Source organism: Pelodiscus sinensis, chromosome 1 (genome assembly GCF_049634645.1).
Source record: "Pelodiscus sinensis isolate JC-2024 chromosome 1, ASM4963464v1, whole genome shotgun sequence".
Classification (NCBI taxonomy): Eukaryota; Metazoa; Chordata; order Testudines; family Trionychidae; genus Pelodiscus; species Pelodiscus sinensis.
In genome coordinates, this window is record NC_134711.1 from 240731498 (window position 1) to 241884930 (window position 1153433).

Here is a 1153433-nt window from a genome sequence, read left to right on the forward strand (position 1 = left end):
AGCTGAAGTGAACAGGAGAGCATCCCTGCCAATCATACTGCACAGAAGACAACACAATAATTATGAAGGCTTCAGTTATGTTCTTGGCATAGCTGAAGTTGGGTAGATTAGATCAGATTAGAAGTGAACAGGAGAGCGTACACAAGGTGGGAGGTTAGTGTACACAAATCCTTAGCTGTTACCTTCAGAGTTTGTCTCTATACTAACGCACGTGGCAGAGACACTCTCTTTTTGCAAACAGCAACAACTATTTTAGTGGTAGTCAGTGTACCTGAAAGTCACTTCATGAAGGGGCTGATTAATTTATATTAAGGCAGTTAGACATTAATTGAATAAAGTGATAGGGAATAGCCAGCATGGGTTTGTGAAGAACAAGTCATGCCAAACTAATCTGATAGCTTTCTTTGATAGGATAACGAGCCTTGTGGATAAGGGAGAAGCGGTGGATGTCATATACCTAGACTTTAGTAAGGCATTTGATACGGTCTCACATGATATTCTTATTGATAAACTAGGCAAATATAACTTAGATAGGGCCACGATAAGGTGGGTGCATAATTGGCTGGATAACCGTAGTCAGAGAGTTGTTGTTAACGGTGCTAAACCCTGCTGGAAAGGGATAACAAGTGGAGTTCCGCAAGGGTCTGTTTTGGGACCCGTACTGTTCAATATCTTCATCAATGATGTAGATATTGGGATAGAGAGTACGCTTATTAAGTTTGCAGATGATACCAAACTGGGTGGGGTTGCAACTTCTTTGGAGGATAGGGACATAATTCAAAATGACCTTAGCAAGTTAGAGAAATGGTCAGAGGTAAACAGGATGAGGTTTAATAAAGAGAAATGCAAAGTGCTCCACTTAGGAAGGAACAATCAGTTCCATACATACAAGATGGGAAGCGACTGTCTAGGAAGGAGCATGGTGGAAAGGGATCTAGGGGTCATAGTGGACCACAAGTTGAATATGAGTCAACAGTGTGATGCTGTTGCAAAAAAAGCAAATATGATTCTAGGTTGTATCAACAGGTGTGTTGTAAGCAAAACTCGTGAAGTCATTCTGCCGCTCTACTCTGCACTAGTTAGGCCTCAGCTGGAGTACTGTGTCCAGTTCTGGGCGCCACATTTCAAGAAAGATGTGGAGAAATTGGAAAGGGTACAGAGAAGAGCAACAAGAATGATTAAAGGTTTAGAGAACATGACCTATGAAGCCAGGCTTCATGAACTGGGCTTGTTTAGTTTGGAAAAAAGAAGATTAAGGGGGGACATGATAGCGGTTTTCAAATATCTAAAAGGGTGTCACAAGGAGGAAGGAGAAAATTTGTTTCTCTTGGTTACTGAGGACAGGACAAGGAGTAATGGGCTTAAAGTGCAGCAGGGGAGGTTTAGATTGGACATTAGGAAAAAATTCCTAACTGTCAGGGTGGTCAAATATTGGAATAAATTGCCAAGGGAGGTGGTGGAATCTCCCTCTCTGGAGATATTTAAGAACAGGTTAGATAGACATCTGTAAGGGATGGTGTAGACGGAGATGGGTCCTGCCTTGAGGGCGGGGGGCTGGACTCGATGACCTCTCGAGGTCCCTTCCAGTCCTATTATTCTATGATTCTATGACTGAAGTCAGATTATTTTCATTTTTCCAATTAATGTTCAGTGTCGGTCTTATCAAAACCTTCTCTGTATCCATGGCTTTCCTAAGCTATGGATTTAAAGTTATAAGATGTGGTGCTGAGTTTTTAATACAAAAAAACCAATTCTTAGCTCAAGAGAAAGAAATTATTTTTTGTCTCTATTATTATGTGAAGATATGACCCCTCTTGTTTGTCCAGGTTAAAATCTCATCCGATAGACTAACTCTCCTTAAGTGGGAGTTGCTCATAGTGCAAATAATGTGACCACTTTTGTATATACATTTCTAAAAGCGTGGAGAGGAAGAGGTGGTAGAAAGATGCAAGGTGCATAAGGACCATCCCTTGTGATGGATGGAAGCCAATGGATATATGTAGGTAGAAGATTGGGAGTGGAATTTTCAAAAGCAATTAAGGGAATAAGGTGCCGATCTCTGACAGAAAATCAATGCACTTGGGTGCCCAACTTCCTAAGGTGCCTTTGAAAATACTACTTATGATACATTATTGATAGATGCTGTTAATGCCGTCTAGAAAGAGTGTAAGGTACTGGTTTCCCACAAATGAGCTGTCACACATTATTGCCAATTTCAAATGTTCCCTACGTGATTACTCGCCTCTGATCATGCTGCTGGAATCTTCTAATTTCCTAGCTTCCTGTCAGTTTTTTAAAGGTGTGTTATGGAGATTGCATTGGCTTCTTTGGTTGACCTCCTTCTCCTGACAATGGATAAGAATCTACTTCTATTCTGTCTATAAGCAGTCTTGATAGCATTGATCAAAATAAGTTGTTGTTGACTCACCTGCAGACACTGTCTGGAGGAGATGATTATTTTGGTTTTGTTCCCTCTGATGAAAAATATCCCAGACACTGATGTTAAACTCACCCTCTGTGATGTCTCTCTTTTGTGAAGATCTGCAGAGTTGTAGCCTGTCAAATCTCCTGTTTACTTATATTAGAATTTGCTAAGGGACAGAAATGCGGTTTGTGCTGCAATGTAATCAGTATTCTGACAACATTCCATTTTATGTCCCTCTTTTTTCCAATCTGGATAATGTGATATCTGGCTTTCTGTGCTGCACTGAAATAGAGGTTCTCATAAGGGAACGTTGCCTTTAGATCATTCTAGACAGATCATTAACCAAAGGTGGCACTAACATGTACAAGAAAGCCCCTGCAGGAACTGGCAGAGATTGCATCTGTTCCTTCTATTAAGAATGGAAAAGGGAAATCTGAATCTAGAAGTATTTTTAAGATTCTTTGCTTTTTTTCTGAAATAAATGTAGTAGCAAAGATTGTGTAAAAATTCCATCCCAAATTCTGTGTTTGGCATTCTTTACTCTGTGATGCAGCCTTCATTTTACTTTTCCAGACCATCATTATTATTGTTATTATTTATGGACAGTAGAGCCTATAATATTTTAAGTGTTATACAAACATGAGAGAAGGTGAAAGAACATGAGAGAAGGTGAAAGAACATGAGAGAACCTTCCCTGAGGTGCTCATCCTTGAAAAAATAAAGGCAAATAGATAGATTCTTCCAAAAGAAGTGGACAAACATGGCCCCAAGGATGCCATTGCTGGTGGAGTGAAGATGGAAAGGTAAAGAGAACGAGAGGTTAAATTGAAAGGTACATGTATAGGCTGTTACTTTTGCCACTTTAGTTCAGGGTGTACACAAAATTATCCTTGAAAACCATCTGGAAGCTTCATCAATGGCAAAACCCAATGGCCTGCTTCCTTAGTGGTTGCCTGCTCATTTTCAAGCGTACTGCTCAGTGTTGGGGTTATGAAGTCCAAAATGATCTGTATTGTGAATATCTACAAAACTGTCTCCCTGTGTTCTTTCTTGACAGCTAAGATCAGCTAAGGAACTCTAGCTAAGAGATCCTATATCTGAACATCTGAGTCCTAGTGGCAGGACATTCTTGGTGGAGGGTTCACAGTTCTGGAACTTATTTCCCTTATTGGTTGACCAAAAGCCAAGGTTATTGACTGTCAGGACATTAATGCCGGATGATGGGTATAGCTATGTATAAACAAATGAAATTGGCCATTTCATCGGGGGTGTTGTCTTTGCTTTTTGGAGGGGGATTGTATGTATTGATTTTCAATTATTTTGAGGACTAGCTTTCAATTGTTGGCACAATGTTATTGGTTTCAAATTGTGGTCTTAATTGATGTGCATTAACAATGAAGGCTAAACAATGTATGCATGCACTTGTTAATTCATTAATTAAGTACTGAGGGGCACAAAATAGCAGTGAAAGTGTTCCCAGAGTGTACCACCAATGTGTCTTCATCCTAGAAGTGAAAAGGAAAGTTAATCTCCAAAGTCCACTCACTCTGTAGCTGAAGCTGCCCCATAGATATCAATTATTGCCACGTCCAGTGGTGAAGAAACTGTCAAAAAGGTAAAGAACTGAAACAAATGGTCTTATTTCAAATTTGCATAATTTGAAAAAAATTAATTTGCAAAAACATTTTTGTTTAACTTCATTTGTTTTCACTGTTCAGAAAAAAATAAAACACTTGCAAATATCAAACCTTATGGTTTTGCCATTTTTCTGTGAATTAGGATTCCTGAGTAACAGTCTTTGATGAGTATGTTGAAGAAATACACTGCTTCTAAACTTTATACTAATTGTCATTCTCATCAAGTATGGGCATATGGGAGACCCATTCTTGCCTTTATTTATTTACTTTATTGTTTCCTCTACTACAAAACAAAAAGAACAGTCATGAAATCATCTTGTGGGCGTGTCTCCTGAGAATTGTTTTCTTCACTCCGGAAAGAATATGCTGTGGGTTTTCTAGCTTTGTTAGGAAACATGTCACATGTAGGGATGTCTATGTTTTAAGTGTAACCTGAATCAGTGTGGAAAAAAAAGAAACAACTTTAGAAAATGTATGGTTTACATTATTTTATTTGAGTTCAGTGAGGTTAGGTCAGTACATAATAATAGGCTGTCTTGACAACAAAAGGCTGAATTGACATAGAACATGATTGGAATTATGCATGCCATTTATAATGAACCTCATTATACAACAAGAAAGCCTAATTCTATAGTAAAGGCCTGCAGTTTGCAATCTTATTAATATTCAGTACTGATGTCAGAATTGAACACTAATTGCCCTTTCCACATGCTATAGCCATAAACAACAAATAGAAATCTATTTTTTGTAGCTTTCACATTTAGATTTTCTGGGGGAAGAGGGTTTTTGTCATTGCTTTTGCTTTTTTAATTAAAAAGACACAGTTGGTCTGGTCTTTCTCTTAAAATTTGTCACTCACCTGGAAAAAAAATTAAAGTAAGGCTGTTATAATCCTTCCACTGTACCAAACTAAAAGGATATATGACAATGGCCAACATCCCACCAGGTATTAAATTTGCCAACAATAAAATGCACTTTACTGTACCTATCAGGTTATAATTTACATCAAGGAGGTTCTATTATCCTTTTGATGGAATTAGACTGTAGTTGGTATACTGTATATTATTCTGTATATTGCTATGGGTTTGCATTTTGATTGCCATTATTGAAAGTACTATAGCATTTCCAGCTGAAATGTTAGTTTTAGGAGTTTATTGTTCAGCCATAAATGTAAAGGTGATTTTCTTTTTCATCTACCCTGGTTCTGAATACCTTTTGAACTGCTATTAAATACTATTCCATAATTCAGTGTTAAATAGTTGATAGCATCAGCTGGAAGCAGGCCAGTAATGGGAATGTTTATTTGCTAAAATAAAACACTGCTGTGACACCATTTGACTTTGGAGTAGATATTTTATGTTGATTCGGAGGCGCATTAGCTAATGGGAGTCAAATAAAATTCAAGATTTAGGAGGATTCAGATTGTTATATGGTGGGGTTACCTGAGCGCATTAAGATGGGGAAACAAGTTTTCACATAGGTGAAATGATCATGTTGCCACAAAGTAATATTTACTCAGATTCTTTGTAAAATACAATAGTACTAGTCAGTTCTCTCTCATGATGCTGGTAACAATCAGCAGTCATTAAAATAAATAAAGACAGACATCTCAGTTGATTTCAAAATGTTTATTTAGAAATCTATGGGGTTTTTTATGCAAAAGGACTGCTCTACTTTACAAGCTCAAAATAACTGTTATATTTAGCTTACACTGACTTTTTAGTGACTTACACAAAGCCAAAATAGGACCCCTATTTCCGAAATTGGATGCGTCACACTGCACTGTTATTTCGAGAGAACTAGCATTATTTGAAAATAACAATGTGAGCATTTACACAGCCATTCCGTTATTTCAAAATAATTTTGAAATAATGGATGACTTATACTAACACCTGTAAACCTTATTCTCTGAGGAATATCACCTATTCTGAATAGCTATTTTGAAATAAGGTGTGAGTAAATGCTCTACTGCTGCTATTTTGAAATAGCCCCTCACCAGGCCCATTGTAAGTTATTCCTCCCCAGGGCCTCCTGGGGCTCTAAATCAAGATGGCACGTCTACATTAGGGAAGCCTCTCTCAGTCTAATTTTGAGGCTTCCCTGCAGTGTGAATATTCTATTTCAAAATAAGTTATTTTAGAGTAACTATTCCGGAATAGCTTATTTCAAAATAAGCATGCAGGGTAGGCGTACCCATAGGCTACATCTAGACTACATCCCTTTTTCAGAAAAGGGATGTAAATTAGACGTATCGCAATTGTAATGAAGCAGGGATTTAAATCTCCCGTGCTTCATTAGCATAAAAATGGCTGCCGCTTTTTTCGGCACGGAGCTTTGCCGGAGAAAAGCGCCAGTCTAGACGCTGATCTTTTGAAAAATAAAGCCTTTTCCGAAAGATCCCTTATCCCTTATTTCAAGAGGGATAAGGGCTCTTTCGGAAAAGGGTTTACTCTGGCCACAATTCCTGTACCAGCTCCAAGCCTGCCAGCCCAGAGCCAGCAGTCAATACCCCTGACCCAGTGGCCCCAAAACATAAGCCAGTAAGCCACTGGCAGCCAGCCATTCACCGCTCCCCAGGAGCAGTCTGCCAGCTCCCAGGAGCCTGCCAGGGCCCAGAAAAGGCAGGCGCCTTCCTGGTCCAGGGTGGAGAACATGGACCTTATTCAGGTTTGGAGGGGATGCCCCTAATGTCCATGATCTCCGCACTAGATGGAGGAACACAGCTGTCTATGGCAGGATAGCTGCCAGCCTGGCCACCAAAGGCCACATGCAACCCTGGAGCAGGTTTGCATGACAATGAAGTTGGTCTGGCAAGACCTAACCCTCACCCCTGAGCCCTGAGCTTCCCGTCCTCCTCCTTCCTCTTGCTTCCCCCTTCCAGCTTCCTCCTCCCAGGGTTTCCCCCTCCCCTCTCCCACCCTCTCTCTTCCCCTCTCCCACCTCCTTTCCCCAGTCTCACCAGAGTTTCATTCCCCCACCTCCAGTTTTGTTAAATAAAGAGAGTTTGTGTTCATGAGAATACATGTCTTTTATTTGACATCAGGAAGGGGGGTTAGGGAGGGGTAAGAGGAAGGACGTGAGGGAGAAATGAGGCACAAGCCCTCAGTGGGGCAGGCCAGGGAGGCTCTTAGTGCTCCTCAGTATGGAAGCTCTCCCTCAGGGCCTCCTGGATACTGACAGCCGCCCGATGGACCTCTTGAATGGCAGCCTGCAGAAAGTGCAGCCAAGCTCACAGCAACAAGTCCACGAGAAGCACCAGAGTGCCCAGGGGCAGTTCTGCCTCCATGTTGCAGAGTGCTGTGGTGTCCCAAGTGAGAGCAACCAGAGCATGCAGAGAAAATGCTTTGCTGTCCCTCATTGAGGTAGGCAAGCAAGCAGGGAAAACTGAGAACCAGCTGTCCATGGGGGGTTCCCTTTAAGCACGGGCCTCAGATAGCCTCAGGCAGCAGCCACACAGTGTGACTCCTGATCTGATGCCCTCCCGGACCTGGTTCCGACTGGCCTTAATTACAATTCAGCATCCATTCAGTGTGGATGCGCTATTTTGAAATAGCAAAACACTATTTTGAAATGCATTTTTTGTGTAGACGTGTTATTTCGAAATAACTATTTTGAAATAAGCTGTTTTGAAATAACGCTATAGTGTTAAAATTAATTGGAGAGAGTTCAGAGGAGAGCAAAAATAAATAATAAAAGGGCTGCAAACTAAGACACATAAGAAACTCATCAACCCTTATAGTGCGACTTGATGTGAGTAAGGAATCTCAGATATATGTGAGTCCTGTGCTGTCTGAAATCTACTATAGTCCCTTGCCATATACATTTGTAACCATCTCTTGTAATGCTTATATGACCGAATGGCATCATGAACAATCTTGTTTATCTGTAACAAAAGAGGAGTAACTAGCTTCTTGAATTTTGAGTTGGGATTGCTCACATGGAGGGAATCAAATAGCTGAAGCTGCATAGCATTTCCTCTGCTACTTGATTGACTGAAGTTATCCCGTGTATTCAGGAGGCTCATTAGAAACCATTTTGATTTGCTGTCTCAGAGGAACTGCTGCATTTTCTGTTTTCTCTGCTTTCTCTGAGTCAGGCAGACTGATGTGCTCTCTCCCCCGCCTCCCCGGGCAACTGGAAAAAATATGAAGCCAAAGCAGGCTTTTGTCTGGTGCCTGTCACATTCCAATGGCCCAGGGTTTCCCTAGCAACCACTTGCCAAGATTTAAGGGCCCCCAAATCCTTGTGAGTGTCTCTGGGCTGATTCCTCCTGGGGGACATGAGGAGAGACAAAGGGCCACCTGTCACTTGCATTAGGGGAAAGGAGACACTGCAGAGGTGGACAGACTTCTCATCAATGCCAGAGTTACAGAGGGAGGGTGGGTACATGGAGTCAGTCTTTGCCATCCCCAAATCAGGGGTATAGGGGCCTGTTGATGGAAAGGAAATGCAATGACTTTGGGGCTAGTTGTGCTCCTCTGTAGGCTTTGGATAGTGATCCAACTGAATTTCATGTGGTCCCCACGTTGCTATACAGGTTGAACCTCTCTAGTCCAGCACCCTCAGGACCTGACCAGTTCCAAAGGAGAGAATTTGCCAGACCATGGGAGGTCAATATTGTCTAGCAGCATTGCCAACACTTACACTGCTTACTGGGCTCTTGGAGGACATTTAGGCTTCTTGCGCGAGTAATATGCAAATGAGGCTAAGCATAGAATATCACCGAGCCTCATTTGCATACCTAATGGCCACCATTTTTTTCAGAAGAGGCTCTTGCGCAAGAAGAAGCATCTACACTGCCCCTTCTTGCGCAAGAAAAACCCTCTTGCGCAATGCCGTTAGACCTATTACTTTTCAGGAAGAATGGCATTGCGGACAGGAAGAAAGGGTTCAATATCAGCACTGATATTTTTCTTCTATCTGCTACATTCTCTACACCTACAACACACAAAAGAATAATTGCAAAGGGGCCTTCCATTCACAGTTTGAGGAATGAGAATATTTTGCCTTTCTGCATAAGACAAAACTGTTGAAATAACTGTTTGCCCTGAAATTCGGTAACATATCAACATGAAATATACACCTTTGAAATCTGGAAAGCTATTGTCAACCAAATTAATATTTCTTTGAGACGTTTGCCTACTGAAGTTTGTGCTATTCTAAAAGGAATAGTTCGACCTCTCCATTCCTCTTGCTGAAGTGACCATTATTAAGATTGCTACTCAGGTTTTATTGAATGGGAAAGTAAATAGCTACATAAGTTAGCATGATAAACTTGCATATGCTGGCATGCAACTAACATGCAGGTCTCCTGCAGATTTGACATCTTCCATTAAGCAGCTTTTAAACAGATTTGCAGGTACATACATACATATGTAGAGAGATTTTTACATTAGAACTGAAAAGTGTGCCTCAGTTTCTCCAGTCTGCTAAGTTTCCTTTCTGTTATGTAAGGAATGCATAAACAGCCAATTTAATGTAGATGGAGAATTCTACACACATGGTAGGGGAGAATCTCTGCTGAGGTAGGACTGGCAAAGATGACTCTGGCCTGCCACCTCCTATGCAGGACCTGCACTGACAAACATAAGGGGATTAGTAGGTGTACAGGAGCATGTTGGAGAAGAAAAAGGAGGGCAACCCTCATGGTGAAGCAAAGTTCCAGTACAACCTTTCCCTAGTGCTGAAATGTCCCTAAAGGACCTAATACCAGTGGTATAAGTTACAGTTACTCTCAGTGGGAGGAAGGATAGACCAGTGATTTGAGTGCTAGCATGGTTGCGTGCTACTTCATACTTCAATCCCTTGCTCTGCTACCGGCTTTCTATGTACTTTTGAATTAGATTTCTAGGCACTCTACTGCTTGGTGGAATTCACAGTTCTGAGTTAGGTGGACAAGTTGAACACCTAAGAAATTGATCATTAGAAGCCAGCATGCTGAGCAGAAAGCTGCCTATGGTAGCCAAGAGTGAAATGGAGAGGAAAGGGGTGGGGTTAAGGGCCCAGTTCCACTAAAGTATTCAGGTACCTAACTCCTGTTGATCTGGAGGTATATAGGTAGCCTTGGGAATCTCAGCTTGGAAATCTTGGTCTTGGGAATCCATGGACCCTGTCCTGGAATTAGATGCCTAAGCCAGATCAACCCTTTCTCATGAAAAATGAGAAATATCATAGCTCCATTATAGCTAACAGCCTCTGGCTTAAGCCTGAGCAAAGTCTTTGAGCCACTTGAAGGGTCAGGATTGATGTGGCTTGTCCATGTACACTGGCTTTTATGGGTATTGAGGAAGAATCATTCTCTTGACCTAGCTTTCATCTACATTAGGGATTAGGTCAACCTAACTGGATGGCACAAGGCATGACATTTTCCACAACCCTGAGCAATGTAGTTAGGTCATCCTAAACGTTAGGTGTAGACAAGGCTTACATCCAAACTACATTAGGTGTAGACAAGGCCTTAGAAATGAGAGATGGCTGAAGTTTACTTCTGTAAAAAATGTCAAGGGTTTGGAAAGTTTTCCTTCCCAAATCATTAGAAAAAGCCAAAACCTCCCCTCCCACCTCCTTTTGTATTTTTGATTGAAGAAAAATTTTATATTTCATTTTGGAAACCCTAAAATGGGAACCTTTTGGTGTTTCAAGAATGAAATATGCTTTCTGGTTTCTCAGGCTCCCTTAAAGCTTGGGCACAGAATCAGCCCAATAGGTAAACAGCTCAGTTGTAACAGAAACACACAGGCACATGAGCTCCCTGGCAGCCCCCTAACCCCCATTCAAGTGCAGTGAAATGAGCCTGCTATTTTTATCTAATTTTCCCTTCGACTGGTGAATAATGAACGTTTCATGCGTATGCTATAATTTCTTATGCCCAAAGAAGGAATGATCCAATAAACTTTTTTAAAGAATTGTTCACACACAAATGAGAAAAACATCTGCTTCTTGACTTTGCCCTTAGTTTATAGTGAGGAAATTAGGCTTATGGGTCAAAATTATCTATCAGATACCTGTGGTGCATTACCTTACATCTCAGAAAACCTATTACTGCTCTTACAGTATGTACACATCATGAGCAGATTCTTCTACTTGCAGCCTTTTAATAAAAAGCAATGCAAGAATTATTTGCTCTTTGGTTTTTAATCTGTAAGGTGCAGTTGGCGGAACTGCTTATCACAGGATTTTAGTTTTAGTTTTATGGAGATTTGATTATAGGCAAATGAAGAACAGCATATTACATCGCGTATATATGTGTAGTATTTATGGAAATGAAGGGTTTTAGTTCAAGGAAATAATCTTTTTTGCTAACTAAAATATAAAAAATAGAAAAACAGTTACAAGTCTGATTAAGTGAAGCATCAACTTTCCTAAAAAATGAAGGTTAAGCAAAGTATGAGGCATCTTTTGTATGGAGCTGAACACTGTATAGGTGCTAGAGAAAAAATTATAGAGGGCTTGGGTCATCAAATGGACCAAATCACAAAGTTCTGATCTACCTCTGTATCCAGATTTCCAGAATTGGGGGTTCCAAATTTCCACATGTATAAACAATATCTTGAATGTTTGATTTGGATAAACAAATTCCTCTCTAGTAAATAAAATTTCTGATGCAGAGATGATTACAATGGAGCTGCAAAAACTGCAGAGGTGAATGCCTCTGATTGGTTTTAAAACAGATGAATAAAATGTAGCTTTATGTGATTAAAAGATAAAGGTACACATCCAATACTGGAATATGTAGAGTTGCGGACAGCTGTACTGCAAATCCACTTTTTAAACTGGCAATGATTTTAAAACATGGCATTTCCTTTTTTTATGATTTCCTACAATTGATAGTGTAGGTTGAAATTTGCAAACAATCAGCACCTTCTTGTAAGATAACTGATGTGGCCAGAGGAAGAACATTTACTGACAGGCTGCAGTACAGCATATGAAGAAAAAATATCCCTACAGAGCTGGCGAATGAACATGAGACTATTGAATGATGATTTACCCCTGGAATAATCGTTGCCAGATGCCCTTTTGGAGTATGCAGCTGGAATTAGAATTCTTGAGGAGGAATCCTAAGTGAAGGCTGCAGCAAGGTCGGTCTTTCTTTTCTATTTTTTGTGCTGGAGAACAAAAACCCCAGTCTCTCCCTGTCTGGACAGAATGGTACTGTCCCAGACAGAAAGGTCCCCATAGGCCAAGCTATTCATGTAGCACTACACTGCTGAGAGTTCCAAGCTATGACAGTGATAGGGAGCAAAACAGGGAAACAACTGCAGTGCCCGCATGACAATTAGCACAATACGGATTGGCTTGGCTAGCTGGTGCTGCAGAAAGGGAGAGAGGAAGTAAGGATTAGAACTGCACCAGCTACTATTTCAAGAGTTCAAAATGAATCGCAAGCACATAAAGCAATACAGCAAGTAATTCTTGCATCAACTTATTTCTTAACATGAAAAAGAAATAGCTTTGTTCATTATTTTGCCATATTCAAAATCATTTATCCAAGGTATGTGAGAATAAAGTCATTGAAGACCTGAAAAGTTCTCTGGCTGACTGTCCCTCTCTGTCTCTTTTTCCAGCCTTTTTCTGTTTGTCAGAACCATATTATTTACGAAAAAACCAAACCTGTATGCAATATTATACATAGGGCAAAATGAATTTGTTTAAAAGTTTCCTTTTCTGATAGAAAAATGAGAACTGTACCAAAAATCTAGTGAAGAGTGGTAAAATAAAGGTTTTGTCTGATTTGCTAGGAATAAAAACATCCTGCAGGGTATCAACTCAATGATGTGATGTGTGGGGATTTATGCTTGTCACTGCTAGTAAAACTCATGGGAGTAATCCATGCAAATACCTGTGTCCTGAGATGAGAACAGACTATTCACACTAATACAAAACAACTGTAAAGGATAAAAATTTCTTACCAGTGTAAAAGTGTTTTCTTTTTTATCACAATGAAGAATCATTTATTTTAGCAGTGATTCTTTAACTCTAATTTTTGGTTTGAGTTGGAGAATTTTAGTGATAGCCAGGTTTAGAAAGAAACAATGATTTTTCCACAGCTGTTTATGAACAGTTGCCATGTAAACATCCCAGCAATGATCTCTGCATTATGCTTTTTCTATCACCTTTTAGAAACAAACAGAACACCCCTACCCACACACACACAAACACCTCTCTCTTTTTAATGGAAACACACTCATTCACCAAGGAGGTCAGATTCATCAGCACAGGTGTGCTGTGATCACAGACACTTGAAAACATCCCTCATGGGTTTCTAAGAACATCACAGATGGTCATATACCAGGAATCAATACAAACCGCCCCCTTCCATATCAGTAACCTGTCCACTTGATTTTCTATTACCTCAATTTTTCAATTTTTTTTATCAGTGGTGAATTAATATTTTAGATTTTTGATGAATATATTAAATATCACTGGAGCTAAGATCTTGACCCTTGTGGGATAAACAGCTTCACTCATTAATGGTTCCCCATGAACAATTGTATTTTTGAGATCCCTCAGCTGTTTTTTAATCCATTTTATGTATGCCCTATTAATTTGGTATAGTCATACATTTGTAATCAGAATCTTGTGATACTCAAAGTACCCAAGAAACTTTGCAGAATTCTATATTCGCTATCAATTCATTGCACTTAAGTCAAGTGATTAACTCAAAACAAATAAATGTGATTAAAAATTAATCAGGATTAATCAATCACATTGTTAAATAATAATGGAATACCAATTGATATTTATTATACATATTTTGAATGTGTTTATATTTTTTAAATATATTGATTTGAATTACAGCACAGAATACACAATTGTAAAAAAGATAAAAGAAATACAGTAGAGTATTGATTATTTGATCTAAACAGGACTGAAATATGGTCAGATAGTGGAAATGTAGGATAATATGGAATACTAATAAAAAAATGGGTAAAAACATGTATAAACTCAATTTATTACTAATTCTAATGAAAAAATAAAATAGAATATTCCAACAAAGAAAAATAGAATATTCTGTTGCCATTTTTTGCATAGTTTCACCTTTATCTAGTCTTTGTAAGGCTTCAAGTTTTTGTTCCATTGAAACAAATACTTTCTTTCTCTTTTCACTTGCCATGCTGATAAAGAAATTTCAATCTACTTTGGCATCATCAAACAAAAGCATGGCTGCACTCGGGTGTGCAGCGCTGATTATGATTGGCTGTTGTACATTCTGCATTCTCATTCGTCAATTCGTCACGTCAGCGGGTGGCACGTGATGGCGGGTGGCATGTTGGATAAAACGGAATGATGGATAAGCAAAGGTCAGAAAATCAAGGCTCTTCTGTACTATTTTTCAATTCACCTTATACAAGTACTGGACTGCAATCTGTTTAGCATGAAAGTGTAACTTACAAATATATACTTTTTTTTGCATAAATTCACTCAAAATCAAACAATGTAAAATGTTAGAGTCTATAAGTCCTCTTAGTCCTACTTCCTTAGTCCTCTTAGTCCTATTTAAGCCAATTGCTAAGACAAACAAGTTTGTTCACATTTACAAGCACAAGGAGATAATGTTTCCCATTTCTTATTTAAAATGTCATCTGATAGTGAAAATAGGCATTTACATGAAACTGACCCTGCATTGTAAGGTATTTGTGTGCCAGATATGTTAAACATTTATAAGCCCCTTCATGCTTTGACTTGTAGATCTTTTTATATAGTACAAAATTTGTCATCAATAATAATAATGTAAAGTGAGCGCTTTCCCTTCGTATTCTGTTATAATTAAAATCAAAATATTTGAAAATGCAGAAAAAAATCCAAATTAATACATTTAAATGGATTAAAACTGTGATTAATCACAATTAATATTGTAATTGTTTGAAAATTGTTAGCTATGTCGACAAATATAGGACTACATATGTTATATCAACAGTCACTTTATGATCATACTCAAATATGATCTTATTTGATGATACATAAATTATCACATTTATGACATGACTGTGATGGGATCCCTCCCAGGGTGCAGCCTGGAACCATTGGACTACAGTGCCTTTTTAAGTCTCTCCAGTCTGGTCTGTCTCTCACAACCTTGCTAGTGATCATAAGCAAGTACTTCAGCCACTGCTATCACTCAGCACAACCTCATGTGGAGCCCAATATTCAGCCAGATTGCCTGAATGTTCCCAAACTCCCTCATAAATCTCTCACAGTAAAAGACCATCTAATTTGGTTCACCACTTCATTCATGGAAAGTGGCCATACGTCAGCTTTTGTAAAACCCAGTGTTGTCTTCAAGTCGTCATTGTCAAGTCCACGTGGAGTCTCAAGTTACAACAGTTCAAGTCTCAAGTCGAGTCTCGCGTCCCTAGAGTCACTTTCAAGTCAAGTCCCAAGTCGAGTCTCAAGTCTTAATTTAAAAAATATCAAGTCACTTTTGTACAAGCCATCAATTGTCATTTTCGGACAATTTTTTCACCAAATTTAACAAAATTAGCAAGTCGCAGGTTGAGTCTCAAGTCACAAACAATGAACCTGAGTCGAGTCTCTAGTCAAGTCACCTAGGCGACTTAAGTCGGACTCGAGTTCAAGTCGTGAGACTCAAGTCAACAACTCTGGTAAAACCTGCCATACACTTCATACAAACTCACTACAAAAGTAGAATTTAAGTGACTTACGTGTTAGGCAAAAAGTCAGAGTAGTTACCAAAAGAAAAGAAAATATAAACAGTCTAAATTCTCAACAACTGCATTAAGCCGTTTTTCTCACCCCACTGGATATTGCAGTTCACAATATACAGAGTCCACCCTTGAAATCGGGGCTTGTCCCCTCAGCTGGAGTCTTCAGAGTATCCTTGTTGCCTCCAGCATGGCAGGGCAGAAAAAGGCCAAGTATGGGACCCTGTGTTTGGTTTTAATAACGTCAGTCCCATGTTCTTGGGGAGCACAAATCCAGGCACATCTGAGGGCATTGCTGAGTCTCCAGGCAAAGTTGAGCAATCCCCAAGTTAGCTCTCACATAGGTGAGTCATTGCATTGTAGCTCCCTTGCTGGATAATGGCCATTGATAGCTGTTTGACACCCTGCCTGGGTGCTGGCTACTCTCCTTGCTGTTGTCTCTGGGAAGCTAATATCTGTCTGAGTCCCCATCTTGCAGCATTTTTTAATTATTGCCATTCAACACAATCTCAAAACTTCACATGCATTGATGATACATCTATATGAATAAAGAAATGACTTTTAGCAGATCATAACCTTTCCTTGATACCTTACGAGGCATGCTTTACATGAAATATCACAATGCTATGCACCATAAGGAACATAGGGGCTACAGTGTGCTCCCCCAACATCACAATGACCAATATCACTTATACTAGTTCTGAGCTTCTGCTCAAAAGGATTTTTCCCTGGCCTGCCTTAAAAGAGAGAGGAGATCATGGTGAATTTCAGTCCAGATGAGGAGAGTTGAGAACGTCTCCATTTGAAGCCAATCAATCACATCTTGGCTAGTTTGGATCAAATGAGCAGCTCTGTCTTTCTGCAACTCACAGCATATGCCACCCTCTGCCAGCCTGCAGGGCAGAGAACTGAGCACAGATTCCAGGTGATTAGAGTGTTATCCTGATCTTCCCCTTACATTTTTACTGTTTCTGCATTTTTCTCTTTATAAACCCTGTAAGACAATGGCATAAAGAGCTGGCTTGGATTTTAGGCTACATCTAGATTACATCCCTCTGTTGGCAGAGGGATGTAAATTAAGCACTTCAAAAGCACAAATGAAGCTGGGATTTAAATATCCCATGCTTCGTTTGCAATAATCACATAATGGTGCTCTTTCGAAAAAGCGCTATTTCAAAATTGAAACCGCAGTCTAGACGTGGTTCTTTCAGAAACGGGGTGCTTTTTCGAAAGATGCTGTAAACCTCAGTTTTAAACACTGGTGGAAATGTTTTGATATGACTCCTCTCTCTCAAACTGCCTCTCATCTTCTTCTTCTCTTTTCATCCTCTTCCAAGCAAACTGACACACAATAGATGAAATAGATGAGTAAGCTCTTTGTGACTCAGAGCATCCCCAGGGGAAAGAAAACTGACGTATTAATGTGCTGCGAGAACACACTGAATCAGCAGAACCCTTGGACACATCCTGCTTTACTCTGCCTGCCTTTGACCACCCCAGCAGAAATGACGTTAGGAGCGTTTGCTCTGCTGCACAACCTTCATCCCTCACAATTCTTCTAATGCTGGAGATTCTGCACCAAAGCCTTTACTGGTGGAAGTAGACTGGGATCTGTACCATTATATTCTCTCTCTCTCTCTCTCTCTCTCTCTCTCTTTCTCTCTCACACACACACACACCCACACACGGTAAGGACTGAATGAATGTTTTATCCCTGGAGAAATGTATGTTGATGTATTGAACATACGCAATTTCAACAGAAACCAATTCATCTTTCATGAATACATACTGAGCTTTGGTCATAAAACTGACAAATATGGGATACAATATCTAAACGCAAAATGTCTGCATTATAATCAAATACACCCACTGTGACACAGAGCCTCATTGATAGTACACTACTGTATGTCAGTCACCTTAGGTTTGCAGTAAGGCATAATCAGCGAGGGGCTCTCTTTTCCCTGTGACATTAAAGAAAGGGAAAAGGGCAAGATAGGATTATACCCACTGAGTCCAGCCACAGACCCAACCTCTCTTTAGTGGGACAGCATTAAGTCATATTCCATACGTTTCTTTATACCCTACATGCAGGGACAACCTGTGCTTTCTGATAATGAGTGGAGGGAGAGAAGAGTGAGGGCAGTAAGCTTCAGTAGCGCTGAAGCATTCTCTGTACAAGCCAAGCAACAAATCGAGGGGGGAGGGCATAACCCTACATGCTCCCCCTCGATGTGGCACCTCTCTCTACATGAGTAACTGCAGGTGGTTGGGGCTGCAGATGCTAACCATCAGCCTAGTGAGGATGGAATGTATATTCCTTTGTCCACAGACCATTCAGGCTGAATGCTTTGCTCCAGAATTTGGCCCCTAGATTCTGCTGCACTGAAAATAAAGTTAATATTGACTCCTGAAATATTCAAGTTGGAATCCCTTTAATCTAAACCCTGGTTGTTACTGAAGTTAGATTGACCCAAGTACACCTCTTATAATGCAGTTAAGTTGATCTAACCTCTTGTGTAGACTGTCATAGATCAATGGAAGAATTCTTGCAGTGACTTCTCAGAGGTGGATTATCTACACCAACCGGAGAACTCCCATTGGCCTAGGAAATGTCTACACTGAAGCCTTATAATGGCCAAGCTGGGCTGCTGCAGTATTTTAGGCATTGACAGTTCCTGAGACAGGCACTGAAGCAATTGCACTTTAGTCACGGTTTTTATCTGAAAACGGAAGATAATATTTTCCGGGTTCCTTATGGTCTGGTCTTGCTCCCACTGGTGTCAGTGGCAAAACTCACACTGACTTCAATGGGAGCAAAATCACACTCTTAGTTTACATGATTTCAGAAAGTAAATATTTTAAATAAAATTAATATTTTAAGATTCATTATCTAAGGTATTAAATATCAAGTAAAAGATGCATGTAAAATTGGCTTTTATTTATATAAATGGTCCAAAAATGCACTTTCAAAAAAGATAAAATGTAAGAAAAAAGCAGCTGAAAACTGTGTCTCCATAAATAGAAAAATATTTTATTTTTTCCCACTAGTACAGTATGTACTGTTTTGTGATGCCCTGGAAATATGTTTGTGAATATTCAAAGTATAAACCAGCAAACAAAGAGCAGTCAAAAATCAGCAAACAAGGAGTTCAAGAAATGGCTTTGTCTTATAAAATAAATATCCATTTAATAAAAAAATTAAATTGACAAATTGATCTACTAGAGTCCTATTTCTGCAGAAGCCACGTTAGCTCAGTTGTTAATGTGCTATCTATTCATTAAAAAATGTTACTATAGTTACAACATCCATTACAAAAATATTCTAGTACCATGTTGTAGTGGCTAAACAATGCAATAACAAACAAGTTTTGTTTATGTTTCTAAAGAACACTTGAACACTCAAAACTTATAAACAAATAGTTTAAAAAAAAGCACAAAAGAGTAGCTTTTCTCTGAAAAACAGCTTTGCAAAAATAGATTTGTTCTCTTTGTACATCCTGTGCTTTAGTTACTTACTTTAGCCAGATTCTGCCTTGAGTTACACTTACGATATACAATGATTTAGTGGTTCAGAAGGGTCACATGTTTAATCCCACTTGCCAATGACCAGGATCCATTAGCTTTACACTATTATACCCGATCCTATTTACAAGTACAAATTCTAAGTGTCTGGGAAAGTCTCCCTGAGCTAAAGCAGTGGGTGAAGCAAGGGCACCAAGAGGAGACTCCAGGGCTTAAATTCAGCCAGAGAGCTCCAGTAATTATTTTCATACTTGCAAGGAAGAAGCCCTCAGTCCCATGCTTCCGGCAATACTCTGAGAGAATTTAAACCCCAGGAGACACAGATGAGTGCACACGTGTCACAAATAGCATTTCACCATTACGAGGCTACATCTATACTGGCAATTGAACATCAAAACTTTTGTTCTTCTGAGGTGCTAACTGCCCCCTCTCCCGAAGACAAAAAGTTTTGCTGTGGTGAGTGTCAGGGTGAATAATGCCTTGTCGGCAGAAGCACTCTCCTGTCAACAATGCAAACCCTGCTCATTGGGGTGGAAGTATTTTGTCGCCAAAAGAGCAAACAAACAGCAGCTATGCTGCCTGACTTCTAGCAGCACGGCTGTGTTGACACAGCCGAGTCGCTAAAAGTCATGTCGGGTAGACAAAGCCTGATTTCCAAATTTCGCCCATCACTGAATAGTTATATGGATCTTTTTTGTCTTAAGCCTCCAAACCAAGGCTTGCATTTTAGGTTTGCCTCATGTGTAGATTTGTAATTGCCTTGATATATTATATATTTCTTATTTATTACCCTTAGTTACTATAAACTCATTCTGCTTTTACCATATTTTTAAAAGACTCCTTGCCTTTCTCCCCTTTTTTGGAAGAAGAATCCTCAATATTGATACAACCATGATATATTAAAATGGTTATAACTTATTTTTAAAGTCATCACAAACTTGTTTGCATCTTTACTGAATAGCCACAAGAATCTTATGTTTTGAAGCATCCTTGCTATAATAATTCTCATAGTTAGGCTAATTATGTTACACTATGTTGAAGCTAATGAAGCATTATTTGCCGTGTTGTTGTACCCATGTTGGTTCCAGGTTATCAGAGAGACAAGATGGGTGAGGTAATGTCTTTCATTGGACTAACTTCTGTTGGTGAGAGAGATGAACTTTTAAACTTACACAGAGCTCTTCTTCAGATCTGGGAAATGGTCCTGAAACAAATCCATTTTGAACCTCCCTTTTCTGGCCTTCAAACAACTCTTCAGCTTTACAAAGCTCATCATCAGTCACAAACTCCATTATCACAGGAAACCTGAAAAAAAGAGGAGCCTGGGAGCTTAAATTCATAATTTTGCAAGACCTTAAAAATCATAGACTGAAGAGATACTCTGGATTTATGGCTTATTACAAAAATCTAAAACCCACTAACAACTTGCCCCACCTTCAGCTGCCTATTTTTCCCCACTTTCCTTCCTTCCCCTTATGACCGAACAGGCCTTAATGGGCCACTTCATCTTAAAGAGTCCTTTGAAATACATGTTAACTATTTATGCTAAACAATCTCTTGTATTTAGCTGTGTTACTGAGTATGGTTTCCAGACCTGAAGAAGACCTGTGTGCATGTTCAGTGCTTGTTTCTGTCAACAACTGAAGTTGGTCCAGTAAAAGATATTATTACCTCACCCACTCATCTCTATAAAGCTAATCAAATTTCAGAAGATTTCTTCTTCTAGCTCCCAACCATACGCAAACATCAAGCAGACAAACCATATAAGCACTTTCAGGAAGAATGAAAGATGCAAAGTTGTGTTAGCAATAAATCTAGATCTATCTTCCTATAGAATCTATACCGCCTCCTTTCTTTTAAAAGAAAAAAAAAGTGTTAGAAATATTCTTATTGACATTGATTGTTTTGTGCTCAGACTAAAGTCTTCATTCTATAAACTTGGAGAACACTATGGGAGGTATTGGTTTAGATAATATATTGGTTATTTCCAGGGCTCGACAATTAATGTAATCTACTCACCCATGGCGAGTAGATTACAAGCTGGCATGGCCGCACAGTGTGGTCAGCGTATGCACAGCACGGTCTGCGCATGAGCAGCGTGCTGAACCACGCGGCTGGCGAGCAGAGCTCGCCGCTGCTTGGCAAGCCCTGATTATTCCATCACATACTTACACTTAATTGTGACAGTGTTTTCTGTTTCTCAAATGCTTAAGATGACATAAGCTTATATTTTAATTTTACAAATATTATGTATCTAAACCAAGACATCAGATAAGAGGTATGTTTTTACCATACCAGATTATTACAGTTACACTTACTAATGTAAGTAACTATTTAAGCATAGAATATTTATACTAATGGAAAATTAATTAATTAATTACAAGCAGTATGCAAACAAACCTTCAACGTAGGGTATGTCTACACTACAGCATTATTTTGAAATATCTAATTTCGAAATAGTTAATTTGAAATAGCTTATTTCAAAATAACACGTCTAAACACAAAATGCATTTCAAAATGGCATTTTTTCTATTTCAAAATAGCACATCCACACTGGTGGATGTTGAATTGCATTTAAGGCTGGTTGGAACCAGTTCCGGCATGGCATCAGGTCAGAAGTTGCCTTGTGGCCAGGGCGGCCAGGGAAGGGCTGGAGGCCCCCTATTTCGAAATAAGCATCTATATAGCACTTATTTTGAAATAGCAGTTTCGAAATTGGCACTATTCCTTGTGGAATGAAGTTTACCAATTTCAAAATAAGCCCTCCACTATTTAAAATTAATTTCAAAATAACTGAATGACTGTGTAGATGCTAGGAAAGTTATTTCAAAATAACTGCTGTTATTTTGAAATAACTTTGCTGCGTAGACATACCCTAACATAGAAAGACAAGAAAATCATATTTCCAAAATTATCATGTAGACTCAACAACTTAAACTAATAATTTCCTAAGATTACTTATTTTTAAAAGACTGTTTTGGGAACTAAAGACTCATATAAAGAACAAGACTGTTTGGAGTTTTTGTAAACATAATTTTATTTCCTGACAAACTCCAATAAAAGCAAAACGTTGTCTCAGAAAATGGACTGAATGAAAAGCAGAAGTTAAAAATGATTTAAAAATTATCTGGATCTTACCATCCATAAAAAGAACAAAGACAATACAAGAAATGTTGGATATTCATAAAACAGCATATTTCAGGAGCTGAAAATGTCACCTACGCCAACTCCAAAGGCATGGAAACAATGAAAGAATGTCAACAATCAACTTAATCTAAACAATCATGGAAGATGTGTGTTTCCTTATAATTTCTGAAAATAGGTATAGTAGAAAAGACTAAGAAGTGAGACCCCAACTTATACCTCCTGCTATTCTGTTTAGACAACAAGCACTTCACAACTCTTTCTGTCCATCTTTACAAGCAAGCTGCCACAAACTGATAAGAAAAAGAGAAGCCTCCTAAAAAAGCAAACCCAGGGAAACTTCCCCATGTCTTCAACCTGGATCAATGAGAGGAAGTCAGCTAAAAAAACTGGCAAGGGATTAGATTTAAAACTCTTGTAATGATTTTGTTGGTATGAAGTAGGACTGTATCTTCAAAGACTAACAGCTTCTCCTGTTAATCACCAGGTGGTAGGTTAGACTTTGTATTTCTGGAGAGGAGACAAGGACTAGGGAAATAGTAGAATTTAACAGGATTTAAATTTTTTAGTATTGGCTAATTGGCCCATCTCAAGATAGCATCTTGACTGGCTTCTCCTTAGTAACCGATTTATATATTTACTTTATTTTCATAGTTAAGATTGTTTAGTTTTCCATCTCTGCACTGGCTGGTTATTTATTAATAGACAACAGGTCCACTTCCCCTAAAATGATTTGTGTTCACTCATTTGTGGAATTTCAGTTTTTCCTCTTTCTTTATTAATAATAAAACAAACCCGGTTTAACAATTGTGATTATTTAGCTTGGTCTTGACCACGGTGTCCCCCTATGGTATGTGAAATAAATGCTTGGGATTAAATAGTGGAAGCCACATCCCTGAGCTGGCAGTAAGAGAAACAATTAGAGATGGCCTGCCTACCATTTCTTCTTTCTCTAAACTAAATATTTTCAGTTAGTTTTATTCTAGTTATTTTCTCTCTTTCCCTCCCCTTCAATCCCTTTTAGATTTCTGACCAATCTCTTGAGAATCTACTTTTCAGCTGCTTCTTAGTTCTTTTGCCTTTTGTAACAGGGCACTAGTGAGTGAGGTGTCAGTAGTGGAGACTAAACTGTGGATACCATATAAAAAATCAGGAGCCTCAACTGACTGAGCTTTCAAAATAGCAGACTCCATCTACTTTGTGATCCAGGCAGTCGGGGGGGACAGGGAATCACACCATGTAAGGTACATGTCTATTCTTTTTTTTCAGGAAACCACAGCCTGATACACTTTTGGGTCTTACCAACATGTTCTGGGTTTAATTGAATGCCATATTTGGTCCTATGAAGGAATTGCCCAATTGGATGAGATTAGCTGAGACTCTGGGAGTTCAGTTTGCAACATGGGGCATGGATCATTTGCAGGTTTAAACGAGTGTAAATGATAGATCCGAGGACTTCAGTAACTGAGCCAGATCTTGAGGGTATATTACAGGAGTGGGTGGGTGAGGTTTTGTGGCCTGCAATGTACAGGAGGTCAGACCAGATGATCACGATGGTCCCTTCTGACTTTAAAGTCTGTGAGTCTTTATATCTATTGTGACAGACTGGGCTGAGTCTGGACACCACTGAGGGAGTCATCTCAGGGCAAATTGCTCAAAACCAGGGCTACTTACAGCCCTTAACTGGAGACCTTTCTCAAATAGGCCACAAACCAGTCACACAGAACTCTCCAACTGCCAATCTGGCCAGCAGGAAGCCTCACGAGCAAAACCCCTCAGAAACCGCAGCTTTCCCTGTTCCACAATCAGCCCTGGATCCTACACACACATGAGAAGTTATAAAATATAATCTCACCAACTCTGAACAGATTCTGCCGGTCCCAAAGAACCAGCCACAATCCCAGGTCAATTTACACTTTAGATCTTACTCACAAGAGCACGCTGGACCAATCCTTTAGAATCTAAAATCTAAAGGTTTATTAATAAAAGAAAGAAAAGGTTGAGAGTAAGATTGTTAAGGAGAATACATACATTAATCACCAAGTTCTTGATGCAGGCTCTTAGCAGAGATGTTACAAATTGCTAGCTTAAAAGTCTCTGGTGTACATCCCGTTTCAGGATGGGTCAGCAATCCTTCCCGGCTCTGTGTCCCTAACAAGGATGCATCTGGAATCAAGAGCAAGATTGAAGACAAGACCATGGGTGGCAAGTTGTATGGGCTCGTGGTGCCCATGCTCCACCAGTATTTGGAGCTGGGTCTCTCTGGCCCAGCTTGGAGCGGGTCCCGGCCCCCCTACACGTCCTCCCACCCCGACCCCAGAGTGTCTCTCCCCCGGCCCTGGCCCTGCCCCGGCCCTGCCATGCACAACTTTTACTAAGCTCCCCCTTGCCGGCTGCTGCTGCCATGCGTGGCATGCTCAAACAGATTGGTGTGGAGACGCCCGGGCATAATGTAATGTCATGGCCCGGGATTTTAAAACTGCTGAGTGCTGAATTGCGGGTTTGGAGTCTGGGGACAGAGCGCAGACTCCAGCTTTGCAAAGTGGAAGGCAGAAGGTAGGGGAAGAGGAAGGGCTGGGAGAGGAAGGGGCTTGTGCGGAGGGGAAGGGGGAAGAAAGAGGAAGGGGTGAAAAAGGAAGGAGCTTGTGTTGAGGGGGAGGAGGAGGGAGAAAACTAGGGGAAGGGCTGGGAGAGGAAGGGGCTTGTACAGAGGGAGATGGGGGAGGGGGAAGAAAGGGGAAGCCACCAAAGGGACAAGGTACAGGAGAGACAAATGCCAGGGGGCCAAGTGCAGACAATGAAGAAAAGGGCAGGAGGGGAGGTGTCAGTGGGAGCAGGACAGGGTAATGCTGGGAGAGGAGAGGGTAAGGGCATTGGGCCTGGAGGAGGAGATGCTGGGAGAAGGCCTGAAAGAAGGGGTGGGCATGAGGAAGGCCGGCATATGTGAGGGCACAGGGGCATGAGGGGGATGGGAGCAGTGGGTGGTGAGGGGGTGGGCATCAGGGAAAAAGAGGGCAAAGGGGGTAGGGGCAGCGAGGGAAGGGGGAGGCACCAGGAGGGTGCAGTAGTAAGGGAAGGTGCAGGTGCCAGGGGACTCTGGGGGTGAAGCAGAAGGGCAGATACCTGCAGGGGGGGACCAGCACCAGTGGAGAGAGGCAGGGCAGGTGAATAGAGGGAGGTGTTAGAAGAGGGGATGAGGAGGGGTAGCTCACATGATCAGATTGGGGCTACTGGCAGAGTGGGCACAGGGGGGAGAGAAGGGCTGGTGGAGGAGGGCAGGTTGCAGGAGGCCTGAGGGAAGTGAGAAGGGCAGGAGTCAGGACAGCAGAGGAGGGTGAGGAGTTGGGGGGCAGCAGGCACCAGGGGAGCTGATGAAACAAGGGGAGGAGACATGGCAGCAGAGAGAAAAGGTAAAGGTTTAAAAATATTTATTAATAACTTGGGTGCCACAGTGGCACATCCAAACAAGCCACATGAACTCAGTACTGGTGCACAACACAAAATTCATTCTGCTCATGGGAGGAAACTCATGGGAGGCTATGTCTACACTGTTGGTTTCTTGTGCAAGAAGTCTTGCGCAAAAACATGTCCACACTGCCATGTGCGAGCTGTGCTTTTGCACAAAAGCATCCATGGCAGTGTGTACGCTCTTGCCCAAGAAAGCTCCGATGGCCATTTTAGCCATAGGGGTTTCTTGTGCAAGAAATCCCTGCCGAGCATCCACACTGCCCTCTTGCGCAAGAGAGCTTACACCTGTTAGAAAAGATCGTAGCTCTTGCGCAAGACACCCTCTCTTACCACACCGTACTGTAAATTTCCCTGCGCAAGAGCAGGCAGGCAGTGTGGATACTCTGTGGGTTCTTGCACAAGAATGGCTGTACTTGTGCAAGAAGCCACGAGTGTAGACATAGCCTTAGAGGAAACACTTCCCCCAGCCTCTCTGGCCCTGAGTTAATGTCACACACATTGGGTTAATGCAACTGCAGGATAGTTGCATGAGGGGGGTTTGGAAGTTTCCCTCCTCAGGTTCCTCACTAATTAGAAGAGTTCCTTGTGTGTGGGTAAAGTCCTCTGAGGTCAGTGGAATCCTTCTCTTAGGCTTTGTCTACACTGCGAGTTTTTGTGGCAGAAAATATGCTAACAAGGGACTCATTAGGCTAAGTCACAATCTCATTAGCATATTTTCTACCATTTCTTTTTGCTCAAGGGGTTTTGGTGCAAAAAGAAGCAGTGTAGCCACTTCCATTCTGCGCAAAATGGAGGGCTTAACGATCTTGCACAAAACGGGTTTTTTTGTGCAAAACAGAAGTGGCTACACTGTTTCTTTTTGTGCAAAAACCCCTTGTACAAAAAGAAACAGCAGAAAATATGCTAATGAGATTGCAATTTATGCTAATGAGTCCTTCATTAGCATATTTTCTGTCGCAAAAAGTTGCAGTGTAGATGTAGCCTTGAAGCACAAAACTTCTCTTCAGAATCACAGAGCCTTGCTAGCTCAACTAGCCTTCTCTAACCTGAGCTGGCTCCAGAGCTAAGTAGGACCCCTCCAGTTATGACAGCCAGCACAGTGAAAATGCAAATTTTGAAGTAATTCAGATTTTCAGAATCAAAGGCCATTGATTAGTAAATGTGATACAGAAATGATGTGCTTGGCCTATAGAAAAGGAGTGGATTGGAACATGAATCATAACCTATTTCTGTTTGGACAATCTTTAGAATAGCACTGATGGAAACATCAGAGAAGCCAACATTTTTAATTCCAAAAAATCATAGAATCATAGAATCACAGAACTGGAAGGGACTTCAAGAGATCATCAAGTCCAGTCACCTGCCTTCACGGGAGGACCAAGCACAGTCTAGGTCATCCCTGAGAGATGCCTGTCATACCTGGTTTTAGATATCTCCTGTGATGGAGATTCCACAACCCCCATAGGCAATTTATTCCAGTGTTTCACCATCCTGACAGTTAGGAAGTTTTTCCTAATGTCCAATGTAAATGTCCCTTGCTGCAATTTAAGCCCATTTCTTCTTGTCCTATTATCAGAGGCCAATGGGAACAATTTTTCTCCCTCCTCCTAATAACATCTTTTAGATGCTTGAAAACTGCTTTCATGTCCTCTCTTAGTCTTCTCTTTTCGAAACTAAACAAGCCCAGTTCTTTCAGTTTTCCTTCATAGGTCATGTTTTCTAGACCTTAAATTTTGTTGCTCTGCTCTGGACCTTCTCCAGTTTCTCCACAACTTCTTGAAATGTAGTGCCCAGAATGGACACAATACTCCAACTGAGGCCTAATCAGTTCAGAGTAGAGTGATGACTTCTCATGTCTTGCTGTAGGTTCTCCTTGTCACTCCACACTTCAATGAAGGCCATCATCTCCGCTCCAGACCAGGATGGTGCCACCTCTTGTGGCCCCTGGCAGGCTCCTGGGAGCTCTGTGCATGCTCCCTGGGATGGGCAGAGGACTCTTGGGGGGCTTGGGGCTGGGACATGCTGGCCATATGTAAGGCTCTAGCAGCTGCGCTGTGGCTGGAGGCTGTGAGGGTTGGCTTCCTGCCACAATCCCTTTCCCTGGTGTCTGAAGCTTTAAGAGCTGCAGGGGAACAGGAACTGTAGAGTCCTGATGAGTGTGGATGAAGTGGCCAGCAGAGCACCCGTGGGATTTTCTGGAGGCCTCTTTTTTTTTTTTTAAACCTCCCTATTCCACATCCATACTCACACTCTTCCAAAAAGTGATAGAAATGCAGCCGTGTTAAGTCTGGTGTAGCTGAAACAAAATACAGGACTATGTAGCACCTTAAAGACTAACAAGATGGTTTATTAGGTGATGGTTTTATTAGGTGATTAGTCTTTAAAGTGCTACATAGTCCTGTATTTTGTTTCACTCTTCCAAAAAAGCTTTTTTGGAAGAGTCCTTATTCCTCATGGAATGAGGATTACCAGCATTGGAAAAAGCCCTCTGTTATTTCGACTTTCTTTCGAAATAATGCAATTGCTGTGGGGACGATAGTATTTTTTTTCTGGAATAACGTCCATTATTCTGGAAAGACAGTGCAGTATAGACGCACTCTAAAATACTAATTTTTTTTTGCCTTGTCCCTCTTTTATCTCTGCTATTATAGCCCATGCTCCCTCCCATTTCTGACCCATCTCCCAGATCTCCATGTTTTTCATTTACCTGTGGCCTTTGGTCACTTGCCCCTGTCAGACCTAGTTAAAGCCTTCCTCACTAGGTTAGCCAGTCTGTGTCCAAATACTCTCTTCACCTTCCTTGAAAGGTGAATCCCATTCCTGCTTTGCAGTCCTTCTTCTTGGAACAGCATCCTAAGCCAAAACCCTCATGGTGACACCATATTTGCAGCCAGGCATTCATCTCTAGGATGCACCTGTCTCTGCCTGGGCCCTGACCTTTGACAGGAAGGACTGAAGAGAAAACCACCTACGCTCCAAACTCCTTCACCAGTACTCCCAGAGCCCTGTAGTCACTTTTGATCTGTTCAGAGTCACACCTTGCAGTATCATTTGTGCCCACATGGATGAGTAGCATGGGGTAGTAGTTTGAGGGCCGGATAATCTTCGACAATGCCCTCGTAACATCCTGGATATGAGCCCCCGGCAGGTAGCAAGCCTCCCGAGATGACATGTCAGGGCAACAGATGGGCGCCTCTGTCTCCCTCAGAAGGGACTCTCCAACCACCACTACCACCTCATAGTGGTGGCTACAGACCTCCCAGGCTTGGGAGTATAAGGCTTCTCCTCTTCTGCCTTAGAGAGTGATCCCTTATCTGCGGTATCCAGAACAGAGTAACAGCTCTCCAAACCATTGGGGGAGGTCTGGAAACGGGGGTAGAGCGCTACCTGCTGCCAGAAGTGACCAGCTGCCAGTGTCCGCCCTGAGACAGAGCCATCTCTTCCTCCACCAGTGGCGTGTCAGCAGTTTTTTGTAATGGGAGTCACACTGATGCCGGGAAGGGTAATTAAGAGAGTTATACCTGTAATGCAGAGAATGGACAGTGGGGCAAAAACATTTTTAAAAGTGGACATGCTGAGCCTCTTTGCTCCATCTACTGCTACCCCCAGCTGAGGCTCAGAGCAAAGCCTCAGCACATGGGGCCAACACTTGGGTGCTAGGTTCTCAGCTGCTGCTCCATGCCAAGAGTTCTGCTGTCCCCCAGCAAGTGGGACTTTAACCAGATACCCAGCACATGGGGCTAGCAGCCAAAAACTTGGTGCGTGGGGCAGCAGCAGAGACCACGGGTGCTAGCCCAGGAGCCTTGGGGTACTGCATCACTGCACACTCCTAGTTCTCGCACCTATGAGAACAGGTAGTGGTCAAAATGAGAGCTGGCCAGTGATCCATGCTGTATGCATGGGACTGCCTGGAACATATGAGCTTCATTTCATGGGGGAAAATAGGTTTCACGTGTTTTTCATTCTGAGTTGGAATGAAAATATGAACTTTCCAAATTTTTAACCCCCCCATAAAAAGGAGGAAAACCAGAATCCCAATATTCTGTAGACCAGTGACTTTCTGACCCAGGTTCAACTCCCTACTGTGTCAGATTAAGAGCAGGGACTCAAGCCCGAGTCTTTCACATCCCAGCTGCATGCCCTTAGCTTCTTGGCTATTAGCTAATCTGGGGTGATCACACTCTCTCATTTGACCCTGAGAAATCATCCCACTGAAAATTCAGTCAGAGCTGATACTTTTTCATAACAAGTTTTGTTTTTGATGAATCACCATTTTCTGAAAAAAAAAACTTTTTTCCAAAATTTCCTAACCATATTTTTTCTACATGTCTCTAAAAAGAAAAAAAAAAAGGTATTTTGAGGCTATTTTTCCGTTTGAGAGATATCTCTGTTTTCATGGAGAGCATCAATAACCCTAGGCTGTTTATATTAGTTGGGCAGAGTATAAAATGACTTTGACACTTGCACCATTTTGCATCTGAGGACTTTGTCTGCTCAGGCAAATGGGTGTATTGAAGTTCTAAAGCTTTACATGCTTAGTAACCATCTCACATTTCTAAATAATCTTATTTTTCTAAACATGTACCCACACATAGTCTACCCGTCTGAACCTTGTGGAATTTAATGGCTAAAGGATATATCACATCCTAGCATGTATTAGGAGAGGACTTTCCAGTAGAAATAGAGAAGAGTTAATGCCAGTGTACAAGGCACTGATAAGACCTCCTTTGTGACATTCTGTACAATTCTGGTCATCCAAATTCGAGTAAGATGAATTTAAACTGGACCAGGTACAGGGAGGTGCTACTAGGATGATCAGGGGAATGAAGTGCCTGTATTACAAGAGGACACTAGGAGATCGTGGTTTGCTTAGGCTCACAAAAAGATGGCCGAGAGAGAATATGATTGCTCTCTACAAATACATTGTAGAAGTGGGGGGTAGCAGAGGCAAATACTTCCACTCTGCAAGGAGGATAAAGAGTTGTTTAAGCTAAAGGACAAGGTTGACACAAGAAAATGGATATAAACTGGTCAGGTACAAATTCAGGCTGGGGGCAAACAACTCAATTAGTTTTGAGAGCAAGATGAACAAATGTAGGAGTCCTATTGTAAGGGTTGCTCGTTATGGGGGAGAGCAGAGCTCAGTGTCTCTGGAGCTCATTTCTGGTTTCTGTCTTATGTTTCTAAAAGCTCATTCTTCAGCATTTCAGCCAGTCACTAGCAGGGTTCTCCTTGTCGTGTACTCTGGAGGGCTTTTGTTTTGTTTAACTCTCCTTCCTCTAAAACACCAGGGATGGCTGGAGCTAGAGGTGGAACACTGTTCAGGGTGGGCCAATGCTCTGAAGTGTGGAGCCATCCATTCATAAGGTCGTTTCCCAGGCAGCCCAGGAGATTACCTGAGGGGTCTGGCACATGTGGTGGCAGCAGTGTTCACTGTGGCGGCGCGTCGGGTTTCCCCCACCTCCTGCACCCTCGTAATGGCACGAACAGACTCCACCAGCCAGTAGAATAGAGGGAGTTTATTGCTTCTCCAGGATACAGCACAGCACAGATGTAATCTGGTTACAGGGCAGGCCTAGGATGCCTCAGCCCCCCTTGAGAAGCAAATCCCAGCCCGTTGCTTAGGCTGCTTCCTCCATGATACCAGCCAGAAACTAAAACATTCTAGCCCTGCCCCCCAGCCAGGGGCCGCACTCTGCCTTCATTCCTTTGTTCCTCTCCTTGGGAGGTAACCGGTCGAACAGGTTACCTCCCTGTCCCATCAGCTACTCTGCTGGGCCGTGGTACAGACAGTGGCCAGTGGGGGTCACCTACAACCCAAGCCTAGCAACCGGCAAGGTACCAACACTACGTCTCAGTCACTTCCCCACTGACCGTGGTACTGGGAGTGGGAGGGACCCAGCAACCTGCTTTGCTCCACCTCCCTCTCCCAGCACGTTGTGCTTGGCTTCAGCATGGCAGCAGAAAGCATCAGCTCCTCCTGGCCTGGAGAAGTGGGACACAGCAGGCTGGGAGGGAGTGGTGGGGCAGAGAGGTCTCTATGGCTCCTGCCATCACAGTGAATATGTGGGGAGGCAACCCCTGCTACTGCCCTATGCCAAGCCTCCATAATCCCCCATCTTGCATTGTTCGGGGCAGGGGGAAGAGCAGGGGTGGAGACAGGGCGTGGGAAAGAGGTGGAGCAGGGGCAAGGGTGGAGACGGGGTTGGGCCTGTGCTCAGGGGATTGCCTCAGGCCTGGTGTCCCCTAGGGAGGGCCTTGCTGAGGTGGAGCTAAGCATTCTCTTACTCAGGTGCCTGGCTGGCTGGTTCTTACTTACATACTCGGGATCTATCAGATTGCCATATGTAGGGGTGGGAAGGAATATCCCCCCAAGTATGATTGGCAGTGACATTGCCTTCCTCTTTTTTTTCCCTTTCTCTGTGGATGCAGGTCACTTGTCAGGCTTATCTCGGTATATCTCACTTAATCGCCTTGCTACTGCAGGTTCTTCAAGCACTGGTTCACCTCAGTCCCTCCTATTCTCAGCCTGTGGTACAAAATAGTCTAGTCCAGTGGTGGGCAAGGTTTTTGGCTTAAGGGCCACATCAGATTTGGAAATTATATGGAAGGTCAGGTAATAAAGGCTGTGCCTCCCCAAACATCCAGACCTGGCCTGGCCCTCACTCCCTATCCAGCCTCCCTAAGATCTTGCTCCCCCCCCGGCAAAACCCCAGCCTCCTATCCTAGTGCCCTGCTCTCCACTCCGACCATGTGACCTGGAGCATTGAGTCTGTTAGCACTGCAGCCATTCCACTTAGACACTAGGGAGCTGAGACTGTAGGAGAGGGAGGCTGAAGGGGAGGAGTGGGGGCTAGCAGCCTATGCTTTCCACACTGCCTCGGAGTTGGGCTGGCTCCTCCTGGCAAGGCAGTTCTGACCCCACTCTCCAGAAGGAGCTTGCTGGCCAAACTGAAGGGTCCAATTGGCCAAGTGTGGCCTGCTGGCCGTAGTTTGGCCTCCTCTGGTCTAATCCCTGCTGTGGGTTGTAATACTTTGGTCCAAATTTTGGTTGTTGGGTTTAGAATGCAGGTGCTGGGCAGTGTTGGGTGACCTATGATATATAAGAGGTCAGATTAGACAATCTGGTTGTCCAGCCAGCCTTTTCTTTTCCATCACATTCAACCTACTGTCCACTGACACTCAGCTTACCCAAGGTCCTGGATTTCCCCCCACAGGGAAAGAGGCAGCTATGGAGCTATTAAATAAATACAACCAGCTCCAGCTGTGGTCAGTGAGGAAACTGCACACTTTGCAGAGTCTCTTATAGACATGAGATAGAAATGTAGCCGTGTTAGTCTGGTGGAGCTGAAACAAAATACAGGACTATGTAGCACTTTAAAGACTAACAAGATGGTTTATTAGGTGATGAGCTTTCGTGGGCCAGACCCACTTCCTCAGATCAAATAGTGGAAGAAAATTGTATCCTTTGGTATATATGGTTGTGACAATTTTCTTCCACTATTTGATCTGAGGAAGTGGGTCTGGCCCACGAAATCTCATCATCTAATAAACCATCTTGTTAGTCTTTAAAGTGCTACATTGTCCTGTATTTTGTTTCATAGACATGAGACACTCTATTTCTCTGTCAGTCTCAAGAGGAAATACGAACTGATTAATTAATTTTAAATCGTATCAAAGACACTCTAATATGTTGCATTTTTTGACTCTTTATAGGTAGATGCTCTGCCTAGAATTCTATAGAACACTTTCATCCTCTTTCAACGAACAGTAGATAGATACCTGCGTGCTATTAGCGTCATGCCTCTGATTCAGACAAAAGATAAAGGTGCTTTTCTGGCATTGCCTTTCCGCTCTGTCTGCTCTATGTGCTCTTCACATTGGTCCATTGTTATACAACTCTCCTTGATTTCTCTAGCAAATCTTTTTGATGGAGTTAAATGACCACTGACTTGAGTCATGAAGGTAGCTCTGCAGGTTTAACTGTACTTTTTTATTGCCATGAAAGTGCTGTATGTTCACCTGAACATTGAGAAGAATCAGAACCGAGACAAATTTAGAGCACACTAAAGAAACGGAAGTCTCTTAAAATCTTCCTTTTTTCTTTCCAAGAGAAAAAAAAATCAATAAAGTGGTATGAGCAAAGTATGAAATATGCAGCTTCTAGACCTTCATTTATGTATGATGACCTTGACCTGCATTTATCTATTCTCTATTTTTCTATTATTAATTAATTATGTTCCACTCCTTACCATGTCACTATATAGGCTAAACAGAAAAACAAAGAAATCTCAATAGCTGGATCTTTTTCTTTTGTTAAAAGGGGCAGACTTACTAGAGCATAAAAAGGCAAATTATTATTTATACGAGAGAAACTAATTTTCACTACTCTAAATTGGAGTGATTTCACTGCCTAAAACCTAATTTTACTATAGCCCTAAGAATGTGTTTATGGGCTTATTGAACATGTTTTTAATGTTTGCATTTTCCACCTTTAGCTTTTCAGTGTTTTCTTTGCTCTTTTATAAGCAAATTACCATGATGAAAGCAGAAAAATGAAGTAGGAAAATAGTCTTCCAGACAATTAGAAAACAATCATAAATACAATATATTGACCCTTATATGAATCTCATCAAGTGAATTGCAGTCAAAGGTACATGGTACAAATGTGGGTAAGGTTAACTCCCTTTCATAGATGGGCAAAGTGAGACAAGGAAAAGTTAAATGACATGTTCCAGGTCACAGAGCAAGCCAGTAGCAGAGTTGGAAACAAGATTGTGGTAGGTGTACAGCTACCTCAGTAATGATGAGCACAAGTAAAGTACAGAGAATTTCTGGGTTTTGTTCTGATTCCCAGTATCCTACTACTAGACCATATTGATTCTCATTAGCTTAAACTTTCAGTCATGCTCTTCTGTATATTTCTGATAATTATTAATTGGATATAAAAGTCCTAAAAAATAGGGAGGGAAGAATCACAAAAGTTCCAAAAACTTTGCCTAAAAGAAAACTGAAACCCAAACAATACAACTGCTTATTTTCCTTTACCTTGAATGTGCCATCTCTCTTTTAGCTGGTAGCAAAGGTGCCAAAATTTAGCAAGAGACTGTTCTTCCTTTATTTCCATCCAAGGCAAGATCAGAAAATACAGATAGAACCTTTCTAGTCCGGCACCCTTGGGACCTGACTGGTGCTGAACCACAGGAGGTCAATATTGTCTATCACCATGACCAACACTTCCACTTCTTACTGGGCTCTTAGAAGACGTTTAGGCCTTTGTCTACACTGGCACATTTTGTCACCAAAAATTGCCTTTTGGTGACAAAACAGTGAGCGCATTTACATTACAATGTGATTTTTTGTCAAGAAAATCACCCAGTTTTGGCGATAAAACAACTTCCAGGTCTGCAAGAGACTTTTGTCTTTTCCCCTCCCTTTTTTGGACCATGCGGATTCCGCTGTTTATTTTAGCAAAAGAACTGGCTTCCCCCAATATCCCACAATGCCTGATGACTCTGTTCAGGCATGTGCCCGTCCCCTTTCAAAGCTACTGGAAGTAGGGGCAAAAATTAGGGATTTGGGGCAAAAATTTGTCAGGGGTGGTACTTGGTCCTGCTGTGAAGGCAGGGGACTGAACTCAATGACCTTTCACGGTCCCTTCCAGTTCTAGGAGATAGATTAAATTAAATTAAAGGAGATTGCCTAATAGCCGAGTGAGCTGCTCTATCTGGGGAACAAACAAAGAGCAAATAATTGAAATGCTCCTTTTCTACCCTGCTAGAAACACACTAGCATACAGACTGCTAGTGCAGGGGGAGAGCTGGAGAGACTACTGTGCTGCTTTGACATTCCTCAGCACAGAGAGTTCACAGAGCTACTCCGGTTGCTGCTCCAAGCAGCTCAGAATACTGTGGGAGAACTGGGCGGGGGAGAAGGGAGAGTCAGCTTTGCCTTCTCACAAGCTTGCACTGTTGACAGGGGTTCTAAGCACATCGCCATGAAATGTTGACAGTGGGAGGCAGAAAAACTGGTTTGATGGTTTTCCCTTTTGGAAACTTTGAATGTCGACAGCACTTTTGTCACCAAACCTTCCCAGTGTAGACACAGACTTAGGGGTAAAATAGAGCAAAATAACATCACAGAACACTGAAAGATAGGATTGGTGTCTGTAAACAAACTTTATGGGACTGCAGGAAACTTGGCCATGCCCATTATAAGTAGACATCTGTTTAGGTAAAATCATGCCGGAGCATGGATGTCACTGAATCAGAGAGAACCGAACTAGAGAGGTTCAGCCTGTCCAAGAAACTTCATGCAAGTGTGAGCTCATCTGATTTTTTGTGCAATTTCAGCATCAAAGAAGTTTGAGAAAAGTTTGGATAATTTTTATATTATCTCCTTAACTTTTGGCTATTCAGCTGCAGCATAGTTCTTCTAGGTTCATCGATGAGCGCCAAAAATAACTCAGTTACTTTTTCTCATTTCAAACCTCTAGCCAAACTGGGTCAGCAAGCACTTTTCAGAATACTCTGTGGGGAATTCATTGGTACATTATTCCTAATTATGCTTGAACCCACACTACTTCCTGACATAACATCTTTTCCACAAGTGCTTCAAAACCAACACCAGGGCAAACAGTATCACAGCATCAGGGGGGGAAAAAAAAAGAGTCTCTGGTTCATGTACCACACTGCAATGCAGAAGGGAAACTTTCAGGAATGGTATCTATAGGGATACATTGGGTATCAGGTTACTGGGAGCTCCTGGAATCAAAGCACAGTATTGGGATATAGAGCATTACGAAGGTACTGCAAGAGCACTGAGTGCTGACTAAACTTCCTAGCTCGTCTCTTGAATCCCAACTCTGCATCACTGAACTCAAAGGAATTTTTGCCATTGGTTTTAACTGGAGCAGGATGAAGCCCTTGCAGCTCACTTCACCTTTGCTCTGTAACTCCTGTTGTCAGAAAGAAGGATAGGAGTGAAGGGGGCAGCCGCCCTGGGGCCCAGCAATTTAAAAAGGCTTGGGATGCTGAGCTGACATTACATTGTCAGCTGCCACAACTAGAGCCCTGGTCCCTTTAAATCACTGCTGGAACCCTGAGTGGCATTTTCCCTGTGCCCCAGCAGTACTGAAAGGCTGTGCCCCCAGCCCTGCCCCTTCCACCTGAGGCTCCACTCTTTCCGGGGCCCCTGGAACTGGCTCTCCACAGAGCCCAGGTCAGCCCTACCTGTAGTCGTTACACAAGTACAAAGTATTACTATTACTATTACTGCTTCACAGCCATTTTCCCCATGCAAGCAGTGGTGAACTAGCCCCTTATCTCTCACGGAGGGGGTAGAAAACATGGGATTTCTTTTAACTGGGCCAGTGTTCTCTGCAGGTATTCCAAAGTCCTGGTCAGGGAACTGGAGGAGAGAACTTAATAGGCTGAATTTTTCCTTTCAGATCCCAGAGCTCTCTCATTATGGTTTTGCCTTCAGGGTTTCACTCTGTTCCCCAGTCTTACATTGATTTAACTTGCAGGGCAAGATCTATGATGCACACACACCTATCACTTTTTATATTAAAATATAAACGGCACATCAAAAGAAAGCTGGGTTTCTTGCCTGTCCCAAGCATGGGTTTGTAAGGAGAGAGGCATTTGGCCCACAATACATTTTCATACCAGAAGATGGAAAAGTTTAATGTTTTCTTCAAAGCTATCACATACCACCGCAGAGCTGTTTGGCTGCAAGTGCAAAGAACAGGTATAAATAACATCATCTGCCTTGGAAAGCGAGAGCATGATAAGGCGCTTTTGCTTCGGGTTGTTTTCTACATAACAGCCTATGAGCTCTGGGTATTTTAATGCTCTCTTTATGCTACTGGAGCCAATCGGAGCAGAGAGAGATTACACTGAGGAGGTAAACAAGTTGTTTACAACTCAGCAGGGCTGCCTGTGTAGCTGACTTATATCAGCTGAAAGGCAATAAGAGCATTGGACACTGGGCTGCTGATGGGAAAGGAGCCCTGGAGCTGCCAAGCTCTGGCTCCAGAAATGTCTGTGGATCTTCAATAACAGGAAATCACGTGTACTGTCATTATCAGCTGCTGAGAGAGTGACAGATGCACCCAGATCAATATCAGTGTCCAATATCAAAGACATATTGTGATTGTACTGAGCATATTGAACTAGGAAGAACAACAAAACTATTTTAAAATGATGATAGCTGGCAAAATTCCCAAGGGTCTCTCTTTTTTTTCCTTTATACTGCCCCTCACCCCTGCCTTTTGGAGGCAAAAGGACTCAGGCTTCACAGTTATTAAAGAAACTGAGAGTTGTTTCTGCCTGAAGTTACTTTGATCATTATTGATCTAATTAAACTATGTTTGTTTAGGAGTTTATGGAAGAGGATTGTAAACCAACAAAGACAGCAATAACCACCCTGACCTCTTGTAACTGTAAAGGGATATCTATTAGTACTGTTTGGGAATCAGCATGTTTTCCAGTGCAATTGAAACTGCAATAAGCATATGGAGTGCACAGCATTTTGTGCTGCCTTGCTGGCTTTTCTTAGAAACTAGATTGGAGGGAAATAAAAATATAGGAATATATATGAATATGTACCTTACATCAAGATAATAGCTCTCAGGGCCATTATCAAATGAGCTACATATGAGCAAAGGGCTCATTTTGTAATGATTTCTGTAATGCTTGTACTTTGTTGCACCAAAATAAACTACACTTTAAAAATTGGTGAAACCAGAACATAAACTATGTACTAAGGGCCAAATCCTGCTGCATGCATCGATGCCGCTTTAATGTAACTTCAGGTGTTATTTTAGATTTCTGAAAAACTGAATGGTTAAGCTTTTTGCTATTTTCTCCTTTAAAAACATGGAAGGATTCTGGTCTAAAGCCTTTGGTCTCAGGATGCATACTGAAAATCCATAGCTAGCAGTAGCAAAATACAGCTTTCCATGTGGGCCAATCCTGCATTGATATACCTTGAAATACATGGAATGATTCTTTCAAAGGAGACAGTGGATGTTGCTTTCCCCACAACTTAAAAATATAGCCCAATGTTATATACAATGAGCAACATATGACTATCCCTGTCCCTCCCAAAAAGCCGCTATGCTGATTAAGGGTTAAAGGTTAAAGATCGTTTCTCTTTTATTGGTTCTGATGGATGGAAGCTGATGAGCTTGCTTTATGCTCTATAGTTCATAGTACAGGCTGTGCGTGCGTGCGTAAGCTTCCTGCATAATCCTGCGTAGCCTGATAAAAGCCCCGTATAAGGATGAGAGGTGGCTTGGCTTGTGTGCTACCAGACACATATATATTTCTCTAAAGTATAAACCAGCTGCTTCAGTGGAACTAAACAGATTTACACCAGCAGAGGATTTAATGTGAGTTAATTCAGGTTGGAAAGCCACATTTGCTCGAGACCTCCCAAACTCACTACAGTCACTACAAGATTCAGAAGCTCAGTGTTTTGATGGCACATTGCACAAAAGCGGCCCTGCTTTCAGTCGTACAGTGTATTTCAGTGATTGCTGCTTTGGCTAGCAGCTATTTTCTTTTCTATTGACAAGTCTTCAGCAAGCAAAGAGTTACGCTAAGCTGTTTTCAGTGCTTGCTTGGGATTGTTTACTGTTTTTCACACAGCTGCCTTGCTGCGTGCTTCAGGTGCCTGAAGGAGATAGCCTCTGGAGCATGGGTCTCGTCTGGTATGATAAAATAGATGAGTCATTAATGTGATTCTTCAGATCCCCATAGAGAGAGCCAGAAATGCTGCAGAATAAACAAGCAGAGGAAATAATGAATGAGAGCAAATCAGAAAGGCAACAGAGCATGGTAGTGCCTAGAGCCTGTAGTAAACAAGTACACATGCAGCTCCGGAACCGCCCCTTTCTCAGCACGATTAGACCAGGAGCCCTAGAACAGAGTCTTTCCCTGAAAGAGATTACAGCCTTGTCTAAATTCCTCTTTTTAACTTGCTCCAAGCCTGGATTCTAAGGTCTTCAACCCACGTGCTTTGAATTCATCATTCTATTTTTACAACTGTCTGAGAGCCATGGTTTCCTCTGGCAGATCCACTCTTAATGCTATTACCTAGCAGAGGAAAAAGAAACACAGCTACTAAAATAACTGCGTATAACAGAAATAGATAGAAAAGACATCGTAGATCATGTAATCCATGACCCTGCCAGCCAAGCTTGTTGCCTACAGAATATATGAGAGTGCTCTATAGAACAGGGTTCTATATTTATACACTACAGTCCTCATTGCAGAGGAAGATTTTTAAGTGTGGGTTTTTTTTCTTGACCAATTAAGCTCACTTATACATGCATTGTGAGCCAAATTTGCTGCCAGTGTAAACTGGCACCCCTTAATTAAGGTCAATCAAATCATATCTGTTTACATCAGCTAGGAATTTAGTCCCTTCTCTCTCTCTCTCAATTTTTTTGCCTGGTTTTATGGCATAAAAGGTTATGTCCTCAGATGTACAAATGTGACAAAAGATCACTAGCACTGAATTGAATAAAACAATTTTACTGTTTCCCAGGAAAAGAAAGACAAACATGTTTAAAATACTATTTTTTGCAATTAAAAAAAATTACTACCAAGTTTTATCCTTGGCATAATGCTAATATGGAAGTTGTTCAAAAGTCCTGAATCATCTATTGTGGTTTTAGGTTTCACACTATTGCCATTTATTTGAGCTAGAAAGGCACATATTCCAGGGTTTGTAAACTCCCTAAATATTCTAATAATCAATCGTCATCAAGAAAGTTATAGGTATCACTATGCTGCACACTTTGCCCACCAGAATAAGGTACTGTACTTAGATCCACGGTTGGTCCTAACCAATTGGCGGCCCCAGGCAACCGCCTGGCTCGCCCACCCCTCAGACCAACTCTGCTTAGATCTTTCTCCTCTGACAGCTTAATCTTGCATCACCAGAGTAGAGAGATTTGTCACTGATATGAATGTGAGCAGGAGTAAAGTTCAGAGCACAGGCCCTTCTGTTTGTTATAACACAAGTGTGGTTACTTAGGTGTTAACATTATAGGAACTAAGATACAAAGCTGAGCAGGTCTGGCCCTGTAGAGAGCAGCAGTGCACATACAGTAATAGAAATTTGTTATGTTTTGCCCCGAGGTCAGAATAGTTTAAAAACAAAAGAAAAAATTGTTGATCTTCAGGGCAAGTGGGAAATATGTCAAAACCACAGAAGTGTTTTCAAGTAAGGATCGCAGTGATTAAATACCAAACAAAGTTATGGGTCTGACAAACAGTAATAACCAGCAAATGTATAGATGACACTAAATTAATACTTTGCATCACAATAAATAAATATAATTATCACACATTATTGAAAATAATTAAAAGTAAATAATTCTTCCACTCTACTGTGCTCTGATTAGGCCTCAGCCAGACTACGGTGTCCAGTGCTAAGTACCACATTTCAGGAAAGATGTGGACAAATTGGAGACGGTCCAGAGAAGAGCAACAAAAATGGTTAAAGGTCTAGAAAACATGAGCTATGTGGGAAGACTGAAAGAACTGGATTTGTTTAGTTTGGAAAAGAGAAGACTGAGGCTACGTCTAGACTGCTGGTTTTTTTCAGAAGGAGGTTCGCAAATTGTGCTCCGCAATTTGCATATCTTTTTCCAATTTTTTTTTCTGGAAGAGACTTTTCTGAAACTTGGCTCCTCTATAGTGGGCCAAATTTTGGGAAAACCTCCTCTTTTGGAAGAGCCCTTCTTTCTCGTGAAATGAGGAAGACAGGGCTTCCAAAAGAACATGTCTGCTCTTCTGCAAAAAAAAATGTCGGAAGAGCAAATGTGTTCTCTGGATGCAGCGGAGTTTTTCCGGGATATCAGAGGTATCCTGGAAAAACTCCGTAGTCTAGACATAGCCTGGGAGGGGACATGATAGCAGCTTTCAAGTACCTAAAAGGGTGTTACAAGAAGGAGGCAAAAAAATATTTTCCTTAGACTCTGATGATAGAACAAGAAGCAATGGGCTTAAATTGCAGCAAAGGAAGTTTAGGTTGGACATTAGGAAAAATGTCCTAACTTTCAGGATGGTTAAGCATAGGAACAAATTACCTAGGAATCTCCATCACTGGAGATATTTAAGAGCAGGTCAGATAGACTCCTGTCAGGGTTTGTCCACACAGCAGCATTATTTTGGAATAACTGACATTATTCCAAAATAACATAGTGCACATCTACACTAAAAACGTTTATTTTGAAATAATGTCGAGGAGAAGGACTTCTTATTCTGACTCATGGTAACCCTAATTTCACAAGGAGTAAGGGAGTTGAAGGAAAAGTGTACTTCCTTTGACTTCCTCCTGTGTAGACAGCTCTAAAAGCCGAATTAAGCTATTTCGATTTAAGCTACGCAATTGATGTAGCTGAAGTTGCATAGCTTATTCAACTTTAGCCCTGCTTTATAGACGTACTCTCAGGGATAATCTAGATGTTGCTTTTGTCTTGCTGAAAGTGCAGAGGACTGGACTGGATGACCTTTTGAGGTCCCTTCCAGAAAATGTCACATGGTTGCCCTGTGAATCTCCTAATTGGAGCGCTTGAGACTGGGACAAATTATTAAACAATTTGTAAGGATCTAGAGGTTAATAAATGTAAAAGGAAAAGCCAACATGTATTGTTCAAGTATAACCCATTGCCAAGCCAACCTATTTTCCTTCTTTTGGCTTATTGGATAGGGGGAAGGAGTAGACGTGATAGTTTCACATGACAGTCTCATAAGCAAACTAGGGAAATGAAATGTAGATGAAATTATAGCGAGTTGAGTGCAAAGCCAGTTGAAAGTAGCTATCTATGGTTTGCTGGCAAATTAGGAGAGCGTTTAGCAGGGACCTATAAGGGTCATTCCAGGGTATGGTACTATTCAATAGTTTCCTTAATGATTGTAAGAGGATGCTTACAAAAATTGTAGATGATATCAAGGAGGGAGAAGTTACAAGCACATTGGATGCCAAGATTAGAAATCAAGAAGATCAAATTCAATACAGTCAAGTGCAAGCTACTTCTCTTAGGAGGAAAAAAAATCAAATATATAATCAAAATATATATTACACAGAATGGGGGAAGACAATTGGAGGGATTCCAGAGGAGAGCAACTAAAATGGTAAAAGGTTTAGAAAACTTGACCTACAAGGAAACGTTAAAAAACTGGGCAGGTTTAGTCTCGTGGAAAGCAAATTAAGGAGGAGCCTGATAACAGTCTTCCAATATGTTATGGGCTATTATAAAGAGGATGGTGATCAGTTGTTCTCCAAGTTCACTGGAGGTAGCACAAGAAGTAATGGCCTTAATCTGAAACAGAAGAGATATTAGGAACAACTTTCTAACATGGTTTAGCTCTGGAGAAGGCTTCCAAAGGAGGTTCTGGAATCCCCATCATTAGAGGCAGAGATGACTCACAGGCGAGCCATGTGCCCTCCCTAATTTCTGTCAGTGTTTGCCAGCCCTACTTTGTCAGACCTCCTCCATGTGTGGCACCTGCCAGAGCCCAAGAGCTGTGATCTAACTGAAGAGTCAGAAGTAAGAGCTGGGAGTTACAGGAAGGGGCTATTTTCTGGTGAGGGAGGGGGAGGGGACTGAGAGTAACGGGAAGGTCTTCCTGGAGGTAAAATGTGACTTGACCTGCTTCTAGGATGGTTAAAACTAAATCACCCCCTCTCTGCCAGTCAGGAGATTCAGGTCATATCTCTGATTGGAAGTGTTTAAGATCAGGTTGGACAAATATTTGTCAGGGATAGTCTAAGTTTATTTAATCCTGACTCATTGCTAGAAACTGGACTTCATGATCTCTTGAGATCCCTTTGATTTCATTCGATAAATGACGCATGTGTTTGGGAATCTCATTTTCTCCTTCTGCTGCTCTTGAGTTGCTAATTGAAGTCTAGTAAGGTTGTGAGTTTAGATATGTGCAGAGAGTAGTTGAAGCCACATAAGTGGGTGAGATATACCAAAGAAAAAGCTGTAAAGTAAGGAGAAGAGGGAACCAAGGGCAGAACTCTATGCCTGCCCATAGAAAGTGAGAGGGAAGAGGTAGAATGACCAGAGTTATAGGATGAGAAGACAATATTTAGAAAGCCCATAGATGACAAGATGTGAAAGAGCGTAGGCATGACTTCTGAAAGCATCAGAGAAGTCTGGAAGCTTGAATATGTAGCAGATTCCTTGTGATTTACTGACCGAGGCTGTCATAATCAGGAGTGCTGACCAACACCTGGTGACTGAGGAGTTAACTAACGTCTTCAGCACCGAGGTAGGTATCGGGTGGTTAGCCAATAACAATGCAGGTAGGAATGTCAAACTGGGAAAGAGGAGATTTTATCTTTCCCTTCTTTGTCTGAGAGCAGAACTGTTTCTTCCAAGACTGAGGGAGATGGGAGACACTTCTCTCTCCAAGAATGGACTTCTTACAATGTGTAAGTAGGAAAAAGTTTAGATAGTCCATCAGGATTTGTTGTTTTCCTTGTTTGGGAATTTGGAAGGAACGTCTGAGCTGTTAAGTGTGTTTTTCCTCTTCTGTAACTAAAGCTGTTAGCCCCGGGGGTCCCCCAGAGTACCTAGATCAATTGGTGGCTTTCCATCTAGCCACTTTACTATGCTTGCAACTGTAGTTTTGTTTTGATAATAAAAGATGGTTTCTTTTTTCTGATTAACTGGAATTGGTTGATTGTTGTGTCCTTTGACTCAATACCTAGTTAATAGGGCAGAATCCATCGTTGTTTATGAACCCCTCTGTTTTTCCCAACTCCAAGTAAAATGGAGGTTGGGGCAGGGAAGAGTTTTACCTTAGGGAGGGGGTTTCCCTGGTTGTCTTGGAATTACTTGGGTGGTGACAGCGGATTTCCCAAAATCCTGGGATTTTTGGGGAAAGTTTTTTGTACCAGAGCAAGGTTTTGGAATGCTTTTGCGGGCCCCCACTTTTGCATTCATCATGCCAGAGTGGGGAATAGCCTTGACAGAGGTCATTAGTGATGTTGGTATAAGCAGCTTGAATGAAATGAAAAGCACAGAATCCAGACTGACAAGAAGAAATCAAAGCAACAGCTGTAAACGGGAAGAGACATTTACAAGGGCATGTGGAGGCAAGCATTTGAGAAATCTCAGTGTCCAAAATGGAGGGCAAGAAGGAACTGATGGAAAGTTGGGGAAAGCGAGGACAGAGGCGAGAGAGAGAGAGAGAGAGAGTCATCAAAGCAGATTTTGTTTGCCTTCTCATTTAAATGTTATCAAGGTTTTGCACAGGTAGGCTGTGTCTACGCAGCAGCATTATTTCAACTTAACTGACGTTATTCCAAAATAACAAAGAGTGCAGCTACACAGCAAGCCATTGTTTTGAAATAATGTTGAGCTGGAGGACTTCTTACTCCGACTTGTTTTATGTAACCCTCATTTTATGAGGAGTAAGGGAAGTTGAAGGAAGAGTATTCTTCCTTTGACTTCCTGCTGTGTAGACAGCACCAAAAGTCTAATTAAGCTCTTTAAACTTTAGCTACACAATTGACGTAGCTGAAATTGTGTATAGCTAAATTCGACTTGCCCTGCTGTGTAGATGTGCCTTTAGAGAGCTGAGAACTGAATGGGTGGAGGGTTTAATAAGGTAGTTAGAAGCTGAAAACAGGTGATGAGAAGTGTGACTGTAAAAGTCAAAGGTGGAGAAGTATTGCTCAGCAGGTAAGGTGGCAGAACGGAAAGAAGGAAGGAAGACATTAGTAGTGGAAATAAACTTTTCCTGAAATTTTCCTAGAGGCATTCAGTGGCATAGTTGATGGATGACAATAAAGGAGAATATTGCTGATTCATTGAATATATTTCATCTCCATTAAAAAAGAAGTAGCAGACCAGACAGCAGTTTGACTCTTTTTACATTTCTTTTATCTTTTAATAAAGAGACTGTTAGCACTTTAAATTTCAGGTTACAAAGACACTCCAATGAATCACTTAATCACTTTAAGTAGCAACTGTGTAATGGCTCTTACTGGCATCTGCTCACACATCCATGTTAAAAAATAAATCCAAGACCAAATTGCTCTTAGCTTCAGATGATTGACAGGTGCGAGTTTTGCTTTGACAAATGTCTTGTCACTATCCTGAGTGCTGTTTATGGCCTTCAGGTTGAGGAAAATGCGCAATAATAGCTACAACACATAGCACTTTTACATTTATATAAAGGCATTATATAAAATATAATATCGGTAAATTTACAGTAATGAAAAAAAGAAAACTAAAATAATAATAATGTTATAATATGCATAATAGTATAGACAGTTTAGCCCTTTTATGTCTAATTTCATGTAGGTTTGGGGAGACAGGGCCTCACTGATTTCTGTCAACTTTAAGATTAATATCTTTTTGTTTTAAACAAGCATGAAGGCAAATATAATATCTCCATCTTTTCGGTGTGTGTTTCATGATACATAGGAAAATCTTTATAAATCTCTCTTATTTGGCCACTTGCCAATAGAGACACTACTAACAGCACAGAATAATGCATTGTATAGAACTGGGTCATTACAGAAATACTGTTAGCGCTGAATGTAGTTAGTGTATTCAGAAATATACACTAGAGTAAATTTTCAGCCTCTATTTTCTACATGCCTGTGCTTTCACTGAAGATTCAGTTACAACAGTCTAGCAACTGAGCATGCAAGTATTAGAATTTGTTCCCCTCCCCCTCGGTAGCCTCCTGCTTGCTGTGCAAGGCAAGGGAAGGAGAGGTGAGGTGCTGGTGTCAAGGTGCCCCCTCTCCCACCCTGTATCCTATCTCCACAGAGCAGAGAGGGGCACAACAAGGCTAGGGATTGAGGGAGTTTGCTGGCTCTTTTTGGGTGTGGTGCAAGACCAGGGCAGGGAGGTAAGCAGTGCCCAGCTGGAGGCCACATCCCAAAACCCTACCCCAGTCATGAACCCCCTCCTGCACCCCAAACACCTGCCCTAATCCTGAGCACCCCTGCATCCAAACACCCTCCCAGAGCCTGCACCTCGAACCCCCTCCTGCAACCTAATTGCCTGCCCCAAGCTCAGCTCAGAGCCCCTGTTGCACTCCACATCCTTTAATCCAAGACCAGAGCTGGCACCCCAGCCCTCTGCCCAGTTGGGGGAGGGAGGAAGGATGGAGTGAGCAGGGGCAGGCCTCAGAGAAGGGGCACAAAGGGGGTGTGGCCAAGGGTATTTGGGTTTGAGTTAGATCTTGAATTGCACTAAAATTCAAAAAGTGATCTTGTTCTTTAAAAAGGTAGAAGACCACTGCATTATTATATTAATCAATACTTTAAAGGGCCATGCATTTTGAAACAGGGAGTGGAAGCGTTACCATTGCATTCAGTGGGAAAGGGTTTCATCCTAGATTTGGATATACAAATTAAGTCACATCAAGATAGAAATAGTGACATTCCTTTACGCAGGTCATATTAAACTACAGCCATTCATAGGTATATGCTGTAGACCAGCAATGGGCAACCAAGAATAGCGAGCGGGCTTCATGAATGGCCCTCCTTCATTTCAGAGGGATGCATCAGCGTACAGTCCACTGGGGTTCCACCTGCGGCCCTGCACCCCCTTGTTTCCCCTCTCCCCACTACTCCTCTTGTGCACTGAGGCACTGGAGCCGCACACTTCCAACTCCTCCCCTTCCTCATAGCACTTTCCAGGCACCATGAATCTGCTTATTTGCTCTCTGTCCTTGTGTGCTCCAGTGCCCCAGTGTGTCACATGCACGTGGGAGTCCATGGGCCACAGGTGGAGTCCTGTGGGCCACATGCAGCCCAACAGCCACAGGTTGCTCACCTGTGCTGTAAACTTTACAAACAAGCAAAAAAAGTTTAAAATAACCTTCCAAGACAGGTGTCTACGAGCAACCGTGGATAGTTGGTCCATACATCAAATCAATGTCATTTTCAGAGCCCAATTAATCTAATTTAAAGATGTCAGCTACTGCACACACACTTTCTTAAACCACCCTGTAAAAATAGCACACATCTGCTGGAGGAAGGTGTGGGATGTGGCTGTTGTGGAACTGAGATGATTCTTGAGGAAGCGCAATTCAAACTCTGAATTTCTTGAAGATCACCAGGTATTGCTTATAATTCTAACCCTGTAATTCTAAAAGATAATACACATTCAAAACACAGAGATTTGCCTGCAACCTTAACTTCACATCAGTAAAGCACAGCTTGCTGGAGAATAATAAAAGCATGCCTATATAGCACATGTACAACCTGAAAATAAATTGGCAACGTTGCACCAAATTTGTACCTGTTTCTCACCAGACTATGTGTGTGTATATATCTAAATGCACCTAATTGTTAGGACTCCCTCTGTGCCCAAAATAACTGTCCTTAAATAGCCACTGATCTTCATATCATTAATTTCCTGTTCAGAAAACTAAAATGCCCTTTAATTATCCAGCTGTAGGAACACTTAAGATGGTACTAAATTCTGCTTAAGTACAGTCTCCTGCCAAAACGGAAGCCAAAATATATAATTATGTTGGCATTAACATTCTATAGCTGTGTGACATCAAAGCTGCACAATGGCTGGAACATTCTGTGAAGGGCAACATTGTCTGGGTAATGTAGCAGAAACACTTATCTAATAGCATGCCCTCCTGTGCCCTCTGTCAGAGTGCCAGCATATTAGTCCTATTATCAGTCTGCGAGTAGTATAGGCTTCCACATTGTAAATGTTGCCAAAAAGAAACAGTCTTCCATGTTACAGGAGAAAATGTCTAGGCACGTATGGGAAACTGAAGAATAAATAGATTACAGTGTTTCAGGCTGACCCCTGTGCAAGTAAATATTCCTGCTTGCTAATTTACATTAATAAAGATCCTGCTCTTTTTTTTTTTTTTTTTTTTTTTTTTTTTACAGAATATTGTGTTTAGTTAGCAGGTCATGCATTTTCCACAATGGATTCTAAACAGATTTTTATAGACAAGTAAAGAAGAGTTGAGGTAACCTTTCCTAAGATTATCTTTAAAAGTGACATTTGGTTCCTACTCCCCCACCCACAAATTATGCCTTTTCTTATGAGGTTATTATTTCAAAGATTCAGTTCATTGCTTTATTGTGGCAGTTTGAATCAAACAGGTTAAAAATATCTATTAGGAAGTTATTTAATATACTAGCCTTCCTCATTAGAAGCATGTTGCAGCAGTCTGTCATTATGTGACAGGCTCATTGAAAACACTTCCATCTATTACAAAAAGGATTCAGGTATTATATAGGAGCTAAAAAAAACCCCTCAATATTTTATTTTCAGTATTCCCATCAACACTGAGTAGTAGAAAGCATCTGCTCAGTGCAGCCCAAGAAGCTGAATTCATAGAAGAACATACATAGATGATCTATTTATTATTAAATCTATCATGTTAAAACAAATTAGTCAATGGACAGAGAAGATAAGAGCTGCAGTGTTTGAGTGTTATGTATCGTTATTTTAAATGATTGCATTTATAACATTTTTAAGTATTGAAAATTAAAACCTGTCTAAACTAAATCTCCAATTTTAGGGTTTTTTTAATCATCCAGTATTCTAGATGCCAATAAGCTAAGACAAAACACTAATGCTTTAATTATAAATGCCTCCTGTTTTGAAACACATTTGTTTGATCCTTTACACCAACACATCACACTCATATGGGACTCTTGTGAGGTCTGGGATCTGGCAGCTCAGCTGTTGCCCAGCCTCATGTGGCTGGGTCTCGAGTCCGGCCACGCAGCTATTGCCTGGTCCTGCCTGGTAGGACCCAGGTCTGTCTGGCTGCTGCTACCAGCTCCACATGATGGTGTCTAGATCTAGCTGACCGATCATCACCCAGCTCTGCATGGTGCAGTCCAGGTCTGACCAGCCAGCTGCTACCTGACCCTGTATGGCAGGATCTGGGTCTGGCTGCCTGGCCTATGCCCATACCCTGCTAGGGGATCAGGAGAGGTAGCATTGGAGATAGGGGATTGTGAGAGGGTGTTTTTTTGCGGGGTGGGGGAGGGTGTTATGGTTCTTAAACTGTGGCTCATCTAACACATTGTGGGCCACAAAGGTAAACAGGTTGAGAACCACCAACATAGAGGCTTTGTCTACACTGCAGGGTTTTTGCACAAGAAACTTTTTGTGGAAGAGCTCTTCCGCAAATCTTATTACGCAAAAGCACGTCCACACCTCAAAAGCACATCGCAAAAGCCATGTACTTTTGCACAAAAGAGCATCCACACTGCATAGACACTATTGCGCAAGAAAGCTCTGATTGCCATTAACAGAATGGCCATCAGAGTATCTGTGCTTTTTCTGATAGGCTCTTAGCATAAGAAACCGCTGCAGAATGTCCACGTATGCCTTTTTGCGCAAGAGCTGTAGAACAAAAAGGAGTTATTCCTCATGGGGAGAGGAATAACTCAACCAGCAAAAGCCCTCTGTCCTGTTGATTTACTGTGGGTGTTTTTTGGTGCAAAAACACACTTAAGGTGTGGACGCTCCACTGTTTTTTGCTAAAAAACGGCTGGTTTTGTGCAAAAACCTTATAGTGTAGACAGAGCCAGAGTGTGTAAGTGAAGGTCTGCTTAAGCCAACACTTAGGCCAACCCCTCTATTGGTATATCAATATCACTCAGGGGTTTGAAAAATGTTCAACACCAGGCGATAAACTTATAGCAACCTAACCCCCACTGTAAACAGGGCTATGTCAGCTGGGAGCTTCCCATTCCAGCACAGCAACCACCTTTTGGGAAGGTGGATTGACTGCAGTGACAGGAAAAAGTTTCTCATCAGCACATGAGTGGTTTCATGAAAGCTGCACCACGGTAATGATGTACTTGCAGTCAAGCCCTAACTCAGGAGAGAAGTGACTGATAAGAATTCATTAATTTGCATTCAAAATGGCCATGCTCTTTTTACAGCTTTTAATGCACAGCATTTCTAAAAAGCCTTGTGGTATATTAATGAAGTGTCCCAAACATGTATACCAACAATAGACATGCTATATATATTTTAAAAAAATGTTATTTTGCTTCGCTTGGCAGAAAGAGATGGTTGAGACCGTATCAGTGAAGAAGGCCAAACAGGTTAAATAAGAGATGGGAGGAAGATGATTCTAATCCCAAATGACAACCATTAAAGAGGCATAACTCCCTGGTCTGCTACAGACTTTTCAGGCATCCTTGGAAAAGTCATTTAACTTTTCAGTTTCTCTTCTAAAATGATAGAACAAATACCTCTGTTCTAAAACACACTAAATCAGTAGATCATTTCACAATGATGGATTTATCAGATTCTGTGTTGATAGGAGACATCTCAGTGAAGAGATAATGGGAATAATGTGGCAGGTAAAGCTGCAGAATATAAAGCAGAAAACTGAGGTGATATTTTCTACCACTGATATCTACAAGTTGGTAATGATTTTATTATCTCATGTGGACCTGGGAAAACATACTTCCACACATGGATGTGAAATCCAATGTGCGATTTAATATAAACATGTTTCTGCTTTTTATTGTTCTGTAAATATTCTTCCAACCAGTTTTTATTCACATATCTGGAGAGGAACTCTTATTTAGATGACTATGGCTATTCATGTATGAGCACATATATTTGTGTGAAAGGAATGGCAATTATACTAGGAGTTCTTGTGTGAGCAACATTTATGTGCTGGCTGTGTGTGTTTGTAAGCGAAGTTTCTACAGACAGGAAGAGAAACAAGGGAATGAGAATGCCACTGGCTATTAAAAAACAAACAAATATACCTAAATAGCTAATCAACCTGAGCAATAACAACTAGAGAGGTAGAAAAATATGAAGGGAATGCTTTATAAAAAGAAGAAAATTCCTTGTCCAGGTGGCATTATGTATGCATTCCAGTCCCAGAATGTGGAGTAAGATATCTGCACAACATGGACATATATTGAGGTTTAAGATTGACCTCTCAGTACATCTGCCCTATGGAATCATCTATATGTATAGCACAATGCCATCAGAATGTGATCCATTAGCCACATAGACACAACCAGAACAAAGTCAAATACTGGAGATCTATCAACCTCGTCAAGACTGAAGAGAAGAGGGGCCACAGTTGATTTGGTAGAACAGGATGAGACTTTTTTATGTAAAGTTAGCTAGACAGTGAATAAGTCTGCCTTGTATCTTTCTCTCTTTGTTAGGCCAGGGAAAGCATGCAGATACACTTAAAACTGAGATCCAGTGTGCTGCTGAATACAAGGCCTCATTCTGATCTTAGGTTTAATTTTCACCATGGTAATTCCCTTGAAGCGAGTGGAGTTATTGCTGATTTACATTGGCATAGGTGAGTTCCGTATCCAATGGATGGTTTATGCCAGCTGAAGATTTTGTCCTATACAAAGTCTCTTTGCACATCACCACAACCACCAACTCTGCTCTGTCAAAGACGCTCTCCTCACCCTTTCATCTGCTTCTTCTACAACTATCACTGTGTCTTTTATATTTGCATAGAAGGCCTAGAGAAGACCAATCTTCAATCTTCCTAATCCAAGTCCTGGGAGAAGTTAACCAACCAATCTTATTCAAAGTAATCCAAAGGTTTGTATTGCATTATCATTTTGGTCAAACTGATTCACTCACTCCTAACTCTACTGAATATTTACAAGTTTGTACTGGTTCTTACTTTGCCTAAATAGCTTCAACCAGCCCATATTTTAATGCAAGTAAGAAAGCACCAGCACATAAGGTCTTGATTTATTTGAGGTTAAATTATCCACCTACAATTGCAATAAGAATATTCTTTGCGTGGAATGTTAATGCTAAAGAGAGATTTTCTCTGGGCTTTATTTACCTGTCTTCACTTTGACAGTGCAAGTGTATAGACAGAATGGAAACTTATACATTTGGTAATGGCATTTAATGAGTTGCATTTTCAATCAGAAAATTTATGAAAATTCCTTTTTAAAAAAGTATTGTTTTTTTTATGAACTGGGTTCTCAGAACAGAACTATATACATTTGGAACTACAAGAAAAGGGAGCCCTTACTAAGCAGCTGGAGTGAATGAAATCGTTGGGAGTACTCATAGTTGTGTTTGCTGGCGTCATGATTATGAGGGTAAGCCAGCAGCCTGGGGACTAAGGAGTTAACTATGTTCCTTATCTAGCCAGGTGGAGTGGCCAATGGAAATGTAGGTAGGAATTTCAAACTGGGACAAAGGAATGTTTGGTTTTTCCCTCCTTTGTTTGGGGCATTTTTCTCAGCCGTTTAGGGGAACAGACACTATGTCTCCCTCCAAGAAAAGACTCTTTCTTCACTTTCTGAAAGTGGGATAAAGTTTAGATAAATCCATTAGGTTTTATTATTTTATGTGTTGGGTATGGGATCTGACTTCTGTGCACTTTTAAACAATGTTTTGGCTTTTCTTTGTAACTAAGTTCTAGGCCCATGGGCTGTGTCTAGACTGGCAAGTTTTTCTGCAAAATCATCTGCTTTTGCGGAAAAACTTGCCAGCTGTCTACACTGGCCGCTTGAATTTCCACAAAAGCACTGACGATCTCATGTAAGATTGTCAGTGCTTTTGCGGAAATACTATGCTGCTCCCGTTCGGGCAAAAGTCTTTTTCCGAAAGACTTTTGCGCAAAAGGGCCATTGTAGACAGCAGAGATTTCTTTTCCGCAAAAAAGCCCCGATCGCGAAAATGGAGATCGGGGCTTTTTTGCGGAAAATCGCGTCTAGATTGGCCACAGACGCTTTTCCGCAAAAAGTGCTTTTGCGGAAAAGTGTCCTGCCAATCTAGACGCGATTTTCCGAAAATGATTTTAACGGAAAACTTTTCCGTTAAAAGCATTTCCGGAAGATCATGCCAGTGTAGATGTAGCCATGGAGTCTCTCCATGAGAGTATACGTTGTTACCTTTCAATCTAGTCATTATTCTTGCAACAGGAAGATTGTAGTGATAATAAAAGCTTTCTCTTTTCTTTTTTATTAACCTGGTATTGGTTAATTGTGTGTCCTGGTTTGTACTTTAGGGGTGAGATTTCCCAAGTGATTTTTTCCCTGATTTCTTTATTACTACTTGGGTGGTGGCAGAGAAGGATTTTATTCCCAAAATCTAGGTTATTAAGATTTTGGGGGGAAGTTTTATATGAAAGCCTGGTAGATAAGGTTTTGGGGTACTTTTGCTGGTCCCCACTTCTGCATTTATCGTGCCAGAGTGGGGAAGGAGCCATGACAGCAGGTTTGGGGCTAGTGTCCCCAGTCTGCAATTCTTCTTCAGATGATTAGGTCTTATTAGGCTCTCTGAAGATAGAGGACTAAATCTTAATGTCTTTACTGAATGTTTAATTAGTCCTCACTCAAACAAACCCTTTGGAAAGTCAAAGAATTTGCTTGATTAATGTTAGTGTATATAGTGTTGTCATAATTATGTTAGTCTTCTTCATTCTGAATAAGCATCAAGCTTTCCTTTCTCAACAATAGCAGTTGGTCCAATAAAAAGACACTATTTCACCCATCATTAACCAACACTGAAGTAATCAATATCTCACCATTAGAGAGGCATTTTATAAAGACATAAAAATTAGCACATGTGCAGAAGGGTTTTAAAACCAGGTCCCTAATTTAGCATGAACTGAAAATTAACAGAATTTACAGAATTAACAGAGTTGACATTTAAAAATACAGAAAGAGTGAGACTGGGCCAGACACAATTCCATGCTGTACCTGTCATGTTTCAGTATGTTATAGAAGTAGTATAGCAAGACATGACTGATGTAGCTTGACAGACCATTTTACAAAATGACATATTGAGCTAGCTTCAGTGACGGAATAATGGACAGATGGTTTTCATTTGCAAAATGTTATTAGTGATGTGACATTCTTAGTCATTATTTGTCACATCTAAAACTTTATTAAGTAGTGATAATTTTTTACTTCAGTACTTTAACACCACAACACCAACACTATCAGGGTATGTCTACACTACAGCACTAATTTGAACTAAGCTAATTCGAACTAGTGCATCTAGACCTAAAAAAGTAGATCAAATTAGCATTTTGCTAATTCGAACTAGCATGTCCACATTGAGTGGACCCTGAACCAAGGTTAAGGATGGCCGGAAGCAGTGTCGGCAGGGCATCAGATTAGGACTTAGAGCATGGAGCTACTGTCTCAGGCTAGCTGAGGGCTGTGCTTAAAGGGTCCCGACCCCCACCCCGGACACACAGTTCTCAGGGTTCCCCGCTCGCTTGTCTAACTCGATGAGGGACAGCAAAGCAGTCCTGGCTTGGAGTGCCCTGAATGCCCACACTCGGCACATCACAGCACTTGGCCATCAGCCCAGCTGCACTTGCTGCAGGCTGCCATCCGGGGGGGGGGTGTCAATTGGGGGGCAGCAGAAGAGCTTCCAGCCCAAGGAGCCCACAGAGCCACCCCAGTCCTCCCCATCGGGGGCTCGTACCCCATTCCTCGCTCACCTCCTTCCACTTACCCCTCCCTAGCCCCCATTTCTGATATACAAAATAAAGGACATGTGTGTTCAAAAACAGAAACTCTCTTTAACAAAACTGGGGGGGGGGGGATTAACCTCTGGGGAGACTGGGAAAAGGAGGTGAGAGAGGGGAACAGAGAGGGTGGAAGAGGGGAGGTGGAAACCTGGGAGGAGGGAGCTGGAAGGGGGAAGCCAGAGGAAGAAGGAGGAGGGGAAGTATCAAACTATGGTACACCATATCTTCAGTACTGTGTACAGATATGGTCTCCTTACCCCAGAAAAGATGTTTTGGCCTTGGAAAAGGTTCAGAAAAGGGCAACTAAAATAATCAGGGGTTTGGAACAGGTCCCATATGAAGAGAGGCTAAAGAGACTGGGATTTTTCAGCTTAGAAAAGAGTAGACCGAGGGGGGATATGATAGAGGTCTATAAAATCATGAGTGGTGTGGAGAGGGTGAATAAAGAAAAGTGATTCATTAGTTCCCATAATAGAAGGACTAGAGGACACCAAATGAAATTAATGGGTAGCAGGCTTCAAACTAATAACAGAAAGTTCTCTTCACAAAGCAAATAGTCAATCTGTGGAACTCCTTGCTGCAGGAGGCTGTGAAGGCTAGAACTAGAACAGAGTTTAAAGAGAAGTTAGATAAAGTCATGGAGGTTGGGTCCATGGAGTGCTATTAGCCAGGGGGTAGAAATGGTGTCCCTGGCCTCTGTTTGTGGAAGGCTGGAGATGGATGGCATGAGACAAATGGCTTGGTCATTGTCTTTGGTCCATACCCTCCGGCATACCTGGTGTTGGCCGCTGTTGGCAGACAGGCTACTGGGCTAGATGGACCTTTGGTCTGACCCAGTACGGCCATTCTTATGTTTTTATGTTCTAAGCTCAGGGCTCAGGGTCGGGGGTCTCACTGGACCACCTTGATTTTCATGCAAACCTGCTCCTGGGTGGCCAGGCTGGCAGCTATCCTGCCGTAGATGGACACTTTCCTGTGCTTAGTGCGGAGGTCGTGGATGAGGTCCACGATGTCTGCACTAGACCAGGTGGGCGCCCGCCTCTTGTGGCCCCGGGCAGGCTCTTGGGAGCCGCCAGCCTGGTCCTGGGAAGAGGCGGAGGGCTGGGTGGCAGCGGGTGGCTGGCTCGTGCTGTGCCAGGTGCAGGGTCTGCTGGCTGGGTGCTGGCAGGTTTGCACCTGGCACGGGCACCATAGCCAGACTGTGCCCCTTTAAGGGCTCCGGGGCCGGGAGGGGGGCAGACAAGTTTCCCTGGTGGTGCCCAGAGAGGCCACCAGGGCAAGCTGGGGAGGGCTAGCCTCCCACTAGTTCGAATTAAGTGGCTACACAGCCCTTAATTCGAACTACTTAATTCAAACTAGGCGTTAGTCCTCGTAGAATGAGGTTTACCTAGTTCGAATTAAGCACTCCGCTAGTTCGAATTAAGTTCGAACTAGCGGTTTGCCTGTGTAGTGCCTATTAAAGTTAATTCAAACTAACGGCTGTTAGTTCAAATTAACTTTGTAGTGTAGACATACCCTCATTACAGTTGACAAGCCACTTCCATTACAAACCTCTATTTTTCCACAAAGCTATATCATTCCACAAGAATGACTGCTGAATGTTTTCAGGCTTATTCTCAGCACCACATTTATTATTTTTAAGGAAAATTGGCAAAAATCATTTGGGTTCATTTCAGGTACTTCTGTGTGAAAATATGTTTTCTAATTAGGTAGGGAACATGAAGGTTGGATAACTCAAGAAAAGCTTCTAAAAGACTTTATCGCAGGGCTACTCAACATGCGGCCCACGGGTTGTTTGTTTGCAGCCTGCAGTACGGTTTGGATTTATGCAAGGCTCCACACAAGGCCCATGGGTAGGGTTGCCAGGTGTCCAGTATTCACCCAGACAATCCAGTATTTTTGGCTCCTGTCCAGTAAAGAAATTCAGAGAATACCAGACACTTAAAATGTCCGGTATTTTCTGATATTTTCTCCGGCCAGGAGGCAAAAATGCCGGGCACCTGGCAACCCTACAAACACTCAGGGCCTGGCCTCCCCCTCCGATCCCTCCCCAGCTCCCAACACCCCTTGCCTCCCGACACCAGCCCCCATGCTTACCTGGTTCCCCAAGGCTGCCGGCAAAAAATGGCTGCTGGCCAGAAGACCTAGGGGAAGCAATGCTTTCCCCTGGGTCTTAGTGCAGGGATAGGAACAGGGGAAAAGTTGAGCAGTAACTCTTAAAGGGAACATGCTTTTAGTGCTGTTTTATTTGAATTTCTTTTGGCTTACTTGGAGTCCTTTTTTTTTTTTTTGCTCAGCAACTTTGGTCTTCTCCCTTTTATTCCCCCTTCAACAGAATTTTTTCCCGTTTTTTTTTGGGGGGGGGGAAAGGGGGTTTCAGTATTTTTATTTCAACCATCTGGCAACTCTACCCATGGGTGGGAGACAAAACAAAAAAGTAGTCAATGTAATGGCCTTCTGTTGATATGTGTTTTAGTAGTTAAATTCCTGGACAGTCATTACTCATTAAAAGCGCTGTCATATGGATGGAAATCAGGTAAATATTGTATTTTATTAATATCAGCAGACCGGACTTAAATGGGTTGTGTTGTGTAGTCTTGCCTTAATCTTTGTATTCATGCCATCAGTGTGAAAGAAACTATTTGAATATATATATTTGCAAGTATATGCAACTACACTTAAATTGCGGGCCTTGGCATGTGCTGTATCATTGTGGCCCCCGGGGCTTCCAAAGTTGAGTAGCCCTGTTTTACAGGAGACCCCTGAACAATGCTTTTCACCTATTGGACTTTTTTTTGTTGTTTTCAAAGAGACATCTAAGTAGCCATCCAAAATATTATTAAATGTATCTGTTTTTTTAAATTTAGCCAGAGAGGAATTTCTTCCAAGCTGACAAAAAATACCCATTCAAACCAACATACCTTTCATGGCTGTCAGGTGAAGCTTCTGCTTGGGTAGCCTAGCTCCTTGTCCGGTCTCTTCTGCTCTAGCCCCACGCACACTCCACCCTATTTCACTCCAGGCCTTGCCCTCTCCACGCTCAGGCCTTCTCCATTCATTGAATGGATTCCTCCTCTCCTTCAGCCCTCCATTCTGCTCCCCCCTACACACTGCCATTCACTGCATGCATCCCTCGTCTCCTCCTACTATATTCACGAGGGACTCGGCGAGAAGCATTGTGGGAGGGGAGCTGAGAGTGGAGGTGGCTGAGTAGGGAGCAGAGGAGGCGTCGGTAAAAGGAAGTAGGAACCTTTGGAAAGGAAGGGGGAAGTGCTAGAGAGGAGCAGCCAAGTGGCAGCAGAAAGATAATGCTGAGCTTTTATATGTTTCATGCAGGTTCCCAGATAATTGAAGAAGCAGTAATCTTCCTGGGAATCCAAGGCACCTGGAAGCTGAGTAGCAGATATCATTTCCCCACCCACCTGCATGGTGCATAATAAACAAACTTCTGGTGGAAGCTTACTTCTGGCAGGGAGGCCAGAGAGAGCCACCACAGCTCAAGTGTCTGGCTGCAGGGGCAGCAGTGGCTCCACCAGGGATGGCTAGTCTTCTCCTGGCCAATTGTAACCCACAACCCATTATTCCTGTCTGCAATTTTCCTTCCTGTTATCGTCTAAAAACTACAATGAAGCTCAGACCGGAAGACTAGGAGATGGAGCTATATTCATCTTGAGTTACAGTGGTAACACGTCACCTTTATTGCCATAATTAGAGACTTGAAAAAATGAAGGTAATTTATACAACTGGTTTGTATTTCTGGTTCTCCACATGTTATTTCCATATAATACCTACCAGATTTTGGTCTCTAGGAAGTGCCAAAATATCAAGACTAATGTCGGTGTACGGAAATATCTCCAAGGACTGAGGTGCTGCTCAGCTCACTTCTGTGGGAGTGAGGGACTAGTTATTGAGAATACCATAATGATAAACTCTAGTTTTTAAAATCAAACAAGAATCACAAAGATGTGTATTTTAAAGCAATTATATAGTAAATACAGAAATAAAGAGTAATTAAGGTTTATGCTGATATCAAAACGCATGATTGCTTTTTATAGGGAAAGAGTGTCTTGAGGATGAGTACACATTTCATAAAATACCTAGATACCGCAGCACAATTTGTTACTGAGACAGCACCATTTTTATATAAATCAAGTACTCATGTGTTCCCCTCACTCTTGTATCTGATTGCTAGACAAAAGCAAAAACATAACACTAGAGCTCGGAGATCTAAGATGAGCTAAGTAATGAACTGACTAAATTCATTGAAACATGAACATCCATTATTCCTTTGCTGACTAGTAGTCTGACAATGGATTCAAGTTATCCTAGACAGTCCATTATTTTCGTGGGTGTGTATATACACGTTAAAAGATTTATTTATCAGAGGGGTAGCCATGTTAGTCTGAATCTGCAAAAGTGGTGAGGAGTCCTGTGGCACCTTATAGACTAGCAGAAGTGTTGGAGCATAAGCTTTCGTGGGCAAAGACCCACTTAGTTAGATGCATGCATCTGATGAAGTGGATCTTTGCCCACGAAAGCTTATGCTCCAACACTTCTGCTAGTCTATAAGGTGTCACAGGACTCCTCGCCACTTTTGAAGGTTTATTTAGTTATTTACTTATTTTAAGGCTTAGGCCTTTTCAGGGACCATGAGTGTTCAAAGATATAATCAACATTCATTTTGAGGGTCAGAGTGTTAGCCTCACTCCTTTTCCTTTGTCTCACCTGGATATACCAAAGGGAGTGGAAACCTCCCTCATGTCCTCTACTGGGACTGCTCCTCTGGCATTGGGAATTCCCAGTGGGTATAAAAGTAAAAGATGGCTCTTAGGCCTCCTTCCCTGCAACCTCTGGCATGGATACATGTTAGGTTAAGGCCAGAGTCGTGTTCCTATATGATACCATAGCATCATAGCCACCTGATACAGCTTTGAGACACCCAATGGTTGCTCCAATCAGCACTCAGGAGAGAGTTAAGGAATCCACAGCAATATCCCTGACAGCTCCTCCTCTCACTGAGCAAAAAAGGGATGCTGCAGAAAGTCTGGTTCTGATTCCTGAACAAACTATGCTTCACTATATCACTGGTTCTAACAGGTTAGCAATACATGCTGGGGAAGGAGAGCATTCCACCTTGCCAGGAATGTCAAGCTGTATCCAGTTTACAGTTATTTCCGTATGATCTATTTCAGACACAGGACAATCTGAACTGGTGTTGGTAGCCTGAACATGCTGAGTTGGCAGCTGTGAGAATCAGGTGCAGGAGTGGACTCAGCTCAGAGGCTTACCATAGCATACTGAGCATGTATACACTCTCTGTAGGGGGATAAGGTTGGAGATAAATGCCTACTGTCTTTTCCCTTCCTCTGCACTCTCTCAGACACGGAGTGACACTGAGGTCATGTTTCTGAAGAGGCTGGTACAGTCACCTTCAATAAGGTGTCACACTGGCAACACTTTAGAAACACATAAACCTATAGGAATACAAAATCCTCAGCGAAAGTAAAAGGCGTAAACATAATTGTGTAAATGCTACCTGCCACCCTGGCTTAGTGATGGCGTTAAAATTTGCCTTAGGCAAGATGCAGAGTATATGTCTGTTACGGGTACAAGTCATTCCCACTACAGAGCACCCAAATATTTTCCTGCCCAAGGCAGCCACCTGTCTTGCCTGTGTAAGCTTGCTGTTATACATTTTTATTCATGCAGACAGGGCTATTGTACACAGACAGAAATCTGGTGCCCTAAATAAAGAGTAAATCGTTACAGAAATAAATGGAAACGTCAAAGAGAAAGCAGTTTTCCCATTTTTAAGTGTTTAATACTTTTTTTCTTACATTTTGGTGTGTCACTGTTTCCGCAGTCAATTGACAAATCACCAGCTTTGTTTGGTTTTGTTGGCAGTTGTTTTGAGTTTTGAAAAAAAACAACCAAACCCTTGCTGCGTGCTATTATTATTGTGCATAATCTTCAAAATTCAGATTGAATGGCATTGATCTTAACTTTATCCAAGAGGTTTCACAGAGTAACCACCAATCATAACCCTACCCTGGAGCAACCAGTTCTGTTGGTAAGAGGCTAGTTTGGTCTACATGAGCCTTCATCAATGCCTCTGAGGCTGCCAAGAAGGATGTCAGAGGAGTTAGTGGTTTTTTGAAACATGTCTCTGCTTAGTCTTGACTGTGACCACAAATTTAGTTCACATATATCACTGAAAACCTATCTGAACTATTGACCCAGCAGACACATGATACTGTGCTTCCTGCTAAACCCAAGATAGTCTCAGCATTCTCAGCCACAGATCCAAGGTCTGCAGAAACAATGGCTTGGTTAGAGAAAACAGCCTCTCACAGGAACTTCCCAAAACACTGTTTTCACACCTCCACTCCTCTTGGTAATTAGGGTTAAAGCTGAAGAACATGCTGTTGGCCATAAATATAAACACCAACAGTAGTGACTAGGGTGAACCTTTGCTACAGTAGCATGATCAAATTGTTGTAGTCATGTTGAGTGACCCCTTTTATTGTTAGGCTGATGATTTCTTTTATGACTGTCAAAAATATCAAATTACATGTCAGATGACAGAGGCACAGATCACTATTTAAATATCCCATGAAAATGCAACCTACTTCCCTAGCAGAAAGCATGTCTGCAGATAATTAAATCAAGTTAGAGACAGTATTACATGTCTTTGTTGTAATCAGAACCAAGGAGCATTTTCTTAAATTGCATTCTTTGGTCATGACAAGTTAGTATCAATACATTTCTCCAAAAAGTTTAAATGTCACAAGGATAATGTACAATCTGTAAAATTATCCCATGCTTTTGGATAGTCAAATAGAGATAGTGGTTGAAAAACTCCTCCATCTGCCTGTTTGCATAGCAATCTCTGGAGAACGCCACTGAATGGTGACACTTGCACCAGTTGTTCAAACAGTCTGTCATTAAAAATTCATGTGGGGAAGAAGATGAGAATGCCTAGCTAATCTAATAATTTCCTCCAGGATTTTCCTCACCAAAGCTCCAAATTGCCTCAAATTGAAATAGTTAAAAATGTCTTTGAAGGGACTGGCTTGTTTATTCAGAGTTTCCGAGCATGGGACTAGCATTTCATCTTCGCAGAAGGGACACACACAGTCTGCTGCTGAAATCCTGTTAATGAACTATCAAGAAAGTTTGTTAACCATAAGTAGGTGTTGCTTTGTATCCATCCAATTGTTTAGATCACTGGTAACACGTAAGAGCTTTTTGGAGCTAATCCTGTGGTAGCATAAATGTGAAGGACAATAAGATTACTTAGAGATGAAGCATTTGAATAGGTAAGTTAGCCTGACATGGTTAAGAAGTGAATAGATTATGAAAGGTAGAAACTGGCACTGATTGGACTGTAAACTTGGTCCAAATATCCCAAACATGATGATCCCCGTAATCAATCTGTTTTGAATTTTGGTCACTGCTATTGCCCACAGAGGGTAGGGAAATACATGCTTCTTCAAAAATTTGAACACAGGGAACAAGAATGAGCAGAAGCAAGCTGCTCTGTAGAACTCAGTGTTGGAAATCTCTCTATTTGGCCCAGAAATGCAATGTTATTTGGCCCATGAAACTCTTTATAAAACCATTCTCAGTGGTGAATATGATATAGCCCTCCAGAAGTTAACTGGCAAAAAGTCTCTGGAGAGAATCCAGATTCTGTAGGTGTTTTCCAGGTAGTTTCCAAGCCTTGCTTATCCCCTTTGTAGTTTTTTGCATATATCTGGAACCAGCCCAGTGGGAGACTGAGTTCAGTAAGGTCAGACATATGAATTAACAGAGCAAACCACTGGGGCTACTATCACATGGTCATTCCGAAATTGATATACTTTTGATAAAAGCCATAGCAAAGATGAATTTGGCCTGTATTGCTAATCTTAAATCAATGAGTTTAGTCAAGAATTGAAGAAATCTCCATGACAACAAATGTAATGTGAAAGCTGTTTGTTATTGATATAATGCTGCTACTTAAGCTCTCCATATCTGCATATATATTGAAAATATTTACATGAAACCACGAATGGTAATTCCCTTAAAGCTGTATCTTTAAATGACATAGTGGTTCTGATTCTCTACCTAATAACTCTTGTGTACATTGGGGAACAGTATGTGTTTGAAAACTTTAATAATTTTTTCATTTGTACACAATGCTAAATATTTTTAGCTTTACCTTTTTACCTAAGCCAGGTCTAGCCATCACATTTTTAAACAGTTGTCCTTGTCTATCCTATTTGCTAAACTATTTTCAACTGCACATGTGGTTCAAATGCGAGAAAGCAGGTTTTCTATCTTTTGTCCCCAGTATAGCCAGAGTCATAACATGATCTTGTGCCCAGATCAAAGAGTAAGGCAAATATTCCTGTCAACAAGGCTCTTGGGATTAAGGCAAACAAAATGGGAGAAATATGCTGGCAGCAACATTGTTTGAAAATATATGACTTTGACCCTTTGACAAATTTCCAAGGAATTTTAGTACTTTTAAAGTTTGTCATTCCTAAATTCACCCTTTTCTCTGTTCCTGCAGGTAAACTACTTGCTCACATCTTAATCATTTCCCAACTACCATTGATGCTAATTGTCCTCTGTATTAACGTTGTGTTGTTATGCTATGGCTTGGGCAAGCAAAACTCTCCAATGAAGTTGTTGGGCATGATAGATGCACTCTTTTCAAGCTTAATGAGAATCTGGTTGATCATTTTTGAACAATGTTCATGCTATCTTGGCTCACCAGTGCCTGGTCCTGGTGACACTTCTGTGCCTGTGCAAGCTCCTAAAAAAAGCATTGCTTTGCTTCCCTTCCCCCTAAGGAAACCAAGATAGGGTGAACAACTTGAATCATAGTCTTTTGCAGCAGGCCACAGATTTGTTAGTGTGTGTGAACTGAGCATTATCAAAGGAGGTGTCTACATTGCAATGTTATTTTGAGATAATGTGAGTGTCTACAGAAAATAATTTTGAAATAATGGATGGCTTATTCCAAAATCTGTAAACCTCATTCTACTAGGAACAACACCTGTTCTGAAATAGCTATTTCAAAATAAGGCGTGTGCAGACGCTCAACTGCTGCTATTTCAAAATAGCCCCTCACCAGGTCCATTCTAAGTTATTCCATCCCAGTGCCTGCTGGGGCTCTAAATCGAGATAGCACATCTACATTAGGGAAGCCTGCCTTGGACTAATTTTGAGGCTTTCCTGCAGTGTAGACGGAATAACTATTCTGGAATAGCTTATTTTAAAATAAGCATGCAGTGTAGAAATACCCAGAAATAATTGACTCCCTGGCTGGAGGTCAATCCTTTGATTCAGTCATACCAGCTACAGTATATGGATCCACCTGCTGACTTCACATTACCTCAGTGATCTTCCATCACTTTTTAACATCTCAGCTCTTCTATGCTGCCCACAAACTATATGTAATAATTCAAAAGAAAATTACACTGAACACTTATTTCAAAATAAACCATTCCAGAATAGTTATTCCGAAATAGCTTATTTTGAAATAGCACGTCTATACTGTAGGGAAGCCTGAAAATTAATCTGAGCCTTCTCACATATTAAATTGTTTGGATTTTTTTGGCTAATTTAAATGTCACTCCAACTTTCATTTTCAGTCAAAGGAAAGTTTCATTCAAATCATTTCATTTCAGTTTTGGAGATCTAATTTTAATAAAAGCAAAAGAAACTGAAAAAGAGAATAGCTAGTTTTTTATGAGGACCTAGGTACTATTTAAACATCTTTGGTTGGCGTTTCTGTTGCAGCTGAAGGGAGGCTCAGGTTCAATCCCAGCTAGGCAGCAGGCTCTAGAAGTCAGGTCTTCCATATCACAGGTGAGTGTTTTAACCATAAGGACAACCATACTGGGTCAGACGAAAGGTCCATCTAGCCCAGTATCCTGTCTGCCAACAGTGGCCAATGCCAGATGCCCCAGAGGGAGTGAACACAATAGGTAAACTTCACGCAATCCCTCTCCTGTCAGCCATTTCCAGACAAACAGAGGCTAAGGACACCATTCCCACCCATCCTGGCTAATGCCATTGATGAACCTAACCTCCATAAACTTATCTAGCTCTTTTTTGAACCCTGGTAAAGTCCTAATCTTCACAACTTCCTCTGGCAACTGCCAAACTACTAGCTATTCTGGGTTGGGCTTGTCTCAAGTTCTCGCTCCACTCTGTATAAATAATTAAATGTTCATTGGGCAAGAGGATGCAAGTAACTTGTTCTAGAAGCTGACGACTGTCTGAGGAATGTCAGCAATAATCTTATCCTTACTTTGGAGTGTCAAATTCAGAGTTTACAGATGTTGCATAATATCAGAGAAAAACATCAGACCCTGAATCCGTTGTTCATCATCCAGTAGAACTTTCCCTTTTTTCCCCCCCAAAGGATAGGCTCCAACAGTTCCATAATCCTATGTAAGACATTGCTGGTTGATACCCTCCTCGCAATACAGTAGAAAGAGATGCCGTTAGGTTTCTCTTCAAGATCCTGCTCTTTGATGAAATTTTTGAACCAACAGTGAGTTCTCATTCAGGAAGATACAACTGACTAGTTCTAGGGCTGTTTTCATATCATTTTTGCATCTGAAATATTTTCCTGTGAGATCTTCAGAATTGATGATGCAACAAAAAAAAAAAAAAAAAAAAAAAAAAAAAAAAAAGGAGAAACTCTGGAAATTTGAGGTCACTTTTCAAGCATCTGATAAGGCCTACTTTCTCTCCTGCCCACTCCCCCCCCCCCCCCACATTACAGGTTCTGTATCCTCTGCAACATTGACATGTTTATCCAGTGGTATGTTGGCATTTGTCACTGCTTTGTCATGTGCATTCTTTATATCAAAACCATAGGTTGTTTCTTTTAGCAGCACTAACACTAACATTTCTTATTTCATGATCAAATTCACAGAAACAGCAAACAAATATCACTAAAGGTGGTTTACCTTGTGTATCTGTTGATTCATCAACAGGTGGGCTGACTGTTAGAGAATTCTTTAGATCATTTTTCATCTTGCTTGCAGCATCAACACTGATCTGGAAGGTATACCTCTCTATAGATTGGTATGAAATTGGAATTTGCTTTATTAGCCATTGAAGTTTTGGGTTACTTGGATCTAAAATTAAAACCCACTTTTGCACTATTCCTCTTAAATTATTCATCACAGTATGGATGATATTCCATGACATAACACAACTAGCCTGCTTACTGAATGCCAAAAATAATGCTGACAATTTAGGTGTAATTTTAATTGGGTTAGTTTATTTTTCCTTAATTCTGATTTAGGAGGATATTTATATGAAAGATTACTGTGATTCATTTTATAGTGATATTTCAAGTGGCTCACTTTTAATGAGAGTGTGATGCATTGCAGATTACACAAAAGGTTTTCCTGACTTTAACAGTGAATGCAAAATCTTCCTCCCATTCTAGCTTATAACTTTCATTTTCTTCTTCACACTTGTTTTTCTTATAGTTTGAATAGGTCATCTATGAAATTAACATAGGCAATCAAAACTTAAATCTAAAACTATTCAAACATGACTTATGAATGGTAAACACAACCTATAGTCTGCAAAATGCAAGGCGATTGCAAGCATATAAGGTCTGCACAGCACAACATCTGGGTATTAAACAATATTTACTGAAAGTGTGCATGTGTGAGTTTTTCTTTCTATTCATCTCACTCTCACACTATTGGGGTCACCAGGGCTTAAATTCTTTTAAAGCATTTGATATGGTGTGACCTTATCAATAAACAAGGGAAATACAACTTAGATGGAGCTACTGTAAGGTCAGTGCATAACTGGCTGGATAACTGTTCTCAGAGAGTAGTTATTAATGGTTTGTAGTCATGGTGAAAGGGTGTAACCAGTGGGGTTCCTCAGGAGTCTGTTTTGGAGCCGGTTTTATTCAATATCTTCATCAATGATTTAGTTATTGGCCTAGAGAGTAAGCTTATTACATTTGCGGATGATACCAAGCCGGGAGGAGTTGCAAGTTCCTTTGAAAGCTAGAGTCAAAATTCAAAATGATCTGGACAAACTGGAGAAACGGTCTGAGGTGAATAGGATGAAGTTTAATAAGGACAAATGCAAAGTACTCCACTTAGGAAGGAACAATCAGTTTCACATATAAAATGAGAACAAAATACAGGACTATGTAGCACTTTAAAGGCTAACAAGATGGTTTATTAGATGATGAGCTTTCATGGGCCAGACCCACTTCCTCAGATCAAATAGTGGAAGAAAATAGTCACAACCATATATACCAAAGAATACAATTAAAAAAAATAACACATATGAAAAGGACAAATCAAATTTCAGAACAGAAGGGGAGGAATGCGGGGGGGGGGGGGGGGAGGTAAATGTCTGAGCTAATGGTGTTAGAGGTGACAATTGGGGAAGCTATCTTTGTAATGGGTAAGATAGCTGGGGTCTTTGTTGAGACCCACGCTCAGAGTGTCGAATTTTAGCATGAATGACATTTCAGAGGATTCCCTTTCAAGTGCAGATTTAAAAGGCTTCTGAAGCAGGATGCAGATAATTAAGTTGTTGAGACCGTGTCCTTTCTGGTTGAAATGGCAAGAAACTGGTTTTTCTTTGTGATCCTGTCTGATATCTGTTTTGTGGGCATTGATCCTTTGGCGAAGTGTCAGACGTTTGTCCAATGTACAAAGCAGACAGACACTTTCGGCACATGATAGCATAGATTATATTTCTGGATGCGCAGGAATATGTGTTCTTGATCTTATAACTCACTTGGTTAGGTCCAATAATGGTATCAGCAGAGTGAATATGTGGACAAAGCTGGCAACAGGGTTTGTTGCAAGGGAAGGTACCAGGGTTGGTATTAGTGTGGTATGTCCCGCATCCCCCTTCTGTTCTGAAATTTGATTTGTCCTTCTCATATGTGTTCATTTTTTTAATTGTATTCTTTGGCATATATGGTTGTGAGTATTTTCTTCCACTATTTGATCTGAGGAAGTGGGTTTGGCCCATGAAAGCTCATCATCTAATAAACCATCTTGTTAGTCTTTAAAGTGCCACATAGTCCTGTATTTTGTTTCAGCTACACCAAACTAACACGGCTACATTTCTATCACTATAAAATGAGAAGTGATTGTCTAGGAAGGAGTACTGCAGAAAGGGATCTAGGAGTCATAGCAGACCATAAACTATGGTCAACAGTGTGACACTGTGGCAAAAAAGGCAAACATGATTCTGGGATGCATTAACAGGAGTATTGTGAGCAAGACACGAGAAGTCATTCTTCTGTTCTACTCTGCACGGATTAGGCCTTAATTGGAGTATTGTGTCCCGTTCTGGGCACCACATTTCAAGAAAGATGTGCAGAAACTGGAGAAGATTCAGAGAAGAGCAACACCAGGTTTATGAATGGTGTTCAGGTCTCCTTTTAAATCTACCCTGAAAAATCATGGTTTTGAATGGCAAGCTGAACCATTAACATTTCTTAATTCACCCCCCCCCCCCTTTTGACTGAGACCATTGGTTAAAATGAGTATGAATTCACAGAATGTTTCCGTCTATCTGCATTTTTTGTCAAGAACAAAAGTTGTTACTGAAAAAAAATTGTTTGGGCATTTTGGTTACATTACAATGTACCTAAATGAACAAATAGAGACAAAGACATGGAGATCTATCTTTATAAAACTTTTGCAGTGTGTTCATTGTGTAAATCATGCTGGGATAAATTTTCCTTTGGGCTCAGGGGAAGCAAAGAGGTCTGGTTCTGCTTTTGCCAGTCTAGCACTGTAGAGCAGAGTGCCTTACAGCTGTAGTTAGTGTCACAAAATGTTAAAGATGGCTGATGTTTCTTTGTGAATATTTGGAGTCAAATATACCCCCTTTTTCACTTCATTAAGATACAGCATTTGAATTCAAGAGACAAGTACGCGTCTAAGTGGTTAATTATGCAGGTACTCCAACAGCATAGGGATGAACACAGTGTAAGAATATTTTGAAACTGATTAAAATTGGTCCATTGTGTCTGATTAAATATTAAGTACTGTACCTTTGCTAACAGAATTGTAAAACAGCAACAAAGTTACTGAGCATAATATTCTTCCACTAACCTTTCAATATTTTTGTAATATATTAGTGGTGCTCTGTATAAAACAGGAGTATATTATTTTCAGCCTCTTCTAATCTTGTCAGATATCCTGATAAATATTCTGGCTCCTGCTATTAGTAAAGAGGGAATCATTCATTCTCTTGGCAGTTTGCTGGGACACAGTTTTATGGCACATGAAAATACCCATAGTTTGGTTTAATTTACAACAGAACAGATAAGGCATTACTTTGTACATACGATCAGCAAATATACAACTTGGAAGCTGAGTGTTTTACCCGTGGTGATATAAATGCTATAAAGGAGTCTGATGTCAAAGGTCTTAATTTCTCCAAAGTTGTAAAAAATTTCTCCAGTGTAACATTTGTATTTCTCTGGTTATGCTATCTTACCATCTAGTTCTTTCTAATGCAAGAATCACAGTAGCATTTAGACAAGATTATGGAAAGCAACATATAGTCCATATAACTGCATTCTTCTCTCTTCCTTCTGTTTTGTTATATATATTGCTGCTAGAATACTTCTCTTCAGGATGAGACCAGGCCAGTCTTTTAGGGCTGTAACCAAAACATTTAGGGTATATCTACACTTGCACCCTAGTTCGAGCTAGGGATGCAAATGTAGGCATTTGAAATAGTCAGTGAAGAGGGGATTTAAATATCCCGCGCTTCATTAGCATGATCTTGCCGGCACGTTACTTCGATCAACAGCTGTTTCGAAAGTGAAAGTGCGCGGCGGGACGCATTAGTTCGAACCAAACCCCTTGGTTCGAACTAGCATTACTCCTCATTTTCATTGACTATTTCAAATGCCTACATTTGCATCCCTAGTTTGAACTAGGGTGCAAGTGTAGACATATCCTCATTAAGAAGTGAATCATATTTTATTTGGGAGATTGGTACTTTAATTCAGCAACAATAACTCAGCAACAGTATTCTTTACAGTTTTTTTCCCAAAAATAAAGTGTGTCATCCTGGGAAAGAGCAACGCTGATAAACATAATTTGTATTTGCCCCTTGTACTTCTGTTTAACCTCCCCGAAAACATTCTATGTATTAGTAAGTTCAAATATTGAACAAGAACTTTAGCAGGATCCACAGGGTTATTTAGATATAATTGAGTGAAATGTTTTACCTGAACTAAAATGGATGGGAATTGAAATCAGTCTGTTTCATATCACTTCTGTGAACCTGTTGTATTAGATAATTATTGGAATGAAGGCGACAATATTGGCAGCCCCATGTATGAAAAAAAATGGATGCCATCAAAATGAACACAAGTTAAGTCTTCTGATTTTTAAAGACTTAGACTGAAGCCCCCAATCCCAGATGTACACATTTGAGAGTTTTGGATTGAAAATACAATCTGAAAAGTACACAAAAGGGAAACAAATATCAGCAGAGCTGTCCCATCTGTAGGCCCCACTCCTATGGTGGGGGCTCAGGGAGGTCACCCTGGGAGATTTCCGGGGGATCCTGGCACAGGGTGGCAGCAGGGATTGCTCCCCCATTCACTGTGGCAGAAGAAGCTGGAGCTGCAGTCCCTAGGCAATTCACGTCCTGCTGTGGGAAGTGGAGCCAGTGGGCTGGGAGAAAGTGGTGAGGAGGTGGTGGTGGATGGGAAATGGAGCAGCCTGCCAGGTTGCTCTGGCTCCCCCTGATGTGGTGATTGTGGGAGGAAGGGGCCAACATCTAACTCTCCCCCAGTAATTACCAAGTTTTTTGCTCAGGAGAACCAGGAAAGGGGACAGAGCAGGGGTGGGGATTAAGGGAAGGGATGGAGTGAGGGGCAGGGTGGGGTGGAGCAGAGGAGGGGACTCTGGCAGGGGTTGCCTTTGTCCCCATGCCCCTCCTCTTCAGGGGAGGAGTTTGCCCCAAACCAAGCATCCCCCTAAGGACAGCCCTGAATATCAGGGATTCTTTGTGGAAAAAAATTAAAGGCACTTTAGTTATGATCACATCACACTTCTTATGTATGTAAATTATGTAGATCTCATCTGCATATTCAAAAATAATTTATAATGCATGATAAAGTTAAGTTAAAAATACCTGTGCGAGGATTTAGTACTGGTGCAAGCGTTGGAATGAGATTCTTGGTCAGTGAAGACCTCTGATTGCATACAGGGCAGCAGCAAGCATCCCCTTCACATAGCTATCCTCTAATAACAACATGAGTGGTGAAGTCTTGTGGCCCATCTGGGTTCTTGGCCTTTCTGCAGAACCCACCAATGAGTGCAAAGTCTGGTGGAGAGTTTCTGATACAAGAGCTACAACTGGCATTCACAAAACTTATTTTTAGAGACCTGCTCAAAAATAACCTATTTTTGTGAAGAAGAAAAAAAAAATAATGGTGGTTTAATTCTGAAGTGTTTGGACTCGACTAATTTTAATTTCTCTGTAAAATCTGAAAAAAAGACCAACAGAAAAAAAATAATGAAAAATTAGTCTTCTTCCCCCCGTTTCCCTCCCCCCAAAAAACACTCTTTAATTTTAACTTGTTTCCTGTCTAGGTGTATTAGATTTTTTGGAATAAATACACGACCTTCTCTTACATTAGCAGACATATGGGAATGAATGATTCTGGATTCTGCCAATGAGCTACAGTCTTTTACCCATAGTCAAGAATTCAAATCCAGACAATATATAGCATGGAGTGAAGTTCATTTCCATCTAGTGGATATTTGGGGACTCATACATAAAGGTGGGAAAATAATGGATTTTTCAGTTCACTGGAAATTTCAAAGGCAACTTCAAAGGCCCTGGGCCTCTGACTGGGCGGGATTAATCAATCACCTATGAAGTTGTGCTGCCACCCACCTTAGAGGGAACACTGATATATTGTTATAATAAATAAGTTTAGGATCTTTATATTGGTTTGAAAATGACTTGGTATATAGTATAACTGTAACACTGTCTTGCATTTAAAGAGTTAAGCATGAGGGTAAGGCATCATGTCAGCAGTGCATTTAAATACATGCACTGTACTTAATTTTACGCCTGAGACTCAGGCACATACTTATAGCTAAGTGCATGAATAAGTGCTTTGCTGAATTGGGGTCTAAGTGCTTACAGCACTGGGACTATAGGATTCACTTTACATACAAATCCGTGAACATACTAGTGTGCATAAGGAACGCTTGAGCAAGTCGGGGTTTGTGGGGAAAGGCTTTTGCTGCACAACAATGCACTGCTATGAGTAGTACTTACACTACTCCCCATCTCACACTTTTAAATATAACAAGACATTTTGTTACAGCAATTTATTTTTAATAGGAACTAAATGGATGGATATTTACAATATTTTCCTTACTGGAAAATATTATCAACACTACTACAATCCTAGCAGACCGTGTCCTGGGTTTTGATTGGTAGAAAATCTGTCATTAACTCAGCAAAATTACTAATTTTCCAGAACAGCTGTTCAGACATGCTGTGTCTGCTATCATTTAAAAAAAGATTATTGCTATTATAAACCATTGATTATGGTTTATTACAAAAATTATTACTTGTAATCAATTAGCACAGTTAACAAGTGATTTCTTGGGGATTATTATTACCTAATTATTATTAAAGATCTGAGTACAGATGGCATATGAAATCCATTATTATTTATTACTTTTTCACTCACAGATGGCGTAGTACAATCAGTAAGCAGAATAGACAATGATCCTTTGCTGAATATAATTATCAAATAAATGTGTCAGATTATTCTTCCAGTTTCAGTAACATGCTGCAAAATAACTTAATGGGCTTGATTCTTCAGACCATCATCAAATAAGTGCAATTTCATTTAAAAAAAACCCCAAAATATTCCCAACCCAATTTGCAGACTCCAAATTCAGTGCTGAGGTTCCAGTGCTCATCCTGTCCTAAACTGAAAATCTCGTAAGAGTCAATTTAACATGAGTTGTGTGTAGACCCTGCTGGCAAAACTTCCGAAGGCATTAAAAAAAAAAAAAATATAAGTGAATTGCCGCAGTATAACCAGAGAAGAGAAAGAAGGCTCAACAGCCTTTAAATGATAGAAGATTTAAGAATACCATAGCAGGCCCATTAGAAAATACAAGATACAAAAGCTACCATGGTAAAAAACAAAACAAAACAAATCCCTATATAGGCAGTCCCCAGGTTATGTACAAGATAGGGACTGTAGGTTTGTTCTTAAGTTGAATTTGTATGTAAGTCAGAACTGGTGTCCAGATTCAGCCGCTGCTGAAACTGACCAGTGGCTGACTACAGGAAGCCCGAAGCAGAGTTGCTCTGCCCTGGGTTTCCTGGAGTCAGCCGCTGATCAGTTTCAACAGCGGCTGAATTTGGACGCCTGGGACAGAGCAGCTGGGGTGCTGCCGGGTTGGTCCAGTAGCGCCGAGGAGTGGCGCTGCGGGACCAACCCGGCAGCGCCCCAGCTGCTCTACCTCAGGCATAGTCGTCGAGAAAAGCCTGGACTGCTGGGGGGGGGGGGGGGGGGCGCACTAGTTGCGCCCCCCCCAGCAGACCAGGGAGACGCGGGTGGCGGGACCACCGAGACGCGCCGCGGTCCCGCTCGCATCCTCCGTGGCTTTGCTCCGCGTCTCCCTGGTCTGCTGGGGGGGGGGCTCCCCCCAGCAGACCAGGGAGCCGCGGAGCACGCGGGCAGCGGGACAGTCCAGACTCACCGCGGCTGTCCCACCACCCGCGTCCTCCGGGGTGAGAAAAGCTGCTCCGTGTCTCCCTGGTCTTCTGGGGCGGGGGGGACTCCCCCCAGCAGACCTGGGAGACGGGGAGCAAAGCCTCGGAGCCCAGGAGACCAGGGGGACACGGAGCAGCTTTTCTCGCCTCAGAGGATGCGGGCGGCGGGACCGCGGCGCATCTGGGCATCCCGCCGCTCCTGTCCTCCAGGGCGAGAAAAGCCCCATTCGTAACTGCGGATCCGATATAAGTCAGATCCGCGTAACTCGGGGACTGCCTGTATACACCTTATAAAGAGGAGTAACTTACATAAAACATTACATACAAGTAGGAGTCACTTACTGCAGTGAAAGATCAAAGATCTTTTTCAGTAGCAGGAGCATAAAGAATGTTATACCTTCTTTCTTTCCTCCCTTTATATCTCTGAGACTTGACTGAGCACTGGGACTTGACTGAGCACTGGATGATAACTATGTAATTTTACCAAATATCTAAATCAGATTAAACTACTCCAGAGAAGCAATACAAATGAACTAAAAATCCTTTAACTTGAAGATACATTTTAACGCTATTCACCCAGATTACATCTCTTGGATGAATTCCTGGAGATGTCACCACACTGACAATCTTTAAGTTAAGAATAATCTAATTCCTGGAGACTCTAGGACAACCCCAGAAAACTGGCAGCCCTATCCCAAACTCTGCCCCTTCCTTCACTGTTGAGTTCCTCTTTCCCTCATTTATTTTAAAGACCCAGTGCCATTTATTATCACTCAATGAAACCAATACACAAGTATTTATACTGAGCTAGGATTTTCAAATCTAAGGGTGTGTCTACACAGCACCCTAAACTTGAAATACAATCACAATTTGTGCTTTGCAAATTGCGTATATTATTTCAAATTGATTGTGAAATAGCTTATTTTGAAATTTGGCACGTCTACACAGTGACAAATTTTGAAATAACACACTATTTTGAGCCATCCCTAAACCCTCATACAATTAGGTATCCTGAAATAGCCGTGCAGTGTAGATGTGCCCTAAGGGACATATAACTATACATGAAGGGCCTAATACTCATTGTGATGGTGTGCGGTCACAGAAAACACCATCGCAGAAGATGAGGGTGCTTCCTGGAGTGCTGATAAAGCCCCTGACACCTAAATTCTCTGTTAACTGCACAATCACACAGCTGTTTTATGAGCTTTGCTCAGAAGTTCAAAGTTCCCACACATACAGGGTGCTCAGCTGCTCGGTGGGAGTCATCTTGCTAAGCAAGCAGCTAAATGGAGTGGCTCCATGTTTGAAACTGAGTAGCTCCCAGAGCAGGTAAACAAGGGAGATAAGGCGATAAGTGGCTGGGAGGAAGGGGAGAGGAGGAGGGAGAGGAAGAGAGTTAGTGATAGGCTGAGGTGGAGTCAGGGGAGCTTAATGATTATTTTTATTAATTAATACATTGGTATAATAAGGCCAGATCTTTGCTATATGGTAGAGTTCTGACTCTTATAAATCAGAAGTAGCAAGTATTAGGTATGATGCTAGTTATTTTGTAGGATGAAATCTTATTTGCAAGCTCTTTGAAACATGCATGTTTCTACAAACCCCGAAACCATGTGTTAATTTGTTCTGGGGCTTTATTTATATATAATGGTAGAGGGAACTCTGATTGACACTCACCTCTTTGCTCTCTGGGGATTCTCTACACCCTGTCCTGCTGGGCCAGGTCTCCTTGTCTTCCCCAGCCAAGGCACAGAGCTGAGATCACCGCCTTCTCTTTCCTGCCCTCCGAGGAGCAGGAAATGCAGACACCAAAACTCTTCAGGTCAGAAGAAAAATGCAGTTTTGGGCTCAGCTTCCAGGAACCCCACGCCCAAATGGGATCAGAACCCCACATAAACCATTCATCAGGTAAGCTCCATTTAACAATGAAAGGAGGATATACACATTAATTATTCCCCTGGGTAACAATTATTTATACTGGGCTTGACAGTAAATAAAAAGTGAAGTTATTAAGTACAAACAATAGGATTGAAGTGGTTGCAAGTGAAAACAGGCAGCGCAAACTAGATTACAAATTTAAAATAACAGAAAACACATAGCTAGTTCTAACACTTAAAGCTCAGTACAAACCTACCGTAAAACTGTTCCCATTTCAGCTGAAGCTGCAAGCCAGGGAAGATCCTTTTTCTCTGGGGTCTCTGGTTCTTTCTCTTGTGGGTGACATGCCAGCCAAAGATAAAATGACTGAAAACTTTGCATCTTAAATAGTCTCCCTTTTTAGGAGGGAATTCTTTGTTTCATATTCTCCTCTTCCATGGAGAATTACCTGGCCAGACCCTACCAATTGGGGGAGGGGTCACATGACTGCCAAGACCAACCACCACTTAAACTTAAAGGGACTGTTTACAGGTGATCACCCAGATATTGAGGGAAACACCCTTGATGGCTTTCATTTGCTCATTTAAAACCATAAACGATTCCATACTCCATATCTCTGATTTTACATACATGAGTGAAAAGTGCACCAAAATAGTATATACAAATCAAGCAGACTGTGACATTAAAATTGTTAGGTTACATGAGATATTTTGTCCAAAAAAATCTTCAACTTATGCAGATTTATGTCCATAACTCAATTTCATATAGCTTGGGAGAGGCATCACACGCATGATCCTGATTGATCTGGGTTATGAAAGAGAGAAATGAGCACAATACTGAAAGGGGTTAATATTTTACTCTGTCTGGGGAAACAGTCTTGTAGCTTATATCTTCATTCTGTTCCAAATTGATTACAACTATTTGTTTTCTTTACAATAGACAGAAAATGGTATAGATTCCACCTTTTTAGTTAAAGATGTTACACACCTGCTCTTATCTAGTTTCCAATTATTTTTCAGGTTACAAAGACATTTGAATGACCAATTATCTATCAAACAGATAACTAGCACTGCTCAGGTTTGGCATGTGTTAACAGAAGCTACAGCTTGTTTTTGCCAGTTCTGACGTCATTTCTCCATTCAGTCCTTAGAAGAAAACCAAGAGTGTCATACTATTAATTAGTATCAGCATTTCATATTTTTCAATTTAGCAGTACCGTGTAATCAGTACATGTAATGCATAAGGAATGGGAGTATATACAGTTTACCTACTACAGTCTGGCACACTCTGCTCTGGCAACATCCTTGGTCTGGCATGATTTTAGTTAGCCAGATGTCCATTTATCATTGGTGTGGCCAAGTTTCCCATGGTCCCATAAAGTTTGTTTACAGCCCCGGGTCCTGGCTCTCAGTGCTCTGTGCTATTTTTTAGCTCTAATCTACTCCTAAATGTCTTCTAAGAGACTTAGTAAGCAGTGGTAATGCTGCTAAGCTTAACTATGGTTTTTATGCTTTGTCTACTTATTTCCTTGTGTCAATAAAGTAAAATTATGTAACAACAGTAACACTTTGCTATGAAGAGAGCTGATAAGTCTTGGCTAGGCATAAGCATATATGGGATGTGTCAGTACAGTCATACATGATTATTAAGCAACAATGGAAGCACGGTTCCATTTACTCGCCTCAGCAAAATAAAAGTAAAAAGAAACCCACTTGCTACAATAAAGACCTCCTGTGGTTCATCAAATACTCTGGTTCGGGACCCATCAGGTCCTGAAGGTGCTGGACTAGAGATGTTTAGTACATTTCCACTCTGATCTTAGCATGAGTTTCTAAGCATGCTGAGAGTACGGTTCATAGTTATACAACTTAGTTTTAGCATAAAGACTTCTAGAAATACATAATACTGGTTGTTTGTTCCTGGTTTGGCACCCTTGGGGCCTAACTGGTCCTGAATCAGGGAATCTACTGGACCAAAAGAGGTCAATGCTGGCCCGTTACTGCCACCCACTGTGTGGTGCCACTCCAGCAGCAGTAGAGGGGCCAGCACTGATTGAATGCAAGCTGAGGAAGGGCGGACATTTGGTGAAAGAGGCAAGGTGACTGTGGCACCCCACTCCTTCAGGCTTGGAATGCAGCCCCACAGGAGTGCACCAAGCCTTATGGCCACTGGGATGAGCTTCTGGGTCTTGGCCGTGGGGCTTCGCAGCCATCCTGCCTCTTCCCCACACTCTCCTGGTCCTTGCCCCTCCTCCAGTTTGTGATGCACCAGAAACTCCATCTGGATCTTAGGGTTCAATGGGAGCTAAGATGTTACTGGGCCACTGTAATAGCTCCCCATCCCCACCACCCTATTCAGAAATAAGCTCTGGCCTGGAGTGGAGATCCTCGACCTCATTGAGGTCTGGGGGGAGACCACCAACCTCCAGGATCTCCGCACCAAGAAAAGGAGTGCAGGCATGTACAGCCAGATCACTGCCAGCCTGGCTGACAGGCCACAACTGAGCCACATTCACATGGAGGTGCAGGAGCTCTGGCAGGACTACCAAGAGGCTAGGGAGCAGACACCCCAGGACAGCACTACACAGCTTCTGCTCCATCATCATGGAGTCTGGCCAGGACACACCTGGCATCAGCCTCCATGAGTGTGGGGTTGTGGATGAGGAGGAGGAGCATGAGGAAGAGGAGGAGGAAGAGGCCGGCCATGTGACCATGCCCCCACTGGAGCTGGTCCCCCCGCCCCGGATTTCTCCTAAGCTTTGGGTGATCGTGGGGAAAGCACTTCAGGTGAGTTCTATAACTTTCCCTATACATACTCCGGCTGCCAGGGGCTGTGCAATCCTCACTTGGCCTGGGGGCCACACAAAAGCCTGTGCACATCGATCTGAAGCACTCAGTCCCATCATGCTCTCATACAGGAACCTCTTGGTCCTTCTCACAGAGTTCTTGAAAAGGTCTGCTTTACTCTGGACTTTGTGGTGGGACACCTTCCTATGATAAGCCACCACTAAAGAGGCTGGAGTCATGGAAACACACATGGCACAGGGTCATGCCCGCACTCGGGCAGCATTCACTCCTGGTCAAGCCCGGTGATGTGGAGGAGACTGATCCTGTTCATGGGAACCTGCCAGGGACTGGAAAAGGAGGAGACTCCAGTACCTCTCTCTCCAGCAAATGGCCTTTATCGCTCTCACACACAGACGCTAATGTCCCCCACTATAGTAGGCAGGGATAGAAGTTCTCTCTCTGCAGGCTGATGGTAGTGCTGGGCTCCATGTGTGCAGGACATAGTAGGAAGCCAAACTGCCCCATCCCCCACCTCCTGCTTGCAGGCTTCTGACCTGGCCAGCACCTTCCCATGCCTGCTTATTCTGAGGACGTGGGTGGATAGTGAAGCTCCCCTGGGATATCTGTGCCACTGCTGGAAAGTGCCCACTGTCTAGGCAATGGATGGCCTTGCTCGAAGCACATCACCATCATCTAAACCAAGACCTTCAGTGTCGGCTCAGAGATTAGGACCAGACTTCATACAGTGTCTCCTGGGATGACTGCGCTTGTAAATTTCTTCACAGCTGGGCCTGCTGCAAGCCATCTGCATGACTCCACAGGACCTGCAAGTGAAAGAGAACCCGGGGGGACCTGATGTGGGAGCAAAGGGCCTGTCTTCAGTCCCTCAGCCAGGGGCTGAAGAGGATCACCAGGAGCAGGCCTCTGACCAGGAGCTGCGAAAGGCTGCTTGGAACCAGCTGGCGCACCAGCACGAGGCCATGTGCTCCTCCCTCACCTCAGTGATGGAGCACATGGCCTCATCCATGGAGTGGGCCACCAGCCATCTCCCTCCCCCGCTCTCCAATGGCTTCCACTCCTAGCCCCCTAAAAGACCACTGGGGCCCCAGAACTTGGGGTGATTCGACTGCTCATGCAGCCAAAGCCTCACGAGAAACCACAGTCAGGTGCCTGTCCCAGCTCCATCCCAGAGCCCCTTTCTCCACTCCTCCACCATCTCCAATTCCAGGTTATTGCCCCAGTCCCTCCCCTAGAATCATAGAGCTGGAAAAGATCTCAGAAGGTCATCAAGTCCAATCTAGGCAGGACCAACCCCAACTAAATTAACCCAGCCAGGGCTTTGTCAAGCCGAGACTTAAACACCTGTATCAATGAAGACTCCACTACTTCCCTAGGTATCCCATTCCAGTGCTTCACTACCCTCCTAGTGAAATAGTTTTTCCTAATATCCAACCTGGACCTCTCCCACCACAACAACTTGAGACCATTGCTCCTTGTTCTGCCATCTGTCACTACTGTGAACAGCCTTTCTACATCTTCTTTGGAACCTTCCTTCAGGAAGCTGAAGGCTGCTATCAAATCCCCCCTCACTCTTCGCTTCTGCAGACTAAACAGACCCAACTCCCTCAGCCGCTCCTCATAGGCATATGCTCCAGCCCCCTAATCATTTTGGTTGCCCTCTGCTGGACCCTCTCCAATGCATCCACATTGTTTTTGTATAGTGGGGTCCAGAACTGGACACAATACTCCAGATGTGGCCTTACCAGAGCCGAATAAAGAGGAATAATGACATCTCTGGATCTGCTGGCAATGCTCCTCTTAATACAACCTAATATGCCATTAGCCTTCTTGGCTACAAGGGCACACTGTTGACTCATATCCAGCATCTCATCCACTGTAACCCCTGTTATATATCCTCCCAATAAACAATCCTGTTTCACAAAAAAAGGCATTTTTATTTGTTCTGCAGGGAGGGGTGGCAGGTGGAAAGGGAGGGCAGGGGAATGGAGGAGTGGGGGAGGAAAGGCACACAGGGGGAACCCAAGGGCTCCTTGTGGAGAAGCACAGGGGAGAGCCTCATAGCTGGACTTGGACAAAACTCTTCCTTAAGGCCTCCCTGCTAAGCACAGGCCCTTGATGCGCTCTCTGTATGGCACTTCTGTCTGGCTGTTCATATGCCCTGGCCAGCCATTCAGCCTCTGCTCCTCACCATGGCACAGAGTCTCGTCCTTGGTCATGCAAAGGTTGTGGAGAAGACAGAGGGTGCCACCACAAAGGGGATGTTGAACTTGCTGAGGTCCAGATGGGTGAGGAGACTCCAGAAAAATCCCCTTTAAATGGCTGAATGCACACTTCAAGTACTGCTTGGTGGTGCTCAGCCTGAAACAAAAGACAGGACAATGTAGCACTTCAAAGACTAACAAGATGATTTATTAGGTTATGAACTTTCATGACCCACTCCCTCAGCTCAATTTGTGGAAGAAAACTGGCATGACCGTATATACTAAAGGGATACAATCAAAAAAAGTGAACACAAAAAGGACAAATCAAATTCCAGAACAGAGGGAGGAGGGGGAGGGGGTTTAATGTCTGTGAGCTAATGATATTGGAGGTGATAATTAGGGAAGCTATCTTTATAATGGGTAAGGTAATTAGCATCTTTGTTGAGACCCAGGCATAAAGTGTCAAATTTAAGCATGAATGACAGTTCAGAGATTTCTCTTTCAAGTCTTGTGTTAAAATGTCAAAGACATTCATTCATGCTTAAATTTAACACTTTATGCCTGGGTCTCAAAGATACCAATTACCTTACCCATTACAAAGATAGCTGCCCCAATTATCACCTCTAATATCATTAGCTCACAGACATTAACCCCCCATATCCTCCCTCTGTTCTTGAATTTGATTTGTCCTTTTTAATATGTGTTCACTTTTTTTGATTGTATCCCTTTGGTATATACGGTCATGCCAGTTTTCTTCCACAATTTGATCTGAGGAAGTGGGTCTGGCCCAGGAAAGCTCATCACTGAATAAGCCATCTTGTTAGTCTTTAAAGTGCTGCATAGTCCTGTCTTTTGTTTCAGCTAGATTAGACTAACACGGCTACATCTGTTACTATTCTACATTGCTCAGCCTGGCATTGAAGTGCTCCTTGATGGGGTCCAGGCTGCCTGTGTAGGGCTTCATGGGTCAGGGCTTCATGGGTCAGGGGAGCAAGGGGAAGGCTGCGTCACCCAGGATGAACATGGTCATGTCCACCTTTGATGATGCGGTCAGGGAAAAAACTGTCAGCGTGCATACTTCTGAACAGTCATGAGATTTGGAAAGTGTGGGTGATTTCAGTGAAGCATCTCTTGTGATCTACAAGGGCCTGCTGCATCATGGAGAAGTACCCCTTTCTGTTGATGTATTCCAAGACACGGTGTTCTGGGGCAGGGATGGGGATGTAAGTGCCATCTATGCCCTCCCTCACCCTGCAATTGGGGAAGCCCATGATGGCAAAGCCATCTGTGATGGTGTCTGCGTTGCCCAGAGGAAAGACCTTCTCATAGCCGTGTGGGGTTGTTGGCCAGGTTGCTTGAGAAAGGATTGTTTCATTATCCTTCTTTCTCATGCCCCTCCACAGCAAAGTTCTGTTACATGGAGGGATTTCCTACCCACCTTCCAAGGAAAAATAAAATATAATGCTTACGTAATTAGAAAATAAGGCCTTTTTTATAATGCAGACTTGCTCAGAAAGAGAGTAGACTTTCCAGAAACTTCCAGCAGTGAAGACAGAAGCAGCCAATATTATGAAAACTCCTTCAGAGTTTTCGGATCTTATTTGGTATAGAGCTATAATCAACACATTATGTTAAATATACAATGCCACAAACAAAAAGAATCATTTGAAGTACTTTTCAAGTGTAAAATGTAAAAACTGAATTCCTGGCTCATGTACCTATTTAACATTAAACATTTGCTTTTGTACATGTGAGTGTGTTTAGAGAAAAAAATGCAGCAAAAATGTACATGACTTCTGAATTTTCTATAAATGAATTCACATCACCCGTGCTTGTTCCCCTTGTGTTCATCTCTTGTGATCAAGCCTCAAAGGCTGTGTCTAGACTGCAGGTTTTCAAAAAAAACTTCACTTGTGTCTAGACTACAGCCACATTCTTTTGAAATTAAATAGAAAGAACACGGCTTTTCTTTCGACGGCAGTACTCATTTCACAAGGAAGAACGCCTTTTTTTGAAAGTGCTCTTTCGAAAAAAAGGCATTTTTGAATACGAACAGGGCTTTTTCAAAAGAGCATCCAGACTGCCTGGGTGCTCTATCGAAAAAGTGGCTTGCTTTTTCGAAAGTACTGCTTGCAGTCTAGATGCTCTTTTTCGAAAGAGGCTTGCAGTCTAGACGTAGCCTAAGTGTTAGTAGCAACTATTTCACTTGAGTGTATTTGTTTGTGCTCAGTCTGAGAACAGTACAGTATCATGTGACTTGTGGGACAGTCAACTAATCAACACAGCTGGAATTCTAAATATCACACATTGCAAAAACACAGAAACAACCAACATTTTTGTATAATAAGGAATGCTTGATGAAACTGATCTACTTATAGGTATTCCATGAGCAGAAACAAGGTGTAAACTTATGAGAAACGTTATGAGTTTACCTTTTCTTAAAAATCAAATTTTACCCTGGGATCAAGATGTCCAGAAGTATTCTGTTATTTTAAACACCCAGGGAATTTTGTCCTCAATTATTATAATTAATGGGAGTAAAAGCTCTCTCCCTCTTTCTGTTTGGTGTACTCCATGAGGATGCATAGTTAAGGCTGTGGAAGATGCTGTTTGGTGAATATGAGGTTTGGTAAATAAAGAAATTTTGTTTTTCTGTTTAGACAGTCAAGCACATTATGTGCTTTTGTTTGTGCAAAGCAAACCCACAAACTCCATCCCAGTATTGTATATTGGAAAGTCAAATGGATTTACTAAGTGCATGCCTTTTCATAACCTTTTGCTAACATGGTTAAAACAGAAAGAAATGAAACTCCAAGAATCATTCTTAAGAAAAAGACTCGATCAAATCTACTAAGAAGGATTTATCATCTGCTAGTATGGCCTTTAGCAATCACAAGGACTGAGAAATGCTATGATCAAATACCTATTATTGTAACAAAGTACAGCATCTATTGTATCTATACCGAAACATTCATTTTGTTTTGTGCAGTTCAAGCAATTCCTGCTTATGTCCCACTCAGTAATCACGAGAAAATAGAAGTCTTGGGGCTTTGGTAACATCAGTAGCATTAAGCACTGGACAAATAATGAAAATAATTCATCAAATAATTTATTAAAGATATGATGATATTCATAGACTTTAAGGTCAGAAGGGACCACTATGATCATCTCGTCTGACCCCCTGCACAGTGCAGGCCACAGAATCTCACCCACCCTCTCCTAGAATAATCCTCACCTATATCTTAGATATTGAAGTCCTCAAATGGTTTAAGGACCCCAAGATGCAGAGAATCCTCCAGCAAGTGATCTGTGCCCCATGCTACAGAGGAAGGCGAAAAATCTCCAGGGCCTCCGCCAATCTACCCTGGAGGAAAATTCCTTCCCGACTCCAAATATGGCAATCAGCTGAAGCCTGAGCATGTGGGCAAGACTCACCAGCCAGACACCCAGGAAAAAGTTCTGTATACCAGCCAGACACCTGATGAGTGTGTCCAATATGATTTTGCTAACTCTGGTAATACCATATGAAAATGCAAATATCATTTTGGACCTGAATTATTGTTAGCCACGCTGTTAAGCATGATATATCAAGGATATTTATTGAGTAAGGGCTTGCCTATGCAGGGCTATTCAGGAAAATTAATTTGAATTACCTTTTAATCTGAATTAATTCTAAATAAAAGTGTACACATAGGAGTTTCATGCAGTTTAACTCATTCCCTTTAAATTCACATCTTCACTTAATTTGAATTAATTTTACCATGTGTCCGTGTGTATAGACAAGCCCTCTCACTCTTACAAACATGCCCAACTTCTTTATATATGAATGAATGCCCTTTGAGTTAATTTCATCCACTAGATTTAAAAATTGGTTTGTTGAAAATATATATATTGGTCTTGTCAAACATAAGATTATTCTGTAGAATAGTAAGCAATGCATGAAGATAAAATGCCTTTACTAATTACTCACTGGGTAGAGTGCTATGAAATTTCTTGAAATTCAAATTTGAGCATAAACACACATTTCAATGAAATTCAAATTTGAAAACCTTTGCCTATCTGTTATTTTCCCTCTTCCCTTAAGCAGCTTTTGGCACATATATAAAAGAGACAGCAAAGTTTGACTAATGCATACTAAACAAAAGGTGCAGATGTCACCTTTTCCCTTTAGTTCCCAAGTGCATCACCTCATGTTTAGATTTTCTTTAGCAGGCATCAGAGAGGCTCACATTGCAGTCTCTCTGCTCCTTGCCTGTGATTATCAGGTAAATTCTCCATCCATTCTGTGCAAAGTGCAAAATTCACCATACAGGGATCAACCCAGTTGGATTGTAATTATTTTGTGTAGCACAACCCTGAAAATATTGGTGCATCTACAATTTTTGGGTCTGATTTGTCAATGCTTATGTCTGCTATTCGTTTTACACCTGTCCAAATAAATTACATAGTGCTACCAAACCAAAGAGCACTGTTTTGCAGTCTTTGTACATGTGTAAGTAAGTGATTATACAAGTTGCAAGGGAGAAGAAATTCAACAGCAGAAATATTTAACTTAATTTCTTTAGTCACATTCACTGCAAAGATTCAGCTGTTCTTACTAAGTTTTAGTTTGGAGTACAGAGATTTGATCTGAAAAAATAGATAAAGTTCAGAACAAAGTGTAACACACCAATGCACTGGACAGTTATTTTAGCAAATCTATTTTAAAATTGCAAAATAGTTTTGATTAGTTTGTTCTGTTCAATTTCTCTTTTTAAAGTCTTTTTTGTAACACCTTACAAATGAGAGAGTCATTCTTGCCATGACAAAATGCAGAAAAGCTATAGAGAAGTTTTCATCCTTTTGATATATTACCAATTACTTTGATTAACTCAGAGTATTTTAAGTATCCAACCTAGTGGTTAACTGTTGGCAACTCAGGATGCTGCAAGTCAAGTTAAAGTCATCCCAGGCAAAATGAATTTTAACAGGTAGCGGTGTGTTTTTAATCAAAATATTTATGCAGACTTAGCTCCTGTGTAAAAGTTGCAGAACATTTCCTGTTGCAATTTGGAGGCTTTCAACTCTAGTTCAGTGAGAATCTTACAGGCTTTTGTTGTTTCAATTTTGCCTGGGAAGCTAATGATTCATTTCTCCCTACACTTCATAAACATTAATTTTGTGAGAGTATCTTGTATTGTCAGGAGGGTGGCATCATGGCACATGCAAATTTATTTGTTCAGAAGTAGGTCTAGGGATCTGTTTGTACAGAATCCAAAACTTGCAATTAAACATTGCTACTCAAGCAAAGAGCAGATGTGATTCCCTCTTCATGACCTTTTCATGAGGTTCTTTGGCACCGAGCATCAAATCCATGCTTAAACAACATCATGGCATGGATGTGATTCCTAAGTCTGCCAATAAAGTATCACATGGGGAGAAATGGGGAGGGTCACTAAGAAGGTGTATCCCTTTCATGGTTCCAATTGCTTTCATTGTGTAAGCACCAACGCCAAGTTTAATTGATTATTACTACTATTTGTTAAGCCTCAACATTCTGGCTGCTGGAAAAAAGAAACCCTACTTCAGTAACATTCCCTCACACATGCCAAAGAGCAACAATAATTTGGTCCTGTGTAGATTGCTCTGAATTTGTCTAACAATAAAGTCATATTGTAAATTAGATTATTATCACCAGTGTATTTTTATATATTTAATCCAAGTCATGGAATCATAGAAAACTAGATCTGGAAATGATCCCAAGTGGTTATCCCGTGCAGTCCCCTGTATTCATGGCAGGACCAAGTACAATATGGATTTGGAGTGGGCAATAATTTTTGCGGGGGGGAGGGGGGGAAGGGCACTCCAAGAATTTGGTAAGTAGTCAAAGGCTGCTCTCTCCGATTATATTAAAGGAAGTTGCAGGATCTGGGATGGAGTTTGAGTATAGAAAGGACCTTGGGGTAAGGGATTAAGGTGCAGGAGCAAGTGTGGAATCTGGGAGGGAGGTTGGGTGAAGGAGGGGATTATGACCTGGGGAAGCCACTGGCCAGCAGCCTCGCTGGTTGCTCAGCCAGGGTCCCTGCCATTCATGCCCCTGTACTGACTACAGGGGCCATGTGTGGATATGACTGCTGCAAGCCCTGAGTAGGTAGGGGTACTTCATGCTTCCTGTCCTGCAAATGGCAGCTCCCATTGGCCAGAACCTGGCCAATGGGCACTGCAAGATTTGCAGGTGGGGGGCTCTTCTGCCCTCTCCCTGGACTCGAAGCATTCAGAGAGTTGCTGTGTGTGGGGGCAGGTAGGGTGTGTGGCGGAGGCTCCTGTTGGCTGGATCCAGTGGCTTGGGGAGTCATTTTGCCCACCCTAGATCATCCCCGACAGATGTTTGTCTAACCAGCAGTTAAAAACCACCAATGTGAGGATTCCACAACAGAATGTTGTACCGCTCTGTCCTTTCATGGGCTTAAGCCTGTCTGGATATTGTTGCCATTTTTCATGAACCTTATGGACACAACTAGAGCAACACCACCTCATATAGGGTCAAATGCGTGGCTGGTGTAAATTGCTCCAGCAGGGACCAAGGGAGCCTCCATATTCAAATTCCCTGTGACTCCACTGACTTGCCAGTTTACACCCACCAAGGATTTAACCCTTAAAATCAATGACCACTCTCTCCTGTGGAGCATTACATTGCACCATTGCCTCAGGATTCGTCACTATTCACTTAGCAGCAGCTAGACATTACAGCTACTTCCTTCTTACTGCTTAACTAGTAAAGCTGGTCTGAGAAAAACCAGGGAAAGGTTTTCACACATCTCTGAATTCAATTGTTTTACCCTTATAAGCTAGGATGCTGCTGCTAACTCCATGATTATTCATTCATTTGTCACCTCTGAGTATGCATAAGCAGCATTTTAAAAAACCAAAAAAGTCTGAGCCATCTCTCTGCTATTTTACTAATATTTACAAAGAATTCTTGCACAACAAAGATGCACCTTTTCCCATATGTGAAATCTGTTAGGCTAACATTATACTAATCCCAAAATTATATGAATCAATTCTAAATTTAGCCTTACAGTGCACAATCTGCCATAGGTACAAATAATAGTATTTGCCTTTACAAAATAAAATATCCTTAAGGCACCTGGATGTTGCCTACTAATAGGACAAAGACAATAATAAAGGTTATACCTGCTGGATGCAAGAAAATGTGCAAAAAAAAAATCACACCCAGAAAAATAAAGCAGGTATAGAACCATTGGCCAGTATGTAGCCAGTTGGTATATTGCTGTATTGACTCTGCAGTGGGAATTTCAGCGTCTCATTTTTGGAGGAAACCAGGACCACTTCTAAGGGAAGCAGTTACATTCATGTTCAGGAAGCCATTCTTTGGTGTTAACAGGCTTGTTAGCTGATTAAAATGGAAAGCACAATAATGAGCTGCTTCAGCACAATCTAGAGTCTTTAGGCAGCTTAGCTGTTTGGCACAAATAGATTCACGAAAGGATTTAGGCACCAAGATCCCAGAATCAGGCTCCATTAGGCTTCACAAAGCTCCTGCTCAGCTGCTGTTGAATCTCTAGGTTCCCAAATTTTGGCCTGTGTGGTGGACGCTGTGCTCAGATGCTGCAGCCCCACATCAGGTGTCCACAAGCCTATGCCTCACGGTGATGAGGGAACCATGGAAAGATGGGAATTCCTCTAACTTGTTCAAGCTTGGTAAGTGCTTACCTGTTGGATCAGGACCCTACAGATGAGTTATATGAAACAGATGGTGGAGGACTATTCTCATAATTTCTAGCCCAAGGACTAGTGCTCTTAACTGGGATGAGACACCCAGAGCTCAACTTCTCACACAACTTGTGGGGGAAAGGGAATTTGATCAGGGCTCTGCCACAGCTCAGGTAAGTGCTATGACCACTGGATTATGGGATGTTCAGATATGGAGGCTTGCTCAGGCTTTCCTGATCAGGCTGTTTCACTGCAGAAAAAACACTTTAAAAAGACATTGGAGCCAGGGGCTGGGTCATTCAGCTTCCACTGAGTACTCAGTCCAACAGGCTAGAGAGTCACTCTCATGGTTGGGCATGCTTTCCCGATGGCTCTTTTGTTATAGAGTGAAGACCCTACACCAGCTAGCAAAATGGAGGAGCTGCCTAGTCTGCTGGCTTTTGTGAATTCCATTCTGAGACACCTAGCTCTCTGTATGCATTGTGTAGGTGCCTAGGCACCAAATACAGGCTTTGTGAATCCCAGTGATTGTGTACACACCCAATAAACAGACTAATTAAAAAGGGTATTTCCTTAATTGAATTTTTAGCTCAGTTTTTCTTCCCTAGTTCCTCCCAAGGTTCTTATTTGTTGCACTGGAATAATTGCTTACCTGCCATTCTCTTTCAGCCAAACTCATTAATCTAGCCAAGTGTAGATTCCTGACAACAACAGGGGAGGCAAGTGTTCCTTGTCATCTTGCCAGTAAGATTGCCTGCCATGTTTTCAACCAGATACCTTTAAGATCCTTACCTGCTGCTTTTAATTGCTTGGTGTACACCTTTATATGCCAATTTCACTTAATGTACTTTCAATGGCAACAGCAGCTGTTTCTAAGGCAAACAACTACTTGAAGGTGTTTGTGACAGAGGGCTGTATGTTGGGTTAAGCATTAAATATTTTGTGCTTTACTCCTCTCCTTCTGTTCCCCATTGGAGGATGTGTTCTTACAGCAGTTCCAGGACTGCAAGTTCATGGGGTGGAAGTGAAGGTTTTGAGGCTTTAATATTTTTGTTCAGTAGTTGTTTGCAATGTTGTTGTAGCCACGCTGTTCTAGTATATGAGAGACAAGGTGAGTGAGGTAATAGCTTTTTATTGGACCAATTTCTGTTTTGTTATGCAGGTCAGATTAGGAGAGTTCACACACTGTTCCTTTTGTTATTTGGTTGTTGTGAATTCTTAGTAGTTTGTCTGTCATTAGTACGAAAGAGGCAGTCTGGCATAAAGACTAGGTGGTAGAGTGAGATGTCTGGCTGCCTCCTCGTTCTGTTTTTGTTTGTGACCTGGCTGATGTAAGCAGGTTTTCCCTGAAACTGGAACAATGTCACCATCTAGGATTATAACCATGAAGCCCTCTAATTACTATTTTTCCAGATTTAATTGTAAATTTTTGTGCAAGTTGTTAACATCGGCAGCCTGCATAAATCTTTCCTGACATGTCACTCTGATGTGGCTTGTACAAGACCTGGATGCTGACCCAGTTCTAGTACAGCTGGTTCTGGTCAGGTACAGTGTGACCCACTAAACTTCTTAAAGAATGAACTGCAGTGGAGAAAGTAACTGATTTTAATCTTGCTTATGGAACAAAAGATGTCCATCTAGAGAAATGAGAGAAGTTCAAGTAAATTGTTGTTTCTTCTAGGGAGTATAAAACCACATTTTATGGTCTTGCTGCCATCTAGTTACATGGATCCAGGAAAAGTCAACAGCTTCAGCTGGCCCCTGGGCAAGGTGTGGGTGTAGGCTGGGGGGAAGGGAGGGGATTTGCACTTCCAGAAGGGGTGGGGCCTTGGGCAAATGGGGTGGGACAAGGCACCCAGTCATCGGTGCTGCCTGAATCAATCATGCCCTGTCTCCTCTTCAGTGTCATTCAGAGTGCACCACCCAGGGCTCTGCAGTGTGCCACCTGGAGCTCCAATGGCCTGGGGTTCTGGCTGCCATGACTGTGGCAATGGGGTTTGGGAGCCCTGGGTCCCTTTGAATCGCTGGACCCTGGGGCAGTTGCTTCCTTTGCCTTCCCTACCCCCATCATCAGGCCAGCATGGATCTCTCCTGTAGATGCCTGTATAAGATACCTGAATCGCCAAGACAACCTGAATTTACAGCCCAGTAGTTAAGACACTCACCTGGTGGGGGGACACTCCGATTCTAGTGGACATTCCAGAGCAGCAATTTCAAGCCACATCCCATCTGAGCACTCTAATCACTGGTTATTAGGAATTCAGGGTCAGAGGCCTTCCCTTTGTGTTTAAGAATCTAGCTGTTCATTTCCTTTGCTTTTGCTAAAAATGCCTGTAAACATAACATGCCATTGAACCCAAACTTATTCCCCTCCCCGCCCACACACTTTACTTTGCCCAAAATTCTGAAAAATGTGTTAGTCTCTCAGGTGTCACAGGACTACTTGTTGTTTCAAAATACAAACTTGGAGAAAGGGCTTTGGCTGTGTCCTGTCCATAAAGCATATAGCCGGCAAACTTAAAGAGAGACTATTGTACCTCTGGGGCTATCCAAATGAATGAGCCAAAAACCACCTTATAATAAAACCCAATCATTGTTTTTAATGCTGCCAGAGCCTGTTCCGAGAGATGACTCCAGGCAGCACCTGACCTCAGGGACACTTTCTCTTTCACTTTGCTCTCCGTTCTCTCTGCTAAAGCCACATCCAGTTTCAACCAGAGAGAGGAAAAACCCTCACTGTCCACAACAACAAACATAGCAGCTCTGATATTTACTCAGATTAATCGCCACAGGGGCTGGAACAATCATCCAACAGCTTTTGAATCAAATTGTAAACCCTGGGTATGGTAGAGACCACTTCAAGCCAGAGGGTGCAGCTGCACCCCACTATCCCTCATTCCAGCACCTAGGTTCACAGTCTGTCTTTTGGGCAACAAAGTCCCTCTCTCCCTTCTGCAAGGGAGTAATCCAGCCCTGTCTTGAAGTTGCTGACCTTTAGGCTCAGGTGCAACTAATGAGCTTGGAGTGTACCCCTGCATGAACTCCCCCTGGGACACCGTAGGCTGTCATGACTCACTAAAGATCTCATTATATGGCAGCACTAGGGCAAGGTGCAGCAGGAGGGTGGGGTACCCACAGGAGAGGACCAAAACACATGTGCAGCACTCCATTTACGTACTTTGGAAGCTTTATCTTGTTTTGATGTGAGCCTTTGGTACCAGGGAATCCAGGGGATTTCAAAGGAGAATTGTAAACCACTAGTCATTTCCTAGGGTAACAAGACATGGATCTTCTGTTTACAGAAATAAGCCTTGTTTCCAGCATATTCCAGTTTAGTTTTCTGTTTCTTTTTTCTGTTTTTTTTTTTTTTTTTTTTTTTTTTTTAAAAGACTAGTGTGTTAAAAATAGCTCATGCATTGTTTTGGAACATACAGTACTCTGCTTCACTGTAACTCCACTTTAAAACTTCAAGTGTGATTGGTCATGACCCTGGGCAGTAGGAAAATTAGGACCTTTGCATGTGGTACACAAAAGAGATCTAGCTTGAATCTTGTAAAGAAAACAGCTAAACATTTATGTGATTACCAGGAACAGCATATTCCTCTGTACCCATGTGCTTCTGGATGCATTCCAAGATATTAATAGCAGGAGTGACAGGGCTGTACATTATATTGTTATTTCCTACTTGGAGAGAACAGAATGTTAGACTGTGAGAATATGACATGGAAACTATGCGAGTTGGCTGTACTGTTCTATTTTATTTATTCCTTCTTAAATCTCTGTCCTTTTGCAATCCCCTTAAAAAGATTCACATTTTGCTCAAGAGGAGGAAATGGGAATTTCCTCTCAGGCCCATCTAATCCAATATATTGTCTTTTATCAGTTACAGCAGCCAATACTGCCTTCTATGAAGGATTAAAACATGTACAGGCAGTCCCCGGGTTACGTACAAGATAGGGACTGTAGGTTTGTTCTTAAGTTGAATCTGTATGTAAGTCGGAACTGGCGTCCAGATTCAGCCGCTGCTGAAACTGACCGCCAGTTCTGACTTACATACAGATTCAACTTAAGAACCCCAAGCTTCCCCAAGTCAGCTGCTGCTGAAACTGATCAGCACTGATTCCAGGAAGCCTGGGGCAGAGCAACTCTGCCTCGGGCTTCCTGTAGTCAGCGCTGGTCAGTTTCAGCAGCAGCTGACCTGGAGATGCCTGGGGCAGAGCAGCTGGGGTGCTGCTGGGTTGCTCCAGTAGCACCGCCCCTCGGCGCTACTGGACCAACCCAGCAGCACCCCAGCTGCTCTGCCCCAGGCGTCCTGATTCAGCCGCTGCTGAAACTGACCAGCAGCGGCTGAATCAGGACCTGGGGCAGAGCAGCTGGGGTGCTGCCGGGTTGGTCCAGTAGTGCCCAGAGCGGCGCTGCAGGACCAATCGGCAGCGCCCCAGCTGCTCTGCTCCAGGGTCCAAACAAAAGCCTGGTCTGCTGGGGGGGGGGGGGGGGGGGGGGACACTAGCCGCGCCCCCCCCCCCCCCCCCCCCCAGCAGACCAGGGACACCGGGAGCAGAGCGGCAGCGGGGTGCCGCGCCTCTGAGGCTTTGCTCTGGCAAAGCCTCAGAAGCGCGGGAACCCGCCCGGTGCCCCTGGTCTGCTGGAGACTGTCTCCAGCAGACCAGGGGCACCAGAGCAGCTTACGAACAGGGCTCTCTCGCCCTGGAGCTCGCAGGTAGCAATCCGCTACCTCGACCTCCGGGGCAAGAAAGCCCCGTTCGTAAGTGCGGATCCGACGTAAGTCGGGGACTGCCTGTATTACAATTTCTTCACCCAGTTGCTGATCACTTGTTACCAGTAACTATGTGTAAGCGGGGGAATGGTCCCGCTCTTGTGGGGAACTTTCCTGGCTTCTATACACCCCGGTGAAATGAACCAGCGAAAGGATCTGAGTCCCCGCTCCCACTTCCTTTACCCCACGGCTCCCTGATCCTGAGGGCTCCCCCTCCACTCTCCTGAGTAGCAGAGCCCTTGAAACCCCAACAAGGCTGGGCCCAGGTTTCCTGGGGCTTAATCCCTGACCTTGTAGTCACTAGGGGCAGGAGTTAGGGTGTCCCCACTCCGAGGTGCTCTCTTTACACTGCAGGCCTTCTTGGCCCAGTGATCACTTCATAATGTTCAAAGCAAATATAATTTATTAAACATCAACTGATTAAAGAGAATAGAATAAGAAACAATGAGAATGGTTAAATGAGAACACACAGCCCTGCTCTGTAGCACAGGGACATCAACACAGCAGTCTGCAGAGTGTAAGGACAGTTCACAGTCTCTTCCTTAGAAGCCCTGGATGTGCTGCAAGGGGCTGCAGGCTGGACACGCTTGCACTGGCAGTGACCACACAGCCTCAGTCTCTAAGTGGCCAGACCCCTCTCCCAGTCCAGAGCCTTTCCCCACACTTTGCAGGTCCCAGTAGCTCACCACATCCAGCTGCAGGCTGTGCTGCTTGGCCAGTTCCAGCTCTTTGTGTTGCTTCTCTGTTCCTTTTGGCTTTCTGAGCACTGCCAGTCTGCTGCTCAACACAGGGTCTGCACTGCTTGGCCTGTCTGTGTCTGGTTCTGTCGCTGCAGGACTTCTTCTTGTACTCCTCTTTCAGATCTCTGTCTTTGCAGGACCTCTCCTGCACACAGCTCGCTCTGCTCTTTCAGCTCCCTGTTTGCTCAGAGAGAGAGCCAGAACAATCCCCACTTACAACCTGTCAGTCAGGCTGAGCTGGAGTGTTGACTGCTTTCCATTGTCTCTGGGGTCTGTCAGTCTCATGAACCCTTCCCCTTCTGAAGCTGGTAAACCAAAAAACTCCCACAGAGTTTTAGTAAGGGGTAACAGTCCCCTTACATTCCCCCTTGCTAGAATTCTACCACAGCCACAAAATTCACACCATATAAAAAACATTAACAATTAACAAAAACATTCCACATACTTAACATCTTATTTCTACTGGACATGCGGACACTCATTAAGCCATTACATAGGACCAATAACATAATCATCTCTAAGTTTAACAGGCAATACACCCTTATTAGTTCTCTGGGACCTTCTTACAACAGGTGGTTCATTACCCATATTTTCTATTTCCCTGTCTTCGGGTAATACTGGTTCAGCCTGAGGGATCTGGTCATCCTCGTTATGGACTGGGGTTGCTACCCTCTGTTCCCTTTGGTATTCAGTTTGTGGGACTAGAACCATTCCCCAACTCCTTTCAGTCTCTTCAGGCCGTCCTGATCTACGCCTCCTAGGATTCCTGACTGAACTAAAGGTGCAATGTTTTAGCTGGTCTCTATGAACTGTTCTCTCCTGACCTCCGCGTTCAGGTCGAATGGTGTAAACTGGCAGGTCAGGATTGTTGTGAGCAACTACAATGTGAGGACTCGACTCCCATTTGTCCTGTATTTTATTACGCCCCCGGTGTCTATGATTACGAACTAGTACACGATCACCAGGCCTGATGAGAGCCCCCCTGGACTTGCGATCATAAGTCCTCTTCCTGCTTAGGGCTGCCTGTTTAGACGTACTGAGAGCAACTTCACAGGCTCTCTTCAGCCTGTCATGGTGACTTTTGACCCAATCATCCAGATTGGTCACATCATCTTCCTCAGGGCCCTCTCTGTCTAGAATATCCAATGGCAACCTGGGATCTCTAGCAAACATGAGGTAAAAAGGAGAATAACCTGTCGATGAATGGATGTGACTATTATAGGCCATCACCAGCTCAGGGAGATGCTCCTGCCAGGCTCGTTTCTTTTCAGGCGGGAGTGTTCTGAGCATGTCATGCATTGTCCGGTTAAACCTCTCACACTGAGCATTTCCTTGTGGGTGATAGGGTGTTGTTCGGCTTTTGGCTATGCCATACAGTTTACACAATGCTGATATCACCCCTGACTCGAAATTCCTCCCCTGGTCTGAGTGTAACCGTGCTGGACAACCATAATACATAAACCAGTGTTTTAGGAGGGCTTCAGCCGTTGTCTGCGCTGTCTGGTTTCTAGTTGGAACTGCAACAGTGAATCGGGTAAACATATCTGTGAGAACCAGTACGTTCTCAAACCCCTCGGAAGATTTCTCTAGCCGAGTGTAGTCCATTGCTAAGACCTCCATTGGGGCAGTCACGTTAGTGCAGGTCAAAGGGGCCCGAGTGGGTGGAAACACATCCTTGGCTAGGGCACACCGCTTGCACTGACGGATCCATGCTGTTACATCACTAGCCATGGTAGGCCAGTAATAGTTCTTCCTCATCGCCTCAAGAGTGCTTCTGTCTCCAAAATGCCCTCCATGGTCATGCCTGGCTTCATAAACTTGTCGGCGAAGTGACACTGGCACCACTAACTGCCACACTTCTTCGCCATCACGAGGATGACAGATTACACGGAACAGCACTCCACGGTGCAACCTAAGTCGCTCCCACTGTCTGGTCAGCTTCTTAGACTGAGGGTATCTGGCCCCAAAGCTCCGGTCTGGCCTCATCCGGTTCATGACTGCCTCTAAGACTGGCCCAAGGTCCCCTTCTTTTTGCAGGGTGCGAATTTCTTCCCATGAATACCCTGAGATTATTGCATCCTCACCTTCTACCAGGTTTTGTGATACCTCTTTTACCATCACTTCACCCTCTTGCTTCGGAACCTCTAGCCACAAACAGGCCCGCACAACGTCTGCAGGAATGACCAGAAAGTCCTTTTCAAGGTCTTCACCCTCTTCTAATTCCTCTTCCAAAGGCAATCTAGACAGGGTGTCAGCACTGATATTCTGTCTTCCAGGTTTATACTGTACTTCAAAAGTGAACTCAGCAAGTTGGGCCACCCACCGGTGTTCAATAGCACCTAAGTTAGCAGTGGACAGGTATCGGAGAGGATTGTGGTCTGAGATTACAGTGAATTTAGAGTACATTAGATAATCCTTAAATTTTTCAGTAATAGCCCACTTCAAGGCCAGCAATTCTAGCTTAAAAGCACTGTAGTTTTTGTCATTTCTTTCTGACCTCCTCAGCCCTCGGCTTGCATATGCGATCACACGCTCAACCCCCTCCTGTTTCTGGCTGAGCACTGCACCCAGGCCATGTAGGCTTCCATCTGTTGTCACCATAAATGGTAGGCTAAAGTCAGGATATGCAAGCACAGGTGGTGTCATCAGCCGGTGTCTTAGTTCATCAAAAGCTGCCTGACAGGCATCATCCCATACAAAGCATTGATCCCTTTTCTTCCTTTCAGTTGGTTGGCCCACCAATCCATATAGTGGCGCAGCAATGTGTGCAAACTTTGGAACAAATCGTCTATAATAGCTCATGAAACCCAGAGCTTGTCGCACTTGTTTGGCATTCTTCGGGACTGGCCAGTTTTCCAGAGCCCTGGTCTTCTCCTCGTCTACCTGGATTCCATCCTTCGAAATCACATGGCCCAAAAATTTGACTCTCTCACGTAAGAGGCAGCACTTGCTTGGCTTCAACTTCAACCCATGTTCCTTCAGTCGTGTGAAGACTACATCCAGTTTTTCTATATGACTCTCGAAATCTTTGGAAAACACAATAACATCATCCAGGTATATTAGCAAAGTGTCTAGGATGTAATCTCCCAACACCCCTTCCATTAGTCTCTGGAACGTAGCAGGTGCATTGCACAAGCCGAATGGCATACGCGTCCATTCAAACAGCCCAAACGGAGTTGTCACTGCTGTCTTTTCCTGGTCCTGTTCTTCCATTGCAACCTGGAAATAGCCAGAAGTCAAATCAAGAGTTGAAAACACTCTGGCACTTCCTAATGCATCCAGGGACTCTTCCACCCGGGGTAGCGGGTAAGCATCCTTGTGTGTTACTTCATTCAATTTCCTGTAATCACAGCAGAATCGCACCCCACCATCCTTTTTTATTACAATCACTGCAGGCGATGCCCAGGGGCTGTGGCTTTCTTTAAGGACACCTTGAGCCACTAGGTCCAGGATGTGCCTTTTTACCTCCTGGAACACTTGTGGTGAAATCCGCCGGTGTCTCTGTTTTATTGGGACAGCATCTCCAGTGGGTATTCGGTGTGTCACTGTGGTGGTGTAACCAAAGTCTCGGTCATCCCTGGAAAAGACCTCTTGATGTTTCTCCAGTAGTGCCCGTAAACGGCCAGCCTGCATAGGGGTTAGCTGTTGGAGATCCACTTGGACTGGAATGAGTAACTCTCCATCAGGTGCCTCTTGAGGTGTAGTAACCTGTGCTCCCTTCTCCAACCTTGTCACTCGCAGCTCATCTCCCTTTTCTTCCAGGACTACTCCTCCTGGGGGTACTACTTCTTCGGGTCTGTGTACCTCTGCCACTCTAGTGCGGGGGTACAACTTTATGGCCTTCTTACTTGAGTTTAGCAGCCTGACTGGCACTTTTCCCTTGCTGGCATTAGCAAGTACGTTCGCAACCAGTAGTCCCTGAGGTAGACTGGCCCCTCGTGTTGGCTCAACAAGCACCCGGTATCCATTGAATCCGCTTAGTACCTGGCAGCGTCCATCAACAATCTTCTCACTCCAGGGAGGTATAACTACCTTCTGTCTCCCTGCCACCTTTACGTAGCCAATCTGTCCTGTGGGACCAGGAAAACATCCTTGTCTCTCCACTTGGGCCAGTACCCGCTTCAATGCAGCCTTCATCCTAGGCTCCCCATGCCGGTTCATTTCTTGGGTTCCTTCCCCCACTAATAGTAATTCTTTCAGCTCTCTTATTATATTCATCCCGAGAATTCCTGGTACTCTGTTCCCCATCAAAGTCTTTTCCGAAGCTGGATCCTTTAGGATAAAGATGCATTTTCCCGGGATTATCCGACCCATATACCCTACATCAGCTTCAAGGCACCCCACAACAGGGATAGCTAGTCCATTAGCTGCTGTTAGCTGTACAAACCGGGTATTATGCATGGTCAGATCTCTCTCTTTTAAGTAGTTTTGGAAATATGATTCAGAAATAGTGGTGACTTCTGAGCCAGTGTCTATCAAACAGCGGGTCCTCACCCCTGCTATGGTTATTTCCACTGTCAAGCAGTCCCCAAAAGCTCGACCGCAGAAGTCATCAAATGCACTAGCATCATCAGGGTCCTTTTCCTTACTGCTGGCATGCTGCCCTTTTCCGAGGGACAGCCGTAGGAACCCTTCTGTCCCCGCTTGGCCTTCCCCTGATGTGCTACTCGATCTTGGTGTCTCTGGGATTTCAGACACTCGGGATTCCAGTCCCCTCTTCAGTGGACAATCTCGGCTAGTATGCCCTGGCCTTTCACAAGTATAACAAATGTACCTTCCCAGCTCATCCTTTAGTGGGGGCCTTCGGGACCCTGGGGTCCTGGGGTATTTTGGCCAAGTAGTGGAGGAGGTGGATTTTTCTTTCACCACCTCAGTCATTACTTTCAGCATCTCCCCCTGCTGGACTGCCAGTTTTTGGATAGCTTCACTTAAACTTTCCAATGTTAACTGTGTTTGGGGCAGGGCCTTTTCCCCCAAAGTTGCACTGACTAGGCCCCCACTCCGTGTTCGGGAGTTAGGCTTGCCGGTCTCTTCCAAAGGAGCCTCCTCTTCTTCTGACCACATAATGGCAGCCTGCATGAGTTCAGGGAACTTCTTTCCAGGCTCTTCCTTCAGCCTTCTCTTCATTTCACGGCGGAGGGAGTCATCCCGAAGCCCAAACACCATCTGTTCTTTCAGCGCCATATCTGCGTCTGAAACTCGTTGAGGGTCTCGCCGCTCCACTTTGCTCATTCTCTCCTGGAGTTCATAGGCATATGCCCGGATAGTTTCACCAGGCTCCTGCTTTCGCTCAAAGAACTCCTTTAGCCGAGTTCCAATAGGTACCTTGTCTCCATACACTTCTAGGAGGAGTTCAAATACCTTTTTCACATCTTTCTTGTCTGCCATTGCCATAAACTTTACTGTGGCCTTGGCCTGGCCCTTGAGGTGCTCCTCTATGAAATCCACATGATCTTCTTCAGGTATTCTTAGCACATGCAGAGCTGCCTTCACAGACTTCACCCACTCCTCTACCGTAATGTCTCCTGGCCTAGTTGGGAAGCCACCAAACTCTGCAACCTTCCGCTCCCGTGGGACATAAATAGTAGGGGGTTTCTTAGCTTCTGCTGCCTGTTGGTCTATAACTGCCCTGGCCAGTGATAAGGCTTCTCTATGCTCAGCTCTAGCTTGCTGTAATGCCTCACTTTGGTCTGATAATCTGCGCTGAAGTTCAGCAACTTGGATCTGTAGTTCTTCAATTCCAGCCATGGTTGTGCTCTCGACCAGGCCTGGCTGGTGCTACCAGAACTCAACAAATAAACCAATGGGGTGGACCCTTTGAATAGGATCCTGTTCGTGACGCCAATTATGTAAGCGGGGGAATGGTCCCGCTCTTGTGGGGAACTTTCCTGGCTTCTATACACCCCGGTGAAATGAACCAGCGAAAGGATCTGAGTCCCCGCTCCCACTTCCTTTACCCCACGGCTCCCTGATCCTGAGGGCTCCCCCTCCACTCTCCTGAGTAGCAGAGCCCTTGAAACCCCAACAAGGCTGGGCCCAGGTTTCCTGGGGCTTAATCCCTGACCTTGTAGTCACTAGGGGCAGGAGTTAGGGTGTCCCCACTCCGAGGTGCTCTCTTTACACTGCAGGCCTTCTTGGCCCAGTGATCACTTCATAATGTTCAAAGCAAATATAATTTATTAAACATCAACTGATTAAAGAGAATAGAATAAGAAACAATGAGAATGGTTAAATGAGAACACACAGCCCTGCTCTGTAGCACAGGGACATCAACACAGCAGTCTGCAGAGTGTAAGGACAGTTCACAGTCTCTTCCTTAGAAGCCCTGGATGTGCTGCAAGGGGCTGCAGGCTGGACACGCTTGCACTGGCAGTGACCACACAGCCTCAGTCTCTAAGTGGCCAGACCCCTCTCCCAGTCCAGAGCCTTTCCCCACACTTTGCAGGTCCCAGTAGCTCACCACATCCAGCTGCAGGCTGTGCTGCTTGGCCAGTTCCAGCTCTTTGTGTTGCTTCTCTGTTCCTTTTGGCTTTCTGAGCACTGCCAGTCTGCTGCTCAACACAGGGTCTGCACTGCTTGGCCTGTCTGTGTCTGGTTCTGTCGCTGCAGGACTTCTTCTTGTACTCCTCTTTCAGATCTCTGTCTTTGCAGGACCTCTCCTGCACACAGCTCGCTCTGCTCTTTCAGCTCCCTGTTTGCTCAGAGAGAGAGCCAGAACAATCCCCACTTACAACCTGTCAGTCAGGCTGAGCTGGAGTGTTGACTGCTTTCCATTGTCTCTGGGGTCTGTCAGTCTCATGAACCCTTCCCCTTCTGAAGCTGGTAAACCAAAAAACTCCCACAGAGTTTTAGTAAGGGGTAACAGTCCCCTTACATATGGATAGGCTTTTTTTAAATCTTAATTGGATAACTGCAGATACAACATTCATACAAATCCTTTTCACATATCTCATTAAGCTACATGGTTGCCGCTATAATATCTGTCAGCCATGGGTTTAACAAGTTAGTTATTAGAACTGTTTTTAGTGAATTTTTTCACTTAAAAGAAAGCCAGCTACTTTGAAGACCCTGCTCTAGAAACATAGGCAGAAAAGAACATCTCTGCTTTTAATTATTGTTACAACCTGGCCTAATAACCCCATAGTATGATCATCAATCTGATATGAGCAGACCCAAACAATGAGTGCTTCAAAGAAGTCATATAGCCTGAGCTAAGTCTCATCATGTTCTTAGGCCTGCATCTCTAGGCCACCATCCCATGTACAAATCACTTGTTTGAGCCTGTGGCAGGCCCCTCCTTCCCACCCTCTCAACTCCAAGGCCTGTGGCCTGAATCCAAAGCACAGTTTAAAGCTGGCCCTTTAAGGCAAGGCTAAGGCCCTCCAGCCTAAGTCCAGAACACCATTTAGGGTTGTAGCAGGGACACATCCCAGGTAGGGGGACCCAGGCCAACCCTACTCCACCAGGTCCCAGCCCAGGGCCCTGTGAGCAACTGGGTAGCAGGTCACTCCCTCGGCAGGGCAATCTGGCCAAAACACACCAAGGTTCTGTGGGCAGGAGAGAAGGCTTCTGCTCCTGCCATGGGCCACTTCCTACCTGGTTCCCTGGGATTCCTTCCCCTGTCCCCGCACAGCTTGCTGCAACCTCTGGGTTGGCATCTCCTCAGCAGGCAGTTCCTGGGTTGCACCAGCTCACCTCCATGCCCCCTCCAGCCTTTCCTAGAATCTCAGGCAACAGCAGTGCAGGAGCTCCCTTCTCCTCCAGCTAACCTCCCAGACTGAGTCCTTCCCCAGGCTTTTATAGTGGAGCTACAGCCTGAGCATGCTCAGTAGGGCTGTGGGGGAGGGGCCTCTGCAGCCAGGTAACCCTGGCTGGGCCCTTCGGGTTCAGTGCCAGGCTGCCTCGCCCTGTCACAGAGCCCTACTGCGATTATGGGCCTCTGCAGGCTAGCTGCTCCAAAACCTGGGACCACTGTTTCAGACCTTAAAAACATATGAACAACCATAGTGAGTTATACCAAAGGTCCATTTAGCTCAGTAACCTGTCTTCCAACAGTGACCAATGCTAGATGCCCCTGAGGGAGTAAACAGAGCAGGTAATCATCAAGTAATCCCTCCCATTATCCATTTCTAGTCTCTGACAAACAGATTAGGGACTCCATTCCTACTCATCCTGGCTAATGAATATTGATGGACCTAGCCTCACTGAATTTATCTAGTTCTTTTTTGAACCCTGTTGAAGTCCTGGTCTTCACAACATCCTCTAGCAAGAAGTTCCACAAGTTGACTGCATGCTGTGTCAAAAAGCACCCCCTCTTGTTTTAAACCTGCTACCTTCTAAGCTCCCTAGTTTCCTGTATACAGTCCTTCAGAATTTTACTTATCTGTGAGTTCTCTGTCTTCTGTTTTACCCCTTGAGAGATAATGTGACAGGAAAGCAAGGAACACAGTCTTAGCAAAGGCATTTCTTAACTACAGATAATTTACTCTTATAAAAGCACTAGAGTTACAGATCTAAGCAAAGTCCAGAAGCCCAGAGCAGTGTTCTCTGTAAGCTGAGTGTTTAAATGGCTCCCAGGAGAGATTCAGGTGCTGCTAACTGACTGGCAGAGTGGCCACAGCTGCCAACATGTGTTTTTACTGGTGGTGCACATCCGCACATGCATCAGTACACCCAACAAAGTTTATTCCATGCATGGATGGAAATATTAGAGGGAATATTGGCCCCAGACTTAACTCCTGAGTCTGATTTCAGATGTTCTGACTTAAAGGTCTTGTCAGTGTTTCAGGCTAGGTAGATTCTCTCCTGACTTCTCTCTCTAAGGCTACGTCTACACTGGCCCCTCTTCCGGAAGGGGCATGTAAATTTCACGAGTCGTCGTAGGGAAATCCGCGGGGGATTTAAATATCCCCCGCGGCATTTAAATAAAAATGTCCGCCGCTTTTTCCGGCTTTTAAAAAAGCCGGAAAAGAGCGTCTAGACTGGCCCCGATCCTCCGGAAAAAGTGCCCTTTTCCGGAGGCTCTTATTCCTACTTTGAATGTCCTTTGAAGTAGGAATAAGAGCCTCCGGAAAAGGGCACTTTTTCCGGAGGATCGGGGCCAGTCTAGACGCTCTTTTCCGGCTTTTTTAAAAGCCGGAAAAAAGCGGCGGACATTTTTATTTAAATGCCGCGGGGGATATTTAAATCCCCCGCGGATTTCCCTACGACGACTCGTGAAATTTACATGCCCCTTCCGGAAAAGGGGCCAGTGTAGACGTAGCCTAAGGGTACATCTGGACTGCAAGCTTCTTTCGAAAGAGATCGTCCAGACATCCACAAGGGTTTCAAAAAAGCGATCCACTTTTTCGAAAGAGAGCACCTAGGCAATCTGAATGCTCTCTTTCGAAAAAGCCCTGCTTGTGTTCAAGAATGCCTTTTTTCAAAAGAGCTCTTTTGAAAAAAAAAAAAACGTTCTTCCTGGTAAAAGTAGATTTACTGATTTTAAAAAAAAAGCCACATTCTTTTGATTTAATTTCGAAAGAACCCAACGGCAGTCTAGATGCAGGTGAAGTTTTTTTGAAAAAAGGCCACTTTTTTTGAAAAAAACTCCATAGTCTAGAGTCTAGACACACCCTGATTGTGTAATGCAGGCCTGCACAACTCAGAAAGCAGTGAAGGCCGTATTACTCCAAAGAAAACAGCTGCGGGCCACAAGGGTAGGTTTGGGGGGTGGTGATACTTTATTAAGAATTTTTCAATTAAATCAAACAAGTATTTTTTAAATTATTTTAATGTTTATTTATGAATACAGAGTGTCCATCCCCTTCCCTTGCCTGAGGCCTCGCCACCGGGAGAAGTGTGAGAGGATCAAGGGGCAGCATTAGGAAATGGGGATGCCCCCGCCCCACTCCCTCTACCTCAGCTCCAGGCGGCGGGGAGCGGCCAGCCCACCCTCCTCCCTCCATCCCGGGCCCCCCTCCACGCTGAGGAGCAGAGGTGGGGAGAGGGGGGTGCTGCTTCTGTTCCCTCCCTTCCCCCCCTCCCCCACTGCGGGAGCATTTTCTTTTTAACTGGTCCGGCCTTCAACTCCCCACCCCCTTTCATGGAGCGCAGCGGCGCCTCCCCCTGCCCGGCCTCACCTGCCAGTGCCAGGATCTCGACCTCGTGCAGCAGCAGGTGCCTGGAAGTGGCGCCTCGGCGCTCGGCTGAGCGCTTCTTGGGCGTGGGGCCTGGGTAAACCGGAGCGATCCAACACCGAGCGGAGGCAAGCCCGGCTGGGCAGGCATGAGGCGCAGTGTGAACCCGGCCCCAGTGCGCTCCCAGACTCTCTGCCCCCCGCAGTGGGCAGGGGAGACCTGGGGTTGGGGAGTCCCATCCATGCAGCAGCACAGCAGGCACGTGCCGCATGGTGGAGTGACTCTGGGTGCTGGGGTGTTTTAGCGCCCCCCATAGGTTGGTGAACCGGGCAGCTGCCCAGCTAGCCCGCCTCTTAATCTGGCCCTGGTCACGGGCTGCACAGTGAGCCCCTATGGGCCGCATATGGCCCGTGGGCCGTATGTTGTGGCTAATGAATGCTGGACTGCCACACCTCCCCCCACCTCCCGCCAAGCACTTAAATCCTGTCTGTTGCTTTTTGCCATGTGCACCACTGGCCTGATTAGCCCTTTCCCCTTTTCTGGGTTCCTCCCCAGAGAGTCCGTTTTCCCTCAACTACCAGCTCTTACCAATGGAACAATCAGAGTCAATGGTCCTAGATTGTTATATTGAAGGAGGAACTCAGAGATATCATCAGCAAGGTGTCAAAAAGCTTTCCTGGGCAAGTGTAGCTGACTGGAGAGCATTATAATAACTTTGCCTTCGGTAAGAGTAGATGTGAGTTCAGCACGTAGCACAAAATGGAGCTCCTCATGCAAGGCTGCAGTACAAAATAGAGCTCACTGTTGGATCCAGACATGCCCTTCTCTCTTACAATGGCCATGGATTGTCTTGAATTTGATTTTTACAGATTTGTCATGCCAAATATAGATGCATGTGTACCAATACAGATCCCATTGCAGGTGCATGTGTTCTCATTTAGATCAGTTCAAGCATGCAAGACTGAGTGTGTTCATTATCCTTTACTAGTTCCTAAAGTGACAGCCTTTGGAAGTCAACTTAACTATCTGGGCACTGCAGGTTTTTCATAGGGATGGACCATGGTATCTGTGGTACCACATTGTGGTATCAACAAAAAATAACTGCTGAATTAACATATAAGGGTAGTCTTTTCTAGACAAGCTTTTCCAAAGGCTCCTAATAGAATTTAGGCTCCCAAATAGTTTAGATGCATTTGAAAATGTTACCCCTCCCCCTTTAGCTTTATAGCAGCATGGTAAACTTAAATCCACATTGTTTTATCAGACACATTTCACGTATTGTGGTGTCTGTGGTGATGAAATCTTTAGAAATATCTAGACATACAAACAATGAACTGTATTTGTTCTCACTTCTTTGCATGCACATTCTACCTGGGTGCCATAATGTGAACCCTTTCAAAATGGCAATGGAAATACATTAGAAAGGTGCACAAAAGGCTCGGAAAGTTGCAAAATCAAACGAACGCCAAAACCATTAAATAAACTCTTTGCCTGATTCATTTCTACTATCCTTCTCCAAATCTTTTTACCAAGCAAAGCAGAAAGAAGTTTGACAAACAGGCTGACATATGTAGCCTATCGGCAGACAACAGATTGTCTAAGTCTAGACTGAGCAATAATAGCCCACTGCAAAATGGTGGAAAAAGTCAAAGAATATTGACAACTTGTGACTGCAGCTATGCTGGGTGCTAAGTTAAGGTAGATTCCAAACCAGAAAATAACTCCTCTTGCTCTCTAGCTATACTAAGAGATTGCCACATTGCATATGCATATGCAATTTTCTCTCTCCTCCATGTGCATGTAAATTTATAATACAGTCTTTAATTACCTGCTCATATGTATATTCAGGCTCAGCTTCTGTCTGGTTCTTACATGCCAGTATAATGAGGAACAGAAGAAGAAGGCAGAAGAAATCCATTCCCTCTATTGCATAGCCTGGGAAAGGCAAATTAGAACTACAGTCCCTGTACTCAAGAGAATAGTGATAGAGATGCAGCTGTGTTAGTCTGGTGTAGCTGAAACAAAAGACAGAACTATGTAGCACTTTAAAGACTAACAAGATGGTTTATTAGGTGATGAGCTCATCACCTAATAAACCATCTTGTTAGTCTTTAAAGTGATACATAGTTCTGTTTTTTTGTACTCAAGAGACTCTTCCTGTCTTTACTCCCCAAGGAATACACAGAATGACAAAAGGGTTTTGATCCCTCTCCCCACACACCAGGAAAAAATGTAATTGTACATATGTGTCAAGGAATTCAAGAAGGCTTTTTTTTATTCAACATTGTATTCTAAACATAAATCTTTTATGCAGAGATTGTACAACACATAACTAGAGTGGGTCACAGTATCCTGACAGTTCCTAAATCTGAGGATTTGCTGTATTCCACAGGTCTCGCCTTGAAACAAGGCTATGGTACAAGCTGGACAAGGGCTTGCACCTCTCAGGGTATGTCTACTCTACAAAGTTAATTCGAACTAATAGCCGTTAGTTTGAATTAACTTTAATAGGGGCTACACATGCAAACCGCTATTTCGAATTTAATTCGAACTAGCGGAGCACTTAAGTAAAACTAGGTAAACCTCATTCTACGAGGACAAACACCTAGTTTGAATTAAGTAGTTTGAATTAAGGGCTGTGTGGCTACTTAATTCGAATTAGGCGTTGGAGGCTAGCCCTTCCCAGTTTGCCCTGGTGGCCACTCTGGGCCAAACCAGGGAAACTCTTCTGCCCCCCCCTCCCGGTCCTGGAGCCCTTAAAGGGGCACGGTCTGCCCACAGTGCCCATGCCAGTTGCAAGCCTGCCAGCACCCAGCCAGCAGACCCTGCACCTGACACAGGATGAGCCAGCCACCCGCTTCCACCCAGCCCTCCACCTCTTCCCAGGACCAGGCTGGCAGCTCCCAGGAGCCTGCCCGGGGCCGCAAAAGGCGGGTGCCCGCCTGGTCTAGTGCGGAGATTGTGGACCTCATCAAGGTTTGGAGGGAGGCCTCTAACGTCCACGATCTCTGCACTAGGCTCAGGAATGTGGCCGTCTACAGCCACATGGCTGCCAGCCTGGCCACCAGAGGCCACACGTGGACCCAGGAGCAGGTCAGCTGCAAGATTAAAGACCTGCAGCAGGCGTACTGGAGGGCCTCCCAGCCAGGGGCTGACCCGGAGGCATGCCCTCATTATGAGGCCCTGGACGGCATCCTGGGGGCTCACGCAGTCCATGCCCCCTGGGTGGTGATCGACCCCGGGGCAGAGTGCTCCGTTCCGGACACGGAGGAGGAGGATGCCGAGAGCCAGGAGCCTGCCCAGGACCCAAGACCTCTGAGGCATCCCACAGAGCACATCGGCTGTGTTGTCCGAGTCTGGGGAGGGCTCCACATGTGAGTGCCATCATGCTCCCCTTATGTGTATGCAGAGGTGAGGGGGGGGGGGGGTGGAGAGGGAGCCCAGGGACCGTGCGCCTGGGCCTTGCCCACCATGGAGCAGCAGCTGGGTGTCATGCAGGGGCCCTGGCTCATTCCCCACACACCGACCTTGCCTTGCAGAAAGAACTGACCACTTCTCTTGTTTCACCACAGCTGCAGCACCTGAGACTGCAGGGCGCACCACTCTGCCTGCAAGAGCCACCTGCACACGGGCCAGCAGGCGCACCCGCAATCTGGAGGATTATCAGTGGTGGCACCTGCAGCTACTGGAGCCTGCTTCCTCTGCACCCCCCATCCCTCCTGCCCCACCCTCCACACCCACTTCCCCCCTGACGCCCCTGCACCCGCAGTGCTGTGAGATGGAAGGGCCAGCAGGACCCCTAACCCTGAGCTTTCCCTTCCCTTCCTCCCCCTTCCAGCTCCCTCCTCCCAGGTTTCCACCTCCCCTCTCCTACCATCATTCCTCCCTCCCCCCACCCCAGTTATATACAATAAAGAGAGGGTTTTTTGGCAAAATGGGTGTTTTTATTTTAAGTTAGGAAGGGGGGTTAGGGAGGGAAAGGAGAAGGAGGCGAGGGTGCAAGAAGGCCCCAGTGGGGCATGCAGAGAGAGTTCAGTCCTCCTCCACCTGGAAGCTCTCCCGCAGGGCTTCCCAGATCTGTACAGCCCCCCACTGGGTCTCCCGGACGGCGGTGGTGCGGGGCTGCACGTACTGGCCAGCCATGTGCTCAGCCTCAGCCATCCAGGCTGGCAGGAAAGCCTCACCCTTCCGCTCACATATATTATGCAGCACACAACATGCTGCCACCACGGGAGGGATGTTGTGCTTGGCGAGGTCAAGGCGGGTGAGGAGGCATCTAAATCGGGCTTTCAAGTTTCTGAAGGCCCCCTCGACCACAATGTGGGCTCTGGTGAGCCTGGCATTGAAGGCCTGCTGGGAGGTGTTGAGGTGCCCCATGTACGGCTTCATCAGCCAGGGCTGTAGGGGGTAGGCCGCATCCCCCACCAGGCACACGGGCATGTCTGTGTTCCCGACCCTGATGTGGCGGTCAGGGATGAAGGTCCCGGCGTGCAGCCTCTGGCACACAGAGGAGTTGCGGAACACCCTGGTGTCGTGTGCCTTGCTCTTCCAGCCCACATTTAGGTCCATGAACTGGCCCCGGTGGTCAGACACAGCCTGCAGGAGCACAGAAAAGTACCCCTTGTGGTTGATGTACTGGGAGGCCTGGTGTTACGGGGCATGGATGGGGATGTGCAGCCCGTTGATCACCTCCCCGCGGTTGGGGAAGCCGAGGGCGCCGAATCCCTGGATGACCGTGTAAGGGTTGGCGAGGCGGACCACCCGGTGGAGCAGCACCCGGTTGGTGGCCTTGACCACCTGCAGAGAGACACAGCAAACCGTGAATCACTGGAGCGCCTGGGTGGCTGGGAGTGTTCGTTCCCTGGCCACTGTCCTGCACTCCACTCCCAGAAGCAACCCCCGCTGTGATCCTGACCGCCACGGGCGGCGTGTAGTACGGCCGGGACAGACCGAACCATCCTGTGTGGGGCACTTTCTCCTCCTCCTCGCCATTTTCTCTGGGGTGGCCCATCCCCTCCTTGCAGCCCCCCTCATCCCTGGCCCAGTGGCCGGTGAGTGCTGTAACTGCATGAGCACAGCTCCGATGGTGGATTTCCCCATGCCGAACTGGCTCCTGATGGATCGGTAGCTGTCCGGCGTGGAGAGCTTCCACAGGGCGATGGCCACACACTTCTGGAGGGGGATGGCGGACCTCATGCGAGTGTCCCATCGTCGCAGAGCAGGGGCAAGACACTCACAGGGCTCCAGGAAGGTGTCCTTCATCCTGAAGTTCTGGGTCCCCAGCACTCCAGGATGATGTGGTCCCACCAGTCGCTGCTGGTGTCCAGACACCAGATGCGGTGCGGCACGCTGGCGTCCGGGCACTGCTGTGGCTCTTCCACCACCCCCAGGGAGGCCAGGGGGAGAGGCAGGAGGCTGACGTGCACCAGATGGTGCCAGGCAGCCTCCAGCCATTGCTGGCAGGCTTGCAGCAGCAAGTCCAAAAACTGGAGCAGAATGTCCAGGGCGAGCTCTGTCACCAGGGGTATGTCTACACTACCCCGCTAGTTCAAACTAGCGGGGATAATGTAGTCATCCGCACTTGCAAATGAAGCCCGGGATTTGAATTTCCCGGGCTTCATTTGCATGAAGCCGGCTGGCGCCATTTTTAAATGCCGGCTAGTTCGGACTCCGTGCCGCGCGGCTACACGCTGCACAGACTAGCTAGTTTGGATTAGGCTTCCTAATCTGAACTAGCTGTACACCTCGTTCCATGAGGAGTAACGGTAGTTTGAATTAGAGACCCTAATTCGAACTACCTACTCCGTGCCGCGTGTAGCTGTGGGCACGGAGTTCGGACTAAGAGACATTTAAAAATGGCGGCGCCCGGGAAGATACAAATGAAGCCCGGGATATTTAAATCCCAGGCTTCATTTGCAACTTCGAATGCCTACATTAGCCTCCCTAGTTTGAACTAGGGGGCTAGTGTAGACATACCCAAAGCAACTACTGACCTGATGCCCTGCCGGAACTAGTTTCAGCTGCCCTTAAATGTGACCCAGCGTCCAATCAGTGTGGACGGCCTATTTCAAATTAGCAAAATGCTAATTTGAATTAGTTTTTGGGTCTAGATGCATTATTTCGAATCGGTTTATTTCGAATTAACAAATTCGAAATAAGTTAGTTCGAATTCATGCTGTAGTGTAGACATACCCTAAATGACCATGTCTATCTACAGACCCTATTTCCTTTCCTTTACCCACGGATTAAACTTCTCTGTTCTTCAGGATATTTGTTCAGTGGTTGTTCCTCCAACAGTCACATCCACAACCAAAATAATGATGTTTTTAAAGAAACATGAAGACAAAGAGGAGAATTTCTGCTATCTCTGACTGTTATGTTGTAAGCATACCCCATCTCTTGGGAGATGTGACATGAGGGCGTGGATGTCGTCTATTCAGTTGTTGGACCGCTAGCAGTTTTTCTCTTAGCCCATCAACCCTGCCCCTTGGTCCAGGGTAGTATACCCTAGTGGCTAGAATCAGTGAGAAGTGGCTCTCTGACTTAGGGTAGCACAAATGGGCAGCCCAAGTAAAAAAGGTATGGCCCTATAATGCAGGGCGGCACAGCCTAGTAGCTCAGGTCAATAAGGTATGACCGTTTAATGCAAGGGAGGTTTAGGTTGGACATTAGGAAAAACTTCCTAACTGTCAGGGTGGTTAAATACTGGAATAAATTGCCTAGGGAGGTTGTGAAATCTCCATCGCTGGAGATATTTAAGAGCAGGTTGGATTGACATCCGTGAGGGCAGGGGACTATACCTGATGACTTCTTGAGATCCCTCCCAGGTCTAGTATTCTATGATTCGATGATTGTCTTTTAGTACCAGTTTTGTCTTTCAGAGTCTTTGCTGCCCAAATTCTGTCCATCTGTTCTCTGAAGCTAACAGTCTGTTGCAACATCTAGAGAGATTCAACAAGTCAAGTGAGAATCCTTTCACAGTGTGTTCAGCATCTCTTCCAGCTTTAATGTTCTGTTTTTTTTACAAGCACAAACTCCTCTTGTTGGGGGTAGAAGCAGGTGTCAAAGACTCCTTAGCATTTTGAGACATGACTTCATATTTCTCCCAACATGGTATATTTCATCTTTTCTATGCATGGAGATCTTCTACAACAAGCTATTTGGAACTCCTTTGCTACTAAAAATGTTCATGATTATTTCAAGAGTTATTCCCTTCCCAACCCCAAAACATAGAAGAAGAAAAAATACTAGATGGTTTCTCTTCTTGAGTGAAAAGTGAATCCCTTTTCAAAGTGACTCAGTTAAATAATTTGAGGGCCAGGTACGCAAATTCAAAAAGAAAATGGAGAAAAGATGGTCAAATTAAATATATGTGAGGCAAGAATATATTTAGCAGGGTTTTTGGTTTTGCTTTTCAAGTGAAGTGAAATAACTCACATATTTGTTCTGTTTCCTGGTACAGAAGTGTTGCTACAGATTTGAGCCACCAACCCTGATATAAAAGTGGAATCTCTATCACTCAAAATAAAGCAACAGCTACAGTAACTATTTTGCATACTACAGTTTATATTTCTAGGATACTGCTATTTGCAGGGCAGCTGCTGTTTTGTGGGTAGTTGCTGCAGTCCCTTAAAGAAGCAGCATACATTGTACTTTCTAATGGAGACCTAACAGTTGATTCTGTTTTGTTTTCTTGGTTTTCTTAAACTAAATATAAATAATTCAGATTGAAAGTATGTGAGAAAACATAACTCTCTAAATTCTGTAAGGCTTTGAATTAACATCTTGCAATGTATCTAGGCTAGAAGGGTAACAAATGGTACTGGATGCCACTGAGTTAAGACAACAGAACAATAATGTCCAAGAAATCAGAAGAAGTTAGTGCGGGCATTCCAGCCAGAAGTCTGAATTTCAAAAAATGCATAGAAGGAAACCAATTCTTGTTTCCTTTTAAACCTAGAAACAAATACTGTTTATATTTGAACTTGTAGTGCTGAGTTTTGAGAGGAGTTGTCGAGTGAATTAAAAATGTTTTGTGGTGCTACCTGGCTTTGTGTCTGTAAACACCTATAAGCATGCCCAAAATACATATTTGTGGATACAAGTACAGGTTTGCCAAGGTCCAATTGCTCTTCCCGCTCTGGCATTAGAAAATGGATCCCTTGCTCTGTGATTGACGTTGATGTTAAAAAGTATAATTATTAAAAACGAAAGTGTTTTATAGTTAGTTTTTTAAAGCCAAAGGTTCTCATTCTTGAGTACAGTGGAGAATTACAGATTCTGAACTTCCATATTCCTCGAGTCTTTTATTATGATTGTACTTACTGCCACTGTGCAGTCACCTTGAGGGGGCTTCCAGGCATGGTTTATTTAACAAACAATGCATTTATATCCCTTGAAAGGCAGTTCCATTAGAAATACGCTATTTTGCCATTTAAATTAGCATTGGGCCCGAGTGATGAATTTGCAGCTTAATTCCCCCAACAGGAATTGAGGGGTTTTGCATCTGATATTCTCCTGCAGACTTCTCTGTAGAATGACAAGCCAGAGAAACAAAGGTGGATATTTGAAAAGCTGCCTAAGGGTATCTATATTCTGCATATTAAACCAGGGCCTATGTGACCCATACCTTCAGACTAGACTCCTTGCCAAGCTCACACTTCAGTACCCACACTTAATTTCTATGCGAGACTCATGCCCAAGCCAGTGCATCCATACAGAGCTATGCTGACTGAAGTAAAAGAATCCTTATTTTGAGATTATTTCTCTAGCTTGTCCAGATCATTTTGAATTCTAATCCTGTTCTCCAAAGCACTTGCAATCCTTCCCAGCTCGGTATCATCCACAAACGTTATAAGCAGGGCTCGCCGAGCCGCAGCGAGCCCTGCTCGCCAGCCACGCGGTTCTGCGTTCCTTGCATGCGCAGATCATTCTGCGCATGCACAGATTGCTCCGTGCCGGCTCTTCCGGGGTGTAATCTACTCGCCACGGGCAAGTAGATTACACTATTTGTCGAGCCCTGGTTATAAGTATACTCTTTATGCCATTATCCAAATAAATTATGAAGATATTGAATAGAACCAGCCCAGGTCATATGCCTATGGGATCTGCCACTCAATATGCCCTTCTGAATAGACTGTGAACCATTGATTATAGTCTCTGGGCACACATTTCCATCTAATTGAGCATGCACCTTATAGTATGCATAGCTAGGCTATACTTCCCTCAGGGGTGTCTACACAGCACACTAAACTTGAAATAAGATATGTAATTTGCACTACTGCCTATTAGTGTAGACAGTGCTATATAGGTGGGAGCTGCGTTCTTATACAATAATATACAACAATGGAATGTTTCAATTAAGACACCATTTGCAAGTGAGCTGGAGATTGAACACCAACTTGTTTTAGTGAACTGGAATATTATTTGGTACGTTCCAGCAAATAAACACACACACAATAGCTCAATTTTGCCAGTGGGATCATCATGAAGCTACTTATGGAGCAACAATTCAGCAAGTGCTATTCCAGATAATTGGTATAGGAACAGGGTGGACTAATTCACTTTCCCTGAATGTTTAACTGCCCTTTAAGCTTATACAAAATATTCATATTATGTGTAGACCATGGTAACCAGAAGCTGCTACTGGGGTTTGCATAACAACAGGAGGGGATAAACCTGTCACACTTCCTTCTCTTCTGCCTTTTCTTCTTCCTCCTTTTATATTTAGAATGTAAATTCTAAACCACTTAACTAAGTAACAGGCAAGTGAATATCAGGCAGCCAGCAGGTGGGCAGCAAGAGATCAGAACAGCAGGAGGACACCAGTGTTCTATAAAACTTGATATGCAGTGTAGCCATTAAAGCTTTCAACACGCACAGAACCTATGGGGGAGGGGGGAAACCCTGGGGCCCAGATTCTCAGCTAGAGTGAATTTTCATACCTCCACATACTCAGTGAAGAGGATATTGTCATTGCCATCTGCATGCTGCATTCTCACTCTCACTTCTTCATTCTGACTCATTTATTTTTCCTTTCTGCCTCCCCTTTACATGTATAATATTTGTATAAGGTTACTTTGTGTATCAGGGAGACACTATACATGTAGGGCCAGAGTCTTAGGACAGATTATCCAGAGGGACTCTTCAAAGATCTCTGCTGCAAAGAATGGTTCAGAACTAGCATTGACTAGCTGGCTATAACCCACCCACTCCCAGGCTATGTCTACACTACAGAGGTTTTTTTGACAAACAGCCATTTTTTTGAAAAAACTTCAATTACATCCACATTGCAATTGCGTTCTTTTGAAAAAAAAATTGGAAGAAAAGAGGGGTTTTCCTGACGGAGGTAACCCTCTTTCTACGAGGAAGAACGCCTTTTCCGAAAGAGCTCTTTCAGAAAAAGGTGTGTGTGGACGGGGAAGAGGGTTTTCTTTTGAAAAAAGAGACCGCTAGGAAATAACACAGGTGCCCTGGTGGCCACTCCATCCAATGTAATCACAACCCTATAGTTCCTGTCTCCTGGCCCCTCTTAAAGCTGCAGGCACCATGATTAAGCCTTGTGGCAGGAAGCTGGTCTTGGAGCAGCACCCTGACTCTGCAGCTCTCCCTGCCACAGGCCTGCTCACCCATGGTACAGCCACAAGCCCCCTGAAAACCTCCTGGTCCTCACAGGGAGCATGACCAGGGCTCCCAGGACTCACTGAGGGATACCAAGCATCGGGCACCTTTATAGTCTGGAGCAGAGATCCTGTCCCTTCTCGAGCAGTGGGGTGAGGAGGAGACACTACAGGATCTTCGCTCCAAGCACCACAATGCAGATATTTATGGCCAGATGGCTGAGTCCCTGACGGAGCAGGAACACCCACCCCAGACCTTAGAACAGGTCTGGAATAAGGTAAAGGAGTTCTGCCAGGAATATGTCAGGGCCAGAGAGTGCAGCTCATGCTCCGGGGCAGGACCCCACACCTGCCCCTACTACCAGGAACTCCACCAGATCCACCAGAAGCCATTTCCCCACCCGTCATGGTAGACTCTGTCCTGGAGACGCCTGTCATTGCCCGGCCAGAGGTCACGGAGGTGGAAGAGGAGGAGGGACAGCAGGAGGAGGAGGACGACATGGCCACCGTGATGCTGTCCTTGGAGCTGGTTGCTGTGAGCCAGGATGTCTTCCAGGCATCATCTGATGCTGGGGAGGGGTCTTCAGGTGAGTGCTCTTGGCTTGTCACACACACAGGACGGGGGGAGGCAGGAGCATCACTTGGCCTGCTTGGGCTGGACATCATGTGGAACCACAGTCAGCGATATTGTGCCCCACACGGACTCAACAGTTAGCCCCTGCTGCCAGGCTCAGGGGAAGCTACACACATGACTGGCTCCAGGAGTGGGGGGGACACCCTCCCACTACCTGCCATGGCTAGAAGCAGGCTAGCCACACGGGCACAGGCATGACCCCAGACACAGCACATGGGCCTGCCTGCATGTGAGGCACCAACCGCTCCTGTGGACAGCACTGTGAGGCGCAGGTGTGTGTGCAATCCCCAGGAAGGGCCAGGCTGTCACCCATGGGATCCCACTGTGGCCGGACACTTCCCTTGCCTGCTTATCATAGGGTGCTGGGGACAACTGTCAGCATGGTTCCCTGGGCACCTCAGGGCCCCTGTGAGGCAGGGCCTGCTCTGCAGGCCACACATGACCTTGCTCCCGGAACATCCACCTGCTGTGGCCCAAGGACTGTTGGTCACTTCTCCCGGAGTAGGGCACAGCCTCAGGGACAGTGCCTGCCTGGATGACTGACCGCCTCTCCCTCTTTTTATTTTCTGCAGCCAGTCAAGCCATGACTAAGGAGCGAGACACATCACCCAAGCCAGCCGCCTGACCTTGGGGCAGCCGAAAGCTCTCCATGGTGCAGAAGGAGCTGATAAGGCAACATGTGGGCATCCTGTGTGACATGCAACAGACTCGGGCGCAGAAGGTCCAGGAGGATGCGCACAGGTGGACACACGTGTGGGACCAACTTGTGCGGCAGGGCAATAACATGTGTGCCATCATGTGGCAGATGATGGCACACCTGGCTGCTGTCGCTGCTCCTGCCTATCACCCTCCTACCCTTCCTGCTATGCCCATTCTCCCTCCCCCTGTCCCCCAAGTAATGCCCCTGCTCCCTCCCCAAGCAATGCTCATACTCTCTCCCCAAGCAATGCCCATGCCCCCAACCCTCCTTTCACTAGGGACCACCTTTCCAGAACTCTCCCTCCTCCCCCCATTCAGGGATTGCAGCCCGAGGATCCCAATGGTGGACTTCCTCACACCCAACTGGTTGCCCACCAACCGGTAGCTGTCTGGGGTGGTGAGTATCCAGATAGCAATTGCAACCCGCTTCTCCAGGGGGATGGCAGGCCGCAGGTGGGTGTTGTCTAGTTGGAGGGCAGGGATGAACCATTAACCAATACCAGGTTAATAAAAGAAAAGAGAAAACTTTTATTTTCACCACAATATTCCTATTGCAAGCATAATGACTAGATGGAAAAGTCACAAATAATATACTCCTGGAGAAACTCCATGGGCCTAGAACTTAGTTACAAAGAAAAGCCAAACATCTTTTAAAAAGTGCACAGAAGTCAGATCCCATACCCCAAACATAAAACAATAAAACCTAACGGATTTATCTAAACTTTACCCTACTTACAGAAAGTGAAGAAAGAGTCTTTTCTTGGAGTGAGACATAGTGTCTGTCCCCCTCAATAGCTGGAGAGAACTGCCCCCAGAACAAAGGAGGGAAAAACCAACATTCCTTTCTCCCAGTTTGAAATTCCTACCTACATTCCTATTGGCCACTCCACCTGGCTAGGTATGGGACATAGTTAACCCCTTAGTCCCCAGGCTGCTGGCTAACCCTCATGATCATGACAACAGGTTAGATCACAGGGGTCACCTGGTCATCCGACTGAGCCTGCCTACCTGCTCTCTGGAGTGCCCCACCCCCCTGCTGGGGTCAGACACTCTGGTCACCCCCAGCCAAGGCAAAGAGCTGGGGTAACAGTCACCTCGCCCCTCCTCTTTCCTCGCAGAGCAACACAGATGCTGAACCATCTCAGCTCTGGGAGGGCTCAACTATAAGGCCATTGACAATTCTATAAAAGTTGTACAGAGAGAAAAGTTTAAAAGTTTTTTTATAGTATAAAAGTATAAAAGAGAAAGCCCATAAAGATGTTTGCCGCCTTTATTTTATGAAGAGAGACATTCACAGTGGTTGCTTCCCCCTCCCAGATAACAATTGTTTACACTGAGCTTGATGATAAGAAAGTATTTTATTAAGTATAAAAAATAGAATTTAAGTGACTACAACTGAAAACAGACAGAGCAAAGTAACTTACCAAGCAAAAATAAACCTATCATTCCAGCTAATCCTAACATATTAAAAAAACCCAAGTTACATGCAAATTCTTAGAAGCATAGAATCATAGAGCTGGAAGAGACCTCAGAAGGTCATCAAGTCCAGCCCCCTGCAGGACCAATCCGAACTAAATCAACCCAGCCAGGGCTTTGTCAAGCCGAGATTTAAACACCTGTATGGATGAAGACTCCACTACTTCCCTAGGTAACCCATTCCAGTGCTTCACCACTCTCCTAGTGAAATAGTTTTTCTAATATCCAACCTGGACCTCTCCCACCACAACTTGAGACCATTGTTCCTTGTTCTGCCATCTGTCACTACTGAGAATAGCCTTTCTCCATCCTCTTTGGAACCTCCCTTCAGGAAGCTGAAGGCTGCTATCAAATCCCCCCTCACTCTTTGCTTCTTCAGACTAAACAGACCCAACTCCCTCAGCCTCTCCTCATAGGTCATATACTCCAGACCCCTAATCATTTTGGTTGCCCTCTGCTGGACCCTCTCCAATGTGTCAACATTGTTTTTGTAGTGTGGGGCCCAGAACTGGACACAATACTCCAGATGTGGCCATACCAGAGCCGAATAAAGGGGAATAATCACATCTGTGGATCTGCTGGTAATGCTCCTCCTAATGCAACCTAATATGCCATTAGCCTTCTTGGCTACAAGGGCACACTGTTGGCTCATTTCCAGTTTCTCATCCACTGTAACTCCCAAGACCTTTTCTGCAGAATTACTACTTAGCTGGTCAGTCCCCAGCCTGTAACTATGCTTGGGATTCTTCCATCCCAAGTGCAGGACTCGGCACTTGTCCTTGTTGAACCTCATCAAATTTCTTATGGCCCAGTCCTCCAATTTGTCTAAAGTCACTCTGGACCCTATCTCTGCCCTCATACATATCTACCTCTCCCCCTAGCTTAGTGTTATCTGAAAACTTGCTGAGGGTGCAATCCATCCCCTCTTCCAGGTCATTAATAAAAATAGTGAACAAAACCAGTCCTAGAACTGAACCTCCGGGTGCTCTGCTAGAAACCGACCGCCATCCTGACATCGAGCCGTTGATCACTACCCGCTGGGCCTGGCCTTCTAACCAGCTTTCTATCCATCTTACCGTCCATTTATCCAATCCGCATTCCCTTAACTTCCAGGCAAGAATATTGTGGGAGACCGTATCAAAAGCCTTGCTAAAGTCAAGGTATATCACATCCACTGACTTTCCAATATCCACAGAGCCAGTTACCTCATCGTAGAAGCTAATCAGATTGGTCAGGTATGACTTGCCCTTTGTGAATCCATGCCGACTATTCCTGATCACTTTCCTTTCTTCCAAGTGCCTCAAAATAGATTCCTTAAGGATCCCTTCCACGATCTTTCCAGGAACCGAGGTAAGACTGACTGGCCTATAGTTCCCCGGATCATTCTTCTTCCCTTTTTTGAAGATGGGCACTACATTTGCCTTTTTCCAATCATCCAGGATCTCTCCCAATATCCACAACTTTTCAAAGATAATGGCCAAAGGCTCCTCAATGACATTTGCCAACTCCCTCAGTACCCTCGGATGCATTAAGTCCTGACCCATGGATTTGTGTACGTTTAACTTTTCTAAGTAGTTCCTAACCTGTTCTTTACCCACCAAGGGCTGTCCATCTTCATCCCATCTTGCGTCACTTAGTGCATTAGTCCGGGAGCCGACCTTGGCAAAGAAAGCATTGAGAACTTCAGCTTTCCCCACATCATCTGTCACTAGGTTACCTCCTTCATCCAGTAGGGGCCCCACACCCTCTCTGATCACCTTCTTCTTGTTAACATGCCTGTAGAAACCTTTCTTGTTATCTTTCACATCCTTTGCCAGTCGCAATTCCAATTGCGCTTTCGCCTTCTTGATAACCCCCCGGCATTCTCGTTCTATACATTTATACTCCTCCCTGGTGATTTGTCCAAGTTTCCACTTTTTGTAAGCTTCCTTTTTGTGCTTAAGTTCACCAAGGATTTCCCCTGTAAGCCAATCTGGTCTCCTACCATGTTTGCCTCTTTTGCTATGCATCGGGATGGTTTCTTTCTGTGCCTTCAATAAGGCTTCTTTAAAATACTGCCAGCTATCCTGGACTCCTTCTTACCCTAACAGTTGTTCTAATCATCTGTTTCACAAGCTAGGCAGCATGCTTGCTTGGTCCCAGTCCTTCCTTCTGTTTAGTCTTAGATGTTTCTAGCAGGCATCTTGGGTGGTCAGTGGGGAGTCTGGCCATCCTCTCTATTGTTTGGTTTCCCCTTTATTTCTCAATGGCCCAAGGCTGGAATTCTTTGTGTTTAATTAAAATTTTTCTCACTTTGAATGCAAAAGACCCAGTTTCAAAATGGGTTCCATTATCAACTGGCCTGAGCTCATGTCCTGGCATGACCACCCACAATCCAGGGAAAACAAAACCATTCACGGATTGTTACCCTGAGCTCTGGGCCATTAAGTTTCCCGAGTATCAGTCATGGACCTCATTAGCATATTTACACACTTCATATTTCTGACTTCACATAGAGGAATGATACATGCACAAAAATAGGATATACACATTTAGCAGACTGTAACTTTTAACTTATTATATTACATGATGCATTTTGCCTAAAGTGTCTTTGAGTTATGTTTAATCAAATTCATAAACCAATTTTAATAACATATAAGGTGGGCATGACAACTGTAATGTTACAGAATGGAAAAACAAGATGGTCATTTTCCTGGCTCATCCTTGCTTCCTGTTAGAAAACGGGAGGGATGACATGGTAACTTTCCTCCTCCCACGTGCTTTCTCTTTTTATCCTTCTGTAATGACAATGGCTGTGTCTAGACTGGCAAGTTTTTCCACAAAATCATCTGCTTTTGCGGAAAAACTTGCCAGCTGTCTACACTGTCCGCTTGAATTTCCGCAAAAGCACTGACGATCTCATGTAAGATTGTCAGTGCTTTTGCAGAAAAACTATGCTGCTCCCGTTCAGGCAAAAGTTTTTTTCCAAAAGACTTTTGTGCAAAAGGGCCAGTGTAGACAGCAGAGATTTCTTTTCTGCAAAAAAGCCCCGATCGCGAAAATGGCGATTGGGGCTTTTTTGTGGAAAAGCGCGTCTAGATTGGCCACGGACGCTTTTCCACAAAAAGTGCTTTTGCGGAAAAGCATCCTGCCAATCTAGACGTGCTTTTCTGAAAATGCTTTTAACGGAAAACGTTTCCGTTAAAAGCATTTTCGGAAAATCATGCCAGTGTAGACATAGCCAATATGTTTAATCCCTGTTATTGTTTACTATATTTTAAAGCTGCTTACATGATCAGTTTCTAAGCCCCTCACTATGCACCCCTCTCTACATTTGAAAAGACACTTCTTAAGATGGTCAGCAAAACAAAATTTGGATTTTCTGTGTCAAACCATTTAGGAACCAAGATGAATTCTCCCCATCCTCCCCCACCCCCACATGTATTTTAAAAAGACTTCAGATAAAAGTTTCAAAGCATTTTGGGCCTACTTCTCATTTATACTAAAGCCCCTTATGCTGCTCTAACATGATTTACATTCACATAAAAAGCCCTTTTACATTGCCAGAGTGGAGTAAGTGGAGAATCAATCTAACTTTGTCTGCATTTTCTGAGCTGTACCAAATTTCCCAGAAAAACTCTTCCCTGAAATGAGCTATTGTATGCAATTTTTCAGGAAAAAATAGTAACTACCTGAAGAACCTAGGTACAGAAATAGCAGGTTTGCAGAAATTTTGGTGGTGCCCAGAATGCACCGAGTCTGCATTTGTCCCCCACCTAAACTCCCTGCCCCTCATCTGCCTAAGGCTCAGGGTGGGGAAAGAGGTGCAGGCTTTAGAAGAGAGTTTGGGTGCTTGGTGCAGGCTCTGGGTTGGGGCTGGGGATTGGGGTATAGGAGGGATGCTCTGGGAGGGAGTTTGAGTGCAGGAGGGGATGAGGGGTTTGGCTCGGGGAGGGAATGTGGGTGCGGAAGGAGGTCTGGGATGGAGGCTGAGTGCTAGGTGCAGACTCTGGGCTGGGCTAGGGATTTGGTGAGGAGGAGTGAGGGGTTCAGACTCTAGAAAGGTATTTGCAGTCAGGAGGGGGTGCCCCTTACCTGGGGCACCCACCCTGGCAGCAGCTTCTAGGTGGGGGGGCAGGGGAGTATCTGCACCCCGATGCCCACAATCACCGCCTCCCGCAGCTTCCCATTTGCTGCAGGGATACTTGGGGCAGACACCTTCCCACTCCCCTCCCTTCCCAGGAGCCTCAGCTACTGCTTTAGCCCCAGTGAGCTGCCGGTGGTGTCAGTGAGGGGGATCCTGGGCCATTTGAAATCACCCTTGTGGGTATCAGAGGGGTAGCCGTGTTAGTCTGAATCTGCAAAAGCGACGAGGAGTCCTGTGGCACCTTATAGACTAACGGAAGAGTAGGAGCATAAGCTTTCGTGGGCAAAGACCCACTTCGTCAGATGCATGCATTTGACGAAGTGGGTCTTTGCCCACGAAAGCTTATGCTCCTATACTTCCGTTAGTCTATAAGGTGCCACAGGACTCCTCGTCGCCCTTGTGGGTAGTAGGTGGGGTTGGGGGATGTTTGGGGCTGGAGGACAGGAGTGAGTGGGAGCAGTATGCAGGGCCAATGGAGAAATCCAGCCCCAAACTTTGTTGGAACAGGGCCCTCAGGGCAGTTATATTTGCTGCCTATGCCTCGGGGGTGTGTTTTAAAATCAGGCATATACTAAGGAGCCACCTCTAATCTTAACTATGATGTGGCAATTATTATTACATATACTTACTTCAAAGAAATTAAAAGTAGACTCAATTACACTTCCTTATGCTACCCTGTATGGTGTCTATATATTCTTGTTATTTGGGAACACAACCACTTTTCATGACACAAATCTTTCTCAGGGTGCTCACAGAAGCCAATACACAATCAGTGAGAATCATAGAATCCCAGGGTATGTCTAGACTGCAACCCTCAGTTGGCAGAGGGATGCAGATTAGGCAGGTCGACATTACAAATGAGGCAGGGATTTAAATATCCCATGCCTAATTTGCATAAAATGGGTGCCACGTTTTGCCGAGTCAGCACTTTGTCGGCAAAAAGTGGCAGTGTAGAGGGGGATCTGTCGAGAAAGAAAGCCTTTTTCGACAGCTCCCTTATGCCTCCTGCAAGGAGGTTTATAGGTTCTGTTGAAAAAGGCTTTCTTTCTCGACAGATCCCCCTCTAGACTGGTGCTTTTTGCTGACTAAGTGCTGAGTCAGCAAAATGCAGTGGCCATTTTTATGCAAATTAGGCATGGGATATTTAAATCCCTGCCTCATTTGCAATGTCAACCTTCCTAATCTGCCTCCCTCTGTCAACAGAGGGATGTAGTCTAGACATACCCATAGTGTTGGAAGAGACCTCAGGAGGTCACTGAATCCAACCCCTTGCCCAAAGCAGGACCAAACCCAACTAAATCACCCCAGCCAGGGCTTTGTCAATCCGGGACTTAAAAACTTCCTGGGATGGAGATTCTCCCACCTCTCCAGGTAACCCATTCCAGTGCTTCACCACCCTCCTAGTGAAATAGTTTTTCCTAATATCCAACCTAGACCTTCATCACTGCAACTTGAGTCCATTGCTCCTTGTTCTGCCATCCATCACTACTGAGAACAGCCTCTCTCCACCCTCTTTGGAACCCCTCTTCAGGAAGTTGAAGGCTGCTATCAAATCCCTCCTCACTGTTCTCTTCTGCAGACTAAACAAGCCTAAATCCTTCAGCCTCTCTTTGTAGGACATGTGCTGAAGTTCCCTAATAATTTTTGTTGCCCTCTGCTGGACACTCTCCAGTGCATCTAAATCTTTTCTCATATCCTCATATGAGGGTGGGACTCATATCCAGCTTCTCTTCCACTTTAATCGCCAGGTCTTTTTCTGTCGAACTGCTGCTTAGCCAGTCAGTCCCCAGCCTATAACAGCACTTGGGATTCTTCTGTCCCAAGTGTAGGACTCTGCACTTGTCCTTGTTGAATCTCATCAGATTTCTTTTGGACCAATCCTTTAATTTGTCTGGGTCACTCTGGACTCTATCCCTACCCTCCAAAGTATCTACTTCTTCTCCTCGTTTAGTGTCATCGGCAAACTTGATGATGGTGCAATATATCCCCTCATCTAGTTAATTAATAAAGATATCAAACAAAACTGGCCCTAAAACTGACCTTTGGGGAACTCCGTTTAATATTGACTTCCAACCAGACATCAATCACTACCCGTTGAGCCCAGCAATCTAGCCAGCTTTCTATCCACCTTACATTCCAATCCGTACTGTGGGAGACCATATCAAAAGCTTTGCTAACGTCAAGGTATATCACATCCACAGACTTCCCCATGTCCACAGAGCCAGTCACCGTGTCATAGAAGGCAATCAGGTTGGTCAGGCATGGTTTGTCCTTGGAGAATCCATGTTGACTATTGCTGATCACTTCCCTCTCTTCCAAGTGCTTCAAAATGGATTCCTTGAGTGTCTCTGCCATGATTTTTTTGTAGACTGAGGTGAAGCTGACCCATCTGTAGTTCCTTGGATTGTCCTTCTTCCCTTTTTTAAAGATGGACACTACATTTGCCTTTTTCCAATCATCCGGGGCCTCCCCTGATCACCACGAATTTTCAAAGATAATGGCCAAAGGCTCTGCAATCACATCGGCTAACTCCCTCAGTAACCTCGGATGCATTAGATCTGGCCCCATGGATTTTTGTATGTCCAGCTTTTCCAAATAGTTCTTAACCTGTTCTTTCTCCACCGAGGGCTGTCCACCTCCTTCCCACACTGTGTTGCTTAGTGCAATAGTCTGGGAGCTGATCTTGTCTGTGAAGAGAGAGGCAAAAAAAGCATTGAGTAAATGTGTGAGTAAATCAAGCTGAGCTCAGCCCTATGTGGTAAGGATGGGACTGGGAATTGGGAGCACTCTAAAGACAGCATGAGACTGGGAAGCACCTTTGCTGGAGAATTGTGCACAGTCCTCATAATTTAAAAGAATTGACAGTCTGGAACTCTCTTTGGTCTCAGCTTAGGGTACGTCTAGACTACATGCCTCTGGCGACAGAGGCATGTAGATTAGGGTACCCGACACAGTAAAATGAAGCGTCGATTTAAATAATCGCCGCTTCATTTAAATTTACATGGCTGCCGCGCTGAGCCGACAAACAGTTGATCAGCTGTTTGTCGGCTCAGCGCAATAGTCTGGACGCTCCCCTGCCGACATCAAAGGTATTTGTCGACCACCCAGGTATGCCTCCCGGGATGAGCTGTTTGTCGGCTCAGCGTGGCAGCCATGTAAATTTAAATGAAGCGGCGATTATTTAAATCGCCGCTTCATTTTACTATGTCCGGTACCCTAATCTACATGCCTCTGTCGCCAGAGGCATGTAGTCTAGACATACCCTTACAGAGCTTTTGCTTGTTCAGAGTCATGATACGTTGATTTAAAATATTTCAATTAAAAACAAAGTTTTGCTTTGGGCCACATCCCAGGCTAAAGTTATTTATTTATTTATTGCACAGACTGGACAGGTATAAGCTTGGCCCCACTGCACTGCATCCATGACTTGGAAATACTTTCTTTAAAAGGCTGTATGCATTTTTGTTGCAGGCATGCCAGTCCCAGGATATTATAGACACAAAGTGGGTGAAGTAACATGTTTTTTTGGACCAGATTTTTGGCAACAACCCAAGTTGGTTCAATGAAAGGTATTACCCAGGAGCGGCTTGAGGAGAACTGCCGGCAACTGGTGCCTGGCAGAATGCGTGATCGGCACCCTTGCTTCCATAGCCCTCAATAGTGTGACGTCATCATTGGGCACCGCTTTAAACTGCCGAGATTGCCTACATCCATGGGCCATCCCTGATATTACCTTATCCACCTTGTCTTGCCTTTAAAGGAAGTCCTACTGAATCTTCATGCCCATTCCACCTTTGAACTTGCTGATGAGACTTCAAATCAGGGATGACCTCTCTGAAGGATTTTTACACAAGCGTGTGGACTGAAATTACTAACCCAGCTCACAGAGACATCCAAACAGCCAGCACATTTCAGAATTAAATATTATGTCACAGAATGTATATTGCAATTTTCCAAAATGATAGTCTAAAGTATATGTAGCTCATTCTGAAATAAAAAATTCTCCACCTTGCACCAAAATTACTGGTTCTTGAAGAGGATACTTCAATGTTAGAAAGAAATGGGAACAAACATAGTCAATCTTTCCCGCAGCTTGCTGGGGTCAAGTGACTAACTGAGAACTCATTATTACCTCTAATGAAAGAACTTTTCTTGCATCTAATGAACAGTTAACTCATCACAGAATCCTCACTTAAGCGCAAAGGAGAGACTTAAACACATGACCTTATGGCTTTGGGGTAGTTTCAGCTGGAACTGGTCATTCGTGGAATGCTGAAGTTAACTCCTTTTCTTTATATGATTGACACTGACTTTGTGTAACATGTAGCCTGCATTTTGAATCTTGTCAGTGTGGGTAATATTTTATTTTTCTTTCTTCAATGATCTTTCTCTCTGACAGCAAGTAATTAGTTACTGATCTGTGCTTTATTCTTCATAAATTAAATTATATTCTGCAAAGACGGTGAGCTGGGCGTTGTTGATTCAGTATCAATGGAGAAAAATACTAATTCCCCCCTTTTTTGGTTTTGTTTCTTAAACAAATAATTGAACCCAAAAAAATCTTGTACCTTCCATCCCCCAAAATATGTGTTGACTGGATTTCCATACTCCTACTTCCCTTATGCTATTGATACTCTAATAATATTGATGACATTTTGAGGAACCCACTGAATATGTTCAGTGAGTCCCAGACTCTTCCTGACAACAAAAGAAGTGGCTCCGGGAACAGTGGTTATTAGTCATTTATGAAGCTAAGTGCCATAAAATGTTAGAATGCATTATGGGCCTGTTATAAGGAAATCTCCCTCGGGCTCTGCAGACCAGGATGGTCTGTCACAATAATCACAGTGAGGAGAAATAGATTTTTTTTCAGCAGAACAGTGCAAGTGGGAAACTAAATCTTTGTCCTTATTTTATTTTAGACCTTGGAGGGGAAATTCCCATGGAAGTCAGTGGGAATTGCTCACCATGATGCAATGTGATTATTCAAATGCAGGGTGAATGTGTTTGTAAAAGCTCACTTCTGTTTTTCATTTTCTTTTCACCTTCACTTCCAATTAACAAGTTGTAATCTTTTGGCATCAGTGTAAAATGGAGCAGAAGACTTGTCTTCATCTCATTATTTTGCTGCCAGGAAGAAGGACCATACTATTGAAAATGATTTTCCATTGGATTGGTCATTGTTTACTGGAAGCTGTTCTGTAACACAGTGACCATCTGTTGGTAAGCAGTGAAAACACTTAATCATGCAGGCTGTTACTGTTAAAATGCCATAATCACATCAATGATTGCTGCAAGGTATTAATATACTTTTCTCACTAACAATAATTACATCTTTAGAAGGCCAATTCAGCTCTCAGTTACACTGGTATAATTCCAGAGTAGCTGCTCTGAAATCAAAGGACTTTCTCTGGTTTTATAATGGCATAATTGTGGTCAGACTTTCACCCAGACATTTTATAACACAGGAATGGTGGGAAAGATTTTGTTTTGAGTAAATTATTTCCCTCATAATATTCATGATTCCAAATGACATTTTTTATTTGAAGTTAATAAAAATAATTTGAAGAATGAACACAAAAAACTATTTTTATCACACATCGAGGGCTGTAGTTACATTCAGTTTTTACAAGTGGTAAATATTCTAATTCTTGAGCACTGCAGTTTAAAGAAGTGTACTTTATAACCTCAGGTACTAACTTTATCTTCACAACATTGTCTCATGTGCGAGTGCATTCACGGGAGTTGTAGTAAAGGTACTCACATAAGAGACCACCCACCTTCTCAAAGCACAGAATAACATCTGGGTGTAATTCAAATACAGATCCACATGAGTACATCCTAAAGGGCAAACCTTGAATGAGGCTAGTTAAAAGTAGTCATGTGATTACAACCATACATATTAGCAGAAAGAGCAAGAAATACTTCCCAGGCATTGGTCATTTTCTGTATCCGCACGGGAAACCATTTCTAATTCAAGAAAATTCTCGTATTATTTATTATGACCATAGGCAACAACTGTGTTACTCATTAAAATGCTAAAGTCAGTTAATGATTTAATAAATTGCAGACCAGGGGAGGGAAGGGGAAAGGCAGAAAGAGGGACTAAGGGAACTTGGACTTTGGGAAAGTTGTAAATACCTTCAGTGAGGTGCTAAGCACCCTCAAATTCATCAGCTTTGTTGCATTTGCTCCTGAATTCCCAGAAAGGCACTTTGCCAGCCTAAGCCTTTTGTCAGTGAGCTCTCTAGCCAGGCACAAGACACATTTACTTCGAACTAGATTTCTCCCAGGTATGTCGGAACAATGGGCCTATGCGGAGGCCAGACCCATTAAAGCATGGGTTCCCAAACTGGGAGGCATGCCCCCCTGAGGGGGCATGAAGAAAATCCTGGTGGGGAGGGGCACGAGGTGACCCAACCCTCTTCCTAAGTTTTGCTGCTATTTTTGTTTTTCTGCCCCGTTAGTTCCTTTTTTTTTTCTCAATGGCTGTCTAGACTGCATCCCTTTTCCGTAAAAGGGATGCAAATTAGACACATCACAATTGAAAATGAAGCGGGGATTTAAATCCCCCCGCTTCATTTGCATAAACATGGCTGCCACTTTTTTCTGGCTCGGGGCTTTGCCGGAAAAAAGCGCCAGTCTAGACGGGGATCTTTCGGAAAATAAAGCCTTTTTTTAAAGAAGAATAAGGGATCTTTCGGAAAAGGCTTTATTTTCTGAAAGATCCCCGTCTAGACTGGCGCTTTTTTCCGGCAAAGCTCCGAGCCGGAAAAAAGCGGCAGCCATGTTTATGCAAATGAAGCGGGGGGGATTTAAATCCCTGCTTCATTTGCAATTGCGATGTGTCTAATTTGCATCCCTTGTACGGAAAAGGGAGGAAGTCTAGACACAGCCAACAAGTTTTGCTGCTATTTAGGGGAGGCATGAGGGTTTCTCAAAAAGGGGGGTGTGATGCCGATAAGTTTGGGAACCGCTGCATTAAAGAGAGATTTTTTTTCCTCCAGAAGTGCTTGCGAACAGACCATAGGGCTATCAGGTATCATTTTGCCACATGCCAGCTACCTGCCTTTAGCTTGGTAAATCAAACCATTAATATATTTAATACCATGACAAGAGGGTTAGATCTCTTACAATTCCAAACAAAGCATTTCATGGTGTGACATTACTAAAGCAGGGGAATGGGGAGGAAGCGCATAGCAAAGTTTTATTTGATGACTAGGCTCTTTCCTCCTTCCCGAACACAAACTAGGCTCTTTCCTCCTTCCAAAACACAAACTCCCGAAATCTGTGCCAGAATCACTATTTTATTTGTATTGTTTGTCCAAATAAATTACAGCCTATGGTAACTGAGCTCTCTGAATACTCATTATTGACTATGCATGATTGGTCACCTAAATTGCAAGGGATTGGTTGAGTTCTCCACTTGAATGATATGAGCTTTATCAACAGAGGCATGCCTGAACAAATCACTATGTGCTTTGAATCTCTCAGGTGATCAGGGATGCAAGGAGCACATTAGGGTGAATAATTGCATAATCATAAATGAGGTTCATCTGCAGCGATAGCTCCATACCACATTTATCCTCAAGTGCTGCTGTTGTCCACCTCATCGCATAGAGATACCTCAACGTACTATCTGAAGACAGTGCCCAGTGGATTTGCACAAGAAATTGAAGAAGGATAATTAAAACCAATAAAATAGCAACATGCTTTAATCAGAATGAAAATAATGCTCAGCAAATATATCCCAGACAGATTAAAAATATTAATAAACCACAATATCAGCTTATTTGCATGAGTATTGAGTAGCACAGAGAGATAGAACCGGACTGGTGATCTCTGGAGCTTAGTGCATGATCCTGTGCATCTTGAGCTAAAAGCCAGCTGGCTCTCAGCTAAGGCTGTAACGCACACTCATTCTCTCTCTCTGTAAGTGGTCTCAGTGCCACTACATGGGACAGTGAACCATACCCCATAGGTTTGTGGGTTACAAGTGCATTAATTTTTATACAATTGCCATCCTCTAAAATAAATCTGGTATATTTGCTGTTGGAATTGTTAGATGATACCTCATCTGAAAATAGCAGTGCTAATGTGATTTACTCTACACTATATGACATTCAGCTTTTGTCACATGATGATGTAATGTAACATGCCATCAGCATGTGCCGTGAAACCAAGGTCACAACATAAAATACATTCTTCTTTTTGGCTTGGCTACTTGCGATCAATTTGTAGGATAAGTTTCTAGTCCAATGGAGGGGAAACTTGTGGCCCATGGACCCTCTGGCTGCTCCCCTCCTGCTTACATACTGGCATGGAGCCCTGCATTTCCTGCTCCTCCCCTTCCTCCCCAGCCCTTTTATAGTATGAAAATTACCTGTTTCATGCTCCATCCTTGTTCCTTCTCCTCCCTTCCAGCACTTGCAAAGCACCACAAATCAGTTGTTCGTGGCTGTTCAAACTCTGGGAGGGAGGAGAAGAAGCAAGGCTGGAGAGCAAATTAAGTGATTAGTGGTGCTCCAATAGTGCTGGGAGAAAGGGGAAGGAGTCAGAAGGATGGGGCTCCAATGCCCTACTGAACGAGAGGTGCATGGGGGAAGGGGACAGCCAGGGCTCTATGGGGTTGCAGGCGGAGACCCAGAGGGCTATGAGGTGAAGGAGGGAGACTCATGCACCTCACTCACCTCACCTCACTGACGATCTACTGCTGAGCTAGTCCATTGCAATTTAGCGACCAATAACCTAAAGATTTCAAAGTATCTCCATTTAATTCAGTGCCTGCAAAATGTAACAATAACCTATTAACAATATCTGGATAATAAATGTATTATGATTTTAAAACTAATTTATAATCCTCAGAAGTTTAACCTCATCTTGTGCTTAGCTGGGGAAAGCATTTTTTTCTTTAGAGATGTAGAATTATGACTGGATTTTTTTCTTTATTATTACTTTTTGACAATTGGCTACTTTCTTTTTATTTAAAATGTTATTATAAGTTCTTATTTTTTCCTTTTTAACATAATTTGTTGGTTAGACAAGACCTGTTATGTGGAATGTGTTAGATGAACATTTTGTAGGCAAAAGAACTTTCAGCGAGGGCTAAATCCTGCATGGTGTGGGAGTGCTGCAAAAACAAGGACTTGGGCATTTAGCCCAGGTTTTCCAGGCATGAATCAGAGTCTACATTACACCAATGAGCTCCAAACTGAAAATGTATAGCATTACCTGGTGTAAAACCAGGTATGAGTTCCTAACCAGGACCCCTGGTGTAAGGAAAGTCCTTAGAATTCTAGTACCTCAACTGAACTAAGCTCTCACCACTCAACAGCTAGTCACAGAGTAACATTGTAATCTCCAGCGAGAGGAGACTGCTTTGTTTTTCTAGGTGTATGATGAGTGTCCATGGCAACAGCTGAGGTCTGGGAAGGAAAATAGGATTATACAGAGGGGAAAAGCAGGCAACAATAAAGAGCCTTTGGGCCTCATTTGTGATGAACTACTTGGGTCACTGCCAAAGGTAATGAATTCATTGACCTAGGCTTTTACTAAGGATGGATAAGCATGAGGGATAGGAAGCTCAGATCACAGTGTGTCGTCAGCAGGTGAGTGTCCAATTTACTGATTCTCTGGTTTTTCATGGCATTCTGTTAAAATGCAAAAATAGGTCTAAGTCCATATTAAGGACAAAGGGGATGATCCTGAAAACATTATGTGAGAGTAAATGTAGCCCTCTGAATAGTGCAACTTACAAATAAGTCTATTTAGGGACTTGTGCAAGGGACTTCTCAGACTGGAATCTGAGAGGCTATGACTACACTGCAGAGCATTTCTGGGATACCAGAGGTATCCCGGAAAAGCTCTGCCACATCCATGGAATGCTTCTGCTTTTCTGGAACAGTTTCCAAAAAAGCAGACGTGTTCTTTCAGCATCCCTGTATTCCTCAAGGTATGAGGAATAAGGGATGTTCCGAAAGAGGAGGTTTTTCTGAAATTTGGCCCCAAGTAGATGGGCCAAATTTCAGAAAAGCCTCTTCCGAAAAAAAAGAACCGCAATTTGTGTATCTTTTTCGGACTTTTCTTTGCAGTCTAGACATAGCCTTATTAAGCCAGCTATTAGCACTGCACCCCACCCACAATGAGGCTGCTTAGTGCAAAGCACACACAAAGCTGGGTTAGTGGTACATCCAAGGAGCGTGCTGGTGCAGGAGAATCCACAGGTGGTATAGGGCTATTGTAGCTGTCTCTATTTTATCCCATCAAGCCTTCCCTCCAACCGCTATCCCCCCGCAGAGTGGTTCTATAGAAGATATTCCTGGGGACAGAAGGAATAGCTAGGAATGGCTGTGTGAACGGCTCCTTGCAGACACTGGAGGCAAATACAAATTAGAGGAGACCTTAAAATACTCTAAGTTAAGCTAGAGACTTAGGTATATACACACACAATACATTCCCACTGGGTTGCATGAGTCTACAGAAATACATTTATTGGCCTTTGATGCTGGAGTTTTGATCTCAAAGGACTATGCCATTGACATAGCAAGCCCAGGGGCAGGTTAGTTCAACATTAACTAGCTGTAACCCGTCAGGCAGGAATCTATTACCTAACATTCAATTTGAAAACATGTGTGCAGTGTTGCTATAGCTGTACTGGTCCCGAAGAAGAGCTCTGTGTAGCTCGAAAGCCGGTCTCTCTCACCAACAGACAATAAGAGATGTTTCCTCCCCCACTGTCATCTCCCTGAACTGAAAACATCCCATACACTTATTGAAAAGTTGAAAGCAATTGGAACCAAGGAAGAACCAGGGAAAACCTTTCAACCAAGGAAGAATTTTAAACTCATCTGACCCTAGAATCACTCTTGAATTGATTCCCCACCATAAAGCCAGACTTATATTCACTTTCCTCAGATGAATCAGTTACTTTTTTTAATGAGGAAAAATTTGCACAAGGAATGCATTTCCATTATCTATTTCTTCAGAACCTTTTCAGTCTTCTGATATAAACTGTCTTTTGTTCTGCCGACTAGTGCTGGGATTGGGCACTAATAGTTTGTAGTCTTCAAAAATACAAATAACACTGCATAGAAATTGAAATTTTTTGATTATGTGCACAACTACATAGAAACAGAGATAAAGAAGATTAAAAACTGAATGAACTGTTGGACAAAATATTTTTTTTCCTGGTATACTTTCAAGACTGGATAATTTTAATGGAGCTATGACATAGTCTACACTGGTCTGGCAGATAGTAAAACAAATTAGAATAAATGGTATAGTGAATGATGATAAACAGGGACAATAATTAAGACTTACAAGGACTGATGTAATATGCTATATTAATGGCTGGATAGACACTCAGAAAAAAGCTAGGAAGACTCAGGTTTTAACTGGTGATATTTTAAAGGAAAAAGTCAAACACTTCTGGAACAAACTAAACTAAATCTGATCACAGAATTATTGTATTTTGTTTACAGAAATGCCAACTCTTCCAATTTTCTTTACAATTATGGAAACAAAACCCTGATTTGTTAGTGAAACATCTTATGAAAAGAAGTTTGCAGGTCTCTTTGAAACATCTAATATTCCCTTGGATTTAAAGCATGGCATAGATTAATAGATTCTGAGCCAAAAGGTAACATTGTGACAATTGAGTCTCACCTCCTGCATAACACAGACAATTAAAGCCTGAATTAATTCCTATTTGAACTAGAGTAGCATTTAGAAAAGCATCCAGTATTTATTTAAAAATGTCAACTGGTGGAAAATCTACTGCAGCCCTTGGTAAATTGTTCCAGTGGTGAATTTCCCAGATCCCTAGATTCAAATTCCAGTCACTCAGTTGTGTTTTATCTTCATCTGTTAGACTGAAGGGCCTTTTACTACCAAATCTCTGTTTCCACATGTGGGTAATTATAGCCTGTGATGGAGTCACCCTTTAACCTTCATTTTGATATCTTAAAGAAACTGTGCTCCTTGAGTCTTTCAATAAGGCATGGTTTCCAGTTCTTCTCCGCTGAACCCTCTCCAGCTTACCAACATCATTTTGAATTGTGATCACCCAAACTGGACAAAGTATTTTAGTAGCAGTGGCAGTAGTAGTAAACACAGAAGCAATATCATGACTCTACTTCTACCCAGTATTCAAGCCAATGATCACATCAGGCTTTTTGGCATCACCAAGCAAATATTCTGACCCACATGTGGAGTGAAAGATAAACTTTTGCTAATGATCTAATTCCCACGATAACATTATAAAGCAACATGGGATTTATTTATTCTGCTGAAAATGAAACCCCTGAATACACAAAGAACAGCAAAAAGGGAAGTAAAACATTTCTTCATACATCCTGGAGTTTTGTTGGGATACTGTAATTCTTAAGCTCAGGTGGAGAGAGAGATTTTTGAACACACGTATGTAATATGTGTACACACACACAGCAATGAAATATTTAATATTACTCTGGAACACTAAGTGGTAGGTACAGCATTTAATTATTAGAAATTAAGATTTAATTTAATTAAACAGGCAAATGGAAAAACTTATTTTAGGCTTCTCAGAACATTTCAGGTATTAGCAAGCTTTACAGAGAGAAAAATAAAGTGATTATTAGGGACCTCAGTACTGTCTGGAGAAGAATTAAAAATGACAATGAATCTGGTTATTACTATCACTTCAGTACTCCACTATAATCTATTATGCTTTCTCAGCTAGTTAATGAAATTCTTTGTCCTACACACAAAAGACCTGCAATGTAATAAACTTATTAACGAACATTAGTCAGCCTCTCTGAAGAAATAAAAAGGATCACTAGCAAAGAAGGGAGAATTTAATTCGCTTATTCAACAATGTTACTGTTTTGTAAAAAAAATACAAGTTTTAAAATGCTTATCCCCTCATGCTATACACAGTTCTTTTGTAAAAGATTTGTGCATGTATTTTTCTGAACATCTACATCCAATTTTAAAAAGTGGAAACAAAGGTATTGCTTTTAATCCATTCCAGGACTGTAACTATAGAAAATAAAGAAGAACTAAATGCTTTCTCAGGAAATAAGCTTTTACAATTCTCTCATGCCAATCTGCTTTTTCCAGTATTTATTTATTGTAATTCAGGTTTGTAGACTTTTGACCATCGCTGGGAACTTCATAAGCTGTAAATCGTGTGCCTAATTCTTAGCATTATGTACTGTACCAGTTGCCAATCTGCATTAAGTTCAGTTTGTTTCACACATGAAACAATTAAGCAATAAGGCACAATGTGGAGGTGTGGTTATCTGATGATAATCGCAGCTTCCTGAACTTGCTTTATTGCAGTATAAAGGGTATTTCAGATTGCTCACAGGAAATTAGCAGCACGAGAAAGTTCACAGAGATTAGTGTATTCCTTTAGCATGTTGAGCTCACTATTTTTTTTCTAAGTTGCTTTGCTAAGTACAAAGGAGAATGACATACACTCAAAAACATTCTAATAGGCGGGTGCATATTCCATAGGTGAGGTTAATTTATAAGCACCACACGGTTCTGCTAAAACTATTTCTTAACACTTCAATATGTCAATAGTATGTGTTTCCAGCCCTGTAAACAGTATTTTGATCCACAATCTAAACATTAATAGTAGTTTTAAGACACCTCAGGGTTATGGTTATTTAAGCAATAAGACATAGCAGGATGTGAATTATGGTCTAATAATTCTACACCAACTATATTATTAGGCATGAGGCCAAAGACAAGGACAATTGGACACACTATGTGTGCATTATTACATCATAATTCATGCTCTAGCATTCTCTTAATGCAAACAGAAATCTTCTAAACATGTTTTTATTGTATTTTACATTCATAGTCTGATAGCCTTTCAACATTAAAAGCTGTTCATTGTTGATACCGGGATCACTATCAATCAAAATATCTCTATATTATTTGTTGTTTGTTTTGTACTGTGGCTACATGCTTTAAGGAGGAACCCCAGAACCAACATTTTTTATTTCAGATCTTGAAAATAAAATCAAGAACTTTTGGCACCCAATAGAAATACAGTAACATGTGTCTATTACAATAGTATAATGGGTACGTCAATTTTGTATGAACTTCTTGCATGTAACTGTATCAATGAAATGAGTTATAATGCTAGCCTAGCATATTTTCATTTTCCCAGTGCTGGATTAGTATGCTATACAATTCTTTAAGAGTGAAGAGTGTTGCTTAGACCCCCATATCTGCTCCTTTAGCGGGGATTGACCAAAGTTCTGAGACTGCTTCTAGCTAAGTTTGACAATGGTGTTATGTGGACACAAACTATGCAATGCCATTTTGAATTACACTCAATAAATGTATTTATCAGTTTTTAAAAGTTAGTAGTATGGATAGCATATGAGGGATAGGTGTTTGAAGAAGGCCATATTAGAGGGGCAATATGTCTGAATAATGTGAGCAGAGGCAGAGGCCATACATTTCTGTTATATCTTGGCTTTAGTATAATTGCTCTGGGTTTACAAGTCATTGCCACATTCTCTGATGAGCAACCTTCCCAGCTGGAGTAAATAGGCCCAACTAAATGTTAAAGTATAGTCTCTAAATGTATACTATAGTATACTAAATGTTAAAGTATAGCATAACTAAGCCTAAGGGATATCTTCCTTGATTATCCTGAATGTTTCAATTTCCAGTAACATAGTAGACTTAGTTCTGCCTAGTGATAAAAGGCAGTTGGACAACAGGCTGGGGCTTAAGTGTCCAATTTTAAGAGCACCTCCCCCAAATAGCCAAAACTAAACCAAAGCAAACATGAGATTGCATTTTAGCTTCTCCACTTATTTCTTTTAAGTGGAAAGACAAGTATTTTCCCCCATGACCAATTAAAAAACCACTTTTTAAACACTTCTAGCCAGATACTTAATTTTAACTTAGCTTAAATGATAAAATATGAGTTTAAATTTTTTTAAATATACAGCTCCTTTCCTCTATTTCCCTCATAGTGGTGAGAGAGGCAGGCCACCAGAAAGAGTGCCTCACATTAGTTCTAGATAGGCCATGGACTTAAAGCAAGCAGCCCCTGACAAAACACCTTTGTACATATGTGTTTGTTCATACATAATTTATGCTACTTTAATGGCCAAGGAGTATTTCAGAGACTGACATATGCTGTTATAATGAATTAGTTTCCAGCAGCATTTTTCCTCATGTGAGTGTGAGAACTCATGTCCTCCACCCAGACTCTCACATTTCTGAAATCATTTCATTCCATGAAATCTAAGGTATAAATGAATCATTCTTTGTACTGCTATAGGGATATAATCCCTTGATTCACCTATCTCATGAAGCCTTGCGGCTTATATGAGTAAATCAGAGTTGTACTTTCATACCTAGTTACTATTATGTATCTTTCCACCGACACCTGACCAGCTGCGAACTACAACCAGATTTATAGTTTAAAGGAGTATATCATTATTTCACACAACTCAGGATGAAATAAGTTTTGAGATGAAATTAAAGAATATCACAATACACTCATTCAGAAACAGGGGCATAATAAAGAAGCAGAGCTCTCTAATTATTGAATTAGCATTAACCCTCTCTGGCAAATGACAGATTTACAAGGGTTTCGAGATCTGCCTCTAAGATTGACATTGCCAGTGCTAGAATACCACCACAGTATTGAAACTTTAGGTACATTATTAAGGATAAATCATGAAACAGTACCAGTACTGTATTTATTACCTGTATTCTGAAGAAAGAACAACAGCACCAATTGCATAAAGTTGTAAAATACCAGTAATAAACATCATGTTTGCAATTCCAATAAAACACAGACATCTACAAAGAAATATTATATAGGTATATATAATATAATAAAACCATTCATTGAGATACAAGAAACATCATATTGTTGTACTATATAAAACAGCTGTACAGTGTGCACACAAACTTGCCCAGTCTCTCCAAATTGTTTGCCAATTACCTCTCCCTAACCTCGGGCACTTAACGCAGAATTTGTTCAGTGTCCATGTGAGAGCAGTAGGTAACTATCTTGTATTTTTAAACTATGTACTTACAGTGTTTTCCATATATAAAAAAGGAAAAGAAACACACGTATATACACACGCACACAAACACACAACAGATCTATGTAACTCCTGCTTCCTGTGCTCTTGAATGGGTACTTGTAGAAAATCCTGCACACATTGCAGGGGCAGAAACCTGCTGACTTTACAGATTGAAATCATTAAATGGCTTTACTTTGAATATCCCACAAATGAACAAATTGAAATCACATAGTGGTGTCCCAGATCCCTGAAGAAAGTCTGTTGCAGGGGGTATCTTCCGCCTTCTTCAGCAGAGTTGGCTTCTTACAGGGAGGTGGGGGAGGGGCTGTGATTCTCTCCTCTGTGCTGTGCAGGATGTTCTGCCAGTCACTTCTCTCTTCGCACAGCTTTCGCCTCCAGTCCAGAAGTTCCTGCAGTGCGGCGCTCTCATTGTCTGACAGTCTGAGCTGGTGGATAACCTGTTAGTGAGAAGGGAAGGAAAAGAATGCATCTACAGTCATCATTGGGCTCCCGGGCCAGCGGCACTCTAGGCAATTGCCTAGTTCGCCTAGGCTCACGGGCTGCCTCTGATGCTATGGAGTTTCTGGGGTGCGGCTCCCATATAATTTCTTAGGGTATGTCTACACTACAATGTTAATTCAAGTTATCTTAATTCAAAATAGTTAATTCAAATTAAGCTAATTCGAATTAACGCATCTATGCACAAAAACTATTTTGAATTAGCCTTTTGCTAATTCGAAATAGCATGTCCACATTTAGTGGACCCTGAACTGAAGTTAAGGCTGGTTGGAACCAGTACCGGCAGGGCATCAGTTTAGGATTTAGTGTGTGGGGCTGCTGCCTGAGGCTAACTGAGCTCCGTGCTTAAAGGCACCCTACCCCCACCCTGGACAGACAGTTCTCAGGGTTCCCTGCTTGCTTGTCTACTTCGATGAGGGACAGCAAAGCAGTCCTGGCTTGGAGTGCCCTGAGTGCCCTCACTCGGGACACCACAGAACTCAGCCATCAGCCTGGCTGCACTTGTTACAGGCTGCCATCCAGGAGGCCCTGCAGGAGAGCATCCACCCCAAGGAGCCCTCAGAGCCACTCAGGTCCTCCCTACCAGGGGCTCATGCCCCATTCCTCCCTCATGTTCTTCCACTTACCCCTCTCTAGCCCCCCTTCCTGATATAAAAAATAAAGGACAATTTTTTTCAAAAATATAAACTCTCTTTTTATTTAACAAAACTGGGAGGAGGGATGAAATTCTGGGGAGATTGGAGAAAGGAGGCAGGAGAAAGGAGGAGAGAGAGTGTGGGAGAGGGGAGGGGCAACTGGGAGGAGGGAGTTGGAAGGGGGAAGCAAGAAGAAGAAGGGGGAGGGGAAGCTCAAGGGTGAGGGTCTTGCCAGGCCACATGTCTCTGATCACTGTAGGTGCGGGGGCCTCGGTGTCCCCCAGAGAATGGGAGGAGGGTGTGGAGATAGAGAAGGAGGGGATTGAGGAGGCAGAGATGGGAGGGGGAAAAGAAGTTGGACGAGGAGCAGGTGCTTCAGCGGCACGGCCAGCATACTCTGCAACAGGGTGAGCAGATCTTCAAAGAGGGCACGACCCTGGTCAAGCAACTCCTGGTAGAATTCCCTCTCATCTTGTGCCCACTGCTCGAGGGTGAGGTGCATGGCTCGCAGGGCCCCCAGGTGCTGTTCATGGTACCCCTGATGTGTGGCGGTGGATACACTGAACCCTCTGGTGCGGGAGGAGGTCCCGGGCTGGGAGGTGCACCCTGCACCCGCAGCTGGTGCGGCTGTGGAGAAAGAAGAGAAGTGGTCAGTTCTCTCTGGGGACAGAGTGGGTGAAGCCCAGATCCTGTCTGCGAGGTGAAGATGACCATGCCCTGCACTGTCAGAGCTGACGTGCTTGCACAGAGGCCATGGTTGGGATGTCTGGCTGTCCCTGGGAGTGGGAGCTGCCCCAAGACCACAGCCATGCCCCTGTGCCATGTATAGTGCGGCTGAGGCGGGTGGAAGATGTCCCCTGCCTCTGTGTAGAGGGGGCGTGTGAAGGGAGGGCATCCTGCTGGGTCCCACCCCAGGGTCGGGAGTATGTCAGGTCTCTTCACACACGCATGTGGCTATCGGGCCATGGCCCCTGTGTGGCACGCAGCTGGAGCCACCTGCCCAAGGGTGGAATGGCACATGCCTGCACGTGCACAGGTGGCTGCCTGATCTGTTGGAGGCCCACGTGCGCGGTCCCTGGTTCCCCATACCTCCCCCCCCCCAGGTAGGGGACGGTGATGGCACTTACCTGGTGTGGCCTCCCCTGATGACCCTGCTGACTCTGGTGCCGGGACAGCTCAGGGGTCCCGGTGGCGTGGCTCCTTCCGTGCTGGTCACTCTGGTCCCAGCTTGCTGGTCTTTGGGGTGGCGCGGACCGTCCCACTCCCCAGGATGCGGTTGAGGTTGGGGAAGTAGGGGCAGGTGTCAGCCCCTGCTGAGGCGCTGTCCCTGGTGGTCCTGGCATACCCCTGCTGAAGTTCTTTTATTTTGAGGCGCACCTGCTCCTGCATACACCTGTGGCCCTTTCTGGCCATGGTGGCCGCTATGCAGCAATAGATGGCCGCATTCCTCTGCCTAGTGCAGAGATCATGGACATTGGGGGCCTCCCCCCAAACCTCAATGAGGTCCATGATCTCCGCACTAGTCCAGGCGGGCGTGCGCCGTCTACAGCCCCTGGCTGGCCCCTGGGAACTGGGGGACTGGGCGGGGGACACTGGGCTGGCACTGCCTGCATGGCTCATGATGGGGCTGGCAGTGCTGGCTCTCTACAGGCAGGCCTCTGGCTCGCACATGCCCAGTAGCCTGACTCTACCCCTTTAAGGGCTCCGGGGCTGGTGGAGAGGAGAGTAAGTTTTCCTGGTTGTGCCCAAAGTGGCCACCAGGGCACCCTGGGAAGGGCTGGAGGCCAGCTAATTCGAATTAAGTGTCTACACAGCACTTCATTCGAATTAGCTAATTCAAATTTGGCGTTACTCCTCGTAGTACCTGGATCAAGAAGCTCCAACCTTTACCCTCAGAGATAGTAACCAGTCCCAACTTTCACAAACGTTAGCCAAAGGTTTGCCTCTACTTCATAACCAGTCTTGGTGGACTTAGATTTAAAAAAATCCTTTTGATAGGTAACATTGATGGCTACTTTTCAGCATTTCTAATTGTTTATATATTTAAATTTTCACAGTTGAAGCAACATGTTTTAAACATATTTTCTATTTTTATCTATCATAGTTGTGGGAAGTTAGGAAGGGTCACACAATTATTTAATAACAGCAGATGCTGAATTATATAAAATAAGAGTGTTATAATGGTTTAAACAAACTGTCAACTGTCAACTAGCATATGGAGAAGGGTGCTCCTGTTGAGATAGAGTATTTGGACTTTCAGAAAGCTTTTGACAAGTTTCCCTCAACAAAGGCTCTTAAGCAAAGTAGACAGTTGTGAGATAAGAGGGAAGATCCTTTCATGGCTCATCAACTGGAAATGAAGGGTAGGAATAAGTGGTCAGTTTTCACAGTGAAGCAAGTTAAATAGAGGGGACCCCAAAGGATTTGTGCTGAGACAAGTGCAGATCAACATATTCATAAATGATCTGGGAAAAAAGGTAAACTGTGAGGTGACAAAGTTTGCAGATGATACAAAACCACTCAAGATAGTCCAGGCCAAAGATGACTGTGAAGAGCAACTACTAGATCTCACAAAATTGGCTGACTTGCTAATAAAATGGTAGAAATTCTATGTTTATAATACACATTGGAAAACAATCACAGCTATATAGTAAAAGCTCTTTCATTTGGCACTTCACAAATTGGCAAGCACAATAAACCACCATTTCTAATCTGCACAGAAAGTCTGATTTATAGTGTGTATGGTGCAGGGCTGTCAGGGGGTGCAATGTGGGAGGGGCTGCAAGGCACAGTTTGGGAGTTTGGGTCTGGAAGGCAGGAGGGGTTGAGATATGGGAGGTTCTTGGAGTACTGGATTGGAGAGGGTCCTCATCCATACTGTTTCTGGTGGAGGTGTACCCAGGTAGCTCTACAGGCTCATTGCCTCCATCCCCCCTCCCTGAGCACTGACTCCACAGCTCCCAGCCCATTGGTCAGGAACCAATGGGGGTGACACCTGCAGGCAGAGGCAGCATGCCTGCTTGCAGCAGAACTGTCTGGCCATGCCTCTGCCAGGAGCAGCAGAGGCAGGGAGCTGATTGCACCCAAAGCAATTAACAGGCAGCAGGTTTAAAACAAACATAGGAAAGTATGTCTTCACGCAACATACAGTCAAACGGTGAACTCATTGTCAGGCAATATTCTGAAAGTCATAAGTATATGTGGAGTCAAAAAGTAATCAGTTAATTCATAGATGGCAACCTGCAACCCCATCCTTTGTGTGTCTCTAAGTCTCTGATTCCGAGAAAATGGGATTGGACAATAACTCAATAAATTGCCCAGTTCTATTTGTTCTCACTGATGTATCTGGCACTGAGCTAAGTGGACTACTGGTCTGACCCAGAATGGCCATTCTTATTATCTTGTGTTCTATCATCACATGTCAAAATATACAAAGTAAATATCCTTAAATAAGTTCTCAAGCAGCATTTCTCTTTGTCTATCTATAAATGTCAATGATTATCTAAGGAAATATTCTTTTAGTCAGTTTGTATGTGTTCAGTGAAAATAACCTTTACCAACATTTACTGATAAAAATCTAAGCCTTATAAGTCTATTTATAACATTCGGAGGAGAGAGAGAGGGGGGACTTATCTAGCTACAGAGGAGCTTTCAAAAATGTTTTTTTTTAAGTTAAGCCCTGTTCATGCTGTAAGACATTAGTTAGAATAGCAAAGTTACCAAAATTAACACTGTAAACTCAACAAACATTTTGTCTCAAATGTTACAGAGAATATACCTTCCTCCACTCTCATATACTCCAGGGCTGTGTCTAGACTGGCAAGTTTTTCCACAAAAGCAGCTGCTTTTGCGGAAAAACTTGCCAGCTGTCTACACTGGCTGCTTGAATTTCCGCAAGAACACTGACTTCCTACTGTCTGAAATCAGTGCTTCTTGCGGAAATGCTATGCTGCTCCCGTTCGGGCAAAAGTCCTTTTGCGCAAAGCGAAAATGGCAATTGGGACTTTTTTGCGCAAAAGCACGTCTAGATTGGCTATGGATGCTTTTGCGCAAAAGTGCTTTTGCGGAAAAGCATCCGTGCCAATCTAGATGCTCTTTTCTGCAAATGCTTTTAACAGAAAACTTTTCCGTTAAAAGCATTTGCGGAAAATCATGCCAGTCTAGACGTATCCCAGATGATTTGCCAGAGGATAAAATGATAAAATGTTCTCTCTCTCTTTCTCTCTGTATATATGTATTTAAAAAGATATTGCCAACCCCTTCATATATCCAAATTTTCATTTTCAGTGAGGGTGGGTGCATTTGGAACATGGTGTAGGTCATATAGATGCAGGAGCTGGTATCACCTTTAGGACTGGAAGTGATAGTCTCATAAGAGCTAATTCCTATTAACTTTGATTGGCTTTGGATCATGGTTATAACCCAGTTGGCAGGACAGGGTATATTTGATTTTATTTACTTTTTCATTCATATCTCTGAAGACAATAACAAACAGTTTTATGATATCACATTAAGTCCCCTTTTAGGGATGGAGGAAGGTAAGAGGGGCCAATGTTGAGTATAATGCGATGACAGGTGCTAGTGTATTTGAAGAAGAAGTTGAATTAGAATGTCAGCTAAGAGCTTTCATTTAAAGAGCTTCAATAAATAAATAAAGTTGTGTATAAATGCTTAGAGTTAAATGTATGTAATGTCAAAACAAATACTTTAAAAGCTGCTCCTAAGGTTGCTACCAGGTGAGACAAAATTGATTTTGATAGCATTACTTTAATGAAATAGTAAGGAATTTTCATCTTTGAGAGATACATAAAACTGAGAAGGCTTTGTTCCTATTCTGTAACAGAAACAAAGGCACACAGGTGCAGGGTGAAAAATAAGTACAATCTGACTGCATGAAGAAATTGACAAAATGCACCCTATTTATAGCATGAAGAAACTGTGGATGCTTTATTATTCTGGCACCACTTGTGCATGTTGTAGCTACTGTTGTGTCAGCATTTTCATTATGCACCTCATTTTTCACTTTACAATGGACATGAAAATTTGGTCCTGGTTGCAAATGGATATACATCTTTTTATTTTATCTTTTAAGCTGGACTGAAAAAATCTGTTTGGCCATTTAAAAATTATACACATATCTTTCTCAGATCTTTAACCCTGGGGAGACTGAAACAGGTATACCCTGAAACACCCTCCTCTAAATAAGCTTTTGGCAAGTAGTCTGGAAAGCATTAGTATTTTAACTTGTATGAACAATATGCGACGCAACAGGAAGCAAGGAAAATATACAAGAAGCATTTAATCTTTATATGGGTTCATTAATATAATTAGATATGGGTGAACAACATAAGAGAATAATCTAGTAGATACATTTTCCTCTTTTCTGTTCATAAATTGATTTATGAACAGCTAACTGTTTTCTCACACTTATTCATTATATAAAGAGATTTACTGAACCATTTCTGTGAATGATTCCTAGTCTGCAGCATTAAATAAAAATGCAAACTGTGCTTCTCAGTCAAGACTAAATACAAACTTTGCAAAAGACAAGCAGAGGAGGACATAGGACATGGATAAACCTTTTTATGTATAAGTACAGGGAGGTGGGCAAGGTTCCCTCTAACCCTGCAACTGCTTCATGAGTCCCAGCCAGCCAGGGACTCAGGACTCTGTGCATGGAGCTGCCTGATGAGGCAAGACTGATTAAGCAGCTGTGGGGCTGTGCTGTCGCACAGCTTAGAGTGACTCTTGACAGTGGGTGGGCAACCTACAGCCCATCAGGGTTCTATGTGTGGCCTGCAAGACATTTTGTTTACCTATGTGCAGGGTTACCAGATTCCTTTGGTTTCCATCTGTGTAGGGTATTTTTTTCTGCTGGTATTACTAAAGTGACACAAACGTAAAGCAAGGCTCACATGAAGTGAGTTGTGTGCTGATTGCACATAACATTGAACATGAGAGCTATGTGCTCCCATTAAACCAATCCCTCCAATCAAAGTGCTGCAATGGATCAACGGGACCCCACACATTCTAGGGATGCAAGTTCAGTTAATAAAACTGCCCTGTTCTGGCAGACCACCTTGGTTACAAAATGAGATGAAAGAAAGCCACAAATGCAGCACACTCACTAGCCTAGGTTGCCTACCATTGGTATAAAGCTTGTCATGAAAACTGAACCTACAAAGACCAGCCTATCTATTGTCAGGAGAGAGACTGTTTCAAGTTTAGAAATTCAAAGTTCAGTGGGAGTTTGGAAACCTCATCTCTCAGGCCCCTTTGAAATCTATTTTGCATCTCCAGAGAAGCACAGAGAGAACTGGGGACTGAGAGTAGGGATGGACAGCAGGGGAGGACGGTTAGAACAGAGAAAGAGGTAAGCAAGGGTACTTATAGGCCTGGAGGGGAGCACATCTTTCTTTGGGAAAGGGGAGACAAATGGTATATAAAGAGTGAGATCTGGGGGAAAGAATCCCAGTCCCTGACTCCCAATCTTTTTGTCCATTAGAGTCTCTCACTGTACTCCTGACTTCAGTTCCTTGTAAGGATGTTAAAGATCGGTTATTTGGTTAATTGTGTAGTCAATACAACTTGTATTGACTACATGATTAGTCAATAAGGGGGGCCGTTTTGCAGAGCTGCAGCATGGATGGCTGCCAGAGCTGGTGCCCCTCCATTTTAAATGTAGTAAGAGCCATAGGTCTCTTACTACATTTAAAATGCAGAGGCAAAGTGGTCCAGGACCGGCGTGAGCTAGGACTGCTCAGTTACAACTCATGCCAAGTCCAGCAGCCCCTATTCGCAGCAGCCCAGGTTGGCTGGGGACTGGAACTGCTTATGGAGCAGCCTCTGCTCATAGCCAGCCTGGGCTGCCACGGACCGGGCTGCTCCATGGCAGCAGCCCTTGTCCGCAGAGAGGCCCAGCTCCCCTCTGGGACCCTCACAGACAGGGCTGATGCTGGAGCAGCATCCCCTAACCTGCCACCCACAGCCTCTGATAGAGACTGGTGCGGGGGGAGGGACTGTGCTGTGGGGAACTGGAGCAGGTAATCAAGTATTCGACTTGACTGCCTATCAGGCTTAGCCTTATCAGGTAGCTGAGTACTCAACTATTCACTTACATCCCTAGTTCCTTGACAGTGCTGCCTCACTATACAGTGGAGTCAAAACAGTAGTGCCATACAGACCCTTTCAGGTATTCATGCCCAAACTAGCACTCAGTCCAGCAACTTTTAAGAAGCAGTGATAGTTGTGACCAAACCATCCACCAATGAGAAATCTTAACACAAGTCCAGTCTCTCTTATCTTACTGACTCATTACAACCAATAGAATTGTAGCAAACTGTATAGATGTAGAGCAGGGCTGGGCAATAAAGCAGCAGCGATTCACTAGGGTTAGCCTCTGGTGGGCCACTGCCACTATATACCTGCATCTCTGCAGTTATGGTGATTACAGTTCTCATTGGCCGGGAATGGTGACCTACCAATGGGAGTTGTGATTCCCCACACCTGCACAGGTGCAGGTAAATATGGCAGTATGGGGGCCCACCAGGGACTAACTCTGGCAGACTGGATCTGGCCTATGGGGGGATGTAGAGGAAGGATAATGAGTGACTGTGTTCCTTTGATATCAAAAAGTCCTTAGTTCAGTATACCCAGAATTGGTGACTTAGTTCTGTCAATTTATAATCACGACTAATAGTTATAACAATACTTCATAATTTATCTTAATTACAATTGTCAAACAAGATTTTAGTGAGTTTTAACTGTGGAAAATTAGAAGATTCTGCTATTCTATCATTAAGATACTTTGGAATAAAACAAAATAAAGATGCCACAGAGTGCAACATTTTTTAAAGGACCCATTTAAAATCAATTTTATCTCAAACTAATTGATAGGTTGACTTGTAAAGTCTCAGATACTTGATTCTGTATGCAAAAATCAAGTGATGAAATATTAGGGATAAGTTGTATTGTCTATGAATAGCAAAGAGGTTGAAGCCCTGTGTTAAGTCTCAAACTCAATGCAGCCTTGACCAGTGCCTGCAAAATAAACACGTGTCTTTTAAACCCTTCTGTTTGTTTACATAATTGTGTTTTTTTAATTCACTTAATAAAATTCAGCGCTCCGTGTCACTTAAGAAGAATTTACTTTTTCTTAAATAATTCACATTATATGTAAATCAGTTTGTTGGGCATTTGTCATTGTTCCGTTTTTTCTATTGGTTATTCCTTAAAGGTGAAAAAAGGCATTTAATGACATTTATGGAAACGAAAACAGACAAATAATTCTACCTGTCCAAATAACTTCAGCTTAATACCCTTAAATGCAAATTTAATTTAAGTAGTTTTTGTAAGGTATTAGTAAAATTCATTAATTAACATACATAACTATTAAAGAAATTGGCAAGTTGCCACAGTGTAGTTTTTATGGTAAACATTGAATGTAAACCTGTGCTCCATAGACATTTGTATAAAGTATCTAGAGTGTATATTTCTTCTGTAAATATATTACTAATTATGTTCATCTACCATGGTGTTGCTTTAAATTAACTAGCCACAGATTCTAGCAATTACCATAGTTTTGTTTGTCCTCCATGGGTATTTTACATTATTAATAAAGTCAAACCCACATAATGGAAGCCACACAGGAGATTAAGTAGCAGAATTATCTAATGCTGGCTTCCCTCCCCACCCCCTTAAAATCTGATTAGTTTTTAAAGCTACTCACAAAATAAACATATTTCACAGTAAGAAATTATTATTAACTCAAAAAGCTGAACTCCCGAATGGAGATTTCCTAGATTTTAAAGCCATAAGGAACCACTGCAATCATTTAGTCAGACCTCCTATGGAGCATGGGCCATAGAATTTCACTCAGTAATTCCTGCAGAAATTATTATTCCTAAAGGAATTATTCTCCTTACTATGCATGTGATTACTAGTGAGTTCAGTAATTTGTGGCTTAATCTAGCATGTCATGCCTCTCTCCCACTACTGTGTTTCCTGCTCTTTCTCCTTAACTATCCTCCAGTACCCCTCCATTGGGTATGTCTACCTGCCACTGGCCCATTTTAGCTGACTTGCATTCATGGGGTTCAGGCAAAAGGGCTGATTAATTACAGTTGGGCTAAGGAAGCAGCCTGACTCCTAGAGCCTGGGCTTCAACCTGAGTCTGAACATCTATACAGCAATTAAACAGCCCTTTAGCCTGAGACATGCAAGCCCAAGTCAACTGGCAAACAGCTACGGGTTTTTAATTGCAACATAGACATACCCTTAGTACCTTGAATCCCTCCCCAAGTGCCAGATCTGACTGTAAACCTCATGTGTGTCATCGTCTGATTATATCCAGCATTTATTTTGAAAAAACAACATATTTTTGCTTCTGAAGAAAATATGTTTTCTTTTTTTTTCTGGACTCTATTGCTTTAATGTTAATCTCTCTCTCTCTCTGTAACTACTAGTCCATTAACAGGCACTGGGAAGCAATTTACCTTCATATAATAATATCATATGAGTACTTCTATACTGCACACTTATTTTGGAATAAGCTATTCCAGAAGATATATTCTGAAATAGCTTATTTCAAAATAGAGCATCCACACTACAGGGAAGTCTCAAAATCAGTACAAGGCAGGCTCCCCTAATGTGGACTCAGTATCTCAATTCAGAGCCCCAGGGAGAGAAATTACTTAGAATGGCCCCAGTGAGAAGCTATTTACAGAAGTTGGAATAAGCCGCCTGTTATTCTGATATTATTTCAAAACAACGGACAGCTTATTCCAACTTCTGTAAACCTCATTCCATGAGGAATAATGCCTATTCCAAAATAGCTATTTTGAAATAAGGCGTGTGTAGACACTCCACTACTGCTATTTCAAAATAGCCCCTCTCCAGGGCCATTCTAGGCCTGAACCTATACTACATCCCTTTTCTCGAAAAAGGGATGTAAATTAGACACTTTGAAATTGCAAATGAAGCTGGGATTTCCTGTTCTTCATTTGCATAATGGCAGCTGTGGGTTTTTGTTTTTTTTTGAAATGGGGCTTTTTGATAGAAAAACAGAAGTTTAGATGGGGAACTTAAAATAAAACCCTTTTTCAAAAGATCCTATACTCCTCAAAAAATGAGGTTTACAGGATCTTTCAAAAAAGGGTTTTATTTTCGAAAGATCTCAGTTTAAACTGCCATGTTTTTATTGAAAAGCCCTGTTAAAAAAAAAATCCTGCGGTTGCCATTATGCAAATGAAGTATGGGAAATTTAAATCTTGGCTTCATTTGCAATTTCAAAGTGTCTAATTTATATCCCTTTTTCAAGAAAAGGGATGTAGTCTAGACACAGCCTAAGTTATTCCTCCCCAGTGCCTCTTGGGGCACTAAATCAAGCTAGCACGTCTACATTAGGAAAGCCTGCCTCAGACTAATTTTGAGGCTTCCCTGCAGTGTAGACGTGTTATTTCGAAATAAGCAATTTTGGAACCCTATTCCGGAACAGCTTATTTCAAAATACCTGTCCAGTGTAGGCGTACACATATTGACAAAATGCTCTCTTAGGATATGTCTACACTAGCCTCCTAGTTTGAACTAGGGAGGCTAATGTAGGCATTCGAAGTTGCAAGTCAAGCCTGGGATTTAAATATCGTGCACTTGATTTGTATCTTTCCAGCTAGTCGCCATTTTTTGAAATTTACATGTCCGGACTAACTGCCCGCATCTACACGTGGCAGGGACCTGGTACTTCGAATTAAAGCCCCTAAATCGAACTACCTATTAAACCTCCTTGCAGGAAGAATAACAGGTAGTTTGATTTAGGGCTTTAATTCGAAATACCGGGTCCCTGCCGCGTGTAGACACGGGCAATTAGTCCGGACATGTAAATTTTAAAAAATGGCGACTGGCTGGGAAGATGCAAATCAAGCACAGGATATTTAAATCCTGGGCTTGATTTGCAACTTTGAATGCCTCCATTAGCCTCCCTAGTTTGAATTAGGGGGCTAGTGTAGACATACCCTTCGGATGTAAAAGGGTGCATACCCTATACAGATTGCAACATATTCCTCTCTATGTGCGACGTCATGGCTCTCTTTATTATTTCCTTTGGGCATTGCATGTCCCAAGGGATTATAGATGGAGCAGTTTCTCTGCTTTTCTCTGAAACCAAGAAATGCTGTCCTTCCTGGCCCTTATATGGACTGCAAAGGGTGGTATGGAGAAGAAATAAAAACTTTTGGGCTTCTCTCACCTACACTACACTCATGTCAGGACCAGGTGCAATCTGGTCCAAAGTAAGTGTCAATACCCTTGCTCTTTCTGATGATTACCTTCATCTTCCACATCCCTGTCCAATATAAACCTTCTTCTTCCCTTAGGATGACTTCTATAAAGAATGTTATAGTTTGGAGTACAAAACACAATATCAAGATGCTGGAAGAAATTTTAACCATCCAAGTCATGTGTATCATTAATTTCTTCATTCTAGGACTTTTATGTTACATCTGGGGAGAAACAGAGTTAATTTGTTACATGTGAGGATAATAGAAATTCAGGCATCTGAAAAAGTGGTATTTCTTTTGAGATATTTCCTCTTTATTTCTCAGATAAAAGGGTTGCTGTATGGCTATGTGGTTCTCAATTTTTGGGCCAGCCCATCCTATAATGCCAAACAGCACAGTGTGTAACCCAGGTATTCTCTAGGTACGGCATAGGTATAGGCTGTAAAGCAATGAGCAAACATGGGACTGGCCTGTCAGACAATAGTTTAGGTAGACTAATCATGGCATGCAAAGATGATTTTCCGACCCTATTTCTTTCACCTCTTTATTACCCCTCTCTTTTAATTCCTGCAAGGCTCCCCTTCAAGTCTAATCCCTATCCAGCCTATCATCTCTCTTTCACTGCTGATGCTCATCTCTGATGGCCCATAATGCCATTCTTCTCTGTCCATCCACATCCACAGAGCTACCTCATTATCTACCTGTAAGGTCCTCTTCAAAATTCTTCTTTGCCTACAAACATTTTTGACACTAGTTAGGCTGCTGGTGTGCAAAGACCCCTACATATCGTTCTGCCAAGTGCTGTCTCAGTGTTTACTTGTCTTCCTTATGGGTACGTCTACATTGCACATTTATTTTGGAATAAGCTATTCCAAAAGAAATACTCCGAAATAGCTTATTTCGAAATAGTGCATCTACATTACAGGGAAGCCTAATATGGACGCGCTACCTTGATTTAGAGCCCCAGGAAGCACTGGGAATAATGAATCTGAATGTCTCTGGGGAGGAGCTATTTAAAAATAGCAGCAGTGGAATGTCCACACTACAGCTATTTCAAAATAGCCATTATTTCTCATGAAATGAGGTTTACAGAAGTCAGAATAAGCTGTCTATTTCAAATTTATTTTGAAATAAGGGAATTTCTGTGTAGACACTTGCATTGTTATTTCGGAATAATGGCCATTATTCTGAAATAATGCTGCTGCATAGATGCATCCCATCCATCTGTATCCATTTGCTATATCTTGTCTTGTTCTTGGATTGCAAGCTCTTTGGGAGGGCAGAGTCTGTCTTTTTTTTGCTCTGTGTTTGTACTGTCCCTAGCATAAGAGGTCCAAGCCTATGATTAGTACTTCTAGGGCCTACAGTAATTCCTATAGTTAAATACTGCTTTACTACTTCTACTTAATTATTCATTCACCTTTGCCTCCACTGTCTGTAATGCATTTCAATATAATGCACGGGACCAGAAGCTTAGAATCAAACTCTTAAGTTTGGGTGTGGTTGTGTCGATAAATGTCCTCTTTGCCAACACACTATGGAGACCTCCAGAGCTAAAACATAAGCAGTACAGCTCTGTAATTGGTTGCTGCAGCACCTCATATCCTTTATGGATCAGCACAGAAGGGGCCCTGTTACTCACACTCATCAGTGATTACATTTACAACTGTAGAGTGAATTTTGGACTTTTGTCCATCTCTGCATACAAACAGAGAGTATAGTTGGTACTGCATGGACAGATGAGGAGAGAAAAGGGAAGAAAGAGTCCTCACTACCTTGCTATCAGCACAACCACAATTCCAGTCCTTCCACTTGCTGAACATGAGAAGAAGAAGAATGAAGCATGGGAATGTGCTGAGCTTTGTTAAACAATGTAGCTAGTGTTGCTTTTAGGGACTCCTGCTTGTAAGGAAACTCTCCATATCCTACTCTCCTAAAGCTTCAAGTTGTGTTATGGCTTAATAGTCATGACATTTCCCATGGTGTGCATTCGCTATTGACTCATGTATAACATACTCTGCCTTATTTAACTCTATGAAGCCTTTTGCAATATATTTTTGTCTGAAAATCCTGATAAGGAATAGAGTTATAGTGTGTTATAACTCTTTGTTTTCACACAGAAGTGAGATTACAAAAAGATTTCTTTGCTGTTACTGTCAAAACAACAAACTTGAAAACAATTTACTAGTATTTCAGAATTCAGATCAGTGATATATAGAGTATTATATGTCACCTCTTGGATGTTGCATGTGTACAAATATGTTTGCAATTCTTTTATTACAGACTAGACTTGCTCAATTGCTACATTTTTCTTCAAAGATGATTAAAGATTTCTGCAGCTAATGGCTGAACATGACAGACATTAATAATGAATTTAGAAGCCCTTTATTTAGAGCAGTGACAACAGGCTAAGGATATAACTCACAGCAGTATCCAGGATTAATTCTTTTTTAACTTCTGAACATTCAACAAAAAGAGTGATTGGCAACAAATATTAAATCAAGTATGAACAAATAGAGCCCTGGAAACTATAATGAATATGCAACTCTTTCTGAGATGATAGACCGCTGAAAGCAATATGATTTCACAAAATAAGAGCTCTGGCTTAAGCTATAATGAAACAATAAATACGTTCTTCACAAATGTGAGAAGACTTTTCCCATTTTTCATTGTCAGATGTTGCCTGCTACTTTACTGAAATATGCCAAACAGTGCTGTGAGGCTTTTTAAAAAATTGAAGGATAAGAGTGTAGATTCGTGAAAAAACAACCATCATTATTGACCTCACTGCCTTGAGCTCTGGTGACAGAAGATCCTGACATTTCAGAAAAGGGGAAACCCAGAATTTCATGGTAGGATGTATACTTCCCAGATATTATTTAATGTAGCAGGCTGGTTGGCTACTAATGACTGTTTTATTTAATGTAATACGAGGGGACCAATACTAGAAACTGATAAGTATCCTCAGCACTCACTGATGTCAAGTGAATTAATACTCAGGGATCTTTAAACTAATCTTCCAAAAAGGTGTCATGGCTCTTGAAGATAATTCTTACACTTTTTCATGGCTACAGTGGAGCACCTAAACTTTGTGGCATATTTGTAGGAGCCTCTGTGTATGAGAGAGAATTTGTTTGACATAACTTGCAGCCAGCTTTTGCACTTAGCCTCCATAGCTCTGAAAGCAAGATCACCTGAGTCAGAAAACCTAGCATTGGCTAGGTTTGTTATGCAGCTATTGAGCATGATGGAGAGCAGGGCTTTAGCAGACCAGAGTCTCGATGAAACATTTGAGGAGAATCAGACAGTGAGTGGTGAGGTGAAATTGGAACCCAGATTTCACACAGAACAATAGCAGGGGTAGTGTATTACTAAGAAGCACAGATTCTTGAAAAGGAAGTGGGGAATGTGAATAGCTGAGCTTGAGTATGGTTGTTTGTAATTTCCTGCTGGACGCTTCTGTGTCAATAAGTAAGAATTAGAGTCTTTGATGTTGCAAGGCAAACCCCAGCCTATTAAAAGTTACTATGAGTGCTTTGTGAGAAGTCACATATGAAACAATTTAGTTAGTGAGTGCACTTCAGAGAAGCTTGGGAGAAACTCAAGAAGATTTCTACAAGCTAGAAGACTGACACTTATTTCCCCAGTGGCTAGGAAAAACGCTGGCCACTGAATCCTGCTGCTGAATCATTTGATAACACCTCAGACTTTGAGTAATTATATCTATGGGATGCTTTGAGACCAGTGGTTCTCAAACTTTTTGGCCTGGGGCCCACTACATTCAACACAAACTTTTCCATGGACCACCAACCATCTCCCCATGATGAAAAAAATGGGTGAAAGAGAGGGTGGGGATATGGGCTCTAGCCAGGAGTAGGATTCAGTAGTGAGTCAGGAGATTGGTTGCAGGAGGGGGCTGAGGGTGTGGGGTCTGGTTGGGAGGTAAGGTGCAGGAATGGGTTGGGGGTTGGATGTTCTCAGCAGGAGGGTGTGTGTGGGGGGGGGATGGAGGTGTAGAGTCTGGGCATGAGTGAGATAGGGAGGGGGAACTTACCTGGCTCTGTGCGCTGCACTGCTCCCAAGCACCACCCCTGCTGCTCCCATTGGCTGTGATTCCAGCCAATGGTAGCAGCGAAGAAAGCCTGCAGGTAAGCAGTTTCCTGTGTTGCTATTGCCCTAGCCAAGAGGAACGGGGAGCGGCAGTGTGCAGAGCTGCTTCCTTCCCATGCAAGCCAGATCCAGACCATGAAGCTCATCCTCTCCTGAAGAGGGAAGCCAGCACTACCACTCCTACCTCACGGTGGGGGGTTAAAGGCTGGAACACCAGTGCAAGCTCCCCGCTGCAGGGGTGAGGTAAGCCCCGAGCCAACAGCCCAACTGCAAGATGGCCATGGACCACTGTTCTAGAGTATTGCTAGGTTTTTATGTGTGCTTTAGGCTAAAAAAAAGATTTTGGGGTGGAAACACTCTTGGTATACCAATCATTCACCAGATGGAGGTTTTGTGTCCCCCCACTGATTTATTTCCTGATACTGCTTGGAAAACAGAGACTAGTTACCATAGTTTGGACTTAGAATCATAGAATCATAGGACTGGAAGGGACCTCGAGAGGTCATCGAGTCCAGCCCCCCACCCTCAAGGCAGGACCAAGCTCCGTCTACACCATCCCTGACAGATGTCTATCTAACCTGTTCTTAAATATCTCCAGAGAGGGAGATTCCACCACCTCCCTTGGCAATTTATTCCAATATTTGACCACCCTGACAGTTAGGAATTTTTTCCTAATGTCCAATCTAAACCTCCCTTGCTGCACTTTAAGCCCATTACTCCTTGTCCTGTCCCCAGAAACCAAGAGGAACAAATTTTCTCCTTCCTCCTTGTGACACCCTTTTAGATATTTGAAAACCGCTAACATGTCCCCCCTTAATCTTCTTTTTTCCAAACTAAACAAGCCCAGTTCATGAAGCCTGGCTTCATAGATCATGTTCTCTAGACCTTTAATCATTCTTGTCGCTCTTCTCTGTACCCTTTCCAATTTCTCCACATCTTTCTTGAAATGTGGCGCCCAGAACTGGACACAGTACTCCAGCTGAGGCCTAACTAGTGCAGAGTAGAGCGGCAGAATGACTTCACGAGTTTTGCTTACAACACACCTGTTGATACAACCTAGAATCATATTTGCTTTTTTTGCAACAGTATCACACTGTTGACTCATATTCAAGTTGTGGTCCACTATGACCCCTAGATCCCTTTCCACCATGCTACTTCCTAGACAGTCGCTTCCCATCTTGTATATATGGAACTGATTGTTCCTTCCTAAGTGGAGCACTTTGCATTTCTCTTTATTAAACTTCATCCCGTTTACCTCTGACCATTTCTCTAACTTGCTAAGGTCATTTTGAATTATGTCCCTATCCTCCAAAGAAGTTGCAACCCCACCCAGTTTGGTATCATCTGCAAACTTAATAAGCGTACTCTCTATCCCAATATCTACATCATTGATGAAGATATTGAACAGTACTGGTCCCAAAACAGACCCCTGCGGAACTCCACTTGTTATCCCTTTCCAGCAGGATTTAGCACCGTTAACAACAACTCTCTGACTACGGTTATCCAGCCAATTATGCACCTTATCGTGGCCCTATCTAAGTTATATTTGCCTAGTTTATCAATAAGAATATCATGCGAGACCGTATCAAATGCCTTACTAAAGTCTAGGTATATGACATCCACCGCTTCTCCCTTATCCACAAGGCTCGTTATCCTATCAAAGAAAGCTATCAGATAGTTTGGCATGACTTGTTCTTCACAAACCCATGCTGGCTATTCCCTATCACTTTATTACCTTCCAAGTGTTTGCATATGATTTCCTTAATTACCTGCTCCATTATCTTCCCTGGGACAGATGTTAAACTGACCGGTCTGTAGTTTCCTGGGTTGTTCTTATTCCCCTTTTTATAGATGGGTTCAATATTTGCCCTTTTCCAGTCTTCTGGTATCTCCCCTGTCTTCCATGATTTTTCAAAGATCATAGCTAAAGGCTCAGATACCTCCTCTATCAGCTCCTTGAGTATCCTGGGATGCATTTCATCAGGACCTGGTGACTTGCTGACATCTAACTTTCCTAAGTGATTTTTAACTTGTTCTTTGTGTATCCTATCTTCTAAACTTACTTTCTCTCTTCTTGTATTCACTACGTTAGGCACACCTCCAGACTTCTCGGTGAAGACCGAAACAAAGAAGTCATTGAGCATCTCTGCCATTTCCAAGTTTCCTGTTACTGCTTCTCCCTCCTCACTGAGTAGTGGGCCTACCCTGTCCTTGGTCTTCTTCTTGCTTTTAATGTATTTATAAAAGGTCTTCTTGTTTCCCTTTATGCCTGTAGCTAGTTTGATCTCTTTTTGTGCCTTTGCCTTTCTAATCTTGCCCCTGCATTCCCGTGTTGCTTGCCTATATTCATCCTTTGTTATTTGTCCTAGTTTCCATTTTTTATATGACTCCTTTTTTATTTTGAGATCATGCAAGATCTCCTTGTTAAGCCAAGCTGGTCTTTTGCCATATTTTCTATCTTTCCTACACAGCAGACTTGAGTATGGCAAGGCAGGGTTTTAACTGTAATTTGCATGTCATCGTCCATGTGTCAATTTATGGATACCTTCTGATACTGGGACTTAGGACTGAGGCTAGCCTCACGGAGGGAGAAAACATGTCAGAGGAAAGGGAACACCTGGAAAGAATGAAAGATTGGAAATGGTTTTGGGTACTAGCCTAGCAGAGTTTGTACAGGAATATGGTAATGGATCTTGGTAACCTGGAAGCTTAAGTGGCCCTGGGATATTCCTAAACTCTGTAAGCAGATAGTACCGCTGGTAGTAGATAATGAGACAGATGAGTTAAAGACAAGAATGGAGGAGTTAGTGAAAGATAAAATTAAGAAAGAACAGGAAGTAGCTAGCCTGAAAGCAGTATCAGACACTTTTAAGCAGCAACTCTGACTCAGGCAGCAAACGCAAGTGTTTCTTTCAGGAAGAGAGAGAGAGAGAAGCTGGAGCAGGATGTCTGTGAAAGAAAAAATCAGACAGAGGAACATGATGCAAGACTGAGAATAGCATGTGGACAAACTGCATTTGGAGTCCTAGTTACAGGTTCTGATTCCCCCCACTCCAGAAGCAGTACCTGCCTCCAAAAGAGGCAGAAGGCAGCCTAATAAAAAAAAGATGGACTTTTAACCCAAGGGATCCCAGTGGCACAATCGAGCCCCAATAATGCCACCCTGTGGCCAGTCCTTAAAAGTGATCTCAAGACTTGGAGGCTTAGGGTGAATTTTCACCCCCTTAATTGTGTGACTCCATTTATAGTCCTTTTAGTAGCTAAGTATCAGAAGATGATGGCATCTACTGAAGAGGGGCTCCATGATTTTCAGTTTTAGATTTGGCCAATGCTTTTTTGCTATCTTTTTACATTAGGATATTTATTATAAATTTGAGTTCACCTTTCAAGTAAATGACCCGAGCTAATAAATCAGGACTGATATATTTGCTGAGCCCCAAGTGGATGCTTCAAGCCCAAGAGCCCCTAACTCAGTAAGAAATTACTTGAACCTGGATGAATCTAAGTAGCAGCTGCTAAATTTACTTTAGATACATAATAATGGCTGCTAATATATAAGGAGGGGAGAAGTGTTATTGTGTGTTGTATTTTGGCTTACTAACAGCATGGAGGTTAGTGTGTGGGATATAAGAGAGGATGTACTCCTGGGTATTTCTTTTGCTGGTATTGGGATCACTTACCTATTCTTTTGGTGGTGTAAATTCAAAGCCTGTTTGAAGCATGGGGAAACTTCCCAAGAATGATAGTGAAGTGTAGACTGAACAGCTCTGCAACAGAAGTCAGTGTGGGACTTTGAAAAAAATCTCTGGGGAAATGAAGTGTGTCATACAGTGGGCCAAAGAGAAAATCAAATGGGAATACCAAGTTGAACACCTGTTATTCTATGATATATATGGTTGTACCAAATCACTTAACAGATGGAGGTGCTGTGTCTCCTTCCTAAATATACACTGATTATTTTACTAATACTTCCTGGAGAATAGGATTTAGTTACCTTAGCTTCAGGTTCAGAGAAACATAGGTAACATCTGGGTTGAGAACTATTTTGCATAGTAAGTATTACTGAAAATATATGCATATTACGTACATTATAAAATTCTTTCAACTCCCCTTTGTCTTACAGGATGATATAGAAAAAATACAAAGGCATGAATAAATAAAATAATTTACTCACCTCAGAGTTATTTGAAACACATGTTGATTCCATTTATTTGTCTCTCTCTATCCTTTAGTCTCCTTAATTTTATTTTCCCTATATGTTTTCCCTTTCCTGTCATTTTAATATCTTTTTTCATTATTCTTGTTCTGTCTCTATTTCTCCTTTTCTTCTTTCCTCATTTTATCCATATTCCCACATCTCTTCCTGCCTCTCTCCTTTGCCTTTCTTCTCTTCCAGCCTCTCTTCTATGCCTTCCTTCTTCTTGTCTTTGCTCCAAGCCATTTGTTTGAGTTATCCTTTGTTTGCTTCCCATCTTATCTCCACAATCATTCCCCCACTAATTTGTCCTTCCCATCACTTTCCATCTGTTCTTTATCACTTAGTTGCTCCATCACCCATTTTACAGATTATCCGTGCTGCTTTTTGATTCCCACATTAAGACATGGAAACCTTTAGTCAGCCTGCTCTTTTCTCACCGTTGTATTTCTTTTTCTTCATCTCCCAAGCCACAGGGCTTGACCAGGGCAGAAAATGTTAATAAAAATTGTGTACAAAATATAGGCAATCCCTACTTGCAGAGGTAAAGAGCTCAGAAAGTATTTGGTTTCACGTGGAGTGGCTGGTAGCACTTGACAAAACTCTTTGGATTAAATTTATTTTTTTGCAGAAAAATTCAGATCGGGGGCGACTGAAACATTTTATGTTCATGTTGATTTTGGCTAATTGTTTCAAATGAAATAAAAAAAATTGGAAATGTTACAATGAACAATTTTGATATTATGAAAATGTTGTTTTTAAGCTATACAGTAATTCCTCATTTACCACGTGCCTGCTTAACATGTTTTCGCGATAGCACAATTTTTTTTTTAGGGAACGTCTTGAATTACACGACCGTCCCCGGAATAGCACGATTTTCCCAGCCAGCCCATTGCCGGCGGCTGCATGGGGCTTCCCCCCCTCCCTGAAAAGCGGTGGAGGGTTTGCCACTTGCCACGCCATTCCCCGGTGACCCCCCCTCGCCGGACTCAGTGCGGGTCCCGGCAGACCCATCACAGGGGCATACTCCCAACCCAATCCCCCTTCCCTTCTCCTCCCCTTCCCTTCCCCAGAGCCAAACACCTCCCCTTCCTGCTGTAACCCAGTCTTCTTTCTCCCCCCAATCTTATGTCCCGGTCCCAACCGATACCACCACTTGAAACGCAACCCCCACCTTTTCCATTATTTTCAATGGGAAAATTGATCCCGCATAACACGTTTTCACTTAACACGATCATTTTCTGAAACATATCTATAGTGTTAAATGAGGAATTACTGTATTTGCAAGGGGAATTTAGGCACCATTCTCACATAGTGGTGGACTCCTTCTATCAAAAATCCTATGGGGGCATTCTCCTGTTGAAGCTCATCACTCTGAGGATATGTCTACACTGAAGAGGTTTTGCACAAAACCAGCCGTTTTTGTGAAAAAACTCACAGAGCATCCACACTACAAGCGCATTTTTGCGCAAGAAAATGTACAGTAAATCGTAAGAAGAGAGGGCTTTTTGAGCAAGAGTTATTCCTTTTTCTACAAGGAATAAGCCTTTTTGCTCAAGAGCTCTTATCTCTTTATCCTCTGAAGATAGGACAAGAAGCAATGAGCTTAAACTACAGTAAGGGAGGTTTATGTTGGACATTAGGAGCATTGGAATAAATTGCCTATGGCGATTAGACAAACAGTTGTCAGAGATAGTCTAGATGGTGCTTGGGCTGCCATGAATGCAGAGGACTGGACATGATGACCTGTCAAGGTTCCTTCCAGTTCTATGATTCCATGATTCTAAAATCATTTCCTCCAACAGTAGCTTTACTGTACAACTTCAGTTTACATTTTGAAGGTTGTCTTTACAACAGAATTGGCAAGAAAGATTTTCTATTAAATAAAAGAATTAATGGAGTCTGGAATCCCCATTTAGTGAAAAAAACCCTCATGGTTGTGCATTAACACATTTTTGTAAAGATCATATCTGAGTATATTTACCCAAATGGAACACTACACCAGTCTGTAACTGGTCTTTCTTTGGGCCACTGATCCTGAGATCTATGAAACCAATGAGGAGTCCTGCGCCACCTTAGGGACTGCCACAGAACTCGGTTTTTTTCAGATACAGACTAACACAGCCATCTTTCTGTGACTGGAGATCTAGGACACCCAATCCAGGCCATCATACTGTTTAAGGATGCAAGAAGGAAGAGATTAAGGCTTCTGCACCACACCCAGTGCAAAGTCACAATCCACATGTTTTTATCTGGCATTCACTTGCTATTTACATATTCTCCTGAACCTGGAAACTATGACCATGAAGTCATGAAACCATAAATGGTCAGTAAAGGGTTGATTAATGCTGGTTGAAAAAAATATGAATGTTTTCCAATATTTTATTAAAAGAAAAAAATTTCATTTCTTCTGAAGAAAATTCATTCCTGATCAAAGGTTTTGAAACAAAATTTCACTGTGAAATTCACTTTCTTTTGGTAGGAAAAATTCCACTCTTCTATTTTTAAATTTACTCCCTCTTTTGCAGTGAGAGAGAGAGTAGGATTTTTCTAACAATTATTAAATATGAAATAGTCTGTTAACATTTTTCATTTTAATATGTCGAAAAAATCCAAACATTTGGATGAAAATGAAATTGTTATCAAAACCCTATTGTTTTTTGTTAAAAATTGTCACAACCAGGATTTGGGATAATCACCCAAGTAACTAGTGGCTATTTGGTGCTAATTCTAAATTATATTAAAACTTCATTATTATTTAAAATTAAAAGCCACTGAAGCTATACATGTTATGCCCCTCTAAATGGACTTGAAATTTTCTTTTTAATGTGTGTATGTGTGCTTTTGTTGCAATGAGTGTAACATGTGCCATGAATGATATTGCCATAACTTTATCTGAGATATACCATGAGTAATGAGATGGTGCGAGGAAAGTGAAATTAAATTTTCCCAACACTATAAGCAATTCTCAATAACATATAAAAAGGCATAAGTATAAAAAGACTCTACCAGCTAATGAATCAGTTTCCTTTAGCTGAAGTGACAGAGCATCTGCCAAGGTATCCAAAGACTCGGTTTCAGTCCCAAATATGCCTCTTCCTATATAACAATTAGGATCTTTACAGATCTATGCAATAATCTTTGTCTGATATGTTTGTAAAAGAATTGCAGTTAAGAGATTAAGGCTAATGAAGAGAAGCACAGACAAATGACTTATCCTAGGCTTTCATATTGCTAGAGTCACCAGCAGTCTGCTAAGAAATGCCAATTGTAATTAAAACAAGTCATTGTCAAATACATTTCATAGCATACACAGAATGAGGAATGCTTTTCATTGTGTGAATTTTGACATCTCTCTGCTGAAAAGAATGAACACAGATTTCTTTCAGGACTTTTTTTTTCTTGGTAGTAGGTCTGTAGCGACATTTTGGGATGTGTGCGTACATTAGAGCAGATTGTACTGGAAAAGCATAAAATGGAAGCCCGTTTTCTGTGGTAGCAATAACATATTGTGACAGACCCAGACCAGCCATCTGCCGTTCACTGGTGGAGGGAATACATACTGGAGCTTGGGTAAACAGCTTTCTCTTCCCTGAGTAAAAAAAGGCCAAAGCTTAAGTCCAGCATAATCAGGCAGGCACCTGGGGTCAATTAGAGCTTGCTAGATGCCACAGGCTAATTAAACACCTGCAGCCAATTAAGGCCTGTAGTGCTGCTTTAAAAGGGCTCCCCCCAGAGTAGGAAGGGGGAAGGACAAGAATGAAGGACAGGAAGTAGGGAGTGCTGTGTGGAGAAGCTGTGTGGGTGTGAGCGGGGGACTGATGAGCAGGTCCCAAAGGAAAGGTGCTGGGAGGGAGTGTTTGGGGAAGTGGCCCAGGGAAAAGCTGCTAGAATTGAGAGTGGCAGTAACCCTGCCTGTTGCTGCTACCTTAGGGTCCCTAGACCAGAATCTGGAGTAGTGGGCGGGCCCAGGTTCCCCACAACATCTCAACCTCTGCCTTGAGAAGGGAGATCAGGACTCCAGAGGGGATTTTACCCCAAACTTATGAACTAGCGTGCGATGAGTATGGCTCAGTAGGCTGTGTCTCCTGCCTCTAGTGAAGAAAAAGAGGCCATGTGAAGAGCCACAGTGAGCCTCTGAGGCTAACACTATCCGCCAGTAGTGTGAGACCCACAGAGTTTTGCCACAATAGCTTCATCTTACTGAAGTTGTATATAAGATTGCTCTCGTAGCTATGCATTTTGAGAACATTAGGTGGAATTTATTTGGGAGACAAGGTTTCTGTGAGTGGCTTCAAGTTTATGGCATTTGGGTGGCAAGGCGTTTGAACTGTATTTGGTGTGGATGTAAACATTGCTTTAACTGGTGAGTTCCTTGATTTGTCATGCTTTTGTTTACAGTAAGTGCACTTAATTAACATTACCTTACATTCCTTAATCACTTTACATTAAGTAGCACAAACAACAATTTCAAAGTGACAATGATGCAGCATTTACTCTCCTTTTGTAACACCTGGTATTTATTATGATTTCTGTACTGTTAACATGCACACACAACAAAACACATAACAAAACTTCTACTAATAAATTGTATGGTATGCAGGGGTTGATGCTGATATAAAATAGTATCTGTTTTCATTATTAGCATATGCCTTTGTGAATTTCTGTTAGATAAATCTTTAGGAAAGACTGGGAAATAAGTACAATCTGGAGTAACCACTCAAGAATTTCTTTCCTGTTGACAAACCAATATATATCTTTCACTCACATCCATGAAGGAATTTCAGTGCCTAAATCCCACTAGAATTAATGGAAATTAGGTGCCTAAATACCTTTGAGGATCTGTGCCTTTGTCCCCCAGGTAACTACAGTACCATGTTAAGCTCTGGAGATTGTGGCTACTGCACCACCTTATAGTATATTTGGCTGCCTGTACCAAAGCAATTTTGGTGTTTGGCTCAGGGCAGGGGAGGATAGGGAATATTAGCAACATTTTTGAAGAGGTTAACATGGCTTTTGAGTGAAGTCTCCAATAGCTTTTGTACTCTGAGAATAATTACTGTGGTTGTCAGAGCATTTGCATGGGGGAATGGAAAAGAATGAGGATCTTTGGACCTCCTTGGCTTGTGTACCTGTGCAGAACCTGGAAGAACCTGTGGTTTTTCAAGGTTAGATTCAGACTGACTGTGGTAATAAGCGTAAAATTCTGGCCCAGTTCAGCTCACCGACAAATTCCCATTGACTGTAGGGCCAGGATTTTGCCTTAGTTGTTTCAGATAGTTTGTTCTATTTTTGGCAAACAGTAAAAATCGTATACATTTAGACAAAGCATATCCCTTACCTTTTAGCAAAAATTTTTGAAAATTGCATCATCTAATCAGAACTTACTAATGAGGAAATTCCTCTCCAGTCTAACACATTTTCCCCTTGGACTTCATTTGGCAGTTACAGCAAATTTTTGACAGTCTCAAATGAATCATGGCTCACAATTCTATTTTTTAAAGACAGGATAGAACATATGCGGATTACAAATTTAAAGCACTAATTCTATCTATGAAGTAAGGTAGAAAATAATGGCCTGAAGGCCAAATGCCTGAACCAAAATGAATAACTGGAATGCAAAGTATTTCAGGTTACATATAAAGTTCTGACTGAAGAAAAGAATGAAGAAAATACATTACTTACAATTCTCCATTGCCTAGCTTTGTTTTACTTAATGCATGTTAGTGTTAATTTTATGTTTGCAATACTTCACATTATGTTCCATTAATTAATTTCAAAGTAACTAAGGTGCAATTTTTATACTCCTTTTGTACCTAATGATATTTTCAGTGACTTCAATACTTTTGCACGGAGCCTATATAATTATGAATTTTTTCTTAAGAAGCTGATTAATATTCAGATCTTTCTGGCGCAAAGGTGAATAGCTTGGGAGAGATCAGTGTCCTCTTTCGCTCAAGTCGCTGAGTCAAAATTCCTGAAAATTATGCCCTCACAAAACAGCATAATTGTGACATTAGAAACCTCCAGAAAGATCATAGAAGAAAAAGTTTGAAAAGCACAGTAATAATTGTATTTGGCTTAATATAAATAGAATAATTTTTAGGGAAAGTTGTATTTTTCAAAGCCAACACCAACATGTGAATAGGGAATGCTTTCAGTAAGCAGTGTCTGTGAGCATTCTTACTCATTTCAGCAGAGTATATTAGAATATCTGTAAAATATTTACCTGACTAGTGTGGCTCTCCCTATGCCTTTGATTTGATGAGCTTGCTGCAGTGCTGGCTGAGAATCTTGAATATTCATTTTCTTCTGGTACACCTAAAGCAGAATAATACTAACTTATAGCCTGACATTTGTACAGTGCCTGACTTTCAGCCAGAGATTGAAAATGCTTGACACTTTTTACTGAGTATAAAACTCATAAATGTGATGACATATTACTATACCTAGGCTTGCTGAAATTTTCCAAGAGATAAATTATTGTTATTATTTATCAGCTACAAACAATGCTGTTGGCGTATGTGTCATTTTACGAGAGAACACTGATGCTGGAAGACTTTATAATATAGATTATGATGCCTTTATACCAGCCAGGGATTTTCCCCTATATCAGGGGAATCTTGGTTTCTCTCTTAGAACAATTTTCCATCCTTTGTACCACTGTGACAGTGAAAATGGACAGAGCAGAGGGCCAAGACCTGGCTCTAAATGAATTTTCTAAGATCATTTAGGAAATCCATGGAAAAGCTGGACATTACACCTTTATCTCCTAGTACCAATTTAGTATCTTCATCATAAGAACGTCCTTTCCTTCACAATCAAGTGTTAAATTTCTTTGTTTACTTCACTCTTTGCAATTTTTTGCATATTGCCTATAAAAGGCATGAAATCTTTAGCAACATAATCAGAGTTCCAAAATTTAATAAACAATATACTAAAATGAGCACTTGTACTGCATTGTGGGCTGGATCCAACTGCTTGCTTAATTTCTCTGAGGCAGCGGCATGTCTCTGTACCAGGGCTAAAAGCCCTGAGCCTTGGTTCCCCCCACTGGGCTAGAGCTGCCAGTGCTGGCTCGTGGTGAAAAGGGAAGTTCTATATGATGTCCTCACCTCCAGGTGCTGTTCCCATAGGCGAGTGCAGTGTGCAAAGGCACCTTCCCCTTTGTCCCTGGGGCCATGAGGATGTGCTGGCCATGTCAGGGAGTGTGTGGGGGCCATGGCAGGCAGAAAACATGCCTTAGTCCTGCTGTGCCAATGACTTGAGGTAAGTGTCCTGCACCCCAACCCTCTGCTCCAGTCCAGAGACCCCTCCCACAGTCTAACTCCCTCCCATATCCACACAGCCTAGAGCCCCCTCTTCCGTTCTGGAACCTTCATCCCCTGCCATACTCCACTGCTCAGATCCGCTTCCACATCCCAATCCTCTGCTCCAGCCCTGAGCCCTCGGCATCCAAACTCCCTTCCAGAGCCCACATCTGCACCCTGAACTCTCTGACCCAGGTCAGAACCCCCTCCTGCACCCTAACCCCTTCCCAGACCCCATGTCCCTCTGCCTGTGCCCTGAGCCCACTCCAGCACTCTAACTCCCTCCCAGATACTAGTCTCCCATCCTTACCCTAACCCCCTGACCTGAGCCCACTCCTGCACTCCTGAGCCCAGCATCTCCCCAGAGCCCACATTCCCAAATAGAGCCCTCACTGCATTCTGTACCCCAAATCTCTGTCTCAGCATAGAGCCCCCTCCCACATCCTGAACCCCTCATTTTTGCCCCCTGTACCAGAGCCTAGGAGAAGCCCCTTCTCCATTGGGCTGTGTGTGACCCGTGACTGATTTTTTTAGGGGGCAGAAGGTAGGAGAAGGAGATAGGAGAAGATTCCACACCCCTGCTTTATACTGATCTCACTACAGTTATAAACTAGATGCCTGTTCAGTGATATAATGGGAGTTATTCTTGCTTTATCTCAATGCATGTGATTAAAGAATCATCCACATTCTTCTAACGTAGAATGCTATTTTAAGTGGGCACTGTAAGAACTAATGTGAAGTACTTGTGTGATTCAAGATCATAAAATTGAACTAAAATATTTTCTTAGCCACTAATGGTTTTTAAAAAAGAATACTGTAGTATATCCTTCCACATCAGGACACTGTTAATGGATAGCCTTGATCTAAGCCCCAGGCATCAGTGATTCATCTGTTTATTTCTATGTAAGGTACTTAGATTAGATGTCTTATCAAATAAGTACAGTTTCCATGTACACCGAAGTTCAAAGAAGTACGTCAGCGTGGACATGGAAAGCAGAGAGCTGGTGGAGTTTGGAAAGATAAATGGAGTTGTAGATTACATGCCGAAAGGTTTCCTTTACATACACTTGGGTAAATATTAGGATACCACAGCTGTGCACTGAATAATAACCACATAATTCAGCACGAAGTTGGAAACATCAGTTAGCAGGGGCACAACCATTAGAGCAAAAGTTGTTGGAACTAGAAGCTCGGGTTTGAGCACAAATCATGGTCTCTGGGTCAGGTTTAATAGAGGAGCTTCTGGTTTAACCCAAATCAACACCAGCTTGACAGAGTCATCCAGCTTTGTTTTCTTCCAAATACTTTGAGAGGCAGTAAAATAAAAAATATGAAAGTCAGAAGTATAACCTATACAGATTATCTCCTATATTACCTTGCCTGGTTTTTATTCTTTTTCTCTCAAAAAAGCCTTCTTCTATGCCAGTGTTTTTCAACCAGGAGAAAGCAGAGGGTGCATTAAACTTGTAGGGTAGTGCACCAAGCCTTCTCATTCACTCATGAGCTCACAATGCCACTGATTAAAATTTGACCCAGCCACCTCTCCTTCTTGATGGAAAGGGCTGTGGGCCAAATTTCAGTGACTGGTGTTCCAAGCTGGTATGCATGGTTGCAATGTTCATCAGCTCATGAAATTGAGTAATACTGCCCTGAAGACACTGGGGATATTAAAGTATGTGCTTTTTAAAAGTTTCTTAGCCTATTCACAGTTAGGCAGCAGGATCAAAGGAGTGAAGTTATTGGAATCAATATATTAGTGGCCCCTCTTCATCTGGATTTCATTGGGAAGTCCTATTTAGGGAATGGTGGTTCCAAAGCAAAAACAACAAACAACAACAACAAAAACTAACCAAAAGTTAGGGGAAAGTGTGAGTAAAAAAAAAAAAGGTAAAGACTCTCTGTCATGTAGCCTTGTCACATGGCCACGTGCAATGCTTTGTCTTCACCGGAAAGGGTTTTCTCCTACAGCAATATTGGTAAATACTGCTAGTAGAAATGTAGCTCATAGCCACAAATGTGCTTTTGCTGTTACAGATTATAGCAGATCCCTCCATAAAATAAGCTATGCTGGCAAAAGGACGTCTTTGATCCTATAACCAGGTTTACAGTAAGACTTTTGTTAGCATACTTATGTGGGGTTTTCATTCTCTGAATCACACAGTTATGTTGGCAAATTCTTTAAGTGTAGATCAGGACTAAATAAGCAACTTCTGAAACTGCCACTGAATCCAGTTGGAAAGTAATACTTGAAATGCCAAGCTATTATTTAGCTTAGCTTATGTCTTCGCTTCAGAGTTAACTCGAGTTATGTACACTTGAACTAACTTCTCTCAAACTAGCTAGCTCAGGAGTGGCCACACTACAAAATAACACTTCAAACTGCCAGCGACAGAAGTGCAGAGCAGTTGTGTCAGCAGTTGATGAATTGTGCTAATTTGAATGTTAGCTTATGCTGCCGGATGAACCAGCCAGCTTGAATTAATAACACCACTGCACTTGAGTGAATGTGTTTTGTGTGTGGATAGGACCTGAGCTGGGGGAAACATTTATGTTATAACTCAAGTAACCTCTGCAGCGATTACAAGCCATTACATGGGCCTCTTCCTAGAGACACGGGTAGTGCAGGCTACAAGAGTTTGTGGATTTGTCTCCTGAGTTCACAAAAAAGACCTGCATGTCCCACCCAGCGTAGTGAGTGTAAGAAAAATGATTAACGACAACCACTATAAAATAATTTGTTTTTCTGAGCTCTCTTCCACCACATTTTAATTAATATTTGGAAGGGATAAAAAGTAAATCTCCATACATTGGAATTTACCAAGATCATGGCTATATTAGCCCACTCTTCAGTACTTGAGTGCTTTCTTCCATCAACTCTGCTTTTTTATTGTTACAGCCTAGCACCTTTCAGCTGTAGGCCATAAAGTGCTAGATGAAATTTCTGCTTATTGTCCATGTGTTGATAAATACTTATGTGGTTCTTTCTGCTAAACTAAGGATTATGGTAGGTCTGGAGGGTTTGTGCTTTGGGGAATACCACCGTGCTGTTACGGTGCTCTGCTGTTCAAGGCTGTTACTGCAAAAACTGAAGGAAGACAAACGAAGGAGGAGGAAGATTACAATAAATAAAAATGAAAAACTTCCATGAAAATTCCATACTAATTAAACTTAGCTTCTGAATTTGATACAGCATTTGTCTATTAGGTGATTGTGCCAGACAACTTTTTAGCTGCTTAGTAATGGTTTTTAAAATAATTCATCAGATTCTTTCATAAGTATGATTAAAGTCTTGGTCAAAATGATTGTTCTTTTGAATATGCTAATTTTAAATTTATTTTATTGGTACATACTTCAGAGGATTGTTACAGTCACTTCACTCTTCATGACAGCAAAGGACAAGATTTTATGTAAAAATTGCTTCAGTATTTGCTTAAATAAGAAATCTATGAATCTGGATTTCTACTTTTTACTATGGAAACCAGACTGCTGTACATCTTAGCACTTGGTAGTTTTATAAATTAAATATCATATAATTAATAGAGCATGTCATGCCTCATATTCCAGAAAGTTAGCAGAGTTTGGTAACCATAACAAGAAAAGAGTAAATCCATATCTTTATATGGGATACATTTTATGCTCATACTCTCATATTTCATTGTTCTCTAATGATACCAAAGAAAAAACAGACTTAAAACAGTCAAAAAACTAAGCTGTCATAACTGACGCAGTTTTCTGCTTTTTTAAAATTAGATCATCTTTGGAATCAGAGATTCATTCAATTGTCCTTGCAAAGTGTTCTAGAGCTTTTTCAGTTTGTTAACTGATGTAATGTAGGGTAGGCTGGAAAACAACAATTCTGTTTTGTTAAAAAACAATTCTGTTTTGTTAAAAAACAGTTTTGGAATTTGGTTTAATTCCAGTGTCAAATGAAACTGAGACTTTTCAATTGTATTAATAAAAAATGAGACAGAAGTACCTATCCATCCCACCAGTGAAGAGCATTGACAACAGAGAGTGAAAGTATCTCTCATTTCCTAGGTAAGTGTCTTAAGCAACAGGCTATTGTTTGGTGGGGTGAGTGTCTCTCATTCTCTCCTGTTGGAGCTGTTCATTGGATCAGAATGTTAGAAATTAACTCTGGTATGTCTACATGGCACCCTAAACTCAAAATAACATATGCATCTACATAGCACCAAATTTCAAAATAATGTGCTATTTTGAGCCATCCCTTAACTCTCAAGCAATAAGGTTTACCAGAATGGTAAAATAGCGTGCCTGTTATTTCGAAAAGTATTTTGAAATAATGGGCAGCTTGTGTAGACACGGGGTAGCTATTTCAGTACAGGCAGTCCCCGACTTACACGGATCCATTCGGATCCGCACTTACGAACGGGACTTTTCTGGCTCCGGAGCTCACGGGCGGCGGATCGCCACCCGTGTCTTCCGGGGCGAGAAAAGCTTCTCCCTGTCCCCCTGGTCTGCTGGGGGGGGTCCAGCAAAGCCACTGGACCCCCCCAGCAGACCAGCGACACGCTCGTAAAGCCGCCCAGCAGCTAGTGCGCCCCCCCCCCCCCAGCAGACCAGGCTTTTGTTGCGGGACGCCTCGGGTAGAGCAGCTGGGGTGCTGCCGGGTTGGTCCTGTGGGAACCTACTGGGCAGAGCCCCAGCTGTTCTGTCCCAGGCTCTAGATTCAGCAGCTGTTGAAACTGATCAGGCTGATTCCAGGAAGCTGGGGGCAGAGCAACTCTGCCTCCAGCTTCCTGTAGTCAGCCCCTGGTCAGTTTCAGTGGCAGCAGCTGAATCTGGAGCCAGTTCCGACTTACATACAAATTCAACTTAAGAACAAACCTATAGTCCCTATCTTGTACGTAACCCGGGGACTGCCTGTATATCTCCAGTATCCTGAAAAAGTCATCCAGTGTAGAAATACCCTCAGTGTCTTAGGGATTAGGATACTCATCTAGACTGTGCAAAACCCAAGTTCATGTCCCTGCTTTGGCGCATTCATGTTCTCCCATTTAACATTCTATCAAAACTGATATGTTTCTAAAAAAAGATTCAGTGTAAGCAAATCGGCATTTTTGAACAAACAAAGCATTTTCTTGGAAAATTCCCAATCAGCCCTCATCATTACACCTTTCTGCTTAGGCTAAATGTTAAGGTTCTATTTATAAATAATTTTAAAAGGTTTGATAAATTATTAATAGATGTTATAAGCATGTTGCCAAAGTGAGTAGTATGGGTTACTGATGGTTATAAACCATCAATAGGAACAATAAATGGTTACAAATTGTCGACCCTTTAGATTCCATAACATCTGATTAAGCGTTTATTAGGGAAACTCTTAAGCATTGACTCTTATAAACTATTTATGCATGTACATTTAATGTATAAAATATGATTTCATTTCTTAACTGTCAACAGTCAGACTCTGAAAATGGAAAGATGTGGAGATTTAGGGCTCAATATTGCAAAGTGCTGACCTTCACAATCCCTTCAGGCCATTAGAAAATACTGCCGAAACCCTAGATAGATAAGAAACCCAATCTACACATAGATTTTGTACCTGTATAACTATTTTAAATTCAGGATGTGATTTTTTGTGAAATTTTTATACTGATACAGCTTCCAGTGTGGATACAGTTATACCAATAGAGCTTCCTTATAGTAGTGTACTATGATCCCTTTTCATATGTGGATGGGCTATAATGGTAGATGCACTAAGGTGGGGATACTGATTTAACTATCACATACAACTTTTGTGTTTAGACAAGTCATAAATAGATTAAAATCAATGGGATTTGAGGCAATTAGTGCAGTGAAGGATCCAAGCACTTGTAAATTTGTTGGGGTGGAGAGAGGGATTCAGTGCCACTTGCAACTATGAGTTACTCAGCTTTCATTAGAAGGAACACCAAAAGAAGAGTATGTTTTCCATTTTCAATCCACTTTACATTGATTAGAAGATCAGAACTCTCAGTTCTCAAGGCCACATATATGAGATAGTGAGCTAACTACAAATTCCTTGACAAAGGCAATTTCATGTCATTCATACTCAGGTGTTATTGGAAACACGCTTACCAACTTATAAATACAGAATTAATCCAGTTTTATATTTATATTTTGCAACTCAAAACATTCTAGAGTTTGACTATATCTTAAAAAGCTAATTCAAAAACCACTGTAGCAGTATGTTAGAATGTTTTTCAGATTAAAATCTGCTTACCATTTGAGACTGAATTTCCATTTTCAGCCATTACAGAACCAGACAGTGGATTCGACAACTGAGTTCCATGGTTGTTTGCATTTTTATCTTGGGTTCCTGATTCAATTTCTGATGTGGTGGGATCTTCCCTGCTTTTGAAGTTCATATTAGTTTCAACACCTGATATAAATAAATAGCCCGTCAGCTTTTCACTAAACAGTATATTTTTCTTTCTCTCTCACACACACACAGTAATTTGTTATCTATTCATCAAATTGCTTTTTTAAATGAATGTTAAGTAAACACTAAATTTACTAGAAAACCAATTAACTAATAAAAAGTGGTTTCTATTACTGATTCTTCAGGCAAAGACAATCAATTTGCAAAGTAAAGTAGCGAAGAATTATAGTAGCAAAGAATTAACTGGGTTTCATTTTTGCTGTTTCTTTTCATACAAATCTCTCTCTCGATATGTATATAAAAGTTTTTCCTGCCAGGTGACAGAATGATGTCATCATGCTTCTCTCTTGTTGTCGTTATGCTTTCATGGTCTCTGGCCACAAAAGCGAGCAGCAAGCAGAGACCCCTTGAACATCTACAAAATCAAAACCAAACTTTCTTCCTTCTATTATGCATGACAGTTTCTTGCTCTGAAAGTTCATGGCAAATATATTGCCTAAATTTTAGATTCCATTCTATTCCACAGAGGTGCTTATATTGCCCTCATTACTGGAGTATCTCAGTATATGTAGTGCATTAAGTGACGTGTCTAATTACTATCACATATGGTTTCTTCTTTCTCTCACTTTCTTCCAGGGAAGAATTTAGGTGACCATTCACACAAAAGAATCACAAATATCCATTTTCTGCCACTACAGTTATTTAAAAATTCTTTCTGATAAGGTAACTAAGAAAAAGGCACAAAAGTCCAGCACCTTAGACACAAAACTGTCACAAACATAGTTTTGAGACTGTCCCTCCAATATCAAATGTCTCTCATCTTGATATAGGTCTCCACTGTCAAGCACCTTCTGTAGTCATAGACAGCTGTGCAAAGAAGATATAAATATTACCAGATTCTAATGGTAGCCTTGCTGTCCTAATGTAGATGATGACAGCTGGTGCAAGGCAGTATAGAATCGGGTGTCTTATATTTATCATTCTGCTTTTCCCACTTCGGTCTGCAGAAACAAACATAAGCATTGCCTTGAAATAGTGTCAAGGCCCTGGACTGGAACTCAAGATAACTGGGTTCAATTGCTGCCCCAGACATTGTACGTTCTTGAGCAAGTCATTTAATCCATCTGTGCTTCAGTTCCCTCTACAAAATGGGAATAAAGAATAATTACAGTTCCATATCTCACTTGTCTGTCTTGTATATTTTGTATAAGTTCTTCAGGGCTATGGGACTATGTCCTAGTATGGGCTTGTGTGGTGACCTTGTACTGATCTTGGATTTGGTTCTATAGCTGCTACCATAATAAAAACCACCACTACCAGACAGCAAAATCAGTATACAAAGGTAAAGTGTAACATCATAAATCTTCTCTCCTTCCTCCTCATCTAGGCAAATGCCAAACTGACACAACCCCTCTGCAGACTAAGCCTCACCCAGATTGATTTCCAGATAGGTCCATAAGATGGCCTGGCTCAGACAGTTAAACACATTTTAAATCCCTGGGTATGGATCCATGCCTTACCACAGTTACTTTCAATTCTCCTCCAAAGACAAATTATGTCTATATCACATGTGCACAATGAACCCCTATGCAAAGGGAGGGGAAAACTGATAACTCTCTGTTCATCAGATATACCCTACAATCTGTCCTGGAAAACGATCCCTCGCTTTCATTACCTTGGAAGGTAATAAAGTGATAGGGAATAGCCAGCATGGGTTTGTGAAGAACAAGTCATGCCAAACTAATCTGATAGCTTTCTTTGATAGGATAACGAGCCTTGTGGATAAGGGAGAAGCGGTGGATGTCATATACCTAGACTTTAGTAAGGCATTTGATTCAGTCTCGCATGATATTCTTATTGATAAACTAGGCAAATATAACTTAGATAGGGCCACGATAAGGTGGGTGCATAATTGGCTGGATAACCGTAGTCAGAGAGTTGTTGTTAACGGTTCTAAATCCTGCTGGAAAGGGATAACAAGTGGAGTTCCGCAAGGGTCTGTTCTGGGACCCGTACTGTTCACCATCTTCATCAATGATGTAAATATTGGGATAGAGAGTATGCTTATTAAGTTTTCAGATGATACCAAACTGGGTGGGGTTGCAACTTCTTTGGAGGATAAGGACATAATTCAAAATGACCTTAGCAAGTTAGAGAAATGGTCAGAGGTAAACAGGATGAGGTTTAATAAAGAGAAATGCAAAGTGCTCCACTTAGGAAGGAACAATCAGTTCCATACATACAAGATGGGAAGCGACTGTCTAGGAAGGAGCATGGCGGACAGGGATCTAGGGGTTATAGTGGACCACAAGTTGAATATGAGTCAACAGTGTGATGCTGTTGCAAAAAAAGCAAATATGATTCTAGGTTGTATCAACAGGTGTGTTGTAAGCAAAACTCGTGAAGTCATTCTGCCGCTCTACTCTGCACTAGTTAGGCCTCAGCTGGAGTACTGTGTCCAGTTCTGGGCGCCACATTTCAAGAAAGATGTTGAGAAATTGGAAAGGGTACAGAGAAGAGCGACAAGAATGATTAAAGGTTTAGAGAACATGATCTATGAAGCCAGGCTTCATGAACTGGGCTTGTTTAGTTTGGAAAAAAGAAGATTAAGGGGGGACATGATAGCAGTTTTCAAATATCTAAAAGGATGTCACAAGGAGGAAGGAGAAAATTTGTTCCTCCTGGTTACTGAGGACAGGACAAGGAGTAATGGGCTTAAAGTGCAGCAGGGGAGGTTTAGATTGGACATTAGGAAAAAATTCCTAACTGTCAGGGTGGTCAAATATTGGAATAAATTGCCAAGGGAGGTGGTGGAATCTCCCTCTCTGGAGATATTTAAGAACAGGTTAGATAGACATCTGTCAGGGATGGTGTAGACGGAGCTTGGTCCTGCCTTGAGGGCGGGGGGCTGGACTCGATGACCTCTCGAGGTCCCTTCCAGTCCTATTATTTTATGATTCTATGATTCTATGATTCTATAGCCCTTGAAAGGCAGGCCAGTCCTCACTTACAGAAAGCCCCCCCAGACCTGAAGCAAATACCAGCAACTATGCACCACACCACAGAAAAACTAACTCAGGAACCAATCCCTGCAATGAATCCCATTGCCAATTCTGCCCACATATCTACTCAAGCAACATCATCATAGGACCACATCAGCTCCACCATTATCAGGGGCTCAGTCAGCTGCACATCTACTGATGTGATCTATACTATCATGTTCCAGCAAAGCCCCTCTGCCATGTACATTGGCTAAACAGGACAGTATTGAGGCAAAAGAATAAATGGAGACAAATCAGACATCAAGAATGGTAACATACATAAACCAGTAGGAGAGAACTTCAATCTTCCTGGACACACAGAGATTTAAAGGTGTCCATTCTCAACAAAAAATCCTCAACAATAGACTTCAAAGAGAAACTGCAGGGCTGCAATGTATTTGCAAACTTGACACTATCAGTCTGGGTTTGAACAGGGAGTGGAAATGGCTGGCTCACTACAAAAGCAGTTTTCCTTCTCTTGTTTTTCTCACCTGTGGGGCTGGGGCAGCACCGGAGCCAGGCTGGAGCCCTGGCCCAGTGATAGCAGGGCAGCATGGGCCAGGAGGAGAGGAACCTCCCCTGGTCCAGCAAATCCCTTTGTTCAGCAGTGGTCAGATCCCAAGGGACAAGGGACGTCCAACCTGTACTTTGACAAGCAGGGTGAATCCACACTGTGATGTGCACCCACACATGGCAGTGAAAGGTACTGCTTCCTCATGGTAAGAATATATACTACTTCTAAGTAGCAGAGTCCAGTCATCCAACAGACAAATGCTACTACATATCCTGGCTGATTGTTAGCAATGGAAATAAAACACTACAGTGAACAGCTAGGCTACGTCTACACTGGCATCCCTTCCGGAAAAGGGATGCTAATGTAGCACATCAGAATAGCAAAATCCGCGGGGGATTTAAATATCCCCCGCGGTATTTGCATTAACATGGCTGCCGCTTTTTTCTGGCTTGGAGATAAGCCGGAGAAAAGCGCCAGTCTAGACGTGATTCTCCGGAAAATAAGACCTATTCCGGAGGATCTCTTATTCCTACTTCAAAGTTTCTTTAGGAGAAAAAGTATAAATATATATATATATATACAGTGTCTACAGCGTCTACAGCTGTCATTATGCTAATCAGCACTTTTGAGTGCTGGCTGTTTGTTCAAACTCACTTTGTTGCTCTTGTCATAAGTACGTTGCAGCAGAAATTGGCAGCATCTTAACTTGACAACTAATAAATAAAAGCTTATGTGAAGAATGATACTGACGCTGATATTGGGAGAAGCCAATCAAGGAAAAGTGTGGGGTGAAAGAATGGCAATAGGCAGTTTATCATGCTGGCAGGTTTGTCAGTTTCAAGAGTGGAAGATTTTAAAAGGAAAATTTCCCAGGTTCTGCAATGTATAAGACTATTTTGAACATTATTACACCTTTCTAGGAATATGACTGAGGCAATTTCTACACCGTAGTTCTTCTTTGGAAAAACGTACACAAATTGTGAAGAAGCTTTTCCAACATTTGGCCCATCCACATGGGGTCAAATGTGGGAAAAACTTCCTCTTTCAGAAGAGCCCTTATTCCTCATAAAATGAGGACTACAGTGCTTCCAAAAGAGCGGGCTCGCTTTTTTGAAAACTGATCCAAAAAAGCAGACGCGTTCCCTGGATGCAGCAGAGTTTTTCCAGAATACTTCTGGTATCCTGGAAAAACTCTGTAATGTAACCATAGCTTGAGTGTTTAACTTTCATGGTCAAATTCTGCCCTGACTTACACCTGGTAAAATCTCATTTCAAACAGATTGAATGGGTTGTAAATGGGGGCACAGTTTGTCTCTTACTTGTGGCATAGTAGATAGTCACAAACATCATATTCTGTACACATGAAAACCAGTAGAGTACTTTTTAAAATATAACAGATATGCAATAGATCAACTCACAAAATCCCTATGCACCTGATATAGTCACTAATCCTGGAAGAGATGGACTTTACAGCTCATGACATAATCATGAGACACAGGGTGTAATAAAGACACACTCTCTTCATATTTGGGAAAAAATAAGTTTGAATATGCCAATCATGGAAATGATTAACTACCACTGCTCCTTTTCTTTCCTTGTTTATGTGAATTCCTATGAATTAAAACATCAGGGAGTTAAATGATCCCTTTCTCTTTGAGAAAGAAAAATATTCCCTATTTTAGTTGAGTTGTATATATCCCAAATATTCTGTTATAAAACCATTTACTCTCTTTGTATGAACACAAATGTGAATTTCTAAACACTATATTTGTTTTCAGAGTAGGACTATACCTAATATAATGTTACCATCATCTTATATAGCTAATCTCACACCCTTCATGGAAAATGGATGAACAGAATCTATAAGCTCAATTGCCCTGCAGATACTGATTGAGAAACTATATGGTAACTAAGTGATGAAATCTGCTTTCCTACTTACATAAATTCCTAGACAGAATTTAGGAGAGAGTAAGTGCCAGTATGTATGGGGATTTTCACAGAATATTAGTATGCTAGTAAGCTTCATATACCAATGTGCTGTGTCGACGTAGGACTTCTAGTGTAGGCCTGCCCTCACAGCTGGAGACAGTGAAAAAGATTAAGATCATTAAAAAAAAAGGAAAAGAAGAATTAAAATAAATGATGTTAATAGTGTATACTGAAAACTATTTCTCTTTTCATGGAAAATGGCCAATGTCCAGTAAATGCTTTCTGTTTGCAGATTCAGCCGTAAGAGCCAAAAGCCATTTAATCTTTCAACCCTGTGGAGTAATGGCTACTCACTGAATCCTTCTCTCTCTCTCTCTCTCAATATATATTAGAGCGTATATAGCAATCTGATACTGGAAGGGCCTTATTTCTTTAGGTGCCAAGGTCATCATGTCATTCTGAAATACTGTACAGTAACCCATAGAGAAATGAGCCATCTTACTACTCTTTTTAATAGATCTTGAAAATATTAACAAAATAATGTAACCTAAAAAGACAACAGATAAAGACTATGCTAAACCATATGTCTATATCAGGGATTAGGGTCAGGCATGCATATCCCCAGTGAGTAGAAAGTAGCCCGGGAGTTCTTCAGGATATGGATAAATTTGCCTGTCTTCTGGTTCAAGAGGCATGATTCATCAAAGGTGAGGTACTCAAAGTTATTCTGGATCTGCCTAGGGAACCCAGATGGCATGACATAGCAGTAGCCATAGAGAGAAGGTGTATTCTGTGTATGAGATAGCTGATAAACTCTTTCCAGTGGTCAATTCACTAAGAGGTGATGTTAGCTCCTTGGAAACGGAGACTCAATGGTGGTGGTGGTGTGTGTGTGTGTGTGTGGGGGGGATTTCAGATCCAGGAGAGCAAAAATGTCGTGTAGGGCAGAAAGGGATTCAGTGTGGGAGGAACTTTGCTTATTTGAGCTACTGGGTGCGGTGAGTAGGGAGGTACTACAATTGACAGTGATTGCACTTCATCAATGCTGAGGGTTTTAGAGGAATAACCAATGGAATATGGTCTGGTACTGATGTGGCCTTGTGCTTATGGGATTTTTTTGTCATGCCTCTGGGATCAGAAACATACTAAGTCCCAATGGACTGAGCTGATGGGTTTGCTTACAGCTGTATCTAACTTCTTTGAAGTGGATTTAGAAGAAGACTTAGCCTCGTGCTTATATATGTGCCTGTTTGGAGCTACAGGCAGACTGATTATCTTAGTCTGTCTGAAAGAAATATATAAGGCTGAAGACTGTCAGGACTGGATTCCCCCAGAATACCAGCAGGTATTGTTTACTTCTCCATGACAGATGCCCACTGCTACAGAAGGCAAACATTATTAATAGACTTATTTTATCTCATGAAACCTGACTGCCCCCCTATTTCCTGTTCCACAAGTTGCAAAGAGTAAAGCAAATATCGGAGTGGGAAAACCACACTGCTGCTCCTAGGACAAGGGCTTCCACCATCCCTCTCAGAGCCTCCATTTCACAGCTGTCAGTGAAACTACCAGATTATATAATGAGGTGGCACAGAAATAGTGCTCTTCTTTGGAGTGTTTAGGGTAGGGAAAATAAAAACCTCTTCTGGCTTGCTCTGTGGAGAAGCGGTTGCAGAAGCTTTGCAGCATGAACAGCACGAAATGAAGTGAGGGGAAGTAGGCCCTAAGGAAGAGTAGTCATCAGACACCAGTTGGCTGCTTCTGTAGAGAGCACTATTTCCTTGGGGCACAATCAAACACCCAGGGCACATCTACACAGCAGGGCTAAAGCCAAAATAAGCAACACCACTTGAGCTACGTCAATTGTGTAGCGTAAGTCAAAATAGCTTATTTTGGCTTTTGGCATTATCTACACAGCAAGAAGTCTGAGGTAGAGCACTTTTCCTCTGACTTCCCTTAATCCTCATAAAATGAGGGTTACAGGAGTCAAAGGCTACGTCTAGACTGCATCCCTCTGTTGACAGAAGGATGCAAATCAAGCATGTCGAAATTGCTAATGAAGCAGGGATTTAAATATCCCATGCTTCCTTAGCATCAACATGGCTAAACATGGAAACCACTTTTTTCCGACATGGAGCTTTTTAAAAAAAAATGTCAGTCTAGACGCGTATCTGTCCAAAATAAACCCTTTTTCGACAGATCCTGTATTCCTCAAAAAATGAGGTTTACAGGATCTGTTGAAAAAAGGGTTTATTTTCAACAGATCTGCGTTTAGAATGCTGTTTTTTTTCAAAAAAGCTCCATTTTGAAAAAAGTGGCAGCCATGTTTATGGTAATGAAACACGGGATATTTAAATCCCTGCTTCATTAGTAATTTCAACATGCCTAATCTATATCTCTCTGTTGACAGAGAGGTGTAGTCTAGACACAGCCAAAGTAAGCAGTCCTCCAGCTCCCCATTATTTCGACATTAAGCTGAAATAACTGCTTGTGGTGTAGAGGCGGACTACGTTATTTCAGAATAACGCTAGTTATTCTGAAATAACACTGTTTTGTAAATGTACCCTCAGGGTGCAGGAGACAACCATAATAGTGAGGAAAAGGAAGTTATGGTTAGCACAGTTCCAGTTACTCCAAATTCTGATCCAGAGGCTGACCGCTCAAGCAAGCTATTGCTCATACTATCAACTCATTTGAAAAAAAGTTTTCTCCACTACTATGTCAATCCTGGAAAGGATGCAATTTGTTAATCATAGTTCCTAGAAAGAGGGAAAGGTCACTTTCTTCCATCTCTGCTTGATATGGTTTTAGTGTACTGCATTTCTCTCAGAGGTAGCTGTCTCCAAGCCCAAGCAGATACAATCTTCTAACTCCACATGGAAAACACCTTAAATGGACATCTTCTGGGTTTGACAACATTTCAAAACGGATGCTGTAAACAGTACCAGTGCGATTTGGAAACTATGCAGCTGGAGAGACAGTTGGAGCTATGACCTGAAAACACTGGGGACATCAGAAATGCTGAGTCACACACCAGAAAGCAAACATGCTGCAAGAGTTTATCTCAGGCAAAAAGCAAACTGAGCACTGAGCCTGAGTCTACGACATAGCAAAGGATGACACACCATAATGCTTTCCATGATTTCATCAGCTGAGTACAGCACCATCACTCATGCCATAGTGAAGTGTTATCAGAGAGAGGGCAAAGATATAATAGCAATGACCGTAAAGACATGACACTGGTCAGAGATAGCGTGAGGCTGGTGGAGATGGTACCTTTTTCCAGTGTACAAGGTGAGGGCTTCAAATGTTTTGTGGCTGCAGCTGTCACCAAGTAACAGAGGCCTATAATAAGAAGGCAGAGCAAGATCTGTGTTACTGTGATAAGCTTCGTATAACATGACCCCAGTAACTGTGAAGGTGGGAGGGCATGCCTTAACACTGATAGGTGGATCAACAGAAAAAGATTAAAAAGCAACAAATGGTCCTGTAGCACTGTTGGCTACGTCTAGGCTACATCCCTCTGTTGACAGAGGGATGTAAATGAGGCACTTTGAAAGTGCAAATGAAGCGGGGATTTAAATATCCCGTGCTTCATTTGCATAATCGCGTCATAGCGCTCTTTTGAACAAGTGACATTTTGAAAGTAAAACCACAGTCTAAACGCGGTTCTTTCGAAAACGGCAGGCTTTTTTGAAAGATCCTGTATTCCTCAGCCTGCCATTTTCGAAAGACTTGTGTACCTTTTTCCTATAGATCAATGTAGTGTAGACATAGCCCCAGGTTTGACAGGGACCTGACCTAGGTGAGTGCCCTACCACCAGTGCATTGGGTTTCTCAAGCTCTTCTGTTAAAGATGTTCCACTTTGTATAAATGATTACAAAGTCATCGGACCAAAAAGAGAGTATCAAAATGACTTTATAGTGTAGTCCTTAGGGTTTTACATGGGAGATGGGGATACTCAAGTTCTTGTGTGTGTTTCAATATATGGCTCCATGGACCTCACAGGATCAGGATGAGATGTGCCAGGGGATATGAGGGATTAGGTTTGAGGAGCCATCTCAACGACATGATAGGAAGAACGGGGCACCTGATCTCTGGTGCTTGTCCTCAGGTGAGCCCAGAGTGAACTTGTACAAGACTCTCTGCCCCACAAATGGGTTGGGCTTAGAAGACCGCTTCAATGTAGTAGCAAATATATTGAACTGCCCCTTGAAAAGTTTGTCCAAATATGGCAGCAGTGGCACCTGGAGCAACAAGCACACCCCCATCCCTCCCACCTGGCCTGGCCCAGTGTCCTGCTCCTAGCCTCTCTCCAACTCTCCCCTCTCTTCCCTGCCCTAACAGACTGAAAATTGTGTGGAAAATGGTTACTACTAAATTTCTAGTCCTGTGTCAAAAGTTAAAACATTTTGCTTTGGTACTTCCAATAGAAATGTTTTCTAAACATTTCTAACAACAACATTTCTATGACTCAAAAACTAATTGCCCTCCCCTCCCAATTTTTATTTTATGGAGAATTTAAAAATATGGAGCTTTCAGTTCAAATCAAAATGAAAACAAATTTTGAAGTTTCACAATCTTCTACAAAACATTCTCCATCCAGGACTAGTTATATGGAAGAAGGTCAGTTAACGCCATTGTGACCCCAAGTATATACCTAGGATACCCATCCACATTCAAGTTAGAAGTTAATAAATGGGTGGCCTGCCATTTTAAATCTGCTTCGCTGTTTCATTCTCCTTCGTGTCCTGATCAAGAGAATAATAGTACCACAATAACTTTAATCCCTTAGTAACAAAATCACACCACTTTTATTACTAAATAATTGCATCTTATATGTATGGGTGTCAGAACTTTCTGCTGTTGCTGCCACAAATGACAGCTTGTTTCAGTTCATTTGTCTGCACTTGTTCTCTCCTCTCCGATACAGCTGCAATCAACACAGTGCAAGAACACTGAACAAAGCTTTCACTGGACCTGCATCTTGGACTCAAGTCTGCCTCCATATGCCATTAAATTACTGGTTATTTGCAAATATGTTGTTTATGTTTTAAAGATTCCAATCTGGCTATGCTGCTTAGTTACCAGGTGATTTCCAGATCTTTCAATAAAGAAGGAACAGTGCTCCAGACTTGTAATTTCACTTTCTTTTTAAAATAATGGGCTTGCAGTTTGTCACCTGAATTCAATGCTACATGCTGAGTGTTATTCCAGTTTATGGGCTCAAGATACATGGTGCGGTGGTTCAGCTGCCACAGGAGCAATGTGAGAGTTAAGAGAGCAAATTAATTCAAAGCAGAGAGAAACACAAGACAGGGAAAGTGTTATATAAAGCATGAGGAACTGAATAAAACTCACATGGATTGGGGCAATTTTAAAAGTGATTAGAAAAGATTGTGCAGGCCCCCCCCTTAACTTCCTGCTCTTGCAACAGTAATTATGAAAAACCTCTAACGTCCCAATCCTGCCATGACATATGCATATATTTTATTTTAGGCATGCAAGTTTAATGATATAAGCAGGGTCTAAATGAACACTCTCCTGACATCTAGTGACAAACTTGGGGCTCGGGAGGGAGACTTCAGGAGCAGACCATGTTCTGAGCACCCACCCTTTATACATCAGGGCATTTAAAGGATCCTCTATGTGGGCAACCAAAAATTGATCATTTAAAAAAAAATTATGTGATTGAAATTAGGTACATTTGTATGTGGGAGTACCATACAAATGTACAGGTATTTTAATATGGAGCTGAGAAATTCCTGCAAAAATACTCAGAGCACTCACTCAAATGCACCGTTTAGGTCAGGAGTTTGTTTTCTTTGAATATTATATCTATTGAGTTTTATTAGCAAGAATGTTCACAGTAAACCTGCACTAATTTCAGAAGTGAAATATGTTGCCTGTGACAGACAATGCTTGGCACGGTGGGTGAGGAAAGTTCTTCCTATATGCATCAGCATCACCATAGCCCTTCCCCAGAGGACATTAAACTTGACATCTCACAACTTTCAAAGTTAGAAATATGCAAATGTGTAAATGTGACAAGAGTAATATAAATTAAATTCTGCTAATCAAATTAAAAATGCTTAATTTTTCTAGGAATGATACCTTAAAAGAAAAAAGGAAAAGGATAACATTCTTTAAAATTCCCAAATCCTAATCTTTTCTCACCTCTCTCACATGGTTTCTTTAAGAGCTCCTATAGATTAAAAGAGATATATTGGAAGTCAGGGAACACCACAGTACCTGTATGTGAATTTATTGCATGTAGCTAATAATTCCAATTTTAAATATTTTAAATACTGAATATCAGATCATTAGAGTGAACTGTTTATGATGAGTGCAAGAGAAAAAAAAACCAAACCCCCAAAGAAAGGGTAAATTAAACAGGTGTAAAACTCTGAGGGTATGTTTACATTGCAGGACAAAGTTAAGATACGCAACTTCAGCTACTTTAATTGTGTAGCTGAAGTCGAAGTAGCTTAACTCGGCTTTTGGCACTGTCTATACTGCAGGAATTCAAAGGAAGAATACTCTTCGTTCGACTTTCCTTACTCCTCGTGAAAGCACGGTTACTGGCATCGACCAGAGTGACCCTCTCAGTTTGAATTAGCTGTCTTAATTAGACCACTAATTTGAACCCTGGAAGATCAACAGTGGCAGCTTCAATCTTCCTCTGAAGTGTAGATGTACCCTGAGAGTTCCTCTTTCCCTTCCTTTTTCATTGCTCTATTCTTGTAGCTACCCCATTCCTCACCCTATCTTTATCCCAATTAAAAACAAACAAACAAACAAACAAACAAACAAACAAACAAACAAACCAACCCATCACCGATAAGGAAATATGTAACTACAGAAGCGATGCCAGTTCTTCACCATCTTAATGGGCTTGTACATTATATCACTGTGCTCCAACTCTTGGTCCACTCACTTTTGCATCGTTTCACATGAAGCCTTTCCTGGACAACATGTCTTCTCTATGTTTGCACAGCACCTTGCAAAACATGGCTCCAATTGCAATAGCAGCCTTTTGGCCTTGTCATTATATAAATGTTTACATCTACTTCTAATTAAAACATTCCTGGAATCACAAAAGGTTTGTGTAAATTCTCTGAGCAGGAAAAGATTCTAAGCAGCAAGTTTCCCTGGCTCACTTCATCCCTGTTGTGCTGCTCTAGTAACTCAAAGGCAACACTCCTCCTCAGCTAGGGAACTCCCTTCGCATGGAGGAATTTCCAGCACGAAACTGAGGTTGTTGGCTCCCATGCTACATACTCAGTAATCTCCGGTTTAGAGAGTCCATAGCCAAACAATGCAGGGCTAGTTTAGAACTGAGTCCAGTATCAAAGAGCTATGAGCAGCTCTAATTATCCCCTACTCTTTGTATCAGCCCTAAACTTTTAAATTACTCACTTGTGAATTATTAAAATGGGTGCACTCACCTAATCTAAAGATTAGTCACTTCTCTAATCTGAAGATTGAGTCAGACTGAACAGTATTAGGTAATTAAGTAGAATTATATAAGCAGGTGTTAATCTATGTCAAAGAAGTATTTTGAAGCTTAATTCATTAATGTTTTTAAAGTGCCTTCAGATCCTCAGATAAAATGCTATATAAGTGCAAAGTATCATATTATAATTTTCTCAGTATTCTTGGGTAAAAGATGATAATAGGTGACAAGATAGCTTTCTGTAGTGCTCACATTTTGTAAATTCTTAGGGATTGCTACAAAAGAAGGAAATTTTTTATATTATAATGTAGGAGTAATGAGATGCAGATATGAATATTATCTTTATTAAATTGCTTAAGAGGAAAGTCTGAATTGCTTAGAGGATAAAGGATTGGGATTTCATCTCTCAAACCCCAGTGGGAATTTAATTTGCAATCCAGCATAGAATTATGTTAGCTACCAACAGTAGCTTACTTTAATCTGCTCATAGTGGGGAATTATTTACAAGTTATCAAAAGAATAACTTCCTCTGACAGGACAACGTTCCTTTAGAGACAAGAGACAAGTTGCTGTTTTCCAAAGTTCGCCTAGCACATAAAGCATATTTGTTTGCTAAGCTCTAGTTGGAACTAGGCTGCCAAAATACATGCAATATCAGGGGACCATTAGCAGCTCCCTGACCATCACTATTTACATCACTATTCACATGTATGGTTACCTGGAAAGTACCGGACTCAGGAAGGGGGTAAAGAGGGCAATAGGAGATGCCCATAACATTTTATGAATATATACCTGATTGTCATTGTGTTGCTTATGATTTCAAAGGGGGTAGCTCAGATATGAGCTGGTCTGTACATAGACAGGAAAGTAGACACACACCTTTGATAGTGACCTACCACATTTATTGATAATTAAAAGACTTACTGCCTGGGTCCTTCATGTCAGGGAGCTTGGACTGTGGGGGATGCAGGAGTCAGGATAGGGCCTTGGGGATGTGTGTGTGGGGGCAGTGAAGGAAGCTGGGAGTAAGGGTGTGTGAGACTGAGGGTTGTGGGGTGAGGAGGGGCTCAGAGCAGCAAGAGTCCCATCTGACTTGGGCCTTTTCTCTCCCCTCAGACAACCTCCGGTCACTAGGGACTTTTCTTTCCCTCTAGCCCACCCGGCTGCCAAGGACCTTTTCTCTTCCCCCAACATTCAAAACATAACCCACCCCACCCTAAATACATAAGCCACACCATTAGGGACTCACCCACCTGCACAACCACTAATGTGATATATGCCATCAAGTGCCAGCAATGCCCCTCTGCTATGTATATTGGCCAGACTATAGACAGTCTATACCAAAGGATAAATGGACAGAAATCAGACATCAGGAATGGAAACACACATAAGTCTACAGGAGAAAACGTTAACCTTCCTGGACATCCAGTGATGGATTTGAAAGTAGCATCCTTTTACAAAAGATTTTCAAAACCCAATTACAAATGGAGACAGATGAACTGGAGTTCTTTTGAAAATTCAACACTATTAATTAAGGACTGAATAAGGATGTCAACAGGTTAACATTTCTCTGGATATTCACATCTCCACACCAAATGCTGTGAATGATCCATTTCCACCCTGACTAGATTAGCTTCATTAACACAAGCAATTTTTCTCTGATATATGCCCCTGTTTTTGTAACTTCCACTCCAACACATCTCATGAAGTGGGTTTTTCTCATGAAAGTTTATGCCCTAATAAATCTGTTAGTCTCTAAGGTGCCACAGGACTCCTCGTTTTTGCAAATACAGACTAACACAGCTGCCCCTCTAAAACTAGACAGAATAAGATATTCTAAAAATACTAGACAAGCCAACAATTTATGCATTTTCCAATATAGAACTTCATATTTTGTATAACTGCTTCCTTATGTTGCTATCTTATTAAAATGCACCAGAGGGTAAATGAAAGGTAATATTTATAATGGCTATAACAAGAGAAATGAACTGAACATATGCAGAAAACTAAAATGTGAGCTGTAAAAAGACACTGTGTATATTTGTCTGTGTTTATTTGATACAATAGATCCTTTGTCTCATCAACAATTTATATGTAACAATTCATATGTAACTGCACTTAAATTTATACAGCAGCTTTTATCTAATAAAATATTGATTTTAAATGTTATGGCATGTCTTCCTTGAACTTTGATCTTTCATGCTTAGTTCTTTCTTGATGAAATATTTAGGAGTCCAATATTTTCCAAGTGATAGGTAAATTCAGAGCTGCTAGATGGTAGGCACACTTAGTTGTTACACTAGTCTCAAATCACAGGATACCTAAGCTGATCTTCATCTTCTGATAACAGGGGATGAAAAATGAGTTTGTAAAAATATCAAAACCTGAGACAACCTTTTGTGTGTATTAGAAAAGTGAATGTGTAGTCCCTGTTGAAGTGGCCCTCTAGTGCTGCACTAAAAGAGACTGCATTGAGAACACACTTCAATCTAACAAATGCTTCTGAGTCAAAGACATAATGGAGAGAGAAGCCAATTAAATTTGTTCTCTATGTATGAAAAAGTCAAAATAACTTCAATTTATTCTGTTAAATGTGTATAAAAACTCTGTTTGTCCACTTTAAAAAATAATGAAAATTTTTAAGTATAATTACTCACTATCTCCTAATTGTGTCTGATTCTATTCTGTTTTATCTGCATAAATCAAGAGTAATCCCATCGAAGTCAGTGGAACTATGCCCATAGAAAATACAGTATACAAATAGTAAGTGAGGAGATAATCAAGCCAACCATACAGTTACATTATGTGTGAAAATAGAAAATCAGATCAAAGTTAACTATGCCATGAATATTTACACAAACACAGCTAATTACTGGGTCAGATATGTGTTCAAAGATGGAGAAAGAGGATCATAGAGTCAATAATCCAATTAATTGATTGTGGTTTTAAACAAACTGTTGATACTGCCCACAGACTAAGACTGTCCAAGATGGACAGCTAGAACACTACTTTTACATGAAAAGAAGCTGCTGTATATAATGTACGGCATAACTTTTTCTGTATGTGGTTGTTATTAAATTAAAAATAACATGAAATCAGCTGACCAGAGACATTAAAAGGTTAGTCAATTGCATTATTAATATATCTAAAGTAACTGCTGATATTAAGATGAACTCTAAGAAGTCATAATTTGCACATATACCAGTCTGGGAGCTTCTGTACAATAACAATAAACTAACCAAAAATCCGAAGCCATTTCCTCTTTGAACAAGGTGAATGATAAAATTAGGATCTGTAAAATACTATGGTATCAAAAATATGTATGTAAATTGGCAAGCTTGTGGCTCAATTGCATCAGGTATAAGGGGTTTTGCTCTGCCATCTGAAAGCCTGGATATCAATTTGTGTGTGTGTGTGTGTGTGTGTGTGTTTGTGTGTGTGTGTGTGTAAATTATTGCAACCCCTCTTGTATTAAATTGGGGAGTTAAATGCTTCTAAAAGGAGAAACATGGTTGCATTATACAGACTCTTGTCTTCATGAAAATGTAATAATGAAAATCTGAACTGTAGTCTACAAATTAAATGTTCTCAAAGCTGACCTGCTGAAATATACAAAATACAATTTTGCAGTCAAGATACTGACATTGAATTGACATTGTAAACTCATCTTTATATGATGTACTATCTAGTCATTTTATTAAAATTATTAGAATGTGAGAAAAAACATTTAAATCTGTAGTGTAAGAACTGACTGGAAGAAGGAAAATTGACATTTTAGAGAAAACTTGAGGAATTGTATAATCTGATCATATATTTTCTCTATTTTATCCCTGCATTTTTCACAACTACAAGATAAAATAATCTGTGTCAGAAGCAGATAAATTAGAAACAAATAAATAAAACAGGCCATTTGTTTCTAATTTATCTGCTTCTGACACAGATTATTTTATTTTGTAGGCCAGTTTCTCTGTTACACTGGAGCAATAGCAAAGTAAGCATTACAAAACCCTATCTTCCCTTTGTGATCTCTGGGTAATTTTCCATATTTATATATGTTTATTGAGGATGCAACATAACTAACAAGTGTTACAAAATAGGCACCTGACCCAGAATAATATTTTTAAACTGCCCATAAGGAATCAGCAAACTACCATGCATCACAACTTGGGATTGTTTTACATTTCATTGAACCTGAGCTATGAATAGTTTCTTTTAAGGTGGTTGAAGAGATGGATATAACATTTTATTTTGGCATTATTTTGCTTTAAGATAGGCATTGTTTGCAAAAAGTTGTGAAAGTGAAAAACATGGAGAGTCTTCTGCCAGTAGTGTATCTGAAGAACAGTGCAGTGAATATTTTCTTTTTCTCTCTCTCTCTTACACACCAAACACAAACGCATTTCAATTTGGCAGCCAACCAACAAATTGTAAAGAACATAGTGTTACCCCAGAAATGTAATGGGATATGTTCAGATCTGTTTGTGGTCTTTGGTTTAGAACATAAGTATTATTATAATTTAACTCTATAAATATCTTAAAATAATCTATTTATTATTATGAAAAACCTATATTGCCATACTTTCCAGAGTCTCCAGCAGGACTCAGACCCCACTATGTTAGGAGCTGTACAAATACAAATGTAGACAATACCTGTGCCACAAATAGCTTAAAAGGATAAAAGTCACATGAAAGATGGAAGAATGGGAAACACAAAAATCTTTACAATGTTAATGTAAAAATATTGATTTTCCACATTTTTTTTGGTACTAAATTAATTTAAAAAGCATCAGATATTTCATAGTGACCCAAGGCAAAAGTAATGATCTAATCTACTTTAGCTATCATTAGTTAGCGGAGTTCATGACAGAGTGGGACTTGGAGAGGGAGCTGAAGGAACAAAGGAAGTGTATTCCATGGGTCAGCGTGGAAAAAAGCATGAGGACATTTGTGGGAGAAGTGGATGCTGGAGGCTGGCATAGTTGGTCAAGGTAAAGTGCTGACAGTGTGATAGAAGAGATGAAAATATTTACTTACCAGTGCTTTCTAGACTCACTTCCATCTAATATCACAACCAAGAGAATTAGCACAAATATTGAGGTACAGATATTGTCCATTAAGTCTGTGCAGATAGAATACATAGTAAGGTGAAGCATTCCCATTAAGCTTACCTTCAGGCTCCCTAATCTTTCTTCCTGCTGCAGACTTTCGAAGCATGCTCCGCCCTGAGTTGAACAAGCTAGTTAACTCATCAAGGGGACTGGTCAAGGGTCTTGAGTTTGTAGGGCTGTATGGCAGTGGAGATGATGAGTTGGAGTTTGATTTCCTGTGCTCAACTCTTGCCACCTTTACTGGGGAGTAAGGCAGCTTGGAGAATTGGGAAGATGAACCTCCAACTTGTACAGGATTTGGTCTCTGAGGTACTTTTGATGGCTCTGAGTTTGTTCCTGTTTTCCCTGTATTAACCAGAAAAGCAGCACAAGTCTCTGGGGGGAAAGTGAAATGTGAGGAAGGTCGATAGGGAATAGTAGGGGGCATAGGAGGTGGCGGGGGAGGAAGAGGAGGAGGAGGAGGAGGAGATGAAGGAGGAGATACTTTGCTTGAAACATTAAATACAGCCAAACCTGGGGATGAAGGTTTTTCATTCTCCCCTTTCTGGTTTTTGGAATACTGTGGGGATAGAGGACTTGAACCCTCTGACTGAACAGGATATTTAAGATTGGTTTCCAGGACAGGAAGCTTTTTTACTTCTAGTGGTGTTAGGGGTGATTCATCAGAAGCAGGTGAGCATGTTACAGGGGTTGGAGGAAACACAAGAAGTGGGGGCCTATGAGGAAGCAAGTTTGGAAAAGGGGCTGGAATGTCACAAGAGTCTTTATAGCCCAAGGCTGCTTGATTATTTACATCAAGTTCTTCAACTGGTATAATTTTTTTGCTATCAAACAACAGTGGAGGAGATCCAGTCGCTGAAGGAACCATCCCAATACCACTGCTGCCTTCTTCTGGTAAAAAATATTTCATCTCTTCATAAACAGATTCTCCTGGGTCTGGGCTTTCTGGTTCAGCAGAAGTATTTGTGATAGTATTCCCTACCATTTCAATATACACTGGCTCAGTTTCCTCCTCTTCCTGTGACATGCACAAACTCAATGTGCTGTGATGTGGCCCGTCAGCAGAAGCTGCTCTTTGTATGGTCATAGTGTCATGACCACCTGCTTGAGAGACTACAATTGAATGTTTCACATCACCAGGCTTTTGGCCAGATATCTCTTCGTAAGAACCACTGAGCTTTGTGTTGGGACTTCTTTTTGGTTTTCTGGGAGGAATTTTTTTCATGGTACTATAGTCATCACTGTGTGGCCTTGGTCGGGTCAATACTGAAAGAGAAATACATATATGCATATATTAACAACAGTCTTGAGTCTTCTGCAAGATGTCTTACAAAGTTTTGTACTTAAACCTTCATTGGATAGAATTCAAGATATTGTAATGATCCAAAGTCACCAGCCTCTTCTCAAGGAAGGTGAAGAGAGAGAATCTTTTCTGGGTCAGAAACACCTGACAGATCAGTCATTCAATGAGTGGTGCTCTGCAGGACTGTGAAGTGTCCAGTGGGTTTTCCCAGTTCTGCTGACTAGTGCATGAGGGAGGAAAGCAGCACACAGGAAGTAGAAACCACACACAGTCCCACTTGGGGTAGAGAATCAGAGAGCTATAACTGACTCTTTGGACAGTCCTCCATCTGTCATTCCCAGCAGAACCTGGGTACGGTAAATAATTTGGTCCAACAATTTAACATTTATTTATCCCATGAACTTTCAAAGATGCCAGGTGCCTTATAAATTAGTAAATTAATAACTTAAGTAAATATTGTCATTTCAGAGAGCCATCTGATTGTGAGTAAATTCTTTTTCCCTAGCACCGCTGGGCATAGAAGGCCCAAACACTGTGGAACTGCGGCAGTTTCACTGAACTGAGACAGCAGGCCTTGAGCATGCACTGGAACTTTCTGGTTCAGCAGAACTATTCAACATCTCTTAAATGCTTCTCTCCCCACTGGAGCAAAAAGAGCAGTTTTAGGGGTGGATGAGCAAGAGGAGGGATAGGAAAGACTGAAATAATCTGACATAGATACATCAACCTAATTATCAGGAAAAGGGGATATGCAGAGTCTCTAGCCACCATACTAGTGGCTACAGAGTGGTTATTTCTCATCTCAATTGCAGCAAAGGAAGTATGTACTAGTCTCTAGGAAAAATCTGATTACTCAGGCCTAACAAGGGAGAGTGGAAAGGTTTCCCCTTCCCTCCCCTTTAATATGAAGGAAGGTGAGGGGGCAGGACATTTTTGGGCTTTCGTTCTATTTCAGTATGAGCTGTGTGCCACTGCATCAACCTTCATTATGCATGAATTGTAATATAATATAACTCAAGTGCAGCTATCTCTGTTGGGGTTTGTTCCTGTGCCTTCGTATTAATGTGGAGAGAAAGAGTACGTAATTTAGAGTAAACATGGTAATAGTCATCATTCAAAATGTTCTATTTTAGCTGTCAGAATAAGAATAACACTGTTTAAAAGGTGAACTAAAATAAATCATAGGGAATATCGGCTAACATTGACAAAGCTTTTTGTTGTTGACAAATAAGGAAAACAGAACAAATGAACTATTATTTGCTGATTTAGGAAATACTGATAAGTTGGTAACTTTATTTATTGCATCAAAGGTACTCTAAGGAAACAAGATATTTTAAAGATTTAAAGTCAAAAGATTCAGTGTTTATGACGGTTACTCCTTTTCTGCCTAACCTTCATTCGCTGTTTCCTTAGAAGCTGCCGACAGGCAAGCACTAACGGCCTCGTATGAAGCACTCAGTCGTGTGTTGGGGTCCCTCTTTGGTTTGGGAGGAGGCTGTTTCCTTGGTGATGGCAGGCTATTACTATCATCCATGCTGAACACAGAGTGCAGGGAAGGAGATCTGATGGATGATCCAGCCACAGAATGTACCAAGCCATCAACTGCCATGGGGATAGGCACAGAACTGGAATAAAAATGCTTAGGCGTTCGGCAGCCAGCAAAGCTGTCCTCAGAGACCTTCCCACCCCTGTCATCAGTGCTGAAAACACAGAAAATATGCCCAGATGCATTATTCAAATGATAACAATGAACCTGCTCATGCAAACATAACAACGGCTTTTTGGTAAACAATCTTCCAACACTCCCTGCTGTGCCTAGAGGGTGTGTGTAGTAATCTCTGACAAACAAACCTAGATCAAGCTTCTAGTATTCTTCCATTTCCTGTTTTATGATAAAACAGGACACTGGACCTTTTTCTCACAAATGCAGCTTTACTCAAGCAGTTTCATATTGTTGACTAGACATTCACTGAATGAATTGTTCACACTTTGATTGTTAAGCACAATCAAAAGCTAGGATTTCAATCTGAATGATAATTTCTGGGAAATGCATAGTAATAGAAAGTTACTGAGGCAGCAAATGCTGCACTTTTAGCACTGTTTTATTTAAAAAAAGACAACTATAAATTCTACTTGTGAAATCCAGATCTTTAAAATATCGTGACCTTTTAATAGATGAATTTGGCTTCACATTATAACCCAACTATATGTCAATGTAAGTCTTCTTGTTTAAATGTTCTTATAGTTTAAGCACAACTGTGGATTTTTAAAAATGTATTGTAGTGATCTTTGCAGTTTCCAGTATATATTGGAAAATAATGTCGCTAGCTTGATTCCAACTAGCTGGTGAAAATGAGAGACTGCCCCTCCAAATTCCTTCAACGTGAAAAAGTTACTTAGATTAAAAGTAACTGAAGACACCTTTCAGATGTCTAAAAATAGACTTATACTATTGTGTAGTAATGTGCTTTACTATCTAAAAGATGGCAGTTCGATACTTTTACAAATAAGCCTTCTAGCATTGGTTTTTAAAATTCTATTTCTGCATGGCAGATCATCAGCAGAGCTGGATAAAACTACAGGATATAGCCAGCTGCCCGTGTAATAAATGAAATAGCTAAAGATGAAAGCTCAGCGCTCAGTGGATAATTTGTTTTCAGTGTAATGTTTAATTACAGCCTTTGCTACAAAGGCATTTCCTTCAGTATATAATCACTGGGATATCTGAAACTAATTAAACAGATACACTGCCATTTTTACTTCAATAAAAGTCATCTGAAAGAGGCAATGGAGGCAAGGGGGAGCTGTTTCTGATAAGATACAATGAGCTGGAATCAAGCTGCTCTGGAAAAATAAACATTCCTATGATCAATGAGATATAGACACAGATAATAAGTTTCTGGTATTACAGAAAACATCATCACCATCTGTATTCTACCTACAGGGATGGATGCTAGAATATTTGCTAGATTTGCTAGAATAGGTTCATGAAACTTCCAACTGAAGCTAAACATTAGGCAATTTTTTAAATTAGAAGAAAGGAGCTTCTTGGCAATTTGTCTCTTAGGCACATTTCTCAGTCTGGACTTCACTGTCTTTTTATGCCTTCATAGCTGTTCTTGTTATCTTGGCATGTATCCAGCTGAATTTTCTAAGCATTAACTATTATAATTACTTGCTAAAATCCCACTTAACATCTGTTGCACTTATAGTAAAACACTATTTATTTTTTAAATGCTAGCATATCTTAGAGATTTTAACAATAGCCATAGTATGTGATGGTACTTCCTGAATCAGATATCTTCTATGCTGATGCTTTATGCTACTAGAATTAATTACTTGATATAGCTTTATAAACAAGAAGAGTAGCTAATGAAGACTCAAGAGTCATTTAACCATATGTTTAAAGAAGCCATAGACAAGTTTACATTTGATCATTATTCCTGACTTGATTGTATGGACTATACTGAGAACTTTAAGAAAATTGATTCCTACCATTAGAGAAGTTGCTTTCTCTCCTTACCTTTTGGGGGCTTCTTCCTGCCTGTTTCTAACCTCTAACTTTTCCCTATGGTGAGCAACATTCATTTCGTTGCGGAGCCGGTCATTTTCCCGAGCAATGTCAGAAGCATTCTGAATGACCAAAGCATCATATGCCTTCAGCCCCATATCCTCAGTATTCTGCAGAAAGTCTTTGATTGATTTGACCTCTTGCTGTTTGATGCTCATCTTGTGCAGCAAATGCTGGCGAGCTAGAAATCCTCTTACAACTGCCATAATGGAAAAAAAAATATGGACCAATGAGAGTCAGAATTCAACAACGAATAACTTAATTCCAGGCACATCCCATTATCCTGGCACAGCCAAACCCTGACCTTGCTTTAAGTTATGATAGGAGAAATCTGCGTGGTCCTAGTGGTCCTAGTTCTTAACTGTGTAGGAGGACAAATTGACTCGCAGCCAGACGGACAGACAGACAGATATGCATATCTAAAATATATAGTAAAGATGATAGAATGGACAGCTTGTCATCTTGCCCAAGTGGGAGAGAATGTTGGTTCACGTCCTATTGTAAAAGAGATGATAACCTAGTCTTACATTCGTTTATTGTTTCTCCCCTTATTATGCACAAATCCCAACCTAGATTCTATGTATTATGAAGAAGGTATTTTTACATTCTTTGTAATATAACAGTATCATCCTTTCAATAATGGATTTTTCATATGGACACCTTCATACAATTATTATTTTAGGTGAGTGGTGCTTCAAAAGAAGTGGGTGGATGTAGTTACCGGCCTACTTATGACTATGCGCTATGCCTTAGTACCAAGAGTGAGGTAACTGTACTGTACTTTACCTGTAGCATTAAATAATTGACAGAATGCTCAGAGTCTGTGAGTGGACACCTTATTCTGAATCAAATGGTATATATACACATATAGTACAGGGGCCATATAGTGCAATGTATATAAAGGTTTATTTGCATGAGTTTGGAACAATCACAATACTTATGAGTGATGAAGCCATAGGTGAGTTATAGAAGACATCTTAAATGAATGCTAGTAGAATGTTCCCACTACACCATCATCGTGTATATTCTACATGTATGTCACAGTTTATAAGAAACAATTTCACAAATGTTTTAGAGAATTTAAAAAAGTGTTTGTATTATTTCCTAAATCTTCTCCCTGCAAAATTAGGTGCTATAGTTCCCTTTTGTAAAATTGTAGAGAATTTAGGGAGATAAAATAAAATATATTTAAATATGAGTCACTACAATCACCAAATATGGTTTTTAAATTCATATAAATGCCACAATTTAAAATCACGTGTTATCTGTTTTTCAGGGTTGAAAATTCAGTGTGTTCCACTGGGAAATGACTTTAGGATTAATTAACTAATGCCAGAAAAATCTAGGTGATTTTATTACTATGATTTCCATCTAGTAAGAAGAAAAATCCACCTTGAGCCAAATCTCAATCCTCTCTTTCAAATTTCAATCCTCTCTAACCTTTTAGAGCCAATGGAAATATTCCTACGAGGAAGGTGAGCAGAGTTTGACCACAACTTTTATTCATGGTTGCTTAGGAGAAAAAACATCAAACCCACAAAACAACTGATATTAAGATTTTCAGGTAAAGACATGCAAAATACCTGAAATGATAAGGCTCCTTTTAAATTACGCAATGGAAAATTAAGCTCTTAGGAACGCTGTAGTGTAAAATGAAATAGAAAACAGTCATGCTGAACTAAGCTAAAGGAAAAATGTCTTCCAGGAATGTAAAATTGCTCAATAAAATAAGAGGATAGAATTGGCAGCAACATAAGATATTTGTTATCACCTTCCTTGTCTTTGTGTATATATTTAAAATTAGATTTTCTTAGGGGTTCTCAGTGTTTAATTTCTTGAAATGTAGAAAAGGTTAATGTGAATATACCAATACTCTCGGAGGCTAGAATTCACTAGGGTTTCAATTTACCCAGTCTTATCTAATTCAAGCATGTTTATAACGGAAGAATCTGAGGATTTCCATTCCTATTATTGTAGCCAACCATTTCTCAATCTCTTGAGCCACATTTTATAATAAATGTTGACTTTGTTAACATCTGAAACATTAATGCACAATCCCTATTTAGTTAAAAAAGAAATTAATAGTGCATTTTCCTTTTGACAATTTTATGAGAGGCTTGATATTTGATGTACACATTACTGAATCTGAACTCATAAAATCCTGGTGTTGAGGAGTTAATGAATACATCCCAGAACTTAATCTAGTAGAGTCCAATGCTTACAAATACACAGTACTGAAAGAGCTTAATGATACAGAATTGTTCCCTCCCCAGCTGTACTTTCTGAAACACATTTTCAGAGCAACTGGGATATTTGCTAATCATTTAAGCAGTAAATCCTAAATCACTTTGAAGAAAACACCATCTTTCTATACCTGAGACCTATAAAACTTTATTTTAAATATATTTGTTTTTATTTTTTAAATGCAAACAAAGCAAAAGTGATCCACTGGGGGAGAAGAAGAAATATATTTCTGCTGGATAAATCTCCATTATTATTGTCGGCATCACTGACTGTAGATGGGACACTGAAATTGATATGTTGGTCATTAGAACAGGTTATAGTATTTTTTATGACCTTTTGAGTCAGAGGTGTATTGGTTTTGACTTAGTTTATTGGAAAGACTGAGAAAGACCGATAAAGACTTTCTCTACCTTCTCCCCACATCTTACAAACTTCTTGAATTGAACAGCTCTGGTATCAAATTAAAAAATGGGCATTTAAATACAATTTGGTCTTCATTAAAATGTTGAGAGGTTTTATTTTCCTTCCAGTGCAGAATGAAAACAAAATTTGAAAACTCAAATGGAAGCATCATCTTCTGGAAGGCTTTACTGTTCACAATGTTGCCCTTACTGCACTACTGTCCTCATTTATGTTGCCTGCTTAAAAATATTTGAGGTCTCGTACCCTCTAAGGCCAGAGGGGTACCTGATTCTTTAGGAATAAAGGTCAGTGTGACGTAGTGGGGGTACTTGCTGGGCTGTGGTGACCCCTGCTGTCTGGAGCAAGACCCAGCAGGGAAAACCTCATTATGCAAAGGTAATGCCAAACTTGTTGAACCAGTGGCCAGACACCCCCCATGGAGAGGAACAAAGGAAGGTGGAATGCTGCCCTGTCTGGGGGGCAGGGCTGGAAGAAGGTTAGTGAGTTGTTGGCTGGAAGCATGGAGGAGAGCCTAGGGAAAGGGACTGGAGTTTAGGGGCCCAGTCTCCCCCATCTCAAGGGGGCCTGAGGCATCCTAGCCCAGCTCTGTGACCAGATTACATCTGTGCTGTGCTGTATCCTGGAGAGGCAATTAACAACCTCCATTACACCAGCTGGTGCAGTCTGTTTGTGCCATTTCGGGGTGCAGGAGACGGGGGACCCCCAACGCGCCGTCACAGTCAGTATTGTGGAAATTGTGGCAGGTTGTGGAGTTGGCTTCTATACACAGATAAATCAATTCACACTTTGGCTGGATTGCAATAGAAGAACTTCAGGATAATAAGCTTTGCCCTCAACTCAATAGTTGATTCAGAATAATCAGAACTGCCCTGGTTAGCTGCGTACTTGTATATGCATGGGTTACCACAGAGTCTATGATACTTGAGCTCACAGTTTCTGATTTAGGTGGTATGGGTCTGTTAGGCAATTTTCAGGAAGGGATACGTGTCTATTTAAGTTGCTTCCCTTCTTTTCTCCACTATAGTCTGGGCTTATCAATTCATGATGAAAGACTTACCTGTTTTCTTAGACTTTTGTTGAAGCCACAGAGGAACATTATGCAAGAGATAGTTGGAAAGGTTTGTATGGATGAAAATGTCTGGGGGGTTGATAAGATTTATGTATGAGGGCTGTTTTTCTTTTGCAGAACTCTGAAGGCCCTGCTATGATATATTATGAAAATAATATGAATTTTATACTGTGCTTTGCATTTTAAATAGGCACAATGATTACATTTGAATAAATAAATAAATGTAAAACTTCACTTTATCCATTTCAAGACTAGATACCCAACTAGAAATTGTCCTGATCTACAGATGTGAGTCTGTTATGGACAGTCTACTGTCATGATTGGCATTTGATGCCTTATGCCTTTAACCAACATGTCATAAAGAAAAAGACATGTCTATAGCTTCAAAAGATGTCTGGCTTGAAGTACAAGACTTATGTCCATGAGCATAAGAGTACCTTACCCCTAGTGTTGCTGTCAGTGGACTTGATGGGATCCATTTATATTAGGAGTAGAATGGAGTATGTAAGGTCACGTTGAGTCATACTGTCTCATGGGGAGAAGAGGAAGGCATTCCAAACCTCTTAGAACTCTTGGGCTTGTAGTTATTCCATATTTGCAACTACACTTATTTGTGGACTACTGCTTATTTTGAAGACTAATGCATGGCTGTGGGGAATCTGACTGGGTCTTATTGGAGTCCTGTGTGGGACCTCCTTCAACTTCCTTGGACTTTTACATACTTGTCTAAAGCCAGGCAAAATCTGACCCATAATGGGTGGGAGCTTTCTAAATACTGTTCCTGACAAAGTGAACTTTTAAATGGAAGTAAATTCCAGAGGCTAAAAACAAGAAGCCGAGAAACTGAATTTTGTGGGGAACTAAAGTATTTATCCTCTTTACTTAGGATTAAACTTTGCAGATGTCTTGTAAACCTCAGTGCTACAGTAACTGAGGAAGGTCTAGTTTGTGATAAAGTAGAATATTAATGCTGAGTTTAAATTAGAGGCAGGAAAATAAGATGATCAACTTTTCTTGGTAGTCGGCATGGAGGGAAAGCAGGATGAATAAGTTTTGCTTTTCTAAGGTAGATAAATGAGTGGAGAAATGAGGTTACTAGTGTTTAAAACTAGACGTGTACTTTGATAACTTGTTGAATCTGGACCTGTGTACACTGTCACCCTCCCAAACCTGAAACATTATTAATTTCTGAAATTATTTCCACACGGATGACTTTGTTCCCCTTTGCCTTTCTCCTGATTTTTCTCTGCAACTGTCCCTTAATGAAGAACAGGTAATTAAAGTGTCAGTTTAAAAAAAAATTCGAGGACATTTTTACTCAACTATGTGACAACTCTAAAAATCAAGACACTTCAGTCTGCTGTGTCAGCTTTTTTTTAAGTGCTAATGTGAATTGTTGCTGCTACAAGCCAACTAAATAAATAATGTATAGTGTGAAGGAAGCTGCTTTATACAAAGTAATATTCAATTGGAAATGGTTATTTGAGATTCTGATGGGAAATAGAACAGAAGCTACAGAACATCAGGAGACATAGAGACGTATCTCCTTCAAAAAGTGTGCCAAAATGTCAGAATGACCTTTGTAAAGATATCAACATAAAAGACAAAGACAAAAAAGCCAGAAGAAAATATGCAAAATATTGCAAATGAGAATAAAATAAAGGTAACCAATATCCTAGATGAATAATATTAAAAGTAGATGCATTTACAGGTGAAAGATATATGTAAATATTTAAAAAGTTTGCCTCTTCTATTCTTTATTTGTTAGACAGTAGAAATGTAAGAATGACATGAAAACTCTTAAATCCTAAAAAGATTGTCTGTTTGTTAAAAATATGAAAGCAATGATAAAAAAGGAATTATTAAGGCTAACAACTAGAACTCAAACTGGATTTGACAGACAAAGAGGTGCACTGTGAATAGACAAACAGGTGTTAGTCTGGACTTCTAAAAATCTGTATTGTCAATTAGTTGGAGGTAGAATTGTATGGAAATGTGCAAATATAATAATCAAATGAAAACTCCAAAGCCATTAAATGTTTTTTAACTCTATACATAAAAATATAGTTCAGAAATATTTGTTCTGTAATTGTTACCTTTTTGACAGGTTACAATTTTCCCCTGTAGCTGTAGGCACAAATCATTGAGATGGTCAGCTTGCCAGTATTTTAGAAACACTTTTTGGACTCCTATCTAAAATACAAACAACAGAGAAACCTTCACCATCAAGAAAAAAAGGCCGAGATGATAAGTAATAATTCTACATAAAGTTTCAAGCAAATGGTTGAGATGAGATCAGAAATACAAACTATTTCACAGTACCTGTATCTGGTGTTTTCCTCCTTCCAATTGTAAAACCATAAGGAAACACTTTACTTTTGAAATTTTTGGAACATGTACAGATCATGCAAACATGAGTACATATTCTTTTTATACCTTAAAAAGCCTTCATCTTTACAGTGATTACTGAGAAAATCGAAGTAATGATTCAGTAAGAGTTGTCCTCATATGGTATTTTATTCTCATGATTTTTGTCTGAGAATTTCTTTGCTACTCAGAATTTTAAAGAAGACACATACACCCAATAAGGTATGTTTAATAATGAAGAACATAGTTCCTTTTGCTGCTGGAATTGTTTTTCAAATTGTATGGCTAATAGAAACATTGAATACAAGTCTGGCAATAATTGATCAAATTATTCAAAATTTTACTTGTCTGTAGCCTATAGGCCTAATTCTGTTCTGAATCATCAGTGCATCCTCAATGAAAACATTTTGGCTGTCTCTACGTTGGAAAGATTTTGCGCAAAAGCAGCTGCCACATGTCTACAATGGCCGCGAGTACTTGCGCATGAACACTGCCATTCTAATGTAGGAAATCAGTGCTTCTTGTGCAAATACTCTGATGCTCCCGCTCAGGGATAAGCCCTCTTGCGCAACTGTTCTTGAGCAAGAGGCCAGTGTAGACAGGCAACATTAATTTCTTGCACAAGAGAGCATCTACATTGGCACGGATGCTTTTGCGCAAAAGCACATCTCTTGTGCAAAGGCACATGCCAGTGTAGACGCTCTCTTGCGCAAATACTTTAACGCAAAAACTCTTGCGTTAAAAGTATTTGTGCAAAATCATGCCAGTGTAGGTGTAGCCTCACTGTGTGATTTACAGCAGAATTAGAAACAAATAATTTTTTTACAAATGGACAAAAAAACCCCCAAACCCTCAAATCCATCATAAGTCAACAGACCACCGAAGACACTGCAACTTATGTTGTGTATTTTTTAGAGCGCCCACATATGCAGCTAAGGTTACAGAATAAATATAATACTATATTACTGTTTGATTTCAGCAACATCTACAATTATATAAAAATATGAAAAATTCTAATATAATAATTTAAGCAATGATTTGGTTTTGTGCATGGCTAAAACCAAAATAAACAAATGTCAGTATGCAATGATGAAATAAGCCTGCACCTTCAAATCTCTCATGAATTATAACCCTCTTTAACCAACTCTCATAATAATAAAGTTTAATAAACCCTTACATTTACAATGCATTTTTCATATTCCCAAAGTGTTTTCCTAACAGGACGCTTTTGGGAAAATAAAGATTGGTTAATATACTGCCTGGTGTACAGAATTTGCACCACAACAGTCTGAACTGGATTTCAGACTAACTTCACAGTTTTTGACTGCTTCACCTCAAGGCCTCTTCTGTGCTAACAAACTTTGTAGCCATAATTCACCGTTAGTGCAGTTCCACTGCTTGCAGTATTAGTCTACTAGAAGTAGAAATGCCAGTGCCCTACGCATGTAGAGTTGGGTCCGGGAGCTCGGATCCCGCCCCTAGACAGGGACTGCTGCCACCCTGCATTGCTGCCTCTTTCTCAGAAGCAGCAGTACAGGGTGACAGGCAGCTGGTCTGCGAGGGGGGCTGTTTTTTCAACTGGCTCCCCTCATGGACCAGCTCTCACCTGTCACCCCACACTGCTGTCTCTGATACAGTGGCTGCCAGCCCTGCCCCCCCGGGGACTATAGAATAATTGACTAACTGATAAAATTTCATGAAGTTACTCAACTATTCAATTAACTGATATTTAACATCCCTATTTCAAACCAGATGTTCAAAGCTGACTTCAGTAATTTGGCTCCCAAATTTCACAGATGAAATTCTGTCTAAATTCTGATTTGAGGATATACATTTTATAGTTAATATAATATAATTAGTCTTCTATCTAATTTCATCTATGATGAATAGAAGTTGCAAAAGCAGAGACTTTTTTTTAGTCTGTTTCTTTCTCATGCACAATTGTCATAGTAAGTTAAGCCTTTTGAGAACGTATATCACTAAATTCGCTTTAATCTACAGATAATCGTTGGCCTTGTCTACATTTGGACATTTATTCCACTGCAGCTATTCTGGAATAATTCTCCCATGTGGACATTTAGGCCTGCTCTATACTAGGCCAAGAAGGTTGACTTAAGGTACCTAACTCCAGGTATGCAAAACGTTGGAGTCAGCTTACCTTAAGCCAAGCCTTGGTGGCATCACCAAAGCAGGAGGCCGATGGAAGCATATGCTCTCATCAGCTTCCCTTACTCCTTTCAAAAGGAGGAGTACCGGACAGTGGAGGGGACTGACCCCAAAGGGTCTATACTAAAAGATGGACCTCCGAAGTGTCAATCTTGCACAATGTATAAACACCCCCTTATTGCATAATATATGGAGTTTTATTCTGTAATAAAAACATACAGCTCCCTTCTGAAACCTTTGCTCTCACAAAGTGGAATAAAATTACTTTTATTTTGTAACAGAATCTACAGATTCATTTCTCCCTGCCTTTTAATATAAAAGCATGCTTCCTTATACAAACAAAACTATGAACTTTTCTTGAATCATAGAAATCCAACCACTACTTCTTTACTCAGCCAAAATGATTTCACAAAAGGTCTCTAGTCATCTATTTATACAGTTGTCTATGGGTCCATTCCTTCTTGTTTTATCAGCTGACCACAAAACTGATGTCTCTGCCTCTTCCCCAAACTTTCATCATTCAATGTTGGCTTGGTTCTCTTAATTCTCTGACTTCCTCTCTCAGTATCTCTTCTGGTGTCTCCATCACTCCTTAACCTGTCTCTACTGTCTTTCCACATGGCTCTCTCCTTAGCTTCCTTCTTCTTTTTCTCTGTACTGTTTTCTCCATAACCTCAAATGTTATCTCAGTTTCAACCATAATCTCCATGCCACTGATTCCCATGGTTCTCTCTCCACCCCCAGTCAATCTACCTTTGTTCAGATTTGCACATCTGTCATTCTAGTATGTACTCTTGGATTCCCTGCTTCTAACTAAGATATCAACAAATAACTCCCCTTTTTTCCCTACCAAATCATGTGATTTTCTACTTTCTTCCTCTCAGCAGAAAATTCCATTGTCCTTCCTGACATACATATCCAAAGTCTTGGTATGATATTAGATTCTTCTTTTTACTTCTCCTACCACATCAAGTTTTTCACTATGTTGCCACCAAGCTCTTCAGCATCAACTTCTCAAACTCCCACAGCCTCCTGAAAAAATAAACAAAACCCTGTTCTTCTCCATCCCTTTGGCCAGCGCATTTGCCATGCTGCTCCCATTTCTTTCCTTGACTACTGCAAACTCCTTTCTGATCTTCCTGCTTCTCACTGACTTACTCCATTCATCTGAAAATCTTGTATTACCATTATTATCATTATTTATTATTTGCATCAGAGGCCCCAGCACGATGACATCCATTAAATCTTTCCCTTCTAAGCTGAGTATATTACTTCCTCTTTATATCGCCTTTCTAAGGTTTCCATTCATCTTCCATATCAAACTAAAGCTTTTCATTCTTAGTTGCAAAGCTCTCCACAGTTGTGTGCCTTCTCCATTTATTGCATATTCCTTCAATAGTTCTACACAACTCTTCTTAAGCACCCTCTAAGCATTTTTCTTTCAGTCTTTTCATGCTTGTTCCCATGCTGCTATAAAGCCCTCTATTGTAAACTACCATGACACGTACAGGTTCCTAACTAACAAAATATTAAGAAAAACAATGCTAAAAATATAGACCATTTACTGTTTTTAGCATTTTCATTTACAGGATACATTTTTGTAGAAAAGATGAGTATTACCGGTTGTACCTCTCTTAACCAGGATTCTCTGGTCCAGCAACATCTGTGGCCCAGCAGGACCACAGATGTTTCTAGACCACAGAGCCCAGGTATAGGAAGGTTGGGCTGCAGGGCAGAAATGGCAGGGTGGGCTCATTCAGGAAGGGTCAGGTCCCGAGGGGTCCAACTTGTACCCACAGCTGATGCTAAATAATTTACTCTGTGAATTTTCTCTCTTGCTGACTGCAAATGACTGACTGAATGAACGGAGTGACACTTCTTCAAATTTGTACATGCATTTATTCAACACATTTTGGTTTTGCCATTTTTCTTTCAGCCTTTGGAATGAACATGAAAAATCCAGTTTGAGAATTTAAAATTCTTTAAATATGAAATTTGTTGGTTAGTTGCAATTAGTCTAATAAGAAACCAGGATAGTACATATTCTCTGACTAGATATATAATTAGATAGGAAACTTATAGATGGGAAGCCTATGGAGTTTTATAAGTGAATGGAAAAGGGACACAGTCGTGACTGAGGCAAATTCATTTTCAAATTTTCATAAACACTATTTACAATTTTTTACAACATGTGTCAGCTCTACCAAAAATATCTATTAGTAGAGAAACAGTCATGAGGCATTACTTAAGTATTATTAGACATTTGTATAGATTTACCTTTGAAATTCATCTTCTGAAATTGACCTAGAACATCTGTACAATGTACAATGTTTTATATTGATATTCCATGAAAGGAATACTGAAAATGTCTGAATCACATACATTAGTTATGTGTCTCATATACAAACAGTTTCATAGATGACAGTCTTCATTCTGGTATGATTTTTTAATCACATATAATGTTTCTTGCTTATTAAGCGGGGGGAGGGGAGGTGGAGAGGAAAGCTAAAATATTCTCCTGCCCTGACACCAACTTCTCAATACTTTGAGGACTACAAAGTCGTCTTATCCAAGATTGAAATTTTAATGTCATTCAGATTCCTATAAAAGTAAACCATCTGTGAATTACAGTCATAGTTATTTTAATTAGAAAATCATTACAGTTTTAATGTTATTTTTCAAAATGACACATTTTTAAAGATTAAGTAAAATTGTCATTGATGACTACCAAAGCTTCAATTACTGCTATTTTTTTTAAAAGAAAAGGTGTAGGAAGCAGAAGTACAGACATTCAAAATTATGGAATGGTTTTTGAGAGGGAGTGTAGGTGGTATAAAGGCAGTATTAGTTCATACTTAATAGGTGTCAAGGGAATCTGCGAAGCTGTTCTTTGGTTTAAAAAAGGCAATTTGTAGGAGTGCTGTGTGTTTCTGGCAGTACTTTCAAAATAGCTACCCAGAAAAGACAGACAGTTATAATGTAAAGATATTTTACACAACACACATTTTCGCAGTACATTAATGAAATCTGAAAAACCTAAAGCTATTGTAAAATTTGTCTTTTTGTGGTATTAATGTTAGTAAAATCATTATAATGTCATACAGAGTTACAGGGCACAGATATAAGAACTGAAGTATTATTTGTGAAAGCACTAACTTTCTACTTTACTTATGAGCTTTTTCCGGCACATTTTTAAGGCCTTGTTCCATTGTCTCTGGCATACTAATGACCTCTGATTCTGGCATGGATTGAATAAGACATCAATTCTGCAAAATCTTAGGTATGCACATAGCTTAAGGTACATGAGTAATACTCCCATGAATAAAAATAAACACATGTAAGTATCTCAACACTTGGGGCTTTACAGAGTCCTCTCCTTGCCACACTTCTGTTTCCTCTGGCCAGATAAGGAGAAAGATCCTGAACTAGGAAATGACTGTTGGGAAGAGTTGGCTGCATAGAGAGATAACAGATGCTGAGTGCAGAACAGGTTTTGACTGCTGCATATGATAGCTGGGGGCAAGTCTATATGGGTATGTCTACACTACCCCCCTAGTTCGAACTAGGGGGGTAATGTAGTCATTCAGAGTTGCAAATGAAGCCCGGGATTTGAATTTCCTGGGCTTCATTTGCATGATGCCGGCCGGCACCATTTTTAAAGGCCGGCTAGTTTGGACCCCGTGCCGCGCGGCTACACGCGGCATGGACAAAAATGCAGTAAAAACTTTTGGGTCAGAGTTAAAGTTGTTGTGATGAAACATGAATTTCTTGGTACTTGATAATAGTCAGGGACCAAATCCTGTATTATTTTAAATTTCTTCTTTGCCAATCTGCTGGAGCAAAATAGACTTAAACAATCTTAAATGGGCTATAGGGAGTTCGATTTGCATAAAGATTTATTAAAAAAAAATAAAGGCAGAGAACTATAACATTTATAGGCACTCAAAACAGAGAGGGTGGCAATTCAGGAACATTGTAAGCTTTTGCTATATCCTCTCTGTGTAACCCTCTGGGTGTACTGAGACCCTGGCAACTGTTTAATATCTACAAATAGTCTGTTAGCACTTGAAAGACTAACAAAACATGCAGACGGTATCATGAGCTTTCGTGGGTACAGCCCACTTCTTCAGATACCATCTACGTGTTCTGTTAGTGTTTAAAGTGCTACCAAACTATTTGTTATTTTTTAAGTTTATCCTGTACAGACTAACTCGGCTACTCCTCTAAAGGTATTTAGTACCTGACACTGAAGGAAGAGAATCAATTATCCTGAACTACAAATACCCTTTCCTTCAGGACCTAATGTTCTTCTGAGTTCTTCCATCCAAGTATTCACCCCATCCAACTCTCTTCAGTTTAAGACCTTTGGGAAGAAAGAATCACTGTGGGATGTGGAGAAAGGAGTTAGAAGTTACATCAATAGTTAAAGTGTGAGTTAAAACAATACTCCCAAAAAGAAAATATATATGATTCTTTTGATATTCAAAGGCTAAAAGGTCCATCCCAGTCTAGTTGGGCTCGTCTACACTGGCCCCTTTTCCGAAAGGGGCATGTTAATTTCACAGGTCGTAATAGGGAAATCTGCGGGGGATTTAAATATCCCCTGCGGCATTTAAATAAAGATGTCCGCCACTTTTTTCCGGCTTTTAGAAAAGCCAGAAAAGAGCGTCTACACTGGCCCCGATCCTCCGGAAAAAAAGCCCTTTTCCGGAGGATCTTAAAAGGGCTTTTTTTCCGGAGGATCGGGGCCAGTGTAGACGCTCTTTTCCGGCTTTTCTAAAAGCCGGAAAAAAGTGGCAGACATCTTTATTTAAATGCCGCGGGGGATATTTAAATCCCCCGTGGATTTCCCTATTACGACCTGTGAAATTAACATGCCCCTTTCGGAAAAGGGGCCAGTGTAGATGTAGCCGTTCTGCCTTGCTGGACAAGCCTTAGATAACTACTCCATGCAGCTTTAAATAATAAAATCTTAGAACTGGAAGGGACCTCAAGAGGTCATCAAATCCAGTCTCCTGCTGTCATGGCAGGACTAAGCACTTTTTAGATCATCCCTGACAGATGTCTGTCTAACCTGCTCTTAAATATATCCAGTGGTAGAAATTCCACACCACCCTAGGCAATTTACTCAAGTGTTTAATCACCCTGACAGTTAGGAAGTTTTTCCTAATGTCCCATCTAAACCTCCCTTGCTGCAATTTAAGCCTATTGCTTTTTGTCCTATCATCAGAGGCCAAGGAGAACATTTTTTCTCCCTCCTCCTTGTAACACCCCTTTAGAAACTTGAAAACTGATAGGCTGTGTCTACACTGGCCACATAACCCGTAATAGCTATGGAAATGAGAGAAGTCAGAATAGGGAAATGCGCGGGGGATTTAAATATCCCCCGCGGGATTTAAATAAACATGGCCGCCGCTTTTTTCCGGCTTGGGGAAAAGCTGGAAAAGAGCGTCCAGACTGGCGCGATCCTCCGGAATAGGGCTTTATTCCGGAGGATCGCGCCAGTCTGGACGCTCTTTTCCGGCTTTTCCCCAAGCCGGAAAAAAGTGGCGGCCATGTTTATTTAAATCCCGCAGGGGATATTTAAATCCCTTGAACATTTCCCTATTCTGACTTCTCTCATTTCCATAGCTATTACGGGTTATGTGGCCAGTGTAGACACAGCCCTATTGTATCCCCTCTCAGTCTTCTAATCTAAACAAGCCAAATTCTTTCAATCTTCCCTCATAGCTCATGTTTTCTAGACCTTTAATCATTCTTGTTGCTTGTTTTCTCTGGACCTTCTTCAATTTGTCCAAATCTTTCTTGAAATGTGGTGCCCAGAACTGAACACAATACTCCAATTGAGACTTAATCAGCGCTAGAGTAGAATGGAAGAATGACTTCTTGTATCTTGCTAACAACACTCCTGTCAATGCATCCCAGCATCATGTTTGCTTTTTTTGCAACAGTGTCACAATATTGACTCATGTTTAACTTGTCATCCACTATGACCCCTAAATCTTTTTCAGCAGTACTCCTTCCTAGACAATCACTTCTCATTCTGTATGGGTGAAACTGATTTTTCCTTCCTAAGTGTAGTACTTTGCATTTGTCCTTCATTCTGTTTACCTCAGACCATTTATCTAGTTTGTCCAGATAATTTTGAATTTTGGCCCTATCCTCCAAACTTGAGACCCCTCCCAGCTTGGTATCATCTGCAAACTTAATAATTGTACTCTCTATACCATCATCTTCATTCTTAATCCCCAAAAAGTATTTTTTCAATGATTTAGATGATGGTACAGAGAGTACCAGGGCTCAACAATTAGGGCAATCTACTCACCCGTGGCGAGTAGACTTTAGCCCAGTACAGTGCTGCAGCATAATCAGCACATGTGCAGCGCGGTCTGCGCATGCGCAGTGTGCCAGACCGCGAAGCTGGTGAGCAGGGCTCGCCGCCCCTTGTCAAGCCTTGAAGAGTACAATTATTAAGTTTGCAGATGATAAGTTAGAATGGAGTTTGCAAAGATGCAAATAAGAGCTGTATAAAATAACAACAAAAGAATTAAATGCAGGTTACTGACATTGGCCAATAAAAATTTAAACTTGAGAGATTTGACTAGAAAGCTTAATAAGTTATTGTGTTAATTCAACCTTTATTGAATTTACATTTGCAAGCTCAACTGTGAGGGGATTGATAATCCAAATGAATGAATTTTCTTCTGTCATTATGTAGTAAAACAGTCAAAGATTGTTGGTGATATTTATATGTCCCAAATATTGTTAACATTTGCAAGATAAGCATTGTGGGAATAGTGTACCTTGCTTAGTAAATATTCTGAAATATTTGAATTTTTTGTTGAAAAACTGTAACTGATAAGAAAAGGTGAGGGTGAGAAATCTTCACTGGTAAAATGAGACTACACAATCTGCTGAAGGCCAGTTGGGTGTCCTTCACTAGACTGGATAGTTCAATGGCCCTGTGATACTTTTATTGATTTCTCCTTGAATTTACTGGGTCTGATTCTGCTCCCATTAAAGTAAATGGCACAATTCCCATTGAATCAAAATTCCCATTGCATCTGACAAAGTGGGTCTTCGCCCACGAAAGCTTATGCTCCTACACTTCAGTTAGTCTATAAGGTGCCACAGGACTCCTCACCGCTTTTGCAGATTCAGACTAACACGGCTACTCCTCTGATACATTGAATCATAGACATGTAGGGCTGGATGGGAGATCATGAGGTCATTTTGGGCATGCTAATGCCGAATACGCTATGCAACGTGAGCTACATCAATTGTGTAGCTTAAGTCGAAATAGCTTAATTCGGCTTTTGGCAGAGCACGCTTTCTCTGACTTCCTTTATTCCTCGTACAATGAGGGTTACAGGAGTTGGAATAAGAAGCCTTTTAACTCAACATTACTTTGACATTATGTCAAAATAACTTTGTAGTGTAGACGTGGACTATGTTATTATTCCAAAATAACAGTGATGTGTAGATGTACCCTTAGTTCAGCTCCTTGCTCTGATACAGGATCAAGTGAACATAGATATTTCTGGACAAGTGTTTGTCCAACCCGTTCTTAAAAGCCTCTAGTGATGGGGACTACATAAATGTTGTTGGACTTCACTGGGAGGTGGATTGGGCCCATCATTTGAAAACTCAAAGGAATAGTGTATATTGGTATGTTGTTGTTGTTTTATTTTATATAGCAGCATGCTAGCAATTTTTTCTTCCAGCAGGCAGCTACCATTTGTTGTATGGCTGCACACTGTTCAAGTATGTATTTAAATGGAAAAAAAAGAAAAGCCTCATCAAGGCAATAGTACAGAAAAATGATGTGAAAATGTCTTTTGTTTATAAGACTGCGCTTTTACAACTCACATTTCAGCAGTTAAGCTAAGTGTAGCAGTAGAAGTGCTTTGTATTGTATGCCATTTTTAATAAAACAGCTCCTTTTTTGTCCTAGTATAATCATCTCCAGCTCAACTTACCCAAATAACAAGCAACCTTTCATGAAACTATCATCATTTTTCTAACCAATACTTTCCTTTCAATATGGAAGCTGCTGAATCCAGCCCCAGTTCATGGCTGGTTGATGTTGTTGACTCTAGAATTGTATAAACAGAAAGTAAAGCATGAATGGATTCTATCCCTCAATCTCACCACCTGCATCTGTGATGAAGCTTGCACTATAATACATTACTGATAGCATATCTGTTTTTTTTCTGACCAGGCTCCCAACATTTTGGAGAAGAAATTGTTCAGTGAGCAGACTCTCAGATTGTTGTTGCCGCTGGTTTTTAGGTATTAGAAAACTTGCTAAACTCATAAATTAAATTAAAAGCCAAAGAAAGTTTGCCAAATTAAAAAAAAAGACATTTCCTTTGCTCATTTTTGGGAACATATTCAGGAACCTACATGCTCAAATTGCATGGTATGGTGCATTCTAGTATGTAATAAGGTTAAGCAATTTATCACCTTTCTGCTCTGAAAACAATAGTGTAGAATATGCATATTTTCCATTCCCCACTGAATTTATAGGTTAGCCTTTCCCTTGTGGTGTCTCATAAAGAGGGGGTTATTTCAGATTTCTTCTTCTTCATAGTTCATTTGGATTACATATTTATCAATCAATCTGCTAGTACTCTTTGGGGAATAACAGGCAAGAGTGCTGGGGAGGACTTTGCCTTGACTTATTCATGAACCCCTACATCAAATACATTTTCTATTCCAATGCTGATTCATTCAAAGTAATCACTGCTGGCAACAGGACAGGCTAAACTGGCTGTAAATACACTCCTTACCCCTTGTGTGATTTTTTTCTTTAGTGATGCAGTACAAGATGATTCCTTTTCTCAATGCTTTGTTCACTGACATCATCCTGTATTGCTAATTCTTCCTTTTCTTTCCTTTCTGCTCCCCTCCCCTTACCTTTTATAGACTGCTCTGCTGTTGCAGCACAGAGGAGGACATCCATGACAACTACTGATTGTATAAGCTTCCTCTTTTAGATTTTTATTTAAAGTTCAACTTCCATGTTTAGTCAAACACATCTAAAAATGAACAGTGGGATTATGTGACACACATTACTCACCAATGTTGGAGATACGGATTCTTGCCTTATGTCACCTTCTGTGCTCATTAAATCTTGTACTTACTGGGCCTTCCCCTATAGCAAACTCACATTCTAAGTTTATACTCTTGTTATTTCTCCCTTCAGCTAGGAACACGTCTTTGTCCACTCTCCATAGCTCTCCATGGTTTGGGGGTATGTGCATGGAAGAAAGGCCATTTATTTGCTTCTGCACAACTTCCTTCCATTTGTTTTTAAGCCACTGAGTCATTTGTTGTTTATCCTTACAATCACTCTTACATTTTTCTTATCCATGGAGCTTCTTGAATCTCTTAAGTGCATTGTGATTCTCTGGTTTGAAGGACATTGTATACTGGTGCATTTTTGTACAGTTCACTTTTCAGCATATTACATTACCTTGCCACTGGGACATACAAAATGTTTTCGGAGATCACAAGTTTCCATCTCTTTTATAGTAGGGATCTTGTTTTATAATTCCCTTTTTACATCCCTACCTTTCAAGGTTTCAGATTTGTTCACAAATACCAAGATCATTGTTCTTGAATTGCAGGCATTTACTGCTGGCCGATTGCTCTTTAAATTCTCTTGTTCTAGTGCTATTTTTGACTCCTGTGGAGTTCAACTTCACAGGCACCATGCAGTGCACTTTTGGACTGGACTACAATATAGAATTACAGCACCTCAGCATTTTCCCACCTTGATGCTTGCAGTTCTGAATGAAGCTGTGAAGGTTAGTGCCACACTGAGCTAAGATACACCAAGTTTTATATTAGAGGGCGCTTTCACAGAGATTGCTATGGTAAGGGTTCAGGGCATAACCCACAGGACACAGGACATTCAGGATAAAGCTGAGTTAAAAAATCTGTGTGGGAAAAGTAAAACTATTGAAATGTCTTTCTCTTTTGTCATGTTTCTATCTTTTGGTATTTCTTATATGTGAGATCAGACTAAAAAATCATATAACCTATGAATCTAGACCATCAGCTGTGCTCTGATGGCACTTATGCATATATATTGGATGGGAGAATATAGATATTTTTATGTAATTGGAAAAGCTTTACACAATTTTACACTTAATTGAGTTCCCTCATTCCCAGCAAGGGCATGTGCTGATTTTTCTGCACATATTAATGATCACAGCTAGAGATGTTCTACTAAATTCAATAAATCAGATTATTTCATTTCAAAGAATAGGTGTAATGTCCTAATCACACCAAAACATCAAAAGGATAAATTTTTGCAAAGAATCTGGTGACTCCCACAATATAAATTACTCCTTTTTCTTGTTTAAAGACTTAAGCTGATAATTCTGTTATTTTATAAGTTACAAACCTGCCAGTCTTGTAATTTACATTTCTGAAGAACAAGACGACATTTCTCCTCAGCAGATAACTTCTTTTTCTCTCCCAGTGTTGTCTCAGATAAGTTCTTATACCTGCAAAAATTAGCAAAGGGATAATTGCACAAGCAGGTAATTCACAGGTGTATCCTAAAGTTACAAAATATTGTAAATGCTATCTATTGGACTTGTCAATTGCTATCTCAGTTTCCACATACTTTAGTGTTAACTGCAGCCAGTATTCCTGAGTTCAAGTGCTGGAATAGAAAATGGCTCCACAGCCTTTGTAAATCCATTTACTTGGCCTGCAGATATGTGTATACAAGTTTAAAACTGCTAGGTGCATTCCCTTATCAGCTCCCAATAACGATGTGTGTCAGGTGAAAGTATCATTGGTCTCTTGCTTGTTCTTTTAGAGTTTCATCTACAACCTACTGAAGTCAATGGAAAAACTCGGATGAACAACGTCAGTGTGCTTTAGATCAGTGCTTTTCAAACTTTTTTTCTCATGATACAGTGGAGGGAAATTGTTTTTGTCTGTGACATAACAAAATTTGACTAAAGCGTGGGCTCCAGGATGGGACTGGGGCTGAGAGCTTCAGCTTTGGGGATAGGTCAGGGCTGGGGCAGGAGGAGCTTAACTTGAGTGGCTCCTAGTCAGCAATGCAACAAGAGCACTGAGGGGTGCTGAGGCAAGCTTCCTGCTTCTCTTGCCACATGCTGTGCTCCAGAAGCAGCCAGCAGCAGGTTCGCAGACAATGGGAGTGGTAGAGCTAGTGCTCAGGGAGGAACAGTGCATGAAGCCCTGTTTGCTCTTTTGCCATTGCCCCTTACCATCACCTGAAAGCTGGGCCTGCTGCTGGCCACATCTAGGGTGCTGTGGAGTCTGCAGTGCCGAGACAGGCATGTAGCTTGCCTTAGCACCCCTACTGATCACTCTGCAGCAATGAGACCCAGTGCCTGACATTCTGCAACCCAGAATTGGTCTGCAACCCATAGTTTGAAAACCACTGCTCTAGATCAGGCCCTCCGAAGAAAAAATATTTCTCGAACAAACATCACATGAAAAGATGAATGTTTAGAAAAGAATCATTTGGAGGTGACATGGCTAAAAAGTGAACGGGTTTTCTACCAATTTGAAATGAATACAATTTTTCAGCAACTTGAGGGCTTGAAAAAAATACTTTATAGTCGGACACTTGAGGAGCTCAATCTGTTTAGCTCATCACAAAAAAAAGAAAAAACGAAAAAGAGGTCTGATTATAATGTATAAATATCTTTATCAGGAGAAAATGCCCATCCCTTCAAGGAGTACAGAACCAGGCTCCCCCACATATCTGGGGGTGGGGGCTACAATTCCTCCCTGCCCTGTTGAAACCAACCAAATTCAAATTAGAAATGAGACACTAATATTTAAGAGGGAGGTTGATTAATTATTGGAACCGGTTATCAAGGGAAGTGACAAGTTTTCCATCTCTTGGGATGTGTCTAGACTACACCTCTCTGTCGACAGAGAGATATGGATTAGGCACGTCTAAATTGCTAATGAAGCAGGGATTTAAATATCCCATGCTTCATTAGTATAAACATGGCCGCTGCTTTTTTTTCGAAACGGAGCTTTTAAAAAAAAAAGGCAGTCTAGACGCGGATCTGTTGAAAATAAAGCCTTTTTGGATAGATGCTGTAAACCTCAAAAAAGCAGCACCCATGTTTATGCTAATGAAGTGCAGGATATTTAAATCCTTGCTTCATTAGTAATGTTGACGTGCTTGATTTGCATACCTCTGTTGACAGAGGGATGCACTCTAGACGTAGCCCTGGTGTCTTCAAATCAAAACTGGTACTTTCTGGTGCACACAAGTTATTAGACTCAATATAGGTGTAACTTGATGAAGTACATAGTGTGTGATTCTCAGTCAGAGTTGATGATCTATTGGTCTCTTCTGCCTTAAATTCCAGAAAAGTATTAAACTATAGCCTCTGTCACTCACTGTTTGGAGCTCAGAGCCCTTTTCTAGTCCATAAAATGATCTCTTAACTATGAGGGAGAAGATGGTATTTTGCTAGAGGCATTGGACCAAGGAAGTTTGTAGGGAGAGGGGAGGCAGAGAAGAGTCTTAGGTAATCTATGGTCATTCCTTGGATCTGCCTCAGACTCCAAGTTAACCTTTCTCTGCCTTGGTTCCCCATCTGTGAAATAGGTATAAATGCACAAGGGTGTGAGGATAACTACATTGTGGACTGTGAGGTGCTGTATAAATACATCATCATCATTTCTCAGCTGAAAAATAAATATTAATTAATTTTGAATTTTCTGTACTTATTTTCAAATGATTCTCAGTCTATGAAGTTTTTATTTATGGATAAGCAAACGAAATTAGCTTTATTTTACGTGTTATAGCACCTGTAAAAACCCTTCTCTGTCAAAATCTAAAAGGGATAACAGATCACTAGCACATCAAATGTATCCTATTGTGAATGCAGTATAGTTGTAGCCATGTTGTTCCAAGATATTAGAGAGACAAGGTAGGTGAGGCAATATCTTTTACTGGACTAACTTTTATTGCTAAGAAAGCTGGTCTCTCTCACTGTTGGTTCAATAAAAGATAGTGCCTCAGTTCCCCCCTCCCCACCATCACCCTTGCCTCTCCTATTGTGAACTACAGGTTATATTATTGTCTAATACATATTATAGCGAGTTTGGTATCCTCTAAAGGTGAGTTTTTTAATTTCCTTGTGGATAGCAGAAAATCATGTCTTTCTTTGTCACACTCGCTATAGAATAGCTGATAATACTGCACAAATCTTGCATTAATAGAACAGGCTTATATAAAGATGTAATGTAATTTACTTGGAAACATCAAGACCTATCCAGAGTTTCCCTCTGTGGAGATGTAACTGGGGAGCCTCTGTTGTCACAGGGGTAATTCCCTGTATACAGGAACATTTCCCCCCCGTAACTGCAGAAGCCTGAGTTCAGTCTTATGCAGACACATATACTTGACCCACCTGATTACCATACCATATAGCCATCAGGCTTGGGAGAATGAAGTTGAGCACGTTTAGTGCTCTCCTAACTTCAGGGTAAGGGTATTTAGTTAGCCAGCCAAGGGGAAAAACACTTGTAAAGGGCTTTGTGTCCTAATGAGAGCAACACTTTGAAGGCCCCAAAAGATAGCTATCCGCCACACAAATTTAAGGAATCTCCTAGATCAAAATTTCCCATCACGGAAAGGATAATTAGGAGATGAGAGTCCTCTTAAGCTGGAGTTACCCAGCCTGATACTGTTCCTGGGGAAACAGGCTAGACCGTTGGTAGTAGGGTCAGTCTCTTAATCCCCAACTACCTTTCCTCCACCCCAACTTGCCCCCATTGATGGATCTGAATGGGAGAACTCCCAGTTCCCTAACTATATGTTTGTTTTGTCAGTAGGGTTTAGCTCTCTAACCCCAAACACTCAGCTCAACAATTCCCAAACACAAAGAATGAGTAATGTGTTTTGTTCTTTGCAAAGCTATCTCTGCAAAACAAAAGACAGAACTATGTAGCACTTTAAAGACTAACAAGATGGTTTATTATGTGATGAGCTTTCGTGGGCCAGACCCACTTCCTCAGATCAATTTATGGAAGAAAATTGGTATATATGGTTGTCATTATCTCACAGACACTATCCTTCCCCCCTCACCCCCACTCTGTTCTAAAATTTGATTTGTCAATTTCACATGTGTTCATTTTTTTGATTGTATCACTTTGGTATATATGGTTGTACCAAAGTGATACAATCAAAAAAATGAATGCATGTGACAAATCAAATTTTAGAAGAGTGGGGGTGAGGGGGGAATGTTAGTGTCTGTGAGGTAATGACATGAGGGGTGATAATAGGGGAAGTTTCTGTGAGGTAATGACATTAGGGGTGATAACTGGGGAAGCTATCTTCGTAATGGGTGAGATAATTAGAGTTTTTGTTTAGACCCATACATAAAGTGTCAAATTTAAGCATGAATGACAATTCTGAAGCTTCTCATTGAAGTCTGGAGTTAAAGTCTCTTTGAAGCAAAATGCATGTTTTAAGGTCATTGAGGGACTGGTCAGTCTGGCTGAAATGGCAAACAACAGCTTTCTCTCTGTGAGAGAGTCTTATGTATGTTTTGTGTGCATTGATTCTTTGGCAAAGTGTCTGAGAAGTTTTTCCAATGTACATAGCAGATGGTCCACAGAGCCATGTAGTCTAGACATACCCTTACTGTGCAGCTGGCCACAGAGTGCTTTGGGAAGGGTTTGCAATACTGCATGGGGAAGACAGCATCATATGATGCAGGTTTCCCAATCCCATTGTTCCATGGTCATTCTACTACATTGACAGCTGTTTTTCAGCAGAAGTTGGGGAAAGAGGTAGAGTGTGAAAGGGAGTGTGTCTCTGTGTGAGGGGCAGACTGTGTGTTTTGGGAGATGTCAGCATGCTGTCTTGTAAGTTCAGACAATGACAGAAAACAACCCCTCCTCAGGCATGGGGACGGAAATCCCAATGTCTCAGGCTCTCTCCCTGGCTCTTTGTATGGGAATCTCTCTCTCTCTCTCTATCACATTGACACTGTGTTCACAGCACAAGCATTCCATCTGACTGATGTGCTCTGTGTCCCAAAGCAAATCTGTACAATATGCAGGCTGTCCAAAACAGAGCTGTGAAAGGGGATATGCACACACCTGCAGGGCAGACAGATCAGTTCCAAATAGAGCAGAGGGGACTTGAAGGATTATGGGCCATTTCTGGAGGCCAGTCACAACACTGCAAACAATTCAAGCATCCCCAGTGCTGTATCCAGAGTGAAGCAAGCTCTTCAAGGTGGTTTATCTAGCACTCAGAAGCCACAGAGTTAGTGTGCATTAAACACCTTCCTAGTGTGGACACCTACGGAGTCACAACACTGGGAGCTGATTTACTGCACAGTCACTTGCCAGTGCAGACTTGGCTAATCATGGTTGCTCCTCACACTCACAGTAAGCCATCATTTGAACAAACATCACAGAATTGATTTCAAGGGCACCACTTGCAGAGTCAGGTCAACAGGAAAAAGAATGGCAGAATCTTGGCCCTTACACTGGAACAGGAAGAACACACAAAATGGATGACATGGAGTACAAAAAGAAAAAAAAAAGGAACCCCAATTCCAGTATTAAATGAATTGATTAGACTTTCCTGAGCTATGTGCACAAACATTTAAAAGTCTTTACAAAAGGACAATTCTTTGTGTCATTTTCTCCACCACTTCCTTTTCTTTTTATAGCTAAGAAAGTTGTCAGTTTTCTCTGTTACAGAAACACATGATATTAGTACAGTCCCTCATGGTTTCCACCACAAAAAGCTTGATTCAAAGCAACTTTCTCTCTCTTGATCATTTTCTTATTGTTATTTAAATAAGAAAATGCCAGAATGTCATGCAATTGCTGCCTGGTAGCTAAGTTAAGTGATGTATTTTTAAATAACCAAACAGTTGGTGGGGGGGAGAGGGGGGGAGAGAAGCAAAGCTGCCTGTCTAAATCTTCATGCTGCAGTTTCATTCTTCTCTTTTGGTTTATTATATTAACATGGCATTGTTCTAATGGGTTTATTCAAAAGATAAATCCTTTCAGAAAAACAATCTAAATGTTTCCTATGTTTACATGTAATTTAATTAATCATCATAATACAAGAATAGCAGGTACCTCTAAATTACTGAATTCCACTGATCCGTTTCTAGACCAAACTCTCTCCCATAGCTGGCACTGATCTGGACACCCAAGTGAATGAGGACAGATGTAGGGATGGGTTTTAAGCAGCAGACAGCAACTTCAGTAAAATTCAATATTCACTATCTCCCCCAAACCAAGCATTTAGATGGATCCAATGTGGGATTGAAAGGGCATCAATCGTATATCCCCTAACTGAGGAATTAAAAGGGCATCGATAATATTCCCCATAACCTTTGACAGCTTACTCCAGATTGCTCTTCTGAATGTTTTCTCTTCCTCCCCACCCCTCCCGTCGCCCCCCTCTACCCCCTCTCCTACCCCCCCCCCCCCGTGTAAAGGACAGATGTTACTAAAGACTCCGGTCTGCAAGAGCTACAGGTCTCCTTTTCCTCCAGAGACTTGGGATCAATCAGCAAAATTCCATGTCTTGTATTTTCTGGTAGCTGGCCCTATAGCCTTTTATCCACACTGTAGGTACTAGGGATGTTAAATATTGGTTAATTGAATAGTGTGAACCAGTCCCACTCCCACTCTATATCAGAGGCACCAGCATGGGGTGGCAGGTGAGAGCTGGTCTGCGAGGAAAAAAACAGCTCCCCTCACAGACCGGCTGCCTGTTGCCTCATGCTGCTGCCTCTGATACAGAGACAGCAGCATAGGATGGCAGAAGCCCCTGTCCGGGGGTGGGATCTGAGCTTCTGGACCCAGCATGAGTCAGAACTGAACCCTAAGAGATAGAGAATAATACTTCATGCAGATGTGGTCATTTTATCTCAAAAAAGATGTCTTGGAATTTGAAAAAGTTCTGAAAAGGGGAACAAAAAGGATTAGGGGTTTGGAACGACTGTCATATGAGACGAGATTAATAAAATTGGGACTTTTCATCTTAGAAAAGAGGAGACTAACAGGGGATATGACAGAGGTTTATAAAATCATGACCAATACGGAGAAAGTAAATAAGGAAAAGTTATTTACTTGTTCCCATAACACAGGAACTAGGAGTTATCAAATGCAATCAATAGGTAGCAGATTTAAAACAAACAAAAGGACGTATTTCTTCATACAACACACAGTTAATCTGTGGAACTTCTTTCCAGAAGATGATGTGAAGAACAGGACTTTAACGAGATGGATTAGAAATAACTAGATAAATTCATGGAGGGATAGGTCCATCGGTGGCTATTAGGATTGTTTGACAGAAGCTGGAAATGGGTGACAGGGAAGGGATCATTTGATGATTACCTGTTATGGTCATTCCCTCTAGGGCACCTGGCAATGGATTTTTGGTCTGATCCTGTAGGGCCATTTTTATGTTCTTATGGTCTTAGGTTTAGCTGACAGCAGCTGCCAAACTCACCTTGCAAGCATCTCCAACCAAAACCAGTCTTCTTTTTAGCCATGAGGGCACAAACAACCCTATGTCTATATGAATCCTAATTCTTAAACTGACTCCCAAGCATGTGCCAAACTATTAGCACCAAGGAGAATAGTCAAGGGAGTAGGTAGTTAAATGGTTGTGGAAAGAAATAGATTGTTGGGTTGTATCTCTCTGGCTGACCAATGGTAATAGGGTACTCAGGGAGGATTTAACCCTGTATAGGCCCACTTTATCCTAAAGCTGACTGGTAGCTTTGAGATCTAATGAAGTTTTCTATTTGTTAAAGCAGTGTACGGTAGTAGATTAAATCATGAGACATGCTGTAAATCCCTTTTTTTTAGATTGTTTCTTTCACTACCATATTCTTCACAACAAGCTATTTTGATGTTAGATATGAGCAAGTTGTAAAACTTTTCAGTGTGCACTCAGATCTCTGTTTGTTTGTTTGTTTGTTAGTTTGTTTAGCAGGAAGAGCAGGATGGGATTTGTAATGGAAAACCTATAATGCATCAGCTGGCATTTCTCAGTGACCATTCTACTGTGAAGAGAATCTCTGTGCTAGATTTTTCCCTTAAAAGGAAATGCATAGAAAAGATATTTGGAAAAATAAAGATGTAATGTAGACTTTGCAAATATAACTCCCAATATGAAACAGGAGGGAACTCTGGTGAATAATAACTAATAATAATAATAACAATAAAACCACTGGGTTCTGATGTTACTCATGCAAGGATGTTAAAAGAGTTAGCTATCTAATTTTTGAAAACATATGGAAAACTGGGCAGAAAATGTAAATGTAGTATGCCAAATTCCCAGAAAAGGAAAGAATAATGATTTTGCCAATTACTTTCTGGTAAATCTAACATCAATTCTTAATTATATTGATTGAATAAATATTAAAATATATTTTAAATAAAGATCTTGAGGACAATAGATGTATGAGAAAAAACATCATGTATTTTAAAAAGAACAAATCATACCAAACAAACCTGACTGCTTTGTTATTATTTTTTGTTTGTTTTTGATAGAATTACAAAAAATATTAGCTGAAGCAAATACAAGTGATGAAATATATTTTGTTCTGAGATCGTTTCATGAAAACTTAAAGAAATACTTAATTTGTTTCAGAAGTACAACATACATACATGAATTGCAATCTGCCTAACAGACTGGAAACAAAGAGTAATAACAAATGACAGGGTAGTAAATCTTTGAAGGGAGATACCTTTAGTGGTGGTGCTAAGTTTCTAATATATTAGTTGTTAGCTTGGACTGGTGCTGAACAGCACAGGATTAAAAAGAAAGACCTTTGAGAAGTTATACTTAAGGGCGGAACATAAAATTAGACTGTTTGGAAAAATTGAAGTCTATTTTATTTGTGTTAACATGACACACAGATATTCAATGGGAGGAAGATATCTGAAAATCAGTAATGCTGAAAGAGATAATTAGGCAAATTGATAAGATTTTAATATGCTGTTTTGTTTTACCATTATGTTGATGGTTTTTCATATTTCTTAATATCACAAGAAACTTATTTTAGGGCAGCTGAAATGCCTGATTTACCAACTTCAGAAGTCAAAACTTTAATTTTTTTAAACTACAAAAGAGGGAGGGGAATGTCTCACGTCACAGCATTTCAGGAGAGTAATTATTGAGTATGGCATACATGGAGGAATAACTGGGATAACAACATGAAATTAAGAAAAAAATTAAGACTACTGTCAGAATGTCATCTATGGCCCCTGTCTTGTAATGACCTTCACATGGATCCATTCCTAAACCCATACTAAGCTAAGGCACTTATAAAATTAACTAGACTGAAATAAACTTAAAAAACAACAGTCTGGTAGCACTTTAAGGACTAACAAAACATGCAGATGGTATCATATGCTTTCGTGGGCACGACCCACTTCTAGTCTTCTATGGGGAACAGTTGCTTAGGACATTTCATCTAAACAGGATAAAAAGTAAAAACTATAGGAAATAATTACATAATAAAATAATTAAGCATTGATGTGGAGGCGGTTGTAGAATCATGGCCTATTAGGCCTTTTTCATCTTTAATTTTTATAATTTTATATTAGGCTTTACCATCAGCAACCATCGTGAAACATTTGAATTTCAATCTCTGGAGAGAAGAAATAACTAAGAAGTGTGTCTTAATCCTAGAGCATCTATTCATGAACTCCATGTAATTAAGCAAGGGTTCCCTCATCTCAGACAATGTGGCAGCAGAATAATAAATGGAAATCTAAATTATATTTCAGCTCCTGGGATTAGTCAGTTCATCTATGCAAATAACAATGAATTCACAACATCTGCTAAAAATTTGCATTACAATACTTTCACGTTCTTTTACTTAAAGCTGACATTCCCAATTCATCTTGATAATGCAACATAAATTATTATATTTATTAATGAAATTGACAAAATTGGTGCATTAAATCAGAAATGTTTTAGCATAAAACATACATGCAGTTGGGGGAAGGGAAGTAAATCAATTATTTCTTCTTTTACAAAATCTGGTTTTAAATCAGATTTTTGGTACTGTTACTTATTATAATAAGTTTTTTTCATTTTAAAAAATAAATCTGTTTAATACAAAAAAATGTTAAGGCCTATGCTTATTATAATCTCTTAAAGCAAAAAGTATGCTAAATGAACAAGCCTCTATCGAAACCTGAGTTAAGGCTGCTGGGGTACATAAAGAAAGAATCAGAGGAAAAAACTTAACTAATTTTTTAGATCAAGCTTTACAAATATGGCTTTATCAAACTGTCCTGTGCTACTGGGTACAAGAGACTGGCAAAGTCATTATAGGCATTGGAACCCAGCTGTGGAGTGCAGGAGACACAGTCACATGCATCTCATCGGGATCATTCATTCAGCCCATCTGGGTGGTTTCATACTTGTATTTGATAACTTCTCCTTAGCTGAGCTCTGATTGGCTCATTTCTCAAATTATGAGTCTCCAGCCACCATTCTGTCTCCAGCCACCATATACACTTATTTTCCATCTTATGGAAGAACACTAATATGCCCAGTAACTACCATCTCTTGGTTCTGGATGGTTCTCGGCACTTCATGTAAATGGCCTGATCTATCTTCTAGCATGTGAACTCAGATAGCAATACAAACAGAAGATCTTAACTGCTTCTCTCTATCTCTAATCAGATAAAATATTGTAGTGTGAAAGGAGGTGGATTAGGAGCAGACATCTCAGATTGTTCTTTTTTTTCTCTGAGGATAGGACTGGGGATGGGGAATCATGTAACAAGGGAGGAGTAGCAGAGCATGAACCAGAGAAGAGCAAGATTCCTGTCAAAACAGAACCTTGTAGAAAGAAGGGACAACACTGTTCAGCTTCCAGTGTTGATTTTAGCACCTGAGAACTGACTTAAATATGAGTTGTGGCCCAATCAGGAGCAGTGGAGTTTGAAACATGATGACTCACCAACCCCAACAAATTCATGTTCAGAGACCTGCAGAGCCTAATATTCCCCAGGATGTAGGATGCAATTCAATGGTTGACTGTTTTGAGCTATTTATTAAGAACTGGACTATTTTGTTGACAATTTGTGACAAAATAGACGGGGCTCTCACAGCCAAAGTGGTCAACACTAGACTAATGAGGAACATAGAAGATATGCTGAATAACCTGAAATCTATTTACAGAGTCTTGGATCAAGGGCATTAAGATGGCTGCTGAACTGCTGATGCTGTTGAAATTTTGAAAGAACTTCAAGAGAAACTAAAGAAAGAAATACCTGACAACAAAGTTAAATTGCAGGCAATAAAGAAGTGGCTGCATCAAGCACTTACTCTACCTCATTTTTTTGCCAATATTCTCAATCCAACGTACTAGGATAGATGCCTAACTGCATCTAATAATCGCTTGTCAATTATGTCTATCATAAAAATGTTTAGAGGTGGAGGTGAAGTAGTATATACTCGCTGATGATACTTTAAAGAAACTTAGACCACTAAATTGGTGAAAGTCACTAGCTAAGGACCTGGAAACAGAGTTTGTTGCAGTGCTAAACTAAATTTTTTGACAGTTATAGCCTCTCCTGCAGGCACATGAAATATATTTTCTTCTTTTGGTCTAATTCATTTGAATTAAAAAAATCAATTGGAAGTTGGAAAAGCAGGAAACTTGCCATTCTCTTTCAGTTTATGAATAAAAATGAAAAAAATGTTTGATGGGCAGTCTAAATAACTTAGGAGACTGTCTCATTTTTCAAGAGACTTAAGCAAGTGCTTTCATTCAGACGTATTTGAAAATTTGTGAGGCTCACCTGCAATAATCAATTAATTCCCTGATTAAAATTAATCCCTCCATTTAATAAGTCAGTTGTAAATGTGAGATACATTTTGGAGTTCATGTGTCTAGGGCATTTAAAGTGGTTTTTTTAATGAAAATAATTTTGATATTCTTCTTTGTGTGTTTAATTTAATTTATTACCATCTGAATGCCGCTTGACACAAATCATGAATAAGTTAATTATCTAGTAAATAAACAATAGCATGCACCATTTGCTAACATGCTAAAATGTGCAATTAATAATAATATGAAAATATTAATTGCTTGAAAAAATGATATAGTGTACCCCCCAAGGTAGTAAAAAAATGTACCAAATCTAGGGTAAAGACTCTATTTAGTTGTAAATCAACATGTTTTAATGGTTATAACACCTGTAGGTGTTATCTTTCTTTAGAAAATAACTGAAGTACAAAGGGAAAATCTGATTAATATACACACTTTAAATCTAGCTTTCCTACCTGGAAATTTAAACATGATTTTAATCTCTTTGATTTAAATCAATCCATCCTGAAACTAGCCCTATTACATAAAACATCACTTATAGCCCTATAAACACTGAGATTTAATAACAAATCGACGTATCCTTTCTTTAGCTAACCCCCCGCCACTTGTGCAAGCATAGCCCATGCACGTAGGAGAGATATTAGTGAAGAAGCAGCAGAATGCCGCATTGCTAGAAGAACGAGGTCTTGATCTGACGTAACATTATGTCATCCTGTACATTTCCCCATCTACTATAGGCCTTGTACAGCCTCACCCCAGCTAGGAGCAGCACATCAGAGTAAGCACTGCCTAGCCAATTTTGCAGGCTCAGAAAGGCTCATCTTAGAACTGTGTGGCTGCGTCTAGACTGTCATGATTTTGCAGAAATACTTTTAACTGAAAAGTTTTTCTGTTAAAAGTATTTCCGCAAAAGTGCGTCTAGATTGGTACGGATGCTTTTGCGCAAAAAGTGCTTTTGCGCAAAAGCATCCGTGCCCAGTATAGACGCGCTTTTGCGCAAGAAAGCCCCAATAGCCATTTTAGCCATCGTGCTTTCTTGTGCAAAAAATTAAGGTGTCTGTCTACACTGGCCCTCTTGTGCAAGTATTCTTGCGCAAGAGGGCTTATCCCTGAGCGGGAGCGTCAAAGTATTTACGCAAGAAGCACTGAATTCTTACATTAGAACGTCAGTGTTCTTGCACAAATTCAAGCAGCCAGTGTAGACAGCTGGCAAGTTTTTGCACAAAAGCAGCTGCTTTTGCGCAAAATCTTGCCAGTTTAGATGCACCCAGTGTGTATGAAAAGCAGAAAGCAAAAGCACTGAGAGAGGAAAGGAGGACTTGATCTTGACAGAAAATATTGCTTCTTGGGATTGAGTATTATATTCAGTCTGGTCTGAGTTCCTCTTTTTTCTCTGTTTTTTGTTGTTGTTGTTGCTCTTCTCTGTACAGCCCCTCTTGCACTAACTGGTTCCTATCTCAGCCTCAGTGCTGCAGGGCTAATTTAAAATCCCTTCTGAGGCTCTGAGGGCAAAGAAGGCTCTTCTTGAAGCCCATCTATAGCTCTCTCAGGAGAGGAGGATGGGTTCTCTTTGTGTACTTCAATAACATCTACACTGCAGGCTTCTTGCGCAAGAAGCTTTTTGTGGAAGAGATTTTCCGCAAAAACTTCTTGTGCAAGAGCGCATCCACACTGCAAAAGTGCATTGGAAAAACTCTGATTGTCATTAATGGAATGGCCACCAGGGCACCTGTGCGTCTTTCACAAAACCCCATTTCTTCTCCACACACACCTTTTTGTGCAAGAGCTCTTGTGCAAAAAGGCTTATTCCTCATAGAAAGAGGAATAACTATTGAACAAAAAACCCTCTCTTCTTCTGATTTACTGTAAATTTACTTGCGCAAAAACGTGCTTGCAGTGTGGGTGCTCTACAAATTTCTGTGCAAAACCGGCCGTTTTTGTGCAAAAACTCTGTAGTGTAGACATAGCCTGTAAGATGGGTTTGTAAGGATGGTTGAATGTCCCTTCTATTTGCTGGCCTACAGGGTGGACTTATGACATTATTGTTTGCCCCAGTCATTCACCTCATCTGCCAACAGAGAGTTGGCTGGAGGGTGAGAAAACAGGAACTCCAAGTCCTTGGTGGGAACATAATACTATTTATCAGCTCTCTTATTTGTAGGTGTTACTGGAGGCAGAATTTCTCAAATGGTTTCTGCAGACTCCAGCAGAGTCTCATTGATAGGAACGGCAATTCTAGAGGATTTCACAGAATGACCAGTAGTTTATGTTGAGATTCTTTAACCTCTTCAAGAGATATTCTTAAAGAGTCTTCCACCCACTTAAGGAGGTCTTGAAACTACTAAAATCATTAGCCGTAGATGGAGGAGGAGGCATTACCACCTCATCTGGTGAGGAGGAAAAGATTGTTTTTTGAAGGGTAACTATTTTGGACTATCTTCCTAATCCCTGAATATTCCCTCCTGTTGTTGAAGGGCAGAGACTTAAATCTGCCTATCTGTTCAATGGGGCAGTGTCAGAGCCCTGGAGAACTGCCCCGGATCCCAATTTGGCCACTGATGACTGTGAACAGGACAGGATGGCATCCAGATTTGCTTCCACTATGCCAGATAAGTTCCCAGGCATATTCCACGTCTCTTCTGCATGGGTACATAGAAGAATCCTGGACAGATATTGATAATACTGAAGGTAGGTCTTCATCATTGTTCTCTTTTTGTCTCTGATGAGGGAGCTCCAACCAAAAGAGGAGGTGATGGTACCAGGAGTGGGTAAGTGTCCAAAGACTGAGTAGTTCTCATAACTGAGAAACACTTAGGCTATGTCTAGACTACACTGAAATTTCAAAAGAGAATATGCGGAGCTTTTGAAAGTGAAAGTAGTTGGGATGCAGGTTTTTTTGGCAAGCCTCCCCTTTTTTGAAAAGCCATGTAAACCTCATTTTTTGAGGAAGAGCGGCTTTTTGAAAAAAGAGGGGTTGCTGAAAAACTGTGTCCTGATGACTTTGCTTTGCTTTTGAAAATGAGAGCAGAAGAAGATATCCTCTTTTGAAACTTTGGTGCAGTATAGACAAGCCCTTAGTACCTGCAATCAATGGAGATCCTGTGTGATAGAGTGTGTATACCCTGTACTGTAGCAGGGGGGATTAAGACCCTGTGAGCTGAGGAAGTCCCATTCCTTCACCTAGACTGGGCATGCTCCAAATGCTTGGGCTGTATAAAATTCAACAGAGCATCTCAGTCTGGGCTGGCCAGCAAAAGGAGAAGGATCTCCAGCTGGAGCTCCTGAGCTACAGCAAGCAGTGACTCAGACAGTAGGAAATGGAGTCCCAGGAGATGGTGGAGAAGGGTGGACCTGGGTCCCCCTATCAGGGTGCTTTCCTCAACCCTACTGATTCTGGCCCTTAGCCCACATTGCCTTGAACCAAGGACTGTATACTGACTCTAGCCATTTAACAGAATTGTCCTGAACCAAGGGCTATATATAGACTCCGGCTATTAGGACGTGCTCCCCTAAGCCAAGGACTGTCTAAAGACTCTGGCTGGTAGAACATGCTGCCCTGCACTAGGGGGTCGCTAATGGACTTTTGGTGCTACCTCAAGATAGGGGCTAGTAAATTACTTTTGGCCAGTGGGCTATACTGCCCTGTGTGCAGGGCTGCTAATGGACTCTGGGTCACCCTGAGACAAGGGAAGATTTGTGGACTACAGAGACAGCCAGCTACTTTGTGGCCAAGCAGGCAGCATTCCACTCCGGAATATACTCACACCTGTGATGGGCAGTCACCAATAAGTCCTTTAGGCACATCAGAAGTCTTACAGTTTTGAGTGGAGTTGAGTCACTCATGGCCCATATGCTTGTCCCTGCAGGGCAGTACTAAGGATTTTGAGTGCTTCACAGACAGCACTGACACAGATGAAGGCTGAGTCTTACACAGTACGGAAGAACTTAGTGGGATACCAGGAAAATGGTTAAGTCCAACAGTATTGATCTTTTATGTCTCCTTTGACCATCTTTTCTAGATAGCACTTTTTTGTGCTATGCTTGCTCTCAGAAGAGCTATGGGATTTTCATGACTTGCTGGTACCATAGGAGCCTTTTGCCTCTATAGAGACTCAAGGATGAACCCTCTGAGGCTATTGACCTGCTTTGAGAGTGAGGTCTTTTTTAGATGATTTTTTTTAAGAGAGTAATTAGAGTGCCTCTTCTTAGGATCTTTAGAGGAAGTCTGAGTATTCCAGATTTCTAGGATAACATTGCACCAACGTTGAAGGGGTTCTAGAGAACCTTGGAGATGTATATTTGGGGAATTCTTCTGAACTGACTCCATCATTAACCATTATAGCTTGATTTCCCAGTTCCAAAGGGCTTTTGGAGTTGTGAAGAAATAGAAGTAGAGATTTCTTAAGTTTGGCAACCCAAAAGATAATGGAGCAAATAGTAATCCATAAGTTTCTGAGCCGTAGAAGATAGTATAATAAATAACAGTCAACATGGACTTGTTAAGAACAGGTCATGTCAAATCAACCTAATATCCTTCCATGACGGGGTAAAAAAAGCCTTGTGGCTGGAGGGCAGCAATAGATGTGATTTACCTTGACTTTAGTAAGGTGTTTGATACCCTTTCACATGATCTTGTCATAAAGTAAGGAAATATAGCCTTGACTAACCTAGAAGGTGTGTGCTCGACTGCTTGGAAAACCATACTAAGAGTTATCAATGACTCACATAAGGCTTTAAGAGCATATGGAGAGGGTCCTGGAGTGATTTGCCTTGGATCTGGATCTATTCAATATCTTCATAAATGATTTTGATAATGGCATACAGAGAACAACTATAAAAAAGCCTGTGGACAATACCAAGCTCTGCAATTTGCGTACCTTTTTCCTATAGTTTTTTCAGTAGAGGCTTTTCTGAAGTTTGGCACGTCTACACTGGGCCAAATTTTGGGAAAGCCTCCTCTTTCAGAAGAGTCCTTCTTCTTTGTGGGAGGAGGAAGACAGGACTTCTGAAAAAGTGTGTCTGCTCTTCTGCAAAAAAAAAAAAAAAAGCGGAAGAACAGATGTTTTCACTGGGGGTGTGTCTAGACTACATGCCTCCTTCGACGGAGGCATGTAGATTAGCCAGATCGGAAGAGGGAAATGAAGCCACGATTAAAATAATCGCGGCTTCATTTAAATTTAAATGGCTGCCCCGATCTGCCGATCAGCTGTTTGTCGGCAGATCGGGGCAGTCTGGACGCGACGCGCCGACAAAGAAGCCTTTCTTCATCGGCACAGGTAAGCCTCGTGAAACCAGGTTTACCTGTGCCGATGAAGAAAGGCTTCTTTGTCGGCGCATCGCGTCCAGACTGCCCCGATCTGCCGACAAACAGCTGATCGGCAGATCGGGGCAGCCATTTAAATTTAAATGAAGCCGCGATTATTTTAATCGCGGCTTCATTTCCCTCTTCCGATCTGGCTAATCTACATGCCTCCGTCGAAGGAGGCATGTAGTCTAGACACACCCTGGCTGTGGCAGAGTTTTTCCGGGATGCCTCTGGTAATCCCAGAAAAACCCCATAGTGTAGACATAGCCTTAGAGTGGCTGTGGAATCTCTGTCATTGGAGGTTTTTGGGAACAGATGAGACAAACATCCCTCAAGGATAGTCTAGATAATACATAGTCCTGCCTAAGTGCAGGATTGGGCTAGTTGACCTATCAAAGTCCTTTCCAGTTCTACATATTTATGATTTCTATTATTTGTATGCTTGGTGTTCTTTCTATAGACTTGAATCTCTTTTTTTTCTCTGTGAGCAAAGTGCATGTTTTATTGAAAATTCCTTTGCAGAATCTGTTACTTGCCTAGGCTATCATGGAGTTCCCATGAAGGAGAACTGTAAACCATAAATTCTACAGACTCAGTGGAGTGGTCTAATCATGCAGTCACTAGTTTCAGGGCCCAGACACTTGGACAGTGGGGTTCCTACTGCCCAAAGGACTGTCAGACACTGGGTCTGGGCCTGGAATGTGTGAGTAGAGGCCTAGGGACAGACACATTGAACCTAAACTTTGACCAGTCCCAGAAAGTCAAGAATACATGGGACTCAAAATTTGGGCACAGTACAACAACCTGAAAAAGCCCATAAATGGGAGCTCATCTAGGGTTGTATTAGGTGACAGTACTGCCACAAAAAACTGTACTTGAAGCAGGGGAATTCCTTTTCTTTGTTAGTTTCTAAACCAACTTGCAAAATGTCATTTTAGAAAATAATCTGAGAAAGATGTGGCCATACTAAACTTGTTTTAAACAATGAATGAAGAAATAGGAGCACGTTACTACCTGAACATATTTTAACAGCTCTATCCTTCTGCCTCAATAAGCCAGAAACATAAAGTTGGCTCATTATTTGGATAGATCCTTGAACATTATCACTAGTTTGAAAAATGTATAATCCAAATGGCTTTTACAGGTTTTCAGTGGGCACCAAGCAATGTAAATGACATGAAGCTCAGCCAGCTTCCATTTCACTAATTGATACAGAGAGTTCAGGGCCTAGATTCATATGCCTGAGCTCTTTTAGTGCCTCCAAGCTTTTTGGCTCTATTCCTGTACTAGTGGTTCTTGGATATCATGAATGTTCTGCAGTTGCATATGACACTGGTGACTGTCCTGATGACAGTCTCGCTGGATATCATCTGTCTGTAGATTGTATGGTACATTGTCAAGGTTAATACAGAAATTAGAAAGTACAATGGCTTGGTAGGGCTATGTGAACAGTCTTTTTTTCCCCTTCTATTGTTTTTTGTTTTCTTTGCAGAAGAAAAATACACTAGTTCAAAGATTATAGCTTTCTCCTGTATATCAGATTTTGCTTACAAATAAGGTACTTCAGATGTCTGTATGATATTGATTCTGTATTCAAAGCGCAGGCACAAAATGGGAGGCTAGGATTTCAAAATCTCACCCAAAATACAAATATTCTTAAGAGGTTAAAGCAGGAGATGTGGATATAAATTTTCAAAAGTTTTAAATAAATTGTAGGCACTTTTGTTTTACTGCATACGGCTTGAAAAGCTTTAGAAACTAAGCCAACACTGCAGGCATCTTCAGCAGAACTACCGCAGCAAGAGTTGGCAAAATCCACAGTAATCACATTTATCATTTGTCGATTATATCTGTGCTGTTTTCACAGTATTTAATAAAATCCATCCTGATTAATTCACATTTTTGTTACATATTCATTGTCAGTAACTGGTACTACTTCCACTTAACCAGAACTTCCAGAAGATTTCTATCTAGTTCAGTGATTCTCGCTGTTTGGGGGAGGGATAGCTCTGTGATTTGAGTATTGACCTATTAAGCCCTGGGTTATGAGTTCAATCCTCAAGAGAGCCATTAAGGCTACATCTAGACTACATCCCTCAAAAAATGAGATTCACGGGAACTTTCAAAACGGCACAATGTGCTTGAAAAAATTGCATCTAGACTGCAGTTTCAATTTCAAAAGAGCACCATTACATGATTATTCAAATGAATCATTTCAAAGTGCTTCTTTTACATCCCTCTGCCAATAGAGGGATGTAGTCTAGACGTAGCCTGGAGCAAATCTGTCAGGGATGATACTTGGTCCTGCCACGAGGGCAGGGGACTGGACTCAATGACCTCTCAAGGTCCCTTCCAGTTCTATGAGATAGGTATATCTCCATATTGACTAGTTTATTGAATAACTGTAAAGTTTTAATTCTATATTCCACAAGCTGAAGTGATTTAGCCAAAAAAAGTAATAGTATTACAGGTAATGATTTAAGTATCATTGTTCAGGAAGCAATGTTCTTGTTTAGAGCAAACTTTCCATAACAATTTACTTTTTCAGCCAATCCTCCTCCCCCCTTAAAAACAATTAAATAAATTACAAAAGAACTCATCATATAAACTGGATCCTAGTTGTAGTTGGGAAATAAAACACATAAATTTAAATACAACCCAGAAAAATTGAATGATATCTTCTTGCTCACATGATACCATTTGTTCCGTTACACCATTCCTTTTCCACAAAAGCCACTACTTACTGATCAATCAATTTATTTGTCCTTAGAAAAACATTCACTTTCTAAACCTTCCATTTAACCAATTATTTATCCTCGTCATATCACCCAGGTCATTACTAGGGATAAAATAAAATAAAATAAAATAAAATAAAAGTCTAGCAGTGGTGTAACATACTGTCAAGTTGGGATCCTGTCCTCAATTGCCTCTTTTGTAAAGTGCTTTGTGATCAACTACTATTATCCTTTGGTTGTTGGACTGTCAAAGGCTGGGAACCCTGTAGAGATAGCAGGTTCAGCTTTAGAGAAAGGAGAATTACTCATTTTGGTGACAACTGCTGCTGAACGCACAACTACATTCATTACAACCAGCCAATTGAAGAGTCACTGAAAGCTCTCTTTGAGAGCGTAGGTAAGAGATGCATTAACCTCTCATCCTTTAGGGCTCTAAAAATGACACATCTTGTTGAGTGTCAAGAGTCCACGTAACATTTTTGCTTCTAGGCCTATCTACTAGTCATTACCACCTTTTTACTCTACCTTTTTGGGGTGGCAGCCAAGAAATCTCCAACATTTCTCAAGCCCCTTTCCAGCTTATTATCTGTTTCTCACATTGGATGCTTACGCTATACTCGAATATAGAACTAATGGCTTTACTCCCATATTCACAGCTTGGTGGAACCAACATAGTTATATTGGTTGTAATTCAAAACTTCAGTTATTTAAGTGCTAGCCTGTATGTGGATATTTAATTTGGATTAAGAGTGCCATACTTAGATATAACAAGTTGATTTTTTTACCTCCTACTTCATGAAGAACACTCATCTGTGATCTGTTATATGCACCTTTCAACCCATTGCAGAAGAAGCTGAGGCCAGCTGCAGAAAGAGGCCTAGATGCCTTCCCAACATTCTGATCCAATGGCACTGCAGTAAAAAACTTTCCATAGTATAAGCATGCTCTGGATCTGATCCTAAAGTCTAACACCATCCCAGACTGAACCTCAGTCCACTATTGTTGCTAAAAACTGAGCTATCTGTCTCAGGATAAGTAGCAAAATAGCCAGAATAAAGAATCCCATAGAAACAGAGAAGTATTTCCCCATGGACACTGAGGATGTTTCAATGGTGATTTGCAAATGATGACAAATACACATGACACAATTTAGCAAGGGAAATGAAGAGCCAGGTGTGATCTAAGAAACTTACTGTTCCTGCTCCTATTAAAAAAAATCTAAATACAATAGACCAGCTTGTAACAGAGAAGAGCAATCAAAGACTATTAATCATGGGCCTGTGACATGTAATCTGTGCACCCAGATCAGAGTAAGGACTCCCCATCCCTCCATTTTCCTCTCCCTGCATAGCAGTTTGATAGCCTTGAGGTTAGCAGGTATCACCTCCCTGTAAGAGAGTAGTGTTGGGCTGTTTTACTCCTCTTTTGTGAGCCTTCAGAGTATCAAACTAATAGTTACTGTAATCAAAATAATCTTTTCAAAATTATTATTTTAAATGTGTTCCCTTCTTTGAGTAAGAAACAATATACCTAAATATATGACTAGATGTTGCATTTCTTTTCTTATATTTCTTTTGATCAGACACATTCAGTTTAATCTTGCAGCAGTATTAAAAAGAAGTATATGAAAAGGTAATACCCCACTCCCCAGAAATATACAGAAAAGAACAATTAAAAGGAAGGAAGATAAAAGTGATTGTTTGGCCCCGAAAGTGGTAGAGCATTTCTTCATAGAATCATAGAATACTAGAGCTGGAAAGGACCTAGAAAGGTAATTGAGCCCAGTTACCTTCTTTCCTGTTTGCCACCTCTTTTCAAATGTCTCATATTTTCCTGACTGCAACACTTAAAGGTGAATTTATAAAGTAAAAACATATGTAACCCCTCATCAGACTAAGCATCAAAATAAACCAGCACTTGAGACACGAATACTAGATTTCCCAAGTGTCCCAATAACAAACTAGAAAAAGATGATGAAAGTGATGTGAACATTTCCTGCTCTAAAGCAATTTTAAACAAAAATTACATGGAGGTACTACACTAATGTTATATTTGATATATCAATGTTACTAGAGGTTCTATCATTTATACATTTGACCATTCAAGAAATAATTCATAAATAAGATTTATACATCACATGCATGATTCCTTCAATTTAAAGAACTGTACTCTATGCCAGCTCAAGTAATTTTTTTATAAAGAAAACCCAAAAGGCTCATCAACAAAATAATAGTGCAAGCACTTATACAATATGACAGAAAGCACTGTGCTGTAAGTAAATGCTTTTATCAGACTCTATGAACAAGAATTTACCTTGACAAGAAGTCAGTGAAAGAGAGGCGTACTGGATAACCATGCCGTATGATTTTCACCATCTCTAGGACACCAATATACTGCAGCTGAGCAGACACGTAAAAATTATCAAAAGTATCTGGCAGCTTATCGTTATTGGATTTGATACAATGAACAGAATGGGGTGTGCAGCTCTGAAGCTTCCCAATAATATCTGAGAGTGATTTCTGTGGAAAGAAATAAAATCCAAAAGATTCTCTCACAACCATTTGTCAGAATTAAAAGAGTTGCATAACACAAAGCATATCTTTAAAATTTTTTACTTCACATCATTGTCTTAAAAGGCTTGACCTAAATACACAAATTGCTTACTCAGGCAAAACATGTGTCTGTTGGTCTTTGTAACCTGTAGAGCTCATTCTGCGCTTAAAACTTTTTTATAAACCTTTGTCCAGCAAACATTTACTAACCCTGAGCTGTGCGGCCATAGTGATTGGGCCCCCTCGGTCCAGTCTCTGAAGAAATGTGGAAGTTCCTTTCTTTTTCAACAACTGTGGGTAAGAAAAGTATACACAGAGTATTATTAACCCAGTACAGGCCTAGTATTATAATTTTCCCTGGAAAAAAGGTTCACCAATAGAGGCAAATATAAAGCTGTGTTTGAATCATGTCATATAGGGACAAATCTCTTGAGGCTAGATTTTCAAAAATAGCCAGCAGGATAGCTAGTTGCCCACAGAAATCTGCACAACAAAAGGCTAGTAACAAAGTTTTGATTCCAAAAGCTGATGTGTACTATTGTATGTGCAAAATTCCATTTGAAGTCAGCATGTAAATGTATACCAAACATCAGCATGTGTGCATTTGTAAAATCATTCCTTCTCAGAATGAGGCAAAGTAAAAATGTTTGTTATGGCATCAATACTTGTAGATTTAGCATAACATACCAAATGCATATTATAAAATTTTATGCAAAAATCCCCTTAGTCACTAAATGGTTTTTGAATAGTTGGGTACATCCAACAATTCCCAGGGATAATGGTAAATTACAAATGAAAAAAGACACAATATTTATCAATGAATTACATTTTTTTCTCCCGTTACAGGTGAATGTAGTTAAAACATTTATTTTAAAGCCACGTAAAATATGAGTAGTAAGAGAAGATGTTTACTGTACAATCAGGATCAGTAATATCCACTAGTAAATGGGGGGAGGGGCAACCTTTGAATACTGTCTACTTTGTATCTTTGAAAGAATACAGTAAAGATGTTATCTTAAGAAGAACCATAAGTAGCTGGCTTCTTCTGCTCAAGTTTCTAAATTAGAGCTGGCAGACAACTGGATTCTAAGGCCATGTGTACTCTACACAGTTACAACAGTATGACTATGTTGCTCTGGGGTGTGAAAAATCCACACCCTTGAGTGGCACAGTTATACTGATCTAATTCCCATTCAGATAGTGCTATTGAGGATTTCTCTATTGACATATCCACTGCTACTTATACAGGTGGATTAACTATGCATAGTAACATCTGCACTGATATACTGTAGTGATGCAGCTGCACCAATGCTCCTGCACCGCTGAAGCATTTTAATTGAGGATGTTCCTTAAGATTTTGCCAAGAATATAGACGTTAAGACACTTATACATATCTGAGACAGTCTTTGACTCTTTGCCCTTCTTTCTGGTCCATTTCTCCCATCCATTTGTCCACAACACCCTTTTTCTCAGAGCTGGTATCTGGGAAACTTCGATCATACCCAGCTGTACCAGAATGCACATGTATATCTTCATCTAAACACATCCAGGTTAAATCCCATTTATAGAATAATTGCATTGCCTGCAACTCCCTGATCACTGTGCTGGACACTGGAGCTGTTTACTCTTTTAAATCTCACACAAAGTAGAACAAGATTTAGGAAAAAATATCATCTCCATCCTGGCACAGAGACTGGAGGTCTGCTGAGCCATGATCTCTTCATAACATCAGTCAGACCTTGTATAATTATTTTAACCCATGCACCCTAAATGGTTTAGAAATGTGGGTAATTAACTCCATTTTATATGGGCATTATCTCAGTTTTACAGAAAAGGGAAACTGTGACACACATGCAAGTGACTAGCCCAACATCACTCACTGATTCAGTAGGAAAACCAGGAACAAAATTCTGGTTGCACAACTCAGAGTCTGTTGTGATACACCCAGGCTGTGTCTAGACTGCATCCCTTTTTCATAAAAGGGATGCAAATTAGACCTATCACAATTGCAAATGAAGCGGGGATTTAAATGTCCCCCGCTTCGTTAGCATAAAAATGGCTGCCGCTTTTTTCCGGCTCGGAGTTTTGCCGGAAAAAAGCGCCAGTCTAGACGCAGATCTTTTGGAAAATAAAGCCTTTTCCGAAAGATCCCTTATCCCTCTTAAAATGAATTACATTTAATTGAGGATGTTCCTTAAGATTTCACCAAGAATATAGAATTTAAGACACTTATACATATCTGAGACAGTCTTTGACTCTTTGCCCTTCTTTCTGGTCCATTTCCATTTCTCTCATCCTTAAAATGAGGGATAAGGGATTTTTCGGAAAAGGCTTTATTTTCTGAAAGATCCGCGTCTAGACTGGCACTTTTTTCCGGCAAAGCTCCGAGCCGGAAAAAAGCGGCAGCCATTTTTATGCTAATGAAGTGGGGGAGATTTAAATCCCCGCTTCATTTGCAATTGCGATAGGTCTAATCTGCATCCCTTTTATGAAAAAGGGAGGCAGTCTAGAGACAGCCCCACAGTTTTGCTGCCCCCCCTCTGAGTTCAGGGCTATTGGGGAATAGGGAAGCAGGAACAGAAATGAGTTTAAACAAAACTTCTCAAATATTCAGCAGTTTCTGCTTTGGATTGAGAAATTAGGGTTGTATCAAATCATGTCTTAATTCTCCATCCACACTATAAATCTCCATTAAACTCTTCACAGACAAGGATGGCTCTGACAAGAATGCTTTATAAATCTTGTACCTTTGTCAGATCTACAAGAGGAAGCATGGTTGTCTACTGTTAGAAGGAGAAACCTACTTCATAGTTCTACTTCCATAGCATTTTAAGGTTTTAAATCCCAATAATCTTGTAATAGATGTTTTTATCCCAAGTATGCCTACTATGGAGTTCTTTGCATATGGATGATCTAGGTTTACTTGGTCAGGCCTCAGAGGAGGGGGGTTGGACTTAATAACTTCTTAATGTCCCTTCCTTCCTCTATTTTTATGGTTCTATTTGTAGGCCAACAATCAAATGAAGCAAAATGATCCGGAAAAGTAACAACAGAGATAAAAGTCGTAGCTAGTCAAATACTATATGCTTAACAGCTTCTGCATGGCTAACCCATGCACGGGAAAGAGCGAGGCCAAAAAAATGTCTGCAGAAGAAAGCCTGCAGCCCTCCCAAACACACGTTTGGGAGGGCTGCAGACTTTCCTTCAGTTAATAACCCCTTTTCAGTTAATAAAACTTACAAACACTCCCCGTTCCTTTCTCTTGCATGGTCTCTTTTATGTTCTAAGCCCCTGATCCCAGGATACATTTAAGAAAGAGGTTGTGGTTTTGGCTTTCAAAATGTGGTCATTTTTTATTATAGGAAGACAGAAAACTGCTTTTCCTAGTTATTGTAATTAATTAATTAATACATTAATCAATTAAACAATACTCTCCTTGGATAGATTTTGAAGGCTGTGCGTAGGAGGAGATTAATGGTCTAAAGTTCAAACCAGTACCATTAAATTCAATGGCCCTTTTGCTATTGACTTTACTGAGCTGATGGTAAACTGTTGTCAAAATCATTTCTAGGGGCATTGATATGAAAAATTCACATTAGTATTCATTGCCATTACCTGCATGGACCCTCCCACAAATAGATGTGAAAGCAAACTCTGTAATCCTGTGGCTTTTTATAGATGTATGTCAAAAGACAAAACTGTGCAACTCAATAGGCCTCCTGATACACCTGCTCCCATTGGAAGAACACGTTTCCTGCTTTTCCAGAAAGAAGTAAAAATCCATGATATAATCAAACCTAGACTGAACAAGTATGTAACTTCTATATGAAGGTAATACTCCAAGTACTTAGGTCCACTAAACCTTTCAACGTAATTTGTTTTCATTGATTTTCAGTACTATAAAATGGCAATAACTTTGCAAAATCTTTTGATTCAGCAACAAAGACAAAATTTTGTCCTGCAAGGGACACTATTGCAGTTGAACTAGTGGTTATTCTGGACAGCCTCCAGATTGTTGTGGTTTCTTGTTTTGTTTTTGTTTTTGGCTGAAATCAGGTAATGGAACTGAAGACCATTCCAGAGAGTGAAGTGATTTTAATTTCAGCTCAAATAGATTTATATTGATACAAAGGCTTTTATTTCTCCTGCCAACTCTAGCCATACCTTAACATTGTCTACTGCTCTGATCATCTTTAATTTTTATACTATAAATGATCAGGCAGAGAATGAGGGTTTAAAAAAAATTAACACAAATTATAAAGAATATTATCCTTTAACCAAAATACTAAATATGTGCATGAACATAAAATTATTGCTTGTAAACCATAAACCTCTTGCATGATGAATACCAACAGACTAAGCAAGTGGAATTTAAGCTTTTCAGTTTACTGTCCCTTAAGTTATTTTACATTCATCATGACAGCCACAAGGATGAAGCATGCAGTGTTCCACATAATAATTTTATTGGCTATAATATCATTGTCCAGGTAAGACAGTAAATTTCAGAGATCCTTTAACCAAAAATAATACTATGTAGTTCCTCAGTTGCTTTGCAGTCAGAATAGTGTGCCTGATTATTTCAACAAATAACATTTAGACTATTGCCTGGACTTTATGGAGCTTTCCAGATTTCTTAGACATAAGCAGTCAATGACCAAAGTATTTGCTCTAATTCGAAAAAAGAGGAAAAAAGTTCCACACTCCTACCTTACTAAGCTCCATGTATTTCTTTGCTTCACCTCTTGTGTAGGCTACTGATGTATTCTTATTGAGCAAGGCTGTTTTGGATCCTCTAACTTTAGGAAAATGATATAGAGGTACAAGGGATCCTGTCTGTGTCAGTTTAGACTGGAACAACTGATTGATAACTATATTTTCACTAGCTGGGAAAAAAAAAAGAAATGTCATGTACAGAGATAAGATAATGATGAGAAAATTGCATACACAGTAAAAGGAACGGGACACACAAACCAGGAGATAGTATTTAACAAGATGAGAAATAAATTATTTTGGATGAATAGCTGATGAAGTACTACATTTATGCATTGTTAAGTTATTCAATCCAAGGCCAATAGCATTCAATTATCCCAGGCTGTCAGTCATCAGTGATTGTTTTAAAATTTACTCAAAAAAATATGTTTAAATTGAACCAAACAGGGCTCTAAGAAACACCAGATACAATTTAGGATTCAGTGTTACAGGTCTGTCTAAATTTCAGCATTTGGGTGTTGAATACTTTGGCTCTTTTGGTATATTTCAGAATCCAATTTAGCTATTATAGCTCACACCCATGTGACTAAAATAGTGGCAAATGAACTTCTGTAAAAATGGTGCGGTATTTTGTAGTATCCTGATGTATGCTATGTACTTCACAAAAGTCAGTTAAAGACTGAGCCAAATAATCTGACATGGCACAAGAGAGAGTTGCGACAGATGTGAAATCTGGGAAGCATGCAGTCCTGAAAAGATGACTGCATTGAAATATGCCAGACCGTCCTGGACTTTTTGAACACTTTGTGTTTCCGTGGTCCTGGCTGAATTGGTTTCCTGAGAAATCCCTGGGTGATGCTTAAAGTAGAATTTCCCAACAAGAGATACACCAAAACCTAGCTTTTGAAGCTTTGGTCCCTGAAAAGGGGTCCGTTACAGGAGGCCAGAAAGCAAAGGCCTAAACTAAATAAAACACCCCCAGCTTAACCATCCCAAGATTGTTCATGTACTTGATCTGAAACCTAACATTTCAAGAGCAAATCTGTTCAGTAATTTGAAAGATGGGCTCCTACCAGAAACCTATGTTGTAGGTGAGTGACCTCTGGTAACTTTTACTATGTGCAAGTTTCTTGATTTTTATATGTTTTGTTTGTGATGCTTTTGCCCCAGAAATAAATGTAGTCTGCTTTGTGTAGTCTGCCCCGCCCCCTGTTGCCTCCTGCTGTGGTGCTCGCGACGCTCAGCCAGGCTGCCATGGGGGAGCCCAAATGGCTGCTTGCTCCCCTGTGGCAGCCCGACTGAACGGCGCAGAAGTCAGCTGAGCACCACAGTGGAAGGCAAAGGCGGGGGGGGGTGGGAGGCGGTGACATGCAGCGTGACAGTGGCTCCAAGCCCCGCCCCTGGCCGTGAACACCACTGCCCTGCCCCGCCTTTGCCTCCCGCCGTGGCGCTCGGCTGACTTCTGTGCCACTCAGTCGGGCCACCACGGGGGAGCAAGCGGCCATTTGGGTTCCCCCATGGTGGCTCGGCTGAGCGGCATGGAAGTCAGCCGAGCACCACGGCGGGAGGCAAAGGGGGGGCAGGGAGGTGACACACAAGGCCTGGCCTCGCCCCCAGCCATGTACATCACCACCCCACCTCCCTTCTCCTCCTGCCGTGGCACTCGGCTGACTTCTGCGCTGCTCAGCTGGGCCACCGCAGGGGAGAAAGCGGTGCAAGCGGCTGTTTGGGCCCCACACTCCCCATGCAGCATGGGCCGCCCAGAGGGAACAGCCAGCATTTCAGCAACAGCACTACCCAGAGGGAACAGCTTAGGCCTCTGCATAGGAGCAAGTGGCGCAAGCAACTGTTTAGGCTCCGTACTCCCCATTCAGCATGGGGTGTGCGGAACCCAAACGACTGTTTGGGCTCCATGGTCCCCCGAGTGAGAGGCAGGAGTGGGAGGAGAAGAGAAAGAGAGAGAGACAGAAAGAGGAAGAAGGCAAAGAAGAGCTGAGAGAGAGAGGGGGAGGCGCTAGGAGGAGGAGAAAGAGAGAGAGACGGAGCGAGAGACCGGAGGCTCAGGAGAGAAGACCGACGTGGAGGAGAAACCTGAAAATCCTGTCTTATGACAGGCTAATTGGCTAGTTAAATAATAATTATAGAATGAAGGAGCAAAAGGGTCTAAAACAACTCATTTGATTCATTACTTTTTATTCAAAGCAGGATCCAAAGGGATGACAAGTAGCCCAGGTAAAACAAGTATATGTATCCAGTGCCATCACCAGAAACAGTAATAAAATGCCTCCCTCCCCCCAATCAGAATAAATAAAGTCTATGCTAATAGCTCTTTGTATTTATTTCTGTGTGTTTGTGATTTTAGGTGCATGGTAAAATTTTCAAAAGCATCAAAGTGACTTAGGAATCTACATCCCAATTTCAAAACAGATTTCGGGATGTGTGTGTGTGTGTGTGTCTGTGTGTGTGTGCGTGCGCGCGTACCTGAGGAGCCTAAAACTCATTGAAAATTAATGGGAGTTTGGCATTTAATTCGCTTAAGCAATTTTGTAAATCCCAACAAGCACCTAGCTGTATTTTTAGCTGGTGGCCTTAGAAGCCTATGTTTAATTGAAAGTCAACGGGATTAGGCTACTAAGTGCCTAAATCAATTCTGAAGGTGAGAAGAATGTGCTTTAGAAAAATGTACACTTAGCCCTCTTCAATTAGTTGGATCTATTGATATTTGACTTCTAAATTATATATATTCCCATTAACAATATCAAAGAGTTTATATGAAATCCAATTTGAATAGGGAAAGCAACCTAGTGACAGGTGGTATAGAAAAAGCTGAAATACTCAGTGCTTTTTTTGCCTCAGTCTTCACAGAGACTACTTCACTGGGCAGCACAGTATGGGGAGGAGGTGAGCAGGCCTCAGTGATTTAAGGACAGCTTAAGGACTATTTAGAAAAACTGAACACACACAAGTCCAGGGGTCTTTCCCAACACTGATTCTGTGACTCTATGATTTAATTTCTCCTTTTGCCCTATAAAAAGACTGTCCTAACTAGGTTCATAATGTAGTAATAAAAATGTAAGGAGAGACTATAATAATGCCCCTTCTCTTTTATCTTTAGAGCATACTGTATGTTAAATATATTTCTTAAACTCATTGTATAGCTGATTATCAGACAGGACAAGGAATAATATAATACAAAATAAATTCAAACAACAAAGAACTTGACTATGGCTAAAGCTATAATCGATAGGGATATATTCAAAATCAATTCTTTATTTCTTTCTTCATCAATAATATTACTAAAGGATCATATTTTTGAAAATGCCATTTACTTTGGAAATGGAGGAATGACTTTATCAGAGCCCTGGTCGACACTAGGGAGATATTTTGAAATAACTCCCCTTATTTCAAAATAACAAGGAGAACGTCCACACTACCAAACCCGTTATTTCAAAATAAGTGGCTGGTTATTTTGAAATAATAACTCCTTATTTATTTTGGGAAAAGTAATTTCAGGTGTTACTATTTCAAAATAAGTTATTTTCAAATAATTTTCCTAATATAGACATGCCCTGAAATTTTAGCTAATTTCACTGTATAATTGCTAGTAAGTCAATATGTTCTTCCAATATTGTTGATTCTGATGGCAAATATCAGACCTCTATTTCTGTGGCATAAAATATACTAGATAATATTTTAGATGAAATATTCTGTAGTGGTTTAGGGGGAAAAAAGGTAACATCTGCAGGAAGATAAACCGTCATATTTCCTTGAGGAAAGTGAATTTTTTAAAATACAAAGACAAAGGTAAACATAAAATGACAAGAAATGTGTAACTATCTACTTATAAATCATTAATGAATAAACAAGAATATATATACAATTATTATTAGATATACAATTATAAGATAGGCATATTGAACCAAATTTACAGATTCCTTTTACTCACATAAACACACTTGTATGTTTTTACTGAAAATTCAAGCACACCCACAAAATGCCATTTTTACTTGGAATTTTAATCATTTTAATGATGAAATAAATCTTTCTATAACTGGTATGACTTTAGAAACTTTGTTTTCATTAGTCTTAACAAGAATCTTTTCAAAATTCATACCCCCTATTGACATAGAGCAATGTTTTATGTGTACAGATGCTAAAAGCCTGTTTAAATTAGTTTTGATAGCTTCAAATAACTTGTACACAATGTATACCATAGTAAAAGTATTATTATTTCTGGTATTTAAAATTAAATGTTTTTTTCAACTATTCTTTTGCAGATGACATATTTTGTAAAACTATGAAAAAGATTAAAAAGTTAAGGTGTGAAATGGCGTATTCTACCAACAAAAGAACACTTACTTTTCATTACAAACAGGAGATTTTGTGAAAGGGAATCTTTATTTTTTTCAATAGCTCCAACAATTTCATAAGTCACCTGCAGTCAAATATAATGGTATAATTAGCAATGTTTAAAACATCTTTGAAAAATCTTTTAGGTATAAAGTCAAATATAAAATTAAGTTGTAGCTGCACAGTGAAGGCTGCAACTAGATAAGCCCTGTTTATAGTCTCCCCTCATTATTACCAATAATTTTAACTAGCATTAGTTTTATTTATTCAGTTTCTGCAATATGACAAAATTAAGTCAAATTGATTTTAAGACACATTGCACTGCAAAACTATTTTGATTCAGGATTTTGACTGATATCTGCCATTTCTTTGTGTCCCAAAAGATGGAAACCAACTTGTTGCTATGCTTTCAAGATTTCATAATGCTCTTGACAGCTAGCATGTAGGCTGCATTTGAAGGAAACACTGTTGTAAAGATCTTTTGTAATTTGAATGTAATGGTGCATGTGTGTGTGTGTGTGCATGTGCGTGCATGCGTGCGTGCGTGCCTGTACACGCACGTAGCTTTGAGATCTTGTGGGGAGATGCAGAGTTATTCTGCTGACATGCTAGCTAGGGATGCCAACTTTCTAATTACACAAAATTGGAAGTGTGAATTCTAGGCGGTGCCAGAAATGATGGCTTCAGGATATAGGAAATATTCGGTCTGGGGCTGAGGTCTATGAGGTGAGTACTCTGGGTGGAGGTGGGTTCTGTGATGGAGCTTGGGATGAGTTACTGGGGAAGAGAGTTGGGGAGTCAGGAGGGAGTTAGGGTGTGGAAGGGGACTTTGGGCTTATGCAGGGAGTTGATGTGTGTGGAGAGATTGGAGGTGGTGGGTCCTGTCGGCACTTACTGTGACTCCCAGGAAGTGGCCACAAGCTCCATGCACTCTGTAGGTGCAGGGAGGCTCCACCATGCCTGTAGGTAATGCCTTCATATGTCCCATTGGTCATGTTTTCTGGACAATGGACTCCAGCAAAAGGAATCCATGTAGCTGGACTCTATGTGCTATCCCCATCTGCAAGTACTGGCTCCACAGCCCCCCTTGGCTGGAAACCTGGAGTTCACTTTTGGGAATCATGTAGAGCCAAGTCAGGTGGGAAGCCTGCCTTAGTCCTGGACTCCCCCTCCCCCATGCCACTCATCCTTTTTAACTGGGCATTCCAGTCAAAAATCAGATGCCTGACAGACCTCGTCAGACAACATTAAAGTCATCAGAACCAACCAGGCTCTGAGCTAGGTGGAAAGACAGAGAAAATTTGTGCAAGTGATTATATGTCCATACTACAGAGCTGTGTCTAGACTGGCCAGTTTTTCCGGAAAATCAGCCACTTTTCCGGAAAAACTTGCCAGCTGTCTACACGGGTCGCTTGAATTTCCGCAAAAGCACTGACTTCCTACTGTAATAAATCAGTGCTTCTTGCGGAAATACTATTCTGCTCCCGTTCAGGCAAAAGTCCTTTTGCTTTTGTGCAAAAGGGCCAGTGTAGACAGCTCAGATTTGATTTCCGCAAAAAAGCCCCGATCGTGAAAATGGCGCGTCTAGATTGGCACAGACGCTTTTCCACAAAAAGTGCTTTTGCAGAAAAGCGTCCGTGCCAATCTAGATGCTCTGTTCCGAAAATGCTTTTAACGGAAATCTTTTCCATTAAAAGCATTTCCGGAAAATCATGCCAGTCTAGACATAGCCCGGGGTTTTGTCTACTCTGCAAGTTTTGGTGGCAGAAAATATGCTAATGAGGGACTCATTAGCATGAGTTGCAATGTCATTAGTATATTTCCTGCTGATTCCTTTTTGCGCAAGGATTTTTTGCACAAAAAGAAGCAGTGTAGCCGCTTCTGTTTTGCACAAAATGGAGAGGCATAATGATCTTGCTCAAAAAGGGGGGGTTGTGCAAAATGGAAGTGGCTACACTGCTTCTTTTTGTGCAAAACCCCCCTGTGCAAAAAGAATCAGCAGAAAATATGCTAATGACATCATGACTCATGCTAATGAGTCCCTCATTAGCATATTTTTTGCCACCAAAACTTGCAGTGTAGACATACCATTTTAAGTTTATAAAGTACATTGCAGATGTTAGTTAATCCTCACAGTAGCACTGTGAAGTAGGACACTGTAAGTATGATTTCCACTTTGAAGGTGGAGCCTGCAGAAAATTGATTCTGTCCTGCTGTAGGCTCTTTTCACTTACGTTACATTTTTTAAAGACACACAGTAAAGATAATCACCAGTAAAAGGATGAGTTTTGGAAAAAAAAGACCACAGTGTGTGTGCATGTTATGTGATGAAATAGCACAACAGGACTCTACTATAATTTATTACCCCATAGGACCACAGAACTGAAATCTTCCTGGACACGAAACTCAGAGTGCATCTACAAAGCACGCTATTTTAATACTTCATCACACATTAGATGTATGTTAAATATGCTAAAAAAATTTATCTCATATATAACAATTGTAAGTAGATGCCACACCATGACTAAGACTGCATGACTAAGGCTGCAAGCAAGGCCTGCATTAACAATTCACGTTGGGTACAATTTTCAAAAGTGCCTAAGTGACTTGTAAGCTTTAGTCCCATTTTCGATTTTGCACAGAGTTAGGGTCTCACTCCCAGTGTCATTCGAAGGAATGTAGGCTCTTATGGTACTTAGGCACTTTTGAAAATGTTATCCCTTTTCTACGTATATTTAGTAATAAACTATGGTCATAAATATACAATTAAGATTAATAATACTGATCAGTAAAATATGTTGCTTCGATTAGATCATCTGACAATTCTTGAATGCTTCATTACTCATGAAAAAAGATTATATGACTTGGATCTTCATAACATGTTATGTTAATTGCATCATTTGACATATAATTAATATGACATCTGTCATAGAAAAGGCCTGACAATAGAACTGCATGCCATTTCTTTTTTTTTATGACAGATGAAATATTATGTAATTCTCTAATGGCATCTCTTACAAAGAGGCAGCATATTTTCTACGCTATTAGTATAATTTAAGTACACTATTAAATGCTGTTCGTGTACTTAAAGTAAATGGTCCACCATATATCTACAGGAAAAAATAATTAATAGAATTTATTTTACAAATCCATAACATTGTTGCTTAATTGAGAATCTTAGGCTTTAACTAAATTATGAGAGTTACTATCAGTAAAGCAGGTGGAGATAATAAATCGTGGTTATATATCTAATCTGACATGAAAAAATTAGGGAACCTGGGGTACGCTGAAATAATGCAGTACTAAATGTTGGTTTTTCAAAAGATAAGACATCCCTCATATTACCAGTAGTACATAAAACAATTATTAGGAAACCTATTTATGATGAAATTACCATCCTCCCTTACAGGGTATATGCAGAAAAAAATCCCTTCAATAACGAGACTCAAAGTCTACTCTACTAACTCAGGCTTGCAGGGCTAAAAATAGAAGTGTAGACATTTGGGCTTAGTTAGCATGCAGGGCTCTGATACTCCCTCCCCCACCAATGTTCCCTCTAATTTTTTTTTCATCCATTTGTGGAATAAATGTTGATACATGCACAGAGGCTCTGGCTGGCAGTGGGTGTTCTGTTAATCAGCTGGGTGGCACATGAATCTCTCGTGCATGACCACCTAAGCACACAGTTTGGAGGGAACACATCTCCTTTTCCTTGCCAGATTTCAGAGCCCACCCTCCAGGCAAAGCCTGCATGTCTACACTACTATTGTTAACCCCACAGGAGAGCCCTGCATGCCTGAGTTAGCTGACCTGGGCTCTTAGATTTGTTTCCACCGATTTTTTATTGCTGTCTAGATATACCCACACTTTTCCTTCCTGACCTGGTAACTTAAGTCAGTGCTTCTGCTCATGAAAGAGTGAGTTTGTAACAGTGGTCTTGTGGCACTTCACACGTATTATGTCACAGTAGTTCTAGTTCAGATATCATCAGTTCATAAGTAAAAAGAAGTTCTACTTTTTTGCCAGCTTTTTGCCAGCCATCCATTTGGACAGTGTTGCTAACCTTGAATGTCAATTTGTCCACTTCTCTCATAAATCTCTACACATTCTTGTCATTCCTAATGCATGAAATAACCATAGAGTAATCCAAAAATTCTCTCCCTCTCCTTCTTCATATCCCTTCCTCAATGCCCAGTTCTGCTGTGATGGCTACAAGGAAGGACTACATTGAATGATGGTCACAGACAGCTATTTAAAAAAAAGAATTGTAAATTACTGAGAACCATCAAGATGTGCACATGCTAGCCTATGTGATTGAACACTCCTATTATCATAAACCCTAACCTCCTCGCCCACCTTTCGTTCTACTGTTTATTATGATTGCTTGTTGCATCTTATTTCAAATTAGACTGTCCTCTTTAGAGCAGGGACTATATCTTCCTGTGTATTTGAATAGCACATAGCGTAATGGGTATGAGATCTTCTTTGGGTCCGTTGTGTGCTAACACAATATAAAGTAAAAAACAGGCATATGCACAGTACCACATGACATCTTGTTGCAGTCAAAAGAAATATTGGGTTGAGTTTATATTGTAAAGGATTAAGTACAAAGGGGAAGGGTTTTTTTTCCTTTTTGTTCTACAAACTGGTTAATCTACCCATAATTGTTTTCACTATTTTTAGTACCGCAGAATCAATGATAGGCCATAAATACCCTTAAAATTCAGGGAAAGTACATATTTTAATTTATGCCTCAGGCTTTTAATGGATTTAGACCCCAAAGACATCTGGAAAAGAATGATCAGGATTTGAACTTTCATCTGGCTCAAAGTGCATCTGCATTCAAATCAGTTAAAAAGTAATACCTGGTGTGCTCTCTCTCTCTCTCTGGGTATGTCTATACTACCACCCTAGTTCGAACTAGGGTGGTTAATGTAGTCAATTGAAGTTGCAAATGAAGCCCGGGATTTAAATATCCCGGGCTTCATTTGCATCTTGCCGGGCGCCGCCATTTTTAAATCCCTGGTAGTTCGGACTCCGTGCCCGTGGCTACACGCGGCACGGAGTAGGTAGTTCAAATTAGGCTTTCTAATTCAAACTACCATTACATCTCGTTCTACCTCTGTCGGGGCCTGGGCAGCATAGTCCTGGTCCCTCTCAGGAGGAGCCACTGGTCTGCCACTTCCCAGGGACAGGCAACCCAGCTCCAGTTCACCCTCCCCATGAGGAACTGCTGGGGGGGCTGACACTATGGCTGGCCAGGAGAGCCAGACAGCACCCCCTCCTGCCAGGAGCCACCAAACAGGACTGCTGGGCATCCCAGCCCTGTCCTTCCTGTGAGAAGCCACTAGGGGAGCCAGGCAGGTTGGCAGCTGGGCAGGCCCCCTGCCAAGAACTGCCAGCTGGGGGGGTGGGACTAGGCAGTGCAGCCATAGCCCCCTGGGAGGAGCTGCTGGTGTCCTGGTTCCCAAGAACCTTAGTCCCCCCACCCCCTCCCTGAAGGTGCTGGCACCATAGCAGCTCCACCCTTGCCAAGATGGGGGCTCCAGTAAGCCCCCCCATGCCACCTGTCATGTCCCTGTTCTGAGACACTCCTCCACCCTTTGTCCTGATTCTTGCACCCCCACTCCTTCCCTCAGCCCCTCACACCTTCCATCCTCTGCCCTGAGTCTCCTCTCCTGCAGCTTCCAGCCCTGCTGAGTTCTGCACCACCATCCCATGCTATGAGTCCTGCATCTCCCAGACCCCAGCCATGAGTCATGTACCTCCCATCTCCTTCTCTGACCCCCCCCCCCACATCCCAGCTCCCTACTGATTGCCTCAACCCTCCACTCCCTACCCTGAGCCACCATAAGAACCCAGAAAATGCCAGATAAATCCTTTAGTTGAGCTATTGTGTAATAAAAATAAATATATTCTGTATTGTTTGGATACTATTACATTTTTGTGGTGGGTTATGCACATGATATAAAATTAATTTAACATTTTATGCTGATAAGGCTTCTCACCATGATACTCTGCAAGACAGTTAAGAAACTAGTCTTCATCTTCAGTTAAAAGTTTAAATTTGGTTATAAGTAAAAATATATTTATCATTTTGTATAATTTAAATGCACCCTTTGAGTGCAAATATCAATGTGATGAGCTCTCATTGGTATTTTTTTTTTGTACATTCTTGCCAGAACATAAAGATGTAGATAAAAGGAGTATCAAGTCTTTGATGAAACAATAAGATCACTTACAAGTTTGAACCTTTCAATCTCTTTAGTTTTCTTTCTAGAACCTAACCCTTTTTAAATGAACATTCTTCATATATTTACTCTAATACGCTGATAGAAATAATAGACGATGAAGAGGCAAATCTAGTGAAAAAGAAGTGTTGGCTAGATTTTTTGTTGTTATTGTTTTCTTTTTAAAGGAAGATCTGTAAATGAACCTAACTTCTCTCTGTAAAAGAGAATACCTCTGTCAAATAACCTTTTGTGGCTTAGGTATAGTTTAGAGTACACTGATGTGATTATTATGTCTGGAGATTCAGCCTGAAACAAGATAAAGAAAATAAAAGCTTCCCTATTGATTAATCCATCTCTTTCGTCTTTTGATTTAAGGTTCAGTTTCAGAGTCTGCCTGGGTTGTAAAATTGTCTCACACAAAGCTCCTGTTGGTGAAGGTGAGTTGACAGTTGAGAGAGGTATTTTTGACACATACATAGTTGGGAAATTGAACGGATATTGATCTGCACTTACAGGACATTATGTAAACAGCTTTAAAGAGCAAAGAAGCTGGTCTTTTGGGCTGATCAGTTTATTACAACACTGCAGGTCAAAACTGGCAAGGCATATAATGTCAAGGAGTCTATCAAATCTCTTAATGTGTGTGTAAATTTAAACTGTATAAAGCTTGAGTTATAATGCCAAATTGTTCAGATAACGTGGCTAACATAGATAGAATCTCTCAGTCAGTACATTAAATGTCTATTGTTTAAAGATGTGGCTGTTAGCTTAGTACTAGAATGATATATTTCAGATTTACTTACAGGTACCTTAACACCCTTGTTATAATAAAAGAGATATTTTGAGCCCTGGCAAAAGTTCAGTGATGGAATACTGTCCTTTTCCTTAACAAAAAAAAAAAAATCACTTCCATCAGCAAGGCTAACAACGCAGTAAAATAATTAATGAGAAACCATGATGGCATGTAGGAGCCAAAGAGTTGACGTTAATGTTCTGAATTAAGTAAGTATCCCAAAATTCTATATTTCACTGTACTGGTACAATTCCATCACATGGCGCAATGCATTTATTAAATAAATCAAAATATAGATTAGGTTCAGCCATACATATACAGTAACCATTTTGTTATCCAGCATGTTGGGGAAATGAGGGGTTCTGGTTAGTAAAAAATGTGGTTAACTAAGAGTTCAAAGTGTGGGAGGAGGATCTAGGAAATGTTCCCTCTAATCTTTTCCTTCCATGTGCAGACTTTTTCCATCCATGTGCAGAATACATTTTGGCCTTGTCTACACTGGCAAGTTATTCCGGTAAAATCAGCCGCTTTTCCGGAAAGCTTGCCAGCTGTTTACACTGGCCGCCTGAATTTCTGGAAAAGCACTAACAATCTAATGTAAAATCATCAGTGCTTTTCCGGAAAAACTATGTTGCTCCCGTTCGGGCAAAAGTCTTTTTCCGGAAAACTGTTCCGGAAAAGGGCCAGTGTAGACAGCACAGTAGTGTTTTCCGCAAAAAAGCCCCGATCGCGAAAATGACGATCGGGGCTTTCTTTGCGGAAACGCGCGTCTAGATTGGCCACGGACGATTTTCCAGAAAAAGTGCTTTTCCGGAAAAGCGTCCTGCCAATCTAGATGCGCTTTTCTGGAAAGACTTTAACGGAAAACTTTTTCCGTTAAAAGCATTTCCAGAAAATCATGCCAGTGTAGACGTAGCCTTTATGTATACTGAGGCATCTGTGAATTGTGTACAACTAGCAGAAACAAAAACCCCAACTGTGGGCTCTCTGTTCATCAGGTGGGTGGCATTTGAATCTCTCTTGAGAGGCTGACAAGTGCACAGCTCACAGAGAACACTGACTCCAATCTGCAGCAGGGCAATAGGGTGTGGGAGAGGGTACTGGCTCTGGGGTGGGGCCCGAAATGAGGGTTCATGATGCAAGAGGGGAAACCTGGTTGGAGCAGGAGGGTGAGAGCAAGAAGGGATGAAGGCTCCAGTTGCGGGTGGGGCCCAGGATGGCAGGTTGGGGGTACTGGAGGGATTGTGGGGTTCAGGTTCTGGGAGGGAGTTTGTGTGCAGGAGGGGACTTGGAGCAGTGTGTTGCAACATGGGCAGGGGTGGCAGGTTTGTATAATTTTTGGTGGTGCCCAGAATTTTGGTGGTCTAGTGTCTCCCCCACACTGTGAGCCAATATATATTTTATTAAATAATGTAAAAATGGACTGGAAACCATAAATGTTTAACAGTTTCCCTTTATTGCACAATATCACTATTGTAAGAAAAAATATTTAACTTGTTTGGATGTGCCACTGTGGCACCCAAGTTATTAATAAATATCTTATAAACCTTTACCTTTTCCCTCTGTTTCCATGTCTCCTCCCCTTGCTCCATCAGCTCCTCCGGTGCCTGCTGGCCCCCAACCTCTCACCCTCCTCTGCTGTCCTGACTCTTGCCCTTCTCACTTCCCTCAGCCTTCCTGAGATCTGCCCCCTCCACCAGCCCTTCTCTCCCCCCTGTGCCCACTCCTCCAGTAACCCCCCTCTGCTCATGTGAGCTACCCCTCCTCATCCCCTCTCCTAAAATGTCCCTTTACACACCTGCCCTGCCTCTCTCCTCTGGTGTTGGTCCTTCCCCTGCAGGTGTCTGCTCTTCTGCTTCACCCCCCAGAATCCCCTGGCACCTGCATCTTCCCTTTCCCCTGCACCCTCCTGGTGCCTCCCCATTCCCTCACTGCCCCTGCCCCCTTTGCCCTCTTTTTTCCTGATGTCCACCCCCTCACCACCTTCTGCCTCCTGTTCCCCTCATGCCCCTGTGCCCTCACACATGACTTGCTCCATCCCCGCCTTCCTCATGCCCACCCCTTCTTTCAAGCCTTCTCCCAGCACCTCCCCCTCTTCCTCTAGCCCCCAGTGCCCTTACCGTCTCCTCTTCCAGCATCACCCTGTCCCCCTCCCACTGACACCTCCCTTCCTGCCCTTTTCCTCAGTCTCCACTTGGCCGCTTGGCATTTGTCTCTCCTCCATCCGGTCCCTTGGTACCTTCCCCTTTCTTCTCCTGACCTGCCTCCCTCCCCTCAGCACAAGCCCCTTCCTCTCTCACTCCTTCCCCCTATTTTTTCCCCTCCCCATCCCATCCCTTCTCCACCCCACCTTTTTCCTTCTAGTTTGCAGCGCTGGAGTCTGTGATCAGGCCCCAGCTGCTTCTGGGGCAACAGACCACTTGCCAGGCCTGGAGCTGGGTCACGCAGTGCAACTCTGGGCCATGCGGTTTTAAAGTTCCGCCCGTGCGTCTCCCCTCTCAGCTGTTGCGCAGTGTTTCAGCATGCTGCACATGCGCAGCTTTCATTCTGGCAGGGACACTTCGGTGCCAGGGGGGATGCTCTGGGGCTGGGGGGGGGGGGGAGAAAAGGATGCACGGGGGGAGGGGGATGGCAGGTGGGGGCCAGGGCCCACTCCAGGCAGGGCTGGGGGAGAGACCCAGCTCCAAATATTGGTGGAGCATGGCCCCCGGCTCTGAATATTGCTGGAGCATGGGCACCACAAGCCCATATAACTTGCCACCTATGAACATGGGAGAGGCTTTGGGATACCAGATATGGGCAGTGCTCAGCTCGGGCACAAGTGGTGACATGTCGCTGGATCTGCAGCTTCCACTGGCTGCAATTCCAGCCAATGGGAGCTTCAGACCCAGTGCTCAGGGTGGGACAGGAGCAGCACACCGAAACCTTGTGACCATTCCTCTGCCTAGAAACAGCAGGGACATGTTGCTGCCTCTGAGAGTCATGCACAGCCAGTGAGGGAGCCTGCTGCCCTTGTCCCAACCAGATTACAAACCAAAATTTCAATGAAGATCAGCAATTCCACTTCATAGAGTTTATATCTGGTAGAGAGCAAGGTAACACAGCATTTACTGTTCAGAGTATGTAGTACGGCACAGCTACTTTAGAGGCTGCTTTTTCCTCCATGATGCCTCAAGACAACTATGTATTTCAGTGAAAAATGCAGCTGAATACAACCAGGTTCTGAGTATTAGATACTGGGAATAAAGCATTCTCAGAAGCAAGAACCCAGCTGTACAACTCCTTTCCAAAAAAGATCAGACTAAGCCCTATCTTTGTGGTAGTTCATGGCAAGGAATAAAACAACCTTTTGATAAAGGTTGCCACCAGAATTGATTTTTTTAAATAAATTCTAACACTCAACATCATGTATTTCTCCCACTGTTCCAAAAAAACCCCCCCCAAAAAATCAAGTCCAAAAGCCCACAAAAGACCTTATTGTTCTGTTTTTACTCTTTTAATCATTTACATTCTGTGGTACTAAGTGCTAAATAATATCCTAGAACAAAGAGACCTATGTAAAGATGCTATGGTGTTCTCTTCAATTGCACAATTAAACCCCAGAGAAACTCTACTCTGGAAGGGGATTGCTTCTCATAAAACCAAACAGAAAAGAGACAAAATCACCAAATCAAGAACAATCCTCAGAATTGACATAATGGAGTGAAAGCTAAAAGAGACTGAACCAAGATTAGCAAGAAAAACAGGATGAAACTGAAATAAGATTGGTTCTCACTAAACCAAACAGAAAAGAGATAAACGAGAGAAATTTAGAGTAGTGCTCTGTTTTGGCACATCTAAATCAATGCTTAAAGTTTGAAAACTTCCAATGATCTTGGAAACCAAATTGACTATAGCTCTTCCAAATGATAAGTTTATAGGGATGAAGACAAAAATGTATTTGATGAAATTCCTATTTACAAAAATTATTTAAATTAACTTCATAAAAATAGCACTGTATTTTTCAAAAAAATGCAATCATTTCAATAAAACATGTACATTTTCCTTTTATTTTTAAATAATTAATTGAGTTAAGGACCTTAGCAATGCTCGGTAAATCTGCTAGTGGATTTATATAGCAAAAGTGGAGGAGCTTGGTTTGCCAAACTGATCAGCAAACCAATGCTGACAACTTATGTGAAAAGGCTGCAAAACAACAAGTCTCTGAAAGAAAACCTTATAAGCCAGTCACTGGCAAAGCCAAATTCAGAAGTACTTAATGAGGCTATTAAGAATGCTGGCCAGACAACACAGTTTGTGTAAACAAACATGGTTTGTCACTTCGTATTTAAACAAGAGACACCATACAGTACAAACTGAAGGCCATTATTAGGTATATAATCTTGAATTCGGACACCGCTTCTTACCAAGACTAGCAAATGAAGCTAAACTGATTGGTTAGATGCATGACAGAATGAGGAGCAATGCTCTCAAGAATGAGGAGAATGCTCTCAAGTTGCAATGGGGGAGGCCTAGGTTAGGGTATGTCTACACTACCCCGCTAGTTTGAACTAGCGGGGGTAATGTAGTAATCCACAGTTGCAAATGAAGCCCGAGATTTGAATTTCCCGGGCTTCATTTGCATGAAGCCGGCCGGCGCCATTTTTAAATGCCGGCAAGTTCGGACTCCGTGCCACGCGGCTACACGCGGCATGGACAAGCTAGTTCGGATTAGGCTTCTATGTTCCACGAGACGTACAGCTAGTTCGGATTAAAAGCCTAATCCGAACTAGCTAGTCCGTGCCGCGTGTAGCCGTGCGGCACGGAGTCCGAACTAGCTGGCATTTAAAAATGGTCATCTGGGAGATCCATCGGGGGGCTGTCAGTATCCAGGAGGCCCTGTGGGAGAGCTTCCACCTGAGAAGCACTAAGTGCCCCCCTGGTCTGCCCCACTGGGGGCTTGTGCCTCATTCCTCCCTCACGTCCTTCCATTTACCCATCCCTAACGCCCCTTCCTGATGTCAAATAAAATACATGTTTTTTCATGAACACAAACTCTCTTTATTTACAAAACTCGGGGGGAGAGAATGAAACTCTGGTGAGACTGGGGAAAGGAGGCGGGAGAGGGAAGAAGAGAGGGTGGGAGAGGAGAAGGGGAAACCTGGAAGGAGGGAGCTGGAAGCAAGAGGAAGAAGGGGAAGGGAAAGGGGAAGTTCAGGGTTCAAGGTGGGGGTCTCACCAGACCAACTTGATTTTCATGCAAACCTGCTCCTGGGTTTGCATGTGGCCTTTGGTGGCCAGGCTTGCAGCTATCCTGCCATAGACAGCCACGTTTCTCCATCTAGTACAGAGAACATGGACATTAGGGGCATCCCCCCCAAACCTGAATAAGGTCCATGATCTCCACCCTGGACCAGGAAGGCACCCACCTCCTCCAGCCCCTGGCAGGCTCCCGGGAGCTGGCAGACTGTTCCTTGGGAACGGTGGAGGCTGCCAGTGGCTTGCTGGCTCATGTTTTGGGGCCACTGGGTCAGGGCAGTGACTGCTGGTTCTGGCCTGGCAGGCTTGGAGTTGGCACAGGCACTGTGGCCAGAGTCTATCCCTTTACGGGCTCCGGGGATGGTGGGAGGGAGAGCAGTGTTCTTGGTTGAGGCTGGAGTGGCCACCAGCGCACCCTGGGAAGGCTGGACACTCCCTAATTTGAAATAAGTGTCTACACAGCACTTATTTCGAAATAGCTATTTCGAATTTGGCATTATTCCTCATAGAATGAGATTTACCAAACTCAAAATAAGCGCTCCGCTATTTCGAATTTATTTTGAAATAGCGGTTTGGCTGTGTAGATGCTAGGAAAGTTATTTCGAAATAAGGGCTGTTATTTTGAAATACAGGCAGTCCCCAGGTTACGTACAAGATAGGGACTGTAGGTTTGTTCTTAAGTTGAATCTGTATGTAAGTCGGAACTGGCGTCCAGATTCAGCCGCTGCTGAAACTGATCAGTTTCCACAGCGGCTGAATCTGGATGCCTGTGCTGACTTACATACAGATTCAACTTAAGAACCCCAGGCATCCCCAAGTCAGCTGCTGCTGAAACTGATCAGCGGCTGATTCCAGGAAGCCCAGGGCAGGGGATTCCTGTAGTCAGCCACTGGTCAGTTTCAGCAGCAGCTGACTTGGGGATGCCTGGGGCAGAGCAGCTGGGGTGCTGCCGGGTTGGTCCAGTAGCGCCCAGAGCGGCGAAGACTACTTTTGATGCTTTTGTGAGTCTATTCTTGAAACCACTTGGGTCCTTAGACGATGCCATACAGGAATCTGCAACAACAGCAGATCTTTGTCCAGCAATAGAAGCTATTCTTGTATCAGTCAGAGAATACATGGAAAACATACTGGAAGAAACAAAGACTTCAGTTCAGAAGTTGACTGATTAAGGCACGTATATTGATTCCTGAAGTGAAGAGGACAAGAAATATTTGTTAAAGACAGCTGAAAAAGTATACAGATGTGATACTTACAAATCTACAACAGCAACCTCTGTATTCTACTCAAATTCTCCATAGCTTTTATAGATGCCTATCTCTAATTGACAATATTTTTCCTTCTCTTTCCCTCCGTACCCCGTCTTTCTCTGCTATTTATTTGTACCCTGGATCCCTTACTACATTCATCTGAAGAAGTGGGTTGTGCCTACAAAAGCTCATGATATCATCCACATTTTTGTTAGTCTCTAGGGATGCAACTACACAGCACCCGAAACTCAAAATAAGATACACAATTTGTGCTACACAAATTGCGTATCTTATTTTGATTGAATTTTGAAATAATGTATTTTGAAATTTGGTGTGTCCACAAAGCACCCAATTTTGAAATAACACACTATTTTGAGACATCCCTTAATCCTCATGGACCAAGGGTTATAGTTATCCCAAAATAGTGCGTCTGCTATTTTGAGACCTATCTCGAAATAGTGGGTGCTTTCAAAAGACGTGGGGTAGCTATTCTGGAATACCTCCAGTATCCTGAAATAGTCTCGCTGTGTAGATGTACCCTAAGATGCTGCATGACTATTTGTTGTTTTTTAAGTTTATAAAATCCTGACAGTTGAGTGGAGTAAGGCTTTACCAGCAATAGGCTGCCTTTTGATGATGACAGAATAGAGAATTTGAACACAGAGTGGAATATCTTATGAATGCTTCCCTGACAGCTATCTGAGAGGTGGAAAGAGACACATGGGCTGTGTCTAGACTGGCAAGCAGTTGCTTTTGCGGAAAACTTGCCAGCTGTCTACACTGGCCACTTGAATTTCCACAAGAACACTGACTTCCTACTGTCTGAAATCAGTTCTTCTTGCGGAAATACTATGCTGCTCCCATTTGGGCAAAAGTCCTTTTGCGCAAAGCTTTTGTGCAAAAAGGCCAGTGTAGACAGCTCAGATTTGTTTTGCGCAAAAAATGGCGATCGGGGCTTTTTTGCGCAAAAGTGCGTCTAGATTGGCACGGACGCTTTTCCGCAAAAGCACTTTTTGCGGAAAAGCATCCATGCCAATCTAGACGCTCTTGTCCGCAAATGCTTTTAACGGAAAACTTTTCCGTTAAAAGCATTTGCGGAAAATCATGCCTGTCTAGACGTAGCCTGGGTGTTTTTATGTAAATACAGTTGCTCCTGGACACTATTTTGCTTAGATTTGCTAGATATTCAGCTGATGGAGTGGTGTTTTGTTCACTGTAATCAACTTGACTGGGATTGCATCACAGATTATGTTATTACTAAATGCAGAGATAGTGAAATATGATCACCAATGTTTGTAATTATTGTCGGAACAGAGAAAAGAAAGACTGTGCGTAACCTGTCCCAAAGAAGGAAGCCACTCTCAATTTAAAGAACCCCAGATGGACAAATGCTCAAACATTGGAGCCCCATGAAAGAGAGGAGGACGTGATTCCCAATCAGCAGACTGTATGCCCTCAAGTGTTGCTGCAAGACTGGTTTGACCTGTGTGTCCCCACAGATCCAAGAATAGAGCTAAATAGATTTCATTAGGAGTCTTATTTGTTATTTTTAAAATGCTCCATCACCTGAAGCAGGACTATGTTTTTACCAAGCCTGCATAGAGCTAAAATCACTAAGCAGCTGCCCAGTGGGGGCAGCCATTGGGAGCAGTGAACAAGCTGCTGTTGGGGTGGCTAGCAGGAACAGCAAACAGGAGGGCAGGTGGTTGGTGGGATGACTGGTGGAAAGAGGGAGCATAGTGGCATTTGCCCCTGCAAGAATAATGAGAAGAGAATTCATGTAGGTATACCTGTGAACTCTGAGTCTGTGCTGACCAAACCCAACTCTGAGTGGGGCTTTAAGGGGGGCATACTACAAGAAATAGGGAGTTGGACTAAAAAACCTCAAGCAAAGAACATTGCCCAGCAGACTCTTATGCTCATGCTTTTATAACATGGATACTGCACGTGCTGTTTTGCTTCGATTAATGCTAGGTTATTTTTATTAAACCCTTTCTACCTCAGGCTCAGTGCTTCTGAGAGAGGAAGAATAGCCTTTCAGAGGTGTCCAGTGAGTAGAGTGAAATGTTTCCATCTGCCTGGTTGCAGGGTCAAGATGTGCAACATAGTTATATCCTTCAATATAACACCCCCAAGATATTGAACCCACATCTAACTGCTGTCCATTGCTACTGGCAGAAGGGTTGCACTTAAAAATCGACAACAGTAACTTCTGTATTCTACATAGCTTGTATGTAGTCCTGTCATATAAAACACTGTCAGTTGAGTGGAATAAGGGTTTACTAGCAATGGGGCTGCCATGTGATAAAAAATGGAAAAGCCATTTTAAACTTATTAAGAAATACGTGGGAAAATTAATTTTTAGCTACCTGAGGAAATCAGGATATCTGCCCTCTACTGTTTAACAGAAAATTTGCATCCACTGTAAGGGCATTATTTTGGAAGAACAAAATGTGCGTCTACACAGCAAGCCATTATTTTGAAATAATATAAAGCTGGAGGACTTCTTACTCTGACTCCTGTAACCCTCATTTCATAAGGCATAAGGGAAGTCAAAAGAAGAGCATTCTTCCTTCAACTTCCTGTTGTGTAGACGGTGCCAAAAGCCGAAGTAAGCTATTTCAACTTCAACTGCACATTTGACATAGCTGAAGTTGTGTATCTTAATTCGACTTTTTCCCTGCAGTGTGAAAGTGCCTTATTAAACATACAATCATTCTAGACACATTAGACTGACTGAATTTAAATGGACAATCTTAGAGATTGAAATCTCCATATCCAATTATCAAACATCTTTGTACCAGTCATACATTTTCCTAGGAGTCTAATGTCAATAATGAGAAACTTTATTGATGTTAAGGGAGTTTCATCAGAGTATAATTGATATACATGAAAACAGAATCAGGCCCTTTTGTTTTAAATGTCAGGATCTCCACAGTCAATGAGGTGTTACCTTTCATTTCCTTCAGTTATATTTAATTGCACATTTTAGCAATGGCTATCTAAATCTGCCAGACTATACTGATACTTTTTGTATGACATTTTTATTTTGTATTGCCAATAAAACTTCATAAATATAAAGTTCTGATTTGCTAGCAATTTGTACCTCAAATTCTGTAATAGCGCAAGCTTAAGGACAGCATCAGCACAAGTAAAATCCCTTAAAAATTCCTTGGGGGCTATTTCGGGAGGGGGCGAAAGAGAGAGTTGTCTATTTTTAAAATGAACCTGTTCAGCTATGTTAATATGGGAAAATCTGCATTTACATATTTATTTATTCAACAAACTATTCTTGTTATTAGAAATGACATCCTGTGATGATACAATGATCCCATGATAAATGAAAAAGGGAAATGTCTTTTTGAAAGATGCTCAATCACTATTCAAATAGGCAAGTTTTTCAAAAGGATCTTTCTATCTTTGCAAAACAAGAGCCTCAAGTCACGATCCTGTCAAGAGCCTATCAAACCTTGTACATACCAAGACAATTCTTAATCTGGTTTACACTAGAGTATCTCTACTGACTTTAATGGAACTATGGGAATTTACACCACAGAGCTGCTGGCTTACTGTTCATAATTTAAATAAAACATAATTAACATTGCTGAGGAAAGGTTAAACCAGAAGTCTCTTTATAAAATGAAATTCTAAGGGCAAAACACAAATTAATGAAAGGTATACCATTTACCACTCAAGTCCTAAGTTTTGGAATTTGGTACCTGAGGCTTTGATCTTAATTAATGGCCCTACTGAATGTTTTGTAAGAGGATACCACAAGCACATTCCTCCCTCCCCCAGCCCGCCGTGTGCTTTTTCAATGTGCTTATTGTTTTTGTTAGGAGTTTAATTTTCATTCCTTAACTGCTTCACTGCTGCTCTTTCATGCCAACTTGCATATTGTTCTGGGGTGCAGCAGCATTCTAGCCCTATTCTGATACAAATTTATCATTGCAATAGAACATCCTGGCACACAATCTACCTACCTATCTAAGTCTAATATGTTTACTACACTGAGCAGCACTGCAGAAGAATGTTGCTTGAACTTCGTGGGGTATGATGAAGAGTAGTGAAGCCATTAACTTTGTTTGAAAGAGTTATGTGCTATGCATTGTTGTTGACAAGCTTCATTTCTCTTGGCATGTGCGTGTATGCACGCAGTATAACGTGTACTTTGTAACAATTGTCTGCTCAACATCATTTGTAATTAAGTACCGTAATTAGATATCCCAGTTAACCAGACTGTACCAATTATAGTGAAATTGAGATTGTGATCAGTCTTCATCATTGATCAACTTGCCTGTTTCCCATGCTTATCTCTCCTGTCTTCTCCCTGCCTGAAAAGGAAAGAACCTAGACCAATTGCCTTATTTAACACCCTCCCCCCCCACACACACCCCTGCACGCACATGCACACATACTATACACTCATGTAGCTTAAATGTTGATCTTTGACTTATATCGGAGAGAGAGAAAAGGCCAATCTAATTAGACATAAGAACCAAATCCTGCAATTCTTATTCTGTATCCTTACATGATGACTTTATTTGGAGTTTTGACTAGATAATGACTATAGGGTTTAAACCACTGATTCTATACACTACATTCAGAGCACATAAGAACATAAAGAACATAAGAACATAAGAACGGCCGTACTGGGTCAGACCAAAGGTCCTTCTAGCCCAGTATCCTGTCTGCCGACAGTGGCCAGCACCAGGTGCCCCGGAGAGGGTGGACCGAAGACAATGATCAAGTGATTTGTCTCCTGCCATCTCTCTCCAGCCTCTGACAAACAGAGGCCAAGGACACCATTTTATCCCCTGGCTAACAGCCTTTTATGGTCCTAACCTCCATGAAGTTATCTAGCTTCTCTTTAAACTCTGTTATAGTCCTAGCCTTCTCAGCCTCCTCTGGCAAGGAGTTCCACAGGTTGACTACACACTGTGTGAAGAAGAACTTTCTTTTATTTGTTTTAAACCTGCTATCCATTAATTTCATTTGGTGTCGTCTAGTTCTTCTATTTAGGGAACTAATAAATAACTTTTCTTTACCGGCCCTCTCCACATCACTCATGATTTTATAGACCTCTATCATACCCCCCCCCCCCCCCCAGTCTCCTCTTTTCTAAACTGAAAATCCTCAGACCCTCAAGAGTAAACCAGAATGAGCCTGAAGAAGGATTTTTGAAATTTCCTTTGGGCCAATATCCTATTGGACATATCTGTCAGCATCTTGTACTGTGCCATATTAAGCACCAAAAGAAATAATAAAGGTGTATAAAATGTATTTCCCATATCAGTGAAAAGAGAAAAGTCATTTTCCTACACTAAGAATGGTACCTGCACTTTTTTTAAAAAAAGCATCTGATTTTGGTTGTTTGGCGAGAGGGCCAAAGGAACAGCATGCAGACAAAAATAAAAGAAGAGAATGGGTAAAGAGAATTAATGTAAAAAAGGGGAGAAAGTGTACAGGATTTCACTGCCAGTCATAACTTTCCAAATTATAATTTTTTGTTAGGGAAAACGTGATGAATTTTTCACAAAAATTGCCAAATATTTGCCCTTTTTTTGAGCATCTGGAGAGCTGGTAAAAAAGTTTTGAAATTTTAAAAAAGCACAATATTTTGGTGAATTTTTCACCAGAAACCCCTCCCTTTTTTAGCTTGGTGCAACTTGGTGAGGATTTTCAGAACTTCTCTTGGGCCAAGAAATTCTCATAGTGCTCCTACCAATCATCATGGATCTGAAAAGTGTCCATACAAAGACACAGGTGCCTGTGGCAAAAATTATGAGATCCATAGGCCACAGACTTCATAATTTTTATCACAGGCTCTCTCATCTCAGAGAGATCCCTGGATCTCCACAAGCTATTCTCCCCATCCCCAGCATCTCTGCATGCTGTGGAGAGTCTCTGCAGAGGCAGAGCAGCTCCACATGCTGCCTCTGTTCTCCCTCTCCACCCCAGCACTGACCCAACTTCCAGTCCATTGGCCAGGAATTCTGGATCTCTTCAGGAAACTGTCCTCAAGTCATTCATTCTTCAGGAAATTGTGTTCTATTGTTCCCTCCTATAGCGGTAGCAATCAGTGTTTTGACACACGGGGAGATGCAGAAGACTGGGTCAACCCTGCAACAACTCTCCCTCTACCGTAGTTCTCTGTCCACTCCCTCTACCAGCCCCTTTGGCCTCTCTATGATTCCCTCTACCATTACTCCCTCTGGGTCTTATTTTCTGGAGCTTCTCATTAAGTTGTCTGTCTTACACCTTCTTATCTCTCTAATGTATTTACTTTCATGTATTTCAAGTGTTAATGAATGCACTTTGGGAGTCCTCCTTCAGCCCTCGGTGTAAACTGACCCCATCTTTCCATGTTTCGCTCATAGGACTTTCTACAACGTTGGGTAGACAGCAATAACATCTGCGCCTTTGTAATGGGATGAGTGAAAAAGACCAAATGGGGTTTTGCTCAGGGTTTATAAATGTTATCATTGCTCAGGGTACCAAATATGTTTAAATGATATAAGTACCATGTAAAATCCCAAATCAACCTCATTTTCATTTCTAATGTCATATCATATACAGTATGTATACATGCATTTTTCATTAACTATATGAGCTGAATTTAGTAGTAGTAGCTAGGTTACTGTTTTTTTCATTGTGGAAAATTGTGTGTGCTATTTTATGGATTAAATGACTGAATGACATAATCGCCTCCTCCCGAAGTCCATCACTAAGCGCAGTAATATTATTAAGTGTCCCTTGTGTGACATGGTGATGTCTACCCCTGGCCAGTGAGGAAGGAGTATAAACTAAATAATTTATTTATGAGCCTTTGAATTTTGAGATGTTAGATTCTTTCTAACAATGTATTGTCCAATAAAGTGAATAGTTTATCATGGACTCAGCTCTTTCTGTTAGCTATCAGAAGTTATTAGTTCAGAAACTTTGAGGAATCCCTTTAGATCTTATTTCCCTTTTCCTTAGCCATATATTATTAATTACTTACTTTCCTCTCCTCACTTACCCTTCCAGCGTAATGCATAATAGTGAAGTTGGGACTCTGATCCTTTGGTGCAACATTACCATTTCCATCTTTTGCGGAAAAATATACAGCACTTGTGTCTGAGGTTTCCACGTAAGACTGAAGGCGTTTAGAAAGATTCTGTTCAACAGACCAAATGGATTGGCTTTCTTCATCCAGCATTGCCAAAAAACCTGATGGCTTCTAAAAGGAAAAATGGAGGTGCTTAAATTTCTCTGCTTTTACTCATAGGCAAAATACAATTCTTCCATTTACACTAAAATGTCTTTTTTATTAAGCAGAATTGTGTTTAGTGAAAATCTGCCAAACACATCAGATGGTCATCTACAAAAAAGTACAAAGATTCATATTTGATTTACTCAAAAATTGTGATGGTCACTAATCTCCTAAGAAAATTACAAGGGATTATGCTATTTCATGCTTCAAAAGTCATTTCCAAGGACAGATGATATCTCCATGGTCTCAACAGGAGCCAGAATTTTGCAGTAGTATCTAGGGTCTGCTTTAGAACCCCTACGTGTGGGGGCAAATGGATCAGTATAGTGAGTCAACCTCTCCCAAACCCTTTCCTATGTACTGGTGCACAGAGCAATGATAGAGGCCTCCTTTTATGAGTCCCTTGTACCTCTCACCTTTTCTTTAGACACTTAAATCAGAAACTGATATCCAAATTTTTGTTAGCCTGACACACATAGTATGTGTAGAAATGTAAATGCTGTATAAATGGGTTTGAAAACTACCTGAAAGAAAAAATCCAAGACTTCTGTATGGTCACCAGGAGAATATGTTGTTTCCATAGTAACTCCCTCCTGTACACATTCTGCTTGCTCTTGTAAAAAAAGCACTTCACTGATATACTGGTGTATTTTCTCGTTGACCATGTTGACACACAGCTATTGTTAAAAAAAAAAAAAAAGCAAAATGAGTACTGGAAATTTACAAAATAATTCATCAGTACAGGCTTTACACTGTGTCTAATATCAAACTTGATGACAAATTGATAAACCAAAGATTATGAAGCCACTGGGGAAATGTATATTCTAGCTATTATTACTACAGGTTGAATTTCTCTAGTCTGGCACTCTCTTGTCTGGCAACATCCGTGACCTGGCATGATTTTAGTTGGTAAGCCAGATGTCCACTAACCATGGGTGTGGCTAAGTTTCTTGTGATCCCATAACATTTGTTTAAAGCCATGCATCCTGTCTCTCTGTGCTATTATTTAGTCTAATTTACTCCAAAATGCCTTGTAAGAGCCTAACAAGCATCAAATTCTCTGGTTTGGCACCGATCAGGTCCCAAAGGTGCTGAACTAGAGAGGTTCAACCTGTATTAAATTGATAGGATATAGTTCTCTATTTATTTTGTGAATTCTAAATATTAGTCCAAATTTTACCAATATTCTCAGATATGCTCCAGTAATCTCCAGTAATTCCACTTATTCAGGTAGTTACACAAATTTTACTTTAAACACCACTAAACTGCACAGTCTCATCTCTTGCTGAGAGGAGGTAGTATACAATAAGACACCAATGGCAACCATTTACTAAGGTAGATGAAGCCTGGCTTGAGAGGCCAGACTCTAGTGGAGAATAGGGACATGAGGCAGACAAACTGTAATTCCGACGGGGCAAATGTGTTGGTTTCCAGCTGAAAATGTTTGGATTTGGCAGAAAATGGAACATTTTGGTTTAAAGTGTACTCTTTTCTGACAAAAGCAAACAAAAAACAAAACCCCACATTATTTTCTGCAGAAAGTACACACAATTTTGCAATTTGTCTAGCTAAGAACCCATTTTTAAATAAAATGCAATTGAGAGAGAATTATTTTACAAGCCTTTTTTTAAAGTAAAGATATCAGTCTGTTGAAGAGTAAATATTCAATAACAAGAATGATTCTTAAAATATTTTATTCAAATTAAGTGGGGAAAAGTTATAACGATTATATAAAACAATACCAAGAAAGTAAGGGGTTGGAACAAGTGAATTATAAGGAAAAATTAAAAACTGAATGAATCCAATCTCTTTTCAGATTGGACCTTAGTCACATGATTATTTTAGCTAGAAACTGTTCGATAATGAAATAAAGGACATAAAAATGGTTCTAACCAACTAATCAATCAATCAATCAATTTTTGTAATGACTAAAATATGTATTTTAGTCTTAAAATGTACATGGTTTACCACTATGATTAGTAAAAAAACCTTCAAATAATGGGCATTTCAGTGAAACTTTTATACTTTAAAATCTCACACTAATGCAATCTGCTTGCAATCACTTTTAGTGAAGCAGAGTAGTATGACCAATAAACCCCCCCAAACCAAAACAAAAATCAATTTTGTAAAGAACATAGGCATCAACTGAACACATATCCAAATACAGAATAATACAAAATGAAGTCATAAAGGTAAACATCTATTTTAAAGTGATATTTCCCAAAATTAATCAATTTCATATCTTTTTCTCAAACACTTAATATAGAAACTAGAAGACTGAATTACAAAAAGAAGCAATGTATTTAGGAAAAGATACTTTTAAATATAAAATTTGGGAATTATGCTTTGACTTTCATTTTCAGAATTCTAATTCCAATTATAGAACCCTTTTTCCAGAAAAATATTATTACTTCAAGAGACAGCTATAACATAAAAAGAATCAGTCTTTGTTTAAGAGAGTATCTGATTTGAGGTCATGAGATAAATTTGTGTCAGGTGCACAAATTTGATCAAATTCCATTTAATTTTACCCAAATAAATTTTACAAAAAGTTAATTTGTTAAAAAACTTGACATGAATTTAAGCTTATTTTATGATATGCATTCCTTCAGAAAAGAATTAAACAAATGAAATATTAAAACTAATGACTATGCAAAAAATTACTAGACAATACAATTTGAGTTGGTGGATGGGAAAATCTAAGTCACATCTTGAAAATGTCTGATTTACAATGCTGGAGTGAATAAAAAAAAATCAACATACTATGCTGTGAAGACTTTCCATATATCCACAGAACAAAGGAGGTTATTAGAGGAAAACAGTACACTGCAATGTGAATTGTAATGATTAATACATTGTAGCATGCTACAGCAACAGTTCAATTTTCAACTGTAAGGCATATAAGTAGAAATGTGCCATTCAGATCCTCAGACCTGAATTTATGAGAGTGGATTCTGCTAAAAAAATCAAAAAGGAAAGTAAGTTCAATTGGATACATATCAAGAAGCAAGCTCAGATTGCTATAGATGCATTCAACTGTGAGAAACAGGAAGCACACAGAGTAAAATCTGACTCAAATAACTCCAATGAGCATTGGAAGCAGAAACATAAGAGAAAGGAGGCAGGCTTCTGCAAGTGAGCAGATGGGGCTAGACCTAAGTGAATAATTAACTCAGGAAATATCAGTTTATTTAGAATGGAAACTGATTTTTTTTTTTTAGTTTTTGTTACCAAAGTGAAAATTAAAAAAAAAAAAAGACTTTGGTTTGAATGAATCAACATTGTGATTCAAAATGGTTCATTTAGAAATAAGACATCAAAATAGGTAATTTACAAAATATAAAAAATAAAGAGTTTTGACTTTTCAATGTTTTTTCCTAATTTTTTTATTTGGCCAAAATTAATTGCTGAATTCTTCTCAAATTGTAAATATTTTTGTCACCTTCAAAACTGCACTTTTAGGCAAAAAAAAAATGTCCAATTCTAGTTTTCAGCCATGGTTTTCCACCATACTCATGTTAGTAGAACTGAGAGCAGTCCAAAGGCTCCTCTATATTACATTGGCCTATGATACTTGCTGCCAACAGACTATTAGGCCAACCAGTGATTGTTATAAATGCAGGGCATGGTAGTCATGCCCCCTACTTTCCCAATATGTCTCTTAGGGTGCATCTACACAGCACCCTAAAGTCAAAATAAGATACTCAATTTGCGTTATGCAAATTGTGTATCTTATTTTGATTCTATTTTGAAATAGCTCATTTTGAAATTTGGTGCATCTATACAGTGCCAAATTTCAAAATAATGCACTATTTCAAGATATCTCTTAACTTTACACAGGGATGCCAAAATAGCATGCCTGTTATTTTGAAAAGTATTTTGAAATAACAGGAGGCTTGTTAACACATGGGGTAGCTTGTTAAGATACAGGGTGGCCGCACAGTGTAGACATACTCTTACAGCCGTCGTCACCAATCCGTCGATCATGATCAACTGGTTGATCAGGAGGGCTCAACAAGTCAATTGAGAGGCGTTTGGCCCTCCCCTAGCTCTCCCATTCTCCCCATACCCAAGAAGAAGCTTCCCACTGATGCTACCTTCAGCGACAATGGGGATAGCGCCAGCTTCCTTCAGGGTGGGGGGACAGTCCTGTAGCTGCTCACCACTTCTGGGGTTTCAGGAAGTGCACAGGCTGTTCCCTCCTCCCCCAATCACTCGTCGCATTTCCTGAAGCCAGATATATGGCACACCGGGGACTTCCTTTCCCTGCTGGCTTCCTCCGTGTGGGGGGAAGGGAGTAGGAGTCCTGGGAGGAGGTGCACGCTGGGCACTTCCTTCTCCTGCTGCCTTCTTGTGGGGGGCAGGAGGAGTCCCAGGAGGAGGCACGCACCCAGGACTTTTTTTTCCTGCTCTCTGCCCCAGCACCCTGCCACCTGCCTCTGCCCCAGCACCCTGCCACCTACCTCTGCCCCCACTGGCACCCTGTCTCTTCCCCAGCACCCACCAGCACATTGACTCAGCACCCTGCTACCTGACCCAGCACCGCATCCACTACCCCCACCAGAACACTGTCCCCTGCCCCAGCACCCACCAGCACCTTGACCCAGCACCCTGCTACCTGACCCAGCACTGCATCCGCTACTGCCACCAGCACAATGTCCCCTGTCCCTTGTCCCCACCAGCACCCTGCCCCAGCACCCACCAGCACCCTGCCCCAGGACTCACCAGCACCCTGCCCTAGGACCCTGTCCTCTGCCCCCACGAGAACAGTTGGGGCCACATTAGTGAGGCTTTGGGGGGCAGGGGGTGTTTGGAGCAGTTGTTTTTTTGCATCTCACTTGTGTGGCCCTGACTGACTATCCTATGGGTTAGTGACCCCTGACTCAAAACAGGTTCTCCGCCGCCTCAAATAAAGACAATGCTGAAATTGTTTGTGTTTGACATAATATTTTATTTAAAAATGAAGCCTGGCCAACAAGCTCCAACTGGGGCCAAGCCCCCATCTAGTCGCAGCATCATAACACTCCTGTACACCCCCTCGACCCCAAATTTGAGCCTATCATACACTGGAACACCCTGTTCTGAGCCTCTCACATCCCCAAACTCTTGCACCCCCATATCCTCAGTCTTCTGCTACAACACTCCTGCACCATCCACACACTGCAAATCTGTGTCCTGAGCCCATCATACACCATCAACCTCCCTGCCCTGAGTCCTTCATACACCCCAGCCCACTTTTTTTGTGTGGAAGAGCAGACATGCTCTTTCAGAAGCCCTGTCTTCCTCCTTTCACGAAGAAGAAGGTTTCTTCTGAAAGAGGAAATTTTCCGAAATGTTGCTCAGTGTAGATGGGCCAAATTTTGAAAAAGCTTCTTCCTAAAAAACTATTGGAAAAAGGTATGCAAATCGTGGAGTGCAATTTGTGTACCTTTTTCCAACAGATCATATAGTGTAGGCATAGCCTAACATCCTCTTAAAAATCTCCAGTAACAGGGCAATTTATTTCAGTGCTTAACCATTTGGATAGCAAGCAAATTTTTCCTACCATCCAACCTAAACTACCGTTGCTGTTATTTAAGACCACTGTTTCTTGTCCTATCCTCAGAGCTTAAGGAGAACAATTTTTCTCTTTCTTCCTAGTAACAATCTTTTATGTATTTAAAAATTGGTATCATGTCCTCCCTCAGTGTTTTCTTCTCCAGACTAAACACACCCATTTTTCAATCTTCCCTTATTTATCATGTTTTCTAGACCTTGAATCACTTTTGTTGCTCTTCTCTGGACTTTCTCCAATTCATATATCTTTTTCCTGAAATGTTGCATCCAGAATTGGTCACAATACTCCAACTGAGGCATTATCATGGCAGAGTATTTGTCCCTTCACTAAATAACTGTCCTATCCATGGTCTTGCTTGGGTTTGTAATATATTTGTAGAATGTTATCTTGTTATTCTTTATGTCTCTAGAGAGATTAATTTCATTTTGTGAATTGGCTTTCCTAATTTTGTCTCTGTACACGTGTTGTTTGTATATATTCATCCTTTGTAATTTGACCTAGTTTCCACTTTTGTATAGACTTTTTCACCATACTTCCTATCGTTCCTACACAGAGGGATAGTTTGCTCTTACACCCTTAATAATGTCTTTTTGAAAAACTGCCAACTCTCTTGAACTGTTTTCCTCCTTAGGGTATGTCTTGAACTGTTTTCCTCTCTTGAACTGTTTTCCTCCTTAGGGTATGTTCGAACTAGCAGGGGTAATGTAGTCATCCGCAATTGCAAATGAAGCCCGGGATTTGAATTTCCCGGGCTTCATTTGCATGAAGCTGTCCAGCGCCATTTTTAAATGCCGGCTAGTTCGAACCCCGTGCCGCGCGGCTACACGCGGCATGGAGTAGCTAGTTCGGATTAGGCTTCCTAATCCGAACTAGCTGTACTCCTCATTCCATGAGGAGAACAGCTAGTTCGGATTAGAAACCTAATCCGAACTAGCTACTCCATGCCGCGTGTAGCCGCGCGGCACGGGGTTCGAACTAGCCGGCATTTAAAAATGGCGCCGGATGGCTTCATGCAAATGAAGCCCGGGAAATTCAAATCCCGGGCTTCATTTGCAATTGCGGATGACTACATTACCCCTGCTAGTTCGAACTAGCGGGGTAGTGTAGACATACCCTTAGATGTTCTTTCTGTGAGATTTTACCTACCAACTCCCTGAATTTGCTAAACTCTGTCTTCTTGACATTCATTTTTAATTTATTGTACTGTTTTTCTCCTATGATTCATTAGAATCATAAACTCTATCATGTCATGATCAGTGTAACCCTAGCTACCTGCCTCTTTCAAATTCACCACCATTCTATATGCCAAAAACACAGTTCAACAGAAACAAAATATTGTGTTAAGCTTCTAATATAAATATTGGTGACCTGCATAGTGCTGTAGAAAGGAGCAGAATATTTCTCTCAGTTATTTTGAAGATATATAAATTAAATAATAATAATAACAATCTTTCTTTAAAAGAATCTGGAATTAAACAGTTCAAGCTGGCTCCAAATTTTCTACTCTCTAACTTCAGTTGCTTCTCAACAAATCAAACATTTGCTGTGTAAAAATGGATGCCACTGTGGAAAGATATTTATCAAGTTTGTTGATCATTTCCACTCTATGGTATACCATCCATCACAAACAGAATCAAGTTGGCAAGCTTAAATTTCAGATCAATTATTTTATTTCCAAATATGATGTGCCCAACATTAAAAAAAACCCCTATTTTAATGTTGGACATCTTGTACATGCTTTGATATTTTCACTTTTCAAAATAACTGGTTTCTTGGGAAGGTTAGATATGTCCTAATAATAATCAAGCAAGAAGAGAGAAATGAGTAGAAAAGAAGAAAACAGATCAAACAGATTGGGGTGGCAGCAGAGATTAGTGGCCAGAGCAGTAAACAGACAGCATAGAAGGAGGTGAGACAATCAACCCCAAATACAAATTGAAGCATAAGACATTAAAATCTAATTGTGAACATAGGGTGGTAGATCTTCATTTAACTGACAAATATTGTTTTTGAATGTTAAAGCCCCAAATGGAGTGTTAAGTCATTAGTCAACTTTGGACTGAGGGGAATGAAATACTTGCAGCTGCTCCCTGAGGCACTGTGCTCCGGGTCATTGTATTTTCTCTTCTCTGCCATAGCAGCAACAGCACTTTTAAGGATGGGCACCCTGCCCCATTTTGCTGGCCCCGTGCTGGTCCAACTTGGTTGGCTAAGGCAGAAAAAAGTGGGATGATGGCTATATCCCTGCAAATCCCTAGATATGGACTCTGAAAAAAAAGTGTGGGAATGCTCCTGGCCTGAAAGCAGAACTGGGCACATCACACCTGTTCACATGTCCTTTCAAGCCTTCCTCATGGAGCTGTCAGACAAGGTGTAAAGACAGTAGATAATTTGTAAAATATAATGGATATTCTCTGTTGGGCCGTATAACATCGTCTCTCGTTACATCTCTCTCCCTACTGAGTATACACTGTTAGATTTCTAGAAAATAGCCGAGGCAAATAGAGATGTAATCTAATATAGTTTGAATGACTACATTGACAAAGATAGGTCACATGATTCAATCCTAAAACACAAGTCTCAGCAAGCTGTAGCTGAAGAGGAAATACATGGAAATACATTGAGAAATGTAATTGCATTCCATGCTTATTGATGAATGTATGATGAAATTCCTTTAAGCGCAGTTGGCCTGTGCCACTTAAATTCCATATTGTATCTAACAAAGTGGGAACCCTGAGAAGAGTAGCCATGTAAGTAGACTTGTGCATTCCCTGCATGCCTGAGAATGGCTCTGAACTAACTCCACAGAGACTGATGAAAAATGCAGCATGATCCAGGGAAGAGTGATGATCCATGCTTGCCCCAGAGCCCTAATGCCTCACCTACGGAGTGGTCCAGTATAGTCCAGTGAATAATGCATGGGACTGAGAGTCAGAGTTCTGGATCCTGTGCCTTGTTCTGTCACTTGTGTAACCTTGGACTCTACTGCCCCATCTGTGATATGGAGGTTCTTATACATACCCTCCTCTGTAAAGCATGGAAATCTGCAGATGAAAAGTGCTATTCAAAAACTACGCTGTGTTGCTATTCTATTGTCTGAATTACTGGGTACAGGGGAAAGGAAGGACTGTACGACATTTGTTCCATTCCCAGATTATGGGTGACTATTTCACCTTTGTCAACCCCTTGTAGAAAGCCCTGTTACTCAGACTTTATAGATGTGATGTGAATCTTACTCTTAAAGCATTATGCCTGGTGGTTCTTATATTTTGGGTTCTTCTTGGCAACATTGTAGGAAACAAATGTATTGGGAAATGACATAAAATAACAGTGTCAGATAACCTCACCCACACTCTCTCCCACTGCTTATTACATTAATTTGATGTGTCTTCTCTTTAATTAGATTGCACATATTTTTGGGTAAGAAGATTTTCTACCTATGTGTTTGTGCAGCTCATAACTCATTTGAGCTTCACTCTTAGGGTGTGTCTAGACTACAGGGTTTTGTCGACAAAAGTGGACTTTTGTCGACAAAACTTTACCTGTGTCTACGCTGTGGCTGAGTTCTGTCGACATAACTCAGCAGTTTTGTCAACTGCTCATTCTATGAGGAATAATACCTTTTGTTGACAGAGTTCTGTTGACAGAAGGCATTATTGCATCTACACTGTCCTTTGTATCTACACTGTCATGTCAACAAAGCGGCTTGCTTTGTTGACAGAACTGGATGTAGTCTAGACACTCTTTATTGACAGAAGCTTTGTTGACAGTATCTGTCGACAGAAGCTTTGTCAACAGTATCTGTCGACAAAAGTTCTGTCGACAGAAGCCTGTAGTCTAGATGTACCCTCTAATGGGACTTTGGGAATACCATTCATAATAAATAAAATAATATTAAATACCTCAGCAAAAGCATATACCTCCAGTATTTAGGGAGAGGGAGGTTTAGTGAAAACAGAATAGAACAGAATATAAAAGTACTACAAAACGTATGAGAAAAAATAGATTCAGGTACTTTTCAGCTAAAAGTGCTGCTGCTTTTATTGTGAGACTACTAAAACTAACAGGGAGAATCAAATGACAACAGGAGCTAAAAACATGCATCAGGGCATTTAAAAACGAGCTTTAAAGCTCATAGAACAAATTATTCCATGATTCTCTTGATCTATTATTGGAAATATAATTTCCAGTGATCAGTAATGCTCTTAGCCTGCATCTTTTCATATTATTACAACATCTCTCAGTTTTTTAACTTGTGCAATAGTTTTCTACTATGCACCTCAAATGCAGTCACTGTTAGTTATCTATGTACACTGTTTTGCTAATGTTGTTCCAGAAAGAATGACTTGACCTCCTATTGTGAAGATTTATGTGGTTTAAAATGAAGGCCTATTGATGCTAAACAAATAAAAATGAAACAGTATATCCAGTACTGGCTTTAACATTGAAGATTTCTTCTTTGATGTGATTTGTGAAACTCATCTCCTAGTTAGTGACCAGTCATAATCGTCTTGGTTTCAGAAGTTATTAAGTTCTTGGTGTGGAGATAATTAACTTTTTTTCCCAGTTCCCTGGCATCTATCATCCTGTTCATTGTTCATTAACTATCAGTAGACTCGTTCATTGTTAGCCTTTGGCATTTCAATACTTTAGCAGCTTCTCAGTCTATCACATTCTATAGAATGATCGTGTTATATGACCTAAATTGTCCTTCTTCCTTTCAAAGAGACATATGATGCACCTTCTAACAGCACTTGTTTTATAATAGCTGTCTAAATTTCACATACCATTTAATAACATATTGTTATTTTTTAACAGTTAGACTGAAAGCCCTATTGGTCTGTTTTAAAAAAATGAAAGAAATTCAAAACAACTTTAAATGTCCCCGTCTGGTAGATTTAGACAATTGGAGTATTTTAATCTTTCTTGGAAAGACTAACATATTTTTCATAAAAGCAAGCAAATACATCATGAGAAGAATGCATTTTCTTACAGTAAATCTGAAGCAAAATTTTAAAAATTCAGAATTATTTGTATATTGTTTTAAAATAGGTTAACTTAAATTTAAAGAAAAATTAAATGAAAAAGCTAGCCACTTTGCAATGAGGGACAGTAATGGTTAAATGTTCCCAATGATAACACTTTTAAAATCTATATTGCTGTTACTCTTTTTATCGCCCTTTTCCCTCCACAGATATAGATACAAATAGGCATATGGGAATTTTGGGTGCAGTTGTACCCCAGTTACCCAAAGATTTTATCTAACACTTGGAAGTTTGGGATAAACTTGTCTTCAGATAATAGCCGCGCGGCTACACACAGCACGAACTAGGTAGTTCGGACTAGGCTTCCTAGTCCGAACTACCGTTACTCCTCATTCCACTACCTAATTCGTGCCGCATGTAGCAGCGCGGCACGGGGTTCGAACGAGCAGGGATTTAAAAATGACGGTGCCCAGTTTATGCAAATGAAGCCCGGGAAATTCAAATCCCGGGCTTCATTTGCAAGCGCGGTATGCCTACATTACCCTCCTAGTTCGAACTAGGAGGGTAGTGTAGACATACCCTATGTCCTTTTGGATCCAGGCCTACATCTTTTACTTTAAGAACATTTTAAAAAATTGTTTCACAAAAAGAAAAAAACACACACCATGTTTTAGTAATATGAACTGTATAGAAAAGAACACGATAAAAAGTTTGTGATGGAGCAAGGAGGCCCCAGACCAGTAGAGAAGAGGTTAAAGAAAGCTTACAGGGCCACCTAACCCTGTCCCACTGTATCTTCAGCCAGTTCCAACATTGTAGGGCGTGGGAATAATAGGACTGGTCAGTAAGGATGATGGAGCTGTGCTCAGAAGGTGCTTTGGGTATACAATTAAGGAGAGACAGGCCTGCTAGCCAGAGTAGCCCCCAGGAAGGTTCAGCTGGAGTCCAAGGAGTGAGCGCTTTACAAAACCAGACAGTATATGAACCATACCCAATGGAAATAACAGAGGGTATGTCTACACTACAAAGTTAGTTCGAACTAACTTTAATAGGTGCTACACTAGCGCTCCGCTAGTTCGAATTTGAATCGAACTAGCGGAGCGCTTAGTTCGAACTAGGTAAACCTCATTTTACGAGGACTAACGCCTAGTTCGAACTAGCTAGTTCGAACTAAGGGCTGTGTAGCCCTTTAGTTCGAACTAGTGGGAGGCTAGCCCTCCCCAGGTTTCCCTGGTGGCCACTCTGGCCAACACCAGGGAAACTCTATGCCCCCCTCCCGGCCCCGGCCCCCTTAAAGGGGCACGGGCTGGCTACGGTGCCCGTGCCAGGTGCAAGCCTGCCAGCACCCAGCTAGCAGACCCTGCACCTGGCACGGCACAGAGCCACCCACCCGATGCCCCCCAGCCCACCCCCTCTTGCCGGGACCAGGCTGGCGGCTCCCGGGAGCTTGCCCTGGACCGCAAGAGGCGGGCACCTTCCTGGGCTAGTGCGGACATCGTGGACCTCGTCCACGATCTCCGCACTAGGCACAGGAAAGTGGCCGGCTAGGGCAGGAGAGCTGCCAGCCTGGCCACCCAGGAGCAGGTGTGCATGAAAATCAAGGGGGTCCACTGAGACCCCCCACACTGAGCCCTGAGCTTACAATGGCCGTCCTGGGTCAGACCAAAGGTCCATCTAGCCCAGTAACCTGTCTGCCGACAGCGGCCAACCCTAGGGACCCTGGAGGGGATGGACCGAAGACAGTGACCAAGCCATTTGTCTCGTGCCATCCCTCTCCAGCCTTCCACAAACTTTGGGCAGGGACACCACTCCTACCCCCTGGCTAATACCACTCCATGGACCCAACCTCCATGACTTGATCTCACTTCCCTTTCAACTCTGTTCTAGTTGTAGCCTTCACAGCCTCCTGCAGCAAGGAGTTCCGCAGGTTAACTATTTGCTTTGTGAACAACAACTTTCTCTTACTAGTTTCAAGCCTGCTACCCATACCTTTCCTTTGGTGTCCTCTAGTCCTTCTTTATGGGAACTCAGGAAGAACTTTTCTGAATACACCCTCTCCACCCAACCCCTGCTTTTAGAGACCTCTATCCTGTCCCCCCTCCATCTCCTCTTTTCTAAGCTGAACAGTCCCAGTCTCTGTAGCCTTTCTTCATCTGGGACCTGTTCCCAACCCCTGATCATGTTAGTTGCCCTCCCTTCTCCCAGCCTTTCTCTTCCCCTCTCCCACCTCCTTTTCCCAGTCTCCCCCAGTTTTTTTCAATAAAGACAGAGTCAATGTTGGAAGAAACGTTATCTTTATTTTGTACATCAATAAGAAGGGGGGTTAGGGAAGGGTAAGTGGAAGGAGGTGAGGGAGGAATGGGGTACGAGCCCCCGATGGGGAGGACTGGGCTGGCTCTGCGGGCTTCTGGGGGTGGAAGCTCTCCTGAAGCCCCCCAATTACCCCCTCTCCCCAGATGGCAGCCTGCGGCAAGTGCAGCCGGGCTGATGGCCGAGTGGTGTGATGTGCCCAGTGTGGGTACTCCGGGCACTCCAAGCCAGAACTTCTTTGCAAGCGGGGCACCCCTTAGAACTGTCTGTCCGGGGTGGGGGTCGGGACCTTTTAAGCACAGCCCTCGGCTAGCCTGAGACAGCATCTCCATGCTCTAAGTCCTCCTCTTATGCCCTGCCGGCACTGCTTCCGGCCATCCTTAAGCCCTGTTCAGAGTCCACTCAATGTGGACTTGCTAGTTCGAATTAGCAAAACGCTAATTCGAACTAGTTTTTAGTTCTAGACGCGTTAGTTCGAATTAGCTTAGTTCGAATTAACTAATTCGAACTAAGTTAGTTCGAACTAGCGCTGTAGTGTAGACATACCCAGAGTGAGAAGACTGGAGGGAGGCCCAATACTGGGTTTGTTTTTTGTATAAGAATATTTCAGGGATAAAACCCTCCAGTCTCTCTGAGGGAAAGGATAATTAGCTGGTAGGTTGGACTCCACCTAAGAAAACACTGATGAGAGAGATTTCTTCCACATGGAGAGACCTGATGGTTGGTGGCATGTGAAAGGTCCACAAGGGGTGCCTCTGCATGCCATACTACCACATTGTAAATAAATAAGATTTCCTATACAACAACACTAGTTCTTAGAAAATGCTAAAAATAAGAGAAAATGGCTTTAAAATCCCTTTAACTAAGCATGAGAAATATAGACGAACAATTTTTGGAAATGAAACTGTCGTTTCGTGGCGACTTGCTCTAGACTAAAGAATTTGCCCTACACCAACACCATTATAGCTTAGGTACCTGTGAACTAGGAAATTGCTACCTTATCACAAGTATGAATGAGAACCAGGAGGAAGAAGGGGTTGCCCTTCTTCTCTGGCACACTCTGAAAGCAGAATAGCACAGCCATGTGTCCTTCAAGTTATGAATGTAGCAGGAGTGGTGACTTCCTCCCTCCTGTGGTGCACAGTGTTAACAATATATCCCAGTCCTGCTACTAAACACAGAGAAGATACAAACACACAGAAAATGCAAGATTCCGAATAACACAAAACAATGATGCTTGCACTACTTTCCACAGGCTGGACAAGTAGACAGCACACACTTCCCACAAGATAGCCTTTCCTAGCTAATCCCTAGGTTTCCTGCCCTGTCCATAGGCAGAGGTGCATGAAACAATTTTTACAGTCAGGGTGCTGAGCTACACTCCCATTACTCTGTCCACACTCATTATTGCCCCAGGTTGGGGCCACAGCTGGGGGTAGCTGTGGAGCCACAATCCATGACCTGGAGTGCTGGCAGTAGGACTGGCAGCCAGAATGCCAGGCAGCGGCAATGGGGCCAATGGCTGGGACCCTGCATAAGGGGCCAGTAGCTGAGACTCTGAGGCCAGCGGTGAGGCCCTTGGGCATAGAGGTGGAACCTTAGGTAGCAGTGGCTACATGCGGCAGGGGCTAGGTAGTTCAGACTAAAGCCCATAATTCGGACTACCGTTACTCCTCTTGCAAAGAACTACTGGGCATTTAAAAATGGCAGCGCCTGCCAACATGCAAATAAAGCATGGGATATTTAAATCCTGGGCTTCATTTGCAAGTTCGAATGACTACATTAGCCACCCTAGTTCGAACTAGGGTGGCTAATGCATACCCTTAGAGTATTTCTTCAACCCCCACCTTCCTAAAACCAATCCAGAAGCCTTCCTTTTTTATATTTACCATAATTCAGCTTTTTTAAAAGTCACATGTAGTAGTATACAGAGGTGAATCTGCCAATAATAGCACTGAGCGTAAAGCAATATTTTCACTCTATTCTTTATCCAAAGCGTCTGCTGACCTCTTGATCTTACTTCTAATCCTGTCTACTATCCTCCCACTCAATGACCTAGTTGAAGTATCAGTTCCATAAGTAAGAAACCAGACAACAAGTAATTCTCTGAGAATATTTTCCAAAGCAGAGTTTATTGTTCTCCCATGCAATTATGCTAGATGTTTACTAGATTCAGAGCCACACTGGAAGAATGCAAAGAATTTATTTTGAGAGCAGCAATTTTCTCCCATGTGTGACTTTGTTTTCAGATGGTGCAAATGCTTGTTTTTGTTTTAAAAAAATTATCAGCTAAGCAGCATTTATATATGCAATCAATCCCGGAAAATAAAGCAACTTACCTGTTCATAGGTATTCTTCTGAAATTGCTCAAACCCAAAGATATCCAATATTCCAATTTCAAATACCTGGTCACTGAAACAAGAAGACAGTACAGCTTATAGGTATTTAAGCAATTGAAAAATGTATAGCTCCTGTCTTGTTCTAGCTTGCAAGTACTCCATACACAACAAGGGTATGTCTACACTACAGCAGTAATTCGAACTAAATTAGTTAATTCGAACTAAGCTAATTCGAATTAGCGCATCTAGACTTAAGAACTAGTTCGAATTAGCGTTTTGCTAATTCGAACTAGCATGTCCACACTGAGTGGACCCTGAACTGAGGTTAAGGATGGCCGGAAGCAGTGCCAGCAGGGCATCAGATTAGGACTTAGAGCGTGAAGCTGCTGCCTCAGGCTAGCCGAGGGCTGTGCTTAAAGGAACCCGACCCCCACCCCGGACAGACAGTACTCAGGGGTTCCCCGCTTGCAAAGCAGTCCTGGCTTGGAGTGCCCGGAGTGCCCACACTGGGCACATCACAGCACTCGGCCATCAGCCCGGCTGCACTTGCCGCAGGCTGCCATCCGGAGGGGGGGTCAATCAAGGGGCTTCAGGAGAGTTTCCACCCTGAGGAGCCCACAAAGCCAGCCCAGTCCTCCCCATCGGGGGCTCGTACCCCATTCCTCCCTCACCTCCTTCCACTTACCCCTCCCTAGCCCCCCTTCCTGATGTACAAAATAAAGGACACATGTGTTCAAAAATAGAATCTGTCTTTATTGAACAAAACTCGGGGAAACTGGGAAAAGAAGGTGGGAGAGGGGAAGAGAGAGGATGGGAGAGGGGAGGGCAACTAAAATGATCAGGGGTTTGGAACAGGTCCCATATGAAGAGAGGCCAAAGGGACTGGGTCTTTTCAGCTTAGAAAAGAGGAGACGGAGGGGGGATATGATAGAGGTCTCTAAAAGTATGAGAGGTGTGGAAAGGGTGCATGCAGAAAAGTTCTTCATTAGTTCCCATAATAGAAGGACTTGAGGACACCAAATGAAATGAATGGGTAGCAGGCTTCAAACTAATAACTGAAAGTTCTTCTTCACAAAGCAAAGAGTCAACCTGTGGAACTCCTTGCTGCAGGAGGCTGTGAAGGCTACAACTAGAACAGAGTTTAAAGAGAAGTGAGATCAAGTCATGGAGGTTGGGTCCATGGAGTGGTATTAGCCAGGGGGTAGGAATGGTGTCCCTGGCCTCTGTTTGTGGAAGGCTGGAGATGGATGGCACGAGACAAATGGCTTGGTCATTGTCTTCGGTCCATCCCCTCCAGGGTATCTAGTGTTGGCCATTGTCGGCAGACAGGCTACTGGGCAAGATGGACCTTTGGTCTGACCCAGGACGGCCATTCTAAGCTGAGGGCTCAGGGTCGGGGGTCTCAGTGGACCACCTTGATTTTCATGCAAACCTCCTCCTGGGTGGCCAGGCTGGCAGCTATCTTGCTCTAGACGGCCACTTTCCTGTGCCTAGTACGGAGGTTGTGGATGAGGTCCATGATGTCTGCACTAGACCAGGTGGGCACCCGCCTCTTGCAGACCTGGGCAGGCTCCTGGGAGCCACCAGCCTGGTCCCGGGAAGAGGCGGAAGGCTGGGTGGCAGCAGGTGGCTGGCTCGTGCCGTGCCAGGTGCAGGGTCTGCTGGCTGGGTGCTGGCCGGCTTGCACCGGGCATGGGCACCGTAGCCAGCCCATGCCCCTTTGAGTGCTCCGGGGCCGGGAGAGGGGCAGAAGAGTTTCCCTGGTGGTGCCCAGAGTGGCCACCAGGGAATGTTGGGGAGGGCTAGCCTCCCACTAGTTCGAATTATGTGGCTACACAGCCCTTAATTCGAAGTACTTAATTCGAACTAGGCGTTAGTCCTCGTGGAATGAGGTTTACTAGTTCGAATTAAGTGCTCTGTTAGTTCGAATTAAGTTCGAACTAGCGGTTTGCGTGTGTAGCGCCTATCAAAGTTAATTCGAACTAACGTCTGTTAGTTTGAATTAACTTTGTAGTGTAGACATACCCTTACATACTTAGCATGTTATCATTTTAGTAAACACATTTGAAAGTTGGATAGATGCTGGAATGGCTATATTAGTTGTGGATTGGCAAACATCCTTTGATTTATCTTTTCAGTATTTGCAAAAAGATAGACTCTCCTATGCCTTTCTCTCAGTTAATCTATACACAGTATTGTCCAAAATGTACCCTATTTCTAGCAAAATGCAGGACAATGTAGCACTTTAAAGACTAACAAGATGGTTTATTAGATGATGAGCTTTCGTGGGCCAGACCCACTTCCTCAGATCAGGTTTTCAACAATGCACCCTACAGGCAACTACATATAATAAACACAAGGATCACTACACCAACCTTCACAGATCCAGTAATAATCCGAAACATGAAATCTGTTGTCTACAACCAGGCACTCAGTTACCATAAAATGTAATCCAAGGAGAAAGTCTTAGCTACACATCTTAACATATTTAAAACTACCTTCTCTTAACAAAGAGACTCCACAACTAGTCATCACCTACCACCTTATATGGACTATCATTAAACAATTGCAACCCATACAATGACCATCCTGAAAAAAAATATTTTCCAGACCTCTTCTTCTGACAATGCCCTGCATCATGCCAAAATCATCATCAGAAGTAAAGGCCACATGGACTAGAAAACACCCTCAAAGTAGCACAGATGTTGTTAGAACAGATCCAAAACTTGTAGACGTATCTCCACTGCTATGATGATCAATAACCTCTGCAACACATGTTTCAAAATCCACATGACTATTAGAATATGTGCTTTAACTTATCTAGTGCATTAAATGTCCCAATAACGGTTATGCAGGTGAAATGAAACAATCACTACATGCACAAATGAAGTAACCTAGAAAAATGATAAAAGACAAAAACAGCATATCACATGTAGGCAAACATTTTTCACAAAACAATCAATCCATATCTGATCTCTTGATCCTTGTATTCAAAAGGAAACCTGAACAGTTAAGACAAATCTGAAGCCTTAAAATCATGAACTCAAAGTTTACTATTGGATTTCTTAACCAAATTCATTGTACTGACTCTGCACTGTGGTAAAATAGGCTTAAGTGTGTGGATGCAGTTACTCTGATATACCCACCCTTGTGGCCAGACAAGGTGGCTCTTACAAAAGAGAAAAATCTAATTCCATTATGTCATGTGACTCAACTGGATTGATGACTCATTACAATGTGAACCCCTCCTTTGTCCTAGGACTATAGAAGAGTTAACTGTTACTTGCACCTTGAATAATGTCTCCCAATATATGCTAACTCCTTTTTCTTAACAATTTGTTCCACCTTGTAGTTATATGTGACATTCTAAGTACCCAGTCAGAATCCAGCATAAGCTAAACACCTTGTTTCTTTCACCAATAAATGTTAGTCCAATAAAAAAAATATTACCTCACCCAGCCTCTGTCTATCAATTCCAAAACAGACTAATTAGATACAATAATTCTTCGCCTCTGCCAGACAGCCTAATACCTACCAATGTAACTTCCTCTCAGAGCAATGCCCTGGTCTTGCTGTCTTTGGTTCACCTCTATGGAACCCATCAGATCCCTTACCGTAATTCTATGTTACTACTAATAGATCCTTGTCATTGCCTCTGGTATTTTCCCTCCAATAAACAAAAGAGTTCTATGACTCCCTTAATCCCAGCAAAGTGGTATGTCCCTAAACAACTGGCCATAATAATGATTGACATAGCCCCATCTGAGGCATCCAATCCAAGGACCATTGCTGTACCTCATATCCACAATATCCATGGACAAAGGAGACTTGAATAGGGTCAGCTGTCTGCAGCAGCATAGTTTTAAGTAAACCATCTTGCAGTTATATTTGGACACACCTGAAAACTACTAAGCCATATACCAAACCATCTTGTAGTCTGACCGGCACAAGATATTTTTGGAGGGTAGAGGTGGCCAGAAACAATTCTTTTTTCCCCCAAAAAATGATGAGGTTGTGAAATTAGTGATAGTTAAAATGTGGAAACTGTTTCTTTCACATCCCAGATGAGTCACCTAACCACTGGGATACTGGCTATTCTTGATAAAAATTCTGTCCATACAGCTATACTTCTATGAAACCTGGAACTATTTGATTTAGACAAAACATCATTTTCTGACATAAAAAAAATTTAGTCAAAAGAATGTGATTGATCTAGTTGAGAGTCTCAGCCCTTGTATCCTTACAGAAGTCATCTCTCTCTCTCTCTGTCTCAATACTCACCATGCAGTAATATGACATAAATGGGACTTTATTTTTCCCCATTTATAAGAGCCAACTTGGCTGGCCACAAAGGTGATTACATCCAAATAACTGAATCTCCTCACCTAAGCCTATCTTCCTATTACCACAGGAAGCCAGTAATATGGATTTGGTTAAGAAATTCAATATTATTAGTATTACAACTACTAATAGAAAATAGTAATTTTGCCCATTAAATTTCAACAGGAAGTGCAACACATGAATTATAATAACATTCTGTAATTGTCTATAAATACTTCACTATATTTGTGTGTGTGCATGTGTGAAATACTTCACTATATTTGTGTGTGTGCATGTGTGTGTGTGTGTGTGTGTGTGTGTGTGTGTGTCCTTATCTCACTCAAACTTTTTCCTCACAAGAGAGCACTGGGACATCCTGCTCAGCTGTCAGTCATGCTAATTCCAGCAAAATTACTTTTCTTAAATTAATCATAACAGAGATTTCCATAGCAAAATAGAAGGAGCTGTTCTCTTATGTTTACAAATCAAGGGAAATTGTCACCAGAAACCTCAAGGAACACATATTTAAAAAAAAGGAATTTTCTTTCTCAAGACTACTTATTGTACTTTACTTTTTTAGGATTGCTCAACAATGTTGACACTTTAACAGTGTAAATACTGAGCCTTCCAAACTTAATGAGAAGTGAAACCAGTATCACAATATAGGAACATTATTCTGAAATAACTTTGCTGTTTAGAAAAATATGTTTGTCTATATGTAAGTGCTATGATGGTACTTAGCTCCACATCGCCTTTTCATCAAATCCAGATTCATTCTTCTCTCCGCTTCTCCAATATCTGGTAGGGCATGTCTACACAGTGGGGCTAAACCTGAAATAAGCTATGCAACTTGAGCTATGTCAATTGTGTAACTTAAGTTGAAATAGCTTGTTTCAGCTTTTGGAACAGTCTACACAGCAGGAAGTCCAAGGAAGAGTACTCTTCCTCCAATTTCCCTTATGCTTCAAAATGAGAGTTACAGGATTCGGAGTAAGAACTCCTTCAGCTTGACATTATTTTGACATTATGTTAAAATAACTGCTTGTAGTGTAGACACAGACTATGTTATTTCAGAATAACATCAGATATTCTGAAATAACACTGCTGTGTAAACGTGCCCATAGTGACTAGGATGAAAGCCAGAGGGTTTAATTTTGATCTGGATAAAGTAGAGGTGATACCGATTAAGAAGGGGAACTGCTATGAGGATTTGGTATAGTATATAACCTCTCTTTCAGCTGAAGAGAGAATCAGCCAGCGGGGAGCGGGACAGTTTAGGGTGCACGCAGATCCTGAATAAAAATTTAGAAGCAGTGCCTTTTAAATATCACCACTGCTGACAGTGAAGTTTAAAGGCCCTACAATGTGTCAGAATGGAGAGAACCTGGTGCATTCACCATCTGGAATGAGAATATGGATAAAAAAATTCCAAAGATGGTGTTAGCTTTCTGAAAATAAATGAGCCCCTTTTCAATACACGATGTGGTGGTGCAGGGTTTTATTGGATTATAGTCCATTTTTCCAATCCATATTCCTTTAACTTGCTGGTAAGAATGTTGTGGGTGGCCGTATGAAAAGCTTTGCTAAAGTTGGCTCTGGGGGCTTTGGGAGGATCAAAAACAACGTATTTGCATATTTGTCATTTGCTTAATGAATATGCAAACATGCAAATGAATGTTACCGGTCCTCCGAAAGCTCGTGAATAGATTTACTGGTCCCTGTGTCAAAAAGTTTGGGAACCCCTGGGGTAAAGAATATTTTCTTCAATCACAGTATTCAGGTGGATTCTAACCTTCCACAGTTCACTCACCAATATCAAGGGCTTACTTTTCTCTTAAAAGGCTACATATGTTCTGGAGTTTAAAACGTTGTTTTTGTCTTCTATGAGTAAGTGCCTTCCCCCACTTAGCATAGCGGATGCCCATGAAAAAGAGAAAAAAATCCTACTGATTTCTCCTCTAAGGCTGATAGCGACATGCTATTCTGCATGTGATCTTATTAGTACTCAAATGATGCATAATACATGTAAAGGAATTTGTGAATGAGATTTTCAGTAATTCTTCTTGTGCCAAAATTAATGTTGCTACCGCTATATTCTGTTAATATTTGAAAAAAAAATTACTATAGATAAAAATTACACTGCTGAAAGATGCAAAATGTGGTTTCAGATATATCCAGTAGATTATATTAGAAAAGGAAATCACCTACAGCTGTCTTGACAACATGGATACAAAGCTATAATCAAAAGTTAATTTCATTTGCTAGTCTGCAGTGCCTCAACTATATTGACATAAGCTCCCTCTTCAGGTCATGTAACACTGAGACTTTTCTTTTGCTAACAAAAGAAAATAGGACCCACTACTTTGTTAGAGTCATAGGGAGCCAGGACAGACAAAAAACCTAGATTTTTCAAACCAAATGTATCCAATTCACTGTTTTGTGATCAGCTGGAAAAGGTAAATACGTTTTCAGTCTTTATAGGCATTGCTAGTACGCTGTGAACAAGTCTCCCTGATACGTCACATTAATATATTTTATACCGGTACTTATGTCCAATGATCTAGATCTGATTCTGCTAAAGGACAATCAAATAATTTAAATTGCAACAATCAATGATATCTGTTTTAGGCTCTGTTATCCAAAGCTCAGAATCAGCAAGTTTGTTAGCAATACAATAAACCTTAGCAAGGTATTAAAAATATTCTGCATGAAGATGGTTTGTAAACTACAGTAAATAGAACAGAAGCATCTAATATATTTGAAACTAAACAAGTTAATCATTACTTTTAGCAATGAGGAGCGCTGGTGAGCATTTGGAGTCATTTTTCTCTAGTCAAATTTTAGAACACTAACCACACAAGATTTCTGCCATAGTGCCCTACTTAAAAACAGTACTAAAGAGAACAGACAAAGCTGTGAACAAGGAAGCAACTTGTAACCAGCCTGCACTTATATTAATGGTTATAATTATGCTTAATTAGACAAAATATAAAAATTGGTGCTTTAATTAGACAAAATTATAAGTCACTATGAATGAACAAGTTCAGTTCCCAGACGGTGAATAATATCTTTCTTTACATTGTCATTAAAACTGATTAGGTATATTAATTTGACTTGGATTATTCATTCATGTGTTTGTCAGATTCTGGAAATGTTTTTATCCATTTTGCACTGAGATAGCTATGTTCTTGCATCTACCAATAAACTTCCACCCACCTTTGATCTAATGGCAATCACCAGTTTTCTTCACCTGTAAACAAGCCATTAGCTGTTTCATAGTAAGTACAAAAATCGATATTAATGATCAAATTCTAGTAATTCTACAAAGAAAGTGAAGCCCTCGTCTGGTTAGAAATATGCTTTGATTTTCAATATATGGAGTCAGATATTTCTAGCACGTTAGCATCCTATAAACTCTTGGTAAAAGAACTTTGCAACGAACTTTGGGCCGAGTCTTATTTCAAATTATACAGTTGTGATCCCACTGAATTCAGGTGGATTGCCTTGGTGTAAATGAGGAAATTTGATCCATGAACTGTAGATGTATGTGATAAGTTGCATTTATTCTATACCTCTGATTACTACACCTGACTCTGCCCAGCTCCATCAAGACAACTTGTAACATTCTAAACATCTGAGCAAGTCCAAAAAACTGCCATATTGCAGTCCAGATAGGTAGCACTACCTTTTATTAAGGTTACTTGACATTTAGAAACAACCTGACAAATATATCTTTCTCCCCACCAAAATGTAGAACTCTCTCCAAGTATACTGGATGCAGTAAAGAATGAAAAATATTTAGATCTAATCATATATATAGTAGCCCAATGTCTGTGATTCTGTAACGCTGGCTGTTCCCTCTGGGCGGTGCTGTTGCCTCCCGTCGTGGTGCTTGGCTGACTTCTGAGCCACTCAGGGGCAAGCAGTGTGCAAGAAGCCATTTAGGGTCCGTGCTCCCCATGCAGCATGGGGGTGCTGCATGGGGAGCACGGACCCCAAATGGCTGCTTGTGCCGCTTGCTCCCACGCGGCGGCCTGGCTGAGCGGCACAGAAGTCAGCCAACTGCCACGGCAGGAGGCAACAGACCGCCCAGAGGGAACAGCCAGAGGGCGTGGCCCGGACGAGTGTGTGTCTCTGACATCAGAAAAGGGCGCCGGACTAAAAAGGAGGAAAGTGGAGCAGACACAGAGGAGACAGAGAGGAGAACAGAGGAGGCGGAAGACAGTGAGAGAGAGAGTGAGAGAGACGCAGCTGGAGGAGGAGAAGAGAAACACATAGTGAGAGGCAGGAGGGGGAGAAGAGAAAGAGAGAGAGATGGAGAGAAAGGCAGGAGGCAGACAAGAGCTGAGAGAGAGAAAGGGAAAGGCAGTAGGAGAAGAGAGAGAGAGGCCATTTGTGCTCCTTGCTCCTGCACGGTGCCCCGGCTGAGTGGTGCAGAAGTCAGCCAAGCACCACGGCGGGAGGCGAAGGGGGGTGGGGCGGTGACGTAAACGCCCAGGGGGCGGGGCCTGGATGAGCGTGCATCCCCAGTGGAGACAAAGGAGAGCGGAGAGAGAGTGAGAGGCAGGAGGGGGAGAAGAGAAAGAGAGAGATGGAAAGAGAGGCAGAAGGCAGAGGAGAGCTGAGAGAGAGAGGGGGAGGCAGTCGGAGGAGAGAGAGAGAAAAAGAGATGGAGTGAGAGACCGGAGGCTCAGGAGAGAAGACCAACTTGAAGGAGAGACCTGAAAATCCTGTCTTATGATGGGCTAATTGGCTAATATCTTAAAACTGTGTCAGGGCTAGAAAAGAGAGCTTTATATCATGGTACAAGATAGATATCAGCTACTTGTTCTGATAGGTCCTAAAATATCAAACCTTAAAATCACAGATTATCATGTATAAAATATATAACCAATAATATTAGAGGTTTTTAGAATGTGTTGTATATTTTTCTCTCCCTTCAAAGCCTTCATAATTGGACTCATATGTCTATGGCTATGTCTACATTACAAATTAAGTGTGCGTGATGGTTCACACCTACACACTAGGAATGTTACAAAGTGGTTAATTAGGTAATCGTGTAACCACTGAAAATCTCACATTGCAGCCTCTTCAATATAAAGCTTATACTGCAGAGCCCACATTGTGGGCTGGCAGCTGTGTCCCCAGATACAGAGGCGGTTGGCCCCACTCCCAGGGAGCTGGCTGCGCTAAAGGATCTGCAGCGTAAACTTTATATTGCAGAGCCTGCAGTGTGAGGTAGCAGGCAGCTCTCCAGGATCCAGTACACACCAAAAGCTAGCTTTTAAGCTGGCTCCCAGTACGTACCAGCTCCTGTTGCTGGCACTGCTCCCAGGGAGCTGGCTGCTGCCCTGTGCTCCTCCTCTGATACAGAGGGAGGTGCACAGGGCAGCAGCAGGTCTCACCTGCAGCCTTACTTCTGGGCAGCTGGCTGCTGCTCTGCGCTGCTGCTGGCATGTGCTGCCTCTTGGACCTGCTTCCAACTCCCAGACATCAGCCCGACTTCTAGGGAGCCGGCTGCTGCCCCATGCTGTGGGCTCTGGGGTGGCAGCTGGCTTCCCACAAGCAGGGCCAGGAACCTGCATTTAACCATTAATTGTTATTAGTTAGAACATAAGAAGGGCCATACTGGGTCAGACCTAACATCCATTCAATCCAGTATCCTGTCTTCTGATGGCAGCCAATGCCAGATGCCCTAGAGGGAGTGAACAGAACAGGTAATCATCACATGATCCCTCTCCTGTCACCCATATCCAGACAAACAGAGGCTAGAGACACCATTCATACCCATCCTGGCTAATAGCCATTGATGGACCTAACCTGCATGAATTATCCATTTAAATGATTATACTATTACATCCCTACTACACACTATTATAGTAATTTGTTGACAAAGTATGCGGCAACATTGCATGTGAAGTTATAAGATTCCCCGGTATGACGTTAAAAATACACGTTAAAACTCAAGTAGTATCAAAGTGGTCAAACAGACCTGTGTTGAGCAAAGGAATGCATGTTGGACTTTACTAGCATTTAAGCAGTAAAGAGAGTCATCAAGCAAGAGAAAAAAAAACCTGCAGGGACTATCCTGCCACACTGTCTCTCTTTGGCTCCTTATTCTCAGATGGCAATGTTTATCAAGAAAGGGACGGAAACATTTAAAAGGAGAGACAAACACCCCCAAGGGACGCCCCTCACTGTCCACCTCATTCTCCACAGCTCAGAAGACAAAAGCAAACATCTGTTGAACTCTTGAGGAAGTGTCCTGATTCTAAAGTTTGAGCAGTAATCTTCTGGAGCATGTGGTGAGAAAGTTTGTTTGTCAATGAAGCTAGTTTCTCAAGTAGATGTTAGTGAGCACTGTTTCTTCATCTTTCTTGTCACCATTTCTAACTTTTATGCCTCATTACTTGTACTCAATAGCCTTCTCTTTGTAGTTAATAAACTTGATTTACTGTGTCATTTAATCTGGTGTGTTTAACTGAACACACTTAAACTCCAGGATGGGGAACCTTTTTTGGGTCAGGGCTACTGACCCACAGAGAAAAATCACTGATGTGGCCCCGATTAAGAAGATTTGGTGTGCTTCAGCCCACTGGTGTGGCAGTGGGGTTGTGAGGAAGGCTGTAGCACCTGCGTGGGCTGCCGAATGCTAGGGAGGGAGCTCTGTGCCTCAGGGGATGGATCCAGGCAATGCAGAGGCCACATCTGGCCACCAGACCTTTGGTTCCCCACTCCTGATTTAAGGTAATAAAATGGCATATTATTCACTTAAAAATAACAATGTATTTGTACTGTCCAAGAGGGGCCTGGGAATATCCGCGACTGAGGGTGAGTTGGGGCAACCCTGCAGTATAACTAAGGCTGGTGAGAGCCACAGTATCCCTAGCAGGCTGCAGTAACTTTCAGGATCTCGGAATCCTTGTCACATTCTGAAAGCCTGCCAGTTACTGCAGCCTGACAGTGATACTGTGCTCTCACTAGGGTTGCCAACTTTCTTGACCAAAAGAATCAGATGCCATTGCTGTGAATGGCATTTAGTCTGTCCCGTCAGGAAAGTTCACAACCCTAAATGTGATTGGGATGCTGACAGGATGTTTGCAAGCAGCTCAGATGGGAGCCACTACCGCAAAACATGGTAAGGCATCCAAGGCTGCAGGGAAGTGCAGCACAATCCCCCATAGTCTGGATTGTTCCCCAGTATGTTAGAGGGTGTGATTTCCCTGCTGGTGTACAAACACTGGTACACATACTGGTAGTGACTATAGGGCAAGGCTGAGCCATGCCAAATACAAACTTGTCTGCAACTTGGGGATATGTGTTCAGCACAACTTAACTGTGCCTCTGCTGCATTACTCTTGGGACTGTTGATATTTATATCTGAGCTAGTTCAATGAGGGCTAGTGCAAGTATGTGTACAGAAGCAAGGAAATCACACCCCTAGCTCATAGAGTAGACCGGGTATGGGCAATAATTTTCACAGAGAGACCACTTAATTTTAGTACACGGGCCAGCTCCATACCCAGAAGGGGAGGGGTCTTTCGTGGAAGGGGTGGGACAGGGGACTAACCTTCCCTCCAGAGTTGTGTGGGCCAGAGTTTTGAATTAAAAACATAGCAAAGGGCTTGCAGCTCTTGGCTCTGCCGTTACTGCGTTGCATGGAAGACGTTTGGGACTGCTACAACTATTTAAAAGGCTTGCGGCTCCAGTGTCACGACTGTGAGCTGTGAGCCATTTAAATAGTCTTCTGCTGCCTCAGCCACCACCTGGAAATTTGATGGCACAGGCAGCAGGATATAAATAGAAATCAGCCAGATGTAGTCCGTGGGCCAGATCAAAGTGTTAGGAGAGCCGGATCTGGCCCCGGGCAGTGTCTTGCCCAGTCCTGATGTAGACATAGAGCAAGACAGCATGGCCTCAATCCTCTCTGTGTCAGAGCTGAGTTGTCACAAGAAACTCAGGAAGGTAATGGGCTAAATATGGCTCTCTGCTATACTATATCTCCCTCATCATGAACAGACCAGGGATAAATTCAGCTTTTGGTACATATAGAGCAACTTGAAATTGCTTCTAACTGGAACCCTGTGGCTCTAAGGAGGCTGGTCCAGTAGCAGCATCCCAAGGGAACCCACCTTCCACCTTGGAATGCCTCCTGAACATCCCTTGCACTGGCACACAGTGGGTACACAGCTCTACTCGAGCCATGGAAGCCCTTTATATTGGGGGAATTGCTGATGTCTAGCTATACTAGCTTTGAAGCCCTTATATAACATTAAAGCCTATATGAAAGAGGTGCAGAGTATCTGTGATTTTTGGTATGGTGGCTTTACTAATGGCTTTACAAATTGATGGATTTTAAAACCCCCCAAATTAATATTTCTAAATTAATAATTCTGCTGTACCTGTGGCTACACAGCCTGTCTGACTGTGGTATAAAGGGATTATTGGCGCTTGTTAAAGACAATCCACAGAACTCACTTGTGGTTTACCACTTGTGAATAATGCCAAACCAGCATTTATTTTGTATATATGAGAAAGCCAGTTTTTATCAGTGTGCATGTGACATTTTGAATCCTAGTTAAGACACATAGATATTACAGTCTAATTAGACTTCTCGTCTTAGTTTTCTGTCTGAATTCTGATGAAATTTTTTCCCAATTAGCTCCATTAATATACTTCAGTGGGCATGCATGTTTTCTGAGAAACCATGTCAGATGGCAATTTGTTTGAGTTAATCACATGATTACCTACTGACATGTAGAAAATACTCCTATGGTTTCATGGAAACAGAACTGAAATTTAAACACGTATTTTAAGGCTTTTGAGCTGAATTTTGGTTTTAATAATCTGCCTATTATCATGAGATATTGAGAGGAATAATAAGTGAGCTTTACACCAACTAAATGCCAACCAGGTCACAACTTGTTAAATACCATATCTGATGTTGTAATGATGTAGTAACAAACACCATTAAAGAAGATGATACAAGCTAACATTAATGTCTTACATGAAAAAAACAATATGCCTACTAACATAAAGAAGTGTCATGTCAGGGCTGGCCAACAGGTTAGAACAGTTACTGTACTAGGTTTCTATGCAGTTCCTTATCTAGATACATAAATGTTAGACATTGGTGTAGAAATAGTCACCTCTCTTTGGTCTCTAAATTAATTTGCATACAAGCACAAAACAAACAATTTGTCATCAAGTAGTGAAGGATTTGGAACACTCCATGAATGACCAATAACATCATTAAGCATAACTGGAACACTATAATGCAATGCTTTAATAATGGCTACATTGTATACCTTTTATAAGACAGATTCTTTTAAATAGGTCATCAACATGTAAGATCATCAATTAGATTAGTTAGCACCTGTGCTCCTACCTGCTGGTCTCATATTGATTCTGGAGGTAGTAGTTGATTGTATTCACTAAAAAACTAAATAAACGACTATACAGTGACTTTGCCAAAAGATCTCGATAAAATTCTGCAATCTCTATAGTGTGTCTTCTTATGATCATGTCTCCTAAGAAAGTAAACAGAAAAAGGAGGAGAAAACATGATTATAAATTGTATTTTAAATATTTTTCATCATAATAATCTTGCTGTCCAGCCTCTTCACGTGTTTCATTTCCCATGCTCTTGTTGTGTACTAATTCTATAGAAAGATCTAGTGAGTCAAATAACAAAAGGCTTCCACTAACATACTTGAAAAATTCTCAGGTCAGAAGTGAACAGAGTCAAAAAGAAATTTGTGTGGCATACAGGATCATTTCTAGTTGCAGACAACTTATTGAAATGGAATTTCTAAAGGACACTCCTGCTGACATTGGTTTTTAGCATTAGGATCTGGGCCTGGTCTTTGACCTTGCTATATTTTTGCGAGGTCCATCACAGTTCAAGTCTATCAGTGTCACCCTATGAGCTATTGCTGAGTTCTGTGTTAGAATAGGTTGCTATTATTACAAAACCCGGTTTGATCTCTTCCTTGAGCGAGTCTCTTTACTGGTTCATAAAAAATGAGAAAAAACCATTAACTATGGCTATGTCTAGATTACGAGATTTTATTGGAAAAATGTATGCAAATTGCACTCCACAATTTTCTGATACTTTTTACACTGGGCCAAATTTCGGAAAAAATCTCCTCTTTTGGAAGAACTCTTCTTCTTCTTCGTGGAAGAGAAGACAGGGCTTGCAAAAGAGCGCGTCTGCTCTATTGCAAAAAAAAGTGGAAGAGCAGATGCATTCCCTGGATGTGGTGGAGTTTTTCTGGGATACCTCTGGTATCCAGGAAAAAGCCCGTTGTGTAGACATAGCCTATTTTAGCTCTGACAGACTCAAAAGGAATTAAATGCTACCATGTCTGATTTTTAGAACGTGGACTTGGAAGAAGTACCTTTGAAATACTGGACATCAGTTGTTAAGGCTGAAGCAAGTTCATCTGGCGATACCTGCAACATTCCTGCCACTAAATGAAAAGAGTTGTTTTGAAAAGATATGAACATGTGTTCAGTTCAATATATACACAGATTTTTTTTTATTTCATTGCTATTTTTAAACAATGAAAAAAACTCTAGATTAATGCAGAGTGAGCTGTCATGGCAGTAATCAAAATTAATGAATACGTAAAATCGGCTTACTATAATCAGGACTTTGTAAAGTTTGAATGTATCTGTATATTAAATTACAGCTTTTTCAGTCATACAGATTACACAGAACTTTCCCTAGGGCTTGGCAGGATCGCTTTAGTATTAGAGTTAAGGTATGCTGCTTATTGGCAATCTGTATTCATAAACCACTTTGATGAGATTTGTAAGTGACCAACAGGGCAACTTCAAAGCAAGAGAATCTTTTAAAGCAAGGATTTCTGAATGTAAGGAATTCTATTCAATGCAAATTGCTTCGGTGTTGTCATGCAACCAAAGTGGATGGATATATTGCACTGTAAATTTCTTTTGGCAAATGGCATCATTGTGTATGACACCGAATTTAATAATCTGCCACAGTAGCATTTTGCTCATTGCCAAAAAAATTTGTAGTTTATAAAGTATTGGAGCCAATAGGATATTATGTTTCCCCAGTAATTTATGGCTGCAGATCTCTGCTTGCCTGGAACAGTGTTTCCATCTATTGGTGAATTAGTGAAATCACCTTATTAACAGAGACAATGTAGGCAATACTAGAAGGTCATGTTCTACTGACCTTGTTCTAGTAGCTGCAGGTCTGACACAAATGCTGTCTCAGCGTCTGTCAGAGCAGTAAACTGAATATCTCCAAGATGCAGAATTGCTGAGAGAATTACAAACAGGTTCTCCACCTCCTGCATGTTTTATACACAAATATAAAAAACAGTTCAGTTGAGCATACAAATGAAAGAAGATGCTTTATTAAATGTGTATGTGCTATATGTATACAGCTGTGGCATTTGTTAAACTAAAAACTATTAATTTATAATGTGACGATTTAGCATTTAGAAATCATAACATGACATTTACTTCTACATTTGTGTAAATCAAATTAACTGATGAGATAAAAATCATATTTAAAATAGCATGAAGAAATAATAAAATGTTTTGTATGGAAGTATTATTTTTGCAAGAAATTCACATTTCTTGCCTACTGAGATTTCTAACAGCAATAAATTCTACATTTGTGAATAGCAGGTTTTTTTTAGCCAATCACATTCACAAACAGTGTAAAACTTCAAATTATACCAGGTTCTAAGGAGTGAAAGCTATAGTTAAGTTTGTTTATTTGTTTGTTTTCAGATGCTCATAACTTTGAAAAACTATCACCTCTTGGTTGTAATTTTTCAAATATAGTTTCTGTGATTTTTGTAACAGTGTTTTTAAAATTAAATAAATGATGGTCCAGGAAATTGGACTGGAAAAAGCAACTGTTTTCCCATTATAAAAACATTATTGTGAATCTTAAAAAAAAAGACCAAAACAAAAAACCAGTCTTTCCCTACCCCCGGAAAACAACTCCTCCTTCAGGTCTACAGAACTATTGAACACATTGGATTTAAATTGTGTGACTAAGAACCCTTATTTACTTGAGAGAGCTACATTGCATTACTTAGAAATGTTAAAAAATCATACAGTTATTTGATAAGTTTTACCTGAAATAATTCTTAAATTAATTCTTAGAGCCCCAACCTGACAAGATATGCACATGCTTTCCTTCGTATATATTAACTACTCTTTGAGACTTAGGGCCAAAATATGCACAATATGTAAACATTTAGCTTGTGCATCGTCTGCAGCTGAATGAGCTTTGTAAACAACTATCCAGAACTCTATAATTTTTTGAATTTCACCCCAGAGTACTTCCCAGACATTTGGAGAAACAACAGATCTGGTAAAAAGTGATTCTTCCCTTTGCTGCTTTTTCTACCAAAATATCCCCGGAAAATGACAAAGCTGTAAGTTGTACTCTTATCTTGTCCATGAACAATATGAATAATTTATTTATATTTAGTGAACCATACTGAGGCAACACATAATCTAGTAAAAGTTGGCCAATATCATTACTGCCATTCTTCAGATTGGGTAAATAAGGCACAGTAAATCTACATAACTTGATATGAGATACAAAAAAGTTTGCAGATGATCCAGGATAGACACAGATCTCGTATATACCGGATCCACGCAACCTAAACCATTCATACATGCTTATCAGACAAATTGTTAAAACTTCTCAGGTGTTATGCTACTATAAAAAAGTTGTATTAATGCTTTCTTAGACAATTTGAAATCTACAAATGGAAAAACCACAATATCAGTGTAGATGGGAAAATTATAGAAAACTAAGACTCAGAAAGGTTGACAAACACGACACTGGGAGACACTTCAACTCCAGAAGATTTTGGGTGGCCCTAGAAATCAAGAGGATGGGTCAGATAGTTATTTTCAGTGTCCCAAGACACTTAATAAACATTTCCCATCTTTAAAATGAGGATATTAATAAATATTACCCTGCCTCCCAGAATGATTGTGAGGATTAATTAGAAATATTCATATAATTCTTCAAAAAGATAACACACTACGGGTATGTCTACACTACCACCCTAGTTCGAACTAGGGTGGTAATGTAGGCAACCGGAGTTGCAAATGAAGCCCGGGATTTGAATTTCCCGGGCTTCATTTGCATATTGCTGGGCGCCGCCATTTTTAAATGTCCGATAGTGCGGACTCCGTGCCGCGCGGCTTTACGCGGCACGGACTAGGTAGTTCGGACTAGGCTTCCTAGTTCCACGAGGAATAACGGTAGTTCGGAATAAGAGGCACCTGAGCAGCACTTCAAAGTGGCAACGGAACACGGAGTCAGGGATCCGCTGGGCACTCCAGCTGATCCCCAGCTCCACATTGTGCTGCCCGTTTGAGACACTGGAGCAGAACTTCAAAGGGGCAGCAATGTGGAGCTGGGGATCAGCTGGGCACTCCAGCTGATACCCAGCTCCATGTTCTGCTGTCCCTTTGAAGTGCCGCCCCGGCGCCTCAAAGGGGCAGTGCTTCAGGGAGCCCGACGTCAGCTGGGGGAATCCAGCTGATCACGGGTTCCTGCGGTGCTGCCCCTTTAAAATGTTGCCACAGCATTTCAAAGAAGCAGCACACGCGATTAATCACACAATTAATTGCGATTAATTTCTTTAATTGCTTGACAGCCCTAGAAATGAAGAACTTTGAAGAAGCTGTAGACCCAAGTCAGAGTAAAAAATCAGCTCTGATTTGAAGTTTTTATCTGAAATAAGAACAGCTGTTTAGGGTAAGAATTTGCATGTAACAAGTTTTTTTGTGAATTAGAACTAACCAAGAATTTTTTAGTCATTTTAATTGAGTAACTTACTTCGATCTGTTTTTACTTGCAAGCACTTAAATCCTCCTTTCCATACTTAATAAAAACACTTTTGTTTATTATCAGGCCCAGAGTAAATAACTGTTACTTGCCCGGGGGAATGGGGGTGGGGAGTGGAGAAGCAATCACTGTGCAGCTCTTTCTTTAATTGATAAAGGGAGTGAACCTTATTAGCTTTCTCTATGTAAAACTTTTACCCGGGATGAGATGGATTTATCTGGGATTTGGGTCCCACTTGGGGTTGATTTCTTGGGTGCTGAGCCCTTAGAATTGAGTGTTCCCAGAGCTGAACTGGTTCAGTGTCTGCGATGCTCTGAAAGGGGGTGGCAATTCCAACTCCCTGCCTTGTCTGCTATTTATCTCTCTTTGCTCTGAAAACTGAAAAATTTGTCCTACCTTTGGTTTTCTGTTTTTGTTACCATGAACAGTCCTGTGGCACCATAGGCCATGTCTACACTACAGATACAGACTGAGAGGGTGCTCCCGTCAATGCCGATAGTCCTGCTTCTACAAGGAATGAGAGAAGACAAAGGGAGAGTGTGCTCCCTTTGACTTCCTTCAGTATGGATGGAGCCAAAATTCAAGGTAAGATACTTCAGCTTAAGATACACAATTAACATAGCTGAAGTTGTGTATTTTAATTTGAACTTATCCCCTACTGTACACAAGGGGTTAGCGACTAACAAGTATACTATATTATGAGCTCATGATAACGTGGAAATCTCATGATATAATAAATTATAATAAAACTCCAAAGTGCCACAGGACTAGTAGTTGTTTTTAAAACAACAGACTAACATGGCTACTCTTCTGTATCTCTTAACCAGTTACTGATCCATGAGAGGACCTTCCCTCTTATCCCATGACTGCTTACTATGCTCAAAAGTCACTGGTGATGAATCTTATCAAAAGCTTTCTGAATTCCCCAAAACAATATAGCTAATGTTGCACACTTGCCCATAGCTTTGCCAACACCCTAAAAAAATTGATAGATTGGTGAGAGATGATTTCCCTTTACAAAAGCCATGTTGACTCTTCCCCAATATATGATTCGCCTATGTGTCTGACAGGCCTCTTCTTTACTACAGTTTTAGTCAAACTGACTGGTTTACCAGCTCATAATTGTCAGGATTTCCTTTAAAACAATAGGGATTACATTAGCTGCCCGTTAGCCATCTGGTACACAGACTGATTTAAGTGAAATGTTACAAACCACAGACAGTAGTTCTGCCATTTGAATTGCTTTAGAACTCTTGGGTGAATGCCATCTTATCCTGGTGACTTATTATTCTTTAAGTTATACATTTGTTCCTAAACCTCCTTTATTGACACCTCACCCTGAGACAGATCCTCACATTTGTCACCTAAGAAGAATGGCTCAGGAGCAGAGAAAGCTGAGGCAAAGAATTCATTCTAATTCTCTTCAACCGTCTTGTTCCTTGGAGTGCTACTTTAGAGCTCAGTCATCCACTGATCACACACATTTTTTGGCAAATTTCTTGCTTTAAAGTGCTCCTAGTTTTTGTCCTCAGCTAGATGTTCTTCAAATTCTTTGTTGGACTGCCTAATATCTTTACACCTGACATTCAGAATTTATGCTCCTTTCTATTTTCCTCAGCAGGATTTGACCTCCAATTTTTACAGTATGGGTTTTTTTGGCTCTTCTGTTCTGCATGAAGCCAAAGTGGGGTATACTTTTAGTGAGAATCTGTATTATGTTGTTTTTAAATAATTTTTAAATAGTTCCTATGTAATTAGCAGGCATCACATCCTTGTGATAGTACCTTTTGATTTCTGTTTAACCCACTTTGTCATTTTAAGTAGTTACCTCTTGTAAAGTTAAATGCTACTGTGTTGAGGTTTTTTTTTTTTATCATTTCCTCCCCAAAAAGAATGTTTAAATTCAATTATATTAGGGTTGCTATTACTGATCAGTTCAACTATATTCTTTGGACAATATCCTTTGCTTAACTTAGGACTAAACCAAGAATTGCTTCTTCCCTTCTGGATTCTAGGACTAGTTGCTCCTTGTTTTCGCTAGTTGAAGTCAAATCTTTCAGGTCAATTGACCATAATGTTGTGTGTCTAATTATGTATATGCCTTTTTCAGATGCTAGCAATCAGACAGCATTTGGAATGTATGCTTCACAAAATGAAAAGGGACAGGGATATAATCAGGAAGGGAAAGATCCCCAAAGGGTTTTATAAAGTTTTTGTCATATGGGATTTGATTGTTTCTTGTTAGACATTATGTAATTTAATTCTTCACCAGATTATAACTTTCAGCTGTTTTGTGAATCTTTCAGAATAAAAAAGGTTTACATTGTTGGTGCTGTATCTAATTAAAAGTGATTACAGTCATTTCCTTGGAGTGAACTAGCACTTTGTTTCACTGGCACAAAAAAGGGCCAAGCTTATAATTTTCTGCAGGAGTGTGTGTGTGGAGGGGTACCTGTCAATATGAGTTTTTTATGACCAGCTTATTACTAGGTAAAAGACATGGACCTCATTGGCTTGCATGACTTACCAGGTTATTGAATCCAAAAGCAGTTAGAGCTTGTTTTAGGATGGCTAATTTCTCTCTGTTGAATGTGTTCACTGTTATTGGTGTCTCCTCCAGTGCAGTCTGGTTCAGATACCTGCACAGTGGGAAAAAAGCATACAGCTTTTATGAGGCTGGCACACAATCAAGCTTCCGTGGTTAAAAGTTGTTTTTTTGCCTTCCAAACTAATGCAAGTCATACACAAACACCTGTACATAATGTTCTTAAGTGTTTACAGGAGACTCAGTGAATTGTTCTCTCACCTCTCTGAGGGAAAGGCATTTGTGACAGAATGTGTTTACCTCCTACGTTTCCCTAGGCTCTTGCATAACCACCCGTTATTATACACAGCCATTAGCTCACAAGTTTTCCTTGTGACATTTGCATGTATTTGGATTGAACTTGCAAGGTGCATTTCTGACATTCCTGAGAGGTCAGGTGAGATTGCTTAATTTTCATGTGGTCTGATGCCCCACTCCCCGCATTTGTTCTCTTCCAAGTACTCAGTAGGGTTGATTTTTATCTGTAGCCAAGCAGACCTCAGGCACAGTGAAAAAGAGAGATTGACAAGGAACTAATGGTAGCTCCTCAATTATCAGATATCCACAGTGCAAGATAAAGCTGAAGGGGACAGCTTTAATTTATGCCACTAAGATCTTCTGCCAGTAGAGAACAGAATCTTCCCTCCTCCTCCCTCTCCCTTGACATACTCCTTTTTCTTTTGGAAAAAGGCTTCTTCCTCATAGAAAGAGGATTACCAATGCTGGAAAATCCCCTCTTTTCTTTCAATTTTCTTTCAAAAGAATGCGATTGCAGTGTGGACATAAGTGAAGTATTTTCGGAAAACAGTCATTTTTCCGAAAAAAACTCTGTATTACAGACATACCCTGAAAAATGAAAGAGAGAAAATGTGTTTGCATTGTCACATTGAGCTGTCCAATGTCCATAACAAACAGGCCTGGCCATGGTATGAGTTCTGACAATTCCTGATCACACTATATTCCAGTTGGGAAGGAAAAGTCTCATCATGGACTCCCCCAATTTAGTCAGACTACAACCAAAGTTTGGTCTATAATAGAGAGATAACTTGCTTCAATGGGTGGTCAATAAACATAGATAGAAGAAAAATGTGTTCAGAGACACAGTAATTCCCAATGACAGGATAGGTCCGCCTGTAGTTCTTTCTAAATCTTACACCATTAGGACCGGATTCTGTGGAGCACTAACTTAACACCGAAGGTACTCAGCAATCAGCAGAACTGTGTCCTTCATGCCAGATTTTCAAAAGGGATCACCACCCAGCAGCTCTCAGTAAGAATCTTTACATATCTCTCTCTGCATGGTTGGCACCTTATTTTCTCTCTTTTGCAGAATGGTATCATATGCCTTTACTATTTATGCAACATGGTTAATCAGCTCTTTTTAATGTTTTTGAAGTGTTACTATATGAACTTTCACACAAATATTTTAATAAAAATGCCCAACTCATGCAAACTCAGAGTCCCGTGTTGGAAGGGCATGAGTTTTTTCAATCTTCATTGACTTTTGCTTAGCGTCTGTCACAGTCACTGCTTTTATTGAGAGTTAATTGGACACTGAGAACCCAAAGAGTGAGATTTTCCAAAGTGCAGTGTTGGCCAAACTCTGATGCCAAATAAAACTCTTAGGCCTGGTCTACACTAGACCAGGAAGTTTGGCTTGCAATATGCCACGCCAGTGACGCAAAATGCAATGCAGGAGTTGGCTTACCTTAAGCCGAGACTTGGCGGCTTCCACATTGTGGGATGCTGACGGGAGAAAACACTCCCATCCGCTTCCCTTACTCCTCACAAAAGGAAGAATGCCAGATGCCAGGAGCTACCCTCAGATTTTGATTTAGATTCTATACCAGACGTGCTAAATTGAATGCCAGAAGATCAACCTCCAGTGCATCGATCTTCTGGGAAGTATAGACATTCCCTCATTGACTTCATTAGGAAAAATGTTAGGCCAACGGTGAGTGCTTTGCAAAATTGCACCCTAAATAACTACCTGCCACTCTCCTACTAATGTTTTACCACAGTTGTGAGCAGTACAGGCACATGATAAGGAACCCTCCTCATTTAAAAAGGGGGGCAGCTGCAGGCAGGACATTTTCATGAGTGCTCATCTTTCGAATTGACTTCTTTACTTTCTTGGCCTAGCATAAAATAACCAATTTGCTGACTTTGAGATCATCTTGCAAGACCCATCCATTTCCCCAGATATGTAAGGAAAATTGAAAAGTAAGAATTAGTGGGAAAGAGTTTGATTTAGTTTTTTAAAAATCACAAGGCTCTATTCACTATTTTTAAATGTCTGATAGTATTTTAAAATTGTGTTAAGCGCTTACAGATCTGAGCGGACATTAAATAAATGCAAACAGCAGAGAGTGAGCTTACTTGCCAAAACACTCTCAAACCACATTTTGTGTTATTCAACCTATCCCAGATGAGAAACAGTGGCAGCTAGAAAAGATACACTTCTGGTTATAAGAATACTTAGCCCCGCTACTACAGATGGACTCAGGATGTCAATATCTTGTGATACTTTGAAGACTATTTCTACCACACAACTAGACTTTGGACTCAATTCACCAATGTGTTACTCCAATTTTAAACTGGTGTATCTTCCATGAAAACAATTCTGTTACACCTATGTAAAACTGGAGTAAAGTGGTGGTGAATAAAGCCTTTACTGTTAATGCTATACTTGATACATAATTATTTCATAAAATGTCAGCCTTTTGGAATATTTATGATCATTCTCATTTTTTGACATTTCAGTTACTGGGATGGAATTACATTGCTGCTGATGAAGCAATTATAAATGGCTAAAAATGTCCACTACAGGCTGCCATATGGTATTCATATATTAGCATTACTTACCTTTGTGCTACTATGAACTACACTTGGTTACAGCCATTATACATCTATTATTCCCTGCACTAATACTAGAGTGTTTAAGTGTTCCAGCCACAATTTCCTTTCAATGTAATAGGTCATATTAATCATAGGTGATAAGGAGATATATTTCAGTAAGTAAATATTAGGCCAGATCCTCAGCTGGTATACTGGTATAGTTTCTTGGAGGTCAATGAGGCTATATCAATTTACACCAGCTGAGGACCTTGCCCATAATTTTTAATACTAAGAATAAAGCATTTTTTTCTATCTATAGTGCCTTTCATCCAAAGATCTCCAAGGGTTTTACAAATCTTAAAGCGTCACAACTCACTGGAGATAAGTATTATCACCATTTTAAATTTGAGGAACAGGAGGCAGAGAGGTTAATTGATTTGCTCAAGGGCACTCAGTGAGTCAGCAATAGTGCTGGATACAGAACGCAGAACTGCATCATTACCTGCCCTGTGCTCTAACCACTGAACAATAATTCCTCCCTCATTGCTATTAGTTTTAGCTCATTGTTTCCCAAAGATTCTCTATTGTGGATACAACTTCAGCTTCCAAAACTTGTGCTCACAGTTCTCTGCAGGCAGAACGGTAAGAACTTTCACCTGCAGATATCTGACTGCAGGCAAGAAATTATTCCAGTGGGAATAATGGTTTACAGGCTTAGGTGCCATACTCTACTAAAATATATCCTCTGTCCTGATAGGAAGAAAAGGTAACCCTTGGCTTCAATACCAAGTAGACAATTAGGTGCCCGTGACTTCACATTTATTAGTACTGAATGTCATCTCATTGCAAGACTGTTCCCTTTTACTTTTTGGGGGGGGGTCACTACACATTTGCCACCCCTCTAATTTTATTACCAACAAATTTGATTGCTGCCAAAGCTTACTGTGCGAATTGCTGAAGAATTAGTTCTTATGTGATATAATAACAAGATCTATCCGGTGAGAGTTAGGAAGGCAGGGACAAGCACTTCCCCAGGAACATTTAAAAAAAATCAGTCTTTTAAAGGGGGTTGGAGGTCAAGGTCTTTGAGGTTGAATGTAATTTGTCCATATATATTTTTTAATCAACTAAGTATATTAAACAGGACAAACTGCCTGCGACAGATGTGGCAATTTCCTGTAATACCCTTGAAAAACCTTACTGAACTAAGTATCTTTGGAGTATACTGTATTATGTACAAAAGTTGCGTATTCTCATGGGCCAGGATTATATTCAACTAGTAACAGCCACCTGGGCTTCTGCCCCTGCTAAGTTCACAAAGTAACTCTGAGACCCTGGATTCAGTATCCAATGGTGCAGTTTATTTACAGGCTTGTTCCCATCACCATTTCAAAATTGCAAAGAAACTGCAGAGAGGAGAGAAAGGTGCAGGAAGGGAGGGAGAGGAAAGCTATTTCTGCATTATTGTGGTGAAACTCTTTCGTGGGTTTTATTTTTTTCTGTAATATCTTCTCCTTAAAAATAAGTATGGTTGCTTAGAAAGAGTACTGTGATAACTTGTAAGGGAAGTTAATTAAAACTTTTCATAAGCCTTCAAAGAAGCAAAGTGCAAATGTCGGGAATAACATAGTTTAGGCAGGGAATCACACAACCTGGAAAAACCACAGTCAAGAGAGAAAACGATGTGGGTCTCTGCCCAAGATCAGCGACAGCTGGGGAGTGGAGAGCCTAAAGTAGACCTCCTTGCCCTGAACTGCAACACTGTTCAAACTTCATATTTAGCATCAGACTGAGTTTTCAAAGTTCAGTAGTAAACCCTGTTTTTGAGTGCAGATTCTATTCAGAATGGCTTTCAGGAAATGTGGAGATAGATACAAATCCAATGTGACCTATTAGCTGAAAAATTCTCTTATTTTTGTTATTGAAAATCTTTGAAGTGTGGGGGAGAGGCAGTGAAAAAAAAGAGAATACTACAGGTTGAACCTCTGTAAACTGGGACTCTGGTTCAGCAACATCTGTGGTCTGGTAGGACTGCGGATATTCCAGGACCAGAGAGTCCTGGTGAAGCGCTGGTGCATAGGAGTCCTGTAGGCTGGCAGGGCTGCAGGCAGTGATCTGTCAGAGGGGCTGGGAGCACGGTGCACCACAGTGGGGCTGCCGGGCAGGGCCAGGAGCATGGCACACTGCAATGGGGCTGCCCAGCACACCCCATTGGGGCTGCTCAGTGGGGCTGCCTGGCACACTGCAGCAGGGTTGTCCAGCAGGGCCAGGAGCTCAGTGTGCTGGGCTGCCTGGAATGCCAGGCAAAGTGGGACAGAGACGAGCAGAGCAGCCATCCAGGGTTGGAGGGCCAGTAGCAGGGGTCTAGATATAACCTCCCTTGGTTCAGCAAAATCCCTCATCCAGGACTGGTCCCGTCCCGAGGGTGCCGGACCAGGTACAACAGAGGCACTGGCATTTCCTGTAATGTTTGCTTTTTTACAGGTTGCATTTAGGAAACTTCTAAAGTCTTGCATACATGAAATTACTTTACTTTCACTGACCATTAAATTGCATATCTGTGTGCGCCTTATAGAACAAGTCACAGACTGGCCTAACACAGTGTGGTAGATTTAAACATTCTTAAACTGAACCTTTTGGCTGATGGTAGTGGCTCAGACAAGTGATATTCACATCCAAGCTGTACAGTTCTAATAATTAACTACTTTCCACTGAATGTCTGACCATCTGTTTAAATGCTATCATGTCAACATTTGCCCTGGACTAATGTAACCAGAGAGATTATCAGCACACAGAAAAGTTTTAATTTAAGAACGTGATCAACTATTTTTTTCAAAAAGAAAAATTTAGCTGATCCACAAAACAGGATTTGTTTGAGAAGATAAACAGATCAATAATTGTATTACAGCGCAGACACCAAGTAAAATATGGTGCTGTTTTATATTAAAATAGTTACTTGAAAACTGAACAGACTGAACTATATAGCTTTATCTTTCTAATCTTTCTTCTAATACAATGGCCTACCCTGTAACAATTTCAAAACTATTTCTACACTCCCAAAAGAACAGGTAGAACTTGCCTCAGCCCTATTAGTGGAAAACTGAGTGGCAATCATAGTGTGGCAAATCCAGCTGCTACTGGTCAGTCACATCAGTTTGGAGTTAAAAAATCCACTGTGGAGGTTATAGTGATGCAAGTGTACAAGACCATTAGATGCCTCCTCCTATGAAGGACTGTGACTCTGGGTAATGCACAGGAAATAATTGATAGTTTTGCAGCAATTCCCTTACTGTAATGGGGTGACAGATGGCAGGCATATCCCAGTTCTGTCCCCAGACCATTGTGTTACAGAGTATATCAAAAGAAAGGGCGACTTCTCCAAGGTTTTACAGGTGCTGAGAGATCACCATAAATGGTTATTTACATCATTGTGGTTTGGTTTGGGAAAATTCATGATGTATGCATCATGAGGAACACTGGACTGTAGAAAGGTTCAGTCTGGGAATTTCTTTTCAGATGAAAAGATTCCAGTAAAGGATGTGGAAATCCTCATAATGATTCTGGAATACCCAGAGTACCCCTTGTTTACATGACATATGAAACCTTACACTGGGAACCTAGAGGGCAGCAAGGAATGCTTCAACAACATTCTCAGCAGGTTCAGAATGACTGTTGAATGTATCTTTGGCAGCTTAAAAGCTCACTGGCACTGCCTTTTTGGCACGTTGGACCTCAATGGGAAAATATTCTGATGGTCATAGCAGCCTGCTATGTTCTGCATAACGTTTGTGAAGCAAAGGGCAAAAAGTTTCCTTGGGATGGAGTGCTGAGATAGATAGACTGGCTTCTGAGTTTGAGCAGTCAAAAACAAGGGCAATTAGAGGGTCTTAAGTCAGGGTGGTTTTGAAGGAGCAATTTGACAATAAGCCCCAGTAATATATCTTTATGTGGTACATTTAGCTAGGCAATGTTTACTTGCTGCCTTGAATAACTCCTAAACTTTAATTGTAGTGAGCAAATGTTCCTGCTGATAGCCACTGTGTTTGAATTTTAGCAGTAACTACTATGTGCACGATACAAAAAAAGACTCATTTTGTTTCAAAGACAACACTTGAATTAAAGGAGAAACATGGGGCATCTGAGCTCCCCGCAACTCCCCTACAATAGCACACAAAGCAACCAACACAAAGAGCCTTCCCATTTGTGATAAAGGATAACAAACCTTGTGGCACATAGACCACAGGCCAGTGGTTTGTTTCTGGTCATTAAGTCACAGTAGTTGTTATAAGACAACCCTAGTTCCCCCATTTCTCTATCATTTCCTGAGGGAAAAAGGTTGTATGGAGAAAGCTGAGTGCTTCAGCGAGAAGCAGATGCTAATAAAGTGTAAACTGGCTCTTGTGGGGAGTTATGATTCTTTGTGGTGAGGGCTATTCTGTCTTCTGGTTCATCTGCCTCCTTTCAATTATATGTAGAAATCTGTTGGTATGGATTGCCAGAGTTCCTAGTGGAAGTGGGGCAATACTGTTTTTTTTTATCTAATACTTAGACAAAGTCCTATTTTTTGCTAACAGACAGTCAAAATCGGTAGGCAAAGGAATTTTATCTGCAGACAGAAAAGGTATAAATATTTGAAAGTAAACAAATAAAATGAAATTGATACTATCTCTTAATCATGTAATGAAAAATAGGGGTTTTAAAATAATATTTTCCAAATCTGAAGTCTTTCTAAATTGCACTGTCAAGATCCTCACTGTAAATTTCTAAAATATTGTGTATAAAAAATGAAAGGTGACAGATAAAGGTAATCAAATTTTTTTCAATAATTCAAAATAGGCATAAAAGCTGGGATCCCATTTTTTGTACAAGGTAGAACAATTTTATTTGTTTTTCTACATATCATCTGTGATTACATGTGAATTCTCTGTCACACAATAATTTTTCAAAGACAGTTTACACTACTCTGTCAAAGCAATTCACAATGCAGGGTGAAGTAATGTTTTGTTGTTTTTTCAAAAGATCTTCATTGACCTTGACAAGATTTCCTGAGAACCTGTCCAAACACAGAGGTACCCGAATTCTTTGAAATTCTGCTGACAAACAGTAAATAAAGCAATGGGTTCATTGCTTGTTTTGCCTGACCTAGTTTATGAGTCTCTCGGCTTTTTAGGCCAATGGCAGGAAAGTGCACCTGCAGTTCATGCAACAAAAACATCTTGCTTTATCCTAGAAAAGAGCATATCTCTTTGACTAAGTGGTTTAGATTAGCCTAAATAAATCCCTTCACGTACATGTGGACTTGAAAAGGCTTTTATTACACCTTGATTTTAATTAAAATGGGTCAGTAACAAGCATATAAATGTATCCTTCCTATGCTAATCTCCATGAAATGTTATAGTTAGTTGCATTGATTACTCTAAAAACAAATACAATGTGTGCATAATGACATAACAGAATATGCAATGACTTCAGGTCACCAGGACAATGAAACAGATCTAATCGGGATTATTTAGTGTCACTTATTTCTATAGTGTGAAGTAGGACTGTGCCTGCTTTCCACATGTGAATCAGGGCTTGATTCAATAAAACATTTAAGCATGTGCTTAGTGCTGAGCATGCAAGGTGCTGTATGTGAGTAAAATACCTGTGCTATCGATACATAGCTTTTGTTCACCTACATATTATATACAACAGGAAACACTAAGATTTCCTTTGACTCCATAGTGAGAGAGAAGAAGACATATCTTGCAGTAAAAGGGGCAAACAAGGAGTAAGAAGACCTTCTTCTATTTCCAACACTGCCACAGATTTCCAAGGTGATCTTGAGTAAATTATCTAACCTCACTTTCTTCATCCATTCAAAAAAAGAATGTTTTCTGCCTACCTTGGAGAAGTATTTCTAGTCTCCATTAATTAATATTAATACATTTCATTGAAATCTCCAAGAACAGCCTCTACTATGTAAATTCAAAATATTATTAAATAAGCAGATCTCTCTCTGGGCAAGAAATACGTGTTTTGTTTATCTTATTTGACCTTATTTCCTATAAAATACAGTGGTTAAAGAGAATACTAGAATATCTCATGTGCCAACTCATGGCAAATTATAATATTTTTAACGGTTACCACTATACAAACGGTATGCTAAGAGGCAGACAAGCAGTTTCAGGCACATACAATACTCTTATCTTCCTGTCCTAAAGAAGCTGGTTAATACTGCTGTTGCTAAGTCTTTCTCTAAAACTGGACACATTTTAGCTCTGAATGAAGTTATTCTCATATATATTTTACTAAATCCTGAGGATCTTCATGAGAATAGAGGACCTATGACTTTGATGCGAGTTTTGCCTAAGGACCAACAACTTCATGGTTCCACACACATTTAGCTAAGTATTTTCAAATATATTAGGATAAAAAGTATCATGTAAGTATGTGATATTACCTAAAAAAAAGCCCATGAATAACAACCCACCCACCAATCCATGCCACATTCATGAAGTCACAGGATAGCAGATTACAAAAACTTTTTTTTCCCATTTAGAGCTATCATGTGAACAGGAGAGGACAATGTACTCTGTTTTGTGGGGAAAAGCTGCCCTGCACTTAGTACTGTTTGATATGTAAACAGAAACGAGATAAGAACAAAACAAAACAGTTGACATCAATAAAGCCGATGACAATTGCAGAACATGATAATGAACAGCTTCTAGCTTTTTTCTTGCAGGGAAGGGGGAATAATTTTACTGTCTCTTCCTGTGTCATCATCTTTCCAACTTAATGTATGAACAAACCCTACATTATCTGAACCAAGTTACCCGAGGTAAAATTACTACAAATTGTACAGCTACATAAATCTCTTTAATGACTATTGCACAGAGTGTTATTTTAAAATGAATATAGCCCTATTGATTTTAGATCAACATAAAATTCCTAAATTAAGATTCATGGAGAGCCTTTTGAATTTTGTGATGTCCACATTGGATATTCTTTGCTTTTATTGTTCTAAACTCAGCACATCAAAGGCTAAAACATATGTTTGAAGTAAGGTAGCCTTAAAGCAGATAACCAGTGCACAGTTCAATCGATAAAGTTTTTCCTTGATATTTTTACGAGTTAAATTCTTCTGCAAATCTTTAAAAGAAGTGTTCAATTACTATAGATTTATGTTTGCACAACTGAAAGAAATTACAATAAGAAATTACTGATTAATGCTTTACTACAACTGGAGTCCTCATGCACTGTACCAGATGCTGTAGTCACGTATCAAGCTGAATTTCTTCAGTTTGATCTTTATTTTTGTAGAAAATACCAAATGCGGTTAGACTAAGACTTATTAGCCACTACAACTTCCTTTGGAAAAGAAGCCAGTTTCTATTCTATTTCTAATAACTATTATATTCCTAAGAATATATGCAGAAATCTTATTTTTATGTGTATCAGGTTTGTGGATGGTGCCAACAATGCTTCCCAAGAAAAGTATTGTCGTTTCAGAATAAGATGAAGAATCACAATTTTCTCATAAAGTGTGATTATTTCTATGAAATCACAGAATGATATGCATCAGAGAGAGAAATAGAGATATCCTATAGTGTTCACTGTCAACTGTGTGGAACTCCTATTAACCTCCATGGAAGTTTCATAATCATTACACAAATGGTATTATTATTCCAAATCCCACTTTTATAGTGACTCACTTTTACACTTGAATGCAATTACTCCAGATTTATATCATAGAAGATTATTTTTAATATATGTTTTCCATTGTGGTCCCACTCAAAAGTCTGATACACACTAGAAATACACAATGAATGCTGCTGAACAGGTGCAGAAAACAGGTTAGGGCCTGCGAGTGCAGACAGGACCAATCCATGTTCAGCATTGTTTCAGAAACTGGTTGAACTTTGCTCCTTCAGCTTGGAATGACTTTATATTCTTTTGTTTAGACTTGTTCTTTCTCATTAGGTTACTTGGTAGATATAATTAAGATAATTAGGGTCAAGAGATTTCTTCAGAATTCACTACTTATTTAATATTTAGAATAATTGATCTAAAAATTAAATCTAGTGTCCCACATCTAAAAGTTAAAAATTGAACAGGCTATGGGTATGTCTACACTACCCTCCTAGTTCAAACTAGGAGGGTAATGTAGGCATGCCGCACTTGCAAATGAAGCCCGGGATTTGAATTTCCCGGGCTTCATTTGCATAAGCGGGGAGCCACCATTTTTAAATCCCCGCTGGTTCGAACCCCGTGTAGCGCGGCTACACGGGGCTCGAACTAGGTAGTTCGGACTAGGATTCCTATTCCGAACTACCGGTACACCTCGTTCCACGCCATTTTTAAATCCCCGCTGGTTCGAACCCCGTGTAGCGAGGTGTTCTACGAGGTGTACTGGTAGTTTGGAATAGGAATCCTAGTCCGAACTACCTAGTTCGAGCCCCATATAGCCGCGCTACACGGGGTTCGAACCAGCGGGGATTTAAAAATGGCGGCTCCCCGCTTATGCAAATGAAGTCCGGGAAATTCAAATCCCGGGCTTCATTTGCAAGTGCGGTATGTCTACATTACCCCGCTAGTTCTAACTAGCGGGGTAGTGTAGACATACCCTCACCTAGTTATAACTGTCTTTAGGGCACACTTATGGGCTGTATCTAGACTGGCTTCTTTTTCCGGAAAAGCAGTCGCTTTTCCAGAAAAGCTTGCCAGCTGTCTAGACTGGCCGCTTGAATTTCCGCAAAAGCACTGATGATCTCATGTAAGATTGTCAGTGCTTTTGCGGAAATACTACGCTGATCCCGTTCAGGCAAAAGTCTTTTTCCGAAAAACTTTTGCGCAAAAGGGCCAGTGTAGACAGCAGAGATTTGTTTTCCGCAAAAAAGCCCCAATCACGAAAATGGCGATCAGGGCTTTTTTTGTGGAAAAGCGCGTCTAGATTGGCCACAGATGCTTTTCCGCAAAAAGCACTTTTTGTGGAAAAACGTCCTGCCAATCTAGACGCACTTTTCCGAAAATGCTTTTAATGGAAAACTTTTCCGTTAAAAGCATTTCCGGAAAATCATGCCAGTGTAGACGTAGCCATAGTGTATTCTTATTCTGCTATTATACTTTAAATCTATCTGTGTACTATCTGATATTGTACAGTAGTCCTGTGGCATCTTAGAGGCTAACCTCCACATATACTGTATCATGAGCTTTAGTAGGCAAAACCAACTTCTTCAGATGAGATGAGATATCTGAAGAAATGGGTTTTGCCTACGAAAGCTCTTTTAAAGTTACAGACTAACACGACTACCCTTCTGAGACCATCGTATGTTTGAGAACAGCAGATTTAGGAGAAACAGACTCAACTGTCCTCCTCCTCCCTCCAATAATACACATATATCAAGTTGCCACCCAAAAACTGATACACCCAAATTTCCTTCTCAAGGCCTTGGCCATAAACATTACATTACACACACATGTGCACAAATGAGATAATATAACCAAGTTAAGAATCAGTAGTAAACACATCTGTAAAAATAATTAACTCTGCATATGTCTCATAAATTAATCTGCAGTGATTTTTGCATTGTAATTAATTAACTCATAAGTGCTGATGAGAACCCACTTTCTAAAGCACGTAGAATTCTTAACACTGAAGATTCTTATCTTACTTCACATTCCAAAATCATTACTTTGACATTAAATCTCCCATTCCAAGGCACCACACCCTCAAGTAATTTTATATAAATGGCAAAATACTATCATCAGTGAGCTACATTCATCCAGAAATAAACCATTCCAGGTTACACTTTGGGGATTTGATTCAGGAAAGCATTTAAGAAGCAAGGTCTTAAATCCCAATGACTTCAAATGATTTGCATCAGCATAAAAGGGAATTGACTTTCCTGAATCAAAACTTGGTAGTTTGTTGGCATTATTCTTTAGTGGAGAAGAGGCTCAACTTAAATGTATGCCCCAAATTAAAAAACATAGTAAGAGAACCAAAAAAGTGACACTGTGGTTTAACAACCAAGTAAAAGAATCAGTGAGAGAAAAAATGCATAGTTTAAAAAGTGGACGTTAAATCCTACTGGGGAAAAGAAAAAAGGTGCATAAGCTCTTTCAAATTAAGTATACAAATATAATTAGGAAGGCCAAAAAAGGAGTTTGAAGAACAGCTAGCCAAAAATTCAAAAAGTAATAGCAAACAAAAAATTTTAAGTACATCAGAAGCAGGAAGCCTGCTAAACAATTAGTGGGGCTACTGGACAATTGAGATGCTAAGGAAGCACTCAAAAATGTAAGTTCATTGCGGGGAAACTAAATGAATTCTTTGCATCAGTCTTTATGGCTGAGGATGTTAGGGACAATCCCAAACCTAAGCCTCCTTTTTAAGTGACAAATCTGAAGAATTGTCCCAGGCTGAAATATCATAAGATAAGATTTTGGAACAAATAGATAAACTAAACAGTAACAAGTCACTAGGACCAGATGGCAGTCATCCAAGAGTCCTGAAAGAATTCAAATGTGAAATTGCAGAACTACTAACTGTAGTTTAAATTATCCTTTATATCAGCTTCTTTACCAAATGACTAGAAAACAGAAAATGTAACACCAATTTTCAAAAGGGGCTCTAAAGGTATTCTTGACAATTACAGACCAGTTACTCTAACTTCAGTACTGGGCAATTTTTTTCACACAACACACAGACAACCCGTGGATCTCTTAGCTGGAGGATGTTGTGAAGACCAGGACATTAACAGGGCTCAAAAAAAGAACTGGATAAATTCATCCATCAATGGCTATTAGCCAGGGTAGTGCCCATAGCCCCCTTGTTTGTCAGAAATTGGGAATGGGTGACACTTGGGCTACATCTACACTGCACAGCTATTTTGGAATAAGCTATTCTGGAATTGTTATTCCAAAATAGCTTATTTTGAAATAGCACATCTACACTGTAGAGAAGCCTCAAAATAAATCGGAGGCAGGCTTCCCTAATGTAGGCATTCTATCTCAATTTAGAGCCCCAGAAGGAATAATTTAGAATGGCCTTGGTGAGAGGCTATTTTGAAATAGCAGTAGTGGAGCATCTACCTTATTTCGACATAGCTGTTTCAAAATAGGCATTATTCTTCATTGAATGAGGTTTACAGAAGGTGGTATAAGCCATCCGTTATTTCAAAATTATTTCAAAATAACTGAATTAATGTGTAGACGCTCGTATAATTTTTTCAGAATAACAGGTGTTATTCCGAAATAACTTTGCTGTGTAGACACACCCTTGATGATTATCTGTTCTATTCATTCCCTCTGAGGCACCTGGCATTGGCCACTGTCAGAAAATAGCATACTGGGCTAGATGGATCTTTGGTCTGACAAGATGGCCGTTCTTATGATGCACTGGTGGCTTCACCAATAAATTCACAAAGGCACACCCTGTTATGGTTTACTGCTGTAACTGATACTGTATTTACATACAAGGATTTGTATTTTGTGAACAGTAGAAAACAGTCTGAGGTAATCATGACTGAGTACCACGAAGTATACAATTTAACTTGAATCATTAAACAAATCAGAGGGGATTTCTATAGATATCCAGTGTGCTCTATAATTCTGTAGAGCGGTCAGGTTTGTATTGCATTTTGTGGTTTGCTTTAAAAAATATGGCACATAGAATAAAGAAGAGGACAGAATAAATTATGTCTCAGAGCAGCCCTTCTCCTTTCACATATAAGTGGGGAGTTGAAGTGGGAAGTGAAGAGAGAATATTATAATTATGTGTTTGCAAGATAGGTTCCACAATCAACACCACAACCACGTAATATGACAGTTTGTTTCCTATTATTCCAGATTATTTCCTCTCCACTGAGATCAACCTAGTTTCACCACATAGTTTTAAAAATAAACATTCACTGGGGTAAATCTAGTTAGATTAGTTTTATTAGATGAGTTTTCAGGATGCTTCACTTGTTTCAATATCCTTCTTCACTCAGTAAGGTTGTTGAAACAGGAAATTCAGAAGTGGAAATAATGCAAAGACACCCACAGCTGATGAAAACAAAGTGACCTCAGAAGGACAGACTGCATCAGGGCACAGAGGCTATTAAGAAGTCAGGGAAAAAAAGGCAAATGTATATCTAATAATGAATTTGATTTACTTATGTATGACTGAGAACAGTGGACAGCTGACTGTTACAAAACCAACAATAAAGAAGTGGTCACAAGTAATAGGATGTCAAGGCATGTTTCTTGTAGCAATAGAAGTTCTTAACAAGCTTGTATGTCAGACAAAATGCAGATAAAGGGATTAAAAATTTATGTTCAAGATCATCATTGCTGAGACCCTGACAGGACATTTAACTTCAATATCCCAACAAATCAGAAGGGATTAGTTACCCTATGTGCTCTTTTTAAGTAGTAGAGAATTTTAATGACTAAAATCAACCTCCACATTTTTTCTAACATATTATTTTTCTCCAACTAAAATTTCCTATTGAATGATATCTTTTATAACTTACTAGAAGATTTACCTGCCGTTGCTCAGGTCCTTTACACAAATAACTTTTGTTTTTCTTTATTTAAAACACCTTTCTGGGGTGGGGATGGGGATAAGAGGTTCAGTATGCAGGTTGCCCTGGGGAGAGAGGACTACCCCAGCTCTCTCTCAGTACAGCAGCTTGGGGCCAGATGAGAAATGCCTCTTCATGCCTGCTGTAGCTGCAGTGGGCACAGCCAGGGGAGGAGTGCATGTCCTCCGGCTAGGGAATAGATAGATACCTAGACAAACAGACAAACTCTCCAAGGGTGCGTCTACACAGCAGAGCTTAACTTGAAATAAGCTACACAAATTGAGCTACGTCAATGGTGTAGCTTATTTTGAGTTATGGTACTGTCTACACAGCACTTATTTTGAAATAGAACATTCTTCCGCCAACTTTCCTTACTTCTCAAGAAATGAGGGTTAAAGGAGTCAGAGTAAGAAGTCCCCCAGCTTGACAGTATTTCAATATTATGTCAAAATAACGGTCATCCGTGTACACGTGGGCTATGTTGATGTGTAGACATAGCCTAAGATATATAGTAGAGAGCTGTCCCTTTCTCCACCCCTACCCCCTTCTGGCCCCATGGGGTTATAGCTGTCCCAGTCCCCAAAGCTGGCTTCTTGCTACCCCCCACGGCCATTCTTCAGTATAACTTCCTCCTGCCAGACCCTTCTCTTCTCATTTTATGAGAAACAATCAAATTCCATACATATACCATCATCCTGGCACAACCAAACCCTCACATTGCTTTAAGTTATAAGAGGAAGCTGCAAACAAATCTGGTGGCCCTATTTCTTATCATTTAGGAGGAGTTCTTGAACAAACTCACAAGCAGACAGACATATGCATATTTCTAAATTATACAGTAAGATTGTTAACCTGACAAGACAACACAGGTTTTTTTCAATGTGGCTAGCACTATTTTCAATCTGGTCAATCCCTATTTTAGCTAAGTAAAACAAGTTATAAATCTGGCATCTTTGTACTGCCAAAATCAACACTGTAATTACTGTGTAAGATTAATACTAAGATGTAACACACCAATATAGTATACTTACATATACCCAATGGTTTGTTACATTTCCCCAAAATTAAAGCAGATATAAAATGATATCAATATTTGTCACAAGTTATACATTATGTTTCTCTGTAATTGCTGTTACAAATGCTGGTTGTTCATCAGATGGCATTTACAGTATTTTAGGCCCCAGGTTATCTTGTTTAATACTGAATATCCATTATACATGTTACCACTATATTTCTGATTTTAGGGAAATATCTTTCATTTGAACAGTTCATTGCGGAAATTAGAATTAACTTAAATTAATTCCTTTCCCCATCTTTTTTCTATGTTGTCCGGCAGAAAATTGAATCTTTATATTCACTAACTACAGGTCTTGTTGCAGGCTAGGTCACAGGTCAGGATGGTATACTAACAAGCCCAAAAAACTGCTGACATTCCTTCTTCCTCCAGAACCATCTCTAACCCTTACAGTCATATTCTTCTCCAGATCAGAGACCTAAATGACCGCCATACTTGTCTGTATCTTTGCCTGGCTTAAGAAGCTGTGTATGTGCCAAGATGCTGTAAGCATTCCAAGCATCCTGAACCATTCTGCCTCTACTTATGAACCAAAGTGAACTGAAGCTGTGACTGGTCAGTGTTGCTATCTGTTTTGAATGCCTTATTTGATATAAGAACATAACATAAGAATATAAGAACAGCCATGCTGGCTCAGACCAAAGTTCCACCTAGCCCAGTATCCTGCCTTCCAAAAGTGGACATTGCCAGATGGCCCCAGAGGGAATGAACAGAACAGGTAATCATCAAGTGATCCCTCTCCTGTCATCCATTTCTAGCTTCTGACAAACAGAGGCTAGGGACACCATTCCAACCCATCTTGGCTAATAAGTATTGATAGACCTAGCCTCCATGAATTTATCTAGTTATTTTTTGAATGATGTTAAAGTTCTGGTCTTCCTCTGCAAGGAGTTCCACATCCTCTGCAAGGAGTTCCACAGCTTGACTGTGTGCTGCGTGAAGAAAAAATTCCTTTTGTTTGTTTTAAACCTGCTACTTATTAATTTCAATTGGTGACCCCTAGTTCTTATACAACCTATAGCTATAACACATTGTATTCCATTGTACTGTATTAGATACATCAAGCTAAGCATAGATGAGCGGTATCAATATTTGGGATAGAGGAGCACCAAAAACCACCTTGGTGATGATGATTCATCATGTAATGCTCTGAGGCCGTACTGAACTGAGGACCCAAAATAGCACACAAAGGCAAGGCTGATGGAGGTGCAATTTTTTAGAAGATAGTTAACCTTACTTGTGGTTATTAACACTCTCATAGCATGTTTTACATGTATATGGTTGGAAAACCTACATCCTGGCCAAAGGCCAACTTGGGTAATTATTCTAATTAAAGTTCCTCAATGTACACAAGATGCTGAGGAAAGGGGGTTCCCAGAGGAAAGGTTAGGGTCAGAGCATGCCATGCCATGGTGATCTTGACTGACTTTACTTGTCAATGTACATAAGGGCAGCACTAAAGTTCTTCTAACTTAATCAGGAGGCTCCACTGCAGACTGTAGACAAGGTGAATGCAAATAATGGTCAGAGAGTCTCTCCTCTCCTGGATCCGGTACCATGCATGTCTGAAATATCACTCTTCCTCAATAACTCTCAGATCTTGATTTCTTTAACACATACGAACAAATTTAGCCCTAGGGTAAGTGGATGTAACTTCTACTGACCTTCAGAAGAGGTTCACCCTCTTATATACTGACAAATTTAGGCCAGAGACTTGAGGCTATGAGATCTTCAAACAAATCTTTTACAAAACAAAATTCCAAAAACATTTGGTTCACGCTACGGTTGTTATTGTACTTTTCTTTGTTTCAATCAGCCAGCTTCAAATACTACTTCATTATATGTTTAGTGTTCTGATAAACACATGGTCTACCTTGAGTACCCTAGCTTCTGTACAAACACTGGTTCTTTGAACAGAATTCTTCTTTTAAAAAAACACATTTAATTACTGAGTTGTGTTTTCTCCCTCTTGAGTTAAACATATTTTCTTTTTTTACCTCCCTTTCTTTGTCATTTATGCCACAGTCAGATTATCCTGTTCTTATTTTCTGCATGTGTTTTCCCTATCATGCTGAGAGTACAAGGAGGAAACAAAGGCTCCCTCAATCAAAGAAATAGTAAATGATACCATGCCAAGCCAAAGAAGCAGCTGGCATGTGCATGGAATGAAACAAAACATGCTGAAGTAGAGGGGTAAGAATCTACAAAGTGATAGAATAGAAAAGTTAGTGGCAAACCTTATAATTAAAACACAAAGATCATTTATATGATCGAACATAATTTCTCTCGTGCTGAAGAGCAAAAAGTCACCAACAGAGTACCTGTAGAAAGCACAAGAGATTATCAGATACCTGAGTTCTTATAGGATAATATAGAAGGATTGAAAACACACAGAGCTATAGTAATCCCCTACCTGCCATAATCCATCTCTCTCTAAATACAATTACATACACAGAAAACTGTTCATTTGTTCATTACATGTAGTCTTGTATCTTACGTTTATCAGAATTCCGATAGTGAGAAAACATACTTGTCAAACAGGTAATAGAAATGATTTTTGTACATCCTAGAGCCTGCAGGGGCGTGTCATGCACAGCACCGTCTCTATTCAGTCAGTTTGCATGAAGAAGACAGGATTCTTAACATAAGATGAAATAATATACTCAGAGGAATAACACTTTCAGATTTAGACTTCCAGATAAAGAACAATTTCTACATCATTTATCCTGAAAGCCAGAAAAATAACAAGTGCACTTAGACCAAGCACAAGGATGTCAAACTAGCTCCAGTCTTATTTTATTACATAGACTTTTATATATAGACCAAACTTTATAAAAGTAAATGTTCCACCTATCCAAAGAACTATTATTTAGTCAAGACTCCCTTTAAGACTATGAGGTAGCAAATAAATGGACCAATGCTGCTTAATGGGCATGTATAACTCTACTAATACACCTTGTATAAGCCTATGCCTAGACATTGCTTATCAGCTTTCTTCATAACAAAGTGTTACCATTGTTACACAATTTTACTATATTGTAACTAGGAAATAAGGGTATGTGTACACTAAAAAGTTAATTCGAAATAACAACTGTGGTGTATGAAGGCACGGACTCCGGCTGGTGCAAGCACGAAATCATTTTATTGCAAGATTACAACTATCTTTATACCCTCTCAAACTTCCCAAAAGTCCACAAACTGCTTTTTTACAAACTGCTTTTTCCCAGTCCAAAACACAGCATTCTCGAAGGTCATTGACTCAGGCAGATGTTGTTATTGTTGGCTCAGGACTCTTGCTTGGTTTCGTCCTTGGGACGCTCTTTCACGCGGTCAAAGCTCTATACTTGCCGATTCTCTACAAACAGCTGTTATTTCGAATTAATTTTAATAGCGTCTGCACAGGCAAACTGCTATTTCAAAATAAATTCGAAATAGTGGAGCCCTTATTTTGAATTTGGTAAACCTCATTTGGTCTGGTGAGACCCCCAATCCTAAGCCCCGAGCTTCCCCTCCCCCTTCTTCCCCTTGCTTCCCCCTTCCAGCTCCCTCCTCCCAGGTTTCCCCCTCCCCTCTCCCACCCTCTCTCTTCCCCTCTCCTGCTTCCTTTTCCCAGTCTCCCCAGAGGTCCATCCCCTCCCCTCCCCTCCCCTCCCCCTCCAGTTTTGTTCAATAAACCCAGTTTCTATTTTTGAACATATGTGTCTTTTATTTGACATCAGGAAGGGAGGCTAGGGAAGGGTAAGTGGAAGGACAGTGGGGAAGTCTGGGGAGGCTCTGAGGGCTCCTCGGGGTGAACGCTTCCCTCAGGGCCTCCTGGATCCTGATAGCCACTCGATGGACCCCCCCGGATGGCAGCCTGTAGCTAGTGCAGCTGGGCAGATGGCAACGACCCCACGAGATGCACCGGCGTGCCCAGAGGCAGCTTTGGCTCCGTGTGGCCGAGTGCTGTGGTGTCCCGAGTTCAGGCACTCAGGGCACTCCAAGAAAGGACTGCTTTGCTGTCCCTCATCGAGGTAGACAAGCAAGCGGGAAACCCTGAAAACTGTCTGTCCAGGGTGGGGATAGGGTCCCTTTAAACATGGAGCTCAGTTAGCCTCAGGCAGCAGCCCCAAACACTAAGTCATAACCTGATGCCCTGCCAGTACTGGTTCCGGCCAGCCTTAACTTCGGTTCAGGGTCCACTCAGTGTGGATGTGCTATTTTGAAATAGCAAAATTCTATATCGAAATAGCGCATCTACTCACAAAAACTATTTCGAATTAGCTTAATTTGAATTAACTATTTTGAATTAAGTTAATTCGCAGTAGTGCTGTAGTGTAGACATACTCCAAGTAGCTAAAGCATAAAAACCATGCTTATGTTTAGTAAAATTACTGGCATTTGCTGGGCTTTTAGAAAACATTTAGGGATACATTCAAATAATAAAACACTAGAACTGGAAGGGACCTGAAGAGATCATCAACTTCAGTCCCTTGCCCTCATGGCAGGACCAAGCATGGTCTATATCATCCCTGTCTGTTTAACCTGCTCTTGAATATCTCCAGTGATGAAGATTCCACAGCCTCCCTAAGCAAATTATTCCAGTGTTTAACCACCCTGACATGAAGTTTTTCTAATTAATACTACATAACAGCATAGAACACAAAATTAGGACTGGTGGCTGCAAGCAAACTTTCCTAGGACTGTGCAAAACTTAGCCTCACACATGATAAGTGGACATCTGGCTAACTAAAATCATGGCAGACCATGGGTGTTGCTGTACCAGAGAGTGCCAGACTAGAGAGGTTGTCATGTTACTGGATTTTAAGGGAAGCAGCCAGATCACTGCTGCACCCATAGGGTGTTTGCCCCAAAAGTTGGTACAAAGGGGGCCATGTGGGGTGTCAAACAAAAGCTTATGTTCTACTGATTCTGTATATGCGATTTATATACTTGTATAGTGTCTGTATGTGGAGTTATACTTATGTACTCTGTGTTAATGCTGGAAGATTCTCTGTCTGAGGCAGAGCAATGAGCAAGGAAAGCTCAGCCTATGGCTATGCTAATTAGCAAGGAGCCAATACATACCTCAGGAATGTGACTGATACCTACGGGCTACCAGCTTGGAACACAGGGATAGGCCACTGAGCAGGTGATCTGCTGCAGCCAAGAAGATGCCAGGAGAGGTATATAAGTGCCATGTTGCACCCTTCATCTTGTCTTCAGTTTTGCTCCTGATCCCAGATGCAGCCTTGCAGGGAACAATGAGCCGGGAAGAACCGTGGACCCATCCTGACAGAGGATGTACACCAGAGACTTTTAAGATAGCAGTTTGTAACATCTCAGCTAAGGGCCTGTATCGAAAACAGGGTGATTCGATGCATGTAATGTATTATCCTTTAACAGCCTTACTCTCATGCTTTTCTTTCTTTTAGTAATAAACCTTTAGATTGTAGATTCTAAAGGATTGGCTCAGTGTGGTCTTGTGGGTAAGATCCAGAGTGTAAATTGACCTGGGAACTGTGGCTGGTTTTTTGGGACCAGAAGAACCCATTCAGGGTAGGTGAGATTGGGTTCTAAAACCCCTCATCTGTGTGTTAGGCCTGGGGCTGATTGGGGCACAGGAAGAACTGGGATTTCAGAGGGGTTTTACTCATGAGGCTTCTTTGCTGGACAGATTGGCAGCTGAAGTGCTCTGTGGGACTTGTTTGTGGCCTATTTGGGAAGGGCCTCCAGTCAAGGGCTGTAAGGAGCCCCGAGTTTGAGCAATTCACCCTGAGCAGATGCCCTCAGCTGTGCCCAGACCTGGCTCGGTTGGTCACAGAGGTTCAATAAGGAAATAAAAAATAAAATTAAAAAACCCAAAGAATTAAAGCTAAGGCATCTCACTTTTAAGCTCATATACATCTTCCTTGATATATGGAACATATATTAAGTGGAAATAGGATGAGCTAAAAGTCCTGACACTTTCAAGTCGATATTTTCAAACTTGGGTGCATCGAACCACGCTCGTATATTCATGTGACCCTTGTTTAAAATACCTGTGAATGCACTATGTGCAAGTATGCATCAGACATAGGCTTGTGCATATGGTCAGTTAGGAGCAAGACTGACCTAGTGCGTGGTTAACTTTGCAAATATGTTAGTATCAGACAAATATATGCACGCAATGGCACATGCTTAATTTTGAAAAGCTGACCCATAATACCAAGTGGAAAGTATTTATGCCTTTCTTCAATAACAGAATAATGCCAAGATCCATCCACATAGTGCAATGGAGCCCTGGTCCATGCCTAGAACTGATAGTGATATTATAATACATATGACAATACAGTGATGAGTTTACTGAAAAATGAGCAAACAGACACAATCAGTGCTCAGACTTTTTCCTGTATGACATGCACATGTCATGAAGAAAATATGGGAGGCCACTTAAAGCTATGTCTAAAATGTATGCTTATTTCAAAATAACAGAGTGAGCGTCTACACAGCACCATATTAATAATTTCAAAGAAATGGGCTTGTATTATGTACTTCACAGGAGGCATTCAATAGATCCCTGGATCATCTCTGTATGTGAAACAGAACCACACTGTTCACATAAGCAGTTGTTATCTTTAACAAGTCAATATTTACTAAGTTACTACATCACAGAAGTTGGGGTACCATAACTGCCTGTTAAGTACAGGGTGGCTATACTTAGGAACCTGTATGTATAAACTAACTTTAAAATCACGATGAATGTACATAATACACGTACATTGCCACCTGAATTTTCATAATTGACAAATGAATTTCAGATGCCCAACATGAGAGGTCTTAATGAGAGTTGAGTTTCTCCAAGGGTATGTCTACACTACCCCGCTAGTTCGAACTAGCAGGGTAATGTAGGCATACCGCAATTGCAAATGAAGCCCGGGATTTGAATTTCCCGGGCTTCATTTGCATATGCGGGGCGCCGCCATTTTTAAATCCCCACTTGTTCGAACCCCGTGCCGCGCGGCTACACGCGGCACAAACTAGGTAGTTCGAACTACGCTTTCTAGTTCGAACTACCTAGTTCGTGCCGCGTGTAGCCGCGCGGCACGGGGTTCGAACGAGCGGGGATTTAAAAATGGCGGCTCCCCGCTTATGCAAATGAAGCCCGGGAAATTCAAATCCCGGGCTTCATTTGCAATTGCGGTATGCCTACATTACCCTCCTATTTCGAAATAGGAGGGTAGTGTAGACATACCCCAACTGTGTGCTTAATATTTTCTGAAAATCAAATCGCTTTTAAGTGTTTCAAAATGGAGGCAACCAAAATCACATATCACTTTTGAAAATGTAGGCTGCAAGTTGACTTACATCTTCTAAATTTTGATAATTTCAGGGTAAACACTGTTAGTAACTTAATAATGAGTTATAATGTATTCTGTCTGTGAAAGTGACTTGCCATTTATAATGTTTTCTTATCTTTCTAGAGAGAGCACACTACTTAAAAGTACTCTTCCAAAAAAAGGTGTTGTTGAACACGAACTGTGCTTTTTCGAAAGAGAGCATCCAGACGGCCTTGAGTGCTGTCTTTCAAAAAAACAGCTCGCTTTTTCGAAAGTACTGGATGTAGTCTAGACACTCTCTTTCAAAAGAGGCTTGTAGTCTAGAAGTATCCTTAGGGTGAGACTCAACCAAACCCTGGCAGTGGGAAGAGGATCATCAAAAAATCAGAATTCTTCTGAACTTTGTAAAATTTGCCTTTATAATGAGAACAATGAAAGCTCCAGATCTTAACATCCCCAAATGTGAGGATGCTTGAAATCTGGATCTGGACTTTGCTGTTGATTCTGGATATGTCTATACGGCATACCTCCTAGCTATCTAACAATAGCTAGATAGACAGCACGTTGTAGCTGTGGCTCCATCTGTAGCTTAGGCTCTGACGTGGCCTTCCTTCCTAGGCTTCACAGCTAGAGTTCCAACCTGAGCCACTGCTTCCAAGCACTGCCTGCAATGCTATTTTTAGAGTGCTAGTATGAGTCGCTCAGTCTGGGCTTGGAGCCAGAAGACTCGTTCCCACTTACTCCAAAATGCTGCATATTTATACCTCTGTGACTTCTTCTCTAGCTTCCCCCAACACTGTGTAACCCTTCTGCCAGGACAAGTTAATTGCAGCAAGGGCCGGGTTCAATATCTAGGGGTCTCCTCCCAACAACATAATACCGGCTCGAGCCTCCACCCAGTGACCTGGGAAATCTTACACACACCCCTGGGTGCCTCAAAGAGGCAATTCTTCCTCTCTCGCAAGCACACAGCCTTGGTATAGCAGCAAATCTATAATAACACAAGGTAACCGACATCAGCATTGAAGTGGGAAAACACCACAACTCAGATTCATAAACCAGACATGAGCAAAGACCCACCCCCCAGCCACAAATCACTCAAGGTCCCCAAAAGTCCAATACCCTAAAAGTCTCTTGAGTCCAGCAACCCAAAAATCACCCAAAGTCCCACACTCCAAAAGTCTCTGCCCCAGGTCAGTGGTGCCCCAGGGTTCAAAAGTTCACCTGGCAGGGTTTTACCATCCCAACCTGGGTGCAATGGAGGAGGCAGGGGTTGATACACTTTACGCGGTCCACTGGCAGCTCTGCCTCTTCGTAGGTTTCTGCTGCTGCCATTGACGCAAATCACTCCACCACACTCCACCTGTTGTCCTGTGAGCCGCTCCAGCCGTTCCAAGGAGCAGTGTCTGCTCCACCAGCCTGCCTCAGTACACGCTCCCTGGCCACCAGCTGGTAGGTCCCGCAGCTGCTCCACCAGCCGCCCGTCGGTCATCCCCGCCAGCCGCTCGCCTGCATCCACCAGTCACCCCCACAAACTGCTCTGCTAGCTATCCCACGATCTGCTTTGCTAGTAGCTCAGCAACAGTGATTTCAGCTCTTCAGCAGTATGGCACCAGACTCCTCCCAGTACACAGTGATTTCAGCTTGCAGTAGAAAAGTTTTCCGTTAAAAGCATTTTCGGAAAAGTGCGTCTAGATTGGCACAGACACTTTTCCGCAAAAGCACTTTTTGCGGAAAAGCATCCGTGGCCAATCTAGACGTGCTTTCGTGATTTTCGTGATCGGGGCTTTTTTGCAGAAAACAAATCTCAGCTGTCTACACTGGCCCTTTTGCGCAAAAGTTTTGCGCAAAAGGGACTTTTGCCCAAATGGGAGCAGCATAGTATTTCCTCAAGAAGCACTGATTTCTTACAGTAGGAAGTCAGTGCTTTTGCGGAAATTCAAGCGGCCAGTGTAGACAGCTGGCAAGTTTTTCCGGAAAAGCGGCTGATTTTCCAGAAAAACTGGCCAGTCTAGACACAGCCAGCATGTATATTATATCCAATAAACATGTATATAATATGGGGCACGTCTGCACATCATGTGTAAAGCCGAAAAAGCTATGCAACTTAAGTTACGTCAATTGCGTAGCTTTAGTCCAAATAGCTTATTTTGGCTTTTGGCACTGTCTATACAGCAGGAAGTCCAAGAAAGAGCACTCTTCCTTTGACTTCCCTACTCCTCATAAAATGAGGATTACAGGAATCGGTGTAAGAATTCCTCTAGCTCACCATTATTTCAACATTATGTTGAAATAGCTGTTTGTACTGTAGACGTGGACTATGTCATTTCAGAATAGCGTTAGTTATTCCAAAATAACACTGCTGTTAAGGTCTTGCACAAGAGTGCATCCACACTGCCATGTGCTTTTGAGCAAGAGATGTGCTTTTGCGCAGGAGCGTCCATGGCAGTGTGGATGCTCTCTTGCGCAAAAAAGGTCTGATAGCTATTTTAGCCATAGGGTTTTTTTGCGCAAGAAACCGCTGTTGCCCATCCACACTGCCTTCTTGCACAAGAGCACTTGCACAAGAAGGATTATTCCTCGTGGGGAGAGGAATAACTCTTGCACAAGAAGCCCTCTATTCCAACACTTTACTGCAAATTTACTTGCTCGAGATCGCGCATGTAGTGTAGATGCTCCGCAAGTTTTTGTGCAAGAATGGCCATTCTTGCACAAGAAGCCTGTAATGTAGATGTAGCCTTTGCGTAATTGTAACTTCAAGGTCATATCCACAAGCAAAATTCAGTGGTCTTTAGTTAAGAAAACACATGTTGTTCCTTAAGCTGAATCAAGAAAGAAAGAAAGAAAGAAAGAAAGAAAGAAAGAAAGAAAGAAAGAAAGAAAGAAAGAAAGAAAGAAAGAAAGAGAATTTCCTCTCTAATACACCTATATAAATCAAGATATAGGCAGTCCTCGGGTTACGTACAAGATAGGGACTATAGGTTTGTTTTTAAATTGAATTTGTACGTAACTCGGAACTGGCTCCAGATTCAGCCGCTGCTGCTGAAACTGACCAGGGGCTGACTACAGGAAGCTGGAGGCAGAATTGCTCTGCCCCCAGCTTCCTGGAATCAGCCACTGATCAGTTTCAACAGCGGCTGAATCTGGAGCTTGGGACAGAACAGCTGGGGCGCTGCTGGGTAGGTCCCCCCAGGACCAACCCGGCAGCACCCCAGCTGCTCTACCTCAGGCGTCCACAACAAAAGCCTGGTCTGCTGGGGGGGGCGCACTAGCTGCGCCCCCCCACCCCAGCAGACCAGGGACACCCGGAGCAAAGCCGCGGAGGCAGCGGGGTCCCGCGCCTCTGCGGCTTTGCTCTGGGTGTCCCTGGTCTGCTGGGGGGGGGGGGGGTCCCCAGCAGACCAGGGATACCCGGAGCAAAGCTGCAGAGGTGCGATTCCCCACCGCCTCCGAGGCTTTGCTCCGGGTATCCCTGATCTGCTCGGGGTGTCCCTGGTCTGCTGGGGACCCCTCCCAGCAGACCAGGGACACCCCGAGCAGACCAGGGACACCTGGAGCAAAGCCTTGGAGTCACGGGACCCCGCCGCCTCCAAGGCTTTGCTCCGGGTGTCCCTGGTCTGCTGGGGACCCCCCCAGCAGACCAGGGACACCCGGAGCAGCTTTTCTTGCCCCAGAGGACGCGGTGGAGGGACCACTGCGCGTCTGGGTGGTCCCGCTGCCCGCGAGTTCCGGGAAAAGCCCCGTCCATAAGTGCGGATCCGACATAAGTCGGATCCGCGTAACTCGGGCCGTGTCCAGACTCAGGGGTTTTTTTCGGGAAAAGTAGCCTTTTCCCGAAAAAACTTCCCCTGCGTCCAGACTCAAGCCGCGTTCTTTCGAAATTATTTCGAAAGAACGCGGCTTTTCTTTCGATGGCGGTAAACCTCGTTTCACGAGGAAGAACGCCTTCTTTCGAAAGTTCCTCTTTCGAAAGAAGGCGTTCTTCAATGTAAAGAGGCCGTCTTTGAAAGAGAGCATCCAGACTCGCTGGGTGCTCTCTTTCGAAAAAGCGGATTTCTCTTTCGAAAGATCCGCCTGCAGTCTAGACGCGATCTTTTGAAAGAGGCTCTTTCGAAAGATGCTTTCGAAAGAGGCTCTTTCGAAAGAAGCCTGCAGTCTAGACATAGCCTCGGGGACTGCCTGTAACTACATTAAGGACAATGAGGCCACACTGAACTGGAATCAGCATGAATGATTATACAGTGAATCTCTACATTAAATTACAAAGTAAGAGCTAGTAAATTGTGAACTCCATAAAGTTTCATAAAAATCTCTAATTCTATGACATATAGAACCTCTATCTTTAATTCCAACACATAATGTTCATATGTAGCACTATATAAAATCCACATCATAGTTTGATAAACTAATAATAAAAGCTACATTTGTCTTTAGATTGGAATCAGAAACTCCATTTATCTTGGACACAATGTCAAGGAGAAGACCTTTTAAGCACAGCACTCTCAAATTATTCTAGTCAAGGTGGAATGATTTGTAGAATGGTTCCAGTGATATCTCAGTTTTAAAATGAAATTTCTAATGGCCATTTTGTAGATAAAGATGTGTGCTGCTTTGGATAATGGGGGAATGATATGATTTTAACAAATGCTTCTGTACATCTACCCACACAAGTCACATTGCTTTAAAAAGAATTCCTATCTTGGTTGAAATATTAGGTGTACTTGGGTTTATTCATACTATTAGTTCAAGCAAAACCTACTCTAAACATTAAACTTAATAGTGCACACATCTAAGATGAAGGTATATGGTTTATAAATACTACATTGTTGGCAACAACAAACATTCTGAGGTTGGTAAAATGGTCAGTTACATAAGAGTCAAATCAGGGAAGAAGGAAGTGATAAACAGTATAAGCAACAGTACTGTGTCTATTGGCTCATGGGACAAGCAGCAAGACATGCAAAATGGAGTAGATACAAAAATGGGAGGGCCGATTGATATTCAAGTGTAGAAAAATTGATTTAAAATAATCTGATAAAATGTAGTGGGTGGATTAACAAGTGATTTATGCAATTTCATGCAGGGAAAATGGGTTGGGGCAGACAATTACAAAGAGTTTTATTTGTTTACTAAATGATTTTACCACAAGAATTATTAGAAAAAAGGATCTGAAGGGTTGGTCTTCTCTTCTTGGTGTACCCTCAGCAGTTGAAAACTGAAGGGTGGCCACTTTTTAGTCCTTCAGAGGGTACGTCTATGTAGCAGCATTATCTTGGAATAACTGACATTATTTCGAAATAACATAGTGCATGTCTACACAGCAAGCCATTATTTTGAAATAATTTTGAGATGGAGGACTTCTCAGTCTGACTCTTGTAACCCTCATTTCATGAGGAATAAGGGAAGTTGAAGGAAGAGTGTTCTTCCTTAACTTCCTGCTAGGTGGACAGCGCCAAAAGCCAAATTAAGCTATTTCAACTTCAGCTACGCAATTGACTTAGATGAAGTTACGTATCTTAATTTGACTTGTAGACATGCCCAGGGTGTCTTGCACCATGGAAAGTTGGGTTGAATGGGTCCAAAAGCATTGCCTTCTAGAAGATTCCAAATGTATGGGCCAAAGATGCACTTATCTCACGAAAGAGGATCCTCATGGGAAAGTCTAGAATAATCACCACTTAACTTCACATTGGTTCTAGTAATTTTTAGAAAAGAGGGGTGCTGGATACACACAACAATTCTGAGGCATGAGGCGTTAGTGCCTTAGCTCAACCAAGAAAGTGCACTTTGAAAACAGTCTCTTGTACTCTTTTCTAAGTCACTCATTTTCCTTCACTGCATTTTCAGTGTCCTTTTTGACAAATGAAGTTTATCATTTAAAGAGGCAGAATGATACTCTCAGCAGTTAAGCAAAGAGGTGCTGATCCATTTAGATTTTAATGACTAATCCAATTACTTCATTACAGTAGCTGCTTTATACATGAAGTTAGTGTGAGATTTTCTTACTGGCAGTAAAAAAATAATTTCCAGATCAAAAAAATCATAAGAGGAAATGCTATTTAGGCAAATGCTACATAATGATATTTTTTTCCCCTTATAGATGTGAGGTACATAATTACTAATATGAGTGAGTGTAAGTGAATATGTATTTTTCCTCTTTAATGCCTGTAAATTGTTTATTATTGCACAAGTAGCGTATTTGTTTATTATTAACAAGTAGCGTAATTTTAAAAGATAAAAGGTGGGCAGAGAGCAGACATCAGTTCATGTCTGCTTATACCCTGTTGGAAGCTTCTTCTCATGCTTTCCCTTAATGTGCTTTTTTGTCCACAGTTATAAAAAGACTTCACACCTACTATGAGCCAAACTTTCTCCTTCTCTCCTTACAATATTTTTCTTTCATCAGGATTTCCACTGCAGATCAAATACATGCTGATATGCCCCCACACTGTATCTTTTTATTTCTTCTGTAAATGTAGTTTTCATGTCCCTCAGGGAAATTGCTTGTCTTAACTATGAAATTGTAAAGGGTAAGACACAAGATGCATGATTATGGGATGCATTAACAGGAGTGTTGTGAGCAGGACACAAGAAGTCATTCGTCCACTCTACTCTGCCCTGATTAGGCCTCAATTGCAGTATTGTGTCAAGTTCTGGGTACCACATTTCAAGAAAGATATGGAGAAATTGGAGAAGGTCCAGAGAAGAGCAACAAGAACGATTAAAGGTCTAGTGATGACCTATGAAGGAAGACTCAAAGAATTGGGCTTGTTTAGTTTGGAAAAAAGAAGACTGAGAGGGGACATGACAGTGGATTTCAAGTGTCTAAAAGGGTGTAACTAGGAGGAGGGAGAAAAATTGTTCTCCTTGGCCTCTGATAATAGGACAAGAAGAAATAGGCTTAAACTGCAGCAAGGGCGGTTTAGGTTGGACATTAGGAAAAACTTCCTAACTTTTAGAGTGGTTAAACAGTGGAATAAATTGCCTAGGGACTGTGGAATCTCCACCTCTGGAGATATTTAAGAGCAGGTTATATAGACTTCCATATGGGATGGTCTAGATCGGGGTTGCCAACCCGTTCCAGACAAAGAGCCGCAATAACAGTGGAGACAGTGTGAAGAACCAGGGCACAGTTGTCAAGCAAAAAAAAAAAAGGCGGGGAGTGGCAGTGCCGCAAAAAAACAGGGAAAAGTTGTTGAGCAAAGAAAAAAAACCAAAAATACCCCACCGCACTCAAGGACAATAGGTGCTGGTACACTGTCCCATGGATGCTTTTTTTTTTTTTGGTTAACAACTTTTCCCTGGGTATTCGCGGCCCTGCCTTTTTTTTTTCGGCTCAACAACTTTGCCATGGCTCTTCATGCTGTCTCCACTGCTATTGTGGCTCACAAAAAAAGCACTGGGGAGGAGGGAAGGGGTGAGAGGTTCAAGCTCTGAGAGGGAATTTTGGTGCAGGGGGAAGTAGAGAAGAGGATGCTGGCTCAGGGAGGGGCTCCAGGATGAAGAGTATTGGGGTCAGGTGGAGGGTTGGGGTGCTGAGCAAGCCACAGGCTTGTGGCTTTGAGGGTGCAGGAGTTTGGGCTGGGGTGTATGAGGGGCTCAAGTCAGGGAGGCTGGGAGTATGATGGGCTCAGGACACAGATTTGCAGTGTGTGGATGGTGCAGAAGTGTTGTGGCAGAAGACTGGGGATGTGCAGGATTTTGGGGATGTGAGAGGCTCAGGACAGGGGGTTCCAGTGTATGATAGGCTCAGGTTTGGGGTTGGGGGGGTGTACAGGAGTGTTATGATGATGCGGCCAGATGAGGGGTTGGTCCCAATTAGGGGCTTGTTGGCTAGGCTTCATTTTTAAATAAAATATGTCAAACACAAAATGTTTCAGTGTTGTCGTTATTTCTGAGGGGGGCGGGGAACCTGTTTTAAGTCAGGGGTCACTGACCCACAGAAAAGTCAGTCAAGGCCACACAAGTGAGATGCAAAAAAAACCAATCTCTCCAAAACCCCCCAAGTCTCACTAATGTGGCCCCAACTGTGCTGGTGAGGGCAGCGGACAGGGTGCAGGGGCAGGGTGCTGGTGGGTGCTGGGGCAGGGTACTTGTGGGGGAAGGGGGAGTTGGCCAGGGGGAGGGGACAGAAAGAGCTGGGGCCAGTACCTGGGGATCTGAGGTCTCAGGAAGCACGTGGGCATCTTCCCCCTCCCCCAACCTTATGCCCGGGTCCCAAAATCACTGCCTGTGCTCAGCAGCCGGCTGCTAGCACGTGCAGGCTGGGACGGTGTGTGACCCGGCCTGCATGTGCAGGATATGATGCAGTGTGCTGGGGGCTGTGAACAGAATGGCTCAGGCCGTGAGCATGCATGCGGCTCACTGCGGCCCAGCCGTGGGAGCGGCTGACCTTAGCAGTTCTGGGTTCCATCCCGGTTCTGTCAGAACTGCAATTTTTTTCTTCATGAGCTGCATGCAGCTCGCGAGCCTCAGGTTCTCTACCCCTGGTCTAGATAGTGCTTGGTCTGCAATGAGGGCATGGGACTGGACTCGATGATCTCTCAAGGTCCCTTCCAGTTCTAATGTTCTATGATTCTATGACTCTACATATATAGCACTAGAAAAGAAACACAGACAATAATTAATATATATTTATTTTGACTCACAGTACAATAACTCCCTTAGTAAATCTAAATCTAATCGATACCAGCAAACACAAATCAAGACAACTTAACCTGAAATTAACCTTTAAACAATTTACGATTTATTATCCTAAATAACCTTAATAAACTTCTGTAGTTCTTTTAAAACACACGAAGCCAACAGAGAGCCTGGAAAATCCAGTTACAATCCCTGTACACTAATTCAAATGCATGTTAATGGCTAGTTAAGACCATTCAAACATCCTTTATTGCTCAGTGACATCATCCCGAGAATTTCTTTTCACTCCTGACTCTCCCCTCTTTGTTCAACTTAAAACAAACAAACAAACAAACAAACAAACATGCCACCATCATCCATTAAATAATAATAATAATAATAATAATAATAATAATAATAATAATAATAATAATAATAATACATTGTATTTTTTGAAATAAAAATGGTCATTTTTATGGAAAATCAGGAACAAGGAAGATCTGTTTTAAAGCCTTGCCTATTCAATATGCTTGATTCAATCTCAATGGGAGCAAAGGTGTAGCCAGTGACCTTGAAAAAACAGGGTATAATCTAGAGACTGTTCAGTCTTCACTCTAATGGCTACAATTTTAAACAACTTAAGAAAAGAACAAAATCAGACACAAACCATTTCCACCAGCTGGGCATGAAAGAAAATTCAGTTTCAAAAGAGGTTTTACCTAATTAAATTTGTTATTACTATTACACTTACACTTGTTTAAAGAAAACATGACAGATGCAATCTTTGCTCTAACCTGAATGATATGATCTCATTAAAGTATTAGCCAGAAAGAAGTTGATGATGGGCCAAATTCTGCTTGCCTTACTCATGCAAATAGTCTCATGATGTCAAATTTATCTCTGGTGTAATTCTGTCAACCAAGATTAATCTGGCTAACTGAACTACTCATATGTAAGGAAAGCACTATGAACCAAAATGCTTCTTAACAGTGCAAAATACAAACTACTATATAACTAAAGTAATGGTTTATGTATATGTTAAGCCATAAATTATTTCTGGAACTGAAGTTATAATGTGTATCTATTTAGAAATATTACTTTGTTCTATTGGATATTTATCAGAGAAAATCTAATTATCCAGATTTTTGCTGAGTTCCCTCCTGTTGGAACACCTTGCAAAGTAATTTCAAAATGTGCTATTTTCTGAATAAGCTGAGTGATTCTAAACATTTTTGTTAACGAGGAATAAATTAATGCTCTAGAGCTCAGCAAATAAATCTTTTTGGTTTTCAAAGTCTTCAAAGGGTTTACAAGAAAAAATATTAGAAGAAAATATCAACTGCTTTTTTTTCCCTTTTGAAATAATCTTTTTAGAAGCAATGTAGCCTCAGGTTTGCTTCAGTAGTTTATTATATCTGAAACTGTGCCAATGTATTTAAATTCCAAAAGAGTAAAGAACTTAAGATATTACCAAGCAGTACCACCATAAGAATCTGTGCTTAAAAATCAATGATGATAAAGGTTTTCCCACCAGAAATGGTAATTATGTCATTACATTAACTCCTTGTAGGCCTGAAAATCGAGAACAGCTGTTTTTTTCAAGTGTCAGTCAGTATGGAAGATGCATAAGATGACTGTGATGGGGCGGAAGTGCCCTGCACTCCAGTCCCGCCGGCGGCCGCTTGTCTGGCGGCCCTCGGGGTGGGGGGCGGAGTAGCGGCACTGGACGTGTTGTCGGCTGTGGGCTGAGCGGCGCTGATGCCTGCCTACCGGCAGTGCGTCAGCTATTCCCAGGAAGCCCTGACCAGGCGCCCGGGCGCTAGCACAGGTGGAGAGACATCGGCGTTCGGCCCTGCTGACAGACCGGAAGCGGGGGCACATCGGAAGTGGCGGACAGGGAGCCGGCATGGGGATTTAAATCCCAGAAGATGCCAGGCGAAGGAGGGAGGCTGAGAGAGCGGCTCCGCATGGGGGACCCATGATGGATGGGACCCAAGGTGAGGAGGTGAGCCCGACGACAAGGGCATGTTTAACTGCGGAGAGAGGAAGTAGCTCAGGGCGGGCAAAGGGAGCCTGCAGGCTGGCGAGTTATGGTGGCCCCACCAGCCGGACCAGACGGCATAGGCGTTCGTGTCCTTAGGGCCTTGGGCTGGGGTCCGTGAGAGGGGGCAGGCCCGGACCTCCCTCTCCCCATGGTTGGAACGAGGCCGGCCCCGTCTCGGGGACCAGCGAAGCCCCAACCTAGGGGAGGGCCTACAAACTGCTGTTAAGACAGACTCGGACGCTGGAGGGCGTTCAAAAAGAGGTGAAGGAAGCACGGGACCAAGGGGGGGGGGGGTGATGTGGTGCCAATGGGGCACCTTATAGACCCGTTCACAATGACCAAAAAAAATGCCAAAGAAACATTCAAACATTGAGAAATTAAAGCACCCATTTCTGATCATTTTAATTATTATTGTTCTTTTTTTTTGCTGTTAGTTAAAACTCTAAATAGATGATGAATTTAAGAGAAAAAGGGAACAGTTAGTTATTCTTTAAATTAAGTTGGTTGCATGGATTCCACACTTGATATGTGTGTCCCACTTGCATTCAAGATCAGATTATTCTGACCAGCAGTGGGGTTTTGCTTATGTTTTAAATGTCACTATGTTGAGCTACCCAAGCATCTTCACCAATACAGAATCCCAGAAGAGTAGGACTTCAGAATAATGAAGATGGAGGATGAGTTGTGAATCCAGTAGACAACACATCTTGATGAATTACAGTTACTATAAGGTAAGCCATTATTCTTTCTTCTATAAGTGACTGTCTACATGGGTCTCACACTTGGTGATTAAGAAACAGTTATCTGTTTTCTTGGAGGTGAGTAGAGTTCATATACTACCAAAAAGGGATCTGCTTTGAAAGCATCTACCAAAGTATTGCGTCTTGTAAACGTGTGGACTTAGCTCCATGTAGCTGCCTATAAATTTGGGAAATAGGCAGCAGAAGCTATCTTGAGTTGTAGTGGAATGAGGTCTATTATGGGTAAGTAGATCTAATTTGGCTTTCTTATGATAAGCTCTTATCCAGGGGACACTTATTCCAATAACCTCAGGGAGGGTACTGCCTGACCCTTATCTTCATCAACAAAAGCCATAAACTGTCTAAGTATGTTCCTGAATGTTATTGTCCGGTTAAGGCAACATAGCAATGTCCTTACTACATCAGGAGTATCAAGTGTAGCTTCATTGGAGTTGAGTGAGACTTGAGGAAGAAAACTTGAAGATGAATAAATTGATTCAAATGGAATTCTGAAGCCACTTTCACATAGAGCTTAGATGAGGCCTGAGAGTGACTCTCTGTCTATGAAACACTGTATATGAGGGACACGGCCATGAGGGCCTGAACCTCCCTTACCCTTTGAAATGATGTAATGGCTACTAAAAGCTCAGCCTTCATTGACAGATGGTAGTGAGAATTAGTTTGTTAAGGACTCAAGGCTGGTACACATCAATCCTTTTAATACTACTACACTGAGGTGCCAAAAAGAAGAGGAACCCAAACTGGAAGAAAAAAAAAACATGAATAAATCATATAAGAAATCTAGCCACTGCAGGCTGAGAAAATATAGCATGGCTCTAATATGGGTGTTGTTGAGTACACCTAGTGCTGAGATGATCACTTGGCTTGAATTCTCTGCAAGTCAAGTTACGTTGTGGCAAGACATGGTATGATTCTATAGTACACCAGTTTGCTGCAGACACTGCTACAGTGCACTAAAAGTCTTAGAGCAAAGGTGGCCAACCCATTCTGGGCAAAGAGCCAAGATATCAGTGGGTCCAGCATGAAGAGCGGGGCAAAGTTGTCAAGAAAAAAAAAGGACTGCCCCTTTAAGAAAATACGTTAAGAGGCTTTTGGGCCACATCAGGCTCCCGCCAACTGATACCATTTTTAATGCTCCATCCCGGGAGGAGAGGGTCATTTTGGGGGGCGTGAGGGTGGCTTTATGAGCCATGGGGAGAGCAAAGGGGAGCTTCGTGAGCCACTCCCAGGAGGCGGGGGAAAGAGCCGCATGTGGCTTACAAGCCGTGGGTTGGCCACGGCTGTCTTAGAGTATAGTCTAGCTTGCTACTACACTCTGGGATATTTAGTGTGCTGTGTAGCAGTATCAACTACACAGAGAATATTACTATGTCACAAGCTGGTGTATTGTAGATTCACACTTTGGCTTGCTGTACAACTTGCCATGTAGACAAGCCCTTAGTCTAGCTGAAGCTTTCTTGCTTTAGAGGAGAATGTTCTGAACATTTTTTGATGAACCCTAGCCAGCCAGGACCCAGACTGTTGGATGTTTAGAATGTCAGATCTGACTGCTGTTATCTGAGACTATTGAGAGCAGAGCAGACCAAATGATCACAGATTGCACTGAAAGCTTCACCCTAACTAACTAGTCCATTTTGAGATCCTCATATTCATAGATACTGCATCTTATCTCAGTTTCTTCAGGACTCTTAGTACCATGTGGATCAGGGTTAGGCATATATCAATTTCCATGTCAAGAGATGAGAAAGGTATATGTCATGGCTCACTTGCGGAAGGCTGCTCTGAAGCAGAACACTAGCATTTCTTGGTCTGATCTGTGACACACAGGTCTAGAAATGGTTGCTCCCTTAAAAAAAAATAAAGGGCACGGGTGTGGCCTCCACAGAAACCTCTTGTCAAAAGAATTAGAACTCATGTGAAGGGGTAGCCTGTACACTGAGAATGAAATCCATCCCTTGAAAAAGAACATTATTTTTAAGCAAACATCATTTCAAAATTAGCACCTTGTGTTCAATGGAGGTTGAAGGTGCTCATCAACTCTGAGGATTGGGCCATTTAATAGGAAAAAGACCATGTCAGCTTCATAGCACACATAAAACTGATTGCCTACCTGTGTGCAGACAAATTACTGAGGTATAGGCCATACTTTTCTTCAGCGGACAGCCCATCCATCAACAAGTAAAAAACAAGAAAATTGTTCTGGTTGAGAGGCTGCATGACAAGACGAGACTTCTCCGGCATATATGTATAAATCCTTGCTGATTAAAACACAAACAAACAAGTGTATCATTTAATGGATTGTTTTTTGACATAAATTAAAAACCATGAGTTACCACAAAAAATGGACATTCACACTTTATAAAAGAATCTAATAGTATAAGATGAAAGACAAACCTAAATATAATTTAGGTAGAAACACTATCAGTAAAATCCCAAGAGGGTATATATGGCACCATTGAAAGTTAATGGCAAAACAGCATTGGTAATATTGGTGGTCTCATACATTTGGTTTTTCTCATTGGGGAAGCAGTAGTCAAAATTTTGCAAGATGGAGAAACAAACTATAATCAAGAAAAGAAAAGAAACCTTCCCTGAAATAAGAAAAAAACAACCCCCCACCCCAAAAAACACAGAAGTTAAAATAAAAAGTGGATATTTATCTTTGTTCATTTTTCACTCAAACAAAATGCACTTATCTGTAAATTAAACATTTTTGTATATGGGATAATATCAGAACTGTATATTTGGTAAAGTATGCAGCCAGTTTCAACATAAACTTCAGCGCATTATGAGCAAATACAAGCTACTGATAAAGTGTTTATGACAGATGATATGGATCTCTCTATAATTTATAGTTCAATGTAGACGTGGGGGTGGGGATTATGCTGAGGAAAACTCCAACCAGTCAGAAAAGATGAAACAGAAACTGGCTGGGGGAAGTGGCATGCAGACTGCTCTGTGAACTACAGCATTTGGGTTGGATTATGGAATCTTTAGAGAACAATTTATGGACATTGTTAAGGGATGGCAGTGAAGAGAGACCATGTTGTGCATAGACAGAACTGGACAAGACTGGTATGGGAAGGAATGGGGGCAGCCTGGATCAAGAAAAACATGTCTGGACATACAAACTGACCCAGAGGGATGGGATTAAATAAAACAGATGAGCGGCAAACAGGCTGACAAAAGAGTGGTCAGAGGAGGGAACTGCTTTAAATGACATGTAAACTGTTCATTCACTTCTCTGTCTTCTCTATCCCTAACCTGAGAATGCCTATTTATTTTGTTCTACGGAAGTGTAAACCTAGCTACATTAAGCACTTTACATTCAATTTGCTCCCTGTTTTTAAGAAATCGTGTGTTGGTTATGTTTACTCGTGTGTGAGTAGTTAGTTCCAGATAGACATCCTTGAAGAATCTCTAAAGAGAGGTGAAGGAAGGTAAAGCATTTTTGGACACCACATCTCCCTCCCAGCCTCAATCCAGGAACATGGACAGAGATGTCAGCTCCCAAGGAGCTGGGCTCCCATTAGGCTGCAGTAGGTGAGCACATGGAAAAAGTAAATGGAGATGAAAGTTCATGAGGCTATTGATCACAGTGAACACTGTAATAGATTTAAAGCTGTGTATGTAGCTATTCTGGAGAACTGGGCCACTGCACTTTCATGAAAATGCCCCCCTTCAGTTTACAGTCATTTACACTGAAAGTGTCTCATATATATGAACAACATGAGTTACATATAAAAATTATAATGACAAGGATTTCAGTGTAAAAAAATCCCATAGGAAGTACCTGCCTTAGACTTAATTCCCAACTCTGCCACTAGCAACCAAAATCATTATCACCATTTTTTCCCATAAGTAAAGAGGTTGGGACAGATACATTAGGGCTGTATGGCTGCTTGGTGCCCCATATGAGACATAATCTGTCCCTAAAGCCATTTTAATCATCTCACAAAGGATGAACCCACTGGTGTCATGCAGCCTGTATGATAAATAGAGCCAATATGTCATCATCTCACTTGTTGTTGGTGTAGTGGAAAAAGGGATCAAGGCTGGAAGAAAGGGATATGTCTGTAAAACCATTATGCTGATCCTGGGATGTGTCCCCCCTCCCCCACTGTCTCCCACTCTCTTGGCTGCAGAGCAGATGTTGCAGGAAAAAAGTACATTAATCATGTTTCTGTTGGATAAAGCATAACTGAACTAAGCAGACAAACTGAGCTATACATTTCCCATAAACACATTCAATGCCCACTATCCAAAAGACTCAAAATGGACAAGAGATGTTACTATCTGATGTAAAATTTAGGTCTTGTCTCACACGTAGGAGCACTTGAGATAAACTACAATAAGGCTGAATATTACTTTAGAGGCTCTTACTCACTTCCTTCACTTTGAATTATTGACTATTATTTTGTCAAGTATTCTCAGTTCTTGTTGCACATCAGTGTGCATCTTCAATGATAAACTGTCTTGATCCAGACCTCTCAACAAAACATCTTTCATTGGTGTTTCTAAACAACCTACAATCTTGCCAGTTGTGACCCAATATCATTTTAAGTTTTGTTTACAAACCTGCTGCTTTTAGCCCTGTTTGCATAAATGTCAGTTATAAAGTCACATTACAAGAGAATCTGGTGCTTTTTATATTTACACTGTTCATTCATGTTTAAACAGTGCAAGAGACAGTAAATATTGCTGCAAGTGCTCTTCCATAGAGACACACAACATCACCAAGTCAGTTTTAATCTACAGCACAATACAGTGGATTTGATCCTCTTCTTAAAAGTGGTGTAATCAGGTCTAGGTCACTGAAAAAAATGCAGTAGGGCTGGCCTATTTCAACCTACAAATATGAACAAAAACGTGTTAGCCAATTTTCCTGCTACATCCCTTCCGGCTCCTTGGCATATAAATGATTGCCTCTTGAACGCGCCTCAGTCTCAATAAGATTAATTGGACCAAATTCATAGCTGATGTGTAACCAGGTGTAAATTACATGTCTGTATGTTAATGGACCTGATTCAGCACTATATTATCCCAACCAGTGAAATTAACCGAACTACAGTTATATAAGGGTATGTCTACACTACCCCACTAGTTCGAACTAGCGGGGGTAATGTAGTCATCCGCAGTTGCAAATGAAGCCCGGGATTTGAATTTCCCGGGCTTCATTTGCATGAAGCCGGCCAGCGCCATTTTTAAATGCCGGCTAGTTCGAACCCCGTGCCGCGCGGCTAGACGCGGCACGGACTAGCTAGTTCGGATTAGGCTTTCACGAGGTGTACAGCTAGTTCGGATTAGAAGCCTAATCCGAACTAGCTAGTCCGTGCCGCGTCTAGCCACGCGGCACGGGGTTCGAACTAGCCGGCATTTAAAAATGGTGCCGGCCGGCTTCATGCAAATGAAGTCCGGGAAATTCAAATCCCGGGCTTCATTTGCAACTGCGGATGACTACATTACCCCCGCTAGTTCGAACTAGCGGGGTAGTGTAGACATACCCTAAGGGAGTTTGGCTGCATGTAATTCATGGATGAGAAAGCTGGTCCGGTGTGGGGCCCCATGATCAGTCAGCTAAGAATGTGAATTCAGGGAAGGGGGGAATAGGTCCCAGGCATCTCAAACTTAGTAGAAACTTTTGATCTTAATGTCTCAATTGTTTCATTCCCCATCTGCAAAATGGTGATAATAATAACCCTCATGAGGGTATTGTGAAAATAAATTCATTAATGTTTATGAAGCGAACAGATACTGTAGTGAGGAGTCCAACAGGAAAATCCAAGAGGAAATAATAATTATGTCTTCAAAGCAAAGTTTGAAGACTATGCAGTACATTTAATGCATGGAACCACACATTAAACAACAAGGCTAAAACAAAATATATAATAGCTGTTTATCAGTGAGTGTCTCCATTCTTTGTCTTGTGGGAAAAAATAGCATGTTGTCATGTGGCAGGTGTGCTCACTTCTTTGTGTGCCTCCTTCCCCAGTGTTTGAAGATGGGCTGCAATCTTCTTCATCTTCCTGGTGCCCCCTGCAGGCTCAGTCAGCCTATGCAGGTCTTGTGTCTGCTTTGGCCTTCTAGCCAGGTCACACAATCCAAGCCCTTTCCCAGGTAAACTAATCTCAGACAGAAAAAGTTCCTCACCTTTAGGATCACTTATAACTAAAATTGTTTTTTGCCCTTCTGGGTTTAATTCCATTTCCACAATTAACTCAGCAGTGTTCCTACTTTAAACTATGGCCACAAACAGATCCTGGTTTGGCTATGACCTAGTGTGACTAGTTGTGCATACCCTGCACTAGGCAAGAAAGGGTTTAAACCACGCTTTGAGTGGAGGAAATCCCACCTCTCAGACTGTGCTGGGCATGCTCCAATGGCTGTGTTAGTAAGCGAAAAGCTCAGCTCAGTGTGGGCTGGCCACTGAGAAATGGTTATTGGAGGCTCTCCAATATTTAGGTCTTGTCTCACATGTTGGAGCACTTGAGATAAACTACAATAAGGCTGAATATTACTTTAGAGGCTCTTACTCACTTCCTTCACTTTGAATTATTGACTATTATTTTGTCAAGTATTCTCAGTTCTTGTTGCACATCAGTGTGCATCTTCAATGATAAATTGTCTTGATCCAGACCTCTCAACAAAACATCTTTCATTAGTGTTTCTAAACAACCTACAATCTTGCCAGTTGTGACCCAATATCATTTTAAGTTTTGTTTACAAACCTGCTGCATTTAGCCCTGTTTGCCTTCATGGGCCCCTTCCTCCATAAAAAAAAATTAAAAATTATTTTTGATATAACTTTAAGTACTTCAACATTTTTTTTTCTGTTTTAGGCAAAAGTTTCATTTTTTTCTGATGTGAGAAAAAAATTAAAACATTTTTTTCGACCCTAAAAGTATCGTGGGCCCTAGGCACTGTGCCTACTGTGCCTAATGTATAAGTCAGCCCTTATAAAAATTGATTACTTTGGAAAGTTGAGGATAATTCAATATAATTTATCCAGAAGCTAATTTACAAATTGCTGTGCCACTCCAAAAGCAGTTCAGGGAATTGTGCCTTCCTTCCATTCTTACCTAGTACATAAGTACATAAGTAATTTACTGATGACTGTATTGCCAACAAATTACAACCCACCCTTGATACCCTACCTAGTTTGGCCAATATACTGAGTGGGTTGCAAAGTTATGTTCATTGTCCATCCTTCACACTAACCAGCTCTTGAGGGGAATTGGAAAGCTTCCATTTATTCGTATGCACCCAGACAAACAGTCCAGGAACCTGTAAGAGGATGAGTGGGTTCTTACTTTCCTTATGTCCTAAGTCTAAATCGAATCCCTAATGTTGGAATTGTGATTTATAATTCAATATTAATTTTCAAAGTTGAAAGTAACGTTAACATTATCAAAGTAAATTCATGGAGCCAATTTCTGCCAGTAAAAGAATCAATGCTGTGCTAAATGTACTCAGTGGGAGCCCCACAAAGGATACCAGGATAAAGTTTAGGCTATGATGTTCTCTGTGGCTCACACTTCTTCACAAATATTTAACATTTTTCTGGTCTAAAACTCTTTAGGAGATATTAAAATACTTACTGTAACCCTAATTACTAGTGCAGTTCTGAAAGCTACATTAGTGACCCTTTATTTATTTTTAATTTCATTAGAAGAGTAACATTCATCATTTTAAAAAAATCACTAAGTACAGAAAAATATATGAGGTAGTCCACATTTTTCCGTAGTGTTTGTCTGCCCTCTAGTGGTTAAACAGAACAAATAACTTCTTTTTAACTGTGTACTTTGAATTCCTGGTACTATTGGCTAAGAATGACACAAATGCTATTATGTTTATGATTTTGTCTTCCCTGCCTTATACCACGACCTACTGGTCTCATTTCATTCTTTGGAGAATTAGCTCTTTGGGTCCAGGACCATCATTTTCTACATGTTTACCAATTATCAGAAGGGTAGCCGTGTTAGTCTGAATCTGCAAAAGCGACGAGGAGTCCTGTGGCACCTTATAGACTAACTGAAGTGTAGGAGCATAAGCTTTCGTGGGCAAAGACCCACTTCGTCAGATGCATGTAGTGGAAATTTCCACTACATGCATCTGACGAAGTGGGTCTTTGCCCACGAAAGCTTATGCTCCTACACTTCAGTTAGTCTATAAGGTGCCACAGGACTCCTCGTCATGTTTACCAATGTTCCGTCTAATATTTTCCATCATGTGTGAAAAAAAAATCATGTGCACCGAATCATATGTGGATGCGCATCAGCAGTAGAAACACATACTGCCAGCTATGGAAGGCTGTGGGCACTCTGCTAATCAGCTGGGTGGTATTCAGTCTCTCCTGGGTGGCCACCCAAGCACCCAACTTACATAAACCCTTATGCCTACCATAATTGGACTCAGATTCAGTAGGCCTCTGGATGCAACCATAATATAACTAATACTTACCTCCGGTTAATATTTTTTTCTTCTCACAGAACTGCAGCTCAAAATATTTTATAAAACGGCTAGACAAATCATTCAGGGTTGTTTTAGCATGTCCAAACGCCTCCAAGATACAGTTGACCTGCAATACAATATAAAGGTAATGAAGTGACAATATGACAGGAAGTAAACAAGAAAGAGTTTCAGTGGGCTTCAGGGGCAACCAGGGCCGCATTATGACTTTTGTGGGCCCTAGACACTTTTCCCTTTGTGGGCCCTTTCCTCCATATATATATATATATATGGAGGAAAGGGCCCACAAAGGGAAAAGTGTCTAGGGCCCACAAAAGTCATAATGCGGCCCTGGTTTATATAATATTTTAATATATATAAAATTACTTCTGATATAACTTTAAATACTTCAACATTTCATTTTTTGTTTTAAGCAAAATTTAATTTTGTGGGCCCTAAAAGTTTCATTTTTTCTGATGTGAGAAAAAAATTAAAACATTTTCTTCGACCCTAAAAGTTCATTTTTTCTTCTGATTTTAAAAGAAATTAAAACATTTTTGTGGGCCCCTAAAAGTATCGTGGGCCCTAGGGACTGTGCATGCTGTGCCTAATTGATAAGTTGGCCCTGGTGGCAACTATTGGGTGCACAGAACTTCGAATCAGGCCATTTATTTGTAAGCCTAAATAGCACTTTAATTTCTGAAACCCTGCCAAGATGAACAGAGAAATAAGGAGGACTCCAAGGACAAAACCTTTGTAAGGGTTCATTTTAACAGCGGTGCTATTTCGGGATACTTCCGGTATCCTAAAATATCATTGTTCACGTCTTCACAGTGTGCCTGTTATTTCAAAAAAGCTTTCAAAGTATGGGCACGCTATTCTGACATCCTGGTAAACCTTATACCATGCGGATTAAGGAATGTTTTAGAATAGTGCTCTATTTCAAAATTTGGCACTGGGTAGACAGCATCAAATTTCTAAATAATCTATTTCAAAATACACTCAAATAAGCTACATAGCTCAAATCGCGTAACTTATTTTGAGCTACGGGTGCAGTGTAGATACACTCTAAGAGAGACAAATTGAGTGAAGTGATATCTTTTATTGGATCAACTTCTGTTGCTGAAAGAGACACGCTCAAAAGAAACCTGCACAGTACCTCCAAAAGATGAGGCTGGGAGTTTTAAATAACCCCATTGTTAGACACTAAGGGTATGTCTAGACCACATGCCTCTGCCGACAGAGGCATGTAAACTAGGCTACCCGACATAGTTAAAGAAGCTGGAATTTAAATATCCCCGGCTTCATTAAAATAAACATGGCTGCTGCGCTGTGCCGGCTCAGCTGATCGTCAGCATATTGCGCGAGTCAAGATGTGGATCGGTTGACAAGGGAAGCCTTTGTCAACCGCTCCATTATGCTTTGTGAAACGAAGTTTACAGGAGTGGTCAACAAAGGCTTCCTTTGTCGACCGATCTGCGTCTTGACTCGCGTGCTGTGCTGACGATCAGCTGAGCTGGCACAGCGTGACGGCCATGTTTATTTTAATGATGCCAGGGATATTTAAATCCCGGCTTCTTTGACTATGTTGGGTAGCCTAGTTTACATGCCTCTGTCGGCAGAGGCATGTAGTCTAGACATACCCTAAAAGTTATAGACTCAGTAAAGACATCTGATTACAGCTCATTATAACAATCTGTAACTATATAATACTCCTTTGTTCTAGGACTGCAGAGATATTAATGGCCCTCTTCACCCTGAATGATCTTTTCCAACATGTGTTAATTCCTTATGCATAACAATGTGCTCAACTTTGAGTTAACTGTGACACCCTGAGTACCTTTTCCAGACCTAAAGAAGAGTGCCCCATAAACTCAAAAGCTTGTCTCTCTCACCAAAAGAAATTGTTCCAATAAAAGGTATTGCCTCAATAAAAAGGTGGTGTCTCTCTAATATCCAGACACCAGCAAGGCTAAAATGACACTGCAAAAAATCCTTTGTTGGCAGAGAGTGGTAGAGGTCAGAAGGTGAAGCCACATCCTTGAAATTAAAAATCAGAGGTTTTGACCGTCACTTACCCTACTCTAACAGAACTCCATTGGGTCAGGTTCTCTGATGCTGGTATCTGCTGGCAGTGGCTTCCTGATGCTTAGTCCAGCTGCATGCCAGTTGAGGCCATGACATACTTTACAGCAGCTTCAGAGCTGATCTAAAGAACACTAGCAGGCTATGACTCTCCATGCAATAATATTCCAGCAATGTCCCTTCCACTCCTGCCATAGTTGCTTGGGGGCTGCAATAGGGATCCCACAGAAAGCAGCTATGCTGGCTATGTACTAGTTGGGTCTCTCTCCAGATGGAGAAACCTAGCAGTTTTATAGGCTCTGTGCACCATTAAACTATCACAAAGGTTCTGGAGGCTTATTGACTTTGAACAGAGTTTCTCCTGATTTACACCTCTGTGAGACAGAGATGAAATTTAGCTTAGCATTTTTGGCAGCTCCCTCTATGAATGCAGTTTCTTGGTTCAAGTTAGGCAAATTGTTAAAAAAATATATCATGCAGAGAGAAAGTAAATTTCACTCTCCTCTCACTCAAACAAATGACTGGTACAAATATAACTTACACATGCCTATCTATGGTTTATGATATGCCATTTTTACACCTTTTCATTTTTAAAGAAGTCTTACAATAAAAAGTATCTTCCCATTTGGTTCTATAGGGATTTGTGCGACTCCCTGTGAATTTTGGTGATTACATAGAATCACAGAATGGTAGGACTAGAAGCAACTTAGAGAAGTCATCTAGTCTAGTACCCTACATTTATGGCAGGACTAAGTATCATTTAGTCCAGGGATGAGCAACCACGATTAGTGGTTGGCCACATAAGTGGTCCTCCTTCACCTCAGTGGGCGGCAGCACTCTGGGCCTTCTAGGGTTCTACCTGTGGCCCTATGCCCCCCCCATTCTGCACTCCTCCCATGAGCCTCTCATGCATTGAGCACCAGAGCCCCTCACTGTTCCTCCTCCGCTCTCCCAAAACGTTTTGAGTGCACAAATTCCCTGATCCACACTCTGTCCCTCAGCTGATTTGTGGCCTTCCAGCTCTGGGAGGGAGGGGGAGGAGTAGGGTCAGAGCCTGAAACAGGCAATGTGTGCACTTTGAAAGTGCTGGGAGGTAGGAGGCATAGGGAGTACGGGACTCCAATGTCCTAGTGTGCAAGAGGCGCATTGAGGAAGGGACAGCGAAGGGCTTCTATCGGTCGCAGGTGGAGCCCCAGTTGGTCACAGGTTGCTCGCCACTAATCAAAACCATCTCTTTGGCATGGACTAATTTGCACCTTGCATTTTCATTTGCACCTGGGAAAGTTGGGTATAATGCTCTACGTTTCTGATACGGTAGCTTTTTATACCCACTCTGTATAGCTATAAATTACTACACAAAAGTGCAACACTATAGAAAATCATTCCCAGGAAATATTAGAATTTTAATTAGCTGTTTGTCCAGTAGATGGCAGCAAAAAATTGACTAATTTAGATCTGTCCGTAACTTTAGTAGAATTATGTCAAGGATGAATTTGGCCCAATGAGACTAATCCAGCATTATGCATAGGTGCTGCAGATATGAATTAAGCTTACCAGTACTTCTTAAAAACAGTAAATTAAAATGAAAATCAAATTTACCCTTCTGTTACCACATCTATTCATTTACTTTTTATGGAAAGCATCTTAGCTGATCTGTAATGCACCAGCACAGGTGTTGATAGAAGTTGAACCAATGACAGAGAATAAGTCAGTGTCATGTACAGAATCCAAGTATCCTGACACCTATATCAGATGATCGTTACCCACTGGTCCAGGCTAATCATTTTCTCAGTTATTTGTTCTCTGATTCTTCCAGTTCTTCCTATTTATTATTTTTATCTGAACTTTAGGAAAGGAAAAGCCATAGAATAGATCATAACTGAGTTAAAATGCAGGAGAAGGATTTCTGGGCAGGACCAAGCTGGGGAAAATCAGCGAAGGTCCGCTGAAGTCTATGGAGTTATTATTCTGATTGCATTTAGCATAATGAACAAAAGCTTTGTTACTTGTATACAATTATACAAATACAATATTACACAGGAGAATTTAAACACACAAAACTGGAAAGTAACAGTTCCACTGTAATGTTAACACTGTTTCACTAATCATCTATATTAAAGCATGTATTTTCAAAAATATCAACAGTGATCCAGACCTCTAGGTTGTATAAGTGCAATGCAATAAAGTTAACATTGTTCTGGGAACTTTACTATTTGAATTTCCAGACTGTGGCTTTGTTTGAATGTAAGACATCTGAAGTAAATTCAGCTGTGCTTATTTCACCTTAATCAGATTTCAGTACACAATTATTTAATATATAAATGCAGCTGTGTTTTCCAATAGCCAACCAGACATCAGTAAGTCTCTTAACTCATTGCTATTGTGAAGGGATTATGTGTGTATTTGTGTCAGTTTTACTTCTCCAGGGTTTAAAAAAACCCAACATGTGGTCCTTTAGCACCTTAGGGTATGTTTATACTTGCACCATCTTTCAAGAGAAGGATGCAAATGAAGACATTCAAAATTGCAAATGAAGCCAGGATTTAAATATCCCACACTTCATTTGCATATTCGCGTTATGGCACTATTTCAAAATAGCGCTATTTCAAAATAACAGACGCTGTTAAGATGCGGTTATTTTGAGAGAAAACCCTTCTCTCAAAATAACCCTTATTCCTCATACAATGAGGTTTACCAGTTATTTTGAGAGAAGAGTTTTCTCTCGAAACAACCGCGTCTTAACATCATCTGTTATTTCAAAATAGTGCTATTTCGAAATAGCTCCATAACGTGAATATGCAAATGAAGTGTGGGATATTTAAATCCTGGCTTCATATGCAATTTTGAATGTCTTCATTTGCATCCCTCTCTCGAAAGAGGGTACAAGTGTAGACATACCCTAAGATGCTACAGGACCACTTTTTTTTTTAAAGTTACAGACTAACATGGGTACTCCTCTGAGACTTTTTTTTACCAGAGTTTGTCTGTCTGGACTGCAGAAAGAAAATATTATGTTTTGAATAATCCATGTGTCAATTTCAAATGCCATTACAATGAACTCCCTAAAAATTAGCCAAAATCTCATTTTTATTAAAGATCATGGATATGACATGTTTGAATTAGAAAATGATAATTTTAAGTTCAGTTTAAGTGGTGGTGGTGTGGAACGGAGAGAGTGAAAAGTTTTTTAAAAATCAGAACATACAGATATCAGAAATGACTGCATGAATTGGGTTAAAACATCTAAGATACTATTGCTATTATGATTTGTATTCCCATAGCACATAGGAGCCCTCATCATAGATCAGGAACCCAATGTGTAGGGCACAGTAAAAACAGAGTCTCTGGCAAAAAGAATTTACAGTGTAAGAGAAGAGATAATGGATAGATACAGACAAACAAATGGGAGAGTATAAATAAACAATGAGATAATATGAGTCAGTATGGTAGGCTGAGTCCAATATAGGATATAAGACCAAGCATGAGTCATTCAGATAAAAAGATAATTTAGGAAACTATTATAAAAGTCCAAAAATGAGTGATTTTAAGTGGAGTGTTCATCTGAAACTTAACCATAGTGCTCCTGCTGTAACATTTTATTGCTCAGTGTATTACACTGTCCAACTGAATGAAAACTTTTTATTTAGTATTTACTGTCACAAAAATGATTTCTGCTTTTGGATAAAAGCAGCTAGTTCCCATGGTTTCCTGACTGAATTTGACCCAGTTATGGAAATTTGGTACAAAATTAAATTGAATTTTTACATCTTATATCTATACATTTATGTTACAGTTTTCAAATGAAGAGTCATTTAACTCTGCCCTAAGGCAAGCTTTTGCAATCCTGTTTGGTGCAATGGCAAAATATGACTCACCACATATAGAAATCATTTAGCTAAATTTATAGCTAAAATAAATGGATAACATCTTTTTAAAATGTAATAAACAAGTCTTATTAGAGGGATAAATTAGATTTATATTAAAGTGATCTAGGCTAATGGGGTTTTGATATAGTTTGTAAATAAAAACTTAAATAATACTTTTGTAAATAAGGGACTGTTATAGTGGATCTATGCAGCAGGGCTTAACTCTAAATAAGCTATGCAAATTGAGCTATGTCAATTGTGTAGCTTATTTTGAAATTGAGAGAGTCTACACAGCACTTATTTTGAAATGAAGCACTCTTCCTCTGACTTCCTTTACTCCTCATATAACGAGGGTTACAGGAGTTGGAGTAAGAAGTCCTCCAGCTTGCCAGTATTTTGACATTATTTCAAAATAACTGCCTGCTGTGTAGACACGGACTGCTGTAAGTTATTTCAAAATAATGCTAGTTATTTTAAAATAATGTTGCTGTGTAGACGTACCCTTAGACTAGGTCTAGACTGCAGCATATTTGTGGAAAAAGCTACGCAAAATGCACTCCACATTTTGTATAGCTTTTTCCACTTTTTTTTGGAAGAGGCTTTTCCGCCATTTAGCCCTGTCTAGATGGGGCCAAATGGTGGAAAAACCTCCTCTTTCGGTGGCACCCGTATACCTCATGAAACGAGGTATACAGGGCTCCCCTAAAGAGCACATTTGCTCTTCTGCAAAAAAAAAGCGGAAGAGCAAACGTGTTCTTTGGACGCGCAGGGTTTTTGCAGGATACCTAGCATATCCCGCAAAAACCCCGTAGTCTAGACATAGCCTTAGAGAAAAAGAAAGAGAGTATCTTATGTATCATTGAGACATAGTGATTTCTTTTAAACCTTTCCAATTTTTCCTCCTAGGAGTTTACTCCAGAAATTACAGCATTTTTTGTACTCACCTTAAGGAACACCAACAGAGAAAAGAGGGGTGAGGAATCTCAAAAACTTGTCTTTCACCAAAATAAGTTGTTCCAATAAGACATATAACCTCACCCACACTGTCTGTCAAGCTATGTGTAGACTGCAAAGTTCTTCCAGGATACCGGAAAAGCTCTGCTCCGTCCAGGGAACGCGCCCGCTTTTTCGGAAAAAAAAAGCAGATCCATTCTTTCGGCATCCCCGTATTCCTCTTGGTGAGAGGAATAAGGGATGCTCCAAAAGCAGGCATGTCCAAAGTCCAGCCCACGGGACAATTGCGGCCCGTGTTCCAGTTTAATACGGCCTCCTGGGTAATTTGGCAATATCTATCTTTTATGGCCTCCAACGAATCCATATGTATTGAGATGAATACATTGTAAAATCTCAGTTAATGTCAGTTGGTCTAAATCAGTTATAAATATATTTGGACACAACATGTATACTTGGTGTTATGTTCCTGTTCATATTTTTTTAACTTAAAAGTTGACAGACAACCTTTATTACCAATAATATGTAATGTATTTACAATGTTCCTGACATATATTTCAGCTTCCTGGATTTTTTTTTTCATCTGGCCTTCAGATATGAAAGGCAGAGTGATTTAACACCTGTTTAGATTTGTCATCCATGTGACGAAATGAAAAGTATGCCGTTTGCAATAAACTTTGCATAAAATAGTTAATTTGCATTTAATTTTAATGGTTCAAAGAATGTCAGGCAATATGGTCGGCCCTCACGCATGTTCACTTCATCAAATCTGGCCCTCTTTGAAAAAAGTTTGGACACTCCTGTCCAAAAGAGAAGGTTTTTCCAAAAAATTTTCCAAAATTAGATGGACCAAATTTCAGAAAAGCCTCTTCCAAAAAAAAAAAAAGCAGAAAAGTGCAATTTGCTTATCTTTTTCCCATAAAACTCTGCTTTCTAGACATAGTCTCAGTGGGACCAACACTGCACCAACATCATACATATAAGGAATACCACAAACACAGACATAAAACTACATAGTTATCAAAATCAACTGGAATATTTTTAAGGGTAAATACTGTACCATAAATGTTTCCTATACTTAGAAGCAAGGATGAAAATCAAAATGACCAAAAAAAGTATCAACAAAGTTAGTTTCCCCAATTTAGCCCAATCTCTTCAGCACAACGTGGTTTTGATCCTGTTCCCATTCAAGTGAATGGAAAAAAATCCCATTGACTGGAATATGCTAAACCACAAGAAACCTTTCTTCTGTTTTATGAAAAACATGTAAAATATTTCAAGATCTAGGGCAGAATCAAGCCTTATGTCAGCGTGCCTGCGGAATTCATAATTTCCCTCTAAATAAAAATATCTTTCCTTGGCCAAAACACATATCCATGCCAAGTTCTGAAACAGCTCAAAATGCTACTTACATGTTTTATCTTTGAATCAAAGGTACACCTGCTGGAACTGGATCTACATGTCAGATGCTTCACTATTTGTTTGCAAGCTTCAGTTTTCCCAGAACCACTTTCTCCACTGCAGAAAGGAGAGAAGGGAGAAAAAGGCCACTGTTTAATTTTTTGTGTCACCATTTTATACTTTACATTATTTACAGCCTTTTTATTCCTAATGGAGTGGATACTCAAGACAAATGTTAATACCTAATTGAGGGATTATTAGGAAATAAATTATTATTAAATAATCATGATTAAATAATCTATTAAATAATCATGAAAATAACATAAAAGACAACCTGGTTTATAATCTATGATTTTGCACAACCACAGGTTGTCCCCAGATTAGCACAGAGGCAATCAAAAGTTATAATTGTTATGCTTTGTAGTGCCCTGATAGCAATGCTGTAACTTTTCCTTTTAATGAGCCCAAAAAAGAAAGAGGTCATACCAACTCTAAGTTATCTGGTGCTTTCTGTTTGAGTGATAGGAGTGGCAAAGATGAGAAGAAGAGAAAGAGATGGAAAATTACAAAGAGAATGAGGAATGGCAGAGAAAGAGAATGAAAAGATAGCAAAGTTGGCTGACAAATGGCACTTTGGCATGTCAGCAATTTTCCTTTTGCTGTGTTAGGCTTCTCTGTTTGGAAGATGCAGAGTAAAATTTACAAGCTCCCCAAACTCTGAAGTGCTGCATACTCAGAATTCAAAGATTATGAATTTTGTTTAATTTCTTTCCTTGCACATGGACAGGAATAAACAAATAATTAGAGGGATGGAGTGGGCAAAGAAAACAGATAAATGGAAGTAGGAACAAGAAAGAGGGGAGGAAACAGAACAGAAGTGGAGAGAAAGTGACATCACACTGCAAGATTCTGTAAACCTCATTTTTTGAGGAATAAGATCTTGGACAAAAGGGTTTTTTCTCAAAAAATGGCCCCGTGTGCACTGCAGGTTTTTTCGCAAAAACCTCTTCTACAAAAAGGATCGGAAGAGACCATGCAAACGAGAGCGCGAGATTTGCTAATAAGTGCTTCATTTGCATTGCCTCTTCTGCAAAAAACAAACAGTGTAGATGGTAGCCTAAGTGTAAGATTAGAGATAACAGGGAAATACAATTAAGAGACGTGTGTTTATGTCTATCCACTTACCTCAACTTGCATAACCATGAGATAGTTTAATTAGCTAGTTCTATCCAATATAGGTATTTACATGCCCCCTAGTATCATAGTAGAAGACAGCCCCAGAACCTATAAAGTATTTATCATCACTATAAACCCCTTAAACTTACTTCTATCCCCCTTTTAAAGATGGGGAACTGAGGCACAGAACAAACTTGCTCAGTCACCCAAGAAGTCTGTGGTGGAGCAGAGACTTTAACTCGTGTCCTGGGTTGCTGATGGTGAGGAGCAGAGGGGTCAGCTTCCCCACGGCCTGGCAATTTAAAAGGGCCAAAGCTCCAAGCAGCTACCATGGCTGCAGCAGCAGCAGACAGACTCTGGACTCTTTAAATCACCAACAAAGCCCCATGCAGAGTGGTCTGGGAGGCCTGAGGGCTGGCTGTGGGATCCTAGAGCCACGACCCCACCCTTTCTGCCCAAGACCCTGCCCCTTCATGGGGCCTGGAGTTGCCCACCCCTTCACCTTGCCCAGGGCCTGGCAAAGTCTTTTGCCACTCCTGCTCATGTCTCCCAACCCAAGTCCTAAGCTACATCTGACCCATTGGACAATCCTTTCTCAGGCGCCGTCTATACTGCAGAGTTTTTGCACAAAAACTCATGAAGCGTCCACACCTCAAGCGTGGTTTTGTGCAAGAAAATGTACAGAATGGGGGGGGTTTGCTGAGTAGATATTACTCTTTCTACGAGGAATAACTCATTTTTGCACAAGAGTTATTGCGCAAAAAGGTGTGTGTGGATGGGCAGTAGGGTTTTTTTGCACAAAAACAGCCTATTGAAAGACGCACAGGAACCCTGGTGACCATTCTGCTAATGGCAATCAGAGCTTTCTTGTGAGAAAGTGTTCATGCAGTCTGGATGCTCTCTTGCGCAAAAGCTCACGCTTTTCCGATGCGCTTTTTGCAGTGCGCAAGAAGCCTACAGTGTAGATGTAGCCTCAGATTCAGATTGTTAAAATTTTAAAAAAAATTTGGATTGTGAACAAATCTTTGTTATTAAAGATGCAAATGAATGAAGCTGACATTTTCCCAACAAAATGAATAATGCTTATGTTAAATTAAATATCTCCTTTCACACCATTATGTTGCAGTATATGAGGGAGATGAGTAAATAAGAATAAATCAATTGGAGGGAAAAAAAAGAAAGGAAACCTTGTCTGCAGAGTCCATAGGGAAACATTTCAAAGGCGTGAGTTATACATCACTCAATAAAAAGACAGATTTTCACCTGAGAATAAAGCATTGAGGACGTCGCTCCTGGAAAAGCATGTGGTAAGCCCTTTCAGCACAGGAGAATATATGTGGGGGAAGTGAGGAACATCGTTTGCCAGAGTCACTTAGATAAAGCTGGGTGACCTGAAACATAACTGAACATTAACAAAAGCAGCAAGTTCTAAACACATATTGTTTCATCTCTTCAATAAGGGGTTTTCTTAAGGCTCCCTATGCATTATAAACAAATTATGTGGGTACCTTCAACTATTTGTAAAGCAAAGTAATAAATATATCAATGGCATCACAAAAGTTCAATTTAAGATACACTATTTTCATACTTAATTATAATAATGGTGACTAATTATGCAGATTTGTCCAATTTAAAAAAGCAGATAATATATTAAGTTATATTATTTATACTTCCTATGATAATACTTCAATGTCCTGATTTTAAAATATTAAATACAAATAGCATAGCTGCCCTCTGAAATAATAAGGCAGATCAATGAAATCAGGTTACATGCTAATTAATTTATTATATGACACAGCAGGCTCCCAGCAATTCTTTATTTGCAATTTAGAAACACTTCTGTAATACACATTATTAGCAGCATGCTCTCATTGGCAAAAATCAGTTATCCTACTGTAAGCCTACATTCCTCTAAGACAGACCTGACATTTAAGGTCAGTTAATTAATTAGAATCATAGCCTTCAGCAAAATTGGTTTGTAAATATCTATAGTTTGGCTCATTTAAAAAATGCTGACCCTGAAGTAACTATTATTGTTATTCAGTAACGAGCTCTCTATATGAGATAACACAGACATACTTACATAGTCTAGAAAGTGAATATTTGTATATATTCGCTGTTTCTTTTTGTCATGAATAGCAGAATATTTCAACAAGCTACAAATCACTGACTCAGTCCTTCAAGAACTTAACATACATGACTAGTCCCATTGAACTCATCTGTTAAATATTGCAAGGTCGGATTCCTGATTAATAATTCACTTTTCATTATTGAATGCTAACATTGATACTTCACACTGGCAATCTCAAATGACTGGGCTAATCTGAAATATGACATGTAAAACATAATGTGAATTAATGTTGTGCCCACATTGCAGTGTACCAATGTTTTGATACTGAAATGGCAGACAGTATATATATAAGTTGATTGGATGTCATAAAATTAGTAAAACAAGAGTTTTGACCAGGCCCCATTGAGCCATTGCTTTTAAGTACCTTTTTTTTCTTGGTACTTAAACAATGTATGAAAGAAGTATTGTTCTGCTAGTTGCCACGTCTAGCATGATTGCTATTTCACACTAGTAGCACTCAAGAAGAACAAAGTAATAGGCAACATAATAAAACAAATTAAAAACATTTATGGCCTGAAGGAGATACTTGTTCCTTAGGCAAAATTAAAGTTATTACTACTAACACAAAATTAAAACAAGATGTTTCTAATATGAAAAGAACAGAGGTATTTCTTATTTACTTAGGATTCCAGATATTCGATATGGACGAAACTCCACTGAAGTAAATCTACATTATAACATTTTTAGAAAAAAATGCTTACCATAGTGGAATAAATTGGAAGTTCTTTAAATGGATTCACAAGCAACAGTATATCTCCAACATAGGTCTGGAAAAAATATAAAAGTGTTTTATTAAGTGATAAATTAGATCTTTCAGGAAGTCAATGAATTTCTTCCAGAAAAGCACTTTAAGTCCAGATAAAGAAATGAATTATAAGTTCATACTTTCACATTCCAGAGCCTTTTAAATTCTTGCTCTTAAAAACTAAGATCCAAATTTACAATTCATTCCTTTAGTAATTAACACTAAGTGCTTCGTAAGGTAAAATGACTAACAAAAGAATTGAATTGCACATATTATTCTAAGATTACTTATTGTAATGGTGAATATGTGTAATTCACCATTTTTTAAACTTAGCAAAATGAATGAAGTTTGTACCACACAACCCATCACCTTATTGTAGGATAAACCAGATTAATAATGCTAGCAGAGTTAGATAAACTGAATGGCTGTGTCTAGACTGGCAAAACTGGCATGAATTTCTGAATTTTCAACTGGAAAAACTTGCCAGCTGTCTACACTGGCCACTTGAATTTCCGGAAAAGCACTGACGATCTCCTGTAAAATCATCAGTGCTGTTCCGGAAAAATTATGTTGCTCCCATTTGGGCAAAAGTCTTTTTCCAAAAGGCTTTTGCGTGAAAGGGCCAGTGTAGACAGCATAGTTCTGTTTTCCGAAAAAAAGCCCCGATCACGAAAATGGCGATCGGGGGCTTTTTTGCAGAAAACCGCATCTAGATTGGCCACGGATGCTTTTCCGCAGAAAGTGCTTTTCTGTTAAAACTTTTCCGTTAAAAGCATTTTCGGAAATTCATGCCAGTGTAGACGTAGCCAATGGGTATTTAAAAAGCTGTTACTAGGATAAGAGACAACAAACTACATAATTATAGTACAAACTTTACATCTATGAATAAAATTCAGAATACTGGTTCCACTGAAGGCAAAAACAAAATTCCCATTGTCTAAAAAGGGCCAGGATTACACCTGCAACATTAGAACACACACTACTACATGAATGTATTAAGATACATTCTCTAGTATATCCTGACTGTTTGGTGCCTTACTTTCTACTCACCTCTCAATGGACTAGAACTAATGTGTCCACATACCTCCACACAATTCCTGGCAAAGGAGGTATGGTCAGGTTGTTTGTTTAATGGATTACCATATCAGCTCTTTGAGGCCACAAGCAGCAGTAAAGGATACTCTAGCCTGTACTAGAGAGCAGTCCAGTGATGGGATGGTCTCAGGAACAAGAATATATAAAGGTGACTTTAAGCCACATTTCCCACCCATCTCTATCCCAGATATTATTTATCAAAAATTGCCTAGCACATGGAATCTGGGACCACTGATTTCCTATAATAGTATTTCATTTTTAACCTTGTTCATATATGAGAAGAGTTGAAGAGTAGTTTCTACTACTACTACTACTACTACTACTAAAAACCTAACAGCAAGACAACTGAAACACCTGCGGGCTCGTCTACATTGGCCCCTTTTCCAGAAGGGGCATGCTAATTTTTCAGATCGTAATAGGGAAATCCGCGGGGGATTTAAATATCCCCCGCGGCATTTAAATAAAAATGTCCGCCGCTTTTTTCCGGCTTTTAGAAAAGCCGGAAAAGAGCGTCTATACTGGCCCCGATCCTCCGGAAAAAAGCCCTTTTCCGGAGGATCTCTCATTCCTTATTCAAAGTAGGAATAAGAGATCCTCCGGAAAAGGGCTTTTTTCCGGAGGATCGGGGCCAGTGTAGACGCTTTTTTCCGGCTTTTCTAAAAGCTGGAAAAAAGCGGCGGACATTTTTATTTCCCTATTTTTATTTCCCTATTACGATCTGAAAAATTAGCATGCCCCTTCCGGAAAAGGGGCCAATGTAGACATAGCCATATTGTCCCCAATTATTGTTTTAACACTAAGCACTATAGAAAAATAAAAATGAAAACTGAAGAATTGTTTGGTGTCAAGTGTTCTTCTAATTGGTTTATATAATTGTAAAACTGTGAGGTGCTTTGTCAAACTGATGATTGACATGATAGCTGTGGTTGTTGAGGAAAACTAAAGTTTAGTACATTTTTTCACAGGGTGCATCTACACAGCACCCTAAACTCTAAGTAAGAAACACATCCCTTATCCCTAATGCAACAAGGTTTACAGGGATAGCAAAATAGCACATCCATTATTTCGAAAAATATTTTGAAATAATGAGCAGCTTGTGTAGACGTGGGGTCGCTATTTTGGGATACCTCTGGTATCCCGAAATAGATGTGCAGTGTAGATATACCCCTCACATGCTAAAAGTAATGTGAACTTCTTTTGTTGGATTTACATTGTAGTAGAACAGAAATAAGTTTTCTCAACATGTTCTTAATTAAATAATTCTGTTATTATTGTGCTTTTAAAACATTCTGTCCACAAACACTGGCTTAATTAAAGAAAAATGCTTCACATGTGGTGATTAAAACAAAGTAGCAAAATAAAACAAAGCAAACAAAAAGAAAAAACTAATAAGACAAAGAAAACAAACAAAAGGCCTAAAAAAGAATATTCCTCTACTATAGTGTCTTGTGTGTTTTGTGTTTTCTCCTGGTAAAAAGGACCATGTTGTGTTCTGTGTTTTATACAGCACTACAATCTCTGCATTTCATTTTAGTTCAGAATGCTTTATTTTTGTATTATATATATATATTCAAGGCTTGACAAGCGGCGGCGAAAGCCACTTGCCTGTCCCGCACTGCGCATGTGCAAGAGCCGCATTGCGCATGCACGCACCGCCGGTAAACAGGGCGCACGGCTGAAATCTACTTGCCATAGGCAAGTAGATTCTATAGTTTGTTGAGCCCTGTATATATTATACAAAAATAAAGCATTCTGAACTAAAACTAAATACAGAGATGATATATATCTATATAATTGTTTATTTTCATGTGGGTGTCCTGTCAGTTAAGGGTAGGAATGAGCCACACAGAGAGCTTGAGGAAAGTAGCCTTCTGCATGTAGAAGTTCTGTAGCCACTTCTGGTCGTCCCATCCCTGCAGGACAATGAGGTCCCACCTGTCCGAGCTCGTCTCCAAGTGCCAGAAGTGGCGTCTAGGGGATTGAAGTGCCTGTGCATCAGCAGAAGTGCCAGTACATGAGTGAGAAGGATCTGCAGTCCACGTGAGGTTCATTCTGCAGGTCCTGGTCCTGGTCCCACTGGAGCAACATGTGGGCAGTTTGGTAGTACTGCACCATTAGGCGCAGCACAAGGCCCTTGAGCCTGGCACTGCTTTGCAGGAGCTTTGGCTCCATGGTATGAGAGCTGTGCCATCTGCAAGAGCAATTAGAGCACAAGAAGGCACGTGCCCACTGCATCACTTTTGTGTCCCACGAGGCGGTGATGGAGTGGTTTGTGGGACACAGCCATAGAGAGAAGCCCTAGAAAGCATGTGTCACAGCTTGTCTGACCAAGCAGCCACTGGAAGTATCCACCCTACTGGTGCCCTAAGTCCAAAGCAGGCTCCAATCAGTGTGGATGCACCATTTCAGACTTATTCTAACTAATCTGCTTCCCTGTAGTGGGGACGCATTATTTTGATTTTGTTAAATGGGGCGTTATTATGTTGATTTTAGTAATTTTGAAATATTTCTTAGTGTAGACATGCCCCTGTGTCATGCATAGGAGTGTATAAAGCATCTATCAAACACAAAAGTAGGCAGCACTGACCTGGGAGCAGAGACTATGCTGAGTTAGCATATCCTCTGAGCAGCAATCACAGATGGGACTTCCGTGTTGCAACAATAAAATAAAATCTACCCATCTGCCCATCCGCTCCACCCTACTCCACCTTGAGGAGGAGATATACAATAAAACCTCCCGCTCTCAGAATGAAGCCCCATTTAGATCCTCTTTTGGATAAGGCAGATATAGTTTATGACTCTCAGAAACAGGTTCAGAGAGCATGGTAGTATGTGTGCTCTGGTGAAGACGATCTAGGTTTGTAAATGGCCTCTAGGGTGTTTTTTCCTTCTAAGATGGTGGAACCCCAGGAAATAATGGATGAGAGGTTGTTGGTTTTTTTCCAGTTCTGATGGGGATAGCCACTCATTGCACAAACAGCTGCTGTCAATCAGTCAACCAGAAGAGCACTGATCAAGGGTTCTGAGAAGACTAGTGTGCTCTGGAACAAACCCAAAATATTTAATTAGGCCAGAATGAGAAACAAGAGTGGGGAGGCCTGAGAACCCCAGGTCAATCCTGAGAATGAGATGTCAGGTGAAGAGTAAACGAACACTCAGCCCTGATTTTCATAGATGCTGAGCATCTGTAACTCCCATTGACTTAAGTCAGATTTGTGCATGCTCAGTACCTCTGAAAATTACATAAAATGGAGGCTACACAGAAAATAAAAAGGTATGAACATAAATATAGTCTTTACATCCAAACAGCATTGTCATAGCACTATCATAGTACTCATAATGTAGCTCCTGTATTTAATTTCAGATGATTTTACAGTAGTTTGTTGTTTGTGACAGTTGCTTGTTGTTTGTGAATCTGCATTTTGCTTGTCTAATCACACTCTGTTAATTCATTATATTAAGGCAGATTCACACATTTAACATTTACATACAAATTACCTAATCAGCTGTTCAATAGCTAAAAAAAGGGTACATAGCAATGAACAGGAATGCCAGAAATGTGCATATGTAGGTTTTACCTTTGAAATAATCTACGCCTGACTGGATTCTCCCTCTGTTTAACATGGCAAGAACAGGAAAATCTATTGCATGTAAATCATCTAGTAATTATTGTAGTGTTTGTAAATCATTAACATAACAATATCAAGAGAATTATTCATGTAAAATTACAGGAACAAAGTAATAGGGAATCAAATGTTATATACTGATTTTTATTCCATTCCAGTTATTGTAATCAGAAACCTGAATGAAAATGCTTACATAAAGTTAAAGACAGAAATCTCTTGGTACAGGTTGAATATATCTAGTTTGGCACCCTGGGAACTTGATCAGTTCCAAACCAGAGAAGTTTCCAGACCATGGGAGGTCAATATTGTCTAGCAGCATTACCAACACTTTCACAGCTTACTGTGCTGTTAGAGGACATTTAGGGATAAATTAAAGGTAAATAACAGCACAGGACACTGAGATCTAGGATTGTGGTTATTAATAAACTTCAAGGGACCTTGGGAAAGTTGGCCACAAACATGAAAAGTGGACATCCAGCTAATTAAAATCATTCCAGATGACAGATATTCCCAGATCACTAAGTTCTGGACTAGAGAGGTTCAACCTGTAGTTTAGGTGGAAAGAGTTAACATCCTCCTATCACATTTTATCAGTACATATTTTATGGAAAATATACATATACACAGGCTTACCTGTGCGTATTCATTGTCTTTTTCCCCTAATTTTACAATTAAAAATTTGATTATTGTAGATTTAACATACACATACTCCTACACTCAACTTAATATTGGTCAGCAATACTTGTCATTCTAGTGTCTGGCAATTCTGTTTAGCTGGAATTAATAAAAGTCCAATTCTATTTTCTTTAATTGCTCATCAACTTAAAAGTTGACTGTAGGTAAGTGAATAAAAACAGTGGAGAAAGCAGTTTCAAAGCCACTCACATATATCTGATTGTTACTGAAACGTTTCTGAATCTCATAGAGAAGGCTGCTGTCTGTTAGCTCACTCAGAGTAGACAAGTCATCATTTGGTGCTGGAGGCATTAACTTGACCTGGAAAATACAAATAATACATTCAAATAATCTAACTTCATAGCTGCTCACTCTTCGGTGTAATACCCTAATTTCAATTATAAACTCCAAATGGTATAATTAATATACATGTTTATTGTGCATTAGTAAATCAGAAAGATATCCATAATTTCTCAGTCACTCTTAATCCTTTACGTTAAGAAATAGAAGTAAATTAGAAAGATTATCATTTTTAAAGCACGTATTCTGCACTAGTTTAATGAGGACATAAGTATATGGAAATGTACAAGTATTCTCTTTGCAATCCCTAAACCTGACAAGACTCTAAGTTCAAGTGGAAGTCTCCTGCTCTCTTCATTAACTGTTTCTGATGAAAGGTGATTGAGAGTTGAAAAGTTAATGCACTTGTAAATCACATATTGGTTGCCACTAAACAGAACTCCCAGCCCTAGAATCCTCAGCTCCTTCTCAGAATACGGAAGTTAATACGCTTATTGCAATTCAGCTGCACAGAACATAACAGAGGAAACTGAGTGAGATAGATATGAGACTTAAATTGTCAATAGGCATGGACGGTGCTCAACATCTAATATATGAGTCCTAACATTTTTTTTTTATACCACAGTAGCACCACATATTCTTGGTGCTTTCCAGACACAGGAGAAAAGAAGCCTAAATAGTGTACAATCTAAATATTATAGAAACAAAATCTGTTAACAGAAAGAAAATTACTTATATGTTGTACAAGTACAATAAATCAACTATAAAAGAACTGCTGTGAAATACAATGAAGACACTGTGCAGAGTGTCAATATCAGCAGCTCATACTTGCAAGTAGGAATAAGAGATCCTCCAGAAAAGGGCTTTATTCCGGAGGATCGCGCCAGTCTAGACGCTCTTTTCCGGCTTTTCCCCAAGCTGGAAAAAAAGCGGCGGCCATGGTTATTTAAATCCCACGGGGGATATTTAAATCCCCCGCGGATTTCCCTATTCTGACTTGCCTGCTTTGCATGCCTCTTCCGGAAAAGGGGCCAGGCTAGACATAGCCAAAGAGTTATTGAAAGTATTCAGCCTTCATCTTTATGCCAAACAAACAAAAATCCACACAACTAGCCATTATGGTATTAGACAGAATCCTACCGGGCCTTTCTATGTAAATAGTTTGTCCGCTTTACTCAGAAACAATATATCTGTCAGTATAAAACAAATGAACATAAACATATAGCCCTTCTCTAGTATCTCAATTTCAGAATTGTAGAATATCAATTGTATAACTTTTTACACTTCAGTTCACCCTAAAGTTTCTCAGAGCCTCAAGATTTGTGTGAAGAATGACAGCTCTCAGGGCATGAGCACAAAAAGGAGTGACAGTTCTCTAAGTCAGAATTTAATAACAAAAAAGCTTGTTCTTGTTTTTCTTTATACATTGTCATTACTGCTTGCTTGAAGCAGGACATGCCACTTATGAAATTGTTCTAACAATTCAAACTGTTATGCTTTTAGATATCATACTGCACAATCGCATGCAGTACATACAAATGACTTAGAGTGAACTGCTCTATTCAGTTCCTGGTCAGTTCCACAACCAGTCTTATTATTTTCTTCATTAAAGTCCAGGGCTCTATTCCTAATGAATAGTCACCAATTTAAATCATACACTTGACAGAAACCACAAGCAAAGGAAAACAAAACCAAAAACATCCCCCTGAGAAATGTTAAATAGCAAATATTAAAGGCCAAAAGGAAATCGGTATTGAGGAAAATGTAATTACAAATTATTTTTTATCATTTCCTAAAATCAAACTACTTAAATTACAGAACTCACACATAAAAGTATTCATATCTATTTAGCTGTATGTGTGCTATATGACAACTGTGTAAAATTACTAAAGAACGTAAAACTGAAGAAAAATGCATAGATTCACAGTCACTTATAACAGGATCCCCTGGTCTACACTAGCAGGTAAGTTCAAATTAAGATATGCAACTTCAGCTATGTTATTTGTGTAGCTAAAGTCCAAGTATTTTAACTTGAATTTTAGTGCCATCCACATTCTCCCTCCGACTTCCTTTACTCCTCGTAGAGTAGGGACTACCTGCATCGATGGGAGCCCCTTCTCAATTCGAATTAGCATGTCTTCACTAGACCCACTAATTCAAACCCAGGAAGATTGATTCAATCTTATCTGAAGTGTAGACCTGGGCAATGAGACCCCAGTAATGAATCCATTGTCTTTCAGTTAAACACTGACTTTAGGAACAACTCTGTGTGAGGTGCAATGCATAATATGTAGGCCCTCTGACTAGCCCTGGGAGAGTTTATGATTCAAAGATTCACAATTCTTCCCCTGCTTTGCTATCCTACGGTGAGATGGAGTGAGGAGTGGGATAATTTATAGCCACCCTCAAAATGTCGCTTAATTCCCAGCACACCACACACTAGCTCTGTAGAATGACAGGTCACAAAGCCATGCCTCTGTCTGCCCTATTGCACCTTGGGTAGCATACAGCAGCATGTCAGTAACCACTTTGGGATTGGTATCACTCTGGTTCCTCACCATTTCCCCTCCATTCTTCAGAATAAAATTGTATGCGAAAGGGACTAATCCAAATTTCAACATTAACTGATCAGAAACTAGACTTTTTCCACACTAATTTATGCCTTTTTTATCAGTATCAGTAGCAAGCAATAAATACTGACCAAAAAAGGTCTCTACTCATAGGCTACCTCTACACCACACACCTTTTGGGATAGCATATAGGGTAAGCGTAGCCACACCAAGCCATGAAAAGTAAACTGCAGCCACACTGTGGTATGTAGCTATGCATAGCAGTAAAAGGCTCTGAAAGGGGAAGCAGCTGCCTCCAGCAGCAGGGTGGCAGCGGAACACAGCATTGTTAAAAACAGCAATGCAGAGGGGAGAAGCACTGCTTGGACATGCAGAGAGCCTTGTATGGGGCAGGGTGGGGGAAAACAATTCATACAATGGGGTGGTGAGAGACATTGAACCAAACTGTAAATCCTGCATGAGATGGAAACCACTTCAAGCCAGGGGGCAGAAGCTACAGGTGAGGAAAAACATGAGAGGGTGAGGGCACAAGCCACGTGATTGGCTATCCCCCACATGACTCCTCGCGCCAACCTTAGCCTGGGGGACGGTCAGGACAATTCCCCCATCCCAGAACCTGCTCCTACTGTTCCTGCTCCACCCTCTCCCTGCCTCTTCCGAGCCTTGCAGCACCTCTTCCCCCAAGTCACTCCCAGAAACACCACTAGCAGGGGCCTAGCACCAGCAGACAGATCACCCCCCATCACACACTCATTGGCAGCAGTGGGGGCCAGGGAAGTGGAATGATGCAGTCACAGCCGCTCTGCTCCGTCCGCTGCTGGCCGTGTCACTCTGCTTCTCGCCAGCGAGTGCAAGAGGGGTAATCTTGCTGCTCCCCCAATGACGTGTCCAGCAGCCAGGGGAGCCAAGCTGAATTGTTCTGCTTTCCCCACCACTGCCAGTGAAAGCAGGAGGCCCTACCCCTGCTGTGGTTGCCAGGCACCCTGGTATTTCCCCAGGCTACACACAGGCTCTGGCATCTTGCCCCACCTGCCCATGTTATTTGTGGGGCCAAATGTGGTCTGGGTAGGCTAGGTACCCCAGGATACAGGTGTGTCATTACACACATAAGCAGTGCCTCACCATCTACACTGCTATTTATACCCTCGCTAGGAAGCATATAGTATATGTACTCACTTGGGCTACGTCTAGATTGCACACCTTTTTCGACAGAGGCTTTTTCGACAGTATCTTTCGAAAAAGCCTCTGTCGAAAAAGAGCATCTAGGCAACAAGAAAATTTTTTGAAAAAGCATCTCACCTTTTCCAAAGAGAGTGTAGGTGCTCTCTTTCGAAAAAGTCCTGTTTTCATGCAATTGTGCCTTTTTTCGAAAGATGACTTTCGAAAAAAGGCGGTATTCCTGGTAGAATGAGGTTTACTGCCGTTGACAAAACCGCCGCATTCTGTCGCAGGTATAGTTTTTTCAAAAAAAGGCCACTTTAAAAAAAAACAAAACCCTGTAGTCTAGACACCCCCATGCTTCCATAAGCAACATGCAGCGTAGATATACCCATAGGCAAATCATCATGTGCACATGACAGCATGAATTTTACCCACGTCATTTCAAAAATTGTTCTACCTAACCCAAAAGGGCAGCTGCAACTATCTCACTGGTATTCCTAAAGACCTTCATCTATAATACAATGGTTGAACTAGATGAAATGGTAACCTTGAAGTCAATCACATACCAGTTGGAAGCAGCAGAGGCTAGGCCGCTGCTTCTCACAGCTCCGATTGGCCAGGGACAACAAATCACAGCCACTGGGAGCTGTGGCAGCCATGCGTGTAAAACGCTCAGGTAAATAAACTACCTGGCAGCCCTCCAGCATCTAACTATGATGAACTGTATCTGGCTCACAGGCTGGAATTCCTCACCCCTGGCATATACAGTAGTAATTCACTAAAATATACATTCTAGATCGACCAAATAAAGACACTTCAATCAAATTTTGTTATAGATGCATGGTAGTTATAGAACAGGGACTATAGGGTGTGCAACTGTTTTACTTGCTCAGTAGAAAAACCTCTCTTACACATTTGGGTCTTTAGTCAGAAATTATATAACAGGGAGATCACCCTGGAGGGGAAAAAAAAAGACCCTAAAAACTGTTCTCTCTGGTCTCTTTAAAATCTTATAAAAATACTAGAGAAAAAGCAGATTTAGGAGCAGAGTATACTGATTCATTTGTTCACTCTCTGTAGTCTATAGAATAATAAGGTCAAGGAAATTTTAAACCCAATAATCTGCCAGAAAGTTATGTTACACTGTGATCCAAGACCCACAGGCAAGATGACTTTTCTCTTATAATTGTGGAGATCAGATTCCAGAGTAAGAATCTGAGTAAGAGTAATTCCAGAGTAAGAACACTTTTCAAGTGTTTATATTTTTATGTCATGATTTTGAGATTCTGTGTTAGGATCTACTTTACTTTTTTTCTCCACGATGAAAATTCAGTACTATCCAATTTATTTTTAAATTATACCTCCTCCTTTCTGCTTCTCTTATAGAACTTTTCAATAGATACCTATCATCCTATTCATACCAGAACTCATTATGATCTGGAATATGTCTAGGACAGGATGACTGGCAGCACAGAGAAAGTAGCTATCTAAAAGAAATTGGTTAAAGACTGCATTTACCAGATTTGGTCTTTATATGAAGCTTCCAACAATCTCTCTTCCATACATATATACGTAGTAAATAAGCAGTGGTGTACTCAGGTACTAACTTTCAGAAACAAGTGATAAACAATTTTGTACCTTTGACTAGTTCCCTGAATTCTGTTACTGATCCATCATCCCCAGGACTTATTTCAACATTGCAAAGCTCTGAAAATCATCAATCTTCTATCATTATTATTCCCCTTTTCCTCCACCAGCCCTTTATTTCTAAAATGTGGAAAATTTCCACATAAACTGCTTATTCTTGAGCTCTGTACAGACAATATTTTGTTTTCTAAAACCCTCAAATCAGGAAATGGGAACTTTAGAACTCTGAAAATATATATTTTTTTGTTTACAAATTTCCCAATGGGAATAAACAGCAATTACTTATAGCCCTAAAGTGTCCCAAGATATCAAACTATGAAATAGTGACTTTTTTGTAAACAAAAAAGCTGTTAGATCATACTCAAAGGTTTCTAAATTGTGTTTATTATAACTTTTCTCTCCTAATGAGAGGTTTGTGGTAGGTAGTCTGGCATCTGGATTCTAATATAGTTGTATGTAAAGTGTGTGGTATATAGGGCCACTTCATGATCCAACAATGTCAGTGTAGCTTTTGCATCCATACAGAATAATATGATGTTATGACATTTGCTTTCATTTGGGATGCCATGCATAAGTTATGTAGCCATCCAAAATTCATGCTGACAATGCTTTTATGTCATAGTTCATCATCATGTACAAGTGTAAGTTATATATCAAGCTAACTGTGCACTGTTTTTAGAAATAATCAAAACTATTTGAGGGGAAAAAGGATGCACATTCCCAGGACATACCATCCAGCTGAGGTCAAGAACAAAATGTGATGGTGTTGCCCCATTAAGCAAATAAATGTCCTAAAAGTTACATTTTTTAAGTAGTAAAAAAAAGAGAGATGTGCACAAGAAATTCCACATGCATTACTTACACAAATAAATTGACCAAAGGGTAAACTCTGTTTACATTATTAATATCTCATTCCAGGGCATTTCCCATGTTATTTTGTTCAGCTTCTTTTGCTGAGCATACAGATGAGGTTCTATTTTTTTTTCTTGCCTCCTGTGTCTGAGTGTTAAAGTGACCTTATAATATATATTTTATTAATGGTTCTCAATACCCTAAACTATGGAGACAGAATCTCAAAACCAATAATCTGAACAGTCACTAAACACTCTCAGCCATGTATATATTAGAAGCAAAATGGCTATCTTTTGTTTTAAATATTAACAATGACATTCTCAATTTGCTCATTTGACTCTGTGTGTGTGTGTGCATGTGTGTTTGTTAGACTATCTAAATGCTCATAATCTCTTTAGATGGCTTAATTAAAATTTTTAGTAATTTACACTGTATCACCAAAAATAAATGTATTTAGTAGTACCATTAATAAAATCACATGCATTCCAATTTCCATGCACAATATTCTTACAACCATTACTATCCCCTGAATGTGAATCTAATATTCCAGCAATAAAAGAAGAAAAAACTGAATCTGTACATTAGCAGTCTCCATCACATTATGTGGACAATGATATGAAGCCCAAATCTGTGCCAGCTCTCTTTCCAAAACAAATGGCTTAATCAAGTAAAAAGACTATTTTTGCTGTTTTACTTGGTGAAATGTAACACACAACTCCAATTCACAGCAGAGATTGCAAGCATGTACCGGGGAAAATATCCTCCTTGAGTCATGATAAGCACCTAAATTGTCAACTATGCAACTATGGCATACTGGCTTATTGATCTGGCACATTTGGTTCAGGAAATTAGTTGAGATCAAAAACATATTTCAGCTAGAAAAAAATGAACCAAGAGACCGCGATTGCTCATTTGACCCTCTTTCTCTTAAATTTCATGACATATGAATTTTATTTTATTGGATGTGGTGTTTTGTTAATTTTTATATTCACATTTTGTAATTATATGTAAATCTGAGCTATTATAATTTGTATTCCAAAACAAAAAAAATAGTTTTCTATATTTAAAATGTATATTCCAAGCCTAATAAGTTCTAAATTTTCTCTCAGATGCCCTGGGGAAGGTCTAATCTATTTGCCATATTGCCTGTGAATGTATGTTATCCTTGACATGCAGCATGTGAAATATCATGCCGATCATTTAAATAATATATGAAGATAAAACCTGACTAATGACTCTGCATATCGTAATGAAAAATTAAACAGAACATGATTACTTCCAATAGAGGTTAGAATATAAACACTAAGGATAAATGACACTGAATCCTTGTTAGATGTTCCACATTTAAAGTCCTACGTTCAAAGCTTTTTATTTTCAATGAAAAGCATTTTGTCTGCTATGGAATCATATTGCCAAGATTCCTTCAAAGAAACAGCAGTCAACAGAAATTTCAGTTTTCAAATTGCACAACTATAAAAAAGATATTATTAAGAAGGATTAGAACGGAGTACATAATAGACATCAGAAATGCTTCATAAAGACACAGCCTTTCCAAAGTTGGTTGTGACCTATATCATGGAGACATTATTGGTGGCAAATAGTTTGGCATGTACAGCAAATGGCTAATGATTCTGTACAAATGCTGCCTCTCAAGTATGCCATAGGCAACCAGCTAGCTACACTTTTTTAAACATTAATTTTCTGAGTAGAAAAATTTGATTACACAGATTTTCACAATATTGTTATGAGCTGAGTGAAACCTTGTTATGGGGTGTTACTCTTCACTGAACTCGCCAGTAAAGAGACTGTGCTATTTGTGTTAATAAAGCACTGCGAATATAATTATAGCAAGAGAGAAAAGAAAATTCAGTTTCTTTATTTTTCTCTTAATGTTTGCACTTTGGTACCATGCAAAGGTCTGGTACGGTGACCTATTAATTATTTAATATTTGAAAACCAAATACATCTGCTGACCACAACTACATCCATGGAATTCATTAAGAGTGATGGTCTTTAGGGTAGCCTGATCCTAAGATGTTTAAGTGTAATGATTTTGGGAATTATTAGAATATGACTGTAGCCAACACTTTATAGCATATATAAGTTACATCCCTGCGCTTTCTTGTACATCAAATGTCAAATTCCCAGACCCAAGACATTTAAGAAACTTGGCATGTACCTGTTCAAGTTTGGTTGTGTCACTCACTGTGACTTTGTCAGATGCGGTGTCTTGAGACTGCTGCTTACATAAACCTTTTGTTGAATCTTTGAACATGGTGTCTTTCTCCAGCAAACTGTCTTGTTTGGCAATCGGCAAAGCTAAGGGATTGCTACAGAGAGAATCAATATAGCAATTAGACTCCTTTTGAAGATGCCTGACAAACAGAAGATTGCCAAGAATGAGAGGTATGAATCTGGAACTAAAATATAATTCATGCCTGAGACAGTTGCTCCTGATCCAAAAAGAAACAGAAATTGGATGAGAACAGCAGATTGTTCACTAGTCTATGCCAATGATACAGTAGTCTTGGCAAAGCACTTTGATTTAAAATTCACTTTTATGCAAGTCTGCTTCAGAAGAAAGCTAAGCAACGCAAATAGAATATGCATGAGGTTGTATTTGATAGTGCTAGGTTGGCAAATCAATAAACAATCTGAAAGATTAATTTAAATGTATGATTAACTTCCACAATAGTATTCTCAAAAATAATATATTTAAAAACAATTTGACATACAGCTACTGTTGTTGCATAAAATAAAATAAAATAAAATAAAATAAAATAAAATAAAATAAAATAAAATAAAATAAAAAGGTATCATTCTTGGTAAAAAAAATAGGAGATATTTAATTTGTTTTAAAATCTATATATACTGTTCCAGAGTTAGTAATACTATAATATTTAAGGTGAAAAAAAGAAAATAGATGATACCTAAAATGACTGCCACCATACAAAACTTCTCTATATGAAAAAAACCAACAAATGGTCCAGTCTGGTACATTTCCTGTACAGACTAACTAGGCTACCCCCTGAAGCTTCTCTATATGAGCTTATTACTGCTCTTGGAGGTTCCCCTTCCCTTCCCACTTCCTATATTTACATTCCAGAGCACTCCATATTTCTCAAAAACAAACAAAGAAACAAATACACAAACAATGTCGGACATGCAGGTTCTCACAAGATTTCAGATACATCATATTCCAGGACACTAAACACCAGCAAAAGCCTCAGAACAGAGGTGAGTTTGAAAAATGCCACCACAGCACTATTCAAGAGAGGAGTTACTGAACCCAGTTTCCTCTGTTTCTTGGTTATGTCTCCTTTGACAATGCACATGGACGTAACATTTAGGAAGGAAGGCAGCATGGAGATATGGAGGATAAAATCACGGTCAATTAAATCAATGGGAGTTTTGCCATTAACTGTAGCAGGGCCAGGATTTTACCTGGAGACTTATGTCTTAACTATCCAAGAAGAAAAGAATGGGGGTTTACTTCCAACCCTAATAGTGGCCCACATTCTTATTCAGGACTGAATTTAAGTACCTGCTTAACTTTAATTAGGTGCTTAAGTGCAGTATTTAATAGGGGTAAACTTAAAAATATGATAATTGCTTTCCTGAATGAGGACCATTTTTAGCAGTAATATTATACTGAAATAATAGTAAGTAATAAAAGTGCTTTGCTTTTAGTAACAAATAATGCCAGAAATGACATGTGATATACACTTTATTCTAAGACATGCCTAATTGAAAGCATAATCTTCTGAAGCATTTTCCAAAGACCATATCATGAAGGCACTTTTATTTTTCAGAAAGCTATGCTCTCAGTGCTAAGGGTCTCACTTTTCAAAAGTAATGGTGAGATTAGTCATATAAAAAATGAATGTAAAAATATTACATGTTATGACAACTTTCCTTTTAATGCAACTTTTCCTATTGCACACAGCTTTCTGGAAGTCCTTTTGGGTAATCTCAACACAAAAGGTAAACTTTTAATGGAAATTTTGAGCCACATGACTACAGGCATTTTCAAAATATTTTTCTGGTATTTATTAGGAAAAACAAAACAAAACAAAACCCTTCATTTAATTAATATGTTTTCCCAAGTTTACAGGTGTTTCCAATATATTCTGATTAGAAGTTGTGCCCAGATATGGTGATCATCATTAAAATCTTCACAGTTGGTATTTTCAAGTTAATATTAATATAGTATTCACTTTGTGAGTATTCACAGCTTCAGAATCTTACTGCTGCAACCTTCATCCTTCCTCATCCCATTCGCTCCCCACTGTTTGTAGCACACACAACCATCCCCAGACACAGCAGGTGCACTTGTAGCATCATGTTTAAAATTAGAGTGTAAGCCTTTCAGGGAAGATAGATCAAAAGAATCTGATTAAGGAGTTGTAGATAGAAGCTGACTATCGCAGATACCCTCAGACAGCAAAGTGCTAAACTTTCCTCCACTCCTTTGGTGACCAAGTAGGTACATTTTTTATGTTAACCATAAATTTTGAGAATTCTGTACATATATGTGGCAAGTAAACCACGGGCTAGGTTCTTAAACAAAAGATATGTAAAATACATTGATTTATGCCTGCATACCACACAAACTATTTGTATTTAAGAGACTTTAAAAAGCCTTTGGATAAAGTGCTAGAATATACTTTGTATTTCAAGAAGTACATGAGATGAATTCCAACAAAGACAGAATAACACATCATACAAACAAATCTATTTGATTCAGCTTCAGAAAGATACTGAACATTAAAACAGATAGGCACCTTAGCTAGAAATATGATCTTTCCACCAAAATGTCACTTTTAGTAAAATTCCTCTATAAACATTCATTGCAGGTTAGTCACAAGGTGAAATTCTGTTAACTATTGTGCCACTGAAAGTCTAACTATAGCACAGTGGGGAAAAAAAGATCTTTTGTTAATGCAGGTGTCTGGTTAAGCATGAGCAATCATCTCCAGAATGTTGTGTTCCATGACCAGATAATTAACCACAAAGGGAGCTATGTGGCTTGAGGCAAAAGTAAAGATATATACTAGACACAAAGTTCAGTTATCAAGGGTAATCTATTTGAGTTATGTAGGGCTACTATTACTGGCACACATTACTGGAAAAATTCTAGTGTGTTGTACAAGTAATATCACCTTAATTTTTATCTACATGAGCCATCAGTGTATTAAATTAATTTGTTGATTTTTATTTTTTAAATGTGCTTCAAAATATCACCAGAGTTATCAGTTTTCAGCATTTTTACACTGAAAAGATTGAATGCAGAGGGAAGTTTTGGAAGCTGACATTCAAAGACATGCTAATTCGACTATGGTCAGGCTATTAGAATAACTCTGGCTTTGTCTTGTCCAATCCTATTCACCATCTAGAGAATAAGGGGTGTAGGAAGAAAAATTTCTTCAGTCAAGGGAGGAGGAAAGCACCCTCAATGACCCGTAGCCTAAACCTCTGATTGAATGAAACATGAGGCTGTGGCAAAGAGGTCTACTTCTGGTTACCCCTAAGTATGAAATATGCCAACAAAAATATGGAATTCCAACTCTCATTTGTAGTCTTGCAGAGAGCATCAGCTGTGATGTTTTGCCTGACAGTGAGACTCATTGCCAAAATTCTTAGTGATGCCTTATCCAGCAATCTCAACACTACTACTTCAGTGAAGGAGGGAAGCAGATCTCATCTCTTCCTCCTGGGCGATGTAAAACATTGTTGTCATGGCTTCTTGACTTGTCTCTGATAGGAGGCAGAAAATAATGACAAGAATTTCCAGTTGTCTTGAGCTCCAATAGGTTGATAGGGAAGGTGTTTTCTCAGGGACATCATCTGTCCTGTATCATATGTTCTGTATGCTACCCATCCCAACGAGATACATCTCTAGCTACAGTTACCACTGGCATCAGTTGGAAGAAAGGAACTCCTACACTTACATTGTAATCATTCTTCCACCAATCTAAGGAGTGTTTTGTCTGTTAGGGAACTGACGTCAGTTTGTCTAAGCCAGTGGTCCCCAAAGTTTTTCAGTAGCACCCCCTTACCTGGTCTGTATCCTTAGGAAGCTGAGATTGTGGTAGGTGAATGAGAGGGACAAGATGGGAAAAGAGAGCCATGCTCTAGGGGTGATGGCTTATAGAGGCAGGACAGACAAAGGAGACTCGTGCACTGGGGTTTCAGGTGAGTAGGGCAGGATGGGAGAGAACTGTGCTGTAATGTAGCAGTTACTGCAAGTAACCAGACTTTTAGTTTCTGGTCAGCAGTGCTTACCAGGGACTTCCAGGTCCCCTTTCTGGCCAGACTTTCCAGTTGAAAACCAGGTACTCGAGAGTCCTAAGCCACAGCTGGAGGCCATCTCTAGGAGCTGAGGCCAGGAGGGGAGCTGTAGCTAGGGCCAGGCCACAGTAGAATTGGGGCACAGAGTGGGGTTGGGTGGCTATCCCTCCACACTCTCTAAAGGAAGTGGTTTGCCTTTGAGGTATGTAATCCCCTTCCTGTGAGACAGTAGCTAGATCATTGAAAGAATTTTTCTATCAACCAAGTGCTTTTCTTACGGGAACATACGTAGGATTAACTACATCACTCAGGGTGTGAATTTTTTACATCCTTGACCAACATAATTAAACCAAACTAATTTTCTAGTGTAGACCATGATGTAATAAGAAGTCATAAGAGGGGTCCCTGAATAGGAAATAAGAAATGGGGATGAGATGGAGGGAGGAAATAAGGCTACATCGACAGAGGGATGAAAATCAAGCACATCAAAATTGCTAATGAAGCAGGGATTTAAATATCCCTCACTTCATTAGCATAAACATGGCTACAACTTTTTTTCAAAACAGAGTTTTTTCAAAAAAAAATCGCAGTCTAGACACGGATCTGTCAAAATTAACCCTTTTTCAACAGATCCTGTATTCCTCAAAAAACAAGGTTTACAGGATCTGTCGAAAAAGGCTTTATTTTTGACGGATCCACATCTAGACTGTTGCTTTTTCTGAAAAAAATCTGTTTAGAAAAAAACGATGGCCATGTTTATGCTAATGAAGCACGGGATATTTAAATCCCTGATTCATTAGCAATTTGGATGTGCCTAATCTACATCTCTCTGTTGACAGAGAAGTGTAGTCTGGACACACCCTAAAAGTGGATGGTATAGAGACAGCTGTTATTGCTTCCACCAATACTTCAATCAAGGTGATACATTCGAAAGTTTGTTGGAAATGGGAAAGACAGTTGCCAATCAAAGGGGAAATGAGAAAATAGTTGCAGTTATCTAGAGAAAAGGAAGGGGTCAAATTGTCATCATCTTGTCAAAAATGACATTTCTAAGAAGCAGCCTTCTGTGAACTTGCATCAAATGAGTTAAAACAGTGGCTCTCCACCTTTCCAGAGAACTGTGACCCTTTTAGGGTCTGATTTATAATGTGTCCCCCCAAATTTCACCTGATTTAAAAATTACAAAATCAGACATAAAAATACAAAATGTCACTGAACACTATTACTGAAAAAATGCTTATTTTCCATTTTTACCATAGCATTATAAAATAAATCTATTAAAATATAAATATTACACTTACATTTCAGGATATAAAATAGAAATCAGTACAAACAAGTCATTATCTGAATGAATTTTAGTTTGTACTGACTTCGCTAGTGCTTTTTATGTAACCTGTTGTAAAACTAGGCTAATATCTAAATGAGTAGATGTATGTGCTGGAAGATCTCTGCATACCCCCACTGGTACCTATACCCCGGTTGAGAATCATTGAGTTAAAGGATCTCTTTCTGTGGAACCTCTGTCTATTTTTCTTGGAGGTCCCAAAGGTCTCTTAGACTATGTCTAGACTAAAGAAAAGCCTTTTTCAAAAGATACTGTACTCCTCAAAAAATGAGAAGTACTGGATCTTTCAAAAAAGGATTTTCTCTTCAAAAGAACCATGTCTAAACAGCCGTTTCACTTTTGAAATAGCATATTTTGAAAGAATGCCGTGACACAATTATGCAAATGAAGCGTGGGAAATTCAAATCCTGGCTTCATTTGCAATTTCAATATGACTAATTTACATCCCTCTTTTGAAAGAGGGATGTAGTTTAGATGTACCCAAAACCCAGAGAAGTCTATTGGGTAGCATCTTTGGACTATTTGCTATCTACTGAATTTCCTTTTGTTCCCGGGGGTGTAAATGCCCAATGAATGCAATGTGCTTTCTGAGTCTTGTAGCATGTGTAGTGTTTCATTGGTATTCTCAATTTCAATCCAAGAGGAGACCCTCTATCCTATTCTGGACTTCTCCTGGAAACCACAACTGGAACCAGGAGCCTCTACCATCACCACGACTGTGGAGAAAGACCAAGCCATGGTATCTGCAGCTTCTAAGGACACTCAAAGGGCTGTTCTGGTCAGTAGCGGTCCCTTATCAATAATAGCCTGGAACTGTTCCTTTTAGTCTGGAGGAAGGTGTTGAATAAGAGAATGTTTGCTATTAGAGCTATGGGCTCTCTCTGCCCCATGAGTACCAGAGGAACCCTTAGCCTCCACTGTATCATGCTTTGAAGTGATATCTTTCAAAGCTTTTGACCTGTTTAGATAGTGAGGTCTTTTCGGGCAGTTTCATCTTCCACAGATGGTTCATCTTTAGAATCAGTTATTTTAGTTTTTCAATGAATTTTTCTAGGTATTTATGGATGAAGGTCACATTCCACAATAGGTTTTTTTTTTAAATGATCATTGAATAAATGATAACCTTTGGAAATTTCTCAATGAGTCACAAGCTTCCTCTGCATTTTAGGAAACAAGGGATGAGGAGAGTAAATTTTACACCCTCTGTGCTATGTCCCATCCATGTCTTTCACATGTTGATAGCTCTAGAGGGCAGAGTACAATCTCTGACATAAATTCCCAGAGTACAGGCTCCCAGATGCTGTGGTGAAAATGGAGGAAGATGGGCTCTGTCCACTGCTGCCATCCAGCAATAGGACTCTTCCCTGATGCTGTGCCCCACCCAGGCTGGGGCTTAAGGTGCAATGGGGAGAGGGGGGCAGGAGAGACCCACAAATACGCAATATTGCAAATAGAGATTCTGCAACTTGCAAGGGTCTCCTGTATAATGTGAATTGCAGATAGATAAAATACTGAATGCTGTAATTGAAGAATTAGGGACTTAATGGCCTGTTCTTCAAGACAGCAATCTGTAAATGACTTTGTTTTTCCTGTAACCCCAAACTGTAGTTGGTCCTACAAAGACATGTGTACATGCCACCTGGTGTTGGAATCCATCTTGAATGTGGTATTATTCCTTGGGGCGAGTGAGGGGCAAACAAAGGGGAAATTCTATTTAAGGAATGCAAAGCAACCAACATTGTCTTCAGCTAGCTTTTGAAAACTGACTTTCCCACTCTAAGGGTACGTCTACACTAGCCCCCTAGTTCGAACTAGGGAGGCTAATGTGGGCAACCGAAATTGCTAATGAAGCGCAGGATTTAAATATCCCTTGCTTGATTAGCATATTCCTGGCTGGTCACCATTTTGGAAACTGACTAGCCCGAAGTAACTGCCCGCATCTACACGCGGCAGAGAAGCGGGATTCCAAGATAAACCCTTTATTCAAATTAACTGTTAAATCTCATTCCATGAGAAGTAACAGTTAATTCGAACTGAGGGGTTTTTCTCGGAAATCCGCTTCTCTGCCGTGTGTAGACGTGGGTAGTTAGTTTGGGCTAGTCAGTTTCCAAAATGGCGACTGGCCAGGAATATGCTAATCATTAGCAATTTTGGTCACCCTCATTAGCCTCCCTAGTTCGAACTACCCTAAGAGAATTCACATAAAGAAAAATGAAAACAAAGAATTCTAAAGACACAGGAAGCTGTTAGACCCAGGCCAGAGAAAAGATCAAATCTGTGTTGAAAGGCTATAATTGAAATAAGGACTAGGTTGAAAATTATTATCTGTATCAATTTTGCTTAGTATATTAAGCTTAATTGGCATATTGTATTTGTTGTGCTTGGTAACTTGCTTTGATCTGTCTGTTTTCACTTAACAATCTCTTAAACCCTATTTAATAAAACACTTTTGCTTAGTATCAGGCCCAGTGTAAATAATTGTTACTGGGGAAAGAGGCACAGCTGTGCATCTCTCTCTTTCATTAATACAGAGAGCGAATCTTGTGTGCTTTCTCTGTGTAAAACTTCTGTACAGAGTAAGATTGACTTATCTGGCATTTTGGTCCCCTTTGAGGGCTGGGTTCCTGAACGCAATCAAGTCCCTATAACGGAACCCTCCAAGAGCTGGGCTATTTCAGCATCTCTATTTCTCTGCTGGGGGGTTGTTATTCCAAATCTGTGTCTTTATTGGCATGGACAAGACAGGGGGGTGGTGGGGGGCCCTAGAAGGCAGGTGGTCAGGCTCAGTGGTATGATCAGCATCGTGGGTGACAGCCCCAAAGGAATTTCCGTGTCAGAGTCTCCTTCTAAGATGTGCAAGAATATATACAGATATCAAAATCCAACTTTTTGCCAAGAGCAAGAACTAAATCCATATTGCACTCCGTCACTGACCTCTGAGTTCACTCAATGGAATCCTACCTTTCTCTCCACCTTGCACCAGCTACTTACCGTATGCAGTACAATTCAGACTACAATCTGTAACTTCCTAGAGCAGTCTTCACTTCTGTCTAAAAGTGGTCATGTTAATCTTACTCTCAGTAAATGTCCCAGCTCCTACTTAAGTCAATGGTATTTTTATCAGTTCATTTTCATCTATGTTAATGGGAGCATGATTAAGTCTAAACACTGAAATAAATTGCCTAGGGAGACTGTGGAATTTCCATCAACGGAGATATATAAGAACAGATTGGATAGACATCTATCAGGGATCATCTAGACAGGGCTTGGTCCTACCATATGGACAGGGGACTGCATCTGATGTCCTTTCAAGGTCTCTTCCAGTTCTAGTATGATGCTATGATTTTATGATTCCAGAATGACACCCCACAATAATTCTGCTAAAATAATCCAGGAATTTTTACTGACCAACATAACAATACATTATACTCTTCTTACCATGCTTTATAGTCTAGATTGATTTAAAGCAAACTTAGTAGAGATGGAGGACTAAAACCAGAGAAATATAAGGCAACTTTCTAAAATGAGGAACCCATTAGCTCCTCAGTTGTGCATACAATCTACAGGAAAATCTTGCCCCAGTACTTTAACACTTTAGTAGAACACTCTTAACAATAAAAACACTTACAGTTTATTGGAAAGTGCAGGCAGATCATGGATGATTTCTTCATATGGCTCCTCTTGTGATAAAGCAGAAACAGATAAAGGGTCTTTCATTTTTTCTTCCCAAACAGTTTCAGCCTTCAGCAGCATTTCCTCAATAAATTCAGAAGCTGCAATATCTAGATAGTGGATATTGCCAAGAAGACTATCAGGCAAAAGAAAGTAGAAAAGCCAAATTCTACTTGACTCAAAATTCCAGATCAGATTAAGATTTAACAAAAGTTTTTATCAACATGTTGCCAAAAAAAGAAACACTGATCTTGATATATATCACAAAATAGAGCACCAGATTATTGGGGAAAAATAAATGTATGATACCTTTAATATGAAATTACATTATCATTGTTTTCAAAACTCCACAACCAGTCTTATTCTATCAGGAGCTAAACTATTCAATACAGTAAACCTTCGCCATTCTTGGTGGATGCACTCCAGGCACCACCATAAATGTTGAAATTCATGAATCCTGGGGGCAGCAGCTCCCAGCTACTGCTTTGAGTTCCCCACAATTCCTGGGACCTGCAGTTAGCTCCCCACAGCTCCTGAATTCCCTGCAGCTGCTGGGAGCCATGGGGAACGCACAGAGAGGGGTCAAGAGCCATAGGGAACTCACCACAGGGGCCAGGAAGTGAGAGGAACTCACCATAGCTGCCGGGAGCTGTGGGGAATTGATGTTGGGGGCCGGGAGCTGCAGGGAACTAATCACGCAGGCTGGGGGCTGTGGTGTGCTTCCCCATGGCTCCTGGCTGACGCACTGTTTTCCCCACGGCTTCTGACCCTGCATTGAACTTCCTGTGGCTCTTGGCTGCTGTGGTGAGTGCGAAGAGAGGAGCATCCTGTCCATTGCTTCCATCCAGCAACAGGCTTCTTCCCCAAGGCCAGGGGTTCAAGTGTAATGGGGGAACAGAAGAGACCCACAAAATCACAAATAGCAAATCTGTGAATCGTGAGGGTCTCCTATAGTATGTGAACTGCAGATAGATACAAATATTGAACTCTGTAACTGAAGAATTAGATAGTGTAAGTGAGGTTATACCTTTAATTGGACCAACCTTTGCTGGAGAAAGAGACAATCTTTTGGACTACAAAGAGAAAGATATTACCTGTTCACTCTATTATCCTGGGACCAACATGGCAGCAACAACCTTGCAAACAATAATTAAACAATGTATTTGAACAAATGTAAGCATTGAACATTCTTGCAATTTTATTTATTTCCAAAAATTAGTCTGATACTTTAAATTGTATATTGATTTGCAGAGGCTGAAGCAACTTTGTTTTTTGTGCAATGTGGATATTCAGCATTAAGATGTAAGTTTTCAGATAAAAAGCTTATTTTATCCTTTCCTCAGAAGGTAAGGAACTGCACTTCCACAGAAGGATTTTTAATAATGCTTTTTTTTACTGTACTTCTCATGTCTTTCATTGCTTCTCTTTATTAAGGAGGATATGATTTTGTCACACATATTTATAGTAAAAGCCATAGACAGGCCATGGAAGCCCATGGCCTATCAGTGACTTTCACTAAAAATATGCATGACAAAATATGAGCTGAAGGATCCCCTCATTGCCAGCGGGAAGCCAGCTCTGAGCTGTGAGTCCTCCTCTGCCTGTGGCTCAGGGCTGCAGGGTCACTACACCAACCATGGTTAGGACTGAAGCACAGAGCTTTGGGGATGTTCCTCCACCTGAGGCAGACAGGAGTTGCAAGGTCCCAGCGTCATGCAGGGACTGGGAGCTGAAGAGAACTTTCCACTGCCTGCCTGGGCCAGGAGATGCTGACTAAATACATACACTCCCAGCCACCCATGGTACTTTGGAGCTCCTGAGACCTCATTGTCTGCAATTCACTCTTCATATCCACCTACCCTGACTCCTGCACTCCCTCACACCTCCAGCCCCTTGTCCTGAGCATTCCATGCCCCCAAGTTCCTGCCCAGGCTCCTGCACTTCCCATATTCCCATCCCTGTCGTGATCCCCACCACCACCTCTGCACACCCCAGGACCCTGATCTGAGTCACCAACTCTTCCTCACATTTACATTTCAAACAAGAACTGTTACATTTCAGACTCCTGCCCTGAGCTCCCCCACACTCAGGGGGGCTACAATACAACAACACCTGTAAGAAATGTAAGTTACTTTCACCCCTGATGTACAGATGAGCTTTTGTGACATGATTAAACAGCCTGGATACGTCTAGACTGGCATGATTTTCCACAAATGCTTTTAACGGAAAAGTTTTTCCGTTAAAAGCATTTGCAGAAAAGAGTGTCTAGATTGGCACGGATGCTTTTCTGCAAAAACACTTTTTGCGGAAAAGCGTCCGTGCCAATCTAGACGCGGTTTTGTGCAAGAAAGCCCCGATCGCCATTTTCGCCAATGGGGCTTTTTTGCACAAAACAATACCGCGTTGTCTACACTGGCCCTCTTGTGCAAAAGCATTTGCGCAAGAGGGCTTTTGCCCAAACGGGAGCAGCATAGTATTTCTGCAAGTACACTGACAATCTTACATGAGATCGTCAGTGTTCTTGCGCAAATTCAAGCGGGCAGTGTAGACAGCTGGCAAACTGCTTTTGCGGAAAAACTTGCCAGTCTAGACGCAGCCCCTGTGTTCATTTAGCAGCTGCTGCTGTGTCTATCTACATGAAGAGTAGGAGCAGCTTGCGGCCTTGTACCCTGGAGGAGCAATGTGCTGGTTTGGTGGCTGGAGGGAGAAGTAAAAAGGGAGATCTGCAAAGGAACCCTAGAGGCAGTTTGTGCAAAGGAGCTGCAGAGCTGTCTAGGATGGCCATCTCTGCAAAATGAAAAGGTTGTAATACTTTGGGAAACAATCTGCCCTTTGATAACTGAGCTGATCATGATCTCCTGATCAGGGATTAAGGGACATGGCCTGCCAATCCTCAACATCTCTGAAAATCATGGAGATGAGAATCCAACACTGTAGTATCTAACCCTGTGGCAGTAGAGAAAGACAGAAACCACCAAAACCAAGTCTCCAAAGGAATAAGAACATCAAATATATGCTAAAAGCAAATACTAAAAACTATAGGGAAGGCATTAATACATGAACCGTTTTATATGATCTTCTCTGTTTTTCTGGAAGCCTTTTGAAAACAGAAGACAAAATTATATAAAATGCACAAGAAATGTTCTTTTAAAAATACATACTCTTGAATAAATCATCACCTATTCTATAAGTTTAAGAATACCCTTGAAGGCATGGGCCTATGCGTAATCCCACAGCTTCAGAACCCAAAAGCAAGAGATGAAAAGCACCCCAAGTACGACAACATCTTGTGAACTCACAACCTCTCGAGTCAGTCTCTTTAAAATTTCACAATGCTTTCTTGTGGTGGCATTATGCAGTAAAATTCCTATTGAGGCCTTCACGTGCCTCTATTCAAAACAACTTATTCTTTGTAAGGTGGGCCAAACCAACAATCTATAGAGCTTGAGTGAAGACTAGAATTATTTGCTAAGGGAAAAATAAAGGACTATCACATTTATTAGGACACCAGTAGATCATCACCCACCTGAGGGCTTTTCATCATTGCAGCTGAGAAGACTGGGGTTTGCCCGATGCATCAACAGCAGTTTTACAAGGTTTGTCTGGAAAAGTACAAAAAAGTCTGTTTGAAGTATCAAAAGCATGTTATTCAGTTACAATTTATTTTAAAAGGCATCTTTAAAGGGAAACAGTATAGCATTATAGTCCACCTGCTCCAGTCCACACCACAAACAGTGCATAAATCTGTCAGAGGTATACATGCACTTTTCACATGCAGAGGTAAATCCCATCAGCAACAACAGATTAACATCCTTGCCTGCCCTGGCCCAGATCCCAAATATTCTTCACATGTACTCATGGCATGTCAACACAAGGGTGTTACCTTGTGACCAAGTCATATGAATGGCGCTCTTTTTGTAGACATTGCCAGGCAGATACTTAAGAGAGGCACCAGTCAGGATATTGACCAATGCCAGTTAACAAGCAAGGAACTCAGAATCATGCACAGTTATAGGACAATCATTCAAGACAGTGTCTGGAGTCTGCCGGATTCACTTTCCCTCGCATCAGGGAACACTGGTAAGTTGCACCAAAGGATGAGCAGGAAAATGTTGGAAAGGAGCAGTCCCCTGAGAGCTAGGATCCATTTGGGATCTGGGACCATGATGCTGGCCATCTGGAAAATCCAGCTGCTGTCATACCTTGCAGCAATACATCCAGATTATCAACAGGTTTCAAGACTGTGGCACTTGCCCATCTGACTATTTTCCTCTCCTCTTTCCTCGTCCACCCGACCCAGTAAACAAACCCCAAGTCTAATGCCATTGACCCCTCCCCTACTCCACATCCAGTGGCACATTTAAATAATGAAAATAAAAACCACTGTTTACAGGAATAGACCTTCAGTTAGTGTTTATAGTTCACCTGAGGTGGACATGGACATTGCATGATACCAACACAAACAGTACTGATTCCTGCTGAGGTTGAAATGCCCTGTAACGCATATTCTAGCCCGCAATCATTGCAGAATCCTATTAATTTTTTTCTGAATTTCCTGCATCTCTGCAGGAGAGATAAAGCAGAACTGAAGATCGAGGAATTGTTCAATTTTGATTCACACGTTATAAGGAATAGTGGCACATTGAGTCCCTCTTTCCCCCACCCCATCAGCTGCAGTTTGTATTTCTGGAGAGGCCAACCTGCTCAGTAGCTTCAGCACATGTCCTCCGTCTTTTTGAATAAGACCATTCTCTGACTACTAGTGACCTGCCTCACTGTAAAGTCACTGAGGCTCAGGATCACCTAAAGGGGATTCAAAGGGGATAACTGACCAACTCAACCCCAGTGGCCCTTTCATACCACCATCATCTCCTCTGACACCATAGAAATGCCTCAACATCATAGAAACATACAAACAATATTTCCAGAACAAAATGGGAGCATATTTCCAAGTCCTCCTCCCCTCTTCCCCCTCCCACACACACACACTCCTCCAAGCTACTAAGGCACAGCAGCAAACAGCACATAGGGAAGACAGCAGTCTCAGGGCACAATTACAAAACATGTTCCTGCTAGGCCAGCAGGTTCAGGGATTCTGTAGGGTAGTGTATAAGAGGACCCAGCCCTGTTCTTCAGCACCTTGGACAAGGCTGGCCACTGGGATCAGTGACAATCTCTTCTCTCTGTGCCACACAGCACTTATCCCAGAGGCCTTTCCCCTCTCCGTTTCAACATTTGCCCACCAAGAACACTGGCTCTTGGAAGTGCAGGACTTTTGAGCCTATACAACACCTAAACATTTGAATTACTGCCCAGAACTGCCTATGTAAGACAAGGCAGAGGGAAGACTTACGTGCAGCTGTAACTTTAAGCCTAGGCCAAATAGCTTGTTACTTTTGTACCTTTTGCATTGCTGCACTTTCCACTTGGTTTAAATGATTTCTTCAGAAGTTTGCATTTTGTTGGTTAATCTGTAGATTTGTTTAAATAAAAGAAGCATTGTTATATCTCAGCGAATCAGGGTTTCTGTATTATTATTGTTATTTTATAATGTAAACCATTTAAATTCATTTTGGTTCATTATGACTGTGTGTAACACCTAAAATCCTTTAAAATAATGTATGTGGCTTTACAAAAGTATATAAGGGCAACATTCTGTTCTTCCACACATAAGCAATGCTGCATTACTCACAGTCTGCATTACTCCCAATCTCCTTCCCTGCCTCCAAAGATGTGTAACAGGATGTACCTACATAGGCTGAAGACTTCTCTAAGAGATGCCTTGCTGGCTGCTTGAACTGCCAAGCAAGTGGCCTACCCTCAGCCTGTTGTTAAAGGTTTTCCTCTTTGTCTGACAAATACAGTGCATAACACTGCATGCAGCTATAAGGGTTGGGATGTTTCTTTTCTGCTGCTTTCAAACATTCCCCAAGCCATGCCACCCACGTTTCAAACACTCAAATACACACTCGACCACCATGATGCAACTACACTGGCTAAATATTCCTTTTTTCCTGCCCCCCCTCCCATAATAGCCTGGTACATTAAAGAGGGCATCAGAGAATAAGGAGAATAACTTGAGCAAACTCTACATCTTTAATGTCCACAGTAGTCTTGAGGGCAAAGAGTCTTTTCTCCATTAAATTAAATAGAGCTGAGATCTGAAAGCTCATCGGATGGACCCTTCCAGACAGCTTCCAGAGGGCAATGGAAACCTGCTTTTGAACTGGTATGGGACAAAGCATCTGGGAAAGCTGTTGATGTAGGTCTTGGGGCAGCTCTGTACTGACCTCAAAAAAGGTATCACTTCCCAACCTGGAAGCCTCTTGCCACTACTAACTGTCTCCTACCATTTCATATGGGTTCACGGGGCCCATAAATAGCACTGTACACTGATCCTCTTCTTCCAGCAGTGCAGCATCCTCATCCTGCTGCAACAGCTTCCCAGTGTTTTCCTACTACTGGAGAAGCGGGGATACCATCACTGTGTATTCTCCTCACCTTCCCCATCTGCTCACCCAATCCTAGGTATGAATGTTGAGCCCAAGCAGCCTCTGTCTATTCATGCTTGCCTCCAGAGAGGTGCAGTACATTTCTGGGTCTGTGCTGACAGCTCTTCGAAAATAGCGCCAGCCCTCCCAAAAATGAAGTACAGAGCAGAGACAGATTTTTTTAAAGAAAATTGAATCCATGTGGTTTCTGCTTTGCATCCCACAATTCACAATTGCAGAATGCACATTGCTCGGCCATAACCCAAAGGACCATGGGAAAATCTCTGAGACCAGTATACCAGTTCAGGTAAACCATCACCATGTGTTCACATGATGTAAATTGAAAATGAAACAGGCATCTCATGTGCATGTTACAGGTGAAACACGCATATTTTAAGCCTTCACAGTAAACTCCCTGTGCAGGCACACTTTAATTAGCTGACTCTGCATGGTCACTGTCAAACTAGGGAAATAAATCATAGCCACTACAAAGGAAAACTCTGTAGCTAAAAGAAATTAGGCTTTTTGTCTTATGTTGATCAACCTCTTTCATAGTAATAGTAAAAATTATCTTGATACATCGCACTGACAACACAATAATTTTCCTACTCCTTTTGCAAGAGTGCTGCAAACAAATGTGTTTTGCAATTCCTGCCATTGCACTGTACTGTAGCTTCCCAAGATATTTATACAGCACATACTGCTTGTATATTGACTAGTCTGATTAATGATTAATGAAATGATTAGAAAGAAAGAGGTAAGAAATGGCACTAAGAAGGGGTGGGGAATATACAGAACACATGGATACAAAGCTTAAAAAAGAGGTTGTTTGTGCATTTTGGCATACATGGTAAAAGGCACAATCCTTACACTGTAAATGCCACTAGGCAATTGAGGACTACATGAGCAAAGTAGACCAGACAGAAAAGAAAAGATTATTTAGACCAGATGTTTTCAAACTTGTTGTATTAGTGAATCCTTTCACACAGCAAATATCTGAGTATAACCCCCCATGCATTAAAAAGGGGTGGGGGGATTTAATTTAATATGAGCTGGGAGCTGTCAGCCCCACAGAGCTAATAGCTTGCAACTCCCATGTAACCACCTTATGACCCTCTGAGGGGGTCACGACCCTCAGTTTGAGAACCGTGCTTCAGATCAAACTAAGAATAAATCTAATGAAAACTGAGACCTGGATGATATACCAAATAGAAGGATAGCATAGATGCAACTTCTCATGGAAGGAATAGTATAATAGAGGGAAAAAATAAGACTAGTGACAGGGAAATTGTTCAGAAAGAAATAATATAAATACTAGGAATGAAATGATTCAAAACACAAACAACTTAATAAAAAAATAAAATAAAATGGTGATTATTTGATAAATGCAAAAGTAAAATATACTGTCCATTCATACAAAGCAGGCAACTGTTGTTTAGGAAATATTGCTAAAATCATTTCATTCCAAAACTACTTCATGATCCTTGGCTTTCTAAATATGGTTTTCTTTTCTGGTAGTAGCAGCAGGAAGAGCAACTGTGATATCAAATTCCAAATCCAATTAGTGCTGCTCACCAGTTAGAAACCCTAACAAATATTTGTGTGTTTCCCATTAGAACTGACATCTAACATGTTTAGTCACCGAGCAAAGTAAATCATCAGCAATTGCATAATCTTTTTAAAGACTCTGGAAAGAAGTGGTGGTACTACTATATCATTTATTTTATGCTCTTTCCATTCAAGAAGAATAGGCAGCTTCAGGGGTTAGACAAAGTTTTGGGCTTGGGCCAGGCTATAATATTAGTGTTCTTGTTGTTGAAATAATTCCAGCTGGAAATCCTTGATGCACATCACTAAGGCTCAGCTGTTCAGATCACTGCTAATTTCAATTACTTTATAAATCCTGCTTCTGGATAGCAAATGCCTGGCTGCTTTGAGTTGAAGCTAATTTGGTTTACATGCTTAAGAAGCAAGAAGTTAAAATCCAGCTGATATATCTCTTCATAGAATAGGGCTGCACCCCAGAAAGGAATGGATTTCTGCAATAGCTATGGTATAGCAATCCTAGGAAACATACCATCTTCAGACAATGCCTCCTTCTCAGCTGTATCAATTCTATAGAGACTTCTGTCTAATGTATAGATAAATAAGGTAATACGATTTATAATATTTCATGATACATTATAGATCATACAGACAAAGACAGTTAACTGTGGATCTGTCCTTAGCAAATCAAATAATTGTAACCCTTGTTTTTCCTAATGCAGGCTATGCCAAATACTATCTGAGTTCATCTAGACTGGCAAGATTTTGCGCAAAAGAGGCCGCTTTTGTGCAAAAACTTGCCAGCTGTCTACACTGGCCGTCTACACTTTTGCTTGAATTTGCGCAAAAGCACTGATATTCTAATGTAAGAATTCAGTGCTTCTTGCGCAAATACTTTGACGCTCCCACTCAGGGATAAGCCCTCTTGAGCAAGAATACTTGCGCAAGAGGGCCAGTGTAGATAGGCACCTTAATTTTTTGTGCAAGAAAGCCCGATGGCGAAAATGGCCATCGGTGCTTTCCTGCCCCAAAGCGCGTTTATACTGGGCATGGATGCTTTTGTGCAAAAGCACTTTTTGCACAAAAGCATCCGTGCCAATCTAGATGCTCTTTTGCGGAAATACTTTTAACGGAAAAACTTTTCCGTTAAAAGTATTTCCACAAAATCATGCCAGTCTAGACACAGCCTCTGTGAAAAGAATATCAGCATAAGGAATAATAAATATCAGCATAATAAATATTATGATAGAAATTAGTTTTAAACTTATACTTGTAAAAAGTATGAAGTTCTTCAAGGGAATAACTCTACCCTCAACCTCACACTTATTAGGTGGGGGAAGAGGTAGCAGCGAGGGATGTTTCATTTCTTTTGTTAGCAAATTCAGTTTTTCATTTATCCAGGACACACTCAATTTGAAACGTGCTATATACATTTTTATGCAGTCTTGCATAGGTGAAACACACCCATAAGCTCCTGCACAGAGCCAGTGTGAACTGGCTTAATTCAGGTGAAATACACTGGAGAGTAAGTGAAACAAATTCCTCAATCAGTAGTCAGAATGCTTGGTAGCCCTATGACTCCCTGTACAAATGCCACTTCAGTCCCTGTAAAGAACAAGTGCCACAATCCTTGTGCATTCTTATGTGGCCATTTGGCTACTGAATATGCATGGCAGTATGGACCCAGAGTCCATATCTCCAAATCTTTCCCAGGATCCACCCTCAGCTTCCTATTTCATGTTAACTTACGCACACCTAGCACAAATCTCACTTCTACCAAATAGACTGTGCACAAAGTTACCCAGTGCTCTGAAGGGTACAGTGGGTTTTATGCTCTGCTGACAGCCTTTATATTGGTGCGTAAATTTCACTCTATATGTAACCCCTATAATAAAATCAGTTTTCAGACTTCACAGTCTTTAAGCTCTGCTTTGTTAATATTACAAATGTGAACGGTCAGATTTATTATTTTAATAATCAGCTTTCACTACATGCATGAAAAAACTACTACTACTATCAATATACAATGGTATGGCATATAAAGGGAAACCAGAATATGAGCCAAAATCCATTTTGTAGATCTGAGTAGATTTTTTTAAATGACTGAACATAAATATTTGTGCTTATCTATTAATTGAATTACTGAGCCGGCAAGCCAAGTTGTAAATCTTTCAGATGTTCAGGGAAAGGGGAGGAGGGCCTGTGGCAGAGAGGTGGCTGAGTTCCCCCCATGAAGAGGGGAAGTCAGCATCATAGCAGCAGGTTCCACATGGTTTCATATGCTTCAACACAGGAGCAAAATCCCTGTGGCATAGCCACAGCTGGTCCACTCCAATTGGCCAGCTCTTGGACTATGAGGCTAAAAATTGCAGTGTGGGTGTTCTGGCTTGGTCTGGAGCCCCATTTCTGGGACCCTACTCTTTTGGACTCCACAGAGCCCAGATCCCTACAAAGCAATTTTTTCAGCTCCAAGCCTGAGCCGTAAGAGATTGAGTTAGCTGACGGACATATCCTACGCTATGCGGACATATCCTGCATGCAAGCAGGCTAGTGCACTTCCAGGACTTCTGGAATTCACAGAATACATATTTTATGTTGGTATAATAATATCAAATAAAACCACACACAAAGTTAAAACTTGCCAGCTGTCTACACTGGCCGCTTGAATTTCCGCAAGAACACTGATGATCTCATGTAAGATTGTCAGTGTTCTTGCGGAAATACTATGCTGCTCCCATTCGGGCAAAAGCTCTCTTGCACAAATGCTTTTGCGCAAGAGTGCCAGTGTAGACAACGCAGTATTGTTTTGCACAAAAAGCCCCGATCGCAAAAATGGCGATCGGGGCTTTCTTGTGCAAAACTGTGTCTAGATTGGCACGGACGCTTTTCCGCAAAAAGTGCTTTTGTGCAAAAGCATCCGTGCCAATCTAGATGCTCTTTTCCACAAATGCTTTTAACGGAAAAATGTTTCCATTAAAAGCATTTGCGGAAAAACATGCCAGTCTAGACGTAGCCAAAATGATTAAGATGATGTCTATTAACATTACAATAGCATCTAACTTCCCAAATGAAATTGGGGCCTCAATATCCTCTGCACCAAACACACATCTACTATATTCATAATGAGTTTAAAAATATTTTGTTTCAAATTATTAAAAAATGTTTCTAGGCCCATTCCACCTAGTTTTGCCCGCTAAGTCAAATCTGTGACATATCAACAATGTCAAGCTCAGCACAGACAATGATGTAGCCAGCCCAGAGTGGCATGTAATGTTACATGAGAACACGTTAATCAATGTTGAAATATTTACAGCTTTGATGGTGAAAAGCCTCAAAGGTTAACAGAAACATCTTTTAGTATATTCTGTATGATAAATGTGACTCAGTCCATGATGATACTGAAGTATATTTGTGCTTAGCCAACATGAAAAAATACCTACTCAGCAGAGTCTTGTGCAATTTAGTAATTAATCTGATCCACAAAACAGGAAGTAAAGCATTACAATAATTTAATCCAGGAGTGATAAAGGAAAGGAAATCAGCTTCTCATGAAAAGATAGGAATAAGCACAGCATAGCAAAAATCTATACATATTCTTCAAATGATGCATTTTAATCAGCTGCATGTTGAACCAAAACAATTATAAAATATCTGATAAGATCTGAGAAATAACTAAAAGTATCTTATATGAATGTAATGGAAAATATATTTATGAGTGATTTTAAATCTTGTAAGTACAATAGTATTGTTATATTTAATTTAGAAGACAAATACGTCTATTACAGAAATAATATTGAAAAACTAATATAAAATTTATGAAGTTATTCATTCAAAGTTTTCTCTAAGTCCAGCTAAAGATATCAAAGAAATACTGTCATTTACAATAGTTTAGGCTTGAATTGTATGTAAATGGCGGGTGGGGGGACTGGGAAACCTAATACATTAATAAACAATTAACTGTTCTTAATAGGAAATACATATTTCTCTGTAGTACTTGCAAATCAAATGCTACAATATGGTGCTAGTGCTTGAACACTCATGTAACTTAATAATTATGGAGATCATTGCTACAATATACAATTGAATCCAAGAGATTATTCAGAGATTTTATATAGTTATATATAAAATCTCTGAAGAATCTCTTGGCTTTCAGTTATATATTATAGCAAGGAAATACATACAATGACATACACTTCTGCTTCAGAACATAAACCAAACACCAAATTGTTAGTGCTAAAAAAGCTTCTCCTGTGGGTTGATTATTCTATAATTATCCAGCATAGAGTTTCTGGCACCATTTCTTTTGATGCATCTGGCTCAAGCCTCTCTTAGGTCTGGTAGATTCATTGTGTCACTCAGGGTTATTAAGTCAATTTAAGTTCCCATGTAAACGGTGCTAAGTCAACGGAAGAATTCTTCCATCAGCGTAGCTACTGCCTGTTCGAAGTTGGATTCACTACACCAATGGGAGAACCCCTCCTGTACATGCAGGTAATGTCCACACTGAAGGGTTACATTGTGCTGCTGTATAGTTTTAACAGTCTTTAGGGACAGAGCACACAACAAGGTGGACTACTAGCTGGAACTGAATAAGCAATTCTTATGTTCTTGAATCTTCAAAATGAAACTAGCTAGTCTATTTTTACTGCCCAAGGCAAGCATCTCAAGAGCCAACCAGTTATTTTAATCAGTATTTAAAAAAAGAAACAGAAACAACTGATGTAGTGATATGGGTTATAAATAGATTATCAGTAATATTTGAAATAAAGTAATAGTGAATTATATCTTAATGAATTGATCTTTTAAGAGACAACAAATTAATTATATTTTCTATTGAGGTTGTCAGTGCTATGGCACCAGGACTTTCTTGGTTTGATGATATGATCAGTGGAAGAAAGCTACCACTTCCCACTTCCACAGCTAGATTAATGAAATTAGGCAATGACTTGGCCTCTCTATAATTAATAATGTGCTTCTTAAATTCCTTTTCAGTGGCCAATGATATTTAAGAATACAGCTAAGGTGACTGATGCACTTTTTTATATAAAACACTAATTTGTTTATCATCATAGCTAACTGGACAAAATAAAGCAAAGCGCTACACTCAACCTGAGGTATTTCTCTGTTTCTTTGTTTGGGTGCAGTGCAATAATTTTTGAACTCTGCTTCTGCTCAATTTAAAAAAAATCTAAGGAATGCTCTAAGTGGTCTGAACGCTGCTTATGGTGAAAACTGGAACACCAAAAGGGGAAAATAAATGGAGGATGCACAGAGACCCTGGCATCTGATTACAGACCCAGCTACTTCAATCAGGTCAATTTTCTTCAAATCAAACAACTGGTTGACATCAGTCATCCACACCAGTAGTTCCCAACCTTTTTTATATAATAGACCACCAAACTCATTCAAAAACTGTTGAGGACCAGTACTGAAATATTTGCATATTCATTATGGTAATTAATTTGTTTGCATATTCATTGTGGCGATTTTAGCCCATGGTATATCAGGCAAATCAAAAGAGGGGAGACGTGATGGTTAACAAGAATCTGAAAAACTGTTGCACACACATTTAAAAAAAACCAGTAAAATAGTTGCTGATACTTGTTAAAGAGTATTCTCCAGTCCAAACCTTTTGCCTTAATTGTACCAGAATTAAAGAGCCGGTAGTTAATAGGTTTGACAGTGCTGACATATTTTGCAATTTCATATTTTCCTATGCACTTAATAATGCGTAGTAATAATGCGTGTGCATCCACTGGCTGGGAGCAGCTGAAGGCCAGGTGGAGGCTCCCACCGAGCAGGGAGGGAGGCGAATGGGGTCGCAGGGTCAGCCACTTTCCATGCAGCTCTTGGCCCCACCAGCCGGTGCAGCCACTCTCCATTCAGCCCCACCAGCCATGATGTGTAGCAGTCTCACTGCAGTCCCAGATGCCCGCTGTCCCACTCACCCTGCTGTTGCAAGGGGAAGTGGACAGAAAGGGAATTTCCTGGGAATCCCAGGAGGCGGGGCTAAATAAAAGCTGAGGGCGTGGCCTGGCAAGGTGCCATCGCTCAGCAGACAGGGGTTAGCGGCCCACTGCTAGTTGGGAACTGCTGATCCACACCCTCCAGTTTTCAATCAGAACACCCAGTTGAGAAGAGAGCCTGGACTCCGGTAGGCACAACCGATCAGATGATTAAAAGTATGGTTGTTGGTGCTGAGAGGATAAGACAGGCTAGCCCTTTTTGCGGAAAAGCATCCATGCCAATCTAGACACGCTTTTGCGCAAAAAAGCCCCGATTGCCATTTTCACGATCGGGGCTTTTTTGCGCAAAACAAATCTGAGCTGTCTACACTGGCACGTTTGCACAAAAGCTTTTGCACAAAAGGACTTTTGCCAGAATGGGAGCAGCATAGTATTTCTGCAAGAAGCACTGATTTCTTACATGAGATCATCAGTGTTCTTACGGAAATTCAAGCGGCCAGTGTAGACAGCTGGCAAGTTTTTCCGCAAAAGCAATTGCTTTTGTGGAAAAACTTGCCAGTCTAGACAAAGCCAATGAGTACATCTACACTGCACAGTTATTTTGAAATAAGCTATTCCTGAACAGTTATTCTGAAATAGCTTATTTCAAAATAGCATGTCTTTCCTGCAGGGAAGCCTCAAAATTAGTCCGAGGCAGGCTTCCCTAATGTAGATGTGCTATCTCGATTTAGAGCCTCAGGAGGCACTGGGGAGGAATAACTTAGAATGGCTTGGTGAGGGGCTATTTCAAAATAGCATCAGTGGAGCGTCTACACACATCTTATTTTGAAATAGCTATTTTGGAATAGGCATTATTCATTCTAGAATGAGGCTTACAAATTTCGGGATAAGCCGTCCATTATTTCAAAATTATTTCAAAATAATGCAATGGCTGTGAAATAACGCTCACATTGTTATTTCAAAATAGCACTAGTTATCTAAAAATAATGATGCAGTGTAAACACACCCATAAGGTACATCTAGATTACAAGCCTCTTTCGAAAGAGAGTGTCTACACTGCAAGCACTTCTTTTGAAAAAGCGAGCCACTATTTTGAAAGAGAGCACCCAGGCAATCTGTATGCTCTCTTTCAAAAAAGCTCTGTTTGCATTCAAAAACACCTTTTTTCGAAAGAGCACTTTTGAAAAAAGGTGTTCTTCCTTGTAAAATGATGTTTAGCACAGTCGAAAAAACCACCACGTTCTTTTGATTTAATTTTGAAAGAAGGCAGCGGCAGTCTAGATGCAGGGGAAGTTTTTTCGAAAAAAAGACCACTTTTTTTGCAAAAACCCTGTAGTCTAGACAGACCCATAGGCTACATGTACACTGGCATGATCTTGTGCAAGAACTCTTTGCAGAAGAGTTCTTGTGCAAAAACTCTTCCAGAGAGAGCGTCTACACCGGCATGTGCATTTGCACAAGAAATGTGCTTTTGCGCAAGAGCATCCATGCCAGTGTAGATGCTCTTTTGCAGAAGAAAGCTCTGATGGCCATTTTAACCATAGGGCTTTCTTGCGCAAGAAATTCAGGTTGACTGTGTACACTGGCCTCTTGCACAAGAACAGTTGTGCAAAAGGAGCTATTCCTGAGCGGGAGCATCAGAGTTCTTGCGCAAGAAACCCTGATTTCATACATTAGAACGTCAGTTTACTTGCGCAAGAACTCGCAGCCAGTGTATACAGGCAGCAAGTTTTTGCGCAAAAGCGGCTGCTTTTGTGCAAGATCGCACCAGTGTAGACACAGCCATGGTGTGAATATACACACAGAGATATACTGACATACCCAAATGGTTACCTTTCTCTCTTGTTTTTTAGTACTTGGACAAGCACTGTTTTCATCCATTTTATGCAGTGTCTCTATCATAAGTTTTACTTTTTTTTTTTCCATAAGAACAACAGAGATCTTCGGTGGTGCATTGAGTTATCAATATCTCACTCTTTTATTTTTTACTAGAAGTTATATTCAACAAACAGTTTTGGTTTTCCTAATAGTGATCCTGTTTATAGCCATTCTCTCTTCCTTCATCAAGTGTGCACATACTATTTTAACATTTGTTTTATTTCTAAGCAAGGTGAATAGAAGTTCTCCTTCCCATAGATTCAAAGCCACATGCAACAGATGAGCATATTAGACCCTTACTGTGCCTGTATCCTAATTGAAATCTGGCAACTAAAAATATTGTCTGGTGACAGCTTTGACTGTAAATTATTGGAGGGTGAAGTATTGACAGCAATTTGGCTTGTTGGGATATAGGTACCACTCTATGGAAAAGCTACAATGTAATGTAATTATTGTGCTTTATGCTTTTGGATTCATAGCATTTAAATTTTGCTTTGTTCTACACATATAAAATCTTCTAATATATACAGAAAAGGCAATAGCAGCAGAAGGCCTTATTCATATTCTGCTGACATTTCTTTTGCAGCAACAGGAAATTCATGTATGATAATGAATCTGAGATTACAGATCAGTTATGGTGAGTTTTATACCTTTAATACGACTGTGTTAATACTTCAGTTCTTCAATGTTTTTCATCTGGTTTAGTTCTGATGTTATAGTGATAAGATACTAGCTTCAAAGCATCTTTTTGTAATCTAGTAGCATTGATTCATTTTCATCCCAAGATATTTAATGAGTTATATAGTCTTTTAAATCTTTAATCACTGTCAACTTCTTCACATACAGAAGCTCATTTAATTTTCTCATTCTAAATTTTGAACCACATGATGCTTCCATTTCTTTACAAGTATGGTTAACTAGCATCATCTCTATTAAGGCTGTAGAAGTAACAAAGATTGCTTTTTCATTCCCTTCTGGCATGTTATATGTTGTTCCTAAATATAAGACCTTGCTTATAACTATGGTTGAAAACATACTTGAGTGGAAACCAGTTATTATCCTGAAAAAAGTCTGGAAATGAACTAACCATCTGGTTTTTTCCTCTGCCCATCAAACCCTTCATCATTCATTATCATATTGCCGCCTTATACAATCTATATATTTGTTCTCCTAAAACTCTGCAAACATATAAGCCAGGATCAAAATAAATATTGGCTCTGTTCATTCTCTCTGAAGCACCTGACAGTGGACATTGTGGAAAGACTGCTCAAGGGAAAAGATGGACCTTTGATAAGACCCAGTATGACCATTCTTGTGTTCTTAGATGAAATTCTGTGTTAAAAAAAGTACAGAGACATACAGCACAAGAAACAATTTGAACTGATGTACCGATTCTGAGCAGAAATGAGAAATAAGCTTATATGAAACCTTCTTGAAGTAACCCTGGTTTGTAAGTTCCATTCATGTTGTGAACTCAAGAAGAGGGTGTTCCCACAGGAAAAAAAATTGTGACAGGCTCTGGAAAAATTTTCCATGCAACTGGTCTCCATGCTCCCAAATGACCTCTCCCACCAAAAGCCACTCTTACACACATATCTTATAAAAAGACCTTAATTTGCCAACCTTGGAAGGTTCTATAGCTCATAAATTCAATAATCCTCAGTTAGTGGCTGTTGAACTGGCTGGCAATTCCTCTATCTTCTGGCTTTGAGAGAAGAATATGTCAAGTACAGCAGCTATTCCCCCATATAACAAGGGTCTTCTGGAGGGCCAGGAAGCAGTCTTACCTATTCCCAGGATTGATCATGGGCAGGGGTCTGGACTTGATGATCTCCTGAGGTCTCTTCCAGCTCTATGATTCTATGAAGAGGGAAATGGAAATCTTCTTTTCCTTACTACTCCTGGTCTATATTAAGTGCATGGCCATGATTATTGCTAGCCCCCATCTTAGTGCTATGCTCTTTTAATCATTTCCCCTGGCATCTTCAAAGATAGAAGATGGGATGGGAGGTAGGTGGCATACCACAGAAAATAGAGAAGGTAATAGGGGGTGAAAGGGTGGAGTTTGTTTAATTTTTCAAAGAAGGTGACAACACGTGGCTGAGTCCAGGGACCTTTTTGGGAGTACTAGAGGAAGAGCTGAAATGTTTCTTTGAGGTTTTAGTATTTATTTGAAACCTTAACTGTTATGTAAGTCTGCAAGGGTCAATTTACAGGCAGTCTGTCTTGAGACATCCTACTGAGTTCAGTTCTCAAATGCCACTGTGGAGAACACTGCAGGATTCCTATACAGAGCTCTAGTTCTGAATTATTCAATTCTATCTTGTCAGGAAAAAAAAGGTCATTGTCAACAGCAAAATAAAGATGCTCATTTAGGCTATGTCTAGACTGCAAGCCTCTTTCGAAAGAGGCTCTTTTGAAAGATACTTTCGAAAGAGCCTCTTTCGAAAGAGAGCATCTAGACTGCACGTTGAACTTTCGAAAAAGCGGCTTGCTTTTTCGAAAGAAAGCATCCAGTGAGTCTGGATGCTCTCTTTCGAAGAAGCCCTATTTACATTGAAGAACGCCTTCTTTCGAAAGAGGAACTTTCGAAAGAAGGCGTTCTTCCTCGTGAAATGAGGTTTACCGCCATCGAAAGAAAAGCCGCGTTCTTTCGATTTAATTTCCAAAGAACGCGGCTGCAGTCTAGACGCAGGTGAGGTTTTTTCGAAAAAAGGCTACTTTTTTCGAAAAAACCCCTGAGTCTGGACACAGCCTTAAGGTACATCATAGTGGTCCAAAAAGTAAATTAATTCATATAACATGGTGCAGGATATATTCAAATGTTATATCAGTTGACACTGTTTCCTAATTTTGAATATGTAAATTAATTTTGATAAAATTGAATAGGTATGGAGAAGATTATACAGATATAGAAAAAAAAGCAAGAAATGAGAGAATACAGCCTTCCGAATCTACATATGTAAATATGTAAAATACATTTTAAAAATAAAATGTTAAGTTAACTTGTAGAACTCCTTGCTGAATCACATTATGAAGTTAAATAGCTTGGTAGGATTCAGAGAAATACTGCATCATTTTATGAATAAGAATAGCATTTCCAAGTGCAACAGCAAGGACAGACTTTGATGGTCTGTTAATCATTGTGTTTCAAGGCATATGACTGAATGGAGTCAGTGTGATATTCTACCATGATAGAGTACTAATGTTTTGTAAAGATGTAAGGTTTTCTTTTGAAACATCCATCAATGGCCATTATAAAAAACAATATATGGGACGACAAGGCCCATCTCTCCCTTCTGATATGTTCTTAGAAAACATAATGGAAAGAAGTCCTTACGAAGAATTTCCAAGGTAGCAAGTCTATGTTGGTCTAATACAGGGAAAAGTCAAATTGAGTTCTGCAAATGTTTTTCAAAAGATGAGAGAATCATAAACACAGCACACAATGGAATGTCTATGTGCACAGAAACAACGTTTAGAGGATTAGCTGTGCATGTTGTGACTAAACTATACCATATTTCAGAGTTTTTGTTTTTCTCACTTTTAAATTGAACCAACTCATCCATTTAAACTCTAGGCTGCTATAAAATTAGTTTATCACTCCTGCAATGATATTGCTGTTCTCATTGTAAACACAAATGGCAATAAACACATATCAAGCCAGAAACAAATGTGTTTGTGTACTGATAGTAAAAGAGCAATATGCTATTTACAAAAGGTACATCTACACTGCAATGCTATTTGGGGATATTAGAGTTTCCTGAAATAGCTATCCTGCATATTCACAGCAAGCCCGTTATTTTGTGTTTGCAATCCTGACATCCCTATAAATCTAATTCTATGAAAAGTAAGGAACGTTTCGGAATAGTGCTTTATTTTGAAATTTGGCGCCATGCAGACAGTGCCAAATGACAAAATAAGCTGTTTTGAAATAGCATCGAAATGTGCAGTTTGCATAGTTATAGTGTAGTGTAGACGCACCCTGAGATTTATCACTCAATGATTTTTCTAAGGGTGCGTCTACACAGCAGGGCTAAACTCAAAATGAGCTACACAAATTGAGCTGTGTCAATTGTGTAGCTTATTTTGAAATAGCTTATTTAGAGTTTTGGTGCTGTCTACTCAGCTGTCTACTTATTTTGAAATAGAGCACTCTTCCTCCAACTTCTCTTACTCCTCACAAAATGAGGGTTACAGGAGTCGGAATAAGAAGTCCTCCAGCTTGACAGTATTTCAACATTATGTTGAAATAACTGCCGGCTGTGTAGACCCAGACTATGTTGATGTGTAGAAATAGCCTAAAATACACAGTAGAGAGCTGTCCCTTTCTCCACCCTTGCTAGTTATTTTCAAATAATGTTGCTGTGTAGACATAGCCTAAGTAAGCCTTTTGAAGAAAGCTAAAATCATTAACATGTATTACAGACTCCATTCCAAGAGGTGGAGGTGTAAAAGTTACATTTTAACATTTATTCAGCACATTCCCTGAAATGCCAATACATTGTGTTGCTAATCATAAACTAATTTCCCCTCAAACATATTTGCAGTTGAGGTATATTAATTATGGAAAAGATTTTAACTTGACTTATCCTTAAACTAATATATTTCTCAAATGCTAACAATGTTTATAAAGCATCACATACATAGAAGAAAAATCACATTTGTAATGAAGTACACTTTAAATATCAGATGCATATAAATTCATACTGAGAGCAAAAGATGTTTCAAAATAAGAATAATTTAAAAAAAACAAAACAAAGAAATCCTGAAGGCTTATCCCCTGCGTGAAATATTTTCCTCCATAATTAATGAGACTTTCTTGATAAAGCTATTTAAAGATGATTTACTTGTAACCTTGTCTGAACAGAACCCACATTGGGTCAACTGTTATCTGTTAAAACAAAATGCTAAATTATCGATGGTGTTAATAAGATAACATATTCACAAATGTATTGTTCATTAACTATACACAGAAAAAAGTAAATGTGTTTTATTTGTTAACAGCAGTGAGTGTTGGTGCAGTATTCCTCATCTGTCATTGTTCACAGCTATCTGGGGAGAGTGACCATTTTCTGTCATATGTTTGTTAGTATAATGAGGTCCCTTGCCCCAGAGTGAGACTCCTGGGTACTAGCACAATAAATAAAAATAATAAATCTGCTGACGTTATATGTGAGAGGATTGGTGGCCTTGCAAAATGATAGAGCTGAAAATTGATGTTTCGAAAACCAGATAATTTATTCCCTAGTTTAAGAAATTCTGGAAAAGCAATATGTTTGCATTTCTTTTCTTTCCAATGCCTATAAATTAAATTACTGTGAGATATAGTTGACTGAGTACATGTTGAGAAGTAAATGTTGTGCACTGTACTTAGCCCAGACAAATGGGCCATGAGCTGCAGTAACTTATACAGGGTAGAATGCTCCACTCAAAGCGGTGGGGAGGAAGTGGAGCTGTGACTAAAGCCCAGTTCCTCCCATGGAAAGATTTGTTCTTCAGAAAATGTTCTCATTGTTTCTGTACCATGTCCATTAATGCAAATTTGGACCTCATCAGAGAACACAAAACAATACAAAATGAGACAAATCAAATTTAGAACACACAGTTATCACACAAAATCCTCATTGATGCCCCCATTTAAAACAAATACATACTAAGGTGAAAAATAGCTTATTGTGAGAGAAAAAATTTTGCTATGAATTTACCCGTTCAAAAATATTTGAATAAACTAAAACCCTACATACATAATTCCCACTGATCTTTGAACCTAAGTATCGGACAAAACTATCTGCTACAAATACATATGGTCCCAGAATACATCTCAGAAGTAAAGGTTAATATTTTAAACTGAAAAATTAATAAGTCTCAAGTTCATTATTTTACCTGACTACTAATTTGCTTCTTGTCATGAAGTATATTATTTGTTTGAACAAAGTGGGGAAAGGAAATGTTAGCAATCATGTACATAGTGAAAATGAGAACACAAACATTAACATGTATACTAAATTATTAATCAAACAAAACTTTAATCAATGTGTAATTCTGAGGACCAAGTCTTCTCTCTGAATGTTTCTAGAAACCTGAAGATAGATTGTATAGCTAGCTAGTGGGGGCATTAATATAGGTGCACAATCTGTCAGTTCAACTGTTCTATATATTTGTGATGTGTGTGACCTACATTTTAAAATAGAATCCTGTCTTTGTAATTTTTTGGAACTGAATAGGTGCTTACAATGAAATCTAGTTGTGGATGTGAGGAAGTCTGAATCAGAAAGGACTTTTTAAAATATAAAGGGCATCATATTATTTCATGCTACCTTGTCTAGCTTTCCTAGCTAGAAACCAGAAGAATGTTTTTAAATAAATTGAACCTATTATAAACAGTATTATGTCCTAAAGAGTCAACTGTCCACCTTTCATATCTCATCATGTACATCTAATTACTCATAAGCATAGCTGTATAAGTACCTATAAATAACCACTATATCCACATCTTTGAAACAGAAAAAGGTTTACTGTGTCTATTGAACACTGCATAGAGGTCAACTATACTTGATACACTGAATTATCTACATTGACTTTTAATAATACAACATTTGTAGCTTATTTTTTATTAGCTTTTATCTAGTTCTTTATATTTTCAGTTTCTCACACGCATTTATTTATCAGTCCCCCAGAATTACCATCAGACATGTAAGTAGATTATCTCCATTTTACAGATTGGACAGCTGAGGAACAAGTTTCAAAAGTGTCCATGAATTTTGAGTGCCCAAACTGAGAGACACATAGGTGTCCGAAGGTTGGGCTTCTAATACTATTGGACACTTTTGAAAATTTGGACCTAAATGTCTTTGCTGATAGTCACAAAATAAATCAGTCACAGAACCAGGATCAGAATTAAGAAGTTTCTGCTTCCCAGCATGCCACATTATTATTTTTGTAAAGTTTCTTTAATAACTATACATAAAAATGTATCAGAAATGTAAAGGTCTCATTCCTGAATCATGTATGCATGTTAATGGTTCTTGCCAAACCAAATGAGGAACTGGACATTGGAAATGGCATAAAATGTAAACAAGAAATATGGTTTTGAGATTACATTTCAAAACATATTTTTTCGGGCCATACTTTCCCCTCCTTCCCATTCCCTCACCACACCCCAGACAGAGCTATTACCAAGACTGCTTCTGGCAGATGCAAAATAATCTGAACAGAGGTTAGTGTATAGAAGTGGACCAGGAGGATTTACACTGTAAGGCCATGGATACACTAAGGAAGTATTTCAAAATTACTATATTTGACTTAACTCCTGATGTAACAAATTTGAACTAGCATGTCCACACTATCGGCAAACCTTGAAACTAGTCCAAGGCAGGCTCTGTTAATGTGAATGTGCTATTTCAGACTTAGAACCCCAGGAAGCACTGGGAGTAATTAGTTCAAATTACTTGGGGAATACCTATTTCAAAAGAGTGGCACTGAAGTGTTCATGCTACTGTTATTTTGGAATTAGCATTACTCCTGATGAAAAGCAGGAGTACAGATTTCTAATTCTGTGGCCCATAATTTTGAAATAACAGGCTTGGTAGTGTGGATCCTCTGCTTACAAATTCGACCATGGGGGGGGGGGGAGGGAGCATATTTCAAAACAAAGTCCTAGTGTAAACCAGAGCTAAGAGAAAAGACATATTCCATGAGCCCCAAAATCAAGCCCAGAACACCCCTCCCCATGTCAATAAATGGAGGGCTCAATGAATGTCAAAACTTTCCTTACTCCTCGTGAAAGCACGGTTACTGGCATCGACTAGAGTGACCCTCTCAGTTTGAATTAGCTGTCTTAATTAGACCACTTATTTGAACCCTGGAAGATCAACAGTGGCAGCTTCAATCTTCCTCTGAAGTGTAGATGTACCCTGAGAGTTCCTCTTTCCCTTCCTTTTTCATTGCTCTATTCTTGTAGCTACCCCATTCCTCACCCTATCTTTATCCCAATTAAAAACAAACAAACAAACAAACAAACAAACCCATCACCGATAAGGAAATATGTAACTACAGAAGCGATGCCAGTTCTTCACCATCTTAATGGGCTTGTACATTATATCACTGTGCTCCAACTCTTGGTTTACACACTTTTGCATCGTTTCACATGAAGCCTTTCCTGGACAACGTGTCTTCTCTATGTTTGCACAGCACCTTGTAAAACATGGCTCCAATTGCAATAGCAGCCTTTTGGCCTTGCCATTATATAAATGTTTACATCTACTTCTAATTAAAACATTTCTGGAATCACAAAAGGTTTGTGTAAATTCTCTGAGCAGGAAAAGATTCTAAGCAGCAAACTGACTTTCAAGTGATGCCTGAATTATTATATATGTTGTTATTACATACTCTATTTATCTAATCAAACTATTCATTAATACATTAAAATATTCCCAGCTCTCTGATTTTAAAACGCTCACTACTGAAAAAGATGTTACACTATACACTAAAAAGACATGCCGGTGAAAAATCAAACTTTACCTGTCCATATTTTGCAGCTAAATGCAAAGGGGTCCAGTACTGATTATCCACGACATTGACATCAGCACCATGATCCAGGATCAGAGATGCCACATCCTTGTACCCATTTGCACAAGCTATATGCAGCTGTGAATAAAACAAAATAAGTGTTTTATTATAAAGATTTTCACAAGACATATGTGATTAGCATGCATTTTCACTTTCCCAAAGATTTAACTTGTGGAGATGTAAAAATACTCTTCTTTCAAAATGGGGTAAATTATGAATATAAGAAAGGTAAAACTGGTATTTGAGAACAATATTCCAAATGTTGCAGAAAACCAGTTTGAGAAGAAGTTTTCAGTGCTTAGAAATTAAAGCAGGAAAATTCAGAATAAAGGATAATTCCAACCAATCAGTATCAAGTGTGGCATTAATGATTTAGTCCAACACAGATTCTATTATAATTTAAAGTTATCACCCTTCCTTTTCTATTTATTTCATGTTTCCTATCGTTGCCTTCAAACCTATGCACCTTGAACAGGTTCCATGAGCCCAGGCAAATTCATATATTTCATTAGAGCATGGTGTCTAGCCGAATTTTACATTTTTCACGGTTTTAAAATCTCATCTGGCAGATGATGCTTTATTATTCCAAATTTAATTTATTAACACTCAATGATACTCTTTGCAGAGGTTTTGCTGGGGAAGTCATAGTTACAGAAAAAACTTCTATAGTGTTACTCCACTATTTTTTTTCTGGTCTCATCTCCCTTACATAGTTCATTGTTTAAAAGATTAGAACTGGGACCAGTCAGTTCTATGATATATTAAAGAATAAAAATGATAACTGAGCTGAGAAATGGGGATACTACTGAAACCATCACATTGAGGAGGAGGTTAAAGGATGAGGTTTTAAAGAATGGGGGAGAAAGGGAAAAATGAAGAACAGGCAATAGCTTTACTTCTTAAAGATTAATTTTGGAAATTAGATGATAAACTATGAAAATTGTTATTTCAATGTGTGACTTCTTATGAATTCTGCATTTATACGTGTGAATTATTTTCACTGGAGGAGAATAGTAATTAAAAATACAATATAAAACCAGACAAGACTTATATATATGAACACACAAAACCTAACCAACATAAAAGAGGCTGTAAGATTAAAAAACAAACAAACCCTACTAACTAAATGGATGATTAGACAAAAGAACAATAGAAAATACTGTATCAGGGACACACTATCTGCCATTAGGGATTTCTCTTGGAAACCCAGTTTTTATGCATGGAGAAGATATATTTCAAATGTCTCAAATTTGAATGGTTCAGATTAGAAATCAATGTTATTTGTTCTCAAGGTAATATTTTTATGAGTCTAAGCATTCTCCTCTACTTCCAGGAAGCAGGAAGGGAGCAGTACAAAACAACTGTCCTTTACATATCCACAGAGAAACATTTTTGCCAGAACTTCATGTAGCCAGGATTCGAAAAGATTCTGAGCAAACTAGACTAAGGCAAGAAGGGAGAAACTGCTATATGTGGCCTTGTTCTTAACCTAGGGCAACAGGTGTTAAACTGGTATCTTTTTCTGAGATATTTCTGCCTGAAGCCAACCCTTAGCATGTCTGGGACTGTTTTCTCTCTTTCCCACTTATTTCTCCTTCAACTATGCCTATAATTTATACACATAATTTCCACTTAGGCCATTGTAGATAAAGAGCTATATCAGAGCTTTTCTGTGGAAAGGTCTCCCATCAAAACACACAGTTTTGTCAAAACAGTGAAGGTTTTTGGTGGGAAAATGCCAATTCCAATAAAAAGTTTTGATTTACTCAGGAAACATGAGAAAACAAAAATTTAAATTTAGTTTGACTAAAGATATGGTTTTGACCTTTTGGTTAAAACAAAATAAAATTATATTGTATGTCAAAATGTCACTTGGGAATGAAAACTGTCATTCTGAATCTGTTGAATGTTTCACTGGGGAAAACAAGCACTTTTTGACTAAAATATTTCAAACAAAGATTTTCCACTGGAAATTTCTCATAGAAGAAATGTAGTTTTGTTGTCCAGCATGTTCTTTCTCTATGTACATGTACACACAAACCTACATATCTATATACTTCCATATCTGTGTCTCTGTATCTTGAGTCACCCCATAGAAGCTTCACCAGTGAGGACTGCCAGAGATGTATCAAATCAGGAAATAAAATATTCTGCTAATGAATGCTCAGAACTACACATTATACCCTAATGTACTGCTGTTTGACTAGAACTCATAGTGCCTTTTCCCCCACTTGTAGTTTTTACATTGTTCCTGAGAAGTGTGGACTGAATATTTAAAAGAAAGTTATATCACTCTTGGGAGGCTGTTATGCTAGGCTGCTCTGATAAATTGGCCATGGGTTTGATGTAGCCTGTCATTCTTGTGATAGGTTTATCTCCTTGGTACGCCTAACTGTTATGGAATAGGGAATTTATTTGTGTTCAGCTTCTAACTATGACTGGCATTACAACTCCAGGCATGAAAACCATTCAGTGAACATAAAATCTATTCAGTTGCTTATACACAGAAAAAAGTAACAGCATAGGGGAAAAAAGCATTAAAAAAAAAACCTTGCTGCAATCTTATTAATTCACATTCTGTAAAAGCTTTTTAGTTTCCCTTGAATTTTAAAACAGCTATTTCTCAGCCATGAAATACAGAGTCTCTGGATGATATCGCCATGAAACAGGCTTCCTTCAGCTAGCCAGAAATAGGATTTTTTGCTATTGTCTTTGTATAGATAGGTTTATCAGGTACAGCAAAAAGCCCATTGCCAGATCCTTTGACACAGACTGATTGACTCCATATTAATGAATGAGGAGGAAATCAGTCTAACACAGTCTGTTGCTGGAACATGCTTCTTGGATATTTTATCTCCCAGATCACAAAATAAAGGCTTTGCATGACATAAATCCTGAACAAAAGGAAAATGTTCCACTCTATATTTGTTGTCAGACAACAAATGATGTTCAGAAATTAAAATAAAAAAAAGACATTCAAACAAAAATATCCCTTTTTGGCAAGTTTCGAGAACTAGCCAGGTTCCAGCATTTGTGCAATGAACTGAAAGAGGATTCTCTAAACCTTCTCTCTTGATAGTGCATATTTGTTCTTCATAACAGAATGGAGGTTAGTTACTATAAGTGGAGATACTTTGAGATCTGTTATTCCACATATAAGTATGCATCCTGCATGCTATGCGGCCTAGTTCATAAGCTCTTCAAAGTAATGTATGTTGACCTGCCCATGCATTATAGCTTCTTTTGTCTTCCTGAGCAAAGGTATAATAGGTGGTGTGAGTCACACCCTCTCTGGTTCCCCTTCTTACCACAATCCTACAGGAATCCAGAGCAGTGAGGAAGGAGGGTAGGCAGTGGAATACAGAGAGATACCACACATCTCAAAAAACCTCCACTGACAGTACATAATTCCCATATCTTCTTCAAGTGCTAATCCCTATGGCTACATCTACACTACGAGTTTTGCCACAAGAGCCTATGCAAATGAAGCACGGATTAGCATTTTCTCATGGTTCATTTGCATACTCTCTTCTGCAATGTTGTGGAAACCATTTGTGCTTGTGTAGACTGAGCTATGATACCCCCAGGAGGGGAAAGGTGTATTATTTTGTAGCATTGTAATATGCATCTGAAACCTACTTAAGAAACCCTCTGTGGACTATGGCCTGCCCACACAACCATACTGCTGTGGCAACAAAGAGTCTTGGAGATTTTCTAAACTGTTTGGTTCTTGGTAGGTAGAATGCCAGGGCACATCTGACATTGCGGGTGTGATACCCTATCTATGCAAAAGGCATGGGATTTCAAGAACAATATGTGAACAAATTAACTAACATGGAACTCAGAAACAATCTTGGAGAGGACTTTGAGCTGTAACTTAAGGAAAATCATCTCAGTATATATGGAGGATTCACCATCATAGCTTCTAGTTCACTGACTTTTCTGTGTGAAGTTATGGTCACTAGGAGTGATCCTTCATAAATAGACAGGTCATGTCACATGTCACCATTGGCTTGAAGGTCAGGCCTGTGAGTACTGAAAGTACAAGGCTACGGGCCAGTTGAGATATAGGCTTAATGACTGTTGATAAGGTCCTGATCAAGTTCTTAATAAATCAAGCAGTGGGCAGCTGTGTGAAGACAGAACTGTAATGGGTTCAGTCACAGAGATCCCCTTGTGACTGTCAGTTGATGCACTGAGATACCACTTAGCTTACCTACCACAGCAAAGCAACATAGACACTGAGAGCAGCTTGGCTCTGGGTGGGAAGGCTCAGTCAAAGGTATCTGACACAGCACCCAGGTGCACAGACCTACCGGGACGAGAATGCCAGATAAACCCGTCTTATTCTGTATAAAAGTTTGAGAGTAAGCTCAAAAATTATTCATCCCCTTTATCACGGAAAAAGCAATATTCATAGCTGTTGTCCCCCCATCAATTACTTACAGTTGGTTTATCAATTAAAAAAGTGATTTTATTAAGTATAAAAAGTAGGGCAAAGAGAGTAAGATGGTCTCCAAAGGTGACAGGGATAGGACTAGGTAGTGGTGCCTTGGTTTCAACCATTAGTTCAAAATTGGTCCTTAGCCTGCATCTGGGAATAAGCAGAGATGTGTAAGCAGAAGGAGCTGGGAATGAGGACTTCTTAGTTTTTTGTTATTTATGTGGAGGCTTGGGTAGATGTTGGTAATATGGACCATGTGAAGGCGGTTCTCATGGCCTAAGAACTGTCTCTGATGTCTTCTCTTGGGGGCTAGAATGCAAATTCCCAGGGATAATCCTAGCTATGAAAGTAAACCCCTGCTGTTACTCACATGTTTAATTAATGGTTTAAGTGACGATAATTTAAAGGCAACACTGATATTTTTAAAACATGAAATTAATCAGACAACATTTCAGAGACCTGAATTTTCTGATTTTAGACTATTTGCAAAAAATATCCAAGAATTTATAGTCAAGAAATTCCATATTTGGAATCTGAGGACAAATTCTCTGGCTTTCCCTCCTGGTATATAATGATACCAGTGATTGTACTTGGAGATATACCCTCTAATAGCTGTGCTTTTGATATTTTATATTAGGAAGCAATAATTTGATATTATTTTGATACAATAGACCTTGATAGTTTAATTGGCATCAATTTTGAAAAACAATAATACATTTTTTTATCTAGCAGACAAATGTGTAACAAGATACAGTGCCTGGAGTGTGAACAAATGCAGACTAGGTATAAGGTATGAATTTTGGTTGGTGACAGTTATTAATCATTGAAGTAATTTTCCTAGAAATAAGGTGGATTCGCCACTCGAAGTCTTTAAATCAAAACTGGATAGCTTTCTGAATGATATGCTTTAGCTCACCCAGAAGCAGGGGCAGATGACCGTTTTGCGGGGCCCCGGGCAGCATAATTCCGCGGGGCCCCCCCTTTGCCACGGCGCATGCGCGGGGCTTTCTGAAGCGCGGGGCCCAGGGCGGCCGCCCCGTTCGCCCTGCCCTATATCTGTCCCTGCCCAGAAGTTGTGAGTCAACCAGAAGTTACTCACTGGGTGAAAGTTTAGGGCCTGTGTTATGCTGGAAGTCATATAATCATGGGCTTGAAAATCTGTGAAGTACAACATTTTTCTGCTTCTGAATTTTTAAAGTTCTCAGCAGTGAAATGTTCACAGGCAGATATAGATACATATGTGTATTGTTCATGAAGTTTTCAAAACAATGATTATGAGTAAGAAACACATCCGTAAAATAGATGCAATACCCACTCACTTTAAAATTCCAAATCCTGTACAAACCAGTAACTGGATTCTGCATTATGTAGCATGTAGGCACACTGCTTTCAGTGGGGCTCTGGGCAGATGCATAAGTTGGATCATCATCCCCCATCCTTTAACTGTCTCTGTACAGGCACAGAGCCCTACTGAAGTCAAAAGCCTTAGATCCCAACTTGCAAATATATGTTCACTTCATTGGCATGTTCACAGCTTTAGGATCTGAATCAACAAGTACTGCCCAAGCTTACCAGTGTAACTCCTTTATCATTCTTCTGATTCATGCTCCCTCCAGCTGATATAAGTTGTTTCACATCTGCAAGCATTGTCATAGGTCTCTGAATCTTCATCTGGTGCAGTGAGTTCATATCCACACCTGTTCAGAAGAAAATACAATGTTTAAAGAAAAAATGCTAAAACCTTCTATTTTATTCTGACTTTCAGCAACTATGCTCATTTTGTTTTGGTCTTTTGAACAGGATGAAGGGTAGGTCAACTGTCCATTTACAAATGCCTTGGTTGTACAATGTCACAGAAGATTATTCTCTTCAAGTGCATTGGCCCAACTCTCTTCACACCAGTGTAAATCAGGAACAATGCCACTAAAGATCATGAAGTTACTCACGTATAAAACTGGTGCAAAGACAAGAAAAATTAGACTGGATCTCAGTCCTCAATAGGAAAAGGGCAAAATGAGGGTGGAGGAAAGAGATGTGTGACATAGTGTATCATGCATTTTGCTCCCCCCCTCATCCACTCCCATGTCACTTTGGCACACCCTTCTCAAAGGTGGGGAAAAAGAATAGTGAGTTCCCTTAAAGGATCATCCAGGATCAGTTGCTAGTACAGGTTGAACCTCCCTGGTCCAGCACCATCGTGGAATGAGGTGTAATAGTTAACTCGAACTAAAGGCTTAGTTTGAGTTAACGTTTGACTGCCACATGTAGCCACGGGCAGTTAGTTTGGACTAGGGGGATTTAAAAATGGCACCCGGTCGGGAAGATGCAAATAAAGCCCGGGATATTTAAATCCCGGGCTTCATTTGCAACTTTGACTGCCTACATTAGCCTTCCTAGTTCGAACTAGAAGAGTAGTGTAGACATACCCCCTCTCTCTCTCTCTGTCTGCATGTATGTATGTGTGTGTATTTGTTGTTAATGTTAATGAAAGATTTAAAAAATTATTGCCCATTCTTCTTTCCCTATTCACTTAAAAATAGCCCTATTGAGGTCAACTGGGTTTCAAACTTGCCCTCATGGATAGTTGCTCAGGGACCAGGGCCCTGGACTACTCATGCAATTGTAACTGTAGAATTTAGCACATGCATTTGGAAACATGTTTCAGGTAGGAATCTTTAACCATATTCTTTTCATAATCATTTTTATAGAGTTTTATGCTGCTGTGATTATAAATTAGATTGGTCTCAAGCTTGATATGCAGAATGTCAGCACACTGTTTTCCTGTAAACATTTGATATAATTTCTAAGCTACAGTTATCTTCATAATCTCAGTCAGAGTTACTGTGAATCTGCTTATCTACCTGAGCATTGAACTAGAGGGAAAAACATTTGAAGTGAGTGCAATGAGGCAACATAATGGCTGATGGTCTGGACTCTATTCAGGCCCCCATAAAAGTTTGGCTACTTAAGCCTGTCTGTTTGTAAAAGAGTCGCTGTAGAGCAAGACATTGGAGATGAGAGCCTGCTGACTGGCTCTCAATTCTATACTCTCAATTCCCTGCACTCCGCTGATGCCCAGGCATCTTTGAGAAAAAGAGTTGAATTTGAAACACAGAGCTGGACTTACGGGAAAGGGGGATGATGGTGGATGCAAAAGACTGGACCAAGGAACTTGGAGTAGGAGATTGCAACTGGGAGATGGCTGCATGGGTAATGGAGACCAGGACTGACTGGTTAAGGACAGTTAGTATTATTGTTATGTTACAGGGTTTTAGCAACTGCCAGCAAAAAGTCTGATTTATGGGCAATCTTGGCTCCCACTGATGTGGATGGCTATGCTAGTAGTCAGGCTTAAAGAAAGAAGCAATAAGCTCCATTATGGAGGAAGATAGCTGAAACAGTAAAAGCCATTGCCCAAGGCATTGGACCTCCTGGAACTGGCTGAGCAAGAACTCAGACCGAGTCTACACTGGCAACTGACTGTGCAGTAAATCAGCTCCCGGCGCTGTACCTGAGATGTTCACACTAGCAAGGCACTCAAGGTATGTCTAGACCACATGGCTCCATCGACGGAGCCATGTAGATGAGTTTGCTAGACATAGGAAAATGAAGCAGCGATTTAAATAATCGCCACTTCATTTTCATCAAAATGGCTGCCGCATTGTGCCAATCAGATGTTTGGCAGCACAGCGCGGTAGTCTGGACGCTCCACGGTCGACAACGGAAGCCCTTGTCAACTGCTCCGTCATGCCTCGTGGAATGAGGTTTACCAGAGCGGTCGACAAAGGCTTCCGTTGTCAATCGCGGAGTGTCCAGACTACTGTGCTATGCTGCCAAACAGCTGATCGGCACAGCATGGTGGCCATTTTTGTTGTTAATGAAGCAGCGATTATTTAAATTGCCGCTTCATTTTCCTGTGTCTAGCAAACTCATCTACATGGCTCCGTCGATAGAGTCATGTGGTCTAGACTTACCCTCAGTTAACTCCACAGTTGCTGCACTCTACATAAACTACCATAGAGCTTGCTGCATTCTGGATACAGCATTGGGGGGGGGGGGGGGAGGGGCAGTGTGTTCACCTGAATTGTTTGTTGCATTCTGACTGGCCTCCAGAAATGGCCCATAATCCTTCAAGTCCCCTCTGCTCTTTGTTTAGAATGGTCAGCCCTGTAAGTATGTGCATATCCACTTTCATGGCTCCATTTCAGACAGCCTGAATGCTGTGCTGATTTGCTCCAGGACACAGAGCAAATCATTCAGATGGATTGATCCTGCTGTTGAACACAAAGGAAGTTGTGCGTGAGTGAGAAAGAGAGAGGAAAGAGCTATGGAGTGAGGCAGGGGGTGCCTGAGATGTTAGGGTTTTACCCTTCTTTTGTCTGAGGAGGGGTTTCCTGCCACCATCTGAACTTGTAAAACAGCATTCTGACATCCCCAAAACACAGTGTCTCCTCCTCCACCCCGCCCACACACACACAGACTCCCTATCACACTCTTCCCTCTTCCCCTGACTCTTGTTGAAAAGCAGCTATCAACATAGAAGGATGACCATGGAGCAATGGAACTGGGAAACCTGGATAATGTGATGCTGCCTGCTCCATGCAGCATTGCAAACTCTGAACGAAGCGTACAGATAGTTCAGAATAGGAAGCCTAGTCCGAACTATCTAGTTCGTGCCGCGTGTAGCCACGGGCATGGAGTCCGCACTAGCGAACATTTAAAAATGGCGGCGCCCGGCAACATGCAAATGAAGCCCGGGAAATTCAAATCCCGGGCTTCATTTGCAAGTTCGTATGACTACATTAACCACCCTAGTTCGAACTAGGGTGGTAGTGTAGACATATCTTCTGTGATCAGCTGTACATTGGAATAGCTACCACAATGCACGGCTCTCTGTGGTGTTGCAAGAGCTGCTAACGTAGACATGCTCCACCATCATAAGGAGCACTGTGTGGACACACAACAGTAGCTTCCCTGCAGTGCTCTGTGAGCAGCTTTGTAACTATCAGAACTTTACACCTGCCAGTGTAGACATAGCCTAATTCAGGGCCAATAAGAGGGATTTTCCCTTTAACTGACTAAATGAAAACACAGTGGGTGGGCCCATGTGTACAGAAGCAGAAAACCAGGATAAAGCATTTGTTGCATGGCTCTGACTGGAAGCCAAAAGAGAGAAATTTTGGGAAAACTGACTTATGTTGCTTGTTCCTACCGTGTTCAGGGAAACAAGAACCTATAAATTCTTTGTAAATAAACATGATGGTAACAAAGAAATAACTGGCCTGGTCTGTATGCAAAAAATGCATGCAGATAGGAGGTGATATACAGGGAAACAACAGGACAATGCTGGTAGGGATGATATGTTTCCTCTGCACGTAAGAGGACTAACAGTTATCAAGTGTTTTTTGTAGGCATCATAGAAAAGGACACATTTAAAAAAGATAATGAGGTAGCTTATGAAAATGAGACTAGGGTGAGGAATCGGAGAGAATTGGAGAGACTGAGATGAAGAATCCAAGGTGTAAAAGAGGTAATCATAGGACTGGGACAAGGACAGAATAGAGGGAACAAGGGGAAAAGGAGTCAGAGACTTGAGGAAAATGGGACAAAAGTCTTTGCTCTTCATAGTACACTCTGCTCTAGAGCCTGGAATGGAATCCAAGAGTCCTGAGTACCAACAATCCTCTGCCTTTTGTAAAAATCTGTGAAATCGACAACTAAAGTGTCTTAGTCTATGTCTACACTGCAGAGCTTTTCTGGGAAACCAGACACTCTGCCGTGTTCAATGAATGCGTCTGCCTTTCCAAAACAATTTTTTGGAAAAGCAGACGCATTTTTTCGGCATCCCTGTAAACCTCATTCTACAAGGAAGAAAGGGTGCTCCGAAAGAGGGTTTTTTTCTGACAACTGGCCCCATGTAGTTGGGCAAAATGTCGGAAAAGCCTCTTTCAGAAGAAAAGCGGAAAAAGATACACAAATTGCGAACCGCAATTTGCATATCTTTTTCCAACTTTTCTTTGTACTACAGACTTAGTCTTATTCCCCTTCCAGTGCTAGTCCAGATAAAGGCTGACAACGTACTATTGCTGACAGGTAAAATATTAGCTCAAATTATAGAATTCTATGCTATGAATCTAAAGATTCTGACCCTCCTGTTGATCTCTGTAGATGCCAATATGACTCTATGATCAATTTTTGTGGTTTTTCTCATTTTTTTTTAACATCTAAGAAATCACACACACACATACACAGAGAGATACAATAAAATGCATTAAGGTTGCAAATTCACGTACTCTAATTAGGAAATGCCAGAATTATGGTTGCCTGTCCAAAACTTATCTTATGTATAATGGGGATAGGGGTGTCAGGTGAATGAAGGTTGCATGCATAATGTTAATTTTGGAATGATCTAACTTGATATCTTAATATTCTTTTAGTATGAAGGTTTTTTTATTATACTTTATATACACACATACATTTGATATTTTTATTTGTATATACTAAGTATAGCAATCTCCTACTACACCTGAAATAAATAATTTATTCACATTGGAATCACTACAGAGGCAGGCCTTGAGGACAAATTTGTCAGAAGGGAAGAGAATGGCCTTATAAACCATTTTAAGAGGTTTTGGCAAGAAATTTGAGAGATGCAAAGATGAGAGGTAAGAGTAATAGTCAAGGAAGATTATCTAAATTTCCCCACATAGGTAAAATAGGATACATATATGGCTGAGTTGTGCATTGTGCTCTCGCCTACAATACCCCTTATTATTTTCCCTTTACAGATTATTTTTGTTCACCTAAATATTTGACAAATTGTTGTTTTTAATTTACATCCTGGACCTTACATATAAACAAGAGAATTCACATATGCAGTGTATGTTGTACTCTTTATTCACTAGTTGTTAAATTCTCTTTTCTTGGTTGAGAAATTTTTCATCCAATTAGAGAGCAGAAACAATAGAATGTGACTTGGATAACAAATCATATCCCACAAAGAATAATCAAAGGGAAAAGTTTGAGAACAACCTACGGTTCAAAACTTTTTAGCCAAAATACTTATGATGAGAAACAAGTATGAGTTCGTAAAAGATTGAGATAGAAACAAAATCTAAATTAGAGACTCTGTTTACAACAGATAGTTCAATGAGCGGTGGTGCTAGCATGATGACATTTTACTCAATTTTATTGTATTTATGGGATTATTGTTAGGGTTCATTTTTATTAATACAAAACTTCTCAAGAGCCTTTGCATGAAAGAAGCTAGAGCAGTACTATTACCAGTTGCTGAATTGCTCAACTCCAACAATTTCTTTTAATAAAAACACTTGAGTTAATATACTGCTTACTTCTTCTCCTTATTTAAAGTGCAGGAACTGGGCTTTCAGTGTTAGAACATATTGCCCAGCATGAATATTTTGTTCTAAGACAATAATTTTGAATAAAACACTAGTTGTTATTATATTTGTCTGAAAAAATGTTCATAACTGTGGATTTTGTGAGGTATCTTTCCCATAGAAGTCTTCTAGGGAAATTTCAGAGATTTTTTCAGGCTTCATGAATTATTTTAGAAGTTTTATTTTGTTGACCTTTTTCACTGTGTGCCACAGTCACATTTCAGACTAGGGCATTTTTTAAATTTCTTATGTCTGTTCTCCTTGCCTTCACTTCTCAGTTCACTTTTCCCTGTCTATATTACAGCAGACTTCCGATAATCCAGAACCTTTGTGACGTAGATGGTGCCAGATTATCGTATATGCTGGACTATCAGGAGGTACTATAAGATGGTTATAGTGTATATATATATATACTGTATACAGGCAGTCCCCAACTTACGCGGATCCGACTTATGTCGGATCCGCACTTACGAACGGGGCTTTCTCACCCGGAGATCGAGGTGGCGGATTACTACCTGCGAGCTCTGGGGCGAGAAAGCCCCATTCGTAAGCTGCTCCGGTGCCCCTGGTCTGCTGGAGACCGTCTCCAGCAGACCAGGGGCACCGGGCGGGTTCCCGCGCTTCTGAGGCTTTGCCAGAGCAAAGCCTCAGAAGCGCGGGGAACCGCCGCTGCTGCCGCTTCAGTCCCGGTGCCTGTGGTCTGCTGGGGACCGTCCCCAGCAGACCACAGGCACCGGGACTGAAGCTGCAGCCACGGCGGGGTCCCGCGCCTCTGAGATTTTGCCAGAGCAAAGCCTCAGAGGCGCGGCACCCCGCTGCCTCTGTGGCTCTGCTCCCCGTGTCACTGGTCTGCTGGGGGGGGGGGCGCAGCTAGTGTGCCCCCCCCCAGCAGACCAGGCTTTTGTTTTGGACCCTGGGGCAGAGCAGATGGGGTGCTGCTGGGTTGGTCCAGTAGCACCGAGGAGCGGCGCTACTGGAGCAACCCAGCAGCACCCCAGCTGCTCTGCCCAGGCGTCCCCAAGTCAGCTTCTGCTGAAACTGACCAGCGCTGACTACAGGAAGCCCGAGGCAGAGTTGTTCTGCCCCGGGCTTCCTGGAATCAGCCGCTGATCAGTTTCAGCAGCAGCTGACTTGGGGACGCCTGGGGTTCTTAAGTTGATTCTGTATGTAAGTCAGAACTGGCGGTCAGTTTCAGCAGCGGCTGAATCTGGACGCCAGTTCCGACTTACATACAGATTCAACTTAAGAACAAACCTACAGTCCCTATCTTGTACGTAACCCGGGGACTGCCTGTATAAAGTGTTTTTACCCCTTTTTATTGTAGCACAAGCACTGTCCAGCATCACACAATGCCACTGGCAGACTGACTCGATCCCGTCTGGTTTCGTTCGGTTCAGCTGCTGCTGCTGCTGCCTTGTGACTAGTTTTTTGCCGAAACTCACTCACTAGGCTCTTGCCATTTTGATGCCGGACTATCAGGAGTGCCATACAATTGGATGCCGGACTATTGGAGTTTTACTGTACTTGTTTTGCTTTGTTCACAGTTAGCTTTAAAGAAGCCTTAATGCTTAGTATGGCTATTTGTGGCTTCACTTTTTCTGTCTGATGTCACATGACATCTTCAAACTTCTATACTAACCACAGGTTTCTCTCTTGAGGATTCTACCTGCTGCTTCAAAGCAGAAAAAAACCAAGTTTTATCATGTCAGCTCCCTCAGCAACGCAACTGTAAACTAATTACCACTTCTATTTGCTAACATACATTTTGACAGATTGTAATTTTTTATTGAAAAAACTGGTCCTTATTCAGAGATGGTGCCAGTGGAGTTAAAATACTTAGCACTTACATGAGAATTTAGCACTTTACTTTCTGCATTGAGATCTTTAAAGGCCTTTGTTTCCAGAGTTCAGTCAGGACTTTAAACATCATCAGCTTAACATTCAAAGTACAAGACATATATTATTCACACATCTGGAGTAATAATAAAAGACTTGTTGGGCATATTAAATATTTAATATTGGTTAAGGGCCAATATACTCAAACAATTTCCTTTGGTTTATTAATTACATAGAAAGTTCCCTTAAAAATAAGAAAAACTTACATCACAAGATTAAAACATTTATTTTGCATTTATACTGTGTGAAATGGTACAAACAACATGAGTCTTATTTTGATGTAGCTAAATCAAGTACATAAATGGAGGTATTTCTTTACAAATAATTTCACAACTAATGTTTCTCCTTTTTTGTAATAGTAGTTTGAGTATCCTCTTACAATAAGCACAAATATAAGAGTTAGTTTTCAGAAATACAAGATAGAATTCAAATTTGGCATTCTGGATGCATAATTCACCTAAAGACTCAAGCCCAGTATACAGACATACAAAAAGAATTCTCCTACTTTCAGAAACAAATTGCACGGCAAATGTGTCACTGTCTGCCCTGTGTCAAGAAGGAACCAGCAAGCTGAATAGTAATTTGCTACTCAGTTTTAGTTTCCCCAATTAATATCTAAGTCTTTTAATCTACGATGCAACTAAATACCATGAAAGGAAGTAAGAAATGCAAAACTTTTCAAGATATTAATATTTAATTCATCCTAAGGGAAGAAAATAAATGTAAGGATCATATTCTATATCAGAGTTTTAGTGTCACAAATTTTAATGAAAAAAATTGTGCCTACGTAAAAAAAAGGAAACTGTATGTGAAATGTGAGTAATAACATCCCTTAGACATTTTTTATCAATTAACTTTAAAACAGATATTTTGAATGTGGCACTGAAACACAAAACTTTGCTCTAAAATCAAATGTTGACTTAATTCTGAATGAAGAAAGGAGGGGGCATGCTGTAATTCCCAAAGTCTGAAGTCCTCTCATGAAACAGTCAGTCACAATGAAAGCCTTCACAGTTCCTACCAAGACACTTCAAACCTATTCTGGAGGGAAATGCTAATCCTGTGTCCATACAGTGTTTTCCTTAGTGTATGACTGCACAAAACCCCATATTTTCAGTGAATCTGTCCTGTCCCGTATTATACTGGAAAACACATCAGACACCTCACACACTTGTGAGTCTGTCATTCATACTGTATTTCAACCCTGAAAGATCAGCTTGGCAATCCAACCCCACCATGCTGGATCAGTACCCCAAGCTATCTGTGACAGTACAACAGCACTTTCTAGACTGGTCACTAAGGGTACGTCTACACTGCAGAGCTATTTTTGAATGCTTTTGGTATCTGCATCTTAAGAGCAAGCCTGTTATATTAAAATATAACAGAGTCGCTATTCTGACGTCCCTGTAAACCTCATTGCACGAGGGTTAAGGGATGTTTTGGAATAGCACTTTATTTCAGAATTTGGCGCTGTGGCCCCTTTTCTTCATTGTCTCCTCTTGGCCCCCTGTATTTGTCTTCCTCCACCCTGCCCCTTGGTGGCTTTCCCTTTCTTCTCCTGTTCTGGCCCCCTCCTTTCCCCTCAGCACAAGCCTCTTCCTTTCCTCACCCCATATTCCCCTTAGTTCTCCCCCTGCTCCTACCCTAACTTTCTAACTTCAACATGAAAAGCAAGTTGTGGTGGCTGAGGCTGGGGCTATTGTACTATTTTTAGCACCACAATCCTGGCCCTAGAAGCTTCCACAACCCTGGCCCCAGCTATTCCTGGGGTGGGACCGCATGCTAGGACTCGAGCAGAGGCCGCTCACAGTGCCATTTTTAGTACTGCGGTCCCAGTCCCCGTGAGACCTTTGTACTAAAAATAGCACTGTGGGTGTCCCCAGCTCCAGCTGGAGTAAAGCAGAAGTCACACAAGGCCAGTTACAGCTGGGGCAGTCTCACCGGAAAAGTCTAACCTCATGTGCCCTGGTTCCATGTGGAACAAAAGGGCAGCTGCCCACTGTCATGAACCCACTGGGCAACCGGCTGCTGCCACCACCACCACCACTCTATTCCAGCAGGAAGATGAGTGCTGAATGTTGCTGCGCAGCTCTTAAAATGATGTGGGTGGATATACATTTTTTAATATGCAGCTTAGAAGGGACACTGCTTAACCCCCTGACCCCATCTCCTCCAGTGGGTAGGGATACAAGTCCTCTCCCCATGGAACATTGCCACTGCTGGACCTGGCATGTGCGTGGCATGGTGGGAAGTCCAGCCACCCCATGCCCTCCCCCCACCCACAGGATCCCAGTCTGGTCAGCAACTTGCCATGCCTGCTTGTAGCCAGGATGTGAAGGTAGTGAGTCCCCTTTCCCCTGGGGACATCTGAGCCCCTGCAAGAAAGTACTCACTGTCCAGGCTACAGATCTCCTTGCTCCAAGCACATCACCTTCATCTGACCTGAGCACTGTTGGTCACAGAAGAGGGCAAGGCTTCAGGGACAGTGTCTCCCAGGATGACTGACCATCTCTCTTTTCTCCACAGTCAGACCAGCTGCAAGAGGAGGACACCACCCAGGACAGCCTCCCGAGACTGGGTGATCTGCAGGCACCGGAGGATCCAGGAGGAACTACTGGGGGAGCTCATCTCCACACTCTGATCCCTGAAGGGCACCCTGGACTAGAGATTGGAGGAGGACAACCAGCTGTGGCAAGAGACCTGGTGAGAATTGCTGGAGCAGGGCTGTACCATGTGCCTGGCAGTTCAAGTGCTTATCGCTGCTCCTGCTGCCACTCCTGCTCCAACACCCATTACAGTCCTGCTCCTGCTTCTTCCCTCTAACCCTCCCCCTCATGGTCACTGAAGTCTGCATACCCAAGACAGTAGAACAACCAGAAGCCCAGCCCCGAGCCTCTCTTCACCCTTCCCTCCACTCCAAAGTTCTCATCCCTACTCCTTCTGCTCCCCCTCCCCCCCCACTGTCCTCCCAGGTTCCTTACCCAGTCCCTCCCCAGTTACTTCTACCCCAAAGAAAAAAACAAATAGTTCATTTTTTTCCAAAAGAAAAAGTGTATTTTGTTGTCTCTGCAGGAGAGAAGTGTGAGGAGGTGGGAAGGGAGAGGTGTGGGAGGAAAGGCAAAGAGGGGCAATGCACTGGCCCCTTGTTGGCTGGCCCAGGGAAGAGTGTCACTGGGGTCCTTGTGAGAAACTCTCCCACAGGGTCTCCCAGATGCGTGTGGCCCCTGATGGGTCTGCCAGATGGCAGCTGTGTGTGGCTGCTCGAAAACCCTGTTGAGCCAGCCAGCCTCTGCCCCTCATCCTAGCAGGAATGCCTCCCCTCAAACTTTCACAAATATTGTGAAGGACACAGCATGTGGCCACCATATGGGGGATGTTCCATTCCTCAACATCCAGCCAGGTGAGGAGGCATCAGAACTGTGTCTTCAGATGCCCAAAGGCACCCTCAACCAACGTGAGGATCCTGTTGAGCCTGGCGTTGAACCATTACTTGGTGGGGTCAAGTTGTCCAGTGTAGGGCTTCATGAGCCAAGGCAACAGAGAGTAGGCCACATCCTCCATGATGCACACAGGTATGTCAACATCTCCAACTTGATGGTGTGGTTTGGGGAAAAAGTGCTAGCATTCAGCTTCTAGAAGATACTGGAGTTGCGGATGACACAGGTGACATAGATGTTGGTGAACTGCCCGCAGTGGTTGATGAGGGCCTGCAAGACCATTGAGAAGCACCTCTTGTGGTTGATGTATACAGATGCCTGGTGGTCAGGAGCCCAGATGGGGATGTGGGTGCCATCAATAGCCCACCGCAGTTGGGGAAGCCCATGTTGGGGGTTGCTGGGGTTGATGACTGTGTTCATGATCCTCACCACCTGTAGAAGGAGATAAACAGAGAATTACAGGAGTGCCAGAGGCTTCAGGAGGTCCCTGAGCCCACTCCCCCTTCTCCCCTACAGCAGGAGCAACCCCCCACTTACCCCATTCCCCAGCAGAATGGGGCAGGACTGAAAAAACACTTGGGGAAGGGGGCTTCCACCCCCATCCCCACCTCTAAACCGCCCTTTCCCTAGGATACCCCCTTTCCAGCACTTCACCCCCCCCTCCTGGGACAGTAGCCAAAAAGCACCATACCTGCATAACCAGGGCCCTGACAGTCAATCTCCCCATGCCAAACTGGTTCTCAACAGATCAGTAGCTGTCCAGCGTGGCGAGTTTCCAAATAGCGATGGCTATCTGCTTCTCAAGGGGCATAGGGGGCCTCATGTAGGTGTCCTATCACCTGAGGGCAGGGGTGATCCACTCACACAGCTTCAGAAAGGTCTCCTTCTCCATGCGGAAATTCTGGAGGCATTGCTGGTCATCTCACCACTCCGTAACAAGCTGGTCCCATGTCTTGGAACTAGTATCCAGATGCCAGAAGGGATGGTGCACAGTGGGGTGCAGCTGTATCAGCTGCGCTTGCAGAAGGATGATGAGGGTCTCCATGATAAGCTGGGGGTTGCGTTCCTGCAGGGCCAAGAGGGCAGCCTGCAGAAACTGCTGCAGGAACTGCAGCATGATGAATAAGGGCTGTTGAGTGCCCACAGGCAGGTCTGGCTTCATGGCTACAATGATGAGGTATCTGCAAGGGCAACCTCAGCAAGCAATGGGGTAGGCAAAGGAGAAGAACCTGAGACACAGCTATACCGGGCGGGGGGGGGGGTCCCTTTAAGCACAAGCCTCAGCTAGCCTCAGGCAGCAGCTATAGGAAGTAACTACTGTCCTGATGCCCTGCCTGAGGTGCTTCTGAGTTGCCTGAAATATGATTCAGCATCCAATCAGTGTGGATACTCTATTTGGAAATAGCTAAGGGCTATTTTGATACACATTTGGTATGTAGATGTGCTATTTCGAAATAAGCTATTTCAGAATATTTCTTCTGTAATAGCTTATTGAAAAGTAAGCAAGCAGCGTAGATGAACCATAACAGGTTAATGCTATAGTCAATTAAACCTGAACTACTAGGGGGAATTAGGGAAAGTATAAAGGCCCACCTAAGTGAGAGCAAGAGGGAAATATCTGAGGATATGTCTACACTACCCCCCTAGTTCGAACTAGGGGGGGTAATGTAGTCATACGGAATTGCAAATGCAGCCCGGGATTTGAATTTCCTGGGCTTCATTTGCATAAAGCCGGCCGGCGCTATTTTTAAATGCCGGCTATGTCGGACCCTGTGCCTCACGGCTACACGCGGCATTGACTAGCTAGTTCGGATTAGGCTTCCTAATCCGAACTAGCTGTACACCTCGTTCCACGGGCTTCATTTGCAATTCCGTATGACTACATTACCTCGGGCTTCATTTGCAATTCCGTATGGCTACATTATCCCGGGCTTCATTTGCAATTCCGTATGACTACATTACCCCCCCTAGTTCAAACTAGGGGGGTAGTGTAGACATACCCTCAGTGTGAACTGGAGCCCTGCTCACAAGTCTGTATGTTGAAATTACTGATTGTAGCTGTTATTTCTGTTTTGTTACTGCTGTTTACATTCTGTTTGGACTCTTCAGAAGTTCTCATCAAGTTGTTCCTAAGAAGAAGGGTGTACATCTAATGGGTATTGTATTTCATGGGCTGGAAAATCAGTGCACCAGCCCACCCCACCAAAACCCTCATGAAGCTTCCACTGATGAATTACACATTCAATCCCCCACACAAATGACAAAGCCACCCTCAAGCCTCTCTCGTTACCAAATCTATCCTAACATCCAAATATGCTTTGCTGCTTGTAGGAGTTTTCCTCAGGCCCATACATCTTGGTTTCCATACAGAGCTCTGTAAATTTCATGGCTACCCTGAATGTATCATGTTACCAAAGCCATATTTTGTCAGACCAAAGGTACATCTACCTATTATCCTGTCTTCCAACAGTGGCCAATGCCTGGTGCCCCAAAGGGAATGAACAGAACAGGTAATCAAATCATCTATCTGTCACCCATTGTCAACCCTGATAAACAGAGCCCAGGAACATAGAATCATAGGACTGGAAGGGACCTCGAGAGGTCATCGAGTCCTGTCCCCTATCCTCATGGCAGGACCAAATACAGTCTAGACATTCCTTGATAGATATTTATCTAACCTACTCTTAAATATCTCCAGAGATGGGGATTCGACAACCTGCCTGGGCAATTTATTCCAGTGTTTGATTACCATGACAGTTAGGAACTTTTTCCTAATGTCCAACCTAAACCTCCCTTGCTGAAGTTTAAGCCCATTGCTTCTCATTCTATCCTCAGAGACCAAGATGAACAAGTTTTCTCCCTCCTCCTTATGACATCCTTTTAGATACCAGAAAACAGCTATCATGTCCCCCCTCAATCTTCTCTTTTCTAAACTGAACAAACCCAATTCTTTCAGCCTTTCTTCATAGGTCATGTTCTCTAGACCTTTAATCATTCTTGTTGCTCTTCTCTGGACCCTCTCCAATTTCTTCACTTCTTTCTTGAAATGCAGTGCCCAGAACTGGACACAATACTCCAACTGAGGCCTACCGAGCGCAGAGTAGAGAGGAAGAATGACTCCTCGTGTCTTGCTCACAACACACCTGCTAAAGGATCCCAGAATCATGTTTGCTTTTTTTGGAAACAGCATCACACTGCTGACTCATATTCAGCTTGTGGTCTACTATAACCCTTAGATCCCTTTCTGCCATACTCTTTCCTAAATAGTCGCTTCTCATTCTGTATGTGTGAAACTGATTGTTCCTTCCTACGTGGAGCACTTTGCATTTTTCTTTATTAAACTTCATCCTGTTTACCTCATACCATTTCTCCAATTTGTCCAGATCATTTTGAATTATGACCATATCCTCCGGAGCAGTCGCAACCCCTCCCAGCTTGGTATCATCTGCAAACTTAATAAGCATACTTTCTATGCCAATATCTATATCATTGATGAAGATATTGAAGAGAGCCGGTCCCAAAACAGACCTCTGCAGAACACCACTTGTTATGCCTTTCCAGCAGGATTGTGAACCATTACTAACTACGCTCTGGGTACGGTTATCCAGCCAGTTATGCACCCACCTTATAGTAGCCCCATCTAAGATGTATTTGCGTAGTTTATTGATAAGAATATCATGTGAGACTGTATCAAATGCCTTACTAAATTCTAGGTATACCACATCCACCGCTTCTCCCTTATCCACAAGATTTGTTATCCTATCAAAGAAAGCTACCAGATTGGTTTGACATGATTTGTTCTTTACAAATCCACTCTGGCTGTTCCCTATCACCTTGCCACCTTCCACGTGTTTACAGATGATTTCCTTAATTACTTGCTCCATTATCTTCCCTGGCACAGAAGTTAAACTAACTGGTCCGTAGTTTCCTGGGTTGTTCTTATTTCCCTTTTTATAAATGGGCACTATATTTGCCCTTTTCCAGTCTTCTGGAATCTCTCCTATCTCCCATGATTTTCCAAATATGATAGCTACATCATTCCACCCATCCTGGCTAATGGACCTATCCTCCATGAATGTTTTTACTTCTGTTTTGAACACTGTTAATGTCCTGGCCTTTACAACATCATCTGATAAAGAGTTCAACAGGTTGACTGGATATTGTGTGAAGAAGTACTTCCTTTTGTTTTTTTTAAACTTGCTGCCTATTAATTTTATTTGGTGCCTCCTAGTTAGTGTCATGGGAAGAAGCAAATAACTTTTCCTTATTTATTTTTTTCATACCAGTCATGATTTTGTAGACCTCTATCGTATCTCTCCTTCATTAAAAGTCCAAAAGTCCAAAAGTTTTTAATTCCTCCCTATATGGTAGCCATTCCATACCTCTAATAATTTTTATTACACTTTAAGGAACCATTTTCCAATTCCAATATATCTTTTTTGAGATGAAGTGATTTACATAGAGGCAATACAATAGTTTCTGACTTATTATCTATCCCTTTCTTAATGATTCTCAACATTCTGTTTGCTTTTTAGAGTGCCACTGCACAAGTAGATATTTTCAAAGAACTATCCACAGTGACTGCAAGATCTCTCTCTTAAGTAATGATAGCTAATTTAGACCCCAACATTTTATATGTATAGTTGGGGTTTTCAATATGCATTACTTTGTATTTATCAACATTGAATTTCATCTGCCATTTTGTTGCCCATTTACCCAGTTTTGTGAGATCCTTTTGAAGTTCTTTGCAGTCTGCTGTGGACTTTATTATCTTGATAATTGTTTTCATCTGCAAATTTTGCCACTTCACCAATTATCTCTTTTTCTAGATCATTTATGAATATGTTGAATATGACTGGTCCCAGTACAGGCTTTTGGTTTACACAATTAGTTAGCCCTCTCCATTCTGAAAACTGACCATTTATTCTTACCCGTTGTTTCCTATCTTTTAGCCAGCTACCAATCCATAAGAGGACCTTCCATCTTATCCCATGACAACTTACTTTGCATAAGAGCCTTCGGTGAAGGACCTTGTCAAAGGCTTTTTGGAAATCTAAGTACATCCACTAGATTCCCCTTTTCCACATACTTCTTAACCCCTCTCAAAGAATTCTAATAGACTGATGAGGCATGATTTTCTTTTACAGAAACCACGTTGATTCTCCAACAAATTATGTTCATCTTTGTGTCTGACAGTTCTATTCTTTACTCGTTCAACCATTTTTCCTGATACTGAAGTTAGACTTTACAGCCTATAATTGCCAGGCTCTGAAGTCCTTTTTAAAAATTGGCATAACCTTAGCTATTTTCCAGTCATTTGGTACAGAAACCTATTTAAAGGATTGGTTACAAACCACGGTTTAGTTGTTCTGGAATTTCACATTTTAGTTTCTTCAAAACTCTTGAATGAACGCCATCTGGTCTAGTGACTTATTACAGTTTAGTTTATTAGTTTGGTCCAAAGCCTCCTCCAATGACACTTCAATCTGGGACAGTTCCTCAGATTTATCACCTAAAAATAATGACTCAGGTTTGGGAATCTTCCTCACATCCTCAGCCATGAAGACCAATGTAAGAATTCATTTAGTTTCTCTGCCATTGCCTTATCACCTGTGAGTACTCCTTTAGCAACTCAATCATCCAGTGGACCCTCTTGTTATTTTTCAGGTTCCTGCTTTTCATGTGCTTAAAAGATTTTGGCTAGCTAATCTTCAAATTCTTAGTTGGCCTTCCTAATTATAATTTTCACTTGAATTACTGGACTTTATTCTCCTTTCTATTTTCATCACTAGAATATCACTTCCACTTTTAAACAATGCCTTTTTGTCTCTTACTCAAGCCAGAACAAAAAGTAAAAAAAACTCTGAGAAGACAAGCAGAGAAATGAAGTTATTACAATATGTACAAAGAACAACTGCAGCTGATGCAGTTAAAACAGAGGGGAACTGATGTGAACTATGCACAGATTGTGAATGATGCGAATGAAAAGAGAAGCAGATGGAAGGGATCAGCAGAGATGACTGTAACAAGGAAAGAAAATTATACAAACAGGATGAACATTTAAAGATGTGTTAGACTTCATTCATTCTTATCATAACTGCTTTATGTTTTAATGACTTCCAGTGATTGATGACATTGTGCCTGGATTTTCCCTCACCACTAATGATCCTTTGTTATTTTTCTCTCAGTCCTTCCTTGTCAATTTCCTAAAGTGCCACTATTTTCCTCTCAGTATTGTGAAAGGAGAGAGAAGTTGTACAGTGCATCTTAAAATGATAGAATGAGGCAGAACAAATATAGCACTGTTGACATATTACTAGGGTAAGTTCCACCTAGGTAGACATGTCAGGATTGAACAGGAACACAAGAAGCTCATTCCACTGAAATTCTATGAGGGCACAAGGCACAATGCCAGATGTCAAGCAATCAATATCAAAAGCAGCCAACAACAATGTAAAAAGATTTGGAAAAGTAGAGTGATTGGTACAGTCACAAAAATACAAACTTTTAACACAAGCATCATGTCTGTCCTGCTTAATGCAGCAGAGTCACAGAAATCTACAACAAAAATTAAGAAGATAAATTCATTCCAAAATAAATGCCCACAAAAGATTTTCAGTCCATTAGGAAAAAAGTTTCTAAGTAACGCAAACCCACCTAACACATCAAATATGGTAAGTTGATAATGATGAGCATATCTGATGCCACCAGCATAACTTCCACAGCAAGTGGAGGGAAACCTAGAGAAACATTATACAGAATAATAGAGAAAGAAGCCCAGTCCATCAGTATTACTCTCAGAAGCCTGCACAGACTAGCACATGACCAAACTAACTGGCTGAAGTTGATGAATGTCCCATGCATCTTAAAGGAGAAAGATTAGTGGATAATGCACAAATAGAACTCCATGGATAAAATCTATTTAAATCATGGTACCAGTAAATCAGGGAATATTAAAAAGGTAAGAAGTAAGGAGAATATGCATCTACTAAAATGGATATTATTTATCACTTCAGTCCTTCTCCAAAATAAATCTTGTTAAAATGAACTGTGGAGAAGAGAGCTTGTAACAACAGGTTCTAAAGAAACTTCTCTGTTTGATCTCAGATGCTTTAGTCTTCTTGCTCAGTTTCCTCTCCCTCTCAGAATTTTTTTCAGAATATATCAATTAAAAATCTCATAAAATGTTTCACAGATAGGGTATGTCTAGACTACATGGCTCCATCGACGGAGCCATATAAACTAGTTTACTTGACATCGGCAAAGAAGCGGGGATTTAAATAATCGCCGCTTTATTAAAATAAACATGGCCGCCGCTATGCAGAAGATCAGCTGATCCGGCACAGCGCAGTAGTCTAGACGTGAATCGGTTGGCTGGGGAAGCCTTTGCCGACCGATCCCTTATGCAACTGTTTTGGTATTTTTAATAATGGTCCTGTTTTTCATTATGGGAGTGCGATTTTAATTATAATTCCCATCAGGGGTCTAGTAAGTAGGATTGAAGAACTCTGCGTTTCCAATATAAAATATTTAGAAAATATTTTTGGATTATAATCTAATTAAAGATTAGTCAGGAACTGAGATGGATTTAGATACCACAGTGAAGCAATTTAAAAAGAAAAATGCACAAAACTTAGCTTACCATAACTTTAAAGCTCTCCAATAATCAGTTTTCCATACCTGAAATCTAATTGTTCCACTAATACTTTGAATCAGCAAATAGGAAAGACAGTAGCATTGTTTCATTTTTAACTGAGCCTTTAATTATATATAAAACACTTGATTTTTCCCTTTATGTAATTATAGTCAGTTGTTAGAATATTTTCTGGCTTCCACTACCAGCATCTTTTAATGCTAAAATCAGATAGCATGATTAAATGGAAAATATCAAGATAACACCTTAGGAATTCACTGATAGACTGGATAATAGTTCAAGGCATCTTAGTAGTAGTGGTGCAGAGGAGAGGCTGTGTTTATGTTATTCACAAATTGAAAGCTGTGTGAACTTTCTGTAGGTTCAAAAGACAAAACTTTCATAACAGTATAGGGCACTAACCAGCAAAACAGAAGAAAGATTAATTTATGTATATAATTACCTGCAGAAGTCTGATTAACAAGTGACTGGGCACAGACTATTGGAAAAATGCATCTTTTGTAAATGATTTTAACATGGGTAATTCCTGAGTTTTGCTTTACTGACTAAAAGCTGGGCACTAACTTAGTCTGCTCTAAATTATATTGCAAACACAAAATGGATAGCAACCAGGCCTTAACATACAACTTTAAGATAAATGTGTAGAAGATGAAAGTACCCTGATTATACTGAGGTAGGGTTTTTTTTTTGTTTGTTTTGTCTTTGGTTTGTTTTTTTGTTTAGTGAAGTTTATCATTTCAGTGAGCTGGGTTGTTCTGTGATATGTGTGAATCACACTAAAGGTTTAATATCTCTTTAGCAATCAATAGGTAACAGTATCCTTTCCTCAAATTATGTTCAGCTTTTGCAAGTGTCATAATGTGCAATGTTTTTATCATGGTTCATTGTTTTATATGTTGTCATCACTCAATAAATTGCTATGGAGATTCTCTGAAAGCCATCTTAACTGACTTCTGTAGCTTAGGAAACTCTCCTATTCATTCAATTAAGCATTTAATTAAAGATGTTACATTTTCTGAACTTCCTCCAGCCCGGATAGTATTATTCCAAAAATAGCCTTTTGCATAGTGCATGGCGGAAGGTCTTGGGGGGAGTTGGAATCATGTATTCTCTTCATACAGCTCTTGTCATTTAAAAAGAAAAGAAAAGAAAAGAAAAGAAAAGAAAAGAAAAGAAAAGAAAAGAAAAGAAAAGAAAAGAAAAGAAAACCTGGTATTACTTACATTCATGGTGATTGAGATTATTCTCTATCCTTCTATGCTTCTCTATGCTTCTCAGATTATTCTCTATCCTTTCCTTCTGATAAAGTTAGTGGACTATTTAAATAGTTTGGCATGCCAATTAAAAACAAAAGATAGCTAACTGCAGAATGAATCCACTGTGGGATGAATATATCACAGACTGGGACAATGTACACATTACAACTTGAATCAGCATATGTTGCTCAGGGATGCAAATAAGACATACTCTTGGGTGACATAAGTATCAGTGTGGCTAAAATATGTTGCCAAGAGAGTTTCTCTCACTGTGGCCAGGTCTACACTAGACCCAGAAGCTTGGCTTACAGTATACAAGCTATGTACCTTAAGCCAAGCTTGATGCTGTCCCCACAATGGGAGGCTGATGGGAGCAAACACTCCCATTGGCTTCCCTTATTCCTCACAAGAGCAGGAGTACTAGCCACCAGCGGGGGCACTCTCTGAGTTTGACTTATCAAGTCTTAATTAGACTCTCTAAATCGAATGCCAGAAAATCATTTGTGGCACCGTTGATCTACTGCAAAGTGAAGACAAGACCTGACATAGCTACCATTACATGTGCAGGCTGGAGTAGCTAAGTCAACAGGAAGGCTCTGTCTTGTCAGCTTGGAGAATCTGCACTGGCAGCTCTAAAGTGGCACAGCTGCATTGGGGGGAAGTTGTATCCCAATTGAAGTCAATGGGAGTTTTGATTTCAGGGGGCCAGTATTTCACCCAGAGTTCCAGTCATGTATCATTGTTTTTTCCCTTCTTCATCCTGAACCATGGTATTTATGGAAAACGCTGCTGTAGCTCTACATTTTGTTATTCAAAGACACAATTTCATATATTTTCTCTTGAATCTATTTCAGTGCAACTAGCAAATCTCTTTGAAAAGAGCACCACAGTCTTTGCCATTTATATTCACATGTTTCCCTTCTACAACCAAAATAGCACACACACAACCTGATTGGGGGAGAAGAGAACTTTTTAATGAAGATCCATTAGAACCAACTAGTGTAATAAGTAGAATTCATTCTGTTGTATAATATGTATGGTCAATGCAAATTCAACCCACATTCTTGCAGCCCACTTTGCATATTGTAGTGCACTGAGAGTCTGAGTGGCTCACGCAAATGACAAACATACATTAATCTAATTTTCCGACCAGATAGTACTGGAAATGTGAAAAAATCCATGCAACGGACCAAAAAGATGATGGAAAATACCTTAATATGTGAATCATTGGACACACCACTGGTTATATGGATATTTTCACACATTGGGTATCGTCCTTTTGTCAGTTTAACGCTACTTTTCTTCCACGTGTCCATTGGCAGGGCACTTTAAATTTGGTTTAAATTATAATGGATTTCTTTGTGTAAGCTAAGATTTAAATAATGTAACTTCACATTATTTCCTTTTATTTATATCTGTTTATCAAATGTGTCTCCTACATCATGGCATGTCACATACAATAAATTGCTTTATATCTCACCGTGATATGAATTTATATATATACATGTAACAGAACTGACATATTCCAGTCATAATATTGCTACAGATATTACTGCAGATCTGATACCTAAGCTTGTAAATAAACTAGTGAATCACAAAGTATCCCTGGGTACGTCTACACTACAGCGCTAGTTCGAACTAACTTAGTTCGAATTAGTTAATTCGAACTAAGCTAATTCAAACTAACGCGTCTAGAACTAAAAACTAGTTCGAATTAGCGTTTTGCTAATTCAAACTAGCATGTCCACATTGAGTGGACTCTGAACAGGGCTTAAGGATGGCCGGAAGCAGTGCCGGCAGGGCATCAGAGGAGGACTTAGAGCGTGGAGATGCTGTCTCAGGCTAGCCGAGGGCTGTGCTTAAAGGGTCCCGACCCCCACCCCGGACAGACAGTTCTAAGGGGTACCCCGCTTGAAAAGAAGTTCTGGCTTGGAGTGCCCGGAGTACCCACACTGGGCACATCACAGCACTCGGCCATCAGCCCGGCTGCACTTGACGCAGGCTGCCATCTGGGGAGAGGGGGTAATTGGGGGGCTGCAGGAGAGCTTCCACCCCCAGAAGCCCGCAGAGCCAGCCCAGTCCTCCCCATCGGGGGCTCGTACCCCATTCCTCCCTCACCTCCTTCCACTTACCCTTCCCTAGCCCCCCTTCTTATTGATGTACAAAATAAAGATAACGTTTCTTCCAACATTGACTCTGTCTTTATTGAACAAAACTGGGGGAGACTGGGAAAAGGAGGTGGGAGAGGGGAAGAGAAAGGCTGGGAGAAGGGAGGGCAACTAACATGATCAGGGGTTGGGAACAGGTCCCAGATGAAGAAAGGCTACAGAGACTGGGACTGTTCAGCTTGGAAAAGAGGAGACGGAGGGGGGACAGGATAGAGGTCTCTAAAAGCAGGGGTTGGGTGGAGAGGGTGCATTCAGAAAAGTTCTTCATGAGTTCCCATAAAGAAGGACTAGAGGACACCAACGGAAAGGAATGGGTAGCAGGCTTGAAACTAGTAAGAGAAAGTTGTTCTTCTTCAGAAAGCAAATAGTTAACCTGCGGAACTCCTTGCTGCAGGAGGCTGTGAAGGCTGGAACTAGAACAGAGTTTAAAGGGAAGTGAGATCAAGTCATGGAGGTTGGGTCCATGGAGTGGTCTTAGCCAGGGGGTAGGAGTGGTGTCCCTGCCCAAAGTTTGTGGAAGGCTGGAGAGGGATGGCACGAGACAAATAGCTTGGTCACTGTCTTCGGTCCATCCCCTCCAGGGTCCCTAGGGTTGGCCGCTGTCGGCAGACAGGCTACTGGGCTAGATGGACCTTTGGTCTGACCCAGGACGGCCATTGTAAGCTCAGGGCTCAGTGTCGGGGGTCTCAGTGGACCCCCTTGATTTTCATGCACACCTGCTCCTGGGTGGCCAGGCTGGCAGCTCTCCTGCCCTAGCTGGCCACTTTCCTGTGCCTAGTGCGGAGATCGTGGACGAGGTCCACGATGTCCGCACTAGCCCAGGAAGGTGCCCGCCTCTTGCGGTCCCAGGCAAGCTCCCGGGAGCCGCCAGCCTGGTCCCGGCAAGAGGGGGTGGGCTGGGGGGCATCGGGTGGGTGGCTCTGTGCCGTGCCAGGTACAGGGTCTGCTAGCTGAGTGCTGGCAGGCTTGCACCTGGCACGGGCACCGTAGCCAGCCCGTGCCCCTTTAAGGGGTCCGGGGCCGGGAGGGGGGCATAGAGTTTCCCTGGTGTTGGCCAGAGTGGCCACCAGGGAAACCTGGGGAGGGCTAGCCTCCCACTAGTTCGAACTAAAGGGCTACACAGCCCTTAGTTCGAACTAGCTAGTTCGAACTAGGCGTTAGTCCTCGTAAAATGAGGTTTACCTAGTTCGAACTAAGCGCTCCGCTAGTTCGATTCAAATTCGAACTAGCGGAGCGCTAGTGTAGCACCTATTAAAGTTAGTTCCAACTAACGTCCGTTAGTTCGAACTAACTTTGTAGTGTAGACATACCCCCTGAGATCAGTTGCTGTCATCTGACATTAAAGAACACAAATCCATGTAAGATATTCTCTTAGTGCACAATTAAAAGTTTTGAAAGTAGTAAAATTTTATATATATTAGTTTCATTGATAAAAGATGTAAAATAAATATTTTAAAATCCATAAAAGAAGACAATTGCAATAGCCTGAAGCTATGCGTGTCAGATCTAAAATGGCAGCATAGCAACTACAAGGAGTTACTGCCCAACTCTGTAAATTCAGATTGTACCTGGGTTTCACATGCCAAAATCATTTTTTATTTAAGTGGTTTACCTACAGAAGTACTGTAGGCTGCTTCTCTGCAGATAATTAGCATATTAGTGTGTCTATATAAATGGGCAAAAAATCTGAAATGTTTACCACAGAAAAAAAATTGATGGTTTTCCAATATATTACTCAGAGGCTAAGTAAGAATCAACACCTCATCAGGATTATTCTGATTATACACACAGCCCTTTCAAAAAAGATCCTTATATGTTGGTGTTGACTTACATCAGTTGACAATATGGTCTCATATGCATCCCTCTGCCCCTCAAAAGAAAGGGGAAAAATCCAAAATAAGAGCTGACCTACCATTTTCTTCCAGGTAGATCAGAAGGATGCAGTTGGATTCCGTCCCTTCAATGGCATAATCAAGAGCAATGTTTCCATTAACATCCTGCAGCAGCACATTGGCCCCAGCCTAAAAGCAAGAATGAAGAACGTTTTATATCTTTATATCTAATACCTACAGGGAAAAAATTGCAAAAGTTGTGATTATAAAGGTATTAGGCCCAATTTACTGCTTTTATTAGGACCTATGTTAGATGCAGAGGGCTTCAACAGTTTCCAGAACTATTCATTCAAATTTGTTTTGTTCTGAACAGCATTCATTTCACATTGTAGGTTCCTTTGAAATGACACTCCACATGAAAAGTGAAGACAAAAACAAAACAAGCAAAACCCAGAGTTTTCACGAGGTTTTAACAATGAAAGTGAGGTTGATGGTTTCCAGGGCAATCCCTGAAGTGCCCATGTCTATGTTACTACAAATCCTACTCAAAATTTATCATTGCTTAAAAGCAGTCCAGGACTGACTATTTTTGGAGATGGGAGAAGTGTGAGGAGAAAATTATGCCAGAACTATCAAGCCATACACTTCCTAGGATATAAGAACTGTGGAAGAATTTCATGTTCTCTGTGTTAAGGAGGATGAATCACAAGTTGTAATATGATGGCCAGGCTAGCCCTATTTTTACAAGAAATCTGTCCTATTCCATGCAAAAATATATAACTCTATTACTGAGGAAAGCCTGAATGCAGTAAAAGGTCATGCATTTTCTTTAAAAAAAACATGACTTGTATTCAGTTTAAGTATTTCTCCCTGTGGCTTCATATCAAAAGCAATTCCAAAAGAAGAATAAGTTCTATTGAATATAATTACTTTTCCTTGCAGCTTTCATAGAGTTTTAAGGCCAGAAGGGGCCATTAAATCATTCAGTCTGTCCTTTTGTAGAGCACAGACCACAGAACTTCACCCAGATAGCCCTCTAGTTAGCTCAATTACTTTAGTAAGACTAAAACATTTCAATCCTCAGGAAACTAAATGAGCATGTGCCACAGGCAGAGAAAAGGAGAGGCCAAGATGCCACCAATCCCTGAGCCCCTACAATGGTAGGGAATTGATTAGGTGAGACGCAGCTAAATGATGCTAGCAAGCAATCCTTACCCCATTCTGCAGAGGGAAAAGACCCTGTCCATTTACTGAAGATTACTGCCAAATTGAACTGAGGGAAAATTCCTTCTTGACTCCAAATGTGGTAATAAATTTGACTCTGAGCAAGACATACCACCCAGGCCTCGAAGAAAGAGGATTTTCTGCACCATCTGAGAGCACTAGCGTGCCCTGTTCTATTTCTAGCCATAGCCAATCCCTGATGTGTCAGAGAAAGACAAACATAAAAAAAGCCAATACCACCAGAATACATCTGGTCAATTGTGCATCAAGGGGAAAAAGTCCTTTCTTATCCCTACACATGACCAGCTGAAGCCTGGGTGATAAGGGTGTGGCTTACACTTACTCTTAAAGCAATGTCTATAAATTAAGGATAACCTCTTTTAAAACCTGAGTGGCACAGGATCACTAATAAAGAAAGATTATTATTAGCAGGGCTTGACAAGCGGCAGTGAGCCCCACTCGCCAGCCGCGTGGTTTGTCACACTGCGCGTGCGCAGACCACGCTGCCCATGCACTGATCACACTGCGGCGCTGTGCCGGGCTAAAATCTACTCACCACGGGTGAATAGATTGCCCTAATTGTCAAGCCCTGATTATTAGTAGAAAACAACTTGTGCTCCGAGGAGTTTAAATGCAAAGGACCTGATCCAATGCCCACTGTGTCAATGGGAAAAAAACAACAGTGACTTCAATAGGCATTGGGGCTCAGCTTCTGGTTTAGGGTAACATTAATCTAAAGGTGTGTCTACACAGCAAAGTTATTTCAGAATAACAGCTGTTATTCTGAAATAACTGAGGGTATGTCTACACTAGCCACCCTAGTTCGGACTAGGGTGGCTAATGTAGTCATTTGAACTTGCAAATGAAGCCCGGGATTTAAATATCTGGGCTTCATTTGCATGTTCCCGGGCGCCGCCATTTTTAAATGCCCAGGAGGAAGAGTACAGGAGGAGTAACGGTAGTTTGAAATACAGGAGCTTTAGTTCGAACTACCTAGTCTGTGTCACATGTAGCCACGGGCAGGTAGTTCGAACTACCAGGCATTTAAAAATGGCGGCGCCCGGGAACATGCAAATGAAGCCCAGGATATTTAAATCCCGGGCTTCATTTGCAAGTTCGAATGACTACATTAGCCACCCTACTCCAAACTAGGGCAGCTAGTGTAGACATACCCCATGGAAGCATCTACACAGCAATTCTGTTATTTTGAAATAATTTCAAAATAATGGACGGTTTATTCCGAATTCTGTAAACCTCATTCTATGAAGAATAATGCCTATTCCAAAATAGTTATTTCAGAATAGGGGCTATATAGACACTCCACTTCTGCTATTTTGAAATAGCCCCTCACCAAGGACATTCTAAGTTATTCCTCCTGGGGCTCTAAATCAAGACAGCACATCTACACTAGGAAAGCCTGCCTCAGATTAATGTTGAGGCTTCTCTGCAGTGTAGATATGCTATTTCAAAATAAGCCATTTCAGAATAACTATTCTGGAATAGGTTGTTATGCAATAACTGCACTGTATAGATGTAGCTGAAGGGTACGTCTAAACTACATGCCTCTGTCGGCAGAGGCATGTAGATTTGTTTGTTCAGCAAAGGCAAATGAAGCCGTGATTTAAATGATCGCGGCTTCATTTACATTTACATGGCTGCCGCGCTGAGCCGACAAACAGCTGATCAGCTGTTTGTCGGCTCGCGCGCTAGTCTGGACGTTCCCCCTGTCGACATCAAAGCCCTTTGTCGGCAGCCCCGGTAAACCTCATTCCACGAGGAATAACGGGGCTGCCGACAAAGGGCTTTGATGTTGACAGGGGGAACATCCAGACTAGCGCGTGAGCCGACAAACAGCTGATTAGCTGTTTGTCGGCTCAGCGCGGCAGCCATGTAAATGTAAATGAAGCCGCGATCATTTAAATTGCGGCTTCATTTGCCTTTGCCTATGTATCTAATCTACATGCCTCTGCTGACAGACGCATGTAGTCTAGACACAGCCTAAGTGTACAGGAATGTTTTGTGCATTTTATACATTGATTCCATTAAAATACATACTTCTATTAAACTGTCCCAAAAGTATGAATCAGTATTAGACAGATAAGGAAAATTAATTTTGGGAATGAATTTGAAGAAGAGGATTATTTAAAAAGATTGTCTCAGATAGTTACCCATGTTTATTTTACTGCACTTGCTTTGTTTTACAGAATAATTTTTATATAGCACATTTGTATTGTTTGGATTATGATTTATTTTGTTTTTCTATAGAAATCATGCAAACATTCTTATATAAAGGGCTTATTTACTAAAAGCACAATTTAAAACCTAAAAGTACATGTCTTTTCCTGCATGAAACAAATCTTCAATTCTCAAGCAATTTTTAGGAAAAAAAACCCATTCACTTATATATGTTTTCTTCTTCACTAGAGCTAAGAAATCAACATTCCTCCTATACTTTACAAATTAGGAAATGAAGGGCATTTAAATTAATCTGCAGAACCTACTTCATTCTCTTTGGAAAGTGTCATTTTATAGAGGAAGGATATAACATGGAATTCCTCAGATCCCATCATTTTAAGGGACATTTATTTTAAAAATGTTTATGAGGACCCAGTCAGAAACAGGAGATCTAACTTGCTCAAACTTGCAGTTACTAGACAGATAAGAGATGCTTCTGAACTTGGATAATGAAGTAATTCTGAACAGCAGTGCACATTTTTTAAATAAGAATTTGACCCAGACATACATTTTAAAAGTATTTAGATTATTGAACAAGGGACCTGTTTAATATAAAAATTTGTATATCCTGGTATCATCCGTCTGATTAGCTACCATGTTTTTGTAATGTAACAGCACTATCAGTTAGTTCAGAGGAACAAGGAAGGGGAAAGAAGGAAAGAGGTGGGGAGACCAAGAGAAGCCTCAGTTACTGTTTCCATGGTTATTCTGATTGCTGCAGACCAATAAGGATGCAGCTATTAAAATTAGATTTAACAGTGGAAGGTTCTGCAATGCAGTTTTCCAGCTAAAGGCCAGAAAAAAAATTTACTTGTTGCAGTTTTCTAGACAATATTTTTCTCTTTCTTTCAATAATCATAAATTATGAGCATTTTCAATTTTTGTAAAAAATAAACCTACAATGCACCTACTCTCATTCCTGAGTCCATTCCTGCAACTGATTCCTCCAGCTTATATCCTTATGCCAGTGCACAGGCACATTAATTAGCAAATCTGATTGAGGGAACAACTTTAAGTGGGGCTCTGCATTGGCACAGAAGTCTGTGCTAGCAGCTCCAAAAGCAGGTTCAGTGTCTTAGATGATAACCTCATCAGGACACCTATCTCATATTCCCTTTTTTTTCTAGTGTTGCCAACAAAAGAAGTCAATTAGCTATTGGGGTGCATCTACACTGCACCCTTAGCTCAAAATAAGCTATACAATTTGAGTTATGCAAATTGTGTAGCCTATTTTGCGTTAATTTCATAATAGCTAATTTCATAATTAGGCACTGTCTACACAGCACCAAATTTTGAAATTAACTGCTATTTTGAAACGTGCCTTAATCCTCATGGAATTAGGTTTACCGGGATGTCGAAAAAGCATGCCCATTATTTTGAAAGCTATTACAAAATGACAGACCCTCTGTCAAGACACAAAATAGCTAATTTGGGATACCGGAAGTATCCCAAAATAGCACCGCAGTGTAGATGTACCCTAACTGTATTTCTTTAAGATGGGTTGTGCACATACACATTCCACTGCAGGTGTTTGTGTGTCCAAAGCACCTGAGTCAGACTTTTGCCAGTGGTACTGCTAGCCGTTCCATGTGCCTCTGTTCTCCTTATGTTCTAGGTGAGTGCATTAAAGGGAGCTACCTACTTCACTCTCCCTTCACACTGTTGCATGCAACATCCAAAGTAGTAGAGAAGGTAAGAGCATCATGTTATATATACTCACAACACATCTTAAAGGACAACAGGTAATACCTTTGTTTCTCCTTGGAGTGATTGTGCATATTTACATTTCACTGCAGGTGACTCATCAGCAGTTTTCTTATAGGTGGACGGTCTTCAGAGATTATAATACCAATTTGCCAAAGTTGGCACTGTCACAAGAAGTTTGGGGGGGTAAACCAGTCCATTATTGCCTGGTAGATATCAGCTGATGGAACATTGCTTAGAAAGCCTGATAAAGTTGACTGAGCCCTGGTGGGGCGAGTCACTATCGTCAGTGGAGAAGAGACTTTAGCAAGATTGTGGGAGATCTTAATGAAAACAGAAATCCAATGTGAGATGTCACTGCCCTTTGACTCTCTCATATAGGTTATGAAAAGCCTGAAAGAATTTATCATGTACTCCAAGTAGAACACTAAAGGTCTATGAACATCCAACGTATGAAGTGTTTCTTCAGCTTTAGAAGACTGGAGTTTAGGGAAAACATCAGCAAATGAAAAATTGATTAAGATAGAAAGCAGAGATTACCCTAGGCTTAAACTTAGGCTGTGTCCAGACTCTATGCCTCCGTCGACGGAGGCATGTAGATTAGCCAGCTCGGAAGAGGGAAATGAAGCCGCGATTAAAATAATCGCGGCTTCATTTAAATTTAAATGGCTGCCCCGATCTGCCGATCAGCTGTTTGTCGGCAGATCGGGAGAGTCTGGACGCGATGCCCCGACAAAGAAGCCTTTCTTCATCGACACAGGTAAGCCTCGTGAAACCAGGTTTACCTGTGTCGATGAAGAAAGGCTTCTTTGTCGGGGCATCGCGTCCAGACTCTCCCGATCTGCCGACAAACAGCTGATCGGCAGATCGGGGCAGCCATTTAAATTTAAATGAAGCCGCGATTATTTTAATCGCGGCTTCATTTCCCTCTTCCGAGCTGGCTAATCTACATGCCTCCGTCGACGGAGGCATGGAGTCTGGACACAGCCTTAGAGTGTAGCTTAAGGGAAAGTTTATCTTTATGGAAGAACATGAAGGAGGATCAGTGCAAGTAGCTTGAAGATAACCACAAAAGTTATCTTCATAAACAATAATGGTGATGAAGCTACCTTCATAGAAGGTGACAGGGAGGGGATCCTACAAGTTTAGAAAGGACTATAGTGAGATCCTGTGTAGGTACAGGATCAGACAAAGGAAGATAAATGTTGACTAGGCTTCAAAATTTGAGAAAATGAGAGAAAATGAAAAACCTATTTATTGGTGGATCTAGCACGGAAGTAGAATCCAGGTGAATGCTCATAGAACTAACTGCAAATCCTGAGGATTTCAGGTGAAACAGATAGTTTAACACACATAATCTCTCTGTGAGAAGATGATAAATGTTGAGACTGCCAAAATGTAAAAATCTCTTCCACTTTACTGCATACATGGCTCCAGTGGATTTCTTTCAGCTGCTTACCAAGATAGTCTGAATCTCTCAAAAGCATTATTTCTCAAAGGAAATCAACCATAGATCATCCAAGTTATGGCATGGAGAGACTGAAGGCAGGGATGTGGGGACTTGCCCTGGTTCTGACACAGAAGATCTTCAACTAGGATAAAGTTATCAGAGACCAGAAGGAGAGCTGATGGAAGTCTGTGAACCAAGACTGTTTTGGCCATGTGGTGTTCCTATGAAGTCTGTGTGCTGTGTCAGCTGTAACTGTCATGCATCTAAATTTATTTTCAGACTCAGAACAAGCTGGAGTCAATGGTGCCACCTAGATGGGACCAGTGAGTACTTACATTTGATAAGCTATTTGAAATAAGCTATTTTGACTTAAGCTATGAAATTTGCGATAGCTCAAGTTGCATAGCTTATTTCAAGTTTAGCCCTGCTGTGTACACATACCCTCACAATTGTAGAGATGATGACAAACTGAAGGGAATGTTATAGGGAGCACCAACTCTCATCACAGATTCAGAGTTGAGAAGGAACTGAGAAGGAGGTGGAAGCCATGACTCTTATATTCCCTCACCTGAAAGCATGAGAAGAGCAAGGGTGCATGTGCCATCTTGTAGTACTACTGGCAAAAGTTTCCAAGTCAAGTATACTGAGTGAACAAACACCTATAAGAGAACGTATGTGTGTACAGTTATGCAAAGAAGAACCAAGAGTTCAAACAATCACAAATAAAGCCACAGAAAGTCATGACACTGTCTTAGAAATTATAACATTTGTTTTTAATCTGGGCCTATTTATTTGCCTTCAGATGTTTGAGCCTTTAGGATTTATATTATCAATATTTTCCCTGGAACAATGAGGACCAGAAATGTACATTATTAAAATGAAAGCCAAGATTTGAGTATATTCACTCCAGGTCAATTACAATTACAGCTTTCAAGAAGATGCTATAGACCTATAAGAAGCACCATCTGCCCAGGCAGACACCTTTGCAGGAGTAAGTATGTACCTGTAATGAGGCAATACAATTTGCTGAACTTGGTTGCTTCTGGAAAGGGCTGTTTTCTTTCTGTGTTTAGCTGCATCTTTAAATAATTACAAGGATTTGAGATATGTACCTGTTTTGTCAATGTCTTATTAATCTAAATAAACATAATCCCTAAACTAGATGATCAATTTTGTTTCAGTAGTGTCTTTTCAACTGTCTGTAAGGAATAACAGTTAAAACTAAGGTATCCTGGGATATAAATATTCACTTATTTGAAAGTACTAATTTTCTTCTCAACTCTCCCCTCCCCTCCTTTTTACCCTCTTATGTGATGTTCTAGAGGGTTAGCCCTTCATGACAGCTGTCTGAAAACAACTGTTGCCTAATGAATGGCTTTCATTAAGGAGCTAAAATTAATCAATATTATATATTCCAAATCAGGTTCAGCTAATCAGCTAAGTCCTACAGCTGATGACTGAAGAGCCCTTATCAGCCTTTATTTAGTATTTGCGTTTATAATTTGAACCTCCTGACTACCCTAGTGCAAAGCGTGTCTAGCTAGTCATGTACATATGAGGTACTGGAAATGGAAAACATTTTATAATCTTTATTCCCAAATACCCATTACATTTAGATTTAGAAAGACAGCTATTATATTACATAGGGATGAACAGAAAATTTGCTAGATGAATCTGGCCATTGATCAAATCAATCATTTCTCAAGCAAAGGCTATTATTGGATTATTCCAAAGGAAAATAAATTATAATGTACCCTTCAAGGCAATCAAGGGGTTACTGAAGAACTGGAAAATTGGAAAACAAAAGGCTAACAACTGAGACCTCAACTCTAACACTCTTTCTCCTCCACAAAGAAGCTGCTACATGGGGGTTACTGTAGCTTTAGAGGTGCAAACATCTCAGTACATCAGCAAAGAGAAATAAATAATCAAGATGTCCTACATGTCTCTGGAGAGCATGGAGCTAATTTGTATGATCTATCTAGACATTCCAAGGCAAATCCATAACTTCAGATCAAGCCTGTCCTTCATTAATATAGGTCATCCCATTGCAGAGCTAGTTTTATAAAGTGGGGCACACATGTAAAAAAGGCATGGGGCAAGGAGCACTGCTCTAAGACAGTATTAATCCTGCTCCCATATGTGGTCCTAGGCCCATTAACGGAGGTTGGGGACAAGGAGGGAAGATGCCCCAGGACCCAGAAATTTTAAAGGGTCCGGAGCTTCTGGCCACCACTACTGCTGTTGCCCCTTTAAATCACTGCCAGAGCCTCAGGCAGCACACTACGGCTGGCTCTGAGGGCTGGCAGCGTAGTAGGGGACAGCAGGATGTGCTCCAGGTGGCACTGAGGGCTGACTGCCCCCAGCCCTACCTCTTCGGCCCAAAGCCCCATCCTTTCTGGGAGCATGGAGCCTGTCTCTCCCCCACCTTGCCCAGAGGCCCAGCAAGTCTGTTGACACCACCCCTCCTCCCGTGGGTTCAGACTCCCCCAGGGAATAACAGTTCTTAAACCCAAAGACTGTGTCTAGACTGGCAAGTTTTTCCGCAAAATCATCTGCTTTTGTGGAAAAACTTGCCAGCTGTCTACACTGGCCGCTTGAATTTCTGCAAAAGCACAGATGATCTCATGTAAGATTGTCAGTGCTTTTGCGGAAATACTATGCTGCTCCCGTTCGGGCAAAAGTCTTTTTCCGAAAGACTTTTGCGCAAAAGGGTCAGTGTAGACAGCAGAGATTTCTTTTCCGCAAAAAAGCCCCGATTGCGAAAATGGCGATCGGGGCTTTTTTGCGGAAAAGCACGTCTAGATTGGCCACGGAAGCTTTTCCGCAAAAAGTGCTTTTGCGGAAAAGCGTCCTGCCAATCTAGACGCTTTTTTCCGAAAATTCTTTTAACGGAAAACTTTTCTGTTAAAAGCATTTCCGGAAAATCATGCCAGTGTAGACATAGCCATCGAGTAAGCAAACAATCAGCTGGTTGTATAGATGTTACCGCATATAAAAAATGCTAATACGGTTTTTATGAAAGCTTGCAATGTTCTGAATTTGAAGGTCATTATGAAATATGTTTACAAATTGTGTATATGAATCTAGTAATATTCATGTATGTAGAATACCATGCTCATGACCATATTCCAATTTCAAATATACCTCTTAGTGGGAGGGAGCAACTCCCAAACCAGATGTTTACATATCAAACTATGATACAGCCCAGAAATCTGAATAAGATAATAGGCAATTAATAGGAAGACACATAGACAGCACCACAGTCTGAAAGAAAGAAAGAAAAATCCCTGTAAACCCTGTCAAATGGGAAGAGGACTGAAGTGAAATGTATTTAGAACTCAGGGTAACAGTCCCAAACAGAAGGGGTTGTCAGTAAACTCTGAATCTTTTTTTTTCCCTTGGGATGCCTACCTGTAAGCCATGGATTTTCATCATATTTTAATGTTGGTCAGGACAGTTCAGAAGTTTTATTTTCTTATAAAAAAGTTAAACTCCTCATTTAGATTCCTGTTATAGAAAATATACAATATTGCTGCCAAAGCTGACAGCAAAAGTGATAGAAATTTGTGCAAAGGATTGAGTGAAGAGTGTAAGCAAATCAGTGCTCAAAAAGATGAGGATTAATCAGCAGAAGAGTAGAGGAGAGAGACAGTGAAGTGCTGATGTTAGCAGACTTGTAGTGATATGAAAGAAGATAATTGATTGAAGCTTTTTACTTATAATATATCATAAATAAGTAAAGACACAAATATCGTACATTCAGGATTCCAGATGCCACTGATGCACAACTACTCAATTATGCATGGAGGACTAGATATTCAAAATTCTCTAAATTACAATTTCAAGATATATATATACATACACATTTCTGTATATTTATAACGCAATGCCATCATATTACATTTAAATTTAGACCCATCGACTTAATTACACAAATCTAGTATGCAGCTCACAGAATGTGTCATGGGAGCTACCAATATACTGTGTGTGTCTTGCCACCACTTCTACATTCACCAGTTAGCTCATCCATCATTCATCACCTGGAAAATAAATCTTTTAAAAAAACAGTGTCCAGCTTATCCAATTCCTGATATAGAAATACTGATGAATTTAATCATTCTATCTTTCTCAAAGATGTAGGTTCTCTGAATTGAGACAGACTTTCTGGACAAAGTACACTTCCCCTGGCAATATAATTAAATTCTACACAAAGTGCCTCATTCAGTTCATGGTGCTGCTAATAGAAGACAAAGTGTACACATAGTGACAGATTTACAGTTAGTGGGACCCTTTGCTCAGCTTCATTTTTGGGGTTCCCCTGGGGACCCAGACAAGAAAAAAGAGCATTCACTCTTCCTGCCACTCCCATTTTTCATTCTTCTTTCTTCATTCTACTCCTATAAGTAATAAGAGGTACATGAAAATAAAGTTAGGTACCCTTGATTGTTTTTGTAGTCTAACTTTTTTTTTTTTTCACAGACTACTTGAAAATTGCTGCAGGTCTCAGTGGACCACTTAATGATCTTTCCAAATATTGTTTGTACCATTAGCTAACTATTGTAAAATGCTTTGGATAAGAGTGCTTTATAAAAATAACATCATAACCTTTCCTGCCCCATGCTCCTCTGAAGCCTTTCAGCTCATGTTCACACTGCTCACCGCTTTCTGCCAGCTGTCCTGAGGCAGCAGTCTGCAGGTGAGCCTCCCTGCTCTCCTGCCCCCACACAACTATGCACAGGGAAGGGGGTATGCTGGTCTTGGTGCTGGGCTGCCCAATCCTGGAGTCCCTGTGTCATTGTGGGGGGGTGGGGAGGCCAATGCCAGGACACGGTATGTTTCAATGTACACACCTCCAAAAGTCAGCAAGCCCATGGCTACGTCTACATTGGCCCCTTCTCCGGAAGAGGCATGTTAATTTCCAACTTCAGAATAGGGAAATCCGCGGGGGATTAAATATCCCCCGCGGCATTTAAATAAAAATGTCTGCCGCTTTTTTCCGGCTTTTAGAAAAGCTGGAAAAGACCGTCTACACTGGCCCCGATCCTCCGGAAAAAAGCCCTTTTCAAGAGGATCTCTTATTCCTACTTCCTACTTTCAGGTAGGAATAAGAGATCCTCCAGAAAAGGGCTTTATTCCGGAGGATCGCGCCAGTCTAGACGCTCTTTTCCGGCTTTTCCCCAAGCCGGAAAAAAAGCGGCGGCCATGTTCATTTAAATCCCGCGGGGGATATTTAAATCCCCCGTGGATTTCCCTATTCTGAAGTTGGAAATTAACATGCCTCTTCCGGAGAAGGGGCCAATGTAGACGTAGCCCATGAGTTTAAGCCTATGAGGCTTCAATGTTTGTGCAGAATTCACTGATGAGTTTTGGTGTAAAATAATCTTTGTGCAAAATCTCTAGACAGATGGGACTTGATTTGCACAGTCAGAGCCAATCTGGGCCATTTTTTACTGGGAGCTAGCAACAGCCGTGCAACAAAGGGTCATTTTCTAGCTCAGAAAAGAGAAGAAAATTAATAAACACAAGGATACAATGTTACAAATACAATGATACAATGCTGCAGGTGATCACAACATTGGACAACTAGCTCTGCTGTTAGCTGTATCTATTGTGGTATCAATAGGCATGCTAACAACTAGGATTAAGAACGTTTTTATTGTGTATTTGTTTTTATACTACAAATATTCATCAGCCTTCTATAATGTTTTTTGTAAGAGCAATATTTCAGCTCAGCCTGCTGCAAAGCTTTGCGTCTCTGCCAGTGCAGATACTTCTTACAGCCTGGAAGACAGCAATCTGTCAAAGTGAAGTAGATATGAAATATGGTATCTACTTTGTTATTTTAATTTACACATTGAGGTTAGCCACCCTGATATAGCCAAACTATGATTACAAATGCTAGACAGGTAATTTGAAAGCACCACGTGCCTTTTCTTACCTCCACCCACTTTCAATAGCCCACCACTTCCCCATTTGTAAGGATTTCTTCAGCAAAATTACAATACATTATTCCAATAGGCTGATTATAATTCAGTGCCAATATTTTACCCAGATCAAATCCTTACATGAGAATTATGTGGCTGATGACTCCACTTCAAGTTGTTTAGGTTTATTGGTGTTTAGAACAGTTTAAATCAATGGGATTACTACATGCTTAAAAGTAATTTAATAGAGTAAACTTTGGATGAGAAGAAGCTAGGGAATTAGCATAGAAGGGAGTAAGGGTAATGACTCCTCCCAGAGAATATCAGCAACATTAACTGGAAACATTAATTAGAAGGTTAAATAATGTTTTGTCACTGCTAACAAGCAATAAACAAATAATTTGTGCAATAAATAAAATAAAATAACCAAAATGCTAATGAAGTATTCTGTCATTGGGATTTCAAAGCTCAAGTTACATACCTTTCCTGAAAATGGAACAAGGAATCACTGAGCTGGCGATGGGGGTATAGCCTGTGTCAGTGAGTGTAGAAATGACTTTTCCCGCTTTTCCTGCTTTGCTGAAAGCATTGATTTAATATTCTGTAACTATGCTCATGGAGAGGCTAGTGCTGCATTCTATCTCGGCACGTTTCTTTTTACCTCTCCTTTAAAAGGAGTGGCAAAATGGCACTCTGCCTCAGTTTCCTTTTCTGCTCAAGGTCCCTTAGAAAGTTCACACATTTTCCCCTTAAAATATTTCCCATTTGGGGCTACTTTGTTTTTACAATAGAAAGCAAAACTCAGCCTTTGAGTTTCTCTCTCCCGGAAGTGAATCCTCCTCCACTTTTAGGATATCACACCTGAAGTCTTCCCTTGTTTTTGGTAAGCCACTACCAGCACTACCTTACTGGAGTCTTTCTCCATGGTGCCTCAGACTCACTCTTTACCCTCTCACCTTTTCCCAGGAGAAAAGCTAAGCCTTCCAGTTTCATCCTGGTTTTTCCCTGATCTCCTAGCTCTTTACAGAGACCAGCTGCGCTGTAAGGGTATGTCTACACAGCAAGTAAAAACCTGTTGCCAGCTGTCTTGGCTCCAGTCCAAGCCTGAATGTTTAGAACTCAATTAAACAACTTCTTGGTTTGAACCAGCTGGCATGGTCAAGCTACAGATTTTTACTTACAGTGTAGATATATCCTAATATCTGACACTGAGAGGCAGTCAATGAGGCAAATGTAAGCAGGACCAATTCCCTCTGAATGGTCCACTCCATCCAGCATCCAGTAAGTTTTGATTCCAGATTAAACAAATAAGATACCTTAATTCACTTACTGGCTGATGCCCCCACTGACTAAAAAAAGAATTCTAACAGGAGACAGAAAGTAGTAGGTATACAAGGTAATGGAGAGAGCTAAATGGTCTATCTACAGAATAAAGATCTCCCAACCACACACATATTGTTACTTGTTCAAGGCTGAAGTATGCACTGTGTCTGATAATCTGTTCATTAATATGTACTTGCATATAGGACCTAAATAGTAAAATCATCAACTGCTGTGTCTTCTTTGGCATCCCAGTAGCGGCCAAAGTGTCTAAAATATATCAACTATGCTTCATGCAAACATCTCCAGCTCAAATAAATAGGGTATAAAAATAACTCACATATTTGTAGGTATTCTTCAGAGCTACATTTACACTTGACTGACATTGTAAAGTTTCATCCATTAATACTTACTATGCTAAGTGCAAAAACAAGACAGAAAATCCATATTACAGTAGTTACCCCCAATGCTATTATTGCAAGACCCAGCATTTTGCAGCATTACCATAAATAGTCATCTAGTTTTTAAATATAGGAATTTACTATGCAGTACAAAAATTCCTGGGATAGGGTATTTGTTTTAGTTTCATGGAAATATTGCACAGTTAAAATAAAGCTAGCAGCTGGGTGAATAACTGAGTTTGCTATTGGGCCAGACAACCAAAAATTCAGACAAAATACTTTGTTGGTAACGTGTTCAGAACTTGTCAGCAAATTAGAAACAGCAAAGAGAGACAGAGAGCATGATGTCCATTCTCCTTCTATAACCTTTAGTCTAATATTTACGAGACTTACAAGGCATGAGGTAGACCCCGGTTTGAACCCCCACTTGGGAGCAGGGACTTGAGTTCAGATCACAACACTAACAGGTGAAGATTATAGGCTGTTTTGCTTTCAATCTCTTCTGCTGAAGCTGTTCCACTTTGTACCAATTTTTAAATCATCATTGGGTTAAAAAGAGAATGACTATATATTCTGATGATAAAGGCATTCACTTGGGAGAGAGAAGCTATGGATTCAGATCCCACCTCTGATGAAGCACACCGCCAACAAAAGGAGCAAGGTGTGCACATGCACAATTAATGTAATAGTGCGGCAGTTGCATGCCAATGTAATTTAGATTGACATAAATATATAGTATAGACATGGCCACAGGCAGAGAGAAGATTTGAATCTACATCTCCTGTCTCTATGCTAGCTCTAACTTGGATATGTTATGGTGAAACTGGCAGACAAATGAAGCTGACCATCTGTCTACCAAAAAAACAAAATAAGTGTTTCATCCAGTGATTTTTCCACCATTCATTGCGGTACTCTTGGGATTATAGATATATCATATGGAAAAAAATAAAGATTTCAGAAAAGACAAAAACATCATCCTAGTATGACACTGTTGACATTACTAGAATTTCACCCAAAACAGGGGTGGGGAACCTAAGGCCCAGGGGCCAGATGCAGTACCCAGCATGTCTAGATCCAGTTCCTGAGGCTCAGTGGTCTCCCAGCATTGAGGAGCCCGTGCTGGTGAGTGGTGGTTTTTTTTTTCAATTCTGTGCACCCCCTGACTGATTTTTCTGTGGGTGGACGTTCTGACTGGACGTTCAGTTTCCAGCTCCTTCCTGACCACTTGTGGAAGAACTAAGTAGGTCATTTAGGGCACATCTATGCAGTAGGGCTAAAGCCAAAATAAGCTACACAACTGGAACTACATCAATTGCATAGCTGTTGAAATAGCTGATTTTGGATTTTGGCACTGTCTATACAGCAGGAAGTCCAAGAAAGAGCACTCTTCCCTCGACTTCCCTTACTCCTTGTACAGTGAGAATTACGGGAGTAGGAATAAGAACTTCTCCAGCTTGCCATTATTTCTACATCATGTCAAAATAATTGCTTGCTGTGTAGATGCGGACTATGTTATTTTGGAGTAAGGTCAGTTATTCTGAAATAACACTGCTTTGTAGACATAGCCTTAATGTCTGCCTACTTATACTCAAGTGGAGACTTTGTAATGTGTCACAGGATGTAACTTAATACTTTGCTCTCAATTGTTCTATATTTGATTTACTTTAGAGATTTAAATTATTTGAGTAATTTACTTTTGTAAATACATGTTATTTAATATTTTTCTATATATGTATGTAATCATGAGCAAAGCACTGCCCTCTGTTACTCAAGGTCACTCTCAGGGCAGCCTACAGACTTGCCAGGCCACTTGGAAAGATGAGGGGTGCTGCCTCTGTGTCTCTATAGGAGATGGGGCTTTGGGCATAAGGAACAGGTCTGGGGCCAGCCTTTCAGTGCCAGGGGGTCTGAAAGTGATATAAAGGGCCTGGGGCTCAAGCAGCTACTGCTGATGCAATAGTGACAACTGCAGCCAAGAGCCCTAGGCCCTAAAGCAGCTGTCCCCTTTGCAGCCTGATCATGGGGGCCTAGTTCTTATCACTGGCTTCATGAGGTTACATCGATGCAACCAAGGGTAAACTTTAGCCAGCTGTATATCATAGAATCATAGAACTGGAAGGGACCTCAAAAGGTCATCGAGTCCAGACCCCTGCCCTCATGGCAGGACCAAGCACCATCTAGATAATCTCAGACAATCTGCTCCTAAATTTCTCCAGTGATAGAGATTCCACAAGCCGCCTCTCCCCCCCCCGGCAATTTATTCCAGTGTTTAAATAAATAGGTATGAAATTAGGATGGACAACAATGGGACAGAGGAAAATGGAGCTCTGCCTCATTAATGCAGCTCAGCCTGAAGTTTAAAAAACAAACAAACAAACAAACAGAAACCTCTGCACTGTATTCCCCTCCCAAAACACGGTTTATTTTTTATATTCCAGAATATCCTAAGCATTGTGCAAAATTAAGAGACAAATCATTTGGCTTCCTGTTATGGGAAAAACTCTGTTCTCTTCTAACCTAAAGTAAGTTTACATTGAATTCATGTTTCCAAAATATAAATGGCAGCATTTATTCAGTAGCACTGTTCACTTTTTCAGTGTTTAAAAAAGTGCACCATAATTTTACAAAACATTTCTTTATATAAGAAATTAATATTACATGTTACTAGACAAAAATAAATAAATGTATTTACACTTTACAAGATGTTCAGCCTATGGCATTTTTCTTACTATGGGAGATTTTACCTCTTTATCTCATTTTCAGTATCATTCATTACAAAGTGTCTTTGCACATGTGCATGAAGGGTGCATGCCCACACATGCACACATACATAGTAAAATGAGCAGATCTGTCCTAACCATCTAACATAGTGATACTTACATGTTCAGGATCCAAATTAGCAGTCAACATTACCTAACATTAACCAAAAGAATGTAGATTTTATTTTTTCAATTGTATATCATTCTCACAGTAAAATGACTATTATATAATCAACATTTGGTTAACTACACAGTAAAAGCATCCTGATTGGTAAATAGCCAAGAAAGGTTAATAATTAGATCACACAGGCTGTTTCTACACTGGCGTAATCTTGCGCAAAAGCAGCCGCTCTTGCACAAAAACTTGCTGCCTGTCTACACTGGCCGTGTGTTCTTGTGTAAGTAAACTGACATTCTAATGTATGAAATCAGGGCTTCTTATGCCATAACTCTGACACTCCAGCTCAGGAATAAGTCCTTTTGCGCAACTGTTCTTGCGCAAGAGGCCGGTGTAGACAGGCAATGTGAATTTCTTGTGCAAGAAAGCCCTATGGTTAAAATGGCCATCACAGCTTTCTTGCACAGAGAGCGTCTACACTGGCAAGGATGCTCTTGCGTAAAAGCACATCTCTTGCACAAAAGCACATGCCAGTGTAAATGCTCTCTTGTGCAACTACTTTAATGCAAGAACTCGTTCATTAAAGAGTTTTTGAGCAAGATCACACCAGTGTAGACGTAGCCTACAGTGTTTTAATATCATAGGAGACATATTAAAGAGCCATTTATGGCTTGTGAGCCTCAGTCTGAGTACAACTGATAAAATATTAAATCTAAAAAGATTTGCAAAGACCTTGCGACTTCCACAGAAGCTGTTCAGCAGCAGTTCAGAGGGGAATCCGTGGGTGATGAAACATCTTTCATAATCATTTAAATACATAAGCCAGTCAGACTGCCAGTAAGGAAAATAAGTAGGGCATGCAGGGATCTCCTTGGCTCCACCCCCATCCTGCTTCCTCGTGGCAAAGCCTTGTAGAGTCCTGCACTCAATGCACTGAACTATGCAAGCGTAGGCAGTTCCCTCTTCTGTTGTTCCTGATTAGACTCCAACAGTTTTACTCCATTCTACTCGCAAACGTGAAGGGGACAATGTTGCCCTATGTATTTTTATGATGTAGGGTCATTGGTATAAAAAAAATCATTATTTACTATCTCATTATGCAAAACGCAGAACTTAAAGTACAACTCACAAAAATTCAGGAATTTTTCCAGTTCACAAATCTCACACAAAGAAAATTTAGTAGAATTTTAAATAAAAATGACAGAGCAGCAGCCTTCTCTTTGAGTGCATGTTTTACTTCCAACATATTTCAACAACAGATTGTGTGGAGGCAGGATATTTCACAGTTACCATCATTTTATTACAAGAAGGTCTGATTAAACCTACACTTTAGTATTTACTATTTATAGATTATTCCATTAAAATGGTATATTATACTGACAGCATTCCTTTTTAACCCACACTTACATTCTGTCGACTCTGGGTTAAAATCGAATGTACATGTGTCCTTTGGCAGCTAGCCATAGCGAGCCTCATAATATTTTTGCTTTGATTTATAAAATATTTCTACTGAAGATGTCAAAGAAGCACCTGGCCAACATGTATGTATCTTCCTGAAATACAATAACTGACCTTTTAAAAAAATTGTCTGTTGCATTTACATTCTAATTTGAATTTTTTAATGTTGATTTTTTTCTCCCTTTACTTCTATAATAGTGCCTCACTTTTGTGAGATCCCAAGTCCTCACACTACAGATAATTCCCAGTTTCAGGAGAGAGAGAATTGGTTCTTTTCCAAAGTCTAAATTGCTCAGAGGAGGGGCCTACCAAGTCCACAACGAGACAGCTATCTTGTTCCCCAAAGCTGGCTGGCCCAGTTGACTACCATGAAGTTTTAACTCTTCTAAATCCACTGGCTGTAAACTGCCTTTGAACATCTTGAATTTTCACCTGAGCTCCGGGCATAAATTACAGTAGCTCAGGGCAGCTCTAATAGGCTGTTGGGGGCTATCTGGCAGCCAAGAATATCTTGAATATATTATGCTCTGGTCATACTTTCCATGCCAAGGACTGGCTCTATACTAATCTTTTACTCTTACAAATCTACATCAGTTGGAAGTACCTGTTATATAGGAGGCATTTCTAGGATGTTGTTTTCTCTCATTTTAAGCCATCAGTGTCATAAAAGGCCTGGGGAAGAAAAGATAATCCAGGTCTACAGGATTACAGTTTCGCAAGAGGGGCCTCTGCAAAAGAGAAGCTTTCATCACTGTCACTCCCAGGAGTAATGACTGACCTTTGATTAACAAGGAATGTTAGTTTGATAATTGAGGCTGCAAGGTATTATATTTTATGAAGAATTAGAGTTTATGTCAGAAATGAGAATAGATATTAACATTTTAAACAAAATATTCAGTAGCTTTCATTGTAATTCACAAGTAGTTAAATATCCCATTACACAATGTAATTGTTATGGAAACAACAATGTGGGTAAACACCGCTAGAGAATAACTTATTAGTCACCCTTGGCCTTCTGTTACCCATTCTCTCAATTGTCACTTTCATCTCTGTCAGCTCTAAAATCATGCCCTAGTCCTGCAAACTCTTAATAACATGAATAATCTCCATGGATTTAAATGGGACTATATGCATGCTTAATCAAGTTAAATAAGCATACAATTCTCTGAAGGACTGGGGACTTAGATAGCTATTTGTAGCAGAGGCCATGTCATGCTTTTAATTTGCCATATAAGGGACCTAACACCATTTTAGGGAAATATGAATGATAAGCAACCGGAATAGTATATGTATAGTATAGTATACTAGTATAATAGTATAACAGTATGATAAACTCATATTGGTTACTATATAGATCACCACTTATCACCGACAGCAATGGAAGTACTATATAAAATTGTTCTAATATAACTGAAATAAAGTTATTTAGTTGGATGTTTCTATATTTGAACCTCAAGCATTTTTTTAAAAAACCCAGACATTTTAACAATGCTGAGTTTATCATGTTATTGAGGTAATGAATCAAATCCAATAAATACATTGAAAATATAAAGCAAATTAATTATTCCAGATGTGGCACAACCAGGTACTCACAACTGTAAAGGAGGAATTCATCATCACATAGTTCATGCATAAATAGAGTATTCCCAAATTATCTACTACCTGCAATTTTCTATTTGATTTATATTTTAATTGATGCCTATGAAAATCTACTGTAGTTAATAACATGTTTAATTCCGACTTCTGTATTATGGTTCAATGTCTCAGTTTGCTATAATATTCCAAATACATTTGTCCCTTATTATGTGTTTTTCACCTTGATGGTATTAATAGAGACACTATTGAGTGGAATGATGGAAAAATCTTGTCTAACAGTCGGGTAACTCCCAAATATCACCAAATTGAACCACAGACTTTTTTTGGTGTTTATCCACCATTGATTAAAAGCAGAACATTATGTAACAGGAATAATTGCCAGGGCAAAGACAAATTGCCACAGTTTGCACTTTTTTGTAATCAGAATGGGAGAGAGAAAAAAAAGAATGGACCATGAAAACGGAAAGGAGAAAGCGGATAGCAACCTTAGTTCTGAATGCCCCCCTATATATACATGTTATTGTTATTGTGTCTAGAAATACTAAAAATGCTTTTCTAATAAGAGATAATGAAGAATTTGTGGAAGCTAGAAAAACTGGTGATCAACTAGGAGTCACTGTAAATAATACTTTTTCTTTAAGTTACCTATAACATTAGAAAAAAAGTACACTTTGATTAGTTCCTGGAAGTAGTCCTGAGGGACTTTTCTCCAACAATCTACTGCCCACAAGAAGGTTACTGGCCATTGGTGGCCTTTGTTACTCATTTGAAAGCATCTCAGACTTTGGGTAATGATTTTTTGAGTGCTTTGAACCTTTTACATATATGTGTGTGTGTGTGCGTGCACGCAAGACCTAATAAAAAGTAGTTGTAGGTGAAAGCACTTTGGGGTGTGTAATGGATAGGAGGAGTGCTGACCAGCTCTCCGGGACTAAAGGGTTAAACTCAGGTAGTTAGCAAAGGTGTTGGACAAGGGGCCAGGAGAACCAATCAAGATAGTGTTGAAATCTGAATTGGAAATAGATTCCTTGCCTGCTTTCTTTGTGTGGTAGAGAAAAACCAGGAGTTGAGAGAATGATTTAAACCCAGACAGGACTACCATGCCTCCAAGGAATTTGGGGCATGGAAGTAGACTGAATAAGAGAAGATTGGAAGTAAGTGAAGCAAAAGTGGATCTAATCGCAATCAGGGATTTTTTCTTTATTTTGTGATTTGATTTGAACTGCTTTGTGTAAATCTAGGCCTCCCCTCCCCATTTACTATCTCACAATGTGCCTAGAGACTTTTCTCTGTATTTCAATTTCCTTTTCTTAGTTGCTCTGTAACATCTAGCAACCAAATATCAAGCTTTATCAAGTTTATCTTTTGTCTTGTAATAAAAAAATCACTTTTCTAAGGTGATGATTTTATTCTTGTGTACTGGAAGGTCTGTCTGTCTGTCTGTTTGTATCTGCATGCCTCAGACTGGGAAATCAGCTACTAGAAACTGTAGCTTGTTTTTCTCTTTTCATTTTTCAAGCTCTTTTGTAGCAAAAGGAGCTTGGGGTACCCCTGGGGGTGGTTTCAAGTGTTCACCCCTGGTTTTTAAGCATAAAAAATCATTTGATGGTAGCAGAGATTCCCCAAAATCTGTATATTGTGATTCTGGGGGGAACTTTTTGTAACCAGTGCCTGTAGAGGCAAGGTTCTGATGCTCTCTTGTGGGCCCCCGCCTTCTGCATTTGGAGTACCAGAGTGGGGAATAGCCTTGACAGGATGCATCAATCATTCATCAGATGGAGGAGTTATGCCCCACTGATTTATCCTTAACTTGGTCTAAGCAAAACAAATCAAGTTATCACTGCTTTGAGTTCTGAAAAGCCTGTATAACAGTCTATTATATCACTTCTTATTGGAATACATCAATGCTCCATTTTTTACCAAGTTTGCCCACAAAAAAAAATTTTTAAATAGGTGACACCCTATTGCTGTCTTCAAGCTAAATGAGTACCGTATTTTCCGGCGTATAAGACGACTTTTGATGGTAAAAAACATACCCCAAAAATCGGGGGTCGTCTTATACGCCGGGTATACAGGCGGCAGGGCAGCCCAGGCGCACCTGGGATGCCCCGCCGCCGGCTTCCCCTGAGGCTTTGCAAAGCCGCGGAGGGGCTCCGGCGGCGGGGCTTCCGAAGCATACCAGGGCTGTCCTGCTGCCGGGGCGTCCTCAGACGCTTTGCTCCCGGTGTCCCTGGTCTGCTGGAGACGGTCCCCAGCAGACCAGGGACACCGGGAGCAAAGCCGGGGAGGCGGAGGGGCGCTGGGGTATAAGACGAAAACCTATCTTTTAACTAAAAAAGTAGGGGGTCGTCTTATACGCCCAGTAGCCTTATACGCCGGAAAATACAGTATGTAGTATATATTCCCAGACACGTTATAAAGAGAAGGGATGCAGTTTTCATTTGGCTTAACAAAGGATGAATGACAACTAACAAAGGATGAATATAGGCAAGCAACACGGGAATGCAGGGGCAAGATTAGAAAGGCAAAGGCACAAAATGAGATCAAACTAGCTACAGGCATAAAGGGAAACAAGAAGACCTTTTATAAATACATTAAAAGCAAGAGGAAGACCAAGGACAGGGTAGGCCCACTGCTTAGTGAGGAGGGAGAAGCAGTAACAGGGAACTTGGAAATGGCGGAGATGCTCAATGACTTCTTTGTTTCGGTCTTCACCGAGAAGTCTGGAGGTGTGCCTAACATAGTGAATACAAGCAGAGAGAGGGTAAGTTTAGAAGATAGTATACACAAAGAACAAGTTAAAAATCACTTAGGAAAGTTAGATGTCAGCAAGTCACCAGGTCCTGATGAAATGCATCCCAGGATACTCAAGGAGCTGATAGAGGAGGTATCTGAGCCTTTAGCTATGATCTTTGAAAAATCATGGCAAACAGGGGAGATTCCAGAAGACTGGAAAAGGGCAAATATTGTGCCCATCTATAAAAAGGGGAATAAGAACAACCCAGGAAACTACAGACCGGTCAGTTTAACGTCTGTCCCAGGGAAGATAATGGAGCAGGTAATTAAGGAAATCATATGCAAACACTTGGAAGGTAATAAAGTGATAGGGAATAGCCAGCATGGGTTTGTGAAGAACAAGTCATGCCAAACTAATCTGATAGCTTTCTTTGATAAGATAACGAGCCTTGTGGATAAGGGAGAAGCGGTGGATGTCATATACCTAGACTTTAGTAAGGCATTTGATATGGTCTCACATGATATTCTTATTGATAAACTAGGCAAATATAACTTAGATAGGGCCACGATAAGGTGGGTGCATAACTGGCTGGATAACCGTAGTCAGAGAGTTGTTGTTAACGGTTCTAAATCCTGCTGGAAAGGGATAACAAGTGGAGTTCCTCAAGGGTCTGTTTTGGGACCCGTACTGTTCAATATCTTCATCAATGATGTAGATATTGGGATAGAGAGTACGCTTATTAAGTTTGCAGATGATACCAAACTGGGTGGGGTTGCGACTTCTTTGGAGGATACGGACATAATTCAAAATGACCTTAGCAAGTTAGAGAAATGGTCAGAGGTAAACAGGATGAGGTTTAATAAAGAGAAATGCAAAGTGCTCCACTTAGGAAGGAACAATCAGTTCCATACATACAAGATGGGAAGCGACTGTCTAGGAAGGAGCATGGCGGAAAGGGATCTAGGGGTCATAGTGGACCACAAGTTGAAAATGAGTCAACAGTGTGATGCTGTTGCAAAAAAAGCAAATATGATTCTAGGTTGTATCAACAGGTGTGTTGTAAGCAAAACTCGTGAAGTCATTCTGCCGCTCTACTCTGCACTAGTTAGGCCTCAGCTGGAGTACTGTGTCCAGTCCTGGGCGCCACATTTCAAGAAAGATGTGGAGAAATTGGAAAGGGTACAGAGAAGAGCGACAAGAATGATTAAAGGTTTAGAGAACATGACCTATGAAGCCAGGCTTCATGAACTGGGCTTGTTTAGTTTGGAAAAAAGAAGATTAAGGGGGGACATGATAGCGGTTTTCAAATATCTAAAAGGGTGTCACAAGGAGGAAGGAGAAAATTTATTCCTCTTGGTTTCTGAGGACAGGACAAGGAGTAATGGGCTTAAAGTGCAGCAGGGGAGGTTTAGATTGGACATTAGGAAAAAATTCCTAACTGTCAGGGTGGTCAAATATTGGAATAAATTGCCAAGGGAGGTGGTGGAATCTCCCTCTCTGAAGATATTTAAGAACAGGTTAGATAGACATCTGTCAGGGATGGTGTAGACGGAGCTTGGTCCTGCCTTGAGGTCCCTTCCAGGATGACCTCTTGAGGTCCCTTCCAGTCCTATTATTCTATGATTCTATGATTCTAAGGCTGACACAGGATAAAGAGAGTCTTAAAGTGGGAAGAAACAGTTAAATCCTCTTTAAGACCTTTTTCTACTACCCAAGTGATATAAAGGAAGCCTGAATATAAATGAGAATCTGGCCTACGTATTGGTCCTGGAAAATTGTCATGAAATTTGAGAGTGTTGAGCTTTCTAAAGCTTATTTATTGCAATAACAATTACATAAAGATATATAAATATTGTGCTTGTTATTATATGGCATTGGTAGATTTCAGACATCCTTTTCTTTTTTCTTTCCTTTTATTCTGAGTCCTTCTACCAAATATAAGTTTTACATATCAGATAAACAGAATTAAAATAGAGGGCATCACTAATTAAACACATAGTCTAAAAAGATAAATAAATGTTGCTCTTCTCATTTGCTTTATAAACACAGCATAGTCCAAATAAAATAGAGTAAGAATGTCTTATATTAGCATAGTTTAATCCCCTTTCTGCTGCTTGGCCCAAGCCACCTCTTTTCTCTATCATATAAAACACAAAGTACTTGTCTTCACTTTCAAGGTCCTTTAAACTGTTCCCAACCCACCTAGCATCTCTCAGTCAGTATAAAAAAGTTGACTCTTGCCTCTGATCAGTCTATGAAGTCAGCTTCCATTGCCGACTTGTTAAATTTTCAGAGTAGCATTGTTGTGCTTTTGTCTATGCTGTGTTCATGCTTGTGAGAAACTCCCCATTAATGTCTTCCAAACTAGATCATTATCCTCCTTAAAACTCTGTTTTGCTCTAGGGGCTACAGAAAACTTTACAATGGTTAGCTGTTAGTATGCTGAATGTCAGTCATGGGTAACAAATATTGTCTCGCAGTTTCCTTTTATTCCCCTGTCTGTTTGTATCCATCTGTTGTCTCCTGTCTTTATACTTGAATTATATGCTCTTTGGGACAGGAGCTGGCTTTTTTCTTGTGTTTATATAATACCCAATACAGTGGGGTCCTGGTCTTCAATTAGGGTTCCTAAGCACTATGATAAACAAATAAACAAACTCATAAATATTGCTTGTATTTGTAAATAAGGTCTATATCTCTGTGGTGTCTCCTTTGTACTGCATTAGGGAAGAGGTATGGGGAGACAAATGCCTAATAAGATCTGCATCAACAACAATTTCCTTAAAAAACAAAAGAACTAACAGAAATTGTTTTGTCACCTTGAAGCTAAGAACCACATACATATCTTTATGTAGGTATAGCAAAGAACATTACAGATCAACGAACCAAAGCATTGAAAAATATGAATTAGGGCAAGTAAGGATAGACAGATACATGTTCAAATATAATAATTGTTCATACAATCTCTCTGATAGATTTATGGGTATTTAATATCACATTTGTTCACAGAAACACCCATTTTTATTTGAAGGCAGACTTCCATTAAACTATATGTGATATTAATTTCAATATAGTAATAAAGTATTATTTTAAAAATAATATGTTAAGGTTGTCATTATCTCTTTAATTTGTGGAAAAGGCATTTTAAACCAATTAATTGTAAGCAATTCCATACCATAGGAAGGTTTTTGAATAAAGTAAAAAGAAAATATTTCTCTGGCAAATTCTACAACTAGCTTGACAAGCACAGTCTGTTCCACTAATGTGATCAGAAGATAAAAGAATTAGCACTGATGACTGAAAACTAAAGACCAACATTTCCCCATCTGCTCAAGCACCATGGGACCTAACTTTCCTCATTAGCTGTTAGGCTTGTGCACAAAAACACAGCTCTAGCACTAAACTCTTCTGATAACAGTGAAGAAGCACACTGTCTTTTCAATAATATCTTTGATGGTTAAATAGACATCAAATAAAACTAATCACAGGCACAAGAAATGCAAAGTTAATGACAGCCATCCTAGGAGTAGAAAGAAATAATTATTTAAAAAATGTAAACTCCAGAAATATAGGTTTTTTTAAGCACTTGAAGTTTTAGTGCTCTAGCACCACTTTTACTTTCCTCTGTGTGACTGAAGAATTCATTTTTAGATATTTGTTCCCATGTAGGTACTTATACACTATAATCAAGTCACTCCATAACCTTCTCTTTCTTAGACTCAAAGGCTGCGTCTAGATTGGCATGATTTTCCGGAAATGCTTTTAATGGAAAGGTTTTCCATTAAAAGCATTTTCGGAACAGAGCGTCTAGATTGGCATGGACGCTTTTTCGCAAAAGCAGTTTTTGCAGAAAAGCGTCCGTGCCAATCTAAACGCACTTTTCCGCAAAAATGCCCTGATCGCCATTTTCGCGATCGGGGCTTTTTTGTAGAAAACAAATCTGAGCTGTCTACACTGGCCCTTTTGTGCAAAAGCTTTGCGCAAAAGGGACTTTTGCCTGAATGGGAGCAGAATAGAATTTCCGCAAGAAGCACTGATTTCTTACAGTAGGAAGTCAGTGCTTTTGTGGAAATTCAAGCAGCCAGTGTAGACAGCTGGCAAGTTTTTCCGGAAAAGCGACTGCTTTTCCAGAAAAACTGGCCAGTCTAGACACAGCCAAAGAGCAAAATTTATTTAGCTCATCAGTATAAGGTATATTTTGTAATCCTTTTAGTAAATCATTAGGGCCTGTTTTGAATTCTTTGCCATTTTTCAACATCCTTCTTGAATTGCAGGCACCAAAACTTTGCAGAGTATGCCAGCAGTGCCAAATACTGTGGTGAAATGACCACCCTACTCCTAATCAATATTCCTCTGCTTACACATCCCAGGATCACATTAGCAGTATAGGCCAGCATCGCACTGGAAGTTCACAGTGAACTGATTACCCAGCATGACTCCAAAATCTTTTTGGGTATGTCTACACTACCCTCCTAGTTCGAACTAGGAGGGTAATGTAGGCATACCACACTTGCAAATGAAGCCCAGGATTTGAATTTCCCGGGCTTCATTTGCATAAGCGGGGAGCCGCCATTTTTAAAACCCCGCTGGTTCGAACCCCGTGCAGCGCGGCTACACAGGGCTCGAACTAGGTAGTTCGGACTAGGATTCCTATTCCGAACTACCGGTACACTACCGGTGGAACGAGGTGTACCGGTAGTTCGGAGTAGGAATCCTAGTCCGAACTACCTAGTTCGAGCCCCGTGTAGCCACGCTGCACGGGGTTCGAACCAGCGGGGTTTTAAAAATGGCGGCTCCCCGCTTATGCAAATGAAGCCCGGGAAATTCAAATCCCGGGCTTCATTTGCAAGTGCGGTATGCCTACATTACCCCGCTAGTGCGAACTAGCGGGTTAGTGTAGACATACCCTTTCAGAATCACTGTTTCCCAGGATAAGACTCCTCCATCACGTAAGAATGGCCTATGTCTTCATTATTAGATTTATATATTTACAGGTAGTCCATATTGCAGGTAGCCATATATTTATGGGTAGCCATGGTGTTTGCTTGCATGCAACTTAAGAAACAATCCAGATTGACCTGCATCAGTGACCCATCCTCTTCATTTTTTACCATTCCCCTAAATTTTGGGGCATCTAAAGAGAAGAAACACTCCTGCTTAATTATGATGATTCCCGGTTTACAATGGCATTTGGGACCTATCAGTTAGTAGCTTTGATTGTAGGAAGAGGAAAAGGTTAGTGGGGGAATAATAGTAATACAAATAGTTTGTAATAAAGCCCACATCCCCATTACAATGGTGTCACTTACTAAGCTCATAACTCTAGTGGGAACAAGAGAATATCAGGAAACATTGTGCCTCAGCAACTGCTATCTGAGGGTATGTCTACACTACAATGCTATTTCGAATTAACTTAATTCAAAATAGTTAATTCGAATTAAGCTAATTCGAAATAATGCATCTAGACACAAAAACTATTTCGAAATAGCGTGTCCACACTGAGTGGACCCTGAACCGAAGTTAAGGCTGGCCGGAATCAGTGCCGGCAGGGCATCAGGTTAGGACTTAGTGTGTGGGGCTGCTGCCTGAGGCTAACTGAGCTCCATGCTTAAAGGGACCCTACTCTCACCCCAGACAGTTCTCAGGGTTCCCCACTTACTTGTCTACCTCGATGAGGGACAGCAAAGCAGTCCTGTCTTGGATTGCCCTGAGTGTCTGCACTTAGGACACCACAGAACTCGGCCACATGGAGCCAGAGCTGCCCCTGGGCATGCCAGTGCATCTCGTGGGGTTGTTGCCATCAGCCCAGCGGCACTTGCTGCAGGCTGCCATCCAGGGGGTTCATCAGGGGGCTGTCAAGATCCAGGAGGCCCTGAGGGAGAGCATCCACCCCGAGGAGCCCTGAGAGCCTCCCCGGTCCTCCCCACCGGGGACACGTGCTCCATTAAGCCCTCACATCCTTCCACTTACCCTTCCCTAGCCCCCCTTCCTGATGTCAAATAAAAGACACATATGTTCAAAAATAGAAACTGGGTTTATTGAACAAACTGGGGGGGGGGGATGAACCTCTGGGGAGACTGGGAAAAGGAGGTGGGAGAGGGAAACCTGGGAGGAGGAAGCTGGAAGGGGGAAGTAAGGGGAAGAAGGGGAAGGGGAAGCTCAGGGCTCAGGGTTGGGGGTCTCACTGGACCAACTTGACTTTCATGCTAACCCGCTCCTGGTTTCGCATGTGGCTTTTGGTGGCCAGGCTGGCAGCTTTAGACGGCCATGTTCCTCCATCTAGTGCAGAGATCATGGACATTGGGGGCATCGCCCCCAAACCTGAATAAGGTCCATGATCTCCACCCTGGACCAGGAAGACGCCCACTTTCTCCAGCCCCTGTCAGGCTCCTGGGAGCTGGCAGTCTGCTCCTGGGGAGCAGTGGAGGTCTGACTGCCAGTGGCTTGCTGGCTCATGTTTTGGGGCCACTGGGTCAGGGGCCCCGGTGGCCACTGGTGGCTCTGGGCTGTCAGGCTTGGAGCTGGCACAGGCACTGTGGCCAGAGTCTACCCCTTTAATAGTTCCAGGGCTGCTGGAGAGGAGAGTAAGTTTTCCTGGTTGTGCCCAGAGCGGCCACCAGGGCTCCCTGGAAAGGGTTGGCGGCCCCCTATTTTGAATTAAGTTTCTACACAGCACTTAATTCAAAATAGCTATTTTGAATTTGCTGTTACTCCTCATAGAATGAGGTTTACCAAATTCAAAATAAGGACTCCACTATTTCAAATTTATTTTGAAATAGCGGTTTACCTGTGTAGACGCTATTAAAGTTAATTAGAAATAACTGCTGTTATTTTGAATTAACTTTGTAGAGTAGACATACCTGGAGGCATAATTCTATTGTACTACAAGAGAGTGTGTTGGGGGTAAGAAAGAATAACATAGAGTGGCAAGACCTTAAAAGGACATGCCATGGCTCACCCTGCACAATCAGCCAACTCTAAGTCTGTGTCTAGACTACAGGCTTCTTTCAGAAGAGGCTTTTCTGGAAGAGATTTTCTGAAAAAACTTCTTCCAAAAGAGAGCGTCCACACTGCAAAAGCACACCAAAAAAGCAATCTCCTTTTTCCAAAGATAGTGTCCACATTGAATGGATGCTATCTCACATTTAAGCTGTTTACACTATGGACAGAGTGGCCACCAGGGCACTTGTGCTTTTTCCTCTTTCCTCTTCTTTCAAAAGAACTCCCTCTTCCCCATCCACACATGCCTTTTTCTGAAACAGCTCTTTCAGAAAAAGGCTTCTTCCTTATAAAAAGAGAATTACCAATACTGGAAAAATCCCTCTGTTCTTTCAATTAACTTTTGAAAGAACACGATTGCAGTGTGGACATAACTCAGGTTTTGTTGGAAAAACAGTCGTTTTTCTAACATAACTGCATAGTGTAGACATACCCTACCTCTCCCTGCAGTTTGGAAAACCACAGCAGCACTATAAAAACCACCCAAGTGGACGTGGATGCAGTCATGTAAGATTAGGACACACCCTGGCCTTCAAGAAGATGGATGAAGAGATAACGCCTTAAAAGGGAAATTAGGTGCCCTTCTCATGGCCAAAAAGTTACTCAAACTTTTCCTTGGAAAGGGAGAATTCTTTCTTGTGCTCAACCAAGAAGTAATATAAAGAGGAGATAGCAGGTAACTAGGTGAGACCTGGGGGAATGTGGCAGCTTTGTCTCCCTCGGCCCTTTTGTATTACAAATGCAAGGTGGCAAAGTTAAGTTTGGGTAGAGGTGTAGAGTGGAGTGGAGTGATGGTCAGTGGTGAAGGATTATTGGTAGTGGAAAACAGTATAAGATTCACAACAGAGCAAACCTGGCTGGCTTTTTTAGATTCTTATTTCCACACTTAAAAAGTAAAGACGTAAAAAACTTTTCTAAATTGTGTAAATATCTGCAGAATGTTTGCTGGAATGAATTAACACACACTCTCATTCTAAACGCTTTACAATGAAATGTCTTTTTCAAAGTATTGTAAAAATAATTGGGGATAGATCAAAGAATGCATTTGATCATTGTGCAACATTTAAACAAATGGGATGTGAAGATGCACTGAAGAACATATAGAAAAACAGTGTATAAAATATTATAATGACAATACATTAAATACCATTTTTTAGAACTGCATTCAGTTTTATTCACATATCCTTAAGATATTACAGCAGAAATTCAAAAGCTCAGGAAAAATGTCTGAAGTATAGTAGGATTTTTCTATGACAAGACATTGTAAGCCCTAGAATTATTTGGCTAGGAAAGAAGATTAATTACAAGGGGACCTTCAAAGTACCTTAGGTGACTGAAACTAAATTCTGGTATTTCCCCATCTGCTTATGCACATGGGATTTAAGCTGCAAGTCTGATAGAAAAACCAAACAATTCAAGCACTGAACTCTGATAAAAGCACAGAAGCTCACATTCTTTTCAAATTTAATTTAATTTTAATGATTTAGAATGATGACAGATACAGTATAAAGTGATGAGTCTTTATATCACAATATGAGAACAAAAGGTCACTTGATGAAGCTAATGATTGCTAATTTTAGAGCCAAAAAAAGTACTTCTACTTTGATCCCCTAATAATTTTTGTTGTCCTTTTCTGAATCTTTTCCAATGCTAATATATCTTTTTTGAGATGAGGCAACCATATCTGTATGCAATATTCAAAATGTGGGTGGACTATGGTTTTATATAGAGGCAATAAGAGGTTCCCTGTCTTGTTCTCTATCCCCTTTTTAATGATTCCTAACATTCTATTTGATTTTTTTTGACTGCCACTTCATACTGAGTGGATGTTTCCAGAGACCTATCTACAACGACTCCAAGATCTCTATCTCTTGCGTAGTTGTAGCTAAATTAGTCCCCATCATATTGTATGTATAGTTGGGATTATTTTTTCCAATGTGCATTACTTTACACTTATCAACATTACATTTAATTTGCCATTTTGTTGCCCAATCACTTAGTTTGGTGAGCTCTTTTTGAAACTCTTCATAGTCTGCTTTGGTCTTAACTATCTTGAGCAATTTAGTAGCATCTGCAAATTTTGCCACCTCATTGTTTACCCCTTTCTCCAGATCATTTATAAATATATTGAATAGGATTGGTCTGAGGAAACATAATGTAATAGGATATCATCATTGAATTTCAGGTTTAAGAATGCTCTATATAGATCGTGTAGGTGTTTGTCTCTGTCTGTGAGACTGGAGCAAACTATTGTTTATAGCCAAGCCCTAAGATACAACTAGATTTTCTCCAATCCCACAGACAGAGACAAACACCTACACGATCTATATAGAGCATGTCTTTTTTTCTCCTTTTTTTCCTTCTATCCCCATTTCCCTTATTTATTCTTGGATCTGGACTTTCAATACTCCAGTCATCTGAAGAAGTGGTTTATGCCCACGAAAGCTCATGATACCATCCACATAATTTGTTAGTCTTTAAGGTGCTACTAGACTATTTGTTGTTTTTAAAATTTTTCTAGTTACAGACTAACCCAGTTACCTCTCTGAAGCTAAATTATCCTAGCCAGGTTTTTTTATCAAGCTGGGACTTAAAAACTCTAGGGATGGATATTCTACCACCTCCTTAGGTAACCCATTCCAGTGTTTTACCAACTGATATCGAACCTAGACCTCCCCCACTGCAACTTGAAACCACTGCTTCTCATGCTATCATCTGTCACCACTGAGAACAGCCTCTCTCCATCCTTTTTAGAAACCCCTTTTTGAAAACCCCACTTCAGGTAGTTGAGGGCTGCTATCAAATCCCCCCTCACTCTAACCCCAAATCCCTCAGTCTCTCCCCATAAATTATGTGCTCCAGTCCCTTGTCATTTTTGTTGCTCTCCATGGGACATTCTCCAATGTGTCCACCTCCTTTCTGTAATGGGGGGCCCCAGAATTGGACACAATACTCCAGATGTGGCCTCGCCAGTGCTAAATAAAGGGGAATAATCACTGCACTAGATCGGCTAGCAATGGTCCAACTAATGCACCCTAATATGCCATTAGATTTCTCATTGACATTTATTCATCTTTTCATCTACTGTAATCTCCAGGTCATTTTCTGCAGAACTGCTGCTTAGCCAGTTGGTATACTCCAGATTTAATAAAGAGAAGAAATGCCAAATGACACATGTGGATAAATGACTGTTTCATGTATGTGTCTCAATACTGCCACTTTGATACTGGCATGTAGATGACAAAACTTAAATGAATAAATACATATGGATGGTGTCATATAGAAAAGAATGTATGATGTCTTCCTGTGCACGGGAAATACTGAGAGGTTAAATGGTATGTAGGAAGTGATTACTGTGTACTGTATCTAGGGAGCTGTGTATATAAGTGCATTATGCTACTACAAGCAGCTAATAGTTCCAAAACTCTAAGTCAACTAATTTGCATTTTTGCAATGTGTTAGATTCACAAGGATGATTACAAACCTTGAGATATTCCAAGAGTTCAAGCTATGTACAGCAAGATAATATGCACCCAGAGGAACCCTGTCCAGATGGACTGTAATTAAATCTATACCCTCTACAAACACATCATTGTGTGAAATACCGCCATACTTAGAAGCTTAAAATGCCAGTCATCTTAACTCAAAAGAAAACTGGCTTCCAGAATGGCAAAATGCAATTAGAGAACTGGCCTGTCCAAGCAGACTTTGAACTATGAAGTTACTCCGTCTGGGTAATGCATGAAGCACAGTACACTTAAAAGATTTTTGAGACACAGAATGCAATGGCATATTTCTGTGATCTCAATATCCTAATCTTGCTAAAATTATCATATATTATGGGATTTGGAATGGGTCCCATGTGAAGAGAGATTAAAGAGACTAGGATTTTTACACTTGGAAAAGGGGAGATTAAGGGGGGATATGATAGAGGTATATAAATTCATGACTGGTGTCGAGAAAGTGAATAAGGAAAAGGTATTTTACTTGTTCCCATAATATAAGAACTAGGGGCCACCAAATGAAATTAAAGGGCAGCAGGTTTAAAACAAATAAAAGGAAGTTCTTCACACAGTACAGTCAATCTGTGGAACTCCTTGTCTGAGGAGGTTGTGAAGGCTAGGACTATAACAGGATTTAAAAAAGAGATAGATAAATTCATGGAAGTTAAGTCCATTAATGGCTATTAGCCAGGATGGGTAAGGAATGGTGTCCCTAGCCTGTTTGTCAGAGGGTGGAGATGGATGGCAGGAGAGAGATCGCTGTTCAATTTACTCCCTCTGGGGCACCTGGCATTGGCCACTATCAGCAGACAGGATACTGGGCTGGATAGACCTTTGGTCTGACCCCGTATGTCTATTCTTATGTTCTTATTGCCTTATTGATCAAATAGAGAATATTATCCCTAGCTTGCCTGGATCTGGCCTCCAAGGCATGAGGCTCCCACCCTAGCATTGTGGAGACCATACTGGAGCTCCAGCCTTCTCCTCCATTCCCCTGTGGGACTGCAACACACAAAATATACTAGCTTGGGCCAACTTAGGCTCTGGTGTGCAAGGTGAATGTGGGGAGTGTCTTTCTCCTTCTCAGTCAGGGCCACATCAGTGAGGGGTTGAGATGATTTTTGGTTTGCTTCTCACTTGTGTGTAGCCCCAAATGATTTTTCTGTGGGTCAGTGGCCTCCAATCCAAAAAAGGTTTCCCAGCCCTAATAAGGTCATTTTCATGAAAAAAAAATATTCAACAAATATGTAGGCCCTTTAAACTTTTTATTTTCCATTTCAAAAGGCCAAAGTATTTTATAGGACAAAATAGAACACAAATATTAAAGGGACATAAGAATATCATGTGGCCTATCAAGGTTTTTGTCCCTAATTATGCATTTTGAAAAGTTACTTTATCTTTTTCACAGGTTCTAAAATCTGCTCATATAATGTAATCTAAGCACCACATAGTTGGTGAACATATACCAGTTAATTCCTATCTCCAGTGTATGTCAAGTTCATATTTTTGTTGTGTGTAAGCTTCTTCCTATCCTGAGACTAATGCTTTATTGTTCCTTCTCCCAACAGACCTGTCTTTTAAACTTCTTTTCTGAAAATAAATCCATAACTATTCATAGGCTAGTTCTTTTATATTCCCACGAGTCTCACTGAAATTAAATTGTTCTATTCCACTTTTAAACCTGAAAACAGTACTGTTGCTTAATAGTTTACTAGTTCTATGCCACCAAATCATTGAATAGAATAGGTGCCTAATTTGCATTTTGTAGATCATGGCTCCTGAAAACAGTTTTAAATATAATCAAGTTACCTCCAGATTAAGGACTCTACACAAAAAAACAAACAAACAAACAAACAAACAAAAAAGCTCATAGACAGTGCTTCAGGGAAAGATGTATAACTGGTGTCAGCAGCTATTTTTGTTGTTTATAAATATACTAAGTACTACTTTACAGTACAACCTTAGAGTTATGAACACCAGCATTACAAACTAACACAGGTAAACCATACACCTCATTTGGAACTAGAAGCCAGCAGCAGAGAGGGTGAGGAAGCAAACACAGAACAGTATTGTGTTAAACACAAACTACTAAAAGTTAAGAGATTTTTAAAAAAGATTTGACAAGGTAAGGAAACCATTTTATGCTTGTTTCAATTAAATTAAGATGATTAAAAGCAGTATCTTTCTCCTACACAGTAAAGTTTCAAAGCTGTATTAACTCAATGTTCAGTTGTAAACTTTTGAAATAATAACTATAAAGTTTTGTTCAGAGTTATGAACGTTTCTGAGGTTATGTCTAGACTACAGGTTTTTTTTTGAAAAAAGTAGCGTTTTTTTGAAAAAACTTCACCTGTGTCTAGACTGCAGCCGTGTTCTTTTGAAAGTAAATCAAAAGAACACAGCAGTTTTTTCGATTGCAGTAAACTTAATTTTATGAGGAATAACACCTTTTTTCGGAAGTGCTCTTTCGAAAAAAGGCGCTATATAATGCAAACTGTGCTTTTTCGAAAGAGAGCATCCAGACTGCCTGCCTGCATCGGCTTGCTTTTTCGAAAGTACTGGTTGTAGTCTAGACGTTTTTTTTCAAAAGAGGCTTGTTCAAAACTATCTTTCGAAAAAGCCTATTTCGAAAGAGGCTTGCAGTATAGATGTAGACAGAATTATGAACAACATCCATTTCAACATCTTTCTTTCTTCCCCCCTTCCCTTCTCCTATTTATTTCATGTTTCCTTATCCTCTAATCATAACTCTGATCATCTGAAGAAGTGAGCTGTGCCCACGATAGCTCATGATACCATTTACATGTTTTGTTAGTCTATAAAGTGCTACCATACCATTTGCTTGAAGTTTTTTTTCTGTAACAGATTAACTCGGCTACCCCCTGAAGCTCCATTTCAAAGTTACAAACAACATTCATTCCTGAGAAATGGATTATGCACCTCTCAAAAAACCCTACTCACAGATATCTATTGGTCTTCAATTTACCTCTTTAATGTCTATGCTTCATTTTCTATCCCAGTCTCATCAGTTTACATTGTTGTCCATTGAACTGGATCAGCTCCCCATTCTCAGATACCAAGTCTACATAAGTTACTCTAAATTTAGGATTTCCTCTCCACTGAATGTTTCTTTTGTCCTATTTATTTAATTAGAAGAAACCTGAAGGAAGTTCCAGGAGTGTTTACAAATCAAGGTAACTAAGAATGCGTCTACACAGCACCATAAACTCAAAATAAGATACTCAACGTGTGCTACGTAAATTGAGTAGCTTATTTCAAGTCTATGTTGAAATAGGCTATTATGAAATTTGGCACTGTCTACACAGCACCAAATTTCAAAATAAAGCCATTTCAAGCCATCCCTTACCCCTTGTACAATGAGGTGTACAGGAATGGCAAAATAACACATCCGCTATATTTCGGAATAGCAGACACATTCAAAAGATGGGTAGCTATTTGGGGATACTTCTGGTATCCCAAAATAACTCTGATGCATAGACATACCCAAATGCTAATTTATGGATGCACAGGATCCCTCATTTTTCTTCACAACTTTTTCAGCACCTCATCATTTCTAACGCTGTTTACTGTAACTTCAAAAGAACTGAAGACACAAACCACATTTCAGAGGCCAACAATCTTTTCTTTGTCCTTACTCCACTTGACATCTACATTAAAAAGTCCTTCTTCCAATCCAGTAATGAAAAGCATCTTGATCATCACTTCTATTTGTTAAATTCATCATACACCATTAATAAGAAGCACCTCTCATATGCCAATCTATAAAAGTGCAGTACTTAAGCAAATGTGAGAGGCCTTGCAATAAGTTAACAAAGCGTTCTACTAAATTTAGGACACTTCCCTGACTCTTTAAAAATATATCAACTAGATGTTATTTGTCTTCGTCTTTCATTTTATAAAGAAATGAAAAGATGGGGGGCTGGACTTGATGACCTTCTGAGGTCTTTTCCAGCTCTATGATTCTATGAATTAAAATGATGTACCTGTAATAACTGTCTTTTTTATAATTATAACATTTTTAAAGGAAATTCACCATTTCTGAGATACTTTGGCAACTTAGTGTGCAATTTTCACTTATTTTGAGGCTTACATTACCAAAGTGCTGTGAAGGGACTATTATGTAAATGAGAATTCAAGCCAAAATCTTGAAGAATTTTAAAATCTGTGGCATGCCTAGGACAAAATGGACACAGAGAGAAAAGCATTTCATGACTTTTCATTAAAGACTTTGAGATACATAATCCTATGCACTCATTATGAGTTATTTGTCTGAAGATTTGCCTTTCCAGTTCAACATACTTTTGTGGCTAAAAGAATTCTTAACTATTCAGTCATAATTTTCTCAGCTCCACCATTCTTTTTATTCTATGTTTCCAATGGTATCCACAATGTTAAAACCAATCAAATGTAACAGAACATCCCTCTTTCAGTTCTTGGTGGATTACTCCTGTTGCTATAACATTGAATTTGAAAACTTTCATCTTGAAAACTAGATGGATCCACAAATTCCTGCAAGAGACTCATCTTGCAAATAGGATGTATGAGAAGGTAATAAAAGAAAGGTTGACTAGGTTTTTGTGAGAATTCTGTAATACAAAAAAGTAAGGGAATAGCATTCCTTCTTCACTGAGATTTCCCCTTTCTGACAACAGTGGTGAAAATCAGTTCCCAGGAGTTTTATACTTTGCCTCAGGCTCTTTCCACATGTATAACCTACTTAATGTTCATATCCTATACCAGTGTTTCTTAAACTTTTTAAGACCAAGGAACACCAAACAATATTTTTTTTATGAGGAGCAAAAAAAAAAAAAAAAAAAAAGGGTCGGGGGGGGGGGAGGGGGGAAGAGTTATTGAGAGAAAAAAAAGTCACCTTTAAGGGCAGCCATTTTGAATTCTGTTGTTCTCCACAGCACACCTCTGACTGCCTCGCAGCACACCGGTGTGCAACAGAACATAGTTTAAGAAACACTGACCTATACTGTCAAGACAAAAATATTCTTCTATCCAAATGAAATATTTAGTGCCATATTTTTGGTATTCTGAGCTTGGTAAGAGAGAATTTGGTAGATGCAAAGGGAGATGAGTTTAAAAGTCTTCAAGCCTTAGAAGCCTTCACATGTTTTTCTACAAAGGATATTTATATGGCCTCCCTTAACTTAATATCTGAGCGCATCACAATGTGAGTGCCACAAGGAACAATATACAATCACTTAAATTATGCTTTTCATAAAAGAGAATTAAAAGCAAACTTTACCAAAAGAAAGATATCTCCCAATTTTCCTTTGTAATTTTTGTCCAGTTTGTCAGGGATTAATGGCAACACTTCTTCCCCACTGGCGCAACTGAACAAAGTTTACTAATTCACACTTATGTCTCTCACCTCAGAACTATTACAAGACTCCCTATCAAGTTAATGGACCACAATCACCAGTTTTTCTCTGCTGAAAGAGAATTGCTGAGGCAAAGAATGAATTCATCCTCTAAATATCGCTCTCAGGTTACCGTCAATTACTTCCTATTCTTGACCTTTAGTGGTGCTACTGATTCATGTCCTTTAACTTTCTGTGTTTGAAAAATATGTATTTATATATTTTTTGTTGATTTCATGCTACTGTTTGTTATGTGGTTATTTCTTGTAATATTATTTACTAATATTTTTCTTAAGATTGTTATTTCTAATAGGCTCCTCATTTTTAAAATCACTTTTTTACGTGCACTTTTTAATCTCTGGTCATAGTACTTGGAAGTTTATAGACAATCACTGTATATCTAACTAGTATTCCGTCTGATTTCATTTGCTTTATTACACAAATGAGAATCCTTAACTCCTTTAATACATAACTATGTAAATATAAAACACATGTAAAACAAATACATCCACTCACCCCTATGATCATGTCACATATACTCCAGTAAGTTTTGTGGCCCAACGAAATGTAAAGTACATGCTAAAAAAAGTCAATGGTTCCTTCTTATTTCCATTTAATCTTTCACTTTATCCTAAAGCAGATAATATTAGGATCACTGACCATTGTTTGCCACAATTCATCCCATTTTCATGATTTTAGTCAAATCAATTAATACAGCTGTCCAAATTAGGCTCACAATTACATTTAAGTCAAAGTGGTTGCACACATGGATTTCAGAATTTGGCCTACTGTACATAATATAAAATGCTTCTTCCATGTAGATGGGGAATTGACTGGGAAGTGCTCATTAACAAGCCCCGGGGGAACAAAATACCACAAATGAAACATAGCCAGGTTTAAAATGCTCAACAAATATTATCATTGCAGCCCATTAAATACATTACATTATTATGGTGTTTGCCTAACTAAATTCCTTCTGTAGTTTCAATTGGATATGGTATAATTTACTTACGGTTTTATGTAATATTCCCATTGTGAAGCTGTTGAATTTCACTGCATAGGTAGCTGGATTTTGGTAAGGGGCTACATGATGTCAATATTCATAGTCTGTGAGCCTGATTCTTATTTAAGACTAATACCCCCTTTTATCATTTTTGCTGTTAAGAATATCTAAAAGTGTGTGTAAATGTAATTTCAAATTAACATGTTATGGCCCCTTTGCTATACCAAAATAATGAAAACATTGGTGATCTTCAATGTAAAATCTTAAATTGTAAATGTTTTCCTACTCTAACTATGTTGTTGGGTGGGGGAAATTTTTTCTCTCTCTTTTTTTAAGTGTAAAATCAGACCCTGTACAATTGTTCAGTAGATTTTATAAAGTGTTTTTCTTCCATTTAGATAAGACATATTTTATGAATGACAGATTCTGAGAGTAATCAAAGAGAATTGTATTCCCTCACTCTAGGGTTTGATTTGGCCAACTGTCTGTAAAAATATTTTATTTGAGAAAATGTCGGCTTTAGTCTTACACAAACATAGATGTCATGTCCATTTTTTTGGCTCATTTATACATACATGTAGTTTCACTGTTCTGTAAAAAATATCCTTTAAACCGAGGGACCATGCAGCAAGTAATAATATATCAAAGTCTTCTCTTTGGAGGATAAATCATATTCTATTCTCACTGAAGGCTTAAAACTACTCAAGATTCTCTTTATGCCATCCCTTCCATTTGCTTTTCAATGCTGCATTACTCATAAGTCAGATGGTCAGTTCTCATAGCAGAAACAAGAATTTTGCGGAGCAGGAGGTCAACGAAGTTGGAAGGCTATCTGTTCATTCAGGGAGCACTTCAAAAGCTCCCAATTGAATTGCAATGTTGTCTGGTATTACCCAACTCGGACAGCTTGTCTAACATTGCAGATCTGGTGCTGGAGCTTGTAAACCTAATGCAGGGTTTGTCAAGCAGAACTCCCTTTTGCTTACTCACAAGAAGCTCAATTTTCCCAATTCTTTTTTTTTTAAACATACTGTGTGAACTACAGCTCCAATACAAGTCCTTTAAAGCAAACAGAATCTTAGCCACCTAAATCAGGACTGAATTTTGTCCATCAGTTCTGGGTAACAAAACCCCATATGAACAAAAACAACAATCACTTAATCATTTAGCAGTGATTAAAGTCCTGGATTTTCTAATAATGTCAGAAAGAGAAACTTTTAGAAATATTTTTCTGCAATACACAACTATTTTCATGTACTTATAAACAAAATCCTGCCTGACTGCTACTGCTGTACACTATTCTAATTGGTTATTATCATATATATTATGTCCATTGTGCTAGGCACTGTACAAACCAGGTGAAAGACAATCCCTATCCTGAAGAGCTATGACATAAATCAGAGATGGGGAACCTCAGGCCAGTGGGCCACAAGCTATTCACAAGGGTTAGCCACAGAGGGGCTGCTAGACACTTTGTTTACCAGATGGTCCGCAGGCACAGAGCCCCACAGCTCCCGGGCTACGTCTACATTGGCATCCCTTTCCGGAAAAGGGATGCTAATGAGACGAGTCAGAATTGCAAATCCATAGGGGAATTAAATATCCCCCGCTGCATTTGCATTTCCATGGCTGCCGCTTTTTTCCGGCTTGGGGATAAGCCGGAGAAAAGCGCCAGTCTAGACGCAATTCTGTGGAAAATAAGCCCTTTTCCGGAGGATTTCTTATTCCTACTTTCAAGACTTGGCTACTTTCAAGTAGGAATAAGAAATCCTCCAGAAAAGGGCTTATTTTCCGGAGAATCGCGTCTAGACTGGTGCTTTTCTCCGGCTTATACCCAAGCCGGAAAAAAGCGGCAGCCATGGAAATGCAAATGCCGCGGGGGATATTTAATTCCCCCGTGGATTTGCAATTCCGACTCGTCTCATTAGCATCCCTTTTCTGGAAAGGGATGCCAATGTAGATGTAGCCCCAGTGTTCATGATTCACTGTTCTTGGCCAATAGGAATTGCAGGAAGTGGTATGAAGCTAACCCCGATGACCTGCATGTGGTTGGCATGCCCAAAGTTCTATACCCTAATTTAAATAGAAAATTCACGTGTAGGGAAAGGGAAATGGGTGCAACATAAGAAGACTCTCAATACTGTTTCTGGATGGCAGTACAAAGAATTGAAAAAGATTACTGTTCCTAAGCAATTGATTTCTCTTTCTGCGCCACTCCTCTTTAAATTCAACTGGCTGATTAAACATCTTGTGATTAAACTTGCTTAAAAAAAAATCTTGAAACACAGATTGTGAACGCAATAAAAATAGTAAGTTTAGTGTTTCTTTGGAGTTCCCTCTAATGCAGCTGAGTGATGAGTCATTAGCAATGCTCAAAAACTATAAGGTGTGAGTATTGGTGATATAAAATTATACAGATCCAGAATACACTGGGAATTTTTCTTCTTCTAAGAAAACAAGCAAGACCTAAGCAGTGTCTTGAAAGACAAGTCACAACATTTAGGAAGAACTTCAGTAATAATAGAAACACATTCAATATTGGTATATTGTCGCAGGTAGGGGCCCAGGCAGAGACAGGTGCATCCTGGAGGTGAATACCTGGCTGCGAAGATGGTGTCGCCAGGAGGGCTTTGGCTTCCTCGACCATGGGGTGCTATTCCAGGAAGGACTGCTAAGCAGGGATGGCGTCCACCTTTCAAGGAGGGGGAAGACCCTATTTGGACACAGAATGGCTAACCTAGTGAGGAGGGCTTTAAACTATGTTTGACAGGGACAGGTGAGCAAAGCTCACAGGTAAGTGGAGAACATGGACACCTGGGAGATGGGTCGGAAATGGGAGGGAGCATGGGCTACAATGGCAGAGAGAAAGGATGGTCAGGGCAAAACTGGGAGGCAAGGTCAAATCAGGATCTTAGATGCCTATATACAAATGCGAGAGGTATGGGAAATAAGCAGGAAGAACTGGAAGTGCTAATAAATAAGTACAATTATGACATTGTTGGCATCACAGAAACTTGGTGGGATAATACACATGATTGGAATGTTTGTATAGAAGGGTACAGCTTGCTCAGGAAGGATAGACAGGGAAAAAGGGAGGAGGTGTTGCCTTATATATTAAAAATGAACACACTTGGAGTGAGGTGGAGGTGGGCCTAGGAGATGGAAAAGTTGAGAGTCTCTGGGTTAGGCTAAAAGGGATTAAAAACAAAGGTGATGTCATACTAGGAGTCTACTACAGGCCACCTACCCAGGTGGAAGAAGTGGATGAGGCTTTTTTTAAACAAGTAACAAAATCATCCAAAGCCCAAGATTTGGTGGTGATGGACAACTTCAACTAACCAGATATATGCTGGGAAAATAACACTGCAGGGCACAGACTATCCCATAAGTTGTTGGACTGCATTGGAGACAACTTTTTATTTCAGAAGGTTGAAAAAGCTACCAGGGAGAAAGCTGTTCTAGATTTGATCCTAACAAATAGAAGGAACTGGTTGAGAATTTGAAAGTGGAAGGCAGGTTGGGTGAATGTGATCATGAAATCATAGAGTTCACAATTCTAAGGAAGGGTAGAAGGGAGAACAGCAAAAAATAGAGACAATGGATTTTGGGAAGGCGGATTTTGGTAAGCTCAGAGAGCTGATAGGTAAGATCCCATGGGAATCGAGACTCAGAGGAAAAACAACTGAGGAGAGTTGGCAGTTTTTCAAAGGGACATTGTTAAGGGCCCAAAAGCAAGCTATTCCGATGTGTCGGAAAGATATAAATATATGGAAAAAGACCGCCTTGGCTTAACCACGAGATCTTGAATGATCTAAAAATAAAAAAAGAGTCATATAAAAAATGGAAAGTAGGACAAATTACAAAGGATGAATATAAGCAAACAGCACAGGAATGCAGGGGCACGATTAGAAAGGCAAAGGCACGGAATGAGCTCAAACTAGCTACGGGAATAAAGGGAAACAGGAAAACGTTTTATAAATATATTAGAAGCAAGAGGAAGACCAAGGAGAGGGTAGGCCCACTGGTCAGGGAAGAGGGAGAAACAGTAACAGAAAACTTGGAAATGGCAGAGATGCTCAATGACTTCTTTGTTTCGGTCTTTACCGAGAAGTCTGTAAGAATGCCTAACATAGTGAATGCTAGAGGAAAGGGGGTAATTTTAGAAGGTAAAATAAAAAAAGATCAAGTTAAAAATCACCTAGAAAAGTAAGATGCCTGCAAGTCACCAGGGCTTGATGAAAAGCATCCTAGGAGCTGATAGAGGAGGTATCTGAGCCTCTAGCTATCATCTTTGAAAAATCATGGGAGACAGGAGAGATTCCAGAGGATTGGAAAAGGGCAAATATAGTGCCCATCTAAAAAAAGGGAAATGAGAACAACCCAGGAAACTACAGACCAGTTAGTTTAACTTCTGTGCTAGGAAAGATAATGGAGCAAGTAATTAAAGAAATCATCTGTAAACACTTGGAAAGTTGCAAGGTGACAGGGAACAGCCAGCATGGATTTGTAAAGAACAAATCATGTCAAACCAATCTGATAGCTTTCTTTAATAGGATAACGAGTCTTGTGGAAAAGGGAGAAGCGGTGGATGTGGTACACCTAGACTTTAGTAAGGCGTTTGACACGGTCTCGCATGATATTCTTATCAATAAACTAGGTAAATACAACTTAGATGGGGCTACTATAAGGTGGGTGAATAACTGGCTGGATAACCGTACTCAGAGAGTAGTTATTAATGGTTCACAATCCTGCTGGAAAGGCATAACAAGTGGGGTTCCGCACGGGTATGTTTTGGGACCGGCTCTGTTCATTATCTTCATGAACGATTTAGATATTGGCATAGAAAGTACGCTTATTAAGTTTGCAGATGATACCAAGCTGGGAGGATTGCGACTAATCTAGAGGATAGGGTCATAATTCAAAATGACCTGGACAAATTGGAGAAGTGGTCTGAGATAAATAGGATGAAGTTTAATAAAAACAAATGCAAATGGTCCACTTAGGAAGGAACAATCAGTTTCACACATACAGAATGGGAACCGACGGTCTGGGAAGGAGTATGGCAGAAAAGGATCTAGGGGTTATAGTGGACCACAAGTTAAATATGAGTCAGAAGTGAGATGCTGTTGCAAAGAAAGCAAACATGAATCTGGGATGTATTAACAGGTGTGTTGTGAGCAAGACACGAGAAGTCATTCTTCCGCTCTACTCTGCACTGGTTAGGCCTCAATTGGAGTATTGTGTTCAGTTCCTGGCACCGCATTTCAAGAAAGATGTGGAGAAATTGGAGAGGGGCCAGAGAAGAGCAACGAGAATGATTAAAGGTCTAGAGAACATGACCTATGAGGGAAGGCTGAATTAATTGGGTTTGTTTAGTTTAGAAAAGAGAAGATTGAGGGGGGGACATGATAGCAGTTTTCAGATATCTAAAAGGATGTCATAAGGAGGAGGGAGAAAATTTGTTCATCTTGGCCTCTGAGGATAGAACAAGAAGCAATGGGCTTAAACTGCATCAAGGGAGGTTTAGCTTGGACATTAGGAAAAAGTTCCTAACTGTCAGGGTGGTCAAACACTGGAATAATTGCCCAGGGAGGTTGTGGAATCCCCATCTCTGGAGATATTTAAGAGTAGGTTAGATAAATGTCTATCAGGGATGGTCTAGACAGTATTTGGTCCTGCCATGAGGGCAGGGGACTGGACTCGATGACCTCTCGAGGTCCCTTCAAGTCCTAGTATTCTATGATTTTATGATAACATCAATTCCTCACATGAACAATCTGTGATGTGGTGGGACCATGGGGGTTCAGATTTTTGGAGGGGGTTTAGGATTGAAGGGATAAGGGCTCTGGCTTGGGATGCAAGCTCTCGGGTAGGTCTGGAGATGAAGCATTTAGGATGCAGGAGGGGGCTCCAGGCTGGAGCTAAGACATTTGGAGTTCAGGAGCAGGCTGAAGGCAGAAGGTTGGAATGAGGGTGTGTGGTTAAGAAAGTAGCAAGGGAGTAAGGTCTAGCAGGGAGCTAAGATGGTGGATTGGGCTCAGGGCTGGGGCTCTGGTTTGGGGTACAGGGTCTGTGATGCAATTGGGTACATCGAGTGTTCTGAGTATTGACCCAGTACTGAAATTCTTACTCAGATCAGTCTCCCTTTGAGCTCTATTAGATTTTTGCACAAGACACAATTTCAGAATATGGCACATGGAGGGGAAGGATTACGCTATTCCCTTTGAATGTATCACTTGTAGATGTTCTGTATATTCAATATTTAAGAGAGAAAATGTTGCAATTGTTTTCTTATCCAAATAAATCAAAAGGGACATTTAAAAAAAAAGGATTTTATGAGATTTTAAAAAGTGTTATTTACTCTTTTAACTGCACTGTAAATTTGTAGCATAACCAAAGTTGCCTGCAGTTCACATGGGCATTATCCAGTTCCACAATACACATTAGACACAGACTATGAAACACTCCGACCTCAAGGCAAAGCAATTATTAATATCAGAAGCTCACATAAAGATAGTTTACAGATGTGAAATAAAAGCTTCCCTACAATTTCTACTTCCATTTTCACTTGGATGAAATGTTACTAAACGTATTATTTATGTCACAGTTCAGAAACTACTGCTCAACTAACAATTTCCCCGCACAAGATTATATTTATCAATCCCAACCCTGGGAGAAAAGTAAGTGATTTATGTAGTGTGGGCCAAATTCTGCATGAGATGTGCTCAGTGCATAGGAAAAGGAGGAATAAGAGCTCCTCCAGAAAAGGGCTTTTTTCCGGAGGATCGGGGCCAGTGTAGACGTTCTTTTCTAAAAGCCGGAAAAAAGCGGCAGACATTTTTATTTAAATGCCACGGGGAATATTTAAATCCCCCGCGGATTTCCCTATTACGACCTGTGAAATTAACATGCCCCGGAAAAGGGGCCAATGTAGACGTAGCCATAGAGTGGCCTCATATGCTGCAAGGTTTCTGATGTTCAATACCTTTTGAAAAACAAGGTTTGTGAAAAGTACGGATGAAAACACACAGATGGTGTGAGATGCAAAAGAACATTGCTTATAGATGCATTTAAATTAATGGGGTTGTATTTCCTGGGGACATGTCTACACTACAGAGAAGATTGATACTCTGGAAGTCAATCTTCTAGTGTACGATTTAGTGGGTCTAGTGTAGATCCTCAAATGGAATGCTGAGGGCAGCCCCAACTGGCTTCCTTACTCCTCATTCTGTGAGGAGTAAGAGAAGCTGATGGGATGTGTGCTTCTGTCGGCCTCCTATAGTGTAATTGCTGTGGTGGCTCAGCTTAAGGTAAGCCGAATCCATCTATGCATTTTGTGTAGCTGGATGGAGTACCTTAAGCCAACCTTCCTGGCCTGGCCTGGCCTGGCCTGGCCTGGCCTGGCCTGGCCTGGCCTGGAAGTTCTAAGCAAAATTCTCTTGTGCAGGGTGAGATTTTCAAAAAGGCTGACTACTGCCGTATTCTACGTTAAGTGAAGTTATTAGGAGTATATAATACTGAGCATTTTTGAAAATCTCACACAGGGAGCAATGGCAGGCTTGAATAAGGAATTATATTGCTCTGCTTCAAAAGGACATACTTTCTCTAATGAAACAAATTGAGAATAGGATCTTTTAAGATTTTTTCCTTATTTAATCAGGGAACTGATGCTCCTGAGCATATGTGTCTCAGAATTCCTTTTTTATACTGTAAATTAGTCATAAAGAAAAGAAAATACATATCTGTTATTTGTATGACAGTACAATGTGCTCACAATGTCATGCCATTATCACTTAACCTGAAAAGCCCAATAAAAGAGACTATGGGGGAGAGGGTGAGCATTAGATACAACCAAAGTTTGGTTTTGTGTTGATAAATGGTTGAAGAACATGAACCAGCTCATTGCTTCTGCAGCATGAGCTTCTGAATTTTAACTAATATCTCAAACTCTAAAGGATGTCAAGGAGAAATACAAAATTAATAGTACAGTACTATCCTATACTGGTTAAGATAGAGTGAACATGGTCCAAAAGACAGAAATACTGTTTGGCAGAGATTTCTCGGTATTTGGCAAAAAGAATGACAATGTTCGAACTGGGTTCAACTTTGTGGTGACCTTGAAGCCTTCTTTTGCTGTCTCTGTCTACGGGAATACTTCCAAGTCACCAATGAACATCAAGCTGACAAACTAGATCCCCCCTACCAACACCAAAAGAAAAAAAATTCTATGTGGACTCCCCTTCCCGACCCCCCAACGGTTGTAGTTACAGTCTGCACGTCTATATTCAGTGATTCTGCAACCATGCACAGACTGACATTATGTGCAAACAAGTGACATATAATCTCAGTTACGCTGAACGATATGCTATCCAGAGTCTCAAAAACAACTCTCACATTATAATCAAGCAGGCTGACAAAGGGGGTGCTGTGGTCATTATGAATGAGTCGGACTATGAACAGGGGGCAGCTAGACAACTCTCCAACACCACATTTTACAGACGTCTCTCCTCTGATCCAACTTTAAAATACCAAAAGAAACCATCTTCTTAAGGAACTCCCTGCCTCTACTCGGGATCAAATTCACACAGACATGCCTTCTGAACCCCAGCCAGGATTATTCTATTTGTTTCCCAAAATCCATAAACCTGGAAACCCTGTACACACCATCATTTCATGTATTGGCACACTCACTACCAGATTATCCAGCTATGTAGACTCCCTCCTCAAACCCTATGGGTACGTCTAGACTACAGGCTTTTGTCGACAGAAGTTTTGTTGACAGATACTATCGACAAAGCTTCTGTCGACAAAGAGCGTCTAGACTACATTCAGTTCAGTCGACAAAGCAAGCTGCTATGTCGACATGGCAGTGTAGACGCAAAGGACAGTTTAGATGCAATAACGCCTTCTGTCGACAGAACTCTGTCGACAAAAGGTGTTATTCCTCATAAAATGAGGTTTGAGGAGGGAGTCTACATAGCTGGATAATCCGGTAGTGAGTGTGCCAATACATGAAATGATGGGGTGTACAAGGTTTCCAGGTTTATGGATTTTGGGAAACACTCTTAGCTATCTCCGAGATACCACTGAGGAAGTTACAAAACATCAATAACCTTCCTGATAACACCATCCTTGCCACCATGGATGTAGAAGCTCTCTACACCAATATTCCACATGAAGATGGACTACAAGTGATTAGAAACACTATCCCAGAGGTTACCACAGCAAATCTGGTGGCAGATCTATGTAACTTTGTTCTTACCCACAATTATTTCCAATTTGGGGACAACTTACACCTCCAGATCAGTGGCACAGTCATGGCCCCACAGTATGCTAACATCTATATGGCTGACTTAGAACAACATTTCCTCAGCTCCCATCCCCTATTATCCCTCCTTTACTTATGCTACATCGATGACATCTTTATCATTTGGACCCATGGTCAAGAAACACTGGACAAATTCCAGAGATTTTAACAACCGGAACCCCCACCCCATCAATCTCAGCCTAAACCATTCGACATGAGAGATCCATTTCCTGGGCACCACAGCACAAATTACTGATGGCAAAATCAATACCACTCTCTACAGGAAGCCCATTGACTGCTACACTTACTTGCATGACTCCAGCTTCCGTTCAGGACACACCATATGATCCATCGTCTATAGTCAAGCCCTTAGATACAACCGCATCTGCTCCAATCCCACTGACAGAGACCAAAAACGTCAAGATTTCTACCAAGCATTAGTAAAACTCAATTACCCACCAGAAGAAGTAAAAAAAAAAAACAGATTGAAAGGGCCAGACGAATATCCAGAAACCAGCTACTTCTAGATAGGCCCAAGAAAATCAACAATAGAACATCGCTTATCATCACCTACAGCCTCCAATTCAAACCCCCTTCAACTCATTATCAATAACCCACAACCTATACCAGAAAATGATGCTACACTCTGAGAGGCTCTGGGTGACAGACCTGTACTTTCCTATAGACAACCACTTAACCTCAGGAAGATTCTCACTAACAACCACACGGCATACCACATTAAAACTAACCCTGGAACTTTCCCATACAACAAATCCTGGTGCCAGCTTTGTCCACATATTTACTCTGGAGACACCATCACTGGACCTAACCATGTCAGTTATACAATCAAGGGCTCATATTCCTGTACATCCAGCAATGTGATATATGCCATCATGTGCCAGCAATGCCCCTCTGCGGTGTATATTGGACAAACTGGTCAGTCACTTCGCCAAAGAATCAATGCTCAGAGATCAGACATCAGAAATCTCCACACACAGAAACCTGTCAGCCAGCATTTCAATCAAATTGGCCATTCCCTTAAAGACCTGACAACATGCATCTTACAACAAAGAGACTTTAACACCAGATTACAGAGGGAGACCTCTGAATTTTTATTTATGCTAAAATCGACACATTGTGAATGGGCCTTAATTGAGATGATAATTATCTTACACATTACAAAAACAGCCTCCCCACCTTTTGATATTCGTAATGACCCCAGATTAGCCACTTCATTGACTCTTACAGTAAGCAATTTCCTCCTTCCTTGTCACGCCCCCACCTTCTATTCTATGTAGCTGATTTATCAGTTTGAAATTTTTTTTTACTTTTTTCATTGTATTCCTCTGTTATATAATGGTCATGCCAATTCGCTTTCAGAATATGATCTGAAGAAGTAGGTCTGCCCCATGAAAGCTCATCACCTAATAAACTATCTTGTTAGTCTTTAAAGTGCTACATGACTGCTTTTAATGTTTATAGAAGTTTACTCCCACTCTATCATATATGACAGGTGTGATTTAAGGACACAATAATATTGTTTCATACAAAACCAGAAAATAGTATACATAATACATGTTGAACTTAATGTGATCAACCACAAAAAGATGTCATTGATAATTTGAGGAAAGCAGCAATTACAAATGAATTCAGAAATTACAAAAGGCTAAGCTGCACCAAGATTCTAAGAAATGACAGGATAAGACTCAGATCAGTGAGAGGTAACACTGGTAGGTTGGTGAAAGCATCTGGAAGGAGTAACAGCAATTGTGTGAGCTCCCTAGCTAGGAGAGGGTACCCACTTTTATCACCCATGATTGACTGAATCCCCTGCCAGTTCTGGAAGATTAGGAGGTAAGAAAGGAGTGCATTATTCCATGGGAATCTCAAAAGAATATAATAATAATTTTGTTCTGATGAAGTTCATTTTGTTCTGATTAGTTATTCATGCCATGTAACCTCAAGACTGGAGCACTAGAATCTCTCTACATATATTTTAGGGGTGTCTGTCTGTCTGTGAGTCCATCCATCTGTCTGAGAATCCATTTGTTTAAGAACTCCTCCTAAATGGTAACAGCTCGGACAACCAAATTTGGCATGTAGCTGTAACCCACACACGTAGGGTGCATCTACACAGCACCCTAAACTTGAAATAAGATATGTAATTTGTGCCACAACAAATTGCGTATCTTATTTCGATTGTATTTTGAAATAGCTTATTTCAAAATTTGGCACATCTACCCAGCACTAAATTTTGAAATAACTAGCTATTTCAACACATCCCTTAACCGTCGTGGAATGAGGATTATAGGGAAGTCAAAATAGCGTGCCTATTATTTTGAAAAATATTTCAAAATAATAGGCACACTATTTTGGCTTCCCTATAAAATATTTCAAAATAACGGACGTGTTTAAAAGACATAGGTTAACGGACATGTTTAAAAGACCTTCAGTATCCTGAAATAGCCCTGCTGTCCAGACAAACCCTAGTATAGTTCACTCTCCCATGTAGTGGTACTTAGACCACTTACAGCGAGAGATAAGAATAAGGGAGCTCTATAGCCTCAGCTGTGAGCCACCTGGCTATATAGCTCAAGCTGTAGAGGCTCCTACACTGAGGTCCCAGGTTCAAATCTGCCTGGGCTGTGGTTACATAGCTTCCTTTTATCCTAACTTAAAGCAAGCTCAGAGTTTAGTTGTGTCAGGAAAATGGGATGTGCCTGGAATTTGATTTTTTTCCATTACATGGTAAGGGAGGGAGCTGTTTGGAGAGAGGTGGTACTGATAGTCACCAAGGGGGACAGTGAGCAGGGGGAAGAAACAGCTATACTGCAGAGTGACCACTAGGGGCAAACACACCAGGAAGTGAGTGGCCAGCTGGAGATAGGGCTCGCCATCTTGCCAGCCACCGGCCAGGGTAAGTGCCCTCCTCCCACTCCAAACTCTCTCCATCCATGGCCCTCAGCCCCAGTGCTCATCTCGGGGAGAGGGAAGGCTTAGGGGAAGAGGAAGGCACATTTGGAAACTTCAGCAGCCTACTTGTTTAGACATGTTGTTCTCATGGATTGTATTATACGTGCACATCAAATTCTATATACATTAGGTCTTGGTTATATAAAAAAGCACCTGCCTTCTCATCAGATACATAGCAATTTAGATCAGAAAAGTCCCTCAAACTAATGCACCTTAATTTAAACAGGAGGATCTGATGGCAGGGTAATTTCACTGAGACTCTCCCTGCAGTCAAGAATTCTTTCCATCTTGGCCTGAGAGATCTAGACTCTGCTGACCAGCAAGAAACACTGCAAAGATCATCTGTCCTCCTAGATTTCAAAAAAGGTTCTGATTTGCAGAAGCAGATGAGCCAAAGGGGAGTTTCATGGATTAGTTTACTATTAATTTATTCTCTCTACATTACTACAGTGATATTCTCTGTAATGTCTCTGGTAGAGTGGGGCATGCCCCCCAGATGGGGTTGTGAAGTGCTAGCTATGGGATGCAGATCCAGACCCCTTAATTGCTTTTCTGTGTTTCAATTAAGGAAGCTGATGGCAATTATTTAAATTAACACCGTTAAACTATTTCACTGCTTATGAACACATATAATAGGAGTGAGGAACTATATTATGAAAACCTATATCATCATTTGGAAAGGATGTGTCATGGCTCCTTCCCCACTCTGGCACAATAAATGCAGGAGTGGGGGTCAGCAAAAGTACCCCAAAACCTTATCTACCAGTCTTTGGTATAAAACTTCCCCCCAAAACCTTAACAACCTAGATTTTGGGGATAAAATCTCCGCTACCACCGCCCAAATATTAATAAAGAAACCAGGGAGAGACTACTTGGGAAATCTCACCCCTAAAGTACAAACTAGGACACAAAAATTAATCAATACCAGGTTAATAAAAAGAAAAGAGAAAGTACTTTTATTATCACCACAATATTCCTGTTGCAAGCATAATGACTAGATGGAACAGTAACAATAATATACTCATGGAAGACAAATTTACCATGGGCCAGGAACTTAGTTACAAAGGAGAACAAAACCCATTTTTAAATGCACAGACACTAGATCCCATTTCCCAAACCATAAAACAATAAAACCTAATGGATTTATCTGAACTTTCTCCTATTTACAGAGTGTGAAGAGTATTTTCTTAGAGGGAGACATCCTGTCCCCTTCAATATCTGGAGAGACACTGCCCCAGAGACAAAGGAGGGAAAAACCCAATAATTCCTTTGTCCTAGTTTGAGATTCCTACCTACATTCCTATTGGACAATTCTACCTGAGTTAGGTATAGTTAAACCCCTTAGTCCCCAGGCTGCTGGCTAACCCTCATGATCATGACATGTATGAGGGTGTGAGCGATTAGCTGGTAGGATCAAACAGATGAGTGAATGACGATGGGTAGGATTTTAACACCAACCTGCACTATTACAGGTTGTACCTCTGAAAACTGGCATTCTCTGGTCCAGCAACATCTGTGGTTCAGCAGGATCACGGATGTTCCTAGACCAGAGAGCTTGGGAGCCTAAAGACAGGAGTGCCAGCCAGGACTGGGGAAAACAGGGTGGGCAGCTCAGCTAGAGGCAGTGCAGGGCTGGGGCTGGAGCTCCCCACAGCAGCATGGGGCCAGGACCAGAGTCCCCTGGCAGCTTCTGAGAACACAGGACTGGGGCCAGAGCTCTGTGGCAGCATAGGCCAGAGTCTCCTGCCTAGGAGTATGGGGCTGGGATGGAGCCCCTTAGAAGCCCACAGCAAGCAGGTCCAGAGCCCCGCAGCAGAAGCTGGAGCCTGTGATGCCCAAGGAGTTGGCAGCAGCTACAATTAGCCCAGCCAGTCTGGGGAGAGGGGTAAGGCAGGATGCCTGCTGGGATAGCCTTCCAGAAGCATGCAATGGGCTTGGGGGCTGGTGCCAGAAGACCTCCCCTGGTCCAGCAAATTCTCTTGTCCAGGACTGGTCATGTCCCAACAGTGCCAGACCAGAAGGTCCAACCGGTAGTTTCATTTTTCTTAAATGGGAGTCAGCTTTCCACAGTTTGCAAAACCCTGCTCTAAAGTGAGTTTTCTATAGGCATTTACATTAGACAATAGCCTAGTGCTAGAGCAAGGGATAGGTGCATTTCAAAAGTGTCTAAATACACTATCTTGTTATGTAAAATTCAGGATTTTGTGCCAACATATTTATAGACCAACAAATCTTAGACCTAGAGAACCCAAAACAAGTTTTACATTTGTTTTCACTGGAGCTAGGAACCGTCCATTAAAGTAGTACTTTTTTGGTGGTAATTAATAACAACACTGAAGCTGAAAACAAGATGTGTTGCCTTGCTAAAATATTCCTTCCTTCATTCTGTAAAGATAGTGTTGTCATTATAAAGATAATGGTAAATGTGAGTGGTGCTCAAAATGATGTGTTAGAAAAAAACAAAATTAAATCTTTTACCTTAGGAAAAAATATAAAGACACCTTATAAATAGATATAAGCAAGTAAAAAAAAGTTGGGTCACGCTTTAGGCAATTTTGATATTGTCCCATTAAACTACACTGTAAATTAAACAGGGATCAATATCCACACAAAACCACATGTCAAGATTAAAGCTTAGGCCTTAGACATGGAAAAATTTTAACAAGACTCAAGCCTTCATCTATCATAGGCTGAATGTATGTATACTAAGTCTGTTACACTTAGTAAATGTAATATTCTTTCTTTCACAGATTCAAAATTTGTAGATCAAAATCAAAGACAAAATGTAACACGACATTTACATTGTAAAAACAATGAAGAGTCCTGTGGCACCTTAAGGACTAACAGATGTATTTGGGTATAGCTTTTGTGGCTTATGATGACTTTAGAGACCTGAAAAATTTCTTAGCATTGACTCTCTAAATATCTTGGGATCAGGAAGATATATACAAAACCATGATATATGGATATATTCTTTTCAATGATTTAATGGGTTGTGTGAACGCAACATATAACCATTTCAGATCTCATGCTTTTATATATATTATATTTCATTTTCAAGAACACAATGAACTGAATTGTTTTACTTACTAATAACAGTAGCAGGACAATATCAGGATTATCACATGCACAGGCTACATGCACTGGTGTCCAAAAATCCTCATCCTGATGATTTACATTTACTCCTCTGTCAATTAGAATTTCTGCAGCAAAGGCATTATCATAACGAGCACACTGGAAAAGAGAAAATATGATTAGACACGGGACCTAGTTCAAGGTAAAATTCAATTTATTAATATGCTTTTTCATGTGGTGTTTTTTCTCTACATAACATAGAAAGTTATCAGATAATGTACTAAAGATTATGTTTCCATTTCTGCAGGAGGCTGATGGATCTATGGAAATAAATTCTGTGATATATAGGGGAGTGTGGCGGGGTAGCCCCGCCCCTCCCGGAAACGGCCGGGGCGCCGCGACCACGGGGGAAGGACTCACCCCCCGTAGGGGAGCGGATCCGGGCCCGTCCTTCCCGAACGGGGGGGCCGGCACCCCGGCCGGGTGACGAGCCGGGGCCGGCAGATAGTGCAGGGACGGGGGCGCCGGCACACCGGCCGGGTGACGAGCCGGGGCCGGCCGGCAGCGCAGGGAGGGGGCGGGGCCGAGTGGACGTGATAGAAACGTCACAGGGAGGACGGCCCTGGGAGGGGCCGGAGGCTGACGAGGGGGGTGACGTGATCTGCCTGCGACCGGCGGGCAGTTCAAAAAGCCGGAGGGGACCAGCCAAAGGGGGAAACGCGGAGGAGCCGCAACCCCCCCGGGAACCGGCGAGGGGCCAGCATTATTGGAGACCCTGGGCAGGCCCAGAGGAAGGGCCCAGGGGAGCCTGTGGGACCTAAGGGGGAAGAAGCAGCCCAGGGCGGGAACGCGGACCCTGAGGGCAGGGGAGTTTAGGGGTCTCGACCCCCCCTGCTAGGTGGGGGAGCATTTTCCCCGACCTTAGGGCCCTGGGCTGGGGTCCGGAGAGAGGGCGGGCCCGGACCCCCTTCCCCCACCCGCCTATCCAAACCAATCGAAACCGGTCGCGTCAAGGCATTGATAGCGGGAAAACCGAGGGGGGCGGACGTAAGCCCCTCCGCACAGGGGGGGGGGATCCCCTACACGTGGTGGAGAACGTGGGCATAGTGGACCCCGAAACGGGGGTTCGGATAAGGGAAAGGATTAACAAAGTATTGATCGCCAGGAGACAATGAAATTCTGGAATGGTGGACAGAGACCCAGAAGGTACAACAGCAGCAACAGATGCAGGCGCTGCAACAGCTCCTCAACCAGCTCCAGGAGCGCCAGGAGCAGATGGCGCGAGGCGCCCCAATGACGGTACCGGGGGCGGTAGCGGGGTCTGGAGGAGGAGAGGGGGTCGGCACCCAATTGCCCATAAGGCTGACGAAACTAGGGCCGGAAGATGACCCCGAGGCATTTCTGGTTACGTTCGAGAGGGTGGCCGCCGCCGCGAAGTGGCCACCCGAGCATTGGGCCACCCTCCTCGCACCTTACCTGTCGGGGCCGGCCCAGCTAGCATACCGAGGGATGTCCGCCAGCGATGCCTTATGTTATTATAAAGTTAAAGAGGCTATTTTGGACCAATTAGGGGTAACCCCCGAGACTCACCGTCGGCGGTTTAGAGAGGCCAGGTACGACTCCCGCGAGCGACCACGGGCGGTGGCGCAACGAGTTAAGGAAGCGGGGATGAGATGGCTTGAACCCGAGACTAAGACGGGGGCTCAGGTGGCAGACCTCGTGATACTTGAACAATACGTCAGCATCCTCCCCGCGGAAGGGCAGCGGTGGGTCCGGCGGCACCTTCCGGAGACCTTGGATGAAGCGGTGACCCTCATGGAACACTACCTAGCCGCAGAAGGGCCTGAGGGGAAAGGAGCCGCTGGGGCACCGAGAGAACACCGAAGGAACGAGGCTGGGACGGGTAAGCCCACGGGAACCCAGCGGGCTGGGGAAAGCGCCGGGAGTTCCTTGGGCCCCCTCCCGACGAGGAGGCTGGCACCTCGGTGGAACAGGCCGATCGGTGAGACCAGGGGAGACCGGGCGACCGAAACGAGACCGGGCACCCCGCCACCCGAGGGAGCCCCGAAGGTGGTCTGCTATCAATGCGGCCAGGAGGGCCACTACAAGCGGGACTGCACCCTGATGGACTGCACCTTTGGACAGAGGCGGGCTGGGAGCTCGGACAGGAAGGCGGCCGGCGCAGCTCAGGTAATTAAACGACTGTGGGTTAATGGGAACCCGGTGGAGGCTATCCTCGACTCGGGATGCGGGCAAACCATTGTCCGAAGGGACGTGATACTTCCCGGGCGGGCCCGGGGTGCCCCCATAGCCCTCCGGTGCGTCCACGGAGACATTCACTACTACCCTACGACCCGGGTACGGATAGGGGACGGGGAGTTGGAAGGAGACTGTGTAGTCGCCGTCGGCCCCAAGTTAGCATACCCCCTCCTGCTGGGGCGGGATTGGCCCGGCCTGAAGCGACTCCTAGGACAGTGGGATAGCGGAGGACATCCTAAAAGGGAGCCAGAAACTGGGCAGGGGACCTTGGTAGCCCAAGGAGAGCAAGATGAGGGGGGGGGCGAGTCAGCAAGGGGCCCGGACGCCGGGACACCACCCACCGTCCGTCTTGACGTAGAAGAAGGGGACTTCCTCACTCAACAACGCGAGGACCCCACCCTACGGGCAGCCTGGGAGCAGGTGCGCACTACAAGTGAGACGCAGGAGGGGGACCAGCCCAATCAGCCGGACGGGCCGCGATTTGAGGTAAAAGAGGACCGCCTGTACCGGGTGTCTGCGGGGGAACTCCCTGGGGAAGAAAGGTGGCAGCTGTTAGTCCCAAGACCGTACCGGTGGAAGGTCCTGGAATTGGCCCACGAACACCCGTGGGCCGGGCACCTGGGCCGGGAAAAAACCCAACAGAAGATACTCCAGAGGTTCTATTGGCCGGGGGTGTACCAGGAGGTCAAGAATTTCTGTAACTCCTGCCCCCAGTGCCAAAGAACGGCCGGGGGCCGGGTCCCGCCGGCTCCCCTGGTGCCCCTGCCGGTGGTAGGGACCCCCTTTGAGAAGGTAGCATTAGACCTGGTAGGGCCGCTCGAGAAGTCTGGGCGCGGACATAATTACATCCTGGTCATCGTAGACTACGCCACCCGGTGCCCCGAGGCAGTGCCCCTGAAAAGAGCCACCGCCCCCGCCATAGCGGAAGCATTAGTTAAGCTATTCTCGTGGGTCGGGCTGCCCCGGGAGTTATTGACAGACCAGGGGACGAATTTAACGTCGAAGGTTATGACGGAACTGTGTAAGGTCTTGCAGATCAGGAAGCTCCGGACGTCAGTATATCACCCCCAAACCGACGGGCTGGTGGAGTGATTCAACCGCACATTGAAGGGGATGCTGCGGAAGTTCGCACAAGAGGAACCCCGGGAATGGGATAAGCTGCTGCCCGCACTGATGTTCGCCGTCAGAGAGGTACCGCAGGCGTCGCTCGGGTACTCCCCCTTCGAGCTATTATACGGGCGGCGACCGAGGGGGATCCTGGACCTCGTAAAGGAGGGATGGGAAACGTCAGTATCGCCTGCCTTGGGGGCCGCCCAGTACGTACAGAAACTGAGGGGGACCCTCCACGACCTAGCGGGCCGGGCCCGAGCGAACCTAGAGAAGGCGCAAGAAGGGCAGAAGGCCTACTATGACCGAAAGGCGCAGGTGAGGGAGTTCGAACCAGGCGAGCAGGTTCTGCTGTTGCTGCCTAGCGGGGAGTCCAAGCTCCTGGCCCACTGGCAGGGACCCTTCCGGGTAATCAGGAAACTCGGCCCGGTCGACTATGAGGTTCGGGTAGACGGGAACCGCCGGGCAACCCAAATCTACCATGTCAACCTCTTAAAGAAGTGGCATCCACGGGAGGCCCTCCTGATTGACCCCCGGGACACCGACATTGAGCTGGGCCCGTGGGGGGAGCCGGAGGTGAGGATCGAGGGCATACGGGTCGGAGAAGAGCTCCCGGGCCCAAAGTGAGAACAGCTGCACCACCTTCTCGACCAGTTCAGGACGGTCCTAACCAGCCGACCCGGACAGACCTCGCTAGTACAACACAAGATCGAGACTGAACCCGGCAGAGTGGTAAGAGATAATATGCGCCCCCTTCCCCGGAAGTTATGGGGCACGGTGAAGGAAGAACTCCAAGCCATGTTGGAGTGGGGGGTCATACAGGAATCTCGTAGCGAATGGCGAAGTCCCATCGTTTTGGTGCCCAAAACAGATGGATCAACGAGGTTCTGCATTGACTTCCGTAAAGTTAACGCGATTTCGCGATTTGATGCATACCCCATGCCGCGGATAGATGAGTTACTGGGACGCCTGGGGAGGGCCGCCTATTTGTCGACCCTCGATTTAACGAAAGGGTATTGGCAGATCCCCCTCTCCCCCAAAGCCCAGGCGAAAACGGCGTTCGCCACCCCCTTTGGGTTGTACCAATTCAAAAACATGCCGTTCGGACTGCATGGGGCTGCTGCGACCTTTCAGAGACTCATGAACCAGGTCTTAAGGGACCATCAGGACTACGCAGCGGCGTATATTGACGATATTGTGATATTCAGTGAGTCCTAGGAGAAGCACTTAGAGCACATTACGAGTGTATTAAGGGCACTGAGGGAAGCGGGACTCACGGCCAACCCAAAGAAATGCCAATTTGGGAGGGCCGAAGTTTCGTATCTGGGGTACACGGTAGGGAGAGGGAAGCTGAAGCCTCTAGTAGATAAGGTCCAGGCGGTACGGGAACACCCCACCCCGACGACAAAGAGGAAAGTACGGCAGTTCCTGGGATTGGCGGGCTATTATAGACGGTTCATCCCGAATTTTTCCTCCGTAGCCGCGCCACTGACAGACCTCACAAGGAAAGGGCAACCCGAGAGGGTGAGGTGGACCGCGGCGTGCGACGACGCGTTTCAGGAGCTGAAAGACCGGTTGATCCGGGCCCCGGTGCTGGCCCAGCCCGACTTTAACAAACCTTTTACCTTACAGACCGACGCGTCAGAAGTGGGGTTGGGGGCGGTACTGACGCAAGAGGAGGAGGGACAGGAACATCCCATCCTCTATTTGAGTCGTAAACTGTTCCCTCGGGAGAAGGGATATGCGACAATTGAAAAGGAGGCATTGGCCCTCAAGTGGGCTGTCGATTCACTAAGATACTTTCTTTTAGGCGATGAATTTACCGTGGTGACGGACCACGCCCCGCTGCAATGGATGCAGCAAATGAAGGACACTAACCCACGGATCTTGAGATGGTACCTCAGCTTACAGCCATACAAATTCCGAGTCGTGCACCGCCCGGGGTCCGCCAACGGGAACGCGGACTGGCTATCCCGGTCAGCGGCAAACACAGAGACCAGAACCGCGAGTATGGCACCCGACTTAAGGGGGAAGGTGTGTGGCGGGGTAGCCCCGCCCCTCCCGGAAACGGCCGGGGCGCCGCGACCACGGGGGAAGGACTCACCCCCCGTAGGGGAGCGGATCCCGGCCCGTCTTTCCCGAACGGGGGGGCCGGCACCCCGGCCGGGTGACGAGCCGGGGCCGGCAGATAGTGCAGGGACGGGGGCGCCGGCACACCGGCCGGGTGACGAGCCGGGGCCGGCCGGCAGCGCAGGGAGGGGGCGGGGCCGAGCGGACGTGATAGAAACGTCACAGGGAGGACGGCCCTGGGAGGGGCCGGAGGCTGACGAGGGGGGTGACGTGATCTGCCTGCGACCGGCGGGCAGTTCAAAAAGCCGGAGGGGACCAGCCAAAGGGGGAAACGCGGAGGAGCCGCAACCCCCCCGGGAACCGGCGAGGGGCCAGCATTATTGGAGACCCTGGGCAGGCCCAGAGGAAGGGCCCAGGGGAGCCTGTGGGACCTAAGGGGGAAGAAGCAGCCCAGGGCGGGGACGCGGACCCTGAGGGCAGGGGAGTTTAGGGGTCTCGACCCCCCCTGCTAGGTGGGGGAGCATTTTCCCCGACCTTAGGGCCCTGGGCTGGGGTCCGGAGAGAGGGCGGGCCCGGACCCCCTTCCCCCACCCGCCTATCCAAACCAATCGAAACCGGTCGCGTCAAGGCATTGATAGCGGGAAAACCGAGGGGGGCGGACGTAAGCCCCTCCGCACAGGGGGGGGATCCCCTACAGGGAGATATACATTCACATTTTTAGGAAAGATGAGACCTATGATTTGTAATGATGAAACAGAACTATACCAAATTTGCTACAAGCAGGGCTTTCCACAGTTATACAAGGAGCAGGATTTACCCTGGATTAAATTACATCATTACAAATCACAGGTCTAATCTTTTCTAAAAATGTACATACAGAACAAATTACAAATGGGACAGCATCGCTCCAGGCATTATTAAAGGGTTACAATGTCTTTTTCCTCTAGTTCACTGGGGTTTGAAAACAGCATAGATGTGTACCCTGATGTTTGTACAGAGGCATTTGTGAAATGATTGGCAATCTTAGTCCATTTCAAACAACAAAAGTCATCAGTAGTAATTAGCTCCCTTGTTAGACAGGGTGGTTGACCGACTTGCCATACCAAAGCAACAATTCTGTGCCTCCCAAAAGAGTGCCTCTCAAAAAAGCTTAGGGCCTGAACTCTGCTACCTCTGATTTTCACAGGAGTTAGGTCAAAAGTCAGTTCTTCTGAAGTCCTACTCTGTGAATAGTGCTCTTAATTCAGCATCTTCCACAACCTTTATTAAAGAAATAGATCAATTTTTGGAAGAGTGGGGAGAAGATAGGAGGAAGAAAATAAAACAGTTTCATATTGTAAGTCATTTTTAATGACATTTTATGGTAAATGTATTTTTAGTTTTCTTCTTGAGTGAACAGATTTCTCATGCGAATGGCAATTGGGGAAGAATCCAAAATGATAATTCTTTTCTCCTACATAGAGCAGGTTACAGGCAGTTAAATTTTAAAATCTGCTATGTAAAGGATCTGAGTGGGCAATTTTTTCAATAAACTATAAGTTACTTTAAAAGATACTGTTGTTAACGGTTCTAAATCCTGCTGGAAAGGGATAACAATTGGAGTTCCTCAAGGGTCTGTTTTGGGACCCGTACTATTCAATATCTTCATCAATGATGTAGATATTGGGATAGAGAGTACTCTTATTAAGTTTGCAGATGATACCAAACTGGGTGGGGTTGCGACTTCTTTGGAGGATAGGGACATAATTCAAAATGACCTTAGCAAGTTAGAGAAATGGTCAGAGGTAAACAGGATGAGGTTTAATAAAGAGAAATGCAAAGTGCTCCACTTAGGAAGGAACAATTAGTTCCATACATACAAGATGGGAAGCGACTGTCTAGGAAGGAGCATGGCGGAAAGGGATCTAGGGGTCATAGTGGACCACAAGTTGAATATGAGTCAACAGTGTGATGCTGTTGCAAAAAAAGCAAATATGATTCTAGGTTGTATCAACAGGTGTGTTGTAAGCAAAACTCGTGAAGTCATTCTGCCGCTCTATTCTGCACTAGTTAGGCCTCAGCTGGAGTACTGTGTCCAGTTCTGGGCGCCACATTTCAAGAAAGATGTGGAGAAATTGGAAAGGGTACAGAGAAGAGCGACAAGAATGATTAAAGGTCTAGAGAACATGACCTATAAAGCCAGGCTTCATGAACTGGGCTTGTTTAGTTTGGAAAAAAGAAGATGAAGGGGGGACATGATAGCGGTTTTCAAATATCTAAAAGGGTGTCACAAGGAGGAAGGCGAAAATTTGTTCCTCTTGGTTTCTGAGGACAGGACAAGGAGTAATGGGCTTAAAGTGCAGCAGGGGAGGTTTAGATTGGACATTAGGAAAAAATTCCTAACTGTCAGGGTGGTCAAATATTGGAATAAATTGCCAAGGGAGGTGGTGGAATCTCCCTCTCTGGAGATATTTAAGAACAGGTTAGATAGACATCTGTCAGGGATGGTGTAGACGGAGCTTGATCCTGCCTTGAGGGCGGGGGGCTGGACTCGATGACCTCTCGAGGTCCCTTCCAGTCCTATTATTCTATGATTCTATGATTCTATAAAATCTTGAAATAAAGTGTGCTGCTGTATTTGTAGCATGACTGATGCCCAGATGTAGATGCACTATGCTTGAAAGAGGGTCAAATCTGGGTTGCCCAGTATGCATTTTGCCATTGTTTTCAATGAGATCAGGATTTGGTAGTAAATAAATTAACAATACTCACTAAACCAAATCAGTAGTTTACATACTCAGTAGTACATCATGTTTCTTCCTGTACAGAGTTTTCACTTCTCTTGGAATTGTGCATTAATTTATGTAGCGACAGGCCCCAAAGGAGACTCGCTGAATGTAATGGGGCATTAAACTCAAAAAGCCTAAAATGCAATTCACTTAAAACTGCTGTTAAAAAGTGTGTTCCAGTTGCTATATAGACTAACTGAAAATCCAGAGAAGTTTCTTTTTTGGTTTAAAAGTGTGAGTGGGACATTTTGTTTACAAGTCACACTGCCTTTGAACTGTTAACTAAGGCCAAAATTTTCAAATGTGATTAGTGATTTTGGGTGCCCAACCTGACACACCTTAAAGGGGTGTCATTTTAAGATGCACAGCCCTTTTCAAATTTCAGGCCCCTGTAAGATGACTCAAGTTGGAACTTAAGAATACGTATCTCTTTTGAAAATCTTGGCTTGCAACTTTTGTTGCTGGTTCTTAAATCCACAGGGGCAGGTGAGTAAGGACAACAAAAGCATTACAATGCCAGAGAAGATAATTAATTTTCATCTTCTTTTTATTCTGAACTTTTGAGATATAAAACACAAGAATAACCAATAGAAATGGCATGAAGATGGGCAGCACTGCCTTTGTCAATGGGCAGTGTGGGATCAGAATACAAAGCAACATCATTCAGGAAAGATTAATGATTGCAGAAGTATGTTGGGAAATTCCTAGCACAGACTTAAGAGTCTAGAAAGGTTACAGTCTACCAGTAACACGTCAATGTGACAGTGCTGCTTTGCTCCATGTATGTGAAATTGGAAACATATGTGTATCTAAATCAAACTGAAGAAGAGTGTATTTCTCATGAAACCAAATTCTGCTGTTTGTTATTGTATTTACATTAGACAGTTTTAGAATTAAGCCTAACATCCAACGGCTATAGCAGCTACATACTGCCTTTAAGAAAACGGGAACATGAAGGCTGAGTACCTATGGTGGCATCCTGATACCACTGAAGTCAATGGAAAATTTGCAATTGATTTAAAAGAAAGCAGGATCTTTTCCCCTAGAAAGAAGTACCATACAATATTTAAGGAATTCTTGATTTATCACAGAGATTACCATTGTACTGGGGGAAAGCTTGCTGTTTATGAATAACCTTTTTCTTGTTCTCCAAATGAAGATTTTGGAAACATTTTTCAAATCAGCCTGTTACACGGCAAAATACATATTGGCAGAAAGTTTTGCCTACGCGTCATGACCCTTCCATTTGAAAATTGAAAAGTTAAGGCGTCATATCATCTATTCATACATCTCTTCTCTTGGGGCTCGTCTTCACTACGTGATGGATGAAAGCTGCAGTGATCAATCCAATGGCTTGTCTACTTCAATATGATGAATTGATCTATGTGCACTCTCCTGAAAACCCTGGTACTCCACCAGGATGAGAAGAGTAGCGGGAGTTGATGGGAGAGCAGCCCCAGTCAACTTTACCATACAGAAGACATCGCGGTAAGTACATCCACTTCAGCTATGATATTTGTGTATCTCAAATTGCATAGGTTAGATCAACGGTGTGTGTGTGTGTGTGTGTGTGTGTGTTAGTTCTGCACACATAGGAATTGGAGCTGTGGAGGAAGTGGGGGCAACACCCTAGGAACAGGCTGGTTCCTGGGCAGCAGGGCCCCCCCTTACGCTAGGAATTCTTAAACAGCAGCAACACACAATGCAAATTTATTCCCTACCCCCAACATCCACCACTTCTCTAAATCTTCACCTTGCCCTCGTGCTGCTCCTTATCCAAAGGCTCTGCTTGCATGATGCCACTTCCCTGCAAGACCCCATCACACCTTAATCATCTGTGCTTCCTCCCCCCTCCTCAGTGGGGCAGACAATTTCCCCTGGCCCCTGGACAAGGTGGGGGGGACCTGCTCCATGCCCTCCTGTAGGGACAGGACCTTGGCTGAAAAGGGTGGGGCTGGGGCTATGGAACTCTCAGCTCCACCCAGAGAGTGCAGCGACTCCCCCAGACAGCCTGCCCCTCCTCTCCAGATGTGCTATGCACATGCAGATGATAGTAAAATTTAACTAGCAGATGACAGATCAGATGTCGAGTTGGTGCATGTGGATCAAATACAGATCCACATTTTTGGATCCATGCAGGGCTCTACTCATAGGCACCGTCATCAAGACCTCCATTTTCTCCGATGGGCTGGTCTCTCTGGCAAAGTTCCCTCTAATCTTTTCCACCCATGTGCAGATTTTTTCCATCTATAAGAAGATTATATCTGTCATGATGCAATGCAGATTCTCCTCTGACTAGGCAGTGTGGTGCTCTATTGGAGACACATGGCAGTGGAAGTATCATAAAAGATATAATCCAGCCAGGCAGCCTGGCTCATAGAAGAGAATGAGAGCAGATAACCAAACTACAACTTCTCTGAGGCATGACAAATTTTGACAGGTTCAACTTGCTTTAGTTGGTTTGGGACAAAAATATATATTGCGATTTTGGAATTGCGTGCTAGACAGAAATTATGGAAATTCACATAGTTGTAGGCATCAAGGCTCTCTAACCTACAGCCACATTCCACAGATAGAAGCCCCATATAGTTTAAAGGCAATTGCATGTACAAGGATGGAACAGTACACCTTGTAAAACAGTTTAAGAATGAATACAGTTTATTTTGGCATTAGAGACACAAGTTACAAATTTCCTTGTCTGAGTATAAAGTAACAGCGGCAGTAATCATGGGATTGCTTTCACTGGATTTATTTTGTGTACTTAGAATTGTGCACTAGAACTGTGTGATTAAACTGATTTTCAGTAATACTACCCTTAATTTGGGGACATATTTTTGTTGGCTTTTAAAATACACTAGAAAACCAGGCCAGTCATACATAAATGTTTGTGAACCTTCTGAAGGAATCTGGGCAAATTAACAGTTGTGTCTCGAAAACAGGCAAAACTTGGCATATGCTCCTGAGCATTTGGGACGTTTGACTAAACCTTCAAAGCAAAACAGAGATGCCCTACAAACCTTTGTGGAACAACACTGAAAAAAATTGTGTTCATGATGTGGTCCAGCAAAACAAAATAATAGTGCTTTTTACAAGTCTGCTGTGAGTCCTGAACTGCCATCCTTTACTTCTCATTAACTAAAAATAGTGTATTTTCTGTATTTCTCTCTCTGCCTTAATTACATGGTACACACAAACCTTTTCCTTTATTCACTTACTCTAATATACAAATAACTATGCTGACCTAAATGGAGATACTGCATTAGATTTTCATCTATAGGAGATCAACACTGAAAAAGGGAGGAGCTACATCAGTTAAACTGAAGGTTAATTTCTCTATCTTGGGAAGCAGTCAGTTTTTTCTTTGCTCTTACTTACTGTGCAGATAATTTATGCATAAAACATCTCCCTGGATTTTGCTAGTAACTGTCCTACATGATGCATCTTTGCATAAGCCTTTTGAATGCCAACATGTATTTAATGCACACAGCTGGATGCAATCATAATCACCCTGGCGCTCAGGGCAGATAAAAAAATTATTGCAAAGTCTTTTGTATTGTTAATGTGTCCAATATGCTACACAGAATCCTGCCATACTCATCCACAGTCACTAACACTAATCTTCAATCACTCTTACCAGATGGAGCAAGGAGCCTCCTGAGGAAGTAAGAGTGTGAGGGTCTGCACCATCCTTTAGTAGCCGTAACACTGAAATAGCAACAAAAAGAGAAGAAATAATTAATATGGCTATGCACCCAGTACTGAGATCTTAATAGCCTGATTTTTCATAATCTTCATTAACAGATTTATATGCAAACCTCAGAGTTAATATTTGTAAAACTATCATGTCAGCATTTCCTGTCTCATTTATTTTAATGGCTACATCGGCTGGTTCAGGACCTTTGATAACTATGCTAACAATAAGCAATATCAAGGACATCTCTAGAGAGTAGTTGTAGGTCCATAGTTCTGAATGTGGGATATTCCATAGCAAGGTCAAAATCACCCGATTAGACCATGTTCACATGAGTGCAGAACACAGTTAGCGGATTTTATTATATTTTGCAGAGTTCCCAGGAGTCCTAGAGGCTTTTTTTTTTCACTAAATGATTGAGATTGGTTTTCATAACTTATATTGCCTGAAACTAATCTTCATGCCACAGCTCAGTGAAGTGCACTCCATTCAATCTCTACAGTACAATATCTGAACGCTGCCATAGTATAATTCCTGAAAACTATATTTGGGTCCACATGCTTTGCTACAAACTCCTTTGCAATGAACCCAGGCATTTACCTGAGAGCAGACGACACCTCTGCATATTGGTGCTCAGTCAGGATTCTTAATTCTTTATTCCTTTTCCTTGGTTTCTATGGCTTTTATAACCTTTTCACTAGGAATTCAGGAATTGACTAACTCACTCTATCAGTGTTCATTCCAGGACAGGACTGAATAATGAAAAGGCCAGACATTATCAGGGGAATTCACCCCTGCACAGCAACTACTCAGCACTGAGCCCCTCTATCAAAGCATAGCTGGTTCCACATCCTCATCAGGAAGCCAAGGCGCAAGAGAAGTTATATGAATTGCCAGCATTTATGAGTTACCAGACAGCGCTTTCTAAGTAAGCTCATTTATTTTTAAGGTGAAAGCAATGCAAACAAAATGTATCAAAAATAAAACAACCGACTTGGATGCTAAAAAACTTAACAGAGGCCACCCCAACTCCAACCTAGGAGTTTAGAGAAAGGTTGGAAGGACCAATACCTGCCAAAAGTTGCCATTTGCTAGGAGACTCAGAACAGGTAATCATCAAGTAATTTATTCCCTGTCATATCCCACCCTCCTCCCCCCACCTTTAGACAGAAGGTTGTCTACTTGCTGGATCAGAAACAAGGCTCAGAATCAGTTTAAAGTCAGGTTCTTTATTCAAAAGTACATTCATTCTTTGTTCGTCTCCAAAGAATCCAGTTGGAACCAATATATGTGAGCCTCTCCAAGTCATGGAGAGGCTCCTTGGAGGAGCTATAACCTCAGTCAATTTGCCTAATCAACCTAGTTTCTAGAAAACTATATTCACCATCTCCTATGGAAATGCATAGAATGTCAGGCCCACAATGATACATTAACTTAACATAGTGAGATGGCTCAAATATATATTTCAGGAAATTGCCACATCTGTCAGAGAGGCAAAATTTGAACTTATAGTCCCCCATTAAGTGCACTTTCCCTAAGGCAAGAGATGCTGATAAGGGTAGGAAAGTAAGACCTAGGAGCATGCAACATGCTTTAGGGCATTCACAAAACTAACAGGCCAGAGACTAATTAGTTTTCCTCAGCATATGGGGAAATTATGATTTTTTCCAGAGATTTATAACTTAGGCAGGTCTTGATGGATTTCCATGGAAATCAGGCCTGTGCTTTCCCACTGTTTAATTTGAAGTTACTGCTATAAATCACAGAAGCACTAGAATAGTAATAGAAATGTAGCCGTTTTAGTCTGGGGTAGCTGAAGCAAAATGCAGGACAATGTAGCACTTTAAAGACTAACAAGATGGTTTATTAGATGATGAGCTTTCGTGGGCCAGACCCACTTCCTCAGATCAAAACCTGATCTGAGGAAGTGGGTCTGGCCCACGAAAGCTCATCATCTAATAAACCATCTTGTTAGTCTTTAAGAAGCACTAGAGGTTTTCAAAAATAGTCAGATATGGTTTTTGGTTTGTTTGGTAATTTTTTTTTTTTTAACACTGGCCATTTTCATTGTCTTTGATTTCTGAAATAAGCTACCAATTCACAATCACATTTAAAAAAAATCAAGCTGAAGAGACACCAAGCAGAAAAAAATCAGCTAAATCAGTTAAAGTTCAATACTGTTATAATGAAAGCAAGGGTTTAAAAAGGGAGAGGCCACCCTAAACATACGAGCAACTATATACTCCACTTATAACGATACATACAAGTATATATTTTGAAAGAATCAAAAAATGATAGTTACCACCAACTTACTTCATGATTCATTTCAGGCTTTGAAAATCAACAGAGTCTAAGCCCTCCTATAAATTCATACTTGAAGAATAAAACTGTGGTATCTCATCATTTGCTTTTTTATTTGTTTTTGCCTCATTTAATTTACGTAATTGCAAAAGGGCTTTGCCTTCTGGCAAACACAATTTTGTAAGCTAAATACTCTCAGACTTTACTGTTGTTCTTGGCACTGCCACTAAATTGGGAAGCAGAACATTGAGTAATGCAGATTAAATGGACTGTGTTACAGTTGCCAAGAAAAATGGAGAATATAAGGGGAGCATATTTATACTTGCCAAAAATTTGGCAAAAGTGGAAGAATGAAGAGGAAAAAAGCCCACAAACTATTTCTTCCTACTCTCCTTTACAGAAACCCAGTGATTAAAAATATCAGCCCCTATTCCTCGCTTACTATCTAAAGTTAGACTTTTCATCCATACCAGTACTAAAAAGCATTGTACAGTGCATTCAGAAGGAAATAAGGACACTCTGTTTCCCTTAGGTTACAGCTGCTAGAGTCCTAGACACACTCAACAAAGCTACATCTAGACTGCATCCCTCTGCTGACAGAGGGATGCAAATCAAGCACTTTGAAAGTGCAAATGAGCCCAGGATTTAAATATCCCGGGCTTAATTTGCATACTCACGTTCGGGTGCTGTGCCCATCACGCGCCCTTTCAAAAGTGAAAGTAAAGTCTAGCCACAGCTCTGCCAACAGCAGGGAGATTTTTCAGCAGATCCTGACCTTCTCATTTTTTGAGGAGTACAGGATTTGCCGAAAAAGCTTCACGCTTTCGGCAGAGCTTCGGCTAGACTTTACTTTCACTTTTGAAAGGGCACGTGATTGGCACAGCGCCCGAATGTGAGTATGCAAATGAAGCCCAGGATATTTAAATCCCAATCCCAGGCTCATTTGCACTTTCGAAGTGCCTGATCTACATCCCCCTGTCAGCCAGAGGGGCGTAGTTTAGACACACCCCAGAGGTCTTAATAAAGTTCTGGCTGAGATAATTTAGTTGGAGTTGGTCCTGCTTGGAGCTAGAGGTTGGAGCAGATGACCTCCTGAGGTTTCTTCCAACTCTAATCTTCTATGATTCTATGAAGACACACACAAATACATACACACACAGTTTTTTCAGAACCCTTGCAATAGCTAGATTGCCAAAACTTCCTGACACTTTCTTCACTCCTATGCTTTGAACAGTTTCTTGCCTCACCTCTTCTGTATCTAAGCCACATAATAGTTGCTCTTGCATTGCAATTTCTATCAGAGGAACTTTACAAAATTGAACTACAACTGACTACAGCTGTCCAATATAGACATAATCCTCACTGGAAAATGAGGACAACGAGGAACTTAGTCCTTAAAAGTGGGATTTTCCAAAAAAAATGCTTAGTGTTAGCCTAACTCTGGTCTCTCTGACGACAAGGAGAGTTTTGCCACTGACTTCAAAAGAAGCAGACTTAGACCAGAGCTGTGCACTTTTTGGAAATTATATTGTACCACTGGCACATCAAGCACCAGTTCATGCCAAGGCCCAGGGCTTTACCAAACACTGACAAATACATAGCTGGAAAACGGTGTGACTTACTTGTGAGTTAGTGTAATTCAAATAAATATTTGTGTTATAAGAGTGTATTTGGTGTTTAAGATATATGGAATGCTTGTAAGATGTTGTATGTATTAATCTTACTAATAATATCTGCACCCGCAATATCAAGTTAATTGTAAACCTTTGATGCTGTGTAACTAACCAAACCAATGCAGTAATTCAGGTGAAGTATTCCTCCTGCACACAAGGTCCATTGAAGCCAAACAAGGCATTGTGTAGCCCCAAAGCACAGAGAACTTGTTGACTGCATTCCTATCTCCCTCCAGGAAAGGGTGGCCTGTCTGTGCACTCATTTCATCAGCTTATATTCTGGGTTGAGAGGGGATAAACACCCATAAAATATGGTATCTTTATGTTCTCTGGATTCTGAGGGAGCAAAGATAATTAAACATAAGTAAGAGATCCCCATGCTGTTAGCATGATTCAGCCTCAAAGAATATATAAAGTTTATTATAGAAACATTTATTACTTTTTTAAAATCTACAGCTATAATGTATTTGCATGTATGCTTCCTGGTTTAGCCTTGTAAACAACTCTTGTTTCTTTTTCTTAGCTAATAAATCTTTAGTTAATGACAGCAATCATTACAACCATTGTCTTTTGTTTGTGGCCTGAGTAGATATGACCTACAGTAAGCAAGTGGTCCTTTGGGACTGGGAGAAGCCTGAATATTGCTGTGACTTTTTGGTGAAAAGTGACCATCTATCACAAAGCCAAGCTTGGCTTGGTGCATGAGAGAATGAAATGTCAAAGGAACAGTCTGTGATTCCATGGTAAGACTGTTAGGATATGTCTAGAATACATTACTCTTCCGACAAAGGCATGTAAAATAGACTACCCGACATAGTCAACGAAGCGGGGATTTAAATATCCTTGGCTTCATTAAAATAAAAATGGCCACTGTGCTGTGCCGGCTCAGCGGCTTGTCGGCACAGCGCGCGAGTCAAAACACAGATAGGTCATCAAGGGAAGCCTTTGTCAACCACTCTGTTTTGCCTCATGAAATGAAGTTTACAGGAGTGGTCAACAAAGGCTTCCCTTGTTGACCGATCCGCGTCTTGACTCTCATGCTGTGCTGATGTTCTGCTGAGCTGGCACAGCGCGGCAGCCATTTTTATTTAATGAAGCCGGGGATATTTAAATCCCCACTTCATTGACTATGTTGGGTAGCCTATTTTACATGCCTCTATTGGCAGAGGCATGTAGTCTAGACATATCCTTACAGTACTTCAGGAGATCACATATGATAGTAGGTTGGAAAATTCTAATTCTAGAACATACAACTGCTTTAGGGTGTCTGTACTGATTTTTTGCAGTCTGCTTTGAGGTTGGCACTCATGGTGGTGAACCACTCCCGACAGCATGACACACATGCTAAGTGATTAGTCTGATGTGACACAGGAAGTATGTCAAAAAGAGTATCCAAGTAATAAAATATTCTTATATTTCCTTATTATTTGAAATGAAGCTGTGGTGTCAAGGCTCTGTCACTCCACAACAACCTCCAGAACCCCAATTGCATGGAAAAATTGAGTGAAACAAGGTAATGACGCCTCAGCTACATTTATTAATGACGCATTGTTGAAGACAAAAATAGCATTCTCTTCTAAATGCATGATTCTCCCTCCTGCCAGTGAGTCAAAATACAGGAGAAGTTTAAAAAATCTGCAAGTGCTGTGTGAGTTGAAGTCTTTGAGAGGGGAGATAATGGACAAAGGCCATCATTGCTTTTTCAGTAGAATCAACTGCAGAGATTACTCCACAAACAACACTATATATATGATGCAAACATAAATAAGATAGATATTAAGCAGAACTTGTTCATAAATATATGGTTGTTTCATGCACAAAATTGGGATTAGATGGATAAAAACATGCAGTGATTTTTTAAAATTTGCTTTCTTTTTCTTCTTCATTGATCTGTACAGTCAACAATACCACAGGAATCTTCCATCACAAAGACTGAGAGGGCAGTGGTTGTGAACTTTCATGTAGTTTGGGTCAATGTTCTTGGTCATGAAATGAATCACATTTCAAAACACACAAAAGCAACTGATAAGCCTTCACTTTCCTTGAAAAGGGAACAGGATTTACCTCATTGAAATGGAGACTACACATATAGGTATATTTTCTTGAAAATGCAATATGATTTGCCTCACTTTAAAGGAGTATATATGTAACAATATCACCACAGAATGTCCAGTAGGGATCAACGCGTACTGCAATATTTTGTTTTGATTAATATTAAAGTGTCTTATTTTTTAAAATGAAAATTTTCACAAGAACTAGTTAAAATTTATTTTTTAATATTCTCTACTGGAAGAAAGATTATATCCTGGAAAACCACTTATTATGAAAAGGAAACACCAACATCTGCCATAATCCACAAGACTCCACATTTTATCTAATTGGTGCAAAAATGGGTAGCCCTACCTTTTTTATTTACAGGTAAAAAAAATCTGTCAAGTAAAGAAGCACAGTCCAATTGATTTCAAAGGAGTTTCTCTCAAGAGACAATTTGATTCTATATTTATTATTTGTCTTAAAGTAGTTCCTGAAGATACAATGATGTTTAAATTGTTTGGCAATGGATGCAGAAGAAAGAGGACATATTTTCAGGAAAAACATTTAAATAATTTGATTATGAGGTTTTCCTATTCAACTCAATGCCCATCACCTTTCTGAGAGATATCTGGCAATGCCGATCAAGGTAATAAAATGAATCTTCCTCACTTTCACTTGATTACAAAGGAGCTTTCCAAAAGTATTCAGTCATGTGAATCTCCCATTTGCTTGCTGAGCAGCTGACTCAAAGATTAGGTTTTTTTTGTTTGTTAGTTTTTGTTTTGGCTTGTTTTCCTAGGAAACATACAGAAGTAAATGTTCACAACAAGTTCCACAGAATAATGTTAATTTCATATACACAGTCTAACTCTTATTCTTCTAGACTTCTGTATTTGAATCCACTGAACTTTCCTGATAATACTATTGTATGGTTCTTGCCTCAGCTGATGCTATCTTAGTTCTCACTACAAAATGTAATTTTCCTGGATATAAACAATGTCCCTTTCACTTTCTGTGATAGCCACCATCCACATGCACTCACTATGGATAAAATTCATACATAAGGTCAGTCCACATCTTATGCATTCTTTCAAACTTCAGCATGGAGGAGAATTATATGTAGAGGGATATTTTTCTTGTTAATTTCAATAATATATCTTTTAAAAATGTTGTAAGACACTTATTTTCGAGAGTATGTTATAATTTTTATAAGGAAAATTTTTATACAAACAAGATTTCCCCTTAAAACCTTCCAAATAGTTTCAATATTAAAAGCAATCCATTCATTCAGTCTATAGTGATTCATTTTCCTGGGTGCCTATTTGAGTTTCTGTTAAATAATATAATATTTGTTAATACATGTATCATCCTCAAAATTGGCCTTAGGGACACCTGAAAAAGTCACAAGAGACACCAGGGCAGAAGGAGCACTTGAGAATACATGGATGCTGCTGTCTTATTTTCCCATATGGCTCTTTTCAAATTTTAAACAGCTAATAAGAAATCTTTTGGATCTCCAATATTTCAACATAATTTTTCTTCTAAAAGTGAATGATAAAGAGAATATGCACACAAATGTGTCAAGGAGAAAGTGTTAATGTAGCACTATTATATTCCCTCTCTCTTGCAAATTTGTAGGCATCTTTGATCTCGTGGGTAGTAGAAGGTCTGACTAAATATGTATACATTGTAAAATCCATATGGTGTGCTAAAGCTTTCTATGAATAATTCTTTTGGGGAAAGACAGCAGCCATTTTGTTGCCAAAGTTGCTGCAGACAATAAAAAGGAAATACACACACTGAGCTTTCAAACGGAGACTTTGCTTCTCTCCCTATTTTACAGAAAGCAATTCAGACTGTGGCTATGTCTACACTACAGAGGGTTTTTTTGAAAAATGGCAATTTTTCTGAAAAACTTCTTTTATGTCCACACTGCAATCACATTCTTTCAAAAAAAAAAATTGAAAGAACAGAGGGGATTTTCCGACATTGGTAAACCTCTTTCTACGAGGAAGAAGCCTTTTTTTGAAAGAGCTCTTTTGGAAAAAGGTGTGAGCAGACGGGGAAGAGGGAGTTCTTTCGAAAGAAAAGGAAAGAGGAAAAAGCAAACTCCGTCCACAGTAATCACTATGCAGTCTAGACGTAGCCTGAGAGAATCTAGTTGCATATTCTGTGTAGAAACAGCTCCTTCTGGAGATCACCAACAGTGACATTAAAAAAGGTTAAAAACAGCACTCTGTCAAACTGCAGCAAGGAACTTCAGGTTGGGCATTGGGAAAAACTTTCACAGCAGGGCTAAAATCAAATTAAGCTAGCAACTTCAGCTTCGTCAATTGTGTACCTGAAGTCAAAATAGCTTAAATCTGCTTTTGGTGCTGTCTACACAGCAGGAAGTCGAAGGGAGAACACTCTTCCTTTGACTTCCCTTACTCCTTGTGAAATGAGAGTTTACAGGAGTCGGAGGAAGAAGTCCTCCAACTCAACATTATTACAAAATAAAGACTTGTAGGGTAGATGTGCATTATATTATTTCGGAATCATAGAATCATAGAATACTAGGACTGGAAGGGACCTCGAGAGGTCATCGAGTCCAGTCCCCTGCCCTCATGGCAATACCAAATACTGTCTAGACCATCCCTGATAGACATTTATCTTAAATATCTCCCGAGATGGAGATTCCACAACCTCCCTGGGCAATTTATTCCAGTGTTTGACTACCCTGACAGTTAGGAACTTTTTCCTTATGTCCAACATCAGTTACTCTAAAATAGTGCTGCTGTGTAGACATAGCCTGAAGTAAACTGTCTAGGGAGGTTGTGGAATCTCCATCAGTGGAGATTTTTAAGTGAAGGTAGCACTATCTACCTATCAGGGATGGTCTAACTTCTAGATGGTAATTTGTCTAGTCACGAGTCCAGGGGACTTCATGGCTTCTCAAGGTTTCTTCCAGTTTTATGATTCTATGATCCCCAATAACCAAGCAAACAACATACACAGCCGAAGGATCTTAGCTCCCTGGCTGGTAACTTAAGAACTCACTCCATATGACTGTGCTTCCTCAAGCAGAATCATTATTCTTTTTGCATTCCACCACAGCATTACTTCTATGCTCTAACACCACTCCATTTTCACTTTGTATCAGTTATATGAAGATGAGCCTGCTATGTGCTCTGGTGCAGATCAATACTGATTTCATGTTATTTTGAGGTCCTGAAAAAACAAGGAAATCAAGCCAGAATTGTCATGTATATGGTCCTAAAACGACAATGAATTGATTTTTTTAAAGCTAGGCACCTTTGCTGTGATTGGTTTCCGAGAAATTGTAAGATTCAGTGTTATCAGTACATTTAATCATCTAAACCATCCTTCTCATTTGTCTTACTTGACTAGCATCTATTCTATAGCAGCAGATTGCCACTAGCGATACTGCTTATTGCTGATGGTTTCTTTCAAAGCTCTGCCTATTGGTTTCTATTATTTATGCACAGCAAGCATTACCACACTGAATACCCTGTTTGTGAAACTCATTCTTAATTTCTTGTTGTTGCATGCATTAGACTAAGATGCGATTTCCACCATGATTGATGGCAATGTCTGTTAAACTTTTTCAAGCCAAGGACCTTTTTTTAATAATGTATTTATGAATTAAAGAAAACAATCAATGAAAAAACCTTCATTAAACAAGAGTTATACAAATTATGAGCCTCCTGGAGAATGGTGGAAGTGAAAGGGGTGAAAAAAGTGGTTTTCCATGTTTATAGACTAACACGGCTACCTACCGCTCTGGCATTTTTTACTGTCCATGAGAAATTTTAGCTTAGGAGGTAGAAGTGATATTGATCTCTGCAAGGACACTGTCTTAGAAAAAAAACTGCTGCCCCATTTTTCTTAGGACAGTGCTTATAGCTTATAAATTCCATGCAGTGAGGAGTCAGATGCCAATGGCCCTATTGTAACCAAGGCATTGATTTTTGCTGAATTTAAAATTGTGATGTAAATTGTTGCATGGAATCATGAGGAATAACAGGTGCAGGATACTTGTCTTGTTCTTTTATATCAATAATATAAACTACTAAAAAAAGAATTATTTCACTGACTTCCACTCCAGCCCCATTTTATAAACCCGGCATGGGGAGACCTTCCTTCAACAGTATTCCCTTTCTCCCATTCCTAAAGCAGCTACTGCCAGTCTTTCCCCTAAGCACTTCAGCAAGCAGGGGGAAAAGTTGATCCATGCCTAAGCAACATTGTACTTGTCACAGACCAGGTAGGGCCCCTATGATGAACGCAGTGCATTCCATAACACTTCAGGAGGAGAGGAGGGGAGGCAGATTACCTCATATCCGTACAAACAAATAGCAAGGTTGGATTTTGCTTTACTTGGCAAAGCTGAATTCTGTTATTGTGGCCAAAGTCCTCTCCCCACTCTCTCCCCCACATCTCAGAATGTAGAAGACATGTGCATAAAGCAACGGAAGATGGCAATTTCAAATATGGATTCTAGATAAGTCTGTAAGAAATAGGAATTAAAAACAAGCTGGTACATATTGATTTACTATCTGATGGACTCAAATAATTTGCATTTGAAACTTGCACCAGACATATATTGTCAATGAATAGTCTGGATATTTTCCATATTATCTTTCAGATCTCAAACCCCTTATTGGATGTTAATAGTATTCTGTTTTATATTAGAAGAATCACCTGGCATTACTCAGGTCTGCCTGGGCAAGGACCTGAGAGGGGTGTGTGTGTCAGGGGGGAGGGATCATCAAGCCAAGGAGTGGAGGGTTCAGGGTAGGGGGTGGGGTGAAGGAATCAGGATAGGGATTTGGGGGGGGGGCTGAAGGCGGGGATGAGGGTGCAGGAGCCAGGACTGGGGGTGGGAGGGCACAGGGCAGGGGGCTGGGAGGTCTGGGGGGCTTACCATGGCCACCCACAGCAGCGAGGACCATGTTGCCTGACTTTGCAGCTCCTTCCATAAAGGGAGGGAGGGGCACTGCTGCCTGGCCTGGCCTGCAGCTCTCACCAGGGATGGGGGAGGCTGCTCAGGGTAGGGGCTTCCCTGCATTCTAGAGCTGGGCTGAGAGCTGGGAGGACAGAGTTTGGAGTGAGGGGTCAGTTTCTCATGGCCAGCAATATGGAGAGCCCTGGCCATTGTCTTCCTGCAATCTCCAGTGCTCACTGCTCCCATGTCAGTATGGAGTACAATTGTCTTTACTCTCATCAGACCCTTCCTTATCTGTGTTATGGAAAGCAATCAGATTTCAGGTGCATCCTGTTTTCCTAGCACTACCAAACCCTGGCCTTGCCTTAAGAGGAAGCTGGATACCAAATTTGGTGGTCCTAGCTTTTATCATTTAGTAGGAGTTCTTGAACATATGGACTCACAGATGGATAGGTGTGTGTATATATATATATATATGTGGACCCTACATTTAAAATGATCTTACATCCTGATTAGGTAGATAGGAAAGATATACGTCACATATATTATCTCAGGCAAAGTTACTGCACATGATTGGACATGCACAATTTTCTTTGCAAAGAGTGTGAGGTCACTTACAAGTGTCTCTCTTAGCTGACAGTATTCTGATCAAAATGATTATGGGGAGTGAGTGGTGGAAATTGTTATATCTCATCCCATATAACTATCAATATTTTGTTTTTGTGCATTGATTGAATTAATGGGTCTTTCTTCTTCTGTTATCATGTATCTGTCACTTGCAACTCACTAGTGACTAGGTAAGCAATTCTGTTACATATACACTATTACACATTCATATTTGTTCAATTTATTTTAAATTTAATAAGCACTCTTTTTTCATATTCATTAAATGATGGACAAGAAACTATGTCTATCTTAGACAACAATAAGATATCAGAAGAACCCATTCTCTGTAATAGCATTTTCCCACCTGTAGCAAGACAGGAACCCCCCTGTAACATCTATTCTGCTTGCCCCTCTCTGAGATGCCTGGAGCGCACAGGGCAAACAGAGCAGTAAGATCAGCAAAGTCTTTGAAGCCATGACAGAAGGCCCAGATATGCTGACTGCTGTGACCCTGGATGGCTGTAAACAGAGATACGCCAATTGTTGACCTCGAGGCTGCGAGAACTGCCTTGGCTGGCACCTATATTGATACGAACACACACTCGTACAGGGGGGAGGAATCTCCAGCCCAGAAAAGAATGTCCAGTACTTGCAATTTAGTTATCTCTCTTGCAAGTGTAAATTAAGTTGAAACTCCCTTGTAAGAACTGACATCACAAAGATGGACCAACACAATTTGGCATCTTAGATAAGAAAGAGGATACGGGCCCCTATGGGTATAAAGATAGGTCCAGCAGCACACTTATTCTGAGTATCAAACTACCATCTATCTGCTGGTTGGGTTAGGTGATTGATCTCCCAAGGTTCAACGGGGACGCCCACCTCGTATTCGTCTTTCCTAGGAATTGAGGGACCGACCCTGGCCTGATACGCTGGAGTCGAGAGGCACAGAAGGAGGTAAAAATTGTACCTGGATGTGTCCTTTGTCTTAAGTGTACACATAGACTTAGAGATCTTTAAAGATTAAGATGTCACTTGGTACCATTATTTCTATTTTCTATCATTATTTTCTTTGTAACCATTTTTAAGATCTATATTTGCTAGCAGTTAAGAAATAGAGCAATAGCCATTCTAACCATATGATTTATAAGCTTCTTTAATAAACCTGTAACTGGTTAAGCTTTAACCTGACTCCTTCAGTTGCTGTAACAGAGCCAAGCATAATTTAAAAGAACTCCAGCTGGTCATAAGGGACAGATACAGGCAGAGCTGGGCATTTGGATCATGTCGCTTCCAGGGGACAGATCCGTAGGGGCATCTCTCAGCCTTCCCTAAGCTGCCTGCTGTGAAGGGATCGTTTATCCTAGCAGTCAAAATCTGAGGTGTAATAAGCTCTCCCTGTAAACTCTGGGGCATCTGTCAGCCTGTTGGCTGCCCACCGCGAAGTGACCTGGTCCTAGCGATCAAAGACACGGATGTTAAACTTCTCGGGGTGCCCATCAGACCTTGTGTCCCAGCAGTTGAAGACTCGGGTGTAACACACACACACACGCACTGCCCTGACCATCGGCTGACACCACCCTGTTCCACCTTAAATTCTAATTTATGGATGTCTCCTTTGCCACCCAATGAAGATTTTTCATGACTTTTCAAGTTAACAAACTCAGCTATCAGTACTGGATTCCTTTGCCAGCTCTTTCTAAAGCATCTGAACATAAAACAATTGTTCATTCTATTCCACTAAAAGAATTATAAACTGTCTGATTCTTCCATGATTTGTACAGGTTCTCCACTAATATGAATCCTGAGGCTTCCATAGCGTTACTCCTTGTTTACTCCAACATGCGCAGAGTCCTTCTTTCTTTGCTCCCATATCGTACAAAGCATATCTGGTGCAAAGTGTAAACCAGATATGCTTTGTTCACTAATAATGCAAGCAATCTACTAGTATTTGTATTAGAAATTATCAATGATAATAGAATAGTGACCTATCTTACAGATGGATACTTTCAGCATAGACCATCGAGAACTATGGATTTTGTGCACAGAAATTAGGAGTTTACAGAGTATATTGAAGGAAACAAAAATACATTGGATGGTATGGGGCACATTTGGAACTTTGCCTATTTATGTATTAATCCAAAACAGATTTGTAAATCTGTGAGCAAGGCCTCAGTTTATGTTTCTTTTAAGAAAAAAATCCAAACATTTTTCTCACTGGGATAGTCATGTATGATAATATAAATATTTTGTCTTTCAGAGAAATATATAGATATCCAGAGAGTATACTGTGATTGTACCAGACTTAGACCTGGTGTACACAAAATTTCATATTGACATAACTATTTTGCTTAGGAACATGGCTTTTTACAGAAACAGTTATATAGGTACAACTCCTGCTGTGGACACAGTAATACCACTATCAATATTCCTTACACTACTATAGATTACCCCCCATAGAGGAATACTAGTATGAGCATTTTGATGCTGGTATAACAGCATATCAGTATAGTTAAAGTGGTACAATTTTTACATGTACACAAATCCTTACTCCAACATGTTGGACTTTCGTAGAACATAACTAAAATAGTACTAGCCCACATATTGCAACATATATCAGATAAGAAACATCCACTGTTCTGCATCTTTGGGTTTGCAAAAGGTAGTTTTAAGTCTCTCAAATATTAAAACTATCAACATGTCCCATGGGACCATAACCACATAATAAGATCTCATCATCCAAGAGGTTTTTTTTATTATAGCTCTAAATCTAGAGTTTCTTGTCCAATGTTTCAATTTATTTCCAGTAATGAAGTGCCCACTAATGAAGATGTTCACTGAAACTAGATTTAATGTTAATCCCTGTTACCAAGAGGTAAAATAGCCACCTTCCGCAGATTCATTATAATACTGTTCATTGCTGTCCTTCATTGGAATCATCATCAAAACTGCCAAAGGTTTATGCTAGAGCAGAATTTTATTTTAAATCCATGCACACAGAATACACAGGTAATCAAGTTACTCATATGAAAATTCATTATCTTCTAGTGGTTTTGCTATTTCTCTCTCAATATTTTACTTTGCAGGAGATAGAAGTTGGATTAAGGAATAACTTTCAGACTCATTCTTCTTTGTTTTTCAAAGATTGCTATACAATTGAAAAATTGTATCTTTCAATTTCTTTCCAGGTTGCCGTGATTTCTCAAATTCAACTGTACATTGTATCTTAAGTGCTTATGTCTTGGGTCTATCTTATCCCAATGTACACACACATGTAAATTAAGAATTTTCATGCCAACCATGTGCATATTGATAGATTAAATATTAACAAAGTAGGATGAAGTAAATATTTCTGTATTGGTTTTTATCGTTTTATCCACTGTGATTATAGAGTAGGAAAAAAGTCAGGGTCCCTACCCATCCTGACTAATAGTCACTGTGTAAGACTTCCTTTTTTGTTTGTTTGTTTGTTTGTTTTTCTGACTAAAGACGGAACTTTAATATTGAGTATCTCAGCCATTTAAAGGCATATTTTATTTCAGCCACTTAATCAGAATTAGCAGGAGTTCTTCATTTCTAATATCCGTTGCTCCTGTATATTATTTGTAAAGCACTGAGCTTTGTAAAAGCTACCAATAGTTCTTTCTAGCAAGCCTTCCCGGTATGTTTGTTTGGTTGTTCCCTGCCATTTACTATTATCAATATTTTAACACTCAACGTTACAAGAAATCATACATTAACTCACTGAATGGTGCATTGTTCTATTAGTCATTTTACTGAAGTTAAATGGAGTAAAGTGCTATTCAACATGTGTAAGGATACAGAATTTGTCCCTAAGTCATAGTGATCAGTCTTTAAATTTTTCATTCTTGAAAAACTTAAAGTCTAGTGGTCCTTAATTATAGGATCTTTAGGATTTCCCACCATTCTTCTAATTGTAGTAGATATCTACGCTTTCCACTATGCACATTGGTCATTAGATTTCTTTATTCCCATTATTTTGTCTTCCAAAATGCACTTTCTAAAACATATTCCTTTTTTCAGAGGAGTATTAAACAATTCAAGTAGTTCATGTTCACTGGTCCCAATCTTCCCTATTGTTTTCTCTGTTTCAATGAGCTCCTCTCTACCAATAAAAAGTTATAGTGGGTTCAACATGTCTCCTAATATAAAAATGGAAAAGAGCAAAATGAGATAGTTAAAGCCCAGAGAGCAGCTCCTTGAAGCTACCATTCTTCCCCATTCCCAGACACCTGAGTCAATTTTTTCCCATGACTCAGAGGTGAGGGCCCTTCAAAGGCTGACAAGTGAATCTGGGAAAATCGACTCTTCAAGGCATGTTTCTCTTAGGCACCCGTAGTCACACAAGACAACACCTGCATGGACCTTAATGCTGTTTCTAAGATAATTTTATCTACACTTTGATGCATTTTATCTCTTGCTTAGATGTGAAATGCTATTATAGCAGCACAACACCTCACAAAGTTATGTTACCATTTTGGAAACGATGACAAGGGACATCATAAAGGGTCAACAGCCATACGATAGATGTGTCCTGTACATTCAGCAACCTGGGATTTTCAGGGTTAAGAGCCAGTGGCCTCAGCTTCCTTCAACTCCAACTCTTTCAAAGGAACATTTGGCAGACACTCTACAAGCTAATTGGCCCTCCATCCCCTCTCAATGGTTTAGCTGGGTTATTAATCGAATTTAAAAGTAAGTGGTAAATTTTAAAATCTAAAACTTTGCCTTTGCAAAGTAGATATATAGTTAGAACCCACAGACATGCAGGCTTACTGTAAGCCTTCATGGAACTATATACATGCTCCTTCTTGCTTTGAATTTGGTCCTGACACACTACAATTTTATTCATGTAAATCTATGGTTCTTTACACAAGTTGGGCAAATCCATCCCATGTGTAAATATAATGAAGTGAATGGAGTTAAATCAGGGATGAATGTTGCTTATTCTGCTAAAATACATTGCAGAGTGCTAACGGCAACAGATATACCCTCCTTTGTGTCACCTTATTGTGAATCCAGAATCAGTGCTGCAGATCACATCTCCAACAGATGCTTCTGATTTGAGTAAAATTGCAAGTCATATTTTTCCTACTCTCAATGAGTAAATGTTCAGATCTGAAAACTTATCACAATATACCAGCAGTAGCTTTGTTTGCAAAATTAGAGTACAGACCTTAGCTACAGCATTAAGTCACTAAGCTGTTGTGTTTGCCTTTTGAGTCCGAATTTAATCAAAACCCCAACAGTGCACAGCATGAGAAATAACCTGCTCCAACCATTTCATTGTTTCGCAAGCAAAATCACAGTATCTACCATTTCAAGGTCATATATAGTGTAATAGTATAGTCAAGAAAAGGAAACAATGAAAAAAGTGACATGCAGCCTCAAGTTGGCTGAATTCATTCCTTGAACTGTGTTCATGGACCTTATACATTTAAATGGTTACATTTGGAATAATTGTCAATATCATTTTAACTACTGATTGCTCCACCTCATAGCTCAAATGCAGTTAATGTTAACAATCAAGTGAAATTATCTATTGTTTTAGATTCGGTAATTGAATTTTACCAACATTAGTACCTATACTGTAATAACCTGCTTTCTGTAATGGCTTTGAAAAGCAATCATCAAGAAAAATCAATTATCTGTGTATTATATCACATAGTCTATATATTCAGCTCAGGCTCATAGCTATAGATGTACATTGTCAACTTCATGTGCAAAAGGCTTTAACAGCTGGGTTTTTTATGCAAAATTAAGGACACATTTCATTGTGTTGAGAAAATATTCTTTAAGTTGAAGTGATAGGAAAGCGGAAGATAATGATAATTTTGGCATGTTAGTATCTCCTTTATTTTTTTATTTGGGCTATGTCTACACTGGCAGCTCCTTGCGCAAGAACAACTGTTCTTGAGCAAAAACTTGCCTGCTGTCTACACTGCATGAGCGTTCTTGTGCAAGTAAATTTACAGTATAGCATTGTAAAACAGGGCTTCTTCGAGAAGATTTATTCCTCTCCTCATGAGGAATAAGTTCTCTTGCCAAAGAGCTCTTCCACAAGAGGGCAGTGTAGACAGACAACATGAATTTCTTGCGCAAGAAGCCCCTATGGTTAAAATGTTCATCAGAGCTTTCTTGCACAAGAGAGCATCCACACTGTCATGGATGCTCTTGCGCAAAAGCACATGGCAGTGTGGACGCGCTCTTCTGGAAGATTTTTTGCTTCTTGAGCAAAAACTCTGCAGTGTAGACAAAGCCCAAGTGGATAAATAGGTAGATTTTTCCATATACAGAAAGAAGTTGTCAACATCCTGCCTGACGGATAGTCAGCAGTTTTAACCTCACCTAAAAGTATGACTTCCTAATACAGAATGCATTTGTTTCAACAGCCTCAGATTCATTGTTACAATAAAACTATTTTTTCTTTTTATGACCCCAATTCTGCAATGATTTGTGCACATCCATAATTTTATACAGCATGAGAAGTCCTATAAACTTCACTGCTCACAGTGTGAGACCTGTAGCATGCATTCATTACTTTGAACGATTAGGGCTATGTATGTCACACTGTTATGTGTATATGCATATGTATCAATCATATTTGCTTTTACAATGGTTCCTCTTAAAATCCACATTTGCCAGTGGTTACCAAATAAAAGTGTCTAATGCACATTTTTCACCTCTAATTAGAAAAGAAACTGGGATGTTCTGAATATCACTAGATAGTAAATGCTAGCAAATTCTGGCATATCAGTTACCACTACTGCATGCATATGTTTAATTCCTTTTATATTCCCAGATGAAAACTATGTTAAAATGGAGTTATAGTTGAGAATATATAATAGTAAATTAAGATAAATATATTATACAGGGATATTGTAAGTAATCCAAAACAAAATATTCTAAACCCAGGAAATTCAGAATTAAAGTTTAATGTAAAGAAATGCAAACATAGTACAGTATGAAAATTCACTTAGAGCACCCAGATAAAATTAACTCTGTCCTGTACTGACAGAATACAAAACATGATTCTGATCAATATCTTTTAGCATATTTAGTCCAAAATTAGATTAAACTTCTTCATTTTTGCTCCATTTTAATGCAGTGTTTGAGAATTCTCTTTTCTTTTAAATTAAAAGTTTATACGTAAACACTAACCAAAAGACTTACATTTCATTGGAATGCTCTCACTAACTCACTCTAAAGAAGCACAAAGACATTCAGAGCATATTAGCCAGTTGATTTGAGTTGATTAGTTCAGCTTTGTTTCAACACAGTAGTGCAAAATAAACTGGAAGTGTATAGCCCAGTTTCTCCCAGCCTGTTGTCCTTCTAATTTCCCGCCGCCTCTTGCATCTCCCTACATTCACAGCATGTATATTCCAAAATACTTTTACCCTCTTGTTTCTCTCTATGGGTATGTCTACACTATAGCGCTAATTCGAACTAACTTAGTTCGAATAATAAGCTAATTCGAACTAGCGCATCTGGAACTAAAAACTAGTTCGAATTAGCATTTTGCTAATTTGAACTAGTGCATCCACACTGATTAGATGCAGGGGCACACTTAAGGGCGGCTGAAACCGGTTCCGGCAGGGCATCAGGTCAGTTGTTGCTTTGTGTGGCTGCTGTCTGAGGCTATCTGAGGCTTGTGCTTAAAGGGACCCCCCTGGACAGCCGATTCTCAGTTTTTCCGCTTGCTTGCCTACCTCGCCGAGGGACAGCAAAGCGTTTTTCTCTGCGCCCGTCTGTGTTGGTGCTTCCCTTCGGGGACGCCGCCGCAGGTGGCAACATGGAGCCAGAGCTCGCCCTGCACTTTCTGGTGCAGATTATGAACTTGCTGCTGCAAGCCTGCCAGCAATGGCTAGAGGCTGCCTGGTTCCACCTGGTGCACGTCAGCCCCCTGCCTCTCCACCTGGCCACCCTGGGGGCCATGGAGCATCTGCGGCGGCACCCGAGCACCAGCGTGCCCCGCTGCTTCTGGCATCTGGACACCAGCAGCGACTGGTGGGACCGCATCGTCCTGGAGCGCTAGGGAGACCAACAGTGGACCCAGAACTTCAGGATGAAGAGGGACACCTTCCTGGAGCTCTGTGAGTGGCTCGCCCCTGCTCTGCGCAGAAGGGACACTCGCATGAGGCCCGCCATCCCCCTCCAAAAGCGTGTGGCCATCGCCCTCTGGAAGCTCTCCATGCCGGACAGCTACCGATCCATCGGGAACCAGTTCGGGGTGGGGAGATCCACCGTCGGAGTGGTGCTCATGCACCCACTGGGCCTGGGGTGAGGGGGGCTGCAAGAAGGGGATGGGCCGCCCCAGGGAAAACGGGGGGTCGAGGGGGGAGAAGGTGCCCCGCACCAGAGGGGCCGGTCTCTCCCGGCTGTACTACATGCCGCCCGAGAGGGTTGCTCCCGGGAGTGGGGCGCAGAGCACTGCCAGGGCACGAGCACTCCCAGCCACCCGGGTGCCGCACTGATTCGCGCTTTGCTGTGTCTCTCCGCAGGTGGTCAAGGCCATCAACCAGGTGCTGCTCCTCAGGGTGGTCTGCCTCGCCAACCCGGATGCCGTCATCCAGGGGTTTGGCACCCTCGGCTTCCCCAATTGCAGAGGGGCCATCGACGGGATGCACATCCCCATCCATGCCCCGGAACACCAGGCCTCCCAGTACGTGAACCGCAAGGGGTACTTCTCCATCCTCCTGCAGGCCGTGTGTGACCACCGGGGACAGTTCACGGACATTAACGTGGGCTGGTCCGGCAAGACACACGACGCCAGTGTGTACCGGAACTCCATGTGCCAGAGGCTGCATGCTGGGACCTTCTTCCCCGACCTCTTCATGGACATGCCCGTCTGCCTGGTGGGGGATGCGGCCTACCCCCTACAGCCCTGGCTCATGAAGCCCTATACGGGGCACCTCAACCCCTCCCGCCAGGCCTTCAATGCCAGGCTGACCAGGGCCCGCATCATCATTGTAGTGTAGACATACCCTCTCTCTTTTACATACAGATACACACACTCAGGCTACATCTAGATTGCAGGCTTTTTTCAGAAGAAGCTTTTCCGGAAGACATCTTCCAAAAAAACTTCTTCCAAAAGAGAGCGGCCACACTGCCAAAGTGCATTTAAAAAGTGATCTGCTTTTTCGAAAGAGAGTGTTCACACTGAATGGATGCTATGTTGCATTTAAACTAACAGAGAGGTAGCTGTGTTAGTCTGATCTTGGTAAAACAAAAAAAAGCAGTCATGTAGCACTTCAAAGACTAACAAGATGGTTTATTAGGTGATGAGCTTTCGTGGGGCAGACACACTTCTTCAGGGTCTTCCCCACGAAAGCTCATCACCTAATAAACCATCTTGTTAGTCTTTAAAGTGCTACATGACAGCTTTTTTCACATTTAAACTGTGATTACTATGGACAGAGTGGCCACCAGGGCACATGTGCTTTTTCCTCTTTCCTCTTCCTGTGAAAGAACTGTCTCTTCCCCCATACATGCCTTTTTCTGAAAGAGCTCTTTTGGAAAAAAGGCTGCTTCTTCATAGAAAGAGGATTACCAATGCTGGAAAAACCCCTTTGTTCTTTCGATTTTCTTTCAAAAGAACGCGATTGCAGTGTGGATGTAATTCAAGTTTTTTCAGAAAAACGTCCATTTTTCCGAAATAACTCTGTAGTGTTACTCACATAAACACTCACACTTCCTTCCCTTTCCACCAACCTACTCCTTTCGGAAGATATGGTTCAACAGAGAAGAATGTTTCTAAAAAGTAACATTTAGGATTATTGTTCACTGGATCATGATTTTTTCATAACTCCAAGTTTATTTGGTAGCAGAGACAGGTGTATAAAATCATCCTCTTCAGAGAAATGCACATTTTTTTTCTTTTTCAAAATGGCCACTACTTCCTCATGTTCCTAGCAAGAGCAGGAGACATTGAAGCTAGCTTTTTCTCGGGGAAGATGGCCACCCCTATGCTGTCAGGAGGCAGAAATATTCAGAATTACTGAGAACAGTGGGAGGAGATTTGCCATTTTCAAAATAGTCACCAACAGAAGGCTGCTGAGGGTGGCTTTAGTGCAATGAGAACCTCAGGAGATGGCAATCATTTTTTGGAGGAGAGAAGGTTTTTGGTGAAATTCTGTGTAATAGAACATTATTCATCAGCCCCTACAGAAGGAAAACGTTCAGTTATGAACAATGCTAGAGAAAAATATCATTATTCCTTTAAATGTAAAGGATAAATGTGTTCAACTGGAGCCAAAAAGAAATGTGTGAGCGTTAACATTAATTTGATGACTGTTTCATTACTAAGATCACTTGAGACAGAAAGTAGTCTCATATAGGATACTAAATTTCTTAAATAATCCATTTTAAAATAAATTATAGCTCAAAAATTAAGATCTATTTTACATGAAGTCTGAGAAAATTAAAACTGTGCCTTCTAGTCTAAGTGATAAAGTAGCTGAGTCCCTACTTTATGTGCAAAGTTCATCTCAGTCTTAAATACTTAAATACAAGAGCACTGTTTTCTTGATATCCACAGAATCATGCAGATTAGAGGCAAGGGGGAAAACAAAAATATTCATGTAATCTAATCCATTATCTCTATAATGCAGGGTTATCCTGCATGATTCCTAATATGCTCTCCAGTCTGGCTTTCAATGACCCTAGAGAAGAATCTTCAGACTTGCATTAGCAGACTATTTCACAATCTATCTAACAGGTTTTATTGTCAGCAAAGTTAACTTGATACTAACCTACATTTTCTTTCTTTCTTTCATCATCTTATTCCAAACAGTACACCTTATACTACTATAAAAATCCTCTGTCTTTGGTGTTTATATCCATATACTTGACACTACATGAATCTGAGTTAAAATATTGGTAAATTAACATTTGGTCATTATCACATGACCTGTGGCTGACCTGTACCATGTTTTGATGGAAGGGTGTAACATCTAATGTAAGGGATTGCTCATTGGATAAATGCCATTAGCATGAAAGCTGGTCTGAAACATTGCCTTCAGCATTATGCAAGAGGGACAGATCCAATGAGAATCCTGAAAAGGACGGTCGACACAAGGGCTGAACATGCAGGGAAGCAACTGTGCCTAGTTATCCAACGTGAAGGAATTTGCTGAGAAAGACTCAACAGCTTGAGTGACACAGGGTAAAATCAGTGTGAGTAGACTAGGAAAAAGTTTGCATTACTGGGCTTCTATATCAACCCAATGGAATGAGGTATACTTTGGGACAATCATTCATTTTTGCTTCTGATCAAGATGAATAACTCAGTAAGTTAAGCACCAGACCTAATCCCCTACCTTAGTCTCAGCTGTAGATGCCCTACTAGTGCTATCTTCCTCTGATAGGTTCATGCCAAAGCCACCCTCTGGGCATGCATCCTCTAATGTCAGCAGCCATGTCTGCAATATACCATTAGAATGATCAGATCTGGGATTTCCACCAATCCATCAAAATTGCAACATGGAATGTTGCAAATATTTACAGATGTGGTTATTAGATTACTGCCCTATGTCATGGCATATCAATCATCTGCCTATGGAAGTAAAGTTGATAGATCATGGGTGCCACTATGGTAGGTAAAATACTTCTGTATTTCAGTGGTCCCAACCATTTATAAATGGTAGCATTACTGTGTGAGGTGAGGCCAAGTCCTCCATGTCTTCTTGACACTCATGACTTCTTGATTATTTATTGCGCATCTTAAACTTTGACCTGGTCACCTCGCTATTATAGTAGTCTATGTACTGACAGAGCATTCGGCTGATTGAGTCAAAGGTCACTTCTTCAATCAATCACACCATCCCTACACATGATAATCTTTGATCTGGGCAATCTAAATGCAGTTGCTGGCTCTCTGCTGATTGGGCTTGACTAGGTCATTGGCCATTATGGTTCAGATACACCCAATGATAACTCCTGCTGCTTGCCTCAAGCAATTCTGTGCCTCAGACTCTCTGCTTTCTCGGGTCATAGTTCAAGTAATGATGCATATATCAGATGGTAGCATGGAAATCTCATGGTAGAATCCCTCAGAAGGACTTGCACCATAATATCACACATGACAGGTGCTGTTCTCCTCCTGCAGAGTATATCATAGCATGGAATGTGCTGTGAACACAAACCACCAGGCACTGATGCTTTGATGTGCAAGTAAGCATTCATTCATAATTCAGATGTTTACAGTTGCTCTGGTTTACAGATTCCTGGGCCATTATCTGCAGCTGGCATATTACGCTTTTCCAAGATGTGGCTAGAATGCCACAAGACATTCCAGTGAATGTCATTCCCCAGATGGCTTATAATGTCTACGATCAAATTTCAATACCTGATGGGTGGAGGCTGGCCAGAGGTTAACCCCTTATTACTTGGATTTATTCAGTCTGTTTCAACATTTTATTTTTGGGCCATCAAGCCCTTGCAGCAACACAGGAAGAGACTAAATGGCAAATGATAGCTGTGGTTGGTAGTATGGTTAAGTGTTGAAGAAGATAATCACATCTAGTTCATGTTCTCTTCCTTTTTAAATCAGTTCTCCAGCCTCCTATTGTTTTTGTTGATATTCATGATGGCCATTCATTTTATCCAGATCTGCTCAATTTATAAATATTAAAGTTGTGTGAACTTTTTATGCTGAAACCCAAACTCAAGTAAATCTAGTCTTGGCTTTCTTTACCATGAAAACTAGCACTCATTTGTTTAAAAGAGTTCAGAGAAGTTTACATAAGTTTTGAGGATTCTGGATACTGTTTTATGCCATAGAGTGAAGCAAGCAGTTTTACATAGTTGCTCAGGTGATTCCCAAATAATGTAGTGCATTCTGTGGAACATCAGCTCTCAAAACTAGGGAAACAGTCATTGTCACAGAAACAGGACTCTGCAGATTAGTGGGCCAAAATCTATATGGGCGCCTTCCCCCAACTTCCCCCCCCCCCCCCACAATTCCAATGATAAGAGATGGGGAAACAGATTGTCTCTGTGAAGAGCATGAGTGTAGATAAGAACAGCTGAACCACCGCTATCTCACTTCAAGAAAGCATGTTTTTGTGTGCTGGGCTTTTGCAAATCGCAGGTCTTCTAGCTCCCTGAGAGAGAAACAAAATGTAGAGAGAATACTTGGCTTTTATGGGTAAAGGATGAGGGACAGGATTTCCTGAATTATTGGTCTCGGGTTAAAAAAAATACAAAACTCAGCAATTTTGCTCTGAGTTTTTCTGGTTCATGATAAAAAGAAATATAGTTTGACAAATTCTAAGGCACCTAAATTGAAAAAAAGGAGAAGGAGAAGAAGGTTTCTACTAACTCCTCAGCTGAATCTGATGCATTTAGTGAGCCTTTAATGCATAAAGTTTCATCCTAATTTGGGCTCTGGTAATCTTCAATTTTGCATTAAAAAAATAAAAATACAGTAAAATATAACTTCAGATCTGGTCAGTAACTGGTTATTGGTTATATTAGGACATATCATATCTCTGTACATGTATGATTACCCTACTTAATGTAAAAGTATGCACATTGCAGGGAGCACTGCACGGGCGCTGTGTGTGCTAAATGTGGCAGGGTCCGAGCCCTAGACAATCACACAAGACCAGAGACATTCTGTTATAACCTATTAACCAATGTCACTCAAATCTACTTTTTGGAGCCATTATGGGTATATCTGCACAGCAAAAAACAAAATAAAACAAAACACTGTATTGTGTCCCAGAGCCCAAATCAATATATTTAGGCTCACAGACCTAATGCTGGGGGACTAAAAATAACTGTGCAGTCACTGAGGTATGGGAGGGATCCCAGACTCTGAGATCCCCTCAAAAAAGACACACTGGATTTTTTTTTTTTTTTTTTTTTTTTGCTCTTTGGAATGACATGTATTCTTTTTTATGCCTACTACAAAGAATATGCTAGCTATGCAATATGTAAACCCATAAAAATGAAGTGATTTTGCACTAACTCTCAAAGATACACCTTTTATTACTGCTAATAAAACAGTATTAAAGTTGGAGAGATAGCCTTTGTTTTTTCACAATATAAAATAGTTCAAAAATAAATTATATATTAAAATGACAGATTGCTGACAATAAAAGATTTACTGCCTGAACACAATAGAATAAAGTAACACAATCAATAATCAGCTTTTTCTGGGTGAAAAACAGACATGCTTACAATGTCACTACTTTAGTAAACTCAGAGAAATCCCCTGTAATTCATTCTAATATTGTATCATTATCAGACTCTGTGGCCAGACAGCCCGCCTCCATCACATCCATCTTATTTGCCTCTCTGAAGCATACAGGGCAGAGAAGGAGCAATAAAATCAGCATAGTCTATGCTGGCTCATCTGATCCTGAGAAGCTGAAACATAGATATGAGGAGAGATCAGGATATGCGAGACTGCCACCGGCTGGCACCTATGTTGATTCGAACACACACACAGTCCCTGGAAGAGGAATTTCCCACTGAGAAAAGAATCCCCAGTAATTCCAATTTAGTTATCTCTCTTACAAGTGTAAATTAAGTTCACAACTCCCTTGTAAGAACTGGTCTCACAAAAGACAGACCAGCCCCATTTGGCATGACAGACAAGAAAGAGAAATACGTGACCCCCATGGGTATATAAGATGGGCCCAGCACACACTCACTTGGAGTGTCATTCTACCCTCTACCTGCTGGTCGGGTTAGGTGTTTGACCTCCCGAGGTTCTATGGGAGACCTCGTATTTTTGTCTTTCCTAGGAATTGAGGGACTGGCCCTGGCCTGACATGCTGGAGTCGAGAGGCACAGAAGGGGGTAAAAATTGTACCTGGATGTTGTCCTCTGTCTTAAGTGTACACATAGAAAGAGTAAGCTGTTACTTGGTACCATTATTTCTATTTTTCTATCTTTATCTTCTTTGTAACCATTTTTAAGATCTATATTTTGCTAGCAGTATCTATATTTTGCTAGTAGTTAAGAAATAGAGCAATAGCCATTGTAACCATATGATTTATAAGCTTCTTTAATAAACCTGTAACTGTTTAAGTTTTAACCTGACTCCTTCAGTTGCTGTAACAGAACGAAGCACAATTTAAAAGAACTTCAGCCGGTCTTAAGGGACAGATATAGGGAGCCCTGACCGTCGGCTGACAGACTCCACAAGGACCATGGAAGTGCATGATTCTACAGACAGTAGTGCATACATTCCTCTTCCCCTCTCCAGCTACAGCAATTCAGGTACAAAGGGGTTAAGAAAGCCAAATATCTGCCTGGATTCAGGGGTGACTGGTCTCTGTGGGAGGAGGCCCACCCAGAAAGGAGGGGCCTGGAGCTTGCTTTGAGAAAGTGTTCTAGAGCTTTATACTGCTCCTCCCAGTTATAGGATACCAAACTAGTGCCTATTTTTCACCTTTCCCATGCTGCCCTGCCTTGCAGTTTTTAATATGCTGCCACTGTTCACTTTCAGTGGCTGCTGAATTTTCTGTTCTGCTCTGGGTTCAGCTTTTTTAGGGGCCTGTAAGGATTTCACTTTTCTCACTCAGTGAACTGTATATACTCATTCATTCAGTAAAAGTATTAAATAGCCAGAAGCATCTGACCTTTAGGCTGTGCTGCAAAACACATCTACTATTCTGCTTGGCTTTTGGGGAGAAGGGAGCTGTGAGAAGATGGGGAGTGGTGAGGATGTTAATTTTTAAATCACAGGCATCACTGTTTAGGGGACTGAAGGAGGGAACTGCATATTTTAACAATTGACTTTCTAAATCCCTCACTTGAAGGAGCAACTATCCCTAGTTCTATCTATGTCTGTTCATAAATCAAAATGCATAAACTGATGCTCTCAAACAATAAAAAATATACATAATTACTAGCGTAGAGTGAAAGGTTCAGGAGCGAGTGGGAAGAGAGAATTCAAGCCTGTCCAACAGACCATCTTGAAATATGGCAAAATAAGGCCAAACGTGGCAGGGTAGAGTTGGCTAATACAGAAAGTAGTGATATTCCAATGACTAAGACCGTGCCTTAGAGCAGTTGTATGCCACTGTGGTGATCCCTGTTGTCCAAATCAAGATTTCCCTCAAAATGTTCTTGAAAGTCCATGCTAACGGTTACTTATCACCTTGTTATCTTCAAATTGTTTGCAGACTGATTGCTTATTTATGTAAGCAGGGTCTGAACCACTGCTTCCAATGCAGCTAGCTAGAAAAGAACAGGAATCCTAGGTGTGGTTATGCTCATTCAGGCTGTCTCTAAACTACAGAGAAGTAGTTTTTGGACGAGAAGAAGCCTTTTTTGGACGAGATTTTTGAAAAAAGTTCTTGCATAAGAGAGCACCCACACTGCAAAAGTGTATTGTAAAAGCAATGCATTTTTTCGAAAGAGAGCATCTACACTGCCTGAATGCTATTTTGCATGTAAGCAGTGATTGCTATGGACAGAATGGCCACCAGGGCACCTGTGCTTTTTCCTCTTCCTTCTTCTTCCGAAAAAACTCCCTCTTCCCTGTCCACACACACCTTTTTGCGAAAGAGTTCTTTCGCAAAATGCGTTCTTCCTCATAGAATGAGGATTATCAATTGCACAAAAAGACTGACGATCAAAAGAACGCGCTTGCAGTGTGGATGTAACTCTAGTTTTGTTGGAAAAATGGCTGACCATTTCATTGCCCCCAGCCAGAGCCTCAGCTTTGAAGGAAGATTATTTATTTAAGAGCTTTGTTTAAATACAGGGAAAATATTTTTCAAATCATTACTAAGCACCTGGGTAATTTTATGGCTGCAGTATGCACTAAGTCAGACTATATGATCAAAATAGTCCCTTTTGGCCTTAAAAAAAAAATCTATGATTTTGAAAACACATTTATCTTACAGTGGCATCCTAAAGCCTCCAAAACACTATTTGCTTTCTTCAGAGACATAAATTATATGCCATAATCTGTTTTATATCATATAATACATATTTATCTAATCTACTGCATGTTAATTACAAAGCACATAATACATACCAGCTATAAATAGCTACTATTATTCAAAAATAAGTCTAAAAATGCCCCAAGACTCAAACTTTTAGCCACACAAAGGCAAAAATCATGAGATTACTGTTAAATGCCTATGATACCTTCTTTGTCATCATGATGTATGATTGCATCCTGTATCATATCAGCAAGGTTGAAATGAACTCGATGATTCTTTCCATGTTTCAGCTTTTTCACATGTCCTTCCTGTTTCTGAGAAGCCTTTTCTCTTTCATAATATGCCTTTATTTGATCACAGCGCATACGCTTCACCAACCGCTGGCGTTGGCCTAAAGGGAGGGACTCCAGTAAGCACTGGTCAATTTCCATGTCATGTGTTCGAAAAACATTACATAGCTGGAAACAGCCTACAAGAAATGAAAGATAAACAAATTAAGGTCAGATAACACTGAGCTTTCAATGTTTAATGTAATTCCTACCTAACTGCTTAGAGTTCCTATTTAATTCTTGAGAAGTATGTATTTTATGTAAGAGCCACATAATTGACTAATGCTATTTGGGAAGCATCTGTTTTGCTATCATCTACTTCATGGAAAAATTCAATTAATTCCATATTAATAGTATTTTTAATTAGAACCCTAGACCCCAACTCTGCCCTCCTCCCCTTCAAATATAGCTGCATGAGGAGACAAGTGAGAATCAACACCATTTGGCAAACTGAAATCGTCATGAACATTTGAAATGTTTAATGTTTTGGACAAAAGGAAACTGGAAATAAAGTCAGACACAGGCAGCAATTTTTTGAAAAATTACTACTCTTGTTTGCATCAGTTTTTCACTTGCGTAACTTCAGATATCTTGTTCTCAAAGTTTAACTTGGTCTGCAGTAGAAGAGAAACAAGAGACAAGAGGAAGGGAACCAGAGCTGAAAATCATGCTCTAGTGCTAATCAAATGAGACAAAGAATTATTGTCCATCCATCACAGACACTGAACATCAGAACTAACCCAGCTGGGTAATAGATCAGTGAACATGAATGCCTCTGACTGAATACAAGTTATTTTGTTTCTGCTTCATTTACAGGATCTAACTAATTTAGACCAGAGAGTTGCTTCCAAGAGGGATAGATCTGCCCCCAAAGTGGAATGAGTACAGTATGGTCAAAAGCTTCAGAGGGGTAGCTGAGTTAGTCTGTAACTGGAAAAACATAAAAAACCCACGAATAGTCTAGTTGCTTCCAAGGGGGTCCCGGCTGTGTTCCTGCAGGGGGATCGCATTTTTTTTCTGGCATTTTTTTTTCTGGCTCAGCTACCATCATACACACAGCGGGGGCAAGGGGAGTGGAAGGGGAGTGGACTGGCACTTTAAATTAAAATGGCCGCAACTAAATGTTCCCAGCGTTTTCTTTTCTTTCTTTTTTTTTTAGCTCGACAAAAATTTTCCTGGCTCTGTGGGTCGCATATGAAAAAAGGTTGAGTACCACTGGTCTAGTAGCACCTTAAAGACTAACAAAACATGTAGATGGAATCATGAGCTTTCGTGGGTATAACTCACGGCTTCAGATGAATGGAGAATTAAAGGTCCAGTTTCAAAATAAATAGGAGATGGGGAAAGAAGGAAGGGAAAAAAGGTGAAATAGAGTGTTCATGCGACAAGGAGTCCTGTGGCACCTTATAGACTAACAGATGTATTGCAGCATAAGCTTTTGTGGGCAAAGACCCACTTTGTCAGATGTATGTAGTGGAAATTTGCAGAGGCAGGTATAAATATGCAGGCCAGAATAAGGCTAGAGATAACTAGGTTAATTCAGTCAGGGAGGCTGAGGCCCACTTCTAGCAGCTGATGTGGAGGTGTGAACACCAAGACAGGAGAAACAGCTTTTGTAGTTGACTAGCCATTCACAGTCTTTGTTTAATCCTAAACTGTTGGTGTCAAATTTACAGATGAACTGTAGTCATGAAGCTGATAGAGAAGGTGCAAATTGTTCTTAGGTACCCATTGTTCTGTTTTTTAAATCATTAGGACGTGAAAGGTAATGTGCTAGCCAGGTAATATCTTTATTCATATCTTTGTGATGGGCTCTAAACCTGTAAATGAAGTTAAGTTCCATCACTTCCCTGTGTATTTGGCTTGTGGAATTAGTCTGAAACAACAGCTGACTTTGAGCTCCATTAATGTGTGCCCAGGCAGGTTAAAGTGTTCTCCAACAGGTTACTGTGCATTGCCTTTTCAGATATCTGATTTGTTTCCATTAATTATTTCCAATAGAGACTGAGCAGTTTGGCCATCAGCCACCAAATCAGATGCATTGTTATCCTCTGTTGTAGCTGCACATTTTGAAATTCACAAATCATAGTCAATCATCAATAGAAGTTTCCTATTGATAATTCTATCCACTCTGGCAGTGCCTTTGAAATAAGAAGTGGGTGCAGCTATTGGTTAGACAAAGGTGACTTTCTTTTACATTTTTTGCGGAGTTGTTGTTGAGTTGGCCCCATGATATGAGAAAGTCAAGCTAGGAGAGTTAATATCTTTTATTGGACCAACATCAGTTGCTGGAACAGACTGGTTCCAAACTTCTCAGAGCCAACCAGGATGTCTAAACTAAACATAAATTAAAATAGATTATTAAGCAGGAAGGGTTCACACACACTGTAGGAAACCACTTAATTTTAGATGGCTATTAAGGGATAGATTGTTAAGCATAAGGGATTCCCACCCTAATCTTTGGAGTTAGGGGAGCTCCTATTCCACTCGATGTTTCCAAAGAATGTTATGAACTGCTGGAGCCATGTGTAGGTCCTATGCTTGGCTGGAGGGATAATTCACCCATCTTTCTCATTATACATAGTGTCTGGTTGGGCTGGTAGTTGGACCAGTGGGGCTACATATGGGCTGGATCTCTTCCTTCCCCATGTGGTGCACAAAGAGTGGGCCAGTGGTCACTGGGGTTATTTGTGAGGCATATCACTGCTACAGCTGTTCAAGAAACTCCCAGATGTTTCAGTACAATGTGTGCTACTGCTGAATTGGCAGTGCTGCTAGCCCAGCTTCAGAATGCTTTCTTCTAGTAATTATTTTGGCTGGCTGCCAACATTTTTCTTAGAAATGCAAGTGGGAGAAGAAAAAATGTGATTTTTGACAGTTTATATCTCAGCAATAGCTGAATGAATTTAACTGAACAAAGACAGGGCACTTTCACAGTCTAAGGACTATCCCTCTGTCAGATTCCCAAGTGTGCTGCTAATGATAGATGTGGGAAAGCTTCAAAAAAGAAAAGGTCACAAGAATCTATATAATGGCAAGTGTTGGGCAATTTAAAATAGGGGCCCTATCAGTAGGGGCACTGACAATCTCCACAGGCCACTGGGCAAGGTGTGTGTGGGGGGGGAGAGGGGATCTGGGCTCTGAGCTCCCAGAAAGGGCGGGAGCTCAGACAAAAAGGGCAGAGCCTGGGGCAGCCAGCTTGGAGAATCACCCAAAGTGCACCATGCAGGCCACCAGGCAGCTCTCTGTGTTGCTGAGCACAGCCGGGAGCATGCAGCAAGGCAGTCCAGCAGCTGCTGCCACAGTAGCATGGGCTCCTTTGAATCGCTGGGCTCCAGGGCAACTGTCCCCTTTGTCTGCCCTCCCCACAGCAGCAGGTCCATCCAAAATAAATGGGTCTGAATTTTCAAATTTGAGATCCTAAAATTAAGAATCTAAATCCATCTCTAAGCAACTAAATGAAAGTGGCCTGCTGTTCAGAAAGGTCAGGCCCCTGCAACTCCCACTGATTTCCATGTACTGTCAACAAGAGTATATCATTCATTTAAAAAATAGCAACCAATCAAACCTAAACTATAATGCAATAAATTGAAGGGAATACAATATTTCCAATATATACTTACTCAAAGTGGTTAGCTAAATGCTTAAGATGGGTGTGAGAAAAGCCTGGGTTAATCAATAAATGACATTGAAAGTATGTTGCTAGTCTGCGATGTGTGTAAATCAGCTTTGCTTTTTTGTGTTCAATGGGGTTGTGCTAACTCTGAGCAGCTGGCCCTTTGGTATTATAGGTTGGTGATGATCCTGGTTAGAGAGCAGATGCTGATCATGAGATTAATGAACTCACCTTTTCATCAATGCACATAATTGCTAACCATGGTTATTTCCTTGCATATATTTGCTACAGAAGTGATATGCTGCTACCAAAAAGAAATTATTAAAAGCTCATTTATCATCGTTGCTAAGATGAAATCAATTTAGCTGCTGCATGAGAAATCAGTAATATCTACGCAACAGCCCAACTGAAGTTGCAAATGCCTGCACTGTAAAGTAATTCCTGTGATCAGAGGGGCCCTCTTAGTAAATCACAGTTTTGAAAAAAAGGAACAGAAGCACCAAGATTAGTGTAAATCCATCTCAGATTGCACTGGCAAAGTCAGCATTAAAATACTTGTATTTAAAAATCCTATGGTCAATATAGGAAAAATTACTAACAACTTCAAGAACAATCCTTTTACATATGTTAGGCTTTTTGCTGAAGCACACTACTCTTAACCACTCAACTTCAACAGCTGAAGTATTTTGGTTAGGTCAGCAGCACTGTGTTCAGTTTAGTAAAATGCCTTTGTTCTTTTTTTCAAAGCAGATGAACAGGGAGTTATAAATGTAAGTGTTATTTACCTTCATGTAAAGAATTCATTTAATGCCATGTTTCAGAGCAATGATTTGCACCTCAGCAAAGAAGTTGATCTGGCTGTCTTGTCCTTGGTTCTACAGAGCTCTTGTAGATGCAATTACAAAGTTAGGCTCCTTCAGTGACTTAATATACAAGGCTTCCTGTTTTTTCTGCTGAACACATTTATCTGCCTTTGCTAAAGAGGCATATTGAGCATGTTCAAATGACAGTCTCCTTATAAAGCCCTACTCCTGTATGCTTTTCTTCAGAAGCCCTTTGATGTGACTGGACTGGTAAGCAGGAGCTGCAATCAATTTCCAGCCTGACACCAAGGAAAATAGTTACTTATTGGACACTATTAATCAACTCTACAGGCTTTCTAATAGACTCTATTGTAATCTATCTATCAGTGATTTAGTGATGCTACTGCAATATTTTATAAAAAGTTGTTATGTTTAAATCACTGACTCAAACATTTGGATATACCTTTGCAGGGATAGAAGGAAAACTGAATAATAAAGAACCAAATATAATGGTGGTTTCTATTTTGTCATTTATGACTAACGCCATGTAATACACTTGAACATATGGATTGTGTGTGTGTTAGCTAAGAATCATTAACTAGATACTAGCCAATCCAAGAAAAATAATTTTAACAATATGTTCATGCACAGGCCTTAAATGTAGTCAAATATTCATTTCTAACATGTGCAAAGGGATTCTTTCACTCTCTGAGAATGTGTGTATGCCCATGTGCACTTTTTTTAAAAAAAATATGTATCCATGTGCAGACACACACATATGATATGGAAACAGGAGGAGGTCTCAATTCCAACTGTTTCACATGGGGCATATCCTAAAATAGGAGGCCCTATCCCAGTGGGCAGTGCTCAGAAACTGTGTGAACGCAGAGGAAATGAATGGGCACAATCTGCTAATGCTGATGCTGCTCAATATTGCAGATTGGAATGGCGCTGTCCTCACATGCTCTCTACTGCTGTTGCCCTTGCACAATCTCCTAGACGATGAGACAAGGACACACGCTGAATTCACAGAATAATCAATTTCAAGTACTCCCTCCCCTCAAATACATAAGCTGCTACAAAAGGGAAAAAAGGATTGTGGATTGTCTGATGGCACTGGAGTTTCTGATGGAAAGCTATTCCATGGTTGCCCAGCATAAAGATGTGCTAAACCAATCCCCCTGCACCTAACGTATGCAACTTGGCTTTGTTCAGGGGACAAAACTGGATAGGATTCAGATGCCAATCCACCAGCAACCTACAAGATTATAATATAGCCTCTGCTAATGGTTGTGGGTTCACCCTACTCTGATCCAGGACTGCCCCTGCCCTGAATTCTACAAGGGCATCCTTTAGGGAGGACAGGAGGGCTAACCTCCCCCTGCCCCGCCCCACCCCGCCATGCCATGCCCACTGACACTGCTTGTTGCTTACTGTTCCCTTTCTGTCATTGTGACAGAGCAAGAGGACAGGGCACAGTGTCCCTGCATCTCTCTTCCTCCTGACTGGCAGGGAGGGGGCAGAGCAGTAAGTGACCCATGCTGTCTGCTGTCCTCTCACACCCTGACAGTGATAGAAGGGGAAAAGCAAGCAACAAACAGTGTTGATAGGAATCAGGGGGAGGCTTCAGACCACCTGCCCTTCAATAAGGATGCCCTGCCCCCCACTCTTTAACTACACAAACCCCAACCCTCTACCATGAGCCCCCCACACTCCATACCCCAAACTTAAATTTATTACAGGGAAGGACTACAAAAGTGCCTGTAAGAAATGTATGTTACTTTCACCCTTGTATAGGTGACTGCCCCCTGCCCCATCCTGATTTTTCACATTTGCTATGTGGTCACCCTATCAGACAAATAGGCAAGCAGAAAAAACTAATAAAGAAGAAAAACCTAGCTGATCTCAAAAGGAAAAGATGTTTGTGCCTTAAAAAGATACAGAATTTTTATAGGAGCAGTACATTCATGATTAAGCATTAATAATGTCAGAATGTCCAGGTTGTGACAACGTCAAGTTATTTGATCAGAAAATAATGGTCAAATGAATTGCATTAACTGTGCTACCGGACAGTTTTAATATTTCTCTCTTTATTTTCAAAATATTGGTTTAAAAAAGATTAGAAGAAAGAAAGCGAGTTAGTTCTTTCAGGTAGGTTTTCATCTTTTATAGTTTTCTTCAGTTACTCTTAGGCAAATGAACCCTATCACAAGAGTGAATTGGATTCTAAGAGGTAACTAGTGGACATTACATTCACAATTTGTTCTATTAACATACTGTACTCAATATTTGCTGTGACTCTCAAAGCCTCTACTGATTTACAGTTCTGGAAGCTCTGTCTGGATTTTAATATTCTAAACTTCTAAAATATAATTCCATCAAAAGCACATAAAAATTAAGAAGTTTGAAGCCTGAAGGTCCAACAAAAGGACAAAGGGCCTGGGCTTGCAGAAAGAAATCACAAAGGATAAGAAAGTAGGAGGGAAAGTGACTGCTAGAAAGTTTCTCCTTTTAACCTACACAGTCATCAGCTAGCTCTCTTGTCTTTTTTTTAATTGTTATGGGAACCAAAAATGCTGTTAAATACTGGGATAAATACCGGGGAGAGAGAGGAGTTATTTAAATGCAAATGTGAACACAAGAACAAATGTCTATAAGATGCCCCTTCTAAGGAGGCAAAAATTCTAAATGGCTTCAAGATTAAGCTTGATAAAATTATGGAGTGGACAGCATTACAGATCTGCTTACACTGACATGTGACCTATTGGTGACTGCCAAAAATTGTCAACTGCCAGTGACGGGACAGTAGTTAGAGAGGCTAGAGAATTCTTTCTTAGGTGGCAGGCTGCTGGGGCTTGCACAATTGCATAGTCTAACTGATCACCATATTTAGGGTTGGGAAGAAACTGCCCTCCCAGGTCAGTTTGGTAAAGACTCTGGTTTTTTTTGTTTCTTTAATTTTCTCTGTATCACTGAGAACAGGTCACTGCAGGTTTAAACTAGTGTCAATGCTGAAACATGAAGTCTTTACATCTTGATTTGAGGACTTCAAAGTAACTCAGCTAGAAGTTATGGGGTCTATTACAGGAGCTAGTGGGTGAGGTTCTGTGGCCTACAATATGCAGGAGTCAGACTAGATAATTTGATAGTCCCTTCTGACCTTAAAGTTATGAATCTAAGACTTATCTTTGATATATTTTTCAGTTTTAGGCAACATTTTACTAAATTGAGGTGATAAAAAAGAACGGGGTTACATAGCCTCTGGGACTGAATGAAAAAGAAATGTTAAAAGAATTAAATATGAATATTTTTGTAAGTATTAGCTAAGGATGACCATGATAACAGATATTTGAACAAAGTGGACAGTAAAGATTGACTGACCATAATGAAAATGAAAAGAGTTAGGAGTAATGGGCTCAATTTAACACAGAAAAATTGTAAGCTGAGTAAAAAAAACACTTGTACAGAGTGAGATTCTTAGCTTATTGAATAAGCTCTCAGGGGAAGGGATGAAAGCCTCTTTGCCTGGCACAGAGCATAATGGATAAAAGCAGACTGGATAAAAATATTAATAAAAGTACACTGCGAAATGATGAACTTGTGGACTAATGGTCAAGATGACCTCCTAGTTTTCAGTCTGCAGATTCTCTAAACCTGTTTCTCATCTGCTCTGGCCCTTTAATGCCACCATACAGCAGACGAAGCAGACCCCTGGAGAATACTGCTGGCATAAGAAAATTCTCCACTTGGCACTCAATAGGAGGAAGAATACTACTCTCTCCTCAATACCAACTCGCATTGTAGAGGTATATACTACGGTAAGGAGCAGGGAATGTTTAGGGCTTGGCTGGTGTGCGAAGTGCTCTGGCTATTCGGAGCTGTCCCCTTGGGTTTTATGAATGATTGTAGATTACTAAAACCTTTAAGCTGCTCTAACATAAATCATGAGGTGGGACAAGCTTCCAGATACTGTGATAATAGAGGATACGGAAAATGGCTAAAACCACTACCCCATTTATCCTTCTCAGTCTGTGTTTGTGCCAATGGGCATATGATTCTATAGCATGAGTGGAAATTAGCCTCTTTAAAGAGGGTACAGATGATCTCTGTATGACAGTTCATAGTTATATTCAAGAATACACAAGGTGTTCAGGGATGCAATAGCAATAGCCATGTGAACTATCATCCTTCTGAGAAAAAGAGAAGCCAACAAATTGAAGGTCCTCATTGAACAAGGAATATTGAAAAAAACCACATAGACAAGCACATAGGATCAACACAGGAAAACTCCAATTTCCTGCATTGTGCAAATAAATGGACATCGCACAGATGATTCATCAAAGCTACGAAAGAACTAACAGCAGAGAAAATTGATCCTGCTCCCTATATCAGATGTTGCTTCAAATTCATTATCTGTCTATAGCCAAATAAATTAACACAATCTGGACCTCAGATCTTGTGCAAAGTAACACTACACTAAAGAGACAGGAAAATAGGATTTCTGTTAGATTGGTTCAACCCAAAATTTATCCTCTGCCTAAAACAATGATTTCTGTTTGAAAGTGTTCTCTGATGGCAGAAAGCTCACACATTTTAAAAGGAGGATAGCAGAAATCTTCACATCCCATCCCCTTCACTTGGGAGCTCGACAATAAACCCTGAGCTTGTGTGCTGTGCCATCCTGTCCACATTTCCTGCCAGATCCATTCTTGTAAGGTAATAAGAGATTAAAACTGACAAACTCCCAGCTCTCTAATTCACCATACAGACCAGTAATCTTGTCAAATTTAGACCCTTGTCACCATGCAAAAATGGAACTGGCAGACAGCATGGATGGCAGCATGTAGACAGCATGGCCAAACTTGCACATGGACATCTGCAAATCACAACAGACCAAACATTCTGTCTTTCCCATTGTCACACCAAGCAGCTGGAATTTTAATACAGAACAGATTTTCTTTTGAGGAACTTATTTTAATATTTGGAGTATCAACCAATATATATATTGTGACAGACCCAGGCCAGCTGGCTGACGCACACTGATGGAAGGAAGACATGCTAGGGCTTGAGTGAAGCACTTTCTTTTCCCTGAGTAAAGAAAAGCTCAAAACCTGGCTGCAGCATAATCAGGCAGGCACCTGGAGTCATTTAAAACTTGCTAGAAGCTACAGGTTGATTAGACACCTGCAACTAACTAAGGCCTATGGTGCCACTTTTAAAGGGCTCTCCCCAGGCAAGGAAGGGGGAAGGAAAAGAGTAAAGGATAGGAAGGAGAAAGTGCTGTGTGGGTGGAGGACTAACAAGCAGGTACCAAAGGAAAGGTACTGGGAGGGATTGTTTGGGGAAGTGGCCCAGGGAAAGGCTGCCAGATTGAGAGTGACAGTAACTCTGCCTGTTGCCCCTGCCTTAGAGTCCTCCCCACAACTTCTAAATCTCTGCCTTGAGAAGGGAGATCAGCACTACAGGGGAGAGTTTACCACAAACTTATGAACTAGTCTGCCATGAGTAATGATGCACTAGGTTGTGACTCCTGCCTCTAGTAAAGAAAAACAGGCCATATGGAGCCCCCCCCCCTCCAATTTTACCCAACATTGCTTGGGTCTTTCATTTGAATAAGTTATGTTTTCTTCATTTAAATCAATATTCTGGGGTGGGACTAGGGATGAGGAACTCAGTGTGCAGGCTGCCCCTGGGAAAGAGGACAACCGCAGCTCACTCTCAACACAGCAGCTTCGGGCTAGCTGAAATGCACTTGTCCATCTGCTGCAGCTGCAGTGGGTAGAGCTGGGGAAGGAGTGCATGTCGCCCAGCCTGGGAGACAGACAAACTCTCTGAAATATACAGTAGACAGCTGTCCTTTTCTCCATCCCTGCCATCTGCTGGCCCAATGGGGTTATAGCTGTCCCGGTCCCCATCTCTGGACCCTTGCTGCCCCTTATGGTAATTCTACAGTATAACTGTTCCTCCTGCCAGACCTCTCCCTTCATTTCTCATACAATGGAATCAAATTCCAGGAAAATCTCATTGTCTTAGCACAGCCAAACCCCAACCTTGCTTTTAGTATGATAAGAGGAAGCTTCAGACTAAATGTGGTGCTCCTAGCTCTTTTCATTTAGAAGGAGTTCTTAAATAAATGGACTCACAGACAGACATGTGCACAAACTCTCTGAAAGAGAGAGAGAGAGAATTTGTTTTAAGTAATGACCAAATATGAAAGCTATCAACTTTGACAATGTTCTTTTATAGATAAATATAGGTTTAAGAATAATCCTAGTACACCAAACAGGGTGGCAATTTATTTTATTTCTGACCACACTAAACCAGACTAGTCCAGTATAGACACAAACTATTTTCTTGGAATTCAATCTAAATTCTCTTTTTCACTGAATGTGTTGCCCTACATATCTGGGGTCATACCACCGAAACATATTTTTATAGTTGTGATGGGGCATCTGCCCTGCACTGGTGGAAAAAGGGTTCAAAGCAGTCCTGGGGAGGTGCTCAGTAGGCAACCAATCACAGAGGGTCTGAAAGAAGCACCCAATAAGGGCAGAGCAGGCACATATATAAAGAGTGGTGCAAGGCAGAGGAATCAATTCTCTCTTGTAAGTCCAGGGACAAAGGAGCAGGTCCCAGAAGGGCTGAGGAAACTGCCAGCACCATGGACAGAACAGTGCTGGAAAGATCAGGTGAGGTGAAAGTAAGCACCAGGCCAATGACTGCCAAACTACGACCTAGGCATAAGGATAGAAGAGGTGTGTGGGATTGCTGCAGGGAAGTGAATCACAGAATCATAGAACTGGGAGGAACCTTGATTGGTCATCAACTCCAGTTTCCTCACTCAGCTCCTTGAGTATTCTAGAATTCATTTAATCAGGTCCTGGTGACTTGAAGACATCTAAACTTATGTAAGTAATTTTAAACTTGTTCTTATTTTAACTTCTGAACCTACCTCATTATGCTGGTATTCACTATGTCAGGCATCCAATCACCATGCATCCAATCAACCCCAACCTTCTTGTTGAAAACCAAAAACAAAGAAGTTATTAAGTGCCATTTCCACATTTTTTGTTATTTTGTCATTGTTTTTCCCTCTTCATTGAGTAATGGGCCTACCTTGTCCTTGGACTTACTCTTGCTTCTAATATATTTGTAGAATGTTTTGTGTCTTGGCCTTTCTAACTTTGTCCCTATATATTTTTGTTATTTGTTTCTATTCATCTTTTGTAACTTGACCTAGTTTCCACTTTTTGTATGACTCTTTTTTGATTTTTTTTAGATCATTACAGATCTCCTAGTTCCATCTCTCTAGCCATACCTTTGAAAATATGTTTGTGTGAGAGAGAGACGGGAGAGAAGTGTATGTATAACACTTTCTTGCCTACAATAGCTATTCATTGTTTAGAAAAGCATTTTCAATTATAAAGAAAAGATATGGGATGAAAGTAGATAGAGGAGTTGGAGGAGGGGCAATATATAACTACAAGCTATATGATCCCCAGGTCAGGACCCAGAGTAGTGGGTGGGCACAGGTTTTCCCGCATTTTCCCCCCACTTGCCACTAAGGCAAGTGGCCATTGAAGAGCTGCAGTTTGCCACTGAGGACTGCAGTTGGCTGCTAGGGCAAGTGGCGGGCAAAAGACTGCTGGTTCCCTAGAAGGCAGGGGAGAATGGAGATGGGCATTGCTAGAAGACTTTATCTTGAACAGGTCACCAAAGATCCTTGGGGCGATGTGAGTCCATAGCAGAAGATATGGTGGCAAGATACCACCAGAGGAGGGCACTCTGCAGAAAGACTCGACTAATTCTCATAGGGTGTGTCTAGACTACAGGGTTTTGTCGACAAAAGTGGACTTTTGTCGACAAAACTAAACCTGCATCTACACTACCGCTGAGTTCTGTTGACATAACGTTGACAGAACTCAGCAGTTTTGTCGATGCTGGTAAACCTCATTTTACGAGGAATAACGCCTTTTGTCCACAGAGTTCTGTCGACAGAAGGCATTATTGCATCTAAACTGTCCTTTGCGTCCACACTGTTATGTCGACAAAGCAGCTTGCTTTGTCGACAGAACTGAATGTAGTCTAGATGCTCTTTGTCGACAGAAGCTTTGTCGACAGTATCTGTCGACAAAGCTTCTGTCGACAAAACCCTGTAGTCTAGACGTACCCATAATGTCCAGCCAGAGGCTTCACAACAATGGGTCTGCCCCATTACAATACTATCACTTACTTTCTAAATATATAGCTAATTCTACTCTGGTTTTAAGGTTGCTCTACTGTGCAGGTCCCAGTTACAGATTTCAGTTGACAGATTTGGAGGAAAAAAAAGGATTGATCAGTGTCTTAGGTATGCAAAAAAATAAAACCCTGAAACTTGTTTTAACATTATAGTGAAAATGGGTTATGTTTGTACTATTTCAAATACAGAAGAATGGAGATATGCAATGCCATTTTCTGTTCTGCAGTAATTTTTGCCTCAGAAATGTGCTATCAGAACCTTAATGTTTCATGCATGCTGTGCAATATGGTGAGAAAGTATGTTACTTTGACCTTTACATTGCCCTTTCATTTTATCTTCTGGATACTCATATTTCTTTGCTGCCTATAGAATCCTACCCTACAAGGAAGACAAAAGCAGCCTGAATGTGAAGAAATGTGGGATTTATGGGGTTTTAAGCATATTAAAAGTACAAGTAATGGTCTTTCACAAAAATGTGGTGCCTCATTCACATTTTAGATTTTAAAATGGGAATAATGATAGAATAAAAATCTATCCTGGGGATGATTATAGTTTGCATGGCACATGTTACATATAGAACCTATAAAGTTTGAAATCCTGTGACCCTCAAAATGTCCAGCTAATGGTAATTGCTTCCCTTGCTGTTTATTCCATCATGTACTTAAGACTAAAAAATGTAGTAAATATCTTCTTTTCATAATCTGCAAATACTTTTCTAATCAATTAATTGAAATTGTAGGCGAGAGTGTTACACATACACTTAGCCCCCTTTCTCTCATACACACACATATTTTCAAAGTTGTGTGCCTAATTCATATTTAGTTATCTAAATAAGCAGTCTGCTTTTCAAGATCAGAACATCCAGAATCTTCTGTGGAAGCCAGTAGTAGCTGCTGTATGCTTCACACTTCTATAAAACTGTTCATATGAAGATATGCAGAAATGCCAGTATTGCCAATCTAAACCTTCCTTCCTGAAGTACTAAATTTGAAGTTCTTTTTTATTTCTGATGTAGAGAAAAGCTATGATCTCAACAATGAAGACTAGAAAATTCCCTTAAGAAAAGAAAGGAAAGCTAAGATTCTCTCAGTCATATACATCCAAAAATTGGAGAAATCATCCAACATTCTGAAAGTCATGATAAAATCATAACTATGGGCAGCACTTAGTTGGGTTGCAGGCTAGGTTTAGAGAGAGAAAGTGGATAGTGGGTGTAGTGCTGCCAGTAGCCATGGCCAAGGGAGAAAGGAACTTGTATGTTTAACTTTTAATTTAAAACAATGTGGTTTTGCTTCATTCATTCATTCAGATACCACCAATACTCCTATTTTATGCTAATGCTGACTAACACATTCTGCTCTTTTAAGCCACTGTTTTACATTTCTTATACTTTACATTTTTAGCTGTCAAGATCAAATGAGAAGTCGTTTGTGTTATCCTGTTATCTCTTTTCATTCTTTTTCATTTATAGACTGCTCAGAGCATTAGCTGGACACCCAAAAGGTTTTTTATAAATATAAAACAGCTAATATTTCCTCACCATAACTGGTGGTCAAACTGAACAAATAATTTGCGTTTAATAGCTTATTCCAGCATTGTGAAGATGAAGATTTGAATATTGTGACTCAGTTCCCCCCCGAATCATGATTGTTTTTAAATAAGAACGTTGGGGTTCATCTTACTTGTCACCTGGTTTCTGATCTTACAGGGGGCACTCAGTTCATCTCTTCAAACTTTTGTCTGCATCCATAAGGTCTAGATATTAGGCTAATTTTTAAATAGAAGCTGAGTCTTTTCTTTCTTTTCTAGTGGCTTTACAAGACTGTATGTGTACACACACACACATAATACACCCAGGGTGGCTATACACAGTTAATCTGTCTCAGTTTTCTAATTGGACCCCCTTGAGAGGAATCTCCTTCTACCTCTCCCAACCTCAGCAGCAGCTGAAAGGCTGTTTCAGTCTTTCCCACCATCCCATTGCAATAATACTTGTAACCTTATTCTATAGTCACTCTGTCTCAAGCATGTACAACAAAAAATAAGCTTTCCCTACAACCATACTGCATATATTACATAGCGCTTTCACTGTGGAACTATAGTTAGCTGATACTATAATGACATTGTAAGCTACAGTGTAGAGGGGTCTAGAGGGTAAAGCCCTTATCTAAGAGCCAGAAAACCTCGCTTCTATTCACAGATCTGCCACTGACCATCTGTATGATTGAACAAATCATTTTATTTCCATGTCCTCTGTTTTCCCATTAGTGGTGTGTAAAATGTAGAACGTCATTTTTGTGGCACACCAGATATTAAAAGCATAGATAAATGAAATATTGGCTCTGGCTCAACCTTGGAAAGAGAGAAATGACATTAGTAGAAACAAGGGAAAAAACTCTGAAGCATTTGCCAATTATTTAACCTCACCATGCACTGTGAACAAGGGCATTAACACACAGATTGTCAGCACAGTGTGAAGCCTTTGGTCATTACTGCTCCTAGTCACACAGAGGTGGTTAGGATTTCCTTTTTCCATATTAGACTAACCAGGAAGCCACACTCTTCCTTTTTAGATCTATCAAGAGACACACTTTCGACTTAATGAAATTTTGACACTACAACTCACTCTACTGAATGGAACTACCACAAAAAAGGCTTAAGTTGTTGCAGTATGTAGTGGTGCCAATTTTGGCTGAACATATTTCTGGAGATTTCATCACATGACATAATCTTTAATTAAAGATTAATCTTTAATCCCTGGAGACTCCAGGGCAATCCTGGAGGGCTGGCAAATCTAGCAGCATGTAGCAGCACAACTCCTCAGAAACAGCTGACAGGAATATCTCACACCTGTGCTTCCTAAACTGCACTGGCTCCCCACTCATTACATAACTGAATTCAAGGTCCTGATTTTAAACCACAAAGAATTTTTTGGATTGGGCACTCACTATTTCACACATCATCTCACCTTCACAGTTTTCCCATATGGCTTCTGCTGATGTAACTGCCCCTTCTCATGGAGGCAGGAGTTATTAAGCTGACAGGAGAATTCTCTCCCATTGGTTTAGAGTAGCTTCACCACAAACACTCCAACTAAACTAACTCACTGTAAATCTTGCGTACATTTAGTCAGTCATACTTAATTTTTTAACACATTTAACATTCCCAGCAGTGCAGACTGGAGTCAAAGCTAATACTGTATCTTTGAAGGAAAAAACCAAATTATGTGAGGGAGAGGGTTAAACAAAGGTGAAATCTCTTATAATATGTCATTTACTGCAATTAATTTTCTCTAACTGAAGTGTCTTTCCCCCAGATCCTATGTGGTAATTGGGAGCTAGATGTTTCAGGCAGTTACTGAACTAACTATGCACCTTTGGGAAACTAGGTTCAAATCCTTACTTGTCACCAGTAAAAATGAATTGGGTGCTCTCTTCCTAGTTCTTTACATGATTGGCATGAATGGAAGTCTCTCACTCTCTCTTGTACGTGCACGCTTAAGTGAGATAAAAGACTAGAATAGTGGTGTTTCAGTAAGGGTGTGACTAGGTTCAGATATTCATATCACAGTATTTGCATGTGTTGATCTGAGCCAGCCCCTTAGCTGGTGTGAGTTGGCATAGCTCCACTGACACCACTAGTATTTAGGAAACAGGGTTAAATATATATTATGAGAGTTATGTCACTCTGGGAGAGTGTAGAAGCAAGGTGCTTTGCATTATTTGCAAAATAACATTAATTTGCACAGTTGCATGTCATATCATTCAGCACGAGAGAAGAATGGCACCCAGCAGAGTGCAGATGTCATGTAGCATTCCCCTTCTATCACTGTTCTCTATGCCAGGGATGGAATGTGGCTTGCAACAGCAGATAGCCAAACAGAAGATGCTGCAGCAACTGTCAGCAGGAACAGTAATAGCTTTGAGCAGTAAAGGTATTTGGCTACAAAATCAGAAGGCCAATAGCAGTGGCAGCATGAGCTGTTCAAGCAGGCAGAAAGGGATGTGTTAGGGATTGAGAGCGTAGGAGTATTTTTTTTTATTTTGCTTTTGCTGGTGCTTGTGTGAAATATATTTAAGGCTTTGGCTATGCTGCTCCCTATCTTATGGAAATGGGGGATCATGGTAGCTTAGCTGAAAACAGTATGATGGCAGATGGCAATAAAGCGCTAGTAACTGCAGTGGAAGGCATCAGCATTGGCAGCTCTGGACACAATCTGGGCAAGATGCAGAGACAAAACAGAGAAGTGAATGCTCTATGTAGTGTGTGCTTGAATTTAACCAAGGATTACATCTCATTTTCACAGCCTCCCCATGACAAGAGTACATTTAGTGAATGTAGGAATAGCCAATGAAAACCACTAATGCTACTGCTTATGTCCAGTAAAAACAGAACAGCATTTGCCCTCTTCCTCCTTTCCTTTCACTTGTCTGCAGAGGCTCATAGCATTTACTTCAGAAACGTAAACTACAAACAAAATGATAGAGCCACACATCATGAGGAATTGTTAATGTGTTGGGTTTTCTGTATCTGTAATTTGCATTTTTTTTAAATTATCCTTTTCCTACTACCAAAAAAACCTTAAAATGAGCTTTGTGCAAACATGTTTTGTCTAGTTCTCTCTCATACACAGAAACCAGCAGCTCAACAGATAAATCACATAAGTCACAGAACACAAAGTCAGATTCTAACCACTGATTGGTTAGGATATTTTCCCAGGATCTGAGAATATTTGCATCATTACTGCCACCCTGTCCTCTCCTCTATCCCAAACCTATCTCTGTGTTTTGATCCCAATTGTCTCCAAGCCAAATAAATAAATAAATAAGACCAGCAATATCATTTGGCATATTAGTCTGCAGAGTGAAGAGTCATTACTTTGTCTCCTCCTCCACAGCTGCAGGCAGATTTGAAGGTGCATTGCTAAAGCTATGTGGAGAAGCTGATGCTTTTTCTTGCATTACAAAAAATACTGACAGGGTACTTTTACTCCATACCAGGAACACTGAAGAATAACATTCTTCATTTCTTAACAATATTATGCTATTTTAAAAATAGTCCCAGCAGTGGCCTTCAGTGCACTTGTGTCAACAAAGACCATAATCCAGCAAGAAAACCTTTTTCAGCAATGTACCATTTGTCATCACAAGACAATGACGTTAACACTAGAAGTCTGAAGTTTTCAAAGTCCTTTGTAGAAAAGCTCCACAGCTAGCAAAACATTTGTAGTTCAGCACAAAATGTAAAATGATGATAATTACTTAGTCTGCTGTGTCACCTCTTATTATTATGTTATTTCTAATAACATTGCATTTTTTAAATAAATGAATTTGCTCATAATATACCATCAGGCACGCAGTTATGAAAAAAAACCCACTCTTGTTAGACACAGCAAATGAGATAAGAAATTGCTCTACACTGAACCAATGTACTCTGATCCTAATCGGAGTCTTCTAGAGCTGCAGTATTCCTGATTCAAGGATAAAAGTTTATTTTTGAGTCTGTCCCACAGAATGGTTGCATTTTGCAGATTTAAACACTAATGGGGTGAATACAGCACTGATGTATGGTAGAGAATGAAAGTTTTCATTATAGCTTTATTTTCATTTGTATTAATCCTGTTGGGTACCAGAGACAGATTGTCCTTGAAGGTACCCATAAAATAGTCCTATGTCTCAGATGATTCCTGTCCTTGGGTATTTTCTCCAATGACTGTTTAAGTATATAAATAAAGAAGTTTGAAAAGCTAATAATATGGGCTTTAGAATTGGAACTGACCCACACAGTGAAGTCTCAGTACACAACAGAAAGGAAAAACATTATACACTGCCTGCATATATTCACAAGCAAAGTAACAACTCCCTTCCATTATTATCAAACTGATATCATGCAGTATCTGCCTTAATACTTTTTGCATAGGCAGTAAACACAGATACCTCAAAAAACAAAACAAGGGACTGTTTTAAAATCAAAATAACCATTTTGTTACTTACAGCACTTGATAAAATGATAATGAGACATTCTTTCATCTCAGACTGTAGTCTTCCTACTGATTTCAGCATTCTCTTCTGCTATAACTGTCATGCATAGGAAATGCATTATTTAGAACCTTTCCTCAGGTATCCAGTTTACCTCAGAATACATTATTTAATGTAGCTTCTGTTCCAAGATCTTGCAGAGGCTTCCAAGTCATTCTCACCCAGCTGCTGGAGTTAAGATAAACCTCTGTGTCTTGAACCATGACTATTGCACGTGCTATTGTAACACACTTGATTGACACTCCTCCTAATCCCACATTCCCCGGAATAGTAAGATTTAATTGGCGTGCACTTGCAGCCACATTTTTCCAGCACTGAGGCGTGCTGCTGCACTGCGGCTCTCACAGTCCTGTCAGTTAATGGCTTTTCAATAGCTTTCAAATGGCAGTTTGATGAAACTAAGCTTGATGAGTGAGCTCGAATGATGTAGCAGAACAAGGGATCTTAAATCTTATTTATGCACATTGTCTGTGATCCAAATGTGACTGGATTCTTAGCTGGTGTTCAAATGGAATTATTTTTAGTTGACACCAGTTGCTGTATGAATAGGAAATTGATACAGGTTACCAGAAATAACCTTTCAGCAGCACAGATCATAATGTTAGTTTGCTATAAGGTGAAAATGAGGACATAGCTCACAGAAACCTCCTGAAGCTCCAGGTTTGTTTGAGGGCTTGTTTTAAATGAGATTAAATGTGTTTGTGTTTGTATTCTTTAACCTCTTCTTATTTTGCCACTTCTTTGAAGTCTGTAGTGAATTGCATCTATATTTATGGTTGGACTATTTCTGACTGTACTAGAATTCAGAAGAAAAGAACTGTAAGTTTTACATATTGATCTCATCACAAATATGTGTTTTTCTAATGATATTTAACAATTAAAAATCTAATTATAAGAAAAATGTCTAAGAAAATATAATCAACTATCAATATATAATAAACTGCATTAAGTGGAAATTAATGTCTATATATTTAGTCACCTGACCTCCAAATAACAGTTGCCGCATACTGATGTATTACCCAGCATGTTCTGAGTTGTTTAAGGGCATACAAAAGGCAGACCTGCATTGTATTTTAAATAAACACTCAAACTCCATTGTTGTACAAGTGAAATATGGACATCTGGCTAATACTATTTGGAGAATGCTATAGCAGCAAAATCTGTACTAAAATGTCAATTATTTATATAGCATTTTAAAGAAAACGATGCTCGGAGAATATTAAGGTACTTGAACATGAGGAAATGATTTTGCTTCCTCTGTGCTGGGGTGGGCAAATATCAGCCCATGGGCCAGATCTAGTCCACCACATTTAGCCCCTGGTGGTCTTCTACTGCTATATTTACCTTGGCCTCCACAGGCATGGGAGATTGCAGCTCCGGTTAGCTCTCATTGGCTAGGAATGGCAATCCACAACCAAGAGAAGTTGCAGTCACTGATACCTATGGAAGTACAGGTAAATTTAGGGCTAACCCTGACAAACCACCACCATTTTATTTCCCACCCCAATCTATACCATGCACCATTATTATTTCTCCGTGCAACCCCATCTTGTAAAGTCAGTCTGATTGGCCAGTCACAAATAGAATTAATGCTTATCTGAAACACTGTTACTCAGTCTTAAGCTCACATGTCATTTTTAACAGATAAGTACAGTATAGAGCATGTCTACTTCATCAGTAATGATTACTAATTCAAATGTTATTAGCTATCCTATAATCTTCTAACAAGGTGGCCTGATGTATGTTAGGGTTTAGAATTAGGATTTATGGTTAATGTTAATGTACATGTACATGCTCCCTACTGTACTTGTCTGTTAAAAATGGCATGTGTGCTTAAGACTAAGTAAAAGTGTTTCAGATAAACATTAATTGACACCCAGTGATCAATTAGTGACCCCCTTAGATGAAAACTCAGTTCGGATCTAATGGCTAACTATTGCACTTCAGCTCTGAGGTGTGATCAGCATAACAATTACTTTGCATGAGTTACAGTTATTTATTTCCTTCCAAACTATATTTCTTTAAAATAAAATAAAATACAGGAATGAACAAAGGAAATAAGTCAAAAACAACAATGAAATCTCATTGCCATATGATCTAAAACTCAACTGTTGGCCCAAAGAATCAAAGTAATTCATTTTTCAGCATCTCTCTGACTTTCAAACAGTACCTTGACATTTTTGGTCCATATCTATTTATAAAATATTTAGTCACAGTCCATGAGTAAAAGTCACAAATCTGACAAAAAAGTCTTTTCAGGAATCATTCTGGTGGTAACATTCTTGATAGGATCAACCATGATGTTGTTGTGAAGTAGAAAGATTGGCTTTTTTAACAGAAGTATGTCTTTACCAATTCGCACTGACTAAAAGCAGTGCAATTTTGTGTAAACTCTTCAGCAAGATGGATCATGGAAGTGCCAAAAAGGCCATTGTTTTCAGACATAGAAGAATTAGAGCTGTGATAACATGTCAGATTAACGGTTGACCCAAATGTGGAAAAAATTTTACTTGGATCTTCTTCATTTGTGAATCCAACATGTATACATAAAAACTGTGTCTGCAATCTGAGAGAAACAGAAAGGGAAATTTGCTATTATCTGCTAAGGATAGACACTGTATTTGGTGCTGTAATGAAAATAGAGAGGAAGCGACCCAGCCTAAAAATAATAGAATGTTCAGAACAGAAACTGAACTTAATAACATTGCAAACAATGGAACAACTCCAGATTTACTTCTACTATAAGCAGAATCCAATTTCACCGAAAGACATAACATACACTCCCCTTCACAAATGATATTTGCACTTTAGATCATACTAGATTTACTTAGCATTGCTTGGGCCCTTAAATAAGTTTGTTTTTTCTTTAAATCATTGTACTGGGGTGGAGCTGGAAATGAGGGGCTCAGTGTGCAGGCTGCCCCAGGGTAGAAAGGATAACTCTAGCTCTTTCTCACCACAGCTGTTTGTGGCCAGGGGAGAAGTGTATGTCCATGGCTGCTGATGCATGTCTTTCTCCCAGCTGAGGGGCAAACACACAGACTAACAGACACACAGATAAACTCTCTGAAATATATAGTAGATAGCTGTTCCTTTCTTCCCCCCTGCAGGTGTCTCGTTGCCCATGTCTGGCTCTTGATGTTCCCATGTGGTCATTCTGCAGTATAACTGTTCCTCCTGCAAGACCAATCCCTTTCCATTTTATGAGAAACAGTTGAATTCCAAGCATATCCCATTATCCTGGTACAAAACCAAACCCTTCCCTTGCTTTAAATTCTGATAAGAGGAAGCTACATACCAGATTTGGTGGGTCTAACTCTTGTTGCTTAGGAAGAGTTCTTGAACAAATGGACTCACAGATGCATGGACAGATGGACAGACAGATACACATTTCTAAAATATATAGTAAGACATATATTTTTCCTTTTCGTGTATCAGGTGCTTGCTATATACTTATCACTGATTGGCTCTATGTATGTGGGTTGTAAGGAAGAATTTAAAGTCAGAGGCTGATTCCTTACTGTATTGCTGGTAAGGATGAGTTTTGGCATAAATGTGAGGGCAGTGTGCAAAACAGCACAAAAACAAGAATGAAAGAATCATGGAATCATAGGAGTGAAAGGGACCTGAAGTGGTCCTAGTGTCTAGTCCCCTGCACTCATGGCAGGGCTAAGAAAGAAGGATTCCAAAGGAGTAGTAAGGCAAGTGCTCCATTTACACTTCCTTTTCTGGATAAAGTTTGTTGGGTAGCTGTAGCCTTAGAGAGAAGCCACATAATGGACTAAGCTTAGTAGGAAGGACACTTGCCTGGTACGTTGAAGATCAAGGGCATGCCCTTGCTCTGTCTGATTCAGAACAAGGACTTGAAACTGGGTCTGCCACATCCCAGACAAATCTTGAAATTCCATCCTAGACCTGCAAAACTTTTGTGATGCAGGACTGGCCTTACCATGAGGCGAACTGAGGTGGCTGCCTCAGGTGCCAGACTTGGGGGGGGGAGAGGAGCACCACTATAACCCAGAGTGTAGAAAATTGTGTCTGCTGCTGGTTCATATGTATTCTCTCTGCTCTAGATGCACATTACACTGGTTACATTTGCTGTTCAGGCATCTGAAAGTTAAGTGTTATAATTTTTGAACAAGGAATTTGAAGTTGTTCGTTCTCCTTTATTGGGGTAGGTAGTAGAGCAGTACCATGAGAGGAGTAGAATAGGAAGAAGGCAGAACTGAGACCTTTCAAAGTTTTGGCCCAAGCGAAGGGTCTTGGGGGCATCATTTGAACTCCCCACCTCAGGTGCCGAAAGGTTGTGGGCTGGCCCTGTTGTGATGACATGATTCTGTGAAAAGGTTTAGCTTTGATGAACTGACATGTTTTGTCTACAAATATTTTGTTGAAAAATTTCCAAATTTCCTATCAAATGTACTAAGGCTAAAGTCATGTTTTTTTCTCTCCAACTGGACTGTGTCACTTCCCATTTTGAAATTCCTGCACTGTGTTCCTTTGACCCCTGTCCCAATTTTATTTTCCACTTCTCATCCTCAAGATTCTTCACAATTCCACAAAGGTTTCTTTCTCTGTTTTCATTTATTCCAATTTTACCACCCCCACTTCCCCATTCCATTCTCTTTGCCATTCCTCAATTTTTGGAAGAAGGATCTTGCGCAAAAGGGTTTTTTTGCGCAAAAAAGCGCCTTCTACACAGCGCTTTTTTGTGCAAAACCCTCTTCTGCTAAAAGGATTGGAAAAGAATATACAAATGAGAGTGTGAGATATGCAAATGAGCAGTCTATTTGCATTTCCTCTTCCGGAAGAAGTTCATAGTGTAGCCATAGCCTAATATATTTCAGAAAATCATGCGCTGATGAAGAATGAAAATAAGTTTCAAAACCTCAAAACCGAATTATTTTTCCCCCATTTGCTTTATTGGAGAGAGGCAGGGTGAATTGTCTGGAGAGAGGAAGTTACAGTACTTGTGGTAGAAAATTATGAAGGCATAAACAAGGATTAAAATGTTAAAACAAAGAGAAAGAATTAGGATTTTGAAGAAATGAAAAAAGAACCAATGGAATTTTTGTGGGCAATTGAAATTTGGCAAATTTTAGATGATAATTCTAATGAATTTGCAAAACTGTTTGGTTGGTCGACAAAGGAAGTGATATACTGGTCATTTTGAATGTTTTTTTTTCTTTTCTTTTATAGACTTTAGTTAAGAAGTGAAAAAGGGAATTCAGAATACCGGAGAGGAGGGGGACACAAGCTAGTAGGAGATCTACCATGTCAATGTCCACAACCTAATGGATCAAACTGCACTGACAAACTGCAGTTTCTGAATATTCAAGGTTATTGACACAGTGTTTCTAAACACAGGCCATGCATGATGCAGCTAAGTTCTAAAGAACATGCTGATTTCAACAGGACTACTCGCATACTAAAGCTGAGTATATGTATGTACAAGCACTTTGCTGGATTAGGACCATACACTGAACTGAAATCAAACTTGAGTTCAAGCGTTTTGAAGATTCAAATGTGCTGTTTGGGTTAGCTTTATGAAAATGTCTTATAATGATGAAAAACTACTACAAACGTAGAAAACAAAATTTATGTGAAGAACCAATTCACTGTGTTGAGCCTTCCCAAAAAAAGAGATTGCATAGTTGAGAATAGTGGTTAGAATATTAGCAAATTCCATCTCGTGCAGATTTACAAGCTTTGATAATGGGACTGCAGATTTTTTTAAGATCTTTTATTTTTATCTTTTAAATATGTTATGACTGGCCATCACTAGCACAGACATTAACAGCACATCAGCACAATCAGATGTGTCAGATTCACACAATTATTATCACTTCTCTTTCATGATAGTACTTGAATGGTCATAGCTTCTTCATCTTATAAAAAATATCTTTGACATATTTCATTCAACACTGTAGTAAACAAAACCATTGTCCAAAATGATATTTTGTTATCTTTTCTTCTGCTAAAACACTGATACACTGTACAGTATAAATATTTTGTTATTCAGTTAGTGTTTTCTAGTGACCTTTAAGTTCTCCTAGAGCATTTTATACACTGTGTGGGTATGTCTACACTACCCCGCTAGTTCGAACTAGCGGGGTAATGTATGCATACCGCACTTGCTAATGAAGCCCGGGATTTGAATTTCCCGGGCTTCATTAGCATAAGCGGGGAGCCGCCATTTTTAAATCCCCGCTGCTTCGAACCCCGTGTAGCGCGGCTACACGGGGCTCGAACTAGGTAGTTCGGACTAGGGTGCCTATTCCGAACTACCGGTACACCTCGTTTCACGAGGAGTAACGGTAGTTCGGAATAGGACCCTAGTCCGAACTACCTAGTTCGAGCCCCGTGTAGCCGCGCTACACGGGGTTCGAAGCAGCGGGGATTTAAAAATGGCGGCTCCCCGCTTATGCTAATGAAGCCCTGGAAATTCAAATCCCGGGCTTCATTAGCAAGTGCGGTATGCATACATTACCCCGCTAGTTCGAACTAGCGGGGTAGTGTAGACATACCCTGTAAGACTACAAAAATTGATGGATATATGCAAATTTATTTGAAAATGCTTTGAATAATGAGAAAACACCATAGCTGCTGATTTAGAAACATGACAGAAGTTTACTGTTTGCACCATTTTCAATCAGCACTACAAACCTTGATATTTTCCTTCACATTACATTGCATTACTTATTTGTATAAAGCTGCACTACTTCACCTGGCAACAAAATGAAAATTGCATATGTGTTTTGACAAATTACACTAGACAATCAGTCCATGGTCACACTATCTACTATCTGATGACCATGCCAGGGATAATCTTTCCCAGGACTAAGCTAACAAATGAAGAACTGTTCTGTGGATGAGCCACACCATCTATAGATGTTTGCCAGGCATTATTTTATAGTCAGTCTTCAATAGTACAATCTACCTGATGAAGAAATGACCCACATATGATATTTTGTGCAATGTTTCTCAACTAGGTCTGACCAAACCCTAAAGGATTTTGGTTATGTGTAGATAAAACCAGCTCAATACGCTCTCTTGAAAAGCACTGGAAACAAACTAGCTGCTTGAATTCTACTAGGGCTATACGTCCAAGAAAAACTCTCTTCTTCTCCTCGGCCTCACTTCACCTGCTCCTCTTCCTACCTGTCTTATCAATAACACTGCTTTATTCAGTGAGGTGGTAATTTTTCTTCCTCTCCCAAGGCTGTGGCCTCAAAGGAAAACAGAAGGGAGGAAATGCTTTTGCTTTGGCTCCCAGTGTGGTTAATCTTAGGTACAGAAACAGACAGGATTTGGTAAGGCTCGGTATGATAGCTAAGAGTATGTCTACACTACCCCCCTAGTTCGAACTAGGGGGTTAATGTAGTCATACGGAGTTGCAAATGAAGCCCGGGATTTGAATTTCCCGGGCTTCATTTGCATGATCCCGGCCGGCGCCATTTTTAAATGCCGGCTAGTTCGGACTGCGTGCCGCGCGGCTACACGCGGCACGAACTAGCTAGTTCGGATTAGGCTTCCTAATCCAAACTAGCTGTACACCTCATTCCATGAGAAACATTAGCATTCCACGAGGTGTACAGCTAGTTTGGATTAGGAAGCCTAATCCGAACCAGCTAGTTTGTGCCGCGTGTAGCCACGCGGCACGCAGTCCGAACTAGCCGGCATTTAAAAATGGCGCCGGCCGGGATCATGCAAATGAAGCCCAGGAAATTCAAATCCCGGGCTTCATTTGCAACTCTGTATGACTACATTAACCCCCCTAGTTCGAACTAGGGGGGTAATGTAGACATACCCTAGAAGAGTAAAATACATAGGGCCTTATGGGGTATTATCTCCTTTTGGTCCTTGGTCTAGCAATGATAGCAGCAGGAATGTTTCTCCTTTCTGCCTTTTGGGTAAGATAGTAGTTGCCTTCCCACATATCCCATAGAGATCCCTCATGGCTTTGCAGGTGCATTACACTAAACACCTCTTCAGGTTTTTTCAATCAGATATCCAAGATTAAATTGGTTTGAAACATGTATCCTGCTTCCTAGGGTCTGAGTTACCAAGTCTTTCTATGAAGTTTAACTCACTCGGTTAGTCACTGCAGTTTAAAGACAGTCTGGGTCCATATATGAGCCCCAAGTCTGCTCTCTTGCCCCTGTTTAGGAGGCTCTCTCAAATCCCCTTCCTAGAGTTGTGGTTGCACTTTAAATAGTCACACTATCTTCAGATAAGTATCTCCAATTTTTCCCTTATGAATTTGGGTTGTAACCAAGGCCAGGTGCACAACTATAGCCAGGTTCTCTTTCAGCTAGACTTTTCCCCACCCTATATTACACGTTGGGTTCAGAGAGTTAATCAGGCAGTCTTCTCCTACTGCTGCTGTCTTCTCTGTTATGAGGGGGGACACCATATATGTGCTTGTCCCCTTCTTCTAGCTCATTCCCATTGAATCCTTTATGTACATCTGTCATTTGACAGATAAGTAGAGTAAGGAGCAGGTCAACTTCATCAATAATGATTATTAATACAGTAACTGAAGACACCAAATGGAAGCAGGAAATCCCATGGGGACTGGAATCTGAAAAGAGGACAGTAGCACCACCCACCACCCTAGTACAAACAGCATATTCCCAGTGCTATAGCTGGTCTGACTTCATGGATCCAGGATTCTTCTAGCCATGCCTTTTGCACAGCCCACAAATGTTGCTTCTTCCTGAAGAAATTAGTTATTAGTGCATGTATACAATTTCCTTGTGATAGTACTTGTGAGGACACCAACAAGAGGATTTGCATGGTTTTAGTACGGAAGAGTCCATGATGATGGAGACTAAAGGAAATGAGTTCAGGTTTACCTCAACAACATCGATTGGAAACAAAACACCAGGCATCAACTCAACTGAGCACTGGGGAAACAGCACAAAAACTTCCATGGAGATGGAATATGAAATAGAGTGTGAGGTGACAGAAGAAAGGGCACAGACATGCATTCTGATATGGAACATTATCATCATTGACCTATGAACTTTGTAACTTAATTTTCATGACCCACAGAAGTGCCTGCTGGATTGTAACAATTCATTATTTGCTCTGTGTTTTATTTGAAAGTCTTGAAATCCAGGAGAAAAGTTATGAATTGGATTAGGAAATAGACAGAAAGTCAGTGATGGTGATGGAAGACAGGGTTAATATTGCCATGCTCTAAGCTAGTGAATACAATTACCAGAGTAGCCTGAAATATAGGGGGCAGAAATCTGGGAGGGATGTGGAGGAGGAGGGTGGGAACTATAGTAGTTGTTAAGATGGGAAGTGATTAAAATAAGAACAATTATTTCAAAACCCAGCAAGGGTTTTGGTAAGTGAAGAAAGATTTAATATGATCATCAGTCCCTTTAGAGACCTGGGGAGAAAACTGAAGATGGGATTGATACAGGTAGTTTCAGAAAGACTTCTTGTGCTAAGCACAAACAAAGAAAGGAAAAGATTGATAATGGAAATGCTAATGGTGCAGAGAGCAGGTTTTGGGATTGACGGAACATTGGAACATTTTGTGATGACATCCTGTTTGAATCTGACAGACTTCATGTTAGCAGAAGAGGTTTTCAACGCCTGAATTCAAAAATAGCAAAGCCTGTTAGACAGGCTTTAAACTACGAAAAGTGGATAAAAAGAATTTTGCATTAAATAAAATAATGCAGTGAGTACTTCCAACATACAAAGTGGGGTAATAGAGGGTGATGTGCTGAAATAAAGAAGAAAATTCACATTCTTAAGGCCTGTACGGAAAGACAAAAGGCATGAGAACCATCCACTCCCTGCCCCCCAGGAGAAATCAGAAATGTTACTAAATGGCGGGCAACTGACATTTGGTAGGCATTGTTGAAACCTTGTGGGATAATTAAAGGATGGAATGTCAATACAGAACCATTGTCTGTACAGGACAGAAGCAAAGGAGAAGAGGGAAGGGTAGCATTATATGTCAAACTATTTACAGTGGAAATAAAATGTGAGGAAAAAAATCTTTGTTCTGAGTTGGTTACCTGAAGAAATCAACTTTGGGAATGAAGAGAATGGCCCTGACTCTGGCTTCCACCACAGCCTCTGTACTTTGATAAAAGAACAATCAGCCAAAAAAAAAAAAAAACAATTCCTTGGAAATCCTCCTGATACAGAGGTCTTCCTCAGGTTGCATCAAGCCAACAGAGTGGCTGTAAACTATTCTGCCTCTTCCCTTCATGGATCCTGGCAATAATGCACCCTTCCATCGCATGCTGGAAGCATGGCTATGGAAGGGAAGGGGGTGGGGAAGGAAAAGTAGGCTCTAACTCAGATATGGTAATCTAGGCTAGTAAGTGGGCCACATAAGTGGCCGTCTTTCATTTTAGTGGGCTGCGAGACTGTTGTAACCAAGATGGTTTCCCGGGATAGGGTAGTTTTGCTAACTGTGTTTGTGTACCTAGAATTTGTGCAGTGTGCCAATTGAACCATAGCAGCACTGTGGATGCAGAGGGAATGCCTGGCTCACACTCAATATTGTATGCAATCCACACACACCTCACTTTCATGTGCCCTTATTTACATGTATGTCACTTTAGTAATACTGATGGGGGAAAAAAACAAAATGGACAGAAACCAATGGAATCTGGCAACCCTGTGCATGGGGAACAATAATAAACAAAACATTTTGTGGGCCACATGTAGAACCCTGATGAGGCTCTTTGTTCTAAAAACAATTTCTCTTGTCATTATCAATATATTTCTGTTACATGCAGGGACAATATCGGATCTTATAATGCTAATTTGACACAATTTCATGAAGCAATTAAAGGGAGCCTTCATTTTTCCACTTCCCGACTTTGGGTCTAATCCTGTAAGACACTGAATGGCCTTGACTGAAGTCAGTGAGAACTGTGAGTTCTGAACACCTTTCTGCATGGGTCCATCTATGATTTTAACTATGCACATTTAACACTGCATTAACATCAGTCTTGTATTTATTTCCATAGGTTAATTCTAAAGAGGAAAGAAATCACCTAACGCCAGCACTTGATGATCCTAATTATAAGCTTTGAAGCTAGCACTTCATTAAGGGTTTTTCTTTGGGAATGGGTGCTTTGCCCAGAGATGGTTTCATGCTAGACTGAGCAGCACATTTCAAACAGATACATTTCTTTTAAACAAAGAACTCATCAAAACTTAAGCTATAGAGAAATCAGGCAAAATTACGGAGAGATACTAAAATCAGGGAGTATGGGGTATTTTGAGCATGCTTATGATTTCTCCTCTTTCTGGTTCTGGATGGCAGTAGCTCCATAGTTAAAGCTTCGGCTAGAGTTCTTTGTAAAGTTGAATTTTCAAACCTCTTCAAAACACATGTGCATCATTACATTGACCTGAAAATTAATATATCTGGCCAAGGCATGTGATCAAATTTGTGTTACAAATGTGTGATAATTTGGTAAGGGATTTTTAATATTCAGGTTGTCCAAATTGTCTTGATTTTAAAATTCAAGTTTGAGGATGCTTTTGTGCACAAAAGGTGGGGGAAAAGAGAGACCTGAAGGGATATGAAAATGAACCATGGCAAGCTTTAAAAAGAACATTTTAAGGCTTATTTTTGGCTCTGTGGAGTGAATCACTCACAGGACTGTAAGCCACCCCTTGTTCAGAGCCACAATAGGCAAACTCCTCAACTGAAATGTTCACTCCTGGCTCTCTTCTTCTCCCCTCCACCTCAAAAACCTGAGCCCTGCAGCTCTCAGACCTACTTCCTGGTATGTTTGAGGAATAGGCAAAAGGGTACTGTTGACAGCTACAAACCTCTGACATGAAGTTCCCAGCCCTTGCACCTTCACCTGCCCTGCCTATGAAGCACAGGAGTTCATTATCTGGAAAAGCAGCAATTTGAGGGGGACAGAGAGCTGTACACCCATGAGAAAGGGTCACGGAGGGTGTAGATAGACCTGAGATTTGCAGGTATCTGAAGGAAGTTATGAGGGTCCGTATTTCCCATGACACACAGATAGGGTGACCATATTTCCCTATTCCAAAGACACCAAGAGGAGGTGGGCTGCCAGCACTCAGGGCTCCAAGCAGGGGGATAGCTGGTGGTTGGGGCTTTAGCCCTGCAGCAAGGTCAGGGACGGCACTCAGGACTTCAGCCTTGCAGCCTGGGCAGGAGGGGAGGAGGCGGGGGGAAGCTGCTGGTGCTCGGGGCTCCAGCACCACAGTTCAGGGAAGGGGGAGCCACCAGAGCTTGGGATTCCAGCAGCTGAAGCTCCAAGTGCCAGAAGCTCCCCGCCCACCCTGCTTTACTGCAGGGATAAAGTTCAGCCCCACAGCACACAGGGTAGGGAGGGAAAGGGAGCTGCCAGTGTTTGGGGTTTCAGCCCTACAGTGGGGAAGGGGAGCTACTGGTGCTTGGGCTTCAGCTGCTGAAGCCTTGAGTGCTGGCAGCTCCTCTTCCCTCCCCTTCCTTCCCCCTGCTGCAGGGAAAATATGGGACAATGTGACCATTTAAAAAAAATTGGGATGCTAAGAAGAGATCTTAAATAAGGGTCTGTCCTGGTTAAAGATGGTCACTCTGCACACACAACTCAACTTTCAGCAGGAGTTACAGACCTGAAAGCTGCTTTCAGCTACCACCTTCCCTTTCTCTTCGCTTGGATTCCCTCACCTCCCAAACCTATCAGAGGAGCAAATGATCCAAGAAGAAACACTACTGTCAATATCAGGCATTCAAAAATCATGAGTCATGTCCTAAATGCTTTGCTTAAAAATGATACGATTAAAAATATAAGAAATGAAGAATTACTTTTATTTGCCCTTGGTTTGATAGTCTGTAGAGTGTGCTCTGGTTATATTTTAAAGCTTTTCTCCATAAAAATGAAGTCTAGAAACTTACTTTTTACCCTTTAAAACATGAAAGCTGAAATTCTCACTTTGACTTTACTCAGGAGCTGAAGTTTCAAGAGAAACATTTAAAAAAATTAATTGAGCTGGCAATGCTGATGACGAGGTGCAGGGCTATAAGGTATACACTTTCCAGGCCTGCTTTGTCTGGTCTCACCTGACCTGGAGAAAGGGACCTGGATGTTGAGCTCCCAAGAGCTCTGCTGTCCTTCTTCACTGCTCCTCAAGCAGACATGGTGGTACAGGGGGGAAGAGGTGACAGCTGCAGGACTCTTAGAGCTGCAGCTGTCAGCCCTACTCCAACTGCTGCTGCCCACCTGGCAAACTCTCTGTGGTTCACAGGGTGGGGCAGCTGCAGGCAGAGCAGGGCTGGAGTGGGAATACTGCTCCTTGCCAAGCTCTCAAATGTACCAAGGGCATGAAGAGGTCAGACAGAGGGGCAGAAAAGAGAGATGCGAAGCTCCCAGTCCCACTCCTCTAGATTCACAGATTCCAAAGCCAGAAGTGACTATTGTGGTCAAGTCTACTCTCCTGTGTAACACAGGCCAAAGAATTCCCCAGAATAATTCCTAGAGAAATGAAGTAGGAACACATACAGTCTAGATTTAAAAATTGTTATTGATGGAGAATCCCTAACAAACTTTGATAATTTTTTCTAGTAGTTAAATTTCTCTCACTGTAAAACATATATGCCCATTTTTCAGTCTGAATTTGTCTAACTTCAACTTCTAGTCATGCTATAGATCTAGATCATGTTATATATTTCTCTGTTAAACTGAAGAGCCCATTATTAAACATTTTATCCCCATGTTGGTATGTATAGATTTTAATCCGATTATCCCTTATCCTTCTTTGTTAAACTAAATAAATTATAGGGTATGCTTTATAATGCTTTAAACATTCTTGTTGCTCTTCTCTGAACCCTCTTCAATTTCTCAAAATGCTTCTCGAACTGTGGGCACCAGAACATGATACTATATTCCAGCAGAACTTTCACCGGTGACTAACACAGAGGTAAAATAACCTCTCTAATGCTACTTGAGATACCCCTGTTTATGCATTCCAGGATCAGAATAGTTCTTTTGGCCACAATGTCACTTTCTGAGATAATATTCAGCTGATTAAACACCCTAACCCCAAATCTTTTTCAAAGTCATTGCTTTGCAGGATAGAGTTTCCCATCCCATTAGTATGGTCTACATTCCATGTTCCTAGATATGTAAATTTACATTTAGCCATATTAAAATACATATTGTTTGCTTGCATCTAGTTTAACAGAAAACAAGATTACTGTATATCAATGATCTGTCCTCTTAATTATTTGCCACTCCCACAATGTGTGTGCATTGTCTGCCACTTTTATTAGTGATGATTTTATGTTTTCTTCCAGGTCATTAATATAAATGTTAAATAGCACATGGCCAAGAACCAATCCCTGATGATTCTTTGGTTTACAGTTACCTTTTGATACCTATCAGTTAGCCAGTTTTCAATCTAATTAACATGTGTCATTGCATGCATGCATCAAACTGGTCAGAACCCATCAGCTATAGAAGAGATAAGACTAGATGATCTTAATGAATGATGCCCTCTATTATTACAGTCTATAAACTATCAGCATACCAGTATCAGTTAAACATACCCACAAGCATGGAAGAACAGGGTGTATGAATCATTGACAGGAACTGGGTGGGCTGACAGAGCTGTGTCAGCATGTTGTAAGAGGCTGCATGGGGGGAGCAGAACGGAGCAGTAGGGGTGAAGGTTAGAACTCTTGGGGTCAGGATGCTTGGAGTTTCAGGAGGATCTTGAGTTAGTGGTCTACACATAAAATCATCTTTTCTCCCCTGTTATAAACATTGCCAGCGGTTCCTAGTCAAGAGGTACAGTTAATGCTACTATGAGTTTCATTAATTTTATCATAAACATGCACTTGACTATTTATGCTGTATTATTCTCTATGTACAGTAGGGCAACATCTAACTGGCTGCTCAGCCTCCCATTCCAAAATGGCCCCTGAAATCCTGTAGAACCACCAAGCATGTTGAGGCAGAAAGGCCTTAGTGGACTCCAAGGGCCCATGAGTTACATGACCACTTTTCTGGTGCTTTGGGGTCTGTTAATTTCACTCTCGTTCATTCCCTTCCAGACTCCTCAACAAGGAAACCAGAGCTTGTGATCAGTAGCTGTGTAATGTAATCAGAAGCCTTGATTAACCCTTCTAGGCAATTTTTTTTTAATTTCTGCTTTGCATGGTCCTCAGCAAAAAGGGGTTCCTATTCTCTACTGCTGTTGTGATTACTTTGTTAACTGAACACAACCCTTTATCTAATAATGGACATATCTATGGTTGAGTTGTGGCATCTCCTAAGACATTAATATATAAATCAATGAGTCAATCAATCAGTCTCCCAAAGGAGATTTTTAAACAGTCTGGGAACAAAATCTCTTTTGTAACTTTCTATTGAAGGTCTGTTGTGTTTAGATTGGATTTTCTGGCATATCCTCTCAGACTATGATTTGAATAGGCAACATCATGGTCTGTCTACTACTCTTGGATGACCTGATTGTACTTATCCCCTAGCAGGAAGGCCCACAATGAGGTGCAGTGTTCTCATCTATATATATGATGTAATCAAGAAGAAAACCAGCATGCATAAGACCAAGACTATCTTCAGATCACCATGTGAATGAATAAAGTAATAATAGTTAATCAAGAAAGTTTATGTTGAGATTCTGAAAGGCAGCTCATAAAGAATTAGATTACATTGTTGTTGTAGTCATGTTGATATTAGAATATTAGACTCATCTATCTTGTCTCTCTAAAGATGAGCTTACATAGCTACACTACAATTTATGGTAAGGTAGCTGTTGTTCTGGCTAAGATTTGTCACAGGTCACAGGTAATAAATGAAAAGTTCATGGAAACCTGTAACTTGTGTGACTTTCAGTAAAAATACCCAAGACAAAATGGGGAACTGTAGGATCCCCACACTACCTGCAGTATCTGGGCAAATGCAGGACCCTGGCTGAAAGGTCTTAGAGCTCTAGGATCTCCCTCCATCCATGGCTCAAAGGTGTGGGAGGGCCCTCTGCTGCTCACAGCAGGCAGGAGCTGCGGGTTCCCCTGCTGCTGGTCAGCAACTGTTGGGACTCTCTGTCACCTACAGCCACTCAGAGCTGCGGAGTCTCCCTGCTGTCTGTGGCAGCCAGGAGTTGCATCAACCAGTGGTGGCTGGGAGCTGTGGGGACTCTGCTCCTGGCTGTCATGGGCAGTGGGATACCCTTCAGTTCCTAGCAGTTCAAGTTAGAGGTCTCTCGAAGTCACAGATTCCATGACTTCCATCTCAAAATTGTGCTCTTAGCTATTGTTAACAAACTATTCAAAAAAGGCTTTGATTTTTCAGCTGATCTATGTTACTTACTTTAACTGTGGATGTCAGGATGAAGAACAGAAACTTACAAAGAGATTTCCACACAAAGTGTCTGTACCATCCTAACTGCATAACTAAAGATTACTTGAAGATTTGAGCAGGAGTGGTATGTAGATAAATGCCCTACCTAGCAAATGAAGACACATTAAGGAGTACACTGGAGACCAAATGTCACTGTACCAATGAGCTAGTGTAGACAGGACATACCTGCTTAGTATGCTTTTGTGTGGACAAGGCCAAAAAATACATACACATACCCATATGTATGGGGAGGAGGAAGATGCTCATAGAGATCAATGTGTCCCATACATGACCCTTCCCCGGCCACCTCCCATCATTAATCTTGATTGTATGGTGTACCCATAAGAAAGCTTCACAAGCTCCAAAGAGTGGAAGAATGTGTTGTGCTGTTACCCTGTCATAAGAATTTGAATTCTACTCTTGTTTCACTGACCACAAACTAAAGGGAGAAATTAGATGGCCCTAAAAAAGCAAAAACTGAATTATTTCATGTTTTTACCAAGAGAAAGCTATTGTGAATTGTGCTTGTAGCCCTTCTTTTTGTAGCCATAAAGTATGACTGAAAAATCAGTGTCCAGTGAGACTGTGAATCATGAATTTATTGACAACTATGGAATAAGAATATGAGCACACACATTAATTTTGATGAAGTTAACTATACGTTTGAAAAAAATATAGGCTCTCAAGCAGCTTTAAATATTGTTCCAAATTGTTGGGTAGCTAACATATTAATGGCAGCTTTCATTTCCAAGAAATATGAAGATTGTTTAACCAAGTCAAGGGCTCTGAAACAACATGAATACTTAAGATACAGTCAAGGAAAGAAGAACAAAAAAATCTAAATATAAAATGGATAGTCAAAATAAAATATAGGACTTGAGATTTTTGCTGTATGTCTCCCTTTCCGGTTTTGGAAATAAAAAATAGATTTGTTCCCCAGGTCAATTAATGATTCAGAATACATGTACTACCACAATGAATAATGTACACATCTCTGAAATTGGTATACTTTGCAAAAGTATTGCTACAGTTGTAAATATGCTACATGTAGAAGATATACTAGTTAATTTTTTCTGTAACTGGCAGAATTAAAAAACTAGGGTAGTTTTATACACAAATATAGAGTATGCTGACTGATCATATATATTCCTATTCTTTTAGAATCATAGAATCATAGAATACTAGGACTGGAAGGGATCTCAAGAGATCATCGAGTCTAGTCCCCTGCCCTCATGGCAGGACCAAATACTGTCTAAACCATCCCTGATAGACATTTATCTAACCTACTCTTAAATATCTCCAGAGATGGAGATTCCACAACCTCCCTGGGCAATTTATTCCAGTGTTTGACTACCCTGACAGTTAGGAACTTTTTCCTAATGTCCAACCTAAACCTCCCTTGCTGCAGTTTAAGCCCATTGCTTCTTGTTCTATCCCAAGAGGCCAAGATGAACAAGTTTTCTCCCTCCTCCTTATGACATCCTTTTAGATATCTGAAAACTGCTATCATGTCCCCCCTCAATCTTCTCTTTTCTAAACTAAACAAACCTAATTCTTCAGCCTTCGCTCATACATCATGTTCTCTAGACCTTTAATCATTCTCGTTGTTCTTCTCTGGCCCCTCTCCAATTTCTCCACATCTTTCTTGAAATGCGGTGATCAGAACTGAACACAATAGTCCAATTGAGGCCTAACCAGCACAGAGTAGAGCGGAAGAATGACTTCTCATGTCTTGCTTACAACAAACCTGTTAATGCATCCCAGAATCATGTTAGCTTTCTTAGCAACAGCATCACACTGCTGACTCTTATTCAACTTGTGGTCCACTATAACCCCTATATCTCTTTCTGCCGTACTCCTTCCCAGACAGTCGCTTCCCATTCTGTATGTATTAAACTGATTGTTCCTTCCTAAGTGGAGCACTTTGCATTTGTCTTTATTAAACTTCATCCTATTTACCTCAGACCATTTCTCCAATTTGTCCAGGTTATTTTGAATTATGACCCTATCCTCCAGATTAGTCGCAACCCCTCCCAGCTTGGTATCATCTGCAAACTTAATAAGCGTACTTTCTATGCCAATATCTAAATCGTTGATGAAGATATTGAACAGAGCTGGTCCCAAAACAGACCCCTGCGGAACCCCACTTGTTATGCCTTTCAAGCAGGATTGTGAACCATTAATAACTACTTTCTGAGTATGGTTTTCCAGCCAGTTATGCACCCACCTTATAGTAGCCCCATCTAAGTTGTATTTACCTAGTTTATAGATAAGAATATCATGCGAGACCGTGTCAAACACCTTACTAAAGTCTAGGTATACTACATCCACCGCTTCTCCCTTATCCACAAGACTCGTTATCCTATTAAAGAAAGCTATCAGATTCGTTTGACATGATTTGTTTTTTACAAATCCATGCTGCTTGTTCCCTATCAACTTGCCACTTTCCAAGTGTTTACAGATGATTTCCTTAATTACTTGCTCCATTATCTTCTCTGGCACAGAAGTTAAACTAACTGGTCTGTAGTTTCCTGGGTTGTTCTTATTTCCCTTTTTATAAATGGGCACTATATTTGCCCTTTTCCAGTCCTCTGGAATCTCTCCTGTCTCCCATGATTTTCCAAAGATGATAGCTAGAGGCTCAGATACCTCCTCTATCAGCTCCTTAAGTATTCTAGGATGCATTTCAGCAGGCCCTGGAGACTTGCAGGCATCTAAATTTCTAGGTGATTTTTAACTTGTTCTTTTTTTATTTTAGGGAAGAATAAGCCACAGAAAGTACATGGGGGATATTCTTGCCCTACTGATATCAACAACAGTTTTCATTCCTGCTCCATAGCTCTTTCCTCAGTTGCTCCCAGCACCCTTATGAGCCCATGGAATCCCAACCTACAAAATGGAGGAAGAGGAGGTTTGCAATTTAAAAAAAATAAGGAGCCATTGTTCCATCATTCACCATCCCTTGCCTAGTTTCAGCTGGATGTGGTTCCTTTTTATTTGAAGATTGAAAGAAACACATAAACTCTAGCAGTCCGAAAGATTTTGGTATTAGATTAAGGATTAAATTAATTTTCTTCCATTTGCTCTTATTTGGGGATTGATTCTTCTTTCACTTACTCCTGAATATTTACACTAGTGTAACTTGATTACAGTCAAGTGTGTTACACCAACGGGTGTATGTGAACAGAATATCAAGCAGCACATATCTGTGGGGTATAACACTAAGGAATAGTGCTTGATTTGGAAAGTCCAAAAGTATTGCTACTATCTGTAAAGAAGAAACACTCCACAAAGCAACATAAAGGAGCAGATGTCAGCAAGAACCCCGCCAGACTGAAGAATAATCAGAGTTCCAGCAGGAGCTAGTAGTACCTTACATCTCCAAAATATGTTTTCCCAGAGGTCTAAGAGTGAAGGAAAAACATACAAGCCTGATTTGCTCTTTAGTGAATTGCATTAGGACTGCACAATCAGCCCTTTAGAGAGTATTCAGATGACAGGAAATGTTGATGGCACATGTAAGGAGAGCTTTGGGATGCAACAGCCTTTGGAGTAACCCTATCCCTTGTTGGTTCAAATAATGATCTTCAGAGATGGAAAAGGATTTTTTTTCTATCACTAGAACTCAGACTGTTTAAGCTGCTGCCTTTGTTGATTCAAAAGCTATATTTGGATTACCCTGTGCTTGACTCTTTTGCTGCTAGATCAGGAGATAATAATAATAATAATAATAATAATAATAATAATAATAATAATAATAATAATAATAAAAAGGTTTGTCACTCAATGATCAAGTATCGTTAGTGATTTAATTAAGTCACTATATATTTGAGAAGCATGCCTGGATGCATTACATACAGTAGACAAGACTTTGGGTAATATTAAATCCCATAAGTCATAACAGTGAATTTAAAGGCAAAAATGGGAGGATTAGGTGCATCTTAAATTACAAATAAGGCATTACACATTTATTTTGGGGGTGAGGGGAATGGCTATAATCCTAAATGTTTTGCTTTCCATTTAAAACAATATCCACACATTGTCTTCAAGATGTGGCTGACTTTTAAAAGGTGTCATAATGGATCATACATAAAAATGAGCTCATTTGGTAAAGCCAATCAAGTCAAATTCCCACCAACATCAACAGGAATTATACGTGAATGAAAACAACAGGATCAGCCTCTGAGATAACATCTTTTAGGCAGGGACACCATTCAGCACATCATTAATTCTAAATATTAATTCAATTTTAATCCTTAAAATGAGTTTGTATTAACAAATAAACTAAAAGGGAATCTGAATTTTCAAAGAAAGATTTTATTTATGTTTTAAATATTTTAAGTATTATACTTAAAGGACCTCATCCAACCAAAATCAGGAGCAAGTAATATTTCCATTGACTCAAGAGGATTAGTTTGGGCCTCAAATTATTCCAGTGGTTTATTACAAATACTGTGCCTGATCCTGCAGATACTTACTTTCATGATCTATTGTTATTCATATTTAGTTTCAGGCACTTCTACAATTTTTGGTACAAGTTTTGGTAGATGCCAGGGCTTGGGGGGACTGCCTGAGGCCAGAGTCAAGGAGGCTCAGTGGGTTATATGGAGGAAATGAGTTCATTAGATTAGAGGATCTGGAGTTGGGAAAGGGGTGGCTGGAAAGTAGAGGCTGCTGACCTCAAGGGATGTCAGTGGGATGTTGCTAGTTTTTTTGGGAGTCATGTGTGTGCAGATCATCACTGGGCTTAGGGAGAGGTAGGAACAGAGGCTTGCCAATCCTGGTCCTGTGCAGGACCGCTCAGAAGCCATTTTGAAGCACCCCTCTTCCCGCCAGGAAAACAGCTCCCTTGCTATGCCTGAGATATAGTTTTTCTGGAGGTATTAGGGAAATTCTCAGAACTGCTGACAATCCCAGCATACTGGCTAGTATGCCAACTGCCTGTGACAGTTGTTGAAAACCCAGGACTGCCTTGGATAAAGCAGAATTGAGGCACTACTTCATGAATAAAAAATACTTGTGTTAGGTCTTCTGAATGCCTGCCATCCACCTACTCACCCACCCAACACAATGAGTGGGAAATTGCCAGCAGCAATTGGGACAACTCTAGTTGATTGGGGGTGGGGGAAAAATGCTGAAAGGATGCAGGGGTGCACCTCCACTTCAGAGTTTCTATCCTAGGGGTGGGGAACCTCAGGCCCAGGGGCTGGATGTGCTAAGGAGCCTGCACTGGCACTCCACACCCCTCACCATCCCCACTTTCCCATGGGGCTGGAGCACACAAAATCTACTAGCCTGGGCCCCTCCCAGTTCTGGTGTGTGAGGGGAATGTGGGGAGTGTGTTTTTCCTTCTCAGTCAGGGGCCATATATGGGGTTTTGTTATTATTTGGGTTTTTTTGCTTCTCAGTTGTGTGTGGCCCCTGACTGATTTTTCTGTGGGTCAATGGCTCCCAACCCAAAAAAGGTTCCCCTCCCCTTCTCTAACCCATTATTGGCTAAGATGGGGAGGAAGAGAACTGAGTGGTCCCTCATTTTCCTTTCATAAATGTAAACCCTTTCCTAGTCCATGTAGATTTTTTTTCTCCCTCTCTTCCAGCTTCACCAGGTTTTGCTTTGGGGTTGGATGATTTTCCAGATTATTCTCCTAGATCCAGAATGGTAGGCCAACGAGGAACTGAGGTGGGTTCAGCACTTAGGAGAAGCAATACCCAGAGGATAGATAGGAGCTCTATAACCTAACACTTCTCAGAAGTGTGGTGCACTTCAGCCATGGATTATACCCTTTCCCCAAACCCGTACAGCACAGCCTGTTCATGATCCTGGGAGAAGGCTGAACGTAGCTTGTCCTCCCCCACACTCATTCCTGTTCACTGGGAGAAATGCATCAAGGGATGCTCCTATGGTCTTCCTCACATAGTCCTGTTGCCTGGACCAACTGTGACATACATGTGACACACTTGTGGGGCTCCTGGCACGTCTGACTCCCTTGGTTCTGTGGCTAGGCTTTCCCCACCACCTGCTCATGGGAAGAGGCGGCGAGGGACACACAGGCTACGTCTACACTGGCATGATTTTCCGAAAATGCTTTTAACGGAAAAGTTTTCCGTTAAAAGCATTTTTGGAAAAGCACGTCTAGATTGGCAGGATGCTTTTCCGCAAAAGCACTTTTTGCGGAAAAGCGTCTGTGGCCAATCTAGACGTGGTTTTCCGCAAAAAAGCCCCGACCGCCATTTTTGCGAACGGGGCTTTTTTGCAGAAAACAGTACTGTGCTGTGTACACTGGCCTTTTTGCGCAAAAGTCTTTCAGAAAAAGACTTTTGCCCAAACGGGAGCAGCATAGTATTTCTGGAAAAGCACTGGCGATCTTACATGAGATCATCAGTGCTTTTCCGGAAATTCAAGCGGCCAGTGTAGACAGCTGGCAAGTTTTTCTGCAAAATCAGATGATTTTGTGGAAAAACTTGCCAGTCTAGACACAGCTACAGAGTATCTGCTATTGGCAGTTATATGGTGGGTGGCCTGCCTGTCCCTGGTGTTGTTCAGATTAGGTCCCAGCAAGGAATGCTAGAGGCCATGTGTTCAAAGAGCCACTGTGATGACTGCACTGAGACAGATTCTCTGGTTTGCTGGGCTAAGGGCATAGGGTGGAGACGCAAGGCATCTGGTATGGGGCAGCTGACTCAGGGTATAGCTAGGGTTAGTGGACTGTCTTTTCTCTCATGCCCTGAGTGCCCCACTCCTGCCTTCCTTGATGCATTAAAAGCTGTTGCTTCTGATGGGAGTGAAGATTCCTTTACACACCCTTGCCAGGGCATTGCAGGCTACCCCACTGGGTATGAGATTCTCAGTTTCCTCAGATCTTTGGCACAGATGAGGACCACAGGCTAGGCTCCTCTGCAGATGAAGAGCTGGAGGAAGAGAGGAGTCAGAGATGAGATTCCCCATCGCAAACTGAGGAGCAGAGTAGGGCAGGGAGATTACAGTAGACAGGAACCAGGATCTCTCTAGGGGCCATTCCCTTTGTGGCTGATATTGATTCAAACTGTGATACCCTGAGTCCCCAATAGAGGACTTAGAATCTGAGGACAGCAAATGTCCCAGACTAATTGAGGTTGAACTGGATGATGGAGTGTCCATGGGCCTACACCTCTCCCCTTTGGCATGATGGCAGTTAAATTTAAACCCCAGCTTGGATTCACCAAGAGAGAGGAGGTGGGCAATAAGACTTAGTGCACTGTGTCAAGAGTACCTTTACATGTCCTTCCCCTTTTAGCTATGAATGGTCCCTCTACCCCATTTCACCCTCACACAGGATGTGAAACAGACTGGCTAATCATTGGCCATTGTTGGCCAAAGGATAGGCAGACTGCCAAAGAAGGGTTTCACCTATTCAGTCAGAGGAGCAACACTGTGAGGGTATGTCTACACTACCACCCTAGTTCGAACTAGGGTGGTAGTGTAGACATACCCTTACAGGGTTGGGGTGGGAGCAGCATCTCAGAGCAGGCCATGAAGCAATCAGGGCTGGAGACCCACTCCCATCTTCAGCACCACTCGTGGGGACTTGCATGCCACATTTAGTCTCTTCTAAGTCACAGGTGGGAGCAGAGAAAGCTCTGATATCGTATATGAGAACTAAAAGGCTTCTGGGGGTGAATTTCTCAAAAGGGACAATGGAAAAAATATATCAAAGGGAATAGGTGTATTTATTTCCTCCTACTTTCTTTATAGTATCAGGTGGGTGCCACAGGGAAAGGGGAAAAGAAAGATGATGACAAATCTTTACAGTAGCTAAGACCCTTGAGAACTAGGCTTTGGAATTTTGCAGATACACAGATGTAATTTGTGAGAGAACCCAGGAGACAAATGTTGCCTTATTCAAGTATGATGACTTAATAGTAAGGATTCTTGCTGTGTATGGAAGAGCAGCATGGTTAAGACAGAACAGAGAACTAGTCAGAGGAGCCAAAATTACCATTCAGTTAAAAACAACAACACACAAGATCTTTGTCTGGAATGTGTGACTGCATATGATCCTGACTGGCTGTCTTTCCCAAGATAATAGTTGCTAGTGCCAAAACCACTGGCACCAACTGTTGGTATAAGGTCCAATGTTGGTTTTGCATTTAATGACAGGGAGTGTTTTTGGTCCCTCTACAAGTACAAACATTATGTGTATGGGTAAACATAGTGCCATTGATTGCAATAGGGGAAAAGGAAAAAAGCCCAACAACATGATAGGAAAGGCAGGTCAACAAGAGCCCAGTACTTCAGCAGAGCTGGGGAAAGAGGTAGGCAGCACTATAGAGAAGGCCCCATCCTCTAATTATCTTACAGTATTATGAACTTTGTAAGGAATATCCTGAAAAGACAGACACGGATTATTTATGGAATGGATTTTGAATTGGTTTCCAAATCCCATGTGAGGGAGTGAGGTGATGTGTCTGAGCTGAGACCTTAATGTTAAAGGATTTGAACCTAAATTGTAGGACTACATTTTGGTAGAGGTGGCAGTGCAGACAGTAGTGGGGCCATAATTGAGTCTTACAATGCCAGACTTAGTATATCTTCCTTAGATGGTACCAAAAGAAGTCAAGGTAGAAAACAGAATTAGACATCACATATCATAGAAATGAGGCTTCTCTGTAAATGACTGTATCAATCCTCAGTAACATTCAGTTTGATATTCCTTTTTTGATGCCACTGTGGCCATGGTTTGAAAATGTGGCCCCGATGATATGCTAGCAAAATGTGGAATCAAGGCTGCATTCAGGCTACCTCCCATGCCGCTCAGAGATTTTTGCTTGCTGGGTTTTCAGTTTGAGGAACATTACTATTTTAATAAGGCCATGCCCATGGGCTGCTCAGTATCTTGCATAGCAGTTCCATGCTGCAGGGAGTTGAGGTGAGAGAGATAAAACACCATAATCCCATGCACTCTCTTGATTATCTCCTAAAACAACAAATGGTCTGGTAGCACTTTATAGACTAACAAAACATGTAGATGGTATCATGAGCTTTCTGGGCACAACCCACTTCAGATGAATGGAGTCATTAAAGGTCCAGTTTCTAAATAAATAGGGGATGGAGGGAGGGAGCGGGAGAGAAGGAAAAAGAATATGCACTGCACTGCACACCTGATTGGCCGGGGACTCATTAATGGATCTCAAAGTCACCATACAGCCTCTCCCCGAGTTATGAACAAGTTGGCCGTAACTCGAAGTGTTCGTAACTCGGACCCCACAGAGTTACATAGCAACAGCGCTGTTCGTAAGCGTAGATTGCATTCGTAATTCGGGGACCGCATTTACGACTGAAGCGGCCATGAATGCGAATGGTCGTAACTTGACCATTTGCAACTCGGGGACCGGCTGTATTGTTTCAGGCGAATTTCACACGCCAACTCCACAGGGAAGCCTTAGTGCTTAACTTCATTTACAAGTTTGATTCCTATAACAGAGGTATGAATAAAGACATTGGCTGGATGGCCCACTATATTACACATCCAAATGACATAAAAAACCAAAAATTGGTATGCTGAGGACAGTCTACCCCGAGTTAAGGGTTATATGGGAGGTGCCTTGTAACCCATCTATTATGGAACCACTGATAGATGAGAGGACACAGAGTATGGGTGACAGAATGGTAGTGCCGCTCCTCTCTATTGAGTTTAATGAATTGCAGCCTTCTGTTAAAAATTTATGCCTTTGTTTGTCCTCATTCACTGTCATGTCTACCTCAATGCAACCAGTTACCCCAGTAATATCTATGATATGTGCTTTCTCAAGCTTAACAGGCAAGCTGTAGTATAAGACTTTTATGTTGTTATGCTGCTTTAACAGATAATACAGAATAAAGAAGAGGTCCATAAGGTATGGCCTCTATTTAGCTGTAGTTTAGGAAGCTTTGCAAACTGACTTCAAATAAAAAAAAACACATACACGCGCACACACACACACACACTGCCAAAAAACCACTGAATAAAAATTTTAAAAAGAGATATAATGTTTAAAATATTAGGTACTATGATCCATGAATTTCAACATAGTTCATAAACCTCCACATAGAAGGGGATGTGAAATGAAACTGCACATCCATAATTTTCACTGGCCTTGCTGGTAGAAAAGTGATCTTCACTCATTCAAAGAACAATGAGAACTGAGTTCAAGGGAATATAAAAGCAGTCAAGAACAAAACAAGTTCTGTGTTTATATAGCCTCTGCATGCTCTAAATAAGCTCCCTCCCCAAATCCCAGAAACACAAACATCCCCCAAAATACAACTACAAAAATCCCACAACACTCAACTCTAATTCATTAATGTCAGGCAAGAGATACTTATATTAACGACACAGGAGGAAAACAAACTAAACAATTCATAACAATTACTATAACCACATATAGTTACAATGAGTTAGAGTGGTCATCTTTTAATGCAAACCAGGCCTATTAGCAGAAACAAAAGTAGTATAAGTGCCCCACAATTAAGCCATTTCATTTTTATACCTTTGCAAAATATTTATTATTTTTATTTCATCTTGATGAAAAATACTTTTAAAGTGTTGTCGATTCAATTCAAACTTGGTTCAATTCAATTCAAATTTGGTTAAATGTGAGATTAAGAGATTTTTCCTCCCTCTATACCATCTTATAAAACTCCACTTCCAGCATGAAGTTTTACAAGCAGTGTTAATGGACTGCAAGAGCTCAATATCAGACATTGGTTACTTTTATGACATGGGCATATTCTCGCAGATGGTGTGATGTGTACATGATAAAAACAATCTTTAGGCAAGCTAAATGTGGTGTAAGTCTATTGCAGAAAGTCCATAATACCATCTTTAAGCAACTCTGGTCTTGTGGCCGACTGGATGCTGGTATGGGATTTGAGATTAATTTACACTTAGCAGCCCAAAGCCTCAAGGGACAGCTCTGGCAGCAGAGGTCATTACCACCAATTGGGCTACGACTACACTACAAGCTTATTCCGGAATAGGAAATGCAAATCTAGGCCACATTTCACAAAAATCTGGAAAAAATCAAGGCAACAGAACAAAATTAAGTTAATGAATATACAGTACTCATGGGAATAAAGTCACCAGGATTTGGCCCACTGCATAACCAGCCTTCAGTAACTTGTGGCTTAAAAAAAAAATCCATAATGCAGCAGATTTTACAAAACATTCCAAGAACTGTCCTGATATTTAAGTTTTGGTTTCTATAAGAATGCTATACTCAGGGCAGACTGCAAGGAATAGGACCAATAATCCCCCAAACTGGTGGTTTATTCTCTAATTATATTCACCAAGCCAGTAACAAAATAGCTTTTGCAATAACACACTGGTTACCAAAAAAAGCCAAATACAGTCCCTTTCAGGTATTCCAGCCCTTGATTCTGATCTAGACAACCAAGTTAATATAGTAAGAGGTTATTGAAAACCTAATTCACCATCTGTGAGGTTCACCAGTTTCAAAGGACCAGACACTTCCCATCAGGTCAATGTGAGTCTCAGATCTTACCCAATAATCATGCAGATGCTGATTCTTTATTAACTAAAAGTTTAATAATAAAAGGGAAAAAAAGATCAATATACATACAAATGGTCAATTTGTGTTAGTTTCACAGCAGAGGTAGTGGAGCTGCTATTTCTAAAAGTCATTCTTGAATCAATTTAAAGGGTTAGTCAGTCCAGGTATAAAATCTATTAAAATTATTCTATGAGAATTCCAGGGTAAACCAGGGTGAACCTGAAAACCTTAGTCTTACCATTTAGATCTTCCATGTTAAAGTTTAAGCAGACCTCAGATAAAAAGGATCAGGCCCGAAGCTTCCTTTAAAAGTTCTCCAGCAAGCTGATAAGCTTCTTGTCACAGCAGGACCTTTCCACAAGGAAGAGTAGGTAATGCAATTTTCTGCTTTGAAGATAATCTTCTATTTTCTATGTATATGAATAGGGTTCAGCAGGGATCAGTGCTGGGACTAGCTCTGTTCAATATCTTCATCAATGATCTATATAATGGCCTAGAGAGTACGCTTATAAAGTTTGCAGATGATACCAAGCTGGGAGGGGTTGCAAGTGCTTTGGACGATGGGATAAAAATTCAAAATGATGTGAACAAACTGGAGAAATGATCTGAAGTAAACAGGATGAAATTCAATAAGGACAAATGCAAAGTACTCCACTTAGGAAGAAATAATCCATTACCACATATAAAATGTGAAATGCCTGCTTAGGAGTACTGTGGAAAGGGATCTAAGGGTCATAGTGGACCACAAGCTAAATGTGAGTCAATAGATCAATAGTGTGACACTGTTGAAAAAAAACAACCCATCATTCTGGGATGTATTAGCAAGAGTGCTGTAAGCAAGATACAAGAAGTAATTCTTCCACTCTACTTCCCACTCATTAGGCTTCATCTGGAGTAATGTCTCCTGTTCTGGGTGTCATGTTTCAGGAAAGATGTGGACAAATTGGAAAAGGTCCAGAGAAGAACAACAAAAATGATTAAAAGTCTAAAAAACATGACCTATGAGTAAAGATTGAAAGAATAGGGTTTGTTTATTTTGGAACAGAAAAGACTGAGAGGGAACATGATAACAGTTTTCAAGTATCTAAAAGAGTGTTACAATGAGGAGGGAGAAAAAAATGTTTTCTTTGGCCTCTGATGATAGGAGCAATGGGCTTAAATTGGAGCAAGGGAAGTTTAGATTGGACATTAGAAAAAACTTCTTGTCAGAGTGGTAAAGCACTGGAATATAATTGCCTTGGAAGATTGTGGAATCTCCCTCACTGGAGATTTTTATGAGCAAGTTAGACATACGCCTGTTAGAGATGGTCTAGATGGTGCTTGGTCCTGCCATGAGAACAGGGGACTGAACTTGATCACCTCCAAAGGTCCCTTCCAGTTCTATGACTCTGAACACAGAAGAACTAGTGTTCATTCACGTAAGGCAAATAGCTGGTACTCCATTATGGCATAGATAATTAAGTCGAAGGCAATACAAATATTATTGTTTGTTTGCTGCCATATCTGACATCTTCGATCTTAAGGTTAACTGAACTACTTGCATGTACAATATAAGGCCATTAAGACATGAAAACCAATTAACATCTACAAAGTAAACTAGTTGCATTGTTAAGTTCTGACAAAATATAAGTAAACACAGACAAATACACATAAACATCTATTCTTGATTCTCTAACATTGGGTATGTCTACACTACCCTCCTAGTTCGAACTAGGAGGGTAATGTATGCATACCGCACTTGCTAATGAAGCCCGGGATTTGAATTTCCCGGGCTTCATTAGCATAAGCGGGGAGCCGCCATTTTTAAATCCCCGCTGCTTCGAACCCCGTGCAGCGCGGCTACACGGGGCTCGAACTAGGTAGTTCGGACTAGGCTTCCTATTCCGAACTACCGGTACACCTAGTTTCACGAGGAGTAACGGTAGTTTGGAATAGGAACCTAGTCCGAACTACCTACTTTGAGCCCCGTGTAGCCGCGCTGCACGGGGTTCAAAGCAGCGGGGATTTAAAAATGGCGGCTCCCCGCTTATGCTAATGAAGCCCGGGAAATTCAAATCCCGGGCTTCATTAGCAAGTGTGGTATGCATACATTACCCCGCTAGTTCGAACTAGCGGGGTAGTTTAGACATACCCATTGAGGGGCAATAAAACAGTGGCAGTGCGCCAGGGTTAGTTCCTAGTAGGATGCCACAACTATATTTACCTGTGCCTCTACAGGTCTGGGTGATTTCAGTTTCTGTTCGCTGTGGCTTGCCATTCCCAGCTGATGGGAGCTGTGGGAAGCAGTGTCCTGGTCAGTGCTACTTCTCACCATTCCCATTGGCAGGAGTCAGTGATTTGTGGCCAACAAAAGCTGCAATTGCCCATGTCTGTGGAGGCACAGGTAAATATAGTGGTGGCACCCCACCAGGGGCTAACTCTGGGGAATCAGATCCAGCCTGTGGGCCAGTATTTGCCCACCCCTGTGTAACAATATAGGCAAATATGTTCAGAATTCCAGTCTATTTATCATGGTGCTGATAACTATCTACAAGGAATGAGGAGTATAGCTAGTTTGGATTAGGAAGCCTAATCCGAACTAGCTACTCCGTGCCGCGTGTAGCCGCGCGGCACGGGGTTCGAACTGCCGGCATTTAAAAATGGCGCCGGCCGGCTTCATGCAAATGAAGCCCGGGAAATTCAAATCCCAGGCTTCATTTGCAAGTGCGGTATGCCTACATTACCCTCCTAGTTCGAATTAGGAGGGTAGTGTAGACATACCCTCTGAGGGGTAGCTGTGTTAGTCTGTAATGTTAGTTAATTCTCCTCTCTGAGGAAATGGGTTTTGCCTAAGAAAGCTCATGATACACTATGTGTGTGTGTGTGTGTGTGTGTGTGTGTGTGTGTGTGTGTTGATCTCTAATGTACTACAGGACTACTCGTTGGCCAAAAGAAGTTTCTCTTCTACCTGCCACACTTGGGATGGAACTTTTACTCGTGGTATATGTTTGTGGTGTTTTTCCAAATTAATACTAAGTTACTTTTCACCTTTTGTTAAAAGTTTCTTTTCTATATTCACACTCTGCTTTCCAATGGGGAAGCATTGCCTCTCAGAGGCACCCATAGGTGGTATGTAAATTTCCCTGATTATTGAGTGGGGACTCAAGCAGCTTCTGTACTGAAATGAGAGAAAAAGAACACCAAGATATTGAATTCAGCCCTGGCTGTTCTTGGTTTCATCTGATGGAAGGGTTATATAAGTATATGATGAAAGACATAGGGGTGGATATGACTAACGATGTAGTGGTGAAACAATCATGTTGAATATAGTAAACTGCAGTCAGAGCACACCAGCTGCTTATGACTGCTATGCCTCGCCTAACTCATTCAAGTCATAGAGACAATAGATTTCAGGAAGGCGGATTTTGGTAAGCTCTGAGAGCTGATAGGTAAGGTCCCATTGAAATTGAGACTCAGGGAAAAAACAACTGAGGAGAGTTGTCAGTTTTTCAAAGGGACATTGTTATGGGCCCAAAAGCAAGCTATTCCGATGTGGTGGAAAGATAGAAAATATGGCAAAAAACTGCTGTGGCTTAACCACGACATCTTGCATGATCTAAAAATAAAAAAGGAGTCATATAAAAAATGGAAAGTAGGACAAATTACAAAGGATGAATATAGGCAAACAGAACAGGAATGCAGGGGCAAGATTAGAAAGGCAATGCACAGAATAAGCTCAAACTAGCTATGGGAATAAAGGGAAACAAGAAGGCAAACAAGAAGACTGGAAAAGGGCAAATATAGTGCTCATCTATAAAAAGGGAAACAAGAACAACCCAAGAAACCACAGACCAGTTAGTTTAACTTCTGTCCCAGGGAAGATAATGGAGCAAGTAATTAAAGAAATCATCTGTAAACACTTGGAAAGTGGCAAGGTGATAGGGAACAGCCAGCATGGATTTGTAAAAAACAAATTGTGTCAAACCAATCTGATAGCTTTCTTTGATATGATAACAAGTCTTGTGGATAAGGGAGAAGCGGTGGATGTGGTATACCTAGACTTTAGTAAGGCGTTTGACACGGTCTCGCATGATATTATTATCAATAAACTAGATAAATACAACTTAGATGGGGCTACTATAAGGTGGGTGCATAACTGGCTGGAAAACCATACTCAGAGAGTAGTTATTAATGGTTCACAATCCTGCTGGAAAGGCATAACAAGTGGGGTTCTGCAAGGTCTGTTTTGGGACCGGCTCTGTTCAATATCTTCATCAATGATTCAGATATTGGTATAGAAAGTACGCTTATTAAGTTTGCAGATGATACCAAGCTGGGAGGGGTTGCGACTAATCTGGAGGATAGGGTCATAATTCAAAATGACCTGGACAAATTGGAGAAATGGTCTGAGATAAATAGGATGAAGTTTAATAAAGACAAATGCAAAGTGCTCCACTTAGGAAGGAACAATCAGTTTCATACATACAGAATGGGAAGCGACTGTCTGGGAAAAAGTATGGCAGAAAGGGATCTAGGGGTTATACCGGACCACAAGTTGAATATGAGTCAGCAGTATGATGCTGTTGCAAAGAAAGCAAACATGAATCTGGGATGCATTAACAGGTGTGTTGTGAGCAAGACACGAGAAGTCATTCTTCCACTCTACTGTGCGCTGTTTAGGCCTCAATTGGAGTATTGTGTTCAGTTCTGATCACCGCATTTCAAGAAAGATGTGGAGAAATTGGAGAGGGGCCAGAGAAGAGCAACGAGAATGATTAAAGGTCTAGAGAACAAGATCTATGAAGGAAGGCTGAAGGAATTGGCTTTGTTTAGTTTAGAAAAGTTAAGATTGAGGGGGGACATGATAGCAGTTTTCAGATATCTAAAAGGGTGTCATAAGGAGGAGGGAGAAAACTTGTTCATCTTGGCCTCTGGGAATAGAACAAGAAGCAATGGGCTTAAACTGCAGCAAGGGAGGTTTAGGTTGGACATTAGGAAAAAGTTCCTAACTGTCAGGGTAGTCACACACTGGAATAAATTGCCCAGGGAGGTTGTGGAATCTTCACCTCTGGAGATATTTAAGTGTAGGTTAGATAAATGTCTATCAGGGATGGTCTAGACAGTATTTGGTCCTGCCATGAGGGCAGGGGACTGGACTCGATGACCTCTTGAGGTCCCTTCCAGTCCTAGTATTCTATGATTCTATGAAGTCTGGGCTTCTGCCAAACACTTCTTCCACCACCCATCGGCTAGTGAATAATGCAATGCAAAATGCTGACTGGTGGGAAGCAGAATAAAGGAGTAGCCATGAAAGCAGAGTGTGTAGGATCTTCTGATACCAATACAATCAATCATTCTCATTTGTACGAATTTAATTTTAGGCATCAGGATCTGCTGCCAACCAGCCAGAGATCTGCTGTTTCATTCCCATGACACAGCTGGTCTCCAGGCAGCTGTCCCGGTATGATGTTCAGCAAGCTAACCATCAGAAGCATTTTCAAAATGTGGGAGGGGAGACAAAGCATGTGTAATTCATGCACACATATTTAAAGGATTGCATTAGCATTGGGATTATCTTGCTTCTCAGAAACTTGATGGAATCTTTGGTTTACAACGACGTCAAGTTGTGTCATGAGCTTTGCCTGTCTTAATTCTTTTGTGATGATAGAATCTAGGTTGCGAGGTAGCTTAATGACTATTTTCCACCACATTTGTTTTTTGCTAAATTACATTGTAACTCTCATCCATATTAATTCTACATCAGCACTGATGACAAATTATTTAATCAGCCTTTACTGTGGGTTCTATGAGTTACCTGTTGTGCTGGTATCAATATTATATTAATGTTTCATTTAATCAAAGGACTGTTACAGCATCTATTGTATATGCAGCTTTGGTGAAGATGCCTTCTTCTGAACATACAGAACAATCAGCAGCAATGCAGGGGATGAAAGGACCCCACTAGAGCTGCAAGAGTTTAATCATTTTAATGGTTAACTGAGAAGCATCAGTTTATCCGTTTCTGTTATGGTTAAACGCTTTGCTGTTGTACACAGGCTCCCAGCTGCTCGCCCTGCTTATACTGCAGAGCCCACTGATGCTGATTGGTAAACCACTTAAAGCATATACTGCAAAGCTTCACAGTGCAGCTGGCTCTTGGAAGGGGAGCCATTGTGCACCGGGAGCTGGTACACACAATCCGGCTCTCGACAGGCACTGGCTTTGGCTGCCAGCCCTGTGTGACATAGTGTTGGTACCTTGCTGGTTGCTAGGCTTGGGCTGTGGGTGACCCCCACGGGTTACTGTCTGTACCCCGGCACAGCAGAGTAGCTGATGGGACAGGGAGGTAACCTGTTCGACCAGTTACCTCCCAGGGAGAGGAACAAAGGAAGGTGGAATGCCGCCCCTGGCTGGGGGGCAGGGCTGGAAGGGACGGTCTTTTAGTATCTGTCTGGGAAGCAGGGGAGAAGGAGCTAGGGAGGGGACTGGGATTGTAGGGCCCAGCCTCTCCCCATCTCAAGGGAGGCACTGCGGCCTCCTAGCCCCAGTTCCTGTAACCAGATTACAACTGTGCTGTGCTGTATCCTGGAGAAGCAATAAACTCCCTCTATTCTACTGGCTGGTGGAGTCTGTTCTTGTCACTACGGGGGTGCAGGAGGTGGGGGATCCCGACACGCCGCCACACTGGTGTCAAGAGCGGGATCCACTGCACCCCGTGGATGGAACTTCCAGTGGCGAGTGACAAGGCGCAGTAGAAGCAAGAGCTATGGAGCCAGACATGCTGGAGACAGAGCGAAGTGGTTCCTGGGAATCGTGGGCACTACAGTACTAGGCTGGTGAGTCTGCACCGAGGGGACCAGTGGGGAGATGGCCTATGCCCGACTCCTAAAGGCAGAGCTTGTGGGGCTGTGCAGGGAGAGGGACCTGCCCATGGGAAAGGCAACCAAGGCCTAGCTGATTGCCCAGCTGGAGGAGAATGACCAGCCATGGAGCTGGGATCCTGTCCCAGCGGGGAGCAGCCAAACCCTCCCTGGGAACATCTCAGGCTCCGAGAGGGGGCGGAGCACTGGAGCCCGCTGGAGAGACCGGACTGCCTCCCAGGGAAGCCCTGCAAGCCGTAGTCCGTCTAGGGCAGGGGACAGCCCAGCGGAGCTGCAGCGGCTGTAGATCCAGCTGCAGATGAAGGAATTGGAAGTCCAGGACCGTAGAGAGCAGTGACAGCATGAGCTGGCCATGGCAGAGCGGAGAAGCGGTAGGGCCCCAGCTGTGCCAAGTGCGGATGGGCCCCAAGGGCCCAGGGCGGTCAGACGCTTGGAGAAGCTCGTGGTGGCCCAATTGAAGGATGTGGGTGACATAGACGGGTTCCTTAGTTACTTTGAGAGGGCCTGTGGACTGCAACGGGTGCCCCCAGTTGACTGGCTGCAGGAGCTCATCCCCGCACTTAACCAGGAGGCTGCCGGGGTGCTCAATCAGCTGGAGGACTTACAGTCAGGGGATTACAACTGAGTCAAGGAGGCCCTGCTGCACAAGTTCAGGCTGAACCCCGAGACGTACAGAAAGAAGTTCCGGGGGGTGCAGAAGGGGCCACGGGAGACCTATATGGATGTGGCCTCCCGCCTGGTACAATACTGCCGCAAGTGGGTATCTGGGGTCGGAGCCCAGACCGCAGAGGAACTGCTCAAGCTGATCATGATGGAACAGTTCTATGAAGTGTGCACACCCAGCCTGAGGCTGTGGCTTAAGGACCGAAGACCAGGGAACCCCCAGGAGGCCGGGAGACTGGCGGATGAGTACATGGAGAGCCGGTCCAGGTGTGAACGGGAATCACGCAGAGACCGGTTCTCGCCTGAGCAACAGAGAGAGTCACCTACGAGGCGAGCCCAAGAGACAAGGACCAGTCATCTGCGCTCCAGAGAACCAGCGAGGGCCCGGGCAGAGCTGGCCAAAAAGGGCCCGCAGGACCTAACTTGCCATCGCTGTGGGCAAAAAGGCCACAAGAGGGCTCAGTGCACCAGGCACCAAGACCTGGGATTTCCCAGGGTTAACTGGCTGGAGCTGGAGGGAAGGAAGGCCGCCCCAGAGGCAAGGGCTGGCAGGCAAATGTCAGCTGGGGGGGGGGGGGAGGATGCTCAGTGCATCTCCCCTGGGAGGTCTGACCCTCGGGAGGCATATTTCTCCATGTACCGGGTGGGGGAAGGACAGCCCCTGCGGAGCGAGTGCCTCGTGTCCCTGCAGGTGGATGACAGGGAGGTGACGGGCTACTGGGACACGGGGGCAGAGGTGACGCTGGCCTGTAGTAGCCCCAGAGCACATGGTACCTAACACTCAGCTGACCCTGAGGGGCATAGACGGGACCACATTTAAGGTGCCTGTAGCCCGGGTGCATCTGAAATGGGGGGCCAAGGAGGACCCCAAGGAAATGAGGGTGCACCAGCACTTGCCCACAGAGGTGCTGATGGGGGGTGACCTAGAGGAGTGGCCAGACAGACTTCACAGGACCCTGGTCACTGCCCATAGCCAGAGCCAGTGAGGGGCTGGCAACCCTAACCCAGGGGAGGGCTCCCGGCCGGGGGCTCAGGGCCACATCCCAGGGGACACTGGGACCAGCCAGGCTGGGACCCCAGACCTAGGCAAAGGTGGGGAACAGGTCCCGATCCCTGCCCCAGTGGCTAAATTCCAGGCTGAGGTGCAGGCAGATCCCTCCTTGCAGATGCTGAGGGACCAGGCTGGCCTCCGTGCAGCTCAGCCTCTGGGAAGAGGTGTCCAGGAGAGATTCCTGTGGGAGCAGGGATTCCTATTCTGGGAATGGCTTCCCCGCAGAAGGGTGAGGGCATGGGAGGGGTCCAGCAGCAGCTGGTAGTTCCCCAAAAGTATCGCCGCAAGCCACTGTATTTGGCCCACGACATCCCCTTTGCAGGCCACCGGGGGATCCGGCGCACCCGGCTGAGGCTTCTCCAACACTTCTACTGGCCGGAGATATTTGTGGCTGTGCAGCGGTACTGCCGGTCCTGTGACTCCAGCCAGAGAGGTGGGAAGGCCCAAGTTGGGAGGAAAGCTGCTTGGGGGGTCTCTACCCTGTATAGAGGAGGCCCTGGCCTTGCTGAGAGAGTTATGGGAGGGGAAGACCCCCCTGGATGGAGCATCGGGAGTGGAAGATGTCCTGGCTTTCCGGGAAAGGCTCACTGGGCTCATGGCCCCGGCCTGAGAGACCCTGGCCAGAGATCAAGGCCAGTGGAAGGGTGGGTGCGACCACAGAAGACAGGCCTGTGCCAGTCCCCCTGAAGCTGTGTAACAAGTGGTCAGAGGAAAGCCGATTCATCTGAGGCCTCGCTGTGGCTGGACCGGGTCAAGGGGAGCACCCATGCCCCAGGGCGGGTTCCCACGCAGAGGACCCAAACTTCCCTAGGTCACGAGTGGAGTGGAGTGACCCTGCTCATTTCGCTCTTGGAGGGGGGAGAACGGTGACGTAGTGTTGGTACCTTGCTGGTTGCTAGGCTTGTGCTATGAGTGACCCCCACGGGTTACTGTCTGTACCATGGTGCAGCAGAGTAGCTGATGGGACAGGGAGGTAACCTGTTCGACCAGTTACCTCCCAGGAAGAGGTATTCTACTATTCTACTGGCTGGTGGAGTCTGTTTGTGCCACTATGGGGGTGCAGGAGGCGGGGGACCCCGATGCTCCACCACACCCTGTTCCTGCGGAACCTGCTGCATTGCGGGCTGTGCAGTGTAAGCTTTATACTCCAGAGCCTGCAGTGCATGTAACTGTATAATTGCTAGGATTGTAATGGTTATATACTTACTTTGTAAACTGGTTTTTTTTACAACCCTCACCTCACACAAGATGGCAGCCCGCAAATATGCTTCTCACAGCATACCCAGAAACATGCCAGGGTTACCTTAGGAATATTCTTAATGCAATGAAGACCACCAGCTCATAAGAAAACTCCTCTAATTGTCTTGCCATCAAAGGGCCAAATTGCATAACCCCTGTAGCGTACATTTGATTGGTGTCACTGACTACTAGTAACTTCACATATTCTGGATTTGTACTGTTGTAAACATAAGGAAAATTTGACCCACTGCTTTTATTCTTGAGAACCTAAGCAAAATAGACCCAATTCTCTGTTCTGGTCAAATTGTGCTTAGCTGCAGAAAAAAATGAAGGTGGCAAAAGTATGTGCCAGTACCTCTCCTATTCTGGTTTGATTAGCGACATACTGAGACACTAGTGTAAATTGAAGTAGACACACAGCTACTTTTACCTATTTGACCTAGGTGTTGGTGTAGAATTAAAAGCTGAAAGCTTCTGGCGTGCTCTTCTCCCAATCACTCTTTTTACTCCTGGGGCTGCAAGTGAGTAGGTGGCAGAGATTTTGCTTCAGCGTAATCTCACGTGAAGAATTTCCTTCCATCTGAGGAGTTCTCTATTGGCCAAATTGCTTTGGGCTTAACTGTCAAATATATTTGATCCTATTAAATTCTTTCTGCTGTGTCACAAACTTTCTGGAAAAGTGAGGGAATGTTTTCACCGATATCAAAGTCCACTTCGTTGAGATATTTTATAATAATACAGGCTTGTTGATTACAATGCCAGACAAGAACAACTGAAACAGGTAATCACAGGAAAACATGATTAATCAGTTCTTAAATAGTCATTCAGCACCAGAATAAAACTCTAATAAGGATGGAGCTGTTTGAGGTTAGCAGACTTCACACTTCCCTTTCCCAAGCAGATTTTTAAAAACATTTTTACAGGCAATGTGGAGTAACTTCTATGAGTCTTCTGCAATCTTATCATCATCCTGAAAGAAAAGATTATACTACAAATAACCCACTTATTATGTTCTGGATGAGTAGGTTTAAACAGAACACAAATATATCCTTTGGGAACCACTTTTCTGGCTTAGCTTGAAAGGGCCTTGTGTCTGGATCTTGTTTAAAAAATGATAGGGACAAAGTCAAAGGAAATAGGCTTTTTTTTTCTAATCCCAACTTGACCCAAAGACTGTCCAAGTGGCAGTTTCATAGCACTCCACAAATTCTCCATGGAATACTTCTAACTGTAGTATGTGATTAACAAAAAGTTACTGTTCCTATTATGTCATGCCAGATAAAGAGAAAGAAGACAGTTCTGGCTTCTGAAAGCATTTCTGTGACTCCTAGATCAAATCCTAGACAAAGAGCACTGCTAGTAGAGCATAAGTGTTTGGAGAAACCACAGTGAACTAACAGAAATGGTAGTACTTTAACATGATTGTAATGAAAACAAGCTGACATTTTGAGAAATGGAAATGGCCCTAATGGAAGTTTTGTGGCTACTGAGGAGTATGTGTTGGACTTGATCCAAACAGGCAAGCTTTGTCACATTTAACCAGGAAGCACCCAGGCTGTAAGGTGTAGGAATTTCAGGCCCACATGGTGATCCTCTGTGATGACATTGGACTGGGGGAGCAGCTGCATGAGCGATGGGAAACTGTGGTATGTGGTGCAGACTCGGACATCGCTTCCCACACTCCCATTGGCTGGGAATGTAATTCATGGCCAACAGAAGCTGCAATCACCCTTACCTGCAAAGGTTCAGGTAAATATAGCGGCAGCAGCCTATCAGGGGCTAATCCTGGTGAACAGGATCCAGGCTGTGGGCAGATATTTGCCCACCCGTAATCTAACAGGTGACTCAAGTAAGGCTCTTTATGTCCTATTTACTTCATAGTATCCTTCGGTACCTAGAATTCTGTATCTTAATTTAAATCATGTATTTAATTACACTTTTAGCTTGAAAATGTATATATAGATAGAAGTAAGGGTATAAGTTTTATTAGGGGGTGTATAGAGAAAAAGGGAGAGAATGTCATGACAACATAGGCTCAGATGTAATTTAGGCTCAGATCCTCAAAAGCCCAAATCTTCCCATGGGAGTTAGGTACCTAAATACCTTTGAGAATCTGGGCCTTAGGCACTTTAGAAAATACCTATATTTATGCTTTCACATTAAAAATATGTTCACTGCCCTTCTTTAGGAAAAAAATAATAATACTTTTTTCAACTTACAAAATCTCACTAGGCTCAACTGGAATTTTAAAAAGATCATCAGAAAAATATATTAACCAATATATTTATGTTTTTAAACATATTTCCAGCATATCATTTTCACAAAAGCTTACATGAATCCATATAGTTCACATACTGGGTTTGTGGCAAGATGGTTATGATTTCTATTATTTGCATAGCTCTAGAGATTTGCACAAGACTGACTTTCTATTGCATTAAAATACCATCCCTGAGAATTGTGGTTGTAACTCAGTTGATAAAGAGCCTGGTTACTACTTATACAGGACAAAATGTGTTTGGAATTTGTGTGTGTGTGTGGAGGGGGAGGGTGCATTGATATTACCATGCACTGGAAACGTCATTCCCTTGAGGTGAAATTCTCCTGTAGACAGCATAAGCAAATAGGTTTTATGCAGATGAATGGCAAGAGGAAAAAGAAATGAGGACTCCAAGCCCCACTTGATAATATGGCACTTAGCTTCTCTGAAGTGCACATATAGCTGATATTCCAACTCTTGGCTTGCACTGACTGTTGGGTCAGTAGATCCTTCAGCACATGTACTGTCCTACCTTTAATGCAGTCCACTCTACCTCCTTGGACCCGGTTTGGAGAATCTTTATCTTGTGCTAGAATGGCAGCTAACACCAAGAGATGCTGCTTCTCGCTATTAACTTCCTTCCCCTCCTGGTTTGTGTATGGAATGAATAATCAAAAGGAGCTTTACTGATTCCCTTTCCCACCTATTCCTAACTCAGGATAGGTCTAAACTGCAATGTTAAATCGGAAAAAGAAATTCAATTTGCGATATGCAAATTGCGTATCTTTTTCCCATTTACTTTTGAAAGATGCTCTTTCAAAATTTGGTGCATCTACATGGTGCCAACTGTCGAAAGAAAGTGCTTTTTCAACACATCCCTTATTCCTCATAGAAAGAGGTTTATAGGGATGATGAAAGAGCGTGTCTGTTTTTCGATTTTTTTTTTCAAAAAAGGTAGTCGCATTCCTTGGATGCGGCGTTGCTTTTCCGGGATAGTATCCCGAAAAAGCAATGCAGTATAGCCGTAGCTTCAGTCTATTGCCTCCAACTTTGCATGGAAAGACCCTTCTCATTGAATCTCCTCCTTTCGCTGAAGGACAGGGACTCTCATGGGTATACTATGTCAGTGGAACTGAAGTCAGAATTAGTTGATCAGTATTCAACAAGAATATATGACTAATTAAGCCCATTCTGCCCTCAGTTATAGTTGCACAATCTGTACTGAAGTCAACAGTTGATTGTTTTTATGGATAGAATCTGTATTTTCTATTCCAATCCTTATAATTCTATAATGAGTGGTTATAGTAATAGTTCACTATAGAATTTTGTAAATACATACATAAATACTCAGATGGTACACTAACAGTGCACTTTGTTTTCAAATGGGAAACCCTAACGTTCATATACTGTCTTATTTTTGTTTTTTCAGATTACATTTTGGTTTTGTCTCCTTACTCTTTATATGGTTATTTTGTGGTTTAAGTTTTATCTTGTCATAATGTAAACTCTATTGTTTTGATGTGGATTGCATAACATTTTATTATTAAGAAATCTCCCTTTGACATCAGCAATTAGTGGGAGTGCCTACTTTCAGCATCAGCCTAATATTAATCCATTTGACCATATCACCAGAAATAAGTAATAAGAATGCTGGAGAATTATCATACTGTACAAACTTTCACCAAAAATTAAAAAAAAAACCAATGAAAAAGTCAATAAAAAGTTACATCACAACTGCAATGGGATCTGTAATGGGATTCATTAAATAGATAAAGCAATACATTTATAGAGCCATAGTCAAAATTACTCTTGGTTTCAAGTTAGTAAACTGATCTGTGAACATCCATAAATGTGTCTCCAAAGACCATCAAAAACTGAAATTGTGTGGGATATTATTAAACTGTGTCTCACAATCAAAACTGGCATTTATTTTAGTTTTTAGAAAATAAATTTAGTAGCTTCTCTTTCTCCTTCCAAGTTTTATGAAAGCCAAGTCTCTCTAGTATTACAGTGACCACCTTGGGCAAATAGACAGATGTTACACATGACCAAAATGTCATATAGCTGGAACATTCATCATGGGAACAAGAAGAATGTAAAAGGAGGAGGCAATAAAAACTGTCCAACTAAAATAAAGAAAATAATAACAAAGAGACTTAGCGTATGTTTATACTACAGAGTTTTTCTGAAAAAAGACCGCTTTTCTGGAAAAACAATACTTAATGTCTACACTGCTATTGCACTCTTTTGACAGAAAGTCGAAAGAATGGAGGGGTTTTGCCAACAGCAGTGAACTTCATTCTACGTGGAAGAAGCCTTTTTCTGAAAAAGATTTTTCAGAAAAAGATGTGTGTGGATGTGGAAGAGAGTGATTTTTTGAAAGAAGAGGCCTGAAGGAAAAAGCACTCCATCCACAGAAATCACAACTGAAATGTGAGACAGCATCCAATCAATGTGAACGCTATCTTTCAAAAAAGCACTTCACTTTTTTGTTGCGCTTTTCTGTGTGGATGCTCTCTTTCAAAAGAAGTTTTTCCGGAAGATCTCCTCTGGAAAAGCTTCTTCCGAAAGAAGCTTGCCGTCTAGACGTAGCCTCAGCAGTCTGCCTCATTTTTTAAGAGTAGAGGAGGAAGTAACGGCTGTTTTCTAATGGTCTAATTTTGTCTAATGGTTTTCTGATTATTAACAAAAAGGTGAGGGGATTAGAAAAAACAAATATTTTGGGGTTTTGGCTGAAAATCCAAGATATTTCAATTTTCTGGTGTACAGTTTTTCTACAGCTCCCTTACATTTCTCACAGGGTAAGTCTACACTACAGAGTTTTTTTGGAAAAACAACCATTTTTCCAAAAAAACGTTAATTACATCCACACTGCAATTGTGTTCTTTCAAAAGAACATTGAAAGAACAGAGGGGTTTTTCTGTTTGTCAGGGATGGTACTTGTTCCTGCTGTGAGGGCAGGGGACTGGACTCAATGATCTCTCAAGATCCCTTCCAGTTCTATGAGATGGTATATCTCCATATTAAGCTTAAGGCATTGGTAAACCTCTTCCTATGAGGAAGAAGCCTTTTCCCGAAAGACCTCTTTCAGAAAAAGGCATGTGTGATTGGGGAAGAGGGAGTTTTTTCGCAAGAAGAGGAAAGAGGAATCAGCACAGGTGCCCTGGTAGCCATTCCACCCCTAGTAATCACAGCTTACATGCGAGATACTGTTCATTCAGTGTGGATGCTATCTGTTGAAAAAGCAGATCTCATTAATAGAGCTTTTGCTGTGTAGACGCTCTCTTTTGGAAGAAGTTTTTTCGGAAGATCTCTTCCAGAAAAACTTCTTCCGAAAGAAGCCTGTAGTCTAGACATAGCCTCAGAGAGGGACGTAATCTGCTCAGGTCACACAAGACAACATCAGTAGAGCTCAGAATTGATAATATATCCACTCCCAGGCTATGTCTAGACTGCAGGTTTCTTTCGAAAGAGAAATCCGCTTTTTCGAAAGAGAGCACCCAGCGAGTCTGGATGCTCTCTTTCGAAGACGGTCTTTTTACATTGAAGAACGCCTTCTTTCGAAAGAGGAACTTTCGAAAGAAGGCATTCTTCCTCGTAAATTGAGGTTTACCGCCATCGAAAGAAAAGCCGCGTTCTTTCGAAATAATTTCGAAAGAACGCGGCTTGAGTCTGGACGCAGGGGAAGTTTTTTCGGGAAAAGGCTACTTTTCCCGAAAAAGCCCCTGAGTCTGGACACGGCCCCAGTGTCTCAACTAAAATACTTCCTTTCTTTTCAGTCTGTCTCCACTTTTCCTCAGGCCGTCCCCATTTTCCCTGTAGTTCTTCAAAACATCCAGAGTGAATGCAGAATTTTGTGAATGGAAGGTTAAATCTCAAAAACAAGAATGTGAGGAACGCAGCTGAAAAAATGCATTGTAACATGGTTTATGTAATAAAAACAAAATGTTCTTCCTCAATCTTCCTCAAAATCTGAGTATGACTTGATCTCCTGATAACTCCAGTCTGTTATCAAATTCAAGTAGTGACACAACACATTGCTCTCTTCAGCTGCACTGCTGCTCTCCTTATTATCCCCTCTTAGCTATTCCCAGAACCAGACATACACGAGGGATATACTGAATGACTCATGCACTTGGGCACACCAGCTGTCTGAATCATTGGACTTCCAACCTAAATGTCCAAAATTTCTTCCACAGCATCTGTTGTCATAGATTCACTACCCCATCTTTGATCCAAACTAAGGGATAAAGACACTGGTAGGACAAACAAGGCTGCGTAATTTTAAAAGCAACATAATAGATCTCATTAATAGAACTGGGTGAATTTTTTGGCCAAAACTTTTTTGCATGAAAAATGCAGATTCTGCAAATAGAAACAAGAGAGTACTTCCTGGTGGTTAAAGTCCTTCATGGCAGCCCCACCCCCAGGTAAGAAGTAGGGGAATTTAGAGCCTCTGTGCTAGGTTATTGGGGACACACAAATCTGTAAGTGCTCTTCCTCAGCAAGAGGCAGCTCTACTGGAGATTAGACTGCTCCCTGCCAGCTCCCTGACACACCAGTCTGTCTTCTTCAACAGCAAGGTCCTTCAGGTTGTCCTGGCCCATACCTCACCTAGCAGGTAATAATCAGTGAATTCAAGCCCCTGAGCTCCTCAGAGATGCTTTTCTGCAATGCTTTCACCATATATTCACAGAAGATATTAAGTTCACTGCTTTTATAGCGTGATAGAAATGTAGCCGTGTTAGTCTGGTGTGGCTGAAACAAAATACAGGACTATGTAGCACACTCTCCGCAGGGGACTTAACAAAGACTCCAACTATCTTAGCCATTACAAAGATAGCTTCCCCAATTATCACCTCTAATACTATTAACTCACAGACATCTACCCTTCCCCACCTCTAATATCATTAACTCACTGGCATTCACCTTCCTTCCCCCCCCCCCCCCCCACATCCCCCTTCTGTTCTGAAATGTGATTTGTCCTTTTCATATGTGTTCATTTTTTTAAATTGTATCCTTTGGTATATATGGTTGTGACTATTTTCTTCCACTATTTGATCTGAGGAAGTGGGTCTGGCCCACGAAAGCTCATCATCTAATAAACCATCTTGTTAGTCTTTAAAGTGCTACATAGTCCTGTATTTTGTTTATAGAGTGAATACCTCACAGCTTTACTGAGGTAAGCACACCTAGCACTGAGCTCGTTTTTAATGAAAATAAAACAAGTATATTAACAAAAGGACATAGATTAAATGATACCAAGTATAAGTGATAAAGACAGAAATGATTACAAGCAAATAAAGGCACATGCACACATCTAACACATGAAAAAAAAACTTAATCTGGAAGGATACAGTCTTGGTTCAAGAGGGTTGCTTTCACTCAATCTCCTTTATAGTTAATAATTGCTAGGATCCATCATGGCGATGGAGCCTTGGTTCCTGTGTCTCCTAAACTGAAGGCTAATCCAGAGGTTCTTCTTTATGGTCCACTGTTTATTTGAAATTTAGTTCTCTGAAGGCATCTCCAGTTCATGCCGAGTAAAGAAGCTATGAGGTCTGGATGGTAAAGCCTCATGCTGCTTCCTCCCCATTGGTTATTGCTGCAATGCAAACTGATCTGTTTCTGAAACCTTCAATATGCAAATGAATAACCAGCAGACTGTACTTGCACGTGCATGGAGGTGTCAGCCTTTCCTTTTTCTGGGTACAGACTGTTTTACCAGCTCCCCACACTTGTCTGGTTTGAATACATTTAAATTTCATATTTTCAGCACAACTGTAGTCTTTTGTGAGTTTACTGTACATACTCTATGGCTACGTCTACACTGGCACCCTTTTCCAGAAATGCTTAAAACGGAACAGTTTTCTGTTATAAGTATTTCTGGAAAAAGCACATCTACATTGGCAGGATGCTTTTCCGGAAAAGCACTTTTCCGGAAAAGTGTCCGTGGCCAATGTAGATGCGCTTTTCCGGAAAAAAGCCCCGATCGTCATTTTCACGATCGGGGCTTTTTTGCGGAAAAGACTACTGTGCTGTCTACACTGGCCCTTTTCCGGAACAGAAAAGGACTTTTGCCCGAACGGGAGCAGCATAGTTTTTCCGGAAAAACACTGACGATTTTACAGTAGATCGTCATTGCTTTTCCAGAAAAGCAAGCAGCCAGTGTAGACAGCTCGCAGCTTATACCGGAAAAGCGGCTGCTTTTCCGGAATAAGTGGCCCAGTGTAGACACAGCCTATGGCTATATCTAGACTGCAAACCTCTTTTGAAAAAGCGAGCCATTTTTTCAAAACAGAGTAGCCGGGCAGTCTGGATGCTCTCTTTCGAGAAAGCACAGTTTGCATTACATAGCACCTTTTTTAAAAAGAGCACCTTCGAAAAAAGGTGTTATTCCTCATAAAGCGAGGTTTTCCGCAGTTGAAAAAACTGCCCCATTCTTTTGATTTACTTTCGAAAGAACGTGGCAGTGATCTAGACGCAGGGGTAGTTTTTTCGAAAAAACTCTGTAGTCTAGACACTCCCTATATGAGAATATTAATAATCAGTGTATTATTAATTTTCCCAGGATACCTTAGATGACACTTATTATATGTTCATTATGACATCAATGGGCCAGAGTACATTGAACTGGTCTGAAAGTTACTGCCAGAGATTAAGGAGTCCGTTTGGCCTCTGGCCATATCTCCCACTCCACCAGGTTCTAAAACACCTGGGAGCTCAAGAGCACCATAAGGATAATCAGATAGTTTTGCTCTCCAACAAATTTTATTTCTTTATATCAAATGTTATTTCTGGGTCATCATTAATGTTCAAGGTTTTAACCAAACAGTAATGTTTTAAATGAACTATAAATCTCCTGCAAATACAGGTTTACAATGAAAATCTATGTGCTGGGAGCCCATAACTGTAGTGAACAACAACAACCTTCCTGGGTCTCTTCCTACCACTATGTAACTCTTCATGGTGTGCCATATCTTGTGGGTGTCCCTTGCAACTCAGCTCCTGAGCCTTTGTAGGTCATCGGCCCCAGCCTTGTTCCTCTCTGATGCACTCTTTTGGGTTTAGATTCTCCACAACAGCAAATATAATTCTTCCTCGCTCTACCACCCACCCAGCTGGTGCTGATAAGCCTGCCTTTTAAACTCCACTTCCAACTGCAGCATGTCCAGAAGGCCTGCCCAATTGTTCCTGCTCCCTATCTCCCTATTCTGGGGTTTGCCTACCCCATCACAACAACACTGAAACACTGAGAGAATTTGTTTCAAGTCACTGAATTGGTTTGGTTGAAGAAAACTTTTTAACAATTCTGAAAACAAATCAAAAGGTTTCATTCTGACGATTTTTAAATGACGCATGTAAATATTGTTTTGTTCAAAATGGGTTTTTCTTTAGAACTTTTAAAAAAATGAAAAAAATGTTAAAAACACATTGAACACATTTTATTTGGAGTTAAACAAAACATTTAAAAATTGCACAAAACTGAAACATGCATAATACTGTCATTAATCTATTTTTATTAAACACATAAGGGGCCAATTGTGCAGTCCTTAGGCACCCAAAAATCAATGTTAGGTGCACAAAAAATGCAATATTGTACCCAGAGTTATTTAAGCAAATGGAGGAATTACACTTTTTTGTTACACAAGATAGAGTATAATTAATTTAATGCTCAAATTGCTATCACTCTATGGCATCTGAGTGAACGTGACAGTGAACATCTGTAGATACCAATGGCAACTTAAGCTTTAATTATAGTTATGGGCTCATAGCACATAGACTTTCATTGTAAACCTGTATTTGCAGGAGATTTATAGTTCACTTAAAACGTTACTGTTTGGTTAAAACCTTGAACATGCATCATGATCCAGAAATAACATTTGATATAAAGCTGTCAAATAGATAAAATTTGTTTGAGAGCAAAATTAATGATTCTGCTCCCCGCCAGCAAAAAAAGCTACATTTGAACAAATGCACATCCACCCACTCACATAGAATCATAGAATATTAGAACTGGAAGGGATCTCGAGAGAGCATCAAATCCAGTCCCCTGCCCTCATGGCAGGACCAAGCGCCATCTAGATCAGTGTTCCTCAACCTTTTTTTTTTTTTTTATAAAGTACCCCTTTTAAAAGAAAAATTGTAAGTACCCCCAGTATCTACAGTTTTCAGACAAACAATTTTTTTTCTATCATTGCAACACATTTGTTTAAATTAAACAACTTAATTGTAACTGGGCGGGTGATGAAATGCTTGGGTGTAAAAAATATTAAAATAATAAAGCGCTGTAAAACTTAAAACAAAAATTCAGTTTTCTCCACATTTCAGTTGTGTTGATGTACCCCCCAGACTTCTCTCAAGCACCCTTAAGGGTACTCGTACCACTGGTTGAGAAACACTGATCTAAATCATCCCTGATAGATGTCTATCCAACCTGCTCTTATATATCTCCAATGATGGAGATTCCACAACTTTTCCAAGCAATTTATTCCTGTGTTTAACCACCCTGACAGTTAGGAAGTTTTTTCTAATGTCCAACCTAAATCTCCCTTGCTGCAATTTAAGCCCATTGCTACTTGTCCTATCATCGAGGCCAAGGAGAACAATTTTTCTCTCTCCTCCTTTTAAATACTTGAAAACTGCTACCATGGCCCCTCTCAGTCTTCTTTTCTAAAGTAAACAAGCCCAATTCTTTCAGTCACGTTTTCATAAGTCACGTTTTCTAGACCTTTAATCATTTTTGTTGATGGATCTAAATATGTATATTTGTGAGCAATTTTTTACCACTGTCAGAATGCTCTGTGATTTACTAACACAGAGAAAAACATATACTGTACTTAAGATGAATTCTTCAAAATATACAGGCAGTCTCCGGGTTACATGGATCCGACTACATCGGATCCCTACTTACAAACGGGGTGAGGTAACTCTGCACTAGCTGCTTCCCCCCCAGGAGACCAGGGAGATGCAAAGCTAGCCCCCCCTCCCCCCCCGCAGCAGACCAGGGAGACGCGGATCGGCTTTTCTCAGCAGACACCTCAGCTTGAGAATAAAGGACTGAGGGAAGTGAGGTGTGGGAGAATAAAACTGAGCTCTGGAAAAATGTTTGGCTAGAGTTTCCCCTACAATATGTACCAGTTCCGACTTACATACAACTTCAACTTAAGAACAAACCTACAGTCCCTATCTTGTACGTAACCCGGGGACTGCCTGTATCTGACATTTTTTACTAATGAAGCAAAAATACATCTTCAAAGCCCTGTTACACAAATTGACTTTAGCCTTATGAAGGTTAACATTTCCCTTAAGAGTTAAAATAGGATTTTACCCCATCCCTGATAACATGTCTAAAGAGTTCTAATGTCAATAAATATAATATAGTTCTAATGCATCTTTCATACCATATTCTTAAAATATTTTGTAAATTATCTGTGGACCTGAATTATGTAGTGCTCCCAATGGGATATTTGTTCAATTCAGAACCACAAAATTTGGCCACAAGTATTTAAGTCCTGCAACACCCTGAGAGGCAAGTTTAATCACATCACCGTCCAACAAAGTAGAGCATAATAAGTGCTTAATACCACAGAACAGCACTACATAACAGTAAAAGGCAAGAAGTGCAGTCTGCTGTATCCAACTGAAAAAGTATGAGGAAAGCAATTAGGAAGAATGTAATTACATTAATTCAGATTTGTTCAGGACAGCAGGGTTAAAACTACCATTGTTACAAAAAACACCACTGTAATTTTAACCAAAGCAAGCTATCAAGATCTCTCTTTTAAATATGATTCAAAAGAGAACAAAAGGTCCTCTGCTACCATGCTGGGTCACTGATTTAGAGTAAACTCTAAAAGGCTACACTGAAAACTACTGAAGGATCAACATCAGTTCTTGCCATAATGTGGGGGTTGTTTAGGAATGATCACATAGCTCTTTCTGTTTTACAAGATTGGGAAGGACCACAGTGTACAGTTGTCATGGTCATGAGGGATGGCCAGCAGCCTGGGGAATAAGGGGTTAACTATGTCTCTGTACCTAGCCAGGTAGCATTTAGCCAATAGAAATGCAGATAGGGATTTCAAACTGAGACAAAGGAATTTTGGGGTTTTCCTTCTTTTGTCTCCGGGCCAGTTTGCTCCAGATATTGAGGGAGACAGAAGACATGTCTCTCTCAAAGGCTACGTCTAGACTGCAATCCTCTTTCGAAAGAGGCTTTTTCGAAAGATACTTTCGAAAAAGCTTCTTTCAAAAAAGAGCATCTAGACTACAATCAGTACTTTCGAAAAACCAAGCTGCTTTTTCGAAAGAGAGCACCCAGGCAGTCTGGATGCTCTCTTTCGAAAAAGCACACTTTGCATTACATAGCGCCTTTTTTCAAAAGAGCACTTTCGAAAAAAGGCATTATTCCTCGCGAAATGAGGATTACCGCCATCGAAAGAAAAGCCACGTTCTTTCGATTTAATTTCGAAAGAACACGGCTGTGGTCTAGACGCAGGTGAAGTTTTTTCAAAAAAAGGCTACTTTTTTCAAAAAAACACTGCAGTCTAGAAACAGCCTAAAAAAAGACTCTTCACAATGTGTAAGTAGGGTAAAGTTTAGATAAATCCGTTGGGTTTTATTGTTTTCTGTTGTGGGACTTTGGATCTGATGTCTGTGCTTGTAGAAATGGGTTTTCCTCTCTTTTCTAACTAAGTTTTGGCCCATGGGAGTCTCCATGAGTATATTAATTGGTGACTTTTTCCATCTACTCATTATGCTTGCAACAGAAGTATTGTTTTGATAATAAAAGTTTGTTCTTTTTTATTAACCTGGTATTGGTTCAGTTCTGTGTCCTGGAAAATCTATCTGTGGGATCTGCATGCCTCTGACTAGGGGATAGCAGCCACAGACTACAATTTGTATTTACTCTTTCAAGCTCTTTGGGGAAAAGAGCTTGGGGTGCCCTAAGGTTGGTTTCAAATGTCCACCCCTGTTTGTTGGTTCAAAAACACTTGATGGTGGCAGAGGATTTTTATCCCCCAGATCTAGGTTTTTAGGATTTTGGGGGGAAGTTTTATAGCAAAAACTGGAATGATAAGGTTTTGGGGTACTTTGGCAGACCCCCACTTCTGCATTCATTGTGTCAAAGTGGGGAATCAGCCTTGACAACAGTGCTAATACATTACATCCATTGTAAGATCTTGACCCTGCACTAAAGTCAATGGCAAATCTCCCATTCACTTGAATGCTCCAAGCTGAGGGTCTAAATAGGTTTGGAAGAGTGGATGTGGCTCAGCGGCTTGGTCTATATTACAGAGTTATGTCAATGTAATGCAGCTTATGTTGATCTAATTATGTCAGTGCCTACACTCTAATTCTTCTTCCGTAGGAGCTTGGACCTTCAGCAGTGAGCCCACCATGGACTTATAGCTGGAGCTGAAATGTGAAATAATAGCAGTCATGAAACATTCCTGTCCGTTTCAGTCCCTGTAGGCTCCATTTTGTGAAACAGATCCCACCCCAGCTCACAGCTGGGCTGTCAGTACTGAAGGGTGGAGAGGTTTCACAGGGTTGTCAGGGTGGGGTGGAGCCCAGCTCAGAGCTGGTATCTGCCTGACACCTTGGTGAGGGGAGCAGCCGTGAGCCCCAAACCTATAATTTAGCCTGTCAGCCTTCAGATGTCAGTATCCCAGGCTATGTCTAGACTGCAGGCTTCTTTCGAAAAAGCCTCTTTCAAAAGCATCTTTCGAAAGAGCGTCTTTTGAAAGAGAGCGTCTAGACTGCACGGAGAAATTTCGAAAAAGCGGCTTGATTAATTAATCAAGATTAATTAATTAGTGTAATTAGTGTAATTGATTAATTAGTGTAACCACCAAAAATCTTATCAGGTACATGATTACACGCTGAGGGCTCTGCAGTGTAAGATTTATACTGCAGAGCCTGCAGTGCAGCCAGCTCCCAGGGGCAGAGCCAGTAGTCAGTGCACACCAGGAGAAGGCTCCTGGCTGCCGGCCCCACACCCAGCGGTCTGATTGCACTGCAGGCTCTGCAGTATAAGCTTTATATTGCAGGGCCTGCAGCACTGGGCAGCAGTCTGCTCCTCAGGAACTAGTGCATGCTGGGAGCCGGCTTTTAAGGGAGCCAGCAGCTGCCCCATGCTGTTGGCACTGATACAGAGGCAGCAACACAGGATGGCAGCCAGCTCCTCAGGAGCCGGAGCATGCAGGGAGCCTTCTTTTAAGCATGAACTTATTGGTTGCTGTAATGATTACACGCCGGCTCCTGGCCCCGCTCCATTATGGGAAATTGTGGGGGTCAGACAATAATTAATGACAACAGATGTTAAAAAATAAAGCTTTAACTGTTAAAACATAAATTGTCAGCATGTTAAAATATACAAAGTAAACAGCCTTAAATTAAAGACTGATACGTTCTTGAGCATCGTTTTTCTTACTTTGCCTAGCTGTATATTTAGATTATTATTGATGGAAATATTTTTCATTGGTTTTGTCGTGTATTGTATACTGAAATTTACCAATAAAAATCTAATCCTTTCAAACCTACTAATATGTCTTTAGGAACAGAGGTCTAGATCCTCAAAATTATTCAGATCTCGTCTACACTATAGAGTTTTGTCGACACAAACAACTATTTTTCTGGAAAACTACACTTATGTCTACACTGCTATTGCGTTCTTTCGACATAAAGTCGAAAGAATGAAGGGGTTTTTCCGACAGCAATAAACCTCTTTCTATGAGGAAGAAGCCTTTTTCAGAAAAAGGCATGTGTAGATGAGGAAGAGAGTGTTTTTTTGAAAGAAGCACAAGTGTCCTGGTGGCCACTCCATCCACAGTAACAACAACTGAAATGCGAGATAGCGTTCAATGAATGTGAACGCTATCTTTCAAAAAATCACATAGCTTTTTCGTTGCACTGTTGCTGTGTAGGCGCTCTCTTTCAAAAAAAGTTTTTCTGGAAGATCTCTTCTGGAAAAGCTTCTTCTGAAAGAAGCTTGCAGTCTAGATGTAGCCACTGTATCTGAGCTCCACTCCAGCAAAGGGGGTCAGGAAAATTTCTGAAAATTTAGAAGACTGTTAAGAATGTGATTTGGACAAACATTATGGGAAGGTTTTACTTTTATTCAAATCTCAACCCCAAAGAAACCCACACACAAAAATCAGTTAACGTAACAGTAAAGATGAAGTCTATATTCTGTGTCTGTTAGATAGACTCAATGTACCATTCTACTATAAAACATGCTCAATCATCAAGTTCTTTGCCAATAATCTGGCAAATATTGCTTTCTAAAATCTATTCTAGGAGAGTAAAAGCAAGCAAATATTGGTTTCTGTTCTATATACAAATTGCAATATTCTGTTTATGAGTTGAATTAAGTAAGGAACAAGACCACTAGCACAGCTGGCGTGGTATATAACATGCTAGCATTTCAGACTAACTAATTTAATCCTCATCTTATTGGTTGTACTTGATAAGACCAGACCAAGTTTTAAATATTTTTAATGCAGTGTTGCCTCATTTAGTATTAATCTTCTCCAAATTTATTTTCTTCTTGCTAACATTTGCAGAAAAAATCATTGGGTACACAAAATACACACTGACAATAAAAGAAGAAAATGACAAGACAGCAAAGCACAGCCACAGTATCAGCTTTTTCCAAGCAAGATGGAACATTAACCATTTACCAAGAACTACAACAGTGAACCATTTACAAATGCTCTTCCCAGCCTCAGTTAGCACTGACAGTCCAAAAATATGTTCTAAAACAGATTTAATTATCCTTTACACAAGAAAATAGTATTCAACTTGAAAACAATAAAAAGTCCTCTTCAAACAGAAATTCTGTCCTTGCAATCCATTTGCATCAGCACTTTCCCCAAGACAAAGTCTTTATCACCTTTTGATGTGCCAAATGCATTAAGCTAAATTAGAAAAAGAACTAATCAAAAGGGTGCTTGTCTGCTATTTATTTCCTTGTCCATACTTAACTGAATTGTCCTGCTGGTAACACAACTTATGTGCAATATTTTAATCAATCTTTTTGCAGGATATTTCAAAAATATTTTTAAAAGGGATTCTGTCCTGAAATGTGCTAAATACTATCAGTCATACAAAGATCATAGCATAGTGCATTGAAACACACATTCAGCCTCAAGATGATCAATGTATAAAGAGAGATTTGCCTTTCAGTGTGCTAAATATAAACCTGGTTTTTTTAAACCTGCACTTGGGAAATTTTATATCACATCACTGCTCATTCACATTTAGATATCATCAAGTTTAAGACTAGTACATACAGTTCAAATAAAACTTTTGCAAATATTAGCTTGCAGCTGATGGCAGAAAAAAGCTCCTATTTCACAACTCATTGTCTAGTTACTTTATTTCATCTAGATTTTATGTTATTAACAAATCATGGTAAACAATATTTCTTTCAAATATCTACATAGAAAGCATTGCCAGAAAATGATACATTTGAATATGTTCAATACTATATATATTTACATGTCTTAAATGCCTTACATATGTTGAAATAAGTGACAGTTGAAAAATATTATAGAGTTTATACTGAGGGAAAAAATTCCTCCAGTGCCATTTAACTCAAATGCATTTAATTTTAAAGAAATATTTTCTAGTAAGATCTTGAAAGTAAGAAACAATGTACAAAGAAATACAATTTCCTACCAGAAATATTATCCTGACAAATTTAGCTTCCACATAGTCCTGTGTTCAACTGAATCAATTTCACACTTACTCACCTCAGTGTCTCTGTGATGTGGTTTATTCATTGGTTTAATATTGCCATAGCAACTCTGCAACATGGTAACATGTTAGCCAAGCTATGCTATTCACCTCCAAGTGTATGGTGAACAGCTGTGTGGTGTACATGCAGCAAAATTGTGTGTGTGTGTGTGTGTATATTTCTGTTTTCTTCTATTAACCTGCTATTTTAACATCACCATTTGTAACTGTGTAGTTATAGGTCTTTCATCATGACTATAAAAACAGTCAATTTCCCCCTAGGTATAGTTCAAATAGAAAAATCAGCACCTACATCAAATTTACCATAAAATATTTAAAGTCAGGGTAAATTATGTGTGAATTTGAAACTAATTCATTTGACCATTTTCAAATAATTGGAAAAAATAAAATACACACAACCACCCCATTTCTCATCTCTACTTCCTTGAAAATGCCATGGCTTATTTTTTTTTTACACTGTTTTGACATGTCTGAATTAAGGAGCCATCCCACCCAGCTTTGTGTGGCATGCACAAGGGCCAGACATATTTGTTGTCCCTGTGTTCAGAGAAAGTCAAACTAAGATATGCAACTCCAGCTATGTAAATACCATAGCTTAACTTACTGCAGGATTAATGGTGATGCCATCAGTGGTTGATTTATTGAGTCTTTACCACTAAATAGAACCCCAGGAGATTGATTTCCAGAGCATCATGCTCCAGGTAAGCTCCTGTAGACTGGCCAGAAAACTGTCTGGTGAAAGAGAGTAGCAGGGGTGAGCAATTCCTATGTTATGGGGAGGGGGAGCAGGGGATGCTCACAGAGGATTCTGTCTTCCTGGCTGTGACACTTCACCACCTCTTCTTGTGAGCTGTGTGCAGTTTGCTGAATCCAGCCCTAAATAAAACAAACATCTGGACCAAAACACTCCTTGCTGCAGGACACATGAGACCTTAAAGCAATGACAAAGTCTATTGCATCATTAATATGCAAATTGGGGCTTCCCCAAATTTGGATCCAGATTATGGTAATAAGACTAGGCAATCATCCACAGCACTAGCATGAGTGGGTGCTGATAACATCTCACTGACTGAGCGCCTATCTGCACGAGCCAAGCCAACATTACACAAATCCATTTATACACAGTTTAAATATAGTTGTGTTTGGGTTACATAAGGTAATTTGTCTAGCCAGTTTGTTTCTAAAAGACTTAAAGGCCCAGTTCTGCCCTCACACCCACCTGTTTGACTCCCACTGAAGCGAACGGAAACCATGGGTAAATATTTAAGGGAAGAATAGAAGCCAATGCCTCATGGGTACTAAAAATACATATCTAATTCCAATCTAGCCCTGTCTATACAACTGCCATAGTCCCAACAATGTTTAAACTCTGCTCAATCAGTGATTAAATACTATTGTTTGCTTCAGGTGGAGTATAGGATTGCATCTATAGGATAACAATACTACCTCATTTGACATTCAAATTACTGTTTAGGGTTGTCTACATTGCATTTAAAAAATAGGGAATTTTTTTCTTAGCACCCCTACTTCCTGATATTTATGATTATTTATTTAATTATTAGTATTATTATTATTAGTATTATGTATTCAGCAGTATGCACCTATATTCACCAGGGCTGTGTCTAGACTGGCAAGTTTTTCCATAAAAGCAGCTTCTTTTGCGGAAAAACTTGCCAGCTATCTACACTGTCCGCTTGAATTCCCACAAGAACACTGACGATCTCATGTAAGAAATCAGTGCTTCTTGTGGAAATACTATGCTGCACCCATTTGGGCAAAAGTCCGTGCCAATCTAGATGCTCTTTTCAGCAAATGCTTTTAACGGAAAAGTTTTCCATTAAAAGCATTTGCGGAAAATCATGCCAGTCTAGACGTAGCCCAGGAATATTTCTTGAGGCTTTTTGCAGCATTCAACAGCTCCTGATCTTGTGAAACAGAGATGAAAAAATAAGGAATATCCCTTGTAATAAGGGATTGTTGGCAACCCCAAGCAGTGAGGTTTCAGTGTTCTAAGATATACCATCAAAATATTACCACACAGGCAAGAAACAAAAAGCCTAAATGTGCTTTACCAGTGGAGCAGAAAACTGGATTTTCTTTGGAATTCATGTTAACAACAGGTGGAGTATATATATATTTTTCAATCAAGGGCTATTGACCTACAGAAAAAAGTCAATTTCAGCCCCTCAGGAGGGCACAGAAGCTTGGGGTGGGGCCAGAAATGAGGAATTCAGGGTATTGGAGGGGGCTCCAGGCTGGAGCATGGGGTGGGTTACCAGACGGGGTTAGGGCTCCAGATGGGGGTGCAGGCTTTCAGGTGGGACTGAGGTTGAGAGGGCTGGGGAACAGGAGAGGGCTCAGGGTTGGGGCTGGTGGTTCAAGGCACAGCTCATGGTTGGTAGTACAGCAGGGCTAAGGCAGACTTCCTGCCTGTCCTGGCTCTGTGCTACTCCCAGAAGCAGCCGCCATATGGCCAGGGGTTACTGCACCGTGTGTACTGTCCTCATCTACAGGCATTGCCTGCACAGCTCCTATTGGCTGCAGTTCCTGGCTAATGAGAGCTTGGAGCTTGTGGTAGCACATGGAGCTTCCCTGATCGTCTAGGAGCCACAGGGACATGCTGACCATTCCAGGAGATGTGTGGAGCCAACTCTAGCTTCATGGCTCCAGCCCTGCAGGGTTGCACTGAGACTTGGGGCTTCCAGTCTACAGCGCAGAGACTTGTCACAGGCTGGATGAAATTAAGCAGCTGTCTGGATCTGGCCCACAGGTCATAGTTCCTCACCTCAGTCTAAACTATAGCTTCCCCCCACATATTTCCCCCAAAACCGTCTGAGCAAAACCTGCTTCAGCTGATGAATCTGCTGGACAGCAGACACACAAAAAAGAATTATATCCACCTTCATCTATACACACAGCTGCTGAGATCAGCTGCTCATGGGAAGGCTCAGCTAAGGAAATGCCCACTTACTCAAGTGACCACAATCCTCTAGAGCAGGGGTGGGCAAATACTAGCCATGGGCCAGATCTGTTCTGTTGGGTTAGTCCTGGCGAATCCCCACTGCTATGTTTACCTGCACAGCCACAAGTATTGCAGCTCTTGATGGCCACAAATGACAGTTTCCAGCCAATGGGAATGGTGGGAAGCAGTGCCCTGTTCTGTACTGCTCCCTGTGTCCAGAACGGCAATCCACGGCCAACTGGAGCTGTGATCGCCAGTGCTAGGTCATGCAGGTAAATATAGGGGCAGTGGCCCACCAAGGGCTAACCCTGGTTAACAGCCACTGTGTTATTGCCCATCCCTGCTCTACAGGGTAAACTCAAGGTTATTCTGTACTGCGTTTGCACTGCACAGAAAACTATATAGCATAAGCTCATGAAATTCACCCACTCCCTCAGTTTGGAGGAAGATATGCAACAGTTTTCTTCTCCGTCCCCCTTATGATTTCCACAGAGTGGTTTTAAGCAAAAGAGAATAAGTTTATTAACTATAAAAGATAGATTGTAAGTGATTATAAGCAATAGCAAATAGATAAAAAACAGAATCTAAGCTTAATATACTAAAAAAAAAAAATTGATTACAAGTAGCAAATTCTCACCGTAAATGTGGTTTTAGGCAGACTACAGAGATTTTTGTAGGCACGCTGCACTTAGCAGCTTAAGAATCTAGATACTCATTTTACAAGCTAGCAAATGCTCTACACTGGGCTCAGTTCTTCTGTCCAGTTCAATCCTTTGTTTCTTAGATGTTTACAGTAGTAATCTAGGGTGCAGGCTCTGTGAAGGACTGACCCCTGAAAATGTCACTCCCTGCCTTAAATAGTTTTTTGCATATGGTGGGAATCCTTTGTCATCCAGTTTTGTCCTATACCTGGTCAGTGGAAAAATACTAGTATTATCATGGAGTCCAGTACCAGGTGGCTCAGGCTTTGTCTACATTGGCAAGTTTTGTCAAGGAAAAGTGCCTTTTGACGACAAAACCGTGTAAAAATTCACACTGCAATGTGACTTTTGTATGAAAAAAGGCGATTTTTGTCAACAAAAAACTTCCAGCTCCACAATAGATTTTTTTATTTTCCCCAATGTGTGTCGTTAACAAACATGAAGTATGGACACCTCACGGCATTTTGTCACAGACTCTGGCCCCCAGGAATTGTCCCAGCATTCCCAGTCACACTCTGATCATCAATTTGAATTCCGCTGCCATATAGCCATGTGACCAGTTTCCCACCCTGCCCTGTTGCAATCTCCATGAAATTTAAATCCCATTTCCTGATGCCTGAGACCCCCTGGGGACCCTCTCCGCCAACCCATGTGCTGGCTCAGTGTACAGTCATCTCATGGTGTCTTCCTAGTTGCCCATGCCTGACCATTGCACCAAACATTCCCCCACTTGGACCGCCACAGAGATGATAGATCTGATAAGAGTATGGGGACAGAAGTCTGTCCAGATGCAACTGTAACTAGTAAGAAGTGGGATATGTGCAGGCACATTTCTCTAATCTTGTGTGAAAAGGGATGTGAGTGGGATACGCCGCAGTGCAGAGCAAAGATTGAAGAACTCAGACAAGCTTTTCACAAGGTCCATGAAGCAATGCTTTGGTGCTTCATCAAAGCCCTGCTGTTTCTATAAGGAGCTGGACACTATCCATAGCAGTGACCCCAACACCACCAGCAAGAGCCCCATGGATGCTTCAGAGGGCACAGAAACAGTGCACAGAGGAACTAACTCAAAGGATGAAATTGTAGAAGAGGAGGTTGAAGTAGATGAGGACCAAGGGATCCCCTCAAGGATGCAGAGTGTGTCTGGCAGCCAAGAACTGTTCTCCATACTGACTGACACCCTGCATGCACCTGGTCCCCGAAAAGTGGCTAAGTGGCAGTGGCTTGTGGAGTGGAGGGCCGAGGGCATGGAAAAGAGGCTGGCTGTATTTCTGTGAGCTATTCATATCCCTGTGTAGCTAGTCCGTATGGCTGAGCAGCATGTTCATGCTGACTGTGATATCAATGGAATCTTGAAGAGAGACTATCAAATCATTTAGAAAGATATTTGTACATTTTCTGCCTAAAATTCATGGCAGTGCTGCTTTGTTCCCTCCCCCACTGTAGGACACTAGCCCATACCAATCACTTGTGCAGAAATCAAAGCAGAACATAGATGCATATGGAGCACGGCAAAAGCTCCAAGCTTGGAGAAGTTATGCCCTGGTTTCTTTGCCAAGGTGCCTGTAGAGAAGTGTGGCATAATTAGAATTATGTTCTGGCAAAGGGAATTTTTTGGCCACAGATGGAATTTCTTTTGTCCGTATACACAGCCGCCAGCCACCCCAACTCCCTCACTCACCATGATTACAGTGCTTGCCAAGATGCATTCCTTGCAAGAGTCAGTAGGAAAGTGAGTGGAAAGGTTGAAAAAGTGGTTTGTCAGTGAAATGTCACCATGTAGGACTCGATGTTAACAGATTCCTTTTTGTGCATTGTGCTGAATGGAAACTTTGGGACCCCCTGTGCACCATGTTAAAGAACTTGCAACAGATAAGGAAATATCCTCGAAAAAACAAGGAGGATTTGGTTTGTGAAGTGCCAGATCAAAAAGCAGGTGAATGAAAACCTCAGGAACAACACTTGGAAAGGGAGCTGAAAAACCAAAAGGACAAACAGGCCTTTGTGAAGCTTATCAACCTATTGTTAAAATACTCCTTATTGCTGTCCCATTACCCTGTGTAGAGTTTCATCAGCCAGAGCTGCTATGGATAAATCAGGTCTCCCAGGATTGCAATGGGAATTTCCACATCACCCCTGGTAATCTTGTGGTCTGGAAAGGAAATCCCAATCTGCACCTTTCTGTACAGGCCAGTGTTCCTGAAGATGTGTGTGTCATGCACCTTCCCAGACCACATCATGTTGATATCTGTGAAATGCCCACTGTGATCTACAAGTGCCTGAAGCACCATCGAGAAGTGTCCCTTCCTGTTGTTGTACTCAATGGAAAGGTGGAATGACCCTAAAATTGGAATGTGTGCACCATCTATTGTCCCCCCCACACACACACAATTGGGAAATTCCATGTCTGCAAAGCCAACCACTATGTCATGCACATTTCCCACTGTCACAGTCCTCGGTAGCAGAATATAATATATTACCCTGTACACTTGTATCAGTACAGTACCAACAGTAGATTCCCACACTCCAAACTGATTTGCAATTGACCCGTAGCAATTCTCACATACTCCTCTACCAAGAGGGCAGTTCTCATTCATGTGTCCTTGTGCCGCAGGTTCACAGCCAGCTGAGCACACAACTCCAGGAAGGTTGCTTTATGCATCCTAAAATTCTGTAGTTACTGATCTTCATACCACACCTGCATGACTATGTGGTTCCACCAATCAGTGCTGGTTTCTACTAGTCTAAAAGTAGCTCTGTACCCTCTACTGCTGCTTTGTAACTGCCAAAGCCAGTAACAGGTTGCTGATCTCCGTATCATCCACTGTCCATATCCTACTGTCAGAGCACGAACAAGGTAGTTCAAACTAGGCTTCCTAGTGGAATGAGGGGTTCGAACGAGTGGGGATTTAAAAATGGCGGCGCCCCGCTTATGCAAATGAAGCCTGGGAAATTCAAATCCCGGGCTTCATTTGCAAGTGCGGTATGCTACATTACCCTCCTAGTTCAAACTAGGAGGGTAGTGTAGACATACCCAAAGAGAAAACACTTTTCCCAAAAACCCCTTTAAGTAGTAACACTTATGTTGAGCAACTGATAATGTAAAATGTATTTTGATAGGAAGAGCAAATATTTTATCTAAATGAAATTTTCATAGCTGTGTATATCTGAAAATAATAAATGCAAGTAATTCTGAGAAGTGTTTTTCCTAAACTGTTTAAATTTGACATGAATGACTAGCTGAGTATAATCATTAACCACTAGCTTAGTATAATCATTAACCATAACCATTAACCACAGCTTAAATCAGAGGTGTGGAACCTCAGGCCCAGGGGCCAGCACATGGCTTGCCTAGATCTGGCCCCCAAGGCTCAGGGCCCACACCTAACATGGGGGAACCTGCACTGGTGCTCCAGTCCCCTGGCTGCCTGCCTGTGTGCATGGAACACATAAAATTGACTAGGCTGGGCCCCCTAGGCTCCGGTGTGTGAGGGGAATATGGGGAGTGTCTTTTTCCTCATTCAGGGGCCACAGAGAAGAGGTTTTTTTCTGCTTTTCACTTGTGTGCGGCCCCCGATTGAGTTTCTGTGGATAAGCAGCTCCCTACTCAAAAAAATTTCCCCACCCTGGTCTAAATAAATACAGTAGAATTATCAGTTACTATAACAACTATGAAAACATCCCTGAAGAATAACTACCATCATCAGGCATAATTTTCTCTAAAAGCATTAGTACAGAGCACGCAAAAACATAATGAAACATAAAAGAAATAGGATCCTTGACATGTATTATCACCGGTTTCCCTACAGTTTCATTCTTTGTAAATCTAGCAAAGAGGACCATTAATAGTGTCAATTATTCAATACAACAATATCCATTTTGATTTGTGCTTTGGATTTGACAGAACTATTACCTCACTTAGTGCAAAATGCCAATATTAACTTTGCTATAGCACAACTTCCCGAAGTTATGTGATTTGAAAAATAGGGGATTATGGGTCCTATTCTGCAGGGCTTTGATTGCCCTATTGAAGATACAGAGCACCTCAGCTGCCATTATTAACCCCAATAGGTGGAAAGGTTCTCAGCATCTATAAATAGATACTCAGCAATTTCCAGGATCAGGTGCTACAACATCACATCAGAATAATTTTATCCATATACTTTGCTGCACAACAATTTATATTTTGCAGGAATGAAAAGATTAAATACTAACAGTGGCTTTATTTGAGATCTATGGACAGAGTGTGTTATTAAGAGGAAGCAAAAACAAAAAACCCAAACCCAAGTCACATCTATTAGCCTCTGTCACATGAATTACACCTTACTCTGTGAGTAATCCCACTGAAGAAAATGTGTTTATTTGTGAATGATGAAATTCCCAACCTTTTTATTTTCCTATGGGAAACATACATAGTCATTTACAAAAGGAAATGTGTTTATTGTTTGTGTTTTTGAAATGCCTTACATGTTATTTAAATGTATTTTGATAGCATAGTTCCGTTTGAAATCACTTTCTGGAAATGTACAAATTGCTGCTTCTATTATACAATTCCTACTTATATTTTATATTGTCAGGCTGGCTAATCTGAAATACTAAGCAACCAAAATCCTGTCAAACTACACAAAGTGAATAATGAACACTGTCTAGGAATTCATAATGAAACACGTAGGAGAAAGCAAGTGATCTGAGGGGTTGATAAAAGTCTCAAGCAGTCAAATTAATGCAATGTAATTACCTGCTTCGAAACTTACTACCCTCACCACAAAGTGAATATACATAAGCATTTTTTCAGAAAAGAGACAATGTATGAATTTTGTATTAATTTGCACTTTGTTCACCTAATTTATTTCTATTGTAAACAACACCCTTGTGTATTCTCTGTCATATTTTTAAGGTTTGATCCACCCTTATATTAAAAAAAACAAACAAAACTCTCATAACACTCTGGTTGAACCTCTGTGTGCTATAACGGCAGCACATCTTCCATTGCATAAGGTCATACATATTGGGGTCTAGCTGTAAGCAGTTTCTGTATCTGTTCATGGAAAACAGAGTCAGCATTTAATGCAAACCCTAGTTGTTTCTTTATTTACAATATCATTTTTTATCTAATTCGTGTCCAACTATAGCAGCCCAATTTAGAATAAAATTTGAAACTACTTCTTTACAGGACACCGAAACCACCATAACAACTCAGACCTAATGGGCCTGATTCTCTGTGGTTGCGCAATGTGTGGAATCTCATTGATCCATGCCTCGACCGGTGCATATAAATACCTAAAATTGATTAGATTGATGAATGCAAGTCCTTCATGCTGAGTAGCTACAGAATCAGACTATTCATTTTCACTGAAACTTCAGGCTACAAAAAGATAAGCCAATACATGCATGAAAAAGAAACACAATACATCTATCATTGTGTAGTGATTGAGGCATGCTTGTTAGATGATATATCTTATTTCTGTAGTGTTAAAACATGGGGATTATTCTTTTTCTTTCTCTCCCCTACACTTTCTGATGCAGTGGAGGTATTTGTTTACTTATTGTTGACCTTGAATTATAACTTACCTCTGCCCTTCTAACTAACAAAAGAGGTCTGATATGGGAAAGGAAGTGCCCACTCAGAAAGTGATGTTGCTGTTTTAAGGAAAAAAAACCTCCTAATGTATTGGATTATTTTATTTATATTTGAAATATCTCCAAGAGCAGAAACCAGAGCCTAACATTAGCCACCATCCATCACACCCCATTCATCCTTGTAACCCAGCATCCCACATCCCAAAAAGGAGGATGACTTTTTTGGCTTGTGATGCCACATCCCACATCCTTACACAACAGCTGCAGCTTCCAATATAAAAGTTTCTTCTGAATTAGTCTGTACAAAGGAGTGCAGAAACATCTTTCAGAAGAAGCTTGGCCAGGGGGGGCATGAGAAGATTTAGTAGAGTGGCATTTGGTGACCAAGCACCCAGTTCTGAAAGCAGTGCCATCGCCAGCAGTAGAGCATAAGTAAGGGTATGTCTACACTACAAAGTTAATTCGAACTAATGGACGTTAGTTCGAATTAACTTTGAAAGGCGCTACACTAGCGCTCCGCTAGTTCGAACTTAATTCGAACTAGCGGAGCGCTTAGTTCGAACTAGGTAAACCTCATTCTATGAGGACTAAGCCTAGTTCGAACTTACTAGTTAGAATTAAGGGGTGTGTTGCCACTTAATTCGAACTAGTGGGAGGCTAGCCCTCCCCAGCTTTCCCTGGTGGCCACTCTGGCCAGCACCAGGGAAACTCTACTGCCCCCCTCCCGGCCCCGGACCCCTTAAAGGGGCACGGGCTGGCTGCGGTGCCCATGCCAGGTGCAACCCTGCCAGCACCCAGCTAGCAGACCCTGCACCTGGCATGGCTCGAGCCAGCCACCCGATGCCCCCCAGCCCTCCCCCTCTTTCCGGGACCAGGCTGGCGGCTCCCGGAAGCTTGCCCGGGACCGCAAGAGGTGGGCACCCGCCTGGTCTAGTGCGGACATCGTGGACCTCGTCCACGACCTCTGCACTAGGCACAGGAAAGTGGCCGTCTAGGGCAGGAGAGCTAGCCTGAGACAGCATCTCCACGCTCTAAGTCCTCCTCTGATGCCCTGCCGGCACTGCTTCTGGCCATCCTTAACCCCGCTTCAGTGTCCACTCTTCAGTCACCCTCCACTCTTCAGACTGGACTGCCCATCACCTTTCCATGCCTGCTTGTCCTCAGGACATGGGTATAGAAATGCTCCCCTGCAACATCTGTTACCCTGCAGGAAAGTACCCCGTCTAGGGATAAAGTGGGAAAGGAAAGCAAGGGAGGAGAGAAGTGTGGGAGGACAGGGACAATACTGGGGCCCCTTGTGGAAAGGCACAAGGAAAAGTCTCACACATGGCCTTGGCTGTAACTGTCCCTCAAGACCTCCCAGATGAGCACAGCCCCTTGATGTGCTCTCTTGATGGCACTGATGTCCGGCTGCTCATAAGCCCTGACCAGCCATTCAGCCTCTGCCCCCACCATGGCAGGAAAATCTTCCCCTTGCTCTCACAAAAGTTGTGGAGCACACAGCAAGCCATCACCCTTAAGGGGATGGTTAGCTTGCTGAGGTCCAAGCAGGTATGGAGACTCCTAGAACAAGCAGCTGAGTGAATGCTCCACAACCACGTGGCACCTGCTGAGCCTGGCATTGAAGTTCTCCTTGGTAAGGTCCAGACTGCCCACATAGGGTTTCATCATCCAGGGGAGCAAGCAGCAAGGCTGCATCAACCAGGATCACGATGGGCATGTCAACATCCCCGACCCTGATGGTGCAGTTGGGGAAAAAGTGCCAGAGGGCATCTTCTGGAACAGGCAGGAGTTCCGGAATATGCAGGCCTCACCCAATGTTGATGTCCATGAACTGGCTCTTGTGCATTTCAAAGCCATGGAGCCAAGGGTCAGTGGAGAACTCAGAGTCCCCCGCTGACCCCAGGCTCCATTCTACACTGCATGCCGCTAAGAGCCCGGGTTCTGGGAAAGTGCTGTGCGGAACCTGGGGTCTGATGGGGACACCCCAGCTGATCCTGGGTTCTGGGAAAATGCTGCGGGGAGCCCAGGGTGAGCTGGGACTCCCTAGCTGACCCTGGGCTACATGGCAGCTGCCCCTTTGAAATGCCAGAAGAGGCGTTTTAAAGGGGTAGCCGCCGCACAGCTAGCGTTTTAAAGGGGCAGCTGCCATGGAGCCCGGAGTTAGCTGGGCACTCCCAAATGATCCTGGGCTCTGAGCAGCAGTAGAACCTGGGGTCAGCTGGGGTCTCCCCAACTGACCCTGGGTTCTGTAGAAATGACGCACAGAGCCTGGGATCAGCTGGGGAGTCCCCAGCTGACCTCAGGCTCCACTGCTGCCTCTTTGAAATGTGCGGCGGCAGCATTTTAAAGGGCCAGGTGCGGATCAGCTGTGCAACGGCTGCCCCCTTGAAACACCACTTTGGGGTTTCAAAGAGGCAGAGCTGCACAATTATACGGTGCTGACACTTTGAAGTACCCCTTCCCCCCACCCTTTGCTGTCTCTTATCTTATAAAGGCAGCAAGGCAGGGGAGGGAGGAAATCGACTAGTTGACTAGTCAAAAGACTATCCTATGAGGAAATGTTTATCAGATAGTCAACTAGTCGACTAGTCTTTAACATCCCTAGCTTCTGCAGTGGAGTTGCAAGTCTTAGTTGGGTGTCCTGTTGCCTGAGGGCAGGAGCAAGCCACTCGCAGAGCTCCAGGATGGTGGCCTTCCACATGTGGAAGTTCTGGAGCTACTGCTGGTCATCCCATCACTGCAGGAAGATGCAGTCCCACCAGTAAGAACTGTTCTCCCTCCACCAGAAGTGGCATCCTGCAGTGTCCATAGGGTTTAGGGACATTTTTCAGCAGCAGGACTACCAGGACCTTGGTGAAGGGGTCCTCTGGTTGGGGCTGGTCATTGTTCTGCTTGAGCAACATGTGGGCAGTGTGGACAAACCATACAGGAGGTGCAACACAATGCCCATGAGCCTGGCACTACTTTGCAGCAACTCCAGCTCTTTACTGGAAGTGCTGTGGCATCTGCAAGGACAACCAGAGCACATGGTGTCTGTTTGATGTCCCATGATGGGGGAGGCAGTGTCTTGTGAGATGTGGCCATAGGGAGGAGGCCCTGAAATCGCGTGTCTCAGTTTGCCTGACCAAACAGCCCCAGGAAGTGTCCACCCTGCTGGTGCACTCCCCAGATTGCTTCTGGGGGCTCTAAGTCCGAGGCAGGCTCCAATAAGTGTGGACACGTTTTTGAAATAATTCTGAGCTATTCCGATGCTTTCTTGTAGAGTAGGTGCTCTGTTTCAATTTCCAGGAGTTATTATTTTGAAATAACTTACTTTGAAATAGTGATAGAAATGTAGCCGTGTTAGTCTGGTGTAGCTGAAACAAAATACAGGACTATGCAGCACTTTAAAGACTAACAAGATGGTTTATTGGATGATGAGCTTTCGTGGGCCAGACCCACTTCCTCAGATCAAATAGTGGAAGAAAATGATTGAGCTTTAGGCCTCCAGACTTGTTTAGAGAATCTGGTTAATGTCGGGGTTCCTATACTAGGCACCAAACAACATAGGCTGCGTCTAGACTGCACGCCTTTTTTGACAGACGCTTTGTCGACAGTATCTGTCGACAGAGCCTCTGTCAAAAAAGAGCGTGTAGATTATATTATGTGGATAGAAAAATTGATCCACTTTTTTGAAAAAGAGCGTCCAGACTGCCAGATGTTCTGTCAGCAAAAGAAGACACCCAGAAGTGCTTCTGGCAGGGCATGGGAGCAGCCTTTATTTCCAGGTGCTGTTTCCTGCCCTTTGCAGGGACGCGTGCTTAAAGGGATCCCCCTGAACAGCCATTGCTCTTCTCCTGCTTCTGGCTTGCCTACCTCCTAGAGGGAAAGCAAAACTGCTTCAGTTCTTGCTCTGGTTGCCCTGCTTCCTCGGACACCACAGCAATTTATTTGCAGGGTTTTTTTCTGCTTTTCACCTTTTATTTGGCCATGGAGCCTGAGCTGACCCTGGTCAGGCAATGGCTCCAAGCTGCCATACTGCAGCTTCTGCTGCATCTGCATGACTCTGTCATGAATCTCCTGACCCATATGGACCCAGAACGCACCGAGGAGACCCTTCTCCAGGATGCAGGAGCTCTGCCCTTGCCCCCAAACTTTTTTGAGGACAGTCAGATTTGGAGGCACAAGACGAGTTCAGACTGGTGGGACTGGCTCGTCATGCAGCTCTGGGACGATGACCACTGGCTCCGCAACTTCCAGATGTAGAAGGTCACATTCCGGGAGCTGCGTGCCTGGCTCGCCCCTGCTCTGGAACACTGGGACACCCACCTGCGGCCCACCATCCCCCTGTAGAAGCGGGACGCAATCGTCCTGTGGAGCTGGCCACCCCTGACAGCTACCGCTTCATAGGACACCATTTTGGCATGGGAAGGTCTACCATCGAGGCTGTCTTGATGGAGGTAAGTCAATTTCAGGGGACAGGCCCTGCTGAGTGAGGGGGTTGAGAAAGGGGGACTGCCACGCAAGGGCAACAGGGAGTGGGGGATGGAGTGGCACTTGGAGGCCACTCCTTGGCCACCCCTGCACTGATGCAGGGGAGGGGGCATCCTAGAATCATAGAACTGGAAGAGACCTCAGAAGGTCATCAAGTCCAGCCCCCTGCTCTAGGCAGGATCAATTCCAACCAATTCCTGACAAAGAGAGGGATGGGTTGGGAGGGGGGAGAGGGAAAGGGTCCCCTCCCCCAAGCGCTTAGGTAACCTGACTCCCTGGTTTCTGTCTCTCTATTTGTCTCATGTTGCAGGTGGTGAGGGCCATCAATATGGAGCTGCTGAAGAGGTTCATCTGTCTCGGGGACCTGGACAACATCATTACCGGGTTTGCCGCCCTTGGATTCCCGAACTGTGGAGGAGCCCTCGCAATCTATGCACCGCCTCATTGAGCAGCTCAGTTTATAAACTGCAAGGGCTACTATTCCATGGTGCTGCAGGCCATGGTAGACCAATGGGGACACTTTATGGATTTTTGTGTCAGGTGGTTGGGGTGGGCACATGATGCCCGCATATGCCAGCACTCCTATCTGTACCACAGGTTGCAGGCAGGAACATTTTTCCCCCAGCAGCACCTTGCACTTGGGGACGTGCAGATGCCAGTGTACATAGTGGGTACGTCTAAACTACATGCCTCCGTCGATGGAGGCATGTAAATTAGACAGATCGGCAGAGGGAAATGAAGCCGTGATTAAAATAATTGCGGCTTCATTTAAATTTAAATGGCTGCCCCGCTCTGCCGATCAGCTGTTTGTCGGCAGATCGGGGCAGTCTGGACGCGGCGCATTGACAAAGAAGCCTTTCTTGATCGGCACAGATAAACCTGGTTTCACGAGGCATACCTGTGCTGATCAAGAAAGGCTTCTATGTCGACGCGGCGCGTCCTGACTGTGCCGATCTGCCGACAAACAGCTGATCGGCAGAGCGGGGCAGCCATTTAAATTTAAATGAAGCCGCGATTATTTTAATCACGGCTTCATTTCCCTCTGCCGATCTGTCTAATCTACATGCCTCCGTCGACAGAGGCATGTAGTCTAGACACACCCAGTGGCTGACGCAGCCTACCCCTGATGCCATGGCTCATGAAGCCCTACCCTGGCCACCTGGATGCGAGCAAGGAGTTTTTCAACATGCATCTTAGCCAGGCTTGCATCCAGGTGGAATGCGCATTCAGACATCTGAAAGGGAAGTTCTGCTGCCTCCTTACACACCTTGAGATGGGTGAACACAACATCCTGGATGTGGTGGCTGCATGTTGCGTCCTCCATAACCTGGTGGAGAGGAAAAGGGAGGCCTTCCTGCTGAGGTGGGGGACAGGTGCTGATGGCAAGGATGGGCCATTTCAGCAGCCATCTACCAGGCTCACCAGGCTGATGTCCAAATCCGAGAGACCCTGAGGGAGAGAATCTCAGAAGGAGCCCACTGACTCTCCCCAGGGCCTCCCCTATGGGGGGGTTGGCCTGGTCCACCCCTACCTTTCCCTCCACTACTCTTATGTTCTTCCCATAAAGAATACATGCACACCCAGTTTTCTTTGTACATAGACATTAGCTCTTTATTAGAAACACTATCAGTAAAGAAAATGTGCTAACTTTTTAAAAAAAATTCTCTTTGTACTGTTCAAATGTGTAAAGGTAAATCTTTCACTCAAAAATAAAGATGTTGTTATATAACTGAAATGACCTTTAACTGGGGTAGTAGGGGACTGAAAACCTGGATGGGAGAAGGGAGCTCAAGTAGGCCGCTGCTTCCCTGATCGCAGGGTCCTGCCACCTTCCTGTGTCCTGGCATTGCCACGGCCTTGGGATCAGGTGGAGTGAGACCTAGTCTTGGCCTGGGCAGGAAAGGGGGCAGCTGTTGGGCCTGTGAGGGCTCGGAAGCAGGAGGGGCTGGGGAGGGCTGGAGGGAAGGGAGAGTTGGAGGGGCTGGGGGGGCGGGGTAAAAGGGAGGCTGAGGGGAAAAGGGGCTGGGGGGGCTGTAGGAGCAGGGGGAGCTGGGGCCTGGTGTGCAGGAGGAGCGGTGCCCATCACAGGAGCAGGCAAGGCAAAGAGCTCCCTCATTGTGGCACAGATGTCAGTGCGCCGCTGGACCAGCTCACCCAGCATCCTAGTGCGCCACTTGGCCTCTGCTGGGGCTAGCTGTTGAGGTGCTGCAGGGCCACATCGTGCTCCCTCAGCAGGTCCGTGTACACATGCCAGTGCCTGCAGGTGCCACGGTTCTGGGATGGTGGTGGGGCAGGTGTGGTGCTCCCCTGTTGGGTAGAGGGCCTGGCTGTGGAGGAAAAGAGGAGACAATCACTATCTGCGTGCACCCCTGCTGTCCTCCTTTGGACAGGAGACTCAGGGGTGTTACACATGACACCGCATGTGAGTTGGGCAGTGGCCTGAAAGCCTCACAGGGACCCCACAGTGGCAATGGAGCTAGCTGGCCCCCCACACTGCCAACCTGCCCATGCGTGGTGACCCCTCAAAACACTCACCTGATGTTCCTTCCCCGATGTACATGGACACCTGGAAGGCCTCTGGGGTCTGGGTCCCTGCTGCCTCCTTCTCCTCCTTCTCCTCCTTCTCCTCCAGGTGCAGCTCTCCCGCCTCTCCTGCCTGGTCTTCCTCCCTCAGGAGGGGTCGGTGCACGATGTGGTGGGGTAACCCGGACTCCACCACAAACATTGGAGTCTGGGCTTCCCCACCACCCAGGATCTGCTCCAACTCCGGGTAGTAAGGGCAGGTCTCAGAGGCTGCCCCGGAGCGAGAGCTCTGGTCCCAGGCCCTGGCATATCCCTGCCACAGCTCCTTTACCTTGGCCCTGACTTGTGCCATGGTGTGGGAGTGATGCCCTTTGGTGGTCAGTCCCTGGGCCAGGTGCTCATAAATGTCTGCATTCCTGCGGGCATGTTTGCAGGGCCTGCAGGGCTTCTTCCTGGAACCAGAGCTCCAGGAGATTTTTGATTTCTGGCCCTGACCATGCTGGTGCCTGCCTTTTGGTGCTCCTGGGTGGGTTCTCGTCTCTGTCCCGAGAAGGGCGAGGGGGTCCTTGAGGCTGGGACATGGCTGTCATGGCTGGCACGGGTGCTCTGACTAGGGGTATGTCTACACTACCACCCTAGTTCGAATTAGGGTGGTAATGTAGAGTGAAACGGGGAGTAACGGTAGTTTGGAATAGGAAGCCTAGTCTGAACTACCTAGTCTGTGCCATGTGTAGCCGCACGGCACGGAGTCTGCACTAGCGGACATTTAAAAATGGCGGCACCCAGCTTTATGCAAATGAAACCCGGGAAATTCAAATCCCGGGCTTCATTTGCAACTCCGGTTGCCTACATTACCACCCTAATTCGAATAGACAGCAAGGCCTGTCTGTGTGCCTGTGCCTTTAAGAGGCTGCGGCCAGGAACCACAGAGGTGCTATACCTGTAAAGGCTAGACTGTCCACCAGGGCTTCTTCCTGGAGGCCTTTTTTGTCGACAGAACTGGCTCCCCTGCGTCTACACACCCCCTTTTGTCAACAAATCTCTGTTGACAAAGGCATTCTTCCTCGTAAAATGAAGTTTACCGCTTTCAACAAAACTGCCACGTTCTGTCGACTTACTGTTGAGAGGACACGGCCGTAGCATAGAAGCAGCTATAGTTTTGTCGACAAAAGGCCATGTTGTGGGAGTGATGCCCTTTGGTGGTCAGTCCCTGGGCCAGGTGCTCAAAGCCACTTTTGTCGATAAAACCCTGCAGTCTGGACACACCCAGTGTGAAATCCCTAGAGTTATTTTGCAATCTCATTGTAGTGGAATTTAAAAATGTACTAATTACACCTAAAATATGAAGGACTACATTTAAAAAAAAAACCTTTTACAATGTAGCATTTTGCCTGTTCTCTTGTAGATCTTGAGATTACTTCCGTATAACAGCAGCTTTTACACTAATATGTCTAGTCTGCATGCTTCTTTCAAAATTATGCTTTTCTGGAAGATATCTTCCAGAATAGCTTATTTCGAAATAGAGCATCCACACTACAGGGAAGCCTCAAAATTAGTCCAAGGCAGGCTCTGCTAATGTGGACGTGATATTTTGATTTAGAGCTCCAGGAGGCACTGGGGAGGAATAACTTTAGAACAGTACGAGCGTCCACACACATCCTCTTCCGAAAGAGCTTTTTCGGATGAGGTGTTATTCCTCGTGGAATGAGGTTTACCAATGTCAGAAAAAGCGTCACTGATTTTGATTTTCTTTTGAAATAACACAAATGCGGTGTGGACGCTAGTACTGTTTTTCCAAAATAACGACCGTTATTCTGGAAAAACGGTGCAGTGTAGCTGCACCCTCGATCAACACTATCTACATTAATATTAGTAGCCTCATCCATAAAAGCAAAGCACCAGAAAGATATGCAAAGTTTTCCTGCATCCCAGAACTCCAGCACTTCATAAATATTTTACCATACTGAACCATTATGTTAATCCAAAGTGAGCCTTTATTGTTCAGTTTCCTCAGAATAATATTAATGACATGACAAAAGAGAGGCAATCATAGATAAATCATTCAAACTTCCTATTGGGTTTCCCTTCTCTATTTCTGCCATCTGCATTGGCCACTATCTTACTACATATGTCTGAACACAATACCATGCAGGTCACAGCACACTCCAGTCACTTGTGCCTTCTGTTATGATTGTCATAGTCCAGTACTTCTACTTTCAAATGTATGTCTGCAGGGATGGCTTTCTTTCACATAAATCAGAGGCAGCCAGCTGAATTCCCACTTCTACATAAGCCCTTCTCCTCAGGAAATCTTGCTGCTAGTCCATCAGTTCACCCATCACCAAACTTCTATTGTTTAATGCAGACATCACATATTTCATTACTTATGAGTCAATGTGTACTAGTCTGAGCAGTCTACTCCTTTGGAGAAATTATCCTGTTAATTTACTTTAAACATGTAGTTGAATGGGCTGTTTTCTTGGCGAGTTATATTTTTTAAAAGAAATAAATAAGCAGGGAATTTAAATCATGACCAGCACTGAGAAGATGTAAACATTTCTACCTACTGAAATGAACAGTGTCTAAAGAAAAAATGAATTATTGATCTATGCTTCTGATTTAGCGCTCTGAGGTCTGCAATCATGTTTCCCTGGATGTGAACACAGCAGAACAAAAAATTGATAGCCATTTATTTTGTGAGCTGAGCTACGTGGAACATAAATGGTTGACTTGTTCATTAAATATGGTAACAGAATCTCAGTTTAGTGTTTTATTGGTAAGCATACCATTCATAAACCTGTTTTGCAATTTCAGAATAATCATTTACACATACCATTACAATTCTAATATTCCTTTCTATCTACAGTATTTCATTCATTATTTTGACATATCACATCACTTATGCCATTTATTAGAATATATATTATCAATCTGCAAATGGTTACTTTTGTGTCATGTAGGAGCCACACATATACAGTGTTTGCTTTCAGTCTTCCATACATCATTTTCACAAAGTAATAGATGCAGGAGAAAACAAGACAATAAAGACAGACTTTCTGATTCACCGTTGTATAAGGCACTACACAACATGATCAGAGGCTAAAGACGAGAAGGGCTATTCTAATCTTCCTCCTTTCCAGTGATCTCCATTTCTTTCAGGCTCTTGCATCATATTGACTATAGGAAAGCATGTATATCTAAGAAGTTTCAGAGAGGCAAATTAACAAATCCAGTATATAATGTATCCATAATCTTCTCATGTTGCACACTAGCATTTATTTTGTATGACTGTTGTGAGTCCCCTATTTGTGAAAGGTCACAATACCTCAATAATGTAGAGACAGTATAGTCCTATTTTTTTCAAGTATAGTATCCAAGGACATAATTTCTCTTTCAGGAATCAGAGAATGTGTACCACTTTGAAGAACACTTCCCTCCCAGAAGTCCCTGACAATATCTGGCACGTGGAAAATGAATTTCCATTTTGAAGATTTCCAGCAATTCAGGTCACACAATGGAAGTAGCAGCCATTGTGTTGTATATATAAGAACACCCTAATGATTTATGAATATAAATTCAGAGACTTAGGATGTGAAAATAAAAATCAATTCACTTTTGTTTAGAACTGACCATGTACACAGCTACGTCTAGACTACAGGCTTCTTGCACAAGAAGCTTTTATCGGAAGAGATCTTCCACAAAAACTTCTTGTATAAGAGCGTGTCCACATTCAAAAAGTGCATCAAAAAAGCGCTGCACTTTTGTGAAAGAGAGTGTCCACACTGCATGGGCATTCTCTCGAAAGTAAGCTCTGAGTACAACGCACTGAATGACCACCAGGGCACCTGTGCTTTTTCCTCTTTTCTCTTTTTGTGCAAAAAACCCTTTTTCCCATCCACACACACCTTTTGCGAAAGAGCTCTTTTGCAAAAAGGCGTTCTTCCTCATAGAATGAGGAATACCTACAGAAAAAACCCCTCTGTTCTTTCGATTTTTTTGCGCAAAAATGCGCTTTAGGTGTGAATGCTCCATGAGTTTTTTTCAGAAAAATGGATGTTTTTCCGAAAAAACTCTCTAGTATAGACATAGCCGTAGTGATACTGAATTAAAAAAATCCTGAATGATTATGAAATTGAGATCTAACCCTGCTTTCATTATACAGCCTAAACTCACATCTACTTCCATGGGAGTTTTGTCTTTCTGAGGACTGTTGAATCAGAGCTCAAATACTTCACTACTAATTATTAATAACAGTAAGAAATACAACAAAAGATTGTAAGCCTCTCACCTATTATAGCAATAGAGGCGATCTAAACTGATAGATAGCTAATCATTAGCGAATCTATGAGATTCTTCCCAGAAATAAGAAATATCTCAAGCACCTCCCTCAAATATATTTACAGCTGGTCCCCGAGCTGCAAACGGTCGTGTTATGACCATTCGCATATAGTACCAAAGCTCCCATGGAGCGGTTGTAAAGGCGGTCCCCGAGTTACGTACTCGACCCGCACTTTTGAAAAGCGCAGTCTCTATGTAACTCAAGGGGGTCCGAGTTACGAACAGATCGAGTTATGGCCAAGTGTTTGGTCTGTAACTTGTTCGTAACTCAGGGAGAGGCTGTATTAGTATCATGGATCCTTAATGAGAACTTTGCTATTATTTTAATTATGTATTTGAAGAAATGGTGAACTGTTAAAAACATAGAAGCCAAATGGAGAACTGGAGTGAATCTTCACTTCCTTGTTCCATTTTTAGACAGGTGTGATTCAGTTAACATCAGGGGAGTTACTCCTGATTTACAATCTGAGAAATAAGAAGAGAAATGACACTCCTCACATTCCCCTCCCACACCAGAGTGAAAGGGGGCCCAGCCTAGAAAATTTTGTGTGCTCCAGCCTGCAGTGGGGCAGCAGGGGTGTACTGGAGTACCAGCGCAGGCTCCCCAATGCTGGCGATGCCCCCTGAGCCACAGGGACCAGATCCAGGCAAGCCAGGGTCCACAGCTAGCCTCTGGGCCTGAGGTTTCCCATCCCTGCTCTCCAACAAAGGATTAATGAACACAAATCAGATAGTCAAAATGATAACACACAGAAACCTGTAGGGGAACATTTTAACTTAACTGGGCACTCATTAATGGACTTAAAAGTAGCCATTCTTTTACAAAGGAATTTCACAAGCCAGCTACAGGAGCGAGTGCAGAATTGAACTTCATGTGCAAATTTGACACTATCTCCCTTGGCCTGAACAAAAACTTGAAATGGTTAACATCTTATAACACCAGCTTTCTTTACATTCAACACCCTTATTGATGTCAAAAACTAAGTCTGGGATATTTCCTGCCCACTCAATTAGCCTCATTAGCACCATGAATACAATTGACAGGTAATTTTTCCCTCCCTCTCTCTTCTTATTCTGAAGCCCTCTTTTTTTTCTCCACTCATTATCATCTCATCTGAAGAAGTGAGTTTTGCCCTCAAAAGCTCATGATACTCTCTCTCTCTGTATATATGTGTGTGTGTGTGTGTGTGTGTGTGTGTGTGTGTGTGTGTGTGTGTGTGTGTGTGTGGCTGTGTCCAGACTCCATGCCTCCGTCGACGGAGGCATGTAGATTAGCGAGATCGGAAGAGGGAAATGAAGCCGCGATTAAAATAATCGCGGCTTCATTTAAATTTAAATGGCTGCCCCGATCTGCCGATCAGCTGTTTGTCGGCAGATCGGGAGAGTCTGGACGCGATGCCCCGACAAAGAAGCCTTTCTTCATCGACACAGGTAAGCCTCGTGAAACCAGGTTTACCTGTGTCGATGAAGAAAGGCTTCTTTGTCGGGGCATCGCGTCCAGACTCTCCCGATCTGCCGACAAACAGCTGATCGGCAGATCGGGGCAGCCATTTAAATTTAAATGAAGCCGCGATTATTTTAATCGCGGCTTCATTTCCCTCTTCCGATCTCGCTAATCTACATGCCTCCGTCGACGGAGGCATGGAGTCTGGACACAGCCTGTGTGTGTTAGTCCCTAAGGTCCCATCTTGGGGTGAGCAAGATCTAACCCGCAACCAGCCTGTTACTGTCCCGCCCCCCCCAGGTCAATCAAGACCTGTGGACGGGGGAGTGAACAAAGTCATTTGCTGTTGAAAGTGGCTGGCAGCTCCATCCCCTCACCAGGGGCATGCAGCACCTAGAGGGAACTGCCAGTCATTTTGAACAGTGAACAACTTTGCGCATTCCCCCCCCCCCCCAGGTTCTTATTGGCCTGGGAGATGAGGAGTGTGTTAAGTTTTCTTCCCTTGCCAGGGTTACATGGCACCTGTTCAGAACAGCTGGTGGTTCCCTCTAGGTGCCATGTGCCCCTGGTATGGGGTGCAAGGGGACAAGAGACTTTACACACTCCCCCACCCCCAGGACAATTGGGATCTGTGGATAGGGGAGTGTGCAAAGTCTCCTCCCCCATGCCAAGGGTGCGCGGTGCCTAGAGGGAACTGCTAGCCATTTTAAAGAGTTGGCATTTGCCTCTAGACATCTAGGTCCTAACTGGTCTGGGGGCAGGAGAGCACGTGAAGTCTCCTCCCCACGCCAGGGGTATTCTGCACCTAGAGGGAACAGCCCCTTCCATTTGAGGCCCTGTGCCTTCTGGGGGGCAGCCCACAACCTCTGCCAAAATTTGTGAAGTGCTCCCCCTCCCGCAAAGATTATTGTCCACCCCTGGTGTAAGTAGATGTAGCCCGATTAATTTCAATGGAGCTGAACTAGTGTAATCAGATAACGATCAATTTATCTTATTCTTATTCTGATGGGCTGTTACAAGCTATGCTTATCTGGCAACCAACCTGAGAATTAATGGGTTAAATTCATTCATTCACTGAAGGTTGTTTGGGCTTGTGGGTTAGTAGAATCAGTCACAGAAGTGACCCTTTCTCTGCTATGAAATGTATGACATATCACAAGGTGGTTTTCTAGCTAATATATATCATTTGTCAAGTACTGATCATCTGCATTCTGAAACCATTCAATCTATGCATCAGAATATGCCACACATCTTACTTTAATAGTGAGGCTTACTATAGCAAGGAAGTACCTCAGCCCACTTTTATATTTTAGTAAGCAATTTCTGTTTAGTTGTGTTCTAATTGTACAGCATCAGTTGGATGTGCTAAAATTATCCAAAGGTTAATTTACCACTTTTTAAATGTAAAATATAAGTAGTACAAGTGTTCATTGTGTTACAGTGGCTGTCATTAACAAGCCAACTTTTACTCAGCATAACCACAGGCTGTGTTAATCAAGACACTGTAGTTTTCTTTGTAATTAGCAGGGCTCGCCAAACCGTGGCGAGTCCCACTTGCCAGCCGCGCTGTCCAGCGATCTGCGCATGCGCAGATCATTCTGCGCATGCGCAGATCGCCGGAACCCGGCTCTTCTGGGTTCGCCACAGGCGAGTAGATTGTATAATTTGTCGAGCCCTGGTAATTAGAATAGGAAAAACCAAAATGTGTCAAATATCCTGAGTAGTAAAGGAGAATAAATGTTCCCTTTCTAACAGCCACTTCCTTATGTTTGGATGATAGTAAATAAATAACATTTTATTTTGCTATGAAGATATTTAAAATAATATTAACTATCTAAAACCCTGCATCTAAAACCAACAATTTAGGTATTCATTCGTGGACATTTTAGACAAAGTCAAAATCCACAAGCTGTCCTCAAAGCCTGGATATTATTTTTAGATCTCATAGATAGCTGAAAGCTGTATAAGAACATAAATGATCAGAGAATTCCCTCTTTGACTATATAACCTAGGAACCTGCTGTGTGGTGTTTATTCAAAAAATCACATGAAATATTTTCCAATTAATTAAATATAACAAACTGACTTTTTTCAGGAGAACATGTGAATAATTAATATGCATGATTGAAACTGTATATTTGGAGAAACGTTTCCCTTTGGGGGGATATTTGAATATAGATGTACTTTATAACCAAACACATCACACTTCTTCATACCAATACATGGTTCCAATTTAGGGTATTCTCATGTACATCTCAGCTCAAAGTAGATCAATTAGGCAGCTCATTTTGCCAATCAATAGATTATTCTCCACCAAGTCTGAAATCATTTTTGCTAAGGCATCACATACATGTAATGCATACAATGTTGCCTTTTCCAAATTCTTGAAATATTTTCCTTTTGAATGCAGTATATCTGTTTTATTTACATAAGAAGAAATACTGAAGCTTTTCTTTTAAACAATCAGCTTTAATTAATTATTATCCTCTGGTATGGTTTCAGTGTTTATAAAAAACACTGAAAGCCAGAAAAAGAAACATTCATTTTCTGGTTTGCTAAATATTGTAGATAATGAGGCAAATTCACTGCCATATTTTATAGAGCTTTCTCTGTTTTCACTAGTCTGTCTATACATTACAAAATACTTCTTCACCAAAATATTATACCAGGAAACACCATACAGTACTACACCATACAGTTCCTATAGTTTCCAGTCTACTTGTAGCAGCAACACAGTGGAAATGAACTACAACTCACCAGAGAAAACAATAAGCCAGTTCATCCTTGGAGTGAAACCGAGGATACCAAGGGGGTAACACTATAGATAAAATTTTCTCCAATGTGCCCCATTCCAATCACCTTAAAAAGCAGAAACAGCCACAGAAACTGTGTGATATTAGATGGCAAACTCCATGTAAGGGGAACCTACATTTAGCTAGGCATGCTTTAACAACACATGTTACTGTAGCTAATGGAAATGAATGTGGACAAGCTGAGAAAATATTATTTAATGAAACAAAATATATAGGAAAGACGTAAAACTGATTAATTTCAATGAGGAGCTCCAAGCACTTTTAATGCATAAATTCATTAGACAAGTCATAAATGCACTGTATAAGTTAATTAGATTGTAAGTACTCTAATTAAATGCCATTTAATGAGTTAATAAGCTTGACAAGCAACGGCAACTTCTTTAAGTGCATATATGGGCATATGTTGTTGTATTTGGAGAGTTGCGTGTTTAACAATATACTCAATGTAATGTTATGGACCATGTATGGGCTAATACGGTGTACATGAAATGCCCTCTTACAGATTTGAAGTACACTAACAAGTACAGAAGAAACCATAGGGAAAAGGTGTTAATTAGATAGGTATAACAGTCTCCAGTTAGTCAAGTGAGTTCTCTGCAATTGAGATTCAAGAACAACCACCTGTCTAGGACAAGAAAGAAACCTCTTCCCAAACAAGTATTAATAGCTAATTGAACATTATAGAGGGGCTCCCAACTTCCTCTGAAGCACCCAGTACTGATCAATTTCAGAAACAGGTTACCTGGCTTGATGATCTATTATGGCAGTTGTATCTGTCAGGGTTTTTGTAGACCCTGGAGAATCAGGGGATCACATACAGCCCAAGTAAATGCTTCTGCCTTTGAGAGGATGCAATATGCATTCCCTGTATTGGCTCAGATCTACTGATTAGTATGAAGGGTGGAATAATGGCCCCATTTGTCAAGTGTCACAATTGGAATTTGTGCTTGCTCTTATGGAGCACAAAGATTACTGCTGATTTCTGTATAGGGCACATTGTGCTCGCTATCTTCTTCCCTTCCATAACACAATCTATCCCTAGATCTCAATATGAGAGGAGAAGGGTGTGGTGTATACGGGATCACATTCTTCCTGGAAATGTTTAAATGTTGCTATTGCAATGTGAATGCCAAAATAGTCTGCATTCAGTTTTAATTATGCTGCAATTGCAGTTCATTAAACTATGCGTGGTAAAGTGAATTTAGCAGTAATTCTTAATCACAATCTTTCAGCAATGTGGCTGATCTGCAGTTCACTAATAAATTACCCTCTATTGTTTTAAACATTTTATTCAAAAATAAAAATCTATTACATGGTTAAACAATGTGTTAGATTAGCTGAGCATATGAATTCAAAGGATAATTTCTGACCAGTTAATTTGATAAATCCAATTCTTTTAAAGGCAATTTTAGAAAGGACATTTAATTACCTTTAGTAGCTGATATAAACAATGAGGAAAAATAATCTTTGATGCTTTTATACTCCTTTTTAAGTATTCCATTCCTACTGAACATGCCAGAGAGGAAAAATTAATGTAATCTCATTTCAAGAAAAACAGGACTGCATCTTTACTGATGCCTTAAGAATCAGGTGAGATACCTCTGCTGAGGTCATAGTTTTTGGCAAAACGAAATTAACACATTGAAAATTATTCTCCCAAATCCTCTAGTGCATAAAAGCTATAACAATCAGGATCTCAACACCAGTGCTCAAGTGTAATAAAATATATTGGTGGGACTATTTTAAAATAGTATCTTGGACGACTCAGCTCCCAAAGAAACATCAGAGAATTCCATCATACTCAGTCTGTGGAACTTAAAGATCAGATACACATGAAGCTACTCTGCAATAATGGCAGCAATGCTGTCTTCAGAAACCAAAAGAAGACCTCTCAGGAGAAGAGATAAGATCCAAAAGAGTAGATTTCCTAAAGCAGTTTTTCCCTCAAAGGGATACCGTCTAGTCAATCCCAGACTCCTGTGTGGCACAAAAAACACCTCATCTTTTGACTGATCCAGTTTTTGTAATATTAAATTCTCAAAGCATTCTCAGGTCCCAGTCAAACTGCAAGTACTGTGTCCCTCATCCAGGCTAAAGCTTTTACTTTTTTTCAGTTTATTTGGGTCTGTGGCTTTTGCATGATTTGCATGATTTGCAGATGTGATTAAAACATTGTTAGGTCTCATCTACACTTCAGTATCAAAATGTGTTGTAGCCAGGTCAAGGTACAGCCATATGCAAACAGGCCCTTCATGCAATTTTATTTGCAGAAGAAACAGATCCTTAAGAAGGAAGATACAACCATGCTCATTACTATTAAAGACCAGTCTATACAACAAATATTCTAAAACCTTCGTAGCGGAGATGAAAATGATATTGCTAGAAAAGGAAGTTCCAAACTGTTTTTCAAACCCAAGTAAAAGCTCACTTCCTGTGCCACTATTGGAGCACAGTGTAGAGTACATTGAAAATATATTTAATAAAATTTAAACATTTCAATGCTCACCATTATTATTGTTTCATCATACATCCTTTATCTTAGTATTTGCCCCCATTACTTTTTCTAAATAAACTAGAGTTCTGGAAATATAGGCCTATACTGTGATCTAATTAGTTTGCAGATGTTAATCTTCTGCCCCTGTCTATATTGTTTCATTATTACAGTAGACTTCCAATAATCCGGAACCTATGGGACCTAGGTGGTGCCAGATTATCAGATATGCCGGACTACCAGGAGATACTATAAACTGGTTAAATATATACTGTACACATTATATACTGTATATAAAGTGTTCTTAACCCTTTTTATTGTACATACTGTATACAGTATACTGTAATGTTTTAGGTTTTTTAAGCCTTTTTTACCCTTTTTGCTCAGTTCAGCTGCTGCCGCTGTTACCTTGTGACTCATTTTTTGCCGAAGCTCACTCACTAGGCTCTTGCCATTTTGATGCTGGACTATCAGGAGTGCCGGACTATTGGATGCCAGACTATTGGAGTTTTACTGTATATTCTAGTGCTGTGGTCACTAACCAGTAGATCGCGATCTACCGGTAGATCTCAGGGGCTCTAAGAGTAGCTCTTGAGCCCTCTCTGAACTGCGCACCTGCGCAGTACATTTACATTAGATTTCCTCGTGTAATGTAGGCGAGGCTTCAAGGAAGGGGCGGGGCAGTAGATCTTCGCCTGTTCTGAGACTTAAAAAGTGATCTTGGGTGTAAAAAGGTTGGAGACCACTGTTCTAGTGATTCAGATTTTAAACAGGAGTATTACCAGTGTTCCCTCTAAATTTTGCTCAGAAGCTCAGGGCTCTATGTAGGGAATTGACTGACTGGGCGGGGCTGATTAATCACCTGTGAAGCTGCACCTTAGCAGGAACACTTGAATATTACCATTTAGTTAAAACTTGTGGTGAAATAGTGATACTGTCTTCATTTCTCTTTGAAAGTTGTAGCAAATTACCTGTGAATTTGTTTGAGTGGTTAACTGCTTTTAGCTAATGAATACAACTAGTTACTGGTGTATAACTAGGAAACAGATTAGCTTCAAAGCAATATTGTACATTGTCTAGTCTTCATTCAAAGAAGATATGTTGGGGTAATTAGCTGACAAGACATTTATCTGCTGAACTGCTGCTATCAAGGAGTGGAGTCTGATTTTGTTTTATCTGTGATCTGCTTAAACTTTGTCTGGGAAAGTCTAAATTTCAAGATTGAGGTCAGTTTGCATACTTTGGATTATCCCTGACATTTCTCATGAAAGAATGTGACCAAACTCTACACATAAACTTCCCATTGGACTCCAACCTTTTAAACTGATTCTAGAAATTTTTTTAAGAATCACCAACCTCCCAATCTATGCCATGAAAGTGACCCAATAATTTTATTCATGTTGGTATGTAATGACCTTTACTCCATAACAGCTATTTTTTCTTCTTTTTAAATAACATCTTAATTTAATGAAATAAGTAAGTATTTGGGTAAGATCTAAAATATTCATTGAGCTGGTGGATAATGTGTCCAATCTTTTGGGATTGGTAGAACTTTATATATGGTAAATAAGTTTTTTAGTCACTGTGATGAGTGTAGCTAAACTGGACCATCTTTCAAAGGGTTAACTGTGTTTTGCAGAGTAAGGAAGCTCCACCCCTCTGACTCTGCTGCAGATGCTCAGCCCAGAGGCAAAGTATAAAAGGAAGAAGCCCAACTCAGTCTGGGCAGGCTGCTGAAGGGGGAGAATGCAGACTGCGGGTTCTTTCCAGGGAGTTTCAGAGCCACAGCCCTCAGAGTTCCTGATGGTTCAGAGAAAGGGCTGTGCTTGCATGAGCTATGCCACATAGGATCACAGAGACCTGGGGAACTGTGGAGTGTCTCTAAGGGTAGGTCTAAACTACAGGGTTTTTTCGAAAAAACTTCCCCTGCGTCTAGACTGCCACTGTCTTCTTTTGAAAGTAAATCGAATGAGCGTGGCAGTTTTTCCAACTGCGGAAAACCTCATTTTACGAGGAAGAATGCCTTTTTTTGAAAGTGCTCTTTCGAAAAAAGGCGCTATGTAATGCAAACTGTGCTTTTTCGAAAGAGAGCATCCAGACTGCTTGCTTTTTTCTAAAGTACTGGTTGTAGTCTAGACGCTCTTTTTCGAAAGCGGCTTTTTTGAAAGTATCTTTTGAAAAAGCCTTTTTCTAGACGTAGCCTGATATAAAGAGTAGGAAGCAGCCCAGGGGACTTAGACTTCACTCTGGGGGGTGAACTAAAGAATCAGTCAGCATGTTTCAGGATGATCCCCATTGAGTCAGTGCTGAGCATCCCCACCGCCACTCTGGGCTGGGTCTAAAGGAGCAGGAAGGGTTCAACTACCGCTACCCTGGGCATCACCCCTCCCCCAAGTGTGCCCCACTTCCCCTATTAGCCATTCAATACCACAGAATGGATGATTTTACTGACTTTGGTTATTAGGCCATGCTGCCCTGAATGGAAGGGATACCTTATTTACTCTAGCCACTAAGCTGTACTTCCATGTTTTATAGTCAGGGTCACAAACACAGGACCTAACTGGCTGCTATACAGTTTTCCCCCTTCTTCTCACCATACATGATGCAGCACAGTAGATGGAGCGTACCTACCCTGTGATAGTAACACTCACTATATTAGACTTGCTCTCTGAGGGCATGTCTACACTAGGAAATTATTTTGAAATAACAAAATTCAGAATGATAACTCCTGAAATAGCAAAATCAAAATAGCATTTTCCTACTATGGGGGAACCTTGAAATTAGTCCAAGGCAAGCTCCTTGTAGACCTATTACCTTTGACTTAGAGCCCCAGGAAGCACTGCGGAGTAATTGCTTTGAATTACTCTGGAGAGTAGTTATTTCGAAATAGCAGCAGCAGAGCTTCCCACTAACACTATTTAGAAATAACTATTTCACAATAAGTGTAATTCCCCCAAGGAAAACAGGAATACAGATTTCAAAATAACCAGCCCATTATTTTGAAAGAATGGGTTTGGTAGTGTGGACGTTCTGCATATTATTTCAAAATCAGAGTGGTTATTTTGAAATAATTCCCCGGCTGTGTCTAGACTGCATCCCTTTTCCGTAAAAGGGATGCAAATTAGACATATTGCAATTGCAAATGGGGATTTAAATTCCCCCCGCTTCATTAGCATAAAAATGGCTGCCGCTTTTTTCCGGCTCTGAGCTTTGCCGGAAAAAAGCTCCAGTCTAGATGCGGATCTTTCGGAAAATAAAGCCCTTATCTCTCTTAAAACGAGTCACAACATTATCATCTGAAGAAATGAAAATTCTGAAATACTATGAGCAGTGGCCGATTCTGGTTCTATTTCCATGGAAATGGATGTAGGAAGCACAAAAATAAAGTTAGTGATTAAAGAAAATTCTTTAATGTGTTCTACCTTATTTTCAACAGCCATCATTTCTGGTAAAACGGAGAAGGGAAAGTTACCGGTAGCCAGTAGTCAGCAGAAACAGCAGCAACTGGGAGGGCAAACTGGCACACGTTAATTTTGCACCAGTATCCAGCGGTTGAAAATTTACAAGTGCCAAGTGTGTTTGTTTGTTTTTAAAAGTTAGAGATTACAAGATTTTCCAAATTAGAAAGAATAAACACATGAAACAGAAGTATCTTATTTCAAAAAACAATGTTAAATGCTCTTGCAATTAAAGATTTACAAAAATATTTACAGCTTTAATACAAAATATTTAAAAGCCAGTTACACATTTCAAGCTGTGCAATTTTACTACACTCTAATTGTTTAGTGATGGAAGGCATAATACCAGTGTGTATAATCACGTCATATATGCTAAGTTACCACAACTGTAATATATATAAAAGCAATTTTTCATGAACAAATTTTCACTTATTTTCTATATGGTACTTATGATTTTATGTTAGTAAACAAGAGAGATAAGACTGCTAATTAATAATAGCTTCTTTCAGTGTTTTAGACAACTTTTACATGCTCTTTTCATGCCAAATATGTTGTAGATATGTTAAGTGTCTTATAGCAAACAATAGGAAGAATGCAAAAACATCACAAAGCAGCTATAAAGAGCTGTACAGCCATGCACAGAGAGCGATCTCCAGTTGAGTTCAGTTCTTAATTTCCAGAAACAACTGACTCGTTTATTATTGGGTTAACTGGACCATGTGTGTGAGTGTGAGTGTGAATGAGAATAAGAGTAAGAGTAAGAGAAAAATGATGCCTCTCCACTTTCTGTATTTCAGCATATTGGCTAGAACAGCAACCACAACTTTTCTGCACCTCCTTAATGAGTTAACCAGCATAATCCTTAAATGCTAGGATGTTTTGAATCAACAGAATTAAACCTGCAGAGTAAGAAATTTTGTTTCTGCAAAATATTGAAGCTTTAGTTTCATTCAGACATTGCTGAGAAACCTAAAGTCAGTATGTGAACACTGCTATTATCAATAATGTGTTCATCTATATTTACATTAACAGCCACTTAATGTAAATCTCCTCCCATATCTCAGGCTTGCTTTTCAAATGCTGAGGTTTAAAAATATGGCTGGGTGTCAAGTGTTTAAACATCTTTTGTTTCATCTATTGTAGCAATGCAAATAACTGGAACTGGGCAGAGAGCTTAGAATCTACCAAATAGAAACACATCACAAAGTGACAGCATTGGTAAATCAAGTAGACAACTACACTAGTTCTTCATTGATGTACTGTGAGAGCAGATCAGCAGATATAATGGTAAGAGGCTAAATGAGTTATTTTACTCATGACACAAGGAAAAACTAATGTTTAACTTCCCCATGGCAAGGAAAAAATATTCTCCCACAATTTTTGCTGTACGTTAATCTGTATTATTCTGCCATTCTAATATGAACACATGGTAACAGATGCTGGGACCTTGTAGGTTAACTTTCCCTTGGAGAAGAGAATTAAAAAAAACCCTGGATATATTCTTTGAGTAACTTGATTTACACATATAAATCAGTCCTGGAACAAAAATGGTTACAAATGGCTTCCAGGCAATCCAAGGGTTCTTAGCGCCAACACTAAGACCATGTGCACAGGGACCGTATCGCCTGAAAAATGGAGTCTAGTTATACAAAGAACAAACTACTTTGATGCTTGCTATCGTTTCCCTCAAAGAAACAGATCACACAGAATTAACAATACAAGCATTCCTTCAAGTGTGGTTGTACACTAAGGAAAAGAATGTGCATGTAACAGTGTCACCTGCTGACTGACTCCTACCCTAACAATACCTTCCCTTTCAGTGCTACATCTATATGACTAAATGAAGGGAGTGAGTCTCAAAAGTTACATTGAATCAGTTTGTGTGTGTCTGTCTGTCACACACACACATTCTCTCTCTCCTTGGTGAGCTGTTACTCATGCAATATTCCCACTAGAATAAGTAACTCTGTTCAGCAACGTAACAGACTCACAATCTGGCCTATTATATTATTTTCCAGTTAATCCAGTAAAAGTAGCATCATCTCCTTACAACTCCATGTTGCATCTTTATTTAGTATTTCTTACTTTATATAATGCAAATTAATTTTTAAAATAAAAACAATGACAGAGAACTTAATAAAAGTACACAAACACCTGATTACATCAGCTTCCTGCGCTAGAAGTTATCACTCATGTCACGTTACTGGATTTTAAAGGGAGCAGCCAGATCACTGCTGCACCCATGGGGCGGTATTGGCCCCAAAGTGTATACGAAGGGGGCCATGTGAGGTGTCAAATGAAAGCTTATCATCTTCTGATTCTATATATGCTATTCATGTAATTGTATAATATCTGTATGTGAAGTTATAAACATGTACTCTGTATGGACGCTGGAAACTTCTCTGTATGTGGTTGAGCAAGAGGCTCAGCCAATGGATATGCTAATGAGCAAGGCTCCAAGGACAATGGATCTCCAAAGTCTGGAGACACACCTGGTCACTGACCATGTGACTCTCATCAGCTTGGAAGAGACCAGGAAAGGATATAAAAATGCCATGTGGCACCCTCCATCTTGGTCTTCAGCTCAGCTCTTGATCCTAGAGGCAGCTTTGCAAGGAACCACGAGCCGGAAAGATCTGTGGACCGATCCTGACATAGGATGTACACCAAAGACTTTTAAGCCAGCAGTTATAACATCTCTGCTACAAGCCTGCATCAAGAACTGGGAGATTCGATGCATGTAATGTATGGTACTTTAACAACCTTCCTCTCATGCTTTTCTTTCTTTTAGTAATAAACCTTTAGATTTTAGATTCTAAAGGATTGGCTCAGCATAGTCTTGTGGGTAAGATCCAGAGTATAAATTGGCCTGGGAACTGTGACTGGTTTCTGAAGAACCCGTTCCGGGTAGGTGAGATTGGGTTCTATAACCCCACACCTGTGTGCAGGCCTGGGACTGATTGGGGCACAGGAAGTGCTGGGGTGTCGGAGGAATTTTGCTTGTGAAGCTTCTGGCTGGCCAGGTAGGCAGCTGAAGTGCTCTGTGTGACTGGTTTGTGGCCTATTTGGGAAGGGCCTCCAGTCTGGGGTTGTAAGGAGCCCTGATTTGAGCAATTCACCCTGAGCGGATGCCTTCAGCTGTGTCCAGACCCGGCCCGGTCCATCACAACTCACAAATAAGCATCAAATATAATTGTTTTCTTCTATTGTATTATTACTAAGGGTACGTCTAGACTACATGCCTCTGTTGCCAGAGGCATGTAGATTAGGCTACCAGACATAGGAAAATGAAGCGGCAATTTAAATAATCGCCACTTCATTTACATTTACATGGCTGCCGCGCTGAGCCAACAAACAGCTGATCAGCTGTTTGTCGGCTCAGCGCGATAGTCTGGACACGCGGGTGTCGACATCAAAGGCATTTGTCAACTATCCAGGTATACCTCATCCCAGGAGTTCCTTCAGAAGGGCCAAGAATTATGCCCATATTTTCACTCCCAAACTAAAAGTACCTGGGAGTCTTCTAAAAAGGCCTATCACTAAGGGGAAAGAGTTGGAGAACAATGTTTCCATATGTTCAATTAAGCAGGGCTTTATAGAGGTAACATGAGACAATTTTTTAATATTAACAACCCCACAATTTTGTGCTGGACACTTATGGTGATTGTATGAAGATTAATTGTATAAAAAATGTAGACACATTTTTGCGATATTCACATTACAATTATTTCAAGTATATCACAACCACAAACTTCAAAGGTATGTTCATTTTTGTTATCTATATTTCAAAATGCATGTGTGTACAATGTCCAACACAGTGGGGTTGTGATCTGATTAGGCTTTTTTCTAATACAAATGAATAACTGTTACTAACCCCTTAAACCTAAGTATTGTATAATAAGCTTACACTTCGATAATTTCTGATCATTATGTTTTCTTGCATTCACTGTTAACTGATGGATTTTAAAGATAATGAAAATAAATATATTATTCAAGAAATAATTATCATGTACTTAAGACCATCTAACTCAAAGTATATACATTATTTTTCTGTTTCCTATAGCTGCCCTTATCTATATTGAAAATCACATGTAGTGATATTTAAAAAGAAATTTTTGGAGCTGCTAGATTGGTGCCATGTAGGACCTCTTAAGTCAATACCTATGCTGTGCTGGAATTCTAAATATTTAGTGTATTTTTACACTTACCTCTGTCTTTTGCCTGGACTTCTTCCTGCCACTCAAGAAAAGAATAAATATATTGGAAGGGAAGTTCTTGAGATATAATTGGATAAGTCTCTCTTGAAGACTAATTTACCAGGTCTCCTGGGGTGATGTGATAAAAGAGGGTCTCTTGAGGAACAAAGACCCAGAGGAAATTTCTTGGTTAGAATGACATTTAGGCTACACTACAAAGAAAAATCTGGAAAAGATACGCAAATTGTGAACTGCAATTTGTGTATCTTTTTCTGCTTTTCGTCTTGAAAGAGGCTTTTATGACATTTACACTAGGCCAAATGTTAAGAAAAAACCCCTCTTTTGGAATATCCCTTTTTCCTCAGAGAACGAGGCTTACAGGGATACCAAAAAAACGCGTCTGTTTTAACGAATTTTTTTTTGGAAAAGCAGATGCGTTCCTTGGACACAGCAGAGCTTTTTTGAGATACCTTCAGTATCCAAGAAAAGGTCTGCAGTGCAGACATATCCTTAGAGAGGATGGCATATTGAGGGTCTCTGTAATAGCCAATTTAGCACAGACATGTGTTACTGGTCATGGAAGTCAAATAAATGGTGAAAGAAAGAAGGAAGGAAAGAAAGAAAGATGTTTCGGGGATATTTTGGACAAATTCATAAAGGGAAATCAATGTCTAGGGTAGTGTTTCCCTCTAACTTTTCCCACCACCTGAGAGGAATGAATTTTGTTATGTGCGCCAATATGTAGGTGGTGTGTGATATAAAATACTAGAACTGAAAGGGACCTCAAGAGATCATCAAGTCCAGTCCCCTGCCCTCACCACAGGACTAATCACCATCTAGATCATCCCTGAAAGATGTCTGTCTCACCTGCTCTTAAATATCTCCAGTGACGGAGATTCCACAACCTCCCTAAACAATTTATTCCAGTGTTTAACCACCCTGACAGGCCATTTTCCTAATGTCTAACCTAAACCTCCTTTGCTACAGTTTAAGCTTATTGCTTCTTGTCCTATCATTAGAGGCCAAGGAGAACAATTTTCCCCTCTCCTCCCTGTGACACCCATTTAGATACCTGAAAACCATTATCATGTCCCCTCTCCGTCTACTCTTTTCCAAATTAAATAAACCCAGTTCCTTCAGCCTTCCCTCATAGGTCATGTTTTCTAGACCTTTAATCGTTTTTGTTGCTCTTCTCTGGACCTTCTCCAATTTCTTCACATCTTTTTTCAAATGTGGTGCCCAGAACTGGACACAATACTCCAACTGAGGCCTAATCACTGCAGAGTAGAGCGAAGAATGACTTCTCATGTCTTGCTCACAGCACTCTTGTTAATGCATCCCAGAATCATGTTTGCTTTTTTTGCACCAGCATCTCACTGTTGACCCATATTTAGCTTGTGGTCCACTATGACCCCTAGATTCCTTTCTGCAGTACTCCTTCCTAGACAGTCGCTTCCCATTCTGTATGTGTGAAATACATTGTTCCTTCCTAAGTGGAGTAGTTTGCATGTTTCTTTATTAAACTTCATGCTATTTACCTCAGACCATTTCTCCAGTTTGTCCAGAGCATTTTGAATTTTGACCCTAACCTCCAAAGCACTTGCAACTCTTCCCAGCTTGGTATCATCTGCAAACTTAATAAGCGTTCTCTCTGTGCCATTATCTAAATAGTTGATGAAGATATTGAACAGAATCAGTCCCACACAGTGGTTCACATTCATGTGGCAGGAGTGGGGCAAAGGGATTTCTGTGGGAGGGGGCTCGGGCCTGGGGCAGCAGGTTGGGGTCCAAGAGCATAAAGTTTTATCTGGGGACGTGGGCTCACAGCTGAATCCAGGGATCAGGAGCTTTGCAACGGGCAGAGGGTTGTGTTGCAAGAGGCTCCAGCTGATGCAGATTCTGGGTTGGAGTCAGAGATGAGGGGCTCAGCACTGAAGCAGAAGGTTAGAGTACATAGGTGTGAGGGCTCTGGCTGGGAGTGCAAGCTATAAGGTGTAGCTGTATTAAGGTGTCTGTGGTAAAGGAGGATGCTCTGGGGCTACTGAAAGGAGAAAGGACTTCTCCCAGCTCTCTCTCATCTGACAGTAGCACCTGGGCTAGGAGGAAAAGCACCCGTCCTCACTGTGGCAGTTCTGTCGCTGGGATGGGAGATAGGTGCCCCTCCCACACCCCAACAGGTCCAAATTAGGTGACATGACTAATGCAATCTCTGGGAAGTATTAGGCACTTTAAAGAACTTTTGGTGACAATAAATATGAAGATTTCCCAGGGAATTCTTGGGGAGCAAGGAATGCAAATGACCCACTTCTGAGGGCTACAATGTGAAGCTGTTCCTTGAGCAGAAAGCCATTGTCTGTCTCATTCCCTCATTCATTGTCTTTTCAGAGGCCCAAGCATGATACAATTGCCTCATAAAATGATGAGCCTTCTTGTTCTCAGCAGAAGTTATGAACTTGAAACTTCAAGAATGTCTTTGTGTAGGACTTTCAAGGACTCTTTCAAAAAAAGGTGCTATGTAATGCAAACTGTGCTTTTTCAAAAGAGAGCATCCAGACTGCATACATAAGACATCTTTCTTTGCCATCATAAAAACATAGAACAAAATTAAAATCTGTGTTTGTAGTAATCACTACTTATGTCTACTGTATATTGTCAGAGACATAAAGTTGTCTATTAAAAAGTTAGAAATCAGTAGTTTTGATTTCCTTTTTCTATAAAATGGCTTGCACAAAGGTAATCATGAGGGCTACATCTAGACTGACCCCGCTTGCACAAGAAAATATGCAAATGAGGTGAAGCTGTGAATATCGCCATGCATCATTTGCATACTTAATGAGCTGCCATTTTGTGCAAGAGGCTTATGTGCAAAAAAGAGCTGTCTACATGGTTCCTTTTTGCGCAAAAAACCCCTCTTGTGCAAGAGCTGCTCTGCCGCTTTTTTTCAGGAAGAACAGCTCTTGCGCAAGAGGGGGTTTTTGTTCAAAAAGGAGCTGTATAAACTGCTCCTTTTTGCACAAAAGCCTCTTGCACAAAAATGGTGGCTTATTAAGTATGCAAATGAGGTGTGGCAATATTCACCACTTCACCTCATTTGCATATTTTCTTGCGCAAGAGGGGGCAGTCTACACATAGCCTTTAAAATGAACAAGAACCTTAAGAATAATTAAATTGGGCATTTTGTTATACAGCCGGTCCCCAAGTTACGAATGGGTTATGGACCAAACACTTGGCCGTAACTCAAAATGTTTGTAAGTTGGACCCCATTGAGTTACGACCGCGCTGTTCGTAAGCGCAGGTCGTGTTTGTAACTTGGGGACCGCCTTTACGACTGCTTAATGGGAGGTTTGGTCGTAAATGCAAACGGTAGTAAAGCAACTGTTTGTAACTTGGGGACCGGCTCTATCTGGCTTATGGATGAATGTGCTACGTGTGCTAATCTGTCACTGTATATAAAGAACATTAATGACTTAACATACCAGACTATTCCGCATGTTCTCAAATGTTCTCTACCATATACAAATTACCCAAAGAGTAAGTTTGCTGATAATTTCAGGGGTTTATGTAAAAATGTTCACCTCCAAAATGCTATGGATAAAAATCATAGCATTCTCTTGTGTACTCATAGCAAGACCTACTGAGAATGCATATTTATCAATGAAACACGAATCAGATGATCATCACTGAAGCTTTATCAATAAATACATGGCAAAGAGACTAGCCATCTGACCATTAGCATAAAATATTTGGCTGTAGACACTGGGATTCTCAGGTGATTTCTATAAGATTTCTATGGGAAAGAAAATGAAATAGGCATACATTTAGGGCACAATAGTACTTAGTTCTTACTAAACGTTCACAAATTATAAATGCTGGATTTGGCAATAGACTATATGAAAACCTTTTATCTTATTGATCTGAAAATATTTTATCATTTGTTATGTCGTTCAGAAAGGTACAATGACCTGTATTTCCAATATTAAATTGAGTGTTATATAGCAGGCCTGGACCACCCAATATTAAACATCTGAAGTAGTTGTTACTGCTAGCAACATCATGTGAGGACATGATGCTGCCAAACATCACTGAGTGCATCCCTAATTATTGCTAATTTTATGAGAGGGCACAACATTCTTCTGTAGTCATTAGTTGTAAGAATCTCTGAATTAACAGCACACAGAAGACAAAATTGAAACACTTGAAGACAATCACGTAGCAAGACTCCAAAAAGGGCAGGTGCAACAATAGGGTAGAGGCCTCCTTTCTGATTCCAAAATCTGCCCTCCTGCAGCACTACTCTAGCCCCCTGCTTCCCTCCATCTCCTTCACAGCCCCAATGCAGCCTCTATGTCCACCAGCTCCTGCCCAGCTACTCCATAGCCCCAGTGAACCCTGCTATCCCTAAATTCCTGCCTAACTTCCTTCCAGTTTCCTCATGGCTCCCATACATACCTCCATCTTCTCCATAACCCCTCATTTTCCCATCCAATTCTGATCCAGCCTCCTTCAATCTAGCCTTCTGCTCCCACAGATCTGATTAAATTAGCTCTCCAGGCACTTTTAGGTCTTCTCCTGTCCCCACTTCCCTGATGCACTTTCCTAGCCACATGTCAAACCCCCACAAATCCTCGCTTAGTTCTCCAACTTGGTCTCCTTCAGCTCCGATTTAGTCCTCAACTTCTCTCATTGTGCCCAGTAGAAAGCAGCCAAAGCTTTTACCTACCTTTTACCTGGCTGGAATGATTTAGTTGGGGTCGGTCCTGCTTGGAGAAAGAGGTTGAACTAGATAGCATCCTGAGATCTCTTCCAAACCTAATCTTCCATTATTCCATTTCAAGGGAAGTGTGTGTGTGGGGGGGGGGAAGGTGGAGAACAGGAGCACATCTGCCATCTCTGCTCCCCCCACATGTCACTATGCCACTGGTGCTACCTCCAGCTTTACCTTTTCTGCATGTTCTTGTCACTTGTTCACACCTGCAGTTACTGCAAGTGAATGACCCTCCTCATCCCAGCCCCCACTTCTGTTCCAAGGAGCTAGTTGGTGCCATTCTCCTATAGAAGCCCCTCTGATTGGGTCCCCATAATCTTAGTACCTTTGGACTGTGTCCCCCTTTGGACTGTGTCACTGTAGTTATGCCATTGCATGTAGAAAGTGCAAATGAGATCTACTACACTGTTACCTGACAGCTTTCAGGTACCTAAAAGGGGGTTACAAGGAGGATGGAAACATTATTTTCCTTAATCTCTGATGATAGGACAAGAAGCAATAGGTTTAAATTGCAACAAGGGAGGTTTAGGTTGGACATTAGGAAAAACTTCCTAACTTGTCAGGGTGGTTGAACACTGGAATACATTGCCCAGGGAGGGTGTGGAATCTCCATCCCTGGAGATTTTTAAGAACAGACATCTGTCCAGGATGGTCTAGGTCAGTGGTTTTCAAACTTTTTTTTCTCTTGACCCAATTGAAGGAAATCATTAATGCCTCTGACCCAACATAATGTGACTAGAGTGTGGGCTACAGAGTGGGGCTGAGGATGAGTGCTTTGGAATGTAGAAGAGCCTCCAGCTTTGTGGGGGTTGGGAATCAGGGCAGTGGCAAAAGGGGCTTACCTTGAACGGCTCCTGGTCAGCAGTGGTGCTAAATAAGGTTTCCTGCCTCTTCTTACACCACGGACCATGCTGTGCCCCAGAAGTAGTCAGTAGCAATGGGAGTGTGAAGCTAGTGCTCAGGGCAAAGGCAGTGTGTGTGGGAGCCCTGTGTGCAATCCACTCTCCCCCACATAAAGATCTAGGACTGTTGCTAGCAACTTCTGGGGCACAGCACAGTCTGCAGGGCCAGGACAGGCAGGTAGCCTGCCTTAGCACCCCTCCTGGTCACCGGATCTCCCTGCAGCAAAGAGACACAGTGCCTGACTTTCCATGACCCAATACTGGGTCATGACTTATAGTTTGAAAACCACTGGTATAGATGGTGCTTGGCCTGCCATGAGTGCAGGGGACTGAACTTGATGACCTCTTGAAGTTCCTTCTGGTTCTATAATCACAAGCTCTTAGAGGCAATTTTAACTGTTTGAATGTGTAAATCCTTCAAATTGCTTTTGGATCACACACCTCTTTTTTGGTAGCAGTGTAAGCATTTGTATAATTGTTGCTTAGCACAGCATTTGTTTTTTGGCATGGTATCATACTAATCAGGTTTGTCTTGTCTGCAAACCATGTTCTGCAGGAATTCCTACTCTGCCTTATGATCTTTGCTTCAAATATTATATGTTTCCTAGGAGCATGTAACACACTCTGCTCACTTCACTGTGCTGCTTTGAAATCAGGGAGCTATTTTAAGGAACATCACGCTTGACTGAAATAGAACAGTGGTTTCCAAGCACAGCGAGACATTGCCATGTGTTGATCATGCAGTTGCCTCAAACAAGTGTAAAATACCCAGATTTCAAGAAAGCTTAAGCAATATTTGATTAGATACAATTTATACTATACAAGAGTCAGCCTATCCACCTGTTGACCAGATGGGTGATTATATTAATTCACATTTAACATTAAGTATAATGCCAAAAATTCTACTTCAAACATTACTGACAGGATGTACACACTTTTTCACAGTTTCACCACAAACAGACATATTTCACTTTTACAACGAAAAGTAATTCCAACAGATAGGCAATGGGGACTAGAGGATAAAACATGAGAGTCAAGATACTGAGGTCCTATTCTACAGTTCTACCAGCTACGTCTAGACTACAGGCTTCTTGCACAAGAAGCTTTCTTCGGAAAAGATCTTCCAAAAAAACTTCTTGCACAAGTGAGCGTCCACACTGAAAAAGCACATTGAAAAAGTGATGCGCTTTTTCAAAAGATAGCATCCAGACTGCCTGGATGCTTTCTCTCATGGAAGCAGTGACTGCTATGGACAGAATGGCCACTAGGGCACTCGTGTTTTTTCCTTTTCCTTCTTCTTCCAAAAAAACTCCTTCTTCCCCATCCACACATGCCTTTTTGTGAAAGAGCTCTTCACAAAAAGGCTTCTTCCTTGTAGAATAAGGATTACTAATTGCGCAAAAACCCCTCTTTTCTTTTGATTTACTATTGAAAGAATGCGCTTGCAGTGTGAACATAATTCAAGTTTTGTAGGAAAAATGGCATTTTTCCAACAAAATTCTGTAGTCTAGCTATAGCTCCACTTACCTCCCATATCACTTTCAGAAAGTCACTTCTCTCTGCTTTTTTCCCCTTTACTGCTTTATTTGCTTGATTACTTAGAGCAGTGGTTCAAAACCAGGGTCATGTGTATTCCTGGGGGTAAACAGAGATCTCCCAGGGGGTATATCAACTAATCTAAAAATTTGCCTAGTTTTCCAACAGACTACATACAAAGCACTAGCAAAGTCAGTACAAACTAAAATTTCATACAAATGACTTGTTGGTACTGTTCTACATACTATACACTGAAATGTAAGTACTGCACAATATTTATATTCCAATTTATTTATTTTAACATTATATGGTAAAAATAAAAGAGTAAACACATTTTCAGTAACCGTGTCAGTGACACTTTTGTATTTTTATGCCTGATTTTGTAATGAAGTCTTTTTTTAAGTGAGGTGAAATTTGGGGGTACACAAGACAAATCAGACTCCTGAAAGGGGTACAGCAGTCTAGAAAGGTTGAGAGCCACTGATTTACACTACGTACTCTTTGGGGAAAGGACTTATCTCTCAAGTATGTCTTTGTACAGCGCCTAATGCTCCATTCTAGGCTGGGACTTCTAGGTGTTATTGTAATACAAATAAATCACCAACACTATGATGCAGAGTTCAGAGCTCTGCACATCCTACCACACAAATTCAATTTTCTGAATTGAGCTCTTTCTTTCTGTGCCAGCATGGATAGGAACATGGAGGATTCAGCTTACTTAGTTCAAGGGAAGAGCCTCTGTAGTTAGCCTACCACTCTGCCTCCCATGCCAAATTCAAAAGAGCAATGAAAGGCTTTGAAAGGATTCATATTAGACCTCCTTAACAAAGGAAACTCATCAAGGGTACAGGACGGCAAACAAAGAGGAAAAAAGGGCAAGCTCAGAGTAAAAAAAGGGGAGGGGTGGAATAAATACCCAAATTAAACCAAATCATTTCTATTTCCTAAGGAAATAATACTTGGCACTTCTCATACTCAAGGTGCCTCACAAACAGGAAATAGGAGCCAACAAACATGTGGACAAGGGTGATCCGGTTTCAGAAAGCCTTTGGCTCAGTCCCTCACCAAAGGCTCTTAAGCAAAATAAGTAGTCCTGGGATAAGACAGGAGGTCCTCTGATGGATCAGTAACTGATTCAAAGATAGGAAAGAAAGGGGTAGGAATAAATGGTCTGTTTTCACAATGGAGAGACATAAAGAGTGGTGTCCCTCAGGAATCTCTCCTGAGTTCAGTGCTGTTGACCATATTAATAAATGATCTGGGAAAAGGAGTAACCAATGAGGCAACGAAGTTTGAAGATGACACTAAATTGCTCATGATTAAGTCCAAAATAGACCGTGAAGAGATACAAGGGAATCTCACAAAACTGGCTGACTGGGAAACAAAATGTTATATGCAGTGTCACTGTAGCCATGTCAGTCCCACAATAATAGAGACAAGCAGGAGCACCAACAGCCTCCACAGGCCACTGGGCAAGGTGTGTATGGGGAGGAAGCCCTGTGCTCCTGGAAGGGGCAGGGCCTCAGGCGGATGCGGAAGGGCTGGGGACAATTTAAAATTACTGGGGCTCCAACTGCCACTGCTGCCTCATTAATAGAAGTGGCTGGAAGTCCTAGGCCCTTTTGAATTGGCAACCCCACCCCCTCCCATCAGTGGGCCAGGAGACAAGAGAGTGAGTTGATATCTTTTATTGAACTAGCTTCTGTTGAGGAGGAAGACAAGCTTTCAAGACACACAGAGAGTTCCAGCTGGAAGAATAGCCCTGTATGGCCCCCAAAGCTTGTCTCTCTCACCAAAAGAGGTTGGTCCCCCACAAAGACTCAAATTGTCTCTGGACAATAAAATGGCATATGAAATTCAGTAATGCTAAATGTAAAGTAATGTACACTGGAAAATATAATCCAAACTACACAAACAAAATGATAGTAGTCTAATTTTAGGCTGAGTCTACACTGCACCCTTCACTCAAAATTAGATATGCAATTTGCATAGCGCAAATTGTGTATCTTATTTTCATTATTTTTCAAAATAGGCTCTTTCAAAATTTGGCGCATCTACACAGCACCAAATTTTGAACTAACAAACTATTTTAAGACAGCTCTTATCTCTCGTGCAATGAGGTTTGCAGGGATGCTGAAATAGTGTGTCCACTGTATTTCACAATAGCAGACACGTTCAAAAGACATGGGGTAGCTATTTCAGGATACCTCTGGTACCACAAAATAACAGTGCAGTGTAGACGTATCCTAAATTAGATGTTACTACAAGAACGAGATCTTGGAGTAATCACAGATAGTCTTTTGAAAACACCCACTCAATGATCTATACAGTAGTCAAACTAGCTAACACATAAGAAGACAGAAAATATCAGAATTTCACTATATTAATATATGGTCAGACCACACCTTGAATAGTGTAGTGGGTCTGGTCATCCATCTCAAAAACAGATATACTAGAATTAGAAAAGGTACAGAGAAGGGCAACAAAATGATCAGGAGTATGGAATAGCTTCCATTTGAGGAGAGATGAAAAAGCCTGGGGACTGTTCATCTTAGAAAAGATGACTGAGGAGAGCCATGACAGAGCTTTATAAAATAATGAATAATGAATAGAGAAAGTGAATAGGAAAGTTATTTCCACCCTCCCCCCCAACATAACACATGGACCAGGGGTCACCAAATAAAATTAATAAGCAGCAGGTTTAAAACAGACAAATGGAAGTGCTTGATCACATAGTACACAGTTAGCCTGTGGAACTCATTGCCAAGAGAATGTTGTAGAGGCCAAAAGTAATACTGGGTTTAAAAAATGAGGAAAGTTCACCAATGGCTATTAGTCAAGATAGTCAGGGATTCAAATCTGTGCTCGGATGCCCCTAAATCTCTGACTGCCAGAAGCTGGGACTGGGCAGCAGATGTTGGATTATTCAAATTGCCCTGTTCTGTTCATTCTCTCTGAAACATTTGGCACCAACCACTGTCAGGGGACAGGATCCTGGGCTGAGTGGACCATCGGTCTGACTCACTATGGCCATTCTTATGTACTTCAACCAATTAATTAATAGGAACATGATCCCTGTGAGATTGGTATCACTCCTATTTTAAACAGAGGGAAACTGAGGCAGGCAGTTTCAGCTTGCCCAAGATTTTGGCTGAAAGTCAGCATTAGAGAAGGGAGGAGAACCCAGGAATGCCACGCTCACACCACTAGCCTGCACCTTTCCTAGAAAAGCCAGCGAGCAAAACCAACATAATCTCTTGTTGCTGATAGGTTGGTTTGGGTGTAAAGTTATCTTTTACTCACACTGCTTGGAGGGCAAGCTTGGTTCATCCCCCAAGAGGAGGATGCTCAGTACAATGTCACTAAACTAAAGCAAAGGATTGGAGGTAGGATGGAGGGGGGGGGGGATAGATCCTAGACTAGTTTTCTGCCTTCTGCTTTTTTCTCTTATAGATTCACTGTTTTACACCCTTTTTGACTCCAGGGACCAGCTTGCTGCCTTCCTCAGTGGAGTCAGAGAGAGCTCAAGGTGAGGTGGGGGGGGGGAGTTGAGGAACACACCCACAGGTGCTGGAACGGGGGGGGGGCAGCACCCCCTGGCTTGCAGTGGTTTCCATCACACAGGGGGTTTGCGTTTAGTTCAATAGCTTTCAGCACCCTCCCCCCCCACACACACATACTGTGCACATTATCCCAGCCCCCTAGGATTGCTCCCCCCCCCCCCCCCCCACACACACACACAGCACAGGCTCCAGCATCTTCCCTGAGGGGCCACCTGAGCCACTCTGCCCTTCGCTCGCCTGCGACTAGCCGCTTTCACCCTCCTCCGGCCGGGCCCCCCTCACAGCCGGGCGGGGTCCCCCAGCTCTAAGGCTGGCTCAGGACACAAAGCGCGACGCGTGCGGCAGCCCCGGCCGCTTCCCGGGGCTCAGGCGCTGGCGAACCCTGGCTCCGCCCGCCAGGGCAGCTCAAGAGGCGCTTCAGCAGCCTGCGGCTCTGCCCCGCAACCAGCGCCTGAAGTTGAGCGGGTCCCCCGCGCCCGCTCGCCTCACACTCACCGCTCGGACCGGGGGCTCCGCACCCTGCGGCTACGAGACGCTCTGGATTGCCCCGGGATACGTGGCCGGCGTGTTGCAGGCTCCGCCGCTCAGGCACTTGCAGGCAGAGAGGTCCTGCAGGAGTCCCCCTGCCTAGACTCTGCCGAGCGGGGGTGGGAGGGGATCCGAGCGGGAGGGACACACACACACACACTAATTACAGCTGCTTAGTCAAAGCTAACAGCTGCTTTGCTTTCCCTCCTCCACGGGTCCCAGGAGGTGTGAGCGCTGGAGGCTCCGCTTATGTCAATCTCTTGACACACACTTTCGCTTTCTGTCCGTGTCCCCCCCCCCCCCCCCCCCGTCTCCTCTCCTTTACTTCTCTGTCTCACACACAGGCTGTTTGTTCTACCCCCTCTCTGTCAAACACGGCTCTGTGTGTGTGTTTCTTCTGGTCTGACACACATATTTCCTTGCCTGACAGTTTCCGACTGTTCCTATCACTGGGGCAGAAGCAGCAATGGTAGAAGCTTGAATGGATAGAGCCTTGCAAAGATATATCCACTTTATATCCACAGGTATCTGTATTTGCGGATGTGGATACCAATTTTGGCAGCTCATTTTTGCAGTTATGGTGGATGCCAATACAAATTTTGTAGCTACCACCCCATAAATTTGCAGATATCCGCTTTATATCCAGGGGTGTCCACATACATGAATGTGGATGCAGATATCTGCAAATTATTATTGCAGATGCGGATAGCAATTTTGTATCCTCACAGGGCTTTATTAATAAAGACAAGCTGACCACCCTTTAATCACTGTACTTTCTCTGAGCAGGATTAGATGGCATTGTCATTTCAATGTTCAGACTGTCTACACTAGTGCTCACACAGTCGTCACTGTCAATGGATTTATAGCCCCAACAGCAGTGTAGACATACTTATTTCCTCAACTCCACTATCCATACCTCTTTTACATCACTATGAATAACAATGGCAATTAGGATAAAGCCATTATTTTAATTGACTCAGTACAATAAGGTGACAGGAGCATTGCATAATCAAAACAAAAGAAAGAAAGTTAATGTACTGAACACTTTGGAAAAAGCAAGCGAAGCACAAATAGACACTACATAATCAGGTCTTCCAATGGTGCTGGAACAGTTTTTGGAAAAGTGTTCCTGAGCTTCACCCCACCCCATTACCCATGATCAGGCCCCTAACTGACCCGTACAGCTGGGGCTGGCATCCAGGACCCTGAATGTGGGGCCAGTAGCCAGGCAGGAGCCTGATGTTGGCAGCAAAGCCTCACGGCTAGCAGTCAAGCAGAACCCAGGACCAGCAAAGGAGCCTCTGGGCAGCAACAGGCCCAGCATCCAAGAAGCTGGGAGGTCAGGACCCTGGATGCCAGGGGCAAAGGGCAGGGATGCCCAAAACCTGGGAATCCTGCAACACCAACTGCACACCTACTTCCCACGCCTCTGAAGACTTCGGTATCTTCTGTTAGGAAATATGCCACTAGCACATGAGAATATTGGTTACAGTATACAGCTTCTATATCCCTTGAATTTATTCAGATGTATGGCAGAAGTTTATAAAGATGAGAAACTCCCTTGTCTGTTTTTTTGCCTTTGAATCAACTGCTTGAAGAAAGGGGGGAGAGGGGGAAACGGTTCAAATTAGAACAATCTGGTTGCTGTTCAGCACAACAAAGAACTGGCTGATTCCCTGCCAAATTGACAATGCCAAACAAAAGGGAAACACTGGGAACATCACAGCTGAAGCTCAGTGAAATGGCAAATCTTAAAAGATACAGTTATGAAAAAAATGCCACTAAAGTTACATTTCTACATCCACATGCTAACAACAGCATTCTCATGCTTCAGTGTGATCATGCTCAACCTGAGGTACAGGTACCCTTGGGGGTACGCAGAGGTCTTCCAGGGGTATTAACTCATCAAGAGATTGATCTAGTTTTACAACAAGTTACATAAAAAGCACAAGAAAATTCAGTACAATCTAAAATTTCACACAAAGACTTGTTTACAATGCTTTATTTACTATGCTAGCGGATTTCCCCAAGTGGGCCCACAAAACACTTTGAGAAGCACTGTACTAGGAGATGCTCTGATTTGTGCGTTGGGCCATGTCTATACTACTAGAGAGTTTAACATCACAGCTGTACAGATGCATCTGTGCTGCTCCAAGGTGGTTGTGTAGCCACTGTATGCCAGAGCGAAAGCACTCTCCTCTCCACATTATTAACCATCCCCAGTAAGCAGCTGTAGCTATATCAGCAGATGATGCTCTCCCATTGACACATAGTGCTGCCCACTGCAGACTTCTGTTGATGTAACTTATGCCACACTCAGCGGAGGTTTTTGTTTGTTTGTTTGTTTGTTTGTTTTAACATTCCTAAGGGTACGTCTACACTGAAAACCTATTTCAGGATACCGGAGTATCCCAAAATAGCTATCCCATGTCTTCACAGCAAGCCTGTTATTTCGGGCTCATTATTCCAACATCCCTGTAAACCTCATTGTATGAGGAGTAAGGGATGTTTTGGTATAGCATCAAAGTAAGATATGCAATTTGGGTAGCTCAAATTGTGTTTCTTATTTTGAGTTATGGCGGAGTGTAGACACACCCTAAAGAGATAGAAGTTATACCAATAAAAGTGCTAGTGAAGACATAGCATAAGACATAAACGGTATGCATTTCTTAAGGTTAATGCCCCCACAAGGTTGGAGAAATTATACCACTTATTTACAGTTATTAATATTCTAATTACAGTCAGTATTTCCCCACAACAATTTCAACTGAGACAGAAAACACTACAGATATATGGAGCTAGGCCTCAATTCTGCAAACACATGTTTGCCTTTATTCAGAGGAATAGTTCTAATGAAAATCATGTGACAACTTATACGAGTAAATATAAGCACTGAGAAAGTTTTGCAAGATAGGGGTCTTTGTCAAAAAAGGATCAAGTAGCAAATATTAAAATAGAAGCAGAATGGTGATTTGTAAAACAAATATTAAATTATTCAAGTGATATTTCTGCTTTTTAGAAGCAGAGAAACAAGACAAAGCTTTGGCCTGAGAGAAGTTGCCCATCTCCACAGAACAGTGTAACATTACCTCTCCTTTGTGTGGCCATACAGGACGGCTACATCTAGACTGGCCACAAATTCTGGAAAAGGGATGCAAATCAGGTAAGTCAGCATAGGGAAATCCGCGGGGGATTTAAATATCCCCCGCGGATTTAAATAAACATGTCCGCCGCTTTTTTTCCGGCTTGGGGAAAAGCCGGAAAAAAAAGCATCTAGACTGGCACGATCCTCCGGAATAAAGCCCTTTTCCGGAGGATCTCTTATTCCTACTTTCAAGAGATAAGAGATCCTCCGGAAACGGGCTTTATTCCGGAGGATCGTGCCAGTCTAGACGCTTTTTTTCCGGCTTTTCCCCAAGCCGGAAAAAAAGCGGCAGACATGTTTATTTAAATCCACGGGGGATATTTAAATCCCCCGCGGATTTCCCTATGCTGACTTACCTGATTTGCATCCCTTTTCCAGAATTTGTGGCCAGTCTAGACGTAGCCGACATGTCTACACTAGGAAATTATTTCAAAATAACTTATTTTGAAATAATAACTCCTGAAATAACTATTTCAAAATAGCATGTCCACACTACAGGGAAGCCTCTAAATTGGTCAGAGGCAGGCTCCCTGAATGTGGTTGCTCTACCTTGACTTAGAGCCCCAGAAAGCACTGGGGAGTAAGTACTTTGAATGACTCTGGGGAGTAATTATTTCGAAATTGCAGCAGTGGTGTCCACCCTACCACAATTTCAAAATAGCCATTTTTAAATAACTTTTATTCCCAGAGGAAAGCAGGAGTTATTATTTTGAAATAATGGGTTTGGTAGTATAGATGCTCCACGTGTTATTTAGAAGTAACTCCCTAGTGCAGACCAGGGCACATTGCTGTGGAGACTTATAAGTTTTACTATCATTTGAAGTTCGTCATAGTTCTAGTATTTTCCATTTACCATTTCTACAGAATCAGCAAGGATCTCAAAGTGTAACATTCTTGAGCGAAGTCTCACTAAACCTCTGTGCAATCAATTAGTATTATCCCAATTTTATAAATGAGAAAAGTTCATGCACAAAGATATTAAGTGACTTGGCCAATGACACACAGGAAACTTGTGACAGTCGAAAAGAAAACCCAAATCTCTTCTAGTTTAAGTTTTAAACCATTAAATAAAAATGTAAAAAGTATTAACATGGGTAACATAAACAATTTACCACATTGCAAAAATGTAATAAAAGTCAAACAAAATCTATGTTTCTGTATGTATTTAGAACTTTTACTTTACTTCCAACAGCCAGCCAACACTGAAATAATGTCCTAACAAATTAATCAGAACTGTTCAAGTAAGTGGACAGTATTTCATTAAAAAGGCAATATTGTTTCTGTTCCCAAAGCTGATTCTTTCACTTGCAGTAAGATCTAAAAGGCCAATTTGCCACAGGTCATAATATATGAAGACATCCAATTTTGTAGTATTAATCATTTTGCTAACATGAAAACATGGACTATTCACCTTTTGCAACACCATGTGATAGGAGGCAGTAAAAAAAGATTACTTCAAATAGAAATCTGAGGTTGGTAATGTTGACTGTAGAAATACATTTCTGTTATATGATTTCAGTACAATGAATTTTGGATAACAGTAATAGTTGGCTAATTATTCATTTGCTGATGTTACTGGAATGCTTTTTTTTCTCTTATCAGACTGCTAAATAATCTAATCTCAGTTTGGATTACTTCCTAATCAATCTGCAATCTACTGAAGGATGTTATTGAAAATACATATTCTTTGTTTATTGATAGCTGTGTTTGTGTTACTACCGTGCTTAAGACCCCAAGGAGATACCCAGCATAATTCCTTGTTATTCCCTGGAGTATGCATTTGCACAGCAGTTTAGCAGATAGAATTGTGAAATGTAAGAACTTTGTCATCTAGAGAATGGCAGGCGAAGTAGCATCCCTCTGAGATTGGTAACAGGCATTTGGGGCAGAATTTAGGGTAAGGCAGGAGGTGAGCATAGATTGGCATGACCATTTCCCAGACTACTTGCATTTTGCAGAAGGAATGCAGTTTGAGTTTGTCTAAATTATATCCCACGCTGCTGCCAATCTCTCCTAACAGGTCCAAAAGATTTCTACTTTTCCTAAAAAGGTCATTAGTCCTTCTCTGACTATTCTATCCTAATCTTTACAGCCCATCTCCTTAATGAGAGTCATTTCAGGCTGTTATTATGTGATACACATGTCTACTGGAAGTTTATTTCTCAAATGCTAATGCACAATGCACATTCTTCCCAGCAGCAGCAGGCAGGCCTCCAATGCAATGGTGTGCCAATTTCTGCATGATAATTGTTGGCTGCCAGTGCCCATTGAGACTTTAAGGTGGCTAGATGGCCCCCAATATTACCATGGCTACACTACTTCAGGACATTTTTGTGACCCTTCCCATTGCCATATTTGGTATGAATTTGCTAATTTTTCTGCTCCCAGCCTATTGGGCTCTCCTGGCTACTTTGTACTCATCAGCTGTATGTTTTTCTACAGCCAGCATTTTGATATTTCTGTATAACTTTTCACCCACTTCCATCACTTGTGTGTTCTCTAGAGTTGCTTTTGATTGAAGTCAAGTTAGGCCAACACCAAAGGTCTGCAGTCAATTCAGCTTTTATGTTAGTCTTAAATATTTTAGATTTGTTGTTGTTGTTGTTATAATCTCCCAAGCTTTGTGTATTTGAGAAACAGGGGCTCTTCCCTGGTGTCTTGCAAGGCTACTTGCCAAAGAGTAACTACCACACTCAGGTCTTATCTCACTTCCTATGGAACTCCTTTATGACAGAATAATAGAAATTAGAGATGATGGAGACCTATTCTAGCAGGGTTTCCAAAGTGTTTATTACTGTGTGCATGCATCACTGCCTAATGCAGCAATCATCTGTGAAAAGGCAAACGGTGCAGTTTGACAGCCCAGAAGATAGGGTCAGGTGGAAAGTAGTGCTTGGTGGCTAAGGTGACATTTGAGAGCTGGGTGGGGGAGGGGTCAATGGTTTTGGTGGATTGGATGGAAGGGAGTTAAGAGCCATGGAGGGAAGTAAAGAAGTGTTGGGTGACCATAGGGCACAGGTGGAGAAGCCAGATGTGGCCCACAGCTTGCCTGGATCTGGCCCCTGAGGCTCCGGGCTCTCCCTCTAGCCTCCCTCCCCCTGATGCCCTACCGCAGGGATGGAGCACACAAAGTCAACTAGTCTGGGCCCCCCAGGCTCTGGTGTGTGAGGGCTGGGGGTTTTGTTGTTGTTGTTTTGGGGTTTATTTGCTTTTTACTTGTGTGCTTTTTACTTGTCAGCAGACCCCCCAACCCAAAAAAGGTTCCCCACCCCTGCCATAGAGACTATAGAAGCAGGCCTAAGGAGAGAAGTGGAGAGCTGGGGCTGGCAAGAAAATAAAGAGAGGCAGGAGTAGAGGAACAGTGCTGTCAGGAAAGGCAAATTACGTAATTTTAAATCTCAGCAGATAGGCTCTGATTCTCAAATCTTGCTTCCAAGCCAGTTTGCCAACTAGTTGATGTCTACAACTGCATTAGTAGACAGGCTGTCTTGAAGAAGATACATTAACGGGCAAAGAAACATTTTTATATGATGGCTGTCCTGGGCACGGTGGATATATACTGTAACACACACATAACATTTATGTGTGGGGAGGCAAGGTAAAGGAAAAAGTGTGAGAAGCCTCAGACTATACACATCACAGGACTGGGCTTCAGGATCACCACTGCTTGCTGCACAATATTCATCTCAAAATACAGAACTAGGAAACTCCATTATTTTCAGGGAGAGATCATACAACACTGCAAGAAGTTCAAGCAATGGAAATGAATGACACAGCAAGCAACTGCCCTTTCAGAGAGAAAAAAAATGCATATATCATATACATACTTCACATAGTAGCTCCTTACCTAAGGGGTTCTAATGAATAAGTGACTTGAGCATCTAACCAAGGTTACTTAATGAAACACCATGAAAGTTGTTCAAGGAGAAAAAAGTTTGTTTTCATTTAAATATGTATGACACACAATATCTTTGCAACGGTCAGGTCAAATTACAGTGATTTGTTCTTCAAGTTAGACATCACCCTGATTGCCTTCTTGCTTCAAATCTATCGTCTAAAGACTATGTCCTCTATGCATTTCCCAAATATATATTTTCAATTTCCCTAATTAAAATAAATTCCACTTTCTAAATGATTAGTTCAGGGAAATACAGTATCTAGAGACACAAGTGGTGCCTCCTAGCAAAAATGGCTTAAATATAGTTTTCCCCTGTTAGTGAATTACTTTAAACATTGGGAATAGACATTTTAATACTGAGCACAGGCACATGTAAGAGAAAATGTCAATATTTAAATCGTAATGCCATTTTCAGAGATTTGCTCTTTCATTACCCTCCACTCAAAGTAACTGATATGTCTGCATAGTATAGGCTGTGAGTCAGATGCTTAGCTGGTGCATACCAATACATATCCATTATATTCAATTCACTGATTTATACCAACTGTAGTTCTGTCCCAATGTGCCTTAGTTCTCCAAACATGGGAAGTATGAGAGGGAGATGTCTAGGCTGAAGAAGGAGCAAGCATGAATTCTTGGGGTGAGTGGACAAGCTTGTTTTTTGGTCTGGTTTTTCTTTTGGCTTGCTCAAAGTTTATAGTGTGGCCTAGTGGGGATTGTGTGTCTGGGGAGAGGTACTGTGGGGGAGTGGAGGCCAGAGACTTACTAGCTGAGTGCACTCTAGCAAGGCTAGCCTCTTGTCCCTTGATCATCCTTGCGATCACCCTATCCTCAGGTGTTAATGAGAGAGGCAGAGCTGATCTAAGAAATAAGAGCTTAAAAACTAAACACTAAACAATCTTGGGGAGCTGTTGAGAGGGTGTTGGGAGGTCAGGGGGAGGTCGGGGAGACAAAAGAATAAAATCAGTATGTTTGGAAAATTCACATCACCAACAACGCCACTGCTTTTCCACCATTATCCAGACAAAGAACCTGCTCATGGATGCTTCTCCTCAGGTCTTGGTGTGGATTTTCAGAGACAATGGCCTGCATTTCCCCATCCAAGAAAGCTGGGAAGTGGAGACAATTCTGTGTGAGAGGTGCCTACTGGTAGAATTTCTCAGAAAGCAGGTGAGGCTGTGTCTAGACTGCAGTGCTTTTCTGGGATGCCGCGTCCAAGGAATGCATCTACTTTTTCTGACATTTTTTTGAAAAGGCGGATGCGCTCTTTCACCATCCCTGTAAACCTTGTTCTACGAGGAAGAAGGGATATGTTGAAAGAGAAAGGTTTTCCGAAATTTGGTGCCATGTAGACATACCAAATTTCAGAAAAGCCTCTTTTGAAAGTAAATTGGAAAAAGATAACAAATTGTGTTTCTTTTTCCGATTTAATTTTGTAGTGTAGACTTACCCTGAGAGGGAGCCAGAGCATCCATACACGTGAGGTATTCATTGAAAATATGCATATGGAGATCTCCAAGTCTGAGGAAGCAATCCAAATGGAGACAACTGCACCAGAGGAGGGTGAAACTGCTCCTTCATAGGAAGGAACCTGGATGCTGGTTACTTCTAGCTGTAAGCAGTGTTCCACCCCTACTCCTAAGCACATTCCACAGAGATAAAAAATAAAACAATTTGCTGTCTTGACATTGAGAAATGTCCCCCAAAACGTGGAGGAGAAGAAACTCCCTAACCCCAGTTTGGAAGGATGATGATCAACACTCCCAAGAGGAAATAGTGTACTGACAAATGTCCCCCATGGAGGTGGAAGTTTTCTGTTGCAAAAAACAGCCATATGTTGTAACATTTTTTGTGATGTAATGTGGACGCTCAGAGATTTTTGTCCTCCAAAGGCAATATTTCTTGACAGAACATGTCAGTGCAGACAAGGTCATAGATTTGTTTCTGACAAAGAGGGAGAAATTAGTTGATAATGTAAGGGTACAGTTAGACTGCAAGCTTTTGTCAGAAAAAAGTATGCAAAATGCGCTACACATTTTGTGTACCTTTTTCCAATTCTTTTGTTAGAAGAGACTTTTCTGACATTTGGCCCATCTAGACTGGGCCAAATGTCAGAAAAAAACCTTCTTTCAGAAGCCCCCGTCTTCCTCGTAAAACGAGGAATACAAGGGCTTCCAAAAGAGCACGTTTGCTCTTCCGCAAAAAAAAAAAAAAAAAAAGCGGAAGAGCAAACGCATTCCCTGGACATGGTGGAATTTTTTTGGGATACTTCCGATAAGCCAACACCCCCCCGCAATCTAGGATGGAAGACAGCTTGAGTGAAAGTGATCACAAAATGGTAGAGTTTGTGATTCTAAGGAATGGTCACAGGAAAAACATAGGCATAAAGACAATGAACTCTAATAAGGCAGTTTTCATCAGAGAATTGGTAGGTAAGATACCCCGGGAAGCAAGTTTAAGGTGAAAAAAGTTCAGAAGAGTTGGTAGTTTGTTTAGAGAAACAGTATTAAGGGTACAAAGGAAGCTATGTCATTATAAAGGAAAGACAGGAAATATGGTAAGAGACAACTCTGGTTAACCAAGAGATCTTCAAACAACCTGATGTCATACAAAAAAGTAGAAACTAGGTAATATTACAAAGGATATATAAAAACACAAACATATTGAGATACAATTAGAAAAACTAAGGCACAAAACAAGTTTAAACTAGCTATGGACATAAAAGGTAAGAAGAAAACATTTTACAAAGTACATGAGAAACAAAGGGGAAAATGAGGCCAGGGCAGAAAAAAGCATCAATGGCTGAAGTGTTAAATGCCTTATTTGTTTCAATTTTCAGTAAACAGGTGACTATTGGGTGAATGTGTATATCAGTGTAAGTGAGAGAATCTAAGGCAAAAAGAGGAAAAGAACTAAGAATTATTTAGACAAGTTAGATATCTTCAATTTGGCAAGGCCTGATGAAATACATCCTAGAATACTCAAGGAACTGACTGCAGAGATATCTGAGTCATTAACAATTGTCTCTAAGAACTAGTGGAGGATGGGAGAGATCTCAGAGGACTGTAAAAGGGCAAGCATAGTACCTATCTATAAAAAAGAGAAATAAGGACAGTCTGGGGAATTACAGACCAGACAGCTTAAATTCTGTACCCAGAATGAGAAGGGAGTAAATAATCAATTTGTAAGTACCTAAAAGATAATAAGGTGATAAGTAACAGTCAACAAGGATTTGTCAAGAACAAATCATGTCAAACCAATCTAATATCCTTCATTAACAGGGTAGCAAGCATTATGGATGGAGAAAGCAGTAGATGTGGTAATAGTTTGACTTCAGTAAGGCTTTTGATACGGTCTTAGACAAAAATTTCTCAGACAAATACCTGCCACGTATCGTTTAGAGCACAGCTAGTCAACATGTGGCCCGTTTGTTTGTGGCCTGTGGGGTAGTTTGGGTTTACGCAGGGCTCAACACCCAGCCTGCCGGTGGAAATGAAAAACAAAAAAGTAGTCAATATAATGGTCTTCTGTTGATATGAGTTTTAGTAGTTAAATTCCTGGACTGTCATTGCTCATTAAAAGTGCTCTCATAGGGGTGGAAATCAGGTAAATATTGCATTTCATTAATATCAGGAAGACTGACTTAAATGGGGCCTGCATGTTGTGTAGTCTTGCCTTAATCTTTGTACTCGTGCCTGTCAGTGTGAAAGAAGCTATTTGCATATATTTGCATGTATATGCAACCACACTTAAGTTGCTGCCCTTGCCATGTGCTGTGATTATCATTGTGGCCCCCAGAGCTTTCAAAGTTAGGTAGCCCTGATTTAGAGACAATATATACCCGTGCCTTAGAGCAGGATCTGGACTAGGGCTGTGTCTACATTGGTGCGATCTTGTGCAAAAGCAGCCGGTTTTGCACAAAAACTTGCTGCCTGTCGACACTGGCCGCACGTTCTTGTGCAAGTACACCGATGTTCTACTGTATAAAATCAGGGCTTCTTGCACAAGAACTATGATGCTCCCGCTCAGGAATAAGCCCTCTTGCACAACTGTTCTTGCACAAGAGGCCAGTGTAGACAGGCAACATGAATTTCTTGCGCAAGAAAGCCCTATGGTTGAAATAGCCATCAGAGCTTTCTTGTGCAAGAGAACGTCTACACTGGCATGGATGCTCTTGTGCAAAAGCACATCTCTTGCGCAAAAGCACATGCCAATGTAGACGCTTTCTTCTGGAAGAGTTTTTGCAGAAGAACTCTTCCGCAAAAGAGTTCTTGCACAAGAAGCTGCCAGTGTAGACGTAGTAGATGATTTATATTGAGGCCTCTCAGGGCATGTCTATACTAGGGAGTTATTTCAAAATAATTCCTTTTATTTTGAAACAAGGTGAGTATCCACACTACCAAGCCCATTATTTCAAAATAATAGGCTTGTTATTTCAAAATAATATCTCTCATGCTTTGAAGAGGAATAGCACAATTTTGAAATTGTTATTTCAGGATATTATTTTGAAATAATTTCCCAGCATAGAAATGCCCTTCTAGTCTTCTGTGTTTCTATGATTCTTGAAGCTTATAAGACAACTGACTGTGTACACTGAAAGCCCCTGGGCAATTGTAAGAAAACCCAAAACCCACACACCACAATCTAAGCTGAGCAAAATTAATTGAAATGAAAAATACACAAGAGCAGAAGGATAGTTTTATGTCCAATCCCCTGATCTGTGGGTCAGGGGATCAATATTCCATTTTGTCTGTGCCATAGACTTCCTGCATGACCTTAGTCATATTATTTAGTCTCATTGTACAGCAGTTTCCCACCTATAAAACTGAATTGATGATACTTTCGTCCCACCCTTTGTCTTACTATTTATAAGCTTTTTCATTATGAGCACTCTTTCTTAGTATGTTTGCAGAGTGCTCTATATTGGGGCACTAATCTTCCTTATGGCCTCTGGACTCTATATCTATATCTATATCTATATCTATATCTATATCTATATCTATATCTATATATCATATAAACTTCTATATATTATTATTACAATAATGCTTATTAGTAAGTGCAACAGTAGGAACCACTAAACTAGAACATTTAATGGATTTAAAGGATTGCATAACATAGCATTACAAACAAACCCCCACCCGGCAATGGACTCTGCGATGGCATTTCATTAAAATCACTGGCTCCACTTACACTAAACTGGGGACCTCTACAGAGTAAGTTGCAGTATGAAGGCTATAATGAACTTCCGATAGTGTGAGTTAATTAATTCCAACAGGACATTTTTGACCAGATCTATTTAATAAAAAATTGGGTTTTGCAAACATTTTTTTCACAAAAGTTTCTGCTTTGTGAAAAATATCAACTTTTGATTAAAAACAGAATACTCCATTAATTAAATTTAAAGTCACATACCTTAATTTTGCACAGCAAGCCCCTGCCCCATTGGTATTGAATTTTTCCATGGGAAAAAAACCCATTTTCTGCTTAGTTCTGTAGTTCAGATATCATCATATAGGCCCATGTATACTGTTCACATTATGGCAAACTCTCTCTTCAGGAGTAAAGTACATTTTACTTTTAGCATTAGCAAAGATGATATTTTAATCTATTACGAGGCATGAGTAAAAGCTAGTGCTTTCAATTAAAAATAGGCAATGCACTGTTATCATTGTGAAAAACACAAACATACTTTAGGTTAAATTAACCTTTATATAGAAGGGAGTTTAACAATAGACAAAGCTGACAAATTCCTCAGTCAATTTATCCAAACAGTTAGGTATAATAAAACATGACCTTTCCATTAGCTGAACCAGCTCACTGGCTCTGCTGCCAACAAAATAATCTCTGTGAGAATGTTGGGGTAGTGTAATTAAAGGGACATTGTCAAAACTGAAAGGTTCATACATTGATTTACTTTTTTCCTTTATCCATGTGCAAAATCCAATAGTACACATTAAAACAAAACCGTACTATTGTCATAATAAAAACATTAACCAATACTGTAGCAGTATGAAGATGCCTGAACCAACAAAACAGTGTCCTTGCATGTTAGACAATTCATAATACAGATAAGGAAATTATCTAAATGTAAATATTTAGAAGGGATTAATGTAAATAGCAAGTAAAATGCTAGCGGAAAAATTATAACACCACAAACAGTGCTTTTAGCTTTTACTGACTTGTCTACATCCTTTTTATTTTAAGGTAGGAGAGTTATGTAAATCTTTATGCTGTTACCTACATTCCTCATCATTTCTATCTCTTTCTCAATGTTATTCTACTTGCCTTCTTCCTGTGAATGCAAGAAAAGGGCCCTTTTTATCAGCAAGCAGTTAACCCAGGACTCCAATTAAGCCAGCAGGCAAACACTTCTTCAAAGCTCACTTTCTTGTTCTCCAGAATCTCTGTTTCACTAAAACCTCTCTGGCTGCTATGATTCCAAAGAAAGCTTTGAATCCATGGAGTACAAAGATGCAGAGATGTTATTAGTTATGTTTATTATGGTAGAACCCAGGGACCAAACAAAAATGGTGTCCAGTTGTGCTGGACTTTATACAAAGCAGTACATGTCCACTTGAGTCCACAAAGAATCTCAAACAGTAGCACCAGTGAAGTTCTCCACTGATCTCAATTCTATGCCAGGAGGTTCCTATTCTTTAGCTACTTTTTTAAATAATCCACCCCTGCAGCAGGGTGGACCTGAGAGCAAGCAAACGTGCAGTGGAATGGGACAGCAGGCCAGGAGACGGAGCAGCAACATGCCAGCAAGGTTGAAGCAGGACATGTTGAGAATGGTTCCACTCAGGATTCCTGATCTGGACACTCCTCCCTCCAGAAACACATCCTGTTTTTTGCCCTTAGTAAGATATTGCTGTTTGCTAGACCTGAAAATCTAGTATATGATCAGTTTCCTAAGAATTACAAGAGATGTTTTCAGAACTAGCTACAGGATATTGGAACACCTCTCCGCCACCTTGCTCTGTTACTTAGCAGCTTTTTAAAGTGTCTCCCCAAGAGCAAGTTAAATAAAGAATGAATAAAAAGAGTCTTGTTCTCATAAATATACTCAGTCATTTGAGAAAAAAAGGAATTGCCATCCACAATATTTGGTCACAGCTAGATGTAATCAGAAAAGGTTTTGCTCCTCAAACACAGAAAAACAGATATTTCAGTGGCTTTTCAGAGGAAAACACACACACTTCTCCACCTCCAATAAACTTAAGATCCGAAAATTGAAAACTTTAATTTGGAAATGCTTCCAGGTGTTACATGAGCATTTAAATTAAACTTGCCTCATGCCCCCAGTCTATCTTCATGGACTCCTGGCCGAACTACATCTCCCATAATGCACCAGTCTCCCCCGTTGCTGAATTTTGTATTGCATTATGAGAGTCATAGTACACTATGGCTATGTCTACACTGGCACGATCTTGCGCCAGAGCTATGCAAATGAGGCTAAGCGTGGAATATCGCCAGCCTCATTTGCATAGCTAATGAGCCACCATTTTTGCGGAAGGGGGTTTTGCACAAGAAGGAGCTGTCTACACTGCCCCTTCTTATGCAAGAAAAACCCTCTTGCACAATGCTGTTACACTGATTATTTTCAGGACAGCTCCTTCTTGTGCAAAGCCCCCTTCTGCAAAAATGGCGGCTCATTAGATATGCAAATGAGGCTCGGCGATATTCCATGCTTAGCCTCATTTGCATAGCTCTGGTGCAAGATCACGTCAGTGTAGACATACCCTATGGGAGATATAGTGGGGCTAAGCAGCACAGCCCATCTGAGAAAGATGGAGGATGTGGGCATGACAACCAATATACATCCTAGTGGCACAGAAACAGGATTTCAGATGCCAAACTTTCAGTTGTTTTGATGTTTGGTTTTTCAACAAAAATGTCAGTTTTTCATGCAAAGAAGATTGGACCTCCCTGGTCTGTTCCAAACCCGGGAATTTTCCAGAGCAGGGGAGTTCAGAGCTCTCTGGTTGGCTGTTCTGCTTCCAGGCTCCTCTCCCTCGGACTCCATGCCTTGCCATTAGCCTGGCTAATGGTGACCTGGCACGGTCTTGCCATCCTGCTGCCTGAACACTGCCCCAAGGTCTTCCGGAGTTCCTAGCCAGGACAGCCTGGCCATTGCCAACCATGCTGCCACATGGTGTTCCCCAGGGTCCTCAGGATGGGACCATACTGCCACCACCAGCCTCACCGTCACCAGGGGTTCCATAGCTGGGATTGCTTGGCCACAGTGCACTGCTGCTAGAGTTGTCCCCACTGCTGCTGGGAATTCCCTGGGGTTCCCAGCCAGGGCTGCCTGCCACCAGAAGCTGGGGCCGGGATTTTCTGGCCACCTGGCCCAGCTGATTCCAAGGGTTCCATGGCCAGGGCAGGAGCTCCGCTGGCCGCCACCTGGTCCAGCTGCTGTTGGCTCAGCTGGGGCTCCCCAAGCCTGCGTTCTCTCAGCTGGCTCCCACTCCCAATTCTGGGGGCTCTTTGGTCAAGCTGGACCATGGATATTGCTGGACGAGAGAGTCCCAGATCTGAGAGGTTCAACCTGTACTTTGTTGAAAAAAAAAGTTGATGGATTTCCACTCCATACTGCTGAATGCAATGCCTTGCATGGCATCTTAGTGACTAACAAAAATATAATATAGTATCATGAGCTTTCATTGGCAAAATCCACTTAATCAGCTGAGCTGGAGTGGAGAAAAAATGGGGATCCAGAATTATAATTACAATTGTTATAATTCTGGGTCCCTCTTTTTTCTCCACTCAAGCTCATCTGAAGAAGTGAGTTTTGCCCACGTAAGCTCGTGATACTATAAGTTTTACCTACCGTTATTACAGAAAGGATACATTTCAGCTTGGAAGATACATATAAGAAATTTATTTTTAAAATAAATTTTCCTTAAAAAACAAGTTTAGATATAATAAGTAGTTATCAGTGTGAAAAATGAGAAGTGACAGACAGAGGAATCTTGCCTTTTAGCATTTTCTGTACAATAAAATCATGCTAAGTCAACATGACAGTCTAACCTTTTCCTTAGCAATGCTACAGAAACAAACCAAAAATGTAACCAAGGACTCAGTGAAGTGAAAGGGTTAAGACATGTTTAAGGAGAATGTATACTTAGTCTTTTTTACCTCTCTGGGTCTTGTTAGCACTGTGAGTACCAATTCACTAAGAATGAATAATACCATGAATGACATCAGTTTCCGCCAATATGCAAGAGGTTACTATGGTAATGGAGAAAGTTTTTCACAGCACAAAAAAGTACAATGCTTGATATATTAGCCAGGCAAAGAAAGCAGTCACATAAACTACTGCATCTTTCTAATGAATAGTCATTTATGCAGCATGCATGTTAGCAGTTCTGTTGTGTTCTTCTGAACATCAGACCTTTGGCAGTTACACTGAAGAACTTGGCAGGTTTACAAAAGTGTTAACAGTTTGTTTTCAGAACCTAGTTTTTCCCTTTTGGAGTCCATGTCTTCAGTATATCCACAGAGTTTTTAACTTAATGCCAACAAGGGATATCTCTGTGGTGAGCTCAACTGCTCTATGTATACTGAGAGCAGGAGGCCTAAACCATGCAAGTCTCCCACAATAGATGATTTTTGTTATGAATTGCAGAAGAACAGATGGTTTCTTTGTTTGCAAACCTCTTATTTTTATTTGTTCAGCATCTTTTCCATTAGTGTTTAATTCGCAAAAACAGTGTTTTGTATTTTGTACAGGACAAGAACTGGGACCTAGGACTTGGAAATTCTACCAGTGTGATAGAGTGAAGTGCTTGTTTATATCATGTTTGACATTTATCATTTTTGTGCCATCAAAGCATTGTTACCCCAGAATGCATTAGGATTCACCATGACTTAAAGTTGAACACAAAGCATTTGTGAAGCGTAAATAAGAAACTACTGAAGAGTGCTACCACTAGAAAAACAAGAATACTTCCTAGTTCTGACATGAGTTTATTGGTGCTATATAATCAGCAACAGAAGGCACCGTGAGTAACCTCGAGTAACTGGTGCCTGGAAATGGAGCCAGTGCTTAGCTCATTGCAGAAAATGCACTGTAGGAACAGAGAGGAAGATAAACCAGCGATCCAGTCACAGATCCTTGATTCTGAGGGTTCAGCCCCAACATGTCTTAGAGTTCCTAACAAACAGCTCTACATTTTGGCATAGGAATGGCCATAATGGACGTAACAGAACAAACTCTTCTTTACCCATCCACAGGCCACCTGTGACAACGCTGAAGGACTGAGGGTGAGTCAGAGGCACACTTGGAAACAGAGAAGTCTCAATACACTAGGGCTATGTCTATACTACATGCTTCTTGCGCAAGAAGCCTTTTGTGCAAGAGTTTTTGCGCAAAAACTTCTTGTGCAAGAGCACTTCCACACCTCAAAGCACATCGCAAAAGCAATGTGCTTTTGCACAAGAGAGCGTCCACACTGCATGGATGCTCTTGCGCAAGAAAGCTCTGATGGCCAATCACAGAGCACCTGTGCTTTTTCCTGGAGCATCCACACTTGCCTTTTTGCGCAATAGCTATAGTGCAAAATGGAGTTAGGCCTCGTAAAAGGAGGTTTACCTACGCCGGAAAAAGCCCTCCCTTCTGCTGTTTTACTGTTAATGTACTTGCACAAAAGCACATTTGAGGTGTGGACGCTCCATGGGTTTTTGCGCAAAAACCTTGCAATGTAGATGTAACCAGATTACAGCCCCTTTACACCTCTTGGATGGAATAAAGGGGATGTAAAGTCAACAGAGGATCTGGCCAAGTATCCTTTAACTTTCTAGCTTTCTGCAGGCAAACCAAACAGACTCTCCTGGGTTTCTCTCCATAGTCTTGCTTCAACCCACAGTCTCATAACTATAAAGTTAGTGAATACTTTTCAAATCCCACACAGATGTTCATCATCAAATCGGATATTTTCTATTTCAAGAGTATGTTCTGAAGGCTCGTTTAAAAGGTAACTCATCTTTGAGCTAGTTGAATTTTGCCAGCAGAAGTGGTAGTGATGGTGTTTTCAAATGACGTTTTTAGAGATTTTCTCCTCCCTCCTTACATGACCAGCTAGGGAGCTGGATGAAGTTTTCAAATTTCAATACGAGTTTACATTTTGAGTTTTTATTGTGGGGGCAGGAGAGACTAAAAAAGAGTGGAACTCTTATGCTTATCTTTTGGCCAGGTTTACTTCTACTTTTGAAAGGCATGCTCTTGTCACCCTTCTGCCAAATGAAAGCAGCAGAAGCCAGGTTCAATATCTAGGGGTTCTTTTCCATCAATTCTACACAGAACTGGCTCAAGCCCCCACCCAGTAACGTGGCAAATTTACACACCACCTCGGTCAGCTCTGAGAGGCAACGCTTCCCCACTTGCAATCAGAGTCTGAGCATGGAAAAGAAACTTGTAATAAAAGGAAGAGAAGTAACTTAGCATTAATTTGGGAAAATGCCAGAGTTCATAAACAAAATCCATGAGTAACAGACCCAAGTAGGTGGTCCAACAACCCAGATGTCCCCTCCACAACCCTTCTCTGCACCCCACTCACAGTTGCTGTCCTTGGTCAGAGCAGACCCAGAGTTCAGAGGTGCATGTGCAGAGTTCATCTCCCTTCCTGAGTAGGAGGAGGTAAAATAGCATCTTACTCCACTGGTCACTCACCATCCACCTGCCTCTGTGCTGCCACTCTGCTGGCCACTCATTACACCTCTATCACCACCCTGCTGGCTGCTCAGCATGTCATCGATGCTCTGCTGGCCTCTCATCATGCTGCCGCCACTCGGTTGCTCATTACATCTCAGTCGCCATGACTTCCGTCCATCAGCCTCAAATGATTTCAGCTCCCAATATTTCAACTCTTAGCAAGCAAGGTAGAAAAACCACAGCTCCGACACAAATAACATAAGGGGAAAAAAGCACCTAATGATGTCTATTTTGTGCTGGTCTTTGAGCAGTGGGGAAAACAGATCAAACCAGTCCAAGCAGGGGAAGCCACAAAGCCTCCTGACCAAAATAATCTTCCCATACTTCTCATAGAGTTCTGAGCCCCTGGCATTTGCAGAAGTCTTTCTGCTAACTGTGAGCCCTTTCACAGTGAAACAATTTAGCACTGTCCTATTATTCTGTATTTCCACAAAGTTATAAACATCAGTAATCATATTTTAGCTATCCCTGAATTTAATACAAACATAGCAGGTGTTGGGTCACAAATTAAGTGGAATACAATGAGCAAAATACCACTCCATCTGCTGACTATCAAACTTATCTAAGTAAAGCAGAAGCAAACTGTATTTATATAGACACAGAGTTTCTCTCCCATTCCTGTTAGCTGTAACAGAAGCATTACTTCAGAGCCTGCTTACACTCTCATTTCAGAGGCATTCTGAAAGCATAGAACATTTACCACTTCAAAAAAGGCACAGAATGTGGAATACAAAAATGCAATCACAAAGAAGCCATGGAAAAGTAAAAATCCTAGTGTCTCCTTTTTATTCATGACAATATCATAGCAACTGCATTGACTTTTTCCAGTCTCGTAACCACCCGCTGTGTTCTCTCTCACCCATTTACTGTATTCACTCCCAATTGGAGTATGAAGGAATTACATTTTCACTGGTAATTTTTCAGTGCTCAGCATTTTGATGCCTTCTGTAAAGACTGCTAAAATGGACTAGATAAAAAAAACTATGTGGTCCTGCATAATGTACACAGCACTTCATGAAAATGAAGGCCATAGAGGCACTGATTGGAGGCAAAATGCAGGACAATGTAGCACTTTAAAGACTAACAAGATGGTTTATTAGATGATGAGCTTTCGTGGGCCAGACCCACTTCCTCAGATCAAATAGTGGAAGAAAGTAGTCACAACCATATATACCAAAGGATACAATTAAAAAAAATGAACAAATATGAAAAGGACAAATCACATTGCAGAACAGGAGGGGGATGCGGGGGGAGGGGGGGAGGAAGGAAGGTAAGTGTCTGTGAATTGATGATATTGGAGGTAGGGAGAGTGGGATGTTTGTGAGTTAATGGTATTAGAGGTGATAATTGGGGAAACTATCTTGGTAATGGGTGAGATAGTTCAAATGTTTGTTAAGTCCTTGTTGGAAAGTATTGAATTTTAACATGAATGACAGTTCAGAGGATTCCCTTTCAAGTGCAGATGTAAAAGGTCTTTGTAGCAGAATGCAGGTGGTTAAGTCATTGAGAGAATGTCCTTTCTGGTTAAAATGGCAAGAAACTGTTTTCTCTTTGTGATCTTGTCTGATATCTGTTTTGTGGGCATTAATCCTTTGGCGAAGTGTCTGAGATGTTTGTCCAATGTACATAGCAGACAGACACTTTCGGCACATGATAGCATAGATTATATTTCTGGATGCGCAGGAATATGTGTTCTTGATCTTATAACTCACTTGGTTAGGTCCAATAATGGTATCAGCAGAATGAATATGTGGACAAAGCTGGCAACGGGGTTTGTTGCAAGGGAAGGTACCAGGGTTGGTATTAGTGTGGTATGTCCTGTGGTGGTTGGTAAGAATCATCTTGAGGTTAGGTGGTTGTCTATAGGAGACTATGGGTCTGTCTCCCAGAGCCTCTTTGAGTATGGTATATTAGGCCATCTCTGCTCTTACACATGTGCAATCTAATTGGCTTCAATTGATTTACACAGCAAAGCAAATTTAGTTCATTCTTCATAGTAGGGAAGGTCTTATATTTGAGATATACCTAGCCCTCAGACCAGGGGCCTTGATGTGGTATTGCAATATATCAGTGATAATCTGGGAAGTACAGCATAGTTTAGCATAGTTTAGAAAATTCATCTTAATCCCCATTTGAAAATTATCCAACCATCTTGTCAGCTATCATGTGTTTCAGGCAGAAGGAACTTAAACAAATTTTTAATAGAGGGTAACATTTTTATTTTCTCTAAATGCAGCAATCAAAAATCATAATACAAACCCCCAATATTTTGATAACACTTTAATCAAACAATGGAATCTGAGTGCCTGATCCAGCCCTGCAATAGAGTCACCTATGGTGTTTTCATAGGTTCCGTGGGCTGTCCATCAGGCACCAAGTTAGCACAGTTTCTCCTTATGCTTTTGATGGAAAGTAGCTAATGCCTCACATCACTCTTGGAAAACTGTTGGTCAATGGTGATTTTTTAATGGCAACCACTTATATGCACTACATTCGATATCCTTGTATTGAAGTTCTGAAGCAGGTGGGGCAAGCCATAATATTTAAGGATCTAGCTCTCAGTCATATGTTTATACCTGAGATTTCAAAACAGTTGAGGCAACGCTATTGTCTAATTTTGATATCCCAAGTCTTCAATGGGAGAATTTTTTTAGCTAGATCATGGGCAAAATACCATCTAGATCTGAAAGAAGTGAATGGACTCTTCTGATCATAACTAGATACAAAGGTAAATCCAGCTGTAGTTGCTACTTGCTCTTGACAGCAGTTTGAAGTCCAGAGTCCTAGACTGGGCACATGCTCCACACTTGGCAGGGAAGCTCAGTGGAGGAATATCAAGTTTGCCATCTCTTCTGGTTGTTTCCTTCAATCAACATCTCTGTGGACTGAGTAATGAATGAGAGGTAACCGGCCAGATCACTCTCCCCCCATAGCCCAATCACATCAAAGCACCAGGTTAGGCAACTGGCAGCTTGAGCTGTATCAGGTGATCTGGAGACCTAGAACTGAGTGGAGTTGATTACACAGGATGGAATTTTCATAAACAGTTTTATCAAAACAGTTTTTTCCCCATTATATGTAAACAACTGTTAAAAGGCTTAATCAAAAATTCTACCTTCTTGGATTGCTTACACTTAATAAGATGCAGTGAGTGCTGCAGACACCAATAGTACCTCAGAGCTTCACTAGCCAAAATTCAAGCAAGGAAGAAATAGGCTTGTCTTCTTCTAATGTAGGACAATGGGGTTCGCTGTTATTCATCTGCATCTCTTGATTCACCGGGAGTCAGTTAAATTGAAGGAAACACTTCCCACACCTTCTCCCTGTGTGCACACACTGACAATAACAGAATCTCATGTGCCTGAGCCATCATTGGGCCATATTATGTTCAGTATTTAGACAAACATCTTCAGTGTATAGTTAAAGATACTTCTACAGTATCCACGCTAGATAAATCACCAGCTGAGGAGAACTATTTATTATCAGTATGAATCTACAGTTAATTAATTTATTGGGTCTTCCAAAGGAACATTCAGGCTCAAAATTACACTAATGTAATAGAGGACTTATTTTATTTACTATAGCTATCGAGGAAAGTGAAATATGTCTTCTGGACTGTATTGGGAAGAGTGACCAAAAATTGATTCGATTAATGACACTCATGTAAGTTACTGCAAAAGCACAAGAAGCTCATGATAGCTGGTAAAAAATGTTTGTACCAGTATTGGGAGATAAAGAATGCATTTGACAACAGTTTTAGTTGCATTTAGTAGTTTAGTGACAGTAGTTTCACAGAGAGCAGCAAGCAAGTAATAATTTCGGATGAATTAATGTTTCGAGGAAGAATACAAAGGAAGAGTTGCACAGCATTCTTCCTATCTGTATTATTATTATTATTATTATTATTATTATTATTAGAAGCACAGCCAGCAGCTTCTGGTTTCTGGTTCAAAATCAGGTTAAAAAACCTTTACCCTTACCCTAACACTCTTTTTAAAGCTAACAGTAATACAGAGATGTATATTTTAGATGGACCATGCCTTTGCTTGTGAAATACTGAAGAATGTTTAGATTTTCCATATTCTACTGCTTCTGATTACTACCGCAAATTTCTTTTTCCTTCCGTTTTAAAGATTCTTTTATTTCAATAAAAGTATGAGAAAATGAAGTCTATTATCAAGTGCATTAAGCATACCTCCAACAGCTGTAAAAATCCTACATTTTAGTCTTCAAGGACAGTTCAAAATAGAATGATTCCATTTCTAATGCATCAGGACATAAATTTACATAGTAAGCTCCAAAATTAATGCCATAGTAAAACAGCCCCCAAAGTGCTATTTTGGGTTCGTCTGTTCTTTTTTTATAGAAGTGTAAATATTTATTCGCATACCTGCTTTATCACTATTGCTGATTTACAGTTGTGTGAGAACAGAATCAGTCTCACTCAAGACTGAAGAAATGCTGATTTTGCTCTCACTTTATCTGATTCTGTCTTTTCTACCTGTTTTCACCCTTCCTACACTGAATATTTTGGGCCCAATTTCCGAGTGTGCTGATTTGGGCCAGTCCAGTTGCACAGAGCAGCTAGGGACCTAGTTTAACTGATTCCTCTTGGGTAAGAGGAATCTCCGAGAGCTGTATTGCGCAGATGTTATACCACCACTTCCTTGCTAGTCCCTGGCACAAAGGATATGTCCTAGAGAAAGGCACACACAGCATGGAATCCTTTATACCTATTGATTCCCAGCTACTGAAACAGTCCCTGGAAAACAAATGAAGTTGGGCATAATTTAGAGTAGCATGGAGACTGCTCTAAACTAGTCAAGGGACTAGACTAAATTGCACCAATCATAGGACCATTCAAAGGTAACTTAGAACCACCTTTGATCTCCCTTTCTTCAGCTTCTCCTAGTGTCTGTAACCTGCAACTAAAAATCTAGCAACTACCGCCAGGAAAAGATTTAGATGTTCTATGTTCTGTATATGGTCAGTCTCTATACAGAGGGCCTCACAAACATTAACTCACTCTCATAACATTGCACTGTGTTATCCAGGCTCTCCTTTCACTCTGCTCTCAGGTCCTTCCTCTTTCCACTCCGTTCTTATGATGCTACCTGGTCTGAGTACATACACACAGGCCTCAAATTAGGGATGTAAGTGACTAGTTGGCTTTTGGCTGCTCCCGGGGTGGGGGTGGGGGTGAGGGTGGGATAAGCATAAGTTTATTAGATAGTCGACTAGTCCCTCAACTAGTCATTTCTCCCCCCCCCCCCTTGCTTCCTCTATCAGGCTCCTCCTAGGACTCTTAACACATTTAAAAAGCTGGTGCGCCACAGGGGGGACCCAGCGTGAGCCGGGACAACTGATTCTCAGCTCACACCAGGTCCCCCATACTCATAGACTCATAGACTTTAAGGTCAGATGGGACTATTGTGATCATCTAGTCTGACTCCCTGCACAATGCAGGCCAAAATATCTCACCCACCTCCTCCTCCTCTCACCTATATCTCAGATATTGAAGCCTTCAAATAGTTTGAAGACCCCAAGATGCAGAGAATCCTCCAGCTGTGATCTGTACCCCATGCTACAGAGGAAGGCGAAAAACCTCCAGGGCCTCTGCCAATCTACCCTGGAGGAAAATTCCTTCCCGACCCCAAACATGGCGATCAGCTAAACCCTGAGCATGTGGGCAAGACTCACCAGCCAGACACCCAGAAAGTTCTCTAAAGTAACTCCTATCATCCCACCATTGACCTGTTTACCACTGATAATGAATGGTCAATTAATCACCAAGATCATGTTATCTCATCAAACCATCCCCTTCATAAACCCATCTAGTTTAATCTTGAAGCCAAACAGATCTTTTGCCCCCACTACTTCCCTTGGAAGGCCGTTCCAGAACCTCACTCCTCTAATGGTTAGAAACCGTTGTCTAATCTCAAGTCTAAACTTCCTAGTAGCCAGCTTATATCCATTTGTTCTTGTGTCCACATTGGTATTAAGCTTAAATAATTCCTTTCCTTCCCTGGTATTTCTCTCTCTAATATATTTAAGGAGTGCAATCATGTCTCCCCTCAGCCTTCTTTTGGTTTAGGTAAACAAGCCAAGCTCCTTGAGTCTCCTTTCATAAGACAGGTTTTCCATTCCTCGGATCATCCTAGTGACCCTTCTTTGTACCTGTTCCAGTTTGAATTCATCCTTCTTAAACATGGGAGACCAGAACTGCACACAGTATTCCAAATGGGGTCTCACCAATGCCTTGTATAATGGCACTAACACCTCCTTATCCCTACTGGAAATACCTCGCCTAATACATCCCAAGACCGTATTAGCCTTTTTCACAGCCATGTCACAATGGCAGCTCATAGTCATCCTATAATCAACCAGGACTCTGAAGTCCTTCTCCTCCTCCGTTACTTCCAACTGATGTGTCCCCAGCTTATAACTAAAATTCTTGTTATTAATCCCTAAATGCATAACATTACACTTCTCACTATTAAATTTCATCCTATTGCTATCACTCCAATTTACAAGGTCATCCAGATCTTCCTGTATGATATCCCAATCCTTTTCTGAATTGGCAATACCTCCCAACTTTGTGTCATCCGCAAATTTTATCAGGACACTTCCACTTTTGGTGCCAAGGTCAGCAATAAAAAGATTAAATAAAATTGGCCCTAAAACTGATCCCTGAGGAACTCCGCTAGTAACCTTCCTCCAACCTGACAGTTCACCTTTCAGTATGACCCACTGTAGTCTCCCCTTTAACCAGTTGCTTGTCCACCTCTCAACTTTCATATTAATCCCTATCTTTTCCAATTTAACCAATAATTCCCCATGTGGTACTATATCAAATGCCTTACTAAAGTCGAGGTAGATTAGATCCACTGCATTTCCTTTATCTAAAAAATCTGTTACTTTCTCAAAAAAGGAGATCAGGTTGGTTTGGCATGATCTACCTTTTGTAAAACCATGTTGTAATTTGTCCCAATTGCCATTAGCCTCAATGTCTCTAACTACTTTCTCCTTCAAAATGTTTTCCAAGATCTTGCATACTACAGATGTCAAACTAACAGGCCTATAGTTACCTGGGTCGCTTTTTTTTCCTTTCTTAAAAATAGGAACTATATTAGCAATTCTCCAGTCAAATGGTACAAACCCTGAGTTTAGAGATTTATTAAAAAAAATTGCTAATAGACTTGCAATTTCATGTGCCAGTTCCTTTAATATTCTTGGATGAAGATTATCTGGGCCCCCCCGATTTACTCCCATTAAGCTGTTCAAGTTTGGCTTTTACCTCAGATATGGTAATATCTACCTCCATATCCTTAGTCCCATTTGTTATGTTACCATTATCCCTAAGCTCTGCGCTTCAGCCTTTTAAAAGCCTGTCGGGTGGAGGCTTTCAAAAGGTGGAGCTGCAGCGGGGTTAGCTCCCGGGCCAGGAGCTAGCCCAGCTGTGGCTCCCCCACTTATCGACTAATCAACTAGTCAATGGAAGTTCCATCAACTAGTCTGATTAAACTAAAATTAACATCTCTAACTCAAATGAGGAAATCAAATATCCGAACACTAATAATGATAACATCTTCCATCCCAAAGTGCTTAACAAATTAGATCCATTGAGGACAAACCTCTTGGGTCAGGAGTGACAGCCAAGCAATGCAAAGCACAATATACTGAAGAATTGGGGGCAGGTGACATTTAAATGTTGTGAGAAATGTCATGTCAAGACAAAGCATGTGCTAGAGTGCCAGAGGGGAAGAGAGAGATGTCTGGGAGCTGCTGGGAAGGAGTCTGTTGAGTGTCTGTCTCTCCATGGTCATGTATTTATCATGGTTGTGATGCACTTGGGCTGGAAGAATTCACTCAACAGCAGCCAACAGAAAGCAGAGGAGAGAATGTGCTTAGAAGTGGGAAGGGCTTTGTCTTACACGGCTGCAAACTGGGAAGCAGGTAGAGTGAAGTATGGAGGAGAGGTGGAGATCAGGTTGTGGGGAAAAACTCTCAGGCAGAAAAAGGAAAGATCCAGTGAAATTTTGTGACCTGGAGAATAGAAGTGGGGCCTGAAAATGGCAATGGCTATGAAGGAAAGGAGTGTGAGAGATTGGCAATATTCATGGAAGACTGGAAAGCAAAACTTGTTCTTCCTATGACAAGGGGGGTTTTATTTGAATCTGAAACTCTAATACAGTATTACCTTGCAGTTTTCACACATGTGGAGTTAGAGCTGGCCATAAAATGAAAATTCTCCCCCCAAGCTATGCCTTTCTTGCTTTTTTGAAATATTTTGGTTAGCAGTAATGTCGCTGACTCACAGACAGCTACACTTCAGTAGAGGAGCAGTGTAATGTTGAAGTTTTTAAGCATGTCTTTGACTGTGGATCTGAAGGAGTAAAGATTGTTCAGTTAAGATTAAAAAACAAGTTTAGTAAGCAAATAACAGCCATCTGGCAAGCCACATTTCAGGTGCTTCAGACTGTGACATCCCATGGAACGTCAGCACTACACTGAAACTTTATCCTAGTCTGAGTTTCTGAATAGAGAAATCAGCTTACAGATTATAATAAAACAAGTCAGAAGACATCCATAGGCCTTACTATTTGAGTTTTGAAACTTCAAATAATGGAAGGAAAGCACTGATTATAATTAGGAGATGTACTAATTTAAACTTTTTAAACAGTGGTGTTTGCCTGACTGAGAACACGGGCTTCATTACTGGAACATAGTGGCTTAACTATCAATAGACTTTCGATTAGCACAGTGTGCAGGAAAAGGCTGCTAATAGCTTGATCTCTTCCCCCTGAAAGTTGAACCAATGGAAAGACTAAAAATGAACCAGTCGCCCTAGAAATGAGATTTTCAGAAAAGAGCAAGTCACAGCATGACATTCAACTAAATTTGCAGCTCTGCTGGATAATGTAGTTTCACTTGTTATGCGCAGGCCATTTTTAGAGAATTAGTGGACTGATGTCAGGGCAGGATTGATTTGTTTTATAATAGTCTAATGTGGGTCAGTGCATTTCATATAAAAATATCAAAAGCTGAGGAAGATTTAAAATAAGCTGCAGAGCCTGTGTGTGTTATTGGAATTTACACTCCATTGCACACTGTTGGTCAAGCAATTGCAGCTTCCAATCTGTGTGCTAAGTTAAGCAAGTTACCCCCACATGCTTACCTGTCTCCCTCTTCCCCCAATACATTTCTACTATTTTTTTCCTGCCCCGTAGTTCCCAGATATTTCTCCTGCTCCCCTCATTCCAGACTCCTTGGTACTCTGGGTTTCCTTGCTCCACACAATATTCTGTCCTCCTCCTGCTCAGGCTGGAACTCTGTCCCCACTATTCTCTAAGCTTTCCATAATTCAGTTTTCTTCCTCTCAGCTTTTGATGAGTATCCCCAGCCTTGCCAATCAGAGTCAGGAAGGAAGGGGGTCAAAGTAGGTCTTCCATTTCAAAAGACGATTTAGCATGGATCACATAATGCTTTGTGAGTCTGTAACTTGATCAGTCATATAACTAATCACTGCCACATCTGTACTAGTGAGAACGATAAGTTGTGTAGACTAAAAGAAGGAAGGGGGTCTAAGCTGTTCTCCTGTCAGAACAGGGTCCTTTACTCAAGAACAAGTTTACCCCAGATATGAGGCTAGAGGGAAAAATTTCAAATTCACCTATGTGACTTGGTGTGAGTGTGGTATAAATCAAAAGAAATAGAGAATAAAGGGCTTCTAAGTTCCAGATGTATATTCATTATAAAAATATACCCACAAAACTATTGAAATTGACAGCCATGTTAACTTATAAAAACTACCAGACCACCAGCACTGAAGATCAACCCCTTCCTTCTTTACACTCTCATTCTCTCTCAAGAAAACCATGGGAGGAGAAACAAGCATTTCAGCGTTCCTGAAAGATCAAACATGCATTCTGCTCGAGCAAAACTGAACAAGCACCAGAGCCAAGAAGCCTCCATTCAGAATGTATACAAAGCCCAAACCACACAGAACTATATAGCGAGCTTGATTAGTACCAGGAATTAACTGGAAGGCATTACAGGTACAACATGTTTCCTGGGATACTTTGTTCATAAGCACAGAGCTGCACTTTGACATAGCTCAACTTCTAAGCAGAGTCTAGGTGTACCCAGATACAGAGTATTGCATTCAGATGGAGAGGTGACAAGCCTGCAATCAGTCTGTAAAGGTCTGCACCTGAAAAATTAAGTTGCCACAACCTAGCCAGGTGTGGATGACAAAAAATGGTGATTAATGACCACTGCTGCTATGTGGGCATACAAATGCAACTCAGGATCCAACAGGTTAAAAATTGTTATGCAGATTCCTAGAGTCCTTTTATAGTCCATTACCAAATCCTTTCCAAGGAAGTACTGTTTTGCAATTAAGGCTCTGGATTAGTACTCACCAGATTCATTTCCCAGCTCTACAAAATTCTCTGCACAACATTGGGTAAATCGTTTACATTTCTCAATGCATCAATGCCCTTTGTGTAATATGAGGATAATCACACTTCTTATTCACTCTTGTCTCTTGAGATTGTAAATGCTTTGGGATTGGGAAGGGCTCTGACACATGGTGGCTAGGTGTCCAGTTTACCACTGGCACACTTGGTCAAAAAGAGACCTTGGTGGCTCCAATCAGCAGCACTGATTGAGCCATTAAAAATCTGGTTGCTGGTGCAGCAAAGCTAAGGCAGACTCCTTTACCTGCCCTGGTATGAAGGTAGCATCAGTTAATCTCCTAGACTTAAGCTGACTATAACTGTTGCAAGCATGGAGGCTAGAAGCTTTTGTTTAAATAAAACACTGTTTAGAAGAGTGTCTGATTGAATTTTTCATATGCAGCACTACTGTATTTGTTATCTGGTTTGTCAGAAATTTTCCAGTCTTTTTTCAAAAAAATGCAGAAATGAGACTTAATCTGTTCATGGGAAAAGGGCTGTTCTGAAAGTCTCCCAATATGAAACTTTTTTGAAAAAAGTTTTGAAATTATCAATTTGGGACTTTCTGACTTCTTAAAAACAGTTTCATTTTTGGTTAAAAATGCCTTTTTTGTTTTGAAATTTTAATTTATGCTAAAACTTAACTAGCATATTTCAAATTAGCAAAACAAAATATTTTAAGCTACCTGATTTTTTTCAGGTTATCAGTTTATGAAAATATTTTATCTTATTGACTTTTTATCCTGATCTGGGACCAATAAAGACACTGAAATCTCAAACTCCCAGCTCTATTTATTAGTCATGGTCCAAAACAAAACTGTATGATAGTAGGTTTTTATGGTTTTCATTTTGTGTTTTAATTTTGGTGCAGTAAACTGGTACTCTTCTTTACAAGAATAATATGTTCAGTTTGGCTTTATATAGAAGATCAAAGTTATGAGTTTGCCTCTGTTTAAATAGAGGTTTTAACAGTCTGTCTTATTTTCTGAATAACTTTCTTCAAACTAAAATCATAACTTGACCCATACATTATTTCCATTAAAAATCTCTTAATTTGTAAAAGCTACTAAATCTTTCATTTGTGAATATGGTCTCATCTTATTATAAAAGTGAAAAATGCTTTCTATTGTTAATTAGCTCCAGCTGTCTACCCACATGAGTATAACTTGGTAAAAACATCCAGATAAAAAGATATAATTGATTTTTCCATGCCCTAGTAAGAATGTATCAAAAGCCTAAAAGATTAAAATAAAAATAGAAAAATTTTCCAGACTGGCCTCCATCTAAGAACGAGAACACTTCTTAAAAGTCACACGAATGGGAAGGTGAAACAAAAGACAGTCACACTAATGGGAAGGCTTTGCATTCTTCAGTCTTCAACTGCTCTCAATTAACGATACAGCCACTAAAATGAGATATTGCTGTTTAATGCCCAGTATAGTCTTTTGTGTTGTGCTTTTAACCAAATGCATGACGAGTGACTAAGTTGAATACAGCCTTATACATTATTCATAAAGCCTGAGCTAACATGATCACTGTTTTTAGCCAAAGCTGCTGCAAATAGGATTGCCATTCATTTTAGCAATGGTAATACTATGAAAATATGTTAACATGGGATGTCAGAATCTAAAATGTCCGGTGTTTTTACAAATCTATAAACATATGTAAAATATTTTCATTTAGCTAGTCTCTATTTAATAATAGAGTAAATTTAAATGAAGAGCAAAGTGAAATAACTTTTATGTACATTATACATACATTTACACAATATCCTCATTAAACCCTGTCAATTACATTTTGTTTTTTGCCCTGTCTTGTACTGAAAGAAAGTACTTAATAGTGAAATACTTTTTAATGTGTGGCCTGCTGAAAAGGTCTCTTAAGTTCATGCAACTTTCTGTTGCTTGTGTAACCCACAGGCCTAATAGGGAGAGATCTCTTTAAGAGAGATATAGAGACGTGGTGGGTGGCAGGAATAAGCTGTGTGTGGGTCATTTCGCTACTGTTAAGCTGATGCACAATCAGCACTTTGCACCCGCAGTTTCTGGAATTGAGTGTGGCAGTTTTGGGTTCCCTATAGCTGGACTCAGACTCTATTAGTAGAGCCCTGCACAGATACAAATTTCTAACAATGGACATAGATATCCTTAAATTGAAATTGGTATCTGCTGACCCGCATGGCTAGGAGGAGCTTCCAGTGCAGGGGAGCTGATGGCCATGGTGGACCCCTGGGCAAGGCCGAGGGGAGGGGAGGCCGGCTCAGTGCTCCCCAGAAGGGCAGAGCTAGGACAGACTGCCCTCAGCAATGCCCAGAGCACACCATGCTGCCCCCCTTCCTGCCCCCCAACCCCTACAGCCACTTGGAGCATACTCTAGTGGAAATTTAAATAGTTCAGGGCACTGGGTGCTGCTACAGCAGCAGCAGCAGGCAAAGACCCTGGGTCTTTTAGAATCACTGGGTCCTGGGGAAACTGCTCCCTCCCCCCTCTGTCAGTGGGCCCAGCAGGATTCTAACGCCTGGGATCGGTGGCAACATGCATGCCGCTAAAAGTTGGGCAGCGTAGCTGCTGTTAATCAGCTCTTTTGCCAACAAAATACCTCCATCCCAAGGAGCGGTATGCGCAGTGTTAGCAGGAGAATGCTCCTGCCCACAACACACTAATCACACTTGCCACAGCAAAACTTTTGTTTTGGGAGGCGCGGTCCTCTGAAGGACATAAATTATATCATTTATTTGCCAGTGTAGACATACCTGCTGACAGACAACTGAACTGCAGCAACATGAAAACTGCAGCTTTTCAGAATCCAGTGGGCAGCAGTGAAACAGGAAACAAGCTGGTTAATTTTGTTCTGCCCCTGCCTGGCAAAGAAGAGAGGAAGACATTGGAGTTATTTACTAGAGAGGGAGGTCTAAAATTGAAAGATTGGGGTAGGGAAAAGAGAGAGAATATACCAGAGTATCACCAGAACTTCCTACCCCCATGGGGCAGTCAGAAGACTAACTGAGATAAAGGAGCAGAAATCAACCAGCTACTTTAACAGCAGGAGGGGGGAGAGAAAGAGACTGCTCCTTCTTCCTTCCATCAACCAAAGCAGTTTGGGTGAGATTTGAAATTTTATGGAAGAGGAAGCATCTAAGCAACTCAAAGTACTGTGTCAGGAATCACAGAACCCTCCCCTGACCCAGCAACTGGAGGGGGTGGACTTCTCATGTGAAAATTTCCCCTGGATAGCATAGGCCTGCACATTTTATATCAGTCAAGAAAGAAAGAAAGAAAAAACAGTGGGGAAAAAAGCACATAATTTATTTTGTATGGAGTGAAGCCAGAAAGGGAAAGAAGGTATGAAAAAAGTAGCAGATGTAGTAAGCTCTAGTTTTTTGATATATTGAAATGATTGTCACTGTTACAGTTAAATACAATACATGACTATTGTATTTAACTGTAACTGTGCAGGGAACATGGCAGCGCTGGTATTTTTTACATTGATTGGGTCTTGAATGAAAACTTCATTTAAGACTTGCTATAATTTGTTACAAGAGGTGTGTCTACACTACATGGCTCCGTCAACGGAAGTTTACAGGAGTGGTCGACAAAGGCTTCCCTTGTCGACCATGCCGCATCTAGACTGCCGCGCTGTGCCGGATCAGCTGATTGTCGGCACAGCGCGGCGGCCATTTTTATTTTAATGAAGCAAGGATTATTTAAATCCCCGCTTCATTGACTATGTCAAGTAAACTACTTTACATGGCTCCGTCGACAGAGCCATGTAGTCTAGGCACACCCAAGGGTAATTACTTCATATGGTCTTGCATAAGTCAATGGCAAAATTTTGGTGTTACAAAGCCATTTTCAATACATGAAATGTTGGCAATCGTGGAACTTATTTTAAAACATTTAAAATTGAGTACTTTTCTGTTCTCTGAGCGTTCTCTCTGATAATGTGACAAAGAGACCATTGAAGATTTAATCCTCTATCCTCACTATGCCTCAGTAGACCTACTGTGAGTCGAAAGAGAAGATCCATTTCAATCCAATGTTTCTTGAAATCCACTGGCCTCTTTGTTAGCCTGGTGGATTTCTCCTTGCCTCATTGATTGGAAGAATAGCAGCAGTGTATTAAGTCCTATATTAGAAGACATGTAACTGCTTCCATCAGTCCTCCACCTTCCATGGGAGCTGGCAGCATAAGCACCATAAATGGGAACAAAGCTATGTCTTTTAAGGCCTTTCTACAGAATAATGCACATGTAATGCAATGTTCTAATGAAAAGTCGTATAAAGCAGAAGATTTAAATAATCTCATAGGCTATGTCTAAACTGCAAGGTTTTTGTGCAAAAACCTGCAGTGTGTCCACACTTCAAATATGCTTTAGCACAAATAAATCAGCAGTAAAACGGCAGAACAGAGGGCTTTTTCCAGTGTAAGAAAACCTCCTTTTATGAGGTATAACTCCTTTTTGCACAAGAGTTCTTGCACAAAAAGGCAAGTGTAGACGCTCCGTAGAGGTTTCTTGTGAAAGAAACCTCTATGGGAAAAAGCACAGGTGCTCTGATGACCATTCTGTGAATGGCCATCAGAGCTTTCTTGCGCAAGAGCGTACATGCAGTGTGGACACTCTCTTGCCAAAAGCACATTGCTTTCACAATGTGCTTTAAGGTGTGGCTATGCTCTTGAGCAAGAAGTTTTTGTGCAAAATCTCTTGCGCAAAAAGCTTCTTGCACAAGAAGCCTGCACTGTAGATGTAGCCATGGACTGGTGCAACATTATTTTGACTAGAGATAAGTTATAGAGTGTGAGACAGTTAGTGCTTAGATGCTTTTCAACAGCCTCATTAAGACATAAGTAAAAACAAAAGCTAACCTAGGATTACAAGTCACAAAAGTCTGTGACAAAAAAGGATTTGAAAATAAATGTTCGACGCAATTTCATATGTTCAGTGCATAATCTTTGTTCTAGTGCATTCCTCCTGCCTAACTTAATATCTGGCAAGATCAAGCAGCAAGCATTTTTGTTTGTATTTGCTGAGATCTCTTTGTAATCACGAACTGACCTTTTATCTTCCTAACTATTAAAATGGGAGACATAGAGTGAAGACATATCCAATAAAGTGATGATAGCGAAAAATACAGACTGCTTGCAGTGAAATCATCTCATATCTGCCGGTATTTCTATTTCTTCCCACTGAAGTATTTTTTGCTGGCTAACATGTATTTTTGTCATGGGAATTTATATGAAAGTAGGTGGAACAGAATGCACTGATGTAAAATAGAAGGGAAGTGGAAGGACTAGAATGGAGATGAAAAGCTGAGACACGATTAAGTAGATAAACTGGAAGCTAATTAAACGTACAGAGGGAAAGAACTTTGTTTCAGAAGATAAAGAGAAATAGTACAGATAGATAAGGAGAGGATTAGAAGGATTAGCTGCTGATATTTAGAGAGAAAGGAATGAGGATGAAGAGAGACACAAAAAGATTTTGAAAGGCCTTCATGTGACAATCTAAGGCACAAGTGTGAAATGATCTCATGAGAAATCATTGCTGAAACTTATGTGAGACAAGCTTAGAGAGCTTCTCACAGTTATACACATGAAACTTTTCATCCATGCCCAGGCTGGTAATGATTAAAAATTGTTGCTATCTGACAGGAGTTTGGTAAGTCTAAAACTAGTCTTAGGGGACCACAGTCCATATCTCATCAGTCTCTTACCATACCACATCTTGGCGAGAGAAGCCCCTTGGCGAATAAAAGCACAGCATTCAATTATATTTTGACCCACAAAAATGGAGGGAAAAAGATGAAGCAACTTGTGGAGATGATAACTGTTATACCTGTTCTGTGCCTAAACTGCAGCTTCCTAAACTGTCTGTCACTAATGTTACTTGCCTTGTTCTCCCTAAACAAAATGCAGTTGTAGCAAGTTTATGTGTTACCTAGGGAGGTGGTGGAATCTTAAAACAGGTGTTTAAGTCCAGGTTTGACAGAGCCCTGGATGATTTAGTTGGGATTGGTTCTACTTTGAGCAAGGGCTTGGACTCCATGACCTCCTGAGTTCTCTTTCAAACCTATATTTCTATGATTCTATGACATGATCGTTTTTTCCTGAAGTTTCTTGGCTTCTGTGAAGGAGCATTCTATGCCAACAACTTGATAAACTTCACATTAGCGAAGTCTGCAGAAATTAAGAAAGTGTATAGAGACATAATTTTCCCCACTAAAAAAGGTTAAAACCACAGCAAGTACTGAACTTTTTTGTAACTGGAATACCTGCCTAGTTTTCTTGAACTAGGGTTACTTACCCAGTTCATTCCAACATGGATACATCTATAGTTAGCATAATATCCAAGTTCTTACAGATTATTATTTGTTATACCTCCAAAAAAAGGTAAATTCACCTTTTTCCCAATCAGTAATTTTTTTAATCTTTAAATGAAATTCCTTCAAGTGTTCAAATATCAGACAGAAATTCTACTTACAAAAGATATATACCGGGCAGCTATATTAATATGCATTTTGGCATATTAGATTTTACATTAAAAGCATTTATAACCATTCAGACAATCTCTCTAGCATCAAGCCTTCAGCTGTCAAAGGAAAAGATGCTGCATAAAACAGATAAGTTCCACCAGGGCCCTTATTTGTAAACATAGTACAGCTGCCAAGTGCATCAGAATTCTCTTCAGTTACCTGATCACGTAGTTGGTAGCAAAATGTAGAACAGACTTTGTCAGCTTACAAACAGAATCCATGTCTTCCAATCTACAACAAATCTTTTAAGTATTAACAATGGGTAAAGATAATGTGGTATTCAAATGCTGGAGATGCTACAAAGAGTACTCTTTGATAATGTTTTATGTTTTGTAAATCCAGTTTTTTTTAAAGGGAAGCAGTTTAGCATTTTTTTCAGTCTTTCATTTTTGCCTATACATGAATTCAGTAAAATTGCTTCCCTGTCACACAGCCTTTCCAAGTGTTTTGTAAACTGGAAAAAAGAGTAAAGAGTGAGAGTACAGACAAAAGTAAGTAAATGTAAAAAAGTATAGTATTTCAATATTTTGTCCAATAAAAAGTGAAAAGGGAATTAAGAGGCAACTCATTGAAGGAAGTCAGATGGGATATTTTGATAGTACCAGTGCACCTATTTTTCCTCAAATAGACACAATAATATTAACGTTAGGAGGCAGCATGGAAGAGGAAAGTAGGAGTCAGGAGAACTGGCCTGAAGTTCTGCACCCCAGAAAGGAAGAGCAGAATTCTCATTGGACTTCAATAACTCCAGGATTTCACTCCAGACAGCACTGGTCCTGTATCAATTGTCTCCCCAAACAAGGAACATCTTCATCTCCCCTCCATTTGTTACATTTTTCAATAACTTATTTTATTACATTTGTGGCCCATTTCATAAATTGAATGTACAATCTGCACGTTCGATTTATCCCTGTCATAAAAATGATAAACTTACACACTGGGACCTATAAATCTATATTTATTCAGGTCATGTATAAGCAAATAAAAAAAGGTTTCTACAAGCTTATTGAAACTTTTGTCTTCCACAATAAAAACAGCACTCCAAGCCCAGAACCCCCCAAACCTGGCACCCTTGATGGTTCCTTGGGTTACCTGTCTCAAAATCTGTCTCTCCCTGTTGATTCAACTATTAACAGTTCCTTGCATGGTGACAAGTATCAGAGGGGTAGCCATGTTAGTCTGAATTTACATAAACAATGAGAACTCCTGTGGTACCTTATAGACCAGTGTTTCTTAAACTTGTTAAGACTGAGGAACACCAAACAATAATTTTTTTTGTTGAGCAAAAAAAAGGGGGGGAGGGCTGGGGGGAAAGTTATTGAGGGGAAAAAAAGAGTTGGGTAAAGTGATTGATTGAGCAAGCAAAAAAAAGGAACACAGTTTAAGAAACACTGGTGTGTCTAGACTGGCAAGATTTTGCGCAGAAGCAGCCGCTTTTGCGCAAAAACTTGCCGCTTGTCTACACTGGCCACTTGATTTTGTGCAAGAGCACTGACGTTCTACTGTCCGAAATCAGTGCTTCTTGTGCAAATGCTTTGATGCTCCCATTCAGGAAAAAGCTCTCTAGCGGAAATGATTTTGTGCAAGAGGGCCAGTGTAAACAGGCAGCTAAGAAGTTTTGCGGAAAAGCAGGCTAAACGGGAAAAAGCCTGAGTGGCCGTTCGGATGCTCTGTAGCTGCAAGCCAGCTCCTGACTTCCTGGTAACCCGAGACCCCTTAAAGGCAGACCAGACTGCTGAGGCCACGAGGCAGAAGCCTTTCTGGGACCTCTGGCCACAGCTCTGCCGCACGGCCCCTGTTGTCCACAACATCACCCAGACCACGATGGCAGCTCCAGCGGGGGATCAAGCACCTGCACCCCCAGCACAGGAGGCCCCAAGAGGCCGAAAAAGAACGGCCCTATCCTGGTCCTTGGGGGAGCTGGAGGCACTCCTGGACCTCTGGCAGGAGGAGGAGGCCCTGCACAGCACCTGCTCCCGGTGCTGGAACGCGGACATATTTCACCGCATGGCCCAGATGCTCACCCAGCAGGGACATCCAGCCCAGACCCTGGAGCAAGTCCGGGCTAAAGTGAAAGAACTGTGCCTGGGCTATGTCTGGGCCAGCGAGGGCCAGGGGGCAGGAGTCGACACCTGCCCCGACTACCGACAGCTCCACGCCATCCTGGGCCAGCGAGCACCTCAGGGACCGAACGTCTCTGTGGACACCTGCATGCGCCCTCCCATCACCAGGACCTCTGAGGTGGGGGAAGGGGACAGCAGCAGTGGGTTGGAGGACGAGGCCAACACTGCCACCTTGCAGGCCCCCTCCAGCAGCCCCAACATGTCCCGTGCGTCCTTGGAGGCCGCACTTTGTTGAGTGTTGCACTTTGTACTCACAAGGGCGGAGGGAGGGGGAGCCAGACACCCGGAGGCGGGAGGGGGAGAGCACGTCACTCAGGCCACGTGAGCTGCACAGGCTGTGTAGCATTAGGCAATATGCAGCACGTGCAATACATGGAGGAGGACCATACTCCAAGGGCGGTCCTGTATGCAAACATACAACACGGGGAGGGGGAGAGGGGTAACCGAGTGGGCCCAAGCCACACTACTGTGGGGTCACCTGGGCTCAGGGGTGGAGGGCATGAGGTGTGGGGACAGTGGCCGGGCTGCCTGACTGACCCGTCCTTTCTTCTGATCCCTGCAGCGGGACCAAGCAGAAGCCGGGGACCCTCTAGCCCTGCAGCAGCACCCCCCGCCGCCCAACCACCACGGTGGCGGCTCCGCCACCAGGACCAGCTCCTTTGGCGCCATGTGCAGGCCATCGAGCGCATCGAGGCAGCCATCACTAGGCGCATGGAGGCAGACCTGCAGTGGTGCCAGGAGGCCTAGGGCTCCTTCCAGGCCCAGTGCATCTGCATGGGGGATTCAATAGTCACCCTCACTGCAAACATTGGCCATGCCATCCATTATAGCATAGCCTTGCCCCATGCACCCGCCATCCCTCTCCTAGCACTGCCCAGGCCCCCTCCTGTAATGGCCCCTCCAGTTCCTGTCCCTGCCCCTCCTGCTCCTGCCCCTCCTGCTCCTGGTCCTGCCCCTCCTGCCCATCTCCCCGTGCTGCCTGCCCCAATGCAGCCTGCCCCCCATGTTCAGGTCTGCTCCCGCAGGAGCAGTCGCAGGGGCCACCCCTTCCAGGAATAGCTCCTTCCCCTCCCCGTTCAAGGTCTCCTCCCCCTCCCATCCTAGATCTCCCCTCTCCCCATCGTAAATAAAAAATACAAGTGTTTGTGTTCAAGAAAAAACTGTGTTTGTGGTTTATTGGGAGGGGAGGGGAAAGAGGAGGGAATGGGAGGGAGTTGTAAAGGGAGACCGAGGCGACCCTACTATGGGGCCTGTGTGAACATGTCCGTCAGGGCCTCTTGGATGCGCACCCCATCCTGGTGCGCCTGGCGGATGGCAGCTGTGTCGGGCTGTTTATAGGCCTGGCCCTCGCCTGCCATCCATGCGGGGAGGAAGGCCTCCCCCTCTGCTTCACAAGATTGTGGAGCACGCAGCACGCAGCCACTACTTCCGTGACATTCCGCTCACCCATCTCGAGACGGGTGAGCAAACAACAGAACCGGGCTTTCAAGCGGCCAAAGGCACACTCCACTTAGTTGCGGGCCCAGTTGAGGTGGTCCTTGAACCGGGCCCAGTTCTGGTCTGCTGCCCCGTGTAGGGCCACATTAGCCAGGACAGCAGGGGGTAGGCTGCTTCCCCCACGACACAGATGCACATAGGTACGTCCCCAACAGTAAACTCCCGCCAGTGCCTGCCTCCAGCCTGTGAAACAGGCCGGAGTTGCGTAGTATGCGGGAGTTGTGTGCCCTGCCGGACCAGCTCACATAAACGTCCAGGAAGCGGCCACGGTGGTCCACGAGGGCCTGGAGTACGATAGAGCAGTACCCCTTCCTGTTCATAAAATGGGTCACTCGATGCTCCAGGGCCCGGACGGAGATGTGGGTTGCATCTAGGGCTCCCCCGCAGTTGGGGAACCCGAGGGCAGCAAAGCCGGCCACCGTAGCGTCCACATCATGGAGGCGGATGACTCTCGGGAGCAGGACGTCGTTGATGACGTGGATGACCTGCAGAAGGGTGCAGAGAAACACAGGGGAACACATCACATAAGGCAGGGTGAGTGTGCGCTCCCTTGGGACCCCGCCCCGTGATGCCCTCTGTGCTCATGCACACACACACACACACCAGGGCCCCCTTGCCCCACGGCTCCCCCCTCCCCCACCAGCAGGCCTGTGCAAGGGAGGGACAGCCCAAACCCCTGGGTAACCCAACCTGGAGTCTTGGCTGCCCCTGGGCATGGAGTGCAGCACCCTCCCCCCACCCCAGTGGCCCTGGGACTTACCTCCATCACGATGACACCGACAGTGGATCTGCCCACCCTGAACTGGTGTGCCACCGATCGGTAGCTGTCTGGGGTGGCCAGCTTCCAGACTGCAATGGTGATCCTCTTGTTGACGGGGATGGTTGCCCGCAGCCGGGTGGTGGTTCTCTGGAGCGCAGGGGCGAGCCAGGCACACAGCTCCAGGAACATCCGCTTTCGAATGCAGAATTTCCGGAGCCATTGCTGGTTGTCCCATTGCCCCAGGACTGGCCAGTCCCACCAGTCCGTACTGGTGTCCGGTCTCCACAGTGGCCTCTCCACGCTGGGGCAGAGATGCCACAGGGACGCCATGGCCTCCGTGGTGAGGGAGTCCAAAGTGATCTGCGCCTCCAGGTCCTGGAACAGGAGGGCAGCAGGCTGGAGCACCAGCTGCAGGCACTCCAAAATGGACGGAAGGGGCCAGAGAAGGCACAAGGCCACCCCTGGCTCCAAGGCAGACAAAACAAGGAAAATGAAAAAAAAACAGGCAAAGGCACTAAAAGGCAAAAGGGTGGTGTCTAAAAAGGCAGAGGGCAACCACCAAAACTGCTACAGCTGTCAGTCCCTGCAAGAGGTCCCAAAGCTCGCAGCAGGAGAGAAACGGCTGTCCGGGGAGATCCCTTTAAGCACGTGTGTCAAAGGAGCTACAGCCCTCGCCCCCGGAAAGGGCTGGTGCCCTTTTGCCCTCTTCAAAATGGTTCTGGGCTTCAGCTTTTGTGCAAAAGCATCTCGCCAATGAAGACGCGCTTTTGTGCAAAAGCGCATCGTTGTTACGATAACTCCTCGTGGAACGAGGTGTACAGATAGATCGGAATGGCTACATAGTTCGAACTATCTAGCCCGTGCCGCGTGTAGCCGCGCGGCACGGGGTTCGCACTAGCCGGCTTTTAAAAATGGCGGAGCCGGCTTTATGCTAATGAAGCCTGGGAAATTCAAATCCCGGGCTTCATTAGCAAGTTCGGTATGCATACATTACCCCCCTAGTTCGAACTAGGGGGGTAGAGTAGACATACCCTTAATTACTCTTTTATTTCTATGTTATAGGCATTGTTTTCGGTGTGAGATCCAAGCAACAAATTGATATGGGGTAAGTGACCTGTTTCTTGGGATGGGAAGCAATCTGAATATTTTGTGATTCTTTTAGTGTAAGTGACCATTCATCACCAGCTCCAGCTTGACTGTGTGGCAAGATAGATTGGAGAGCCCAAGGGGAATCTGTGACACCGTGATAAGACTTACAGTGGTCTAGGTTTTCACATTTCTTATTAGATTTGTAAAGTCTAACTATAGAACTTACAACCAGATTGGAGTTTCCACCCTGTTTTTGACAGTCTGCCCTGAACAGTCATGAACTGCTCCAGCCAGCGTGACACTCACCAAAACATTTTCAGCCATAGTAGAAAGGAACTAATGGCCAATAAATATTAGTATTACTACCATAGCATTTTACAGCTCCAAAACACTTATATCAAACCCTGTATAAGGTGAGGATTGGGGAAATATTATCACTTTAATTTTAGAGACACAGAGAGAAGGTAATCAATTTTACCAAAGCTACTAAGCTAGCCCTTGGCAGAGAGACGACTAAAACCACTACCATTCTAATACATTGATTCAAGAATATGGTGAGCACTGCAGGCAGATTTTAATGTTCAACATCTTGTGTTTGTGATAGTTTCTAGATCTGCCAAAGAAAAAGAAAAAAGAAAAATAATTCCTTGATAAATGCTATTAAAGGAGCTGTGCAGGAAAATGAAAGGTTATGCGCTGCCAGCAGAATGACAAATATCTCCTCTTTCTCTATAATCTCTGATTCAGCTGGCACAGCACAAAATAAGTGTTTCATGGCTGCAGCGCTGCTTGTCTTGTTGGTTTTCCATAGATGGTAGAAGTCATACTAGCCACCAGAACTAATTTTGAAATCACTTCCAAAGGATTTTCAGGAACGCCAAAAGAGTCTGATTCCCAACAGATGAGACACATTTTGATGCTTTACTTTAAGACCTCATAAAGCCCACAGACATTAACAGGAGTCTTTATATTCACTTTAAAGGGTTTTGTATCAGGCTCCTAACTGGGGGTATGTCTAGACTACATGCCTCTGCCGACCGAGGCATGTAAATAAGACATACTGACATAGTCAATGAAGCGGGGATTTAAATATCCCTTGCTTCATTAGAATAAAAATGGCTGCTGCACTGTGCCAGCTCAGTTGTTTGTCTTCGCGAAGCAACAGCCAAGACGGGGATCGGTCGGCAAGGAAAGCCTTTGTCAACTTATCCCTTATACCTCGTGCAACGAGGTTTACAGGATCGGTCAGCAAAGGCTTTCTTTGCCGTCTGATCCCTGTCTTGACTGCTTCTTCGTGCCAACAAACAGCTGAGCCAGCACAGTGCGGCAGCCATTTTTATTTTAATGAAGCAAGGGATATTTAAATCCCCGCTTCATTGACTATGTCAGTATGTCTTATTTACATGCCTCGGTCGGCAGAGGCATGTAGTCTAGACATACCTTGGGTGATTGCATAGGGAGTATGGAATCAAGAATATTCCTACACTCAGATAACTTTGCTTTGAAGCAATCAGAAAATAAACAGCAAAATCACACCACGAACAGATGCATAGTCTAACCCTCCCAGCACAAGCAAAAACCTACTATATTAACATACAAGTCATCCAAGATGGGAAAGATGTCATCCAGTGTCTCTTGTAGAAATTACGTAGGGTCTTCTGAGTTCTTCTGTAATATACTTTGAAGTGAGTGATCTTGGTTTCTGCTTCAAAATAGTGTATCTTGTTCTATATATTTTCCTTTTGTTTGTCCATAATATATCCAGTTAATCCCTCTTTTTCAATGGCTTCTGCAGTCTTTACTGGAGGAATGAGGGATCAGGAAGTGTTCCAGTGCTGCATGGCTCACTTCATTCTTTTCTTCTATTCCTGTGTTATTCTCCTTTAAACTCTTTACCAAAGAGTATAATTTTCCCTTCCTAGGGAAGGGAAACTGAAATAAGGGGTTGATTGATTTAAATATAAATCAACAGAGAGAAGACAGCATGGTCTAATGAGATGACTGCAAAAGGAAGTCTCAGGAATTCCTCCATTATAACCCTGGTTTTGACTTCCCTGAGCTCAGCGTGGAAGGTCACTGGCAAGTTCCTGGAGTGTCTGTAAAATGGGCCTGTGATGGGATGTATCAATCCCGCACTGGAGCTGGTGGAGCTAACCATGGCCTAGCTGGCTGAGAGGGCCCCATTCCCACTACCCTGCTGGGCATGATCCAACCGGACATTGGCTATAAAGGCCTCTGGAGCCACTCAGTCAAGGCTAACTGCTGAAGGGGAGGGAAGCACTGCAGGAGCTCCAGGGGAGGAAGCACAGCTGGACCAGGTGGTGGCAGCCAGGCCAAGAGGGACTGAAGTAGAAGTCATGGGACCTCCATGTGAGGACAGAGGGGACATCTGCCAGGATATGGTAGGAAGTAGCCCAGGGTGGGAAATTACTCCCCGAATGCTCAGCGTGTTGTGGCAAGATTCCCTGCTGAGCGAGCAATGGACTGTGCTACTGCCAGCAGGGCCTTGGGCTGGGACCTGGTGGAGAGAGAGGGCCTGGGACCCCCTATTCCCTCCTTAGATACCCCCATGTGGAGGAACTTTCCCTATGATATATTGACTGAGGCTGCTGGGCCACAGGACCCTGAATACAGGGGCATGCATAATGACTGAGGTTACTTGGCCACAATATCCCGAATAGAGGGGTGTGCATACTGACTGAGGCCACTGAGCCATAATATCCTGAACACAGGGAGAGAGCATATTGACTGGGGTCACTGGGCTGTACGGTAAATAGACTCGGGGGAGAGGGGCTGTTAGGCTATTCAGTCCAGAGAGGGAGTTCAAAGGGCCTCCAAGGGCCAGTCACCACCCTCTCTAATGGTCAAGCAAAGTCAGGGCCTTTCAAATATTTTTCTCCTTGTGAGGTGATGAGATGAGGAGTGAATGTGTATAAATTCCTTTGAGGATGCACCATATACAAAGTGTTTTTAATGAAAGAAAATAGGCCAGCCTGGATTCAAACATCTTCTTTAGGAAAGGAATGCTTTTAAAGCTCTGTGGAGATTCATGGGTATCCTTTAAGAAGAATCTGAGGCTCAGGATGACTATGAGACCAATATGACATTAATTTCAATTGTCCCTCCCAGAAATCACATCTTCCTTTTTCTACAGAAAAACTCTGCTTTCTCCACTTGGCATCATTTCCGACTGCATCACCAAGCAGCAGGGATGAACAGCAGCAGTTGGGGGATAGTGCTGCTGGAAAGCATATCCTCTTGCTACCCAAACAGCAGCAGTAGCCTGTGACAGCAGTTGGCCAGAGACCAAAAGAGAGGGACCTGGGTAAATGCCCCACTTCTTCTCTCCCTGAAACCAGGAGCTTGGAGAGAAAAAAAAAAGAACTTCTGATTCCAACAGACCCTCTCTCAGATTCATCTCCTGGTTGAGCTGGGAGATGGAATGACACAGAGACCCTATTTTCTGTTTTTACTGCCAAGAGGTGCAAATTAGTGCTTCAGATAGGTGGGCAGTGTGGATGCTGAGTATCTCCAACACAGGTATGCAGCTATCAAAGGGAGGGGTGCAATTTAAGCACCCAAACAGACGAGGTGAAGCACTCCCCATTTCCCTCTGTACTTTTTTCAGAGATGTGACAACTCTCCCTAGCTCCTTCTCCAGTTTAGGGGTAGGGACACAGCTGCTCCCTTCTCTTTGCTCTGCTCTCTCTTTGCTTCCTTCTCTGGTGTGCACCTGAAGTGGATCTTTCAAGCAGGTGTCTATTGTCTTCAGGCTGGTTGCTGGCTTTAGTCCCTGCTTCCACAGGAAAGTGCTTCTACAGCAGGTTGGGTCATCTCTCTGCTAAAGGGGTAGGTCACTCTTCAAACAAAGTACATTTATTGGGCTCAATTCACAAGCACAGTACTCCAGCTTTAGGCCAGTATAGGAACACTGCATTAACTGGAGCTATAACCAATGTAAGACACACTGGTAAATCCAGTGCAATATATTTTTATAAGGACCCAACTGCTGTAATTTAAACAGACCCTTCCTTTTGAATCAGGAACGAGAGGGTTTAACATTAAAAATACTATCCTTCAAATCATTTTCCCTCTTGCGCTCCCGTGTTTACTTTCATTCCCCAATGAAATCAATGACAAATTATGTGCATACTAAATTATCTTCCTTTTTTTGTATACCTTCAAGGCAACAATGACTCTGAAGAGTGGGGGATAGATCTCCTGACATCCAGTTATGCCTTGGAGGAGATTAGCTGGTCTTACTGATGAAAATTTGTCTTTCAGTGATGCAGAAATCCCCACAGAGATTACGGAAAGGAAGATGTGACAAATGTAACAGGAATCTGTATATTCCTTAATTGCTAATATGTCTCCTTCTGGGTAGCCTTGTATTTTATCCTCATCTTTATTCCCCCTGCATCTCTGCATATTCTGTTTAGTTCCCCTAAAAATTTCCTGTTCATTTGCAAAACCAGGACTATATGCATCAGCTGCTTAGGCTGTATATAATGAAAAGCCTGTAATGAAATTAAAGTGAATGGTATTCTATGACTCTAACTTCCTTTATCTATAACAGGCATTTCAGTCTGTGGGGAGGGAGGAAGAATACAAGTTCTAATAAAAAAGAATTGCTTTATTATTCAGTTCCAGGGAGGGTTATAATGCTGAGCCTATGACCTATTTTGGCTTGAATTTTTTTTAAATATTGAATTAAAATTTATTTTCTCTTTAGTATCTGTGTTTTCTTCTAACCAATTGGTCATACCTTTGCAGGATTTCATGGACTCTTGTAAACACATCTTTCAGGAATTTCAAAAGAGATTCTTGGGCTTTTCTAACCTTGATCATCAAAGTCTCCAGTTAACTCATCATATCATATAACCTTTCATACCATATAACCTTCCTGCCTGGGATTTCCTCTCTGATTACACTGTAGCTACTTGCAGGAAAGAAATTCTCTTTGATCTGCAGCTGTAGGGTTACTAAAGCTTTACCTCAACTGATTTTTTTTAAACATTAGTCACCAATACTTAAAAAAAAATCCTTTTGTATTTCTGTAGATGTTCAGATTAAATACTGGCCTATGGATATGCAAGTCAGAGAGTTTGTTGCTAATAGAATTACAGAACCTCTGGAATAGAACCTCACATTGCTAGCATATGCAGAAGAACATTCTTTAAACAAAATACCTTGCTGAATACAGCAGGTAACAAGTAGGAATTCAAAGAAGCCTCCAATGAAGCAAATTAACAAACCTTTGCAATGTGTTTGTCTGCAACATCTGCTTTGTTTGTGACACTATTTAAGGACTTCACTCGCTTCTCAACATTAAACAAAACGAATCTACCGCATTTCAATGTGGCAGTCATAAATAAAAGACTTTCCTATAGATCTATCACCCTCCTACTCGCCTTCATCTGGGAAACATGTACTGCATGTTTTCCATTTCCAATATATAATTAGTGAAATGTGGATGTTGCTCACGTTGTTCAAGACCACGATTCATTTATTTGCATGACACTCATTGCATGACTGGATCTTAAATTGTTACTTGTAACCTGGGAAGTAAAATATTTTTGAAGGTTTCATAAGTAACTGTTGTATCTTGAAATACTTGATGGAATATAATTTATGCTAGTCAGTGTGCTGATCATTTATGCAGCATTGCATAGTCTACATCATCCCATCTTTGTCTCCTCTCTCTTCCATTGTGGTCTCTTAGGGATATGTCTACACTGCACGCTTATTTCAAAATAAGCTATTTTGAAAGAAATACTCCGAAATAGCTTATTTTGAAATACCACGTCTACATTACAGGGAACCCTCAAAATTAGTCCGAGGCAAGCTTCCCTAATGTGGACATGTTCCGTTGATTAGCTTCCCTAATGTGGGAATGCTTCCTTAATGTGGCTTCCCTAATGTGGACATGCTACCTCGATTTAGAGCCCTAGGAGGCATTGGGGAGTAGCTACTTTGAATGGCCCTGAGAAGGAACAATTTCGAAATATCAGCAGTAGCGCATCCACACTACTGCTATTCTGCAATAGCTAGTTCAGAATAGGTGCTATTCCTCGTGGAATGAGGTTTACAGAAGTCGGAATAAGCCATCCGTTATTTCAAATTTATTTCAAAATGATGGAATTGCTGTGTAGACACTCGCATTGTTATTTCGGAATAACAGCTGTTCCAAAATAATAATGGTGTGTAGATGCACCCTTATACTTGAAATGCCCTCTGAACTACAGCAGTTCAAACATTCCCTTTCTTTCTCTCTTCAAGTCATTCATGAAACAAAACAAAAACCAACCAACCAAAAAAAAAAAAGTTTCACTTCTTTGAGATTCTCAAAGGCTAATTTATATCACTAAATGACAATTAAAACTTTATTAAGACAATGTTTGGTTAGCAAGAGGTGACATCTTCAAGTGAATTGTTCTTCTTTTCCTTTATGATGTGGCAGGAAGCCTTATTTTCTTTCCCTTACATAACTGAACATGCGGTGATATTTTAACAGATCACATACAAATCAGGAAACACAAAGCACAATACAGATAGTTCCATAAACATACAATGCAGATCAACCCAGGAAAGTGGATTATTGTGGATAAAATGATACTGTTATAAGACAATTTAGGAACTATGCAATTTCCAGCAAATTATGTGCAGCAAATGTTTGTTTATGTTTAATTGTTGTACCACACTTGAGAGCAGGGTACATGTGGTGTATGAAGGCACAGACTCCGGCCGGTGCAAGCACGAAATCGTTTTATTGCAAGATTACAACTATCTTTATACCCTCTCAACTTCCCAAAAGTCCACATCCTGCTTTTCACAAACTGTGCTTTTTCACAGCTCTAACACAGCATTCTCGAAGGTCGTTGACTCGGGCAGATGTTGTTATTGTTGGCTCAGGACTCTTGATTATGCGCATTTCCGCTGACTCTCGGATTGTCCTCCAAGGTCTGCAGCTTTTCTTGGTTTTGTCCTTGCAATGCCCTGTCACGCGGCCAAAGCACTATACCTGTTGATTCTCTACAGGGACATGCTAAGTGGAAGATACCTAATGCTCTTTTCTATTTATAGATATTGTTTACCTGCCGGATCCTATGCAAAAGTATCTGATTGCAAAACACATAACATAAATGGCCTATGTCCGTTTAAAGTCAAAATTTTGCTTTTGTTTTCCTGGATAGAACTCCCATGGATTTCAACATGAATTACATTGCATAAAACTAAGAGCAGAATTTGATAAAAGACTATTTAAGCACATATTTTATAGCCTTGGTTCAAATGTATTTAAGTAAAAACTCTCTCAGACTGTGTTTCTTTGCATACTCTATTATCTATGTAAAAAGGACATCTTTTCACCAGGAAGCTGATAAGCTATTTATTAGGCTTCTCGGTACTTGCATTGAGTTCTAACAAGACAGCTAGTTTAATGTTCTCTTTACACTTCAAGTAGAAAAGGGTTGGAACATTATATTATACCACCATTTCTTCTTCATTATCCAAAATCCTGAACCCAGCATACATTTTATTGCCAGGCTTCAGGTGAAGAATGATTTGCATTTTTTACTGGGCAAAATCCCTCTCAGTGCCATATGCTGCTTGGTATAGAGGAAGTACATGACAGATACACAGAAATGAGACTGGGGAAGGACTGCACAGAGGGGTAACATAGCTTTGAGGCATACTATTCCCTTTCCATCTGCAGTCCATCCTCAGTGAATCCACATATTTGGGGAAGCATGTGGTTAACGGGGTAGCAGCCTGAAAGATAGATGAAGCTATCAAAGCAGGTGTTATAAGCAGCATGTGCTCACTGAAAAAAGGCTTAAGCAGCAAATTGCTATGTTGGTTAATATGGAATGATTTTGCAAATTCTGTGTACAACTCTGGTTGCATTGAAGTCAAGGAGAGTTTTGCAATGAACTTTGATAGGGCCAAGATAGAGCCTTTATGTTTTGCACGTCCCACTGGAGAGGGTGTGTGCTCTACATGACTGGGGAAGTCAGTGGCAGCTTGGCACATATGCTACTTTTGCTTCAAGTGCTTAGGGCAAGCATGGCAAAGAGGCATATGGGTGTATACTGATTGCCAGTCCAAATGAGAATTTGAGGAGTCCTAGCTCATCCTCCTCATAAATCTTTAGTCTACTTACATGGACACAGCAGCTGCCACCAGCTGCTTTCTTTTGCCCCATTACTATCACTTAGGGGAGTGCAGTTACAACAGACCTTCACAGATTTCTCCCTTTTCTATAACGTTGTCCGTTGAAGTGGTGTGCTGCAATAATTGCTTTTAATTACTTGAGAGAGAGTGCAATTACAGAGAGAAAGCAGCAAAACCAAGAACAACCTAACTTTTATATTAGAATGTTTGGCAAAATTCCCTTTCTGCTATGCATAAACTTTATTTTGTGGAAGCAGCCTAGAGCATGCTTCCTTAATTTCTTGGTGGGCTTATCAGTCACTTCTCAAAAGATCCATGATAGGAGTTTTGCACAATGTGTCATTTAATTCCAACTCAAGATTTTTCTTTGGAGAATTTAGTAAAGAGATTACTGTGTTATAAAAGAGTTCCAGTATGCACATTTTCTAGGGGTACTTAGAGTTAATTGCCTGCCCAGATGAGAATTGTAGGTTTACAGGAAAAACGAGTAGTATTGCTATTGCCATAATTCTAGTAATTATGCACTTTTTTCATAGACAAGTAGGTTTTGAACTAATCCTGAGGGTGGAAATAAAATTGGCATATCCACCCTTCAGGAAATTCCAATATTTCAACTTTTATTTTTGTCCCATCAGGACAGTCAAAATAGTAGAATTATGAGTTCCAAAACACTTTGATTCATTTTACCATTAAGCTGTATCTACCTAGTATGTCACAGGAATTGTAGTTGAGATGCTGCATAGATATAGTCTCCTTTATGGGCCATGATCTTTGGATACATTACATTTCTCATATTTCAGTTTGGTCTTCCATTTGCCCGAGACAGGTAGTAGTGAATCATGGGAGTCACATGATTGCATTACCTTATGGGAGATGCACTTTGGCCAGTGAGCCCAGCCCATAACAGTTCAGCATCATGAAAGCACTAAAACTGCAATAGTCAGGAAGGATTGCAGCAAACCAGAATGTTACAATTCAAGCCCCAATGAAGAACTGAAGGAGGAGGAAAAGGTGAAGAAGGGTAAGGCAACCTAAAGTCTCCTTTTCAAAATTTTGTTTTTACAGAAGCTGGATTAAAAAAATAAATGCAGAAAATATTCCCAAACAGGTCTATACTGTGCTCTTATAGTACCTGATGTGTGGAGTAGCAAATGTCATCAAAATTAACAGCGCATACGGAAGCTGAGAATAGCCACAAGAGGCAGTTTCAAATCAGATTTGACAAGTGCCTGAGTCATTTATACAAGTGATAGTTATTCATTTGCAGGAAAAGGTGAGAAAATTCTGCTTGCCACTATGTACTGGGCATCTCTTACCACTGCAAATCTTTGTTTCATATTGGGCAGCAGAGCATGTGAAATTTTTCATTAGAGATGGAAAAAATTAGAAGCAATTTTGGTTATATAGGAATTCAGCTGAGGTTTTGTTCTGTTAAATAAAAAGAAAATATGTTTTGGTTCAGAACAAGAACTCATTTTTTTCATGAAGTTTTTGTGAAAGCAAAATCAAGGTCCTGTTCCATAATAGCTATTTCATATATGCATGCAAAATAAGCCCTGAATGTGTAGTAAAGAAGGCTTTAGATCCCAGTCCTAAAACTGACTCAGTCTATCCACATAGCATCAACTGCAAGACTGGAGTTAAGTTTGGTCTTTCCCCTGAGATTTTCCCTGTGCTTTCAAAATCAAGTGTACAAATAACTGCAGGCTCAGTTTGTGTTCTAATGGTTTTCAACCACTAATAGTTTCCAACCACTAATGAATGTCTCAGTTAACAATCTGGCTTTAAAACAGTTGTTTAGGCATCTGACTGAGTAGGCTGCAACCATAATTTAGATCTACATATTGTGGACACATAAAAAGGGAGCTCAGTGTTTGCAAATCTAGCTTTACCATTCCAGTACTTTGTGGAGACCAGTTTGAATATTTCTACATAGAAGAAACTATTTGTAGAAATGACTAGGGGTATGTCTACATTTGCACCCTAGTTTGAACTAGGGATGCAAATGCAGGCATTTAAAATAGTCAATGAAGCGGGGATTTAAATATCCCACGCTTTATTAGCATGATCTCGCCAGCGCTCTAGTTCGAATCACAGCTGATTCAAAGCAGGAAGTGTGCGCCGGGATGCGTTAGTTCGAACCAAACCCTTTGGTTCGGATTAATGTTACTCCTCATTTTTTGGTTCTAATCCTGGTTCTAATCAGCTGTGATTTGAACTAGAGCAAAGGCGAGATCATCCTAATGAAGCGTGGGATATTTAAATCCCCGCTTCATTGACTATTTCGAATGCCTGCATTTTGTATCCCTAGTTCAAACTAGGGAGCGAGTGTAGACATACCCTCGATTAGAGAAATTCTGGAACTTGCAGTTTCTCCCAAAAAGAAACCATGTAAGCACAAACACTATGTGTGACACAAATAACTAGTTAAATTTAGCTGTAAATTGGTAGTCATGGAGACATAGATGCTTTCTAATAATAAACTAACACTTAAGTAGCATTCAGAATACAAAACCACACAGTGTAAAATGCAACAGTATTTAAATACAACAAGCATCAGAGAAAACTGTCTAACAATGGTTCTGAATTTGTGGTCTCTCTTTAGAATAAGTACAAAGCTAGTTTATATTCCCTGATCATTTAAAAACATTTTGCAAAAATCCCTTGAAGACTGGGTCAAGTAAGGTCAAATATGATTGTGGTAGAAGAAAGTGAGACTGTGTGCGATCCTTTTCCACAAGGAGTTCTCTGATAACATGCACTGACCTGATTTAGAATAACATAAAACTGCATTCTTGCCCATCATACCAGGCATATCAGGAAAAGCTACTTACTGGCAATACCCCCTAGAAAGAATAGTCTTCAGGGTAAGACTACATTTTCTAAGAAGCAGTCCTGGGAGAAGGAATGTTATTGGATGGCAACAACTCTATACCCCATTTCCCCATTTCAACCAACCCTTCCAAGGCAACAGGGAAGCAAGCATATTCCAGTTGAAAAAACAGAGACAAAGTGTCTGAACTCATTTCTCATGGGTAGACATGACACCATTACCAACAGGAGGCAACATGGGAGGCAACAAAAGTCCTTCTGAAACATCTTGGAGCACTTTGAACGCATCCACATTGCTGCTTCTCACTTGGAGGAGGAGAATGCTGCTGCTGTTGCACTGGAGAGGATGGTGGAGACTTACCACAGATGTGTGTTGAGTCAGACCCTCTTCACTATTGGCAGTATAGTGGAAGGATATGAGGCCAGCATTGCATTAGCTGCCTGTCACCCTTCATTAAGCAGGCACGCTGAGAGCCTGTTTAAGGCAGCAGTGCCTAGGTCTCCACCAGCAGAAACTTTTCATTCATCCAAACTTAGCCCGGTTTCCTCAGGAACACATCACAAGTGTATTAGAGGACACTAGCTGCAGCCAGATGGAAGATGCTGAGGCCATAGCTTGGCAGGGAGAAGAGCTGACGACACTGCAGAGGGGATTGTTTGTATTAGGTCCCTGTGGTTGGAGGCAGGGTCTCCCACCTAGTTCTTAGTACCCAAGGGAGCAACTCCATAATGGGTGCAGACCTCAGGTAATGTAGTGGAATGTGGGCCTACCTGTTCCACTGGGTTCTGACCAGAGGCCCTTGGATGCTGGGTCAGCACCACTTGCTTCAGGGCCTTTCCTTAGTCTCAAGTCAGCTTCCCTAGGTCACTTCCTGCCTTCTGCTCTATCCCAGCTGGCTGTCTTTTAGTGGGGTGCTGCCTCCTGGCACCCTGGCTCTGGTCTTGGCCCCTAGGATCTGCAGCTTGTCTGTTCCCCAGCTGGGTGTGGATTTCGGTCTCATGGTGTTCTGGAATGCATCCTTTTTCTTGCTCTGCCATCCCTTAACTGAGCTGCCTGACTGCCTTTTAAACTCTGCCTCCAGCCCAAGCCTGGGCAAAGGGTCAGAGCCTCAGGAGCCCAGAGTTACTTCCTAACTCCTTCTTCCCTTGTAAGGGGTTTGTGCACCCTGCTACAGTCCCATTGGAGGTGGTGAAGGAGGTGAGGGAAACACTCTCTCCCCTCAAACTTTGTTTTCACATTGTTTGGAACTAAACAGGGAATGGCTGCTGCCACAACATTCACAGTGTTTCATTTTCTGTGTGCACTTTTCACAAAACAATTCTACAGAGATTGACCAGACTCTCAACACGTGGGCTGCCATTGGTTGCAGTGTCGAAGTCACAGTGGGGGAGAGAGGCAGAATGTATGCCCATGATATCTGAGTATGCCCTAAGGAGAAGAAATGGAAAGATTGTGGATCACCAGTAACTATCACATAGGCAAAAAGTCAATAGTAGAAGTTAGGGATAAACATTTCCCATTTGTTGTGGAAAATCAGTTCCTACATAAAAAAAAAAATTAAAAATGAGTAGTTGACTCTAGAATGGTTTCTTTAGGTAGTCTTTATAAGCCTAGCAAAGGATGGAGTGATGTGTGTTTTTAGGAGCCAGCTCTCATGCACCACAAGCTGAAATGCTCTAGTCTGGCACCCTCTGGACCTGACTGGTGCCGAACAAGAGAATTTGCCAAATCATGGGAGGTCAAAATTATAGTGAGATGGTCTCTTTTTATTTCTATTTCATTGAGGTGAATAAATGGAACAATGCTTGCAATACTGCTTAATAATTAATGGATGTACTAACATAGCCTGTATAAGCCTATGCCTAGCCAAGACTTATCAACTCTCTCCATAACAAAGTAAAATGCAGGACAATGTAGCACTTTGAAGACTAACAAGATGGTTTATTAGATGATGAGCTTTCGTGGGCCTTGATCTGAGGAAGTGGGTCTGGCCCACGAAAGCTCATCATCTAATAAACCATCTTGTTAGTCTTTAAAGTGCTACATTGTCCTGCATTTCGCTTCAGCTACCCCAGACTAACACGGCTACATCTCTACCACTATTCCATAACAAAGTGTTAGTGTTGTTACACAATTTTATTGTACTGGCACAAGGAAATGAGTAAATAAAGCATAAAAACTATGCTTATACTTAATGGCATTACCAACATTACTGCTACTTACTGGGCTCTTAGAAGACAGCTTCAGTGTAAATTAGAGCTAAGAAACAGCACAGAACACTAGGATCCAGGCTGTAAACAAACTTTGTAGGACCAGGGGAAACTTGGCCACTCCCATGATATGTAGACATCCAGATAACTAAAATGATGTCAGACCATGGGTGTTGCCAGACCAGAATGTGCTAGACTAGGGAAGTTCAGTGTGTCATAAGGGCAATGGTGTAATAGGCCCTGGCCTCCTAGGAAAAAGGAAGCAAAGACAGCATGACTTTGTTTTTGTTTCTTTAAAAAAAGCAAACTTTAAATCCTTAGGTTTTGTTAAGGAAAAAGCCTCTTAAGAATCTTTCTCTTCCATCTCTGGGACCAAGATTAGATTAATTACCAAGGCCACAGACTCCCTACGCTGCAGGTGTGTAGCCTCAGCCCTCCTCTTGAGTACTTTTTCATGCTCCACCAGGGATCAGGCATTAAGATCTTCAGCCCCAACGACAGTCCTTTTGTGGGGTGCTCATGCCTGCTCTCTCGCCCCCAGCACTCCAGTCCTTCCTCTGCTCCCCCACAGATGGGAGCTGTTTGGTAGCCTTTTCTGGATAGGCCTCATTCCATTGTTCAAGGACTGGAAATCACAAGGCCCAAGGCTGCACCTGAGGATGCAGAAAGCAGGGATGGGGTGCAGCCCCTGTTCTCTTGGACAAGAAATCCCTGCTGAGCATCCACACTGCCCTCTTGCGCAAGAGCTCCTGCACAAGAGGGCTTACACCTGTTAAAAAAGAGCTTAACTCTTGCACAAGAAGCTCTCTCTTACCACGCCATACTGTAAATTTCCTTGTGCAAGAGCGGGCGGGCAGTGTAGACGCTCTGCGTATTCTTCTGCAAGAATGGCCATACTTGTGCAAGAAGCCGCGAGTGTAGACATAGCCTTAATGTTTAAATCAAAAAGGTCACTATTTGCCTTCATGTTCTGGGTAAAAAAAAATCAACATTTCATTTCAACACATTCTAAATGAGGTGATTCAAGATGATATTTCAAACTTATTATACTTATTATACTGTGAAGATTGTAACTGTTTACCCCAGTTCAAGGCTAAACAAATGTTCACAGTATAAACATTTCTGAGCCACAGAAATTCCATTTTCTGGCCAGTTTTAGTATTGGATGTGACCTGTAGATGGTGTGGAGTTAGGCAATTCATTGGAATATCCAGACAAATCTCGGTAAATCTCAGGACATACTACATTATATGTGCCATTACATGCAATGTTCTATGGACTCTCCTATCGCAGTAGCTCACAAATCAACCTTCCACTGGTGTGCAGAATCTTTCTCGGACAGAGTTAATGCTTCCAGCATTAACTTACACAGCAATTTGCAGTACAAATTAAGCCCCGTTCCCATGAGATCGTACAATGCATAATGACTATTTCCTGACTCACAAGATTTAGTGTGGAAAGCTCTACCAGTAGCTATGCAATGGGAGGGGATGCCTTCCCCTGCTGTGCAGACTTCATGGCTAGAATTATGTGCAATTAACACTTTTGCTCCTTTCTGACCCACAAAGCAAATGGAAATAAAACAGCCATTAGAAACCTGATATAGGTAACTTACATTATTAAGATTATTATTGTATTAATACAGAAACAAGAGGCTAAACATCTATTCTGAGCAGTTTTGTTTCCCCTTCCCCTCAGTTACTTTTACATGTGCTGTAATCATAGAGGAGAAAAAAATACTTTTCTGACCAAGTCTATATAAGCTTAAGGGCTACTGAACAGGTTAAGTGTACAATTCAGAAAGCACAATAGAGAAGCAGCCAGAACAAGTGAAATATGACAAAGATCTGAAATATTTCTTCATTGCCCTTTAAAAGAATTTAAATACGTTTCCATTTTATTAAGAGTCAGTGCTACCTCAGAATGCTTCAAATCACCAACAGACTGAGTAAACCATAACTGATTGCTGTATTCATTTATGTCATCTTATCTTGTAGCATGCTTTCGGGGTACAGTATTTCATAATACTAGAGGTGTCTAATCCTGATCATAAATTACTGTTTGGTTTTATCTGCATTACAGGGTTTTTGCGCACAAAGCTTTTTGTGGAAGAGCTCTTCTGCAAAAACTTCTTGCACAAAAACGTGTCCACACCTCAAAAGTGCATCGCAAAAGCAATGTGCTTTTGCACAAGAGAGCATCCATACTGCATGGACACTCTTGCACAAGAAAGCTCTGATGTCCATTAACAGAATGGCCATCAGAGCACCTGTGCTTTTTCTGACATGCTCTTTTTGTGCAAGAAACCCCTGCAGAATGTCTACACATGCCTTTTTGTGCAAGAGCTGTAGCACAAAAAGGAGTTATTCTTTGTGGGGAGAGGAATAACTCTACCGGCAAAAGCCCTCTGTCCTGTTGATTTACTGTATTTTTTTTTGCGCAAAAATGCGCTTGAGGTGTGGATGCTCCACCAGTTTTTGTGAAAAAACAACTGTTTTTGCACAAAAACCTTATAATGTAGACATAGCCTTTCAGTATATGTGTCTTTGTTGCATCTTTGTTATTAGGAGAATTTAGATAATATCACCCTATATTTGCGTTATCAATTTACTACAGCATATCTAACATACTGACAGTTAAAACATATGTAGGTTTCATGACAACGTTTTCTATCTGAACACTCTTTCTCCCTGCAATTCCACAAACAACCTGCTGATGTTTGTTTAATCATCATATTTTTATCTCTGCAAGATTATTGAACTATACATTACTTCTTATTAGAAAAATATTGCAGATAATGTCCTCCCCTGAATCCTACTTGATATGGACAGATCAACGCAGCTACAATATCTCTTCATGGCCCTGAGCTTAATTTTGGCATAGTGTTAATTTTTATTCTAATGCATTGTCACCAGCGCCATCTGATGATTGGACCAAAAATGTCAGACTTGGTACAAGTGGGTTTATTACTAGATCCTATGCAAGATATGAACTTTTCTCATAGTACATTTTAAGAGTGATGAGCTGATCTTTGGAGTTCATGGCCAGGCAGGAAATTGCACGGTCTCAAGAAGCCAAGCTTCTCTTTCATCTGAAGGGCTTCGTCTTCCTGTCTATGTACCCTTGCTTTCATTCTGAGACACACAAGAATATGGCAAATAGCTCTTACTGATTCCATATATGGCTATTGTGTGCAGGCATTTTTGGACTCAATCACTTACCTCTCAAAGTAGTCATCTTACCACTGAGCAGGAAAAAAATACTTCATCACTCAAATCTAGAGACATCTGTTTTGGGGAGTAGCCTTCTTGAAGGTTTTCTAGACCTATTTTGTTTTTTCTGTAGGCTTCTCTTGTTTGAGCCTCTCTTCAGAAATGGGATATGTCCCTCGCTGGCAATTTTGATCATCTTGTGGCTTCAACTTCCTGGAAGATGTACTAATATGACTGAATCTCTAAGCCTTTGTTACAAGATTGTGGTAATCCAGTACAGTATTAAAAGTGATTAAATATTTGCCATTAAAAAGATGACATGAGTCTTTGAGATAGGTATTGCCCCACCAGTACTAGCCTAACTGTGGGGCTTCCTTACACCCAGAATCTGAAATTGTTATAATTGTTTAAGAATTATTTATGCACTGGGCTGAAATAATTGTGTGAAACTGACTTCCATGATGCAACATCTCACAAAGAGTGAAACATCCACTATTTTTAATGGGCAAACATAACCTGCTAACTGATTCATGACTCTTTGAAATATTGGTGGAAATTGATAAAATCTTCAATAGCTTTTTTGCAAGCAATTTTTAAAGAAATACCAATTCATGACAAACTGGGGTTAAAAATCTACTTCACACTAGCCTACCACTCATTAAGTGTCTCAATGGATGCCACTGTTTTCCATCAAAAATTCCTTAGTCCACTGTGTTCTACTTCCACTTTGAAACTGGAGTAGATTCAAGTGCAGTAGAAAAGTTTCAGCGCATGGCAATAGGGTTCACATGGACAGATAGTGCATAATAGACTAGTATGGGCTAGATTTACACCTCAGCTTCCTGAAAACTACTATTCATTTAGCCAAGTTTTGAGTCAGTACCAGTGAAACCCTGATGCCTTTTTCGGTGTATCTACACAGTAGGGGCTTAACCCGAAATAAGCTACGCAAATTGAGCTATGTCAATTGCGTATCTTATTTCAAAATAGTTTATTTCAAAATAGGCAATGTCTACACAGCACGTATTTTGAAATAGAGCACTCTTCCTCCAACTTCCTTTAGTCTTCGTACAATGTGGGTTACAGGAGTAAGAGTAAGAAGTCCTCCAGCTTCACAGTATTTTGACACTATTTCAAAATAACTTCCTGCTGTGTAGACATGGACTAAGTTATTTTGGAATAGTGTTGCAGTGTAGATGTACCCTTTGATGTGTCTTAAATCTTGTTTGGAATCATTTCTATACTGTATCTCATGCTGTGCATTCTTCCATGTAATAATAGAACTGTAGGGCTGGAAGAGACTGCAAGAGGTCATCTAAATCATCCAGTGGTGCTGAGATAGGATTAAATACAGCTAGACTATCCCTCACAGGTCTTTGTCTATCTTATTAAAAATCTCTACTGCCAGAAATCCCACAGCTTTCTTAAATAACTTGTTCCAGTACTTAACTATCCTTGTGGTTATAGTGTTGCCTACTATCTAACCCCAATTGCTTTTGCTAAAAATTAATAGCTAGTTACTACTTCTCTTACCCTTAGTGGGAATGGATAAAAATTGATCATCACATTCTTCATAACATCCTTCAACATACTTGAAAATTATCGTCAGATCCTCTCTCTACCTTCTTTTCTCTAGAAAAAACACTCTTTCAATTTTACCTCATAGGTCATGCTTTCTAAATCTTTCTGTTGCTCTCCTCTAGACTCTCTCAAATTTGCTCACATCTTTCTTAAAGTGTGATAACAAAAAGTGGACACAACATGCCAGCTAAGGCTTCCTTAATGCCAAGTGGAATGGTATAATTATTTCCCATTCTTATATGAGACATATTCAATTTGTGATTCAGTATAATGTCCAGATCCTTTTCTACAGTACTGCTATCAGGCCAATTATTCACCAATTCATATGATCTGAGAATTTTATAAGCATACTCTTCAGTCCATCCTTCAAGGTGTTATTAAACATATTTGATAATACCGACCCAGGACAGACCTCTGTAGGGGGCCTGCTTGAAACAGACTCCCAATAAGAAAGCAAACTACTGATAACTCGGAAACTTCAGGAGGTAGCCGAGTTAGTCTGTACAGGTCTGTAAGTTTATACTGATAACTTGTCTGTGTGTGTGTGGACTTTCATCCAGTGGTGCACTCACTTTATAGTAAAACCATCTAGACAATATTTTATCTATTTTTCTTATTTCTCATTAGATACACATTGGTGTTAGGAAACATGGAGTTACTTGACTTTCTCTCAGTGGTGTTACGTATTGGGTTTGATTCTTCCTTATAGCATAAACTCTCAAAGACAGAAATGTATCAAAGCTTGTGTTTACTTACACTGTCTACAGAGGTAGGAGAGGTTTGCATATGTTCTTTAAAACTGAATATTTATTTAACCTTGCAGATGCTGTTTTAAATGGCAATATAAAAAACATGTCACATCAATAATCTTTTCTTTATTTACAGTTATACAACTTCTCACCATGCTTACTATCTGTACTGAATCTGCTTGCTTCATGTGACAAATGTATTAAAACTTATCAAGAAGAAATTATTATCCCAAAATTATGCATTCCTGCATTTCACATCTGAGCAGAGATATTAAGAATTCTCATTCCACGGAGTTCCTCCCTAAGACTCACCCTCCCACCCATGTTAATGTTTGTTCCTCTAAATAACCTAAATTTGTTTCAAATCATTTCCTCTCCATTTGATGACATTCTATAATTTGTAAGAATAATTACCTGGTAATATTTCAGTTTGCCTCCAGCTACTAGCTTTCTCATTTGACAAGGTGACATTTGTGCAATCAGATATTAAACAAAGATGTATGTTTGATGTGAGTATATATACATATACATGTTGGAATATCAAATAATTTTCTCAACCCTCCCCACTTTTCTTCAAAGGGATATATTTATACGCCTTGTTATCTCTTGGTAAATCATTAATCCAAAAGAGAATACATTGTTTCAGGAAATTCTTAATCCTCTTGCTACAATATCAGTGTAAAAATATATTAACTACAAGACATAAATGTTTGATTGAACAAGGACATGCATGGTTTTGAATGCATAGAATGCCATGAAGGCTTTTATTACAAAGGCCTTTATGACAGTGGTACTCAACAGAGCCATCCTTAAGGTTTTAGTGCCTTACTCAGTTTGAACAGCTGTAACCTCCATCCCCTGCAGAAGGTGGGGGTGGCAACCACGCCATGGGGTAAGGTTGTGTTCAGGGCTGTGAGAGGCCAGGGCGGCTGGTGGGGGAGCATGCAGACTGAGTAGCACAGCTGGTTGGAGCTGTGGACCAGGAGGTAGAGCAGGCAAAAGGTGGAGCGGCACACCCTGCTGGAGCTACGGGCCAGCAGGTGGAGGGGGGCAGAGTTCTGGGGCAGGGAGACCGGGGCAATAGGACTGGATCCGATGGGGCAGGGAGGCAGATAGGGAGCTATGGGATTGTGGCTGACAGGGCCAATGAGGCAGAGCAGGTGAGGTCAGGGATGGGGATTGGATCCAATAGGGCTGGTATGTGGAGGAAGGGGCTGGAAGATTGGGGTTGCCAGAGCTGGTGCTGCCTGCAGCTGGTGGTAGCCCTAGGCATATGCAGCCTAGGACACTACTAAATTTTGAATGCCACTGGTGCCCCCAAATTTATTGGTACCCTATGCAGCTGCATGTGCTACGTATGCCTAAGGATGGCTCTAGTTTCCACCATCTTGTAAGCTAGATATATGCAGATTCCAACAAGTCCATATAGTATTTTTCTCAGAGGCAATTACTCCATTGATTGACTCTTACTAATATTTCCAAAGTAAACTTCTGAAGCCTCTTAAGAATGAAAAGCAATTACAGGCCTAGATTGAAATTTCCTAGAATCCCTGATGTTCCCTGAAGTTTGAAATTCTATTCTTCTTTACGCTAAATATTTTACAATTTTTGAAGATTTTCTGTAGGATGAGGCATCCTATTCAAGGTGTGGACGTACCATACACTTATACAGAGGCTTTATTTTTGGTTTTATTAGCTTTCCCATTCCTAATGGTTCCTAACATTGTGTTAACTTGTTTGACTCCTACTGCACATTGAGCAGATGTTTTCAGAGAATTATCTGTGATGACTTTAAGATCTCTTTCTTGAGCAGTAAGAGCTAAGGTAGACCCCACCATTTTTTATGTAACACTAGGATTATTTTTCAATATGCATTACTTTGCCATTTTTGTTGCCCAGTCACCTAGTTTTGCAAGATCTCTGTAACTCTTCATTCTGCTTTGATCTTAACAATCCAGCTGCACTGAAGTCATTGGGATCAAGACCTTTACTGCTGTCTATTTTTATGGCTCTGGAATTGTCTTTGATTGTTATACTGTTCTGTCTCTTGATCTTTGCCTTTTCTAGAACATGAATGGTCTGTACTACCAGGTATGTGGAAGGCATATTGGCTCCATGTATGTAGAGCCATACTATCGTAACATATGAAACTTTCCTAAAGAGGCCATTGGCCTTTTAAAATAATTTTTGGAAGAGGGAGTAAGCTACTTCTGATGGGTTAGGTATCTGTACAGTTGATTAAAGTGATTACCGCCCATGACCTAATGAACAATGGCACATTCCATGTGATAGTTCCTGGTCCAAGAAACACTTTAAGATTTCAACAGTGATGGCCCACACTGGAGGTCTGTGAAAGTGGTCTCCTCACAAGCTGGAGGACAGTGAGGAACAGGCACACCAAATTAGATTTAAATCTATTAAAAGCAATTCCACTCTTCTAAAATCATCCAAGTGGGATCAATTCAAACCAAATCAGGACTGACCTATTATGTTCTGTGGCACCTTAGGGTATGGCTACACTGCCATCCTAGTTCGAACTAGGGTGGCTAATGTAGTCATTCGAACTTGCAAATGAAGCCCAGGATTAAAATATCCCGGGCTTTATTTGCATGTTCCCGGGCGCCGTCATTTTTAAATTCCCAGTATTCACACTCGGTATTTTTAGTTCCCATAACTCAATTTTCTCTTTTAGAAACATACTCATAGAATGCTCCTGCATTTCTTGGGTACCTAAACTCCCATGACACTTAGTGGGAGTTTGGGGTAAATAAGGAATGCAGGATGAGCTCTACAATGTGAACCATAACTGGCAAATATTTAAGGATTGTTTATTTTTTCCTGAACCAAATGGAGATTTAGATAAAATGTCTAGTCAGTGGTAGATAAAAGGCAAGCACATAGGGCTTGGAAAAAGTTAAAGGAAAAAATATTAGTGTTGTCTTGTCCCAAGGAAGTTAAAAGTGAAGAAATATTCTTTAAAATGTCATCTATTTAATGTACATTGTTTTCTTTATATCTTTGTAAGGCATATTTGGACCAGTCTTCCATTCCTCACTGCATCATTTAGAAAACTTGGACCCAAATATATCCAATGGGACTAGGTCAGATCTCTCTCTGGCACAGGACCTACCTGGATGTGAAGCACTGTCAAGTAATAGCTAAAAAGGTTATTGCTATCCCCCTTTCTACATTTTTTTAAATGTATTTTTGGAAAACGAGCTTTCGTGGTATGACTCTGGAGTGTGCAACCTAAAATTCAGTTTTAGGCCTCACTACATTTATGCTGCATATGCACTTTCTGTGAATATGTTACTGTAACTAATGAACCATGGCAACAGGAGAAGCTAAGTCAGAGTTGAAATTGCTTTTCCCGAGGACTATGATTTACTATGAAATTTGTATAGGAGCTAGAATGACACACAATTTGAGTGGTAAATTTTAATTTACCAAGTGAAAAATAAGTTGCCTTTTGCTGACTTCTCAAAAAAAAAACAGGTCAATTTAAATACTTTTTAAAGGCCTCAGGGATTAAGAAGTGAATTATTTCTATAAGCTCTTGAAATTGTGGAACATAAAATATATTAAAAGCTAGTTTAATAACAACAAACAGCCATCCCTGTTCATACTTAATAAGGCTTGTATAATGCCTTATGTATATTTAACTTCTTCCATTATAAGGTCATAGTTTTTATCTTTTGTACATCAAACAGAATATTCAATTTACATTAGACCCTATTCTGTGAAATGAAAAGAAAACAGAATTCTTCTGAAAAAATGCTGTTTTTCTGCCTGAACTAATATTAAAAGGACAACTGCAAATCATAAGCTTAAAATCAGTGAAGCGAGAAACAGAAAGAGAGATATCAGGGACTAATCAGCTATGTCTACACAGCTGAGTTATTTCAGAATAACTGATGTTATTCCAAAACAGTCCACGCCTACACACAAGCAGTTATTTCCACATAATGTCGAAATAATGTTGAGCTGGAGGACTGCTTACTCTGACTCCTGTAACCCTCATTGTACAATGAATAAGGGAAGTCGGGGGAAGACATAAGCTACGCAATTAGCATAGCTCAAGTTGCGTAGCTTATTTCGAGTGTAGCCCTACTGTGTAGATGTGCCCATCCAGAGCCCACTGAAATCTTCACATAGACACTCCCCTGTCCCCTATGGATTTCACTGAACTCTGGATCAGATCCCCCATCTATCCCTTTTGTCAGAGCAAAGTTGTTCTCTGCAGTATATTTTCCGATTTTTTTTTATTTAGATAATGAGGCCTGTTATATCTTTTGCTCTTCTTTACACATAACCCACCATTCTCACACATCTAATTATTACTAAAACATACAGTGCCTCTATAAACACATTTGCTCTGACTGGTTACTGGCAAAACTTAAAAGACAGTGAATAGTCCTGTAGTACCACTAACTTGGTTACTGGCAGTTTCTTTAAAAAAACAACAATTACCACCGATGGAAAGAGGTCCTACCCCATTCCTCTAGCTCAGGGTGTCTAGCACGCTAGCCTCTAGCCATATGTGGCTATTTGGCCAATTGAGTGCAGCTAGTTTGCTAAAGTGGCTTTGGCTTCAGAACTGGTTGGACACCCATGGCTCTAGGCTATATATCTGATCCAAAGCTCACCACTCTTCCATTTGGATAAGGCCCATGGAAAACCTTTGCCATCACTCCTTTCAAGGCTTTCCCAGCATCACTCACCATGAGAGCACTGCATTCACATTCAACCTCTGTTTTCTCAAACCAGTCTCCTCTCAAAAACGTGTTCTACAGATTTGTGCCAGCCCAAACAGTCCTTGTGTTAAAGCTTCAAGTACAAATGTATCCCATATTTCTACAGTCCACAGGACCAGGCACAGTAGCAGTTCTGGTGCTCCTCAAGGATAGGTCCACTGCTACTGTTAGCTGCTCTAAAGGAGACAGACCTAACTGGTACAGAGAAGTGAATCCGCTTCAGAATGTAAGTCACATCCTTTGTGCACCCTGGAATACATGGAAGCATTCTGACCATTTCAGACACAATTATAAGGTGGAATCTCTCTCCCCACCCATGCAGAGGTAATGTGAAGTTTCACAAAATGTAAGCAAAAACTCCTGGTTATTTGGAAGATTGTCCCTAGAAATATTTAATGCATAGTCATGGTAATCAGCACAAATACAATGAGTTCATTTCTCCTGTAGCAAATAGAAACTCAAAAGTTCCCAAGTTGTGTGTTCTACCCAAACTTCCTTTGGGAGAATTTTCCACATTCTAATGCATCTTTCCTGTCAATACATTTTCCCAATAGCTTACATTCCCCATTAACTCTAGGCTACATCTAGACTGGCATGATTTTCAGCAAATGCTTTTAACGGAAAAGTTTTCCGTTAAAAGAATTTGCGGAAAAGAGCGTCTAGATTTGAACGGAATTTTTCCACAAAAGCACTTTTTGTGGAAAAGTGTCCGTGCCAATCTAGACACGCTTTTGCGCAAAAAAGCCCCAATTGCCAATTTCGCGATAGGGGCTTTTTTGCACAAATCTGAGCTGTCTACACTGGCCCTTTTGAGCAAAAGGACTTTTGCCCGAACGGGAGCAACATAGTATTTCCACAAGAAGCACTGATTTCTTACATGAGATCATCAGTGTTCTTGCGGAAATTCAAGCAGCCAGTGTAGACAGCTGGCAAGTTTTTCCGCAGAAGCAGCTGCCAGTCTAGACACAGCCCTAGTGTTCTCTCTCTCTTTCTCTCACTCTCGCTCTCTCTCTATATATAATTTCCTGCTAGATGACAGAATGATGTCATCACGTCATCAGTGTTGGCAGAACGAGAAGGGGAAGTGGCATCCATGGCTCGGGGTAGGCTGGGAACCCTTCACTACTGAGGCTGGGGCAATTTGTCCCCCTCCCTCAGGAGTAAGGCAAGGGCTGGGCTGGGCATTTGCGGGGGGCAGGACCCCAGGGGCTCCAGCAGGCGAGGGTCCAGGCTCAGCCAGTCTTTCTCCCAGACCCTCCTCAGGATCAACCTGGGCTTGCTGCTGGCCCCTGACTCCCCTGCGGGAGGATCAGGAGGTGTTAGCAGCTCCTCACTGCACTCTGGGCTCCCTGGGGCTCCAGCAGGAAGCAGCTCCAGCTCCCCATTCCACCCCCTGCTGCCAGGCTCCGGCTCCCACACCCCGGCCACCTTCTGCCCCGGCCCCCAGGTTGCACCAGCACACAGCGGTACCTTGTCAGGAAATGGCCGCAGGGCGCTTAGCGATCTCTGCTGCTCCCCCATCCCCACCGCTTCCCACCCAGCCATCTCTGGACTTATATGTTCTCAATTATTGTACTAAATCCTTGGTATTACACCTTTTTATTATCTGTAGTTTGTCAAGAACTCTCTCACTTTGTCACATAAAGCAAGTGAATCATGCATCTCAATCTTTCCTCCGATCAAGTTATTGGTCCCTTGATAATTTGTTATCTTTTCTCTAGAGTCTTTGTAATCTCAGACTCTTTCCTGTATCATTGTCCATAGAGCAGTAAGCACAAAATCTGCTTAGGAAAGGGAATAGCACCATGTTCACTTACCTCCTCCTCTCTGTAGATTGTTAAATCAGCATAATATTCCTAAAATTGCATTGGACTTTTTTTTATCATGATCTTGAAAAATCATAGATGTTTGCTACTTGTTGTCTCTAGGTGTCAATTCTGCTTTAAAGGTTTCTCAGACTCAGTGATTCATGTGTTCCCAATTTCTCTTCCTGTCCCCTCCATCCATTTCCTACTTGCTTTTGTTTCTGCAGGTTGAGTGAGTCCCATTGGGCGTTTTTTATGCTCTTTTTAGGTTCGTCTGTTTTTATCTGACTCTCTGGCTGTGTCTAGACTGGCAAGTTTTTCCGGAAAATCAGCTGCTTTTCCGGAAAAACTTGCCAGCTGTCTACACTGGCCGCTTGAATTTCCGGAAAAGCACTGACGATCTCATGTAAGATTGTCGGTGCTTTTTCGGAAATACTATGCTGCTCCCGTTCGGGCAAAAGTCTTTTTCCAAAAGACTTTTGCGCAAAAGGGCCAGTGTAGACAGCACGGTACTGTTTTCCGCAAAAAAGCCCCGATCGCAAAAATGGCGATCGGGGCTTTTTTGCAGAAAAGTGCGTCTAGATTGGCCACAGACGCTTTTCTGCAAAAAGTGCTTTTGCGGAAAAGCGTCCTGCCAATCTAGACGCTCTTTTCCGAAAATGCTTTTAACTGAAAAGTTTTCCGTTAAAAGCATTTCTGGAAAATCATGCCAGTCTAGATGTAGCCTCTGTGTTTATGTGCGCTCACTGTTGCATTCAGATTCTAGGAAAGTAGTAACTTCTATTAATCTTATTAACATGCTGCTTCTGGTTTCTAGTTCATTAATGAATATTCTAAATAAAAGCAGTACTAACAGATTGCACTGCTATCCCACTGGATGCTTTCCCTCCAAGACAATACTCTGATATTTACCACTAATCTTAGTTTACAGTCTCAGCCAGTTTTCAGTCCCCTCAATGGTATTACTGATGTAGCCAGTTTAATTTTTCCAGTAAGATTTCATGCCAAATTATTTTCTCTCAAGTAAAGGTACAGTGCCACTCCTATACATAAGCTGACAGAGGTTGCTTTCCACTAGTTCTTATTTGAATATGTTCCTTTATTCTGAAAAAAATCACTAAAATATTACATCATGTGACAGGGTACTGGCTAAGGAAATCTGAGCCAAAGCGCTCATATACCAGTTCCAATCAAGAAAGGGGAATTGGAGGTGTCTGATTAAGACCATGGCTGAGTAGAAATGGGGAACAGCTGCAAACCTAGTTAGGTAGGGGCAGTAGAAAGGCTGGCAAGAAAGAAGCTGGAGAGAAGGAAAGGGAGAATCCAAAAAATTAGGGGGAGTGGGAGTCTGTCTCTGTGGGTTGGAGGCTATAATCTTGAAGCTGTTTGCAGCTAGATGGTGATGGCAAAGTATATTGTAAATAAATAGCATGGGTGATTGCATCAAAGCAGAGGTCTCTGGCTGGTTGTTGGAGCTGAGCAGAGACAGGACCGAAAGGGGGCTTTGCTATGCCTTGTTACATAGTGGATCCCCAGAGGCAGGTGGACAACTAAGTGAGGAAATAACCAAGATTAGAATTTCCCAGAAGTATTTGATATGGGAGAAAGCAAATGCTCAGAAGTCATAAGTATGAAGATGTTCAAAGTTAATTAATCCTCAGGCCCTGTCAAACTGGGTGGCTACGTCTAGACTGGCAAGATTTTCCCCAACTGCTTTTAACGGAAAAGTTTTCCGTTAAAAGCATTTGCAGAAAAGAGCGTCTAGATTGGCACGGACACTTTTCTGCAAAAGCACTTTTTGCAGAAAAGCGTCCGTGCCAATCTAGACGCGCTTTTACGCAAAAAAGCCCCGATCACCATTTTTGCGATCGGGGCTTTTTTGCGCAAAACAAATCTGAGCTGTCTACACTGGCCCTTTTGCGCAAAAGCTTTGCGCAAAAGGGACTTTTGCCTGAATGGGAGCAGCATAGTATTTCCGCAAGAAGCACTGATTTCAGACAGTAGGAAGTCAGTGTTCTTGTGGAAATTCAAGTGGCCAGTGTAGACAGCTGGCAAGCTTTTCTGCAAAAGCAGATGCTTTTGCGGAAAAACTTGCCAGTCTAGACACAGCCGGTATGTCTAGACTACATGCCTCTGTCATCAGAGACATGCAGATTAGGCTATCCGGCATAGGGAAATGAAGCCATGAATTAAATAATCGCAGCTTCATTTAAATTAAAATGGCTGCCGCTGTCTGCCTACCAGCTGATGATCAGCTGTTTGTCGGCAGATCGGGGCAGTCTAGATGCACCGCGGTCGACACGCCTGGTTTCACGAGGCTTACCTTCGCCGGTCGACAATGGCTTCCTTGTGGACTATGGCGCATCTAGACTGCCCTGATCTGCCAACAAACAGCTGATCATCAGCTGGTCGGCAGAGCGCGGCAGCCACTTTAATTTAAATGAAGCCGTGATTATTTACATTGCGGCTTCATTTCCCTGTGCTGGTTAGCCTAATCTACATTCCTCTGACGACAGAGGCATGTAGTCTAGACATACCCACTGAGATCAGTGTAGGGTACAAGGGGTGGAGGCAAAAAAGGAGTTATCAGGAGCTGTGAGAATAATTCAATTTTCTGTTTGTTTGATGGAAACAGGGCGGGGAGGGGGACATTTCAGACTTAAAAGAACATTGTTTGACCTGAAACAAAATAAAACAAATGGTCTGGTAGCACTTTATAGACTAACAAAACATGTAGATGGTATCATGAGCTTTCGTGGGCACAGCCCACTTCTTCATATACCATGTATATGTTTTGTTAATCTATAAAGTGCTACCAGACCATTTGTTGTTTTTTCATGTACAAACTAACTAGGTTATCCCCTGAAGCTTCTGAAACAAAATGTTTCGTTTTAGGTCTTGTCTCACCCCTCCTTTTCTAAAGGAAAACTTAAATTTGAAACAAAGCAATTTTGAATGAAATTATAGAAATTTTTAAATTTAGTTTTCTGGTACTATTCCCCTGCCCCCAAGCAAAATGACTTAACAAATAGGACACAAATTCATGAGATGTTGGCTGACCCAAATCTGCATTTTTGGCAACATTTCACTGAACATTTTTGTCCATCTCTGGTCATGCCACCTTTGTGCTCCTCCAGTTCTGAGAGCTGGTTCAATCCCTAATGCAGGTTAACACAGCCTTAAGGCGAGCTCTTAATACACCTCTGCAGTGGCCATTACACAGTCAGGGCTTCCAAGGACATTTGTTAGACATACTCAGAACCTTACCTGGCATCAAACACTCCAATTCATTATATTCTCATGTTTGCATATTGGCTCCTGTACTAGTAATTTGATCCTATCCACCTTTTTTTAGCTACTTCAATTCCTGTCACTTCAAACATAAAACAGAATCTGCAGAATCATTTTATATGTGAATGACACTTTGTTTCAAGCCCTAACTTACCTGGCGGGGTTCTCTCAGGACGCCTGATAACATGACTCATTTCATGATGATTATGTTCAAGATCTGGCCAGGTGGCGCTTTGATTGAGAAGCTGAGGCAATGTGTTTGGAGACCCTTTTTAATTATTAGAACTCCTATCACTGCTCTACAACACATGTTTTGTGTATTGTGTTTTTAATATGAATAATCATAACTCAGTTCCTCATGTTGGCTCTGAAGTCTTCATTAATTTAGATGAGTAAGTATTAATTCTTTGTTCACATAAGCACCGACCTAGACAGTGCACTGGTCTTTCTGGGTATATCTACACTTGCACCCTAGATCAAACTAGGGATGCAAATGCAGGCATTCAAAATAGTCAATGAAGCAGGGATTTAAATATCCTGCGCTTCATTAGCATGATCTCGCTGGCATGCTAGTTTGAATCACAGCTGATTCGAACCAGAAAGTGTGCATCGGGACATGTTAGTTCGAACCAAGCCCCTTGGTTCAGACTAATGTTACCCCCTATTTTTTGAGGAGTAACGTTCATCTGAACCAAGAGGTTTGATTTGAACTAACGCGTCCCGGCACGCACGTCCTAGTTCAAATCAGCTGTGACTCAAACTAGCGCGCTGGCAAGATCATGCTAATGAAGCATGGGATATTTAAATCCCCACTTCATTGACTATTTCAAATGCCTGCATTTGCATCCCTAGTTGAAACTAGGGTGCAAGTGTAGACATACCCTAAGGCTATGGTTCTAAACTGGTGATCCATTGTGACTTTTTCAGTGGTCCACAGGAACATTGTCCAAAGTTACACGGCGTGACTACCATAGAGAAATTTTGGGCCAGCATGATCAGGAGTTACCCAAATCTGTCATCACATGCAGTCTCAGAAAGGAGGTGGTCCATGAAAATTTTTTGATTGGCCTGGTGGTCCATGGACTGAAACAAGTTGAGAACCACTGCCCTAAGAGGATTGTCATGGATAGGGTGGGGGAGGAATAGCTCTAATAAAAATATGCTGTAATTAGTCAGAATTTCTGAAAAAAAATAACAAAACAGAAGGTGAATGACAGGCTAAGTCCTTGAGCAGTTGTACAGAAAATAACTCTGTAAGAAGCAATGGCCCATCATAGGTGAAAAACTGGAAGTAAAAAAATATATATAGATAAGTAAAGACTAGAAATTAGCAGCCAATTATCACTGTAGAAAAAGGTTAATAGTAGGTTGCCCCCTGTGATCAGTACTAAGTCTGGATTTCTTCAATATCTTAATTATGAAAAGTGACCTCAAGACTCAGTAAGTAATGAATGAAGTGGACAAAATATGCTGACATTTTAAGTAAAATATTAGTCAAGATTAGATGGGATTGTGAGGAACTGAAGCAAGAGCTAATGAAGCTGGGTAACTGGGCAAAATGAAAGCAGATGATGACACAGAGACGTTCATCTTAGAAAAAAATATAAGGCTCTTTGTACAAGCAGAGAAGTTTGCAATTAATTGTAACCTCTGATGGAGAGCTTAGCATCTTTGGCAGCAACTCAAGGAAGATGTCTTTCTAATGAACAATTGGCATACAAGTACATAGAACAGACTGTGACACAAGACAACTCATACTGTAGAAAATGACTTCGAATTTTCTCCTTTTCTTTGCCACCTTGCTCACTATAACCAACTTTGTTTTACTAAAAACACACTAGAAATAGAAGACAAACACAAGTGATTGGAAGGTTAGATTTAGGAAACGTATTTCCTGGGAGGGCTACCAGAGATATGTGAAGACAACACACCCCTTGAATAAACAGAGGTCATTTCGGTGACAAAAGGAGATACTTCTTCGGTGACTCTTGGGTATCTGCCCCTATGGTATACTTATCCCTTTCAGAGCTCACAAGCTAGCTAGCAAGGCTTGCAAATCAAGTCCAGGTTTCATGTAACTGTGCAATGCACTAGCTATGGGGCTTCCATTAGAAACTGCCATTATATAGTAATGTTAGTCAAATAACTAGAATGCTAACTCATTTTCCTGTGCACAAAGTGCTTAGTACATCATTAGCACTATTAAGATGTTTTTTAAAAGAACACTATATTAACTGGATCATTGTTCTCATCTAGAATAGCAGTCCACATGCTGTAACTTTTTGCTTGTGTTAATCTTTAAAGTACCAATATTTCACTAGAAAGTTGAGTCATCAGCACCTGAGAACTTAATCAATGTGAGACCTTGTCATACCTCTTTACTCTAAATGCAGGAACATTTCAACAAGACACAATTATCTGAAGATAAAGTTATTTGTACTCCCAACATACCATGTGACATTTTGTTAACAGTGCATCAATGCCTAGTAAAAATTAGCCTTTGGGTCTCAAAACTGAATCAATAGATGGAATACTATAGAAGCAAAAGATTGCTAAGCATAATAGCCCAACATAAAAATTGTCCATGGTGTCTATAGCATACATACTGTATGCATTTGCAATTCAGTAGGGAAGGCAGGAACTTTAAGCTTAAATTTTCACCCAGGCCTCCACTGGTGAGTATGCAAAATGATTAACATTCACGTGCCTGTGATAGCACTTCCCTATTCCAAAAGTCACTTTGAAAATATTAAGATCCTTAGTGGGAGTAATTATCAAAATTTACCTGCTAGACCTATTTGTCATAGTGAGCTTTGTTAGTGTATTTCTTGAGTGCACACACAAGTGTTTCCATCAGAAGAATGTGGATAAATGCATGTACAACTTTACATATGAGTTCCTATGTGGAACTAGGATGGAAGAGCATAGGTAGCAGGAAAAAAGAGTTTAGAAGAGTTCTGTATGACATGAGTAGGATGCTAGTTGCAATTGTAGCACCTCCATAAAATGGTTCTTTTAGAAGCCTGTTTAGTTTTACAAACATGGAGAGTTCATGTTATTATGCAGAACAGTGTACATGAAAAACGCACAAGTGGATCTGAGGAGTTTAAAGTTTTACACCTTAATGACAACATCCTAAGGTCCTAACGAATTATTTTAGTAAGCATTGATACTGATTCTTCAGTCTATGCTCACCAGATTACCCAGTTGTTGCAGCTATTACAGGTATAGGACTTCATTCAAGCACTGAACAATGTGGTTTACTTTACACACTTGCTTAAGACCCATTAACTTCAATGAGTTGATTTAAATGGGATTTAAACAAGTACTTTGTTGAATGCTTTGAAAGGGAGTATTAATTGCATGGTTACGACTGACTTTCCATATGGGGACAAGCCAGAACATGATTTATAATCAAAACCACCAACTAGCCCCCTCCCCTCACACACACCCACCCATTTGCTATGTTCAGGGGTCAGCTGCTGCTGTCTAGCTGAGTATACAGATAGTTCACCGGAGAACAGCTGTACAGCAGCCCACAATTCAGCTGTCAATGACACTTTTAGCAGTACATTTTCCAAATAAATAAAGTGAGCTATATGCCAAAGCTAGAGTTTAATGTTATGACATCAGTGAAAGAAAGTGGTTGAATTTTTCCTCCCCTTGCAAAAAAAGAAATGTCTATGCAGCAAGAAGAAAGCATTGTTGTGCTCCTGTATCATTTATGCACCCTGAATTTAGCTTTCAAAGTTTAGAGATATATAAGCCAATGGCCATAAACAAAGTCTCTTTTTTAAAAGGCAGCAAGGATTATATTATGTATTTGATTATCCTCTGTTTTCTCTGAAATGGTGCAATTATGGGAAGGGACAATACTGAAGTTTCTGAAGTTTCAATGGAAAACAGAACAAGTACTGCTTACCAGAATGTCAATAGTGTTATGAAAATACAAATACATGGATTATGTCCAGGAATGATGCCACAACAGTCAACCTTCTTCGTATAGAAATTGCTTGATTTTTGTATATATTCTCACTCTGACACGTGACTTTTTGTTAATCCTGTTGTTGTAGCAATTTCTTCACATATCAACATCAGAAGCAAGTCACTTGCTCTGAACCCAACCTACTTGAGGACAAGCTAGTCTAAGTGGAACAAAATAATTAATTCAGTGCCATAATTTCACCTACCATATCTCTGAATCATCTCAAAGAGGAAAATATCGCTACATTATGAGCCACTATTCCCCATTTCAGAAGAGGGCCTCCTGGGCTATATATGCTTGTTCATGAACATGGAATATTTTGAATAAGTTCTGTGCCATGTCCTCTATCCAAGGTGGAGTATAAGGCCAGTTTTTGACAGGGAAGGATTCTTGTATGTATTGAGGGTAAAGTATAATAGAATGCAGTAGATTAATAAAGAGCTGGTGGAGTTTCTAATAGCCTCTAGTTTATTTTTATCCGATAGTTAATTTTCTGATATTTTTTAAAAGAGCTTTTGACAGGTCGACCTTGCTAGATATCCCATCATCCTAATTAAATGCATGACCTGATTAATAAGAAAGATCATTTAAAAATAAAAAACTCCAAAGAGAATTACAAAAGATGGCACCCAAGTGATATGCTCTACATTTGCTCTTTTTTTGTTAGTTTCTCTATTAAAATTCTAAGAGACCAAAATTTTGAACTGTGCCCCAATTTAATATATGGTTAAATCACCACTTGAACACCCCAGCCCCACCCTCCCACAAGTTACTGAATGCATCTCCATTGAACACATTTTTTTACTACACTCTCCCATTTCACTGAGATTCATTGTTAAAAGTTGATAACACTGAAGTTAGGTCCCAGTGATCTTAATTCTGATTCTGTGAATTTGTGTGGGAGCATACCTCATCGATACTGCTTGGGGAGCTGCAGAAGAAAGCAAAGAAGTTTAGAGAAAGCACATGGGGAGAAGAAATGATCAGGTCACAGCTCTCTACAGGTTTTGCTACTTTCTACAACCCCCACAGCAGTCCTATTACAAGGGATCTGTGGGACCCTAACATGGTTGGTAGGAACTGAGCTCTTGGGTTTGCACCCTAACCCCATGCAAATCAGCGTAGACAAAAATCTCAGGTCATGAAACTCCTCAAGGGCAGTAATAACAAACTCCATGCAGAAATGCTCCTGTACCAGCCAATCTTGATGGCAGCTAGGATCAACGGAGTAGATATCAATACGCTGATACTCTGTTGATCCTGGCTGTAGTGTAGAATAGCTTAAGCCTTAAGCTATTCTACACTACAGCCAGGATCAACGGAGTAGATATCAATGGATATCAGATATCAAAGCCATTCTATACTGGAGGTCGATCTAAAGGGTCTAGTGAAGACCTGCCAAAACAACTGAAGATTTCTCTTTAGTCAACCGCTGTACTCTACCTGGATGAGAAGAGTGTCTTCCATAACCCCATGCAGCGTAGTCCTGTTTACTTCAGCTGCATTATTCACATAGCTGGAGTTGGGTACTTTAGGTCGACATACTGTGGTAGTGTAGATGTAGCCATACTAGTAGTCCACAGGGAAAAGAGATCTATACAGATGTATCTGATGACATTCTTTGGACTGGCTAATTTTCTCCAGCTGCAGAATTTCAGAAAAAAGCTTCTAATCTGAAAATCACAAGAGTAATTCAGGATGGAGAAATGGAAACCCTAAAAACTAAGTGTTTATAAAAACTGGAGCTTGTGATATTTTGTTCTAATAGTTGTAAATTTCTAGAGTAAAAAAATAAATATTGTTGATCTCACTTACAAAGCTATTTAGCCAGTTAAAACACGATTAATATCAGTTTATTTTGATTAGTCCCTCCTCAGTCCAGTCCACTAGCTATTTAAATACTTGTCCAGTGGAACAGCTTCAACCAGAGATACTTATGTCACAGGCTCTGTGTATACTACAAAGATAAATCTTTTTTGGGTTTGTCTACACTAGTCCTTAGTTCAAATTAACTGTTACTCCTAGTAGAATGAGGACTTAGTTCGAATTAACATTTCACTGCCACGTGTAGCTGCGTGGCAGAGAGTTTGGGCTAGTGAAATTTCAAAATGGCGACCGGACAAGAACATGCAAATAAATCCTGGGATATTTAAATCCCGGGCTTCAGTTGCAACTCCGGTCGCCTCATTTGCCTACCTAGCTCGAATTAATGAGCTAGTGTAGACATACTCTTCCTGATTTACTTCTGAAATTTGGCCCATCTACATAGAGCCAAATTTCGGGAAAAAACCTTCTTTCGGAACATCCCTTCTTCTTTGTAAAACGAGACTTACAGGGATGCCAACAAAATGTGTCTGCTTTTCTGACAGTTATTTCTCCCCATTATGCAGAGGAGAGAATTGAACCGGTGTTTCCCACATCCTGTCTGAATTTTCTAATGACTGGTCTAAAAATTATAAAAGAGTCAGGACACGCCTTCTTTAATATTTCCTATAAGAAATATCTATGGGCCCTAATTTCAACAGGCGACCAGGAACAGCTAACAGGAGAGTTTGGAGAGGGAGTTCTCCAGGTAAAAGAGGAGTAAAAACGGGACCCTTGTGGTAAGTGGCTGTCTGGAGTGTGTGTTTGTGTGTGGGGGAGTTATTTGCAGTGTGCTGAGCTTGTGTTTGTCTGTTTGGTTTGTTTGTTTGTTTTGTTTGTTTGAAGGAGCTTCTAAAAGGTTTGAAATCTAGAAGCCTCTGTTAATTGGCTGAGCCTCAGTCAGGGGGAGGGGCTACAAGAGCTATATAAGCCTGTGACTCAGCTACCAGGGAGAGTGCGACCAGGAACAGCTAACAGGAGAGTTTCAAGAGGGAGTTTTAGAGGGCACTAGTGACTTCTGACCTTCTTTAAAACATAACTCTTAGAATAATCTATATTCCAGAGGTTTATAAAGAATCCCAGTTTACACTTAAATTTATTCATTAGAAAAATGGAGACAGAAGCCCAGCAGCAGAGTGGGGGCTATCCTGTTTATTATGTCGAGTGTAACATGTATGATTACCTGCCCTGTGGGCGGGTGGCGTATGTGTGCACCCGTTGCAAGGAGCTCCTGACCCTCAGAGACCGAGTTCGGGCTTTGGAGGCCAGGGTGGCTGAACTGGAGGAGCTAAGGGAGGTAGAGAGCTATGTTGTTGAGACTTTCCGGGACACTGTAGTACTGTCCCACCTCCAGTCTGAGAGCCCCAGTGCTCTTAAGGAGGATGAAAGTCTCAAGGGAACAGAGCATTTAATGGGAGCAGAGGGAAACCATCCCATAGTTGGGACCCTCCTCCCAGAGGATGTTACGGTATCCTCTCGCACTGAGAATACCTCTGAGGGGGAGGGAATGCCAGTTAGGAAGAGGCAGGTGTTAGTAGTGGGTGATTCAATAGTTAGAAACATAGATAGTTGGGTTTGTGATGACCGGGAGAACCGTATGGTTTATGTGTAGTGCTCGGGAGGAGCCGGTGGTCGTGGTACAGGTAGGTACCAGTGATGTAGGGAAGGGTAGGAGAGATGTCCTGGAGGCCAAATTTAGGCTGCTAGGAAAAAGACTGAAATCCAGAACCTCTATGGTGGCATTCTTGGAAATGCTTCCAGTTCCACGCGCAGGGCTAGGTAGGCAGGCAGAGCTTCAGAGTCTCAATGCCTGGATGAGACGATGGTGTAGGGAAGAGGGGTTTAGATTTATTAGGAACTGGGGACACTTTTGGGAGAGGGGGAGCCTATACAGGAAGGATGGGCTCCACCTAAACCAGGGTGGAACCAGACTGCTGGCACTAAACATTAAAAAGGCCGTAGAGCAGTTTTTAAACTAAGAGATGGGCGAAAGCCAATTGGTGCGGAGATGCACGTAAATCGGAGGGAGACTTCTCTTAGAGGAGAATCCATTGATAGAGATTCTCTAAGCTGTAGTCAGAAAGAGAGGAGGGGAGAGGGCAAACCATGGGCCAGAGCAGACAAACAACCGCATACAAAGGAATCCAATGCATCAGGGAAGGGATATTGACATAATAGGCATCACTGAAACCTGGTGGAATGAGGAAAATCTGTGGGACACAATCATACCGGGATATAAAATATATAGAAAGGATAGAGCAGGCCGGGTGGGCACTGTATATGAAAGATAATGTAGAATCAAATGAAATAAAAATAGTAAGTGAACCAACATGTTCAACAGAATCGCTATGGATAGTAATTCCATGCTCCAATAATAAGAAATTAGCAGTAGGGATATATTACCGACCACCTGACCAGGACAGCGATACTGACATTGAAATGCTAAGGGAGATTAGAGAGGATACCAAAATAAAGAACTCTGTAATAATGGGGGATTTTAATTACCCCCATATTGACTGGATACATGTAACCTCAGGAAGAGAAGCGGAGATAAAATTTCTCAATGGCTTAAATGACTGCTTCTTGGAGCAGCTGGTGCAGGAACCCACAAGGGGAGAGGCAATTCTCGATTTAGTCCTGAGTGGAGTGCAGGATCAGGTCCAGAATATAACCGTTACCAGAATAGTGACCATAATATAATAACATTCAACATTCCTGTGGTGGGAAGAACACCTCAGCAATCCAGCACCCTGGCATTTAATTTCAAAAAGGGGAATTACACAAAAATGAGGAGGTTAGTTAAACAGAAATTAAAAGGCACAGTGACTAGAGCCAAATCCCTGAAAGCTGCATGGAAACTTTTTAAAGACACCATAATAAAGGCCCAACTTAAATGTATACCCCAAATTAAAAAACATAGCAAGAGACCTAAAAAAGAGTCACTGTGGCTTAACCACCATGTAAAAGAAGCAGTGAGGGACAAAAAGGTATCTTTTAAGAAGTGGAAGTCCAATCCTAGTGAGATAAACACTGTCAAATCAAGTGTAAAAATGTAATAAGAAAAGCAAAAAAAGATTTTGAGGAACAGCTAGCCAAAAACTCAAAAAGAAATAACAAAATGTTTTTTAAGTACATTAGAAGCAGGAAGCCTGCTAAAAAACCTGTGGTTCCCCTAGATGATCAAGCTATAAAAGGAGCAATCAAGGACAATAAAGCCATTGCTGAGAAACTAAATGATTTCTTTGCTTCAGTCTTCATGGCTGAGGACGTTGGGGAGATTCCTGAATCTGCACCGTCCTTTGTGGGTGATGAATCTGAGGAACTGTCCCAGATTGAAGTGTCATTAGAGGAGGTTTTGGAACAAATAGAAAAACTTAATGTTAACAAATCTCCGGGAGCGGATGGCATTCATCCAAGGGTTCTAAAAGAACTAAAATGGGGAATTGCTGAGCTATTATCTGTGGTTTGTAACCTATCCTTTAAATCGTCTTCTGTACCTAATGACTGGAAGGTAGCCAACGTGACACCAATATTTAAAAAGGGCTCTAGAGGCGATCCTGGCAATTACAGACCGGTAAGTCTAACTTCAGTACCGGGCAAATTAGTCGAAACAATAGTAAAGAATAAAATTGTGAAGCATGTAGAAGAACATAATTTGTTGGACAAAAGTCAACATGGTTTCTGTAAAGGGAAATCCTGTCTTACTAATCTGTTAGAGTTCTTTGAAGGGGTTAACAAACATGTGGACAAGGAGGATCCAGTAGATATAGTATACTTGGATTTTCAGAAAGCCTTTGACAAGGTCCCTCACCAAAGGCTCTTGTGTAAATTACATGGCCATGGGATAAGAGGGAAGGTCCTTTCTTGGATTGAGAACTGGTTAAAAGACAGGAAACAAAGGGTAGGAATAAATGGTAAATTTTCAGATTGGAGAGGGGTAACTAGTGGTGTACCCCAAGGGTCAGTCCTGGGACCAATCCTTTTCAACTTATTCATAAATGATCTGGAGAAAGGGGTAAGCAGTGAGGTAGTAAAGTTTGCAGATGATACAAAACTGTTTAGGATAGTGAAGACAGAAGCAGACTGTGAGGGACTCCAAGAAGATCTCACCAAACTGAGTGATTGGGCAACAAAATGGCAAATGAAATTTAATGTGGATAAGTGTAAAGTAATGCACATCGGGAAAAATAACCCCAACTATATGTACAGTATGATGGGGGCTAATTTGGCTACGACAAGTCAGGAAAGAGATCTAGGAGTTATTGTGGACAGTTCTCTGAAAACTTTCACATGGTGTGCAGCGGCGGTCAAAAAGGAAAATAGGATGCTAGGAATTATTAAGAAAGGGATAGAAAATAAGACCCAGAATACCTTACTGCCCCTGTATAAAACTATGGTACGCCCACATCTTGAATACTGTGTACAGATGTGGTCTCCTCACCTCAAAAAAGATATTTTGGCCTTGGAAAGGGTTCAGAAAAGGGCAACTAAAATTATTAGGGGTTTGGAACGGGTCCCATATGAGGAGAGGTTAAAGCGACTGGGACTTTTCAGTTTAGAAAAGAGGAGACTGAGGGGGGATATGATAGAGGTCTATAAAATCATGAGTGGTGTGGAGAGGGCCGATAAAGAAAAGTTATTTATTAGTTCCCTAAATAGAGGAACTAGAGGACACCAAATGAAATTAATGGGTAGCAGGTTTAAAACTAATAAAAGAAAGTTCTTCTTCACACACCGTGTAGTCAACCTGTGGAACTCCTTGCCATAGGAGGCTGTGAAGACTAGGACTACAATAGAGTTTAAAGAGAAGCTAGATAATTTCATGGAGGTTAGGTCCATAAAAGGCTATTAGCCAGGGGATAAAATGGTGTCCTTGGCCTCTGTCTGTCAGAGGCTGGAGAGGGATGGCAGGAGACAAATCGCTTGATCATTGTCTTCGGTCCACCCTCTCTGGGGCACCTGGTGCTGGCCACTGTCGGTAGACAGGATACTGGGCTAGATGGACCTTTGGTCAGACCCAGTACGGCCGTTCTTATGTTCTTGTCCCCCCTCCTCCCCCAAAGAGACAGGTGTCTAATTCCAGAAGATAGGCAGAGTTTAGGCTACATGCCTCTTAACAGCATCTGCAATTGACCAGTTTAGTCAAATAGCCACTGCCATACTGGCTTTATGGCTACTGTTCATCATAGAGGGAGCCTAGAGTGTTAACTCAAGCTTTGTCGATTCCAGGGCTTTACTAGGTGCCTAAATATTAGGTGTTTTGATGCTGAACATCGCAAGTCCCTGTTGCAGATCTGGGCTGTTTTACCTGCCTTTTAGGCTTAAAGAATTTTGTAATAATTCATAAACATAAAAGTGAAGTATGAAACCCACACCCCTATGGGGTGTGGTTCACTTACGCACAGCTTTACTGAGTCAGGTATAGGAATTCTTCAATAGCTGGTGCAGAGGACTTTATAGTTATCATACTGGATTTTCAGATTTGTAGCAAGAATGCAAAAGCTGTTGAGGGTACATTGAAGCATGCAGATTTCTGTATTTTCTAGAAGTTGGTACAGGACTCAGACCTGATTTAAGTAGATTTGTCTTTCTTCCCTGAACATCAACACGATGTTTAAGTTATGGCATTTACCTTCTTGGCTACATGTGGCTGGTTTCCAGGGAGGAATGCATTGCTTATCTCCGAGGAAGAGTTGAGCAAGGATGTAAAATTTGCAGACTGTGGAAGTCAATGAAAGCTGTTTAATTTTTCAGGACACCAAGGCCACAGGTTTGTGATATGACAGGCTTGTTAGCTCTGCTAATCCCATTTCTGTTGTGTGATACATACAGCAGTATCTAGTGCCAGCAGAATGGAACACTTTCTTGTGAATGAATACAGAGTGCTTTGTGCTGGCACGTTGCCGCCTACAGAATGTTTGCATTTTTCTGGCCTCTGTTTGGAACTTCAAACCTCCATATTTAAACACAGAAATAATAGCGGAGCCTAGCGAGCAGTTGGGTAAGTTTTAAATACTTTGCAATAGCAAAAGGTGGGAATGAATCCTATGCTTGATTTTCTATATGAAGTTCTTTGTAACCTGTGCTCTGCAAACTGGCTATGTCCTAGAGCTGAGCATGATTCTTAAGAACTGGAGAATAGTTTAACTAGTTTAGAACAAAGAGATGCTTACCAACTTCTTTCCTTTTCTAAGAGGACACATAACTACCCAGCTTCTATCCCTATCCCACATCCAGAGTTTGGGCTACTGAGAAATGCCACTTATTTAGTTATGGTAAGTAAGAGGAATCCTCACTTGGCATGGTGCAGAAAGATGAACAAATCTAATTAAATCCATAAAAATACATTGTAGCTGCTCCATCACCACCATCCGGATGAAGAAAAAAAATTAATTTGTCAGATCTCCCATTGTGTCCTGTTCTCAGCCCAGTTATTTTCCAGTTACTTCTTCATTTGAAAAGATGATTATTGACCTGTTTCCTGGCCATGACATTTCAAAGTCCGGCAAATATTTGCTTTTGCCTGTCTCTCCTAACTATACTTGGCTTTGAAAGTACTTGTATGTATCAATTTGGACATACATGCTATTTCAGACCTTAATGCTTTGCATGAGCAGGGAGAGTCCTTTGAGAGAGATGGTTTTTATCACATTGCTCTTAGTCTAAGCAGTAAAAGGAAGGTTGTTTAGGGAACTTGTCTTATATATGGGAAACTGGGGTTCAATTACTCCCTCTTTCACAGCATTCTAGGATGAGTCACTTAGGCTGCATCTAGACTGCAAGCCTCTTTCAAAATAGAGCATCTAGACTACAACCAGTACTTTCGAAAAAGCAAGCCGCTTTTTCAAAAAAGAGCACCCAGGCAGTCCGGATGTTCTCTTTTGAAAAAGCACAGTTTGCATTACATAGCACCATTTTTCGAAAGAGCACTTTTGAAAAAAGGCGTTCTTCCTCGTAACAAAATTTTCTGCAGTTGAAAAAACTGCCACGTTCTTTTGATTTATTTTCAAGATGCAGGGGAAGTTCTCAAAAAAAGGCTACTTTTTTCAAAAAAAACCTGTAGTCTAGACACACCCTTAAAAGATAGAGCCAAATGGGGTGGGGGTATTAAAGCTGAGGTGCCCTGCCCCCTTATGGTATTTGCAGTCCTGAATTAGATGCCCTGACACACCTTACAGTGTAAGGGGAGAGTTAGTTCCCTATGAACGGGATTTATGGAAGCCTGCAAGCTGAGTAGGGAGCTGCCTATCCTGCAGGAAGTGCTGAGCAGAGGCTAAAAGGGAGGCACCTCCTTCTACTCTAATTTCTTAGCTGTGTGTCCTCTGTTGGGCTAAGCCAGGTCAGCCACTGATAGGAGAAGAGAGAAATAAGGTCCCCTGTGCACAGCCATCTCCAGCATGGGTTCTGGTGGCACAATAGTTCGGAACTCACCAGAGAAATGGGTGATCTATTTTTCAAATCCCTTCCCTGGTTTGGAGCAGGGATTTGAATCTAAGCCTCTTACTTCCCTGCTGAGTGCCTTAACCATAGCATCACTTGGTACCTTGGCGTGACCACTCCAGGCCATGTGCTTTGGGAAGCCCTTCACTTCAACAAAATTGGGACTATCCTGATATTTAGCCCTTTGTCCTTCATGCTGACCAATGTATGATCAGGACGCCATCTGTCCTGATATTCAGGTGAGGTGGTGAACAAGAAAGTGAGGCAAGAGGTGGTCAGGTGAGAGGGGTGAAGAGGCAAACTGGGAGGTGGAAGACGGATGGAAGGGGTGAGAAGATAAAAGGATGGGAGACAGCAAGGTGTAGAGAGATGGATGGAAGAGGGTGCACCAGATGGACAGTGAGGAGACTAGCTGGGAAGTGAGCAGTAGGCAGGTGAGGGTGGGTGAGGAAGCAGGCAGGTAGTTGGATAGGCTGGGGTGGTAGCTTTGACATATACCCAGGATATGTGAGAGCCAGCCTCAAATCCCTGCTCAGAAGCAGTGAGTGCCCTAATGACAGGGAAAGCTGTTGGGTAAACTGAGATACCCATACCCAACTTGCTTACCATGGCTGTCTTTTCACAGGCTAGGGGTGCTCAAACCACCTGTAGGGATCAGGGCTCCACAGATATGATAGGCAGGAGAATACTTAGCATGAGAATTCCACCAGGGTTTAGACTTATCCTAGGCACCAAGTTGCTCAGTAGCGACAGTACTTAGGTAGCTTTGCTGATACTCACCAGTAGATATTTAGATTCCGTGGGGACTTTTTGGGTGGGAAATGTAGTCACCTAGGAAATGTAGATGACTATTTGGTTAGGAGGGAACTGAGCAGTGGTTCTGTGAACATCCTAAACGTTGGACTTGATACTTTTGTGAATCTCTCTCTCAGTTTCTTTTTGCTACAGTTCCCAATTTGTGAAACGGAGGTAACAGTGGTTCCCTACCTCACAGGAGCATTGTGAGGTCCTCAATTACTACAATACAGGGCATCCATACATGTATCCAAGATAAGAGCACATTGCTACTTGTCATCGTGTTAGTGCCCTTAAGATAGGAGAACAAGTTTTAATCATCCTCCAGTGCTCTTACTTGTATCATCCCAGAGTTAAACTCAAGAGCTACATAAAGCAACTTAGATTGTGAGACATCAGGAACTTCATCTCACAAGCATGAAATGACATCCAATTTGTCCTTTGACATGTTGCTATCATCACAGCTTCACCCATCCTCAAAGATGTTAGCATCCAGATCAAGTTGGATTGCATCTTGGGAGATCAGGACTCACCCTTAATTATAAATCAACAAATAAAAAAACATATATAGAAAATTTGCTAATTGTTTTCCTATGTTTTGAAAAGAAGCTCACATTTTTAAAACCACAGATTTTATTTTTAACTATTCTAGCCAATTTTATACATTCATTTACCTTCCCTTTGTCTCTTCGGAGCCTGTTCAGCTAGAAAGCTATGTGGCTGTGTGGGGCTCTGTGTAACTTACTCCATATACATGCCCAAGGTATCTTCTGGCATCATCTCCATGGGAGCTTCTACACTGCACTCTTACCTCGAAATAATCTATGCAATTTGCACTATGCAAACCACATAGCTTATTTTGGGGTAGTTTTGAATTAAAGTGCTATTCCAAAATGTCCCTTAACACTTATGGAATGAGGGTTATAGGGATGCTGGCATAGCGCACCCGTAATTTTGAAATCTTTTTTGAAATAATGGGCACTTTTAAAGATGCAGAATAGCTATTTTGGGATACTTCCAGTATCCAGAAACAGTGTCACTGTCTATATGTAGCCCAAGAGACCAAGTCATAAGAGAGAAGGACAAGTGGATAGCTGTGAAAGGCCAAAACCAGACTCATCCAACTGTCACAGAGGACAAAGCATACATTTATAGTAAGGCACAGTCTCTGTGGCTGTTATGGAGTATGTGGAGTTTCCAGTGAGTAGGAACCATGAAAACAATTGTGTTTATTCTGCTGATTTGTTGTACTAGGTGCATGAACAGAAGAAAAACTATTACAAAACTTACCAATAAATAATGAGCCCTACCTCACCCTAACAACTACTCAATATCAAAATAAATGTCTCTCTTCCTGCCTGCTACACTACACTTCACTTCTCAAGCTTTTCTTTATTTTAATACAGTAACATAGTTGACTATTTCAGTGCAACTATGGGCACAGTGTGTGTTCATTGCTCTTGAAAACCACTAGGGGGAAGCAAAAATCATATTTATTTTCCCCCCATGCCAGCCACACAACAGATTACTTCAAAATAAAACAAAACAAAAAACCTCTGTAATTAAAACTACTCGTTTAAATGAGTGTACTATGATGGTACAGGTTAAAATGGATTGGAAAGCAGGACTTTTTTATATTTTTTTTATTTTCTGTCAAAAACAAAACTTTTTAGGTTTTGGTTTTTGCAATGAAATGTGAAAATTTTCTGCCAAAAGCAGACACTTTCCTTGAAAAAATTCATTAGTCAAAAACCCAGTGGTCAGTGTGTGATGAGTTTGGACCTAAAAATGGTGTTCCCTGGTGGTGAGATCATTATGTCTCAGCTGTCCACCATCTCCAGTATCTTTTGCCAACAATTTATAACCCTGACATTTGATAAGTAGTGACTCAGTTCTCCATCCAGATCACCAGTCTAGTCCACTCCCTGATGAGTCCAATAAAAACATATACAGTCCAACAGCAACAAGGAATCCTGTGGCACCTTATAGACTAACAGATGTATTGGAGCATAAGCTTTCATGGGCAAAGACCCCCTTCATCAGATGCATGTAGTGGAAATGTCCAGAGGCAGGTATAAATATGCAGGCCAGCATATACAGTTCAAGACTCCCACACAAATCTTCTGCCCACCTCCACATCCCTGTGGCTTCACATCCTGGATTCAGGATTCACAGTGTCTCTATTTCCCCATACGAGTGCATGTGGGACTTGAAGAAAGAGTTTCTGCTTCCTTTGCCAGAGGGTGGTTATTAGAAGAGCCAGAGTCTTCACTCTCCACGGGTCTTCAACTCAGGACTGTACAAGAGACACCAGTATCAAACATCCCAGGAGTGCTTTGAAGCTGTTCACTTCTTAGCACTTACTTTCCTAGTCTAGGGCATGGCCAAAAGACTTGCAAAATGATTCCCCAGAAGTTAGAATGAAAGATTCCCTACACCTAGGAAAAAGTTAGTTCTTCCTCTAAGGCCCGGGATAACTGTTGCTTGCTTTCCCCTGGCCCCAGCTAGACCTCCTGCTGCACCTTTACTCAGCAATTCCCAAGATAGATGTGTCCTATCTGGACCCTTGTGTAGTGGGTGGGGTGGAGCCACTTGGTCTCAGAACTGCTCCTTAACTGCTTCAGTTGTGTGCACCCTATCACACAATGAAAAACAGCCCTACCATAAAGAAGAGATATTTAGCTCCTAAATAACGAGCAGTCCTGTGGTACCTTATAGACAAATAGATTTATTGGAGTATAAGCTTTCATGGTCAAAGACCCACTTGGTCAGATACATGTCTTTGTCCACGAAAGCTTATGCTCCAATAAATCTGCTATTCTATAAAGTGCCACAGGACTTCTCATTGTTAATGCAGATTCAGACTAACATGGCTACCCATCTGATACTTAGCCCCTAAAGCATGGGTTCCCAGACTGGGGGAATGTGTCCCCCCGGGGGGGGGGTATGAAGAAATTCCAGGGGGGGCGCGAAGTGACCCAGACCCCCCCATCATGTTTTGCTGCCATGCTCAGTTCCATTTTTTTTTCTGCTCAACAAGTTTTTTTTTGAGGGGAGGCATGAGGGTATTTCAAAAATCAGAAAGGGGGGCATGATGCTGAAAAGTTTGTGAACCCACTTCCCTAAAGGATTTCATCAAGTTATACCAATTTTGGAGAGACCATATTGACTAAAACTTTTGCAAATGTTCACATCACCTTTTAAAAAATACAAAATTATCTTTAGAAAAAAATGAAATAATACTTAATTTTAATATAATCCAAGAGTTATTTTATAGAATTACTTTGGATTACTTACATATATCTACTAATGTATCGCCAAATGGAAGACCAGTCACTGAAAATAGATGCAGTATTAAGGTACAGAATCACTCATTAATTTTTTCACACACATTTCATCACTGTAAGGATATGTCTGCACTACAGCATTATTTCGAAATATCTTATTTCTAAATAGTTAATTTGAAATAAGTTATTTCAAAATAAGGCATCTACACACAAAATGCATTTCAAAATAGCGTTTTGCTATTTCGAAATAGTGAGTCCACACTGAGTGGATACTGAATTGCATTTAAGGCTAGCCAGAACCAGGTCTGGCAAGGCATCAGGTCAGGAGTTAGTCTCAGGCAGCAGCCACATAAAGTATCTGAGGCCTGTGCTTAAAGGGACCCACCCTGGACAGGCAGTTCTCAGCTTTCCCTGCTTGCTTGCCTACCTCGAGAGGGACAGCAAAGCATTTGTGTCTCTGAGTGCTCTGATTGCCCTCACTCAGGACACCACAGCACTCTGCAACATGGAGCCAGAGTTACCCCTGAGCACTCTGGTGCTTCTTGTGGACGCGTTGCTGTGAGCCTGGCTGCACTTTCGGGAGGCCCATCAAGGGGGCTGTCAGTATCTAGGAGGCCCTAAAGGAGAGCTACCACCCTGAGGAGCACGAAGAGCCTCCCTGGTCTGCCCCACTGGAGGCTTGTGCCTCATTCCTCCCTCACATCCTTCCACTTACACCTCCCTAACCCCCCTTCCTGATGTCAAATAAAATACATGTATTTTCATGAACACAAACGCTCTTTATTTAACAAAACTGGCGGGAGGGGGATGAAACTCTGATGAGACTGGGGAAAGGAGGCAGGAGAGGGAAGAAGAGAGGGTGGGAGAGGGGAGGGGGAAACCTGGGAGGAGGGAGCTGGAAGGGGAAGCAAGGAGAAAAAGGGGGAAGAGAAGCTCAGGGCTCAGCAGGGGCGGATATAGGGCAGGGCGAACGGGGTGGCCGCCCCGGGCCCCGCGCTTCAGAAAGCCCCACGCATGCGCCGTGGTGCCGCTGCGCATGCTCATGGCATCACTGCGCATGCGCCATGGCAAAGGGGGGGGCCCCACCGAATTATGCTGCCCGGGGCCCTGCAAAACTGTCATCTGCCCCTGGGACTCAGGGTTGAAGGTCTCACTGGACCAACTTGATTTTCATGCAAAGCTGCTCCTGGGTTCGCATGTGGCCTTTGGTGGCCAGGCTGGCGGCTATCCTGCCATAGATGACCGTGTTCCTCCATCTAGTGCGGAGATCATTGACGTTGGGGGCATCTCCCCAAACATGAATAAGGTCCATGATCTCCACCCTGGACCAGGAAGGCGCCCGCCTTCTCTGGGCCCTGGCAGGCTCCTGGGAGCTGGTAGACTGTTCCCAGGGAGCAGTGGAGGTCTAGCTGCCAGTGGCTTGCTGGCTCATGTTTTGGGGCTACTGGGTCAGGGGCAGTGACTGCTGGCTCTGAGCTTGCAGGATTGGAGCTGGCACAGGCACTGTGGCCAGAGTCAACCCCTTTAAGGGCTCCGGGGAGAGGGGAGGGAGAGGAGTGTTGGTTGAGGCTGGAGTGGCCAGAGGCTGGAGGCCCCCTATTTCAAAATAAGTGTCTATACAGCACTTATTTTGAAATAGTTTTTTTAAATTTGGCATTATTCCTCATGGAATAAGGTTTACCAAATTCAAAATAAGCGCTACGCTATTTCGAATTAATTTTGAAATAACGGTTTGGCTGTGTAGATGCTAGGAAAGTTATTTCAAAATAATGGCTGTTATTTCGAAATAACTTTGCTGTGTAGACATACCCTAACTACTTAATCTACATGTTATTTTGAATACCCACGTTTTTCCTATATCAACTTTTGTATTCATGCAGCATACTCAGTTCCTGTGACTTAATCCACAGCATAGAACAGTGAAAGTTTGCCATCTAGTGGCCACTTTTATCTTCAATGAACTTGTTAAAAAGAGTTTTTGTAAATTATATCAAAACTCAGATGTACATCTGATATTTCACTACATAAGAACTTTAGTGAAAAGATTCTAAAATTTGAAGTATTTTTCCATTGAAAAATATACAAAATTAAACAAAAATATTTTTATCCTGACGGAAACAAAAAAACTATTTTTTCTATCATTGCTAACTAGCTCTGTATTCTGTGCTGATAAACCATTATTCTTATTCCTGCAATACTCCCACTCCTGTGGTTATATGAATCCTAGAAAACAGGGGTGGGCAATAAAATGGTAGTAGTTCACCAGGATTAGCACCTGGTGGGCCACTGCCCTTATATTTGCCTGTCTCCCCACAGGTACCAGCGATTGTAGCTCCTGTTGCCATCCCCGTCCAATGGGAGGTTTAAGAAGTAGTGCAGAATTGGACACGGTTTCCCACAGCTCCCATTGGCCAGGAACAGTGATCCATGGTCAACAGGAGCTGCAATCACTAATACCTGTGGAGGGGCAAGTAAAAATAGTGGTGGCAGCCTTCCAGACGCTAACCCTGGTGGATCGGATCCAGCCCACGGGCCTCTATTTGCCCACTCCGGCTATAGAATCTTTTCTTGCTCCCAGGTGTTTGTCTCCTTCCTCTTTGCTACAATTCCAGCTCCCACTTTCCCCGCTGTTAACAATAATTCTGTTTTCTCTGCTAGGTCATCTCCTAAAACTTGGAGAGAGAAATAGAGAACTCTTAATTGGGATGTACTTGCCCATACCCAGTATTTGAATGCTACTGTTGTGCCTTTTTTTTTTAATTGGACAGTGTGGACTTCTCTGTCTAAGCAATTCCTCAAAGTATTGTAATCTATACAGAACTACAAAGAGCAATTCAGAAAATATTCTGAGAGTCTTTAGGAATTATTGAATCTTTTTGTATTTTTGCACTTTGAGCCCTGATGGTAAAAATTGTTTTCAGCCTCTAATATAGTTTAAATACAATAATTTAAATGTCACTACTCCTCAGTTATAAAATAGATTATTAGTTCCTTAGATTGTAAGTTCTTTAGTGCAGGAATAGTTGTATATTTTACAGAGCCTAGAAAAATGGGATCTTAAGTCTAGGTGCTATCACAAAACAAACAAAAAATTATAATGATAATTACTAATGTTCTCTGTATTACTTTTCCTAAAAGTTTTGTAAACTTCCTAGTATCTTGAGACTCAAGAAAGGAGTAATTTCAAAAATTACACACCTCGTATCATATTCTGAACTGAAGGTACCCCTTCCAGTTCAATGAGAATGAGATCCTCTGGCATTAATTTTTAATCTGTATTAGTTGCAATTCACAATATGGCTAATTACATCAGTGACCCAGAGTGATCATACAAATTAAAGTACGATCTGAAATAAACAACAGAATAAACAGGTTTTGCTTCTTGTTGAATTTGGTGATAGAAAGCGGAAGGAATATTCTTTTAAGTGTGTTGTTTCTTAAAAGTATTACTTTGTAAAATTAACTATTGCTTCTCTTGCCCCAGGGGAGAGGGAAAAATTGGTCACAATCTTTACTACCAGTAAGAATCTTTAAATATATCAAATATTGAAAAAATATTTTTAGGCAAAATTCATGGTGTCATATCATCCGTTGGCTGGAATAGCATCAGTGTGGTGCTTAGGGCAGTGGTTCTTACCCTCTCCAGGCTACTGTACCCCAAGTCTCAGGCAGCAGTGCTTGAGATTTGGTTTGAGACCCCTGTTATGAGGTTCGGGCTTTGGCTTGAGTCTTATGCAGGAGGCATAAGGGATCTGTCAAAAAGGCTTTCTTTCTCGACAGATCCCGCTCTAGACTGCCTCTTTTAGCTGACAAAGTGCTAAGTCGGCAAAAAACAGCATCCATTTTATGCAAATTAGGCGTGGGATATTTAAATCCCTACCTCATTTGCAATGCTGACCTGCCTAATCTGCATCCCTCTGCCGACAGAGGGATGCAGTCTAGACATGCCCAGTATGACTATGTTTATACTGCAAGAGCTGTTCTTCCTGAAAAAAATGCGGAAGAATGGCTCTTGAGCAAGAGGGGTTTTTTGCACAACGGCTCCTTTGTGCACCAAAATGGAGCCTAATTAATTATGTAAATGATATGCAACGATATTCTACGCTTTGCCTCCTTTGCATATTGCTTGCGCCAAACGGGCGCAGTATAGACATAGCCTATGGGAATTTAGTTTGTACTGACTTCACTAGTACTTTTTACAAAGCCTTCTTGTAAAACTAGGCAAAGCCCTAGGTGAGTTGATGTACCTCCTGGAGGATCTCTACGAGCCTCAGGAGTACATGCACCCCTAGTTTAGAACTGACCTCTTACCCCAAAGACATAGATCATTCAACAGCACAAAATATTGTCTCACTAACCCAAGCTAACTCAGTTTGTCACTATTTTTAATACCTTAACTACTTTTTGAGAATGTGATAACAGAAGACATTCCATTCTTAGAAAATATTATATTCTGATTCAGATCCAGTGTGTTCATTCTGAGTTTAAACCAGTCCCACAGATTCCTATTTTGTTTACCCCAGCTTCTACATGTCCAGTATATTTCTAAACCCTCAACTCACTGAACGGTATCTTATGATGATGCATTGATCAGGTCTTGTTCTTGGCATTCTCTTTCACTGTGCTAAGTATTGATTATGGTCTTTTGGATGCTCCAGCTTGCTTCTTCATTTAGGGATCTAACAAAAGCCCACACATTTCTTTCTCTGTATAAATATTTGCCCATATGCACTAAGAATTCATTACAGCACTCTCTGCAAGAGCATCCTCAGGGATCATGCTTGCAGATAGGTTAGTGCCTCCTAGAGCTACTGGGTATATGCCTATTGATACAATCTTACAAGTTAGCATTCTCTCCTGTATATCCAACAGTTTCAATGCATGGTATGATGGAGAATGGCCAATAGCACCTCTCTTGCCCCTAGAATAGGAGAGAGAAAATCTCTGTACCCAGAGTATTATGGGAAATGTGCCCAGACACTAAGCAGATGGTACAGGAGGAGCTAAGGGAGGAACAGGCTCTTTGTACCATCTCCCCTCCCTTGCACATCAGCAAACAAGCATATGTTCATCCCAAAAGTATGGAGTTCACTAGATTTTTTAAATTTCTTAATGTTTCTTTTCTTAAACTTCAATAACCTTTACTTTTGGATAGGTGCTCATAGAAACGGGGCCCTTTCTGATCCTTGGGAGCCAACATATAAAGTAGTGCTAAGGGTGTTGTTAGCCCTCGGAGAAGATTCGTTTGGGTCTCTCCTTAAGCTCAACAGCGCAAACATGTTGTAGATAAAAAATTACATCACTCCACCCAAACAACAGAACCTAGTTTTGCACTTTAATCTATCTTCCCAAGCTTTTTTCTTAGGACTTTTCTTGATTGGCAAATGGAGAAATTGGAAAACTAGAAGGAGCACTTTCTGTGTAAGAAATGAGAATGGTTTTTGTGTGTTTTGGTGGAGAAAAAACTATGTCTGGGGGACTGTGCTGGGACATTTGAAACCACTCGCATATTTGTATGTATTTTGTAGGGCTTGCGATAGAGGCTGGGAAAGAGAAATAAAAATATAATTAAGGGAAAGAGAGTGAAGACATGATGATATACGAGCAATGACTATGTAAGATGGATGATGAATGACAAGTAGCAAAACAGTAATAGAGATGTAGCTGTGTTAGTCTGGTCTTGCTGAAACAAAAGACAGGACTATGCAGCACTTTAAAGACTAACAAGATGGTTTATTAGATGATGAGCTTTCGTGGGCCAGACCCACTTCCTCAGATCAACTTGTGGAAGAAAATTGGCATGACCATATATGCCAAAGGGATACAATCAGAAAAAAGCGAACACATATAAAATTGACAAATCAGATTTTAGAACAGACGGGGTGGGGAGGGAGGTTAGTGTCTATGAGATAATGATATTAGGGATGATAATTGGGGAAGTTATCTTTGTAATGGGTCAGGAAGTTAGCATCTTTGTTAAGGCCCATTAATAAAGTGTCAAATTTAAGCATGAATGACAGTTCTAAGGTTTCCCTTTGTAGTCTGGTGTTAAAGTCTCTTTGAAGTAAGATACATGTAGTTAGGTCCTTGAGACAATGCCCAGTCCCCCCTCTCTCCTCCCCCCCTTCTAAAATCTGATTTGTCAATTTTATATGTGTTCACTTTTTTTTGATTGTATCCCTTTGGTATATATGGTCATGCCAATTTTCTTCCACAATTTGATCTGAGGAAGTGGGTCTAGCCCACGAAAGCTCATCAGTTACTCAAATCCTTCTGAAAAGATCTGCAGTAGTTCACAGCAACAGATGAGAAAAGATCCTGCACATCCTACCACTGCTTAAAAAGATGAACACTCCTGCTAGATACAGGAAGGGAAAGGTGTTCACAAGTGGTTATACACTTCAAGAGTAACTGCATTAGATGAAAACTCACAAGATTGGCAGGTAGCTCAATTATTTCTCATTAGAAGAAATGCCCCTCATTTTAACAGCCAAACGTTCCTTCTTTTTGAATATCCAGAGGAGATGAACCATTCCACAAATTGACAGCGAAGGTATGCTGCAAGCTGCATAATCTGAATCTCTGAGCTAGACAATTAAAGTTGACATAAGTGTCTATCTTCCAAGGTCAGTGTGTAGCCTCAACAGGGGTTAACTGATTATGTGATTAATCTGCCACTCAGCTGTTGTCATTTAAAAGAAATAACTACATAATTATGCGGCTTGGGAGAAGCCTCCTTCCGTTTGCTTTCTTGCCACAGGCTCATCAGAGGAAAGCCAGTGCAAAGCATTTGCTTTGAACTTGAGCAGGATGATAAATTCTGTAACACTGGTGGTGACATGTGATGAATTTGTAAAAGAGTGAGAAATGTACTGAACAATATGAACCCTGAAATGTTAAAACAAATCAGAGAATATCACACTTTTGAGTTGTAATATGTCCAATAACAAGACTGAAGAAAAGAAACTTTATACTAGAATCACTAAAATGGTAAAAAATCTATTTCAAACACAAGTTAACTTGAAAGGCATTGTTCTCTGTCTTTAGGGATCCAGGCTTAATCTAGTTTATTTGAAGAAAAGGTGGGTTATCAGAAAACGTAAGTTGATACAGGAGAATATTAAGTCCTATCCTGTAAAAAGGTAATTCCCTTCATTATTAAACTCCAAGGCTACATCTACGCTGCAGGCTTTTTGCACAAGAATGGCTGTTCTTGCGCAAAAACTTGCGGAGCGTCTACACTGAACGTGAGTTCTTGCGCAAGTATATTTACAGTAAGGCATCGGAACGGAGGGCTTCTTGTGCAAGAGTTATTCCCCTCCCCTCGGGCTCGCTCTACACTACAAGGTTTTTTCACAAAAACCTGTGGAGCATTCACACCCCGAATGAGCTCTTATGCAATTAAATGGGTAGTTTAACGGCAGAACAGAGGGCTTTTTCCGCCATAGGTAAACCTCCTTTTCTGAGGCATAACTGCTTTTAGTGTTACAGCTATTGCACAAGTGTGGATGCTCCAGAGGGAAAAAGCACAGGTGCTCTGGTGGCCATTCTGTGAATGGCAATCAGAGCTTTCTTGCGCAAGAGCATCCATGCAGTGTGGACACTCTCTTGTGCAAAAGCACATGGCAGTGTGGACGTGCTCTTGTGCAAGACCTTTTGCACAAGAACTCTTGTGCAAAACAGTTCTTGCACAAGAAGCCTGCAGTGTTGACGTAACCCACGCTAATATAAAATGAAAAGGAAAGTGAGTTCTGTAACAAAACTGAAACAGGTTTTGCTAGGAATTCCTTTCCCCTGATAACATACTAACCAAAGATATGTAACTCAGTTTTTAATTAAAACAAAGTACAGTCACGGATCAACCTGGAGAAGATATGGTGTTTCAGTACCTCAATGGAATTTTTCTCCTAAGACACTTGATTTTGAAGGTTCCACCATCAGACATAATTGATTTCTTGTAAGAAAGGGATCACAGAGGCAGCCAAAATCCACATGGGCAGCTGGAGGTAGCAGAATCAAACTGCTGTTTTGGAATGAGATTGGAAAGGTTCTTACTGCTTTAGCTCCTAACTAATGAAGTTCACATCAGTTTCAAATAGAAAGCGGCCTAAAGGTCTGTGAATTCCTCAGGACTAAGAAGAAAACTCTGACTCACCTAAATATTAACTCTTTCTAGGACAATACATTTCAGGGAATATTTTGGTTCCAAATATTCAAAGGCCAAGGTAAAAATTTGAAAATGCTGAGGTAACTTAGCCTGTGTCTTATTTTCATAAATGCACTGGGCAGTTCAACAAAGGTATGTAAGCACCTGACTGCCTCTTTAGTTGCTTAAATTTACCATTTAGGCACCACTGATATTCTCAAAACAGCTGTTCAACTGCTATTTTACCTTTTAAACTTGTAAGTCCCCTAAGATCTGAAGTATTCACCTCTTAGTACTCTCAAAGTCACCTATGTGCTGATGCTAATAAGCTGCTCAGATCCTCAATCAATCTGCAACTCCAGAGGCCCTAGAAAAATGTTTACAAGAGAGTTGAAGGAAACTGCTCTTGCCAGCAGGCCCTGATCCTGTAGGTAAGCTCAGCATGCACCTGGTAGCAGCAAAAAAAAAAAAGACCCACCAATAACCAGTGTGGAAATTTGTGTGAGTCTTTCCAAGTGGTTAAAATGTATATCTGGAATATAGGAAACTCAAGTTCAAAACTCTTAGGTCACCCACCTCCCAGGACAGTACCATCAGATTATTTGCTATACTGGGACATTTTTCTTTCCCGCTCCAATTTTTGTCATGAGAAAGGTTGGGATTTTGTCTGTCAGGACATGGGCTACTTAATTGGCTGATGTGACCTAGCTCCAGAAGAGCGATTACAGCTGAGACCTATTATCTTTGGCCCATCAGACAAGAGCCTCAGGTCCAGATCCATAATAATCCATTGCCTAAATACTTTTGAGGAGCTGAGCTGAAGCCCCACCCCTCTCCTACAGATTTATTTCTAGATATCAAAGGAGCTCCGTGCTCAGTTTGCTGGGTTCTGAGTATCCCCTTTTAAGTTGCCTCTCTCCTTATATAATGAGCAGGGAGCATGGGTGCCTAAGCTCTAGCTGAAGATTTCACTGGGTTACAGAGTGCTAGGTGTTAGGCATTGCAATGCTTAAGTACTTTTGAGGATCTAATCCATTGGAGCCAACGTCCAGTTGACTTTCAAAAGAAAATGGGCTCCTAAGTAAATTACAAGGTTTTGAACATGTTACCCAATATCTATAATGTCCTTTCCTGTAGCAGAGCCTACAGGAGGGTAAATTGTACCCCTTTCTCTGCTGCACTGGTGGCAGAATGCTGTGATCGGCATGACACATCACCGTACCGCATCACCCCTTTGCTCCCGCCTCCCCTGCCCTGGGTGTGTTGGACCCTCACAGAACTCACCTGATGTTCCCTCCCTGGTGTCCGAAGTTGTCTGGGAGGCCTCCTGCATCTAGGTGTCCGGCTCCTGGGTGAGGGTCGCTGTGCTCCTGTGTCCTCCTCCTCCTCTTCTTGGAGCTGCTGGTCTTCAGTGATGTCATCCTGGAGCTGCAGCTAATGCTGCACAGGTGTCTCCATCCCAGACTCCACTACCTTCTCTGGAGACAGGGGTTCCCCTCCCCCCAGGATCTGGTCCAGGTCCTCATAATATGTGCTGTACTGTAGTGTTTCCCCAGAGTGAGAGTTGTGCTCATGGGCCCTAACATATCCCTGCTGCAGTTCCTTGACCTTTGCTCTCACTTGGTCTAGTGTGTGGGAGTGGTGGCTTTTCTTAGCAAGACATTTGGGCATAAATGTCAGCATTTCTCCTCCTGTACTTCAGGGCCTGCAGAGACTCCTCCTCAGACCAGAGCTCCAAGAGGGTTTTGATCTCGGGGCCAGACCATGATGGTGCCCCGCATTTGGTGCCCCTGGCTTCATGAGGGGATGTGTCCCTGGAAGGGCCAGGGGGATGTCAGGGGGCTTGTGCCTGTGACATGGCTATAATGGGCCTACCAGGAAGAGCCAAGTAGTCAGGGTCCTGCTTGTAGCTGGTTTGCTGCCACAATGCTACTCCTGGGCGCCTTTGCCTTTAAAAGATGGCTACAGCCAAGAACAATAGAGGTGAAAGGTCTGACAAGGAGTGTCCACCAAGGCTTTTTCCTGGAGGCCTTTATTTTTTGGGAAAAAAAAAACTCTCTCGCGTCCACACATACCTGTTTTCGACAGAACTTTGTCAAAAATAGCATTATTCCTCATAAAAGGAGATTTACCGCCATCAATAAAACTGCCATGTTCTTTTGATTTATTATTGACAGAATGCGGCTGCAGTCTAGACGCAGATAAAGATTTTTTTTAAAAAGGCTACTTTTTTCAAAAAATCCCTGAAGTCTAGACACACCCTTAAACACCAGCTACTTTCCTTCACTAATGCCACTGAAATAAAACTCCTACTCGAACTAAGTTTCTGTAATTGTTTTACACTTTATTTTAAATATATCCTCTTTCCACTTTTACATGCCCTGCACCTTGAGTTGTAGTCTCTTTTCTTTAGCCTGGAATGCATTGCCTAAATGCCTCATGTCCAATATTTCACTGACCTTCTTACAATGCCTGTGAAAAATTGGGATTAATATGCCATTCATTCCTACTGAATATAATATATAAGTCACAGAGAGAGAATTATGAGACCAGTCTCTCTACTCTGAGAAGCAGGCTAGCACACAGAAGGAACGATTAAGTTTTGTAGTTAGGAACCATGAAGACCGGGCTTCAGTTCCTATCACTGACACAGATTTCCTTGGGCAATTGCTTTGTACCTCAGTTCCCCATCTACAATAGGTGGGAAATAACACCACCTCTCTCTTACCAATTTTCCGAATTGGTCTTGTGGATTGCAAGCTCTCAAGGGCAGGACTCTGTCTCACTGTGTGTACAAAAACGAAAGAGCGGATGGGAGTGAAAGTGATTATAAGGAAATAAGATAGAAATGTGACAAATATTTTGAGCCTACAGCGTCCAAATAATTTTTTCATCTGTTACAATAATGCAAAAAAAACCCCCAAAAATCCCACACAGGAACTGAAATAATTTACCAACCCAACAATTATTATTCAGAATGAATTTGAGATATGACACTTCATGAGAAATTGTCATCTTTTTCTCAGGAGGATACAGCAGAGTAAACATGAAGGCAGACCTGAAAGATATGTGAAGACCCTAGGGAGGCAAATTGACACAAGACACCTGAAGCCAGAGGCTGTGTTTCTGACATGCCACCTGCCAAATCATCAAAGAGGGGAAGGGATATGCTGGAAGAGAGTAGATGCATTGTATAGAACGTAAAATAGCTGTGAGTATATGGGAGCCTGGAAAAACCTCATGGTCATGAGTCAGATTCACATCTTCATTGCAAACCAAGTGCTTTGCTGTTCTGACCCTATGCATCACATCTGGTTTGTGTCCAGTTCATGTCAGTAATTGTCTCTTGTTTGCTATTCTGTTGGATAATGAAACAACCTATGGAAGTATTTCCTTTCTTAATGATGCACCAATGTTTTTGCACTCAATATCTGGGTACTTAGAATGTCTCTACTACTCTACTAGTTAGAATTTCTCTAGCTACTTCACCAGCTCTCTGCATTGGTACAAATATTTCTGAATACTACCCTTTTCTATATGGGATGGTCTGTAATAATGGACAGCCCAAACTATTGTGTTTTACTTGAAACCAAGTTGTCTTTACTGCATCCGTTAATACATATTTTATTCACTGTTATATCATATTCATTTCACTCCTCCTGTAGATTTTATACTTGCCTTTCTCATCTCTAAACTTTTCCTTGCCTCTACACATTTAATCTCCCAGCCAATGCCTTGATTTAAGCAATTAATTCCAATTAGATCACATTTCTCCGTCCACAACTGTGTTACTGGTATGTCTGGCATTTGTATGTAACACAATCACCTTTTGTTTCCATTTTTAGGTTTCTCTGCCTCCTTCCCTCCCCCATTCCTCCCAACACTTCCCACCTTCCTTTCCTTTCTTCATGAAGTGACGGGTAGTAATAAAACATTTGACAGTAGCAAAACTGGGAAGCTACCCAAAAAAAAGACAAAAAATGCACAACGCTGTGGCTTTTCTGTTGCTGGCTGCTGTGGTAGTCATGGAGTGTCTGCAGGGGGGTAATATTCTCTGCTAGCTGCATTCTCAAGGGTGAAAAGAACTGAAGCAGGAAGACATTTGTCAGTCTCAATCACATGAAAAGTTACCGTTCTGCACATTTCTCTGTCATCAGCACTGTATCTCAGTGGTCTAGCTTTAATTCAATTATTCTATAAATAAATTATCAAGATATTGGCAATACTCACCTTCTCCGAAAAGGCAGGTATTTGAGAAAACTAAATCATTATGGGTTGGGCTGTAGCAGCTGAGAATTTAATAGTAGTACTGTAGGTATTTTGCTAGCATTCAACTTGCTTGGCTATAAGATCCTCTTGGAAGGCTTTGTAACTCCAGTGTGAAAATTCATTACAGAAGGTAATTGACAGCTTGGGAAACTGCAAAGAAATGTGTTAGTTGTAGTTATGCAAATAATACTCCTTATAACATTTCAGTAGATGAGAAATCTTCTTTCTTTTCTCCTATAATTTTAAAAATATTTGGGGGGAGACCAGGGAAGGGAAGGGAAGGCTCAGAGGACTGATAGGAAGATACAGATACTTTCACTTTTGACCCATGCCCACGGATACGCTGCTTCCTACCTTTGTGCCAAATGAAATGATGGCAAGATCACATAATGGTTGCCACAACTTGTGCTCATTGGCAATCTGTTCAGACTAAATAAGCAAGGGCAATGGATTTCTCTCTCACCTTTGAGCTGTTCATTTTTGGTGGGGCAGGAAGTAGATTTCTTACTTCCCGACCCAGTTAGAGTACACATGCAAGGTCAGTTACCCTTACAATTATTTGTATTGCAGAAGAGCATGAGGACCAGAACCCCACTGTGCCAAACTCTGTACAAACACAGAAAAAAAACCCTGCTTCTGTCTCCAAGAATATTAGATAACAGGTCGATGCAGATGGAGAAACCAACAGATTCCATGGCCAAAAGGAACTATTTGTGTTCATTCAGTCTGTCCTCCAGTGTAACACAGGCCAGAGAACTTCCATATAATAACCCAGAGGCTACGTTTAGACTGCAGGCTTCTTTCAGAAGCAGCTTTTTTGGAAGAGATCTTCTGGAAAAACTATTTTAGAAAGAGGGTATGTCTAAACTACATGGCTCCGTCGACAGAGCCATGTAGATTAGTGTACTCAAAAAAGGGAAATGAAGCAGTGATTTAAATAATCGCCACTTCATTTACATCAAAATGGCCACCGTGCTGTGCCGATCAGCTGTTTGGCGGCACAGCAGGGCAGTCTGGATGCTCTCCAGTTAACAAGGGAAGCCCTCGTCGACCACGGAGCGTCCAGACTACCACACTGTGCTTCCAAACAGCTGAGCGGCACAGCATGGCAGCCATTTTGATGTAAATGAAGCGGCGATTATTTAAATCGCCACTTCATTTCCCTATGCCTAGAAACTGTAGACATACACTTTTTCCATACAGAAAAAGTGCAACAAAAAAGGGATGTGCTTTTCTGAAAGGTAGCACCACATTTATTGGATGCTAGCTCACATTTAAGTTGTGATTAGTATGAATAGAGTGGCCACCAACGCAACTGTGTTGTTTCCTGAGGCCTCTTCTTTCAAAAGAACTCCCTCTTCTGCATCCACACAAAACCTTTTCCAAAAAAGGTTTTTCGGAAAAAGGCTTCTTCCTTGTAGAAAGAGGTTTACTGCTGTCGGAAATACCCGTCCATTCTTTCAACTTTCTGTCAAAAGAACACGATAGCAGTGTAAACATAAGTATAGTCTTTCTGGAAAAATGCTGCAGTGTAGGCATACCCAGAGAGAGAGAAAAGAACATCCCATCTTGATTTAAAAATGGTCATTGATGAAGAAGCCATTACAATCCTTGGTAAGTTGTTCCAATGGCTAATTATTCTCATGGTTAAAATGTACACTTGATTTATACCCAACTTCCAGCCACTGTGTCATGTTACATCTTTCTCTGCTAAATTGAGGGGCCCATTATTAAAATTTGTTCCTCATGGAGACATTTATAGATCCTTTGATCTTTTGTGTTAAGATAAACGGTTTCTAGCTCCTTGAGTCTATCATAAGGCATGTTTTCTAGTCATTAATGGTTCTTACGGCTTTATTCTGTACCCTATCCACTCTAGCAACATCATTTTTGAATTGCAGACACCAGAACAGGACACAATATTCCAGCAGCGGTTGAACCAGAGTGAAATACAGCGGTAAAATAGTCTATCTAGCCTTACCTGAGATTCCCCTGTTAGCTCCTTTAGCCCAATGTCATACTGGGAGTCCATGTTCAGCTGCTATCCCATGCCCCATTGACCAGAAAGCTAAACCCCACTTCAATTATGTTAAAGGACTGCTGTGGACAAAGCTCGTCCCTCTCTTCCAATCCTGTCAGTCATGTCAGGGATGGAATAAGGGTTAAAATCAAGATGCTGGGCAGCAATGAGAGAGAGCAGATGGTAGCTCTGCAGCTCCCAAAGGAGATTTCTTGAAGCCTTGAGAGCATCTGACTTCAGGAAGGCCATTTACAAGCCCTCTCCCCCAAATCCCCATGGCTGAAAGAAGACAATGACCCTAGTATTCTGGTTAGGTAGGTTCAGCAAGCCCCAAAATGACCCATTAGGTAGTCAGTGCCACTAACCTGTACCTCTTTTAGGGGACCACACTATAGGGACTGGGGAGTGGAAGCCAGTTTGTACCAGAGATGCCTGCTTAAGGAGACGAAGGTGCTCAAAGGCTTTTTCCGTCTCTATACAGTAGGAAATAGCCATCAGCAGTTTGAGAACTATGGCATTCTGGTCCTGCCAAATCTTTTCCTAAGTCACTGCTTCCTAAAAAAGAGTCCCCATCCTGAACGAATGACCATTTTTTGTTCCTACATGTATATTTTTACAGTTAGCTGTATTGAAACTCATTATTTGGTTGTATCCAGTTTACCAAATGATCCAGCTTGCTCTGGATCAGAGACCTATCTGCTTCATTATTTACCTTTCCTCTAGTTTTTGTGTCATTGGCAAAGTTCATTAGCGATGCTTTTGCTTTCCTTCCAGGTCATTGATAAAAATGTTAAATAGCATTGGGCCAAGAACCATGCCCTGTGGGACTCCGGGTAGAGACAACCACTTTGATAATGATTCCCTGTTCACCATAGCATATTAAGACTGATCAGTTAGCCAGTGGAAATCCATTTATCATGTGCCAAGTTAAGTTTAACCTCTCTCTAGTTTTTTAATCAAAATGTCAAGAGGTGCCAATCCGACGAGGTAGCACAAAGTAGCAAGGACATGATGCTGGTCAACCAGATAGGCAGCGGTCAGAGCACACTGCCTGCTTTTATTCAGGTCTGGGAGCATGGAGGAAAAGTTCAGTTCTGCAGCATTTAAGCAGGCCATTGTTTTCACCAGGCCCATTACAGTGCAAGGGTGGCAGTTCTGCTCATCTTAGACTTTTTCTCCCTAACTTACCATTTAATGAAAAATAAAATAGACGAGTGATTCATGTCAATTTCCATCTCTTTCCTAAAAAGGGGGTCGAGAAACACATCCTGTTTGTCAAAACCTATTGAAGCAAAGACTAGATTGTTGGCACACAGGTAGTTCTTAATAGATTTCTTTGTCCCAGCTGTTCCAGAAAATCTGAATCTCCTTTTCGTGCTGACTTCCAGTGTGGTCAGAGAGGCACTCACCTGGGAATCTAAATCAAAGTTTTATTGTGCAATGATTGGTATTCAGAAGAGTAGCCATGGGTTTGATGTGTGACACAGCTGCCCTCTAGAGGCCTCATAGCATGTGTACAGTACAGTTAAAACAACTAAATTGGGCAATTCACCAGCAATGACCTGTGATGAGATTCCCAAGATAAATAAGGTAGTGGAGCTAAAGTAGCTACAAATCTGTTTAGAAAATTCTCTCTCTCTCTTTCCTAGACTTTCATTTGTATGAAGGTTGGAAGAAGTGGGATAAAGAAGGCAAGTGGAAATATGATTGTGCAGGAAGCAGAGGGAGAGACAGCTTGGAGGGAACAGAGAAAGGATAAGGTAGAAAGGTAGTGAAACAACAGAACCATAAGTGGAAGCAGCATGATTAAAATCACAATACGGAAGAGCAACTCAATAGGACTGGCAGTGCAAGCCAGATCAATCAAGTTGTACCTGACTCCATGACAGCGAATCACTGCAGTCTCAGGAGAATGGCAGGTGACAGCAGAGAGTGTTGGAGTCAGACAATGTTGTCACAGTGATGATAGGAATGTGAAGAGATGGTGAATTGGTGCTGGAGAGAAGGGAGAAGGAGCTGGCTGGTTCTCCAAATGGCCCCTCCACCCTGCTTCTTGACCACTGGTGCTCTTCCAGGTTGAAGGGTGAAGGAAAATATCCTGCTAGCTAGTGCTTCATATAATGGCAAAGGAAATGGGCGGGCAAAGGAAATGGGTTGGGGTTAGTTACACTTTTGTTGGGGAGGACAGGTAGGTACTTTTCCTCACTGTTTTACAGATGTGTAACTAAGACAGAGAACTTTTTGCATGTGCCCTCATGCCTCTTTCTGGCCCCCTCACAAGATTATTTCAGGGTGGAACTGCTCTGACCTTCCTCCATTCCTTTGCATGAGAAGGGAGGAAGATGTTCATGGAATACACAGCTGTGTCCACATCTCAAAGAACAACAGTTGCAGTACAGTAAGAAGTAACCTTTTTTTTTTTCATGTGGTTGCAGACTTGGGAAGTAACAGAAGAAGATGGGTCTCAGAGTCTATTTAAACAGCAAGTGAAGAACTGGCTTTTCAAAATTGGTATTCAGCCTCAATGCAGACCTAACCTCCATGAATTTATCCAGTTCCTTTTTGAACTCTATTAGACCTTGTCTTCACAACATCCTCTGGCAAGGAGTTCCACAGGTTGACTGTGCGCTGCATAAAGAAATGCTTCCTTTTGTTTTAAACCTGCTACCTATTAATTTCATTTAGCGACCCCTAGTTCTTATGTTAGGGGAACAAGTAAATAACTTTTCCTTATTCACGTCCCACATCAGTCATGTTTCATAGAGACCTTTATCAAATCCTCCCTTAGTCCCATTTTTTCTATGCTGAAAAGTCCAAGTCTTTTTAAATCTCTCTTCATATGGCAGCCATTCCAAACACCTAATCATTTTTGTTGCCCCTCTCAGAACTTTTTCCCATGCTAGGTTTCTTTTTTCAGATGAGGTGACAATCTGTTTACACCTTTCCAGTACCCGTATGTGCTGTCATGACCTTCTCAAGCTGTTTCTTACCCAAGATATACATATTTTGCTCTTTTATTCACTCTTTATATGCCAGTCTCTTAGTTCTCTAATCATCTTTGCTACTCTTCTCTGAAATTGAACCAGTTTATCTGCATCTTTCTGGTACTGATGTGCATAGAAAGGAATGCACTATGCTAGATAGGTAGTCTTTTCAGATTCAGAAAGAGCAGCTCTCATCTACTTTCTTGTTTGGTGGTAGGAAGAATCTAAATATATAGTCTCAAATCATGCTTTTGTTGTTGTTGTTATTGTTGTTCGTGTATTTTACCACAAATTCAGATCTAATCTTCATAGGCTCTGTAGGCCTGTTGGTATTAATGCTTACTCTGCCTTGTAGATATCTGCCTTTCCAGATGTACAAGTCTGCATTTCATTTCCAAAGTCAACCCTCAGTTTATTTCCTGTTCACATTTCTGACTTCTCTCCAAGTATGTCTACACAGTAATTAGACACTCATGGCTGGCCTGTACCAGCCGACTGGGGCTCAGAGAACAGGCTAAGGGAATCTTTCATCACTAGATAGGTGTTCAGGCTCAGGCTGGAGCCTGGGATCTTAGCCTGCAAGTGGAGAGATGGAACATCTACACAGCAGTTAAACTTTGACCCTTAGCCTGAGCCATGTGAGCACCACTGGTTTTTAATTGCAGTGGAACTGTAGTCTGAATCAGCCTGAATCTTGCAGTTAAGATTTTGTCACTAAATCAAGATTTTGTCTGCTAAATCTTTTTATTTGCTTATGATCATTATTGTGGTGTCTGTTTCCATCTCTTTCCTAACTTGGAGAGGGAGGCGCTCACAGCTTTCAGAGCTTGTTTCAGGCTGGTGTCAAGCAAAGGAAATCAACCATGATCAGTTTCAGGCTGTTCATATTTTGGAGGCTTTCTTCACAATAATGAGGCCTAGAAAGGTACTTTTTGTTATTAAATGAAAGGTGAGATTCTGTGGAATCTGGCCATAGCATGTAGTCCATTGAAATACACCAAATGGACTAGGTATTTAATCCATCAAGGACATCTGCCACTTGAGATAATGCAGTAAAAGATAGCAGTAGTAGGTTGTCATCTTCAATACAGATCAACACTAGGTGGCCATGACATTATACATTTTGCATGAACATTGTGGCAAAACCTCAAAGTCACTTGTGTGGTTATCAAAGAGCTGTTAATTGGGCTAGCAGACATAGGCTCATTCCCTTGTGCTAAAAGGAATCAAGAGAATGCCAAGCCACATTGTAATGGGATCAAGCCAATTCAGCTGTCAGAATAGTTCAAATAAATGTTAGTGCTATTGCCTTTACATACCTGTAACTTGATTTGCATTATATATGTATACCTATGCTTAATAAACCCTCAACCAGAGGTTTGTATTAGTATTAAGATGAGAATTTGCTGGATGTGTATCTGTTTTGTTTTTATTTACCTATTCTGGCTATTAGAACGTAATGGCAGGCAATTGCATATGTATAGCACTATAACTGGATTTATATATAGGAAGTGGAATGACAATTTCAAAGCAAGTTATCCTTGATATGGTGCCCTGAGGTGAAAGACTCAAAATGCATTCATCATCAATGTGAGAATCTGTGCTATGAGTGTAAGTATTTGGCTGCTTGTCAGAGAAAACAGATATAGAAACTAGAAGACATCACTGCTATCATTTTGGACTTACAAACTTTAATTCACCTGTTATGTGTATTACCTACTTTCATTTCTTTTTCTGACCTAAAAAATCTTTAGTTTAGTTGGCTAAAGAAATTGGCTTTAGCATTGTTTTTGGGGAGATCTGAAGTGTACCTTGACTTGGGATAAGTGGGAGGCCCTTTGTGGCTGAGAGTAAATGACTGTGCTGAGTTTTTTGTTTTAATAGCCTTTCCTCATTAAGTCCAGTTTGCTGGGTGACAGGATGGGCTGGAGTGGCTCAGGCAACTGGCTATGGTTCCAAGGTAAGCTGGTATAGTGCTCTAGGAACACACATTTGCGGCCGGCTTGGTGAAATCTAATTATAGAATATAGCACTAGTTTGGGTGTGTCTGCTCTGTTTACTGACAGTATGGCCTGAATTCAACACACTTAGCTATGACTCATTCCAGATTGTATGACAAGGGTTTCATAAACAATAGAGCAATAGTGAAATAAAGGTCTCTTGGCTTCTATTAGGGTGTCTGTAGGAAAGACAATTCTGCCAATTTCCCTTAAACTTGATTCCATTTTCACCATCTCTGCTCCCTTCCAGGCTCTCTCTGTCCCTTCTTTTCCCTTCCATTGTCCTCCTGACCTAGTCCCATTTCTCTCTGCAAAACAGTCCTAGGCTATGTCTAGACTGCAGGCTTCTTTCGGAAGAAGCTTTTCTGAAAGAGATCTTCTGGAAAAACTTCTTTCAAAAGAGTGTGTCCACTCAGCAAAAGCGCATTGAAAAAGCAATCTGCTTTTTTGAAAGATAGCATCCATTCAATGTAGACTCTCTCTCACATTTAAGTTGTGATTACTATGGATGGAGTGGCCATCAGGGCACCTGTGCTTTTTCCAGGAGGACTCTTTGGGAAAAAACCCTCTTCCGCATCTACACTCACCTTTTTCCAAAAGAGCTCTTACAGGAAAAGGCTTCTTCTTCATAGAAAGAGGTTTACTGCTGTCGGAAAAAACCCTGTGGTGTGGATAGTAGGGGTATGTCTACACTGCAGTGTTTTTTTGGAAAAACGACCATACCCAGAGGCTACGTCTACACTACAAGGTTTTTGCACAAAATAGCCATTTTTGTGCAAAAACTGGTGAAGCGTCCACACCTCAAGTGCATTTTTGTGCAAGTAAATGGACAGAACAGAGGGCTTTTGCCGGTAGAGTTATTCCTCTTCCCATGAATAGCAACTCCTTTTTGCACTACAGATCTTGCGCAAAAAGGCAGGCGTGGACACTCAGAAGGGGTTTTTGTACAAGAAACCGCTATTGGAAAAAGCACAGGTGCTCGGGTTGCCATTCACAAAATGGCTATCAGAGCTTTCTTGAGCTTTTGTAATGCGCTTTGAGGTCTGGATGTGCTTTTGTGCAAAAGGTTTCTTGCGCAAAAACCCTGTAGTGTAGACAAAGCCCTACTGTCCACTCAGGCTTCTCGTCCCAGTCTCCTTCCCCAGCAAGTCCTCACCCATTTGGACTGCCTATCCCAGTCCCATGTCTTCTCCTCTAGTCCCCTGGTCAGTCTTTCCCCAACCCCCTTTCTGCATCTGATTTCAGTTTCCTCTAAAAGTTCAGAGTCCATGCTAAAAACTGGGCTGGCAATTGTACAGTTTCGTATTTGCCTGCAAATTACTTAGCAATTTCTCATTTACTGTAAACTAATATGTATGTTGAGGGTTCTACTCTTTGGTGATTCTTTCTTATTGTTTGCTTATTTGCTATTAATATTGAATATGTAAAATTTAATGTGAATCTGAGCAGTGTTTATGTTGACTTGCTTTTGTTACTTCAGCACCTGCTGGATTCAGCACTTGCTGAATAATGATTTAGTCATAACATTGAGTCCTCATGGACAAGAATTGGCTTCAAAGCTGTAAGATGTATCTGTACAGTCACTGATATGTTTATTCTACTATTGCCTAAAATAACCTATATTTCTTGTAATTCACATGACAGTCACATCAGAAGTAAGTCTGCTGGGGTTCCTGTTTTGGGCTGGCTCATCAAACCAAAGAAAAAAGCTGCCAATTCAATCTAACTGTATTTCCTGCCCCCATCCCAATTACATAAAAAACAAATGAAAACCGAGATAAACGCAATGTAAAAGAGCATCACAGGAGTCGAACTGCACCAAAAAAAGTGCTATCTCCATCCAATGATATTTTGGCCCTTCTCCGTGGTATTGTAAGTTGAAGTTCATCCCCTTTTTCTAATTTTGCAATGCCTGGAAAAGAATTTGACATATCTTTAAAACAGGTATTTTATATATGGTAATATTCCAATAGACTGAACTCAGAGAGTATATTTTGTATTACCTAAACAAATTATTTGTAATAAAAAAAAGATATAATTCAATCCAATCTTGCAATCTTTACTCAGGCAAAACTCACATTTAAATTCATCTATAATTTGGACCTTACATTTGAATATCACTTCCTAATCATTATATTCTGATCTTAAAGAACTACTGCCACCATTCAGAAAAGTTACCATAATCACAATACATTGCCTTGTATTAGTCTTACATTTCTTGTCTTCTAATTGGTGATTACTAAGACATTTCTGTGCAAATTTTTTTCCTTTCTAATTAGCTCCCTGCTACGTGTCATTTAGCAAATGTACAATCCTATGACCATGCCCTAGAACAGCTTTTATTGTGGTGAACTGTGCTGCCATCTACTGTATTCATTTATGCTGAAGTGCATTGCGTATCACACCCTTGAGTACAAGATAAATAGACAGACGAAAATATTCTTACAGAGAACTTGCAAAACAATGATGGGGAAAAAAGTCTAGAGAATAAAGATAATTAAAAGAGAATTGGTAAAATAGTTTGACTGGCTGCAAAAATGGTTCTTTAAATCCTGCCCGGATAGCACACCATAGTTTATAGCACACAACAGACTTCTGGAGCTCTGCTAATATAAAAAGCTTTAATTCTGTACAGGTGTGAATATCTTGATTTATTTGTATGCAATATTTCTGATGGGACTGTCAAACATGCTCCACTTTGGTCTAACCATGTTTTCACTTATGACAATAAGACAAGACTCCAGTCATCTTTATTAGAAGCATAAAGTCAGGCTGATACTGAGTGCTTTAACCTAGAGATGCCCAAGTCCATATCTGATTGACTAAAGCAGAACAGAGATGCCAAAAATGGCTACTGCAGTATCTAAATGCATATTTTGGACATCTGAAAATGGACTCGTAAGAATTATATTAGCTATATAATAAAATTGCACACCAACAAAAATATGCCATGCTTTTATAGGCAAGGTGATTTCTGAATCAACTATATTTTCATTAGGTCTCAGAGGAGTAGCTGTGTTAGTCTGTAACATAAAAACACTCAAACAATGAGCTTTCGTGGGCACAACCCACTTCTTCAGACAAGTGGAATAAAACGCACAGAAACCCGAGTCATGCATCACCACAAATTGTATTGGGTACAGCTTTCTTATAGAAAAAGAAGGATAAAAACTCATACTTACCAGCAGTATAGCAAGAATTATTAGGATGAGAAAGAGGCATATTTTGGATGCAACGAAATAATGTCACCAAACTGAGATCATCACCAAAAACATGAGCTTTTTTTCTTTGTATTAGATGTCCCATAGCAAATGTTGCATCTGTATATAATACCTGAAGAACAAAAAAGAAACGAAAACTTCAGACATAAGGGCTACATCTACATTGGCATCCCTTTCCGGAAAAGGGATGCTAATATGACGAGTATAAGGGCTTATTTTCCGGAGAATCGCGTCTAGACTGGCGCTTTTCTCCGGCTTATCCCCAAGCTGGAAAAAAGCGTCAGCCATGTAAATGCAAATGCCGCGGGGGATATTTAAATCCCCCGCAGATTTGCAATTCCGAAGTGTCTAATCTGCATCCCTTTTCCGGAAAAGGGGTGCAGTGTAGACACAGCCAATGTGCATTACATATTCCCAGTGAAAGTACAATATTAAAGCGAAGTGAATATTCTTACCTGACCATATATGAAAAAATAACCTGCTTCTTTGACCAATATTTTATTTCCTTGCTCTTCCAGAGCTGTTCCTCTTTTAAAGCTAAGAAGCCATGGAACAATGCTTGAATCATCTAAAAGAAAGAAAAATGTATGGTAAAAAAATTAAAAGTAAGTAGTTCCTTCTAGTTTCCTTTGGTCAAAATTCAAAAACAATACTGATCTTTGAAAAAAAGCACAGTTTAGAGAAGGGGATTTTCACATTTAAATGCGGAAGAGATTAGGGGGAATTATCCAGTCCCAAAATTCTTTTTTTTTTTTTGTAACAGCATTGTATTAATCAAAATACCACTAAATACCACTTATTGGTTAGCCTGGTGTTTGAGTAGAAAATATGTGGAAAGTATTGTTACCTTTTTGCTCAATGTTACTTGTGCTATCAGCAATCAATTGCAAACAGGCCTGTAGCACTGAAAAGAAAAAAAAAGAACGCTCCTTTGTAATCAAAGAAAACAAGTGAGGGAATATAATTAGAAGAATAGTTTAAGATCCTGGGAGGGTAAAAATAAAATCTACACATGAGGGAAACACTCTTATTCGCACTATGTGGAACCATTTCTTCTTGTGGCAGATATTTGTCAAATGTGCAGAACAGCCACCAGATTTTCACATTAAAGAGTACTGGAGAAATTCATAAATGAGTTTAGATGCTTTGGCTCCTTCAACTTAGTTACATTTCTATCTGAACCCCTATTGTCAGTTGTGATGGATGTTGGTCTTTCAAAGGATTTTTGTAGCAATTGCAAGAGGTTTTTAGTTTCACATAATAGCGAAAGAAAAAGTCAGTGTGAATATGAATTCATTTCATATTACATTCCTAAAAGAGTGAGATAAAACAATGGGATTTTAATGAAATTGCCTAATCATGAAAGAGGTAATAACAAATGTTTATAAAATAAAGTGTTGCAGTTACAGCTATAAAACTTAGTACTTGCCAAAACTTATCCATTGCTTTAAAGCTTTAACATTGCATGCTTTGGATAGAAATACATGATACAAATTTAGTCATAGAAATGTAAGCAATATTGTGGCATTTGTATAACAGGCAAATACAATTTAAGGCACCTTAAAGAAATCTCCCACAGATAAGTACCTGGAATCATAATTTCAGAAAATTGTATTACCTAAGCACAGATATCAGTTAAGCCTTATGCTTTACTGTTACTTTCAAACTATAACGGTATTACATAAAAAAGTCAATAAAAAGAAACAAAGAAAAAATTCCTAATATGTTCAATCTCACTTCCTGAAGCACATAATCTGTGAGCAAATTCTGCCACCCTTACTGCTACTGCTCCACAAGCAGTCCTATTTAAAACAAAAACAAAAACCAAAAAAACTAAAATGTTATAGCCAATTGCTTAACTATCTTTTTGGTTTGATATTGAAATTACTCAAGAGACCAAATAACCAATCTTAGTCAAAATTATTAGTCAAAGACAAAGCAGTATAATGCAGAAAAGAGAATTAATACAGTACTGATTTGGAGAGCAGAGTCTTGCAGCATTTAATTTTGCTCTGAAATGAGGTAGTCAAGATTAGCTGTATACACAGTATTGCTGTTTAAAAGTTATACAACATTTTATATGTCAACCAAGACTTAACTTGCCTATCAGCTTTTTGCCATGTTTTCTGTTTCAGCTTGTTCCTTTCCCATCTTTGTCTTGGATGCCACAATCCAGGCACCAACTGGCATGAAAACTCTTCCTACATATACCAGGATACAATACTAATACAATATATCTTATCTCTGACAGGCTTTGTATTTGCCTGTGCCAAAAGTTTTGCAAAGTGTTGTGGGATATACACTTTAGCATGGGTAGAACAAGAGTATATAGCGTTTTAGGGAAAGCATAACGCTGCTGAGTTAACACAACTACTCAGTGTTCATAAACAATATAATGTATACAATAGTAACATCAATTTGAAATAATATGGTGTTTGTAATACATATTAAGGTGGTGTGCACTATGTTATCATGCATATGCTAGCTAACATTGCCAGCAGGACTACTAGAAGTCTAAGGGTATGGCTACACTAGCCACCCTAGTTCGAACTAGGATGGCTAATGTAGTCATTCGAACTTTCAAATGAAGCCTGGGATTTACATATCCCAGCTTCATTTGCATGTTCCTGGATGCTGCCATTTTTAAATGCCCAGTAGCTTGAACTACCTGCCTGCAGCTACACGCAGCACGGACTAGGTAGTTTGAATTAACACTCTTCATTCAAACTACCGTTACTCATTGCAGGAGGAGTGCCGAACTAGGGTGGCTAGTATAGCCATACACTAAGATACTAATAATCATAAGAGGCACAGAAAATTTGGCCTCATAGTCTATGGAATATCAGAACATTTGGCCCTGTATTCTATGGAATATCAGATATATTTAGAATTTTTTAAATTCTTACAAGAATGAAAAGCTTAAGGGCTTAAAAAAAATCCCTGCCCTTCTCACATGGAAAAAAAACCCTGGGTAAACTTCTCCTTACTTCTTCTCTCATAATAAAAGCACTTCACTGAAAGAGAAGCTTTTCAAATACAAGCAAAATACAATTTCCTGGTAGTGCACAGCAGTGTCAAAGAGGAAATATCAGCCTCTTATAAAAGGCATTATAATTAATTCATTCTTCTCTTTAAGATCTGAATTCCTTATGACTGAGCCACATTATCTATTCACTAGCGCCCAAACTGAGTGCAGATTACACATTTCTTTCTAGCTTTCAGAAAAATCAGATACTTCTTGAATAGGTAACTTTCTTTTAAAGGACTGAGACAAGATCTGGTGTCAGATGTGTGGTCCTGCTTCTTTTGCTGCTAATTCTGGTGATGTTTGCAGCAATTTTTTGTGTGAGTGTGTGTAAAATACACAGGACCAGATACTCAACTGGTATGAATCAGCCTAACTCCATTAGCTTTAATTGAACTATGCTTATGTGCACCTGCTGAAGATTTGGCCTTGTATTTTTATTACTACCACCTCACAAAACTACTCATCATTGTAGGACACTACCATGTAATTATTAAAGCAGTAATAACTTAAATGTTTGATATCATCTGAGAAACTTTTTCATAATAAAAATACCCGAATATTATCAAACATAATGTATTACTAATTATAACCACTACAGAAAACCCATCTGTTTGTTTAAATCTTTTTGTGCATCTAGATGATAATGATTACATCTCTTGGAATATAACCATTTACCTTTTATAAGGAGAGACAACAGATTATAAAGTTTTGTTCACTGGTGCTAAAGCAAATGCTAATTAGCAATCTGAATCTCTTATTTAAAAACACAAATTAAACCACAGCAGTATCCAAGAAAACAAAGTCTATTTCAGAACTATGAAAAGCAGCAGTTTTTTGAAACCTTTTTGAAATGTAGGAGCAACAGGTCACAATCCAGCAAAATACTTTGCTTTGCTATATTTAATGAGACTACTCACATGTTTAAAGTTGAGCAGCTGTTTAAATATTTTGCTGAATCAGGGTCATAAGGAGTAAGATTACTACTTGTTAAAACAGGAAATAAGGAAGAAAACTATTTCCTCTAGGACCTCAGCAACACGTTAGTTCCACTAAGAACTGATTGTCAATCTATTTCAAAAAGGAGCTACGGCTTACTCAAAATGCAATGCCAAACACAAAATGAACAAATAGTAACTATAATAGTGAATTGGAATGAGTAAAAAATCCTTGTTTGAACACCCAAAATTCTGAAAATTCAGATCATTGTTCCAACTTTGTGGGTCACGCCATTTTCTAAAATATAATAATTAATAATGTCACCATGATTACGACAGTAAGGTAATCTAAAAATGTATTATACTATCCAAGGAAAACAGATTACATCCTCATGACAACAGCACACATTGCACCTGCAGCATTTGATAATCTTTTAGGACCCCATTCAGAAAAGAGCTGTTCTTCTCGTAATGTAAGTTTTTCTAACTTGTACACCTCCAGGAGAAAATGTTATAGAAACCAAGTGTCAGAATGTAATGTCTCTTCCCTAAGCTAAACAGACACTTCTGAAGTTACAGACTTCAGATGCATTAACAAACCACAGACAGAACTTAAAAGGATGTGGCCTGTCCAGCTGAGCAATGCATGCTTATTTTCCAAAACACCAGAAAGGGCTGCCCTGCCAGTCTAGTGCAAGCTGCTGCTTTTGCAACATGTTTTTTACACATGGGACTGCAGACTAGCTTAGTGTATACATCTATACATGATCAGAGACTTTATATTAATATTATCACATCCCCTCCCACAACGATTTTACATAACCTTATTTACAGTCACCTGTGTCCTATAAGTTGAGACCTAACCTTACAATATGTTAATTCTTGAAGAAATTTTAAAGCGTGAATGCCTAAAGTTAGGTACATATGGCGGAATCATGGTACTAATTAAAAGTGGCCTGAGGTGCAAAACTCTGAGAATTCACAAATGTCAAAGACTTGGTAACATTCAGTAACTTTGAAAAAAAACTATTAATGTAGATGCCTAAACACGACTTTAGGACACAATTTAGGCATGTCTTAGGTAACCCAAGTTTGAAAACACTGGCATTAGTTCGCTAGGTATCTGTGAACAGATGCTATGTTAAAAGGATTTCAACACACCCCTCCTTTCTTGCATGGGCCTCATGTATTTTCAGTGGACTTTCTGAAACATGCCTTAATACTGTATAATTCCACACAAAGTGGAGTCTTCTTTCTTTCCTCCCATTTTTCTTCCAGGAGCTGCTTGCTTTATTTTTCATCTGTAGAAGGGAATGATGGAATAGCCATGTATAATTCAAATGTATATTTTTAAAACTGGTTAATCTGGCATTTAGGACTATAAATAATTTAGATATATAAACTAGCAAAGACAGCATAAACCCTGTATAAAGACAGTTAGTTCAGTTATATTTAGGAATGTGACGCAGAGCTAATGAATATTCCCAAAATATTCGTTGCTCTTAATAGAGTGACCATTACTGTGGCGTGTTCCACATAATAAGTGATTTGCTATGTAATTTACCCCAAATATTTTATGCACATATTATTTGCACTTTAGAATGTTTTTGTTTTATAAAGGGACAGCTTACTTTTGAATAACTATTTTGGAGTGCCCATAATTTCACATAATATGCATAATATTGGTTCATCCAGGCAGTAAATTGGATCTCTCATGTTGAACTGCATGTCCTGGATTAAGTCCCTTCATGCTCTGTGGTCGAGGAAGAGTTGGTTCCTCTTTGACTTACACTACTGTCAGCAGAAACAAACTCCATTTCTTTCTCAGATAAGAAGTAGAACTTCTTGAGAACTGCACCCACCTTTCCATAGCATCTGCAAAAAGAGTGGGCATCCTTATAATCTGCTGTGGACATTGGCTATGTCTACACTATAAAGGATTTTTTTTGGAAAAATAGCCGTTTTTTCTGAAAAAAAATGTCCACATTGCAATCATGTCCTTTCGGAAACAAAAATCGAAAGAACAGAGTGGTTTTTCCAAAATTGGTAAACCTCTTTCTACGAGGAAGAAGCCTTTTTCCGAAGGAGCTCTTCTGGAAAAAGGCATCTGTGGACAGGGAGAGGGAGTTCTTTGGAAAGAAGAGGAAAGAGGAAAAAGCACAGGTGCCCGGGTGACCACTCCATCCATAGTAATCGCAGCTTAAATGTGAAATAACGTCCATTCAGTGTGGACCTTATCTTTCGAAAACGCAGATCGCTTTTTCGGTGCACTTTGGCAGGGTGGACGCTCTCTTTCGGAAGAAGTTTTTTCAGGAGATCTCTTCCAGAAAAGCTTCTTCCAAAAGAAGCCTGTAGTCTAGACATAGCCATTATGATAGTCACTCCCTTTTCTCTCTTGTGGAATGGGAAGGTAAGATTGACCACAGCAGGGTGGGTTTTTTCGCCTTCCCCACAACAGGTCTGGAAAACAGTGAGGAAGAGCAAGAGGGTTAGGTTATAATTAGGACACAGTGACTGTCATGGAAGTGATGGATTCTATTACTTCCTTTGACTGCTGACTTCCGTGGCAGCTGGCCCCCGGGTTAGCCATACCAGTGGCCCCACAGCCTGCCGCACCAGCTACTGCTCTGACAGTCAGACTGGGGACTGTCTGAGCAACAATTCCAGGGGAGCAGCCACAGTTCAGTGACCCCCAGCAGCGGTCCCCAGTGCACCTGGAGGGCATCCCCAGCAGCTGATGCCACTGGCTCCAGACAAGGCAGCAGCTCTCTCCCCCCAGAGAGGCCCAGAGCAGCAGCCCCCAAACTAAGATTTAGTCAGGGGCATTTATAGTACAAGTGATAGACAGGTTACAGGTGGAGAATTTTTGTTTCTGGTCCATGACTTGTCCACGTTTTGTATTAAAAATACCCATGACTAAATGGTAGCTTTTGTTATAATGTCACAACTTAGCATACAAAACTCTTAGCAGATGCTATAGAAGGGATTTGGTTGGGAAAAGGAAAAAGTCATTCCTTATCAGAGTTGAGAAAGTGGGGTTGGAGCTCCTGTGTCAAATGGTGGGGAGCCAACCCTTTCTTTTTATAGCTCCTACAAGCAGAGAGTGGCTAGGGCCCAGCTATGGGACAGCAGGGACCAAGATGAGGAGTATGTGGAAAAAAGTAAGCTGTGAACCCAGTGTACCCAGATATTATATGTGAATACAGCTGTGGCCTAATTAAAACCATATTTGTTACCACCTGTCTTTTTTCTGGTAAGGCTGTTCTGGAATAGAGGAAACAGACAACAGGTAGCAACTAGTGTTAGCTAACACTGAAATTCGCATGCTGTTAATTATTTAGTCTGGACATGGGCATCTACAGAAAAGGAGCTTGACAGTAGCTGGTGTGAAACTGCTGGCTTGTATAATATAATACGCTATTGTACTGATGTTTGAACGAGTTGGAAATGTTCTGTGGCTAAAGGGAGGCCAAGACTTTTGTTATGGAAATGTCAGTACAGTTTGAACCTCTCTAGTCTAGTACCCTCAGGACCTGACCAGTGCCAAACCAGAGAATTTACCAAACCACAGAAGGTCAATATTGTCTAGCAGTATTACCAACATTTCCACTGCTCACTAGGGTCTTAGAAGACATTTAGGAATAAATTAGAGCTAAATAACAGCACAGAATATTGAGAGCCAACACTGATGACTGCAAACAAACTTTATGGGACCATGGGAAATGTGGCTACACCCATGGTAAGTGGACATCTGTCTAGCTAAAATCATGCTGGACCATGGATATTGTTGGACTAGAGTGTGCTGGATTAGAGAGGTTCATCCTGTAGGTGCTTTTGTGACTTCTCAGTAAATATTTATACCACAGTAAATATTTGCTGTTAGTTCATGGAACAACCACGACAAACACACACAAAAACCACTTTACCAAAGCTTAAAATTACAGGAGCCTTGATTCTGATATCCCTTATTTTTCTCTGGTATCAAAGTTATTCTTGCGTCACACTGGTGGAAAGGAGATCAGACTCAGGCCTACACAGTGGATGTGAATGAAACCTTGGCACATATAGATAAATAATTTGGCCCAGATAATCAAAAACCACATTCTTGTTTCTGGACATCCGGGTTCCTGTATCTCCAGCAGAAAACATGTTGGCACAAAATGAATGAATGTAACCATGATGTTTAATATAGTGTTAGTTTCAGTTGTGCTGAAGACTCTATATTTTCCTCTGTCAGAAAGATAGATAGATACTGCTCTTTAAAAAAAGTGCTGTCATAAATGGTTTTATGATTTATCTGTCTGGATTCTAATTATATGTACTCTTTGCAGTTGTCTATTAATTCCCACTCAATGCAGCAATAGTTCTATCTGTGAGTGATAACCATAAGGCTATATTTGGAACAGTTGGTAGAAACAAACAATCCATTTGAGCTTTTAACTTCCAAAGGTACATGTTGTACTAGCACTGATGATTATATATTATAAAAAATAATAGTAGCATCTTCCAAAATGAGCTTTTAAAAGACCATAATTGTGATGTGCTCATTTTTGTTTCTCTCTTCATGGTAATCAAAACCCTACTGTATGGCCATTTTAACATGCAGAACTTCCAGCAAATGAAAAAAAAAATTAAAACAGGAATTCCATGCACACAACTGCTGGATTGGGTATATGGGATGAATGATGTTACATACATTTCAGACATTTGTTTTTTTATATCTAAAATTAATAAAAAAAGGTTTGAACAAAATATTATCAAAACTAGATTCTTATTTAAAATACTGTTTTATCTACTGCCTAATGAAGAGATATGTCAATAACACAACATTTTAGATTAAATTTTCTATCAACTATTAACTATTTTGTTAAACCAAGATAGTTATCAGTGAACAATGGGCAATGATCACATATGAGCTAAAGTAAATTGTGAGACCATTAGAAACTAATATATTCATAAAAATATTTTACTGTTAAGTTGCTTTAAGGCCTTGAACTAGTAAAGCACGTAAGCACATGCTTCACTTTAAGATTATGACTTCAAAATGAATGATGCATAATCCAGAGTTTGGTTCAGTACCTATAAGGATTGGGGAGGCACCAAAATGTGGGAGGACTTAAAGACTGAATCTGCAGTAACCCCCTTGCCATGACTAAATGTGAGATGATTCAGCACCATGAACACCACCATCCTTTCTGGTTATTCCCACCCCTCTGCCATAAGCCTATCTGCATTGATGTTTGTGAACCTTGCAGGGCCAAAACACTGGATCCAGGAACATAGAGTTTGTTAGTGAACACTGGCAAGCTGATGTCACCACAACATTGCATTCAAAACAGAAGAGAGATAATCCTATTAAGATGTGTCTCATTTCAGCATCTGCCTCATTTTGACCTCTTTCTAGAGAGATTTGTTTCAAAGTAGTTCCTTCTGGAGACTATGCAGACCTTTGGGACTGGAAAATGCACACAATATTCCTGGGAGCCACAAAAGGACGCAGTATACCAGGTTTTCAATTTGCTTCACCAATACTCAGTAACCTAAATTGTGGGGCCTCATTAGTGACATTTGTAGCAATAACTGACTCAGTATAATTTTTTCTTTTAAATCAGTTTTCATTTTATGATTCTATTCTCCATATTAGGCCAATTAAAAGTTATCTTTATTTAAGCTAACTTGAAACCAGAAGTGAGGACTGATAAATTGGGGATACTTGTGGGCGACTGATGACATGCGATAATTTGATGGGGCCGAAGAAAGAGCACTAAGTTTTCTTATACTTCAGATTTGTTCTGCATAGTACTCTTAAGATACAGCGTTCCTATCCAGTCACATCACTAAAACTCTTGTTTCATCATCTTGCAGCTTGATTACTGCAAGATCCTTTTTCAGGCCTTGACAAATGCAGTCCTGCCCCACTCAGATCCATTCAGAATCCTGCTACAAAGATATTTTTTCTAGCCTGTTGCTTTGACCAGTTCATCCCTCTTGTAGTTTCTCCACTGCTGTCCCTTTCTCTATTGCATTAAAAATATGCAATTTGACCTCACTTTCAAGGTCCTTCATAGTCTATGTCCACTCTACTCATCATTTTGCATTTGTTATCAAAATATCAGCTCCCACCTCTCATTGGCTAACAGTGCTCAAGCACTTTCTTGCTCTTGCTCCCATTCAGCCCCTCATGGTTTGGAGAGTCTCCCAATAAACATCCACAAAGAGATGTCATTATCCTTCACATTTTCCCTAAAACTCTCTTTTGGGATGAGGCATACCAAAAAACTGAACACGCATTTGGTGGCTGGTGTGCTGAGATCACAGCCTATCACACTGAGCAATACATTATTTCCTGGGTTCCCCATCTGTCTGGCTCCCTCTGCTGTCCCATGTTTTATACTTAGATTATAAGGTCTTTGGGGGCATAGACTGTCCTTTTGTTCTGTACAGAGCTTAGCACAGTGGGGTCCTGGTCTATGGCTGAGACCATGGTAATACAAAGAAAGACTAATAATAATTTGATTAAGGGTTTTATTAAACTGAAGACCTGATCCAAAGTCTAGTAAGCCAACTATAAAAATCCCATTGAATTCACAGGTTTTGGATTAGGTCCTCAGTAAACACAATATTTTCTTTTTGGGGACTCAAGGGAAAGTAATTGAATATACAGTATCTGGGCTTTAACCTGCTAAATGAAATTTCAGTTACACAAAACATCCCATTTTATTTAAAATGTGTTTCTGGCTGATTGCTTAAATTCTGACTTAGGGCTGATGTACATACAAATTGTCCTGATTTAATTAAATCAGTTACTGAATCAAATTAAACCAACTTCCAGTCAAACTAATTTAAGAGAGCATCCACATGAGGATTGCACTGATTTTATCAATTTACAAACCCCCTTTAGCTAAATTAAGGTAATACGGGGAGGTAAACAGGGTCTCTATTCAAATAAAAAGTGTGCTAACTCTGAGAACTATAGGGACAATGTTAGCACTCAATACACTTATATGCCTATTAATTTGATGGGTCATGAATAAACTTGAAAGCATAATAAAGCTTTAATCTTTCACCAATGGGAAAAACTATTCCATTAAAATCATAATATTAGAACTCATTTTGCTCAAGAATTTCTAAAGTTTTCCATGAAGCCTCAAATAGACTTAAAGCCATGAGAGAGTTAGTTCTAATATAACTTTTTCTAAACATCACCTTGTCAACACAGAAGCAGTTGTATTTTTAAAGGGGAATATTTGGAGCAAGTGACTAGTCTGGTGGGTTCTTCTTCTTCTGCCTCTTTTGACAGGTACCAAATTAGCTGTTCTCGGTAAAAACTTAAAACTTCCCCAAACAAAGCTGTGAAGCTGTTCCGCCACTTCTCTCTTTCATGCGGAAACTGGTAACTATTACAAGAAAAGTGACTTTATTAGGATCTAAAGAAAAAAACCTGCTGAACAGTTTAGAGTCGTGTGAATTTACTGCTCTGGACTGATTCACTAAGGAGAGATGACTGAATTATGAGGAGCAAGTTGGAATCATATCTAAAAACCTGCCTAAAGTTCAATGCTCAAAGTGCATTAGGCAAAGGATTAACAGTCCATTTGGGTCATTATGTTTCGAGTTACCACCATTAACTCTACAACAGTGGTGTACAGCAATGGGGGACACTGAATTGCTATTTCTTCCAGTTGAGAACGTAGGTCAAGCTCTGCCTTTTTCCTCTCCTTTCAAACCTATCCTCATGTCTCTCCAGTATCCACACATCTTCCTCCAGCAGTCCTACCCACCTTGTCACTTACCTATTTCTTCTGCAGGCAGAACGGACCTTCTCTCTCTGCTTCTGCCCCTACTCCAGCCTCTCTCTGCATCACCTTCACCTGGCTCAAAAACAGGGAGCCTGATTTCCTGACAATGACAAAAAAGGTTAGCGTGGGGAAAGCAGCTTCAAAGACTCATTTTAACAACCAAGAGTAGGTCTCAAAGGCCATTGTAACTCACCTGCCTAGCAGCGACTGCTGATAACTGCAAGGAAGAAGATAGGGCACCCTCTTTAAGCTCATCCTGGTGCTGGGGTGGCGGGATCCTTGCCTGGACTGTGTAGATCAGCTCGCTGCGGAGAGTTGCTAGTTCTGCTTGAAGTGTTAGAACATGGTAAAGACACACTGCTGCAAGAGAAGAGGACAGGAGCACTGCAAGGCACAGGAATGTAATCGAGAGGAGTCCTTTGCTGCCCGGAACAGCACCAGTGAGAGCGGGAGGAAAGGAGAGGGTGCCCTTCTGTTGAATGACATGCACACAGTCCACGGATTTCATCTCTGCTCTTTCCTTACTAAAGCCAGAGGGAATATTCAGCTCTGTCTCCTTCCAGGGGGTAATCCATTTAATCCATTTTGCCAGTTGCTGGCTGAAACTAAGGGCAGCCAAACTATTTGACCAAAATGTCCATGTCATTTCCTGTCATATGGAGCTGTTGATACAAACATTAAGTTTAATGAGCAGGGTAAGTGTCTAAGATTCAGGTTCCCTTAGCTTTCTTCTTTCTGTTGTGCATCTTGGTAATTATTATTCTCCCTCTTCAGCTGCTTGCTTAATCTGCCTTCCTCATTTCACTTTCAGCTATATATGTTTTTATGGCATCTTGCCCATTACTCTCTCCGGTTATCTTCATATCCAGATACAATTAAAACATATACTATCAGTAGTCTGAATCTTATCTAACAGTGCAGAAAACCTGTAAGACTTCCTGGTAAATAACTGTATCCTTTTGCAACCTAACAGAAAGTGGTCTCTAATAACAGAAATATAAAGTAGTTCTCAAGAATAGGGCATTTATGTCAGTGTGTGGGGTGCAGTCACGGAAGACCCTTTCATGGTGTCAAGTATCAGAGGGGTAGCCATGTTAGTCTGAATCTGCAAAAGCGGCGAGGAGTCCTGTGGCACCTTATAGACTAACGGAAGTGTTGGAGCATAAGCTTTCGTGGGCAAAGACATGCATCTGACGAAGTGGGTCTTTGCCCACGAAAGCTTATGCTCCAACACTTCCGTTAGTCTATAAGGTGCCACAGGACTCCTCGCCACTTTTGCAGAAGACCCTTTGGAACTGTTTCCCAGTGTGCTGATCATATCGTTGATACCTACCTTCTTGGTTTCTGGGGCTCCCTACCACCCTGTCTTGCTGGGCCAGATCTTCTAATCTCCCCTAGATAAGGCACAGAAATGGGGTTACCACTCCCTTGAAGAGCAATGCAGACACAACCACTTCATCTCTGGGAGGATGCAGTTTAGGGCACAGTACCCAGGGAACCAAGCCTCACAAAGGACCAAAATGCCAAATAAATCCATCTTTCTCTGAGTAAACTTCTTATACAGTGAAAGGTCATTCGGGTAAGCCCCCTTTATTAATAAAAGAAGCATATGCATACTGATCATTGTTACCCCAGGTAACAATTATTTACACTGGGCTTGATAATAAACATGCTTTTATTAAGAACAAACAGTAGCATTTAAGAGGTTGCAAGTGAAAACAGATCAAAGTGTTACAAAATTGAAATAAAAAAAACCCACATAGCTTGTTCTAATACATTAAAACTTATTGCAAACAGACTCTTACCCTAAAAAGTTGTTCATTTCCTAGACATAAGCTTCAGGTCTAGGACTCTTTTACTCTGACCTGGTGACTTCTCTTTGCTTAAATAGACTTTCCCCTGGGACTTTATCCATTCCCTCTTCCATGGAAAACTACTTGGTCAAAATGGAATCCCAGTACCAGGTGGTATGGTCACATGTCTTACTAATCCAACCACCTTTGGACTTAAAGAACAAACAAGGCTGTTTACAAATCATTCGGTTGATAACCCAGTCATTAAGACTTTAGGGATGGGGGCATCATTACTGGCTCTCATTAGCACATTTAAAACTGTAAACAGTCTCATCCTTCATATTTCTAACTTTATATCAAAGAATAATACATGCACCAAAATAGGTGATACAGATCTTGTAGACTGTAACATTAACATTTGTTCAAAGCATCTCTGAGTTATACATATTTATATTCAATAAGTAACTTTCATAAAACATGGGGGGAGGTGGAACTGCCGCAGTCAGTACATGAACTGACAGAATTTTATTATTATCCTATATTCTAAAAACAGAAAGTTATCCAAGTACAGGTAACAGAGCATTTCAATTCTGAAGTTGCAGGCTCAATCGAGGGAGTGACTTTTTGTTACAATTTAATAAATTTACTTATTGTGCTGCAGAGCTCAAGCATTTGGATGTGGGTTTAATCACAGATTGATATGAAGGTAATGGTAGAAAGGAAGTATGTAGACACTTCCATGAATTGGAAGAACTTGTTCTACTATGCATTCACTCTGGAAGGCAAAGATAATCTGCAGAATTTAAATCTGTCTGCTTAATTTGATTTTGTAATCCAATGTGCTTATCTCTTCCTGTGGCCTGATTAATCCCTGCATCCATCTGAACTTTATGATGATCTTAAAATGGGGGTTAGGGGAAATCTAATGACAATAGAACCTCCAAGTTACAAACCCCAGTTTTATGAACTGACCAGCCAGCCACACACTTCATTTGGAACCAGAACTACACAATCACAGCTTCCTTTCTCTCCCCTTCTCTCCAAAAAATGGCATATACAGTACTATATTAAAAGTAAACTATTAATGCATTAAAAAGAAAAACAGCATTTTTCTTCTGCATAATAAAATTTAAAAGGTGTTTTAAGTCTTTGTTCAGATGTAAACTCTTGAAAGAATGATGTTATTTTCAGTTTTGAATACTTCAGAATTACAAACAACCTCCATTCTGCAGATGTTCATAATTAAGGTTCTACTGAAATGTACACTCTTGCCAACCTTTGCTTAATTAAGTTAGAATAGAATCTTGCAGTACTTCCCTTCAGCCATGCAAACCACCATGAATGAACACATCAGATATTGTGTCCTCCCACATTCTCACTCTAAGGCCTGGTCTACAGTAAAGGAGAAAGTCAACTTACGATACGCAACTCCAGCCACGTTGATTACATAGCTGGAGCTGAAGTATCTTAAATCATGTTTTGGCAACATCCATACAGTGGGAGGTTGTCAGGAGCACAAGCTCCCATCGACTTCTCTGACTCCTCATGAGAAGCAGAATTACTAGCGCCAATGGGGGTACCCTCTCAGGGTATGTCTACACTGCATTCCTCTTTCGAGAGAGGAATGCAAATGCAGCTGAGGAGTACAGGATCTTTCAAAACAGGGCATTTATGTCAAATTTCGAAACAATTTCTGTCCTCCTATTTCGAAAAAAAGCGACGACCGCCATTATGCAAATAAAGCACAGGATATTTAAATCCCCGCTTCATTTGCACTTTCGATATGTCTAATTTACATCCTTCTGCCACCTGAGGGGTGTAGTTTAGACATACCTCAAGAGAGGTAGGATCAAGGAAAAAGGGGAAAGCTGAGGAGTATGCCTGGTCAGCTAGATACCAATGAAGAGGAGGGAAGGGGGTTGTGTCCAATTGGTTACAATAAGATCACAAGTTTAGATTAAAAAAATAACTGTGATGACTTCTATAAAGCATTTGGTATTGTCCTGCATGACATTCTGATAAAGTTAGCACTACATAAAATCATATTAATGGATTAAACTTTGATTAACACAGCCCCCAAATAGTAATTATAAATGGGAAATTATCATCCAATGAGGTTGTCTCTAATGGATTCTTAAAGCTATCAGTTCTTGACTCACTAATCAATGTTTATAATGATATGGACAAAAACATAAAATAATTGCTGGTAAAGGTAACACTAATATTGGAAGATAAATTAACATGGGGACAAATCAGTGATACAGACTAATCTGGATCATTTAGTAAGGGGGGGCTCATATGAACAACATGCATTTTAAAAGACAACTAAGTGCAAAGTCATATAGTAACAAAGATTGTAGGTCAGACTGAGGACTACATCCTGGAAAGCACTATGAAAAGGACTGAAGCGTCATAGCAAATAATCAGGAAAACATGAGTTCTCAGTGTTATGCTGTAGCTGAAAGAGCAAATTAATCCTTAAATGTATATGCAGGTGCATATGAACTAGGAATAGGGAAGTAGTATTGCTGGTGTGTATAATGTTCTCGAGACCTTTAGTGGAATTATGTGCCAAGTTCTAGTTCCACATTTGAAGAAAAAAAATTCAAAAATTTGAAAGGGTTCAGAAAAGCACTTACAAGAATGAGTCAAGATCTGGAAAATATGCCTTATAGTAGGATACTAAGTTAGCTCATTAGTTTATCTAAGATAAGGGTAAGTGGCGACTTGATCATACTTTATAACTGCCTCAGTTGGGAAGAGATCTCTAAATAGGTTGAAAAAGGCATGAAATTCAATGGTTGGAAGGGTAAGCTAAACAAATTCAAATGAAAAAAAAAGTACATATTTAAAACAGTGGGGGTAATTAATTCTGAGAACAACTCACTTGGGCTATGTCTAGACTACAGAGCTTTTCCAAAAAAAGTGGCCTTTTTTCGAAAAAACTTCACCTATGTCTAGACTGCCATCATGTGCTTTCAAAATTAAATCGAAAGAACGCGGCGGTTTTTTCTACAGCACGAACCCTGATTTTACGAGGAAAAACACCTTTTTTTGAAAGAGCTCTTTCAAAAAAAGGTGTTGAATGCAAACAGGGATTTTTCACAAGAGATCATCCAGATTGCCTGGGTGCTCTCTTTCAAAAAAGTGGATCGCTTTTTCAAAAGTCTTGTGGCTGTCTAGATGATCTTTTTCGAAAGAGCTCTTTTGAAAAAGTCTCTTTTGAAAGAGGCTTGTAGTCTAGACATACCTTTGAGGATGTAATAGATTCTCCATCCCTTGAACTGGCTCTCTTTCTAAGTTGCAAGGTGAGGTTTTTTTGGCCTGTGTTATGCAGGTCAGATTAGATGACCATAATGGGTCCTTTTAACCTAAAATATACTAGCACTATCACCATTAAACAAATGGGGAACTGAGACAGAGTTACATACCCAAGGTCCCACAAGAAATCTGCAGTTGAGCCAGGAACTGAACCTTTGATTTCTTGAGTTCCAGTCCAGAACCACAGAAGCATTCTTCCTTTTTAAGGAATAAAAATAAATTCATACAAAGAAGTTTTAAAAAAGTGTATAGGACCACAAGTCTCATGAATAAGGTCAGAGGAATATAAATGAGATGTCTGTCTGTCCATCTGTGCAATAACTCCTCCTACACACTAACAGCTAAGGCCACCAAATTTGGCAGGCAGTTTTCTCTTACCTTGACTTAAAGTAAAGTGAGGGTTCCAGGAACACGAGCAATGATGGGAATGGGGCTATTTTCCACAACATGGAAAGAAAGGGACAGAGAGGAGGGATGTGATCCTCACACTCATCACTGGGGGTAGCGAACAAGGATGGGATATTGCAGAGTGAGCACTGAGACTGACCAGCTGCAGATGAGGCTCTGCATGCTGCTGGGCAGGCCACCTTCTATGGGTAAGGATTCCCTCTCCCCACCCTGCTGCAGCTACAGGGCCTAGGCATTACTCTCCCACCTTGTTATGGGGTCAGGCAATCCCCCCCCCCAACACACAAGGACCTGCATACTCCTCCTCCCCCATCCCTCCACACAGACACATGGAGATCCCCCATCTTGCTGTGAAGCTCTTATTGGGCCTAGCAATTTTCCCCTTTCACCAACTTCCTCTGGATCATGGGGATTCAATTTGCCTCCTCCTGCACCCCACCCATGCCTCCTCACAGGGCCTAGGTATTCCCTCCCCCTCAACACACAGCTTCACCTAGTAACTGGGGAGTCCCTCTCGTCCCCTCCACCCATATAGCGCCTCATGGGACCTAGGGACACCCTCCTTCTTCCTCCTGCCCCGCTGCGCAGTTCTGCATACGGCCAGGCCATGCTCTCCTTCCCCCACTCAGGACTGGGAATTCCCCTCCCTAAGTTGCTCCTCTTGGCCTTTTGGGGTGTGAGGATTCCCTTCCTGCCTTGCCTCTTCACCCAGAATGTGAGGATTCCCTGCCTCCTCATGGGACCTATGGCTGCCCTTCACCCCCCATGTCACTCCTCTCAGGGCCTGGGGATTCCCTCCCTCCCTCCCTTCCTCTCCCACTACACTTCACCCATAGGCTATGTCTACACTGGCATGATTTTCCGAAAATGCTTTTAACAGAAAAGTTTTCCGTTAAAAGCATTTTTGGAAAAGCGTGTCTAGATTGGCAGGATGCTTTTCTGCAAAAGCACTTTTTGCGGAAAAGCCTCCGTGGCCAATCTAGACGCGCTTTTCCGCAAAAAAGCCCCGATCGCCATTTTCGCAATCAGGGCTTTTTTTGCAGAAAACAGTACCGTGCTGTCTACACTGGCCCTTTTACGCAAAAGTCTTTCGGAAAAAGACTTTTGCCCGAACGGGAGCAGCATAGTATTTCAGGAAAAGCACTGACGATCTTACATGAGATCGTCAGTGCTTTTCTGGAAATTCAAGCTGCCAGTGTAGACAGCTGGCAAGTTTTTCCGGAAAAGCGGCTGATTTTCCGGAAAAACTTGCCAGTCTAGACACAGCCATACAGTGTGGATTCCCGATTTCCACTCCTACTCCTCTCTTGCCTGGGGATTCCCTCACCCCTTTCCCCTTCCCAGGTGCGTTCATGGGGCCTTTGCATGCCTTTATACACCCAAGCAATGCCAGGTTAATCTGCTAGACTATGTCTACACTGCCCCCACTTGTGCTGTTTTTGCGCAAGAGGGGTTTTTTGCCAAAAACAGAGCTTCATTAATTACGCAAATGAGGCACAGCAATATTCCACGCTTAGCCTCATTTGCATTTTTTTTGAACAAGAGGGAGCAGTGTAGACATCACCCTAGTGTATAAATACTTAAGAGACAGCCAAGGGATACATTCAGATAATATAAAACTAAATCACATCGTTTTAAAAAAAGTTAAAACAAATCTTTGGATGCCATTGTGTGGAACCTTTGTTCACCAAAATTTGTATGGTAGGTCAGTGGTGTTCAAATCCCAAAGTGGGTTGTGATCTGTGATGGATAGGAGGAGTGCTAGTCAGCACTCAGTGACTAAAGAGTTAAACACAGGTAACTAAGGGTGTTGGCAGGAAGACAGATCCAATGGGATACAGTGCTAAAATTTAAATTCTGAATATATATCTGCCTGCTCTCTTTGTGTGAGTTCTAAATTAAGGGCTGGAGGGAGCAAGATGCAGTAATCTGAACTACCATGCCTACAAGAATATTGGGCGGGGGAGTGAACTGGGCCTTGAAGTATATATCAGCACAGAACACGAGGAGAGAGGAATGTATGTTCAGTCGCACTCAGGGTATTTTTGTTTTGTCTGTTTAGTAAAACTTCTCTGTGTAAAATCCATGTGCTCCTCCCACCCCCTTCACTATCTAAACTCTACCCAGAGATACTATATTCTCTGTTGTTTTAATTTTTTTGTTAGTTGCTCTGTAACACCTAACAACCAAGTATGATTTATCAAGTATGCCTTCTTGTTTTCATTAATAAAATCATCTTTTTTAAGGCAATGATTTGATTTTTATGCCCTGGAAGGTAACAGGTCTCTGTGGGGGCCTGCATAGCCTGAGAGGTCAGCTATCAAAGACAGAATTTGTTTTCTGTATTTTCATTTGTTTCTTTTTTCATGCTCTCGTGGCAGAAAAGAGTGGGGTATCCCTGGGGAAGAATTCAAGTGTTCCTCCCTGGTTTTTCAAGGTTCTTTAAAATCACTTGATGGTGGCAGCCTATCTTCCAGAGCCAGTGCATCTGTGACCCTGGCCAGTTTTTTTTTTTTTAATTATTTTTTTTTAAAAGCAGAGCCTTTAGACAAGATATTTAAGGTCTTTTGCAGGTCCCCATCTTCTGCACTTGGGAGTGCCAGAGTGAGGAACAGACCAGACCTGACCTGACCCCATTTTAATTAAGTCACCAGAGGCTGTGGAGCTTTGGCTTCAATCTCTGCTCCTAGGGTCATGTCTGTCATCAGAAGGGCTCGTATTACCATGAAGATAGAGAATCCCTGCTATAGATGTGTCTCCACATGCAAAGTGCAGGATAGCTAACCAAACTGATGGGTGAACAGCTGATACTTCTAAATTAGCACTGGTTCCTAGCACTGCTCCAAAGTCCCCAACCAAAACAGGCTAACATGTCACATTATGCAAGGCAGCATTGAGTACACAGAGATTAGAGTAAGAAATGGAAGAGAATGCAGAGCTTCCACTTCAACAAATATATTAGTCCAAGTCCTTTCTTTAGCCCCCTCCCTTTCCAAAGTGGCCAGTCTGACTCACTGCAGACTGAATCGTTACAGCTCCCACTGAAAAGAGGTCACACTCCCCTGGTCCTTACTTAAGCAAAACAGGCTTACACTCAGTCCTTTGAGATAAGTGTGCTGCCGCACCTTAGCCCGCCCCAGAGAGCGCCCGAGGGCAGCCTGTGCGCTCTCACCACTACCCTGGGGCAGGGTCCAGGGAGTGCTAGTGGGCAGCCTACACCCAGACACTGGCATGTGGAGTGGAAGCCAGTAGGTAGGGAGCACATCCTGGGGAGGAGCAGGCAGCTGGCCCCACTGCCCTAAATCATCCCTCCTCTCCTGAGATCCCCTTCTTCCGGACCACCTACCCTGAGCCGCTTCTCAACCTCAACCCTGATTTCTGCACCCCAGCCTCCTGCCCTGAGACATCCATATCCCCAACCCTGCACCCCCTGCCCCATACCATCAGTTCCCTGCCCTGAAGGACCCAAACAACACAGTGTAAGTCTTCTAGTTGGGAAATAAGAAAAAAGTCCCCCTCTCTCACAGGGCCAACCACAGCTAGAGCTGTTCCTTAACAGTGACCTTGGTTATGAAGGCAGTGTCCAAGTGGCTACACAGGCAAACTAGAATCACAATGTAATTTTTTAAAAACCACTAGAAAAAATTAAGCAGTGCACATTTTGGACAGGGGAAGAATGACTGAAATACAGAGGCTTCTCTAGCCAGCTTTAGAGAAAGTATGTCCTTATTATCCTAATTAAATTAATGTACTAAAATACAGCCTAAAGAAAACCTATTTGAAAGAAAGTATACACCTTAACGTACACATGAAGAAATATTGCAGAAAATTCAGAACCGTCTTTTCACAGTATGCATTTCTTTTTGAGAAATACAATAAAGCAGCTTAGCTGTTGCCTTTTGAGTCATTTTATTTTTATTCTGTGATCCACCAGAGCCTCCACTTTCCCCTTTCCCCCAGTTTATTTTTTTATATAGTTATCTACATTTCCACTCTCACAAAATTCACACTGATGGCAGTAGCAATTTTGTCTGAGCAAGAATAGCAAGCTCAGGCCTTCATTCTATAGTGCATTTAAGTCAGGTAAACTACACAGATGGGCATTTTACAGCCTCAGCTCCACTGAATGCTTTGCAAAAATTAGAGTGCCTTTTAAAGAGAACAGGAAAGAAAGAAAATCAATAAACAGAGGATTATTTTATGAAGTAAACTACAGAACAAGTAAAGAACAAGCTCCATACAGAAAGTAAAACAGGCTCAAGAAGAAATAAATGGGATTAATATTTTGGAGCTACCATCAGCAATCATTTCTTCTATTGGGTTATAAAAAGGCTCACAATCCTTGAGCTGTGGAAGCATGAGAAAGGCAATACCCATCTTACACAGAATTCTGAATAGTTTGGTTTCCCAGCAACATAACATTAATGTCTTCCCCCTATTCCTTATATAAAATACAAATTAAACTGGCTTTGTACATCTGAGCTAAAATGAGTTGATTATGTTAAAAGAAATTCATCCCTTCTCAGCTGGAAGTGGGTACTCTAGATAAGCTCTAGCTATTATCTGGGGGCAAGGGGTGTGCTAAGACCTATGTTATACAAGGCCATAAAGTACACCTACTGTGACCTGTAGTCTGAGTTGATGGGCTACAGTAGTGGCTAAGGACCCCGCACACCCAGCAGCACACCTAAGTAGAGTCAAGTCTGTCCCATTTACTCACCGCCAGCTCTTATTGAGCTGCTGCAGCCTTCATGGAGAATAGGATATTATGCCCTGGCATAGCCTGCATAAAATCAGATATGCCACTGACATTTTAAATTTTTATCTGGTAATGGAGATGATTGTCTGCAGGTAATGGAAATAGTGAGTGTTTTTTTGGAAGATGGAAGACATTCTGTATAGAGTTCAGAATGTTTTCACTTTGTTTTCAATCCAGAAGAGGGGAATAAATAAATATTCAGACTACCTTTCAGTCCTAAAGAGGAAATTTAAGGTGGCTGGGCAGAAGCCTGAAAGATGTGAAAGTGATAAAGGATAGCCAAATGGATGCTTTATTTTTTTTCACTAATGTAACCAATTAACTTATATAATTATATTTCTGTGCACAACAGAACATCTAATATGGAGAATCTGTATTCCACATGAAAATTTATTCACAAAGCAAAGCAATGCAACATTTTACCTGTTAAACAACAACAGTTACCAGGTAATCAAAAAAACCCCTAAATTCATTCTGAAAAAAAGTCACAAACTGGAACAAGACATTAATGGCACTTTTAATGCATCAATTTATTGCACATCGGTACATAAAAAAATATGTGTTTTGTAAAATCATTTTATTGTAAAAACCAGACTAGAATGAAAGTGTTTGTAAAAACTGCAATGGTTAGCACATAGGACTCAAACATTTATACTCAGTCAACAAAATATAGAAGTACTACTTTATAGGATACTTAAGCTGAATACTTAAAAAAAAATCAAAGAAAATTCATGTTCCTTGAACATTCAGTGACTGATTTTAAATTCAGAACATAAGTTCATTTAACTCTTGAATATGCTTTAAAGAGACTTTCCTCTTCTGCATGGTTCTACTATAAACTACACAGACACAACAGCATTATAAGTTGTTCTAAATGGGACACACTAGTCATAATTTGATGGCATTATGTGCAGGAGGCAATGGTTTTATTTTTGGCAAAACTGCCTCTTGCAAATTGGCACATCATTTTAAAAATACACACCAAAGAAAGTGATTAATTAAATATAACTGGAGGTATAGCTGCATCTCTTTGCTAACTGAAAATGATAAATCTTATACACTTACCAAATTTTGGGATTTTAGTATCAGAGAAACTCACCTTTGCATTTGTCATCATAAGAGCATCCACAGCGATACTACTAATTAGCCAGGAGATGCTGATGTGCATATTTTTATGTATATATATAAATAAATAGAAGTTAATTCATCTACCCTTACAACTGGGAGATCATCCACAAGTATCAAGTCTGCCAAATATGTTTGTGCTGTGTTATTTTACCTGAGAATGGATATGAGGGCACCTATATTAGTTATTTCCAGCTTATATCTTTGCATTTCACAGTTTCAAAACTATATACTGGGTATGTAAACATGGATCAACAGGAAGCTTTAAGTGTCTCCACTAATTCCATCAAGAAGGAAAAGTACTCTTGGGGGGGGGGGGGAATTTATCACAAGGACGCTAGTATCACAGCTACACTAGTTTGACTCCCAGTTCTTTTAAAGTCTATTTACATAAATAGAGAGGCCGCTCCCACTTAAACATATATTTACTGTATCTTTAAACCTCAGTGTGACCCCCTCACCTGTAAACCCTGGAATCAGACTGCTTAGTTCCTTCTCCCCAAACAGATCTATGATTGGTATTTGTAAAAGATAGGAATATAGACTATTCACAACTAAACACTTTATCCTACTGTTATTTTTTGCAAGAAGGAATATTCAACATGAAGAGCACTTTCAAAGGTACGACTAATTACCATTCCATTTATTTTTCAGATAAAACACAAATGATTAAACTTCTGTTTAGCTATTTTCAATGACTACTGCCATGATCCTTTTTAATACCCAAACATAACTGTTTCTCAAACTGAAAACTCAACAGGAAAACACTATTTTGTCACTGTACAATTTGGAGCCAGAATGAGTGCATTGACAGACACATCTTGACTTGTCAGATGTTTGAACTGGGAAGGATTCCCACACATTTTCCACTTTTGCTACCAATGAATAATCCCATTCACATCAGCACAAGATACAGAAAACAGTTAACAAAATTGGTGTTAAGTATTCCCACCTCACCTGCCTCAAATGGATTTTGAAGTGAAGGGGAAACCCCTGTTAAAGTTTCTCATTCACACTACTTAACATGATCCTGTCCCTATGCAGCATAGGAAAGTAGTTTTAAAACATGTATGTGGTTGAGGAAATGACAGGGGAAGGGTCAGTATTCAGTTTAATAAATCCTAAGCATATAGGCACCTCCTACCTGGAATAAATATTCAGCATAACATGCAGGTTTTCAGATATATGACTTGAAATCCCACAGACACCATTGTAAAATCATATGGCTTGGTGATCAAGAGTGCACTGCTGAACATTTCTTGTTTATAGTGATTTCCTCCTCCACCAGTTGCCTTGGCAACTGTGGGCCCAATTCAACATTCACTACTCAGATGATACAAGTGCATAAAGAGCCCTTAATGGTATCAGATTTTACACTGAAAATACACATTCAATTATGATCAGCTTTTGCTTTGGAAATCCATATTTTATATTGGGCATAATTTAATAATTCCAAGACATGACAACTTTTGAAGCTGCTGTTTACTGAGCTGAATTTACAACCTTCAACGAATAATCTGCATTGGGGACTGCAGCTATGAAAAAGCTTTTCCTTTTAGAACAGCAATATTTGTCTCACTTATTCAGCTATAATTTATTTATTCCATATTCTGTAGGAATGTAGTCAGTTTTAAATATGTAATGCAGCTGAAAGTATACAAGAGTAAAATTTGTGAAAATATATATTCCTGCCAAACCATATATCAAATTAAATGATCCACTGAATTCTTTTAGCAGTTAAGAAGGTTGCCACTTCTACATCACACAGGAAAAGAAACATACCACATAGCACTGAAATAATTGGATAAGGAAGTCAGAGAATGTATAGCTAAGTAAAGTTTATAACACTAGGAAGTTCTAAAGTGGATTCCAGTAATTTTAAAGGACTTCTGGCTGCAGTATTAAAAAAAATACTTACATGGATGGCAGCAATATCGGATATGCCTTTATTAAGAAAAGAGTAACCACTGTTGAAAACTATTTTCTCCAGTTGAGATACTTCACACTCATATCGATATTTAATTTACTGATAACTACATAGCCATCTTTAATACCTGTACTTCTATATAATAAAGTAGTCATTAAGGCACCAGTTCAGGAATGCAGCCTTGTTCACAGAAACTAACACAGCCTGAACATACGCGTAAGTGCCACGGCTAAACAGGAATGGACTAAAGCATGTGCTGAAGTGCTCTCCGGAATGAGGGCTTAACAGTTATAGCAGAAAGGTATAAGAGAATTCAATCTGAAACAGCAATAGTACATATTTTAGTATTCAAAGCCTTTTCCCCCCCACAGATATCCATAGTCTGGTCAAAAAATGATTGATCAGGCAAACTGCATATTAATCTTCAGCAAATGAGTAATTAAACCTAAATAAGGAATATTATATATTTGTACATGTTAACTGAGTTGATTCCACACAGCTTTGGTATAGCTGTTCAAGCAATGATTCTCATTCTAGAAGGACAGTCATAATTAGGCTCTTATGATTTGGTTGGGGGTTGGTCCTGCTTTGAGCAGGGGGCTGGACTAGATGACCTCCTGAGGTCACTTCCAACCCTAACCTTCTATGATTCTATTAGCTTTATTTGTCAGTTATGTTGAATAAGTGGTCACCATTAACTTGTAATGTGATTGGGAAAAAAATTAAATTTTGTTGATGGTGCTTACAATCTGCATGCTAAATAAAATTTAAATAACAATTCTGTAAACAAAATACAATAACGTTAAAATGAAATTATCTATATTCTCCAGAGTTTAGCCAATCCTAAATTTGCTGAGTATGAATGATTATGTGGGTTTCTTATCCCTATCACAGAAACTGCACAAATCAAACATTTAATTACGTTTAAACTGACTATTTGTTTTAGAGGTGTATGTGGAGGGAGTACAGGCATTTAATTCAATCCAATTTAAAAAAAATGTTAAGTTTAATCTGTAGCATTCCACTTGCCACCTCTTCCACAAATAGCACTGCTCTTTCTGCTATCCTGACCCACAGACATGGGACACCTAACCTGAACTGATGATTCTATTTTGATGCCAAAAAGCAAGACAGCTAATAATGGCTATGATGATGAGCTGAGGACAAACAATAATCCTTTTGAAACCATTATATTTTGATAACGCCTGTTTTTTCCCCCCCACTCTCTTCATAAGTTAGTTTTCTTCTTAGCTGTACAAAGTAAAAAACTTTTCTCGGTGTTTAGTAACGGAGGCTCAAATTTGTGAGCACTACTACAGAATAAATAATGAAATTAATATAGAAAATTGGCTTTTCCTCTTAACTTTCAATTTGTAATATAATATAACCATAAAAATAATCCAGGGTCATACATCCACAGGTGTACACTGGCATTGATGCTATTTACATTACTTAGCATATCTTGTGTAACACAAACATTCAAGGAATAAAACACTATCATGCATGGTATACTTAAACTAAATCCTAGAAGAGAAATATTGTTACAAATATATTTTGCTAACCATGATTGCCCAAATAGCTGATACATACAGCAGAGAAAACTGAAGAGCTTTCTGCCTTCTTAAACTAAGATAATTTATAATAATGTAGTAACAAAAAGTTTTTAATGACCTTCATTATATTTTGAACAAGTGGAATAATAAACATATCCCAAAAGAGTATGGGAAAGACACATAGAACTGCTCACTCATTTACAATGTTGAAAATATAAAAACTATCTGGATCATTATCATAAAGTATTAGACCTTTCCGAGTTTAATTTCACTCTTTAGGCAAGTACAGACATAATATACATTTAAAAATTGACATTCTTTTACCATTTTCACAAATCAAGTTACAGTGCAATTTTATCAGAAAAAGAGTATCAATTATATTATTGTTACATTAGATGATGTTTTTGCCATTTCTTCAGGGGAGTGACTCTTTATTACTTCTTTGATGAACTGTTCAAGTGCAGTGAAATAACCTTGACACTGCCAAGTGTCATTATGAGTTCCATCTGGAAATATTGCCAATCTCTTTGTCCGAGATGGGGATAATTCATAAAGCTGCTTCATCATAACTGGTGGAATTAACTGGTCAGACAGCCCAGAGATGAAGAGAGAAGGCATTCTGCACTGAGAGATTTTTCTGTAGGACAAGTATTGATTTTTGTAGCACCACAAAGGAAGATATCTCATTGGGAAGAAAGAAAACAAAGTGCTGGCCATATGTGGGATGCTAAGAAACGTGTTTTCTACTATTATGGCAGAAATCCTATGGGAATTTTCAGAAGCTAAATGAATAGCCACTGCTCCCCCCAAGGAACGGCCAAAGAGAAAGATTTTTGTTTTATCAAGGTCAGACCTAGTCATCACATAGTCTAGCACGGCCTCAGAATCTAAGTATAGTCCTTCTTCACTTGCTTCTCCTTCGCTTTTTCCATAACCTCTATAATCAACCAGCAGCAAGTTTACTTTCAGGTTTACCAACATCAGCAAAGCATTTGGTAATCTGTGACCAATGTTGCCTGCATTCCCATGAAAATAAATGATAGTAGGAGAATATGCTGCATTATCCCCTGTGTATCTCAGCAGAATAAGATTGAGAAGAACTCCATCTTTGGTTTTGATGAAGATGTTTTCATGTGGTATACCGGTAGGCATAGGAACATAAAGGCGTGAAGAAGAGGGTTGTTCTGGGAAGTAAAGCAATACATCCTGGAATTTATATAGTATACCTGCTATTGATACAAATATTAATATAAGTAATGTAATGCCACCATACAAATGAAAAGTTACTATCAAAGGTAAAAGAGAAATACGGCAGAGGCCCCAAGACCATGAAACCAAAGCCAGTAGCCACCTTTCAACAAAGGTCCAAAGCAACCATGACTTCTCCATTGCAGTAGTGAGGGATCTTTTAGTCCATAAGTATCCTGAAAAAAAAAATCAAACATAAGCATGTAAATACCAAACATAGAAAACAGTCACGCATTCATTTCTCTGAAATTCATTAACAAACCACTGCATAAACAGAAGGTAACAAACTATTGTTTATTTCATCTTTTCTGTAACCCGATCACTTCAATCACTTCCCAAAGTTCAACTATAGTCATCAGAAGGGATCCTAGAAATTCATTTGCTATGGAAAACCATGGAATTTGTGTTAATAGAGAATCTTTAGTTTTGTGAAAAAAATGCAAACATATTAGCTACAGTAGTATTGTTTATCTGAGCCTCTGTTACCTGGCTCTCTGTATTAATCAAGCCAGGACTGTGAGCCCCAGGCAGCAGGCTTGTTTTTTAGCTGACAACAGGAGCCCCCGGCCGCCTCGGACTTAAGATCTTTGTAGGATATGGCCCACAGCTTCCTTTGATCTGGCCTTCAGCAATTCTCTGTGCTGGAGGCCAGAAGCCCCAAGACTCAGTGCTTCCTTCCCCACCCCGATGGGACTGGAATGCAAGTGGAGCCCCAGCACTTTGAGTTGAGTGTCTTTTTATTTTGGTTTCTCACTTGTGTGCCCCACCAGACTGATTTTTCTGTGGGTCAGTGGCCCCTGGCTCACAAAAGATTCCCACTCTGACCTACAGAGCAGTATTCCTCAACCTTTTTTTTTTTAAATAAATACGCCCCCCCCCCCTTTTTTTTTTTTTAAAGAAAATACCCCCAGTACCTACAGCAGGAGATGAAATTTTTGGGTGTAAAAAGTACAAAAATAATAAAGTGCTGTAAAACTTAAAACAAAAATTCAGTTTTCTCCAGTTGTGATGAAGTTCCCCCCAGACTTCTCTCGAATACCCCAAGGGGTACTCGTTGAGAAACACTGCTATAGAGTCCTTATTAGGGATGTTAAATGTACACTAATTAACTAATCAAATAATCAATTTCCATCGACTATTTGATTAGTCTATAGGGGAACCTCTGTCTTTGAACTGTAGCAAGAGCCCTGCTACAGTGCTATTTTTTTTTCTTCATGGTGATAGTAACCCCATGTACTGGATTGTCATGATTATGAGGGTTAGCCAGCAGCCTGGGGATTAAGGAGTTAACTATACCTAGCCAGGTGGAATGACCAGTAGGAATGTAGGTGGGACTTTCAAACTGGGACAAAGGAATTTGGGATTTTTCCTTTCTCCTTTTGTCTCTCTGGGTGAGTCCTCTGCAGCTACAGGGAGGGACATGTGTCTGTCTGTCTGTCTCCCTCCCTCCCTCCCCTCAAGGAACAATTCTTCACTTTCTGTAAGTAGGGTAAAGTTTAGGTAGTTTTGTTAGGCTTTATTGTTTTAAGGGCTGGGTATGGGATCCGATATCTGGCACTGCTTAAGAGATGTTTGGCTTTTCTTTTAAACTAAGTTCTAGCCCATGGTGTAATTCCTCCATGAGTATAGTGTTACCTTTTCATCTGATCCTTATGCTTGCAACAGGAATATTGTTGTAATAATAATAAGTTTTCTCTTTTCTTTTTATTAACCTGGCATTGGTTACTTGTGTGTCCTGATTTTTATAGTAGGGGAGAGATTTCCCAAATGATCTTTCCCCTAATCTCGTTATTACTATTTGGGTGGTGGCAGCGGAAGTTTTATTCCAAAATCTAGGTTTTTAAGATTTTGGGGGAAGTTTTATACCAAAGCCTGGTAGATAAGGCTTTGGGGTACACTTGCTGGCCCCCACTTCTGCATTTATCATGCCAGAGTGGGGAAGGAGCCATGACCTATTTGATTAGTCTATAAGGGAGCCTCCGTCTTTGAACTGTAGCAAGAGCCCTGCTACAGTGCTATTATGTTTTTTTGTTTTTTTTCTTCCTGGTGATAGTAACCCCATGTACTGGATCACAGGTATTTCCTTCATGAGTGAATGGCTTATATCAAAGAGGTATTTGGGATATCTTTTCTTTTTTTCCAAGGGCAATCATTTCTCTTCTCTCTCAGGGACTCTTTTTTAAAGAGTCTTAGGGAACACTCCCTGCTGGCCCCGCACTTCCCCAATGGGGATCTTGTACATTTCAAAAGGAAGCTCCGTAGCGAGTGTGGGACCAGCGGGTGACACCACCACTGGCTCCTTGCTCTCTGCATCACCGGAGCCTTTGAAATGGACAAGCTCCCCCTTGGGGCTCTTGTACATTTCAAAAGGAAGCCCCGCAGGAAGTGGGGGCCAGCAGGGAGTTCCCTGAGACTCTTTAAAGAAGAGTCCCTGAGAAAGAAGAGTGAAATGATTGCCCTTGAAAAAAAAGAAGAAAAGGGATCCCAAATATCTTTTTGATATAAGCCATTCACACACGAGGGAAATATCTGTGATCCAGTACATGAGGTTACCGTCACCATGAGGAAAAAAATAGAAATAGGAACTGTCCTGACAAATCTAAAGAACCTCTAGAAGTCATAGCAGTGCTGAACTGAACTACATCAGATGCCACACTTCCCTATCTGAAGGGCTGTGACAAGTGAAATTTTACAAGATAGCAGGCATTGGGGTTAACCAATAATCATCACCCTTACCAGGTGATGTTCACCAGATAAGTGGTTAACTGTCAGCCCGAGGTGGCTGGAGGTGCCCACCGCCTGACATGGGCAAGGGACTCCTCCAGCCCAGCCTGTCCCATGCTGCCAAGTGCCCAGCTGGCGCAGTCCCCCACCCACAGAGCAGTGGGCTTGGCCCAGCCCCAACGATTTGTCACGTACCTAAAGCATGGGAGAAAGTGTGCAGGCCTGGGCTGGTAGTGCAGGGTCTGAGTAGGAGGTACGGTGCAGTAGTGACGTGGGGAAGAGAGTAGAGAAGGGGGCCATCTACCTGGTGCAACTTCTGGGGAGGACACAGGTGGCTCTGTGTGCTCGAGCCACGCAGGGTACACTGTGGCTGGAGCACTAGCACCAGCTCCCCGCTGTGGGGGAGGAGTCCTGAGCTTCATGGACCTGATCAAGGCAAGCCACGGGCCATAGATTCCCAACCCGACCTAAAGTTTTATAGCTCTTGAAAAATGGAGCTTTAAAGAAATGGTACTTTGTTTAAACTGATAGTAAGGGGGAGGGGATACTGTACTACCACAAATCCATCTCTTTCCACAATAGGGCTGTAAAACCCAGTTTATCAGTTAACTGGTTAAATGTTATGATTATACGATTAACCACTTAAACGGGAAATGAGGAGGTGGGCAGAGGAGCTGCTCAAATCCAGTTCGGCTGTTGCAACCTTCCTGCCTGCCATGGCTGAGCTGGAGCGACCTCTGCCCATGGTGAGTCAGACCGGGTCCCCCATCGATGGGAGCTATTCTGGCCAGGCTAGAGCAGGCCCCTCTCATTAACCGTAACAGGTAAGCATTACCCGGCAAGGTGCATACCAGCTAACTGGTTGCCAGTGCCCGGGAGGGGAGAGGGGGAAGGAGATGATGATGCTTAGTGGTTAACCTGTTAATATTGGCTGGTGAGAGGGATGCTTGCCGGTTAACCATTCACTACCCTATTGTGCATTCAGCACTAGAGAGAATATTATACCTATCTGTGTCCTTGGGTATCTGATGATTAATACTGCAGTCAGCTGGCTGCATAGTATTCTTCCCTACAGTTATCTGAAACTTAGGATATCTGAAGGAATAAGTTCCAACTGATGTGCAGCATTACAGCTTCTCAGAAGCTTGAAGGGGATTTGACAGAAGAGTAGTTTTAGACCCTCCACGATATAACTGTCACAAAAGTAGAGGAGGAAGACATATGATTAAATTGGTAGCCATGCAGTCCAAATAAAAGAGTTCCATAGAATTTTTAATTTTACTTTTCTCCCCGCTGCGCCTGAACATCATTTGAAAAAGTGTGCTCGAGTGTAGTAACAAAGATTCCTTTCTGAGAAAAACTGAAATTAAACTTCTGGAAGTGACCCTGTAAACTAATATGAATGTAAAATAATTTTACAGAAGACTACAGATAGTATTTTCTTCAGAGAGCAGTACTGCCATCAAGCTGCAAAACTGCTTACTACAACACAAGCACAATACTTAACCCAGGGATAGGCGAACAACCACAAAAAGTGGATTGGCTTCACGAGTGGCCCTCCTTCACCTCAGTGGGCTGCAACAGCCCATGGTAGGGATGTAAACTAGTCAAATATACCATTAACTGATAAGCCTAGACTTACTGGTTAAATTCTTGACTACTAACATTTTACCTACTTCAGAGGTGGGGAGGGGAGGAGGAGGAGGGAGCAGGAGCCAGCTTAAAAGCCAACCCCCCCCCCAGCACGAGCTCTGCAGTGCCACCTTGCCCCCCTTCCCCCCCCCCCCCCGCGCTGCTGCCTCTGAGGGCAGGGGAGGCTGTTTCATGGCAGTCTGTGTGGGGGGGTCTGAGGTCCCTACAGACAGAGGCGCCTTGGTAACCTTGGACCCGCTGCAGAGGCTCAGCCACAGCAGCAGTCCCTGTCTGTGGGGGGGGGAGAGGGGGAGGGAGAGAGGGGATCCAGCTCCCCACAGACAAGAGGCTGGAGCAGCCTCTATCCGTGGGGAGCTGGGGCCCATCATGGCACAGGTTACTGCCAGCCCAGCCTCTATCTGTGGTCAGCCCAAGCTGTCATGGATAAATGCTGCTTTGTGGCAGACTCCCCCACCCTCTTCTTCCCACCCCTGCAGCCTCTGTCTATGGGGAGTTTGGATCCACCCATGGACCAGGGTTGCTTCCACCCTGTGCTGCTACCTCTGTATCAGAGGCAGCAGCACAGTGTTACAAATAGCGGTTTTTAAACTGGCTCCCCTCAGACTGGCTCTTGCCTGCCACCCCACGCTGCTGCCTCTGATGCAGAGGCAGAAGTGCAGAGTGACAGCGGGCTCCCCACGAGTGGGGCTGGAGCGCACTGGCTGCCAGCCCCACCCCCTGAGACCTTATAATAGTCCACTAACCGACAGGAATTACTATGGTAAATTGACTATTCAACATCCCTAGCCCATGACCCACTGGAGTTCCATCTGCAGAGTAGGAAGCAAATGATACTCCTTATTTGTAAATTCATCTTTCTCTTTTAATGGAATTCCAACATTCTTCTGTTCTACAGATCAGATTAGATCAGTGGTGGTCTGTCTCCTGTCTTCCCGCCCCCCCACCCATGTACCTTTTATGTGCTGAGGCACCGGAGTCCCGCACTTACTAGCTTCTCCCCCTCCCTCCCAGCACTTTCCGAGGAGGCCTGAATCGCCTGATTCATGCTCCATCCACACTCTTCCTCCATCCCAGAGCTGGAATGCCACAAAGAGCTGATTCGTAGCAGTCCAGCTGTGGGAGTGAGGAGAGTGAGTGGGGATGGAGCAGGAATCAGGAGATTCATGCGTTCTAGAAAAGTGCTGAGAGGGAGAAGGCTTAATAAGTATGAGAATGCATGAGACACACATGGGGTACATAGTGAGGGGGTCCATGGGACGTAGATTGCCCACCACTAATCTAATATGAACTGTAGACAAAAGAATGCTGCATTTCCATTTAAAGAGAAGGATGAATTTATGAATAAGGAGCATCATTTGCTATGGGGCAAAGAGGCCAGCTGCTCCCTACTCTGCTGACTTGGGACACAGTTCAGCAATAATTGACTAGCTTTTCCCCATTTGTGATGTTATTTGGAACACAAATGTTCTACTTGTTGACATACGTTTGCCTACCCTCTGCAGTGGTTCTTCTACATATTTTTGGACTAGTACAGGCAGTCCCCGGGTTACGTACAAGATAGGGACTGTAGGTTTGTTCTTAAGTTGAATCTGTATGTAAGTCGGAACAGGCGTCCAGATTCAGCCGGTGCTGAAACTGATCAGTTTCAGCAGCGGCTGAATCTGGACGCCAGTTCTGACCTACATACAGATTCAACTTAAGAATCCCAGGCATCCCCAAGTCAGCTGCTGCTAAAACTGATCAGCAGCTGATTCCAGGAAGCCCCGGGCAGGGGCTCCCTGTAGTCAGCCACTGGTCAGTTTCAGCAGCGGCTGACTCGGGGACGCCTGGGGCAGAGCAGCTGGGGTGCTGCCGGGTTGGTCCAGTAGCGCCAAGGAGCGGTGCTGCGGGACCAACCGGTAGCGCCCCACCTGCTCTACCACAGGCCCGGGGCTTTGCTACACATTTCCCTGGTCTGCTGGGGGGGACGGCCACTAGCTGCGCCCCCCCCTCCCCCAGCAGACCAGGGACACGGGGAGCAAAGCCGCAGCGGCGGGGTGCCGCGCCTCTGAGGCTTTGCCAGAGCAAAGCCTCAGAGGCGCGGGACCCCTCCACCTCCCCGGCTTTGCTCCAGGTGTCCCTGGTCTGCTGGAGACGGTCCCCAGCAGACCAGAGGCACCGCGAGCAAAGCGGCAGCGGTGTCCCGCGCCTCCCCGGCTTTGCCAGAGCAAAGCCTCAGAGGCGCGGGACCCCTCCGCCTCCCCGGCTTTGCTCCGGGTGTCCTGGTCTGCTGGAGACAGTCCCCAGCAGAGAGGAGACACCCGGAGCAAAGCGGCAGCAGCGGCGTGGTGCCGCGCCTCTGAGGCTTTGCTCTGGCAAAGCCTCAGAGGCGCGGGACTCCGCTGCCGCTTTGCTCCCAGTACCTCTGGTCTGCTGGGGACCGTCTCCAGCAGACCAGGGACACCGGGAGCAGCTTTTCTCGCGTGCGGATCCGACATATGTCGGATTTGCGTAACTCGGGGACTGCCTGTAGATTAAAATAGAAATTACATCTCTGGAACACACAAACATTTGGAAACCATTGTTTATCTTTAAACAAAGAAAAAAAAATTATCATGGTGCCAACACTTTCTGGTAATACTAGAAAGGTAGCACTTAAAAGCGAGGAACTTCAGAACTGTAAAATATACAATCTTAGTCGCAATTTACGTATACTGTTTATACTGAAAGAATATATGTGTACATTTCTCTTTGGTAGGTATACATACCAAAATTAGATAAATAAACTATGATTTAAAAACCATAGCAACAAAAATTACCATTGTGGAAATTAAATTCAGCTAGAAATAGAATATAAACGTCGCATTCTCTAAACTGGAAGCTGGGAGTCAAGCAAAACCTTATGGATATCAAATATTGAGTTCTCAAGACATTTAAAACCAGCCTTAATATGAGAAACATCTCTAAAGTTTCTCTTGATGATATATAACTATATGTGAATGGGAGTCTCATGGGGCCAGCAGCCAGCAGCACCATGGGTTGCGGACTGCTCTGGTTAGGCCAGGCCCAGTGGGCTGCAGGCAGGGGACCACTCCAGCTGAGCTGAGGGGTCCCCCGCCCATGGGATTCTGCTTCATTGGTTAACCAGCTAAACATAACATTTAACCAGTTAATCGATCAAATGAGATTTTACATCCTAAATACAACATAACTCAGAATACAACTAATTAAGTAAAGATGGCTTAAAGCTTCTCTACTGTCCTAAATGTAGCTTTCAAAGCAAGTTTTGGGAACCTTTTTGGGGGTCCAGGCTAGATTTTGCGTGCACCAGCCCCACAGGGGAATGGCAGCGGGGCTGGAGCACCATCACGGGCTCCTCAATGCTGGGGGGGGGGGGTGTGAATGGGGGCTGAGTCTCAAGGGCCAGATCCAGGCAAGCTGAGAGCCACATCTGGTCCCCAGTCCTTAGAGACCCCATCCTTGTTTTAAAGAGTTATTTAAAATCAGTTAAAAAGTTTCTTTGTTCAAAGAAATTTAAATATTCATAAAATATATAAAAGAATCCAAATACATCTCACTTTTTGTTATGGGGCAACAACTTATCAGTTAAACAGTTATTCAGCTACACTCTAACTACCGTAGTTACCAGAAGAGCTACAAAAACAACTCCAAACTCCTGCACCAGTGGATATGAAACTGAATTATATTGCCTACGTGTGCCGTCTCCTCATTACTGGATAAAACATTAGCCCTTAATAACTGCAACGAAAATGGTTGCTTGTCATGGCCAAAAATATCCAATTGATTTCAATGAAGGAAAGAAGTCATGTTCCACAATATTTCAAACAACATATTATTTCTCTTGGAAAACTATGACAAGAGTTAAATGTCTTCACCAAAAAATTGTACAGTCTAAAAATGGTAAATATTAATTTTTTTTAACAAACATTCTTTTGCACTGGCCAAAACGGAGGCTGAGGTAACAGGAACAATGAAGAAAGTATATAAAATTCACCTTTTTAATGTAAAGCTCAGCTCCGACATGCAGACTAGGGACGTAAAATCCCATTTAACCAGTTAACTTATGTTTAACCAGGTTTTATAATTATTTTTATTATTGTTAATGTACTTGTACTAATTTATTCTAAGCTCGGCCCAATTTGATTAAGCCAACTTTTTTCAGACTTGTAGACTTGTGTTATGAAATTAATAATATTTCACTCCTGTATCCTAAATATACCCGAAAGCTTTTAGCATAGAGGGTCAGATGGAGCATAGCTCCACTCCACCCTATGCTCTCCCTACCCCCAACACACCTTCTTCCCCTAATTAACCAAGTTCAGTAACCAGGCTCAAAAGCCAGGCCTTTCGCTGGCTTAATAAGAAACAGAGAAGCCACTGTTCCCTGTGCGTATCCCTGTGAGTCACAGTGTCCTGCCTTTATTCTGCATGGCTGTGTCTAGACTGGCCAGTTTTTCCAGAAAATCAGCCACTTTTCCGGAAAAAATTGCCAGCTGTCTACACTGGCCGCTTGAATTTCCGCAAAAGCACTGACTTCCTACTGTAAGATATCAGTGCTTTTTGCGGAAATACTATGCTGCTCCCGTTCAGGCAAAAGGGCCAGTGTAGACAGCTGAGATTTGTTTTCCACAAAAAAGCGCTGATTGCGAAAAAAAGCCAACTTAACTGGAAGGTTGGGCATACTCTTGGCATGGGGAATGGCTGAGAGAAAATGACTTTTTTTTGTGGCTATTACAGACCTGTACAATTTGGACAAATTCTCTGAGAAATTATTTTTAACAACTAAAAATTGCAAAACTCAAAGACCTACAAAATAAATATGGAGATTTGGAACCTTAATATCTGGCAAGGCAGGGTTAAGTGTCAAACGAAGCTTGTGGGGCGTAGTTATGCAAACGTGTCTCTGAACCAGGTGGCTTCCAATCCCTCTTCCTTGGATTACTGGACTTAGCGCATCCGGGAACAGCCCTTGTATCCCGCTGGTTTTCCTCCTCTTCCCTCCCGGCGCCCTTCTCTCACACACGCCTTGTCCACGCGCTTCCTCGCGGTCACGAGGCGGCGGAACCTCAGCTACCGACCCAACGGCGCTCAGCCACTGCGGCCCCGATCCAGCCACCAGGCCCTGCGCGGGCGGGGCCGGGGACTGGCGCAGGGGCCGCCCCGCGAGTCTCTCTCGCCGAGCGCCCGCCCGGCCCAGACTGGCACCGAGCCGCGGGGGACGGGGCTGCGCGGGGCCCCCTCCACTGACAGACCGCGCGGGAGGGGGTGCGGGGGGGGAGGGGGTCAGCGCGCGCGGGGGGGGGACGCGTCTCTCTCTCTCTGTCACTCACTCAGACGCGCCGCGCTGCCGCTCCCAGGCTGGAACGGGGCGGGGCGAGACCCCCGCGCCTCATTCTCCTCCGCGGCCGAAGCCGGGACTTGCAACTTCAGCCCCCGCCGCTTCCGGGGACCACGCCACCGCCCGCCACCACTTCCGCTTCCGGGGGCAAGGGCATAGTTCGGGCGCCTCCCCCTGCCCCGGCCAGGGAGTAGGAGAAACTATTGCGCGCGGGGGCGGCTAAGTGAAACGGGGCCGCCGGATCCATGTGATGAACCGACCTACCGGCGCAGAGGCGAGTGTGAGAACTACTCTCGGGTGGGACCTAACCATGGCGCGCGGGGCAGGTCCTCCACCTGGCACTCCTCTTCCCCCCCCCCCGTAGCCTCCGAATGGGCGGGTCCGAGGAATGAATTTCTGGGGCTTCGCACGTCTTCCCCTAATGACGTGTGGTGACGTAGCCTGTGGGGCAGAAGCTGGGCGTGCTGCTGCTCGGGTGGGTGAGTCGTTTGCGCGGGCGGGGCCAGGGGCTGCGAGCTCCCCGCCTGGGCCGGGGGCTGCGCTGGGCCCATTGTGACGCAGCCGCGTTCCGCTGACCAGTGGAACGGAACGTGTCCTGGCTGCGCAGCTGGCATCAGATCAGAGGGGGGAGGAGGGAGAGAGTGACCTGTGCGTGCTGAGTAGCATGGGAAGGGGAGTGGGGGGGCAAAGTGAGGATTCCCCCCCCCATTGTTACTGAGCACGATCAGTATAAGCCAAACTACAAATGGGAAGGGGGGGGGGGTGATCTCCATGCACACACAGACACTCATCAGCTCTCCCTAGGGGCTACTGGGGCAAGCCTAACTTTCTGGCAGATAACTTAGCAATGAGCGTTGTGTCGAAGTCATGTATAAAGGAGATGGCTAAATATTAGACCCACTCAGCTCTAGAATTAACAGGCTCTGACATCTAGCAGTTCACTTAAGGGACATTAGGTAGGATTAAATTTTTAATGAATATTCTTACTTTCTTACTGGGAATGTTAGGGTTTAACCAAAACACCAGTTAACCAATAAGCTGATTGGCTACGTCTACACTGGCATCCTTTTCTGGAAATGCTTAAAACGGAACAGTTTTCCATTTTAAGTATTTCCGGAAAAAGCGCGTCTACATTGGCAGGATATTTTTCCGGAAAAGCACTTTTTCCGGAAAAGCCTCCGTGCCAATGTAGACGCACTTTTCCGCAAAAAATCCCCGATTGTCATTTTCATGATCGGGGCTTTTTTGCAGAAAAGAAATCTGTGCTATCTACACTGGCCCCTTTTCAGAACAGTTTTCCGGAAAAGGACTTTTGCCTGAACGGGAACAGCTTAGTTTTTCCGGAAAAGCACTGATGATTTTACAGTAGCTCATCAGTGCTTTTCCGGAAATTCAAGGGGCCAGCATAGACAGCTGGCAAGTTATTCCGGAAAAGCGGCTGATTTTTCCGGAATAAGTGGCCAGTGTAGACAGCCATTGAGTGTTAGTTAGCTTGAATAATGTGGCTTGCTCACTATAGACTGTAGTGGCTGCTGTCACCTGTTAGCTGGTTAAACTTGCATTTAACTGATTAACTGGGATTTTACTTCCCTAACTCTAACATCTTCCCATCTGATTAACAAAGTGCCCACAGACAGCATGTCTAGATTGTTCCCCACTCAGAGTACAGAAGGTGTGGGCTCACAAGAGACCTTAAAGTATTTTTCCTCTATAGCAGAGACGGGCATTAATTTTAGATATGGGGGAGGGTCTCTTCACTAATTTTTGAAGTGGCTTCAAGCTGCCCTGGAAGGGGTGGGACCAGATCACTTCTCTGCTCTCTCTCCCACAGACCCTGATTGGCCTAAGGGTGCGGGGAGCATGTGAAGTCTTTGCCCCCGCCCTTTCCTGCATAGAGAGAACCATCGACTGTTCTGAACAGCTGCGGTTCCCTCTAGGCACCTGCCTTCTTGCAAGGCAGGAGGAGACTGTGAGCTTTCCCTGCCCCAGGCCAACTGGTGGATCCAGCCCACGGATGCCCTGCTACTACCCCACTCACAGGCCAATCAGGACCTGAGGGTGGGAGGAGCGTGCAGTCTCTCTCCTTGCCCCCCACCCTACAAGGGTCGCATGGTGCTTAGTGAAAGCACTGTGTTCCCCTTGCAGGGCAGGAGGAGACCACATGCTCCCGCCCTGCAAGGCGCATACGGCGCTTTCACTCTGAGCATCACATGCTCTTTGCAGGGCAGGAGACTGTATGTTCTCCTACCCCCTAGGCCAATCAGGGTCGGGGGCAGGAGGAGCATGTGAAGTCTCTTGCTCCCTGTCCCCGCTCTGCAAGGGGTGCACGACACTTGCAAGGTAGGGTAAGGAGCCAAGAGACTTTGCGTGCCCGTCACGCCCCCAGGTCCTTATTGGCCTGGGAGTGGGGTAGTAGTAGGGCATCCGCGGGCTGGATCCACTTGCTTGGTGAGCTGGATCTAGCCTGCGGAGGCTCCTTTACTCACCCCTGCTCTATAGGCTTCCACTTAAGCACTCAGGCTACGTCTACACTGCAAGGTTTTTGTGTGAAAAATGTGGCGCATTCATACCTCAAATGTGCTTTTGCACAAATGAATCAGCAGTAAAAGGGCAGAACAGAGGGCTTTTGCTGGTATAGGTACCTCTCCTTCTATGAGGCATAACTCCCTATTGCGCTACAGCTCTTGCACAAAAAGGCAAGTGTGGATGCTCCAGAGGGAAAAAGCACAGGTGCTCTGATGGCCATTCTGTGGATGGTCATCAGAGCTTTCTTGCACAAGAGCATCCATGCAGTGAGGATGCTCTCTTGCGCAAAAGCACATCACTTTTGCAATGGTCTTTGAGGCGTGGACATGCTTTTGTGCAAGAAGTTTTTGCGCAAAAGTCTTCTTGCGCAAGAATCCTGCAGTGTAAATGTAGCCTCTCCAAGCTCACAGATTCCCTGGCTTCGGGAGTAGAGGTTTCACTTGGTGGTGGCAGCCTTTCTTCTTGAACCCAGAAAGAAAACACTTGCACTTCTTCCTGAGTGGCACACCCAAGGTATTTTACCACAAGAGAGCTTTAAAAAAGAAAGAGAGAGAGAAACTTCTGATAGCTGAGCTCTCCATCTTAAGCATTCATACACAAACCTCCTACCTTCCAGGGCACACGAATCAAATCATACCCTTAAAAAAGGAGACTTTAAAAACAAAACAGAAAGATGTATTTAGTAAAGTATACTTGGTTATTAGGTGTTATAAAGCAACTGAGAACAGAACAGATTAAAACACAAAATTGTATCTCTGGGATTTGGCTTCATACAGTGCATGGGGAGGGAGTTTTTCCTAATGTCCAACCTAAACCTCCCTTGCTGCATTTTAAGCCCATTGTTTCTTGCCCTGTCCTCAGAAGCTAAGGAGAATAATTTTTCTCCCTCCTTTTTGTGACACCCTTTTAGATATCTGAAAACTGCTATCATGTCCCCTCTGTTTCTCCTTTCCAAATTAAACAAGCCCAGTTTCAGCCTTCCTTCATAGGTCATGTTCTCTAGACCTTTAATCATTCTTGTTGCTCTTCTCTGGACCTTCTCCAATTTCTCCACATCTTTCTTGAAATGTGGTGCCCAGAAGTGGACACAGTACTCCAATTGAGGCCTGACCAACGCAGAATAGAATGGAAGAATGACTTCTCATATCTTGTTCACAAAATTAATGCATCCCAGAATTATGTTTGCTTTTTTTGCAACAGTGTCCTACTGTTGACTCATTTTAGCTTGTGGTTCATTATGACACCTAGATCCCTTTCTTAGTACTCCTTCCTAGACAGTCGCTTCCCATTCTGTATGTGAGAAATTGATTGTTCCTTCCTAAGTGGAATACTTCACATTTGTCCTTATTAAACTTCATCCTGTTTACCTCAGACCATTTCTCCAGTTTGTCCAGATCATTTTGAATTATGACCCTATCCTCCAAAGCAGTTGCAATCTCTCCCAGCTTGGTATCATCTGCAAACTTAATAAGTGTACTTTCTATGGCAATATCTAAATCGTTGATGAAGATATTGAACAGAACCGGTCCCAAAACAGACCCCTGCGGAACCCCACTTGTTATGCCCTTCCAGCAGGATTGTGAACCATTAATAACTACTCTATGGGAGCCAGTTATTCAACCACCTTATAGTAGCCCCATCTAAATTGTATTTGCTTAGTTTATTTGATTCGGTCTTGCATTATCTTATCAATAAAGTCTAGGTATACCACGTCCACTGCTTTTCCCTTATCCACAAGACTTGTTATCCTATCAAAGAAAGCTATTTATTCTGAAAATGGCTAGTAAAAATTAGAGGGAATGTTGCCCCAGTCCCTGCAGGACCTGAGCCCATGTTAAGCTAGGATCTGGATCTGAGACCTATTACTTTCCTGTGTATTTATGTCTTGACTTGGAACTCTCCGGAGCCAGTGGAGTTGGCTATTGGTTTCCCGTGCATGTCAGCTCCCACCTGCCATCCTGCTCCCAGGGAACCAGCAGCTGCTCCAAGTGCAGAGGCAGAAGCGCAGGGCAGCAGCCAGCTCCCTGGTTCCCAGACCAGGAACTGCATCTAACATTTGGCTAACCAATATGAGCTTATCAGTTACCTATTTAAGCAGTTGCACTCTTACATCTCTGATGTCTATTACACACAAGCTAAAAGCAACACAACTGTAAATGCTGCAGTTATGCTGCTATAGCATAGAGCCTCATGTTAGTAATAGAAAAGTTTTTTCTGTTGCTGTAGTTAATTTATCTCCTTGAGATGCACTGGTTAGATTAATGGAAAAATTCTTCTGTCAACCTAGGTCATCCTGACTATGTTGAACAGTTCATGCAATATTTCATATCTCCAGAAATGTAAGTTGACCTATGATTTAGCTGTAGACCAAACCTTAGTAACTTTTAGTAATGAAACTTTTGCTCCTAATACACTTAGGCACATTCAAACATTGTACTTGAAATCATTGTGCTTCAGTTCCCCCTCAGTAAAAATTAGAGATTTCCTTTTCTATCAATTATCTGTCTTATTAATGTAAAATATATTCTCTTCAGGGATTTACTATGTATTTTATTCAGAGCCTAGTACAAGGGGATCCTGATTTCTGTTGGGTTGATTGCATGGTGCTGTAATAAATGATTATAATGGTGGTCTAGGTGAAAGCAATCAGGAGATACCTTTAATGTAAAAACAATTAAATTAATTCCTTTGAAAAAATATGGCGACTTAGTAGTATGTTTTATCACTTTAACTATTTTTGTGGTTTGTTTGTTTGTTTTTTAGTGAAAAAGTGAATCCTGATGTCTTGCCCACCTACTTCACAATCTTCCCCTAGGCGAAGTGTAGCATCAGTAGTTCCCTTTGCAGATCTATGCTCAATTTTAGAACGAATACAGAAATGTAAATCCCGGCCAGAGAAAACCAAGTATTTTAAGGAATTTTTAGATTCATGGAGGAAATTTCATGATGCTCTTCACAAAAAAGAGAGAGATGTCACAGACTCTTTTTATCCAGCAATGCGTCTTATTCTCCCGCAATTGGAAAGAGAGAGAATGGCTTATGGAATTAAAGAAACCATGCTTGCTAAGCTGTATATTGAACTGCTCAATTTACCCAAAGAAGGAAAAGATGCCCTAAAACTTTTAAATTATAGAACACCTACTGGCTCACATGGAGATGCTGGAGACTTTGCAATGATTGCCTATTTTGTATTGAAACCAAGGTGCCCAAAACAAGGCAAACTGACAATAGAACAGGTGAATGAACTCTTGAATTCAGTTGCTGGTAATAATGCTGCCAAAAGAAAGGACCTAGTAAAGAAAAATCTTCTTCAGTTAATAACTCAGAGCTCAGCACTCGAACAAAAGTGGCTAATCAGGATGATTATAAAGGATCTAAAACTTGGTGTTAGTCAGCAAACCATATTTTCCCTTTTCCATCCTGATGCTTCCGAGTTACACAATGTCACAACTGACCTAGAGAAAGTTTGCAGACTACTTCATGACCCTGCTGTGTCACTCAGTGATGTTTCCATCATGTTGTTTTCTGCCTTTAAACCTATGCTTGCTGCTATTGCTAATGTCAAGCAAATCGAGAAACAAATGAATAACCAGAGTTTCTACATAGAAACTAAACTAGATGGTGAACGTATGCAGATGCATAAAGATGGTGATGTATACAAGTATTTCTCCCGTAATGGGTATGATTATACTCAGCAGTTTGGTGCTTCTCCCATTGAAGGTTCATTAACTCCATTTATTCATAATGTGTTTAAAAATAATATACAAAACTGCATTCTTGATGGTGAAATGATGGCCTACAATCCCAATACACAAACTTTTATGCAGAAGGGAAACAAATTTGACATAAAAAGAATGGTAGATGATTCTGATCTGCAGACATGTTTTTGTGTGTTTGATGTATTATTGGTTAATGATCAGAAATTGGGTCATGAAGTACTAAGCAAAAGATATGAGATTCTAAATGAACTCTTCACACCAATGATAGGCAGAATTCACATAGTGCATAAAACACAAGCTAGCACTAGGAAAGAAGTAGTTGATGCTCTAAATGAAGCAATAGATAACAGAGAAGAAGGAATCATGATAAAAGATCCTATGTCCATTTACAAGCCAGACAAGCGTGGAGAAGGCTGGTTAAAAATCAAACCTGAATATGTCAATGGACTCATGGATGAACTAGACCTTTTAATTGTTGGTGGTTACTGGGGCAAAGGTTTGCGTGGTGGCATGATGTCTCACTTTTTGTGTGCTGTTGCTGAGACTTCCCCTCCTGGTGAAAAACCATCTGTATTTCATTCTGTTTGTCGTGTTGGTTCTGGTTACACTATGAAGGAGCTGTATGATCTTGGTTTGAAGTTGGCCAAACACTGGAAACCTTTTCGTAAAAGAGATCCTCCATGTAACATTTTATGTGGGACTGAGAAGCCTGAAGTTTACATTGAGCCTTGTAACTCAGTCATAGTTCAGATTAAGGCAGCGGAGATTGTTGCTAGTGATATGTACAAAACTGACTGCACGCTGCGATTCCCTCGAATTGAGAAAATAAGAGAGGACAAAGAGTGGCATGAATGTATGACTTTGGATTTCTTAGAACAGCTCAGGGGTAAAGCTTCAGGGAAGCTAGCATCAAAGCACCTTGATATGGGAGATGATGAACCACAAGAAAAGAAACGGAAAACTGTACCGAAGGTAAAGAAAATAATTGGAATCATGGATCAGTTTAAAGCCCCTGATCTTTCCAATGTAAACAAGGTTTCTAATATATTTGAAGACGTTGAATTTTGTGTTATGACTGGAACTCAAAACCATTCCAAATCTGAACTGGAAAGTAAAGTAGCAGAAAGCGGTGGCAATGTGGTGCAAAATCCTGGACCAGACACTTATTGTGTTATTGCAGGAATTGAGAATGTCAGAGTAAAAAATATCATATTGTCCAACAAGCATGATGTTGTGAGAGCAGAGTGGCTTTTACAGTGTTTTGAAACAAAAATGTTTGTACCATGGCAGCCTGCCTTCATGATTCACATGTCTCCAGATACAAAACAACATTTTGCATGTGAGTATGACTGTTATGGTGACAGCTACACAGCAGATACAGATCTGACCCAAATAAAGGAAATATTCTCAAGAATTAATGAAAATGATGAGAAGATGCCTTTGGACATGATTGCTGACTTAGAAGAACGTTATTTGTGGAACAGCTCTCCTCTCAGTATGTTCAGGCAAAATACCATTTATCTGGACCTTTATGCTACTGTTAATGACCCGAGTACCAAGACCCGTGGAACAATGCTATCAATTAGAGCTTTGGAGCTCCGTTTCCATGGAGCAAAAGTAGTCTCGCAGCTAAAGGAGGGTGTGTCCCATGTAGTTATGGGAGAAGATCGTACCCGTGTGAAAGAGATAAAAGCACTTAGGAGAACATTTGAGAGAAAATTTAAAATCCTATCTGAGCTGTGGGTAACAGATTCTATAAAGGAGGGGAAGTTACAGTATGAAAATCAATATCTAATTTAAAACTGATTTTAATTAGAAGTAAAGATAACTTGCTGGTCTTAAGATTTGATGAGGTCAGTCTTTGTTTCCAGATGTGTACCTAGCCTATGGGTAAAGAGTAGCTCTAATATTTATATATTGAAAAAAGAAAAATAGCATCTCCTGTGCTGGAGAAGGAGAAAAAGACTTCAGACTACCTTGGGAGAGTGCTAATGAAATAATTATAAGCTTTGTGTTTACAAAGATCTCCCATAGGAGATTATTTTAATTATAGCCATGAAGTTAACCTTGTACCACTGATAAAACTTCCCTTTATTTATATACTATTTTCTACCATTTGATCTTTCTGAGGTGTGAGATTGAACTTTTAAATCAATAATATTTTAAAAGAATATGCAATTAAATTACAAAAAGCATCTTAAACCAAAGCATTAACACAGCTAACACGTTTTTATACGGTTAAATGTTCTACATCAATCACTGAATAATGATTGTATTATATACATTTTAACGTTCTGAAGTAGATATTTAAGATATGCTAACTTTCAGGATTTAGTCTGCATGTAAATTTGGTGAAAGTGAATTTTAAGGGTATTTTTCAATAGTTCAATACTATTTGTATAAGTGCTTCTGTGTGAGTAGACAGTATAGGCCTAGATCCAAAGGTTTAGTTGAAGGGTAAATAAAATATCCAAGTAACTTATATGTTGAGAATATACACATTTGAAAACTCCAGCAAATCGCTTACTGACCACAATACAGTCAGGATTCCCCCGCACTAATTTCAGCTTGCCTTTCTATATGTGAAAATATATGGGTTATTTTAAGGTGTTTAGTAATGTATAGCAAATACACTTCTGTTTTAACCAAGACTTTTTACTGAATGATTGAAATAAAGATCTCTATATTTTTATTCCAGTTTGAAATGTATTTTATTGGGAAAATACTTCTCTAAGGGGGTGGGAGGAGGTACGTGAACATTTAGTGGCTGATCCTGCCTTATTAAGGCATTAGTCATTAATGATGATGTACTCAAGATGAGGTTCTGCATAATGGTATTTGACCTTATGGATTTTTCAAAACAGTTATAAATAATTAGGAACATTATATCAGAGGCCAAAGGGGAAGAAAGTAGGTTTCTCATTTTCTTCCTCCCTTTCACTATTCACAAAAATTTATTATAAATCCCTATTTTTCTCCTAATATAGTTTACCTAATGAGTCATTAAACTGCAGAATACACAGATCCATTGTTTTTATGCACTACAAGTATGAAAGACAATGGATTTATTAAAATGGAAGATTTAAGCTAGCAGAAAATAGACCTACATAAGACACTCAACACACTCTCCTCTTAAAAGATCCCTTACAATTCAATATGTCTTACCAATATGACTTAACATTATTGGTAATATATGATGAAAAGCATCAGAACTATTTAATGCATCAATATTTTTCTCAATTTTAAAAAATGCACTTGAATCTTTTCTTTCTGCCTTATCTATTAAGTCATTTTTTTAAACCTGGGTTCTTAAAAAAACAACTTTTGCCTTAATCTCAGGTATGATACACTATAGATTAAAAAAAGGAAGGCCTGTGGCTTTGATGTTCAAAAATAAAATTCAGATCAACCTGCTAGCACTTCTTCAATGGAGTTGCTAGTGAAAACAATAAGGCTGTCTACATTTGCAGCTTCATGCGCAAGAGCGGCTGTTCTTGCGCAATAATCCGCAGTGCATCCACACACCCGCTCCTGCACAAGAAGATTTACAGTACGGCGTGGTAAGAGATGGCTTCTTGCACAAGAGCTATGCTCTTTTCTTACAAGTGTAAGCTCTCTTGCGCAAGAGCTCTTGCCAAGACAGCCTCCACTTGTAAGAAAAGAGCATAGCTCTCACACAAGAAGCACAAGTGTGGACACTGTCTTGCGCAAGAAAGCTATTTTAGCTACAGAATTTTATTGCGCAAGAACCCCTGCCGCTCATCCACACTGCCATGGGCGCTTTTGCGCAAAAGCACATCTCTCATGGCAGTGTGGATGTGTTCTTGCACAGGACTCCTTGCACAAGAACCCACCAGTGTAGACATAGCCTGCAATGTATAAAAGTTATTCCAGGTGGAATCAATGTTTGTTTCTGGACCACATAAAGGGTTTATCTCTAAATTAATTTCAAACTGATTGGTACAATGAAATACAAATCAATTTAATCCTAATCACCATTCACTTTCACTCAAGCTGCCTTCCACTTTCCAATTGTCAATCATTTTCTCATGCTTCCTCAAAATCAAATCTAGAACAGCTTACCCCCCTAGTAGATTTCTCCACCTTCTGAACTAAAAATATAGGAGGGCCATCAAGCCCCAGGAATGGTTTATCACTTACTGCAAAGTGGTACTTTCAAACCGAGGGCTGTTAGAGAGAATTTTGATGCTGCTTCGGTGCAAGAACAAATTCTAGGTGTATTAACAGGAATGTAAAAATGTTTTTTAGGGTCACTCAGACCAGTAAGAGATTCTGTCCCTACTAGCCTCATAATTTTGGGTACCTTTGTGATATGTTAATATAGCTCAGAGCTCTGATGGCAGTAGCAAGCTTTCAAGCCCGAAGGTTTAACATGTTCCCACCTGCCTCCTTACTTCTTGCAGAGTGACTCCAACAACCTTTCTTGTAAAACAAAAAACTGGACTGTGTCGCACTTTAAAGACTAACAAGATGGTTTATTAGGTGATGAGCTTTCGTGGGCCAGACTCACTCCCTCAGATCAAATAGTGGAAGAAGATTGTCTCAACCATATGTACCAAAGGATACAATTAAAAAAATGAACACACATGAAAAGGACAAATCAAATTTCAGAACAGAAGGGGTGAAGGTAAATGTCTGTGAGCTAATGATATTACCACTATTCTACCACTATTCAACCTTTCCGGTACTGAGTCTCCTCAAATCCATTCTACAATTTCTCAAGTATCAGACACACTGACTTTTCCAGTTGGTCACGCCCTGTGGGGTGAAACCTGCCCCTAGTTATCTCCCTGTGACTGCCCACTTTATCCAGAATGTACGTTGGAAACCTGCTTAGGATAAAATAAAGTTTAATAGAAATATGGCTTTAAAGATGAAATAAGGAAAAGCAAGCATACAAGTTACACAGAATACAATAAAAAAAATGTTACCTATGTTAGGCAAATTACATAAGAATGGTTATACTGCATCAGACTGAAGGTCCATTCTAGCCCAATATCCTATCTTCAGCTTGTGGCCAATGCTAGGTGCCCCAGGGGGAAGGAACAGAATAGGTAATAAAGTGATCCGTACTTCGTTGTCCATTCTCAGCTTCTGAGAAACAGAGGCTGGGGACACCATTCCTGTCCATCCTGGCTAATAGCCATGACTATATTCTCCATGAATATAACTAGATATTTTTTAAATCCTGTTATAGTCTTGGACTTCTCAACATCCTCTTGCAAGGAGTTCCACAGATTGTGCACTGTGTGAATAACTACTTCCTTTTGTTTGTTCTAGACCTGCTGCTTATTAATTTCATTTGGTGACCCTTGGTTCTTGTGATATGGGAAGGAGTGAATAATTCTTTTTTTTATTTACTTTCCACACCCATTATAATTTTATAGATCTCTATCATGTCCCCTTTTGTCTCTTTCCAAACTGAAATGTCTCCATTTTATTAATCTTTCCTCATATGGCAGCTGTTCCAAACCCCAAATCATTTTTGATGCCCTTTTCTGAAATTTTCCCTATGCCAAGATATCTTTTAAAGGTGAGATGACTATATTTGAATGCAGGATTCAAGATGTGGGTGTAGCATGAATTTATATATAGGCAATGAGATATTCTCTGTCTCATTCTCTATCCCTTTCTGAATGATTCCTACCATTCCATTTGCTTTTTTGGCTGTTGCTGCTCACTGAGTGGATGTTTTCAGCGAATTATCCACAATGACTCCCAAGATCTCTCTCTGGAGTGGTAACAGCTAATTTAGTCCCCATCACATTATAAATACAGTTGGAATTATGTTTGCTAATATGCATTACTTTGCATTCAACAACATTAAAATTCATCTGCCATTCTGTTGCCCAATCACCTTGTTTTGTGAGATTTCTATGAAGTTCTTCATAGTCTGCTTTGGACTTAACTATCTCAAGCAGTTTAGTATCATCTGCAAATCCTCTAGGGGACCTACCCTTTGTTTCCTATCTTTTAACCAGTTATCAATCCATGAGACAACCCAGAGGAGTAGCGAAGGTGTTATGCTCCCGGAGGGCAAAGGCAAAATTTGCAGCTCCCCTCCGCTGCAGTGCGGCAGGGCCACAAACCTGGTGCACGGCTGAGCCTGACCCTGGGAGGAGAGGGTGGAGCTTGTAGTGTGTCTTTCCCCTCCCCCTCCAGTTTGGGGCTAGGCCTTCACATGCATTAATCCACTGGCGGAGATGGAAGAGGAGCTGGCTGGAGGTACGGGGAGGAGACTCCAGCTGGCAGCAGCGGGCGGATAAGGAGCAGGCAAACTGAGAGATGATGAGAAGCGGAGGGAGACTACATTGGTGCCCCTCTAGCATGGCACCTGGGTGCAACTCCCCCACCCCCCCAGCTCCCCTTTCCTGCACCACTGAGAGGACCTTTCCTCTTATCCTATGACAACTTACTTTGCTTAAGAGCCTTTGGTAAGGGACATTGTTAAAAGCTTTCCAGAAAAAGTACAGTATACCCACTTGATCTCCCTTGACCACATGTTTATTGACCCCCTCAAAGCATTCTAGTAGATTGGTGATGCATGATTTCCTTTTATAGAAACAGTTGGCTTTTCCACAACAAATTATATTAATCTATATGTCTGATAATTCTGTTCTTTACTATCGTTTCAGTCAATTTGCTTGGTACTAAAATTAGGTTTACTGGCCTGCAATTGCCAGGATTACCTCTAGAATCCTTTTTAAATATTGGCATCACATTAGCTTTCTTCCAGTCATTTGGTACCGAAGTTGATTTAAAGTGTAGATTGCAAACCATAGTTAATAGCTCCACAATTTCACATCTGAGTTCTTCCCCAACTCTTGGGTGAATGCCATCTGGTCCTGGCGACTTATTATTGATTAGTTTATCAATTTGTTCCAAAAGCTTCTCTAATTTGGGACAGTTCCTCAGATTTGTCACTTAAAAAGAATGGCTCAGGTTTGGGAATCTCCCTCGTGTCCTCAGCTGTGAAGACGGATACAAAGAATTCTTTTAGTTTTCTTCAGTCATAGAATTATAGGATATTAGAACTGGAAGGGACCTCGAGAGGTCATTAAGTCCAGCCCCCTGCAAAGCACTATCTAGGTCATCCCTGATATCTATCTAACCTGCTCTTAAATATCTCCAGTGATGGAGATTCACAACCTCCCTATGCAATTTATTCCAGTGTTTAACATCCTGAAAGTTAGGAAGTTTTTCCTAATATCCAACCTAAACCTCCCTTGCAGCAACATAAGCCCATTGCGTCTTGTTCAGCAGAGGCCAAGGAGAACAATTTTTCTCCCTCCTCCTAATCAGACCCTTTTAGATACTTGAAAACTGCTATCATGTCCCCTTTCAATCTTCCGTTTTCTAAACTAAACAAGCCCAATGCTTTCAGTCGTCCATCATAGGTCATATTTTCTAGACCTTAATAATTTTTTGTTGCTCTTCTCTGGACCTTCTCCAATTTCTCCACATCTTTCTTTAAATGTGGTGCCCAGAACTGGACACAATACTCCAATTGAGGCCTAATCAATGCAGAATAGAGTGGAAGAATGACTTCTCATGTCTTGCTCACAACACTCCTGTTCATGGATCCCAGAATCATGTTTGTCTTTTTTTGCAAGTGTGACACTGTTGACTCATATTTAGCTTGTGGTCCACTTCGACTCCTAGATCTCTTTCTGCAGTACTCCTTCCTAGACAGTTGCTTCCTATTCTATATGTGTGAAACTGTTTCTTCCTAAGTGGAGTACTTTGCATTTATCCTTATTAAACTTCATCCTATTTACCTCAGGCCATTTCTCCAGTTTGTCTAGATCTTTTGGAATTATGACCCTATCTTCCAAAGCATTTGCAACCCATCTGACCTTGGTATCATCTGTAAACTTAATAAGCGTACTCTCTATGAAAATACTGAAGATGAAAATACTGAAGAGAACCGGTCAAAAAACAGATCCCTTATGACCTTACCGTCCTTTAGTGCTCCTTTAGCATCCTTTCTCTAATACTATCTGTTGCTTTTGAACAGTTTTCAACTGTATTAACAGCTAACTGAGCTCAGGTCATGATCTCAAGGCAATGTTAAGTTTCCTAATTCACTTGTCTGTTAAATGTTAATGTTATTGTCTACATTTGTAACTGGCTTAATACTATTTACATTTTATATGTGTCCTGTCTGATGTGTTCTAATGTAACTAAATTAACCTGTTGTTACCATGTCTGTCTGTATCCTGTGCTTAATTAACTTTCAAGCAAAAATGTATTAGCATTTAGATTATATAAATAATGCATGGGAACTAGGGAACTGCTAACATTATTGTCATCTATTTGAAACATGTAGATTTACATTGTAAACTACCTACAGACCATTTTAATAGTCTGAATGGGCATTTCTAAATGAATTATCTTTTAATGGTCTATTGAATTTTAAACAATGACTATCACAGACTATCTGCATTGCTATTTATCAAACCCCATGTACAGAAGATGCCTGTCAGCTTACTTGCCTGGTTCAACTATAAAGGGATAGGGGTGGGAGCGATCCTTACCTCTGAACCATCTGAACACTAATAGCTGGGTTCCAGATGCCAGAGATAGCTCCCCAAAAGCCATTTTTGGGAAGCCTCTGCAGCATTTATGAAATAAAGACTCTGAATCTGGCAGATTGCTACATCTCTGCTTTTATTTTGAACCTGCGAACTCTAATTCATATGTAATGTACTGTATCTGCTTTAACCATGCCATAATTCTCATTACTTTTTCCTGTTTAATTAAATTTTAGTTTTCTAAAGGATTAGCTACACCATTTTCTTTGGTGAGACCTAGATTGTATTTTGACCCGAGGTAAGTTACTGACCCTTTGGGGTTGGAAGCAACCTAATTTGTTTTTAGTCATCTTTCATCAAAAAGTCCAGTTTGTATGGGTGATAAGAGAAATTAGAGAACATAAGGAAACTCTGGTTTCATGGTAAAACCAATATTGTGATCCTGGATTGGTAAAATCTATTGATAGAATATATCATTAGGCTGGGATGTCTGACCTGATTTATGAGAGTCTGGCCTGAGTTTAGCCCTCTTGGCTACGAGCCACTCCGGGCACCATGACAGAGGGAATCCTGCATTTCATGGACAGCATGAAGCTTAGATGCATGCCCTCCATTTTTGTATAGCCTTAGCTTCAACATCTTCCTGTTAAGAGAGCTTTCTTTCTCCTCCTCCCTTCCACCGGACCCTGGTAATTCATGGTTACCTTGAGTCATTTCTACTTTAGTTTTCCGAGATTTGGAGTTTCGGTATCTTTCCATTAACAATAATGGTCCAACATTGCCTTTCTATGGGTCTTACAATGCTGAGTGCCTGAAGTTAAATTTACATAAATAACTAGCCTAGCAGGTGCCCATCTCTTTCTAATTGCTGAGAGGTAATGTAGTTGCACCCTTGTAACAATTATAAAGTTCTATACAGATATTCCTGCATATATTCAGAACCATAACCTGCATACGTTATTTCCTAATGACCATCAAGTTCAGAATATTACACACTTTAATAAAAAGATCTTAACTGACATATTTTTATACATTAATATTGCATATAACACGTTGATTCAATTGCTTATTTGGTGGAGTTCAAATTTCCCAGAAAGTTTGGAGTCTGATTGAGAAATAGGAAGTAACTGTCTCAAGGTAGGATGTGAAAGCCTTGTCATTTGAGGTTTTTAAGAAAAGGGTAGCAAGCACTTCTGAGGGATGGTCTGGGTATATGTAGTCCTGCCTCAACATGGGTGGTGGGGTGGATTGGATGACTGCATAAGGTCTCTTCCAACCCTACATTTCTGTGATTCTACAGGCAATGGAGTTTCATGTGTTGGGGTCATCCTGTAGTATAACCAAGGCTGCTGAGAGCTAGAGTGTAACCCAAGTGTGGCTGGCAGGGTGCAGTTGCACATGACAGTTATGGTGTAACATGTATGCTAAAAGGCTGTTTGAGCCATGTTGAAGCTACTTCAGCAAGGCACTGTGAGGCACCCACAGTTACAGGGCAAGTATGCCACGATTGCTCTTTAGTCTATATTGTACAGGCCTACTGATGGGGAGGGGGAATAAAGTGGGCAGTTACCCAGGATCTGACTATTCAAAGGGGGTTGAGGCTCCCAGCCACAGTTGTTGCTACTGCAGCAGTGGTGACAACCGGAGCTCCAGGTCTTTTAAATCACAACTCAGAGCATTGTGGGTGGATCTGAGGGCTGGAGGGGGGATGCATGGTGCACTCAGGAAAGCTCAGAGTGCTGGCTGTCCCACCTTTCCCCTTCCGCCTAAGACCTTGCCCCTTCCGCGAGCGCGGAACTGGGCCTCCTTTCACCTTGCCCAGGGAACCACAGAGACTATCAGTGCTCCTAATAGTGTACCTTGCTATGTCACAGTAATAGTTGGTAGCAGTCTGGTGTTTCAGTATTAAAGGATTAAACTTACGTTTCAACATCAAAGGAGCTTACTTTAGTACTGAAACAGCAGCCTTTCCGCTGCAGTTGTGTTTCCTGTCAAAATAAATAAAGCCCCCCTTTTTTTTTGTTACATTTTGACTTGTTTCTGGATTGTCTTTTGGAGATAAAGGATGTTCCTTGGAGGAGATTAGCTTTAATTTTCCTAGGTTTTTAAATTTTATATCTGTTTTTCAAATATTGTGCTTGAAAATAAACCTCCTAACAGAACACTGTAATGCAATAGTTTTAGTTTTATTTTGAGATGACTTTACCACTATGATATATGTCCATGGTGTTTCTTAAGCAGAGAGGAAAGAAAAAAGAAAAAAAAAAAAAACTCAACACAATAAAAGCTGCTGTTGGCAAAACTTGAGGGAATGAAGAGAAGTTTCTTTATCTTGTTCCTTTTCATTGGCATGTGACTGGCATTTTCCAGATAGGCTGTCAATGGAGCAAAAGCAAGGGGAACTGTGCAGCTTTTCAGGATTTGTTGTAGTGGAGCTCTTGACATACAGATGGACAAAAGTAATTGGATAAAAAAAATCTATGGTGGTGTAATTTCATGGTCAGCTCCAAAGCCATTTCTGTTGCTCAAATAACTTAACTGTACAACACATCAGGTATGTTTTTATTTTCTTCTGTTGAGAAAATATTTAAAAGAGTTCAATATAAAAAAACCACCAAAACAGCTACCTCTTTCTTCCCCCGCGCACACTCCCAATAGGTTCAGATGTAGCCTTGTACTCTTTGCAGGGACATACGATCCAAAAGACAGGTGATTTAGTGCAGTTACCCTGAGCAAGGGGACTAAGCTATCATGCAAGGAATGTAGATGTCATTATGTGCTTTGGGGTAGTATTTTATGGAAACTTTATCAGTTCATTCCTTCCAGGGAATTGGTAGAAATAGCAGTCACTGCACTGTGTGGAATTGATTAAATCTGAGGCTACATTTACACAACAGCAGAAAGTCGACTTAGCAGCCTATGCAGCTCCAACTACTTGAATAACACAGCTGAAGTTGATGTACCTTAAGTCAATTTACCGTGGACTATACACCATGATGGGAGAGTTTCTCCCGTTGATTTGCCTTACATTTTCCCACTCCCCTATGACAAGTGTATTCGTTTACACATTTCTAAAGTATGTGTCAAAAAATATTTCACACCTGCTCTGCAGTTGTGTAAATGGCACTGTGATACTACCCTCCATATGCTTTATGAAAATATATTTATGGTATGAATATGGCATTACTAAAGTATGTTGTATGCAAGATAACTCATGTAAGGTATTCCTGGAAAGGTTATGATTTACTGAATATTATTATCCTTTTTGTATTTATGTATCATTTTAGCATCCTAAGGTAGGACTATTGACTGTGTCTCTGTATTTCAACTAAGCTACTTTGGGTGATGCAATAAGAATGATTAAAGTTCTAGAGAACATGAGTTATGAGGGAAGACTGAAAGAATTGGGCTTGTTTAGTTTGGAAAGGAGAAGACTGAGAGGGGACATGATAGCCATTTTCAAGTATCTAAAATAATGTCACAAGGAGACGGGAGAAAAATTGTTCTCCTTGGTCTCTGAGGACAGGACAAGAAGCAATGGACTTAAACTGAAGCAAGGGAGGTTTAGGTTGGACATTAGGAAAAACTTCCTAACTGTCAGGGTGGTTAAACACTGGAATAAATTGCTTAGGGAGGGTGTGGAATCTCCATCTCTGGAGATATTCAAGAGCAGGTTAGATAGATATCTATCAGGGATGGTCTAGATGGTGCTTGGTCCCACCGTGAGGGCAGGGGACTGGACTCGATGACCTATCAAGGTCCCTTCCAGTTCTAGTGTTCTATGATTCTATGGACGCTGTAGTCAGATGACCTGCTTACCTGATACTAACCAGCATCTTGGATAACTGAACTTTTTCATTGGGAGGTGAGGGAATCAAATAAAGGATTCCCATTTTATGGAATCCTATATAAGGCAGGGGAGGAGGAACTACTGCGCCTGGACTAGAATGATATTTCTGGCCTGTGAAAGTCTCTACCTAACACAATATCAAAGCTGGTGAGGAATTATTGTTGGTAACCAATTAGTGAATCAAGTTTAGTTTGTGTACTTTGCTTTATTTTCTTAATCTGATTTTTTTCTGATTGCTACCTATTTAACCGCTTAAAATACACCTGTTTGTAGTTAATACATTTATTTCTGATTTATAATATTATCCAGTTTATGTAATTTCTACAGTTTATGTAAAGCCCTCCCATGCACAAGCAGCAGGGCAGCAGATAATCAGGTGTAATATGTTCATCTGCAGCAACGAGAGGCATTTGACTCAGGATTGTGGGAACAGTAAAATTCTGTGACTAATGGTTTGTTTTCAAAAGAATAACTTATGTTTCTACTTTTTATGATGATGTTATAGTTGGTAGAAATTTTAAGCTGTGGGGACATTTCCCATGAAAAATGGAAAAAAGTATAAATTTTTGTTGGATTTATTTTTCTGTTTTTTCCCACCAGCTATGGAACTGGCTGGAGAATAGTTGATGTAGACATGCCTTTAATTTGTAGGCCAATGGTATATTATTATTGAGAAAGGTGGCTCTGTACCAGCTTGGGAAACCTGCCTGTGCATGGGTATTTCCCATTGATCTTATGGCAATTATTTAGCCAAGTAGCCACTTAGTGATTGTTCTGCTGAGCCCACATTTCTCTAGCTTAGTTATCAGAATGTCATGTGTGACCATGTCAAAAACCTTGCTGAAGTCCAGTTAAATTTGTCTGCCAAATTCACCCTATCCACCAATCAGTTACCCTGTCAAAGAAGAAAATTAAGCTTGCTTGGTATGATTTGTTCTTAGTCAATACATGCTATTGGTAACTGCTTCATCCTCCAGGGATTCTCAAAGAGAGTGATTTTTACATTGCTCTAGTGTAGCATTTCTCAACCTGGGGTCCATGAGATTTCTCCAAGGCATCTGTCGGCTCTGCTGTCTGACGCCTACCCGTCCCTTCTAGTTCTTCCTGAACACCACAAAACAGTGGTTCAGCAGCATGCAGGAGATGTTAAGAAAGATGGGGGAAGAGTGGGGCTGAAGCATTATTAGGAAAGGCAGCAGAAAGAGGTAGAAAAGAGGAGGGCAGTGATGGAGGGAACAGGATGTGATAGGGCGGGGATGTGACTTAGGGAAAAGGGGTCAAGAGGTTAGGGCTTGTAACTATAACAGCAAGAGGGCTTGGAGTCTGAAAAAAAATACATTAAAATTGGTGTCTTTGGGTTACTAAAGTTTGGGAATGGCTGCATTGGTGACATATAGTCTATAGTTCGCCTACTTCTCACTTTCCCCCTTTTTAAAGTTGGGCAGTACATGAGTCCTTCTCCAGGCTTCAGGTATCATTCCTGCAATCCATGAGTTTGTAAATATTATTGCCACTGGCTCTGAGATTTCTTCAGCTAATTCCTTCAGTACCTTCAGTTTAATAGAATCTGACCCCACTGATTTAAATACATTCAGGTTGGTTAGAAGATCTGTGGCATGTTCTTTACTTATCTCAATCTGCATCCTTTCCCCTGTACTGTATATGGTACCTTTGCTAGTTGTCAGGTCACGCTATTTTTTATGAGAAGACTGACATGAAGTAGGCATTAATCTTTTGCTACCAGCTTACATACTCCACTGAACAGCAGACCCACAACATCCTTCACCTTTCTCTTTGTCTGACGTATTTGTAGAACCCCTTCTTGTGTTGGTAACTCATTTCTTGCATGGGCTTTCCTGATTTTGTCCCTCAATGCTCGTACTATTCCCATATATATTTCCTTGATGATATACTTTTCCCTCCATTTCCTGTATGTATCCTATTTGGTTTTTAGAGAGCTAAAAAAAGCCTCTTTTATAGCCACATTGGCCTGCTATGGTTCTTCTTATCTTCCTTCTGCATCGGAGTATCTCGGTGTTGACCTTCTAGTTCACTGTTTCTCAACCAATGGTACGAGTATCCTTAGGGGTACTCAAGAGAAGTTGGGTGAGGGGGGGTACATCAACACAACTGAAATTTGGAGAAAACCGAATTTTTGTTTTAAGTTTTACAAAGCTTTATTATTTTTGTACTTTTTACATCCAAAAATTTAATCGCCCGCCCAGGTACAATTAAATTGTTTAAACAAATGTGTTGCAATGGTGGAAAATATTGTGTGTGTCTGAAAACCGTAGGTACTGGGGGTACTTATCATTTTTTTTTTGAAAAGGGGTACTTTATTTTAAAAAAAAAAAAGTTGAGAAACACTACTCTAGTGTTAGGCCTTCTAAGAATTGTCAGCCCACTTCAGCGTCTTTTCTTCCTAATTGGTCTTTCCTTGTGACTTGGCCTACTACTGCTCTGAGTTGGTTGAAATCTGTCTTTCTAACATGTTGTCTCTTTGGGGATTTTTTCTTTTCTTTTCTCATATCTTCCATTTCATAGGATCTGGCATTCTATCAGATTGTGATCAGTTCTTCCCAAGTTCCCAAACACCTTCACTTTTGCAAGTAATTAACCCTGTGGATCAAAACTAGATTCAAAATAGACTTACTTATTTCTCAGTTTTCTGAATCAGAAAGCTGTCTACTACACACACTAAGAATTTGTAGAATGAATTATGTTTTGCTGCAATAGTCTTACAACAGATATCAGGGAAGTTAAAATCCCCTATTATTATTAGTTCTTGTGTGTGAGCTAATTTTGTAACATTCTTGTAGAATGACTCATCCACTTCCTGATCCTGATTTGATAGTTTATAATAGATTCTCACCATAACATCACTATTGTCCTTTTCCCTTGTTATCCTCACCAAGAGACTCTAAGTAAGTCTATCAGGGTATGTCTACACTACCCCCCTACTTCGAACTAGGGGGGGTAATGTAGTCATACAGAGTTGCAAATGAAGCCCGGGATTTGAATTTCCCGGGCTTCATTTGCATAAAGCCGGCCGGCGCCATTCTTAAATGCCGGCTAGTTCGGACCCCGTGCCACGCGGCTACACGCGGCATGGACTAGCTAGTTCGGATTAGGCGTGGAACGGGGCGTACAGATAGTTCGGATTAGGAAGCCTAATCCGAACTAGCTAGTCAGTGCCGTGTGTAGCTGCGCGGCACGGGGTCCGAACTAGCCAGCATTTAAAAATGGCGCCGGCCGGCTTTATGCAAATGAAGCCCAGGAAATTCAAATCCCGGGCTTCATTTGCAACTCCGTATGACTACATTACCCCCCCTAGTTTGAACTAGGGGGGTAGTGTAGACATACCCCCACTTACTTCCCCTTAGACCTCGCAACAAGTGTATACATTCTTTATGTCAGGTGCAACATCTCTTCCTTTTTTCCCATACCTATCTTTTCGGAACAAGCTATATCCTTAATGCTGGTACTCCAGCCATAGGAGTTCTCTCACCAACTCTCTGTGTTGACAATTAAGCCATAATTTTTTTCATATACCATGACTTCCGGTTTATCCTCCTAGTTCTCCCCATACTCTTTGCATTTATATACAGGCATCAAAGATGCTTTGCAGACTGCCCTGTTGTTTCTTCCCCTCTATAATGCAGTTGTGATTTCCAGAACCTTTTCCAGAAATTAGCACCTTCTCCTTGTCTTCATTACTAGAGTCTATATTAAATCAACTTACAGCCACTACAGTAATTATAGCAGTGGTATGCATCCACATTAGGAGCATTTTCAATGACCGCTGAGGGGCAGGATGTGAATTCAAGAGCCTGGTCTCTCAGTCTGGTGCCTGGCCACTCCCTCCCATGACCCAGGCAACCACATAGTTTCCCAAGCTTCTGGAGGGATGTCCTACCGCCTAGTCCCTGTTTCTCATGGGGAGCAATGTGTGCCCAGGGCTTCTGGCCCTCAGAAAGAGTGGTCCAGCTGCAGCTTCTGTCTTCCAACCACCTCCCTGCTTCCTTGCAGAAGCCAGGGAGCCTGGTTATTCCATGACTTTGAGCCGTGAAATTGACAAGACCGGTCCCAGCTCTCATTTGGAACTGGGGGTGAAGGGAAGTGACCAGGTCTTCTTACCCTGACTCCCCACTGTGTAGACATTGTGTCACCTTAATTTGTGTCACCGATACAAGCCCTGTGCCACTCATGGAGGTGGAATTACTATGTCAGTGCATTAGGCCATGTATGCCGGCAGAAACAAAGCTGTAGTATAGACACTGACATAATTAGATCAATGTAAGCTGCTCTACATCAACCTAACTGCAGAGTAGAGCAGCTCTCTGAGTATGATTGTGGAAATACGGTACACGATATAATTATGTAAGGTACAATGAGGTTGTGTAAACCTCATTAAGTAGACTGCTGTGTTCTGCTCTGTGTTTAGTAACAACAACACAATCTATCAATGGCATTTTAGTAGCTTTTGATGTGTTTATATAACTGTAATTTAATGTCAATGTAGTGATGATAAAAAAACCAACTTCCTTGGTTTTTAATATAACCCTTTAGAAAAATATATGTGCAGAAAAAAAAAGAAGAGGCAGGAAGAAACAGTGAGTCACGACAGGATACCATCTGCTTTCTCACATAGTGTTCCATCTCCATATCACATGAAAAATTATCAGCTAGCAAAATAAAAACATGAATCAGGTGGAACTGAACTGTCCTTTTGAATAGGGACAATTAATCATTTAATTAATGATTCCATTCCATTTTAGTTACTGTACTAGTTTGTTTTTATGGCTTTGATCAAGTCTACAGAACAAAAATGATTCATGTATGTAGCCTACACAGCAAAATGATATACTTGCTATATTTGTTTTGATATGTTGAAATTATCCTGGAGTGGTGAAGGAAATGAAAAGAATACTTATAACACAGATGAGGTTAAGTTTTTTTTTTTCCTGTGCCAGAAATCTACTGAGGGACAATCAACTTCTAGGAACCCAACATTCATGTATAACCATATTTTGAACAGCTGTATAATGTCTTGTGAAGGGTTGCTCATGTGGATGAAGTTTATTTTGTGGTGAGAACTTGGTTCTGTAGTGTGCCTAGTTTTTCCTAACCTATCCCCTATTGTGCATGCAGGTACCCATATGTACAAATCAGTTGCAGATTGGGGTCTCAGTTTCAGTCACCATGAGCACTTTTTATGTTTGCACCATATCATATTTATTATTCACGTGCTTAAATACCATTAGATCCTTGTCAAACCTTCAGTTATTCACACAAAGAATTAGAATATAGTTTATGTACATTAATTCTTTGGGAATTAATTTTGTGTATGGAATTAAAGAGCAGAAGGAAATTAATGGAAGAGAAATAATCAAAAGTTTGATTCCTATCAACACTCAAATGATTGAATACAATGTGATATTATTTTCATGGAATTCCAGTTTAATGGGTTAATGGCAGATCTTAAAGAGCTTGTCAGTGGCAGTGTTAGTGTGGCTGATATGGTATCCATTGTGATGGTGTCCTTGGTCTTGATAAGAATATGAGATTGTTTTTTACAAATCTTATTTGCAACTTCAATATGAACTCTTTCAAAGGGAGAACTTGAAGGTCAGTTGAAAATGGCACTGAAGAAAAAAAAATAGAAGGTAATCAGTGAAGTCCCTTTGAAGACATTCTGTTGAACCAACTGGTGCAGAACAACTGCACAGAAGGTAACAGCTGTTGTACGCCACTGAACAGGACCATAAAATTTCATCCTCATTTAGCTTTTGCTAATGAGTGAAAATGACTGCACTTCAGGAGCAGTTATCACAGTAATCATCAGTTATTACAGAAACCCGATAGAAGAGGTGGAGTTTGTGTGAATAAATAAAATTACCCTCAATTTAAAAATAATATAGAAATGAAAAGACATGTGCAGCTGAAAGTGTTTTCTTTTAAACAATTTATTTTGCATCTAAAATGAGAAACTGTCATGAAGTATAACTTCCCTTCAGTCTATTTTAATATAATTTCCTTTTGGAATATACTATACATTTTACAGAGTTTGTCTGTTTGGTCTATAACTCCTCCTAAATCATCAGAGCTAGAACCACCAAATTCAGTGCACAGCTTCCTCTTATTATAACTTAAAGTAATGTAAGGGTTTGGTTGTACCAGGAAAATAGGATGTGCCTGGAATGGGATTGCTTCTCATAAAAATAAACAGAAAAGAGACAATCATCAGATCAAGTACAATCCTCAAAACTGACTAACCAAGTGAATGTTGAAAGAGACTGAACCAAGATGAGTCAGAAATATAGGATGAACCTGGAATAGGGTTCGTTCTCAATAAACTTTACAGAAGAGATCAAACGAGCAATTTGGAGTAGTGCTCTGTTTTGGCACACCTAAATCAATGCTTAAGGTTTGAAAACAGAAATAAATGTTATTAGAAACCAAATTGATTATAGCCCATTTTTGTTAAAACAGAGCAAATGATAGGAGTTTATTGGGATGAAGAAAAAAATACCCTTGATAGAATTCCCATTTTAAAAAATTACTAAAAAAAATCAAATGGAAAAAATCAATAATCCTTTTTTAAGAAATCTGAAATGAAAATTAACTTCATAAAATTAACATTGTATTTTTTAAAAATACAATAATTTAAATAAAGCATATACATCACAACTTCTGGAGGCTCTTCAATGACTGCTGCATGGTTTTTTTCCTGCTTTTTAATACCATAAGGTCCTGGTTGAAGCTTGTCCATGAATGGTTTGGGATCTTTTTTTACTTTTTTAGTAAAGAAAGTGTCCAGTGTTGTTTGCTTGGTGCACTTAAGTTTGGCATCTAAAATCTGTCTGTAACATGACAAGCCATCAGATGCGATTGCTGCTGCTCTTGAAGAACGATCAACAAGATGGTCACGTTCCTTAAGAATATCTACCATCTCTTCATACAGTTCGAAGACACATTGGAGGATAGGGAGTTGAGGCTGGCATCTTTATCCCCATCTTCACTGACACTATCTTCTTTTGGTGTTATACAACTCCGCTAAATCCTTGTTACTGAGAGGAAAAAATGAGATTCCAACAACTCTTTCACATCATCCTCTTTGACTTTCTGAAAGCTGGCATCCTTTGCTAGTTGGATGATTTCCTTATGTATAATGGCTTCCAGAAAGCCTAAGAAGTTATGCACAACATCAGTATACGGGATCTTCTAGACTCTTTTCATTAAACAATTGAAGACGTATTGCCAGGCAGCACTGATGATCATAACAGCATCCATAATGTTGATTTTTTTCCAGAATTCCTGGACTGTGGGTTTTCCTTCTCCAGCAATTTCCTGAATGAGTCTGTGGAATGTCCTCAACCAATAATAAGCTTTGAAGTTTGTGATAATCCCTTGACTATTGGCTGCATGAGTGAGGTTATCCTGGGTGGCATAAAAAAAACCCTGGATGTTAGGACAGAGGGATTCAAAATCCAGGTTGTGGGCACTAGCATTGTCCAGGATGAGGAAAATCTTGAATGTAAGGTTATTCTCCTCACAATACTTTTTCATTTCTGGAACAAAATAACCCACAAACCATTCACAGAAAAGGTTCCTCGTCATCCAGGCCTTTCTGTGGGATTTCCAAATGACAGGAAGCCGAGATTTCATAGCACATGGATTTTCACTACAGTACACTAGCAAGGGCTTCAGCTTCTTGTCTCCATCGACATTACCCCCTAACAACAGAGTTAGGAGATCCTTTACGGCCTTAAATCCAGGAGCAGACTTCTGGTTCACAGAAATACAGGTCCTAGACAGCATGCATTTCCAATACAAGCCCATTTCATCACTATTGAAAACTTGCCGTAGGTTGTAGCCACCTTCTTTTATGATGGTCTTTAGCATTTTGGGAAATGCTTCAGTTACATCCTTGTCTGCCCTCACAGCCTCTCCCAGCACTTGCACATTCTTGAAGCCATATCTTTTCTGAAACCTGTAAAACCATCCACTGATGGCATTAAAATGTCCAGGTTCACAAGTCTCTCCTTCTATTGCAGTGTCTTTATACAAACTCATTGTCTTCTGTTGAACGAGGGCTAGGCTGATGTACAGATTATGCTTGTACAGATTATGCAGCCATATAGACAATAAGCGTTCCATTTTCTCCATCCTTTCACTTCTTTGCTTCACAGAAGCTTGCTTCAGCACAAGTTTTGCTGTTTCCAAAATTTTCTCATGATTCTTAATAATCATGCATAGGGTCAGCAGAGGCATTCCAAGTCGGCGAGCAATATCGTCAGAGCATTCACCCTTCCTATTATGATCTAATACATCCAACTTTGCATTCTGACTAACACTACTCCGATGCCTCGTACACTCACCAACTTTACTTTTAACATCACTTGCACTTCCTTTAGACATGTGGAATGATTGCACAATATAACACAATACTGTATTGTAAAGGATGACCCAGGAGGGTGTGGTATCTTTGCACAACAAAGACAGAGAGCATCAATACTTGACATGGGTTGCTATAGTACAGTGCACAGTATTCCTCTGTGTCTGCTGCGTCTGCACAGCACACGAGTTCGCTGCTTTCTCTGATTTGCGTTCAAGTGGCTGACTTTCATTTAAGCCAATTTTTTTTTTGAGTGACGTAAGATCAGGGAATGGGAGGATTTATAACAAAACAGTTCCTAAATTCATCAATTACGTTAGTGCGGAACCAACATACAGGCAGTCCCCGGGTTACGTACAAGATAGGGACTGTAGGTTTGTTCTTAAGTTGAATTTGTTTGTAAGTCGGAATTGGTACATATTGTAGGGGAAACTACAAACATTTTTTTTAGTTTTGGATAGCATAGGGAAAGGTTAACTCCCCTCTAATGTTTGTTTTGCTGTCTGTTCCCCTGTTCAGAAGATTTCACATCTATTTCTGTCCCTGTGACAAACTCAGGACTAAAGGAGTAACTCATCAAATACCAAACAGCTCTGCACCATGCTTTGAGCTAATAGCTTTATTTCCACACACCACCCAGGGTTCTAGGAGGAGGGTCCTTTTTTTGCTAACACAATGAGGCCAGCACTTTGTTTGTTTTGGTGGAGTCTTTGTTTGCCCAGGGAGCCCAGCATGTGTAGGGGGAGGAGGGGTGGAGAGGCTGCTTTTGTCTGCTGTTCGGCAGCCTGTTGCTCAGGGGAGGGGGCAGCCTGTTGCTGGCAGGGGGGGAGGGGGCAGGCATGCAGGATGCGAGGCCGCGGGGGGGGGGGGGCAGCGGGCGTGGGGAGGCACTTTTCCTCTGCCCGGCAGCTCTGCGGGACCCCAGTCGGAGCCGGCCCGAGGAGGAGGAGGATCCTAGGACCCAGGTGAGCGAGCCCCGGGAATGCTGCTGCGCATGTGCGGGAGTTGCCTCACCCCGTTCGTATCTAGGGATCCGACGTAAGTCGGATCCACGTAAGTCGGGGACTGCCTGTATACCGGGGCGACTTATAGTGAAGACAGCCTGTACAGATGTACTTGGCAGCAAGAAAAGAATCTAAAAATATATTAGAAGAAAGAGGAAGATCAAGAACAGGGTAGGACCATTGATTAGTGAAGACGGAAAAACAACAGAAAATGTGGAACTAGCAGAAGTGCTAAATAACTTTTTTTTGTTTCAGTTTTCACAAAAGAAAAATTCAGTAGCAATTGGACATCTAACAATAGTGAATGCCAATGGAAATGAGGTGGGATCAGAGGCTAAAATAGAGATAGAACAAGATAAAATTATTTAGACAAGTTAGATTACTTCAAATCACCAGAAACTGATTAAATACATCCTGAAATACTCAAGGACCTGAGGAAATATTAGTGGTTATCTTTGAAAAGTCATGGAAGACAAGTGAGATTCCAGAGGGCTGGAAAAGCCCAAATTTAGTGCCTATCTATAAAAAGGGGAATACGGACAGCCAAAAGGAATAACAGACCAGGGATCTTATCTTCAGTGCCTGTAAAGATAAGAGTGGTAATCAGCGGTGAAATTAACTTAAAATTTCTTACAGGTACTGTCCTATTGCAACCCAGGTCAGGTCAGCTCAGTCAGCCAGCTCTTGTTGGAGCTGCACACCTGAGCACACTGGTTTACTTTCACCTCTTGTGGTAATACTTAAGCAATCACTTTGCACACACCTTTGTCAAGGATAAGAACATAACATCAGAATGGCCATACTGGGTCAGACCAAAGGTCCATCTAGCCCAGTACTTTCTTTTACTTGTTTTAAACCTGCTATCCATTAATTTCATTTGATGTCTTCTAGTTCTTATAGTATGAGAACAAGTAAATAACTTTTCTTTATTTACCCTCTCCATACTACTCATGATTTTATATACCTCTATCATATCCCCCCTCAGTCTCCTCTTTTCTAAACTGAAAAGTCTCAGTCTCTTTAATCTCTCATCATATGGGACCATTCCATTGGCTCTGAATCATTTTAGTTGCCCTTTTCTGACTCTTTTCTAATGCCAACAGCTTTCTTTGTCAAGATAACATCCCTTTGCTAGATGGCTAGTGGCAGATGTGGTACATCTTTAAATTAATAAGGCTTTTGATATTGTTTTGCATGACCTTTTCATAAAAAAAACTAAGCAAATACAATCTTGTTGTACAAGATGAAACTATTATAATGTGGGAGTATAACTGGTTAGAAAACTGTTCCCAGTGAGTGGTTCACAGTCATGCTGAAAGAGCACAATGAGTAAGGTTCCTCAGGGATCAGTAATGTATCTGGTTTTGTTCAATATCTTCATCAATGGTTTAGATAATAGCATAGGCCTGGGAGAAGTTACAAGTGCTTTGTCCAGATCATTTTGAATTTCAATCCTATTTTCCAAACTAGTGAAACAGTCTGAAACAATGAAAGATGAAATTCAATAAGGACAAATGTAATGAACTTCACTTAGGAAGGAACGATCATTTGCACACATGCAAAATGGGAAGGATTACTGCAGAAAGGAATCTAAGGGTTATTGTGGACCACAAGCTAAATATGAGTCAACAGGGTAACACTACTGCAAAAAAAAGCAAATATCATTCAAGAAGCGTTGTAAGACATGAGAAGTCATTTTCCACACTGAGTGGGCCTCAAGTGGAGAATGGTGTCCAGATCCGGCAGGCCACATTTCAGGAAAAATGGGGATGAATTGGAGAAAGTCCAGAGGAGAGCAACAAAAATGAAAACATAATCTATGAAGGAATATTGAAAAAATTGGTTTTCTTAGCCAGAAGAAAAGAAGACTGAGAGAAGACATAAGAATTACAAGTACATAAAAGGTTCTTACAAGGACAGAGAGAAACTATTCTCCTTAATCTCTGAGGCTAGGACAGGAAACAATGGGCTTAAATTACAGCAAGAGCAGTTTAGATGGGACAGTAGGAAAAATTGCCTAGGGACGCTGTGGAATCTCTGTAATTGGAAATTGTCTAACCTGCTCTTGAAAAACACCTATCAGGGATGGTCTAGATCAGTGTTTCTGAAAGTGGTCTACACATCTGCTTTGGGAAAGCCACTAGCAGGCCCACACCATTTTGTTGACCTAAAGGCTCTGTAGTCACGGAGCCTTGTGGCTCCCATTGTCTCTGGTTCACTGTTTTCAGCCAAAAGGAGCTGCAGGAAGCAGCGTGGCCCTGGATCGCTGCATCCCATCGCTCGCCTTGGCTGGCAATGGTGAATCAGAGCCCATGGGAGCCAGAAGGCACCATGGCTATGAAGCCTTTACATCAACAAAGCAGCACGGGCCCAGTAGCAGCTTTCCCAAAGTAGGCGCATGGCCCATTTTAAAAAACACTGGTATAGATCAGCATTTCCCAAACTATGGGCCACGGCCCGCCATTGGGCCACGGAAAAAAAATATTGGGCCTCAGCATGGCTGCTAGAGGGTGCTCCGGGCTTCTGGAGTGTCCATGCGGCACTGGGTCCCCCAAGCCCTGGAACAGGCTGGGCAGAGGATGCTGCCGGATGTTCTGGGCTCCCAGCACAGAGGCAAAGTGAAGGGAGAACGGGGAGAGGGGGCAGTTGTCCCTGGGCACCACGCTAGCAGGGCACCAGACTGAGGTGGGAGCAGAGCACACAGTAACATGAGTTGCGGTCAGCGACGAACCTGGTCTGTATGGAAATACTCCCTGTAGGATTGTGCTACTTCTGATAGCAGTTTCCTATAGGAGCACTTCCTTACAATCATACAGATAAGAAAATGCTACCAGTAGCACATTCCTATAAGGTAGCAGCTTTCTACATTACACAAGCGCTTTTGGGCCACGTGCTCCCTGTGCAATCAAGCCTCCAAGGCTGGGCCAAGTGGCAGGAGCAGCCACTTTAAAGGTAGGGTTTTCCTGCCTGACTCTGTGGAATGGGGAGAGGGATTAGGCTAGGGCAAAGAAGCTGGGGATGCCTGGCTCTGGGGGATGGGCATTGGATTAGAGCGAGGGGAGAGTTTTCTGGGACAAAAGGGACATTAGGTTGGAGCAGGAGGGCTGGGGATGCTTGGATCTGGGGGAGGGCTGGGTGCATTGGGGATACTTATAATTTTTTAAAAGGGGTACTTTATAAAAAAAAGTTGAAAAACACTGCTCTAAACCAGTGTTTCTCAAACAGTAGTATGAATACCGGTAGGGGTACTCAAGAGAAGTCTGGAGGATACATCAACACAACTGAAATTTGGAGAAAACTGAATTTTTGGTTTAAGTTATTCAGTGCTTTATTATTTTTGTACTTTTTACACCCCAAAATTTCATCACCCACCCAGTTATGATTGAGTTGTTTAAACAAATGTGCTGCAATGGTAGAAAAATGTTTTGTGTGTCTGAAAACTGCAGGGGGTACTGATAATTTTTTTAAAGGGGGGTACTTTAGAAAAAAAGGTTGAGAAACACTGCTCCAAACCATTCCTGTTGGCCTTCCTGTTTCCTTTCTCCTTTCTGTTTTGGGGAGGTGCAGGGAACCAGTGGGGGTGGGCAGCTCAGTTGGATTGCAGGGGAGGGAGGTGCAAAGAAGCCTAGTGGGGAGGGGGGAAACCAGGAGCCCTGAAATGACCTTCCCTAGTCCAAAAAAACTCCCTCCTCTGGTACTAGTCAGGTTTGGGAAACCCTGGTCTAGCCAGCTTTCTATCCATATTACAGTCCATTTAGCCAATACATATTCCCTTAACTTGCTGGCAAGAATATTGTGGGTGACCATATCAAAAGCTTTGCTAAAGTTGGCACTGAGGGCGTTGGGAGGACCAGAAACAACTTATTTGCGTATTCATCATTTGCTTAATGAATATGCAAATATTCAAATGAATGTTACCGGTCCACCAGAAGCTCGTGAATAGATTTTACTGGACCCCATGTCAAAAAGTTTGGGAACCCCTGGTCTAGATAATACTTAGTACAATCACGAGTGTGGGTAATTGGACTAGAAAACTTCTCAAGGCCACATCCAGTCCCACGATTCTATTAAAAAAAAAGGTGCCTGTCCCAAAAAGGGCTTATAATTTAGGAGAGAAAGGGTGGTTACAGACTGATATGGTGGAACAGGAAGATTGAGAGAATATTGGTCATAATAATAGTCAGTGGTCTATGTACTTCTACTGTCTAAATATTCTCCTGTTATTGTAGGTACCATGAAAAACAAGACTTTTAAGAAGGAATGTAACAGTGATTGTCACAATTCAGAGCAAATGCATATATATTTTCTTTAAGTGGTTTAGTGAGGGCAGGCATGCTTTTGACCAAAAAATTTTTTTTTGTCTCTTGAGTATCCAGTTTGATAGAGTATGGCTACGTCTACACTGGCCCCTTTTCCGGAAGGGGCATGTTAATTTCAGCTATCGTAATAGGGAAATCCGCGGGGGATTTAAATATCCCCCGCGGCATTTAAATAAAAATGTCCGCCGCTTTTTTCCGGCTTTTAGAAAAGCCGGAAAAGAGCGTCTACACTGGCCCCGATCCTCCGGAAAAAGCGCCCTTTTCCGGAGGCTCTTATTCCTACTTTGAAGAATAAGGAATAAGAGCCTCCGGAAAAGGGCGCTTTTTCCGGAGGATCGGGGCCAGTGTAGACGCTCTTTTCCGGCTTTTCTAAAAGCCGGAAAAAAGCGGCGGACATTTTTATTTAAATGCCGCGGGGGATATTTAAATCCCCCGCGGATTTCCCTATTACGATAGCTGAAATTAACATGCCCCTTCCGGAAAAGGGGCCAGTGTAGACTTGTACATCTCCCCATGGAGGATGGAGTTGCTTCAAAAGCTGATAACTCATTATAATTTCATTAGCATCCCCCTCCTTACTAGAGAATGTACATATAATAACATGTACACAATTACTTTTTTAATACAACATATCCCACACTGTAATTCCTAAGTAAGTAGGCTTTAAGTCATTACAGTTATCTTAATTGCAAAAGGCTTGTACAGGTTATTGTCACTCTGTCACAGTGATAATCTGGTAGCTTTGTGGATATTTTATAGCAGGGGTGGGGAACTTAAGGCTCCGGGGGCTGGATGCAGCCCCTGGATTGCCTGGATGTGAGCCCAAGACTCAGGGCTCCTCCTCTCTCTGGCCTATTTAAATACTTATAGAAAATGAACATCTTCAGCTGTGAGTCTCCCTCATTGTCTCCTGGTGAACATCCCATAGCTCAATGGCAAGGCCATTCCTCTAAAGAGTGGGAGACTCCCTATTCCAGCCCCATCTAAGGGCAAGAGGGCATTAAAGTTGGGTCTCCCATATCCCAAGCGAGTGTTCTATTCCATGCATTATGCTATGCTACACTCATGATCTTAATCTCTGAGCATACGTTAATTATAAGGATATGGAACAGAGCATGAATTTACATTAGCCCTATAAATATGCAAAATATGTAGCTGATAGAAAAAAAGAAGAAAGAAAGTATGTAAGGTAGCAACCTGCCACAGCATGTGTGTGGTGTTTGAACAGTTCATGATTCGTCTAGAGATTGCTTCCCAGAAAATAATGAACCAATCGGAGTATGTGACCAGGAATGGTGGGCACATGTGTCAGATTATATTCAAATGTTTATATAAGATGATTAATGATATTGTACTTGGGTGTCTGGTATGCCCCATACTTTATTGCAGGGATAGGCAATAATTTTCACAGGGGGACAACTCCCAGAATTTTGGTAAGTGGTCACAGGCTCCACATATCTACTGTGTTAATGGAGGAGGTGTGGGGTTTGAGATGGATTTTGGATGTAGGAAGGAGCTCTGAGCAAGGGATTGAGTTGGTGGGGCAAAGCTGCAGCATGCAGGGCTGGCCGCTCCCCATGCTGGTCTGTGAGTGCAGTCCCTGCTGCATGCCAGCTCTTGGCCAGAAGGCTCTGCAGTGGTGTGGAGGAAGCTATTGGAACCCCCACTCTGCAGGCTCCAAGGCAACTCCATGGCAACTGCATAGCACCCTCTTCACACGCTGACCCCACACTGGGTCCTGTCCCTAGTGCATGTGGGGCTGCTCTGTCCCCCAGGCACCCTTTCCTGCTGAGGCCCCCTCTGGTTGGGTTCACCAAAGCCTCTGTAGACAGACTTTCTGTGCCCTGGTCCTGGAACACAACATGTCTTTAGGGCTTAACTCCTTCTTCCCCATGCTTTAACCAGGGGAAAGGAGGTGGTTGGTTATGGCAGTGGCCAGCAGCAGCTTGGAAGTGTTAGCTGCCTTTCAGCACTGTACAGGCAGGAAGGGCCAAGCTGTTTCCAAGAAGGAAGAGATGAGCTCTCCAATACACAGGCCAGGTCATTCCTAACCCCCACTCCTACCCCCCTGGAAGCAGCTCCCATCCCTTCCCTTCTACACAGTGCTGAAAGGTTGCTGCTGGCTACACTTTGGTGATCCTGCATACCCTCCACGTTGCCTCGAGAAGATGTGCAGCCAGGTAGCAAGAAAGGCAGGTCCATCCTGGGGGCCCAGCCAGACATAGAGGGTGGAGAGCCCTGGGAAGGGAGGGTTCTATCAGGTCTATCAGTCACCTTCATCTCTGTAGGAGAGAGGTATATAGGAGGGTGAATGTGTTGCTTATCCCCATGCAAGCCTTAAAGATAAGAAGATAAATAAAGACTTCAGCTTGAATATGAATAATTTTAGCAGGTGTCCCATATTCAGTCTAGGGAAATATGGTCACCCTAGATGTCCACCTTCTGAATATGGAAAGTCTAAGTGTGCAGCAGTATTTTCAATAAGGGGAAATTTACAGAATGGCTTAAATATTAATTGCAGTGGGCAGTTGAGATGGTTCAAAATGTTATCCTTTTCCTTTCAGTAATTGTCTCTGCAGAGCACTGTATCCATCAAAGGTCTGTACTCACTCAAGCTTGACAGCCTGATCATTTCGTCAAAGTTTAAAAAAAACACATTGAATCTTAGAAGAATGCCAGGCCATGCTATCCCATGGAGTATTTTCTCTATCTTTGATGGAACTTGAAAGGCAACTACCTCAGCCACATCTCTTGGAATAATCACAGAGGAGACCTGCAAATGTTAAGAAGTGTGTGTCCTGCTCACTGACCAGGTCATGATGGAATGTATTCAGGTCATTTCATTTGTGTAAATCAAAGGAATGGTTAATTGCGTAAGTCTGTATTCTTATGTTTAAACTTCATGAAAACTAGTGGCATGTGCTTGTATTATTTTTGCTTATCTATCCCTTTCATAATATAGTTGCAAACATTTACATGGTAAAGAGCCTGGCAATTAAATGACCCATCAAAGAAACCTTGTGAAATGCTAATGAAGGGCTTCATCAGAAAAGGTGTTAATTCTAAAACAACTAGCCTTTGTGCTGAGAACCTAAGGTCAGAGACTCAAAGCCTATTCCTTACTCTCAGCAAAAGACAAAGCCCACATAGATAGAGACCTTGTCAGTTTTAGTATAGGGCAATGTTTCTTAAACTGTATTTTGCAGCATACCGGTGTGCTGCGAGGCAGTCAGAGGTGTGCCACGGAGAACAACAGAGTTCAAAATGGCTGCCCTTAAAGGGGCAGGCGACTTTTTTTTTGCTCAATTACTTCCCCTTGCCCCTTTTTTTTTTTTTTTTTTTTTTTGCTCAATAGAAAATCCTTGGTGTTCCTCATAAAAAAAATATTGTTTTGGTGTTCCTCAGTGTTAAAAAGTTTAAGAAACACTGACATAGGGTATAAGCACACAAAAGACCAGATTTCATGTCTGGAGACCAGATGTCATGATCTGTGATGTGTTTTTCCTGACCATGAATTTGGTAGGGCCCTATTCACATATAAAAATATCTCAAAATTTAGCAGTACATAACTATTCTATAACTTTCTGCGATGAGAGGTGCCTTGAAATGCTTTGAAAGTTCATTTTGGAGGCGTGTTTGTACAACAGAGTAAAGATAAGATGAATCCACTTTTTTGTATCCGATGAATGATAAATATTTTGCCTTTGGTATTCAGTGAGTCTAAATTCCATGGAAGTGACAAATTGTCCCTAGCAGGAGAGAGGTTCTCTTGCACTGGTCAGGTAGAAGAAGGAGCTAAGATTGGTATGAAAGAGACTGGTGAAGTGGTAGCTATTAAATATCCAGCTTTTAGTCACATAAACACCAACCTCCTGAAACAGACCAATAATCATGGATAGATGGAACCTAACTCAAGTATCTGTCACATCTGCACAGCGCACCCAGTGCCATAAGGCTGTTGACAAGGTGCATAGGTGTAGCCAGACACAAACCCCATCTTGGTTTTCCACGAACCCCATCTTGTCATCCCCCCCACAGAGAGCAAGAGAAAGGCAGTCAGCCTTTGATGCCCTGGGAACGCAGGTGTGGTGCCTGTCCCTGACTCTACCATAAACAGAAACCAGACAGTAAATGGGCTAGCTGACAACTGGGAGGCCTCCTGTCGCCGTGATGGCTAGTATCAGTAATTGACACGCCTGCACTGTCCCAGGAGAGGAATCTTCGCCCATCACATACCAGAGGTGCCCATTGTCTGCATTTTCCCAGGTGTGAATTATGCTTTGCACCCTTCGTGGGAAACTTGGCATTCAAAGCCATTTTTCCTAATTGGCCACTTGAGACCAGGAAGAAGCCCATGTGACCCAAGGGGTATAAAGAGGGTTGAGTTGCCCACCCCATTTGAGCTCCAATCACCTACACCTGCTGCCAGGTATTGATTGTCTCCCGAGGTCCGTGGGATGCCCAACCTCACCCTACTTCTTCCCGAGGGATTGAGAGAAAGACGCTGGCCACGCCAAGTCTGGAACGCAGGGGTGAGAATTGTACCTGCAATGTGTTTTCTTTATGTGTACACTCTAATTGTCTCTCTGTTATAAGTTTAGTTACTGTATTATAGTTTCTTAAGGCAAACTGCCTCATTTCTATTGTAAACTGCCTTTGGTAAGGTGATTTAGCTATAAACTTTGGGAATAAGTGGGGATTAATAAGGTGATTTAGCTATAAACTTTGGGAATAAGTGGGGTTCACTTATAAAATATATATATATATACACTGAACCAAGTTTCTTTATTTCTTTTTTCTTTCTTTCTCCTATAAATAAGCCAGTGCGTGTCAAGCTTCTGACTTGAACCCGTGCTGCTGTACCCGAACCGAACACAAACAAAAGAACTTCAGCCGGTCAAAAAGGACAGGTATAGGAAGAGCTTGGGCGTTTTGGATCATGTCGCTTCCAGGGGACAGATCCTCTCAGCCTCCCCAGGCTGCCCGCTGCGAAGGGATTTCTGTATCCTAGCAGCTAAAATCTGAGGTGTTATAAGCTCTCCCTATAAACTCATTGGGGCGCCCATCAACCTCCTCCAGGTTGCCCGCTGCAAGGGACCCTGGTCTCCGCAGTTGAAGTCTCGGGTGTATAGCACACACACACACCGGGGCGTCTGAGAGCCTGTTGTCTGCCCTCTGCGACAGGACCCCGGTCCTAGCAGTAAAGTCACAGACGTTAAACTATTTTTCGGGGCGCCCTCCAGCCTCCTAGGCTGCCCACTGCAACGAGACTTTGCATCTCAGCAGCTGAAGACTTGGGTGTAACACACAAGCACACACTGCCCTGACCATTTCGGCTGACAATAAGCCCCATTCCAATGATGATGGAATTAAAGCACTGCTGTGGGCAAGGCTGGCCCTGCTCCATGAGTCGTGTCAGGGTGGAATTGAGGTTTAAAAGCAGGATGTTCCCAGCTGTTTCTGGGCAGTTCTAGGAGAGAGCAAAGGATGGCTGTGCAGCTCACAAAGGAGATTCCTGGGAGTCGTCAGGGGAACGGCCTCAGGAAGGCTATGTACCTGACCCACCCTGTTCCTACAAGGAGATAAGGACCTTGGTATAGCAGCTGGGTAGGAGAGAATTGGCATGTTCCAGGGTGAGCTGTTAGGCACTTGGTTCCACTACCCTGTATCCCTTTTGGGATTAGGGAATCTGATACCACACTAAAGGACAATGGGAGTGGGAATTTAGAGCACCACCCCCTTCAAACTTAGAGCGCCACCCCCTTCTCGGCCTATTGAAAGCTAAGATCATGTTTAGTGTCTGTTCTTGTCTATTTAACTCAGTTTGTAGCAGAGAACCCTACCTCCTCCCTCCCCCCGCTTAGGCAAATGGGGGACACCTTTACGATTTTTTGGCATCTCTACAGTAGTTGGTGAATCCTGGGAACTATGACAAAGACCCATAACACAAGATTGCCACTGAGACCAAATGGCATTTCAGTCCTTTTGATAGTAAGGAGCCTCCGTATTTTTCAGGAGGAATTAGGCATTCTGTAGCATGGGCCCATACTGTGCTGTCTCCTCACTATGCATCAGTTATTTCATTTCACATTTTAGTTCCTTTGAAGTTCTCTTGTTCTGAAGATTTAATGCACTCAGTTTTCTCAAGATGCAGTCTAGTCTCTTCCTTAGAGACTTCAGAGCCAGATACTAATGCATGCTCTGCCCCCCCCTTTTTTTTTGACACTTTAGGAATTATTATTATTAACCCACAAGGAGTATCACCAATACTCTATGAATGCAAATGATGTGTCTGGCGTAATCTAAGAATACTGATCTATAATTGCTTTATAAATACTCTATATGATCTGGTCAGGGAGTTACACTGAGTTAGGAGACTTTTCCAGATGACTGTATTAATGTAGCTTAATAGGGGGGCTGGTAGATAAACAAGTAGGAAAGCAACACAATGGCTCCTAAATAGGAACATTCCTGCCCACATTTGAATGTCAGTGGGGAAAGTTTCAAAGCTCCTTTATTCTGTTACAAGTTATAGTCCTTGTTTTGCAATCCTGGGAGTTAACTGTTTACAATACCTCAATCTGTTAAAGGACTTGTTCTCTGAGAAGGAAGGTGATCAAAAAACCTGATCAGCTCCTGAATGAAACAGTGAGAATAGGGTTGTGAATTAGGGGAAGAGACTCTCAAGCAGATCCCAGAGGCCTTGGGGTGCCTGAAAGGGAGCTTAGGAATGCCTAGCTCCTCATGTGGAACATAAGAAAACTGGCAAGTGAATCACACATAGTTATAGGCTTTTAAGATGTCTCTTCTCTGACATGTTTTTATACGATGAAATGCTTTGCTTTCAGAAAGACTGGGTAACACTGATTACAGCTTACAGAAGCAAAACCTGCAAGTGCTGAACATAAAATCAGGCCCGCTGAGATGACTAGGAGTAGCGCTCATGGACTACAGCTAAAGGCTTGGTTTGAGAATGGGAGAATCACATGATTACACCCCAAAAAGAGGTGATGGCTTGAGACCTGAGGGGAGGTGCACTCACAATGCCAGTGGGGGTTAGAGGTGTAGTTCACATGGGAACAATGACAATCACTTTATTTTAACGTACGTCTTTTTAAAAACAATTATTCGATTGCTCTGAAGTGCACAAGACTAAAGGACGGACTTAAATAATCATATTGTTGGAAGCAGGGGCAGATGACTGTTTTGCGGGGCCCCGGGCAGCATAACTCCGCAGGGCCCCCCTTTGCCATGGCGCATGCGCGGGGCTTTTTTAAGCGCGGGGCCCGGGGCTGCCGCCCCGTTCGCCCTGCCCTATATCCGCCCCTGGTTGGAAGGTTTGTCATTCTGTTCCTCAACTCTGCTTTACTAATTCCTGCCATCACTATTGTTCCAAGTCTAAAATATAGGTTCTAATATACTCTGCAGTGAAGGACTAGGTCTTTCTTATCTCTTCTGTAAAAGCTGCAGTGCAATTTGAATGCTATAAAATACTAGTTAGTTTAATTCTAGATAACAATTAATAGTGAGGTGGATTGGCCGCCCATAAACTCACGAGAGGGATATCACTGAGCCCTATTGGGTGGAGCCCCACCACAATCAACCCTCCTACAGGAAGTCAGTGGGCAGGAAAGGAAGTACAAAATGGGGGGTTGAAGAACCCAGCTGCTGGAGGAGCCAGATGTCTCCTCTGAGCTCCTGAGTTTGGAAGCTGCTGAAGACCCTGAGGAAGATGAAGATGGCCAGGACCATCAGGACCATTTACAGACCTGAGCTGGAAGGAGCTACAAGCCCTGACAGAGGCCTTCTTCACCAATAATTCAGACGACCCTCTAAAGAGCCCTGTATTCCCTGAAGGGGATTTAGAAAGGACCCGGGGTTAATCAACCCTTGTTTGGCTGCAGTGATGCCAGCGAGTCAGCATATTGTAAACAGGGTCCCTCCTGACCCAGTGGCAGACTGGTCTGCTACTGCTAGGATCCTGGGCTGGGATGCAGTGAAGTAGCTGGCCTGTAATCCCCTGCCACTTTAAGCCATGGGTGTCAGTTTCCCTCTCTCTTAGGGTACATCTACACAGCAATGTTATTTCGAAGTAATGTCGAAATACTGTCAAGCTGGAGGGCTTCTTACTCCGACTCCTGTAACGCTCATTGTACAAGGAGTAAGGGAAGCCAGAGGAAGAGTGCTTTATTTTGAAATAAGCACTGTGGAAACATTCTCAATTTTGAAATAAGCTACGCAATTGATGTAGCTCAACTTGCATAGCTTGTTTCTAGTTAAGCCCTACTGTGTAGACACACTCTAAGGAAAGAAGCCTGGGGCTGTTGGCCCCTTGTCAGATCTTGGAGGCCTGACTGTTTTGCTGCTCAGCATGAGTGCAGGCCTGAGCCCACAAACTCCTGATTAATCGGTTAATTGGTTAAACATTAGATTAACCTAACATTTCACTGATTAACTAACTATGCAGGATTTGGGATAGGGAACATTCCAGCCCCACAGGACCTGTCTCCACCCCATGGGGCTCCTGCTCCCAGCCCTGTGGTAGGACTGGCTGCTGGCTCCCAGCTCCCATATGGGGCCTGGGGCTGCCTTCAGCGCTCAATCCCCACCAGGGCAGCCCTTGTCCATGGCAGACTGGGCTCCCCAGGGACAGAGACTGGTTTCACGAAGCATACCTGTGCCGATCAAGAAAGGCTTCTTTGTCGGCGCGGCGCATCCAGACTGCCCCGATCTGCCGACAAACAGCTGATCGGCAGAGCGGGGCAGCCATTTAAATTTAAATGAAGCCGCGATTATTTTAATCACGGCTTCATTTCCCTCTGCCGATCTGGCTAATCTACATGCCTCTGTCGATGGAGGCATGTAGTTTAGACGTACCCCTGGACTGTAATAGTGAAGAAACACTTAAGATGTGACTATGTCCTTTTCAAATACACTCATAAAACCAATGTAGCAAACAGAGCTGAATGGCAGTCCTTAAAAATGTGTAACAGTGGAATTAAGCGATGGCTTTGTCTCTGTTGGATAGCAGTTCTGATACTGTGTAACCCAGTATCAGTGGCAGCAGCTAGCTCTTAATGCAGACAAAAGGCTTCCCATGAATACCCAGTTGACATTTAAAGTCTAATAATAAATCAGCTCAGGGAATACAATTTCAAGTGAAAACCCAATTCAAATATCACTGCCAGTAGTTAATCCCTTAGCAATACCCAGCGGAGCAACATAACTGAAGCTGAAAGGCACAAAAATAATGCCACGCCACAACTCCTAATTGTTTGGGAAACCTAATGATAACGTGGAACCCATTGATGTTAAAGGAATGAAGGACTGAATCCATAGTCTCTGACTCATCAGCCAGCATTCAGGGCCACAATGACCCTTGCTGAAACATAAGCTACAGATTTACACAAATGACACATTTTGTTGAAAAAAAAAATCAAAATTTCAAACATTGCTGCAGGGACAGATCCTCAGTTGGTGTAAAGTGTCACAGTTGAGGACCTGCCCCTAAAGCTAGATAGGTCCCCATAATATCTGAGCACCTCATTGTCGTCATTAACTTATTATCACAAAAAGGGGGGTGGGCTAGCTCAGTGGTTTGCGCACTGGCCTGCTCAACCCAGTATTATGAGTTCAGCCCTTAAGGGGGCCATTTAGGGATCTGGAACAAATCTATCAGGGGTGGCACTTGCTCCTCCCAGGAGGGCAGAGGATTGGACTCCATGACCTTTTGAGGTCCCTTCCAGCTCTATGAGATAAATATATCTCCATATATTAACACCCCATACAGTGAGGAAGCATCATTATTCCTATTTTATAGGTGTGGCACAAAGAGGCTAGATTTGGCCGCAAGAGGGGGGTTTTGTGCCCCTTGCACAAAATGGTGGTTCATTAGGTATGCAAATGAGGTGCGGCGACAAATATCACCGCACCTCATTTGCATATCTTCTTGCGCAAGAATACGCAATGGAGACATAGCCTTCATGCCCAAAGCCTAACCAGACCCAGTTTCCTTTACTTTTCTACATTTGTTTATTAACATTCATGTATGTGTGTTCCGTTTGTTCCTGTATAAGTTTCTGAAGAGTAGAATTAAGCTGGGATAGTCAGCTTTTGTTTATATGTATAAAGAGTATGCATCATATTTAACTACTTCTAGCAAGGAATTGTTTTAGTGAAGGACACTTTTAAAGAGGTTTTACCACTCTTCTTAGACAAAGAGATTTTTAATATTTTTTCTTCAGTGGCAAGATGCATCTGCTGACCCACTTTGTGTGTTCATTCCATACTAAAAAAGATTTTTGTCAGGCTTGTCTTCATACTTTTTGTCCTTGATCCTTTTTGCCGTAGTAAAACAACACCAGAAAAAGCTGCAAATGTAGATGCACTAAAACTAAGATCAAATTTATCCAGTTTTTCCATCTAACTGCAATACACTGGAATAAGCAATGGAGTTTATAGGAATGACAATTCAGTATGGGGAAGGATAACAAGGGTCAGATGAGTCTATTAAAATAATCTTTTTCCCTTGTGGTTTTGTACTTCTGTATCCAGGGTGTCTCTTTTGACATATTTGATTATTGCAAGAGAAGGACTGAGTGTTAAAGTACAGTATCCCATTTATCTGACCTTCGATCACCTGACTCTACATTAACCAAACAACCAGTGCACGCAGGTCCAGGAGTGGGTGATCTTTCCTGTGGCCACTAGATGGTGCTACAATTTTGCACTTTCTCATTCTCCAGATTATCCAAATTTTTTATTATCCCATCAGGTGTCAGTGCCAATTAGACTGGAGAAATGGATTTCTGCTGTCCTCACCCTTTTCTCAAATGCATCTCATTAGTAATGCAGGTATCGCCAATAAAGCAGCATTGCACTCATAGTCATAATTGACCTCTTCTGTGATTTTAATGACTTAAAATAGTCTGAAGTTGTGTGTAGTTCTTTCTAGTTATTTTTATTAAAAATTGTTCATCCTCTTTGCAAAGTCAGATCAACTCAGGAAGTAATCAAAATCTTCCTGTTAGTGTGGTGAGAGCAGGTTCTCTGAATAACTCTTCTAATGCCATCTTTATTATAGAGAAACCAGACTAAGACAAAGAGGCAATTCTTTAGCCAATTCCTTCTTTTGGCCCAGATCTGGCAAAGTATTTAGCATGTGTTTAAGCATGTAAGTATTTCCTTTGAAACAGTTGGACTAATCACATGTGTAAAGATGAACTTGTGCATAAACATCTATAGAATTGGGACCTAATATTGAACTTTAAAAGAATGAAATTAACTTACATTTTATAAGTGACAGTGTGACAATATTCACTCCTTGCACATTATTTGAGGGCGGGGGGCTGGACTCGATGACCTCTCGAGGTCCCTTCCAGTCCTATTATTCTATGATTCTATGATTATTGTAATAATCCTTGTACAAAGTATGCCTTCTGAGGTATTGTTTGAAAACTCAAAATTTTCTGATCATTATTGTCCTGATAAAATATGTGTGGCAATATTATATGTAAAGCTATAAAATTCCACTATCTGATGTGTTACTAAAACATGTTATAAGTCTGGAGAGTGGTCAAAACTCAGGGCATGTCTACACTGCACACTTATTTTGGAATAAGCTATTCTGGAAGAAATACTGTGAAATAGCATATTTCGAAATAGTGTGTCTACACTACAGGGAAGCCTCAACATTATTCTGAGGCAGACTCCTTTAATGTGGACACACTACCTCAATTTAGAGCCCCAGGAAGCAACGGAGTAATTATTTTCAATTGCCCCGGGGAGGAGCTATTTCGAAGCAGCAGCAGTGGAGCCTCAACACTACAGCTATTTCGAAATAGCAATTTTGGAAGAGACATTATTCCTCATGGATTGAGGTTTACAGAAGTTGGAATAAGCTGTCAGTTATTTCAAAATAACAAAATTGCTGTGTAGATGCTCGCTCGCATTGTTATTTTGAAATAACTGTGCTGTGTAGATGCACCCTCATAAACAAAGAACAGGCTGATGCCTCAGCCAGATGTAAATAAGGTCAAATGAGTCATCACCTGCTAAGTGGCTTTTCACTGTCAGGAAAAGGGAGCTGGGTGACAAACCTACATTTTAGCAGAAGAAAAAAAATGGCATGGAGTCCCTATCCACACAGTTCGCCTGCTACCATGTTCACAGTGGAGATGCATCTCAAAGGAGAAAGAGTACTATAAAAAAGGAAGGGCAGACACCCTAATAAATCTCTCCCTTTGTCTCTACCTATGGCATTCATGACACCTGAAGAACAAAAGAGTCAGTGTTGGCCTCTGGAGAGTCCTGATTGAAAGAAGTTCAGCCAATAGAACTGCTGAATTGTGTTGAGAGAGGCTTTGCTTTGGACTTACCCCACTTTTGTTAAATAAGGAATTAGTTTCATTTTACTTTTATTTTTCTCTTAACCATTTCTGATTGTTATACCTCCTTATTTATAGTCACTGAAAATCTCCCTCTTCAGAGTTAATAGACTTGTTTTGTTTTATTTAATCCAGTGAGTTTAAATTCAAATGTTTGGGAAAAATCCATTTGGTATAACAAAATTTGTGCATATTGTTTCTGTTAATAAAATGACATACTTTATATTGTCCAGGAGAAGTTTGGGCAGCACAAGATATACACTTCAGGGTGTGTGTGGGGGGGCATGTGGGATTTGAAAGTATGTTGGAGTCACTTTGCTGGCATAGATAGGAGTAATTTACATGGTGAAATCTGCTTGTGAGCAGATCAGGAGTGGTGGTCACAGAAATGAAGCAGTGAAAAGGCATTCCAGTTTAGAGGCTGAGAGACATAACCACTCATTATTCTGCATTTTACCCTGGGTATGTCATACAGGGATTATTATAAATATTTTAATTCTCTATGGCATATAATATTGATATCAATGGAATTATGCTGATTTACACCATCTGAGGACCAAGCTATTTAATTTAGGCTAGACAAGAAATCAGTGTTTTTGGAGTAGGTGAGTAGATGGCAGTTTCTTGCAGGTGAAACCACAAAACAGCATGGACATGCACTTTCTTGTCAGATTGTATTTTTGGAGATATCACATAGAGTTCAACAGAACAGAAATGGCAGCAGCTAGAAGAGAGAGGATGCCGCAGGCCAAGCAATTGAGGGATATCTGCACTCCTGTGTGACTAGCTAACAGCAAAATGAAAAGAAAAAAAAATCCAATAATCAATTGAAATAGAGTGAGAATAGAAAACATCACCTTTTTCTGGCATTCTGATAACTGCAGGCTCTCTTCTGACTAGTCTCACATCGGGAATCTGGATAGCAGTAAGAAGTTGTATTAAAAGAAAGTCTGACAATTGAAGCTGCTCTCTGGTAGCTTATGCACACAGAACGTTGACCTTGTTATTAGGATGTACATATTGTTCTAGTTCATTGAGGGAGGCACCCTATGGAAGAAGAAGGAGGCAAAGAAGAATGGTTCAAGACAAGCTACTTTTTATCAAACACTTAAGACTTTAAAAGCTAAGGGCAGGAAAAAAGCTAGGAACCAGAAGATCAAAAGGGGTCCTCCTATCTCTTGAATTTGGGTAGTTGTTAAGGGGAACCTGATTTAGATGCAGGAAACTCCTGGTATGTCTGCATAAGTTAGGCCTGCATGGATTACCATCTGGGGCTATGTCTACACTACAGGGTTTTTACACAAAACCAGCCATTTTTGCACAAAAACCTGTGGGGCATCCACACCTCAAGCGCGTTTTTGCGCAAGAAAATCTAGTCAATCGACAGAACAGAGGGCTTTTTGCGGTGTAGGTAAACCTCCTTCTATGAGGCATAACTCCTTTTTGTGCAAGAGTTATTCACAAAAATGTGTGTGTGGATGCTCAACAGGGGTTTCTTGCACAAAAAGAGCCTATCACAAAAAGCACAGGTGCTCTAATCTCCATTCTGTGAATGGCCATCAGAACTCTCTTACGCAATAGCATGCGATGTGCTTTTGAGGTGTGGATGCACTTTTGCGCAAGAAGTTTTTGCGCAAGAACTCTTTCGGAAAAGGCTTCTTGCTTCTTGTGCAAAAACTGTGCAGTGTAGACAAAGCCTTGAAGTGGTAACATGTTTAGCAAGATACACATACACAGGGCTCGCTGAGCGGTGGTGAGCCCTGCTTGCCAACCGCACGGTTCTGCGCTCTGCATGCGCAGATCATTCTGTGCATGCACAGATCGCTCCGCGCCGGCTCTTCTGGGGTGTAATCTACTCGCCACGGGCAAGAAGATTACACTATTTGTCTAGCCCTGCACATACATATTGGGGCAGAATGCAGTCCTATGTTCATACCTTATCTACCACTGTAATAATCTTTGTACCAAATATGCCTTGCGAGATATCATTTAAAAACTAATAACTCAATGGTCGATAACATTATGGTGAAATATATGTAGCAATATTGTATATGCTGTTATGAAAATAAGTTGCAATTACAACTAAAATGAGGTTAATAAACAAGTTCAGGGAGGAGATAAACCTATTTGTCTTTGAGAAGGAACAAGCTGATACCTCTTCTCAGGTGCCATCAATTAGCTGATGGGCAATTAGCTGTCTAGTGACCATTCTTTCCTAGCTGATCTGCATTTTAGCAAACAATAGCCTGGAACTTCTTTCACTATGCGTTGAGATTCCATGACTCCACACTCACCTCATGGAAATGCATTTCAAAGGAGAACTGGAATATAAAGTGAAGGGCAAAAACACCCAAGGTATCTCTCGCTCTCTCAACCAAGATGACAAAAGAAACAAGCCATTTTGACTTTGGGACAAATTCTGGCCTGAAGAGTCAGGCCTGTATGCAGGGGGGTGCAAAGTGTGTAAAAACACCTCCCCCCTCTGTTGGTTCCCCAAAAGGAAAAAATATGTAGCACTTAAACTATCTTGTTAGTCTTTAATTAGGGGATGATATTTTTTCCTTTTATTTTACCAAGATCAGACTAACACGGCTACCTCTCTATTGGTTCCCCAAGTAAGCATGCTCTGGCCAGCCAGGGGAAGACAGGAGTGGCGTGCTATCTGAGCCTCTCTCCTCCATGCTTTGGTCAGCCAGGGGAAGGCTAGGGCTTATTTCCTAGTTTACTTGGGGGACCATGGAGAGTGCATTCACATCCTTGTGGTCCACATTTACAAAAAAAGCACACACACCCCAGAAATTCCTGCATACGGCCAGAGACCAGTCAGCCCTGTTGATGGGAGCATGTGGTAAGAATTTTATCTTAAGCCAAGCCTACATACCTAAAATATCTGAACTACCTAGAGAGGGCCAGACACAGAATTTGGGGAAGATGCAGGGCAGGGAGAGTTGGGGTCACTGCAGATAATAGCTAAGACTGCTGGAGTCAGTATTGCTGGCAGGTTGTGAGAACTCTGGGTTGGGAGATATAGCAACAAGACGTTGTCAGGCACATCAGGTTGCAGGGCTGATGATGACACAACCCCTCTCTGGTCTAGATTGAACTCCAGAATGTTATCTCTCTCTCTACATATATATACTTTTTTCCCAGGCAGGATGACAGAGTGATGTCATTATGTCACTCTGAATTGCACTGTTCCTCTGCCCTCAGCTCCCCTGCCTCCTTCCTCCATCCTCCTTCCCCCTCCCTGGTGCTCTGGGGGATGGGAGCCATGAGGCCTCCTCCCCCCTCCCTGGGGTGGTGGAAACTCAACGTCCTCCCCCCTCCTCCAGGGAGGCAGGAGTTCGGGGAGGGGAGGGGGGGCAGGAGCCTCATGGTCCCCCCCCTGCCCCTTTCCTGCTGCTCCTGGAGTGGGGAGCCATGAGGCCTCTCCCTCCCCCTTCCCTGGTGCTCTGGAGAGGCAGGAGCCATGCGACCTCCCCTGTCCTGGGGGCAGGAGCCACAGGGCCTCCCTTCTCCCCAGTGCTCGGGGGGGGGGGGAGCCATGAGGCCTCGCCCTATCTCAGGGGGGTGGGAGCCACAAGGCCTCCTCCCTCCATGGTGCTCCAGACTGCAGGAACCCTGAGGCCCCGTTACAGGGGTGGGTGGGATCTGCAAGGCCTTCCCCCTCTTAGGGGGGCAGAGCTGTGAGGCCGCCTCTCTCCCTGGTGCTCTGGGGGTGAGCAAGAGCAACACAGACTCCCCCCTTCCTTCTCCCCACATCCCCAGCCCCCTCACACACACCCTTGGCCAAGACTCTGAACTTCTAGCCTCACATACACCCTCCACCAAGACCCTGCACCCTCAGCCCCTTCATTCACCCCTTCCACTGAGACCCCCCGCTCTCAGCCTGCTCCTGCTCTCTCCTCCCTAGCCAAACACCTACCCCCAGCCTGCTCCTGCCCCTAGTCCACTCCTGCACCCTCCCCACTGCCAGACACCTACTGCCAGGGAGAGCGAGATTGGTGAGGGTAGTAAGCAAGGGGTGCAGCCCCCTAGTACATGTAAATTGTTGTTGTAAAATCTTTTTTCTCCAAGAAAAGTTCCTGCTGCTAAATACTTTGTTTAAATAAGACTGTCTGATCACTGCAGGCCACTGGGCAGATCTGCTGAAGAAAAGAAAGGCAGGTGGATTAATTCACTTTAGATGTAGTGGGTAAGCATGGTGGATACAGAGGGTAATGTGGCTGAATGCTTCGTGGCAAAAAAATGGGTTTTTATGGTATGAAAGGTAAAGGGATAAAGCCTACACTCAGAGCCCAGAAAGAGCAAGGAGACATAGCAAGCCCTGCAACCATGAGTGGTCTATTTACATTTGAAAGTTGTACAACTGATCAGATATGTTGCAGATAACTGTCTCAGTGTCCGTACATGCACTGCAAGGTAACTGACATGATTTGGCAATGATTAACTGCTTATGGGTGGGGTGTTGTACTACAGAAAACAACGTGAGGTTTGTAACAGATTACAAATGGAATATGAGTCAAGAATGTGGTGATGTTATAGAAAAAGTGAGTGTCATTATTGCATGTATTAAGAGTTTCACATGTAAGATGTGGAAGTAACTATGTCTCTCTGCTCTGAACAGGTAAGACATCAGCTGAATATGGTGTCCAGTTCTGGGCACCACATTTTAAGAAATATGTGAACAAATTATAGAGGGGATCCATAGAAGGGAAACAAAAATTATAAATGTTTTAAAAAACATGACCTATGTGGAAAGGTTGAAATAATTAGACTTGTTTCTTCAAAGAAGAGAAGGCTGAGTGGGGAGCATAAGTCTTCAAATATGTAAAAAGTTAACATTGTGAGGTCAAGTGTTCATGTCCACTGAGGATAGGACAAGAAATTATCAGCTTAATTGGCAGTAGGTGAGATTTAGGTTAGATATTAAGAAAACTTTCTAATTATAAGGATAGTTAAGTGCTAGAAAAGGTTACTATGGGACACTGTGGACTCCACGTGCTTGGAAGTTTATAAGAGGTTAGAGAACAGGGTTCAGCAGTAAAATGCAGAGAGAATAATGAATAAAAGAATATGCAGAGAGAATAATGAAAAAGCTCTCCAAAGTCTGGCCCTATGAGACTATAAGGATAGTGGAGATGTAAATGGAGGAAGAAGGGCATCATAAGAGAAAACAAGAAGAATGAGAAGAAATTCAATTTTGAGGAGGCCCAATTTGAACTGACAGCTAAATTGTTGCTCATGATGGGGGTGCTATGTCTAGACTATGGGGTTTTTCCAGGATACCGTGTCCTCTTTTTGGCGGAAGAGCAGATGCGCTCTTTCGGAAGCCCTATCTTCCTCCTTCGATGAGGAAAAACGGCTATTCTGAAAGAGGAGGCTTTTCCGAAATTTGGGCCAAATTTCAGAAAAGCCTCTTCCAAAAAAAAATATTGGAAAAAGGTATGCAAGTTGCGGAGTGCAATTTGCATACCTTTTTCTGATAGATCAGTGTAGTCTAGATGTAGCATGAGATGGCATGCAGGAGAGAGAGAATAGGAGAAAAGAGGGGGATTTTAGCCACTATCTGCATGCAACTAAAACCATAGACAGATAAAGTTTCAGGGGAAAAGAGAATGTAATGGGACAGATAGATCTCAGGAAAAATGGGATGGGAAGAACAATTTGGAAGCTATTATTAGCAACATTTAGGCCAGATCTATACTACAACTGGAAGATTTGCTTATGGTACACAACTCCAGCTACATAAATAACATAACTGGAGCTGATATACCTTAAGCTGAGCTTGGCACCATCTCCACACTGGGAGGTTGATGGGAGAAATGCTCCCATTGACTTCCCTTACTCTACACGACAGCGAAGAGTACCAGCTCCTTTACTAGACCAACTAAAATGAATGACAGAAGATGGACCACCGCAGTGTTGATCTTTCTGCAAGTGGAGATGTGACCTTAGAAACTACATGGGATCTGATGGTTCCTAACTTTAGAACATACATGCAATGGGAGGGGACAGAAAGGCCAAGAGAAATGGTGGCAGTGGAACTGTTTTCTGAAGCATCTCAGGGCAACCTCTTGCTGACAACTCTTGTTGGTGATGTGTCAATCTCCTAATGTAAAAAGAGACAGCAAATCCCACGTCAGCCACAAAGCTGAAAGTATTTTCAGAAGTACATAGAGATTGTATTATACTATTAGTAAGGTGTACTTGTTTCTAGAAGCGAGCTGAGCAATATAGGTGAGAGAAGCAATTCTTTACACTTACTAGAGTTCAATCTTTTTCTGTCACTTCTTTTGCACTCATATTTCCTAGTTTATGTTTTCAATTCTCTGTCTCTCTTTCTCTCTTTCTCTCTCTCTCTCACCCCCCCCTTTCCTGCCCCTCTTTCCTCTGACCCTAAGCAGACTTAATGACCCATATTCTCAGCTGATGTGAAATAGCCTTGTTCCAGTGAATCCACTGGAGTGATTCCACTGGAGCTAAGCTGATTTCTGCCAGATGAGGCATTAGTTGTGAAAGTATGTGCCAAAGTCACACTGGGCAAGAAGGGTTTAAAGAGAGCACTTGTTCTCAAACAGTCTCCTCTCCACAGCACCTGAACAGAGGAGTTTAAAAGGCAGAGCCCAGTTTGGGTAGGGATTAACCACGAAGGAGAGCAGATTAGTGATGCTCACTCAATGAGAGAAGCCTGGCTAAAATCAGGATGGTGTGGGGGCTGTTGGCACACAGAGCCTCCCTACAATGGGGAGACCAAAGCAGTTGGGAAGGAAAGTGGGAGGAAGTGAGTCTGCCAAGAGTTTTCCATGCTGCTGAAAGGGCTTGCGGGTAGCAGGATTCAGGACTCCTGCTGAGCAGGGGCAGATGACCGTTTTGCGGGGCCCCGGGCAGCATAATTCCGCGAGGCTCCCCCTTTGCCACGGCGCATGCGCAGGGCTTTCTGAAGCACAGGGCCCAGGGCGGCCACCCCATTCGCCCTTCCCTATATCCGCCCCTGCTGCTGAGTCAGGGACTGACCTGCCAGGCAAATAGAGAAACCTCCTAGAAAGTGCTAAGAAACTCTGCTGTGACCTTAGGGAAGAGGATTAAAGAGCAGCTGATATGGTATGAGTCTGGGAAGAGATTATGATAAAGGTCCAAGACAGGGCAAGTTAGGAAGTGGACCAGGGAAGCAGCAAAAGGCCTAGTAGTCAGGGCTTGACTGGCCTCAGGACCAGAATACAGTGGAGCTTTGTAGAGCCAACACCCTTCCCTCCCCCCACCCACCCATGAGATGTAAGGATTCTTGAAACCTGCTGGCCCAGGAGTAAAGACTAGTGAGTCAGTTGTCAGACCAAAGGCCTAATATGATGCAAATGGATGATTGTTTATACTACCGATTCCACCTGGAAGGGTTGAGACTATGTGTGACCTGGCTGGATGGCCAAGTTGTATGAAGAAGCAAATCATGATAGGGCCAAAGCGGTTTTTAGCAGGTGGCAAAGAAGACTACACCACACCTAGCCACAAGGTGGGAAGCCAGCTAGTGAGTCATGTGCTTGTGGGATGTTTGTGAGTTAATGGTATTAGAGGTGATAATTGGGGAAGCTATCTTGGTAATGGGTAAGATTACCATTATCCCACTCCCCACCTCTAATATCATCAATTCACAGACACTTACCTTCCTTCCTTCCCCCCCCCCCCCCTGCATCCCCCTCCTGTTCTGAAATGTGATTTGTCCTTTTCATATGTGTTCATTTTTTTTAATTGTATCCTTTGGTATATATGGTTGTGACTATTTTCTTCCACTATTTGATCTAAGGAAGTGGGTCTGGCCCACGAAAGCTCATCATCTAATAAACCATCTTGTTAGTCTTTAAAGTGCTACATTGTCCTGCATTTTGCTTCAGCTACCCCAGACTAACACAGCTACATTTCTATCACTGTGAAACTGTTACTGAGTGGTCTTAGCTTCTTAAAAATAGTCACTGATTTTTAAAACAATTCTTATTTACTTATCTGCATTTGTCGGTATTTAGTAATGGTTAATAATAGGATTGCCAGGTGTCCGGTTTTGAACCGGACAGTCCAGTATTTGAGCTTACTGTTAGGGAAACATATTGAGAAAATATAAATGAGAAAATATAAATGTCTGGTATTTTCTAAATAAGATGTAATGTAGATTGTGATATAATGTCAAGTGTGTCCGGTATTTTTGTTGAAACCATCTGGCAACCCTAATATGTATAAACCAATGCCTAGTCAATTTGATATCTAAAAGAGAGTTAATTCCTGAACTAGAATTTTAATCCAATAAATAAAACAAACTGGGAGTGACATGTACAGAGGACCAATTAAGCTCAATAGAAAAAAACACTTGTGGCTGAATTGATAATTAAATAAAATTAATGACATCTATCAGTATTTTAAATGTCAAAGATTTGATGGCCACACTGTGGCAGGTCTAAAGGTCTAAATTTGTAAAAGCAATTTTTGCTGCTTACAGCAGGTGGCAGTATCTGATGTAAAAATATAATATTTGCTCTTAAAAGAACTGCTTAGTTAAGAAGAGTATGTGCAATAAATGAAAGCTTGTGGATCGAAAAAATACATTTTTTCTTTATAGTAAAGTAATCAATTACTAAAACCTCAAGATGTTGAGGAAATTCATCACAAGCCACAGTTCGGTTATTATTAGGACTAGCATTACCTGTCCCATTGAAATAATAGATGTACATTCAGGTTCTCTTGGTGTGGTGGGGCAAAAGCAGATATGGATGCCAACTTGCCCATGAGACCCACTCTGCCATGACTGTATCCCCACTGCTCTGCCTCCACCTGGCACCGTCCATGCGCTGTGCACTCACACCCACGGAAGAGCTCTGTGGGGCCACTGCAGTCTGTCATCCAGGTGGCAGCAGGTTGTATCCTGGTGAGTCTGCAGGACTCCCTGTGTTCCTGGCGAGGTGCAGCCTCAATTCCACACTCAGCTGCTAGCTTATTCCCTGTTAGGAGTAGTGTCTGGCTACCACTGTTACAATAAATAAACCCTGTTACAGACACTGGAGCTGGGGTTTGGGTGTCCCTGCTCTGCAGCCAGAGCTCTGCCCCAGTGGGAACAGGCCAGGGTGAAGAGTGGGGTGCACTGCTCTCCTGTCCCAGCCAGAGGAGTGGGCAAATCTGAGTCAGCATTGTCTCTAGCTTCAGGGGAAGGTGTGGCTGGGGCCCTGGGAACTGGCCAGCACTGGAGGGAGTCTTGGCTGGTGGGTGGGAGCTGTTCTGGCTGGGGAATTGCTCTGGCTGGAGTGGGGGGTCAGGAGAATCAGGGAGCTTGGGGGAAGCTGTCCTTGCTGAGCAGAGAGGGCAGGTATCTGGGGGTAGCTTCACTGGCTGGGTCAAAGAACTGGGGAGCCTCAGCATCACCCCCCATACTCCACCCCTTCCCTCACAGGGCAGGCCCAAGGATCTGGGGCAGCTTCCACTGCACACATGGCCCCCTCTCCCGGACCAGTTACTGCTCTGATTGTTGCAGCTACAGCAAGCTGCTTACCCCTGCCAGCTCCAGCCCTAGCGTAGTTTGTAACCCATCTCCCTACCCTCAGCTAGTGCCAGTTGCCTGGCTGTTACTCAAACCCACAAACCAAGGTTCTGGAAGTTGGCACCTTGTCCATTAGGCCACTTGAGGACCTACCCTGGACTTCTCAAGTCTTCCAGTGTATTCTCACATGTTGTCTGTGACAAACAGTGTGATGGACACCTCTCCATTTCTAATAGTACAAATTAACCTTGATAGCACAATTCTTGTATAAGTAGCCAATTAGCCCATCATAAGACAGGATTTTCAAGTCTCTCTTCTTTGTTGGTCTTCTCTCCAGAGCTTCCAGTCTCTCACTCCGTGTCTCTCTCTCTTTTTCTCTCTCTCCTCCTCCTACTGCCTCCCCTGCCCTTAGCTCTCCTCTGCCTTCTGCCTCTCTCTCTGTCTCTCTCTTTCTCTTCTCCTCCCCCTCCTGCCTCACACTCTGTCTCTCTCTTTCTCTTCTCCTCCCCTTCCTGCCTCTCACTCGGGGGACCATGGAGCCTAAACGGCCATTTGGGCTCCACGCTCCCCGTGCTGCATGGGGAGCACGGAGCCCAAACAGTTGCTTGCACCACTTGCTCCCACGCAGCGGCCCGGCTGAGCGGCGCAGAAGTCAGCCGAGCGCCACTGTGGGAGGCGAAAGGGGGTGTGGCGTGTTCACAACCAGGGGGCGAGTCCTGGAACTGTTGTCACACCGCACATCACCTCCCCGCCCCCCTTCGCCTCCGCTGTGGTGCTCAGCTGACTTCTGTGCCGCTCAGCCGGGCTGCCGCAGGGGAGCCCAAAAGGCCACTTGTTCTGCTTGCTGCCCCACGGTGGCCCAGCTGAGCGGCACAAGACTCAGCCAAGCGCCACGGCGGGAGGTGAAGGACATGACTCAGGCAATAGTGCTGCCCAGAGGAAACAGCCAGGGAGGCAACAGCCAGAATTTCAGCGTTACAGAGTCACAGACATTGGGCTACTGTATATATGATGCAAAGCATTATATTTGTCAAGTGCTTGACAACAGGGGTCTGTATTATCCTCCCCATCTTATAGACTGAGAGTGAAGCACAGACATTTGCTGTGACTTGCTCCCAGTAACCCAGTAGACAAGAGCAGCTTTCAAGGGTCCTACTCCAGTGGATATGAATTGTACATGTGACCCTTTTTGCCAGATAACACCAGCAGCAGTCAGGGCCCAGTTCAATATCTAGGGGTGCCTTTCCATCCATCCATTGCAGAACTGGCTCAAGCACCCACTCAATAACCTGGGAAATTCACAAAACACCCGTGGGTGCCTCTGGAAAGTAATGCTTTCCCACTGGCAAGCACAGAGTCTGAGTATGAAAAAGAAACTTTTAATAAAAGGGGAAAGAAGTAACGTGGCATTAATTTGGGACAAAGCCATGAGTAAATGTTCCGTTCAAGTAGGTTAAGCAATGTTCTTTTCCTCTCAAGCTCTCAGGTCGAGCCATGTAAATGTCCCCTTCACAAGCCCACCCCTTCTCTACACCCCACTCACAGTCATTGCCCTGGGTCAGGGCAGACCAAAGTGCAGAGAAGTATTCATAGAGTTCACCTTCCATCCTGAGGTGGGGGGGAGTAGGAAGCATCTCATCCACTCTGCTGCCCATTTGTCACCCCTCACTGTTGTCGCTCTGCTGGCCACTCCTTATGCTTCTCCATCAGTCCCCCCTCACCACCGCTGCTCTGCTGACAGCTCCTCACTCCTCTCCATCACCACCCTGCTGGCCACTCATCGCATCTTCCACTGGCTTGTGGTGGATTTGGTTCTGGGCCAAACCTAGTGATTTCAGCTCTTAGCTCAAAGCACAGAATCATAGACTCATAGAGCTGGAAGAGACCTCAGAAGATCATGAAGTCCAGTCCCCTGCTCTAGGCAGGACCAATCCCAACTAAATCAACCCAGTCAGAGCTCTGTCAAGCCAAGACTTAAACACCTCTAGGGATGGAGACTCCACTACTTCCCAAGTTAACCCATTCCAGTGCTTCACCACTCTCCTAGTGAAATAGTTTTTCCTAATATCCAACCTGGACCTCTCCCATCACAACTTGAGACCATTGCTCCTTGTTCTGCCATCTGTCACTACTGAGAACAGCCTCTCTCCATCTTCTTTGGAATCTCTCTTCAGGAAGTTGAAGGCTGCTATCAAATCCCCCCTCACTCTTTGCTTCTGCAGACTAAACAGACCCAAGTCCCTCAGCCTCTCCTCATAAGTCATATGCTCCAGCCCCCTAATCATTTTGGTTGCCCTCTGCTGGACCCTCTCCAATGCGTCCACATCCTTTTTGTAGTGGGGGCCCCAGAACTGGACACAATACTCTAGATGTGGCCTCACGAAAACCAAATAATGGGTAATAATGACATTTCTGGATCTGCTGGCAATGCTCCTCTTAATACAACCTAAAATGCCATTAGCCTTCTTGGCTACAAGGGCACACTGTTGACTCATATCCAGCTTCTCATTCACTGTAACCCCCAGGTCCTTTTCTGCAGTACTACTACTTAACTGCTTGGTCCACAGCTTGTAACTATGCTTGGGATTCTTCCGTCCCAAGCGCAGGACTCTACACTTGTCCTTGTTGAACCTCATCAGATTTCTTGTGGCCCAATCCTCCAATTTGTCTAAGTCACTCTGTACCCTATCCCTGCCCTCAAGCGTATCTACCTCTGCCCCTAGCTTGCTGAGGGATCCATCCCCTCATCCAGGTCATTAATAAAGATATTGAACAAAACTGGTCCTAGAATCGAACCTTGGGGCACTCTGCTAGAAACCAACTGCCATCCTGACATCGAGACGTTGATCACTACCCGCTGGGCCCGGCCTTCTAGCTATCTTTCTATCCATCTTACCATCCATTTATCCAATCCACATTCCCTTAACTTGCTGGCAAGAATATTGTGGGAGACCATATCAAAAGCCTTGCTAAAGTCAAGGTATATAACATCCACTGAATCTACTGTAGTAAATTTACATTAAAAAGAAACACCTTTCTTTAACTCTATCTTTGAAACAGTGGGGAGAAGCAGGTTGAACCAGTCTTACAGCTCACACTTGGAAGGCATGTAACCTGCTGACTCAGCTCCCTCCCCAGCTTAATTTAGAGGACTCTTGAAGACAAGCATCTGTCCATCCAAGTGTATTTGAACATATGGATATATACCTATCTCTTAGAGATAGAAGGGACCTTGGGAGGTCATCAAATCCAGTCCTCTGCCCTCAGAGCAAGACCAAGTACCACCCCAGACAGATTTGCTGCAGATCTCTAAATGGCCCCCTTAAGGATTGCACTCATAACTCTAGGTTTAAGCAGGCCAATGCTCAAACCACTGAGTTATCCCTCCCCCCAACAGAGTCTCTCATTTGAACTGAGTTAAACATAGTCTGACTTCTTTGCTTTCCCCCAGTAACTGCAAGCATTGATGATCATATCTCACATTTCCTGCATTTAGTGTTAACACAATTAGGGACCCCACAACAGCCAAACTGGTTACAATGGGCAAAATACCATTCTAACTGTTGAATATCTAGTAGGTCTGAGCAAAATGAGTGAACTGTATTTACATGAGAGCACTCAGGATTTCCATCCCATTCCAGCTGGTTGTAATGGAAGCATTGATTTGACCCTGCTTACAAACTACTTTTTCTCCAGGGGGAGGAAAGTCTCAGAGTGGAGCAAACAATGTTGGGGAGCCATGAGACCATGGCTGAAGAGGAAGACAGACAACTGAGGCAACATGAAAGAGTGAGTGAGCACATCTTGAAACAGAGTGAGGGATGAGACTATGTAAGTACAGGCCCAATACATGGACAGAACATACTAGACACCCAAGAAACAAATCTCCTTTGGAAAGCCAAAGCCAAGTCCATCACTTAGATATGTAGTCAAGACAGTGTCTGTGGGGTGATGATTTTAACAGTTGTTTTGGTTGTTTTGGTTCAATTGTAATTAAGTGCAAAATGTCACTAGTCTTCTGCCTCTGGAGATCCTTCCTCTTACCATCTTCTGCATTACCTTCAGGGAAGTGCCTACAGAATGGCAATATCTCCTCAAGAAGGTCTAAACTTCAAATGGGTAGATACTAACATCTGTAAGAGGTGGCACCTATGTCAAAGGGAGAAGCTCATCCTGTTGATGTCTACCCTGGAGTCAAGTCAGGTTAGTGGCATGGCCTGGGGGCTGCATTTTTGTACACTTTTGAGCGATGTAATTATATTGACCCATTTGCAATGCTCTAGCTGTCTTGGTTCCAGTATGTTAGAGAGACAAGGTAGATGAGATGATCATGTTATTGAACCAAGTTAGTTGGTGAGAGAGACAAGCTTTCAAGTTTATGCAAAGCTTTTCTTCAAGTCTGGGAAAGGTGTGTTTCAAGGCTTGGTCTAGAGTACAAAATAAGGTGAGCTTAACTATGCAGCACAGAGGTGTGAAAAATCCTTATTTATCACAAAATGTAATGTACCTTTCCCCAATATATTAAATGTTCCAGTAACTATGTGGGTGAAACCAGGCAATTGCTACCCTCTGGCATGAATTTACAAAGGGCAGTGTAGTGAAGATGACCTACATCCCTGTATAGATAAAGCTGCAGCTGTGTTTCTGTAGCATTTCAAGTGTAGTCTAGCCCAGAGTGTCACAACTAAATACAAGATGGAACAGATTGTTATGCTCAAGGACTTAGCACATGTTGCAAAAGATCATACCAAGTGAAATGCTTTGTTAACACCCCTGCAGTCACAGGACAAAAAGGGGTCTTAGTGGGTTACAGATTCTTGTAATAAACCAAAAATCCAGTGTCTTTATCAAGACCTGGATTTTTAGTGTCTAGCAAAGTTAAACTTCTAGGCTTGTCTTTTGAAGTGTTGTGCAGGTTTTCTTTCAGAATGAGGACTTATCGATCATTTTTTATCTGGCCTCTTTGTGAAAAGTGTTCATCCACAGGCAATAAAGTATTTTTGTCTTTTATCTTTTTCCTGTGTACGTTCATGTGAGAGTGCTGTGATTGTCTGGTTTCATCCACATAGTTGTTGGGGCATTTCACATATTTGAATGAGGTACATGGCATATTGTGACAAGCATGTGCAGGTACCCTAGGTATTGAACGGTCTGTTTGATCATTGTAGCAGAGTAGAGATTCCTATAGACCAGGCATGTCCAAAGTCCGGCCCGCGGGCCAAATGCGGCCCGCGGTCGGATTTAATACGGCCCCCCGCTTCTCCCGGCTCCCCGGTGCTTTTTTTAACTGGCGCACGCAGCGCGCCGCTTCGGACCGTCGCCGCCGCCGCGGTCCCAAACCCTGCCCCTGCACTCCGCTTTGGGGCTGAGAGTGCGGGGACAGCCCCCGCTTCCTCCCCCTCTCCTGGCTCCCCGGCGCTCCTCTGAACTGGCGCCGCTTCCGGCCGCGCCGCCGCCGTCCATGGCGGCCGCTGCGGTCCTAAAGTCTTCCATGTAGGGCACGTCCGCAGCCCCGCTCCCGCGCTTGGCTACGGGTTCGCCCTGCCCCCGGGCCGCCGTGAGGCCAGCGTGCCCTGTGCTCTCCGCCCGCCTCTGACCCTGCAGGCCCTCTACCTTGGGGCTGAGAGTGCAGGGACGGACTCCGCAGCTGCTGAGATCAGGGACGGACTCCGCAGCTGATCAATCTCAGTATCTGTGATTGGCCCTGCGCACTGTCAGCTTCCTGGCGGGCTCAGGCACGTGGAGCTGCGAACATTAGAGACTTCGCCACAAACGGGCTCAGGCATGTGGAGCTTATCATTAGAGACTTCGCCACAAACAGCCACAAAGGCAAGAGAATTCTTGTTGGGCAGTGTATTAGTGCAGTGTATTACTTGGGCAGTGTATTAAACCTCTGGCACTGCGCTCACATGATCCCTTCCCCTTCTGGTCAATTTAAAAAAATGGCGACTGTAAATAAGAGAAGGAAAGTTGACAGTGAGGGCCGCCGCTTCCAGGACAGGTGGAAAGTGGAATATTTCTTCACTGAAATAGAGAATCACTGTGTTTGTCTGATATGCCAAGAGACTGTGGCTGTTTATAAGGAATTTAATGTCAAGAGACACTACCAGTCGAGACAGAGCACATACGACAAGCTTACAGGGCACGACCGCAGTGAAAAGTTGAAGCAATTTGAAGCTGTTTTAATGTCACAACAGAAATTTTTCATAAGAGCCCGTGAGTCAAATGAAAATGCCACAAGGGCGAGCTATGAGGTGGCAACGTTAATTGCTAAAAATTGCAAATCTTTTGCTGAGGGTGACTTTATCAAAGAATGCATTATGAAAATGGTTGAGAATATCTGTCCCGAGAAGAAGCAAGAGTTTGCCAACATTTGCCTGGCTCGTAACACTGTAGCACGGAGAATTGAAGAGATTTCATCAGATATTAAGAGACAGTTGACATCCAAAGGAGTGGATTTTGACTTTTTTTCAATAGCCTGTGATGAAAGCACGGACCTATCTGACACAGCTCAGTTGCTGATTTTTATGAGAGGGGTGGACAATGAAATGAATGTGACTGAAGAGCTACTTGACCTCCGGAGCCTCACGGACCAAACAAGAGGAAAAGATTTATTTGTTTCTGTTAGTTCCACCATAGATGACATGAAACTGCCTTGGAACAAAGTTACTGGGATTACTACTGATGGGGCACCTGCCATGGTTGGTGAACGAAGTGGATTATCAACCCTAATCTGTAACAAGGTGATCGAAGAAGGAGGCAAAGCTATTAAACTCCATTGTATCATTCATCAACAAGTTCTCTGTGCTAAACATCTCAAATATGATCATGTTATGAAACCGGTGCTAAAGACTATTAATTTTATTCGCTCTAAAGCCCTGTGCCACCGCCAGTTTAAACAGTTTCTACTGGACATCCAGGCTGAATACGAAGATGTTTTATATCACAACGATGTAAGATGGCTCAGTCGGGGGTCTGCACTGCAGCGTTTCTACTCTCTCCGAAAGGAAATCGGAGAATTCTTGGAAACAAAGGGACAACCAATGCGAGAACTATCTGATCCTATTTGGCTGGCTGATTTGGGGTTTCTAGTTGACATAACAAAGCATCTGAATGTACTGAACACGAGTCTTCAGGGGAAAGATGCAGCGGTGAACCAGCTTTATTCACACCTCAAAGCCTTTGGGACAAAGCTGCAACTTTTCATAAGGCAGTTGTCACAAACACAGCCCAATACCATACATTTTTCAGCGTTGCAGGAAATAATGAACAGTTTTCCACAGGACAATATCAGTGCGCAAACGAGCAGGTATGCAGCAGACATTGCATCTCTGGCTGGGGAGTTTAAACGGCGCTTTCAGGACTTTGCAGCTATTGAAAAGGAGATCAGCCTTTTCTCCTCTCCATTCTCTGTTGACCCCGAGGATGCTCCAGATCAGCTGCAGCTCGAGCTCATTGAGCTGCATTGTGACAGCGAGTTACGCAGTCGTCACCAACAGCTCTCTCTTGTGAACTTTTACCGCCAACTGGATAAGAGCCGGTTTCAAGAGATTCGAACATTGGCTAAGAAAATGCTGAGCTTGTTTGGCTCAACATATATGTGTGAGAAGACATTCTCTGCTATGAACTTTAACAAGAACCGCGTGAGGACAAGACTAAGTGACTCTCACCTGCGTGACATTTTGCGCATCAAAACCACTGCCTTTGAACCAGACCTAGCCTATGTGCTGCAGTCCAGATCTCAGTTTCACCCTTCACATTAGTGTAGGCAAGTTTTTTTTTCAATTGAGATGAATACATTGTAAAATCTCAGTTAATGTCAGTTGGTCTAAATCAGTTATAAATATATTTGGACACAACATGTATAGTTGGTGTTATGTCGTTTGCCGTTTGCAATAAACTTTGCATAAAATAGTTAATTTGCATTTAATTTTAATGGTTCAAAGAATGTCAGGCAAAATGGTCGGCCCTCACGCATGTTCACTTCATCAAATCTGGCCCTCTTTGAAAAAAGTTTGGACACCCCTGCTATAGACTTTGCACTTGTTATGGCCTGGTCTGGTACACCCTAGAGTCAGTGTCCTAGTCTATGGGAGCTTGCTGCTGCTGAGCTTGAGTAGGTAAGGGGGGATTGTTTGAAAGTCAGAAAAGTGGGGATGAGAAAGACTTCCTTCAGGATGGAGTCCTATGGGTTGTAGTTTATTAATACCCAGTGTGGGTTCCAGTATGGGGTGGCAGGTGACAACTAGGGATGTGCAGTTGAAGGGGGGGTTATTTCTGTATAAACAGAGTATTTGTAGGGTCTGTTCCATGATGTAAATTACTTCTCCAATGGAGTGTTATAGTTTTGGATGAAGGCAGTTTTGACTGAGTTAAATTATATATCCTGGACTTTCTCCTCAGACTATATTCTGTATTATCTGGATGCCTGGCTAAAGATAACAGATTTCTCTAGCACTTTTTACACTCCCAGGTTTTTGTGAGAAGCTTGGTGTTAAAGCATAAATCTGTGGCAGACAGAGTTATAACCATCTGGTACTGTCTCAGCCATTTGTAGCTGCCACCTTCCTTCTCTATCACAATGTTTTGAAGGGGAAATGAGACTATAGCAATCCTTTCACCCAACTATTTTTTTCATGGTGAAAAGTCATGAGAAAGCAGAGCGAGATAGAACTCATAGGTTTACACAAAGATTGGAACACTGAAGGCCTGTGGAGCCATGGATCTTGTGACACTCAGAATCCAGATTTCAGAGTGTATTAATAGAATTACCATGTGATCTTAGACACATCTACAGATTTTAAAGCTAGAAAAGTCCATTCTAATAATTTAGTTTGATTTTCTATATAACACAGATAGGACCTTGCTGCTACAACAAGGTCTCACAAAACTTTAAAATCACTGGTTATACTGGCTATTTGTATTTGTAACTCATGGTTTATTCATTTAATGATGATACTACTTTTCAGCTCAGTTAAATAGAAAAGACAGCTGGATTCATCACCTCCCAGTATAGCAAACATTTTATATTTGGAAATTCATGAACCAGCCCAACAAGAGTAAATCAGTAGCCTGGCGTGTGGGCTGAAATTCTACTTAATATACAAAATTAAAGGAGTTTTGTGCTCTTACACGAATTACTGGTGAATGTTTGCCACCATGAAGCCATAACATTACTTGGAACAAATATTAGCTCCTATTTAAAAGTGTTGGAATGGCAGGGTTGCTATAGGTCAGGATTAGAAGTGCTAATTGAAAGCTATCATAGGGTATGTCTACACTACAGCGCTAATTCGAACTAACTTAGTTCGAATTAGTTAATTCGAACTAAGCTAATTCGAACTAACGCATCTAGAACTAAAAAGTAGTTCGAATTAGCGTTTTGCTAATTCGAACTAGCACGTCCACACTGATTGGACGCAGGGGCGCATTTAAGGGCGGCTGAAACCGGTTCTGGCAGGGCATCAGGTCAGCAGTTGCTTTGTGTGGCTGCTGTCTGAGGCTATCTGAGGCTCGTGCTTAAAGGGACCCCCCCGGACAGCCGGTTCTCAGCTTTTCCTGCTTGCTTGCCAACCTCGCCGAGGGACAGCAAAGCGTTGATCTCTGCGCCCGTGTGTGTCAGTGCTTCCCTTCGGGGATGCCACTGCAGGTGGCAACATGGAGCCAGAGCTCGCCCTGCACCTTCTGGTGCACTTTCTGGATTTGCTGCTGCAAGCCTGCCAGCAATGGCTCGAGGCTGCCTGGCACCTCCTGGTACACATCAGCCCCTTGCCTCTCCACCTGGCCGCCCTGGGGGCCATGGAGGAGCCGCGGCGGCATCCCGGCCTGCCGCATCTGGCGTCTGGACACCAGCAGCGACTGGTGGGACCGCATCATCCTGGAGCGCTGGGAGGACCGACAGTGGACCCAGAACTTCAGGATGAGGAGGGACACCTTCCTGGAGCTCTGCGAGTGGCTCGCCCCTGCTCTGCGCAGAAGGGACACTCGCATGAGGCCCGCCATCCCCCTCCAGAAGCGGGTGGCCATCGCCCTCTGGAAGCTCTCGACGCCGGACAGCTACCGATCCGTGGTGAACCAGTTCGGCGTGGGAAGATCCACCGTCGGAGCGGTGCTCATGCAGGTATGGCACTCGTTGGCCACTGCACCAGGGGGGGGGAGGGGTGCTGCAAGGAGGGGATGGGCCGCCCCAGGGACAAAGGGGGGGAGGGAGGAGGCGAAAGTGCCCCGCACCGGAGGGGTCGGTCTGTCCCGGCCGTACTACATGCCGCCAGGGGGGTTGCTTCCGGGAGTGGGGTGCGGGGCACTGCCAGGGCACGAATGCTCCCAGCCACCCGGGCGCCCTACTGATTGGCGCTTTGCTGTGTCTCTCTCCGCAGGTGGTCAAAGCCATCAACCGGGTGCTGCTCCGCAGGGTGGTCCGCCTTGCCAACCCGGACGCTGTCATCCGGGGATTCGGCGCCCTCGGCTTCCCCAACTGCGGGGGGGCCATCGACAGGACGCACATCCCCATCCGTGCCCCGGAACACCAGTCCTCCCGGTATGTCAACCGCAAGGGGTACTTCTCCGTGATCCTGCAAGCCGTGTGTGACCACCGGGGACAGTTCACAAACATTAATGTGGGCTGGTCCAGCAAAGCACATGACGCCCGGGTGTACCGCAACTCCTCCGTGTGCCAGCGGCTGCAGGACGGGACCTTCTTCCCTGACCGCCACATCAGGGTCGGGGACGTGGACATGCCCGTGTGCCTGGTGGGGGATGCCGCCTACCCACTGCAGCCGTGGCTGATGAAGCCCTACACAGGGCACCTCAATCCCTCCCGCCAGGCCTTCAATGCCAGGCTGACCAGGGCCCGCATCGAGGTGGAGGGGGCCTTCGGGTGACTGAAAGCCCGCTTTCGATGCCTCCTCACCCATCTGGACCTGGCCGAGCACAACATCCCTCCCGTGGTGGCAGAATGTTGTGTGCTCCACAATTTATGTGAGAGAAAGGGGGAGGCTTTCCTGCCAGCCTGGATGGCTGAGGCTGACTGCATGGCTGGCCACTACGGTCAACCCTGCACCGCCGCTGTCCGGGAAGCCCAGCGGGGGGCTGTCCGGATCCGGGAAGCCCTGCGGGAGAGCTTCCTGGTGGAGGAGGAGGACTGACCTCTCCCTGCATGCCCCACTGGGGCCTTCTTCCATCCTACCCCCTTCCGCTTTCCCCTACCTACCTACTGTCAAATAAAGACACCTGTTTTTCAAACAAAAACGTATGTTTATTTAACATAACTGGGGTGGGGGAAGGGAGGAGGGACGGTGGGAGAGGGGAGGCGGAAACCTGGGACGAGGGAGCTGGAAGGGGAGGGAAGGGAGGAAGGGAAAGGAAAGCTCAGGGGTGGGGGTCCGGCTGCCTCTCCTGTCTTGCAACACTGCGGGTCCGGGGGTGTTGGTGGGGAATGGTTGTGGAGGGTGGGGCAGGAGGGACAGGGGGTGTGGAGGAAGCAGGAGCGGGAGCAGGAAGGGGAGCAGGGGGATCAGGAGGGGGAGCAGGAGGAGGAGCAGGGAGAGCAGGGGGAGCAGGAGGAATTGGGAAGCGTTTGAGAAGGCTCTGGAGGTGGCCTCGCAGGGCACGGCCCTGCTCCTCCAGTGCCTCCAAGCTCCTCCGGTGCAGTCTCAGGTCCTCCTGGACCCAGTGGTCCTGGAGACGGAGCTGTTGCTCCAGGAACCGGAGGTGCCGCCTCTGGTACTCCTCCTGGTTCCTGGCTCTCCTGCTGGCCCGGGCGCAGGCGGCTGCTGCAGGCGGTGTGGTGCGCCCTGCAGTCCCAGGTGCTGCGGCTGTGGTGAAACAAGAACAGCGGTCAATTACCCCAGGGGCCCAGGTGTGTGAAACCCAGCTCCCCTCTGCAAGGCCAGGGCCCCTGCAGGATCCCCAGCTGCTGCTCCATGGTGGGCAAGGCCCAGGCGCACGGTCCCTGGGCTCCCTCTCTCCCCAGCCCCCCGTACACATAAGGGGAGCACGATGGTACTCACATGTGGACGCCTCCCCGGCCTCGGATGACACAGGCGAGCAGCTCTGTGGGGTGCCTCGGGGGTCCCGGGTCCTGGGCAGGCTGCCGGCAGGCTCCTGGCTCTCGGAGCCCTCCTCCTCCTCCTCCGTCTCTGGGAGCGGTCCCTCTGCCCCAGGGTCTATCACGTCCCAGGGGGCAGGGACGGCATAAGCCCCCAAGAGGCAGTCCAGAGCCTGGAAGTGGGGGCATGCCTCCGGGTCGGCCCCTGGCAGGCAGGCCCGGGAGTAGGACTGCCGCAGGTCCTTGATTTTCCAGCGCACCTGCTCCCGGCTGCGCTGGTGGCCCCTGGCGGCCAGGCTGGCAGCCATGCGGCCGTAGACTGCTGCGTTCCTGTGTCTAGTGCGGAGATCGTGGACATTGGAGCGCTAGTGTAGCGCCTATGAAAGTTTGTTCGAACTAACGTCCGTTAGTTTGAACTAACTTTGTAGTGTAGACATACCCATAGTAACTGTCCAGTTTTACCCAAGGCTATCAGCTTCTAACTTCACAGCACTGACATTCAATCAAAACTTAAGAAGTCTTCGAGGTACTATATATATTCTTTAAAAAAAACCAAAACCACAAGCAAACAAAAACCAGAATTGCTAGTTGCTATTTTTGTGAAAAATAAGCCCCCACATGATTGAGTGAAATCCCTCTCTGCCTTGAAATTAAGTCTCCACAATGTTAGCTGCAAAGAAAGCACATTTTCTCACTACAAGGGAAGATTCAGCTGTACAAAATATATGGCATTTAAAAATCAAGAAGGCCTCTGAGAAGAATAATTGCTTTATTGTAGGGGGTTTCTACAATTCAGATTACCTGACACACTGACATTAAAATGGTCTAAGGTCCTATTGATCATAGGTAATGCATATTTTAACTAGCAGACAAAATGTGTTAAGAATAATCTAAGATCTTATGAAAACTTCAAGTTAAGATTTAAGAAAACACAATTGGTGATGGGGGGAAGAAGAGGGAGGGAACCATCAACTAGTTGCTGTTTTGTATGTTCGCCAACAATTAGACAATTCCAGAAAGACAGAGCAGATCACACACACCAAAGATTTCAATAGAATGCACTGAGACACTTCACTGGAGAAGTAGATCAAATAATGGAACAAGCCACCCAGATACCTAGAAAGAGCCTGCTTCAAACAGAAATAAAACCTCTTCTGGCTATACACCCTTAGCTGTTCTCTACCACCGGACATTGGAACTCATGGGAGGTGTCATCAAAGAACAGCAACTCATACTTCATGGAAACCTCATCTTTAAAGAATTTTTTCCTGAACTTCCACCTCTGGCCTTCAGACAACCCCAAAACTCATAATCAGAAGCAAGCTTCCCACAACAACATCAAATGAAAACAGGCCCCACCCCTGCCAGAACAACAGATGCAAAATGTGCAGACATACCTCCACTGTTGCAGTGATAAGTGTCCCCGATAACATCTTTCAAGATCCATAGGTCGGACCTCTGCCTTTTGTAATATGAGGTATACTTCATATAGTACACTAAATGCCACAGTAACTATGCTTGGTTTCACCCACAATCACTAAGCTTTCGAATGCACACAGGAAAATGATAAAGGACAAAAGCATCCTATCACATGTGGTGAAACTTTTTTCATAAAACAATCACTCTATATCTGTATCAGATCTCATCTTCAAAGGATACTTGCACAACACTTTAAAAAGATGACACTGGGAGGTTCAATTCATAGTTTTGTGAAACACTAAAAAAATAAAGGCACTGGGTTTTTGGTTTATTACAATAATTTGTAATCCACTGATGCCCTTTTTGTTTTATGGCTACAAGGGTTATAATGGTTCCTTATTTTAGCATATGGTTCTTTATTTTAGCATAAATAGTTTGAACAGATAAAATATGTGCTATCTTGTATTTCGCTGTGCCACTCCTCATATCTTTCCCAGATTTGAAGAAGAGATCTGATAGTTTTAAAGCTTTTTTCTCTCACCACCAGACGTTGGTCCAGTCAAAGATATTATATCACCTACCTTGTCTTTGCTACAGAAACTGCAGTCAAGATAAGCAGAGAAGAGAGAGAAACTGCTGGAAGACAAAGAAACTGCAAGACGCCTCAAGGATAATAAAGACAACACGGATTGAGCCAGAAACTTGAATGTGAACAATGGTTAAAAGGGGAGTTTTAAATTGCTACAGAATTTAACTGGACAAGAATACACCAATAAAAAATAAATCCAAAAAGTCCAGATGAGATTCTCCACTGCCCTGCACTTCACACAGTCATTTACACCAGCACAAACAGAATAGAGACTGCATAAAATTAATTATTCCAATTTAATAGCATTTTACACATGATAGATATTGGTGCCAATGACTTTGGTATAGGTGCAGGGCAACTGAGAATCTACCAGCCTAGATATATGTCCCAAAGTGCCTTTCATTTTGAGATTGACATGACTATTGGCTACTATGGACTTCTTACAAAGAAGGTAGTTTACTTAATGCAGTTCACCCAAGGATGAATGAGATGGCAGTAAATGGTACTTAGCAAACAGACTTTTCAGAGAATTCTCTCATTTCCTTTTCACAGGAAAATATTGTTCTAACAGAAACCATAACCATCAAGAGCTTCAAATGTGGTGGAAAGTTTCATGGGACAGAAAACCTCACAGCTGACCAGTTGGGCTTAGTCTGCAGGGCTGTTCCACTGCTGTGTAGACTTTTGGGTTCAGAGAACCCTGGAACCTTGTAAGGACTTATTCCTCAGCCTGAACCCAAGAGTCAATGTAACTTTGAAACAGCTGCACAGTGCAAGCCCTGCCAATCCCAGTCAGCTGGCTTGGGCCAGCCACTGCTTTTCCTTTGCTTTGTAAACATACCTTTCATGCAGGGGTGAGCCATAATTTTCCCAGGCAGGCCACTCCATGAATTTTGGTAAGTCAACGTGGGCCACACATTTCTACTATATTAATTAAATTACCTCACTGTCTATTGTAAAAAAATGTCATTATGTTCTTTACACAACAAAGTAATGACACTTAATAACAATTAACTGAAGACACAATTATCCACAGCTTATCTTGGAAGGCAATTTATATTGCAAACTGTTTTGTGACCACTTGTAACATTTGTAACACAAACACTAATGCTAAACTTTTTCTTACAACCTATGTTGATTATTAAAATTAATTGTAAAAGAAGAAATGAAACTCCCTCAATGTGAAGAAAAAAGTCTCTGATAGGCATTAATAAGGGAGATGGTCTTGCCTGGCCCCTGGACAAAGTGTGGGGGAGGTCAGGATGGGGTCTTGGCTGGAAGGTGCATGGCTAGGGCCTAGCTTCACCCAGCCAGCCCTTCTGCACTGCCTGAACTGTGCTCTCTGGGGCTCTTGCAGTGATTTACAGGGCCTGATGCTCCTACCGCTGTTGCATTAGCAGTTGCTGGTGGTGGCTGGAGTAAAGTTCTCAATTGCCAGGAGTCATGGCAGTTCAGACAGAAATGTCAGATGGGCCGAATCCAGCCCTGTGGGCTGTATTCTGCACACTTCTGCTTTGGGTGTAACTGTAATTTGGGTCTTCTTTAAGGCCCCTTTACACTTCCAGAGTGGAGGTAGTCAAACCAGAATCAGGGATGCACGAGTTTAACAGTTCAGGCACTAAATTGTTGAATAATGATAACAGGCAGAATAATCAGAATGGATGCACCCTCCAATTACAACAGTAGCCCTGCTCTATAAGGGTGTGTCTAGGCTACATGGCTCTATCAACGGGGCCATGTAGATTAGGGTTATAGGCAAAGTGAAATGAGGGGGCGATTTAAATAATCGCCACTTCATTTAAATTAAAATGGCTGCCGCGCTCTGCCGATCAGCTATTTGGTGGCAAAGCCCAGTAGTCTGGACGCTCCACGGTCAACATCAAAGGCATTTGTCAACCTCACCGTTATGCCTTGTGGGATGATGTTTACCAGGGAGGTCAACAAATGCCTTTGATGTCGACTGTGGAGCGTCCAGACTACAGCGCTGTGCCTCCAAACAGTTGATCGGCACAGTGCGATAGCCATTTTAATTTAAATGAAGCGGCAATTATTTAAATCGATACTTCATTTCCCTTTGCCGAGTAAACAAATCTACATGGCTCCGTCAACGGAGCCATGTAGTGTAGACATATCCCAACTGTTTATGTACCAGAGTCTGTGTATGTTCTCCCTCTGTTCCCCCTTCGGAAGTCAGTAAGAAATTCTTCTACATCTTTAGCCGATTAGATAGTCTTTCATATTTGCAGTTTTCCTGAGTTTTATTCTTGTGTGCTTTTCCCTATCTATTTTTTAAAATTATTATTATCCCAAAATGATCAGCTAGTTGCAGTCTGAAGACAAAGAGCCCTTCCTCTGACCTCCCCTGAGTTAAAATATTGACAATTTATTATCTTGTAGATGGAAAGTACATTTGTAATGCATCTCTGGGTGCCATAGATCTCATGTTCAAAGGTTATCTTCATATCTTCAGATCAGGTAGGCCTATGGTAAGTCCAAGGAACATTCAAATGTCAGATTTCAGTGTTATGGCACACAGCTCAAATATGTTCTTGTTCAAACCCCTCTGACATTCATCACAGAGCAGTTGCTGAAATTTTGTAGATGTAACTCAGCACAGGCCAATTCTCTTGACATACCACCCAGTCAAAAAGCACCAATGTCTTAATAAAATGGTGTAAGAAGCATGTTGGGTGTTCTGTCAGTCTGAAATTTGAAGCTTGTTTAATGCCATAAGTGACTGTAGAACATGAGACTTGATTCCCTGTCACTAGCATACATCCCCATACACTGTAAATGTGGAAACCAGTGTCTAAACAGTAAGTTGCAAAATGAGAAATAACATGATAATTTTTATGAACAGGAATGAGTGAACAGTTCTCTGAACTGCATAACAGGAAACTGAATCAACATGGAGTATGAAAGCTTATACCGGTTTCCCCTGCAAATGGACGAAAGCGTGAATTTAAACTGTTATAGTTATACCAGTACAGTTCCCCATGTGGCCACCCTTATTCTGATATAACAGTGGGGTTTTTTCCAATCATGCCTCTTGGGAAGTGTTCTACAATACAAGAAAAGCCATGTTTTTGCATGGAATGTGTGACCATGAGGGGAGAAATGCGGGCATAACTATGTGGGTTTCACTTTGCTGGTATAGTTACACTGGTAAAACTTGTCTGTGTGGACAAGCCCTGAAATTTACCTATACTGAACATGATTGCCAAGACTTTATGCAGAAAACTGAACAGTGGTGGTATGGAAGATGAAATATGCTTCAATGCAAAGACAGGCTATAAATGTGTAATGCAACCTTCCATGACTGCTATGTAAGTCTACAGACTAAGAGTATGTCTACATTGCAGCTATTTTGGGATATCTCCAGTATCCCAAAATAGCTACCCCACCTCTACGCAAGCCTCCTGTTATTTCAAAATGTTTTTCGAAATAATGGGCGTGCTATTTTGCCATTCAGATAAACCTCGTTGCATGAGGGATAAGGGATGGCTTGAAATAGTGCATTATTTTGAAATTTGGTGTTGTGTAGATATGCCAATTTTCAAAATAAACTATTTTGAAATATTTTTTAAATAAGATACACAATTTGTGCTATGCAAATTGCATATCTTATTTCAAGTTTAGGATGCTGTGTAGATGCACCCTGAGGGTATATCTACACTGCCACCCTATTTCAAACTTGGGTGGCTAATGTAGGCATTCGAACTTGCAAATGAAGCCTGGAATTTAAATATCCCGGGTTTCATTTGCATGTTCCCAGGCACCACCATTTTTAAATGCCCCGTAGTTTGAACTACCTGCCCGCGGCAACACGCGGCACGGTCTAGGTAGTTCGAATTAAAAATCCTAATTCGAACTATCATTAAACCTCCTTGCAGGAGGAATAATGGTAGTTCGAATTTGGAGCTTTAATTCGAACTACAGGCAGTCCCCAGGTTACATCAATCTGACTTACTTCGGATCCCTAGTTACAAACGGGGCGAGGGGGCTCAGCTAGTGCAGGGTGCCTCCCCCACTGTCGCCGCCTTTGGCGGCGCGGGGGGCACTTCCCCCCCAGCAGACCAGGGAGACGCGGAGCGGCTTTTCTCGACGCGGAGGACGCGGGTCTGCTGGGGGGAACAAGACACCAGCCAAAAGGGGGCACTCCAGAGCGGAAAAATTAATTTCCTAGGGAACAGCAGGAGCATCAGGCAGTGAGACCCATTGTGTTACAGTCCCCACCTTGGGAGCAACAGCTCTTTCCCTCTTCAGCACTAGAGCTGCAAGTATCTTGTTAGCGTCACATGAAATTAACAAGTCCCTTCCAGCCTGGTAGAGGTGAAGCTGAAAAATTACCCAGTGGTATGGGTGGGCAAGAATGGGGAGGAGCAGGACAGAAAGGAAGAGGGGATAAACCCCCACCTCACACCCTGGCTGGAGCGGACCCAAGGGGATGGGTCTGGTTGCAAAGTGAGTGAGTGGACAATGAGGACCCACCTGTGGCTAAACTCCTGTTCCCAACACAGAATTTTTCTTTAAAATTAATCCTGTGGATTAATTCACACACATACTTCACAGGAAGGGATTTCCATTTTCTTCTCAGCAGAATACAACAACAGCTTTGATTGTATCAATATTTCACTGTGCTCTCCAATGACTATTGATTACACTTAATACCCATTTCACTGAACCATCTGTAGCAAATTCTATTTGGAACAGTAATATGCGTTGAATAAACTTTTTTTAGTTATAAGAAACAAAGATTCTGACTATTAAATGAATAACTGGGATCTTTCAGGTACCCCAAAAGGAAGATTTGGATATAGCATGAAGCACTGAAACTTATGATACATTTTTAATTAAAATATCAACCAAAAAAACCTTCATATCAAAACAGTATGTGTTTTTCTTAGAATAAGGAAGTTGTATGAGAATCAGGGTCTTTTTCACCCAACTCCAGCTCCCCGTCCCCCCCCAAAATATGTACCAGTTCCGACTTACATACAAATTCAACTTAAGAACAAACCTACAATCCCTATCTTTTACGTAACCCAGGGACTGGCTGTACCTAGTCTGTGCCGCATGTAGCCCCGAGCAGGTAGTTCGAACTATGGGCATTTAAAAATGGCGGCGCCGGGAACATGCAAATGAAGCCCGGGATATTTAAATCCCGGGCTTCATTTGCAAGTTCAAATGCCTACATTAGCCACCCTAGTTCGAACTAAGGTGGCAGTGTCGATATATCCTGAGTGACCACTGGCCTTCCAGAGCGCAGGATTATCTGGGTCAGAGGATAAGATATGATCTAATCATCTCTATTAAGGCACAATTAGGGGATACTACCTATGGGCTACGTCTAGACTGGCATGATTTTCCGCAAATGCTTTTAACGGAAAAGTTTTTCCATTAAAAGCATTTGCGGAAAAGAATGTCTAGATTGGCATGGACGCTTTTGCACAAAAGCACTTTTTGCAGAAAAGCGTCTGTGCCAATCTAGACGCGGTTTTGCTCAAGAAAGCCCCAATCGCCATTTTCGCCATCGGGGCTTTTTTGCACAAAACAGTTTTTAGCTGTCTACACTGGCCCTCTTCCGCAAAAGCATTTGCACAAGAGGGCTTTTTCCCAAGCGGGAGCAGCATAGGATTTGCGCAAGAACACTGACAATCTTACATGAGATTGTCAGTGTTCTTGCACAAATTCAAGCGGCCAGTGTAGACAGCTGGCAAGTTTTCTGCTTTTGCGGAAAAACTTGCCAGTCTAGATGCAGACATGGTGTATGAAGACCCCACTCTGGGTGGCTTATCAACCTTCACACACTTTCCTCATGCCCAGGGGAAAAAGGATGCTACTCTTAAGTGGTGTGGAAAGCTTTGTATGAATGCTCTTCATCTGGATAGATTCACTTTGATAAAAGATTTTTATGCTGGACTATTAACAGAAACTCTTCTAACTCTTAAAGCAACACAGTTTTTAATGTATTTTAAAAAGTGGCTCATGTTCTGTAGTCTTCAGTAAGCAATTCCCCTGTTGCGTGAAATGAAGCCTTCTTTTAACAAGCTGAAACAGATAAAACAATCTAGGCATATAAAGGGTTTTTTATTTCTGAGAAGTGGTAATCCTTTGTAAATGTCTCTTCAAAGTAAAATGCTTCTGCATTGAGCTAACATTTGATTATGAGGTAATTCAGAGTAGTGTCAATCCTGTGGGCCTGGATCCTCAAAGGTATATAAGCAGGAGTTAGACATCAGTGGGAATTAGATAACATAAATACCTTTTTGAGAGTCTAGGCCTTAGTTTCTCAGTTCTTCATCTGTAAAATGGGGATAATTGAATTTCCCCATCTCACAAGGATGTGGCGAGGATAAAAGATTACATGTTCTCTGCAGCCTGGGCTCCCATGATTTCCAGAGCTGCTCACTACCCAATCTCAGATCTTCCAAAGTCCATTACTCCAGGGTGGCACTTTCACAGAATAATGGGGGGGTGAGGGGTGGTCAGGGGAGAAACGATGTTCCAAACTGGCATAATACCAAATTTTGATATGTGGAAAACCTCCCCCAAAACAGAAATACCTTTCTCTGCACAGCTTTAGTTTCTGCCCTTAGTAGGTCTCAATTCTACTCTGTGAGCATGAACCTTTTTATCTTTGCAGGGTTAGGGTTCTGTAAAACTACTTTTTGGTTGCTCTTTTATGTCAACACGCTCAATTGAAAGTAAGGGGAAAATAGCCCTCTATACACAGAACGGCTGTGTCTACACTGCACCCCTTTTCCGGAAAAGGGATGCTAATGTAGCACGTCGGAATAGCAAAATCCGCGGGGGATTTAAATATCCCCCGCGGCATTTGCATTAACATGGCTGCTGCTTTTTTCCGGCTTGGGGATAAGCCGGAGAAAAGCGCCAGTCTAGACGTGATTCTCCGGAAAATAAACCCTTTTCCGGAGGATCTTTTATTCCTACTTCAAAGTAGGAATAAGAGATCCTCCAGAAAAGGGCTTATTTTCCAGAGAATCACGTCTAGACTGGCGCTTTTCTCCGGCTTATCCCCAAGCCGGAAAAAAGCAGCAGCCATGTTAATGCAAATGCCGCGGGGGATATTTAAATCCCCCGCGGATTTTGCTATTCCGACGTGCTACATTAGCATCCCTTTTCCGGAAGGGATGCCAGTGTAGACGTAGCCAACAGGTATAACCTACTTTGCTTTTATGTGTTTTCAACTGGGTAATAAATTTTGAGGGCCTGTCCCAGGCTTTAGATGCCATTGCCATATAGGAGATTACATATTGTCATAAAAAATAAAATAGCAGCTTCTCACTCTAAGGCACCTAGGGAGATCCCCAAATTTCTCCACTGAACTTACCAGTACCTACCTTTATTAACTTCCTTCCTCCCCCAAAGCCTGGATACATAGATGCAGCCTGTCCTGGAGGTCAGAGAGATTGGGGAGTGCCAACTCCCGAAGAACACAATTCTGGAGCTCTTCTGTCTCCTCCTCCTTCTTTCACAGAGAGAACTCTAGCTTCAGTGCCCTTGCTGTCTGCAGCTGCTTGGCACTGCACAGAGTGAGGAGGGTTTTTAAATACATGGCTTCAGTCCATGTAATGTCTTATAAATCAAAATCAACATCTTAATCTCTGTCCGGAAACTGATAGGCAGCTAATACAGACCATAGCTAGACTTTTTTTGTTCCATGATAAAATACTTCTTTTCATGTCACTTCTTCATGTTACTCCTGCTTAGAAAAGCCAATGGCTGCTCCAGTCATATTAGGGCAGGAACCCACTGAAGGCTCTCTGAGTAATGTGCAATGGATGAAGTGTGGCAGGGTATGTACTGGTACAGAAGAAAGGAGCCATTTAAATAATTCTTTATGTGCATTATCATAGTTCCTAAGAGTCCCAGTCATGGACTTTGATTCATCCTTTATCATCTTGAATAGTTTCAATTAAGTTCATGGCCTGAATAGAGACTTGGACTAGAAACTGCTGGACACCTGGGCTGTGTCCAGACTCCATGCCTCCGTCGACGGAGGCATGTAGATTAGCCAGATCGGAAGAGGGAAATGAAGCCGCGATTAAAATAATCGCGGCTTCATTTAAATTTAAATGGCTGCCCCGATCTGCCGATCAGCTGTTTGTCGGCAGATCGGGAGAGTCTGGACGCGATGCCCCGACAAAGAAGCCTTTCTTCATCGACACAGGTAAGCCTGGTTTCACGAGGCTTACCTGTGTCGATGAAGAAAGGCTTCTTTGTCGGGGCATCGCATCCAGACTCTCCCGATCTGCCGACAAACAGCTGATCGGCAGATCGGGGCAGCCATTTAAATTTAAATGAAGCCGCGATTATTTTAATCGCGGCTTCATTTCCCTCTTCCGATCTGGCTAATCTACATGCCTCCGTCGACGGAGGCATGGAGTCTGGACACAGCCCTGAAGACCAGCATAGATTATGGGAAATCTCCTATATATTTGAGAGAGTTTGTGTGTCTGTGTGTGCATCCATCTGTCTGTCTGTTCAAGAACTCCTTCTAAACAATAAGAGCTAGGATCACCAAATTTGGTATATAGCTTCCTTGTATCTTAATTTAAATCAAAATAGGGGTTTGATTGTGCCAGGAAAACAAGATGTTCCTGGAATGGGATTGCTTCTCATAAAACCATACAGAAAAGAGACAGAATCATTAGGCAGGTGAAAGGGGCTGGCTGGGGGTACACCCCATGCCCATCCAAGACTGCCCCAGCATTAAGCCTCTGACTCCCCCTTCCAGGTGCCCGTTAGGGAGGTGGGGGGGGAAGCTCTGCCCTGATTTGTATGGGAATGTTGGTGACTGTTCCTCTTCATCAGTGAGTGAGGGGAAAGTGCACAGTTTGCTGCATGCCTCGCTCTGGCTGGGGAGTGTAGAGGGCAGACCTGGACCTGTCCCAGTCTGGAAACATGCACCTCTCCCTCAACTGTGCCTGCTGGAGCTGCATTGGCCATGGAGAGGCATTTGTCACTTGTCCCTATGCTGCTATGGTGAGAGGGAGCTGGGGTTATCCTTTCTTCCCAGGCAGCCTGAATACTGAATCCCTCCTCCTCAGTCTCACCCCTGAGCACTGAGTTAAATGAAGTATTATATAATTGCTGACACCTTGAAGGGGTTCTGTGTAAAAGCCCACTTTTGAAACACAGATTACTTCTTTGGAAAGGTCTGCTTTCTTCATACTTCTGCCTAAGTCTTCCATATACTCCTACAGGTTTGGAAAAGCTATAATAGTGTCATAGAATCATACAAATGTAGGGGTGGAAGGGATCTCAATGTCATCAAGTCCATCCTCTGTGCTGAGATAGGTCTAGAGATGGTCTAGGTTTACTTGGACCTATCAGCTGTTCATAAAACCTGTTCTTAAAAACATCCAGAGATGGAGGATTCCACCTCTCTTGAAAGGTTATTTCCAAGCTTATCTATCCTTATTGTTAGAAACTTTTTAATATTTAACCTAAATCTCCCTTCCTGAAGATCAAGCCTGTTACTACTTGTCTCATCTTCAGTGGGCATGGAGAAAAATTGATCAGTTATCTTTATAACAACCCTTAACATATTTGAAGACTTATCAGTCCCCCACATCTTTTCTGAAAACTAAACATATCTAGTCTTTTTAACCTGACCTCCTAAATCCGGCTCCATTTTCTCCATGTCAGCTATGGGTGTGCATTTATCTTCTCCAGCTATCAATACAAGTAGTAAAGCAGTTCTGCTAAGAGTATTAAAGGCGTTTTACAGAGCTCAAAACGTCAAATATGAATTGAAAAGACAGACTTTAGTCTGCTGTCTGAAATGAGGTCCACTTTATTGTGAATGGATGGGTTCATATTCTACATAATATTGGCTATAGACAAGGAATCATTGACCTCCAGTAAGAGAAAATTGTCCTTGGCCACTGCATCTACCTTTTAATGTCCTTGCTGAATTGCAATGTCTCTAGCATTTTATGCTCTGTATATTATTTGTGAGAGGTGGAATATACACTAATCAAAGTGGCAAGATTGTATTCTTGCCAAGAAATAAATGAGATATATTGAACAAGGTTTTTTTTTAATCTGTTGATATGTCTGTAGTCAATAGTCTATCAACACTGGTCTTGTGGCTGTAACAAAAGATCTTCTAACTAAGATGCAACACAGTAAGTCAGGTTAAAACAACCAAACATTCACTCAATCATTTCCAGTTAGTTGAAGAATATTTATAATTTCACTTTAAAAGTCCTGGCACAGTTTCTTCCGTGTCTTTTAGATTTCATTCTTGGGTTCAATGAAAATTGTAACGAAGTTGTTTATGAGGTCATCAAGGATATTGGAAGAACTGATATAGCTATCTGCCTCTAAGACAAAGCTCATGTGCTAGAGTGAGCTGCTGCGCTAATTCTGTAGAGCCTTTTTCTGTCGCCTTTTTTCATTTTGTCTGGCAATTAGCCAAATGTGTGGATAATCAGTAGGAATCAGGATCAGAAAAGTTGTAGAATTTCTTCCCACTTGCATAGGCTTCAGACACTCACTACTTTACTATCTCAATTTTAGAAGCAGATAAGACAGCATCATTCACCAGACTAATACCTCGGTGGGATAGCTGTATGAATGAGAATTACTGGTGATTGAGGGTTGCAGACTGGGATCCATGAACATATGACAAGTTTCTGCATTTGTTTTCTTTCTTTTAATGGAGAGGGTATCTTTCACTGAATCAGTATATGTAATAAACTAACTGCCAAGGCAAATGTTTCCTTTGGGGAAAAAAATTGAACATTGGAGATAGAGAACAATTCTCTTTTGTATAAAAATTCAGGTTGTGAACACCATCTTCATTATAACAGTTACTTGGATATTGATCAAACAACTATAATAGGTGATCGAGTCATATATTATTTATATATGTGTGTATGTATGCACACAGTCTTATTCTGCCTTAATTTATATCCTCCTTAATATACATATACATCAATTAAGGAAGAATAAAAACACTCATGACTACATTAGATCCAGGGGTAGGCTCTAGCTCCTTATAGAACCAGCAAGTCTTGAGTGTAGCAGCAGAACACTGGTTTTCCTCTTTTACCTTATAGTTCACCTGCATCAGCTCCTTTATCTTTGCTCTACACTGCACCATTTCCTAGTGCAGAAGTGCTTCTGGAACTGCACAGTCTCCTTTCCCCAAATACTGGGCAGACCCAGCAACTCCACTGTGGTTCAAGCGGGAGAGTGTTTGCTGCATGACGTCACTATGGTCAACTTGTAAGATGTGCTGAGACTTCTGCATGCTGAACAAACAGGAAATGAAATTTCAAAAACTAAAATGGAAAGGGTGGATGGTTGTTAACCTGGCTTCAGGGCAGTGGAGTTCAAACTGCTGACCAGAGCAGTCAGGACAGGCATGTCGAACACCTCCTGAAGGCCAAGTAAAGTGATAAAATCAAGCACCATGTCTACACTGGCACTTCTCTGGTCAATAAAGCTTTTGCACGAAAAGCTTTATCCCTTTTGTCATAATGGTTTTATTCTGTTTCCAAAACAGGGCATTTTTACCACCAAAAGTCACATTGGAGTGTGTATGTCTCCATTTTTTTCTTTTTTGTTGACAAAACTTTGTAGTATAGACAAGGCCAAATACCTTGATTACTTGCTATGAGCAGTTCACATTCAACAGGCTTAAATGTTGATAATACTATTTATCCAACAATTACAAACAAATTACAGGCAGTCCCCAGGTTACATACAAGATAGGAACTGTAGGTTTGTTCTTAAGTTGAATCTGTATGTAAGTCGGAACTGGCGTCCAGATTCAGCCGCTGCTGAAACTGACCAGCGGCTGACTACAGGAAGCCCGAGGCAGAGCTGCTCTGCCCCGGGCTTCCTGGAATCAACCACTGATCAGTTTCAACAGCGGCTGAATCTGGACGCCAGTTCCGACTTACATACAGATTCAACTTAAGAACCCCAGGCATCCCCAAGTCAGCTGCTGCTGAAACTGATCAGTGGCTGATTCCAGGAAGCCCGGGGCAGAGCAACTCTGCCTCGGGCTTCCTGTAGTCAGTCGCTGGTCAGTTTCAGCAGCAGCTAACTTGGGGACGACTGGGGCAGAGCAGCTGGGGTGCTGCTGGGTTGCTGCTGGGTTGTGCTGCTGGAACAGAGTCTGAAGTATTAACCTCAGAATGTCTCCTACATTTTAAAGTGACACTTTTGTGACTATCATATACCTCATTTTGACAACCCAATACATTACTGCATTCCACATCTTTTTTCCTCCAGACATAACATATCAATGTACCAATGGCAATAAATTTTAAGCCTTCTGGTAACTGAAATCTCAGTTAAATATTTAACTGAGTATGAAAATTTATATTTATATTTAGGGGGACAAATTTCAGTTAATTAGAATTTTCCTATTGGTCCATTGATATTCATGTCACTTTACAGACAGAATAAAGATTTAGACTCCTATTCAGTGACAGAAGTGTAAATCCAGAATGAGTTCAGTGGTGGTGTCTTTAATTGAGTTTGTCTGGATGCACAGAAGTATAATCACAGCAGACTGTAGCCTTTTTTGCATGTTGCCGGGGTCTTATTGTTTAGGGCCCCAGTCCTAGAACTGTTTCTGCATGAGGGTAGAGGTCCATCATACAAAGCGATTTGCAGGATTGTGACTTAGCTTAACTATGTGACATGATCCAAGGCAGAGTCAGGGGATTGAGCAAGAGAGAGCTCCAGCCTCACTGGCTGACCGACTGAGGACATAGATACAGGGGGCAGAGAAGGTGCTAGGGCTTTGAGGACTCAGGCAGCAGAACGTGGATGGATGGGCAGCAGGTGACTGCCAAGCTATAGGGTCCCTGACCCAGATCCAGAAAAATGGCTGGGCCTAGGTTCCCCCCCTTTCAGCTGCTCATCAGTGAAAAGAACAGCTGAACCAGACTGCAGTTAGCTCCTGAGGTGAGGGATAGACCTGAAACTTCAGTTTGCCAGTGAGGCAAGTGGAAGAATTGTGGAAGCTGGGAGAATGGAGTTGGGGCACAGCCAGAGGGCTGTGCCGTGAAGAGGACACCATGGTCAGGAGTAATGTGGGTCCACAGAAGGTGGAGACTGCAGAGTGATGTGCATAAGAACGGAACTGATCGAATTCAAAGAGAGACCAGCAGGAGGTGCTGCAGTGGTGAGCCCACCCTATTACAAGCTGGCATAATAGACAATAAACATTTTTGCCACCTAATCAGTATGTAACGTTGAACAGAGCTCCAAAGCAGCCAGGACTCATTATGGCTTGCCAGGCAGCTTATCCTGGAACTAAAGATTTATCTTTGTAGGAGCCATATCCACATATATAGTTTTATTTTTCTATTTAGCTTTGATGTGCAAGCAAGCCACACTGAGTTCCACATGGCCCAGCCATGAACCAGCACCCCACAGTTCTAGATGCTGCACAATTCCACAAGCTTATTTGAGTAGAATACTAATGAGAATCTTCACACATGCACTCATGAGAGAAAAAGAGAGAAGCCGCTTTCACTACTGCAGGAGATTCCAAACACTTATTGTTAAGCTGTGTGTGAGTGTGAGAAAGGTCAGAGTTGGTTATTCTATCATTTGTGATGAACACGACTGAATTGAAATGTCACAGCAGTTGCACCTGGTAATTTTAAAGCTTCAGAGTATTGGTAGCCTGTGGTTTTGCCTGCCAAGCAAATAAAAACAGACTCCCTGACTGACTGTACAAATTTAAATTGATATAGAAAAATATATTTTACAGTGTGCTTGAAAACATTCTGAGCACTTGTGGAGTGTAGGCAGTGTTTGGATTTGATTTGGAGTTTAGCAGTTTACACTGTGCAGCTCCAAAATATGGAGCTGGGAGTTTAATAGAATATCAGTGATCCTAGTCATTTGTGTGGGGCTGATTGATGTTAACCTTTTAGAGTCTGTCATGACCTTCTCAGACATTCGAGAACCTCCAAAGAAAGACACAGATGGTGTCATAGGGTATTAAAAAGGGCATGAAGAAAATTTTTAAATGATTGAAGAAAGGCTAGTGTCCCTATAAAAAAGGCTCCCCTGAAAACAGATGATTTCTTTGCTGAAACGACTAATGTCAGGAAATCTGATGAGGTTCAACAAGGACAAGTGTAGAATCCTGCACTTGGGACGGAAGAATCCCAAGCATTGTTACAGTCTGGGGACCGACTGGCTAAGTAGCAGTTCTGCAGAAAAGGACCTGGGGATTACAGTGGATGAGAAGCTGGATATGAGTCAACAGTGTGCCCTTGTGGCCAAGAAAGCTAATGGCTTATAAGGTTGCATTAGGAGGAGCATTGCCAGCAGATCTAGATCAGTGATTATTCCCCTTTATTCGGCTCTGGTGAGGCCACATCTGGAGTATTGTGTCCAGTTATGAGCCTCCCACTACAGAAAGGATGTGGACACATTGGAGAGGGTCAAGCAGAGGGCAAGCAAAATGATTAGGGGGCTGGAGCACATGACCTATGAGGAAAGGCTGAGGAATTTAGGCTTATTTAGTCTGCAGAAGAGAAGAGTGAAGGGGGAATTTGATAGCAGCCTTCAACGTCCTGAAGGAAGGTTCCAAAGAGGATGGAGATAGGCTATTCTCAGTAGCGACACATGACAGATAACAACGTTCTCAAGTTACACTGGGGAGGTCTATGTTGGATATTAGGAAAAACTATTTACTAGAAGGGTGGTGGACCACTAGAATGGGTTATCTAGAGAGGTGGTGGTATCTCTATCCCTAGAGGTTTTTAAGTCTCGGCTTGACAAAGCCCTGGTTGGGGTGATTTAGTTGGGATTGGTCGTGCTTTGAGCAGGGGGCTGGATGCAATGATCTCCTGACATCTCTTCCAGCTCTGTGATTCTATGAGTGACAATTGCCTTGCTGAAAATGAACAATTTGAAAGTACTGAGGGAAGAATCCTTGAGCAAGGTTTGTGATGGCTCCTCCCTTCTGCAGGAGATACTGCTCAAAGATTGGTTAGAAGGAGAGATTGGCAGGGCTTATCTAGCCAATAAGGTGTTGAGTTGCATGATACTTAAAAATGTGGAAATGATGGATTTTGTGATTCTAAGACAAGGAAGGTGCCAGAGCATTGGAATAAGAAGAGTGGACTTCAAAAAACCAGACTTCAACAAAATCAGAGAACTGGTAGGCAAGGTTCCAAGTGGAGGTTTTGCAGAAGAAAAAGGGAGTCAGGAGAACAGTTGCTCAAGGAGACAATATTAAAAACATAAATGCAGTCTACATGAGAAGGAAAGACTGGAAGAATAATAAGAGGACAATATGGCTCCATCATGGCTCTTTAATGGATAGGAAACTGAAGTGAACTGTAGGTCCTCATCCTAGCAGGAAATAGATGTAATTGTAATCCCTCTGCCAGCTGGAGCCCGCAGGAGTTAGGGCTGGATTCAATGTCGAGGGGTTCCTTTTCAATTATATATGTAGAGCACACCTGAACATTTGTACAGTAATCTTGGGAAAATACACACCAGCTCTAGATATCTCTATAAGGGTATGTCTACACTACAAAGTTAATTCGAACTAACAGACGTTAGTTCGAATTAACTTTGATAGGCGCTACACATGCAAACCGCTAGTTCGAATTTAATTCGAAATAGGGGAGCGCTTAATTCGGACTAGGTAAACCTCATTCTACGAGGACTAACGCCTAGTTTGAATTAGCTAGTTCGAATTAAGGGCTGTGTAGCCACTTAATTCGAACTAGTGGGAGGCTAGCCCTCCCCAGCTTTCCCTGGTGGCCACTCTGGGCACCACCAGAGACACTCTTCTGCCCCCCTCCCGGCCCTGGAGCCCTTAAAGGGGCATGGGCTGGCTACGGTGCCCATGCCAGGTGCAAGCCTGCCAGCACCCAGCTAGCAGACCCTGCATCTGGCACGGCTCAAGCCAGCCACCCGCTGCCACCCAGCCCTCCGCCTCTTCCCGGGACCAGGCTGGGGGCCCCCGGGAGCTTGCCCGGGGCTGCAAGAGGCGGGCGCCCGCCTGGTCTAGTGCAGACATTGTGGACCTCATCCACAATCTCCGCACTAGGCACAGGAAAGTGGCCGTCTAGGGCAGGATAGCTGCCAGCCTGGCCACCCAGGAGCAGGTTGGCATGAAAATCAAGGTGGTCCACTGAGACCCCCGACCCTGAGCCCTGATCCTTGAGCTTAGAATGGCCATACTGTGTCAGACCAAAGGTCCATCTAGCCCAGTAGCCTGTCTGTCAACAGCGGCCAACATTAGGTACCCTGGAGGGGATGGACCGAAGACAATGACCAAGCCATTTGTCTCGTGCCATCCATCTCCAGCCTTCCACAAACAGAGGCCAGGGACACCATTTCTACCCTTTGGCTAATAGCACTCCGTGGACCCAACCTCCATGACTTTATCTCACTTCTCTTTAAACTCTGTTCTAGTTCTAGCCTTCACAGCCTCTGCAGCAAGGAGTTCCACAGGTTGACTCTTTGCTTTGTGAAGAAGAACTTTCTGTTGTTAATTTGAAGCCTGCTACCCATTCATTTAATCTGGTGTCCTTTAGTCCTTCTATTATGGGAACTAATGAAGAACTTTTCTTTATGCACCCTCTCCACACCACTCATGCTTTTATAGACCTCTATCCTATCTCCCCTCAGTCTCCTCTTTTCTAAGCTAAGAAGTCCCAGTCTCTTTAGCCTCTCTTCATATGGGACCTGTTTCAAACCCCTGATCATTTTAGTTGCCCTCCCCTCTCCCATCCTCTCTCTTCCCCTCTCCCACCTCCTTTTCCCAGTCTCCCCGAGTTTTGTTCAATAGAGTTTCTATTTTTGAACACACGTGTCTTTTATTTTGTACATCAGGAAGGGGGGCTAGGGAGGGGTAAGTGGAAGGAGGTGAGGAAGGAATGGGATACGAGCCCCCGATGGGGAGGACTGGGCTGGCTCTGCGGGCTCCACGGGGTGGAAGCGCTCCTGAAGCCCCTTGATTGACCCCCCCTCCGGATGGCAGCCTGCAGCAAGTGCAGCCAGGCTGATGGCCGAGTGCTGTGATGTGCCGAGTGTGGGCACTCAGGGCACTCCAAGCCAGGACAGCTTTGCAAGCGGGGAACCCCTGAGAACTGTCTGTCCGGGGTGGGGGTCAGGTCCCTTTAAACACAGCCCTCGGCTAGCCTGAGACAGCATCTCCACGCTCTAAGTCCTAATCTGATGCCCTGCCGGCACTGCTTCCGGCCATCCTTAACCTCAGTTCAGGGTCCACTCAGTGTGGACATGCTAGTTCGAATGAGCAAAACGCTAATTCGAACTAGTTTTTAAGTCTAGATGCGCTAATTCGAATTAGCTTAGTTCGAATTAATTAATTCTAATTAACTAATTCGAACTAAGTTAATTCGAATTAGTGCTGTAGTGTAGACATACCCTAAGATATCTTCCTCATTTGCAAGCACAGAATGTGAGTATAGAACAGAAATTTTAATGAAAGAAGGGAAGTCGCCCAGTGTTTAGTAGGGAAAATGCTGCAAGTGGGATTCATAAACATAAAATTCTGAGCAGGACATCCTCCCCGAGAGTATGGTTCAGTGTCTTCTGCCTCCTGTTCCTGGATTCTATAGCCAGAATTCCTTTACTGTGCCTCCGTCTGCTCTCTCACCATCCCCCACTCACAATGGTTGCTCTTTGTCAGTGAGGAACCAGGGTGCACCTACACTGCACTGTTAATTTGAGATAACTAGTGTTATTTTGAAATAACAATGTCAGCATCTACACTGCCATTTTGTTATTTGAATATAATTTCAAAATAATGAAATCTTTTTCCAAAATCTGTAAACCTCATTCTATGAGCAATAACACCTATTTCAAAATAAGGTGTGTGTAGACGCTTCACTGCTGCTATTTCAAAATAGCCCCTCAATAGGGCCATTCTAAATTATTCCTCCCTAGTGCCTCCTGGGGCTCTAAATCAAGATAGCACGTCTTTATTAGGGAAGCCTGCCTTGGACTAATTTTGAGGCTTCTCTGCAGCGTAGGCAGAATATTCCAGATTAACTTATTTTGAAATAGCCGTGCAGTGTAGACGAACCCCCCCAGATTGAGAGGTTCATCTGTGTGATTTTTCCTCACATCTGGGGAATAAGGCACTTGGCTTGCTCTCCCATCTAAGCACTTGCTTTGGCTAGTTCCTGCCAGCTGACTGCTCACTTTCTGCATCTCCACTGCAAACACTGCAGGTCAGTTTCTTAATGATTTTCAGCTCTTAGGCTGCACAGAAATGCTGTGCCATCACAAGTTCTTGTTAGTTCTTTTGAGTTCTCACAATTATAAAAGGCTCCTAATGGACTATAATTTTGGACAGTGGTAAGAAGACTAATGGCATGCTAAGGTGCATTAGGAGAAGCATTGCCAGCAGATCTAGATAAGTTATTATTCCCCTTTATTTGGCACTGGGGAGGCCACATTCGGAGTATTGCATCCTGTTCTGGGTCCCCCACTACAGAAAGGATGTGGACGCATTGGAGAGGGTCCAGCGGAGGGCAAGCAAAATGATTAGGGGGCTGGAGAACTTGACCTACGAGGAGAGGCTGAGGGATTTGGGGTTGTTTAGTCTGCAAAAGAGAAGAGTGAAGGGGAATTTGATAGAAGCCTTCAACTTCCTGAAGGGAGGTTTGAAAGAGGATGGATAGAGGCTGTTCTCAGTAGTGACAGATGGCAGAACAAGGAGCAATGGTCTCATGTTACACTGGGGAGGTCTAAATTGGATATTAGGAAAAACTATTTCTCTAGGAGGGTGGTGAAGTACTGGAATGGGTTACCTAGGGAGGTGGTGGAATCTTCATCCCTAGAGGTTTTTAAGTCTCAGCTTGACAAAGCCCTGACTGGGATGATTTAGTTGGGGCTGATCCTGCTTTGGAGAGGGAGCTGGACTCGATGACCTCCTGAGGTCTCTTCCAACCCTAGAATTCTATGATTCTTTTATTAATGCTGATCAGACTCTTAATATAATAGTTACAAGAGGGAAGGAATATAAGTCACGTGGTTTGCAGGCTCTACTGCCAGTGTTCTGACTTTGTGGTTCTGCCCAACTTCCCTGGGACCACCTCTGCCAGTGTTTCCTAAAAGTCAGTCTCAGTTCTTCCTTGAGACAGTTCTCTTTCCACTCTCCTAGAAAAAGGTGCTCCCCCTTGGCCCTTCCAAGGTCTGGGATACTATCAAAGGTTTATCTACCTCCTTCAAGTAGTTCCTCCTACTGTGCCCTCTCTCCAGGGCTGAGGTTCATGTCTCAAGCCTCTTGCCGTCATATAGTCATTTATGAGGCTTTTGCCAGCTTAATTCAGCAGTATGCTCTTAATGAGTCTCAGGAGGGTTCAAGAGGCTAGTCTCTTTCTCTCAGTATCTGCCTACAGTACTTATTGAGGCTCTGGGGATGGATGGTGGGAAATCTGCCCTCATCTATTTGTAACCACTACTCTGGTAAAGCACCCAGGGAGCTAGTGCACATGGCTTAGAATAACATTGCCCAGAGACATGACTTTAGGAGGGGTTGCCTCACAGAGTACCCTCCCCATCCTGCCCTCATAGTGTGGTGGCTAATCACCTTGGCCAACGCTGAGAGAACATCTTGTGGCTTCATGGGGCCATGGGTGGGGTGTACATAGATGAAGAGTTGTAGGGAAAAGTGCAGCCAGAACTGAAGCAAATGGTTCTGGAGGAGCTGGCAGAGGGGATGCAACCTGGTATAATCAATGTAAATGTGTGCAACGGCCTTCTTCTTGCCTAAGAAGGGACAGGTCAGGGGAGATCATGAATTGTGTCAGGTACATGTTCATGTTCCTGGCTGCATGAAGAACCATCTGTCTGACCTAAGTGGTAGCCTTTGTGTGTCAGTCCCCTTTTATCAATTATTTTCCAGTGGGTTTGGAGAGAGGGGAGCCTTACCTTGCCTTAACTTCTCTGCAAGGCTTCAGGCCCTTATTCCTTTTCCAATCCACAGACATTCCTAGGACCATAGAACTGTAGCCGAATGTTTAAAGGGTCAAAGCAAGTGGCAGGGTGGGCTGAACACTAGGTGTTACTGACTTCAATGGCAGACTGCCCTATTGCATAGTTACAAACTGCTACACTTAAGAAGGAAAAATCAAATACACAAATACTAAATGGGAGAAATTGGTTAGGTAGTAACAGTGCTGAAAAGAATCTATGGGTTATAGTGGATCACAAACTGAACATGTTTAGTCTTGAGAAAAGGCTGAGCGGGGACCTGATAAATCTTGAAATATGTGAAGGACTGTTTTAAAAAGAGGATAATGATCAGTTCTTATCCATGTCCACTGAAGCTAGGATAAAAGGTCAAGGGATTAATCTTCACTAAGGGAGATTTAGGTAAGATATTAGGAAAAACCTCTCTTACTGTAAGCATAGTTAAGCACTGGAATATGCTTCCCAAGGGACATCGTGGAATCCCTATTATCAGGGGCTTTTAAGAACAAGGTGTCAGAGCTGCCCCCTTTTAGGAACAGTTGGGGGGGGCCATCCTGATCCTGTGCTTTGTGGTTCCCGAGGTGGGTGCCCCAACTGTTCTATGGATGGAAGGGTCCCCCATATTCATGGTAGCCCATGGAGTCCAGGGAACCCTGGGGAGATTACCTGGCTGGGGGGGCTGCCACAGGGCAGCAGCAAGAGTTGCGCCCCCTGCCACACATCATGGTGGTGGGAGTCCAGGAAGCAGAGCAACGCATGCAGCAGTCTGAGCTGCTCCGCTGCCATCTCCTAGCTGGGTTGCTCTATTTCACTGCAGTGGCAGGAAGTGGCGTGCCCAGGCCCACTCCACTTCCCCCAAGTGATGCAGGGCTCAGGAGAGTGGAGTGTTGCAGTCTGTGGCCGGGGTGCTCTGTTTCCTGTCATTGCGATAAAGTGTAGTGACCCGGCTTGGAGATGGCAGCAGAGAAATGTATGCTGCTGTGTGCATTGCTCCACTTCCTGGGTCCTACCACCGCAGTAAGTGTGTGTGGGGGAGAAGGGGGATGGGGGGTGACTGACCCTGCTGCTGCCTTGCATTAGTGCCCTTGATAATCCTCTAGGTCATGTAGCTCAGGGGAGCAGATTTCGAGGGGCAGGTAAGGGTGGAGCAGGTGTGGAAAGAGGAGAGTGGGGATGGAGCAGGGGCAGGGTCTGGGTGAAAGGGTGGAGTGGGGTGGGATGGGACAACACAGAGTTAGGGAGCTGTAATCTAATGTGAAAGGGAAAGCAATGCCACTAGGAAAGAAGGAATGATGTTGGCTAGCAGCAGTAATTTAGGAAACTGGGTATGAAAAGAGAAAAATGGGAATAATTCAGTAATAGGTGTTCATGACAATAACACCCAGGAAATTAAGAAGAAAAATGCATTTCTTCAGGCAGGTACATTAGGGTTGATTACTACATAGGAGACTTAGCAGGGAAAGAGGGGCTTTCGGTCATCTCTGCCATTTAGTCGCCTGTGCTAGGCCAGCCATAGTTTAGCACTTGAAAATGGGAAGGAATTATTTAAATACAGGGAATTTGGAAATGCCAGAGGAAACGAAAACCCTTTGTTTTGTCCAATAAGTCTTTCAGAGTGAGTCACAAAGCGATACCATTTAGAACTGAATAATGCACATTTTGGGAATTATGCTTATTTATTTTATCTTTCAGTTTTATCACATGCAAAGTAACTAAATGAACTGTGAAACTTTCAGTCCAGTACCTTAAAATAACACCCAACACAGATCTGGATTACAAGAGTTCCCACTGGAGCTTCCTGATGACAAGAAAGCTGTGTGTGGACAAATTCCCTGGTGGTTTAAGTCTTGAATATTAAGATACTGTTGGTGTCACTATGCCTTAATGGTGCTATGAAAGGCAATTTCAAATAGCTTGTAGAGTCCCCTTTCTTTAAATGGTGTCCTCAAGAAAGATAACAACAGGTGGTACTATAGCATGCTATTATGGCTTTATCATCATGAATTTGGGCTGGACATGTTACCCAGGAGCAATGAAGCCATGAGTTGAGTTATGTAGGAATTCGCAAGTCATTCTAAATATCTACACTAGCACATTTGTCAGTAAAAACTTTTGTCATTCAGGGGTGTGAAACCTCCCCCCCCCCATACTCCGATTGACATAAGTTTCAGTGATAGAAGCAGCAGTGTGGACTATATCTGTGAGATGCCCACTAACATAACTACCACTGCTTGTCGGGGATGGTTTAAATATGCCAGTGGGAGAGTTCTCTCTTCCATCTGCACACAGTGGTTACATAGGAAACCTTACAACAACGCAGCTGCAGTGGCACTACTGTCTGTAGTGTAGACATAGCATGAGTCTATGGAGGGTACATTGGATATCTTTTCAAAGGAGCATAGAAAAAACCTGGTGAGATCACAACTATGTTAGTGTTTTACCACTTTATAGTACAGTATACTCAGGACCTCCATTCTACACTCTTTGGTCTGAGAGCAAAACAGTAACAAATACTTTATTTCAAAATGTTAATCGGGTTAAATAGATAATTTGGGGGAGGTGGAGGAGACCAAATATTTCCTAAACTCATTTATTAAATGCAAACTTTTTCCATATTTCCTGTTACATACCAGGACACTGAAGAAGGGAGAAGGAAAAGAGCAATCAGGAGGAAACTTGTTTGAGAATATTAGAACAAAGCAACAGCATGATACAGCTAAACTGTCTTTTTTACTCTAACAACATTAATCCATACCAAGAAGGACACTTCTAACAGTAAGTCTGCACTTCTGGCTGTCCCAACAATGCATAGGCCATAGCTATCCCCTGCAGTGCTGTTACACCAACCACTCCTGAGCCCCAGCCATTCCTCCAGCCTCCTTCCCCTGTTGTCAGTGCTGGAAGATAGGTGAATGCTTTCTCTCCCTGCATTCACAGCTTCTAGTAGCAGAGAGGACTCAGAAGGAGCTATTGCTCTGCCTGGAACCAGCAGCTCCCCATCTGATATATGTGGAGTAAGAAAGTATTGTGGAGGGTGAAGAAGAGGAAGAAGAGATCCTGGTAAAGGATCCAGGAATGGAGAGAGACAAGGTGGGTGAACTGACCCTGATTTCTTTGATTAAACCAACTTCTGTGCATGATGAGAGAGACAAGCTTTCACAGAGCTCTTCTTCAGGTCTGGGAAATGTGTTTAGCTGTGACACCGAGGCTAGGTCTACACTGCAGGCTTCTTGTGCAAGAACTGTTTTGCGCAAGAATTCTTCTGCAAAAGGCCTTTCACAAGAGCACGTCCACACTGCCATGTGCTTTTGCACAAGAGATGTGCTTTTGCGCAAGAGCGTCCATGGCAGTGTGGACGCTCTCTTGCGCAAGAAAGCTGTGATGGCTATTTTAACCATAGGGGTTTCTTGTGCAAGAATTCTTGTTGCCTGTCTACACTGCCTTCTTGTGGAAGAGCTCTTGAGCAAGAGGGCTTATTCCAAGAGAGAGAGAAATAACTCTTCTGGAAGAAGCCCTGTTTTCCAACACTGTACTGTAAATTTACTTGCACAAGAACGCACGTGCAGTGTAGACGCTCTGTAAGTTTTTGCACAAGAACAGCCATTCTTCGGCAAAAAGCCTGCAATGTAGAAATAGCGGCTGTGTCTACACTGGCACCTTTTTCCGGAAATGCTTAAAACGGAACAGTTTTCTGTTATAAGTATTTCCGGAAAAAGAGTGTCTACATTGGCAGGATGCTTTTCCGGAAAAGCCCTTTTTCCGGAAAAGCATCCATGGCCAATGTAGACGCGCTTTTCTGGAAAAAAGCCCCGATCGTGATTTTCGCGATCGGGGCTTTTTTGAGGAAAAGACTACTGTGCTGTCTACACTGGCCCTTTTCCAGAACAGTTTTCTGGAAAAAGGACTTTTGCCCGAGCGGAAGCAGCATAGTTTTTCCGGAAAAGCAGCTGATTTCTTACAGTAAATCGTTACTGCTTTTCCGGAAATTCAAGGGGCCAGTGTAGACAGCTCGCAGCTTATTCCGGAAAAGCAGCTGCTTTTCCGGAATAAGTGGCCCAGTGTAGACACAGCCAGCCTGTTAGCTAGAGTACAAGGTGGAACAGATTGTTTGGCACAAGTAATGTGTTCACATTTCAAGGGATCATGCAACGTGAAGTGGCCTGTTAACACTTCTACAGTCATCGGGGAGCTGGTGGGGAAAAAGAAGGAAGCTGGGAGATGGGGAAAGATTTAAGGGTCTGTATTCATTCTATGATTTTTAGACTCTACCAGCATCATGAATTTAAGATTCCAGGCTAGTCTTTTGAAAGTGTTGTACAAGTTTCCTTTGAGGATCAAGGACTGAGAGGTCAGATACAGAGTGATTGCTTTGGAAGAATTGTGTAAGTAACAGAAAGGCTTTTTATAAGGAAGTCCTTTGGCAAAACAACAAAGCCCAAACTCTCCAAACCTCTGTAGCAGTGCCTATGCCACAAATTACTTCAACATTAGGGTGAAGGTGTGGCTAGAACCAGGAGTCCTTGTATCCATTCCATCCTAGCTATCAAAACAGTTATTGGTACCTGATACATTATGGGAAGGTAGATGTTATTTGATTTTTGTCTTTAACATAAATCCTGGTTTATAAATTCTCTAGAATTCCACTGTCCTATGCTATACTGGAATTTTGAGTACGTACCATTATATGTGCACATGCCTCCTATTTATTTATTTTTTTCTATACAAATGTTGCATGCTCCAATGCGCTGAATTGTTCAGACCTTAGCTTTTGGAGAATTCACAGTTTCTTTGCTTTGCATACAGATCCAATGCAGATATTGCACAGGAGACCATCTGTGTTGTTCCAGGTTCCATTGTCTGGAGTCTTATCACTATCAGTTTTCCTGTTGGCACAAAAAAGAGCTGAACAGTCTAAAAGAAAAGAAGAATGAGAGACAGCCACAGAGAAAACAAGGAACAATATCTCATATACATTTCTGTGGAGCTGGAGTGCCACATAATTATTAAAATAGAATCTTTTTCTTTTTTTTAGAAATAACATTCTTTATATTTGAGCATCCACAAAAAGTGTTTACTGGCTCCGTAGATTGATATGTAAGTGCTCCTATTTCCCTGTCCTCTGTAAACAGTTTTCAATTTTTTATTCAGTGTGTTGATGTCTTTAAACATTTGACACAATAGCAATTGCTTTACTATGGGAACAGAACTTTGATAAGAGCTCTTCAGTCTAGCAGACAAAGATGTAATATTCAATGGGGAAGGGGGGGGGGGATGTTGAAGCTAGATACATTCAGACTTAAAATAATCCTTGTATATTTTTAACAGTATTAACCCTTTGTGACAAAGTTGGAATTTTCTGCAATGTATGAAGCCTATATTTGCCTCAGTTTCTCCTACATGCAGCAGGGTTATCTAGGGTTATGTGCTCTCTGCAGAGGCTTAGACACAGGTTTGAATGGTTTCTGGCTGTCTAGAAGAGGAGGTTACTCACCTTGCTGTAACTGACATTCTTTGAGATGAGCATCCCTGGAGGTGCTCCACAGTAGGGCTTTGTCTACACTGCAAGGTTCTTGCGCAAGAAGCCTTTTGTACAAGAGTTCTTGCGCAAAAACTTCTTGCGCAAAAGCGCATCCACACCTCAAAGCACATCGATACAGAGAGAAGCAGCATATCTATTTAGTTATCTATGGTAGTAATTGGAGAAGGCAAGGTCCAATTTTGATTTTTGGAATACTTCAAAAATCCTTATGCAGGCCTTAGGATTCTGGGATGTGTTTTCAACTTTGGATCAACAGCCCACAGAAAAAGAGTATTTTATTATTATTTATATCGCCTAAGAGTCTGTAATGGTCCCTCTGTTATGTTCAGAGGGAGGCTACTCTGCCTAACTTCCACAGACAACAAATATCAGGGCTTTGTCTCTCTGGTCAGGACAGCAAACAAAGCAGCCTGTATCTCTCAGCCTCCTGGGTGGAAAACTACAACAGTCTGGTGCAGGCAGTATGGCCTAGGGCATATTTCCAGCTAGCCCCAACTATGGAGGAGTTGACAGGGAAACCTGAGCCCGCCCTACCCAGTGGGTCCCAGCTCGGGTTTTTGTTAGTGGTGTGCAGTCCTGTCACTGTGTCAGAGAGGAAACAAACTCGCTGCCTTACATCCCAGCAGCAAAGCCAGACTGAAGTCTGGCTTCCCTGGTCTCTGTTGGCATTTCCCCATCAGCAACTGGCTCTGGCTCATCACTTACCCATCAGGTGGTGTCCCCTCCAGCAACTCCTCTGCCTCCTGAGTCAGTAGGTCACTGATTGGCTTGGCAAAGAGTTCAGGATCTCACAGAGGGCTCATCTCTCTAGGGGTATGTCTAGACTACAGGCTTTTGTCGACAGAAGTTTTGTCGACAGATACTGTCGACAAAGCTTCTGTCGACAAAGAGCATCTAGATTACATTCAGTTCTGTCGACCAAGCAAGGTGCTTTGTCAACAAAACCCTGTAGTCTAGACACAATCCTAGATGCAATAACACCTTCTGTCGACAGAACTCTGTCGACAAAAGGTGTTATGCCTCGTAAAATGAGGTTTACCAGCGTCGACAAAACTCAGCGGTAGTGTAGACGCAGGTATAGTTTTGTCGACAAAAGTCTACTTTTGTCGACAAAACTCTGTAGTCTAGACACACCCTAGAAGAGATATCTGCCTCCTTTCCTGGTCCAGTCCTGAATGATCTACAGGGCCCTTCTGCAAGGGGGCAAGGCCAGTTTGGCTCTGCCCACTATAGGGAATGTAATGGTCCTTGCCTTTCAGATCTCAGGGATATCATTGTGTCAAACTACTGAGCCCCACTCATGGATCACATGCCTATTTTGCTAGGTACTGTACAAAACATTCCAAGAGAGAGCTTGCCCTGAAGCACTGATCACCTTGATGGATCAGTCCTGCCCTCAGATAGATTGCATCGATCACAGCATGTCTTTCATTTTTCCCTTATCCTGACATTTTTCCATGTGCGGCCATGCCTCTTCACAGTAAAATCTTCCCATCTTATTGGAGGTCAGCTGAATAGTTGGTGACAGCTGCTGTCCATCGATTGTCAGTGAACCTAGCTATATCTCTGGTTCATTGCATTTTACTGTGACTGCTTTCAACAACAACCTGCATTCCACCGTGCTGCCTGATCACTTCACTGGGGTGTTCACAGATTGAAATCCTCAGATTTCTTCTTCAAATCACCCTCATCAGGGCAGACAGTTGTTGCTCCTCTATATTTGTTAGAAGCCATACAACATTGCCAACAGTACTGTTGAATTGAAAAGGGCTGTGCATTTTGACTTGTTGATTTTTTTCCCTTGGAGGACATCCTTGATAGAGTTGAATGTACGCCAGCCAACTTTATTTCTCTGCAAGAGTTTGCCTTCCTGATCATGGCCAATGTTAATTTCTTGGCCCAAATAGGCATATTGCTCAACTTCTTCTATTTGTTTTCTACCTATGTGCAGAGGTATATATTAAAGCACAATTTTGAAAAAGAAATGCAAAGACAACAACGGGACACCTTCAATAATCCAGGTGCTTTATCTACCTTTGTAGTTGTCTAGGTAGGCCCACGAGTACTTTATTGTCTCACAATTGCCCTTCCCACATCAGCCTTTTGTCTAGACTCTCCCTCTGCCATTAACTTATGTAGTTTTCTTGCCCTGGTCTACACTTGGGAGTTATTTTGAAATAACCCCTCTTATGTCGAATTAATAAATGGAGCGACTACACTATCAAACCTCTTATTTTGAAATAATAGGCTGGTTATTTTGAAATCTGTACTCCTGCTTTCCTCAGCAAATATCGCTAATTTCAAAATTGATATTTTTAAATAGCATTAGTGTGGACACTCCAATGCTGCTAATTCAAAATAATTGGCCTCTGGAGGCCTCTCGTAACACCAGTTCTGACTGCTCTGACCACACCTGGGATCTCCACTGCTCCCCTTCCCTTCTGGAACTTAAAATGTAGGCAGCAGGAAAAGGGCTTTTCCCACATGGCAAGCTGTGAAATTTCCGTGTGACACAGCAGCATCCCCCAGAGCCGTGAGTGACCCCAGTGATCCCTCAGAAACTCCCAGGGCTGCCAGCACTCCTGCTGCTCCCTCAACTGCCATTGGCCAAAGATGCAGGAAAGCTCTGGCCTAGACTGGTGTGGAGATCCTGGATGTCACTGAGGTCTCGGGAGAGGAGATTAACCTCCAGGATCTCCACACCAGAAAGCTAAATGCCAACATCTATGGCTGGATTGCCACCAACCTGGCTGACAAAGGCCACATGCTGGACCAGGTCTGAATGAAAATCAAGGAGTTCTGGCAGGCCTACCACAAGGCCAGGGAGCAGAGAGGACACTCTGGGGTAGCACCACACACCTGCCGCTACTGTGAGCAGCTGGATGCCATGCTAGGACAGGGGCTGGTCAAACCTCCCTTCCCCTGTTGGCATGGAGTCTTTCCAGGACACGCCCGGCATCAGCCTCCAGGAGGGCAGAGTTGTGGATCAGGAGGAGGAGAAGGAAGAGGAGGCAGCTAGCAAGGCAACCATGCTTGCCAACCAGGACCTGCTCCCCACCCTGGAGACAGTCCTCTCCTCCCACGCTTCAGAAGAACCCAGGGAAGGCACTTCAGGTGAGTTCTGTAACTTTCCCTATCTACATGCGGGGGCAGGCAACAGGCTGCAAGGGGCTATGCACTCCTTTCTCAGCCTACTTAGCCTGGGGGTCTCACAACATCCTGTTGTGTGTGGGTGCACATGGAGCGCTAGTCCAGAGAACTCTGCCCCATGTTGCTCTCACACAGGAACCATTTGATCCTTCTTACAAGGTTCATGGAGAGGCCGGCCTTACTCTGGACTCTGTGGTGGGACACCTTCTCATGACAAGCCACCACTAAGGGGGCTGGGGTCATGGAAAAACAGAGCAGTACCATACATGGTACAGGGTCATGCCTGCACTCAGGCAGCATTCACTCATGAGTGATGTGGAGGAGACTGAGCCCGTTCATGGGATCCTGCCCGGAGAGAGGAAGAGGCAGGGACCTTAGTAGCACTTTCTCCAGCAAGCGGCATCTGCTATTCACACACACCTCCCCAAGCCCCCTTCTTCTCCTCCAGTGGGCAGGGATAGAAGTTCTCTCTCTGTGGGATGCCACCAGTTCCAAACCCAGCATGTATGGGACACAGTAGGAAGCTGAGTCTCCCCCTCTCCTCCTCCCATCCTGGCCTGCCTGGCACCTTCCCATGCCTGCTTGTCTCTAGGCCATGGGTATAGCAATGTTCTTTTGGGCTGTCTGTGCTGCTGCTGGAAAGTGCCCACTTTCTAGGTAACATATGGCCTTGCTCGAAGCATATCACCATTGTCTGACCCAAGACATTTGGTTTCAGCTCAGAGATTAAGGCTAGGCTTCATAATCACTGTCTTCTTGGGTGACTGCCCTTGTCACTTTTCTTCATAGCTGGTCCAGCTGCGAGGTTGGCATGCCCCACCTCCCCCCATCTCCTATACCATCTGTAACACTTCATGGCATCCACAGACAGAAAAGAACCCACAAAGACCTGATGTAGGAGTAGATGGCCTGTCTGCAGTCCCTCATCTGGGGGCTCAAGGAGGAACACCAAGAGCAGGCTGCTGACTGGGAGCAAAGGAAGGCTGCCTGGGACCAGCTGGTGCATCAGCACGATGCCATGTGCTCTTCCCTCACCTCAATGATGGAGCGCATGGCATCATGCATGGAGAAGACCACAAGCCACTTCCCCTCCCCCCCACAGCTTCTCTTCCTAGCCACTGCAAGGGCACTGGGGCCCCAGAACTCATGGTGGTGGAACCTCTCAGGCAGCTAAAGCCTCCCAACCAACCAGAGGCAGATTCTAGTCCCAATCTTGTCCCTGAGCTCCCCTCCTCCCTCTTCCCCTCTCCTCCATTTCAGGTTCTTTCTCCAGTCCCTTCCCTATTGTATATCCTCCCAATAAACAGTCCTGTTGTTTCACAAAAGAAGGGGGAGGGGAGGGGAGAAGAGAGGTAGGGAGAGAGGACAGGGGAAGGCAGGGGTAGGGAAGGAAAGGCACAGAGAAGGACTTCAGGGACCCCTTGTAGAAAGGCACAGGGGAGAGTCTCACAGCTGGCCTTGGACAAAACTCTCCCTCAAGTCCTCCCTGGTGAGCACAGCCCCTTGATGTGCTCTCCTGATGGTGAATACCCTGGCCAGCCATTCAGTCTCAGCCCCCCCACCCTGGTAGAAATGTCTCCCCCTGGTTCATGGAGCACATAGCAGGCTGCCACCACAAAGAGGATATTGTGCTTACTGATGAAGCCACAGCACAACTTGTGGCTGAGCTCTGTGACTTTATCCTTACACACAACTATTTCAGATTTGGTGACAATATATACCTCCAAACCAGTGGCAACACTATGGGCACCCGCATGACCCCACAATATGCCAGCATTTTTATGGCTGACCTGGAACAATACTTCCTCAGCTCTCGTCCACTCATACCCCTTCTCTACCTACACTATATCGATGACATCTTCATCATCTGGACCCATGGGAAGGAGACTCTGGAAGAATTTCACCATGATTTCAACAGCTTCCACCCCACCATCAACCTCAGCATGGACCAGTCTACACGGGAGGTCCATTTCCTGGACACCACCATGCAAATAAGTGACGGTCACATAAACACCACCCTATACTGAAAGCCTACTGACCGCTATGCTTACCTGCATGCCTCCAGCTTCCATCCTGGACACACCACACGATCCATTGTCTACAGCCAAGCACTGAGGTACAACTGCATATGCTCCAACCCCTCAGACAGAGACCTACACCTACAAGATCTTCAACAAGCATTCTGGAAACTACAATACCCTGAGGAAGTGAGGAGACAGATTAACAGAGCCAGACATGTACCCAGAAGCCTCCTGCTACGGGACAAGCCCAAGAAAGAAACCAACAGAACACCACTGGCCATCACCAACAGTCCTCATCTAAAACTTCTGGACAATGATCCCTCACTCTCACAGGCCTTGGGAGGCAGGCCAGTCCTCACTCACAGATAACCCACCAACCTGAAGCATATTCTCACCAGCAACTATACACCGCACCATAGTAACTCTAACTCAGGAACCAATCCATGCAACAAACCTCGGTGCCAACTCTGCCCACATATATACTCCAGAAACACCATCACAGGACCTAACCAGATCAGCAACATCGTCACTGGTTCATTCTCCTGCACATCTACCAACGTAATATATGCCATCATATGCCAACAATGCCCCTCTGTGATATACATCGGCCAAACCAGACGGTCCCTACATAAAAGAATAAATGGTCACAAATCAGATATTAGGAATGGCAATATACAAAAACCTGTAGGAGAACACTTCAATCTCCCTGGACACACAATTGCAGATCTAAAAGTAGCCATCCTGCAGCAAAAAAACTTCAAGACCAGACTTCAAAGAGAAACCGCTGAGCTACAGTTCATCTTCAAGTTTGACACCGTCAGCTCAGGATTAAACAAAGACTGTGAATGGCTTGCTAACTACAAAAGCAGCTTCTCCTCTCTTGGTATTCACACCTCCAGATCAGCTACTAGAAGTGGGCCTCATCTTCCCTGATTGGATTCACCTCATCATCTCTAGCCTGATTCTGGTCTGCATATGACCTACCTCTGGAAATTTCCACTTCATGCATCTGACGAAGTGGGTCTTTGCCCATGAAAGCTTATGCGCCAACACTTCAGTTAGTCTATAAGGTGCCACAGGACTCCTCGCCAATTGTGCTCACTGAGGTCCAGGCAGGTAAGGAGCTTCCTGAACCTCTCCTTTAAATGGCTGAACACACATTCAGCAGCGATGCAGCACCTGCTCAGTCTAGCATTGAAGTGCTCTTTGGTGGGGTCCAGGCTTCCCATGCAGGGCTTCATGAGCCAGGGGATCAAGATGTAGGTTGCGTCACACAGAATGATGATGGACATGTCCACCTCCCCGACTCTGATGGTGCGGTTGGGGAAAATAGCACCGGCATTCATCTTTAGGAACAGACAGGAATTTCAGAAGATGAGGGCATCATGCGCCTTTTCTGACCATCCCATAGGGTATGTCTACACTACCCCGCTAGTTCGAACTAGCGGGAAATGTATGCATACCGCACTTGCTAATGAAGCCCGGGATTTGAATTTCCCGGGCTTCATTAGCATAAGCGGGGAGCCGCCATTTTTAAATCCCCGCTGCTTCGAACCCCGTGTAGCGCGGCTACACGGGGCTCGAACTAGGTAGTTCGGACTAGGGTCCTATTCTGAACTACCGTTACTCCTCGTTTCACCCTAGTCCGAACTACCTAGTTCGAGCCCCGTGTAGCCGCGCTGCACGGGGTTCGAAGCAGCGGGGATTTAAAAATGGCGGCTCCCCGCTTATGCTAATGAAGCCCGGGAAATTCAAATCCCGGGCTTCATTAGCAAGTGCGGTATGCATACATTACCCTCCTAGTTCGAACTAGGAGGGTAGTGTAGACATACCCATATTGATATCAGTGAAGCATCTCTTGTGATCCATGAAGTACCCATTCCTGCTGATGCAGTCTGAGTCCTGGTGGTCAGGGGCCAGAATGGGGAAGTGCATGCTGTCTAGGCTCCCCTTGCCCCGCAACTGAGGAAGACCATGGCAACAAAGCCATTGATGATGTTGTCCACCTTCCCCAAAATGATGACTCTCTGTAGCAAAACCTGGTTGATAGCCTTAGTTACCTGCAGCATAATGGCCCTGATGGTGGATTTCCCCACTCTGAATTGGTTCCCAACAGAACAGTAGCTGAATGGTGTGGCAAGCTTCCACAGGGCAATAGCGATGCACTTGGGTGTCCTGTCTCCTGAAGGCAGGGGCATGCGACTTATAGAGCTCGAGGAAGGTGGCTTTCCACATGTGGAAGTTCTGCAACCACTGCTGGTCATCCCATCACTGCGGAATGTGGTCCCACCAGTCCAAACTGATCTCCCACCACTAGAAGCGGCGTTCCATGGTCCAGGGGATTGAGAGGCATGTACAGCAGCAGGAGTGCCAGGACCTGGGTGATCAGGGCCTGTGGTCTAGGCTGATCCTCATCCTGCTGGAGCAGCATGTGGGCATTCTGGATGAACTGTGCCATGAAGCACAGCATGAGGCCCATGAGTCTAGCACTGCTTTACAGAAGCTCTGGTTCCATGCTGTGAGTGCTGTGACATCCGCAAGGGCAACTAGAGCACCTTGCATCCCTTTTGTGTTCTACAACGGGGGGGGGGGGGGGGGAGTGGAGGCGTGGCATATGAGGCTAAGCATTAGAGAGAAGTCCCTGAAAACACACATCACAGCTTGCCTGACCACACAGCCACAAAAGGCTTCTGGGGGTTCTAAGTCCAAGGCGGGCACTAATCAGTGTGGACACACCATTTTGGACTTATTCTAACTAATTTCCAAGCTTCCCTGTAGTGGGAGCATGCTATTTTGATTTTATTAAATTGGGAGTTATGATGTCAACTTTAGTTATTTCGAAATAATTTCCTAGTGTAGTAATTTCCCTTGAGAATTAGGATAGGGCAACAGAAAAAGGCCTATTTGCCTACCACTTTTTATCAGATGTGTTTGGCAAAGGGGAAGTCCACTGTTCTCCTGGAATCTTTTGTGACTGTCCCCCTTTCTATGAGTAACTTTCCCCCTGTAGAGGTTGGCAAAATGTAGACCCTTCCTGAGTACAGAGGGGTAGGCTTAGTGGTTAAAAAAACAAAAAGGAAAATTGTGATTTCCTACAGTAGTTCATCCCAGCTCAGTGTTCTACATATAAGATATACTTTGAAGTGGCTTCAAAATGTTCAGGAATCATACAGGAAAAAACTTTTGGTGCCCTAGAAGTCACTGATGTGAACATTTTCCACCCCAAACTACAAATTCTTGGAGAAAAATACATGCTTTGGGAAATAGACAAATTCTGTTTCTTGCTCTGTGTGTATGTGAGAGAGAGCGCGCGAGAAATAATTCTCACAATGTTTTCTCAATATTGTATAAAGGTCAGAACATAAGACACATAGAATTGCCTTCAACTTCACCTGTGAAGAATGGTAATAAAGAATCTGTTGCTACCCTCACATTAGAATATTTATCTGAACTCTACTGTGACGGCGGCTTATGTTCTATTAACGATGCAAAAAGCATTTCACCGTTCCTTGCTCTGGAGGCCTAAAGATACCCACTTCACAATATGTACTACATCTGGTACAAAAAAAAGAGAGTAGGCTGTTTGCATTTTGCTGTATCTCAAGGGAACAACAAAACACAAACTACAAGCTCAGAAAAGGTGACTAAGAACAAAGTACAAAGTCAGAGACCTGTAGCTGAAAGAGCTGAAGCTGCTTTAATTTTCTTCTGGAACTCATAAACAGCACATGTGGCTAGAAGCACAAATGTGGATTCTCCTTTAAAATAGGAAAGAGATTAAAAACTGATATAGAAGTTTGACAAGCACTGTACCTCCTAATTTGACAGCACTCAGAGCTAAAAATGTAACTACATCAAAATAGAATATAAAACTATAAATTTGAAAAGTTTATCTGAGATATATTCTCAAGTGTACAGTGTCTGTCATTTTATAATCAGGCAGCACTTGTAGTGTCAGATTTAAACGTGGGACATTAGCTAATGCTTCTATAGTGCCTTGAAGATGTAAAACGCTATTTAAGCTCTAAAAATAATTATTATTGTGGCAAGTCAAATGAGAGAGTGGGAAAGGTTTTGACATAATCCTGGAATTCCCTGCAAGTTGTAAACTGTGAAGAGCTATGATACTTTGTATGAAAGAGAAGCCTGTATTTCTATTGGAAGGGACTCCTATTTTGCTAGTGTAGCCATACAAAGTTTTCTTATGCTCATAATCGGCACTGCCTTAGTTAAATCATACATATTTTATACACATATAGTTAAACACATAAAAATCCTCTTTGATTTCTTTTTGGTTTGTGACAAGTTGCAGCGGAAAAGTCAGCAGAGGAGCTGAACTTGGGGGGACAGTTTGGAACAGTGAAGTGCCAATATCAGCGTATCCAGGGCCGTGTCCAGACTCAGGGGTTTTTTCGGGAAAAGTAGCCTTTTCCCGAAAAAACTTCCCCTGCGTCCAGACTCAAGCCGCGTTCTTTCGAAATTATTTCGAAAGAACGCGGCTTTTCTTTCGATGGCGGTAAACCTCAATTTACGAGGAAGAACGCCTTCTTTCGAAAGTTCCTCTTTCGAAAGAAGGCGTTCTTCAATGTAAAGAGGCCGTCTTCGAAAGAGAGCATCCAGACTCGCTGGGTGCTCTCTTTCGAAAAAGCGGATTTCTCTTTCGAAAGATCCGCCTGCAGTCTAGACGCGATCTTTCGAAAGAGCCTCTTTCGAAAGAAGCCTGCAGTCTAGACATAGCCTAACAGCCTCAGATTTGAGTCCTCATCAGCTCAGCTATACCAGTGTATCCTGGATGTTATTTTTATCCTAAAAAAGAAGAGAGGCTGAAATCTAAGAAAATAAACCAGTTATGAGTGAGTTATGCCAATATTCTCTGCACAACATTGAAGATAACTGAATATGGGTAAAAAGTCAAGTTGTTTCTTTTGTGAGTGGTGGTGTCTGGTACAATCTTATGTGTTTCAATTACTTAGTGAATTACCTAGGCTAGCAAGTAAACAGAGTGTGCTGCTTATGCAGGGCACATACCATGCATTATACTCTTAATGCATAAGTAGACTTCTGCATTAATGGGGAAGGCGCTAGATTTTTCCCTAATTCCACTAAGTATGAAGCTGCATTCCTCTTTCAAAGCTCCACTTGTCTAGGTAAAACAACAATGACCCTGCTGTGTCACCCATTTCAGGGTGGGGCTGTTGCCTGGGAGAGGACAAATGTTGCTGCAAACATTGGGTTTGCATGAAAAATCTGAAGTTTTCAGCAAAGCCCTGTTACATCAAAGGCAGTATATATGGGTATGTCTACACTACCCCCCTAGTTCGAACTAGGGGGGTAGTGTAGACATACCCTATGTTCTTCATAAACATCTAAAGAAAAAAAAACTGGTTACTGCATCAGTGGCTGAAAATATTGGCCGGCCACTAAACTGATGCATAGCAAGGAAAAATAAAGACCTTATTACCCCTTGCCTGGGCAATAGAGTTCCTAAGGCCAATTCAACTTTTTTCATTAGATCTCCCCAAATTTCACTTGTTGAAAACTCTGTAAAAGACAATTGGCCTTCCTGGCACCTATGACTACTCTCCTAGTATTTCACCACAACAGTTAGTTTCTTCACTATTTGAATACAGAAGACCTAGTCTCTAGCTACCCCACCTTCTTAGGGAAACAAAATGGCTGGAAGGGAGTGAGTGAAATTTTTGAAGGAATGTAAGTTTATTAGCTTACCAACAGTACAAACAACCATAGTCTATGTTTTGTGAACTTTTAAAAGTAGGTTCACAGATGTAGTGAATATGAAATTACATTTTGATTTCATTTGAATTTCATTGCAAATGTTCCTCTCAGTCTTATGTATTGCTTATTTATCCAGACAGTACTTGGCTATGTCTAGACTGCAAGCCTATTTCGAAAGAGGCTTTTTCAAAAGATACTTTAGAAAAAGCCTCTTTCAAAAAAGAGCGTGTAGACTACAACCAGTACTTTCGAAAAAGCGAGCTGCTTTTCCAGAGAGAGAATCCAGGCAGTCTGGATGCTTTCTTTTGAAAAAGCACAGTTTGCATTACATAGCACCTTTTTTTGAAAGAGCACTTTCGAAAAAAGGCGTTCTTTCTCATAAAACGAGGTTTTCCACAGTCGAAAACCTGCCGTGTTCTTTCGATTTACTTTAAACGTGGCAACAGTTTAGACGCAGAGGTAGTTTTTTCGAAAAAAGGCCACTTTTTTCAAAAAAACCTTGTAGTCTAGACACACCCCTTAATTTTGTGTAGCCTGTTAAGTGCTGGAGTTCTGTCTAGGCCTCCAAGATTGACCACTAGATGTTCAGGAAAGACACCTAGCTTGCTGGAGAGTCAAACCAAACGAAAATGAGCTAATGATTATGTCATCTGATTTTCAATACTGATCCAGATCACAGACCATGTGATCCTCATTTGTTTTTATGCATAAAAGGGTTACATTCAAATGTATAAAACAATGGAGCCAGTTCTAACCCATTTCCTGTAGCATTGCTGAAAAGAGAACTGCTTCTAACAGCTGCATCACAAGTCAGGGCTCTTCTCCAGCTTGCCAAGGGCGCAGTACCATGCCCACACTTTGTCAGGCAGGTTTGCTGCCCAAACTTAGGTTAAATTATCAAAAATACAGTTCCACAAACTTGCCTCCCATTAGTTCTCCATTTCATCCTCTCCCTGGGAGTCTGATGGTCCTTCTCCTCCTGCTTCCTTGTCTTCCCATCATAGGGGACTCTAGCAGTCCCAGCTCTCCAGAGCTCCCTATTCCTAGGAAGCAGGCAGTAAGATCCCCATGTTCCCACTCTCTGCCTCTTTCCTGTCCAACTCACCCAGGCTCCTCCTCACCTCTCTCTCTCTAAGTTCACCCCTGCCCCAAAAGCTCAGTTGAAGTCTGCTAACCAGCTACATGTGCTCTGCTCCTTCTTAAAGGGCTGTTGCCATTCTGTGACAAGAAGTTAAATGAATTTCAATTCCAGTTCAGAGGGATCTATTTTCCAAATAGTTTTTACATTACACTAAGAGTGTCCTGGAACAATTAGAATCCGTGCACCTGAAAATTCTTCAACTTTTATGGGAAAATGGGGTGGGAATTCCTGTTAGTTTAACTCATCAAATTCATCCCTAACAAAAGGCCCACTGCGTTTTAGGTCTCCCTCTCTTTCCCTGCTACTCCTACCTTCCTCTATAAATTATTTCAAACAAAAGATTATTGCTTTTGACAATAGAGAAAAGGTAACTGTGCAGAAGTTTAGAAACCTTCATTAAAAAAAGAATGGATTTTGAAGTACTACTTATACCAATAACTTATGTATCCTTGATAAGGACTCAAACAAATGTCTCATAGTTAACAGCCCATTCAAATACAAATAATGGCTTCTACAAAGTGAAAGGAGAGAGGAAAAGTGTGTGTGTACCAATATTAATTAATTAACTAAGTGATGTTAATTAGGTGACTACATAATTAAGTCTGGGACACTGAGGTTTCATTTGCTGCTTTGTTAATATTTGTTTCCTTAAAACCCAGTTCTGCATTAAGTAGATGATTGCAGCTTATGTTTGAGTTTTCATTGGAATAGAAATGGATTTTTCTTGAAATGCTCATGTACCCACCGTAGTTAGTAAAATTTTCCTTGCCCTATTGCCACCTTTAAAACAGCTTCCTCGTGGAGTTTCTGGAAGATAAGGACTGAGAATATAATTAATTTTACCTTTGATTCAAATGAATGAGTCTGATTGCTTTCAGTCCGGAGTCTATAATAATGTAAGGATTTGTCTAGTAGCTTTTGAGACTACTTCTGGTGCCTACATTAGTAATAATTAAATGAGGTTGATGATTCTGTCCTAACTGCTCTCATCTGCTGGTGCTCACATAGTATTTATTTTATTAGAGAATTGAATAGAGATGTTCAGAAATGTCAACAAGCTCGCAGTGTGATTTTTATATAATCTTATAGTGTTAAATTGGTAAGTTTAAACCTTTATGTTTGTGTTTGTATCATATCTTTCCCTTAGCATTTCATCTCTCCTTGTTTCTTTCATTTTAGTCAGCATATTTATTTATAGCCTACCGTAGACAGCAGAGTAGAATGAGTGCATCCAAAAGGCAATACCAATATTGTTCTATTGATCTTGCAGAGAATGGGGGAGAGCAATAAAAGATGCTGAGATTAGCTTTAGGGATGGACAGTATCTCTTCCCCTTTCTCATTCTCCTTCGGTTAATGGAGCAAAAATGTCCCTTCTCTTTTTCAGTTGGGCTTCCTCCATGCCATTGCAATTTCCTGGACAGCTGGCACAAACCATTTTGCTGGCATGTAGATCTGCTCCATTGGTTTTAATCTAAAATCAACAAGATTTCGCTCTGTACAAAACTGCAGTTCAGCAGTTTCCTCACGGTTGTCCACAAGCCAGGAAATATCTTACTACTTCATGATTCAATGCTCAAATAATTCTACTTATGTAGTCTTCACTACAAATATTGTCTGCTCTAAAGAATATCACCTTTTTGGCATTCGGTAATGCAGAAACTGATAATTACATTTACTATATATTACATTGACAAGGTGGCTGACAATTACTTTGAACTGGCCTATGATGAAAAATGGGGATCTGTCACTGCCTGCTCCTTGTTGTAGTCATTGGAGTGGGTACTGGGTAATGATAGATGAGTCTCAAAGTGTTTGGTTAGATAGGTATACACAAAAACATATCAGAAAATTATCTGAAATTTGTCTGTGTGATTGAACCACTTTGAATTAGAAATGAAGATGGAAAGCTCATTGGAAATCCAGCAAGAGAACCTGTACTACAGGAGTGGTGAGGAGTCCTGTGGCACCTTATAGACTAACTGAAGTGTAGGAGCATAAGCTTTCGTGGGCAAAGACCCTCTTCATCAGATGTCTTTGCCCACGAAAGCTTATGCTCCTACACTTCAGTTAGTCTATAAGGGTATGTCTACACTACCCCGCTAGTTCGAACTAGCGGGGTAATGTATGCATACCGCACTTGCTAATGAAGCCCGGGATTTGAATTTCCTGGGCTTCATTAGCATAAGCGGGGAGCCGCCATTTTTAAATCCCCGCTGCTTCGAACCCCATGCAGCGCGGCTACACGGGGCTCGAACTAGGTAGTTCGGACTAGGTTCCTATTCCGAACTACCGTTACTCCTCGTGAAACGAGGTGTACCGGTAGTTCGGAATAGGCACCCTAGTCCGAACTACCTAGTTCGAGCCCCGTGTAGCCGCGCTGCACGGGGTTCGAAGCAGCGGGGATTTAAAAATGGCTGCTCCCCGCTTATGCTAATGAAGCCCGGGAAATTCAAATCCCGGGCTTCATTAGCAAGTGCGGTATGCATACATTACCCTCCTAGTTCGAACTAGCGGGGTAGTGTAGACATACCCTAAGGTGCTACAGGACTCCTCGCCGCTTTTGCAGATTCAGACTAACACGGCTACCCAGGGGCGGATATAGGGCAGGGCGAGCGGGGTGGCCGCCCTGGACCCCGCGCTTCAAAAAGCCCCGCGCATGCGCCGTGGTGCCACCGCGCATGAGCATGGCGTCACTGTGCACACGCCGTGGCAAAGGGGGGCGCTTGCGAATTATGCTGCCCGGGGCCCCGCAAAACGGTCATCTGCCCCTGCGGCTACCCCTCTGATACTTGTACTGCAGGAGTGGGAAGGTGAGAGTTTGTGCCTTGCAAAGTGCAGAAGGACAGACTAGATGATCATGATAATCCCTTCTGGCCTTAAAATCTATGAGTCTACGTTCTTGTAATTTCCAATTCGGAAATGCCTTGTGAGTAAAAGTGTACTCGGGCTCTAGCAAACCTGGAAGCAATGCAGAGGCATGGAAACAGGTAATCAATTAATTTCAATCAAACCTTTTCAAACTTCAAAAAGGTTTAAACTTTGGGTTAATTTTAGAATGACTCTTTTATTACCTAAACTAGTTTGTTTGGCCCTCATTTTCTTCTTAACATATTTTACCCACACAGAGTGCCTTAGATAAAGTAAAGTATGTGAAAAGCATAAGAGGTTGGTTTGATAATATTTTCCAAAATGGAACTTGAATAGTACTTTCAAAAATCACGAGTGGTAAAGTTAGTTAAGGATCCAAAGGGTGGAAAGGATGGTCAAGAGCTTCTGAAGATTAACAGCTTATCAGCTGGTGCTTACTTAGTGAAAGGCACATCAGCTAAAGATAAATAGATTCTCAGCTGAAGTAAAGTTGAAAGTTAATTAATTAACTTTGCTACCATATGCCCAGCATATCTAGCCCAAGATATCCCCAACTCATATTTACACAGTAGTAGATGCACCGGTCATTGAAATACATAGACTATTCTATGTTCGTATAAGACAAGCATTCTGTCAGTTAGGAAATGAAGAGAAACCTTGAGAATTGATTAATTCTGTCGTGTCATACATAATTAAATGCTTGATTTTTTTCAATAAAATGCGTATAACTGTTTCATGCTTTGCATTATTTCTAAGAATAATAATTTATCAGCAAATTACTCTCTTTTAATTACATTAGGAGAATTTCTCCAGTATTTGACACTTTTTTGCTTGATGTGTATTTCACAGTCAAATATGTATTTCAAAAATAATTAGAAATAGCAGTCAAGATTATTGTTACAAAATATTTGTATTATCGGGGCCCTGTCAGGGATCAGAACCCCACTGTGCTAGGCAATGTGCACATATATAACAAAAAAGTACTTTCTGTCCCAAAAAGTTTTATAAAATAATAGTACATTCTTCAATGTGGCATAGCACATACAGTATCTTTGGATGTTTTTCTACTGAGCACTGGAACTGGCATTCAAAAAGAACAAACTGTGACATGTAATACCTAAATGCTTCCAACCTGTTCTCTTCATCATTGTCCTACCCTGCTATGGGTAGGCTTTGCAAAATCTTCAGCTGGGTCAGAATATGGGGTTTATGGGTGAAATCCTGGTTTTACTGCAGTTAGTAGGAGTTGTGCCATTAAGTTCAATAGGGCCAGAATTTCACCATCTACTTTTTTCTTATGGTGTTAGTCTCTCTGAATATTTTAATTTTAACAATGATTTGGATTACTCTACAGTAATTCCTCATTTAACACGTGCCCTCTTAACACGTTTTCGCAAGAGCATGATTTTTTTTCAAGGAACGTTTTCTGAATTACACGACCGTCCCCGGAATAACATGATTTCCCCGGATGGCCTGTTGTTGGTGGCTGCGTGGGGCTTCCTCCACCTCCCTGCAAAGTGGCGGAGGGTTCGCCGCTCACCGCGCCATTCCCCCCTGACTCTCCTTCACCAGATGCCTTGCCCCCTCTCCTCTGCCCCCACTTGCAGGCTGGCGGCTGGGTTTCCCCAGCCGGCCCATCGCTGGTGGCTGCACAGGGCATCCCCCACCTCCTTGTAAAGCAATGGAGGGTTCGCTGTTCGCCTCGCTGTTCCCCGGTGACCTCCCCTCACCGGACGCAGTGCGGGTCCTGGCAGACCCGTCACAGGGGCATATTCCCAACCCAATCCCCCTCCCCTCTCCTCCCCTTCCCTTCCGCAGAGCCAAACACCTCCCCTCCCTGCTGTAACCCAGTCTCCTTTCTCCCCTAACCTTATGTCCCAGTCCCAACAGACACCACTTCTTGAAATGCAACCCCCACCTTTTCCATTATTTTCAATGGGAAATTTGATCCCACATAACACATTTTCACTTAACATGATCATTTTCTGAAACATATTTATAGTGTTAAATGAGGAATTACTGTATTGGGCTCCTGAGAAAAAAGTGCAGAATTTCTGTAATGGGAAATCTCTCTCTTTCAGGGAAGAAAGAAATGTTTAAATGTTCACTGGTCAAGTGGTACCATAGACCGTACAAATATGGATGGGGGCTGTGGTATTTTTCCTAAGAGATCCTGCATACAACAGAGAGTAGGTAGCAGGCTGTGCTGGTATGAAATGAGCCCACCAAACATAATGGAATTGGGACACTTGACCTATTCTTCAGGTTGTACCACACATCAGTTTCCTCTTTTCCTTGATCAGATTGTTTGATCTGAGGAAGTGGGTCTGGCCCACGAAATTCATCATCTAATAAACCATCTTGTTAGTCTTTAAAGTGCTACATAGTCCTGTAGAATATTTTATGAGCATTAAACTTTAAAGCTACATCTACACTTGAAACTAGGCCATTTCGAATAGGTTCACTAGCTTTCATTCAGTTAGCATGCTAAAACTACCATAGAATGGGCTAACCTCCCCAAATTCAGACCCAGGGGATCCAGATAGATTTGGACTTAGGGTAGCTATCCCATGTTATGTCTCTCTGCTACCTACGCTACTGTTACTATTTTTTGCACGATGGCACCTTGATAGCTAGCATGACTATGCCTGTGTGAGCTAGGAATTCCATCTTTAGCTGTCAGTGTAGACATAGCCTAAAGCTTCTCCTTTAATTTATTTTTAGTGTTTTAAAATAGCACTTACAAATATAAACAGCAAAAGAGGTTACATACAGAATACTTCTAAGGTCTGGATTCTGGAACCATGATTCATGTTAAAACCATATTTCAGGAGTAGCCCACCAATTTCAGCAGGAAGGTTTGGGTGGTAAGATACTACTCAACATTAGAGCTGGCCAGAAAACATGAATTTCAGTTTGTGAAGGGCTTTGGAGTTTGGTTTTGATCCACATTGGGATGAAACTGAGGCTTTTTGAAATCTTCTGTGAAGAAAACAGAGTGAAAGAGTAAGGCAGACCTGCATAAATATTCTAGGGCGCCGCCATTTTTAAATGTCCGCTAGTGCGGATTCCGTGCCGCGCAGCTACACACGGCACTGACTAGGTAGTTCGGACTAGGTATCCTATTCCGAACTACCGTTACTTCTTATTTCAGTGGAACGAGGAGTAATGGTAGTTCGGAGTAGGAAGCCTAATCCAAACTACCTAGTCCGTGCCGCGTGTAGCCGCGCGGCACGGAGTCCGCACTAGCGGACATTTAAAAATGGTGGCGCCCGGCAATATGCAAATGAAGCCCGGGAAATTCAAATCCCGGGCTTCATTTGCAACTCCGGTTGCCTACATTACCACCCTAGTTCGAACTAGGGTGGTAGTGTAGACATACCCCTACTGATTAGAGTATTTATCTGGGATGAGTGAGATCCAGGTTCAAGTTTCTAATGTGAGCAGACTATAGATTTAATTTCCCCTGTTAGAACTGCTCCTCTTCATTCAAATAGCTATTGGACCAGAAGGTGAGTACTATTGTGGAGTCTCTCTCTGGTTTTGATCAGAAATCCTTATCTGAACCTGAGAAATCTTCCAGATGGAAGTTTTATTGAAACCTATGTTTCTGTAAAGAGTTTTGAAAAATATGTATTTGTTTTGGTCAAAAAAGTCCTGGACAGCTCTACTCAGCAAGAGACAGGGTTCCACTCTCTGCTTTTAAGCTGTTAAGGAAGTTTTGATAGCGATTATTGAACTTTTCACAATAAAAAGCCAACACAGTATTCTAATAGACAGATAATGAGCCAAATGGATTACAGAAGTCTTTACATGGCTTTCACATATCAGTATAATCAGTTTATAACTCTGCTTTTTATTGCACATGGCATAATTATATTTAAACATCGGGATAGCCTGCCAATTAATGATTTATTTGGATACCCACACAATTATCTGTCCTGATGCTAAATCATCTATCAAACTTTGGGAGATAATACCACATAATTTTTTCTCTCTGTTTGTGTGTTCATGTCCCTTTTAGATGTTGTCACGTGACGGCTAAGTGTTCGATATGTCGAAAGTTCAGGAGTTCATGATCTCTGTGGAAAATAGGTGCCTAGCTGCTTTTGAAAATCCCACTATATGCCAGTCTTCTTACCTCCACTTTCTCTCACATTCCTCTACTCAAAACAATGCTTGATCTACTCCCTCACCCACACAGTTTAAATTCCTGATTGGACACTTTTATTTTGGATAGTGGCTATGTTTGAAGTGAAGGCTGCTCTTGTTTTCAAAGGACTTTGCCGGTTTCTTATAGCTTTTGCAAATGAAGGGTGTTGGTTTCACCCATGAGCATCAATGACACTTTGCCCAAACCACAACGATATCCTAAAATCTGTCCATAACTTGTTTTCACTGATACCATTGGTATGTGGCTGTATGGAATTTCCTCTACTCCTCAAATGCAAAAAACAATAAGATATCCATCTCCCACCATAAATGCTGACTAGCCATACATGAGGGAACCAGTCAGTGAAGTCTTCAGGATTTTATCCTGGGTCTTTTGCAATGTAATATTTGAGCACCACGAATAAAGACTGCAGAGGTTAATTAGCTGCTAAAATTTGGATACATTTATGTTCAACTTTGAGGGATGTTTTTCAGTTCCTATACCCAGAATTATACTTAATAAAAGGGGGACAGCTTCAAAACTGAATGAGCAGAACCATGTGTGGAGCACAGTCTAATGACAAGGGGTGAACAAAAGTGAGCCTCTTCTTGTGCATACTGTATAATTTAGATTCAAGTTTAAAAAGTAGAAAATTTGATTCCTAAACCAGATAATATCTTTCAAAGTGGATTCAAATATCAGTCCCAAGAGTGACTCAAACATATTGCTGCATTACAGCAGCCACAATTGGAGGTACTTGGAAATGGCAAGAGTTGACAAATCTTCCCTAGATCTTCAAAATTTGATCAGCTTTGACAACTTTGACTTCCTTGAACAAATATGCATTGAGAAGGTTAAGAAAATCAGGTGGCATCTGAAAAATCAATATTTACTCCCAAGCCTACTGAAAAACAAAAGGTCATAACTCCTGGGCCAGTTTATATGTTATATGTGGTGAACACAGCTGTAGTAAGGAGCTTTAACTAACTGAATTACAATTTTAACAATTTTAACATTTTTACATCTTTGTAATAACTCAGAATTGAACACATTGAGTGCATCCAAATCTGACTTGCTAATTAGCCTCTGCCATTTAATGGCAGCTCCATAATAGTCATTTATAACTGAGCCTATGTTCATCAAACCAGATTAAATCTCTCTGTGCTTATTCTAAGGTGGATTTCAAAGGCACTGTCCCCTTTAATGAATAAACATAATAACTGCCTTCAGTTTTAGTGCAGGGAATCTGGGAAGGCACAGATTAACGTTTCAGGGAGATGTACAGCATTTCACATTCTCGGTGCCAAAACCACCTGATGGTCAAAAGATGCAGCAATCACTCTGATGGGGTGGACTAGGCCTTGAGGTCCTCAGCCCTAGAAAGGATAATAGAGAGGTCCTCCAACCAGAATAGAGTGGCTGTAGGAGAGGAAGTCAGTCAAGGGCCAGGAAGGCCACATAAAAAGGAGCTATAGAACAGAGTAGCAGTAAGTCTCCTTTGAAGCTAAAGGAGTGCAGACTTGGTGACTAGCTGAGAGAGGCTCAATACCATGGATAGCTCACTATGAAGTCCATACTGTTCTGGGAATGTGAGATAAAGCCCTGAGGTAAGGGTGAAGGTGCTGCTTCCAGGAAGGAAGACTTGGGGGCACCATTCCATTCCAGGATGGGACCAGATGGAGGGGCACTTCGGAGGGTACCAAAATGGGCCCTTGTTAGACATGTACCTCAGAAGGAGTTTGTTGACTTTGACACAAAGGTGATATGTGTGACTCAGCTGGAGGACTGGATCACAAAAGATCCTCCATAATGGAGAATGCAGGCACACACATTTGGTCAGGAGAATGCTCATGAGAGGTGAGTGTGACTCTGTTATACTCTTATATTAATCTTGGTTTATTGATTACCCTCCAGAACAAGGGCAAATGAAAGAAAAAGGGTGAGTATAGACACACATTTAGGGTATGTCTACACTACAGAGTTTTGTCAGAAAAACAGCTGTTTTTCCAACAAAACCCGAGTTATGTCCACACTGCAATCACATTCTTCTGAAAGTAAATTGAAAGAACAGAGGGGGTTTTCCGGTGCTGGTAATCCTTTTTCTATGAGGAAGAAGCCTTTTCCTGAAAGATCTCTTTTGGAAGAAGGTGTGTGTGGATGGGGAAGAGGGAATTCTTTCGAAAGATTACTCTATCCATAGTAATCATAGCTTAAATGCGAGATAGCATCCATTCAGTGAGGACACTACCTTTCGAAAAAGCAGATCACTTTTTCGATGCACTTTTGTTGGGGACGCTTTCTTTTGGAAGAAGTTTTTCAGAATATCTCTTCCAAAAAAAGGTTCTTCTGAAAGAAGCCTGCAGACTAGACATAGCCTTAGTGAGGAAAGAGGATTAAAAGATAATACCAAGAGGACTGAGCTGTTTAATGCTTAATTTGCTTGTCTTTATGACAAAATTAATGCGGCCAGATGCATAACACAATATTCACAACAGGGGGAATGAATACAAGCCACAATAAAGAACCTGTCAGGAAGTTTTGTTTGGACACATGACCACAACCTTAGCCTTGCCAAGAGAAATCTGGAATGTCCTATTGGCTTCTCTCCTTTCCAGGGGTGACCAAACAAGCTATTGGGCTTTAGATGAGGAGAGAGATAGAGACTGATATTATGAAAGTAGACATACTTGACAGCTGGGATTGCCCCAGGAACATATTGATATAGATTTCAATTGGAGCCTTTTGCCTCAGGGAATCATCCCAGGCAGCTGCCTAAACATGTTAAAGATAGGGTTAGCTGATGACTGTGGTCACATGATTGCAGAGACATTAAACTCCACAGTATTAGAACATTACTTATATATGTTGCCAGCAGCCATTCAAGCACGAGCTCAACAGAATAGTCATGATTTGCTTGCCTCCATGGCGCAGTTTAGAGTGCTATTTTCTATCTTCTCTGGCAAGATCACCCAGTCAAGGTTAGAGCCAATTTCTAAGTGAACACATCCAGTCTACAGGGAGGTACCCTGAAGAATTGAAAAAAAAAACCAAAGAAAAGATCCTCTAGACCTGTCCTGGAGGCTTTGTCACAGTGGGAGCCTACCCTCTCATCATAGAGCAACAGCTTAGAAATGACAATAAGAAAGAGTTCAATCTGGTTGACAGGAGATCATTATTGGTCCAACAGGTGCCCATCCTGCAACTGCAAGTGTGGAAAAAGGCTGTTTCTATGGTATGTGTGCAGTGCCTGTAGATGGCTGCACAACTACTTCCAAATTGTCTGACAGGTCTTAAGGGTCTATAGATAGACCATCCTTTGCTTTCCAAACCTTAAAGATGTTCACAAGATAAGTTTTTTCACTCTTCTTCTTATCCAGGAAATGGATATTGTAGTCCATGTTCCCAATTCACTATGGCTATGTCTAGACTGCAGGCTTCTTTCGAAAGAGGCTCTTTCGAAAGCATCTTTCGAAAGAGCCTCTTTCAAAAGATCGCGTCTAGACTGCAGGCGGATCTTTCGAAAGAGAAATCCGCTTTTTCGAAAGAGAGCACCCAGCGAGTCTGGATGCTCTTTTTCTAAGACGGCCTCTTTACATTGAAGAACGCCTTCTTTCGAAAGAGGAGCTTTCGAAAGAAGGCGTTCTTCCTCGTGAAATGAGGTTTACCGCAATCGAAAGAAAAGCCGCGTTCTTTCGAAATAATTTCGAAAGAATGCGGCTTGAGTCTGGACGCAGGGGAAGTTTTTTCGGGAAAAGGCTACTTTTCCCGAAAAAAACCCTGAGTGTGGACACGGCCTATATGACATCATATGGTCCCTGACAGTTTACCAACAGCTTACTTTAAGTGCTTGACAACAACAATATGACCCAATCATTCTGTTGGTAGACCCTTTCCCAGAGCAGCTGGCAGGGACAGGCTGCCATCAGGGTGGCTGGCAGCAGCAAGTTGACAGTGGGGTGGCCGGCCGGAGCAGGCAGCCAACAGGATGGCTGGCAGGAGTAGCGGCCGGTAGCCAGTGGGACAGCTGGCAGGAACAAGAGGACAACAGGGGCAGCACATAGGTGGCATTCCCTCATGCTCAATGAGTGAAGAAATCAGGGTGATGTGTCTGGGTCTGCACTGACTGGAGAGAGCTGTAAGTGGGGCATTTGGACTAAAGACCTTTAGGCAAAAGACTTTGCCCTGTAGACTCTGGGGATTGTACCTTGCTTACAAGTTTCTTTCATGTTATGCATTTTCTTTGTTTATGTGTGGTCCTGTGGGCTGATGCTTGATTACTGTTATTAAGCAGACTGTTTCTATCTCCGAGTCAGTGCTTGTGAGAGGGGAAGAATTGCCTCTAAAGGCACCCAGTGGGTAGGTTGGAATTTTCCCAGTTTACTGGGTCGGGGCTCGAGCCTGTTTTAGTCACCTTGTTGAAAGAACCTCCCTAGTTAGGGCATGTCTAGACTACATTCCTCTTTTGAAAGAGGAATGTAAATGAAGCCGATCAAAAATTCAAATGAAGAGCAGATTTACAAATCTTGTGCTTCATTTGCATAATCGCACAAGAGCACATTTTTGAAAAGGGGTTTTTTGAAAAAGAAACTGCAGTCTAGACGGGGTTCTTTCAAAACCCTCCCTCCCCTTTTTTGGAAAGAAACCGTACACCTCATTTTTCAGGAGTATGGGTTCTTTAGAAAAAGGAGGTTTATTTCGAAGAACCCCATCTAGACTGCAGATTCTTTTTTGAAAAACCTTTTTTCGAAAAAGCGCTCTTGCACGATTATGCAAACGAAGCAAGATTTGTAAATCCAAACTTCATTTGAATTTTCAATTGGATTCATTTACATTACTCTTTCAAAAGAGGAATGTAGTTTAGACATGTCCTTACTGAACCCGGCCCTTCTGGTTGCGGACTGCTACTGGCAGAAGGGTTACAAATGAAAGCTGACTTTTCTTGACAAAACTGTGTAATGTAGATAAGGCCTGAAACAGATTTTTTTATACGTTTAAGTTGGATGTAATACTGCAGCTAGGCCACAGGATGGAGCCATTAGAAATACCCTAGATATCCTGCATATTATTTGCTTGTTATGATTATTTTAATAAAATAATTATTTGTGTAGTGACATGTACTATGTGAACGCCAATTAACTTACATTTAGAAATACATCAATATTTCTACTGCCATATAGGGAATGGAGTAAGAGGTATCCCTAAATAACCTGTCACTATACAAATATTTCCAGATTATTCTTGCTAACTAAAACTCATAAATTTGGTTTTGGTCCAAATAATCCATTAAATGCTGGGAAGCAATGCTTCCTCTGATGGAGTTCCCTGATATGTAACTCACCTGACTAGAACAGAGATTTTCTTTACGTACCAATAACAGTAGCAATAATAAATAACAAGGGACATGGGAACTGCTGAAAGGAAAGGGTTCATTTGGAATTGGTGCATAAACTTGCTTATACAATATATTACAGCCTCTCACATGATATAAAGCTGAACGATTCTTTTAAATGAATGCCTTTCTAATGTAAATAAATGGATATAAATCTAACCAAAACATATTTTATACATTAAAGAGACACCTTAAATGATTACATGTGGTATTAAAGGAACAGATCTTTTAACAGAACTGCTTTTGAAACAAAAGTTTTTGATTTAACATTTACAATGGAATTATTTTTCTTTAGGGTTTTTATCACTGGTGGACACTAAATATGCTTTCTTCTGGCTCAGGTTTGTTCATTGTTTGTTTTTAAAGCATTAATTTCTTTGAGCATTCAGATGCTACAGAGCTAGGTATGGTATAATGCCTTGCATACCTGAGAAATCTGATTTTTGCACTGGCAAAGTACCCAACAGAGAGCCTGACCATAAAAAAAAAAACCCTACAGTTTCTGTATAGTTACATTGAAGTGCTGAGGGTGACTTTTGCTTTCTCTTGGAAGAACCAATGTTTACATTAAGAAAAAATGCAGTTTCCTAATTCTGGCTCATTCTGTGATAATTCTCCTAGGACTACACTAGATTCTATAATCATCATAAACTCTTAATTGATATCAGCATGTGCATATGCACAATATAATTGCTTCATACTTCATGCACCATCACCAGATAATTCATAATGAAAGCAACTACCCAGCTATTGTGTGAATTCAGGCAGAAGTAGTACTTAGCAAGTATAAGCAAAATGTTGTCTGAAATTACTTAACTCTTTCATACTATGAAGATAACTTTTTTCGAGTGATTTCTTGTGCCCTTACAGCAAATGGAAACAAGATGAAATTTATACTATATGCAGTTATTAAAGAGCATACTGCAGTAGAAAACACACATTTCTCTGCATTATATTTTGACTTACAGGGAGAGAAAGACCTTTCAGTAATGTTATACTTTATTTTAATGATGTGATAGGAGAATAGACCCGTAGATCTGCATTCTGTGCTTTATATTGAAAAGAAAGCTTACGGTGTGTGTGTGCATGTGAGTGTGAGTGTTTGGAAAGAGGGAGGAAGTTGAGTCCTTAATTGTTGTATTAGAGCACTTTTTGGAAACACTTAATAAATACCGTATATGGATCAGCCATTCTGGAGATGTTCCATGTATTTCCAATAGGCACTCAAATAATCAACCCTAGAGGTGACACCGTTATTGTCCCTATTTATTATAAATCAAACTTTAATTAGATCTTCATACGAGAAAACAAACTTAACAAATGCAAAACTGTAATGAGATGACATTTAAGAGATGTAGTTTTACTTCTGAGTAATGAAGTAACTCCAATCTTTTTGAAATGTTGAAAACAGACATTTTCCTCTGGAAGCAATATTATCAGCTGCTGAGTCTGAGCAGGTCTTTACTCTACTGACTTCCATTATTAGCAAAAAAATAGTGTATTAAATGTCCCTAGAAATACTCAGTGTTTTTTAAAGCTCAAAATAGTAAATATAGTAATAACAAAATAGCACGTCTTTATACTGAATGCTGGCCACTCAGCTCCATTATAACCTCACTACAAGAAGCTACTTATGGCTGTGGTGGCCACTGGGGTTCCCAAAAAAGGCCTAACATTCAGGATGTATTATCTTGAAGGAACCCCTACCCTGGACCATCTTGTCTATCACCTTCCACCTTGGACTCAGCCCTCTCAGGTCACAGTGCTTTAGCATGATTGTACAAACATTTACACATTTGCTTAATTTTGAGAATGTGAGTAATCCCTGTGATGTGTTTATAGGAGCAAGGCCATTATTTAAATTTTGTTACCTCATTCCTAGCCCTTCATCTGGTTTTGTCCTTGGTCACAATTCAAAATCATCCCCATAAGTCTGATTTTATGGAAGATTAGCGTAAGAAAAATTTCTGCCCATGGAGTCCTTTCCAGAATGTCTCACCTTAATTTGAATATCAGCTTGAGAAGCTTCTGTATGTTCTTAACAGGAAATCTCCTGACACCCCACAGCCTAAATACAGGTGTTTACAGCTTTAATTTATACTCCATATTAAAATGCATTCAAAGAATTCCCACAAACTGATGTTTCATTGCAATTCAGTTTTACTGCACCATTTTGTATAATTGTTCCAAAGCTGTAAATTCAAAATGAAATATTGTAATATTAACCAGTTATAGTAATTAAGTAAATAACTCTGGAAATGCTTAGACCAAAGAGTCAGCCCTATTAAAACCTAACTTTCTAATGTCGTAGTCTAATTTTTTGTATTAACTAATAGTACAATTTTCCACTCCAATCCTTGTTCCACAAGATATATGAAATATGGTAATATGACAATGAGATATTTGACTACTGCTTAATAATAATTTTGTCTTTTTTCTGCTTTGAAGGAAGCCTGTCAGGAGAATATGTTTTAGCTTCCTTTTGTTCATAACTTTGCTCATAGTTGCCATTCCATTTAAATGTTGGAAAATATTTACTTTCCCCTACCAATTTTCCTTTTTCCACTTGGAAAACATTGACACCTATGTATTGATAAAGCTGAAATTAACAGGGAACATTTTTTTTTCTTTTTTGTCTTTTAAGATCCTTTAAATACATTCCATCTGCAGAACAATGTTCCAAACAATCCTGATACAGCAGATTGTTTACCTCCTCGCGGGAGCTGCAAGGGAAACACCTTCCTTCTTATATATGCTGAGGAAGGAAGAGAGAGGGTGAAAGTTTTAATATTGCAAGCACACCCATAAAGCAATTTGGTCTAAATAAACAGATGGAGAAAGCTGTTTACATTATAATCAAAGTTTCATTTGTATCGGATGGCACCCAAGAAATGTGCTTGTTTGCCTAGCAACAGCCAGAATGCACTTCGAGCTCAAAGCTTTTTCACAGCAAAACTGGTCCTTGTCTGGAAATTGGTTGGAATACACTAATAGGGTATGTCTACACTAGCTCAGTAGTTCGAGCTAGGTAGGCAAATGAAGGCAACCGGAGTTGCAAATGGAAGCCCAAGATTTAAATATCCCGGGCTTCATTTGCATCTTCCCGGGCACTGCCATTTTTAAATCCCCCTTAGTCCGAACTCCGTGCCTGCGGCTACACGCGGCACGGAGTAGGTAGTTCGAATTAGGATCTACCGTTACTCCTTGTGGAACGAGGTGTACCAGTAGTTCGAATTAAAGATCCTAATTCGAACTACCTACTCCGTGCCGCGTGTAGCTGCGGGCACGGAGTTCGGACTAAGGGGGATTTAAAAATGGCAGTACCCGGGAAGATGCAAATGAAGCCTGGGATATTTAAATCTTGGGCTTCATTTGCAACTCCGGTTGCCCTCATTTGCCTACCTAGCTCGAACTACCGAGCTAGTGTAGACATACCCATATGTAGTAACCAGTCTTCTTTAGAAAATAATTATTTTCTTTGGATAGAGACTTATAAATGGTGTTTGAATAAAAAAATCATTCTTATGTGTTACTTATATTTTGAAATAATCAAATAAATCATTCTGAACTATTGTTTAGCTATTGATCTCATGTGCCTTCCTCAGTTTTTAATGCTTTTGACATCAGAGGGCTTTTTCCCCTTTTGTGAACATCTTATAGACAACACTCCTGGAACTCAGAAATGATTCCAGTCAGAGGGACCTGAGCAATGAACAGACTTAATTTGTGATATGCAAATGATGTCTTAAGAAATCTGCTTTTCCACATTCTAAATAGGATCATCTCTAGTTATGTCTCAACAGTCTCTTTACTATTTCATTCCTCAGGTCTTGACTTCGCTATACTGTGGATCAACACTGCAGTGATCCGTCCACCAGTGGTCGATTTATCATTTCTGCTTAGACATAATAAATTGATCTCCAAGTGCTCTCTCATTGACTCTGGTTCTCCACCAGGACAAGAGGAATAGCCAGAGTTGATAGGAGAGCAGCCCTCACTGACCTTAACACATGGAAGACACCATGGCAAGTATTTAGAATTCAACCACACTATTTTTGTAGCTAAAGTTACACAGCTTAGATCGACAGGGGGCATAGTGTAGAGTAGGCCTCAGAAAGCTACTTTGTCCTGCTGCTTTGACATGAACTAGTTCTCCTTAGACTTTGCATCTTGATTTGATTTTGACTACTTTAACAGACCGTTATCCTGCTCTTTGTATTGATACTGCCTTCACTTGCCCTTCTCTACCTGTGGTAGTGGAATCCCCCTCTGTGCCATCAGTTGCTCTGACTACTGCGCCTACTTTATAGCCTTCAAGTTACTGCTCTCCATGCTCCAGCCCACACAGAATTATGTTGCCTATTTGCCTACATGCTGCTTCAGATCTCAGTTGAAATAGCTCTGCTCATTCTTCCTTAATTGTATGATCCAGCTGTAGACTGCCTTCCTGTGAAGGATCAGTCATTCTGTACTTTATTGCATGCTCCTTTTTGTTTCCTGTTGCCCTCTAGACTGTTTGTGAGGACAATTTCATTAACACAGATAGGTGCACTGTTTTTGAGACCAGTTCCAAAGTTCTCATTTGGTGACCCTATCTATGGCAGCTGAGCATCAACTAAATAATTAATAACCTTTTCTGCCTTATTTTTTTTTTCAGCACAAAGGCTGGTTAAAATAAATGAATTACACACACGGATGTTAACAGCATTTCCTCAATCAAAACAGTCAAATTCATTCCAGATTAGCACAAATAAAAAGCAGCCTTTATCTCAAGGTATAGCAGAGTGAGATAAATAGCAAAAGAGAGATCAGTAGTTTAAATTGACTGTCTGGGTTCTATGGAAAGCTTAATGTGTGCTAGCAGAATCCTTAAAGACCACTTAGCTACAAAGCTAGCATCTAAAATGTGTCATGTTCCAGTCTATTTGACTTATGTTAGCCTGCCTCCTGCCAGAACTGCATAGTGGAGTGACATACTCACTCACTCCCCTTGAGGAAATGGAATTCTCATCTTCTAAGGGTCTGAGACAAATATAGATCACTTTTGCTTTGTAGGTGTCTGACATTAAATACATAGGTCCTGCTGTAATTTATACATATATGTATTTTAGAAAATTTGTGTCTATCTGTGTGTCTGTCCATCCAACTGTGAGTCCATTTGTTATCATAGAATCATAGAACACTAGAACTGGAAGGACTCGAGAGGTCATCGAGTCCAGTCCCCTGCCCTTATGGCAGGACCCATTACTGTCTAAACCATCCCTGATAGATGTGTATCTAACCTGCTCTTAAATATCTCTAGAGCACCCTGACAGTTAGGAAGTTTTTCCTAATGTCCAGCCTAAACCTTCCTTGCTGCAGCTTAAGCCCATTGCTTCTTGTCTTATCCTCAGAGGCAAAGGGTATGTCTACACTACCCCGCTATTTTGAACTAGCGGGATAATGTAGGCATACCGCAATTGCAAATGAAGCCCGGGATTTGAATTTCCCGGGCTTCATTTGCATAAGCCGGGCGCCGCCATTTTTAAATCCTGGCTGGTTCGAACCCCGTGCCGCGTGTAGCCGAAATAGGAGGGTAGTGTAGACATACCCTAAGAGAACAATTTTTCCTCTCTCCTTCTTGTGACACCCTTTTAGATATCTGAAAACTGTTATCATGTCCCCCCTCAGTTTTTTCCTTTCCAAGCTAAAGAAGCCCAATTTTTTCAGTCTTCCTTCATAGGTCATGTTCTCTATACTTTTAATTATTCTTGTTGTTCTTCTCTGGACCTTCTCCAATTTCTCCACATCTTTTTTGAAATGTGGTGCCCAGAAATGGACACACTACTCCAACTGAGGCCCAATCAGTGCAGAGTAGTGCGAAGAATGACTTCTTGTGTCTTGCTCACAACACACCTGTTAATACATCCCAGAATCATGTTTGCTTTTTTTGTAACTGAATCACACTGTTGACTTATAGGGTATGTCTACACTACAGCACTAATTCGAACTAACTTAATTCAAATTAGTTAATTTGAACTAAGCTAATTCGAATTAGTGCATCTAGACCTAAAAACTAATTCGAATTAGCATTTTGCTAATTCGAAATAGCATGTCCACATTGAGTGGACCCTGAACTGAAGTTAAGGCTGGCCGGAAGGGCACCAGGTTAGGACTTATAGTGTGGAGCTGCTGCCTCAGGCTAGCCGAGGGCTGTGCTTAAAGGGACCCGACCCCCACCCCGGACAGACAGTTCTCAGGATTCCCCACTTGCTTGTCTACCTTGATGAGGGACAGCAAAGAAGTCCTGTCTTGGAATGCCCTGAGTGCCCACACTTGGCACATCATAAAGCTCAGCCATCAGCACGGCTGCACTTGCCGCAGGCTGTCATCCGGGGGGGAGGGGGGTCAATTGGGAGAGTCTGTCAGGATCCAGGAGGTCCTTCAGGAGAGCTTCCACCCCGAAGAGCCCGCAGAGCCACCCCAGTCCTCCCCATCGGGGGCTAATGCCCCATTCCTCTCTCACCTCCTTCCACTTACCTCTCCCTAGCCCCCCTTCCTAATGTAAAAAATAAAGGACACGTGTGTTCAAAAAATAGAAACTCTCTTTATTTAACAAAACTGGGGGGGGGGGATTAACCTCTGGGGAGACTGGGAAAAGGAGGTGGGAGAGGGGAAGAGGGAGGGTGGGAGAGGGAAGGGGGAAACCTGGAGGAGGGAGCTGGAAGGGGGAAGCCAGGAGAAGAAGGAGGAGGGGAAGTATAAATCTATGGTACGCCATATCTTCAGTACTGTGTACAGATGTGGTCTCCTCACCTCAAAAAAGATATTTTGGCCTTGGAAAGGGTTCAGAAAAGGGCAACTAAAATGATTAGGAGTTTGGAACAGGTCCCATATGAAGAGAGACTAAAGAGACTGGGACCTTTCAGCTTAGAAAAGAGGATACTGAGGGGGGATATGACAGAGGTCTATAAAAGCATGAGTGGTGTGGAGAGGGTGAATAAAGAAAAGTTCTTCATTAGTTCCCATAATAGAAGGACAAGTGGACAACAAATGAAATGAATGGACAGCAGGTTTAAAACTAATAAGCGAAAGTTCTTCTTCAGACAGCACATAGTCAACCTGTGGAACTCCTTGCCACAGGAGGCTGTGAAGGCTAGAACTATAACAGAGTTTAAATAGAAGTTAGATAAAGTCATGGAGGTTGGGTCCAATGAGTGCTATTAGCCAGGGGGTAGGAACAGTGTCCCTGGCCTCTGTTTGTGGAAGGCTGGAGATGGATGGCACGAGACAAATCACTTGGTCACTGTCTTTGGTCCATCCCCTTCGGGGTACCTGGTGTTGGCCGCTGTTGGCAGATAGGCTACTGGGCTAGATGGACCTTTGGTCTGACCCAGTACGGCCATTCTTATGTTCTTATGTTCTAAGCTCAAAGCTCAGGGTCAGGGATCTCACTGGACCAACTTGATTTTCATGCAAACCTGCTCCTGGGTTCGCATGTGGCCATTGGTGGCCAGGCTGGCAGCTATCCTGCCCTAGACTGCCGCATTCCTGTGCCTAGTGCGGAGATCATGGACATTGGAGGCCTCCTCCCAAACCTTGATGAGGTCCACGATCTCCGCACTAGACCAGGCGAGCGCCCGCCTCTTGCAGCCTTGGGCAGGCTCCTGGGAGCCGCCAGCCTGGTCCTGGGAAGAGGCGGAGGGCTGGGTGGCAGTGGGTGGCTGGCTCATGCTGTGCCAGGTGCATGGTCTGCTGGCTGGGTGCTGGCAGGCTTGCAACTGGCACGAGCACTGTAGCCAGCCCGTGCCCCTTTAAGGGCTCTGGGGCCAGGAGGGGAGCAGAAAAGTATCTCTGGTTGTGCCCAGAGTGGCTACCAGCGCAAGCCACTAGACTCCAACTAGTTCGAATTAAGTGGCTACACAGCCCTTAATTCGAACTACTTAATTCGAACTAGGCGTTAGTCCTTGTAGAATGAGGTTTACCTAGTTCAAATTAAGCGCTCCGCTAGTTTCATGTATAGACACTTTGAAAGTTAATTCAGACTAACAGCTGTTAGTTCGAATTAACTTTGTAATGTAGACATACCCTATTTATTTAGCTTGTAGTCCATTATGACTCCTAGATCCCTTTCTGCAGTACTCCTTCCTAGACAGTCGTTTCCCATTCTGCATTTGTGAGACTTATTGTTCCTTCCTAAGTGGGATACTTTGCATTTGTCTTTATTAAACTTAATCCTATTTACCTCAGACCATTTCTCTAGTTTGTCCAGATCATTTTGAATTATGACCCTATCCTCCAATGCAGTTACAACCCCTCCCAGCTTGGTATCATTTGCAAATTTAATAAGCGCACTCTCTATGCCATCTTTTAAATTGTTGATAAAGATATTGAACAGAATTTAAATATTCCGCACTTTATTTGCATAATTGTGTCACAGCGGTCTTTCAAAAAAGGGTATTTTGTAAGTGAAAGTGACGTCTAGACGCAGTTCTTTCGAAAAAAACAACAACCCCTTTTTCGAAAGATCCCGTACTCCTCAAAAAATGAGTATGGTATCATTTAAAAAAGGGTGTGTTTTTTCTAAAGAACCACGTTTAGATGGTGCTTTCACTTTCAAAATACACTTTTTCAAAAGACCTCTGTGACATGATTATGCAAATGAGGCGCAGGATATTTAAATCCCTGCTTCATTTGCACTTTCGATCTGCTTAATTTACATCTCTCTTTCAAAAAAGGGATGTAGTTTAGACATGACCTAAGACAGACTCAGAAGGCAAAAGGAGGGAGATAAGAGAGGAAATAAAATGAAAAAAAGAAAAATGACACAACAGAGAGGCAGCTGACACGCTGGATGGTAACATGTTTTATCTGGAGCCACTATAGGATATAATCACCTTTATCTCAGTCTGGCCTGCCCTGGTCTGAACATCTTTCAGAATCAGTACACTCCAATGCTGTCATGGTGGATCTTGGGGTCGCAGGAGGCAGTGGATATGGCCTTCTGTTTGCCTTCTGATTGCCATAAATTACCAACAGTATGCTATTTTACCTAAGAGTGTGTCTAGACCAGTGTTTCTCAATTGGTGCTCCGGGGAACCCTGGGGTTCCGCGAAGCAAAACTAGGGGTTCCACGAGGAGCCAGCACTCCCCCGCCCCCTCTGAAAGAGAGAGAGAGCCGGCTAGCCAGCAGAGGCATGGGCAGCAAGTTGTATGGGCTCGTGGTGCCCATGTTCCACCAATATTTGGAGCTGGAGCAGGCCCCGGCCCCCCAGTGCGTCCTCCCACCCCGGCCCCAGATGTCTCTGCCCCAGCCCCGTCCCTGGCCCGTCCCTGCAGTGCGCAACCTTCACTGAGCTCCCCCTTGCTGGCTGCTGCTGCCCTGCGTTGCATGCTCCAACCGGTGGGCGGGGAGACGCCTGGGCATGACGTAACGTCACAGCTCAGGATTTTAAAACTGCTGGGTGCTGTGTTGCACTGTGCGGCTGAGTTGCGGGTTCAGAGTCCGGGGACAGAGCACAGACTTCAGCCATGCAAAGTGAAAGGCAGAAGGAAGAGGAAGGGCTGGGAAAGGAAGGGGCTTGTGCAGAGGGGGAGGGGAAGAGAGGGGAAGGCACCAAAGGGACAGGGTGGAAGAGAGACTCTACCAGGGGGCCAAGTGCAGACAACGAGGAAAAAGGCAAGAGGGGAGGTGTCAGTGGGAGTGGGACAGGGTGATGCTGGGAGGGGGGAGGTGACGTGCTGGGAGAAGGCTTGAAAGAAGGGGTGGGAATGAGGAAGGCTGGAATGGAGCAAGTCATGTGTGAGGGCACAGGGGCATGAGAGGAATGGGAGCAGAGGATGGTGAGGGGTGGACATCAGGGAAAAAGAGGGCAAAGGAGGTAGGGGCAGTGAGGGAAGGGGGAGGCACCAGGAGGGTGCAGGGGTAAGGGAAGGTGCAGGTGCCAGGGGATTCTGGGGTGAAGCAGAAGGGCAGACACCTGCAGGGGAGGGACCAGCACCAGAGGAGAGATGCAGGACAGGTTTGTACAGGGAGGTGTTAGAAGAGGGGATGAGGAGGGGTAGCTCACATGATCAGAGTGGGGCTCCTGGAGGGGTGGGCACAGAGAAGAGAGAAGGGCTGGTGGAGGGGGGCAGGTTGCAGGAGGGCTGAGGGCAGTGAGAAGCGCAGGAGTCAGGACAGCAGAGGAGGGTGAGGAGTTGGGGGGCAGCAGGCACCAGGGGAGCTGATGGAACGAGGGGAGGAGACATGGCAGCAGAGAGAAAAGGTAAAGGTTTAAAAATATTTATTAATAACTCGGGTGCCACAGTGGCACATCAAACAAGCCACATGAACTCAGTACTTGCAAGCTGTGCTTTTACACAAGAGCATCTATGGCAGTGTGGATGCTCTCTTGCCCAAGAAAGTGTCGATGGCCATTTTAGCCATAGGGCTTTCTTGCACAAGAAATTCATGTTCCCTGTTCACACTGGCCTCTTGCGCAAGAACAGTTGCGCAAAAGGGCTTATTCCTAAGCCGGAGCTTCATAGTTCTTGCTCAAGAATCCATGATTTCATACATGAGAATGTCCGTGTACTTGCACAAGAACACATGGCCAGTGTAGACAGGAAGCAAGTTTTTGCGCAAGAGCAGCCGCTTTGGCGCAAGATCGTGCCAGTGTAGACACAGTCAAGGGCAGGGCAGGAGGGAGGCAGGGGCAGGGAATCAGCGCTTTCTCAGCATGTCTACATGGTTTGGGGGAAGGTGCAGGGAAATTGAGCTCAGCTGGGTTGCAGAGTGGGTAGGTCTGGGGAGCTGGGCTGGGCTGGGCTGGGCTGCGGGGTGGGGGTGTGTGTGTATGGAGCTCAGAACTCAGTTTGGCTGCAGAAGGAGGAACCGGGGCTAGATTCAAGGGGGGAGCGAGGGGCAGGGAATCGGCACTTGGCTCAGCAGTTTTGCGGGGCTTGGGAGAGGTGCAGGGAAACGGGGCTCAGCTGTGCTGTGGGGGAGGCATGCAGGGAACCAGTGCAGGGCTCAGCTGGGCTGAGGTGGATGGGGGAGGACATACGGAACAGACGGGCAGCTCAGCTGGGCTGTGAGGGGCTGCAAGGAACTGGTGCTGCACTCCCTTGGATTGTGGGGGATGGTTTTGGGGGAGGTGCAGGGAACCAGCAGGGGTGGGCAGCTCAGTTGGGTTGCAGGGGTTAGAGGTGCAAAGAAGCCTAGTGTGTGGGGGCGGGGGGAAACCAGGAGCCCTGAAATGACCTCCCCTGGTCCAAAAATCCCTCATCTGGGACCAGGGCAGGTCCAGAGGGTGCTAGATCAGGGAAGTCCAACTCCTACCCAAGTCCCCTCCCTGTCCCTGGCCCCAGGACCCTGCCAGTCATCCTAGTGCCCAGCAGGACCATGTCCTTGACCCCAGCACCCTGCCACCTGCCTGCCCCAGCACCTTGCCCCAGCATCCTGCGTCCTGAGCCAGCATCATTCCACCTAGCAGCACCCTCTCCCCAGCCCCAGAACCCAGTTTCACTCTGTCCCCTGCCCCCACCAGCACATTTGGGACCACATCAGTGAGGCTTGGGGATTTTTGGAGGGTTGTTGGATTTTTTTGCATCTCACTTGTGTGGCCCCAACTGACTTTTCTGTGGGTCTGTGACCCTTGACTCAAACAGGTTCCTCACCCCTCTCATAAATAAAGACAATGCTAAAACCTTTTGAGTTTCACATAATATTTTATTTAAAAATGAAGCCTGGCCAACAAGCCCCCAATTGGGTCCAAACCCCCATCTCACTGCAGTATCATAACACTCCTGCACCACCTGGCCCCAAATCTGAGCCTATCATACACTGGAACCCCCTGTCCTGAGCCTCTTACATCCCCACACTCCTGCATCCCCACATCCTCAGTCTTCTGCCACAACACTCCTGCACCATCCACACATCACAAATCTGTGTCCTGAGCCCATCATACTCACAACCTTCTTACCCTGAGTCCCTCACATATCCAGCCCAAACTCCTGCACCCTCACATCCACAAGCCCATGGCTTGCTCAGCACCCCAACCTTCCACCTAAGCCCCCTCCTGAAGCCAACATCCCCTTCTCCTGCATCCAAATTCCCTCCCAGAGCTTGTACTTCTCACCCCTTCCCACACCCATATCCATCATTCCCACCCTACACCTCCTGTCTCAACCTAGTGAGAGTGTATAAGGGCTGGGGATAGCAAGTGATGGAGAGGAGGGGAACAGAGCTAATGAGGCCTCAAAGAAGGAAGGGGGGTGGGGGAGTCTTGGGGAAGGAATATGATTTTCATGCATTGGTGGGGATCCCCCCCCCCTTTTTTTTTGCTTGACAAACCTAGGGGTTCCTTGAAATTCTGAAAACCTGAAAAGGGTTCCTCGGCCAAATAAAATTGAGAAACACTGGTCTAGACTACAGGGATTTTTTGAAAAATGTGGCCTTTTTTCAAAAAATCTTTACCTGTGTCTAGACTGCTGCCACGTTCTTTTGAAAGTAAATGGAAAGAATGCGGCAGTTTTTTCGACTGTGGAAAACCTTTTACGAGGAAGAATGCCTTTTTTTGAAAGTGCTCTTTCGAAAAAAGGTGCTATGTAATGCAAACTGTGCTTTTTCAAAAAAGAGCTTCCAGACTGCCTGGGTGCTCTCTTTTGAAAAAGTGGCTTGTGTTTTTGAAAGTACTGATTATAGTCTAGATGCTCTTTTTCAAAAGGGGCTTTTTCAAAAGTACCTTTCAAAAAAGCCTCTTTTGAAAAAGGTGTGTAGACTAGACATGGTCTAAGTGCTATAAACTTAGGCCACATAGGGTACATCTACACAGTATCAATATTTTGGGATAAGGACCATTATCCTGAAATAGTGTTATGCACATCTTAACAGAAATTATTTTGAAATAATGTGTGGCTTATTCCAGCTTCCTGTGAACCTTGTTGCATGAGGAATAAGGAAGATGCTGGAATAGCACTCTATTTTAAAATTTGGCACTGTGTAGACAGTGCCAAATTTCAAAATAGGCTATCTCGAAATAATCTATACAATTTGTATAGCTTAAATTGCATAGCTTATTTCAACCTCCACGCGACTGTGTAGACATACTCATACTGTCATCTTTTTTAACTTTAAAACATTTAGAGTGCACTTTGTAGTATATTATTCATAAGCAAGACTGGTTTTAAGATAATTTGTGTTCTTATTACAAGGTTTATGTGTAGAAATAAAGTAGTATTTTTTTCTGATTTTTAGCTGTAGCCTGTAACTGTTTAGTCCTGGTTTCCTTTGTGTTCTCTGTCTGAACACAGAACTTTACAGAAAACCAAGAGACTGCATGAAGTGTGCAGAAAAGCTAGTATCTCTATTCTTCCAGAAGGACTTATTCCATAGCAGACATATTGGGAATTTCAAAGGGCTTAACTAAAATTCAAAAGAAACTGTGCCTAATTTTCTCAGGCTCATTTGGAAAATATAAAAAACTGTAACATAGCGCATGAGAGACAAAATGAAACCATTATCCTGTAGATCAAGGTTCTGACCTTACCACTTACTCTGTGCTGCAAAATTAGTTTTTAGTTAATGTTTGTACAGAAAACTGAACATACAAGTTCTATATAAATGCTAAATATTGTTGGGTTAATACCTGTGAATAAAATATATTTTCTCAGTAAAGTGAATCTTCAGGATGGTCATTCATATTTCTAAGGTTAGTATCTAGGTTTAGCAAATAGTATTTTCTTCCTAGCAAAATTATATTTTTCTCTTAAGTGAAAGATAACTGGAGACACAGAAACCCTTCTTCTAAACACAGTGCCCAGATGGTCTTTCATTATTTCATCAAGTTCTTCAGTATTTATTGCTACAATGTTTCTGTCACTACTCAAATTAAATGCAGAAAGAGGTTATTATTGAAAGGAAACTCAATGAGCCATTACATTGGAGACAGCAATCTTTATATGTCTTTTCCATATTTAGCATAAAAAATGCACCCAATGAATTGCATCCTCCACAGGCTCTTCTCAGAAATTATCCTGTCCAAATAAATTGTAAAATTAGGCACTGTTTAAAAAAAATGTTTTCAAGAAAAGTGATTTTCTATGAAAACATTCTCTTTAGTGACACACACACACACACACACACACACACACACACACACACACACACACACACACACAAAATAATGTAATTCATAACAAAACAATGTGATGTGTTCTGAGTTTCAAGAATCCTCCATTATGTCTATGGCATATGACAAACTAGTGCTGGCAAAAGATCAGTAAAATTCATGCTCTACAAAAGAGCTGATCCTTTTGTATAGATAGGTGGACTAAGTGTACTTATTAGCAGGGCAAATAAGTGTACTTATTATCAACAAATAATGTAATCTACTCGGCCAGGGCAAGTAGATTACAACCTGGAAGAACTGGCACAGAGCGATCTGCGCATGTGCAGAGTGCAGAACCGTGCGGCTGGTAAGCGGGGCTTGCTGTCAGCCGATGGTCAGGGTAGTGTGTGTGTGTGTGTTACACCCGAGTCTTCAACTGCTGGGACACAAGGTCCCATCACAGTGGGCAATCTAGGAGAGACTGACAGGTGCCCCGAGGAGTTTAATGTCCGTGTCTTAGTCCGCTAGGATACAGGATCCCTTCGCAGCGGGCAGCCTAGGGAAGGCTGAGAGATGCCCCTACGGATCTGTCCTCTGGAAGCGACGCGATCCAAATGCCCCAGCTCTTCCTATATCTGTCCCTTATGACCGGCTGAAGTTCTTTTAAATTGTGCTTGGTTCTGTTACAGCAACTGAAGGAGTCATGTTAAAGCTTAAACAGTTACAGGTTTATTAAGGAAGCTTATAAATCATATGGTTACACTAGCTATTGCTCTATTTCTTAACTGCTAGCAAATATAGATCTTAAAAATGGTTACAAAGAAAATAAAGATAGAAAATATAAAAAATGGTACCAAGTGACAGCTTAATCTTTAAAGAGCTCTAAGCTTATGTGTACACTTAAGACAAAGGACACATCCAGGTACAATTTTTACCCCCTTCTGTGCCTCTCGACTCCAGTGTATCAGGCCAGGGCCGGTCCCTCAATTCCTAGGAAAGACGAATACGAGCTGTGTGTCCCCGTGGAACCTCAGGAGGTCAAACAACTAACCTGATGAGCAGATAGATGGTAGATTGACACTCAGAGTAAATGTGCTGATGGACCCATCTTTATACCCATAGGGGCCCGTATCCTCTTTCTTATCTAAGATGCCAAATTGCGTTGGTTTGTCTTTGTGACACCAGTTCTTACAAGGGAGTTTCAACTTAATTTACACTTGCAAGAGAGATATCCAAATTGTGAGTACTGGACATTCTTTACTGGGCGGGAGATTCCTCCCCCCGTGGACGAGTGTGTGTTCGTATCAATATAGGTGCCAACCAAGGCAGTTCGCGCAGCCTCGAGGTCAACAATTGGCGTATCTCTGTTTACAGCCATCCAGGGTCACAGCAGCCATCATATCCGGGCCTTCTGTTCAAGGCTTTTACTGCTCTGTGTTCCCTGTATGCTCCAGTCAAGCAAAAATGGATGTTACAGGGGGGAGGGGGTTCCTGGCTGGCTACACTTGCCACTGCTTGGCGAGCCCTGCTTATTAGCATGATATTATGTTAACAGAAGACTGTTTGGTCAAACACAAATAGCTAGTATTCTTATAATGTCAAAGAAATGGAATGCAGTGATTTAATACAACCAAACTGTAGTCTGCAGTGTACTTGTTAGGAGTCCATAGAGAGAGCAGTGTGGTCAGATTCTGCTGTCTCTCCTTGTTTCCAGATGCTAACATCATTTTTTTGGCTTTTTTTATTTAAAGCACTAAATCAGGGGTTCCCAACCTGGGGTATGCGTACCCCCAGGGGGTACAAGAAGCTTGTCAAGGAGGTACGGGGAATATTTGGTAAATAACTAGCTTATCCTAATTGAAATATTCCAAAAGTAGTAGTGTTAGTGAAAAAGGTTGTGGATTCTAGAGTCTAGAATTTATTTCCTTTCACATTGAATAGGGGGTATGGGAAGGTTTACTAAAAGCCAAGGGGGTATGGGGACTGAAAAAGGTTGGAAACCCTCACACTAAATATTTCCCTACAATTATTTTTCCATGTAACTGGGTTCACTGCTGGAAAAGGGAGTTTACAGTATGCTAATGAGCTTCACAGATAATACTAAAAAAACTAGGAAGTTCACAAGAAAAACTGAAGACACAGATATAAGAGCTAGACCTTGTTTATGCTACTGGTTGCCTTGGTATATTTTATGTCATGCAAAAGTGTGAATAATAGACACCCCTCACGGTACATTTACACTGCAACGCTATTTTGGGATACTGAAGTATCACAAAATAGGTATCCCATGTCTTCACAGAAAACCCATTATTTTGGGCTTGGTATTCTGATGTCCCTGTAAACCTCATTCTACAAGGAGTAAGGGATATTTAAGAATAGCACTTTATTTTGAAATTTGGCACTGTGCAGACAGCGCCAAATTACGAAATTAGATATTTCAAAATAGCATCAGAATAAAATATGCAATTTGCGTAGCTCAAAATGCGTATCTTATTTCGAGTTACAGTGTATAGATGCATCCTCAGTGACATAAGACATAATGATCTTATTCCCATAACATAAGAATTAAAAGGTCACTAAGGGCATGTCTACACTAAGAGTGCATACACACAGCAGTGTTATTTTGGAATAACGGCTGTTATTCCGAAATAAGAATGGTAGCATCTACACAGCAATTCCATTATTTCAAAATAAATTTGGAGTAACGGATGGCTTATTCTGACATCTGTAAACCTTATACTATGAGGAATAACTGAAGTAAATATATTCCTTATACTACGAAGAATATTCTGAAATAGCTGTTTTGGAATAGCAGTAGTGTGCACGCTCCACTGCTGCTATTTTAAACTAGCTCCTCCCCAAGATCATTCAAAGTAATTACTTCACAGTGCCTCCAGGGACTCTAAATCGAGGTAGCATGTCCACATTAGGAGAGCCTTCCTGAGACTAATTTTAAGGCTTCTCCATAGTGTAGATGTGCTATTTTGAAATAAGCTATTTTGGAGTATTTCTTCTGGAATAGCTTATTTCGAAATAAGTATGCAGTGTAGACGTATGAAATTATTTTGAAATAACTAAATTTGAAATAATAACTCCTAAAATAACTATTTCAAAATAAGCTTATTTCCCAAGGAAAGCAGGAGTACAGTTTTCAAAATAACCAGTCTATTATTTTCAAATGATGGGCTTGGTAGTGTGGATGCTCCACTTATTATTTCAAAATAAAGGGGGTTATTTTGAAATAACTCCCTAGTATAGACCAAGGTCAAAACAAGTTAATAGGTACCAGATTTAAAACAAATAAAAGGAATTATTTCTTCACATACTGCACAGTCAGCCTGTGGAACTCCTTGCCAGAGGATGTTGTGAAGACCAGGATTTTAACAGGGATTAAAGAAGAACATGAAAAATTCATGGAGGATTGGTCTATCAAAACTTATTATTCAGGTTGGGTATGATTGGTGTTCCTAGCCTATGTTTGTCAGAGGCTGGAAATGAGTGACAGAACAAAGATTACATGATGATTACTTGTATCTGTTCACTCTCTCTGGGGCATCTGGCATTGGCCACTGTTGGAAGACAGGATATTAGGCTAGATAGACCTTTGCTCTGACCCAGTATGTCCATTGTTATGTTCTTATGACCTAAGCTCTATGTCAGTGGGAAAGTTTCTTCCATTGACATACACTGCCAGGAAAAGTTGAAAAAAGATATGCAAATTGCAAACTGCAATTTGTGCATCATTTTCCACTTTTTCCCGAAAGAGGCTTTTCCAAATTTCAGAAAAAACTCCTCTTTCAGAACATCCCTTCTTCCTCTTACCAAGAAGAATACAGGGATGCTGAAAGAACATATTCGCTTTTTTGGAAGTTGTTCCAAAAAGGCGGACGTGTTCCCTAGACCAGTTCCCTAGACGTGTTCCCTAGATACCACCAGTATCCCGAAAAAGCTCTGCAGGCTAAACATAGACACAGCTACCATCTCTCAGGGACATGGGAATTATTAACCTGATGGCAGGATCTGCTTAGAGCACTCCACCACAAGTGCTACATCTTTAAGTGCTGTTGTGTAGATGTAGCCATAGACTTGGTTAGGAAAAATGACATTCATTTTGGAAAGATAGAAGGCTCAGTAAAATAATGGAAAACAGAGATTCAAGAGGGAGAGAGAGAAACCTGTAAAACTGATTTTTGACCATCTTTAGTGCCCTTAATTTGTGCATCAATTTCTGATCAGTTTTTTAAATAGACCCTTTTTATGTCTCATTATTCTGTGTCCATCTGATAGAGTTGGTCAGACATCTTCTGTTGAAATTAGTTTTTAAAAGAAAATTGTGTTTTCGAAGAAACAATGATTTTTTGGTCAAAATATCTGATTTGTTTGGAAAATTGACTTTTTTTTCAGCTGACTACCATAATATTTTGATCCACCCCCCAAATTATTTCCATCCTGAATTATTTCCAGTGGTATTTCTGATGCTCCCATTCTCCTCAGTGGTCTACGCTGGGCTTCATTTTCCAGGATATCCCACAAAAGGAGAACAGTGGATGTAATTTTAGGAAACCCAGACTAAGAGAATGGGATTGCAAGGCATCAAAACTAAACTTCTTTCATGAGGCATGAAGCAGCATCTCAGAATCTGAACTGTTAGTGGAAATATTTTGGGATTTGATTTTTTTCTGAATAGTCACAATTTTCTGCAGAAAAGACCCCCATTTTCCAAACAGCTTTATTATCTACTTGAAAAATATGATTTGTGTGTGGATTTTAATTTTTGTGTTTCATTTTTTGTTACTATTATCATATGTGTGAAAAATAAAGGTTTGAAACTCCTGTCAAAGGGAGAATTTTTCTGCAGTCTTCATTGTGGAATCACTTCTGGTCCACCATGACTTATTATTGAGAGCACATAACACCTTTATTGCTAAGATTAATACTTTGGATTAAATTCAGAAGTACTGTGTATATTTTTTGCAAATACTTGAGTGCTCAGACATTGTGTTTCCCCCCATACTGTGATTTTAATGGTAGTAAACATTGGGTCTTTGTTATTTGCCTTTGGATTTTTAAATCATTAGGAATGTGACAAAATGCAAATTTTCTGTGGTATCTTTATGAATCCTGTGTCTCCTCCAGCTTCCCTGTATACTTGGCATTTCTACTCCAGTGAGGAAAGGTGGATTAGGTATGCTTTCAGGGCATACTAAAAGGCATAGGCAGGTAACACACACATGTATCTGAGCACCTGAATGGATGATTGAAGGGACTGGCTAAATTTGGCCCATATTAATAGAAAAGCTGAGAATATAATGGAAAATCCCAATCATGGAAAATGTGGATATCTAGCAATCACCTTTTCATGCCTCTCAGCATGGTTGTGAAAATATGATCCTGTCTGATGATCAAAGAACTGGGAGGAAACTGTCAGGCAATAAAAAAGTATTGTCTGGAAGAGGCTGACTGCTGTAGCCTTTTACTGACTTGGGGTATGTCTACACAACAAAGTTATTTCGAAATAACAGCTGTTATTTTGAAATAATTTTCCTAGCATCTACACAAGCCAACTGCTATTTTGAAATTAATTTGAAATAGCAGAGGGCTTATTTCAAAATTGGTAAACCTCATTCCACAAGGAATAGCTCCAATTTTGAAATTGCTATTTAGAAATAAGTGCTGTTTAGATGTTTATTTCGAAATAGAGGGCCTCCAGCCCTTCCCAGGATGCCCTGCTGCCTGCCCTGCCCACAAGGTAACTTCTGACCTGATGCCCTGCCAGAACCAGTTCCGGATGGCCTTACGTGTGATTCAGCATCCAAGTAGTGTGGACGCATGATTTTGAAATGGCAAAAAGCTATTTTGAAATGCATTTTGTGTGTAGACGTGTTATTTCAAAATAAGATATTTCAAAATAATGCTGTAGTGTAGACATACCCTAAGAAAGTAAAAATTCAGAGCCTGAATATGGAGTTTACTACAGCTTGGCTGGTAAACTGCTCTGGCTTGATCAGAATGAACTATTTTTTAACCTTTATTTCTCTATATTAACCTCAGGATTTCTAATGCTATGTACCTGTTGACAAATAAATCTTGTTTTGAAAATGGATGTCACTCCAAATAGTTGCTGAAGTGTGTCAGTCTCTGAAGAGTATATGAGTCTGTGCCAGGAGTTTCATGGTGCGAAAGAGGAGTGCTGGAGCCCAAAAGCGTAATTCTAGGAGACAGTGAAGCTGTATAGCAGTTTCTGAAGAAAGGGTAGGACTCCTCTGGAGTCTGGCACACTGAAAGGATTGCTCCACATGACTGTCCAAATGCTGAGGTATAGCATTGACCCTGAGACAATGGGATCTGAGACAAGGGGTCACAATTTCAGACATTCCTGTAATCATGAATGCTAGAAACTTTATTTTTTAATTAAACCTTCTATTTTGAGGTATTTGATGTAAATATCACAAGACAATCAATAATAATAGGAGAGTTAAAAGCACTGTGTGTCATCACTTGCAGGTTACTGTCAGCCGACGGTCAGGGCAGTGTGTGTGTGTATGTTTCCGAGAAAAGGTTTAACGTCCGTGTCTTTACTGCTAGGACCGGGGTCCCATCGCAGAGGGTGGCCAGCAGGCCAACAGACGCCCCGTTATATAGGAAGAGCTTATTACACCTTAGATTTTAGCTGCTAGAACACAGGGGTTCCTTCGCAGAGGGCAGCCTAGGAAAGGCTGAAAAGGTGCCCCAACGGATCTTGTCACCTGGGAGTGACACAGATCCAAACGCCCAAGCTCTCCCTATGTCTGTCCCTTTATGACCGGCTGAAGTTCTTTTAAATTGTGCTTGGTTCTGTTACAGCAACTGAAGGAGTCAGGTTAAAACTTAAACAGTTACAGGTTTATTTGAGGAAGCTTATAAATCATATGCTTGCAATGGCTATTGTTCTATTTCTTAACTACGAGCAAAATATAGATCTTAAAAATGGTTACAAAGAAGATAAAGGTAGAAAAATAGAAATAATGGTACCAAGTAACAGCTTACTCTTTCTATGTGTATACTTAAGACAGAGGACAACATCCAGGTACAATTTTTACCCCCTTCTGTGCCTCTCGACTCCAGCATGTCAGGCCAGGGCCGGTCCCTCAATTCCTAGGAAAGACGAAAATACGAGGTGGGCGTCCCCATAGAACCTCGGGAGGTCAAACACCTAACCCGACCAGCAGGTAGAGGGTAGAATGACACTCAAAGTGAGTGTGTGCTGGACCTATCTTTTATACTCATGGGGTTACGTATTTCTCTTTCTTGTCTGTCATGCCAAATGGGGCTGGTCTGTCTTTTGTGAGACCAGTTCTTACAAGGGAGTTGTGAACTTAATTTACACTTGTAAGAGAGATAACTAAATTGGAATTACTGGGGATTCTTTTCTCAGTGGGAAATTCCTCTCCCAGGGACTGTGTGTGTGTTCGAATCAACATAGGTGCCAGCCGGTGGCAGTTCTCGCAGCCTCAAGGCCAGCTTATTGCCTTAATCGCTCTCTCCTCATATCTATGTTTTCAGCTTCTCAGGATCAGATGAGCCAGCATAGACTATGCTGATTTTATTTCTCCTTCTCTGTCCTGTATGCTTCAGGAAGGCAAATAAGATGGATTATATGGGGGTTAGTCTGTCTGGCTACAGTTACATATTCCTATGTTCCCTTCCTTAGACAAACATACTCCCAATGTAAAAGACTCCAATTTAGTATAATAGACCTGCTGAGGAGTCATAACAAATGTAAGTAAAAGTTGGGTGACAATAAAGTAGGGATAGAGACTTCTGTAATTTATACCTATTTTCATCTCTTTAGCATATGTGTTACACTAATTTAGACTCTCTTACACATCAAAAAAGCATCAATAAAGAATCCCTAAAGGTACTGACATAGCTAGGCCACCAAAGCGCCTCAGTGTAACACATGGCAAGGAGAAGAAATTTATTTGCTGGCAGAATGAAACCATCTCCTCTGCCTGCAAATTACATTGGCTAGGTCAACAGAAGCACTTTCCAGCAAAACTGTCTAGAATCATAGAATACTAGGACTGGAAGGGACCTCGAGAGGTCATTGAGTCCAATCCCCTGCCCTCATGGCAGGACCAAGTACTAGTGTAGATCTAATGTAAGAATATAACTTACACCAAGCATCACACTTCTCGGTCTGGACCTTTCTTTCCATTATGAGCCCTCAGGCCTGCTGATGGGGTGTTGTGTGTGTGTGTGTGTAAATGGGGCAGTTGCTCCAAGGCCCAGTGATACAAGGGACCCAAGGCTCTGTCCACTGCCACAGTAGCAATGGTGGTGATCAGAGTCTGACACCCTTTAAATTTCTGCCGGAGTGTCACACCGCACATGCTGGACAGCGCTAAGGGCTGGGGAAGGGGGCGGGGTTGCACTTTGGGCAGCACTCCGGGTAGCACTGAGAGCCAACTGCTCTTGGCCCTGCCCTTCCAGACCATGGAGCCAGCCCCTCCCCTTATCTTGCACAGGGGCATGCATACCCTGTCAGCTCTGCTGTGAGCCTGACTGTAGCTTCTGTGGACCAAACTAAACTAGAGTCCCATAATGCTTTAGGGCTAGGCCAATGGAAGAGTGCAGAAGCCCTGCTGAGAAGCAATAGCACTGACGTAGCAATGGGAGTTTCACCATATAAAGAATGGAATGACAGACTGTGAAACAGGATCTCAAAAACAAATGTATTCCTCAAAATATGCTAATTACTTTATTGAGCTAACTACAACCGTATTTGACTAAAGTTGCTATATAATCAAACTAAGTAAATAAGGTGCATTATATAAAATCTTTTGTATTCATCTTAAGTTTCACTTTGTAAACTTACTAAGTCAAATTGCTGTAACCTCTGTGGATCTTCTGTACTTTGTACATACACAGTCTGGTGGAATCTGTCAGAAAATAAGATGGATGCCTTGCTGAGCCTTGCAAAAGCAGTCTACCGGGTACAGATAATTATTAGTACTGGGGTCTGGTTGGTAAAAGAGGACTTAGTATTTTGAAAAACATATATGGAGCTAGATAAGAGAAAGCATGTAAGATCTTAGCTAATAAGTGTTAGTCAGTCATATTCAATATCAATATTATACATAATATCACATATGTTTGTGTATAACTATGAATTGTAACCATGTTAAGCTTTTCTGAGAACACTTTTCTCTTATGCTAAGTTTATGAACCAAAGAGAAAGGTGAAATCATGCCATTGCAATGATAGCTGCATAAACATACCAGAAAGACAGGATAGCATAAGATCTTGTTAATACTTAACCAACATACATGCCTAATCACTGTGCACAATTTTCCAAGACATGGCTCATGCAGATGGCTTAGTCTTTTCCTGATTTCTGGAATACTGAGTTCAAAACAAGCTGGTAAGAATCAGTATGTAAAAATTTTTTTAGTAATGCATGGAATCTTCTATTTTCATAGATTCATAGAATCATAGAATAATAGGACTGGAAGGGACCTCAAGAGGTCATTGAGTCCAGCCCCCCGCCCTCAAGGCAGGACCAAGCTCCATCTACACCATCCCTGACAGATGTCTATCCAACCTGTTCTTAAATATCTCCAGAGAGGGAGATTCCACCACCTCCCTTGGCAACTTATTCCAATATTTGACCACCCTGACAGTTAGGAATTTTTTCCTAATGTGCAATCTAAACCTCCCCTGCTGCACTTTAAGCCCATTACTCCTTGTCCTGTCCTCAGAAACCAAGAGGAACAAATTTTCTCCTATTTTGTTATAAACAAGTAGAATACAAGTATGAGCAGAAATGACTTAATAACTTTTAAACAGATTTTAGTTGCAGGGTTCTTTCTGGGGTTATGTCTACACTATCAGGTTATTTCAAAATAACTCCCAAAATAACTATTTTGAAATAAGCTTATTCCTCTTTCACAAGCAGGAGTTATTATTTTGAAATAACAAGCCCATTATTTTGAAATAACAGACTTGATAGTGTGGATGCTCGCCTTGTTATTTCGAAATAACTCATCAGTGTAGATATGCCCTGGGGGATTGCTCTTTTTACTTTTCTGTGCTGATCTATCTTTAATTAATGAATAGCAACTGAACTGAATTGAACCCCTAACACTTCCCATCTAAACCTCAGAAAAATCATTTGCACTTTGAATTTCGCATTTGTGCTCTGTGACCAGAGCAGAGAATTCCCTCCTGCTGCTGCTGCTGCTGCTGCTGCCCCCAAACCCCCATTCCCAGTGTGATATGCCTGTAACAATCTGTACTGATATTTAAGATGGAAGATGTAAGATTCTAGAAAAAGATGTAGCCAGTCATGTTTTTAAAACAAGTTTTTGCCTACTATACCCAAACAGAAAGTTAGCTACTAGTACTAAATACAGTTTTCATGTCTTTAAATAAAGAAGATGAAAATAACAAGGCCAAAAAGATGACTGTAGAGGGAAATGTATTGAGTAGTTAACAATACAAAAGAGACATTTGGAAGATCTAAAGCAGAAATATTACAAAATGAAGTTAAGCCACTGTGAAAAAAAGGTAAGAACAGCAAAGGCAAAGAATGACAGGAAGATTGCATGAGAGGTTAAGATAAATGATAAGAAATGTTTCAAGTACACAGGGAACAAAAGGTCTGCAAAAGTGACAACAGGAACTAAAAGAGATAATAGTAATTTATTTGCAAAACGTAGACAGGACTAGAAAGAAATAAAATAATCTTGTATTGCATTGTTCACAAAGAAATCCAAAGGTACAGAAGTTACCAGAGATAATACACATACTTCTACACATCCCCTGGGGAGGAAGAAGAAACACTGACAGAAATCAGGATCTCTTCAGAACAGCTTACCAAGAAATTACAACTGCAACCTCTCTGTCCATGATCATAACAGAATATGTGTGATGGTCTTCATTGTAGTGCCTGCCACATGAAAGAATCTTCCTATATTTTCCCTCTTTACACAGCCCAGACACAATTCAGTCAGGGCACAAACCAGCAATTGTGCCAAAATAGGGACAAAGTTTGGTCGAAGCTCTCACAATTAAACTGTTTTCTCTTGCCTCCATCTTAAACTTTTCAACATACAATACTGACTAATTTATATGACATTCATACAGTAATATGTAATTTATAGCATATTAATATTGTAATATTTTCTTGATTTGTTTAACATGGCAGGAAATTGTAATATTATTTGTAGGAAAACAATATATGGAAAATTACTGTGGAATTATATTTAAAGATTGGCAGGACTCCAAGACTTGATGAGATCTATAATTAGATTTGGAAAGAAGATATTAGAGTAAAAGACCATTTATGTACATGGAGTCTGTGAGGCAATGTATAATCCCCACAGTGGCTAAGAAGAGGGTAACTGGTGCCCCCTTTGTTGGCCCCACCTTATTATACTTAGAGGATGTGTCAGGCTCAAAAGAAGGAGTTCACAGTAGTTAGGGGGGATGACTCCCAGGAAAGACATTTTTTGGATATTACTTTTCTGTAGGAAGTTCCTGACAAGAGCCAGGCACAGCGATAACTGTAAAAATGCTACAGAGTGGAATCAACTCCTGTGATGGACTTTAAAAATGAACAAGGTTCCAAGGATAAGTCCTGAAAGCTGCTACTTTGAAAGAAACAATGAGACTGAAGAGGAACCTGGGAGATGCAGAAGATGTATAGATGGCCATTATTTTATTTTAAGTTGTTCAGGACACTTACATATTTGAGGTGTGGAAATGTAGCATAGCCTGGTCAGCATAGGCGTCAATTTATATGGACCCTGGGTGCCCATTCAGGGATGTAGGCCCATCTCCACCAATGTTTTGGTTTATAATTTCAAAACATATAGGATGGACTGAGGAAACCACCCCATGCCCCGCGCTTGGGGGAAGGGTAGTGCACACTTAAGAGGGATGTCAGGTTCAGGGAGAGTTCTGCTTGGACCCTTTCTGGACACCCCCACAAATTAATTCAAACCTGGAGCCCATGCTTGTCTGAAGGCCAAGCAATCACCATAGCAGACCACTGAAGTTCCCCTATTAGGATGTGCTCTAGGTCCACAAGGGCCTGCAGCACTGTTGAAAAGTACCCCTTTCTGCTGATATATTTGGACACTTTTGTCAACAAACCTCAGTAGTCTAGACACACCCCTAATGCTCTCCCTGGAGTGCTTCCAGGGGCTTTAAATGCAATTCAGGGTTCAATAAGTGTGGTCATTCTATTTTGATATAAATCTGTACTATTTTGATGGTGCCTCGTGGTGTGGCCATGGTATTTTGAAATAGTTATTTTGGGAGTTATTATTTCAAAATAACTTATTTCAAAATAATTTCCCAATGTTCACATGCCCTAAGATGCCACATGATATCTTGTTTTTACAGTTTAGGGTACATTTACACTGCACATCTATTTCAAAATATGCTATTCCGGAATAGTTATTCTGAAATAGCTTATTTCAAAATAGCACGTCTACACTGCAGGGATGCCTGAAAATTAGTCTGAGGCAGACTTCCTTGATATAGATATGCTATCTTGATTTAGAGCCCCAGGAAGCACTAGGGAGTAATAACTTAGAATGGCCCTGGTGAGGGGCTATTTCAAAACAGAGGTGGAGCAGCTACACACGCCTTATTTCGAAATAGCTATTTTGGAAGAGGCATTATTCCTTGTAGAATGAGGTTTACAGATTTTGGAATAACCCAACCATAATTTTGAAATAATTTTGAAATAACGGAATGGCTGTTCAGATGCTCATATTGTTATTTCAAAGTTATCTCAAGATAATGATGCAGTGTAGACGCATCTTACAAACTAAGACGGTTACTCCTCTGAGAATTCTTATCCCAGAAAGGCTAGACCTGTCGTAACCTGTCTGGAAGGCTAAGTTATGGGAAAAGAGACCACCCTCACATGGTAAAGGAGAGGGAGAGTGCTCCTATGGTGAGTGAATGTCTTTACAGTTTCTAAGTCAGTCTAAACACTTATCAGGCACTAATTACTGTAGTATATATTTCAGTAAGAATAAAGTTTACATAAGTAGACATTTGGGCAATTGCGATGTGTCTAATTTGCATCCCTTTTACAGAAAAGGGATGCAGTCTAGACACAGCCTTGACATTTTAGGTCAGTGACAACAAACCACTGTGGCTACAATATGATTGTAGCCACACAGATACCCTTGTAAACAATTTTTCTCCTGAACAGCCATTCCTCAGACATTTTGTAGGAACAAAGTCCCATGCACACAAATGTTCACAAACAGCAACTAGTAAACAGGGTGAACATAGTCAAACCAACCAACTGGCTGGTTATTATTTGAACACCTATTCCTGAACACTCATCATGGTATTTTATCAGCATTAGCTGCAACTATGAGCTGTCCATAAGGATCATTTAGAAAAAAGCTACAGTAAAACTCCAGTGGTCCAGCATCCAATGGTCCAGCACTCCTGATGGTACAGTACTATCTGGAACCCAGAAGTTCTCCGGGGAGCCGGACAATTGGAACAGCTCTGCCCCCGGCTTCTCCGAGTCAGCCTCTGGTCAGTTTCAGCAGCAGCTGACTTGGGGAAGTCTGGGGCAGAGCAATTGGGGTGCTACCAGGTTGGTCCCACAGTGCCGAGGGGCGCATCGCCCCCCACTCCACACCCCTCATAGCCCCCCCTTCCAATAGTCCGGCATATTTGATAATGCGGCACCCCCGGGTCCTAAAGGTGCCGGATTATCGGAAGCTTACTGTATTTTGTCATTTCCTATTATGCTATCAAAATTTTACTTGAATTGTGAATGTAGGATGTATTATCAGAGCTAAAGCTTGGTTTTAAGGCTTTCTAGCTTAATAGTCTATCTTTTTGAGGAAGAGCTTGAATATAGAGCCACCAACTAAGATCGGTCATTAAGCTTATATTGTAAACATGTCGGCTGCGTCTAGACTGGCATGATTTTGCAGAAATACTTTTCCGTTAAAAGTATTTCTGCAAAAGAGCGTCTAGATTGGCACGGATGCTTTTGCGCAAAAAGTGCTTTTGCGCAAAAGCATCCGTGCCCAGTATAGACGTGCTTTTGCGCAAGAAAGCTCCGATGGCCAAATTAAGGTGCCTGTTTACTCTGGCCCTCTTGCGCAATTATTCTTGTGCAAGAGGACTTTTTCCCGAGCAGGAGTGGGAAAGTATTTGCGCAAGAAGCACTGATTTTGTACATTACAAAGTCAGTGCTCTTGTGCAAATTCAAGCAGCCAGTGTAGACAGCTGGCAAGTTTTTGCGCAAAAGCAGTTGCTTTTGCGCAAAATCTTGCCAGTCTAGATGCACCCGTCTTGAATTTTAACATCACACAAATATGAAATATTTATTTTGTATGGTTATATTAGAAGCTGAATCTTTAGATCTTCCAGAAGTGAAATAAATTTGAAAGAAATTACTACTTTTACTGCAGAATGCCACTATTCCAGAACACAGATGCTGTCAGTGGATCTATCCATACAGTTGCCCAAGTGAGAGGCTGTAAATTTGGTAGGAATCCCACAATGAGTCTGTATAGTTGAGTAAATATATTCAGTTTCTAATTTAGCCATAAACCTGAGTAAAAACGGATGTCATGTTGTATGTAGGATTAATAATACCAATTGATACATAGCTCTTATCTACCGCTGTCCATCCGCAGATCTCAAAGTGCTTTAAAAAGTAGGTCAGAATCTTATTCCCCATTTTATAGATGGACAAACTGAGAGAGATGTGACTTCCCAAAGCACTATGTAGGTCACTGGAAGAACCAAGAATTGAACTCAGGTTTCCTGCAACTCGTCCAGCTCTTTATCAACTACATTTATTTTCAAAGCAAAGTCCAAGATGAAGAGTCCCAGATTTTTCCACAATCCATGCAGATATCTAGTCCTCTGTCTATCATCCACTCTGCAGTGCAGTGAGACATATTGCATTTTCAATCTTGGAATCTCCCGCTTCTGCTTAACTACTTTTTTTAAACATTTATTTTCAAAAAGTTAGTCAGTGCTTTCTTTTGTGGTGGCTCTTTGTCAGAACTCAGGAGTCAGGTATTGAAACCTGGAAAACAATATGATCAATGCAACCTGACTGTCTGCATTACACTGCAACTAGTAAGTTGAAAATAAAGAAAATAAGACCTTTCTCAACACTTTTATCATAGCTGTCTCCTTTGTCACACTTTTTTATTGACAAAGTTTTTATTATTGTTTTTAAAATAATTGACAGGTAAGTGCACAGGAAAATGTCTGGTTATTTCCATGGCTGATCCCTTTGTGTGTCCTGAGGTAGGTAATCAGGTGAAAGCTATAAGAGACACACTGCAGACAGATAATTACTGTGTAGAATACCATGCTTCGGTAAAATGTTATATATATGCATATCCATAATGTTATGTAGTGTTTTATGCATACATATAGATAAGATTAATTCTTTACAAGTATAATATACAGATACTAAGCTGATGTAGCTGGTGTAGGACAATGTGTTAGCACTGGTACTTTTCTGTTTTTTGTTTTTGTTTTGTTTTGTTTGGAACTATATCATAGACTTGATCTCAACTATTCTCAAACAGTCTTTGTCTTTGGGATCATCAACCGTCACTGGTGATAGGTTTTATCTTTTTCATTTCACATACTTTCTGTGCTATATCTGCTTGGTAGGATTTTCAGTCGTGAACTAAAATGTGCACCCTTTTTTGAAGCTATTAATGTTTTGGACAAGTACCATTTTGTTGTGGTTACTCCACAAATCTAATAATAGGAATATATCAGGAAATACATTTGTCTGAAACTTTTTTTTCACAAAAGCACATATTTCACAAATTTGTCAAATTGTTTCTATTTAAAAAATTTAAAACTTTTACAAAAATAAAAACATTATGAAAACAAAAGCAATTGTTCAATTTGAAATGATTTTTCATTTTGAATTTTATGTTAATTTTATTTGTTTTAAATCTGAAAATACTCATAACAATTTTTTTTTTTAATTTCAGTTCACTAAACATTTGAAAAAAAATCCTTTGGATCAACTCCAAACAATGTTCTTTTTGTTCATCCAGCAAACCAGAAAATCACTTATAGGAAGTCACTGGTTTGGCCTTTTGGTTGATGTTGATCCAGATATTCTCCGTTGTAATGTGGAATTCTGTGTTCAGTTTTTCTTTCATATAAAGGTGGACTTTGAATGGGAGTTAAGCACCTGATTTGCTCAGGCACTTTTGAAAATCCCACTATACATCTATGTGTATCTCCAAGTGCATAAATAATTTTGTAAATATGGCCCCAGTTGATTTTTATGGATTATGTTAGTTTTGGTGCAGCATTTGACCACCTAAGAGTTTATACAGGTGGTCAATATCAGAGAAATACTGGGAAAATCTATTCTATGTATATTTACATGGAATGTCAAAAGTCTGAAACCCAGTCAACTTGATGTTTGAGGTGATCTGACTACTGAATTTTGAGAGCCAGTCCTCCTGTCTCCTAATGATCATGGCCCCAGGATTTATTCAAAAGAGGATTTATAGAAGTCTATACCAATCTGATTAAGTCTGGTGTTTTGTCCTGAGGGACTAAAATGCACCAAAAAGTTGTGCTGCATATGTCATGCAGCCAAACAGCACAGATTCCGCATGGTGCTCAGACAACAGTTGTTAGATACATTTGAAGTGCTCTGACAGCAAATATGGACAAAAGAAGGGAAAGTCTCCAAAACACTCAGAAGTAGATATGTCTCTGGAAATATGTGGAGGATAGAAAAAAAATGGACAAACTGGTCTCTGGGTGATGTTGCTGTGGAATACCAGCTAACAATGAAAAGACAGGAATGACTAATGCCCTAGTTCTCCAGCCAATGTTTTGTCATGAAAGCATAGGGACCAAATAATGGACAATGGACCCTGCAACTCAAAATCACCGTTGATGGGTCATTCTCCCGGTTACTGTAAACAGGTGTGACTTGTAACCACAGAAGATAAAAGTTTTCAAACAGTTCTGTAATATTTAAGTTGAAGTAGTATGGCAAACTCTAGTCCTGTTAATACAAGAAGAAATCTTTCTGTGGGAAAATTGTTTCTCTTCGAACAAGTGTATTTCATTGTTAGAGGATGGAATGCCTCTCTCTCTTGTCTTTTGCCTCTCTCTTTTTACATCCATAACCCTAAAGGAGATGAGTTGGAATTATATAATTGCATCATGAAACTGAGGTTTCGCTGATTCTCTAATCAGTAATAAACATATTTTGAGAGATACCAGAGACTCTCTTAGCATCAAAATCTAACTTGATTCACATGAAAGGACACAGCATTTTTAAGAATTATGCGCATACAGTGGAAAGAATTAGACTTTCTACTTTTTTTTCTTGGACAGAATTACTACATTTTCTGACTCTTTTATGCAAACAAAAATAATCATTATCCTAAACAAAGCTATAGTATAATTAAATTATAATAAAAGGGTTATTTTATCAACATGATGTTTAGCCATGGATGAAAGCAATTTTGGTTCACAGGTGGCATGATCCCAACTATATCAAAGCAAGGGATCTTGACAGCAGAACAATGTTGTTTATGAAAACACAAAACCCAGGGAAGGTGTGATTAATTATTCCTGTTCTTGGAGGATGTCAAAATTGATTAACAGATAAATGGCTGAATGATTCACCTCCTGCAGGTCAAAATGATTGCACAATGCTGAAATTAAAATACTTCATACCAGGGGTTGAATCAGGAGAGATTCCTTTCCAGAAGAAAGCTCAGCAGAAAGTGTCAGCTACCAGCAAACCCATAAACAGCTCCATACTAGCCCTTCTTTTGTGATATATCAGAGTTCCGGTCACTCCAGATGATAACTCTTTTTACATCACTCTCTGTCTCCTACTGTTTTTGTCCAACCGGTTTTACATTAAATAAAGATTTAGTTTCTATTTGAAAGGAAAATGTGAAAATAGCTATTGGTATACAAACAGGTAATGGAATACTTGGAAAACAGACATTTACAGATCAGTATCTCCAGATGATGTGTATGAAAGGAATTGACACATAAATTTCTTGCTCAGTGACAACTTTTGAAATATTCTGGGTATCTGAGAAGATACCAGAAATTGAGAGAAAATCAAACTCAGTACCACCCTTCAAAAAGGAAAGAAATATTACAGGCAGTTTATTTAAATATAACAATCATTCACCATAAATCTAACTCCTGTTTCAACTTCAAGCATCTATCACAGTGTATATAGTACATAAGGCACTCTCAGTCATTCTAGGTTTTGGAAAAGTATATAGCTCAGGCTATTGTCTATCTACAGAAACATTTCATGATTTTATTTTTGTTTTAAATCACCCTTAGTATTCTCTTTTCTCCCCAAAACTATACCTCCATTTCCCATTAATAAAATGGGACTAACAATATTTCCCTCCCTCCTAACAAAGCTGTTAGGCTAAATATGGTTCTGAGGTGTTCATATGCTACAATGGTGAGCACTACAAAAAAGCCCATGAGGAGACTAATCATTCTGTGGTTGGTACAGGGCTTGAGTGGTGTCATTCAAAAGTCATTGAATCTTAAAACCATAGGGTAAGAAGGAACCACAGCTGTCATCTCGTTTAACCCCCCTACCACATGCAAGATTTGTTAGATCTAAACCATCCAAGACAGATGTCTACCCTGCCTCCTTTAGAAAACCTCCAGTGAAGAAGATTCCATGAGCTCCCTAGACAGTCTGTTTCATTATCCTACTGATTCTACAGTTAGGAAGTTTTTCATGCTATCTTGTAGTTTGACACCATTCTCTCTTGTCCTGTCCTCTGTGATGTGAGAGATCTACATTTTCCCATCTTTTTTATGGCAGCTTTTCAAGTGTTTGAAGGCTGTTATCATGTCCATCTTAATGTCCTCTTTTCCAAATTAAACATATCCATTTCCTTCAACCTTTGTTTGTATGGCTTGCATGCCTTTCCAGTTTTGTTACATCCTTTCTGTACATTGATGATGACCAAAATTCCAAAACTGGACACAGAGCTCAAGCTGAGGCCTAACTAGAGCCACACACAGAGCAGTGATATCACTTCCTATGACTTTCATGCTATGCCTTTGTTAATGCATCCTAAAATTTCATTTGCTATTTTTGCATTGAGTTGTTGACTCATACTGAGGTTGTAATCCACCACAACTCCCAGATCCTTCTCAGCAGGGTTTGAAGGTTATCTCTCAGTCTTTATTTATGTATTTAGTTCTTCTTCCTGAATTGTAGTACTTTACATTTGTCTATGCTAAATTTCATTGTGTTGTCTATTGCCCAGTTTTCCAATTTATCAAGATCTCATTGAATTTTAGTTCTATTCTACAAAGTCCTCCATAGCGTTGTGTCATTTGCAAATTTGATCAGTATGTTCTATTACTACAGCCAGGTCATTAATAAAGATGTTAAACAGCACTGGAGTGCATGACCTATGAGAAGAGACTGAGGGATTTGGGTTTGTTTAGTCTGCAGAAGAGAAGAGTGAGGGGGGATTTGATAACAGCCTTCAACATCCTGATGGGAGTTTCCAAAGTGGATGGAGAAAGGCTGTTCACAGTAGTGATGGATGGCAGAACAAGGAGCAATGGTCTCAAGCTACAGTGAGGGAGGTCTAGATCGGATATTTGGAAAAACTATTTCACTAGGAGGGTGGTGAAGCACTGGAATGGGTTACCTAGGGAGATGGTGGAATCTCCATCCCTAGAGGTGTTTAAGTCTTGGCTTGAGAAAGCCCTGGCTGGGTTGATTTGGTTGGGATTGGTCCTGCCTTGGGCAGGTGGCTGGACTTGATGACCTCCTGAGATCTCTTCCAGCTCTATGATTCTATGATTCTGTGATAGGATCTCTGCTCCAGACCTGGAGGGTGCACAGCATTTGGTGCCCCTGGGTGGATCCTGAGAGCCCTGGTGGTGCTCCCAAGGGGTTCTCAGATTGCCTGTTGCTTGGACATAGCTCTGAAATATGTGGCAGGAAGGGCCACGCGGTCAGGGTGATGCTCCAGGGCCGGCTTCCTGCCATAAGGCTTGTCCAGGTGCCTGCAGTTTCAAGAGGTACCAGGAGACTGGAACTATCGAGTTGTGATAACTTTGGATGGAATGACCACCAGGGCACCTGTGTTATTTCCTGGAGGCCTCTTCTTTCAAAAGAAAACCCATTTCCCCATCCACACACACCTTTTTCTGAAAGAGCTCTTTCAGAAAAGGCGTTATTCCTCGTAGAAAGAGGCTTACTGCTGTCAGAAAACCCCCCTGTTCTTTTGACTTTTTGTCAAAAGAATGCTATTTCAGTGTGGATATAACTAAGTTTTTCCAGAAAAATGGCCATTTTCCCAAAAAAACCTCTGCAGTATAGATATACCCAGAGAGTGGGAAGCATGGGAGGAGGAGAGGAGAGTTGGCATTGGAGGAGGATGGGTTTGTTATCAAGTTATGGTTTATTTAACTCATACACTGAGAAAACCTCATTTACAATTAGGTTTTTACTTTAAACCTTATCATGGCTTGTCATAAAACAAAACAGGTCTTCCATAGTTTAGTCATGTGGCGTCCATTCTCAGATTTGTTGGATGAAAAATAAAGAGATCATTCCCCCTTACCCACCTACACCACACATGAGTTTGCCAGGAACTGAGATTTAAGTACTAGCACAGCAGGAGCTTTTGACACACCTGCAATATAAATGTTAAGTAACTGAAAATAAAGCCTGTTACTTTCCATTTTTCTTTAACATATTGGTAGAATTGGAAACTGAAGTGAAAGCATCTCTCAGGTATCAGAGTAATGGGTACAATCTGCATTTCCATAGCAGATCACTCGTAGCATTTCAAAGATCAGGTTTTTTGTTTTTCCCACTCAGATGAACTGTATATTTTAATCTGCTTATCCAATGTATTTGGCACAAAGAGGCTTTTTGTTTTCTTCTATATCAGCCATGCGTGTCTTTTCTTCCCACTTTATTTTGTTTCCTTCCAACAAACATTTACTGGGGCTATGCTGAAATCCAAGAAGTTGCCTGGAGTGACGAGTCACTTGATATCCCTAAAATTGCAATTGCCAAACTGACAGCCTTGCAGGCTGCGCAGGCTGTAAACTAGAGGGCTTCTGTCTCTGTCAATCTGGCACCTTTCGCAAGTATTATTGCTACTGTTACTACTGCTAATACCACAACTACAGCTACTACCACTACTAATACTACCAAGTCTACTACTACTAGTACTAAAAGTAGTCAAATGAAATACAGTATTTACTTTACAGCATTACTTTATCTCACCACATCAGCTGTTGCTTCTATTCACTAGTCATGATTTTATAAACCTCTATCTTATTCCCCCCTAGTCGGCCCTTTTCCAAGCTGAAAAGTCCCAGTCATATTAATCTCTCCTCATGTGGCAGCCTTTCCGCACTGCTAATCATTTTGTTGAGCTTCTCTGAACTTTTCCAATGACAAGATCTCTTTTTTTTTTTTGAGGTGAGACGACCACATCTGCATGCAGTATTCAAGATGTGGGTATAAAATAGATTTCTACATAGGCAATATGATATTCTCTCTTTTATTCTCTATCTCTTTCTTAATGATTCCCAACATTCTGTTTGTTTGTGGTTCTTTTTCTTTTGTTTTTATGACTGCTGCCGCATATTGAGTGGATGTTTTTAGAGAACTATTCACAATAGCACTGAATAATCATTTTCAGAATTATTGCCTTTGAAGATAGTATTGACAAAATAAACAATTCAGCATAGTCCAGATGCGAATGAGTTAAGTTTCCAAACTGTGTTTTTCTCGACTAACCTTTCATGACGTACATATACAGTTAAATTACTATTTATGGAAACTCTAGGACAATGGTCTCTAAGGTGACAATATTGTATCTTTTTAAATACCTCTTCCTGGAAGCCGTTCTCTGGGATGAGAAAGCACGTAATTCTGTGAGATAATTGCAGCTACTCCACCTTTAGAACCTCTTCAGAGTACAAACCTTTTGGCTGTGTTTTAACTTTCTTTTAAAATAAAAGTTGAGAAAGAACAATGCTTCCTTGAGAAATTACCTTGAACACACCTTCTTCACATTGTGTCTCCTTCAACAAGCACTGCCGAAGAACAGCAGGGTGTAGAGCTCAGACAAATGCAGAAATCAAATGCACGTCTAGCTAGTCTGTCCTGATTCTTTTAAAAACAAGTAGCATAGCAGAGAAATACTGTGCAAATGGAGCGTAAGCTCTTAACCCTTTTTCTGTTATTAGCTGACTACATCTCTACCCCCAAATCACTTTCAGTTTAATAATAGAATGGATATTTTTTCAGACATAATAGAACTCCAGCACGACCTCTTCAAACCAAATAGTTGAGCACCTTGGATGATGTCACATGTTTCCAGAACAGGAACAACAAGGAAAGATCTTTCATCTCTCAGATTTTTAAGTGAATTTAGTTCTGCCCTGTCCATCAGATCTGTAGGAATTTCCCAATTTAGTTAATAGTAATAAAATCACCATTACTGCTCTGCTCCCCCATTCCACACCTTGGAAGCTCTGGTGGGGTGTTGGTGAGTCAGGGGACAATGAGCCATGCTGGGTGTGTAGGGGGATTAGTTGGGAGGAGATGGAGGGGGCACAGAGGCACTGGGCCTCTGTAGGGAAGCTGCCAGCTTCAAGAAGCTTTACTTTCATGTGAAGATTCAAATGAAAGCTTAAGCCAGCTTTTCCCCCGAAGAGAATGAGCCAGAGGAAACTCTGTAAGGTGACTCACCCCATGTCCTTCCTTATGCAAGTTTACCCCACATAGAAGAATTATCTGGGCCACGGAGGCTGTAAAGTTTCTGTATCAAATACAATAGCATTAGATTGAATCTAAAGAACATATTTGACTCAATTATAATGGGTCCAGTTTCCTTTTTTCCCTCCTGGGTTCCATAAGAATAAGCCAGAGGGTGCATCAGAAAGGGTGCCTTTAAAAGCGGAGGTAAGTGTCATGCAACCCTCCCTCCACAGGGGGCCTGGAGGTGGCTTTTGCTAGACCATTTGATGGAAGGGCAGGCGCAGGGCATTTGGAAGATACATTGGTGATCGTTCTTCCTAGAATCAGAGCTTGTCTGAAGCTCCACTGTGACAGAGCATCTGTCCTGCACTGGCCCTACTAAGGGTCAAATCCAGTCCTGGGAGAGGGCTGGGGATGTGGAGTAAGAAGCTGTGGCATATAGGGGCCCCGCTGGGTCTGTATAAATAGGGGTTCCTGGAGAAGAGGGAAACAGCACACTATAGCTTCAGCTGTGGAGCAGGAGGGACATGGCTGCCAGGGAAGTTAACAAGGGTACCTGGGATAGAGCAGGGATGGGGAAGGACAGGCAGAGATGGTGAGCTCTGGCCTGACCCCACTCCCAAGCTGCAGGCCCTGAGACAGAGGCCTGAGTGTACTTAGGCTGCAGGGAAACAGCTAAGATAGGCAAAAACAGCAGGTCCACACCCCCTTGCCAATAATGAGTGGCCATTTCAGATTGCAGTGTGCCCCTAAAACAAGGACTTGATGACGACTGGCAGTGGGTCACTGAGACAAGGTGGGTACAGGGGATTGCGGTTCCCTGGGAAGGGAGACCCCATAGTGCAGGGCATTGCTGTAGGGCAGTACTGTGAGAAAAGGGCACAGCGGGCAGGGAGGGACACAGGGCCTGACCCAGCACAGAAGACAGGTAACTGAGGGCAAGACACTAGCCAGCAGAAGGTGCTCCAGGGCTGAATAGCTAATTCCGGAGGAGACCAGCAGCAGGTGCTGTGGTAGCAATTTGAAGTCTGTTACACCCACCTAGAATTTGCAGCTCTTTTGCCCTCCCAGGATCCCAAGGCAGCAGGCTGGGTGTGCGGAGGTGAGAAGTGTACTTCCTACACCCACAGGCGTGACTCTATCCCCACTACTTAGCTTCACAATGACATTTGAAGGAACGGTGATATCCACCTATCTGCCATATTTTATGTCTTCAGTCTGGTGTGTGCATGTGAAGTTAGAAAACACATATTGATCTCATGAAATAAAAACACTGAAAGAAGACGCTGGCTCCTGGCAGGGTTTTATTATGCTGTCACCGGAGATGAGCAATACCTAGAAGCAATAGAAAACAGGCAGACTGATGTGAAGGCACATTAAAAAGGAAGGAAACAATTCAGTTTGGTCAGTGACTTGATGCTTGGTGGCCAAAGCCACTGATCACTTTAAATCATTGTATTTATGGGGCTCCACAGTAAAGCATCTTTCTTTGGAAAGAAGATAAAAAGGGGTTGTACAACAAACATGCACGCATTCTAGAGTAGTGTTCAAACATCGAACGTATAGGTCAGAATGGGAAAACAGCATTCTTTAAAAGTTTTTCTGGAACAGGTCTTGAGCCCTAATCTAACTCACCCTTAGAAACTCTGTTTAATTCCAGATCATCACACTACAAACTGCTCTATTCATTTTTAAATTGCTATTAGGTGTGTCAGGAAATGTCTACACTAGCCACCCTAGTTCGAACTAGGGTGGCTAATGTAGTCATTCGAACTTGCAAATGAAGCCCAGGATTAAAATATCCCGGGCTTTATTTGCATGTTCCCGGGCACCGCCATTTTTAAATGCCCGGTAGTTCGGACTCCCTGCCCGTGGTTTCACGTGGCATGGGCTAGGTAGTTTGAACTAAAGCCCCTAATTCAGACTACCATTACTCCTCATTGCAGGTGTAGCCACAGGCAGGGAGTCCGAATTACCGGGCATTTAAAAATGGCGGCGCCCGGGAACATGCAAATAAAGCCCGGGATATTTAAATCCTGGGCTTCATTTGCAAGTTCGAATGCCTACATTAGCCACCCTAATTCAAACCAGGGTGGCTAGTGTAGACATACCCTCAGAGACCTGTGAGCAGCGTGGAGTGGGGGGGGGGGGACGTTAGCTACCCAAAATAGATGAGGATTAAGCTTCTCCTAAATAATCTATGTGGGAAGGGGATAAAGCAACCATGCTGGAGTCTGTTGGTGAGGCTAACACCACATCTTTCAAAGTAAACACTGCACAGTTCCAAACGTTCAAATATAAGACTCTCATGTAGTAGTGGGGAAACTCTGGCCCATGGGCAGGATATGGTTCATCAGATTTAGCAACTGGGGAGGTGCCAGACACTTTGTTTACCCTAATGTCTGCACTCTTGGAGCCCCAAAGCTCCCAGTAGCTGTGATTTGACCTTACCAGCCATTGGGAGTTATAGGAGCTATGAGTAGGATGAGCTACCATGTCCCACAGCTCCCTTTGGTTAGAAATGGTGAACCAAGTAAACACAAATGTGTCATGGTGCACAGCAGCTAACTCTGAAGAACTGTGTGCTGTCTGCAAGCTGGAGGTTCTCTATCCCTGATATATTCTGATATATTCTTTAATTAGAAGATCACGTAGGCTGTGTCTAGACTGGCATGATTTTCCGGAAATGCTTTTAAAAGACACGTTTTCCGTTAAAAGCATTTTCGGAACAGAGCCTCTGGATTGGCATGGACACTTTTCCACAAAAGCACTTTCTGAGGAAAAGTGTCTGTGCCAATCTAGACGCACTTTTCCTCAAAAAAGCCCCAATCGCCGTTTTCGCGATCGGGGCTTTTTTGCGGAAAACAAATCTCAGCTGTCTATACTGGCCCTTTTGCACAGGACTTTTGCCTGAACTGGAGCAGAATAGTATTTCCGCAAAAAGCACTGATTTCTTACAGTAGGAAGTCAGTGCTTTTGCGGAAATTCAAGCGACCAGTGTAGACAGGTGGCAAGTTTTTCCATAAAAGCGGCTGATTTTTTGGAAAAACTGGCCAGTCTAGACACAGATGTACTGTTTAACATACAATATTGAGCATACACATCATGTAGTACTGTATGTGTGGAGTTCAGAAAGTCATTTACATGAAAAGTAAAGAATGCTTTTTTACAAAATATACTTTCTTAGAAAGCACACTGAGGGTACATCTACAGTGCACAACTATTTCAGGATACTACACAAGCCTTGCATTATTTCGAAATATTTTTCAAAATAATGGGCGTGCTATTTCACCATCCCGGTAAACTTCATTGCATGAGGGTTAAGAGATGGCTTGAAATAGCGCGTTATTTCAAAATTTGGATCTATGTAAATGCGCCAAATTTCAAAATAAGCTATTTCGAAATAGATTTGAAATAAGATAGGCAATTTACATAGCGCATATTACGGATCTCTCAAGGCATCTAGATAGATTTATGTGTAGTGCTGGGGAGGAGCCGGTGGTCGTGGTACATGTCAGTACCAATGACATAGGGAAGGGTAGGAGAGATGTCCTGGAGGCCAAATTTAGGCTGCTAGGAAAGAGACTGAAATCCAGGACCTCTATGGTAGCATTCTCGGAAATGCTTCCAGTTCCACGCGCAGGGCCAGGTAGGCAGGCAGAGCTTCAGAGTCTCAATGCGTTGATGAGACGATGGTGTAGAGAAGAGGGGTTTAGATTTATTAGGAACTGGGAACACTTTTGGGAGAGGGGGAGCCTATACAGGAAGGATGGGCTCCACCTAAACCAGGGTGGAACCAGACTACTGACACTAAAAATTAAAAAGACCGTAGAGCAGTTTTTAAACTAAGAGATGGGGGAAAGCCGATTGGTGCGGAGATGCATGTAAATCGGAGGGAGACTTCTCTTAGAGGAGAATCCATTGATAGAGACTCTCTAAGATGTAGTCAGAAAGAGAGGAGGGGAGAGAACAAACCATGGGCCAGAGCAGACAAACAACCACTTTCAAAGGAATCCAATGCATCAGGGAAGGGCAGACAAATAAGCAGTGGCAAATTTTTAAAGTGCTTGTACACAAATGCTAGGAATCTGACTAATAAGATGGGTGAACTGGAGTACCTCATATTAAATGAGGAGATTGACATAATAGGCATCACTGAAACCTGGTGGAATGAGGAAAATCTGTGGGACACAATCATACCGGGATATAAAATATATAGAAAGGATAGAGCTGGCCGAGTGGGTGGCGGAGTGGCACTGTATGTGAAAGATAATGTAGAATCAAATGAAATAAAAATATTAAATGAATCAATATGTTCCATAGTATCGCTATGGATAGAAATTCCATGCTCCAATAATAAGAAATTAGCAGTAGGGATATATTATCGACCACCTGACCAGGACAGCGATACTGACGTTGAAATGCTGAGGGAGATTAGAGAGGCTACCAAAATAGAGAACTCTATAATAATGGGGGATTTTAATTACTCCCATATTGACTGGATACATGTAACCTCAGGAAGAGAAGCCGAGATAAAATTTCTCAATGGCTTAAATGACTGCTTCTTGGAGCAGCTGGTGCAGGAACCCACAAGGGGAGAGGCAATTCTTGATTTAGTCCTGAGTGGAGTGCAGGATCAGGTCCAAGAAATAACCGTTACAGGACCACTTGGGAATAGTGACCATAATATAATAACATTCAACATTCCTGTGGTGGGAAGAACACCTCAGCAGTCCAGCACCCTGGCATTTAATTTCAAAAAGGGGAATTACACAAAAATGAGGAGGTTAGTTAAACAGAAATTAAAAGGCACAGTGACTAGGGCCAAATCCCTGAAAGCTGCATGGAAACTTTTTAAAGACAACATAATAGAGACCCAACTTAAATGTATACTCCAAATTAAAAAACATAGCAAGAGACCTAAAAAAGAGTCACCGTGGCTTAACCACCATGTAAAAGAAGCAGTGAGGGACAAAAAGGTATCTTTTAAGAAGTGGAAGTCCAATCCTAGTGAGATAAATAGAAAGGAACATAAACACTTTCAAATCAAGTGTAAAAATGTAATAAGAAAAGCAAAAAAAGATTTTAAGGAACAGCTAGCCAAAAACTCAAAAAGAAATAACAAAATGTTTTTTAAGTACATTAGAAGCAGGAAGCCTGCTAAAAAACCTGTGGGTCCCCTAGATGATCGAGCTATAAAAGGAGCAATCAAGGACGATAAAGCCATTGCAGAGAAACTAAATGATTTCTTTGCTTCAGTCTTCACGGCTGAGGATATTGGGGAGATTCCCGAATCTGCACCGTCCTTTGTGGTGAATCTGAAGAACTGTCCCAGATTGAAGAGTCATTAGAGGAGGTTTTGGAACAAATAGAAAAACTTAATGTTAACAAATCTCCGGGACTGGATGGCATTCATCCAACGGTTCTAAAAGAACTCAAATGGGAAATTGCTGAGCTATTATCTGTGGTTTGTAACCTATCCTTTAAATCGGCTTCCATACCTAATGACTGGAAGGTAGCCAACGTGACACCAATATTTAAAAAGGGCTCTAGAGGCGATCCTGGCAATTACAGACCGGTAAGTCTAACTTCAGTACCGGGCAAATTAGTCGAAACAATAGTAAAGAATAAAATTGTGAAGCATGTAGAAGAACATAATTTGTTGGACAAAAGTCAACATGGTTTCTGTAAAGGGAAATCATGTCTTACTAATCCATTAGAGTTCTTTAAAGGGGTTAACAAGCATGCGGATAAGGGGGATCCAGTAGATATAGTATACTTGGATTTTCAGAAAGCCTTTGACAAGGTCCCTCACCAAAGGTTCTTGTGTAAATTACATGGCCATGGGATAAGAGGAAAGGTCCTTTCTTGGATTGCAAACTGGTTAAAAGACAGGAAACAAAGGGTAGGAATAAATGGTAAATATTCAGATTGGAGAGGGGTAACTAGTGGTGTCCCCCAAGGGTCAGTCCTGGGACCAATCCTTTTCAACTTATTCATAAATGATCTGGAGAAAGGGGTAAGCAGTGAGGTAGTAAAGTTTGCAGATGATACAAAACTGTTTAGGATAGTCAAGACAGAAGCAGACTGTGAGGGACTCCAAGAAGATCTCACCAAACTCAGGGATTGGCAGCAAAATGGCAAATGAAATTTAATGTGGATAAGTGTAAAGTAATGCACATCGGGAAAAATAACCCCAAGTATACGTACAGTATGATGGGGGCTAATTTGGCTACGACAAATCAGGAAAGGGATCTTGGAGTTATCATGGACAGTTCTCTGAAAACTTCCACGCAGTGTGCAGCGGCGGTCAAAAAGGCAAATAGGATGCTAGGAATTATTAGGAAAGGGATAGAAAATAAGACACAGAATATCTTACTGCCCCTGTATAAAACTATGGTACGCCCACATCTGGAATACTGTGTACAGATGTGGTCTCCTCACCTCAAAAAAGATATTTTGGCCTTGGAAAGGGTTCAGAAAAGGGCAACTAAAATGATTAGGGGTTTAGAACGGGTCCCATATGAGGAGAGGTTAAAGCAACTGGGACTTTTCAGTTTAGAAAAAAGGAGACTGAGGGGGGATATGATAGAGGTCTATAAAAGCATGAGTGGTGTGGAGAGGGCCGATAAAGAAAATTATTTATTAGTTCCCTAAATAGAAGAACTAGAGGTCACCAAATGAAATTAATGGGTAGCAGGTTTAAAACGAATAAAAGAAAGTTCTTCACACAGAGTGTAGTCAACATGTGGAACTCCTTGCCAGAGGAGGCTGTGAAGGCTAGGACTATAATAGAGTTTAAAGAGAAGCTAGATAATTTCATGGAGGTTAGGTCCATAAAAGGCTATTAGCCAGGGGATAAAATGGTGTCCTTGGCCTCTGTTTCTCAGAGGCTGGAGAGAGATGGCAGGAGACAAATCGCTTGATCATTGTCTTTGGTCCACCCTCTCTGGGGCACCTGGTGCTGGCCACTGTCGGTAGACAGGATACTGGGCTAGATGGACCTTTGGTCTGACCCAATATGGCCGTTCTTATGTTTTTATGTTCTTATGTATTTTAGTTTGAGTTTAGGGTGCTGTAAAGACACACCCTAAGGGTGCAACTACACTGAACCCGTAGGTCTAAATAAGGAATGCAATCTGAGTTATGCAAATTGCATATCTTAATTCAATCTAATTTCAAAATAGCTTATTTTAAAATTTGGCACTGTCTAAACAGTGTCAAATTTCAACATAAAGCACTATTCCGAAATGTCCCTTAATCCTCATGGAACAAGGGTTACAGGAATGCTGGAAATGAATGCCTATTTCAAAATCTATTTGAAATAATGGATGTGTTTAAAGATGCAGAATAGTTAATTTGGGATACTTCCAGTATCCTGAAATAGCACCGCTATCTAGACATAGCCTAAAGATATGTCTACTCAGCAGCATTATTTCAGAACAACTAACGTGATTCTGAACTAACAAAGAGCGTGTCTATGCAATAAGCCTTTATTTCAAAATAATGTTGAGCTGGAGGGCCTCTTACTCTGACTCATGGTAACCCTCATTTCACAAGGACTAAGGGAAGTCGAAGGAAGTGCGTTCTTCTTTTGATTTCCTGCTGTGTAGACAGCACTTAAAGCCATGTTAAGCTATTTTTGACTTAACCTATGCAATCGATCTAGCTGACATTGCATAGCTTAATTCAATTTTAGCCCTGCGGTGTAGACGTACTCTCAAGGAATAAGTATAATAAAAAACAGAGTGAAAATTTACTGGACAAAATAGATAATTTAACTGCAAGGAACTGAAATATAAATGCCAATAGATACATATTTTAGGGTATGTCTACACTGCCACTCTAGTTCAAACTAGGGTGGCTAATGTAGGCATTCGAACTTGCAAATGAAGCCCGGGATTTAAATATCATGGGCTTTATTTGCATGTTCCCGGGTGCCGCCATTTTTAAATGCCCCGTAATTCGAACTCCCTGCCCGTGGCTACATGCGACACGCACTAGGTAGTTTGAATTAAAGCTCCTAATTCGAATTCGAATTAAAGCTACCTAGTCCATGCAGCATGTAGCCGGGGGCAGGGAGTTCGAACTATGGGGCATTTAAAAATGGCGGTGCCTGGGAACATTCAAATAAAGCCCAGGATATTTAAATCCTGGGCTTTATTTGCAAGTTCGAATGCCTACATTAGCCACCTTAGTTCGAACTAGGGTGGCAGTGTAGACATACCGTTAGATAGAACTTATCTGTAAAAAGACTAAATTAAAACAGATATTCTAGACCATTGTTACAATAAAAATAGAGTATGTATACAAGAATGAAAATACATTTTACTGAAGATGCTGTGCTTTGTTATCTAGTATTGTAGGAGGGAGATGCATAAAATTACAGTGTTGCCACTCCAAGCATTCAAAAATCACGAGTCAGTCCCAAAAGCATGATATTTTCTTTTAAAAAATAATAAAATCTGGGTTCTGTTAATTTGCTTTCTGTTTTTTGAATTTTTAGGGTACATTTTCTTGGTGATTTTCAAGCATTTCTCTATAATCCCAGGTCTTAAAAATGAATTTATTTAATTGAAAGATGAGATTCTCACATTCACAGGACTCCAAATGCTGGGGCCTCAAACACAAAAATATATCAGAAAACTTGTGATAAAATTGTGAGAGTTGGCAACACTGAATATCATGTAATTGTATAATTAAGATCAGACCTTAATGAACAAGAGGGCAGAATTGGATGTATACAGTTAGTTTAATTTGTAAGGCTACGTCTAGACAGCGGAGCTATTTTGGGATACTGGAAATATCCCAAAATAGCAATTCCATGCCTTTAAATGTTCCCGTTATCTCAAAATATATTTCAAAATATATTTCAAAATAACGGGCACACAATTCTGGCATCCCTGTAACCTTGTTTCACGAGGGTTAAGGGACTTGTCGGACTAGTGCTTTATTTTTAAATTTGGCGCTGTGTAGACAAATTTGCATAGCGCAAATTTCATAGGTTATTTCAAGGTAAGAGTGCTGTGTAGACATACTCTGCGGTACCTGATATTTGAGAAATAAACTTTCCAGCTTTAAGGATAGTCACCACCTTTACTTACCTCTGGGAGTGTTCTCATGGATTTCAATAGTGTCAGATATGGATCAGTGCGAAATAGAATGGAAGAATTTGTTTTTGATTAGCTGTGTGTCTCATTTCATTCTTTTTTCTTTTATCCAGTACCTTTCACATTCATCATGAGGATTATGTGAGACAGAAATGTTTTGATACTAGCAAATTTTGGCCAATAGAGCTTTTATTATTTTTGGTTTCAGAAGGAGGGCAAAAAAACCCTGCCATTAAGGACCCAGCTGCCTTTCCATGTCTACACACAACTCTCACTGGACTTTCTGAGGGTTGCACAGCTATATTACAAGGCAGAACTGTCTATAAGACTTTCCTAATGTGTAAAGAAGATAATATTTGTGTGAGTAAACATTTTGCAGGAGCAATCCCTGAATAAAGACTTCAGGATTTAGCCCTGAATTTTACTCTTGTGTTTGTTTGTCTCACTTTTGCCCATACACATTTTAAATCTTCAGGTGCATAAAATTAGCCTAGGGCTGAAATCATGTAGCTACTCTCTCAATAATTGACAATTTTTAAAGAATTAAGCAGTCTCCACTAATGTATCATACCCATGATGACTGGAAGAAACAAAGGGCCATAACATTATACTCCACTGACAGGCTACGTCTACACTGGCACCTTTTTCCGGAAATGCTTAAAATAGAACAGTTTTCCGTTATAAGTATTTCCGGAAAAAGAGCGTCTACATTGGCAGAATGCTTTTCCAGAAAAAAGCCTTGATCATCATTTTCGCGATCGGGGCTTTTTTGCGGAAAAGACTACTGTGCTGTCTACATTAGCCCTTTTCCGGAACAGTTTTCTGGAAAAAGGACTTTTGCCCGAGTGGGAGAAGCACAGTTTTTCCGGAAAAGCAGCTGATTTCTTACAGTAAATCGTCACTGCTTTTCCGGAAATTCAAGAGGCCAGTGTAGACAGCTCGCAGCTTATTCCGGAAAAGCAGCCGCAGTGTAGACACAGCCACAATGTAGCCCAGTGTAGACACAGCCACAATGTCTGGTTTACATGAAAGAGCTTACCAATCAATGCCAATGAGATACAGGCAGTCCCCAACTTACACGGATCCAACTTATGTCGAATCCGCACTTACGAACGGGGCTTTTCTCGCCCCGGAGCTCACGGGCGGTGGGTCGCCACCCGTGTCCTCCGGGGCGAGAAAAGCTTCTCCTGGTCTCCCTGGTCCACTGGGGAGGTCCAGCAAAGCCTCTGGACCCCCCCAGCAGACCAGGGACACCTGAGCAAAGCCTCCGCCTGGGCGGCTTTGCTCGTTTACCCAGGAGCAAAGCCGCCCAGGCAGCGGGACCCCCGCCACCTGGGCGGCTTTGCTCCAGTCCCCCTGGTCTGCTGGGGGGGTCCAGCGGCTTTGCTGGACCCCTCCAGCAGACCAGGGAGACAGGAGCAAAGCCACACGGGCGGTGGGGTCCCTCCGCCTGTGCGGCTTTGCTCGGGTCTCCCTGGTCTGCTGGGGGGAGGGAGGGGGCGCAGCTAGTGCTTTTGTTGCGGGACGCCTTGGGTAGAGCAGCTGGGGTGCTGCCGGGTTGGTCCTGTGGGAACCTACCGGGCAGCGCCCCAGCTGTTCTGTCCCAGGCTCTAGATTCAGCAGCTGTTGAAACTGATCAGGCTGATTCCAAGAAGCTGGGGGCAGAGCAACTCTGCCTCCGGCTTCCTGTAGTCAGCCCCTGGTCAGTTTCAGTGGCAGCAGCTGAATCTGGAGCCAGTTCCGACTTACATACAAATTCAACTTAAGAACAAACCTATAGTCCCTATCTTGTACGTAACCCGGGGACTGCCTGTATAATTATTTGTGCATGCTTTCCACATTGCTTTTGTTTTATAGATGAAATGGATTATTAAAAAATTCTGACAAATCCTGTTTTGAATTAAGGAACCAAGCTATTTGTGTAATATACACACTATTGTAAAACAAACTACAGGAGCATCTTAAAGTAGTGTTGCAAAACTTCGGCTAGTTAATCTATTTTTTCAATATTATACACCTTGTCTATATACAGACGTTGCAGGGAGTTGATGTACATTTACTTTTAAGCCAATTTAGCTAAGCCAGCACAAACTGCCTGTGTATGTACATAGGATAGCTTAAATGGATTCCCAATCAACTTTAGATTAATTGAAAAAAAAGCCTGGTTTGAAGAAGCAAGAGTGAACACAGCACTGGCTTAATGAAACTGGCTTAAAATCACATTTTAAATTAAACCAGTGCAATTTTGCCATGTAGACTAGCCCTGAGAGCATTGTAAATTCCTTGTTTACTACTCCCTTGCTGATCAATGACTAGTGATGATTGTCCAACATCCCTTAGGTGGGCTGGTCACCTTCTTTGTTGTTGTTGTCACTGGAGAACTAGCAGTGGGTGATTCCTCAATTTATAACATACTAGAAGACTTACTCAGTATTGCCTAGGACTGGGGCAGGCGTTGTATGGAGGGGCCACGTTGCTTGCCTGCCTGTCAGATTCTTCACAGGGTCAACCCAATCAGGGAGTGGAGGTGGGAGTGGTGCGCAGACTCTCACTGGCTTCTCCCAGGGGCCGGCTCAGGACAGGGGTGGAGGTGCTGCCGGCCTACTGCCTTTGCCCTGGGGCTGGCCCGGAACAGCAGGACCCATGTGGCACAGTCAGCAACTGCTCTCCGAGGGCAGCCCGAGGCAAGAGAAGGCTGCGATTTCAGCCATCAGCTGCATCCTGGGGCTCAGGCACTTGCTGCCCCTGTGGTAATTTGTCAGTATGATTGTTCTCTGTGTTTGCTGCCCTGCCGTAGTCATTCATGTGTATAACCAAGGCTCAAGAAATAGTGGTGAGTAGATTATACCCCAGAAAAGCCGGCGCAGCATGATCTGTGCATGCACAGAGTGCAGAATTGCACGGCTGGCGAGCAGGGCTCGCCGGCTCTCAGCAAGCCCTGCATGTAACTATCCCTGCTGTTGGTTCCTCTATTTCCATTTCATACAAAACAAACACATTCCACACAAAATCATAGAATCATAGAATACTAGAACTGGAAGGGACCTCAAGAGGTCATCGAGTCCAGTCCCCTGCCCTCACGGCAGGACTGAGAACTGTCTAGATCATCCCTAATAGATGTCTATCCAACCTGCTTTTAAATATCTCCTGTGATGGAGATTCCACAACCTCTCTAGGCAATTTATTCCAGTGTTTAATCACGCCGACAGTAAGTTTTTCCTAATGTCCAACCTAAACCTTCCTTGCAGCAATTTAAACCCATTGCTTCTTGTTCATCAGAGGCCAAGGAGAACAATTTTTCTCCCTCCTCCTTATAACACCCATTTAATTACTTGAAAACATGTCCCCTCTAATTCTTCTTTTTTCTGAACTAAACAAGCTTAGTTCTTTCAGTCTTCCATCATAGCTCATGTTTTCTACATCTTTAATCATTTTTGTTCCTCTTCTCTGGACCTTCTCCAATTTCTCCACATTTTTCATCCGCAAACTTGCTGAGGGTGTAAGCCATCCCTCATTCAGGTCAGTAATAAAGATGTTGAAAAAACCCATCCCTAGAACTGATCCTTGGGGCACTCCACTTGATACCAACTGCCATCCAGACATGGAACTATTGATCACTACCCACTGAACTCAACAATCTAGCCAGCTTTCTATCCAAGTTACAGTCCATTTATCCAATCCATAATTCCTTAATTTGCTAGTAAGAATACTGTGGGAGACTGTATCAAAAGCTTTGCTAAAGTCAAGGTATATCACATCCACTTCCTTCCCCACGTCCACAGAGCCAGTGACCTTGTCTCAGAAGGCAATCGGGTTGGTTGGTCATGACTTGCCCTTGGTGAGTCCATGTTGACTATTCCTGTTCACTTTCCTCTCTTCCAAGTGCTTCAAAATCGATTCCTTGAGGATCCCCTCCATGATTTTTCTGGGGACTGAGATGAGGCTGACTGTTATATAGTTCCCTGGATTGTCCTTCTTCCCTTTTTTAAAGATGGCACTACATTTGCCTTTTTCCAATTGTCTGGGACTTCACCCAGTGACCACAAGTTTTCAAAGATAATGGCCAATGGCTCTGCTGTCATATCAGCCAACTCCCTCAGCACCCTCGGATGCATTAAATCTAGCCCCATCAATTTGTGTATGTCCAACTTTTCTTTAATCAATTACCATTGATTAAAAATATACTAAATTTTTAACCAACAAAGTGACTTATCATGAAAATTGTCCCATTTTAGACCAGTTTTATCAATTTCTTTGATTATATTAAATTCAAAATATGGGAAAATTAATATTTTCTAGCACCTAAGTAATAGCAGTATTGTTGTTCCTTACCACAACAACAGTGCCCTGACTAGAATCCTTATTACAAATAACATAATAGGGACTCCTAATTCAGTTGACTTAATGAGGCCTGTAATGTTTAGGACTGAGAATTAACCTTATTTGCACAGCCTAACATAACATCTTTTATTCCTATGGAATAGCTATTTCGGGTCAAGTTTTTTAAAATTAAAAATTAAGATGGTCACTTCGTGGGATTTTCAAAACCTCTAAGTAGGTGTAGTGGCCTATTCATTTATTTATGGGAATGTATGTATTCATATTCATATTTAGGTGCTTAAATACCTTTGGAAATTTTGCCTTTATCTCCAAAATATTCTCACTGAAATCAACAGACACATCTGAAATAAAGTGCTACTCGCTCTGAGTTAAGGTCCTCACAGTCCAGCTCACCAGTAGCATTATAGATTTCACTAGGCCTGATAGTATCATTATCCCCATGGGTGGTCATTGTCTCATCAAAGTTTGAATATTAAGGGAATGATTTTACTAATGCAGCATCTGTTTAGTTTATTGTAACAGTGATTTATAGGTCCTTCACACTAGCTCTTTAATCTACTTGTTTTGAACATGGGAGGAATAGGAAATACCCAAGACATCCTGAACACCAGACTTTCTTCTAACTTCATATGCATGAAGAGTTAATTACCAGAGCATAGAAACAGGGGGAGGGAAGGGGGAGGATTATTAGTCTCTCAGGTAACCAGACTGGAACACACTAAGAAGAGGGGAAGTCAGCTTTCTGGCTCTGCTGGAAGAGACTAGAGAGCTGAATAGAGGAAAGGAAGCAGCACTCAATTCTGGGGGATATTTGTTTCAGTGCTCTCTTCTGGGGAAAGATATAGTCTAAAATCCTTTGTTTTTTCAGACTGGTTGGGATGTCTTATCTGTGGGCCAGGAGACACTCACCTGTTTTGCTCCCACACAATTCAAGGGATTTACAGCTGCTTTTGCGCAAAAACTTGTCAGCTGTCTACAGTGGCCGCTTGAATTTGCGCAAGAGCACTGACTTTGTAATGTACAAAATCAGTACTTCTTGTGCAAATACTTTCCCACTCCTGCTCAGGAAAAAGCCCTCTTGTGCAAGAATTCTTGCGCAAGAGGGCCAATGTAGACAGGGAAGAACTATTTTGCGCAAAAAAGCCCCGATGACTAAAATGGCGATCGGGGCTTTCTTGCACAAAATCGCGTCTAGACTGGCCACGGATGCTTTTGTGCAAAAGCACTTTTTGCGCAAAAGCATCCATGCCAATCTAGACATGCTTTTGCGGAAATACTTTTCACGGAAAAACTTTTCCGTGAAAAGTATTTTCGCAAAATCATGCCAGTCTAGACGCAGCCTAGAGTTCTCTTTGGCTTATTGCTATTTGAAAGTGTAACAAGTCAAACAGCATATTGGGACTTCCACTGCACTGTAGCTAGTGTGCTAGAGAACTACACTGTGGCTCATTGCACACTGACTTGCCCACATTGATATGCATTAGGAAAAACTTTCTTTGCGGGATGGTTGTTCCATAATTGTGAGCTTTGAAGCATCTTGCCCCTTCTTCAGAAGCATTTGATACTGGCCATGATAAAATATAAGATATTAAACACAATGACTGAGATCTAACCAATATAGGGATTCGAATGAGGCCCAGTCCCAGACTAAGATGGATTTTATCCTATACATAACAGTGGTAATTATATGGTTGTTAGTCAGCTTGACCTAGTTTTGCAGTAATGCATGCAGCAGAAAGGCTAATCTGTGAGAAAGATGAGTACAGAGAATTTCATGTGCAATCCTTATTCAGTTATTACTACAGCAAACTTCCCATGGGCTTCTTTTGCCTCAGTAACAAATGAGTAAAGACTGTAGGATTGACACAATGGTATTCATTCTTAGCCGATAGCATCAGATATGAAATAGTGTTTCTTGAGATGATTCTACCATGTTGCTCAGCCAGTGTTTTGATGGTGGGAGGTCACTTGCATAAATACTGTACTGCAAAAGTGGCTTGTTGCTACTGTATTGCCCACAGTAAGTGAATCAATCATACTAACTACCAATTACTATTACTCCCTCCTTTGGGCTTCCTAGTACTTCTTGTCTAATGGGGGGAGTCTATCTTATTTAAAATGTAACCTCTGCTGGACATAAACTTTGGGGCTTATGTTTTGTACAATACCTTGGACACTCTCTGACTTTAGCAAATGATTGAGAAGGTTGGGGAGGTCATATTTTTTATTGAGCTAACTTGTGCTGGTGAGAGAGACAAACTTTCAAGCTCACACAAAGCTATTCTTCAGCTCCAGGAAACTTCCATAGTCTGTCACAGCTAAATACAAGGAGGCACAGATCCATATTTGTCATCTGAAGAAGAGGGCTGTGGCCACAAAAGCTCATGATACTATCAATACATGTTTTGGTTAGTCTCCAAGGTGCTACAGGGCCACTGGTTTTTTTTTTTTAGCATAAGTAGTTAACACACAATTTAAGGGAAATGGCCTGTTAACTCCCCTGCAGCTACAGTGGGGAAAGGCAGTGTGGACATAAAGGCAGCTGGGGAATATAGGTGCTAGAACTAGGGATGCTCTGGGTGATCCCATATCTCTTGGCTGGAAGTGGTTTCCATTCCATACAAGGTTAAAAGTTAGGTTCAATGGCTGTCAGTACCCACACTGTACAAAATGTTCCAGCCCCATGGTGGGAGGGGTTGTTAGTGGATCATAGATTATTGTAATGAACTTTAAACCTAATGTCACTATTCATTCCATGAGTGCTATCAAATGATAGTATTTCCCAGAGGTACCCTCAGGATGGACTGACCAGAAATTAGAAACAATATTATCAACTCACTTATTGTGAGCATCACAGCAGTGGTGTCTCAAGTGAAGGGTATAGAGAGCCTGTGTAGCCATTCATGATTCCTTGCTTTCATAGCTCCACGGTTCCTTTTTATTAATCAATTTACAGATCTTGTGGAGTTTACTCTAGATCTCCTCACTGCCCATTATGCAATCTTTCTTTTACTTATTTCGTGAGGGACAAGGACATTCATGAAGAGTACCTCATGGTAAAGTGAATGTAAATAGATGGCATTTTTTGTTTTAAAAGAAGAGGCAATACTTTTGTGAAAGGTTCCAAAGAGGATCAATTTAATCTGTCTAGTCCTCAGAAATTTATATGAAATTATGTAACTGAAAAATTGCTAGGATAATGAGATGAGTCTTTATTTGTAATATTTCCCCCAAATAGGTACTTCCTTCAGTTTCAGCAAACATACTCTTGGGAAGAATGCTTTCTGTTTGTCTAAAGGCTATGGGATTATGAAATGTGTGTGTGTGTGTGTGAGTGAGTGAGTGAGTGAGTGAGTGAGTGAGTGAACGAGTGAGAGAGAGAGAGAGAGAGAGAGAGAGAGTACCTATTCACCTTACATGTAGGTTTCTGAAAGTACTTCTAACATAATTTCGGTATGCTTCCTAGCTGTTCCTGCTAATAGGTACAGGATCACTAAAAGAAGCTACTATAATATATTTTTATAGCTGTTTGAATGACCATTTGTAAATTATATCAGATGGTGTTATTTTTATTCAGAAGCAAAGTAACTGTTTAACAGGTTATACTAGCAGCAAAACTGAAGTTCTCAAGAGTATAAATCATTTTTAAAGGGAGTCTGAGAAATTAAATTAAATAATGCACAAATTACACCTTGAATGGTCATTCAGTAATGTATCTGAAATCAGCTTCTCAATTATTAATAAGAATGATAGTAGTTATTGTCATATTTTAGAGCACTTTGAATGAGATAAAATTAATATGAACTGAAATGGCATCATTCTAACAGCCTATCCCCATCACCCTCTGCTTGTGGTATTATTTTTGCAGAACATGAGCAATATTTTAGCTATAAACCAATTCTTTTACAACCAAAAGTTGGACAATCTTTTGAAAGGTATACTAGTGGGCTGCGCCCCCTGCTCACTACACTTGCCAACCCCCCTCTCTCTCTGAAGGTAGGTGTCTGGCTAGAGGGGAAGGGGATAGGAGTGGGCTAGGGGAAGAGTGTCTGGCTAGTGGGGAGGGGGCAGGAATGGGCTGGGGGTGCAGGATCTTGGTGAAATGGGTGAGAGGGCTGATGGGGGGGAGGTTGGGCTTGGATGGCAGTTGGGACCTGGAGCAACTGGGGGAGGAGGGGAGGTGGACTCAGATGGCAATGGGGGCCTGGCACATCATGGGGGTTTGGGCTCGGGTGGTAGAGGGGATTCAGTGCAGCCTAGAGAGGAGAAGGAGTTGGGCTCGGATGATAGAGGGGACCCAATGTGGCCCGGGGTGGGATCGGGCTCAGAAGGTAGAGAGTTCAAGGCACAGCTAGGGGGGCAGGTCAGAGGGGCAGGCTCAGATGGAAGAGGGGACCCAGTCCCAGCAACTCATCCTAGCAGCTTCACGGCCACCAGGACATGAAGTAGGAGCTGGAGCAGCCATGGCCAGAGGGAATGGCATGGAGGATGGACACAGCAAGCGGCTGAGGGTGGAGGTGAGCAGGGGCAGCAGCATCACAAGGACGCAGATGACATAATGATGTCACTCTGCCGTCCCACAGGAATTTTTATATATATATATATATATAGAGAGAGAGAGAGAGAGAGAGAGAGAGAGAGAGAGAATACAAGAGTAAATATATGAAAGTCAACAAAAGACCCTTGAAGCTGTTTGTTCACTGAGAATTTGGACAATCACATTTTGAAGCTATTCAGAGATGCGGATTTTGAAGTCTGAACTCACGGACTGCAATCGTTATCCAGGAGATGGAATGACTTCCCTAAAGTTGACTGGTCAGCAAGGGGAGCTGGAGGAGGAAATGTTGGATCCATGAGGTATTCAGCAGCACAAGATCGACCATGGTATTTCTCAAATGACGATCACTATGACTTTTAGAGGCTCTAATCCTGCATTATTCTCAACCTCAGATAGATCTGAAAGCTAGGGCACAAGGTTCTTTTCCTACTTTTACTGGCATCAAAGGCAAAATTCCTATGGGAGCTAAATTAGTCCCCAAGGTCATCCATACCCTGATATGCATGTTGGGATCAGCCGATGGGATACACAAATAATGTCATATTTCAAATTTGCAGATGTACCTATTTGCAGGAACATGCCTCTCACTTGCTGAGGTATGTTCTCCAAATGATATTCACGTAACTGCAAATCATTGACGTGTATCAAAAGTGATATGAATGTAAGCATAATGTATACAAAAATGCACGCCATATTTGTGCTCATACTGAAATTTGAGTGAGGGCATATCTATACTATTAATCTTGGTTAATGCAAGTTATATTGGGTGTTCAGCTCCAGAAGTTTGTATGTCACTCATGTGCAAGGATAAATAGCTCCTTGTGTGGGGGAGATGCACATACTCACCAGCAGCGTTTGTGCTGATGTAAAATACTGTGTATAACAATTCAGTATCCCACTATGCCAAAAGTCATCCATCACCTTTTGACATTTTCGCAATGTTTGTGCAATAACAATGACTCACCCAGGGATTTCTGGGAGCTAAGGGTCAAGTTCACAGCAAGCAACTTTGTCCCACCCCATTATGCCATCCACAGCCCATAAGTTTCACCCTTTTAAAAAAATCCCACATATCATGACACTTTTCAGCCTCTTCCATTTTAGACAGAAGCACAAAGCTCGTAGAGCTCTCCACTAGTCTCATGAAACTTGCAACTTCAGGATGTGCAATTGTCCTGTATTTGCAGATCCTGAGGAAATATTGCAACAACTGGGAAGATGAAGATTTCTTCAAGGGCAGTTTGGTGAGGGATATAGAGAAAAACAATTCATGGTTGTTCATGGCATTCACAGCCAGCTGCAGATGGAGCACCACTTCTGGGCCAGAGAAGTAAGTGCTGACTGGTGGAATTGCACCGTAGTGCAAGTTTAGGGGAATGAATAGTGGCTGCAGAACTTTAAAATGTGAAAAGCCACGTTCCCTGGATCTGTGTACCAAGTTTGCAACAGCCCTTCAGCACATGGACACAGGAATGAGAGCTGCATTGCCAGCTGCGATTGAATTCTGGAAGCTTGCAATGCTGCATTGCTACTGGTCAGAGGGCAAGCATTTTGGAGTTGGAAAAAACACAGTAGGGGCCATTTCCATGCAAGCATGTAGAATCATTAATTGTGTGCTGCTATACAGGATGTTGACTCTCAGCAATGTGTGGAAAAAAGCAGATGGATTTGCAGAAACGGGGTTCCCTACCTACAACAGGGAGATAATGCCTCTCCACAGCGTGCATCATCAGAAACGGCTACTTTCCTATGGTTATGCAAGCAATGCTGGATCATCAGAGACTCTTCATTGATATCAGCATGGGCTGGTCAGGGAAGGTGCTTGATGCGCACACATTTAAGAACACAGGACTGTTCAGAAAACTGCAGGAAGGGACATGCTTTCCAAGCTGGCAGGGGATATTGAAATACTTGTAGCAGGCCTGCCAACAGGGGCAGGGGAAGGAAAAGTGGGCCTGGAAAATCTATGCAACAGAGGGAAGCTTTGAAAGAGCACTTTCACAGACAGCCACAGTAGTGTTTTGTGTCCTGCTAAAGTGTTCTCTGGGCCAGGAGATTTGGGTGCTGCTATGGACTGTGTAGCATCTACTGTACATTTAGAAACACGACTAAATACTTTCTTCCATATATGAGTTCCGTTGTGTTTGGTGGACATTCACTGTTTGCTTTGAGTACAGCGATGCATTCTGCAATATTTGTTGTGAACTAATAAAGGTAATTTGAGTCTCCAAAAATAGACCTTAGCTGAATGGAAAAAACAGTGCGGAAAACGAATGTGTAATAAACCACATGCTATGGGATACATTCTTTAACATAGCTTAATGTGAGGAGAATTTCAAATTAGAAAGGAAGTAAACATATAGTCCATTTGAGTAAACAAATGTAATTTGCAGTGGCTGCACATTCCACAGCCACGAATGATATATGTGAAGTTGTGGTTTTCCTAGTGGTTTTCACTTGCTTTGGGGTAATGATGCCATGATGTCAAGCAGGATGTTAGTGGATGAAGGTCTAGTGAGCAGCGGCCCTGGAGTTCTCCAATGACTACGAAGGATGGAGACTCCAGGATTCTTGGACTCATATTTAAACCAGCATCTGTAGCATTTGTGTTTGCTCCTTGAGAAGACCCATAAGAAGACATTTAGCAGACATGGAGAGGACACCCGTAAGGCTGCCATACCAGAAGCTGCTGATAAAAACAGACTGATATTTCATTGGATTTACTGTGACAAGGGAAAATGAAAGATAAGAGAAGGGAATTTTGAAACTTATTACCAAACAGTTTTTTAATAAGAATTGCTTCTTGGCACTTCAGCTTTGGAGCACTTTAGCACATAATTGTTCTCTAGTTTCAGCAATGTTTAATATGGCCTTCCAGGGATGGGAAGATTTTCTGTTGAATGAAGCTATAAAATCTTTGTCACTGTCCAGTGAGTATAACTATAAGGCAGTGACAATGAATATTGGCACTATTTTCCTGTTTAGGAGCTTAATTCCTTTTAAAACCCTGGCTTCTCAGTAATACAAATAATATTTTGTTTTTGTAAATTGATTTGAGTATCTCGGGCAGAAGGCACTCCAGCATTCATTCAGACTTTGACCTGGACTCCTTTCTTGAGTCTCATATACTTTTTTCTCAGTGTATATATTTACAGAGATCTAATGAACATCTTATATTTATTATATTTATAAATTAAATTCCCTTCTCTTATCTTTCATTTTCCCTTGTCACAGTAAATCCAATGAAATATCAGTCTGTTTTTATCAGCAGCTTCTGGTATGGCAGCCTTACGGGTGTCCTCTCCATGTCTGCTAAATGTCTTCTTATGGGTCTTCTCAAGGAGCAAACACAAATGCTACAGATGCTGGTTTAAATATGAGTCCAAGAATCCTGGAGTCTATTTATATTTGTATTTTGTTGTTGTATTATGCACCACACCCTGTAGCTTTGACACCATATTAATAAATTTCCACTTCAAAGATATCTATGAAGTATCAATTTCCTATAGCTATCTATCTATATAAATGTAGATAGATACGTATAGCTATAGCTATATAGATTTATATCAAGATAATAGTAGCTTACCTAGAGTTGCCTGAGTCCTTAACTCAATTAAGGTGTTATTTTTTTAAAAAAGGAAAATATATATGCTTTATTTAAATGATTGTATTTTATTAAAAAATACAGTATTCTTTCTGTAAAGTTAGTTTTTATTTCAGATTTCTTAAAAAGAGGGATTGTTAACATTTTTCCATTAATTTTTGTACTAATTTATAAAATGGGAATTCCATCAAGTGTATTTTTTATTCCTATAAAATCATATGTTCACTCTGGGTGTGTCTAGACTGCCAAGTTTTTGCACAAAAGCAACTGCTTTTGTGCAAAAACTTGTCAGCTGTCTACATTGGTCGCTTGAATTTGTGCAAGAGCACTGATGTTCTAATGTAAGAATTCAGTGCTTTTTGCACAAATACTTTGACGCTCCCGCTCAGAGATAAGCCCTCTTGCGCAAGAATACTTGTGCAAGAGGGCCAGTGTAGATGGGCACCTTAATTTTTTGCCAAGAAAGCCCGATGGCTAAAATGGCCATCGGCGCTTTCTTGCGCAAAAGCGTGTCTATACTGGGCACGGATGCTTTTGCGAAAAAGCACTTTTTGTGCAAAAGCAACTGTGCCAATCTAGACGCTCTTTTTTGGAAATACTTTTAACGGAAAAACTTTTCCGTTAAAAGTATTTCTGCAAAATCATGTCAGTCTAGACACAGCCTCTATGTTTTAACAAAAGCAAGCTATTGTTCAGTTGTTTTCCAATATAATTTTCTTCTAGTTTTTAAACCTTAAACATTGATTCAGGTGTGCCAAAACAGAGCACTACTCCATATTTCTGTTTTCACTTTTCTGTAAAGTTTATTGAGAAACAATCCTATTCCAGATTCATCCTATTTTTCTGGCTCATCTTGGTTCAGTCTGTTTAAACAGTCATTCATTTATGTCAATTTTTAGGACTACACTAGATTTGGTGATTGCCTTTGTTCCGTGTGGTTTTATGAGAAGCAATCTCATTCCAGGCACAGCCTGTTTTCCTAGCACAAAGAACCCCTTACATTGCTTTAAATTATAAGAGGAAGCTGTATACTGAATTTGGTGGTCCTAGATGTTACTGTTTAGAAGGAGTTCTTATTCAGACAGACAGCTTTCTAAAATATATAATAGATATAAAAACTAGGAATTTTCTCTGTAACTATGAAGAGTCAATGGTAATTAAGACTTTTGTTAGAACCACTTATGGAAAACCACATGAAATACTGTATGCTAGTTTTCTCCCATCAGCTCCTTTTTTTGTCTTGTTTTAAAATAAACATGTATCTTGAAGGCACAAATCTCATTGAGCCTAGTATTCATGGCAGAGTCAAGACTAGGCTTTAAGAACTATAGAGAGAAAAGTATTTGTCCTACAATAAGAAGTAGTCTCAAAGGCTGATGATAATGTGTGAAATAAACACATGGTTATGTCAATACTATTGAAGAAAGTGTTATTAATGGTGAATAGCAAAAACACTGACCTCAGATGATGTGATGAGGTGGGACTGGCCTATAATATTTTTATGAGCTATACGTGTGCATCAATTTCCCTCTACTGTGAATTCCTCATGGTGGAATAAAAGTTAAGGAGCAGTTCAGGACGAAGGGGGGTTGACACTTTGCTGTATAGGAGTGAGACAATGTGAGGTCCCAACAACCAGAACACTGACACTTCGGAAACCTAGAGGAAGATTTCCCCCCCAAACTTTTATCAGGGAAGCTGAGCAGAAAACTCCCTCTGGAACAAAAGGCTGAAATGTGACAGGCAGGAGATACAGTCCCGACTTCTGGAAGAGGCTTCTGATCTCACTTGAGTCCAAGGACAAAGGGAAAGGGACAGAGATTGAAACAGAATTTGTCACAACTTGGCTAGCTTTTTGCACTGGTTTTGCCAGGATGGGCTATGCACCCCCCTTTTAACCTAACAACAACTTCCAGATTCTGTATGTTGGGTGACTAATAAATTGTTCCCATGTTTGAAAAAGCTGCTTCCTGTTGCTGAAAATTGTTGCTGATGGCATTGTGCCCTAGAGGCAGGGTACAAGGCAAGCCTCCCCCAGTTGTCTGGCTTGGATGGATTCATTACAAGGAGCCAAGGATAGACACAGGGAGTATTGATGCCCAAAGACCCAGTTCTGAAGGCTTGCAACATGATGGTTCTGCCCCTATCAAGTTGTTTGTATTCTTGGGGTCTAGCCTACTTAAGGGATCACTCCTAAAGGCATGTTTAAAGTTTGGAACGCAGATCAGAGCTGTGGATATGTAATACATGGTAATGGCTATTAGCTACAATGAAGCTCCTCTGATTGCCTGATATTTATGGTCAAGGATACACCATCCTAAGTTTCAGAAGCTCAGTATACTCCAGATGCAAGACTCAGAATTTATTTTCAGCAGGTTATATTAGCGAACCCAGGACTTTTCCTGGTTCCAGATTCTTCCCACCGGGTCTATTTTATTGGTCCAATTCTCTTCTCATAGGCATGATCAGGGCCACTTCCAGAAATGTCTTTACATTTTCATGGCATGTATAATTTACATCATTTGTGGAGGTCCACACCAAGGTTTCTTCTTCAGCAATCTCTCACCTAGAGCAAGACACAAAATGGCATCACCCACCAACATTCATCTCCTCTTCCCCACTCCTTTGCAGGGCTCCCTGCTGTCCCTTGCAGGCACTCGTCTCACCACCTGATACTTGAGATAGGTTTTTATGAGTGAGTCCTCTAGGCAGACCTGACAGAGGACATGGCCTCTCAAAAGAGGGAAACAGTGGAAGAGGACCCTGATGGGAGTGAGGGAGGAGGGAAACCTCCAGTGTAGGAGTTAGGCAGTTGTGAGGAAGCACTGACTGCCCCAATGCCTGTCCAGGTTTGGTCCAACAGCATCTCCATCATGAGGGGTCAGGGTGGCCTAGGATGGCTAAACTGAGTAAGCAGGGTTTTGACTTGGTGCATGCGGGACACAGCATCACTCAGGTTTGGCCCCTTATCATGACCTCAGAGGAGCTGTGACCCTTGTCTGCCAGGTCAAAATGCTACCACCTCTATCCTCTGTCATGGCAGAGGGCTGTGGGCCTAACCTGAATGAGCAGTGGCATGGCTAGCACTGCAGTCCATCACCAATGTTGTGAGGCCAGCTCCGCCCCTATCAGTGTTACCTATGCATATAGCTGTTGTGTCCACTGGACTTGGTGCTGTGGTTATTGAAATCAATGGCAAACCTCCCACTGATTTTGATGCTGCAGGATGAGGGTCTAAGGCCCAGTCTACACTAAACCTGGAAGGTCGGGTTAAGGTACGTAACTCCAGCTACATAAAATACATAGCTGAAGTCAGCTTGCCTTAAGCCAAGTTTGGTGCCATCTTCACAGAGGGAGGCCAATGGGAGCAAACACTCCTGTCGGCTTACCTTATTCCTCATGACTGTAAGGAGTACCAGCACCGACTGGAGTTGCCCTCAGCATTTGATTTAAGGAGTCTTAACTAGACCTGCTAAATTGAACACCAGAAGATAAAATAAAAATTTTATTATAAAATTAATGGCGATTGCCTATCTCCTAAAACTGGAAGGGACCTTGAAAGGTCATTGAGTCCAGTCCCCTGCCTTCACAGCAGGATCAAGTACTATCCCTGGTGAATTTTTGTCCCAAATGGCCTCTACAAGGATTAAACTCACAACCCTGGGTTTAGCAGGCCAATGCTCAAACCACTGAGCTATCCCTCCTCCATGACAAGTGGAGACACAGCCTTCCTCCTCAGTGCAAAAAACTTTTTCATATTTGCTCAGTTTTCTCCCATTACCCCTTATATGTAGCAATGGGCAAAAGCTATCCAACCTTCCTAGAATAATGCACTTCTACATGCACTGTGTGTGTATAAATACAGAAAAAGACATTTTTTCTGCCTCCACACAATGTTGATAGCAGTTGTCTCTAAATATTCTCTGAGTGTGATTTGTAAAGAACAACATAAAATAAATCACACTGGATTTTAATAGAAATACTGACAGATCCCTGCTCTCTTATTATAATATCACATGGCATTCAAAGGCTGCTTGACTATTTCATTTATAGGAGAAGGCTGTTGATAAATTGGAGAGGGTTCACAGAAGATACACAGGAATTACTGAATGTTTAGAACACACATTTTATAGTGACTGAGCTCCTTGAGTCAATCTATTTAGCTTAACACAGAGAAGGCTAAGGAGGTGCCTTGATTACAGTCTATAAGTAGCTGCATGGGGAACAAATACATAATGGGATCTTCACTGTAGTAGAAAAGGGTATAACATGATTTTACAGCTGGAAGTTGAAGCTAGAAAGATTCAGACAGAAAATAATGTATACATTTTTAACCATGATTAACCACTGGAACAATTTATCAAAGATCATGGTGGATTCTCCATCCCTGAATTTCTTAAATCAAGATTGGATAATTTTCCAAAAAGAAAGTGATCTAGGAATTATTTTATGGAAGTTATCTGTCCTGTGCTCATGGGATATGTCTAGACTACATGGCTCTGTCGCCAGAGCCATGTAGATTAATTTACTAGACATACCCAAATGAAGCGGAAACTTAAATAATCGCCCCTTCATTTAAATTAAAATGGCTGCTGTGCTGAGCCAACTGTTTGTTGGCTCAGTGCGCTAGTCAGGATGCTCCGCGGTTGACATCAAAGGCATTTGTCGACCGCCCCAGTAAACCTCATCCCACGAGGCATAACGGGGTGGTCGACAAATGCCTTTGATGTTGACTGCGGAGCATCCAGACTAGCATGCTGAGCCAACAAACAGCTGATCGGCTCAGCATGGCAGCCATTTTAATTTAAATGAAGCGGTGATTATTTAAATCGCCGCTTCATTTGGGTATGTCTAGTAAACTAATCTACATAGCTCTGTCGCGAGAGCCATGTAGTCTAGACATACCCATAATGTGCACACAACTCCTATTAAACTTTAATAGTAGTTGCAAGTGAAAATTATCATGCAACAAGATGGGAAATTTACAATAAATTTGTTTGGTATGTACTGAAATTACTGGTCAAATAGAAAATATTAGATCTATAATTCTTAATTTTCAAAATCAGTGATAAATACAGGTTGGTTTTGAGACCCAGGCACAGTTATACCACAAGGCTAACATACTACAAATAAAAATTATGTCTAATGCTTTGAATTAAAAAAATCTAACATCTGATTTTTTCCAAGAGAAACATCATGTTTTTCTGACTCATCTTTCCTTATTCATTTTCTATAGAGTAAAACTAGGCACATAAAACAGCTGTGAAAGAAAACATTACCTCAGTGGCTCAAACATATTTGCTCATCCTCCCCTTCTTTGTGTCTGTAGTTGTTTACGCCACCCTCCAGCATACAAGTACATATACTAATTTTTTTAAAAAACATGCAGGTTTTAGTAAATATGAAAAATGATAAGGCATTGATTCAGAATTGAAAGAAAATGGACATTTCCATTCCCTTTAAAAAATGTGATTGACCTTGAGAGCAACCCGGGCAGCTGGAAGTAGCCTGGACAGCTGATAGACAGAAGGTAAAGGAAAGTAGGTTGTTTGGTGAGAAGGGGGAAGGGCTATCAGTGGCAGTGTAGAGGTTCTGTGCATAGGAGGCTAGTCTGAAAGCACAGCAGAGAGCAGCAGGGGCTGGCCAGGCACCCAGACACTAGACGGTGGGACAGCAGCAGCTGCTGGCTGGATGCCCAGTTCTGAAGGCAGTGCTGCTGCCAGCAGCAATGCAGAAGCAGGGGTGATATGGACTATTCAATACTGTGGGTAAAATGTGAGTAGTAAGATTTTTCCCCCTAACGCTTCTCACTCCCTTTCCCCAGAATACATTTCTCACACCCCAGTTTGAGAAACGGGCTGACCAAATGGCAGAAAGGTGCATCGGGTTTACAACACCGAAATGCCATATTTTCTTTACATTTCATTGACCTGGTTTGGTGAGAATGGCAAGGGAGTGAGGGCACAATATCCACAGCTGGTACGGAAGAGCTGTGAAATAAAGGCGCCCGAGAGGCAGGAAGTGTTATATAACATCTGCTCCTAAACTGCCTCAATAAGAGGTAACTTGCTTGCTTAAGCAGAAATATGTCAAGTTAAATGGAGCAGCAGCAGGGATGAAGGTAGGGTGCTCGGAAGTTGTGAAAATAAACAAGTGGCACATATTAACATTTGTAGACACGAGTCAACTGCTCAACTGGGCAGGTGCTTTCCTGATGACACTTCCATTTATTAAAACCACAGTGGAACTGTGGGTTTCCGCCTGTCAACATGCTTCACAGGCAAAATATTATAAATTGGGCAGTGCCGACTTGGGAAATATCTGTGCCTCAAATGAGCTTCAGAAGCCTTGAGAGCAGGTGGAGGGAATATATAACAAATTTCTATGTTGGCTCTTGGCCCAGCCAAATATTTTGAGGTAAATGAGCACCTATGGAACAATATGGCAGGAAAAGGTACAAGAGGTTTAATTTACTGCCAGAAACAGAGCTTGAAATGAAAAGCTTTTTGGAGGAAAAATTGCTTGGTAATCAGCAGCCCACAACACAGACTACTACTGTTTATTTCCAGGAAGAGCGGTTGCCCCCATTCTGTAGCTTTCATGGGACTTTTGCGTTCTTATTCATGGCTATCCTTTGCCTTCTCTTTCAAGGTGAGCAGGAACAGTCCACACATTTTGAATAAAATAGGGCAGAAAAACACATCCAGAAATGCTGCTTCACTCATTTCTCTATAAAGGAGAAACTACCCCAAACTAAAAGGCCCAAACTCTGCTTTGACTTAGGGCACATCTACACAGCAGGGCTAAAGCCTAGATAAGCTATGCAACTTGAGCTATGTCAGTTGCATACTTTAAGACAAAATAGCTTATTTCAGATTTTGGTGCTGTCTACACAGCTGGAAGTCCAATATAGAGCACATTTCCTCTGACTTCCCTTATTCCTCATAAAATAAGGATTACGGGAGTCAGAGTAAGAAGTCCTCCAGCTCAACCTTATTTTGACATTACAGTATGTCAGAATAACTGCTTGTAATGTAGAGATGGACTATGTTATTTTAGAATAAAGACAGTTATTCTAAAATAACACTGCTGACTAGACATACATTTAGAGAGCCAGGGTTCTATAATATAAAGCTAGAGCTACAATAAGGTCATGGGGGAGAGGAGCCAGACTAAGCATGCACACGGATCCTCCAGGATCCTCCAGTGACTTGTATGACTGCCAGTGGTGAAAGTAGAAATGAAGCTAAATGAAAAGCATAAATCACACTTGGGGCATTATTGAGAGGCTGGCCAGAGACAGAGAGAAGTGGAGGACCTTTGTTACTGCCCTACACACTAGCGGGCAATGATGATGAGAACTACAACAGGAGAGAAAAAATAAAGAGGCATACCGAAAACAGTAAAGATGTGTTTCAAGTTAGGAACTGAAGAGAACCAATGTGGCAATAGGGTTTAGGAAGACAGTTCCAGATGACATCGGACAGCAAAAGGGAAGGTGTTATATGTGTGTGTCACGGTCCGTGCCTCCCCTCAGATCGCTAGGTGTCATCATTGGAGTGGCTTGAGGCGGCCGTATCCGCCTCACCTCAATTTTGAAACACCCCTTCCCTTCCACTGTGTCCCGATTTATGACCTCTCATAGGGTATGTCTACACTACAAAGTTAATTCGAACTAACAGACGTTAGTTCGAATGAACTTTGATAGGCGCTACACTAGCACTCCGCTAGTTCAAACTTAATTCGAACTAGCGGAGCGCTTAATTCGAACTAGGTAAATCTCATTCTACGAGGACTAAAACCTAGTTCAAATTAAGTAGTTCGAACTAAGGGCTGTGTGGCCACTTAATTCGAACTAGTGGGAGGCTAGCCCTCCCCAGCTTTCCCTGGTGGCCACTCTGGGCACCACCAGGGAAACTCGTCTGCCCCCCTCCCGGCCCTGGAGCACTTAAAGGGGCAGGGTCTGGCTACGGTGCCCGTGACAGGTGCAAGCCTGCCAGCACCCAGCCAGCAGACCCTGCACCTGGCACGGATCGAGCCACCCACCCGATGCCCCCCAGCCCTCCCCCTCTTCCCGGGACCAGGCTGGCGGCTCCCAGGAGCTTGCCCGGGACCGCAAGAGGCGGGCGCCCGCCTGGGCTAGTGCGGACATCGTCGACCTCGTCCACGACCTCCGCACTAGGCACAGGAAAGTGGCCATCTAGGGCAGGATAGCTGCCAGCCTGGCCACCCAGGAGCAGGTTTGCAACTCGGGGTGGTCCAGTGAGACCCCCAAACCTGAGCCCTGAGCTTAGAACATAAGAACATAAGAATGGCCATACTGGGTCAGACCAAAGGTCCATCTAGCCCAGTAGCCTGTCTGCTGACAGCGGCCAACACTAGGGACCCTGGAGGGGATGGACCAAAGACAGTGACCAAGCCATTTGTCTCGTTCCATCCCTCTCCAGCCTTCCACAAACAGAGGCCAGGGACACCATTTCTACCCCTTGGCTAATAGCACTCCATGGACCCAACCTCCATGAATTTATCTAACTTCTCTTTAAACTCTGTTCCAGTTCTAGCCTTCACAGCCTCCTGCAGCAAGGAGTTCCACAGGTTGACTATATGTTTGTGAAGAAGAACTTTCTGTTATTAGTTTCAAGCCTGCTACCCATTCATTTCATTTGGTGTCCTCTAGTCCTTCTATTATGGGAACTAATGAAGAACTTTTCTTTATGTACCCTCTCCACACCACTCATGCTTTTATAGACCTCTATCATATCCCCCCTCAGTCTCCTCTTTTCTAAGCTGAAAAGTCCCAGTATCTTTAGCCTCTCTTCATATGGGACCTGTTCCAGACCCCTGATCATTTTAGTTGCCCTCCCTTCTCCCACCCTCTCTCTTCCCCTCTCCCACCTCCTTTTCCCAGTCTCCTCCAGTTTTGTTCAATAAAGAGAGTTTCTATTTTTGAACACGTGTCCTTTATTTTGTACATCAGTAAGGGGGGCTAGGGAGGGGTAAGTGGAAGGAAGTGAGGGAGGAATGGGGTACGAGCCCCAATGGGGAGGACTGGGGTGGCTCTGCGGGCTCCTCGGGGTGGAAGCTCTCCTGCAGCCTCCCGATTGACCCTCCCCCCCAGATTTCAGTCTGCGGCAAGTGTAGTCGGGCCGATGGCTGAGTGCTGTGATGTGTCGAGTGTGGGCATTCAGGGCACTCCAAGCCATGACTGCTTTGCAAGCGGTGAACCCCTGAGAACTGTCTGTCCGTGGTGGAGAACAGGTCCCTTTAAGCACAGCCCTCGGCTAGCCTGAGACAGCAGCTCCACGCTCTAAGTCCTAATCTGATGCCCTGCCGGCACTGCTTCCGGCCATCCTTAACCTCAGTTCAGGGTCCACTCAATGTGGAAATGCTAGTTCAAATTAGCAAAATGCTAATTTGAACTAGTTTTTAGGTCTAGATGCACTAGTTCGAATTAGCTTAGTTTGAATTGACTAATTCGAATTAAGTTAGTTCGAATTAGTGCTGTAGTGTAGACATACCTTAGTCCCCTCTTGCCCCGGGTTTCTAGTGTTCCTTAGGTCCAGGAATACCCTGCACTGGCCCACTCTGGGCCGCATTTGCCTTGGCAGTGGATGGAGGGGAGGGAGACCTGGGCCCGCCCTCTCTCCAGGTCCAGACCCAGGACCCTAAGGACAAGGACACGATTCCCTGTCCAGTTGGTGGGGCCGCGACTGTAACTCGCCAACCCTCAAGCGACCTCCGGGCTCCGCTGCTCAGTCCTGGGTCACTTCCTCTCCTCCGCCACGTCCTGTCTCTGTGTCTGCCACTCTGGCCATCAGGAGTCCCCTCTGGCGAACCCGGTTCCCCCGCTGGGCGCTGCGGCCCCTCCGCCAAGCCGCCGCACGTTCCTCGCTCTGGGCTCTCCTCGGCTCCCCCTTCCACACCCTTGACTTCCTCCTCTGCCCCCCTCTGAGGCCTCTCAGGGCTTGCTTTATGCCCCACGCAAGCCTCTGATGTTCCGCTGCACCAGCCCCCGGTGCCGGCCGTGATATCATCCTGTGCCCCGGGCTGCCTCCGTGGAGTGGCCCCGGAGCAGGCTGCGCAGGTCCGGCGCACGGTTACTGCCTTCTCACATAGAGCCGTCTCGGGGCCGGCCATAGTGCGGGACTTGGGGACCGCGTCGGTGGCAGCACCGGCGGGCTCCGCAGCCCCGTCACAGTGTGGCATTGGCTCTAGTTGCCTGAGAACTCACTTCTTCTTCTGCAATGACGATTTTGAATGATAGGTTTGCTCCAGTGACAAAATGAAGCTTTTGACAAATGAGGGAAGAATTGAATCTGCAGGAGACAGACCTTTCGCAGGGGCCTGAACAAGACAATTCAATTCACTGTCAGACAAAATCAGAAAGGCCATGCACTTCACCATATTTTGAAGACAAGGCAAAACCCATTTCTTCTGAGTTAGCTTTCCTGAAATAACACTCTTGAATGTGTCAATGGCTGTGTGCCCAGTATACATGTTTTTTAAAAATCCAGATGATAACTTTCACTGTGTTCCTGCTACCAGGACTGTGTTTGTTTACAAGGAAAGAGTTCCTGTAACTTGATAATGAATGTATCTTATGAAGTAAATAGTTTTTGTGCCAGTGATAGGGTATGTCTAGACAGCAGAGCTATTTTGGAATACCGGAAGTATCCCCTCAATAGCTATTCCATGTTTTTCAAGCAGCCTGTTATTTTGAAATATCTTTTGAAATAATGGGCATGCTATTCCGGTGTCCCTGTAACCCTCATTCTATGAGGGTTAAGAGATGTTTCAGAATAGCGCTTTATTTCGAAACCTGGTGCTGTATAGACTGCCAAATTTCAAAATAAGTTATTTTGATATTACCTACAAATAAGCTACACAATTTGAAATTGCATAGCTTATTTCGAGATAAGGGTACAATACAGATGCATCCTTAGTCAGTGCATAGAGCAGGATAGGGATCTGAGACAGAAAATAAAATGTATTCTTCCACTAAAATGTCCTCCTGAAGAGAAGTCCCCTTTTGCCCTCCGAGGCTTGGGGTGGGAGGTGGGAGGGGGGAGAACTGACAGGGAGAGAAATGCCTCTTGCTATGATTGAGAAATGCTACCCCCCAACACATGTTCAGAATATGGCCACTTGCTTCACCTTGGCTTTCAAATCATTCTCCTTTCAGGGCTGCACACTGAGCACAGCTCAACTCACTTTATGTTAATGGTGACTTACCGCTTTCAGTGAGTTAACATGAAAAACAGCATGGGAGCAAACACATTTACATAACGCCCCTGGAAACAACATAAAATACAAAGTAGCTCATGTCACCAATGCGGTATTCACTGTGCTGCCAATATCCTGTGTCATTATCCAGTGCTTGTAAACATTTTAAAAATATAATTACAAAAACAGATTTTTGTAATTTTTCATTTTGTGAAGCCCCCATGGCTGGCAGCATGCACTGTATCATCTAGAATGCCAGATGCCAGCTTGTTTTGTGGCTGTTTGGTTTACAGTTATGTATTGGTAAGTGGGTGCAGACCATCAGCTTTTGTTCCTTTGTCTCTCTTTATTTAATTGCTTTGTTTATATTTTCATAAGTGGCTGGTGCTGTGTAAGTCATGCTTTTGCTGGAACTGAGGGAAGCAGTGGGCCAGATTCTGAAGTGTGGTATACCCACTTTGTGCTGCATTAGAGAATAAATCTCAGGGCTGGTGGAAGTGGCAATTGGAGGCTCACCCAGCCACATGGAGATTGCCAAGTAGTGTAGAACCCTCAGAGCAACTCCATTACCATTTTAGAAGTGCAACAGGGCATAGCTGGAGCAAAGCTGGTATTTCCAAAACTTCTCTGTGGTCTGCTAGTCCCTGACTTTCATTATGGTCTGAAGCCACTGTGACCTGAAAGAGTCTTCAGTCAGTTTTAATTCATTCTGGAAGACCACACTCATAAAAAGTAACTTGATGTCTCTTCTGTACCTGCTCTCCTGGGGTACGTCTACACTACAGCGCTAGTTCGAACTAACTTAGTTCGAATTAGTTAATTCGAACTAAGCTAGTTCGAACTAACGCATCTAGAACTAAAAACTAGTTCGAACTAGCGTTTTGCTAGTTCGAACTAGTAAGTCCACATTGAGTGGACTCTGAACAGGGCTTAATGATGGCCGGAAGCAGTGCCGGCAGGGCATAAAAGGAGGACTTAGAGCGTGGAGATACTGTCTCAGGCTAGCCGAGGGCTGCGCTTAAAGGGTCCCGACCCCCACCCCGGACACACAGTTCTAAGGGGTGCCCCGCTTGCAAAGAAGTTCTGGCTTGGAGTGCCCTGAGTGCCCACACTGGGCACATCACACCACTCGGCCATCAGCCCGTCTGCACTTGCCGCAGGCTGGCATCTGGGGAGAGGGGGCAATTGGGGGGCTGCAGGAGAGCTTCCACCCCCAGAAGCCCGCAGAGCCAGCCCAGTCCTCCCCATCGGGGGCTCGTGCCCCATTCCTCCCTCACCTTCTTCCACTTGCCCTTCCCTAGCCCCCCTTCTTATTGATGTACAAAATAAAGCTAATGTTTCTTCCAACATTGACTCTGTCTTTATTGAAAAAAACTGGGGGAGACTGGGAAAAGGAGGTGGGAGAGGGGAAGAGAAAGGCTGGGAGAGGGGAGGGCAACTAACATGATCAGGGGTTGGGAACAGGTCCCAGATGAAGAGAGGCTACAGAGACTGGGACTGTTCAGCTTAGAAAAGAGGAGACGGAGGGGGGACAGGATAGAGGTCTCTAAAAGCAGGGGTTGGGTGGAGAGGGTGCATTCAGAAAAGTTCTTCATGAGTTCCCATAAAGAAGGACTAGAGGACACCAAAGGAAAGGAATGGGTAGCAGGCTTGAAACTAGTAAGAGAAAATTGTTCTTCTTCCCAAAGCAAATAGTTAACCTGTGGAACTCCTTGCTGCAGGAGGCTGTGAAGGCTAGAACTAGAACAGAGTTTAAAGGGAAGTGAGATCAAGTGATGGAGGTTGGGTCCATGGAGTCCTATTAGCCAGAGGGTAGGAGTGGTGTCCCTGCCCAAAGTTTGTGGAAGGCTGGAGAGGGATGGCACGAGACAAATGGCTTGGTCACTGTCTTCGGTCCATCCCCTCCAGGCTTCCTAGGGTTGGCCGCTGTTGGCAGAGAGGCTACTGGGCTAGATGGACCTTTGGTCTGACCCAGGACGGCCATTGTAAGCTCAGGGCTCAGGGTCGGGGGTCTCAGTGGACCCCCTTGATTTTCATGCACACCTGCTCCTGGGTGGCCAGGCTGGCAGCTCTCCTGCCCTAGACGGCCACTTTCCTGTGCCTAGTGCGGAGATCGTGGACGAGGTCCACGATGTCCGCACTAGCCCAGGAAGGTGCCCGCCTCTTGCGGTCCAGGGCAAGCTCCCGGGAGCCGCCAGCCTGGTCCCGGCAAGAGGGGGTGGGCTGGGGGGCATCGGGTGGGTGGCTCTGTGCCGTGCCAGGTGCAGGGTCTGCTAGCTGGGTGCTGGCAGGCTTGCACCTGGCACGGGCACCGTAGCCAGCCCGTGGCCCTTTAAGGGGTCCGGGGCCGGGAGGGGGGCATAGAGTTTCCCTGGTGTTGGCCAGAGTGGCCACCAGGGAAACCTGGGGAGGGCTAGCCTCCCACTAGTTCGAACTAAAGGGCTACACAGCCCTTAGTTCGAACTAGCTAGTTCGAACTAGGCGTTAGTCCTCGTAAAATGAGGTTTTCCTAGTTCGAACTAAGCGCTCCGCTAGTTCGATTCAAATTCGAACTAGCGGAGCGCTAGTGTAGCGCATAGGAAAGTTAGTTCGAACTAACGTCCGTTAGTTCGAACTAACTTTCTAGTGTAGACATACCCCTGGCTTGCTCTGGGAACTCTTTGGCTATCACCAAAAGTGTGCCCCTGTATTTGAGAACCGTCAATGAAGCAGAAAATTTGCAATAAATGTAAAAGCAGAATTTATAAAATAACTTAAGATGAAGCCATTCTTTAAACAAATCTCTCATGAAAGAAGGGTTGATATTCTACTTTATCTTTATCGGATGTAGTGTTGTCTTCCATCTGCTGATTTTCCTGGGAACATTGGATTACAGTCCTAAATCCCATAAACCTCAGATGACACTACACCTATTTCAAACACTTGTGTTCTGGAAGAACTATCAGAAATACATTGCATGCTGCAGTGTACAGGAACAGGAAATATCCCTCCAACTAGTTTGGATGCCATCTAGTGGTATTCACCCTTGCAGTGTATTAGAAGACACCAGAACTAGAGCAGCCAGATATAAATACAGGTAGGCCTTGCATGTTGCATATATTTGGTAAACACTTAGCACGCATGTATGCATATTGTGTATGCTATGGATAGAGGGCAAAAGAAAATCCCCAGAACAACACACAACACAAAACTGTTTTAAGTATAAACAAAAATCTAGATTAGTTTGATGTCCTAGTCCATATCCTGGCAGAACTAGTATTATGTTGCTCTTCTAAATTTTCTTTTGGCTCTGACAGTTATGTTTCTATCAAAGTTTTCTCTGCTTCTCTGGAAGAAGGTTTGAGATGAACAATACATGTTTCAGAACTGTTTTGCCTTAATAGCCTATAGAATTGCCATCACTTGGTCACATAAGCATTGGTGTTGCTACTGTTGTTGACCTTCTAGGTTATTTTAATAATTTCTACTCTCTAAAGCACTATATTAAATCAACCAGGAAAATTGTCATTTCCTAGGACAGGTAGAACTGTTATCTGAGCAAATCTAAGGGTCAGGTTTCCTGCCTGTTGCAAAAAACAACAACAAAGGAGAGTAGGGAAGGGCTGAGTGACAGAAGTCACAACAGTACTGAACTGCCAGTTAGAGTGATGGTGTGAGGGGAATTAGAGCAGGGAGAACTGAGTTACCTCTGGATTAGTGGAGGGGAAGACAATGGGCTGCTCAGAATCACAGAATTGAGCTGCCAGTTAATGAGGACTTGAGCTTCGCTGATGTTAGTGACACAAACAAGGCGTTGAATCAAGCGTATGAGACATTAGAGACAGATACTGTTGTATATTTCTGAGGCTAAGCAATCTGTAAACTGTGTTACCTCTGCAGAGAGGTATGTAATGGATGGGCAGGGAAGATATTGGATTGGGGCTTGTAGTGAGATGGCTGCCCCACTCTGGTCAGAAGGGGTTAAAGCAGTCTGGAGGGAGCCTGCTCAGAGCCCCAACCAATCTACACTACAAAGTTAGTTCGAACTAATGGACGTTACTTCAAACTAACTTTCATAGGCGCTACACAAGCACTCTGTTAGTTCGAATTTAATTCGAATTAACAGAGCGCTTAGTTCGAACTAGGTAATCCTCATTCCACGAGGATTAAGCCTAGTTCGAACTAGCTAGTTTGAATTAAGGGGTGTGTAGCCCCTTAATTCGAACTAGTGGGAGGCTAGCCATCCCCAGGTTTCCCTGGTGGCCACTCTGGCCAACACCAGGGAAACTCTACTGCCCCCCTCCCGGCCCCGGACCCCTTAAAGGGGCACGGGCTAGCTACGGTGCCCGTGCCTGGTGCAAGCCTGCCAGCACCCAGCCAGCAGACCCTGCACCTGGCACGGATCGAGCCACCCACCCGATGCCCCCCAGCCCTCCCCCTCTTCCCAGGACCAGGCTGGCAGCTCCCGGGAGCTTGCCCGGGACCGCAAGAGGCGGGCACCCACGTGGGCTAGTGCGGACATCGTGGACCTCGTCCACGACCTCCGCACTAGGCACAGGAAAGTGGCCAGCTAGGGCAGGAGAGCTGCCAGCCTGGCCACCCAGGAGCAGGTTTGCAAGAGAATCAAGGGGGTTCACTGAGACCCCCGACCCTGAGCCCTGAGCTTACAATGGCCGTCCTGGGTCAGACCAAAGGTCCATCTAGCCCAGGAGCCTGTCTGTCAACAGCAGCCAACCCTAGGGACCCTAGAGGGGATGGACCGAAGACAGTGACCAAGCCATTTGTCTCGTGCCATCCCTCTCCAGCCTTCCACAAATCTTGGGCAGGGACACCACTCCTACCCCCTGGCTAATACCACTCCATTGACCCAACCTCCATGACTTGATCTCACTTCCCTTTAAACTCTGTTCCAGTTCTAGCCTTCACAGCCTCCTGCAACAAGCAGTTCCACAGGTTGACTCTTTGCTTTGTGAAGAACAACTTTCTGTTACTAGTTTGAAGCCTGCTACCCATTCCTTTCCTTTGGTGTCCTCTAGTCCTTCTTTATGGGAACTAATGAAGAACTTTTCTGTATGCACCCTCTCCACCCAACTCCTGCTTTTAGAGACCTCTATCCTGTCTCCCCTCCGTCTCCTCTTTTCTAAGCTGAAAAGTCCCAGTCTCTTTAGCCTCTCTTCATATGGGACCTGTTCCCAACCCCTGATCATTTTAGTTGCCCTCCCCTCTCCCAGCCTCTCTCTTCCCCTCTCCCACCTCCTTTTCCCAGTCTCCTCCAGTTTTGTTCAATAAAGAGAGATTCCATTTTGGAAGACACGTTATCTTTATTTTGTACATCAAGAAGAGGGGCTATGGAAGGGTAAGTGGAAGGAGGTGAGGGAGGAATGGGGCACGACCCCCGATGGGGAGGACTGGGCTGGCTCTGCAGGCTTCTGGGGGTGGAAGCTCTCCTGCAGCCCCCCGATTGTCCCCTTCTCCCCAGATGGCAGCCTGCGGCAAGTGCAGCCGGGCTGATGGCTGAGTGCTGTGATGTGCCCAGTATGGGCAGTCCGGGCAATCCAAGCCAGGACTGCTTTGCAAGCGGGGCACCCCTGAGAACTGTCTGTCCGGGGTGGGTGTTGGGACCCTTTAAGCACAGCCCTCGGCTAGCCTGAGACAGCATCTCCATGCTCTAAGTCCTCCTCTGATGCCCTGCCGGCACTGCTTCCGGCCATCCTTAACCCCGCTTCAAGGTCCACTTAATGTGGATGTGCTAGTTCGAATTAGCAAAATGCTAATTTGAACTAGTTTTTAGTTCTAGATGCATTAGTTCGAATTAGCTTAGTTCGAATTAACTAATTCGAACTAAGTTAGTTCGAATTAGTGCTGTAGTGTAGACATACCCAGAGAGAGGCTTGTTGGGAGCCAATGCGAAATCATCTTTCTGGAGCAGCTCTGTTTAAAGCAGCTACTCAGGAACACAGAGATCAGTTGAGTGAAGGTGCAGGAGTAGCTCCCAGTGAAGGAGAGCACTTTTGATAGATCAGGTGCAGGGTAGCTAGAGAGGGAGGCTTGGCTTGATACCTTCCAGGCTATGGCCTTGATACAAGGGACAAGAAGGTGAATGAGGTCGTGGGGAAGTGGCCCAGAGATCAAGAGGCAATAGAGGGGAGGATAAGTCTGCTGCTAGGTCAGGATTGGGTCCCTCCTTTCTCCCTTTCACTGCACTTAACCATACTGCAGAGTGGCCTTTATAGACTGTTGATAGTCCCTGAGGTGAAGAGCTAGATTGGGGCTGCAGTTGGCCACAGTGGTAGGAGCAAGACTCAGGACTGCTGATATCGCTGGAAAGGGGCAAGAGACCAGAGTAGGGAGTACTGCTGGAAGGCAGTGTCTCAAAGAAGATGTCTTGGCAGTGGGAGTCATGCAGGTCCAGAGCCAAAGGGTGGAGAGAGTTCAGACCAATGACAGGTGAGACACGAATTAGAAGGGAGTGCTTTACTGAGGATTGAGTTAATTCCCAGGGTCACCAGCAGGAGGCACTGTGCTAGTAAGTCTCAACCCCATTACAGGGCTCTTCTACTACAGTCTTGCCATTCAAGGTCAGTTGTGTGTGTGCCAGAAAAGCAAATGATAATTGGTGCCCAAGTCACATGGGACTTTGTAGCATAATTAAAGGCAATTATTTGCTCGTGCAAAATAAAATTTGATTTTAGGGGGAAACTGATTCTTTCTTTTACTTTATAAATATCAGATGAATGTAACATGCAAATATAACTGCTACCGTCTAGAGATTATCATCTTAATTAGCCAATCAATCTGTGACTTATGCGCTAATATCCACATGGACAGTCAGATTCTGTTGAGGTCATGAGCTATAGTGGGGAGGGTTCTCAGAAATGCCATTTTATTTAGGCAGGAAGGCCAGGTTGCAAGTGTCCACAGAGCCACCCTCTCCTTCAGGCAGCAAGGCTTAGCAACGAGTGTTCACAGAGTCTGCCTTTCCTTCAGGACAGCAAGGCCTAGTGGCTAGTATTCAAGTATATAGCACCTAACATCAATAATCAACACCTGTAGAGTGTACAAACGGTAGTCCCAGGCTGTAGAGTCTAGGCATAGGTACAAGGAATGGAACCTGCAGCAACCTTGCTTCAACCAGGTTCAAATCCAGAGCTCTATGAAAACAATCAGCCCCTGGAGAAAAGTTCAAGACTCCCTGTCTCCCATAAAATCCCCATGATCATTGCCTGCATTTAGGCCTGCCTTAGGCATCTCCTCAGCTGGCAGCACTTTAGCAAGCTCTTCGTTCCCTACCATCAAATGTTTCTCTGTGAGGCAACAAGGGTCCCCAGATTCAGGAGTCTGGAATCTCAGATGTTCTTCCATAGGAGCCTGATCTCCTCCTCCTCAGCCAGCCTAGGCTGAGCTGAGATGAGCTGCTCCCTTTGATATGCTCCCTCCACTGGAAGTCTATCCAGCAAGATTGGGGGTTGGATATGGCCTCTTCTGCCCAAAGCAGTTGTGCCTGACCAGTGTGGGGGGGTGGTATATCCTTTCACAGCCAACCATATTAAATGCATTTTTATAAAAATAATATGCAAGTCTTTCAACATCAAAATGTCTGAGATTCACCAAACCACTTTCTTGGGGGGAGGGGAGAGGGGTTCATTAAAAAAGTAACACCATCCTAAATCGTAGAGGTTGGTGTTCAAGGCTCTGAATCATGTAATCATAAAACACACACACAGAAAATTTTCAATTTTATTACCCTACTCTTCACTGTAAAAAAGATTTCACAGAATTCATTAAAATCTAAATATTGGCTGATATTCTATCAGAAAAAGACATTTGTAAGTAAACACAAGATCCTTTGAAGCATTTCCACACCTGAACAAGACTTCTGTGAGTATCATGTGAAATTAATGGAAGGAAATGTGTCACTTTACCTACAAAGGTTGCGTATTACATAACAACATAAGAACAGCCATGCTTGGTCAGACCAATGATCCATCTAGCCCCGTACCCTATCTTCCAACAGTGGCCAATGCCACTGATCAGAGGGAGGGAACAGAACAAGCAATCAGCAAATGGTCCAAAATATTTTTTTTCTTATTAGGTTTGCCAGGCCATTGAAAATATGGTGCCTTACAAGATGAATGGTATTATCAATGGCTTTGAATACTTTGAGACAAGATCATACAAGGTGCTGGGAACACCTTTTGAGGATAAATATGATAAAGATTGTGAGACACTTTGGTGATGGGGGTCTTATGAGTACCTTAGAAAAGAGCACTCAGCTCCTAAAATTACTGCATTGGCTCTGTTGTGATAAACTGAAAAACACCTAAAGTATGGGAGGATGGAAGTGATTTTATATGAGTGGAGCTAAATTGGAACAGGGAATTAAACAGTCATTCCTGCTTCTATGAGGGGCTGAACACTTCCTGGTTGGTGCAGAACATCCGGGATTACCATTACAGCCATTCTCTTAGGGTCTCTTAGGGTGTATCTACACCGCACCATACATTGAAATAAGATATGCAAATTGAGCTACACAAATTGTGTATCTTATTTCAAAATAGCTTATTTTGTAATTTGGCACTATCTACACGGAGACAAATTTTGAAATAACCTGCTATTCTGAACTGTCCCTTACTCCTTGTGGAATGAGGTTTACACGGATGTCAGAATAGTGAGCCTGAAATAACAGGCTTGCTGTTAAGACATGTGATAGTTATTTCAGGATATTCCGGTATCCCGAAATAGCGTGTCAGTGTAGACATAGCCTTAATGATTCAATACTCTAGTTAAATGCCTCATCATGCAGACATCGATAGCCTCATCGCCTAATTTGCATAATGGGTGTCCATACACCCATTATGCAAATGAGAGAATAAGAAAAAGAAATAAGGGAAATCATCATAAAAATAGCCTCCAATTTAGCTTCCCCAATCCTTAGTTTTAATGATTTTCCCCAAAGTGCTACATTAAATTCTAAAGGATTTAATGGGAAAGCAGCCCAAACTTTGTAGCATTTTATGCTTCAATACTTTTGATGTGTTTGGTGTTATACAATAGTCTCTCTTGTGTCTTAATCCTATAACCAAATATAGACAGATTTTGCAAATCCTCCATATGACACACCTTTTGATTTCTGAGGGAATGTTGTATACAGGATCAAGTTGGTAATCATACTGCTTCATGTGGGAGGGGAAATAAAATAAATGTAAATTCCCTTAATCCATTCTATATAGTGCAATAGGCATTTACGGACGAGAGCTATAGAAAACCTTATTGAGATTAACTGAGAACAGCAGTAATATGGAAAAAGCTCTGAAGTACAATAAACAAATATTTGCATTAAAACCAACTAATTAAAATAGTAGAGCATGAATTAAAGTACAGAAAAGCAATACATTATAAGTCAACTCTCTCCTGATTATACAGTAATGATCTACAATTACATACTTCAGCCCAGCCACTGGTCTCTGGAAAGGCTGTACATTGTACTAATGGTAAAAAGCAGCCTTAAAACTGCTAACAGGGCAGCTGAGGAGTCCCTATAATGGGGCAATTCCAGATGGTGTAGAGTCACTATTTCTAACTCTAAATCCCTCCCTTTATGCCATCAGCCCAAGAGCATACTGGGTGGAGTAGCAGTGTGCTGTGCTCTGACAATCCTCTAAGGGAATTGTATGCTCCAGCATCAATTTGAACAGGCTTGAAGCATCTCCAGTTTATACTGGGCACCAGATCGGTCCCTAGAGATCCTAAGAAACAGAGGGAGTACCTCTCATGGAGTCTTGCACTGATCAGAGCTTGCCAGACTCAGGGTAAGACAGATAGAAAGATAAGCCACCTTTTTTAGCAAAGATGTTCTTTCAGCTTTAACGTTCTATATACTTTTTTAGCCTTCAAGTAAGATATTTGGATCTGTTTACCTATGTGCCTTATAGTAGCTTCTCAAGGGTATATCTAGACTGCTGTTTTTCCGTGATACTGGAGGTATCCTGGAAAAGCTCTGCTGTGTCCAAGGAACGCGTCTGCTTTTCCGGAAAAAAATTCGGAAAAGCAGACACTTTTTTTTCGTCATCCCTGTAAACCTCATTCTACGAGGAAGAAGTGATGTTCCAAAAGAGGCTTTTTTTTTCCCAGTTGGCCCAGTGTAGACAGACCAATTGTTGGAAAAGCCTCTTTTGGAAGAAAAGTAGAAAAAGATACACAAATTGTTGTTCACAGTTTGCGTATCTTTTTCTGATAGAACTTTGTAGTCTAGACACAGCCTGAGAGTTAGAACTTTATATTGGCTTCTAAAGTGATTTTTTGATGTCAACTTTCCAGGTTGTGATGACACATGTTCCCTTGCCATCTTTTGAGTCATATCTTCAAACAACTCTAGACTTCTATCCCAGTGAATTCAGAAGGGATAGAAGGATTCAGAATACATTAAACCTTAGTTCTTCGGCACTAAGGTTTCATTGTGCTGAACAGACAATAAAAAAAATCCAATGAAACTAACTAATAATACTTCTTACTCCATAGCACTATCTATGTGAGGATATCAAAGATTTTCACAAATATTAATGAAGTAAACCTTACAACATTCCTATTTCCTAAGGGTATGTCTACACTACAAAGTTAGTTCGAACTAACGGATGTTAGTTCGAACTAACTTTCATAGGCGCTACACTAGTGCTCCGTTAGTTCGAATTTAATTTGAACTAACGGAGCGCTTAGTTCGAACTAGGTAATCCTCATTCCACGAGGATTAAGCCTAGTTCGAACTTACTAGTTCGAATTAAGGGCTGTGTAGCCCCTTAATTCGAACTAGTGGGAGGCTAGCCCTCCCCAGCTTTCCCTGGTGGCCACTCTGGCCAACACCAGGGAAACTCGTCTGCCCCCCTCCCGGCCCCGGACCCCTTAAAGGGGCACGGGCTGCCTACGGTGCCCGTGCCAAGTGAAAGCCTGCCAGCACCCAGCCAGCAGACCCTGCACCTGGCACGGATCGAGCCACCCACCCGATGCCCCCCAGCCCTCCCCCTCTTCCCGGGACCAGGCTGGCGGCTCCCGGGAGCTTGCCCAGGACCGCAAGAGGCGGGCACCCGCCTGGGCTAGAGCGGACATTGTGGACCTCGTCCACGATCTCTGCACTAGGCACAGGAAAGAGGCCGGCTTGGGCAGGAGAGCTGCCAGCCTGGCCACCCAGGAGCAGGTGTGCAAGAGAATCAAGGGGGTCCACTGAGAACCCCGACCCTGAGTCCTGAGCTTACAATGGCCGTCCTGGGTCAGACCAAAGGTCCATCTAGCCCAGTAGCCTGTCTGCCGACAGCGGCCAACACTAGGTACCCTGGAGGGGATGGACCGAAGACAGTGACCAAGCCATTTGTCTCGTGCCATCCCTCTCCAGCCTTCCACAAACCTTGGGCAGGGACACCACTCCTACCCCCTGGCTAATAGCACTCCATGGACCCAACCTCCATGACTTGATCTCACTTCCCTTTAAACTCTGTTCCAGTTCTAGCCTTCACAACCTCCTACAGCAAGGAGTTCCACAGGTTGACTCTTTGCTTTGTGAAGAACAACTTTCTGTTACTAGTTTGAAGCCTGCTACCCATTCCTTTCCTTTGGTGTCCTCTAGTCCTTCTTTATGGGAACTAATGAAGAACTTTTCTGTATGCACCCTCTCCACCCAACTCCTGCTTTTAGAGACCTCTATCCTGACCCCCTTCAGTCTCCTCTTATCTAAGCTGAAAAGTCCCAGTCTCTTTAGCCTCTCTTCATATGGGACCTGTTCCCAACCCCTGATCATTTTAGTTGCTCTCCCCTCTCCCAGCCTCTCTCTTCCCCTCTCCCACCTCCTTTTCCCAGTCTCCCTCAGTTTTGTTCAATAAAGACAGATTCCATTTTGGAAGACACGTTATCTTTATTTTGTACATCAAGAAGAGGGGCTATGGAAGGGTAAGTGGAAGGAGGTGAGGGAGGAATGGGGCACGACCCCCGATGGGGAGGACTGGGTTGGCTCTGAGGGCTTCTGGGGGTGGAAGCTCTCCTGCAGCCACCCAATTGCCCCTTCTCCCCAGATGGCAGCTTTCGGCAAGTGCAGTCGGGCTGATGGCCGAGTGCTGTGATGTGCCCAGTGTGGGCACTCAGGGCACTCCAAGCCAAGACTGCTTTGCAAGCGGGGCACCCCTGAGAACTGTCTGTCAGGGGTAGGGGTCGGGACCCTTTAAGCACAGCCCTCGGCTAGCCTGAGACAGCGTCTCCACGCTCTAAGTCCTCCTCTGATGCCCTGCCGGCACTGCTTCCGGCCATCCTTAAGCCTGGTTCAGGGTCCACTTAATGTGGAGGCACTAGTTCGAATTAGCAAAACACTAATTCGAACTAGTTTTTAGTTCTAGATCCGTTAGTTCGAATTAGCTTAGTTCGAATTAACTAATTCGAACTAAGTTAGTTCGAATTAACGTTGTAGTGTAGACGTACCCTAACAGAAGAAGCTAAGGTACTGGTCGTTAAGTGACTTGTTAAACATTCCACAAGAAATTTATGACTTAGGACCAGCTCCCAGATCAGATGACTCAATTTTGAGATTCGGACACAAAACAATCTATCCCCTTATGATTACATTGCAAACTTACAGGTTGGATATTTCTCAGGCTACATCTAGCCTGCATTGCTCTTTCAGGATACCTGAGGTATACTTGAAAAGCATCACTTGAATTTTTTTTCAAAAAAGCGGATGTACTCTTTTGCCATCCCTGTAAACCTCGTTCTACAAGGAATAGAGAATGTGTCACAAGAGTACTTTCTTTCTACATTTGGTGCCGTGTAGACACGCCAAATTTCGAAAGATCCTCTTTCTAAAGTAAATAGGAAAAAGATATGCAATTTACATACTGCCCTAATCTCTGTGCCAACATGGGAAGGACTCAGTTCAGATGATGGTGATGTGCTTTGAGCAAGGTCATCTGTTGCCTAGACAGTGGGCACTTTCCTGCAGGGGTGCATATGTCCCAGGGGAGCCTCACTACTCCCATATTCTGGGGACAAGCAAGCATGAGAAGGTGCCAGCCAGGCCAGGATCCTGTGGGTGGAAGTAAAGGATGGCATAGTTCAACTTCCCACTGTGTCCTGCACACACTGGGTCTGGCACTGACAGCATCCCACAGAGAGAGAACTTCTATCCCTGCCCACTGGAGAAGAGGGAAAGGCTGTTAGGGAATGTATGTGTGAATGACAGAGGACGCTTTCTGGGGAGAGTGGTACTTGGGTCCCCTCTGTTTCCTCCCGCCGGCAGGTGCCCATGCAGGGGGTCAGTGTCCATCACATGACCATGCTTGACTGGAAGTGGATGCTGCCCGAGTGTGGGCACAACCTGTGCCGTGTGCAGCGCTGCTCTGTGATTTCATGATCCTAGCCTCCTTAGTGGTGCCTTATGGTGGGAAGGTGTCCCACTCCAGAGTCTGGAGTGAGGTAGGCCTGTGTATGAACCTTGTGAGAAGGAGCAAAGTGTTCCTGTATAAAAGTGTCATGGGACTAAGTGCTCTGGACTGGCACTCCATGTGCACCTACATGCACAGGCTGCTGTGTGATCACCATGCCGAGAAGGCCGAGCAAGGAGTGCACACCCTCTCACTGCCTGCCCAGGCAGATGATGGCTCCAGGCAGATGACAACCTCCTGGTGGGAGGGCATGGTGTCTAGGCTGGCCTGCTCCTCCTCTAGCTCTTCCACAACCCCACACTCAAGGAGGCTGATGATGGGTGTATCCTGTCCACCATCGACAATGAGGGGGGGAGGTAACCTGCTGGCACCCTTCCCAGGATGGCATCATAAGAGTGGCAGGTCTGTGGTGCCACCCCAGAGTGGGAACTTTGTTCCCTGGCCTTATGTAGCTCTGCCACAGAGTTTTAATTTTCATGTGCACTTGGTCCTGGGTGCAGCTGTGCCCTTCTGGGACAGGATGGCAGCCATCCGTCTGTACAGATCTGAATTGCAGCATCTGGTGCGGAAATCCTGGAGGTTTGACTCCTCACCGGTGCCTTCTTTTACCCCTGGCCAGGGGTGTCGGAGATGGCTGCTGGTATGCTTGCAGCCATGGGGAGCTCAGTGAGAATGCTGGGTTCACTCATGACACCACAGAAAGAGATTGCTGTGTGGCATGGAGCTGGCAGGGCCAGTGTGGTGCCACAAGCCCTTTCCCTTCTGCCTTAAAAACTGCAGGAGAAGTGGAGCATTGCCATTGCCACATGTGTGGCCAGAGTGTCTACAAGGGCAGCTGTGAGAGCCCCTGGAGGCCAATTATTTTGAAAGAACAGCAGCTGAATGTCCATATTCACACTATTTTGACATAACAGTTTTGAAATAGGTGTTATTCCTCATCAGAAGCAGGGGTTATTATTTTGAAATAACAAGCCCATTATTTCAAAATAATTTTGAAATAACGGGCTTGCTTGGTGGATGCTCGCTTTGTTATTTTGAAATAGGGGAAGTTACTAGAACAGATTCCATTTGAGCACTCAATGAATCTGTCATTTGGGCTGGGGAGATTTTTCTAGCATGCCAGGCTTAGGTTTCTGTTCCTCTCCCAAAGAACTGAATGTAATGCAGGTAATAAGACATTTTTAAATGGAACATTAAATAATTCTGTGTGATGAGAGCAGCTTTACTGATCTCTACTTTCTAGGCTTACCATAAATTAGTGTATATAATCCACAGATTATACACATTTTTACAAACCCTGCTCCCCCCCCCCCCCCCATGGGGTATACATGTCTGCGGGGTATACACGATTATTTTTACTTACGGGGCCTGGGGGCTCTCCATTCCCCCGCCCAGAGGAGGATGGGTTGTGCCTGGTTATGGCTGAGTGGGGCCTGGGTGTGAGTGCGGTGAATGCGGTGAGTGGATGAATGCAGGACCTGTGGGCTATACATGTCTGTGGGTAATCTAAGGGTTCTTTTACACAAAAAAGAAAAACCGCGTGTTGTACACAGGTGCGGGTTATATTCGCTAAACTACTGTACATCGGAGATTCTCAACCATGGGGGTGGAGGGGATGCTTCAGACTTTCTAGGGGTGAGTGATGAGACTAATGATTCTGTAATTATTAATAAACATGGGTGGGGGTAGGAGGTGGGGGTGGCTAAGCCCCAGATGATAATGCCACTCTCTCAAATTTGGCCTAGATGCGCTGCAGCTGGGGTACGTTGAGTGGCATTGCAACTAGGGATGTAAAATCTCATTTAATTAATGAACTCGTTAAATGTCAAGTTTAACCAGTTATCTGATTAAAGGGAGGCCGGTGGGATGGGGGTGGGCTATAGAGTGGCTGGGCTAGAGTGCTGCCCCACCGTGGGCTGGGAGCTGGCACAGCTCCATTCCTGGCTGGACATAGGCTGCTCCTCAGGTATCAGTTAACATCCTTAGCTCCCTGGGTACCAATTAATATCCCTAATTTCAACCCCATGCTTCTGAGTTATCCATTAACATCCCTAGTTCCAACCCATGCACCAGTTGGCAATGCCACTCAGGGTACATCTATACAGTAGCGCATACCTTAAAATAAGCTATACAATTTGAGCTCTGCAAATTGCGTAGCTTATTTTGAAACAGCTTATTTTGAAATTTTGCACTCTCTACACAGCGCTACATTTTTAAATAAATTAATATTCAAGCATCTTCCTTAATCTTTGTGTAATGAGGAAGGATTACAGGAAGCCAGAATAAGAAGCCTGTTATTCCTAAATAGCGCCTCTGTATAGACATACCCTCACTCAGATTTGGTGTTTCCTCTTTTGTCGTACTTCTGGTGTCCTTGATATGAGCAGACAAGTGCTTTCCAGTACCAAACAGAACCACTCAGAATGACACTGGCAAAACTCATGAAGATTAGGAGTGTTTTTATTATTGCCTTCAACTTGCATTTTCAACAGATGCATTAGCAATATTACATGGTAATAGTGTTCTTGTTATGTAAGAAAAGTGGAGAAGGGTCCAAGTTAAAAATAATAAAATAATGCTTAGGTAGGGTGTGGTGTGATTCAAATTTAAAAGAGGTTGAATAACCACAATAGTCTTTCCATGGATTTTAATGAGAATCAGGTCAGGCTCATACAGTCTATACAATGCAAGATTTTATCAAATGTCATGAAACACAGAGATCGAATGTAAGAGCCAGTGAGGAGTAAAATGCAAATAAAAAAATCAGGTTCTTTCTAACAGTAGCCTCTGGCGCAGACAGGAAAATTCATAATGGTGACAATGAACTGAAAAAATGAAAAGGAAAAAAATCCAACTGCTGTGATATAAGGACCAAACACACATGAGTAAGAGTCTGTAGCTTCTTTTCTGCCAAGGAAATTAATTTAATCCAAGTCATAGAACAGTTTTTAACCTTTCTTGCAGAAACAAATTCTTCAGCTTGGAAATGCCAGTGAAATCTGAACAAATGCGTCTCCTGATGTTACTTAATCTCCAGTCTTCTCTAGTCCACCCACACAATCCCTCTGTCTGGGAAAAATTCTAACAACCCCATCACCATCACTCACTGCCCTTTTCCAACAAGTCACTAAGCAGAAGATTCCATGTCAGGTAACCAGCCATCCTGAAAAGAAGTGCTTCTCACACTGGGAATATTTTCTTTTTCAGTAGAGAAATCCCCTTCTTCTACCACCTCCAGTTTGCTAGATGTAAGCTTTCCACAGTGCTAATTTTCTTTCCCCTTGTAGACACCCACAGGTTCTGCAGTGATAAGAGTACAAACAGCAAACACTCACCAAAAACACTCAACTCTACTGCTTCCTCCAAAACACTCGGTCCCACTTCTTCAGCAAGCTCAGCAGCAGCCATATGCTACACATTAAAGGCAGCCAAAGAGGTTAATACTTTTCTATTCGCTGCTGACACTGATAGAAAAAAACACACAACAGAATGTGTAATTTTCTTAACTTGGAAGCAAGTCATCTACATTTCTTCACAGTTAAAACTCTTTAGGTTTCATATTTGAATTTATTAATAAATTGTTTCATGCCTTTCTGTAATTATTATAGTTTGTAACTATAGGAGCTATTTGATTTTTCTCTAGGATGAATTCTATCTCCCTCCCCATATTACATATACTATTTTATTAAAAGTAACTTAAAATAAATTACTGATTCTGTGAGTAATCCTTTTTCTCGGACCAGATAATGATCCTGGAATTTACTGTTTCTAAGCAAGGTGCTAGAGTCTTTCCAGAAAAAATGTGTATCATCTGAGTTGCATTTGTCAAACTTTACATTGTTACGGTACTGCATAATAAAATGTTGAATATTACTTGGAATCCTACTAAGATATTGGATTCAATATCTAGTGGTAGTGAGTTCTATAGATTGTGCTTTTTTTTTAAAAAAAAAAATTCTTTTCAGCTCAAAAATTGCTTTTTAAAATTTTATTGGGCATCCTCTTATGCCTTCTAAAAATGCTAGAACAAATAAAAGCCTATTTCCCTAGACTATTAATTGTTTTACTTCCCTTTATTATGTTACCACTTACCTATTTCCATGCAAAATAATGACCTAGCTTTCTCTTGTTCCCTTCCTTCAACCACATTACAATTACATATGATATTTTTCATTTCCTGTAATAAACTCTTGCACAGTATTACTCTACTTTTCTAAACAATTTGTTTCATTTAATTGACTGAATTCTATTCTGACTGTCATCCTGAAGAGAATATGGCTTTAGGCCTAAATTTAGATTAAATTTTTAAGTGTCTACTGAGGTATCCTTTATTGGCTGTGGTACCTATGAAATTAGCTCATTTAAAACCAAATTGCATTTGAGCAGGACAGTGAGGAAATCAAAATAAATCTTTGCATTCCTTAGACCTGGAAGAAGCTTTAAGGGTGTGCCTAGGCTACAAGGTTTTTTTCGAAAAAAGTAGCCTTTTTCGAAAAAACTTCACCTATGTCTAGACTGCTGCTGTGTTCTTTCAAAATTAAATCAAAAGAACACAGCAGATTTTTCGACCATGGAAAACCTCAATTTATGAGGAATAACACCTTTTTTCAAAAGTGCTCTTTCAAAATAAGGCGTTATTGAATGCAAACAGTGCTTTTTGGAAAAAGAGCATCCAGATTGCCTGGATGCTCTCTTTTAAAAAAGCGGCTCTCTTTTTTGAAAATACTGGTTGCTGTCTAGACGATCTCTTTCAAAAGAAGCGTTTTCAAAAGATTCTTTCGAAAAAGCCTCTTTCGAAAGAGGCTTGTAATCTAGATGTAGCCTAAAATCCACTAGACTCACAGGTTCCCAGTCTGAAAGGATATTTTCTGCTAAGACATATTACTCCCAGAATCAAGTTAGGGAGAGATTATGGACTTCATGGGAGAACAAAAATGTTAACAAAGGCCTGGAACCTTGAAGTCAATGGAAAGACTTGGATGCTGGATAGAGCTCAAAATCAAAAAGAGAAGAAAGTATGACATTAATAATCATCATATTCTGCTTTCAAGCCCTTTGAAAGTGCCTCATGATGTGAAGTAATGCAAAACACATCTCGGTTAGTGGCTACGGAAAGACAGTTATTTAGATAATATCCTATGGTTTAAATTCTACCCCAAGTATGCAGTACTTTATGTACAGGACTGAACACATGATTTGGGGGTGGGCTGCTGCGGACCAGACATTGGTTCCCATCATTACTTTAAAAATAGTTCTTCAAAAAGTGTAGCAATCATTCTATGGTTCCCTCTTGCTGTAATTTGAACTCTTCTGTTATGAAAGGAATTTAATTTAGAGGAAGAGAATTTGATTGTTTGAGCAATTTGTCTCCCACTAGCCTCTAAAATAAGGCCTACAGGAAGAGTTTTAAACTCCTAATGACCTCACTGGCAACTAGTTATACCACATGGCTGGAACAGTCCCCTTTTTAAAGCGTAGAGTAAATTAAATTCCACATTATCCAAGCTTTGAAGAAGTGTTTCAAATTAGAGGGTAGCTGTGCTAACTGACTTTGAGGATACTAATTATTTTTACTCAGTACTCTCAATTGTCAATGTGGGTTTATTATAATTGTTGTAGTGATTTAAAATGGACAAAGATATGTGCAGTTGCAGCAGGGTGACAACAATTTATACAAACAAGAACAGATTAGTGGGAAATGGGATTTTGTGTTGCAATTTAATATTTCATGACTTTATTGATGTCAGAAGTTTTTAAAAACAAGTGTCAAGAATTTCCCAAAGCTCAATGACTTTGTAGAATTTAAGCAAAAGGAGTAATTTATCCAATAAGATAAAGAAAAAAACACTAAAATGATTAGAATCATGATTTCATATTTATCTTTCTTTAAAAAATACAGCTGAGACTCCTGAATTAGGTTTGTAGGTATAGACAGCTGCAAAGAAGCTATTTTTGAGTAATTTTTTTCAATGTCACATGTGGCCAGTTCCATTTAGGTAATTAGGAAAACTATGAGCTATTAGTTAGAAAACAACACCATAATATTTTCAGTGTGTAGTGGCTCCCACTATTGATGGTGGCCTGACACATGATGGGAAAATATAAAAGTCAAATTTTAAAATATGCCTGGTCCAGAATGATTTTTTTCTGCATTGCTCTCATTGTAGTGGAAAAGTCACAGTTTTTCTGACCACTTCTTGTTATTTATACATATATTTTACAATTTTGTCTCTCTGTCCACAACTCTGTCTGTATGCAAGTCGTTTGTTCAAGAACTCCTCCTAAATGGTAAAAGCTAGGACCACCAAATCTGGTATGCAGCTTCCTCTTATCTTAACTTAAAGCAATGTCAGGTTTTGGTTGTGCCAGGAAAACTAGATGTGCTTGGAATTTGATTGTTTTCTATAATAAGGAAAGGGAGGGGGCTGAGCAGAGGTATGCTATACTCACAGTAATCACTGGGGGCAGTGAATGCAGGGACAGCTATAGAGAAGAGTGACCACTCAGGGCAGCCTCACCACCAAGGGAGTGGCCAGCTGGAGATGGAGCTCGCCATCTTGCCTTCTACTGGCCCATGTAAGTGACCCTCCCTTCCCTAAACCCAGGGAATCCCAGGGAGTGCAGGGATCAGCTCTGCCTTCCCACCACACTGCACTGTGGATGCTTATCCACATTGCTTTGCTCTAACTGTCAACAGGGGAGCTAACGATTTGGCCATGTGTAGCCAGACAGGAACCCCCACCTGTAACATCCATTTTGCTTGCCTGGAGCACACAGGGCACACACAGAGCAGTAAAATCAGCATAGTCTTTGAAGCCTTGACAGGAGGCCCAGATATGCTGTCTGCTGTGACCCTGGATGGCTGTAAACAGAGATACACCAATTGTTGACCTCGAGGCTGCGAGAACTGCCTTGGCTGGCACCTATATTGATACGAACACACACTCGTCCACGGGGGGAGGAATCTCCTGCCCAGAAAAGAATGTCCAGTACTCACAACTTAGTTATCTCTCTTGCAAGTGTAAATTAATTTGAAACTCCCTTGTAAGAACTGGCATCACAAAGACGGACCAACACAATTTGGCATCTTAGATAAGAAAGAGGATACGGGCCCCTGTGGGTATAAAGATGGGCCCAGCAGCACACTTACTCTGAGCATCAATCTACCATCTATCTGCTGGTCGGGTTAGGTGATTGGCCTCCCAAGGATCCACAGGGATGCCCATCTCGTATTTGTCTTTCCTAGGAATTGAGGGACTGGCCCTGGCCTGATACGCTGGAGTTGAGAGGCACAGAAGGGGATAAAAATTGTACCTGGATGTGTCCTTTGTTTTAAGTGTACACATAGACTTAGAGCTCTTTAAAGATTAAGCTGTCACTTGGTACCATTATTTCTATTTTCTATCTTTATTTTCTTTGTAACCATTTTTAAAATCTATATTTGCTAGCAGTTAAGAAATAGAGCAATAGCCATTCTAACTATATGATTTATAAGCTTCTTTAATAAACGTGTAACTGTTTAAGCTTTAACCCAACTCCTTCAGTTGCTGTTACAGAACCAAGCACAATTTAAAATAACTCCAGCCGGTCATAGGGAGCAGACACAGGCAGAGCTGGGCATTTTGGATCGTGTCGCCTCCAGGAGGCAGATCCGTAGGGGTATCGGTCGGCCTTCCCTAGGCTGCCCACTGCGACAGGACCTCGGTCCTAGCAGCTAAAGACACAGGTTTAATAAGCTCTCCCTGCAAACTCTGGGGCGTCTGTCAGCCTGTTGGCTGCCCGCTGCGAAGGGACCCTGGTCCTAGTGGTCAAAGACACAGATGTAAAACTTCTCGGGGTGCCCGTCGGCCTCCCCTATGGCCGCCCGCTGTGACAGGATCTAGTGTCCTAGCAGTTGAAGACTCGGGTGTATAACACACATATACGCACTGCCCTGACCATCGGCTGACACCATGAAATGTTGACAATGAGAGGAAGAAAAACTGGTTTGATGGTTTTTGCTTTTGGCGACTTTTGCGTGTCAACAGGACTTTTGTCAGTAAACCATCCCTGTGTACACATAACCAGTGTGACTATCACACCTATCTGGGAGATGGTGAACAGTATTAGGTCACACTGATTTTGTTTCTGAGGAAGACTTGCCCCATTTTAAACATTGCTAAAGGTGAGTTGGTGCCATAGAGGAAAGGACTTGGCTTAGAATTATTTTTGATCATTTGAAATTAATGAAATAAGAAATCATTGCTGTTGCATTGCTCACTTTTGGTGCAAACATAGGTGGGATTGACAAGCCTGAGCCTTTGATTTATTTAAAGAAGGAAATAATCTTTGAGCAGCACTCATGATTTTCCTGGAAGCAAAGTGATAGGGTCCAATTATAGAGCTTTTAGTCCTAGTAATGAGCACATACCCATATGGGAGGTCCCATTAGGTACAGTGGAGGTGCTCATATAATTAAGTTCTCACCAATGTGGTTAAGTGTTCCCAATCAGGTGGGAAGCTAGGTTTTTTCCCTTTTGATCAGTGTGCCTTTTGATATTGAATATGCTCCGCATTTGCTTTTTTACATTTAACTCCTCCTGGGCTTTCTTAAAAAATAGTTGATGGAAGAATGGAGAAAGGGGAAATCATAGAAGAGCCCAAAACATAACCCTCGTCTACACAGAGACATCCTTTTTACATTTGGTTAAGTGAGATAATTTGTAAAGGATCTAAATCAGCCTCAGACTCTCTTCATTACTTATCAACTGAAGTGAAAAATACTTTTTTAACAGTTCTACGAAAATTTCCAATGCAACAGCTCATCTTCTTCCTTCCTCAGAACACTGCTGGCTGGAAAACTACAAATTCAATCGATGGTTGGTCTTCTCTTTGAAGTTCTCATTCTCCATAGTACTTCCCTTGGGCACACAATGTATTGTTTAGCCAGGAATAGTAATATGGAGTGTGAGATCTCTGTGCTATGGGCTTCTGGTTCAACAATAGAGTTCAGCATATGTCCCATTAACTTCAGTGGAGCTTAAGCACATGCTCGAAGTTAAACATTTGCTTTTCTAAATTAGGGACAGAAGCAGCAAATGGGGGCAACTGGTACAAGGATTGTCATTTTTTGTCATAGGAGCATGGGTCATTGGGTAAGGGATAAGAGATAATACATGTGGACTAGAAAGTAGCCGATCAAAGAATGTTAGAAGGTACTTGCATAGCCCCTATAAGAATAGTTCTTGAACATTTTACAGTTTCGGATGTATCTTATCAACATCCTTGTGAGATAAAGAAGTGGTATTATCCCCATTTTGCAGACAGAAAAATGCAACACAAATTTTAGGTAACCTGCTTAAGGTCATCCAAGAAGTTTGTGGAAATCGAGTACACAACATGTGATCTAACCACTAAACCATTTTACCACAATGAAAGGAGATGCACTGAAGGACAAGATCATTTTCAGCATGGTTCCATTGAATTCATATATATGAAAATTTATTTTTTCTGCAATTTAAGGTATGTCTATATAGCCACATTGTTTTGAAATAACTAGCATTTCAAAATAACTTAGTCCGTGTCTTCTCAGCGAGCAGCTATTTCGAAATAATGTTGAAATACTATCAAAAATACTGTCAAAGTGAGGGACTGTTTACTTTGACTCCTGTAACCCTCATTGTATGAGGATTAAGGGAAGTCAGGCTATGACTGACTGCAAAGTTTTCCTGGGATACCAGTTTCCAAAAAAGTTGGTGCATTCTTTCAGCATCCCTGTATTCCTCATTTTATGAGGAATAAGGGATCTTCCAAAACAAGAGTTTTTTTCCAACATTTGTCCCCATGTAGACAAGCCAAATGTAGGAAAAGCCTCTTCCGAAAAAAACAAGCAGAAAAAGGTACTTAAATTGCACTCAGAGGAAGAGCTATGTACATGCACCCAATTTCTAAATTAGTTATTTCAAAATAAGCTATGCAACTGACATAGCTCAATTTGCGTAGCTTATTTCTAGTTAAGGCCTGCTGTGTAGACGCACCTTAGTCCCAAAGAAAGTTTAAGAAAGTTTCAATATTACACATTTAATTCAGATGCCATCCAATGATTTCTGTCACACTGCTGCATTCTGCCATCATTGAGAAAATTGTTAACCAGAGTTTGGAACGTCGAACTCATAATTACATGTGGTGTGGTTATCAGCACTGGTATTGCAGCACTTTCTGCTAGCTCCATGGAATATAAGAAGTCCAGAAGGACAAGTGGCTCAACACACAGGAATACCACAAAGATTCATCATTTAAGTTATTCCAACTACCTCCTAAAAAGGAATGGAAAATGCACATGAAAATATGGGACCTGTCCTTCCAAAATCAAATATTAACTTTTATTATATTAAATATCATTGTGAAAGTAAGCTAGTGTCATCTGATAGTGTGACTACATTGGAATAGTAATAGTTGTTATGAAAAGATTGCCTTATTATAGGTACGTTGGAAATACCTTTTGGAAACTACAAAAGCATGCTTCTGATGGTTGGCATCATCTAGTTAAACTGTAGCTATCTTGTTTCAGAGTAAAATCTGGAGTTAGTCATTTGATGTTTTGAGGAATCAGCTATAGAATCATAGAATCATAGGACTGGAAGGGACCTCAAGAGGTCATCGAGTCCAGCCCCCCGCCCTCAAGGCAGGACCAAGCTCCGTCTACACCATCCCTGACAGATGTCTATCTAACCTGTTCTTAAATATCTCCAGAGAGGGAGATTCCACCACCTCCCTTGGCAATTTATTCCAATATTTGACTACCCTGACAGTTAGGAATTTTTTCCTAATGTCCAATCTAAACCTCCCCTGCTGCACTTTAAGCCCATTACTCCTTGTCCTGTCCTCAGAAACCAAGAGGAACAAATTTTCTCCTTCCTCCTTGTGACACCCTTTTAGATATTTGAAAACCGCTATCATGTCCCCCCTTAATCTTCTTTTTTCCAAACGAAACAAGCCCAGTTCATGAAGCCTGACTTCATAGGTCATGTTCTCTAAACCTTTAATCTTGTCGCTCTTCTCTGTACCCTTTCCAATTTCTCCACATCCTTCTTGAAATGTGGCGCCCAGAACTGGACACAGTACTCCAGCTGAGGCCTAACTAGTGCAGAGTAGAGCGGCAGAATGACTTCACGAGTTTTGCTTACAACACACCTGTTGATACAACCTAGAATCATATTTGCTTTTTTTGCAACAGCATCACACTGTTGACTCATATTCAACTTGTGGTCCACTATGACCCCTAGATCCCTTTCCGCCATGCTCCTTCCTAGACAGTCGCTTCCCATCTTGTATGTATGGAACTGATTGTTCCTTCCTAAGTGGAGCACTTTGCATTTCTCTTTATTAAACCTCATCCTGTTTACTTCTGACCATTTCTCTAACTTGCTAAGGTCATTTTGAATTATGTCCCTATCCTCCAAAGAAGTCGCAACCCCACCCAGTTTGGTATCATCTGCAAACTTAATAAGAGTACTCTCTATCCCAATATCTACATCATTGATGAAGATATTGAACAGTACGGGTCCCAAAACAGACCCTTGAGGAACTCCACTTGTTATCCCTTTCCAGCAGGATTTAGAACCGTTAACAACAACTCTCTGACTACGGTTATCCAGCCAATTATGCACCCACCTTATCGTGGCCCTATCTAAGTTATATTTGCCTAGTTTATCAATAAGAATATCATGCAAGACTGTATCAAATGCCTTACTAAAGTCTAGGTATATGACATCCACCGCTTCTCCCTTATCCACAAGTCTCGTTATCCTATCAAAGAAAGCTATCAGATTAGTTTGGCATGACTTGTTCTTCACAAACCCATGCTGGCTATTCCCTATCACTTTATTACCTTCCAAGTGTTTGCATATGATTTCCTTAATTACCTGCTCCATTATCTTCCCTGGGACAGACGTTAAACTGACCGGTCTGTAGTTTCCTGGGTTGTTCTTATTCCCCTTTTTATAGATGGGCACAATATTTGCCCTTTTCCAGTCTTCTGGAATCTCCCCTGTCTGCCATGATTTTTCAAAAATCATAGCTAAAGGCTCAGATACCTCCTCTATCAGCTCCTTGAGTATCCTGGGATGCATTTCATCAGGACCTGGTGACTTGCTGACATCTAACTTTCCTAAGTGATTTTTAACTTGTTCTTTGTGTATCCTATCTTCTAAACTTACCCTCTCTCTGCTTGTATTCACTACGTTAGGCACACCTCCAGACTTCTCGGTGAAGACCAAAACAAAGAAGTCATTGAGCATCTCTGCCATTTCCAAGTTTCCTGTTACTGCTTCTCCCTCCTCACTAAGCAGTGGGCCTACCCTGTCCTTGGTCTTCCTCTTGCTTTTAATGTATTTATAAAAGGTCTTCTTGTTTCCCTTTATGCCTGTAGCTACTTTGATCTCATTTTGTGCCTTTGCCTTTCTAATCTTGCCCCTGCATTCCCGTGTTGCTTGCCTATATTCATCCTTTGTTATTTGTCCTAGTTTCCATTTTTTATATGACTCCTTTTTTATTTTGAGATCATGCAAGATCTCCTTGTTAAGCCAAGCTGGTCTTTTGCCATATTTTCTATCTTTCCTATACAGCGGAATTGTTTGCTTTTGGGCCCTTAACAACGTCCCTTTGAAATACTTCCAGCTCTCCTCAGTTGTTTTTCCCTTCAGTCTTGCTTCCCATGGGACCTTACCTACAAGTTCTCTGAGCTTATCAAAATCTGCCTTCCTGAAATCCATTACCTCGATTGTGCTGGTCTCCCTTCTACCTTTCCTTAAGAGCATGAACTCTATTATTTCATGATCACTGTCCCCTATACTGTCTTCCACTTTCAAGTTCTCAACTAGTTCCTCCCTATTTGTTAAAACCAAATCCAGAACAGCTTCTCCTCTGGTAGCTTTTTCAACCTTCTGAAACAGAAAGTTGTCTCCAATGCAGTCCAGAAACTTATTGGATAGCCTGTGCCCCGCTGTGTTAGTTTCCCAACATATGTCTGGATAGTTGAAGTCCCCCATCACCACCAAATCTTGGGCTTTGGATAGTTTTGTTAATTGTTTAAAAAAGGCCTCATCCACCTCTTCCACCTGGCTAGGTGGCCTGTAGTAGACTCCTAGCATGATATCACCCTCGTTTTTTACCCCTTTTAGCTTAACCCAGAGACTCTCTACACAGCTATCTCCTACGTTCATCTCCACTTCAGTCCAAGTGTGTACATTTTTAATATACAAGGCAACCCCTCCTCCCTTTTTTCCCTGTCTGTCCTTCCTGAGCAAGCCGTACCCTTCCATACCAACATTCCAATCATGCGTCCCATCCCACCAGGTTTCTGTAATACCAATGATATCATAGTTGTATTTATTGGTTAGCAATTCCAGTTCTTCCTGCTTATTACCCATACTTCTCACATTTGTATATAGGCATCTAAGATACTGATTTGATCTTGCCTCCCTGTTGTGCCCTGACCCTCCTTTCTCCTTGCCATTATAGGCCGTAGTCCCCCCCATTTCCAACCCATCTCCCAGTCCTGCACATTCAGCACTATCCTGCTAAGGACTTTAATAAGCTACCTACCAAGGAAAAATCTCAACTTCAAGCAGACTGGCTATCTGTCAGTTGTTGCTGTGCTACTTCAAGAAACTTTAACTTGCCCAAAATATAAGTGAATGAACTATAGAACTACCTAGCAGTATCTCACTTCATATACCTTATATTGGGACACCAGTAAGTATGTGTAATGTTCTTGTAAATGGTCTATTACACCTGTTTGATTGTATGTGGCTGTGTACTGCCTAACCAAAACATTTTATAAGCCATAATACTAAGAAAAATAATAACTAATCTTTCTGTCCAAGCAGTAGAGGTGTGACTTTTAGAATCAAAAGTCTGACTCTTTCATGCTGCTCCTTGTGTTGCAAGTGTAGAATTTAGCTGACAACTGAAACTGTTCAGGAAACAGAAATCCCAGTTTATGAACATTTTTAAGATTTTAAATTCCTGCCCTGAATGTGAACAAATTAAATATAAAATTGAAATGTTTCATTTTGATTTTGTTCTTTTTAAATCTGTTTTTATGTTTTTACTATACATGAACAAATAATGAAACAAAACTTTATTTTAAAAAAGTTAACAGGATGAAAAAAAAAAAACCCAGAATGGGGAATTTATCATAACCAACTCTTCCTTAATGAACAATTTTGGTTTAGGTGAAACCATTTTCTGAGGAAACAGTTTCCAGCCAGCTCCATTGACAGAGATAGTACCTGCTGTTTTATAGCCAGATATTTGTAACAAAGTTGGATTGATAAGAGCATATGGTGCCGTAAAATGAGTCACTTGAAGTCTGGCTTTCATACAACAAAAGTCAATGGAAAGAATTACTTCCTGTGTCTTATGCACAACACTCCTGTTAATATATCCCTGAATGATGTTTACCTTTTTTGCAACAGCATCATAGTCTTGATTCACTAAATTTATAATGCACAGCAAGCCTCTGTTGTTTTTCTGCGGCACTTCTACCTGGCCAGACATTCCCCTATTTTGAATATGAGCATTTGATTTAAAATTTCCTAAGCAGAAACTTTGTACTTATCTTTCTTGAATTTCATCTTATTGATTTCAGATTCACACTTCAATTTATGAATGCCATTTTAAAATCTAATCCTTTCCAAAATGCTTGCTACCCTTCCGAGCTTGGTATAACCCACAAATATTTTAAACACTCTTCACTCTCTCATTCAAGTCATTTCTGAAAATATTGACTAATGCCAAAGCCAGGACAGACTCCACTTGATATGTACTTCCAGTTTGACAGTGAACCATTGATAACTACTTGATGGTTCTACTCCAAAGCTCACTGAAGTCAATAGAATTTAGATCTAGCCTGATGATGGCATATTTTTGTAACATTTCAACATTACATATATCCTAAAGTTTTAACCTCTGAGTAATGAAAAACCACCAGCATGCTGAGATCATAAGCTGATTACAAACAATTACGTTCTGAGTAAAAGATTTTTTTATGTCCTGTATACATAATTGTAAAATGTGTATAAAATCTTCTCAACTGCCATAAAACAATAGGAAGGAAATTCCTTTGCTATGCTTTCTAGAACTGGTTGGAAAATGGATATCCCTTCACACAAAACACTTCATGTCTTTGGATATCTTCTGTGCAAAATATGGATGAAAAGTTAAAATTGCAAGTATTTCTGGAGGGCAGGAATTTAGAGACAAATTCTAGTTTGGGAATGCCAAAACTGTTGGCCTGCAGTTTGCCTGCCTGGAAGGCTCTTATCAGTTGCAATTGCTGCCTGATCAGAGTCCTCTAGACAGACTGCAGGCAGCTGAGCTCCCAGACTTTCCATCTCTCTGCCTTTTTCTTTCCAGCAGCCAGAGAGGCAGCCAATCTAATTCAGAAGTGGAGAACTAGTATTCACATGCTCCCAGCCTAACACCCAGATTGGCTGCTGCTCCATGGTTGCCTGACTAGAAAAAAAATGAAATTGCCAAAAACCTGTCAGGCCAGGCAGCCATGGAGCCATCATTTTGATTTACCTAGTGGGGAAAAAAAAGTCCCATGCAATTATTTTCTGAAAAAAAAAGAGATATATTTTCCACATGAAAAGTTTGATTTTGTGGGAAGAACCAAAATTCCTCGCCAACTCTAATAATCTCTGATTTAACTTTTTTTTTTTGGTAATTACATCTTCATACTAGTTGTGTGAGTGTGTGAAAGCTTAATGAACAGCTTAATGAAATATTGCTAACATTTTTTCAGGCTCCTCACTATTACCACCAGTTTGGAGTATGGGGGATATAATGTCTACAAAATTAATGCCTGGCCTTGCAGTGGGATAATTTTAAGCATGTGTGTAGTGACAGCTTTCAGTGGGACTGCTTCTATGGACACCTGCTGAAGTTTTGCAGGACTGGACCTTTAATCAGAGCACAGGCTTTGTTCTGAAAACAGTGATATTGTTTAAAAAATTGACACACATTTTATCAGCTTTGGAACTTATAAGTGTACCCATAAATCAAGCTTGTTCTTCCACTTGAAAACAAAATATTGCTGGACATAGTTACATGTGACTTATCTTTTTTAAAATTAAAAACAAATAGTTATAAATATTTCACGAGTTACTGTCTATGCATCATAAGTTTTAATGGCTAAGAAGTTTGATATGTTCAGCTTACATCTGGCTGTATTGTTATCCTGATGGTTACACTAAAGTCAGATAACTGATTTATTGCCATATTTTAGACCTGGATCTAAGTTTTAATAAAGCCAGATGGGTTTTAGCCTAAGCAATACATTTTAATCTGTGTCCTAAATATAACACGAAGGCTTAAAAGGTTAGGGGTGGGTGTGAAGCAATTAATTCACCAGAAATATTGCTTCTCTGACACTAATGTGACTGGTGAAATATACTATGTGGTCCTCCAATAACTAGAAACAACCAGGATTCTTAAATAAATCATTTTCAACAAGGTCATACAAGCAAAGGTGTCACTTTTCAGTAAGAATTTTGTAATCTACTGACTAAGGTGTACTGACTGCTCTCTCCTGAAGACAACATAGGATTCAAAAGCATATTGAAATAAACCAAACAGTATTGTCAGACTCCCGTAGCTCAGTGGTTAGGGGCATTTTACTGAGCAGGTAAATCCTGGCTACAGAAGGGGACTTAAACTGGGTGGGGGATTTCCCTAATGCTGGGTGAGTATCCTAATTGCTTGGCTGAAAGTTACAAGAGAGGCAGCAGCAAAATCCATCTGGCTAGATTTTGAATTAGGTCAGATCTAGAAGGTGGGCTTAGAACAATGGTTCTCAATCTGTTGGTGGGACCCTAAAGTGGTTTAGGACCCCATTTTAATGGAGTCACCAGGGACAGCTTTAGACTTGCTTGGATACCAACTGAAGTTTAAGACTGAGCTTCACTCCACCCAGAGTGGAAGGGCTGTCCCCCAACCTGGGACATCAGGCTGTGTTTGCTCTCTCCAGAGTAGCAGGGCTCTCTACATGCAGTGACTTTGTTGTCAGAAGGGAGTCATTATGCAATGAAGTTTGAAAACTTCTGACTAACAGCAGAGCTACCAAATGAGGCCCAGCAGTAAGACAGGCAGAAGAACATCTGTCTTTCCCCTAGTTTATCATGCTGGTACTTAGGAAAGAGATAAGTGCCTAGAGAGAGGCAGGAGTGATATGAGGCAGAATCTTACATGCCTAAAGGACATTTACAAGGAAACTTTGGGGACCTACAGTGATTGGTAGCAGCTGTGTGGGTTTTTTCATTCTCAGTGATGCCTAAAAACTGGGACTTAAGAGACCTAAATCTCGTGTGTATGCACCTAAGTAATATTGTAGCTTTTCTGTGATTAACTTTGAGTTTGTTTGCACAACAGCAGTAAAGTCTGATGTTTATCTGAAGTACTTTTGTCACCTTTGCTAAAAGAATGTTCTTATAAAGAAAGAGCTTATGGTTTATCATAGCAATAGCTGTGTCTGAGCATGCATTCATTCCAAGAAGATTTACATCTCTCTGCTTGCATTATTAAAAAGTTACATCAAAACACTGTACTTTAAAGAGAGTGACAACAATTAGTCCTAAAACCTCACTTACATTTGTATTAAATGAGAAATTTCATTTTTAAAATGTTTTCCCCCAAAAACACTTGTTAGAAATATTCATCACTGTTTCAATGACTTGCTGGAATGCCGTAGTTTGAATCTTTCTCAGCAGAAGCTGCCAGTTGGCTGCTATTGCCAGCAGGAGGTCCAGTCTGATGATTTATATTAGGATTTAGGGAAGGCAGAGCCATTTGCATGTAGAAGAAAAATAAGCAGACTTTGCAAACTATTCTAAGGTGAGTTACACTGTATTTAGGTTAACCCTAAATTCGATAGGCTGTTCTCCTCTGATGGACACAGGAGTAAATGAGAATTAACTCTGAGAAAGACAGTTAGTTGTAAATGAGAAGGGAATCTATAATTTAAATCATATAGTCAAGATGGCAATTTCCTACATAATTATTGTGTGTGTTCTATTTTGTAAAAGATTTTAAAATATAAACAACAAGCTATATGGAGTATGAAGAAATATGCAGAGAGCTATATGCATTATTTTAATTTAATGGACAAAAGACCTAGGCCCACATCCTGAAATCCATAAAAAACAGATGCTGAAATATCTTTGAGGATCTGGAACTTAAGGTCCTAATTCTGTCTTCCATTCATAGGAAAAAGCTAGGTCCCTATTGTTTAAGAACTAAGTAAAGACAGAAAAGCAAAATTACCACCCATAAACCTGTTAATTCAAACTATAAACTGAATGCTCCATTGCATTCAATTTGTCACTGAAGTGACTGCGCATGTATTCTTTTCCTACCGAGATAAATGCACACTCTCTTGCATAAGTCTTTAAAATCTTTTAGTGAGATAGTCTGCTTGGAAATTAGGCGGAGGAAACCAGGAAGGAAGTTTTTTTGTTTGTTTGGGGTATGAGTCCCTCCAAGTGGAGACAGGCTCAGCAGTCTTGGAACACTCCGTTGTTTTGGAACACAAAGGGAGCCAGGCTGCTGTAGAGGAGCTTTATCCTGTTCAGTAGGGGTATATCTACACTACCACCCTAGTTTGAGGTAGGGTGGTTAATGTAGTCAACTGAAGTTGCAAATGAAGCCCAGGATCTAAATATCCCGGGCTTCATTTGCATCTTGCCGGGCGCCGCCATTTTTAAATCCCCAGTAGTTCGGACTCTGTGCCCGCAGCTACACGCGGCACAGAGTAGGTAGTTCGAATTAGGCTTTCTAATTCGAACTACCGTTACTCCTTGTGGAATGAGGTGTAACGGTAGTTCGAATTAGAAAGCCTAATTTGAACTACCTACTCCGTGCCGCGTGTAGCCGCGGGCACGGAGTCCAAACTACCAGGGATTTAGAAATGGCGCCCGGCAAGATGCAAATGAAGTCCGGGATATTTAGATCCAGGGCTTCATTTGCAGCTTCGATTGACTACATTAACCACCCTAGTTCAAACTAGGGTGGTAGTGTAGACATACCCTAGCTGTTATGTTGCACTTACAGACTGGGATCTAGCAGACTGCTTCTGATTGCCCTAGAGGGGAGAGACTCTACAGCTGTGCTTGTGGTTCAGAAGGAGACTGTAAGTAATTGGATTCTTTGGGAAAGTGCTGCCTGGGACACACCTCAGGGATATAGACTAACTATGGGTCCAAAGAGAGGCAGAGAGGCAGCCCAGTGAACCAGAGTTGTTGCATAGCTTGGACTCACTTCCCCTCCATCCCCTATAGAGAATCTGCACTACATCTGCAGCTCTTCAAGCGCGACCACACAAGCAAGTGTCTGGGACTGTGAGTCAAGAGGAGTGCACATTCTGGGGTGTGATAAATAGTGGCAGTGCAAATGACAGATAGATAAGTTTCCTATTATTTCTGTGTACTTTGGTAATGTTATTCACTGTTAATCTGTTAAACCCTGTTTCTTTAAGTTGTTAAGTAAATGTTGTTCATTCTACTGTAATCTATTAGATGTATACTATTTATGATTTGTAATTGTTGTTCTGAAGCTAGATTCAGATTACTGCTGGAATAATTTTATTCCTGGAGGCTCCCAAAGCACACCATTAAGCATGTACAAGGCCAGCCATCTGGAGGCACTGCTATTGTATGTTCTCTATGAGCAAGGGACAGCAGCAAGGGGGTGGATAGGGAATCCCCAAATAAACAACATCACCACTGGGGTACTCAGGATCTCCTTTTATGTTAAAAACATCAGGCACCCAGGCACACCTGTGAGTGTGACATTGGAAAACTATACATATACAATGCGGGGGGGGGGGGAGGAAAAGGGGGTCTAAATAAGCTGTTAAACTCAAGAAAGAGATCTTGGAGTCATTGTGGATAGTTTTCTGAAAACATGTACTCAATGTGCAGCCATCACAAAAGAAAAAGCTCACAGAGGGTGTGTCTAGACTACATGCCTCCGTCGATGGAGGCATGTAGATTAGCCAGATCGGAAGAGGGAAATGAAGCCGCGATTAAAATAATCGCGGCTTCATTTAAATTTAAATGGCTGCCCCGATCTGCCGATCAGCTGTTTGTCGGCAGATCGGGGCAGTCTGGACGCGACGCGCCGACAAAGAAGCCTTTCTTCATCGGCACAGGTAAACCTGGTTTCACGAGGCTTACCTGTGCCGATGAAGAAAGGCTTCTTTGTCGGCGCGTCGCGTCCAGACTGCCCCGATCTGCCGACAAACAGCTGATCGGCAGATCGGGGCAGCCATTTAAATTTAAATGAAGCCGCGATTATTTTAATCGCGGCTTCATTTCCCTCTTCCGATCTGGCTAATCTACATGCCTCCGTCGAAGGAGGCATGTAGTCTAGACACACCCAGAGATAGATAATGAGACAAAAAATATCATATTGCCACTATATAAATAGGTTGCATGCAGATGTAGTTGTCTGGTCTTAAGAAATATATTGGATTGGAAAAGGGCAACAAAAGTTATAAGAGGTATGGAATGGTTTTCATGTGAGGAGAGATTAATAAAATTATGACTTTTTAGTTTGGAAAAGAAATGACTAAGGGGGATATGATAGAGATCTATAAAATCATCAATGATGTGGAAAAAGTAAATAAGGAAGTGTTATTTACTCCTCATAACACAGTAATTAGGGGGTCATTAAATGACATTAATAGGCAGCAGGATTAAAACAAACAAACAAAAAGAAATATTTCTTCACACAACACACAGGCTATGTCTACACTGGCCACAATTTCCGGAAAAGGGATGCAAATCAGGTAAGTCAGGATAGTTCGAATTTACTAGTTCGAATTAAGGGCTCTGTAGACCCTTAATTCGAACTAGTGGGAGGCTAGCCCTCCCCAGCTTTCCCTGGTGGCCACTCTGGCCAACACCAGGGAAACTCGTCTGCCCCTCTCCCGGTCCCGGACCCCTTAAAGGGCCATGGGCTGGCTATGGTGCCCATGCCAGGTGCAAGCCTGCCAGCACCCAGCCAGCAGACCCTGCACCTGGCACGGATCGAGCCACCCACCCGATGCCCCCCAGCCGTCCCCTCTTCCCGGGACAAGGCTGGCGGCTCCCGGGAGCTGCCCGGGACCGCAAGAGGCGGGCACCCACCTGGGCTAGTGCAGACATCGTCGACCTCGTCCACGACCTCCGCACTAGGCACAGGAAAGTGGCCGGCTAGGTCAGGATAGCTGCCAGCCTGGCCACCCAGGAGCAGGTGTGCATGAAAATCAAGGTGGTCCACTGAGACCCCCGACCCTGAGCCCTGAGCTTACAATGGCCGTCCTGGGTCAGACCAAAGGTCCATCAAGCCCAGTAGCCTGTCTGCCGACAGCGGCCAACCCTAGGGACCCTGGAGGGGATGGACCGAAGACAGCGACCAAGCCATTTGTCTCGTGCCATCCCTCTCCAGCCTTCCACAAACCTTGGGCAGGGACACCACTCCTACCCCCTGGCTAATAGCACTCCATGGACCCAACCTCCATAACTTGATCTCACTTCCCTTTAAACTCTGTTCTAGTTCTAGCCCTCACAGCCTCCTGCAGCAAGGAGTTCCACAGGTTGACTCTTTGTTTTGTGAAGAACAACTTTCTGTTACTAGTTTGAAGCCTGCTACCCATTCCTTTCCTTTGGTGTCCTCTAGTCCTTCTTTATGGGAACTCATGAAGAACTTTTCTGTATGCACCCTCTCCACCCAACTCCTGCTTTTAGAGACCTCTATTCTGTCCCCCCTCCGTCTCCTCTTTTCTAAGCTGAAAAGTCGCAGTCTCTTTAGCCTCTCTTCATATGGGACCTGATCCCAACCCCTGATCATTTTAGTTGCCCTCCCCTCTCCCAGCCTCTCTCTTCCCCTCTCCCACCTCCTTTTCCCAATCTCCCCCAGTTTTGTTCAATAAAGACAGATTCCATTTTTGAACACAATTATCCTTTATTTTGTACATCAAGAAAAGGGGCTAGGGAAGGGTAAGTGGAAGGAGGTGAGGGAGGAATGGGGTACGCACCCCTGATGGGGAGGACTGGGCTGGCTCTGCGGGCTTCTGGGGGTGGAAGCTCTCCTGCAGCCCCCCAATTGCCCCCTCTCCCCAGATGGCAGCCTGCGGCAAGTGCAGCTGGTCTGATGGCCGAGTGCTGTGATATGCCCAGTGTGGGTACTCCGGGCAATCCAAGCCAGGACTGCTTTGCAAGCGGGACACCCCTGAGAACTCTCTGTCCGGGGTGGGGGTCGGGACCCTTTAAGCACAGCCCTTGGCTAGCCTGGGACAGCATCTCCACGCTCTAAGTCCTTCTCTGATGCCCTGCCGGCACTGCTTCCGGCCATCCTCAAGCCTGGTTCAGGGTCCACTTAATGTGGATGCGCTAGTTCTAATTAGCAAAATGCTAATTCGAACTAGTTTTTTAGTCTAGATCCGTTAGTTCCAATTAACTAATTCGAATTAACGTTGTAGTGTAAACATACCCTGTCAGAATCTGGGAATGGATGATAGATCACTAGATGATTCTGTTCATTCCCACTGGGGCATCTGGCATTGGCCACTGTCGGCAGACAGGCTAATGGGCTAGATGGACCTTTGGTCTGATCCAATATGGCCATTCTTATGTTCTTATGTTATTTTCTTCATTCATGCTCCCTAATCCTGCATCCATCTCTAATTTCCCCCCACTTCATCAGCTTCTTTTCCAGATACATACAGAGTTTGCATGGCCACATCCTCTCACAGGGGTATACAGAGGCAGTCTCAGGATGCTGGGAAAAACAGATTTCCTTAAAAAGCAAGCGCCTATCTTTATTTACTGAGATAAAGAGGAAACATTCAGTAACAGCATCCTCTTTATTGGCAGGTTTGCCAGCTCTAGAAACAGAGACAGATGCTTCCTTTGATCAAACTGTACTATTAGCGGGGAACTCCACAGCTGCATTCGTTTGGCAGATTTAAAAAAAAAATCACATTTGTCTGGCGATTTCTATGCAGAAAAACAGCAGGGAAGGACAAATTCTCAACCTTCTGCTCATGCTACCAGTTCCTGCTTTCCTCCTTTCCACTTGTGGAAAAATAATGGGCAGTCAGAGGGATACCTGCTGTTCCTCCTCCACTGGCAGCTTGTCTGAGAATACACTCTAGTTTACAATGCCTGAAAGATTTCTTGATTTTCCTGGGGGAAGCCTGGAAAGATTATGTACAGTTTGAGCAGAGGAGCAGCTCTGTTGTGAAGGATTCTGAAGGATTCTGATTCCGTGTTTGCAGTCCAAGAATCCTTTCCAAATGCAGGATTTCAAAAGACACTAAACTCCTGCTTTCAGAACAGCAAAAAGCAACAAATTCAGCAATGTCAGGAAATTTTATTTCTTTGTTCTGAGCTGTAGTTAAGTTCCTAATAATTGACTATCTGAACAGAAAGTTAGACAGTAAAATGCCCACCACTGTTAAGACAGATACTTCTCTTTAATTTCCTCTGGGGTAACCAAAACCCAGGAAATTTGGCATGCTTGTCAGTATTCCTCACATCTATTACTAGAAAATATAAATCCTTTGGTGAGATCAAAGTTTAGGTGACACTTGTAGGTTTAATTGACAGTCTCTGCATCATCCTTGACTTACTTGCAAAATTACTATGTCTGCTAACTTTATGATGGGCTTGCAAAAAGTAAAATCCAGAAGTTTTTTGTGGGAGTACTAAACATCAGATTTGAATGCTGTCTGTCATGCAGTTGTCACATGAACAAGTTTTATGATTTGCCCCCTTTCTGTCATGAATTGTTTGCATTACATAAATTAGTGTCTCAAGCCCCAGCAGAGATCTGACATTCTGGGACACAGATAAAAGGCACTCCTTGCCCTGTAAAGTTTATAAACTTGAGACAGGCTAAACAAAAAAGTAGGAGAAAGGCAATGTTGTTCTCTCTCATTTTATGAGGAACAGAAGCACAGAAAGATTAAATTAGGTCCCCATCCTTCAACCACTTAAGCATGTGCCTAACATCAAGGAATCTTAAATTACCTTGTTCAGAGCAAAATCACTTAGGGTGTGTCTACCCAGCAGGGCTTAATTCAAAATAAGCTATTCAAATTGATCTATGTCAATTGCATAGTTTATTTAGAAATAGTTTATTTTGAAATTGGGAATATCTACACAGCACTTATTTCAATATAGAGCACTCTTCTTCTGACTTCCCTTACTCCTTGTACAATGAGAGTTACAGGAGTCGGAGTAAGAAGCCCTCCAGCTTGACAGTATTTCGACATTATATCAAAATAACTATCTGCTGTGTAGATGCAGACTAAGTTATTTCAAAATAATGCTAGTTATTTCGAAATAATGTTGCGGTGTAGATGTACCCCTAGACAGACATAAGTGTCTGCACTGTTCTTCCTTTCCAAAATACAAATACCTAAATCCAACCCCCTCATGCAGGCATCTCTCTTGGCTTCATCTTCCTTCTCCATCCTCATCTCATTGGGACCGTATTCTTTTAGGGCTTGTCTTCACATGAATATTAGTACACAGCAAGCATGGATGCAAATTTAAAATGCACTATTTACTTTGCAATAACTTCCCTTGTAGACAGTCTTATTGTGCACTGAACAACCTCAGGTAATTTAGCTTACTCCACTTCTATAGTGTATTCAGATAGGCTATGTCTAGACTGCAAGCCTCTTTCGAAAGAGGCTCTTTCGAAAGCATCTTTCGAAAGAGCCTCTTTAGAAAGAGAGCATCTAGACTGCATGGAGAAATTTCAAAAAAGCGGCTTGCTTTTTCGAAAGAAAGCATCCAGTGAGTCTGGATGCTCTCTTTTGAAGAAGCCCTATTTACATTGAAGAACGCCTTCTTTTGAAAGAGGAACTTTCGAAAGAAGGCGTTCTTCCTCATAAATTGTGGTTTACCGCCATCGAAAGAAAAGCCGCGTTCTTTCGAATTAATTTCGAAAGAACGCGGCTTGAGTCTGGACGCAGGGGAAGTTTTTTCGGGAAAAGGCTACTTTTCCCAAAAAAAAACCTGAGTCTGGACACAGCCATAATATGCACAAAAGCACTGTTAGTGCTCAGTAAGGCTGTGTCCAGACTCAAGGGTTTTTTCGAAAAAAGTAGCCTTTTTTCGAAAAAACTTCACCTGCATCTAGACTACAGCCGTGTTCTTTCAAAATTAAATCGAAAGAACGCGGCTTTTCTTTCAACGGCGGAAAACCTCATTTCACGAGGAAGAATGCCTTTTTCCATGGAGATCCATTGAAAATAAGTGAGTGTGGATGCGGGGAGGCCTTTTTTTCGAAAATAATGGCCTCCAGGAAGAAGCCCTGGTGGACAATCTGGGGCATGCCTTGCATGTCTCTGGTTCCTGTCTGCAGCCATTTGTTAAAGGGACAGGCACCCTCACAGCCACTTGTGGCAGCAAAGCAGCCAGAGCACACTGCTACTTAGGTGCAGCATGTCCCAGCCCCAACACCCTCCTGGCCCTTCTAGAGAGCCTTCTGGGGACCTAACCAGGGGCTCCAAACACCGGGCACCGGCATGGTCTGGGCCAGAGCACAAGACCCTTCTCGAGCTCTGGGCAGAGGAGGAGGCCTTACAAACCCTACAAACCAGGCGGCAAAATGCGGACATTTTTGCCCGCATGGCAGAGGCCCTGGCCAAGAGAGGACACTACCCCCGCACCCAGGACCAGGTGCGCTCCAAAGTTAAGGAGCTGCGCCAAGGGTATGTGAAGGCCAGGGAGGAGAGCTCCTGTTCTGGGGCAGCCCCCCACTCCTGCCCCTATTATACTGAGCTGGACCACATCCTGGGTGGTGGTGAAGCATGCACACCACTGCGTCTCGTCCAGTCAGGCTTGGGGGACCCTGTGGTGGACGCGCCAGAGAAGGAGCCAGAGCAGTCTGGAGATGGGGACATGGTGCCGGAGGAGGAGGACAGTGAGGAGACGGGGACCCTCACTCTGGAGCCAGTCACACAGACCCCAGAGGCCTCCCAGGTGTCATCTGATGCCGGAGATGAAGCAGCAGGTGAGTGCAGAAAGGTTGTGTAACACATGGGGGGGGGGGGGGCGGGAGGTGGGTGCACAGTGGGTGATGCACAAGGGAAACCTGTTATGCTCAGGCTGATGCCCAGGTCACACATGGTGTTACCTTCAGAATGTCTGATTCCCCTGTCTCAAGGAGAGGGCATGCCCTTTTGGACAGCTGTTGCACACATGACTGATTGTGATAGAAATGTAGCCGTGTTAGTCTGATCTGAGGAAGTGGGTCTGGGCCACAAAAGCTCATCCCCTAATAAACCATCTTGTTAGTATTTTAAGTGCTACATAGTCCAGTTTTTTAGGACTGATTGTGTCTTCCTCTTTTCCTCCACAGCCGGACCAGCTGTGCAAGAGGGCCGCAGCACCGCAGCCCCACATCCATCTCGGGGATATGGGAGCCGCAGACACAGGCGTGTCTATTCAGACATCCTGAGGCAGCATGTGGAGGCCGTGCAGGACCTCAACACCATCCTGCGAGAGAGAGCAGAGGCAGAGGCTCGGTGGCACGATTGGCTGATGGAGGAGCTTGTCCAGCAGCGCACGTCCCTGTGTGCCACTCTCAAGGTATGTCTACACTACAGCGCTAATTCGAACAAACGGACGTTAGTTCAAACTAACATTCATAGCCGCTACACTAGCGCTCCGCTAGTTCGAATTTGAATCGAACTAGCGGAGCGCTTAGTTCGAACTAGGAAAACCTCATTTTACGAGGATTAAGCCTAGTTCGAACTTACTAGTTCGAATTAAGGGCTGTGTAGCCCCTTAATTCGAACTAGTGGGAGGCTAGCCTTCCCCAGGTTTCCCTGGTGGCCACTCTGGCCAACACCAGGGAAACTCTATGCCCGCCTCCCGGCACCGGACCCCTTAAAGGGGCACGGGCTGGCTACGGTGCCTGTGCCAGGTGCAAGCCTGCCAGCACCCAGCCAGCAGACCCTGCACCTGGCAGGGATCGAGCCACCCACCCGATGTCCCCCAGCCCTCCCCCTCTTCCCGGAACCAGGCTGGCGGCTCCCGGGAGCTTGCCCGGGACCGCAGGAGGCGGGCACCCGCCTGGGCTAGAGCGGACATCGTGGACCTCGTCCATGATCTCCGCACTAGGCACAGGAAGGTGGCCGTCTAGGGCAGGAGAGCTGACAGCCTGGCCACCCAGGAGCAGGAGTGCATGAAAATCAAGGTGGTCCACTGAGACCCTCGACCCTGAGCCCTGAGCTTACAATGGCCGTCCTGGGTCAGACCAAAGGTCCATCTAGCCTAGTAGCCTGTCTGATGACAGTGGCCAACCCTAGGGACCCTGGAGGGGATGGACCGAAGACAGTGACCAAGCCATTTGTCTCGTGCCATCCCTCTCCAGCCTTCCACAAACTTTGGGCAGGGACACCACTCCTACCCCCTGGCTAATACCACTCCATGGACCCAGCCTCCATGACTTGAACTCACTTCCCTTTAAACTCTGTTCTAGTTCTAGCCCTCACAGCCTCCTGCAGCAAGGAGTTCCACAGGTTGACTCTTTGCTTTGTGAAGAAGAACTTTCTGTTACTAGTTGGAAGCCTGCTACCCATTCCTTTCCTTTGGTGTCCTCTAGTCCTTCTTTATGGGAACTCATGAAGAACTTTTCTTTATGCACCCTCTCCACCCCACTCCTGCTTTTAGAGACCTCTATCCTGTCCCCCATCCGTCTCCTCTTTTCTAAGCTGAACACTCCCAGTCTCTTTAGCCTCTCTTCATATGGGACCTGTTCCCAACCCCTGATCATTTTAGTTGCCCTCCCCTCTCCCAGCCTCTCTCTTCCCCTCTCCCACCTCCTTTTCCCAGTCTCCCCCAGTTTTGTTCAATAAATACAGATTCCATTTTTGAACACAATTGTCCTTTATTTTGTACATCAGGAAGGGGGGTTAGGGAAGGGTAAGTGGAAGGAGGTGAGGGAGGAATGGGACACGAGCCCCCGATGGGGAGGACTGGGCTGGCTCTGTGGGCTTCTGGGGGTGGAAGCTCTCCTGCAGCCCCCCAATTGCCCCCTCTCCCCAGATGGCAGCCTGTGGCAAGTGCAGCCGGGCTGATGGCCGAGTGGTGTGATGTGCCCAGTGTGGGCGGTCCGGGCACTCCAAGCCAGGACTGGTTTGCAAGTGGGGCACCCCTGAGAACTGTCTGTCCGGGGTGGGGGTCGGGACCCTTTAAGCGCAGCCCTCGGCTAGCCTGAGACAGCATCTCCACGCTCTAAGTCCTCCTCTGATGCCCTGCCGGCACTGATTCCGGCCATCCTTAAGCCCTGTTCAGGGTCCACTCAATGTGGACTTGCTATTTCGAATTAGCAAAACGCTAATTCGAACTAGTTTTTAGTTCTAGACGCGTTAGTTCGAATTAACTAATTCGAACTAAGTTAGTTCGAATTAACGTTGTAGTGTAGACGTACCCTCAGGGAGGTCTGCGGCTTGCCTGCACCTGTGTCTGGTCCTGCTCCTCCAGCACCCCATGACCCCGCCCCACCAAACCCCCCTTCCACATCAGCATCCCTTTCCCCCTTTGGACCTCCCTCTCCCCGAGCCCCTCCAGTCCCCCCAGCCCCCCCTGTCCCTGAGCCCCTCTCTTCCCCTGGTCCTCCTCGCCTCCAGGCCTCCCAGTCCCAAGAGCACCTACCCTCTGTTGTCCAGCCAACGGACAGTCACCCCACGCGATCCCGTGGCCATGGTGGACCCCGAACACGATGCCCAAGCAGGAGACTGCGAGCAGGCAAGCACCGTGCAACCTGATCCCCTTCCCCCCTCCAGGTTTCAAGCACCCCCATCACCTCAGTTAAATAACAAGGATTGTGTTAAAGAAAATGTTTATTGTACATAGTTTGTCATGAAAGTATATTTTATACATCAAAAATCAACAAAAGCTTTTTTGTTTGCAACGTTATAAATATAAGTCACTGAAAAATTGTATAACAATAAAACAGAACTTATTCTTTTGAGACAAACCCTGGTGTTTATTATTTCTACCATCAGGGTCAGGAGATGGGTTGAGGAGGGAAGCTTTTATTGGGCCAGGGCCCAGTCCCCAGGCAGAAGCCCCTCAGTAGAGTCAGTGGCCTCCAATTGAGAATTGCTCCCGTAGGGCCTCCCGTATGCAAACATCAGGCCGGTGAGCCTGGCGGATGGCAGCTGTCCGGGGCTGGGCAAAGTGCCTCTCCTGACCATCAGCACCTGTACCCCACCCTGGTAGGAAGGCCTCCCCTTTCCTCTCCACCAGGTTATGGAGAACGCAACACGCGGCCACCACTTCAGCGATGTTGCGTCCCCCCCATCTCTAGCCGTGTGAGCAAGCACCGGAATCTGCCTTTTAAATGTCCGAACGCACATTCCACCTGGTTGCGAACCCGGTTAAGGTGAGCATTAAACTGCTCCTTGCTCGCATCCAGGTGGCCGGTGTAGGGCTTCATCAGCCACGGCATCAAGGGGTAGGCGGCATCGGTCACTATGCACACCGGCATGTGAACATCCCCAACCGCAAAGTCGTGATGCAGGAAAAATGTTCCTGCCTGAAGCGTCCAGTAGAGGTACGAGTTCCTGAAGATGCGGGCATCATGTGCCCACCCTGACCACCCAACACAAATGTCAGAAAACTGGCCACGATGGTCGACCAGGGCCTGGAGGACCATAGAAAAGTAGCCCTTTCTGTTAATGAATTGGGCTGCTCGATGGGGCGGTGCACGGAGTGGAATGTGTGTCCCATCGAGTGCCCCTCCACAATTCGGGAAGCCAAGGGCAGCAAAGCCGGCCATGACGCTGTCCAGATCTGCTAGACAGACGAGCCTGTTGAGCAGCTCAGAATTGATGGCCCTCACCACCTGCAGAACGAGACAGACAACAAAATGTTAGAAGGGGTGCCTTATCTCTTAGGAGGAGAACCCACCACCCACCTTCCCTCTCAAACACCCCGAGAATCCCCTCCTCAGAACTCCCCGCCCCCCAGCAGTTCAGGGTGAGTGGAGGAGCTCCCTCCCACTCCCACTCCACTTTGCCCTTCCTAACAGTCTCCCTTCCCCCCACCCCAAACTGTGACTGTCCCCAGACATTGACTTACCTCCATCAGGATGGATCCAACAGTAGACCTGCCCACTCCAAATTGGTGTCCCACGGAGCAGTAGCTGTCAGGGGTGGCCAGCTTCCAGAGGGCAATGGCGACCCTCTTTTCCAGGGGGATGGCGGGCCGCAGGTGGGTGTCTTGCCATTGCAGAGCTGGGGCAAGCCAGGTACACAGCTCCTGGAAAGTGGTCTTTTGCATCCGGAAGTTGCGTAGCCACTCTTGGTCATCCCAGATCTCCATCACGAGCCGGTCCCACCAGTCAGAGCTGGTGTCAAGCCTCCAAACATGCCTGTCCACAAAGAAGTTTGGAGGCAAGGGCAGTGGGGCTGCATGACGGATGATCCCTTCGTACCTCTGGGTCCAGATGGGAAAGTAGCCTCATTACTGTGTCATGCAGATGCAGCAACACTTGCAGTATGATGGCGTGGGGCCATCACCTGCCCAGGGGCAGCTCTGGCTCCATGCCAAAAAAATGGGTCTAAACCAGAAAAACCTCCAAACAAAAAACCTGCTGGGGTGTCCCAGGAAGCTGAGTGCTCCAAACCAGCACTGCAATGCCTTGCTTACCTCCTAGAGGGACAGTAAAGGCAGCTGCAGGAGCAGAGCAACCAACCACGCATCTCTGCAAAGGGCAGGCAGCAGCACTCAGAAGGAAATGCTGCCCCCATACCCTGGCAGAAGTGGTTCCGGGTGGCTTTTCCTTTCGAAAGAGCGTCCAGCAGTCAGGACACTCTTTTTAGAAAAAGCGGATCGATTTTCCGATCCGCGTATTGTAGTCTAGACGATCTTTTTCAAAAGAGGCTTTTTCAAAAGTATCTTTCGAAAAAGCCTCTTTTGAAAGAGGCTTGCAGTCTAGACGTAGCCTAAGAATGTCCACAAGATGAGTTAATGCACAGTAACTAATTCACACTTTTAAAATGCAACTGCTACTGTGCACATTACCTGGTGTAGACAAGCTTTGCTTCTCATCATATATTCTCCATGTCAGAGCTTCTTTCCTTCTCCCCAGGCTCCTCATTTGTGGCCCTTCTGTCTTTATTGGGCAAGATAAATACCCAAATGTGGAAAATAGGACAAATCCTTTCCACAGTTATACCAATGTAAAGCCAGAGTAATTCCATTATTGCCAATGAAGGTAGTGCAGATTTAGACATGTCATGGGGAAATGACACCTGTGGTATACTGGAAGGCAGACTAGATGATCACCAAGGCTTTGGAATCTGAATCTAGTGCCACATTTGACTCATGTCTTTATTCCAGCCACTTTGAAAGACAAATGCTTTATTTTGTACTGCACTATAATTTGCCTTTAAAATATTAGGATGTTGCATGGTCATATAGAACCTCACTTAATATAACCCAGACTAGTTAAGTGAAGCTGAAGATTAAGAAAACAAAAATAAAAAGGAAACCATCAGCAATGTAGTTTTGTAAATTTCATGGGTAGTAGATAATGTTCATAATAATTCAAGCTTGCCTACTTGGATTAAATTAAGGGTCCGCTTGATAGTAATCTTTTATTCAAGCTTGGGACACAGAAAAGGTGAGATGAGTAATAGCTGCATCATGAAAGATATTGCATGGCATCCATAAAGCCTTGCTGGAGAATGTGATCTGTAATTCAATACCAGAGAGACATAACTTAGCAACTGAACCAGCTGATAGCTGTCCACCACATTTATACTGCCTGAAACATACATTTGGAAATAAAATGAGAAGTTGATGAGACTTTAATTATCATGATGTCGGACTTCAATTACATAAAGTAGGAGCTCGCTAATTTTCACTTGGCTAGTTTGCAAAACCTATGATTCTTAGGAGGACTCTACTCTCCCCCAGCAAAGATGTAAGAGCAGTGAACTGTTGTGAGGTCTCATAGAAATAAGACTCCTAATTTAATGAAATACACAGAGCCTATATTATGGTATGTTGACAGGCATAGCATACTTTTGTGATAAATTATCCTGACTTACCTGATTTGCATGGCTTTTCCGGAAATTGTGGCCAGTGTAGACGTAGCCTTACTGTGCGGGCCATATTCACTCTATGTAATTATAACAGTTCAGGGTAACCACACCTGGATTCCCCTCTTAGTAGTTCCACAGGTTAACTCTCTCTTTGCTCCTATCTCCACAGCTGTTGCCTTTCTTGAGTGGAGACTTGTGTTTCTCTCTCTCCCTTGTGTCCGGGGTATTTCCAAATCTTCACTGCCAGCACAATCTGCCTAAAGAAACCTGATTGCTTTCTCTTCACAGACATATCAGAAACAATCACACTATTATTTAAGCTACCATTCAGTTCTTTTTAAGCAAACCTACCTTATTCTTATGATAAAGAGCAATGCATAGAAAACATAGAAAACAATAAAAGACAAACATAACAATAAGCTTACAACTTTGGGTTCTAGGCAATTATGCCTGCTGGTCAGAACTAACTAGGAAGTCCAGTGTTGGCTACAGGCAGTACTGAAACCAGGGCCTAGGAGACAGGCTTTGGGTCTGAGCGAAGGTTAGAGTCCATAGACAAGCCAAATCAGGATCAGTGTTCAGGTGCAGGCTAAAAATCAAAGCCCCGTTGGAGTCAAACTGAAAGCCTGGGTCCTGATATGAGGCTGGAGCAAGATCAGAATAGAGTACAGACAAATCTAGAGCAGGCTGGAACAAGTCTCGGGCAAGGCCGGGGCAGGAACAGGAACTAGCACCAAATGAAGCCTAGGGGATGTATAATGCTGCAAAGCAAGAAGATTCCTGGCTAAGTAATGCTACTGCACAGACTAACTTATAGTTAGTACCTGGGGAGGAAGGTGCCAATGAAATATCTGCATCTGGGGGTCATCTCACCCAGGGCCTGCCTAGGAATAAGTTGCCTAAGTACTGAGCCAATGAAGTCAATTGAGGGAGCCAATGGACATCACCCAGAGGATCTCTGCCCAGGGAGGAGAGGGAAAGAGGCTCCACAGTCACAGGGCCTCCCATAGGGCTATCCTGGAAGTTGATAAGGAGGTCTTGCAACATTGCAGAGCTATACATGGGATCTGTGTATGGAGTAGGAGAAGGGGGGATAAAGTGCAGCCAGGACCCGAGGAAAAGGTTCTAGAGGAGCCAGAAAAGTGGTTACAAATTCATGCATTTGAGGTAGACATGTGCCAGGGACTCCCTTTCTCTGCAGAAGGAACAAGAGAGGGGTGAACTTCTCCAGGTACATATCAGTGCTCACAGCCTTGTGAAGGAGTGGCCAATTAATATCCTCAGTGAATTGCAGGATCACAGTGGAATACAGCTTGGCCCATCAGAGCTCTTTACCCTCCATAGGTGGTAGAAGGTCTTATCACCTTGTTGGTGCCAGGGTAGGACATGAGGATGGGAAAATGAAGGGTGTGGAGCATGAATGTGTACAGCTGTTTTCAAGGAACAATTTGAAAATGGACATTTTTATGATGCACCTGCAGCTCAGGTGATGGGTAAAGGAAGCCCAGGGAGGCTCACAGGGCAGGGACCCAATTGCAAGGGTCTGGATAGTAAGGGCTGAGTGCTGAGCAGCCTCCCATAAGGTCCACTTGAGGAAAGAGTAAGCAAGTGGTAAGTAAGCCATGACAGATGAACATGTTGCCCTAGTCTGCTGTGGGCTTGCCTCACATTACTCCAAACTAGGGGTTTCCTTTTGTTCACGGCTTCATCAAAGCTTCAAGTCAGAATAGGCACCCAGTCTTACAAGGCCTCAGTAGATCAAGTCCTAGGGCCTTCCATGGACCAGGGGTCCTGGGTTTTGCTAGATCAGGAAGAAAACCCTGAGTCAGCCTAAATTGAATCTTTTTATCTGAAAATCATTTTTCTTTGTCTGTGGGAACTACCTATGCATATCTCCCAGTGATTGATAGCTAAGAAATGTAATTAGCATTGCCCTCTCTACTGGAGAAGGTATAAGCAATGCCATAATGGCCTGCACACAACTGAATTTTTAGTGTACCCCAAAGGTGTTAATACTAATTTGATAAAGTTTAACAACTCAGGAAAGCTTATCTTAATTCCAAAAGGTTTGTTCAAAATGTAACAGGATATTGTCAGTTGTCACAGTAACTTCACTGAATTCAGTGACGTGCCCTCTAGAGCTGAATTGCTAACCATTCACTAAAATAGACATTTCATAGACATTCTGTTATGATTTTCCATAGAGAGGTTCCTGATCATTACTGAGGGGTAGGGTCTGAACTCAAACCCATTAAAGTTAATTAGCTTAAGTCCCACTGACTTTATTGAGAATTAGATTGGGTCCTTAATATTGCACTCTCATCAACTCACTGGGACGACACAAATGTGTACAATTAGCACATGAATAAGTGTTTATGGGATTGGGGTGTATAATGTGTGCTTCATAGAACTTTCCTTTTTTGCCAGTGGGGTCAAATTTATCTGTAACGACTGAACTGATGTCAACTCAAGCATAAATTTGATTTATGGTTCATAAAGTACACACGGTTCAATAGGGCCAATAATTATAGTCATTGTATTATTGCATATTTGGATTTCAAGTTCCATTTATTTCCCTTTAAAAAAACTTTATATCATGCTGAGATTTCATCAAGGATATGAAACTGATTAGATTTGGCTACTTTAGTTCATACAATCAGTTCAAATGAAAAGCTTCCTACAGAAACGTCTGAGTATGGGAGAAATCACAAATCACAATCCTAATTCAAAACAGAGTCAAGTCAGTGGAAAGAGTCCCATTGGGTTCCATGAGTTTGGGATCAGGTCCAAAGGACATGATCAACAGCAGCAACAGTTTAAACCAAGGTAGAACTTACTAAATCTTTTAATACATTTCAGAAAAATACAACCCAGTTTTTACTCATCATATATTAAGAATGTAAGTATATTTAAATAAACAGTGGTGAATATATTGACAAGCATTAGAAGGGTCACAATACACAAACAAACCTGCATATGGAGTAACTTATCTTCTCTGAATAGTCCAATTTATACAAGTGGTAAAGGGTCAGGCCCAGTCTTATTCCCATTACAGTACTCTAAAATACCCAATGAATTCAGTCCTGCTGAATCAGTGTTTTATTTAATGTGGGCACCTGTAGCTATGTGTTCATTTACAAAATGTAATCAGTTTGCACAAACTGGAATCAATGTCAAGATCTAATACCATTCCCAAGTTTTCTAAACCAGAAAAATCTCTCCACATTCTCAGAAATAACCTGAAAGAACAGAATGGTTTTGAAACAAATTCTGGTTCAGCACACTGGATAAAGCAAGTTTAAAGTAAGTAGCTATTCATGCTATTTGAGAATGTGACCCATAATATTTTATCAAGATTTCTCTTGCTATATAAGCTAAAATGTTATATATGTCAGTTCATTCATGACAAAAAGTGTTACAGAGTGAGATCAACAAAATATGCATACTTCTTTCAACACCTCTGCTGTTTCCACTGGATGGTATTATGAAAAATATAGATAAAAATAACATCTGGTAACATTTTTCAGATGAAAATTGTCCCCACCAGCAACAGAAAGCAAACACAAGATAGGAGATTTACCTAATCATTGATCTTCTTTTGTATATCAAATCTTCAGCTCTGCATGAATCATTTAGCTTAAAAGACACAAAGAATTTCATTTTGCTGTAAGCTCATATGGGATATTGTCTTTATGGAATTATTTGTCCAATCAGGCTGACTTTCCATCCTATTTCACCTCTTTTCTTTCTGCATTTTTTAATGTGAATAAGGCTCTCAGAAGCAGAGGTTGGATGCATAGATAATTTAAACATCAGTGTATCTTTTATTTCTCTCTTCCTCTTTCTCCAGTTTCTGTAGTTTCAAATACTTTCATTGAGGATGATGAAAATGACCTCTTCTGAACAGTGTGACACATGTTAAACATATTCAGTGTTTACAAATACAGGCAATATTCCACATACCCTCCATATAATCACTGTATATTGGCCAAATCCTTATTCACATAGGTACCCCTCACTGGGGTGAGTATTCGAATGAATTCAATGCATGATCCAACTAAGAGGTGGATGCCTGTGAAAACAGTATGCATTTATGATTAACATAAAGTGTCTTCAGTCACCTCTTAAATGATATTATAGGCTTCATAGATGCTTTATCGGTGATCACTTTTGGACATGGCATTGCTTTTCCAGGATATCTCCAGTATCCCAGAAAAGCACTAAATTCTAGAATTAGCCATAGATTCATAGATTTTAAGGCCTATAAGTGCCATCATGATCATCTAGTGTGATGTGTTGCACATTGCAGGCTACAGAACCTCCCCAGCCCACTCCTATAGTAGACCTTAACCTCTGGCAGAGTTACTGAAGGCCAAAAAATATTGGTTTAATGACTTCACATTATAGAGCATCTCCATCTTATATTCATTTAAACTTGCAAGTGACCTGTGCTGGAGATGAAGGCAAAAAAAAAAAAAAAAAAAAAAAAAAAGAGAGAGAGAGAGAGAGAAAGAGAGAGAGAGAGAGACAGAGAGAGGTTCTCAAACCTCAGTCCCTTATATGATGTGCTAATCATTAAGGTATCATGCCACTCTGATTCTGTTCCAATTTACAAATATTTTAAAAGTATGTTTTAGTTTCTCCTTTTATGTACTGAAGTCAAGCCAAAATATATTAGAATTCCATTTTTTGTTTTCCCAGTAAATAAATGCAGTATATAATGCAGTTTTACCAAGGCTTACGGTCACTTTTGGTAAGTATTTTCAGCAAGTTGTATCTCTTCATTGCATCTTGACAATGCTCCGAGGGTCACTGCATTTCAAATGTGCATTCTGGTGTAATCATCCTAGAGGCAGTAAAGGATCTCAACTAAGTAGACAATAATAACCCATGAGCCTACACCTTTCGCACCTTTTATTGTTGTTGCTGCTTTTCTGGTAAAATGTTTTATTTCACTAATAGACTGATATGTTACGCTGTAAAAGTGTACCAAAAACTTTGTATTTTTGTTGGGTCTTAACATTTACCTATCCTGCAACATTTACAGGATTAACACAATTCCTTTAATAGTCTTCCAAGGGGTAGGAGGCTTTTTCATGTGTATGATGTATAAATTCATGTAAAGAAAGAAACCATGTGTTTGAAAGCCAGATGTATCCATTAGTATTCACATTACATTAATCTTTGAGGAAGACAATTCCATGATGCATAGGAAGTTCCACAACCATTAAGATTCCTATTTTTTTGGCCTTTTTTTAAATTTAAAGGGCCAGATCATAAATGTAAGTAAATCCATGTTACTTTACTGAAGTTAATGGGCTACCTTGATTTAAGCCAACTGAAAATGTGCTTGCTAGAATAAAAAGAAACAACCAAAACCAATAGCAAGGAGCCATTTTATGTTGTTATTTTGTGTATTCACAGTGCACATCCCTAGATATCTATTATATACATACACTAAATATACTTAGTGTCATTAGTTTGGTTCATCTTTTAAGTGCTTGGTTCCTGAGTAGCTGTCCCTTCAACCCACCCACCAGATAGATAACTACCACAAGTATTTACTCCAGCTTTCAAAGCAAATGTCATGTTATTTTTCAGAGATGGTTTGATATACAAACTGAATCTTTCTAGTCCAGCATTCTCTGGAAACATCCTTAGTTTGGCATGATTTTAGCTAGCCAGAAGTCCATATTCATGGGTGTGGCCAAATTTTCCCCAGTCCCATAAAGTTTGTTTATAGCCACTAGTCCTGGCCCTCTGTGTTCTGTATTGTTATTTAGCTCTAATTTACCCCTAAATTTTGTCTAAGAGCCCTGTAAGCAGTGGAATATTGGTAATGCTGCTAGATAATAGTGACCTTCCATGGTTTGGCAAATTCTTTGGTTTGGCACTGGTCAGGTCATAAGGGTGACAGTGTAGAGAGGTTCAACTTATACCAGGGTACAATCTTGACTAATGATTAGTTGTATTAGCCCTGTCCTGCAACCTTGAGTGGCTTACAATGCCTAGCAGAAGTAGCACCCACATAGGCCACTCACAAACAGATTTCCAGCATGAAAGTATACCTTGAGGCTACTTGTACACTGCGGAGCTATTTCAAGATACTGGAAGTATCCAGAAATAGCTATTCTGCATCTTTTGAGCAAGCTCATTATTTTGAATTATAATGGGCTCGCTATTCCGAAGTCCCTGTAAATCTCATTCCACGAGGAATAAGGGATGTTTTGGAATAGTGGTCTGTTTCAAAATGTGGTACAGTGTGGACAGCACCAAATTTTGAAATAAGCTATTTTGAAATTAACTCAAAATAAGCTATGCAATTTGTGTAGCTCATTTCCAGCTCCGAGTGCAGTATAGATGCACCCTCCTGTTCGGGTGTGACTGCAGCCTTCCAGCCACACTTGAGTTACACTCTGCCTTTCACCAACCTTGGTTACACTTCAAAGTGAATACCAGGCACCTCCAGTCTTAGATTTGCCTCAATAAATATATTCTCTGTACTGCTCATCCCTCTCATGGATGATAAAAGTTATATTAAGTTCATTATTTCTTTAAAAGAATCATATGTGCACAACTTGTCACCACAGATGGAACTACCCAGACATTTCACTTTAAACAATATGGATTAGATTAAAAAATGAGTTTATTAATACCAAGAGATAGATTTTAAGTGTATACAAGGCATAAAATTCAGAAACACAGGAAAAATAAAGATAAAATGCTATTTGTGTCTAACTTAGTAAACTATGTTAAATTCAAAGCAATAGTCTCTGACCCATGCTCTCTGCCATCTTAATGATTGGATTTCTTAAGTCAGGAGCTTTTTTCTCAGATTCTAGTGAAAGGTTCCATTGCTGCTTCAGCTGCAGTAAATTCAATGGACAGAGAAAGCGGTATCTTGGGGTGTTTTTCCCTGTGTTTTTATAGTCCTGTCTCCCATTTGAAAAATGTATTCATCTGGAAGCATCGTGACAGGCAGTCTATGTGGAAGGAAACTCCATGTTGTTTCTTTGCTAAAACCTAGGTTTTTTTCACCCCCTTTCCTAACAAAGAATGCCCCCTGAACATGTAATGGTCCATCAGGTAATGGTTCATATGTGGCTGAGACATCTTACTCTTTATTTCTGAAGAATTGGTTTGGACACTTTCCAGTCTTCTCTGGAAAACTTATTTTTAGTTACAATCTCAGTTTGCATTTATAACATCACATATAACTCTGCTGTGTGCATTTTGTCCTGGTATTATTGATCAGCAAATTACGAGTTTTTAAATGATATCTCACAAGGCATGCCTTCTACCAAAATGATGGCAAAAGTGTCTGGACGTGAACACAGATATATATTCTGTCACAGATAGGCTCAAGACAGAACAGAGACTTTACCACCTCACTCCTCTCTCTTCTTGAAATTGTGGTCTGTAGATACAAACTTTACAGTTTAAACATTTGTGAAATAGACCCACACGGAGCACCAGACAAATGCCCTCTGCACTTTATGGAATAGTTAGTTCTGATTCTAGATCTGAATATAAGCATAATTACTTTGTTTAATCTCTAGTAATAACTGAAGCCAGAATAAATGATATTCATGATGATCTGACTCATCAGATTCCTTCCTACAAATATTTTATTTAATATGTTTTGAGCGGAAACTTCACTTATTATTTAACATTTTCCTGCTTTACTAGAACAAAATAGCCATAATCAAATACACCTTCCAGAACTGTTAATTAAAAGGGCATGTTGGGATAAATAAACACATATGCGGTTGATTAACTTCTTTTTGGAGGTCAACAGTTGGTATCTCCTGCGATGCTTATGTTAATTGTTATCCAAAATTTTACCAGGAACTGTTTTGTCCATATGGAACACAAAGAAATGATTTGTAAATACAGGGCCTGTACAAAGAAATGAAAATAAAAGAGTATGTATGTGGCAAGCTAATACTTCATATCTATCTATCTATCTATCTATCTATCTATCTATCTATCTATCTATCTATCTATCTATCTATCTATCTATCTATCTATCTATCTATCTATCTATCTATCATATACAATGGCAATTAAATGCATTAAATAACATACAAATATGCAAGAGAAAAATATGTATTTAAATGGAGACAGATTATCTGAATAATGAAAACATGTACTGTACATTGAGATGCAGCTGGAGGTTCAGATTATTGGTAAAAAACTGTTACCAAAGGACTGAATAAAAGCAAAAGGAACTCTCAGAGGTGAGTATAATGCTCCAAGTGCCACTGCAAGGACTTTATTACCCATTGTCTGTCACATTTTTTCAACTGAAGAGACATTGCCCTATAAAACATATATAAAACAGATGGTTTTAGTGAGTTATACCTCTTAAAGATATCTTTCTGCTACAGATGTGTATTGCAAAAAAAGCATAAGAATGGTCTTTGTCCCTCGATTCTCCTTTATGATTTCTAAAAAATAGTCTCTTGTTTTCAGATTTTTTTTTGTTTATTATGATTATTTTCAATTTATGTTTTACATTTATAAACACAGGGGTTCAGAATTCCATCATTTTGCTGAAGGACTGTGGCAATTTCTTGGGAAAGCTGGAGGGTGACATCTCAGCTAGATTTAAACCTGAGTTGCTGAAAGTCAATACTGCCTTCATCACACTTCTACTGGGAGCCAGCGAAGCTGTTAGTCAAGTTTTAACTTCAAGCAGTGATATCACCATCGAGGTCATTCAATGATCTTGGGAAAAATCTCTGTCAAAAAGAAGTCAGAAATGAATTTTTCTTTTTTATATAAAGAAAAGAAGAAAATGGAACACTTATGGCTAGATTTATTTTTTAGCTGCATAATGAAGCAAACAAGGTCAGAAAGTAGATTTAGATGACATTACATTTCCTGATCACTATGAAATGGCAGTTGGTCAAAACCAAATATCTATATTATAATTCCTATAAACTCTGGAGGATAGGTTATGGTTCTGTTTTCACCTCCTTCATGTTAGCCAACATATATATGTTAGGCATATAACTGGTATTATCTGCCTACTATTTGTGTGTGTATGTTTATGTATTCTGGGAAGTTATATTTACTGAATATATAACTCTCTCCCCACTAGTCTGGTCACACTTTGCACTTTGCAAGCTCTAGACCAGGGATAATCAACTTTGGAAGTCCCTGGGCCACAATGATACTCATAGCACATTCCGAGGGCCACAACTTAAATGTGGTTGCATACACGTGCAAATATATGCAAATAGCTTCTTTCACACTGATGGGCATGAATACAAAGATTAAGGCAAGACTACACAACACACAGGTCCCAATAAAGTTAGTTGTGCTGATAATAATAAAATGCAATATTTACCCAATTTCCACTCATATGACAGCACTTTTAATGAGCAATGGCAGTCCAGGAATGTAACTACTAAAACACATATCAACAGAAGACCATTATATTGACTACTTTTTTGTTTTGGCTCCCACCTGTGAGGCTCATGTTGAGCCCCACGTAAACCCAAACTGCACCGCGGGCTGCAAACAAATGGGCCACGGGCCGCATGTTGAGTAGCACTGATCTAGACATTCCAGGTTTGGTTATTTGGTCTCTTGAATAGTTTTAAGAATGAACCATGAATGTATTCAAACAAGTGGCTATGCTTTTTAGTCAATATTCACTACAATGTCCACTCACTGCTCCTCTGTCCTTGGTGCATGCCGGATAACTGGATAACACCACGAGAGTTCCTGTCTAATATTGACTTTTGTGCCTGCCCCTGAACAGATGGCTCTCATTGTAAAGAAAAAAAGATGATAATTTCAAAAATTCTTCTCATCAGACAGAAGGAAAAGAGTTACATGCTGCAAGGACACTGATAACAAAGCTAACCATCTGGCTGTTGCCACTCTCAGTGTGGTTTCTGCTAAAAAAGAAGGTGAGAAGCCATGAGGCTGACAGCTAACAATGGGACATGCTTGTCTAATGGACTCATATTTTAGAAGGGACAGAATTGAAGTAATCTCTGAAAGGAGTGACCCCGAGGTGTTGGGTTCAGAAGGGAAAGCAATAGGAAGAATCTATACATTTCAGATGTTGTTTATAGTATAAAAAAGAGTAAATATTAAATACGTCCTGATCTCTCATAATTTTGTCATCTGGGTCATTTGAATGGTGATCAATCCCCTTATGCCTTGATTAGCATTGGGCTAAATGGAAAACTTCCTCATAGGAGCAAACCTGTTACTCCTGACTTGGGCAGAGCTTCCATCTCTGACCACTGCCTAAGAAGCCACCTTTGACCTTATATATGGTCTGTCTGAATTTTTTTTATTTTTGTTAAAGGAAAAATTGACTATTTTGTGTGTGTTACCTTTGCTGAAATGTTTCCTTCTTTTTTGGCCTGCTCTGATTTATCTAGAGGCCACATTCTCTCCAATTCTGTTTATGCCCTTCAAATCTCTCCTGTGGTCTCCTACATATGCACAGCATCCATCATTTTTATCCTCAACCTCTCTCTTGGTTCTTTACTCTTTAGGATCGAAAGCTGCCAAAACAAGCCTCCTTGCTCAGCATGCCCCTTTCTCCCCCTTCCACTGGATCAGACAGCTACACTTCCCCGTCTTCCTTTTCTGAGGCTTACCTACTCATCTTGTGCTGCCCAAAGGAACGAGTAGTTTGGAAAAAAGTTTTCCTCTGGGTTTTTTTGGTTCTTCACCCTGGCTGCATGAACCGGAATGCCAGACTCTAATAAGTAATGGGCACTGCACCTGAAATGACTTAGCAGTCATTCAATGGCTGAACTACTCACAACAGCAGGACTGATAGACCATTGAAATGAACATAAAGTAGTTGTCTTCCCTCATTTCAGCTCCTTTGGCTCATGTCTCTTTTTCATGGCACCCAAACTTATAGGAGATAAAGATGAAGCCATCAGTATATGCCCCATCATGATTGCCTCCTGGGTAAAAAGAGAAGGGATCAATCTTGGGCATGCCTTGGAGATTTCCTCTGCCTCTAGACATCAACCCAACATGCCTCTAATTTCACATTTCACCGAGTGTAGGAAACTAAAAACCCTTTGGAAGGTTAAAAGCATCCAGATCCCTTAAATTAGTACAGGCACATTTGTCATTGCTTCCCACCATACATACGGCACCCATACATATATCTGACTAAATCACAGCAACTGATCTGGTGCAGTTCTTGGCCACCAGGTCAAGGAAGAGGGTAAATGAAAGAGACATGATTCAGCTTCAGGGAGCAATAGACAGATGGCAGCTTAATTCAAAAAAAGGCCTTTCTCACTTAGCTGGTATTTACATGGCATATTTTCCAGGATTCCAGAATAGCCACCAGGTTTCCTGGAAGTGATCTCATAAGACACTGCCCATCTGTCAATATCAGCACTTATTTTCTTGGGCAAACTTTGCAGGGCGCCCTTTAATTCCATTGAGGAGTATCTTCCAAGTGCCTGGCAAGGCATTACAGTTAACAATGGTTGATGATTTCTGAGAATATCTGTTTCTGAGAGTTCTGTCATTCTGTAAGAAACATGTTCTTGTTGGACCTGTACAGCTGAGTACTGCTCACCATATTCAGGCCTCCCTCCTTCCTCCTAACAATAACTTAATGCAGCACAGAACTGTCAGTCCCCGTAATACACGAGGTTCGAAGGGATGCCGGAAAGGATGAGACCACAACTGGGGGTTTCAAAAAGTACAAACTGATTTTATTTTGATGGCACCAGACAATCATCAGAATAAAAATTAAACAGATTGCCAGACAACACAAAACAATTCCCTGAGGCTTTTCTAAATCACAATAATTCCCAATAACTGCCCAGGGGTTAGGAACAGTTGAATTAACACTGGTATTATCCATAGGGCTGACTATTTACACAACTTTATACAAGGAAACAGTAAAAAACCTAAACCACAACTATTTATAAACTAACTTAGTAACTTTTTAGCCACTGTCACTTGGCAAGCAATAAGGACAACTAAAAAATCAATTAGGATAGGGATGATGGTGGGGGGGGGGGGTGTTATACCAGTTCTGGAGACAGCAGGAACACAAGTACCGGTCACACGCTCATAAACTGTCTCCACTCGGGTCGACCAACTCGGAGTACGCTCAGTAAGACTCAAGAGCGGGGGGTGCAAGGCGTCTGGGTGATCAGGCCAGGCGTTCACTCAATGCGAATCCCCAGTGAGAGAGGGGCTGCCTGCCTGTTTTATTGCCTGTGAACTTATCACCCCATAGGTTGGTTTTTGTTGCAGTGGGTGGAGTAGCAGGCCTGAGCACCAGTCAGCCCACTGGCTGATCTGTTACTGAAATGGGTGGAGCGAGCAGGGGAAGATTATTAATTTACATGCCCTTATATGGAAAACACTCCACCTCACAGACAGAGCCCCCTATACCAGCCTCAGAGGTATTACAGGCTATGGCTCCCTGCGACGGGCAGCCATTCCTGATGTTCTGTCTCGGACATGCCCCCGTGGCTGTCCGGAGCAAGCGGTAAGGGGGTTGCCTAAGGTGAGAGCGCACGTAAGGGTAATCAGCAAGAAGCCAATTGGGTAAATTGAGGTTCTGGTGAGCTGCTGTCTTCAGAAAGGGGAGAAAGGGAAAAGTAAGCAACAGTAACAGGGAAAGCGGAAACAACTCTGTGGATAAGAGCTTTTGCAACAGCAGTGCCCACTAAAAAGGCTAGTAACACAAGAGCACATACAATCAACCACTGCTTAATGGTGGATGCCCAAGTACTCAGTCCTCAAGAGGAAAGTTTTGTTTGCCACCAGTCCCATTCTTCCCGTTGTTCGTGAATCCGAACTGCAAGTGAGGTCAGCTGTTGGGTGATGGCTGAAACGTTGTTCCACCCGGGCTTGAAACGCAAACAGTATTGGTCCTTAAACCTGGGGTCAAGGTCCTCGAGTGCCATACAAAAGTCCTTCTGCAATATAACCTGTATCATTAGACGATTCTTTTCGGCATAATGAGCTAGTACAGTAAGAGCCAAATCGACTTGTCGAAACCCTTCAGTGGTCAAATTAGTGAGGGCTTCGAGATTGCGGGACATTTGGTAACATATCCCCAAACGAAAGATTCAGTGGCAGACTTAAATTTTTTCCATCTTGATGGTTCTCGTCGGCTCCGGAAGTCAAACAGCCGGTGGGGGGCTCGAATGGGTTGGTACCTGAAAAACAAAAAGGGGACAAACAACGCCCTCAAGGCGGGCTAATTAAGATCGAAGAGAAAGCCAATTGTGATGGACTAACGTAGGTTGCTTCAACGCTATTTAATCCCTGTACAAAGACTATCTTTCCAGTGGAGGTGTGGGGCATATCGGGGGGGATGATGGATACCTGTGCCCCCGTGTCTAACAAAAAGGGGATAATTGTCTCGTTTTCGGTAGTCAGGTTTTGATAGGGTCGAGGGTCATTTAAATCGGGCCGAGTGACCGCTAGGCACTCGGCCTCTCCCCGTTTTTTGGCTGCGGGGGAATAGGGCGATCTTCCCACCCCAATTTCACAGCCAAGTCTTTCTGTTGATCACTATTCATTTTCCTAATAGCTTCCTTGGTGAGTCCCTTACCCAATAAAAATCCAAAAATCTTACGCTCGATGAACGAACGCTCAGGGTATTTGGGTTTGGGCGCCATTTTGGACCCTTTCACCAGAGTAGAGGGGGTTGCAAGTAGGGCGGCCTTTAGTGTTGCCCACTTCACCCTCTCTACAGCGTCGTATAGTCGGCCAATAGGTTGTCCTGTGTATCCCCTTAGCCACAGAAGAGCCCCTGTGTCTAGATTAGGGCTGTTGTCCACGGCTAGGGTAACAGCCGCATCTTCTATGGGAATCTGAGTGGGATCATCAACAAAACGAAATGGGTTTTGTGCTACCGTCTGAACGTTAGTTAAGTTGAGGGGGTGTGCGGTGGGATCCCAGAGCAGAATAGAACTCCCAGCGATTGCGTACATAAGGGTAGTGGAGTTATTCACACAATCAGGTGGCATCTGTACTGCGCGAAATCCCCCTTGTATTTGGAGGTGCGCGGCAGCTGCGGCCGTTACAGGCCAATGATTATTCGCTGCCAATACTCCCCCCATAAGGCCCCGCGACCAACTCCCGGTACGGGTTAACGTTAAGGCTTCCTCCCGGTCAACCCAGTCACTCCCCTGTTCCAAGGCTAATCTCCCTACCCAGATTATAGGAGGCTCATCTGGATGTCGGGCAGTATCTGTGATGAACTCCTTCATTTCCGCCTTGGTTCGGGGGCGGGTCTCAGTTACCTGAGAGGTATTCCCCTGACCATCCATTTTTAATCGGGTTACAGTCACAGGGAGGGCCTCCGGTACAATCAGGTCGGGAGCTGTGGGTATGGTTGAACTCAGGGTAGTCAAGCCAGGGTAAATGTTTGGTGGGTCATGAGAGCCTTGGTATGGGGGAGGAAGTTGTGTCTCTAAAGGAGGCGTCTTTGGCGCCTGAGGGGAAAACTCCGGTTCTCCCTCTGACTGTGAGTGCGCCACCCCACGGGCGCAATTTGTAATGGCCCCATGGTAGACGGTAACTTTATCAAGGGCCACTGCTAGGGTATTGCAGATGGCAGCCAGAACATCCTCTGATTTATAAGAATCGGGGTGTAGTTTTTTAACCTTTTTTATCCCATCTAACCTTTGGACCAATCCTATTAACAGGTGGTGTGCAGGTGATCCATGTGGGGCTCTTGGCTCGGGGGCCAAGATGGAGGGGGCTACCCCACAGAGTTTAATTACTCTGTTCACCTCTTTCCAGAGGCTAAGAGGGTTTGAATTAGGGGCTGTCTCACCCACTTGAGTGAGACACGGTTGAAGGCTATTATCAGCCGGGGTGGCCCTGAAGGTGGGATGGCAAGTTAGCAAGCAGCCCACATCGCTCAACCCCAAAGGAATGGTGTAGGTCCTACAATCATGGCCGTGTCCTATGACACAGACCCAGTCAAAAGTGTTAGGGGCCCCTTCGCGCTGTCGAGTACAGAGGAGGTGGTATTGCAAATGATTAAACTGATCCTCCTCAGAACCTGGGGTCTCAGTTTTAGCCCAGAGGCAACTATCAGAGTTGTCATGGTCTCCGGGGTTCCGGCATCCTGTTCGTGACGCCATGTCAGTCCCCGTAATACACGAGGTTCGAAGGGATGCCGGAAAGGATGAGACCACAACTGGGGGTTTCAAAAAGTACAAACTGATTTTATTTTGATGGCACCAGACAATCATCAGAATAAAAATTAAACAGATTGCCAGACAACACAAAACAATTCCCTGAGGCTTTTCTAAATCACAATAATTCCCAATAACTGCCCAGGGGTTAGGAACAGTTGAATTAACACTGGTATTATCCATAGGGCTGACTATTTACACAACTTTATACAAGGAAACAGTAAAAAACCTAAACCACAACTATTTATAAACTAACTTAGTAACTTTTTAGCCACTGTCACTTGGCAAGCAATAAGGACAACTAAAAAATCAATTAGGATAGGGATGATGGTGGGGGGGGGGGTGTTATACCAGTTCTGGAGACAGCAGGAACACAAGTACCGGTCACACGCTCATAAACTGTCTCCACTCGGGTCGACCAACTCGGAGTACGCTCAGTAAGACTCAAGAGCGGGGGGTGCAAGGCGTCTGGGTGATCAGGCCAGGCGTTCACTCAATGCGAATCCCCAGTGAGAGAGGGGCTGCCTGCCTGTTTTATTGCCTGTGAACTTATCACCCCATAGGTTGGTTTTTGTTGCAGTGGGTGGAGTAGCAGGCCTGAGCACCAGTCAGCCCACTGGCTGATCTGTTACTGAAATGGGTGGAGCGAGCAGGGGAAGATTATTAATTTACATGCCCTTATATGGAAAACACTCCACCTCACAGACAGAGCCCCCTATACCAGCCTCAGAGGTATTACAGGCTATGGCTCCCTGCGACGGGCAGCCATTCCTGATGTTCTGTCTCGGACATGCCCCCGTGGCTGTCCGGAGCAAGCGGTAAGGGGGTTGCCTAAGGTGAGAGCGCACGTAAGGGTAATCAGCAAGAAGCCAATTGGGTAAATTGAGGTTCTGGTGAGCTGCTGTCTTCAGAAAGGGGAGAAAGGGAAAAGTAAGCAACAGTAACAGGGAAAGCGGAAACAACTCTGTGGATAAGAGCTTTTGCAACAGCAGTGCCCACTAAAAAGGCTAGTAACACAAGAGCACATACAATCAACCACTGCTTAATGGTGGATGCCCAAGTACTCAGTCCTCAAGAGGAAAGTTTTGTTTGCCACCAGTCCCATTCTTCCCGCTGTTCGTGAATCCGAACTGCAAGTGAGGTCAGCTGTTGGGTGATGGCTGAAACGTTGTTCCACCCGGGCTTGAAACGCAAACAGTATTGGTCCTTAAACCTGGGGTCAAGGTCCTCGAGTGCCATACAAAAGTCCTTCTGCAATATAACCTGTATCATTAGACGATTCTTTTCGGCATAATGAGCTAGTACAGTAAGAGCCAAATCGACTTGTCGAAACCCTTCAGTGGTCAAATTAGTGAGGGCTTCGAGATTGCGGGACATTTGGTAACATATCCCCAAACGAAAGATTCAGTGGCAGACTTAAATTTTTTCCATCTTGATGGTTCTCGTCGGCTCCGGAAGTCAAACAGCCGGTGGGGGGCTCGAATGGGTTGGTACCTGAAAAACAAAAAGGGGACAAACAACGCCCTCAAGGCGGGCTAATTAAGATCGAAGAGAAAGCCAATTGTGATGGACTAACGTAGGTTGCTTCAACGCTATTTAATCCCTGTACAAAGACTATCTTTCCAGTGGAGGTGTGGGGCATATCGGGGGGGATGATGGATACCTGTGCCCCCGTGTCTAACAAAAAGGGGATAATTGTCTCGTTTTCGGTAGTCAGGTTTTGATAGGGTCGAGGGTCATTTAAATCGGGCCGAGTGACCGCTAGGCACTCGGCCTCTCCCCGTTTTTTGGCTGCGGGGGAATAGGGCGATCTTCCCACCCCAATTTCACAGCCAAGTCTTTCTGTTGATCACTATTCATTTTCCTAATAGCTTCCTTGGTGAGTCCCTTACCCAATAAAAATCCAAAAATCTTACGCTCGATGAACGAACGCTCAGGGTATTTGGGTTTGGGCGCCATTTTGGACCCTTTCACCAGAGTAGAGGGGGTTGCAAGTAGGGCGGCCTTTAGTGTTGCCCACTTCACCCTCTCTACAGCGTCGTATAGTCGGCCAATAGGTTGTCCTGTGTATCCCCTTAGCCACAGAAGAGCCCCTGTGTCTAGATTAGGGCTGTTGTCCACGGCTAGGGTAACAGCCGCATCTTCTATGGGAATCTGAGTGGGATCATCAACAAAACGAAATGGGTTTTGTGCTACCGTCTGAACGTTAGTTAAGTTGAGGGGGTGTGCGGTGGGATCCCAGAGCAGAATAGAACTCCCAGCGATTGCGTACATAAGGGTAGTGGAGTTATTCACACAATCAGGTGGCATCTGTACTGCGCGAAATCCCCCTTGTATTTGGAGGTGCGCGGCAGCTGCGGCCGTTACAGGCCAATGATTATTCGCTGCCAATACTCCCCCCATAAGGCCCCGCGACCAACTCCCGGTACGGGTTAACGTTAAGGCTTCCTCCCGGTCAACCCAGTCACTCCCCTGTTCCAAGGCTAATCTCCCTACCCAGATTATAGGAGGCTCATCTGGATGTCGGGCAGTATCTGTGATGAACTCCTTCATTTCCGCCTTGGTTCGGGGGCGGGTCTCAGTTACCTGAGAGGTATTCCCCTGACCATCCATTTTTAATCGGGTTACAGTCACAGGGAGGGCCTCCGGTACAATCAGGTCGGGAGCTGTGGGTATGGTTGAACTCAGGGTAGTCAAGCCAGGGTAAATGTTTGGTGGGTCATGAGAGCCTTGGTATGGGGGAGGAAGTTGTGTCTCTAAAGGAGGCGTCTTTGGCGCCTGAGGGGAAAACTCCGGTTCTCCCTCTGACTGTGAGTGCGCCACCCCACGGGCGCAATTTGTAATGGCCCCATGGTAGACGGTAACTTTATCAAGGGCCACTGCTAGGGTATTGCAGATGGCAGCCAGAACATCCTCTGATTTATAAGAATCGGGGTGTAGTTTTTTAACCTTTTTTATCCCATCTAACCTTTGGACCAATCCTATTAACAGGTGGTGTGCAGGTGATCCATGTGGGGCTCTTGGCTCGGGGGCCAAGATGGAGGGGGCTACCCCACAGAGTTTAATTACTCTGTTCACCTCTTTCCAGAGGCTAAGAGGGTTTGAATTAGGGGCTGTCTCACCCACTTGAGTGAGACACGGTTGAAGGCTATTATCAGCCGGGGTGGCCCTGAAGGTGGGATGGCAAGTTAGCAAGCAGCCCACATCGCTCAACCCCAAAGGAATGGTGTAGGTCCTACAATCATGGCCGTGTCCTATGACACAGACCCAGTCAAAAGTGTTAGGGGCCCCTTCGCGCTGTCGAGTACAGAGGAGGTGGTATTGCAAATGATTAAACTGATCCTCCTCAGAACCTGGGGTCTCAGTTTTAGCCCAGAGGCAACTATCAGAGTTGTCATGGTCTCCGGGGTTCCGGCATCCTGTTCGTGACGCCATGTCAGTCCCCGTAATACACGAGGTTCGAAGGGATGCCGGAAAGGATGAGACCACAACTGGGGGTTTCAAAAAGTACAAACTGATTTTATTTTGATGGCACCAGACAATCATCAGAATAAAAATTAAACAGATTGCCAGACAACACAAAACAATTCCCTGAGGCTTTTCTAAATCACAATAATTCCCAATAACTGCCCAGGGGTTAGGAACAGTTGAATTAACACTGGTATTATCCATAGGGCTGACTATTTACACAACTTTATACAAGGAAACAGTAAAAAACCTAAACCACAACTATTTATAAACTAACTTAGTAACTTTTTAGCCACTGTCACTTGGCAAGCAATAAGGACAACTAAAAAATCAATTAGGATAGGGATGATGGTGGGGGGGGGGGGGGTGTTATACCAGTTCTGGAGACAGCAGGAACACAAGTACCGGTCACACGCTCATAAACTGTCTCCACTCGGGTCGACCAACTCGGAGTACGCTCAGTAAGACTCAAGAGCGGGGGGTGCAAGGCGTCTGGGTGATCAGGCCAGGCGTTCACTCAATGCGAATCCCCAGTGAGAGAGGGGCTGCCTGCCTGTTTTATTGCCTGTGAACTTATCACCCCATAGGTTGGTTTTTGTTGCAGTGGGTGGAGTAGCAGGCCTGAGCACCAGTCAGCCCACTGGCTGATCTGTTACTGAAATGGGTGGAGCGAGCAGGGGAAGATTATTAATTTACATGCCCTTATATGGAAAACACTCCACCTCACAGACAGAGCCCCCTATACCAGCCTCAGAGGTATTACAGGCTATGGCTCCCTGCGACGGGCAGCCATTCCTGATGTTCTGTCTCGGACAAGAACAAACACAAATTGGATTTCACTTTAAGTTGTGTATTTAAAACTGAATTCAAATTGTATGCTACCACTTCACATTTCAGGTTTTTGCAGCATTCTGCTTGCAGTCTGTGGGGTACTTCTGGGAGGGAGACATGTGGTTTTCATCTAGCAGCTGTCAGTGAGTAAATAGACCAGTATAGGGTATGGTGAATTGGACTTCTCTGTTTTAGGGAGCAGCTTAGTCTTTTCCAGTATTGGAGTTCTTCTGTGTTATCTATCTGAAGTGTAAGAAATAAAATAGTGCTATGTTACAACCTTCCAGCAAGAGTATTTCTCTGTTTATATGCCATGGAACATAACAGTATAGTAGAGTGGCGGCTCTTCCCAAACCATAATAATGGAGGTTTTCCTGTAGCTCAGCAAATAAAAAATAGAGCAGAACTAGATGCTAGCACAATCCTTTAATTCAATGGCAATATAATGGCTATGACTATTCATTTTTATGGACTAAAAACGACCAACCAAAACCAAAACAAATCCCCACCCTCAAGCTCTCATAAAACTCAAAAATGTCATGAGGACTGAACATATAGGTTAACTGCCTCAGCTTTATTTTGACAAAATATTGAACTGTTTTGTTTATCGCAGAATCCCAGATCAGGTTCATGTGCTCTTTCTGTCTACCAAAAAACCCCCGGTTACACTGAAACCTCTTAATCAGATGTGATTTGATTATAACACAGGGGATAATAATATTGAAAAGGTGAGTGCTAAGAGTTTAATTCTCTGGGGATATTATCTTATTCTGAACAAAGGCCCTAATGTTTTCTGACCAGGTCCTGACCTGGGGTGCATAGTTCCATTGATTTCTGTGGAGCAATGTTGATTTATGTGAGCAGAGGACGTGGCACATATTGTTCATTTAGATGAACCGAAGCTGCCCTTCTCAAAATCATTCACTTAATTTAAATAAATAACTCTCCCCCTCCCAAAGTGTACCTATAAATAAGGAGCCTGGGAAATAGCACCTTGCTTAAATTAGTACATATGCACGCTCACATGCTAGAGCTGTTTATGATAATAAATGCACTGTCTAACACTCAGAAACCTGTTTTTGAAATTCAAAGTAATGTAGCCTTGGGTTAAGTAGTTGTGTAGGAGCGAATATTACCAGCAGGAGTAACAGTGAAGCATATTCATTACAATTTAACACATTGCTGATCACTTAGATCATCATCTATATAGTAGTCCAGTGTCTGAGTCTGTAATGCCGAAATGCTGGCTGTTCCCTCTGGGGGGCGCTGTTGCCTGAAATGCTGGCTGTTCCCTCCGGGCAGTGCTGTTGCCTCCCAGGCTGTTCCCTATGGGCGGTGCTGTTGCTTGAGTCACGTTCTTCACCTCCCGCCGTAGCACTCAGCTGACTTCTGCGCCAGTCCGTGAAACGAGGTTTACAGGATCGGTCGGCAAAGGCTTCCCCAGCTGACAGATCTGCATCTAGACTGCCGCACTGTGCTGGATCAGCTGATCGTAGGCTCAGCACGGTGGCCATGTTTATTTTAATGAAGCAGGGATTATTTAAATCCCCACTTCTTTGACTATGCCAAATAAACTAATTTACATGGCTCCGTCAATGGAGCCATGTAGTCTAGACATACCCAACAGCATTGGTGGTGGTAGCAATATTTCATGAAGGAAACTACATCAGTTTACACCAGCTGTGAATTTTTCCCATACAGTTACTTTACCAGACACAACAGTGAATGTATAAGTGTTTATAAGCTGAGAGTCTAAGACTCAGCCTATCAGTTCTCTACAGTAAATTACATGAAAAACTGTAATTCTAATTTTCACAAACTGGGAGTTGCTAAATAAATGCGTTATTAGTGTTTACACCAATATTTTTTTCTTTGAGGAATATGTTCAGATTAGTGACCTTCCCAAGATTTTGTTATCAGTAAATACTGGTTAGAGATCAGAAAAAGGAAGAAGAAAGGAAACAAAAGAGAAAAATGAATTTATAGCTAAACAAAAGAAAATAAATAAATTAAATTCAGATATACTGAATGACAGTAGAAATCAATGAAAAAGCATGCTAGTGTTTCCCAACATATTGATTACCGTCAAACTTGATAGCCATCTATTTACAGGAAGACCCTCAGCTGAGAAAACGATGGGGTGCGTCTGCACTGCAGGGCTTAACTCGAAATAAGCTATGCAAATTGAGCTACATCAATTGTGTATCTTATTTCAAAATAGCTTATTTCGAAATAGGGAGTGTCTGCACAGCACTTAATTTGAAACAGAGCACTCTTCCTCCAACTTCTCGTACAATGAGGGTTACAGGAGTCAGAGTAAGAAGTCCTCCAGCTTGACAGTATTTTGACACTATTTCAAAATAACTGCCTGCTGTTTAGACATGGACTACGTTATTTTGGAATGGCAGCAGTTATTTCCAGTGTTGCAGTGCACACGTATCGCATATCTGAGGATCTCTCAACAGCATCCACTAATAGTAGTTTTTTACATACACAAGAATTTTCCTTTTGAGGTATATTGTAAATTGTATTACAATTGTAAGCTTTACAAAGGTTTACAGAGGTTTTCCTGGTCCAAATTGTAGGTGAACAAGCTTTATAAAGAAACATGCAGTCTGGGTCATGGAGCAAATTATGAATCCAGCCAAGAATAAGGTGCTAAGAGTTCTGTGTCTGTTATTTTGCAACAGGTTACACCTCTATAAACTGTGACTCTCTGGTCCAGCAACATCTAAGGTCTGGCAAGATTTAGCCTGGCCCGATCCAGGGAGGGTGGGGCAGGAAGCCCTATGTCTAAGCTGCGGCGGTGGGGAGGGGCAGGAGCCCACATGTGACTCATCTGAGCTGTGAGAAGGGGAAGGGGCTATGGGTATGGGGAGGGGGAAGAGTCAAGAAGCCTGGTGCATAACCCAGCTGTGCTGCCTGGGGGAGACAGGAAGTCCAGTGAAGTAGCAGGGAAGGGGGTGGAACCAGAATCAGGGGGATCAAAAATGACCTCCCCTGGTCCAGAAAAATCACTCATCTGGCACCAGTTAGATCCTGAGGGTGCCAGAACAGGGAGTTCCAACCTGTACCTTCCATTAAAAGTATCATAGATTCACAGAATAATAGGGCTGGAGGTCATCTCCTCTCAGGAGGTCATCAAGTCCAACCCCCTGCTAAAAGCAGGACCAATCCCAGCTAAATCATCACAGCCAAATCCCTCAGCCTCTCCTCATAAGTCATGTGCTCCAGCCCTCTAATCATTTTCGTTGCTTGCTGCTGGACTCTCTCCAATATGTCCACATCCTTTCTCTAATGGGGAGCCAAGAATTGGACATAATACTCGAGATGTGGCCTCACCTGTGCTGAATGAAAGAGAATAATCACTTTTCTATATTATCTGGCAATGTTCCTACTAATGCACCCCAAATATGCCATTAGCCATTTTGCCTACAAGGGCACACTGTTGACTCATATTCAGCTTCTCATCCACTGTAACCCTCAGGTCCTTTTCTGCTGAACTGCTGCTTAACCAGTAGGTCCCCAGCCTGTAGTAGTGCTTTGGATTTTTCTGTTTTAAGTGCAGAACTCTGCACGTGTCCTTGTTGAACCTCAGCAGATTCCTTTTGGCCCAATCCATTAGTTTGTCCAGGTCACTCTGGTCCCTATCCCTACCCTCCATCGTATCTACCTCTCTCCCTAGCTTATTGTCAATTGAAAACTTGCTGAGAATGCAATCCATCCCCTCATCCAAGTCACCAATAAAGATGTTGAACAAAACTGGCCCCAAAATCACTAGTTTTCAAAGTTAATGACCAATGTCTCTGCAATCACATCACCCAACTCTCTTGGCACTCTTGGATACATTAGATCGGCCCCATGGATTTGTATACGTCCAGATTTTCTTAACCTGTTATTTCTCCACTGAGGGCTACCCACTTCCTTCTCATCCTATTGCAGCAGTCTGGGAGTTGATCCTGTCTGTTAAGACAGAGGCAAAAAAAAGCGTTGAGTACTTCAGCTTTCCCCACTTCATCTGTCACTATGTTACTTCCCTCATCCAGTAAGGGTCTCACCACCCTCCCGGACCACCTTCTTATTGCTAACAGGCCTGTAGAAAACTTTCTTGTTAACTTTCATATCCCTTCCTAGCTGCAATTCCAATTGTGATTTGGCCTTCCTGAGTGCACCTGATTACACATTTATGTTTTACCTAATTTGTCTATCGGTATGTCTACACAGCAACATTATTTTGAAATAACTTAGTCTGCATCTACACAGCAGGCAGTTATTTAGAAATAATATCGAAATACTGTCAAGCTGGAGGGCTTCTTACTCTGACTCCCGTAACCCTCATTGTACAAAGAGTAAGGGAAGTCAGAGGAAGAGTGCTCTATTTCTAAATAAGTGCTATGTATACGGTCCCAAATTCAAAATAAACTATTTCGAAATAAGATACGTTATTGACGTAGCTCAATTTTCATTGCTTATTTAGAGTTAAGCCCTGCTGTGTAGACACATCCTATGGCTGTGTCTACATTGGCACCCTTTTCCGGAAAAGGGATGCTAATGAGACAAGTCGGAATTGCAAATGCCACGGGGGATTTAAATATCCCCCGCAGCATTTGCATGAACATAGCTGCCACTTTTTTCCAGCTCGGGGCTTTGCCGGAGAAAAGCACCAGTCTAGAGGGGATCTTTCGGAAAATAAAGCCTTTTCCGGAAGATCCCTTATTCCTCTTAAAATTAGGAATAAGGGATCTTCTGGAAAAGGCTTTATTTTCTGAAAGATCCCGTCTAGACTGGCGCTTTTCTCCGGCAAAGCCCCGAGCCGGAAAAAAGCGGCAGCCATGTTCATGCAAATGCTGCAGGGGATATTTAAATCCCCCGCGGCATTTGCAATTCCGACTTGTCTCATTAGCATCCCTTTTCCAGAAAAGGATGCCAATGTAGACACAGCCTATGGGTATGTCATGAACATAACATCTATACAACATGGAGGAAAATCATTTTACAGCTAAATTTATTCTGTGATATGATCATATGATCAATTGTAACTCATTTCTGACAAGGCACACAAGGAAGGTTATTTCAAACAGTCTACTTTCATTAAGAATGATAGATTATTTCAAGCATTTTACAGAGAAATGTTAGCAATTGTGATTGGGTTAATGTATATCAGACTGACTTCCTTATTCATGGAAGAAACACTGATCCCACTGGTGTTATGAATATTTGCCATAACCTAACTTCTTTGAGACCAGTGAGTTTTGTCATTGACATCTGTAGGATTTGGGGTATATGTTTTTGTTGTGCTCTAGTCTACTAATACACATATTTATCACTTGCTTGGCTCTTTAAATACTTCATGATTATTTTATTTTATGATTAATTTAAAGTATTAGGGCAAAGTAAGGAGTAATATCACAATATCCCTTTTGCTTAATGATCAGAATAACATGATTGCAGAAGAACCACATTTTCTGCTGGTGTAATTGGGTTCAGCCCATTGGGCTGATGTCCCTGATATCCAGTTAATCTGCAAAGCCAGAACCTGTTCTTGTCCTCACAGTGGTTGCGACCCTAGATTTCTGATCCACTTCCCTCACCATGCATGGACGTGCTCATAAATACTGTCAACACAGTTATGTTCAATTGCATGAACCAATACACACAACAATATGCTTTCACCCAAATACACTCACATAGTTAGATCCATCTTCCTTATACTGTATAAAGATAGTCAGACCCTGTCACACATCAATGCACTCCCAGTCACATACCCCAGGGAGGCATGCACTAACCCATAGTGAACACTTCCTTTCCCACATGCACAAAAACATACTTCAAAAGTAAATGATCTCCAATGTCAATATGCTCCTGTATAACATATACACAACCACACATGCTTTCGTCTTTCTCCTCCTCCTTTGCTGGGAGATTCCAAGTGAAGTACAGACAGCTCTCTCCCTTTCTCCTTCAATTGCACAGTGTGTTGCTGTGAAAACAAAACCAATTTTAGCATCAGGGGATATTTTCAAGCTCTCCCCCCACCCCCACCCCCACCCCCATCCCTATCCCCCGCCATCCTGGGTCTGCTGCTAGATTCTTCAGTTGCCATGGTGAGCAAGGGTGTAGGCAATTCCTCCAGTCTGGGGGAAAAAATCATGAATTGAATGCTAATTTGAGGCAAACTGGCAATACCCTGTTTTTTAACCCAGTACTGGTTCCTAAATGAAGGTTATTCCTCCTCAGGCATTAACAGGGCAACAAGAAAAAGATTATAAAAATTATGCACACCTTGAAATAAACACCTTACTTAGTTTATAATGACAAAAATACAAGCAAGAAAAGAATAGTCTAATAGAGGAAACTAAGAGGCCTGTATTTTGTTGCTGGTTCTACCACTGACTTGCTGACTTGTGAGAAGCAACACACATAAAGTTAAGTTATGGCATTGTGGTGCATCAGCAAAAACTTTGAGAGGCAGTGGGTCTTTGGAGCTTGGAGAAGCACAGTCACTATTCCACCAAATGAGAGAAACTGTCTTTATATTTTTCTGGCTCTTTTGATGAGTGCAGAGTGGGATAGGACCATTCAGTGATGTTTTGCGTAATCCTTGCATTCAGGAAATAGGATTTTTACTTGCACAGACACAAGTGCAAGCTCTGTGCTCCATTTTAAGACCTATTTGAAGGTTTAAATGGGACTTAAGTGGAGCAATGCCTATGCTGGCCCTTCACAGAAGCCTGAATCCCTTCTCCTTGTGCAAGGATTTCCTTTGTGCCAATCTCTTGTGTGAGCAAAGCAAAATGGTGAGAAACATGGCGAGTGCTCTGCACACTCTATTATGCACTTATACAGGTTTAAAGAACAGGGTGCCTTTAGCTACACTACATACTGCTTTTATGATCTTTAAACTAGTGATTGTAATGGTTGGTATTTGGTTGAAGCGTCATCTAGTGGTTAGGAGGTTAGTTTTTCCTTGTATCTAAAGTATGCGCTGTAGGTGGGGCTTGGTGAGGCCCATGGTGCCCAGAGTTACTCTTTAACCCCTAAACTCCTAGTGCAGATTTTATACAGCACGTCACAGGGACAATAATTTACGCTTTATAAAGTGAGTTCCATCTGAGGATCTCATAATTTTTTACAGATCTGAATTAGTTTTACTGCCCATTATTAAGTCCAATTCTCAGATGGAAGAGGTTCTATAAAAATGTTTGAAAATGTTAAAATGTGTTCAACAGGTTTTGATACGTAACACTTTTTCATTTATTTTATTTTTTATAGAATATTTTGGTGAGTTTAGGATATGTTTTTTTCTCTATTCTCTTCCTTCCAGCCCTCTGCTCTCTTTTCCATTTTGACACTGGACAAGGCAAAGGGAAAAAGGAAAGGATGGAGGCATTGAAAACCAAATACTGATTTTTTTTCTCTTGAGTTGCATAATTAAGGGATGATTTGGGGGAAAATAAAACTTCTGGGGTTTTTTTTTAAGAAAAGGCAATTTGATAAAAGAAAGTTTGTTCATATAACTTTGACCGCTTGTACCCATTAGGTTTATCAGTATTTCATTTCACAGAAGAGAGAACAAAGACAGAAAGATTAAGGCCAATATTTTTCAAAGTAACAATTGATTTTCTGTACTTTAAGTTCTGAATGCCACACTTGACACCTAGGTTCCAGATGTACTGAGCACCCACAGACAAGCTGAATTCAAAGAAAGCTCAGCAGCTCAGAAAAATCAGGTGTATGGTATCTCAAATTGAAATCTCAAAATCTGTTGCTAATTATGAATGAGTTTTATTTGCAGCATGGCACTGATGGAGGGCCCAATTAGCAAAGGGCTGTATCATGGTTTTGTCACAAGCTACAGGTATGCAGTGTGTTGTTTTGCTCCCCCAGAAGCAGATAGAAGATAAAATTGTGATTCAGAAAGATGCAAGCTGCCATCTCCCACACCAATTCAGGGGTACACAAACCCTTTGTCAGCCCTATAACTGGTGCAGCATATGTCCCCAGTTTGTTCAACATATCGTATTATGGATTGAATGGAGACAAAATTCCACCCTGTCAGAGACCCCACACACCTATGCAGCCATATTGAAGGAAGTGTAGATATCCTGTGGAGTTTACTTTTTAGCCACACTTAAGTGTATTACGTTCACCCTTCTGCTTTAAGGGTTATAGGCTCAGGAGAATAAGGAAACCCTTAAACCCTTTTACTTTCCTGTGTAGGCTCAGAGGGCTGGCCATGATTTAGTCTTTGTTGTGTAACGTAAGTATTAAAGTGAAAGATGCTATGTCTTCTTACACTGGTGGTTTAGAGCCAGGACTCCTAACTCCTAGTCCTCTGGGGTACAGGTCACGGGGCTTTACTTATCATGGTCCTTATTGCAACAGCCAACTTTTCAAACAATTCTCACATCACAACAATCAAGAAAAGAAGATTATTTCTACCGTATCGCAGGTACTACAAGGGGATGTATAACTGTTGGTAGCTACTGAGTAAACAATGTTCTCAGTTGCCATAGGTGTGGAGGCAGGAAAAGGGAATAAGGAAATTTATGTGCAGCCATCTTGGTCTTGTTAACAAGAGAGCAAGAGTCAGGCTAAGTCTGTGGCCTGACAACCCGAGATCTGTAATTAGACGCTGCCTTTGCCTCTCGTCTCTATACGGAGATAAGGATAGAATGCTGACTCTGGCAGGGACCTTGAGATAAGGAGCATCTGGATGGAACTAAATAACTGTTAACCATTGGTGTTTGTAATGGGAAGGAGACTAATTGTTATTGTTATTGTATCTAATAGACAGTATATAAACTGCTTCATAATTGCTCGTATTGGAAGATCTGCCTCAGAAGGGGGGGCTCCCCCCCGTCCGAACCAGTTTTTCCCTTGCTGCAGCTCATGATAAAACTGCCTCTGGCTCCTTGTTGCTTAAACACAATGCAGAGTGAAGGCTTGTTTTCTTCCATATCGGGTTAAAATTATGAAACATAATTATCTTGTGTAAAGTGCCATGACATCCTCTGCTGTAAGGTTGTATATAAATGTCAAGCTTTGAATTTGTTAGATAATTATGCCAGGGAAACAGACTTAGTACATATCCACTTTATCATCAGAAAAGAATTTGTATAGGATTAACCCTCTTTCATGCTGAATGAAGTATTGAGTACACACAGGGCTCATGATCCTCTAGTGCAGCTAGATGTACAATAACTGAGAAAGCTCTTTCTTGCAATCTGTGCATTAAAAACAAAATGTTTTGGAATTTCCTGCAGCTGGAAAGAGGATAATATTGAAATAGCTGCTTCAAATGTCACTGCTGTATCCTTAACAATAGTAGGCTGTGTCTACATTGGCCCCTATTCCGTAATAGGGATGCAAATGTAGCCCTTTGGAATAGGCAAATCCGCGGGGGATTTAAATATCCCCTGCGGCATTGGCATTAACATGGCTGCCGCTTTTTTCCAGCTTGTAGATAAGCCAGAGAAAAGTGCCAGTCTGAACGCGATCCTCCGGAAAATAAGCTCTTGAAAGTAGGAATAAGAGATCCTCCGGAAAAGAGCTTATTTTCCGGAGGATCGCGTCCAGACTGGCGCTTTTCTCTGGCTTATCTACAAGTCGGAAAAAAGCGGCAGCCATGTTAATGCAAATGCCGTGGGGGATATTTAAATCGCCCGCGGATTTGCCTATTCCAAAGTGCTACATTTGCATCCTTATTACGGAATAGGGGCCAATGTAGACACAGCCGTAATGTTTCCTAAATAAAAAAAAGATGACTAATGCTACTTCACACCGTATAGAGCACAGCAAATGTTCTAGTCAATCTACATGTCTTCCAGGAGTTTCTACTGATACTGTAAACAGAGTGATTCATGGTATTGAGAAATTGATGACCTGCCCTGTTTTGTTTATCTATAGCTGTTCGCAACCTAAGGGTGGCATAAGCAATTTTAAAAAGAATCAAGTAAAACACAGTGAAGAGGGTATTTATATTTCAAATATTTCCAGTATCATAAGGTAGAGTAACATTTGGGGTGTGAGAGAAGACGATGACACATTATTGCAACTTCCATGAAAATGATCCTAATGGACCTTGGATTGTAGTTTGGGCACCTAACCAGTTTAGGCATTTTACAATCCCATTGATTTCTGTGAGATTGCAGCCAGTAAATCAATCCTGAACTTGGCCCGGTATGCATGACATAAGTCAAAGTTTGTAAAGCCCTTATAATATGTAAAGCTCCATAGATTCAGTCCTGAAAGATACTAAGTATATTACCTCCAGTTCAGCAAAACACTGGGGCCATGTCTATATTATGCAGAAGATCGACAGTGCCGTGTTTAATCTTCTGGGGTTAGATTTAGAGGGTCTAAGTTGAACTCAGAGAGTGCTCCTGTACGTATTGGTACTCCTGCTCCTCACAAAGAGTAAGGGAAGTCAATGGGAGTATTTTCTCCCATCAACCTCCCGCTATGTCGACTGCACGAAACATGATTTAAGAGACGTCAACTCCAGCTACAATAGGCCTGAGCTGTTTAAACACATGCATAATTTAATCCCTATTCATCAAACCACCTAACCATGTGTCAAGGCTCCTTCCCCACTCTGGCACAATAAATGCAGAAGTGGGGCTCTGCAAAAGTACCCCAAAACCTTGTCTTTCCAGGCTTTGATATAAAACTTCCCCACAAAATCTTAAAAACCTAGATTTTGGGAATAAAATCTGTTGCCACCACCCAAGTAAGGATAAGAAAATGAGGGGGGAAATCACTTGGGAAATCTCACCCCTAAAGTTCAAACCAGGACACAAAAATTAACCAATGCCAGGTTAATAAAAAGGAAAGATAAAGAACCATTGTAACCATATGATTTATAAGTTCCTTTAATAAACCTGTAACTGTTTAAGCTTTAACCTGACTCCTCCAGTTGCTGTAACAGAACCAAGCACAATTTAAAAGAACTTCATCTGGTCATAAAGGGACAGACATAGGGAGAGCTTGGGCGTTTGGATCTGTGTCACTCCCAGGTGACAAGATCCATTAGGGCACCTTTCCAGCCTTTCCCAGGCTGCCCGCTGCGAAAGAACTTTGTGTTCTAGCAGTTAAAATCTAAAGTGTAATAAGCTCTTCCTATATAACGAGGCGTCTGTTGGCCTGGTGGCCACCCTCTGCGATGGGACCCCGGTCCTAGCAGTAAAGACACAGACATTAAACCTTTTCTCAGAAACATATCCACACACACTGCCCTGACCGTCGGCTGACAATTATCAACACAGTATTCCTGTTGCAAGCATAATGATTAGATGGAAAAATCACAAAGTAATATACTTGGGGGCGGGGGCACCATGAGCCAGAAGCTTAGTTACAAAGGAGAGGAAAACCAATTTCTAAATGCACAGACATCAGATCCCATTTCCCAAACCATAAAACAATAAAACATAATGGATTTATCTAAACTGTACAATACTTACATAGAGTGAAGACTCTTTTCTTGGAGGGAGACATTCTGTCTGTCTCCCTCAGTAGCTGGAGATAAACTGCCCCAGAGACAAAAGAGGGAAAACCCAAAAATTCCTTTGTCCGAGTTTGAAATTTCTAGCTACATTCCTATTGGCCAACTCTATCTGGCTTAGGTATAGTTAACCACTTAGTCCTCAGGCTTCTGGCTAACCCTCATGATCATGACACCATGGGTATGTCTACACTACAAAGTTAGTTCGAACTAACGGACGTTAGTTCGAACTAACTTTCATAGGCACTACACTAGCGTTCCGTTAGTTCGAACTTAATTCGAACTAACGGAGTGCTTAGTTCGAACTAGGTAAACCTCATTTTACGAGGATTAAGCCTAGTTCGAACTAGCTAGTTCGAATTAAGGGCTGTGTAGACCCTTAATTCAAACTAGTGGGAGGCTAGCCCTTCCCAGCTTGCCCTGGTGGCTACTCTGGCCAACACCAGGCAAACTCTATTGCCCCCCTCCCGGCCCCGGAGCCCTTAAAGGGCCACGGGCTGGCTACACAGTTTGTGCCAGTTGCAAGTCTGCCAGCACCCGTGCCAGCAGACCCTGCACCTGCCACAACATGAGCCAGCCACCTGAGGACACCCAACCCTCCACTGCTCCCCAGGACCAGCCTGGTGGCTCCCAGGAGCCTGCCCGGGGACGCAAGAGGCGGGCACCCGCTTGGTCAAGTGCGGAGATCGTGGACCTCATCGAGGTTTGGGGGGAAGCCTCCAATGTCCACGATCTCCGCACTAGCCACAGGAACGCGGCAGTCTACGGCCGCATGGCTGCCAGCCTGGACGCCAGGGGCCACCAGCGCAGCCGGGAGCAGGTGCACTGCAAGATCAAAGACCCGCGGCAGTCCTACTCCCAGGCCTGCCTGCCAGGGGCCGACCCAGAGGCGTGCCCACACTTCCACGCCCTGGACCGCCTCCTGGGGGCTCATGCCGTCCAACCCCCCGGGACGTGATAGACCCCGGGGCAGAGGGACCGCTCCAGGAGACGGAGGAGGAGGAGGAGGGCTCCGAGAGTCAGGAGCCTGCCGCCAGCCTGCCCAGGACCCGGGACCCCCGAGGCACCCCACAGAGCTGCTCGCCTGTGTCGTCCGAGGCCGGGGAGGCATCCACCTGTGAGTACCATCGTGCTCCCCTTATGTGTACGGGGGGCTGGGGCGAGAGGGAGCCCCGGGACCGTGCGCTTGGGCCTTGCCCACCACGGAGCAGCAGCTGGGGATCCTGCAGGGGCCCTGGCCTTGCAGAGGGGAGCTGGGTTTCACACACCTGGGCCCCTGGGGTAATTGACCGCTGGTCTTGTTGCACCACAGCCACAGCACCTGGGCCTGCAGGGCGCACCACACCGCCTGCAGCAGCTTCCCGTGCCCGGGCAAGCAGGAGAGGAGGACTACCAGAGGCGGCACCTCTGGTTCCTGGATCACCAGCTCCGCACCCAGGACCACTGGGTCCAGTAGTACCTGAGGCTGCGCCGGAGGAGTTTGGAGGCCCTGGAGGAGCAGGGCCGTGCCCTGCGAGGCCACCTCCAGAGCCTGCTGGACCGCTTCCCAATTCCTCCTGCTCCTGCTCCTGCTCCCCCTGCTGCTCCCCCTGCTCCTCCTGCTCCCCCTGCTCCCCCTCCTGCTCCCGCTCCTGCTTCCTCCACACCCCCCGTCCCTCCTGCCCCCCCTCCACAACCATTCCCCACCGATGCCCCCGGACCCGCAGTGTGGCGAGACGGGAGAGGCAGGTGGACTCCCACCCCTGAGCTTTCCTTTCCCTTCCTCCCTTCCCTCCCCTTGCAGCTCCCTCGTCCCAGGTTACCACCTCCCCTCTCCCACCCTCATTCCTCCCTCCCCCCACCCCAGTTATGTGAAATAAACAGACGTTTTTGTTTGAAAAACAGGTGTCTTTATATTACAGTAGGTAGGGAGGGGAAAGGGGAAGGGGGGTAGGGTGGAAGGGGGCATGCAAGGGAGAGGTCAGTCCTCCTCCTCCACCTGGAAGCTCTCCCGCAGGGCTTCCCGGATCCGGACGGCCCCCCGCTGGGCTTCCCGGAGGGCGGCGGTACGGGGCTGACCGTAGTGTCCAGCCATGCGGTCAGCCTCAGCCATCCAGGTTGGCAGGAAAGCCTCCCCCTTTCGCTCACACAAATTGTGGAGCACACTACATGCTGCCACCACGGGAGGGATGTTGTGCTCGGCCCGGTCCAGACAGGTGAGGAGGCATCGAAAGCGGGCTTTCAGTCGCCCGAAGGCCCCCTCCACCACGATGCGGGCTCTGGTCAGCCTGGCATTGAAGGCCTGGCAGGAGGGATTGAGGTGCCCCGTGTAGGGCTTCATCAGCCACGGCTGCAGTGGGTAGGCGGCATCCCCCACCGGGCACACGGGCATGTCCACGTCCCCGACCCTGATGTGGCGGTCGGGGAAGAAGGTCCCTTCCTGCAGCCGCTGGCACACGGAGGAGTTGCGGTACACCCGGGCGTCGTGTGCTTTGCCGGACCAGCCCACATTAATGTCCGTAAACTGGCCCCGGTGGTTACACACGGCCTGCAGGAGGATGGAGAAGTACCGCTTGCGGTTGACGTACCGGGACGCCTGGTGTTCCGGGGCACGGATGGGGATGTGCATCCCGTTGATGGCCCCCCCCCAGTTGGAGAAGCCGAGGGCGCCGAACCCCCGGATGACAGCGTCAGGGTCGGCGAGGCGGACCACCCTGCGGAGCAGTACCCGGTTGATGGCCTTGACCACCTGCGGAGAGAGACACAGCAAAGCGCCAATCAGTGGGGCGCGCGGGTGGCTGGGAGCGTTCGTGCCCTGGCAGTGCCCCGCGCCCCACTCCCGGAAGCAACCCCCCTGGCGGCGTGTAGTACGGCCGGGACAGACCGACCCCTCTGGTGCGGGGCGCTTTCGCCTCCTCCCGCCCCCCCTTTGTCCCTGGGGTGGCCCATCCCCTCCTTGCTTCCCCCCCCGGCTAAGTGGCTGACGAGTGCCATACATGCATGAGCACCGCTCCGACGGTAGATCTCCCCACGCCGAACTGGTTCCCGACGGATCGGTAGCTGTCCGGCGTGGAGAGCTTCCAGAGGGTGATGGCCACCCGCTTCTGGAGGGGGATGGCGGGCCTCATGTGAGTGTCCCTTCTGCGCAGGGCAGGGGCGAGCCACTCGCAGAGCTCCAGGAAGGTGTCCCTCCTCATCCTGAAGTTCTGGGTCCACTGTCAGTCCTCCCAGCGCTCCAGGACGATGCGGTCCCACCAGTCGGTGCTGGTCTCCAGACGCCAGATGCGGCGGGGCACGCCGTTGCCGGGGCGCCACCGCGGCTCCTCCACGGCCTCCAGGGCGGCCAGGTGAAGAGGCAGGGGTCTGACGTGCACCAGGAGGTGCCAGGCAGCCTCGAGCCATTGCTGGCAGGCTTGCAGCAGCAAGTCCAGAACGGGCACCAGAAGGTGCAGAGTGAGCTGTGGCTCCATGTTGCCACCTGCGGTGGCCCCCCTGAAGGGAAGCACCGACACAGACGGGCACAGAGATCAACGCCTTGCTGTCCCTTGGCGAGGTTGGCAAAGAAGCAGGAAAGGCTGAGAACCGGCTGTCCGGGGGGTCCCTTTAAGCACGAGCCTCAGATAGCCTCAGACAGCAGCCACACAAAGCAACTACTGACCTGATGCCCTGCCAGAACCGGTTTCAGCCACCCTTAAATGCCCACCTGCGTCCAATCAGTGTGGACGCGCTAGTTCGAATTAGCAAAACACTAATTCGAACTAGTTTTTAGTTCTAGACACGTTAGTTCGAATTAGCTTAGTTCGAATTAACTAATTCGAACTAAGGGTATGTCTACACTACAGTTAGTTCGAACTAACGGACGTTAGTTCGAACTAACTTTGATAGGCGCTACACTAGCGCTCCGTTAGATCGAACTTAATTCAAACTAGCGGAGCGCTTAGTTCGAACTAGGAAAACCTCATTTTACGAGGATTAAGCCCAGTTCGAACTAGCTAGTTCGAATTAAGGGGTGTGTAGCCCCTTAATTCGAACTAGTGGGAGGCTAGCCCTCCCCAGCTTTCCCTGGTGGCCACTCTGGCCAACACCAGGGAAACTCTATTGCCCCCCTCCCGGCCCCGGACCCCTTAAAGGGGCACGGGCTGGCTACATTGCCCGTGCCAGGTGAAAGCCTGCCAGCATGCAGCCAGCAGACCCTGCACCTGGCACAGCTCGAGCCAGCCACCCGATGCCTCCCAGCCCTCCCCCTCTTCCTGGGACCAGGCTGGCGGCTCCCGGGAGCTTACCCGGGGCCGCAAGAGGCGGGCACCCGCCTGGGCTAGTGCGGACATCGTGGACCTCGTCCATGATCTCCACACTAGGAACAGGAAAGTGGCCGGCTTGGGCAGGAGAGCTGCCAGCCTGGCCACCCAAGAGCAGGTGTGCATGAAAATCAAGGTGGTCCACTGAGACCCCCGACCCTGAGCCCTGAGCTTACAATGGCCATCCTGGGTCAGACCAAAGGTCCATCTAGCCCAGTAGCCTGTCTGCTGACAGTGGCCAACCCTAGGGACCTTGGAGGGGATGGACCGAAGACAGTGACCAAGCCATTTGTCTCATGCCATCCCACTCCAGCCTTCCACGAACTTTGGGCAGGGACACCACTCCTACCCCCTGGCTAATAGCACTCCATGGACCCAACCTCCATGACTTGATCTCACATCCCTTTAAACTCTGTTCTAGTTCTAGCCTTCACAGCCTCCTGCAGCAAGGAGTTCCACAGGTTGACTCTTTGCTTTGTGAAGAACAACTTTCTGTTACTAGTTTGAAGCCTGCTACCCATTCCTTTCCTTTGGTGTCCTCTAGTCCTTCTTTATGAGAACTAATTAAGGGTATGTCTACACTACCCCGCTAGTTCGGACTAGCAGGGTAATGTAGGCATACCGCACTTGCAAATGAAGCCCGGGATTTGAATTTCCCGGGCTTCATTTGCATAAGCGGGGAGCTGCCATTTTTAAAACCCCGCTGGTTCGAACCCCGTGCAGCGCAGCTACACGGGGCTCGAACTAGGTAGTTCGAACTAGGATACCACGAGGTGTACCGGTAGTTCGGAATAGGAATCCTAGTTCAAACTACCTAGTTCGAGCCCCGTGTAGCCACGCTGCACGGGGTTCGAACCAGCGGGGTTTTAAAAATGGCGGCTCCCCGCTTATGCAAATGAAGCCCGGGAAATTTAAATCCCGGGCTTCATTTGCAAGTGCGGTATGCCTACATTACCCCACTAGTTCGAACTAGGAGGGTAGTGTAGACATACCCTAAGAACTTTTCTGTATGCACCCTCTCCATCCCACTCCTGCTTTTGGAGACCTCTATCCTGTCCCCCCTCCGTCTCCTCTTTTCTAAGCTGATAAGTCCCAGTCTCTTTAGCCTCTCTTCATATGGGACCTGTTCCAGACCCCTGATCATTGTAGTTGCCCTCCCCTCTCCCAGCTTCTCTCTTCCCCTCTCCCACCTCCTTTTCCCAGTCTCCCCCAGTTTTGTTCAATAAAGTCAGATTCCATTTTTGAACACAATTGTCCTTTATTTTGTACATCAGGAAGGGGGGTTAGGGAAGGGTAAGTGGAAGGAGGTGAGGGAGGAATGGGGTACGAGCCCCCGATGGGGAGGACTGGGCTGGCTCTGCGGGCTTCTGGGAGTGGAAGCTCTCCTGCAGCCCCCCAATTGCCCCCTCTCCCCAGATGGCAGCCTGCGGCAAGTGCAGCCGGTCTGATGGCCGAGTGGTGTGATGTGCCCAGTGTGGGCACTCCGGGCACTCCAAGCCAGGACTGCTTTGCAAGCGGGGCACCCCTGAGAACTGTCTGTCTGGGGTGGGGGTCGGGACCCTTTAAGCACAGCCCTCGGCTAGCCTGAGACAGCATCTCCACGCTCTAAGTCCTCCTCTGAAGCCCTGCCGGCACTGCTTCCGGCCATCCTTAAGCCCGGTTCAGGGTCCACTTAATGTGGACATGCTAGTTCGAATTAGCAAAACGCTAATTCGAACTAGTTTTTAGTTCTAGATGCGTTAGTTCGAATTAGCTTAGTTCGAATTAACTAATTCGAACTAAGTTAGTTCAAATTAGCTCTGTAGTGTAGACATACCCCATGTGAATAAATTTAAGCATGAAATTAAGTCCCACTGATTTCAATATTTTGTGTGTATGATGAGAAAAATAATGGTCCCTCCAGAAAGTCTTCTTACCAATATACCTAAATCCCACATTAAAAAACATTAGTGATTTTATGTCCTATATAATTTCAGAAATGTTTTCTTAGTTTGAAATGGGAAATGTCATCCCCATTTCCAGGAGCTGAATCTTTAAGAAATGTTTTCTGTTTTGGGATCTTTGTCATCTTGAATTTCTCAGTATGCTTCAGAATCTTCAAGCGTAAAACCAATGAAATGTTCTTTTTCTATTTTTTTGCCATTCAATACAGGCTTAACTGAAGTTGGATCCAAATTTCAGAATTTGAACCAGCTTTTACTTTCTGTGGAAATTTGCAGTAAGATCCGCAATCATTTCATCAATATGAATGCTCCAAATGTTGACAGAAAAACCCTATGAACCTCCAGATTATTCTCATCCTGATCATTCTCTGTTTATTCTGTTGCCAGGAGATCACCTGGATGATGGGGATGGATTACAGCCTCAGCAAGTTTGCGGATGACACTAAGCTAGGGGGAGAGGTAGATATGCTGGAGGGCAGGGATAGAGTCCAGAGTGACTTAGACAAATTGGAGGATTCGGCCACAAGAAATCTGATGAGGTTCAACAAGGACAAGTGTAGAGTTCTGTACTTGGGACGGAAGAATCCCAAGCATTGTTACAGGCTGGGACCAACTGGCTAAGTAGCAGTTATGTAGAAAAGGACCTGGGGATTACAGTGGATGAAAAGCTGGATATGAGTCAACAGTGTGCCCCTATAGCTAAGAAGGCTAATGGCATATTAGGTTGCATTAAGAGGAGCATTGCCAGTCAATCCAGAGATGTGATTTTTCTTCTTTACTCTGCTCTGGTGAGGCCACTTCTGGGGTATTGTATCCAGTTCTGGGCCCCCAATTACAGGAAGGATGTGGATGCATTGGTGAGGGTCCAGCAGAGGGCAACCAAAATGATTAGGGGGCTGGAGGGAGTTGGGTCTATTTAGTCTGCAGAAGCGAAGAGTGAGGGGGGATTTGATAGCAGCCTTCAACTTCCTGAAGGGAGGTCCCAAAGAGGCTGGAGAAAGGCTGTTCACAGTAGTGATGGATGGCAGAACAAGGAACAATGGTCTCAAGTTGTGCTGGGAGAGGTCCAGGTTGGATATTAGGAAAGACTATTTCACTAGGAGGGTGGTGAAGCACTGGAATGGTTTACCTAGGGAAGTAGTGGAATCTCCATCCCTAGAGGTGTTTAAGTCTCGGCTTGACAAAGTCCTGGATAGGTTGAGTTAATTGGGATTGGTTCTGCCTTGGGCAGGGGGCTGGACCTGATGGTCTTCTAAGGTCTCTTCCAGCTCTATGGTTCTATGATTCTAGGTTATGACTGACACCAACTGCAGATTTCACTTTACCTACACTCTTTGCCTGGTGCAGGGTTTGTACACACTGTACAGGCTACGTCTACCCTGGCGCGTTCTCACGCAAAAACTCTTTTGCGGAAGAGTTCTTCTGCAAAAACTCTTCCAGAAGAGAGTGTCTACACTGGCATGTGCTTTTCCACAAGAGACGTGCTTTTGTGCAAGAGCATCCATGCCAGTGTAGACGCTCTCTTGTGCAAGAAAGCTCTGATGGACATTTTAACCATAGGGCTTTCTTGCGCAAGAAATTCATGTTGCCTGTCTACACTGGCCTCTTGCACAAGAACAGTTGTGCAAAAGGGCTTATTCCTGAGTGGGAGTGTCAGAGTTCTGGTGCAAGAAGCCCTGATTTCATACATTAGAACGTCAGTTTACTTGCGCAAGAACACGTGGACAGTGTAGACAGGCAGCAAGTTTTTAAGCAAGAACGGCCGCTTTTGCTCAAGATCGCACCACTTTAGACACAGCCTGTGAGAAGACTCACAAAATGTTGTTGGACAACTGAAAGTGAAGGTAGCAGTGACCTGCAGCTGTTCTTAGTCAAGACCAGAAAGGCTCACAACCCTTCTCAGCTGAATGAAGTGATCAGTGGCAATGCTTCAGCCCTCCTAGCTCTTAGCTCTTTTAGGAGTTAGTGAATGTGCTTGCATTCAGCTCCAGTGGCCTTCCAAACTACTGAGCTCAGCTTCAGGTCCTAGCAAAGGTACTCATTTCTCCCTTTTGTTTATTGTCAGTCCCTTGAGAATACAAGGCAATTGCTAAGCCCTTTTTGCTGGCATGGCTTGGCAAGCATCTGACATCCACTAGGAAAGCATTAGCCTGTATCAAGCCCCGAGAGACTCTCTGCAGACTTTTCCCTTTTCTTGCTTTCCTGCCTCCACGGGCTGCAAACAAGGTAGGCTGAGCAGTTCTCTTGAGTGATCAAAGTGGAACCAGGAGGAGGAAGAAACATCAGGCCTGATGGAAGGTAGGGCTACCACCGTACTCTTTTATTTCAGGAAGCCTGGCCTTACAAGTGCCAAATGGAAAGCAGGCAACCCTTCAATGAACTGCAGGAGCAGCAAATGGCCCTTGCAAAAGCCTCTTACATCTGGAGGCCAGTCCATTATTTTTAGAAAGGTCAAGACTAGCAAAAATCAAGCTTGGAAAGGGGGAGACCAATAGTGGATAGGGTTCAATCCTGTGTGAGTATCACCAAATGGAATATTACTTTATCACCTTAACTTATCAGAAACACTTTGTCTATTATTAGTTTTCTTTCCTTTTCTGTGACTTCATTTCATACAATTTGTATACCAAAGTGGTCTGTAAGGGCTAAGTGGAGATGGTGAGGTCTGGGGAAAATATCAGCATTTTTCAGACTTTTATGTCTCAGTGGGAGTCCAGAAGAGTGAATTGTCCTCCGGGGCTGGGCTACTCAGATGGGAGCATGATATGGTCTTTATCTCAGCTTAAGTACTGATCTTATTTTGGCAAAGATACAATTATTACAGCCCTTCTTCCACACCCGCACCAAAATTAGATCCAGAGTCTCCCCATCTGCATGAGTTGATCCCATCTTCATGTTTGAACACCCCTTATGTCAGTGGTAAGTGTAGGAGTTCATCTTTCTTTGTGAAGGACCTAAAAACAGTTTACATAGCAAATTGATAGGCTACACACTGGGTCATTTCTCTTACCACCAAAATGCAGCCACCTTTGGGTTAAACATGGCAGCTATTTAACTGAGCACAAAAAACGCTACATAACATGGTAAAAATAGAAAATAATATTGAAACTTGAGGAGGAATGTAGAGCTGGAAGGCAGAAAATAATAATCTCTGATGTATTTTAGTTAGATCATTAGAATTAATAAAACAACTCTTCTGGAAATTGCAATAAGACTTGACAAATGGTCGGGACATCAGTTTTCATCAAACTTTAAAAACGACACCTTCAGTTGCACATTGTCCTCCAGTAAATTAATTCTGAACAGAATAAGAGTTTCTGAAGGATCTTGCTATTCCTTCGTAATATCTATGCCTAGTAGTAATCCACTCTGGTTGGAGCTAGCTTGTGAAATCTGACCAGATTCTGGAACACAATGTTAGGGTATGTCTACACTACCCTCCTAGTTCAAACTAGGAGGGTAATGTAGGCATACCGCACTTGCAAATGAAGTCCGGGATTTGAATTTCCCGGGCTTCATTTGCATAAGCGGGGAGCCGCCATTTTTAAAACCCCGCTGGTTCGAACCCCATGCAGCGCGGCTACACTAGGCTTCCTAGTTCGAACTACCGTTACTCCTCATTTCACTAGGAAGCCTAGTTCGAACTACCTAGTTTGTGCCCCGTGTAGCCGCGCTGCACGGGGTTCGAACCAGCGGGGTTTTAAAAATGGCGGCTCCCCGCTTATGCAAATGAAGCCCATGAAATTCAAATCCCGGGCTTCATTTGCAAGTGCGGTATGCCTACATTAGCCCGCTAGTTCGAACTAGCGGGGTAGTGTAGACATACCCTATGGTCGTAAAGAAAATGTCTCTTTAAATTATTTAAATGATGAGAAAATAAAGCTGTTAGAGTGATTTTGGCAGTTCAGAAAAAGATTGCAAAATAAAAATGAAGAAGAAATAGACAAGGAACAGACTGAAGGATAAGAAATTGTTCAAGTAAATAAGAAGTAAAAAGCCTAGAGTCATCTGAGATCCAATATATCTTCTAGACTTCCAAAGTGAGGCAAGAAGAAAAGATAATCAAAGTGGATGCAGACAGTGTAGGAAGGCTATAGAATTTCTTTTGTGTTAGTTTCCATCCAAAATTATGATGGGAAGATGACTATCCTTTGATTACACTTATTGCAGTGAAGCTTTATCAGAAAACATGTATTAAAAGGTAAGGGAGAAAATCTCAATAAACCCCAAAAACACCAAATGCTATTTACTCAAAGTAATTTATTAGAGGAGAAGTAGAAAGAAACAGTGGAGCTCTTATCAGTATAGAGAGTCTATCATTAGAAGCAGTCACTGTCCTGAGGAACTGTAAGGCAATCAATATTTTGCCAATATTTCAAAAAAAGCCGTAAGAGTGATCTTAAGAATTATAGATTAATGACTCATGAACTCCACTGCAATACCAGGACATACATGAGAAAATCATTAAACATGGTTATGGAGTATCTAGAAGAGCATAACTGGAGAGGTAAAAAAAATAGTGTGATCTGAAAGAGCTAACTCAAATGGAACTGGTAGATAAGATATCTTGTACAGATTTTCAAAAGGCTTCTGTTGAAGTTTCTCATAGAAAAGCTATTTAAGAAAAGTTGATAGCTACAAGATTGATTCAAAACAGGCAAAGTGGGAAGCAAATAGTATAGATTAATAATGGCGTTCCACAAGGATCAATACTGGAGGTAAAATGTTCAAAAGCTCCTAAATCAGTATTAGAGTTGAATAAATAACTGGTTTCTTGCTTCAGTAGTTGAACATAAAAAATGTTCATTTTAATGTTAACCAAAATTGCTTGTTTTTATTTTTCTAAATGAAATGAAACTGTCTACCCTCCCCCCCAAAAAAATACTTCAGCTGAAAGCCCACATGAAACAAACCAGAAAAACAAAACAAAATTATTTCTGATTTTTGCTTTTGTTTCTTCCTTGGTGTTTTTTGAAAAATCAGAATGCTTCTTTTTGAAAACATCCACATGAAAAAATTCCATCTTAAAAAAATGACCAAAACTATTAGCCAAATTCAGCCCAAATTTGTGAATAGTTTAGGGCCCCTGAAATGCACATTTTGATTCTTTTACTGTTACACAGAAAGTAGGATGATTAGATATCCCGATTTCATACAGACAGTCCCCATTTTTATAGCTTTGTCTGATGTAAGTGCCTATTACCCCCATCCCATCTCGATTTTTATGCTTGCTATCTGGTCACTCTTATTTAAACATAGTTCTTCCATGTCTTATGTGAGTATCCTAACAATGGGCTTATGGGTGATGGGTGTGATGTTGATGGAGCATCAACAGCACCTTCCCTTTCCTCATATTCAGGTTTTGGGCTATGGAGGTTTGGAAAAGGAGAGACCTGCTAGATGAGACACCATTATGAGAGGATTCTGAATCCAGAGCAGAGAGACACCTAACTTTCTTTGAGGTGTGGGGTGTAGTAAATTCCATTAGGCATCTCTCTTCATCTTTAGACAACTTAGTACATTTATTGATTTGGTGCTTGAGCTCTTCTGAAAATTTTATGCTGTCTCATTTATTAATTATCTGGAAATGTTGTGCAAATTGAGCTTCACCAATTTACACTGGTAGAGTTTGTCTCATTAGCTGTATGACATGACAAACAAGTGTTAGAAGGATTTTTGTGAAGCGAACAACACTTATTTTTTTCTAAATTTCACATGAAAGAAAGTGCCTGTTTGATACAAAATTCTATAAAATCTCTTCCCTGGAAAAAGATAACACATGCAATAGTTCAAGCATAAAGAATCAGACTCAAAATGAAAAGTTAGCTGCAATTTTAACTCTAAAAAATACCAATTAACAGTATCTTATTGTGGTACAAAAGTATTTGATACAGAATATTGGAATCATAGAACTGGAAGAAACCTCAGGAGGTCAAGTCCAGCCCCCTGCCCAAGGCAGGACCAAGCCCAACTAAATCATCCCAACCAGGGCTTTGTCAAGATGAGACGTAAAAACCTCTAGGGATGGAGATTCTACCACCTCCCTAGGTAACCCATTCCAGTACTTCACCACCTTCATAGTGAAATAGTTTTTCGTAATATCCAACCTAGACCTCCCCCACATTCCTTTTAAATTGCATATTTTACCACGCATGAAAATCCTCTACGGAAGCTAATTGTGGTTTCCAATACATACTTTACTATCATGTACAACTGTTTCTTGAAAAAAAAAAGTAAAAGAAAAGAAGTTATTCTCATCAGATCAAACAAAAGTGACTACTGAGTTAATTTAGCCCAGATTAACAAAGGTGTGTGAGTACCTGAACTCCAAAATTAGGCTCCTCTACTCAGTTTTGACCATCATCGAAATCCACAACCTTGGCTGCTGCTTAATCCTATAGGTACACAGTAGAAAGAACAACCAGCATAAAATATGAAGCCTACTTATTATATACAAACCAAAGCTCCTTGTGTTAAGAGTGCTTTCTTTAGGAATGATCCTGCAGTGTTTCAAGCACAGAAGCAATTCTGCTGAACTGTCCTCAGAAGTAATGTTTGCCGTACTGGGCCTTTAGCCAAATATGACAAAGCGTGAAGCAAGTCATAACTCTATGTGCTGTGAAAGGAGATGCTTTGTTCTACTAAAAGTGAAGATCGTCAATGTTTAGTTTTTTTCTTTGAGTAATGTGAAAGCCTTAGGGAAGTTGAATCAGCTAAAATTCCTGTAAATAGATATATGAAAACTTGACACATCTGACTGCAGAGCAAGTGCTAAATGTGATGCCACATTAGCTGGCAGGCAGTTGAGAGGTGTGTGACCATGGGAAACAGATGTTAGAGAATTAATAAGTGTGTTTACATTCCATGTGGTGAAATATTTAGGAATTATTGGCATGACAAGATTTGACAGCTTGTGCAAGTTCTTTGTATTGTATTGAAGCTGCAAGTGACAGAAATCATGTGGCTAAGGCTATTCTAAAAGAGAAGCATAAGTTGTCATATTTCTCTATGAGGTTTTGCTGTTAGACTTTCTAACACACCTACTTGGGGTCAATGAAAATTGACTTTTGAAGGCAATCACACAGCTCAGATATCGTTGAGGACTGAGGTCCTGATCCTTTAAAGATATGCTTAATGTCACACACACAGAATAGTCCTATTGAAACACATGCATAACTCTTTGAGACTCACAAACCTAATTTGCCCTTCATATCTATTATTAATGGTTATGGTGTGTATGAAGGACAGAATCCAGCTTGACATTCTGATCCCAGAATTAGTTTTGCAGGGCTAGCACTTAGAGCAATCATAGTTTAATGGTAGGTAAGTCTGATATTATTCAACCTGAGTATGTACCTTACTTCTCACATAGTTTTGTTGAAACCAAGCATGTTTGACTCAAACATTATTGAAAGACATTAAACATGGAGTCCCCATAATGCCATTTAGTTTTGGGGGTACTTTTCTGAGTAGACCAGCAATTTGGAGTAGGAAATATAGAATCATAGAACACTAGAACTGGAAGGGACCTCAAGAGCTCATTGAGTCCAGTCTCCTGCCCTCATGGCAGGATCCAGTACCATCTAGCTCATCCCTGATAAATGTCTATCTAACCTGCTCTTAAGTATCTCCAGAGATGACTTGAAGTTCACATTAGTGTTCTGTGCTTTAATGCCCTTGTTTGCACTGCAGGCATGACTTAAAAGGTACCTAGTGTGAGTTAATATAGTCTTTAAACAGAATTAAATGAACATGAACTAGAAGAACTACATGCCTTTTAGTTCCTGCAGTGTCCACATGTGTGAGTTACAGCACAGTATGTTAGTCCACCCTACAATTTCCACCCCAGTAGTCTGGCATGCAAGGCTGTGTAGGTTCCTAAGGATGGGATTCACTAAAAGACTTAGGTGCATAATTGCCACAAGGTACCCATATCTCATCAGCGGGTCCCACTGGGATTCACAAAACCTCTGCTCTGCTGCCACCTAACCATGTATGTGCCAAAACTTGCTTGGTGCCTACAGTTTTTGTATAAAAAGTTCCCTATATGCCTACATTTCTGCCTCTTGAGTGTATACACTGAAGCCCCAACCAGGCATCTGAACCCCAGAGCAATACCTAACTTGCCTCTTTTGCCTGATCTGGTATTGATATTCAGATCCCCATTATTTGATCTGGGTTCTATAGGTGAACTTACACAAAACTGCCACAAGGCAAGGGGCATCTCCTTTGCAACTTTCAGCGCAGTAGTTAGAGTACACACCTTAGATGTGCGATACCTCCAGTTTAAGTTCCCCCTCCACCTGAAATGTAAAAGATTTGAACAAGGGTCTGCTGCCTATCATGTGAGTGCTCTGACCATCAAGCTATTGGATAGTTTGATATGATGCTTCCTCAGTCTCTCCAATTGCAGTTAGTTTCACTGTGGATAAATCATCTCAAATCCAGCAGGGGGAGTGGCTCCTGGATCTCCCACATTGTAGGTAAACTCGCAAACCATCAGGCTATGGAGAACAACATGTTTGTTTCTTAGTGCATTTAACCCCAAGTGATATTTGCAAATGGGACTCCAATATGACTAGGCTGCTTTGAATGCTCAAGTGATGCACGGTCCCCTTTGACAGGTCCCACATTCCTGTGAAAAGGCAATCAGTTTGCAGTTTCAGTGAAACATACAATTAAGGCAAAAACAGGCTGGGCCAGCAATAGCTTTGATGTTTTGGACAGTCCACTATTTAGTACTCCTGCATATTGAACTTGGAGTTCAGTAGATCTGAGTGAGGACTTGTGCACATCACCACATTTTGGTCTACAGGGTGTTTTGTTGTCTATCGGGGTGTCAACAGCAGCACACACAAAAGTGCTGCATTTGTAATTACCCCAAACAGGTGTAGGTAATATAAACTACAGCTACTTAGCTCACCACAGCGTAGTCCTGTTTGAAGATGCCAATAGTGTCTATATGAGAGTGTTACAGTGCAGCGTTTTAGTGCACATGACGTTTCTTCATCCCATCGTGCATTGTAATAGCTTGAGAGCATGTCTACTCTACAAACTTTGATCTATACCAATCATTTCAGCATAAAGCCACCACAGTTAGAATATTGCTTGTGCATGTGCATACGTGGCTCCATATATCCGTGCTGCATTTACACACCAGGAGGGCTGTACTTTACACAGATAGGTATCCCAGTGTAAAACTTGCCACCCTCCAACACGCTGTGTTTGGGAGACTTTTGACGATGCATGGTGAGGCAGAAATATATCATGCAAAGGTGTCAGGGAGCAAGGGGTCAAGTTACCATCATGTGACTTTCTCATCCCATAATGCCTCCTATATCCCTTCATTTTGGGCCTATTTTGGAAAGCCCATGATCCCACATGGGATTTGTCCCTGTCTACCATCTCAGACAAAAAGCATGGAGCTTTCAAAGGTTTGTATTATAATTATGAGGATTGTAAGCACAGGACACACATTTCTGCAATATTTGTAGAGCCACAGGAAGAGTCAGGTAACATGACAATCTCCTGGATGACAGATTTCTGTGAGTCATAGCAAAAATAATTTAAGATTATTGGTGGATTTCAAAGAGCTGCTGCAAATGATGAAATACCATTTCTGGGCCTGAGAAATGAATTCTGACTGGTGGGATCACATAGAATTGGGATAAGGATCAGTGGCCACAGAACTTTTGGATGCACAAGCCCATGTTCTTGGATCTGTGTTCTGAGTCCCCAGAGGCTCCAGATCAGGGACAACAGTATGGGTGCGTCTAGACTACATGGCTCCGTCAACAGAGCCTTGTAAAGTGGTTTACTCGACATAGTCAATGAAGTGGAGATTTAAATAATCCCCGCTTCATTAAAATAAACATGACCACCATGTTGTGCCGAAAAGGAGCTGATCCGGCATAGTGCAGCAGTCTAGATGCACTGTGGCAAACAAGGAAAGACATTTCATGAGGCATACCGGAGCGGTCGACAAAGGCTTCCCTTGTCAACTGCGCCACGTCTAGACTGCCGTGTTATGCCGGATTAGCTGCTTGTTGGCACAGCACAGCAACCATTTATTTAAATGCCCGCTTCATTGACCATGTTGAGTTAACTACTTTAAATGGCTCTGTCAACAGAGCCATGTAGTCTAGATGCACCCTATGAGTGCTACACAGACAGTGGATAAGGCAGTGGTGAGTGTACTGTGGAAAGTAAATGATTTAGATATTGGCATAGAGAGTATGTCTTATTAAGTTTGCAGATGATACTCAGCTGGAAGAGGTTGCAATTGCTTTGGAGAATAGAGTCATAATTCAAAATGACCTGGACAAACTGGAGAAATGGTCTGAGGTAAACAGGATAAAGTTTAATAAGGACATATGCAAAGTACTTCACTTAGGAAGGAACAGTTTCATACACACAGAATGGGAAGTGACTGTCTAGGAAGGAGTATTGCAGAAAGGGACTTAGAGGTCAAAGTGGACCAAAAGCTAAATATAAGACAACAGTGTGACACTGTTGCAAAAAAAACAAAATTGTTTCGGGACTGTTGTGAGCAAGACATGAGAAGTAATTCTTCCGCTCTACTCTGCACTCCAATTGTGCCTCAGTTGGAGTATTGTGCCCATTCTGGGCACCACATTTCAAGAAAGATGTGGAGAAATTGGAGAAGATCCAGAGAAGAGCAACAAAAATGATTAAGGGTCTAGAAAACATGATCTATGAGGGAAGACTGAAAGAACTGGGTTTCTTTAGTTTAGAAAAAAGAAGACTGAGAGGAGACATGATAGCTGTTTTCAAGTATCAAATAGGGTGTTACAAGGAGGGAGAAAAATTGTTCTCTTTGGCCTCTGATGGTAGGATAAGAAGCAATGGACTTAGTAGTGAGCTATGTTGTTCAGGGATGTTTTGAAAGAGCACTTTCACAGCCGGCCATGGTAGTGTGCAGTACTTTACCACGTTCCCACTGGCCCTGCAATTTGGAGGCCTGTTAAGAATTGTGGGGTGCTTGATGCACATCTATGCATATTGTGGAAGATAACGAGCCTTCACTCTGCGTTGTGTTTAAGCAACAAGTTGCCAGAGGCAGTTTATTCGAGCAATATTGCAAGGGAAGACAGCATAAGCGGATCTTCAAATACAAAACAATTAAAACTAATATATATACCTTTCTGTTACATATAACATTAAACAATTACTTCCCTGCCCACTCAGTTCCCATCAGACACTGTCTTATCTCAAGGTTCTCACTGAGGCCAGCATTCCACTCTTATCTTGGAGAGAGAGAGACAGAGAGACAAACACAACGTCTCTTCTAGTTCTCGCGTTAGCAGAAGTCAGAGTGAACCAGACTCTTGCTCTGCTACTGACAAACCCTGAAATGGCCACCCGAATCCCCTCTCCCTTAGTCCTGCTTCCACAATGTACCTACTGATTTTGTTGTTCTTGCTGTACATTTATAATTATCATGCTATTTGTCACTGGTCCTATGAGTTGTGTGACAGTGTGCACAAGTAAGTGGGTGCTTTCATTACCACCAGGCATTCTGCAGCATATGTTGGTCTGACGGGGCACACCGCCCCCTCCCCGCCGACGTCGGCCCGCCCCGCACCAAGCCCGCGGTTGCCCTGACACTCCTGGGCACCACCCGGAGAGCGGGGCCGAGTTGCAGGGCCTGCTCCGCCACCGCGGCTCAGCTGACGAGCGGCACGGCGGAGGCGGGGCTGACGGCGGAGCGGGGACGCACGGAGGGGGAGGAGCCAACCGACGCGGCGCCTGGCGTCATCAGGGCCGGACGTCGGCGCGGTTTTTAAAAAGAAGCCCGGGGGAGCAAGGGGGGGGGGGGAAGGAGAACGGAGGAGGCCGGAGAGGAACCGGGAGTGCGAGGGCGAGACGGGGAGAAGGAGAACGGAGGAGGCCGGAGAGGAACCGGGAGTGAGAGGGCGAGACGGAGGAAGGAGGAAATAGCGGAGGAGGACGAGGAGAGAGACACAACACAGAAGGGGGGGGAGTGAGGGTAGCACGAGCCATGAGGGGGCCTCGGGGCAATTGAGAGGGGGTAGGAAGCAGCCCAGGGCAGGCGAACCCGGCGGGCCGGGGTGCTACGGAGAAGCACCGCCACAGCAGAGCCGGTGGCCACTCGCCTGTCCTTAGGGCCCTGGGCTGGGGTCCAGGAGAGAGGGTGGGCCCGGACCCCCCTACCCCGCCGCGGCGGAGGACTGGCAACCGGAGGCTTACCGGGGAACCTGAGCCAACGGGGAGCAGGACTGGGCTCCCACGTTACAGTTGGGAACTAATAAATATGAATTATATGCCAAACTATACAGATTTATTGGGTAATGCACACACTTCAGAAATTTTGTGAAAGTTAAAAGCAAAAACAATAAATGTATGGAACAGAGCTTAAAGTAGGGAAATTAACATTCATGTCTATTAGCTACACATTTATTTTGCAGCTCAGAGTATATGAAGTTGTAGTTCTACTTGCTGCTCTCTGGGGTGGAGTGGTAAGAGTAGGGATGAGGCCTCAGTGCCACTACATTGTAGAGGTGGGTATGTAGGAAGGTGCAATACTGGAGTTCTCTATGGAATAGAAAAGGAAGCAAGACTGGAACTATTGTACCAGTAAGTGCACAAGAGCCGGTATTATCTGTTTGCTGCCAGAGAAGCCTCATTATGTCCTGGTTCTTTTCCTTCTCCTGCGGTCACTCCTGTGCCTTTCTCCAGTATGCTTTTGTTTCTCCTGGCTGTCTGCAACGTTTGGCCTTTAAGACTCAGTGCTGATAGTAACACTGTTTTGCAGGTTCTTGTTGAACATGTCCTACCAAGTCCTCTTCTTTCTCCTGCTTCTCTGGTTCAGGTGTTCTGAAGACGTGAAAGGAAAAAGTCCCAAGACTGCAAAAAGGGCAACAGCTGCAGATAAAGCACACAATGGAAACTGAAACTAAAGTTACGATTTAGAACTCCCTTTCCTTGCTCCCCTAAAGTTCTAAAACAAGCTATGCTAATTGACACTTCTGTTTCAGAGCACTCCTGCACAACTCACAGCATCAGCTATGGTTTCCACCAGGCATGAGGGAAATTAAGAGGGAACTGCCTGGATGCATGAAACTATGAGTAGAGAGCAATGGTACTGAGTTCTTATGTAACTCACACTCCTACTGGGTGTGGGTCACTGTCCCATGCAGTGGCACTTAGACCACTTACAGCAAGAGAGAAGGAGTTTTCTCTGCAGCCTGAGCTGAGCACCACCTGGCTTTATAGTTCAAACTGTAGAGGCTCATGCACTAAGCTCCGGAAGTCCCAGGCTTAGGACTGCCTGTTGGCATTACACTGGCACAAAGCTTCCATGGGCTTTGGTGATGTTAGCTGATCTCTCATTCCTGAGTGTAACAAAGGCATAGAGAGCATAGCAACTGGTGATGTCCCAAAAGCTGTCAGGACCACATGCTGCCAGCAAGTGTACTGCAATAGTGCCTGCAGAAGTGATTGCTGAGTGTCATGAGAAAGTGTCCTACTGTGCAGGAAGAAATAAGGCAGCCCTCCCTAGAAACATCTGGGAGGGGATTGCAGAGTACCTCAATGAAAGTTTCAGTGAGATCCCTTGGGAGGATTCAAGAAACTGTTCTGCATCCTCCTCCCCTGCATCTCCTGCCTACCTCTACAAGGAAATAAAAAATGGTCTATGGCATTGCCTCTCTCGGCTGTACCATTATCTCTTCTAGTATGAGTAAATTAATTAAAAGTCAATAGCTGTGTCCTGCCAAAGTGGGGGTGTCAGAACTGCACTGGAAAATAAATGTACATGATTACCTCAGGATCTTTCCCTGCATCAGGCCCACTCATGCTTGAAAGTGACTAGATTGTAGTGAAGTCATAGAATTGTAGAGTCATAGGACTGTAAGGGTATGTCTACACTACCACCCTAGTTAGAAACAGGGTGGTAATGTAGGCAACCGGAGTTGCAAATGAAGCCCGGGATTTGAATTTCCCGGGCTTCATTTGCATAAAGCCGGGCGCCGCCATTTTTAAATGTCCGCTAGTGCGGACTCCGTGCCACGCGGCTACACACGGCATGGACTAGGTAATTCAGACTAGGCTTCCTATTCCGAACTACCGTTACTCCCCGTTTCTCCCTGGAAGCCTAGTCCGAACTACCTAGTCCGTGCCGCATGTAGCTGCGTGGCACGGAGTCCGCACTAGCGGACATTTAAAAATGGCGGCGCCCGGCTTTATGCAAATGAAGCCCGGGAAATTCAAATCCCGGGCTTCATTTGCAACTCCGGTTGCCTACATTACCACCCTGGTTCGAACTAGGGTGGTAGTGTAGACATACCCTAAGAGACCTCGAGAGGTCTTCTAGTCCATTCCCCTGCACTCATGGCAGTACTAAGTATTATCTAGACTATTCCTGACAGATGTTTGCCTAACTGCTCTTAAAAATCTCCAGTGATGGAGATTCCACAACTCCCCTAGGAAGCTTTTCCTAATGTCTATCTGTTGAGGGGTGATAGGCCCTCAGTGGCCCCTTGAGCTAATTCTCTTCGATTGAGTAAACCTAACAGCCACACGGTTAATTTTCAGAATGGCCCAATGGCCTCAGTAAATACCCACTGCCCCCTGTATTCAAGAAATTATGATCTAGCAACCTTGTAACCCCTGTATATAGGATATGATGGCCCAGTGGCCTCTGTCAATTTGTAAGTCCCTCTATTCAGGGTGTTATGGCCCAATGGCTTCAGTCAACATACAAGTTCCTCTATTCTGGGTATTATGGTCCAGCAGCCTCAGTCAATATCCAAGTCCCTCTACTCCACGTATTACAGCCCAGCGGCCTCGGTCAATATGCAAGTCCCTGTATTCAGGGTATCATGGCCCCGCAGCCTTAGTCAATATGCACCGTCAACACTTCCCCACATGGGGATATATAGGGAGGTGGTAGAGAGACCCCGGCCCTCCCTCTTCACCGGGTCCCAGCTCAGGTGCGCTGTTGGCAGTTGTTCACTCATCAGAGAATCCTGCCACAACATGTTGAGCGCTCAGGGAGCAATTTCCCACGCTGGGCTACTTCCTACCAGATCCTGGCAGATGTCCCCTCTGTCCTCACACTCAGTTCCTGTGGCTTCTCTTGCAGCACCTCTTGGCCCAGTTGCCGCTGTTTGGTCTGTCTGCACTTCCTCCCCAAAGGCTCCTCTGTGCCTCCTTCTCCTTCAGCAGTCAGTCCAGACTAAGCTGCTCCAGAAGCCTTTACAGTTGGTCTCCAGTTGGAGTATGCACAGCAGAGCCAGCTGGGCAAAGGTAACTCTGTCAGCTCCAGTGTGGGGTTTGTACACCCCGTCACACCAACCTAAACCTCCTTTGCTGCAGTTTAAGCCCATTGCTTCTTGTCCTATCCTCAGAGATTAAGAAGAATAATTTTCTTCCTCTTCTTTGTAAACTTTTATGTGAAAGCTGTTATCATGTACCCTCTCTGTCTTCTCTTTCCTAGTCCAAACAAACCCAAGTATTCCAATCTTCCTTATAGTTCATGTTTTCTACACCTTTAATCATTTTTGTTACTCTTCTCTGAACTTTCTGCTATTTGTTCACATCTTTTTTTGGAATATGGTATCCAGGACTGGACACAGTACTCTAATTGAGGTCTAATCAGTGTAGAGTAGAAAGGAAGAATTACTTCTCATGTCTTACTTACAGCATTCCTGCTAATACATCTCATAAAGATGTTTGCCTTTTTTTGCGACAGTGTTACACTGGCTCATATTTAGCTCTGTCATTACTCCTTCCTAGATAGTCATTTGCCATTTTATGTGTGAATCTCAAACAGGTCCTGGCTCATGACATAGCTGGACTCCTTTCTTTCCTCCAGTCACATGTCCCCCATCCTCTTCCTCCTCCTTCTCATGCTGGCTTGTTGACAGAGACCTGTGATTTGGACTGCTCAGTGGTATCCATTGTGGTGTAAGGGGTGGAGGTGAAGTCTGGCAAATATTTCATAACTGTCTTTCCAAAAACAGATCTGTAGCTTAGCATCATATTGGCTGTTGGCCTTTCTGACTTCTGGTATGCCTGCTACAGGTGCCTTCATTTCAGAAATCATTGCTGCTGATCTCTGTCATATCCTTTCTCTTTAATGCCCTTTGCAATCTGCTTAAAGATGTTCTCATATCTATGGCCTGCAAAGCCTGTTCTTTCCACAGGCTCAGGAGATCAAAAAGTTCCTGTCTACTTCAAGCCGAAGCACACAGTCAGGGTCAACTGGATACACAACAATGAAGAGCTGTTAGAATATTGCTTGTGCATGTTTTTTCCAAGATGGACACTCAGGAAAAAGCATTTAAAAAATCTGCAAGGTTTTAAATTGAGGGGGGGAGGAGGGATTCTGGAATCCATGACCATAGACAGTGGTGTTCACAATTGCAACCAGAGCATAGTACTTAATTTGTAATGAAAGAGGTGCTGGCACTCAAGCAATTAGGCGTCAGGGCTCAAGCTGTCTTTTTACTTTCATAAATGATGCGGCAAGCCCCGAGGTACCAGGATTATGAACTGCCAAGCCATAGCACAAATTAAGTTCTGCAAGAGTAGTCACAGTCGAATATTGTGGGATAGACTCTGGAGGACAGTTAGTGCACGTTTACACAGAAGGGCTAAAGTTTAAATAAGCTACATAACTTGAGGTACATCAACTGTGTAGCTTAAGTCATAATACCCAACTTTTGGCAATGTCTACACAGTAGGAAGTCCAATTTCCCTTACTCATAAAATGAGAGTTACAAGAGTGGGAGAAAGAAGTCCTCCAGGTCGACATTATTCTGACATTGTGTCAAAATAAAGGCTTGTAGTGTCGATGCAGACTATGTTATTTGGGAATAACATAAATTATTCCAAAATAACACTGCTTTGTAGACGAACCCTTAAGAATTAACATAGGTAATGTTGTGCTGCACTGACCTCAGTACTTTGATCATGACTCAACCCTGTTTGAGGAGGTGGTGAGGATGCTGGTGTAATTGAGAGCTTATCTTGATGGGAGGCAGAGATTCATGCACAACTAGGTCACTACAAGGCAGTGTTTATCAACCTAAACTTGTAGGTCTTTGTCTACATTCATCTCATGTAGTTCTAGTTAATAAGAATTGATTATTTAAAAGACTGCCATTGACTTCAGTGGGCTTCAGACCAGACTCCTCTGGAAACAAACTCATAGCACTTCACGTTTTAAAGAAGGTAATGTTTAAACAGGCATATCAGAAATTATATGCACAAACTTCACTTGCTTTCAAAATTCAGTCAAAGATACATCAGTGTTTTTAAAAAGTTATTTGTTTAATAAACATCAAGTAAATTGTATTCCTCTTCAGATGCTCACATCTTTAGTTAAATGTTCATAGTGATATTTAATTCATGTGATAAATTACTTGGTGACTTTATAAAAAATGCAGTAGGAAAGTAACACATTTTAATAATACTGCTCTTTGTCAATTTGTCTTTTCCCACACTTCCTTTAGATAATAGGTTAGCAACCTATTCAACCTATTTCTTTACACAAAGAAATACGAATTAACCTATAGATCTTAAGCGATTATTTCACAGTTACCTTGTGCCACAAGCTTCCCTTAAAACTACAAACAGAAAAAAGAATTGTTTCTTAGAAATAGTGATAAGTGGATAGAGTACATATTTTTTCAACCACTGGTTTGCTAAAAATGAGTCATTTTTTCATCTTTATTCATTATTACCACACTTTTCATATTCTCACTCCTACTATCCACAAATTCTTTCTTTCTACTATCCACAAATTCTAATAGGTAAATTATACAGTCCAGAATTGAACAAAACTGACTTTGACTACCAAAGAAATTTTGCTGTATTCTGATCTATGATATATTGATGTATAAGATGCTGTACATGTAAGAACTACTGAGAACAATGAAAAAAGCAATCCAGGTAGCATATAGGAGCCCTGAAGTATCGGAAAGGACTCCATGAATCAACCTTATTGGAGTAAATTTTACAATGGAAAAGATCTCAGAATCTTATACTTTCCCTGTGATTTTGATTCTTTTGATATTATTAGGTATCATTATTTTTAGCACTGACTTTTGTTTTTACCGGTGGGTGTTTTTGAAGAGGTGTGTGTGTTTTGAGGGGAGTACTCTGCCAGTTATGAGGAGAGGCTGTTTTCAGCATATTTATACACTTCTTTCATGTTCTAGTTGTTGAATGTGTCTGTCATTGGAATCTTTACTATTTTAATAATCATTCAGTTGTTATGAACCACACAATCACATTATCATGAATTACAGTGTTTTAAAACCATTGGAATCACAAGCTATCTTCACTAACATCCTCGTTTAATGATATTATGTCTTACTGTAGCTTACTGGATGAAACTGTACCCACACTATTCAGTCGTATCTGTGACATTGGAGATCATTTTAAGTTTCCTGAAGCGGGAGAATGAGTTCAGTATATCAGTACCTATGTTAGGTACTTACCATGTCACTGGTTTAATAGTAGTTTAACCCAAACAAAAGAAATATAGAAAATCCAAACTGAAATTATGTCAAATGTTCTAGATCACAAACAACTGATATTAGTGTTTGAAACACAGTCTTCATCCAGCCTCATTTTACACATGTGCATCAGCCATCCAATCTCTAAACAAAAACCTCACCAGAGAACTTCAACCAACACAAACAAGTAGCTAAGTTGTTAGTGATATAGCTTCATCTCACTTGTCCCTTTATGGTCTTCTGAAATATTTTAATAATTGCTGGATTCCATTTCTGGTTGAAATGCTTATCAAATAGTGAATATTCTACACTAGTTTTAAATTACACTGCTCACTTTTTAAATTAATGAACAGCCTTTTTTCTTGTGTTATGTTTAAACTGTTTCATTTTTGCCTCACAAATGCAATACAATATCTGTGTAATAACAGTTCTTTAGCTGTTCAGATTTTAATCAGATTGAAAACTGCAAGTGCTTTTGTAATCTGGAAATGTGACATAATACTGAACAGTCACGGGTGCAATTTTCTTTGGTGGTCTCTCCCTTTAACAAAAAAAAAATCATTCACCTTTTAAAACTGTGGGGGTTTTTTACGTATGCAAATATTCAATTGCATAGAAAGACTTAGTAGATCTTGAAAGTGACTGCAGAAACTGTTTGAAGATATTTCATTTATTAGAGGTATTACAGAAGTGAAATGAAACCAAAATGCAAGCATAAATTGACTACTGCTTGACAGGCAGAGAAACTACGTACTCAACAGAATTAGGTGTGCAGAAAAGGAGATAAATCAGTCAGACTAATGGTCTGGTTAGAGAAAGTATAAAAAAACTACAAAACATTTTGGGGAAGTTTATAATATAATGGGATTGTGCGTTTCAGATGTTAGTGGTTCTTTTAAAGAATTTTATTCCCAATAAAAAGAATTTTATTCCCATTTATTGACCATGACTGGAACAAATCAATTAAAAAGATATGGAATAATATAATATTTGCTAAGCTTATATAATGAGGAAGGGGAAGAGTTCAGAGAGAAGTAAGAGCTTGATTCTGCATGAAGAATGCAGTCCTGCTCTCAGCTAGGCACTAGTGGGGAGAAAATAGGTTAGACAGCTTGCTTCTCCCTTTTCTTCCCCCTCTCCCTTCACATCTCTCCCTAACCCCCTAAGGTAGCAGCAGAAGATGATCTCGCCAATGTATTCAAGAGAGGATTAGAAGGTCCATATAATATATGGGACCAAGGAGGCACAGCCTGATGGCCAACTAGTAGCATAGGTTAGTAGGTGATACACACTGCCTCTTTCTGGACAATTTACGAGGGCTATCTAAAATGCAGGCCAAGTATCATGTGCCCCAAAAAGCATGGACTGATGACGAGTACTTAGCAGCACATATTAGCAGAAGTTATGCATTAGTTATGCATTAGATTGTATTAGCTGTACAATCCATGTTTCATTCCTGGGAATGGGCAGCAAGTTCACAGTTAGTACTAGGGTTGTTGGAATCTTATTATAGCACATACTACTAGTTGGGGTGTCTGCCATCAGGTTGACATTCCACTCCAGGCAGCATGACAACTGACAGCCTGAAGAAGAGCTCTGAGTAAGCTTGAAAGCTTGTCTTTCTCAGCAATAGAAGTTGGTCCAAATACAAGGTATTACCTCACCCATGTTTTCTCTCTAATATCCTGGAACCAACATAGCTACAACAACATTGCATAGAACAGTCTATTGACACAACATAGTAGAAGCATCAAAGGGAAAAAATATATTCTTTATACATGAGGTATACAGCTACTCAGAAGCAGGACTATTTGGATAGGTGGCTTTCCTTTCTTCTGTGTTCAAAATCACATGTAAGTTCTGTCATCTCCAGTTGTGTAACTCTCAGAAATTATTAGAGTTTCACATTACTAGTAACTCACCTATACACCCAGAGATCCAAGGACAACTGGCTTAGGTGTAAATTTATGGGCTGAGATAAGGGAGATTTTATAAAATATTTCAGAGGAACCAGAGGGTTGTCATTTACTGTGGTGGTTTTCATATCCGGGAGAAGCTTCTTTTAATATCAGATTCCTTCTGGGAATCTTTGGTCATGATTTCAATATAGTCTCATCTGTTTAATAACACCTTAGAGACGGTTTTGGTTTTTCTCCTCATGTCACACAGAAATGGTGAAGTAAACAGTTATTTAGGTTACTCAGAACCAAAGACAACTGTGAGGAGCACCAGAAAGACAAAAATAACTTAGGTTAATGGGCAACATGATGCAAATGAAATTCAATATAAATAAATGAAAACTAATGAACATTAGAAGGAAAAAAGAACTACCTATACAACTTATTGATTTCTAAATTAATTACATCAGTTCAAGAAAGGGAGCCGTATGTCACTGTAGATAGTTCAATGTGAAGCTGCCTCCAGAATGCAGGCAAGTTGTTAGGATGCAAAAAAGAATATTATAATGTCTTTATATAAACTAATGGTACAATGTCATCTGCAATACTGTTTGCCATTCTAGTAAAAAAAAGAACATTGCAGAAGCAGAGGAAGTTCAGAAAAGAGAGAGAAGAATAATAAAGGACATGACAATTTTGTCATATAAAGGCAAATGGAAATTAGAATTGTTTACCTTAAGAAGCAGATGAAGAGGGAACATGATAAAAGAACATACAATAATGAATGACTTAGAGAAGGTAGATTGGGAACGAATAAGGAGGGACTGCATGAAATTAAAAAGTGGGTAATTTTAACATGATAAAAAGAAATACTATTTCACGCAGGCTATGTTTAGACTTTTAAAATTCTGAAAGCATGCTCCATTTTTTGTCCCTCTCAGATTTTTGATCTCGAGTCAAGTACATTCTTTAGAAATTGTACATTGGCACCTTCTGTATATTTTGTGAAATCTGTAGTGAAAATGTTCGTAAAATGAACAATATGTGGTGGACCATCATCCCAGACTGCTAGAGCATGAAATATAGGGCAGGATGTGTGTAAAAACAGAGCATAAGTGTAATGAGACTGGGACAGCAATATGGCCTCCCTCTGGCCCGGAACAGGAAGGGCTCTCTAAGACCCTTTGGTGGGCGGGTCCAGCCTCCCCACAGGAAGCAAGAAGGCAGGACTAGGAGTATAATTGCTGAGAGCCCAACAGGGCAGACACTCAGCCCCAGCTCTTGCAGTGAAGGGTCCAGCCACGCCGCACCCAACGGGAGGACTGGGATAAGGCATCAGGACCCCTGCCAGCCCCTGATGACTGGTCCAGGCCACTGAAACCGCTGCTGTGGCCCAAACACACGCCAAGACCCCAGGACCATTGCCAGGCCCCGATGACTGGACTGATCCACCTGGGCCCCTGCCTGAGCCAGAGCTGAAGCTGGAACCCATGGACACCTTGCCAGCACCTCTGTCCGCAGCTGACCCCGAGGAGCTATACCCAAATCAGATAGGCCCAGAGGGGGAACTGGGAAGCAGCCCAGGGACAGCCAACTCCAGGGCAGCTGTGGAGATGGAGGTTGGGTGGACAGCATGTCGTGGGTTGGATCCCCGCTGACCCACAGACAGGGTCAAAGTGTTGCAGCCCAGATCCCTGCCGACCCAGTGACTGCTGCGCTGCCACTGTCAGGGCCTTTGGCCGGGATGCAGTGGAGCAGGTGGGCCTGTGTCCCACATGCAACCTATCCCCTCGGGTGGCAGGTTCCCCATGTGGGGGCAAAACCCCTGTGCTTGTTGGTTCCCTGCCAGCGAGGAGACCCGACCCCTACCCAGCTGGGACCTGGCTGGAGATTCACACTGTTGTATTAAACATTTGTCTGCCTGTCCCGCCCTGACCCATGACTGCTAGCCCAGGCTGCACCCTAGGCTGGGCCTTCAAAATGTTGCTTGGCCTGCAGGTAGGCTGAAATTTGCCGAGCAAACTTTTTGGGGACTGTGGCACTGCAATTGCCCTCTTGCAGGGCAGTCTAGGGAGTCAGCATGGCCTCCCACTGACATGGACCCTTTACAAGGGGACATACAATTATCTCCCAAACAGTTCAGCCACAAATTTAATTACCACATTTTTTATGAGTGTCATCAGCATGGAAGCATGTCCTCTAGAATGGTGGCCGAAACATAAAGAAGCATGTGAATATTTAGCATATCTCTCAAGTAATTACCTTGCAATGCTGGCTACAAACATGAATGCAAATGCCTATTCTCTCTTGCTCCTGGGCTACGTCTAGATTGCATCCCTTTTTCGTAAAAGGGATGCAAATTAGACGTATCGCAATTGCTAATGAAGCAGGGATTTAAATCTCCCCCGCTTCATTAGCATAAAAATGGCTGCCGCTTTTTTTCGGCACAGAGCTTTGCCGGAAAAAAGCGCCAGTCTAGACGCGGATCTTTCGGAAAATAAAGCCTTTTCTGAAAGATCCCTTATCCCTCTTGAAATAAGTGATAAGGGATCTTTCAGAAAAGGCTTTATTTTCCACAAGATCAGCATCTAGACTGGTGCTTTTTTCCGGCAAATCTCCGTGCGGAAAAAAATTGGCAGCCATTTTTATGCTAATGAAGCGGGGGAGATTTAAATCATTAGCAATTGCAATACGTCTAATTTACATCCCTTTTACAATGTAGCCCTGATGTAAATAAGAAGAGGCAGCATTATCTCCTCTAAATAAAAACAAACTTATTTATCTTAATGGTTGGCTGAACAAGAAGTAGGATTCAGTGGAATTGTAGGCCCTGAAGTTTTGCGAGTGCAGTTAGGTAACAAAAAAAAAATTGGCATTTATAAGTTGCATTTTCAGAACAAAGAGATTGCCCTACGGTACTTGTTTATAAGGTAAATTAAGAATAGGGCTATGTGTACACTGCACCCGTTTGGCGCAATAAATATGCAAATGAGGCTACGTGTGGAATATCGCTGAGCCTCATTTGCATAATTAATGAGGCTCCGTTTTTGCGCAAGAGGATTTTGCTCAAAAAGGAGCCATCTACACGGCTCCTTTTGGTGCAAAACCCTCCTCTTGCTCAAGAGCCGTTTTTCCTGAAAAAATGAGGAAGAACAGCTCTTGCGCAAGAGGGGTTTTTTGTGCAAAAAGGAGCTGTGTAGATGGCTCCTTTTTGTGCAAAAATGGAGCCTCATTAATTATGCAAATGAGACTTGGTGATATTCCACGCTTAGCCTTATTTGCATATTTCTTGTGCCAAACGGGCGCAGTGTAGTCATAGCCTAATAGTTTTGTTTGTAATTTTCAGTGCAAAAACAATTTAAATCATAACACAGAATACAATATTTATGAAAATGTAAAAAAAAATCCGAAAGTAAATTTCACTTAGTATTCTCTTGTTTAACAGTGCAATTAAAACTGTGATAATTGTGATTAATTTTTCTTACTTAATCACATGAGTTAACTGCAATTAATTGTCAGCCCTACCTAAAAGTTTTATCTAGTGTACTTTGTCAGGCAAAGCAATTATGAGCACATAACACCACTGCTATGATATCTATCTAGGTATTCTGTTATATTCTGCTTATGTGTACCGGATTGTTTTTTTACTGGCATATGCATTAGCATATAGCTGTGTCAGTCCCAGGATATGAGCAAGATGGGGGGTGGGTGAGGCAACATCTTTTGTTGAACCAACTTATGCTGCTGAGAGAGAAGCTTTTAAGCATACACAAAGCTCTTCTTCAGGTGACCTCAAAAATTTGTTTCAGCAAGAGAAATTGTTCCAGTAAAAGATCCTGCTTCATCCACAGTGTTTCCCTGTTTTTGTTGATGTAAGGCATAGCTTTAACTCAGCAATGAGTGTAAATATACATTAATAAAGGAATAAAATAAACATACAAGTGGAATGCCCCCAATCAATGAATGATAATGCTATATATAACTAGGTCTTTTAAAATATTATACCACAATTTATTTGGTTAATTTTATGTTCAAGTAATATCTATGAGATCTTTCAACATATGTGTTATTCAGATTTATGGAACAAATACTTTTAAAATGTGTTGGTTTGTTCACCAATATTCATGTTGCTAAATTGTGATCATTCAGATAAGACATGATATTGCTTCTTTCCCCTGACTAGATAAGCCTGAAAACACTTCCTGTGTCAATATTGTGAGTCACCTGGTAATTAATTTTCTGTGAATGTTCTAGCAAATGGAGTTATGAGTTTGCAGACCTGGAGTGTGAATATGGTCAAATTAAAATAATTTGAAAATTCAAATTAGTAGTCACAAACTCTTTTTTATTTTGCATTATACATTATATGGAAATGGTAGAAAACTGATAAAAGAAGTAAAGGAACACAGGGAGAAATTTATGGTCAGCAGAGGTAAGAATAATTAGAAGGCACTCTTAATGGATAAATGTAAAGGCATACAATTAGGGCAAAGAATGTCAGTCATACAGGATGGGATCTCTATCCTGTAAAGCAGTGACCTTGGAGAAGATGTGGATATCATGGTGTGTAATCAGTTGACCATGAGCTCCTTGTGCAGTGCTGTGGCCAAAATGGCAAATACAACACTTGGATTCATTACAGGGGAAACTTGATTATGAGCAGAGAAATTATTTTATTTCTGTATTTGGCACTGGTGCAATCACAATTGGAATACTGTGTCCAGTTCTGGTGTCCACAATTCAACAAGGATATTGATAAATTGGAGAAGGTTCAGAGAAGAACCACAAGCATGACTAAACAAGTATAAAACATGTCTTATAGTGATACAATCAAGGATCGCAATCCACATAGCTAGATTGATCACAACTGATAAATAGCTACATACGGAGGAAATACTCAGTAATGGATGCCCTAGTCTAATAGAAAAAGAAAAATACAATAATTTGTAGTTGAATCTAGGCAAATAAGGTATAAATTAACAGTGAGAGTAATTAATCATTGGAACAATTTACCAAGGATCAGGGTGAATTCTCCTTCACTGCCAATTTTTAAATCAATATGTTTTTCTAATAAGTATGTTCTAGGAATTATTTTAGGCAAATTTTCTGGCCTGTGTTATACAAGAATTTCAGAGTAGATGATCAAAGTATTCCCCTTCTGGTTTTAGAATTTTTTAATCTATACATCTAGTTCTAGATATAATGGAATGTTGCATGTTTAATAAAAAAGGAAAAGGGGAGGGGAATTTGTTAGCAGATTTTACTGCAGTGAATCAGACAATTTGCTGCCAGTATTAAACCAGAGTATTATTTCTTCAAAGTAAACAAGTTGCTTCAAACTTTCATGTGGGAGCAGGGCAAGAAGCCCAAAATCTTGTTCAGAAATCTCTCAGGCAGTCAAAAACGGAGGGGTTAGTTTTCTACATTCTTTTTAATTCTCATCAGTGCTGTTACTTGGAATAGTTTGCCTCTTCCTGGGCACCCGCCAATTAACCTCCCTCATACCTCCATTTAAAACAAATGGAAAGTCTTCTTCTGGAAAGTCTTCCCAAAATGATCTACCCTGGACACCTATTTTAATGACAGGTTGTTAAAATTAAAAAGAAAAGTATTTAAGCATTGCTAACAAGAAATATGTAAAACAAATCCACATTATGGATTTCTGAGAAAGCTATCTGATTTTCTTAAGATTCTCCCTAGCTCATCACAAGATTATGTGTAAGCTGTTCTCCTAATAAGTATTGTTTTCTTCTTTCATACCACTTCCACCAAATGGAAAAAAGTATGTTGAATATTGTTTTGTAGTCTGGTGAACATTTTTATTTTAGGACTCATTTTAACAACTGTTTACCTACTTCACTCTAAATTTGATTAAAAAAAACCTTTAGCCTCAGATATAACTTATCAATGTTGCAGTCAATATTCATATGTTTATGGATGTAAAGGATAGGAAGTTTAGATGTGTTTATAATGGAAAGTCAGTAACAACCTTAACTATGGAGTGGCTATTGCCATTCAATAATTTATCTTTATATTGTAGATTTCTTTATAATATCAATAACTGTAAAAACTTGATCCTTAGCTGGTGAAATCTGTGAATGTCTATTGATTTCAGTATAAATTGAGGATCTGTCTGGATGTAGGTGTAGTATCAATGTGTGTGCACTGTGTTGGTGATTAGTCTTACTACATATATGTGTTCTAGGAGAACAAAATACCAAAATGGAAAGAAAATGTAGCTGAATTTATTAAAGGAAATGAAAACATAACATAAATTACAAGCTTTTATGTATGCAGAAAAAATAATGTTTTGAAAATGTATGCAGATGATAGTTTTAATTGCTATGAAAGCCTACATTTTTCTGCCTGCTGGTTTAGATTTAAGAGAAATCTTTAAGAAATGTTTACCTGGGCAGATGTCTCATTGAGATATTTGTGAACAAATGTAAAAGAAAAAAAATTAAAAGTAAAGAACTAAGAAATCTTTCAGTAATTAACTTCAGTAATTAACTTCAATTTTGTTTAATTTGTAGTTAAGAAAAATATAGCACAAGTTAAAAAATACACACTATACTGTTTGCTTTATTAAGGGAGGCCAGATCTTCTGTGCCTTATCAGTCAGAATAATTTATTTACAATCAAGCAGAGAACAAAGATGCCCTAAGACACTACCAAAAGGCCTCACAGGGCTGCCTAATCCAAAGAATGAGAGGATCCATGTAGTAGCAAATTCTCTAGCTTCACACACCTTCCTGCTCCTGCCGTCTACTTCTTCATCTAGGCTATGTCTACACTGCACTGTAGTTCAAAATAAGATATGCAATTTGAGCTATGCAAATTGTGTATCTTATTTTAATCTTATTTCAAATATTTTATTTCATAATTTGGCACTATCTACACAGTACCAAATTTCAAAATAACCTGCTATTCCAAAATGTCCCTTACTCCTCGTGGAATGAGATTTACAGTGATGTCAGACTAGCGAGCCTGAAATAATAGTGGGATTGTTATTTTGGGATATACTCCACTATTCCAAAAATAGAATTGCAATGTAAACATAGCCCTACTCTAAAGGAGTCTTTGCATATTGCTCCATTAGGACCACAGAGTAGATGGGCTCTGCAGCATATATTGCATGCCTTTGCAGATCCCTGGCATCCTGTTCTATTTGAATGTTATTCATACTTTGATATTGTGTATATGAAAGGTTACAATTTGTTTCACTGTTCTTACCATTATTACACAATTTCCATAAATATTATACAAAGTTTATCATGTGAGGTGTCAATGGAAATGTTATGATTTGCTAAGTATGATTTTCCTGTGCAATCGGTGGTTGAGAAGATACCTAGATGCGATATGCTGATCCTGATGGGAGACATGAATGCCAAGATAGGCAATGACAACACTGGTAGGGAAAAAGAAATGGGAACACATGGTTTAGGCCAGATGAATGAAAATGGTAAACTCCTTGCAGACATGTGTGCCTTTAATGAACTTGTAATTGGAGGCACACTTTTTCCACCCAAAAATTGCCATAAAGTAAATTGGGTATCACCTGATAATCATTCACAAAACCAAATCGACCACTTTGCAGTCTGAAGGAGATGGGGAAGATCTCTGGAAAATGCGCATGCTAGGCACAAAGCAGACATCAGATCAGACCACCATTTAGTAGCTGCTAAACTTAAAATGAAACTTTCAGCAAGAAAACAACAGCCCAGCACAAGAACCAGATTTGATGTGGCGAAGCTGAGGATACAAGAAACAAAAGAAGCCTGCAGTGTGGACAGCACCAAAATTGGAGTTAAGATACTTTGACTTAAGCTACACAATTAATATAGCTGAATTTGCATATCTTAATTCAAACTTATCCCCTAAGGTAGACCAGGCCAAACAGAATTATTTTTTTTTCTCTTTTATAAACAAAAGTTTGAAATAAGAATTGTCTGTATTTTCATTGGCATGTATGAAAATACAATATATCACATAGCTACCATCTCCACTTATATGTAAAAGTAGCATTTACGTACCAGAAAAAAACCTTTTCTTGAGGACTGCACATTGAGGTAGGGGGAGGCTTGTGGTAGCAAAGTCCCTGAGAGTTATGTGATCATACAAACATAAGAACATGAGAATGACCATACTAGGTCAGACCAAAGGTCCATCTAGCCCATTATCTTGTCTTTCAATAGTATCCCATGCCAGGTGCCACAAAGAGAGGGGATAGAAACAGGTAACCATCAAGTCATCCCTCTCCTGTCATCCATTTCCAGCCCCTAACAAACAGAGGCTAGGGACATCGTTTCTATCCATGCTGGCTAATACAGGTTGCACCTCTAAAATCTGAGATTCTCTGGTCCAGCAACATTTGTGTCCAATATGACCATGGATGTTTCAAGATCAGAGTCCCAGCATGCTGCCGGACGTGTGGGGGCCTGGGAGCCAGCGCATGGCTCAGTTGGGCTGTGAGGGAGGCTGGGAGCTAGCATACAGCTCATCTGGGCTCTGTGGGGGGGCAGGGAGCCTGTATGTCACTCAGCTGGTCTGTGGAAAGAGTGGATGGAAGCCTGCCCACAGCTCAGCTAAGCTGGGGAGAGGCTGAGAACTAGCATGTGGCTCAGCTGGGCTGCAGGGGCAGCCAGGAAGCAGGGGCTGACAGGGGGAGGGCTGGGAGAGGGGGCCTGAAATTACCTTCCCATGTCCAGTAAAATTCCTCATCCAGGACCAGTCAAGTCCCGAGAGTGCCTGACCATGGAGTTCCAACCTGTAAGTATTGCAGGGTATAACCTCCATGAATCTATCCAGTTCTTTTTTGAACTCTGTTATAGTCCTGGTCTTCACAACATCAAAGGAGTCTGAACTTCCTGTAGAGCCATCCAAGTCAAAGGATATCTCACAAAATATATACAACCAAAGCCCAGCATTCAGTGGCCCAGGTACAGTCAATTAGAACTCCATATAAATGTGAAAATAGCGTTCAGGAACATAGAGTCATCCATGTGCTCATTACTCACCCTTCGTAGTTATCTCATTAACCTGAAGCCACAATGTGATGTTTACATTCAGGTCAAACACATCAAATGAGTTGTGGGAGGATCCTGGGCAGACCACAAGTACTTGAGTCACCACACAGCTTGAGTCAGACACCATCTGCACAGAAATGCTACGAAAGAGCTTTCTGTTTAAAAAAAATATCTTTTTTTCCCTCGTTGGCATATGGCACATTAGCGACATGAGCGCAGTCAGTGTATTCCATTTCCTTGGACAAAGTGAATGCTGGGGAAAATCCCAATCATTCTCAATGCACTGCTCAAGCTTCTTTAATATTAGGAATATTATTGTGTTATCTGCATATAGGAATAGGGGAGCTATGAAATATCAAAACATTTGGACATGAAGACTAATATAGGTTCAGACACATCAGCTACACATTACTGAAGAACTTTATCCGGAATACAAAAACTTGGCATTGTATTTTAAAGGCAGGAAATGAGGTGGGTTTTGAGTAGCAAATGGTGCAATTTGCATAACCCATTTATGACAATTATTGGAAGCAGTCAGCTTCCGTATTCTGGTTCCATATTATGTATTCTTACCTCACTCTGGTTCTCTGTTGTGTCTAATCATCAAGGCGCACACACAAAAATAGTATATCCTAGGATGGTTCTGAATATATCTCCTGTAGAGGAGAATGAAAACAGGAGAGCATAGGGGTATTTCAGTTAGCCTGTTATGAATGTTCTTGCACACTTGCCTAGTGTGTTTGGGTAATGGTTACTCTATGTTGTGTAATGGAGTTACGGGGGGGGGGGGGTGGAGGAAAAGAAAAAGAAAAAATAAATGTGTTTGGGACCTGATTCAAAGCTTACTGAAGTCAATGTAAACACCTCATTTACATTTAGTCTTTGCAACTTCAGTGAGCAGAACTGCCCCCTCCCCAACCCCCCCCACTCTCCCTGTATTTGTGAGCCTCAGAGTAATATATTTAAAATACAAGGATAATGTCTATAAGTGGGGTATGGGAAAAGATACTTAGGGTATGTCTAGACTACAGAGCTTTTCCGAAAAGAATGCATCCGCTTTTCCGAAAAAAAGTTGGAAAAGCGGACACATTTTGTCGGCACCCCTGTAAACCTCATTTTCGAGGAAGAAGGGATGTTCTGAAAGAGGGTTTTTTCCTGACATTTGGCCCTGTGTAGATGGGCCAAATGTCGAAAAGTCTGTTTTGGAAGAAAAGCGGAAAAAGATACGCAAATTGCCTCAGATGTTCTATGTGGGTTCTGGTCTTATGATCACAATCATATTCCCATTGTTTGTGACAAGATTCAGATAACAAAGCATTTGAATCTTTCCATAATTTTATATTAAAGTGCATATGGGCTTGATAAGTTGAATAAAGTAAAAACAAAGTATGGAATCCATTGAGCATACTGAAATAAGTAACTGATGAATAAGTCTGTTGAGAATATAGCAGCAGAAGCATAATCTGTAGATGTTGCCATTAAAATCTATCCAAATCAATACATATAAACCCAAATAGTATAAGTAAGAAAAACTATTAACACGCTCAATCCTGATATTTTATATAAGGAATGGAAGATCATACTCTAATGCAAGAAAACACAACATGTTCTTCCTATAAAGTGAATATTTCCAATTATAAGAGGCATGACACTTAAAGTGTCAGTAAAATTCAGTTAACAGTTAACTCATTTAACAAAACAAGACTGAGTATATTAAATGACTGTACTCAACAAATGTACAGAATACTCTTCTTAGTGTAAATCTCAGATATAAAAACACACACAAAACAAAGTAATCAAAAACAAAAAGCTAGTAATCAAAAAAGACATTTTATATTATTTATATTATAAATCTTCTGAAAGATCTATGTACTGTCATAGCCTGTGAGCCTGATGGAACAGTTTCTTTTTGTTATCACTATTTATTGTACTCAATTTTCAAAGCAGGGAAAGATAACATATATATTATAAAGTAGAGTTTAAAGATGATTGTTTTTATAGATTTGCTATACTTTATAGGAAACTTTAACATTTACCCACTAAAATTACTTCTAGACAATTCCTGTTCTTGGTTAAGATTTGCTAAAATATACAGACTTAGAAAACTTATAGAGAATCTGTTAAGTGATTGTTTTCAGACTTGTAAATTTTGTGTATAGCTTATTCCAGTAAGATTTTCCATTGAGATAAAGTAATACATAAATTAGTTGTATTGTGTACTATAAGTCAAACTATTAAAAGAACATCAACTCTCTGATTCAACAGCTAGAATGACTACATGGTAAAGTTAATTTACATTGAACTACGAAGTATTAAAGGAATCAATCTAGAGAACATCCATTGACCCCTGCTTACCAGGGAGGCTGACTTGCATGAGTTCTTCATGCTTGCCAAGAAGTAATAAGTACTTCTAATAAGAAGTCAGTCCTACATACCACAGCGTTGTAACAAAAACAAAACAAAAAGTTCTAAAAATGGTGAGCATAAGAGCATATTTTTAAAATATTTGTGGACAAAATTCAGCTCTGATTTTCATAGCCAAATAACCAGTAGTTAACTAACAGTTAAATTAAATTCTGGCTATTTACATCTAACCTATAATAGAAAAAATGGTAATGGAAGATAAAGAAATGAACAGTCAATTTCTTTATATATCTGAAGAATTTCCTCCCACGTGTAACGAAATTGCTGTCTTTTCCATTCTGTAGCATTACTCTCTTTTTCCCCCAACCTGAGCTCCAAGACCTAACACTAAGGGGCACCAGAGAACTGAACTGCATCAGTTTAGATCCAGCAGGGACCAGCTGCTGCAGATGCTTGAATCAAACCAACATCATAACTTATTTGGTGGTGGGGAGAAATGGGGATTTGGAAAAGATACAGGAGAAGAAAGAGCACATCAGTATAATGAATACCCTAATATAGAAAATCAGATCTGAAATGAAAGCAAAGAAATACAAATTGCAAGAATTACTCTGTAATTTTTCCATTGTATTTTATTATTAATTGTCAGTTGAGTGATCATATATTTTCCAAACAAATGGGAAGAACACTGAATAAAATGTAACATGACAATTATATATATATATAATTCCTATCAGAATGATCCTATCAGAATGATTGTGAACTTACACACACACACACACACACACACACACACACTCATCACTAAGGGTATGTCTATACTACAGCACTAATTCGAACCAACTTAATTCGAATTAGTTAATTCGAACTAAGCTAATTCAAACTAGTGAATCTAGACTAAAAAACTAGTTAGAATTAGCATTTTGCTAATTCGAACTAACATGTCCACATGGAGTGGACCCTGAACCGAGGTTAAGGATGGCCGGAAGCAGTGCCGGCAGGGCATCAGATTAGGACTTAGAGCGTGGAGCTGCTGTCTCAGGCTAGACGAGGGCTGTACTTAAAGGGACCCGACCCCCACCCTGGACAGACAGTTCTCAGGGGTTCCCCATTTGCAAAGCAGTCCTGGCTTGGAGTGCCCAGAGTGCACACACTCGGCACATCACAGCACTTGGACATCAGCCCGGCTGCACTTGCCGCAGGCTGCCATCCGGAGGGGGGGTTAATCAAGGGGCTTCAGGAGCGCTTCCACCCCGAGGAGCCCACAGAGCCACCCGAGTCCTCCCCATCGGGGGCTCGTACCCCATTCCTCCCTCACCTCCTTTCACTTACCTCTCCCTAGCCCCCGTTCCTGATGTACAAAATAAAGGACACTTGTGTTCAAAAATAGAAACTCTCTTTATTGAACAAAACTCGGGGAGACTGGGAAAAGGAGGTGGGAGAGGGGAAGACAGAGGGTGGGAGAGAGGAGGGCAACTAAAATGATCAGGGGTTTGGAACAGGTCCCATATGAAGAGAGGCTAAATAGACTGTGACTTCTCAGCTAAGAAAAGAGGAGACTGAGGGGAGATAGGATAGAGGTCTATAAAAGCAGGAGTGGTGTGGAGAGGGTGCATAAAGAAAAGTTCTTCATTAGTTCCCATAATAGAAGGACTAGAGGACACCAAATGAAATTAATGGGTAGCAGGCTTCAAACTAATAACAGAAAGTTCTTCACAAAGCAAATAGTCAACCTGTGGAACTTCTTGCTGCAGGAGGCTGTAAAGGCTAGAACTATAACAGAGTTTAAAGAGAAGTGAGATAAAGTCATGGAAGTTGGGTCCATGGAGTGGTATTAGCCAGGGGGTAGAAATGGTGTCCCTGGCCTCTGTTTGTGGAAGGCTGGAGATGGAAGGCACGAGACAAATGGCTTGGTCATTGTTTCAGTCCATCCCCTCAAGGTTCCCTAGTGTTGGCCACTGTCGGCAGACAGGCTATTGGGCTAGATGGACCTTTGGTCTGACCTAGTACGGCCATTCTAAGCTCAGGGCTCAGGGTCGGGGGTCTCACTGGACCACCCTGATTTTCATGCACACCTGCTCCTGGGTGGCCAAGCTGGCAGCTATCCTGCCCTAGACGGCCTTTTTCCTGTGCCTAGTGCGGAGGTCATGGATGAGGTCCACGATCTCCGCACTAGACCAGGCGGGCGCCCGCCTCTTGCAGCCCCGGGCAGGGTTCTGGGAGTTGCCAGCCTGGTCCTGGGAAGAGTCAGAGGGCTGGTGGCAGCGGGTGGCTGGCTCGTGCCATGCCAGGTGCAGGGTCTGCTGGCTGGGTGCTGGCAGGCTTGCAACTGGCACGGGCACTATAGCCAGACCGTGCCCCTTTAAGGGCTCTGGGGCCGGGAGGGGGGCAGAAGAGTTTCCCTGGCTTGGCCCAGAGTGGCTACCAGGGCAAGCTGGGAAGGACTAGCCTCCCACTAGTTCGAATTAAGTGGCTACACAGCCTTTAATTCAAACTAATTAATTCGAACTAGGCCTTAGTCCTCGTAGAATGAGGTTTTCCTAGTTCGAATTAAGCGCTCCGCTAGTTCGAATTAAGTTCAAACTAGCGGTTTGTATGTGTAGCGCCTATCAAAGTTAATTCAAACTAACGTCTGTTAGTTCGAATTAACTTTGTAGTGTAGACATACCCTCACACCCTTACCAATTCAGTCTCACTTTAATTTTCATGGGGGACTGGAGTAGGGTTGCCAGATGTCCGGTATTGGCCTGGACACTCCAGTGTTTGCAGCTTCTGTCCTTTAAAAAAAAGAGAAGAAAATACCGGATATGTAAAATGTTCAGTATTTTCTGTTTTTCTTGGATGGAAGGCCACTTCGGACATTCTTCCCCTGCCGCATCAGGTGGGGGGCGGAGGAGCAAAGGGAGTGTAGGAACTTAAAGGGGGTCCGTGACTCTTCTTTTTGTGCGTTTTTTTTTTTCTCAACAACTTTGGTCCACTGGTTTGTTTGTTTTTTTGGGGTTTTTTTTTTTTTTTTTTGCTCAACCAATTTTTTCCCCGCCATGTTCGGTATTTTTTGTGAAAGTATCTGGCAACCCTAGCTGGATAAAATCTTGATCCTGCCAGATCCTGCCAGTTTTTGCTCCAGCCTTCCACATTAACAAATTTAACCACTCCTTTTGTATGGGTGCAAAGAACAAAACAAATAAATATCAGAAAGAACTAACTGACCCTGACATATTCCTAAGCAACAGTACCATAAAAACCCGATCCAGCTCATGCATCCTGGTAGATGCAGCCAGTTTTTTGGATTCATCCCATGAATTCTACTACTTAAATAAGTTAGGCTGGTCCAGCTACAGGAAAAATAGAAATCCAAATGCCAATGCATCTATGTGGAATAAAACTACAAAATCATGATATCTGGAATCTCTTGGATCCCATGTGTTCTTTACACTAATCTGTACAGATAGTGTACATTGCACCATAGCTCGAAATAAGATATGTAATTTAAGCTATGTAAAATGCATATCTTATTTTGATCTTATTTCAAAATAGCTTATTTTGTACTTTGGCACTGTCTACACAGCACCAAATTTTGAAAAAAATACGCTATTCCGAAACATCCCTTCCTCCTCATAGAATGAGATTTACAGGGAAGTCGGAATAGTGAGCCCATTATATTTTGAAATAACAGGTTTGCTGTAAAGATGTGGGATAGCTATTTCAGGATTCTCTGGTCCCCTGAAATAGTGTTGCAGTATAGACATAGCCATAGAGAGAATGCTTAGCTAATATTGTACCCAGGAGCAGGCCGAGCCGGCTGCGGCAGCTGGCGCGCCAGGTGGAGCACGCGATAGGCATCCCCGCTTGCAGGACTGTCAATGGACTGACATCATCGGCAGGCGCCCCGGGCGCCCCCATGATATCATCTTTGGGCGCCCCGGGTGGCAGTGACCTAGGCAGCGGCCTAGTCCGCCTATAGCCATGGGTCTCCCCTGATCATACCAAAACTAACAAACAAAACATCTGTATATCAATATATCCAAATACATCAGTGCTGCAAAAATTCAAAGTTGGCATTTGAATCCTGATGGATCATGCAAGTTTTTGTCCCAACCTTTCAAATCATTAGAATCAAAGTATCAAACTAAATTATGTTAAGGGTTAGTACATTATATAGTCTGATTGACTAGAAAGTGTGATGCGAGCTCACTGATTGCTGTGTAGTTTTTCCTTTAATATTAATATTCAGTAGTTTTACATGAACATCACTAAGATTTTAAGGCCCATTGAGGCTATTATGATTATTTCACTTGGGCTCCTTGCTTAACAGGCCAAAGAATTCCTCCATCAAACCCAGAATTTCTGGTTGGCCTACAGATAGAATAGCTTTTAGAAAAATATCCAGTACCCTTCAAGTGACTTCATAAGACTTCAAGTGATGGAAAATCCACCCACTCATTATGTAAGATCTCCCAGGTTATGTACTGTCACTTAGAAATTTGCACTTTATTTCTAGCCTGCATTTGTCTAGTTTTTCATCGCTGGATGTATTAAATCAAGACAGGGTATTTTTAGAGAAGCAACCCTATTCCAGGCACATCCCATTTACTGACACAACCAAACCCGTACCTTGCTTTAAATTATAAGAGGAAACTGTATACCAAATTTGGTGGTCCTAGCGTTTATTATTTAGAAGAAGTTCTTGAACAAACAAAACAGACAAATTCTCTCAAATATATAGTAGATAGGTTCCAAAGGGCCCTCAAATATCATCAAGTCCAGCCCCCTTCTCTTCATCCCCCACTCTGAGGCAAGACCAAGTATACCTAGTACATTAAAAATATTATAAAGTACCTAATATAGTATAGGTTCCATTTGCTATGGAATAAATGACTGTCCAAACAGTGGGGAGAGATTGCATTTAGGAAGTAGAACTGGTACACTTAAAATGTTTGTCCTGAATTGAGAGAAACTACAAGTCTCACAAATATGAAGACCACCAGTATGGGGCATTACCTATACAACTGAAAATCATTTTTAAGAGCACCTACTATAAGAGAAAAGACAAATAATATTACTGATATATGCATCATGTGACCAAAACACATCATGTTATTCACCAGAGATGAATTATTCTAAGTGAAGACTCTACTTCAATTGTATGGGTTGGTTGTTCAATGCCAAAACCTTTGCTAGACATATACTTTTGTGGAACTATTGCACCAAGTAAGGTTAGGATTCAGATTATTCTAGCAGATTCGTAGATGCTATAAATGTAGTGCATCTAAATGTATGCTGCCAAAAAGTAACCAGATCCAATCCAATAAGTTGTAAGTGCCAAATTAGATCTTTAATATTCTTGGACTGGGATGTATTGGAGTTCAGTGGGTATTTTTCTTTTGGTTTTAGATGATGTGTTTTTTTTTAAATAATAGAAGCAAAAATTGTTCTGTTTGGATGCACAATTTCAGCGTTTTGGGGGAAAATGGAGCAGGGATCCAGATCCTGGATTTAAATCTTTGGTTCATTCTTTCACTGGGGTGTATCAGGGTGAGGATTGAGAAGATACATGAGGCTCAACGTGTTCATTTCTACAGTGGAATTTGAGGGTCTAGCTGGGGCGTTGCTGGGCTGTTGTTTGGAGATGCGTTGGGGTGGTTCAGGAGTTATGTTCAGAGACCCACGGGCTGCTAGACTTAGTTTTCATGCGGGCAGTGAAATATTGGGGTATGGGGTTGCGGACCAACCCGTCCCCTTCCCCAAACCTGACAGGATCCAGTTCTTACCCGACTCTCAGATCTTGACATTGTACCTGTCACGAGCCATTTGCTACTGGAGAGGACACCTCACCCAAAGGCCAGGCACAGAGGCAGATCCCTTCGGGGGAAAAGGGGGGTGTTTCGGGGGCCACGGGGAGACGGGAGAAGGAGCCCCTGAGGGGAGCCAAGGCAAGAGCCGGCAGCTGGCGCTCAGGACGCGGCGAAGGGACGCGAGGGGCAAGAGCTAAGGAGTTGCGCTCCGGAAGCCCTTTGGAGGGGCCATGTGCTCCCCGGGTGCCTGTTCCCACCTCCTCGGGCAGGAGGAGGAAGCGCGGCTGCCAATGCGCCAGGCTAGAGCGAGCTCGGCGCGGGAGGAGATGACGCACAAGACAGCGCTCCCCCCAAAAAAGTGCTTCTCCAGGACGAAGATGGCGGCAACTTAGCCCAGGGACCAAAGATGCCTGTGGCCATCGGGAGGCAAAACCCAGGCAAGCCCGCCCCGCGCGCCGGGGGAGAACGCGCCCGGCGGCAGCAGCCGCAGCTCCCTGTCACCAGCCGCCGCCGCGGCAGCCGCCTCCTCCTCCTCCTCCTCCTCTTCAGCCGCGCTCCGGGAGCCCTGCAGCAGCGCCTCTCCGCCTAGGGCGCAGGAGGGAGAGGGAAAGGCGAAGACGGAGACCCGGGCGCAGGCATCCGCGCCAGGGCGCTGGGCTCGGGGGGAGGAGAAGCAGCCCCAGCGCCACTAGGCAGGGTGGGGGGGAGGGAAGGCAGGCAGGGGAGCTGCTCTCCTCAAGCCGTCCGTCGGCAGCGGGGGGAAGCGGCATGCGGCTGGCAGGGGGCAGCCAGCTTTTCTCAGGAGAGCGATGGAGAGCTGCTATCTGACAATGCCTGGGTGAGAGGAGGGGAGGCAAAGAAGCAGCCAGCCAAGCCCACCACCAGCCGCCACCACCACTGTCACCACCACCACCAACACCATCACCACCTCCTCCTCCTTCTCCTCTCTCCGCATTGTTCCTCTCATCCGCTCCGCCGTACTCTGGCTTGGATGGATCTGGCTGGCTAGTGTGGTGAGACCCAGCCGGATCCACCTGCAAAACCCAACAACATTTCAATAGGGAGAGGACGAAGAAGAAGAAGAAGAAGAAGAAGAAAGAAGAGGAAGAAAAGGAGAGCGAGAGGGGGAGAGTGGACGAGAAAAAGGGGGAGAGAAAGAGAGGAAGGAAGGCAAGAAAATCCCCCCCAATCTCTTAAGTCAATGCATATTGTAGTGACACTGGCAAAGGAGCCCTCACGGTGGAGTCGGCCAGGGCTGTGCGTTCCCAAAATATGACCAGGGGTGCTTGGATGTGCAGTCGGCAGTATGATGACGGCCTAAAAATCTGGTTTGCACCCCGGGAGAACGAGAAACCCTTCACTGATTCAGAGAGGGCTCAGAAATGGCGACTGTCCCTGGCATCGCTCTTGTTTTTCACAGTCCTGCTCTCTGATCACTTGTGGTTCTGTGCCGAAGCCAAACTCACCAGGACCAGAGACAAGGAGCAGCAGCAGCAGCAGCAGCAGCAGCCCGAGCATCCGGAGCGGGAGCTACTCTCTAGCATGGGGGAGCCCTCGCCTGCAGCACAGGCGGCCCAGAGACTCCTCTCCTCCTCATTACCCACCTTGCCCTCCCCCAGCAGCAGCAGCAGCAGAGGCGGCAGCAGCAAAAATAACAACAACAATAACAACAACAAGGCTATTTTTCTAGGGAACTCTACCAAACCTTTTTGGCGCCTGGAGACGTGTTACCCGCAGAGCTCCGCATCCGGCCAGTGTTTCAGCGTGGAGGATGCGGACTCTGTGTGCCGGAGGAGCTGGAGCCGGGAGCAGCCGGCGACAGGGAATCCTCAGACTCCGGGCTGGAACTTGACGGATTTTTACCTTTCCTTTTGTAATTCCTACACCCTTTGGGAGTTGTTCGCCGGGTTGTCCAATCCGGACACTTTGAACTGCAGTCTGGATGTGGTGCTGGCGGGGGAAGGCTCCTGCAGCCAGTGCGTCCAGGCTTACCAGCGCTACGACCAGCACGCTCAGGAGAAATACGAAGAGTTTGAGGTTATGCTCCAGAAATATTTACAATCGGATGAGTACTCAGTGAAATCGTGCCCTGAGGATTGTAAGGTAGGAGCCCTGCTGTGATTTGTGCTCTCTTTCATTGCTGGGCCGGCTGGTTTGCTTTCCCTTTTTGTTGTGGTGTTTTGGATTCGGGTGCTGGTGGCTTTGGTTATTAGGGAAGAATTGGTTATTAGTGGAAACTGACACAAGGGGTCCTTAATTTAGGCACTGCTTGAAAGGGAAAGAAGGGTGATCCTTGGTCCTCTGGGAGTGCAGAGCTGGATCCCCCTACTCATGAATATGCGATTGGTTCTAAGTCGGCTGCCTGCTTGGATGCGGCTTGTCAGAGAGGCAGGGGTAAGGGCTGCATGCCAATGAGCACGACCTAATACGGCACTGGGGTGTGGGTGTGCTGTCCCTGATAGTTGACTGTCTGGAACGGAGGTGGAAAAAGTTGGTTGCTTGGAGTTTGTGCAGGCGCTCGGTGGCAAAAAGTGTCGGTTTCGGTGCGCACCCGGGGGGACTCTGATAGCTGTGCGAAGCGAGAGGTCTATGCGACGTGCCTCTATCTTAACTTTCAAGACAAGTTGCGGGTTGTCCTGGCCTGTTGTGTGGAATCTCAATAAGTCGTCATCAATGTTCAAGGGATGACTTATGACCCGTGTTGGTTGTCTTGCAAGTCCTCTGATCTGAGAGCTTCCCAAACCGGGAAGCGCTTTAGAATCTCTGCAGCGCACGTTTCGGTGCTTTGGTATGACATTATGACTCCAGTTTTGTTGTCCTCTTTAATAACGCGCAATCAGGTTGAGATTCCGGAGCAATCAGGAACTGGGCATTTCCTAAGGTAGGAATAGAGATTGTGGCCATGTGACTCTATGTCAAAAGGAAGACGTTCCAGGTGACCAGCGGTGTTGTGCTTATGCGTCTGTCTCAGGTCTGCTCTGCACACTCTAAGGCGTGGGGAAGAGCTCAAGGACTAGGGTGGCTGTAAACAGACACTGCAGTGACCTTTACGAGGGAAGTAGTGATGACAGAATTTCAATAAATCTCATCGTTATTCTTGGTGTGTCCCCCATGCTCATTCAGAGCGATCCGCAGGCAGATTAATTTTTCCTCATAAGCAAGCAGTGTCCCACGTTGGTCTTCGGTAGCTGTCGACTTCTCTCCACTTTGCACAGGACTAGTTGGCCCAACTCCCAACGCGGGAAAGCTCAGGGAAAGGGGCCGTACTTGGCGCTTTAAAATACAGAGCCTGGTTTTGAAATATTTTTTGAACAAGTAAACCGTCTATAAGACTTCTGCTCTCAATTGGCTTGCTTGACCTTTTCGCGGTTATTAACTGCATTGGTCCCTTCACAAATCCAAGCCAAATCCTGCTTTAGAAATCTAAATCAGCGGCACATACCTAGCTGGTCAGAAAGGTGATCATATTTTTAGCAAGAGACTGTGATTCCACACTCATTAGTGCTTTTTAACATCACCAGGGCCTTTTGATGAGTACAGCGTGTGCCTTAAGAATCCCATTGTACTGAATATGAGCAGTACTAATAAATGTAGGTTATGTATACAGCCTGGAAGGATAATTATATATATGCCCAAAAAGTCCTATAACATTATCTCATCGTGTAAATAAAACCTGATGGTATCAAGAAAGAATGTCAGCAGAGTTTTTCTGATTAACTCCTATAGGAATAAAGTCAACTCACAAAGCAATTTTGGATCTGCAGTTCTTGGATCATTTAACCAGAAGTGTGTATGTAATCACACACTATATGCAATTGTATACTTAGGCTACTGTGGTAATATCTTTCAGGTCGAGATTGACTGATCTGGAGGCAAAAGAAAAAAATCAAAAGTTATTTTGCTAAGGGCCAAAAATGTGAGGGCATCATGGCCATTCCAGTAACTCCTTAACCTGGAAATTGCTCTCCTGCCTTGTGCTGCCAAATGATCAATATTTACATTCTGAACATGATGCTTTAAAGCACAGGCTGACTTGACTGGACTTTTTTACCACCACACATCACCAGTTGTATTACCATATATGTCAAGTGAGCAAGGAGAAATTGCAGAGAATTCAAATTATACAATTCTGTATATTATTTCTTTTTTCCTAATATGGGATTATGTAAATAAATACTTTAAAAAGCCTTCTGAAATGAAAATATAAACTAGGCATACTTGTACCTTTTCAGCAAGAAAAAGTGCAAAAAGAAATACAGAGCCAATTATTAATAGTTCTTGGGTTGGGGGGTACAAGCACCAGACCTGCCAGCCAGTGTTATTCTAGTGTATTGAGAATTTGTCCAACCAATCTATGTGGCAAAGTGGAGACAATAACAATAACAACAATGGCAGTAGTATTGTTATTTTTGGAACGTACTACAAAAAGTGATCTGGTCAGCAATGGTTGTTATGTATGATAAATAATGATTACATGCAAAGCCCTATTCCTGTAAAACTGGCTGTTTTCTAAGAGTTGCTGTCCAAAGTGCTGAAAGACAGAGCCCAGTGCTTATATTTCACATATTCTGAACACACTGGAGCTATATAACCATGTTGCATGTTCTCTCCCTGAATTTATGTGCCCATATTTTTAAAGACATTTTCACATCTTAAATATCATTGTTTGAAATCCAATCATTTAGCAGTCTTAAGTGGTCTAATACCGTAATGTAATGTAGTAATGTGATTTTGTGTACGATATATTCAGCTGTTTGTACATGGAACTATAAAGTCTTAAGGTTTATTTTTATTAGTCACTTTAAATGCTTATCTTGGGAGGAGGAGGGAAACCAGTTTAAAAACAGAATTAACTGACAATTTCATGTTACTTTCTTGTTTTTTCTTTATAAATATGTGATTTATTAAACTACAGATTTGCCAGTGTACTCAAATCTGTGAGAATTAAATGTCCAGATGAAACTTAAGATTTATGTTAAAAGATCAACATATACCATCCCATGAGGGAACAGAAATTGGACATCTAATTATATATAGATGTTGTTATTCTCCATTTGATTAATGAATGTGGTATGTTGCTTTTTACTGTTTATTAAAAGACAATATAAAAAATAATGAATTTACTCAATAGTCATGTATACAAAGACAGGTCAGAAGTGCAAGTAGAAAAAATTATAAAAGAAATCTATTTGCATTTAAGAGTTTTAGTATTCTGTGAGAGTAACTACATTCTGGAGGAGAAGAGAGTATTTCATCCATTTAAAAATTTTAACTGATTACAAAATCAATAAACGTTACAATGAATACCACTCACTATAATATTTGTATACTTTTTTCCATCTGCCAACACCAAGAAACCATTCATAGGTTTAAAAAGTGATAATAATGGCATTACTTTTTCTCATACAAATTACGGTACCTTTCAATAGGATAAATCACAATTAGCAACTTTTTTATGGTTCTTCTACTGTATCATTTTGAAATACTGAGTTATATATATTTACTTAAAAGTAAGCTTTTTGTTCATTATTTGCCTTTCTTCTCTAAATACTCTAAGGTTCATTGCATACCTAGTAGCCAGAAATTGTTTGGGTTAGTATAAATTCACTCTGAGATATTCTTTAAAGCTGAATTTCAAATTTAGGCCCTTAGATCTTCAAAATAGAAACATATTAATTAAGTAGAAATAAATTGCTTTCTCTAATGCCAATAGCTCTTTCTTTTAAATGTTACACATATCTGTGAATTTAAATTGATGCCAATTAGAGTAGTTGCTTGAAATTCTCAAGGTTCAGGCACTTATGTTTGACAATGTCACATAAATTGCATACACAATATATACTGGTTGGGATTTAGATTGAGCTTCTCTGTAGACTGGTTTCCGTTTTACAGGCACTAGTTACTATTGTTATCTCACTGTAAATCTACTCTGGTTTCACAAAATATTGACTACCTGTTGCAAAAGTCTGGCATCTTTGAACAGTTTTTTGTTTGCTTTGGTAATAACACATACTAGGAATGTATAAAACAAGAAGTGCCAAAGGAAAAAAACCACATTTATTTTAATGTATTTAAATATTGTGCCAGATGCTTAGTTGATGCAAATCAGTGAAGTTCCACTGTCTTTAATGCAATTATGCTGAGTTACAAAAGTAGAGACCCTGGACCATTATCTATTTGAAACTTTGATTTTTACAAAAAATTGCTTCTGTTCTGTAAATATTAAGAGACAGTTTGAAGTAATGATTATACTTGGTGAAATTTTGTTAATAATGTTTGATAATATACATATATTCTTGCTAACCAAGTATAACTGATGCAGAATACAAATGGCATTGGGTTGAAGTTAGAAGGCACAGCTCCTAATAATGAGTTGTCGGCTTTCTGTCAGGGGAAATACTCAAGTTCTTATTAAGTCAGAAGCCTATTGCTTTTCTGGAATAGAGGAAGATTCTGGCTGCTTCTGAGTTTGAACTGGGTCAAAGCGCTAACTAGGCCATGCAAATGTAGAGGTTTGCTTAAATACTGGCTTTGGAAACATAGAATATTGGCGCTTTAGCACATTCTTTGCAGACACATTTATTAATGCTTGTAGTTTCTGAACAAAACAATTAGCATCTCAGAGACATTTATTTCACTGTAAGAAACTAAAGTGTTTGAAATACGAATATGTTGCCCTTCCATGGATTATCATAATAACACCTAATTATTTTCTTTTAATGGTAGGATACCAAAGTAGAGAAATTAGAAGATATGCCAATATTTGTAATTTATCTGTTAAAGAAAATGAGTCAAATCCTGCTGAAAAATCTGTCACTAACATCACTAAAGTTACTGAGCAGGGTATCAGAATTGGACCCACAGCTTAAAACTTTTTTGTGCATTACAATCCTTCGTTGCTAAGATCTCAGTTGAAACTGGTTCAAGGAAATTGGTATAGTAATATCAACATATTTCTTCAGCCTAAGCCTTATCCAATGCCCAGTGAAATTAGTGGGAGTATTTCCATTAGCATAGTGGGCTTTGGATCAAGTTCTAGTTATCGTATAGGATGATACATGAAACAAATACACAGTAAGATTAAGTAATATTTAACCAGTTCAGATTTTCAATTTTAAGAATATGCTGCTAGAAAATTTATAAAAATAGTTCACTTTTAATGCTACTTAATTCTAGTTAACAAAATATGGGTTTGTGAGTACAGGTTGAAACTCTTTCATCTGGCACTCTTGGGACCTGACTGGTGCTGAAATAGAAAATTTACCAAACATGGGAGGTCAGTATTGTCTAATTGCATTACTAACATTTCCACTGCTAACTGAGGTCTTGGAAGACATTTAGGGTGTGTCTAGACTACAGTTTTTTTTTTAAAGTAGCCTTTTTAAGTAACCTGCATCTAGACTGCAGCCACGTTCTTTCGAAAGTAAATTGAAAGAACGCGGCAGTTTTTTTGATTGCGGTAAACCTCATTCTACGAGGAATAACGCCTTTTTTCAAAAGTACTCTTTCGAAAAAAGGTGCTATTGAATGCAAACTGTGCTTTTTCAAAAGAAAGTGTCTAGACTCTCTTTTGAAAAAGCGTCTTGCTTTTTCAAAAAATCTGCTTGTAGTCTAGACACTCTCTTTCGAAAGTGTCTTTTTCAAAAGATTCTTTCAAAAAAGCCTCTTTCGAAAGAGGCTTGTAGTCTAGACGTTGCCTTAGGGGCAAATTAGAGCTAAATAGCACTACAGAGCACTACAGCCATGACTGGTTGCTGTAAACAAACTTTATGAGACCATGGAAAACTTAGCCACACCCATGATAAGGGGGCATCTGTCTATCTAAAATCATATCAGACCATGGATGTTGCCAGACCAGAGAGTGCCAGACTAGAGAGTTTCACAATATATGTATGTATGTATATTATGTATTAGTATTATTGTAAGTATTCAGTTGATCAGTGAAGATAGCTGGCATGCTTCTACTTCTGCTTTTTATATGATTACTGAATTCAGTTCTTGTTAAGTAAGAGGTTATTCTAGAACAATTTAAAATAATTTATTTTACATTATTTCTCATTTCATTGGAAATATCATGGTTTGTATGAACCATGACTTTCCCCCTAAACAGAAGATGCACTGTGTTTAGATTTTGGTTTAAACACTTGGTTAAGTAGGCAGGGAAGAACAAATGAGAAATTTGAAATAAAATTTGAGGTGATGAGAGCCTATCAATTGCACAGGTTGAATAGATCAACACAAAGCTACTTAGGAGTTTCAGACACACACCAATATTTAAAATTTAATATATGGAGGAATGATTCTTAAAATTAATCTCTGACAGTGAAGTCTTATGATTTGGCACTATTGGATAGTGTCTAACATAAAAGGCATTGATAAAAATTGAATTATAAATGTAATATTTAAAAGAAACTTCTGAAAATATACTGTTTCTTTTAAAAACTCCCTAAAGATGAATAACAAAACATATAACAGATTATGCTGCAGAAAATTATGATAGTTTTGTTTGTTCTGAAGTAATATTGTTTTCATGTACTACAATTTAAAAACATCATGTGGATTACTGCACAAGTTGATGTTTGTGCATTGTTGTTAGTTGAGATGAATGTAAGGGGTTACAACAAAATGTAATTTTTTCCCCTGAAAATTAGTTTGTGGATTTGACATGTGACAGAAGTCAATATCTCTATTATAGTACTTTACAAGTTCTCTTGCAATTAAGTGCCTCAGCCTGCCTCTATATAAGTCAATGGCAACACTCCCATTGGCATCAATGAGTTTTGCTCTGATCCCTAATGTCTTGATTCAGTAAACCACATAAGTATATGCCCAATCTTAAGGACATAAGTAGTGTCAGTCAGGTCAATAAGATTATTCACATGCTTGAAGTTAAGTATTTACTCGAGTGCTTTGCTAGTTCAGGGCCAGAGTTCTCACCAAGATCAATCTCTTAAAGATCACATTTGCCAAGGCCATAACTAGACTAAATACGGAATTAGTGGCAGCAGCCATTGGACATGTGTGGATGTTAGAGCCATATAGGGTGTGTCTATTCTGTGTTTTAAAACCTGTGTCAATAAGTCTAGGAACCTGGGACTTCTGACTTGGGCTCACAGGAGTTCATGCTATGGTACTAAAAACAACAGTGTAACTTGAGTTCGGACTCTTGAAATCCACACATCTCCCCTAGTTTCTGAGCCTTGTCCCAAAAGTCTAGAAAGCTGCTTTTAACACCATAGCATGGGCCCAAGTCTCTAGGGCCCGGCTCTGAGATTCTTTGCCACAGGTTTAAAAATACAGCATAGACATGCACATACTGGTAGGTCTTACTGCTTTGCCCTCAAGCCTCCTGTATACACTGGTTCCTTTGGAAGGAGCAAAGATGTTCTTGGTACAGCATGCAAACACAGAAGACTCTCTCCTTCATCGCTCTCTCTACTCAGTTCCTTGTCACAACACACTCACACTGAAATTGGTGCATGTTTTACTCCATGCTGGCCTGAGTAAGGATTGCCTAACAAGGTAAAGACAACACACAAATAGTATTATTTAGCATCACTAAGACACCCCAGAAAACATAAAGTGATATTAGCATTAAAATTAGGTTTGTGAGATGTGTTGATATGCTAATTCTAATGCAGATTGAGCAGCTTTGTTTATACATCCTGGAACTTGATGCTGTCCTGCACCAGCAGGGCAATATCACCAGGTTCATGGGACCTGCGTGTAGTCTCACGAGAGAATGTGTGAGGAGAGCAATCTGTGTTCCTGAGATGTGAACTGGAATATATTAGATTATGTGATTATATCTGTGTTAAATTGGATGACAGTGGAGGAGAGCTTCCCAAACTTTAATTTTTTAACTCCTTGGTCTAGCTATTTTTTTTGAGGGACCCCCGCAATATCATTTGTGTCTTACTCCTACAAAAACAAATCTTGTGAGAAAAGGGTAGAAAAGAATGATGGTCTGGTTGTTCCCCCACCTCATGAAGTATTCTGAGGAATGTGTTTGTGTTGGGAAGGAAGGTGAATAGCTTCCCACAACTTTAAGCTTCTTCTTCCCCCAGCCCGTGCAAGAGGGAAATTCACGCCCTCCTACAATTCTCTACAACCCTCTTTTCTCATTATACCCAGGTTCGTTGCCTGTATATACTCAAAGACACAACTGCTTGTTTTAGTTAACAGAATAACATAGGGATCCAAAGCATTTTAATCTTGCAAAAAGTATACAGACATCATAGCTAAGAAGCTGCATGGGGAGGATGTTCATGGAGATGTTTTGGTAAAGATAATACATTTTTACTAGTATCATTTGTGCTAAGCTTCAACTGCAGAAATTTCAGGGACAGTTGAAGCCTGGGAGGAACTTTTGTGCCAGAGGTTGGGGTGGGAGATGTCAGTGAGACAGCTCAGGAACTTAACTATGGATGGTATAGAAACTCAAGAATCTTTAGGAAACCATCTGCTTTCAGGATGCCACAGGAGGGAAGGCAAATATGCCCCCACCTCTGATATGATGATGCAGAGTTAACTGAGACACAATTTCTTCCCTGTGATGGCAAGACACAGGAGATGGGATTTTCTGAACTACATTTATTAATAGGGAATATATATGGGGTCAGATTTCCAAAAGTACTGTGCTCTTTTTGAAGTCACCAAGACTGTGTCTACAGAGCAGTATTATTTCTCAATAACTAATGTTATTCCAAAAGATCAAAGAGCCTGTCTACACTGCAAGCCATTATTTTGAAATAATGTCAAGCAAGAGGACTTCTTACTCAGACTCCTGCGATTCTCCTTTCATGAGGAGTAAGGGAAGTCAAAGGAAGAGCACCCAGTTAAGCTATTTTGACTTCAGCTAGGCAATTGACGTAGCTCAAGCTGTTTAGCTTAATTCGAGTTTTGCCCTGATGTGAAGACGTACCCCAAGAGATTTTCCATGGTGTAATAGCTAATGGTAAAACCGAGGGCTTTTGAAAAACCCACCGCTCAAGTCCCACATTGTTATAAGCCACTTTTGCACTGAAGTATTGAATGTTTTCATATGTATCCAGTGAAAAATTTAAAGAAGCATCATTTAAAAAATATGTTGTTATTTCATTGTTTGAATACAAAAGGACCTATGGTCTGCAGGGAAATCAGAAGCATTTGCTCAGGGAATGAGTGTAATTCTGGTAATTATAAAAATATCTTGAATGAATCCTGAATGTGTATTTAATACTGGATGGTCTTTACTTATGCACAGTGGATTGTACTTTAACTTATTGGCCCTAGTACAACATGCTGCAGGTGTCTGAAGGAATGGTTAGAACAACACAAGTGACATGGTGCAATCAGCACTCTTCTCTGTCAGGCCTGATGGACTGATGGATCAAGGTGACAAGGTGACAACATGCAGATGGAATGTAGAGCATGTCAAGCTACTTCATCTTTGTGCAGTATTGTCATTGTAGTGAGCCCTTTTATTACATGTTCAAACATATTAGCATTGAAAACCATAAGGAAATTTCTCATTAAAGCAAATACAAATAGATAGTCTGTGATAAGTAGCTGATAGTATTTTTCACTTTGTCGGTCATTTTTTTTTTTTTTTAAAGGAAGTGTTTTAGAATTTATCATGCATTTCTGATCATTTTTCTAATTTGGCTAACATGCTTTTCATTTGTGAATGATTACACTTATGGGAGACACTAGCCCTTTTCATCAAATTTAAATTTGTATCATCATGCATCCACTTAGGAATATAATTTTGATTTAAGTTTTTATTATATATGGAAGATTTTGAACAACTCGTATGTGTATTAAAGCAAATTAAAAAAGTTAATTATTTTAACTCTAAGTTTAACATGCTATAATAACTGAGTTCTAAATACAAAATCATAAAGAGTCAATATTTCTAAATGTGTTATTACAAATGATCTTCATAAGGTCAGAACTGTTCTAGGGCAGATCAATATTTTTATACAAGTGATGGATTAGAAATGAGCAACATTTTACTAGGTTTTGCTTTTAAAATAAAGTTCAGTTTGTAACAAGAACAAAACAATAAACAAAGTAAATACAATGGATGGAGGATTATTTTCAAATGTCACATTTCAGCTTTTATTCATATGGTACTATTAGAGAACAGATACTGCCTATGCATGAATCCTAAAAATTTACTCAACAAAAGTGAATGGAAATCACATTTGAGTATTCTTAACATTTTATTGTGATGTTTGTTCACAATAGGTTCCTGTACGGAAATGGGTGGTGAATAATAAGAACACCATTTTTAGTAACAGTTGAAGTTAAAGTGCTTTCATATCGAGAGATTTATAACTGATCTGTAAAAGAAAATCAATCAGTCTGAATCTTGGTGTAAAAGAACTCAGCTTAGGACTAGAATACTCCACATTATATAAATACAAATAGTTCGATCATGTTCAAGATATTAGAGCAGAAAAAAGAACACAGAATTTTTCTGGGCCAATCATTTCTTTGTGTTCCTATAATTTAAACTGCTTTTTGCATTTCTGCATTGGAAAACTTCAGAAAACAAGGTACTGATGTGGACTAAAACCTTGGATGATTTTCAGAGGAAATGACTCTTCTGAATACAGATTTTATCCATTTTTCTGTACAGTGTCTGTTATGATCTTAATGTGCAAAGCCATATTCTTTGTATACCTCAGTTCGATGCAGGCTTGTGCCCTGTTTGTGTAAAAAAAAATGGAATGCTATATCCAAAGTACTCTGATCAGATACTTGCCACTGACTTTCAAGAAAGCAGTATTGAATCTATGGCCATGATTAGTTCACACCTCATCCTATAAAGGTCATGGGTTTGACCCTGGAACTTGTCCTCATGAAGAACTTCCAATGAAATGAAGAAGGATTAATTTCAGGCAGGAAATCTCTGGCCTTTGTGCTGCATGTATTTCATCAGGGTTAGTTGCTGGCAGGCCACTAAATGGTTTCTTTACCTGAGCATCTGCAGACATGACCACTTGAAGTTTCCAGTGGCCGCAGTTTGCTGTTCCTGGACAATAGGAGCTGTGGGAAGTGGTGGTCTGGTCCATGCTGTGGGGCTCCATGATCGTGGATACTCACATAAACAAACCATCTGGTGGCCTGCCAGCAGCTACCTTGATGAAGTGAGTGTGGCCCAGGGGCTGGAGGTTTTCCATCCTGCTGTAAGGAGAGCTCCATTATTCTGAGACTGCATAGAGAAGCTCATATTATCAGCAAGTTCCAAATTTATTTCATGCTTTTTGTCTATTTAAGTGAGATCCTTAACATAATATACTTCAACTTTATCTAGAGACATCTAATGTTTTAGTATCGTATTAAAAGATTCCAATTGCTATTTTGTTTACTTTAAGCACATTTTATTTCTAATGATACTATATCTAATATTGAAATTAACCAGCAGTCATTTATTGTTTTACCCTCACTGTCTTTTTATATTGGTTAGCATACTCATTTGGCATAATGTCCAAGATGAAAAGTTAACATTGTCTTTCCAGTATTAGAAGTTGGAAAGTAAAAAATTTCATAAAAGTCTCTCTGTGCATTTTACTATTAAAAGAAATGATCAAGTTCATCTAATACATTTTGTTTCATCAGAAGTTTCATTGCCTGAGTAGAGACAAATATCGAAAATACAGCATCTAGGTCATCTTGAGGCTATCGCTGGTCAAAGATTTGTATAAGAGATATAGACATCTCTTTGATGTAGACATGCCAGTGAATGAGGAAAAACACCAGGATGGATTTTGAGCTGTAGGCTGCAACTTTAAGAAAAGTTAACAGTGGGGAAAGAAGCTACCTGCTCATCATCCATTCTACGCATCATCCATACTTTCAACTACTAGGTCTTTTAAGTGGTTCCAATAGGGACTTTATGGGTTCCTATCAGAAAACCCATATCCCAGGGTAAACTTTCCTCAGTCTGTCTCTAGGACTCAGATAACTTTTTTGAGTCCTACCACCTCCACCTCTGCAAGGGTGACAGAAGGTATTAAAAGGGGGAGCCTCAGCCTATGAAGGGCATAAAGTCTTCTTGTATATCCCAAGGCCTTTCAGTAAAATCTTTTACCATAATCTTCAGGAAAAGCCTTGTTGTGCACTCAAATTACTACTTCACTTGCAAGTTGTATAAGAACAGAAGTGGTCAAACTCCAATCTTGGATGAAAGTTTACTTGGATATGAATAAATACATTTTAAAATATTGGGCCAAACTATTCTCTTACTCCCATTTGTGTTTCCAGGTAAGTATACTGCATACAAACCTATGTATGACAAACAGGAATTTTAAATGTTTTATTTTCATCCAAATATTAGGGTCTGATTCTACTCTAATTATAAGATAATTTAGGAGCGAGTTCATTTAAATCAATGGCATTATTATAGAATAGAAGCCAAATTAGGCTCATGTGGATTAAAACCCCAAAATGTGAAATGAAGAGGATAAATTTTATTCAGATTACTGAATTTGCTCTGTGAGCTTTACTAGACAAGGAGAAACACAAAATGATGTTTAAAATGCCCAGTTTCCTGTACTTGACTGATTATATTAATTTGCTGTTGATGTCAGACTAATGCTGTTTCTGTCTTTGTTGTTGTGTTTTGTCTTGATCCCATTCTCCTATTCTATTGATTTTTCAGACATACCATGGCAAAATACGATGCACCTAATTTGTTAAAGCTATGAAAGGAAAAATTCCTGAGGGACAGCTCAGCAGAATTAGTTTGCCTCATTCAAACAGTATAAGTCATTCACCAGTGTTATCAAGACCGATACTCATCATAATTATACTAGTTAGCACAGAATAACGAGTAGTCCTGTGGCACCTTAGGGTACGTCTACACTGCAAAACTATTTTGGAATACTGGAGTACCCCAAAATAGCTATCCTGCATCTTCACAGCAAGCCCATTATTTTGGGCTTGCTATTCTGACATCTCTGTAAACCTTATTCTACGAGGAGTAAGGGATGTTTTGGAGTAGCACTTTATTTCGAAATTTGGTGCTGTGCAGATAGCACCAAATGATGGAACAGGCTATTTCAAAATAGCCTCAAAATAAAATATCCAATTTGCATAGCTGAAATTGCATATCTTATTTCAAGTTACAGTGCAGTATAGACGCAGAGACAAACTAAAATATATAGAATCATGAGCTTTTGTGGGCAAAACCCACTTCATTAGATGAATGGAAGTGGAAATAACAGAAACCAAAATGTATATGTAACAGCAGAAAAAGTACCTATCAATTGTAGGACCCATGTTAATGAGGCTAATTAAGTAGGCTGAATATGTCCCATACATAGCTTTTTATGTGGAAATGTGGATGTTAGTGGCAGGAGAAATTGTCTTTGTAATGTGCTAACCACTTAACATCTTTGTTTAGGTCCAGGGTAATGGTTTCACATCTCTAGATAAATTCCAGTTCTGCAGACTCTCTCTGTAATTGGTTAGTGAAATTCCTTTGTCGAAGAATGGCTACTTATAAATCTATGACTGAGTAACTCCATCAACCTCTAGATCAGGTGTGAGGAACCTCCATTCTGTGGGCAGCATGTTTGGTAAGGTTAGTTGCTAGTAGGCCACCAGATTGTTTGTTTAACTGAGCATCTCCAGGCACAGAGACTACGTCTAGACTACAGGCTTCTTTTGGAAGAAGCTTTTTTCGGAAGAAATCTTCCAAAAAAACTTTTTCCGAAAGAGTGCGTCCACACTACAAAAGTGCATCGAAAAAGCGATCTGCTTTTTTGAAAGAGAGTGTCCAGACTGAATGGATGCTTTCTCGCATGTAACCTGTGATTGCTAAGGATAGAATGGCCACCAGGGCACCTTTGCTTTTTCCTCTTTCCTCTTCTTCCAAAAGAACTCCCTCTTCCCCGTCCACACATGCCTTCTTTCGCAAAAGGGCTTCCTCTTCATAGAATGAGGATTACCAATGTTGGAAAAAACCCTCTGTTCTTTCGATTTTCTTGTGGAAGAACACAATTGCAGTGTGAACGTTCCTGATGTTTTGTTGGAAAAATGGCTGTTTTTTCCAACAAAACTCTGTAGTGTAGACATACCCAGAGCCCCACAGCTCCCAGGGGCTGCAGTTTGCCATTTCTGGCTGACAGGAACTCCAGGAAGTGGTACAGGCTAGAAGTTTCCGACCCCTATTCTAGATTTGGAATATTGCAACTGAATTCAAAATTTACTCATAAGTAGTAAAACTGACTCAAAAATACAATTCCTGTTCCATGAGAAATTACATAATTTCAAAATCTGTTTTAATGATGAGTGGGAATGAAAAGCAAAACATTTGAAATTACACACACAGACTGGAAATTCTGAAAAAAAAGTTTCAGAAGCATTGAAACCGAAACTCCAAAACTTTTGTTTCAGTAATGTCAAAAGGTTTTATTTTCATAAAGGTTAAATATTACAATGTAATATAACATCTTAATAAAACTATCAAAAAATTAAAAAAAACAAAAATGATCAAAATCATAGTCAAAACAAAATGTTCTAACTGTATTGAAATGAAATGTTTCAATATCATCAGAATAAAATAAGAATATTGAAATGATTCTTTTAGGCTTTTTTCAAAAATTTTATCATGGTGTAATAAAATGTACTGATATTATCAAAACTGCATTCAAGGTGGAAAATAGTTCACGGTGTCACCAGAATTTATAATAAATAGTTTCAGACTATGACTAACACACCAGATTCAGTGTTGCCAATATTGCAGTTAATGCATCATCTGGGATGTGTTTTCTTATTTATGCAAAACAGAATAAAGTAATTATATGTTAATTGAGCCAAGTACAATATATGATGCATCTTAAAAAATACTGTAATGGGTTAATTTATGCACACTTTTTCTAATAAAAGTTCAGACAAGACATTTCTCTGATACATTTTTATCTTAAAAAACAACAAATGGTCTGGTAGCACTTTATAGACTAACAAAACATGTAGATGGTATCATGAGCTTTCATGGGCACAGTCCACTTCTTCAGATGACCATCTGAAGAAGTGGGCTGTGGTCATCTGAAGAAGTCAGTTGATCTTTCCATTACTGTAACTCGCTTTTTGCCTGGGCTACTGCCCCTTTGTGTTCTTACTTCCCTCCAGAGAAGCAGGGCAGGGAATGGAACATTGTGTACAACACTATATTCAGCCGCAAGACAGCAAGACATAGCCACTGCTATGCATATCTTCCTCCTCTGCCCCCACAATGGCTGCTTTGCAGGTGGCTGGTGGCCTGGCAAGCACTTGTTATAGTGCCCTATTCCTGAGCTGGGAGGGTAGTGGGCCACAAAGCAACTGGGGGTGAGATGGGCATTGTGGTGTGTTTACAAACATACTATAGATGAGAGGTGCCCCTGTGTTACCCCACACAGACATAATCCACTTCAGACAATGATGGCAGGCAAGGAGGCTAGGAAATCATAGAATAATAGGACTGGAAGGGACCTCAAGAGATCATCAAGTCCAGCCCCCCACCCTCAAGGCGGGACCAAGCTCCATCTACACCATCCCTGACAGATGTCTATCTAACCTGTTCTTAAATATCTCCAGAGAGGGAGATTCCACCACCTCCCTTGGCAATTTATTCCAATATTTGACCACCCTGACAGTTAGGAATTTTTTCCTAATGTCCAATCTAAACCTCCCCTGCTGCACCTTGAACAGTAGCAGCAGCAGCAGGAGCAGTGTCAGCTTCCCCTCACAAGAACAGGCTCTGCTGATGACTTTGCTGGTGCAGGGTTGTAGCATCGGAACAACGATAAGTGGGGAGACATTAAATGAGGAGTTACTGTATTTCATTTCCCTTCTTTATTCCTTTTATAGATACTTTCTTTGATGCAATTTTATTGGGACCAATGACTTTTTTTAAAGACTTTAAGAAGTCCCCAATTAGTCTACTTATAGAGTTTGCAGGTGGAGTAGTAAAAATATTCACCACAGATCACTGGTTTATAAATGAATTCTTATCTTGATTGTAGACACTGGTCCTAAATGTAATGAGACTCGGATCATTGGCTGGTACACAAAATTATAAGGCCATCTGAAATAAAGTGCTGCATACACTCAATACCTAAAAGAATTGAGCCCATTAATGGGGGTTCAAGAACAGTTGCCCTCTATGTTAGTTGCCTAACTAGGAATTTGTAAATACATTTTTCACCCCTATGGAGTGTGTATGACGTAAAGAAGCCGGGAACAGTCACAACAGGTATGATTAAGGGCAAGGTATTCTAATCATTGTGGTATCCAAAGAAAGTGAAGTTATTTATTAGGGATGGGTGTACTGAGATTTTTTATTTTCTAACAGCACCTTTACATGGGAGGAATTAAGCTGGATGCCTTACATTTTTCATACTTTCAGATGTTTCAGTTTAAACTGAACTTGAAATTTTACTTCTTCCTCAGGTTCTCATGTCTCTATAAATAAAAAAAATTCCTTCAAGTTGACAGAGTGATGTCATCACATCATCTGAATCCTCATGCCGCTGCTGCCCACTTCCACCTCTGCCCTCAGCCACTTGCTGTGCCCAGCCTTGGCGATGTCCCCTCAGGGCATGGGCTGCTCCAGCTCTGGCTTCTGCTTCATGCCCTGGGGAGGCTGCACTTCCAGGGAGGAGCTACTGGGGCTGGTCCTCTCTGCCATCTATGCCCAGCCCACCCCCAGTCCTCTCACCCCTTCTGCCAAGACCCACACCCTCAGCCCACTCCTGCTCCTTTTCCCCTGGCCAGACACCTACCCCCAGAGAGAGGGGGTTGGTGAGCATAATGAACAGGGGGTGTGACCCCCTTGTAATAATTAAAAATTTCTTATAAGAATTTTCATCCTTAAATTGTAAACTATGAGTTTTAACCTCACATTAATGAATATTTTTGGTCTAAATTTTCCTTGGCATTCTAACATACAATGAGCAAAGAATGTAGCTCTGGTATGGAGAAGGGAAGGGAGTTGGTGGAGGAAAGATGTGACATTCTCTCCCTCCTTTAGAATTCTAGAATTCAGTTTGAAGTTTGTAGGAGACATTTAGAACTCCCTGTGAAACTTAGTATGTTGCCAGGAGGGACCCCTACATCCTTTCACTCACAAACATGGGAGACTTTCAGATTCCACCACTCTTCTTTGCTTGCAAGTGTCAGAAGGTTTGTTGGCACCCCAAGTCACCTCCCCCTACTAACCTTGATGTACATTATGAAGTTAAAATGTCACAATTTCACTCCACACTGAAAGTACATTTACACAGCAGCGCTATTTCGTGATAATATACATAATCCCGAAATGGCATTCTGAGCTTCTTAACAGCATGCCCATTATTTCCAAATGCATTTGAAATAACAGGCACGTTATTCTGACTTCCTGTAAACCTCGTTGCATGAGGATTAAGGAAGATCTGAAATAGCGATTTATTTTGAAATAAGTGCTGTGTAGACAGAGCTAAATTTCAAAATAAGCTATGCAATTTGTATAGCTCAAATTGCTTAGCTTATTTAGAGTTACGCACTACTGTGTAAACATACCCTGAGTGTTATCTACCCACAATGACTGAGTGCATGGGCTTTGTGTGAGGAAATTTCTCAGGTGTTGAAGAGAATGAAATCTGCTCCCAGCCTTCAGTCAATATCCTAATCAGCTCAGCAGCTTCTTAGGGGCTGCAACTTTAGCACCTAGTCTGGAGAAGGGGTTGTGAACCGCAGTGTATGGAATTCTGGCATGTGGATGGACCCAGTGCCTATGCTACTGTTTTTTCTCTCTGCTCCAAGTGTCCTTCTGGTGTGGTCTATATGGATGTAGAACACAGCAGGGATGTGGAGTCCTTCCACATATCTTCTGGGCAGCTGCCAATCCTCCATGTAAGCAGAAGCACTGTAAGTGATGCTGCACTGAGAACCTTCTCCAGTGCCTGTACCCTTGTGTGAATTTCATCTGCAGAGAACAGAACATACCATCACACTTCATTAGAATTTGAACATGTCATCATCACACAGAGTTTTCAATCTATAGATAAACGAAGTTTATGAAGTTGCTGCGCTGAGCTTTAGAACTACAGAAAAATATCAAAGCAATAGCAGAAACAGAGCTTATATTGAGAAAAATAAGTAAGCAAGAATATAAGATTTCTTACATCTCATAAAATACTCTCCTATCTTCCTACTTATTTTCCTGTCTTCGTACTAAGAGAAAGGATTATAGGGCCCTGCTCAATCTGTATTCTAGATGGCCATGGAACTGATAACCAGATACCAAGGAAAACCTTGATTGATTTGCTTTTTAAAATGATCCCATTTTCTATTTATTCGTGAAGATTTCATTTTACTTAGATTTTCAGCAGACAGGACAACACTGTAACTATGGCTATAGATTCAGTCCTGTTGTGTCACATATTAAAGCCGTTTTCTTAGAGGACTTCAGGGATTAATGAAATACTGCTTTATAGCTTGGGAAGAGTCTAAAACACTGAAGTATCATTACTGCAAGCTGTAGTAGTTTAAAGAATTATTGTAGGATATTGCATATTGAATTTTTTAATAATAGAAGCATAACATACTTCATTCGAACATTGAGAACTTATATAAATTGTCTTTGGCAGTTGCAGGGTTCAAAAACAATAAACATACGGGAAATTATAGTATGTCTAGGGATATTCTTAAGTAAATGTACCACATTTTGGGGGAGAATAATGAGTTATTTGTACTCCTGAGAAAGTAAGACAAAAACTCTCAATTCTATAGACATACCAGAATATCTACTGAGTTAATCTTTTTAGCCCTTAGTAATTGCTGAGAAATTTTCTTATCTTGGCCACACGGATAACTTGAATTAGGGACAAAATGAGGCAGGAAAAGTGAACCATTGGCTTAGTAAAAAGAGAGAAACAAATCATTTGTAGAAATGATATCAGCATGTTTGACTGATTGAAACATCAGAGGGAGACCTGCAGGTGACCAACATTTACCTCACTAACAGATGCTACTAAGCTAATAGCAATTGCTCATGAGGATCTCAGAGGCACAAGATCATTCTGGAAAAAGCAATTAGAGCAATGTATCAAGAAAAATGCAGATATATAATTTGCATAAATACAATTATAGAATAAATACTTGTGCCTCATTAAAAGCATGTAGGAAAATGAATAATGCATTTATCTGGTCTCTCTCAGGTAATAATTACAATGGTATCTGCTGAAAAAATAGCCTAAGGGATCCCATTCCTCTAATCAGCAAGGTGAAAAGTAGAAACCTCTGATGTATTAACTTATGTATTTCCATGTGTGGAAATATAGGAATTGACATACTTGACCAGCCCAGTGATCCATCCAATTCAATATCCTGCCTCTGGTGAGAGATTGAGAGAAGGGAAAGAAACTCTGTACCAGACAGTTGTGAAACACTGCTGATGGAGAATGTTTCTTCCTAACTCATGCTAGGTAGTTGTTGGCATATAAACATTCATGCTCTGGGACATATCTTTTCTATATATATTGTTCTGTCCACTGTAACTGTGAGTATGTGCATTATGAAAGAGCTCTAATGTTAGGGTAACATTTGAAAATGATCTTAAAATGGAATATAAATCCCTGTTCTTCTCTAAAAGCCTGTTGCCTTTCAGTAAGAAAATTCACACAGAGCTGGTTTGTAAGCTCTTTGAAGTGTTGGTATTTGTTTCTCTTTGTAATTCTTAATGTGGCTCTGGTTGAAAGTGTTCCTTGGTAGCCTTATTATCCATTGTTAATGGATATCTGTAAAAAACCTATTGTATACCTACACAAAATTTGGTAGAAAGGTACATCTTCTATGGTAATTTAAAAACCATGTTGGATTCAGGTTATTTTTGTCCACTATACATCTTAAGCAAAAGTTTATGCACCAGCTGTTATCGGAGAAAGACTATGTTCAGCTGTGCATAAACCGTCTTTGCTGTTTGTATCACTGCACACACACTTGGTGCCACTCATGGACAGCTGTTGACGCAAAAGGATTTGTGTGCAGTGTCTATGCATAACAGAGGAGGATTTATTTGTAGCTTCTGTGCATAACTGAACAGGGGCTTGTGGGCAGCTGCTGCCACATAAGAGTTTATGGGCAGCATCAGCTCCTGTCACATAGGGTTCATGTGCAGCAATTGCAGGTGCACCAAACCTTCTGTAGTAACAGCTACACTTACTTCATGTTTGCACTGCAACTAAAGCTATGTTTTGCAGCTTAGGTGGACTCATCCGTGCTAGCCTTAAATCTAGCTAGCAAGCTAAAAAAGTGTGGCTATTTGCACATACCAAAACTTTTACAGAAAAGATACACATGCCAGTTTGATGGTTTACATAACCCTGGAGGAGCTTCATCTAAATTTTGAAATGCTGCACTGCAGAGACATATAAAAAAGCAAAAATCATTTTATAGTTTCACATAATACCATACATAATATTCACTACTCTGACATTATTTAGTACAGCTTGAACCTCTTTTTCTGGGACTGTCTGGTCCAGAAACCTGCTGTAGTGGCAGTGGAGTAGTGGCAGTAGAGCCAGGAGTGCAGTGGCCTGGGCAGCCCCTTGGGCAGCAGAGCCCCACCACCCTGTTAGTCCTGGGGCTGCAGGGGCAGAGGCAGCCCTGGCAGCAATGAGTTCCCAGGTCAGCAGAGCCAGGAGTCCTGTGGAAGGCGGGTAGTGGAGCCCTTTGCTGATGGACCCTGGGAGAGCCCAGAATCCATCAGCAGAGGAGTGGAACTGACCTACCTTGGTCCAGCAAACTTCCTCATTTGGAACCGGACAGCTCCCAAGAGTGCCGGACCAATGAGATCCAATTAGTATATGTATTTGACTAACACTATTCATTACAGAGTTCTCTAACAACCCCAAACTTTCCTTGTCCTCACAATCTTCTCCTAGTCCTGTTAGTTGCATGTTGCAGTGTAACAATGTGTTGTTAGACAAAAATAGATTGAGATGAGGATCAATTGAAGACCATCGTCACTAGGGGTGAAGGGGCAGAGATAAAGCTGTGGCATGTGGCCTGTCACTGATCTCTGAACCTCCTTTGTTTCTTAAGATAGTTTTCCCATGGATAAATACCGTAATACATGTAATTATTTTATATAATGAGACCATCGTTCTGTCTACCTGACTAGATTAGGTCCCTCCTCTAAGTACAGTCTTCCTTTGGTCTTGACTAATCTAAATAACGTTACATCATCTGCAAATATGGCCATTTTATATGCAATCCATTCCATACAAATAATAAACAGATTAAACACTGCCTCCCCTAATTCAGAATCTAGTCACACTGGACATTGACCATTATTCCTCTGCCTTCTTTTCTTAGCCATTTTGCAATCAGTAACTACTAGTGCAGTGTAATTGTTGATAAGACATAGAGAGTACATTCATAAAGTTTGTGGACCATAGCAAGCTGGAAGGAGTTCAAGTTCTGTGGAGGATAGGATTAAAATTCAAAATGATCTGGACAAACTCGAGAAATGGTCTGAACTAAATAGGATGAAATTCAATAAGGACAAATGTAAATACTTCTGTTAGGAAAAAACAATCAGTTGCACACATACAAAATGGGAAATAACTGCCTAGAGGAAGTACTGCAGAAAATGATCCGGTTATCATACTGGATCACAAGCTTAATATGAATCAACAGTGTAAGAGTTGCAAATAATACAAACATCACTCTTGGTCATAATAGTGGGAGTGTTGTGAGCAAGACATGAAAAGTAATTCTTCCATTATACGCCATATTGATTAGGCCTTAACTCCAGATGTCACATTTCAGAAACGATATGGATAAATTAGGGAAAGTTTAGAGAAGAGAATAAAAAATATTAAAGTTCTAGAAAAGATAGAAGATTTAAAGAATTAGTTTTGTTTAGTCTGGAGAAGGAAGACTGAGAGGGGACATGATAACAGTTTTCAAATGCATAAAATCTTGTTACGAGGAGCGGGGCAGAAGAATGTCCTCTTTACACTTTGAAAAAAGGAGAAGGAGCAATAGGCTTAAATTGCAGCATAGGTGGTTTAGGTTGGAGATTTGGAAAAAACGACTTAACTGGCAAGGAAGTTAAGCACTGGAATACAATATATAGGAAGGTGGAATACTGTATCCATTATTGGACAAACATGGTATAGATCTGGGATGGCGAACCTCTGGCATGCGGGCTGCACATGGTTCATCTGGGTTAGTGACTGGAGGGCCGCCAGACAGTTTGTTTTCCTGAGCGTTCACAGGCACAGGCTGTGTCTACACTGGGCCACTTATTCCGGAAAATCAGCCGCTTTTCCGGAATAAGCTGCGAGCCGTCTACACTGGCCCTTGAATTTCTGGAAAAGCAACGATGCTCTACTGTACAAAATCAGCCGCTATTCCGGAAAAACTATTCTGCTCCTGCTCGGGCATAAGTCCTTATTCCGGAACACTGTTCCGGAAATGGGCCAGTGTACACAGCCCAGTAGTCTTTTCTGGAAAAAAGCTCCGATCGCGAAAATGGCGATCGGGGCTCTTTTCCGGAAAAGCGCATCTACATTGGCCACAGACGCTTTTCCAGAAAAAGGGCTTTTCCGGAAAAGCAGCCTGCCAATGTAGACGCTCCTTTTCCGGAAAAACTGAAAACGGAATAGTATTCTCTTTTAAGCATTTCCAGAAATTCATGCCAGTGTAGACACAGCCACAGAGTCCAGCAGCTCCCAAAGGCTATGGGTCAGTATTCCTGACCAATAAGAGCTGAGGAAAGCGATGGCTCGACCTGCACAACTTCCTGCAGCTCCCATTGGCCAGGAATGGTGAACCATGGCCACTGGGATCTGTGAGCAGCTGTATCCCTGGACACTCAGATAAACAAACCATCTGGCATCTGTTCTGTCTTTGGGCTTGTAGTACTCTACTCCTTGCCTAGATAAAACTTAGTCCTGCCATGAGAGCAGATGATCTCTAAGGGCCCCTTCCAGTTCTACAATTTTATGATTCTATGGGTATGTCTACACTACCCCCCTAGTTCGAACTAGGGGGGGTAATGTAGTCATACGGAGTTTTTAAATGCCAGCTAGGTCGGACCCCGTGCCACGCGGCATGGAACGAGGTGTATAGCTAGTTCGGATTAGAAGCCTAATCCGAACTAGCTAGTCCGTGCTGCGTGTAGCCGCGCGGCACGGGGTCCGACCTAGCCGGCATTTAAAAATGGCGCCGGCCGGCTTTATGCAAATGAAGCCCAGGAAATTCAAATCCCGGGCTTCATTTGCAACTCCGTATGACTACATTACCCCCCCTAGTTCGAACTAGGGGGGTAGTGTAGACATACCCTATGAGATGTTCAAAGAATTCAAATATGTTAGTGAAGCACACAAATCATGCTGCTTTTTTTATCTTATCATGTTCATCTCTGTGTTTCAGACTTCTATTTTTAATTACTGTATTGCTTCAACCACTTTATCTGGTACTGAAATAAAGTTTACTGGTTTTCAAGTCCAGATCCCATCTTTCCGACCCCAGCACTTTTGTTCAAAAAATAAATATAATAGTTGTTCTCTTTCAGATCTCAGAATGATAGTTAATTTAATAAGAAATTGAATGGTTCTCTTTTATTATCGTTCTTAAATTGCTTTAGAATTCTTGGATAAAAAGCACCCTGTCTTGGGGATGTGTTGATCTTTAATTTATCACTGCCTTCCTCTTCTGACATTTGAATCTTTGAATGTACCTTAACTTTATACTTGGAAAGAATTGGTAACTCTCCAACATTCTCTGTACTGAAGAGTAATGTAAATAAATCGTTTAACTTCTGTGCAATATCTTCATGGTCCTTTTACTCCCTGGTAGCCCAAGGGAGCCACCAATTCTCTTTAAGGTTCATGTTCCTAAGATATTTAAAATGTTTTTTCTATAGCTTTGGTTATTCACTAATCATTTCCTCTTAGCCACCTTAATCCCCTTTTAATATTCTATCCACCATGTTTATCCTTGAGTGGGGCCTTAAGTTACTGTCAAAAGTGCATATATTCACCACTTGGCCTTTAGGGAAATAAACAGAGTAGCCTTCCACCCAGATAATCCTGCTTCTGGTTTTCTACCTCTAGACTTAAACAGGACATTTTACTCTGTGACTGGTGGCTAGGCTGAACTTTATCTTTAAGTTAGAGACTAAAATATTTGTAGTTAATTTAATGTTTTTTTCTTTACTTTATATTGAAAAGTAATCAAGCAGCCTACTTATCACCCACTCAGGCCAAACTCCTTTGTGTTCACTCTATCAGTGTATCTGGGTCTTTTCTTGGCTTGAGATTTTGTGTTGCAAAATGACTATAGCACAAAAAGTTTGTCAGGGGAGGGATAGTTTAGTATTTAAAAGTTTTTGTTTCCAGATTGGGACAAATGGTCAAAATACTGACATTTTTCACCAATTCACATTTTATTTTGAATATTTGATTGAAGTAAGACATTTCAACTTACATGAATCAAAATATTATATACACTGAAACAATCTAGCTGTTTCTAGATTACATCCCTTTTTCAAGAAAGGGATATAAATTAGGCACTTCGAAAGAGAAAATGAAGCGGGTTTACAGGATCTTTTGAAAAAGCCTGCAGTTTTTGAAAGAACCGTGTCTACTTTCAAAATAGTGCTTGTTCGAAAAAGCACCATGACATGATTATGCAAATGAAGCAGTGGAAATTCAAATCCCCGCTTCCTTTTGCACTTTTGATACTTCTAATCTACATCCCTTTATCGAAATGTACCTTCTGTGTCTATCTGAACTACCTAGTTGTCTCTATAATCTGTGATGCTTCATGGGGATTGTATTTTATGTGCCTCATGCATTATTGTCCTTTACAAGCCATGAGTACATTTCCCATGATGCTCCATGGCCATGTAATCCCATGTTGCATTGCATCAATTTACCTAGAGTGGATATAATAAATGCATCATAAGAGACACAGTCCATCCAGGTCATCTAGACCATAAAGGGATGAGGCCCATAAAATACAACTCCTATAAAGCATAACAGCCACACCAATTGGTTTGGCTTTAGTTAATTCTCATTTGAGTGCCTGATCTCAGTTAATATTAATAATGATGTTGCACAGGGAGTGGGATTATTGTTTCCTTTATCTTCCATTCACAGCTCCCATCCAAATCATGTGCATCTGCAGGGTTACTGTCATAGTCATGGAGCAATGCCTTTATTCCCCAATTTGATTGAATACAACAGCGTTTTCCAAACTACAGGCTGCGGCCCAGTACTGGGCCGTGGGAAAAAAATACCGGGCCTCAGCATGGCTGCCAGGGTGTTCCGGGCTCCCGGACTGCCCGTGCAGCGCTGGGTTCCCCAAGCCCTCAGCCAGGCTGGGCGGATGCAGCCGTATGTTTCAGGCTCCGGGCAGAGGCATAGTGAGGGTTTCCAGGTGAGCTCTTATTGCTGGCTGTGGAGGGGAGAGGGGAGGTTGAATATGGGCCACAGGGAAGCAGGGTTGGGGCAGTGGAGTTGCCTGGGGAAGATAGGGAGGGGAACTGGCCAGCAGACTCAGGGCTGGCTGGGGGGGCGGGAGCAGCGAGGCTGGCTGGGGGAGATTGCAGGGCTGGCTGGGGAACCGGCCAGCAGAAGCAGGGCTGGCGGGGGCAGCAGGGCTTGCCAGGAGAGATCGGGAGACAATCGGCTGGCGGGGACAGTGGGGCTGGCCCAGGGCGGGGGCAGGGGAAGGTGGGAGGGCAGGGGGGAGAGAATCAGCCAGCGGGGAGTGGGACAGTTCAGGGCGCTCGCAGATCCTGAATAAAAATTTAAAAGCAGTGTCTTTTAAATATCCCCACTGCTGACAGTGAGGTTTAAAGGCACTACAATGTGTCAGAATGGAGAGAACCTGGTGCATTCACCATCCGGAATGAGAACATGAATAAAAAAATTCCAAAGATGGTGTCAGATTTCTGAAAATAAATGAACCTCTTTTCAATACACGATGTGGTGGTGCAGGGTTTTATTGGATTACAGTCCATTTTTCCAATCCATATTCCCTTAACTTGCTGGTAAGAATGTTGTGGGTGGCCGTATCAAAAGCTTTGCTAAAGCTGGCCCTGGGGGCTTTGGGAGGACCCAAAACAATGTATCTGCATATTCGTCATTTGCTTAATTAATATGCAAATATGCAAATGAATGTTACCGGTCCTCCGAAAGCTCATGAATGGATTTACTGGTCCCCTGGAATACAGGTTAGTGGGAAAAAAGAATGTAAGGTGGAGGAGGGGCTTCTAGCATACAATTCCCTCTTTTTGTGGCCTCAAAGGGTAAAATCAAACTCTTCTCTGCAGATCTATCCTCTATTAATAACGTTAATAATAAAAATGTATTCCCCTCCCCATTATGATAAACTATACATACCCTGAAAGAAACAGAAAAAACAAAGGTGTTCCTGTTCTAACAACACCTTTAGATATGAAAAGAGTAGAGTTTGGGTACGTCTAGACTACATGCTTCTGTCGCCAGAGGCATGTAGATTAGGCTACCCGACATAGGAAAATGAAGCGGCGATTTAAATAATCGCCGCTTCATTTAAATTTACATGGCTGCCGCGCTGAGCCGACAAACAGGTTTACCTGGGTGGTCGACAAATACCTTTGATGTCGACACCCGCGCGTCCAGACTATCGCGCTGAGCCGACAAACAGCTGATCAGCTGTTTGTCGGCTCAGCGCGGCAGCCATGTAAATTTAAATGAAGCGGCGATTATTTAAATCGCCGCTTTATTTTCCTATGTCGGGTAGCCCAATCTACATGCCTCTGGCGACAGAGGCATGTAGTCTAGACGTACCCTTTGAGGATAATAAAATTGCAAATTTCAGTCTAAAAAGATTCCATAGCAAATGAAAAATAGTTGTCTAACTAACTTTGTCTTTATGTTTATTACTGTTCTAAACATAATTTTATACATATGGGAGCAGATCTAACCCTGGTATAAGCAGTTGCAGCTGTATGGACTGCAGAGGAGCTGCACCTGCTTCATTTAGAGCTTAATGTGGCTTGGGTTCCTTTCTAAAAGTACATTTACCACAAAAATACTGAGGGCCAGATCCTCAGTTTAATTAAACCAGTGTAGCTCTGTTGAAGTCAGAGGTGGGGAGTACCTCCAGATATCACTGAGATCAATGAATTTATGTCATCTTACACCCAGCTATCTGGTTTTAGGGTATTATGCTGATTAAAATATAAGGGCTAAATTCTATACTTAGGTGTATGACTTATTGACTTTTATGGAGCCTCGTGAATCTATCTGAAGGCAGGATTTGGCCTTTGGGAAGAATCCACTTTCAATCTATGTCAATGGCAGCATTCTTATATTAAGGATGTAGTGAAATCCATGTAGTTATTGGAAACTGAATGTGCTCAGCGCTTCTGAAAATCTGGCTACATTTATTTAGAAACCTAAATATGGATTAGATAGCTAACATTAGGGGCAGAAATGTTAAAGCTCTAAATGATGGTTTTTAAAGGTCTTGAATCATAATTTTAGATATATTTTCATAAGTTATCAACCACTGTGCTGGAAAGTTCAGAAAAGCTGTACAAACCTCCATATATTTTTTAATAACAGTGTCTGAAATGATGAAGATAGCCTCATGTCATTGCCCCTAAATACAGCAGTCTATCTAACTGTGTCACTGATCTGCTACCTCTGTGAAATGCAGCACCCCTGTCAATCTGTTGGAAGATGCACTCTGGGTTTACACAGCTCGTCCTTTTACTGACTGACAAGAAGTGCAGCATCCCGCTGATACAGCCAGCTGTATAGACACATGCATTGAGACAGCACAACTTCCAGCTACATGTCACAGTAAGCAGTGTAGGTCTGATCCAAAAGCACAAGCACAAGCTACTTGAGTTGAATCTTCATTAGCTGTCAGTGGTATTAAGTTAAGGTTTATAAATCAGTCACTAGAAGCTGACCTCACACACACTTTAACACATCTTCTGTTTTGTCCAGTTGAGGTTGGTGATACATAGATACAGATGTGAGCCAGAATGTTCCACAGTGCACCTGCTATCTCTGTAATAGGATAGGCAGATTGGCACAAGTGCAGGTAAAAGGTTTGATATGGCTTGATAGTGACTGGTATTATAGGGAGTGCTTGTGCCTGCTGCCATGTAATAGTGATAGTGAATAACTGGATAAAATGAAACTCATTCTTCTTAAAATACTACATTTTGAAGGTCAATAGAATTACCTAGCAGTAAACTAGTAAATAGCAAATCTAAACTAATTTTCTTTCTTGCCCCACAAAATCAATTCATTTGTAGAGCTCTGTGCAGATACTATTGTACAGTATATGCAAAAATCTGCAAAAATGGCCCACAGCTATAAAGCAGATATCCACAGATTTGTTGGACTTTATTTATGTGTTTTTCTTTAGTGAGACAGCCTATCACTTACAATTTGTCTCTACTATGTATGCTATATTATAAAATCACAGTAAACACTATTACTAAATAGCTTCCAAAATGTGGCGATATTTGGATGATGTGTAGCACTGAGCATCAATGCTTTTGATGTTGTATTTTAGCATACAGAAACCTGTGCTTTAAAATGCACCACCAAAATAACTTTTACCTCATCATCAATACCATCAAAGGACCATCCATTTTCGTCTCAGCACATTTGATATTAACCAAGGTTGTACCACTAGAAGAATGAAAGACAATAGGTACACAGTAAACACACCTTTGGTTTGTTTGTTATGCATATTTATTGTATGTGGTGTTAATTGTTGCATTGTAAAATGAGGCCCCAGTGTTATACTACAGACTGACAAATTTTGGGACTGACCTCCTAATTGGGCTTTGTCTCACTCCATAAGGCAGTCTCAAGATGTATTTAAATGATTAGTTGCGGTTTCTCATGGTAGCAGCTACTATGTAGCCCCCTCTCCGATACCTTAGGGTATGGAAAAACATCACATCTAGGAGATCTCTATTTTTGTTCAAAATCAAAACATTTTTCAAAAAATTTGTTTAGCAAAAATCCTAAATGAAGCATTTTGCTAGTGTCCGAAAGTCCTGTTTTGACAAATTTGGAAGGTAACATTTTGATTGTCATTTCAAAATGACTTCTCAAAACAAAATTCTGAAATATATACCTAAATATAAATTTTAAATATCAAAATCAGAACGAAATTTACTTTGGATTTTGTTTTATATAAAATAGTTTCAAACAGTTTTGAAATTACAGAATTTCCCACAAACTGCAGAATTTCCCACAAAATAGCACTTGCTCAGCTTTACTCATAATTCCTGGCCACTGAAATGGTCTACTGAGACCACAGGCAGACAGTAAAATATAGCAGGGCTCACAACATTCCGAATTTTTCTGGCACTGAAAGATCAGGGGCCGCAAAGATAGCATTTTGCAGTCCTGAGCTGTTTTGAACTCATTTTCTTCAGCGCTCATAATCTTTATGTATATATTTTGGGGACAGGGAACCTAATATCATGCTTATGATCGAGTTGGATTATATGTTCCCTTCACTGCTTATTCTGTGGAATGCATTTCACCCAATTGGATTACACAGGGTTTATGGAAATATGGGGAAGACTGTTAAATCTCACCCATTAAATTATTCAAAACTTTATATACAGAACTACTTTGCAAAATTCATTTTCAAGTGTGGGCACATACTGTCTTTAAAAATAGGATGAGCTGAATCTGTTCACAAGGGCAAGTTAATTGCCTCCTTGGAAATTAGCTGTTTTCAGAAACCTGCCACTTTCAAAATCCCACCTATTTTTACTAATTTTTAAATCCTGAAGGTGATTACATTTCCGTGTGTCTCTATGTCACAAGTGGGTAAATTGTTTTGCACTTAGAACACTAAAACTGCATGCAGATTGAGAATCTGGTTAGTGGGGAGTAGTTAAACTTATGAAAAGTTAAAACCCAATTAACATGAAAATAGAAAAGTCATAAAGCTCTCAAAACATTCTTAAATCGCAAATTTGACAGCTTGTTTTAGTAAATATAGGCCCGTTACAACATGATGCTTCTTGTGTCTAATACCTGTAATATTCTGTTCTCAGAACTGAGCTCTTGACATCCCTAGGGAGCAAATGTACATAATATCTTAAGTAATTACCTAGTAGCTTTAAAGAAGATAAATAAAAAGGGTGTTATGTAGGTGACATAATTCAAACTCCAGGTACCTCTTAACTAGGAATCAGATATATCATGGACTTCTAGTAGAGTCACAGCCATTGGGTATCAAATACATTTATTTCAGGCTCTAATGATATGTCTACACAGCAGGGTAAAACTCTAATTAAGCTATGCAACTTGAGCTACGTCAATTGTGTAGCTGAAGTCGAAATAGCTTAATTCAGCTTTTGACGCTATCTACAGTATAGGAAGTCAAAGAAAGAACACTCTTCCTTTGACTTCCCTTACTCCACATGAAGTTAGGGTTATAGGAGTCAGAGTAAGAAGACCTCTAGCTTGGCATTATTTAGAAATAATGGGTTGTAGTGTAGATACACTCTTTGGGTACGTCCAGACTACATGCCTCCGTCGACGGAGGCATGTAGATTAGCCAGATAGGCAGAGGGAAATGAAGCCGCGATTAAAATAATCGCGGCTTCATTTAAATTTAAATGGCTGCCCCGCTCTGCCGATCAGCTGTTTGTCGGCAGATCGGGGCAGTCTGGACGTTCCCCTGTCGCCAGAAAACCCTTTTGTCGACCGCCCCGTTATGCCTCATCCCACGAGGCATAACGGGGCGGTCGACAAAAGGGTTTTCTGGCGACAGGGAATTTAAATGAATTTAAATGAATTTAAATGAAGCCGCGATTATTTTAATCGCGGCTTCATTTCCCTCTGCCTATCTGGCTAATCTACATGCCTCCGTCGACGGAGGCATGTAGTCTGGACGTACCCTTTGTTATTTCAGAACAACGTCAGTTATTCCGAAATAATGCTACTGTGTAGACCTAGCCCATGAGACATAACATGGATTTATTAAAATGTTAGGCTTTCCTTTATCTCTTTGGAATTTGTTTCTAAAACCTGTCATCTCTAATAGGAAGAAAAGCTTGCTCAGTAAAGTACAGTCATATACTGATAGTTTCTTTATTTTTTCAGGCAAGGATTGTTGACAGGACATTTCCATCTCTAGGGCCAAATCCTCCAGGCCATGCTCAGGCAAAACACACTTTGAAGTCAGGAGGAGTTTTAGTTGGGTTTGGGTGACAGAACTGGTCTCTAACAGGAATTACTATGTTATTCTGGGCTTCTACTGGGTGACCAATCAGTTAATAGAACATGACATGAGTTTACATTATTTCATATTTAAAAGCATCAGTTAAACTGAAAAAGGGAGAATCTATATACTGCTTATGTTGAATCTTATAAGCAGTTGTGCACTATTCCTTTAGCAATAGCATATATAAGAGTTTTGTGAGTGTTGAGGTGGAACAGTCTGGTCACTCCAGAATGACACATGGAGGACTTTGTGTTGATGTGTGCTTATCGCTAAGTTGTACAGAGATGTGGAGGTGTAGAAGGAGCGCTTGTGCTGCAGAGGCTGGTAATCCACAGCAGGCACAGTCAAGGTTTCCTCATGCTCCGGGCAGGTAGTGACAAGATGCCTCCCAACACTGAGTACTCCTGGGAAGCAGCACAGTGTTCCTCAAAATAATTATGCAATTAGGACTTCACCCTGAGTTATACTGAACACTTGCAGTTGTCACTGAAGTCAGTGAAACTGGGTTAAAAAAATACAGGGTCCTGTGAGAGAGCAGGGGGAGTGAAGGAGCTACTTGCAGGAGGCTTGAAGTCTGGAACAGGTTTGCTAAATTAGCCAACTAGAGACACCTGGAGGGAACTGCAACAGCTGGTTCCTCATAAGAGAACTGAAGCAGGTCTTTTAGGAGTGTCTGGCTCTGGGAAATCTGTAAGGAAGTCATTTTTGAGCATAAGAGAGCACAGCAGCTGCAAGCTAAACTCAGACTGTGGAGTGGGTTACTTCCTGAGAACTGGCAATAGTCTTCTGTGAAGAAATTTTTTTGCTCATCCAGGCTCTAGGGTAAGAGCCAAGCCCAGGGATAGATTTGGAGACTCTGGGTTTTACTCAGAAGGTTGTTTTGTCTGAATGAACCCAGACCCCTGGTAAGTGTGTGTGACATAGAAGCCCATTTGTGGTTCACCCCTACTGCATATCAGCAGCATGTGTCAGACCTCACACGTGCACTATACCTAATGCACTGTACTCACTGTTGTCATAAGCCAGAAGGTAACATGTGAGATATCACTGGAAAACTAATAGCTCACAGATTAATAATAGTCTTATGTGATGTATATGGGGAGTGTTTACAAAAAGTCCTGGATATGTACTAGAATTATCTTCTTAAAGTAGGTTTGGCAAGTAGGTTGACAGGTGTCCGGTTTTGAACCAGACCATCCAGTATTTGAGCTGTCTGAGAAACAATTTGAGAAAATATAAATGTTCGGTATTTTCTAAATAAGATGTAATGTAGATTGTGATGTAATGTCAAGTGTGTCCAGTATTTTTGTTGAAACCATCTGGCAACCCTATAAAATGGCAAGCAATGCATAAGTGCAGTCTGCCCTACATGAAGGAATGTGTATGGCTTTGCCTGGTTGTCAATCAATGACAATGAAAACAACCTAAAGTTTTTTTTCCGTGTCCCTTTATTATTGTCAGATTTCATTGATCCCATCTCAAGATAAAGGGGAACTGGTACAGTTCTTCTTTTCTTAAGGATTTCCCTCTTCCTTTGTTGATTCATGTAAATGGAGCTTCTTCTGATTCCATGGGTGTTACCTTCCCTCCTATTTGGAAGAAAGGCTTTCTCTCCTCTGTTCAGCCATAGATTTTGAAGCATAATATCATTATGTAGTCAGACTTTCTTATAAACTGTTAATATCTATATGTCAAATGGATGTTAATCACCATTGTGTCACAGGCTTTCATACTTTACTCAATATCCTTTTATAATACAATAACAGTGTATGCAATCTGTTGATTCAATTACTTATCTATTGAAGTGCAGACCCCTGGAAGAAGCTATTTCTGCCACTTGCTAGGTAGATGTCTTTGTTTACCTGTTACATAAATGTACCTTTATTTCCTCTGTCTGATGAGCAGGTTGATCAGACACACAACTATGGGCATCTGCATTGTTTTCAAAACACATTTTAAGGCCTAATTTTGACATATATCCATAAGACTTCATATGCATCCCATGCATCCATCCTACAAGAATATTAATTATTAATGAATTACTAATTTTCTAACAACAATATATCCAAAGTTGACATGTGCATCATGGCATCTGTATATAGGTATAATGAGGACATCAGGCCTGGCAAGAATTGCTGATAAAGAGTAGGAGCTTCAGGTGGTAGCTGAGTTAGTCTGTTAGGGTATGTCTACACTACAAAGTTAGTTCGAACTAACGGACGTTAGTTCGAACTAACTTTCATAGGCGCTACACTAGCGCTCCGTTAGTTCGAACTAGGTAACCCTCATTCCATGAGGATTAAGCCTAGTTCGAACTTACTAGTTCGAATTAAGGGCTGTGTAGCCCCTTAATGCGAACGAGTGGGAGGCTAGCCCTACCCAGCTTTCCCTGGTGGCCACTCTGGCCAACACCAGGGAAACTCGTATGCCCCCCTCCCGGACCCGGACCCCTTAAAGGGGCACGGGCTGGCTACGGTGCCCGTGCCAGGTGCAAGCCTGCCAGCACCCAGCCAGTAGACCCTGCACCTGGTGCGGATTGAGCCACCCACCCAATGACCCCCAGCCCTCCCCCTCTTCCCGGGACCAGGCTGGCGAGTTCCACAGGTTGACTCTTTGCTTTGTGAAGAACAACTTTCTGTTACTAGTATGAAGCCTGTTACCCATTCCTTTCCTTTGGGGTCCTCTAGTCCTTCTTTATGGGAACTAATGAAGAACTTTTCTGTATGCACCCTCTCCACCCAACTCCTGGATTTAGAGACCTCAATCCTGTCCCCCCTCCATCTCCTCTTTTCTAAGCTGAAAAGTCCCAGTCTCTTTAGCCTCTCTTCATATGAGACCTGTTCCCAACCCCTGATCATTTTAGTTGCCCTCCCCTCTGCCACCCTCTCTCTTCCCCTCTCCCACCCCCTTTTCCCAGTCTCCCCCAGTTTTGTTCAATAAAGACAGATTCCATTTTTGAACACAATTGTCCTTTATTTTGTACATCAAGAAAAGGGGCTAGGGAAGGGTAAGTGGAAGGAGGTGAGGGAGGAATGGGGTACGAGCCCCCGATGGGGAAGACTGGGCTAGCTCTGTGCTCTTTTGTGGTGGAAGCTCTCCTGCAGCCCCCCAATTGCCTCCTCTCCCCAGATGGCAGCCTGCGGCAAGTGCAGCCGGTCTGATGACCGAGTGCTGTGATGTGCCCAGTGTGGGTACTCCGGGCACTCCAAGCCAGGACTGCTTTGCAAGCGGGGCACCCCTGAGAACTGTCTGTCCGGGGTGGGGGTTGGGACCCTTTAAGCACAGTCCTCGGCTAGCCTGAGACAGCATCTCCACGCTCTAAGTCCTCCTCTGATGCCCTGCCGGCACTGCTTCCGGCCATCCTTAAGCCCGGTTCAGGGTCCACTTAATGTGGACATGCTAGTTCGAATTAGCAAAACCCTAATTCGAACTAGTTTTTTGGTCTAGATCCGTTAGTTCGAATTAGCTTAGTTCGAATTAACGTTGTAGTGTAGACGTACCCTTACAGAAAACAACAACAAATGGTCTGGTTGCACTTTATAGACTAACAAAACATGTAGATGGTATAATGAGCTTTCGTGGGCACAGCCCACTTCTTCAGAATACCGGAGTTATGAGTTGGGGATATGAAAACTCGAAATAAATAGGAGCGAGGAAGGAGAGGGGGGAGAGAAAAAAACAAGGGGGAGGTGTAAGTACCCATTCTCCACATATTTAATGATGCTTTATCCCCACCTCCTCCCATTTTCTTTCTTTGAAAGGGAACAAAAAGAGTAGAGCAGTGCAGAAGCATTCTGGATATGAGAAGGTGCACGAGAGGCCCTTACCATGCAACCTGATTTATGCATCCAGCTCTGTAAGGAACTCTTATTCCAACATATACAATTTGTTTGGGGGAGTGGGAAAGTGTCAGCTTCAAACTGAACTTCAGGAACAAGATATATGCCCACTGTGTATTGATCCAGAAGCTGAAGTTGAGCAGTCAGATTGTTTGGAGTTGAACCATTTAGTAATATTGATTAGACTTTTTTTTTTTTTTTTTTTTTTTTTTTTTTGGTCCTTTATGCATGAAAGGGCTGGATTCTATAAATGCTTTTTAAAAACGAAAATTATCTGAAAAATTTCAAAACATGTTTTGCTATTGCAGGAATTGAAATGGAATATTTTGAAACTGTAGAAATGAAACATTTCAGTTGATCCAGACTGATTTTATTTATTGATTTTTTTTGAAGATTTTGGACATTTTATTCTTATATAGTGTGGCAAAATGTTGAAATCCTGTAAAATCATTTCCAGCTCAGCTATTCTGGAAGAAACAAAGGATCACCGCTCATGTCCTAATGATACTTATTTCTGAATTAGAGGGCCAAAACTAGACCCCTGCATAAAATCTGAATAAATGAGTTTTATTCAGCAATTCTCTGGATTTGAAGAGAATGAAAGCTTCCCTCCTAGACTGCAGATCACAAGGCAAGAGTCTCCTCTACCTCTGCTTAGACCTCATGACAGTAGCAGCAATGGCAGCCCTTCTGTTCTGCATCCATGCAGGAATTTGTTCTGTAGAGTCACAGATGCCTTGGAGGAAAAGATGGCCCTTCAGGAAGGATAAGCATGGAGAATGGGAGTTCCTTTGTACAGGTTCACGGAATGAGATGTATTTTGTGCTGTCAAACTTCTTCCGTTTTGCTCCCCTTGAGCAAATTCTGGTGGGACTGAACTTGAACAGAGAAGGGATTGCATTCTCCCTTCCCCCCTCCTCCCTCCCCCCCACTGTATGTGTTTAAAAAAAACCCAGAAAAATATTACTATAGTGAGGGGGGGAAAAAAACAATTCTCTAGATTTACTGAAAAAAACAAAAGAGATGCAGCTTCAAATGACTTTCCATATGGAAACAAGGAACACAGGATCTAGTGAGCTGAATCACTCTAGATGAAAGTGCTGCTTCCCATAAGCAAATTGCAACAGTTTTATTCTAGTACATCATCCATGGATTAGCTTGCAGGCTGCACTTAACATATTTATCATTACCATTGAGTACAGTTTTGGTTCCAAAATCACCATTTTTACTATTCAGTGAATTCAGATATAATGGGAGATTTTGAAATACTTGTTACTGTACTTAGTAGATGAAAGATTAAGCCACATTTACATTGGGGATTGCCTGGGGCTGAGGGAGAGAAAGAAAGGAATCAGAAGTTTCTTTAATCTCCTGTGCTCCAATGACTCAAAGGAGGGGGGTGTCCCAGTACTAAAGCATCATTGCAACAGGGAAACTCGTATGTATATTTTCTGTGGCTGAAAGAGAAGCTAATAAAGAAGGGGACTAGGCTGAAACTGTGATTTCGAGGTTTTCTGTCCAGTTACCGTTCATCACCATGGTAACTGAAGAAAGTAGGTTATTCCCATTAGCTTGTCCTGGTAGCCATATAAATACAGGTTGGGAGTCGGTCCTCTTGCTCAAGCTTTGAGTTTGAGGAATTTTTCTGTCCATCTATCTCTTGCACTGGAGATACTGGATTGTAGTTGCTTTCCAAAAATAGGTAGAGGAGAACAGAATGGCAGTACTGCAAACTCTTTGATGTTGGTCCCAGGATTTTAGAGAGACACTGCGAGTGAGGTGATACCTTTTACTGGGTTAACTTCTGTTGCTGAGACACGAGCTTTCAAGCTTACACAGAGCTCTTCAGATCTTGACTGATACTGATATACTCGTAAGACTTTGGGAATATAATTCCTGTTGAATGCAGGGCTGCCACAATGCAGACTGCTTTATTATTAATATAAAGACAAAGCCGGTGAGATTATATCTTTTTATTGGACCAACTTCTGTGGGTGAGACTTGAAGAAGAGTTCTGTATAAGCTTGTCTCTCTCACCCACAGAAGTTGGTCCAATAAAAGACATTACCTCATCCACCTTGTCTTTCTATTAATAATAAAGCAGTCTGCATGTTTGTTGAAGCCCTGCACAGAACAAAAATAATATAACCAGAGCATTATGAATATATCTTAATTTATTCCAGTTTCTCTTTACAATCTTTAGATTCATAAAAAGGCCATAGTTGTAGGAACCGGCAGATTATCTTCACAGAATCATAGAATACTACAACTGGAAGGGACCTCGAGAGATCATCAAGTTCAGTCCTCTGCCCTCATGGCAGGACCAAGCATGGTCTATATCATCCCTAAGGGTATGTCTACACTACATTTCATAGGCGCTACACATACAAACCGCTAGTTCGAACTTAATTCGAACTAGCGGAGCGCTTAATTCGAACTAGGTAAACCTCATTCTACGAGGACTAACGCCTAGTTCAAATTAATTAGTTTGAATTAAGGGCTGTGTAGCCACTTAATTCGAACTAGTGGGAGGCTAGTCCTTCCCAGCTTGCCCTGGTAGCCACTCTGGGCCAAGCCAGGGAAACTCTTCTGCCCCCCTCCCGGCCCCGGAGCCCTTAAAGGGGCACAGTCTGGCTATGGTGCCCGTACCAGTTGCAAGCCTGCCACCACCCAGCCAGCAGACCCTGCACCTGGCACGGCATGAGCTAGCCACCCGCTGCCACCAGCCCTCTGCCTCTTCCCAGAAGCCTGCCCGGGGCTGCAAGAGGCGGGCGCCCGCCTGGTCTAGTGCGGAGATCGTGGACCTCATCCAGGTTTGGGGGGAGACCTCCAACGCCCACAATCTCCGCACTAGGAACAGTAAAGTGGCTGTCTAGGTCAGGATAGCTGCCAGCCTGGCCACCAAAGGCCACATGTGAACCCAGGAGCAGATTTGCATGAAAATCAAATTAGTCCAGTGAGACTCCCAACCCTGAGCTTAGAACATAAGAATGGCCGTACTGGGTCAGACCAAAGGTCCATCTAGCCCAGTAGCCTGTCTGCTGACAGCGGCCAACACCAGCTACCCCGGAGGGGATAGACCAAAGACAATGACCAAGCCATTTGTCTCGTGCCATCCATCTCCAGCCTTCCACAGAGGCCAGGGACATCGTTCCTACCCGCTGTCTAATAGCACTCCATGGGCCCAACCTCCATGACTTTTTCTATCTTCTCTTTAAACTCTGTTATAGTTCTAGCCTTCGCAGCCTCCTGTGGCAAGAAGTTCCACAGGTTGACTATGTGCTTTGTGAAAAAGAACTTTCTTTTATTAGTTTGAAGCCTGCTACCCATTCATTTCATTTGGTGTCCTGTAGTCCTTATATTATGGGAACCAATGAAGAACTTTTCTTTATGTACCCTTTCCACACCACTCCTGATTTTATATACCTATACCATATCCCCCCTTAGTCTCCTCTTTTCTAAGCTGAAAAGTCTCTTTAGCCTCTCTTCATATGGGACCTGTTCCAAACCCCTAATCATTTTAGTTGCCCTTTTCTGAACCCTATCCAAGGCCAAAACATCTTTTTTGAGGTGATGAGACCACGTCTGTACACTGTACTGAAGATATGGCATATCATAGTTTTATACTTCCCCTCCTCCTGGCTTCCCCTTTCAGCTCCCTCCTCCCAGGTTTCCCCCTCCCCTCTCCCACCCTCTCTCTTCCCCTCTCCCACCTCCCTTTCCCAGTCTCCCCAGAGGTTAATCCCCCCCTCCCAGTTTTGTTAAATAAAGACAGTTTCTATTTTTGAACACACGTGTCCTTTATTTTTTACATCAGGAAGGGGGGCTAGGGAGGGGTAAATGTAAGGAGGTGAAGGAGGAATGGGGCACAAGCCCCCAGTAGGGAGGACTGGGGTGGCTCTGCGGGCTCCGCAGGATGGAAGCTTTCCTGAAGGGCCTCCTGGATCCTGACAGCCCCCCGACTGACCCTCCCCGGATGGCAGCCTGCAGCAAGTGCAGCTGGGCTGATGGCTGAGTGCTGTGATGTGCCAAGTGCGGGCACTAAGGGCACTTCAAGACAGGACTGCTTTGCTGTCTCTCATTGAGGTAGACAAGCAGTCAGGGAACCCTGAGAACTGTCTGTTCGGGGTGGGGGTCGGGTCCCTTTAAGCACAGCCCTTGGCTAGCCTGAGGCAGCAGCTCCATACTCTAAGTCCTAACCCGATGCCCTGCTGGCACTGGTTCCGGCCAGCCTTAACTTCGGTTCAGGGTCCACTTAATGTGGACATGCTAGTTCGAATTAGCAAAATGCTAATTTGAATTAGTTTTTAGGTGTAGATGCACTAGTTTGAATTAGCTTAGTTCGAATTAACTAATTCGAATTAAGTTAGTTCGAATTAGTGCTGTAGTGTAGACATACCCTAATAGATGTCGAAATCTGTACTCCTGCTTTCCTCTGGGAATTATGCTAATTTCAAAATAGCTATTTAGAAATCGCATTAGTGTGGATGCTGTGGTGCCACTATTTCAAAATAACTACTCCTCAGAGTAATTTAAACTAATTACTTCCCGGAGCTTACTGGAACTGAGTCGAGGTAGTGCTTCCACATTAATGGAGCCTGCCTTGGGCTTATTTCCAGCACTAATTGCTACTGATACACTCTTTTGATTTTGTAAAATCAAGGATTAAGTTGAATTTAGATATTTTGAAATAATTTCCTAGTGTCGATATGCCCTTAGTATGCTAGCTAGTGTAGACATATCCAGTGTAATCATTAAAAATATCCTACTCAAGTATATGGCTGCCCTGCGATAACTTTTAGCATTATAGACATATTATTCTTTTCATATGTGATGAAGTGTTAGCACCTTTTATCATGATGGAGAATTCTGAGGATGGTATCTGTAGTTAGAAGGAACTTTAAGTTAGAAATACCAGCATCTGCTTTGAATAGCACTTAAATGTCCTTCTGGTAGCAAAGTTGGAAATCTTTGCACTGTCAGCCTATCAACTATTGATGCCATTTTCAGCATCTTGTTGATTAGACATGTTTCAAGGGTGGTTAAATGCCATAATGCTGAAACTTCATGTTTCCCAGCATTTCAAATACTGTTTTAGCTGAACCTGTTTTTGCACTGATGGGATTTTTTTTTAAAGAACCATTTCCTGGTGAAGGAAAAAACCAAGATAGATTTATTATATGAAGTGCAGATTTACATAAATAGATTACGTCACCCACCTTGTCTCACTGATAGATACAGACAGATTAGTGATACTATTTGCTAAATGTAATAAGAAATATGAGTGTGTATAAAGCTGCACTACCAATGGAGCTACACCAGAGTAAAACAGGGGTGACTTGTAGCCTTTATGCTGTAGCTACAGTTTGGAAGGTGGAATTACTTGTGCTTAACTTTACTGCCCCTTGTGACAATGACCTGGAGATATGTACGTTTTGTGATCAGATAGAAAAGAACAGCCAGAAACACTGTGGCACATGATCAAGAAATCAACACTCTAAAAATCCCATACCCCTGCTTTGGCTACTTGTAAGTCAGGACAACACATGCAATATAAAATGAGGTAGTGAGTGTATAATTTATTTTTGATAAAACAGTGCCCCCATTCAAAATTTATTTGAAGATAATGCAGAAATTGAAGTTTGCCACAGACTTCAGCATCAGAATACAACATGGACTAGGTCTTGCCAAATAATTTAGGTTCAGTTTTCCATCTAATTCAACTGTATGATATTGTGTGTGTACACAGGTATGTATAGCTATGCATATCAAATATGTAAGGAATCCTTTTAGATGTCACCCAGTAACTTCCAAAGGATTTGAAATGACTGTTTAACTCTGTGCATTGTGAGCATTCCCACTGAAGTTAAGAAGTTAGGAAAATTTTACTAGGATGGGAACTTAATTTACAAGCTACCATCGAGCTAGAATCTTGAAATATAGCACATTCATTCATTAGCCAGTGACTACAGAAATAATCCAGATTGAACATATCTTTCCTATGTGTGTTGATAAAATGCCATCAATCCTTTCTGCTGGATTTCACTCTGTTCAAATATCCTTTTAATGTCACCCTCCTTACAGTTTACAAAGTTCCTTGGGTCAGTTGCTCGTGATGAGTATGAGGCTTCTCTTTTACAAAAGTGATGTTTCACTGGGGTCAGTAGTTCTGTTCATCAGACTTTAGCCAACAAAACTGCCACACATAATGACAGTTACTTCTACCCAAAGGTGCTGTCAGAGCTAACTTCCATACCCACCACCCACTTCACTCGTCCATATTGGCACTATAGGCTTGAGATAACTGACTTTCTTAACTCCACCAGTGCTTAACTGCTTGACATCATTCTATGTGAATAGTTTACGAAAATGTCTAGATAGAATTTTGTCCATGAAAACTACCAAGACTTTCATCTGTATAGTTTTCCCTCTAAGAAACTGAGGTGGCATACTTATTATGCACCTAAAAGGACTGGCTTTTAATTTTATAAACCAAGCTGATAATTAGAAACTTGGCACAAAGATGCTTCATCCTGTGCAAATGTCTGTCTGCTTTCCAGAAGTAGGTAAATGAAGCACTACTTCACCACCACACTAAATCTGTAATTCTGAGACCAAGAGCTATTCAGTGTGTTGGGTTTGATCTGTGAAGCTGCTTGTGGCTTAGGCCCTAGCTATATGGAAGAACATGTCTCTTTCCAAGTCTCTTTCCAAGTATCCCAATAGTGGTTAAGTCCAGGAATGGACATTCAACACTCTGGAGATCTGTCTGAATCTAACTGACTTTTACAGAATGATGCTCTGCCCTTCTCTTTTATCTAGGCTGAAATCTTAGCCTTTTTTTTTTATTCTGCTTTTGCATTATGGTGAAAGCTGGGGTGAGACTATTATGCATGCTGTTGATGTCAAACTCTGAACTGAAGTTGCACAGCACAGAGGCACCCAGAGTTACAAGGTAAGTGGTGACAACCCCTCCCCTGCCCCCCGATTAGTCTGGGCTGAACCCCAAAGGATCCCATTAGGCTCAAGTTCTGTCCGATAAACAGCTGAAAATACCAACGTACATTTTCAATAGTGAGTGATACCTTCATTTCTGGGCACCCAATCAAGACACTTCACAGAGGCCTGTTTTATTTTTTAAAGGTAAGGTGATCCATCCACTAAACTCAAAATGGAGTTTTCTCCTCTGACTCTTCCCTCTCCCAAGGTGGATGCAATTTCGTGCTTGCTTTGATGCAAAATACTTTAGGTTGGTGGTTGTGGTCCAGGTTTGTACAAATATAACTGAGAAAAGTGGCTTCTTGGCAGTTAGGTCATTTTTTTTTATTCTCAGATTTGTGGAAACCATTGGAGTTAACATGGCTGTCTAAGTGTAGCAGAAGGGATTTGGCAATATATGTATACAGGCAGTCCCCGGGTTACGTACAAGATAGGGACTGTAGGTTTGTTCTTAAATTGAATCTGTATGTAAGTCGGAACTGGCGTCCAGATTCAGCTGCTGCTGAAACTGATCAGTTTCAACAGTGGCTGAATCTGGATGCCAGTTCTGACTTACATACAGATTCAACTTAAGAACCCCAGGCATCCCCAAGTCAGCTGCTGCTGAAACTGATCAGCGGCTGATTCCAGGAAGCCCGGGGCAGGGGCTTCCTGTAGTCAGCCACTGGTCAGTTTCAGCAGCAGCTGACTTGGGGACGCCTGGGGCAGAGCAGCTGGGGTGCTGCTGGGTTGGTCCAGTAGCGCCGCCGCTCCTCAGCGCTACTGGACCAACCCAGCAGCACCCAAGCTGCTCTGCCCCAGGCATCCTGATTCAGCCGCTGCTGAAACTGACCAGCAGTGGCTGAATCAGGATGCCTGGGGCAGAGCAGCTGGGGTGCTGCCAGGTTGGTCCCGTAGCGCCCAGAGTGGCGCTACGGGACCAACCGGCAGCGCCCCAGCCTGCTGTACCACAGGCGTCCGGAGCAAAGCTGCGGAGCACGGGGACAGCGGAACAGCCCAGACGCGCCATGGCTGTCCTGCTGCCCTCAGGCTCTGCGGCTTTGCTCTGCTTTGCTCCCCGTCTCCCTGGTCTATAGACCAGGGGGACGGGGAGCAAAGCCGCAGAACACGCGGGAAGCGGACAGCCCAGACGCGTCTGGGCTGTCCGCTGCCCGCGTGCTCCGCCGCTTTGCTTCCTCTCCCTGGTCTGCTGGAGACCAGGGAGACAGGCCCGGTTCGTAACTGCGGATCCGACATAAGTCGGATCTGCGTAACTCGGGGACTGCCTGTATAGTATTGGAGAAATCCTTTCAAGTTTTAGTTTTATTTTGTTAACCAGAATGTAATTATCTATTTTTTTTCTTTAGTCTGTCAGATCACCCTGAAGAAATTAACTGCCTATCTTTTAGACTCTGGAGAATTCTCTTTATCATGTTAGCACTCTCAGGAAGTGGAGGTTTAATTTAAGACTCCAGCCTTAAGCTATTCAGGATATCTCAGCTTTTCTCTCTCACTCTTTTCAATACCCTGACTTAAAATGCCAAACACTCAGTTATTGTCCTCTTTCAGTGCCAAACTGAAGTTGGGAGCAACTAGTCACAGATGAATGGCACCCATGTGTTGTCAAAGAGATGTCATGGAGACACCTATTCAAGTTCTACAGTATCTGTTGAGACATTCTTAGCTGTCAGATATAAGGTTAGCTGAGTGATAAGGGTTATCATTTGGTTTCTAGAAAACCTCCGTTCAGGTTTCTGGTAGGAAACAGACCTAAATGTACTTTTTCATTTTATTTGGAGGGAAGTTCTATGGCTTGTGTGATGTGGGAGGTCAGACTGATGATCAAAGTGATCCCTTTTCACCTTGGACTCTATGAATGCCTTTTCCCAGATAAATATGTGGGAACCTTGCTTTTTTGCCAGGACAGCTTGCAGAATCACTATATTGAAACTGTCTTGAAGTAAAAAGTTTACTAGTGAAAAATTAAACCACTCTTACTATTCATTTGAAAGTATATTCATTTCATTGTCAAACTATGAGTAGCTGTTGGATTTCTTTAAATCAAAGCATGATTCATATAATTACTGTATTATGATTAGCTTTATTAAAGAAGTGAATATAATCTAAATGTTTGACAAATGGAAGGAAACTAAATGAGAAGAAATAGGCAGAACTGCTACATTCAGTGTTTAAATTAATTTATTCATTGTTGGGCATTCTCTCTCTCAAGATTACTTCTGAATGGAAGGTTACCATACACTTGACTTCCTTCAGCTCAATTGAAGCACTTTTGTAAGACTAACCTGTATTACAGATTAATTCTTTGTCTTTGATTTAGACTTCTGGATGCATTATCAATTTTCTTTCTTTTTTAAGAACTTCGCTTTATTTTTAGCTATTAAGAGATCAGTTTGGTTTTTGCTTCTCTGACCCTTCCTTTTCCCCTACCACAAACAC

The 1153433-nt window shown here is 41.9% G+C and overlaps 3 protein-coding genes and 1 long non-coding RNA gene across 16 annotated transcripts; 2 read left to right on the forward strand and 2 right to left on the reverse strand.

Moving 5' to 3' along the window:
* Window positions 1-134280: 134280 nt before the first annotated feature.
* Window positions 134281-651475, reverse strand: MYO16 (myosin XVI). Of its 5 annotated transcripts, none has more exons than XM_075918615.1 (36): window positions 651167-651475; window positions 531367-531630; window positions 502612-502682; window positions 490789-490932; window positions 435675-435783; window positions 411524-411648; window positions 405460-405585; window positions 384583-384658; window positions 381013-381166; window positions 371928-372078; window positions 363429-363539; window positions 357779-357844; window positions 356210-356337; window positions 353782-353887; window positions 345480-345597; window positions 339130-339277; window positions 301774-301885; window positions 296592-296709; window positions 295786-295857; window positions 294774-294915; window positions 281066-281138; window positions 266399-266551; window positions 265641-265841; window positions 245118-245193; window positions 240756-240931; window positions 236259-236339; window positions 235810-236015; window positions 214011-214113; window positions 201160-201256; window positions 195280-195526; window positions 193149-193456; window positions 190514-191719; window positions 181165-181233; window positions 172246-172404; window positions 164939-165030; window positions 134281-138435 (listed from the first exon to the last, which is right to left on the reverse strand). In XM_075918615.1, exons 2-36 carry the CDS (start codon window positions 531590-531592, stop codon window positions 138202-138204), a joined length of 5784 nt encoding a protein of 1927 aa, XP_075774730.1. In that variant the 5' UTR covers window positions 531593-531630; window positions 651167-651475; the 3' UTR covers window positions 134281-138201. The 5 variants fall into 5 exon arrangements, with proteins under 5 accessions (XP_075774730.1, XP_075774740.1, XP_075774719.1 ...); XM_075918625.1 differs by lacking the exon at window positions 651167-651475 and adding an exon at window positions 604847-604888; XM_075918604.1 differs by lacking the exon at window positions 651167-651475 and adding an exon at window positions 550145-550679.
* Window positions 651476-759378: 107903 nt separating this feature from the next.
* On the reverse strand, window positions 759379-799044 carry LOC102452112 (TNF superfamily member 13b). Of its 3 annotated transcripts, XM_075918727.1 has the most exons (8): window positions 798641-798708; window positions 789037-789109; window positions 772993-773461; window positions 772794-772899; window positions 761885-761941; window positions 761493-761605; window positions 760999-761149; window positions 759379-759728 (listed from the first exon to the last, which is right to left on the reverse strand). In XM_075918727.1, the coding sequence occupies exons 3-8, from the start codon at window positions 773443-773445 to the stop codon at window positions 759616-759618; spliced, it is 993 nt and encodes a 330-aa protein (XP_075774842.1). In that variant the 5' UTR covers window positions 773446-773461; window positions 789037-789109; window positions 798641-798708; the 3' UTR covers window positions 759379-759615. The 3 variants fall into 3 exon arrangements, with proteins under 3 accessions (XP_075774842.1, XP_075774832.1, XP_075774822.1); XM_075918717.1 differs by lacking the exons at window positions 759379-759728; window positions 760999-761149; window positions 761493-761605; ... (2 more) ...; window positions 772993-773461; window positions 798641-798708 and adding an exon at window positions 798913-799044 and having other exon boundaries at window positions 783590-789109; XM_075918707.1 differs by lacking the exons at window positions 759379-759728; window positions 760999-761149; window positions 761493-761605; ... (1 more) ...; window positions 772794-772899; window positions 772993-773461 and having other exon boundaries at window positions 783590-789109; window positions 798641-798773.
* On the forward strand, window positions 798786-807585 carry LIG4 (DNA ligase 4). 7 transcript variants are annotated; one of them, XM_075918654.1, is made up of 3 exons: window positions 798791-798922; window positions 803462-803513; window positions 803938-807585. In XM_075918654.1, exon 3 carries the CDS (start codon window positions 803955-803957, stop codon window positions 806691-806693), a length of 2739 nt encoding a protein of 912 aa, XP_075774769.1. In that variant the 5' UTR covers window positions 798791-798922; window positions 803462-803513; window positions 803938-803954; the 3' UTR covers window positions 806694-807585. The 7 variants fall into 7 exon arrangements, with proteins under 7 accessions (XP_075774777.1, XP_075774801.1, XP_075774769.1 ...); XM_075918668.1 differs by lacking the exon at window positions 798791-798922 and adding an exon at window positions 798998-799123; XM_075918662.1 differs by lacking the exon at window positions 803462-803513 and having other exon boundaries at window positions 798786-798922.
* A 49031-nt stretch (window positions 807586-856616) lies between these two features.
* On the forward strand, window positions 856617-868092 carry LOC142827058 (uncharacterized). The gene is made up of 3 exons (XR_012901432.1): window positions 856617-856711; window positions 856988-857125; window positions 866985-868092. It is a non-coding gene; the product is annotated as an uncharacterized LOC142827058 (long non-coding RNA).
* Window positions 868093-1153433: the final 285341 nt, after the last annotated feature.

Coding starts and splice junctions, on each gene's coding strand:
- MYO16 (XM_075918604.1), bottom strand. CDS start 550,172: ATGTCTCATTATCATTTTATCAAGTGCT. Junction 502,683..531,366: donor ACATCATGATGACAAAGAAG/GTATCATAGGCA, acceptor TTGCTATTTCAG/TGTTACGGCTACTAAAGGAT. Junction 281,139..294,773: donor AATCAATATGAGACCAGCAG/GTAGGAGCACAG, acceptor TTCTTGTTTCAG/TGACCAGGTATTTGAAATTG.
- LOC102452112 (XM_075918717.1), bottom strand. CDS start 789,074: ATGGAGAAGTCATGGTTGCTTTGGACCTTTGTTGAAAGGTGGCTACTG.
- LIG4 (XM_075918662.1), top strand. CDS start 803,955: ATGTCTTGCCCACCTACTTCACAATCTTCCCCTAGGCGAAGTGTAGCA.